We start from the raw sequence: 1,153,433 nt of genomic DNA, 5'->3' as shown, positions 1-1,153,433 counted from the left end.
CAGTTTTTCTTTATTCTTATACTCCACATATGAATGAAATCATTTGATACTTGTCTTTCTCCGCCTGGCTTATTTCACTGAGCATAACACCCTCTAGCTCCATCCATGTTGTTGCAAATGGTAGGATTTGCTTTCTTCTTATGACTGAGTAATATTCCATTGTGTATATGTACCACATCTTCTTTATTCATTTATCTACTGATGGACATTTAGGTTGCTTCCATTTCTTGGCTATTGTAAATAGTGCTGCGATAAACATAGGGGTGCATATGTTTCTTTCAAACAGGGCTGCTGCATTCTTAGGATAAATTCCTAGAGGTGGAATTCTTGGGTCAAATGGTATGTCTATTTTGAGCATTTTGAGGAACCTCCATACTGCTTTCCACAATGGTTGAACTACTTTACATTCCCACCAGCAGTGTAGGAGGGCTCCCCTTTCTTCACAACCTTGCCAACATGTGTTGTTGTTTGTCTTTTGGATGGTGGCGATCCTTACTGGTGTGAGGTAATGTCTCATTGTGGTTTTAATTTGCATTTCTCTGATGACTAGTGATGTGGAGCATCTTTTCATGTGTCTGTTGGCCATCTGAATTTATTCTTTGGAGAACTTTTCAGCTCCTCTGCCCATTTTTTAATTGGATTATTTGCTTTTCGTTTGTTGAGGTGCATGAGCTCTTTATATATTTTGGATGTCAACCCTTTATCAGATCTGTCATTATGAGTATATTCTTCCATACTGTAGGGTACCTTTTTGTTCTATTGGTGGTGTCCTTTGCTCTACAGAAGCTCTTCAGCTTGATATAGTCCCACTTGTTCATTTTTGCTTTTGTTTCCCTTGCCCGGGGAGATATGTTCATGAAGAAGTCGCTCATGTTTATGTCCAAGAGATTTTTGCCTGTGTTTTTTTCTAGGAGTTTTATGGTTTCATGACTTACATTCAGATCTTTGATCCATTTTGAATTTACTTTTGTGTATGGAGTTAGACAGTGATCAAGTGTCATTCTCTTACATGTAGCTGTCCAGTTTTGCCAACACCAGCTGTTGAAGAGCCTGTCATTTCCCCATTGTATGTCCATGGCTCCTTTATTGTATATTAATTGACCATATATGTTTGGGTTAATGTTTGGAGTCTCTATTCTGTTCCACTGGTCTGTGGGTCTGTTCTTGTGCCAGTATCAAATTGTCTTGATTACTGTGGCTTTGTAGTAGAGCTTGAAGTTGGGGAGCGAGATCCCCCCCCCCACTTTATTCTTCCTTCTCAGGATTGCTTTGGCTATTTGGGGTCTTTGGCAGTTCCATATGAATTTTTGAACTATTTGTTCCAGTTCATTGAAGAATGCTGTTGGTAATTTTGATAGGGATTGCACCGAATCTGTATATTGTTTTGGGCAGGATGGCCATTTTGACAATATTAATTCTTCCTATCCAGGAGCATAGGATGAGTTTCCATTTGTTAGTGTCCTCTTTAATTTCCCTTAAGAGTGTCTTATAGTTTTCAGGGAATAGGTCTTTCACTTCCTTGGTTTGGTTTATTCCTAGGTATTTTATTCTTTTTGATGCAATTGTGAATGGAATATTTTTCCTGATTTCTCCTTCTATTAGTTCATTGTTAGTGTATAGGAAAGCCACAGATTTCTGTGTGTTAATTTTGTATCCTGCAACTTTGCTGTATTCCGATATAATTTCTAGTAGTTTGGGAATAGAGTCTTTAGGGTTTTTTATGTACAGTATCATGTCATCTGCAAATAGTGACAGTTTAACTTCTTCTTTACAAATTTGGATTGGTTGTTTTGTCTAATTTCTGTGTCTAGGATCCCTGGTACTATGTTGAATAACAGTGGGGAGAGTGGGCATCACTGTTTTGTTCCCGATCTCAGAGGAAAAGCTTTCAGCTTCTTGCTGTTCAGTATAATGCTGGCTGTGGGCTTATCATAATCTGGCCTTTATTATGTTGAGGTACTTGCCCTTTATACCCATTTTGCTGAGACTTTTTATCATGAATGGATGTTGAATTTTGTCGAATGCTTTTTCAGCATCTATGGAGATGATCATGTGGTTTTTGTCTTTCTTTTTGTTTATGTGGTAGATGATGTTGATGGATTTTCGAATGTTGTACCATCCTTGCATCCCTGGGATGAATCCCACTTGATCATGGTGTATGATCCTCTTGATGTATTTTTGAATTTGGTTTGCTAATATTTTGTTGAGTATTTTTGCATCTATGTTCATCAGGGATATTGGTCTGTAATTTTATTTTTGGTGGAGTCTTTGCCTGGTTTTGGAATTAGGGCAATGTTGGCTTCATAGAATGAGTTTATGAGTATTTCCTCCTCTTCTATTTTTTGGAGAACTTTAAGGAGACTGGGTATTTTGTCTTCTCTGTATGTCTGATAAAATTCTGAGGTAAATCCATTTGGCCCGGGGTTTTGTTCCTGGGTAGATTTTTGATTAGTGCTTCAATTTCTTTGCTGCTACGTGGTTTGTTTAGATTTTATTTCTTTCTTGGTCACTCCTGGAAGGTTGTATTTTTCTAAGAAGTTGTCCATTTCTTCTAGGTTTTCCAGCTTGTTAGCATATAGGTTTTCATAGTATTCTCTAATAATTCTTTGTATTTCTGTGGGGTCCGTTGTGATTTTTTCTTTCTTGTTTCTGATTCTGTTGATGTGTGTTGATTCTCTTTTTCTCTTAATAAGTCTGGCTAGAGGCTTATCTATTTTGTTTATTTTCTCAAAGCACCAGCTCTTGGTTTCATTGATTTTTCTGTTGTGTTATTCTTCTCAATTTTATTTATTTATTTCCTGATCTTTATTATGTCACTCCTTCTGCTGACTTTAGGCCTCATTTATTCTTCTTTTTCCAATTTTGATAATTGTGATGTTAGACTATTCATTTGGGATTTTTCTTCCTTCTTTAAATATGCATGTATTGCTATATACTTTCCTCTTAAGACTGCTTTCACTGTGTCCCACAGAAGTTGGGGCTTTGTGTTGTTGTTGTCATTTATTTCCATATATTGCTGGATCTCCATTTTAATTTGGTCGTTGATCCATTGATTATTTAGGAGCATGTTGTTAAGCCTCCATGTGTTTCTGAGCCTTTTTGCTTTCTTTGTACAATTTTTCTAGTTTTATACCTTTGCGGTCTGAAAAGTTGTTTGGTAGGATTTCAGTCTTTTGGAATTTACTGAGGCTCTTTTTGTGGCCTAGTATGTGGTCTATTCTGGAGAATGTTCCATGTGCACTTGAGAAGAATGTGTATCCTGTTGCTTTTGGGTGTAGAGTTCTATAGATGTCCATTAGGTCCATCTGTTCTAGTGTGTTGTTCAGTGCCTCTCTGTCCTTACTTATTTTCTGTCTGGTGGATCTGTCCTTTGGAGTGAGTGGTGTGTTGAAGTCTCCTAAAGTGAATGCATTGCATTCTGTTTGGTTGTTTAGTTCTGTTAGTATTTGTTTCACATATGCTGGTGCTCCTGTGTTGGGTGCATATATATTTATAATGGTTATAACTTCTTGTTGGACTGAGCCCTTTATCATTATATAATGTCCTTCTTTATCTCTTGTTACTTTCTTTGTTTGGAAGTCTGTTTTGTCTGATACTAGTACTGCAACACCTGCTTTTTTCTCCCTGTTGTTTGCATGGAATATCTTTTTCCATCCCTTGGCTTTTAGTCTGTGCATGTCTTTGGGTTTGAGGTGGGTCTCTTGTAAGCAGCATATAGATGGGTCTTGCTTTTTTATCCATTCTATTACTCTGTGTCTTTTGATTGGTACATTCAGTCCATTTACATTTCGGGTGATTATTGAAAGATATGTACTTATTGCCATTTCATGCTTTAGATTAGTGGTTACCAAAGGTTCAAGGTTACCTGCTTTAGTATCTTACTGCCTAACTTAACTCACTTATTGAGCTATTATAGACACTGTCTGGTGATTCTTTATTTCTCTCCCTTCTTATTCCTCCTCCTCCATTCTTTATATGTTGGGTGTTTTATTCTATGCTCTTATGTGTTTCCTCTAACTGCTTTTGTGGGTAGTTGATTTTATTTTTTGCCTTTAGTTAGTATTTGGTTGGTCTGCTTTCTTTGCTGTGATTTTATTTTCTCTGGTGACATCTGTTTAGCCTTAGGAGTGCTCCCATCTAGAGCAGTCCCTCTAAAATACCCTGTAGAGGTGGTTTGTGGGAGGCAAATTCCCTCAACTTTTGCTTGTCTGGGAATTGTTTAATCCCTTCTTCATATTTAAATGATAATCGTGCTGGATACAGTATGAAGGCTTGGTTCAAGGCCCTTCTGTTTCACTGCATTAAGTATATCATGCCATTCTCTTCTGGCCTGTAAGGTTTCTGTTGAGACTTCTGATGATAGCCTAATGGGTTTTCCTTTGTAGGTGACCTTTTTCCTCTCTCTAGCTGCCTTTAAAACTCTGTCCTTGTCCTTGATCTTTGCCATTTTAATTATTATATGTCTCGGTGTTGTCCTCCTTGGGTCCCTTCTGTTGAGAGTTCTGTGTACCTCTGTGGTCTGAACAATTATTCCCTCCCCCAGTTTGGGGAAGTTTTCAGCAATTATTTCTTCAAAGACACTTTCTATCCCTTTTCCTCTCTCTTCTTTTTCTGGTACCACTATAATGCGAATATTGTTCCATTTGTATTGGTCACACAGTTCTCTTAATATTGATTCATTCCTGGATATCCTTTTATCTCTGTCTACATCAGCTTCTATGCATTCCTGTTCTCTGATTTCTATTCCAGCAGTGAGTGGCCTCTTGCATCTTATCCATTCTGCTTACAAATTCTTCCAAAGATTGTTTCATTTCTGTAATCTCCTTCCGGACGTCATCCCTTAGCTCTTGCATATTTCTCTGCAGGTCCATCAGCATGGTTATGACCTTTATTTTGAATTCTTTTTCAGGGAGTTTGGTTAGGTCTGTCTCCCCAGATTCCTTCTCAGGGGATGATGTCTGGGTTTGTCTGGTCTGTATCGAATTCTTCTGCCTTTTCATGGTGATAGAGGTAGTTGTGGAGAGCTGTCGCACATGTTGGCTGGAAGAATGTCCCTTCTTGCTACTTGTGGCCTTCTTCTCCTGGGAGAACAGTGACCCCTAGTGGCTTGTGCTGGGTAGCTGCGTGCAGACGGGGTCTCAGATTCTTGCCCGGCCACTGTGAAAGAAGCTCTGCCCTGCTGCCTCAGGCTGCTGCTCCACTATGGCGGAGCAGCGTCAAAGAGGAAATGGGCGGGAGGCTGTTTGTCTCGGTCAGGGGCTTCTGAGCTGCGCTGCTGCCTAAGGGTTAGGGCACCCAGAGTTCCCAGGGATTTCCAGCTGCTGGGCTAAGTGTTCTGGGATGTTTCCGTCCAGGTGTGGGGTCCCTTTCCCTTTAAGTCTTTCAAAAAGCACTCACTTTTCTTTGTCCCAGGTGCGCCGACTTGCGGGGACCCACTCACAGGTTTTACTGTCCCGTTTCCCTAGAATCCAGCACCCCACACACTGTGTGTCTGTGCTCTGTGTGCGGATAGCTAGGGCTGGGTGTTCAGCAGCCCTGGGCTCCCTCTCCCTCCCCGCTCTGACTCCTCTCCTCCCACCGGGAGCTGGGGTGAGGGGCGCTCGGGTCCCTCCAGGCTGCAGCTTGTATCTTACCCCCTTCGTGAGGCACTGGGTTCTCACAGATGTGGATGTAGCCTGGCTGTTGTCCTGTTTCTTCTGGTGTCTCTTTTAGGGATAGTTGTTTTTGTTGGGTTTTCAAAAATATATGTTGTTTTGGGAGGAGATTTCTGCTGCTCTACTCATGTTGCCATCTTGGCTCCGCCTCCTGGTATTTTTATAAATTATTTTTTTGAGCCACGAATACTCAGCCATCTTTTTACTTCGTCCAGGACATAGTGTTGTAACTTGAGAATCATAAAGATCATTTTTGTTATTTTTTATCACACCAATAATTTGAGTGAGCTGTTTGTAGGCAACTGAAAATGGTATATTCCTGGAACTCTTATGTGTGCCCCAGTCACTTGCAAAGAGAATACTACTTTTAAATATCTTGGGTTGTATCTGTCTATATTGAGGGGACATTAAGTCTTTTTTTTAACATGTTGTTAATATACAGTCCTGTGTTGGTTTCAAATGTCTATCAGTGGTTCAGCCATGCCTGTGATGGCGAATTATTGTGCCCCTTTGTCTGCCTCCCTTGCCACCCCTACACCCATCTGAATCCCTCCCTCTTGGTAACCACTAGTCACTTTTCAGTATCTGAGTCTGCCGCTGTTTTGTTCCTTCTGTTTTGCTTTGTTTTTATATTCCACAAGTAAGTGAAATCATATGGTATTTGTGTTTCTCCACATGGCTTATTTCACTGAGCATAATACCCTCTAGATCTATCCATGTTGTGGAAAATGGCAGTATTTGTTTCTTTTTGTGGCCGAACAGTATCCATTGTGTATATGTACTTGTCTTGCCAATGGATTTCAGCCCTGGGAAAGTTCACTATGGATTTAGTGAGACCGAGGAGTGACAATGGAATGTTCTTGTGGTGAAAGGGTTTATTATCTGGCTTGTTCTCCCAGTGATACATTGAGCACTAGAATTACATCTGCATCTAACAGTCTGCAGGTCCGTAATCCTTCTTGGTCTCCACCTCCACGCAGAGCCCTGGGCAGACCTCCTTATATAGTGACTCAGTCAATAAAAGCTCATTGCCTGCGGGTGTGGGAGCAGTAGCTTAGCAGCAGGCCACTTACATCATCAAGCAGTTTAGGTTCAGGTGAGGATCCTGCCCATGGGAACCTTCACTTTATCCACAGTACCACGTCTTCCTTATACATTCATCTGTTGATGAACACTTAAGTTGCTTCTATATCTTGGCTATTGCGAATACTGTGGTGATAAACATAGGGGTGCATATATATTTTTGAATCAGGGATTTTGTGGGTTTTTTGGCTAAATTCCTAGAAGTTGGATTACTGTGTCAAATGGTATTTCAATCTTTAGTTTTTTGCGGAACCTCCATACTGCTTTCCACAACACCTCTTTACATTCCCACCAGTAGTGTAGGAGGGTTCCCATTTCTCCACATTCTCACCAGCATTTGTTGTTTTTTTATCTTTTCAATAGTGGCCATTCTAACCAGTGTAAAGTGATACCCCATTGTGGTTTTGTTTTGTTTTGTTTTTGCTATCATTAATGTACAATTACATGAACAACATTATGGTTATTAGACTCCCCCTATTATCAAGATCCCCCCATACACCCCATTACAATCACTGTCCATCAGTGTAGTAAGATGCTATAGAATCACTACTTGTCTTCTCTGTGCTATACTGCCTTCCTGTGTCCCGCCCCCCTACATTATACGTGATAATGGTAATGTCCCTTTTTCCCCCTTGACCCTCCCCTCCCACCCGTCCTCCCCAGTCCCTTTCCCTTTGGTAAGTGTTAGTCCATTCTTGGGTTCTGTGAGTCTGCTGCTGTTTTGTTTCTTCAGTTTTGTCATTGTTCTTATACTCCACAGATGAGTGAAATCATTTGATACTGCTCTTTCTCCACCTGGCTTATTTCACTGAGCATAATACCCTCCAGCTCCATCCATGTTGTTGCAAATGGTAGGATTTGTTTTCTTCTTATGGCTGAGTAATATTCCATTGTGTATATGTACCACATCTTCTTTATCCATTCATCTACTGATGGACTCTTAGGTTGCTTCCATTTCTTGGCTATTGTAAATAGTGTTGTGATAAACATAGGGGTGTATATATCTTTTTCAAACTGGGCTGCTGCATTCTTAGGGTAAATTCCTAGGAATGGAATTCCTGGGTCAAATGGTATTTCTATTTTGAGTTTTTTAAGGAACCTCCATACTGCTTTCCACAATGGTTGAACTAATTTACATTTCCACCAGCAGTGTAGGAGGGTTCCCCTTTCTTCACATCCTCACCAACATTTGTTGTTTGTCTTTTGGATGTTGACCATCCTAACTGGTGTGAGGTGATGTCTCATTGTGGTTTTAACTTGCGCTTCTCTGTTGATTAGCGATGTGGGGCATTTTTCATGTGCCTGTTGGTCATCTGAATTTCTTCGGAGAAGTAACTGTTCAGCTCCTCTGCCCATTTTTTTATTGGCTTATTTGCTTTTTTGTTTGTTGAGGTGTGTGAGCATTCCATACTGTAGGATGTCTTTTTGTTCTACTGATGGTGTCCTTTGCTGTACAGGAGCTTTTCAGCTTGATATAGTCCCACTTGCTCATTTTTGCTGTTGTTTCCCTTGCCCCAGGGAGATATGTTCATGAAGAAGTTGTTCATGTTTATGTCCAAGAGATTTTTGCCTATGTTTTTTCTAAGAGTTTTATGGTTTCATGACTTACATTCAGGTCTTTGATCCATTTTGAGTTTACTTTTGTGTATGGGGTTAGACAGTGATCGAGTTTCATTCTCCTACATGTAGCTGTCTAGTTTTGCCAACACCAGCTGTTGAAGAGGCTGTGTTGTGACCTGCTAAGGTGTACTGGGAATTTACAAAAAGCACAGACAACACAGACAGACAGACAATGGCTGCAGCAGCCCTGATGTGGCACAGCTCCTTTATTTTTATACTGCCTTTCTCGGACCTCAGCCAAATGCTGTGCAGATCTTTCCCTTCTCAGGAGGAACAGGCCAGAACATTCTGTTGATTTGCTTAGAATCTGCCCAGTAAGCAGGGACGGTGTATTCACACATCCCCAAGGTCTCCCTGTTTTCAGTGTGAGGCGTCTTGGCTTGTTTTTGAGGACAAGATATGCTTTTATGGGCAGATAACTTCCAAGGACTGCACCGGTTGTTCTTGCTAATCCCCAGTCATCGCTAATCAACAGAAAAATGCAAATTCAAACCACAATGAGATATCACCTCACACCAGGGAAGCTGGTGCTTCCCTATTCTTTGTTCAGACATGGGGGAAGACAAAGGCCGTCCCCTACATCTCCTCCTTTCTTTAAATATTACATGGCTGAGATCAAACATGTCGAAAGATAGATATAACTTGAGCATGTATAGGTTTTAACGAACTACTAGTTAAATTGCGTACACACCTTAACAGAACAAGAATACAGATACATAAGAAAGGCAGACATAATTACTAGCCATATCCAATGCAATTAAGAAAACCAGTGGATAACCCAGGTATTCGTGAAAACTTATTGACAGTATGATGGATATCATCTAATTGATTTTGAATAGTTTGAGAAAAATCAAACAAATTGAAATAACACATTCTTGGAAACTGTTCATCTCTTACGTGTTCTTTTAACAGCAGATAATCCACAGTTGCACAATTTTGAAGTACTGCATCTCGTACTTCTTCCAGTTCTTGGTTGAGTTCAGACAATATAGAAGCAGTCAAATGTGTTGTTTTGCTATATGCGCAGGCCAGCTTGGATATCTCTTTCTGCATTCCAGCGACAAGTCCAGGAACCAGCAGGAGGAATGCAGCTGCAACTGCAACCACGGCAGGATCTAAAAGTTTCAAGTTGTGATCACAATCATATGGCAGAGCTCGGAGAAGTCTCTTTCGCTTATATCCAGGATGATCTATTTGGGCAGGAAGAATGCGTCCCACACCACAAACACCTTGATAGTGTGAAGAAAGGGCTTGATATGTTTTGTTATTACACAAAAATACTCAACCGTTTGGAAGTCTATATCCAGAAGACCATTTTACATTGATTGTAGAATTACAGTAAGAGAGTACATGAATACAATTAATACATACACGGTCAGTAATTTTAGTAGTACTGACAGGTAAATTTAATTTGGCATCAGGAGTAAGTGTCTTAGGGGGAAGAGTGATATTTCTGTAACATAAAACATCCAGTAATAAAGTTTAGCATTATTTCTTTTGACAGTGCTGTCCAGGTAAATATATATCAGGTAAATAAGCCAAATTATCCAAATATTTTTCTTGATGGGGAGAAGAAATTCCTCTGACATGTTCCAGGGGCCCTCTGGAAAATATCAGAGTTAACTAGAGGTAAAAGTACTTTTTAAAATTTGGTTTTGGGAAGCTGTCAGAAGTTTTTAAGGCACTTGCCTAAATAGAATTATAGTTATTTAATAACACTTATTATTTAACCAGAATGATAATAAGAAGGTTTAAAAGCAAATGCAGAAGGTTACATAGTTGTTAACAACACCTAGCTTACAGTCTTTTTAATATTAAGATCTCATTTTCTTAAATACTCAGACAATTCATTGAGGCTTTAAGCATAAGAAACTGTTTTAATAAACAATTAGAAAACTTTTTACAATTTTTCAACATTAAAGGTAGACTAATAAACTTTTGTTCTTTTAACAAAAATTCTAGTCTTGCTGTGTACTTGATATCAAGATTTATTTACTTTAATTTCACATAGCATGACTATGTCAATTTTTTATAAACTTTTTACAACTTTCCTTTTACATTCAGTGTTTACTGTCTTTAAACAAACAGCTGTACTTTTGAATAGTTATCTTCTTTTACTTTCAATACAATGCATTTCTATTCCTTATACCTTCTCTTATTAAAACGTACATTCTTTAGCATACAGAAATGTTTTTCTTATTATATTAAGTAGTTTTAATTAGAACTTAAAACCATTTGGTACTTTAACCTTCAGTGAACATTAAAAAATAGGCCATTGTAAACTGTTAACACCAGCATTCTTAAGATTGATACATTTATGAATGTATTTTGTCATTTTTGGAAATGTGTCTTACAGCACAATTTCTCATTAAGCACAAAATATGTCTACATAACTTTGCAAAACTTTAAGAATTTTGGTTACCACAAAATTCTCTGGCTGTTTGCAGACATACACATTATTATACATTAATACAGTATTATTATTAAGATATTCATTTGCTACACTTGTGTACCTATTTTTAGCAACCATGTCAGATTACTTATAAAACTTTTACCAAACATTAGACAAAGTCAAGCTTTTCTTTAAGCATCTTCTTGAAATATTTAACAGGTAATATCAACTTAAATGACTTCAGGTAAACTTTGGCAGCTGATAGCTATAAGGACATGTCTGTTTTAGTTAAACTTAAATTAGCATTAATGCTTAATATTTTTTATTAGATTTTCTGGAAGTTTTGGGATGCTCAATGTTCACAAGCACTTGTTTTTAAATCAATTTTTATTAATACCATCCAGAGGTAAAAAATATTTTTTATTTACACACTTAGACACAAAAACATACAGATTGAGACGTAATGACCACAGTTAGCAACACTTTTCATAAAAGAACATGTACACAGACAAACTGATACAAAGATTTGAGTTACTAATATTCAGTTGCCTTCTTTCTTGTTAGCTTATTTGATTAACAGTACTTCACTTCTCAAGAATACACTCTAAGGGCGAGCAGTTTACATAACTGGTTAAGGTTTAGATGGCCCCAGACTAAAAGGGCTGATGAAGGCTCTGAAACTGATAGGGACTCTGTGTGTCCAGGGGGCTGGAAACGAAATGCAAGTACAATTCTAGCACCACTCACTTAAAGCCAGGCTGTATTGTAGAAGATAAATTTCTTCTGTCTCAGGGAGTCTAGTTTAAGACTTCCCAATTTTCAAAGATAATGATGAACCCATTAAGTAGAATAGATTTTCACTAAAAGAATTTAGAAAACTAGTTCCATATTGTAGTAGTTCACAGAACTTTTGACCATTTTCTTTCCCTGTGGCTAAATATATTTAGCTGCATCACATTATATTTTACACTTCTTTCAGGGGCCAAGCTTCTCTAATCAGAATATTTGTATTGAGGCCAGGTTTGTGGGCAGAACACTGTAAGATAAATTCCAATTAATTCCAACCAAAGTAAGCAGGCAAAGAGAGGCCACAAAGGGCCAGGCAGTTTGTTTGAATGCAATCCCCGGGTGATGTTCCACGGTCTGAAACACAGGCCAGGGAAGTCACACCCAGCAGGGAAGGCAGCAAGTTTTTAAAGAAGGCAGGGTGAGGGAGAGCAAAGGTGTGCAGTGGCGCGAGGATTGGCTCATCTAGGGTATGTGGGGGTCTCTCATTGGCGTTTAGCCAGGAAATGGAAAGTCACCACTAATCCTTTAGTTTGGGGGAAGGGCTCTAGTTGGGAGGGTTATCTGATCAGGCTCTGGAATGTTGTCAGACCGGAACCTGTTGGTCTCTTCACCTCATTTGGTGAGGCCTGAGCTTGTCCACCAGGCTCACCCCTTCCCCTGATGCCTCCAGCCTTACATCCCAGCCTTTTGGTCATAATGGGTGACGACTCTATCTGGCTACTTCCGGCTGACAAGGGGCATCATGTCTAATATTAGGCTGGTTGATGGCCGGAGGAGGCTCAGTCGGGAGGGGCGAGTACTTGTGCAGCAACAGTTGATTAACTTTTATGTGTGAAATTTCTGCCATGTGTTGAAGGAACTTGAAAACACATGGGGCAATTAAGAGTAAACCACAAACTGTTATTAAGGGGCCTCGCAGAGGCATTGGCCATGCCATTATGGGAAACTGAACCCACCCATAAGGGCCGCCTTCAGGTACTCATGTTTTGTGGAGGTCTTTTTGTAGTTCTTACAGTTTTTTTATGCTTTGTTCTATGACCCCAGACTCATTGATATAGTAGCAGCATTCTTCCTGCAGGAAAATACAGGTTCTGCCCTTTTCTGCAGTAAGCAGATCTAAGGCTTGCCGATTTTGAAGGGTGACCTGGGCAAGGGAAGTAAGTTGTCACTGGAGGGAAATAGGGAGGTCAAGGTTTCTCCCAAGGTTAGGCTCACTCTTTCGTCTAATGCTGCCAATTAACTTGCTAGACCCTGAGAGCTGACTAAGCTATGGCCTAACACTCATGCCCCTGTGGCGGCTGTGGACACTGCAGTAACTAGGCTCACTCCCACTAGCACCGGTAGAAAAACCGCCCGCTTCTGTCTAGTGTTTTGATATATAGACCATTCGTCTAGTGCCTGTCTTACCTGAGGTTTGCTGTACAATGTTAGTTGGGGCACCAGCATCACTGAAAAGCAGGGTCTTACCATGGTGCTGTTGATGCATTGGGTAAGTGTATTATTGCACCGGAAGAACCCGCCCCCCTCGCAGGGAGATTGGAGTGTCTACGGTTACCCGTCATCAGCATTGGCTTCCCATTGACAATTCTGAGATGGTGGAATGCTGGGTCAGGTAGCAGGTCAGTGGGGATGATGGTTCTTCGCGCCGTTTTCTGGTGGCCCCGGACCTATGTTGAGCTTTGGGTTCAAGGCTCGTTTTCCACATTGGTACCTCACTTAAAAGGGGAGGCCGCAGTCTTTTTCAGAGTTTACTGGTTGAGCCTAGAAAAAAACTAATGGGAACTTCCGCCACTGGAGGGTGTTGGAGGGAGGTGCAGAGGAAACAATCAGACACATTGCTGAGCATATGTGAAGCATTAAGAAACCGCACTGTTTCTCTAATGACTCCGGCCCAGGAAAGTGATGCTCCTGCTGGTCATAGAGAGTGGGGGTAGGGGTCTGACTGAATGTTCTGTTTTAGTTCCTGTTCTGTTTTTAGAATATTAGTTGATATCTGTGCTTGGGTGTTTAGAACTTCCGTGAGGGTGGGATTCACAGTGGTCCATTCTCTCTGATGTATACTGTGCCCCGTGGGGAGGCTTGGTAACTATCGTATAGCTTGCCCTGTAATCCTTTTTCCAGCGTGGATCTCATGGGTCACTAATGGTAATGTGTAGCCTATCTTGTATTCTGAAGAACATGTTGTCAGAGATTCCTCTTGCTGTTTTTTCTACTGCATGAACTCTACATGTGTCTAATTCAGGATGACATCCCCCATACATGTCAGACTGGAAAATACATGTATGAGAGATTTGGTCATATGGAAAGCACAGCGTAGGGTTTGAGAAGGTGTTTAAGATGTCTGTGTGTACCGGTATTTGAATTAGTGCCTGACAACCTACACGTGGGTAACTTTGGGTGCCTACTTCTTGGTTGATTCCATAAAGAGTTAGTTGGAGCTTAAACTTCCATGCAGAATAACTCTGCCTGGAGACCACTGGGCTATTCATCTGGCTGGTTGTACTTGACACGACTAACCCGCAGCTTAAGAGGACCCACCTCACAAGACACCCACTCATCATGTCTGGGTGCCTGTTTGAGCCTAGAAAGGTGATACCAGGAGGAGTGCCTGTGTGGTTTGACTGCTGAGGGTGTAGTGAGGATTACTATAGAAGGCCCTGTCCAGGGGGTTGGAGAGATTTTGGCTGGAGTTCTCTTAGGAGTACCTCGTCTCCTGGCTGAAGGATCGCTACGTCTCCTGGCTTGCGGGATGACGTAGGTTGGGGTAGGAGCTGGTCTACGTGTTCCCTGAGAAGATGCCTCAACAGTGTAAAGTAAGGAAGGTAGGAGGCCAGAGGAGGAGAGGTAACAGGCAGGCCTGTGTTTAGTAAGAAGGGCCTGCTGTACATCAGCTCAAATGTGCTTAGTCCAGCCGGCCCTGGGGGGCAGCGCGCAGCCGAGCGAGAGCGATGGGGAGATTGGACCACGAGAGCTTTACCTCCAGAGACAGCTCAGTTAGTTGGTCTTTTAAGAGACTGTTAGCCCTTTCGACCTTACCCGACGATTGGGGGTGGTAGCGTATATGGAGGTTCCAGGTGATGTTGAGAGCCTCAGCTGTTAGCTGAGTGACCCAAGAGATGAAAGCAGGCCCGTTGTCCGACTGTAGCAAGGCAGGCAGGCCAAAGCCAGGGATGATATGCGCCACCAATGTCTGTGCCACTACGGAAGCTGTCTCTTGGCCGGTGGGGAAAGCTTCAATCCACCCTGAAAAGGTATCAACCAGAGCTAGTAACTACCTGAGCTTTTTATGCTTAGGCATGTGGGTGCACTCGACCTGCCAGTCCTGTCTGGGGATGGTTCCTCTCATCTGGTGGAGGGCCATCCAGATAGATCTTCAGAGCACCTTGAGGAGATGCAATGACAAGTAGTGCAGGCTTGGTGCACCTGATCTATGGCCTTGCGGAGACCATAAGGGTCAAATATGGGGGAGAGAAACCGGTGCGTGGCTTCCGACCCAATGTGTAGAAACTGATGAATTTTGGATATGACATCTCTGCCTTGGGCTCAGGGGAGGGCAATTCATTTCCCGAGGTATATCCATCCCTGATCTCCCAACGTCCCCTCTTGATGTAGAAGCATTCGCCATTCGTTATTGGGGTATTGGGGTAATAGAGAGGGGGAAAGAAACGGCACAGAGGGTTGCCCCAACCCGGATGTTAATTTTCGGGCCGTGGTATCTGCCAATGCATTACCTCTGGTTACTGGATCATTTCTAGTCTGATGTCCCTTACAATGCATGATGGCCACTTCTTTGGAGTCTTGTAGGGCCTGTAGCAGGTGGCTGATAGCCCTGCCATTGATGATTGGGGTTCCCTTAGTGGTAAGGAAGCCCCTTTCTTTCCAAATTGCAGCATTAGTGTGTGTAATCAGGAAGGCATATTTAGAGTCAGTATAAATTGTGGCCCTCTTCCCGGCTGCCAGCTGTAATGCCCGGGTAAGAGCCACTAATGCAGCTTTCTGGGAGGTGGTCCCAGATGGGAGTAGGTTTGCTTCTATCACCTGCAACAGAGTCACCACTGCATAGGCTGCCCTTTGCACTCCATCACTCCCCTTCACTGAGCTTCTGTCCACAAAAAAAGTCAAATCAGGATCTTTGAGAGGCATGTCTCGTAGGCCCTCTCTAGGTTTTCTAAGAACCTCTACAACTTCTACACAGGAATGAGTGGGCTGATCCACCTGATTGCTGACAGGAAGCAAGGAGGCTAGGTTAAGGGGTGGAGAGACTTGTAGGGTTACCTGTGGATGTTCAATGAACAGAAGATGGAATTCCTGTACCCTTGAAGGACTCAAGGAGGCCAGGGATTTATGACTCAGAAGATCCTGTAACCGGTGTGGGGAATACACAGTAATGGGCTGTTGGAGGGTTAATTTCAAGGCTTCTCGGGCCAGACTTCCCGCAGCTGCCAGGGCTTGGAGGCAAGGCTGCCACCCCCTGGCAGTGGTATCTAACTGTTTGGAGAGAAAGGCAAGGGGACGGCACCCCAGCCCCACTGGCTGTACCAGCATTCCGGTGGCCACTCCTGCCCTCTCTGCTGTGTATATAGGGTAAACAGCTTAGTTAAGTCAGGGAGCATCAATGGTGGGGGGGGGGGCGATGAAAGCAACGCATCCTGCAACTGATTGAAAGCAGAAGCCACTTCAGTGGATGAAGTCAGTGGCCCAGTAGGAGTCTCCGTGGCAGCCGTGTAAAGTGGTCTGGCCAGAAGGGCAAAGTTAGGCACCCAGTGTCTGAAAAACCCTACTAATCCTAGAAAGGATAGTGTCTCGGCTCCTGAAGTAGGTGGCAAGAGAGCTTTAATCGCAGCCACTCAGTCCACCATCAGGGCTTTAGTGGTGGGAGTTAGAGTCAACCCAAGGTATGTAACCTGGGGTAGAGACAGCTGTGCTTTGGCAGGGGATACGCTGTATCCCATGTCTGCCAGGAAATTAAGAAGGGATGTGGTGTCTAGAACCGAGGCCTCCTTTGAGGGGCTGCAAAGTAAAAGATCATCCACGTATTGGAGGAGAGTACCTTCGCCCGTTGAATGTCGTGAGAGGTCCTCTGTCAGGGCCTGTCCAAAAAGGTGGGGGCTATCTCTAAAACCTTGAGGTTGAGCTGTCCAGGTCAATTGTCTAGATTGACAGGTGTCAGGATCTTCCCACATAAAGGCAAATAGCGGCTGCAAGTCTGAGTGGAGAGGTATAGTGAAAATGGCATCTTTAAGGTCCAATACAGTAAAATGAGAGGTACCGGAAAGGACCTGAGACAGAAGAGTATATGGGTTAGGCACTACTGGGTGTAAGGGAATAACAGCCTCGTTAATTATTCAGGGGTCTTGAACGAGGCAATACACGCCAGAAGGCTTTTTTACTGGCAAGATGGGAGTATTGCATGGAGAGTTAGTCGATACTAAAGGCCCCTGCGAGAGTAGATAACAATATGCTGTAGTCCCCTTTGATGAGCCTGCGAAATAGGAAATTGAGGCTGAGAAGGGAAGCGGGATGGGTCTTTAAGGCGTATTAAAACCAGAGTGGTGGGTTGCCACCACAGGGGTGGAGATGTCCCACACGACCAGATTGACAGCAGTCCAGGAAATCGGGAGACTCAGGTTACTGTCGTCTAACTCTCCTTCGCTACCCAAAGCAATGAGGGACTTTCTGGAGTCCTATAAGCATTTAAAAGGTGGGAGGGAAATAGAGGCCCCTAACTTATAGAGCAAATCCCGTCCTAACAGAGGGGTAGGACAGGAAGGCATGACTAGAAAGGAATGGGTAAACGGGATGCAGGCCACCAGGCCCGTCTCTAAAGGCTTGGAGAGGGTTCCCATGACCCCAACTAGGAAGACTTTGGCAGGGTTCAAAGGCCCTTTAAAGGAGGGGAGAACAGAGTAGATAGCCCCCATATCCACCAAGAAGGAGATGGGTTTACCCGCTACCCACAGCTTGGCCGTGGGCTCGGAGAGGGTGATTGTGGTGTCCGAGTCCAGGCATCTTCAGTCTTCAAGGATGCCCATCAGGTCTGAAGGGTAGTCCTTCGAAGGCGTTCGTACCCCGTGGGGTTCTGCCCCCAGAGGAGGACCACCCCCGAGTGGACAGTCTACTTTCCAATGACCTCACTGCAGCTGGGGCATGGTCTGGTCGGTCTGTGTGGTTGGTTGGGGCACTTCCGTACCCAGTGTCCTTCTTTGCTGCACCAAAACGAAGGGCCCGGAGGTTCAAGTCGATCTTCAGGGACACCTCGACGATCTTCACGAGCTGGCCACAGAGCAGCTGTTATGGCGCGAGTCTTCTGCCATTCGGGCAGCTGACCTCCTCTCGCTTTTGTCCTCTCGGGCATGAAGAACCTTAAATGCCATACCTACCAGGTCTCCTAGAGCGGTCTGGGGACCTTCCTCAGCCTTTTTAAGCTTGCGCCTGATGTCGGGAGCTGACTGAGTTATAAAATGCATGGCTAGGAGAGAGGAACCTAATGCTGAGGCTGGGTCAATTTTAGTAAAAGCTCCTAGAGTTTCTTTTAGGCATTTGAGGAATTCTGATGGGTTTTCATCAGGCTTCTGGGTAATCTCTCTAAGCTTATCATAATTGATAGCCTTTTGGGTGGTTGAGTTCATACTTGCCAATAAGTAGCGAACCATGCGATCCCAGCATGCCTCACCCTCTGGAGTATTATAATCCCACATGGGTTCCTGTAGAGGAACAGCTTGCCTGCCCATAGGTTCCCATTCATCTGTGGCATGGGCTTCATTGGCACAGTGCTGTGCTGCTGCCGTGACACGGTCATATTCTTCTGGGGTTAGAGTGGATTGGATGACTACATGTACATCATGCCAGGTGAGATTGTAAGCTCCAGTGAGATATTTAAACTGCTTAGTGAACATTATGGGGTTGGAGGAAAAGGACCCCAATCTCTCTTCTAGTTGGGATAAGTCTGCCAGAGAAAAAGGAACATGAACCTGCACTACCCCTTCAGCCCCTGCCACCTCCCTCAGAGGAGCCATCATGTGAGCTTGAGACCACTGTGACTTAGAGCAGGTTACAGGAGGGCTAGACCATTTGGGCACCAGCCATGGCGAGTAAGATGGCAGCAGGTTCAAAGGAGGGGACGGAGGGGGCGACCTTGGCAGTGGGGGATACAACTTGGGAATCAATGCAGAGCTTGAAGGCAGGGAACTGGGGTATGGGGGAGTTTTATCTGTTTTATCCAAAGTGGAGTCGGCACCTGTGGAGCAAGATGGTGGCGCAACTGGAAGGGAAGGGGGACAAGATGGTGGAGAAACCAGAAGAGAAAGGGAACAAGATGGTGGAGAAACCGGAAGAGAGGGAGAACAAGATGGCAGAGAAACTGGAAAAGAAGGGGAACAAAATGGTGGAGAAACTGGAAGAGAAGGAGAACAAGGTGGTGGAGAACCTGGAAGAGAAGGAGAATGAGATGGAGGAGAGGTACATTGAGGAAGGGAGCTGCCGCCCATGGTGGGCCTGGAGAAGCGGGAAGGTGGGTAGCCGAGATCCTCCACCAAGTCCGTCAGAGAAGAGCTTCCCAGTAATAGAAGAGGTAGAGATTGGCAGTTTTTGGCAGAGGCCTGGGCTAACAAAACTTGGGAAGGAGTATACTTAATACACAGATCTGGGTGGGTGCACAGAGTCCAAAAAGCCTGCACATATGGGATTTCACTCCACTTTCCACTCTGGTGGCAATAATTAGTTAAGTCGGTGAGGAGGCCAAAATCGACAGTTCCCTCAGGGGGCCAGTGAGATTGGTTGTCCAAGGGATACTGAGGCCAGGCCTGAGAGCAAAGGAAGACCAGCTTCCATTTGCGAACTTCCCGGGACAGATAGAGAGTAGCCAAATTAGAAATGAGACACTGCAGTGGGGTCTGAGCCTCTGCTTTTGAGGACTGGTTCCCCATGTCTGCGTCACCCCCAACTAATCCTGCTGAGAGGAGTGCCCAGTGTCCCAAGCGCACCAAGTCAGGGGAGTCGTCCTGGGAGCCTGGGTGAGGGACGTCTCCCACACTGCAGGGCCAGGGGTGGGCCGAATGCCTGCAGAGGGTGGGCTGAATGCCCAGGGGCTGGATGCCCCCCTGGATGTACATATGATTTCTAATGGACCAGGTGAAACGGAGTTAGGAAAGGAAACAGACCGGGGGAAACTGAGGGACTCACCGGAAGATGGTCCACACAGTGGAGAGTAGGCTGAGGTTCTGGGTCGGGGAAGTAGGGGGCAGAGCCACCGGTGGCCCCATGCTCACGCTCCTTCCTGGGATTTTTGCACCAAATGTAAGATAAATTCCAATAAATTCCAACCAAAGTAAGCAGGCAAAGAGAGGCCACAAAGGGCCAGGCAGTTTGTTTGAATGCCATCCCCGGGTGATGTTCCACAGTCTGAAACACAGGCCAGGGAAGTCACACCCAGCAGGGAAGGCAGCAAGTTTTTAAAGAAGGCAGAGTGAGGGAGAGCAAAGGTGTGCAGTGGTGCGAGGATTGGCTCATCTAGGGTATGTGGGGGTCTCTCATTGGCGTTTAGCCAGGTAATGTAAAGTTACCACTAATCCTTTAGTTTGGGGGAAGGGCTCTAGTTGGGAGGGTTATCCAATCAGGCTCTGGAATGTTGTCAGACTGGAACCTGTTGGTCTCTTCACCTCATTTGGTGAGGCCTGAGCTTGTCCATCAGGCTCACCCCTTCCTCTGATGCCTCCAGCCTTACAAACACAAGACACTTCTTTTTTAGAGTTTAGGGATTGAATTGCTCCCAGTTAGTTTTCCTAGTTTTTTTCTGCCCGAGTTTAAATCATTCCTTGAGAGGCACCTGCCTGTCTGATAAGTGCAGGGACTGTGTGACTTTTCACTGCTAGAGTCTTGATTTGAGTCACAAGCTTGTTTCACTTCTCTGGGGCTGCAGACAAGGAAATGCCTATCCCCAGGACACTGACGCTAAAGAAAGGAGTCAGTAAAATAGAGCCATTTACATGTTGGTCTGAGGGTTCAGCTTAATTATTTTACAGACTGCATTTACATTACACAGGAGTAAGTGGTGTAGGTCTAAAAGGGCTGCTTTGAATGGGGAGCAGGGGAACTTTTCCCAAGGCCAGAGACAAAATTCAGAGGCTGCCATAGACATTTATGGTGTGGTTTATGCTCTTAAACACCAGATTCTCCCACTACCTGGGAATTATCCTGCTAGTCACTCACTGCAGGAACTCTGATCTGTGAGGTAAGAGGTCGGGGATAATCTGCATCTTTCACATAGGCAGCAGCCTATTTGGAGGTTCACTCAGCACTATTGGATTGATCAGCCAGAGCCGACATCCAGGGACCACTGTCTACTAATCATTCTGCATTCGGAGTCTGCAGATTAGAATAGGAAAGTAGGAAATAGGCTCAGCCACTTCCCAACATTCCCATCCATCCAGAGGCATGGGATCAAGGAGCAGCAGACACTGGGAAACCTTTCACCCGAGACTTAAGACTGGTAGCCAACGCTAATCGTCTTTTAAGTGGCTAACGGGTGCCCAGGCATATTTTATGAGATAAAGAATGCAGTATTAAGTCAGGAATAAGAGTGAAGCGTTAGATCTCCTACCTTGTGGTGGTGAGCATCAGGTTCCGTGAAACTGATGAAGTTAGAAGAGAGGGACGCCCCCTGCCTCACTCAGAGGCCAGGGTGGGCTGAAGAAGCAGGCTGGAAGTCAGAGACAAAGAGAGACAGAGAGGCGCTCCTCAGGGATACCCAGTTAGGCTGTTGGGGTCCGATTCCAGGCACACGGGCCTTTGAGAAGCCGCTGAAGTGTAGCCTCAGCCTAGACTCTCGCAGTTGCCCACGGCCTTCCTCAGTCCCTCGCATCCAGGGAGATTCCTCTGAAGGGGAATCCTGGCCTCCACTCAGCTGACTTTCCCAGCTCCCATGGGAGAGAAATGGGGGATCCACTGAGGGAGATGCAGGGGAACCTGTTGCTTGCATCTTTGAGATCGGCAGCTGGGCTTATCCCATTTAAGTGGTTGACGAGCACCCAATGTTGTGTGCCATAGATGGCTTCCTTCTATAAGGACAGTGATGGAAAAGGCAGACTTAGATGCTGATACTCACCTCTGAGGTTATCCCAGGTGAGCCCCTAAAAAGGGGGAGTTTGTAAAGGTTGCAAAGCAAGAGTGATCAAATTACGTAAAGACCAGACAGGTACAGGAATACCATTGCCCTGTCTATGAGCTTTCCTAAAATCTTTCATAATATTAGCCCAATCAGTAACCCTGTGGTGGCAGCCAATAACAGTATTTTTGCATTGTTGTTATCATTAATCTGCAATTGCATGAAAAGCATTATGTTTACTAGACTACCCCCTTCACCAATTCCCCCCCACAATTCCCATTACAGTCACTGTCCATCAGCATAGTAAGATGCTGTAGAATCACTACTTGTCTTCTCTGTGTTGTACAGCCCTCCCCCCCACACACACATTATACATGCTAATTGTAATGCCCCCTTTCTTTTTTCCCACCTTTATCCCCTCCTTCCCACCCATCCTTCCCAGTCCCTTTCCCTTTGGTAACTGTTAGTCCATTCTTGGGTTCTGTGATTCTGCTGCTGTTTTGTTCCTTCAGGTTTTTTTTATTCTTATACTCCACATATGAGTGAAGTCATTTGGTACTTGTCTTTCTCCACCTGGCTTATTTCTGAAAGGGTATCTCGCCGTGACCCTCCTTACCCAGAATGACACAGGAGACACGGGCCCACGCAAAAGATTTCATTATCTGAAAGAGAAAGTGTCTGACCCAGAGAGGTGTGGGGGAGAGAGAGAGAGACAGCAGGGGGACAGAGAGACAGAGACAAAGAGAGAGAGAGCAGCAGCACGGTGCCTTTTGTTGTTGTGGATCCACTCGGCCTGTTGCTTTGGGGGAGGGTCAGGATGTTTAGAGATAAGGTGGGGTAAGCCCAGGCAAGCCCGGCATAATTCTCACTGGCTTATATGCTTGGGACCATGGGGGAGGATAAATTACTATATTCTTACAATTTCACTGAGCATAATACCCTCTAGCTCCATCCATGTTGTTGCAAATGGTAGGATTTGTTTTCTTCTTATGACTGAATAATATTCCATTGTGTCTATGTACCACATCTTCTTTATCCATTCATCTACTGATGGACACTTGGGTTGCTTCCATTTTTTGGCTATTGTAAATAGAGCTGTGATAAACATAGGGATGCATCTTGTCTTTTTCAAACTGGGATGCTGCATTCTTAGGGTAAATTCCTAGAAGTGGAATTCCTGGGTCAAATGTTATTTCTATTTTGAGCTTTTTGAGGATCCTCCATACTGCTTTCTACAATGGTTGAACTAATTTACATTACCACTGGCAATTTAGGAGGGTTCCCTTTTCTCTGCAACCTTGCCAACATTTGTTGTTGTCTGTCTTTTGGATGGCGGTGTGAGGTGATATCTCATTGTGGTTTTAATTTGCATTTCTCTGATGACTAGTGATGTGGAGCATCTTTTCATGTGTCTGTTGGCCAATAACAGTATTTTTTGATGTATTTATGCAATTGGTCAAAATCCTTCTTAGAAGTTTTCACTCCTGATGTTTTTAGGAGGGCACAGAGTAATTTTAAATAATCCTCCAGTTTAGCTGCTTTAGTTTCAGTTTGACCCATTATAGTGTCAGCCCCCTCCTTGCCTCTGTCCAGCAGATAATGGAGGGGAAGAGTCATCGAAAATCTGAAAGGGCCAGCCAGGGGGCTCAAGGCATACCAGCTTAAGAGTCTTTTGAAATCTTTTAATACATTACTCCCATCAGCTTGTTTTTGGCAGTTACACCAGTGGAATGTAAAAGTCCCTGTATAAGCTGTGGATATTCTCTTTCTAAAGATGGGGAATTCTCCATGATTGCCAGAAGCTCAACTATCACAGTTTTAGCTTACCCAAAGTTGTTTCCTCTTCTGGTTCCTAGCCACCGGTCATGCCCCATGTTGGGCACCAAATGTCGCAACCTGCTGAGGTGTACTGGGAATTTACAAAAAGCACAGACAACAAAGACAGACAGACAGTGGCTGCAGCAGCCCCGATGTGGCTCAGCTCCTTTATTTTTATACTGCCTTTCTCGGACCTCAGCCAAATACTATATGTATCTTTCTCTACTCAGGGGGAATAGGCCAGAACATTCTGTTGATTTTCTTAGAATCTGCCCAGTAATCAGGGGCGGTGTATTCACACATCCCCAAGGTCTCCCTGTTTTCAGTGTGAGGCATCTTGGCTCGTTTTTGAGGACAAGATATGCTTTTGTGGGCAGATAATTTCCAAGGACTGCACCGGTTGTTTTCAAGCTGGTGCTTCCCTATTCTGCATTCAAACATGGGGGAAGACAAAGTCCATCCCCTACAGGCTGTCATTTCCCCCATTGTATACCCATGGCTCCTTTATTGTATATTAATTGACCGTATATGTTTGGGCTTATATATGGGCTCTCTAGTCTGTTCCATTGGTTTGTGGGTCTGTTCTTGTGCCAGTACCAAATTGTCATGATTACTGTGGCTTTGTAGTAGAGCGTGAAGTCAGGGAGCATAATTTCCCCTGCCTTATTCTTCCTTCTTAGGATTGCTTTGGCTATTTGGGGTCTTTTGTAGTTCCCTATGAATTTTAGAACTATTTGCTCTAGTTCATTGAAAAATGCTATTAGTATGTTGATAGGGATTGCATAGATTCTGTCAATTGCTTTAGGCAGGATGTCTGTTTTGACAATATCAATTCTTCCTATCCATGAGCATGGGATGTGTTTCCATTTATTGGTATCTTTTCTCTCATGAGTGTCTTGTAGTTTTCAGAGTATAGGTCTTTCACTTCCTTGGTTAGGTTTATTCCTAGATATTTTATTCTTTTTGATGCAATTGTGACTGGAATAGTTTTCCTAATTTCTCTTTCTGCCAGTTCATCGTTAGTGTATAGGAATGGAACAGATTTCTGTGTATTAATTTTGTATCCTGCAACATTGCTGAATTCAGATATTAGATCTATTGTTTTAGAGTGGAATCTTTAGGGTTTTTTCTGTACAATATCATGTCATCTGCAAACAGGGACAGTTTGAATTCTTCTTTACTAATCTGGATGCCATTTATTTCTTTGTGTTGTCTGATTGTTGTGACTAGGACCTCCAGAACAATGTTGAATAAAAGTGGGGGCAGTGGGCATCCCTGTCTTGTTCCTGATCTCAGAGGAAAAGCTTTCAGCTTCTTGCTCTTAAGTATGATGTTGGCTGTGGGTTTGTCATATATGGCCTTTATTATGTTGAGGTACATGCCCTCTATGCGCATTTTGTTGAGAGTTTTTATCATGAATGGATGTTGAATTTTGTCAAATGCTTTTTCAGCATCTATGGGGATGATCATGTGTTTTTTTCCTTCTTTTTGTTGATGTGGTGGATGATGTTGATGCATTTTTTTTTGAGAGGGCATCTCATATTTATTGATCAAATGGTTAACAATAAAATTCTGTATGGGGGGGTCAATGCTCAATGAACAATCATTAATCCATCTCAAGCCTAATTCTCGTCAGTCTCCAATCTTCTGAAGCATAATGAACAAGTTCTTACATGGTGAACGAATTCTTACATAGTGAGTAAGTTCTTACATGGTGAACAGTACAAGGGCATTCATCACAGAAACTTTTGGTTTTGATCACGCATTATGAACTATAAACAATCAGGTCAAATATGAATATTCATTTGATTTTTATACTTGATTTATATGTGGATCCCACATTTCTCCCTTTATTTAATAAAATGCTGAAGTGGTAGGTAGATGCAAGATAAAGGTAGAAAACATAGTTTAGTGTTGTAAGAGAGCAATTGTAGATGATCAGGTGTGTGCCTGTAGACTATGTGCTAATCCGAGCTAGACAAGGGCAATAAAACATCCACGGGTGCAGAAGCTTTCTCTCAAAACAGAGGTGGGGGTTGAGGTTCTAAGCTTCACCACTGTTGTTCCCCGATTTCTCACCTGATGGCCCCCCTGTGACTGTGCCTGTCTTAGGTTGTTCCTCCCTTGAGGAATCTTACCCGTCTCTGGCTAACCAGTCATCTTCCGGGGCCATACAGGGAAATGTAAAGTTGGTAAGTGAGAGAGAAGCCATATTGTCTGAAAAGGTTAGCTTTTTACTTCTTTGCAGATTTATGCCCTGTGGCTTCTATGCCCAGCACTTGTCTCGAGGTATCTTTACCACCTGGAGGAATTATGATGCTCGGTAAATTCGATATAAGGCATGAATTCTATTTAAGGGTTGTAATTAGGAAGGAAGAAGAAAAGCTATAGAGGTAGCATATGGAAGAAAACATGGGAGGATTGATTATTTCTTTGACACATCTTCTTGTAGAGTACCTTAAGCATGTATAGGTTTTAAACTACTAACTAACTTGTGCACACATATTAACATAATAGGAATACGGTGACATAAACAAAGCAAATCTATAATTACCAGCCATCTCCAGTGAAGCCAAGAAAACCAGTTAGGCACCCTAGGCATTTGTGAAAATTTGTCTATGATATGATGGATATTGTCCAACTGTACTTGAACAGTCTGAGAGAAATCAGACAAATTAAAGCAACCCATTTCTGGGATCTGTTCACATCCCATATGTTCTTTTAACAGTAGATAGTCTATAGTCGTAAGATTTTGGAGCACTACAACTTGCACCCCTCCCAACTCCTGGTTGAGTTCCAACAGTACAGATCCAGTCAAATTCGTTGTCTCACTGTATGCACATGTCAGCCAAGACATCTCCCTCATTCCAATGGCAAGTCCAGGAAACGGTGGGATGGACGCAGCCACAACCGCAGCATCGCCTGGATCCCTGTGGAGACTTTTTGATGATCATCCCCCGGCACGAATCCTCCAGAGAGTGCTGATGGCGGAAGCTCCTCCTCATATCATATCTTAGTTCATTTTCTGGGTAGCCAAGCTAGGCCTTGATCTTCTGCGTAAAAACAAACTGACCCTTTGCTCACACTTTGACATGCCCTTTATACCACTGTGTAGAACACATTGGAGGTTAGCACACAGGAACTGCTTTTTTTTTATTTTTTATTTTTTATTTTTATTAAGAGAAAGGAATATTATCAGAAGAGTACCCCCATACCCGATCATCTGACAACCTTTAAGTGATCAAAAATTAAGGATATTTAAAGCATGTGTTAATCTTTGATTTACCAATAGTTTTATCCTATCAAAGAGTAATCCCCCTTTTCTTTCTTTCTTTTTTTATTTTTATTTTTATTAATCTTTAATCTACACTTACATGAAGAATACTATGTTTACTATGCTCTCCCCTATACCAAGTCCCCCCCTAAAAACCACATTACAGTCACTGTCCATCAGCATAGCAAAATATTGTAGAATCACTACTTGTCCTCTCTGTGTTGTACAGACATCCCTCCCCTTTCTCCCTCCCCCCCATGCATGCTAATATTAATACCCCCTTTCTTCTTCCCCCCCATCCCTCCCTGCCCACCCATCCTCCCCAGTTCCTTTCCCTTTGGTACCTGTTAGTCCATTTTTGGATTCTGTAATTCCACTGCTGTTTTGTTCCTTCACTTTTTCCTTTGTTCTTATACTCCTCAGATGAGTGAAATCATTTGGTATTTCTCTTTCTCTGCTTGGCTTATTTCACTGAGCATAATACTCTCCAGCTCCATCCATGTTCCTGTAAATGGTAGGATTTTTCCACTTCTTATGGCTGAGTAGTATTCCATTGTGTATATGTACCACATCTTCTTTATCCATTCATCTGCCGATGGACATTTAGGTTGTTTCCAATTCTTGGCTATTGTAAATAGTGCTGCGATAAACATAGGGGTGCATCTGTCTTTCTCAAACTTGATTGCTGTGTTCTTAGGGTAAATTCCTAGGAGTGGAATTCCTGGGTCAAATGGTAGGTCTGTTTTGAGCATTTTGATGAACCTCCATACTGCTTTCCACAATGGTTGGACTAATTTACATTCCCACCAGCAGTGTAGGAGGGTTCCCCTTTCTCCACAGCCTTGCCAATATTTGTTGTTGTTTGTCTTTTGGATGGTGGCCATCCTTACTGGTGTGAGGTGATACCTCATTGTAGTTTTAATTTGCATTTCTCTGATAATTAGCGATGTGGGGCATTTTTCATGTGTCTGTTGGCCATCTTTATTTCTTTTTTAGAGAACTGTCTGTTCAGTTCCTTGGCCCATTTTTTAATTGGGTTATTTGTTCTTTGTTTGTTGAGGCGTGTGAGCTCTTTATATATTCTGGACGTCAAGCCTTTATCAGATCTGTCATTTTCAAATATATTCTCCCATACTGTAGGGTTCCTTTTTGTTCTATTGATGGTGTTTTCACTGTACAGAAGCTTTTCAGCTCAATATACTCCCACTTGCTCATTTTTGCTGTTGTTTTCCTTGTCCAGGGAGATATGTTCAAGAAGAGGTCACTCATGTTTATGTCTAAGAGGTTTTTGCCTATGTTTTTTTCCAAGAGTTTAATGGTTTCATGACTTACATTCAGGTCTTTGATCCATTTTGAGTTTACCTTTGTATATGGGGTTAGACAATGGTCCAGTTTCATTCTCCTACATGTAGCTGTCCAGTTTTGCCAGCACCATCTGTTGAAGAGACTGTCATTTTGCCATTGTATGTCCATGGCTCCTTTATCAAATATTAATTGACCATATATGTTTGGGTTAATTTCTGGAGTCTCTAATCTGTTCCACTGGTCTGTGGCTCTGTTCTTGAGCCTGTACCACATTGTCTTGATTACTGTGGCTTTGTAGTAGAGCTTGAAGTTGGGGAGCGAGATCCCCCACTCTTTATTCTTCCTTCTCAGGATTGCTTTGGCTATTTGGGGTCTTTGGTGTTTCCATATGAATTTTTGAACTATTTGTTCCAGTTCGTTGAAGAATGCTGTTGGTAATTTGATAGGGATTGCATCGAATCTGTATATTGCTTTGGGCAGGATGGCCATTTTGACGATATTAATTCTTCCTAGCCATGAACATGGGATGAGTTTCCATTTGTTAGTGTCCCCTTTAATTTCTCTTAAGAGTGACTTGTAGTTTTCAGGGTATAGGTCTTTCACTTCTTTAGTTAGGTTTATTCCTAGGTATTTTATTCTTTTTGATGCAATTGTGAATGGAATTGTTTTCCTGATTTCTCTTTCTATTGGTTCATTGTTAGTGTATAGGAAAGCTACAGATTTCTGTGTGTTAATTTTGTATCCTGCAACTTTGCTGTATTCCGATATCAGTTCTAGTAGTTTTGGAGTGGAGTCTTTAGGGTTTTTTATGTACAATACCATGTCATCTGCAAATAGTGACAGTTTAACTTCTTCTTTACCAATCTGGATTCCTTGTATTTCTTTGTTTTGTCTGATTGCCGTGGCTAGGACCTCCAGTACTATGTTAAATAACAGTGGGGAGAGTGGGCATCCCTGTCTGGTTCCCGATCTCAGAGGAAATGCTTTCAGCTTCTCGCTGTTCAGTATAATGTTTGCTGTGGGTTTATCATATATGGCCTTTATTATGTTGAGGTACTTGCCCTCTATTCCCATTTTGCTAAGAGTTTTTATCATGAATGGATGTTGAATTTTGTCAAATGCTTTTTCAGCATCTATGGAGATGGTCATGTGGTTTTTGTTTTTCTTTTTGTTGATGTGGTGGATGATGTTCATGGATTTTCAAATGTTGTACCATCCTTGCATCCCTGGGATGAATCCCACTTGGTCATGGTGTGTGATACTTTTGATATACTGTTGAATTCTGTTTGCTAATATTTTATTGAGTATTTTTGCATCTACATTCATCAGGGATATTGGTCTGTAATTTTCTTTTTTGGTGGGGTCTTTGCCTGGTTTTGGTATTAGGGTGATGTTGGCTTCATAGAATGAGTTTGGGAGTATTCCCTCCTCTTCTATTTTTTGGAACACTTTAAGGAGAATGGGTATTATGTCTTCTCTTATATGTCTGACAAAATTCAGTGGTGAATGCATCTTGCCCGGGGTTTTGTTCTTGGGTAGTTTTTTGATTACCGTTTGAATTTCTTTGCTCATAATTAGTTTGTTTAACTCTTGTGTTTCTTCCTTGGTCAGTCTTGGGAGGTTGTATTTTTCTAGGAAGTTGTCCATTTCTTCTAGGTTTTCCAGCTTGTTGGCATATAGGTTTTCATAGTAGTCTTTAATAATTCTTTGTATTTCTGTGGAGTCTGTTGTGATTTTTCCATTCTCATTTCTCATTATGTTGATTTGTGTTGATTCTGTTTTTCTCTTAATAAGTTTGGCTAGAGGCTTATCTATTTTGTTTATTTTCTCAAAGAACCAGCTCTTGGTTTCACTGATTTTTGCTATTGTTTTATTCTTCTCAATTTTGTTTATTTCTTCTCTGATCTTTATTATGTCCCTCCTTCTGCTGACTTTAGGCCTCATTTGTTCTTCTTTTTCCAGTTTCGATAATTGTGATGTTAGACTATTCATTTGGGATTGTTCTTCCTTCTTCAAGTGTGCCTGGATCGCTATATACTTTCCTCTTAAGACTGCTTTCGCTGCATCCCACAGAAGTTGGGGCTTTGTGTTGTTGTTGTCGTTTGTTTCTATATATTCCTTGATCTCTATTTTGATTTGTTCATTGATCCATTGATTATTTAGAAGCATGTTGTTAAGCCTCCATGTGTTTGTGAGCCTTTTTGTTTTCTTTGTAGAACTTATTTCTAGTTTTATACCTTTGTGGTCTGAAAAATTGGTTCTTAGACTTTCAATATTTTGGAATTTACTGAGGCTCTTTTTGTGAGCTAGTATGTGGTCTATTCTGGAGACTGTTCCATGTGCACTTGAGAAGAATGTATATCCTGTTGCTTTTGGATGTAAAGTTCTATAGATGTCTATTAGGTCCATCTGTTCTAGTGTGTTGTTCAGTGCCTGTGTGTCCTTACTTATTTTCTGCCCGGTGGATCTATCCTTTGGGGTGAGTGGTGTGTTGAAGTCTCCTAAAATGAATGCATTTCAGTCTATTTCCCTCTTTAGTTCTGTTAGTGTCTGTTTCACAAATGCTGGTTCTCCTGTGTTGGGTGCATATATATTTAGAATGGTTATATCCTCTTGTTGGACTGAGCCCTTTATCATTATGTAGTGTCCTTCTTTATCTCTTGTTACTTTCTTTGTTTTGAAGTCTATTTTGTCTGATATTAGTACTGCAACCCCTGCTTTCTTCTCACTGTTGTTTGCCTGAAATATGTTTTTCCATCCCTTGACATTTAGTCTGTACATGTCTTTGGGTTTGAGGTGAGTTTCTTGTAAGCAGCATATAGATGGGTCTTGCTTTTTTATCCATTCTATTACTCTGTGTCTTTTGATTGGTGCATTAAGTCCATTTACATTTAGGGTGACTATTGAGAGGTATGTACTTATTGCCATTGCAGGCTTTAGATTCGTGGTTACCAAAGGTTCAAGTTTAGCTTATTTAGTATGTTACTGCCTAACTTAGCTCACTTATTGAGCAGTTATCTACACTGTCTAGAGATTCTTTTCTTCTCTCCCTTCTTATTCCTCCTCCTCCATTCTTCATATGTTGGGTGTTTTGTTCTGTGCTCTTTTTAGGAGTGCTCCCATCTAGAGCAGTCCCTGTAAGATGCCCTGTAGAGGTGGTTTGTGGGAAGCAAATTCCCTCAGCTTTTGCCTGTCTGGAAATTGTTTAATCCCACCATCATATTTAAATGATAGTCGTGCTAGATACAGTATCCTTCATTCACGGCCCTTCTGTTTCATTGCATTAAATATATCATGCCATTCTCTTCTGGCCTGTAGGGTTTCTGTCGAGAAGTCTGATGTTAGCCTGATGGGTTTTCCTTTATAGGAGACCTTTTTCTCTCTAGCTGCCTTTAAAACTCTTTCCTTGTCCTTGATCCTTGCCATTTTAATTATTATGTGTCTTGGTGTTGTCCTTCTTGTATCCTTTCTTTTGGGGGTTCTGTGTATTTCCGTGGTCTGTTCGATTATTGCCTCCCCCAGTTTGGGGAAGTTTTCAGCAATTATTTCTTCAAAGAGACTTTCTATCCCTTTTCCTCTTTCTTCTTCTTCTGGTACCCCTATAATATGAATATTATTCCTTTTGGATTGGTCACATAGTTCTCTTAGTGTTGTTTCATTCCTGGAGATCCTTTTATGTCTATGTCAGCTTCTATACGTTCCTGTTCTCTGGTTTCTATTCCTTCAATGGCCTCATGCATCTTATCCATTCTGCTTATAAATCCTTCCAGGGTTTGTTTCACTTCTGTGATCTCCTTCCTGACATCTGTGATCTCCCTCTGGACTTCATCCCATTATTCGTGCATTTTTCTCTGTATCTCTGTCAGTATGTTCATGATTTTTATTTTGAATTCTTTTTCAGGAGGACTGGTTAGGTCTGTCTCCTTCTCAGGTGTTGTCTCTGTGATCTTTGTCTGCCTGTAGTTTTGCCTTTTTGTGGTGATACAGATAGTTTGCAGAGTTGGTACGAGTGACAGCTGGGAGAGCTTTCCTTCTTGTTGGTTTGTGGCCTTCCTCTCCTGGTTGAATAGGGACCTCTAGTGGCTTATGCTTGGCAGCTTTGCGCAGACAGGGCTTCTGCTCCCTGCCCAGTTGCCATGGAGTTTATCTCCGCTGTTGCTGTGGGCATGGCCTGGCTGGGGCTGCCCCTCCAAAATGTTGGAGCCCCATTGGAGGGGGAGCTGCCGGGAGTCTATTTATCTCCATAAGGGGCCTCTGTGCTCCCTGTTTCCCAGGGGGTTAGAGTGCCCAGTGATCCCCAGATTCCCTGCCTCTGGGCTAAGTGTCCTGTTGTGCCCCTTTAAGACTTCCAAAAAGCACTCTCTAAACCAAAACAACAACAGCAACAACGAAAGGAAAAAAAAAAATTAAATAAATAATTTTTTTAAAAAAAAGAAAAAAAGGGAAAAACGCACAATTTTCTTTGTCCTCAGGCGCCGGTCTCAGGCACCCGCTCACCGGTCTTGCTGCCCTGTTTCCCTAGTATTGGAGTCCCTGTCCCTCTAAGGCTTCCAAAAAGCACTCGCCAAAAAAAAACCGCTCCTGTTTCTTTGTTCTCCGACATCGACCTCAGGCACCTGCTCACCGGTCCTGCCGCCCTGTTTCCTTAGTATTCTGGACCCCGCGCATGCACTGTGTCTGCGCTCTGGTCTGGATAGCTGGGGCTGGGTGTACAGCAGTCCTGGGCTCCCTATCCTTCCCTGCTCTGACTCCTCTCCACCCGCCAGGAGCCGGGGTGAGGGGCGCTTGGGTCCCGCCGGGCCGAGGCTTGTATCTTACCCACTTCACAAGGCGCTGGGTTCTCGCAGGTGTGGATGTGGTCTGGATGTTGTCCTGTGTCCTCTGGTCTCTATTTTAGGAAGAGTTGTCTTTGTTATATTTTCATAGATATATGTGGTTTTGGGAGGAGATTTCCGCTGCTCTATTCACGCCGCCATCCTGGCTCCGCCCCCCACCATTATGATTTTTTAAATTGATTTTTTAATGTTGTACCATCCATGCATTGTTGAGATGAATCCCACTTGATCATTTTTGATCTTTTTGATGTATTTTTGAATTCAGTTTGCCACTATTTTGTTGAGTATTTTTGCATCTGTGTTTATCAGGGATATTTGTAATTTTCTTTTTTTGTGGTGTCTTTGCCTGGTTGGTATTAGAGTGATGTTGGCCTCGTCGAATGAGTTTGGGAGTATTCCCTCTTCTACTTTTTGGAAAAACTTAAGGAGGATGGGTATTATGTCTTCTCTATATGTCTGATAAAATTCATCAGTGAAACCATCTGTTACAACAGGTTTTGTTCTTGGGTAGTTTTTTGACTACCAATTCAATTTCCTTGCTGGTATTTGGTCTATTCAGATTATTTGTTTCTTCGTAGGTCAGCCTTGGAAGGCTTTATTTTTCTAGATAGTTGTCCATTTCTCCTAGGTTATTCAGTTTGTTAGCATATAATTTTTCATAGTATTCTCTCAGAATTCTTTGTATTTCTGTGGTTACTGTAGTGATTTTTCCTTTCTCATTTCTGATTCTGTTTATGTGTGTAGACTCTCTTTTTTTCTTGATAAGTCTGGCTCAGGGTTTATCTATGTTGTTTATTTTCTCAAAGAACCAGCTCTTGCTTTCATGGTTTCTGTCTATTGTTTTATTCTTCTTAATTTTATTTATTTTTGCTCTAATCTTTATTATGTCCCTCCTTATCCTGACTTTGGACTTCATTTGTTCTTCCTTTTCTAGTTTTGTTAATTGTGAGTTTAGACTGTTCATATGGGATTGTTCTTCTTTCCTGAGGCAGGCCTGTATTGCAATGTCCTTTCCTCTTAGCACGGTCTCCGCTGCGTCTCACAGATTTTGCGGCGTTGAGTTATTGTTGTCATTTGTCTCCATGTATTGCTTGATCTCTGTTTCTATTAGATCATTGATCCATTGGTTATTAAGCCTCCATGTCTTTGTGGGATTTTTCATTTTCTTTTTGTAATTTATATCTAGTTTCATACCTTTGTGGTCTGAGAAGCTGGTTGGTACAAGTTCAATCTTTTTCAATTTACTGAGGCTCTTTTTGTGGCCTAGTATATTATCCTTTCTTGAAAATATTCCATGTGCACTTGAGAAGAATGTGTTTCCTGTTGCTTTTGGGTGAAGTATTCTGTAGATATCCGTTAGGTCCATCTGTTTTAATATGTTGTTCAGTGCCTCTGTCTTTTTACTTATTTTCTATCTGGTTGATCTGTCCTTTGGAGTGAGTAGTGTGTTGAAGTCTCCTAAAATGAATGCATTGCATTCTATTTCTTCCTTTAATTCTGTTAGTATTTGTTTCACATGTGTTGGTGATCCCATGTTGGGTGCATAGATATTTATAATAGTTATATCCTCTTGTTGTACTGACCCCTTTATCATTATGTAGTTTCCTTCTTTGTCTCTTGTTACTTTCTTTGTTTTGAAGTCAAATTTTTCTGATAACTAGTACTGCAACTCCTGCTTTTTTCTCCCTATTAGTTGCATGAAATATCTTTCTCCATTCCTTTACTTTCAGTCTGTGTATGTCTTTGGGTTTGAAGTGAGTCTCTTGTAGGCAGTGTATAGATGGGTCTTGTTTTTTTATCCATTCATTGACTCTGTGTCTTTTGATTGGTGCATTCAGACCATTTACATTTAGGGTGATTATGAATAGGTATGTACTTATTGCCATTGCATGCATTTGATTCGTGGTTACCAAATGTTCAAGGGAATTCCCTTAGTATCTAGCAGTCTAATTTAACTCACTTCATATGCTATTACAAAGACAAGCTAAAGGTCTTTTTTTTCCTCTTTTTTCTTTCGCCTCCATGTTAGGTAACATATTCTGCACTCTTTGTCTATCCCTTTATTGACTTTGGTGGTAGCTGATTTTAATTTTACATCTGCTTAGTAATTAATTGTTCTACTTTGCTGTGGTTTTATTTCCCCTGGTGTCATCTATTTAGCCATAGGAATACTTCCATCTATAGCAGTCTCTCCAAAATGCACTGTAGAGGTGGTTTGTGGGAGGTAAATTCTCTCAGCTTTTGTTTATCTGAAAATTGTTTAATCCCTCCCTCAAATTTAAATGATAACCATGCCAGGTAGAGTATTCTTGGTTCGAGGCCCTTCTGCTTCATTTCATTAAATATATCTTGCCACTCCCTCTGGTCTATGTGGTTTCTGTTGAGAAATCTGGTGATAGCCTGATGGGTTTTTCTTTGTATGTGATGTTTTTTCTTTCTCTAGCTGCTTTTAAAAGTCTGTCTTTATCCTTGATCTTTGCCATTTTAATTATTATGTGTCTTGATGTTGTCTTCCTTGGGTCCCTTGTGTTGGGAGATCTGTGCACCTCCATGGTTTTAGAGACTTACCTCCTTCCCAAAGTTGGGAACCACATCAAAGATACTTTCTATCTATCCCTTTCCCTCTCTCTCTTCTTCTTGTACCCCTATAATGTGGATATTGTTCCCTTTGGATTAATCACACAGTTCTCTTAATATTCTTTCATTCTTAGAGATATTTTCTCTCTCTGCCTCAGCTTCTTTGTATTTCTCTTCTCTAATTTCTGTTCATTTACTGCCTCTTCTACTACCTCTATTCTGCTTTTAAATCCCTCCATTGCATGTTTCATTTCAGATATGAAATTTCTTAATGATTGAATATCCATCCTAAATTTGTCCCTGAGTTCTTGAATATTTTTCTCTACCTCCATGAGCATGTTTATCATTTTTATTTTAAAACTCTCTTTCAGGAAGATTGGTGAGTTCAGTTTCATTTGGCCCTTTTTCTGGGGTTTGTGAGATTTTTGTGTGAACCAGGTTCCTTTGATGTTTCATAATTCTATGTGGTGTCCTCTAGTGCCCAGAAGCTCTAGTCTCTGGAGCTTCTCAGCCCCTAGAGTGAGGTTAGGGATTGTAGGGCAGCAGTGCTGGTGCCTGTGGGGAGTAAAGAGCTGTTTCCTAATTCCCGGCTGCAGTGCCTGTCTCCAGTATCAGAGCCAGTGGGCTGAGCACACAGGTGTAAGCCTCTGTGCTTTGCATCTCTAAGTGTTCTAGGCAGGGCCTCCCTGTGGCTGTTCTGAATTCAGCGCAGTGACCGCTGGTTTGCGAGCAAGTGCTGGCAGGTCAGGAGGAAGGCTCAGCAGGCTGCGTGTCACAGTGGGGCACCTTGGAGCTGAGTAGACAACCAGGGCAATGGAGTGCCTGAAGCTTCTCAAAGTTCCCCACCTGCTGGGCAGAGTGCACCCAACCTTGTCCACCTATCCCTTCTCCTGTGTACCAAGCTCTATGTAAACCCCACCCCTTCAGCAACCCTCTTGCTGCTAGGAAGCCTTTCAGACTGTCCACCTTTCCTTTTTCCCAGAGCAGCCAGATGTGGTTCCCTTTCTGCACAAATGGCCAGAATCTCAGTCTCTCAAGCACTCTGCTTGTCCCAGCTCTCCAACCCCACCAAACTCCAGAGCACCACACAACGTAGGTTTCTGCTCCAAAGCGTACCTCCAGGGCTTGATCTTCAGCAGTCTTAGGCTTCCACCCCCTCCCTCTCTTCTCCGTTTCTCTTCCTCCTGTCTGTGACCTGAGGTGGGGGAAGGGCTTGGGTCCCGACAGGTCAAGGCTTTGGTACATTACTGTGTTTTGTTAGGTTTGCTCTGTTCGTGAGGTCTGTATGCAGTCTGGTGTAGCCTTCTTCCTGTTGCTGTTTCAGGGCTAGTTGTATTAACTATATTTTGAAACTATATGTGGTTTTGGGAGGAATTCTCTGTCTCACCTCTCATGCCACCATCTTGAATCCTCATTGTAGTTTTAATTTACATTTCCCTGATGATTAGTGTAAGATAAATTCCAGCCAAAATAAGCAGGCGAAGAGAGGCAACAAAGGGACAGGCAGTTTATTTTAATGCGATCCCCGGCGAAGTTCACCAGCATGTAAAGACACAGGCTAGGGAAGTTGCGCTCAGCAGGGCAGGCAGTGAGTTTTTAAAGAAGGTAGGGGAAAGCAGAGCTTAGATTTACAGGGGCGCGAGGATTGGCTAGCCTAAGGCACATTTTTCAGGTTGGGAGGGGGCAGCATCATCAGTGTGACGTGCTCACCCCTCCCCCTAGTGCCTTCAACCTTCCAATTAGTGATGTGGAGCATCTTTTCTTATGCCTTTTGGCCATTTGTTATCTCCTTTGGAGAAGTGTCTGTTCAGGTCCTGAGGGGACATTAGTCTGAAGAGTCTGGTTTTAAGTGCCAGCATTATCTTTTATCCCTCTCTTATGGATCTGTCCATAGCATCTATGGCCCATTTCCTTACCTCAAAAAAGGAAAGGATCATGAGTGTTTTACGTGGGCTGATCAGCTTTCCTTTTTCTCTCTATGATCCTTGTCAAGAATTTGATTAGTGTATAAAAATTTTATACTTTTCATCTTTCTGTTTTTGAATTTAAGAATCATATTAACACCGTATTATTTGCTGCCCCTTCATCACTGCAATTAAGTGACTATCCTAGTTAGCTAGCAGACATTTTTGCAAGAACCTGTGAGAAAAACAAAAATTATAAATTTAATTCCTTGAAGAGGCTGAGCTTAGGATAGTGTTTTGGTACAACTTAGACAACTGTAGTTAAATCGAAACTTACTCTGCTCACAGATGGCATATTGTTCTTAGATGACCTTGGGTGTAAATGCTACTGATAATGTAAGTTAAGGTAAAGTTTACTTATCTTTTTGTGTAAGTACTAGAACTACTTCTGTCTGTGTTTAGTCATGCAAGTGAACATTTGTGTAGTTAATATCTATTCATAGAAAATGTACTTTCTTTTGGCCTTTAAGTACTAAAATTTCTTACTTCCCATCTGACAAGACTGTCCACCCCCAAATTGAAGAGTAGGGTGCTAAAAAGAAAGGGGGTGATTGGATAATCAGTAACTCAGTCTTGTCTACATACCTCCTTCTCCTAAAATAAGTTCCTATCTCCCTTTAGCATTTCTGAAGTATAAGTATCAGAGATGGTGTTAATTCATTAACAGATAACAAGGCTTTGAGCAGTTTTAGAGAAACCAAAATACAAATGAAAACCTGATCTTCTAATTTTGTTACATCACCAAGTGCTTATTTAAAGTTCGCTATATACAAGATACTCTGAGCTCAGTGGGGGATTCAAAGACTTGGATATAGATTTTTCTGTGGTCCAGGAACACAGAAACTAAGAAGTTTAAGATCCCATGCTTTACCATATGAGTTGTTTTTGGAATTTTTTTCTTTCCTTCCCACTAAACTTTAGCTTTGAAAATTCCCAGAGAGGGGCTCAGTAGCAGATGTTCATCTTTATAGATAGGGTAAAATTGTCAGAGGAAAAACTCTGGCTGTATAAGTAGAGAAATTTCAGATGAATAAAACATCCCCATTCTCTAGAATATTCAGGGCTGTGTTCTTAGTTTCTGTTATTGTAAAATCTTTTAAAGTACTCTGTTACCAAGAACCATATTTTAAAAAAATTAGACCTATGACATTGGAATTTTTAATCACCCATAATACTAAACCCTAACAACTATTTTCATTTTTATGTTATCTTCTAATCTTTACTTTACTTTAAAAATTGAGTAAGAAGGAATGCTGAGACTTAGAGAATTTTATATAATTTCTCTTTTCTTTTTGAGGTACGTGTTGGGTGGTGGAGCATTATGTATGGAACTTCTCACGAAACAGGTGACTGTTTTCTTATGTTATTTGTTTTTCAACCTCGAGAGTTATTTTGATTTTGTAAATTAGATTCTGAGTGGAAAAACACTGATGTTATCAATTAAAACATTTGTTTTACAATTTTTAAATAGCACCTACATTTAATAAAGAAAAATCAATTTAAAAGTAAACCAGGAAAATGACAGTGTACCTGTGATTAATCTGTGATAGGCCTTAAGAGTGATGTTTATTTAAGGTTATAAATTTGCTCACATTTGATGCTTAGATTACATTTTTTTTTGTTTTGTTTTGGTGAAAGTTTAGAAATGGTCCAACTTTACTTTTTTCCCTCTTCTCTAGAAACTTCTTAACAGTGATTTGCTATTGTTGTGTTGTTATGTATCATTTGTTAAGCTTTCCTAAGTGGGAATCAGAAGTACCATTGTGTTTTAGAGAAGTATCTTCTTCTTCCTGTAGGGCTGGAGTAGTGCCTATTCAATAGAATCTGTCATCATGCAAATCAATGCCACCTTAGTCAAAGGCAAAGCCAGAGTGCAGTTTGGAGCAAATAAGGTACTTTTATTAAGAATGTCACATAAATAATAAGATATATATGTTACCTTATGAGGCTTCTTCCTGGTTTTGTTGTCTTTGTTTTATTTACTGTAAGCATTTCTGTAACTTTATTGGTAATATATATTAATAAGCAAAAAATTATATGTACTTTGAAGTTTCTCAAAATTGAGATCATGTTATAATAATTAACAGTGAGCAATTAAATGCTAGGCTCTATTCTAAACATTTTACTTTATTAACCCTTTCAATCCTTTTAGTAATCCATCACAGGAATACTACTCCCCTCATTTTCTAGCTGAGGAAACTCAAGCATACAGAGGTCAGGTAACTCATCTGAGGTCACAAGTGGCAGAGTGAGGATTGGAACCAGACTGGTGTAGCCTCTGCTCTTAATAAGCACTTTATTCACTGACCAATAAGAAATATCATTCCATGTCTAATTGTAATTATCTGTCAATAGTTAAATCGAGCAAGGAGGTACTCTGAAGTTAGTGTGGTGGAAATCATCCTGATCTAACATTTTTTAAAATTTGGGTATTCATAAAGGTCTGTGTGAATTTTGTGATAAGTGCCTATTCAAATAGTATCAAATCTAAATATGTATTTATAAGCATATTGCACGTCAGTCATGAGTCCACTAGAATCTTAACTCAGAGGCAGTAATAATTGAAATGTCCTTTTAAAAAATTATTTATTTGGGATAATACTATAAATAAATCATTTTTACTTTTAGCTCTTTGAATGACTATTTCTTTACACTGCAATAAAATACCATTTTTTATAAAATGTAGAAGTTAATTATTGAATACTAGTGAATTGCTAAGTATGCTTAACTAGCATTTATTAACAGTATATATATATTTCAGGTGTTTTAAGTGTGCTTCGATGATTATGTACTTGAATACCAAAAGTTTATTTTTATTGTGAGAAAATTTATGCTTACTATAGTTTCTAAAGTAGAAAAAAATACCAAAAAATTTAAGTCACATGACTAGCTAGAAGTACTATTAACACTTTGGTATACTTTTGTTCTTTTAAGTTTTCTTCCTAGCATTTATTTATATGTAGAACTTGATGTTAAATTTCATCATGGTTATTCTTTTTTTCTGTTGTTAGTATCATTAATCTACAATTACATGAGGAACATTATGTTTACTGGAGTTCCCCCTACATACTCCATTACAGTCACTGTCCATCAGCATAGTAAGATGCTGTAGAATCACTACTACTTGTCTTCTCTGTGTTGCACAGCACCCCCATGCCCCCCACACATATTATACATGCTAATCGTAATGACCCCCCTTTCTCCCCCCCTTATCCCTCCCTTCCCTCCCATTCTCTACAGTCCCTTTTCCTTTGCTAACTGTTAGTCCATTCTTGGGTTCTGTGAGTATGCTGCTGTTTTATTCCTTCAATTTTTTTTTTGGTATCATTAATCTACAAGTACATGAGGAACATTATGTTTACTAGAATTCCCCCTTCACCAAATCCACCCCCCACAAACCCCATTGTAGTCACTGTCCATCAGCATAGTAAGATGCTATAGAGTCACTACTTGTCTTCTGTGTTCAGTCCTCCCCTTGCCTCCCCCCACATTATACACACTAATCTTAATGCCCCCTTTCTTTTTCCCCTCCCTTATCCCTCCCTTCCCACTCATCCTACCCATTCCCTTTCCCTTTGGTAACTGTTAGTCCATTCTTGGGTTCTGTGAGTCTGCTGCTGTTTTGTTCCTTCAGTTTTTTTTCTTTGTTCTTATACTCCACAGATGAGTAAAATCATTTGGTACTTGTCTTTCTCCGCCTGGCTTATTTCACTGAGCATAATACCCTCTAGTTCCATCCATGTTGTTGCAAATGGTAGGATTTGTTTTCTTCTTATGGCTGAATAATATTCCATTGTGTATGTGTACCACATACTCCTTATCCATTCCTCTACTAACTGACACTTAGGTTGTTTGCATTTCTTGGCTATTGTAAATAGTGCAGTGATAAACATGGGGGTGCATATGTCTTTTTCAAACTGGGCTGCTGCATTCTTAGGGTAAATTCCTAGGAGTGGAATTCCTGGGTCAAATGGTATTTCTATTTTGAGTTTTTTGAGGAACCTCCATACTGCTTTCCACAATGGTTGAACTAATTTACATTCCCACCAGCAGTGTAGAAGGGTTCCCCTTTCTCCACAACCTCGCCAACATTTGTTGTTGTTTGTCTTTTGGATGGTGGTGATCCTTACTGGTGTGAAGTGATATCTCATTGTGGTTTTAATTTGCATTTCTCTCATGATTAGCAATGTGGAGCATCTTTTCATGTTCCTGTTGGCCATCTGAATTTCTTCTTTGGAGAAGTGTCTGTTCAGCTCCTCTGACCATTTTTTAATTGGATTACTTGTTCTTTGTTTCTTGAGGTGCGTGAGCTGTTTATATATTTTGGATGTCAACCCTTTATCAGATCTGTCATTTATGAATATATTCTCCCATACTGTAGGATGCCTTTTTGTTCTGTTGATGGTGTCCTTTGACGTACAGAAGCTTTTCAGCTTTATAAAGTCCCACTTGTTCATTTTAGCTTTTGTTTCCTTTGCCCGGGGAGATATGTTCATGAAGAAGTTGTTCATGTTTATGTCCAAGAGATTTTTGCCTATGTTTTTTCTAAGAGTTTTATGGTTTCATGACTTACATTCAGGTCTTTGATCCATTTTGAGTTTACTTTTGTGTATGGGATTAGACAATGATCCAGCTTCATTCTCTTACATGTAGCTGTCCAGTTTTGCCAACACCAGCTGTTGAAGAGGCTGTCATTTTCCCATTGTATGTCCATAATGCCTTTATTGCCTATTAATTGACCATATATATATTTGGGTTAATATCTGGACTCTCTGTTTTGTTCCACTGGTCTCTGGGTCTGTTCTTGTGCCAGTACCAAATTGTCTTGATTGCTGTGGCTTTGTAGTAGAGCTTGAAGTTGGAAAGCGAGATCCTTCCTGCTGTATTCTTGCTTCTCAGGATGGCTTTGGCTATTCGGGGTCTTCTGTGGTTCCATATGAATTTTAGAACTATTTGTTCCAGTTCGTTGAAGAATTTGATAGGCATTGCATTGAATCTGTAGATTGCTTTGGGCAGGATGGCCATTTTGACAATATTAATTCTTCCTAGCCAAGAACATGGGATGAGTTTCCATTTGTTAGTGTCCTCTTTAATTTCTCTTAAGAGTGTCTTGTAGTTTTCAGACTACAGGTCTTTCACTTCCTTGGTTAGGTTTATTCCTAGGTATTTTATTCTTTTTGATGCAATTGTGAATTGAATTTTTTTCCTGATTTCTCTTTCTGCTAGTTCTTTGTTGGTGTATAGGAAAGCAACAGATTTCTGTGTGTTAATTTTGTATCCTGCAACTTTGCTGAATTCAGATATTAGTTCTAATAGTTTTGGAGTGGATTCTTTAGGGTTTTTATGTACAATATCATGTCATCTGCACACAGTGACAGTTTGACTTCTTCCTTACCAATCTGGATGCCTTGTATTTCTTTGTTTTGTCTGATTGCCGTGGCTAGGACCTCCAGTAGTATGTTGAATAACAGTGGGGAGAGTGGGCATCCCTGTCTTGTTCCTGATTTTAGGTGAAAAGCTTTCAGATTCTTGCTGTTAAGTATATTGTTGGCTGTGGATTTGTCATATATAGCCTATATTATGTTGAGGTACTTGCCCTGTATACCCATTTTGTTGAGAGTTTTTATCATGAATGGATGTTGAATTTTGTCAAATGCTTTTTCAGCATCTCTGGGGAATATCATGTAGTTTTTTTCCTTCTTTTTGTTGATGTTCAGATCTTTGATCCATTTTGAGTTTACTTTTGTGTATGGGATTAGACAATGGTCCCATTTTGTTGAGAGTTTTTATCATGAATGGATGTTGAATTTTGTCAAATGCCTTTTCAGCATCTATGGAGATTATCATGTGGTTTTTTTCCTTCTTTTTGTTGATGTGGTGGATGATGTTGATGGATTTTTGAATGTTGTACCACCCATGCATCCCTGTGATGAATCCCACTTGGTCATGGTATATGATCCTCTTAATGTATTTTTTAATTCTGTTTGCTAATATTTTGCTGAGTATTTTTGCATCTATGTTCATCAGGGATATTGGTCTGTAATTTTCTTTTTTGGTGGTGTCTGAGCCTGTTTTTGGTATTAGAGTGATGCTGGCTTCATAGAATGAGTTTGGAAATATTCCCTCCACTTCTATTTCTTGAAAAACTTTAAGGAGAATGGGTATTATATCTTCTCTGTATGTCTGATAAAATTCAGCGGTGAATCCATCTGGTCTGGGGGTTTTGTTCTTGGGTAGTTTTTTGATTACCAATTCAATTTCATTGCTGGTAATTGGTCTGTTTAGATTTTCTGTTTCTTCTTTGGTCAGTTTTGGAAGGTTGTATTTTTCTAGAAAGTTGTCCATTTCTTGTAGGTTTTCCAGCTTGTTAGTATATAAATTTTCAAAGTATTCTCTAATAATTCTTTGTATTTCTGTGGGGTCTGTCTTGATTTTTCCTTTCTCATTTCTGATTTTGTTGATGTGTGTAGATTCTCTTTTTCTCTTAATAAGTCTGGCTAGGGGTTTATCTATTTTGTTTATTTTCTCAAAGAACCAGCTCTTGGTTTCATTAATTTTTTCTATTGTTTTATTCTTCTCAATTTTATTTATTTCTTTGATCTTTATTGTGTCCCTCCTTTTACTGACTTTGGGCCTCATTTGTTCTTTTTCCAGTGTCAATAATTGTGACTTTAGACTATTCATTTGGGATTGTTCTTCCTTTTTTAAATAGGCCTGGGTTGCTATATACTTCCTCTTAGAACAGCCTTCCCTGCATCCCAGAGAATTTGGGTTTTGTGCTGTTGTTGTCATTTGTCTCCATATATTGCTTCATCTCTGTTTTAATTTGGTCATTGACCCATAGATTATTTAGGAGCATGTTGTTAAGCCTCCATGTGTTTGTGAGCCTTTTTGTTTTCTTTGTACAATTTATTTCTAGTTTTATACCTTTGTGGTATGAGAAGTTGGTTGGTAGAAATTCAATCTTTTTGAATTTACTGAGGCTTGTTTTGTGTCTGAGTATGTGGTCTATTCTGGAAAATGTTCCATGTGTACTTAAGAAGAATGTGTGTTCTGCTGCTCTTGTGTGTAGAGTTCTGTAGATGTCTGTTAGGTCCATCTGTTGTAGTGTATTGTTCAGTGCCTCTGTGTCCTCACTTATTTTCTGTCTGGTGGATCTGTCCTTTGGAATGGGTGGTGTGTTGAAGTCTCCTAGAATTAATGCACTGCATTCTGTTTCCTCTTTTAATTCTGTTAGGTTATTCTTTTAAGGAAAGAAAATAGGAAAGGCTTAGAACATTGATCTCTTTGAGTAATTGAAAGAGTATTTTACTGATAACTCTATGTGTAAACTTACCTCTCTGGGCCTGTGTGTCTTTACCTGAAATACAGTTGGTCTGGATATTCTAAGTCTGTTCTAGTTTTGAAATTCTGTAATACCAACACTTTATCTTTGTTCAATGCTATAGTCCTCTTGGAATCACTCACTGGCAATGTAATTGCTTTAAACCTTTTACATTTCCATGATTTGTTGTTTTCTTAGCAAGTAAATATAACCATTTTGCACAGAATGTTAAGTCAGACCCCTTAAGTACATTTGCATACAGGTCTTAGAAGATGGAATGTTTTATAAGATACTGTCAGCTGTTGGTTCAAAATAAATGAGTTTGCCTCTTGGAAATATTACTAAAATGATGCAAATATACGTAAGTTCTGGAAAACAAAAGTTGTCCGTTAGTACATGTGACGTTTGGAGATAGGGTCAAACCGAGAAGCTGAGGATCTGCAACTCTGTGGCAGGCAAGAGTCATTGTATAGTCTCTCCGTTAGCTCCCATAGGCTCAGCAAGCAGGAGCTAAGAGGATGCCATGGGCAGAAGAATGGAGTACATTAATTCTAGGCCTTACTAGTGAGAAAGCCTTCTAAAGTAGAAGTCTGCTATTAATGACTTTTATCAGGAATTTGGGGTTTAGATTGGCAAGATAACATCCTAACAAGCTGCCATTCACTACATGCAGGGCATGACAGTTGAGTTAAATAGTAAAATCCTGGAGTAGTCAGCCCTTGTGGCAGGTCCTAATCTATCTCTACAACCAGGAAAGGCTCCTGTCGTTTCCTTGCTGCCCACAGACCTCTAGTTATTTACTCACAGAATTCTCTAGTGAGAGCTCACATTCAGTGAGAGATCTGTTCAGTCTTCTGCGGGTGGGGCTACGGGTGGGAATTTCTACCTGTATTTACCAATCCAGTCTTCTATTTATAAACGAGCAAGGTTGAGTAAGTAAATCTGAGAACCTTGCAAGATCCTGAGATTCTCCAAGGGGGCTAAACTGGTCTTATGTTAGTTGTATCCACAGTTCTCATCAGAAGCAGATACAGATACTCTTTAGATGAATGCTTTTCTGATTTAAGCCTACAGGAGTCCCAGAGATAAAGAGCAAGCAAATGTGAATTATCAGGGAAAAGATCACAAGCACACAGGTAGGCTACCCAACATAAATGAGAATTGGCAGGATGAATGAATGACAGATATTACTAAAGACGTTGGGTTTTGGAATTACCATAAATAGAATGAAGACTTATGATATTTAGAATTGAGAAATAGTTATGTGTAAGATGTAATGTAAAGAAAAAGACTCATAAAATTCAGCAAACAATAAGACCATCAGGAATTATGAGACAGATCTGAAAACGAATGAAGTAGAATTTATAGAAATGAAAAATACAATCATTAAAATGAGAAACCCAATAGATTAGACATCAGAAAAGAGAATTGATTAGAAGAAATAACTCAAGAGTGTTGCACTGAGAGACATGAGCATAGACAGTATGGCAGAAGTTAAGAGGTAGCAATCATTACAGGTCTAAAATATCTTACTGGAATCCCAGTAGGAGATAATAAAGTTATACTAAAAAGCAAGAGAAATGGAAATCAGAAAGTAAGGTAGTAGAAGCAAGTTGAAGTAAATTAGTCACAAGTGTAAGTGGACTTAATGTTACCAGTGACACTGAATTGGTAAAATCCAGAGATTTTTAAGAAGTATATTTAAAATGTGAGCATACAAAAAGATTGAAAGTTTTTTTTTAATGAAAGGTGATAAAAATATGGCAGTATACACTAATAAAAAAAGGTGATATAGCTGTTGTATCAAAGTATGATTTTAGAACACAAAGTATTAGTAATGACTATATAATAAAAAGCTCTATAACCAGGAGGATATGATTTTTCACTTTACATACCAATTAAAATAGCTTCAAAATGCACATAAAAAGCCTGTTAGACCCACAGGAGAAATTGACAAATAGTGGGATATTTTAACCTGTCTTGCTCATGATGTTAAACAGATATGTAAAACATGTAGATTTGAAGAACCATTTAGCAAGCTTGGTCTAATGGACAGATACAGAGCTCAGTACCCCATAATCAGAAACTTCATATCCTTTCTAAGCATGTATGGAATATGAAAAATTCATAAATTAATCCATAAAGCAAGTCAGAATATTTAAAAGCCATATAATTGAAATATTGATGCAGTTAACATTAGAAGGCAATTATGAAAAGATTAATAAAAATATACATGAATTTGGACATTTTAATACTTACAAATCATGGTTAAAGATCATATGAAAATTTTAAAATACTTAGAACTGAAACATAATGAAAATACTAAAATTCTGTCTCCTCTACCACTCTTCTATCTGTTTACATATCTGGAACATTCATGAAATTCTTCTCAATGAAGAAAACTTCAAATTCTGAAAGTAAAAAAAGGACAGAGGTCATTCTCTGATCCTAATTAAATAAAACTGTAAATTAAGAGCAAAACCGGAAAACAAATGTTCCTTTTGTGGCATTTTTAAAAACTTAAAGTTATTTGAAATTGAAATTGCGAAATATCTAGAGAGTAGCAATAATGAAATCACTACAAATCAGAAACTAATGGAGAGCTCAGAGGAATACTCATTGCCTTAAAATCCTCATGTCATTAAAAAAAGAAAAATGAGTCAAGCTTCTAAGTCAGGGTTTGAAAGGACTATCAAATAAACTGGAGGAAACTAGAAGGAAGGGATTAATAAAGACATAAGCAGACATCAGTGAGCTAGAAAATAGGACTAACTTCCCATACAGTAAAGCCTCTGTGGTAACATTCCCTTTGAACTAGAATTTGAATATCATGCTGTTGACTACCGAGAATGGGGAAGGCTAATGTTCTTATTTTCTCTTTGCACCTTTAGTAGGTGGGCAGTAGGGTTAAGAAGTAAGTGCTTCATGATCATTTCAGAGTTTCAGTCTATGTGTATTTTATTATGTACAGTTTCTCTTTTATTTTTGTCCTTTTTTAAAAAAATACAGACTAAATAAATAACACTTTTTTTCATTCAACTTGGAGATAACACTGTGGCACAATCTATGTTTTAGATTTTTAGATGCATTATGTATGGGAGGGCTTCACTATTTTTAGAGAGTCTTCGAAATTGAAAAAGAACTGTAGAAAAAGAAAAAATATTGAAAGTCTGTTTAGAGAAACAAATAGCTTATGAACATATGGAGACATGTTCAGCCTCACTAAATAAAAGAAATTAAATCAAAACTATACCAAGAGTCCATCTTTCACCTATAATATTGTCAAAAATTAACAAAGGTTTAAAGAAGTACTTTGGTGAGGCTGTATAGAGGCACTTGCATACACGGCTGGTGGGCAAACACATTTATACAATCCTGTAGAGGGCAATTTAGCAACACTTCAAAATTACGAAGATGTATATGTGTCTTTTGACCCTTTTGACAAGGTTATGAAAATATGTACAAGGTTGCTCACTACAACACTGTAATAGCAAAATATTGGAAACCTAAATGTTCACCAATTGGGGACGGACTGATTAGATATTTGACTCTGCATACAGTGAAATATTGCACTGTTTTAAAATAAAGGTAGTCTTTTGTGTACTGATACAGGACAAGGTCCAAGATATATTAAGTGAGAAAAGGGGCAGAATACTATCTGTATCATGTTACCTACCATTTGTTTTGGAGGTAGAAAGCAGGAGACGGTGGCTAATTGTGGGCTGTACATGAATTTCCTTGTATAATAAGGAGACAGAAGAAGCTAATAACAGAAGAAGCTAATAACCTGGGTGCAGGAAGGAAGATAGATGAAGGGAGGGACTGGGCAGTTGAGGACAGGTAGGAAGAAGAGTTTTTCACTTAGAATGATTTTATACATTTTTATTCTTGTGCTATATGAATTTCATTATTAAATTCTCTGACAATAATATGTGCAAACCGCTGTGGAAGGTGCTCATGATACATTGATTGGAAGTGAAGACATCGGTCAGGTGTGCTGATGGGGATAAAACTAATCCTAAATTTGCCCCCAAAAGTAGTTCTGAAAGAGATTACCATAAGGGAGAACTCCTTAGTCATGGCTTAGTGCCAGTGATGGGCATCTGTAGATTTTTAACTGAAAATGTCGTTCATATGTGTAGTCCTTAAAGCTTAATGTTATCTGAAGGTAATATTTTGTAGTTTGTTTTTCTGGATACAAGTTATGAAGGACAGTTAGAGTTCTACACATGTCCAAATACTATCCTTTAACTTGACTCATTAGTTTGGAAAATGGTAGAGAAAAGTGAAATTAAGAAATGTGGGGTTATTGTTAAAATTATGTTTGAAATGGAAATATAATTCAGTTTTCTATATTCTAAGTACAGCAGTGATGTATCTGTAGATTTATTTGTAATAAACTTTATCACTTACAGTCTTGATTTAAAATATATAATTCTCTTTCAGAATCAATATAATCTAGCAAGAGCCCAGCAATCCTATAATTCCATTGTACAGATACATGAGAAAAATGGTATGTTTAATTCAATAAGTATTGCCATTTATGAAGTTTTACATAGTGTACTGTTGATACATATCCTGTTTTTCTGTTTTTGCTTTAATTTCTTATGTTACCACATAGAAAAAAATTATCTTGAGGATATACACACTGTGCTTCATTCAAAATCTTTGTATCCTAAATACTTGGCCTTAGAACTTCTGAGTCAATCAAGATTTTTGCTAGATTAAAGGATGAATCACTTTGCTCACTTGAAATGTATGACACTAGGATAAGAACTGAGCTAAAGGAGTCTATGAGGAGTTCTTGTTCTTTGAGAGTGAATTCAGTCAGGAACATAAACCAGCTGTTTCTGAATCATCTTTAGACTACTACAATCTTACACATTTATCCAAGTAGAAATAGTTCTGCTTTCAGTATATGTGTAAGAGTATTTGGGTTGTAAATTTTTTAATAATTCTTAAAATGTCTTTCATAAACATTGCTGACTTTACTTAAAATTTGCCTTGGGTTTTTGTCTCTTACAGTGAGGTAGTAAAACACATAGACTTGGAATCAGAAGATCTCTTTTTAATGTGCCATCTGGGTCACTCACTAGCTCTGGCCCTGAACAGGCCAGATTACCTCTCGGCCCCTTTTCTCATCTCTAAAATGGTGTAATGCCTGTCTTGCCAAACTTGTGAGGGGGAAAAAAAAAGAGTAGTGTGATGCACAGCACTTTGCAACTGAGTGCTGATAATAAGGTACTCGTTGCAGTCACAGTAGTGAAACCGATGCTGTTTTTGTGCAGAGTAAATAAATTAATAGGAAGTAGTTTTCTTTAAGGAGAGTACTTAAAGTGTTCTTTGCTAGAAATGTGGTAGTTTGTGACTTAAGATTTGTATTTTGTGTTTTTAGTTTTAATGAAAGAGCAAACATCACTTTTTCAGGGACTATTTCAGCTGAAACAGTTTTCAAGCTCTGAAGAGGGAAATAAAACTGAGAGCAAGGCTTGATTTTTCATTATAGTAGTTTCCAGTATGCTAATTTAGTAGATCCAAGGATGCTTGTATACTATCATAACCATGTGGCTGTTTCACAAATACTGGTGTAGTCAACACTGTTCCAGTGGCTATTTCATACCAAATAGCACTTTAGTCACATTTCCCTTTCTATAGAAAAGGAGTCTGGAAAACAGTCACATTTTTTCTTCTTATTTTTTGTTAAAGCAACCATTGTAATCAGCTTTTTAAAATGTTTATAGAAAGTTTGTTTGAAAGTGTGGATATGTATAAGGTTGGCCATGGTGAAAGAGCAATAGATTCAGAATCAGGAGATGGATTCTAGTTTGGCATCTGCTCTAACTCTGATGACAGGCATAGTCACTGAGACATGCCACCTGGCTTCCTTACTGGTGCAGTGACATCACTGCACTGATGACATTCCAAGTTCCTCTTATTTTAAAATGCCGGCATTTTGTTTGGGAAATAGTTATTTTTAGTGAGGTTTACTTTCAAACACAGAATTGAAATGGAATATAAAACCTGACTAATATTTCACACTGTCATCTTCAGCTAGAAATGCCATTAATATAAAGATCTTATGTTAAAAACTCAAGTACAGTTTATTCATAGAAAATAACTTTGTATTGAGAATATATGAAAATGCTGTGTTACCAACCCAAGTGTAAGTTTAATTTTTACAGTTATGTTTAAACATGAAAAATAAGAGTAGAGAAAGTAGCTGACTTTAATAAAATGCCATTTCTCCTAGTTAGTTTAGGAATTAAAATATTAACTTTTTTTTCCATTCTGTTTTAGGCTGGTACACCCCTCCAAAGGAAGATGGCTAAATGTGTTGACTGTTGTATGTTTGGACCAATGTTGCTTTAAAGAACATCTTTCCAACATGCAGACACAAGCTTTGAGTGCCCCTATAACAGCAGTACCGAAGACATTAGTCAATAGATATTTTAGTGGATAATCTGTCAACTGACATACAGTATAAGTCACAGGCTTTTCATTTTGCTCATTTTAGGTATCTTGACTAAGCAGTGGGGCCTTTTCTGTATTTTTCCTAATAAATACACATATTGGCCACTCCTTATCAATCAACTCTTTTTCTTAAAAGGTGAAATCTTTTAAGCAAGCAAGTCAGCATCATGTAATAGAAGTTGCAGTATTAGGGTAATGTTCCCACCTTGAGCTTGTCTGTTATGAGTACTTGCAATATATTGTTCCATTTAGAGCCAATCAAAGTTTAATTGATGTTTAATAATTGGTTTAGAAAACTTGAGGTCTTCTAAATCACAGTAGCTTTTCCAGTTTAAAACCATTTTATGGTATTGCCAAAATAATGACAGGAAACCTACTCATTAAATTGTTAAAAATTTTTTATGGCTGTGTGAGGATATGAGCTGTTCTTTATGATATGCTCTTAACCAAAATATATTGTACTTTTTAGGCAAAGTGAAGCAAGGCTGTGCCAGATTAAGGCTTGTAAGTAGTAATTTCCACCGGGGCACCAGAGTCTTGCTGGGCTGAATCTGCTGCTTGTTGGTTCAATATTTCTTATGAAGAAGAGCTGCAGAATAGAGCTTTTAGTTATTTAAAATACTATGTCATTTTATGTTTCCATTTTATTAACGGGGCTGTTGCAATCATTTGTAAACTAATAAAACTTATAAGGTGATTGGCAAAAGACTTCTTGAGCAGAAGCTGCAAAAGATAAATACAAAAAGATATAATTTGGAGATTTAAAATTTTATGCTATAGTCATAACAGTGAATTTTACATTGAAAGACTAATAGGAACTCTACATACGTTATTTGTTTTATAAAACCTGACTCAAATCAGTGTACTCTCCATTTTTATTGCCTTACCGGAATCAGTCTTGTTTAGTTGGTAATAGATTTTTATATACCCAAGTTTGATTTAAAAGTAAATTCTAGTAAATAAGCACTTTTAAAATGAAATCCAGAAGCACATTTTTGTGCACAAACCAGTTACAAAGTTCAAAAATGTTTTTTATACATTTGCTTTAAGATTCATTTTTAACTTTGTAAGCCACATCAGCGAGATATGGCACTTCTGCATTATTTTGTGTGTTTAATTCCTTTTTATTGTATTTTGGCTAAAAGAACAGTAGAAAAAGATTTTCTGGCATCCTTGTTCACTTGGTTACATTTGTATAAAGTTCTAATTGCCATTTGCTCAGATAACAAGTGACATGGCAGAATTCTTTAAAGCATTAAAGTTCCTTAAACTTAAGGCTAAATCTTGGATACATTATTGAATTCTTCAATATCCTTATGGCTAGCAAACTGATAGCTGCACATTTGCCATGCTTTGTTTTTTTTTGGATTTTATTTTTCATTGCAGATTTATTTGGCAATGTACAGTATATTTTGTAAACTTGCATCAAGTTTATGAATAAAGAACCATTTAAAAATATCTTTGTCACTTTTTCCCTCAAAGATGCTCTATTGAATTTCTGACCGAGGATTATGATTCTGTTTGGTGGGATGGGTCAAGGAAGAGGCTTGAGAGGCAGAGAGGCAGATTGATTTAACAAGATAAAGCTAAAGAATCTATAAATGGTGTGTACACACTTGGCATACTCAGGTTTCCCTCAACCTTTTTCCTCTCCCACACTGATTTTTTAATGTCGATTCAAGTGCTGTTTGCTTCACAGCTGCCCCTAGTTTCCCTAGTTAGAATAATCCATGCCTCCTTCAGTATACTGATAGCCTCCTTAAACACAGTTGTCAGGTTATCTCACATAAAAATCCAGAGGTAGGATAACTCCAGGTATGAGACATTTGGGTTCTGCTCTGATGCTTTGAGATTTTTCTGTGTTGGTTTCATCTTTAGATTGAATGTTATATCTGGACATGCAGCCATGTTACTTGGTCCAGAGGTAGGTAGTTGTCCTGTCTTTAGTGCCTTCTTAGGCGGTGCAGATATCTTTAGAAACACCCCCCCACCTCAAGCATACTGCCCCTCACTTTTCCTTGGCTAGAACTGGTGCCTGTGTCCATCTCTAAACTAATGGCTGGTGAAAAGAATGAAACCATCCTGGTTAGTTTGGACTCAACATATGATTTGGGGAACCCTGGAGATCCCGAAGACCCTTATAGGTGTTTTTAAGATCAAAACTGCTTTCCTAATACTAAAACAGAATTTGCCATTTTCACTCTCATTCTCTCGTAATTGTGGAGTTTTCCAGAGGCTACATATTGTAGCAGATTAACTCAGAAGCAGATCTAGCCAGCTATTAAGCCAGAAATCAGAGGTTTGCAGAATGTGCAGTGATGCCACAATTCACAAATCGAGGGGGGAAAGGGGAGGCATTGTTTCATAAAAATGTCATTTCCGTTAATGTGTAATGAATCTAAGTGAATATTTTAATGTTTTCATTTTTAATGTGGTAAATATTAATAGACATAACCCACATAAACTCTTTGAGATTGTCAATATTTAAGGGTGTGAAGGAGTCCTGAGGCCAAATGTTTGAAACTCAATAATTTATGCCAAGTTTACTCTCAGCTGAGGATCAAGTCAGGGCTTCATTAGCAAAAATGTGGCAGCAGGATTGGAGTTCTGTTGGGCACAGCAGTGTCTGCTGTGCTTAAGATTCCTTCTGCCTGTTATTCTTAACCTGAGCTTGCATCAGAATCACAGGAAAGTTAAAACTGTAGACCACTGGGTTCAACATGAGTGAGTTACAGGCCCGAGGTGAGGACCACAAGCATGTGCCCCGGGTGAACCTGATCTTAATGGCAAGGAACTAGCGCAGTTTGGGCCATGCTTTCACAGCAGTGGTAGGTGCTATTTATGGGTTTTACATTTACATTACATTTGTGTGAAGGCTATAAATGAGTTAACTCGGTATCGAGTAAAGGTGATTTTGTTTTTTCAAAGTAAAGTTTGTTCAAAAACTGGGCTCATGCTATTAACAGGCATCTAGGAGTATAGTGTAAATATGACCTAGTCTCCGCCTTCAAGGACTCATGAATCACATAAAGACGAGTGTCGTTAAAGAAAAAAGAGCGCAGGGGAAGGATATATTTTGCCTAGAGGTTTCCGGGAGGGTTACAGGGCGCTGGGCCCACCGCGTCCGAGGGGAAGGCGAGCGCTCGCGGACCAGCTCCGGAAGCCTGGCGGCCCGGAGTCACGTGGGCGCCCCTGCAGCCCCGCCTCCCCGACCGGCCGGAAGTGGCGCGCGCGCCTGCTCAGTGCGTGCTGGCCCGGCGGTACGGTGCCGGCTTCCACGGCGACTTCCGAACCTCTGTACGCCTTGTCCGGGCCGGTTGTGGGGGGCATGGAGCCGGTGGGCGGCGGCGGCGGTCGCCACCTGCCCTCCGCAGACCCACGAAGCACCTTCGTGTTAAGTAACCTAGCAGAGGTGGTGGAGCGTGTCCTCACCTTCCTGCCAGCCAAGGCGTTACTGCGGGTGGCCGGGTAGGAGACGGGAAGCGGGCAGCGGACCTCGGGACGTCGCGGGCCTGCCCGGGATGGCGGGGTGGGCAGTCCATCGGGACCTAGCGCCGCCCACGGCTCCCTGCCCCTGCCCTGAGGGGACGTCCCCGCCCGCGAGGTACCCCCGCTGCCGTGCTCCTTTGTGCGTTTGGCCGCGGCGCGAGATCGCCTGGAGGTTTTCTCCACCCCTGGCCGTCCCTGCAAACCGGTGCCCGACACCGCCCCCTCCCGGCAGCCGTAGACCCCGCAGGAATCCCCGGCTACTGCGCGAAAGGGCCTGTGGGAGGCGTGGGGGGCGGCCGAGCCGCGCATGAGGGAAATGCCCGCAACCCCTGTGCGTCCGCGTCCGCAGCGTGTGCCGCTTGTGGAGGGAGTGTGCGCGCAGGGTGCTGCGGACCCATCGGAGTATGACCTGGATCTCCGCGGGCTCGGCGGGTGCCGGCCACCTGGAGGAGCACTGCCTGGTCCGCGTCGTAGCCGAGGAGCTCGAGGCGAGTAAGAAGGGGTGACGTGTATCGCACAGTCCGCTGCAGGGTTGGTGGGTCAGCCTTTAAGAACTGAAACTTGTTTTTTTTATCCCAATTTTGTCTGTGGCCGTAATTTGGGGAACATTTTCTCCTGACCAGGGAAGATTTTGTACCCGTCAGTTTTAATGACGGTATATTGTAAGAATGTGCCATGATTTATTTGACCGTTCTTCAAATGTTGGGCATTTTGTATATCCAGATTCTTACTGTTATGATAATGCTGTGCACAACTCTTCCTTTAGCTGCTTCCCTTGAAGCAAGTATTGTCACTGTTTTGTAGGGAGGGCAGTTGGGACTTTTGCTAAGTGTCGCATAAAAAAAAGCCAAGAACCAATACTTACCCTCAGATATTTACACGCGCACACACACACACTTCTGCTAAGTGGCAGATAAAAAAAGCCAAGACCCAATACTTACACCCAGACACACACACCTCTCCCACCCCCTCCCGCATACTCTTGTATTTTATCTCTGGACCCCAGTTTCAAAAGATGGGCAATGCGTGGGGAGGTGAAGGAGCTGTGAAGTCAGTTCTCTTGAGCAGGGGTGAGGCTGTGGTAGTTCACTTGGGAGTGGGAAGGAGCCTTTGAAAGTGCCTCGCCCACCTCATGGCCTGTCACTCCCGTATTCCTCAGGACGCGTTACACACAAACAGGAACATTCTGCATAACCACCATACGACCATCAAAGTCAGGAAATTATCATTGATATGTTTCTATCATCTAATCCTCAGATTCCATTCAGGTTTTGCCAGTTGTTCCAGTAATGTCCTTATAAAAGAATTCAGTTTAGACTCTCTTGATTTTGTCATATTTCTTTAATCTCTGATCTCGGTCATAGAAGTGATGCTGTGCCCTTCTCTTTGCAGCCTGTCGGGGCATATGATTCCCATTTTTTGCCCCATTACTAGTGATATTACCTTTGATTTGATTAAGTTGGTGTCTGGCAGATGTTGCTACTGTAAAATTACTCTTTTCCACTGTAATTAATAAGTAATTTGTGGGGAGATACTTTGAAACTATGTAAATATCCTGTTTCAATTTATCCATTTGTTATATCTATTTAGACTCTTAGTTTCTTATTCTGTGGGATATAATTTCTTGCTATCAGTATTTGTTTTGGTGCCCAAACTGTCCCCGTTTGGCTAGTAAGAGTCCCTTCAGCTGGCTTCAGTATCGTTTAGAGGGCACTCCGTTATCTTTGAGCACTTCCTGCTATCTGGCACAAGATGTTTAAGCTCCTCCTGTGTTTTGCCTGCTTCAGTCCTTGAATCAGCCATTTCTTCAAAGAGCTCTGGATCCTTTTAGTGGAGAGGGGTATTTAGAAGCCAAGGTCTGGACAGTTGCTGTTGAAGTGGACCAAACTAAGGAATCTATGTATGTAAATGCATTTGTGTGTATGTGCATGTTATGTACATATACACACATTTGCAACTTTTTTTATGGAAATTTATGAGTTCACACAGGTATATCCAAATTCCTGTCTAACACAGGATTCTTCCCAGTTTTCTTTAAGCTCATATTTTTGCCTCTCTTTTGGACAATGAGAAACCTGGCTTTCATTATTCTTTATATGTTTAGATAGTAGGTGAATGCCCCATAAGTGAGCAATCTTCTGTTTCCCCTTCCTCATGTGGATTTTCTTACCTGATTTGGGCTCAGACTCAGATCCAAAGTGGCTAGTATCCAAAGGCAGGCTGCAGAAAACCTCCTTGGTGCTTTGGCCCAAATCCTGTCTGGTGTATTTCCAAAAGTTTGTCAATCTTGAAAAATTAAAAAATTCAGGCAAAGACTTTTCCATAAAGATCTTCTATGGAGAATATAAAATAAGAGAAAGCAGATTATGAAATTATATGTTTAGTATGATCTAAATTACTAAAAAAAAAGACTAGAAAGTCAAAATTTTAGCAGAAATTTTCTTTTGGAGTGTAATTGTGTGATTTTTTTTTAATGAATGTTTTTAAAAGCTGGTATTGTTATATAGCTTTAAATACATTGTAATGGTTGTTACAGCCAGACAGGCTTAGATATGAACCCAGCTTTGTTGCATACTAGCTTTGAGTCTTTGAAAACGTTAACCAAACCTCTCTCAGCCTCAGGTTCTGTTTCCATAAAATGGAAAGACGATAACAATTCTCCTTATAAAGTTGTAAAGATTAAATAATGCAAAGGTAGTGCATATATAACACAGTATGTATAATACCAGGAATGTAATATTTTTAGTAATCTCAATTATTAATGTTGTTATTAAAATTCATATAGCAATACCCTTAAGCAAGTTTATAAATTGTAGTAAACGCTAGTGTGGTGAGACAAAAACATGGAAACTTTGTCCAAGTCATGCTGTTTTCTTTGTGTTTACCAAATTATATAGTGGACATGATATTTTTATAGCCATAAAATTGATATTTAACTTTTTTATTAGAAATATTTTAATTAAAAAATATATTATGAAACATCTTGCCATTTGGAACATCTTTAAATAACGGGATGAAGCTTTAGTTGTCTCATATTGTGCTTTGAGGACATTTCATGTTGAGGATTGTTACTGTCACTGTTTCTAGTGAGACTTAGGATGGAATAGTCAGCAATAGCTTTTCAGTAGATATCTGAGAAGAGAGAATCATAAAACCTCAGGACTCGACTTTCCATCTCTCTACTCACTATACCCAGGAATCACAACTGCTGACTCCGAGGTTAGGAATGCGACTCCGGTGGCCCAGTGTCACATCCTAAGGCTGGGCCGCGGCAAAGCCAAGAGTGCTTGCCTCCGTTTAGCCCCCGTCAGTAAGAGTGCAGTCTCAGTTGCCAGAATGCCTAGCTTTTCAACAAGAGTTTTGCAAAAGAATCTGGAAATCCACATTTCATATAAATATTTTATGGAATTTTAAATGTTGTCAACCAAATTACATTCTTTGAAAATGTGGTGTGGACCGAGAAAACTGTCTACAGCGTCTTATCGGCCCTGAGGCCACCAGAGAATCATCATTGTGTTTCAGTGTTGAGGCTTTGCTATTGCTAAAACTACTTCATTTGCTTCTGCTGGGAAAAATGAATGAAAATAACCAGCTTAGAAAGAAAAATATGCTCACCCTTGTCATTTAATTCATCCACCTTGCCACCTGTCTGTAATGTGAAATATAGTGAAAAACATAAGTGAATAAGCCCAGTGTCTAAGTGGAGATGAGGCACAAATAAGAATGACTGGGATTTAAGGGGTGTTGGATATAAGGTCCCAGGTACTGGGGGAGTCTAGGAAAAGGTTTCGTGGAGAAGGTGGCATTTAAGTTATCACCTCAGGGACGCAAATCAAGTGAGGAAGGAAGAGAGCCGTAGGAGAATATATATGGAAGTGCCTGTCTGGCTAACAGTAAGTGGAAGGTGCCTTTAAGGAAACTAATTGGTAAGGTGGAAGTGAGGGCCTGGAATATTCAGTTTACAGCAAGTGGAAACAGGAGTGATGCCGTTTGCATGCCTTCCCTGTGCTGCTGAGATGTTCCTATTACTGCGTCACCTGTTCAAATAAAGCAAGAGGCATCTTTTGCTGGTACATAATATTTTTGTTTAAAGCTTAAATTATTATGAAAATTAACTTCTTGACTCAGTCTGGAATGAGTTTGACTTGAAGAAATAGTAGATGTTCAACAGATGAATGAGCTGAAAATGAAAGAGCGTGAGTGAGAAGTGAATGGACTCAGAATGCCCACACTGACACCTGCAGCGGGTAGGGCTTCGGCACTTGGAACCAAGAGTGAAACATTAAGGGATCACGAAATATCACAGATTCGTGTGATCCAATTCTGATTTTATTTTCTTTGCAGAATGTTCACATCTTACCACGGACAGTTCTTTACATGGCCGATTCAGAAACTTTCATTAGTCTGGAAGAGTGTCGTGGCCACAAGAGAGGTAAATATCAAAAGAAAAAGTTTAGGGTTCTTTTGTTTCCCTATGTACCTGTGTTTGAAGTTAAATATGTCCTAGTCCTGAGAGGTACTGACTTTCTGAGGCTCTGGGCCACGCCCTGTAGAATGCATGAATATATTGTCTTTGAACTTTGAGCTCTTTTTGCTTTAAAGATTGATTTCTAAACGTTTTGTATGATTGAAACAAATTCTTTAGAAAGGTGTTTTCTCATTTTGAAGTACTGTCATCCTTCAGGTACTTCTTTTTATTATTAAAACAGGATGCATATTTGGCTATTCAAGCCTTTTAGTGTGTTGGATGATAGGAACCCATTTACCAGAGTTACCGTGTTGTTCATTCCTCCTGGCTTGCTGAGAGAAGAAGCAGACGAAGTGTGCCGGAATGGGCGCACTGAGGCCCAGAGTCAGAATTAGGCGATGGGTTTTCATGTCTCATTTGAATCCAGGTGACTGTTGATGCAGTCAGAAAGTCATGCTTTAATACCAACTGACCAGAAAGGTACCAGTAGCAAGCCTAAAATTTAGCTGCTGCTAGACTTAACATTGGGGCAAAGGCAGTATATGAAGGAAGCAGAAAGGAAAACTGCTGATGCTAAAGGTCAGATTTAAAATATAAAACAAGGGCCCAGAATGGGAAAACATTTGTTTTCATCAAAGTTTTTAGACTTCCGTATAAAGCATTCTGGTGTAAGATGACTTGAATTTGACTCAGAATTTGCTTTTTCTCCCACATCATTGGGTTTAACTTAAATATGTGACATTTAATAATTTTGCTGCCGTATTATTACAGCAAGGAAAAGGACCACAATGGAAACAGCATTTGCCCTTGAGAAACTATTCCCGAAACAATGCCAAATCCTTGGAATTGTGACCCCAGGAATTGTAGGTGAGAGAAAATATCAGCTTGATTTCTTGCCTTGTATTTATGTGGGGTCCTACAGATTGGTGAATTATTTGTAGCTTAAAAAGACATTTATGTTTTTGGCTACCCAAAATACAGTTAAGGTATTCATATTTACTATGGTATTCTGTTTGACTTACATTAATGTTCCTTAAGTTATTGTGGTTAATATTTCCAGTCTCAGGGTTGTCTATGTAAACCAAATATAAAGCATTTCTTTCTACGGGCCACTCTTAAGAGGAAAAAGATGGCATTCTGCCTCTTTCCAAACTAGAAAGCATTAAGCGAGCATCTCGCTTTTGTCAGTTCAGCTAGTACTATTTCTGGTGGGTAGGTGTGAGGTGGGGCTGGGATTAGGCGTGACTTCTATTTGTCTGCTTAGCTACCATTGTTGGAAGTTTATAGCATGGCGTTCTTCCCTTTTCCAAGTTTGCTTGTGAATTTCAGCTGGTTTTTATTATTTTTGAGTGTTTTCTCTAGCTGATGGGGAAGAGATTCTATTGGGATAGTGGTTCTGATGTTTGGATTGGAATCCCAACTTCTTGAATTTTCCTTAAATGAGTGGTCTAGTTTTTGCCATTACTAGTCATTGACAAATGTTTGTATAGAAGCATAGCTTTAATTTCTTTCCTTTTTTTTTTTATGGTGAGGGTGATCGTGTGTGCTCGGTTATGAGTTACGTCTTAAATTAGTGTTTGATAAGGGTTATATTTAATGTCATAGCTTTAATTTCTTAACATCATTTTCTTAGAGCTCCCTACCCCATGCACTGGAGAAATTTTCAAATTCCACCTTTTTAAAATTTCTGCTAGGTGCTGGGGGTGGGCGAGGGAGGGTGAAGCTGGGTGACCCCATTGTGAGGGGTGAGAGGTCTACCAGAGGCCTGCCTTTTGTACTTGCTTTGCTCTGAAGCAGTTTTCACTTCACACGTCTGTTCTGCCAAACTCTCTTACTATCTTAGTGTTGGGAATAGGTGCCATTCCAGCCTCCTTTAGTCAGGACTTGCCCTCTTGTGTTTTCTTGGCCATACTTGTCATCTTTCTTCCTGTTTTGGTTCCCCTACAACTAGGTGTTTTCTATGAGCCCATTCCATGCGTGTCCCAACAAAACTTTCACCAAGAGAGCTCACTGAGTTCCTTTCTCGTAGGCTGGTTTATTGATTGCTTCTAAAACAACCATTGGGCTACTAGCTCTTCTTCTTTTTTTTTTTTGTTGTGGAATTTATTTATTTATTTTTATTAAGGTATCATTGATAAACACTCTTACGAAGGTTTCACAAGAAAAAACACTGGTTACTACATTCACCCATATTATCAAGTCCCCCCCCATGCCCCATTGCAGTCACTGTCCATCAGTGTAGTAAGATGCTGCACAGTCAATGCTTGTCTTCTCTGTTACTAGCCCGTCTTCTTTAGGTTGGAAAATTTCAAGTTTGAGAAAATTTGTTCTTTTTGATATCTCAGAAGTTGTTTTCCTTCTCTTGAGGTAAACTTAAGTTATAGTGAAATGAACAGTCTTAATTGTACAATTTAATGAGTATTGACAAATTATGCCTTTGTGTATCCAACATGCCAGTCAACATATAGAATACTTGCATCCCCCCAGGAAGTTCCTGTGTGCCCTTTTCCTGTGACAAATCAAAAACTCCAGAGACTGATGAGTCTCTAAAACGAAAGGGCTCACTGACCCTTTGCAGACGTAGCCGGAATGAGGACTGAGCCCCAGCGCAGGAAGTCTCTGCTTCACCAGCAGCAAGGCCTGTTCCCAAAAACAGCATGTCCACCACTCAGGACACAGGGAACATTTGTAAGGATCTCAAGGAAAGAAAGTTCTCTAAGTTCACAGTGGTTGTAGATAAAGAAGGTGGGCTAAATGCAAAGGGGGGAATGTCTGGGGATAGGTGGTTAGTCCACTGAGAAGACTTGTGGATTGGCAGTTGATGGTGGAAAGACACTAGTCACACACGAGGATGTCAGTGGTCCTGGGGACATTCTAGATGCATGGGAAAATAACATCCAGGCACATGGAGTTTCTGCTCAGCTATGACTTGCGGCTGTTGACCAATGACCTTTCCCTGTCTCTCTCCCTCATTCTCTGCCCGTATGTCACTTAATTTAGGACATTTCAGAATTTCTTCTTATCACTTGTCAATGCCTGCCTGCAATTGGAAACCCCAATTCTGATTTCTGTGACCAGAGATTTGTTTTGCCTGTTGTTGGGTATCATAAAATGTAATCATGTGGTATATACTCTTTTTATGTCTTGACTCCTTCACTCAATATATATTATTTTTTAACAACAGAATGTTTTTGAGATTTACTTATGTCATTGTATCAGTTATTCATTTATAAAAAATACATTTTCTTGAGTAGTCTGTTGTATAAATAGACAATGACTTGTTTTTCTATTCTTTTTTTTATTAAGGTATCATTGATACACACTCTTATGAAGGTTTCACATGAAAAACACTGTGGTTACTACATTCACCCATATTATCAAGGTACCCCAATACCCCATTGTAGTCACTGTCCATCAGTGTAGTAAGATGCCACAGTCACTTCCCTGTGATGCCCCCCACACCATGTGTACTAATCATTAATACCCTCAATCCTCTTCTCCCTCCCTCCCCACCCACCCTCTGCCACCCCTCCCCTTTGGTAACTGCTAGTCCTTTCTTGGAGACTGTAAGTCAGCTGCTGTTTTGTTCCTTCAGTTTTACTTCCTTGTTACACTCCACAAAAGAGGGAAATCATTTGATTCTTGTCTTTCTCCGCCTGGCTTATTTTACTGAGCATAATACCCTCCAGCTCCACCCATGTTGTTGCAAGTAGGATTTGTTTCCTTCTTATGGCTGAATAGTATCCCATTGTGTATATGTACCACATCTTTATCCATTAATCTACTCATGGACACTTAGGTTGCTTCCATATCTTGGCTTTTGTACATAGTGCTGCAGTAAACGTAGAGGTGCATATGTCTTTTTGAATCTGAGATCTCGTTTCCTTTCGGTAAATTCCTAGGAGTGGAATTCCTGGGTCAAATACTATTCCTATTTTTAGTTTCTTGAGGAACTTCCATACTGCTTTCCACAATGGTTGAACTAATTTACATTCCCACCAGCAGTGGAGGAGGGCTCCCCTTTCTCCACATCACCAGCATTTATTGTTCCTACTCTTTTCTATGTTGGCCATTCTCACTGGTATGAGGTGATATCTCATTGTGGTTTTAATTTGCATTTCCCTGATAGTTAGCAATGTGGAGCATCTTTTTGTGTGCCTCTTGGCCATCTGAATTTCTTCCTTGGAGAAGTGTCTGTTCATATCCTCGGCCCAATTTTAATTTTTTTATTTTTTTTATTTTGGTATCTTTAATCTACAATTACCTGAGGAACATTATGCTTACTACACTCCCCCCATCACCAAGTCCCCCCCACATACGCCATTACACTCACTGTCCATCAGCATAGTAAGATGTTGTAGAATCATTGCTTGTCTTCTCTGTTGTACAGCCCTCCCTGTGCCCCCACCCCACATTATATATGCTAATCATAAGGCCCCCTTTCATTTTTCCACCCCCTTATCCCTCCCTTCCCACCCATCCTCCCCAGTCCCTTTCCCTTTGGTAACTGTTAGTCGATTCTTGGGTTCTGTGAGTCCTCTGCTGTTTTGCGCCTTTGGTTTTTTCTTTGTTCTTATACTCCACAGATGAGTGAAATCATTTGATACTTGCCTTTCTCCGCCTCTAGCTTCATCCATGTTGTTGCAAATGGTAGGATTTGTTTACTTTTTATGACTGAATAATATTCCATTGTGTATCTGTACCACATCTTCTTTATCCATTCATCTACTGATGGACACTTAGGTTGCTTCCATTTCTTAGCTATTGCAAATAGTGCTGCAATAAACATAGGGGTGAACCTGTCTTTTTCAAACTAGAGTGCTGCATTCTTAGGGTAAATTCCTAGGAGTGGAATTCCCGGATAAAATGGTATTTCTATTTTGAGCTTTTTGAGGAACCTCCATACTGCTTTCCACAATGGTTGAACTAATTTACATTCCCACCAGCAGTGTAGGAGGGTTCCCCTTTCTCCACAACCTCACCAACATTTGTTGTTGTTTGTCTTTTCTATGGTGGCCATCCTTACTGGTGTGGGGTGATATCTCATTGTGGTTTTAATTTGAATTTCTCTGATGACTAGTGGAGCATCTTTTCATGTGTCTGTTGGCCATCTGAATTTCTTCTTTGGAGAACTGTCTGTTCAGCTCCTTTGAGCATTTTTTGATTGGATTATTTGCTTTTTGTTTGTTGAGGTGTGTGAGCTCTTTATATATTTTGGGTGTCAACCCTTTATTGGATCTGTCATTTATGAATATTTTCTCCCATACTGTAGGATGCCTTTTTGTTCTCTTGGTGGTGTCCTTTGCTGTACAGAAGCTTTTCAGTTTGATGTAGTCCCACTTGTTCATTTTTGCTTTTGTTTCCCTTGCCCAGGGAGATATGTTCATGAAGAAGTCGCTCATGTTTATATCCAAGAGATTTTTGCCTATGTTTTTTTCTAAGAGTTTTATGGTTTCATGACTTACATTCAGATCTTTGATCCATTTCGAATTTACTTTTGTGTATGGGGTTAGACAGTGATCCAGTTTCATTCTCTTACATGTAGCTGTCCGGTTTTGCCAACACCAGCTGTTGAAGAGGCTGTCATTTCCCTATTGTATATCTTTGGATCTTTTTCATATATTAATTGACCATATATGTTTGGGTTAATATCTGGACTCTAGTCTGTTCCACTGATCTGTGGGTCTGTTCTTGTGCCAGTACCAAATTGTCTTGATTACTGTGGCTTTGTAGTAGAGCTTGAAGCTGGGTAGCAAGATCCTTCCTGCTTTATTCTTCCTTCTCAGGATTGCTTTGGCTATTCAGGGTCTTTGGTGTTTCCATATGAATTTTAAAACTATTTGTTCCAGTTCGTTGAAGAATTCTGTTGGTATTTTGATAGGCATTGCATTGAATCTTTAGATTGCTTTAGGCAGGATGGCCATTTTGACTATATTAATTCTTCCTAGCCATGAGCATGGGATGAGTTTCCATTTGTTAGTGTGTCCTCTTTAATTTCTCTTAAGAGTGTCTTGTAGTTTTCAGAGTATAGGTCTTTCAGTTCCTTGCTTAGGTTTGTTCCTACATATTTTATTCTTTTTGATGCTATTTTGAATGGAATTGTTTTCCTGATTTCTCTTTCTGCTTGTTGATCCTTAGTGTATAGGAAATCAACAAACTTCTGTGTATTAATTTTGTATCCTGCAACTTTGCTGTATTCCAATATCAGTTCTAGTAGTTTTGGAGTGGAGTCTTTAGGGTTTTTTATGTACAATACCATGTCATCTGCAAATAGTGACAGTTTAACTTCTTCTTTACCAATCTGGATTCCTTGTGTTTCTCTGTTTTGTCTAATTGCCATGGCCAGCACCTGCAGTACTATGTTGAATAACAGTGGGGAGAGTGGGCATCCCTGTCTTGTTCCCAATCTCAGAGGAAAAGCTTTCAGCCTCTTGCTATTCAGTATGATGTTAGCTGTGGGCTTATCATATATGGCCTTTATTATGTTGAGGTACTTGCCCTCTATGCCCATTTTGTTGAGAGTTTTTATCATGAATGGATGTTGAATTTTGTCAAATGCTTTTTCAGCATCTGTGGAGATGATAATGTGGTTTTTGTCTTTCTTTTGTTGATGTGGTGGATGATGTTGATGGATTTTCGAATGTTGTACCATCCTTACAAGAGAGATGAATCACACTTGATCATGGTGTATGATCTTCTTGATGTATTTTTGAATTCGCTTTGCTAATATTTTCTTGAGTATTTTTGCATTTATGTTCTTTAGGGTTATTGGTCTGTAATTTTTTTTTGTTGTTGGGTCTTTGCCTGGTTTTGGTATTAGAGTGATGCTGGCTTCATAGAAAGAGTTTGGAAGTTTTCCCTCCTCTTCTTTATTTGGAAAAGTTTAAGGAGAATGAGTATTATGTCTTCTCTTATATGTCTGACAAAATTCAGTGGTGAATGCATCTTGCCTGGGGATTTTGTTCTTGGGTAGTTTTTTGATTACCGATTCAATTTTGTTGCTGGTAATTGGTCTGCTTAGATTTTCTGTTTCTTTCTTGGTCAACCTTGGAGGGTTGTATTTTTCTAGGAAATTGTCCATTTCTTCTAGGTTTTCCAGCTTGTTAGCATATACATTTTTATACATTCTCTTATAATTTTGTATTTCTGTGGTGTCCATTGTGATTTTTCCTCATTTCTGATTCTGTTGATGTGTGTAGATTCTCTTTTTTTCTTAATAAGTCTGGCTAGGGGCTTACCTGTTTTGTTTATTTTCTCAAAGACCCAGCTCTTGGTTTCATTGATTTTTTTCTATTGTTTTATTCTTCTCAATTTTATTTATTTCTTTGATCTTTATTGTGTCCCTCCTTTGACTGACTTTGGGCCTCATTTGTTCTTTTTCCAGTGTCAATAATTGTGACTTTAGACTATTCATTTGGGATTGTTCTTCCTTTTTTAAATAGGCCTGGGTTGCTATATACTTCCTCTTAGAACAGCCTTCCCTGCATCCCAGAGAATTTGGGTTTTGTGCTGTTGTTGTCATTTGTCTCCATATATTGCTTCATCTCTGTTTTAATTTGGTCATTGACCCATAGATTATTTAGGTGCATGTTGTTAAGCCTCCATGTGTTTGTGAGCCTTTTTGTTTTCTTTGTACAATGTATTTCTGGTTTTATACCTTTGTGGTCTGAGAAGTTGGTTGGTAGAATTTCAATCTTTTTTAATTTACTGAGGCTCTTTTTGTGTCCTAGTATGTGGTCTATTGTGGAAAATGTTCCATGTCCACTTGAGAAGAATGTGTATCCTGTTGCTTTCAGATGTTGAGTTCTGTAGATGTCTGTTAAGTCCATCTGTTCTAGTGTGTTCTTCATTGCCTCTGTGTCCTCACTTATTTTCTGTCTGGTGGATCTGTCCTTTGGAGTGAGTGGTGTCTTGAAGTCTCCTAGAACGAATCCATTGCATTCTATTTCCTCCTTTAATTCTGTTAGTATTTGTTTCACATATGTTGGTGCTCCTGTATTGGGTGCATATATATTTATAATGGTTATATCCTCTTGTTGGACTGACCCCTTTATCATTATGTGATGTCCTTCTTTATCTCGTTACTTTCTTTGTTTTGAAGCCTATTTTGTCTGATACAAGTACTGCAACACCTGCTTTTTTCTCCCTATTGTTTGCATGAAATATCTTTTTCCATCCCTTAACTTTTAGTCTGTGTATGTCTTTGGGTTTGAGGTGTGTCTCTTGTGAGGAGTGTATAGATGGGTCTTGCTTTTTTATCCATTCTATTTCTCTGTGTCTTTTGATTGGTACATTCAGTCCATTTACATTTAGGGTGATTGTTGAAAGATATGTACTTATTTCCATTGCAGTCTTTAGATTCTTGGTTTCTAAAGGTTCAAGGGTAGCTTCTTTACTATCTAACTGTCGAACTTAGCTCTCTTATTAAGGTATTATAAACACAGTGTGATGATTTTTTATTTTTTGATATCATTAATCTACAATTACATGAGGAACATTATGTTTACTAGTTTCCCCCCTTCACCAAGTCACCCCCCACTACCCCCATTACAGTCACTGGCCATCAGCATAGTGAGATGCTGTAGAATCACTGCTTTTCTTCTCTGTGTTGCATAGCCCTCCCCGTGCCTTCCCCCACATTATACATGCTAATCGTAATGCCCCCATTCTTCCCCTGCCCCCTTATCCCTCCCTTCCCACCCATCCTTCCCAGTCCCTTTTCCTTTGGTAACTGTTAGTCCATTCTTGGGTTCTGTGAGTCTGCTGCTGTTTTGTTCCTTCAGTTTCTTCTTTGTTCTTATACTCCACAGATGAGTGAAATCATTTGGTACTTGTCTTTCTCCACCTGGCTTATTTCACTGAGCATAATACCCTCTAGCTCCATCCATGTTGTTGCAAATGGTAGGATTTATTTTCTTCTTATGGCTGAATAATATTCCAGTGTGTATATGTACCCCATCTTCTTGTGTGATGATTCTTTATTTCTCTCCCTTCTTATTCCTCCTCCTCCAGTCTTTATATGTTAGGTGTTTTATTGTGTACTCTTTTGTTTCCTTTGATTGCTTTTGTGAATAGTTGATTTTATTTTTTGCCTTAGTTAGTATTTGTTTGGTCTGCTTTCCCTGTTCTGATTTTATTTTCTCTGTTGACATCTATTTAGCCTTAGTAGTGCTTCCATCTAGAGCAGTCCATTTAAAATATCCTGCAAAGGTGGTTTGTGGGAGGCAAATTCCCTCAACTTTTACTTGTCTGGGAATTGTTTAATCCCTCCTTCATATTTGAATCATAATCGTGCTGGATACAGTATTCTTAGTTCAAAGCCCTTCTGTTTCATTGCATTAACTATATCATGCCATTCTCTTCTGGCCTATAAGGTTTCTGTTGAGAAGTCTGATGATAGCCTGATGGGTTTTCCTTTGTAGGTGACCCTTTTTCTCTCTCTCTGACTGCCTCTAATACTCTGTCCTTGTCTTTGATCTTTGCCATTTTAATTATTATATGTCTTGATGTTGTCCTCCTTGGGTCCCTTGTGTTGGAAGATCTGTGGGCTTCCATAGTCTGAGAAAGTATTTCCTCTCCCAGTTTGGGAAGTTTTCAGCAATTATTTCTGCAGAGACACTTTCTATCCCTTTTTGTCTCTCTTCTTCTTCTGGTACCCCTATAATGTGAATATTGTTCTGTTTGGATTGGCCACACAGTTCTCTTAATATTCTTTCATTCTGGAGATCCTTTTACCTCTCTCTGCCTCAGCTTCTCTGTGTTCCTGTTCTCTGGTTTCTATTCCATGAACAGCCTCTTGCACCTCATCCAGTCTGCTCTTAAGTCCTTCCAGAGATTGTTTTATTTCTGTATTCTCCCTCCCAACTTTATCCTTTAACTCTTGCATATTTTTCTGCAGGTCTGTCAGCATGGTTATGACGTTTATTTTGAATTCTTTTTCAGGAAGATTGGTTAAATCTATCTCCCAGGCCCTCTCTTGGGGGTTGTCTGGGTAATTCTGGACTGAACCAAATTCTTCTGCCTTTTCATGGCGATAGAGGTAGCTGTAGGCAGGCAGCGCGTGTGTCAGCTGGGAGAACAATGTCCTTTCCTGCTTTTTGGTCACCTTGTACTTCACCGCTGCCTGTGTCACACACACCTGTTACCCACACACCTGGAACATCCTCCAGATTAAATTCCTGAACTGCCATGGGCAGGATCCCCATCAGGGTAACCCAAATCCCTGCGGGGAGCGGCAGGCACGCCGGGAGTGCTCTTCTGCCAGAACGGTCCCCTTTGTGCCTTGCCCCCATTTCCTCTGCCTGCTCTGGGCAGCTGCACGCTGGAAGGAGATTCTGGGCGGTTGCTGTGGGCACGGCCGCTCTCTGGCTGCTCTGCCACCGCGGGCACGTGCGGCCTCTCTCAGGGTGCCCCGCTGCCGCTCGTGCACACAGCCACTCTCCACCTGCTTGGCTGCTGTGTCTGGGCTGCGGCGGCCATGGGAACGACTGGTAGGCTGCCTATCACCATGAGGGGCTTCAGGGGTGCATTGCCACCCAGGGGTCTGGGGCACCCGAAGTTCCTCAGAATTCCCAGCCTGCTGGGTTGAGTGTGCCGGGGTGCTTCCGTCCAGCCGTGGGGTCCCTGTCCCTTTAAGACTTTCAAAAAGCACTCACTTTTCTTTTGTCCCAGGGGAACCGGCTGCGGGGACCTGCTCACAGGTCTTACTTTTCCGTATCTCTAATGTCCAGCACACCATGTAGTGTGTTTCTGCACTCCCAGTGTGGATTGCCAGAGCTGGTTATTCAGCTGTCCTGGGCTCCCTCCCCCTCCCTGCTCCCTGTCCTTTCCTCCCACTGGGGAGCTGGGGTGGGCGGAAGCCCACGGGTCCCGCCGGGCCGCGGCTTGTATCTTACTCCCTTCATGAGATGCTGGTTTCTTGCAGATGTAGATGTAGCCTGGCTGTTGTACTGTATCCACTGGTCTCTCTTTTAGGAATAGTTGTATTTGTTGTATTTTCAAAAATATATATGGTTTTGGGAGGAGATTTCCGCTGCCCTACTCATGCTGCCATCTTGGCTCCTCCCTTCTTTTTGGTTTTTCCTCTATTTTTTAATAGGGTTATTTGCTTTTTGGGTGTTTAGGTGTGTGAGTCCTTTATATATTTTGGATGTTAACCCTTTGTCGGATATGTCATTTACAAATATATTCTCCCATACTCTACGATGCCTTTTTGTTTTGCTGATGCTGTCCTTTACTGTACAGAAGCTTTTTAGGTATGTACTTATTGCCATTGCAGGCTTTAGATTCGTGGTTACCAAAGGTTCAAGGGTAACTTCCTTACTATCTAACAGTCTAACTTAACTCACTTAGTATGCTATTACCAACACAATCTAAAGGTTCTTTTTTTTTCTTTTTCTTCCTCCTCCATTCTTTATATATTAGGCATCATATTCTGTACTCTTTGTCTATCCCTTGACTGACATTGGAGGTTGTTGATTTGATTTTGCATCTGCTTAGTAATTAAGTGTTCTACTTTCTTTACTGTGGTTTTATTTCCTCTGGTGACAGCTATTTAGCCTTAGGAACACTTCGATCTATAGGAGTCCCTCCAAAATACACTGTGGAGACAGTCTGTGGGAGGTAAATTCTCTTAGCTTTTGCCTATCTGAAAATTGTTTAACCCCTCCTTAAAATATAAATGATAATCTTGATGGATAGAGTATTTTTGGTTAGAGGCCCTTCTGTTTCATTGCATTAAATGTATTGTGCCCACTCCCTTCTGTCCAGTAAGGTTTCTGTTGAGAAATCTGATGATAGCCTGGTGGGTTATCCTTTGTATGTAATCTTATTTCTCTGTCTGGCTGCTTTTAATAGTCTGTCCTCATCCTTGATCTTCCCCATTTTAATTACTATATGTCTTGGGGTTGTCTTCCTTGGGTCTCTTATGTTGGGAGATCTGTGTACCTTCATGGCCTGAGAGACTAACTCCTTCCCCAGATTGGGGAAGTTTTCAGCAATTACCTCCTCAAAGATACTTTCTATCCCTTTTTCTCTCCTTCTGGCACCCGTATAATGCAAATATTGTTCTGTTTGGATTGGTCACACAATTCTCTCAATATTTTTTCATTCCTAGAGATCCTTTTTTCTCTCTCTGTGCCTCAACTTTGTATTCCTATTCTCTAGTTTCTGTTTCATGTACCATCTCCTCTACTTCATCTAATCTGCTTTTAAATCCTTCCAGTGTATGTTTAATTTCAGATACTGTATTCTTCAGTGTCTTTATCTCATTCTCGAATTCCTCACTGAGTTCTTGAATATTTTTCTGTACCTCCATAAGCATGTTTATGATTTTTGTTTTGAAATCTCTTCAAAAGAGGAAGTTTGATGAGTTCATTTTCACTTGGCTCTCTTTCTGGTGGTGTGGGATTTTGTTTTGAACCTGGCTCCTTTGACAGTTTATATTGTAGGTGTTGCCCTCTAGTGCCCAGCCCCCGGAGCGATGGTGGGGTTCTTGGGCAAGCGGCACTGGTGTCTGCCGGGAGGAAAGAGCTCTTTCCTGCTTCCTGGCTTCAATGCCTGTCTCCAGTGTCAGGGCCAATGGGCTGAGTGCACAGGGAGAAGCCTCTATGCTTTGCACTTGTAGCTGTCATAGGTGGGCCGCCCTCTAGCTGGCCAGGCGCAATGGCGGGGACAACCTGTTTGGGAGCTGGTGCCAAGCTGGGAGGAAGGCACAGCAGGCTGTGTATTGTGGTGGGGATCCTCATAGCTGAGTAGTCAGCCGTGGGGTTGGAGGGCCTGAAGTTCCTCAAAGTTCCCTACCTGCTGGGCATCATGCGCCAGGACAGTTTTGTCCACCTGTCCTTTCTCCTGAGCAGCAAGTTCTGTGCATTCCTTGCCCCTTTAGCAGCCTTCTCGCTGTGGGGAAGTCTCTCAGACTGCCCACCTTTGTTTTGCCCCTGAGCAGCCGGTTGTGGATACATGTTTTCCACAAGCTGCTAGAATCTCAGTCTCTCCAAGTATTCTGCCTGTCTTAGCTTTCCAACCCCACTGATCTCCAGAGCTCCATGTAATGTAGATTCGTGCTCCCAGAGCAGACCTCCAGGCTGGGTGTTCAGCAGTTCCAGGCTTCCACCACTTCCCTGCACCATTACTCTTCCTCCCTCTGGTGAGCTGGGGTGGGGAAGGGCTTTGGTACTTTACCCCTTTCCTTGAGGTCTTCTGGTTTCCCCAGGTGTAGACAGTCTGCCACAGCTGCCTTTCTTGTTGCTCTTTCAGGATTTAATGTATTTGTGAAATTTTCATATGTGTGTTTTGGGAGGAGGTTTCTGTCTCACCTCTCACACCGCCATGTTTAAGCCTTTCTGTCTTCTGTTGTTTCTTTGATGGGGATCTGGGGGATTGTTTTAAGTCCCAAGGTTTTTATGAACATTCTTGTCTTCTTGAGCAATTACCAAGAAGTGGAATTACTCGGTCTTAGGGTTGGTGTTTGTTTAATTTTATAAGAAACTGCTAAACAGTTTTCCCAACTTGGTTCTATTTTCTATTCACCAGCCATGGATGAGGGTTCCAGTTGCTCCTTGCTCCATATCCTCGCTAACACTTGGTGTCTTATCAGATGCGTCTTTCATTTTAGCCATTGTACTAGGTATGAAGAGGCTTCTGTAGTGGTTTAAATTTGAATTACTCTAGTGACTATGTTGAGCACTTTTCCATGTGTTTGTTGGCTATTTGTGTATCTGATTTTATGAGATATCAAAGTCTATTGATTTTTTTAAGTTGGATTTTCTTTTTATTATTGAGTTGTAGCAGTTGTTTATATATTTGATACAAGACCTTTATAAGGATATGTGTAAATATTGTCTCCCAATCTGTTGCTCTCTTTTATTTTCTTAATAGTGTCTTTTGATGAGCAATAAACTTTTATTTTGGTGAAATCTATTTTATCTATGTTTTTTTTCATGGTTAATGTTTTTCAGCTTCTCTCCCAGAAATCTTTGACTACCCATGGTCACAAAGATACACTCTTAACGTCTTCTTGTATAAGTTGTATGTATAGTTTTAGCTCTTACATTTAGCTGTGTTACCTAACTTGAAATAATTTTTGTGTATGGTATAAAATAGGGGTTCAAGATTAGGGTTTTTTTGCCCCCCATGTTTATCCAGTTATTCTATCACCATTTGTTGAATACTTTACTTTCCTCATTATCTTGGCACCTTTTTCAAAAATAATTGATTGTATGTTTGTTGATCTCTTCCTGGATTTAATTCCATTGATTTGTCTGTCCTTAAACCAATGCCATATTACTGTAAGTCTTGATGTTCTTTTTAAAGACTGACTTGGCTATCTAGGTCTTTTGCATTTACACATATATTTTAGAATCTGCTTGTTAATTTCTATTAAAAGCCTGTTGGTGTTTAATTCAGATTATCTTGAGATCTGCTACAGACATATTAAAAATTGCTTTTATGTTTTGATATTTTTTTGTGAGAGGAAGGGGCCTTATAATAAACTCTCAAATTTTATGTTCATATGTTTAATTCCGAATATATTATTTGGAGGTTTAACTTGATTCTGAAATTTTCTCTTGGAATATTTTTTTCATTTTGCCCTGGCTTTGGTTTCCAAAAGGCTTAACACATTTAAAAAATATTTGTTTCTTCTTTATACTAGTGATAGTCATTTATTGTCAAGAAAAAAAATCAGAAGATACTGTTGATGAAAAATTCAATAAAGTAACCTTGAAAATAAAGATGGAGTTTTATTTGAGCCAAAATTTTGGACCCAGTACCATGAAGATATAACTCCTATGGGTGGTATACAGATATGTTCCAGAGAATTCAAGTCATAGGAAGGTTTATATCCTACAGGAGACAGCCAAGAGAGACAGAACTTCAAAGGGGAGTTATATTTCATTTACATAGACATATTATGCAAAGAAAAGATCTGGGGAGCAGTACACATCTTGGTGGCACTTGGCCCCAGAGGAAATAAAGGGATAAAGATAAACATCTTGCTTATCTTTGAACAGGAATGAGGATGCCAATCATTTAGTCATTAAGTTAAAAGATGGTTTTTTGTTTGTTTTTCTTGGGGATCCTTTTTAAGACCAATATTTAGCCTTAGAAATCTTTTTGGTGGTCCCTGTATAGTGGTCAGCTTTTCTTTATTTCACAATACAGATAAGCAAAAAAGAAAAGATTAAACACCTTTAAGCACCCATAGAGTGAAGCACTCTATTGATGTTAATGATGCATAACCTTCCAGGCATTCAGTATGTAGCATTATACAAGGATGTATGTGTGTATATAAATCAACAATATAATTTTCTATAGACTTGTAATCTACTGTATCTGTACTAGTTTACCAGCACTGCCATAACAAAATACCATAGACTGGGTGGCTTAAACAACAAAAATTAATTTTCTTCCATTTATGGAAGCAGGAAGTTCAAGACAAGGCCTTTGCTTTGCAGATAGGTGCTGTGCCTTTTCCCTGTGTCCTCACATGGCCTTTTCTCTGTATGCATTCATCTCTGGTGTCTCTGCCTTTTCTTATAAGGATACCAGTCTTATTGGATTAGGGCCTCACCATTATGACCTTATTTAACCTTATTTACTGTTTTTAAGGCCTTATCTCCAAATATACTCACATTGGGGATTAAGACTTCAACATATAAATGGGGGGGTATAATTCTGTAACATCTACCTTTGAAATACACAGTATATTACAGGCATTTCCATATCAATGTCTGTCATTCTTAATGGCTATGTTTGATTGTATAATATAACTTTTGATCATTATTGTTTTTCCTTTTATTTCCTATTAAAAATTCTGTGATGAAAGTACTTTGTGTATATGTGTATATATTTATACATGCTTTATATAATTGTTAAGTATTTCTAGGCTAAAATTTTTAAAGGAATTACTGTGAAGATACATTTACCACCTACCAACTTTATATTTAGAAAAACTTGAAACCTATAGAAAAGTTGAAAGAACAATAATACAATAAACACCCATATACCCTTCATCTAGATTGACAAATTTCAAAAATCTTGCAACATTTGCTTTTTTCTGCCCTTGTTTATAAAAACATTTCTTTCTGAGCTATTTGCAAGTAAATTATAGATATCATGGCACTGTACCCTTAAAAATTTCAAAGCTGAAAATGTTATGCTCAGATAGTGGCCTATTGACTTACTATCTTAGTGATCTAAACTACAGTTATCTGTGTGAGGCCCGGTAATTTATACCATTACCAAATGAAACTTCATGATTTTAAAATCTGTTCATGAAACTATTTTAATTTTTTTCCTAGTGACTCCAATGGGATCAGGTAGCAATCGACCTCAGGAGATAGAAATTGGAGAGTCTGGCTTTGCTTTATTATTCCCTCAAATTGAAGGTATTAAAATACAACCCTTTCATTTTATTAAGGATCCAAAGAATTTGACACTAGAAAGACACCAACTCACGGAAGTAGGTAAGTTACTGTTACTCACCATTTAATTGTCCATTTTGTTGATTGATTTTGTTTGTTCCTCTGAGAATCTGATTTAAGTACACATGTTACTGGAGATGTGGATAATGCAGACCTGTGGTTAAACAGAGGCTGGTTGTAACTCTAGGAGGAGGTGCTTTCCAACTCCAGGCAAGTTCACTATGAATTCGGTGAGATGGAATAAGGACAACAAATGGTTGGGGGGGGAAAAAGGACTCATACCAAGTCTTATTCTCACAGCAGTCACCCGGCTGTCTACAGGCAACAAGCCCGTCTCCATCTGGCCTGGCTCCAGCCTCTGCTCCTTGGGCACTGCTGCTGCTCATGGCTCTGTTTCCACCCCTCCTGCCCTCCTCTTCTTTAGACTCCTTTCTCTCTTCCTGTCACTGGGCTCTGCTGCTTCCTGCTCTCCTTGTCCCCTGGCTCCCTGCTTCTGCTTCAGGCCACATGTTAGCCCTGGGCAGATCTCTTCTTAAAGTATTGGCGGGCAATAGCTTACTACTGCCAATGGGCATGCAGGCAGGAGCCTGTGCAACAGGCTGTTTTACCTCATCACACCTATCCAGTGGGCGAGATAAAGAAGAGTCAGGTGAAAATCCTGGAATTTCCATTTTCTGTACATTGGTGTAGTACATTTTGGTAAAATTAATTTACTTTTTAAATGATGTTCCTCACATTAAAGCCTGAGAGAACCAGAGATGAAAATGTTTCCATAAATGCTCTGTTGATTTTGAAGGGCTTCTTCCTCTTTGAATATTTTATCATTTTGCCCTATTTTTGGTTTTTGAAGACGATAAAGCTTTTATTAAGCTTTTATTTATTTTTATTTTTATTTTTTTTTTTTTTAACCTTTTTTTCTTTTAATCACAAATCTTAAAATTCTAGAGAGTGATAGTTTAAAGCAATTCATAAAATCATGCTAGGAGAGAGTAATTAATAGACTCAATTTACAGATTAAAACTATTGACAACCAGAACAATCACATACTAGAGTAGTAATTAAAATACACATACGTATAATCCATAACCTTTCCCAACTATGCGTGTACGATGTTCACCCCTCTATAAATAACCAAAGCTCAGTGGTGATGTATAGGTGTGAGCTGTCAAAAGGAGTCAACTTTGACTTCAGACTATGATGTTATCCTTACTGGCTTGAAGCAATCATCCTTGACGTTCTTTAACAAATATATATTTAATATGGTGGAAAGCAGTAAAAAGGATTTTGCAGAATGAGCACATCAACTGGAAGTCAAGGTGTTTTTTTTTTTTTTTTTTTTATTTTTTCAATTTTTTATTTCAAGATAATTTTAGATGTACAGAAGTGTTGCAAAAATAAAAACAAGGTACAGTTCACAAATTTGTGTATCTTTGTTCAGGGGTCATACTATTCATTGTAACATTCCAATTTTATGGTGTAGCACAAAAGTTACATTTTTGAATACTGCTTTTATGTCTGGCTATTTTACTAAAGTCTTATATTTAAAATTTGCAGGGTTTTTTTGGGTCTTTTATGTGGACAGTAATATCACCTGCAGGTTGTTTTTTATCCCTGTTCTTATTTTAAAAATTATTTTTTCCTACTTTTTAAAATTAAGGTATTATTGATACACACTCTTACGAAGGTTTCACATGAAAAAACAATGTGGTTACTACATTTACCCATATAATTGGCCTATTCTTTTAATTTTTTTTTTTTTTTTTTTTTTTTTTTTGAGAGGGCATCTCTCATATTTATTGATCAAATGGTTGTTAACAACAATAAAATTCAGTATAGGGGGGTCAATGCTCAATGTACAATCATTAATCCATCTCAAGCCTAATTCTCGTCAGTCTCCAATCTTCTGAAGCATAACGAACAAGTTCTTACATGGTGAACGAATTCTTACAGAGTGAATAAATTCTTACATGGTGAACAGTACAAGGGCAGTCATCACAGAAACTTTCGGTTTTGATCATGCAATATGACCTATAAACCATCAGGTCAAATATGAATATTCATTTGATTTTTGTACTTGATTTATATGTTGATCCCACATTTCTCCTATAATTATTATTATTTTTATTTTTAATAAAATGCTGAAGTGGTAGGTAGATGCAAGATAAAGGTAGAAAACATAGTTTAGTGCTGTAAGAAGGCAAATGTAGATGATCAGATGATCAGGTGTGTGCCTATGGACTAAGTATTAATCCAGGCTAGACAAGGGCAGCAAGACATCCACGGATGCAGAAGATTTCTCTCAAAGCAGGGGGGGTGAGGTTCTGAGCCTCACCTCTGTTGATCCCCAAATTCTCACCTGATGGCCCCCCTGCGACTGTGCCTGTCTTAGGTTGTTCCTCCCTTGAGGAATCTTACCCGTCTCTGGCTAACCAGTCATCTTCCGGGGCCATACAGGGAAATGTAAAGTTGGTAAGTGAGAGAGAAGCCATATTGTTTGCAAAGGTTAGCTTTTTACTTCTTTGCAGATTTATGCCCTGTGGCTTCTATGCCCAGCACTTGTCTCGAGGTATCTTTACCACCTGGAGGAATTATGATACTCGGTAAATTCGATATGAGGCACGAATTCTATTTAAAGTTTGTAATTAGGAAGGAAGAAGAAAAGCTATAGATGTAGCATATGAAGGAAACTTGGGAGGATTGATTATTTCTTTGACATATCTTCTTGTATAGTACCTTAAGTATGTATAGGTTTTAAACTACTAACTAATTTGCACACACATATTAACATAATAGGAATACGGTGACATAAACAAAGCAAATCTATAATTACCAGCCATCTCCAGTGAAGCCAAGAAAACCATTTAGGCACCCTAGGCATTTGTGAAAATTTATCTATGATATGATGGATATTTTCCAACTGTACTTGAACCAACAGACCCTTTGCCCACACTTTGACATGCCCTCTATACCACTGTGCAGAACTCATTGGAGGTCAGCACACAGTAACTGCTTTTTTTTTTTTTTTTTAATTAAGAGAAAGGAATATTATCAGAAAAGAGTACCTCCATAGCTGATCATCTGACACCCTTTAAGTGATCAACATTAAGGATATTTAAAGCATGCGTTGATCTTTGATTTACCAATAGTTTTATCCTGTTAAGGAGTAATCCCCCTTTTCTTTCTTTCTTTCTTTTTTTTTTTTTAAATTTTTAATCTACACTTACCTGAAGAATACTATGTTTACTATGCTCTCCCCTATATCAGGTCCCCCCTAACAACCACATTACGGTTACTGTCCATCATAAGCTTTTATTTATTTTTAACATTAGTAAAAAGCATGTACTATAAAAAAAAAGGTTTAGAACTTGATAAGTTTTAAAAAAGGTATAAGTTTAGGTAGAGTTTGTCAAGCAAGGGTTTACTAGGACATAGTGGACAGAGAAAGTTTGTAGTGGACAAGTCACAAGAGGTGATTTTGAAGAGGTAAAAGATTTGGCTTAGTTTCTAAGCTCTGATGAGAAGCTTAATATAGTAGGCAACTAACTACTCAAGCAAAGGCATTTTATCTACATCTACAGAGAACCGGTTGGGGTTAACGCATCAAAAAAAATCACCATTGGCCCAGAGACTCTTCAGTGTTGAGCCCTTGTTTACGCAGAGATCAGCCAGCCTGCAGAGATCAGCTTCCATTGTTTGGAATGGCATTGAACCCAGTGGAAATAAAAAATTGCATACCAGCAAAGGGAAAATTCACGATTGTTTTACTGATCAGGAAAGTAAAAGGAGTATATGCAGTGAGACTGGCTCGTGCAGTGTTCTCTGCAGTGCAAAGAAATGACTGCAGGTGGTTGATGGGAATGGAAGGGGAAGCACGGGGGGGTCACTGGCAGGAAAGACTGGTGGCTGTGAGCAGCGGGCGCCCTGATCATGCGGAAGAGGGTGGCCCAGTCTAAGGAGGGCACAGAAAACTTCACCATCGTTCTGTGGTGTGAAACAGGGTGGTGTGGATAGTAAGCATGCGGGCTTGTGGCTGTCCTAGTTCTGTTATTTTCTAGCTTCCTAGTTTAGGACACATGTTATCATGTTTCTAAGCCTCTGTTTCCTCACCTTTGAAGTGGAAATGACTAAGGTGCAGAGTTGAAGCATCATGTAGAATGACTTATGAAAAGCGCTTAGCAAAATGGTGTGCTCAGTACATGGCAGGCAGATGGCTAATGCTGGCTTCTGTGTCTTAGGCTTCACACTGGGTCATGTGTGATCCACCTGCAGTGTGGCCTTGTGCTATGTGGAGGGATAGACTAGAAAGGGTCGATACGTAGCTCAGGAAAGGGACATTCAGTGAAACGACTGTGAAGGTCTTGGATGTCCCTGCCACCCCTGTCCGAGGCAGCAGGCCAAAGGAGCGCGCACGTGCACACACGCGGCTGGCAGAGTTAACGATGGTTTCTGTTCCTGCAGGCTGGGCACTGTGCTGTGTGCCACTTTAATCTTCACCACAACTTTGCCTGGTAGAATTTATTATGGTATATTGTCAGTGAGGAAACTGAAATGGTGAGAGTAGAGAGCTAAGGCTGTTGGAGTATATAGTACATAACAGAGGACTGGAGTTAGCGATATTGTTACAGCTGCCCTAAATCAAGGACACCAAGGAGTCTTTAAGGAAAACTTCAGATAATGCCTTTGAAACTGACCCAATGTGAAGTGCAAAGGCAAAAAAAAATTTGAGAGCAAATGTGGCTGTGGAGCCAAGCCAGGGGGACTTTGTCACATAATGAGATTTGGTGTTGGAAGGCTAGCTCAAGCTAACAAATTTCACCAAATGGGTCCCTTAGAATTGGTCTTAATTCTTTTAGAATTTAGAATTGGTCAGGTGGTTAGAAAATAGTACATCTGAAACTCAAGGAGGAGCTGACCAGAGACATTGGTCTGAGAACCATTTGCACATCACCTGGCAGGCAGTCTGTGAAAGCGTCCACTACCATTGAAGACTTCGGAGTATGCTAATGAAGGGAAATTTTAGGGTAGATTCTGGAAAGGATTCTAGAAGCATATTTAGCATAGGGGAGGTTGAAGAAGAGATAAATTAGAGGCTGACGAGGATGCTGTGTTCGGTGGGTTCATGATTTAAAAATTATACGTTAATTTCATCAGCCTATTGAAAGGTCCCAGAGGGTAAGAAAAATTAACTGGATACAGATTCTTTCTCAGTGACCTTCCCCTTCCCAGAAGGGTGTGACAAATATGTATGTAATTATAACTCAAGTCAGAAAGTGAGGCGTGCCCTAAGAGAGGTCTGCACAGATTGCCGTGGGGGTTCTGCCCGTGGAAGGGGAGTCGGAGCTTTGTGGAGCAAGCAGCATTTAAATATTTGGAGGATGGGAAGCATATGAGAGAGAGGTGAGTAACAGGACAAGCTGAAGGATTAGGGCCATGAGAGGAAGTCCCGAGCAGCCCTCATGCACTTGCTCTTGGGAGCAGAGGAGCAGAATGTCTGTCTTATGGTCCAGGCAGCACCAGTTGCTTCCAGGAGTATAATTACTTATGTCTGGTCTGAGTTAGGTCTTGTAATAGGGGATACAATTTGTATGTTTTAATGTGAATTTTGAAGGCATTGAATCCTCGTAGACTTTCTAGGAGCCCTAATGGGCTGTTGTGGGCATCAAGTCCATTAATTTCTGTGAAGTGCTTAGAACAGTGCCTGGTACAAGTGTTGTGTTTCTAGTTACATTGGTGATCTCATGATCTAGTTTGTGGGTTGTTCACGTCCCTTCTGCTTACTGCTTTTTGGTTCTCTTGAACTCTGCCAGCAACTGAGAGGGGTGAGAACTAAATTTTAATTATTTGTTAAGTCAGATTCCAAAAAAAAATTTGAGGAAGGACTAAGTTTTAAAGTATCTGGAGAGTTCATAGAGAATCTTGTGGGACCCATAGGCAGTGATCAAAAGCAAAGCAGAGGAAAGTGGTGCTAAAACCTAAGCGATGGAACTTGCTCTGCATTCGAAGCTGCCTCGCCCTTTGAAAGTCTAAGTGACAGGAAGGTGGTGCCAACTTTCAGTTCTGCCATTCTGCTGCTTGTGGTGGACTTGACTTAGCTATAGAAGCGGAGTACTAGAAAACTCAAACTATAAAAGGCCTTGTAGGGCTTGCTCCCCCGTCACAGTGGTGACAGAATACATCCCTGTCACCCCCAGCTCCATGCTTGTGGAGCTAACTGATGTGTGTATATTTTTCTTTTTTAGTCCCCTACCATGTACATAGAGTGACAAGCTTCTCATTTTACATCATCAGAGGTATTTTGGTTAAGGTGCATCTCAAGAAGCGTGACATCTACATGTAAGCCAGGGCAGCTCAGGTAACAACACCCACCCAGTGTTGAGGATAGGATGCAAGATGTCTTCTCCCCCTCTAAATTTGATGTTTCTGTAGATTATTGATTCTAGGGGAACTGTTAGCTTCATTATTTCATTATTTTAAACAAATGTAAATTGTGGTCAGAACTCTTAGTTTAGTTAGAATGTATTTCGTTAGCTGTCCTCTATTGAGGCCTTCCTTGCTGGGTACCAGGCACCAGGGTTAGATGCTTCTTTATGACATTATTTTATTTAATCATCGCAACCACCCTTGAGACTTGCTGCTGTCCCTGTTTTAGAGGAGGAATCTGAACTTGGAGAAGTCGGGTAACTTGCTCAAAGTCATACTGCAAGTGGTTGAGCCCGAGATCCGGACCCTGGTCTGACTCCAGAGTCCATGACCTGAACTGTGCTGACTTCATGCCTACCCTCTTGTAGTGTAAAAAAAATAGGTATGAAGATACCAGGAAGTGAGTGGGCTCAAACCTAAGGATTGTGGGGAAGGGAGAACTCAGCTTTTGACCATGGGATTAGCCTTTAAGTGTCGATATTTCCTTCAAAATAGGTTTAAGAATAAAAATTTGAACATGCAGACCTAAAGTGCTTTCAAGCAGTCCTGGTCATTCTTTGCAGTAGTTCTTTATAGCTCTCCTGAATCTAACGCTCCAGCTTGAGCACAGCTGTAATGGATTTATATTCTGCCTTATTTGCAAATGAATTTAAGGCAGCTTACAAAAATATATACAATATCAGTGGAGGCGTTGTGAATTGAGGGACGTGGTAGGAGGAATATAGTGAAGCCAGAGCTGAGGGCATGAAATGCATACCATTTATTTTTAGAAAAGTGGTCCTCAGGTTTGTCTAAGCCAGGGCAGAAGAAGCACAACTCTTACAAGTTCTCTGAGAATGGAGATAAAGTATTCTGGTGGATCCACAATGCCTTTAATAGCAAGTAGTGTGTACTGGAATTTGCAGCTTTTAATAGTCGGGCTGGTTATCTATAGACATCTGCCTAACAAGCATCTGAGCTGGGAATATGGCTAGTGTGCTTTCTCAAAGTTGAAAGACCTAAGATAGTTGTCCTGATTACTTCCTAAACTGAGGCAAGACAACACAGTGCCAGGAGGTACCTGAAAAAGAGCAGGATGGTTGTCTTACAGCGTGTATATCTTCAGCCTCTCAATTCTGAGTGGCAATGAACTTGAGTTGCACTTTCCTTCTATTACATGTCTCCAGATAGCCTTTTGGTTAAATACAGATCCATCTGCTCTTCCAGGCAGCCGCCCTGGGCTGAGGTCAGTTTGTTCTCTTAAGTTGGGATAGGGGAAAATACTAGTTCCTTGGTTTTATGTGTGTGTAGGAAGATGCTGTAAACACTGTGTGTTTGTTAAATGAGTGCAAGTGGTGCCTTCAGAATATTCAGATGAAAATGTTTAATAGACAGTTGTAAAAGAGGATCTAGAGCCTAGGTAATAGTAGGAGAGGTTTATAAGTCTTTAGGTTTCTAAAACAAAAGCTCTTGAGAGTCAGGAGATGTGGGTTTTAATCTAGGATCTGCCATGATACTGTCATGGGCTAGTCACTCCCGGGATTAGCAGTCTTTATTTGTAAAATAAGACTAGACTTGATTCAGCAGGCCTCTTCCAACTCTGAAAATCCATTCTAAAAAAGAAAAAACATTCTCTCAAAATTTGCTGTGCTGGTCTGTGTGTAAAAAAAAAAAGACCCTTTAGTAATGGTTTGGAGTATATGATGTCATGAAAGTACTGCTGGATCCTGTATACTAGTATCCTTTTTTACTCTCCAAATCAGTGATTTACTGTATGGAGGATTAGAAAAGGACCAAATGCAGTTTCCCTGGATAAATCGTGGAATTCACCCTCCACCCCAGTGTCCTTAAAGGAGCCCTGTTTTTGGCAGATGTCACTTTAGGTCTGTCAAGATGGAAGTTATGTGACAGACTCAGTGGACTTGAGCTTGGGTCCGTGTTGGGTTTTTTTTCTTTGTCCTAAAGCCACCTGTTTGGTAATGCTGGCAAACTTCAAACTGACAGTCAGTGAACAAGGTGTCAGAGGCTCTGTTGAGAGCCAGGGAGCTTGTAGGGGCGAGTACAGCCTGCCTCCTTGGGTTATGCTGCCCCATAGTGGTAGCTGCGTTTTGTTCATATGTTGCATTTGAATATTATCCTGCTTTGTAATGAGTTTTAAATAATGGTTAATCCACCTTCATCCCCACCCCTTTTCCTGGAAAAGGTAGATAAGGCCTGTATTTGTTTCCTGAGGTTGCTGTAACAAATTACCATGAACTTGGTGGCTTAAAACAACATTTATCCTTTCATAGTTTGGACGTCAGAGCCTGAAATGAAGATATCAGGAAGGCTGTACTCCTGGGGGCTCTGGGGTTAATATCTGCATCTCTTCCACATTCTGGTGGCTACTCACATTCCTTAGGGGCGCAGCACTCCAGTTTCTGCCTCTGTGTTGACATTGCCTCTCTTACCTCTCTGAGTCACTTATCAGGACACTTATCATGGTATTTAGGGCCTACCTATATCCAGATGATCTCAAGATCCTTAATTAGATCTGCAAAGACCGTTTTTCTTAATTAGGTCATTTTCATCCATTCCAGGGATTTGATGTGGATATATTTTGTGAAGAACTACCATTCAACTTACTACAGATAGTTAATGCCTTTTCTCCATTCTCTCTGAATCTTTAAATCCCCACTGCTGGTAACCCTGTTCTATGTGAACCAGAGTTCCTTCCTTCTAGGTGGTGGCTTGTGTGGAGGTAGCTTGCACCAAGGTCTGCAAAGAGTGCTGCTCAGTTACAGGGTAGCTTCCTTGGTTGTGTCCAGTGTTGACCATATTATTTTCAAATAGCCATTTAGTTATATTAATTGTAGCAAAGATTTTGAATAATGTTAATGTTGGTAAAAAATGTAAAACTTGACAGCTTAAATACTAAATTGCACTAGCCCAGGAATTCAAGTTCTTAGCTGTAACATTTCATTTGCAAAATGTGGAAAATAAAATTTTAGTGAAATAAATTCCTGTTTTAAGGCTATTTTTTAATTGCTGCTCTTCATTTCTCTGCAGGTCTTTTAGATAACCCTGAGCTTCGTGTGGTCCTTGTTTTTGGCTATAACTGCTGTAAGGTGGGAGCCAGTAATTATCTACAGCGAGTAGTCAGCACTTTTAGTGATATGAACGTCATCTTGGCTGGAGGCCAGGTGGATAACCTGGCATCACTGACCTCGGAAAAGTATGTCTCACGTGCTTCTGATTTCTTTGGTGCATGTTGGGAAATGATGTTCTGTTTTTGTTATCTTGAGTTTTTTACAAACATACTTAAAGAATTGCTAAGCTACAGTTCATTCTGTTTTGTGTTTGACTGACAGGCATTGAGAGGCTTACTCAACAATTCTACTTACAAAGTTGAAGAATAAAATTTTTATATATTGTCCTTTAAGAACTTATTCTTAGTTGGACTCATACTCTTGAAAATTTTCCACATTGTCTGATAGCTCCCTTGACAGCTCTGTATTCTGCATAACCACAACCTGTCACTTCTTTCTAGTTTTATTTCCTCCTCTAAAGGATGTCATGGTTAAACAGCAAAGCTGTGTGGTGCAACTTCTGAGCCTCTAATAAGCTCAGTCTCTAAGAGGTGGAATTATATTAGCTGGAGCAGTTCTATTTGGCCATAAAACCATGTTTTTGTGGAGTATTTTACAAGCCTACTGGTAATACGTAGCACACATCTTTGGAAATTCTGTACTATAGATCTTTTAAAAGACTTTTTCTGCTTCAAAAATTGTGTCTTTGATTCTGTTACTAAAGCTTTTGTCTTCAAAGACAAAAAGTACTTGCTCTTCTATCTTGGGAGTCGTTACTCCCTTTCTACTTTGAATGAAAGTATGCAGTATTTTGAGTTTGAACTACCAAAGTGGACCTAAATATCAACTGTTACCAAAAGCAGGAAAGGAGAACCCTCCTATCCCCCAAAAGTCTCTTGCAAACACAAGTACTTGTTTCTCGCAAATCTGTATTATTCGGATCCTTGCGTGCCGACCTGGAGACAGATGGTCAGAGATCAGCATCCTTAAGGGCAGTGTGAATCATCCCAGCTGTAATCGCCCTCCTGCTGGTCTCCATTGATGGATGAGGGAAAGCAAATAGCTAAGTCCCCGGACTGCCAGGGAAGAAGGAGGAAAGCCAAGCGCACTGAATTCCAAGCAGTGGGATGCCAGACATTGGAGCTCATGCGTCAGTGCTCCTGATTCTCCACAGCCATCTGTGAATTATTTCCTCTCTTGCCTAATTTTTCCAGCATCTTTGCTTTTACCTTTAACATACAGATAGGACAAAGGTGATTTAACATACAATTTGCTTTGAAATGCCAATATCTTGCTCAGACATACACCTGAGGTATTAGCCTATTATCATCTACTGTTCATCATCTACTTTCTATTCCCAATGTGGGAAATAAACCCTCAAAAATTATTATCCCTTAACATGACACATTAATTTTTTTAAATTAAGGTATCATTGATACACAATCTTATGAAGGTTTCACGTGAGTAACACTGTGGTTACTATATTCACGCATATTATCAAATCCCCCCCATACCCCATTGCAGTCACCTTCCATCAGCATAGTAAGATGCTGCAGTCATTACTTGTCTTCTCTGTGCCATACTGCCTTCCCCGTGACCCCCTACATTATGTGTGCTGATCGTCATGCCCCTTAATCCCCTTCTCCCTCCCTCCCCACCCACTCTCCCCACCTCTTCCCTTTGGTAACCACTAGTCCCTTCTTGGAGTCTGTGAGTCTGCGGCTGTTTTGTTCCTTCACTTTTGCTTCATTTGTATACTCCACAAATGAGGGAAATCATTTGGTACTTGTCTTTCTCTGCCTGGCTTATTTCACTGAGCATGATACTCTCCAGCTCCATCCATGTATGACACATTAATTTAAATGTGGCCTTCATATTGTGGTGTTGGGTAAGAACAGCTGAGTAAATCAATGCTCCATTTTAATGATGTCCAGATATGTCCCCCTCCCCCCAAATATAGGTAAGTAATTGTTTGAGGCAAGGGATTGACAACACATGTTGCAACTGTATAGGAAGAGATAATGTAGCAGTGCTACAGGAGCAGCAGCCCTTCTTCAGAAGAAGAATCCTGCCGCTCAGAAACTGGTTTTGGCACTCGCTATAGCTGCTAGCCTTAGCATTCTAGGCACTTAACCTTTTTGAGTCTTATTTCTCATTAGCCCCGATAGACTCAGATGTTGGTAAATATGATAGAAATGCAAGGTACTTGTTGTTTCCCCAGTGTTCACTATATTATGCTTTATAACTTAGTTGACACTTTATTTGTATTTTCTATAGTAAATATTTCATTTTAAAAAAATGCAGGCAAATACAAAAAGAAATGTGTTTTTACCTTCAGATGGATCTGAAGTCTAGACTCAAAGCATTAAACAAGACACACAAATGTGTAGGCACACCTCAGAGGTACTGCCAGTTTGGTTCCAGACCACCACAATAAAGCAAACGGCACAATAAAGGAGTTCAGTGACTATTTTTGTTTTCCAGTGCCTATAAAAGTTATATTTATATCTGTAGTCTACTAAGTGGTGTATAATAGCATTATGTCTTAAAAAATGCATATGCCTTAAAAATATTTTATTGCTAAAAAATGCTCATCATCATCTGAGCTTTCAGTGAGTTGTAGTCACTGGTCACCATAACAAATATAATAATAGTGAAAAATGCTTGACATATTTCAGGGATTAAAATGATCAAATGTTGGAAAAATGATGGCAATAAACTTGCTCAGTGCAGGGTTGCCACAGACTTCAATTTGAAACAAAACAACACAAAAAACACAGTATCTGTGAAGCTTAATAAAATGAGGTATGCCTGCAATTGTATTTCTTTGTGGACCAAACAATATAAAGCTAAAACTCCTGGAGTTACAGGTTCTTAATAAAATTATCCTCCATGACTGAACATTTAATACACCTCTTTTAGAATCTGACATTTGATATAGGGTGAAAATAGACAAAAGCTTCATTTAACAGGTATCACTGTGCATATGAATAAAATTGTAAGGTTCCTTTTAAAGAAGAAAGGTAAGGGTACTCTTCTCAATGCCTTTCTAAAAACCCAGGATGGGTTTTGGAAATCTTTGTGGAGGTGCATTTGCCCCTTTGTATTTCAGTTGCCTGCTCTCCAGAGATCTGCCTTCTGCATTCCTTTAATATATTAGTTTCATAGTTTAATTTTTATTCCTTATTATATTCCTCATATCCAGGAAGGTGAGTCTCAGACTAACTGGGCTGCTGCAGGCAGTAGCTCCCAACCAGTGAGTCAAGAGGACTTTTCTTTCCTTTTACACTTTAAAACGTTTTATTTCATGATGTATTACCACTCTTCTAATTTCCCAGGAACCCTCTGGATGTTGATGCCACTGGAGTGGTTGGGCTGTCATTCAGTGGACCCCGAATCCAGAGTGCCACGGTGCTTCTCAGTGAGGACGTCAGCGATGAGAAGGCAGCGGAGGCCGCGGTGCAGCGCCTCAAAGCCGCAGGCATTCCTGAACGGGACACTGTCGGTTTCATGTTCGCGTGTGTGGGTAGGGGCTTCCAGTACTACAGAGCTAAGGGGAATGTTGAGGCTGATGCGTTTAGGAAGTTTTTTCCTAGTGTTCCTTTGTTTGGCTTCTTTGGAAATGGAGAAATTGGATGTGATCGTATAGTCACTGGGAACTTTATTCTGAGGAAATGTAATGAGGTGAAGGATGCTGATCTGTTTCACAGCTATACAACAATTATGGCGCTGATCCACCTGGGCTCAGCTAGATAAAGCCCCCTATAAAGGGGCTTTCACATTATGTGACTTTTGGGCTCTGCCTTTTCCAGAAAGTGGAAACCTGGGAAATGTATATTTCAAACAAAAATAACTTTATAGGTACCTGTTTTTAGCTTTGATGCTCTAAAGATTACACTGGGGGTAGTTTTTAAGTATTCGATGGACAACTTTGTACATAACAGTGCAGACCAAGAGTTGAGAGCTTTTGTATCAGGCACAAGTAAACTGATTATGGCTATATTGCACCAGATTATGTAGCTGCTGTGAAATGTGACTTTAAATGGTCCTCTGCTGAGGGAGACTGAAAGAGGGCTCAGCAGGGTGAAGACGGAAGGCGCCCCATGACTACCTCTGCATTGTTAGATCTTTTAGCAGAATCGTGATGACATTTTTCTCTCCTAAAGAAGGAGAAAAATACACAGATGGCTTGAGAAATCTTTCTGCTTTACAATTTTACCAGTTTTTCCAGAAGCTGTAACAAAATACTTTTTACTTATTTGATAAAAATTAAAGAACTATTTTTCTTTTAGTATTCTAAAGTTGTTTAGTCTAATAAATTCCCCAGATTAACAGTATTTTATTACTTCTTAAGGAAAAAAATCTGCCTTTTCCCTTAATTAAGAAATTGTAAGAGAAAATCCTTTTTCGTTCACCTACTGGTATGTAGCTGATTAGCAGGCCAGACAATTATATCACCTTATTTCAGTTTTATACCAAGAAAATGTACCCTGGAAACTCATTCAGGTAGTATTTGTATTTCATTGCTTTTGGTAAGTGACTAAAGGAAGTAAACTAATCATGTGTCAAAGAAAACCCAGAATAGGGGGTATTTGTCAGCCAGTAAATAAGGTTTGAACTCCTCATTATGCAAATATCTAAATGAGATGTGCAGAGAACACCGATTTTCCCCCAATATCTATTCTTTCCATTTCACATAGTGATAGAAGTTTTGGATTTTAGCTCAATGCATACCTTCCCGGTCTCCCTTGCATGAATGAATGTTCTGGCCAAGAAATGTGAAGTGTCCTTGATAATAGTGTGCCTGTTTTTTTGCCTGTTCTTAGTCCTTTTGCTTGGAAGTGGATCTGGTAGTTTGTCATCTTAGACTCTACAGAAGGGACAATACTCAGTTGTGGAAGAGACCACACAAAATGATCCTGGGTCATTGTACAATTTTGTTGAAGTGCTACCATAACTGTTGTGGACTGCCTACCTCCACACTGGTTTACAGACAGAAATTTAACATCATTCTTCCCTTAGTCACTTTTTTTTCCAGGTCTTCGTTAAAGGATGTCTTTATATTACCATATTCTGCCTAATACAGTATAACTAATGGATGACACTTGTGTAATGGCCACTTAACAGGCAGTAGAATACTTGCAAGTAATCAAATATATTGTCATTCCTACTTTTTTAAATCACTTTTCTCCCAATTTTTACCTCAAAAGATTTTTCTCTTAATGTTTTATAAATGATAAAAATACTTTAAATTTTCCTTTATATTATGATTATTCTAAATATTTGTTCCTGAAGAAAGTCCAGAGAAGAGTTTGTCATAGAACTTTTAAAATGTGAATATTAATATTTAGCCATTAAGGTATTATTTGACACTGGTACTCATTATCAAGTAGACAACACCTCAAAATTTAAGTTCTTAGATATGCTTACATAGCACACAGGAACATACTTTGTAAATTTTCTTTGTCCCTGATATTAAGCAGACTTGGCTGAAGAGAAGAAAAAACTATTTTAAAAACTGAAAAGAACAAATGAGTCTAAGGATTGAATGCATTTAATTTTTCAAATTAATACTCATATAAAATGTTATTTCCCAAAGGAGTCTACTGCAGGTCATCTCAATACAATATTTGATGTTAATGTAGGATTCCTTTTTATAGCTGAGCCTTTGGGGCTTGTTACGAACAATATATTCGTTTTGCCACAAGGTTGTAACCTTGGTGCAGAACAGAAAGGGGGAAAAGTTGACCCACTAAAAAATAAGGCTAGTACTGATGAAGACAAAAGTCATCCACCCTTCCTTTCAGAGGCCTTGAAGTTTAATAGTAATGTAACCAAAGTTAGAATGGAATAATTTATTACAATTTTGAACAGCTTAACTTAAAAGCAAGCATTAAAGGAATAATGACTGTTTTAGCTTAAAACATACCAAATTCTTAGAAATGGCAACCACTGTAGTTATTTGTGAAATTGGAAAATGATTACACATGGAGAAATTGATGTGAGCAGAAAGGAGATGTGCCTTTAATGTCTTCACACTCAACTGCCTTCTCTCAAGTGATGATCAGATTGATAGGATGGTTTATTTAATCCAGACATTTAAAAATACTAATTTCCTTAACATGCTTTCCAAGCAAAATCTGGCTGCAGCTGCAGTTTGCTTTGTAAAAAGGCTGCTTCAAGGAATATATTTCCATTTCCTTTCATCCAAGTGGAACTGAACTTCTTACAAACCAAGCAGCAATCTAAGGAAGAGGAGGGAAGGTGGGTCTTGGGTTGAGACTTAGAAACACACGTCCTGCTGCTGACAGAATCAATGGTCTGTGACCTGAACTAGTGAGGGGGGTCTGGTAGGCCACTCCACTATTTCAATTCTCTCAGCTTTGCTTAAACCTGGATTTTTGGCAAACATACCACCTTTTTCACCTACTGAGACCAGATAGCAAAAAATTTGCCACTGGTTTATATTGCAAATTTAACACAATGAACATGCAAAGAATTTTAAAAACTTTTAAAAATCAGAATTTTCTCTGCATTCTGCAGAAATTTGAGAATAAATAAGTCACTGCTGTCTTGTGTGTCTACACAGTATAACCGAGGTTAGCACTACCATAAGTTCAATTTTAATGGAAAGAGAAGACTGTAAATCATCGTGATTGGAAATTGTGAGATCTTTAGGTGACTGACTTGATTTTCATTTGTAGAACTGAGCATGTGTCTGCTTAGTGAAAATCCTAAAATAGCAAAAACAGCATTAGTAATAAAGTCCTTGTTAAATTAACAAAATACATAGCCTATGTAAAGAATGTGTTACCAAAAAGTAATTTAATACTGGCCTTGTATAGAGAAGTCACATATTTGCAAGACATGTTATTTTTGTTTTATGTATTTCATTTCTGCCCTATACCACAACTTAGGTAACTATATGTGCCTATAAAGTAGAAAACATTCACAGAAGCCAACAAACTTCATTTCATGTTTTGGTACTAAGAGTATGTGGGGGATTTTCAGTTTATAAGCAGTTTGTGTAAAAATTATTGTTCCTTAGTGACTGTCATCACAGCCAGTAAAGGCAAGATTGAGAATTAGAAGAAATGAGAATATATATTCATTAGCTTGAATCTTAAATACAAATGAGCAGAACAAGGAGAATTTTGAGACCATTTTCTTAATAGCTGCACAATATTTCGAAGTCTGACCAAAACTCAGTCACCGTACGTGTATCTGAAACCCACTCTTTCAAGATCTTGTTGTAATACTAGAATTACAGACAGGAATAAAACACAGCTGACCTGTGTGACCCCAGCAGTATGGTGGGCTAGGACACTCTAAGCTCATGTCCCCCCAAAACATGGAAGGGAGGAGAAGCAACGGTATGAACCAGCGTTACTGAAGCGCTGGAAAACAGTCAAAGATTTCCAGCAACCAAGAGCGTGCCCAGAATAGAAAAACCATCTTCAAAGTGGTATGAAAGTTTTGTGATGTTTTTACTTGCCCTTGCCCAGCGCTGGCAGCGGCAGGCTTATTCTTAAAAGTGGCAGAAGCTTACCCCCCTATACAGAATTTTATTGTTGTTAACAACCATTTGATCAATAAATATGAGAGATGCCCTCTCAAAAAAAAAAAAAAATAGGACAAAAAATTTGTGATGCGGAGGACAAACTTGAGCAGATCTCCCAAAATGCAAAAGAAAGATGATTCTTATAAGGGGAAATAAATGGCAGTTATAAAGAAGAAAATATATAGACAATATGTGGATATCTAATATTACTTTTAAGAGTATTTCAGATTTTAACCTCAGTACTGTGAAAGTTTATTTTATTAAAACTAATTTGGTGTAAAAAAAAAAGTGGCAGAAGCTTGTTCCCAGTTCCCTTCCTCAAACCAAGACAGGAGAGACTTTATTTGCAAATTAATTGTGTATGTCTTTTCTAATTTGGAGATAGCCGAAGGACTGACTCAGGATGCTCATCACTGTTTTGCATACTTTGGGAATTAGAAAAAGTGGCAGGCACTGCTTATAAAACTAGGCGACTACAGGCTCAGACACCTGGGGCAGGTGGAGAAGAAATAATGAAAAGCCAAGAAGAGAAGCTACGGTGAGATATTAAGGAAATTGGACCTTCAAAAGCAGTTGTATACAGGGGGTAATTTGGAATGCCACATGCATGCCCAGGCAAAACGTGCTCAGAAAAGATCAAAAGAACTAAAGCTTTCACCTTGGTGTGATCCCTAGGCTCGCAGCAAACCTCCCTGTGTGATGCAGAAGTGCCCCACTACCGTGCTAATCTGTAAAGCCAAGGAAAACTGGGATTAAAGGAAATCTGCCAAAACAGCTTGAACATGAGTTAAAAGGAAGAGACTTAAATGAGCACCCTTTACAAGAAATAGTATTTGTAAAGGTAAAACAGTTGAAAAAGTCTCAAAACCTGAACTAATCTGTGAAACTCCCAGGGATGGGGAGACTCATATCCAGAATGACCATTTATAATGAAATGCCCAATTGTCAAAAAATTGCAAGGCATACAAAGAAACAGAGAAATTGCCTATTTAAAGGAACAAATGGCCCTGAGGAAGCTCAAACACTGAACTTCAGACAAAAGACTTAAATATATGCAACTAAAGGAAATCAGGAAAATGATTAAGATGAGAAAATCAATTTTAAAGGAACAGTTCTGGAGCAGAAAGGCACAGTAACATTTGCACTGGAGAGGTTCAGGAGCAGATTTGAGGAGGCAGAAGAGATCGAACTTGAAAACAAAACAATTGAAGTTGTTTTGTCTAAGAAGTAGAAACGAAAGTAACCAACCTAAGGGGGACTTGTAAGATCCCATTAAGTGGCAAAAGGAATGCATTGGGAATCCTTGAAGGAAAAAAAGAAAGCTGCATGGAGATTATTTGAAAAAAATAAGGGTAAAACTTGCCAATTTGATGCAAGGTATAAAGGTACAGTATCAAGAAGCTCGATGGATTCCAAACAGGGTGAAGTCAAAAGAGATGCACCAAGACACTGTGATCAAACTGACCGAAGCTAAAGCCAAGGAATCTTGAAAGCAGTAAGGATGAAGAGACTCATCACATAAAAGGGATCTTCAGTAGATTATCAGATTCCTTAGCAGAAATCTTGGGGGCCAAATGCCCATAACTGTTAAAAGAAAAAAAAAAAAAACAAGGCAACCAAGAATCTGGCAAAACTTCTTCAAAAATGGAGAAATTAAAATATTACCAGATAAAAATCCTGAAAAAGACTGGTACAATTAGACCTGCCCTGTAAGAAATGCTAAATTATGGAGATCCTCAGGTTGAAGTGAAAAGACAATGGACAGGAGCTAGAAGCCATATGAAGAAATAAAGTACACATAAGCAGTTACAAAAGCCAGTGATGTATAACATTTTTTTTTCTTCAATTTGAGACTAATGTGTAAAAAAAAATTACTGGTCTATTTTTCAGGCACAAAATGCATAAAGACATAATTGTGACAAAAATGGGGTGTGGATGGAGTTTTCTAAGAGCAAAATTTTTCTATGATATTGAAGTTATGGTATAAATTCAAATTAGATGTTATTACATGAGGATGTTGAATGGAATCCCCATGGTAACCAAAGAAGTAGCTTTAGAATATACACAAAAGGGAATTGAAATGTTTGACTACAAAAATATCAACTAAACACAAAAGACCTGTAGAAAATGAGTGACAAGATATGACTATAAGGCATATAGAATAGAAATAGCAGAATGACAGAAGTCCCTCCTGTCAATTATTACTTTAAATATAAATCAAATTCCAGTCAAAAGAGACTGGAAAAATGATGTTAAAAACATCATTGGACTGTATGCTGTCTACAGAAGACTGACTTCAGATCCAAAGAAGCAAGTAAGTTAAAAAGTAAAAGGATAAAGATGTACCATTACCAGACAAAATAGACTTTAAGAAGGTTATAAGAGACAAAAGACATTTAATACAAGGTCAAATACAAGATGTAACAGTTAAACATTTATGCATCTAATAACAGACTATATTAAAACAACATAGCAAAACTTAAGGGATGCAATGAAAGCATTGCTAAGAGGGTAACTGATAGCTGTTTTACCTTAAAAAAAAAATCAGAAATCAGCCTTCTAACTTTATAACTTAAAGAACTAGAAAAGGAAGAATAAAATAAACCCAAAGCCAAAAGAAGGAAGTTCAGAGCTGAGATAAGCAAAACAATAGACGTGAAAATTGCAAACCAAACACTAGTCCTTTGAAAAGATTTTTAGTACAGTAGAAAAATCTTTGGCTAGACCAAGAAAAAAAGACAACTTACTAGAAGCAAAAGTAAGAGGATATTACTAATGAATCTACAGAAATAAATATTAAAAGCACCATGAGCAGTACCATGCCAAGAAACTGGATAACCTGGGTGAAACAGATATTCCTAGAAACAAAACCTCACCAAGAATGAATCATGAGGAAGTAAAAAAAATTACAGATCTATAACTAGGAAGGAAATTGGATCAGCAATAAAAAAAAACCTCCCAGCAAAGGAAAACCCTGCAACCAATGGCTTTACTGGTGACTCCTAACAGTTAAGGAAGAAATAATCCCAGTACTTCTCAAACATTTCTTTTCTATTTATTTTTATTTTGGTATCATTAATATACAATTAAGTGAGCAACATGATTAATAGACTCCCCCATTATCAAGTCACCACCAACACCCCGTTAGTTACTGTCCATCAGCGTAGTAAAATGCGTCTTTATGTTGTACTGCCTTCCCTGAGCTCCTCCCCCCTCATGATACTGCACATGCATACATACACAGTGTCTGTTACGTGATTCTGATATTCTTGAAAAGATACTCTTTTTAAGTAAAAGAAAATCTGACTTACCTCAAAAGGCAGTTTAGTAAGGGATACCATACCAATTACAGCCACGTTAGAAGCATGTATATATCTGGCAAGAAAGTGACACACAAGGCTTAAACTCAGAGTTAATTTCTTCCATTCCCACATTATAGCTCATTGTCCTATTGCTGTGGGGTAACTTCACCCACAAAATTCCTTCTCCTTAGTCACCTACAGTCAACAGAAGCAGCACCTGTTCTATTTATAGCTCTAGTATTCTCCAACCTCTATTCATAAGAATCACCTTGGGCAGGCAGTTAAAAATAAAAATCACAAGCCACTCTCCTGTAAATTAGATTTTAATGAGTTTGAGGTGAGGCTCCAAAATTTGATTTTAAACAAGTGTCCCCAAGTGATTCTTACAGGCAAGTTTAAGAACAAGCTGGAGAGGCCTGCCAGAGATCTTTACAGTTCCTCTAAATTGATCAGCCTCAAAGGCTAATCATTCTCTGGGTGTTGTGCCTTAAGGCATTTGAAAACGAGAGCAGGACAAGTTTGGAGAAGGCAGAATGGCATCTTGTCTACACTTTTGATTCAGGTTTTTAATCCCCAAAATTACCAAGAAGGGGAGATTTTAGCTCGTACCGTGAAGTACGACACCACCAGGGGGGCAGCATAGAGCCCCCAAATTATACGTTTTGAGATTTTTGACTTCACGTTACCACATAAAATGGTTGCATTAACATTTTCCATGAAATCAGATTTTATTTTAAACGCAGAGAACTTAAAAGACACAGGTAAGAGATGTTAGTGTGTAATTTCCACAGTTTTCTCTCTCTAGAGGATCTTGTAGAGGAAAAATTCCCTTGAAGCAGCATTGCACCCAAATCCAAAAACTACTGATGCCGGGATTCTTGTTTGCAGAATCGAAGAATGAACTTAGCGAACAGTCAAGGTAGGAGAGCCAGCCAGGGAGACTTTTACTGAGAGAGACAGTGGGGACAGACAGAGCTCCCGGCTTATGCCAGGAGGGGACAAGAGGGTCTGTAGTGGTGCGTTGTCTAGGGGATTTTTAGGCGGTTGAGAGACAAAGAGCTAGGGATGCCGACCCACCAAATGGTCTCCAAGTGTTTATCTTTGAAGAGACACTAAGTTTCGTATCAGTTTTCTGGACTATTTTGCAGAGTTAACCTAAGAAATTTACAGCTTTGATCCTTTCTCAGTAACATTTTTTTTGGTTTGGGAGCCTATCAGTCAGGGCTGCTTGTCTTGCTTTCACGGTGAGCTGAGTTATGACTTGATTAGGGCTGGAAGAGGAAAAGCAGCATCTGGGCAAAGTTAAAGATAAACTGGGCCTTTCAGCAGCAGGCTAAAGTAAATTTCACAATAGCTTTATTTAATTGATACAAACAGGACATGGGCTATGTTGAGGTACTTTCTTATCTGGGGGATGTTCAAACATTCCAGGCCAGGTTATTCCTGGTTTTTTAGTTTTAACTAATCTTCATTGAAGAATGCTTATATTCCTAGTTTGATATTTTACTTTAGAGAATTAATGTGACTGTCTTTGTTTAATTGTTTAATACGGAGTTTTGGTAAGGGTCTTTTTCCAGAGGCCCTCACCCTACTCTGACTGCACCCACGGTCCATGTCTCACGAAGGTTCTAGACACACACCCATAGTGGTGTTCCAATTTCTCCTTCTTCAAGTTTCAAAATACTTGCCCTACTCTTTTAACTAGTATTGTAACTGGATGCTTTTCAATGGTTTTACTCAAATCTTCACAGAGCTCAAAGTTGGGGGGAAATGGGGTGGATAACAATATGGGCAAGCTATGCCAAGGCCTTTTTTTTTTTTTACACTTTTTCAAGTGTAGGTCAAGTGTTGCACCAACTATCAGAAAACTATACACACACACCCTTCCTATCCATCCTCCCAAGTTTTCTTGACACATCTCCACTTTCTCCTTTCCAGTCCACATTTCTTCCTTCCAGAAACAGAAGGAAAATCCTCTGGTAACCCTGGTAGCTTTTACAAATATCATCTCCAAAGATTTTTTCCTCTGTTGAAATTCCACCATTAGAGCTGCAGAAGAAACATTGAAAGACGAAGGAGAGCCTGATGAAGAAATTTTACTTCTTTCCAAACTGGCCAAAATTAGATACTCTTCCTATCTAGGTGTCCCTTTGTCTATTTTGAAAAAGAGCAATCCAAGACACTGGGGCAATTCTGCCACCTGGCTTTTGAAGTCTTTCAACTCCACAATTCCCATCTTTTCGCTAGAAAAGCTGAGGTAGAGGAGGAGCCAAATGGGCCTAACAAAACGAACAAACACCCACTTTAGAAAAGGTATGAGAATCATCAGAAATTAAGGTTGCCCATGGAGCCAAAGGCCACCCTGGAACTTAAGTGTTCCTCTCATAACGAGGATTCCCAATCTTTTCAAGTATTTTAACAAAATGTCAGGACCCCATATGAAAGTAGCTTGTATTTTTAGCACGAACTGATGGAGATTACAAATAAAAGCTACCACGAATACAGAAGCTGCTTAAAGTGACTGTATTCCATGGCTCGTAACAGCACCCGCAGACATTAGAGTTGTTCATATACATGCATGGATTTTACTAACCCAGAGAATATTTGTGGGTGCATCCGGAGTCCCCACCTACTCCACTGCCCCACCCGCCAGCCAAGAACTATGACCCTAGAACAAGCATTCTCAGTTGCGTCGAAATGATCTCCAGAGGGCGAAATCTTACTCTTCCCATACATAAAGCGCAGATACACACACGGCTCAAAGCACCTATACAGGATGTAAAGCGGTATCAGAATTTCACGGGGCGGGAGGGTGAGGGGCGAAGGGCTTCTTAGCAGAGCGATGAAAGGGCAGAAAGGTGGAGAAACACTGTCCTGGGGGGTTCTGAGCCTAGGAAAGTTCGGTCCCCCCTTCCTCCCAGGCAGCACGCCGAGGCTCAGGGGTACCCGGTGCCAGGACTTGGGCCAGAACGAGGTGTTTTCCCCCCGCGGCCTCACATCGCAGAAGGCAACGGGGCGCCGCGTGCGGACGTAAAGAACCACCGCAAAGGGCCCTGGAAACCGCACGGCGCTGCCCCGAGGCCAGGGGAGGTTGCCAAGCTCGACTGTGTGAGACCCCCGGGGGGGGCCCCCACCCGCCTCGGGCTCCGCGCGTGCTGCTTCCACGGCTCGCCCGCCTCCCCTCGGACCCTCCCTGCGCGTCCCCCTCCCGTCCCCACTCGCGCACGAGCGCGCCCCCCACCCCGGCCCCGCGCCCCCTCACCCACGCCACGAGGCCGGCGCGCTCCGGGTGGGCGCCGGCAACAGCCGAGTTCCCAGCGCCCACGCCCGGCACGGCTACAGCCTACAGCCGCCGGGGCGCGCGCGGAGGGCGGGAGGCGAGGGCGCAGGCGCCGCCCGGGCGAGGGGGGCGGGGAGGGGAGGAGGGAGCGGCGGGCAGCGAGGGCGCGAGGGCGCGGGGGGGGGGTCGCCCGGGAGCGAGAGCCGCGGCCCGCGCCGCCGCAGAGCCGAGCGAATCTCGAGCCGGGGCAGCAGGTACGTGTCCTCGAGGCCGGCCGCGCCCGGGGCTTTCTCTGCCTCACTGCCCCGTGTCGTGTCCGGGGCGGGAGTGGGGGCCCGGTCAGGGTTTGCAGAGTGCGTGCTCGGGAGGACTGGGATCCTTCCGCTGACCTTCATCCCCGCCGGCCGGGAGAGCAGGGCGAGGGTGCGTGGGGTAGCCCAAGGGTTCAGCTCCAGCCTGGGAGGGGGGTCTCCCTCTTGTCACGTGCTTCTCATTTATTTCTGCAAACTGCCCCGGTTCGGGTCCAACTGCAGATGCCTTACCTCCCATTCTTTGCCTCCATGTGCCATCTTGCATTTATTAATAAAACATGTAACCTGGGCTGGGGAGTGGGGGCGTGGGGCATTGCTGCTGGGGAAATCCCATGGCAGTATAACAAGCGGGCGCCTATTTTTGGTTTTCAGGCGTGGTATTGGTGTGGAAATCCCACACCCTGGGGATTTGTGACTTGGTTGGTCGTGACCACTTGCTAGTGGGTTTCCCCCTTTGTCTGGAGATGCCTCAGCAGCAGAATGGGCTTTCAGGGAAGAATGGTGGGTTTTCACCGTCAGGCTGGAATCCTGTACAGGGGACAGGTGTGAACTATGCAAGATAGTTGCCAGCATGCTAACTTGCCAGGGAGGCTTAAACCCAGACAATTATCTGTCTTGATTACTGAGAGGAGACCTTGAACAGAATCCCGGAGACATGTGTGCTCAAACTCATTAAAGTTTTGCATCTGAAGATCCCTGAGTCTTGCTACCTGCTGGAAGCCAGGCCCTATGAAATCCCCGGTTAATGTAGCCCACCAATCCCTGTTTCAGTCACCAATACTGAGATAGCCCTAGGCCCATATTGGTTCCTTCCATCTTCTTTAATACTGCTTCACTTTTGTTTCTTTTAAAATAAAACCTACCATATGTTATAGATACAAATTGCATTATTTGTTTATATTCCAGACACTAACAACATTATATCTTAAAGACTGGATTTCTCTTCTGTGTATATGAACCTCTTTTCCTTAGCTTTTCACCTTGCTTCAAGCAACAGTCTCAAAAGTGGGATGCTTGTAACAAATTACCTTTCATTCTCTTTTTCCTCCCAAAATACTGTGTTGAAAAGAACAGTAAAAGGTAGAAGCACAGAATGAAAATGGTTATCACAAGATGTTGGGATATGGTAGCAAGACTGTAACTGCTTCTAAAATATAGTCAGAGTGCCACATCTAATCATGAGAAGGACACTTTCTTAAGTGGTCATATGTGTCAGGTAGTGCGCGTAAAGCTCTTAGTGCATGATCTCATTTAATCCGCACAAAACCCTGTTATCTCCGTGAAGGTGAAGAAGCTGAGACTTAGAAAGGTTAACTAACTTGTCCAAGGTCACACGGTCAGGGACAGGATAAGGATGCAAATTCCAGTGCATCTGAGTGCAGAAGGCAGGAGCCTTGGGAGCCTTGAACCCAGCTGCTGCTGCTCCATCTACGATTTCATTAAGATTAAGCTTATGCAGAAGCACACAGGCTTGGATCTGGTTTGTCCATTAAAAGAAACTCTTGTTTCAGAATGGGTCTGTGCGGAGTTTTTTTGAGCATATAAAAAAAATGGGGTCCAACACATGCTTCTGTTTAACTTTCCCAAACAAGCACTTAAGTTAAAAGAGCTGCTTCCCTTCAAATTTAAATCTATAAAATATATACTCCTCAGGTAGAATGAAATCACTCATATTTTTCATTATTGCATTCCACTCCAGTATTCTTACCATCCTGCACATTATCTTATGGTTTCAATATCAGTCATAAAAACAACACTGTCTGTCGCACTTGTGTGTCAGTGCCTTGATGAGGTAAAGGGATCCATTCCAGCCATGCACTATGATTCAGTGTCTCTGTGTTTATAGCAAATACTCATTTGAAAGTCTTAGATTTATGCATTCAACTATGGATGTCTATTTAACCTTTTTTTTTTTGCAAGTGCATTATTATAATGCAGATATTGAATTTTGCTACACATTCCTAACAGTTCTCATAGACTTAGAAATTGTTGTACTTGCATCAGTGGAAAATTCACCCAGTGGGGCTGCAAACTTTTATACTCAAGTCATACATTAGAGATGGTGGTAAGAAAGGTATATATAAGTGTAAGGGATTATTTGAAAATTACATCCCATGGAACTTACAGCTTTTAATCATAAATTGAAGAATATTAGGTAGGAAATATATAAGACTCTCTTACAAGTTCTATAGACCCTGTTTTCTTGCTTGGGCAATATGATTGGTTTTAGAATACCATGATCTTACTTTTTCACTGTATCATGTTCTATTGACAGTAAAGCAATTCCAATAGCCATTTTACCCCACAGAAAGCACTGTTTTGGAAGAGTGCATTCCCCAGTGCTGTGGAATGCTGAGATGGAGTCTTTCTGCCCTGGGGATTTCCAATCCATGATCAGATAAACTTGAGGTGAGTCCTGATGTTACTGGGGAAGCTGCAGAAAGCAGAGAGAGGTGTTGCTTGATTTCTGGGGAGGAAATGGGTTCTCCTATTGGAAGCATCTCTGTTTTCTTCAGTCGGAAATCTCATAATTCAAAAGCATTCATGAAGTAGACTAGCCAACTCTGTTCCATTCAAGCAGGTTTTTATTTAATGCGGAGCTAAGCACCCTTGTTGGTGCAGTGGTCAATTTATTCTACATATTTTGTTCTTGAAACATATATTTAGACTGGGGAACGCCATGTGGTCAACTATGGATGCTTATGCATTATTTTTTATTTCCTTCACCAAGCATCTTTTTTTGAGGGAGCAAGAGCAACTACAATTTTTCCCAGCTATATAACTAGCATGCATTGCACTGATTGTAATGCACATTTTAATGCATTGTTGAATAAGACGCTGAGAACTGGCATTTTTGTCTTTCCTTGACTGACCTTGTAAGCTACTTAGTTGTGAAATGTGGTTTTTAAAAAAATAGTATTTGTTAACTTATTATTCTTTAAAAACTCGATTTTTTTTTCAGTGTCAATAGTCTTGAATCATAAAAGAAGTTCACAGTGTTGACTTTGAAATACTTTATTTACAACCATCTCTTTTTCTCTCCTTGGTGGCAGCCATAGCAAGGGCTTCAGTTTTATTCAGGAAGTGGTTCATAATCCACAAATTATCCCATCCCTTTTCTAAACTAACCAGTTGGAGTTCACAGATACTGACTGTCCAGACACCCACCATAGGACCTTCATTTGTGGTTCAGGTCTCATCTAGGAACCCTGTAGCTCCTTTTGGCCCTATTTGTGCCCAGTTTCCCCATATAGAAGATGTAGGGGCTCCCAAAATTAGATCATACCTGGCAGACATTGGCAGTGAGGTGAAAAGAAGGCTACTTAGTACTGATATAGGAGAGGGTCTGGAAATCACTTCTCCTGCATCAGCACGCTCCTATATTGCAAATACAATACTCAGGTAAAATGTTCAAACATTACATAAATATGGAAGGAAGAAGGTTCAGTGATTAGAATCTTTGGTAAACTTACCTCACAGTAATAATCAACATTACTAGTTTTGTGTGGATTCATCCAGATTTTTCAGTGTGCATATTAAAATGTTACTGCGTGCGAACAATACTATACATAGGTGCATACTGCTTGCATTTCTTTTCTTGCATTTGTAAATATATCTTGGACCTCTTGGGGACCCTTGAATGCCATGCTTCTAGACAATTTTTATTCAGCCACAGTAAGAGCTAGATGAGAGGAGCCCTGTAACCAGGGGAAGAGGAAGGGAACTAATGTGTGCTAGGTAGGAACCCAGCACGACCTATGTCCTGTGACAGGTAGTTCCACATTCTGTATCTTATTTAACCCTTTCCACTTCCACTTTGTCGTCAGCTGTTCACGGACCAGAGGGGACCGCATAGTGCATGAGGTAAGGAGCAGAGCTCATGTAAGGAGCAGAGCTGGGACTCGAGCCCAGATCGGTAAATCCGCGCGAGCTCCTTCTGACCGCAGGGGAAGCGCGCCCCACCGCGCACTTCTCCGGCTCCCCGCCCCGCTCTGCCTTTGCTCATCGGCGCTGGCCCCTTGCAAGCGCTCTTGCTCGCGGCCTGAGCGCTGATGGTCCCCCTCCTGCAATGCATTTCCGGCACAGAATCTGCATGATTTCTCCCTTACTTCCTTTTGGTTTCGCTCAGAGTCTGACTACCCCATTAAAACTACATGCTGTCCCACGGGCATTCCCACCCCTCCTCTCTCCTATGCTTTTATTTGTAGCCCTTTCTGGCATACGGTATAAATCAGTCATGATGCGATTTTCCTTCCCTCCCGGGGAGTGAATACTGAAGAGCAGAGGGATTTTTGTCTATTTGGTTACTCCCCTGATGTTGCTGCTGTGGAAAAGAACTGACAAGTCACAGTGGTATCCTTGAATCTTTCCAGTCTACCACACTTGTTTTTGTTTTTCTTTCAGCGATTTTATTTATTTTTTAATTTCATTGTTTTTGTATCATTAATACACACTTACATGAACAACATTGTGGTTACTAGAGTCCCCCCATTATCAAGTCCCCACCACATACGCCATTACAGTCACTGTCATCAGCGTAGTAAGATGCTATAGAATCACTACTTGTCTTCTTGTGCTATACTGCCTTCCCCGTGTCCCACCCCCACCTTATGTGTACTAATCATAATGCCCCTTTTTCCCCTTATCCCTCCCCTCCCACCCATCCTCCCCAGTCACTCTCCCTTGGTAACTATTAGTCCATTCTTGGGTTCTATGAATCTGCTGCTGTTCTGTTCCTTCAGGTTTTGCTTTGTTCTTATGCTCCACAGATGAGTGAAATCATTTTATACTGGTCTTCCCCACATGGCTTATTTCACTGAGCATAAGACCCTCCAGCTCCATCAATGTTGCAAATGGTAGGATTTGTTTTCTTTTTATGGCCGAATAATACTCCATTGTGTATATGTACCACATCTTCTTTATCCGTTCATCTACTGATGGACACTTAGGTTGCTTCCATTTCTTGGCTATTGTAAATAGTTCTTGCAATAAACATAGGGGTGCATATGCCTTTCTCAGACTGAGATCCTGCATTCTTAGGGTAAAGTCCTAGGAGTTGAATTCCTGGGTCAAATGATATTTCTATTCTGAGTTTTTGAGGAACCTCCATACTGCTTTCCACAATGGTTGAACTAATTTACATTCCTACCAGCAGTGTAGGAGGGTTCCCATTTCTCCACATCCTCACCAACATTTGTTGTTTGTCTTTCGGATATTGGCTGTGCTAACTGGTGTGAAGTGATCTCTCATTGTGGTTTTAATTTGCATTTCTCTGATAATTAGCGATGTGGAGCATCTTTTCATGTACCTGTTGGCCATCTGAATTTCCTCTTTGGAGAACTGTTCAGCTCCTCTGACCATTTTTTAATTGGGTTCTTTGCTTTTTGTTTGTTGAGTTGCATGAGCACTTTGTGTATTTTGGATGTCAACCCCTTATTGGATATGTCATTTACAAATATATTCTCCCATACTGTAGGATGTCTTTTTGTTCTACAGATGGTGTCCTTTGCTGTACAGAAGCTTTTTAGTTTGATGTAGTCCCACTTGTTCGTTTTTCCTTTATTTCCCTTGTCCGGGGAGATATGTTCCTGAAGAAGCTGCTCATGTTTATATTCAAGAGAGTTTTGCATTTATTTTCTTCTATGAGTTTTATGATTTCCTGACTTACATTCAGGTCTTTGATCCATTTTGAGTTTACTTTTGTGTATGGGGTTAGACAGTAATCCAGTTTCATTCTCGTACATGTAGCTGTCCAGTTTTGCCAACACCTGTTGTTGAAGAGATTGTCATTTCCCCATTGTATGTCCATGGCTCCTTTATCATATATTAATTGACCATATATGTTTGGGTTAATATCTGGACACTCTATTCAGTTCCACTGGTCTGTGGGTCTGTTCTTGTGCCAGTACCAAATTGTCTCGATTACTGTGTCTTCGTAGTAGAGCTTGAAGTTGGGAAGCAAGATCGCCCCTGCATTATTCTTCCTTCACCGGATTGCTTTGGCTATTTGGGGTCTTCTGTGGTTCCATATGAATTTTAGAACAATTTGTTCCAGTTTGTTGAAGAATGCTGTTGGTATTTTGATAGGGATTGCATTAAATATGTAGATTGCTTTAGGCAGGATGGCCATTTTAACAATATTAATTCTTCCTACCTAAGAGCATGGGATGAATTTCCATTTATTTGTATCATCTTTAATTTCTCTTAGGAATGTCTTGTAGTTTTCTGGGTATAGGTCTTTCACTTCCTTGGTTAAGTTTATTCCTAGGTATTTTATTATTTTTGATGCAGTTGTGAATGGAATTGTTTTCCTGATTTCTCTTTCTGCTAGTTCATCATTAGTGTATAGGAATGCAACCGATTTCTGCATATTAATTTTGTATCCCACAACTTTGCTGGATTCAGATATTAGACCTAGTAGTTTTGGAGTGGATTCTTCAGAGTTTTTTATGTACAATGTCATGTCATATGCAAACAGGGACAGTTTGACTTCTTCCTTACCAATCTAGATGCCTTTTATTTCTTTGTGTTGTCTGATTGTCATGGCTAGGACCTCCAGTACTATGCTGAATAAAAGTGGGGAGAGTGGGCATCCTAATCTTGTTCTCAGTCTTAAAGGAAAAGCTTTCAGCTTCTCATGGTTAAGTATGATGTTGGCTGTGGGTTTATCATATATGGCCTTTATTATGTTGAGGTACTTGCCCTGTATGCCCATTTTGTTGAGAGTTTTTATCATGAATGGATGTTGAATTTTGTCGAATGCTTTTTCAGCATCTATGGAGATGATCATGTGGTTTTTGTCCTTCTTTTTTGTTGATGTGGTGGATGATGTTGATGGATTTTCGAATGTTGTACCATCCTTGCATCCCTGGGATGAATCCCACTTGATCATCGTGAATGATTTTCTTGATGTATTTTTGAATTTGGTTTGCTAATATTCTGTTGAGTATTTTTGCATCTACCTTCATCAGGGATATTAGTCTGTAGTTTTCTTTTTTGGTGTTGTCTTTGCCTGGTTTTGTTATTAGAGTGAAGCTTGTTTCATAGAATGAATTTGGAAGTATTCCCTCCTCTTCTATTTTTTGGAAAACTTTTAGGAGAATGGGTATTATGTCTTCTCTAAATGTCTGATAAAATTCAGCGGTTAACCATCTCATCCAGGAGTTTTGTTCTTTGATTTTAGTTTTTGAGTTTAGTTTTTTGATTACCAATTCAATTTTGTTGCTCGTAATTGGTCTGTTTAGATTTTCTGTTTCTTCCTGGGTCAGCCTTGGAAGGTTGTATTTTTCTAGGAAGTTGTCCATTTCTTCTAGATTATCCTGTTTGTTAGCATATAGATTTTCATAGTATTCTCTAATAATTCTTTGTATTTCTGTAGTGTCTGTTGTGATTTTTCCTTTCTCATTTCTGATTCTGTTTATGTGTGTAGATTCTCTTTTTTTCTTAAGAAGTCTGGCTATGGGTTTATCTGTTTTGTTTATTTTCTCAAAGAATCAGCTCTTGGTTTCATTAATTTTTTCTATTGTTTTATTCTCAATTTTATTGTTTGTTCTCTGATCTTTATTGTGTCCCTCCTTCTGCTGACTTTGGGCCTCATTTGTTCTTCTTTTTCCAGTTTCAATAATTGTGAATTTAGACTATTCCTTTGGGATTGTTCTTCCTTTTTTAAATAGGCCTGGATTGCTATATACTTTCCTCTTAGAACTGCCTTCACTGCATCCCACAGAAGTCGGGGTATTGTGCTGTTGTTTTCATTTGTCTCCATATATTGCTGGATCTCCATTTTAATTTGGTCATTGATCCATTGATTATTTAGGAGCATGTTGTTAAGCCTCCTTGTGTTTGTGAGCCTTTTTGTTTACTTTGTACAGTTTATTTCTAGTTTTACACCCTTGTGATCTGAGAAGTTGGTTGGTAGAACTTCAACCTTTTTTAATTTACTGAGGCTCTTTTTGTGGCCTAGTACGTGGTCTATTCTGGAAAATGTTCCATGTGCACTTGAGAAGAATGTGTATCCTGCTTCTTTTGGGAGAAGAGTTCTGTAAATGTCTGTTAGGTCCACTGGTCTAATGTGTTGTTCAAAGCCTCTGTGCCCTTACTTATTTTCTGTCTGGTTGATCTGTCCTTTGGAGTGAGTGGAGTGCTGATGCCTCCTAGAATGAATGCATTGCTTTCTATTTCCCCTTTTAATTCTGTTAGTATTTGTTTCACATATATAGGTGCTCCTGTGTTGGGTGCATAGATATTTATAACAGTTATATCCTCTTGTTGGACTGAGCCCTTTATCATTATGTAATGTCCTTCTTTGTCTCTTGTGACTTTCTTTGTTTTGAAGGCTATTTTGTCTAATACAAGTACTGCAACACCTGCTTTTTTCTCCCTATTAGTTGCATGAAATATCTTTTTCCATCCCTTCACCTTTAGTCTGTGTATGTCTTTGGGTTTGAGGTGAGTTTCTTGTAGGCAGCATATAGTTGGGTCTTGTTTTTTTATTCATTCAGTGACTCTTTGTCTTTTGATTGGTGCATTCAAACTGTTTACATTTAGGGTGATTAACGAAAGGTGTGTACTTATTGCCATTGCAGGTTTTAGATTCATGGTTACCAAATGTTCAAGGACAACTTCCTTACTATCTAAGAGTGTAAGTTAAGTCACTTAGTATGCTACTACAAACACAATCTAAAGGTTCTTTTTCTTTCCCCTCCTTTTCTTCCTCCTCCATTCTTTATATATTAGGTATCATATTCTGTACTCTTTGTCTATCCCTTTTTATTACCTCTTGTCACAGCTATTTAACCTTAGGAGCACTTCCATCTATAACAGTCCCTCCGAAATGCACTGTAGAGGTGGTTTGTGGGAGCTAAATTCTCTCAGCTTTTGCTTATCTGAAAATTGTTTAATCCCTTCTTCAAATTTAAATGATAATCTTGTCAGACAAAGTATTCTTGGTTCCAGGCCCTTCTGTCTCATTGCATTAAATACATCATGCCACTCCCTTCTGGCCTGTAAGGTTTCTGCTGCGAAGTCTGATGATAGCCTACTGTGTTTTCCTTTGTATGTGATCTTATTTCTCTCTCTGGCTGCTTTTAATAGTCTGTCTTTATCCTTGATCTTTGTCATTTAAATTATTATATGTCTTGATGTTGTCTTCCTTGGATCCCTTGTGTTGGGAGATCTGTGTACCTCCATGGCCTGAGATACTATCTCCTTCCCCAGATTGGGGACATTTTTAGCAATTACTTCCTCAAAGACACTTTCTATCCCTTTTTCTCTCTCTTCTTCTTCTGTTACCCCTATTATATGAATATTGTTCCGTTTGGATTGGTCACACAGTTCTTTCAGTATTCTTTCATTCTTAGAGATCCTTTTATCTCTCTGTGCCTCAGCTTCTTTTCATTCCTCTTCCCTAATTTCTATTTCATTTATCGCCTCCTCCACTATCTAATCTGCTTTTAATACCCTCCATTGTATTCTTTCTTCAATGATTGGATCTCCATCCTAAATTCATTCCTGCATTCTTTAATATATTTCTGTACCTCCATGAACATGTTAATGATTTTTATTTTGAAATCTCTTTCAGGCAGATTCATGAGGTCAATTTCATTTGAATCTCTCTCAGGTGTATTCATAATTCTGCTTTTAACCAGGTTCCTTTGATGTTTCATAATTTGTCTGTGGTGCCCTCTAGTGTCCAGAAGCTCTACTCTCTGGAGCTGCTCAGCCCCCAGAGCAATGTCTGGGGTCGCATGGAAGCAGTGTTAGTGCTTTGGGGAAGGAAAGAGCTTTTTTCTGCTTCCCAGCTGCTATGCCTGTCTCCACTGTCAGAACCAGTGGGCTGAATACACAGGTGTAAGCCTCTATGCTTTGTGTTTGTAGCTGCCGTAGGTCGGGCTTCCCTCTGGCTCGCCTGACTCCAGGGCGGAGGTTGCTGGTTTGCAAGCCTGAGCCAGGTGCAGGCTATCCAGGAGGAAGACACATCAGGCTGCATGTCAGGTGGGGGCCCTTGGAGCTGTGTAGCCAGCCAGGGGGATGGAGCGCCTGAAGATCATTTAAGCTCCCAACCTGCCGGGCAGAGTGCCCCTGGACAATTTTGTCTACCTGTCCTTTCTCCTGAGCAGTGTGCTCTGTGCAATCCTTGCCCCTTTAACAGCCCTCTCACTTGTAGGAAGTCTCTCAGACTTCCCACCCAGATCAGCCGGATATGAATCCCTGTTTTCCACAAGCAGCTGGAATCTCCATCTCTCCAGGTGTTCCACCTGTCTTAGCTTTCCAACCCCACTAAATCACCCGAGCACCATGCAATGTAGGTTCATGCTCCCAGAGCAGATCTGCAGGGCTGGGTGTTCAGCCGTCCCAGGCCTCCACTCCCTCCCTGCTCTGTTTCTCTTCCTCCTGCTGGTGAGCTGAGGTGGAGGAAGGGCTTGGGACCCCCCCGGGTCACAGCTTTGGTATGTTACCCTCTTCCGTGAGGTCTGCTCTTTTCTCCAGGTGTATGCAGTCTGGTGCAGCCTTCTTTCTTGTTGCTCTTTCAGGATTAATTGTATTAATTATATTTTTGTATTATATGTGGTTTTAGGAGGAGGTCTCTGTCTCACCTGTCACGCCGCCATCTTTGATCCAATCCCACCCTTGTTTTTGTTACCCCTTGTAGTTCCTCAAAGTGAAAAGTGAAACCTCTAAAATGCAAAGGCTCTGTGTATGTCTTTGGGGAACAGCATAGAAACTGGAGACAAATCTGGGAAAATATTGTCTGTCTTTTGAGTTAGGGAGAGAGGAACCTCCCAGGAGGAGTTGGCTCCTGTAAAGATGGAAAGAAAGGTGCCTGAGGACTGGAGTGTGTAACGAGGCAGCCAAAGGGACTTGGGGAGACGGCCTGGGATGCAGAGGAGACCTGTGTGGTTTCCTCTATTTGGAGTAAGTAATATTTTTTTAAGATTTCCAAAGAAGGAGATGCCTGATTCCACCTACTTTCCTAGTGGCCCTGAGTCACTGGGAAGAAGGAATCAATGGACAGTCACACAGGCAGGTTAATCACCGCACCACCAGCAGATAGTGCATTTTTTAAAGATTAAATATTTATTGGTATCATCCCTGTTGAAGCTGGGGTGTGAGGGTTCATTGCCAGAGCACCTACCCCATGTGTCCAAGTTCTGGTGGGAAGCGTGTACGAACAGTTCACAGATGGAGATCCTCTTGGCCCAGAGGCCCCAGACGCCAGGACCTTTCATCCATCTGTTGTCTGTAGCAGTTCTTGGGCCACAGTGCAGTGACAGGCCTTTGGGGGACTAATTCAACATCAGAAAACATAGATTCGGGTACACTGGGATGATGGAGAGAGTTGATGGTTATGAGGTGAAGTCTCGGCAAAACTGCCCCTTAGCCACAGAGGCCACTGCGGCAGCCTCGTCTTCCTCCTCCCCCTCCCTCTCCCCTCCCCCTCCTCTTCCCCCTCCCCTCCCCCTCCTCTTCTTCCTCCCCCTCCCTCTCCCCTCCCCCTCCCCCTTCTGCCCTCCCTTCGCTCCACCCCCTCCTCTTCCCCATCCCCTCCCCCTCCTCTTCCCCCTCCCTCCCCTCCCTCCCCTCCCCCTCCCCTCCCCTCCCCCCTCCTCTTCCTCCTCCCCCCTCCCCCTCCCCCCTTCTGCCCTCCCTTCGCTCCACCCCCTCCTCTTCCTCCTCCACTTCATCCTCTTTCTTCTCATATTGCCTTAATTGCTGCCCCAGGAGATCTGAATTACCTGCCAGGAAAGAATTCTCCTTCAAAAAAATGCAACCTCTGTAAAACTGTTTTTGATTCATAACAGAAACTTGGAGCTAGGACAGGGACTGCTAACTCGGGTCACCACAGCTCATTAAAACCAAGAACTTTAGTAAGTACTCCTGCCCTTTGCAGCCCCATTTTCTGGGAGCCCCATTTTCTGGGAGCCCCAGCTGCGATGAGGCGGCGGTTCTCTGGCTTCGGGCTGGACTGTCCCCGCCGCAGGGCCCTTGGCCGCGCGCCCGCTCTGAACAAGCCCCAAGCGGATGGCGTCGCCTGTGATTCCCTCCGAGTTGCCCGCGTAGCTGCGGTGCTGCCCTCAGATCCAGTCAGCGCTGTGTATAAGGTCAGCTAACCTCTCTCATGATGGTTTTCCTTCACAAGTTCGATCTTTGTATTTTACCTGAATTTGAGGAAGTGTTTTGTTTTTTTCAATTTCTGTGACACTAATCCTCCTTTAACCATGACTACTCAAATTTGTTAGTTTTGCCCTCCAAACCAAAAGAACAGGATGAAACATTGTAATTCCTCAAATAAAAGTGATATTCCATTGTTTGGGGACATGGTCTCAAAAGGAAAGCTTGGAAATATCTCTCCCATCTCTCCCTGTCCTTCATTGTGAATTTCTGCTCCCCGCTGAGTGTCCTACAAGGAGTCGCTGTCCCCACCCTCTGCTGAGACAGAACTCTTAAAGTCACCCACGGCTGCTTACCACAAACCCAATGGCTGTTTCTCGGATTTCGTTGGCCAGCAACTCTGAGCGTGTTGACTTGTCTTGCTCCTTGAGTCGCTGTCTGGTGGCAGCCTCTTCTTATAGGGTGTCCGCTCCCTGCTTCATCCTTCCTGTTCTCCTGATAGGCGGTCTGGTGAAGGGCCTAAGAATGTGGGCTCTGCCTAGGCTCTGAATCTTGGCTCTAGTACTTGTTAACTGTGCCTCTGAACCTCCGAGCCTCAGTTTCTTCACCATGAAATGGGAAGAGTAGCTATGTCACAGGGCCTCAGCAGGAGGATTAAATGGGTGTGCCTAGCAAAAAGTAAGGACTTACTAACAGTCACCTTTATCATTATCACTTCCTGTGTGGATACCATTGGAGCCTCACTTGTATCTACAGATAAAAACCGAACGTTAGCCCCTTAGTACTTATCGCCCCGACCCTTCCCGGTGTGTGCTTGCTCAGAGCCTTGGCCCGCATAGTCCTCAACCACAGAGCATCTCGCCCCTTCCTGCCCTGCGCCTCCTCCCCTGGCCAGAGGAAGGAATGTGCTGAGGGCTGCCCCTGCCTGGAGGCGCCGAGCAGATTGCCTTTTAACGGGAAACATTCTCCCTTGGGCACCGAGCCTCTCTTTCTCAGGCAGAGTATAAATTCCTTAAGGATACCAGCCATAAATTACACTTAAAAAAATACCTCCTCAGCATTTAGTGCTATACTTTACACATAGTAGGAATTTAACTCGTATCTTTTAACTGCCAAAACATAGTTTTTCTTGGTCCTTCCAATATCCTTTTTCCTCCTAATCCAAAATATGTATCGATCAGTCCTAAGGTCCATGTACGCATTATGTGGGAAAACTGAGTCGACACCACAGGGAGAGTTTACCATCTCATAATTTTTTTGGAATGAGGCTGGATATATAGAAATCATTAAAATAAGTGGGAGCTCAGTCAGTAATTTAATGTTTTTTTAAAGGAATTTAATGTTTTTAAAGGGAGTTTGAAATCCTACCAACCTATGAAGCTGTTAGGATTTTTAAAAAGTGTTCAGAACTTTTTTCTGTCCTCACGCCATCCCTCCCAAGTAGAGAGAGCATGGGAGATCTAAACGGCAAGTCTTTAAAGTCTTTAGACCTTGCCACAGACCTGTTCCTAAGCCACTCTGTTGTGGTCCTGTTTTCTTTCCATTTACTCTCCGGGTGAAGAGGACATTGAACTTAAATGATCAAAGGACGGCCTGCCTACTTTTTACAAAAATCAGTGCCATTGCTAGTGTTGTCTGTTGGCATGGCAAACAACCCACATTTCCATCAGTTTCTGCCATGTCTCTGCAGTCATGAAAAGTCGTAGAGTGGTGCTTCCAACAGGATGACTCCCCCTCTCTGACCCTGGATGCCCTTAGGACCATGTTCTTTGCATCTTGAGATTCTATAGCAGGATTTCTCAGCCTGACCACTATTACATTTTGGGCCTGGTATTTCTTTGTTGTGGAGGTTGTCCCAGGAATTATAGGACGTTTAGCAGCATCCCTGTCCTCTACTCAGGAGATGCCAGTTGCATTTCCACACCTCTCTTCATTGTGATAACCAAAAATGTCTCCATACATTGACAAATGCCCCCTAGGGTGCAAAATCATTAGCAATTGAGAACTACTGCTCTATAGGATCAATCCAGATAACTCAGCATCTTCCCAGTCGATAGAATACCAGAAGTTGGACAGTTCATATCAAGTGAAGATGAAGTTATAATCAACATGAAAGGTAAATTAGGGTTTGAAATTACCAACATAGAAAATGTAGCATCTACTGATCTTCCTCAACTTACAATGGGGTTATGTCCCAATAAATACATCGTAAGTTGAAAATATCATAAATCAAAAGTACATTTAATGCACTTCCCTAATGAACAGCATAGCTTAGCCTAGCCTACCTCAAACATGCTCAGAACACTTATATTAGCCTACAGTTGGGCAAAATCATCCAACACAAAGCCTATTTTATAATAAAATGTTGAATATCTCCTGTTAATTATTGAATACTGGGAGTGAAAAACAGAAAAGTTTGTAAGTATATTGACTATTTGATCTTGTGGTTTCATGGCTAACTACAAGCTGTGGCTTGCTGCACCAGCCAGCATCATGAGAAAGTGTCTTACTATATTATCACTACCTGGGGAAAAGATCATTCAAAATTTGAAGTATGGTTTCTACTGAATACACATCATTGTGCATCACTAAGAGTTGAAAAATCATTAAGTCAAGCTATTGTAGGTTGGGCACCATCTTTATAAGTGGTTATAGATTATATAACAAGGAAGGAGGTGTAAACAAATTAACTAGTTACAGAAATTCAGGCCATCATACTCCTAAAGGTCTTGGGACTGGTTACAACATGTTCTAGGGCTATTATAATCATTTTTGTATTTTTGTTATAATTGTATTTAAGTGCCCAAAATACTTTGCTTTTGACAATACATGTATTAAACAAAAATAATGAATATTTCTGGAGAAATCTTCATTAATGGATTACCACAGGGGAAATTATATTTGACGTAAGATAGGCTGACTCCCTCCACCAGACTGCTTCTGAGCAGAAAGCAGCTCTAAGACAATACTTTCAGTTGCTTTCAGTGGTGAAGTAGGAATGACAAGATTGTCTGTGCTTTGGTGAAGGGCCACGGCTGCTCCGTGATCTTCATGGCCATTAGAAATTTAGCTTTAGGCTTGTGATTCAAAACCCACCTCTAATTGACAATCACCACTATGTTTTTTGCAGTAGCATAAATTGGCAGACTAAATGTAGCGGTTAATTACACTGCTTTCTAAAAACATTAAGACTCCAACCTTGGGAGAGACTAACTTTCAAGGAGACAAGGTAGGATTACAGGACAATTGTGAACGGCTTCAATGTTCCAGACTTGTGCTAACAGGTAGGAGGAACTCCGGTGATCAGGTCCAGTGCTATGGACTGAGTTCTGTCCCCCAAAATGCATATGTTAAAGCCCTAACCCCTAAATTGTATCTGGAGATAGGGTCTTTAGGAGGTAACTAAGGTTAAATGAGGTCATAAAGATGGGACCCTAATCCCATAGGACTGTGGCCTTATAAGAAGAAGACGCTGATCTTTGATTTCCAGGCTGAAGTACTGTGAGAAAGTAAATTTCTGTCATTTAAGCCATTCAGTCTGTGGTACTTTATTATGTCAGCCCGAGCTAACCGATACTTCAGCACCCTCATTGTACAGAGAAGGAAACTGGACCCAGAGAGGTAAACTAGTTGCCCCAGGTCAAGCTACTAATTAGTGGCAGAGCTGGAACATAGAACCTAGGTGTCCTGATTGCTGGGCTGATGTATATTCCCCTTTCCGCACTGTCTTGGGTCATAGAGCGCTCTACCCTTTACCTCTAGAGCCTGTCCCTCGTCAGTGTTGTAAGCGTCGGCATCCTAATACTTGTTCTGTTTATCTCAGGATCGTTGCAAGGATCAGTGAGACAGTACCCAAAAAAGGACAGTTTGAGTCTCTAAACTACAAAATATTTTACAAATGTAACTATTATATTCAACTCAGATTTTACCTGATTAGAAGGAATCAATCTGCTTCTGAAAATTATAAGTTGACCGTCTAGTCAAGTTGGTACCTCTGTGGAGTAGTGTGAAGGGTGAATGGTCACAGGTAGAAGGGTTGGCCTTTGGCTTTAGTAATGAATCAGAGGACAGAGAAGGCAGAAGGTGGTAGGAGACCTGATTCAGTGCAATATCATCTCAAGGTGCAACTGAGAGCAAGAGGGCCTCTCTCTTTTGTTGAGTTGTAAAAGCTTGGGTAAGGTGAGTGGGCCTAGTAATAGGAATGTTCCTCTTCTCAGGACAGAATGTCAGAGGTGGAAGAGATCTAGCACCAGTCAGAGTTCCTGGTGGTAAACAACAGAACAGTTGTTCTAGAAAACATTTTACGAATGTAAATATCATTCACAACTCAACTTTTATTGAGCTTATTGAAAACATATCATGAAGGAATATGTTTATCTAAAAGTAACAAAAGGTCTGAAAAACAGTGGCTTAAATAGGCGGATAACTTATTTTTGTAATGTAGTGAGTCTAGCAGCAGCAGCCAGGTTGTCTTGCTGCTTAAGGATGCCGTCAGAGGCTGAGGATTCTGTTCAGCATTTTGTTCCTCATGGTCACACATGGCTGCTTTACCTCCAGACATTTCATCTGGAAGTAAACCATATGTGTCACTAGGTATGGGCCCCAACTTCCCACTGAGTGTCTTCCATTTCAGTGGTTTAGTTCCAGACAGGAAGAAGGAGGAAGAACAAAGGTGAAGTGTGAAAATCTTTTCCTCTCTAGGTTTTGCCTTCATATTGGGAAAGAGACTTATTCCTCTATTTAATTAATCAGAACCATATCACATGATCACTTCTTAATGTAAAGGAGTCCGGGAACTCATGTATTTTGCTTTCTGGCGTCTGGAGTAGAAGGAGACAGGGGGGAAAGGGATTGAAATATTTAGCCAAGCTGAAATACCTGTGACAGAAGAACATGTAATTTATGCAGAATCATGGAGGCTGGAGAGCCAGGCTCAGAATATCAGCAGAGCGGCCGGGCACAGCTAGAGAATTCTGCTCCCTGGCACTCCTGTTCTTCTCTGGGCTGACTGCTGCCAGTCAACATTCACTGCCATACCCCTGGATTCTCATTCCCCTGCAGCCAAACTTTCACATTCTTATTAAGGATTCAAAGTCTGGCTGAGCCCAGGTCACATTTCCATGCTGTAGCTAGTTACCTGGGAGGGGTAAGGAGAGGGAATATATGTCCCCCTCAGGCTTCTGTGATGGGGAGGGGGAGCTTGCTCACCACCCATTTGGGGATTCCTCCAAAGCGAGTGGATACTCTAATACTAGGCGGCCAAAGTGACAAATAGCCACCATCCCCCTATTTGATAGATGGGGAGCCTGGAGTCCAGAAAGAGGAAAGGTCCGAGTCAATGCCACAGAGCAGATAAAGGGCAGAGCCAGGATTTTGTCTTATCAGGACACACCCAGTCTGGTTGGTCCCAGGGAGGCAGCTCAGTCTTTCCCTCAGCATCCTTGACATTCCATAGGGTGAGAGGGACTTTGTCTTTGGAGGCAGCCCCCCCTTTCCCCAGCAGTCCATGAGCAATCAGATCCCCTTCGTCCCACAGCGTCTCCCAACAGCTGCTTGTCTTTGTGTCCTTTCAAGGATTTCCAAAAGTAAGAAGCACCTCCCCTTTGCAAACAACATTTGGGGCTCCTGTAACAGGATGTTGAATAGGATATTTTGTGAAGATGCCAGGTGGTAAGTATCCCCATCTTCTAAGGCACAGCTAGGCACAGCCCCTCAAGATTTATGCAGAAGTGTTTGGACTTGCATTGGGGGCCGTGATTACCCACCTATGGCCAATGTGTAGCAAAGACTAGACATTCAAAGAGAATTGATTCACCAGGGAGAGTGTGGTAATTTGTCCCTGTTTCTTCTGACGGGGGCAGAGAGAGGGTTGTTTCCTCCCAGCCAAGGGAAAGGGCTCCCAGAGCACCCCTCAATTTGATGCCCCTGATTCAGACCTTATAGGGCGATTCCCATAAGGCCTCTTGAGAAGCCATAGCTGCATTCCATGGAACATTCAACATTTGGACACCAACCCAGAGAATGCTGTCAGCCAAAGGCAATCTGCAACCCAGTATGAAAGCTTTAGCCCCATTGCTGCAGTCCGTGTACACACACCCTCACCCCAGACCACCACTGACCCTGGGAGGGCAGAAGCAGAGGGTGGGAGGAGAGATTTCATCTCTTACCCCACTGCAAGCCCCTGAGCTGGGCTGGGGTAGGAAGGGGTCAGTTCAGGAAGAGGGGTGGACCTTTGAGCTGGTCATAAGCTTGGAGACTTGATTTAGACCAGATGGGGTTTTTTTTTTAAACACCTTGAAAATTAGTCTAAATTACTGAAAGTTCTTTAAAATGTGAATAACTGGTAAAGCTCTGGAGTCTGCAGACAAAAGTTAGAAATAAAGCTATTTCTAGTTGTAACCACATTCACACTGTTACTTAGTACTCTCCTTTTCCAAAGATTGCATTCCAAGTTTTTAAAAGAAGCCGTAGACTACAGCACCAGGATTTCTGGAGTCCAGCCCTAGCTGTTCCACATACTAGGGGTGTAACTCTGAACAAGCCGCTTCATTCTTCTGGGTCCTGGCATCCTTTCTTACATAATGATGGGATTGGGCTTTGTGATTGAGGGATCACCAAATAATTTCTTTACTCTGAACCATGCAGTGCCTCAGAACAGCAGGACAAAGTAATTCACACAGTGAACATGCCTTTACAAATTGTACTTCAGTATGTTTGTTCAAGAGTCGAGCACAGATGAATGGCACTGGCTGGAGAAAACCTTAGTACATCCGAAACCCTTAATTATACACTGTAGGAAGCTCTGTAGCTTGGTCTGGGTCAAAAGACTCCAGTTGTCAAATGACACATTGTAGAGATACTTAGATTTTGCAACAGCTTGTTCATCTGTAATATGATTGGCCTGTGTCAGACGGTAGCATCCACATTTTCACCTGAATCTGAGAATTTGAGTGCACCTATCTTTAAAGGCCTCCTGTCCAGTTCCTGTGGAGATAAGTCCCTTGAAACCGATAACACTCAATGGGAGGTTTGGGGTCCATACCTAGTGACATATATGGTTTGTTTCCAGATTTTGTATGTAATTAAATACTATCACTATATTAGGTGTAAGTTTTATATATAGCTTTTTATGTGTTTTATTATGTAAGTAATACATAAAGTAACACATAAGTAATACATACATTGGAAATACTTTTGTATCATAGAAAAATCATTTATAATCCTACCACCTGTATAGCAAGTTATTATCTACCTTTTGTGCCTATCTGTTGAGACTTGTTGTATGCATATATATGAATGATTTTTTTCTTTTCAAATTATTTTTATTGTAAAATACACATAACATAAAATTTACCATTTTAACCATTTTTCAGTGCACAGTTCAGTGGCATTAAGTGCATTCACGTTGTTGTGCAGCCGTCACCACCTTCCATGTCCAGAACTCTTTTCATCTTGCAAAACTGAAATTCTGTCCCCGTCAGACACAAAGTCTCCTCCTTCCCAGCTGCACACACACACTTCATGTCACTGGTGTCACAAATTCCCTCGTCATATCGTATAGTATAGTTTGAAGTGTTAGCTGTTCTGTTTAATGACCTGCTAGAGGCGGCAAGGAGGCTTGCGTAAGGACAGTGTGTGGTAGGGGAGGAAATAAAGCTGGGAAGGGAGCTTGTAGGGCCCGCACATCATGGGAAGTATTTGGATTCCATTTAAAATTCACTGGGACGCCTTTGGATGGTTGAGGGCAGAGGAGTGACAGGACTTTGTTCTAGAAGCTTCGCCCGGCTGCTGTATGGGGCCAGATGGCAGGGTTTGGAGAGGAGACAGGAGGGCCGCGAGGAGGCTATTTCGGTGACCCAGGTGAGAGGTGATGGCCGCCTGGACCAGGGCACTCTCAGTGAAGTGGGGGAAAGAGCCTGGGTTTGGATATATTTTGAAGGTAGAGCTGATGGGATTTGCTGGTTGATTGGATGTGAGGTGGGAAAGGAAGAGAGGAGTCAAGGCTCACTTTAAGTTTTTTGGCAACTAAAAGGATGAAATTGCCATTACCTGAGGTGGGGGTGGAAGAGGAGATTTTAGGTGGGGGGAAACGAAGAGTTCTGTTTCAAGCATGTCAGTTTCTACAGTCCTTTAGATGTCAAGTGGGCAGTTGATATGCAAGTCTGGGGTTCAGGGGAAAGGATAGGGCCAGAGACAGAAATTTTAGAGACATCATGGGTAGGTGACATTCTGAGCCATGAGATTGAATGAGTTCACCTATGCTCTGGCAGAGAGGACACGCAGATCAGATCTGAGGTCTGCGTGATGAGCCCAGAGGCATGGAGGCAGTTAGGAGGCCAAGAGGAGCAGAGGCAGGGAAGGAGACTGAGAAGGAGCATCCAGGGAGGGGGGAGGAAGACCGGGTGGTGTGTGGCCTCCTGCCAGCCACGGGAACAGCGTCTCAAGAAGGATGAACGAGTGAGCAGGTAGATCTGGCGACATGACGATCATGACTCACACAGTAGTCATGCCTTGCCCACAGGGAATACATTCCAAGACCCTCGGTGGATGTATGAAACTGCAGATAGTGGTTCAGTTTATAAATTAAGCACAGGAAGAGATGAACAACAATAGCTAATCATAAAATAGAACAATGATACTGTAATCGCAGTTATGGAATGTGGTCTCTCAAAATACCTTACTGTGCTGTACTCACCCTTCCTCTTGATGTGTCATGATTTGCGATGAGATAATGCTTGGTGATGAGATGAGGTGAGGTGAGTGATGTGGGCGCTGTGACGTAGCCTCAGGCTGCTGCGGGCCTTCTGACCACACATCAGAAGGAAGATCTTCTGCTTCCAGACCGCAGTTGGCTGTGGGTGACCGAGACCGCAGACAAGGTGAGGACTACTGTTTAAGGTGCAGCTGCAGTCACCAGGTCTGTGTCTAACTAATGATGTCAAGGACACCTTGAACCAGGCAATTTTCCTTCATTTCATTGCTTCATTAATTCAGCTAACATTTATCACTACGTGCCTCACACTCTTCTAGGAACAGAGTGTGACCAGTGTGACATGAATCACACCACAGCCCTTGCACTCCAAACAGGTTAGGAGCCTGAGACTTGAGGTATATAGGAATGTCAAATCTGAGTCTTCTGATTGTTAGGGTTCTTTTCTCAGATATTTCATGTACATTCTGAATATGGGGCTACATTTTGCCGATACACTTTCTTCACCAAACCTGTCAGTGAGGAGAAGAAGGCTCTTTGGCCCTTTACATTTCCTTCCTAAGGAATCTACACCTTATTCCTTGACAGAAAAATCACCTCTCTCATTTCATACCAGTTACCAGTTATATAAGATAACCTTCCCTTCTAGTTAAGGATTGAACAGCCCATCCGCCAGGAGATAGTTAGTTGTCTAATTTTCTGCGTCAGTTGACTCCAAGTGAATAGTCTCTCTTCACCTAGACCCTCCAAAGAAATAGTTGTCTTTTCCTGCCTCAGAATAGAAAGCAGTCTTGTTTTGGTGAGGACTCTGATCATTCATTCATCAGCCAATAATTATTTAACAAAATTCCAGCGATATCCTATATTGCATTAAGTCTTATTTGAAAAAGAAAATCCAACTCAGGAAGAGATTACAATGCCAGGGGCAGGGCAGGAGATCTCACAGGGAGGCGAGGACAGTGAAGGTGCGGCTGGCCAGAAAGTGTCACAGAGGGCTCCTAGGAAGGTGGGGCACTAACTGAGCCTCCAAAGATAGAAAGGATTTGAACAGGTAGGGTGAAAGATAATCATGCAAGACATTTAATATCATAGTCAAAGAGTCTACTTATAATTTACACCAACATGTTGGCCTGAAGAGATGGATCACACTGAATCATATACACATGAAATCCATTCATGTTGGCCTGTGCTTGAGAAGCCTACAATATGAAGGTCCTGGATTACCTTTTAGAGCAATGGGTAGTGAGGTGCCTTAGAATTTGGAAATAAGATTTCCTTAGTTTATCCAGTCCATTCATGTGCAGGACACTGAAGATGATATATCAAGACAGGTCCCAGCCTACATAACCCACAAATGGTAATGAGGTAGGTGCCAAAATGCCCTTCCCCCACCCCAAAGATATCCGCATCAAATTTCTGGAGCCTGTGAATGTTATCTTATTTGTAAAAAGAGTAAAAAGTCTTTGTAGGCATTGACGGGAAGATGGTGGCATGAGTAGTTCAGAGGAAATCTCCTCCCAAAAACATACATATTTATGAAAATACAATAAATACAACCATTCCTAAAAGAGACACCAGTGGATGCAGTACAACAGCCAGGACACATCTACATCTGCAAGAACTCAGCATCTCACGAAGGGGGTAAGATACAAGCCGCGGCCTGGCGGGACCCACACACTCCCCCACCCCAAAACCCTGCAGGAAGAAAGGAGTCATAATGGGGAGGGAGTGAAAGCCCAGGACTGCTAAACAACCAGCTCTAGAAATCCGCACCCAGAACGCAGACACAAGGTGCACGGGGTGCTGGATATTAGAGAAATGGAAAAGCAAAACCTGGGGGCAGGTCCCTGCAACCGGCGCCCCTGAGACAAAAGAAAAGCGAGTGCTTTCTGCAAGTCTTAAAGAGACAGGGACCCCATAGCTGGACGAAGTTGTCCCGGCAGCTGCGTACACCAGGGAAACTTAGGTGCCCTAAACGGAGGCAGTGCAGCTCTGAAGCCCCTCACAGGACTAGGTAGCCTGCCAGTCTTTCCTCCAACTGGCGCGGACCCTGACACACGGGCCCAGTAGCAGGAGAGTGGGAGCGTGTGCCAGGGGCGGAAGCGCTAGAAGGAACCGAGAGCAGATCCGTGCGCCGCAGGGCTAGCCCGCAGCGGCGCGACCGAACAGCCCAGGCATGGCTCGCGCACACCGGCGGCAGTGAAGCCAGAGCCCAGTAGAAGCCTGCACAGAAAAGCCCTGCGCACCGGCAGCGGAGCCAGAGGGAGTAGGCGCGCTCCCAGGAGCCAACCGGCATCCCAGCCCAATGCACAGCCACCCAGGCCAGACCCAAAGGCCGCTGCTGCCACACAGCTGCCCAGCAGGGTCGCTGCTAGCATGGAAGAGTGCACCTGGTGTGCCTGCCACTCCCTACAGGGCTCTGCACTGCTCTGATGGACACCCCGCCCACAGCACTTTAGGAGATTAACCCGGTGGCTGCTCCAGGAGTGCGGGTAACCGTCACAGGCAGTGGAGAAGGGCAAGACATCCAGCAAGCAGGAAAGGACTTTCATCTCCCAGCTGACACACCCGCAACCTGCCTACAGCCAATGCAATCACCATGAAAAGGCAAAAAAATCTGGTCCAGACCAGATAGTTACACCTGAGAAAGGATGTGTAGAGGCAGACCTAACCAGTCTCCCTGAAAAAAATTCAAAATAAAAATCATAAACATGCTGACAGAGCTGCAGAAAAATATGCAAGTGCTAAGGGATGAAGTCTGGAGGGAGATTACAGAAGTGAAACAAACTCTGGAAGGATTTATAAGCAGAATGGATAAGATGCAAGAGGCCATTGATGGAATAAAAACCAGAGAACAGGAACGCATAGAAGCTGATGCAGAGAGAGATAAAAGGATCTCCAGGAATGAAACAATATTAAGAGAACTGTGTGACCAATCCAAAAGGAACAATATCCGCATTATAGGGGTACCAGAGGAAGAAGAGTGAGAAAAAGGGATAGAAAGTGTCTTTGAAGAAATAATTGCTGAGAACTTCCCCAAACTGGGGGAGGAAATAGTTGCTCAGACTATGGAGGCACACAGAACTCCTGAGAGACAGGATCCAAAGAGGACAACACCAAGACACATAATAATTAAAATGGCAAAAATCAAGGACAGGGACAGAATATTAAAGGCATCCAGAGAGAGTAAAAAGATCACCTACAAAGGAAAACCCATCAGGCTATCATCAAACTTCTCAACAGAAACCTTACAGGCCAGAAAGAATGGCATGATATATTTAATGCAATGAAATAGAAGGGCCTTAAACCAAGGATACTGTATCCAGCACAATTATCATTTAAATATGAAGGAGGGATTAAACAATTCCCAGACAAGCAAAAGTTGAGGGAATTTGCCTCCCACAAACCACCTCTACAGGGTATCTTAGAGGGACTATTCTAGACGGGAGCACTCCTAAAAAGAGCACAGAACAAAACACCCAACATATGAAGAATGGATGAGGAGGAAACAGAAGGGAAAGAAATAATCATCAGACTGTGTTTATAACAGTTCAATAAGTGAGTGAGGTCAGACAGTAAGGTAGTAAACAAGCTAAACTTGAACCTTTGGTAACCACAAATCTAATGCCTGCAATGGCAATAAGTACATATCTTTCAATAATCACCCTGAATGTAAATGGACTGAATGCACCAATCAAAAGACACAGAGTAATAGAATGGGTAAAAAAGCAAGACCCATCTATATGCTGCTTACAAGAGACTCACCTCAAACCCAAAGACATGCACAGATTAAAAGTCAAGGGTTGGAGAAAGATATTTCATGCAAACAACAGGGAGAAAAAAGCAGGTGTTGCAATACTAGTACCAGACAAAATAGACCTCAAAATAAAGAAAGTAACAAGAGATAAAGGACATTACATAATGATAAAGGGCTCAGTCCAACAAGAGGATAAAACCATTATACACATATATGCACCCAATACAGGAGCACCAATATATGTGAAACAAATACTAACAGAATTAAAGGAGGAAATAGAATGCAATGCATTCATTTTGGGAGACTTTAAGACACCACTCACCCCAAAGGACAGATCCACCAGACAGAAAATAAGTAAGGACACAGAGGCACTGAACAACATGCTAAAACACATGGACCTAATAGACATCTGTAAAACTCTACATCCAAAAGCAACAGGATACACATTCTTCTCAAGTGCACATGGAACATTCTCCAGAATAGACCACATACTAGGCCACAAAAAGAACCTCAGTAAATTCAAAAAGATTGAAATCCTACCAGCCAACTATTCAGATCACAAAGGTATAAAACTAGAAATAAATTGTACAAAGAAAGCAAAAAGGCTCACAAACACATGGAGGCTTAACAACATGCTCCTAAATAATCAATGGATCAATGACCAAATTAAAATGGAGATCCAGCAATATATGGAAACAAATGACAACAATAACACAAAGCCCCAACTTCTGTGGGATGCAGCAAAAGCGGTCTTAAGAGGAAAGTATATAGCAATCCAGGCATATTTAAGGAAGGAAGAACAATCCCAAATGAATAGTCTAATGTCACAATTATTGAAATTGGAAAAAGAAGAACAAATGAGGCCTAAGGTCAGCAGACGGAGGGACATAATAAAGATCAGAGAAGAAATAAATAAAATTGAGAAGAATAAAACAATAGAAAAAATCAATGAAACCAAGAGCTGGTTCTTTGAGAAAATAAACAAAATAGATAAGCCTCTAACCAGACTTATTAAGAGAAAAAGAGAGTCAACACACATCAACAGAATCAGAAACGAGAAAGGAAAAATCATGATGGACCCCACAGGAATACAAAGAATAATTAGAGAGTACTATGAAAACCTGTATGCTAACAAGCTGGGAAACCTAGGAGAAATGGACAACTTCCTAGAAAAATATAACCTTCCAAGACTGAACCAGAAAGAAACAGAAAATCTAAACAGACCAATTACCAGCAACAAAATTGAAGTGGTAATCAAAAAACTACCCAAGAACAAAACCTCCAGGCCAGATGGATTTACCTCAGAATTTTATCAAACATACAGAGAAGACATAACACCCATTCTCCTTAAAGTTTTCCAAAAAATAGAAGAGGAGGGAATACTCCCAAACTCATTCTATGCAGCCAACATCACCCTAATACCAAAACCAGGCAAAGACCCCACCAAAAAAGAAAACTACAGACCAATAGCCCTGATGAACATAGATGCAAAAATACTAAACAAAATATTAGCAAACCGAATTCAAAAATACATCAAGAGGATCATACACCATGACCAAGTGGGATTCATCCCAGGGATGCAAGGATGGTGCAACATTAGAAAATCCATCATCATCCACCACATCAACAAAAAGAAGGAAAAAACCACATGATCATCTCCATAGATGCTGAAAAAGCATTTGACAAAATTCAACATCCATTCATGATAAAAACTCTCAACAAAATGGGTATAGAGGGCAAGTACCTCAACATAATAAAGGCCATATATGATAAACCTACAGCCAACATCATACTGAACAGCAAGAGGCTGAAAGCTTTTCCTCTGAGATCGGGAACAAGACTGGGATGCCCACTCTCCCCACTGTTATTCAATGTGGTACTGGAGGTCCTAGCCATGGCAATTAGACAAAACAAAGAAATACAAGGAATCCAGATTGATAAAGAAGAAGTCAAACTGTCACTATTTGCAGATGACATGATATTGTACATAAAAAAAACCCTAAAGACTCCACTGAAAAACTACTAGAACTAATACCAGAATTCAGCAAAGTTGCAGGATACAAAATTAACACACAGAAATCTGTAGCTTTCCTATACACTAACAATGAACTAATAGAAAGAGAAATCAGGAAAACAATTCCATTCACAATTGCATCCAAAAGAATAAAATACCTAGGAATAAACCTAACCAAGGAAGTGAAAGACCTATACCCTGAAAACTACAAGACACTCTTAAGAGAAATTAAAGAGGTTGCTAACATATGGAAACTCATCCCATGCTCCTGGCTAGGAAGAATTAATATCATCAAAATGACCATCCTGCCCAAAGCAATATACAGATTCGATGCAATCCCTATCAAATTACCAACAGCATTCTTCAATGAACTGGAACAAATAGTTCAAAAATTCATATGGAACCATCAAAGACCCCGAATAGCCAAAGCAATCCTGAGAAGGAAGAATAAAGTGGGGGGGATCTCGCTCCCCAACTTCAAGCTCTACTACAAAGCCACAGTAATCAAGACAATTTGGTTCTGGCACAAGAACAGAGCCACAGACCAGTGGAACAGAATAGAGACTCCACACATTAACCCAAACATATATGGTCAATTAATATTTGATAAAGGAGCCATGGACATACAATGGGGAAATGACAGTCTCTTCAACAGATGATGCTGGCAAAACTGGACAGCTACATGTAAGAGAATGAAACTGGATCACTGTCTAACCCCATACACAAAAGTAAACTCCAAATGGATCAAAGACCTGAATTTAAGTCATGAAACCATAAAACTCTTAGAAAAAAGCATAGGCAAAAATCTCATGAACATAAACATTAGCAACTTCTTCATAAACATATCTCCCCAGGCAAGGGAAACAAAGGCAAAAATGAATATGTGGGACTATATCAAGCTAAAAAGCTTCTGTACAGCAAAGGACACCATCAATAGAACAAAAAGGTATCCTAGAGTACGGGAGAACATATTCATAATTGAGAGATCTGATAAAGGATTGACATCCAAAATATATAAAGAGCTCACATGCCTCAACAAACAAAAAGCAAATTATCCAATTAAAAAATGGGCAGAGGAGCTGAATAGACAGTTCTCTAAAGAAGAAATCCAGATGGCCAACAGGCACATGAAAAGATGCTCCACATTGCTAGTCATCAGAGAAATGCAAATTAAAACCACAATGATATATCGCCTCACACCAGTAAAGATCGCCATCATTGAAAAGACAAACAACAACAAATGTTGGCAAGGTTGTGGAGAAAGAGGAACCCTCCTACACTGCTGGTGGGAATGTAAACTAGTTCAACCATTGTGAAAAGCAGTATGGGGGTTCCTCAGAATGCTCAAAATAGAAATACCATTTGACCCAGGAATTCCACTTCTAGGAATTTACCCTAAGAATGCAGTACTCCAGTTTGAAAAAGACCAATGCACCCCTGTGTTTATTGTTGCACTGTTTACAATAGCCAAGATATGGAAGCAACCTCAGTGTCCATCAATAGATGAATGGATAAAGAAGATGTGGTACATATACACAATGGAATATTACGCAGCCATAAGAAGAAAACAAATCCTACTATTTGCGACAACATGGATGGAGCTAGAGGGTATTATGCTCAGTGAAATAAGCCAGGCGGAGAAAGAAAAGTACCAAATGATTTCACTCATATGTGGAGTATAAGAACAAAGGAAAACTGAAGGAACAAAACGGCAGCAGAATCACAGAACCCAAGAATGGACTAATAGTTACCAAAGGGAAAGGGACTGGGGAGGATGGGTGGGAAGGGAGGGATAAGGGCGGGGAAAAAGAAAGAGGGCATTACGATTAGCATGTATTGTGCGTGGGGGACATGGGGAGGGCTGTGCAACACAGAGAAGACAAGTAGTGATTTTACAGCATCTAACTACACAGATGGACAGTGACTGTGAAGGGGTATGTGGGGGGGACTTGGTGAAGGGGGGGAACCTAATAAACATAATGTTCTTTCTGTAATTGTAGATTAATGATACCAAAATAAAAATAAATAAATAAATAAAGAGTCTTTGTAGATGTATCTAAGTTAAAGGTCTTGAGGTGAGATGATTCTGGATTATTAGTGTTTGGAAAATACCTTCCCAAGTGTTCTCATAAGAGAGAGGCAGAGGAAAATTTGACACAGAAGAAGAGGAAGCAGCAACGTGGCCACCGAGGCAGAGAGTGGAGTGATGAGCCAGCAACCTGAGGAACAATCAAAGTGACTGGAAGCTGGAAGAGGAGAGGAGCAGATTACTCCCAGGCTCTTCAGACGGGGTCCAGCCCTACCCACATGTTGATCTTGGACCTGTTCCCTCCAGAACTGTAAGAGATACATTTCTGTTCTTTTAAGCAACCAAGTTTGTGGTAATTTATGATAGAGCCACAGGAATCTAATATAGGTAGTATTAGTTATAGGAATAAGTTGAAAATGTGGATTCAGAAGAACCCAGAGCTTTAGTTGAGGTGACCTAGTTTGTGATCTTAGGAAGGTAGGTCCAAAGCAAAAGTGTGATTTAGCAAGTTTAAACTTAATCAATTACTTAACACCTTGTTTAGAGGAAAGCTCTGTGGGTGGAAGTGGGGCAGTTGGCTCCAGAACACAGAAAAGAGAAGCCGGAGAACTGGAGGCTTGCAGGGGGAGCTGCAGGCTGTCAGTCCTGAACTTGGTGGTGCTGGGGACAAATACATTCACGGGCACAGAGAAGGTCACTGGCTTTCCCTGTGGACAGAGCCCCCCTCTTTGCTTGCCCTGCTTCTTGTTTTGATTCTATACGAGTCACAGTCCTGATCGGCATCCAGGCTCACTGACTCTAGGCCCCTAGTAGTGAACATGAGCATTTTGGAAACTGGAAGATTGCTTTCTTTCTCACACATACAGATGAATATATTTGCAGCTTACTTTTTATTTCTTGTGAGTTTATTAGCATGATTAAGCTAATCATGCTAAGGCTGACACAGCCTTGAGACTGACAAAATTAGAGGCCACGTCCTGACACTTGTTAAATTTGCCAAGCTACAGCCACATGAAAAGATCTGATATACACCTCTTGGGTCTTTCAGATACTATCTAATGTTACCTCCACGCTACCTCAAGGGATATTGCTCTTCTCCCTTGATTCAAAATTTGGGAAATGTACTTATTTACCAGAAATTTTTTCTTGGCTATTGCATGTAGGGGTGAACTAGGGGCTCCCAACATACCCCTTTAGGGAGAATGACCTCAGCATCTATATTGGTTCCCAGGGCTGCTATAACAAAGTACCACAGAGTGGGGGCCTTAAAAGAACAACAATTTATTCTGTCACAGTTGTGAAGGGCAGAAATCTAAGGTCAAGGTGTAGGCAAGGCCACATTCCCACTGAAGACTCTAGGATAGAATCCTTCCTCACCTCTTCTGGAGGCCCCAGGCCTTCCTTGGCTTGTGGTCACATCACTCTGCCTTTGTTTTCACCTGGTCTTCTCTGTGTCTTCCTCTCCACTATCTCTTATAAGGACACTTGTCATTGGATTTAGTACCCACCCAACTCCAGTATGAACCCATCTTAACTCATTACAAAGACCAATTTCTAAATAAAGTCATGTTCTAAGGTTCTGGGTGGGTATGAATTTGGGGGAACTCTTTAGCTCACTGTAGTTCCTAAAGTTGGAAGAGATGCCAAGGCTTGAGTGAGTCCTGTGTTTTACTAAATAAATGTGAGTCAATTACAACACAGACTAAGTAGGCCCCAATTTGTAAGTGCAAGGGCTACAAGTAGTATAAAAACTCTTGGTAATGATCGGGAGGCCACCCAAGCTGGTGGCAGCAGTGATAAACAGTGATGTCTCCTGTTAGGATGCCTATGGCACCATTCCAAACTGAGAACAACTACCTGCCCACTGGGCTCTCCTGCCCTCCTCTAATTGTGACCACTCCAGCAATGCTCTGCTCTACAGAAAGAGCACGCCCCATAGCACTTGCCATTCTCTGCTGTGGCCACTTGTTTCCTGGCCAGTGCCGTCAGGTGTTACAGCTCTCCATGACGCTGTGCTGGTTGTTGCAAAGAGTCTGCTTCTCCTGTTGTCCTAGGGTTCTCCTTTAATGACTGCCCATCCATAATCACTCAGGTTACCACCCAGGTCGGCATGAGTGTCCTGAACTCAGGAGGTCACAGGAAGGCACTCCTCCAAGTATTCTTCTGCCATGGCATTGACTATGGGCAGGTAATGGACCTCATGTTTAGTTAGGCTTACCTGTTTGTTTCTTTCTGATCCTTCCCATCTCGATAAGGGGATAATCTGTTCTCTGTCAGAGTATTACATTCCAGGCTTCTAAACTTCCTTCTTATCCCTCATTCACTCAGGAGACCCTGGGGGCCACACTATGCAAATTAAATTAAATTGGGCCTAAAACTATATACTTTGAAGAGTTATTGTGAAAATTTTGTGAGTTGGGGAATATATGTGAGAACTTCCAACACCATGCCTGTTGCATGGTCACCACCCCACTGCGAGCATGGGCAGAGTCCATGGAACAGGTGAGAAAATGTGGCTGTCTGACTGCACCATGTGGATTCAAGAAAACGCCCCTGAACTACATGACTGTAATAACACCCCTCCCAACAGGTAATGTTTTTCCTTTAGAGTTTTCCCCATTTTCCTTTCCTTTTCTCTTAACCTCCAAGGAAGAATATTCTTCCTTTTCAAAATTAATAATCTTTGCATTCTTGATATGTCCCTTCCCACCTATCTCAGACCTCTGTTTACATATTTCATCCCTTGATCTCTGTTGGCTATATTCCCTCAACAAATTCAAGTTGTGCCTTTGCTTAAAAATGCTCTTCTGGGGGATTAAAAATGGCAGCATGAGAGATGAGACAGAGGCTTCCTCCTAAAACCACATACTATATGAAAATATAATTAATACAACTAATCCTGAAAGAGCAACAGGAAAGAGGACTGCACCAGACTGCATACACCTGGAGAAAAGAGCAGACCTCCTCATGGAACAGGGTAACACACCAAAGCTGTGGCCCGGCAGGACCCAAGCCCTTCCCCCACCCCAGCTCACCAGCAGGAGGAAGAGAAATGGAGCAGGGAGGGAGTGGAGGCCTGGTACTGCTAAATACCTAACTCAACAGATCTTCTCTGGGAGCACAAACCTACATTTCATGGTGCTTTCATGATACTCTCATGATTAGGGGATTGGAAAGCTAAGACAGGCAGAATTCCTGGAAAGACTGATATTCCAGTCACTTGTGGAAAGCAGGGATCCATATCCAGCTGCTCTGGGACAAAAGAAAGGCAGGTAGTCTGAGAGACTTCCTAACAAGGAGGCCCTTAGCAAGAGGGCTGCTAAAGGGGCAGGGAGTGCACAGAGCTTACTGCTCAGGAGAAAGGACAGGTAGACAAAATTGTTCAGGTGCACTCTGCCCAGCACGTTGGGAGCTTTCACAATCTTCAGGTGCTCCAGCTCCCTGGCTGGATACACAGCTCCAAGGACCCCCTCTGTGATATGCAACCTACTGTGCCTTTCTGCCAGCCAGCCCCACCTGGCTCGCAAACCAGCAAATCCTACTCTGGCATTAGGCAAGCCAGAGGGAAAATCTGTCTACAGCAATTACAAATGCAAAGCATAGAGGCTTTTACCTGTGTGCTCAGCCCACTGGTTCAGGCAGTGGAGAGAGGCATAGCAGCCGGAAAGCAGGAAACAGTTCTTTCTTCCCTCCAGGAACCAATACCACTCCCCTGCGACCCCAGACAGTGCTTCAGGGGCTGAGCAGTTCCAGAGAGTAGAGCTTCTGGGCACTAGAGGACACCATATACAACTCTGAAATGCCAAAGGAAACCTCGTTCAGAGTAAAATTAATACAACTCCTGAGAAAGATGACATCAACCCCAAGAATCTTTCTGAAAGGGAGTTCAAAATAAAAATCATTAACATGCTCCTGGAGGTACAGAAAGATATTCAAGAACTCAGGAATGAATTCCGGTCATAGATCCAATCGTTGAAGAGCACAATGGAGGGTGTTAAAAGCAGATTAGAGATGGTGGAAGAGACAATAAATGAAATAGAAACTAGGGAAGAGGAATACAAAGAAGCTGAGGCACAGAGAGAAAAAAGGATCTCTAAGAATGAAAGAATATTGAGAGAACTGTGTGACCAATCCAAACAGAACAACATTCACATTATAGGGGTAACAGAAGAAGGAGAGAGAGAGAAAGGGATAAAAAGTGTCTTTGAGGAAGTAATTGCTGAAAACTTCCCCAATCTGAGAAAGGAGATAGTCTCTCGGGCCATGGAGATGCACAGATCCCCCAACACAAGGAACCCAAGGAAGACAACATGAAGATATATAGTAATTAAAGTGGCAAAGATTAAGAATGAGGACAGACTAATAAAAGCAGTCAGACAGAGAAATAAGGTCACATACAAAGGAAAGCCCATCAGGCTATCATCAGACTTCTCAGCAGAAACCCTACAGGCCAGAAGGGAGTGGCATAATGTATTTAATGCAGTGAAACAGAAGGGCCTTGAACCAAGATTACTTTACCCAGAAAGAATATCATTTAAATTTGAAGGAGGGATTAAACAATTTCCAAATAAGCAAAAGCTGAGAGAATTTAGCTCACACAAACCAACTCCACAGTATATTTTGGATGGACAGCTATAGATGGAAGTGTTCCTAAGGTTTAATAGCTGTCACCAGAGGTAATAAAACCACAGTAAAGAAAGTAGAACAGTTAATTACTATGCAAATGAAAAAATAGATTAACTATCTCCAAAGTCAATCAAGGGATAGACAAAGAGTACAGAATATGATGCCTAATATATAAAGAATGGAGAAGTAATACACTGCTGGTGGCAATGTAAACTAGTTCAACCATTGTGGAAAGCTGTATGGAGGTTTCTCAAAAAACTCAAAATGTAAATACCATTTGACCCAGGAATTCCACTCTTAGGAATTTACCCTAAGAATGCAGCAGCCCAGTTTGAAAAAGACACGCACCCCTCTGTTTATCACAGCACTATTTACAATAGCCAAGAAATGGAAGCAACCTACATGTCCATCAGTAGATGAATGGATAAAGAAGATGTGGTACATATACACAATGCAATATTATTCAGTCATAAGGAGAAAACAGATCCTACCATTTACAACAACATGGATGGAGCTAGAGGGTATTATGCTCAGTGAAATAAGCCAGGTGGAGAAAGACAAGTACCAAATGATTTCCCTCATTTGTGGAGTATAACAACGAAGCAAAACTGAAGGAACAAAATAGCAGCAGACTCACAGACTCCAAGAAGGAAGTAGTGCTTCCCAAAGGGGAAGGAGGGGGGAGGGAGGGTGGGGAGGGAGGGAGAAGGAGATTGAGGGGTATTATATTTAGTACACATGGTGTGGGGGATCCCGGGGAGAACAGTGTAGCACAGAGAAGACAAATAATGGATCTGTCGCATCTTGCTGCCCTGATGGACTGACTGCATTGGGGTGTGGGGGAAGACTTTGTAATATGGGTAAATGTAGTAACCACATTGTTTTTTCATGTGAAACCTTTATAAGAGTGTATAGCAATAAAACCTTTATAAAAATTTTAAAAAAGAAAAAAAGAAAAAGGAAACTGCCACGTGGTTTTCCAAAGCAGCCACAGCTCTAACCCCAATTTCCCCATCTTTGTTCTCTTTGTTGCCCACCCACTGGCTTCCCAAATCAAGAAGGCAGACCCAAGTGGGTGGATTTTTGGGTACAGGAAGACCAGCAAGATTATTGACCATCTAGGAAGTGCCAAGAGGAGACAGAAAGGCACAATGTAAGGAGGCCAAAGATTTCACCTCCTCCATGGGACGGTGCCGGTGCCAACCAGGACTCGGCTGCCCCACTGGACACCCACACTTGATTTGCCCTGGATGGTAACGCTGCCTTCTGAGAGCCTGGGGCCTCCCCTCCCCAGGATGGGTCACAGTCCATGGACAAATTAGCCAATTTCAATGACTTAAGTCTTTCAAACCACAGAAGATTCTCCCATATCTTCTTGGAAACCTACCTCTTGGGTGTCAGTTTTCACATGGCTGTTCCACACATTGATTTAGTGTCAAATTCTATTTATCTTTTTTCCCCTTGGCTGCAGCCATGAATATCATGTTTGGATCATAGAAATGAATACACAAGGAACTTCCAGAAAACTTCATGTGACCATTTATTTGTCTTCCATGTGCATGGCTTCAGGTCTTAACTGCAAATTCCACTACAATGGAGAATTTTTCCTCTTCAGGATAGACCTCGAAGGGCTGGAGAATTGACCAGATCTTTATAAAATGTTTTTCTTTCTTTATAATCCTTGAATAAAGATTTAAAAATTGATCTAATGAAAAAAAATGCTCTTCCTACAACCCTGCAGCCCACTTGGGATACATGTAGTCTCTCTTTCCTTTAGCTGTCAAAATTCTTGAACGCTTCTAAAATATATTCACAAACGTCTAGTTTGCACAACCACATGCTGGGTGCAGTGATGAACAATGGGCAGCCGTCAGGGATGTCAGCAGAGGGTGATGCTGCCAGTTCTCCTGCTCCTTGGTCTCAAGCAAGACAGTGGCTAAATCCTTGGCAACTTCTGGCCCTTGCCCTGGTCTCTTCCCTTGCATGGGGCCATTAGGCTCTGTTCTGCAGCCTCACCAGCTTAATTTCAGTTTTTTACACAGTCCCAAGTTTTCTCCCATTATAAGGAGGGAAGACTCTTCACCTAATTGATTCCTATGTCTCTGTCAGATCCCAGTTCAAGCACTATTTCCTTGGGGAAGCCTTATTTCCATGCCTCCTCTTCCACCCCATTTAGGACAGATTCATCTTTTCATATACTTTAGACTCACCACTCCCTTTACTCAGAACGCTGAGTAATTCCAAATTTATGAGTGTAATTACTTGACTGTCTTTTCCACTCTACCCTAAGTGCTATGGAAGCCTGGGCCATGGCTGCTTTTACTCAGTTTACTAATTTTGCATTGTTCTATGCATGGCTCCAAGCATGGTGCATGTCTGGTGGCAGGTCGTCCTAAAGTACTGGTGGAAGAAACGGAGAGTGTCTTCCAGTAGCTGGTCAGGCAGAGAGAAGAAAATAATGTATTCTAATGCTTGGAAAAGAATATTTTAATGTAGCTGTACCCTGTATGTTAAGGGAGTGCAAAATAGCAACTAACTTGAGGGGGGCGGGTGCAGGTGTGAAGCAATCAGCAAACACCTCCGGAAAGATAAGTAGGCATTAGCTATGCAGATGAGGAAGGAAATGGCATGCTGGCAGAGGGGAGAGCTAATGCGAAGATGTGGGAGAAGTTCGTGGGTTGAGGGAACCGAGGTCGGTATGCCCGAGTAAAGGGAATGGTGGAGAAGTAGCAGGAGATGAGGCTAGATGATTGGTACACAGATGGGGGTCTTACCTATTTCCTATGGAATTTGAACATATATGGAAAAGCCAGAGATGAGTTTTAACTATGAAAACAGTGTGACACACTTGCATTTTAAAAAGACTTCTTTTGACAACCAGAACTCTCATACATGACTGGTAGAATTATAAAATGGTATAAACCACTTTGGAAAGCTACTTGGCAGTTTCTTATAAAGTTCAACATACACCTATTCTACAAACTGGCAGTTCTACTCCTAGATATTTACCTAAAATTGAAAGTATATGTCCAAAGAAAGCATATAAAAATTTTCAGTTTTTTTCATAATATTCACAACCTTTTCATAAGAGCCAAAACTGAAAATGACTGCATTTGCCATCGATAGGCAAATGAAAAACTAAATTGTGGTATATCCATACAATTGGATACTACTTAGAATTGTGAAAGAGCAAGCTTCTGATAAATACAATAGAATCCAGACATAAAATAATCCATAACATGTGCTCCCATTTATGTACACAGTTCAAGAACAGGAAATACTAATATGTGGCACTAGAAACAGGCCAGCAGTTGCCCGTGGGAGACGGGTTCAAGTGCAAGGAGCAGGGAACTTTCGGGGACGATGGACATGTCTATATCTTGATTAAGGTGGTGGTTCTTTTCAAACTCATCAAACTGTACACTTACAATGTGCATGTTTTATTGTGTGTAAACTGTGCGTCATTTTTTCTAAGTATTAGAGAAAAAAGACCTCTTTGGAAGCAGTGTGGAGATGCTGGGTGAGAGGATTGAGACTTATTTAATTTGGGGAGATTGTAAAAATGCAGTTGAGAAATTTTAGGGTCAGGATTAAGCAGTGGTAATGGAGTTAGAAAAGGAGGGGATAAATTTCTGGGTTTTTGAGATAGGGTTAGACAAGACTTAAAGAGTGATAGGAGGAAAGGGTTAAGAAAAATTTAGGTTATACCCTTGAGTCGTATAGTGTGATTGGTGAAAATTGAGAAGCTGGTTTATGGGGGGAGATTTTTGGTGAAGGGAGAGTTTTGGAAATGTGAGGTTGTTGTACCTTGAGGCATCCACATGCCCAATAGGGAAAACTAACTATGAGTCTGCGTCTGGGGAGAGTCCAGGGCTGGAGATAAGGATGTGGGGTCGTCAAGAGATAGGCATCACTGAAACCATCATGAATAGAGAGTTTATGGAATAAGCAGAGACAAGAGCTAAAAACAGAACCCTGGAGACCTTGACATTTACAGGGAGGTAGAGAACAAGTTGCCCTTGAAGGAATCTTAGATGTTAAAATGTTACATCATAGAAGCCAGAGAAGGGAAAAGTGATTCAGTAAGTGTGGAGGGTCGATATCAGATGCTGTAATATGTCAGAAAAGAAATGTTTCCTCATCTCTCCCTCTCTCCTAAACCCTCCAAATGTCACTGACTTCTTCTTCATGCTACTGAAGTGTTTTTCCTGAAGGTGGCCAGAGAACTCCACATCTCCAGATGCAGTGAGTTATTCTCACTCTTATCTTCAACCCCCGTGCAGCATTTGATATTGCTGACCATCTTCTCCTTGGAATCCGCTCCCCTCAACCGCTGTGACTCCACAGGTCCTTACCGCCCCACACGGTCCTCATCACAGCTCCTCTTCCTGCTCCTGAACATGATCATCCCCCAACATTCTGTCTTGTTTTCTTCCCTCAGTATTAAGTTGAAGCATTTTCTAGTGGTTAGACCTCTTCTAGGTGCTGATGACAGCAGTAACTAAAACATAGACCTGGCTTCCCACAGACATATGAAGACATGTGACATAGGACAACATAGCCACAGAGGAAGATGAAAATAGATAACAATATTGTATACTGATAAGTTATTAGTAGGGTACTCTGGAAATGCAGAGAGCACAACCAGGCCTGAAGAAGTCAGGAACAAAACAGTAAATAAGAAAGCACACAGTGGAGGCGAGAATGTATATGGGGGGGATGGGACCCTCAGAGATCTCTGTGACTGATATGTAGGAATGTGGGATGGAATGGTGAGAGAGGGGTGGGAAGTGTAAATGTGGAGAGGTAAATTGCCAATTGTGTATAATCCGAAGTTTAAGCATTCTTCTGTAAGCAGTAGGGAGCCAGCTGGGATCTTACATAGGAGAGAGACATGATCACAAAACAAACATTTTTTGGAAGATAGCTAGCTAAATGGATAGAGACTGGGAGGGGCACAGGGACCAGTCAGGAGTCTGTTCCAGTGATCCTTTGAGAAATGAGGATTTGAATTAAGGCAGCAGTAAGAATAGAGATGACAATGAAATTCCAATAACACTTCTGATATAGAATGAAGGCAACTGGTTGGAAGTTATGAAAGAGGAAAGCTTGAGGATAACTCCACAGTTCCTAAATAGGAATTTTTGGGTGGATGGTGACTGCATGAACCAAAATTTTAAACCACAGGAGCAGAAACAGACTTTGGGTGAGATAATGAATTAGGATTTGGACAAACTAATTTTGAAATTCTTTTGCAATATTTGGTTAGAGTTCTATTTCAACACAGAGGAGCTGGCTAGTGCTAGATGAACTATTTCAGAAAACCCATGTAGAGAAAGGCCATCAGTGGCCAGAGATGGGACATCAAAGAATATCAGTTTTGAAGGGTTATGAAGAGAAGGAAAAACCTCAAAGGAAATAAAAAGAGAAAGAGAAGAAAAGAACAAAGAATGCACAGTGTCCTCGAAACCAAGACAACAGAGTCAGAGGGTCGTCAGCAATGTCAAATTCTACAGGAAGGTGTAGGATTAAAAGTGTCCACTGGATTTGGTAATTAGGAGACCACGGGCTAACTGTCAAAATCATTTTTATTGGAGCGCTGGGGTGGAAGCCATAGTGTTGAAATAGGAATATTAAAGAACACATGATGTAAAATAATATCACATTCAGACATGCAACAACTCAGAATTTTCCTTTCCACATACTTTTACTGAGGAAAATTGCTTGAGGGTGAACTCCAGCAAAGATAAAAGGAGTCCAACAAAGAAGAAGAAATGGGATCTGAGAGAAGAAACAGCCAAGCCAGGATTGTGCAGCAGGGCCCTAGAGTAATGTGTCTGAAATGGACCATTATCAGGAAAGTTAAGGATCTTGATGATCTTATCATAAGATAAAGAAACCAAATATTTCTACTTTTTATTTTAAAAAGCAATGAGAAACCTCAGAGTGATACAGAAAAATTTGTGGAAGGAGTGTGGACATAACATGAAGCAAACTAAAACAGCATGATTTTGAGAAATTTGATGGAGTATAAGAAAAAAATAAACCTATATACTTGAACTTTTCCGTCCAGCAACATGGGTTTAGTGAAATAGTAACATAGCTCTTTCTGTCATGATTTAATCACATGACCTGATTCTGCATGGACATAACCATAAATATAAATCCTACTTATTGATCTTCAAGTTTTAGATTCAATTTGTGAGCAATTTACAAAACACGCAGGACGTCATACAGCTTCAGAACAGAACTGAAACAATTTAAACCTTGACATGCAAAAAATATTGGTACAGCTAACCAAAGCTGGAATAGTGAGAAGGATATTAATAATATAATAACTAACATTTATTGACTCTCTACTATGTCCTAGTCTCTATTCTAAGCCTTTATAGGTTATTGAATTGAATTTATAACATTGCTGAGTTAGGGGCTATTTTTTAAATCAGTTTTCAAGATAAAGAAACTGAAATAGAGGTAGCCTGCCCAGGGTCATGCAGCTGGCAAATGGAAGCATTGAGAATGGCACCCGCATTGTCTGGCTCTGGAGCCTACATCTACACTTCACTGTCCTGTCTCCTCACGAGGGGCAGACAAAGTGCCCGGGTGCCAGGTACCTCAGCACACACCCTGAAGGGGTAGGAGATACTAACCCATGTTGATGTTTATGTATTTTTAAAAGTAGCTTGAGGTGGCTGCTTCTGTAGGTTAGGACTAAGGGTGAGGGGCTGAAAGAAAAACTTTCTGTCATTTTATGTATTTTGAACCATTTGAGTTGTTATTACTGTGCACATGTATTATTTTCATCATTCAAAAATCCTACCTACCCTTCCTTCAAGGCCATATTAAAATGAAGTGTTTCTTTCAAAAGCTTCCCAAATTCCTTCAGTAAAATATGGCCTCTCCATCCTCTGAGCTCCCACCGGGCTTTGGCTCTGCCCTCTTTAGAACCCACCGTTTCTGACTTTATTGCAGTTGCCTTTGAAATTGTGTTTGTCAGATTTGTCTGGCTTATCTCCATGGCCTTGTCATCATGCCCTGCCTATGATATGTGTTCAGTAAATGTTAAATGACCTGGATGAGTGGCTTCTGTTAATGCCAGACTCTTCATTCGCTTCAAGTCAGGGAACTTGGAAAATGTAGCTTAACTATCAGTCCTTGTGCTGCCACTTGCAGAGAAGTGGATGCAGAGAGAAAGACAGTGTGGACGCTCTGCCCCATTCCCTCCACAAAGACAGAATCCCACAAGAACATGGTGAGATGCATCCTAGATCATTAAGTTCAACCCCATGATTTTACAGATGAGGAAACAGGCCAGGGAGCAGAAAGGACCTGAAAGCCCATCAACTGAGTTGTAATATCTGTATCATCTTAGGTCCTTAAGGTTTTTCCTAATTAACAAAGCAGTGCATGTTCAAAGCTTAGCTTGGTCTCTCTTCCCCCATAGTCTCTCTATATTTCTACCTGAACGTGGTTTTGAGCTTTCATTTTTCTTTTAGTGGGCATACTTTTTTTCATGTAACATTATAAGCTGGCACAAATTGTTTTTGGAGGTCAATGAATGATGGATGGGTGGGTAGATGGATGAATTAGTGACTTTCCCAGGGTAACACAGCTGATCATTGCTGGGACTGAACAAACCATCTCACCGAGGGGCGCCAAGCAGCTGAGGTACCTGGTGCAAAGGCGCTTCATAGTTGCCATGACAACTACAGAAGCCCTTCAATTTCCCTCATCTGTTTAAGGGTCAGGGTCAGACCCGAACATACGGGCACAGAGTTAGGGCTGAAAGGAGGCAGCTGCTTACCCAGGCTCTGACAACACAGCCTATCCTGGACTCAGGAACTGGCATTTTGTTGAAACCTTCAGGTTTCCTTGACTCCTGGTCTGAATCAGGGGTCAGGGAAAATTTACTCAAAGGCACTGTTAATCCCGGCAGCACCGCGCTGGAGGCGGCGCCAGATTCCAGGCCTCGCTCAGGCACCGACTCACCGAGTGACTCTGAGCAGGGCACTGCTCCTCTCTGGACTCAGTTTCTTTACCTTTGAAGTGAGGTGGTTGGACCAGTCCCTGGATGGTGCCCAGGGGTTCTTCTAATGTGAAAATGTCCTAACACCACAACTGCAAAATGTCCCATCAGCATCCAGTAAAGGCAGATCCTGTTACTTCTGGGACTCCAGCCTCAGGCTCACATAGAGAGGGTATGTCACCCGGAGACTCCACTCCCCGCCAACAGGCGGTCAGAGCAGAGGGAGGGCGCCCTGAAGGCAGGTAACCACCCTGTCCCTGGCCAGCTGCCCACCCCACTTAGAGGTAGGAGTGGGGGCAGAAGCCAATCCTGTACTTGAGAGACGTCTTCCTTGGGTAAGGCACACAGGAACCACTCCGTCGGCTCACTCAGTAAACAAAGAGCCAGGTTCCTCGGCTGGAAGCAGGGGTGCCGTCCTCCTATTGCGTAAAGAGGGAGGCGTTGGGAGGCCAGCAGTACTGGGAGGACAAAGAAGCCACCTGTGTACAGGGGCAAGGTGACTGCGTGCCTCGCACTGACTCTCCATCCATTTCCCAGCCCGGAGTCTTCACAAGTCATCCACCTCTGCAGCCTTTCCACCTTCCTGTGCTCTTCTCCATTCATACTTCGTTCAGTCAACAAATGTTTCTTGAGCACCTGTTGCCTTGGAGGAAACAGTGGTAAATGGCAGAGAGAGAAAACCTCTGCTCTCAAGGGGCTTACATTCTAATGGGGGAGATAATAAATAACCATGTATTTTTCAGATGGTGAGACATGCTGTGAAGAGAAATAAAACAGATAAAGGAGATAGGAAATGTGGGCAGAGCATGCTATTTGAATTAGGGTAGTCTGGGAAGACCTGGCTAATCAGGTGACATTTGAACAAAGACCTGAAGGAGGCGAGGGTCCAAGCCGTGGGACATCTGAGGGAAAGGCATTCCAGGCAGAGAAAAGGTCCAGGTGCAGGAGGGTGCTTGGCATGCATGAAGATGAAGTCTGTGGCTAGAGAGGTGGAAATGGGAGAGGCAGCTGGAGACAGTACAGAACCTTGACAGCCATCAAACGCTGGCCAGGCTGGGAAGCCACTGGGGGGTGGTGAACAAGGGAGGGACATGTCTGACTTAGGTTTTAAAAGGGTTTCTGCTGAATGGAGGGCAGGCGAATGTGGAAGCAGGGAGACAGATGTCTGCTGTAGTGATCCAGCTGAAAGGTAGTGGGGCTCGGACCAGGGTGGGGGAGGTAGTAAGAAGATTGGGGGTGCATTTTGAAGGCAGAACTGGCAAATTTGCTGACAGACTGGATGCGGCACATGAGAGGGAGGGGCAAAGATGATTCCAGGGCTTTGCAGCCAGAGCGACTGCAAGGGTGGAGTTGTCTTGAGCAGAGGCGGGAAGGGCCGTAATGGAGCAAATGATACATCTAGGTAGGAATGTCTGATAGGGGGTTGGATCCGTGGATCTGGAATTAAGGGTGACACTTTAGGATAAAGATGTATGTGGGAGTCATCAGCAAATACAGCTGCACTATCCAACAGAGTAGCCACTAGCTGCAAATGGCTTTTTAAACTCAACATGGATTAAAATTAAATAGCACTTAAAATTTAGTTTCTCAGTCACGCTGGCTGCATTTCAAATGCCCGATAACCTTGTGTAGCCAGGGGCTGCCCTGTTGGACAGCATTTCCATTGTCACAGGAAGTTCTATTGGGCAGTGTTTATGTCTCAAGACTGGGTGAGATTCCCAGGGGTGTGGATGGAAAAAAGTAAGCATTTATCTTTGGGGAGATGGAGAAGAGAGACCTGTGAAGGAGGAGGAAAATCCAAGAGACGGCAGATTTCTGCAGACCAATAAAGAAAGTGTTTTGAAGAGGAGGGGACTGATTCACCATGGCTAATGCTGCTTGTAGGCCAGTAGATCGGGGATCGAGAATTGACCAGAAGATTTAACAACTAGGACCTTGATGGCCTCAATGAGAACAGTTCTGAGGAAATGGTGGCAACAGCTTTTGTGTAGTAGATTCAAGAGAGAATGAAAAAAGGAGGATCGGAGACAGCACACATACACACCTTTTCAAATGGATGTGCCATGAAGGAATGGAGAAACAGGGTGATGCTGAAGGGACTGGCGATGTTAAGGGATGTTTTCAGGATGAGAGGAGCACCAAAGCACATTCACTGCACCGGGGATCGATCCAACGGAGAGGGAGAAATCGACAGTGCTAGAGTGACGGGGGACAGTTGAGGGAGAGAATTATGTCCTTGGGCAGAGAAGGTCAGGTGGGATCGAATCCCCGAGTGAGAGGGCAGTCCTTGGCTAGGATGTGGACAATTCCTCTGCGGGGCTGGGGGAAGGCAGAGGCAGTGGCCAGGCTGTAGATAAAAGGGAGGCTGTGGTGGTGACAGCATGTGGAGGCTCTCCTGTAGTTGCCTCCATATCTCCAGGGCAATAAGAAGGAGGTGTCAGCTGAGTGTGAACAGAGGCTTGGGGGTTTGACAGGAGAGGAGAAGGTGTCATGCAGTCAGCCAGGAAAGAGGTTACAGTGGCAGTGCTAGGTGACAGAAGTAGGGTTGCCAGGCCGTTCTGTGTGAAGTCTGTGTTCCTGCCAGGGCCACCTTCCAGAATTTACCATTTTGCCTCTGTGTGTTCACATACAGTTTTTTCTTATTGGTGGGTCTTTTCTACTTCCCTACCCTCTTTTAATTTATTTTATTTAACCAACATATCCAGAATATTGTCATTGCAACATGTAATCGATGTAAAAATTATTTTATTTGTAGAAGGTCTTCAATGTCCGTGTGTATTTTACCAGCCATGTGTGGCTTAGTGGCTCCCACACTAGTGTATGTAGCTCGTGCAGGGCGCATCTCCTAAGTGGCTCCTTATGAAGCACTTCGCACCTACTATCTATTCCTCACAGCAACCCTATGAAAGAGGGATTCTTAACTCATTTACTAGATGAGAAAACTGAGATTTAAGAGGTTGCTTACACCCAGCTAAGATGTTACAAAGCTCAAATTGAATGCAGGTCTGAGTCCAAAGCCTCTCCTTAAAACAGAATATTTGAGCTGGAATGTTTGTTGGGAAATTCCCCAAACTGTCAATTCCATGAATTCCACTTGTATTCCTAGCACTTAACCCAGTATCTGGCTGGTCCTAGGAGCTCAAATATTTGAGTGAATCTGATCTCACTTTGCAGATATGGAAATTAGGTCCAAAAAGGAGAGGTTTGTCCAAATCACTCAAAAGAAGGAAATTAGGGGCTAGAACTCACGTTTCTGGTCCCCAGTGCACTACTCTTACTCTGTGCCCTTCTGTTGTACTGATCAGCCCCAAGAAACCATGGGGTTTGACGTTTGATGCTTTGTGTTTGTGGGGAGAGATTTTAGCAGGCAGTCGTTTTCCTGTGTTCACAGCCTCAGAACTTGCCGTACATCTTCCTTGCAAACTCCCCTTTTCCCCTCTCTAACTACCTGACAGCCCAAAGGGTGGGCAGAGCAGCTGAGCCTGCTCTCTTCTGAGGAGTCCAGTCTCCAAGTGAAGCGGAAATAAACAGGCAGAGCTCACTGCACGTGAGCGCCACCCACAGCTTCTGCCTCAGGCCGGGCTCCGTCGTGACAGCTAGAGCTGTTTCTCTGGCAGCAGGGCAGCATGAATGTGCAGGAGGGCCACACTGACACGTAGCCAGTGGTGCCTGCTGTGCCTGAATGCCTGGCCCTGGAGCCTGGTTGCTGAGCCACCCTAGGGCTCCCTTTGGGGCCCGCCAGTCAGCATCCCCCTGGGGAATTCCCAGCAGCCTTCCTTTTGACAGTCATAAGAAATGTTACAGATTATACAAATTTACAGACCATACATGCCAGTGCTTTTCAAACTGATGTCCTACAAGCACCCTGGGAATCTTGTTAAGATACAGATTTCTGATTCACTACATCCGGGATAAGATGAGAATCTGTACTTCCAACAAGCTACTACTAGCCCAGGGACCATATTCTGAAAAGCAAGAATCTAATCCATCCCTGTCAGCCTTTCTCTATAGGTGAGAAGACTAAGGAAGAGAGATTAATTAAAGTCACAGTATAGGGCTCCTAAGTATTAGCTATACTTACCAACTGTATTTACTATCAGCAGAATTCTTGGGCACTTATTACAGACTACTTTATGTTAATATCCTTTTGTTCCAACATTACTGTTGGAAGCAAGGATATATCTTCCTTGAGTCCCACCTGAAAGACCACACGAACTGTTGGACGGCACATTTCCCTAGGGCCGGGTCAACTGGGAGGGTCTTTATACCAGGTGCTCCTGGGATCAGAGGCACAGTAGGGTGGACCTCAGGTTGGAATTTGAAAGACCTCAGAAAGACCTGAGGATAAAGTGAGGATGGAAGTGGGAAATGTGTAGTATGGGAGTCAGCAAAGACTCCAGGGGATCCCATTGAGTCATTCAGAACACAGGCCATGGACTGAAAGAGATGGCTGCAGCTCACTTCATTACGGGGTGCCCAGGGTGTGCAGCAGGGGTGGGGTGCCCAGGGTGTGCAGCAGGGGCGTGCAACGGCTGCTCTGCAAGCAAGGATGCTGGCCCAGCACTGAGTTCTTCCAAAGGCCCTTACAGATGTTGAATAAAGACAAATGAAGGTCATAAAAGGCAAAGTGATGATACTTAAACATGTTAAAAGGTCCATATGCTTAGCAATGATTACACACTTTCTGGCACATTTCAAAAGTGGTAATACCAGGTTTTCTGATCTGACTTAAAAACCAATTTTTCTTTTAATACCAGTCAATCAGATCTGTTCAGGACCCACACAGAGCCAGAGCATAAGCCAGTAGACCTGGACTGCTGGAGCTGCCCAGTAAATGCTGTATGGTCGAAGGTGGCCCCAGTCTGTCTGTCTACTGTGGTGCTTATGTTCCCAAAAGTTAAAAAACAAAATGTAATGAAAAGACAAACCACAAACTGGGAGACAGTATTTGCAAAATGCATATCTGAGAAAGGACTTGTGTCCAAAGAACTCTTACAACTCAGCAATAAGTAAAGAAACAGTCCAATTAAAAAATGGGCAAAAACTGTTTACAATAGCCAAGATATGGAAACAACCTAAATGTCCATCAGTAGAAGAATGGATAAAGAAGATGTGGTACATATACACAATGGAATACTACGCAGCCATAAGAAAAAAATAGATCCTACCATTCGCAACAACATGGATGGAGCTAGAGGGTATTATGCTCAGTGAAATAAGCCAGGTGGAGAAAGACAAATACCAAATGATTTCACTCATCTGTGGAGTATAAGAACAAAGCAAAAACTGAGGGAACAAAACAGCAGCAGAATCACAGAACCCAATAATGGACTAATAGTTACCAAAGGGAAAGGGACTGGGGATGATGGGTGGGAAGGGAGGGATAAGGGTGGGGAAAAAGAAAGAGGGCATTACGATTAGCATGTATAGTGTGTGGGGGGCAGGGGGAGGGCTGCACAACACAGAGAAGACAAGTAGTGATTTTACAGCATCTTACTATGCAGATGGACAGTGACTGTGAAGGGGTATGTGGGGGGGGACTTGGTGAAGGGGGGAACCTAGTAAACATAATGTTCTCTCTGTAATTGTAGATTAATGAATCTAAAATAAAAAATAAAAATAAAAATAAAAATAAGAATTTTTTTAAATGGGCAAAAGACAGTTTGAAAAAGACATATGTACCCCTATGTTTATCACACACTATTTACAATAGCCAAGAAATGGAAGCAACCTAAGTGTCCATCAGTATATGAGTGGACAAAGAAGATGTGGTACATATACACAATGGAATATTATTCAGCCATAAGAAGAAAACAAATCCTACCATTTGCAACAACATGAATGGGGCTAGAGGGTATTATGCTCGCTGAAATAAGCCAGGCGGAAAAAGACAAGTGCCAGATGATCTCACTCATCTGTGGAGTATAAGAACAAAGAAAAAAACTGAAGGAACAAAACAGCAGCAGAGTCACAGAACCCAAGAATGGACTAACAGTTACCAAAGGGAAAGGGACTGGGGAGGATGGGTGGGAAGGGAGGGAGAAGGGGGAAAATGGGGCATTATGATTAGCACACATAATGTGTTGGGGGGCACGGGGAGGGCTGTACAACACAGAGAAGCCAAGTAGTGATTCTATAGCATCTTACTATGCTGATGGACAGTGACTATAATGGGATATGTGGGGGGGACTTGATGATGGGGTGTGTCTAGTAAACATAATACTGCTCATGTAATTGTAGATTAATGATACCAAAATAAAAAAAAATTTTTTTAATGGGCAAAAGATCTGAGCAGATACCTTACCAAAGAAGATATATAGGTGTTAACTAAGAATTTGAAAAAGTGTTCAGATGTCATGAGTTGCAAATTAGAACAAGAAGATACCACTGTGTACCTACAAGCATGGTTCAAATCCCACTGAAAACATCACATTCTGGCAAGGATGTGGAACAGCGGGAGCTCTCAATCATTCCTGGTAGGAATGCAATATGGTAGAGCCACTTTGGAAGACAGTTTGGCAGTTTCTTATGTATGTTTACAAAACTAAACATACTCTTACCATACTCTCCAGCATTCACACTCCTAGGTAATCACCCAAAAGGACTCTGTCCACACAAACACATGCACATGAATCTTACTACACTGATGAACAGTGACTTCAATAGGCTATGGGGGTGGGACTTGATAATATGGGTGAATGTAGTAACCACAATGTTTTTGATGTGAAACCTTTGTAAGAGTGTGTTTCAATGATACCTTAATAAAAAAAATACCTGCACATGAATGTTTATAGCAGTTTTATTCATAGTTGCCAAACACTGGAGAAAAACAAGATATTCTTCAATAAGTGAATGGAGAAACAAACTGTTACAGCCAGACAATGGAATTTAATCAGCAATAAAAAGATATGAGCTGTAAACCATGAAAAACATGGAGGAGCCTTAAATACACATTAGTAAGTGAAAGAGGCCAATATGAAAAGGCCACAAACTCTGTGATTCCCCCTATATGACATTCTGGAAAAGGCAAACCAGAGACACAGTAAGAAGATCACTGGTTATCAGATTTTGTGGGGAAGGAAGGATGAATAGGAAGGTGGAGCAGAGGGGATTCTTAGGTCAGCGAAACTATTCTGTATGATGCTGCCATGGTGGACGCTGACCTTATGAGTCTGTCAAAACCCATAGAACGTACAACACAGTAAACCATAATGTAAACTATACACATTAGTTAATAGTAATAATGTATCATATTGGTTCATCAATTGTAACAAATGTACCACCCTAATGTAACATGTTAATAATAGGAGCTGTGGGGGTGGGTTACATGGGAACATTTTGTACTTTATGCTGAATTTTTTTGTAAACCTAAAACTAGGTTTATCTGGTAATTGATCCAGAGATCAGTTACCGGATAATTGCTCAGTGGCATTTCAACTTAGGCACAAAGATGGCCTTGCATATTCACTGCTGACAGCACCTTCACAGACTGCCCTCGGCAGAGCATTGACTTGCTGAGAACTGTCCTAGAGTTGGAAGGATTCTTGAGGAATATTTTTTTAATGCAGGAAGCACACTTATGGGACCATCCAAAAGCGTTGCATTATTTTTCTGCCTATAGAAAAGTCACTAAACTAAATCTGGCACATAGAAATGTGCCTGAGAGATTAATTTTTAATTTGCTAATTATGAATCCTGACCTTAAGGAGCTCATAGTCTAAATGAGCATTAACCACTGTAACATGCTGTAGAAAAGTATGATTGAGGTGGGCAAGAAAGATGTCTCCCTGCCATTGTCTTCAAGTGGAAGCAATGACACTGGGTTAGAGAGGGTTGGATGGGAGAGCCTTGGTAACTGAGGCTTGTGGAATAGGGGAATCCATGTTCTAAGCAGGATTCCATGGGCAGAAGTGAGAGGTGTATATGTGTCCACGCACGGGGGAAAGTGGTGTTTGGATATCTGGAGGACAGTCCATGCAGAAGGCAGGCTGAGAATGGCTTAAAAGGTTGAGGTCAGATGGTGGGAGGCCAAGGATTGAGACCGTGTTCAGGAGGCAATGGGGAACCACTGAGGGTGTTTAAGTGGGCAGTGAGCAAATCACAGCTGCATTTCATAAAAGTCATCTGCTGGCATCATATAAGCTGTTTCTGGAAGAAGCCTGGAGGTAAGGACACCTGTTGGGAGATTAAGGAAGTGACAAGAAGCCAGGCAGTTAAAGCCATCTCTTCCACCTCTGAATTTTGCAGCCCTTATCTGTACCTCTCGTACATACTTAACCAATTTTTATGTTGTGTACATTTTTACTTAAACAGTAGATTTAGTTCATTATAAAGGAAATGTAAGCCATATAGAAAGATATAAACCATTACCAGTACTCTAACCACCCAGAAGTAACTACTGTTAATGTTATTGGGCCTGTCTTTTCAGATTGCTTTATATGTAATTCACACTATATTGGGTTTTTTATATTGGGCAAAACCTACTTTTTCTAATGACTTTATAGTGAACATATTTGCTTGTCAATCAGTGTATCTAGATCTTTGTTGGTGGTAGTTTTTAAAATTGTGGTGAAATACATAACATGAAATTTAGCATTATTTTTTAAAATTTTTTATTAAGGTATTATTGATATACACTCTTATGAAGGTTTCACATGAAAGAATAATGTGGTTACTACATTTACCCATATTATCTGGTCCCCGCCCACACCCCAATGCAGTCACTGTCCATCAGGGCAGCAGGATGCCACAGATCCACTATGTGCCTTCTCTGGGCTACACTGTTCTCCCCGTGAGCCCCCACACCATGGGTACTAAACATAACACCCCTCAATCCCCTTCTCCCTCCCTCACCATCTGCACCCCCACACCCCTCCCCTTTGGGAAGCACTAATTCCTTCTTGGAGTCTCTGAGTCTGCTGCTATTTTGTTCCTTCAGTTTTGCTTCGTTGTTATACTCCACAAATGAGGGAAATCATTTGGCACTTGTCTTTCTCTGCCTGGCTTATTTCACTGAGCATAATGTCCTCCAGCTCCATCCATGTTGTTGCAAATGGTAGGATTTGTTTTGTCTTATGGCTGAATAGTATTCCATTGTGTATATGTACCACATCTTCTTTATCCATTCATCTACTGATGGACACTTAGGTTGCTTCCATATCTTGGTTATTGTGAATAGTGCTGCGATAAACATAGGGGTGCACATGTCTTTTTGAATCTGAGAAGTTGTATTCTTTGGGTAAATTCCAAGGAGTGGGATTTCCGAGTCAAGTGGCATTTCTATTTTTAGTTTTTTGAGGAACCTCCATATTGCTTTCCACAATAGTTGAACTAGCTTACATTCCCACCAGCAGTGTAGGAGGGTCCCCCTTTCTCTGCATCCTCACCAGCATTTGTTGTTCTTAGTCTTTTCGATGCTGGCCATCCTTACCGGTGTGAGGTGATATCTCATTGTGGTTGTAATTTGCATTTCCCCGATGATAAGTGATGTGGAGCATCTTTTCATGTGTCTGTTGGCCATCTGAATTTCTTCTGTGGAGAAGTGTCTCTTCATTTCCTCTGCTCATTTTTTAATCGGGTTATTTGCTTTTTGGGTGTTGAGGCGTGTAAGTTATTTATATATTTTGGATGTTAACCCCTTATCGGATATGCCATTTACAAATATATTCTCCCATACTGTAGGATGCCTTTTTGTTCTGTTGATGGTGTCCTTTGCTGTACAGAAACTTTTTAGTTTGATGTAGTCCCATGAGTTCATTTTTGCTTTTGTTTCCATTGCTCGAGGACATGCATTCGAAATTTAGCATTATTGGCATTTAATACATTTTCAGTGTTTAGCTCCAGAACATTTTTGCAACCGCAAAAGGAAACCTTATACTCTTGAAGCACTCAATCCCCATTCCTCTCTCCCCCAAGCCCTTGGCAACCACTAATCTGCTGTCTCTCTCTAGAGATTTATCTGTTCTGGATATTTTATATAAATGAATCATATAATACGTGACCTTTTAATCTGGCTTCTTTCATTTAGCAGTGTTTTCAAGGTCCATCATATCTAGATTTTTTTTTAATGGATGTGTGCTTTTTATTCAGTGAAAGAGATTCATGAACAAATACTGAGAAATGAGAGCTCTCCTCAAGAATACCACTTCCCTGTCTGCCTGTGTAGAGCTGCTGTTAGTAATGTGGGATCCAGCCATCAGGACCTGACAGATGACTGGAAGTTGATAGGGCACAATCAAATTATATCTTCCAACATGCTCTGTTGTCTCTCTCTTCCCATCACCTGATGTGAATGTGGGAAGAAGACTTAGCTTTTTTAGTCACTTTCAGGATTTAGTACAGGCTCATTTTCAGGAGTTAAAGTAGCTCATCTGAATCAAAACTTCAGCCTCTCATTCAGGTGACCTGCATGCAGACCAAATTTTCTGCTCCCCACCACACCCCCCCGCTCTCTCTGCCTCCTCCAGGGGTGTTGGGGGCGGGCATTGCTTGCGACATTTCACTGGAATCTGCCTGACTTCTCAGAGCTAGCCTTAGTTCGTTTTGGCACTATGCCCCTGGGACCCCCTGGCCTCGGAGACAGCCCTCTTGGCTGGAGTCGTGTCAAGATACCCATAGGGAATCCGTAACTATAGAGGGCACTTTCCATATTTGTGACCATCCTGCATCCTTTTCACGGCCTTTTTAGACTTGGGGAAATTCCCACATTGAGTCTACCCCCCAATCCAAGTCCAAGGTAGGGGCCTTGCATGCAGCCAGGACGCAGCTGTGTGACCTATCTCTGTCAACCAAGTGGAGCTGTGGGGCCTGGGATTTCTAAGGAAGAAGGAGGGAACTTTGGTGCAGCGAGTGGCATCAGTGATGCTTTTCCCGGAGCAGCGCCTTGGTCTGGTCTATGTTCCTAACCATATGGTTTCTAATCCTGGCTCTCTAGCCCACCCAGGATTCAGTCTCTTTAAAAATTCATCCTCTGCTTAAACTATTGAATTTAATTTTCACTAAGAACCTTGACTGGTGCCACATCCTTGCTTAGTCTGGTGGTTGAGGGCAGGCTGCTGTCGCCATTGCTGTCTGTCCTCACCTGGCCATTTCCCACTGCTCCAGCCAGCCTGCAAGCCTGTCATGGGGTTCTCTAGCCTTCTTCCCTGTGGACCAGCCTGACTATCTGTTAGCATGTTCTAAATAGGTGGTCTGGCATCTCCCTTTAGAAAATGGGAACATGTACCATCTTTGTCCTTGACTGTAGGTCATCTGCAAAACTTCAGGACAACAGGAAAGCCCCATTCCACACCCTGTCACATACACATTTTCTGTATATATTACATAAGTGGGATCATCATATATATGTCTTTTTGTAACCCTACTTTTTAATTTAATGTTACATTGCAGACAGTTTTCCATGTTAATGAGAACAATATACCTTCATTCCATTTTTTTAAACTCAGCCATATTGCTGAAAATATAATTTACAAACAAAAAAGCCACACCCATTTTAAAGACACACTTGGAACCATCACCACAATCAAGATTTAGAATACTTCCATTATTCTAAAAAGTTCTCTCATATGCCTTTGCAGTCAATCCCTCTTAGCCCTCAACTGTAGGTGGCCATTCAACATCATCCTTTTTAATAGCTGTATAACATTCACATAATATAGAAGTTTCTTAGATTATTTAACCAATCTCCTATTGACAGACATTTATATTGCTTTCAACTTATTATTTTATAGGTTCCCATGTCAACAAATATTTGTGGAGCACCTACTATGTGTAGGTATGGTGCTTTTATAATAATGATCAAACTTCTATGTAAGTATCTAGGCACGTATGTCCATTATTAGCTAATTCCCTTAAAATATATCCCCTAAAAGTGGAATTGCTGGGTGAAAGAGAATGCATGTTAAAACAATTTTGATAAATGTCAGATAAATACCCTTCAGAAAATTTGCAATAATTTACACTCCTATAAACAATGTATGTGACTGCCATTTTCCCACACTGTCATTGGTACCAGGTCTTATAAATCTTTCCCAGTCCGTTGGGAGAATAATGGTTTGAATTTATTTGTCTTTGCGAACTGATGAGGTGGACCATCTTCGTGTCTGTGACTTTTATTTGGTGTGTGGAAATCACCACCTCGGGAGCCATTCTCCCTTGTCCTCAGCCCTCAGGGGAGACCGTGGCCAGGCTGTCTCCTGGGGTCTCTGCCCACCGAGCTGGAAGCACAAGCTGTCCTGTTGAAGGTCGGTCAGAAAAAGTCACACTTTGGTTCCTGACAAGTCCCTACTTTCCCTTGAAAAGCCGTTTTGGAGAAAGCCCCTGAAGGATGGGCTGCTCCTAGTCTCTCCCATGAGTGGACCTGCCCTGCAGGTGTACCTGAGCAGGTCCACACCTCTTAGAAATTCAGCCAGAGGAAAAGATTTCACAGCAACGAAGGCCATGATCAGTGCTTCTTTCCTGGCCCTCCTTTGAAGCCTCAGGATACTGCTGATTATGGAGATTAAAGTGTCCCCCAGGGTGGCGGCTGCATCTCTCCCTTAGCCCTTGCAGGAGACTCCCCTCACCCCCCAGGTTCAGGCCTCTCAATAGGAGGCTCTCTGTAGCCCCTCAGGTTGCTTCTCTCTCAGTGGATGTTGTAGTCTTGATCCCCTTTGTTTTCACATCTGAGCTCCCTATAAATTTAACATTATCTTTATTTCTTTCTGGTCATTCTGGCCAGTTACCAGAAGGGGGAGTTTGTGGCTCTAGGCTCCCTTCCCCCTCAGGTATGCTGATATTCAGTCTATATTCATTTTTATCTTATGTTACAAATGTTGAGTACTAACGATAATTTACCATGATGTAACAGAATCTAAGTGTTTTCACGGACAAGCTATTATCAAATTGACTGGGTGCCTTAACACTGACGGCTTCTTTCAGACTAGGAAATGTGGTGCTAACAGTAAGGATTCCTCATATGCCATGTTACTTTGTCACATACCAGGATCAAATGAAATGCTGTGACAGAGTCTGAGGTGAATCAGTCAGATGTCATCTCAGTGCAAAACTGGGTTCTAAGGGATCAGCCCAGTTTCTGTACCCATGTCCCATGCAACCTGTGTTGCATTAAGAGCCCAGTTGAGTGTTTTGATCAGTTTGGGTCTTAGAGTGTTGTTACTGTGTTTCTGAGTCTGAATGTAAACCTTGGTAAGAATATCTGCAGTTTGTCCTGGCTTGAGGGCAGATAAGAAAGTACTGTTGAAGACAAAGGAATGCACTGAGGGCTTCTGGAGCTGATGAAAGATTTTCTGAGAGCAGACAAGCTGGTAATGGTGGTGGGTCCACAAGAGGGTTGGCACAAGGAGACAGGACTAGAATGAACTCAGGCCCAGAAGTATTTATGCAATTAAAGAGACTCTGATTGTGGTTCTCGAAGGAGGCCGTAGAAGTACAGCAGATAAGGGGTGGGCAGCCTTTCAGGCCAGTGGTTCTCAGGGTTAGCCCAGCAATCAGCATTTCGGATGTGCTCTAGAGGTGGTCCCCGGGCCTGCTGCAGCCTGTCCTCTTCACCCTGCCACTAGACTGACAAGTGGTCTGGGTAAGGCCAGGTCGCTGCACCATGTGAAGGACCACTGCTTCTGAGCTGTGCAGACTACATGTCCTCCTGCCTTACTGTGTTTGCACCCGCGCTCCTCTCTGTAACGCTCAGCTGGCATTCAGCACACACTCTTCAACCATTATTCACATCTTGCTCCTTTAGAACCTTCATTCTGATGGATTGAAAACTTGACAGCAAGGATTTACCTTTGACCATTTGGCCTCCTAGTGTCCAGCACCCGGCTTTGCACTTCCTGAGGTCTTGTAGATGCCTATTACCTGAGGAGTCCTGACCAACAGATAGGCCATCAGTGATCCAGAGACCTTGGCTGGCAATTTCCTACAGTCTCTACCATTAGAAGAAGCGGTGTTGTTTTGAAGGAAGTGAGAACTTCCCAGCATCCCAAGAGCTTTACGTGGAGCGCTGTCACACAGGAGCGTCATGTAGGACCGCTCCAAGTCAGGGAGCTTCCATAAAGACATTCCATAAATCCCTCTTCAAAGAGAGGAATTGGTGAGTGGCACTTTTTCCCAACTCCTAACTAAAACCAAAATCCCCAGCTTGGTGCCAAGGGACTCCATGCCATTCGTGGTCAAATGAGACACTAGCCAACACTTAGGCACTTGTCATGATGCAAGGACTGGTGTCTGTGACAGGGAATCTGACTTCCCTGGGGATGAAGGGGACAGCGGAGCACAGCAGCGGCGGGGAGACTACAGGGAATTCTGGCGCCACCTTCTAGCAGTTTCTGGTAATGTGCTGGGCACTGACCTGCATATCGATATACTTAGTTGTTAAAAAAGAGTGAGTGACTCTTCCTAAAATTCTTTGATGATGATTTTCATACAGCTGGTCAGGAACTGCATCTCATTTAAGCCTGCCGTATTTCCACCCACACTGACAGTTTTTAAGTTCTGGGAAGGGGTGTGGCATGAGGGGCACTGGAGAGAACACAGAAACTGGTTATGTGATTGGTTTAGCTTAGGGGTTTAGGGTTTATACAACAAAGAAGACAACAGGATTCTCAGGGGATTGGCTGTCGCTGAAACAACTCATAGGAATACTGTGATGATATTTCCTAAGTTAACTTAAATGTTTTCTTGTGATGTAAGGATATATATCACTATTTTTGGTTTCACCTTTGTCCTCCATTTTTCCTCCAGTTACTTCTGCATGGGGAAGAGGGTATGATAAAGCCAATATTTGGGCATATCTGGTGTATAGCCACCCTCAACAGCTTGCAAATGACTAGGACTCTCCCCTCAAAGGGGAAGTTTCTTACTTTGTTATGGAATGTGAACTTTACAGCCCTTTGGAAAGCAATCTTGTTTCAGCCATTAGAATTGAAACTATGTACTCCTCAGCCCAGTAGTCTCACTCCTGAGAACCCATTTCATACAATTAAAGATAACAGTACATAATGGAATGTAAATAGGAATGTTTAATGTAGCATTTTTCATAGTGCCCCCCACCCAAAATCTAAAACTGCCCATCAATAGGGAAATTGTTAACTAAACTATGAAGCATCCCCACCATGGAATATCATGCGCTCCAATTAAAGAACAAACTCAAGTTTTACTACTTGACTTAGAAGAGGGGGATTTCTGCAAGATACTGTTTAGTGGGGGAAAGCAAAAAGTAGATAAGTATGAATAATACATATTTTAAAATAAAACAAACAATAAAATGTTTATTTGTGTATAATTATATAAGCACAAAGGAAAGGAGAGGCATACCACGTCTGATGGTGTGCGGTGCGTGCGTGTGCGTATCTGTATGTCGGGGAGACGGTGAAGCAGGTGATGTGGGGAAGAAGGCAAGAAGAAGCGGCACCACTGAAACCTTGAATTTCATGGCAGACAACTTATATATAGTTACCGTATGCATGTGTGCGTGTAAGAAATTAGAAAAAATGTAAATTGTTATCTACTGACCAGAAAGATGTCCATTATAAATTGCTAAATGTTAAAAGCAAATTGCAAAATTGGTTTTATTTTGTTAAACACAAACCCACAAAAATTAGCCTATATATGTGAGTACACGCTTACATAATTCTGAGCAAGGATTTATAGGTGGAAGGTTAAGATAGAGGATGGTGTGAGGGTTAGAGTTTTAAAAATATACATCTTTGTTACTGTTTTATGTGTTGCAATGGATATTTGTCTATAATGTATCAGTGATCTGTCGCCATAGTAATACCGATTAGTAAACCACCCCAAAACACTTGGTGGGCTTAAAAAAAGCCTTTTTTTAACAGACGGCTGAAGAAAGAGGGAGATCATGTCTGCCAGTGTGGAGTCATCAGTTACTTAATATTTATAAGGAAGTTTACAGCTTTCAAAGCCCTCTTTTGTAATATCTCATTATTCTCACGTTTGAATTTTAATTTATATCCATGCATCTGTCTCCATCACTGATCCATGAGTTTCCTGAGCGCTGTGACCTTGTCTCATTTATCCTAATAATATCAATGGTTAGTATTGTTCCTACAACAAAGGTGTTATAAAAGACTGAAGAATAAATTTCAAGAAAAACTGTATTCAGCTCATGAGTCTGTGGGCTGGCAGATCAGGCTGGGCGTAGCTGGTGATCCTGACCTTGACCAGGTTCATCCATATGCCAAAGGGGACAGCGGGCTGTTGTCTAGCCGTGGCTGAAGTGCCGGGCGTCCTCCAACAGGCCAGCCTGGGCGTACAGGTCATCGTGACGATGTGCAAAAGGGCGGACAAGCCCAGTCACCTGAGCGCTTCTCGTGCTTGCCGATGTATTAGGGTTCTACAAAGAAACAGAACCAATAGGACATATAAGCATGTATTAATAAAGACATTTATTATCAGGTACTGGCTCACATTAGTACGGAAACCAGACCGAAGAGAGGCAATGGTGTGAGTTCAAGGATGAGTCTGGAGCAGATGGTCGATGTCCCAGCTCAAAGAAAGTGAGGAAGAGCATGAAAATTCTTTCTCACTCAACCTTTTATTCTGTTCAGGCTTTCAACGAATTGAATGAGGCTCACTCGCTCAGGAAGGGCACCCTACTTTACTCAGCCTACCAATTCGAATGTTAATCTCATCCCAAAACCCCCTCACAGACACACCCAGAAATAATGTTTTATTACATATCTTTTAGTGTGCTAAGATGAATGTAAAGTTAGGTGACTGTTTTGGCCCATTTTGACTGCTGTGACAAACCACCATAGACCAGTGTGGCTTCAAAAGCAAACATTTTTTTCTCACGATTACGGAGGATGCGATGTCCAAGGTGATGGCAGATCTGGTGTCTGATGCGAGCTTCTTCCTGGTTTGCAGACAGCCATATCCTTGTTTTGTCCTCATGTGGCCAAGAGAGAAACCATTTCTCATGTTTTCTCTTATAAGGGCCCTAATCCCATGCGTGAGGCTCTCCCCACAACATGATTACTTCCAAAGGCCCCGCCTCCTACACTGTCACTCTGGGGGGTGGGATTGCAACATAGGAATTTCGAGAGCGGTGACAACATTCAGTCTGTAACAGTGGCAAAGGGGACATTGATACAGGCAAGGTAAAGGGGTCAATTTTATATCTTACCATATGAAATATGAAAGCGTTAAAGAAAAAGGACTTTTTCCTTCCATTTACCAAAGAATAGGCACTTGCCTGGTGCTGTGTTGAATTCAATGGCAGTTAATGATACCTGGATTCTTAACATATTTTAGTTAACATGTTAAAGCAAAATATTGTTTTGGAGATTTGCAAAGTGTGGCATTTACATGTAAGATTTGCTTGATCTAGGGGGTGGGCAAGGTTCGGCATAGTATCACACAGCCCTGGCTTACTGTTCGTGCTTCCCCAAATCGTAGACATTTAAGTTCCCCAGATCTGCGGAATTCCAGAGGGAAAATGACATCAGGCTGGGTGGAGGAATGCCTGATGGGGGGTGTCCTTTCTGCCCAGGCCGGCCAGCGGCAAGGAGCCAATGGACACGGTATGTTCAATTTAGGGAAGTGTTTGTTAGGAAAAAGGTATCTAGGAGAATGGAAATATATGATAATGATCCTCTCAATTCTCTTCTCTGAATACCTGAGTAATTTGCAATGATCGGGTCTTGCTTCGTTGTTTCCCATACCTCATGAGACTGGTAATAATTGACAGGCAGCGTTACTGAAAAGTGAAGAGAAGCAGACAAGAGCAGTTAGAGGGGTCCCCAGGACCCTGTGCTGCACCTGGAAGAGAGAGCCACTGTGGGCCCACTGCTGCTCACTTAGCAGCTGAGAACTTTGCAATGGCCTGGAGATTAGAGTGGGAGAACAATCGGGTACATGATTGATTTTCTTCATCTTAGCTCCTTGTTAATGGAGCAAGGTATTAATGGGTCAAGGTAATAACAAGGATGTCCTTGAGTTGTAATACAGAAATCTTTCTCATCTAGCAGAAGAAACACAGCTGTCTCCTCCTGGGAGTGTGGAACATCATGTCTGTGAAAGGTGCCAGCGCTCAGTGGCTTCTCCCTAGGAGCAGATCCTATAGCAAGCTTTATGGTGTCAAAACTGAACCTTACACACATGCAATGCTCTCTAAATGAAAGAGCCCCAAAGTTTTGTGAGAGCACATTCTTTATATTTCCTTGCTGGCCACTTACCAACACTTATTCAGTCTCATTTGGAAACCCAGGGAACTTACTCAGCTGAGTCTCAGAACCATGTCAAAAGTGTCCACATCTAGTCTGGCAGATAACCAGTTACACACACAACAGCTGCTTCTCACTTCTTGCTAAGAGAACAGAGATTTGTTTGTGAGAACAGTACGCCCAGCCCCCCGGGTCATCATGACTGCTCTGTGCTTTCATATCACTCCTTACTTCCTTGACCAGCTGCCTATTGTCTCAGACAACTTTGCAGCCATGTTACCCAACTCTGCTCAAGGAGACATCAGCAGCAAATGTTGGCTAGAGAGCTTGGAAAGATAGTGCCTGCTGAATATGATTAGAGCTTTGTGAGATTTTTCTTAATCTTTATTTCTTCTTGCTTGGAGCTGGTGTGAGGATGTACAAGCTGGAACTGCAGCAGCCATTCTGCAACCATATGACAATATACGTATAAGTAGTGCATCACACAGGAGATGGGGAGATGGAAGGATGAAAAGAGCTTGGGTCCTTGGTGATATCTTTGAGCCAAGGCCTCCAGGACTCTTATTATTAGACTAATTCTTCACCATTAGTCAGATTTTCTGTTATGCACTAATGAAAGTATTTCTGTTAAACCTGTTAGCCTGGCCAGGGTAGTAAGTTCTGCTGACAATTCCACCACAGTAGCTTTGCAACCAGTTAACTTCAACTGCAAAATACGGATTAAAAATAACATCCTCCCTCAGGCAAACTTTCTGATTCAGAAGGTCAGAATGTGGTTTGTGGCTCAGCAAATCAGTATTCCCCTGGGAATTTGTTGAAAATATAAATTCTCAGGCTCCCACTCCAGACACCCTAAATAAGGATTCTCGTGGGTGGTGCCAACAATCTGTTTTCATAAACCTTCCAGGTGATTCTGGTGCAATGGAAAGTTTGAGAACCACTGATACAGAGGGTCAAGTGGAGTAGCTGCATGTCAAAAACACCTGGGGAATGTAAAAATCTCATTCTTCACCTGCAGAATTATGATTCAGCATTTCTGCAATGCAGCCTATGAATTTATATTTTCCCAAAGCCCACCTGAGTAAAACCAAACTTGGGAACCAATGGAATGTATACAAAAGCAGGTGAAGTTTGCCAAGGGGCTGTTGTACCAGTGAGGAGGAATGGGCCAGGGTACCGTTGGGGACAGGTGAGCTGTATTATAGGCTTTTTTACCTGGTAGGTAAGGGAACTACTTGATCTTACAAACCTTTTTCACCTCTGACACTCTTAGGATGTCAGCCTGAACTTTGCAGATTTGGCTGGGACAAGCAAACATGATATTGGTAATTACAAAGATTCATGAGCAACAAGTGGAAGAGACTGAAATTTTACCAAAGTCAAACAGCTTTACTACCCAGCACAGTCAGACCAGTAAATCCAAATCCATGTTTTCTCTTCTGCTTTTACCAGGTTTATGAGAAGCAGGTTTGCACTTCAGATGTTCATTTATAGAGTGCTAGACTACACCTGCTTCATGCTAGGCTTGGGCTTGGGGGTTATTTTATTTGGGAAGTATTTTTAAACGACATCGTCTTGAGGGATCTTGCCTTCTAAAATGTGCTGCTTGTAAAGGATCAAAACCTCTGACTGGAGCAGCCCCCCCCAGCGTTTCTCCAAATGATTCTGTCCTCTCCCGCCTATCTTCACCTTGTCCTGAGGATGCCAGTCATTTCTTTCCCCCTCCCACGTCTTCTCTCCAGGAAACTACCAGCCCCCTCCCCAGACAATCTTCTCCTCCACTCAACCCGTACTGAACGAGCATTAAAATGTATAATCCTGCGGGGGAAAAAAAAAACCTCATCGATCAACTCTGGAAGATATCAAGATACCAATTCATTGTTTTGAAAACCAATAAATAAAGGAGGAAAAGCTAAGTGTTTGTCCTTCCTTTCCTATATGACTGTACCTTAGGATAATTAAAAAGTTGATCAGCAAGAATTTGCCTTCATAGAAGCTGAAGAAGAGATGATAAAATCATAAAATAACCCTTTTGCAAGCCCTTGTGAATTAATGGGTCTAGGAAGTGAGCATCAGTGGCTGTTTGTGTCACAAAAAGAGGAAAAAGAGGAATAAGAGATATTATGTGTCTCCTAATGCAGGTCACAGCACTGCCTATAGTCTTGCCAAAAAAACTGAACCTGAATCTGATTAAAGTCAATTGACTAAGTAAAATTCACAGGAAATATAGAAGATAGAGGAACTTGTTAAATGACACTGAAGGGATATAATCACCATAATCCAGAATCACCATAATCCAGGAAACTCCTGGGACAAATGACTCAGTTTTTCTAAAACACTGCATGGAAAAAAGAGGGGAAGACTGTCTTGCCAGTGGGTTTCAGCTCAGGGAAAGTTCACTATGGATTCAATGAGACCAAAAAATGCCAGTGGAACATTCTTGGGGTGAAAGGGTTATACCCAACTCTATTCCCACAGTGGCAGGTCACTCACTAGAATCCCGTCCACTCAGAGCGAGTCTGCATGCAGCAAGCTGGTCCCTGCCTCTGGGCCCCTCTACCCCCACAGCTGTCTCAGTCTCTGCCCTTGGAGCTGCCACCACTCCAGCCTCTGCTCTGCTCTCCTGCAGCCTTGCAGCTGTGCCACCATGTCGCCCAGAGCACAGGGCGGAGCTCTTTATATAGAGTCAAAGCAACATTGCCCAACTGTGTGTAGTGAGCTAGCGGACCAGGGCCAGGTGAGAATCCTGGCCACAGGAACCTTCATTTTATCCACAGAGACCTACAGATTAAATGAGACTTAAAAGTTACATTAACCAGTCATCATGTGTGGGTCTGATTCAACAAACCTTAAAAAATCACAGGACAAATGGGGAAATGGATATTTGATAATATAAAGAAAGTGTTGTTGACTTAGGGGTAATGATAGTTTTGTGGTTATGTCTTTTAAAGGGAATCCTTTTCTTTAGGCTACATATTGAAACATTTACAGATAATGAAATGACACCTGGGATTTGTTTCAAAATAATTTGAGGGGTGGGAATGGGACAGGGATATAGAGGAAAACAAGATTGTCCAAGTTGATAACTGTTGAAGTTGGGTGACAGGTAACTAGAAATTCATTATCTAATTCTCTACAATTCTGCTTACTTGAAATTTTCCTTCCTAAAAGGTCAAAGAAATTTTTGAAAATCATTTTCATTTCTGTTTTTTGTATACGTTTTGTATTAGCCATGTTATATTACTGTAGCAGTTCCTGCTTATTACTTATAAGGAGAATTGTCAAGTTTTACTTGTTCTTCACACAAAAATTTTGGAGTTTTGTATGTTTCAAACTTGCCTGTCCACCCAGACTGGAAGGTCCATGAAAGCAAAGATCTTCCTGTTGCATCTGACACAGGGCCAGTACCTTGCGTAGTACAGAAAGTGCTGGGAATATCACTTGTTAAAATACCATTCCCCAAGGGGGCATTGCTCTCCTGTTGTCCCCTTTGCGGTTACCTGATTTCATTGCCAGTTGAAATTAGGCGCACAATATAACCAATTTTACTACTGAGAACAGTTTATTAATTTGAGGCTTCAGATTGAGACTGACTAAATTCATATTATAGGATGGGGAATTTTATAAAACTTACTGTACAATCAATACACAATCCCAAATACTATAATAGTATTTTATAGTACCTTTTAATATGGTTTTAACATTTAGGCCCTTCTTACTAAGATATACTAAGGTAAGATGAAGCTTTTAGCAAGGTGTGGTCACAAAAAGTCCAAATTCTCCCTGCTGTTGCCCCTTGCTTTTTTTTTTGTCCCACAAACGTCTGGTGTGGAAATGCTGGCTCCTTACATTAAAACCCTTCTAATTTTAGAAAGCTCTCCATCTCTGTTCTTTCCAATTGCTCTAAGTTCAGACTTTACCAAGATTTTCTCAAGTACCTTTAACTTGAGTTCTCATTTTTTAAATTTCACAGAACTCAGAGAAGCTTCCTCATTGTACAGATTTCTCATCCACCCCTTGACATCTTCCCCCCTGGGAGTGCCCTTTCCTTTTGCACAATGTCACATCTTTCATCTCTCCAGTTCAACTGCTTCTGGTTGCCGAGCTTCAGGACTGGGAGGGGAGTTTCCCCTGTGTTGATGTCTTTGAGGCAAAATAGTTTGCAGTAGAATGCGACTTGAACAAGTATTGTCTCTGAGAAACCTCCCTAGGAACTTGTTCAAAATCACCCAGAACCTGGGTCTATCTCTTTGTGGACTTTCTGCTGGAATGTTACATACCATCTCCTAGTCGATACCATAGCACTGGTTTACAGAAAAGTATAGTCTATTTACCTAGTCCAGCTTTTCAGAGAAAATTTTACACTTAGTCATCCAAAGTGCTTTGGAATATGCTCAGATTTAAGATAGTGCAATTTAAATTTATGAAATAATTATGATAATAAAAGTCGATATTACATGGCAGACACTATTCTAAGTGTTTTACATATATTAAATCATTTAGTTCTATTATTATTCCCATTTTACAGGTGGAGAAACTGGGGACAAGGGGTTAACTAACTTACTCAAGATGACAAGGCTAGTAAGTGGGAGTGAGGCTCTGCCCCAGGCAATCTGGCCCCAGGGTATGATGCCTCTTTCACTGTGGGAGAACATTTGAGATTTTTTGAGATTCCTAAAGATGGAGTATCAAATTACACTGGTTTTCTTAGTTATGGCCATTTAGTGGAAAGAGTTGTAGATAAGAAATCTGGTGTCCAAATAAGGCTCTTCCACCATCTATGGGACATAGAAAAGTAATTTTGTCACTCTGGACCATTTATTCATCTTTGAAAGTGAAAAACTATGTCTATTGTCATCCCCCATAGGATAAACATACACTTTGTTCAAACATAACCTTGATGAAAAGTGCTACATGGAAGAAAGTTCTAAGAACTTGTTTTTTTAAGATGAGCTTTAGGGGGACTTTGGCTTGACACCTGAGTTTAACAGATTCATTCTATTCAATTATTTGCCTTCAGGGTACATATTTGTATGTCTTGTAGAATTCACACTTAGAAATGCTGACATCAGGCATCAAGAGAGCTGGGCCCCACTAGACACCAAGAAAACCCGTGGCTCTGGTTGCATCTTTCAACATGACCAACCCACAGTAAGTAACACTGGGATCTCCTGTCTTTGGACGCAGAGTTGGTGCCTCAGAATCACAGGTACAGCTCCTTCCTCAGCCCTGTGAGGATGGAGGAGATTAAGGTGGTTTTGTCCTTGAGCCTGACACTAAAAATCTGCTTTTTCACTAATGTCATCTAGTCTTTTAGTTCAGAAAGAGCAGAGGAATTCTGCATCCAAAACTCTCTTTCCTATAAGACAAGGATCTTCTGATTCAGACAACCACTACACACATTGCGTCTCACAGGAAGCCACAGAAAATGAGCAATCCTTTCAGAAAGCAAACCTCAAGGAGAGATTCGGAGGTGCTTCAGGTGAATTACAAAAGGGGAAATGCAAGATTTAGAAATCATGAGAGGGCTTCTGAAAGCAGGCTTTATGAAACCAGGGACAGAACTCTTAACGGAGAATTACTTTCAGTTCTCAAAAACTAAGCCATGTAGACCAACCAGTCATCTAACCAGGCACAGGCAAAGCAGCCACTTGTTTTGTGTCCTGCGACTCACTGGCAAAAACCCCAAGGTGAGCGCAGCACTCCAGTCACACCACGCTGCCTGGCCTGCCGGGCCGCTGTCATCTGGGGCATGAGCTTGCCGCCTCTTGCCACGGTAATGCCACATGACAACCAACCCCAGGACCTTAGCAGAACACAGCAGCAAATGCTTATTCCTCCCATGTCTGGGGTAGCCGGCCAGATGGCTCTGCCAGGCTTGGCTGCATCACTCTTAGATGTGGGGCTTAGCTTGCTGTCAGCTGATCTAGGTGAGACTGGACGCTGCTCAATGTGTCTGTCACCCTCCCCTAGGGTAGGCTGGTCACCTTCTAACGGCAACCTCAGAGGGGCGAGAGCACAAGCAGAAATTCTTTTCACACCTCTGCCTGTGTCATATCCACTAACATTCCATTGGCCAAAAAAAAAAAAATCATATACACACAGAATCAAGGATTATGGAAATTTGTTTTGATGTGAGGAGCTGCAGTCACATGGTAAAGGGGGTGTGTGGAATGGAGCCATTAATACACATTGTCCACCATACTATGTTCTTCATATCCAAGGAGGTAGTCTCAGTACTCAGACTATGAACTGAAAGTCCTTCACTCCTGCCAAGAGAGGCCTTGTTTGCTCCTGCTGTGGCCAGAGACATGGTCATGTGTAGGGCTGCTATGACCACTGGCAGGAGGGCGAACGGAAGGGAAGTCAGGAAGGCAGAAGAGCTTGCTCTGTGCTTCTCAAAGCCACAGCCTCTTAGTCTCAGCAGCGCAACCCAGCCTCCCACGAACACCCCATTGATCAGAAAGCCCTATTTGTTCAGTTTAGCAACTCAGTTTCTTTGAGTAGTCCAGAAGAAAAAATAACAAATTCAACTCAGCATCTACATTTTTAGAAACACCTGGAGTCAGTATTTTCCCAATAAACAGCCATACTTTTATTTCAGTTGTTGAGAAACAGAAGCCTCACATCCTGTGTCTATTCTACCTGAAGAGAGCCTTAAGTCATTTTGTAAATGTCACACAATGATGAGCACTATTAACTGTGCTTAACAGGTAGCAAAAAGCAGAGGTTTAAATGGGGTCTACCAAAGAATTGAAGCATTGGAAATGACTTGGTGAATTCAGGTTAGGCAGCCAACTTGTGATGTTCAAATAAAAATCCCACTTTTTCCTCAATTACTGGGACAATTCAAACAAAAGAGGTGAGAGATTCAGCTCTAAACTTGTATTATTAGTTAACTACTACTGTGTATTATTGGTTAGATTTCAATGGTGGTTGGAAAAGGATAGTTCAGAATTGATTTGTCACCCCAGAGTCCCTCCTGCCTGCCCCAAGTTTCTCTCACCCATTTCAGATCATAAAGAAAAAAAGAATGACTCTAGGGAGCCTCTATTTCACCTCCTCATGTTTCCATCAGAGAAATGGAGACCCTGGAGAACTGGGCACTAGAGTCAGCAGGCTGCCTGTCACCTCAGAATTAGAGCTGGCTTCTCAGTGTTCCCTCAAATGTGTGATTTTTACTCCTCTCCAGTCATACCATTTTGCTTTCTGACTCTCATTGTTTGGTCAGAGTCACAAGGCCCAGCCCTTCAGATTCTCCAGGATGAAACAGGGTCAAGGATGTGGGGGGACCAAAGGTGACACCCCAGGAAGTTAAAGGAAAGGATGTAGCCCGGTGTCTCTTCACAGGGCTGCTAGTGGTGTTTAGGCAGCACACCTCCTGAAGTTGCTGGGCAAGTTGCAGGATGTGTAATTGTTATGTCAGTAGTGACCTCCCATGGTCACCGTGGTCGAAATTGCCTCCACAAATCGCCAGATGTCATCTGGGGGTTGGGAGGTGGTGCTGCCCACAGCAGGAATGCCCCGTAACACCTGTTGCGGTTGTTGGTTACTTGCAGTGCCCTGGGCAAGCCTGACAGTGACATAGGAGGAGACCGACCTGTAACTCCTCAGACATTTGATCAAGTGGCCCCCATTTCTTGCTCTCAGCCTTAAAGATGGAGATGTAGTAGGACCAGGCCAAGTAGGGAGGGAGAAGTTCCCAGGGGCAGCTGCCTTCTGTCCCCACCACCACTGGCAGTACACCTGGTTGGGAACGAAAACCTCTTTTCTCTGTTGTGATATAGATGGTAGAGCATTTCAAAGGACCTTCACAAAAACCCAGAAGACAAATTAAAAGAATATATTACCCCAATGTAAGGTCCAGTGACCAAGAATCCTAAAAGTCTAAGCCTTGATTTTGCAGGTTGACAGTTTCCATCTGGGTCTTTATGTCCCTTGATGAAGGACCCTGCCCTCAAAGCTCATATTTTAATGTCTGAGAAATTCCTCTCCCTATACTTGTACTTTTTCTCAACTAGTGAAGGAGCTAAGGCTGTTAGGGTGTCAGTCCAGTCCCTGGGGTGGCCAGTGCAAAAGAATGGTGACCTCATACTTCCGCTGCCCTCCACCAGCACAGCATAGATTCTGGTATGTACTTCCTCCTTTCCTTTGGGAACGGAAACATTATTTTGTTCTTGAGGGATGACTCGCCCTGCCGCCTCCTCTCCACTACAGGCCTGCCATAGAAGCACGAATTTCTGAAGTTGAGATCATCTCCCAACAAGTAGACGAGGAAACAAAGAGCATTGCCCCTGTGCAGTTGGTGAACTTTGCCTACCGGGACTTGCCCCTGGCTGCAGTTGACCTTTCCATGGCGGGCTCACAGCTCCTGTCAAATCTGGATGAAGATTACCAAAGAGAAGGGTAGGTGTTGGGATTGTTGAGTGAAGAACTCCCTTGCATAACTCCCTGGGTTTACATGGGTACCTCCAGTGAGTCAACACAGAGATTAGAGATGCCAAATAGTCAGAGGCCAGGAGGTCACATCAGGCCACCCGGGCTCTTTTTCTGTTCAGTTTCCTCAGAAAAACTCTTTGGGCACAGAAAATATCTGTCACTGCTAAACAACTTCTTATGTGACATTTGCTTGGAACCCAGAGATTCATAAAAGTTGTCTTAGGTCTGAATCACTCCTTAATGGCCCATCCAAACTCCTGTCTATATACTTGGAAGTCAGAACACCCACAGATTTAGGGACTCACCCAAGGTCACAGAGCCCATAAGGAGCAGATGTGGACTGCACAGCCCTTCATCCACCAACTCCCACCAGGGCAGAGGCCAGGAAGATAGCATTCTGTGTGCAGTAACATGTTAAGTATGTAAGGGAATTTGGCAGCATTCAGCTGGGAGCTTTGCAGATGTTAGCTGCTCCTTTTCCAGCAAGGACCTGTAGGATATGTTAGTTCCTGGTTCAAAGGAGTGGCCTCCACCCTCTCCTACTTAGCTTGTCAATCAGACTGGGGGAGGGAGAGAAACGGAGCAGGGAGGGAGTGGAGGCCTGGGACTGCTGAATACCTAGTGCCGGAGATCTGCGCTGGGAGCCCAAACCTACATTTCATGGTGCTTTCATCATACTCTTCTGATTACGGGGTTGGAAAGCTGGGACAGGCTGGGTTCCTGGGGAGGCTGGGAATGCAGCTGCTTGTGGAAAGCAGGGATCCATATCCGGCTGCCCTGGGACAAAAACGTATACCTGTGTGCCCGGCCCACTGGCTCAGGCAGTGGAGGCAGGCACAGCAGCCGGGAGGCGGGGAACAGCTCTTTCCTCCCCCCAGGCACCAGTACTGCTCCCCTGCTTCAGGGGCTCAGCAGCTCCAGAACAGAGCTTCTGAACACTAGAGGGCGCCATATACAAACATGAAATGTCAAAGGAACCTGGTCCAGAGTAAAATTGTTAATACAACTCCCGAGAAAGATTTAAATGATATGGACCTCGTGACTCCTGAAAGAGAGTTCAGAATAAAAATCATCAACATACTATCCATTCATGATAAAAACTCTCAACAAAGTGGGTATAGAGGGCAGGTACCTCAACATAATAAAGACCATATATGATAAACCCACAGCCAACATCATACTGAACAGTGAGAAGCTGAAAGAAAGCTTTTCCTCTGAGATTGGTAACAAGACAGGGATGCCCACTCTCCCCACTGTTATTCAACATAGTCCTGGAGGTCCTGGCCACGGCAATCAGACAAAACAAAGAACTACAAGGAATCCAGATTGGTAAAGAAGAAGTTAAACTGTCACTATTTGCAGATGACATGATATTGTACATAAAAAACCCTAAAGACTCCACTCCAAAACTACTAGAACTGATATCAGAATACAGCAAAAATGCAGGATACAAAATTAACACACAGAAATCTGTGGCTTTCCTATACACTAGCAATGAACTAATAGAAAGAGAAATCAGGAAAACAATTCCATTCACAATAGCATCAAAAAGAATAAAATACCTAGGAATAAACCTAACCAAGGAAGTGAAAGACCTATACCCTGAAAACCACAAGACACTCTTAAGAGAAATTAAAGAGGACACTAATAAATGGAAACTCATCCCATGCTCTTGGCTAGGAAGAATTAATATCGTCAAAATGGCCATCCTGCCCAAAGCAATATACACATTTGATGCAATCCCTATCAAATTACCAACAACATTCTTCAACAAACTAGAACAAATAGTTCAAAAATTCATGTGGAAACACCAAAGACCCCGAATAGCCAAAGCAATCCTGAGAAGGAAGAATAAAGTTGGGGGGATCTTGCTCCCCAACTTCAAGCTCTACTACAAAGTCACAGTAATCAAGACAGTTTGGTACTGGCACAAGAACAGACCCACAGACCAGAGGAACAGAATAGAGACCCCAGATATTAACCCAAATTATATGGTCAATTAATATATGATAAAGGAGCCATGGACATACAATGGGGAAATGACAGCCTCTTCAACAGCTGGTGCTGGCAAAACTGGACAGCTACATGTAAGAGAATGAAACTGAATCATTGTCCAACTTCATACACAAAAGTAAACTTGAAATGGATCAAAGACCTGAATGTAAGTCATGAAACCATAAAACTCTTATAAAAAAAAACATGGGCAAAAATCTCTTGGACATAAACATGAGCAACTTCTTCATGAACATATCTCCCCGGGCAAGGGAAACAAAAGCAAAAATTAACAAGTGGGATTATATCAAGCTGAAAAGCTTCTGTACAGCAAAGTACACCATCAATAGAACAAAGTTACCCTACAGTATGGGAGAATATATTCATAAATGACAGATCTGATAAAGGGTTGACATCCAAAATATATAAAGACCCCACGCACCTCAACAAACAAAAAGCAAATAATCCAATTAAATAATGGGCACAGGATCTGAACAGACACTTCTCTGAAGGAGAAATTCAGATGGCCAACAGACACATGAAAAGATGCTCCACATCGCTAATTGTCAGAGAAATGCAAATTAAAACCACAATGAGATATCACCTCACACCAGTAAGGATCACTGCCATCCAAAAGACAAACAACAACAAATGTTGGTGAGGTTATGGAGAAAGGAGAACCCTCCTGCACTGCTGGTGGGAATGTAAATTAGTTCAACCATTCTGGAAAGCCATATGGAAGTTCCTCAAAAAGCTCAAAATAGACATACCATTTGATCCAGGAATTCCACACCTAGGAATTTACCCTAAGAATGCAGCAGCCCAGTTTGAAAAACACAGGTGCACCCCTGTTTATCACAGCTCTATTTACAATAGCCAAGAAATGGAAGCAACCTAAGTGTCCATCAGTAGATGAATGGATAAAGAAGGTGTGGTACATATACACAATGGAATATTATTCAGCCATAAGAAGAAAACAAATCCTACCATTTACAATAACATGGATGGAGCTGGAGGGTATTATGCTCAGTGAAATAAGCCAGTTGGAGAAAGACAAGTACCAAATGATTTCACTCATATGTGAAGTATAAGAACAAAGAAAAACTGAAGGAACAAAACAGCAGCAGAATCACAGAATCCAAGAATGGACTAACAGTTACCAAAGGGAAAGGGACTGGGGAGGGTGGGTAGGAAGGGAGGGATAAGGGCGGGGAAAACAAAAGGGGGCATTACAATTAGCATGTATAATGTGGGGAAAGTGCATGGGGAGGGCTGTGCAACACAGAGAAGACAAGTAGTGATTCTACAGCATCTTACTACGCTGATGGACAGAGACTGTAATGGGGTGTGTGGGGGGTACTTGGTGAAGGTGGTAGCCTAGTAAACATAATGTTCTTCATGTAATTGTAGATTAATGATAACAAAATAAAAAAAATACCTCTTCTTACTGCTAAAAGCAAAATTCAACAGAGTAAATTTGAAGATCAAATTGGCTTGTCTTGCCAGTGGGTTTCAGCCCTGGGTAAGTTCACTCTTGATTCAGTGAAACCAAAAAATGACAATGGACATTATTGAGGTGAAAGGGTTTATACCCAGCTTTATTCTCATGGTGGCAAGTCAATGCCATGCACCTCAAGAGCAGGTCTGCACACAGCAAGCCAGTCTCTGCCTCCAAGGCCTCTCCATCCCCACGGCCATCTCAGTCTCTGTCCTAGGCACTGCCACCACTCCAGCCTCTGCTCTCCTGCAGCCCAGACATGGTGAGCTCTTTATATCGAGTTAGTAATAACATATTGCCCACATGGATGCAGTGAGCAAGTAGACCAAGGTCAGGTGGGAATCCTGGCCATAGGAACTTTAATTTTCTCTGCACTCCACCCCATTCCAGGATTCTTGCCTCACAATTTATGCACTCTCTATCTTCTGTGATGGTCCCTGTGCAAGAAAGCTGGAGCTCTATAACCAGATTCCACAACAGCAACAAAGGATGACAACAACATACAAATAACAAAAATTATGATACAACAAAATTTTGATACAGGTAACAAAAATTATAACCATCAAGTCCGAGGAGATCCATTGCCACCAAGTGGTCATCACAGCTGTACTTAAACCAGCTGTACTCAGATGAGTTCATGACTCACACTTTCTGTGCACACCCAGCAAGCAATATTTTTTGCTAGGGTGTGTGCCCAATACACACTGACATTAAGGGAGATTAACCTTCAGGGCAACAAGACACGTTTTAGTGAACTAAAAGGACCATGGTGGGCCTTACAATACCTACGTTCTCCACTCCCTGGAGGGCTTCTTCATCCTCTCCACCAGAAAGTGCAGACACACAGGCCAGGCTTGTGACTTTGTCTGTAGCTTCCATCTCTTGGTCCTCATTTTAGTGGACTGCCGAAACGGCTGCTCTGGCTTTAATTGCTAATACGGCTCCAGTAAGATTTTGACTTTCCATCTAATTTCTCTCTGTCCCTGCCTTTATCAAATCAACCCATATCTGGGTCTTCATGACCTTCATGGGACCCTTTAAACTCTTCCTCTGAGTAGCAGACTGTATTTCCTTCTGTGCTGTCCTTGTTTCAGCCTCTCCCAAGTCTGCTACCAAATGGATAACCTCACTTACGGGCTGTCCTAAATGAGGGGCAGGCATGGCCACTAGGGGCCCAGAGAGGGCAGAGGGGCCGTTTGAAGCACATTTCTCATTCCCACAGTAAAGGGTTCCTCATGTAGGCCATAATTCTCAGGAATATAAATGGCATTTTTCATGCCTACCGCCCACAACACCTGTCGGAGCTTGGCGTATGTCTGCCATCTAGTGGGGGAAGACGATAAATCACCCTGATCAAGCCATACATCGTGAGGCGCGGCGATGATGCGAATGAGGAGGGAGTGATTTTTCTGGGGTTTTTGTAATCACTCCTCAAGGCAAGATGAAAGGTCAGGGAAGCCAGCTTCCCCATCTCTGATCCAGACAGAAAAATTCCATCCCCGACTGCATCCCAAAGACTCCGAAGCCAAGCTGATACTGACTCTGGGGGCTTCTGCCAAAACCAGGAGCCCAAATCCACCAGCTCAGCCTGAGTACAGGGGCGGAGCATTGAGGGGCTGCACCTCTCCCAGAGGAACCCGTGGTTGCTGCATCTTTATTTTCTTCACTACAACTGTGCAGGCTTTCAATAGAGGAGGGGTCAGTGCCCCCGGCTGCAGCCCTTCATCCTTCCCCAGCTCCTCCACGCTGATGGCGCCTTTCTGTCCCCTCCCCCGAGCGCCTCCGCTGCCACCCCCTTTACCGTTTCCACAGTGCCTCACAGCAATGCCGGCTCAGTCTTCAGCAGCTGTCTTACCTTCACCTCAATGCTGCACAGCCGGCATTCTTGTACCGCCTCTTCTGTGCTTCTCTCGGAAGTCCCTCCTCCTCCTTCATGACATTTGCCTTCTTCAGAGCACCTGGCAGCACTGCTGTCTCATTCCGCAAAGAATCTTTTACCTACTACACTGCACCCTGCAGCTCACATTCTCATGCTGCCCCCTCTCATATCAATGCCATTTCGTTCTTCAGAACTCTGCGGCACTGCACAGGTCGTGTTCTCGTGCTGCCGTTTCTTGTGTCTCTTGCAGTTCTCACCTGTAGACTTTCTAAATACTGCGAGGAACAGCCAACGCACAGTTCCCGCTGCCTCACGGGCACCCTGCTCCTTAGAGGACCTCCTTATTATGACAAGGGCCACCCCTGCTGCCTCAGTGGTCATATCCTCCTGCCTCCAGTCCTGGGGTGGGGCCCAGCCCTCTAGGAGGCAAGCCACCTCAGACCACATGCCCACTGGGGACACTCAAATGTCTCCCCATTCATAGGGGCAGCCCGCTGAAGCACCCCTCCCATGAGGGCAGCCTGTTCTGTTTTTGGTCTACAGTGAATCCTGCTGAGTATGCCAGTTGTCTTGCCTGAGGGTTTCAGCTGTGGATAAAATGAGAGTTCCTGTGGCCAGGATTCTCACCTGGCCCTGGACTACCTCACTGCACACCTGTGGGCCATACATGGCTGTTGACTCTATAAAAAGAGCTCTGTCCAGTGCGCTGGACACCACACGGTGGCAGGGCTGCAAGGCTGCAGGAGAGCAGAGCAGAGGCTGGAGTGGTGGCAGCGCCGAGGACAGAGGCCCAGAGGACGGCTGTGCAGGACAACTGTGCAGAGAGGCCCAGAGGATGGCTGTGCAGACAGAGGGGCCCAGAGGCAGAGACCGGCTTGCAGAGACCGGCTTGCTGCATGCAGACTCGCTCTGAGTGAACGGGATGCTAGTGACTGACCTGCCACCTGGAAATAAAGTTGGGTGTAACCCTTTCACCCCAAGAACGTTTTGCTGTCATTTTCTTTGGTCACACTGAATCCATAGCGAACCTGCCCGGGGCTGAAACCCATTGGCAAGAACACAGCCCTGGGCAAGTTCACTATGGATTCAGTGAAAATGAGAAATGACAATGGAACTGTTCTTGGGGTTAAAAGGGTTTATACCAGGCTTTATTCTCCTGGTGATAAGTTGAGCACTAGAATCACACCTCCATCCAACAGTCTTCAGCTGTAATCCTCCTTCCTCTCTGCCTCCACCCAGTCACGGGGCAGAGCTCTTTATATAGTGACTCAGTCAATAAGAGCTTATTGCCTCAGGTGTGGAAGCAGTAGCCTAGCAGTAGGCCAGTTACATCACCAAGTAGTTTAGGGTCATGTGAGGGTCCTCCCATAGGAACTTGTATTTTCCCTGAATGGCTTTATTCAGCGATTCATAAATCAGACAACATGCTATCTAGCAGACAGAATGGAGCTCTGAGGAGCTATACAAAATGGAAGACTTTTATAGGCAGAGGAGGTGAGTAAAGGAAGTTATTCCAGCAAAGAGTGGATTGTTTGGGGCAAGATCACCTTCCCTTGGAGGAAGGTGGGGATCTCATTGGGCAGATCATCTGACTGGGTATTTCCAGATTGACTGGTTAAAGGTTACATTCCTGGGAGAGGCCAAAACTGCAGTTAGGAGACCTATTAAGTCTTGGTTTGCGTATGTGGGGTTCAGCATGTGACTCCAGTTTTGAACTGTTGCCCCTTTTGATCACGACTCTCAGACTGAGAGCTGTGATCAAAAGTTAAGGTATTGGCACCACTCCCAGCTACTGCTCTGAAGTTCTTGCAGGTTTTGCTGATCCTCTGTGTGGTGGTCACATGTCATGACTTTAGGTTCATGTTTTTTAAGTAGGTCATTCTCTTCATTCCTTTTTTGACATTCCAGTCTTCAGGAGATCATTTGCTTGGTGGTTAACAGCTGTAAATGTGCATTTAAAGCATTTGAGAGAATACAGCATGCTGCAAAGACTACTATGATTTTTATAAACAACATATTCCCAATGTCTGGAGTGAATTTTAGAGCCATCATTCCTAAGGCCAAAAACAATCCAAATCAAATATTTAAGTCAAAGGAAAACCCTGTTGAAGGAGCCTCTTCTTAAGCCTGGCTTGCTCAGTGATCTTACATAACTGAGTTTCAACTTTCCCAGAAGTGTTAATCCAGGTGCAGGAGGTGGTGGTAGCCACAAAAGACGCCTCATTAGTCAGCTAAAAGATGATCAAGTGCTGTCCTGTCAGCAAGGACATCTGTTGGTATAGCAGCGAATTCCACAAGTAAGGCTCCTGATTGTAACCCCATTTACATTTGCTCCTGACCATGCAAATAAGGATCTACCAAAGGAAGCTGATGCTGAATTATGAATGCTTCCTGGTACTTCTGATTTGAATCTGTAGCTCAAGACTAGAATGGTGACAGCCATGGAGGCCAGTGAAACTTAAGGGTCTACAGACCACACAGGTGGTTTTATTCTGGTTCCCTTACCTCATGTCCCTTTCTTTGTGCAGGGCCTGGGTGCAAAGTTCTCTGGATTTGGGGTTGTAAACCAGAGACAGGGAAATGGACCCCCCAGGGTTAGGGAGCCCGGAAAAATTTGAGAGGAGTCTGCATTTATTCCAGAGAAACTGAGGCATTGGATATCAGGGAGAAGTGTGTTATGAACAGAATTACAGAATCACGAGCATTGTGGCAAATCAAGCAGTTTTTTGAAAATGGGATTAACCCACTTTGTAATGGCCTTAGATATCTTCCCAAGACAGAACAAGGCAAAAGGTGGACCAGAGAATCATAAAGATGGCATAAGAATCAGGAAAAGGATGGTCAGAGAGGGAAGGAGAAATGGAAAGAAGTATTCTTCATCCAGTGTCCTGGGAAGACGCGGTCCACCTTAATGTTGGCCACTTCTCTTCATAGGTAGTTTGATTCTAAGGTCTCCAGCTGGGGTGCAGGTCCTAGAGTCTGAAGGAGACCCTTTTAAAGTAGGATATGTGTCCCTAAGCTTCCCATCTCTGAAATTTGGCTGCCATCTGGAACACTACATTCAAGGAAATTCAAAGGCAGTCTTTGTTCTCAGTGATTCCAAATCAGAAGGTGGGAGAAAATGGAAAAAGTTGATTTGGAAAGCCATAGCCAAATATTTGAGGAAACTAGAAGAATTCAGGATCTAGTCCAATTTACTGGTATATAACAAAACCTCAAAGACAATTAACAGAACAAGAAACTAATATATTTTTCTCTCTACAATCATCCCCATTTTTTCCCAAAGATAGTCAAAGTAAAATTTCCTTGTTTGCATTAAACTTGGCCTGATTCTTTACCTAAGTGCAGCAAGAATAATGAGCTCTGAGTCTATGCACATCTCTCCCAAACGTGACATTCCAGTCAAAGCCATGGCAATTCAGCCAGCATTTCCAATTGTGTCCTGTTACATGGAGAACAGGTTCTTATGAACGTATGCAGATAACTAACTATATTTCCATGAAGAGAATTCTCAAGAGTTTCTGAATCCTGGAGCAATCAGGTAGGGAGAAAAAGAAAATGTTTCCACATTTTTTACAAAAGCATACTTCACCAAATTTAAGTCATAGATAGTTAAGAGAAAAGGTTACCTTAAATCTGGAAAAATAAAACATTAAAGAGTCAGCTGTGTTTCAAACAAAATGTAAAAATTAAAATCCTCCTCAGTTTATTCAGTCTCATATAGTTAATATTTGTTCTCCTTGAATGGAATTTTTCCACTAGTTCTGGAAATTCTTACCCAGTTCAGTTTTATGACCTTAAAGTTATCAGAAACCTGTACTTGTTAAACTCCTTTCCATGAATGCCCTTAAAGACAAAGCACTTCTGTAGGAACTCTTTTGCAAAAGCATTAGAATTACAATACCTATCTGTAAATGATAAAAGACTTTAAAATGCCCATGGTTAAAGGTCTGATGATATTCATTATAATGGAACTGACAAGGAAATTTGCTTGTTTCTAACATACACATTTTAAGAAAATTGAAATTATGGTTGATAACATACCAAGACATTTCAGATTTCTAGGAATTTCAGATAATTTCTATAACTTTTATAAATTATACCTATACAAACACAACATAAAAAGGCTTATTTGACAGTACATTACTTATTTGTTACTCATTTGACAATGCTTCCTATGTAATTTAACATATCAAGCCTGATTACTTTAATATTTCTCTTTTTGTGAGGAGAGAGAATAAATCTTTTGAGATGTTTAAGGGACCCTCTGGAAAAATCCCAAAGTTAAGTTCAAGGTTAAAAAAACTGCATTTAGAATTTGATTTTAGGGATATTTGTCAAACATATCAAAAAAACACTTGGTCATATAGCGAATGATTTCACTTATTTGTGGAGTTATAAAAACAAAGCAAAACAGAAGGAACAAAATAGCAGTAGACTTGTAGACACTGAGAAGGGATTAGTGGTTACCAAAGGGAAGGGTGGGGAGAGAGGGAGAAGGGGATTAAGGGGCACTCTGATTTGCAATCACAGTATAGGTTAGTCACAAGGACCGTAGTACACCACAGAGAGTACAGTTAATGACTCTATAACATCTTACTATGTTGACAGACAAGTGACTGCACCGTAGGTGGTGAGGACTTGATAATATGGGTGAATGTTGAACCACGGTGCTGTGTATTTGAAATCATCATAAGATTGTGTTATCAATGATAATGTAATAAAAAAAACTTAGTCATATGAAGGGAAGATGGTGGACTGAGAGGTGAGACAGAGAATTCCTCCCACAACCACATACAGTGTGAAAATATGATTAATACAACTAGCCCTAAAAAGGCAACAGGAAAGAAGGCTGCACCAGACTGCATACAGACCTCACGAACAGAGCTGACCTCACGGAACAGGGTAATGTACAAAAGCCTAGATCTGGCGGGACCCGAGCCCTTCCCCCTCCCCAGCTCACTGGTGGGAGGAAGAGAAATGGAGTGGGGAGGTGGTGGAAGCCTAGAACTGCCGAACACCCAGCCCTGGAGGTCTACTTTGGACCACAGACTTACACTGTGTGGTGCTCTGGAGGTTGCTGGGGTTGGGGAACTGGGACAGGCGGAGTGCTTGAGAGCCTGAGATCCCAGCTGTTTGTGGAGGGCAGGGATCCACATGCGGCCGCCCTGGGACAAAGTAAGGGCAGGCGATCTGAGAGGCTTCCTAGCAGCGAGAGGCCTGCTGATGGGGCGGGGTTTGCACAGAGCTTGCTACGCGGGAGAAGAGATAGGTGGACAAGGTTGTCTAGGCGCACTCTTCCCAGCGGGTCAGGAACTTTAAAGAGCTTCAGGCGCCCCATTCCCCTGGCTGCCTACTCAGCTCCAAGGCCCTCCCACCCCATGACATGCAGCCTGCTGGCCTTCCACCTGGCCTGCCGGCACCTGCTCGCAAACCAGCAGTCATTCCGCTGGCGGCAGGCCAGCCGGAGGGAGGCCCCGCCTAGAACAGCTAGAGATGCAAAGCACAGAGGCTTACACCTGTGTGCTCAGCCCACTGGCTCTGACACTGGAGACAGGCGCTGCAGCCAGGAAGCAGGAAACAGCTCTTTCCTCCCACCAGGCACCAGCACTGCTCCCCTAAAGACCCCCAACCTCACTCTAGGGGCTGAGAAACTCCAGAGACTGGGGCTTCTGAGCACTAGAGGGCACCACATAGAATTATGAAACATCACAGGAACCTGGTTCAGACAAAAATCTCCCAAACCCTAGAAAAAGGGCTCAATGAGACTGAACTCACCAATCTTCCTGAAAGGGAGTTTAAAATAAAAATCTTAAACATGCTCATAGAGGTACAGAAAAATATTCAAGAAATCAGGAACGAATTTAAGTCAGATATTCAATCATTAAGAAATTCCATATCTGAAATGAAACATACAATGAAGGGATTTAAAAGCAGATTGGATGTCGTAGAAGAGACGGTAAATGGAATAGAAATTAGAGAAGAGGAATACAAAGAAGTTGAGGCACAGAGAGAAAAAAGGATCTCTAAGAATTAAACAATATTGAGAGAACTGTGTGACCAATCCAAACAGAACAATATCCACACTATAGGGGTACCAGAAGAAGAAGAGAGAGAAAAAGGGATAGAAAGTGTTATTGAGGAACTATTGCTGAAAACTTCCCCAATCTGGGGAAGGAGATAGTCTCTCAAGCCATGGAGGTGCACAGATCTCCCAACACAAGCGACCCAAGGAAGACAACATCAACACATATAATGATTAAAATCACAAAGATAAAGGATAAAGACAGACTTTTAAAAGCAGCTAGAGAGAGAAAAAAGATCACATACAAAGGAAAACCCATCAGGCTGTCATCAGATTTCTCAACAGAAACCTTACAGGCCAGAAGGATGATATATTTAATGCAATGAAGCAGAAGGGCCTCTAACCAAGATTACTTTATCCGGCAAGATTATCATTTAAATTTGAAGAATGGATTAAACAATTTTCAGATAAGCAAAAGCTGAAAGAATTTACCTCCCACAAACCACCTCTACACTGAATTTTGGAGGGACTGCTATAGATGGAAGTATTCCTAAGGCTAAATGGATGTCACCAGGGGAAATAAAACCACACCAAAGTAGAACAATTAATTAGTAAGCAGATGAAAAATCAAATCAACTACCCCCAAAGTCAATCAAGGGATAGACAAAGAGTACAGAATATGATACCTAATATATAAAGAATGGAAGAGGAAGAAAAAGGAGGAAAAGGAAAGAACCTTAAGGTTGTGTTTGTAATAGCATACTAAGTGAGTTGAATTAGACTGATAGATAGTAAAGAAGTTACCCTTGAACCCTCATAACCACAAATCTAAAGACTGCAATGGCAATAGGTACATACCTATTGATAATCATGCTAAATGTAAACAGTCTGAATGCACCAATCAAAAGACATAGAGTCACTGAACGGATAAAAAAACAAGACCCGTCTATATGCTGCCTACAAGAGACTCACTTCAAACCCAAAGACATACACAGACTGAAAGTAAAGGAATGGAAAAATATATTTCATGCAACTAAAAGGGAGAAAAAAGCAGGAGTTGCAGTACTTGTATCAGACAAATTAGACTTCAAAAGAAAGAAAGTCACAGGAGATAAAGAAGGACATTACATAATGATAGAGGGTTCAGTCCAACAAGAGGATATAACTATTATAAATATCTATGCACCCAACACAGGATCACCTACATATGCGAAACAAATACTAACAGAATTAAAGAGGGAAATAGAATGCAATGCATTCATTTTAGGAGATTTCAACACACCACTCACTCTGAAGGACAGATCAACCAGACAGAAAATAAGTAAAGAGAGGCACTGAACAACGTTTTAGAACAGATGGACCTAACGGACATCTACAGAACACTTCATCCAAGAGCAACAGTATACACATTCTTCTCAAGTTCACATGAAACATTTTCAAGAAAAGATCACATACTAGGCCACAAAAAGAGCCTCAAAATTCAAAAAGATTGAAATTGTACCAACCAGATTCTCAGATCAGGAAGGTATGAAACTATAAATAAATTACACAAAGAAAGCAAAAAAGCCCACAAACACATGGAGGCTTAATAACATGCTCTTAAATAATCAATGGATCAATGACCAAATAAAAACAAAGATCAAGCAACATATGGAGAAAAATGACAACAATAATTCAATACCACAAAATCTGTGAGATGCAGCTAAGGCCATGCTAAGAGGGAAGTATATTGCAATACAGGCCTACCTCAGGAAAGAAGAACAATCCCAAATGAACATTCTAATCACACAATTAATGAAACTAGGAAAGGAAAAACAAATGAGGCCCAAAGTCAGTAGAAGGAGGGACATATTGAAGAATAGAACAGAAATAAATAAAATTGAGAAGAATAAAACAATAGAAAGAATCAATGAAAGCAAGAGTTGGTTCTTTGAGAAAATAAACAAAATAGATAAACCCCTAATCAGACTTATCAAGAAAAAAGAGAGTCTACACATGAACAGAATCAGAAATGAGAAAGGAAAAATCACTACGGAAACCACAGAAATACAAACATTATGAGAGAATATCATGAAAAATTATATGGTAACAAACTGGATAACCTAGAACAAATGGACAAATTTCCAGAAAAGTACAACCTTCCAAGGCTGACCTAGGAAGAAACAGAAAATCTGAATAGACCAACTACCAGCAAGGAAATTGAATTGGTAATCAAAAAACTACCTAGGAACAAAACTCCTGCACAAGATAGTTTCACTGTGAATTTTATCAAACATTTAGTGAAGACCTAATACCCACCCTCCTTAAAGTTTTCCAAAAAGTAGAAGATGAGGGAATACGCCCAAACTCATTCTATGAGGCCAGCATCACTCTAATACCAACACCAGGCAAAGACACCACAAAAAAAGAATATTACAGACCAATATCCCTGATGAACACAGATGCAAAAATACTCAACAAAGTATTAGCAAACCAAATTCAAAAATACATCAAAAAGATCATCCATCATGACCAAGTGGGATTCCTCCCAGGGATGCAAGGATGGTACAACATTCAAAAATCCATCAACATCATCCACCACATCAACAAAAAGCAAGACAAAAACCACATGATCATCTCCATAGATGCTGAAAAAGCATTCGACAAAATTCAGCATTCATTCATGATAAAAACTCTCAACAAAACGGGTATAGAGAGCAAGTACCTCAACATAACAAACCCCCAGCCAACATTATACTTAACGGTGAGAAGCTGAAAGCTTTTCCTTTAAGATCAGGAAGAAGACAAGGATGCCCACTCTCCACGCTTTTATTCAACATAGTTCTGCAGGTCCTGGCCATGGCAATCAGACAACACAAAGAAATAAAAGGCATCAAGATTGGTAAGGAAGAAGTCAAACGGTCCCTGTTTGCAGATGACATGGTATCATACATAAAAAACCCTAAAAAATCCACTCCAAAACTACTAGATCTAATATCTGAATTCAGCAAAGTTGCAGGATACAAAATTATTACATAGAAATTGGTTGCATTCCTATACACTAATGATTAACTAGCAGAAAGAGAAATCAGGAAAACAATTCCATTCACAATTGCATCAAAAAGAATAAAATACCTAGGAATAAACCTAACCAAGGAAGTGAAAGACCTATACCCTGAAAACTACAAGACACTTATGAGAGAAATTAAAGAGGACACTAACAAATGGAAACTCATCACATGCTCTTGGCTAGGAAGAATTAATATTGTCAAATGGCCATCCTGCCCAAAGCAATCTACAGATTCAATGCAATCCCTATCAAAATACCAACAGCATTCTTCAATAAACTAGAGCAAATAGTTCTAAAATTCATATGGAACCACAAAAGACCCTGAATAGCCAAAGCAATCCTGAGAAGGAAGAATAAAGCAGGGGGATTACGCTCCCTGACTTCAAGCTCTACTACAAAGCCGCAGTAATCAAGACAATTTGGTACTGGCACAAGAACAGAGCCATAGGCCAGTGAAACAGACCAGAGAGCCCAGAGACAAATGCAAGCATATATGGTCAATTAATATATGATAAAGGAGCCATGGACATACAATGGGGAAATGACAGCCTCTTCAACAGCCGGTGTTGGCAAAACTGGACAGCTACATGCAAGAGAATGAAACTGGATTATTGTCTAACCCCATACACAGATGTAAATTCAAAATGGATCAAAGAACTGAATGTAAGTCATGAAACCATAAACTTCTTAGAAAAAAACAGAGGAAAAATCTCTTTGACATAAACATGAGCAACTTCTTCATGAACATATCTCCCCGGGCAAGAGAAACAAAAGCAAAAATGAACAAGGGGACTATATCAAGCTGAAAAGCTTCTGTACAGCAAAGGACACCATCAGTAGAACAAAAAGACATCCTACAGTATGGGAGAATATATTCATAAATGACATCAAATAAGGGGTTGACATCCACATTATATAAAGAGCTCACGCACCTCAACAAACAAAAAGCAAATAAGCCAATAAAAAAACTGGCAGAGAATCTGAACAGTTACTTCTCCAAAGAAATTCAGATGGCCAAGAGGCACATGAAAAGATGCTCCACATCGCTAATCATCAGAGAAATGCATATTAATACCACAATGACGTATCACCTCACACCAGTAAGGATGGCCAGCATCCAAAAGACAAACAACAACAAATGTTGGTGAGGATGTGGAGAAAGGGGAACCCTCCTGCACTGCTGGTGGGAATGTAAATTAGTTCAACCATTCTGGAAAGCAGTATGGAGGTTCCTCAAAAAACTCAAAATAGACATACCATTTGACCCAGGAATTCCACTTCTAGGAATTTACCCTAAGAATGCAGCAACCTAGTTTGAAAAAGACAGATGTACCCCTATGTTTATCGCAGCACTATTTACAATAGCCAAGAAATGGAAGCAACCTAAGTGTCCATTAGTAGATGAATGGATAAAGAAGATGTGGAACATATACACAATGGAATATTATTCAGCCATAAGAAGAAAACAAATCCTACCATTTGCAACAACATGGATGGAGCTAGAGGGTATTATGCTCAGTGAAATAAGCCAGGCAGAGAAAGACAAGTACCAAATGATTTCATTCATCTGTGGAGTATAAGAACAAAGCAAAAACTGAAGGAGCAAAACAGCAGCAGAATCACAGAACCCAAGGATGGACTAACAGTTACCAAAGGGCAAGGGACTGGGGAGGATGGGTTGGAAGGGAGGGATAAGAGGGGAAAAGGGGCATTACAATTAGCATGTATAATGTAGCAGGGATGGGGGACACAGGGAAGGCAGTATAGCACAGAGAAGACAAGTAGTGACTCTATAGCATCTTACTATGCTGATGGACAGTGACTGTAATGGGGTATGTGGTGGGGACTTGATAACAGGGGAAGTCTAGTAACCATAATGTTGTTCATGTAACTGTATGCTAATGATAGAAAAAAAAACTTAGTTATATAGAATCACAGGTCACTGTGAAACAAATCTTAGTTATCCGTTTAGCCAAAGTAACAAGGAAAGACCTCACAGTCATATACAGAAAGTTAAGTAGTTGTAAAACAAAACAAAAACCCTCAGCACTTTTAATTTGATTTCATAGGTAATCAAAGGTCTGATTACAACAGCATGAAGCACAAGAAGTTATTTTTATAAAACACAGTATCAGCTTTTTAGGCATATTACTTTAAAAGATAAAGAAAAACCTTTCACAGTCTCTTATCAGGAGTAGACCAATAATCTAAGAAAACTGTCTTTTTGACAAAGAGAAAACAAATTCTAATATTGCACCAACTTAATTTTGATATTAATACTTATTTTTTTTATTCAAATAAATTTTTTTTATCTCAGCCATTTTAATCTTGACCACTCATAAAACTCTTTTTCCCAAGATTCCTTCTTTACAAACCTTCTACAACTTTCTTTACATTCAGATTTTGGCCTATGTTTTTTCTCTTTTGCATTCTGAAATATCCAGCCTCTATTTTATGACAAAATTACTTTCTTTTCCCTTAACAAAAATGCATTTCTATACCTTCTCATCCTGAAAACACACACATCCTACTTTGCTGGTATAGAGAGGTGTTTCCCATATTAGTTCTAGTAACATCGATCATATATATTAGAATTCTTAATTTTAAATACTTTTTATAATTTCTAGAAATGCTCTCTCAGTAAGTTTTTCAGTGTGGTACAAAACATGTTTACTAGTAGACCCAAATATCTTTAGTTTCTCTGAGAAAGGAAACCAAAATGGATAAACCTATGTATGTTCAATAATGTCTCACTATTTTATCTTATTTGGAAATGATCTAGATACTTAAAGACTAGTCATCATTTAGTTTAGCAAAACACTAAGGTTTTAAGTTACTAAAAAGATTTTAGAAACTACTTTAAGTAGATGTGTTTTAAAAAACCTCATCATTGTTGAAAAGTTCATTTATAAACTTTTGTTCCACTTTCAATTATTTAATTCACTTACTCCCAATAATTATGTTTAGATTACCCACAAAAACTTCATGAGACATTAGTCAGCCATAGTCCCAAGCTATTTTTCCTGCTGACAAGTTTTGTAGCAGAAATAACATGAACTTATTTAACTAATAAACTTAAGTAGAATAAAGTTGTATGTTTATATTATATTCAATGTTGATAGTTCCAGAGACATACCTGCTTTAAGTAAGCCAAAAAACTTAAACTAGCTTTTGTATTTACCAAAGATTATCTCAGATCACATAAATTGAAAAGCATTGGGGTTATTATATTTCTAAGAATCCTCAATTCATCTAAGTGCTTCATTTTATTCAAGCCAATTAAGTAGGGCTCTCTTATAAATTAATTTTAGCAACACCATCCACAGGTAGAAAAAAAATCAAATGTAGCTCTGGGGGGAAGCAATGTTCCCCACCTGGGGTGAATAAACTGATGTGACCAAAATGAGTCTAAGGAAAGGCTAGACTGAGACACCTTTTCATTGCTCACGGTGAGGCCGGGCTCCACTCGCGTGCTCTCTCCTTTCTCCCCATCCCCGCTAGGGAAAGCCGGCTTGGTGCCCTCCATCCCCTGCAGTCACCGCGCACGCTCGCTTCCCCACCTACCCCTTACATATATATATATATATATATATAGAGAGAGAGAGAGAGAGAGAGAGAGAGAGAGAGAGAGAGAGAGAGAGAGAGAGAGAGACAGACAGACAGACAGACAGACAGACAGACAGACATAAAGCCAGATGTAAACAGAGGCGTTATAGCTCTCATTTTCACTTTTTACAATAGCCACGAGATCGGTCTGATAATGCCAAAGTCACTAGTTTATTTTTTTTTCAACTTGGATACAAATCATGTTTCTGGCAAATGAAATAAGGTCATCTGCTCAGACAGCTGAAGCTTTTCGTTAATATTTGTGAAAAAGACATTTAAGATTTCAGGTGCTGAAGTTCCAAATAACCTTTCTTCCTTATGTTTTTCTTCTGATAAGAATTACCTCCCCAAAGTTTTCATTTCAAAGAGATAACCTAGATAAGCAGGTTCCTGGAGAAGACCAGGTAGAACATTTACATCTCAAAAACACAGGGAAGGAATGCAAGTTTCTCCAAGAAGGGCTTTAATTTCCTAAGGCAAATAACTTTTACAATACTTACAAGCCCTTTGAGACAAATAGAAGAGACTTTGGAATTGGCAAAAAGAATAGGTGAACTTTGAATTGTTTCTGAAGCTACACTCTGGCAAAGATTTGTAAGAAAAGGGCATTTGTTTTTAATTTCTCAAGGAATTTAAGTGACATCATAGATTGATCCATCCATTCAACCATATTATCTTTTCTAAATTTGCCTTTTTATATGAGGAAGATTTATGACTTCAATGGAAATCAAAAGATTTTTATGTTCTGGAATTAGAGCTATTTATCTTTGGGATGTTTAGTAAATCCTTCCACAAAGGCTTCAGTAGGCTTTTCTTTCCCTCTGGGTACATATTTTCATTTTAGCTTAGGGGAGAAGGCCTAAAAAAAAAATTTCTATCAGTCTTTGAATATCAGCTTTCAATTTGGCCAACTTATGACTGCAGAGTTACTTTAAAAAAATTATTTTTGTCTTGTCAGTTTTCAGCTCAGGCAAAGAGTAAATTTGTCAGTATTTGCCATATTTGTCAATCCTGTGGACCCAGGAGACATCACCAAAGAGGGTGTAAAAGATGTATTTTCCTCTGTCTAGTGAATACTAGAGAGAGAGATCTGGGTGAGCTGACTGGTAAGAATTCTCACCTTGATCTGGCTTCTGCCAGTTTTCCCAGGATCTTATCGGGCAGGCTCTGAGTGGGTTTTAAGGTAGAGAATGTAGCTCTGGTATCTACCAGAATTTGGCAAGGTTTGCTGTTAATCTTAGTTTCCCTTGGCTGTTTAAGGGAAGTAGCAGTTTACCAGAAGGTCCCTTCGAGACCTGTTGTGAGAAACACACTCACGGGTCAAACTCAACAAATGGACACAGAGACAAGCAGAACAGCGGAGCACGGATTTAATGACGGTCTTGCAAGATCAGGTGTCTGGTGAGCAGGCACACCTGGGGAGATTGGCGCCAGTAATTTATTCCCTAGTACGCCAGTCCCTCCCCTGGCTCCTCATTGGCTGAGTACTACAGGGTTCACATTCTTTCCCAAACGTTACCTAAGCCAGTTATAACCATATTAGGCCTTACCTTACATTTGTCTTAATTTTATTGGTAGGTTTAAAACACTCAAATCGAACAGGTATAGCCAGGTCCTTACCAATTCCCCCACTCCCACTCTCAGCCTGAGCAGCTTCCTGGCTGGCATATTTTCCACCATGTGGCCCTTTGTTAATACCTTACTGTTAAAATGTTTTTTAAGTCTTGGGAGAGGAAATCCTGGGGCAAAATACCTCTAAAAAACAAAATCAGTCAAAGGGAGAAATAAAGTTTAAAATTGGTTTATTGCTCACCAACTGCAGTCCAGGCCCTTCTCTCCTTCCTGTTTCAGCAGGAGCAAAAACGGCTCCACTCCCCTCCCCTCTCAGATACAGACAAGCCCTCGGTTGCCCAGGTAACTACCCATTGATATGGAGATGAACTTCTCTCCACCTCCGAGGAATGATGAAAATGTACTAAAGCCATACTTCTCTCCACCTCTGAACGCCTATTTGGGACTGATACGCAGATGTACGCAGAAGCCAAGCGAGATATTCTGGAAATGTTACAATTTTGCCCACCCATTTAAATCTCCTGGTGGGAAAATCACATTTAGGTTTTATGCTCTTTCTAACACCCGTCAACAATGAGGCCCACATGGGACCTCACGTAAGGGAGTGTCTGTAAGGCCACTAAGCAGAACTTGTTTACAGTCTTGTTGCAAAGTCGTTTCAAAATGCTCAGCCATGGTCACAAGCTCAAACTTGGGGGAGAGGCGTCTTGTATTTTCCTTGGTTCTTGTCCCCGGTGCAACAAAGAATTGAAGGGCAGAGACATAGTAGTGAAGCAGAGTAAAAGTTTTATTTAAAGTTACATAGAAAGTGCGGGCAACCTCAGAGAGAGAGAGAGGAGCGCACTGAAAGGTTGGGGGTTCCCCCTTTTAAGGACTTTTCAGGAATGTGACAAAGGGCTAGGGGCGTGGACCTGTTAAGTGGTCTCAAGCATCCCTGATGAGACAATAAGTTTCCTATCAGTCCTCTAGGTAATTCTGCAAAATTAGCTTAACACAAGAAATTTACTGCTTTGGTTCCCTCCCAGGACAGCAGCTTCCTGGTTGGGGAGCGTATCCGTCAAGACTGTCTGCCCTTCCTGAAGAGGATCACCTGTAGCCTTGGTGGTCTTAATTTAGAAGGTAACTATTTAATAGTCCCTTCAGAGTGGAAAGGCAATTCAGACAAAGGATTATAACTATGAGTACTCAAATAAAGAGGATAGAGGGGAGCAATAGATGTTGTTTTTGTTTAGATAGTCTTTTAGGTACATTTTATATCTTTAATTTTTCATTAGCCTTTTGCAATGAATCTTTGAATGAAGGTATTTTGGAATTTTGAAATCTTTGAAACCTTCTGCATACCAAAATCCCATCCTGTTTGTTTGACTTGGAAACCCTTGCTTTTAAGTGCACTTCTTAAATGATCTTATCTAACTGTTATGTTCCTTGTAATTCTAGTTTGTAATTCCCGAGGGCCTGAAGTAGTTTGGTAGGACCCTAACTGAAAATGGAATTTAACCCATATTTTCTGTCCAGCTACTCCTAGCCACAGAAGGGGTGAAACCCACATTCCTGTCTGGCCATGTTTTGGAACCCCCAACCTGACAGTTAGCAAGCCAAGTTTTCAGGATACAAAACATGGTTTATATAGTAAGATTTTGTCCTTTTTGTAGATACCTACTGTTTCCAGGGCTGTAGTTCTTAGACATAAAATAAACAAGTGTGCTGGAAGGTAGTGCACTCAACTCTTTGGAATTTAAGGATCCCTTTCTTTTTTACCTGAGCCTCTGGGTCTCACAGAGCCAAACAAATACCTACAAGGCATGTGCTGTTGGGCTGGATATTGTGTGGTGTTTTAGAGTGTATTTCATTGCATGAAAATTTCATGAGGTTGGTTGGTGACCTAGTGTCATTCTAACCTGTTATATGACCAACTTACCCTAACACAGGAATGTAGTTGTCTTGCCAATGGGTTTCAGCCCCACACAAGTTCTCTATGGATTCAGTGTAACCAAAGAATATGACAGCAAAATGTTCTTGGGGTTCTCCAGGTGGCAGGTCAGTCACCAAAATACCATTCACTCAGAGCGAGTCTGCATGCAGCAAGCCGGTCTCTGCCTCTGGGCCCCTCTGTCTGCACAGCCATCCTCTGGGCCTCTCTGCACAGTCATCCCACACAACCATCCTCCAGGCCTCTGTCCTCAGCACTGCCACCACTCCAGCCTCTGCTCTTCTCTCCCGCAGCCTTGCAGCCCTGCCACCGTGTCCTGCCCAGAGCACTGGGCGGAGGTCTTTTTATAGAGTCAACAGCCATGTATTGCCCACAGGTGTGCAGTGAGCTAGTCAACCAGGGCCAGGTGAGAATCCTGGCCACAGGAACTCTCATTTTATCCACAGTAGTGTTTGGTGGTGATCACTCCAAAAGCTTTTGAATTTTTGTGGCCTTTGACTTCTATGACTTCTGTTAGCAGTAGCCTTTACTTTGTGTACACATTAACAGAAACCGACAGTAACTGAGGAAATGGGACTGTGGACAACAGCAGTAGCCAGAGATGTTACTGTGGATTGGCTGAGAGATGGTCCTCTGTGCACCACCATCAATTCCCACCATGGAAAGGGGGATTGGGGAAAGGATTAAACTAGCAGATCCTGAAGAATGGGGACTGAGGACTGACTCCGAACAAGTGGAGAACTGCAAACTGCCACCAGCAGTTCCTAATATGGAATCTGGGGAAGGAATCAAGGACTGGGCTTCCAGTTAAATGAGGAATTGTGGATTTAACCAAGGACCAGGAGTTTGGGTTCCAGGTGGAACTATGGAACTGCTAGCTCAAGTTGACCTTCCTTGGACTGGAAAGCCATTTATATTGGAAGCTTGACACAAAGAGTCTGAGCTCAGAACTGAGAGCTCAGAACATGGCCTTCAGAAATGTCAAGAAATGCAGAGAACTCAAAAGGCTTATAGGTTCCATGCCTGTGTTCCTCGTTGTCACTGAAGTCTCCTTCAGTTCCATTGCTGCCACCAAATCTGTTAAAAAAACAAAATTCAACAAAGTAAATATGAAGATGTAATTGGCTTTATCCAGTGATTCATGAATCCAACAGCATCCTTTCTAGAAGGTAGAAAGGGGATCTGAGGAGCCATAAGAAGGGGAAGACTTTAGTGGACAGAGGAGGTGGGGCAAGGAAGTCATTTAGCAAAGAGTGGATTGTTTCAGGCGAGGTCACCTGCCTTTGGGGGAAGGTGGAGATATCATTGGGCAGATTACCTCTCTAGTGATAACCAGGTAATTCCAGATCAACTGATTAAAGGTTACATTCCTGGAAGTGGCTGAAACTACAGTTAGGTTAGGTATTAAGTCTTGGTTTGCTGACAGTGGGGTTTAGCACAAGTGACTCCATTTGAGGCTTATTGTCTCTCTTTTTTTTTTTTAACTACTAAGGGAAGTATTATATATAGTCATAAATGTTTCTGTAGGAAATGAAGAGACCTCAGGGACCTCAGCAAGAATGTGCCCAGTGACCCAGCTGCCCTACCATTCACTTATTTTGCTCTCAATGGCATTTCAGTGCTTTTACATTTCCCAGAATATGAGAATGTTAGAGCTGGAAAAGACCTTAGAAAGCATTTATTCTAAATATTCTAATAGAACACCAGAATCCAGAGAGTGGAAGGAACTTGTCAAGGTCATGCAGTGACAGAGTCCAAAACAGAGCTTTGTTTTCTGGCTTCCTCTTTGCTTCTGCAGCCAATCAGCTGAGGACGAGGGAGGAAAATCAGACAACTGTGCAAATCGACACCTGTCTTAGTCATCTTGGGCTGCATAATGAAAAACCAGAGACTGGGTGGCTTAAGCAACAGAAATTTATTGTCTCAGAATTCTGAAGATGGGGAGACCAAGATCAAGGTGCCACCAGGGCTGGTGACTGGTGAGGACTTTCTCCTTGGGCTGTAGATGGCTGCCTTCTTGCTCTGTCCTCATGTGGCCTTTCTCATTATGTGTGGGTAGAAAGAGTCAGCTCCATTCTCTCCCTTTTCTTGTAAGATTCTATTACCATCATGGGAGCCCCACCCTAACTTCATCTGAACCAAATTATCTCCAAGAGGTCCTTCTTCCAAATACCATCACACTGAGGGGCTAGTACTTCAACATATAATTTGGGGTAGTGGGCACACACACAATCAGTTCATAATAGCACTTCCCCAGACTCAAGTTCTCTAGTCTCAACTTGTTTCTTAGTTTTACTTAACAGTTCTCCTCCGTGGTCCTGGCTAGTTTTTACTTCTGGTCCCCAGGTGGTTATTTCAGATCACTTGCATTTTCCTCAAGCCGCCTCTTTCTTTTAAGCACATGACCTCCTGTAACTCCAGGGTGGTGGTGGGGGAATATATTGCCAGCCTAGGGCAAAATACCTTTGAACCAAAATCAGTCAAAGAGAGAAATAAAGTGGGAGAAACCCATTTATTGCTCACAAGCACTCATCTACTTCTGCTCGCCTGTGTCTCTCACAACCCAGATGCAGAAAAGGGGCCCCACCCAACCTCTAAGATATGCTCTCACTCGTCCTTGTAATTACCTATGAATATGGAGATGGACTACTTTTCTCCATCCCTTGGAAACACCTATTAATATGGAAATGCACTAAGGCCAGGCAAGAGATTCTAGAAACATTGCAATTTTACCCACAGTCCACCCCTCCAAAAATCTCAACTCACAATCTACTCATTCCCCATATTCTGCAGTGACACCTGTCAAGAAAACTGGAGCATTATACCCAGACTAATAACATACAATAGCAACAGCAATAAAATCATGATAATCCTCAAGCCAGAGGATTCAGCTAGATTCACAGTCCTATGCAGATCAAGTCCATAGCTCACCCACTCCACAGGTGGTCAGTAGCTGAACAGGTAGGGAGTTCAGAGCAATCACCACACAGCAGCTATAGCCAGGGGGAAGTTCCAGGCCATAGGGACTAAAGAAGAAAACATTAATGGCAATAAGATATGTTTTAATGACACCAGCATAGGCAAGTCTTGTCCATCAGGTAGGATGCATGCAAGACAGTGGTCCTGTGATAGGACAGTGGCAGGACTGGGATCTCGTCCTGGTCTAGTGTACCAGACTGTCACCTCCCTCCCTGTGGGAGTTACAGATGGTCAGTAGGTAGGGCTACGGGAGGTACATGCACTGGCCGTAAAGATAAAACAAAACTTCCCTGTAAGATACTCTTACCTCCTGGACATTTTGGGTACACTACCATGATCTTTGGGAGCCATTCTGCTGTTACTCCAGGAATACACAGGAGGCCAGCTTCTAGGCCTTTTCCCCAGGGTGCCAAAAGGACCAGCCATTGCTGGTCCATGTGTCGAAATGTCCAGGGCCATGTCCACTCAACAGTGTCTCCAGGGTTTAGTGCAGTAGGGCCTGGCAACAGGATGTTGCTCTGCTGGCCGTATCCTGGCTTCAACAACTCCTCTTTGGTTTGCACGTACAGTTGTACAGGAGAGGCAGCAATGTGAGTTAGCATGTCCACAGGGTGGAAGGCTCTTTTTTGGGGCTTCTAATTCAAACACCGTAGCACTACCCATAAACGAACTGACCAACCCCGTAGACTATTGGTGTCCGACTTCAGGCCAGATTTCAACAAACCATTGTACCTCTCTGTCATGCCTATCCCGGGAGGATTATGTGGTACATGAAATTTCCACTTTATTCCTAATTGCTGCACCCATCCTTGTAATGCATGTCCAGTGAAGTGGGTGCCTTGATTGCTCTCCATCACCTGCAGCCGGCCATAGGCTTCAAAGAGACACTCCAGGCTCCTTTTGGTCATCCGCTGATCTGCATGAAGTGCAGGAAAAGCAACCAACAGGCCAGTAGCTGTGTTCACACAAGTCATGGTATATTGATATCCTTCTGATATGGGCAGAGGCCCAATGTAGTCTATCTGCCACCTGACAAGGGGTATCAGCCTCTTTACTCTTGTCCCATGTTGCTGTGGAACTCAGTGTAAGTCCCTTTTAGAGTATATGGCACAGTCCTACTGGGCTCTGCTGACTTTTTCAAAGGTCAGTGTCAAGCCCCACCAACAGGCTGCAGCCCACGTTGCCTTTTGCCTCACACGCAACAAAAACTGATCTAACCATTGGGCCACACCAGAGGCAGGCCTTCCTTCTAGCCAGTGCACCTGAGCCAATGTGTCTGCTTCATCATTCCCTGGGGATGCCAAAGGCACATGGCCAGTCACATGATACACGGTAACAGTCTTAGTCTGACCAGAGGCCCATAGGTCTTACCATAGCTCTTGCCCTCAAAGGGGCCAGTGACCAACCATCCAGTTGGCAGGATACCATGTCAGTAGCCACAGGGTCAAGCCCCAATAGACGGCCCAGCTGTCAGTGCAGACAGCTATAGGGGAGGGCTCCTGGGTGATCAAGAGCCATACTTACTTCCCTAGTTCATGACTGAGGGTGTCCATAAGGGCTGCTATAAATGGGACAGCAGCATGCAAAGGGGGTGTGACTTTATACAATTCCCTGCAGTCCATGGTCATGTGCCAGGAGCCATCTGGCTTTTTCACTGGCCACACTGGGAAACTGAAAGAACCATGAGTGGGCTTTATGATACCCACCTTCTCCAACTCCTGTAGAGTTTCTCCAATGTCCCTGTGCCCCACAGACAATTTATACTGCTTAGTATTTGTCACCCGCTGAGGTACAGGAAGAGCTACAGGTGGGTGCTTAGCCTGTCCCCTCAGAACTGCCTTTACCACATGTACCCTCAGTCTGAGCTCACCTGTAGTGCTCTGTAACCACAGGCCCTGGAGGATATCTACCCCCAAAATATATTCAGGGATGGGAGAAATGTACACTGTACACTCCTTTGGGGGTAAATGCCCTATCCCCAATGAGATTTGGGCATTCTTCCCTCTAACTGCCTCACCCCCATAGCCATCTATCACTGCTGGGTTCCGGGAAAACACTCAGGGTTGCCATCAATCAGAGAACACTCAGCTGCTGTGTCCACTAGCACCAGGACATGTACATTCATAAGAGACCATTGAGTTGCTAATTCTATGTGTGGCCTCTGGTCCCCACCATGTCCCCCAAGGTGGGGGCCTTGAACTTCCCCTCAGTCAAACCATGACACCCAGTCATCCTCCTGTGGGTGCAAGGGCCCAGGTGGAGCTTGAGGACTGTCTCCCAGGAAGTCTTGCAGGGACACAGGCCAGACATGGGGCTTTGCCTTTGGTTTCTGTGTCCGGGACCTCAGCGTCTGGAACTGCTGTTCTGGCTTTAATTGGCGCCACAATTCTAACAAGATCTTATTGGGCTGCCCATCAAGTTTTTCCTTCACTACCCCAGCCTTTATCAAATCGACCCACATCTGGGTCTTCGAGACCTTCATGGAGCCTTTTGCATCTCTCCTTTCAGTCGTGGCCTGTACGTCCCTCCGAGCCCTTATTGTTTCAACGTCCCCCAGATTTGCTAAAGTACGAGTAGCCTCACTTACGGGGTGCCCTAGGTGGGGGGCAAGAATATTCACTAGGGACCCAGAGAGAGATGGGGAAGCTGTATGGAGCACCATGTTTCTTATTCCCACAGTGAACTACTCCTCAATGGGGCCCTGGGGGTCCATATAGATATTTTTCATGCCCAGCTCCTGTAACACCTGCTGGAGCTCTGCATATGTTTTCCAGCTAGTGGGTAAGTATGGAAAATCACCCTGCTTAGGCCAAACTGCCTTGATGGCTGTTGTCAACCAGTCCAGAAGCACCTGATTCCCTGAGCTGTGACAGGCACTTTGCAACTGCTGATGGAGGGAAGGGTGTGTTGTCAGGGAAGCCAGTCGACCCACTGCAGAACCCGACATGACAATGTCTTCCTCCCCCATATCCCAGAGACTCAAAATCCATGTAGGCAGTGTTCTGATGGCTTCTGCTGATACTAGATGCTCCTGTCCACCAGCTCATCCTGGGTATAGGGGCGGAGCATGGAGAGCTCCCCAACCTGGGGAGGGGGCGGCTCCTTCCTGAAGAGCCTGTAGTTGTTGCATCTTTTTCTTAATTACAACGAGGTAGGCCTTTAATACAGGAAAGGCTGATGCCCAGGCAGTGGCCCTGACAACAGATCAGCCCTTGGCCCCCTCCTCCTCTCCTGATGGAGCCTCTACCATCTCTGGGGCTGAAGGCACTGCTCTTTCCTTCCCCTTCCCCGTGGCCTCCTGCAGCGTGGATTCCCTGCTGCCTCCTCCCTTGCTGCTGATGTATCTTCCAGGAGTCTGACCCCTCTTCTCAGTAACTGTCTCTCTTCCTTAAGGCATCCCATAGGTCATCGCCTGGCTCCTCCAAGTGATGCTGAACTGTGTCTCTCTCCCCGATAACACTTTCCACTATCTCAAGAAAAAGACACCCCACAATCCTGGCTGCTACGTAGCCACTCAGGGCCTCTAAGCAGGAGGGCTAATTCCATAGCTTCTGGTGTCTCCACCCTTTCTCAAGGCTCCACCCCTCTAAGAGGTGCTTTACCCTAGACCAATTCCCCACTAGGGGCTCCCCAGTTGGAAGCCCCGCAGACAGGGGATTCCCAGCAGAAGCTGAACCCTCCACTGCTGCAGCCACTGGTGCCTCCCCACCATCCATAGGGGGGTTCCAGGTATCTCCCCACCATCTCTACTGGCAGCCTGCCCAAGGGCTGCACCCTTGAAGACAGAGTTTGGGTCCAAAGGTCCTGCCGACTACTTCCAAATGTAACTGCAGGGGGAATATATTTTCCCAGCACGAGGAAAAATACCTTTGACCTGAAATCAGTCAATGAGAAAAATAAAGTAGGAGAACCCTGTTTATTGCTTACAAGCAGTCATCCACTTCTACCTATTGATATGGAAATGGTACTTTTCCCCACCCCTTGGAAACACCTATTGATATGGAGATGTACTAAGGCCAGGCGAGTGATTCTGGGAATATTGCAGTTTCACCCACACCTCCGCTCCTCCTTCCTCAGCAAGTAGAAACAGTCATGGATGGGCTGTACCCCACTGCCTGTCTCTTCTCCTCCCTTCCGAGGCCTGACTCACCCCTGAATTCTGACTCCCCTCCCTCTCAGCTCATGAACTTTGCTCAGTCAGTTATATCCGCACCTGATTCATGTGCTCAGGTCTCTCACATCCTCCCAGATTCCATATCCCCATTAGCCATCAGCATCTCTTTATGCGGCCAGACTTCTGGAAAGCCTCGTCTGCACCTGCTGTGTGCACCCCCCCCCGAGGCATTCCTGACTTTCCTGCAGTCTGGCTTCAGCTTCCTACACGGTGGAAACTGCTCTCCTCAAGGTCATCAGTGGCCTCTGTGTTGCTAGGATCATTATTTTGTCCTCTGTCCATCATTTAGAACTGTCAGCTACTCCCTCCCTCTTAAAACATGGTCTCCCTGTGCACGCTGCCATACCACACTCCGCTGATTTTCCTTCTACCCCTCTGGCTGCTTATTCTAAGCCTTAAAAAAAAATCGTTCTTTCTCTGTTTGGTCCTTAAATGTTGGGACTCTTCATTTTCTGTCTTATTTTCATTGTGCTAATTCTACACTCTGGGTAATTTCATCCAGTCTCATAACTTAATATTCTTCAACTTGTAACTTTCAAAGCCATGTCTCCAGCACAGGTCTCATTCTTGAAATCCTGACTCATATCAAACTTACTGGACATTTTCACAGGGATCGCAAACACACCTCAGAAGCCTAATAAATATCTGGAATTACCTATTCTTCTTCTGAGCTGGCTGCACATTTGAGAGTAGAAATGTTTTTTGCCCCCACCCAAGTCACTGCTAAAAATAGCCTCTCTGTGACAGCACGTGAATCCCGCCCGAGGAGCCATGACCTGCCATTCAGCACTTCCGGTCTTAAAACCAACAGGCCCTAAACCGAACTGACTTCCCAAAATGTATTTTCCGTGGTCCCAACCAGTGGACCTAGACCCAGCTGCTGGCCTCGCTAGCCCATTACTACCAAAATGAGTCATGTGTGCATTTTCTACAAAATGCTTATTTACAGTGACCCTCAGCCTCCTTGCCGCCTCACCAGGAGTCAGGAATTTCCAAGGCCCCAAAGCCCCAAAGCAGACTGAAGCTAGCCAGTCAGGCCGAGTCCGCACGGGGGTCTGTGTCCTTCCTCTTCCTCCGCCCTGGCCGCCTCTCACCCATGTCCACTGACCACAAAGGTACTGCCACTGACAGTGTCCATCGTGGGAGTGCTAGTGCCCAGTTTAAGGGCCTCAGAAACCACAAGGCCACAGGGTGCCTGTGTAGTGTGCGCTCCATGCAAGGCAGGGGAGAAAAGCCTCCCCCATCCCAGACTCTGTGGCTTGGGGCCGCCGCTGCGGGCCTACTTGCTTCTGGCCTTCCCTTCTCTACCCCTGGGTCTCCAGTTCAACCTGAGGAGCTGCACTTCCATCGTGTCACCTGTGTCATCCTCCTTTCCCTCCTGCTTCTTTCCCTCAACTAGGTCATTCTTCCTTCCGTAGTGATAAAGCATGAACCTCCTTACATGTCGGCAGGTGTGAATACCCAGGAGGGGAAAGAGGGGAATAGATGAGGCGTCTGAGCATGTCTGAGCCCTGGCTGAGTCGGCCTCGGTGCCTCAGTACATCAGCAACCTGAGACCAGCTCGGTCCCTCCTCCCTCATGTTCCGTCATCTACAATTTCTATTGCCTTAGTATCTCTTCATTATGCTACCTTCTCACGAAGGATTAGTGGCTCTAACCTCCCGGTGCTTTGGACTGCCCACGACAGAAAGCCCATCTCAGCCTCAAATAATGAGGACTTTCATTGGTCCACATATCACGGAGCCCAGAGCATCCAGGTCGGTTCAAAGTCTCAACAGTATCAAAGACGAGATTCCTTCCGTCTCTACATTCTGCTGTCCACAGTGTAGGTTTCATTCTCACACTGTAAGGTTCCCAATAGTTTGTGAGAGGGCAGCCTGTGGTAATCAGCCACATCGTTCCCCATTCATGTCCGAAGAGAGAATGGCTGCCCATCGTTCTCTTTTAAAGAGCAACAAAGAACTTTCCCAGAATCCTTTAACTGTTCTTTCCTCTTGTCTCATGAGCTAGTATTGGGTCACATGGTAAGTGATAAGGGAGAACCCACTGACCAATCAGGCCCCCCACTTGAACTGTAGCATTTCCCAAAACACATGGCCGCTATGCAGTGGAGGAGAGGTGAAATGGATATTGGAGAATCACCCAAAATGTACCACAGCCTTTAAGAGAACCGAGTCTCATTCGTACTTTGGCCCAGAATTAGGCCTTTCCTTCAGCCTTGCTTGTCACTGTTTGGTCTGGGGGAGGTCTGGGAGCATGTCCGCCTCCTCAGACTGCTGCTTTAATCACTTGGCCACCTTGATTCTTTCACCCTGATACAGTCTGACTTGTGTCCATCATCCTGGTGGGCAATGCTTTGTGTCTCCATGTAACCAAAGCCCCTTCTGTCTGGTCCTTCTTTGGCATTGGACCTCACCCCATCCAACTATGGAAAAGTGAAGCGCAGCACTGCCGATCAGTGAATCAACCGTCTGCCTTTGGAAGGGGGACACTGTTTGCAGGAGGCTAACTCATGCCATGGATGGGGAAGCTCTTCCTTCTCTTAACCAGCTAAACTACACTGAATACCCACTTAGTTTGCAGGGTCTGGGCTAGACAAGAGGCCCAAGAAGAGAACATTCAGAGAAGCCTCGAGGCTCCACCCTAGGATGCTCACGGCCAGTAGGAAAGGCGATGGAAGTGATTTGAGGAGCGCAGTAGAGGGCCAAGGGTTGTCACCTGCCTGTCACACAGAGATTCAGTGATCCCAGAGAGACACAGTGCTCCCAATCTTTTTGGTGTAAAGAAATTGCAGAGAGGATCATAAGAGAGTAGGTGGGATAGTCTTTGTGAAAAATATAAAGCTAAAGTAAGAAATGAAAGATATTCAGACTTTTGTAATTATTTATACTTTAGGGCTCTAAAAAGGTCTAACCTGAGAGGTCAGGGCGGCAGAAGCTTGGAAGAAAGCTGTGTAGACAGACAGAGATGTTATTACTGGCAGAAAATGATGCCAGTGGCACATTCCTGCCAGAACTTCACAGTCAGAGGAAGAAAACATAATGGGGGCACAGCAGTGATTTTTTTTTAGATGTCAGGTTGGTAAAAAAGGACAGGTGCAATACAACAACATCTTTAAATAAAGACTAAAATAATTTTAGATATACCAGCAAACAAAGGCCGGAAGCAAAGACAAGGAGAGGAGGAGCCTACTAAGCCATGGCCCCAAACACCCTTCTTTCTTCTCACACTGTCTAGCTCAAGGACCACCTCCTCCAGGAGGTCTGCTCTACCCTAGCCAACCCAAGCTAGGGCCTCTCCTCTGTGTACACACAGCCCTTTTCCTGCCTCAGTCTCAGCACCTGTGACACTGGACTGTACTCATCACTTCATCAGTCTGTCCCCAGTACTGGGCTAGGTGCTTCCTCAAGGCAGGGGTCAGATCCTCTGGGCCTGGAGCCAAAGGGGGCATTGACAGAATGAAGGACTGACTGGAATGAATGAGTGAGTGAGTGAGTGAGTGAGTGAGTGAGTGAGTGAGTGAGTGAGTGAATGGGCAGAACTGTGTTAAGGATGAAGAGAAAGGAAGCCCAGTTCCATTTGGGGAGAATTTGGGGCTGTCTCCCACACCTCTGTGGGGTTGAAAAAGAGCCACAGGGAGGGACCAGGCTTCTCAAGCCTTGGAATGGAAGGCCATGGCCTGCAACTGGCCAACCTCGCCATTCCTGTGGATTCCATACCCTTCCCACAAAATCACCCTAGAAAAAATGAATCAGGTTTGCTTCAGAACATGCCAACTTCACTTAGAACAATGTCAGTGTCCTTTTAGAAGAAGAAAAAAAAAGCTTTTTGGATGTTCAGGGTTAAAAGGTAGGTTCATCCTTGCTGTGACCTTGCAAGTGCAAAGTCTCAAAGTTCTGCATAACATGGGTCATGAAATCTTTTATGTTATTTTTCCCTCTGGGAGAAAAATTATATAAAAAGAGCTTCACTAATACATTTTGTTGATGGCAGTGCAATTTTTCTATAATAAAATACCACTCCTTCCTTTGGGGTACCAGCTGTCCCTGGACCCCAAGCAGGCCCTGTGACCCACAACTCTCTATATTGTTAGTGGGCTCAAGCTTCTAGGAGGGTTCTCGATGCCCTAACCAGACAATAAAGCTTTAATTCAAATTTTAAAATTCTGTTAAGCACAGGTTAGCCTCTTTCCTATAGTCCAAGGGCCCCAAAGATTTTTCATTTTTCATTGTTTAAGAAGGTAGTAAATTCAGGTATGTTATTTCTCAGCAAAATAAACTACCGGTCCCCACCACGTCACGGGCCCGGAGTGTACAAGCTGCATGCAGCCACTAGGTGGTGGCAGAGCGCCTCTAACGTTCCCCCTGTGCATGAGCGAGCGGTGCCTGCAACTAGCAGAGGAAAATTTAAACCTCAGATCAGATTCCCCCAAGGAAAGTGAGCTGAATTTATGATGTTTGGGGATCCACAGTCATCTGCGGAGCCCTCTGGGATCTGGACTTTGGCCAAATAGAAGAAAGGGGAGTGTGACGACCCACAGTTTGCCAGACCAGAGAGGTCTGGACAGAGAAGTGGGTTTTGCTTGAAAACTGGTCCCTGCCTGCTTAGAAAGCTGACCTCATCCAGGCAGCCCTGCCTGCAAGCACAACACAAATGATATTCGCAGACTTGTGCCCAATGCCCAGAATTGAGGACTCTCAAGGTGGGAGGAGGCCTTAGGGCCACTTGCTCCAACAGCACCCATTCCCTAAGTCTGGCTTGAACTCCATGGCAACTCTTCAAGTATGTGTGGACAACACCCTGGGCCTCCCCAAATAGGGGCAGCCAGTCCATAGTGTGTGCCAGCCATTGTCCCCCCAGAGGGGGTGTAGTGACTTTCCAAGTGACAGCCCCTACTTGTGGGCCCTGAGCTCTTGCCCACCACACCCTGCTTTCCCAGAGTTGGCATGCAAGAAATCTGAGGTTCTGGAACAAACAAACATCAGACCCCCACGACCCCAGCTGCACACAGCCCTCCTTCCACCCCGAGGCAGTGGTGCTAACCTTTAGCTCTCATCACAGGACCAAAGCTGCCTGTGCAGAAGCTTCAGTTTCTTCAGTCCTCCCAAAGGCCTGGGAGGGACGCCTCTCGCCTCCAACCTGAGAGTTCCCATTACGTGAAGTGTGTTTGTGTGCTCGTATTTCTGGGTTTGCGTGCACTGTGGTCTGCCTCTTGGAAAGGGTCTGGGAACAGAGGGGAGGCTTAACAGTGCCTTTCCTGTTGATCCGGTTCTCCCTAGGAGAGTGAAAAAGGAGCCCCGCTAACCATCTCAGATATCTAGCAAGAGGGTGTCCCTCTGGGAGTGGGGTGGAAGGTTCTTGTGGCTGGATATTTGTCTCTTTGGAGAAGTCCTACAGTTGTGAGCTCATTTCCCCCTCTTGCTTTTTTCCTCCCTTTATTTGATTTGCCTTTCAGAGTGATCTAGGACTAGGAGCTCATCACTTAGTCAGAACCCATAAAGACTCAGGCTGCATGAGGATGAAGACCCTGTTCCCCTCCTGCGCTCACCTCCTAATACAGAGCCTGGCAGTCAGTGGGCATGTAATGACTATGTGCAGAATGGAATGAATGGTGAAACTTCCCATATTTTGATATTTAATCTCTTTTCTAATACCCTTGTACCTAAATTATCATCATAGTAGATACATATAGCAGCTGTTTAGTAAGTAGTGTGTCATGGGCTTTATTTTACACGTTACTTTTAATGATTTAGAGCAAAGGCCCTACAAAGATAGACAATACTTATTCCCATTTTGGAAATTAGGAAACTAAGGTTCAAAGATTGTTCCTGGAATTCAGTCAGTGGTGGGACTGTGATTTGGAGGCTCCATTTGCCACCAAACCCCAGACAGATGCAAGCGTCTGGCTTCCCTCACTCTCTGTCAACAGGAAAAATGCAAGGAATTATATTTTAAAACATCTACATGAGCTAACACTTGGGAAGTGTGCAGAACAGCTCCTGGTTCAGAGTAAGTGCCTCATAACTGTTAAATCTATAAAACTAAAGCTCAGGTGAATGCCAGAAGTTGGATTTAAGTCAGCCTCATGGTTTTGTCTGACAATATTTTAATCATCTCGAAAAAATAGTAAAGAAAAGTAAAGTGGGGTCATGGGATGTTCTATTGCCAGTCTACCGGGTCTGCAACAACCAGGCCACCTGTGTTTAGCATCACCAAATTAGAGCAACGTGGGGCCAGGGGACAACTCAGACTGCCCAGTCCCGGGGCTTGAGCCCAGAGGCCAGGTATCCTTGATGACCCGTCAGTGAAACCCAAGGGGTCCATGCACCCCTTGTAATGGTTTATGCATTGTTCAGGCACAGGACCACAGTCTTCATCCACTCTTGGAGAGCTCTTCAACCCTGAAGGGTTCTGAGGTCTAGAAGTGCTTCCCAAGGTCAGCATTAGGGGAAGGGGGTGCCCAGTACTCCAGGCTTCATTCTGTCTCCTGCCTGACAGCCTTCCGACTCACTCCAGCTACTACCTAAACATGTTTTTTTGAGGACTTGATGGGTGCAAATCTCAATGCAGGACTGACAGGGCCATTTGGTCTGGTGGCTACAGGGAAATGGGCTTTTCTGTGGTCTGCTACTTCCTGTGACACCTTTTTGGACAACTTAGGGTCTCCCCAGGTTTGGAAATGCTGCCTGATGCCTCCTCCTTCCAGTCACTCCTGTGGCCTTACGTCACAGGAAGGATCCACTGGAAATTTTCCAAAGTTCATTTCAATATTCTAGAAGTTACTCTCTCAAACTTTTATCAACATCTGAAAATATAAAACAGAAATAGTAAAGGTAGCCAGCCTCCCTTCCCGCCCCGGGATTTCTCTGAGGCCTCAGGAATGACTGGAGGAATCTTACGATAGAATGGCCGCCACCCACCAGGAGATGCCATCTGGTTGTTGGTATTTACAGGCCTTGGCAGCCCAAGCCTGCCTCCTGGGGGTGTCCCTTCTGTGTTGCTGCACGAAGATGTGAAGTTGGGAGACACCTGCCCCCTGGTGGCGATTCCGGGCATAACCCTGAGAACCAGCCCCGGGGCTTCGAGAGCTGGATGAGGCCGAGGTGAGAGGATGGTGCTTTCTTGGAGGTGAACTGAGGGTGTCCTCGTTGCAGAGCCGGTGCTAGGCTCGGAGGCTGCTCTGAAGTATGATAGTAACAGCTCGTTTTCATGCAGCACTTACTGCCTAGCCTGGCTCCCCACTAACCTTTGTGATGATCTCCAGTCTTTATAAGCCCATGAGATGTGGGTTTTGCATCTGTTTAAAACGGATGAGATTCAGTCACAGAGAGGTGCTGTGAGCTGCCCAGGTCAGCCTACGAGCCTAGCTCATCTCTGGGAGATGTTTTGCACTCTGCAGTTCTGCGCACTGGCCTCCTGCGTGAGGTTGTGTTTCATCAGGAATGAGAGCAAGTCTGTGATTGGAACCTCACCCGTCTCAGTGCCTCCCCTCCGACTTTGTTTCCACAGGTCTGCCTGGCTGAAGCCGTGCTGCGGGAAGAGAGCAGCTGTGTGGCAGGTATTTTTGCTCAGTGCAAGTCTCAACAGTTTCCTGGTAGCCTGTGTAATATTGGTGGTGATTCTCCTGACTCTGGAACTTCTAATAGATATAAAGCTTCTCCAGTGTGAGTAGCAAGAGAGATACTTATACAAATATATATGATGTCAATATTCAGTGTGCGCCCATCAGGGGTCCCCAACCAGCAGGATATTCACCTCCAGCCCCAAGCTGTTGCCACACCCCTGGTCCCGTGGCTCCTGGGATTACTGCCAGGGAGAATATCCAGCAGCTTCTCTCTCTGTCACCCCCAGCCTCAGTCTGGTCTGCTCCACCCAGTGTGGCCTCTTCGGTCCCCTCCCCAGCATTCATGTTCAGAAACTGATGAGATAAAAAATGTTGGGGACCCCTGTATGCACTTTTTAAAAAATTGTTTCCATTTGGAATTTTCCAGGTTGGAATTTTCCGTAGCTTATAGAGTTCCCATGTGTGGAGGTGTATCACCTTGTAATAACTAGTAATGACGGCAGCCACAATGATATGATTCCTTGTATTTTTATCCAGCTTTAAGTTGGCTGTGTGTATATATAACATAATAGTTTTGAAAACAGGTTTCCATACATTTGACCCTAGCAGCAACCCCGTGAGATGGGCAAGACTGACGTTCTCTCATCTTACAGACAAGGGAATTAAGATTCGGAGAAGTTAGAGGCTTTTGAGCTCTGTACCTCAGGCAGGAGCTATTGAGCTGGAACTTCAGCCCACAGGCATTTAATGGCATGGCCAGTTCTCTTTCCAACAAAGGTCCTCCTGGCGTTCATCCTAGTGTCGTGTGTGGGAGCCTGGTGCTCATGGCAACAGATGGCTCATCTGCTACCTCTCCTGCCCTTTTGGATTAGTGGAGGTGTGGCCCCACCTCCTGCCTGCCCGGCCACCGTGTCCCCACCAGGCCCCTGTTTGGTGCACCAGCAGAGAAGGCCAAGGGTTGGCTTAACTTAATTTTTGGTCCGGTTGAATGAGCAGTTCCTTGCAGAGCTCCTGGACCACATTTCCCCAATTCAGAAGGTGGATCATTCAGGTACAAATAAAAAGGAGATGAAATTGTTGGTCCCCTAGAGATTTCCTTCCCTGCCATCAGCAGAATCCAGGACTATAGATCCAGCCACCCCCAAACCCATTCGGTCATCTTGGACTTGCTTTCTCCAGTTCCTTTACTGGACCTTCTGTGTCTAAGGCCCATCAAAGCTCCTTCCAAGTCCTATCAGCCTTCCCTTTCCTCGAAGAGAATGGCAAGGAGCACAGGTTTGTGCAGCTGGTGGCCCCTTGGTTCCAATCAAAGTATCTCCCAGCATGAAGTGGCCACGATGGTTTTACACTCAACCTGTCTTCAATTAAACCATATTGTATACTTTCCCTCCCACTCATCCATACGTCTGCTTTTTATGAGGTCGAACCATTACAGAATCTTTCTTTCCCTGGCGTGGGTTATACGCCGGGCCCTCGGCTATTCAGGCTGTGACAAGGTATTGGGTAGAACTGAGGACCAGGCCGACAATGGAATTTTGCTAAAAATTAAGTATCCAGGAGATTGATTTTGGTGGGAGATCCAATAGCAGCTCATAAAAGGCATCTTAAATTCCATAAAATGCACAATCAGAGATTTATTGCTCTTCTACAGCAAACCATAAAAAAAGGCACAGGAATTCATTTGAAAAATAATGGGGAGAGATTTTATGTTTTCAGAATCATCTGGAGGGCTTTTCAGAGTGACACAGGCCTCAGCCTCTCGGTTCCCACCAGCATTCATGTGGGGCAGAGAGAATCCCCACCTCCACGCCTTGTCTTTGAAGGCTCAGATTGGCCCAGTGCCAGGAGGCCCAAAGACTCCAACCTGCAGCAGGTCTTGCAGGCTTGTTCCCTCGGATGTGCCTGAGAACCTGGTATCTGCCCACCCCCAGGGTTTGGGATCTCAGAGCTTTGGGGAGGCTGTGGGTTCCTCTCTTTTCAGCGAGCCCTCCCCATGATGGTCCTGGGCGATTTCCCTTGGCCTTCAAGGAATTCCCAGATGCCTGCTAAGCTGGCCCAGCCAGGGCCCAGGACAAAAGCGGCAGCGGCTGTTCAGCAGCATTCCGGCTCCTGTGGGGCCCTGCCTCCCGCCCTCTGGGGAGCACCCTCTCCCCACTACATCCATCAAGGCTCCCCTGATCCCAGCCTGGGCTCCAGCACCCTGCTTGGAGACTCAAGGCCTGACAAACTGTGCTGTGCTGTGGCTGAGAGGCTGGTCTTGGGTCCTGTATTTTGAAAGGGCTTTCCAGGGATAGTACCTTGACTCCAGGATTGCCCGGTGGGAGGTGGCACGGGGGCTTTGAAGGGCTGATGGCGTCTGGAGGGCGTGGAGCCGCTGGCTGTGCCGCTTTCAGCAGGCTGATGTCTCTCACTCTGCCCCCACCTCCTTCGTCCAGTCCCCGCTCCAGCCTTCTCCCCAAAAGCATCCTGGCCAACAGGGCCACCCCTGCCACTCAGAGGCTTCCAAATGAAAAGGCAGAGTAAGCTTGCCTCGAGGCCCACCGACAGTGCCCTGTGCTTTGGGAGTGACCTGTGGCGGGGATTTCTGAAAGTCCGCCTAGGCCTGACCGAAGCTGCCCGCCCAGGTCTGAAACAGCATGTGCGTAAGCCTCCTGTGGGGGCTCCTCTCCAGGTGGACGGCTGCAGCACAGAGCCTCCAGGGCTGACGGGGCCCCCTGGACAGAGGAAGGAACGGCATCGCCAGCCTCCCGGCCTCCCACCTCTTCCACTGCAGACCCCACTGCCCTGGGTGTTCTCTGCCCGACTCCGTCCAATTCTAAACTCCACTCGAGTGGGCTCCAGGCTCCCAGAGACCTGCCCCTGTGCTGTGAAGTGCCTCTACCAGTGCACCTAACTCCTTGCTCCTAAAATCAGCTCCTGTTATTGTGTGTGTTGCAGTTCCCAGTGCATTCCAGTTTGCTGGTGTAATTCACTGGATCAGCCTGGTCATTCTCTCTGTGTTCTTCTCAGAGGTAGGTCAAGACTGGGACCCTGCAAGCTTAGGGCAACTCCTGTCCCGGGGAGGCCGAGCTTTACTCTGGAAACATTTACTAGAGGCAGGCCCTCTGCTAGCTCTTGAGGCTACAAAAAGGGAGATGCAATACAGGGAGCTAAGTGCTATGCTAAGAAATGGCACAGCTGCCAACCCTACTGGGGAGACAGGACCACAGTGGGTGGCTCCCGAGTGGAATCCCAGAGGACGGGCAGGTGCTGTCTAGGTGAAGGGAGGGTGACGGCCTTTGTGAAGGTGAGACTGAGAAGGGTGTAGCTGAGGGGGAACAAGTGGTTCACGTGGCCAGTAAGGAGCAGGCGGGAGGCTGGGCCGATACCTCGGGGCCTGGGGGCGGGGAGAATAGCTAGGATGCTCTGGCCATGGTCTTGGGTCCACGGGTGGTCCAGCCCCCGAGGCTGAGGCATGCAGAGGGTAGAGAAGGCAGAGCCAGAGGGCTGGGCAGTGAGCTTGCCCAGGGACTGTGGGGAGCAAGGAGGTCAGTCTGGGCTGACAGCTGGGCCCCCTCAGTGTGACCAAAGAGGCACATGTCTGGGGCGCTGGAATCAAGGAGCAAGGACGCCCTTCACCTTTTACAGAGTCAGTCGATGAAGCCCAGGTTGGTATCTGTGTGTGTGAGGTGAGAGGGGAAAACCTCCCGAGGCTCCTGGACACTAGCTTTGGTGTGAGCTGGCATCCCAGGCTGGGACTGGAACGTGTGGGAAACTGGATCCCAGCACGTCCGCTCTGCCTCTGACACGTCAGCCAGGGCAGTAGCGCATCTTCATCCTGTGCGTAGTCACGGCTCATTGAAGGACTGGAGAGTTTCAGGTGGAAATCACTTCTTCCCAGCAGAGCAGAGGACTGGCCCAAGTTAGCTGGTCACCGATATGCCCCCTTCTCCACTGCCCCAGGCCCACAGTAGCCCATGCGTAGCCCGAGGGGCCCTTCAGCATGGCCAGCAAGCGTGGGAGAAGGCAGAAATCAAAAAGACAAAGAGCCAGTTGTGCAAATGCATGTGCTCTCACGCACACACACACACTTGGCTCACACCAACAGGGATGCTGCTACCTCGGAGCACAGCAACCCTTGAAGGAAGGAAGGCCTGCTATGGGAGAGGGACCCATGGGTGGGGGTGTGGAGCTCAGAGCGCTGTGGTCCTCCTGGGGGCCAGCTCGGGCCCTGTCTGCTGGTGCTCAACGCCCACCCCCTCTCGAGTCAGAGGAGGGCTGGGCCTCCCGCCTTCAGTCTCGAGTCTGGAGTCCTGGTGTGGGACATGGTGGGGCCGGGCAGCAGGCGTTCCCCGCACAGAACATTCGTTTCCAAGGCCTCGGCTCCCGCAGCCCACGGAGTTCGCAGGCAAGCCTGGGCCTGAGACTCAGATATGGCGGCAGAGCCCAACACTGCCCCTCCCGGCAGGTGTCCCGACCAACTCACTGAGACCGTTGCCCTGGAAATGGCTCAACCCCCCAAACAATGCCTGCTCCCCAGGGCACTGCCCCTTTGGGGGCCCACCTAGCCCCTTTTCTCTGTTCGCCACGATTCCCTCCCATAAACACATGGGCCACGGCCAGATGCCTCCTTGATGCAAACCTTGGAAAATGTGCCATGTGTCTGTGACTGCCACAAAAATGTTTGATCAGTGGCTGTAGTTCTTCCATCTATCCCTCTGCATTGGTTTTATTGGCTTTGCAGAATTTATTACCCGGCGTTAACTTGGCATTCCCTTCCTGTCACTGCCGGAGACAAGCCACCTGAAGCCGACAGGCCCCTCTCTGGGGGACTCTCAGCCTCAGGCCCCCAGCCCCTCCAGTACACACGCCCAGCCGGGGAGAGGGCCGGCGCTCCCCACGGGCTCAGCGGGGGAGAGCTGGTGGGCCAGGGGAGAGCGCCTGCACCCCTGACTTTGGACCTTGTTGAAGACAGGGTGGGGTGGAGCCATAACAGGAGTATCAGAGGAGCAACAGGGAAGTAACAGAGGGGTAACAGGGGGGACCTGTCTCCCCAGCACACGGCCCAGTGTGAGCAGAGGGGCTGGGACACGGTGATCTTGTGACAAGGCAGCCCAGCTTACAAACCTGGTTTTCCATGTTTCACGGATCCCCCAGGTGAACTGAGCATCACAAGGGTGGAATGGTCTCGTGCAAGTCCCCCCACCGCTGCTCCCCAGATGGTCAGCAGCTGTGTGAGGCTATCTGTGCACCTCACAATGACTGCGGCACCTTGAATGATAAGGGCTGGGGAAGCCAAAGGCCCTTCAGCAGAGCTCAGGCCTGCACATTTGCCTACTGAAATGCCAGCAGCTCACACAGACGAGGAGAGCAGCTGAGGGGCTGCAGCTCATTCCCAAAAACTAAACCCAGGGTCCGGTCTGTCACCAGTGTATCCCTCTGTGGCCCTGGTGCCAGCAGGTTGGCAGGGGAAGAATCTTGGGGAAAGACCAGGGCCAGGGCCAGCAGCTGAGAAAACAAAAGCCCAACTCTACCATGCCTGTGACCCCAGACCCAACATGCCTTGCATACCCCCCTCATCTAGGGGGAGATGGATGTCCCCCCTCAGGGCCAGCCCCTTCTTCCTCCAGGAATACCTGCTGAGGGTGGGTTCACTCCAGACCTGCTTGGACCTAATGAGTGGGTGTTATTTCACAGGAAAATTCTGAGTTCTCACCCAAAGGACCTCTGAGTCTGTGAAACCTTTTGACATGTCCTGAGCAATACTCCACTCCTTGTTTTAACTAAGCTTTGGACAGCCCGGGAATGTGGGTGGGACATTTTATAGGCTGTGAAGCTGAGGCTTAGAGAGGCCTGCAGGAATCAGAGATGAGACACAGGCCTCAGGTGGGTATATAATGCTCTACCCAGTCCTTTACCCATCTCAGAGCTCTGAGGGTGTTTTGGGGCTAGACGGTGTGGGCCTCAGAGAACAGACCTAGGCCTAAAGAAGAGAAATGTTAGGCTGGTTTGGGCTCAGTTTGAGGATGTCTGTTCAAACAGGCCAGTCTATTCGACAGTGAGAGAGATGCTTCTCAAAGTGGTGAGAGTGGGCACCCTTCAGTCAAGCAGGCTGTGTGGGCTCCTTGCAGGGACCCAAGTCAAAAGCAGGTGCCTGTGAGGTTTCCTGGGCCCTGGTGTTTTAGGTCAGGCAGGGTCACAGCTCTTCCACGTGGCCGTGCAGCACCAAAAATGGGCAGAGTTTAGAATCTAGATGGAGAATTGTGCAAACAGTGTTTCCAAAGTGTACGCAGCCCCACCCTTGGCTGAGACCAGGGCGCTGGCAGCCATGGAGCCCGGCTGCTTCTCTTCCTGAGGTTGCACAAGGACCTGGGGCCTGGCCATCTGGGTCCCCCTGAAGCGGGGCCCTAGTGCAGGCCAGCGGGTGCTGGGCCCAGCCCCTGACAGGGGGAAGGGATGCGGAGAAGCCGAGCTGTTTTCTGGAAGAGGAGAAAGCTGACCCGCCTCCTCGCAGGAGCCTCACAGCTGTAACAGCAGCAGCTCCTTCTCCCTCCTCCTCCTATTATTATTATTATTATTTTTAATTGAGGTGAAATTCATATAAAATATAATATAACCTTTTAAAGTATACTATTCAGTGACACTTAGTACACTCACACTGTGCATTCACTTAGTACAACCACTACCTCTTTCCACTTCCAAGACCTCTTCATCGCCCCCCAGGCAGACCCAGAGCCCCCTGACAGTCTCTCCTCGCTCGCCCTCATCCCGGCCCCTGCCGACCACTGATCCGCATTCTGTTTCTAATGTCTGTTCTGGGTATTTCGCATGAATGGACTCAGATGATACATGGTCTTTCACACATAATGTTTTCAACTTCCTCCAGGTTATAGCTTGGGTTAGTGCTTCATTCCTTTTCTTTCTCTTTTTCTTTTTTTTATTAAAGTGTAGTTGATAAATAATATCATATAGGCTTCACGTATACAACAAAGTGATTCAACAGTCATGTACATTATTAAATCCTCAGCCCAGCTAGTGGAGTTACTGTCAACATAGAAAGGTGTTGCAGAACTATTGACTATGTTCTTTATGCTGTACTTTCATCCCCGTGACTGATATTGTGATTGAGATTTGGCGCCTCTCTCGCCCCTTCACCTATCTCACTGCTCGCCCACCCCTGCCCCCCACCCCATGGTAAGCACCAGTCACTGTTCAGTGTCTGTGAGTCTAGGGCTTCATTCCTTTTTATGTCTGAATGCTAGTGCATTGTATGGATAGTTTTTCTATCCTCCAGTTTATTAAGGCTTCTTTCAACACCAGCTGTTAAGGCCCCCTGCTCCTCCCCAGCACGGCCGCTCAGTGTTGGCCCGGGATGTGCTGGATCTCAGGGGAGCCGGGCCTGCTGGGCTATGGGTACTAGTGCCAAATAAAGGCTACTGTCAAGCCAAGCCTCGTATTTCCAGATCAGCAGCCACCCAAAGATTCCGGGTCTGTGAGGAGCCCTTTCCTCTCCTGTCTGCTGCTTCCCCCCGGGAGGGGATCTCAGTCATCAGACAGCAGGCCGGAGTGTGGCGCTGTGCTTTATGCTCTGGGAGATGAGTCTGTGCACATCCCCTCAGTGTCTGACAAGAACATGACAAAATGGAGCTAGTTTGGCCTTGGAGTTGCTGTGTGGCCTTGGGCAAGTTGCTGCCCTTCTCTGTGCTGTGGCTCCCCCATCCTTAACATGAGGGAATTGGGCCTGTCCTAGGGGATACCTTCCTGACCCCACCTGAGGTAGACCCACTGCCCAAATTTATAAGGGAGAGATTTTATTCCCTGTCTCCCTCTCCAAGTTTCAGAGACGTGGGTGAAAATCTGGGTTCCATACCTGCCTCTTCCTGAAGTGTGAGAGCCCTGGACACCATGTCACCCTGACCGCACCTGCCCCACCCCCAACAGTAACACACTGTGGCTGCCCCACCTCACAGGACAAACCTGATGGGATTACACAGGTGCCGAGACAAGGCGGAAGAAGAAGAAGTGGGTGCCATTCCAGAGCAGCAGACCCGTCAAGGCTCAGATTTGGTTGAGAAGGCTCGGCCCTGCCACCCCAACCCCACCCCACGCCGCTGCCCTGTGCCTATTGGATTGGCACTGGGGCAAGCCTGCAGTGACGCTTTGCTGCTTTTTCACCACTTCCCTTCAATCTGGAATGCCACAGCCAGGCCTCCTTGGCGATGTGTAGAGAGGAAACGCCTGTGCAGCTGTGTGTGATCTTGTAGATGACAAAGAAAGTTCAGCTCGCACTGTACGTTTGTTTTATTTATTATGACAGGTTCCTGCGAGATAACAGTCAAATATCTAAGTTTTAAAGTGAAATATATAAACAGTTTTCTGGTAGTTAGAAGTGCCCTAGGGTAGGGGCACCTTTTCCTAATTTGCATGAAGGTGCCACGTGAGCTGGCAGAGTTGTAGTCAAACTGTACATATTTTTATTTGGAAATGCCTGAGCCTGTGTTTTCCGCTTGAAAGGCTGTCCCACCCGCCTCTGCCTCTCTGAGTCCCTCCCTTCCTTCAAGGCTCAGAGCAGGTCCTCCTTCACCTTTTTCCGGCAGCCTGTCCTGACCAGGCTGCACAGAGCTCTCCTGCTCTGAACTCCTGTTATCTCACTTCCTTGGGCACAGAGTTTGTTTCTAATTCTGCTGTGAGCCGAGGGATAGAAGGCTTTTTATATTCTTGTCTCCCTTGATCACCTGGCCTAGGGCTGGGCATCTAACACCCACCACTGAAGGAGTAAATTGAAAAATCTGAGAAATTATTCTTCAAAACCTCTTTTCTACTTTCTCATTTGCCATGACCTTGACAATGAACTTAGGGAGCAAGAAATTTGAATGGAGAGATGAATTTTCTAAACAAGTTGGGATGTACTGTTTGAGACATCATCAAACTCACCATCAAGTGTGCAAGCTGAGGCAGGGTGACTGGCTCATCGGGCTACGAGCCAAGGGATGAAAACATTGGAAGGGGGTGGGTCATGCAGCACAACACTGAAGGGCCTTCCTCCAGCTTTAAGATTCTAGAAATAATCCAAGCCCAGAGCATTCCACTTACCACTACGTTCTACGCAACGACTGACCTGGGCAAGTGGGGAGAGCTGGACTAACACCCTAACTCCTGGAGGAGGAGCCTGGCAGAGAAGGAGCAAGTCCTCAGCGACTCCTGGCCTCACAAGCACACGGAGACCTCCCGCCAGTCACCAGACTGACATTCAGAAGTTGCTGGGAGGCCACTGGGCAGACGAACCACAGGTCGGACCCCTGGTGCCTTGTCGTGCCTTGTCTAGAGCGAATGATGAGGCTCCATCTCATCATCCTGATGAATAACAAAATAATCTTCATGTTTACAAGGATAATTCTGCCCCTTATAGAAAATTGAGAAAATACAGACAAGCCAAAATAAGAAAACAAAAATCACCCACATTTTTATCATTCACAGATAAGTACTATTAATTTAGTTTATGACCGGTGAGGCTTTTTCAGTGCTTATGTATGCATGTATACACTTTTTCCTTAAGAAATATGGGGTCATAGTGGACCTGATACTCTGGAACCTGCTTTTCTTCTTGTCCATTAATGTTTTGCAAATGTCTTTCCATGTCATACATTCTTTTACACCAACATATTTAAGAAAATTCTTGCTAGTTATTTTCTTTTACTAGAAATAGTGGAAGCACACCCAAAATATAGTGAATCATGTAATGTACAACCATGTTCCCATCACCCACCTTTGTCATATCCTAACATTTTGTCCTTCTCCTTCCCCCATTTGTATGGATCTCCCCAGTTTAACCCTCACTTTGGAACTTCAGGCTGTTTCCAGTTTTCTGCCATTATGAACAATACCAGCCCTGAAGATTCACTCCTCTGCGTCCCCCAGCACGGGCTTAAAAGCAGCTTCCTAGAAGCAGGAAGGAACATGTATTCTTGGCCAAACTTCCAGGTGTTGCTGTTGCTCGTGGCCCATAGCATCCTTTCACCCCAACACATCCTTGGTTAAGCTGGCAGTAACTTGAGCCTGTATGACCCACCCCTGCCTACTCCTTACATGCCCAAAGTTCTCACCTCTGCCCTCACCAGACACTACTTCCCAGTGTCTCCAGTTGTCATGACTTATCCTCTCCCGTCCAGGCAGTAGTTTGTTCATACAGGCCAGTGGCACAGACAGGCCCAGCCTGCAGAGCCAGCCCTAGGTCAGCCTCTCGCCAACTGTGCAGTCCTGGGGAGGTCGCTTCGCTTCTCTGAGCATCAACCTTCCTCATCTGTAAGAGAAGATTAAAAATAGCCATCTTAGAGGGATTTTGTGAAAAATGAGATGATGTATATAAAACTCCTCTATTAGTCTGAGTTTTCCAAAGAAATAGGACAACAGATATAGTAGGATAGATGGATGGATGGATGGATGGGTGGATGGATGGGTAGATGGATGGATAGATACATTGATTGGTTCATTGTAAGGAACTAGCTTACGCTGTTGTGGAGGCTGAGAAGTCCCAAGATCTGCAGGTGGGAAGCTGAGGCCCCGGAGAGCCAGTGGTGTAGCTCTAGTCCAAGTCTAAAGGCCCGAGAGTTGGGAGAGCCGACCGTGCAAGTACGAATCTGAATGCAGGGCAAGGCCAGTGACCTGATTCAACCACAGGCAGAGCAAGCCGCCTCTCCTTACCCACCTCGGGTCCCTTCAGGCTCTCATGAATTTCACGAGGCCCCTTGGAGAGGGGCCATCTGCTTCACTCAGTCTGTGGATTCAAGTGATTTTTTTGTTTGTTTTTGTTTTATGTAGGGCAGGCCCCCTGGCTTTCAATTTGGCTGCCTCGCAGGTTCCCCTTCCAGAAGTTTCCAGAACTCCTGGGTCTGATTTCTGCTGGGGAGAGGTCCAGGGGAACTCAGCTCTGTGTGCCCTGCACAGCCATGTTGCACAGCCCAGCTCAATATGTTGTGGTTGAGCCCCAGGTTACTTCAAACATTAATCGCATCTGGAAATACACTCACAGACACACACCACATAATGTCTAACCAAACACCTGGGCATCCCGCAAACCAGTCAAGTTGAGTGGAAAAATCAACCCTCATAGTTCCTAATACAGGGCCTGGCTCAGAGGAGGTGCTTCATCAGTGGAAGCTCATGTATTTCTTCATTCAGCCAACATCTTTGACTGACTGTGCCAGGCTCTGTAGGTGGTGCTGCGGTCTGAGGAGGCTGCGCTACATTCGACTGGGAAGCAGCCAGGCAAAAAATGTGTCTAATGAGAGAGTGCGGAGCTTAAGTCTCCCTCTGCAGTCGCAGATGGCCTCAGAGGGGAAGCAAACTTGCCTGCGATGTGTGACCTTTCAGGTGGGTAGTGGGGATGATGGAAGGACCTTTAGCAACAGTCACCGACTGCTCAAGGGGCAGAGGTGTGAGCCATACCACATGTCTGGTTGTTGGCTAAGGCCAGGAAGATCGTGAGAGACGTCCTGGGGACCCCAGCAAGCTCAGGTCCTGAAACCCCCTCAGTGTCTCTCTCAGTAGTTGGGGTCTCGTTCTGAAGGCAGAGGGAGTCCCAGAAGGGCTCTAAGCAGGAGAGGGACATGATGAAGGCAGCCCTTTAGAGAAGGCCGCTCTGACAGCCCGTGCGAAGCAGGGATTGGATGTGGGGGAAGACTGGAACCCGGAGACCCTTCAGGAGGTGTGGTTCAGCTGGGAGAGGGCAAAGGTTTGAACCTGAAGAGGGTACGTGGGGATCAAGAAAGAGAGCTGGAGAGAGATTACGGAACTAGACTTTGTAGGACTTGGGACAGATGATTACAAAGGCCGAGGGCAGAGCATTTGAGGGAGACAGGGAAGGGGGCCCGAGGGGACGGTGCTGCTGTGCACCAAGCCGGTGCCGCTGCAGGAGGCAGTCTAGGCCCAAGACACAGGCGTAGGGGCTTTGGGCATCAGGTGGGAGTTGGAGCCACGGGTGTAGTCGTCCAGGGTGGGGGCAAGTGAGAAGGGAAGAGACGGGGGCCCTGGGAAGCTGTTCTGGTGTGGATGGAAGACAGGACACCTGCAAAGGTGACTGAGGAGCCCAGGAGGTGGGAGGAGAGCGTGGAGAGCGCGGGATTCTTGGAACAGCAGGGAGCCCTTGAAGGGCAGGCCAGGGACCCACGACGTGCTGCATGGACTGCAGGACGTCATCGTCAGGTCTGGCAAGGAGGGGTCCTGGGTAACCAGGGTGTGTGCGGTTGTACTGGAGAAGTGGGGCGCACATCAGACTGCAATGAGCACGTGGGGTCGTTGCCTGAGAGGAGAGGGAGGGGGCAGTGGCTCAAGGGAGACACTGGGTAAGTGAAGGGGTCTTACAGCAGGAAGTCAAGGAGCTTCTTTAGGTGGAGAGGAGTCTGGAACTCAGCCTTCCCTGTCTTTTGTACTTCCTTCTCACTCCCCCGAGGCCTGGCACGGCGCTCCCAGCAGAGACATCACGCAGTCCACGTCGGTCATTTAATTAACTGACATCTGGTCATTTTGTCTGCCACCTCATGCCCATGGGCCTCCAACCCATTTTAAGGCAGCTGGAACCTCCTGCCGAATGAACCCAGCACAGGGAGACGGTGCAGCCTGTGAGCACTGGAGGTACGGGCTACTGCGTCTGGTCAAGGAAGAGGCGGCCTGAGAAGGAGGCAGTCTCTCGGGGTCACCGTGCCGCATCCCCACAGAGGGAGAGGGTGCAAGGGGGGAGGGGGGAAGGGGAGGCCGGGCGTCCTGCTCTTGTTTTACCGAAGGCTAACACGAGGGGGCGCCCTCGCGCTGCCCTGCAATCACGCCTCACCAGGCACTGGTCACCCAGTAAACCTTTCTTGTGCATAGCAGTTCAGGATTGCTTTCAGCCCCTGCAAAGGTTCCTTGCATCTCTTTCTTTTCCATGTGGCTGGATACTGGGCTCCAAGTCTTCCTCTTCTGCTCTAGTTTAACCCCTGACGGGGGGCATTTTGAGGAGGGAGCCAGCAGCCAACTTGGCAGGGAAAACTTGCATGAGAGTAGATCTGCTTCTTGAGGAAGTGCCAGGGGTCAGGCCCCAGCTGCCTGGTACCCACTGTGGGAATTCCTTAGGCCAGCCTGGTCCCCTGAGCCATGTGCCACCCCACACTCCACTCCCAGCTGCAGCGACGCTCGGGCACAGGCTTAGGGCAGACGTGTGATGCCCCCTTCTTCCCAGCTAGTGGGCCAGGTTTGGGGAATGGCTCCGCAGGAAGCCAGGCTGTCCGCACCCACTCTGCACGCCAAGTGGCAAGCCAGGAGGTCTGCCTCTGCCTGGAGAAGGTGTGCCTCTTAGATATTTGCATAAAGGCATCTTATAGACTAGCAGGTGCTTCTGCCTGCGCATCCCAAGGTTCCCAAACCCCAGGAGCCTCCCCAGGCCTCATCCCAGGGAGAGAAGCGGAGTCTCCTAAGGGGAGGGGCTCAGGGCCCAGGCATAGGGAAGGGCAGGAGGCCTTTGTGTCAGCTGACTGAGGCCAGGGCCAGGAGCAGACGCAAGGGTTCCACTTCCCCTCCTGCTGCCTGAAGCCTGGAGCCTGGACCCCTTCTCTGGGAGAGATAAGGAGAGTCCCTTCTCAAGAGCAGGGGTTGCCAAGGGAAAATATGGGAGCTTTGGGGTGGAAGGGAAGAGGGGCCTGAGGACCAGAAGGTTTGGCTGCTTCTCCATGAGCCTCAGTTTCTGCATCTATAAAGTGGCACAAAACCTAAGCTTATAGTAAATACTCAGGTGCTGTCGTCCTTGAGGTTTGCCAAGACTGGCCTGTCTCATGTGCCAGAGCATCTTCATCTCCCAAAGGCAAGACTGAGATGACGGAGACTGAAAACTCTTTATCCCAGGTGCAAAAGAGGCCTCTCGGGAGCTGAGGACTCCAGTTCTCTCAGACCCTCCTTCACAGTGCTTCGCGGCCCTTGTGGGCAGGACTGTAAGGCTGGGAGCCCTGGAGGGGGGAGCCGGTGTTTGAATGATCTCTTCTCACTGCCCTGCACAGTGGTGGTGAAGCTCTCCCCCGTGCGGCTTTGTAGCGGCTTGGGCAGGCATACAGCAGGGAGTGCTCGTCTCACGTTTGTCCAGGGGGATGTAGCCAGTGTCACATGGTTAGTGAGGGAACCGGACTTTTCACTCCTAATCTAACACTCTTTCTCCTTGTTGCATCCGGGCATTGCGGCCTCCCTGCTTCCACCCAGGACATTATCACTTTGTACCCCCCTGTGGTTCTGTTGGGTGCCCCCTCTGGATGCTTGCTAAAAAGGCATCTTCCTAGACCCTGCACCTAGAGATTTTGATATCTGGACCTCCATGAGAGCCCAGAAATTTGCATTTTAAGCAAACCCCCAGATGTTGCTAAGCAGTGGGTGCTTGTCTGTACATTGAGAAACACAAGCTATCAACGGATCAGTCCACCCAGGTCTTCGGAGGTGTAAGACCTGTGCTGGGTGCCGTGAGGTGGCAGGCCAGTGTGGTCAGGTCCCTGGCTCTGTGGACAGGGGATCTGAGCACAGGCTACTGTAGAGGAAACATCGCTGGATGGGGTATTTCAGAGCTGGGTTCTTACTCTGGCTTTGACCCTGACTTGGAGCAGCCACTGCCTGTGGCAGGGGGCTAACAAGGAGGTACTTCCCCAGCCCTCTCGACAGCTGTCTTTGGCTGTTCTGTCTTCAGGGGCTGAGTTAGGAAGGAAAGGTGCCCCCAGAGGAGGAGGGACTGAGCTGGGCCCCAGAGACTGGGTTCCAGCCGGAGGGAAGGCTGGTGGTAAGGGCCCCGGCTGCTCTGCTTGCTTACCTGGAACCGCTCTGGCCCAGAAAGTCCTTAAACTTCCATCCCTTCCTAGAGCGGCTCGGTGCTGTCTGCTTCCGGCTCCTCTGCTCCCAGGGGTCACTGGCTGAGTCGAGCCTGGCCAACCCCCTGCTCATCCCCCAGCCCCGCATCCCCTGGGCTGCTGCCTTTTCAGCTAAGGGCCGCCTTGCTTATATGGTTCCTTTTTTGTGAGGTTCCTAGAGTGTTGTGCTCAGAGACGGACAGTAGAGTGGGGGTTGACAGGGACTGTGGGGAGGAGGACTGGTGAGTTAGTGTTTAATGGGTACCCAGTTTCAGTGTGGGACAATGGAAACTTGAGATAGATAGTAGTGATGGCTGCATGACAATGTAAATGTACTTTATCCACAATACACTGTTAAAATGATTAAAATCGTAAAAATTTATGTTATGTGAATTTAACACAATTTTTAAAAAAGATGGGAAGCAGCAGCAGGAGAAATCCCATTTGCACCAGGCCCTGTTGCCCTGTCTGGGCTGGGCAGGAGCCCCACAACTGGGAGTTCGGGGTGATGTGGCAGGTGCAACATTGCAGAGGAGACAGACACCAAGGTCTCGAGGTCAGCACATCCAGATGGAGTGAACAGCAACAGGAGAAACCAGAGCCGTAGGCGGTGTTCTTGAACAGCTTCAGTGCACTGCGTAAAGTCAAAGACCCCTGAATCCAAACGCTGACTCGCCACCCAATTGGTGAGTGAACTTGGGTAGCTTCCTTAACCTCTGAGCTTCAGCTTCCCTCTCCGTAAGACGGCGGTCACGTGTGAGGAGGGCTGGGGCAGGGTCTGGCGCTTACTGGCATACAGGAGATGCAAGTGTTCGCCTGATAAAGAACTGGAAGATTGCCATCATCTAACAGATCCCTCTGGCAGAAGGGAAAACTGAGACGCAGAGAAAGGATCAGACTTGCCCGAGGCCACACAACCAGCCCATTACCAAGCTGTGACCTCGAGGCATCTTGGGTCCCAACCCAGATCTCTCCCTGCCCACCCCACATAGAGCTGCCTTGCAGCTGAGCATGGGTCCCCTGGCCCAGAGATCAGAGACCAGGAGTGGCTGTCAGGCATGACCTTCTCTTTCTCAAAGATGGTGACATAGCTTGCTGCATCCAGTTCTCATCTTTCTCATCCCTTCATGAATCAGGATATTCTTTTATAAGGCAGAAGTGAATTTTGCCGGCCAAGCCTTTCTGTGGTATCACAAGTGTGGGTGGCGCCCCTTGGGCTTTCTGCAGTTTTGTTGAGTTCATAGGCTGGCCATGCACTACAGGCATATGGGAGAAGGGACACCATTTGGAGTGAATTACTGAAAATTAGTCATCTTGGTTCAAGGAAGGGCCTGTACACAAATGGACCAGGACCAGCTTTTAAGTATCTTCTTTGGAGAAAAATACTTCCTTTGGGGAGTAAACTGCGCCTGAAGGTGGTGGTATTGGTTATTGAGGGTTTTAGGGAATTGGCCATTCATGAATGCATTGGTTCATGCATTCAAAATGCATAAATCGCTCAGGGTCTACTCTATGCCAGGGATTAGGGGTGACTGAGAGAAATCAGAAGGGTCTCCGGAGCCTTAACTAGGGGATCAGGCAGGCAATCACCACAGGGTGCCATAAAGGGCTGTAGGAGGGGCACTGGTGTTGCACTAAATAGTTGCATACCAGAGAAACAGGCCCTGAGCTGGGGAGGTGGGGAAGAACTTCAGAGATGCCATTCGAGCAGAGACCAGGGCAGGAAGGCTCTTGCTAGGTGGAGAAAGGGGAAGGGGCCCTGCTGGTCAGCACACAGGACAGGCAGCTTGTAGCTCTGGGGGACGCGTACTCCCAGCCCCGGGCAAATAAACCGGCGTAACGGAAACAAGTCTATAGGGACCTAGACCGGGAGAAACCCGTCCGCTACAGACTTCTGCGACCTTTCCCTCCCGCCGCCGCCCTCGCTCCCCAGTCCCGCCCATCCGGCCCGGCGCTCGCCTCTCCACCCGCCCCTTCCGGCGGCGGGGCCCCGGTGACTGGCAGGCTCCAGGCCAATGACAACAGGGGGGAGGAGCGAAGAGCCCCAGGGGCTGCGGGAAGAAACGCCTATTGGTGTCGTAACGGCTATGGCCCCGCGAGAGTCTGGGAATTGCAAATTCCCCCCGCACAGCTGTAATAAGAACACGAAAAACAGAGGGTTCTAAACAAGGCAGGCTTCATCTCTCTCCCACGGGATCACAGGCTGTAGGGGCGGTGAAGGCGCACTGGCGGCATGAGGCTGGGGGGGACTCGGCCCACTTCCCTCTCGTCGCCCAGCCTTAATTGAGGACGGTCACCACCACGCTTAGGCGCCACGTGGAGTCTTTGCGAAGAGGGAAAGAGGAGGAAGTGCTGATCTCTTAAAGGGCTGGGTAATGCAGTTTGGCGGGATGGCCATGCTTATTGCCTGATAACGGATAAGAAAGAAGAGAGATTGCAGGGAGGGGAGCCGCGGGCAACCTGCCACACGCAAAGACAAGGCAGAAGGGAGAAGAGCTTGCTGTTGGTAGACGTGTGGCAAGACAGGAGTGCAAGAGGTGACCCTGGAGCAGGAGACACGGTCCTGAGTATCACTCCAAAGGAGCCGTGGTGTAGTCCATGTGTCCTAGGAGCTCCAAGGGCCATCGAGCAAGGCGCTGGCACTGACCGTGCTGCAGACTTGATCTAGGGCACTCACAGTGGGGTGGGGAGGACACTTGGGCTGAAAAACACTTCGGGGGTGGTGAAGACGTTTTCCCATTACTGAACAAGGAAGCAGAGCCCTGGATTCTGAGCTCTGGAATCTTCTTTGCTGGGGGAAGGGGGTCTGGAGAGCAATAACGCAACCTCCTCTTATTTCCTCTCCTCAGACTGTTCTACGGATTGTGGTGCTTGGGATCTGGGATTACATCGAAAACAAAATAGAGGTAAAGACCAATATCCATCCCCATCCACCAAGCCAGACATCCTGGAAGCTAGAAAATGTCACGGTCCCATTTATCCCAAGATGGGAACCATGAAAACAAGGCGGGCTTCTTCCCACACTGGACTCAGGGGTCTCTCCAACTCTGCATGATGGGGGTACTGAGGAGAGGCGAATGAAGAAAGTTGCCAGGAAATCTCTTTGAAGTTCTGCAAAATTTAAAAAAGTTATTCTTGAATCATTTTGAAAACCTTTTGAAATGTTTTTGAAAACAAATAAATCCACTCTAAAATGGCCTAATGGTCAGAGGGCTGAGCAGGAAACCACAGAAGCATTTCTCAGCCTGGGTTTCCGCAGAGCATACCAGCCTCTCTGCATCACGGCAAAGGGAATGGGGTGTGGCGGGTGGAGACGAAGGGTGGGGAGACCAGCTGTTGCTGGCAGTTCTGTGCACAGGATAAAGCAGGGTGGTCAGCATCTGCCCCTCACTCCTTCCTCATCCCCACACCCAGCTACTTTTTGCCTTTTTGGGCCTAATGCTAGGAGCAGACATAGAAGCCTGGCACATAGACATCTTAGACCAAGGCCAGGCTGGAACAGGCAGATGGAAGGTGAAGGCCCAGGGCTGAATCACTCCGGCTGGGCCCCCTCATTTCCTAGCCCTGCCTCCCTGTGGGTGTCACAAGAATGCTGGGACACGGAATGTAGGCCCCATCCCAAGAAGAGACAAGATGCTGGAAACACATGCTGGAGAAAGACACTTCGGGGAGCCCAAGGCTGTCTGAACAAAAGCTGGAGATGGGCTGAGGTGGCTTGGAAGAAAGATAGTGCTCAGAAACACGTCTAGGAGTGGGGAGGTCCTTGAAGACTGGGGGTCAGGAGAGGCAGCCAGAGATAGTGACCTTCTGACAAGGGGACACCATCCTGGAGAAGGTGGCCAGCACCAGCTGCTTTGACCTGCTTCCAGGACATTCAGGAAGGTGGCCCAGGGCACTGAAATCCACCTCCTTACAGGTTTTTGACGGGGCTGTGATCATCCTGTCCTTGGCCCCAATGGTGGCGTCCACTGTGGCCAATGGGCCCAGGAGCCCCTGGGATGCCATCAGCCTCATCATCATGCTCCGGATCTGGCGAGTGAAGAGGGTCATTGACGGTAAGTGGTCCAAAACGGTCAGCAGGGTTGGTGGGGTGGCAGGCGGCTGCCCCAGAAACTGGAGCTGTCAATAGAGAGAAGAGAGACACCGAGTGTTGTGGGCTGGGAGTGAGGATCGCCCAGTTAGCCCCAGAGACTGGAGGGTGGAGACTGCTGGCACAGAGAAAACCAAGCTGCCACTGCTCATTCAATGTCACCTATTTAGGAACCACTCACGTGCTGTCCAGATGTCACATGCAAACACTTGAGTTTAGAGACCAGACTTTCATTCTGATGTAGCTATTTATTGGATGCCTCGATAGCCAGCCCTTCACATGAGAGTTACAGCAGGGCCTGCTGCTCTGGAAAGACCAGCTGTGTGTATCCCAAATGTGCTGGTGCACAGCTGCTGTAGCTCCCTGTTGCCTGAAGACTCACCACTGGCTTTTTCCAGGTTGCTGGTCAAGATGCTACTTCCTGCAGGGTCCAGCCCACTTCTGTATCCACCAAGGATAAGATGGGGGCCCTGCAAGCCCATTAACCTGCAAACAACTAGAGAATGTTTCTACGGGAGCTGCAGGCTTGGGGTGGATTTCATCTCATGCTTCAGTCAGCTTTGTTCACACGTGCTTCCATCTGGGTCTCCCTCTCCAGAAAGCGTCTGACCTGCTCTCTCTCATTGCCATCCTGAGAGGCAGAGGCCACTCCCTACTTTGCCCTGACCTGGTAGCTCATGTGCTTCCAGAAGGTGATGGCAGCTCAGAGCGTGTCCCTCAGAGGAGGGAGGCCTGGGTTGGGAGGGGACCCAAAACCTCGTCCCTGAAGAAGAGGACAGGATGCTGGGATGGGGTGGCCAAAGGTCAAGGACATGGAGAGGAAGACTGACATCATCTCAGGGAAGAGGGAGGAACCAATTCCTGGTGCTCCACAGGTGGTCCTTGGACCCTTGGGGACCTGACAAGGAGGCCCACCTTCCTGCACCTGGACCAGGCAGTGCCACTGGCAGGTGGGCTGGCTACCTCTCCAGGGGGCGGGTTTCTGCTGGAGCATGGGCAGTCCGGGCCGAGGTGGCCACATGGAAGATAGCAAGGCATGACGAGGTTGTATAGATGAGGACACCCAAGATTTTTTTCCTTTAGGCAGCAAAGCTCTTCTGCAAAATCTGGTGCAGACCCCCAGCGTGGAAAATAGGCTGGGAGTGGAGCTACCTTGGTTGATGTGCTCGCCGCCTCCCTTTTCCCTGTAAGACTACAGACTGTGTAGTATATAGGTCACTGCAGCCCTGGATTTTGGTGGCCAATGACAGAAATTGTGGCCATGAGAATACCCCAACAGCATTTGCCCAGTACGTGTGAGGCAGGAAGGGTGGCTTCCGGGGTCCCTCATCTCCAGACTGAGCACCCTCCCCCTGGCTCCCATCCCCATGTACCACCTGCAAACACTGTCTCATCAGAGAGCCCCCAACCCAGAATCTTCACTGATGTGATTGGGTCCAGTCATGGCAGCCCCAAGCTGGGACAGGTTCAGGAGATCATCTGTCCATTCCTCTCATCTGATAGATGGGGTGACAGAGTCCAAGAGGGGTGAGGGTCACACAGCAGAGCTCTGAGCCAGACACAGAGCCCAGGGCCGCTGGCACCCCCCAGTGCTCTTTTAGCTGTCCACCCCTCCCCCATACGCTCAGGGTCTTGTTCTTGGCTCTGCCCCTGAGAACAGCAGCTCCTTCGGCTCCTCCCTGCCGGCTGTGGACAGCTGCGCACCCTCACACCCATGGGCCTTGACAGCCTGCAGTGTGAGCGCTCTTCCCAGCTGCTCCCCTTTCCCTGACATGCCAGGCATCCCTTCGCCCCTGGGCACGTCACCATAGGGATGTGGTGCACGTGCTTTTGGATGCCGATTTGCTGCTCTCGCCCTGGCTGTGAACTCGCTTCAGAAGAGCTCTAAGGAGGAGGCGGCAGCTGCCTAGGGTGGCCCCTGGGCCCTGGAGACGGGTCTCAGATATATGCGGGCTGCCTTCAAGTTCGAAGCAAACACAAAATTTCTCCTTTTTTTCCTCTGCACGATCCCTGCATCAGCCAGGGAACATCTGGAGGTTGAGAGGTTGTGGGCGGAAAGGGGATTTGAAGAGTGAGATTTGGAGAGTTGCAGAACGCAGTGGCAGCAGAAGCATGTGGTCGAGGTTTCCGGGGAGTCAGGAAGGGTTCCAAGAAGGATGAGGAGTGTGAAGGGCAGGGCCCGGGGCCAGGCCAGGACTCGATACTGAGACTCCACAGAGCCCACAGAACTGCCCGGGAAGTGGTGCCCGGGAATTGCCAGCTCTGCGGGGCTGCTACCGGCTGTGAGGCCCCGGGCCCTCCAGTCCAGAGCCCAGGCTCTGCTCTCTGAGCCACAGTGTATCAGTTATCAATGCGACCATCTGTGAGTAAAAGAGACCAGAATAACTGACTTGAGCAAGTCGGAAGCTCACTGCTCTCACCGGGTAGCCTGCAGGCAGGCAGTCCAGGGCTAGTATGGGGCTGTCTGAAGTCAAGATCCCAGGCTCCTGCTACTTTGTCACTCTGCTGCACATAACCTACCTTCCAAAGCCATCCCCATGGCCCAGATGGCCAGCCACCACCTCTTCACTTCAGCCGCTAGGAAGAAGGAAGAGAAAGGAGGAGAAAAGAAGATAAAGAGGCAAAAGGAAAGCCCCAGTTGCTTTTTCTTCAACATCTTAATTGAGGCACACCTCACACACCATGAAACCCGCAGTTAAAGTGCCCAATTCATTGGTATTTAGTATGTTCATAGAGTTGGAAAAATGTAGGGGAGGTTGGGGCTCCTGTGGCCAGAATCCTCACTGAACTCAAACCACCTGATGATGTCACTGGCCTGTTGCTGGGCTGCCGCTTCCACACCTGTAGGCAATAAGCTGTTATTGCCCTACATAGAGAGCTCGGCCCAGTGCTCGGGGCGGAGGCAGAGACGCTAGTGCTCCACCTCCCGCCGGGAGAACAAGCCGGGTAACAAACCCTTTTACCCCAAAGAATGTTTTGCTGTGAATTTCTTTGGTCACACTGAATCCATAGTGAACTTGTCCGGGGCTGAAACCCACTGGCAAGACAATTGACCAAAGTTGGCAGGGTTCATTGTTGACCAAGGAAAAAGACAGGCTGCCCTTATGGGAGGGGTGCTTCAGCGGGCTGCCCCTGTGAATGGGGAGACAGTGGACTGTGCCCAGTGGGTATGTGGTCTGAGGTGACTGCCTCCTAGAGGGCTGGGCCCCACCCCAGGACTGGAGTCAAGGGGAGGTGACCCCTGAGGCAGCAGGGGTGGCCCTTGGTATAGTCAGCGGATCCTTTGAGAAGCGGAGTGCCCGGGAGGCAGCGGGGACTGTGGGCTGGCTGCTTCTCACAGTCTTAAAAAGGTCTACAGAGACCCAAGGAATGGCAGCACGAGAACATGAGCTGCAGACTTCTGTGGATGCCCTGAGGAGGGAGATGGCCTGGATGCGGGAGGAAGCGGCACGAGAGTGCTGGCAACAAGGTGCCATTGGAGAGGAGACAGCAGCGCTGCCAGGTGTCCTGAAGGAGGAAGAGGCCATCAAGGAAAAAATGAACTCCTGAGGGAAGCACAGGCGGTCGTGGCAAGAGAACATCAGCTGTGAAGCATTGAGCTGAAGGTAAGAGACCTTCTGGAGACTGACCCGGCATTGCTGCGAGGCACAGGAGAGAAGGTGAAGGGTGTAACAGAGGAGGCGCTCGGGGGAGGGGAGAGAAAGGTGCCATCAGCCCAGGAAGTGGAGGAGCTGGGGAAGGATGAAGGGGTGCGGCCGGAGGCACTGGCCCCTCCTGTATTGAAAGCACACCCAGGGGTTGTGAAGAAAATAAAGACCCAGCAGCTGAGAGTTCCCCCAGGAGAGGAGCAGCCCCTCCCCAGGTCGTGGAGCACTCTGTGGTGCACCCCTATACTCAGGCTGAGCTGGTGGCTGTGGGACTTAGGGGTGGATGGGATTGTTCTGTCGGGGTCAGAGATGGGAGAGCTGTCTTCCCTGGCAGTGCAGCCCACCTTGAGGCAGTTATTACAAAGTGCACATCAGACCCCAGGGAGTCACCCTCTCCTCGATTGGCTTATGGCTGCACTTCGTGCTGTGTGGCCCAATCCGGGTGATCTGCCATCCTCTCCTGCTAGATGGCAGACAAATGCTGAGCTCCAACAGGTGCTATGAGAGCCAGGCATAAGAAATGCCATCTATGGTCCAGGCAATTATGGCCCAGATGAAGAGATTTTCACTACTGGGATGAGAAATACTGTACTTCAAACGGCTCCTACATCCCTCTTTGGGTCTCTAGTGGCCATTCTTTCCCCTCATTTAGGGCAGCCCGTAAGTGAGGTGCCCTATGGGCTTACTTAGGAGAGGCTGAAGCAACGAGAATCCAGAAAGAAATAAGACCTGTTACAAGAAGAATTTACAGGGCCCCCTGAAGGTTATGAGGACCCAGATGTGGGTTGATTTAATACAAGTATGAGCAGATGAAAGGAAATTAGATGGAAAGTCAAATAGGATCTTCCTGGAGCTATGGCAGCAGCTGAAACCAGAGCAGCAGATCCAGCCATTAAGACTAAAGAGGCAGAGACCTGAGACAGAGCCACGCGTCCAGCCTGTGTGTTTGCAAGACTTCCTGCTGGGGAGCGAGCCAACCTCACTCAAGTCCACACAGGAAGGTGATTGGGGAACACGGTTTGACTGAGGGGAAGGTCAAGGTATCTGCCCTGAGGGACGGGGTGGGGACGGGAGGCCACATGTTGAAATAGCTATCCATTGGTCCCCAGTGAACCTACAACGTGTCCTGGCTCTGGTGGACACACGGGCTGAATGTTCACCGATTCATGGTAACTCTGAGCAGTTCCCTGGGACCCCCTCTGTCACAGATGGATACGGGGGTAAGGCTATCAGAGTGAAAAAATCCCAAATCCCTTTGGGAATAGGGTGTCTAACCCCAAAAGTGTATACTGTGTATATATTTCCCATCACTGAGCATATTTTGGGGGTTGATACCCTGCGGGGTCTATGCTTACAGACCACTGCAGGTGAGTTCAGACTGAGAGTACATGTGGTGAAGGCAGCTCTGAGGGGACATGCTGAGCACCCGCCCATAGCTTTGCCTGTGCCCCAGCGGGCGACTAATACCAAACAATACAAACTGCCTGGGGCACAAAGAGATTGGAGAGACTCTCCAGGAGCTGGAAAAGGGGGGTATTATGGAGCCCACCCATAGTCCTTTCAATTCCCCAGTGTGGCCAGTAAAAAAGCCAGATGGCTCCTGGCGTATGACTGTGGATTACAGGGAACTGAATAGAGTCACACCCCCTATGCCTGCTGCTGTCCCCTCCGTTGCAGGCCTGATGGATGCCCTCAGCCATGAACTAGGAACACACCATTATGTGGCAGATGTTGCTAATGCCTGCTTTCCCATTGACATTGAGCAGGAAAGTCAGGAACAGTTTGCCTTCACGTGGGAAGAAGGGCAATGGACTTTCACCGTCCATCCACGGGGATACCTCCACGGCCCCACCATATGTCGTGGGTTTTTAGCCCAGGACTTGGCTACATGGGAGAAACCGCCAATGGGGCGGCTGTACCATTATATTGATGATGTCATGCTCACGTCCGATTCTCTTTCGGATCTAGAAGGTGCAGCACCTAGACTGCTGCAACATCTACAGGAGAAAGGATGGGCTGCGAACAGCACCAAGGTTCAGGGACCTGGTTTGTCTGTTACATTCTTGGGGGTCGTCTGGTCGGGTAAGACCAAGGTTATACCAGAAGCAATTATAGATAAAGTCCAGGCCTTTCCTACCCCCATAACTGTAACATTGCTACAGGAATTTCTGGGTCTTCTAGGCTACTGGAGAGTGTTTATCCTGCACTTGGCAAAAATTCTAAAGCCCTTATACCGGTTGTTATGAAAGGGCGACAGGTAGGACTGGGATGAGACATGTCCACCTGCCTTTACTACAGCAAAACGGGCAGTCAGGGCCGTGCAGGCCTTCAGTGTGATAGACCCATCAAGGCCCTGTGAGCTGGACGTTCATGTCACTGAAAATGGTTATGGCTGGGGTCTCTGGCAGCGGCTTGAATGAACTCGCCAACCTGTTGGATTCTGTTCACAACTCTGGAAAGGGGCAGAGCTACAATCCACTTTGATAGAAAAACAACTGGCTGCCATGTCTCACCCCTTGCTGGCTACAGAACCCATCACTGGAGTGGCCCCGATAAAGGTAATAACCACCTATCCCATCTTGGGGTGGGTACGAGGCTGGACTCAAAAGCCAAGGAGTGGTGCGGCACAAATGCCCACACTGGCCAAGTGGGGTGCTTACCTACAGCAGCAGAGTGCCCTCTCTAGTAGCCCCTTGAGTGAAGGACTCCGGCGCTTGTTGGGGCTGGTGACATGTACTAGTGAAAAGCAAGAAGAACTTGCTTTTGAACCATTAGTAGCAGAGAGTCCCTATCGGGAGGGAAGAGCCCCTGTACCCAAAGATGCATGGTACACAGACGGCTCCACCTGTGGGCAGCCCCCAAAATGGAGGGCCATAGCTTTCCATCCTAAGACTGAGACAATATGGATGGAAGATGGTGAGGGGAAGAGCAGCCAATGGGCAGGGCTGTGGGCTGTGTGGCTTGTGATCAGCCAGGAGCCCTCCCCGATAGTTGTCTGCACTGACAGCTGGGCTATCTATCGGGGCTTGACCCTGTGGCTACCAACCTGGTATCATGCCAACTGGCTGGTTGGTCACCGACCCCTGTGGGGGCAAGAATTGTGGTAAGACTTATGGGCCTGTGGTCAGACTAATATAATTACAGTATACCAGGTGACAGGTCTTTTGCCACTGGCATCCCCAGGAAATGATGAGGCAGATAAATTGGCCTGGATATGTTGGTTAGAAGGAAAGCCTGCCTCTAATGTTGCCCAACGGTTATATCAGCGTTTGTTGCATGTGGGGCAAAAGACAATGTGGGCTGTAGCCCATCGGTGGGGCTTGCCTTTGACCTTCGAAGAAGTTAGTAGAGCCTGGCAGGAGTGTGTCATGTGTTCCAAAGGGGACTTACACCGAGTTCCATGGCAACATGGGACAATAGCTAAGGGGTCGATACCCCTCGTCAGGTGGCAGATAGACTACATTGGGTCTCTACCTGTGTCAGAAGGATATCGGTATATGATGACTTGTGTGGACACAGCTACTGGACTTCTGGTTGCTTTTCCTACCCGTTATGCAGATCAGCAGATGACAAACAGAGGCCTGGAGCGTCTCTTTGCTGCCTATGGCCGACCAAAGGTAATTGAGAGTGATCAGGGCACCCATTTTACTGGACATGCACTGCAAGAATGGGTGCGACAGCTGGGAATCAAATAGAAGTTTGTGCCATACAATCCTACTGCAGCAGGCAAGACAGAGAGGCCCATGGCTTGTTAAAATCCCGACTAAAGTCAGATACCAATAATCTGTGTTGATGGTCAGTCTGCTTATGGACCGTGCTATGGCATTTGAATGAGAGACCCTGAAAGGGAGCCCTGAGCCCCGCAGACATGTTAACACATGTGGCTGCCTCCCCTACACAACTGCAAGTACAAACCAAGGGAGAATCAGTGAAGCCAAGGTTTGGTCACCAGACTAACATCCTGCTGCCAGCACCAGCTGCACTGAACCCCGGAGACTCCACTGAGTGGACGTGGCCTTGGGCCTTACGACACATGGACCAACGATGGCTGGCTCTCCCGGCACCTTGGGGACAAGGCCTGGAAACTGGCCTCCTGTGTATTTCTGGTATAACAGCAGCGTGGCCCCCAAAGGTCACAGTAGTATATCCTGAACGGCCAGAGGTAGGAGCATCTTACCAGGGGAGTTTTGTTTTATTATTATGAGCAGTGCATGCACCTACAGGAGCACTAAATATGGACCCTTCAGTAACCCCCATGGGGAAAGGAGTAAAAGTAGGGTACACTAGACCTGGGAGGGACCCCCTTCCTGCTACAGTCCTATCACAGGACCACACTCTTGCATGCATCCTACCTGATGGACAAGATTGGCCTATGTTGATGTCATTAAAACATGTGTCTAATCACCTGTAAGGTCTTTGTGGATTGGGAACTTCCTCTGGCTTGAGGATTATTATTATTGTTGTTATTATCTCTAAGATGTTGTTATTCTCTGTTGCTTTTGTGGAATCCGGTTACAGTGCTCCAACTTTCTCACACAGGAACCATTGCGGAAGTATGTAGATTGTAAGGTGAGAATCCTGGCGGGGTGGAGTGTGGGGAAGTTGGGGTTCCTATGGCCAGGATCCTCACTGAACTTAAACCATCTGATGATGTAACTGGCCTGTTGCTAGGCTACCACTTCCACACCTTTAGGCAGTAAGCCATTATTGTGCTATAGAGAGCTCGGCCCAGGGCTCTGAGCAGGGGCAGAGACGCTAGTGCTCGACCTACTGCCAGAGAACAAGACAGGTAATAAACCCTTTCACCCCAAAGAACATTCTGCTATCAATTTCTTTGGTCACATTGAATCCATAGTGAACTTGCCCGGGGCTGAAACCCATTGGCAAGACAAAAAATATCACCTAAATCTAAGTTTAGAGCATTTTCATCACTGCAAAAGGAAAGCCTGTACCCCTTAGCAGGCACCCCACCCTCCCTCAGCCTAGGCAACCACTAGTCTACTATGGCTTTGCCTCTTCTGAACATTTCACATAAATGGAATCATATGATATGTGATCTGTTGTGCCTGGCATCTTCCCTTAGCATAAGTTTTCAAGGTTCATCCATATCAGCATTTATCAACATTTTATTCCTGTTTATTGTCAAATAGTATTCCTTTGTATGGATATACCACCTTTTATTTATTCATTTTTCTTTAGTATCTAGGAATGGAATTGCTGGGCCCTGTGGTCACTCTTTGTTTAACTATTTAAAGAACTGCCAAACTGTTTTCCAAAGCAGCTGCCCCATTTTATGTCCCCACCAACATTTTATGAGCATTCCAATATTCCCACTTGCTCACCAACTCCAGCTGCTAAGGCAGGTTCCTGGAAGCTGCTGCATGTCACCTGCCTGCATCCCATCGCCCAGAATCTGGTCTCTTGGCCACCCATGACTGCAAAGGAGACTGTATATTTTAGACAGCCATTGCCTATTCCAAATAGCCATGCACATGGCCAAAACTAAGGTATCTGTCACTATGGGAAAGGAGGAAAACAGGTATCTCAGGCACCATGGGTTAGAGTTCTCGCCTTCGTATACTTTCTGGATGCCGCTGGGTACCTGGACATCGAAGCAGCCCCTCCCAGCCCGAGCCCTGTTGCTGCCATGTTCCTCACCTGGCTATCTCTGTCTTCCAGCTTATGTCCTGCCTGTGAAGATGGAAATGGAGATGGTCATCCAGCAGTATGAGAAGGCCAAGGTCATCCAGGATGAGCAGCTAGAGAGACTGACGCAGATCTGCCAGGAGCAAGGGGTAACACATTGTCACTTCCAGTTCTGTCCAGGGTTGAGGGCACTGGTGGGGCCTAAAGCCACAGGATGCTAGAACTGTAGGGGCTCCTCCAGTCCCCTGATGGACACATGGGGAACCTGAGGCCCAGAGGTGGGGAGATGTACCACTAAGGTCACTTGTGCCCAGTTCAGGCAGCCTGGCTCAGCCCTGATTCCAGGCCAGGGTGCTTTTCATCATACCACAGTGACCAGTCCTCAGCTTGGTTCATTGGAGTCTTCTTGGCACAGTGGCCTCTGAGACAGGGATGAATATTGCCTGCAGAGGTTACTGGGACCAGTTGTCACCCAGGAACCCCTGATACCCAGAGAAGTTTTAGTAGTGCTCTCTGCCCTCCAGAGATCATGGTAGGCTCAGAGACAGGTGATGGGCCCTGGGAGGCTGTGCTCACCAGAGCCAAGGAGGGTGGGCAGCTGGGCTAGGGAGGGGGTCTGTCTACCTGGGCTCTGCAGCAAGACTAGAAAGCTCTGCAGAAACAGTCTGGATTGAGGGAATGTTCTGGTACCAGGCGTGCAGGTAGGCATGCCAAAAAGGAGACTAGCCAGCAAGGTGGCAGGAATGTTTGTGGAGGATGGACCAAGTGATATGTATGGTAACTCTGTTCTGCCCCTTGGATTCTGGGAAGAGGACAGGGCCACTGCTCCTTGCTTCACGAGCCATATAAGCTACACTCTAGGGGGTATAGGGGCCTCACTGTGCAGAGCCAGTCTGGGCGTGGAATTCCCCCAGCTGCATATCCCAAGTGGGGGCTAAGCCTTCTGGCTCGCAGTGAAGTGAGGATGGATGTGCCTTGGTCCCCTCCCCCTGCCCCATTGCCAGGTACCCAGGCTCTCTCAGGGGGACTGAGGATTGCCGTGCATCTGCCTTTCTTGACCTCACCTCATTTGTCTTGAGTCAAAGGGAGTCAACTGTCATTCTGACAAGCCCCATTGCTTAGTTTTGTTTTGTTCATGCTGTGCCCCTCACCTGAGTCCTTGCTCCTTGCAAACTCTGCTTAGCTGATTTGTGTGTGTGCGCAAGTCCTGGCTTCTCCCTCCCATGGTGCCCGCTGCTCCCCGACCCCACTGCCGGCCTCCACAGGGCGCCGGGCGCTCTGCCGTGGGCCATGCCGATCTGCACCTGGGGCTGCCACCCCCACTGAGCTGGACACGCTCCGGGGGCAGGCCTTGACCCGTTCATGTTTGCTCCCAGCTCAGTGCCCCATATGGTGTGGGGCTCCCAGCTCTTCAACCCCAACCCCTCATAGCTGAAGGAGGAAGTGGAAGCACAGAGTGTCTGTGGAGTGTCACCACAAACCGATCCCTGGAAATGTTCCCAAAGGGACACACATGCATGCATCTTCAAAACCATCCCCTGGAAATGTCTGTCAGGGAACCAAATCTTTTTATCTGCTCTAAGTACACCAGGGCCCTTCATTTCAGTGCAGTGCTTTTGAGTGACAAGAGGGGACATTAGGGGACACAGCCTTAGGAGCGCATTCTCCGGGGGGGCCTGGGGGTGGGACAGTGTGTTCAGTTCCTGGACTGAGCAGACAAATGTCCCAGTCCCTTAGCAGTTGCTGTCGGCTTCATCCTTACCCTTGCATCTGTTCAACAGGCACCATCGAGTGCCCGCTCTGTGCCTGGCCTGTGCTGGGCCCTGGGGACAGAATTCGGCTCCTGCCCTCATGCAGCTCTGGGTCACTCAGGGAGTTCGTGGGCTCATCAATAGGCAGTGGCAGTCTGGTGCAGAGCATGCTGCTGTGGGGACCTGCCAGGGCGTGGGGATGAGGATGAGGTGAATGGCTTTCCAGAGGAGCTCACATGAGCAGGGCCACTTGGAGAAGGATGTCAGGCAGAGGGGGTGGGGGGCATGAGAGTGCGGGTGGTGCTGGGGCAGCTCAGGGCCGCTCAGGATATGAGCAGAGGCAGGAAGTGAGGTGGGGTTGCAGGCAGGCTTTGGAAGGGGCTGCAGAGCTGACCAGGGAGCTTGGGACTCATCCTCTGGGAAAAGAGGAAGCCTGGAATGTTAAAAGCAGGGGTGGCAGGATCTGCTCAGACTGGAATGTTTGTTGTTGTTGTTCTTATCATTAACCTACAATTACATGAAGAACATTCTGTTTACTAGGGTCCCCCCTTCACCAAGTCCCCCAAACAAACCCCATTACAGTCACTGTCCATCAGTAGTAAGATGCTGTAGAATCACTACTTGTCTTCTCTGTGTTGCACATCCTGCCCTATGCGCCCCCCCACATTATACATGCTAATCGTAAGGCCCCCTTTCTTTTACCCCTCCCTTATCCCTCCCTTCCTACCCACCCTCCCCAGTCCCTTTCCCTTTGGTAACTGTTAGTCCATTCTTGGGTTCTGTGATTCTGCTGCTGTTTTGTTCCTTCAGTTTTCCTTTGTTCTTATGCTCCACATATGAGTGAAATCATTTGGTATTTGTCTTTCTCCGCCTGGCTTATTTCACTGAGCATAATACCCTCTAGCTCCATCCATGTTGTTGTGAATGGTAGGATCTGTTTTTTTCTTATGGCTGAATAATATTCCATTGTGTATGTACCACATCTTCTTTATCCATTTATCTACTGATGGACACTTAGGTTGCTTCCATTTCTTGGCAATTATAAATAGTGCTACGATAAACATAGGGGTGCATCTGTCTTTTTCAAACTGGGCTGTTGCATTCTTAGGGTAAATTCCTAGGAGTGGAATTCCTGGGTCAAATGGTATGTCTATTTTGAGCATTTTGAGGAACCTCCATACTGCTTTCCACAATGGCTGAACTAGTTTACATTCCCACCAGCAGTGTAGGAGGGTTCCCCTTTCTCCATAACCTCGCCAACATTTGTTGTTGTTTGTCTTTTGGATGGTGGCCATCCTTACTGGTGGGAGGTGATATCTCATTGTGGTTTTAATTTGCATTTCTCTGATGACAAGCGATGTGGAGCATCTTTTCATGTGCCTGTTGGCCATCTGAATTTCTTCTTTGGAGACCAGTCTGTTCTCTGCCCATTTTTTAATTGGATTATATGCTTTTTGTTTGTTGAGGTGCGTGAACTCTTTATATATTTTGGATGTCAACCCTTTATCGGCTATGTCACTTATGAATATGTTCTCCCATACTGTAGGATGCCTTTTTGTTCTATTGATGGTGTCCTTTGCTGTACAGAAGCTTTTCAGCTTGATGTAGTCTCAGTTGTTCATTTTTGCTTTTGTTTTCCTTGCCCGGGGAGATATGTTTATGAAGAAGTTGCTCATGTTTATGTCCAAGAGATTTTTGCCTATTTTTTTCTAAGAGTTTTATGGTTTCATGACTCACAGTCAGGTCTTTGATCCATTTCGAATTTACTTTTGTGTATGGGTTAGACAATGGTCCAGTTTCATTCTCTTACATGTAGCTGTCCAGTTTTGCCAGCACCATCTGTTGAAGAGACTGTCATTTCCCCATTGTATATCCATGACTCCTTTATCAAATATTAATTGGCCATATATGTTTGGGTTAATGTCTGGAGTCTCTAATCTGTTCCACTGGTCTGTGGCTCTGTTCTTGTGCCAGTACCAAATTGCCTTGATTACTGTGACTTTGTAGTAGAGCTTGAAGTTGGGGAGTGAGATCCCTGCCACTTTATTCTTCCTTCTCAGGATTGCTTTGGCTATTCGGGGTCTTCGGTGTTTCCATATGAATTTTTGAATTATTTGTTCCAGTTCATTGAAGAATATTGTTGATAATTTGATAAGGATTGCATCAAATCTGTATATTGCTTTGGGCAGGATGGCCATTTTGACAATATTAATTCTTCCTAGCCAGGAGCATGGGATGAGTTTCCATTTGTTAGTGTCCTCTTTAATTTCTCTTAAGAGTATCTTATAGTTTTCAGGGTATAGGTCTTTCACTTCTTTGGTTAGGTTTATACCTAGGTATTTTATTCTTTTTGATGCAATTGTGAATGGAATTCTTTTCATGATTTCTCTTTCTATTGGTTCATTGTTAGTGTATAGGAAAGCTACAGATTTCTGTGTGTTAATTTTGTATCCTGCAACTTTGCTGTATTCCAGTATCAGTTCTAGTAGTTTTGGAGTGGAGTCTTTAGGGTTTTTTATGTACAATATCATGTCATCTGCAAATAGTGACAGTTAACTTCTTCCTTGACAATCTGGATGCCGTTTATTTCTTTGTTTTGTCTGATTGCCGTGGCTAGGACCTCCAGAGCTATGTTGAATAACAGTGGGGAGAGTGGGCATCCTTGTCTTGTTCCCGATCTCAGAGGAAAAGCTTTCAGCTTCTCGCTGTTCAGTATGATATTGGCTGTTGGTTTATCACATATGGCCTTTATTATGTTGAGGTACTTGTCCTCTGTATACCCATTTTGCTGAGAGTTTTTATCATGAATGGATGTTGAATTTTGTCGAATGCTTTTTTGGCATCTATGGAGATGATCATGTGGTTTTTGTTCTTTTGTTGACGTGGTGGATGATGTTGGTGGATTTTCTAATGTTGTACCATCCTTGCATCCCTGGGATGAATCCCACTTGGTCATGGTGTATGATCCTTTTGATATATTTTTGAATTTGTTTTGCTTATATTTTGTTGAGTATTTTTGCATCTATGTTCATCAGGGATATTGGTCTGTAATTTTCTTTTTTGGTGAGGTCTTTGCCTGATTTTGGTATTAGGGTGATGTTGGCTTCATAGAATGAGTTTGGGAGTATTCCCTCTTCTTTTTTTTGGAAAACTTTAAGGAGAATGAGTATTATGTCTTCTCTGTATGTCTGATAAAATTCTGAGGTAAATCCATCTGCCCCGGGGGTTTTGTTCAAAAGAAATTTGCGCTTCAATTTCTTTGCTGGTAATTGTTTTGTTTAGATTTTCTGTTTCTTCCTTGGTCATTCTTGGAAGGTTGTATTTTTCTAGGAAGGTGTCCATTTCTTCTAGGTTTCCCAGCTTGTTAGCATATAGGTTTTCATAGTAGTCTCTAATAATTCTTTGTATTTCTGTGGAGTCTGTCATGATTTTTCCTTTCTCGTTTTTGATTCTGTTGATGTGTGTTGATTCTCTTTTTCTCTTAATAAGTCTGGGTAGAGGCTTAGATATTTTGTTTATTTTCTTGAAGAACCAGCTCTTGGTTTCATTGATTTTTTCTATTGTTTCATTCTTCTCAATTTTATTTATTTCTTCTCTGATCTTTATTATGTCCCTCCTTCTGCTGACCTTAGGCCTTATTTGTTCTTTTTTTCCAATTTTGATAATTGTGACATTAGACTATTCATTTGGGATTGTTCTTCCTTCTTTAACTATGCCTGGATTGCTATATACTTTCCTCTTAAGACTGCTTTCGCTGCATCCCACAGAATTTGGGGCTTTGTGTTGTTGTCATTTGTTTCCATATATTGCTGGATCTCCATTTTAATTTGGTCATTGATCCATTGATTATTTAGGAGCATGTTGTTAAGCCTCCATGTGTTTGTGAGCCTTTTTGCTTTCTTTTTACAATTTATTTCTAGTTTTATACCTTTGTGGTCTGAAAAGTTGGTTGGTAGGATTTCAATCTTTTTGAATTTACTGAACCTCTTTTTGTGGCCTAGTATGTGGTCTATTCTGGAGAATGTTCCATGTGCACTTGAGAAGAATGTGCATCCTGTTACTTTTGGATGTTGAGTTCTGTAGATGTCTATTAGGTCCATCTGTTCTACTGTGTTGTTCAGTGCCTCCATGTTCTTACTTATTTTCTGTCTGGTGGATCTGTCCTTTGGGGTGAGTGGTGTGTTGAAGTCTCCTAAAATGAATACATTGCATTCTATTTCCTCCTTTAGTTCTGTTAGTATTTGTTTCACATATGCTGGTGCTCCTGTGTTGGGTGCATATATATTTGTAACGGTTATATCCTCTTGTTGGGCCGACCCCTTTATCATTATGTAGTGTCCTAATTTATCTCTTGTTACTTTCCTTTTTTTTGAAGTCTATTTTGTCTGATACTAGTACTGCAACACCTGCTTTTTTCTCCCTGTTGTTTGCCTGAAATATCTTTTTCCATCCCTTGACTTTTAGTCTGTTCATGTCTTTGGGTTTGAGGTGAGTCTCTTGTAAGCAGCATATAGATGGGTCTTGCTTTTTTATCCATTCTGTTACTCTGTGTCTTTTGATTGGTGCATCCAGTCCATTTAGATTTAGGGTGATTATTGAAAGATATGTACTTATTGCCACTGCAGGCTTTAGATTCGTGGTTACCAAAGTTTCAAGGTTATCTTCTTTAGTATCTTACTGTCTAACTTAACTCGCTTACTGAGCTGTTATAAACACTGTCTGGTGATTCTTTATTTCTCTCCCTTCTTATTCCTCCTCCTCCATTCTTTATATGTTGGTTGTTTTATCCTGTGCTCTTTTGTGTTTCCTTTAACTGCTTTTGTGGGTAGTTGATTTTATTTTTTGTCTTTAGTTAGTATTTGGTTGTTCTGCTTTCTTTGCTGTGAGTTTATTTTCTCTGGTGACATCTGTTTAGCCTTAGGAGTGCTCCCATCTAGAGCAGTCCCTCTAAAATACCCTGTAGAGGTGGTTTGTGGGAGGCAAATTCCCTCAACTTTTGCTTGTCTGGGAATTGTTTAATCCCTCCTTCATATTTAAATGATAATCGTGCTGGATACAGTATCCTTGGTTCAAGGCCCTTCTGTTTCATTGCATTAAGTATATCACACCATTCTCTTCTGGCCTGTAAGATTTCTGTAGAGAAGTCTGATGATAGCCTGATGGGTTTTCCTTTGTGGGTGACCTTTTTCCTCTCTCTAGCTGCCTTTAAAACTCTGTCCTTGTCCTTGATCTTTGTCATTTTAATTATTATGTGTCTTGGTGTTGTCCTCCTTGGGTCCCTTCTTTTGGGAGTTCTGTGTACTTCCGTGGTCTGATCAATTATTTCCTCCCCCACTTTGGGGAAGTTCTCAGCCATTATTTCTTCAAAGACACTTTCTATCCCTTTTTGTCTCTCTTCTTCTTCTGGTACCCCTATAATGTGGATATTGTTCCTTTTGGATTGGTCACACAGTTCTCTTAATATTGTTTCATTCCTGGAGATCCTTTTATCTCTCTCTGCATCAGCTTCTATGCATTCCTATTCTCTGGTTTCTATTCCATCAATGGCCTCTTGCATCTCATCCATTCTGCTTATAAATCCTTCCAGAGATTGTTTCATTTCTGTAATCTCCCTCCGGACATCATCCGTTAGCTCTTTCATATTTCTCCGCAGCTCCATCAGCATGGTTATGAGCTTTATTTTGAATTCTTTTTCAGGAAGTTTGGTTAGGTCTATCTCCTTCTCAGGGGTTGACTGTGATTTTGGTCTGTATCAAATTGTTTTGCCTTTTCATGGTGATAGAGGTAGTTGTGGGGAGCTGGCGCTGTGTGTTGGCTGGGAGAACATCCCTTCTTGCTGGTTTGTGGCCTTTCTCTCCTGGGAGAACAGTGACCTCTAGCGGCTTGTGCTGCGCAGCTGAGTGCAGATGGGGTCTCTGATTCTTGCCTGGCCACTGTGGAGTTAAGCTCCATGGTTGCTGTGGGCATGGCTGGCCTCATTCTGCTGCTCCGATATGGCAGAGCTACGTCAGAGGGGAGGCAGGCGGGAGGCTGTTTATCGCCGTGAGGGGCCTCCAAGCTGCGCTGCTGCCCATGGGGTTAGGGCACCTGGTGTTCCCTGGGATTCCGAGCTGCTGGGCTAAGTGTCCCTGGACACTTCCATCCACCTGTGGGGTCCCTGTCCCTTTAAGACTTTCAAAAAGCACTCGCTTTTCTTTGTCCCAGGGGCACCAGCTGCAGGGACCTGCTCACAGGTCTTACTGTCCAGCTTCCCTAGTTTCCAGCACCTCACACACTGTGTGTCTGCGCTCCAGTGTGGATGGTTGGGGCTGGGTGCTCAGCAGTCCTGGGCTCCCTCTCCCTCCCTGCTCCGACTCCTCTCCTCCCGCCGGGAGCTGGGGTGAGGGGCGCTCGGTTCCGGCCGGGCTGGGGCTTGTATCTCACCCCCTTTGCGAGGTGCTGGATTCTCGCAGGTGTGGATGTGGTCTGGCTGCTGTCCTGTGTCTTCTGATCTCTCTTTGAGGAAGAGTTGTATTTGTTGTATTTTCAAAAATATATATGGTTTTGGGAGGAGATTTCCGCTGCTCTACTCACGCTGCCATCTTGGCTCCGCCTCATACTGGAAATTTTGATGGATCTTTCCAGCTGCTGTTGGAGGATGGATGGGAGAGGGCAGGAATCTTGAGTAGAGAGGCTATGCCAACCACCCAGGGGAGAGAGCCTAGGTTTGGGGCAGAGGTACAGGGGAAGAGGAAAAATGTTGTGGGTGTCATCCAGGACCTCGCTGGAGCCTGGACAGGCGGCTCTCAATCTACTGTCTAATAGGAAAATGAACTGCACTGCAGTGGCCACATGAAAGACACAGGACGCCGTGCCACATCCACCTTCAGTAAATTCACAGCTTCTCAGTCCGAGAGAGAACAAGCTCACCATAAGGTGAGCAAGCCTCACAATAACAGTACATGTGCCACATGGTGGGGGAAAATCCTGATGGCAACCCCACCTCCCACAGTTTCCTCCATGACCCCTGTTCTGAGCCCCTAAGGTCCCCACGTACCTACCATCCTGATTTGAGTCACCCCCACATGTGGCCTCCTTCCTGGGGGTCTTCACCAGAGGAAGGCTCCCTTGGATTCCGCACAGGAAACAGCCGATAAATAAAGGCAGAGTCTCTCTAGGTAGTAACATCTGGAAAAGAGATAAACAGAAACAAACTGTTTTAATTAAAAAACCACCTGAAGCCTGTCATCTTGGTTAAGACAGGCGAGAATCCCAGGGGGCTGCAGGAAGGTGGGAGGGGCCTGGTCGGAGCAGCTCTCAGGCTAATACAGGGAAACCAGGAATGTTCTCCAAAGCTCAGTGGTGACCCATCCATAGGGTAGAGCAAATAGATGCCTCATTTTCAGGTGCATTTTAAGACCAGCTTTGAGATTTGACCAGGTAACTAATACCTTAAAGAAATGAGAGTGCTGTTCATGGAATGTCAGGGATGGCTGGACCCCTTACGACAACAGTGCCTGGAATGGTACAGAACAGTCTTTAAGGGCAGACCTGAGTGCAAAGCCAGCTCTGCCACTTACTGGTGTTGTGGCCTTAAGGCGCTGATGTGACCTCTGTGGGCAATGGTTTTCCTAATCTGAAAAATGGGGATAGTGATTAAATCCTTGAAGGATGGTTGTGAGATTGCTTAATCTAAAGCCTGGCACACATAAATGGTGATTATATGAGAGCTAACCATAGCTAGTCTACCCTTAGTCCCCCACATCCACCCATTTTACAGATAAGGAAATTGAGGGGTGGTAACTTGCCCAAGAACACACAGCTAACTGAGGACTTCTGGAGCCAGGAATAGAGCCAGGTGTCTTGTGAGCACTGCTCTTTCCCAGCCCACCTTGCTGAGGGCCATTCATGCTTGGCATCACTTTTCTGCCCATCGCTTCTCAGTGCTCAGTGGGTACATTGATGAGACTATGGGCCAGGGCATCTTTAAACCACAGCCGGAGTGCAACTCTCTCTGGGTGGCACAGACCTGGCTCCACTCAACTATCTCAACAGCATTTCCCAAGATGCTTTTGCTGCCCACACCTACCCTCCCAACCCCATTCCAGACCACTTAGTCGTCTTTGTCACAAACTCTTGCTCTCTCTGTCCCTGCTGGCAGGCTCAGAGTTGAAGGAAGCAACCTCTAAACTGAATTCATATGTACTACCAGCCCCACCAAAAAATGGAAATTTACCAAAGTTCCAATGTCTCAGTTTAAATTAAATACCCACTTTGCATTCACCTTGTTCTCTCCCTGGGACGTATTTGTATAGATATGTGCCGAGAGTTTACCCATCTTAGCTTTTTTTACAATAAACTTTATTTTTGGAACAGTTTTAGATTTATAGAAAAATTGTGAAAATAGTAGAGTTCTCATATACCCAAAATCTAGTTTTTTTCTAGTTATTAACATCTCACATTAGTATCATGCATTTGCTACAATTAACCAATATTGATATGTTATTACTAAAGTTTTTATATTTTTCAGATTTCCTTAGTTTTTATCCAATGTCTTTTCCAGGATCCCACCCAGGACACCACGTTGCAGTCAGTCATCATTCTCCTCAGGCTCCTCTTGTATATAAAAATTCCTCAAACTTGCCTTGTTTTTGATGACTCTGACAGTTTTGAGGGGTGCTGGTCAAGTATTTTATAGAATGTCCCTCTAGTGGGACTTGCCTGGTGTTTTCTCAGGATTAGGTTGTAGTTGAGGGTTTTGGGGAGGAAGACCACAGAGGTAAAGCACCATTCTCATGACATCATATCAAGTGCACAGATGATCGGCACGACTGCTCACTGCTGCCGTGACCTTGATCACGTGGCTGAGGCAGTGCTTAGCAGATCTCTCCACTGTAATGTTCCTTTTTAATTTATCTTAGCTTTTATTTAGAAGCTTAAATTGCTGCTTACTGTGACCCCGGGGAGGTTCTCAGGTGACATGGTTTGCCAGCTTCTTGCATGAATATCTTGTACGTTTCATCTTCTGTGCCGTGTGGCAGCTTATTTCTTACCACAGGCCACCCTCAAGATATCCCAGAACCACCTTATGTTACAGAATAAAGGCTCCTTAGAGGGCATCTGGCCCAATCCTGGATTTGGCTGACAGTGGAATCTGAAACTCAGAGAAGCGGAGAGGTGTGCCCAGTATTACACACCAGTAAAGGAGAATAGAACGGAAACAGGGTCTCCTATGGTTCATTCCAATGCTTTCTCCCCAGACCACGCTGGCCTCTGGTCTTCACAGGGAGACAGTGCTCATTCCCTCATTCCCAACATTTCTTCTGACCACTGGGTTCACTTTATCTTTAACAGGCTCCTACCTGATAGAGTGGGTATAAAGGGGACAGTTGGGGAGGGGGACTGTTGTCTGGATCCTGGCCGGAATTTTCTCAAGAGTTCATCTCTCTGGTACACAGATGGATTCCAGAGGCAGGATGCTAATTACTGCCCTTCAGAGAGACGGTGTGAACTTTTTGTCTCTCTCTGTATTTTCTGCTGCTTTAGAAATCAAAGATATTTTAGAGGCAGCAGTGAAATCAGTGCAATGACACATCCTACCAACTCATCTTATGAAACGACTTTTTAGGTTTTAGGTACACCTGTGCCCAGGATCTTCCTCTGATGTCAAGGCATATCCTGAAGTGCCCATTGTACCTGCTCTTTGCCCTTTAAGCCTTGCAGCAGGCTTTGGTCCAAAATAATATGATCCAACCTGGCTTTCTGTCAAAGTTCCTTTCTTTTCCCTGCTGGGTCTTATGAGAAGGATAAAGGGAAGTTAGGTTCTCTTTCCTTAGCACCATTCACCCTGAGACCATTGGCAAACGACCTAGGGAAGTGGGGCTCACTCTGGGTTGACTTGAGACGCAGCCTTCCAAGAGGCCAGTGGAACTCTGTGAGCCTCTTAGACCAGCCTTAGGCCTTGGGCAAGCATCAGTCCCTGAACAGGAGTCCTGCGTTGGGGCAGCTTGGAGGGGTAGAGAGAGTCCACCCTCGCTTCCACGGGGAGCCCACAAGCGGGAGCCTCGCTTCACCTCCTCAACGACTGGTCTTCCCCTTTATCCCTGGGCTTCAGGCTCCTCATGGAAAAATGGAGGAAACAAGGCTCATACCTCAAGGATAAGATTAATTCAAGTTAAATATATATGTAAAGTCTGGCCCACTGGTGTCTCTCAGTAAATGTTAAAAAAGTTAAGAATAAAAACAATACTAACTCATTTGTATAATGACGACAATATTTAAATGCACTACTGTGCATTTTAGTTCAGTGTGGCTTTGATGGTCAGAGTGAGTAGGCGAGGTGTTATTAATCCCTTTATAGATGAGAAGACTGAGGCCGAGGCTGCGCTTGCCCAGGGTCCCCTAGTTCACTGTGGAAGCGCTGGGAGTGGGACCCGGGGCGTCAGTGTCCATTCGCCTACTACAAAACGTGGCGTCCATACAAGACGCTGGTAGGATAAGTGACACGAGCCGCTCCATCAAACAAATCCAGGTGTCTCAGTGGCCTGGCAAAGAAGAGCCCGTCACTCACATTGCAGCCCAGTGCAGGCTCGCGGGCTAGGGTGAAGGAGGCTCCCGTCCTCACGGTCCTTCTGGCCCTAGGCTGCTCCCATTCTGTGGCTCTTCTTCTGAGTACTTGTAGTCTCCTTCCTTTAGCCAGGGGGTAAGAAAGGGGGAGTGGAGAGTTCTGCCCAGAGGATTATTAGCCAGGCCTGCAAGCGATAACATGGCTTCTACCCCCATTTCCTAGGTGGGACTCTGTTGCACAGTCACAACTAAGGCACCAGATGCTGGCAAACACGGTCTGTGTGCCCAAAAAGAGAACAGTCACCTAATCCAGAAAAGAAGGCCAATGGGCTCACAACATACCTTCCCCCTTTCCCCTTCCTTCACAGCAAGAGGCATGATCGCGTTTATCGCTCCTCCTTGCAGGATGCACGTCTCTCTGATCTGTTGCCTGAAGAAACAAGATGATACTTTTTTTTTTTTTTTTGAGAGGGCATCTCTCATATTTATTGATCAAATGGTTGTTAACAACAATAAAATTCTGTATAGGGGACTCAAAGCACAATCATTAATCCACCCCAAGCCTAACTCTCGTCAGTCTCCAATCTTCTGAAGCATAACGAACAAGTTCTTACATGGTGAACAAATTCTTACACAGTGAATAAGTTCTTACATGGTGAACAGTGCAAGGGCAGTCATCACAGAAACTTTCGGTTTTGATCATGCATCATGAACTATAAACAATCAGGTCAAATATGAATATTCGTTTGATTTTTTTTTTTTTTTTTTTTTGAGAGGGCATCTCTCATATTTATTGATCAAATGGTTGTTAACAACAGTAAAATTCAGTATAGGGGGGTCAACGTTCAATGTACAATCATTAATCCATCTCAAGCCTAATTCTCGTCAGTCTCCAATCTTCTGAAGCATAACGAACAAGTTCTTACATGGTGAACGAATTCTTACATAGTGAATAAATTCTTACATGGTGAACAGTACAAGGGCAGTCATCACAGAAACTTTCGGTTTTGATCATGCAATATGACCTATAAACAATCAGGTCAAATATGAATATTCGTTTGATTTTTGTACTTGATTTACATGTGAATCCCACATTTCTCCCTTATTATTATTATTATTTTTTTTTTTAAATAAAATGCTGAAGTGGTAGGTAGATGCCAGATAAAGTTAGAAAACATAGTTTAGTGCTGTAAGAGAGCAAATGTAGATGATGAGGTGTGTGCCTGTAGACTATGTGCTAATCCAAGCTAGACAAGGGCAACAAAACATCCACGGATGCAGAAGATTTCTCTCAAAACAGGGGGGTTGAGGTTCTAAGCCTCACCTCTGTTGATCCCCAATTTCTCACCTGATGGCCCCCCTGCGACTGTGCCTGTCTTAGGTTGTTCCTCCCTTGAGGAATCTTACCCGTCTCTGGCTAACCAGTCATCTTCCGGGGCCATACAGGGAAATGTAAAGTTGGTAAGTGAGAGAGAAGGAATATTGTTTGAAAAGGTTAGCTTTTTACTTCTTTGCAGATTTATGCCCTGTGGCTTCTATGCCCAGCATTTGTCTTGAGGTATCTTTACCACTTGGAAGAATTATGATACTTGGTGAATTCGGTATGAGGCACGAATTCTATTTAAGGGTTGTAATTACGAAGGAAGAAGAAAAGCTATAGATGTAGCAGACGGAAGATAACATGGGAAGATTGATTATTTCTTTGACATATCTTCTTGTAGAGTACCTTAAGCATGTATAAGTTTTAAACTACTAATTAAATTGCACACACACATTAACATAATAGGAATATAGTTACATAACCAAAGCAGACCTGTAATTACCAGCGATCTCCAGTGAAACCAAGAAAACCAGTTAGGCACCTTAGGCATTTGTGAAAATTGATCTATGATATGATGGATATTGTCCAACTGAACTTGAACAGTCTGAGAGAAATCAGACAAAACAACCCATTCCTGGGAACTGTTCACATCCCGTATGTTCTTTTAACAGTAGATAGTCTGTAGTTGTAAGATTTTGGAGCGCTGCAACTTGCACTTCTCCTAATTCTTGGTTGAGTTCCAACAGTGTAGATCCAGTCAAATTTGTTGTTTTACTGAAAGCACAGGCCAGCTTAGGTATCTCCTTCTTCATTCCCATGGCAAGTCCAGAAAACAGTGGGATGAATGCAGCTACAACTGCAGCATCGCCTGGATCTTTGTTGAGGTTTTTTAATGATCATCTTCTGGTATGTCTCTTCCAGAAAGTGCTGATGTTGGAAGTTCTTCTTCATATCGTATCTTAGTTCATTTTCTGGGTAGCCAAATAAGGTTTTGATCCTCTGTATAAACACAAACAGACCCTTTGCCCACACTTTGATATGCCCTTTATACCATTGTGTAGAACTCATTGGAGGTCACCACACAGGAACTGCTTTTTTTTTTTTAATTTTATTTTAAGAGAAAGGAATATTATCAGAAAAATGTATCTCCACAGCTGATCATCTGACACCCATTAAGTGATTAAAATTAAGGATATTTAAAGCATGCATTAATCATTGATTTACAGTTAGTTTTATCCTATTAGGGAGTAATCCCCTTTTCTTGCTTTCTTTTTTTTGTTATCATTAATCTACACTTACATGAAGGACACTATGTCTACTAGGCTCTCCCCTATACCAGGTCCCCCCCTCAAAACCCCTACAGTCACTGTCCATCAGCTTAGCAAAATGCCACAGAATCACCACTTGTCTTCTCTGTGTTGTACAGCCCTCCCCTTTCTCCCTCCCCCACCATGAATGCTAATCTTAATACCCCTCTTCTTCTTCCCCCCCTTATCCCTCCCTTCCCACCCATCCTCCCCAGTCTCTTTCCCTGTGGTACCTGTTAGTCCATTCTTGGGTTCTGTGATTCCGCTGCTATTTTGTTCCTTCAGTTTTTCCTTTGTTCTTATACTCCACAGATGAGTGAAATCATTTGGTATTTCTCTTTCTCTGCTTGGCTTATTTCACTGAGCATAATGCCCTCCAGCTCCATCCGTGTTGTTCCAAATGGTAGGATTTATTTTCTTTCTTATGGCTGAATAATATTCCATTGTGTATATGTACCACATCTTCCTTATCCATTCATCTACCGATGGACATTTAGGTTGCTTCCAATTCTTGGCTATTGTAAATAGTGCTGTGATAAACATAGGGGTGCAATCAAACTTGATTGCTGCATTCTTAGGGTAAATTCCTAGAAGTGGGATTCCTGGGTCAAATGGTAAGTCTGTTTTGAGCATTTTGAGGAACCTCCATGCTGCTTTCCACAATGGTTGAACTAATTTACATTCCCACCAGCAGTGTAGGAGGGTTCCCCTTTCTCCACAGCCCCGCCAACATTTGTTGTTGTTTATCTTTTGGATGGTGGCGATCCTTACTGGTGTGAGGTGGTATCTCACTGTGGTTTTAATTTGCATTTCTCTGATGGCTAGTGATGTGTGTGGAGCATCTTTTCATGTGTCTGTTGGCCATCTGAATTTCTTTTTTGGAGAACTGTCCAGTTCCTCTGCCCATTTTGTAATTAGATTATTTGTTTTTTGTTTGTTGAGGCATGTGAGCTCTTTATATAATTTGGACGTCAAGCCTTTAACAATATGATACTTTTGACCCCAAGCGATAGGCATGTCTGGTGGAGGCAGGCCCTTGGGGGAGGAGTGGTGTCCTGCCCTGCCCCCTCCAAGCATACCACTACCTTTCCTGTGGAAGGGGTCATAGAAAGCCTGCTCGGCTGTGGGGGGCCAATCTGTGGGCCTTGCTTTGGACCCCATGTCTGCCTGGCGCTTGCTCCCCTGAGAGAGCGCCCATGGCTGTGCACGGATCACACACCTTCAAGGCTGGGTCAGCAGCTCAGAGAAGGACCTCCTGGCCCTAAGGGCCAACAGCCCTGTCAGTAGGTCAGGAACAGCAGGAAAGGGGTTCTACCCCGGCTGTGAGGGGGGCACGTGATGCTGGCTCATTCCAGAGAGCCCCCCTCTTTCCCTGCAGAGTCCTCAGCTCAGCACAACAGCCTTTGTTACCTGGATTGTTCAAGATCTCCACTGTGGGAAGTGAAGTTTTTCTTTCTTTTTTTTTTTAACATGGGAAATGATTTGTAAAACAGCCGATAGCCTTAATGACAAGCCTATTTAGCTGATAAAATTAGCCATCAGAGGAATAACTTATGTTATCCTTTTGCCATAATTTAAATTTATGGCCAACTAGCAGTCATCTCCACAGTAGATGGAAAGGGGCCAAGGTCAAATTCAGCTCCATTCTGCTCCTAAATCATTAGTTTGCCACTGTCTCCTGATTTTTATTGTTACCAACAATGGTGAAACTAATGGAAATAAACATTGGATGCCATCCCAATAGTAGATGGGTCTGAGACAGGCAGGACCGTCTGTATAGATAGCACTAATAGGACGGAAGAAAATTATTGCTATTGCATTAGATACCATCAAGCTTCTGGCCAAAGTGTGCATTGATCAGGCCAAGGCCGTGTCAGTTGTGCTCCACAAACCAGACCATTAAAGGCAGAGATGGGCTGGGTGTGCCTGCCCGGCTGCCCCGAGGGGCCTGGCCCCACCTGGGCGGGCATTAAAAGCCCAGCCCAAAGGAAGGGGCCTGACTCACTCCAGTAATGCGCGCTAAGGGCTTCCCTGTGGATCCCCACTGATCTGGTCAGGTTATCTGATTAGAAATACTTAGCTGATGATGTGCATTAAGTAGGGCTGTGACTGTACTTTCATTCTTCCAAGGTCTCCAGATGGTCTTTTTTTTCCCCACTGGGACAGTTTGCCGGTGGAAAAAATTTGCTTCATCATCAAAGCTAGCATGTACCTGCTTTCTATTCCAGAGGCCCAGAACCTGTGAGCCCGGGAGAGCTTGGGTGCTCTGGGTGTCTCTTCTTACCTGTTCTCAGCAGTTTGACTATGGAGTGTCTAGGTATGGGGCTCTTGTATTTATCCTTAGGTTTCTCTGAGTTTGTTGAATTTGTGCGTTGATGTTTTCTCATTCAATCTGGAAAGCCCTTGGCCATGACTTCTTTATTCATTGCTCCTGTCCCACCCTTTCATTCTCCCTCTGGGGGTCTGATTTCACATTAGAGCTTTTGATCATGTCTCATATGGCTCCCATACCCTGCACTGCTCCCCTATTCTCCCTTTTTTTTTTTTCCTGGTCGTAAGTTTTGATATTTTTCTATTGACCTCAAGTTCAGCAATCTTATCTTCTAGGAGGTCCAGTCTGCTGTTAAACCCATCCAACTGAGTACTCCATTTCAGATATTGCATATTAAAGTTCTAATCGTTTCCTTTATTCCTTTTATAGGGTCTGTTTCTCCACCGAAATGCGATATCCATTTTGTCCATCTTTCCCCCTACTTTAATACATTCATTGCAATATTTTGAAGTCCTTGTCTGTTAACTCAAATAATTACATTTGCAAATTCAAAAATTCTAAGCATCTTCTTAACTGCTTTACATCTTGACAATCCATCACTGTTTCCTGCTTATTTGCATGAATAGTAATTCTTAGTGTGTGCTACACATTGTTGATGATGCATTTGGGAGGTCCTGATTGTGTCATCTTTCCCTAAAGAGTTGGCCATCTAGGAATGTGTTGCTTGAGCAGGGAGCAGGGGATGACCCTCAAGACACCATCAAGAGTTCATTGGCACCTGCGTGTCGTTCCCTCCCAGACAGGTTCCAGAGCCAGTGGGACTTTGCCGTAGCTGAGAATTCAGTGAGTCCACTTGCCTTACTGAGCACACAGTGACATCAAGGTCCCAAGGTCAGAGTGAGAGGACAGTGATGGACCGAGAGCCCAGGCTCCTGCCTCCAGCCTTGCTTTTCCCCCGTGAGGGGGTCTCCTGCTCCTTCCGGCCCCTGCTGCTGTGAAGCTCTCCTGTACTCTGTTTGAGCTGGGTCACTTCCATCTTATCCATATGGGTTCTGGGCCCAGTTTGGCTTCTGATTCACCACGTGGTCCTGGCCATGTTCACAGAAGGGGAATCAAGAGCTAAGCTCTGAGGGTCCCAGCTAGAACATCCTGACAGCCCCCCGGGTGGTCACAGCCCATGACCAGAGCTCACAGCCATTTAGCCTGCCTGCAGTTCCCTTGTAAGGAGACAGTCACCCCTCTTCAGAGGCAGGGATGAGAGCATCCAGCTACCCTGCACCCCCAGGTATGGAGCTTGTAAAAATATACCCAGAGCAGGTTGTCGCCCCTCTCACCCCCATTCCAGTCCATGCCCGGGCCAACACTTTCACCTCCTCCATAGTTTCCTTATCTCCAACTCCACTGTTTCCACCCTAGTCCAAATTCTGGCCATCTCTGGGCTGGACAGTGCAGTAGCCTCCCATGTGGCACGCCCACACCCACCCTGGCCCAGCCCTGTCCAATCCATCCTCCACTTTGCTGTCAGCATGACCCCTCTGGAATGCTCATCTGAATCACCAGGCCACCACCCACCCCACCACTCTACCCTTCCTTCAATGGTTTCTTCTTGTTCTTTAAATAAAGACTGAAGTCCTTAAAGCATCTTACTGTGGCTACAAGGCTCTGCCTGGCGTGGCCTCTGCCAACCTCCCCAATCGCTCTGAGCTGCCAGTCCTCTGTCTCTCAGACACACCGTGCCTTCTTTGACCCAAGTGCCACCCAGAGCCAGCCCTTGGGACTCTCACAGGAGATTTATTCCCTGAAGTGCAGCAGATAGCCCCTCTCCCTGGGGCCACCCAGGACTCACTTCCAAGCTGGGAGAGGTATTTTCATTCTAAACACATAGCAATTTCAACATAGGCCTCACCATGTGTTACCTGACTTCTTAGTGAATGAATGAATGAATGAATGAATGAATGAATGAATGAATGAATGAATGGGAGAACTAACTTGTGGTTCATCTCTGTACCCTAAAATGTGTTTCAGTGTACATATCTATGACTGCATATGTGGGCTTGGGGTGAGACAAACCCTAGCCTCTGGCTGTCCAGCCTGAATTCCAGTGGGACACTCATGGGCAGCTGTGTATCAATTACAAGTTATCAATAATGCATCTATTCAGAATGGCCTAGGAGGCCATTAGCTGGGCCTGCCAGCCCTGATGAGCAGCCTTGGAGAAAGTGGGCTGGTTATGCCCATGGGAAGTTCAGGTCAGCCTGGCCAGGAGGGACTCCCAGTCCCAGCAGAGCTCAGGAGAGTTGTCTCATTGCCCGTAAGTGACAACTGACACCTTGCTGGCAGGGCAGTGGCTCCAACCCTCTCCATCTGCACAGAAGGCCACCTTATAATAAGCCATCGTTATTTTCTAATCCTCTGAGACCAGTGGCCCTGTTTCACTACTGGATTGTTGAGGTCTAGACACTGAGCCCGTCTGAGACCAGAGGTAAGGCTGTGTCCATGACTAGGACAGGACCTCAGTGTGTGAGCAGGGTCAGGGTTCAGCATCGGGACTCAGCTTTGGGTTTGGGTCGGGGCTGTTTCTGGGTAGAGTTAGGGCTCAGCCTAAAACCACAGAATTGAGCAAAGCAACAGCAGTTACTGAGTGCCTGCTATGTACTGGGCAATAAAACAGACAAAATCCCTGCTTTTACAGAGATTATATTCTCTTGGAGGGTGAGGAGAGGAAGTGGTGTGCTGGAGTTCTCACTGGCTCGTGAAAGCCAGTTGTGCACATTTCTTTCTCATTCTGCGTGACATCGTGTTGGTATTTGCAATCAGCCATGGTGGGAGTATTTACACCACAGAGATTAGCCTACACTGCAAATTAGGCTTCTTGTGCTTGTTCATTCATGACCACTGTAGGAGAGAGGAAAACCGGTAAGCAGTCCTTAAAAGAAAAGGACAGAGTGACCACATGTATTTTATTCTTACCCGAACTCCACTAAAATGATAGTAAAGACAATAATCATAAGCACATATAAGAATTAAGAAACTGTTTCTTTAAGTCCTGTCCATCAGGACAAAGAGGATAGAGATGTCAGTAGATCTGGGGAAAACAGAGAGTGGATGAGAAAGCGGTAACTGATTAGAGAGTGGAGAATTATAACTAAGTGCCTACAAGGGACAGGGAGGAAAATGGGCTAATTCTCCCCTCAGAACCTTAGAGAGTTTGGGAGGAAGGGGGTGAATCTGAAGCTGACCACAGGGGAGGGGTGTGGCTAAAAGTCTGTACACATATTTGTGTACAGATCATGCACAGCCTAGAGACCGGACTCCCCCACCCAGATACCCCCTACAAGAGTCAAGAGATTTGTCCTCGGGAGAAATAGAACCATAGGGCTCTTGTCTTGCCAATGGGTTTCAGCCCCGGGCAAGTTCGCTATGGATTCAATGTGACCAAAGAAATTGACAGCAAACGTTCTTGGGGTGAAAGGGTTATACCCAACTTTATTTCCAGGTGGCAGGTCAGTCACTAGCATCCCGTTCACTCAGAGAGAGTCTGCATGCAGCAAGCCGGTCTCTGCCCCTGGGCCCCTCTGTCTGCACAGCCGTGCTCTGGGCCTCTGTCCTCGGCACTGCCACCACTCCAGCCTCTGCTCTGCTCTCCTGCAGCCCTGCAGCCCTGCCACCGTGTTGCGCCCAGAGCACTGGGCGGAGCTCTTCATATAGAGTCAACAGCCATGTATTGTCCACAGGTGTGCAGTGAGCTAGTCAACCAGGGCCAGGTGAGAATCCTGCCACAGGAACTCTCATTTTATCCACAGCTCTGCATGTGGGAACTGGGCCAGGAAGGAGCCTGTGGGGAGGTGTAGGGCTGAAAAGGAGGACAGAGTGAAAGTCCTTCCATCAAATGATGGGACCTTCTGCCGCAGCCCCCACCCTGCTTCTGGCACAGAGGCAGCTTAGGCAGTATGCTTATGAGCCCGGCAACACTAAGTGGTCCCAGGGACAACACCTGTGGACAACATTGGGAAGTTGTCCAAGCCCTGGTTTGCTGCCTGGCCATTCTAGTGTTGGTGAGGGCTTTGTGTATTTCATTCTCATCAAAAGAAAAATAAAACATTAAGACAAACAAAAATATGAGAAGGTGCTAAGTGGAATGTAGAGAATTCAAACAGGTGATGTGACAGAGTTCCTGGGTGGCTGGCTTCGGTGGGGTGGGAGAAGTCCTCTCTTCGGGGGAGCTGGCCGTGTGAGCTAGGAACAGAGAACACAGCTGGGTAAGTGGCCGTGAGCCCAAAACACACTTGGTGTATTTAAGGAAGGAACTACAAAAAGGCCTGGGCCTCAGGGACAGGGCAGGGAGAGTGAAGGAGTTGGAGTGGCCAGGTTCAGCAGGGCCAGAACAGGCACCTGCTTTGTAAACTAAGTGGAAGGAGTTTGGGCTTTTTCCCAGCTGAGCTTTATAGACAAGGGGGTGACATGATCTGATCTGGGTTTATGAGGATCCCTCTGACTCCTGTTGGAGAAGCGGCAGTGGTGGGCGGTAGAGGCCGCAGCCATTCAGGCGCTGGAGGTGGAGGGCGGTGGGCAGGCTTGGGGGAGCACTTGGGAGCAGACTGGATGGCGGGGTGAGGGAAGGTGAGGAAGGAAGCAAGGGCGATGGTCACATTTATGGCAACAGCCAAAGTGAGAGGAAGCCGCCTGAGGAGCAGGCTGGGGGCACAGTGAAGTGCCCTGATTGGGCCTGGTCGTTCGGGATTCCCGGGACCTAGTTCTGTGTTGCTGTCGGGTGGGGAGTTGGACACAGGCCCAGCATGGCAGGGGGGGCTCAGGGCCAGAGACTGGGCATGATGGGCGAGTAGGTCAGCTCCCAGGTAGGGAGCCCAGGCCCGGGGCCTCCCTGGGACACTGTCCCGCCCCTCACCCCCCACCCGCAGCCAGGCCTTTGGGGATTTGACCGGAGGCTGTGCAGAAGCCACGCAGCCTGAACTTGGAACACTAGGCAGCAGTGCAGGCGCCCCTTGCTGCTGAGCCCACGGCCGCCTTGGCGTCAGGCCCAAACTTGACCTTTGCCCACAAGGCCCAGGAAGGCCCGAGTGTGAGCAGCCATCTCTACACACACCCGAGAGGCATACGGAGCCTCTTTAGGAAGCTCTCCCCAACAAAAGGGACTAAATCAAAGTGCTTCAGGGTCCTATGAAGCATCCAAGTTGTGGAAGAGCTCTGTGCAGTGAAAACCCCATTTTTACCAATGAGGAACTTGGCCAGTAGGCCGTGGGGTGCGACCAGATCCCCGCCCAGCAGCCCTGGGGCACTTCCCAGACGAGGGCCGTGGTGTTCACGGAAGACAAGGGGCCCGCCGGCGGCCAGGGAGCACGTGCTGCCAGATGGGCCCCCAGGCCTGGTCACGCTGGCCGTGCCCATCCTGGGCTTTCCTGTCTTCCATTCATCACCTGGGTCAGAAATCTGAATTAAGGGGTTCACTTTGATGAGCAGCACCTGGGCCGGACTTTTTGGCAGTAACTACAGCCGTCTTCACGCCCGGTTTTCCCAACTCCTCCTCCAGCGCTCCTCCCACAAGCCACGGTGGCCTTGTAGCCGCGGGGGGGCCCGACCCCACGGCATCAGGGGCGGGACACGGGAACACACTGTCCCTCGGAGGTGGCTCCATGAACGTTGAAGGTCTCTGCAATCAGAGCTTTTGGGAGATGTGCAAGGAACGCCCCGTCCAGCCTGCGGGTGCTCGGCCCACTCCTCCCCACCCCCCAAAGAGCTAAGCACCCCGACTTCATGGCTGGGCCTGTGCTGCCCACCACCCACCGCCCCTCTCCGTCTTGCAGTTTGAGGTCCGGCAGCTGCGGGCGCACCTGGCGCAGCAGGACCTGGACCTGGCTGCGGAGCGCGAGGCGGCCCTGCAGGCCCCGCACGTGCTCAGCCAGCCGCGAGGCCGCTACCAGGGGGTGGAGGCCGGCACGTGGGCAGTGGAGGTGGCCGCCGAGAGCATCGCGGAGGACCTGCAGCCCTCGCAAGGTGAGCGCGCCCCTGGCCTCCCTCGGTCCCGCCATGGGGGCCCCTTGCCCCCCACCCCCCTGATCTTGGAGCTCTGGGGAAGTGTCCTGGACCTGGGACATGTCTCCCTGCGGCGCTGCGCCCCCTCTTCGGCCCATGGTTGGGGGCCCCTCAGATCAGTGCCCTTGGGACTGCCTTTCTGAGCCCAGGAGAAAGTGTTTTAGTCAAGCTACCTTGACTCGAAGTCCTCTTAGTGGCCTGTGCCTGCTTCATATGAGCCACTGGCAAGCTTTGCACACAGTATCCCCCTTTCCTCATGGCTACCGCTGGAGGAAGTATGACTTTCCTGTTCTATGAAGAACTGAGACCCGGCAAAGTCGCCCAAGGCACATCACAGCTAAATGGTAGAGGAGGCCTCAAGCTAGAGGCCTGGCACTTTTCCTACTGGACTTCCTGGCCCACCAGAGCCCAGATAATAAGCACAAAACTGGGGCCAGAAAACCCAGCATCTTACAGATGGTAGCAAACTGATGTGCAGGTGATATTACTGGAGGAGGGATCACGGGCCGTGACCCAGGGCAGAGTACTGCACAGAAGGCCAGCTCTCTGCCTTGTATGAGGGCCTTCACCTTCCTGGGCCTGGGTGCTGCTAGCTGTCAACCGGCAAGAATGCTGGGCTTTCCTCGCAGAGTCCCGAGGCTCCGGCAAGGGGGTGCGGGTGGCCCCCAGAGCTGCAGAACGTGTCAGGTAGAGGGCTTCTGTGACGGGCTGAAAACACCCTTGCCTGCTGGCCCAGCCACGTAGGTTTGGGGAGGCTGTGTTCTGATAGCCTGAGGCTAGGGATCAGCCTCAGCACGGGGGTTATGGGGGGGACAGGGATTGGAATCTGTGGCCAGTACAGAGCTCAGAGGGGTCTTGGGAGCATCAAACATTGGTCCTTCTCCCTTTCCTGCTCATGTCTGAGTCCTCCTTGCTCAAATCACGCCTGAAAATATACCGCTAAAATGATGGTTAAGGGAATTCATCACTTGACCAAGACATTCTTTGAAATACGGCCTTCCCCCAATAATCCAGAATGCACCCCTAGGTTCACACTTTTTACCAAAAGGTAAGGGAACTAAGATTCATGCAACCCTTCCAAGGGAAACTTTTAATTAATTAATTAACTTTGGTTTAATTAATCTACAATTACATGAGCAACATTATGGTTACTAGACTCCCCCCATCACCAAGTCCCCCCCACATACCCCATTACAGTCACTGTCCATCAGTGTAGTAAGATGCTATAGAATCACTACTTGTCTTCTCTGTGTTGTAGAGCCCACCCCGTACTCCCCCCCCACATTATACATGCTAATTGTAATGCCCCCTTTCTTTTACCCGCCCTTATCCCTCCCTTCCCACCCATCCTCCCCAGTCCCTTTCCCTTTGGTAACCGTTAGTCCATTCTTGGGTTCTGTGATTCTGCTGCTGTTTGGTTCCTTCAGTTTTTGCTTTGCTCTTAAACTCCACAAATGAGTGAAATCATTTGGTACTTGTCTTTCTCCACCTGACTTATTTCACTGAGCATAATACCCTCTAGCTCCATCCATGTGGTTGCAAATGGTAGGATTTGTTTTCTTCTTATGGCTGAATAATATTCCATTGTGTATATGTACCACATCTTTATCCATTCATCTACTGATGGACACTTAGGTTGCTTCCGTTTCTTGGCTATTGTAAATAGAGCTGCGATAAACATAGGGGTGCATCTGTATTTTACAAACTGGGCTGCTGCATTCTTGGGGTAAATTCCTAGGAGTGAAATTCCTGGCTCAAATGGTATTTCTATTTTGAGTTTTTTGAGGAACCTCCATTCTGCTTTCCACAATGGTTAAACTAATTTATATTCCCACCAGCAGTGTAGGATGGATCCCCTTTCTCCACAACTTCACCAACATTTGTTGTTTGTCTTCTGGATGGTGGCGATCCTTACTGGTGTGAAGTGATATCCATTGTGGTTTTAATTTGCATTTCTCTGATGATTAGTGATGTGGAGCATCTTTTCATGTGTCTGTTGGCCGTCTGAATTTCTTTGGAGAACTGTCTGTTCAGCTCCTCTGCCCATTTTTTAATTGGATTATTTGCTTTTCGTTCGTTGAGGTGCGTGAGCTCTTTATATATTTTGGATGTCAACCCTTTATCGGATCTGTCATTTATGAATATATTCTCCCATACTGTAGGGTACCTTTTTGTTCTCTTGATGGTGTCCTTTGCTGTACAGAAGCTTTTCAGCTTGATGTAGTCCCACTTGTTCATTTTTGCTTTTGTTTCCTTTACCCAGGGAGATATGTTCATGATGAAGTCACTCATGTTTATGTCCAAGAGATTTTTGCCTATGTTTTTTTCTAAGAGTTTTATGGTTCCATGACTCACATTCAGGTCTTTGATCCATTTCGAATTTACTTTTGTATGTGGGGTTAGACAGTGATCCAGTTTCATTCTCTTACATGTAGCTGTCCAGTTTTGCCAACACCAGCTGTTGAAGAGGCTGACATTCCCCACTGTATGTCTTTGGATCTTTTTCATATATTAATTGACCATATATGTTTGGGTTAATATCTGGACTCTATTCTGTTCTACTGGTCTCTGTTCTTGTGCCAGTACCAAATTGTCTTGATTACTGTGGCTTTGTAGTACAGCTTGAAGTTGGGGAGTGAGATCCCCCCCCCACCACGTTATTCTTCCTTCTCAGGATTGCTTTCGTTATTCGGGGTCTTTGGAGGTTCCATATGAATTTTTAGAACTATTTGTTCCAGTTCGTTGAAGAATGCTGTTGGTATTTTGACAGGGATTGCATTGAATCTGTAGATTGCTTTGGGCAGGATGGCCATTTTGACAATATTAATTCTTCCTATCCAAGAGCATGGGATGAGTTTCCATTTGTTAGTGTCCTCTTTAATTTCTCTCATGAGTGTCTTGTAGTTTTCAGGGTATAGGTCTTGCACTTCCTTGGTTAGGTTTATTCCTAAGTATTTTATTCTTTTTGATGCAATTGTGAATGGAGCTGTTTTCCTGATTTCTCTTTCTATTAGTTCATTGTTAGTGTATAGGAAAGCCACAAAGTTCTGTGTGTTAATTTTGTATCCTGCAACTTTGCTGAATTCCGATATTAGTTCTAGTAATTTGGAGTGGATTCTTTAGGGTTTTTTATGTACAATATCATGTCATCCTCTTTACCCATCTGGATTCCTTATATTTCTTTGTTTTGTCTGATTGCCGTGGCTAGGACCTCCAGTACTACGTTGAATAACAGTGGTGAGAGTGGGTATCCCTGTCTTGTTCCCGATCTTAGAGGAAAAGCTTTCAGCCTCTGGCTGTTGAGTATCATGTTCGTTGTTGGTTTATCATATATGGCCTTTATTATGTTGAGGTACTTGCCCTCTATGTCCATTTTGTTGAGAGTTTTCATCATGAATGGATGTTGAATTTTGTCGAATGCTTTTTCAGCATCTATGGAGATGATTGTGTGGTTTTTGTCCTTCTTTTTATTTATGTGGTAGATGCTGTTGATGGATTTTCGAATGTTGTACCATCCTTGCTTCCCTGAGATGAATCCCTCTTTGTCATGGTGTATCATCCTTTCGATGTATTTTTGAATTTGGTTTGCTAATATTTTGTTGAGTATTTTTGCATCTACATTCATTAGGGATACTGGTCTATAATTTTCTTTTTTTGGTGGGGTCTTTGCCTGGTTTTGGTATTAGGGTGATGTTGGCTTCATAGAATGAGTTTGGGAGTATTCCCGCCACTTCTATTTTTTTGAAAATTCAGGAGAATGGGTATTATTTCTTCTCTGTATGTCTGATAAAATTCTGAGGTAAATCCATCTATCCTGGGGATTTTGTTCTTGCATAGTTTTTTGATTACTGCTTCAATTTCTTTGCTGGTATTTGGTTTAATTAGATTTTCTGTTTCTTCCTTAAGTCAGTCTTGGAAGGTTGTATTTTTCTAGGAAGTTTTCCATTTCTTCTAGGTTTTCCAGCTTGTTAGCATATAGATTTTCATAGTATTATCTAATAATTCTTTGTATTTCTGTGGGGTCTGTCATGATTTTTCCTTTCTCATTTCTGATTCTGTTGATGTGTGTTGATTCTCTTTTCCTCTTAATAAGTCTGGCTAGAGGCTTATCTGTTTTGTTTATTTTCTCAAAGAACCAGCTCTTGGTTTCATTGATTTTTTTCTGTTGTTTTATTCTTCTCAATTTTATTGATTTATTCTCAGATCTTTATTATGTCCCTCCTTCTGCTGACTTTAGGCCTCATTTGTTTTTCTTTTTCCAATTTCGATAATTGTGTTGTTAGACTATTCATTTGGGATTGTTCTTCCTTCTTTAAATATGCCTGCATTGCTATATACTTTCCTCTTAAGACTGTTTTCGCTGCATCCCACAGAAGTTGGGGCTTTGTGTTGTTGTTGTCATTTGTTTCCATATATTACTTGATTTCTATTTTAATTTGGTCATTGATCCATTGATAATTTAGGAGCATGTTGTTAAGCTTCCATGTGTTAGTGAGCCTTTTTGCTTTCTTTGTACAATTTATTTCTAGTTTTATACCTTTATGGTCTGAAAAGTTGGTTGATAGAATTTCAATCTTTTTGAATTCACTGGGGCTCTTTTTGTGGCCTAGTATGTGGTCTATTCTGGAGAATGTTCCATGTGCACTTGAGAAGAATGTGTATCCTGTTGCTTTTGGATGTAGAGTTCTGTAGATGTCTATTTGGTCCATCTGTTCTAGTGTGTTGTTCAGTGCCTCTGTGTCCTTACTTATTTTCTGTCCGGTGGATCTGTCCTTTGGAGTGAGTGGTGTATTGAAGTCTCCCAAAATGAATGCATTGTGTTCTGTTTCCTCCTTTAATTCTGTTAGTATTTGTTTCACATATGCTGGTGCTCCTGTGTTGGGTGCATATATATTTATAATGGTTATATCCTCTTGTTGGACTGACGCCTTTATCCATTATGTATTGTTCCTCTTTATCTCGTTCATTTCTTTGTTTTGAAGTCTGTTTTGTCTGCTGCAAGTACTGCAACACCTGATTTTTTCTATTGTTTGCATGAAGTATCTTTTTCCATCCCTTCACTTTTAGTCTGTGTATGTCACTGGGTTTGAGGTGAGTCTCTTGTAAGCAGCATATAGATGGGTCTTGCTTTTTATCCATTCTGTTACTCTGTGTCTTTTGATTGGTGCATTCTGTCCATGTACAATAAGGGTGATTATCGATAGATATGTAGTTATTGCCATTGAGGCTTTGGTTTTGTGGTTACCAAAGGTTCAAGGGTAGCTTCTTTGCTATCTAACCATCTAATTTAACTCTCTTATTACCTCATTAGAAACAGTCTGATGATTCTTTATGTCCCTCCCTTCTTATTCCTCCTCCTCCATTGTTCATATGTTAGGTGTTTTATTCTGTACTCTTTTGTTTGCTTTGTTTGACTGCTTTTGTGGATAGTTGTTTTTATTTTTTGCCTTTAGTTAGTATTTGGTTGGTCTGCTTTCTTTGATGTGATTTTATTTTCTCTGGAGACATCTATTTAGCCTTAGGAGTGCTCCCATCTAGAGCAGTCTCTCTAAAATACCCTGTAGAGGTGGTTTGTGGGAGGCAAATTTCCTTAACTTTTCCTTGTCTGGGAATTGTTGAATCCCTCCTTCAAATTTAAATGATAGTCGTGCTGGATACAGTATCCTTGGTTCAAGGCCCTTCTTTTTCATTGCATTAAGTATATCATGCCATTCTCTTCTGGCCTGTAAGGTTTCTGATGAGAAGTCTGATGTTAGCCTGATGGGTTTTCCTTTGCAGGTGAACTTTTTTCTCTCTCTGACTGCCTTTAATACTCTGTACTTGTCTTTGATCTTTGCCATTTTAATTATTATGTGTCTTGGTGTTGTCCTCCTTGGGTCCATTGTTTTGGGAGATCTGTGGGCTTCCATTGCCTGAGAGCCTATTTCCTTCCCCAGCTTGGGGAAGTTTTCAGCAATTATTTCTTCAAAGACACTTTCGATCCTTTTTTCTCTCTTCTTCTTCTTCTTCTGGTGCCCCTATAATGCAAATATTGTTTGGATTGGTCACACAGCTCTCTTAATATTCTTTCATTCCTAGAGATCCTTTCATGTCTCTCTGCGTCAGCTTCTCTGTGTTCCTGTTCTCTCATTTCTGTTCCATCAACAGTCTCTTGCACCTCATCCCGTCTGCTCTTAAGTCCTATTGATTGTTTCATTTCTGTGATCTCCCTCTGGATTCATCCCTTAGCTCTTGCATATTTCTCTGCAGATCCGTCCACATGAGTATGATTTTTATTTTGAATTCTTTTTCAGGAAGATTGGTTATATCTATCCTGCCAGGCCCTCTCTCTGGCATCGTCTGAGTGATTTTTGACTGGAGTCGGTTCTCCTGCCTTTTCATGGCAGGTGGCGCATGTGTCATATGGGAGAACAAAGTGCCTTCTTGCCTGCTGGTCGCCTGGCCCTTCCCCGCTGCCTGTGCCTGTTACCTGCACAGGGAACAGTCTCGGATACTCTCCTGAGTTGCCATGGGCGGGGCGCACCTCGGGAGAGACTAGAGCGCTGCAGGGGCTCGCAGACGCACCTGGTGTTTTCTTCTGTGAGAACAGTGCCCGTTCATGCCTTCCGGATCTTGCTGCAGCTTCCTCTGCCTGTGCCGATCAACCGGGTGCAGCGGGTATCCTCTGGGTCAATCACCTGAGCTGCCGTGGGCGGGGTGAACAGCAGGACAGCCTAGGGCACTGTGGGGAGTTGCAGACATGCCGGGTGTGTTCTCCTGTGAGAACGGTTCCCCGTTGCGCCTTCTGGTCCTTGCTCCGGCTTCCTCTGTCTGTGCCGACAGCTGCACACCGGTGGCACCTCTGGGTCTGTCCCAGTCAGCTGCGCCCTGGGAGGAGACTGTGTGGTTGCTGTGGGTGGGGCTGCTCCCTGGCTGCTCTGCAGCTGCGGCAGGTCAGTCGGTTTGCTTCCAGCACCAGTGGGGGTGGGGCTGAATGGCAGGCTGCTTATCGCCGTGAGGGGTTTCAGAGCTGTGTTACCACCCAGGGGGTTAGGGCGCCTGAAGTTCCTTAAGATTCCCAGCCTGGTGGGCTGGGTGTGCCAGGACGATTTTGTCCAGCTGTTAAGCCCTTGTCCCATTAAGACTTAAAAAAGCACCCGCCTTTCTTTGGCCCCAGGGGAGCCGGCTGTGGGGACCCAGTCGCAGTCTCCGTCTCGGATTTTACTTTTCCTTTCCTCTAATATCCATTACACCATGCGATGTGTGTCTGTGCTCCCGGTGCAGATTACTAGGGCTGGTTATTTAGCAGTCCTGTGCTTCCACTCCCTCCCACCCTGATTACTTTCCTCCCGCTGGTGAGCTGGGGTGGGGGGAGTGCTCAGGTCCTGCTTGGTCACAGCTTTGTATCTTACCCTTTTTGTGAAATGCTGAGTTCTCGCAGATGTAGATGTAGCTTGGCTGTTGTACTGTATCCTCTGGTGTCTCCTTTAGGAATAGTTGTATTTGTTGTATTTTCAAAAATATGTATGGTTTTGGAAGGAGATTTCTGCCGCCCTACTCATGCCACCATCTTGAGCCGTTTCCTCCACTCACTTTTCCAAGGGAAGCTTTTTACAGTGTGATCTTGTTTCATCCTCATATGTCCTTTCTCTTATATGAAGGAGGAAACAGACCCAAAAATAAGGAGAATTTCACAGGGTCACACACAGGAAATGATGGTGCTGGGTTTTGATCCCAGGCTGTGGGAACCTGCAGCCCTTGATCGAGGACCCACTTCACCTTGGCATGCTGTGTTCCCCTTGCCAGGGCACCGAGTACAGCAGGCAGGGTGGGGAGGCAAGAGGCCAGCGCCCCAGACTGCCGCCCGGCGGCTCCATGACTGGGGGCTCCAGTTCTCCCTTCTGTAATGCAGACTCCTAACTCCAGCTCTGTCTGCCTCACAGAAACATGAGGAGCTGCAGGGCTGAGAAAGCTCTGTAGGCTGTAAGGCACGGTGAACAGATTTTGGGAAATGGGGCAATTGCTGTTATGACATTTGAGAGACCTTCAGCTCGTAGAATTATAGAATTCGGGGGTTAGGAGGGACCTCTGAATTCAGCCCTTTCAGCCGATGCACTGACCCCATCTGTAACCCCTGCCAAGAAGCTTCATGTCCTTAGCTTGCCTTCCTTTAAGAACAGGCACTGCAGACCAACAAGGGAAGCACTGCTAACTCAAATCGAAATGGCTCTGCCTGTTAGAAAGTTCTTCCTGAGCTGAGCTGCCCCTGGTGTCCGCCTCTCCACTGGCCACAGCTTGATGTGTCTGTCTGTGGGTGACCTCCCAGCTGAGGCCTCCTTTTTGAGACTGGCCCCAGTGGTTTCTCCTCCAGGGACCGTCCCCTGCATCCCCACAGCCAGTCCTCAGGGACAAGGTCTCCCAGCTTCTGCTGTGCTGCCCCTTCCTGAGCACACCAATGTTGTGGCCACTCTCACAGTGATATCCAGACTCAACTCAGTTCTTGGGGGGCTGCAAGGCCAGGGCCAAGTGCTGAGGGGCCACCACTGCTCTTCTGTTCTGTACCCCGTGACACCAGTGATGTAGCCTTTCGGTAGCTGCCTGGCCTAGGCTCACCCAGCCCCACATTTCTCCACATGGCTCCCTGTAGCACATTCTTGGGCAGTTAGCTTTGCAGACCTTTACGTTCATCTGTGTTCAGCTGTGGATTGTTTGGTTCTTGCCTTTGCCCCAGTTGCCAGAGCTCTGCAGACCCTGACTCACAGCCCACCAGCGACCCTGCTGGCCTTGCTGCCTGCACATGTCGTGAAACATGCCCTGTCATCATCCCTTTTGCTCAGCCTTCCTTATTTCTGGACCTCACCCGGCCCTTTGACCTCAGCTTTGCCCCCATAGGTGCCCTCTATAATCCTGCATCCCCTATAGTCCTACACAACACACAGTGATCTTTCTAAAATTTTCATGTCATCCCTGACCTTGGTTGGTGTTTGCTAGGGCCGCTGAAACACACTGAAGTGGCTTCAACAGCAGGAGTTCACTGCCTCACAGTTCTGGAGGCTGAAGTCTGAGGCCAAGGTCTTGGCAGGGCTGGTTCCTTTTGAGGGCCGGAGGGAGGCTCTGTTCCTGCCTCTCCCCTTGGCTCTATGGTTTGCTGAGGATCCTTGGCCTTCCTTAGCTTATAGAAGCACCACCCCGATCTCTGCCTTCATGTTCACAAGGTGTTTTCCTTGTCTGTCTGTATCCAAATTTCCCTTTTTATAAGGACCCCTGTCACGCTGGGCTAGGAGCTTACCCTCCAGTGTGACCTCGCCTTAGCTACTTACATCTGCAACAGCCCCCTTCCCAAATAAGATCACATTCTGAGGTACTGAGGGTTAGGACTTCAACATATATATTTCAAGGAGACACAGTGATTCAGCAGGTGGCATATAAGGTCGCTGGTGATCTTGTCCCTGGCAGCCTCCCCAGCCTCATCTCCTTCCACTCCATTTTTATTTTTGCCCAAGTGAAGCGAAGCATCTTTTGGTTCAGTAAGTGCTGTGTGCGTTGTGTTCCTGGCCAGTCCCAGGGTGGTCCTCCTTGATGGAGCGGAGTGACCTGGAGGAGCCCCTTGCTCTGCCCGCAGCAGTGGGGACCTGCTTGTCGCTTGCAGCCCATTTCAAGGCTGCAGCTCACCTGGGGCCTGGGCCCGCCCCATGCTGTTCTCTCTTCAGGTGTGCCCACCTGTAAGCAGCTAAACTCAGGTAAACATGTCCAGTCCAGCCACACATTCCGTGGCACGTCTCTGTCTCATTAGGACCCTTAGCTCCTGAAATAACAGCATGGCCATTATTGTCCTGCAGCTGAAGACCTCCAGGCCCTGGTCACCCGGTGTCACATTTGGGTCCACAGGCCTTTAAGATCTGGGCTTGGAGAGTCGGCAAACAAACCAAGCCTTTAAAATAATCCCACGCGCCCTAGGAGTGCTGTGAAGCTCTGATTCCCTGCCTCTCCATTCTGCTCTTCTCTCTGCAGTCCCTGTAGTGGGCAACGTCCAGGAGGAAGAGGAGGAAGGCAGAGTAAGAACGGAGAAAGCTGGGTCAGACTTGAGGCCCGTTGAGGGTCAGTTTGACCAGCCAGGGGGTGTCCCGCGGTCTGTGCTGACCTTCCTGGAGATGCGGGGAGGGACAGTGTCTCAGGCCTCCCTAGAGTGCCGAACATGCATCCTGGGGACCCCTCCCCTCTAATCCTGGGATCCTACCCCTGCCCTCCTTTATCTCCCCTACGACATCCCCCACCTGCCTGCTCTCTGGAGGCATCCCTGCCCCAGCCTATACGGCCACCACTGTGCATTCCACCATCTGCCACTTCACCACCAGCCCTCCGAGTCATCAATAGCAAAGCCAGTGTCTCTGAGGCAGAGGGCAGAAGCTTGGGGAGATAGCAAGTGGCATGCATGATTTACAGCCTCGAATGGGCCAGGGAGACAGGGCATCCTTAGCTGATCTCTCTGTGACCAGCAGCTGTGTCCAGGGAGGGATTTCCATGACATTAGAAATTATGACCAAACAAGCTAGGGGCGCCCTGGGCTGCTCTGGAGCTGGAAAAAGGTCAGCATTTGCTGCTAACAATGACCTTCGGGCCAGTGACGGCTCTAAGGCCCACCCGTGTCACAGTAATACACAGAAAGTCTGAGGATTAACCTGCAAACATGAGCACTAAGTCTCAGAAGCCCCTGGAGAGTGCCTTGCTTGCTGGGGGCAGGCAGCCCTGCCAAGCAGCTCCTGCCCTCTCACAGTTGCCAGCAGGTCACAGACTAACTAGGATCAGCTTCTGTTTAGACTTGCTCCAGCACAAATCATTTTTAAAACCCAGGCTGCAAAGTTCCAGGCTTTGGGGCCTGCCAAGTTCACTGTGCCCCTGTGTAGTCATTAATACTTCCCTCCCAAATTTATTAGTTTTGAGGTTCACCTATAACACACGAATTACAGCCCCCAGTGGGAATGCCACAGTTTCACGGTATATCACAGTGAACCTTGTGTCCCCCCGCCCCATGCTGCGCCAGCGCTCAGATCCCCCCAGAGGTGCACCAGGCCAGCTGGTCTGGGCCTTCCCTCCGCCAAGCAGAGCTGGCACAGTGTTCACCCCTGGGAGAGGAGTGGCCTGTGTGCTAATGGAGGCAGGTTGAGGTTTCTGCTATCGCTGGCCTCCTAATGTGTTTACGTCATGGGGGGCCCTGCAGATATGGGGGAGCCCTGGAGTTGTCAGTCTGGACCCGGGAGGGCCTCACACCAAGTTGCAAAGAAGCTGCAAAAGGGTGAGTGGTATGAGGAAAGAACATGGGTTTAAGACTCACACTCGTTCCGGCTGTTCTGTGGCCCTTGCTGCGGGGACGAGGCCATTCTCCGCAGGATGGCATTTGGGTCTCCTGTCGTCTGCTTCTCTTAATGTTCTCAGGCCACCTCTCCTCTCTCTCCATCCTTCCCACTCCTGTCAGGTTGATGAACCAGTATTTGAGACCCTGTTCTCATGTCATCTCCCCTGACTTGGACAGCTTTACCCCCTCTCACTGGTTATGCAGTGACTGTTCATTAAGTACCCATGTGCCAGGAATCGTGTGTGTGGTGAGGCAGGCCCAGCCCCCCTGGGCCCATCCCTGTGTGTCCTGGACCGAGCTGAGGGGCCTTCACTGAGGGTCAGCCTCTGTGGCTGGCTGAGGGGCTCTAGATGGTGCTTGGAGACGTTACACTGAGAATAGCATTTCTGGTGGCCCTGAGAATCTCGGGTGGTTTCAGAGACTCCGGCCATCCAACCAGTGAAAGCCCTGAGGTACTATCTCCACAGCCCTGACCTCAGAGGTGAGGACCCTGCCCACGTCCCACATCAAGCTGGTCGCTTCATCAGAACCTGGATCCCTGATACCCAGTCCAGCCCAGCCCTGGAGCAAATGAGACGTGCGGTTGGGTCTCGAGGAACATGAGGAGGTGGCAGAGAGCTTCTGGAAGACAAGTGCTTCCTCCCTGGTGACGGGTGCAGGGGTGGGAAAACCGGGAGAGGAAACAAGCTGGCTGCAGCCTCCGCTTCTGGGGTCTCTGGTGAGCCGTCCCGCTCACCCTTCTCTGTCCCTGCCCCCCCCAGAAGCTGCAGTGAGAGGTGACAGGAACAGCTGTGTCGGTCAGCACTACAACGGGCCCGGCAGCGGTGAGTCTTCCCTGGGGGCGGTTCTGCACACACCAGGACCTCTGTGGGGCCCCTGCCAGATGTGGCCCTGCAACCGCTAGCACTGAGGGTCGGTAGGGACTACTCAGCCCGGCATGCCCGTCTCCTGGCACCTGCGAACCCCAGCTGTAGGACTGTGGGTGCCAGTTCAGGAGTGTCTGCTCAGCAGTGAGGGCTGCATGTGTGACCCTGAAATAAAAGAGGATTGGAATCTAAGTGACCTTGGTGCCTCCCAAGCTAAAGACCTTTCGGGATGAGCAAGATGGGGGTGAGATGACAGCATAACTGGGCCCGACAGGCAGCAGGTGGAGGGCACGCCTTTGCTTTATGCCTTATTCTTGCACTAGAGAAAGTCCCAGGGAGCCACTGTTGACTCTCACTTACGCAAAAGGTCGAGTTTTACATTACCGCCTAGTCCTTCAGCGTCTTGTTTCTGCTTAGCCAATGTCTTGAATCTGGTAGTTCAGATGTCACAGCCCCTAAATCCTTGTATGCTCCACTGTAAGGCTAGAGTGTTATCTTGTGTGACGTGTAAGGCACCTGGATTTTTTCTTTTCCACGATTTAGCCCCTTAAAGGCCTCTTCCCTCTTATTTCTCTCCACTTTCAAAGCCTCATGCAATCTGTTGATTTCAAAGACCACAATCTCCAGCCCGGGCCTCTCCCGACCCACTCTTCCCACAACAGTGGGAGAAGCCTTGCCCACACTCCGCACCCTGTAATCCGGCCCTGGGATGCTTCTCATTTGCGGGCCCTTTAAGGTGTCCCCCGGCGTCCCCCCTGCAGGGCATCCTTCAGAGATGAATCAGTCTTCTGAAGGCACAGCTCTGATCGTGTTGGTCCCACACCAGCCCCATTTAAAACTTTGAATGACTCCAACTGTGAAGCCCAAATTCCTGGCCCCTGCACTTAACACTTTCCGAGCCAGTCAGGGGGGCCGGCTCATGCTGTGGTGGCAGAGAACCCCACTTCTCAGTGGTCGGAATAAATCAGGAAGGGCCTATGGCCCACTGGCTAGGGGCTCTGTTTCCAGGTTATTTTTACTCCGGTGGGCAGAGCAGCTACCATCTATTCTAGAACATTGTTGACTGCCAGGGCAAGCACAGCTGGTTTATACATCTTCATGTGGCAGTGCCGCAGGCCGGTTCTCACAGCTGCCTGGCCAGGGCTCGTCCCAGGTCTGCCCTTGAGTTCAACAAGATGGGGGGGGCACACCCTCCCTCAGGGTCATGAATGTAGCAGAACTGGACCATCTTCCAAGGTTTCCCCAGCAAAGCCCATTCACAGGCACTGCCCTCCACCCACCACTGCTCCCCGACCTGGCTCAGCTTGGACCCGCCCTTACCAGGGTCCGCGGGGGAGGGGCAGGGGGCAGCGTGACCAGCATCCCCTCCTTTCCTGCAGACAGCGCTGTGCCAGAGCCAGCTTTGTGCGTGGCCGCCATAGACATCCACCAGTCCAACGTCTCATCCGACCTCTTCTCAGTCAACGTGCCCCCAGACAGCGGCAGCCATGGCGCCTGTGGCAGTGCCACCTCCGAGACCACTTCCCGCTTGGCGCGCAGCTCCATCCCGCGGACCCGGAGCGACAGCAGCCAGGCTCTGGGCTCCTCCACAGACTGCGGCTCGGCCCCCCACAGGCCCAGCCCCACTCCCGTGCCACTGCCAGCATCAGCCCAGCAGCAGGTGGCAGGGGACGCTGTCCAGGACTTGTGGTGCCCCCTGCCAGGGGACCCCGTCCCGGAGGGCGTCGGACGCAGCCCCCCTCCCCTGGCCCAGCCCGGCAGGCTCAGCCCCAGCCAGCCCCAGGCAAGGGCACAGAGCAAGTCTGCGGACCCGGAAGAATCAGGAGGGCATCGCTGCCCTTCAGATCAGGCCTGCCACCCACGCCCGGCTTGCTGCTCTCCTGCTGGGGGAGTCGAGACCCTTGGAATCCGAAGAGCAGGAGCTGAACCGGGTCCCTGACGCCTAGAGCCTCCGGGTGGGGGGGCTGGGAGGGGGGCGGCCTCAGGGTGCCCCTGCCTCCAGGGAGGCATAGCCAGGCCTGCAGGCGGGTGCCTCGGACCTCAAGGCCCAGAGCTGGTGCCCCCACTGGCCCTGCTAGGGAGGCTGGTGCTTGTGCCTCGGGTGTTTTAAACCCTTTTTACAGAACCAGTGTATGGCCCGGCTCCCCCAGGGCAGGGCGAGGGGCCCCTCAGCCTCCTCTGCTGCCTGGTTCTTGACCCCGCCCCGCGCCCTGGGGACACACTGTGAGGGCGGCCCTCGGGCCCCACCCCAGGCTGTCTTTGTGGGGACTCCTGGGTGGAACAGACATGGTCACACAAAGACCACCATCTCAGCCTATTTTGTTCTCATTCTCTAATTTGGCATGAGTGTTTCTGGGTCTTTTCAAGACAAATCTAGTTTTCACCTTCATAGGACAAAAAGGGGTGGATTTGGAGGTGGGTGGGAGGCTCATGGCGGGTAGTGGGGACAGCCGTTCTCCAATCTTGGCTCTAATAATAAAACCAGCACTTCCAGATGGCAGAGGTTTTCCTCTGGCTGCTAACCCAGGTGAGGAATTCAGAGCGGCTCCTTCGGGTTTGGGGCAGCCCCGCGGCCCTTACAGAGCGGGAGGAGCCCCGGGCCCCAGGCGTGAGGCTGCCCCACTGTGTGACTCTGGACCAACCCCTTCCCTTCCCTCATCTCCCCGCCAAAGTGGAGCTCAGAATTCTGCCTGCCTTGCTGACAGCTCCCCGACCCAGGGCCCCATCTCTTGGGGGCCTCAGATTCCGCAGGTTCGAAGTGAAGTGTGGTACCCCGCTTGAAGTCTGCTCTTCCTCCTGGGTCCCCAGATCGAGCCTCTGGTTATGCCCTTTCTCGGGGGGTCCTTCCGGGCTGCTGAGCCTGTCTGATTAGCGTCTCCCTTGCTGAAAAGCCTCCAAGAGAGTTTGTGTTTGTGACCACTGTTTTGTTTTCTGTCTAAAAAAAGGAGGGAAGACGACTTAATTGTTTTAATTTCAAGGGCTCCCGTTGCCTCACCCGGGTTTCTCGGTGTCGTCACAGCCCCTTCGTGAGCGGGCTTGCTGCCCCCATGCCCCCTCCTGACATGCCCCCTTCCCACCCGACTCGGTCCAGGCTGTTCTGGCTCGTCCCGCCAGCTCCTCCCCGGCAGGCGGGGGCGCTCTCTGCGCTCCTGTGGCCCATGGACTCGCCTGGGCAGAGCTGTGGCTCGTCAGCACCTGCCTCCCTGCCTGCCTCCCCTGCTCTGAGCACGGGGACCAGGCCTGAGTCCTGTTAGTGCCCCAGAACCCTGCATGAAGCCACAGGCTTTGGCCCAGAGCCACTCAGGAAAGATGGCTGAACTGGAAGAAAGGGAGGGAAATCACCACACGCAGGCAGGCAGCACCCTCCTGATTCATGGGGAGATAGGTTAGCGTTTGTCAAAACGGGCGTTAGAGGCAGCAGCACCCAACCAAGCCGTTTCTGGGGCGTGTCTGAGGCACTGGGGGCCACCAACCGTGTAACTGCAGCTTCCATTACCAGGTGCTCTGCAAAGGCTTCCATACACTTGGGCTCCTTGTATCTTTCGACGACCCTGTGAGGTGGGTATCGTAGCCCCATTTCACAGATGAAGAACCTGAGGCCTAGAAAGTTTGGAGAATCTTTCGTGAGGTCAGACACTAAGAAGACAAGCACTAACACTGGAGCCCAGACCCCCCTGGCAGCGTGGTGAGTGCTGGGGCTCCCAGGTCAGAGCTTTTGGGAGCAGAGTAGTCATGCTCGGCTGCTGGCACGTGATGGGCTGGAGGGCATCACGTGATTTACAATCGGTAAGGCAGGAACCAGCGGGGTCCTAACTGGGGTCTACATCTGCTGGACGACAAGCAACTACCATCCTTGGCCAGGCCCAGCTTGCTGACCTCCGACACCCCCCTTGCTGAGCTCCCATCACCCCAGCTCTTGGGCTAGTGCTGGCCACCCCAACAGGGAGATGGGCCCGCCTGCCTGGTACCAAGGGTGAGCCCCAGCTGCCGGCCAGTACTTACCTCTGCTGTGGACTTCTACCCCAGAGCAAAGCACAGGGCAGACAGGAGCGTGATGGGATAAGCTGCCAGGCAAGTCACTGCTGTTCGCTTCCTCGGTTTTCCCATCCAGAAAGACCACAGAAGAACACCACTTTTAAGACTGGTCATCGCAGGGTATTTACAAAAACACTGTGAGGTCAGAGTCTGCCTGAGCGATCCTTGCGGCCTTCAAGCATCAACAGGCCACCAGTGTCAGAAATGCTGCATAAGCAGATTAGACTGGGAATGTTACCAGGTCCCTGCCTCTCCAAGCAGAGTGCACAGTCACAGCATCAGAGGGTGCACAGAGACAGTGGGAGCCACTTACCTGCCTGAGGATGGGCGTGGGGTGGGGCCTCCAGGTCTGGAGTGCAGGAGGTGGAGTGTAAAAGCTTTGGTTTTCACGGCTCCCCCGGGTGCCATAGCCCAGAGTCACGGCTGGTGGGCAGCTGCGGATCTGCGGAGATGGAGCCCGCGCGCTCCCTGGGAGGTCTGCAGCTCTGGGAAAGGGCTTCCCCTTGCTCGCCCACCCTTTGAGAGAGCTCACTGTGGGTCTGGGTAACAGCCGCTGTTCCCTGAAAACCAGAGGGTGAGAACAGTAATGGTTCTCAGTCACTCATTTCCTGCTGTGACAGGGGCACTTTGCAGTCTGTCTGTATCACAGCCCTGAGAAGTGGGTGCTGCTTCTCTGCTTTACAAAGGAGAGGAAACGGGTACACAATGATTAAATGACTTCCCAAGGGCACACAGCCAACTAGTAAGCTAGTGGCAGGATTCAAACCCAGGTCTGCCTAGGTTGGATATGGTGATGTAGGTCAGGCTGAATATGGTGAAATGGGCTGCCTGGAACTGAGCCAGAGACAGAAATCAGGACTCCAGCCTTGGGCAGTTCCCTCCATTAGCCCCTGTGGCCCTTTCAGGTAGAGGGATCACCCACCCTCTTTCAGGGCCCCTCCTGCAGAGCCAGCCTCCTCGCCCAGCATCACCACCGGAGCTGGAGAGCAGACAATTCCTTGGCCAAGGTGCCATGACATGCCAAACCCCACAGCGCGGGCGCCGCTTGGAGCCGGCAGTGCTGGTGGCCAGCCCACAGGGAAGCCAGGCCAGGGCCCTGCAGGCTCGACCCGAAGTCCACCCAGAACTGGGGAGCTGTAAGGCCACCCCTGAACTGGCCCCTCCCCAGCCAGCACCAGGCAAGGCCTCTCACCCAGACCTTGGCTTTTCAGATCAAGTCACACAGACTGGGGGGCTTTTCGCAGACCCTGCACGATCAGAGGCAGGTGGCCTGGAATGCTCTTCAGGGTGACGTGTCCATTCCACCCATGACCCTCAGCTCAGGAGCTCCTGTCTTGCTTCAAGAGAGCTGCTGATCGAGGCTTCCGTTCTGCCCCCCGTGCTCCTCTCGGGTGCCGGCTCCTCATCTCTGAAGGGGAAGATTGAGAGTAGGGGCCCTGCTTTCTGGGAGCTGTGGAGAGCCTCAGATGGGATAAGGCTCCAGGAACCCTTCTTAAAAGGAAAGTACCTTACAAACAAGTCAACAGGACACCTGTGTAGAGTTTCTTAACAAAGACAACCAACAACTTTGGGGTCTGACACACAGTTAACCCCAAGTTTTGAATGGACATCTCAGGACAGTAGAGAAGTGCGGATCATCCCACTCGGGCTATTGTGCACAAAGCCCAGGCATCTGGATTCTCAGCCAGCCCCGCTTCTGGTCTTCTATATAGTTCCAAGTGAATCCTTGGACCCACTTCTTCCCCCTGTGCAACAGGAATACTAGCTCCTGGGCCCCCTTCCCCTTGAGGGTGGCTGGGAGAGCTAATGATGTAATGGAAGGGGAAGCCCTTTGAGAATGTTTCAAGGGAGACCCAAACAGAAACTGTCCTTATTGATAATAGATGCCTGGGGTGTTTCACTGCCTACTCACGTTCAGCACTTCTGTGGAAGGCTGCCCAGGAAATGCTGTTACCCCAGACGCCGATAGTTTGGTATGGGTGCAGAGAAGTGGACATGTGCCCTGTCTCCAGCCCCCAAAGCCAGCCCAGGCAGTCAGCCCCTCCTGGGTTCATCCCCACGGGTGTATCTCCATTTGTTGCCTATAAATCATGTCCTGGCATCAGCCTGAGTGAGGGAAGACAGCACTGTTGTGCCCGAGACAGGAAGCACCTTAGCTGCCTTTCTGTTCCAGTACAAGCCCAAATCTATGTTTCCCTGACATTTATAACTACTCTGGACTTTCTTTTTCTCTAGCGCTAAAAAGTTTGGTATCATCTCCTGGTGCCAAATTTAATTATCAAATGAAATGATGGAATATCGGCTGCGATACTTACAGCAAGCTGCCAGAGGCGCAGCACTGGCATAATTTCATGCAGGGCCCTAGCCTACAGCACAGGGGAGCAGCCTGCTTATTCATCCTGAAACAAGCAAAAATGAAATTGATTACCCTGGAGATCAATCAGGACATTAAACACTATGATGAATGTGGCACAAGTCTTCTGTGTCTCAGATTTACAGGGCACCTTTCACCAAGCGCTCTAGGAACCTCCCCAACATCAATTAGGTCTCATAACGAGTCAGGTTCACCTCCACCTCAGCTGCATAAAGAAACAGCAGGAGGTTCTGGGACCCAGGTTTGCTAAATGCCACAGAAGACAGCCAGTGTACAGACCAGATCGGATTCTAGTACAAAGCAGCCTGCTTCCCCAAACTCAAGAGTGGTTCTGAATGAAGGAATGTCAGGCAGGAGGGGGGCCGCGGACCAGAGCTGGTCATGTTCTTGGTGCTTCTGTGTCTCGTCCAGGCTGGGCCTTCTGCCTTGGATACACGTCTCCCTTGGCTATTTGGACGGCTCTCTCTGAACTCAGCTCAGAATCTCATCTTGCTCCCTCTGCGTCAGCCTGCCCCAGACGGGATGAGGTTCATCTCTGTGCTGCCAGAGGGGCTCAGGACATGGCATGTGGTTGCGAGGGGACTTTGGCTTAAGGCTGCCACTTCCCAGCTGAGTCCTTAAGCAAGTGTTTTAAGCTCTGCAGCCTTCAGTTTTCTCTTCTGGAGTGGTTCAGAGAGTGGGGAATACTACTGCACCTTGGGTTATGGCGCTTAACTGGAATACTGTATGATGAGAGCTCAGCACATCACCCTGGGTCTAACAGCTCTCAAAAAGGGTTGTTTTCTCCATCTACCTAAGCTGTTTCAGATCTTCCAACACATGCACAGAGGTTCAAGGTTCAAGCCTGAAGATAGCTTGAGAGATCACTGAGTTCACTTTGCCATTTTATAGGTGATGAAAATGAAGCCTCAAAGGAGGTGTGTGGCCAGGGTGCTTCTGAGGCAGTGACAGAACCAGGACAAGAACCCGAGTGTCCTGGTGACTTGGCCCCCCACAGGTCCCAGGCCCTGGACCCGTGTTCCCCATGCAGCCCCACAGTGGGAAGAGTCCTTCAAACTGGAGTTGAGTGCACAGAAAGGCAGCAGTGGCCTGCCTTTCACCACACGACCAGTAGGAGGAGGCAGAGAGGCTGTCACACAAGGGAAGCCTCACCTCGTCCTGACCACTCGCCAGTTAAGGCACCACAGGAAGCAAACACCAGCTTTCTTCTCAATAAACTAATTCTATCATTGCTCCATGCTTCTAATGACAAGCTTGCTGTTTTGAGGCAATGCAAACCGGAGAGTAAGTCTTGGAGAAGCTGGAAGATGCTGGGAGGCAGCCTGGTGCAGCAGAAAGGCCAAGCTCTGCGGACCCCGAATCCAGTTCAGGCTCCATGTCTCTCCAGGCAGTTGCCTCTGAGCCCATTCCTTCATCCAAAAAGGAGGGAAAATTGATACCCACTTGGGGATTGTTGTGTTAGCGAAGGGCACATAATGCAACCGTAGGAGGTTCCTAATAAGTATTCCTAATAAGTAATATTCACCAAAAATTCTGGTTTGTGTTGCAGTTCTGTCATTTGCTTTGTAATTTGGGGCAAATTCCATTCTCTCCTAAGAGCCTGCTTTCTTCACTGTTTCCTACCCTATCCACCTTTGATGGGGTAACTTACATGAAAATGCTTTATAAACCAAGAACTATCAGCAACTTTTCTTCATTTGGGCTCTCCACAAAGTATTTTCCAAAACCTAGGGCTATACAAAATTGCATCAGTGTGTCACCCAAGGGCTGTTTACAGGTTTATCAGTCAGGCCTCCTTTAGCTCAGCAATGGCTAACAAAATCCCTCTGTTAAGAGGTTTCCCAGCCCCTTAAGCCAACTTTGATGTCAACCAAATCAAACAAAAATGCCTTGTGAGACGCAGTGTGAAATGCACCCAGGCTGGCGCCCCATCAGAAAGAGCCAAGGCAGCACTTAGGGCTGGGGCTTCAAGCCCTCCGGGGCGGCACAGCTCCCCGCGCCGCCCCAGGAGGAGCCCCGCTCTCTGCCAGCCTCACCCGCAGCGCTGGACCCACTTCCACAATCTCCAGGGATCCGTTCAGTAACCAAAGAGCTTTCAACTGCACCCATCAAGGGCATAATGCCAGTGAATTCCTGCAAGTCTCCTAATCGTTTCCATTGCCCTTCCCCCCATTCACCCTGAATGTACCACCAGGCTGTTATTCCTCTAAGTTAGGTTATGAGCCCTCCTGGAAAAATGTCAATAACCATTCCCTGCTGCCAGGAGGATGCTTCCTGTGACTCGTTCAGGTGGCAAGGCCTTGGGAAGTCACACAACACTTTGTGGAGCAGTCTTCCCATATTTAATTCTAACAAGGAACAATTACTAACTAGCAATGTTTTTAAGTACTCAACAGATGTCCAGTCAACAAAAGCTGTGAATAATCTGTGTCTGCTGACCTCCTTACTTAACATCTATTTGCTACTTGTTCGTTCACTTTGGAATCTGCTTAAAATTCCTTAGATGACAAGGGGTCCCATACTTTTTTCTAAAGTATGGAAGGAAGAAAGACTCAAGATCGGGAAAATTCTATTGATTAATTTTTCCTGCAAATCAGGAAAAGACCTCTATGCCTCACCTCTCACAGTACCATTCCTGGCCCAGCTCCTGGAAGGGCTATACATTCCTCTGGGCAAAGCCTGAGAACCACTAACCTATGAAGAAAAGGGCCGAACACCTCAGCCTGTCAGTCAATGCCCTCCACAATCTAGCCTCAACTACCTGACACCCTCGACCCCTTCCTGACCTGTGTTCCTGCCTCTGACTGCCTCAAACATCCGTGATCTGTTTCCACTTCTGCCCCACATGCTTATGTCAAAGCCTGCACCCCTGAGGAGTAACTGGCTGGCACGCTGAGGCAGCCCTCCTTGTACCTGCTGATTACGCTTCCTACATGCTGTCTGCTTTTCTAATCATCTCATCTTTCCTGGTAGTTGCAAAATCTTGAAGGCAGGGGTATGTGCCTCCTGCAGCCTGTCTTCTCAGGGCCCGGAGGATGCTGTTCTGTTAGGACCACAGTCACTGCAGGGCAGTGGCTGGGCCAGACTCTTCTAGGTGTTCGCTCCAGGGTTCCACACAACACAGCTGGCATGCCAGGAACCCAGCAGGAAACAGTCCCCACAGTACTGCTGAAAAAACAGAGTAGGGGAAAAGCTGGATTCCGTGCTTTCTCAACTACTGAAAAGCAAGACCAGGGCCCCCACTGGGCTTCAGTCCACAGAGTGAGGTTGTTTGCTCGAGCTAAAGGGCTGTAAGGACCTTTGAGCTGCCCTCTCGGAACTGCCTTTGCCTACAGAGACCTCTGCTGTCTCAGAGACTCCAGACCACAAAGTCCCAGGGGGCTGTATAAGGCTAATCAAAGACCTCAAAAAACCTAGGGAGACAGGCAGGAACCATACACACACACACACACAGTAAAGCAAGCCACAGTGAACACCTTTCCTTCGCACTGTTTCAAGGGCTACTGCACCGAAAGCAGACACAAGGGCAGTCACTGGGAACTGACAGGCTGGTTTCCAATAAAACAGGGACAGAAAGCGCATATCAAATTCCCCCCTCCGGCATATAATATAGTTTTGCCCCCATGTAACACAACTGCCTTTAAAAGGGAAACTCTAAGAAGGTCCTTACAAAGGCTTTTAAGTTAAATAAAATCCTGCTGGAGAGACAAACCCAGAACACCATCTCTCCATCTCAGCGAGGATCCTGAGTTCGTGCCCTGCCTAACCAGCACCAGGCACTTGGTGCCCTTGGCCTGAGGTCGCTGTGTGGCAGGCCTCCCTGCTCCGAGACCAGATGACGCAGAAGCACCTCCTGGTGAAGCCAGCGCGCTGGAGCCGGGAAGCCACTCTGAAAGTCTGGCTCTTATTTATTAGCTGTCTGAGTTTGGGCAAGTTATATAACCTCTTTGTACCTCAGATTCTTCATCTGTAAAACAGGGATGATAATAAAAGCATCTAACTTGCAGGGTGTTGGGAGGGCTGAAGGGGTTTAATATGTGTCAAGTGTTAGAATGGTCCTGGCACACACTAAGCGCCACACTTACTGCCATTACAACGATGATGAGCTGTACACAGTAAACAGTTAAGAGAACGACTGCTTGGAGCTGGGGCAGGGCAGTCCCACTGCCAGTGAGCCCTGTTCCAGGGGTACCTCTTCAGCCAGCACCCTGGCATTTCCCCTGTCCCTCAGTCATGGTGTCCAATAGGGGCAGGGGGTGAAGGGAGAAGGCCCTGAGCAAGGTCAGTGCCCCCGGAAGGAGCCACAAAGACAGCAACAAGATACAGGAATCACTTTCACCAGGGCAACTCGGACCGTGTGGCCGTGGACGAGCCACTTCACGTTCTTCACTCCTCTGCCTCAGTGTCCCTATCTGCACATGAGGGCTGAACCAGATCACTGCTGAGGACTCTATGGTCCATTTTACTGCTTTCCTCTCACCTCATTAAAAGAAGGCTGAAATGTCAGAGGCATTTAACTTTTAGAAGTGTTTCACAGCAAGTGATTATGACAAAAATCAAACAAGGTTCAACTAGTCCAGCGCCAGGCTGGCCCCTCTGCCCCCTTCCCTCATGTATCACTGGTCCCTTCTCATCTTGTCCCCGCTGTTTCCCTTGTCCTGGTAATTTAATTAACTAACCCTAACTTCTCAAGCTGACCTGCTTCAGGGTGGCAGTTCTTTTCATTCTCCTCGCCTGCTGACTCCTGGTCTTTCTGACCCCAGATGCCTGACACACCTTCCTACAGGCCTGGCCCACCAGCCTCTGTCTCGGGCCTGCACTCGTACCAGCTTCTAGCGCCTTGTGGTACCTTGACCTCAGCTCTGCCCTAAGGCAGCCCGGTGAGTGGGGAAGGACTGCACATGTGGCTGACTCACAGGCCTGGCTACCTTCTAAGAGAGTCCAAAGGAAGCCATCAGAGGGCAAGAGAAAAGTCAGAGCCTTCTCTGACCAGGATTTCAAACATGTATAACGATTACTAACCTGTCTGTTAGCATTCGAGGCCAGTGTGTCTCAAAGCAGCCCCTCTTCCACTCCCATCTCTTTCACTGACATAAAGTCTTAGAAGCTGACAAAATGGAATAGAAATAAAATTTAACTTAAACCAACTAAATACATTCAGCAGGTTCAGGCTTAAGACAGGTTTGCTTTTGTCTTATTAGTGATGGTTTTCTGAAGACCTCAGTATGTTTGAGATGATACTCACACTTCGTGGCCATGCCTGACTGACTCTGAATCTGCCAGTTCACGCCCCTCCTCTCAGGCCGGCGGGACCCTCACTCACATCCCCCCACGGATAAGACAGACAGAGAAAAAATAAGATGATGCTTTTTTACTCCCTTTTTTCAATTTTCTCTCTTTCTTTATGAAGCTAGTCATTTTTCTGGTTGTAGGCTTAAAGCTGTAGAAAGGTTTTAATATACATTTTATTCCACAATTAGAAAATTTCAAAAAATAATTGTTTGGAACCACAAATAATTAAAAAGAAAGCACAATAATAGTCCCATAGAAAAGCATTCTGGCATCTGTTAGAATTTTTCCTCAAATTATGAAATGTAGCTCTCCATGCTTTCCAAGGATTGTTACAATAATTTTTTTTTAAAGCTGTGAATTTCCATGATTTCAGCTTGAGAACTTCGACATATTTTCCCTCTTAAGATCATGACTCATTTTTTCTTCAACAGTTCAGTCATTTCAGGAACTACCTGCAAAAAAAAAAATTCGCGTGAGCCTTCACTGTGCTGGGACTGCAGCTCCCAGGGCCTCCCAGGAGGCCGAGGGCAACAGGCGCGTCCCTGCTGAGGCCGCGGGGCTCCTCTCCGCCCCCGGGACCTCGCTGCTCTCCTCCGGTCTCTCTTCCCGCCTCGGGGGGGCCCCGGACACACGGCGGGCAGGACCACGGGCCACTCATTGCCTGGAAGCCCTTCTGACGCCACCACAGACCTCGGAAAGTCACCCCAGGGACCAAGGCCAAGTCTCCTTGTCTGTGCTGAGAGGAACATGTGTTTTCTACCTTCCTGTGTCCCAGCATTCTTCCTCCTGCCTTCCCTTCAAAGTCCACACTGAAGTCTCTTGCTTGGTCAGGACTCCTGTCACCGCCTACGGTACCTGCTCTATTCACATCCACTTCACAAACACTGTAGTTGCTCCTTCAGCACGTTCCTATCTTCTGGTGCAGGACACTCAGTATCACCAAGGCCTCGTGTTAATGCAGTGGCCAGTCAGCAGACACAGCCGGAAACCACCTCAAGTTGGCCCCATTTTAAAAAGGATTACTTACTAATCCTCACGTCTTGGCAGTTTAGTGGCTGCAACTATAGCCTTCAGTGTGGGGCTGCCCTGTGATGGCCTGGACAACAGCGAATAACAGTCATGGGGGTTCGAAGGGACTCGCACACAGAAGCCCACCTGGAAACCCGCTGAGCCACTTGGGTAAAATATCAATTACCCGGTCTTCCAAGAGGCTGTGGACTGCCCTAGCTCACCAAGATCCCAGCTGAACTCGCCACTGATGAACACAGCCTCTCAATTATTTAAGAGAGCTACATTTCCATTAGGTAGAAATAATGTGTTCGTACAAAATTTATTAAGGAAATTGTCAACATGTTGTTTTTTCTGAATGTCACTTTGTCTCTAGCCTATTAAAAGGCTCATGTTCACCATGGAGCCAGCAGGCATTAGCTCAGGGGCAGCATGAAGTGCTGGCACCACTCTCTCCAGTTTCCCTTTGTGTAGAGACCGTGAGCTTATGCCAGTCACACATGTGCTAAATGAGCTTCATGTGGGACCTACGTGTTTCATGAAAAACAGGCTAGAAAAAAAAAAAAGGCTAGAGTCCAACTTAAGTGAAACATTAATTTGGTTTAGAACATACAGCTTTTTAGAACCTTACAGCATGTCCCCCTGCCACACTCTCCCCAAAAGGGTTGAGACCTTTCTCCCTCCATATCCTTGCCATTAGATCAGCCTCAGATTTTCCAAGCATAGCACACGATGCCTTAGTCTAGGAAGAGAAACTGTCAGGTCAGGTTCACTGTCTGATGTATACCGAAAGATCTGGATTCTGATTTTATCTGTTTTAGATACTATAGAGGCTGCTCCCTACTCAGTAAGACCAAATGAGGATGAATTTACATTTAAAGTAAGATAATACACTGATATAAATGATAAAACAACTGTGTTTCACTTATTTACATAGTACTTCCTCAGGGTAAACACTATGGGAGATAGACAAGTTCAGGACTGATTCCTGCCCACAAGGAGTTCCATCCCTAGTTGGGAAGATCAGACAGAGGCCTGTGAACCACCCACTCAGAAATATGCTCATTACCCTATAATGTAAGAGGATGAGAAGAATGGCAAGATTGCTCCAAATTCAGGAGTTTTGAGGAAGGAGAGATTAGGAGAAATTGGAACACTCACATGAAGAAAAAGTTTCTGGGCAAAAAAATGAGGCGGCAGACAGAGATAAACACTGCAGATTCCAGAGACAGTAAAGGGGTTAGAATCACTCTAGTGAATAGCTGTGCTGGGCACAGACGGAAAGGTTCAAAAAGACAGGTGGTACGCCAAGTCCAATCAACTGGAACAGAGCAGTCTCTCAGACAGAGATAGTGCTGGCACAACTGGATATTCACATGTTGAAGAATGAAGCTGGACTCTCACAATTAACTCAAAATGGATCAATGGCCTAACTATAAGATCAAAACCCATGGAACTCTTAGAAGAAAACACAGAGGTGAATCTTCATGATCTTGGATTTGGCAATGGATTCTTAGATCTGATACCAAAACCTAAACTGCAAAAGAAAAAACAGATGAATTGGACTTCATCAAAATTAAAAACTTTTGTTCATCAAAGGATATTATCAAGAAAGTAAAAAAACACAAAATGGGAGAAAATACTTGGAAATCGTATATCTATCTAATAAGGGTTTAGTATCCAAAATATATAAAGAACTCCTATAACTCAACAACAAAAAGACAAACACTCAATTAAAAAATGGGCAAAGGACATGGATAAATATTTTTCCAAAACAAATGGCCAATTAGCACATGAGAAGATGCTTAACATCATTAGTCATTAAGGAAATGCAACTCAAAACCATAGTGAGATATCATTTCATACCTACTAGGGCAGCTATGATTTTAAAAATGGAAAATAAGTGCTGGTGAAGATGTGCAGTAACTGGAACCCTTGTGCACTGCTGGTAGAATGGCAAAATGGTGCGGCTACTAAGGAAAGCAGTTTGGAGGTTCTACAAAAAGTTAAACATAGAATTACCACATTGCCCAGAAATTCCCCATCTAGATATATACCCAAAGGAATGGAAAGCAGGTACTTAAACTGCACTGGATTAAGCCAATATTCACTGTACTGGCTTTAGGTGTCACATATATGACACTTCTAGGATGTCTATAATAAAAAAGACAGACAATAACAAGGTTAGCAAGTATATGGAGAGACTGGGAGTCCTCATACATTATTGGTGGGAGTGTAAAATGGGGCAGCCACTTTGGACAAGTTTGGCAGTTCTTCAACTTGTTAAACATAACATTACCAAGTGACCCAGCAATTTCATTCCTAGATATATGAATTAAGATAAAAACATATGTCCACACAAAAATTAATACATGAATGCTCAGAGAAGCATTATTTATAATAGCCAAAAAGTGGAAACAACTCAAATGTCCATCAAAATGTCCATTATCAAACATATAAATAAAATGTGGCATATCCATACAATGGATATTATTTGGCAATAAAAGGGGATCAAGTGCTGATACATGCTACAATATGCATGAACCTTAAAAACATAATTCTAAGAAGCCAGCCACAAAAGACCATGTATTACAGGATTCTGTTATATAAAATGTAGGATTGGCAAATGTACAGAGACACAAAGTGTATTAGTTGTTGCTGGGGGCTGGGAGAGTACAGAATAGGGAGTGACTGCTAATGGGTATGGGATTTCTTCTTAGTGTGATGGAATGTTCTGGAATTAGATAGTGGTGATGGCTGCATAACTGTGAATACACTAAAAACCACTGAATTGTATATTTTAAAACGGTGAATTTTATGGCATGTGATTTAATTACATTTCAGTAAAGCTATTCCCTGTCACTATGACTCCAATATTTACCATTTATCGAGCACCTAACAATGTACTTATATGGAAGGAAATACAACAGGTGGGCTAATATATAACACAGACTATACTAGATACAATATAATATCATTACAACTTTGTAAGGTAGGTGGTGTAATATTTATATTACTTATGAGGAAGTCTACATTCAGAGAGATTAAATAACTTGGCCAAGATAATTTAACTAGTATGTGGCAAAGACAGAATTTGAATTAAAGTTAATTACTATACCATATTATTTCTGTTATATGAAGAAAAGAAAAAAAACAAACTTGTCCTTATATGAGGAAAAGAAAAAAACAAACTTGTCTTCTCTATCTCATATGATTGTCAAAGGGTAAAGTAAAACAATAAATGTAAGAGAATAAAATGTTACACATACATTTTTGCTCCAGACATTATAAAATTTGGTGGGCACAATATTCCTTAGAGAATTCTTAGTCTAATAGATATATATATATACTTTATGTGATACAGTTCAAAATCTAAAAATTTTACACAAATTTTAATCTAAGAAAGTCCTTTTTATGCAGCTGTTATTTGATTCACAATATTTTCTTTAAGATCTTAATCCAGAATAGGTGATGATAATTTTCATTCGTAATTTGTATAATTGTATTTTTAAATGTGGTTATACCTTTAAATGATTGATTTTGATTTTTAAAAGAGGGTAGGTCTAGTGAGAAGTATATTCATTCACTAAGCCACCTTGTCCACTCCTGTCATAATTACTATAATATTCATCTATGTTACACTCATTCTAATTTCCACTGAGAAAATAGTTTGATGGGTACTGTCTGGGTTCCTGAGCTGTCAAAGGTGTGGTCCACTTCACTGCAACTTATCTAAGAGGTATGAGCAGCGGTGAACACCCGCTGTGGCACCTGACGAGACAGTCAGAGTGATGAGACAACGAGCAGAATCAGAAGTCTGGTCAGGTTGGGCCAATAACCTGCTGAGTAATTTCCCCAAATCATCTCTCTATGGAATACAGACAAACTTGAAAAAAAAAAGCATACCTCACTCATGGTATTCATATAGTAACAAATGGGGGACTGCAACTTAAACAGCAATTTTAGTATTTTCACAATATTTAACTAGTTTTATCCCAGACAGCATTTTATACTTATCTTAGCCAAAAGGCCGAAAAGTGATCCCCAGACATTTCAAACAAGATTAACTTCTCCTTTTATATATATATATATATATATATATATATATATATAAAACTGTGCTTCAGAACTTTGAGCAGCATAAGATAATCACTAGCTTAATATAATTCAAGCTAAAAGCAAATTAACATTCATGTCTTAGTTCAAACAGTCTCTCTATAGTGAAATGTAGGCTTCTCAAAACACCAAAAATAACTTGAGAATCTCAGGTTGGAAATCAGCTGACTAGATGATTTTTGAAGACCCTTCTCCCTTCAACTCTTCTAGGACTCTCCCCAAAACACCTCCTTGAGCAGGCATGCACATGCACACATACACATGTGTGGGCACATGCACACACCCTCCCTCAGGTCAGACCTGAGGTGCTCTTAATACAAGAGGCACGGTGTGTGTGACCCCACTCCATCCATAAAGGCTGTAAAGATGCTCCTACAAACATCACAAATATCCAGCTATTTAACACTTCATTTATCAAGTAAGCCCTGCATGTAAGTTGCAATACACAGTACACAATCAGACAGAAAAACATACCTTAAAATAAGTAAAATTATTTCTAATCGAAATATTATCTTGAAAAATAAAGGGCAACCACCATAGATAGATTTGCAAACATGTCAACATGATACATGATGAGGGCTCAGAAAGTGTTTAATTTCATTTTTAAATCTATCTGTATCTCACTGGAACTAAATAAATGCTACTTGAACAGTTAACCTTGTACAGAGATACAAAGTTTTTTTCTTTTTCATACTAACTTTTCCTCCTACTGGGATATCTTAGTGGTCAAATGACAGCCTTTATCATATGTTCTTACACATCTGGACCAGGTAACAGAAGCAGCTGGCCCACTTAAACCCTACATTTCAGATACAGAACCCCAGGGTCACAGAACAGAACCCTTCTGTGGATTCTTCCCAAGGGAGATGTAGGTTCATTTTGGAGGAGGGGGATCCAGGGGGGGAGGATGGAAGCCCTGTGCTGACCAGAGCAACAGCCTGTTTTGTTTGCGCATGAAGTCTAGGCCATTATTGAAGAATTACTGAGCAGTTGAGGATTCATCCTTCACCAAGCATGAGCATATCCTTCAAAGTACAGATGTGCTCTCCAGGTACACTCATTGGTTCATTCGAATCACATGAAATAGCGCTGGCAAAACCAAGGTAATGGGCCAGTCCTCTTCCTGGAGGGGCCCCTGGTCTGTTCTCAGGCTGCAGCCTCTCAATTAAGACTCAAAGCAGTTTGTTGTTTTATGTGAGAGGTTCCTCATTCCAGCAGAGCCATTTCTGCCAGGGTTGGATGCTACTTTCAGAGACTCAATTCCTGCCTAAGTGATTTCTTCATAAGGCTAAACTAGAAGGTTGGAGGTAGGCCCTGAGGCATGAAAAGAGGCCAGGCCATGTACGAGCTTCGACCTTTAAACGGGGGCAGTGACTATCAGGTGCTCAACAGTACCGTTCCCTCTCATGGAGGGGCAAATAAGAGGGTGGTAGCAGGGTAGAAAGAACACTCAAACAAGTAAAGAGTGTGAGAAGTGGGAAAATAAGTTTTCTCTGAACTTGTGATGTTAGGAAGACCTTTAACTTGCAGACACAGCAAACAGAACGAACTCGTTGAGTCGGATAAACTGGACTTGAGTGCCCGCGCTTCCCTTGAGAAGCTCCACGTCACTGACGAATCTCTGAATAAGGGCATTTGATGTGAGTTTCTTTGAGAGACTTGCCAAGATGATCCTACGTTATGATTACTTGAGTCACTTCATATTGTATATGAACTTATTAGCACATGAAATGCCAAAAGCCATGTGGTTATTTTAAAGATGATATGGACTCCTACTTAAAGCATATGTTATAATGCTTTATATAAACATCATGTCATTATTAGGACAACTTCAGTTCAAAACTGTCTACATATATTTAATATATACATATACAGAAACACAGTTACATAAACACACAATGTTTTCCTACAATATCTTCTTCCCTAACCAACTCTAAGAGGTTCTTGGATGACAGTCTAGACAATGGCCATCACTCTCAAGGCCAGCTTACCTTAAATAAATCTGCAACTATTCCATAGTCTGCCACTTGAAAAATTGGAGCTTCTGGGTCTTTGTTAATTGCCACAATTGTCTGTGAAATAAAAAGTTTGGCCTTTAAAAGTCAAGAAAGCATACTGCATAGATTGATAGTTCTATTTCAACATCCCTAACAACATATTTATATTGTTGAAAACATCTACAAATAGGATTAATTTGATTCATTTGTGCCAATTTTGTAAATTTAGAAATTTGAGTTGGAACACAACAAAATGATCTCCCATCTCCACCACCAGCTTATCACTGTATAAAAAAGATTTTAAATTGTATTTTTAAGTTCTTTTTTGACTTATGAAAAAAATGTTTAATTTTAGATAAGTAACAAACCAGAAGAGAGGACTCTGGGAAGAGAGCAGAGGCGGAGGCATCAAGAATCTGTCTCCCCACCTATACAGCAATGACAGAATTTGTCTAATGTAACCATTTTGGAACTCTGGAGTCTGTCTACACTTGCGGCTTCCAGGGGAAGGCTTGCATGGTGAACTGCAGCTCTCACCACAGTAGCAACTACCCATCCTCCACCCTCAGCCCCAGGGGCAGGCAGCTGTGAACGTGTTTCTGGAGCAACTTGCATATAGCTTGCAGGAGCCAAAGTGGGCAAAAGGGACCTTGCCCTACAAATACTGGGGATCTGTGTTCACTGAATACTGCTTCTGATCACAGAGGTGCAGAAAAAGAGAAGGGCAGCCATTGCTGTTGTACATCATTGTTGCTCCCTCCACCCACCGTCCAGCTAAAGTTACTTCCAGGGGAGTTAAAGGGTCAGTGCACTTTTTTTTCTGGCTCTCCTTTCATTTTTTTTCCCCTTTTGGGAGCCAGACATTAAAGACTAGGATATTCAAAAGCAACTGCATATACATGGAAAATTACACTGATGACACATGCTCAGGGAAAGGCGCAAGCTCAGAAAAGACCCCAAAAGATCTCAAGTTGATACTGGCACAGAAATAGCCTCCAATAATTAAAAAAAAAAAAAAAACAATAACAAAAAGCGGCAAACTCTGGGGAAAGAGGAGAATCTTAATCTCAGAGTTACCACATTACAAAATTCAAATGGCCAGTTTTCAACTAAAAAAATCAAAAGGCATACAAAGGAACAAGAAAGTAGGGTCCATTCAAAGGAATGAGAAAAATCAACAGATACTGTCCCCAAACAAGACCTGGTGGCAAATCTACTAGAAAAAGACTTCAAAACAAACACCTTAAAGATGTTCAAGAACCAAAGGAAGATGTGGGGAAAGTCAAGAAAACAGTATGTGAACAAAATGGAAATATCAATAGATAGAAAACCTTAAGAGAAACAAAAATATTCTGGAGTCAAAATGTGTAATAACTGTAATGAAAAATTCACTAGAGGGATTTGAAGGCAGATTTGAAGCAGGCAGAAGAAAGAATCAGTAAACTTAAAGTTAGGACAATGGAAATTAACAAGTCTAAAAAACAAAAAAAAAGTGAACAGAGACTCAGAGATCTGTGGGCTACCATCAAGTGGACCAAAACCAGTACTGTGGGAGCCACAGAAGGAGGAGAAATAGAGAAAGGGACAGAGAATATTTGAAGACATAATGGCTGAAAACTTCCCCAATATGATAAAAGACATACTTACTTGGCAGGATAAATACCACGATCATGAAAGACATGAACATAAACATTCAAGAAGCTCAATAAAGTACAAGTAAGATGAACTCAAAGAGATCGAAACCAAGACATATTACAAACTTTCAGAGGCCAAGGAGCAAGAGAATCTTGAAAACAGGAAGAGAGACATGACTCGTTGCAGACAGGATTCTCAGTAAGATCACCAGATTCTCATCGGAAACTCTGGAAGCCCAGAGGCAGTGGGCTGATACACTCAAAGTGCTAAAAGAAAAAAACTATAGACCAAGAATCCTATATCAAAACTGTCCTTCCAATGACATTTTTTGCAGAAATTGAAAAACCCATTCTAAAATTCATATGGGATCTCAAGGGACCCTGAATAAACAATATAGAAAAAGAAGAACAAAGCTAGAGGACTCACATTCCTGATTTCAAAACTTACTAAAAAAGCTATAGTATTGAAACAAGTGTGGTACTGACATAAAGACAGACATACAGACCAATGGAACAAAGCAGCCCAGAAATAAACCCTCACAGCTGTGGCCAAATGATTCCGACAAGGGTGTCAAGACCATTCAACGACAAAAAGACAACTTTTTCAACAAACGGTGTTGGGTAAATTGGATATCCACATACAAAAGAATGACACTGGATCCTAACCTAACACCATATATAAAAATAACCTCAAATGGATCAATGATTTAAATGAAAGACCGAAAACTATAAAACTTAGTAGAAAACAGAGGGCAAAAGCTGCCTGACATTGGTTTTGGCAATAATTTCTTGGATATGACATCAAAGTACAGGTAATAAAAGCTAATTGAGTTTCATGGAAATTAAATTTTATGGATCAAAAGACACTATCAACAAAGTCAAAGAACTACCCAGAGGATAGGAAGAAAAATATTTGCAAATCTTTTTTAGTTTTGGAAGTTAGATATTCAACTTCAAAAAAATATCTGATAAGAGATTAATATATAGAATATATTTTAAAAATTCCTAAACTCAACAGAAAAACAAAAAACTTGATTCAAAAACTGCACAAATGCTTGATGATGGGGGGAGTCTAGTAAACATAATGTTCCTCATGTAATTGTAGATTAATGATACCAAAATAAAAAAAAAATTGCACAAATGAGTTGAATAGCCACTTCTCCAAAGAAAATATACAAATGGACAACGGCACATGAAAAGATGCTCAACATCACTGATCATCAGATAAATCCAAGTCAAAATCCCAATGGCGCCACCTCCCACCCACGAGGATGGCAACTATCAGAAAAACAGGTAAGTGCTGACGAGGATGTGGAGAATTTGGAACCCTTGTGCATTATTGGTGGGAATGTAAAATGGTGCAGCTGCTGTGGAAAACATGATGGCGGTTCCTCAACAAATTAAAAATAGCACGCCATATGATCCGGCAATTCCATTTCTAGGTATATATCCCAGAGAGTTGAAAACAGAGTCTCAAGTACGTATTTTGTACTCCCATATTCACTGCAGCATTATGCACAAGAGCTAAAACATGGAAGCAACCCAGGTTTCCATCAGTGAAAAATGGATAGGCAAAATGTGGTATATACATATAATGGAGTATTATTCAGCCTCAAAAGAAAAGAAGTTCTGACAATTTCTGAAATTCTGTCCAACTAAAACATGGATACCTTGGTCACATGCTAAGTGAAATAAGCCAGTCACAAGAAGACAAATACTGTATGAAGATTCCACTTACATGAGACACTTGTATAGTGTCAAAATCATAAGAAGAACCGTGGCTGCCAGGGGAGGGAGACTGGGAGGTTACTGTTTAATGATGTAGTCTCAGTTTTACAGGATGAAAAAGTGTTCTGGAGATGGATGGTGGTGATGGTTGTACAGAATTATAAATATACTTGACTTCATACCATTGACAGTGTCTACACAATTCTTAATCATACACTTGAAAGTGGTTAAGATGGCAAATTTTGTTTTTTTTGGGGGGTGGAGTATACAAAAAGTCTTGAATTTTACTGTATGTAAATTATATCTCAATAATCTGATTTAAACAAACAAAATGTAACTGGAAAGTTTTGTAGGTCAATGAAGAAATTTAGATTCACTAAATAAAACACACAGATGAAAAATTAAGTAACTTATTTTAGATGTGATGTGCTTTATTCAGTAAGATACTTTGAAGTCTACTTTATCAAATCATATATATTATGATTAGCATAAATTCTCAGCTTATTTCACTTATAAAATAGTTAATATTTTCTATTAGCAATATATAAATTTAAACTTATAATTATAAATGTTAGATTTCAACTTCAAAAAAAAAGTAACATATCTATACCCTAATTCATGGTCTTTGTAGCTCAAACTATTTATCCTTCATATACTGCATTCCATTTAGTATTTAAAAATTATTATCCTGGGTCTACTGTGAGAATATAAAAATTATCTATCTAGTCGGCCTGTCAGTAAAGGAGAATTTTAAAACAAAGACGTTTAAGTCTTTATGTATACAGCAAATAAATATAATAAAACAAGTAAATTACTACATCTCCTAGAAAAACTTCTAAAAGTTCCTCTTATCTCCTATAAAATTTTTAAATGTGAAAAGTTATAGTGACGGATTAGTAACAGACTAAGGAGAAATACTCAAAAAGTTGCTGTGTTTACCAATTACTCTTTAATTAAGATTTATTTATTTATTACAAATAGTTAGCCATTCCCCATTGATGTGTCTAACACCACTGCAACTAAAATTAGTTTTTACTCTAACATGGTATTATTTTGATAGATTATAATAATTCAAATCTGTCGAGGTAAAATTAAATTTCTATCTGCCTATTGCTCTATCTCATAAGAACAGCTGGAACACATTTAAAAAGTATTTTGATATAGTCTGACTTAAAATATAAACTACACAACACATGTGTAATTCCCTTAGAGGGCCTCCGAGGAGCCCCCTAAAAAGATGGGCAAAATATTCCAGAATACTGAGATTGAAGTATAGTCTGGGTACCTGGATCTCAGGTAACAACCAATCCAGTGAAACACGCCATATAAAGATATGTGGCCAGAGACAATAAATGACGGTTTCAATACGAACCTCAAATCCAAAGCACAAGGACAAACATTTTGAATCACAGGCATTGATGTGCATGGAGGTGTTTCTGTTCTGGGAATATGTAGCCTGCTTCACAGCTACTAGCAGAAATTTATTTAATTAACAATGGTTCATGATTTTCCTGGAGGCCACCTAGTTGAACATCTGACAGTTTAATCATCTGAAAGCTTTTTCATTCTACTATATAAAAGTTATAGTTAAAGAAATAGCATATAACTGTGGGCAAAGAATCACTAAAGTATTTAAGAAAAAAGATTTGTGCTGGTTACAGTTTTTCAGATCACTAAAAGAATATTCCTTAATTATCAACTGTAAATGGCTATGATAAAACCTTGCTTATACCTTAGAGCTCTCTAAATATGTCCTTATAAATCCTTGCTCTTTTTCCTTACAGAGCTTTCAAAGCATAAATTATATTTAACCATATTAATATGTATATAGTTCACAAAGTACTTCCATTACATAGACTCATTTGAAATAACAATCGAATCTCTTATTCTTCCAACTATATACCATAGCACTAATTAAAACTGCAGCTTATATGCAATGTAACTATCAGGTTTAAACCAATCACTCTAATACTCCATTTTAGAGCTTAAACAAAATTAAAACCAGATTGTTGTGTCTCTCACATAAGACAGTGAGGACAGGGGCTACGTCTTCTTCATTCAAGCATCACCAGCATGTAGTTCAAGGTTCATGCTTAATAAATATTTGTTGACTGGATGAAGAGGGAAAGCCTTGGCTCAAATTTATTCTTATGAAATGTTCCCTAACACTGGTCTCCCTCCTTCAGCTGTTCCCTTTTTGCTTTCACATACACTGTCTAGGCCATCTCTCCCGCAATCCAGCCCTGTTGGCATGGAATGAGAATTTTCACCAAGATCTTCCTGGCAGGCAGAATCTTTCATCTCTGAAAGCAGAATTCTAGATATGTCTAAATTGGCCAGTCTAAAATCATTTTTTAAGGTTGCTGGTGTTGGAGAGTTTTTTTTTTCTTTAATGCAGCAACAACATTTTCTCCACTGGCACTGCATTTTTCATAGATCAGTAAAGAAATATGTCATCCAACTGTGAAATCTGCCTGGGTTTGGGCCAATCTATTTAGAGGTTACAAGGAGGTAGTGCGTACATTTTTTTCAAGTTAGAAGTTAAACCTGTTAAAAGTTTTATTACCTCTTATATCAAACTTCCATCTGAATGGATAAAAGCAGGAGTGTCAGAGGCATCTCTTGACTTCATGAAAGACTAAGTTCATAATTCAAACTGTATATTGTTACGCATGAATTAATGTGTCATATTCTGAAATATATGTTCAGAGTCATTACCCAGGACTTCCAGATACAGTTAGTCCAAGCAGCATGTTAAAATTGAGTGTGTCCTCTACATACTGTAGTTCTAACTATCACTGAGGTATTAAGATGCTCCAACCTAAAATGTGTCAGTCACATGTTAGCAACAACCTGAGAAGGGGCACCTTGGACTGTTAGGAGACCAGGGTGAAGCAGACAGAGAATCAGGGATCAGAACCTCATAAACTAGTAGGTGGTCAGAAACTCATCAAGTCGTTTTCACCCCACATTTTCTATCCATAGATTGTCAGAGCTGAAAGGAAACTTAGAGATCATTACCCAACACCTGTGTTTACCAAAGAACTGAGGTGCGGAGAGAAAACATCACGCAGTGAACCAGCAGTGGGGCTGGGAGGCTCAGGATTCTTCCCATGACCATGGCATTGCCTCTCCTAAAAATGGTGCCTTCAGACTGTGAACAGCTTATATTTCTTTCTGTTCCTACATCTGTGTTAATATGAATGGTTCATCTACACACATTGCAGCAATGTGGAAACATACAGCGAAACTCAAATTTTAAAACATGAAAACTTTCCTCTTAACATCATTATTGCTGTGTAGTTACCTTGCTGTCTTTCATCCCAGCTAAATGTTGGATGGCTCCGGATATTCCTACAGCAATATAAAGTTCCTGAAACAAAAGAGACCATATCATTAATATGCATTTGTTATGTTAAAATACCTTCCGAAGTATTTGCTATTAGTAAATAAAACAATGCAATATGTATCACTTAAATTATGTGCTCCTCCTTCCCTGATCCCCCTAACCAACAGTCCTCTTCGTCCTCTGCATTCCTGTAATAGTGGCGGTATACTAATAAATATGTGGATGAGGATTACTGGGCATTAACTAGGTGCCAATCACTTTGTTGATTAACATATTACATCAAATGTTTTACTAAACCTCACAATTTCCTGTGAGGGAGTACCTTTTGTCTGTACATTGGGGTGTCATACTTCAACTCATCATTCTGTATGTATCTATTCACCAGGTACACATATTGTATATTAATATATAAACACATATACTCACATATATTAAAATACATTTTGGCAGTAGTTTGCATTCTCTTAGAAGGACATTTGTTAAAATGGTAACTAGGATACATGTATTAAACTTCATGTTTAGAAAAACCAAAATACAAATCAGTTTCAAGAGATTCTAAACATACACACACATGGATGCATGCATGCACCCGATCTCCCTGAGTAAAAAATAACAAACTTCTCAAAGGCATAGGCTGAACCTTTGTATTTCCAGCACCTAATAGAAGGTCCCCACACTGCAGTTTGTAAGTAAATGTTGATAATGATATCATGATGATGTCATTCCCTTTGTAATTACTTCAGTTTATTCTGACTAGAATTTCTTTCATAAAAGTAAGACAGGGACCATGGGCTTAGGCAGGCAGGGTGAGGGCCTCATGAGAAAAAGCAGAGCAAGATGATTATAGTCAGAACAATGTAACAATGTGCAAAGAAGTCCCTGTTGAGACTCTGTGGTAAGCATCACACAAAGTCAGTCACACTAATTTTCTGTACCTATGTGCTGTGTTTCCTTCTCTAATCTTAATCAAGTAATCTTCAACCTAGGAAAAAGATTAATTTAGTAAGCAAGCCCAACTATAAACAGCCCAAGAAGTTAAGAAGTAAGATTCTTAACACACTTTAGCAAACAGGCAACAACGCAGCCCACCTTGGGGGCAGGGAAGGTGGTCTTAACTGACATGCTCCCAGAGGGAAACTGCCATCCTGAGAAAGAATCAGAGCAGCAAATTTCTTCTGTTACTCATCAAAAATGAGCATTCTGGGACCACTCAACAAGTCTGCACACCTAGCACTTTACCCCCATTCCTGAATCCTCAACTGTGCATAAAACCCCTAGACAACGAGCTAACCATGGGCTCTCTTGTCCCCTCCTGACGTGAGCCGGGAGCTCTGTCCTCTCACTTTATCTCTAAATAAAAGCCTCTAACCTTGCTCTCATACTTTGGGAGTTTGCAAAGTTCATCCTTTTACTCTGTGAGCAAGAGCCCCAGCATCAAAAGGATATTAATTAAATTGTTAATCAAAATATACTTATTAAATCTCACATTCAGGAAAACCAGGCCAACAAGTTCTAATGTAAAGATTTTCAAAGCAAGTTATTTAGACGGACAGATTGAAACGGTTTCATTAACCCCTCTCCTAAGTATACTTACTAAGCAAGCACCGGAAAGGATCAACAGTTCTGAAAACCAGTCCTCCAGACATACATGTGTACATTAAAATTCAACAAGTCTGAAAAGGCTTTCCATTTACATCATAAAAAGATAATGAAAATGTTGATTCACTCTGGCAGAAAACATGTACATAAACCTCATATAAACAGAATCCACTCCCTCCACACACAGAATTGAGTATCTTCATCTTTGACCATAAATGTCACTAAGGAAATAACAGATTCTGGGCCAAAGCAAACCAGAGACAGATGATTCCAAGGGCACTTCTGCCTTTCTGAGGGGCATAAACAGTCCATATTAAGCCCACATGACCAACAGTACCTTATTTTACTGTCTTGCAAAAATGGTTCTCTGAATAAATTAAAAACATTAAAAAGTCCATTTAAAACATGTACAGGCAATTAGACTAATATCATAGGATACTGCCTTATGGTTCAGAAAGCATCTTTGTATTTCAATAATAATAATTAGTATGTACAAAACTCTCCACAGATGCTAATTTAGGGAGCACTTTAAGACATTGCTTCACAACACAATAAGGCAATCCCTGCCCTGAGGCACTTTCCTTCTAAACCAGAGAGTAAAATAATTTGGGGAGAAAATGAGAGGCAATGTAGGGGAGAACAGCAATTAAGCATTCAAAAAGAGGTAGATTAAAGAATGGAACAAAGAAGAAAGGAGGGGTAATTCTAGTATCCGTAGCAGAGGTAAAATTCTAGTATCCGTAGCAGAATCTATAAAAGTGAGACTAGCTCACCCTACATGGCTGGTAGCAGTTTGGGTTGGTCATTCTGCAATTCAGTAACGGGGACTAGTGGGAAGACATAAAGCCACAGGATAGTAAGAGAAGACCAGAGATTATTCTGAAATACAAAGGACAGCACTTCAATCAAACAAGAAACAGCAAAAGACAGCACGAATCCCTTTTCCTCTGCTAAACCTAAGAAAAGACTACAGCTAGAACCAACCCAAGAACCCAGGGGCTGGGGTCTAAACTACTTTATGGTGGGCTGAGATGGAAACAGGAATGGGGTTAAGAATGCAGGGTCTGAGTCTCACTGCATAGGTTTAAATCCCAGCTCAGCCACCTGATAGACAAAGGACCTTGAGCGAGTTATTCAAGCTCTCGAGGCCTCAGTTTGCTCAACTGAAAAACCGGGATTATAAGAATCCCCACTTGATAAGGTATGGTTAGACTTCAGTCTCTGGTTCCCCAAGACAATGGTGCGCCACCTCTGACTCGAGGCTTGTTGAAATATTGAGTTTCTTAGCGCACTACGTGGCGAGGTAGACTCCCGGGGTGGTCTCTGTGCTACCATTTACAGCCCAGCAGGTTGTACACTTAACAACTCTGGAGGGCTTTCTTACCAGAGTCAATATTGATCTGTATTTTTGTTTACTCTTATACACACACACACACACACACACACACACACACACACACACACACACACTTATTTATTTATTTATTTATTTATTTATTTACTAGTGCTAATTATTTCTTTTTTGGGTATCATTAATATACACTTACATGAACAACATTGTGGTTACGAGATTCCCCCCATTATCAAGGCCCCATCACAAACCCCATTACAGTCACTGTCCATCAGTATAGTAAGATGCTGCAGAATCACTACTTGTCTTCTCTGTGTTGTACTGCCTTCTCCATGCAATCCCCACTACATTATGTGTACTAATCATAATGCCCCTTTTTCCCCTTATCCCTCCCTTCCCACCCATCCTCCCCAGTCCCTTTCCCTTTGGTAACTGTTAGTCCATTCTTGGGTTCTGTGATTCTGCTGTTTTGTTCCTTCAGTTTTTTCTTTGTCCTTATACTCCACAGATCAGTGAAATCATCTGATACTTGTCTTTCTCTACCTGGCTTATTTCACTGAGCATAATACCCTCTAGCTCCATCCATGTTGTTGCAAATGGTAGGATTTGGTTTCTTCTTATGGCTGAATAATATTCCATTGTGTATATGTACCACATCTTCTTTATTCATTCATTTACTGATGGACACTTAGGTTGCTTCCATTTCTTGGCTATTGTAAATAGTGCTGCGATAAACATAGGGGTGTATTTGTCTTTTTCAAATTGGGCTGCTGCATTCTTAGGGTAAATTCCTAGAAGTGGGATTCCTGGGTCAAATGGTATTTCTATTTTGAGCTTTTTGAGGAACCTCTATACTGCTTTCCACAATGGTTGAACTAATTTACATTCCCACCAGCAGTGTAGGAGGGTTCCCCTTTCTCCACAACCTCGCCAACATTTGTTGTTGTTGTTTGTCATTTCAATGGTGGTGATCCTTACTGGTGTGAGGTGATATCCCATTGTGGTTTTAATTTGCATTTCTCTGATGATTGGCGATGTGGAGCATCTTTTCATGTGCCTGTTGGCCACCTGAATTTCTTTTTTGGAGAAGTGTCTGTTCAGATTCTCTGCCCATTTGTTAATTGGGTTATCTGTTTTTTGTTCGTTGAGGTGCATTAGCTCTTTGTATATTTTGGATGTCAACCCCTTACAGGGATTGCACTGAATATATTCTCCCATACTGTAGGATGCCTTTTAGTTCTAGTGATGGTGTTCTTTGCTGTACAGAAGCTTTTTAGTTTGATATAGTCCCACTTGTTCATTTTTGCTTTTGTTTCCCTGCCTGGGGAGATATGTTCATGAAGAAGCTGCTCATGTTTATATTCAAGAGAGTTTTACCTATATTTTCTTCTAAGAGTTTTATGGTTTCATGACTTACATTCAGGTCTTTGATCCATTTTCAGTTTACTTTTGTCTATGACATTACACAGTAACCCAGTTTCATGCAGCTGTCCAGTTTTGTCAACACCAGCTGTTGAAGAGGCTGTCATTTCCCCATTGTATGTCCGTGGCTCCTTTATCGTATATTAATTGACCATATATGTTTGGGTTAATATCCCAACTGGACTCTCTATTCTGTTCCACTAGTCTGTGGGTCTGTTCTTGTGCCAGCACCAAATTGTCTTAATTACTGTGGCTTTGTAGTATAGCTTGAAGTTGGGAAGCAAGATCCCCCCTGCTTTATTCTTCCTTCTCAGGACTGCTTTGGCTATTTGGGGTCTTTTGTGGTTCCATACGAATTTTAGAATTATTTGTTCCAGTTCATTGAAGAATGCTGTCAGTATTTTGATAGGGATTGCACTGCATCTATAGATTGCTTTGGGCAGGATGGCCATTTTAATAATATTAATTCTACCTATCCAAGAGCATGGGATGAGTTTCCATTTATTAGTGTCCTCTTTAATTTCTCTTAGGAGTGTCTTGTAGTTTTCAGGGTATGATCTGCATTTTTACTACAATTATTTTCCAACAGATGGCAGTAAACAAACTGGAAAAAGGGATACTTTTTTCCTATTTCATACAAAGGTTACAGGGACTAGTAGAAGTACAGGACAGCCAGAATCCCCTGTGATATAAACAGTTATTTTCTAAGTATGTCATAAGAGGAAAATGTTGAGAGGCACTAGCTAACTATGATTTTACATTTGTTGAACTGGAATGTTAGTATATAAGACAACTAATTCTTTGTCCTGTAACAACAACACACATTAAGGTAAAAATCATAAAAATCTGTAATCCAATATAGGAAAAATTCAAAATCAAAGAAAAAATTCACAGGGTTCTGATTTCTTATGCGAGCCCACACTTTCTATACCGAGAAGTGGAAAGGCCTTGAGAACAGGAAGCGGTGAGGGACCAGTGCCCTGTGTGGTCACCTGTACCTTCCACCACACAGGGGCCTGCTCTCTTGCAGCCTATTCCACCTGCTCCTGCTTGCTTGGTCCCTGAGACAGAACAAGGTTTTAAAAGCAGGTTTTATTGGTCCTAGCTTGATAAATCTGCACACCTGAAAAACAGAAAGACAACGGAATGAAATCTTAATACTCTTACAAGCACCTAACCAATCTGTGGACTCAACGTGGTAAGAGTGTTCTATGGTGGATGGCTTTGGTTTTGGTTGCTTTCTTCAGAAAGAATGAATTAACGTCATTCCTTCTTTATCCCAACTTTGTGCAGAAAAGCTGTCATTCCAAGAGGTATTATCTGAGTCTTGCTCTCCAGAGGATTTTAGTGCAGAAGCCAAGGAGAATGTTGTCTCTTACTTGCATATTGTGATTTCTGCCTAACATTGTAAATTCAAAAGTTACATACAACATAAACATGTGAACCACAAATTTAATTTCAAACTTCCTATTAGCTACATTACATAAGAAGAAACAGGTGAAACTAATTTTAATAATATAAATCTCAATTTAGACTAGCCAAATTTCAAATGCTCCATAGCCACATGTAGGGTTACTGTGTTGGACAGCACAGATCCAAGATAATTTTAGAACACGCTGAAAAGAGCCTTCTTGTAAGCTACATGAGGATACGGTAGTGCATGGTTTGACAGTAGATCTAGAGATAGATGACATTAGTCTCATGTGTCTGCTTGGCTTGTACTGGCTTAGAACAAGATCATTCACAGGTTGTTTTAAATTCAGAGAGAACAAGAAAGGAAAGTCAGCAGTGTGACAAAGCTAAGATGAGAGTAGACAATAAAATGTCAAAACTAGATAACAAAACCCATCAAATTTCAGGTAGTAAGACCATTAGAGGAAAGCCAAAAGCAGATGAACTACAGGTTTAATACAATAAATTGACACTCTGGAAAGAAATTCTCTATCAAACTTTGTTCTCTAGCTAGTTACATTTTTTTCTTAAAACTCTAAAAGGACTTGAAAAATCTGTCCTTAAAAACACTCTTTTCAAAGATGAGTAGATAATGAGTCCAAAAAAAAAAAAAAAAAGGAAATTTAAAAACATCTGGAACAAAACACCAAAAGAGGAGTATATAAGAACCTATGGATGCAGCTAAAGTGCTACTTAGAAACATATTTTAACCTTAATATTTCTACTAGAAACAAGGATGATAGAAAATTAATAAGATCTCAACTCAAAAAAGTTGAAAATAAGCAAGTATAAGAAATCACTACATTTATTCACTCGCCATTATAACTAAGTAAGTAAGATCAGAGAGACATGGGCTCGGACTGACTCTTCCACTTACCATCTGTGTTCCGGGGCAAGTTACACGACCTCTGAAAGGCTCAATTTCCTCATGTGTAAAATGGAGATGAATACCTGCCTCTGGTAGTATTGTTATGATTACTAAATAACACAATGCATTTGAGCTGCTCAAAATACAACAGATAGTACTATTAACACTATTACTATCCCATTATTACTAAGTAATCACTAAATCTTTAAACTAGAAAGTGCCAACTAGCACATATAAATTTTACTTTAAAATGGCAACTATTACTATTTTAAGGAAAGCTTGACATAATTCTTCTGGGGATAATGTATTGAGAAAGTTTCTTTTCACTGATACCTGTTAGTTTTGTTTTTGCATTTAGTACTAGCTATAAAGTCAGAATTTTTACCCAACTTCTAACTCAAGTGCTGGCTAGCCTAGGAAGTTGGGGTAAATTTCTTACAAAATTCCAATACCATGTGCATACAGGGACACTGTTGGGTAAATAGAAGTTTTCAACTAGAATTTCTCCCCTGGCCTTGACAGTGATACGCGCATAAGGGCTGTTTGCATATCAATGTGATGCTTACAGAGGAGGCTCACAGGTCCCTCAGGGACTGCCAGTCTGGGGTTAAGGGACGGAGAGTAAGGCCACTGTCTCCTCCCCTCTGCTCCTGGTACATAATTGGTCCCTGCCAGTCACCAGGGACCAGACCATTGAGTTCCTCCCGGAGAAGGAGGGGTGAGAGGGGAAAGCAGGGCATGTGCCCCGACCAGAGGGACCCAGCTTGGGGAGCTAAGCCCAGCAAGAGGGGGGTGGGGAGCGCTGGCTAGAGAGAGAGGAATGCGCGGGGAAAGGGGCAGGGACTTAGCCGTGAGAAATAAAAAATCTTTCCCCGACCTCTCACCCTTGTTATCCTTTGGTCTTATTGAATTCATAATTTGCCCTGGTTGGGGAACCCACTTCCCCCCAGACTGGCAGGTACATATCTAGATGCAGGTACCAAGACAGTTCAAATTGGTCATATAAAATATACATACATGTTACATATTTAGTTGAAATTAAATGAGTTTGATGTAAACTCATACATTCAATTTTTTCTGGATTGTAACAGTATTCTGCCTTTAGCCACTCAGATCTGTTTTACTTTAAACAAAGTAGAAAGATTTAAACATTTACTTTTCTGCTTAAATGAGATATGAATATGAGCAGACTGCCTCAGTCTGGAGCTTTCAACGTTAAAAAAAAGCCAATATTACTTCATCTCTTTAAAAATTAGGTTTGAAATTTTTACTAAGAGTCTCCCTTTGTAGAATTGGTTGGTAGAACATAAAAAACTACATTTCTTCAAAGATAAAAATTTTTAAAGGCACCATATAAATAGTTCTACCTAGAGTTCAGAGATCCAATGTCATGTGCGCTAGAACAGCGCCCCAGTGACTGCCTTGAACAGGGTGGGTTTTACAAAATGGCAAATGCTCTCTCAACCTTTTTTACTCAAAACACTATAGAGGCATATCCTAAAACAGCAACTGTAAACACAAAACTCAAACACAGAACAAATGCCAGGTTAGGAGTTAAATGGAATTTATCAAACCAAATAATCGATGTGTCTTTGAGAGTAGATTAGCTGAAATACATTTTGTAATCACTGCAAGTCTCCTGTGGATTAATACTGCTATATTTCACATTGCTGCTCATTGAAAAGGCCAATCTATGTCCTCTGTTTGCCAAATTGTGTTTAAGTCTCTTCTCTTTTTGGAAGAGGCCCTAAAATACAAAGTACAACTATCTATGGCTCTTTTCTCAAACAGTTCTCTGCCCATATTATGAAATTCTCAGGCAAGATTATAGCTAAACTGAGTTGTATAAGAAAGGAGGACTTTACCCACACTCTTGGTTTGAAGCTGGAAGTATGTCCCATCTGTCAGACAATGTCTCCTGTATTAGGACTACCTCAGGATTTATAAGGAATTCAAGATGTGGCATTACAGTTACATGAATTATCTGTAATTACACTGTGCTTTACAAACATTCTCTCACTTAACTATGACAATAACTCTATGGGGTGAATATTATTTCCATTTTATAAAAGAGAAAGCACACGTTTGGGCAGGCTTGGCAAGTAGTCCAAGGTTAAACACTCTTAGTAAAAGGCAGGCTTCTTATCCAAGTCCTTTGATTTTTCTCTTTTTTCATTGAATTTTAATTGACATACATTATTATAGTAGCTTCAGGTGTACAAGATAGTGATTAGACATTTTTATACATTATGCAATGGGCACCACAATAAATCTAGCTACTGTATGTCACCATACAAAGTTATTACAATGTTATTGACTATATTCCCTATGCTGTATATTACATCCCAGTGACTTAGTTTATAACTGTTTATTTTGTACCTCTTAATCCCCTTATTTCACTGGTCCCCAAACTCCCCTCCCCAGTGACAACCACCAGTTTGTTCTCTGTGTCATGAGTCTGTTTATTTTTTAGATTCCACATATAAGTAAAATAAACAGTATTTATCCTTGCTGCCTGACTTACTTCACTTAGCATAATATCTTCTAGGTCCATCCATGTTGTCACAAATGGCAGGATTTCATTCTTCCTTATGGATGAATAATATTCCTTTGTGTGTGCATACATATATATGCCACATCCTCTTCATCCAGTCATTCACTGGTGGGTGGACATTTGCCTATCTAGGCTACTGTAAACAAGGCTGCAATGAGCACAGGATTACATGTATCTTTTCAAATTAGTTTTCATATTCTTTGTATAAATAACCAGAAGTGGAATTGCTGGGTATTATGTTAGTCCTATTTTGATTTTTGGAGGACCCTCCACACTGTTTTCTACTGTGACTGCACCAATTAACATTCCCACCAACAGTGCACGAAGGTTCCCTTTTCTCCACATCTTTGCCAACAATTGTTATTTTGTGTGTTTTTGATAGTAGCCATTCTGACAGGTGTGAGGTGGTATCTTACTGTGGTTTTGATTTGCATTTCCCTGATGATTAGTGATGTTGACTATCTTTTCATGTGCCTGTTCACCATCTCTATGTGTCTTCATTGAGAAAATGTCTATTCAGGTTCTTTGTCCACTTTTTAATCAGGCTGTTTGTTTTCTTGTTATTGAGTTGTATGAATTCTTTATATATCTTGGTTATCAACCCCTCATCAAATATACAGTTTGAAAGTATCTCCTCCCATTCAGTAGGTTGGTTGCCTTTTTGTCTTGATACTTTCTTTAACTGTGTAAAAAGCTTTTTAGTTTGATGTAGTAGCATATGTTTATTTCTGTCTTTGTTGCCCTTGCCTGCAGAGACATATCCGAGAAATACTGCTAATACCAATGTCAAAGAGCTTACTGCCCATTTCTTCTAAGAGTTTTATGGTTTCAGGCCTTATATTTAAGTCTTCAATCAATCTTTACTTTACTTTTGTACATAGTATAAGAAAGTACCCACTCCCATTCTTCTGTATATAGCTGTCCAGTTGTTCCAACACAATTTATTAGAGACTATCTATTCCCCATTGTATTTTCTTGCCTCTTTTGTCCTATATTAATTGACTGTGTAAGTGTAGGTTTTCTCCTGAGTCCTCTATTCTGTTCCATTGATCTATGTATCTGTTTTGTGCCAGTATCACATTGTTTTGATTACTATAGCTTTGTAGTATAGTTTGAAATCCAGGTTTGTTCCTCTTTCTCAACATTGCTTTAGCCATTCAGGATCCTTTGTGGTTCCGTACAAAGCTTAGGATTGTTTCAAGTTCTATGAAAAATGCCACTGGTATTTTGATTAGGATTGCACTGAATCAGTAGATTGCTTTGGTTAGTATGGATATTTTAACAATATTAATTCTTCCAATCCATGAGCACAGTGTATTTTTCCATCTATTTGTATCATCTTTAATTTCATTCATCTGTGTCTTACAGTTTTAAAGCACAGGTCTTTCACCTCCAAGGTTAAATTTATTACTATGTATTTTATTCTTTTTGATGAATTGTAAATGGGATTACTTAAAATTTCTCTTTCTGATAGTTCATTATAGAATATGTACAGAAATGCAACAGATGGACTTCACTTTTTGCCTTCTCTGTGCTACACTGTTTTCCCCATGATCCCCCACACCATGTGTACTAAACATAATACCCCTCAATCCCCTTCTCCCTACCTCCCCACCTGCCCTCCCAGGCCCCTCCCCTTTGGTAGCCCCTAGTCCCTTCTTGGGTTCTGTGAGTCTGCTGCTGTTTTGTTCCATCAGTTTTGCTTAGTTGTTATACTCCACAAATGAGGGAAATCATTTGGCACTTGTCTTTCTCTGCCTGGCTTATTTCACTGAGCATAATATCCTCCAGTTCCATCCATGGTGTTGCACATAGTAGGGTTTGTTTCTTTCTTATGGCTGAATAGTATTCCATTGTGTATATGTACCACCTCATCTTTATCCATTCATCTACTGATGGACACTTAGGGTGCTTCCATATCTTGGCTATTGTAAATAGTGCTGCGATAAACATACGGGTGCATCTGTCTTTTTGAATCTGAGAACTTGTATTCTATGGGTAAATCACAACGAGTGGAATTCCTGGGTCAAACGGTATATCCCTTTTTAGTTTATAGCTTTCCACAATGGTGAACTAGCTTACATTCTCACCAGCAGTATAGGAGGGTTCCCCGTTCTCTGCATCCTCGCCAGCATTTGTTGTTCTTAGTCATTTTGATGCTGGCCATTCTAACTGGTGTGAGGTGATAGCTCATTGTGGTTTTAATTTGCATTTCCCTGATGATTAGTGATGTGGAGCATCTTTTCATGTGTCTGTTGGCCATGCAAATTTCTTCTTTGGAGAACTGTCTCTTCATAGCCACTGCCCATATTTTAATTGGGCTATTTGCTTTTTTGGTGTTGAGGCATGTGAGTTCTTTACATATTTGGAATATTAACCCCTTGTTGCGTATGTCATTGACAAATATATTCTCCCCCACTGTAGGATGCCCTTTTGTACTACTGATGGTGTCCTTTGCCATACAGAAGCATTTTAGTTTGTAGTCCCATGTGTTCATTTTTGCTTTTGCTTCCCTTGCTCAAGGAGATGCCCTCAGGAAGAAGTTGCTCATGTTTATATTCAGGAGATTTTTGCCTATGTTGTCTTCTAAGAATTTTATGGTTTCATGACTTACATTCAGCTCTTTGATCCATTTTGAGTTTACTTTTGTGTATGGGGATAAACAATAATCCACTTTCATTCTCTTACATGTAGCTCTCCAGTTTTGCCAACCTGTTGAAGAGGCTGTCATTTCTACACTGTATGTCCATAGCTCTTTTATCGCACATTAATTGACCATATATGCTTGGGTTTATATCTGGGCTCTCTAGTCTGTTCCACTGGTCTAGTGTTCTGTCCTTGGGCCAGTACTCAATTGTCTTGATTACTGTGGCTTTGTAGTAGAGCTTGAAGTTGGGGAACATAACCCCTACCCTCAGCTTTATTCTTCCTTCTAGGTATTGCTTTGGTTATTCAGGGTCTTTTTTGGTTCCATATGAATTTTAGAACAATTTGCTCTAGTTCGCTGAAGAAAGCTGTTGGAATTTTGATAGAGATTGCATTGAATCTGTAGATTGCTTTAGGCAGGTTGGCCATTATGAAAATATTCATTCTTCCTATCCAGGAGCATGGGATGTATTTCCATTTATTGATACCTTCTTTAATTTCTCTCATAAGTGTCTTGTAGTTTTCAAAGTATAGGTCTTTCACTTCCTTGGTTAGGTTTATTCCTAGGTATTTTATTCTTTTTGATGCAATTCTGAATGAAATTGTTTTCCTGATTTCTCTTTCTGCTAGTTCATCATTAGTGTATAGGAATGCAGCAGATTTCTCTGTATTAATTTTGTATCCTACAACTTTGCTGAATTCAGATATTAGATCTAGTAGTTTGGGAGTGGATTCTATAGGCTTTTTAATGTACAATATCATGTCATTTGCAAACAGGGACAGTTTGAGTTCTTCCTTGCCAATCTGGAAGTCTTTTATCTCTTTGTGTTGTCTGATTGCCGTGGCTAGGGCCTCCAGAACTATGTTGAATAAAAGTGGGGAGAGTGGGCATCCTTGTCTTGTTTCCAATCTTAAAGGAAAAGCTTTCAGCTTCTTACTGTTAAGTATGATGTTGGCTGTGGGGTGTCCTATATGGCCTTTATTATGTTGAGGTACTTGCCCTCTATGACCATTTTGTTGAGAGTTTTTATCATGAGTGGATGTTAAATTCTGTCAAATGCTTTTTCAGCATCTATGGAGACAATCATGTGGTTTTTGTCCTTCTTTTTGTTGATGTGGTGGATGATGTTGATGGATTTTTGAATGCTGTAACATCCTTGTATCCCTGGGATGAATCCCACTTGATCATGATGGATGATCTTTGTGATGTATTTTTGAAATCAGTTTGCTAATATTTTGTTGAGTATTTTTTGCATCTATGTTCATCAGGGATATTGGTCTGTAATTTTCTTTTTTTGTGGTGTCTTTGCCTGGTTTTGGTATTAAGAGTCATTTTGGCCTCATAGAATGAGTTTGGGAGTATTCTCTCCTTTCCTATTTTTTGGAAAACTTTATGGAGGATGGGTATTAGGTCTTCACTAAATGTTTGATAAAATTCAGCAGTGAAACCATCTGGTTCAGTGGTTTTGTTCTTAGGTAGGTTTTTGATTTCTTTGCTGGTAATTGATCTATTTAGATTTTCTGTTTCTTCCTGGGGCAGCCTTGTAAGGCTGTATTTTTCTAGAAAGTTGTCCATTTCTTCTAGGCTATCCAGTTTGTTACCATATAATTTTTCATAGCATTCTCTCATAATTCTTTGTATTTCTGTGGTGTCCATAGTGATTTTTCCTTTCTCATTTCTGATTCTGTTTGTGTGTAGACTCTCATTTTTTCTTGATAATTCTGGCTACAGGTTTATCTATTTTGTTTATTTTCTCGAAGAACCAGCTCCTGCTTTCATTGATTCTTTCTATTGTTTTATTCTTCTCAATTTTTTAATTTCTGCTTTAATCTTTATTATGTCCCTCCTTCTACTGACTTTGGGCCTCACTTGTTCTTCCTTTTCTAGTTCATTAATTGTGAGTTTAGACTGTTCTTTTGGGATTGTTCTTCTTTCCTGTACCGCAATATATTTCCCTCTTAGCACAGCTTTTGCTGCGTCCCACAGATTTTGGGGTGTTGAATTATTGTTGTCATTTGTCTCCATATATTGCTTGATCTCTGTTTCTATTTGGTCATTGATACACTGATTATTTAGAAGCATGTTATTAAGCCTCCATGTGTTTGTGGGCTTTTTCCTTTCTTTGTGTAATTTATTTCCAGTTTCATACCTTTGTGATCTGAGAAGCTGGTTGGTACAACTTCAACATTTTTAAATTTACTGGGGTTCTTTTTGTGGCCTAGTATATGACCTATTCTTGAAAATGTTCTGTGTGCACTTGAGAAGAAGGTGTATCCTGTTGCTATGGGATGGAGTGTTCTGTAGATGTCCATTAGGTCCATATGTTCTAATTTATTGTCCGGTGCCTCTGTCTCCTTATTTATTTTCTGTCTGGTTGATCTGTCCTTTGGAGTGAGTGGTGTGTTGCAGTCTCCTAAAATGAATGCATTGCATTCTATTAATCCCTTTAATTCTGTTAGTATTTGTTTCACATATGTAGGTGATCCTGACTTGCGTGCACAGATATTTATAATAGTTATATCCTCTTGTTGGACTCACTCTTTTATCATTACACAATGTCCTTCTTTGTCTCTTGTTATTTTCTTTCTTTTGAAGTCTATTTTGTCTGATACAAGTCCTGTTTTTTTCTATTAGTTGCATGAAATATTTTTTTCCATCCCTTTACTTTCAGTCTGTGTATGTCTTTGGGTTTGAAGTGAGTCTCTTGTAGGCAGCATATAGACAGGTCTTGTTTTTTTATCCATTCAGTAACTCTATTCTTTTGATTCATGCATTCAGACCATTTATATTTAGGGTGATTATTGATAGGTATGTACTTATTGCCATTGTGGGCTTTAGATTCGTGGTTACCAAAGGTTCAAGGGTAATTCCCTTACTAGCTCACATGCTATTTTAACTCACTTAGTGTGCTATTACAATCACAACCAAAAGGTTCTTTTTGTTTTTTCTCCTTTTTCTTCCTCCTCCATTCTTTGTATGTTATGAATTATATTCTGTAGTTTGTCTATCCTTTAGGTGATATCAAATTATCCTTAGGAATACTTCTATCTCTAGGAGTCCCTCCAAAATGCACTGTAGATGTGGTTTGTGGGAGGTAAATTCTCTCAGCTTTTGCTTATCTGAAAATTGTTTAATTCCTCCTTCAAATTTAAACAATAACCTTCCCAGGCAGAGTATTGTTGGGTGAGGCCCTTCTGCTTCATTGCATTAAATATATCATACCACTCCCTTCTGACCTGTAAGGTTTTTGTTGAGAAATCTGATGATAGTCTGTTGGGTTTTCATTTGTATGTGATCTTTTTTCTCTCTCTAGCTGCTTTTAAAAGTCTGTCTTTATCCTTGATCTTTGCCATTTGAATTATTATATGTCTTGGTCTTGTCTTCCTTGGGTCACTTGTGTTGGGAGATCTGTGCATCTCTATGGCTTGAGAGACTGTCTCCTTCCTCAGATTGGGGAAGTTTTCAGCAACTACCTCCTCAATGACACTTTCTATTCCTCTCTCTCTCTCTCTTCTTCTTCTGGTGCCCCTATAATGCAAATATTGTTCTGTTTGGGTTGGTCACACAGTTCTCTCAATATTCTTTCATTCTTAAAGATTCTTTTTTCTCTCTGTGCCTCAGCTTCTTTGTATTCCTCTTCTCTAGTTTCTATTCCATTTACCGTCTCTTCTACGACATCCAATCTGCTTTTAAATCCCTCCATTGTATGTTTCACTTCAGATATGGAATTTCTTAATGATTGAATTTCCGACTTAAATTCATTCCTGGGTTCTTGAGTATTTTTCTGTACCTCCATAAGCATGTTTATCATTTTTATTTTGAACTCTCTTTCAGGCAGATTGGTGAGTTCAGTGTCATTTGGCCCTTTTTCTGGGGTTTGTGAGATCTTGGTCTGAACCATGTTCTTTTGATGTTTCATATTTCTGTGTGGTGCCCACTAGTGCCCAGAAGCCCCAGTTTCTGGAGCTGCTCAGCCCCTATAGTAAGTTTGTGGGTCGAAGGGGAGCAGAGCTGTTGCCTGGGGGGAGGAAAGGTCTATTTCCTAATTCCCGTCTGCGGTGCCGTCTCCGGTGTCAGAGCCGGTGGGCCGAGCACCCAGGTGTGAGCCTCTGTGCTGTGCGTCCCTGGCTGTGGTGGGCGGGGCCTCCCTCTGGCCGGCCTGATGCCAGCACAGTGACTGCCGGCTTGCGAACCGGGGCGGGTAGGAGGGAGGGAGGCGCCGCAGGCTGCGTGTCACAGAGGGGGGCCTGGGAGCTGAGCGGGCAGCCAGGGGGATGGGGCGCCTGAAGCTCCTCAAAGGCCCCAACCAGCTGAGCAGAGCCGCCCGGACAACCCTGTCCAGGTCTCCCCTCCCCCTTGCAGCAAGCTCCGTGCAAGCCCCGCCCCTCCGGCAGCCCGCCCGCTGCTGGAGAGACTCTCAGACCGCCTGCCTTTCCTCTGACACAGCGGCCGACTGCGGATCCCCTGCTCCACAAGCGGCAGAGGCTCAGTCTCTCACGCGCTGGGTCTGCCGGAGCTCCCCAACGCCTAGAGCAGCACACAGGGCAGGTTTCTGCTCGGACAGCGGACCTCCATGGCCAGGCGTCCAGCAGTCCCAGGCTTGCATCCCAAGCTGGGCAGCGGGGAGGGCTTGGGTCCCGCCAGGTTAAGGCTTTTGGACGTTACCCTGTTTTGTGAGGTCTGCTCTGTTCGTGAGGTCTGCATGCAGTCTGGTTCAGCCTTCTTTCTTGTTGCTGTTTTGGTGTTAGTTGTATTAATTAACCATATTTTTGTACTATTTGTGGCTTGGGAAGGTGTTCTCCATCTAACCTCTCACGCCGCCATCTTGAATCTCCTAGATTTATACTTTCGATGATAGTTTTGCATTTTTTACATATCCCCTAATTAATATTGTATTTTTACTGAATTTTACTACTTTTCTCTGTTACCCTTCATATTCACTTTCTAAGTGGTTGATCCGCCACCTTTATTACTTATTTACCTTTTCCAGTGAGATTTTTACTTTCATATATTTTTTCCTTATTAATTGGTGCATTTTCCTTTTAGTTTGGAGAATTTCCTTTAACATTTCTTTTAAGGCTGGCTTAGTGGGGATAAATTCCTTTAATTAGCTTTTGCTTATGTGGAAAAGTCTTAATCTCTCCTCCAATTCTGAATAATAACCTTGCTGAGTATCCTGGTTGGCAGTTTATTTCCTTTCACCACTTTGAATATGTAATGCCACTCCTTTCTGACCCTGCTGAGATATCTGATGTTCTTATGGGGTTTCCTTTGTATGCATTACATATGTTTCTCTTGCTGCTTTTAAGATTCATTCTTTATCCTTAACTTTTACCATTTTAGTTTTAATGTGCCTTGGTGTGTTTCTTTTTATTTTCATTTTGTTTGGAACTCTGTGGGTTTCCTGGACCTGTTCTAGATTAGGGAAGTTTTAAGTCATTATGTATTTAAGTAATTTTTATGGACCTTTCTCTGTCCTCTTTCTCCCGAGATCAGTAAGCATATTTAAGGTCTTTTTCTGGGGATTTGCCTTGTTCTTCTGTTTGGAACATATTCACCTGTCCCCTCACTTTGCCCGTCTCTCTGTTTGTCTATATGTGTCAGGCAAAATGGCTGCTTCCCTCAGTCTTGTGAGGCAGCCTCCTACTTGGAAGTCACATTCTAGTGCTAGCTCTGTTTCCTGGGGACCTGATATTTTCATTGATAAATTAAAATTTAAAAAAAGAGATTACAAAAAAACAAAAGTAAACCAGAAAAAGTCAAATTTTAGCTCTTGACTTTTTAATACTGTTTTCTTGTTTTTTAAATGCCAGGTGTTGAATACATAGGATGCAGAGGACCCAAATTAAGTTTATTCTTAAGAGGATATTCTTAGAATAAAAAATTTTTAATATTGAACCATTTTGCAATTAAATGCATGGTATTTAGCTAATTAGTTTTTATACTAATTCTCACTGTTGGAAAATATTCCTCAAGTATACCTTAAATGATAAAAAGCCACGTATAGCATTATATACTTTGCTACAATTATTCATATGATTAATTTACACTGAAATAGCTAGGTATATGACATCAAAATACCTAAACATAATCAGTCTCTTACAAAGCTTTGCATTTAACAGATCAAATAAAGTCTATCAAATTTTACAGTCAGTAAGGTTTCGTAATGAATTCAAGTTAAAGCCTACCGATCTATACCTACCTATGTAGATTTTGTTGTAGTAAGCAAACTCCAAGAGACTATGCAGTCTCTTTATCAGTGAAAATATCAGGTCCCTAGGAAACAGAGCTAGTACTAGAATGTGACTTCCAAATAGCATTTTTTTCACTCACCAAGCTGCCTCTTTCTCAAAATTACTAAGAAAAGTTAGGTCATTGCTTATCCATAGCCTTTCTTTATGTTTAATCTAAGATTATTAAAATAACTTCCGTACCAAGGAGCTCATGAGAGAGCGACAAAATAACCAGAGGAAAACAGTTTGGAGATTCCTCAAAAAGCTAAAAAGAATTATTGGACAACCTTAAAATCCCAATCTTCTGTACAACATACCCAAAGTACTGAAAACAGGGACTTATTTTGAATGTTCACAGAAGCCTTATTCGCAATAACCAAAACGTGAAAACAAAACAGCCTGAGTATTTGCCAACAGATAAATGGGTAAACAAAACATTGATAGAATATTATTGAAATATTTTTCAACCATAAAATTGAATGAATTTCTGATACATGCTACAACATGGATGAAATTTGAAAACATACTTGATGAAATAAGACAGTCAATAAAGGACAAATATTGCATGATTTCACATTTATGAAATAGCCAGCATTGGCAAAATCACAGAGACATGAAATAGATTAGGGATTACCAGTCGCTACGGTGGAGGTAATGGGCGCTGCCGTTTAATGGGTATGGAGTTTCTTTGGGGTGATAAAAAGTTTTGGATATAGATAGTAGTAGTGGTTAAACAACACTGAATGTAATTAATGCCAATGAACTATACACTTAAAAATGGTTAAAATGGCAAATTGTTAAGATTTTACTGCAGTAAAAAAAAGTCATGAGAAATAAGTCATTACCTTGATAGAAACCTTTGCACAATTCTCCATCTTCTAAAAACAATTCTAGAATCTGTGATTTTGACAATTATCAAAAGTAGTTCATGTAACATAAAAAAATAACAATAATAGGAGAAACCAGGTATTGGGCTTATGGAATTCTCTGTACTATATTTGCAGTTTTCCAGTAAATCTAAAACTGTTAAAAAAATAGTTTATTAAAAACAAAAATACAACCAGAGTTATGAAATTCAACATAAATTACACAAAGATTTCTTGAAGCATTTTCTAAAATTATAAGAATCTGAGTACAGCTAATGTGGAAGAAGGAAGTACCAATAAGAAAAAAAATAAATTTACTATTCATCCATCCTAACTAGACACCTTCTAAGTAATCTCACTTAAGAAAATGGAATACATTCCCCTGCCCTAAATACCATTTCCCAAATTCCTTTTTTAAGCTTGGTTAATATTAATAAATAATTATATTAAACTAAGTTATTAAAATGTTCTTTTGTACAAAATATCAGTACTCATATCTTTGGCCTTAAACTGAACACAAGGATTTAATTACTTTGGTAAATGATCAATTATCCATTGAATATACATTTCCTTCTAGTATAGTATCTTATGTTCACTGGCATCCATGTGAATGTTTATCATATCTAAAGCTACACATGAGGAAGTAAATTTGCTTTCATATGAAAGAACCAAAAATACAGTCAGAATAACAGAAATTTAAAGTACTTTATTTCAAGTTACCACACCAAGATAAACACAACAAAGATTTACTGTCTACTCTTAATTGATTTTCATGCCAGTTGTTAAAGTAGATTGACTACCCTGAAGACATCTCAATTTATTGTATCAGTGGCATGCTTTTAAACAGTTATATATATATATTAAAAGAATTCAATAGACTCCAAAACTTAAAAATTTTAACTATGTATATAAAATGGTAATGGATTAAAAAAACTTCACTGATATTGGTTCTCTGGAGCAAATGTATATAGAGAAATCAGTTTCATAAAATGTAATTGAGAAAATAAATCAAAGATATAATTAGAAGTAATTTTTAGCAAATAAGTTTTTACTATGGTACAACCAAACAATTTGTATATCTAAACCACAGTTTATAAATTCTACAACTTCTCCTTTTTCATTTTAACCTTCACTGTAAGGGCTTTATCACCCAGGCCATGTAATTACCTTTAAGAAGCATGCTTAGGGTGTTTTGTGGACTGCAGGTCCATACAGCATTTCTCGTTGCCTCTTGGGAATAGAACATCAATTGCTTTCTACTAAATGCACTCACATATGAATATTTCAGTACAACTTAATGCTTCTATACCAACCCCAAAGGAATAGACCATCAATTTGTGAACACAGTTCTCCTGGAGTTAAAAGCCAAGCTGGATAATGCAGTATGAAAGAGGTTGTCAATCTTTAGCTTTTTAGCAAGTCAGAAAAGCAGTCCATAATTTCAGTCCCAGCTGTATATAAATGTTTGTTCCTAAACAGACTTTTTAACATTAGTGAATTTTCAAAACAGAACTCCAGTAACAAAATCTCTTGTCTTGATAAATTCCCCCAAACTGCTTTTTCATCTAGTAACTATTCACCTAGTCTCAGAATTATAAATAGGCTGTTGATCTATTAGTAAAACACCAGAAGATAGCCAAATTAATCTACTTCTACTAAGAAGTTGTACTAAGTATAAAAACACATTTCCCTGGCAATAGGTAACAGATTCTTTAATGACTGCAATATGCTTATATATTTGGTTGGTTGGAAAGGTAACGTCATCAAAAGAGCTTCTAAGAGGGAATCTAGAAAAAAATGAAATGGGAACTATCACTAAATATGCCAAGGCCTACAAAGCTTAATTAAATTCAAGTCATAGCATAAATCTGACACTCTATTAAACTTACAAATATTAATGTGCTAACAAAATCCAATGAGACTGTCAGGCATCAACTAAAGAAATAAGGCCTATTCATGGTTTCAAAATGAAAGAAAACAAAAATCTCTTAGCAAACAAGGATTTGTGATAGTAACTACAAATAGCTAACACACAGGAATTATATTATAATGCCAGGGATGCTTTTAAGTGTTTTACATACATTAACTCATTTAATCTTTCAAAATACCTACGATATGAAAGTAGACATTACCACCATTATACAGCTGAGAAAACTGTGGTAAAGAAGTCAAGTGATTTGTCCAAAGTCACTCAGCAAGCAAGTGGTAATACTAAGCTGAATTCAGGCAACTGGCTAGAAAGTCTGGATTCTCAACCATTTTTAATTATTAAAAGACACCATTATAGGGAATTTCCTAAATTTGATAAAGGATAGCTACCAAAAATGGACACCAAACATCATACCTACTAGTGTAACACTAGAATTTCCTTGGAAATAGGAGACAAGGTAATGTTTATCATCTATTTAACAATGCCCAGGGAGCCACAGCTGACACAGGATGAAAAGAAAATTAAACCAAAGGACAAAACAAAATTTCAATATTCCCAGAAGACATGACAGTATATGTTAATAAGAGCAATATGTAAATACCAATTGCATTCCTATTTATCTATATACTTTTATAAACTATAAAACTTTCTAAATAAATGTAGAAATAAAATCATGGTTATGGACAGAAGAGTAATATGGCACAAATGTCAATTCTTTCCAAAGTAATCTCTACACCCATTCTTTATTTGAAGGATTTTTGATATCTGAAAAAATTTTTGAACTTGTACTTGTTTTTTTAATCTAGGAGTCACTATTCAAATTTTAAAAAATGAATTTACATGAGTGCACACTTGAGGTACTTATGAACCTGAGAGAGAATGCCCTGTCATGATCATATCTTATGTTCACACTGTATATAACCACAAGTAATGGGAACACCAACAGAAACCCACTGACATTTTTTTCATCTCATTGCTTAATCTAAGGTTTCAGACAATGACTCACAGCATCTATTTCTGGAGTCTTAGGAGCCAAGAAGAGAAAACTGTCCATTACCTCTTAGGGTCGGAACATGAGCCCCTTCACCAGTTCCCTCCCACACACGCTGACTGCCCACCACTGAGCAGCCACGCTTCTCCCAGCCTCCACCTACAAATTCATTCAGGCAAGACCTCAATCAGTAAATTATCATTTTTAAATGGCCTTGATTATTAGCTAAGAATAATCTGCACTTATCATGTATCATTAGCATATTTTCCCATTATTTATTTGTATTACAGTACCTGTTTGGAGCAGTGTAGAAGAAATATCTGCCCTGTGTCACTGCATTCTGTTCAGAAACATATAAGTTTAAAGTGTGAAATAAATAACTAATTAACTTGAGGTTTAAATGTTTTATATTAACCAGAAAATTTTGATAGATTTTTATGTAGGGTTTATATATGAAGACTTTATTGGGGGGAATTATTTAAGGTTTTTGGATGGATTGGGAACTAATTATTAATTTTCTCTTTTAAAATAATATAGACTTGAATTCTCTGAAGCTTCAGCATCTACAATTTTAGGAACAGACAAAATTTGGATAAGATACACCTACATTTCCAATCAAATCTCCATGTGTGGAAGTTAAAAACCTAATCTAAAACTGCAGAGAAGGGTAGAGAGCCAAGAATAGCCATGAAAATTCTGGGGAAGAATGGGGGAGAGCAGTATTGCCCAACTATGTAACTTTATTATAAAGCTTTACGTGTAGTACCGACACAGTGATAAACAACACAGAGCCCAGAAAGAGATGTGGGCATATAACTTTGATATGTACGAGGACACTGTAGATCAGTGGGGGAGAAAGCATGTAATACATGATTAGCCATATGCTGAAAAATGAGTATCTACTCTACACCAAACATAAAAATCAAATCAATGTTTATAAACCAAAATGAGAAAAGCAAAACTTTGAGACTTTTAGAAAAAAATACAGTTAAATATCAGTATGTCCTGAAGAAAGATTCCTTAAACAAAACACAAAAAGTATGTACCAAAAAGGAAAAAAATAAGTTCAACCATATTAAAATTAAAAGCTTGTTTAATGATAGATATGATTAAAAAAATGAGAAAGCCAGAAAATGTATGTAACACACATAACCAACAAAAGATTAGTTTCTAGAATATATAAAGAACTTCCAAAAATTGGTAAGAAAAAGATAAACAATTTAATAGAAAAAGGGGTAAAAAGATGAACAGGAAATAGGGAGGGGAATAAAAAACATGGACATTTAGCATATGAAAAGATACCTCACTGGTAATCAGGGAAAAGCAAATAAAAAAGACAATGAGATTTCATGCCCATCAGACTAGCAAAAAATTTTTTTAATTGAAGTAAAATACATGTCATAAAATTTCCCATTCAAATCCTTAATATAGTACTGTAGCATTAAGTATATTTGCCTTGTGCAACCATCACCACCACTTATTTCCAGAACTGCAAAACTTTAGCAAACCAAAATTACTAAAGTTCAGATAAGATGGGAGTAAAGGTAAATTTTCTAAACTGTTGATAAATGTAAACACTTTGGTAAACAATTTGTCAGTATCTGGTAAAGCTAAACAGTTCCTAAAATTTAGCAGTTAGACTCTCAGGCATACTTCTCCAGGAAAACACTAAGACATATAAGAATCCTCATTATAACCTTGTATGCAAGAGGAAGAAATTACAGACTACCTAAATAAACATCATTAACAGGAAAATGGGTAAAGTATGATACATTTATATAACAGAATGCCAAAAATCAATGAAACACAAATGAGAAAAATGCTACCTGCATCAAAATGGATGAATCTCACATATGTAAGACTAAAAATGCTACTATTGATATAAAATTTTGAAAATGTATACAAAACAGTATTATTATCAGTGCTTCCCAACTTTTTTACATCATGGCACACAGAAAATGGTACTATTTGCATGATACACAGGGCTAAATGAACATGGCTAGTCATAATGTTTACTGTTCAAAAAGCTAAGAGGATCATATCTTGGCACAACTGTAAATCATTCATGGTCCTCAAAAAGTTAAGCTTTATATACTGCTTAAGGATCTGTAGGTATACAGTAAAAGTGAAATGCACTAAAATAATGATCATCAAATTTAAGTACAGTTACTTTTGAGGGGAAGAAAGGGTATGCATTAAAGGAAAAGTACAGGGGCTTTCAACTGTATTGTAATATTACTCCTTAAATTTGGTGGTAAAAACACAAGTATTTACTGTATTTTTCTTATTTTGGTATCATTAATCTACAATTACATGAGCAACATTATAGTTACTAGACTCCCCCCATCATCAAGTCCCCACCACATTTCCCATTACAGTCTCTGTCCATCAACAAAGTAAGATGCTATAGAATCACTACTTGTCTTCTCTGTGTTGTACAGCCCTCCCCGTGCCCCCACGCAACATTATGTCTGCTAATTGTAATGCCCCTTTTTCCCCCTTGTCCCTCCCTTCCCACCCGTCCTCCCCAGTCCCTTTCCCACTGGTAACTGTTAGTCCATTCTTGGGTTCTGTGATTCTGCTGCTGTTTTGTTCCTTCAGTTTTTGCTTTGTTCTTATACTCCACATATGACTGAAATCATTTGATACTTCTCTTTTTTCACCTGGCTTATTTCACTGAGCATAATACCCTCTAATTCCATCCATGTTGTTGCAAATGGTAGGATTTATTTTCTTATAGCTGAATAATATTCCATTGTGTATATTTACCAATTCTTCTTTATCCATTCATCTACTGATGGACACTTAGGTTGCTTCCATTTCTTGGCTATTGTAAATAGTGCTGCAATAAACATAGGGGTGCATATGTCTTTTTCAAACTGGGCTGCTGCATTCTTAGGGTAAATTCCTAGAAGTGGAATTTCCAAATCAAATGGTATTTCTACTTTTAGTTTTTTGAGGAACCTCTATACTGCTTTCCACAATGATTGAATTAAATTACATTTCCACCAGCAGTGTAGGAGGGTTCCCCTTTCTCCACATCCTCACCAACATTTGTTGTTGTTTGTCTTTTGGATGGTGGTGATCCTTACTGGTGTGCAGTGATATCTCACTGTGGTTTTAATTTGCATTTCTCTGATTTGATGTGGAGCATCTTTGCATGTGCCTGTTGGCCATCTGAATTTCTTCTTTGAATAACTGTCTGTTCAGATCCTCTGTCCATTTTCTAATTGGATTATTGTTTCTTGAGGAGTGTAAGCTCTTTATATATTTTGGATGTCAACCCTTTATCAGATCTGTCATTTATGAATATATTCTCCCATACTGTAGGATGTCATTATGTTCTATTGTTGGTGTCTTTGCTGTACAGCAGCTTTTCAGTTTGATACAGTCCCACTTGTTCATTTTTGTTTTTGCTTCTCTTGCCCGGGGAGATATGTTCATGAAGAAATTGCTCATGTTTGTGTCAATAGATTTTTGCCTACGTTTTTTTCTAAGAGTTTTATGGTTTCATGACTTACATTCAGGTCTTTGATCCATTTGGAGTTTACTTTTGTGTATGGGGTTAGACAGTGATCCAGTTTCATTCTCTTACATGTAGCCACCCAGTTTTGCCAACACCAACTGTTGAAAAGGGTGTCATTTCCCCACTGAATATCCATGGCTCCTTTATCATATATTAATTGACCATATATGTTTGGGTTAATATTTGGATTCTCTATTCTGCTCCACTGGTCTGTGGGTCTGTTCTTGTGCCAGTACCAAATTGTCTTGATTAGTGTGGCTTTGTAGTAGAGCTTGAAGTTTGGAAGCGAGATCTCCCCTGCTTTATTCTTCCTTTTTAGGATTGCTTTGGCTATTCGGGGTCTTTTGTGGTTCCATATGAATTTTAGAACTATTTATTCCAGTTCATTGAGGAATGCTGTTGGTATTTTGATAGGGATTGCATTGAATCTGTAGATTGCTTTAGGCAGGATGGACATTTTGACAATATTAATTCTGCCTAGCCAAGAGCATGTGATGAGTTTCCATTTGTTAGTGTCCTCTTTAATTTCTCTTAAGAGTGTCTTGTAGTTTTCAGGGTATAGGTCTTTCACTTCCTTGGTTAGGTTTATTCCTAGGTATTTTATTCTTTTTGATGCAGTTGTGAATGGAACTGTTTTCCTGATTTCTCTTTTTGTTAGCTCATTATTAGTGTATAGGAAAGCAACAGATTTCTGTGTATTAATTTTGAATCCTACAACTTTGCTGAATTCAGATATTAGTTCTAGTAGTTTTGGAATGGAGTCTTTAGGGTTTTTTATGTACAACATCATGTCACCTGCGAATAGTGAGTTTGACTTCCTCTTTACCAATCTGGATGCCTTGTATTTCTTTGTCTTGCCTGATTGCCATGGCCAGGACCTCCAGTAGTATACTGAATAACAGTGAGGAGAGTGGTCATCCCTGTCTTGTTCCTGATCTTAGAGGAAATGTTTTCAGCTTCTCGCTGGTAAGTATGATGTTGGCTGTGGGTTTGTCGTATATGGCCTTTATTATGTTGAGCTACTTGCCCTGTATACCCATTTTGTTGAGAGTTTTTATCATGAATGGATGTTGAATTTTGTTGAATGCTTTTTCAGTGACTATGGAAATTATCATGTGGCTTCTGTCCTTTTTGTTAATATGATGGATGATGTTGATGGATTTTCGAATACTGTACCATCCTTGCATCCCTGAGATGAATCCCACTTGATCATGGTGTATAATCCTCTTGATGTATTTTTGAATTTGGTTTGCTAATATTTTGTTGAGTATTTTTGCATCTATGTTCATCAGGGATGTTGGTCTGTAATTTTCTTTTTTGGTGGTGTCTTTGGTTTTGGTATTAGAGTGATGCTGGCTTCACAGAGTGAGTTTCAAAGTATTCCCTCCTCTTCTATTTTTTGGAAACTTTAAGGAGAATGGGTATTATGTCTTCTCTATATGTCTGATAAAATTCAGCGGTGAATCCATCTGGACCACGGGTTTTGTTCTTGGGTAGATTTTTGATTACCAATTCAATTTTGTTCCTGGTAATTGGTCTGTTTAGATTTTCTGTTTCTTCCTTGGTCAGTCTTGGAAAGTTGTATTTTTCTAGGAAGTTGTCCATTTCTTCTAGGTTTTCCAGCATGTTAGCATATAGATTTTCATAGTGTTCTCTAATAATTTTTTGTATTTCTGTTGGGTCTGTCATGATTTTTCCTTTCTGGGGATGTGTGTAGATTCTCTTTTTCTCTTAATAAGTCTGTCCAGGGGTTTATCTCTTTCACTTATTTCCTCAAAGCACCAGCTCTTGGTTTCATTGATTTTTTCTATTGTTTTACTCTTCTCAATATTATTTTTTCTTCTCTGATCTTTATTACATCTCTCCTTCTGCTGTGTTTGGGCATCATTTTTCTTTATCCAGGTTCACTAATTGTGACTTTAGACTATTCGTTTGGGATTGTTCTTCCTTCTTTAAATGGGACTGGATTGCTATATACTTTCCTCTTAGAACTGCCTTCGCTGTGTCTCACAGAACTTGGGGCATTGTGCTGTTATTATCATTTGCCTCCATATATTGCTTGACCTCTATTTTAATTTGGTCACGGATCCATTGATTATTTAGGAGCATGTTGTTAAGCCCCCATATGTTTGTGAGCCTTTTTGTTTTCTTTCTACCAGTTATTTTTAGTTTTATACCTTTGTGGCCTGAGAAGTTGGTTGGTAGGATTTCAATCTTTTTTAATTTACTGAGGCTCTTTTTGTGGCCTAGTATGTGGTCTATGCTGGAAAATGTTGCATGTGCACTTGAGAAGAATGTGTATCCTGCTGCTTTTGGGTGTAGGGTTCTGTAGATGTCTATTAGGTCCATCTGTTCTAGTGTGTTGTTCAGTGCCTCTGTGTCCTTACTTATTTTCTGTCTGGTGGATCTGTCCTTTGGAGTGAGTGGTGTGTTGAAGTCTCCTAAAATGAATGCATTGCATTCTATTTCCTCCTTTAGTTCTGTTAGTATTTGTTTCACATATGTCAGTGCTCCTCAGTTGGGTGCATATATATTTATTATGCTCATATCCTCTTGTGGACTGACCCCTTTAGCATTATGTATTGTCCTTCTTTATCTCTTGTTACTCTCTTTGTTTTGAAGTCTATTTGTCATATACAAGTACTGCAACACCTGCTTTTTTCTCCCTAGTGTTTGCCTGAAATATCATTTTCCATCCCTTCACTTTTAGTCTGTGCATGTCTTTGGCTTTGAGGTGAGTCTCTTGTAAGCAGCATATAGATGCGTCTTGCGTTTTTATCCATTCTGTTACTCTGTGTCTTTTGATTGGTGCATTCAGTCCATTTACATTTAGGGTGATTATTGAAAGATATGTACTTATTGCCATTGCAAGCTTTAGCTTTGTCATTACCAAAGGTTCAAAGAGAGCTTCTTTACTATCTAACATTCTAACTTAACTCTCTTATTAAGCTATTATAAACACAGTCTGATGATTCTTTATTTCTCTCTCTTCTTATTCCTCCTCCTCCAGTCTTTATATGTTAGGTGTTTCATTCTGTACTTTTGTGTTTCGTTTGACTGCTTTTGTGAATAGTTGATTTTATTTTTTCCTTTAGTTAGTATTTGGTTGGTCTTCTTTCTTTGCTGTGATTTTATTTTCTCTGGTGACATCTATTTAGTCTTAGGAGTGCTTCCATCTACAGCAGTCCCTTTAAAATATCCTGTACAGGTGGTCTGCAGAAGGCAAATTCCATCAACTTTTGCTCATCTGCGAACTGTTTAATCCCTCCTTCGTGCTTAAATGATAATCATGCTGGATATAGTATTTGTAGTTCAGGGCCCTTCTGTTTCATTGCATTAACTATATCATGCCATGCTCTTCTGGCCTGTAAGGTTTCTGATGAGAAGTCTGATGATAGCCTGATGGGTTTTCCTTTGTAGGCGATCTTTTTCCTCTGTCTGGCAGCCTTTAATACTCTGTCCTTGTCTTTGATCTTTGCCATTTTAATTATTATATCTCTTGGTGTTGTCCTCATTGGGTCCCTTGTGTTGGGAGATCTGTGGGCTTCCATGGTCTGAGAGACTATTTCCTCACCCAGTGTGGGTAAGTTTTCAGCAATTATTTCTTCAAAGACACTTTCTATGCCTTTTCTCTCTTTTCTTCTGGTCCTCCTGTAGTGCGAGTATTGTTCCGTTTGGATTGGTCACACAGTTCTCTTAATATTCTTTTATTCCTGGAGATCCTTTTGTCTCTCTCTGCGTCAGCTTCTCTGTGTTCCTGTTCTCTGATTTCTATTCCATTAACAGCCTCTTGCACCTCGTCCAGTCTGCTTTTAAGTTCTTCCAGAGATTGTTTTATTTCTGTATTCTCCCTCTCAACTTTATCCATTAGCTCTCACATTTTTCTTTGCAGCTCCATCAGCATGGTTATAACCTTTACTTTGAATTCTTTTTCAGGAAGATTGGTTAAATGTATCTCCCCAGGTTCCCTCTCAGGGTTATTCTTGTCTGTATTAAATTCTTCTGCCTTTTCATGGTGATAGAGGTAGTTGTAGGCAGGTGGCGCTTGTGTCAGCTGGGAGAACAAAGTCCCTTCCTGCTTGCTGGTCGCCTTGCCCTTCTCCTCTGCCTGTGTCGGTTACCCGCACACCAGCAGCAGCCACCGGGTTAATCCCCTGAGCTGCCGTGGGTGGGACAGCCCTCGGGGTAGCCTGTCGCCATACGGGGAGTGGCAGGTGCACCAGGTGTGCTCATCTGCAAGAACGGCACCCCTTCATGCCTTGCCCCGGTTCCCTCTGTTTATGCCGGGCAGCTGTATGCCAGCGGCAGCCTCTGGGTCTGGCCCAGGGAGCTGCATGCTGGGAGGAGACTGGGCAGTTGCTGTGGGTCTTCTGCTCTCCAGCTGCTCAGCCACTGTGGCGGGGCAGCACCGGCTTGGGGGTAAGAATGGCAGGATGCTTATCACCGTGAGGGGCTTCAGAGCTGCATCGCCACCCAGGGGGTTAGGGTGCCTGACGTTCCTTAGGATTCCCAGCCTGCCAGGCTGAGTGTGCTGGTACGATTCTGTTTAGCTGTGAAGTCCTTGCCCCTTTCAGACTTTCAAAAAGCACTCACTTTTCTTTTGTCCTGGGGGAGTTGGCTGTGGGGACCCTCTCGCAGATTGTACTTTTCCATTTCTCTAATATCCAGCACACCATGCAACGTGTGTCTGTGCTCCCGGTGCAGGTCACTAGGGCTGGTTATTCAGCAGTCCTGTGCTCCCACTCCCTCCCACTCTGACTCCTTTCCTCCTGCTGGTGAGCTGGGGTGGGGGGAGTGCTCGGGTCCCACTGGTCGCGGCTTGTATCTTACCCTTTTTGTGAGATGCTGGGTTCTCATAGGTGTAGATGTAGCTCAGCTGTTATACTGTATCTACTAGTCTCTCTGTTAGGCATAGTTATATTTTCAAAAATATACATGGTTTTGGGAGGAGATTTCTACTGCCCTACTCATGTCGCCATCTTGGCTCCTCCTCTATATTATTTTTATATATAAATTTTTTTAATCAAAAGAAAAGAATGGGAAGCAAAGTGAATTTAGTGAATTATAAGCTACTTTTTCAAGTTTAACCAAGCAAGAGAGATGAAAGGGGTGGTAACTAATGAAGAAAAGAGGCTGCTGGGTAGATGAAGAATTTTTTTTTAAGGTTATAGAAAATAAGCCAACAGAGAGGGAAAAGCTGTGACTCCACAGTAAGAAGATAACTAAGGAAACATTGGAGGTAGAAAGTGATGGGATCCAAGGATAGGTAGGTATATCAGCATTAAATTTAAAAAGGGCCAGCTCCTTCTTTGATGCATACAGGTAAGTTGGGTTTTGTTTTGCTTTTGTAGGACAGTAAGTTGACTTGTGAAATAGAAGGTCAGTACCTGAGACAAAAAGAAATGATACTAAATAAAAGGGTTTTAAAAATTGGTTCAATCTTAAGTAATGCAGTTGATATATACTAATAGAGGGAAAAAATCAAAATTCAGTTCAGTTAGATAGATTTATGGAGAACTGTGTGAGGCTATTCAATCTACTAATTTTTTATGAACAAGTGGTTTTCAAAATGTCCCCAGGGCTCCAGTCATTCTGCAGAGATGCGGTTGAGACTCAGAAAAATGAGAAACAGGGAGAGCCAAGGTAGCAGCACTGCAGGTACGCCACCCCACTTCAGCTCCACTGTTTCCTGTGGTACATGTGGGGCTTCCTGATAAGACTTTCTTTGAAGAAAGGCTGTACAACTAAATCACTATTTTGAAGTTTTACCCTCAAATAAGCCAGACGAGCAGGCCCCAAACCAACTAATTTTGGCTCCTTATGGAAATGCACTTTAATATTGGACAACTGGCTGGCATTGCAGGACATAATTAAAAAACAGCCAGATGTAACCATTGTCTGCCTTATAGTAAAGATATTGTTGAAGCTGTTAATCAATAGTGTCCTCTTGTAAGGGCTCAAGGGATACATATATCTCTCTGATCACGATACCAAGCCAAATTATGTTTTCCATGTGCAATTATTTTATTTTTACCTTAGGGACACTGTAAATCAGGACACTCATCTTGTTTCCCAATATGAACTGGCTTCGAGAAAACTGAGTGCCAAATTTACAGCCCAGATCTAGCAAATGGCTAGGACCATATGGAATTTATTTTCTTTAAAATCACTCCCCTAGTTTCAACATTTATCTCCAACATGCCACCTAGCACCCCCAAGAGATACAAGGCAGAGTTTGGCTGCTACAGGTAGAGGGGAGGGGAGTAAGAGTAGGAATGCTAAGAAAGCCCCAGTCCTGAGGCACAGGTGCAGAGAGTCTGCCTAAGACTGAGGCTAAAGAGGAATTGGGAAACACCCCTTAACACAACCACGAGACTAAAGGTTAAAGAGACTTAACAACTAAATGTAATACTTGCCCCTAAACTGGATTCTGTACTGAGAGAGGAAAGTACTATAATGAGCATTACTAAGCGAACTCATAAAACTGGAATATCCCATTTGAATGTGGAAAATTGGAATCTGAATATAAATTGACAAAATCCAAATATATACTACAATTGTACTTTGGTTATATAAGAGAATATTTCTACTGTTAGAAATACATACTAAAGTATTTGGGGGTCATGATGTTAATAGTCAAATAGTTCAGGAAAATTTTTTGATTTTTGACATTCTGTAAGCTTGAAATTATTTCCAGATAAAAAGTTAATTAAATAATAAAGAGGACTAGAAATCTTTGTTGAACAGTAAGCTATACACTAGTAGTTCCCCATCACTAGGCTGAATTCTTAAATGGAGCATGAATCCATAAACATACCAGGAACTGTTCTGCATGTATGTTCCATAATCTTTCATACATACATGTAAACTGCTGTGAGTGATAAAGTAAAAATGTATTTAAAAGTATAATTATATTCATTGCATCTTTTGGATATTACACATGTCCTCAAATATTGGATAAGAAAAATAAATTTATTTTGTAAGGATAACAGAATTTGCCTTTGTATGTCCCTTTCCTTGAAGAAGTAGAGAACTTACTATTTATCATCAAAGAGAATGGTGGTAATGGTTTCCATAGCTATTATAAAATGGCAATAAAATAGAACATAGGATCTTCAAATAATACAAGGATGAAAGGAATGTGAATGGAAAAAAAATCAACCTTTTAAAGATTCAGGAAGGCTTCAACAGTAGATAACACAGACCCAAAATTAACAAAGAGAATTTAAAGTATTGTGTGCGCCTTTATACACAAAGAAACACTGAATTATTACTAAACAAAGGAGACATGGTTTAATAGAAGGAAATTAAATGTGGGGAAGAAGACAGATTTTGAATGTCCACAAGTATAATACATGCCAACAGTGGGATACGGCTGCCAAAAACCTAATGCAATATTAAGTAGCATTAATTAAAATATTATTTACAAAGATAATAATCCAACTATGTACTAGTCAGAGCATATGTGAAGTAATGGATTCAATTCTGGGCCTAGGGACTCCTGCTTAGGGCCCTGAGGGAACAGCTTATATAGACTATTCCCTCCTATGGAGAACAACTATGAAACCTTGTTAAAATAAAACTAGCAGCTGTTTAAATTCATTGGAGATTAACCAGGACAGGGAGCATTTGAAAAGCCAGAATTGTGCAGAGGAGAGATGCACAATGACATGAGCCCACCATATACCTCTACTTTTTCCCTTGGGCATTTGGAGGTTTCCCACAGGGAATAAAATCCAATCAGAAAGCAGCCACTTTGGATAGAAACTTGCAGTCTTAGTTGAGGAAACATACAAAAAGATAGTATTTGTGGCTGCCACATGAACTTGGAAGGAAAAAATTCCAGGGAGAGAACCATAAACAGAGGGAAAACCATAAACTCTACATGTAAAACTTACCTAACCTAGAGAAGGAAACAGACATCCAGGTCTAAGAAGCAGAGACCCCCAAATAAGATGAACCAAAGGAGGTTCACACCAAGACACATAATAATTAAAAAGTCAAGTATCAAAGACTAAGAGAGACTCTTAAAAGTAGACAAAAATTCAATGAGTTACTTATGTACAAGGGAAACCCCATGAGGGTACCAGCTAATTTTTCAGCAGAAACTCTACAGGTCAGAAGGAGTGACTAAAAGAGAAAGTCCTACAAAGTGCTGAAGGAGAAAGACCTACAACCAAGAGTACCCAGCAAAGTTATCATTCAGAACCAAAGGAGTTAAAGAGCTTCTCAGGCAAACAAGAGTTAAAGGAGTTCACCATCACTAAACCAGAAGATAAAATGGCTTCTTGAGGAGAATAAAAGGCTGTAACTAGAAGATTATGAAAAGAAAATATTTCACTGATAAAAATAGACATCAATCGTAGACCAATCACCAAAAACCTAGTAAGAAGGTTAAAAGACAAAAGTAGTAAAACCAATTACTTCTAAAAATTAGTTAAGAGAATCAGTAGGTGTTAAAGAAGACATCATGTACATAAAACATGGAGGAGGGAGAGTTAAAAATGTAGTGCTATGAGAATGCATTTGAACTTAAGCAACTATCAACACAGACTGCTATATATGCAAGATGTAATATATAAACTACACAGTAACCACAAATCAAAAACCTATGATACACAAAAAAATAAAGAGAAAGAAATCCAACCATAACACTAAAAGTCATCATGCACAAGGGAAGAGAACAAGAAAAGAAACAGAGAATAACAAAACAACCAGAAAATGTTGAACAAATGGGCAATAAGTACATACCTATCAATGATCACTTTAAATATAAATGGCCTATATGGTCTAATCAAAAGACAAAGGGTGACCAAATGGATAAAAATCAAGACCCATCTATATGCTGCCTCTTTACAAGAGACTCACTTTAGACCTAAAGACACATGCAGACTGAAAGTGAAAGTATGGAAAGGTATTCCATGCAAATAGATACGAAAAAAAAAAGCCAGAGCAGCAATACTTATATCAGAGAAAACAGACTTTAAAACAAAGACTGTAAAAGGAAACAAAGGATTTTACATAATGATTAATGGCTCAATCTAGCAAGAAGATATAACAATTGTAAATATCTATGCACCCAACAGAGAAGCACCTAAATATACATAGAAAATATTAACAGACATAAGGGAAGAAATCAACAATAATACAGTAATAGCAGGGGACCTTAACACCCCACTTACATCAATGGCTAGATAATCCAGACAGATAATCAATAAGAGAACAGTGGCTTTGAACCACACATTAGACCAAACAGACCTAATAGATACATACAGAACATTACACCCAAATATAGGAGAATACTGATTCTTTTCAAAGGCATGTGGAACATTCTCCAGGATAGATCCCCTGTTAGGCTAAAAAACAAATCTCAATACATTTCAGAAGATTAAAATCATACCAAGCATCTTTTCCAACCACACTAGTATGAAACTGAAAACCAATTATGAAGGGTCCCCACCAGTAAGATGGCAAACTTCTGGCTTCTTTTCGGGGTCCTCGGTTCCCGCCGGCGCCACCTGAAGCCCAATCACCTCTCACCCCCCTCCCAATCCCAGCACCTAGCCAACAGCCACCAGCCCCATAGAAGTGACACCTCAATCAATTCATGCCCCTTCCTATATAACCCAGCGCCTTTCCTTAATAAAGCGGAACTCTCCGGTGAATTGCTGCTGTGTGTCGCTCCTTTCCTTTCAATGGTGCCGAAACCCGGGAGACGGGACACCCCAACTGGGCCCCGTCTTCCCCCCAACACCAGCAGCAGCTTGCCCTCGTCCTCTTTTTCCGACGCTGGCTCATCACACTCACCACTCCTCTCTGGCCTTTAGGTAAGTTTTCCCCCCGGGGTGGGCCACTCTTCCCTGAGCTATCGCAGTGCCATTGACCGTGATCGTCTGGCAAGGCCCTGACGCTCGGGGACGAGGAGGGAACGCTCACTGCCTCAGGCCTTCACGGCTGTGGCGGACCCTCAGGCCCCTCCTCCAAAAGCCATAAACCCCCGCCTCAGGCCTGAAACTTTTTAAGCAAAATTTCCCCGGGGTGGGCCACTCTTCCCTGAGCTATCGCAGTGCCATTGACCGTGATCATCCGGCAAGGCCCTGACGCTCGGGGACGAGGAGGGAACGCTCCCCGCCTCAGGCCTTCACGGCTGCGGCGGACCCTCAGGCCCCTCCTCCAACAGCCATAAACGAGGTGACTCCTTTGTAGATGACAACGCTCCCTTTTCCCCCCCTCCTCCTTCTGCTCCGTCCGCCAAAAACGCCTAGCACTAGGTACCTCGTGACTCTGGCAAACTGCCTTCTTAGGGAAGTCTGGGTGACGACCCACACTTCCTAAGAAATTCCGACTCGTATACGAGTTTCCGCAGACCACCAAGGATCATCGGGGACGCCCTTTGTCTCCTTGTGGTCTGCTTCCAGTCCGAGGATCTCTGTTCGTCTTCCCCTGTTTGTCTCCTTCTCTGTCCTTTAGCCATGGGAGCCTCCTCATCCCTCCCTGAAAGTTCACCTCTTGAATGCCTGCTTAAGCATCTGGCTACCCTCTCCCTGACGCCTGATATAAAACCAAAACTTCTCCATAAATATTGCTCCCAAGATTGGCCGACATACCCCCTAGACAATAACAACCAATGGCTCGCAGGGGGAACTCTTGATCCTAACATCACTCGCGATCTTTTTAACTACTGCCAGCGCCTGAAAAAATTGAAGGAGATTCCCTATATCGAAGCTTTCCACCTCCTCCTCCCCCAGCCCCCTCCCAAGTTCTCCTAGCCTGCAAGCTGCAGCCCCCGCAAAAGCCTCCCGTTCACTCCCTTCCCCTTCTTCTCCTACAACAGCCCTTCTCCCTTCCTCCCCAACCATCTCCTCCCCCATCTCACCTCCTCCACCTTCATTCCCTGCAGATTAAGCCTGAGCCTTTCAGCCCCCCTTTAACTAGGTCCCAGGGGCCTCCTCCGTCTTTGCCCTCATCACCCGTTTCTCCCCTGTTAGGGACCGCCTTTGTCTTCTCACATGTTTGTAGAGAGAATGGGAAAGCACCTCCCCCCATGTCTGAACGCAGCATGGGAAAGCACAAGCTAGAGAACAACCGGTGCAGTCCTTAGAAGTTATCTGTCCACAAAAACATATCTTGCCAAGACTCCTCACTCTGAAAATAGGGAGACCTTGAAGATGTGTAGAAACACCGCCCCTGCTTCTAGCTAAGCCCTTCCCCCACTTGCCGATGTGGCAAGAATAGAGAACAAAGACATTCCATAAGCAATTAACTGGATCCCTGCTGTAGCTCAGTTAGTAGAGCATGGGACTCTTAACCTCAGAGTCATGAGTTCAAGCCCAAGTAAAGCAGCAGAGGCAAGCAGTTGGGCTGCAGGCTGGCAACACGTGGGTCTGATTCTATCTTTCTTTATTTTCTTTGCCCCCCTTCTGCACTTCAGGACCTGCTCGACTAGGCACAGCTAGACCGCGTCACTCCCCCACAGACTGAGCCAGAACCCTCAGTCCCCCTCAGACTCAGTCCCGAGGGCCTCCCAAAATTATCGCCCCACTCCGAGAAGTAGCAGGATCCGAAGGCATCGTGCGCGTTCACGTCCCTTTGTCCTTAGGAGATTTAGCCCAACTAGAGAAACGCCTAGGTTCCTTTTCCACTGATCCCACGACCTACATCAGGGAGTTTCAATGGACCCTCCAGTCTTACAGCCTCACGCATCATGACATTTTCATGCTCCTGGCCAATACTCTCCTCCCTGAGGAGCGTAGACAAGCTTGGGACTTTGCCCAAACACACGCTACCGAAACCCACAGGACTGACCCCACCTGTCCCCCTGGTCCCACTGCTGTCCCTTAACAAGACCCACACTGGGATTATAACACCGCCGTGGGTCTCCACTCTCAAAATATTTTTGCCTCCTGCTTAATAGCAGGTCTGAAAAAGGCAGCTCGTAAAGTAGTCAATTTTCAAAAGCTCTAAGACATAATTCAAAAGAGAGATGAAACCCCTCCGAGTTCTTAGACAGACTCACTCAAGCCCTATTACAGTATACCAGCCTGGACCCAGAAACACCTGAAGGAAGACATGTCCTTATGACATACTTCCTAGCTCAAGGCTACCCCGACATTAAAGCTAAACTCAAAAAGTTAGAACAGGGCCCCACTACCCCACAGACTGAGATCCTAACAGTGGCCTTTAAAGTCTTCCATAACCGGGAGGAGGAGAAAGAACGCCGTAAACAAAAGGCTGATCAGGCCAATTTCCAGATGTTAGCCCACAACATGGGCGCCCCTCTACAAACAAGCCCCCCCAGGAGCTTGTTTCAAGTGCGGAAAAGAGGGACATTAGTCAAGGGCGTGCCCCTCCCCCAGATCTCCTACAACCCCATGCCCCAGATGCCACAAAAAGGGCCACTAGGGGTCTGATTGCCCAACCACCCGAAGGGGAGGCTGGACGAACAACCCCCATCCTAAGCCCGCCGTAGTGGGGCTGGCAGAAGAAGATTAACAGGGCCCGGGGGCTTCTCGCCCGACCATTTCCATCACCAAACAGGAGCCCAGGGTTACTTTAACAGTAGACGGTCGCCCCATCTCCTTCCCCCTAGATACAGGAGCCACCTTCTCAGTTTTGCGAGAATACCGGGGCCCTACCACGCCAGCCATTACTCCTATAGTCGGGGTAGGAGGTAAACAGATTTTCCCATTAAAAACCCCCCCTTTTATGCACAATCCAAGACAATCCCATACCTTTCTCCCACTCCTTCCTGGTTATGCCCCAGTGTCCCATCCCTTTACTAGGACGAGACATCCTTTCCCTCCTCCACGTTTCCATAACTATATCCACTCCCACAGCCCCCAGTACTCCCTTTCTAATGGCCCTCATAGCCGACGACCCCCCTCTACCCAATGAAAGCTCCGGTTCTGCCCTCATACACCCTGTAAATCCCAAAGTTTGGGACATTACAAGCCCCTCCGTGGCCCTATGTTCCCCTGCCTCTATCAAATTACGTGACCCCTCTCAGTATATCTGTCAGGCCCAATACCCCCTAACCACTTCAGCCCTCATAGGCCTCCAACCCATCATTCAAGCAGACCCACTCACTCCCCATTTAATACCCCCATATTAGCTGTTAAAAAAACCAACGGATCTTTCCACATTGTCCAAGTCCTTCGCCTCATCAACATAGCTGTTGTCCCTATCCATCCCTTAGTTCCAAATCCATACAGCCTTTTATCACAGATCCCTGCCTCACCATCCCACTTCTCAGTCCCAGATCTCAAAGACCCATTTTTCTATCCCTCTAGGCCCCTGCTCCCATGATTTTTTCATCTTCGCCTGGACAGACCCATACACAAGACATTCTAAACAACTCACTTGGACAGTTTTGCCACAAAGCTTCCGAGATAGTCCCCATATTTTTAGACAGGTCCTAGCTCAGGACCTCAAACAGTTTCATCATGATCACTCCAAGTCCACCTTATAATACATAGACAATCTTCTGCTCTGCAGTCCCTCGTGGGAACAGTCTCAACTTGACACTGCGTCACTACTTAACCTTCTAGCTTCCAGAGGTTACTGAGTATCCCCCGTCAAAGCTCAAATCTCTTCCCCTTCTGTCACTTACCTTGGATTCCTTCTGTCTCAACAAAGAAAGTCCATTACCTTAGACAGAAAATGACTCCTCTCTGACCTGCCCGTTCCCAAAACCAAGACAGAAATCCTCTCCTTTCTAGGCCTGGCTGGGTATTTTAGAGCGTGGATCCCTAACTTCTCCCTGTTGGCAAGACCCCTATACGACCTCAGCAAGGGCCCCCCTGAAGAACCATTATCATCCTCACCCTTCATTAAGCTCCGTCAAGCCCTTGTGGAAGCCCCAGCTCTCCATCTCCCTGATTTGTCAAAACCCTTCTCATTATACATTCATGAGAGTTCCAGTCAAGCTCTAGGAGTCCTAGGCCAATATTATGGCCCATCCTTTGCCCCAGTAGCTTATCTCTCCAAGCAATTAGACCCCACAGTTCGGGGATGGGCCCCCTGCCTACGGGCATTAACCGCTGGACAGCTCTTGCAGAAAGAAGCTCATAAACTAACATTCGGGGCGCCCCTTACCATTCTGTCCCCACATCACCTAAAAGATCTCTTAACCTACAAAAGTTTACAGACTCTCCCTCCCTCCAGACTCCTGACCTTACTGTCCTCTTTCCTCCAAAATCCAAACATTTTTTTCCTCCCCTGCCCGCCCCTGAATCCGGCCACTCTTCTTCCTCTACCCCACTGTCCTCACACTCCCTCGCATGACTGCCTGGAAGCCCTTCACAACTTCCTTCCGTGCCACTCCACGATCTCCGAAGGAGCCCTCTCACACTCCGACCTCATCTGGTTTACTGATGGGTCCTCCTTTAAACATGAGGGCACCCACTACTCAGGATATGCAGTAGTCTCCCTCGAAGATGTCATTGAGGCACGAGCCCTACCCCCTGGTACCACCAATCAGCAGGCTGAACTCATTGCAGCCACCACAGCTTGCACTCTGGCCCGGGAGACGTCTCTCACACTGTACACTGACTCCAAGTACGTATTCCATGTTCTCTTGTCCCACGCGGCAGTATGGAAAGAATGAGGCCTCCTCACCACAAAAGGGAATTCCATAACTAATTCAGCCTTAAGTACTAAACTTCTAGAGGCTTCACAACTCCCACACCGACTGGGCATAGTCCACTGCAAGTCACATCAAAAGGATGACTCCCCCATTGCAAGAGGTAACAACAAAGCTGACAGAGTAGCCCGGGCAGTTGCCCTATCAGAAGACACACCAGACAACAATCCGTCTGCCCTTGCAGTTTTAGCCTCATCACAAGACACCCTCTGCTCTCAGGACAAAGAGTCTCTCTTCTGCCTCTTACATGACCTGTTCCATCCCAGCCCCCAATCCTGATCCATTTTTTACAATCTTTTTTTCCTCTCTCTCCTGAAGACAAAACCCTACTTAACCAAATCACGTGCAAGTGCACCATCTGCCAACGCACTAACCCTAATACCCCCCTCAAAGCCCGACCCTTCCCGGCTCATCAAGCAAGGGGTAATGTCCCCGCTGCAGATTGGCAAATAGACTTCACTAACATGCCCCCCGTATGGCGTACCAGATACCTACTTGTGTTAGTAGATACATTTTCAGGATGGATCGAAGCTTTCCCCACCACTAACAAACGAGCGTCCACGGTTGCCTCTATCCTCCTCACCCAGATCTTTCCTAGGTCCGGGGTGCCCACTTCCCTCCAATCAGATAACGGCCCTGAGTTCACTGCCCAAATTATCCAGAACCTCTCCAAGTCGCTCTCGCTCCCCTGGCATTTACATTGTCCTTATCGACCACAAGCTTCGGGAAAAGTTGAAAGAGCCAATAGGACTCTAAAGGACATCCTGACCAAACTATCTCTAGAACTACACCTTGACTGGGTTCACTTACTTCCCTCCCAAAGAAACCTTCCTTCTTGTCGCCCTTTGAGATCATGTACAGCCGCCCGATTCTACCCCCGGGGCTCCCTTCCCACAAAGGACCAATTCCTCCCAATATAGCCCTTCCACTACTCTCTCTCCTCCGCACTGAATTGTGGAGATATCAGGATTGGCTCCTTCCTGATCCATCCGCCTCCCAAAATCCTCCTGTCTTACAGCCCGGCCAACTAGTGTTTTATAAGCCACCAGAGGATCAGCCCTCTCTCACCCCAAAATGGGAAGGTCCACACCCAGTTATTCTCTGCACCCCCTCGGCCGCCAAGCTCTCACTGTCTGATAACTCTGTCACCCCTTGGATTCATATCTCCAGGTTGAAACCAAATACCCAAGACCCACCTTCTCTGGACACCCAAGACCCATCAGTCACAATCCAGAGTCCTTCGGATACAGCCCAAGACGCTGTCTACTCTACCACGCCTCATCCCTCCGATCCCTTGAAGCTCCGCATCTCCCGTGCACTCCCTTTGCCATCCATACCCGAATCATGACTTTTTCCTCCTTTACTGCTCTCTTGCTTTTTTTCCTCATTCCTATTGTCTTCCCTGCCGCCCCAGTCTCCTTTGTATGGCGATTCGAAGTCAGACAGACTTACACACAGCATCAAACAAAAGTTACTGCCCTCATTGCCACATCAGACTGCCCTCTGAAAGGCTGCTCCGAGCCTTTGTACCTCCACTTTCCTCCCTCCACCGAAGTATTCATTTACAGCTACCCTTTATTCTCCCTACCTCTGCTTCCTCTATGACCAAAGACAAGCCTATTGCAGGCGATGGCAAGACACCTACGGGGGATGTCCCTACTGGTCTTGCACCATTCACTACATGAGTAACTTCCAGTACCCACAGTATTACTCCTCCAACCGTTTCATAAAATATCCCAACGGCTCATTCTCCTTATCAATCCCAGATCCCTGGGACTCTCGATGGGCTGCTGGAGTAACAGCCTCAGTTTACTACAAGGGGTCCTCGACCCCCCACGGTACCCTTCATATCTCTCGAGAGTATGTTCCCTCTCACTCCCAGATCTCTCAAGTTGCATCAGATATCAGACATTCCGAGAAAGTCATTATCCAAACTCTTGACGGCGCCTCTTCATCTTCTTATCCCCACCCCTCTTCCCATTTCTCCTACTCTTCATTACAGCTCATTCAAGACACCACCATCTTTCTCAACCACACCCTCAACACCGCCAATTGTTTCTTGTGTGCATCACTACAGCGCCCACTGCTGGCCGCCGTGCCCCTCAATATTTCCAACTACTCTTTCCATGCAGACGGACAACCCCTCCGTCCCCTGGCAGACATACCCCTATGGGAACCAGAATACGCAGATAATCTCACCATCCACCACTGTGTAAGCCCAACTCCACCCCCCTCCAGCGCACTTCACTGCCTCTCTATCTACACCCCTACCTCCGGCTCTAAGACTTTTACACAACCGGGACACTTCTTTTGGTGTAATGGCAGTCTTTTCAACTCACTACCTCTCAACTCCGATACACCCTGCATTCTTGTCACCCTAATCCCACAGCTTACACTTTACAGCATGGCAGAATTCCTTGAGCTCCAATCTCCCTTGCACTCGTGCACAAAAAGGGCTGCTTTCCTTCCCATCATGGTCGGTATCTCTTTAATCACCTCAGCCATTGGGGTGGGGTTTTCAGGAGGAGCCTTGGGTCACTCTCTATGGGCAGTTAGAGATCTCGACACCAAACTTGAGGGAGCCCTGACATCCACTGCCGATTCCCTGGCCTCTCTCCAAAGACAGGTCACTTCGCTAGCTAAAGTCACCCTTCAAAACCGGTGGGCCCTAGATCTGCTTACAGCCGAGAAGGGCGGCACCTGCGTCTTCCTCTGGGAAGAGTGCTGCTATTACATCAACAAATCCGGCATTGTAGAAACTGACATCACCAAACTCACCGACCTTGCCTCCAGCCTCCACTCTGCTTCCAATTCCAACCCATTCTCTTCAATACTAACAAACCCCCTCCTCACCTGGCTCTGGCCCATTGCAGGCCCCATAATAATCATTCTAATCACCTGTCTCTTCTTACCCTGTATAATAAAGTTCATCAAATCCCAAGTCGGAAGAATCTCTAATCAAGCTTTCAACCAGCTTTTACTCAGGAACTACCAGCTTCTGGCCACAAAAGATCCCTCACCCTCACGTGACCTCCTCACCACACACTGAGATGGACCCCTCTCTCCGCTGGAAACTGTTCCTGGAAACAATGGCCGCAGATGCCTGGCTCCTGACACCCATATCCTCTTAGCACCATTGGAATCAACAGGTCCTCAACCTATGGTTACAGGGAGCCTTCATTGATTTCCAACCTGAAGAAGTCCACATCTACTCATCCTTACTGTGGGGAGTCCTATCAACCCTTTCCTCCCAATCCTCAAACCCTCACTCCCTTCTCCGCCCCTGTTCAGCAAGAAGCAGTCAGAGAGAAAGCAACGTCCACAAACCCATAGAGGAGAAAGGGGGGAATGAAGGGTCCCCACCAGTAAGATGGCAAACTTCCGGCTTCTTTTCGGGGTCCTCGGTTCCTGCTGGCGCCACCTGAAGCCCAATCACCTCTCGCCCCCCTCCCAACCTCAGCACCTAGCCAACAGCCACCAGCCCCGTAGAAGTGACACCTCAATCAATTCATGCCCCTTCCTATATAACCCAGCACCTTTCCCTAATAAAGCGGAACTCTCCGGTGAATTGCTGCTGTGTGTCGCTCCTTTCCTTTCAAATTACATGAAAAAAATACAAAAAAACAGGTTAAACAACATGCTACAAAGAAAGAGGAAGTAAAAAAATACCTGAATAATAATGAAAACATAACCATAATAATGTAAAGTCTTTGAAATGTAGCAAAACGGTTCTAAGAGGGAAGTTTATAGCATTAAAGGCCTACCTCAAGAAACAAGAAAAATCTCAAATGACCAATCTAACCTTAGAGCTACAGGAACTAGAAAAAGAACAAAAAAAGCCCAAAGTTAGAAGGAAGGAAATAATAAAGATCAGAGCAGAAATAAATGAAATAGAGACTAAAAGAAAATACAAAGGATCAATAAAACTAAGAGCTGGTTCTTTGAAAAGATAAACAAAATTGATAAAACATTAGCTAGACTCATCAAGGAAAAAGAGGATTCAAATAAATAAGATCAGAAATGAAAGAAGTTACAACACTCACCAGAGAAACACAAACAAGTACATGAGAGTACTATGAACAATTATATGCCAACAAATTGGACAACCTAGAAGAAATGGATAAATTCCTAGAAAGACAGTCTCCCAAAACTGAACAAGGAAGAAAGAGAAAATGTTAGCAGGGTAATAATGAGTTACAAAATTCAAGTGGTAATCCAAAAAATGCAAAAAAAACCAACAATTCTAGGACCAGATGGCATCACAGGAGAATTCTACTAAATATTTAAAGAGTTATTACATACCCTTTTGAAACTATTTCAAAAAATTGAAGAGGAAGGGAAGCTTCCAAGTTCACTGAATGAGGCCAGCATTACCTTGATATCAACACCAATGACACTACAAGAACACTAGAGACCAATATCCCTGGTGAACAAAGACACAAATATCCTCAATAAAAATATTAACAAACTGAATTAAAAAATACATTAAAAGGATTTTACAACCAAGTGGGATTTATTCCAGGGAAGCAAGGATGGTTCACTATCTGCAAGTCAATCAATGTGATACACGACATTAACAAAAGGAAGGAAGAAAACCACATGGTCATTTCAACTCACCAGTTTGACGAAGAGCAATGGAGCACGGAGTGGGTGGAAGTTTAAGACTGCTGAACACCCAGCCCTGGAGATGTGCTTTGGGGCACAAACCTACACTGTGTGGTGCTCTAGAGATGCTGAAAAAGCACTTGACAAATTTTGCCATCCATTCATGATAAAAACTCCCAAAAAAGTGGGTATACAGGGAACATACCTCAACATAATAAAGGCCATATATGGCAAACCCACAGCTAAGATCATACTCAATGGTGAAAAGCTGAAAGTTTTTCCTCTGTGATCAGGAACAAGGCAAGGATGCCCACTCTCACCACTTTTATTCAGCAGTTCTAGTGATAGCAATCAGACAAGAAAAAGATATAAAAACCATCCAGATTGGTAAGGAAGAAGTAAAACTGTCACTGTTTTTAGATGACATGATACTATATGTGGAGAATTCTAGACTCCATCAAAAAATTTAGAATAAATTCAGTAAGTAGAATACAAAATCAAAACACAGAAACCTGCTGCATTTCCATATACAAATAATGAATAGAGAGAAATTAAAATCAATTTTAATTGAAATCAATTAAGAGAATTAAATCAATCCCATTTACAATTGTACCAAAAAGAATAAAATACCTAGGAAGAAATTTAACCTTGGAGGTGAAAGTCCTATACTCTGAAAACTGTAAGACAATTATGAAAGAAACTGAAGATAACACAAATTGGAAAGTTATTCCATGCTAATGGATAGGAAGAATTAATATTGTTAAAATAGCCACACTGCCCAAAACAATTTATTGATACAATGCAGTCCCTATTAAAATGCCACAGCACTTTTCACTGAACTAGAGTACATAATCCAAAAATTTATGTGGAACCACAAGAAACCCCAAATAGCCCATGCAATCTTAAAAAAGAACAAAGTTGAGGGTATCATGCTCCCTAATTTCAAACTATAGTACAAAGCTAAAGTAATCAAAACAGTACAGCAGTGGCACAAGAACAGAGACACAGACCATTGAAACAGAATACACAGTCCAGAAATAAACCCATGCCTCTATAGGCAATTAATATATAAGGAGGCAAGACTATACTATGGGGAAGAGATAGTCTCTTCAATAAATGGTACTAGGGAGGATTCAAGATGGCGGCATGAGAGGTGAGACAAGAGAACTACTTCCAAAACTACATATAGTACAAAAATATAGTTAATACAACTAACCCTGGAACATCAACAGGAGGGAAGGCTGCACGAGAATGCATATAGACCTCACGAACAGAGCCGACCTCACGAAGCAGGGTAACGTACCAAAGCCTTGATCCAGCAGGACCCAGGCCCTCGCTCCCCCTCCCCCCAGCTCACCAGTGGGATGAAGAGCCATGGAGCAGGGAGCAGGTGGAGGTTTAAGACTGCTGAACACCCAGCCCTGGAGATCTGCTTTGGGGCACAAACCTACACTGTGTGGTGCTCTGGAGGTTGGTGGGGTTGGGGAGCTGAGACAGGGGGAGTGCTTGAGAGATTCCAGCTGTTTGTGAAGGGAGGGGATCCACATCCGGCCTGTCTGGGACTAAGGAGAGGCAGGCGATCTAAGAGGCTTCCTAGCAGCGAGAGGAGTGCTGAACGGGCGAGGTTTGCATGGAGCTTGCTGCATAGGAGAAGGGATAGGTGAAGAAGGTTGACTGGGCGCATTCTGCCCAGCAGGATGGGAACTTTGAGGAGCTTCAGGTGCACCATCCTCCTGGCTGACTACTCAGTTCTGAGGCCCGCCACTGTGACATGGAGCCTGCTGCGCCTTCCTCCTGGCCTGGAGGCACTGGCTTAAAAACCAGCAGTCACTGAGCTTGGGTACATAATCCTATGGATTTGTGGCGTACTAATGCCAGCCAGAGGGAGGCCCCACCTACAACAGCTAGAGATGCAAAGTACAGAGACTTAAACCTGTGTGCTCGGCCCACTGGCTCTGATATGGGAGGCAGGCACTGCAGCCGGGTATCAGGAAACAGCTGTTTCCTACCCACAGGCACCAGCACCGCTCCCCTATGACTCGCGACCTCACTCTAGGGTCTAAGCAGCTCCAGAGACTAGAGCTTCTAGGCATTAGAGGGCACCAGATAGAAATATGAAATGTCAAATGAATCTGCTTCAGACTAAAATATCACAAACTCAAGAAAAAGGGCCAAATGAAACTGAACTCACCAATCTTCCTGAGAGTTCAAAATGAAAATCATAAACATGCTCATGGAGGTACAGAAAAATATTCAAGAACTCAGAAAAGAATTTAAGATGCAGATTCAATCATTAAGAAATTCTATATCTGAAATGAAACATACAATGGAGGGATTTAAAAGCAGATTGGATGTAGTAGAAGAGAAGGTAAATGGAATAGAAATTAGAGAAGAGGAATACAAAGAAGCTGAAGCACACAGAGAAAAAAGAATCTCTAAGAATGAAAGAATACTGAGAGAACTGTGTGACCAATCCAAACAGAACAATATTTGTATTATAGGGGTACAAGAAGAAGAAGAGAGAGAGAAAGGGATAGAAAGTGTCATTGAGGAGGTGATTGTTGAAAACTTCCCCAATCTGGGGAAGGAGATAGACTCTCAGGTCATAGAGACGCACAGATCTCCCAACACAAGGGACCCAAGGAAGACAAGACCAAGACATATAATAATTACAATGGCTAACATCAAGGATAAACACAGACTTTTAAAAGCAGCTAGAGAGACAAAAAAGATCACATACAAAGGAAAACCCATAAGGGTATCATCAGATTTCTCAACAGAAATCTTACAGGCCAGAAGGGAGTGGCATGATATATTTAATGCAATGAGGCAGAAGGGCCTCAAACCAAGAATACTCTATCCGGCAAGATTATTATTTAAATTGGAAAGAGGGATTAAAAAATTTTTAGATAAGCAAAAGCTGAGAGAATTTGCCTCACAAAAACCACCTCTACAGTGTATTTCGGAGGGATTGCTATGGATGGAAGTATTCCTAAGGCTAAATAGATGTCTCCAGGGGAAATAAAACCACAGCAAATTATTAAGCAGATGCAAAATCAAATCAACTACCCCCAAAGTCAATCAAGGGATAGACAAAGAGTACAGAATATGATACCTAACATATAAAGAATGGAGGTGGAAGAAAAAGGAAGAAAGAACCTTTAGGTTGTGTTTCTAACAGAATACAAAGTGAGTTAAATTAGACTGTTAGATAGTAAGGGAATTACCCTTGAACCTTTGGTAAACATGAATCTAAAGCCCGCAATGGCAATAAGTACATACTTATCGATAACCACCATAAATGTAAATGGTTTGAATGCACCAATCAAAAGACACAGAGTCACTGAATGGAAAAAAAAAATAAGACCTGTCTATATGCTGCCTACAAGAGACTCACTTCAAACCCAAAGACATACACAGAGTGAAAGTAAAGGGATGGAGAAAGATATTTCATGTAGCTAATAAGTAGAAAAAAGCAGGAGTTACAGTACTTGTATCAGACAAAATACACTTCAAAATGAAGAAACTCAGAGGAGACAAAGGACATTACATAATGATAAAGGGGTGAGTCCAACAAGAGTATATAACTATTATAAATAACTATCCACCCAACACAGGATCAACATATGTGAAACAAATAATAACAGAATTAAAGGGGGAAATAGAATGCAATGCATTTATTTTAGGAGACTGCAACACACCACTCAGTCCAAAGGACAGATCAACCAGGCAGAAAGCAAGCAAAGAGACAGAGGCACTGAACAATGTATTAGAGCAGATGGACCTAAGGGACATCTACAGAACCCTCCATCCAAAAGCAACAGGATACACATTCTTCTCAAGTGTACATGGAACATTTTCAAGAATAGATCATATACTAGGCCACAAAAAAAGCCTCAGTGTACTCAAAAAGACTGAAAGTGTACCAACCAGCTTCTCAGATCACAAAGGTATGAAACTAGACAAATACACAGAGAAAACAAAAAAGCCCACAAATACATGGAGGCTTAATAACATGTCCCTTAATAATCAATGGATCAATGACCAAATAAAAAAAGAGACCAAGCAATATATGGAGACAAGTGACAATAATAATTGAACAACACAAAACCTGTGGGACGCAGCGAAGGCAATGCTAAGAGGGAAGTATATTGCTGTACAGGCCTACCTCAGGAAAGAAGTATTCCAAATGAACAGTCTAAACTCACAATTAATGAAACTAGAAAAGGAAGAACAAATGAGGCCCAATGTCAGTAGAAGGAGGGACATAATAAAGATTAGAGCAGAAATAAATAAAATTGAGAAGAATAAAACAATAGGAAGAATCAATTAAAGGATGAGCTGGTGCTTTGAGAAAGTAAACAAAATAGATAAATCCCTAGCCAGACTTATCAAGAAAAAATGAAAGTCCACACACATAAACAGAATCAGAAATAAGAAAGGAAAAATCACTATGGACACCACAGAAATACAAAGAATTATGAGAGAATACTATGAAAAATTATATGGTAACAAATTGGATAACCTAGAAGAAATGGACAACTTTCTAGAAAAATACAACCTATCAAGACTGACCAAGGAAGAAACAGAAAATCTGAATAGATCAATTACCAGCAAAGAAATTGAACTGGTAATCAAAAAACTACCTAAGAACAATACCCTTGGTCCAGATGGATTCACTGCTGAATTTTATCAAACATTTAGTGAAGACCTAATACCTATCCTCCTTTAAAGTTTTCCAAAAAGTAGAAGAGGAGGGAATACTTTCAAACTCATTTTATGAAGCCAACATCGCTCTAATACCAAAACCAGGCAAAGACACCACAGAAAAGAAATTTATAGACCAATATCCCTGATGAACACAGATGCAAAAATACTCAGCAAAATATTAGCAAATCAAATTCAAAAATACATCACAAAGATCATCCATCATGATCAAGTGGGATTCATCTCAGGGATGCAAGGATGGTACAACATTCAAAAATCCATCAACATCATCCACCACATAAATAAAAAGGACAAAAACCACATGATCATCTCCATAGATGCTGAAAAAGCATTTGACAAAATTCAACATCCATTCATGATAAAAACTCTCAACAAAATGGTCATAGAGGGCAAGTACCTCAACATAATAAAGGCCATATATGACAAACCCACAGCCAACATTATCCTTAACAGCAAGAAGCTGAGAGCTTTTCCTTTAAGATCGGAAACAAGAGAAGGATGCCCACTTTCCCCGCTTTTACACAGCATAGCACTGGAGGTCCAAGCAATGGCAATCAGACGACACAAAGAAATAAAAGGCACTGACTGGCAAGGAAGAAGTTAAACTGTCCCTGTTTGCAGATGACATGATGTTGTACATAAAAATCCCTAAAGTATCCACTCCAAAACTACTAGATCCAATATCTGAATTCAGCAATGTTGCAGGATACAAAATTAATACACAGAAGAAACCTGTTGCATTCCCATACACTAACGATGAAATAGCAGAAAGAGAAATCAGGAAAACAATTCCACTCACAATTGCATCAAAACAAATAAAATACCTGGGAATAAACCTAACCAAAGAAGTGAAAGACCTATACTCTGAAAACTACAAGACACTCTCGAAATAAATTAAAGAATATACCGATAAATGGGAACACATCCCGTGCTACTAGATAGGATGAATTAATATTGTCAAAATGGCCATCCTGCCTAAAGCAATGTACAGATACAATGCAATCCCTATCAAAATATCAACAGCATTCTACAATGAACTAGAGCAAATAGTTCTAAAATTCATATGGAACCACAAAAGACCCCAAATAGCCAAAGCAATCCTGAGAAGGAAGAATAAAGCAGGGGAATTATGCTCCCTGACTTCGAACTCTACTACAAAGCCCCAGTAATCAAGACAATTTGGTACTGGCACAAGAACAGACCCATAGACCAGTGGAACAGACTAGAGAGCCCAAATATAAACCCAAGCATATATGGTCAATTAATATATGATAAAGGAGCCATGGATATACAATGGTGAAATGACAGTCTCAACAGCTGGTGTTGGCAGAACTGTACAGCTACATGTAAGAGAATGAAACTGGATAATTGTCTAACCACATACACAAAAGTAAACTCAAACTGGATCAAAGACCTGAATTTAAGTCGTGAAACCATAAAACTCTTAGAGAAAAACATAGGCAAAAATCTCTTGGACATAAACATGAGCAACTTTGTGAACATATCTCCCCAGGCAAGAGAAAAAAAGCAAAAATGAACAAATGGGACTATATCAAACTACAAAGCTTCTGTACAGCAAAGGACACCATCAATAGAACAAAAAGACATCCTACAGTATGGGAGAATATATTCATAAATGACATGTCCGATAAGGGGTTGACATCCAAATTATATAAAGAGCTCACGCACCTCAACAAACAAAAAGCAAATAAGCCAATTAAAAAATGGTCAGAGGAGCTGTACAGACACTTCTCCAAAGAAGAAATTCAGATGGCCAACAAACACATGAAAAGATGCTCCACATCACTAATCATCAGAAAAAAGCAAATTAAAACCACAATGAGCTATCACCTCACACCAGTTAGGATAGCCAACTTCCAAAAGACAACAGCAAATGTTGGTGAGGATGTGAACAAAGGCCTCCTACACTGCTGGTGGGAATGTAAATTAGTTCAACCATTGTGGAAAGCAGTATGGAGGTTCCTCAAAAAATTCAAAATAGAAATACTATTTGACTCAGGAATTCTACTCATAGGAATTTACCCTAAGAATGCAGGAGCACAGTTTGAAAAAGACAGATGCACCCCTGTATTTATCACAGCACTATTTACAATAGCCAGGAAATGGAAGCAACCTAAGAGTCCATCAGTAGATGAATGGATAAAGATGTGGAACATATTCACAATGGAATATTATTCAGCCATGAGAAGAAAACAAATCCTACCATTTGCAACAACATGGATGGAATTAGAGTGTATTATGCTCAGTGAAATAAGCCAGGCAGATAAAGACAAGTACCAAATGATTTCACTCATCTAGGGAGGGGGGACACAGGGAAGGCAGTATAACAGAGAGAAGACAAGTAGTGATTTTATACCATCTTACTATGCTGATGGACAGTGACTATAATGGGGTACGTGGCGGGGACTTTATAATAGGGGGAGTGTAGTAGCCATTATGTTCCTCATGTAATTGTACATTAATGATACCAAAATAAATAAATAAATAAATAAATGGGACTAGGAAAACTGTACAGTTACATGCAAAGAATAAAACTGGATCACTGGCTTACACCACACACAAAAATAAACTGAAAATGGATTAAAACCTAAATACAAGACCTGAAACCATAAAAATTCTAGAAGAAAACCAGCAGCAAACTCTTGAACATTAGCATTATTAACTTTTTTCTGCATGTCTCCCTAGGCAAGGGAAATGAAGCAGAAATAAACAAATGGTACTACATGAAACTACAATGCTTTTGCACAACTAAGGAAACCATCAAATAAACAAAAAGGCAACTTACTGAACAGTAGAATATACTTCCAAACTGTATAATTGGTTATGGGATGATACCCAAAATACATAAAAAATTCATACAACACAGTAACAAAAAAATCAACAGCCTGATTAAAAAGTGGGCAGAGGACCTGAATAGACATTTTCCTAGAGAAGACACATAGAGATAGTGAACAGGCATATGAAAAGATGTTCAATAGCACTAATCATTATGGAAATACAAATTGAAACCACATTAAGAAATCACCTCACACCAAACAGAATACCTAATACCAACAAGAAAACAAATATCAAGTGTTGGCAGGGATGTAGAGAAAATGGAAAAGAAAGCATTATGAAGGCTTCTTAAAAAACTAATAGAAATACCATATGACCCAAAAAGTTTACTTCTGGGAATTTGCCCAAAGAAAACAAAATCACCAATTCAAAAAGATATATGTACTGCTATGTGTATTGCAGCATTATTTACAATAGCCAAAATACGGAAGCAATCATCTGTAGATGAATATGTAAAAAATGTGGTTCATTTGTATAATGGAATACTACCCAGCCATACAAAAGAATGAAACCTTGCCATTTGCAACAACATGAACAGACCTAGGGGACATTATGCTAAGTAAGATCAGTCAGACGCAGAAAGACAAATACTGTATTGTTTCATTTATATGTAGAGTGTAAAACAAAACAAACAAACAAACCAAAGTAAAACAGACTCACAAGAGAACAGACTGGTGGTTCCTATGGGGCAGGAGAGTAGGGACATGGGTGAAATAGATGAAGGGAAAAAAAACTAGTAAGAATGTATGATATCTTGATTTGGGTGATGGTTACATGAGTCTATACACACATCAAAATTTGTCAAGCTGTACACTAAACGTGCATTTTATTATATGTACCTCAACATAAAGTTCTATGAACCTCAATAAAAAATTTATTTTAATTATTAAGAAAAGCAAGCAATTCAATAAAGGCTAAAAATTTGAATGCACTATTTCATAAGGAAGACATCTGAATGGTCAACAACACAACACTGTTCATCATTAGTTATCAGAGAAATGCAAATTGAAACCACAATAATTTAGTACCACTACCTGTGCAGACAACTGAACAGCTAAAACATCAAACATTGGTGAAAATAAGGAGCCAAAAGAACCCATATTAACAGTAGATAGGATTGTAAAATTGTACAATTACTTTGGCAAGAAATGAACCAAAGAGGGATGTCACAGCCCAAGCAAGTGGGGAGGGCATCTATATAGGAAGGCTGCTTAGTGCAGGGTGTCAGAGCCTGAGAGGGTAAGGTATTGGCAGGGCCCAGGGTTTTCACTGTGGGGATGAGCATTACATACAGGGAAAGGGAGAGAGCTAGAATTAATCCCGTGGTATTGAACTGGAATTGGTAGTAGAGCTGTGAACTCATGATCTTCAATATAAATAGATGGATACAGAAATACAGATGTAAATGTGTTTGTATGTGTATATAAGTATATAGGTGTGTGTATATATCTACACATACATACCTACACACATTCCCTAGCTTTTGTCACTGAGAGTTTCTGTGAAGAGCAACATCCCAACAGCAATGAACACAACTAACATTCAGATGTTGGCTTCTAAATAGTATTCTTCACTAAAAGGAACCAGGACTCCTTGGAGAAAAGACTGGGTAAAGAAAAGTACAAAATGAGCCTGTACAAAAGGGTTCAAAGAATGATAGGGACATATCAAAAAGACGTGGAAGCTACCGTGAAGAGGTTCTCGGTAGCCAAATGTGGGACAATTTGCATGTCGATAACAAATTTTCACTCAGAGAATAAAATAGGAACCACAGTCCATACTGGTATAAATGAGTAAATACAAAGTCTGAGAACTGGAATACTCACATCATTTCAAAGTACCTCTTTAGGACATTGTATTCTAAAGAGTAGCTGTCCCATAATCTTTAAAAGCGTTAAGATCATGAAAGCCAAAGACAGGAACTGTTTACAATGGAAGGACATATGACAAATAAATGCAAAATGACATTGAACTAGATCCTTTTGCTATAAAGGCCATTGCTAGGACAACAAGCAAAAACAAGCAAAACTCAAATGGGGTCTGACAATTAGGTAGTATTCATATATCACTGTTAATGACCTGATTTTAAAGGTTGTATTGTGGTTCTATAGGAGAAAGTATTACATTAGCACATTTGGAGATAATGGGGCATCATCTGAGAAACGTAATCTCAAAGGCCCACAAAAATAAAGGCTTTTGCTCTGTATTTGCAAGCTTTCTGTAAGCTTGAGATCATTTCAAAGAAAGTTTTAAAGGCTTAAAGAAAAATACACACACACACACACACACACACACACACACACACACACACACACACACACACACACACACACAATATGTGTATGATCAGGCCTAACTCAGAGTTAATGAATCAGAATCTCCAGGGATTATATGATTTATGTCAAAGAAAGTCTTCAAAGCATTTAATATATTTAAGTTGCTTATGAAAAATTTTAAAAATAATTCTCTATTTATACCAATGATGTTGAAGAAAGGTAATTGTATGACATTCATTTCCAGTACAGGTAAGGGTGCCACTGGCCATTCCCTATCATCCTGCTGTTCTACTTAAAAGGAAGCGCCCCCTTTCGGTCAGCATGAATAGAAGCTTGCCTGCCACCTTGGGGCATCTCTCAGAATTACTTGTAGAAGTACTATTGATTAGGAAAGTTGTAGTTCTCATCTTTTGTAAAGTTAAGCTTGAAGATGTCTACTCATGTAAACCTGCACAAACAAGATTTGCACCAGAAATACATGTGTGTCACACCTAATTAAATACCAGGGAAGGATAGAGCTCATCTGCTTAAAAAATATTCTCTGACAGCAAGGTTAAGGTAATGTCACAAGCAAACAGGTCACATAGTTTTGTGATTTTATTTATAAATAGTTTTAGTACCTATTTTAGATTTTGGATCTCCTTATCTGACTTCAAATAAGTTGAATAACACAAGAAGTATCAAACATAAGAGGAAAGATCGATACATTAGATTTGATCATATAAAAATTAAAAATTTCTGTTCAACCAAAGATAATAAGCCTCAGCATGGGAAAAAATATTCACAGTACAGGTAACTAACAAAGAACTTACACAGAGATTACATAAAGAACTTCTACAAGGAGAAAATAAAAAGCCAAAGAACCAGGGACTCACTGTCTATGATATTTTGATTTGCTTTTAGCAAAATATATTTTATGAATCATCTTATATGATAAAATTATCTTACTGGATTTTTACAAAAAAAAAAAAAAAAGCCAAAGAACCCCAATTTTTAAATGGTCAAAAGACTGAACAGACACTTCAAAACAAACTTCAAAGATTTTAAAAATCTATTTTGAAATTTTCAGTGAATATCTGATAGAACAGGGGACTGAGATACGATTTTTTTAAATGGATGTGACTTAATATCTTATTTTGAATCACACAAAAACACATTTTATTTTGAAATACTTAAGAATCTCATTTCCTCCATATAATAAAGACTTAAACTGGCTGAGAATCTTAATCACTGAAAACATACCACATGGGAACAATCACTAGATATTTTTAGTAATTCAACTTTGAAACTAATTATTTTCCTTTTGTAAGTTTTGGATGGGTTTAACTGAAGAATATTCTAGTATCACTTATCCAAAGGGATCAGAATTTTTCTGAATTTCATGTAAGTAGAAAAAATACAGAAATTTATGATGTGTTCAGGAAGATGCAAGACTACAGCTGTCATTCACTGCTTCCAATTTTAAGATTCTGCATTCATTAACATAGGTAGTTTTATGATTTTAATAAACAGGTTTTATGGTAAATAAATGCTAATGTGAACTTATAAAATCCATTAATAATAAAATTCTGCTTTTATCAATTTTATATTTGGTTTTGTGATATGAATTTGACAGTGTTTCACTGCTTGAAAAAAATATGAAAAATAATGCTGGATTTGAGAACTACTGACATTTTACTGAGACCAAGAAATCCACAGATCTTGTGAGGACAATTCACTGTGGCAGTGGCTAACTGCTTAAGTACACTATGAATAGGACATAAGTCATTGAGATGACTGCTCAACAAATACATACAGTTCTTATCTCCCAGGGACTGTGCACGGCAGGTTTTACTTACTGGTGCTACTATTTTTCCTGTTTGTCCAACTTGCATGTCATTGGGAACAAAGCCAGCATCAACAGCAGCACGAGAAGCACCAACTAAGGGGAGAAAATACTTGTCATTTTTTTGGAAATTCATTTTCTAAAAAAATCCCCTTGTCACTGATCAAGATTTCTGTAACTAAGACTTAGTGATTTTATACAAAGACTTTCAAGAAATTCCTTCTATTTATACTCAAAGATGTAATATTTTAAATTTGGTTTAAGTCCTCTGCTTCCTTTATCAAAAAGGCTTTCAGATATTAATAAAACATACATTATACTCTGGGATGTCATTATACAATACTCCTTTAGGCAACAACTTCACAACTTTTGAAGAAAGATACTATAATATCATTACCTCGGTGACCACATAAAGAGAAGAGTTACATATAACAGAAGGTAAAGGTTTAGCCAGTATTTGCTCTCTTAAAAAAAAATTAGATTTAACTAGACTTCTCTCCAGGAGTCAACAAGGAGCCCAGTACTAGAAGTAAAGCCACCCCTCTCCCAGCAGATGTCAAGAATGAGCCTCAGGTCCTCTTCATCTAGAGAGGACCAGAAAGAGCCAAAGGCAACACTCCTCACCACCGCCTAAAACTCAGTCTCACCACCATTACCTCTCTCATGTCAGTCAGGACTGATCACACTCTGCCCTTTTCCTACATCAGTCACTACAGGCCCATAGTCAGAAGTCATCCTTCATTACCCGTTCAGTGGTCCCCATAATGCCCTGCATGCACCCTAACCTGCACCCAGCTCCTAGTCCTCTCATTTAGGAACCCTTACACTATGACTTTTGGAACTCACAGCAATCACAGTCCCCTCTGTCTTTGATCTGTCTGTCCAGATGTTCTTTGAGGACAGCAATTCCCCTACAGCCCTCCTCAGCAGATGCTGCCTTGTCTGTCACCATCTTCACACCACTGGGCCTGGACAAGGGTCTGCTCTTGCAACTCTCAGGAAGCTCCCCCTCTTTCTTCCTTAAAAGCCTTCAGCTTTGAATCTCGTGTCATCAGATTATGTCACCCATTTATTTCTGTATCATCTATCAACCACTAGATCAATCCGCTTCATTTCTCAACGATTTTTAGCTTCTGGGTCATTGTCACTTTTTCCAATACTAGTCTTTTCTTAATTCTTGGAGATTTCTACACCCGGGCTTCTCAGTTTCTTAAAGAACTCTCCCCCAGCCATCTTGTCTTCTATCCTATCCTCACCCACACCCATCCTGACCTTTCCATCACCAATATTCCTTGATAACCTCAATTCTCAGTGAACCCCTCCATCCAGCTGACTCCCTGTGCTGCCCAATTCCAACAACCCTCAAACCCCGCTAGGATCCACGCAATTCTATGGACTGTCCCTCTCTCCCCTCGCGTTCTCTCTTCTTCCTTTACCCAGCTCAAATTCTACAATCTATACACTAATCACTCCCTCAAATATGCCATCAGTTTCCTTGTTCTCCTCTTCCATCATCACGCTAAACTGGAAAAACCTCCTCTGTTTAACTAAGCAGTCTCTCCACCGTTTTCATAACTGTCCTCACAATTCAGCATGACTGCAGATGAACACAAACACTTTAAATAAACAGGCCTTAACTCTCATTCTCTCCTAAACTACGACTTCATCTTTTCTTCTCTCTTCAACTTCCAGTACTCTTCAGCAGTACTCTAACTCATTCTCAGCAAGTGATCTTATTTCCTATTTCACTGAAAAATATTGAAACAATCAGAAGAGAACTTCCACATGCTCCAACTAACACACTCATCTATCAACCTGCAGCTGCGTCCATCACTCTCTCCCGCCTACTCACGGACACTGACCCAGCAACTCCTCCCTCTCTCTCCTGGATGATTAATGTTTCCCCTCTCGACTGCAGCGTTCCCATGAGAAAATAAGCATACTATCATCTGTCCCATTTTTAAAAGTCCCTCTGTTGGTCCCACTCCCCTGTAGTTATTATCCATTTTTATGCTTTCCTATACAGCAAAATCACTCAAGTGAATTGTCTGTATTCACTGTCTTCAACTCCAGGTCTCCCACTCTATTTCTAAAAACCTGAGTGGGGAGGAGACAAGATGGCAGCGTGAGTAGTTCAGCAGAAATCTCCTCCCAAAAACATATATATTTTTGAAAATACAACAAATACAGCTATTTCTAACAGAGAGACGAGTGGATACAGTACAATAGCCAGGCTACATCTACATTAGTGAGAACTCAGCATCTCACGAAGGGGGTAAGATACAAGCCGCAGCCCGGCGGGACCCAAGCGCCGCACCCCCACCCCAGCTCCTGGCAGGAAGAAAGGAGTCGGAGCGGGGAGGGAGAGGGAGCCCAGGACTGCTAAACACCCAGCCCCAGCCATCCGCACTGGGAGCACAGCCACATGGTGCACAGTGTGCTGGATATCAGACAAACGGAAAAACAAAACCTGTGAGCGGGTCCCCACAACCGGCTCCACTGGGACAAAAGAAAAGCGAGTGCTTTTTGAAAGTCTTAAAGGGACAGGGACCCCAGAGCCGGACAAAATCATCCTGGCACACTCAGCCCAGCAGCTGGGAATCCCAGGGAACTCTAGCCGACCTGACCCCCTGGGCAGCAGCACAGCTCTGAAGCCCCTCACAGCGATAAAAAGCCTGCCAGTCATTCCCCCAGCTGGTGCAGACCCCAACACACCGGCCCAGTAGAGGGAGAGTGGGTGTGCACACCCGTGGCGGCAGCCCCAGAGGGGCCCAGGAGAGGCCTGCGAGCGCGGGGGGTGGGGGGCAACGCCAGAGAGGCGCGGGAGCAGCCCGCATGAGCCTGCAGCGGCGGTGGCCAAACGGCCTGGGAGCGGCCTGCAAGAGCCCACGGCGGTGGCAGCGGAGGGGCCCGGGAGCAGCCGCGAACCCAGCAGCCACCCAGAATATCCTCCCGGCACATAGCTGCCCAAGCCAGACCCAAAGGCCACCGCCAGTGTGCAGCTGCCCAGTGGGGGCGCCGCTCTCAAAGGAGAGCACACCCGGCACACCTGCCACTCCCCGCAGGGCTCTGGGCTACCCTGACGGAGACCCCGCACACAGCAGCTCAGGGCATTCACCCGGAGGCGGCTCCAGGAGGGTGGGAAACCGACAGAGGCAGCAGAGAAGGGCAAGGTGTCCAGCAAGCAGGAAAGGACTTTGTTCTCCCAGCTGACACACGCGCCACCTGCCTACAGCTACTGCTAACACCATGAAAAGGCAGAAGAATCTGGTCCAGTCCAGAATTACCCAGACAACCCCAGAGAGACGGCCTGGGGAGATAGATATAACAAATCTCCCCGAAAAATAATTCAAAATAAAGGTCATAACCATGCTGATGGATCTGCAGAGAAATATGCAAGAGTTAAAGGATAAAGTTGAGAAGGAGAATACAGAAATAAACCAATCTCTGGAAGGATTCAAGAGAAGACTGGATAAGGTGCAAGAAGTCATTAATGGAATAGAAATCAGAGAAAAGGAACACAGAGAAGCGGAGGCAGAGAGACATAAAGGATCTCCAGAATGAAAGAATATTAAGAGAGCTGTGTGACCAATCCAAATGGAACAATATTCACATTATAGGGGTACCAGAAGAAGAAAAGAGAGAAAAAAGGATAGAAAGTGTCTTTGAGGAAATAATTGCTGAAAACTTCCCCAAAGAGGGGGAAAAAATAGTCTCTCAGACCATGGACACCCACAGAACTCCTAACACAAGGGACCCAAGGAGGACAACACCAAGACATATAATAATTAAAATGGCAAAGATCAAAGACAAGAACAGAGTATTAAATGCAGCCAGAGAGAGAAAAAAGGTCACCTAGAAAGGAAAACCCATTAAACTATCATCAGGCTTCTGAACAGAAACCTTACAGGCCAAAAGAGAATGGCATGATATATGTAATGCAATGAAACAGAAGGGCCTTGAACCAAGGATACTGTATCCAGCACTATTGTCCTTTAAATATGAAGGAGGGATTAAACAATTCCCAGACAAGCAAAAGTTGAGGGAATTTATATCCCACAAACAACCTCTACAGGGTATTTTAGAGGGACTGATCTAGATGGGAGCACCGCTAAGGCTAAACAGATGTCACCAGAGAAAATAAAATCACAGCAAAGAAAGCAGAACAACCAAATACTCACTAAAGGAAAAAATAAAACCACTATTCACAAAAGCAGTCAAATGAAACACAAAACAGTACAGAATAAAACACCTAACATATAAAGAATGGAGGAGGAGGAATAAGAAGGGAGAGTATTAAAGATTCAACAGACTGTGCTTATAATAGCTTAATAAGCGACTTTAGTTAGACAGTTAGATAGTAAAGAAGCTAACCTTGAACCATTGGTAACCACAAATCTAAAGCCTGCAATGGCAATAGGTATATATCTTTCAGTAGTCACCCTAAATGTAAATGAACTGAATACACCAATCAAAAGACATACAGTAACATAATGGATAAAAAAGCAAGACCCATCTATATGCTGCTTACAAGAGATTCACCCCAAACCCAAAGACATACACAGACTAAAAGTGAAGGGATGGAAAAAGATATTTCATGCAAACAATAGGGAGAAAAAAGCAGGTGTAGCAGTAATGGTATCAGACGAAATAGACTTCAAAACAAAGAAAGTAACAAGAGATAAAGAAGGACATTAAATAATGATAAAAGGGTCAGTCCAACAAGAGGATATAACCATTATAAATATATATGCACCCAACACAGGAGCACCAGCATATGTGAAACAAATTCTAACAGAATTAAAAGAGGAAATAGAATGCAATACATTCGTTTTAGGAGACTTCAACACACCACTCACTCCAAAAGACAGATCCACCAGACAGAAAATAAGTAAGGACACAGAGGCACTGAACAACACACTAGAACAGATGGACCAAACAGACATCTACAGAACTGTACACCCAAAAGCAACAGTATACACATTCTTCTCAAGTGCGCATGGAACATTTTCCAGTATAGACCACATACTAGGCCACAAAAAGAGCCTCAGTAAATTCAAAAAGATTGAAATTCTACCAACCAACTTCGCAGACCACAAAGACATAAAATTAGAAATAAATTGTACAAAGAAAACAAAAAGGCTCACAAACATATGGAGGCTTAACAACATGCTCCTAAATAATCAATGGATCAATGACCAAATTAAAACAGAGATCAAGCAATATATGGAGATAAATGACATCGACAGCATAAAGCCCCAACTTCTGGGGGATGCAGTGAAAGCAGTTCTAAGAGGAAAGTATATAGCAATACAGGCCTTTCTAAAAAAGAAGAATATTCCCAAATGAACAGTCTAATGTCACAATTACTGAAACTGGAAAAAGAAGAACAAATGAGGCCCAAAGTCAGCAGAAGGAGAGACATAATAAAGATCAGAGAAGAAATAAATAAAATTGAGTACAATAACAGAAAAAAATCAAAGAAACAAAGAGCTGGTTCTTTGAGAAAATAAACAAAAAAGATAAACCCCTAGCCAGACTTATTAAGAGAAAAAGAGAATCTACACAAATAACAGAATCAGAAATGAGAAAGGAAAATCATGATGGACCCTACAGAAATACAAAAAATTCTTAGAGAATACTACGAAAATCTACATGCTAACAAGCTTCAAAACCTAGAAGAAATGGACAACTTCCTAGAAAAATACAACTTTCCAAGACTGACCAAGGAAGAAACAGAAAATCTAAACAGACCAATTACCAGGAACAAAATTGAATTGGTAATCAAAAAACTACCCAAGAACAAAACCCCTGGACCAGATGGCTTCACCACTGAATTTTATCAGACATAGAAAAGACATAATACCCATTCTCTTTAAAGTTTTCCAAAAAATAGAAGGGGAGGGAATACTTCCAAACTCATTCCATGGAGCCAGCATCACTCTAATACCAAAACCAGGCAAAGACCCCAACAAAAAAGAAAATTACAGACCAATACTCCTTATGAACATAGATGCAAAAATACTCAAAAAAATATTAGCAACCCACATTCAAAAATACATCAAGAGGATCATATACCATGATCAAGTGGGATTCATCTCAGGGATGCAAGGATGGTACAATATTTGAAAAATCCATCAACATCATCCACCACATCAACAAAAAGGACAGAAACCATATGATCATCTCCATAGATGCTGAAAAAGCACTTGACAAAATTCAACATCCATTCATGATAAAAACTCTCAACAAAATGGGTATACAGGGCAAGTACCTCAACATAATATAGGCCATATACGACGAACCCACAGCCAACATCATATTTAACAGCAAGAACCTGAAAGCTTTTCGCCTAAGATTGGGAACAAGACAGGGATGCCCACTCTCCCCACTGTTATTCAACATGGTACTGGAGGTCCTAGCCATGACAATTAGACAAAAGAAAGAAATACAAGGCATCCAAATTGGTAAAGTGACATCCAAACTGTCACTATTTGCAGATGACATGATATTGTACATAAAAAACCCTAAAGACTCCACTCCAAAACTACTAGAACTAATATTGGAATTCAGCAAAGTTGCAGGATACAAAATTAATACACAGAAATCTGTTGCTTTCCTATACACTAATGATGAGCTAACAGAAAGAGAAATCTGGAAAACAATTCCATTCACAATTGTATTAAAAAGAATAAAATACCTAGGAATAAACCTAACCAAGGAAGTGAAAGACCTATACCCTGAAAACTACAAGACACTCTTAAGAGAAATTAAAGAGGACACTAACAAATGGAAACTCATTACATGCTCTTGGCTAGGAAGAATTAATATTGTCAAAATGGCTATCCTGCCTAAAGCAATCTACAGATTCAATGCAATCCCTATTAAAATACCAACAGTATTCTTCAACGAAGTGGAAGAAATAATTTTAAAATTCATATGGAACCACAAAAGACCCCGAATAGCCAAAGCAATCCTGACAAGGAAGAATAAAGCAGGGGGCATCTGGCTTCCCAACTTCAAGCTGTACTACAAAGCCACACTAATCAAGACAATTTGGTACTGGCACAAGAACACAGCCACAGACCAGTGGAAAATAATAGAGAGTCCAGATATTAACCCAAACATATAAAGTCAATTAATATATGATAAAGGAGCCATGGACATACAATGGGGAAATGACAGCCTCTTCAACAGCTGGTGCTGGCAAAACTGGACAACTACATGTAAGAGAATGAAACTGGATCACTTTCTAATACCATACACAAAAGTGAATTTGAAATGGATCAAAGACCTGAATGTAAGTCATGACAACATAAAACTCTAAGAAAAAACATAGGCAAAAATCTCTTGGACATAAACATAAGCAACTTCTTCATCAACATATCTCCCCAGGCAAGAGAAACAAAAGCAAAAATGAACAAGTGGGACTGTATCAAGCTCAAAACCTTCTGTACAGCAAAGGACACCACCAAGAGAACAAAAAAGTACCCTACAGTTTGGGAGAATATATTCATAAATGACAGATCCGATAAAGGGTTGACATCCAAAATATATAAAGAGCTCATGCACCTCAACAAAAAGCAAAAAATCCAATTAAAAAATGGGCAGAGGAGCTGAACAGTTCTTTAAAGAAGAAATTCAGATGGCCAGTAGACACATGAAAAGATGCTCCACATTGCTTGTCATCAGAGAAATGCAAATTAAAGCCACAATGAGATATCACCTCACACGAGTAAGGATCACCACCATCCAAAAGACAAACAACAACAAATGTTGGCGAGGTTGTGGAGAAAGGGGAACCCTCCTACACTGCTGGTGGGAATGTAAACTAGTTCAACCATTGTGGAAAGCAGTATGGAGGTTCCTCAAAAAGCTCAAAATAGAGATACTATTTGACCCAGGAATTCCACTTCTAGGAATTTACCCTAAGAATGCAGCAGCCCAGTTTGAAAAAGACAGATGCATCCCTATGTTTATCACAGCACCATTTACAATAGCCAAGAAATGGAAGCAACCTAAGTGTCCATCTGTAGATGAATGGATAAAGAAGATATGGTACATATACACAATGGAATATTATTCAGCCATAAGAAGAAAACAAATTATACCATTTGCAACAAAATGGATGGAGCTAGAGGGTATTATGCTCAGTGAAATAAGCCAGGTGGAGAAAGACAAGTACCAAATAATTTCACTCATATGTGGAGTATAAGAACAAAGAAAAAACTGAAGGAACAAAACAACAGCAGAATCACAGAACCCAAGAATGGACTAACAGTTACCAAAGGGAAAGGGACTGGGGAGGATGGGTGGGAAGGGAGGGATAAGCAGGGGGAAAAAGAAATGGAGCTTTATGAATAGCATGTATAATGTGGGGAGGGGGGGAGGCACGGGGAGAGCTGTGCAACCCAGAGATGACAAGTAGTGATTCTACAGCATCTTACTATGCTGATGGACAGTGACTGTAATGGGCTTTGTGGGGGGGACTTGGTGATGGGAGGAGTCTAGTAAACATAATGTTCTTCATGTAATTGTAGATTAATTACACCAAAAAAAACCCTATTAAAATGTCACACACTAGAGGAAAGCACACAAATCACAAATGATTTTCATCAGCTTATCATAACTGAATACAGCCGTGTAACCATTTCCTAGGGCCATTCTTTTAAATGCACTCCCATCAAGTTTTTGCCCCACTACTACATTTAAACTGCTCAAAGTCAACCAAGATCTGTAAGTGGCTAAATCCATCAGTCACTTTTCAGTCTTCATCTCCCTTTACCTATTAGCAGCAGTAGGCATAGTTGATCACTGCACTTGGATTCTGAAATACCACACTCTCTGTCCTGGTTTTCCCGCCTTACTTACCATTCCTTTTTTTGGACTTTGTTCTCCCCTACCTCTTAATCTTTCAGTGTCTTTGGCTTAGTCCTGTAACCTCTTTTATCTACACTCACTCCCTTGGTGAGTTTACATAGTCTCATAGCTTCAAATACCATCCATATGCAACTGATGCCCAAATTTATATCTCTGGCCTAAACTTCTCCAATCAACTCCACATTCCTATACCAACTGCTTAACTGACATCTCTGTTTGGACGTCTTTTAATAGACATCTCAAAACTTAACATGCCCAAAACTGAACTCCTGATCTCCGCCTGGGAACTATACTATTTGGGGGTCTTCCCCATCTCAGCTAATGGCAACTCCACCCTACCAGTTACAGATAAAAACTCTCGCATAATCCATATCCAATTCACCAGGAAACCCCAATGTTTCTACCTTCAAATATATATCCCCAAATGGACTACTTCTCCCAATAGCTACTCGTCCAAACCAAAAGTGTGTCTCATCTCACCTGAACGACTGAAATACCTCGTAACTGATCTCCCTGTTCTATCCCCCTACAGTCTACTTTGAAAATTACAGAGAGTGATCCTTGTAATATGTGTCAGGTCATGTGATTCTTCTGCTCAAACCTTGCACCGGTTCCCATTTCATTCAGAGAAAGGCAATTTCCTTAGAAAGGCCGATATGGCCCTGTGTGTTCAGGTCTAAGACTCCCAGTCTTATCACTTACTAGCCTCCCTTTTTGTACTTTTCATTCCAGCCCCACCAGCCCACTTCCTGTTCATCACACAGGCTAGATATGCTCCTGACCTGGTGAGGCCCTCTGCATGTTACTGGGCCCTTTACCTGAAACTCTCAGATCTCCCCACGGCTTGCTTCCTCACCTCCTTCAAACCTTTATCCAGATGTCTCCTTCTCATTAAGGCCTCCCCTGACCATCTTATCTAAAACTGCGATCCACCCTCTCCAACACTCATCTTCCTCCTCTTCCTGTTGTATTATTTTCCATGGCATTTTACTATCTTCCACCTTTTTATCTATTAATTTATTGCATTAAGGGCCTATTGGAGGCAGACAAATGGCCCCTCCAAAGATATATTCACCTTCTAATCCCCAGAATCTGTGAATATTATCTATATGGCAGCAGGTATGACATAAAGTTAAGGATTTGGGGAGAAGGTGCTTATCCTCGACTATCTAGGTGGGCTGTAAATGTCATCACACGTGTCCTTATAAGAGGGTCACAGAGGGAGATTTGATTCACATACACAGAGGAGAAGGTGCTATGGAGACAGAGGCAGAGATTGGAGTGATGCAGCCACAAGCCCCAACGTTGAGGCAGCCTCTAGAAACTGGAAGAAGAAAACAGATTTTGCCCCAGAGGGAGTGCAGCCCTGCCAACACCTTGCTTTCAACACACTTCTGGCCTCTAAAACTGTAAGATAATAATTTTCTGTTTTAAGCCTCAGAGTTTATGGTAATATATTACAGTAGCCCCAGGAAACTAATACAAAGACTAGTCTCACCCAAAAAGATGTAATTTCCACAAAGGTAGAGACGTTTGCTCATTTTTTTCACTATTTCCCTAGCTCCTAAAATAGTGCCTATCATATAGCAGACACTCAATAAATATTTGTTCAATTAAAGAAAGAATGAACGAATAAACACCTCAAATTATAAACAGTCAATATCATGCCATTACTCAGCCAAAACAATTACTTATTTCCATGGCTACATACATTAAGTAATATGATGAAAGCAAAAGAAAAGCCTAGGTAGTTATTCACAAAACTCTCAAAAGGGGATGATAGAATTGAAACTTTTTTGTAAAAGGAAGAATATATTCATGTAGTAATGTAAAAAGAAAAACTAAAATATTTTTAATTTTCTGGTTTTTCAAAAAACATCTTTCCATTTTCATCAATACACTTTCAATAACAAGTTCCACCTTTCCTATAAATAGCTAACTAAAATTTTTAAGTAATGCTAAATGTTAATTTCCATTTGTATGAAAGATTTATATTAGACCACCAATAAAGAGGAAAAATACGGATATTCCTGAATCTGAAACTGAAGCTGATGTTTAAATTTTTTTAATGGAAAAAAACGATCAAGATTTGGCAATTGTAAAGAGTGTTGCATAAATAATAAGAATGAAGACACCTTCTCATTGAATGTTATGCCATTTACTTGGAGACCAAGAAAAACTATTTCAGAGGGAGAATTTGAAACTCAGAAAAAGCAAAATTATTCCCAGCCTTAAGTGACTGATATATAATATATAATGAAATAAATGAAGAAAAAATATTTCCAATGAAAAGGGAACATTTCCTACAAAGGACAATAACTTTACCTGCAGCATGTAGTTGATCTGCCAAGTCATATAACAACTTAAAGTTCTCGCCACTCTTCAAGCCTCGACCTATTTTAAAAAGATGAAAAAAACAAATTAACAAATATAAACTCCTTTCTATAATAATTTTCAACTTTGCAATACTTGAGTGAATCTTCACATTATACAACTGCCATATTAAGCACACCAACTCCTCTATAAAGCCTTTCCTGACTTCTCCCCAATGATACTCCTTAACTGGTTAATTAATTGTATTACTGGGCTTTAAAATCAGTCTTCCCCACTAAAACAAAAACTCTTTATTTATCCATATCCATCTTGGTCACCACTATATCCACAGTATTTAGCAAAACTTCACTGAATGACTGAATGAAGTTATTATTTGAATGGAAATCCTTATATTAGACTTTATTAAAACCAAGAACACTCTGCCTTTACCTATTTATTTCCCCAGCACTTTGCAATGGGCCATAGAACACACACCCAATAAAAATTTTTGAATAAGTAAGTGATTAAACAAGTCACACATATGTCCTATCAATGCCACTTACAATACAAGGCTGTCTATAAGGTTAATTATTTCATTTGATGTTTAGTTTGGTAAGATTAAAAATCATACCAGTCCTTAGTTTTTCAAAAGCAAGATAGCAGGCTATAAAAAGGTTTTCTTTTTTTTTTAAATAAGGAGCATGATACATAAAAAGCAGGTTTTATGCTATCAATAGCTTTGATATTAAATGTGAAGAAACTTTCAGAGTTAATCATAAAGTCTGGAAGTATTTCATACTAGAACAGAATCATACAACGTGGCCCTGAGGTTCTAATCAGTTCTTTCTACAGTTCAGAACCAACCATACGCGAGAATAACATGGAAGTCAATCAATGAAACAAAGATACCAAGATACAAAGCTATGGAGATGAGATTTGTACCATGCTCCCCCTGGTACCAATGTTGCAGATTTGCAACAGAAAGCCCAAAGTCTGTGAGGCTCATCATTTCATTTTCCTAGTTGATAAAATGGGAATAATACTTACAACATAACCTACTTCTTACATTTTAAAAAAATTTATTTTGGTATCATTAATCTACAACTACATGAGGAACATTATGTTCTTGTTTTTAATTTATTTGGGTGTCATTAATCTACAATTACATGAGAAACATTGTTTTTCTTGTTTTTAATTTATTTTGGTATACTTCTTACATTTAGGGGGGAAAAAATCCATGTTCCTCTAAAATAAATACTAATAAAAGCAAAGCATTTTAAGTTTATATCACATTTTTTTTTTTTTTTACTACTCCACTTACCGCCAGATACCACCACTCTGGCACCAGTTAGCTCTGGTCGATCACTTTTTGTTAATTTCTGATCAAGCCATTCTGATATCCCCACTGTGGAAGTACTTGAAGCTGCATTTGATAAACAAAACAATGACTATGAGTTCAAGTGCTATATTATTAATAACAATGATTATTATTTTTTTTAAACAGAAACAAAGAATTAATTTCAAGGAACCTAAGTTTTAGTTACTATGAATTTTTTGTGTCCTGAATTTCATTCTCCCTGATTTTGGGGAAAACTTAAAGGGACTAGATTCCAGCATTCACCTCATTAGCTCAATAACTTTTGACAAAGCATTTAATTCTGAATCTACCTGTAAAACTAGAATCATTCTCTCCAGAGAGTTCAAATAAAATATTGTATGTTACTACTATTACATTATTCCACTGTAATGAATCTCCCAAGTATTGTAATAGTAAACAGTGAGAACAGAGTAAAAATATCTTCACGTCACTATGACAGGTTAATCTCAATGGACTCTCTCTCTTCCACCTGATCTACCAAAGCAACTAACCTAGTACCAAAATGATATGAAAAAGATACATTATAAAAATGTCCTAGTTTTGTATAAGCTTGGGAACACTGTTTAGATTCAGCTCTCAAATACTCTGCATTAGAAATTTTACCACTGGCTATTTCTTATTCTAATATAATCTGTGAACTGAACAACAAGAAACAACAAATGAAAACTCACCCTTTTCAGAACTGGCACTACCTCCACTTGTTCCTGCAGCTTCAAAAGATGTTCCTCGGACAGAAAACACCTTCACTTTCTCATCACACTTCACTGTACATAAAGCATTTCCTGAAATACACAGTATTTTTAAAAAAAAACCATGAAAGGTAACAAAACCAGTATTCCCTTGAGATTCAGCATTTACTCCACAAAGACAAGGACTAAATAACTGTGGACTAGTTGTTCTCTATATCTACTAAGTATAGAGAAAAGGACAAGACACTGAAGAAATGTATCAGGGGCTATTTGCAGGGACAACGTTGGATGTCTTTAAAAATAGGGGAAGTGCCTAGATAATCCCCCCTTAGCCAGACTTATCAAGAAAAAAAGAGTCTACACACATAAACAGAATCAGAAATGAGAAAGGAAAAATCACTATGGACACCACTGAAACACAAAGAATTATTAGAGTGTTAATGAAAAATTAAATGCTAAGAAATAACGATAATCAAGAAGAAATGGACAACTTTCTAGAAAAATACAACCTTCCAAGACTGACCCAGAAAGAAACAGAAAATCTGAACAAATGACCAGCACTGAAATTGAACTGGTAATCAAAAAAATACTTTAAAACAAAAACCTGGGTCCAGATGGTCTCACTGCTGAATTTTATCAAACATTTAGTGAAGACCTAATACCTATCCTCCTTAAAGTTTTCCAAAAAGTGGAAGAGGAGAGAATACGTCCATACTCGTTGTATGAGGCCAGCATCACTCTAATACCAAAACCAGGCATAGACACCCCCAAAAAAACAAAGTTACAGACCAATATTCCTGATGAACATAGATGCAAAAATACTCAACAAAATATTAGCAAACCAAATTCAAAAAGATTATCATGAGCAAGGGGGATTTATTCCAGGGATGCAAGGATGGTACAATATTTGAAAATCCATCAACATCATCCACCACATCAATAAAAAGAACGACAAAAACCACATGATCATCTCCATAGATGTTGAAAAAGCATTTGACAAAATTCAACATCCATTCATAATAGAAACTCAACAAAATGGGTATAGAGGGCAAGTACCTCAACATAATAAAGGCCACATATGACAAACCCACAGCCAACACCACACTTAACAGCAAGAACCAGAAAGCCTTTCCTTTAAAATCGTGAACAATACGAGGATGCCCACTCTCCCCACTTTTACTCAACACAGTACTGGAGATCCTAGCTATGGCAGTTAGACAACACAAGAAATAAAAGGCAACCAGACTGGCAAGGAAGTAGTTAAACTGTCCCTGTTTGTATATGACATGATACTGCACATAAAAAACCCTGAAGAATCTACCCCAAAACTACTAGAATAACTGAATTCAGCAAAGTTACAGGATACAAAAATTAATACACAGAAATCTGTTGCATTCCTATACACTAATGATGAGCTAGCTGAAAGAGAAATCAGGAAAACAATTCCATTTACATTGCATCAGAAAGAATACAATACTAAGAAATAAATATAACCAAGGAGGTAAAAGACCTCTACCCTAAAAACTATAATACACTCATGAGAGAAATTAAAGAAGACAACAAAAAATGCAAATTCATCCCATCCTTATGGATAGGAAGAATTAATATTGTCAAAAAGGCCATCCTGCCTAAAGCAACCTACAGATTCAATGCAATCCCTATTAAAACACCAACAGCATTCTTCAATGAACTAGAACAAATCATTCTAAAATTCATATGGAACCACAGAAGACCCCAAATAGCCAAAGCAACCCTTAGAAGGATGAATAAAGCAGGGGGGATTATGCTTCCCAACTTTGAGCTCTACTACAAAGCCATAGTAATCAAGACAACTTGGTACTGGCACAAGAACAGACCCATAGATCAAAGGAACAAAACAGAGAGCCCATATATAAACCCAAGCATATACAGTCAATTAATATATGATAAAGGAGCTGTGGACATACAATGGGGAAATGGCAGCCTCTTCAACAACTGGTGTTGGCAAAACTGGACAACTACATGCAAGAGAATGACACTGAATCACTGTCTAACCCCATACACAAAAGTAAACTCGAAATGGATCAAAGACCTGAATGTAAATCATGAAATCATAAAACTCTAAGAAGAAAACACAGGCAAAAAAATCTCTTGACTATAAACATGAGCAACTTTTTTCTGAACACATCTCCTTGGGCAAGGGAAACAAAAGGAGAAATGAACAAACGGGACTACATCAAACTAAAAAGCTTCTGTAAGGCAAAGGACAGCATCAGTAGAACAAAAAGCACCCTACGGTATGGGAGAATATATTCATAAATGACATATCTGAAAAGGGGTTAACATCCAAAATACATAAAAAACTCACATGCCTCAACACCCAAAAAGCAAATAACCCAATCAAAAAGTGGGTGGAGCATTCAAAAGACAAGCAACAACAAATGCTGGTGAGGATGTGGAGATAGGGGAACCCTACTACACTGTTGGTGGGAATGTAAACTAGTTCAGCCATTGTGGAAAGCAGTATGGAGGTTCCTCAAATAACTCAAAATAGAAATACCATTTGACCCAGGAATTCCACTCCTAAGAATTTACCCTAAGAATGCAACAGCCCAGTTTGAAAAAGACATATGCACCCCTATGTTTATCACAGCACTATTACAATAGCCAAGAAATGGAAGCAACCTAAGTGTCCTTCAGTAGACGAATAGATAAGGAAGATGTGGTACATATACACAATGGAATATTACTCAGTCATAAGAAGAAAATAAATCCTACCATTTGCAACAACATGGATGGAGCTAGAGGGTATTATGCTCAGTGAAAAAGGCAGGTGGAGAAAGACAGGTACCAAATGATTTCACTCATCTATGGAGTGTAACAACAAAACAAAACTGAAAGAGGAAAACAGCAGCAGACTCACAGAACCCAATAATGGACTAACAGTTACCAAAGGGAAAAGGGACTGGGGAGGATGGGTGGGAAGGGAGGGAGAAGGGGATTATGATTAAGGAGTATTATGATTAGCACACATAATATGGGGGGACACGGAGAAGGCAGTATATCACAAAGAAGACAAGTAGTGACTCTAGCATCTTACTATGCTGATGGATAGTGAACACAATGGGGTGTGGGGGGGGGGACTTGATAATATGGGTGAATGTAGTAACCACAATGTTGCTCATGTGAAACCTGAGCATAAGATTGCATATCAATGATATCTTAATAATAAAAAAAAGGTGGGCAGAGGATATGAACAGACACTTCTCCAAAGAAATTTAGATGGCCAACATGCATATGAAAGGATGCTCCATATTGCTAATTACCAGGGAAATGCAAACTAAAACCACAATGAGATACCACCTCACACCAATTAGGATAGCCAAAATCCAAAAGACAAAGAACAACAAATGCTGGTGAGGATGTGGAGAAAGGGATACCCTTCTACACTGTTGGTGGGAATGTAAATTAGTTTAACTGTTGTGGAAAGCAATACTGAGGTTCCTCAAAAACTAAAACCCAGGAATTCCACTCCTAGGAATTTACCCAAACAAAACAAGATCCCAGATTCAAAAAGACATATGCACCTCTATATTTATTGCAGCACTATTTACAATAGCCAAAATATGGAAGCAACCTAAGTGTCCATCAGTAGATGAATGGACAAAGAAGATGTGGTACATATACACAGTGGAATATTATTCAGCCATAAGAAGAAAACAAATCCTACCATTTGCAACAACATGGATGGAGCTAGAGGGTATTATGCTCAGTGAAATCAGCCAGGTGGAGAAAGACAAGTACCAAATGATTTCAGTCATCTGTGGAGTGTAACAACAAAGCAAAACAGCACAAAACAGCAGCAGACTCACAGACTTCAAGAAGGGACTAGCAGTTACCAAAGGGGGGAGGTGGGGGAGGGTGGATAGGTAGGGAGGGAGGGAGAAGGGGATTGAGGGGCATTATGATTGGAACATGTGGTGTGTGGTGGTCATGGGAAAGGCAGTGTAGCACAGAGAAGACAAGTAGTAACTCTGTGGTATCTTACTATACTGATGGACAGTGACTGCTGTAGGGTGTTGGAGGGGACTTGATAATATGAGTGAATGTAGTAACCACAATGTTGCTCATGTGAAACCTTCATAAGATTGCATATCAATGATACCTTAATAAATTTTAAAAGAAAAGCAGACAGGAACCAGGAAAAAAAATAGGGTAAGTGCTGACCTGCCTGGATGTAAGAAACGGAAACAGCAGCCACACTAAGGTACTCACTTCCTAAAAGGAACATAAACAAAAGCTTCCTTCTCTAAAAACAACACATAATCAGTAATTCAACAATGTGAGTAGCAACAATTTTGTAAGAACTGAGCCACCATGCATTCTGAAGGAGGGAAAATAAGTGAAAACATGACAGGGCATTAACAACAAGTATACTGCACCAAGACTTTAAAAGGATTGGAGACATTTCTTATGGATTAGCAATCACATTAAGAGTGACCTAAACTTGACCAAATATTTCCCCTTAACACTATCAAAGATGAAAGATCTGATTTGAGATTTGGCCATTTATATTGAAACATACAACTTCAATCAGAAAGAACAAAGAGTTCATTTTCTCCAGCCCCCTAGAGACCAGCAGATCAATCAATGAAAGCGATAGTAAAATGGATTTCCTAATGCAGAGGAAAACTGAGTACAAGCAGCAAAGACTGAGAATAATATTTTTTTTTTAAATAGAAAAGTTTTTTTCTTTTCCAGATGCCACATACAAAATATATTGAATGTTAATCTAATTTTAATTGATCACTGGAAAAATCTCCTCCATAAACCTGATGACCAGGCAAGAAAGAAGTGTGCTGTGCATCTATCAGAATGTCAGGTCACGTCATGGGCTAGCAGCAAGTCTAACACTGAGATTTTTCTCAGAAACCTCTAAGATGGTCCATTTAAAATGTATATGACTTGAATATCTGATCTTTAATTTCTGCTTCTAAAGTTACAAAAATTTAGCATGTTGATTAGTTATTTTCCTTGGGTACTCACCTGCATAAATAGTTCTCACAAATGTGTCCGGTGACTTGATTGCAATGATATCAGAGATTGGGGCAACATCAAGTTTGGCTGCAATTCTGGGCAAAAGGTTCTAAAGGTAAAATAAGCAGTGAGTTACACACATACAGGCTGATAAATGACTATAAAGGATCAGCAACAATATTCTTTAAAGGCATATTCTGTAAAATTTTAATACAAATATTTTATATTTCACATGCATTTTTAGACATACTGTAACTGGAAACACAGCTTTTTGGATACTCTTTGGGATCAAGTAGGAGTCTATGTTACCCTAACTAAATTAAGAGTTTTATGAGCTTTAATGAGGTGGTAATAAACCACCTTAATTCAATATGTTAAATTACAAGATACTAGCTCAAATGAACATGACTTACAAAATGTGGCCATTATGAATTGCTGAATTTAGATAAGATAGAAAAATATTTAGAATAGTAAAGTTCTCAAATACTAAAAAATATTACATGTTTTTATATTTATATATATAAAAAAATTCAAAGCAGACATTTTTACCTTTTAAAAACTGATAATGCATTAAAAAAGATCAAACTGAGGGAGAAAAAAGATGGCAGCATGAGAAGTGTGGCAGAAATCTCCTCCCAAAACCACATAGATTTTGAAAATACAGCAAGTACAACTATTCCTAAAAGAGTGACCAGAAGATAGAGTACACCAGCCTGTCTATATCTGGGAGAAGTCAACATCTCACAGAAAAGAGGAACGTGAAAAACCATGACCGGGTGGGAACCGAGCACTCCCCCGCGGGAGGAAGAGAATCCGAGCAGAGAGGGGGTGGAAGAACAGGACTGCTAAACACCAGCCCTAGAAATCGACCCCGGGAGCACAGACCCACATTGCATGGTAGGTTTCAGAGGGGCTGAAAACCAAAGTCAGAGACTAAGACTGCAGACAGGTTTCTACAATGTGCTGCCCTGAAACAAAAGAAAAGCAGGCTCTTTGAAAGACTTCCCAAGAGTCAGAAGGCTGCCTAAAGGGGCAAAGGTTTAGGAGAAGGAACAGGTGGACAAAATTGGCCCAGCACACTCAGCTCAGCAGATCGGGAACTTTCAGGAGCTTCAGGCGCTCCATCCCCCTGGTTGGCAACACACCACCCAGGTCCCCCACTGCGATAAGCAGCTTACCGCTCCTTCCTCCCCACCGGTATCTGTGCACAAACCTGCTGTCCACGCCATTGCTGCAGACGAGCCGGTAGGCAGCCCCGCCTACAACTACTACATAGCTTAACACAGAGGCTTCTCCCCGAGGGCAGCTAACTAGCCCAGACCTAAGTGACAGATTCAATAAAGGGTTGACATCCAAAATATATAAAGAGCTCACACACCTCAACAAACAAAAAGCAAATAATCCAATTAAAAAATGGGCAAAGGAGCTAAATAGACAGTTCTCTAAAGAAGAAATTCAGATGGCCAACAGGCAAATGAAAAGATGCTCCACATCGCTAATCATCAGAGAAATGCAAATTAAAACCACAATGAGATATCACCTCACACCAGTAAGGATCGCCACCATCCAAAAGACAAACAGCAACAAATGTTGGTGAGGTTGTGGAGAAAGGGGAACCCTCCTACACTGCTGGTGGGAATGTAAATTAGTTCAACCATTGTGGAAAGCAGAATGGAGGTTCCTCAAAAAGCTCAAAATAGAAATACCAATTGACCCAGGAATTCCACTTTCAGGAATTTACCCTAAGAATGCAGCACTCCAGTTTGAAAAAGACAGATGTATCCCTATGTTTATCGCTGCACTATTTACAATAGCCAAGATATGGAAACAACCTAAGTGTCCATCAGTAGATGAATGGATAAAGAAGATGTGGCACATATACACAATGGAATATTACTCAGCCACAAGAAGAAAACAGATCCTACCATTCGCAACAACATGGATGGAGCTAGAGGGTATTATGCTCAGTGAAATAAACCAGGCGGAGAATGACAAGTACCAAATGATTTCACTCATATGTGGAGTATAAGAACAAAGGAAAACTGAAGGAACAAAACAGCAGCAGAATCACAGAACCCAAGAATGGACTAACAGTTACCAAAGGGAAAGGGACTGGGGAGGATGGGAGGGAAGGGAGGGATAAGGGCAGGGGAAAAAGAAAGGGGGCATTACGATTAGCATGTATAGTGTGGGGGGGCACAGGGAGGGCTGTGCAACACAGAGAAGACAAGTAGTGATTTTATAGCATCTTACTACGCGGATGGACAGTGACTGTGAAGGGGTATGTGGGGGGGACTTGGTGAAGGGGGAGCCTAGTAAACATAATGTTCTTCATGTAATTGTAGATTAATGATACCAAAATAAAAATAACAAAAAAAATTAAAAAGTTAAGGCACAGGCAAAAAAAGTAGCCTAGTTTTCTCCATGACAAAATTTGAAAATCTGTAATTGGCAATCTAAAAATTTTTTATAAAATCTTGAAAGAATAGCATTATCTCTAAGACAAAATTTGAAAACCTGGAAATGGTGTTTGAACAGAAATTAAAATCTTGAAAGATAAATTTTAGCAGAACTACCACATTAATTCAGTAAGTCAGGATTACCCATCTAAACAAAGCATGTTGTAGATTTTCAGCATGGCACAATCAACCCTAACCCTTCGAAGTACGGACATCAGGTTACACATTCTTAGTCTTCTCACCTTTCCAAAGGCAGATGCTCCGGCACAGATATGTGTGTAACTGAACTGCTTTTGAGTTGCCAAAATCAATGGTGTCAGTTCCTCTGAGAATTAAAGACATTTGATAAACATACTTCATAGTATTTCATATTTATATATTCAAACATAATTTAGACATTGGATTTTTCCCACTGGAAGTCCTCACCTGCAAGGAGGCCTTTGTACGCATCATGCTGAGCCACCAGAACTTTTGCTACACCTGCTACTTTGCAGATATCTTGTGCCACCTATGGTTTAAAAGAGTTTTTAATTATCTAACACAAAGATACAAACAGAGCCACTACTACAAATATCAACAAGGCATAAAACCGTGATGGTCAGCCGTAAAAACTGCTCTTATTAGTAAAAAGGGCTATTTAAGGATGAAAAATATTCATTAATGAAGAAGATCTTCCACCAATTGATCTTATTACCAACTGACCTTAAACAAAAATTCCTGCCTGAAAAAGTGCTAATTGATAAACTAAAATCCACACAGCTCCCTATTCAAATTTAGGTGTAAACTGCTCTTTACCTTTAGCTCAATGCAAGTGTAAGTTCATCAGTTTAGAAATGGTGAAAATGAGGCAATAATGTGCAAATGCTTAGGTGTGTTCTGTCTCACATTAACATAGCCAATAAATACACTTCAGACTTAGGATTCCCTAGAGGTTAAGAACAAGAACCAACCACACTGGTTTATGGGTACTGCATTTTTTATCTGGCAATAATAATTTCTGCTGTTATATAATTAGTGAATCTGAGCAATAGAGAAAATCTGAGTATCAATCCATTGTCAACCACTAAATTCCTGCCCATCTATGTATATGTATCTATGATGAAGCAAAATACTTTCTATTTAATTCCTAATTTTTCCTGTTTGGAATCAGGATAAGGTTCTGGGAAAGCTTTTGACCACTCAGATTTCCTGTACACAGAAGGTAATTAGAATTCTCCTCTTTAAATCTCTTCAATTACAGCATGGCTGATTTCTGCTTTAGCAGATACATGGCATCATATCAGGATCTTCTGTCTTCTTGTTTACATCCCTGCTGATTCACTGATGAGGAGGCATAAAAGGCTGTGCCTCTGGCCCCCTCAACTGGGATGGCAACATTGCAACAATATTCACTGAAGAAAGGATACAGTGCAAAAGTGCCTCTGCTGAACCAAGTATTAACTGGCAGACTATCTTATACTATCAAAACCATCTTTTTAATTTTGTGCAATAACTTCTGGCACTACAGAGAAAAATCACTTGCTGCTTACGATAAACAGCTACAGAAAACAGTATAAAATTGTAATTGCCTACACTATTAATGAGCCTCTTTCTACAGATACGGGTTGTTTTTCTTGAAGATTGGCAAGTGACATAATAGGATTATAACTGAAAGAAGATTTCTGCTTTGATTTTTCTCAAAATAGTGTAAATAAAATAGCATTTCAATATTTTTAAAGTAATACTAGAATAATTATTTAAAATCACAGCAAAAACACAATCATACCCTGAGCTTATAAAAATCAGGATGACCAAAAGAGATAGCTTAGCTATATTATCATATGTTATAGTTAATATCAACTATGTAAGATTCAGTAGTTGCTAGTAGGATTAAGTAAAGAAGTCCACATAAATTAACCCCAAATCTGCTAGAATTCCTTTAAGAAACCAATTTTACGTAAGAAATTAGACAGAAGTGACACTAGCATCGAGAAACTACACTATGTCACATGTTCTCCATCAATGCCATTTAATGAAAAACAAAATTCTCTAAAAGAAACATGTTCTCTCCAGATTTCTTCCTCTAAGGTCCAAGTCCTCAGCAACATACTCAGCTACTTTATGATGTGAGAGGGAATTGGTGACTCCAGCTAGAAAGGCTTATTTGAAGCATAATTTCAACTACCCTGCAGCCCAGTGGTACAGACCCTCCAGACCAAACTACAGTAGTTTTCCAGGAGGGTTAGTTTACAAAGCGCTCATCATTTTATTTCAACAACAAAAACAAAGAATACCTTTTAATACCAGCTATAGTTTGAAAAGCATAGTACTTATATTTGAATTCCTATAGTAATTAAAAATTAACACCTATGATATTTTATCCAGATTTGCCACTTTCAGGAATTAAAAGCAATTAGCAAGTGTATTCATCAACACAGAAGAGATCAGTTATTAACCTCTAAGAGGACTCAAATATTATCATTCTACTTGGTACCTGATGGCACATGATGGTGCCAGTGAAACTAAATCAAGTTTCAAAAGATAAAATGCTTTTAGTGAGCAAACCTTTTAGGTCTTTTTTCACACACAGTAATAGTTGTGACACTGGCCATTTAATGAGGATTAGAAACCAGTTTGGGTTACAGTTCTCAGCATAATTTTCTGTCGCCATCTTTCCCTGTCTCTTGATGGAGATTATATTTGCTATGTTGACCTTAAAAATTTCTCACCTTGTCACATCTGGTTCCAGCTACTAAGCAGGATACTTCACCTCCAACACGTTTGGCTGCAGTGATGGCATTTAAAGTAATGGGGGCTAGGGTATCATTTGCATGTTCAGCTATTACCAGAGTACTCTGAAATCGTAGCAATGAGGCCTAACAAGAGGAAAAAAATGGAAAAGAATGTTGTAATACAAATAGACTTTTTTACTCTATTGTTAAGCATGTATGTTTTAAAGAAAACTGTACACAATATTCAGTTCTTTAAATATATTTATAAAATACATTGACCCTTGAAAAATATAAGTTTGAATTGTGTGGGTCCATGTACAGGCAGACTTTTTTCAATAGATATATTGAAAATTTGTGACAATTTGAAAAAATATTTTCTTTTCACTATCTAGACTATTTTATTATAAGAATATAGTAAATAATAAATATGTAAAATATGTGTTGATTGGCTCTTTATGTTATCAGTAAGGGTTCCAGTCTACAGCAGACTATTAGTAGCTAAGTTATTTGGGAATCAAAAGTTTTACTGGATTTTTGACTGTGTGTGGGGTTTGGTGCCCCTAAACCCAGCACTGTTCAAAGGTCAACTGTACTGGCTCAATGGCAAAAATTGGGCTTTTGTGTCTACCACTCTATTATGAATATCCTTGCATAATGAACACAGAAAATGCAAATTAATGTCCTACTGTTAGAAAAAATTTTCAATTATTTCAAAACAACTTTCCCACAAATCCATGTTCAATGAGAAACCACTAAATATATCTAAATTTAAAATCCTTAGAACACATTTAACTACTTTGTAATTAGGACCCAATGGCATAGCTTATGATTTAAATCACATTTCACAAGAATCGACAGTAACAAACTATTTATTACCAATAAGAATATATCAGCGACTATACTTTTATGTTTCACACATCATTTACCATAAAAATTGTGAGATTTTCATCACCATTTGAAGAAGAAATCCAAGATTTGGTGGTAGAAGGCCTATATATGCTGTAAATTACAGTTCTATCATAAGATAAATTAGGTAGTTCTCCTAAGGAATTGTCAAGCTTTTTAGAACTTCCAGGAGGATACTGTATACTCTTTTTGAAAGACTGTTCAAAATTAGATAAGACTAAACAGCAATGGAAGAATTTATGCAAGAACCTGCTCATTCCATTTAACCTGATCCATCTTTACTAAGCACTATATACATCATAAAAGCATACTATATTACTTAATCAATTGACTCCTTTATAGTTCTTAATACTAATCTTTCTTCTAACTCAATGTTCTATCTTCTATTTCTCAGATACCACTTAAAGAGAAGTTGCAGCATCTAAACATGGTTGTGTGGCTTAATTCAACAATAATAGCTGTGCATAGCATAGTGCAGAAGAAATTGTGACTTTTAAAATGTTATTTCTCAGTCTAAAGCCCAGTTTCTTCATCTGCAAATGAGGGACACAAATTAAATCAGGTTTCAAACTACACACTCCACAGAAGGCTAAGGGTTCCAGGGAAGCACCTCAGGACCACCACAAATGATAAAGTGGGAACCAGGCAGACAGAGCTGACAAAATGGCCCCTAGCTTTGCTTTAACCAAATTAAACAAACTAACAGTTACAGAGCCCTAATACTAAGCATGCGCGCGCACGCGTGTGTGTGTGTGTGTGTGTGTATACACTATTAGTACCGTGACTTTACAGATGAGGGCACTGGAGCTTGGCAGCTGCACAGGCAGGAAGCAGAGCCAGGTAAAAGTTCAGGTAGTAGGACTTCAGAACTTGGGTTTTGAATTCCCCAGCTCACATCAATGCACCATCATTTTTAGCTGTTTTATATATATGGGTCACGTTCCTGTAAGACTTCACTTAGCAAATATTCACTTTTTTTTTTAAATTGCACAGGTCTAAAAGAAAGAAAAAAGATGACATCAAAGGATTTTTTTCTAGCTCTAAAAATTCTATGATCCTAAAATCCCATTTTAAGCAGAAGGGTGGTATAGAATACCATTAAAGATTCAAAAAGTATAGGTCCATTACTGAAAAGGTTTTTAAACAAATGTTTTATTATCTTATGACCCATTGCATACTTCAGGGAGCTCTTTTTTACAGGGTAAAAAGAAGCCAAATTCTTAAACATTTAAAGAGAATTACTGAAATATGTAATATGGTAACTGCCCAGAAAGTAATCTCAATCTCTTCAAAGCACTGCTTAAATTAAAATTAATCAATGCAGACTAATTTCTTAGTTAGCATAATTAAGCATAAATTATTGGCCATTAACTTTATATGGGTCTCAAAACTGCCTGGCATTGTTACTGTGATATCCTTATTGAAACTCTCACTCTCCAGAGCAACTACCTAAACATCCCCTTCTGGTGCTTCTCAAACTGCCAACAATCTGCTCCCTACTCACAGAAGACAGCTTCACTTCCTATTCACAATGAAAACTGAGCCGTCGGAGGGGACCCATACCCCTTCCATGTCCGCACAGATATTCCTGCCCCCACCCCCTCACGATGCACCAAGAGATCTGCTGCAGGTCCTTCCTCCCGGATCTGATCCCTTCATCTGGGCTCTAGATTCTATCCTCTCAAATCCAAAGACTTCTTTCTGAAATCTCTTCTCGGTAATATCTCTAGCCTCCCCCTTTTCCAGGGCTCCTTCTCATCAACATTTGAACATGTCCGAGGCTCTCAATTAAAAAAAAAAAATTCCCACTACCCCACCTCACTCCAGCTCTCTGAATCCTAACCTCCCATTCACACCTCAGCTACTTGCATTCTGGCTTCTGCCCTCAGCAATGACCAAGATACCTCTCAAGCTCTACCTTACTTCTTCTCTCAGCAGTGTCTGAAACTATTCCGTCTCACTTCCGTGGCTTAATTTATAATTTACACCTATTAAAAAATGAGGAGGCGGAGCCAGGATAGCGGCGTGAGTAGAGCAGTGGAAATCTCCCAAAAACACATAGAGCTATGAAAATATAACAAAGAAAAATCTTCCTAAAATAGAGACCACAGGACACAGGACAACATCCAGACCACATCCACACCTGCAAGAACCCAGCGCCTTGCGAAGGGGGTAAGATACAAGCCCCGGCCCGGCGGGACCCGAGCGCCCCTCCCCCCGGCTCCCGGCGGGTGGAAAGAAACCGGAGCGGTTTTTTTTTGGCGAGTGCTTTTTGGAAGCCTTAAAGGGACGGGCCCCCGGTGCTAGGGAAGCAGGGCGGCGGGACTGGTGAGCGGGCGCCTGGGACCGGCGCCTGAGGACAAAGAATATCGCGCGTTTTTCCTGTGGGACCGGTGGGCAGGTGCCTGAGACCGGCACCTGAGGACGGAGGAAATCGCGCGATTTTCCCCTTTTTTTCTCTCTTTTTGGCAAGTGCTTTTTGGAAGCCTTAAAGGGACAGGGACCCCGGTGCTAGGGAGGCAGGGCGGCGGGACTGGTGAGCGGGTGCCTGGGACCAGCGCCTGAGGACAAAGAATATCAAGCGTTCCTTCCCTGCGGGACCGGTGGCTGGGTGCTTTTTGGAAGCCTTGAAAGGACAGGGACCCTGGTGCTAGGGAGACAGGGCAGCAGGACCAGTGAGCGGGTGCCTGGGACCGGCACCTGAGGACAAAAAAAAAAAAAAAAAAATCGCGTGTTTTTTCCTTTTTTTTTCTTTTTGTTCCCTCTCTCATTGTTGCTGTTGTTGTTTTGGTTTGGAGAGTGCTTTTTGGAAGTCTTAAAGGGGCAGGACAGGTCACTTAGACCAGAGGAAGGGAATCTGGGGATCTCTGGGCACTCTAACCCCCGGGGCAGCAGGGAGCACAGAGGCCCCTTATGGAGATAAATAGCCCCCCGGCCACTCCCCCTCCAATGGGGCTCCACCATTTTGGAGGAACAGCCCCAGCCAGGCCAAGCCCACAGCAACAGCGGAGATAAACCCCAAAGCAACCGGGCAGGAAGCAGAAGCCCTGTCTGCGCACAGCTGCCCAGCACAAGCCACTAGAGGTCGCTATTCTCCCAGGAGAAGGCCACAAACCAACAAGAAGAGAAGCTCTTCCAGCAGTCACTTGTACCAGCTCTGCAAATTATCTCTATCACCATGAAAAGGCAAAACTACAGGCAGACAAAGATCACAGAGACAACACCTGAGAGGGAGACAGACCTAACTCGTCCTCCTGAAAAAGAATTCAAAATAAAAATCATGAACATGCTGACAGAGATGCAGAGAAAAATGCAAGAGCAATGGGATGAGATGCAGAGAAAAATGCAAGAGCAGTGGGATGAGATGCAGAGAAAAATGCAAGAGCAGTGGGATGAGATACAGAGAAAAATGCAAGAGCAGTGGGATGAAGTCCGGAAGGAGATCACAGAGATCAGGAAGGAGATCACAGAAGTGAAACAATCCCTGGAAGGATTTATAAGCAGAATGGATAAGATGCAAGAGGTCATTGAAGGAATAGAAGCCAGAGAACAGGAACATATAGAAGCTGACATAGAGAGAGATAAAAGGATCTCCAGGAATGAAACAACACTAAGAGAAATATGTGACCAAACCAAAAGGAATAATATTCGTATTATAGGGATACCAGAAGAAGAAGAAAGAGGAAAAGGGATAGAAAGTCTCTTTGAAGAAATAATTGCTGAAAACTTCCCCAAACTGGGGGAGAAAAGAATCGAACAGACCATGGAATTACACAGAACTCCCAACAGAAAGGATCCAAGGAGGACAACACCAAGACACATAGTAATTAAAATGGCAAGGATCAAGGACAAGGAAAGAGTTTTAAAGGCAGCTAGAGAGAAAAAGGTCACCTATAAAGGAAAACCCATCAGGCTAACATCAGACTTCTCGACAGAAACCCTACAGGCCAGAAGAGAATGGCATGATATACTTAATGCAATGAAACAGAAGGGCCTTGAACCAAGGATACTATATCCAGCACGACTATCATTTAAATATGATGGCGGGATTAAACAATTCCCAGACAAGCAAAAGCTGAGGGAATTTGCTTCCCACAAACCACCTCTACAGGGCATCCTACAGGGACTGCTCTAGATGGGAGCACTCCTAGAAAGAGCACAGAACAAAACACACAACATATGAAGAATGGAGGAGGAGGAATAAGAAGGGAGAGAAGAAAAGAATCTCCAGACAGTGTATATAACAGCTCAATAAGCGAGCTAAGTTAGGCAGTAAGATACTAAAGAAGCTAACCTTGAACCTTTGGTAACCACGAATCTAAAGCCTGCAATGGCAATAAGTACATATCTCTCAATAGTCACCCTAAATGTAAATGGACTTAATGCACCAATCAAAAGACACAGAGTAATAGAATGGATAAAAAAGCAAGACCCATCTATATGCTGCTTACAAGAAACTCACCTTAAACCCAAAGATAAGCATAGACTAAAAGTCAAGGGATGGAAAAACATATTTCAGGCAAACAACAGTGAGAAGAAAGCAGGGGTTGCAGTACTAATATCAGACAAAATAGACTTCAAAACAAAGAAAGTAACAAGAGATAAAGAAGGCCACTACATAATGATAAAGGGCTCAGTCCAACAAGAGGATATAACCATTCTAAATATATATGCACCCAATACAGGAGCACCAGCATATGTGAAGCAAATACTAACAGAACTAAAGAGGGAAATAGACTGCAATGCATTCATTGTAGGAGACTTCAACACACCACTCACCCCAAAGGATAGATCCACCGGGCAGAAAATAAGTAAAGACACACAGGCACTGAACAACACACTAGAACAGATGGACCTAATAGACATCTATAGAACTCTACATCCAAAAGCAACAGGATATACATTCTTCTCAAGTGCACATGGAACATTCTCCAGAATAGACCACATACTAGCTCACAAAAAGAGCCTCAGTAAATTCCAAAATATTGAAATTCTACCAACCAATTTTTCAGACCACAAAGGTATGAAAGTAGAAATAAATTCTACAAAGAAAACAAAAAGGCTCACAAACACATGGAGGCTTAACAACATGCTTCTAAATAATCAATGGATCAATGAACAAATTAAAATAGAGATCAATTCCGGATTTACCTCGGAATTTAATCAGAAACACAGAGAAGACATAATACTCATTCTCCTTAAAGTGTTCCACAAAATAGAAGAATAGGGAATACTCCCAAACTCATTCTATGAGGCCAACATCACTCTAACACCAAAACCAGGCAAAGACCCCACCAAAAAAGAAAATTACAGACCAATATCCCTGATTTATGTAGATGCAAAAATACTCAATAAAATATTAGCAAACAGAATTCAAAAGTATATCAAAAGGATCATACACCATGACCAAGTGGGGTTCATCCCAGGGATGCAAGGATGGTACAACATTCGAAAATCCATCAACATCATCCACCACATCAACAAAAAGAAAGACAAAAACCACATGATCATCTCCATAGATGCTGAAAAAGCATTTGACAAAATTCAACATCCATTCATGATAAAAACTCTCAGCAAAATGGGAATAGAGGGCAAGTACCTCAACATAATAAAGGCCATATATGATAAACCCACAGCCAGCATTATACTGAACAGCGAGAAGCTGAAAGCATTTCCTCTGAGATCGGGAACCAGACAGGGATGTCCACTCTCCCCACTGTTATTTAACATAGTACTGGAGGTCCTAGCCACGGCAATCAGACAAAACAAAGAAATACAAGGAATCCAGATTGGTAAAGAAGAAGTTAAACTGTCACTATTTGCAGATGATATGATACTGTACATAAAAAACCCTAAAGACTCCACTCCAAAACTACTAGAACTGATATCGGAATACAGCAAAGTTGCAGGATACAAAATTAACACACAGAAATCTGTAGCTTTCCTATACACTAACAACGAATCAATAGAAAGAGAAATCAGGAAAACAATTCCATTCACCATTGCATCAAAAAGAATAAAATACCTAGGAATAAACCTAACCAAAGAAGTGAAAGACTTATACTCTGAAAACTACAAGTCACTCTTAAGAGAAATTAAAGGGGACACTAATAAATGGAAACTCATCCCATGCTCATGGCTAGGAAGAATTAATATCGTCAAAATGGCCATCCTGCCCAAAGCAATATACAGATTTGATGCAATCCCTCTCAAATTACCAGCAACATTCTTCAATGAATTGGAACAAATAATTCAAAAATTCATATGGAAACACCAAAGACCCCGAATAGCCAAAGCAATCCTGAAAAAGAATAAAGTAGGGGGGATATCACTCCCCAACTTCAAGCTCTACTACAAAGTCACAGTAATCAAGACAATTTGGTACTGGCACAAGAACAGAGCCACAGACCAGTGGAACAGATTAGAGACCCCAGAAATTAACCCAAACATATATGGTCAATTAATATTTGATAAAGGAGCCATGGACATACAATGGGGAAATGACAGTCTCTTCAACAGATGGTGCTGGCAAAACTGGACAGCTACATGTAAGAGAATGAAACTGGATCACTGTCTAACCCTATACACAAAAGTAAACTCAAAATGGATCAAAGACCTGAATGTAAGTCATGAAACCATTAAACTCTTGGAAAAAAACATAGGCAAAAACCTCTTAGACATAAACATGAGTGACCTCTTCTTGAACATATCTCCCTGGGCAAGGAAAACAACAGCAAAAATGAGCAAGTGGGACTACATTAAGCTGAAAAGCTTCTGTACAGCGAAAGACACCATCAATAGAACAAAAAGGAACCCTACAGTATGGGAGAATATATTTGAAAATGACAGATCTGATAAAGGCTTGACGTCCAGAATATATAAAGAGCTCACACGCCTCAACAAACAAAAAACAAATAACCCAATTAAAAAATGGGCAGAGGAACTGAACAGACAGTTCTCCAAAAAAGAAATACAGATGGCCAAGAGATACATGAAAAGATGCTCCACATCGCTAATTATCAGAGAAATGCAAATTAAAACTACAATGAGGTATCACCTCACACCAGTAAGGATAGCTGCCATCCAAAAGACAAACAACAACAAATGTTGGCGAGGCTGTGGAGAAAGGGGAACCCTCCTACACTGCTGGTGGGAATGTAAATTAGTTCAACCATTGTGGAAAGCAGTATGGAGGTGCATCAAAATGCTCAAAACAGACCTACCATTTGACCCAGGAATTCCACTCCTAGGAATTTACCCTAAGAACGCAGCAATCAAGTTTGAGAAAGACAGATGCACTCCTATGTTTATCGCAGCACTATTTACAATAGCCAAGAATTGGAAGCAACCTAAATGTCCATCTGTAGATGAATGGATAAAGAAGATGTGGTACATATACACAATGGAATACTACTCAGCCATAAGAAGTGGAAAAATCCAACCATTTGCAGCAACATGGATGGAGCTGGAGAGTATTATGCTCAGTGAAATAAGCCAAGCGGAGAAAGAGAAATACCAAATGATTTCACTCATCTGAGGAGTATAGGAACAAAGGAAAAACTGAAGGAACAAAACAGCAGCAGAATTACAGAACCCAAAAATGGACTAACAGGTACCAAAGGGAAAGGAACTGGGGAGGATGGGTGGGCAGGGAGGGATAAGGGAGGGGAAGGAGAAGGGGGTATTAAGATTAGCATGCATGAGGGGGAGAGAGAAAGGGGAGGGTGGGCTGCACAACACAGAGAGGACAAGTAGTGACTCTACCACATTTTGCTAAGCTGATGGACAGTAACCGTAATGTGGTTGATAGGGGGGACCTGATATAGGGGAGAGCATAGTAAACATAGTATTCTTCAGGTAAGTGTAGATTAAAAATTTAAAAAAAAAAAGAAAGAAAGAAAGAAAAGGGGGATTACTCCTTAACAGGATAAAACTATTGGTAAATCAAAGATCAACGCATGCTTTAAATATCCTTAATGTTGATCACTTAAAGGGTGTCAGATGATCAGCTATGGAGGTACTCTTTTCTGATAATATTCCTTTCTCTTAATTAAAAAAAAAAAAAAAAAAGCAGTTACTGTGTGCTGACCTCCAATGAGTTCTGCACAGTGGTATAGAGGGCATGTCAAAGTGTGGGCAAAGGGTCTGTTTGTTTCTACGCAGAAGATCAAGGCCTAGCTTGGATACCCAGAAAATGAACTAAGATACGATAAGAGGAGGAGCTTCCGGCATCAGCACTCTCTGGAGGACTCGTGCCGGGGGATGATCATCAAAAAGCCTCCACAGGGATCCGGACGATGCTGCAGTTGTGGCTGCATCCAGCCCACCGTCTCCTGAACTTGCCATAAGAAGGAGGAGGGAGATGTCTAGGCTGGCATGTGCATACAGTGAGACAACGAATTTGACTGGATCTGTACTGTTGGAACTCAACCAGGAGTTGGGAGGGGTGCAAGTTGTAGCACCCCAAAATCTCATGACTATAGACTATCTATGGTTAAAGAACATATGGGATGTGAACAGATCCCAGAAATGGGCTGCTTTAATTTGTCTGATGGTTCAAGTACAGTTGGACAATATCCATCATATCACAGATAAATTTTCACAAATGCCTAGGGTGCCTAAATGGTTTTCTTGGCTTCACTGGAGATGGATGGTAATTATAGATTTGCTTTGTTTATGTCACCGTATTCCTATTATGTTAATATGTGTGTGCAAATTAGTTAGTAGTTTAAAACCTATACATACTTAAGGTACTCTACAAGAAGATATGTCAAAGAAATAATCAATCCTCCCATGTTTCCTTCATATGCTACATCTATAGCTTTTCTTCTTCCTTCCTAATTACAACCCTTTAGTAGAATTCGTGCCTCATATCGAATTTTCCGAGTATCATAATTCCTCCAGGTGGTAAAGATACCTCGAGACAAGTGCTGGGCATAGAAGCCACAGGGCATAAATCTGCAAAGAAGTAAAAAGCTAACCTTTTCAGATAATATGGCTTCTCTCTCACTTACCAACTTTACATTTCCCTGTATGGCCCCGGAAGATGACTGGTTAGCCAGAGACGGGTAAGATTCCTCAAGGGAGGAACAACCTAAGACAGGCACAGTCGCAGGGGGGCCATCAGGTGAGAATTTGGGGATCAACAGAGGTGAGGCTCAGAACCTCACCCCCCCTGCTTTGAGAGAAATCTTCTGCATCCGTGGATGTCTTGCTGCCCTTGTCTAGCCTGGATTAATACTTAGTCCATAGGCACATACCTGATCATCTACATTTGCCTTCTTACAGCACTAAACTATGTTTTCTACCTTTATCTCGCATCTACCTACCACTTCAGCATTTTATTAAAAATAAAAATAATAATAATAATAGGAGAAATGTGGGATCAACATATAAATCAAGTACAAAAATCAAACGAATATTCATATTGCATGATCAAATGCATGATCATATGCATGATCAAAACCGAAAGTTTCTGTGATGAATGCCCTTGTACTGTTCACCATGTAAGAATTTATTCACTATGTAAGAATTCGTTCACCATGTAAGAACTTGTTCGTTATGCTTCAGAAGATTGGAGACTGACGAGAATTAGGCTTGAGATGGATTAATGATTGTACATTGAGCGTTGACCCCCCTATACTGAATTTTATTGTTGTTAACAACCATTTGATCAATAAATATGAGATGCCCTCTCAAAAAAAAAAAAACAAAAAACAAACAGAAAAACACACATCAACGTTCTTCAGAAAATATAACAGAATACAGAGTCTATATCATTTACAATGTTCAAAATATAATTCAAAATTATTCAACAGATGAAGAAACAGCAAGATCTAACCCATTCTCAAGAAAAAAAGACAATGGAGATAATCCAGATGTTTTATTCAAGATTTTAAAACAATTATTACAACTATGTTTAAGAACACAAAGGAAAATGTTAATAATGTGCTAATGTGTTAACAATGAATTAAAAAAACAGCAAATATTAGCTGAGAAAATGAAACAAAAAATAGCCAATAGAGATTGTGGAACTGAAAATTACCATATCAAAACATACTTTTGTCAATTAAAAAAAAAATGACACACACACACAGACATACATACATTATCAGTACACAGGGAGAGAGACGGAAGGACAGAGAGAATGGAAAGAGAGGGAGGGAGGAGGGGGGAGAGGGGATAAATCTCTCCTAATTGCTAGACCTATAATTAGGTTACATCTGCATATTGAACTGCTTAACTTGCCTGTCTCACCAAATACTCCCCAGCTCAGCAAATCCAAATCTGAATTCACTTTTCTTGATCTTCCAACCCCTTCCCACACTGCTTCTCTGGAGTTCTTCAGGGGATACACCACTTCCAAACAGACTTCCCAAATCACGATCTGAAAGTCCTACCTAGGTTTATTCCCAATTCTACATCCAATCAACCACTAAAGTTACAACAATTCTTCCTTCTGAATACAGTAGCTCCTAACTCCATTCACTTCTGTCATCAGTGCCACTACTAGTGCAGGCCATTATCTCTCACCTATATTATTCCAGCTGTCTGGAATTTTTCTTCCTTAGAATCCATTTCTCTCAGTGATCTTTCCGTGACATAAACCTAGCATGTTATCCCCTGTTTAAAACAGGTCAATTGCTTCCTGCCCCTTTAAGATATAGTTAACTGAACTCTTTAGGTTGGTTTACAAGGCATTTATTTTGTCCTGATCCACCTCCCTAGCCTCACTCCATTTATACCTTATTTTCACACACTTGAACTTGCTCTGTTCTCTCTGATCTCCAGCCTTGCCATACATTGTTCCCTCTTCCTAATAGACATGTTCACCTGTTACCTGACTAGCTTCCAGTTAATCACCCTTATGCTTTCTGCTTAAATGCCAGCCCCCAGTCCCTCCAAAGAACCCTTAGTACAGTGCAGTGGTAAAGTGTACACGCTCTGGAGCCACCCTGCCTGGGTTTGAATCCCACCTCAACTTAGTCCCCTGATCACAAAATGGGAATGATGATAACAATAATAACAATTTCACAGAGATGTAAGGATTAAATAAGTAAATATAAAGCTCTTGGAATAGGGCCTGGAACATAATTAATGCTCAAAAAGTGTTAGCCACACAGAAGGGCCTTCTTTGCATCTCCTTAGACTAGTTAAGTTTGTTAAGGCCAACACAGTATTCTGAATTGCCTTCATTACAGCATTAATCACACTTGACTGTACTCACCTGATTATCTTGACTTTCCCACCTATTTTCAGTACATAAGCCATGTTTGGTTTTCACAGCACTATAACCCCAGCCTCTACTTCAGTGTCTAGTGCAGAGCAGATGTCCAATAAAGGAATTAAAGTTCTTTTTAAAAAGCTCTTCATCAGAAGAATGTGATGACAAGCCACAGACGGGGAGAAATTATTTGCAAAAGTCTGATAAAGGACTGTTATCTAAAATGCACAAAGAACTCTTAAAACTCAACATAAGAAATGAACAAACTCATTTTTAAAAGGGCAAAAGATCTGAACAGACATCTCACCAAAGAAGGTAAGTTTTACAGATGGTAAATGAACACATGTAAAGATGCTTTAACATCATATTTTATTAGGGACATGCAAATTAAAAAAAGAATGATATGCCACTACACCTATCAGAGTGGTGAAAATCCAAAACACTGACAACAGCGAATGGTCGTGAGTTTGTGGAATAACAGGAACTCTGGTGGAGATTCAAAGCGGTAGAGCCATGTGGAAGACAGTTTGGCAGTTTCTCACGAAAGTAAATACACTCTTGCCATAGGATCCAGCAGTTATGTTCCTGGTATTTCCTTGAATGAGCTGAAGACTTATGTCCACAAAAAAAGCTGTACATAAATGTCTGTAGCAGCTGTATTCATAACTGCCAACACTTGGTAGCACTGAAATGTCCTTCAGTAGGTGAATGGATAACCTGTGGTTTGTCCAGAAAATGGAACATTATTCAGTACTAAAAAAAATAAGAGAGAGAGAGAAGGCGAGCAAGAGGCCATGAAAAGGCATGGAGGAGCCTTAAATGCATATCACTAAGTGAAAGATGACGACCTGGAACGGCTCCACACTGTTTCGCCTACACGACATGCTGGAAAAGCAAAGCTATGGAGACAGTGAAAGGATGAGTGGTGCTACTGGTTAGCAGGGAGAGAGGCAAGAACAGGCAGAGCACAGAAGATTTTAGGGCAGCGCAACTATTTTACATGATACTATAATGGTGGGTACATGGTGGTGTACATTTGTCAGAACCCATATACTCTTTTCACCAAGAGTGAGCCTCAATGTAAACTACGAGCTTTGGGAGATAATGATGTGTTCATCAGTTGTAACAAATGCACCACTCTGGGGCAGAATGCTGACAGTGAGGGGGCCGGGGGTGGGAAAGCAGAGAGGATATGGCAATTCTCTTTACTTTCTGCTCAGTTTTTCTGTGAACCTAAAACTACTACAAAAAGTAAAGTTTATATATTTTTTCAATCTTCCATTGCTTTACACCATCCTCTTAATATTTCTTCTCTGTACACTCTATAATAAGCGATTTTAAAAGCCTAGATAAGCCACCTCCAACATTGCTCATCTGTGGCACAGAATCTGAATGGCTCTTTTGTTAATGCTCCTAAGAATGAACATAGCTAGGACCACTCTAGACACATAGCTTATTAGTTAATTCATCACAGACAATGGATGCTTTAAGATTATAAATGTTTATTGCCTTACACTTAAATCTCCTTTTGTGTATAGAGATGTGCAAGAAGTTTACGGGGAAGTACTTTTGGGAACAAGATCTATAAGGCATCAAGGAAACAGGACTGGGCTGTGAAAGAAGCTGAACTGCAGTACTGCAATGCAGTCAAAACGAAGCTCTCGGCTGATCCCACAAAGAGCCCTGGAGCTAGGAGGGCCCTTCAGAGTTGTCCGGAATTGGAGCAAGGGGGCTGTACATCTTCCTTTACACATGTGTCGTTATACCAAGACTATTTTTTCTTAATTTCCTGGGGCCCTTTAGTTTGTTCCACCTTGCCTTAGACAGAATTCACATGATCTTTTTTTTAGTTTGTTTGTTTTGGGAATATTCAAACAAATGGGACTAATGCTTTATTTCTGTTTCTAGTTTACCCCTAGAAATAACACCATATTAAAAAAGCAATATACATATCTAGTAAGAACACACACAACAAGAACAGAATTAAAACAATGATAAAAGGTGATTCAGGATAGAGAAAAACTCAAAAATGAAGTGATGCTTTTACCTAAAGAAAACCTTCACCCTTACTGTCACTTCATCACCCAATAATAGTTGTAAAGCACCTAAGTTTACAAAGTAATTTCACAAGACATCCTTTCAATTTCTCTAGCCTCCTAATTAGATGAATCCTTTGCCCCATTACATTTCCTCAAATACCTTCCTTTCTGTTACAATGATCACACTGAAAATGTGTTCAATGCCTGTCTTCCCCAGTCGATTTGCACCATATGGTCAGGAACTCGGTCTGCCTTGCTATACACTGTGAACTCTGTACGTACCTTTGTGCCAGGCACATAGCTGGCACTCAATGAATGGTTAAGCGCTACATGAAAAGTTTCCCCAAAATGATCAAAAACTAGAAAGTAACTGTTCAGAGATTAAAGATGGCGGCATGAGAGGTGAGACAGAGAAATCTCCCCAAAACACATTAAAAATGGTGGTGTAAGAGGTGAGACAGAGGCTTCCTCCTAAAACTGGATGTAATATGAAAATATAATTAATACGATTAATCCTGAAAGCAACAGGAAAGAGGGCTGTGCCAAACTGCATACACCTGGAGAAAAGAATAAACCTCATGGAACAGGGTAAGGTACCAAAGCCATGGCCTGGCGGGACTCAAGCCCTTCCCCCACCCCAGCTCACCTGTCTTTCTCTGCTGGCTTATTTCACTGAGCATAATGTCCTCCAGCTCCATCCATGTGGTTGCAAATGGTAGGGTTTGTAACTTTCTTATGGATTAATAGTATTGCATTGTGTATACGTACCACATCTTCTTTATCCATTCACCTATTGATGGACACTTAGGTTGCTTCCATTTCTTGCTATTGTAAATAGTGCTGCGATAAACATAGGGGTGCATATGTCTTTTTGAGTCTGAGAAGTTGTATTCTTTGGGTAAATTCCAAGGAGTGGGATTCCAGGGTCAAATGATATTTCTACTTTTAGTTTTTTGAGGAACCTCCATATTGTTTTCCACAATGGTTGAACTAGCTTACATTCCTACCAGTAGTGTAGAAGGGATCCCCTTTCTCCGCATCCTTGCCGGCACTTGTTGTTCTTAGTCTTTTCAATGCTGGCCATCCTTACTGGTGTGAGGTGATATCTCATTGTGGTTTTAATTTGCATTTCCCTGATGACTAGTGATGTGGAGCATCTTTTCATGTGTCTGTTGGCCATCTGAATTTCTTCCTTGGAGAACTGTTTCTTCATATCCTCTGCCCATTTGTTCATCGGGTTATTTGCTTTTTGTGTGTTGAAGCGTGTGCATTCTTTATATATTTTGGATGTTAACCCCTTTTCAGATATGTCGTTTACAAATATATTCTCCCATGCTATAGGATGCCTTTTTGTTCTGTTGATGGTGTCCTTTGCCATACTGTAACTTTTTAGTTTGATGTAGTCCCATGAGTTCATTTTTGCTTTTATTTCCCTTGCTCGAGGAGATGCGTTCAGGAAGATGTTGCTCATGCTTATATTTCAGGAGATTTTTGCCTATGTTGTCTTCTAAGAATTTAATGCCTTCATGACTTATATTCAAGTCTTTAATCCATTTTGAGTTTACTTTTGTGTATGGAGTTAAACAATAATCCAGTTTCATTCTCTTACATGTAGCTGTCCAGTTTTGCCAACACCAGCTGTTGAACAGGCTGTCATTTCCCCATTTGTATGTCCATGGCTCCTTATTTTATATTAATTGACCATATATGGTTGTGTTTATATCAGGGTTCTCTAATCTGTTCCATTGGTCTATGGGTCTGTTCTTGTGCCAGTACCAAATTGTCTTGATTACTGTGGCTTTGTAGTAGAGCTTGAAGTTGGGGAGCAAAATACCCCCAGCTTTATTCTTCCTTCTCAGAATTGCTTTGGGTATTCAAGGGCTTTTGTGGTTCCATATGAATTTTAGAACAATTTTCTCTAGTTTATTGAAGAATGCTGTTGGTATTTTGATAGGAATCGCATTGAGTCGATGGATTGCTTTAGGCAGGATGGACATTTTGACAATAGAAATTCTTCCTATCCATGAGCATGGGATGTGTTTCCATTTATTGGTATCTTCTTTAATTTCTCTCATGAGTGACTTGTAGTTTGCAGAGTATAGGTCTTTCACTTCCTTGGTTAGGTTTATTCCTAGGCATTTTATTCTTTTTGATGCAATTGTGAATGGAATTCTTTTCCTGATTTCTCATTCTGCTAATTCATTCTTAGTGTATAGGAATGGCACAGATTTCTGTGTATTAATTTTGTATCCTCAAACATTGGTGGATTCAGATATTAAATCTTGTGGTTTTGGAGTGGAGTCTTTAGGGTTTTTTATGTACAATATCATGCCATCTGCAAACAGGGGCAGTTTAACTTCTTCCTTGACAATCTGGATGCCTTTTATTTTTTTGTGTTGTCTGATTGCCATGGCTAGGAACTCCAGTACTATGTTGAATGGAAGTGGGGAAAGTGAGCATCCTTGTCTTGTTCCCGACCTTAAAGGAAAAGTTTCAGCTTCTCACTGTTAAGTATAATGTTGGCTGTGGGTTTGTCATATATGGCCTTTATTATATTGAGGTACTTGCCCTCTACACCCATTCTGTTAAGTTTTTATCATGAATGGATGTTGAATTTTGTCAAATGGTTTTTCAGCATCTCTGGAGATGATCATGTGGTTTTTGTCCTTTTTGTTGATGTGGTGGATGATGTTGATGGATTTTCGAATGTTGTACCATCCTTGGATCCCTGGAATAAATGCTACTTGATCATGATGGATGATCTTTTTGATGTATTTTTGAATTCTGTTTGCTAATATTTTGTTAAGTATTTTAGCATCTATGTTCATCAAGGAATATTGGTCTGTACTTTTCTTTTTTTGTGGTGTCTTTGCCTGGTTTTGGTATTCGAGTGATGTTGGCCTCATAGAATTAGTTTGGAAGTATTCCCTTTTCTTCTACTCTTTGGAAAACTTTAAGGATGGGAATTAGGTCTTCACTAAATGTTTGATTAAATTCAGTGATGAAGCCATCTGGTCCAGGGGTATTGTTCTTAGGTAGTTTTTTGATTACCAGTTCAATTTCATTGCTGGTAATTGGTCTATTCAGATTTTTTTATTTTTCCTGGTCAGCCTTGGAAGGTTGTATTTTTCTACAAAGTTATCTATTTCTTCTAGGTTATACAGTTTGTTGTCATATAATTTTTCACAGTATTCTCTAATAATTCTTTGTATTTCTGTGGTGTCCGTAGTGATTTTTCCTTTCTCATTTCTGATTGTTTATGTGACTAGACTCTCTCTTTCTTGATAAGTCTGGCTTGGGGTATATGTATTTTGTTTATTTTCTCGAAGAACCAGCTCTTGCTTTCATTGATTCTTTCTATTGTTTTATTCTTCTCGATTTTATTTATTTCTTCTCTAATCTTTATTATGTTCCTCCTTCTACTGACTTTGGGCCTCATTTGTTTTTCTTTTTCCAGTTTCATTAATTGTGAGTTTAGACTGCTTATATGGGATTGTTCTTCTTTCCTGAGGTAGGCCTGTACTGCAATATACTTTCCTCTACGCACGGCCTTGGCTGCATCCCACAGATTTTGTGGTGTTGAATTACTGTTGTCATTTGTCTCCATATATTGCTTGATCTCTTTTTTTAAGTCATTGTGCCATTGGTTATTTAGGAGCATGTTGTGAAGCCTCCATGTGTTTGTGGGATTTTTCATTTTCTTTGCATAATTTATTTCTAGTTTCATACCTTTGTGGTCTGAGAAACTGGTTGGTACAATTTCAATCTTTTTAAATTTACTGGGGCTCTTTTTGTGGCTTAGTATATGATCTATTCTTGAAAATGTTCCATGTGCACTTGAGAAGAATGTGTATTGTGCTGCTTTTGGGTGTAGAGTTCTGTAGAAGTCTGTTAGGTCTATCTGTTCCAGTGTGTTGTTCAGTGCCTCTGTGTCCTTACTTATTTTCTGTCTGGTTGATCTGTCCTTCAGAGTGATTGTAGTCTTGATGTCTCCTAGAATGAATGCATTGCATTCTATTTCCCCTTTTAATTCATTTAGTATTTGTTTCACAGATGAAAGTGCTCTCATCGATAATTTATCTAAGCACTTAAATTTGTTCCTATCAAAGACAGTAGCGAAAAGTGTTAAAGCACTGAGAGATACCCCATCATGCTTTTAGAGAACTTATCCAGACTACTGACCAAACTTAGTTCCAAATAGTAAAATGTGAAAAGTTTTCTTTGGCATAATCTATACATTTATAAAGCTGATTGGTCTTTGTGAAATAGTGTTTTCTTGTGGGCAGAGTTTAAAGGGGTTATCATCCTCTTCCCACCCTTTCAGGGCCAAACTTCTTAAAAATATTACTGTATGCACCAACTCTACTGCCTCACCTCTTTCTCCTTTATTCATAAACAAAATGGCTTTCACTCTGCTACAACTCTGAATCTGATCTCTTTAAAGTCCCCAGCAGCCTGTTATAGCTAAGTCCATGGAACACATTTTGGTCCTTCTCTTATTCAGCCTTAACTGTTCTGACACTGCCATTTACCTCTACCCGCCTTCCTCCCCACCCCACCCCCCACTCCGGCAGCCCCCACACCACCAAGTCTTTTACAAGCAATTAAGGAGATATACTGCTCAGGAGTTTCTGCTGTGACTCTTACCTGCATGTTCATGTAGTGAACTTCCACACGTTAGAAGAGAACAAAAAATGCTGGAATCTAACTCCCCACTTTACCCTTACAACTTACAAACCCACTCAAAACCGAAAGTAGTTTAGAATAATTTTAACCTACTTCTCCCAACCATCCTTGAAAACAAAGTGGTATAAAGAGTAAGGAGGGCTGGGGAGTGTGAGGGTCTTTTTGCTTAACTCAAAAATAAAAAAGCAGCAATAAGTTAGGAAATCCTTCCAAGTGTTACTGAAAAGGATAAATAACATATAATTAAAGTCACCTATCCCTATTTTAATATACATTTTATAATAAAATGTATACTACATTTCCATACTTAAACGAAGTAACTTACTTTTATCTTTTTAATAATAAAACATGGTACCTTTTAATCATGACTAGAAATCTCATATGACATTGATTACATTAAAAATAGTCAATTTATTTCACTTTAAAAATAGACAAAACTCTAGTAGACACATCGGCAGGCAGCATAATTTTACAGAATTCACCTTATGCAATAAATCTTTTAGAATCACATCACAAGGACTTTCTTCTTTCAAAAGAAATTAAAATTTGCCCTTCTGAATTGCAGCATTTAATCTCATTCACCAGTGACAGACCATGGACTCTGAAAAATATCAGGGTCCTTCATAACCAATTCCTTCATGCCAGTTTCATAGCTTCTGAATCATAATACTTATGCCTTCCTGTCTGGCAATGAACACAGTAACATGAACATTCAAACAACCCTGAAAAGTGTTGCTTAACTCTCCTCATGAAATATTTCTTTGGTATCATCTTCTTAGTGAACAAATTAATTTCAAATACAAATGAATAAAATAATACTAATAACTCACATTAATATCCCCAAAAGAATGTTAACTGATTGAAAATGCTTACCTATTTTCCTCTTAGTGTGGTTCTCTAGCTCCTTATTATGTAAAATACCACCTTCATTAACATTGAGGAGCCCCCCAAAGATGAGGGACTTTACTCAAGGGCACAAATCAGTCAAAACTGGAAATAGAATTTAGATACAAAATGCAAGTCATTTAACTTACATTTTAACAGTTTAAGGTATCTTTTTTTCCTAATTAATTGCACTAAAAAATAATAAAATCTACCATCTTACCCATTAAGTGCAAAGTTTAGCAGTTTAGCTATATTCCCATTGTTGTGCAGTTTAAGATACTCTTTAAAATTTTAACAGATTAATATATTATTAAAATATGTTTCCATGTAAATATATCTTCCTAAATTTACTCTTGGTTAGCTACAGGCCAATTTTTTTTTAATTTCAAGGGTGGGGATTTCAGATAAGCTATTATGACTTTATGATATCATAAATAGAAATAAACAGGAGACAGACTGGAGGGACTCCCACCTTAGAAATATGGGACAACTTGAGCATCAGAATGTGTTAAGAGTAGTAAAGGGTTATAAACCTATTAAAAAAAGTAAGGATCTATGAGCCCATAAATAAATACATAAGCAAGAAGGGAATGTTCTTCCTTAGAATGCTAGTAAATGTAGAAGGAATGATGGGAGAAGAACAGTCACTGCTTTACATCTTTAGTAATTATTTATCAGGCAAGAATCATTAACAGATGTTAACACAAGTGGGTGAAAATCTGATGAGAAACAGGAAAGTCACAAAGTCTCAGTCTCTCTCCCCATAAATTAAAAATCACAAAAGGAGCAATAGTAACTTGATAGTGGAGAAACCTGTTAAACAATTTAGTCAAGTAATTAAAGTTAATATGATCAGTAATGGGATAAATCAACACTATGAGCCTCCTAATAGGAAGCCCTGAAAAAACAGTATCACTTCTGTGACACTCCTGCCAAAAATACATAACCTGAATCTAATCATGAGGAAACACCAGACAAACCTAAATTGGGGTAGTCAGCAAAATAGAAGGATTGTAGCCTTCAAAACTGTCAATGCCATCAAAGCCAAAGAAAGGCTGAGGAACTTTTCTAACAAAGTCTAAAGAGACATGAAAACTAAATACAAGGAATGATCCTGGAATATCCTAGACCAAAACAAGAAAAATCGCTATAAATGATGTTAATCAGACAATTGGCAACATTTGAATGTTGTAGATTATAGTATTTTAATTATTCAACTTTCTGATTTTGCCAATGGCACTGTGGTTGTGAAAGGTGAACCCCCTTGTTCTTAGAAAATACACAGTGAATTTAGGAGTAAAGGACATGTCTACAAGATGTACTCAAATGGTTCAAAAAGTATTATGTATATATGGAGAGAGAGAAATGTGTCAAACAACAGCTGTGAAACTCACCAAACGGTTTTGAGGATTCTTTGTACTATTTTTGCAGCTTTTCTATCAGTTTGTAATTATTTCAAAGTGTAAGTTAAATATCTATATATGTAGCCACGTTAGAAGTGTTCCCACAATTTTGTTAACACTTGAAATTCAAATCTCTCAAATGTTCCTAATGACTTAAAGCAGCTGCTCTACTTGGCTGACTTCAAATTTTAAAAGCAAGTCAAGGTCAAAGTCTTTGGCAAACCACAATTAAGATTTGGAAATACTGTCGATGTTTATTGGCAGACCATATGGATAATAAGAATTACTTAAGCTAAGTATTCCATTTTTTTTCTATTAGCTCTACAAAATAACTGAATCCTAAATTCCCCCACCACAATTATTTCACTTCTGCTAGGCTTCCAACCTGTCCACAAAGCTACCTTCCAGTTGCTGTACAGATAAGTATTTTTCTGTGACTCCAGCTCTGATACCTGTAATTTCCCCAAATCTATGACTTAATAAGTTGTTTATATTTTTCCTCTGAGAAAAATAAAATTCAGGGACGGGAGAGCGGAGAACAAATGAACACTGACCTGAAAGATGTGGGTTTGAAGAACAAAGGGTGTTAATGGAACAAGGAACACACAAGAAAAGGATTTACAGATGTCTAGAAAGATTGCCAGCTATGTCTCAGAGAGAAAATTCCATTTGGGAAAATAAGCACATACAATAATATTGTAGGAAAAGTACACAACACAGGGAAGTTTCTGACCCAAGTATAACAATCTTCTCAATCTAATTGTAAATTAGAAAATTTACAGAATCCACAATATAAATTGTTACATGACTTGTAATTGGTCAGTCTTCAAATACTGTTGTCCCATGGCATTAAGACAAAAATATATTTTCTACCCGTCTTCTCACAATAGAATTGATTTGTCACCAGTGAAAAAAATAATAAACTTACCACTACCTGTAGTTCCCTGGCTATTAAACCAAGAATCTGCTGATTTAAAATCAGGTCAGCCTGCAATACAAAAAGACTCCTGCCTTTCAAAACTGGCTAGTCATAAAATTGGTCATAGATTTTACATATACAGTCACCGAACTCAGCACTGCCCCGTCGGCCAGCGCAGAGCAAGCAAGCATCCATTACCACGCAGCCCCCGCGCCTGCACCTAAAGTGGCTTCGGCAGTCACAGTGCTCCCAATAAAAAAGTTTAATTCTTCCAGAACTGTCGGGTTCCTGGCTGAATTCGGGTTCTAAACTCCTTCCGAGGGCATCCCGGCGGCGACATTCCCCCCTCCTCGGGTACAGATTCCCCCAGGGCGGGGCTCCCTGCCCGGGTCACTGGACCTGCAGGCTTGGTGGCGCAGAGGAAACCCGGAGGGTGGGAGGGGGCGGGGCGCAGGGGCAGCACAAACGCCGAGTTCCTTACTGCGGGTCACCCTGGCCGCCGACCTGACCTCGGCCAGCCGCTGGCGGGCGGCAGGAGTCACGGGCAGGCCCGGGATTTGGGGCCCGAGCCCCAGGCCGGGCTGGGCCCGCCTACGCGGGGCCGGTCGCGTCTGTGGGGGCCAGGGATCTCCTCCAAGACCTTCACAAGGGCAGCGGGCTTAAGGCGGACGGTCACCGGGCTCGGCCCTGCCCGCCCGGACTCACCGCCCGTCGCAGTGGCCCAGGAACCGCCGCTCGAAACATGGTATCTCGGCTCGCAAGCCCCCTCGCAGCACCCTTGGACTCAGAACCAGCACCCAGAGCGGCGCGGCCTCCCCGAGTCACCGTAACGCTCGCGAGACGCGCGAACGGGGGCCCAGCGCTCCGCGGGGAGAGCCCGCTCTCAGTTCCTGCTTGCCCATTGGGCGGTTGTGCAACCAATGGGAACAGTGGAAAGTTAGGGGCTGGACTGAGGCTGTTCCGACCCTTTGCTGAAGCCCCGCCACAGAGCCGCCCGCAAAGCCGGCCAACGGCGGGTGTCGCGGGCCCACGCGGACTCTCAGCCCCAAGTGCGCAAGGCTGTTAGAGTGGACTTCCCCCCTGAGCTGATGATGTCCCCCTCCTGGCGTCCCAGTCCCCTGGGTGAAGTCCCCGCCTCTCACTCCACAGTTATTCTTTTGCTTGCCCGTTTACTCACAGATGTCAACGATACATCTGTTATGTGCCAAACACATGTTCCAGCTCAGGGGAATATAATAAAAGTATGCATAAGACGTTGAACTCACCAACTGGAGGAGGAAACATACAAATAAACATATCATTCCAATTATGGGAGACGGGATTCACCTAACTGGTGATACTTGAACTGGGTACTAAATGCGTGGGCACAAACAGGGAAGGAACTTGACGGGAAGGTCCAAGGACAAGGGGCAAGAATTCCAGGAGCTGCCTGCCTGCGAAAGAGGCCGAATGGCGGGAGATGCGGCTGGAAGAGCAGGCAGGGCAAGACCTTGAAAGGAGGTGAGCTTGGGGCCCCCTCTTCTCCCCGCACTCAACCTCTCCTGGCCAGTCCCACCCACCCCATGGCTTCAGTGCTGTTGACTGCCAAATCTCTCCTGACCTTTGGATCCATTTATCCACCTGCCTACTTGGACGTCTCCTGAGATGCCCCCCAACACCTTGAGCCCCCTTGTGCGTGTCTGACTCAGCATTCCCTTACAGATTCAATTTTCCTCCTGCATTCCCTTTTTCAGGGAATGCTTTGCACTTCCACCCAGCTGCTCAAGCCCAAAGCCTGGGGATCACACTGGACTTCTTTCTGTCATTCATTCCCTATCCTGTCAGTCACTGAGTTCTAGCGATTCCACTCCCAGAACAACCCTCAAATCCATTTAGGGCTCCCTTCTACCTCGCTCTGTGTTTGGATTGCTGTGGTTGCCTCCTTACTGTTCTCCCAGTTTCCAGTCTTCTCCACCCTCCAGTCCATCTCCCACTGCAACCAAAGGGCTCTTTCAAAAGGTTAAAGAGGTGATGTTACTCCCCCTGCTGAATACGCTTCAATGTTTCTCCATTGCTTTTAGGATTAGAAATGCAAACCCCTTAACATGACTTATAAGCCTGGCATGAACTGATCGTTTCCTTCCTCTTGAGCCTTGTCTTTCACCCCCTTCAGCCCCTGTGGCCATACAGAACTTCCTTCGTATCATCCGATGCTCCACACCCTCTGCCTCCTCCCTCTCTTCCTGTTCCCTCTGCCCTTACTCTTTCCACTGTTTAATACCTATTCATCCTGACATTCAGCTCGGGCCTTCCTCCTCCCACTAACTCTGAATTCGATACTTCTCCCTGTGGCCCTAGTTCCACCTGTACTTCCTCTAGAGTGGCAATTGTCACGTGGGTTTTAATGACCTGATTACTTGTCTATCTGACCCATTTGACTCTAAGGCCTGTAAAGGCAGAGAATATGTCCTACTTTTCTGCTATTGGGTCATCAACACCTTGCACAGTGCCTGGCTCACAGTAGGCATTCAATCAGTATTCATGAATCAACAAATCAATGAATGACTTGCTAAAGAATCTTGAGTGCTACCATGAAATTTTAAGCAGGAGAGTGATATGTTCAGAAATGGTCTCAATTTCCCAATTTAGCAACAACTTGCCATTCCAAATTTGTTGAGTCAACCAACAGATTCCATGGCTCTACCTTCAAAAGATGTCTAAAATCCAACAATTCCCACCAACACCTCTGCATCCCTCTGCCACTACCACCATCCCGAGGTCTTCATCATGTTGCACCTGGATCACTGCAGGCGCCTCCTAACTGGTCTTGTTTATAGCTTTGCCTCCTGAAGTCTTTTCTGCAAACAGCACGCTGATAGTATCCTCTGCTCAAAGCCCTCTTCTACCACTGTCTCCCTCTATCACTGTACCCCAACAAAGGCCTCCTTGCTGTTCTGTAAACTCACCAGACAGCTCCTGTCTGAGGGGTTGGCACCCCTGGTGTTCCCTGGAGATCATGTAGCTCTTTTAATCACTTCATTCAAGTTTCTGCTCAAGAGCCACATTTTCAGAATGGTCGACCTTGGCTACCCTACATGAAATAGTCACCCTCCCTCTCCACTTTCTATCATCTTATTTATTTTTTCTTCTTGGTTTTTATTAACACCTAACAGGAGAAACATTTTGTTCATCTCCCTGCATGGAATTGTAAGTTCCCTGAAGCAAGGACTTTGAGACAACGAACATTTTAAGGGCCCTGTGCTCAGCTTTCACTCTTCCCTCTGTCCGGAATTCCCTTCCCTGCCTGACTGACCTCTACTCCACTCAGTTCAAGGAACATTTCCTCTGTAAGGTCTCCCCTGATCCCCCTGAATGAATGAATGAACTCTTCCCTCTTCTTCACTGTGGATAAAATGAGAGTTCCTGTGGCCGGGATTCTCACCTGGCCCTGGTTGACTAGCTCACTGCACATCTGTGGGCAATACATGGCTGCTGACTCTATAAAAAGAGCTCTGCCCAATGCTCTGGATGACACGGTGGCAGGGCTGCAAGGCTGCAGGAGAGCAGAGCAGAGGCTGGAGTGGTGGCAGCACCGAGGACAGAGGCCCAGAGGACAGCTGGGTAGGATGACTGTGCAGAGAGGCCTGGAGGATGGCTGTGCAGGACGGCTGTGCAGACAGAGGGGCCCAGAGGCAGAGACCAGCTTGAGGCATGCAGACTCGCTCTGAGTGAGTGGGATTTTAGTGACTGACCTGCCACCTGGAAATAAAGTTGGGTATAACCCTTTCACCCCAAGAACGTTTTGCTGTCAATTTCTTTGGTCACACCGAATCCATAGCAAACTTGTCTGGGGCTGAAACCCATTGGCAAGACATTCACTACCCTGGTTGTGTGAACAGAACCCAGCTTCCATCCCTTGCGATCATGTCTGCATTCATGGGTAGACTGGGGCTGTGGACCCCACCGAGTGAAATCCTATGTGGGAGGGACAATTTAGTATTCTATTTATCACTGCATTTGCCTCCCAACCCAGTCCCCCCATTTGGCTCATATGTGCATACTGTGTAAGTGGAGTGTTGGAGCAGGCAGACAGCTGCACACGAGCGGAGAGCGGGTGGGGGAGGACTACCGGAAAGAACACCCAGGGCCTCTAGCTAAAGGTCACCTGGGCCCCTCAGCAAAGAGCATCCTGCCATCCCCCCAACTATCCCCCTCTACCCAAGCCCGCCACCTGCCCCTGTATTGCCTCCACTGTGCAGCCAGGCATGTGCAGATAATATGAAAATGGCAGAATTTGACCACTATATGACCTTGCAGTGGTGGTGGGGGTGCTTGACCCGCAGGGGCAAATTAACCAAAATGGGCATGTGCATAACATCAAAACTCAAACAGCCTTGCCACATCCACCCAAACACTGGCACGAAACAAGGCGAGCACTGGCTAACAACAGCTCCACCTTAAGGACGGACAGGGGAGGGGATAGACAAGGAATCAGGGGGACCAAAATGGCATAAATACCCTCAGCCTGTAGCTAAATGAGGCGCTCGAATTTTCCTGAGTTGCTCCCTTGGACCCTTCCAAGTGTGCTTTCACTTTAACCTAATAAAGTCCTTGCTGCCTCTACTTGCTGTCTGTTCTCTTGGCCGAATTCTTTCCTTCAAGAAGACAAGGACCAAGAAAACTCAGCCCATTCAACCGGTACCAGAAGGAAGACAGAAGGGCACTTTAAGTAAAAATCGAAAGGGATACTTTACGAAACACCATATTAAAAACTTGGTACACAAACTGACCCCTTTCCCTGCTGCCCCAACCACGACAAAGCAAAACACAAAAGGGGAGAGAAGCTTCCTCTCCCGACCTCCACCCCACGGGGCAGCTTCGGCGTCTCCCAGGCTCCAGTGAATCAGCGGCAGCCGTGCCAGCCAAGGCGCACTGCCTGTGGGACAGGGAGGCTCCCGGCAGAGCAGCGCAGGAGCAGAGGAAGAGGCAGGAAATGGGCAAAGTCTGTTGCAGGTGACAGGTGACAGGCCTGCTCAGGAGCACACGTGAGACGCCCCCCAGAGGCTCTGTGGGGAAGTGCAGGGGAGTTGTATCTATAAGGGTCAAGTACGGAGGAAATGTTTATACTAAAACATTCATATTATAGGATTTCCTGTAGAGTTATTTGGGTATCTGTCTTTCCCATTCAGTTAGGGCTGCTTTGGTGGCAAGACCCATGGCTCATCTGGTTCATGTTTGTGGGCGTTTTCTGAGTGTGTGTAGAAAGAGTGAGGGTACAGGGATGGAGGGAGGAGTCGCCACAGTCAACCCTTGAAAACACTCTCTAGTCTATTTGGAAAAACACCTCACTGTCCTCTTTCCTCTCCACAGGCCAGTTTCAGGATCAGCTCCTCCGGGATTCCTGGCAGAAACCCAGAAGAACAGAGTTAATGGGACGAACTACAGCCCCAGCTACTGCAACTTCGCAGGAATCACAGCTGGTGTTCGTTGGCTCCTTCCTCATTATCCATTGCAAATTCTCCTCACCCTCAGCTCGCATCTCCTTTGGTGCCAGTGGCTTACCTGAGTATCTGAGCCCCTGGCCACCACACCCTTCTCTGGCCAGGTTTGCTGCATTTGTCAATTTATTGCCACAGTTGGGGAAGAAAGTATGGAGGAGCCCCCAAGTGGGGCACTTGGGGCCAAGCTGATGACCCTTCTTGCCTGCTGCTCCCTGCACACACGGTGCCCGAGCACCCAGGAAGCAGCTATAGTTTACCATTCAACAGGACTCTTGCTGTGTCCTCTGGTGGGAGAGTCCCCATTTGGGGACAAAGACCTTTAACCCTGCAGACCCCAGAGTTGTGATGTCTGGAAGCCCCAATTCCCCAAGTGCTCACTGAGAGTGATGGCAAAATAGGTCCCTCTTGCTTCCACCCGGGTTTCTAGAACCATACATTCTTCCTACTGAGGACACAACACACAGAAAGGTCTTTGAGTCAAGGTGTACACAGCACCCGGGAAGATGAGCCCACTCCTCATAAACGATTGCCTTCAAGTTGACACTTCAAGTGGGCCATCAGAAGGCCATTCCGACACCCTGTCGGGCCAGCAGCTTCTCGTGGCACCGCATATGACGGAATCAGTGAACCTGTGACTGTGGGCTCGTCCCTGCACCGCCACTGCAGTAAGTTGGGTCCCTGGGTCTGACGTGGTGTGCTGGTGAATCATACACGCCGCAAGCCCTCAGATGATGGTGCTGGCTAAGAGCCTGTGGACGGGAGACGTAAACAGTACCAAGAAGACGTGTTAATTCCTGTCAGGGTGAATCACAGCTCCTCCAGCGTGGAAGGGGTTCAATGGAGTCAACTTCTAGCACATGGCCCGTTGTTCTCCTGGAGGGACTGTGCTGTACTGGGGGCACACTCCGCAGCAGCAGTAGCAAGATCGGCCTCTGCGAGTGGGAGCCCAGCTACTAGACTCCTACTAGCCTCCGTCTCTGCTACTGTGGCTGCTCCGCTCATGCGCCCGCAGCGTCAGGACTGGGTGGCTGGGGACAGACTGGCTAAAGGCAAACCACAGGGTTTTTGTCTTTCTTGGTTATGTAGTGCCTCTTCTGTGGTGGATGTTTTCTGGTGGGTGTTAACATGTGATAAAAAGCCTTCATGCTTTGTTCCAACTCCCACCCACCCATCCATCCTTGCCTCTCTATCTCAGACCTCCTTGTTTCTGGTCTTCCCATCTCTCTTCTTGCAGGCCCCAATTAGCCATATAGGTCTTTCATCACTGCTTCTGAGTCCACAGACATTCTAAACTTGGGACACTTCTCCACCCACACAAAATGGATGATCAGGTGTGCGTCCTGAAGCTCTGCCCACTAAGAAGATCTTCCTTCAGCACTGTTTTTCAAGGCTGTAACACAACTGTGATCCACTTTCAGTTTGAACTGACACACTGAGCCAGTGCCCCATGAGCCAAGTATGGGATTTGAACCCTCCTCTTCTCAGCTGGTTGTCAGGTATCCTAAATAGAGACACAGTGTGCACGGAGGACGGGCGCTGGTGTGATGCTGGTGTGATGGCTGCCATCAGGGCTGCCTGCTCAAGCAAGACTCACTTGTACCTTCTGGTCCTCCTTGTGCTCAATCTCAGGACCAACCAGTTCCATTCTAGGAGAGATTGTTGCTGCCTGCCTGACATCATAACTGGTGGGTTTGATAGAACCCCGCTCATGATGGAAGCTCCCTACATGGGGTCACTGGTGACCTATGCTGTCATAGTAGCGCACCAGCAAATTTTTTTCAAAAGGCACATAAATATCTGCTGCAGATGACATGACCATGCTCCAACACCCCAGGGGGCCTATTTTGTGATTCCCAGTGGAACTTGCCATAAACTGCACACAGCGTCTAAAAAAGATGAAAATACAAATACCATATATGGCCAAGTAGCAGGACCACTTGCACTACAGCCTGGACCTGCTTTATAACCTTTTTCTGTTCTGTACTCCAATTAAAGTTGGTAGCCTTTTGTATCACCTGGCATATGGTCCAGAATAGTATTCCCAGTGAAATATACTGTGTCCAGAACTCAGAGAGGCCAACCAGACATATGCTTCCTTCATCATGGTGGGAAGCACAATAATTTATCTTTTTCTTTGGATGGGATATGAGGCATGTTCCTGACACTGGACCCTGAAACATCTTATTGATGTGACAGATGCCTGAATCTCTATGGAATTTATCTCCCATCCTCTGGCATACATGTGTCAGACCAAGGCCTCTACTGTGCTGTCCCCTTTTTGTCCATCTGGCTGAATAGTATGATGTCATCTGTGTAATAGATTAGGGTGATGTTCTGTAGGAGGTCCAAATAGAGCTGATCTCTTCAGGTTGTACTACCACAGAAGTGGAAAGTTAATAGCTCCAGAGCAAAACCATAAAGGTATATTGTTGTCTATTCCATGTGAATGCTCACTGTTTCTGACCCACTTTTCTCACAGGGATAAAAATAACCCATTCAACAAATCAGTATCCACATAAAATGTACCTGAGGCTGTGGCAATTTGCTCTAGCAAAAATACTAAAACTGGCGTGGGGGCTGCAATAGGGCTACTCCATAGGTGAGTCTGTGGTAATCTACTATCACCTCTAGTTTTTGTCTGATTTCTTCACAGACAATACTGATTAATTAAATGGAAAAATGATGTGAATCCTTCAGATCCTTGAAGGTTGCCTCACTGTATACCTCTAGCTTTTATATATGGTTTTCAATTGCCTGTTAAGCACTCCTAGTCTTTCACATTTTTTTCCTAAGGTGTCAGTGGAGCTTAGCAATTGCTGCCCAATGACATTGTCTTGTTACAATTTCCCCCATGTTTCTCAAATGCCTAGTACCTTCTTTTTTACAAATATACCATCCCAATTCACCACCGATGAAAGTTTCAACAATTGGGCCACAACATTATGTTAAGGGCAATCTGTGTGCCAGCTACTGGCAGTGAAGGGGTCCTCAGTGCCAGTCTAGCAAAGAGTAACCCAGCTCCACAGTCTCACCTTCCAGCCTGCTTTCTCAGACCGCACCTACACTCCGACTTCTCTTGGCTGCAGGCGTTGAGACAAGTTTAAAGTACACGATGACTGTTAGGGGTGTCCTTCAGATCCACACCTGTGAAAGGAAAGACAGAAGCAAAATCAGGCAGAAGGACAACCTAATAATTCAATGGAATGTGAATTATTCTGTTATTGAATTAGATGGCAAAGCATTGTGTTTGTATACAGTAACACTAAAGCTGTGCTATTATGCAGTATATATTGACACTAACAAACCAAACGCACAACACAATATTCTCAATGCATAGGAAAACAACCATCAAAAAAGAGAAAATATAAAATGGAATAGATCACCTATGGGAGATCTTAAAAACAGAATATCTCATTACAGTAGAATATTTTCACAGATGTAAAGAGTGGAAATGAAGCTGCAACTGAAATGCATTTCTGAGTGGCTCACCTGTGAGCAAACAAGGGCAGCCATTCACTGCTGGTGAATTAATTAAGTTGGACTTGATTGCAGGAGTCAACAGAATGCGTCCAGAGCAAATTAACTTCTTTACTACTAAGGTATATTGGGTGAAAAGAAACATGAGAAGCAACCTCAATAATCAATTAAAATGAAGGCAAATTCTTTCAGGTAACTTTTCTTGGCTTTTGATGACCTACTGATATTGCTTAATTAAGTACTAAGCAATATCGGTAAGTTTACTCAAGTAGTCAATGCAAAGTTTGAAAGGACTGTACAACTGCCTTTTCTGAATAGTCTAGATTAACAGAATATTTCCAAAGAAGTTGAGAAAACATTAATTCAGTACCACCCAAAGTGGAATCTGCTAAAATGTGTTGTATCTGATACTGGTGAAGATATGGGTGAAACAGGAAAAGGCTTAGTTAGACAAACTTAAAAGCTGTGGCAATGTTAAAGCCTATCATTATTCATTATATTATTCAGCATATATTTTGTTGAAAATATTTTCATCTATTGTGTCATTGTCTCACAATGTCAATGATGCACTTCATTCAGTTTGTCAGTTCCACGATTCTTTCGTCAGATGCAGAAGCCTGAATGTTCTGACTTGTCCTAACAGCAGTTTCATGACTTTGCAGTAATAAGGTTTCATTGCAATCTTTTAGCTCAGGGTGTAGATTGAAATTGTACTCAAATATTCATAACAGCTTAATTTATCAGAGTCCCAAACTGAAAATAATCCAAGTACCTATTAACTGGTGAATGAATTAACAGATTGTACTCTATTGTGTTCCATTGTGCTGTGGACTGATTTATGTCCCCCACAATTCATATGCTGAAGCCCTACCCACAAATTTGATATCTGAACATGTGGCCTTTGGGACATAACTAGGTATAGAGGAGGTTGTGAGGGTGGGAGCCTCATGACCGATCAGTCCGTCCCTGTGAGGACACAGAGAGAAGGTGGCCATCTGTTAGCCAAGGAAGTGGTCCTCACCAGAGCCTCACCATGCCCACTCCCTGACTTTGCACTTCCAGAACCATGAGAAATACATCTCTGTTATTTAAGTATCCCAACTCCTGGCATTTTGTTATGGCAGCCCAAGCTGACTAAGTATGGTCTCTTGTATTCGCTCTAAAATAATAAAAAAGGTACACAATACTGATTACACAACAACACAGATGAATCTCAAAAACACTGTGCTAAGTGAAAAAAGCCAGATGATAAGACATATGATTCCATTTATATGACACTCTGTAAAAAGCAAAACTACAGGGACAGAGAGCAGGTCAGTGATTCCCAGGAGCCGGGCAGGGAGGGAGGGCACCAATGGCAAGTGGGCATGAGGCAACTTTTTAGGGAGATGAAGTTATTCTGTAACATGATTGTGGTCTACACAATGACTGTATACATTTACAATTCAACAGACCGTACATTTGAAACTGGTGAATTTTATTATATGATAATTTTACCTCAGTAAAGCTGACTAAAACACAGCCACACGCAAATACACAAAGCAGGGCACCAGCTTGAAACCCCTGCTCACACAACTTATGATTGGGATGTTGACAGAAACATAAGCTGAAACATTTCATTTTGAAATCTGACCTACATCCTACGCTCAGCCCATCAGCAGGTCCTGTTGGCTCTAGCTTTCTGCTTCCACTTTCGTCCAAGCTGCCATTATCTCTTACTGGGATTATTGTAGCTGCCTTTGAGCCTCTGCTCTTGACTTCAAAGTCTATACCACTCAGAACAAATAGTGATCCTCTTAAAACATAAATCACATTACACCATGTCTGTTCAAAACCCTCCCGTCCCACCAGGGAAAAACCCGAAGCTATCACCACGGCTTCAAGTCCCTCCTTGGTCTGGCCCTTGCCGGCGCTCCCAATTTATCTCCTCTTTCTCCTTTCAATTCCTCCTTGTCTTGAGAACTTTTTACTTGCTGTTCCCTCTGTCTGGTAAGTTTTCCCTCCAGAACTTCTCTTCCAGAATACTCACTCTTCATTCTGGTTTTAGCTTAAATACTACTTTCTGGGAGAGGCTTTCTCTGATCACTAATATGTAGTCCTTTCCCCATTTTCTCCATTTCCTGTGTTTTCTCATTCAGAGCAATGACTTTGTTCTATTCGCTCTTGTATCCCTTGTGCCTAGAATAATGTCTGTTGCATGTAACTACTCAATGCATACTTCATGAATAAACAAACAAATGAACAAACCAACAAATGAGTTTATTTGCTATGAAGCCTTCTCAGGTCACCTGAGCTACACTCCCTCTCTGTCCTCCTCATCCCTCTGGCATTTGCTGTTTTTGTTCATTTTTAACAACAGCTTTATTGAGATATAACTCCTATACCATACAACTCACCCTTTTAATGAATACACATATATTACTGTTAGTATATTCAGAGTTGTGCAACCATCACAACAGTCAATTTTAGGATGGTTTCATCACCTAAAAAAGAACATCATACTCTTCAGCTATCACACCCCTTATCACCACCACCCCTGTCCCCAGCCCTAAGCAATCACTAATCTAATTGCTGTCTGTGGATTGCCTACTATGAACATGTCATATAAATGGAATAATATAATTTGAGGTCTTATGTAACTAACTTCTTTCACTTAGCATACTCTTCTCAAAGCTCACCCATGTTGTGGCACATATCAGTATTTCATTCCTTCTAGTGACTGAATAATATTCTCCTGTATGGATTTACCATATTTTATTTATTCATTCATCAGTTGATGGACATATTCAGTTATTCCACTTTTGGGCTCTTGTGAATAATCATGCTATAAACATTTGTGTACAAGTTTTCATCTGGATATATGGTTTCATTTCTCTTGGGCATAAACATGGTAACTATGTTTAACCATTGAAGGAACTTACAAACTGTTTTCCAAAGTGGCTTCACCAATTTACATTCTCATCAGAAATGTGTGAGTGTTCTGATGTCCACATCTCTCAACTGTATTCAGTCAATCTATACGTGGCCTTTGTGGTTCTGCCACAATACAAACATTTCACTGTGTTCCTAGGACCAGTTTGAGCCTTAGGTTCTTATTGACCTTATGTCATAGGGTAACATCTAATATATGTGGCACTAACTACCCCAACTGAATCGTAAAGCCCCTTAGGGCAGAATCCATGTCTTGTACAAATTTGTAGCCCCTTCACCACATGGCAAAGTAACAGGAACGCAGCAGGTGCTCAATAAATATTTACTGATTGTCTGAAGGAATAGCAACAGAAATTGGCAACAATCATGAAAGGAGAAAGAGGGAAAGAAAGAGAGGGAGGGAGAGAGAGACGAAAGAAATAAAGGAAGGAAGTTAGAAGGGAAGGGGGAGGGAAGAGGAAGGAAGGAGAGAAAAGAAAATAAATAAATTTGGTACCACAGGGAAAACTAGAGCCTAATCATTTGAGCTTTAAATGTTATAATGAAAGGTCAGGCATCAAAAAGCAATTTTTTTTATTCTCCTTGAAAATGTAACTTTTTCACTGTGAGGTTTTCCACATGCAAAAGAATGAAGTTGCACTCCTTCCTCGTACCACGCCCAAGAATTAACTCAAAATGGACCATAGACCTAAATGTAAAAGCTGAAACTATAAAACTCTTTAAAGACAATATAAGATTGAATCTTCATGACCTTGGGTTAGGCAAAAGCGTGAGCAACAAAATAAAACATTGACAAACTGGACTCCATTGATACTTAAAATTTTTGTGCTTCAAAGGACACATCAAGTAAATGAAAGAACATTTTACAGAATGGAAGAAAATATTTTCAAATATCTGATAAGAGATTGTATCCAGAATACATCAAGAACTCTTCCAACTCAATAATAAAAAGACAACACAATTTTCTAAATGGACAAATGATCTGAATTGACTTTTTCCCAAAGAATATATACAAATGTCTTCTTGTGTCAAAAAAGCACATGAAAAGATACTCAACATTGTTAGTCATAAGGGAAATGCAAATCAAAACCACTTCACACACACTAAAATGACTATAATCAAAAAGACAAATAGTTGTAAGTGCTGGTGAGGAAATGGAGAAATTGGAGCCCTTATACATCACTGGAGGGAACTCTCATAAATTATACAGCTGATTTGGCCAACAATCAGGTAGTTCCTTAAAATGTTAAATATGGAGTTACCTTATGACCCAGCAATTCCATTCCTAGGTATATACCCAAGAGAAATGAAAACATATGTTCACACAAAACTTATACACAAGTCTTCATAATAGCCAGAAAGTGAAAACAACCCAAGTGCCTATCAACTAATGAATGGATAAATAAAATGTAGTATAACCATACTATAGACTATTGTTCAATAATAAGAAGGAATGAAGCACTGACACATGTACAACATGGGTGGACCTTGAAAAGATTATGGTAAGTAAAAGAAGCCATCACAAAAGACCATATATTGCACGGTTCTATTTATATGAAATGTCCAGAACAGACAAATCTTTAGAGACAGCCAGAATGGGGACTGACTACTGAGTATGGGCTCTTTTGCAAGTTTAATGAAAATGTCTAAAATTGTGATGATGGTCACACAACTCTGTGAATATATTAAAAACCTTCAAACAGTACACTTTACATTTGTAAGCTGCACTGTATGTAGCTAGACACACACACATGGATACACACCACACACACAGATATAACACACATCCTGTGAAGGTGAGAGATAAACCCTGTTATTTATTTTCTCTTTTTAAAAAATCATTTGAAAAGGCCAGTAACTTAACTGTAATAATTGCAAACTTCTTGTAACACATGTCACACACACCAACCTTTGCCCACAAGTATTTCAGGACTCCATGAATGAGAGCCCCTGCATTATATTAATTTAACATGCTTAGTGCCCTTCAATGCTCTCTGCTACCCATCTGTATAGCTCGAATTCTCTACTTACCAGAGCTGCTCCAGAATTTCTGTACAAAACTATTTTAGGGGCAGCAATCTGGTTAAAAGGTGAGACCCAGGGATTTGTCTTAAAGCTGTGTTTGCACAACAGACCCACTCTTTCACTGAAAATTCGGAGGCTGATGGGGTTTGAACCCACGCGTGCTGCTTCTGAGTAGTCCCCTTCTCAGCTTGGATGGGGGCCCCACAGAAATGGGCCTATAGTTGTAGAACCTGCTTCATATTTCCAAGGCTCATCAGTGTTCTTAAGAAGCAATTATTTTGCAATGGCATTTTGCCTTTCTAAATACAGCACCTGAAAATGGACCTACCCTTCTAACAGTGTCTGCCAACAGGATTTCTTTCTTTGTGCTAAAAATACCTACAAATGATTTTGATTGTGTCACTTTCAGATTCTTTCAGCTTATCTGTTCCTTCCCATGTGTTGTCATATCTCCATTTGAAAATCATGACCGTGAAACCTCGATCACTTATGGGTTATGCAAATATCTTCCCTTGGTACATTTTTAATAATCTCTGCTCTTATTATGACCAGATATTGAAATCCCAAATAATAACAGAGTGACAAACTTTAAGGGTAAGATTATTTGGGCAAGAGAATGTGAAGTTTTTGTTCCCTGAGAGGTAACGGGCGCCGGCTTGGAGTTGCATCGTATTTCTCCCACTTTCAGCTGTGATGGTTTAGACAAGTTCCTTAATTCCACTGATCCTCTATGTCTTCACGGGTCAGAAAGTGATTTAATGCCTTCCTCAAGGGGTTTTGGTGAGAAAGGTATGGGGTTTTATGTTGTATTATTTATCTTTTGCTGAGTTACAAATTATTCCCCAAATTTACCTTCTTGAAACATTTATTATCTCATATAGTTTCTGAAGGTCAGGAATCATGGAGTGCTTAGCTGAACGGTTTGGCTTAGAATCTCTAACAAGGTTATGGTCAAACTATTGGTCAGGGCTTCAGTCTCTGAAAACTTAAATGGGATCAGAGGATTTGCTTCCAAGCCCGCCCACGTGCAGTTGGCAGGAGGCTTCCGTTCCTCAGCACAGGGACCTATTCACATGGCTTCTCCCCAAAGTGGCCGTTGAGAGAGAGAGAGAGGGAGAAGAAGACATAAGCTGCAGTCTTTATTACCTAAACCTAGCAGTGTCGTACCATCACGGCCGCCTGTTCTACTGGCCACACTGACCAGCCCTGGTTTAGAATGGAGAGAACTACAAAAGGGAGAAAATAATAGGAGGCGGGGCCCGTGGGAGGCCTCCTTGGGGGCCACCTCTGGAAGGAGCTCCCAGCAGGAACACCTGGACACCCCTCATTCAGCATCCATTTATTGAGCACTCATTATATGCAGGCTCTCTGCTAGGCCCAGGAATATAAAATAGACATGGTCCTTGCCCTCAAGGCCTTCCATTGTAGAAACTCATAGTAAGTGCTTAAGAAATATGTTTTCTTCCCATGAAAAAGAAACAAAAAAAACTTCATAAAAGGAAATCTTGCTAAGCAGAGGTACAGTCATGATCCAAATAATTCTCACTTGGGAAAATAGAGAAACTATCCCCAAACATGACAATTACAACGTGGAGAACTCTAAAATTTTTGATTTACAGGCCAAGAATTTACATTAAGGATCCTAGCTGAAGTAAAGATAGCCATTATAGTCATCTGTGAGAAAAATGCATACAAAACAAGTTGATGGTATCCACAGTCATGTAAAGGTGATTATTTTCCAAAACTGTTCTTTCAGACATTGGTTGCATCTATAGGCACCCTAATAAATAGGATTCTAAATTCTTGGGCTCCTAATTGTTACATGAAAGCAACTAAGGTAAGACCTCTATTTGTCAGTGACTCATCCACTGTTAATTTTGCTTGTGTTTACTATAATATAAACATACATACATCTATGTACACTATGATATATATATGCTATATGCTATAGTATAATATAGGTACTATAATATATATATACACACATAATATGCATTCATGTATGTACTATATAATAAGGTGACCTTAGTTTAACATCTAGAATGCACTCTGACCTTCTTTTGGTTAGTCCCAACTAGAGAGATTTTTCTCTCCTGACACTTTACTTGTGCTAAAATATTCATATTTCAGGCTCTTAGAGGAGACATATATGATTCATGGGATTAATGGCAAAGAAATTTGCCTACATTATTAAATTAGCCTCCATTTTGCTAGGCTTCATAATGCTAAAGTGAAGCTTGAGACTTATACATAAATACTGAAGCCTTATTCCAAGCTTAATAAAACATGCATATCTTTCCAATATACCCCTGGATAGAAATGGATACTAGAAATTTCACTGATGCAGAAGAGATACCAACTGAGGTCCCACTGGATGCCTCTCCCCTCTAATGTCCCTGACTGGCCTTTTCAGGGCACCCAAGGAACTTTGTGGTTCGGTGTCTCTTCGCTGAGCCTGCTGTCGTCTACCAGTCCTTGGTCAGGTACAGGAGGAGGGTTTGGTGCCATCTCTGATCTCATGGATTTAATGAAAGATATTTGTCCCAGAGTCCTCTCCTCTATGAGAAAGGGCAAGAATTACATCTGTCGTATACAGAGCTGTATTTTCAGTGCTTAGAAAAGGGATTTCAAGCAGTCACCATTACAGTCTTTGAGAATGAAATAACCACTTGGCTCCCAGGAACTCCCACACTTACCACACACACTGCGAAGCCGTGACAGAGCCTTGGGGCCAAGCCGAGGGGTGGGACCTTCCACAGCCTTCACATTTCAGGCTCCTTCCTGTCTCCCTGCTTGGCCTCCAGGTGCCTGCTGCTTGGTGCGCCCTCCTCATTTCCAAGGTGCTAGCCCAGTGGGTCCCAGTCTTCAACCCAAGATGAAGATTTTAGCATTTTGCATCTGAATGAGAAAAATAAGAATGATGTAATGAGTCTTTCACAAAGCTCAATGGAAAGGACTATTCTGAGGCTAGGTTTTTGTGTTTGGTATTAATATGTTTCCTCTAATATGAGATGATGATAATAGATAATAGTTATTGTTTCTAATGCCTCACTTGGCATCATGAAATAATGGCAGTCCCATGAGATGTCCCCACTGTTTTTTCTTGATTCTTGAATTCCAAACGTCTGAGAATCACTGTCATGTAAGACCTGTTCAGTTCCTGCCTTGTTCTTGAGGACTTCCTTTTCATTCAGGGCTCATTTTACCTTTCTTTAAAAATATATCACTTTCGGAATTTCCCCTCTGAGTTGTAAGTACACAGTGTAGGAGAACTGACAAGTTAAAGAGCTTGCAAAGAGGTATAAGAGCCAAGATGGCAGCGTGGGTAGGGCAGCAGAAATCTCCTCCCAAAACCATATATATTTTTGAAAATACCACAAATACAACTATTCCTAAAAGACAGACCAGAAGATACAGCACAACAGCCAGGCTACATCTACACCTTCAAGAACCCAGCGCCTCACAAAGGGGGTAAGATACAAGCTGTGGCCTGGCGGAACCCGAGCGCTCTGCTCTCCCCACCCCGGCTCCTCGGCGGAAGGAGAGGAGTCAGAGTGGGAAAGGAGAGGGAGCCCAGGACTGCTGAATAACCAGCTCTGGTAATCCACACCAGGAAGGCAGACACACACTGCACAGCGTGCTGGATATTAGGGAAACAGAAAAGTAAAATCTGCGAGTGGGTCCCCACAACTGGCTCCCTGGGACAAAAGAAAAGTGAGTGTGTTTTGAAAGTCTTAAAGGGACAGGGGCCTAACATCTAGACGGGCTCCTTCCTGTCTCCCTGCTTGGCCTCCTGGTGCCTGTTGTTTGGTGCACCCTCCACATTTCCAAGGTGCTAGCCCAGTGGGTCCCAGTCTTCAACCCTTCCTGAAAAAGAATTCAAAATAAAGGTTATAACCATGCTGATGGACCTGCAGAGAAATATGCAAGAGGTAAAGGAGCAAGTAGGGAGGGAGATGACAGAAATAAAACAATCTCTGGAAGGACTTAAGAGCGGACTGGATGAGGTGCAAGAGGCCATTAATGGAATGGAAGTCAGAGAACAGGAACACAGAGAAGCTGAGGCAGAGAGAGATGAAAGGATCTCCAGGAATGAAAGAATATTAAGAGAACTGTGTGACCAATCCAAACGGAAAAATATTAGCATTATAGGAGTACCAGAAGAAGAAGAAGAGAGAAAAAGGGATATAAAGTGTCTTTGAAGAAATGATTGCTGAAAACTTCCCCAAACTGGGGAGGAAATAGTCTCTCAGACCATGGGGGCCCACAGAACTCTGAACACAAGGGACCCAAGGAAGACACCACCAAGACATATAATAATTAAAACAACAAAGATCAAAGACAAGGACAGAGTATTAAAGGCAGCCAGAGGGAGAAAAAAGGCTACTTACAAAGGAAAACCCATCAGGCTATCACCAGACTTCTCAACAGAAACCTTACAGGCCAGAAGAGAATGGCATGATATACTTAATGCAGTAAAACAGAAGGGCCTTGAACCAAGGATACTGAATCCAGCACGATTATCATTTAAATATGAAGGAGGGATTAAACAATTCCCAGACAAGCAAAAGTTGAGGGAATTTGCCTCCCAGGAACCACCTCTACAGGGTATTTTAGAGGGACTGCTCTAGATGGGAGCACTCCTAAGGCTAAACAGATGTCACCAGAGAAAATAAAATCACAGCAAAGAAAGCAGACCAACCAAACACTAACTAAAGGCAAAAAATAAAATCAACTACTCACAAAAGCAGTCAAAGAAAACACAAAAGAGTACAGAATAAAACACCTCACATATAAAGAATGGAGGAGGAGGAATAAGAAGGGAGAGAAATAAGAATCATCACACTGTGTTTATAATAGCTCAATAAGACAGTTAAGTTAGACAGTTAGATAGTAAAGAAGCTACCCTTGAACCTTTGGTAACCATGAATATAAAGCCTGCAATGGCAATAAGTACATATCTTTCAATAATCACCCTAAATGTAAATGGACTGAATGCACCAATCAAAAGACTCAGAGTAACAGAATGAATAAAAAAGCAAGACCCGTCTATATGCTGGTTACAGGAGACCCACCTCAAACCCAAAGACATGCACAGACTAAAAGTCAAGGGATGGAAAAAGATATTTCATGCAAACACTCGGGAGATAAAAGCAGGTGTTGCAGTACTTTTATCAGACAAAATAGACTTCAAATCAAAGAAAGTAAGAAGAGATAAAGGACATTACATAATGATAAAGGGCTCAGTCCAACAAGAAGATGTAACCATTATAAATATATATGAGCCCAACACAGGAGCACTGACACATGTGAAACAAATACTAACAGAACTAAAGGAGGAAATAGGCTGCAATGCATTCATTCTCGGAGACGTGAACACACCACTCACTCCAAAGGACAGATCCACCAGACAGAAAATAAGTAAGGGCACAGAGGCACTGAACAACACACTAGAGCAGATGGACCTAACAGACATAGACAGAACTCTACACCCAAAAGCAGCAGTGTACACATTCTTCTCAAGTGCACATAGAGCATTTTCAATAGATCATATACTAGGCCACATAAACAGCCTCAGTAATTTCAAAAATATTGAATTTCTACCATCCAACTTCTGAGACCACAAAAGTATAAAACTACAAATAAAATGTACAAAGGAAAAAAAAAGGTCCACAAACACATGGAGGCTTAACAACATGCTCCTAAATAATCAATGGACCAAAGACCAAATTAAAACACAGATCAAGCAATATATGGAGACAAATGACACCAATAGCATAAAGCCCCAACCTCTGTGGGATGCAGCGAAGGCAGTTCAATGAGGAAAGTATATAGCAATCCAGGCCTATTTAAAGAAGGAAGAACAATCCCAAATAAATGGTCTAAAGTCACAATTATTGAAACTGGATAAAGAAGAACAAATGAGGCCCAAAGTCAGCAGAAGGAGGGACATAATAAACATCAGAGAAGAAATAAATAAAATTGAGGAGAATAATACAATAGAAAAAAATCAATGAAACCAAGAGCTGGTTCTTTGAGAAAATGAACAAAATAGATAAACTCCTAGGCAAACTTAATAAGGGAAGAAGAGAACTACACACATCAACAGAATCAGAAATGAGAAAGGAAAAATCGCGATGGACAATACAGAAATACAAATAATTATTAGAGAATACTATGAAAATCTATATGCTAACAAACTGGAAAACTTAGATGAAATGACAACTTCCTAGAAAAATACAACCTTCCAAGACTGACCAAGGAAGAAACAGAAAATCTAAACAGACCTATTACCACCAATGAAATTGAATTGGTGGTAATCAAAAAAATACCCAAGAACAAAACCCCCAGGCCAGATGGATTCATGGCTGAATTTTATCAGACGTATAGAGAAGAGATAAATGCCATTCTCCTTAAAGTTTTCCAAAAAATAGAAGAGGAGGGAATACTTCCAAACTCATTCTATGAAGTCAGCATCACTCTAATATCAAAACCAGGCAAAGACACCACAAACAAAGAAAGTTACAGACCAATATCCCTGATGAACATAGATGCATAAATACTCAACAAAATATTAGGAAATCACATTCAAAAACACACCAAGAGCATCATATCCCATGATCAAGTGATATTCATCTCAGGGATACAAGGATGGTACAACATTAGAAAATCCATCAACATCGTCCACAACAGCAACAAAAAGGACAAAAACCACACGATCATCTCCAGACACTGAAAAAACATTTGACAAAATTCAACATCCATTCATGATAAAAACTTTCAACAAAATGGGCATAGAGGGCAAGTACCTCAACATAATAAAGGCCATATGTGACAAACCCACAGCCAACATCACACTTAACAGCGAGAAACTGAAAGCTTTTCACCTAAGATCGGGAACAAGACAGGGATGCCCAGTCTCCCCACTGTTCTTCAACACAGTACTGGAGGTCCTAGCCACGACAATCAGACAAAAGAAAGAAAGACAAGGTATCCAGATTGGTAAAGAAGAAGTCAAACTGTCACTATTTGCAGATGACATGATATTGTACATAAAAAACCCTAAAGACTCCACTCTAAAACTACTAGAACTAATATGGGAATTCAGCAAAGTTGCAGGATACAAAATTAATACACAGAAATCTGAGGCTTTCCTACACACGAACAATGAACTAATATAAAGAGAAATCAGGAAAACAATTCCATTCACAACTGGATCAAAAAGAATAAAATACCTAGGAATAAACCTAACCAAGGAAGTGAAAGAGCTATACCCTGAAAATTACAAGATACTCTTAAGAGAAATTAAAGAGGACACTAAAAAATGAAAACTCATCCCATGCTGTTGGCTAGGAAGAATTAATATTGTCAAAATGGCCATCCTGCCTAATGCAATCTACAGATTTGATGCAATCCCCATCAAAATATCAACATTCTTCAACGAACTGGAACAAATAGTTCTAAAATTCATATGGAACCACCAAAGATCCCAAACAGCCAAAGCAATCCAGAGAAGGAAGAATAAAGTGGGGGGGATCTTGCTCCCCAACTTCAAGCTCTACTACAAAGCCACAGTAATCAAGACAATTTGGTACTGGCACAAGAACAGACCCACAGACCAGAGGAACAGAATAGAGACTCCAGACATAAACCCAAATATATATAGTCAATTAATATATGATAAAGGAGCCATGGACATATAATGGGGAAATGACCACCTCTTCCACAGCTGGTGCTGGCAAAACTGGACAGCTACATGTAAGAGAATGTAACTGGATCATTGTCTAGCCCCATACACAAAAGTGAACTCAAAATGGATCAAAGACCTGAATGTAAGTCATGAAACCATAAATCTCTTAGAAAAAAACATAGGCAAAAATCTCTAGGACATAAACATAAGTGACTTCAGGGGAGCTAAACAGTTCTCCAAAGAAGAAATTCAGATGGCCAACAGACACATGAAAAGATGCTCCACGTCGCTAGTCATCAGAGAAATGCAAATTAAAACCACAATGAGATATCACCTCACACCAGTAAGGATGGCCACCATCCAAAGGACAAACAACAAATGTTAGCGAGGTTGTGGAGAAAGGGGAACCCTCCTACACTGCTGGTGGGAATGTAAAATATTTCAACCATTGTGGAAAGCAGTATGGAGGTTCCTCAAAATGCTCAAAATAGAAATACCATTTGACCCAGGAATTCCACTCCTACAAATTTACCCTAAGAATGCAGCAGCCCAGTTTGAAAAAGACAGATGCACCCCTATGTTTATCACAGCACTATTTACAATAGCCAAGAAATGGAAGCAACCTATGTGTCCATCAGTAGATGAATGGATAAAGAAGAGGTGGTACATATACACAATGGAATATAATTCAGCCATAAGAAGAAAACAAATCCTACCATTTGCAACAACATGGGTGGAGCTAGAGGGTATTATGCTCAGTGACATAAGCCTGGCAGAGAAAGACAAATACCAAATGATTTCACTCATCTGTGGAGTATAAGAACAATGAAAAACCTGAAGGAACAAAACAGCAGCAGAATCACAGAACCCAAGAATGGAGTAACAGTTGCCAAAGGGAAAGGGACTGGGCAGGATGGGTGGGAAGGGAGGGAGAAGGGAGGGGGGGAAGAAAGGGGGCCTTATGATTAGCAAGTATACTGTGGGGGGGTACGGGGAGGGCTGTGCAGCACAGAGAAGACAAGTAGAGATTCTGCAGCATCTTACTGCCCTGATGGACAGTGACTATAATGGTTTTGTGGGGGGCACTTGGTAATGGGGGAGTCCAGTAAACATAATGTTCCTCATGTAATTGCAGATTAATTACACCAAAGAAAAAAACAAAAAACAAAAAGCAAAAAAAGCCCCTAAAGTCTCCACTCCAAGACTACTAGAACTAATATCGGAATTCAGCAAAGTTGCAGGATGCAAAGTACATACACAGAAATCTGTTGCTTTCCTATACACTAATGATGAAGTAGCAAATAGAGAAATCAGGAACCCAATTCCATTCAGAATTGCATCAAAAAGACTAAATTCCTAGGAATAAACCTAAACAAGTAAGTGAAAGACCTATACCCTGAAAACTACAAGTCACTCTTAAGAGAAATTAAAGAGGACACTAAGAAATGGAAACTCATCCCATGCTCCTGGATAGGAAGAATTAATATTGTCAAAATGGCCATCCTGCCTAAAGCAATCTACAGAGTCAATGCAATCCCTATCAAAATACCAACAGCATTCTTCAATGAACTGGAACAAATAGTTTTATAATTCATATGGACAAATTAAAGATGGCGGCATGAGAGGTGAGACAGAATCTTCCTCGTAAAACTGCATATAATATGAAAATATGATTAATACAGCTAATCCTGAAAGAGCACCAGGAAGGAGGACTGCACCAGACTGCACACACCTGGAGAAAAGAGCAGACCTCACAGAACAGGGTAACATACAAACCTGTGGCCCAGAGGGACCTGAGCCCCTCCCCCACCCCAGCTCACCAGCTGGAGGAAGAGTAACTGAGCAGGGAGAGAGTGGAAACCTGGGACTGCTGAATACCTAACTCCAGAGATCTTCTCTAGGAGCACAAATCTACATTTTGTGGTGTTTTCATGAGACTCTCATGATTGGGGGATTGGAAAGCTAGGACAGGCAGAATTCCTGGAGAGACTGATATTCTGGCCACTTGTGGAAAGCAGGGATCCATATCCGGCTGCTCTGGGACAAAGGAAGGGCAGGTGGTCTGAGAGACTTCCTAACAAGGAGGCCCTTAGCAAGACGGCTGCTAAAGGGGCAAGGATTGCACAGAGCTCACTGCTCAGGAGAAAGGACAGGTGGACAAAATTGTCCAGGTGCACTCTGCCCAGAAGGCTGGGAGCTTTCACGATTTCTCGCTGCTCCAGCTCCCTGGCTGGCTACACAGCTCCAGTGACCCCCTTTCTGATAGTCTACTGCGCCTTTCTCCCGGCCAGCCCCACCTGAGTCACAAACCTGCAACGCCTACCCTGGCATTAGGCCAGCCAGAGGGAAGACCTGTCTACAGCAACTGCAAACACAAGGCATAGAGGCTTATGCCTGTGTGCTTGGCCCACTGGCTCAGGCAGTGGAGAGAGGCGTAGCAGCCAGGAAGCGGGAAATACCTCTTTCCTCCCCCTAGGCACGAATGCCACTCTCCTGGGACACCAGACATTGCTTCAGGGGCTGAGCAGGTCCAGAGAGTAGAGCCTTTGGGCACTAGAGGGAGCCATATGCAAATACAAAATGCCAAAGGAACCTTTTTCAGAGTAAAATTAATATGACTCCTGAGAAAGATGGCATGGAACTCATGACTCTTCCTGAAAGGGAGTTCAAAGTAAAAATGCTAATGGAGGTACGGAAAGATATTCAAGAACTCAGGAATGAATTCAGGTCAGAAATCCAATCATTGAAGAGCACAATGGAGGGTATTAAAAGCAGATTGGGTATAGTGGAGGAGACAAGAAATGAAATAGAAACTAGAGGAGTCCAAAGAAGAGAGAAAAAAGGATCTCTAAGAATGAAAGACTGTTGAGAGAACTGTGTGACCAATCCAAGCGGAACAATATTCACATTATAGGGACAGCAGAAGAAGACGAGAGGGAAAAAGGGATAGAAAGTGTCTTTGAGGAGGTAGTTGCTGAAAACTTCCCCAGTGTGGGGAAGCTGATAGTCTCTTAGGCCATGGAGATCCACAGATCCCCCAACACAAGGGACCCAAGGAGGACAACAACAAGACACATGGTAATTAAAATGGCAAAGATCAAGGATGAGGACAGACTGTTAAAAGCAGCCAGAGACAGAAATAAGATCACATACAAAGGAAAGCCCATCAGGCTAACGTCAGACTTCTCAGCAGAAACCTTACAGGCCAGAAGGGAGTGACATGATGTATTTAATGCAATGAAACAGAAGGGCCTGGAACCAAGATTACTTTATCCAGCAAGATTATCATTTAAATTTGAGGGAGGGTTTAAACAATTTCCAGATAAGCAAAAGCTGAGAGAATTTACCTCCCTCAAACCACCTCTAAAGTCTATTTTAGAGGGACTCCTATAGATGGAAGTCTTCCTAAGGTTGTCACCAGATGTAATAAAACCACAGTAAAGAAAGTAGGACAGCTAAATACTAAGCAAATGCAAAATTAAATTAACTATCCCCAAAGTCAATCAAGGGATAGACAAAGAGTACAGAATATGATACCTAATATATAAAGAATGGAGGAGGAAAAAAAGGAGGAGAAACAGAAGAGAACCTTTAGATTGTGTTTGTAATAACATATTAAGTGAGTTAAGTAAGACTATTAGATAGTAAGGAAGTTAACCTTGAACCTTTGGTAAGCACGGATCTAAAGGCTGCAATGGCAATAAGTACATACCTGTCGATAATCACCCTAAGTGTAAATGGACTGAATGAACCAATCAAAAGACACAGAGTCACTGGATAGATAAAAAAAGAAAACCCATCTATATGCTGCATACAAGAGACTAATTTTAAATCCAAAGACATACACAGACTAAAAGTGAAAGGATTGAAAAAGGTATTTCATGCAACTAATAGAGAGAAAAAAGCAGGAGTTGCAGTAATTGTACCAGACAAAATAGCCTTCAAAACAAAGAAAGTTACAAGAGACAGAGAAGGACATTACATAATGACAAAGGGGTCAATCCAACAAGAGGATATAACCATTATAAATATCTATGCTCCCAACATAGGAGCACCTACATATGTGAAACAAATACTAACAGAATTAACAGGGGAAATAGAAGGCACTGCATTCATTCTGGGAGACTTCAACACTCCACTCACTCCAAAGGATAGATCCACCAGGCAGAAGATAAGGAAGGACACAGAGGCACTGAACAACACACTAGAACAGATGGGCCTAACAGACATCTACAGAACTCTACACCCAAAAGCAGCACAATACACATTCTTCCCAAGTGCACATGGATTATTTTCAAGAATAGATCATATACTAGGCCACAAAAAGAGCCTCAATAAATTCAAAAAGATTGAGATTGTACCAACCAGTTTCTCAGACCACAAAGGTATGAATCTAGAAATAAATCATGCAAAGAAAATGAAAAATCCCAAACACATGGAGGCTTCACAAAATGCTCCTAAATAACCCATGGATGAATGACCAAATAAAAGCATAGATAAAGCAATATATGGAGACAAATGACAACAATAATTCAACACTGCAAAAATCTGTGGGATGCAGTCAAGGCTGTGCTAAGAGGAAAGTATGTCGCAATACAGGCCTACGTCAGGAAGAAGAACAATCCCATATGAGCAGTCTAAACTCACAATTAATGAAACTGGAAAAAGAAGAACAAATGAGGCCAAAAGTCAGTAAAAGGAGGGACATAATAACGACTAGAGCAGAAATAAAATTGAGAAGAATAAAACAATAGAAAGAATCAATGAAAGCAAGAGTTAGTTCTTCGTGAAAATAAACAAAATAGATAAACCCCTAGCCAAACATATCAAGAAAAAAGAAAAGAGTCTAAATACATTGCCACGGCAATCAGACAACACGAAGAAATAAAAGGCATCCAGATTGTCAAGGAAGAAGTTAAACTGTCCCTGTTTGCAGATCACGTGATACTGTACATAAAACCCCTAAAGAATCCATTCCAAAACCCCTAGATATAATAATTGAATTCAGAAAAGTTGCAGGACACAAAATTAATACACAGAAATCTATGTCATTCCTATACACTAACAATGAACTAGCAGAGAGAGAAATTTGGAAAACAATTCCAGTTACAGTTGCATTAAAGAGAATAAAATACCTAGGAATAAACCTAACCAAGGAAGTGAAAGACCTATACTCTATAAAGTACAAGACACTCATGAGAGAAATTAAAAAAGATAAAAATAAATGGAAACATATCCCATGCTCATGGATAGGAAGAATTAATATTGTCAAAATGGCCATCCTGCCTAAAGCAATCTATAGGTTCAATACAATTCCTATCAAAATACCAACAGCATTCTTCAACGAACTAGAGAAAATCATCCTAAAATTCATATGGAACCAAAAAAGACCCCGAATAGCCAAAGCAATTCTGAGAAAGAAGAATAAAGCAAAGGAAATTACACTCCCCAACTTCAAGCTCTAGTACAAAGCCACAGTAATCAAGACAATTTGGTACTGGCACAAGAACAGACCCACAGACCAGTGGAACTGAATAGAGAGTCCAGATATTAACCCAAACATATATGGTCAATTAATATAAGATAAAGGAGCCATGGACATACAATGGGGAAATGACAGTCTTTTCAACAGCTGGTGTTGGCAAAACTGGACAGCTACATGCAAGAGAATGAAACTGGATCACTATCTAACCCCATACACAAAAGTAAATTTGAAATAGATCAAACACCTGAATGTAAGTCATGAAATCATAAAACTCTTAGAGAAAAACAGGCAAAAATCTCTTGAACATAAACATGAGCAACTTCTTCATGAACATATCTCCCCAGACAAGAGAAACAAAAGCAAAAATGAACAAGTGGGACTATATCAAGCTGAAAATCTTCTGTACAGCAAAGGACACCATGAATAGAACAGAAAGGTACCCTACAGTATGGGAGAAAATATTCATAAATGACAGATCTGATAAAGGGTTGACATCGAAAATATATAAAGAGTTCACACACCTCAACAAACAAAAAGCAAAAACTCCAATTAAAAAATGGGCAGAGGATCTGGACACTTCTCCAAAGAAGAAATTCAGATGGCCAACAGACACATGAAAAGATGCTCCACATCGCTAGTCATCAGAGAAATGCAAATTAAAACCACAGTGAGATATCACCCCACACCAGTAAGGATCGTCACCATCCAAAAGACAAACAACAACAAATGTTGGTGAGGTTGTGGAGAAGGGGGAACCCTCCTACACCGCTGGTGGGAATGTAAATTAGTTCAACCATTGTGGAAAGCAGTATGGAGGTTCCTCAAAAAACTAAAAATAGAAATACCAGTTGACCCAGGAATTCCACTCCTAGGAATTTACCCTAACAATGCAGTAGCCCAGTTTGAAAAAGACAGTTGCACCCTATGTTTATCTCAGCACTTTAAAATAGCCAAGAAATAGAAGCAACCTAAGTGTCCATCAGTAGATGAATGGATAAAGAAGATGTGGTACATATACACAATGGAATATTATTCAGCCATAAGAAGAAAATAAATCCTACCATTTGCAACAACATGGGTGGAGCTAGAGGGTATTATGCTCAGTGAAATAAGCCAGGCGGAGAAAGACAAGTACCAAATGATTTCACTCATCTGTGGAGCATAAGAACAAAATAAAAAAACTGAAGGAACAAAACAGCAGCAGACTCACAGAACCCAAGAATGGACTAACAGTTACCAAAGGGAAAGGGACTGGGGAGGATGTGTTGGAAGGGAGGGATAAGGGTGGGGGGAAGAAAGGGGGCCTTATGATTAGCATGTATAATGTGGTGGGTGCACAGGGAGGGCTGCACAACACAGAGAGGACAAGTGGTGACTCTATAGCATCTTACTATGCTGATGGACAGTGAGTGTAATGGAGTATGTGGGGGGGACTTCGTGACTGGGGAGTCTAGTAAACATAATGTTCCTCATGTCATTGCAGATTAATGATACCAAAATAAAAATAAATAAATAATTAGTGGCAGTAAATAATAAGTTATATTAGTCTAAAAAATGCTAATTCTAGTATATTTTTATAATTGTTTATTGTTAGATGATAGGAAAGATAGTTTTACAATCACAAATTAGCAAGAGTTTGGCAAAAATCAATGAAAGTATTCTGTAAGAATTGGCTGTGTGGAATTTATAATACAGAGTATTGCATATTTTATTATTTTTTGTAAACTGTTTGTTATAATGGAGAAGACAATTAATGACTCTGTAACATCTTACTATGCTGATAGACTGACCACAACAGAGGTGGTGAGGACTTGACAGTATGGGTGGATGTTGAAACCACTGTGTTGTTATTGTGAAACCATGATAAGATTGTGTATCAATGATGGTTTAATAACAAAATTGTTTGCTATACTTCCTTTATATCAGTAAAATTCATAATAAGCATATATGTATATATGCAGTTTCTTTCCCAGGAAACGAGTTCTTAACCATTTATCAGAATCCCGCTGGTGAGGTGTGTCTGTGTTGATTAGTCTGAGTCAAAGGGAACCCTGAATTCCTTGTCAGTAACTGATTCAGGAATGGATAGATCTAAGCCAACTGGGCCAATGGAACAGAAGAGGTTTTCTGGGGAATTCTAAAAAGAAATTTCCTTGCTGTTTGGTGAGAACCCCAGGAAGCCAGCTCCTCCCACTTGTTGCCGACAAGGAGGCGTATGGCCCTGAGTACAGTGGCAGCCACAGTGTGACCATAAGAGCCATCCTTGGAATGAAGCTGAGTCTGTGGGCAGCAGAGCAGAGAAATGGAAAGAACCTGCTGATGACATCTTTTAATTACTGGGTCACCCAACGGCAGATCTACCCTGCTTCTGGGCTTGTTGATCAAGCCAACTCATTTCCTATTCATGCCACTTTTACCTGGCTTCCTATTAGCTCAAAGCACTCTGGTGATACACAAGGATGGAGCAAGAAATATGAAGTGCCAGCCAGTTACCAGCACACAGAGGCTCCCCTCCCCTCCACTCAACCCCGGTGCACACATGGAAACTAGCCTCTGGCCCCAGCCCTCGCCCTCCACACTCACAGGCCACATTTGAAACTTTTTCTCTCTTAAAAACCCAACCCCCCTCTTTGTGAGTCCTGTCTAGCTCGTGGGGAATTCTCCATGCCTGGTTTATCTGAGCCCCACCACGTACTGCTTTCTGTGCTTTCCTGAGTCTACGTCCATCTCCCCAGCTGGAGCGAAACCCGTCAGGGCATGACTATTCTGCGTGCATCCGCCAGGTTTCTCTGCTCGTTTGGCTCAAAGCTGCTCCCTTCGTAATGTTCAGGCAGTACTTGATGACAGACCTACTGGACTTTACTCTTTTCTCCCTTGCTTTTTGCAAGTAGCAGGCACTAGGAATTCAGCCGAATGAGATTCCTTCAACAGCAAATGCAGTGTTATTATTTTGTTCTGAAGGTCTTTACAAGTGTAAGGCATGTCTAAAGTGCCTATAAATAATTTATATCATCCATAACTCAAGCTGATCAAAATAGACCTCATCATGGTGACGCAGCAAAATCTTGTTCAGGCTGCTTTGCTACTGCCTCCAAACCAATTACACATTCAGAGCAGATGAAATCTGCTGGGTTCCCTTCTGAATCGGATTAATGCCCCATCCGCAATCACATGAATCACAATCTGTCCATCAGATAATCCAAGTGGACAAGAGGTGACAACCCAGATTCTATTATCTCATTTATTATCTATTTTTGGAGTTCGCTGGTAACTCTAGCCTCGAAGATGTTTTCCAGTGAAAGAGGATACCCTCTATATGTTCTTTGGCAAAATTGCTGTTGATGAGTTTTGACTAGAGCCAAGCATTTGGTGTGATTTATAATTTCTACTTTGTTTCAGGGTGATGAATAGACAAAATAGGACAGGAGTCTATGCTTCTTGTTATGAGAAAAAAAACATTCATAGTTTCTTATGAATGTGTGCTAGAAAGAATAAAAGACAGCCTTCAAAGCCTTTAAAAGATTATGACATACTTTATGAAGAGCCACCCTCACCTTTGAGGATAAATGATAAATTGTTTTCCATTTGCTTCAGAATCATAAAGGAAAGCCTCTGTGATTGGTAAAAGGGACACAAAGTCCCCAAGGTTGCAAAAGCTTGAACTCACACACAATTGTGCTGGATGCAGGAGATTAGAATATATTTCAGTTTTCCTGGTGGGGAAATAAATGAAAAAATAGGCATTATTAACGTTCAGTTCAAACTGACCTCTGACAGCTGACAGTTCCTCTAATTTGAATCTAGAAATACTACTAAAGGAAAATGCTAGGACCACAGGAGTCAGGGCAGGTCTAATTCCATGCCCACATTCACCCACTGCTGGGCACAGGAGCTCTGTAGACCAGCAGAGAAAACCTGAACTCTGCCTCCCCAGGATGACACAGTTCACACAGCAGGATTGTTCTTGGCAATAGTGGTGACTGCATCTCACTGCAGATGTGTTTTTCAGTATATTTAACAAGTAAGTCACAGATGAGTGGTATTCTTTTCTCTTGGATTACAAATCGAAATCTTACCTTCCTCCATGTAAATGGTTGAGATGAACTGATCACTACCCACCCGTTCTCCCAACCCAGCCTTCCTCCCGACCTGCCCGTCTCTAGGGAGGGTGAGGAGCCCACCACAAGATCCACATGCACACCTTCTTCCTTTGACCCTCCCCCCACCTCGCCCCCATCTCCTCCTGATTCGTGTCCTTGTTGCCTTTTGCCTCACTTTACTCACCCACACGTTAATCTTTCCGTACACAGAACAACTATGTTTGTGCCACTTTCCCTCTGAATCTCTTGAGCATCGCAACAGGACCGCACAGTTCCCCTTTGCCAAGAGAATGCCCTCAGAACTCCTTGGCCTGGCCCATGGGGAGTTCTCCCCGTCTGACCCAGATTCGCTTGTGCTGTTTCCTCCACGTCTATCCAGCCATGTGAACCTGCCTTGGGTGGCTGTGGGGTCTCCTTGTGCTTATGGCTTTGCTTGTGCCGCTCTCCATATTAATTCCTGCTCCAGCTTCTCCCAACTGCTCATATTTCCCCCAAAATGAGCTTGACTCACACATAGTTTCCCTCTGTCTGCAAAACTGTTCCCTCTCCCTGTTCCTTCTGCCTGGAAGACTCATACTCCTCCTACAGGCCCTAGATGAGATGCCAGGACCTCCAGGAAGCCTTTCTAACCATCCTCTTCTGTGTCCCCTTCATTGTGTCACCGTCTAGGCCATGGCTCTACTGTAGCCTTCTTCATAGTCAAAGGTAAACAAAGGCAAGGACAGACTTTAACCAGTGACATCCATCTGCAACAGCGAAAGGAGTCCACAGGAGCTGAACGCAACTTCGATGTGCACATGGGTGATTGGGCACTTCGAACGGAGAATAAGAGAAAAGGGAGACGAGAGGAGTAGGGGCTCAGTTGAGGCAGGGAAGTGAAAGATTACAAGAAGCAGAAAGCAGGGGTCGGTCCATTAGACACCCATCTGGTGCTTGTCCGGACTCGGGCTCCTCCCTCCCACAGAGCCTGGGACACGGGCCCGTCCTCAGGGTCGGCTGGGGACCAACAGTGAATTCCTCTGGCAGCCTTGAGTTTTCTCAGTCTTAGAGAGGCAGTCTTGAGCTGTTAGAAAATGTTAGTGTCGCCCAAGTCCTTAGAGGCTGAGGCTGCGGCCAAGCCGGGACAGGGCTCCGAGGAGCCCTGCTAGAGTTTGGTCAAGGAGGGAACCCTTGTTACCTACTGCCATCTTCCTTGCTCCTCTAACTGCGCTGCCTGCTGCAGTGAAGGGCACCCTGCCCGTCCAGGGCCCACCTGAAGCCTGGCCCATTTGGTACGAGTCTGGCCTTGCTGCAAAACAACCATCCCATCCTGGTTTGATGAATCTGAATCTATTCCATTTGGAGCTCAGTCTCTCCCTCTTTCCCTCCCTTTTTTTCTCCTTTTGCCCAATACCTGGATGCCAGCAAGGGCAGGAGTGGTTCTAAGAGAAACCCGAACACTACGAGGTAGGCCCGGGGAGGCTGCAGACTCGGCAGAAGCCGGCCTGGAACACCAGGGCCTTGGGCCAGTCTGTGCAGAGCCACTCCCAGGCCACGCAGAGTTGGCTAGGGTTCCCCCTTCTGGAAAGATCGGAAAAATACAAGTATTCCCAAAGCCAGGAGGCACAGCTCCTCCCGTGCCCTCCCAACCCCCTTAGGATCTAGGCCTTGCCATTATCCCTGCAGCCACCTTCAGGGTGTGTTCTGGGAAGAAGCAAAGGCTCCCATATGTTTAAAAGACGGGCTCCTTGTCCTCTTCCTTCTGTAGTGACCCCACTGATTGGCCCATGTCCACTGCAAACAAAGTCACGAAGGAACAAGCGATACCATGCCCGTCTCAACAGACTCAGACAGCACAGGCTCCTAACTAGTCTCGTGGACGAGAGAGCACATGGGTTGCAGTCTCAGTCTCACCTCTTACTAGTTGCATTAACTTGTGAAGGTTATTGACTTACTCGGTTCTGAGCTGCTGGAAGATGGAAATAAGATCCGCCTCGATGCCCTAGATGCAGCCTGTGCTTTCAGAGGAGCCTGTGACTGCTCATCCCAAGGCCCACTGCCCAGCCTGCAGCAGGTGCTCCGTGAGCATCAGGTGCGGAGGCTGAGGAAGGGGGAGAGGAACCCAGCAGCGCCTCGGGGGCCTGTCTGCTCAAAGGCAGTTGGGGGAGGGAGGCGAAAGAGCCTGGGAGAGAGCAGGCCTGGGTGCCGGGGGGCCTGGGCTCTGGCCCTCACTTGCCGACTTTCTTCCCCTTCCCAGACCTTAGTTGCTTTCTTCAGAACATGGTGCCCAGCTCCCGTGTCAAAACTGGGCTCTCAGAAGCTGTGGTGGGTGACGGGGTCATGCTGAGGCCCTCTCTGGCCTGTCCTGCAACGCCTCCAACTGCCTTGGGAGGAAAGTGGAGGCCTGTGGGCATGCAGGGGGAGGCGGACGGAGTCAGGGGCCAGAGGAGAGGCCTGGTCCTCCGGAGGGCATGGCAGGACCCCATCCTCAGGGACTCTGGGAGGAAGGGCCCTGGCCTGTATCCGGGGACCCGACCTCCAGCTCCATTTCTGTCACCTACGTACTGGGGCTCAGTTTCCTTCCTGATATTGACGGTGAGGATTAGTTCTCCTGCCACGAGCAACAGCTTCCTTATCGGGTGTGGGGTGGGCACGGTGCTGTGGCATCCCCTGGTGAGCAATCAGGGCAAAGTGCCCTGGGGGCAGAGAGCCCACTTTAAACCCTTGCCCACCAGCTATGAAGCCTGGAAAACTTACTTAGCTTCTTCAAGGCTCACTTTCCTCATAAGTGAAACGGGAACAACTTTTAACAACAGTAACTCCTTAAGGTTGCTGTGGGGATGAGGGCGGTGATATGCGAAGGTGGCACTGAGGTAGGGCCTGGCATGCCAGCCACTGTGATGATGAGACTGAAGGGGTCAGGCCCAGCTTTCCTCCCAATATATGTGATTCCCTGAGAACTCATCTCTGTGCAGGTGAAGGTCGCCCGAGGGGGTGAGAGCAGGATGGCAGTCACTGGGGGAAGAAGCGCACGTGAGCACGTGTGTGTGCGTGTGCACGTGCGGGCCGGCAGGAGCTGCCTGGGCCCCAGCCGGGAGCGAGGCTTGCATGGGCAGCCAGCGGAAGGGTGGCCAGCTGCCCACGGCCAGCTTCTCTGTCAGACAAAGGCCTGGGAGAGAAAGTCTCCAAAGGCTCTCCCAGCTTCCTGGTGCTGGAGTTCTAGAAGGAAAGATGGAAAAATGAAGGCTGGGAAGACCGACTAAACTTAACTGTAAAGTAATAAAGGCTGCTTTGTTCGGGGCACCTGCCGCCGAGGTGGCCCCTCCGAGCCCCGGGGCTCCGGGACTGGGCCGCCTGCTCCTTCTCTCCGGTCTTATTCTCCGGGTAAGAGCTGCCGTCATCCAGTGGAAGGACTCCATGTCCTTCTGTTCTTCCTCAAGGATCTTTACTCACGAGCCTACCTTTTAGGGGAACTGTGAGCAGAGCTTAAGGCAGCAGTAATGGGGCGGGAGAGATGTGGACACAAGGAACCCAGGGAGTCTTCTCTGCGCTTCTGAAGTCTTCCCAGAAGGAGGGTCACGGCTGGTGCAAGTTTTAGAGGATGACGCAGAGCTATGGAGCTCAACTCCCAGGAAGGCCGAGTGTGCTCTAAAGCCCCAGAAAGGACGGGTCCAGCCTGGACTGTGAGCAGCAGTGGGGCTCCTGCCTCCTCCAGAAGGGGCCCCTTGGAGTGGCCAGGAAATGGAGAACCAGGGCAAAGCCGGCCCAGGGGCGCCCTGAGGCTGTGCCAGGGGAAGAGGTTTCCTCTTCTCCCAAGCCAGCACTGGTTTCCCAGGGGCGGCTGTGACCCAGGAGACTCACATGGAGGGAGCTTGAAATAGGACCCTGGTTTTACAGCTCCAGAGAAGTGAAGGGGGAGAGTGGTGGAGCCACAGCCCCGTGGGTCTCCAGTGACAACGAAAGGGGCAGGGAGATGGTGCCAAGCAGGCCTGGCTTTGAATGCCGGCTCTGACTTTCCCTTGGACTAGAGGCAATTATGTTGACGCTCTAAGCGTCAGTTTCCTCTGGAACTGAATGAGTCTAATACTGCACCTTATCACATTGCTATAAAGATCAGATAGGCTAGTAACAGAGGTTTGGCACATGGTAGGGGCTGAACAAATACTGATTCTTGATATGGCTTCTCAGAGTCTCAGGAGAGGCAACCATCCCTCCCACTCGTATCTCCCTAAAATGGTCTCAAAGGTTTTTTTTTTTGGTATCATTAATCTACAATTACATAAGAAACATTATGTTTACTAGGCCCCGCCCTTCACCAAGTCCCTCCCACAACCCCCATTACAGTCACTGTCTTTAAGCATAATAAGATGCTGTAAAATCACTACTTGTCTTCTCTGTGTTGCACAGCCCTCCCTGTGCCCCCCAGCACATTATACATGCTAATCGTGATGCCCCCTTTCTTTTTTCCCTGCTCTTATCCCTCCCCTCCCACCTGTCCTCTTTCCCTTTGGTAACTGTTAGTTCATCCTGGGGTTCTGTGATTCTGCTGCTATTTTGCTCTTTCAGTTTTTTCTTTGTTCTTATACTCCACATATGAGTGAAATCATTTGGTGTTTGTCTTTCTCCGCCTGGCTTATTTCACTGAGCATAATACCCTCTAGCTCCATCCATGTTGTTGCAAATGGTAGGATCTGTTTTCTTCTTATGGCTGAATAATATTCCATTGTGTATATGTACCACATCTTCTTTATCTGTTCATCTACTGATGGACACTTAGGTTGCTTCCATTTCTTGGCTGTTGTAAATAGTGCTGCGATAAACATAGGGATACATCTGTCTTTTTCAAACTGGGCTGCTGCATTCTTAGGGTAAATTCCTAGAATTGGAATTCCTGGGTCAAATGGTTTTTCTATTTTGAGCTTTTTTGAGGAACCTCCATACTGCTTTCCACAATGGTTGAACTAATTTACATTCCCACCAGCAGTGCAGGAGGGTTCCCCTTTCTCCACAGCCTCGCCAACATTTCTTGTTGTTTGTCTTTTGGATGGTGGCCATCCTAACTGGTGTGAGGTGATATCTCATTGTGGTTTTAATTTGCATTTCTCTGATGACAAGCAATGTGGAGCATCTTTTCATGTGTCTGTTGGCCATCTGAATTTCTTCTTTGGAGAAGTGTCCAGATCCTCTGCCTATTTTTTAATTGAAGTTTTTGCTTTTTTTTGTTGAGGTGTGGGAACTCTTTGTATATTTTGGGTGTCAACCCTTGATCGGACCTGTCATTTATGAATATTTTCTCCCATACTGTAGGTTGCCTTTTTGTTCTATTGATGGTGTCCTTTACTGTACAGAAGCTTTTCAGCTTGATATAATCCCACTTGTTCATTTTTGCTTTTGTTTCCCTTGCCCAGGGAGATATGTTCATGAAGAAGTTGCTCATGTTTATGTCCAAGAGATTTTTGCCTATGTCTTTTTCTAAGAGTTTTATGGTTTCATGACTTACATTCAGGTCTTCGATCCATTTCGAATTTACTCTTGTGTATGGGGTTAGACAATGGTCCAGTTTCATTCTCCTACATGTAGCTGTCCAGTTTTGCCAACACCAACTGTTGAAGAGGCTCAAAGGTTGTTTTTTCTGGGAAGTTGGGAAGAATTTCTCCTCTTGCAGGAAAGCTTGAAAATCTGGGCCTGGGTCTGGCCTGGAGCTGCCCCTCCTGACCACCTGTACCCCTGAGTCATGGATTCATTTGCTCCTGGTTGGGTGCTGGAGGCCAGGCCAGCCAAGGGGTCCAGGCACACACCCTCACTCAGTACTCCAGCTGACTCACCACATGCCCTGCCCCCCACATTCTGAGACTGCACCCAGATACGCAGGCACCACCTGTACACAGGCTGTACACTCTGACCCCACTTTTCCATACCCCATCTCCACAGCAGACACACACAGAGTAAGCACACATGGAAACATGCAAAGAAATGATCAGATGGCCCACACACAGACATCCTCAGGTGGGGTCCCCTGCACATCTGGGCACACACAGGACCCCACACAGGAAAGGCACAGGAACACAGAGGCTTCTGACACGAAGTTAAAGCCGTAATGATGATCATAGTTAACACGCATTTGCGCGGGCTTGCTACGTGTCAGGCATGGTTCTACGCCTTGAACAGCTTAATTCTTACAATAGTAAAGGTAGCTACTATTTTTCCCTTCCATTTTTATAGATGAGGAAACTGAGGGACAGGGAAGTAAATAAGATTCCGGAGGTCACAGAGCGGCCTGGTGCAGACCCTCGCGCAGATGCCTTCCCCTCGCCTCTCAATTTCATTTACTTACATAGACACATTCATTCGAACGCAGCATTCTCCCGATCTGCTCCATGCACACTCAGGGTCAGCGCTGCTTGGGAGCTGGTGGCCAAAGACACCGTAAGTGGTGTGTTGGCACAGCGTCTGGTAAGCTGCGTCGAAGAACCTGACCGGTGAGAAGACCGGACATTCTGAACGTGGTAGTGGCCGTCGAAAGCCGGGCGAGACCGGCGGAACCGGGGGCCTGCGGATGCGCGCTCCCCAGCTCTGCGGCGGCCCATCCTCGAGTGGGGACTTCGGTCGGCGCCGAGGGCCTGGCCCCCGCCCTCCGCTAAGCCTCTCCCCGCGTCCTTGGCTGCACCCGTTTCCCGGCGACACCTCAGGGCTTGAGGCGAACCGGCCTTAGGTCTTTAGCAGAAGGGCCGCGCCCTCGGCCGGGGTCCGGGATTCTCGGAGAGGCATCTTGTGCCCAGGCGGGAGGGAGCGCACCTGGTTCTCGGTACACCTTCTAATGGGAAAACAACAACAGCCACCGTCGGCGGGTGGATGTTATTTATAATTCGTGGGCCAGTCTTTGAACCCTTTCAAACAAAACCCACAGCGATTTCTTTGAAAGAGAAATGCCTGGACTCCGCTCAGAAGTCGCGGGTTTTCTAAGGACCAGCAAGCCGCTGCATAGGTAGTAAAACACCCGGCGCGCCACATTTGTTTCTGGTCATTTGCTTTGCAATTGGTTTATGAAATGAAACAGCAGAGTTTATAGAAACCGTTGGTTCTGAAAGTGGGCAGGATTGTTTAGCCTTTCGACCCCAGTATTGTTCCTGGAGAATCGTGCTATTTGGGTGGGGAACGGTTGGGTGAGTCTCTGTCAAATTAACCCTCCCCCGCCGGCCCCCAGCTGCAAGTCGGGGCTCGGATCGGGACCCCGCGCGCGTCTTCGGATTCTACACTCCGTCACTACCCACCTAAAGCTCCAGCTTGGAGTTTCCACAGGCGGGAGGGTGGGGCCGTCCAAAGGAGTTCACCCAAACCCCGGTGGTGGCTCCCGAACCTCTCTCTCTAGCTGGGACCCCGGGAACAAAGGCGCATGAGGAAAGGTGCCCGGCTGGACGGTCAAGGTAATGTCCATGCAGACCACCTTTTCCTGCCAACTCTTGTCCCCAAAGAGTGTACTTTTTATTTATGAAAGATGGGAGCATTTAAAGCAGAGGTTCCCCTCCACTCCCCAGGGGTCCATCACCACGCTCGGCCGCGCCTGGGGACACAGCCACGCAAGTCCCCGAGGAAGCCCAGAGCTACGACAGCAGCGGAGCCAGTTCGGCGGCGACGCAAGGTCCAGCCGGGATTACCCGACCCCCTGGCGGAAAGAGGATCCTTGTAGATTTTGGGGGAGGGGGCTGTGCTCTATTGTTCACTCCGAACCAATCCGGATCTGCCCATTTCCTTGCAGCCAATCCCGCGTCACCCAACACACCCCGCCCTTCAGGCACCAAGTCCCCATTACCTCCCCCCGCGTCCCCCGCGGTTCTGGGGAAGCTTCGTGACGCGCCGGTCCCGCCCCCAGCTCCGGCCCCGGGCGAGTGCGTGCTGACGTCATGCTGCGTGCGGGCCGGTGCGGAATTGCTCCTTCAACTCCACGGGGCAGGAGGAGTTAGTTAGCAAAGAGCTGGGGCTGGGCGCGCGACCCTCGTCCTTCTGCCCCTGACCGCACACTTTGCACACATCTCTTTTCTGCATGGTGGATATTATTTTTCATTATCCTTTTCTGGGTGCTATGGGGGATCATTCCAAGAGTAAGTCTTTCTGTGTGTGGGTGTGTACGTGTGTGTGTGCTTAATATGCAATATTTCTAATGCAGAAGAATGTTTAGCGGATTCTACAAGTGGTTTCTATTTGACAAAACATCGGGAGAAAAAACAAGAATGCATTTCTCCTGCAGAATTGTTTAGTCTTTGGAGTTCTGTTGTGTTACTTGATTAAACGCTTCTCAAGCCTGCCTGGCTGACCTCAGGCTGTGAAATCTGCTTCGGCTTTGCGCTAAGGCAATCAGGTTTTATTTAGGGATGTGGGGTTGTGCGCTTGCTTGCTGGTCTTTCAAACAAGGAAGATTTCTCTGGCTTGATCTGGGGTATTTAAACTAATTGTCGGAGAGGATGAGAGCAGAGTCCGCTGAGAGCTGACGTCTGCGGGGATTGGCGGAGTCTCCGCAGGGGGAGTGTGAGGACGGAAATGCCAGAACATCACCGTTCGGTAGTGATGCGGTGGCGTCCGCAGTGCCTAAATGCCTGTTTGCTCTTTCCTTGCACTTACACACTAGCTTTTCGTTATAAGGTATATCGATAAAACGACTGTGTCCGAATGAATTTAACAGCGAAAAAAGATTTGGCGGGGGTGGGGAAGAGACAAAAAAACCTTCACAAATTCAGAAGCATTTTCTTTTCCAATTGTTTGAACCTTTCGAAAGCCCACTTCTTTTCCTTGTGGTCGCAGTTCTTGAAAGAGAGCGCGAGGGTGAGCAGGTTGGGCTGGGGCCGGAGGGGCCGAGGATGGCGGGGGCCGGACAGCCAGGCCTCACGCGAGCTCGGCGCCCTTCCTTGGCAGAGAAGCCCGGGACGGCCATGTGCGTGGGCTGCGGCAGTCAGATCCACGACCAGTTCATCCTCCGGGTGTCCCCCGACCTCGAGTGGCACGCCGCCTGCCTCAAGTGCGCCGAGTGCAGCCAGTACCTGGACGAGACGTGCACGTGCTTCGTGAGAGACGGGAAGACCTACTGCAAGCGGGACTATGTCAGGTGAGGCTCCCGGGAGCCGGGGCGCTGCTGCTGTCTTCTGGGACCGGGGCTCAGGGATGGTGGCCGGACCGAGCGCCTGGGGAGAGGGCCTCCCCCGCCCCGCTCGCGTACAGCCGCGCGCCTCCGGACGGGGGAACTCCCCGCGGGCCGGTCTCTGCAGCCTCCCTACGCGCACAAAACGTCTGGGGCACTCGTGTCCCAAGCGGGTAGCAGCAGCCCCGGAGTCCAGGCCGGCCGCAGGCCCCACGCTCACACTGCCTGCGCCTTGGGCCTCGCAGGCTGTTCGGCATCAAGTGCGCCAAGTGCCAGGTGGGCTTCAGCAGCAGCGATCTGGTGATGCGGGCGCGGGACACCGTGTACCACATCGAGTGCTTCCGCTGCTCCGTGTGCAGCCGCCAGCTGCTGCCCGGGGATGAGTTCTCGCTGCGGGAGCACGAGCTGCTCTGCCGCGCAGACCATGGCCTCCTGCTCGAGCGCGCCGCCGCCGGCAGCCCGCGCAGCCCCGGTCCGCTTCCGGGCGCCCGCGGCCTGCATCTGCCAGGTAAGCCGTGCGTTCCAGGCCCTGGGCCTCCTAACCCGATGTGAGTGCAGGAGAGTGCTTGAACTCAGAAGAAAAGTTGTCACTGCGTGGTTCTGTTTGCCAGATTGTGTCTGCTGTATTGTGTTTCTGTATAATGCAGAACTGCGTGCTAGACACACGGCTTCAGTGTGTTTGTGTGCCCCCCCGGGAAAAACTGTGGGTCAGCTGTGAGCAGGGATTGTGTGAGTGTGTGAGCATGCGGGAACTGTGGAGAATTCTTTTCTCCGTGATCGGGAATATTTGCGGTACGGTGGAAGGAGCAGGGGGGCGAATGACAGCAGGGAATCTGCAGTGGAGCCTGTCTGGGGAGCTCGTCTTGGGAATTCCAAGCAGTGTGTTTCACTGTCAGAGAACAGATAGGTGTGCCCCTGGGCTCTGTGTGTAATCCATCTCCCCTCCCGGGCTTGGTCCTGGGCTCTGCTCGGAGCCTGCTGGCAAAGATGGCTCTCAAGGCCAGTCACCCAACGAAGAGCGGGTGTCCGTGTTTGTGTTTTGAGTACCAGCTTGATGAACAGCTTAGCCAAGTGCTTCTCCGTGGGCAGGGAGAGGAGGCCCGGCGGATCCGAGACCATAGAAAACACTTCTGGGTCCTAATCAGGAGCTTCCCAGAGACGGGGCACGGGCGTGTGGTTGGAGGCCTTCGGGCAGTGCCCCAGGCTAGGGTCTCCCGAGAGGCGGCCACGAACCCCAGGCGCCCGTCTCCAGGCCGTGCTGAGCTGGGTGCCGTGTGGTGCACCTTCCTTCTCTGGTCCTCCCCTCCCTCCCCTACAGAAGGAGGAAATGGGCTGGATGGATTTTTTTGTAAATATTTATCCTGACCTAGAAATGCCTGGAGGGGTATATACACCGAAACAGCGCAGTATATATCCTCGGGTGTGTCGCCCTGGCCTGGCTGGGGGTGTGAAGCCGGACGAAGCCGGGGTTCAGGTGCGCCCTGGTCTGGCATCTGGGGGAAAGTGGGTCTCCTTTGTTTGCTGCCGGCTGTGGGCGGTGGAACCGGGAGAACCCCAGGCCAACCCGGGATAGCGTTAGCGGCCGCGCGGGCTGGGGCCGGGAAACCGGGAGCCCCGAAGGAGGAGGGGAGCCGGCGGCCTTGACCGGCAGCCTGGAAGCCGGAGGCCCGCTCGCGCCGCAGGCCGGTGCTTTGCGGCCTTGCCCGGCCTCCGGACGAGCAGAAAGGGCTTTCTCCGGCCTCGGGAGCAGAAGACAAGCCCCCCAAAATCGAATCAGCCCGGTGCCCCGGGCCCGCGGCGGCCTCCTTCCCCTTCCTCCGAAACCCCGACTCCCTCCGGATGGCCTCCCCGGTCCCGCAGGGCGCTTGCGAGGGGCCCCGGCGTCGGGTAAGTGGCGGAGGCCCGGCCGGGAGCGGCCCCTCGCGTCCCGCGGCGGCTCGGCGTGGCCCCCCCGCTCCCCTGCGCTCCGGGGAGACCGCTGCGAGGCAGCCTTTTCGGGAACTGGGGGAAGGGGTGAAAACGCACACCCTCCGGGCAGAGCGAACAGATGCAAAGGGAGACGAACGATACAGCGAGATACATGGAATAAAAAAATAAAAGAAATCGGTCCGCCGCGGGGCGTGGCCCTGGGCGGGAGGGTGTCGCCCCTCGCTCACGTTTTGCCCGCGTCCTCGCAGATCCCGGGCCGGGCCGGCAGCCCTCGCTGCGCCCCCACGTGCACAAGCAGACGGAGAAGACGACCCGCGTGCGGACCGTGCTCAACGAGAAGCAGCTGCACACGCTGCGGACGTGCTACGCGGCCAACCCGAGGCCGGACGCGCTCATGAAGGAGCAGCTGGTGGAGATGACGGGCCTGAGCCCGCGGGTCATCCGAGTCTGGTTCCAGAACAAGCGATGCAAGGACAAGAAGAAGTCCATTCTCATGAAGCAGCTTCAGCAGCAGCACAGCGACAAGGCGGTGGGGACGCCGCGCCGCGGCCGGTCGGGGGTGGGGGCCGGGGTGCGCGCGGCCGCATGTGCCTGCCCTTTTCTGGGCGAGCTCACCGGAGATCCAGGGGGAGCTGGGTGCTCCAAGTGCCGTGTTTGTGGGTTCACGGCAAACCTCGCCTTGGGTTTAAAGCTCGTAATTATTGGCCCTGAGGTTGGGTCACCGTGTCCCAGCGGCCGACCTGAATGGGCATCCGGGCCACCGGGCCCACTGCGGCCTGGATGTGCAGAGGCCTCGGGGCGGGCTGTGCCCCTCTCTCTGCAAGGCTCGGTTTGAACACTTTTTCTCCGAACACCTGGCGAGGAATGGCACGCAGGCCTCCTGTTCCCTTGCCCTGCTGGCCCCCAGCCCTGAGGCTGGGCTGCGGTGGCGGGTTGCGGCCCAGGCTATTCTCACCGGGGAAGGAGGGTCCACGCGGGTGCGGTGGAGTGTGCACCACCCTGGAAACCAATTCAGGCCCCCGGTCTCGCACCAGTGCTTGGGGCCCCAACATTAAAGGCGGCGGGAAACTCGAGCCCTAACTCGGGCGGCCCCCAGCCCCACTTCTGCTTGTTCCGCAGAGCCTCCAGGGACTGACCGGCACGCCCCTGGTGGCGGGCAGCCCCATCCGTCACGAGAGCGCCGTGCAGGGCAGCGCAGTCGAGGTGCAGACCTACCAGCCGCCGTGGAAAGCGCTCAGCGAGTTCGCTCTCCAGAGTGACCTGGACCAACCCGCCTTCCAGCAGCTGGTGAGGTCCTGCCCTACCGGCCCTGGCAAGGCGGGAAGGGGGACTCCCAGGGGGTGAAGGGCTGGGGACCGCCCGAGGCGATGGCGGGTGGGTTTGAGCAAAGATGGCTGCAACCGCACCTCTGCCCTGTGCACTCTGAGCCCGGCCTCCCTGGATTAAGCGCTCGCAAGAGGTCGAGGGACTTGCCGGCCCGCGCCCCCGCCCTGGGACCCTGCCTGTGCGGCGGAATTCCGCAGAAGGGCGTGCTCGCGGCCGGAAGCTCGTTCCCCGGGGCAGCGCCGACCCGGAGCGCAGGGCCCGGGCGCACCAGCGGGCGCGTCCTCACTCCCTCCCTGCTGGTGTCTCCGCCGCCCCAGGTGTCCTTCTCCGAGTCTGGCTCCCTAGGCAACTCCTCGGGCAGCGACGCGACCTCCCTGTCCTCGCAGCTCCCGGACACCCCCAGCAGCATGGTGCCGAGTCCCGTGGAGACGTGAGGGGGACCCCCCGCCCCCAGCCCGCGGACCTCGCATGCTCCCTGCATGAGACTCACCCAGGCCCGAGCCATTCAGCGCCGGAAACTCTTCTCGTCTTTTTAATTGTTATTTAACGAGGAAGGACCGAGAGAAGCGGCCAGCACAGCCCAAAGCGCCGGGACGCGACCTGCCTCCACCAGACCGGAGGGCCGTGCTCCGAGGACTGTTATTTTTTCAAAACCAGAATCTGGGATCTACTAGCGTTAGGTGTGCGCTCCCATCCCCCTCGCTCGCTGGGGCCGCTGCCCCTCCGCCCGCGCCTGCCCGGCCCCGCGCTCCCAGGCCGCTCTGCCAGGGCGCCGGCGGGGGAGAGCGCGGGGCAACCCGAAGGAACAGACACTCACCCCCCAAAGCGCATGATTGCCGAAAAAAAATTGAGATGAGACTTTTCTTGAAAATGTTGTAAGTTATCGGTCGACGGAGGACAGAGGGTGTGAACCTTTGCCGAACAAAACGTAAGTTATTGTTATTTATTGTGAGAACAGCCAGTTGATAGTGGGACTAATATTTTGATCTTAATAAAAAAGAAAAAAATAACCCGACGAGAAGTTGCTTGTGTGCTGTTGGCGCAGCGGGAGGCTGGGGCCCGGGGAGTCCGGGGACGGCTCTCGGCAGGGCGGGGCCTCGTGCCCGCGCCTCCCGCTCCGCGAGCTCCCGCGCGGCCCCTGCGGATTGGGCGCCGCGCGGGGGGCGGGGCCGCGCGGGCCGGAGGAGCGCGTGAGCGCCGAGGCCCTGCCGACGGCCGGCGCGCGCTCCCGCTGCCCCGGCGCTTCGCCGCCGCCGCCCACGCGGCAGGAGGGCCGACTTGTTTGGGCGGGAAACCGTCTGAGCTCCCGTGGCCGGGCTCCCGGGGGCGCCGGGCTCCGTGGTGGCCTTGCTTCAGCTCCAGGAACCGCCTGGGCCACCGTTCGTTCCGTTTGGGTCCAAGGCACGCGCTCGGCCGTCCCGCTGCTGCTGCTCCTGTCGGCCCGGCGGCCCGGACGCCAACACCGGTGCCGCACCCGCCCGCTCTGCCCGCCCTGCCCCCGAGCAGCGAGGCCAGCCTAGCGAGCCCTGGGCAAACAAGGGGAGCCCGACGGCTCGTCCTCGGCCCTGTCCCCAGAGTGGACGCGCGACGTGATCAATCTCGTTGCATTTATTAATTCCCCCGTCTAGACAGAGGAGAAGGCCGTGCGGCGGCTTCTTATCTGCATTTGGCATCACCTGCAAGCGATACACTGAAGGAGCCGCAACAAGCCCCCGCTAGGATCGCTGCTGCCGGGAAAAATAAGTCCACCCAGAACCAGTCTGGCGTGTCCTCGGTTTATTTTCTTTCCAGACCCGAAATGCAGGGGGCAGGGGATGGCCTGGGTGGGAGGGGGCTGGGAATGGCCCCTGGATATGCCGTGCCCAGGTCAGTTGGTGTGACATTTCAAACCCCTGCGACTTGTTTTCTTGAAAACTGGCTTTAGTGATCGCAGGAAATAACCGAGAGATACTGAATCTCCAGCAGGCCCCCGGGCAAGCACAAAAAACGGGCAGCTCAGGTTTTACCCTTCGCAAACATTTAACCCTTTGGCGGCCTGGGACAGTTCTTTCCCCAGCCCCTCACTTGGCAGACTCAGGAAACTGCCAGCCTACCAGCCAATCCACGACTCTTGAAGAATCTCTGGCATTGGGATTCTGTTTCCTTGTCCTTTGAGTTAAATGACCCACAAGTATATACGTTTTTGTCCAGAATTCGATTTGAAAGAGGGCACTACTCTGAGTAGGGGATATTTGTTATCTTAGATCAGGTAGAGTTGGGGAGGAAAAATGTGTCTTAGGGGCAGCTGTGGGCCCTGGATAGAGCAGGCACCTTCTGTTAGAAAGCCATGGCTTCTTGGATGGCCAGAGGCCACCGTAGGTTTTTCAGCAGAACTGATGGGATTCCATCACCCTCCACCCGCATTAGAGACGGGAGGCTGGAAGATGAGTTTGCAATTTTTGAAAGAAAATGGGAGGAGGTGGGACAGTTGAGCCACATTTATATTTTATTTCCTGAAAGTCAAGGTGATGCTAGCACAAAAATTAAAAATAACATTCTCCTCCTTCTGGATTTAGGAATCGGTGCTGTAAATTTAGAGATAAGGGAAGAGATATGCAGGGTTAATGAAGACCAGCTTCACCTCTCAAGTGCCCAGAAATGGTTTTAATAATCAGGGTCAAGTTCTCCGAGGCTTCATTCCCCTAACTTAGACCGTTCCCTTCCAGACAGAAACGCAAGTCCCTTTACCTTGTAGCTGGCCATTGTACAGGAGGTTCAGCTTCCCACAAATCTTACCTGTGAAAACTTTAGACTTTTCCAGAATACTGGGTTTTGTTATTTTTTAAAAAAGAAAGTAACAGGTTCTTGATTAAAGAATTTCGTTAATGGTTGTTAATTAGCTCAGAATTTTTGATTTTGACTGCGTTATTTTAAAGCTCTGAATGGAAACATTTGCCTAATGACAGTTATCTCCTTATCATCCATAGATCAAAAACCTAATTCCTATTTGATATTTATATGAGTGCATCTGATTTTGAATATTGGGGATTACCCAGATAAAAGTGGTTACTGTGTATTAGGATGCCTGCATCTACTGTGTAAAACATCACGAGCCCTGCAGTTTGTGGAAAGCCACCCAACAGGACGCATCGTTTTCCACGTGGGTTTTCAGGGTATGGAGTTGACTTTGAAGCCTTATTATAAAGGTCCTCAGTGAGATGTCAAATCTGTGATTGATTAGTTACATTAATAAATATCAGTTTTACTAGTTCTCAGGTCATCTTTTAAACATCTGTAGTACCATAGGGATTTCTTTGTAAAGTAATTACCATAACAATTACAAGTGTTTTATTTTATGCTTACTGAATTTTTAAAGTGAGATACCCAACTGTGTAGTAAAAAATTCAATAAAAGAGGCCATGGGTGGAAAACAGTAGTCATTTAACTAGATGCACTTTAGGGTAATATTTTTAAAGAAGATTTATCTAAAAAATTGGACAGGTCTGTGTAATTGAGGCAGGAAAGGAATTCCCAGAGATGGGAAAGTTTTATGGCTATTTTAACACAAAATTTAATACAGTTTGAAATGCTGCATAATTCTGGAAAATTCAGTCTTTGTGGCAGTATTCTCAATGAACTTTAATATTTAATGGGTTGTGGAACAGAAATCAGCCTCAGTTTTGACCATGGAATAGCTTAAAGCTCAGTTTCGTCAGAGCAGCAAATACTGGGTTTAAATGAGACAATATCTAAGACTGTTCTCTAGAAAATGTGAGATTATGCCACTGCCGCTCGGCGGGGGCATAAATTGTCACATATTTAGTTAGCTGCGTTTTCCCCTATAAGGATGGGTTCACCAAAGAGAGCCTGAGAATTAGCTGCATAACAGCGCGCTGGAGAGAGGAAACAATGAATGAATATAAACTATTTGCAGAGAAGTTCCCAGTGGAGTTGTGAAAAGAGCAGGAAATTCAGAGTTTATTAAGCTGATGAAGGGAAGATTAGAGGCTTTTAAATATGGGTCTGATTGATGTAAAGGTAAACTTTCGTCAAGATACTAGGATTCAGTGCAGTAATGAGGATTGTGCGACCAATGACAGACCAGCACCTTGTTGATAGATCCTGTGCATGGAAGATGCAGATAAATGGAATCCGAGTAGTAATGGGAGAGAAAAAGGGCACAAGGAAATACTCCATTGGGATCCAGATGTGCGTTTGGGTGAGGAGTGCCTCAATGTATAAGCGATCTTACCAGAAAGGCGGAAGTGCCAGGTGAGTCCCGCCGTGGGATCAGGGCCCCTCTTGGTCCAGGTCAGCAGCTGGCAGGGGAGTGTGTCAGGGAGGCAGTGGAGGGGCACGACTTTAGGGAGGCTGAGAGCTTCAGGGGGTGGTTTGAATGGAGAGGAAGGTGGATCCGCGCCGGGGCCGTGGGGGCAGGGAGAGGAGACGGGGAGAATAGGCGGTGCGGGGCATTAGCACCCCAGATCACTGGGGCCCAAGCATTTAGAAGGCTGGCGAGGAGCTCCGGAAGGAACGAGCCCGGTGGTTCTTCCCAGCTGCGCTGAGTCGGCAGGGTGAGGTTCGGGTCGGGCCCCGCAGGGGCGAGTCTAGGGTTCGAGGTCACAGCGTCCCCGGCCGCCAGGAGGGAGGGCGAGGCTCCGGAACTGGGCGGGAAGCGGCGGGTGCGGCATCCCGCTGGGCGCCCCGGGGGCCGAGCGCCGCAGGGCCCTCGGGAGGGCGCGCGCCCTCCTGCAGCGGGAGACTCGGTCGGGCCCCGGCGTCGGGGGTTCCAGCGTCGCCGCTCCCGGGCCTCGGGAGACCCTCTACTACTTGCTCGGCATCCCAGGCTCGGAAGCCCGGGCGAACGTGCTGCTTTGGCCCCGGCTGTGTCCTGTCGCGTCGTCGGCTTCACGGGCTGGACCAGCAGAGGCTGCGGCCGCGGCCCGCAGCGGTCCACCCGCGGCCACCAAGCCGCGGGGAGGAGCCAGTGGGGGGCACCCGTCCCGCGAATGGGACCCAGGCGTGCCGCCCTCACCTGCGCGCCGCGCTCCCCCATCCCGCGAGGCCTTGGAAGTCGTAAAACGCAGGCGAGCCGGAACCTCGCTCACCCGGGCCCCGCGGAGCGCGCAGCAGAGGAGGGAACCCGGGGCGCGCGGAGGCCGTGGGGTCGCGGGCCGCCTGGCCGTGGGCGGCCGGGGTTCGTCTCGGTCAAAGCCCCTCCCTCCAGACGAGGGGCAAACGAGACCATCGACCGAATGTTTAATTGCGAATTCCGCTATGGCTTCTGGGAGGTTAATCACAGCTGTCTCGATTATTTATGGCTTTCTGGCAAATTTCCTACCAGAGACGAATATATTCTACTGTGAAAGGTCTTGCAGGAAATATTATAAATATTTGATTATTTCTTTCAGCTGCGAGAATTCGGCGTCCGCACCCCAGGACGCGCGGGCGCCCCGCGCACACCCGCCCTCCCCCCGCCTCGGCCCCGGGGTGTCTGCGCGCCGCGCTGGGTGCGGGCCCCGCCGTGGCGGGAGGGGCGCCCCGAGCGTCGGTCCCACGGGCTTTGGGGGTCGGGCGAGGTCCCTGCGGCCGCGGCCCCAGCAGCACCGGCCGCGCAGCCCGAGCGCGCGGAGGGGGCCGGGGTCCCGCGGCCGCAGGGCGCACAGGAACGCGACCGCTTTTTTTTTTTTTTTTTTAAACATTGGATGTCTTGCTTTTCTCTAGATTTGTAAAGCGGTAAAAACAGCACATACATGATTCGGAAGCTTTGTGAGGCTCCATAAATAAGTGTTCTGAATATTAGGTAGGAAAATTTACTTTTAAAAAGCCCATGAAACTTTTATTCTCCAGTCCCATCCCCCAAAATGGTTTTGAATCTGATACATATTCAGACCAATTTTTTCCGACCAGATCTTTTTTCTTGGTGATGTTCTGAACCTTATCTGACAGAAATTATTGCCGATGTCACTCAGTGATCGGCTTAACACTGACCATCGGCTTAAGGTGTAGAAACGATAACAAGATGCGGAAGGTCAGCCAGACACTTCTCACGTTCAGCTGTGAGCAGGCAACAGTAATTTCACTTTATTCAGAGCCTGAGCTGCTTTACTTCTGCTTCAGTGTCGCTTCATTTCACAATTAGATGACAAAATACTTTTGGGTGGTTCACTAGAATTCTTTCTGGATCACTAATTTTCATTCTGGAGAATTTCAGTTCAGCAATGCTACCAGAGACTTTCAGTATTGTTTGCTAGTAAAGTTTGGATTGACCAACAAATACGATGCCCTAAATTAATTTCAAATAGCCCCGAAAACATATTATTAGATGTAAATTAATTACAATGTAAAAGTGTTATAAACATACTTACTCCAAACCTAATTTAGGAAAATTTAGGGCAAGAAACTTAGGAAATTTTTAATTAAGGTACTTGAGGGTTGGACTTAATTTTTTCAAATTTGTATTGCCTTATAAGAAAAGTCACCATTGCAAACAGGATAAGTTATTTTATTAAGGTACAAAACAGATTTGCTGATTTTGTCTAATTTCACTCATATTACAAATGCAGAGTATATATTATTATAGGATGGACGTTACCAAACGCCAAAATATTGTGCATAAATGCAATAAACTCAACTCGTAGAATTAGAACAGTAAAGTATCTACTGCCATTATAAATAGTGCAACATACATACTGTATCTACAGTGCAGGGGAGAGTATAAACATGTACAAATGAGTTTCTTAAGGAACAGTCACATTCTTTGAACAATTACAAATATTAACGAGGGTACTCAAATACAGAACCAATCAAAACATTTATTTTTTCTCTTTTTTCAAAAAAAACAGCCGAGCTTCTTCCCAGGCTTGCTGAGGAAATCTGTTAGCCAGCTCCAGATAGTCTTGGAAACCAAGGCATTTTCCTGAGAGAAAAAAAGAAAAGAGTTAAACTAAAGAAATTTACATTTTTTTAAGTTTAAGAAATTAAAATTACTTTGATATCTGAGTTCAAAATGGAGACATTTCATATAAACCATGATACAAGTTTATGTAAATAAGGCAACTGATCTACTTATAGTATAAAATATATAACATATATTTTAATTACATTCTATTTTGTGCTTCTAACATTCAGACATTGACACCTATGTAATAAAGCATTATAAAAATTGTTTTTGGACTTCAGAGTAAGAAAATAGGGGAAAATGACTATAGTAAAAAAAATGACAGTTCTATATTACATACTAAATCAGCCTTGAAAGGGTAAATCTGTATGTAAACTTGCCATCTGTTTTCTAAAACAGTCTATTCAAAATATTTCAGTTAAAACATAACTTCAAAAGTGCTCAAACCTGGCATGCAGTCACCTTATAAAGAAGAAGGAACGATTAGGAGCTGGTCATTGGTGCAGGCAAAGCAAAGCGCCAGAGCTGGGCAGTCGCTGCGCAGGAGCTATTTGAAAATCAGACCCTCCCTTGGCAGTAAGAATGTGGTGCTGCCAGAAGCTGCTTTACACTCAGAACCAAGCGGTTCACCTGGGCAATGAACTTAAAACGTCTTGAAACATTTTGGGGGGAATTAATCAGGGCAAAAGGGGAACAGATGTCCAAGGTGCAAACCGGCCACTTAGTGAGGCCTTATCATTTGTTTAAATCAAGTAAACGTATTATGACCAATCACCGATACAGTGATCACTCTTTCTGAGCAGGGCGGAGAACAGTTCCCCATTCGCTGTTTTGCAGAGTAAGCCACCTATAAAGCATGAAAGTCTAAGAAGATGGTCCCTTGAAAAAAAAAAGTTTGAAGCTCTCACAGGCCTGAGCAGACAGAGAGGCACCCCTGGGAATCGGCTTGCCAAATATGAGCAAATGCTGACTCATCCCTACTGTTAGAAAAGGAAGAAAAAATGTCTACATTTCTTACTGGCAAAAAAATTGCCACAAAAATAAAAAACACATTAGAAAATTTTTTTCTAGAAATTTTCATATATTCAAAATTTTAAACATTGTTCTGTAAGAAATAGCAACAAATTATGCTGATTTCTCCCAAGTAGCTTTCAATAGCTTTTAAAAAAAGAGGCTATAACTGAGTTAGGGCAGAACTGAACTTGCACACTAATTCTGGCTTAGACAAATGGTGCTGAATATGATGTTGATTTGAATTTCTAAAAAAGGGGCATAGCTTTCTGTTTACTTCTCTGAGTGGCCTGAGCCAATAAATGACATTTTTCATGATATTGTTACAGATTTAGTTATATTCTTTTCTATATACTTTTTAATACCTGCCCACTATAGACTGTGTGTGTGTGTGTGTGTGTGTGTGTGTGTGTGTGTGTGTGTGTGTGTGTGTGTGTGTGAGAGAGAGAGAGAGAGAGAGAGAGAGAGAGAGAGAGAGAGAGAGAGAGAGAGAGAGAGAGAGAGAGAGAGAGAGTGAGAGTGACAGAGGTCACCTCTCTTCCCAAGTCAGGGCTGCCTGGTGGGTGCCCCCAGAGGATTTTGCTGGGAGTGGGCCTCTGGCCACTTTAAAAACTATCAAACTAATGGAGGAATTGGGGAAAATCTGGATTAGGGTCTCATTAATCAGAGATGCTGTCATGACATCAGACAAAGAGCAACCTGTACTTCTCAATTACAGTGTGGGTAGCAGAATATTTTAAAAAGTAAGAAAAAAAGAGAAGCACTTTAAAATTCTACACCTGCAGCCTCTCATCACAGGAACACCTCAGCAGAAACACTATAGGAAGAAGACAAAAAGCTTATACATCTTTTGGCCCCTGAACTCTGCTAATCTGATGACTTTTTCTACATGTAAAACAATTTTATACTTTTTATTTTCAATAAAAAAATTCAGGTACTTGAATTTAGGGATGAAATATGGGCTACTATCACTGGTAATTTTATTCTCAACATGGATAGGGAATCAAACCTGTGTGATTTCAGCATTTATGTGAGTAGCACAGGCCTATACTGAATGTCTATCTGAATGTCTCCTGACAAAGTGGCTCTTTAGTAATTATTCACCATTTATTATATCTTGCATGAGGCGAGAATAATTACATAAAGAGGTTTTGTACTTTTTACTTGCACAGATTTCTCTGTATATTCTGATGCACTCATGCTTGGTGAAAAAATCAGTTTCTTTACTCAGTGAAATATACTTGAAATCTCAATCTGAAATATTTTAGATGATGTAATAAACTGATTGCTCTAATAGTTCCAGAGGGTAGGGTGAGAAATATGCCCATTCAGCCAACAAACACATGGCATTTAATTTCAATAGAGACATACCTTTCAGCTGATAAGACTGGTTATCTGCCTGACTTGAAGTCTGTGCAAAATCCTGTGTGAGACAAGAAAAGTGTTTTAATACCAATGTTATGAACAGAGAATTTTGCTGTGGGCAGCTTTAAAAATGCTTCTGAATTCTGAAAAGGTATTTTTGCATGAATACTTTGGAGCCCAAATATAAAAGCTGAAGAAACTGATGTTATATAGTTCAGGTTCTCAAACAGTGATGACTCAAGTTTTGTTCAATATTGCTGGCTACTACGGAAACTATAACGTTATTTTATATCTAACAAACTAAAACATTTTAGCCAAATTTACTGTCTTAAAATACTGGTACATTTTAAACATTTTTTAGAATGTTATCTATTCTACAGCTAAATTTTAAAGTCTAATGATTTCACTTTTAGATGCAAAGTGAAAAATGTATATACTTTGTAAATTTTCAGACCTTGACAAACTACCAGCTTCTATTTTTAGTATCATTTTCTAGTGACTATTAATAATAAAACACAAAGGGACCTTGAAGAACCATTTTATAAACTAAAATATAATGTATATCCATTCCCTCAAGCACAATTATTTATAGAAAAAAAACTTGATTTAACTCCACGAATCTAACATGTTATGCCAAGTAAGCAGTATAAAAAATTTCTGTAGCATTAACAAAATTCATGTTAATTTGTTAAAATGTGTTAAGTGTGCAATATTTACCTTAAGTTACATTTATATGTGTGTTAAATGTATTAGAGGAGTTAGAAGCACGTTGAGATCCATAGCAGATGAAAACAAGTAATACATATAATCTTTTACTTTAGATTCTGATAGCATTTGCAGTTTTATAAACTGTTTTCCAAGCAGTTGAAAATGTGAGGGATTAAGTTAGTACAGACGTAAATTGTCTTTGCTCAACTGTCAGTGTCTTGGCTGAAAATTTCTGATCACGCCATAAAAACCGCTCCCTGCTCCCTGGGGGTCCCTGCCCCCTTTTCTTGCCTTACTTTCCCCTACAGCACTGAACACCGTCTGACATGCTACTTGTTTCACTTATTTTTTTGACTTCCCCACTTTAATGAAATACCCATACAGGAAGGAATTTTTATTTGTTCTATTCATTGCTGTATTCCTAGAGCCCATAGCAGTGCCCAGCATATACTACAGACACTCCAAAATTAGCGGTTGAATGAAATAATGAATTTTAAGATAAGTTAAAAAATTTTCTACGATGCATTATTTCCTATTTAATCCTAAGGATCTAGGAATATATGAATAATCCTAAATGTTGATATATGGTTATGTAAGGTTTTAATTTTACCGTAAGACATTTTTTGAAATCCATACCCTATCTGTAGATCTGAGCATCTCTGAAATTTTTTCAGGAAATGGAACCCACACTCAAACAGGACAATTAAGCTGAAAACAAAACATTTCTAAACATAATTGATCTAGTTGTGTTTATTAAATGACCATCTAATAGAAGATAGTTTAAAGAAGCGTAAACCACTAATCGCTGTCCGAAGCGAGGAAGGCTCAGGGGCCTCTTCAGTCACCCGGCTGGCTGGGCGTCATCGCACCCGCTCAGCGATGGCATCTGTAACATTGGCCAGAATAAGGACCGGCACTAATACAAAGCTTTGCTTTCTGTTTCATTATTATGAATGGAAAACATTCTCTATTAAATAATTACATGTGCGTCATGGAACAAAAAACACACTGGCTTTATGGTGGAACATTTGAAAGAAAATGCAATATTTTCAGCAAATAATTATCGACAATGACAGGAAAAAAATCACAAGATTAGTTATTAGTAAATGTTAAAGAATAGTCAACTTTTCTATTGTCAGTTGACTGAGTTAATTTAGATGTGAAAATACTGCTTTGCTTGCTATAGCACTAATTCTGATTCAAGTTGTACAGAATTTAACTGGATCAAAAGAATATAAGGCCGCACTTAAAAGTTTTAGATGAAAAGTAAAAGCAATCTTAACAGATTTTTTTAGACACATACATGCAGATGTGTGTGTACATATATGAATCATATTTATTAAAAAATTTACAACTTAACTGAAGTTTTAATTGACCTTTCTTCATCAGTCACTACCTATTCCCTATAGCTAGACTAAATGCAGGATGAATTTAACAATTAAAGCCTTAAAGAAGTCTGACAGTATTTTAAAAACATTTCCTTAGTGCGGACTTATCATTTCATTAACTGGAAAAACCTCCTTTTCTTGAAATTCTCTAAGTAGAAATTACACAACACTGGTATTTTAGATATTAATACTATCCTGATATTTTAGAAATTAATTTTCATGCAGAAATATATGAGAAATTTAAAAGGTGCACAGATAGCAGGAATAAACAGCTGGTTCACTTTGACTTTTCAATCACACTAGCTTACATACATAAGGCCAGGAGGGTAGGCATGACACAGAGAGCACCTGAATGAACGTGGCCAGTAAAACACAGCTCATCTCGTGCTCCAGAATGGTCTTGTTCTGGCGGCTGTTGAAACAAGCAGCGATCAGTGAAGGGAACAGCACTTTGATCAGCTGCGGGTCGCTGAAATACTGGAAGGGCAGCTGGCACAGCTTCTGCAGCACTGTGGGGTGGCGGCCGGACTGTACGATCACCTGAACAGAGAAGGGACCCCAGGTCAGCCGCCAGCAAGCCCTGGCCTCCCCACTGCCAACAGGGTCAGTAAGAACAGCAGAAGACACACGGAAAGAATATAAGGAAAGAAAAAAAGACTTCTAATGCCTTAGCAAAGCTTCACTTAAGTGGTATCTGAATGCAGAAAAAACATCTCATTTCTTAACTTAAGGAAAAGACTCCAAGTTCTGCAGCCATTTGAAAATTGTTATAATCCATGATGCAGGCAGAGTACAGCTGCCGTGGAGGGAGGATGCACACGGCTTGAACAAAGTGCCCGTCCCCACGACTCCCCCTTCGAGCAGAGGACCCATATTCCATGAAACCGGTAAAGAGCTCACTCAGAAAAAAGATGCTTCTCCTATGGCCCAGCCCACGGCAGCCTCCCCCGACCCAGCTCACAGAACGCTGTACACTGAATGTAGTGGATGTGTCTCATATGCAGACATGCCCTTGGAACGAAAAGGGGTTGAACGGGGAATGGGAATGGGAACCAGCAAGCACAGGCTCCACAAGCGCCTTCCTCTGACCCAAACTCCTTATCTGTGTTTCCATCAGTGCCACTGAGTCTAAAAGGAGGATTGTTTAGATAAGTGAGACTGTTGTCTTGAAGCAGTCTAGGTTTACAAATGTGTACGTCTTAAGAAATGGGGCAGTGCAATTAATGGGTTTGCAGGGAAGCCCCCCTAATTTACTCACTAGGCATACATGATAAACTAAGAAATGTCAAAATCAGATCTGTTTCAAGTAACCTTGATTAAACAGCTCTACTATGAAAGAGCTGGGTGACTCGAAGGCCACTTCTTGGTACAGGAGGAAGCTCACAGAAGGTTAGGAACACTGTAAAAGTCTAAGGTCAGGACTGTAAATTGTACTTGGAGAAACACAATTTTACAGGTACACACCCAGACAGGGCTGCATTCAAATTAAAACCAGAAGGACAGAATGAAACAGCCGAGGCAGGAGAAACATAAATTACGGGGATTTACAAGTTTTCAAAGTACTTTTAACAATACTTTAAGAACACACTCTCAGATGATAATGCAGTTTGGTTTAAGAACAAAATCAACAAAGTAATAGTTCACATATTTTAGTTCAATGGCTCAAATGACATCAAAAACTTTTGGAGAATGTTGATAGGGACTTGTTAATACCTTCAAATCCAGCAGGAATTTTAAAGACACACAGCGTGACAATTCAGTATATGGCTGTGCGCTGACATTTCTGACATTGGTTGAGAAAAACATGCCCTATCATCTACCTTATTGATAGAGCATTTACTTAAATCTTTATTTTAATTATTACCTACAAATTTTGTAGCACAGCCAAATGATGACCACTTTAGAATTATAATGATACCATTATTAGAAGTCTCTTATCCCCCTTAGGACAAAAATTAAGAACAACTTTTTTCTTTGGAACTTCATTATTAACATGCTATCACTGGAAGATTCACTAATTGAAAAGATATTAAACTAGCCAGTCTGGCTGGCACAGGCATCAGGTTAACTCAAAGCCCACAAGTTCTGGTTCGTAAGTACAGAACACGAGAGCTGAAGTGGCTCTTACCCCATCTGGGCCCCTGACCCTCCCTGGGGTCACTGGGGTGAGGCGGAGCCCCCAGGAGCGGAGCTGGCTGTCAGCTGCCTGTTGAAGAAGTGAATGTACTGAGGTCACCAGCCCTGCAGTGAGATGACCTGCCAGAAGCTGTTATTTTTAAGTCCCTGTACTGCAGAAGACACGAATGGATGTCGGCATTATGGTCACCCTGGGTAAGCTCCATGACAGGACTCCACCAAGTTACAGGCAAGGGGTCCTTAAGGGGTAGTGAGAACCACAGCCCCGGCTAGACTGTGAGTTAGAGTGAGACATCTAGTCAGCACCGCCCTTCGTTCCACATTTCAGACGTTGTGGGAGGCGCAATCAGGAGGGGCAGGATGAGGCCGCCCAGCAGCACTGCGGTTCAGGGCATGAGCCCGCTCCTGGGTAACTCGCACGGGCTTCTGGCACAGAGGGCGGGCAGGCTGAGGTCCCGAGCTCAGCTGAACAGTCGGCTAAATGAGGCTGAGCCTTTCTGGGAGGGGCAGGGAAGCAAGACTGCAATGCCAACAGCCTTACCCTGATGCCCAGGGCCTTGGAGAGACTTGCCTGAGAAGCTCCCGACGGACTGCGGCCGAGAGAGGGCCCCGTGTCACCTGGCTCACCAGTCACTCCGAGTGAGTGCTAGGCTGTCACCTTGGGCTACTCGAGATTCACAGAGGCAAGAGGGAGTCAACGGACAGTCAACATGGGACTTGAAAATCTTGCTGAATGAAAGGACTCACATAATTACCTGACAAGCCTGAGGCACGCACCACCCTGAGCCTGGGCAGGACCCCTACCCCTCCTGTCAGGGCACATGGGCCAACACAAACATAAAGGGGGTGCCCACTGTGTTTTTTCATGTACAGTAGTAGTATACACAGGAGTATAACACCTCTTGGGTTCCCAGACCCAATGCCAATGTGTGTATGTGTGGGGAGGGGTCTCCCCACCCGTAACACCAAGCAATTCTCAACACCAGCAGGGTGCCTGCGAACTCCAACTCAGTTCTGACACCATCAGCCCTGAGACAGCATCAGATTCAGCATCAGATTCCCCAGGTCAAGGCCTCCCTCCTACAAGACTGCCTCCACCCCCAACTCCAGACGCCAATCAGGAGCGCTTCTGACCAACAGGCTACAAATCTGAGGCTCCCTTGACTTCTCCCTTCAGTCTGATTAATTTGCTAGAGCGGCTCAAAGAACTCAGGAAAACGCTTACCTTTACCAGTTTAATAAAGGATACAGGTTAACAGCCAGGTGAAGAGAGACACAGGGCAGGGTCCCAGATAAAGGAGCTTCTGTCCCCGATGGAGCGTTTGGTCCCCGAGCACAGAAGCTCCCTGACAGAGGCTCGGGATCCAAGAGCGATGCGCTCCTCTCGGGTCCTCCGGCGAGGGCTTCACTGTGACTAAATCACTGGCCGCTGGCTGATTCAAGCTCCAGCCCCTGCCCTCAGGTGGGGTTCTAAAAGTTTCTCATTAACATTACAAGTCACCCCTTTCACCTTTAAGACTCTGCAGTCTTTTCAGGAACTGGATGAAGACCAGCCGCGCTGAGGACATACACACGCGGTCATCTGAATGACCAAACAGGTATTTCTTACGACTCATCGCACTGCACCCACAGAGCCCCTTTCTGGACCACTGCACCAACGGGAGGGGGTGGCCCGGCTGTAGGTCTCCTTGGTGGCTACGGTCATCAGCTAGCGACAGCAGTAGGGATCTGGCAGAGACCCAATAATGAGGACAAGCCCCCTTTTCTAATATGATGCCTACTTGCTCTTTGGTGCAATTCTAAGACTGGCACAAAACTAAAAAGCTAAGGGATCTGGGTTCCTGCCATTACTCTAGTCACCGACTATTTGGGTGACTGGATAAATTGCTCAGTTGCTCTGGGTTTTAAAGTTGAGAATTTTTTAAAAAGCAATCTTCTCATTGAAGTATAAATACACACATGGATCTCAAAAGCAAACAGGTCAATTTTCACAAAGTGAACATACATGTACCATTAGTACTCAAATAAAATAAAAAGGTCAAGTTTACTGGATCTTTAGATATGTTCTTTCTCACTGAAAATCAGATTTCTATGTTTTGAATTAAAGGCAAATCATACAGAAACTATCTGGCTACATCAGAACACGAGAGAGACCCCTTCAAGGCTTTCCTGGGTCCATTCCTGACCATCCTCCGGAGAGAGAACCGGGGGCAGAACAGGCCCCTCCTCCTCCAAGCAGAGGCCAGTGGGCACCACTCCACAGTCACTGGCGAAGGCCAAATGCCCTGTCACCACTTTTTTCTTTGGTATCACTGGCAAGGGAAAAGGGGGGGAAGAGACCCCCTCAGTCCCTCTTCTTTTTGGAACTATCAACAGTTCCAGGACAGAGATCTAGAGAAAGGAGAGTTGCCTGCTACCAATGTGTGCTACAGCCTGGTATAGAGGGCCAAGATTATCTAGATGCTGGCATTACAAATAAATCCAGTAAAAAAGAAAAAGGGAGTTTGCAACAGACAAGCGGACATGGTGACTTTCACCAGCTGATCCCTGGGCTACCCACTAGGCCTTGGGGCTCCAATCTGTGTACACGGGACACACTGAGAGGGCCAGAAAAGAGCTCTGCATTCAGCGGACATTCACTGAGTGCCTCCTGTGCCAAGTGCTATGGGGGCACAGAGAGGAACCATGCCTCAGCGCTCGGGGGATGAGGTAGCACACATGACAGTGATACAGGGAACCTGAGTCATCAGAGAGGGAGGAGTGCGGCGCTAGGGGCCCCCACGGGGAGCGCTCACTCCTTACGAAGACGAATGTGGAAGACTGCGCTGAGGAGGCAGGTTGGCCCTTCAGGGCTGGATCAGAGCTGGGCACCTGGAAACTGCAGGTAGAGAAGCGGCTCCTAAATCCAACACTAGCATGTCTCAGTCTGCGTGAGCTGCCGTAACAAAATGACACAGACTGGGTGGCTTAAACAACAACAATTACTTTCTCCCAGTTCTAGAGCTTGGAAGTCTGAGCCCAGGGTGCCAGCGTGGCTGGGTTCTGGTGGGGCGCTTCCTGGTGTGCAGAGTGACACCTCACTTTGTCCTCAGGTGGCCATTCTTCCCTGGATGAGTGCAGAATGAGAGACCTCTCTTCCTTCTAAGGCCGCCAATGCTACTGAATTAGGACACCCCCTTATGACCTCATTCAACCTTACTTATCTCCTAAAAAGCCTTATCTCCAGTACAGTCACACTGGAGGTCAGGGTTCGACATAAGAATCTCTGGGGGACACATTCCAGTTCAGAGCACAGCTCCATTTCTTCACTGCCCACAGCCACAATGACATTTCACTAGAAAGGCTACAATCGCTGTAAGAGGCGTATTTCTCAGTTTGGCTGGGTCGGTTGCCTCTCAGCGCCCATGAGCCATGAACCTGCGGACTCAAGGTCGCTGGTACCGCGCAGCCCTGGGGGTCTCGGCATGGCTCTGGCCAGTTGACCGGTTTGAGCCTCAGAGTCCCTTCTACAGAAGAGGGTCAAGTGAGACTGTGTCTATGACCACGGTGTAAAATCAGTATTAGTTCAGAATGCTTGCTCAGCTCATGAGCCTTGCTGTCTCAGTCTTTCCTCGCCAGATCTGGCTTCCACATTCCTGCAGGACCGGACCCCCTCCCAGTGGGAGGCCTAATGAATCCTTCCATCACCCCACCCCAATTTCTCCATAAGGGCAGCTCATTAGAACAGGGAGTCTGGCAGCAGTGGGACCCATCCTCTGGCTGGGACTCATTAGCAAGCTCATGCCACCTGTGAAGCCATTACTGCACTCCCCCTGGCCCTGTGCACAGGAGAGAGCTATGCCAACAGGGCTGGGGATGCCAGCAGGATCTGCGGTGGCGGGTAGCAGTGCATTCTGACAGCTCTGAAAAGAAAATCCCAGCATAAGCACGACCCAAGAAACACGGTAGTGTAAAACAGAGAAAGAGGCTTACTTACTCTGTGTGTGTGCGTGCACGCACGCATGTGTGCGCATGCTCTGAGGCTGCTGTGCTGGACCTGTCTCTCTGAAAATAGAGCAGGAAGGGCCAAAGCTAATAGGCTGGTGCTGTGGGCTCCCGACTCAGGTCCAATGAGCGTCTCTCGAAGCATTTAAGAAATCCTCAAGCTCAGGAAGACTCCCAGGCATCGCAGGCAGAGACAGCCTCTGCTTTTCAACCCAAAGACATGGCAGCAGCTATCATAGGTACCTAAGTGTGTGTAGCTTAATTCCCAGTTCCAGAAAGGCAGGAACTGTGCCCTTTCCTGTCGTATCCTCCACTGGTCTGCTAGAGGGCTGGGCCCATCAAACTTACTGGAATGAATGAATCAGAGTGACAGAGGGCCCCTAGTTAAATTCGTGTCTTGCCTTGGAGGAGAATCAGACCACATCTCTTCCCGTGAGGCAGAGATACCATTTTCTGACTCACGGTCCACACTGTGCTGCCTTAGGTCTGCATGTCTAGTCCCTTCTTTGGCAAATGTCCCTCCTCAATTCACATGCTGAGATCACAACCCCCAAGGTGGGGTGTTTGAGAGGTGCTCAGATCTGAGGGTGGAGCCCTCGTGCCCGCTCTCTGTGCCTCTGCCAGGCGAGGACACAGCGAGAAGACAGTAGTCTGCTACCTGGAAGAGGGCTTCCCAAAGACCCTGATGTGCTGGCACCAAGATCTTGGACTTCCAGCCTCCGGAACTGTTAGAAACAAATTCCTGTTGTTTATAAGCCACCCCGGTATATGGTACATTGATTGTTGTTATTGCAGCCCAAACTAAGACAACCCAAAAAGATGGATTTTGTGACTAGCTGTCTCCTTCCCTGGAGGGAAGTTGGGCTTGGCATCCTTGGTCTTGGATGCCAACTCAAGGCTCCCTGGGCTGAATATGGAGACGTCTGGAAAAGATCCTCCTCCTTTGTGGGTGGAGGGTGACACTGGTGTCTCGCTTGATGCCAAGATCTAGTCTTCCAGCACTGCATTTCGAGAACCTCAGCAACACCCAACTTAGCAGAAAGCCCGTCATGGCATAGACAGTACTTCATAGTCTATAAAGCCCCTCCCCCTATATAATCTGAGTCTCCAAACACTGAGGTGGGCAGACAGGGATGTTTCTTTCTTCTAGGAGAGGAAATCTTAGCTCAGGCCCCCTACTCGGTCCTGGTGGAGCTGAGCCTGGACAACTCGAGACCCTGAGTTCTGGCTTCTCTCACCTCTCAGGCCCATCTGGGCTGTCAGACTCTTGGGGTAGCCGCTTCCTGGGCAGAGGGGCTCTCTGCTGCTGAGCCTGAACTCATTTCTTGCACGACTCTGCCAGCCCAGATGACGATGGGGATGACGTGCTGCCATTCTAAACAGACTAAACCACCCGACATACACAGATTAAGCCGACACAAAAGGCCTTTCTTCAAAAACCTATACTCTGCTTGGCTAGGTATCAGACAACCAGTTCTTGGCCACGTGCTGGGCTGTGCCAAGGGTATGTCTCAAGTTATCAGTTGTAAGAACTTGAAAAGGAGGAATGGTCGGTGAATTGCTGGAACAGCCGACTTTGAAATGAGCACTGACTGTCTTGCAATCGGCCACCTTCCGGTTTTGAATGCCTACAAATCTGGTCTTACATTTTTTTTTTTTTTTTTTTTTTTTTTTTTTTTTTTTGTGAATATAACTGTTTTTTTGAGAGGGCATCTCTCATATTTATTGATCAAATGGTTTTTAACAACAATAAACTTCTGTATAGGGGACTCAATGCACAATCATTTATCAACCCCAAGCCTAATTCTCAACAGTGTCCAATCTTCTGAAGCATAACGAACAAGTTCTTACATAGTGAATAAGTTCTTACATGGTGAGCAGTGCAAGGGCAGCCATGTCACAGAAACTTTCAGTTTTGATCATGCATCATGAACTATAAACAATCAAGTCAGATATGATTATTCATTTGATTTTTATACTTGATTTATATGTGAATCCCACATTTCTCCCTTATTATTATTATTATTATTATTATTATTATTATTATTATAAATAAAATGCTGAAGTTGTAGGTAGATGCAAGATAAAGGTAGAAAACATAATTTAGTGCTGTAAGAGGGCAAATGTAGATGATCAGGTCTGTGCCTATAGACTAAGTATTAATCCAACCTGGACAAGGGCAACAAAATATCCATGGATGTGGAAGATTTTTCTCAAAATAGGGGTGGAGGTTCTAAGCCTCACCTCTGTTGATCCCCAATTTGTCACCTGATCGCCCCCTTTTTTTTTTTTTTTTTTTTTTGAGAGGGCATCTCTCATATTTATTGATCAAATGGTTGTTAACAACAATAAAATTCAGTATAGGGGGGTCAATGCTCAATGTACAATCATTAATCCATCTCAAGCCTAATTCTCGTCAGTCTCCAATCTTCTGAAGCATAACGAACAAGTTCTTACATGGTGAACGAATTCTTACAGAGTGAATAAATTCTTACATGGTGAACAGTACAAGGGCATTCATCACAGAAACTTTCGGTTTTGATCATGCAATATGACCTATAAACCATCAGGTCAAATATGAATATTCATTTGATTTTTGTACTTGATTTATATGTTGATCCCACATTTCTCCTATTATTATTATTATTTTTATTTTTGATAAAATGCTGAAGTGGTAGGTAGATGCAAGATAAAGGTAGAAAACATAGTTTAGTGCTGTAAGAAGGCAAATGTAGATGATCAGATGATCAGGTGTGTGCCTATGGACTAAGTATTAATCCAGGCTAGACAAGGGCAGCAAGACATCCACGGATGCAGAAGATTTCTCTCAAAGCAGGGGGGGTGAGGTTCTGAGCCTCACCTCTGTTGATCCCCAAATTCTCACCTGATGGCCCCCCTGCGACTGTGCCTGTCTTAGGTTGTTCCTCCCTTGAGGAATCTTACCCGTCTCTGGCTAACCAGTCCTCTTCCGGGGCCATACAGGGAAATGTAAAGTTGGTAAGTGAGAGAGAAGCCATATTGTTTGCAAAGGTTAGCTTTTTACTTCTTTGCAGATTTATGCCCTGTGGCTTCTATGCCCAGCACTTGTCTCGAGGTATCTTTACCACCTGGAGGAATTATGATACTCGGTAAATTCGATATGAGGCACGAATTCTATTTAAAGTTTGTAATTAGGAAGGAAGAAGAAGAGCTATAGATGTAGCATATGAAGGAAACTTGGGAGGATTGATTATTTCTTTGACATATCTTCTTGTATAGTACCTTAAGTATGTATAGGTTTTAAACTACTAACTAATTTGCACACACATATTGACATAATAGGAATACGGTGACATAAACAAAGCAAATCTATAATTACCAGCCATCTCCAGTGAAGCCAAGAAAACCATTTAGGCACCCTAGGCATTTGTGAAAATTTATCTATGATATGATGGATATTTTCCAACTGTACTTGAACCATCAGACAAATTAAAGCAGCCCATTTCTGGGATCTGTTCACATCCCATATGTTCTTTTAACCATAGATAGTCTATAGTCATGAGATTTTGGGGTGCTACAACTTGCACCCCTCCCAACTCCTGGTTGAGTTCCAACAGTACAGATCCAGTCAAATTCGTTGTCTCACTGTATGCACATGCCAGCCTAGACATCTCCCTCCTCCTTCTCATGGCAAGTCCAGGAGATGGTGGGCTGGATGCAGCCACAACCGCAGCATCGTCCGGATCCCTGTGGAGGCTTTTTGATGATCATCCCCCGGCACGAGTCCTCCAGAGAGTGCTGATGCCGGAAGCTCCTCCTCATATCGTATCTTAGTTCATTTTCTGGGTATCCAAGCTAGGCCTTGATCTTCTGCGTAGAAACAAACAGACCCTTTGCCCACACTTTGACATGCCCTCTATACTACTGTGTAGAACTCATTGGAGGTCAGCACACAGTAACTGCTTTTTTTTTTTTTTTTAATTAAGAGAAAGGAATATTATCAGAAAAGAGTACCTCCATAGCTGATCATCTGACACCCTTTAAGTGATCAACATTAAGGATATTTAAAGCATGCGTTGATCTTTGATTTACCAATAGTTTTATCCTGTTAAGGAGTAATCCCCCTTTTCTTTCTTTCTTTCTTTTTTTTTTTTTTTTTTTTAAATTTTTAATCTACACTTACCTGAAGAATACTATGTTTACTATGCTCTCCCCTATATCAGGTCCCCCCTAACAACCACATTACGGTTACTGTCCATCAGCTTAGCAAAATGTGGTAGAGTCACTACTTGTCCTCTCTGTGTTGTGCAGCCCACCCTCCCCTTTCTCCCTCCCCCCCAAGCATGCTAATCTTAATACCCCCCTTCTTCTTCCCCCCCCTTATCCCTCCCTGCCCACCCATCCTCCCCAGTTCCTTTCCCTTTGGTACCTGTTAGTCCATTTTTGGGTTCTGTAATTCTGCTGCTGTTTTGTTCCTTCAGTTTTTCCTTTGTTCCTATACTCCTCAGATGAGTGAAATCATTTGGTATTTCTCTTTCTCCGCTTGGCTTATTTCACTGAGCATAATACTCTCCAGCTCCATCCATGTTGCTACAAATGGTTGGATTTTTCCACTTCTTATGGCTGAGTAGTATTCCATTGTGTATATGTACCACATCTTCTTTATCCATTCATCTACAGATGGACATTTAGGTTGCTTCCAATTCTTGGCTATTGTAAATAGTGCTGCGATAAACATAGGGGTGCATCTGTCTTTCTCAAACTTGATTGCTGCGTTCTTAGGGTAAATTCCTAGGAGTGGAATTCCTGGGTCAAATGGTAGGTCTGTTTTGAGCATTTTGATGCACCTCCATACTGCTTTCCACAATGGTTGAACTAATTTACATTCCCACCAGCAGTGTAGGAGGGTTCCCCTTTCTCCACAGCCTCGCCAACATTTGTTGTTGTTTGTCTTTTGGATGGCAGCTATCCTTACTGGTGTGAGGTGATACCTCATTGTAGTTTTAATTTGCATTTCTCTGATAATTAGCGATGTGGAGCATCTTTTCATGTGTCTCTTGGCCATCTGTATTTCTTTTTTGGAGAACTGTCTGTTCAGTTCCTCTGCCCATTTTTTAATTGGGTTATTTGTTTTTTGTTTGTTGAGGCGTGTGAGCTCTTTATATATTCTGGACGTCAAGCCTTTATCAGATCTGTCATTTTCAAATATATTCTCCCATACTGTAGGGTTCCTTTTTGTTCTATTGATGGTGTCTTTCGCTGTACAGAAGCTTTTCAGCTTAATGTAGTCCCACTTGCTCATTTTTGCTGTTGTTTTCCTTGCCCGGGGAGATATGTTCAAGAAGAGATCACTCATGTTTATGTCTAAGAGGTTTTTGCCTATGTTTTTTTCCAAGAGTTTAATGGTTTCGTGACTTACATTCAGGTCTTTGATCCATTTTGAGTTTACCTTTGTATATGGGGTTAGACAATGGTCCAGTTTCATTCTCCTACATGTAGCTGTCCAGTTTTGCCAGCACCATCTGTTGAAGAGACTGTCATTTTGCCATTGTATGTCCATGGCTCCTTTATCAAATATTAATTGACCATATATGTTTGGGTTAATTTCTGGGGTCTCTAATCTGTTCCACTGGTCTGTGGCTCTGTTCTTGTGCCAGTACCAAATTGTCTTGATTACTATGGCTTTGTAGTAGAGCTTGAAGTTGGGGAGTGAGATCCCCCCTACTTTATTCTTCTTTTTCAGGATTGCTTTGGCTATTCGGGGTCTTTGGTGTTTCCATATGAATTTTTGAATTATTTGTTCCAATTCATTGAAGAATGTTGCTGGTAATTTGAGAGGGATTGCATCAAATTTGTATATTGCTTTCGGCAGGATGGCCATTTTGACGATATTAATTCTTCCTAGCCATGAGCATGGGATGAGTTTCCATTTATTAGTGTCCCCTTTAATTTCTCTTAAGAGTGACTTGTAGTTTTCAGAGTATAAGTCTTTCACTTCCTTGGTTAGGTTTATTCCTAGGTATTTTATTCTTTTTGATGCAATGGTGAATGGAATTGTTTTCCTGATTTCTCTTTCTATTGATTCGTTGTTAGTGTATAGGAAAGCTACAGATTTCTGTGTGTTGATTTTGTATCCTGCAACTTTGCTGTATTCCGATATCAGTTCTAGTAGTTTTGGAGTGGAGTCTTTAGGGTTTTTTATGTACAGTATCATATCATCTGCAAATAGTGACAGTTTAACTTCTTCTTTACCAATCTGGATTCCTTGTATTTCTTTGTTTTGTCTGATTGCCGTGGCTAGGACCTCCAGTACTATGTTAAATAACAGTGGGGAGAGTGGGCATCCCTGTCTGGTTCCCGATCTCAGTGGAAATGCTTTCAGCTTCTCGCTGTTCAGTATAATGCTGGCTGTGGGTTTATCATATATGGCCTTTATTATGTTGAGGTACTTGCCCTCTATTCCCATTTTGCTGAGAGTTTTTATCATGAATGGATGTTGAATTTTGTCAAATGCTTTTTCAGCATCTATGGAGATGATCATGTGGTTTTTGTCTTTCTTTTTGTTGATGTGGTGGATGATGTTGATGGATTTTCGAATGTTGTACCATCCTTGCATCCCTGGGATGAACCCCACTTGGTCATGGTGTATGATCCTTTTGATATACTGTTGAATTCTGTTTGCTAATATTTTATTGAGTATTTTTGCATCTACGTTCATCAGGGATATTGGTCTGTAATTTTCTTTTTTGGTGGGGTCTTTGCCTGGTTTTGGTATTAGGGTGATGTTGGCTTCATAGAATGAGTTTGGGAGTATTCCCTCTTCTTCTATTTTGTGGAACACTTTAAGGAGAATGGGTATTATGTCTTCTCTGTGTGTCTGATAAAATTCCGAGGTAAATCCGTCCGGCCCCGGGGTTTTGTTCTTGGGTAGTTTTTTGATTACTGTTTCAATTTCTTTGCTTGTAATTGGTTTGTTTAACTTTTGTGTTTCTTCCTTGGTCAGTCTTGGGAGGTTGTATTTTTCTAGGAAGTTGTCCATTTCTTCTAGGTTTTCCAGCTTGTTGGCATATAGGTTTTCATAGTAGTCTTTAATAATTCTTTGTATTTCTGTGGAGTCTGTCGTGATTTTTCCATTCTCATTTCTGATTATGTTGATTTGTGTTGACTCTCTTTTTCTCTTAATAAGTTGGGCTAGAGGCTTATCTATTTTGTTTATTTTCTCAAAGAACCAGCTCTTGGTTTCGTTGATTTTTGCTATTGTTTTATTCTTCTCAATTTTGTTTATTTCTTCTCTGATCTTTATTATGTCCCTCCTTCTGCTGACTTTAGGCCTCATTTGTTCTTCTTTTTCCAGTTTTAATAATTGTGATGTTAGACTATTCATTTGGGATTGTTCTTCCTTCTTCAAGTGTGCCTGGATTGCTATATACTTTCCTCTTAAGACTGCTTTCGCTGCATCCCACAGAAGTTGGGGCTTAGTGTTGTTGTTGTCATTTGTTTCTATATATTCCTTGATCTCTATTTTGATTTGTTCATTGATCCATTGATTATTTAGTAGCATGTTGTTAAGCCTCCATGTGTTTGTGAGCCTTTTTGTTTTCTTTGTAGAATTTATTTCTACTTTCATACCTTTGTGGTCTGAAAAATTGGTTGGTAGAATTTCAATATTGTGGAATTTACTGAGGCTCTTTTTGTGAGCTAGTATGTGGTCTATTCTAGAGAATGTTCCATGTGCACTTGAGAAGAATGTATATCCTGTTGCTTTTGGATGTAAAGTTCTATAGATGTCTATTAGGTCCATCTGTTCTAGTGTGTTGTTCAGTGCCTGTGTGTCTTTACTTATTTTCTGCCCGGTGGATCTATCCTTTGGGGTGAGTGGTGTGTTGAAGTCTCCTACAATGAATGCATTGCAGTCTATTTCCCTCTTTAGTTCTGTTAGTATTTGCTTCACATATGCTGGTGCTCCTGTATTGGGTGCATATATATTTAGAATGGTTATATCCTCTTGTTGGACTAAGCCCTTTATCATTATGTAGTGGCCTTCTTTATCTCTTGTTACTTTCTTTGTTTTGAAGTCTATTTTGTCTGATATTAGTACTGCAACCCCTGCTTTCTTCTCACTGTTGTTTGCCTGAAATATGTTTTTCCATCCCTTGACTTTTAGTCTATGCTTATCTTTGGGTTTAAGGTGAGTTTCTTGTAAGCAGCATATAGATGGGTCTTGCTTTTTTATCCATTCTATTACTCTATGTCTTTTGATTGGTGCATTAAGTCCATTTACATTTAGGGTGACTATTGAAAGATATGTACTTATTGCCATTGCAGGCTTTAGATTCGTGGTTACCAAAGGTTCAAGGTTAGCTTCTTTAGTATCTTACTGCCTAACTTAGCTCGCTTATTGAGCTGTTATATACACTGTCCGGAGAGTCTTTTCTTCTCTCCCTTCTTATTCCTCCTCCTCCCTTCTTCATATGTTGTGTGTTTTGTTCTGTGCTCTTTTTAGGGGTGCTCCCATCTAGAGCAGTCCCTGTAGGATGCCCTGTAGAGGTGGTTTGTGGGAAGCAAATTCCCTCAGCTTTTGCTTGTCTGGGAATTGTTTGATCCCACCATCATATTTAAATGATAGTCGTGCTGGATACAGTATCCTTGGTTCAAGGCCCTTCTGTTTCATTGCATTAAGTATATCATGCCATTCTCTTCTGGCCTGTAGGGTTTCTGTTGAGAAGTCTGATGTTAGCCTGATTGGTTTTCCTTTATAGGTGACCTTTTTCTCTCTAGCTGCCTTTAAAACTCTTTCCTTGTCCTTGATCCTTGCCATTTTAATTATTATGTGTCTTGGTGTTGTCCTCCTTGGATCCTTTCTGTTGGGGGTTCTGTATAATTCCATGGTCTGTTCGATTATTTCCTCCCCCAGTTTGGGGAAGTTTTCAGCAATTATTTCTTCAAAGACACTTTCTATCCCTTTTCCTCTTTCTTCCTCTTCTGGTATCCCTATAATACGAATGTTTTTCCTTTTGTATTGGTCACATATTTCTCTTAGTGTTGTTTCATTCCTGGAGATCCTTTTATCTCTCTCTATGTCAGCTTCTATACGTTCCTGTTCTCTGGCTTCTATTCCTTCAATGGCCTCTTGCATCTTATCCATTCTGCTTATAAATCCTTCCAGGGATTGTTTCACTTCTGTGATCTCTTTCCTGACATCTGTGATCTCCTTCCGGACTTCATCCCACTGCTCTTGCATTTTTCTCTGCATCTCATCCCACTGCTCTTGCATTTTTCTCTGCATCTCATCCCATTGCTCTTGCATTTTTTTCTGCATCTCTGTCAGCATGTTCATGATTTTTATTTTGAATTCTTTTTCAGGAGGACTAGTTAGGTCTGTCTCCTTCTCAGGTGTTGTCTCTGTGATCTTTGTCTGCCTGTAGTTTTGCCTTTTCATGGTGATAGAGATAGTCTGCAGAGCTGGTACAAGTGACCGCTGGAAGAGCTTCCCTTCTTGTTGGTTTGTAGCCTTTTCCTGGGAGAATAGCGACCTCTAGTGGCTTGTGCTGGGCAGCTGTGCGCAGACAGGGCTTCTGCTTCCTGCCCAGTTGCTTTGGGGTTTATCTCCACTGTTGCTGTGGGCTTGGCCTGGCTGGGGCTGTTCCTCCAAAATGGTGGAGCCCCGTTAGAGGGAGAGCAGCCAGGAGACTATTTATCTCCGTAAGGGGCCTCTGTGCTCCCTGCTGCCCATGGGGTTAGAGTGCCCAGAGATCCCCAGATTCCCTGCTTCTGGTCTAAGTGACCTGTCCTGCCCCTTTAAGATTTCCAAAAAGCACTCTCCAAACCAAAACAACAACAGCAACAATGAGAGAGGGAACAGAAAGGAAAAAAAAAAGAAAAAACACGCGATTTTTTTTTTTTTTTTTCCTCAGGTGCCGGTCCCAGGCACCCGTGCACTGGTCCTGCTGCCCTGTCTCCCTAGCACCAGGGTCCCTGTCCTTTCAAGGCTTCCAAAAAGCACCCACCCACCGGTCCCGCAGGGAAGGAACGCTCAATATTCTTTGTCCTCAGGCACTGGTCCCACGCACCCGCTCACCAGTCCTGCCGCCCTGCCTCCCTAGCACCGGGGTCCCTGTCCCTTCAAGGCTTCCAAAAAGCACTTGGCAAAAAGAGAGAAAAAAAAGGGGAAAAACGCGCGATTTCTTCTGTCCTCAGGTGCTGGTCTCAGGCACCCACCCACCGGTCCCACAGGGAAAAATGCGGGATATTCTTTGTCCTCAGGTGCCGGTCCCAGGCACCCGCTCACCAGTCCCGCCGCCCTGCCTCCCTAGCACCGGGGTCCCTGTCCCTTTTAGGCTTCCAAAAAGCACTCGCAGAAAAGAGAAAGAAAAAAAAAAAAGGGGAAAAACGCGCGATTTCCTCTGTCCTCAAGTGCCGGTCTCAGGCACCCGCCCACCGGTCCCGCAGGGAAAAACGGGGGATATTCTTTGTCCTCAGGCGCCGGTCCCAGCCACCCGCTCACCAGTCCCGCCACCGTGCCTCCCTAGCACTGGGGTCCCCGTCCCTTCAAGGCTTCCAAAAAGCGCTTGCCAAAAAGAGAAAAAAAAAAAAAAGGGGAAAAACGCGCGACCTCCTCCGTCCTCAGGCACCGGTCTCAGGCACCCGCCCCCAGGTCTCGCAGGGAGAAACGCGGGATATTCTTTGTCCTCCGGCGCTGTTCCCAGGCACCTCCTCACCGGTCCCGCCACCCTGCCTCCCCAGCAACGGGGGCCCGTCCCTCTAAGGCTTCCAAAAAGCGCTCGCCAAAAAAAAAACCTGCTCCGGTTTCTCTCCACCCGCCGGGAGCCGGGGGGAGGGGCGCTCGGGTCCCGCCGGGCTGGGGCTTGTATCTTACCCCCTTCACAAGGCACTGGGTTCTTGCAGGTGTGGATGTGGTCTGGATGTTGTCCTGTGTCCTGTGGTCTCTATTTTAGGAAGATTTTTCTTTGTTATATTTTCATAGCTCTATGTGTTTTTGGGAGGAGATTTCCACTGCTCTACTCACGCCGCCATCTTGAGTGAATATCTGGTCTTACATTTTTTTAAACAAATGCGATCACATTTGTTTTTATTATATTTATAATGTTAATCCTTGGTATGACTTGAACAGTTTTTCCCAACAGTTAGATTTAAAGAAGAAAAGAAGGAAAGTCGAGTTAGGATGCTGGATAGTCCTATGGAACAGGCCTGGGGAAAGTTTGGAGACTTCATGTCTGTAATGACAACTGCTGCCCTCACTTCAGAGAATCCCCAGGAGTGGTCAGGAAGGCCCATGAAGTGTCTATCATGTCATATAAATGGAAAATGGGGTCTCTCCTCACCCACAGGGCTCTTTTCCTCCAACTGTGACCACCTGAATGCAGCCGAGAACCAGGAAGTGAGGGAGCAGGCCTCGAGGCAGACAAACCAGTCTGTTCATCAAATGTTCACTGAACATCTACTCTGGTCAAGTGCAGTGTGATGCGCCTGAAATGGGGCAGTGACACATTAGAGACAGCTCTGTCCTTGCAGAGTACCCTATCTTTCCATAAAAATCCATGTCAACAACTCACAGGAAGTTCTGCAAGCTCCAACTCAGCCCACTAATTCCCGTTTCAGAAGCAAATCTAATGAAGTGGTTTTCCCAGACTACAGTAGACCGGAATCAGCTTATTAAAAGGCGACTCCTGGAGACAGGCAAACTGACCACGGGAAGAAGCGTCAGCTGACACTGATAAGTGAAGGGGCGGGGATTGAAATTATTCTGAGCAGAAATGAAAATTCACAAGTTGCCTGGAACCATTTGGTTGAAGAGTAATTACCCTCACCTTTTCAGTTGTTCTTGAAAGAACTACAGTGCTAGGGTAAAATATCTTATTAATTATAATCCATCACCTTTATTTAGAACTCAACACTTTAAAAATTTGCTTCTGTTACATGATGACCCTGATGACCCTGATGTGCCTGGCATTACAGTACATACTCATTTCTTAAGGCTTCAAAAAGTACATATGCATTATGTATGATTAAGTCTAAGAAGGTAGGCAACTAATATAACAAATGATCACAATTAATTTTAGATAAACAATATTAAATGAAACAATGTTTTAAAGGTAAACATGGTCATCTGCAAAGTTCACTTATATGGGAGCACCTCATTCCCTGACTATAGCAAAACCATGCCATTAAATAATACAAATAAATGAGAAAAAGTTCAGTAGCAGTTTCTGCTTATCTATCTATCTATCTATCTATCTATCTATCTATCTATCTATCTATCTATCTATCTATCTACCTACCTACCTACTTCTCATCCATCTCAGACAGAACCAGTGCCCTATAGTAAAATCTCCAGTTCTCTAGGAATCGCCTACATTGAATGAAACAAAGCAGAAAATGGTCAAGTTCTGTTTAAGCAATTCTTACTACGTGAACCCTACTTAATTTTGCTAACATCTAAGAGTGACTCTGAATTCGCCCCTTATTTAGAAGGAACTCCTTCAGTTTTAGAAATTTCTGCATTTTGTTTATTTTCATGTGTTTTTTTCTCAGAATGCCCTCTGGCAAGCTTCTAAATACCTGTGCCACTGGAACCGAAGTCCTGGGTCTGCCACAGACCAGAAGACAGAACCACACACATGGGTCTGCCTGGCTCCGGATATGCGACCAGCTGCTGAGGCAGACACAGACACGGATCCCCGGTTTTCAGGAGTCTCAGGCTATGAACTCTGCAGGGACACGGCTATGTCTCTTTCATTCCCTGCTTACTCCCGGCATCTGGCATAGTGCCTAGCACGGTGATGACAAATAGTAATTCCCCAAGAACTATCTAGAGAATGAATGAATGAGGGCTGAGCTTTGGTTGCAAAGCCTGATTCCAGAGGCCTATACCTATCACATCAGGGCCCTGGGCCTGCCTCACCCAGGGCCCACCAGCTCTTCGGATTTGCGAGAACGGCTGACTGGGCACTAGGGCCGGCACCCTATTGAAACCAGCAGCCTCTTGGCCCAGTGGTACAGGAAACAGGGGCAGTGCCTTTCGGGAAGCCTTGGGAGCTGGTCTGTCCAACCCAAGGTCAAGCCAGTTCTGCTGGTCAGTGTGGCAGGGTGAGCGGAGTACACGGTCAGACAGAAATGTATACAAGTAGTTAAGCCTCACCCTGGCAAATTCTTCATGCCTAAGAATTCTTTTTTTGTTTTTTTTCCCTTTTCTTGTCAGAGACAAGATGTCCTCAACAGAGAAGCAAAAATAGGTGTCTAGACATCTAAATTCATTAAAAGAGACAGCCCAGAGAGCCTGTAAATCATTCAAACAAAGAATATTTTTTCTAGCAGAGCAGAAACAAAGTAATTGTTGCATTCCTCGCCTCAAAACCCGTCCTGCTACACTACTAGGGTGAAGCAGCCGCGGCTGTGGTGGCCAGGCCAGCGCACGGCATGAGCCTGCCTGTCCACAGTGTTCTGGACGAGGCCCACCCCCCATGAGGCCCAGGCCCAGGCCGGGGAACAGCACAACAGGAGGGCCCTGAGGCTGGTGACCTCACTGCCGTCATACAAACAAGATGTCACATCCCAAACACACGCACCTTGTTTCTCTAATCTGATACCTTGGGGGTTGAGTAGGGACAGTGTACGAATGGCTTTATTTAAGTGTCACAGGAGAAAAATTTGAAGAGTCTGTCCACCTACATCAGGAAACCAAATTCAGAGCAGAGAAACAGAAAGATTCCCTTGGCTAGCATGGCAAACAAATTCCCCTCCTCCCAAGCTTATTTCAGCTCTAAGATAGATTTCTAGGCCGAGATAAAACGCAGAGACCGTGGCACACCACGTGGGAGGCAGGCCCTTTACACAACAGCCTTCCTCCTGGTGCTCCCAGGGCTTCGCTGCGGTCTAGAGGGACAGAGAGGGAAGAAGGGGAGGCGGGAAGAAGGCAGCAGGATCTGGAGGGCAGGTACAGCCGGCAGCTGGGAAGCCTGGCCTCTCCCGGGCTTTGGAACCCAGCTGATCTGGGCAGCTTTCCTCAGACACTAGGAAGTGCGCTGCCGACCTGCTGTATCCCTCCGGGCAGGAACCGGGGGAGGCGGCCCCTGACTTGTGCTCTCTACTTCCTGAGAGAAACGGGCTGTGCTACCGGAGGAATGCAAAAGACAGACGGCTCTGAGCAGGCCTCTCCTCGGACGTTTGGTTCTGCAAGGGAGAGCAATGCTTCCGAACCGGGGCACCTGCTCCCACCGCAGGCCCCCGTGCAGAGGTCCTGACGCCTGCCTTCCCGGTCTCCAGGCACTGGAACGGGCTTTGGGACAGAGCCGGAGCGTACCCTCCCCCTGCCAGTCATGCTTAGCGCCCCTCCTCATCTCCTGGAGGATGAATTCCCTCGTTCTTGGCCAGGCACACAGGTCCCTTTATGAGCCGGGCCCAGCCTGCTCTTTCACTCTTAGCTCTTGTTCTGTCCCTCCCTCCTGAGCTCTGGTGAGAAGGAAGAGCTTGCTGTTCCCTGGACCTGCCAGGTCACTTTGCATCTCAGCACCTTTGCTCGTGGTCTTTCTTATGCCTTGAATGTCCTTCCTACCTTGCTACCCAGTAAGTATCTATTCCACTTTCAGATATTAGCCCAAGCATTCGTCCGCTGTGAAATACTTCCAAGAGGAACCTCTAGCACAGACGCAGGTTTGTTTACTGTCTGTCCCTCCCGTACCCACCTCAATGTCAGCCCTCAAGGGCAGGCACTTTGTCTACTTTGCTTCGCGGTGTATTCTGGGTGTCTAGAACAATGCCTAGACACTTGAACATTTGTTGAAGGAGGGAATGCGTCTCAGCACTAACATCGTTGTTTCCAGGCAGAAGGACAAAATCTGGGTTGTATTCATTTCTGCATCTCCAAACACATGATCTGACACAGGGTGGGCATTTAGTAAAAGTTGGTAAGTGACCGAAGAAATGAGTGATGAGTGCTTATATGGACACAAAGCTCACGATACTGGCATCTTCCCAAGAATAAGCTTGAATAGCCCCAGCCTTCTGTTCTGCACTGCAACTTCTTTATCCTTCTTTCATGTTGTCTGTTCTGTGAGAAGAGTTACCTTTCAAATGAACCAAGTTCTAAATTCCCTTCGAACACCTCTTGCAGCACAAGGTAGGGTCAGCTGATCTTGGACGCCTGGCCAGCCTTGAGAGCCATGGGTTCTAGGGTCTGCCAGCGGTTATACCTAGACGCGTTGCTTCCATTTTAATTTACATTTGAGGAAAATCTTGTCTAAAGAGCACAGACCTTGGAAATGATACAGGCGCACCGCATCATCGCAAATTTGAGGGTCAACTTATTTTGCATTTTCTGTTTTTTTGCACTCTCTGTGTCCCATCTGTCATAGGATAGGGAACAAAGAGGAGGGACAAACAAGGCTGGCCACAGAAAGCCCTTAGGAGGGCTGGTTAGGTGAGTGGCGTAGGTCCTCTCTGGAAATCAGGGTAGTTGGACTAGATGATCTCCGAAGGACTGTGAATTTGCAGAAATAATATAATCCTGTGCTAAGAGCATTCACATATAAGCACTTTCTGCAGCCTATATCTGTGCAGATATAACATTTAAATATGATTAAAAAAGAGCCTATAACATTTTTTCTTAAGAATGAATTAAAAAGTCATCACATAAAATATGCTGCTTCCAAATTCTCAACTAGCAGTTATTCCAGTTTTCTAATCCAGCTTAAGAGAATTTACACTTACAATCACATATACACGCACACACACACACACACACACACACACAGAGTACTGCAAAGATTATGCCCATTACAGACTAACAGGAAAAGGGGGGTTGGTAGGGAGGTGGGCAGTTAGATGGGCAGCACTTAATAATGCCTTACAACACAAATACTCCAAGTGTGCTTTGGACCTTTCCTGAGAGGACAACAAGGGTCAAACTTTCTCACCATGGAGACTGGGTGGTGTGAGAACAGTAGAATTAATAAACATAGAGCACAGAATGACAGATTTTCTGGTCACATGCAAACAGCAGCCTGAGAGCATAGATGCATTCCATGGGACATTATGGGCTTAACAGCACTAGTCTATGACAATTTTATTTAATCATGAAAATATAATAGTAGTCAAATCTTTTTGTAGTTTCAGTTTACTGCTTTCTCAAGTGAAATGAATGGTCTCTCAGATTTCTTCTGCTTTCATCTCTCTGCTCTAAGTACAGTAGGATAAGGTTCCAATTAAGGCCCATTAAAGGCTCACATTGATTCATGTGAGCCATTTTCCAGTTTCTTCTCCTAACACAATCTCAGTGCACCCGAGTCATCTCTGCAGTGCGTTTTCAGTTTAGCAGTCGCCCATTAGAAGAGGACCATCCGGGTGCGAGGTCTCCCTCCTCCTCCTGCAGCCCCACGTGGTGAGTGGGGATTCTGCCTCACTGCCTCTGAACGAGCGTGTCCAGCTGAAGCAGGCATGCCCCTCGGGAAGGGAGGCTGTCAGCCAGAGCAGCAGGTCGAGGGGCAGCCCGGAGACCCCTACGGGGGGGCCCCTGGTGCTTCTACATCTTTTGGGTTCACAGAGGAGCCCTGCAGGCAGGGAACACACAGAGCTTTCTCCAGTTTCTCAGCAGATGGGGAAACACACTCTGACAGCAGAGATGGCATATCTATGATATCAAGTGTCAGAGCTTCCTGAGTGGAAACTCCAGGGCTTTTCCCGTGAAAAGCAGGGAATCTGGAGGCAGACAGTAATAATTTCAATGACATCACGTTAACATTTGTTCTGGCCCTGGGAATGTGCTAATCACTATGTACATGATCTAATCTGATTTGCACAACAACCCCATGAGGTGTTACCAATGTTTATTTACTTTTTATTTTTATTTTTTTTGGTATCATTAATATACACTTACATGAACAACACTGTGGTTACTAGATTTCCCCCCATCATCAAGTCCCCAGCAGAGGTGTTACCAGTGTCATCCCTATTTCATAGATGAGGAAAACAGCAGTGATCTGCCCAGGATCACAGGGCTAGTAAGTGGCACAGCTGGGACCAGGTCACCGGGCTCCAGAGCCCGCGGTCCTCTCATCAAGCTATAAAAACTGAACGACCAGCGCTTTCAAACAGAGAGCAGCCCACCGACTGCTCCTGCGACGGGACCCCCCACACACCACATTCTCTGACGAGGAGGGCAGCACCTGACGGCACACTAAAGGTGCCAGTTCCCAAAGGAACTACATGTGAAGAGACTTGCAAAAAATATTTTAGAATGCCTCCAGGAAACATGCTATTAATATGAATGATATGGTGATTTGGGGGTCTTTAGGCATAGATGTTCCCACAATGTGCTTTCTCAGAGTGGGCTAGAAAGCTTTTTTTTCCTTTTCGTTTTAAATTATAGTATCATTGATATACAGTCTTATGCTGGTTTCAAATACATAACACAGTGCTTCAGCATTCACCCATATTATCAAGTCCTCACCCCCCCCAGTGCGGTCACTGTCCATCAGCGTAGTAAGATGTTAAAGAATCATTAACTGTACTCTCTGTGCTGTACTACTGTCCCGGTGGCCAACCTATATTGTGACTGTGAATTACTGTGCCTCTTAATCCCCTTTTCCCTCCCCCTACACCCTCCCCAACCCCTTCCCTTTGGTAACCACTAGTCCCTTCCCACAGTCTGTGAGTTTACTGCTGTTTTGTTCCTTCTGTTTTGCTTTGTTTTTATATTCCACAAATGAGGGAAATTATTTGGTACTTGTCTTTCTCCACCTAGCTTATTTCACTGAGCATCTTACCCTCCAACTCCATCCATGTTGTTGGAAATGGGAGAATTTTTCCTTTTTATGGCTGAATAATATTCCATTGTGTATATGTACCACATCTTCTTTATCCATTCATCTACTGATGGACACTTAGGTTAGAAAGCTTTTTTTTCTCAACCAAATCAAAGTCAGAGTGGACTTGCTGTGACAATGCCACCAACCTGGTGAGCAACGACCCCAAGGCCTCCATTTTTATAATCGAATAAATTTGGGACCTGGGTAAGAAGGATGACAGGTAATCCTCACAACCACCCTGTGACTGAGGCCCTCCTGTCTCCGTGCGATAGCCGGGGAAAGTGGTGCTCAGGGTGTCCTGTCCAAGTGGGCTGCCAGGCGGAGGAGCTGGGGCACCGACTGAAGCCAGCTCCGCAGCCTTTTCTCACCTACCTCTGTTTGCCCAAATACAGGATCTGCCAAACCTTAAACGCAGTGGTTTCCTTTGCATCTCAGAACTATTGGCCCCAGTAGAAACAAAACCAAAACTTTCTTTTAGAATAGATTCAAAGATAAATAACTTACAGTGCCAAAGAAATGGCTCTTAAATTTTTAGCAAAAAGTTGGTTCAGGAGGTTTGGTCAGCAAAATAGGAGTGCTTTATCTTTCAAAATCTGGGGCAATTTTAACCTTTTCTGCAGTATTATGACTAAGGAGAGATGTATCGTGTCAACATCCAATCATTCATTCAGTAGATATTTACTAGGTAATCACTATGCAGCAGGCACTCCTGCAGGCACTGGAGGCAAAGACCCTGCTGTCTGGGTACTTACATCCTAGCAGGGTGCAGTGGGGGGCAGGGAGACAAAATAAATAAGTGTTAGAGGCAGATAAGAAGATGAAAAATAAAGCAAGGCAAAGGGGAAACAGTAATCATGGGGCTAATACAGTATTTTAGATGTGGTGGCCAGGGAAGGCAACTCTGATAACATGACTCACAATAAAGAACCTCTGGAAACCCCTCCAAACCATGGTGGTTTCTGAAGGAAAAGTATCACAGGTGGGAAGCAGCAGGACCAAGGCTCAGGGTGGGAGGGGCTCGGGGTGTGACTGGAGGGCAGTATCCGTGACTCACTCTACTTAGAGACGAGTATGATTGCATTTACCTACTCATGTTGGTCTGGCCATGACTTGCCACTTCATCTTAGAATTATATATTTCCCCTGATGAGAGTTGGAAGGGCCCTTCAGAGCACCCAGCCTCTCTTTTCACAGACAGAAACAAAGCCCAGAGAAGGGCAGTGACTTGCCCAGGGTCACACCGCTATGCAATGCCGAAGGGCCCAGTATCCTGACTGCGGCACCAGCATTTGTTTCATGGTGATGGGCTTTCTGTGACTAATGAGGGCCTTATATCAGATTTTCTATCTCAGGAGAGATGTTTTCTTTCTGATTACAGATTAAGTCTTTATAGTCTATCTCATGATTGAAGATGAAGGCAGGTCTAGAAAAAATTAGACTTACCACTGGTCATGAATTAAACTCTGACAAAATATTCCTTCTGGCCTCATTTTCTTGGGTGTTTGTGATACCCCAGGAGAAGACTTTCAAGTGAGCAAAGGATGACCGGTGTTCGTGCACACCCTGGCCTGACAGCAGTGTTCCCCTCTGACCCCTGTTCTCAGGCTCTGGGCACGGGCGCCTTGGGCAAGAGCGCTGCAGGTTCATCACCTGGCTCCCCGTGAGACTTCCACTTCTCTGTCCAGCCTTGGGATGGAGCTCAGAAGGGGACGGTCAACTTCATGTCACCTGCGGCTAAACCGGGCCATCACAGTGACGCTGACTCAAACTTCGGTCTTACAGCTACTGCAGAAGCAGCTTAGTGAGTCCCTAACTTCTCATAGTCCAGGTGAGAAAAAGCGATGGCTAGCTTTCAATTTCACAGCTTCAATGTTAGATTTCAGGAGTTATTTTACTTGTGCGTTCCAAATCTGAGTTCCCCAAAATGTGAAACTGAAAAGATATTTAATTTACACAATCTGTTTTTTTTCAGATCACTATGCCAGAACTATGAAGTCGGACTACTGCTGAATCAACTGCTGCCATAAAGATGATGAAGGGCGAGCAGGGCAGCAACGGCGGCACTTCCGGAGCGTCCACCAGAGTCAGGCCCCGTGCGATCCACACGACAGCCTGGGAAGCGGCGGTGTCACGGCCTCCATTTCACAGACGAGCAAACGGAGGCTCCGTGTCAGAGACCCGGCCAAGGGCTGAGACTCGAGGCCAGCTGGCTGCAGAGACTCTGCTCTCGTTCTCTGTGCCACCTGGCTTCCAGGGCCATTACAGCTCAAGTTCAAAACTTCAAGTGCAGACTGGAAGAATCCACTCAGTTGTCAGGAAGATTCGTGGGAATCACAGTGAGTCCCGAATCAGGAAGCAACCCCATACAAAAGGGGGAAGCACGGTCCTTTCTCAGTCAGGGACAAGTGCAAGGCCAGTGTCAGTCTGGAGTGGAAGGTTTCCACCTGAGGGTCCAGTCCAGGTACCCTGGGGAGGCTGCTGCTACTCTAGCTGATGCTGGCAATGCAGTCACTGGGTCAAGCAAGGAGTTCCTTATAACCTTTCACATGGCTTGTGGAGTGGAAAAGGTACCTGGTGTGAGCATGTGGTACTTCAAATTACCCTTGTGTTGGAAATTCACTGACAAGATAAGGGAAAAAAAGGCGTCTCTTATTTGGATTCTGTGAAATTGGTGACTTTTAATATTATCGCCTAAAATTGCTAACTGGCAAATTTCTCCATTCTAATACCAGCAAGGCCATTTACGAGAAATCTTAAAATACATGTTTAGACAGAGTTACTTTTAATTAGAAAACTTACTTTTCTACCTTTGGGGGAAAACCGCACATTTTTCTTTGGTACTATAATATTGGACTGAGAGTAACTCCGAAGTAGTTATATGGTTGAAATTCTTAGGGGTCTTCCTTAGACATGATACATTTTTATTTTATGAAAAGAACTGGATGGTCACACAAAGAAAATGCAGAAAACTTACTGCTTGTATGACAGCTGAGGAACAAGCTGCCCACACTGGGAGAACAGAAAGGCCTTGAACGCTGGGTTTTCACTGAGCCTCCCGCCTGCTCACGGACTTGGATGGGGCTGGGGGAGTTTACCAAATGGGTGTGACGTAGGACCATCTGTCTATGAGAAAATCAAAGAGTAACGTAAGAATGTTTGGCCAGGAGTCAGGCAACCTCTGAAAGTTCTGAAAGCTAGAATGGGCCTCTGGAAAACTGACGCTCTTAAAACACAGCCTAGCTTTCCTCACCTACCAGAATGGTACACAACTAGGGAATTGTCCTGTTTTTGCTTGCCAGGAAACATCTGAGGTGAGAACCATAGATAAATTTTAGGAAGGTCAGTCAATTAACATTTGGGTTTTCTTACTAAGGCATAAATTTACAAAAGGACTAAAAAATGCATGTCACACAGGTCAGGTAGAAACTAGTTCCAACAGCCTCACCATCAGGCTTACTCACCCATTCTGATCTCCCAGAAGCACTCAGGACCCCCCGGGACAGCTCAGAGCAGATGATTCCAAGTTCTGCATGAACCTATCTACAGAGAAGCTGGACCAAAGGCGTCCTTTGCAACTATCACAAGAGACTCCGGCTCAGGTACCTGGAATCTATGGGATCTTTCCAAATGACAAGGTCAGTCACTAACTAAAATGAATATGCAAAGACGCTATTCCCAACACAGTAATATGCAGGCAGTCAAATCATCTGTCATTCGAGTTAATTTAATTATCAGGCCACATTTAATTATCCAATATAAAATGTAAATTAAGTGAAAGGCTGACAGCACATACTAATTATGTTCATTATCATAATTAAATGGGAAGGAATTTAGAAAGCATCATGAAATTACCATAAAATACAAGGAGGCTTTTGACTTAAAAAAAAAACATTTTAATTAGAAACTGCAGCCCTATAGGAAACAGATGATTGGTTCCATCAAGGATGGGGTATTACTTTTATTATTCAGGTTTATTTTCTGAAGTCATTCTGCTATCATGGGCTTAGTCTCTCCAGTTAATAGACTAAATGGTGGCAAATAAAAAGTGCCGATCCTTTATGCAAATCAGTTACCTAATAAAACAGCCTTAGGCTGCAGCAGGAGTTCAAGATCTCCAAAGACACAAGCTGTTTCCTCAGGAGGAAATAAGGGAGCCCCTGCAGACAAACAGGCCCTGCAAATTAACATGACTTCTGACTAATGACACAGAAACATTAAGTGAATTGAGTATCATAATTTCTCCTCTGAAATTCCTGATTTAGAGAATGTGGTATCAAGTTAGATACATTCACTTTTCTAAGAACAGAAGAGTGAGGTGGAAAGGATACTAACTGGACTGCCAACTGTGAGGTTGGGTCCTGCTAGTTCTTGGCTGGCAATTCCTTTTCCTTCTGTAAGCCTCAGTTTCTCCATCTAAATTATGAGGGATCTGGACTAGATTTCTCAGAGCCCTTCCTCGATGAAGGCTCCATGAATCTGTGACGGAAGCTGGATAAGAGCTTAAAACTGCACTTAGCACATCCCCTCAGCAAATGATCACTTGGCAAATTACTGGGTTTTGGGGGGAGTAGAAAACACATTTTCAGATTGAAAATAAAATAAAAATACAACTTTTTAGTTAGAGAAAACTCCCCAGTTCTACTTATCACCTCAGCAAGCTTGAGGTTATTCCCCCTACCCTGCCGTTGCCATGCAAGGCATGGGGCCCGTCATGAGCTGGTGGTGGGCACAGCCCCTCAGTGCAGGCGAAGCAACTATGACTAGAGATGGCATTGCTGAGCAAGATGCCTGACATCTCACCTGTAGCCTCTGCTCGTGTCTGTCAATGGAGCCCTTCTATTAATGTAAGGGAGCCACGACACATTCAGCTTTTAAGGGTGAAATGCCATGGAGTGGACAGGCAGCTCATGATGCCATCTGGTGCTGACATAATCTGCAGTGGGGCGGAGAGAATCTGAACAACCTCAAAATGGCTTGCGGTCCCCATAAGATCAGAATGCTGGTCTACCTGTGGTTCCAATCTCAGCTTTCAAAATATCACAGAGTCACAGACCTCATAGGAGAGATCATCTACTCCTTTTTTTAAGCTTATTTTAATCATTTTTAAGCCTCCAATTCAGTGACCTTAACTACATTCACAATATTGTACAACCACCACCACTATCCATTTCTTGAACCAATCTACCTCTTTGTATAGTATAAAGTGTTCAAGCCTCAAGAAGGACAATGACTACCTAAGATCACATAGCTAGTGACAGAGCTGGGGATAGAATCCAGGCAGTCTATCTGCTAGACTGTGGTCCAGTTTGTTCACCCAAAACACACTCATACGCCCCTTCCCAGAATCTTAACGAGTCTCCTAAAGCACAAAGATATGTTCCAGAAGTTTCCCAGACAGCTTTCAGAGTTGCAGAATGGTGTCTTCTCAATGAACGCTTTTGGTAAATGGGCATCATCTATATTCCCCACCCCTGCCCAAGACACACATCAGGGAACACCAACAGATGGGGCCTGAGACACATCTGATTTTCTTAAGCAACACGAATGAAATGAAAAGTATACTAAGCTGGGCTTTGCAAAACCTAGGTTCTAGTCTGGTCTTTCAATAATTTTTTTATATCACTTCAGGGCGCTTATTTCACCTCTCTGAATCCTGATTTCTCATCTGGCTGTGAGGTAGGAATAATTTCTACACTTATAGCTTCACTTGAAGTCTAAGAGGCCACAGATGGGAAGAAGAGTATAAAGAATTCTACAAATATGCTTACAAAGAGCATCCTCATAAGGTGCGATGTCCTAGTGTTTGACAACTACTATCATTTTAATTAACTTCTTATTTCATCTCTACTTTTTATCATATTCTTTCTTCTCATAGATTGTCACATTTCAGCAATTGCCTCAGGGATGAACGGACTTCTCTGATTTTCCCCCAAGTCAGAAGTAGATGTCCAGTTCAGTACTCAGTCCTCCTCGGAGCCAAGGTGTTGGAATAGAAGATCTGGCTTTTTTCACTTTTCTGGTTTCTTCCTCGTAGTGAGCTTACCTCTCAATAATCATCTCCAAACCCTGCTGCACCTTCCTCTTCCCCAGTCACAGCCACAGGGTCTCTGTCTCCCCCTTTTACTGCTTAATGCTCTCTCTGCCCATTTATCCTGCTTTCTCCTTGTTCCAACGTGCCCAGTCAGTACTTTGCCGTCAGGTCCAGCTCAGTTCTAAAGTGCCATCTCCAAACACCAGTTCCTCTGACCCCACTTGCTAGTCACTCTGATAAGCCCGGAGATACTTACAGCATGTGTTTTATTTACAGGGGAGGATTCGTTTGTGATCTGGCATCAGGAGAAAAACTCTCTGAAATCCCAAACAATTCTGAGTTCAATAAATTCACCACAATGGAGTTGGTTTAAGCAAAGTTTCAAACCATCCCTAAACACAGACGTGCTGAAGGAGCTGAATTTTTTCTACAGAACTGTATGCAGCAAAATATTATCACACACACAAATTATTCACCTCTTTACAAGTGCAGTAGAACAGTGTCATGATATGGTAAACTACTTAAGACAAAACAGGAAGCGATTAGGCAAACCACGGGCAGCCTCCACAAGATAAAGCCATGCAGCCTTCAATACAATATTCATAAAGAATGATTCTGACGTACAGACAGTCCCTGATTTATGATGGTTAGACATGATTTTTCGATTTTACAGTGCTGTGGAGGCTACAGAGGTTCAAGAGAAACCACACTTTGAATTTTGAATTTTGATCTTTCCCTGGGCTGGCAGCAAGTGGTCTGATGCTGTCTTGTGCTGCCGGACAGTGAGCCCCAGCCCCCAGTCGGCTACAGGACCACGAAGGTGAACAACCAACACAATTACAACCATTCTGGACCCATGCAACCACTCTATTTTTCACTTTCAGTACAGTACTCAGTAAGATACATGAGGTATTCAATGCTTTATTATAAAACAGACTTTGTGTTAAGTGATTTTGCCCAAATTTGTGTTGAATGATTAGCCAAAAAGGCTAATGCAAGTATTCTGAGCATGTTTAAGGTGGGCTAGGCTAAGCTATGATGTTAAGTAGATTAAGTGTATTAAATGCATTTTCTACTTATATTTTCAACTTACATTGGGTTTATCTTGATGTAATTCTATTGTAAGTTGAGGAAGATCTGTAATGTTAAGTGTAGAAAGCAGAACATGAGTATCTGTACAGTATGATCTTAGCTACGTAAAAATATTCCTAGAGGGGAGGAGGGGGGGTGAAATGGATGAAGGTGGGCAAAAGGTATAAACTTGCAGTTAAAAGATAACTGAGTTTTGAGGATGTAATGTACAGCATGATAACTAAACTGAATACTGTACTGCATATCTCAAAGTTACAAAGAGAGTAGATCTTGGAAGTTCTCATCATATGGAAAAAAACTGTAACGTGAGGAGATGGATGAAAACTTATTGTGGTAATCACCCTGCTGATTAGAACAGTGTCACGATGTGGTGATTGTTTTGCTGATTACCACAATAAGTTATCATCCATCTCATGTACACATAAAACTAACACATATTATATATCAGTTATACCTCAGTAAGACTGGAAAAAATATTCACAGAAAAGAGACTGCAAGGGAACACACAGACATGGTGAGCGGCTGTCTCAGACCGTGAGAACAGGAAAAACTGTGACTCTTTCTTTACACTGGCCTGTCTTTTTAATGATGAGTAAGGAACACTTTCATAATCAGAAAAGTAAAAAAACAAACTTTTAAAAGAAAATAAAATACAATTTAGCATGTTGAGTGGATACACATGAAGAAAAGAAAACCCTACAGGAGATTTCTCTCAACTTCCCTTCACTGAGCAGTTTTTTAAGAGACTTGTGGACCTGCTGGGCCTGGTTCATGGGGACAAAGCCCCAAAACCTGGGTGTGCTGGCAGGGGAGAGCGCCCCTGGGCACGCCAGGGGTGGGAGGTGAGAGCGGTCTGCCCACCTGGCAACAGGGTCGACAAAAGGGGACCCTTCCTAGTGACGCTTGTTCCGGTAACAGTCTACATTTTCTGTATTTCAATCATGGGAAACTTTATAGAATAGACTGCATGTTCCCCGGACTTCTTGAACATACAGTTTGCCTTCATGCTCGCTCAGGGTCGACCCTGGGGGCACCAGCAGTTATCTGGGGAATCAAACACAGGGCTTAGTGTCCCTTTCGGCCCGAGGGCCGCAGTGACTGACTTCTTGGGCCTGCTTATTTCTTCTAGTCTCCCCCTTGGGGAGGCAGGTCCAGCTCTCGGTGCGAAGCTCACCGCGCACTCACCTCTGGCTCCCCGAGTCTCCTGCTCTTCTCCTGCCCTGGGTCTAGTCTGCTGCAGGCTAGTAAACTGAGTCAGCACACTTTTAGAGATTTGCCTAAATTAAAAACGAGTAAGCTTAGAGTGTGGGTTAAAGGTTGTTCAAACACCGTTATCTTGGCTATATTCCATCCAGGTAAGGTTGCTGAGTAAGAGGTTCTGATAAAATAAGAATTTTAAAAATAAAGAGAAATAAGCTGCTGCTGTTTCTTCTTCTTCTTCTTCTTCTTCTTTTTTTTTTTACAAAATCTGTAACACAGATTTGCCATCTTCCTAAAGCAGCAGAGTCCTATTTAAAAATGAAATCTTGCTCAGAAACCAAATAATCAAAATAGTTGAAAGCAAAGCTATTCTGGATGAGTCAAAGGGGAGAGGTCCAAGGCCCGCCTCCCAGCCTCCTTTCCAGCCCCGCCGGGCAGCCTCCGGGCACCCAGGCAGAAGCCAAGGGCGAAGAGCACATTCATAAAGCGCCCGACCCCAATACTGTTCACCGTGTGACTGAGGTTGAAAGATGCGATCTACTCCAGGAACACACAAAATACATGGATAGCATCAGAATCTATGTGGTAAGGAGTAGGTGGTTTTGTGTGGCTTCAGAAGAATATTCTATTAAAAAATTTTTATTTTTATAGCCCTAAAAGGAGACCTTAGTGCTCATCTACTGCTGACCAAGTCCCCTTGGAGAGAAGAAGGCAGAGACGTATCCCTGGAGCCTGGTGAGAGGGTCACACAGGACAGGCGGGTTCCAGCAGGCTGGCCTGCCTTTTCTCACCCCAGTGCCTCACTCTCCGCGCTGGGGGAGCAGTCCAAGGGAATTCCTGGGGTCTCTCACCTGGTTATCTGGGTGGCTGACAGTGAAGTAGCCCACACAGACGACGACCTCATGAAGGAGGCTTTCGCAGGGGACTTGGCTGCAGTAGCCCAGCAGGGAGCTGGCAATGTGCCGGAATGCCAGGGACAAGCCCTCCGCCCCTACAACAGACTGACACAGACAAGAGGCAGTGAGAACTCTGAGCCCGGGGAAAGCCGGGGCTGCAAACCACAGTAAGACCGGGCCCTGTGCACTTCCCGCCACGGTGTCTGAAAAGCATGACATTGCTAGGGCACCACCAAACAGTTCAGTTGGGTATTGTAATAAATGACCACAATAAATGCAACATTTAACCTGAAAAGGGAGAGGACACAGCATAGCAGACCAAATGCCATTATCCAACTGAAGCATGGTTGTTCGTTCTATTTTAAATGGTATTTTTTTCTCATTGTATACATAGTCTTACTGTAGAAAATTTGGAAAAATATTAAAATACTGAAATTCACCCGTAAATCTATCATTTAGCTAACTTCCAATACTCTTTTTTTCTGAAGGAGAAAATATTTTCTTTTCACACAGGGATAAAAACATAATTTTAATTATTTACTTAAGTTCAAATAGAAAATAAATGTCAACAACAACTAGTTATTATTCACATAAACAACTGTATAAACCCAAGGCTCCCAAAAGAATGTAAAAGAATCCCAAGAAACCCAACTACTAATGCCAACCTCCACCCCCCACCTCCCCGGCACCCTAGGAAAACAAACCATGAAGCCCCCTCGGCTATGAGGCTTCTGGGATCCTTTCCCCAGGCAGGCAAAGGGCTGCTGGCGGTGGGCAGTGCGCAAGGAGAGCCTCCGTCGGCCTGTGCAGCCTGGCGCTTCTATTTAATAAACATGTCAAACAGACAGAGCGACAGGAGGGCAAAGGGGAGAGGCGAAGCCCACAGAACACATTCGCAGCCCACAATGGAATGAAGCACCGCTGCTGGTCTGTGGGAAAAGGCAGCATTTTAAACTCATCTCTTGATTTGAGGTCTTGGCGGGCTTGAGCTAGGTCAGGTATGTTGCAGCTTGGAAGTTTCAGTGAATTCACTTTGCCTAACAGCGATGCAACAGTCTTCAGTGAGCATTGCTGAAACGAAATTACTGTTAAATTTTAAGAGTACCTTCTGTTTCAGTTTCATTTCCCTGAGATAAAATGTTTTTCAGGCCCCAGAGAGACTTCAGGAGGGCTCTGCTCCTTTAAATCAAGTGGTGACACCTTCTCAGCTCAGCCCTTATTTAATTAGTCTCGTCCAGCATGCTGTGACCCAGTGCCCTCTGTTTAACCTTCACTGATAAGGGCAGGTCAGGGGGCATGTAAGTTTGAATATAAAAATGAAACCAATTTTTCAAGGAAACTATATTTCCTTTTTAGCAAGAATTAATTGCCAAGTCAGTACATTGATTTGTTTCTTGAGACCACCTTCAATTGTAAAAACTGTCAAAGTGTACGCAATATACAGTATCTGGGATCTCAAGGCCATCCGTGCCAGTATGAATTCCGAGTGAAATCAGATCCTTTTGCTAAAGGGAGAAAAATATTTTGACAGCCTTATTAGTACACAATGAAATGGAACCATCTACGAAAACTTTCTAATGGGTAACCTTTGTTACTACTACACGAAGCATTCTCACACAAAACGAGAGTACACAGGTTTATGGCTTTGAAGAAACCGGGTCACCAGAAGGAAGGAGCTCCGGGAATGTCGCGGTCAAAACTGGACTGACTCAACACCTGCGAGAACGTCTTCAGAAGCTGAGTCAGTCTACATTTCTTGACACCCTACAGCGCTTTTATAGAATCTCATTTCATCCTCAGACTGGTGAGGTAGATGTCCTTCATGTTTATTTTACAGATGATAAACGGAGTCTTATGGGTCAAATGATTTGCTTAAGGTCACACAACTTGGTAGTAAGCTAGGTCAGTCTGGCTCCAGATGCAGAGGTCTGATGGGATGCCTGCCTGTTAACAGCTCTGCATTCTTGTGATGCATTGGGACTCAAACCATCAACATGTCTCGTCAGACCATTTCTCTCATTTCAGTTTTCTTATTAAGTTCCTGTGATCCTCCTAGCCAATTCATAAACTGTGTCTCAGGTTTTTCTGAGGGTAAGACCTATGCTGTACCTAAAATATCTTTCCCTATCCTTTATAAACATAGTCCCTAAAATCTCACTTTTGACATGTAATTGCTTTGATGAACTAGAACATGAATTTCTCAGATTATATCTAACATAAAAAGAGTCCTTTTCTCCCAAACTCACCATTGCTTTGCATCCCAATACTGCATATTTGTGTTGTATTTACTTGAGCATTACATGCTTGATCAGATACCCACCCACATCAATGATGTTTGTGGACACAGGTTTTGCTTTACTTGCTGAACAAGAGTTTGGTGGTTCAGAAAAAATGGCTACAAGTCTTTCACAGTTTTTCCATCAAGAGGTGAGCCTATGTCTTCTCCCCTTAAACCTGGAAGGCTTATGACTGATTCAACCAATGCGTTATGGGTATTTAACCAATAAGCATGGGTTATATATAAGACTTCTGAGGTTGGGTCATAAAAAGCAGTGCAGCTTCTCTCTGGTTCTCTTGGAACATTTATTTTCTGGAAGCTTCCTCTCAGGACACTCCCACTCCAAACCCAGGCACCATGACCCAGAAGCCCTATGTAGAGTCTTTGGCCAGTAGTCCTCACTGAACCTTGTCTTTGCATCATCCCAGGCATCAAACATAAAAGTGAAGGAGTCTCCAGATAATTTCAGCTCCCGGCTATTTGATATTAGAATCTAAGAGACAGTTTTTAGACACTTGCTTTTCATAATACGTCGTAACAAAGGAAATCACTCCAGCTGGACCTAGCTGATGGTGGTCTCCATATTGTGAGGATGTCTCCTGATAAAGTCAGCATCTCCTGATTTCCAAGCTGTTTCCACAGAGAACACAATGGGCTCGGGTATTCATAAAACACAGGTGTTATGTTCAACCCAGGGGGCAAGAACCACCGGCAAGTTTGGTGACAGAGAGCTCCTGTTTTCAGTGTGGCTGTAATTCTCAGAACTTTGCATACTGTGCAGTCACTGCCTAAGGCTGTTCAATTGCTTTGGAAACTGAAAAGCATTGGCCCTAAGGAACAGACTTATGTTCCTGTTATGGACAAACTGACTCTACAAGGCGAAAGATACTGACTCCAGGGATGCGACTTACTAATTTCCTGTTGTGAGCAGAATGACAGGAAGAAAAGAATTGCACATTTGTCACCAGCTACAAAACAGAAGCGCCTCTTCCATCTCGGAAAGGCCAAAGGCCACCATTTTCATGCATTTGTGGCTCTATAACCTTTTTTCCTCTGAGTAAAGCAACTCATCTAAATTATGAGTCCATCATCTGCCAAGTTTTTTCCTTTCTCAATGAAATCACTTGACAGCTAATAACTGAAGGAGAAAGTCTACTCCTTGGGGCTTGCTCTGTTCTAAAGGTTCAGTGTTTATGAAAATTAAATTTCGTACATGAAAAAAAAACTTTTTATAAGCTGACAGACTGATGTTATAGCATAATGCAATTTTTTCTTCTTTGGCTATAAAAACTCAACTTATAGGGGTTTGTACATTTAACAATACATGCACTTTCCACTGGACACAGATCAGTTAAATCATCCTTAGAAAGCCATATCAATCAAATAATCTATTTGATTTTAGTTCTGTTTATAGAAAAAACTGTTATTTTTCTTAATATTTAAAAGTTGATGGGATGATATGTCTTTTTCTAAAGAAATCAGGACAGAATATTTATGAATAGCACAGTAGCATAGGCTTTGGGGTCAGAAAATTATGGGTACCAGTCCTGGCTCAGCCATGTGAAACCTTGGGCAAAACTTAACCGCCAGCTTTTCTATCTCTAAAATAGGTATAATAATATTTTGCATGGTAGTCATGAGAATAAATGAGAAAGCATATGTAGAACATCTAATATAGTTTCAATAAATAGTAGCTTAATAAATGACATGTATTATAATTCCCTCTATTGGTTGATTCCTCATGCTCCAATCCAGGAGAGGAACCTCACATATCCACACTAAAATTAACTCTCGGTTGGTTAACACCAACACCAATGCTTGGTACCTGAAAAGTAGGCAGATCAAGAGCTGCAAAGCTGTTGAAGAAACGTAAACTCTGAATGGCCACTTGGACCGTGTTCTGCGTGTAACTCTCCTCGGGCCCGGCAGTGCTGGGGTCGGAGATGGCGCCGTGGAGGAGAACACAGTACAGCATGTGCAGGACTCCGGCCAGGTCTGTGGCCTGAAGGGCAGCCGTCAGCCCTGTGGGATCCTGGCGGTTACCGTCGAATATGCTGCATGACCTGATAAAGAATGTCAACATTTTTATCGGTCAAAAGGAACACGACAAGCAGACCGTTAAAAGCAAACCATCTGAGTTGTATAATAAGGTAACAAGAAACCTCAAGGAATAAACGCAGCCCTCCCCGCCCAGGTGCGCTGTGGCGTGTCGTCTTCTCCCCCGGGGGTTCCAGGCTGCTGCCGCAGTGGCAGACGGGCACTTCACAGCCGGTGCTGAGGCCCCCACTGCCCTCCCCGCCCTTTGCTGCCTAGGTAGCCCCACCCTGTTTAGATTCTAAGTCTGGGCAAACTGGACAGGGTCCGCTAGAGCTGTTGGGACTTAGAAATTAGAAACATAGCTTCCTTCTGGATACACAAAGGACACTGTCTCAAGGGAGGCAGCGACCAGGAAAGCATGAGGCCTCAAAAGCCCAGTAGTGTGTTGGCATATTGTAGGATGGAAACATCTTAACTGCTTTTGAAGACACAGTTTCATCACCCAGGAGTATTAGCAGGACAGGATGGGGCAGCCAGACTTTTAAGAATAAGCGGGCGCTGGACTAGCTTCACTCAAATCACCATGGAGTCAGTCTAGCAACCGTGGCACGTGGTGCTATGGAAGAGCAAGGAGACAATGGCGATCGCAGAGGAATTCCTAAAATCACTAGCACAGCCAGCAGGTGTTCACTGAACCCATCTCGCTCCTGAACTCGGTGTACACAAAGCACCTAGTGACCAAGCGTCTGCAGGTTAGTAAATGGGCTGCCAAGCATTCATTCACCCTTTTTTTCCTAGAAACTGCACCCAGATTTCCCTTGGAGGAACCCCCTCTTCCTCCCTTCCTCTTAGCCAATGTGCTTTAGGGGGGCTCCCTGCCTAGTCATTGGCTCAGGGGTGTACAGGCCATAGATAAACTGCATATTTTATCTCTCTGGCTGTTCAGTGTGGCTCAGGAACTGGCACATGTCACAGTCAGAATTAACGAAATGGAGGAAGATAGACTCTTGCTGAAATGCTTGGAAAGAAGCCCTCACTTTCTCTGAACTGGGTTTGAATCTGAGATGTAAGTCATGCAGCTGCTACAGCCCACTCGTTCTAACCACCGCACAGACCCCCAGGTCTCCTGGTGTTGTTCCAACCGGGCCAGTTGCCACCCTGCCCGGGACACAGCTTTTCTCAGGTACCAAGTCCTTGCTCGGGGCCTTCCTTTAATCTGCTAGGATCTGTGTGAGACCGAGCGGAAGTGTTTTTATTTCTGGCACTGATGACATTCTTCCCTATTTTAAACACTGATGCCGTCCCCCGCCCCTGCTTTATGGTTGTTCCTTTCAGCTGGAATCAGTACTGGGGAAGAGGCAGGAGAGATCTGCGCTCATCGCATCGACTCGCCCGAAGCACTCAAGGCGCGCCACTAATCAAATCGGAATTCAGAAGCGCTGGCTGGCAAATTTCTAGTGGCTTGTCTAGTTTTCTAATTCATAACTTATCTCTTCCAAAGGGATTATTCTACTCATTTTAATTTACTAGTTGCATCAAAGTAGAGTTTTGTTAATAACTATGGTAAGCATTTATTTCCAGAATGAGCACTATTTTTGATATTACTAAAAATATGAGATGAGATTTTAAACTATGTTATCTTCTCAGGAAACCAGCTCTTATGAAATACTGTCAGCTGGTTTGTACGGCGGGATCGCTAAGTACACTCACATCCTTCACCGCAGCCCAATCTTAGCTTTTCATAGCTGGTAGAAGAAGTATTGGTCTCCTCATTCGCACATGACGCAAATGAGGCCTAACAGATTCGGTGGAATGTCTTAGGTCATACAAATTTACCAGTGGGGAAGGCAGGAAGACCACGAAGGTCTTCTGACTCTCTGTCCAAGGACCGAGACATCCAGGCTAAAGAGGAGGTGACCTCTTCACTTCTCTCTAAGCCTTAAGACAAATCTTGAGATTTACTGAACACTGTCAAACAAAGTACACAGAGACTGTCATGTAATCTTGTATCATCATGGAGAGACACTTTTTGTCTTATGGGACTCAATAAAAACAAGGTTAAGAAACGATATTTATTTGCTTACAGGCATATCTGAACATTTACACAAATTCTGTTAGCTAATGTCAGTTGGCCTTTCCTTCCATTACACCACAGAGTGAGGGTCAGACCACCAGAGACATGAGCAGGGATTAATGTGTCTGAGTTTATTCTACAGGTTCTAAAAAGGAGTCTGTTTGCTCAACACCAACCGACTGATTTTCAGAACCAATGACAAGTCAGGACACATTTCTTTCTGAAGACGGTTTCTGATGGCTTTCAGAGCCTTGGGGTGAGGGGCGCCCTGCCAGGGACAGCGCCCCTCCTGCTCCACGACTTGGGGGTGCTGGCTTCCCCTTTACTGCTTGTGCTTTTAAAGCTGATTTTCAGCATACTCAAAAGCAGATATTCAGGAATATAACTTCATCATTTAAAACTCCTTGTAATGATCTTTGCAAACATTTATGAAGTGACATGGATTCACTGCTATTACTTCTTCTAAAGAATATTAAAAAAAAACTGTAGGTCATCAGAATAGTTTCTCCTCTCTCCACCCACTCCATTATTTAGGAAACTATTAATCATAGATTATAAAACAACACATCTCAGGATCTTTTGCAATATTCTCCTGATGAAATAAAAATGTTGATTCAGAAAAATCAGTTAAATAATCAAAGAACTCAGATGTGTAATGGGTCAAAATGTGTGTAATACTGCTTTATGGAAAAGACTTCATTTTAAAGTCAGCCCACAGGACATACAGAGGGGAGGGGAGGGGAGAGGGCTGGCCTGTGCGTTCGGCTTCCACAGGACTAATGCAGACCTGAAGGGACTTTAGAGAATGTTTACTTTTGATTTAGTCTGAAATAGATAATTTGTCCACGAACAGGGCACTGGCTCCTGTTGGTCTTAACTGTCAGTTATAATCACTTTAAGTCTAAATGTTTATAATAAAAAACTAAAAGGTCTTATTCATATCAGGCATGGGTTATAAAGTTTTCTTTTAAAAACACATAGAAGATATGAAAAATCAGATGTGAAATTTTGTATATTATACTCAGAAATCTTTGTAAGTTTAATGGATTTTAAAGTATTTACATTTGGTCTCTAGGACTCAAGATCTTAGTGGTATATTCATTTCTGTTCATTAAAAGCTAGATTCAATTAGGAAAAACTATAACTGGGACATCAATATTCCTGCACAGTACCTGAAAACCCAACTTTGCCTTAAAAGGGAGTATATTTGGGCAGAAAAAGCAGTGATTTGTGTGGGCATAAATCAAGTGCCATCCAATCCATCTTCAGTATTTTAAACCACTTATGGACCAGGCCTTACTTGGGCCAAAAAGCAGCTGTAACAGTTCCCGACACTACAGCCCCTTCTCCCCTGTTCGTTTTGGCCTGTTTGCTCCTATCTCCCTGGTCCCCACATTTCTGGCCTGGTAATGTCCTGATCTCCCTCAGTGCTGGTGATTTTCTAGAATGCTCTAGCTTGTTGGATTTTGGCTTTATTCACTCTTTTAGTTCTGGAATCCCTAAGCTCTCTTGTGAGAACCTCCAATTCTAGCACCTGAACGCAGATAACTCCACTCAAAGCTCTGCACAGTGTCGGGAGTGAGGGGGATTAAGTCATGGTCTCTCCCAGTGGTGGGCGTGGACTGTTCAAGGAGAATTATTCCTTAGAGGCATTCCAGCTTTGGGCTCTTAAGTACGGGGATATTCTGGGAAAACTGACCTGTACCCAGCGATATCATCATTCATCAGGCTTGTGGTGAGCACAAGGGGCATGATCATCTGTCAGACACTCTCTATTCAAAAGCAAAAGCACCTGAGCTGCAGGAACAGTGACTGTCTGTGATATGCGAAGTCAGGGCAGACCAGGTCCTTGCCTAGAGGAGGTTACAGTCTAATAGCGGCAGGTGGAGGTATGTTTGCTATTGAGGCTGGAACACATTATCACAAGCTCGTGACTCAACACACTACCTATTTATTCTCTTAGTTTTGGGGGCCAGAAATCCAAAACAGGAATCACTGGAGGCTCTAGGGGAGATTTATTTCCCTGCCTTTTACAAACTTCTGGAGAACGACTGGTTCCTAAGCTCACGGCCCCTTCTGCCACCTCAAAGCCAGCAGCACAGCTACTCTGAATCTTTCTCCTATGCTGACTTTCCTGCTTGCCTCTTTCACCACAGGCACCTTTGTGATTACCACCTGGGTAATCCAGGGTAATATCCCTATCTCAAGATCCTTAAGTCATTTCTGAAAAATCCCTTCTGCCAGGTTTTGAGGATTAGGACACAGGTATCTTTGGTAGAGGCATTATTTTTCCCCCCAATTTCTTTTACTGCAGTAAGATACACATAATATAAAATTTACTATCTTGACTATTTTTAAGTGTACATTTCAGTGGTATTAAATATACTCATCATTTTATACAATCATCATCACTGACCATCTCCTTCATAGCTGTAACTCGTCCACCACGTGAAACTGAAACTCTATACCCATTAAACATAATTCCCTCCTTCCCTGACAACCACTATTCTACTTTTCTTCTATCTTTATGACTTTGACTACTCTAAGTACCTCATACAAGTGAAACCATCATACAATATCTCTGGCTATTTCACTTAGCATAATGTCTTTAAGGTTCATCCATGTTGTAGAATATGCCAGAATTTCTTTCCTTTGTAAGGCTGAGTGGCATTCCATTGCATGTATATACCACATTTGGCTTTTCAATTCATACAGCGATGGACACTTGGGTTGTTTCCACATTTTAGCTACTGTGAATAATGCTATGAACACTGGCGTACAAATAGGATTTCTAAACCCTGTTTTGAATTTTTTTGGATATACACACAGAAGTAGAGTTGCTGGATTATACGGTAATTGTATTTTTAATTTTTTGAGATACTGTCATAATGTTTTCCATAGCAGGCATACCATTTCACATTCCTACCGATGAGGCACAAGGGCTCCAGTTTCTCCACATCCTTACCAACACCTATTACTTTGTTTTCCTTGACAGCAGCCATCTTAATGGGGGTAAAGTGCTATTCACTATAGTTCTGATTTACATTTCCCTGTGATCAATGATGATGGGCATCTTATCATGCACTTATTGGCCATTTGTGTTATCTTCCTTGGAAAAATGTATATTCAAGTTCTTTGCCCATTTTTTAATAGAGGTTTTTGTTGTGTTTTAGGAATTTTGCACAGTTTCTGAATATTAATTTCTTATCAGATATAGAATTTGCAAATATTTTCACCCAGTCTCTGGGTTGCTTCTTTATCCTGTTGATATTGTCCTTTGATGCACAAGTTAAAAAATACTTCATAATGTCTAACTGGTATTTTTCTTTTATTGTCTGTGCCTCTGGTGTCATAGCCAAGCAGTTACTGCCAAATCCAATACTGTGAAGCTTTTGCCTTCTATCTTCTTCAGAGTTTAGTAGTTTTAGGTCTTATATTTGGGTGTTTGATCTATTTTGAGTTGCGGTGTTAGGTAAGTGCCCAGCTTCACTCTTTTGTACGTGGATATCCAGTTTCCCCAGAACCATTTGCTGATGAGACTGTCCTTTCCCATTAAATGCTTTGGCATCCTTGTTAAAAATCACACATGATCATGTATGTGAGGGCTTATTCCTGGGTTCTCTGTTCTATTCTATTTTTATATATGTCTGTCTTTATGCCTGTACCACATTGTTTTGATTACTGTAGCTTTGCAGTGAGTTTTGAAATCAGAGAGTGTGAATCCTCTAGCTTTGTTCTTCTTTTACTTCTTTTTTTGGTTTGTTTGTTTGTTTATATTTTGGTATCATTAATATAAAATCACATGTGCAACATTGTGGATACTAGATTCCCCCCATTATCAAGCCCCCGCCACAGACCCCATTACAGTCACTGTCATCAGCGTAGTAGGATGCTATAGAGTCTCTACTTGTCTTCTCTGTGCTGTCCTGCCTTCCCCATGCCCCCCCACCATGTTATGTGTCCTAATCGTAATGCCCCTTATTCTCCTTATCCCTCCCTTCCCACCAACCCTCCCCAGTCCCTTTCCCTTTGGTAACTGTTAGTCCATTCTTGGGTTCTGTGATTCTGCTGCTGTTTTGTTCCTTCAGTTCTTCTTTGTTCTTATACTCCACATATGAGTGAAATCATTTGGTACTTGTCTTTCTCCGCCTGGCTTATTTCACTGAGCATAATACCCTCTAGCTCCATCCATGTGGTTGCAAACGGTAGGATTTGTTTCTTTCTTATGGCTGAATAGTATTCCATTGTGTATATGTACCACCTCTTCTTTACCCATTCATCTACTGATGGACACTTAGGTTGCTTCCATTTCTTGGCTATTGTAAATAGTGCTGCGATAAACATAGGGCTGCATATGTCTTTTGGAAATTGGGATCCTACATTTTTAGGGTCAAATGGTATTTCTATTTTTAGTGTTTTGAGGAACCTCCATATTGCTTTCCATAATGTTTGAACTACTTTACATTCCCACCAGCAGTGTAGGAGGGTTCCCCTTTCTCCACATCCTCGCCAACATTTGTTGTTCCTAGTCTTTTCTATATTGGCCATCCTAACTGGTGTGAGGTGATATTGCTTGGTTTTAATTTGCATTTCCCTGATAATTAGCGATATGGAGCATCTTTTCATGTGCCTGTTGGCCATCTGAATTTTTTCTTTGGAGAAGTGTCTGTTCAGATCTTCTGCCCATTTTTTAATCGGGTTATTTACTTTTTGGGTGTTGAGGCGTGTGAGTTCTTTATATATTTTGGATGTTAACCCCTTGTCGGATATGTCATTTACAAATATGTTCTCCCATACTGTAGGATGCCTTTTTGTTCTGCTGATGGTGTCCTTTGCTGTACAGAAGCTTTTTAGCTTGATATAGTCCCATTTGCTCATTTTTTATTTTGTTTCCCTTGCCCAATGAGATGCGTTCAGGAAAAAGTTGCTCATGTTTATATTCAAGAGGTTTGCCTATGTTTTCTTTTAAGAGTTTTATGGTTTCATGACTTACATTCAGGTCTTTGATCCATTTCAAGTTTACTTTTGTGTATGGGGTTAGACAGTGATCCAGTTTGTTCTTCTTTTTCAAGACTGTTCTGGCTATTTTGGATCCCTTGAGATTCCATATGCATTTCAGGATGGGTTTTTCTATTTCTTCAAAAAACCATGGATGGAATGTATAGATTATTTTGGGTAGTAGTGACAGCTTAACAATATTAAATCTTCCAATCCATGGACATGGAGCATGTTTCCACTTATTTATGTCTTTTCTCATTCCTTATAGCAATATTTTATAGTTTTCATTTTTAAGTCTTTAATCTCTTGGTTAATTCCTATGTTTTTTACTCTTTTTGATGCTGTTGTAAATTGAATTGTTAATTTCATTTTCAGTTTGTTTATTGTTAGTGTATAGAAATGCAATTTATTTTTGTGAGCTGACTTTGTATTGTTACTTTGCCAAATTCATTTATTAGTTTTAATCTTTTTATAGAATCATATCATCTGCAATCAGAGAGAATTTTACTTTTTCTCTTCTTATTTGGATGCCTTTTATTTATTTTTCTCACCTAATTGCTAAGGTTAGAACTTCCACTACTATGTTGAAGGGAAATGGTGGAAGTGGGCATCCTTGCCATGTTCCTCATCTTTTCTATATTCATTCTTTGAGTATGATGTTTTGTATGGTATTTTCATATATGGTTTTTATTATGTTGAGGTAATTTCCTACTATACCTTATTTGTTGAGTGTTATTATGTTGAGGTAATTTCCTTCTATACCGTATTTGTTGAGTGTTTTTATCATGAAGGGGTTTGAATTTTGACAAATGCTTTTATTGTATCACTTGAGATGATCATGTGGTTCCCCCCTTCATTCTATTAAAATGACCTATCACACTAATAGATGTTCATATGCTGAACCCTTCTTGCATTCCAGGAATAAATCCCCCTTTGTCATGGTATATAATCCTTTTAATATGCTGCTGAATTTGGTTCGGTAGTTTGTTGTTCAGGATTTTTACATCAATATTCATAAGAGATACTGGTCTGTAATTTTCTCTTCAAGTAGTACCTTTGCCTGACTGTGGTATTAGGGTAATGCTGGCCTCATGGAATGAGTTAGGATGTGGTCTCTTTTCTTCAATTTTTGGGAAAGTTTGAGAAGGACTAGTGTTAATTCTTCTTTAAAAATTTGTAGAATTCACCAGGAAAGCCATCAGGACCTGGGATTTCCTTTGCTTGGAGAATTTCAATTATGGACTCCATTTCCTTACTAGTTAATAGGTCTATTTAGATTTTCTATTTCTTTGTGATTTAGTGTTGGTAGGTATTTTGTTTCTAGGAATTTGTCCATTTCATCTAGGTTATACAATTTGTTGGCACACAATGTTAATAGGACTCTCTATAATCCTTTTTGTTTCTATGGAATTGGTATTACTGTCCCCATTTTCTTTTCTCCTCTAGCTTTACTGAGGTACAACTTGACAAAACAGTAACATATTTAATGTGTACATGATGCTTTCATATATGTATACATTGTGAAATGGTTCCTACAATCAAGTTAACATACCTATTACCTCACATAACGGTTTTTTTGGTGGAATGCTTAAAATCTACTCTCAATAAATTTCAAGTATACAATACTGCACTGTAACTTGAATAAAATGGAACACTTCAGAGATCTGAGTGACACTTTGTGCAGGTCCACGCCTATCCTCTCTGTATCACTCCGGCTTTAACACAGGCGCTGCCAAAGTGAGAACCCGATTTTCATAGTTTGTTTTCTCTCTCTTTTTCCCCCTTAGTTCATTTAGTTGGTTTGTCAATTTCATTGATCTTTTCAAAGAACCAATTTTTAGTTTCACTGATTTTCTATATTGTTGCTTTATTCTCTATTTCATTTATCTCTGCTGTAATCTTTATTGTTTCCTTTTGGGTTTAGTTTGTTCTTCTTCTAGTTCCTTAAGCTGTACAGTAGGTTGTAGATTACAGATATTTTTTGCTTTTAATCTTTAAATGTTTATATCTGTACACTTCTCCCTTACCAGTGCTTTTACTGTGTCCTCAAAGTACTGATATGTGGTATTTTCATTAATCTCTAAGTATTTCCTAATTTTCCCTGTGATTTCTTCCTTGATGCATTTGTTCTTTAAGACCATGTTGTTTAGTGTCCACAAATTTGTGAATTTTTAGTTTTATTTGTTACTGATTTCTAACTTAATTTTGTGATGGTCAGAGAATGTACTTTGTATATCTATCTTTTAAAATCTACTGAGACTAATTTGTGTCCTAACATCTGGGCTATCCTGGAAAATGTCCCATGTGTACCTGAGAAGAAAGTGTGCTTTATTTTTGTTAGGTAGACCATTCAGGATGGGGCATTATTCTGCCTACCACAAACGGCCTATTCATTCATGATTCATTCATTCAACAAATATTGACTGAGGATCTATTTTGTGGCAAGCACTACTCTAGGCACTGGGATTCAGCAGTAAAATCTATGCCCTTTCCTCATAAATTTTAGAGTTTGATGTGAGAAGGTAAAATAAATAAAGTAAACATGTAGTATATCACATGTGTAAGTGCTATAGAGGAGCAAGGTATATGGTTAGGGAATGATGAAGTAGGTGTTTATTTTATATAGGCGCTACTTCATGTAGGGCTGTTGGGGAAACCTTTACTAAGGTGTTACTTAAGCAAAATTCTACAGAAAATGAAGAAGGAAACCATGTGGTTATCTGGGACAAGGGTGTTTTAGGCAGACAAGCAGGTCCCAATGCTTGGAGCCAGAAGCATGCATGACATGTTCAAGAAACAGTAGGAAGGCCCAGGTGGCTACAGCAGGTTGACTGAATGGGAGAATGATAGGAGATGAGGCCAGAGAGGAAAAAGGAAGAAGATTGGGTAGAGTTTCGTTCATCACTGGAAGGACATTATAAGGATTTTACTGAATGAGACAGAAAGCCATTGCAAGGGTTTGAGTAGAGGAATGACATAATTTGACTTAGGTTTAAAAATAATCACTATAGGGACTACATCAAACTAAAAAAACTTCTGTACAACAAAGGACACTATCAAGAACAAAAAGGCAACCTACAGTATGGGAGAGCATATTTGTAAATGATTTATCTGATAAAGGGTTAACATCTAAGATACATAAAGACTCAACACTAAAAAAACCAATAACCTGATTAAAAAATGGACAGAAGACCTGAACAAACATTTTCCCAAAGAAGACACAGATGGCCAACAGGTACATGCAAAGGTGCCCCACATCGCTAATCATCAGGGAAATGCAAATCAAACCACAAGACATATCACTGCACACCAGTCAGAATGGCCAGTATCCAAAAGACAAGAAATAACAAGCGTTGGCAGGGATGTGGAGAAATGGGACCTCCAGTGTTGGTGGGAATGTAAATTGGTGCAGCCACTGTGGAAAGCAGTATGGAGGTTCCTCAAAAAACTAAAAATAGAAATACCATATGACCCAGTAATTCCACTTCTAGGAATTTACCTGAAGAAAACAAAATCCCCTATTTGAAAAGAACTTTGCACCCTATGTTTATTGCCACATTATTTACAGTAGCCAAGATATGGAAGCAACTAAAATGTCCATCAGTAGATGAATGGATAAAGAAGATGTGGTACATATATACAATGGAATATTATTCAGTGACAAAAAAGAAAAAAACCTGCCATTTGTGACAACACGGGTAGACCAAGAAGGTATTATACTCAGTGAAATAAGTGAGGCAGAGAAAGAAACACCATGTGATTTCACTCCTTTGTGGAATCTAAAAACAAAGCAAAACAAAATGAACAAAATGGCAGTAGACTGAGAGGTGACTGGTGGTCACCATGGGGAAGGAGAAGGGGTGAATAAGAGGGGAGGATGACAATATCCCAAGTTGGAGAGATGAGAAGAAATCGGAAAAGGAAACAAGAATAGAAACCAGTAGGGTAGGAAGAAATCCAGGGCAGTGTGGTGTCTTAGGAACATAGTGAAGATAGTTTCAAGGAAGAGGGAACAATTAATTAAAAAGTTTAAAAATAAATGACTAAAAAAAAGGTTGAGATTACAGAAATGACTGTTAAATCCTATTGTTAGCAACCAAGGGTGAAAGTTAGAAATGGGAGGAGGGACAGTAACGCGGGATTAGAATATAGCTTTCAGCAATAAGGAAGGCTTCATGAATTAGCTGTCTACTGCTGCGAATGAGGGAACGGTGTAGCGTGATTACCAATGAATATAATTCAATCTTGACTGAGTTAACAGGAGTACAGTGCACACAACTAGAAAAGGCCAGTCCTGCTCCACTGTACTGGGTAATACTCTGGAAGCACTGGGTCGAGCCCTTGGCGCCACACGACATTCAGGGCACTGATGTACCAGAAAGTTCTCAAGGAAAGTGATTTGTGTAGTAAAAGTATCTGCAAACAATGTCACCTGAGGAACAGTTCAAGGAATTGGGAAATTTATCTCAGAACTGGAGGACATAAAGGTTATCTTCAAACTGAACAGGTATTACACTGTTGCTTATGACCCCTTAGGAGAAAAGTTATCTGAAAGCAGATAGTGATATACTTACGGAAGTTTTTCTAACAATTAGAACACGTATAAGTTTAACGGGCTGTTGGTGAGGTAGGACATTCTTCCGTTTCCTAGAATAAGTGGAGGATCACGTCTACTGAAGTGGCAGAGGGCACTTGAGACTCAGCTGGGCACGGGACAGGATAATGTCTAAGAACCTATTAAATCCTGGAATGTTATAACAGATGTGAGTCCACTTTGAAAGTTATTGTCTCCTATACACACACACTGACACCCCACCCCCCAACCCTATGCTTTATGTACACAGCAGATGTTGAAAATAGCTTATTTTATGCAGACCTCATTTGGAGCCCTGTTGAAGGGATGACCTAGTGGAGATGTGAGAGTGAAAGAACACTCGAGGTAGAAAAGATGTATGCGTAAGCACTGTACGACAGTCTGGATATTTGATTAGAAGGGAGAAAAAAGCATAGGGACCATTAAGGAGCCAGACTGTTAGGCAGGATGAGGCTGCTGGTACTTGGGAAGATTTCTGAAGTACCTTATTGTGTATATCAGTTGAGCTCAAAGAACTTCTGGGAAGGAAACCTTTCTGGGGAGAGAAGTGATAGATGATGAGAACAGATGGACGTTCTTGCTGCTTGGGATCAACAACCCGGAAGGGGGCTGGAGAAAGAGGAAGACAAAGAGGACACCAATGGGAAAGGAGGCGAGGGTGAGGCCACCGAGAGGAGGCTCTAGATTCTAGCCGCGGTCTGATGGGGACCCAGAGAGTGGACGATGAGGCGATGGGCTCAGGACAGTCCGGGGACAACTGAGGGCAAAAGGAAGGAGGGCAAGGAGGGGCCCATGAGGGGGCTCAGGCAGCTCTGGGGGCTGACAGCACAGCGTGGCCCCAGATCTTGGACCTGCAGGCCAGGGCTGCTGTCTAGGATTGCCTCTCAGACGGGGTATTTCTGACCTCTCAAGTCTGTGTTTTCTCATAGTCACTGTAAGCAGCAAAAGGTCCTGTGCTGATTTGGGCTGTCCAGCTGGTATTTTGGGCTTCTCTAATCTTCAGGACTCCGACCGTTAGGCTAAAGGAGCTCTGCCAGAGAGGCTCTGCTGTGTCGCCGAGCGAAGGCATCACTTCTGCTGGGCGAGTAACTGGGAAGAAAGAAGCTGCCACAGCAGGGCTGTCTGACGGCCGCGGTGCCTCCTAGCTGGCTTTTCCCGCTTCCGTTCTCGGCCCTCTAGTCCATTCCACATGGAGCACACATACGCTCTTTTCACTTTTTGAGTAAGCAGAGCATGCCTAAAATACTCCACTGGCCTCCCATCACACTCAGAATGAAACCCGCACCTCTCCTCTCTCCGTCCTCAGCTCCTGGCCTTTACTTCTCTGACTTCACCCCTTATTTTGTTTATTGGTTTATTGCGTTTTTCTCCTATTAGACTCTAAGTTTGCTAAGAGGGGATGTTTTGTTCACCACTGGATCCCCAATAGCTTGACAGTGCCTGGCACATAGCAAGTGATCAACAACTAATAATGAATAAAGATTTGCTAAAGCAATAAGAAGGAAGCGAGGGAGAACTGACCTCAGCAGGGCATACCAAAGGAATGAGGGCCTTGGTATCTCCTGCTTACCTTAGAGGAGAAGCTGAGATGTGGGCTGCCCTTCTTCCTATGCTAAGAGTGGGCCCAGGAGAAATGCAAATAAAAACCACAATGAGGTGTCACCTCACACCAGTTAGGATGGCCACTTTCCAAAAGACAAGACACAACAAATGCTGGCGAGGATGCAGAGAAAAGGGAACCCTCCTACACTGCCAGTGGGAATACAAATTGGTTCAGCCACTGTCGAAAGCAATATGGAGGTTCCTCAAAAAAGTAAAAATAGAAATACCATTTGACCCAGGAATTCCACTCCTAGGAATTTATCCTAAGAATGCAGCAGCCCAGTTTGAAAAAGACAGATGCACCCCTATGTTTATCACAGCACTGTTTACAATAGCCAAGAAATGGAAGCAACCTAAGTGTCCATCAGTAGATGGATGGATAAAGATGTGGTACATATACACAACGGAATATTATTCAGCCATAGGAATAAAACAGATCCTACCATTCGCAACAACATGGATGGAGCTACAGGGTATTATGCTCAGTGAAATAAGCCAGGCGGGAAAGACAAGTATCACATGATTTCACTCATCTGTGGAGTATAAGAACAAAGCAAAACAGACGCAACAAAAAAAACAGTAGGACTCATGAACACCGAGAAGGGACCAGTGGTCACCGAAGGGGAGGCGCTGGGGAGGGAGAGGGGGCTAAGGGGCACCGCACATCACGGTCACAACGCAGGAAGGTCACCGGTAAAGCAGCGCAGCACGGAGGACGCAGTTAATGACTGACATCTTACTATGTCGATGCAGTGACCGCGCTGGACGGGGTGAGGGCTTGATGATGTGGGTGAATGTTGAACCACTGCGTTATGTTTGTGAAACCATCATGAGACTGTGTATCAAGGATACTTTATTAAAAAAAAAAAGAGTGGACACAGGAAATGGAGCCCTGGCCTATAGGTCAAAGATATACACTGGTGCTTGCTAACTCTGCCAATCAATTGTTATTTCCTGATTTCTTATTTTGTCTCTAGCATGGTGCTAGGTGCCTCAAGTGGAGCTGCCAGGACGGTCTCTTTCCCTAGGGAAAGAAATCTTTTTATTGATGATATAACATATCCACAGGACAAGGGAGCCAATGAATGAGAAGTAGACAAACACCGAGTAGGAAGTGCAAACAGCAGAGATGCCATCTCATCACACCTGAGGCAAGCATCCCTTTGAATTGGATAAGACTGGACTGGATTCTAGGGGACAGAAATTAAAGATAACTAAGGTTTTATGTCTTAAAATCTGATCAGATGACTAGAATCATGAGCAGAATAATGCAGTTAGGACGAACATCCAACTCTGGGTGAAAGCCCAGGAAATTAGAACCTGACATACTAACTATGAGTTCCTGGTAGAAACTGCCAGCAGGAATTCCAAGAGGAAATGTCTATCAGGGCCTTGTTATTAATACGGTTTGTATCTTAACTTGCTACTGGGTTGATTCACTTTTTCCTATTTTCTTTTATTGTAATTTTTCATCTTTTTAAAATAAAAAACATACATAACCTGTAAGCTGTTCCTATCTTTTTGGAGCAAGGTGGGATTTAATAAATATACATAAAAACGGCAGCACAGGCAAGGCGTCAGGTTGACAGATGCGTTAGTCCCCATTTGCTCCTGCCATGTCTAAGAATTAACAAAGTCAGTTTTCTAACGTGAGGAAACAGACTTTGAGAAGCTAAAGAATTTGCCACTGGTCACAGAGCTAGGAGAGCAGGAATTGCACCCACATTTTTCTGACTCCCAAACCTATGCTCTTCAACAAAACATGACACAAAGGGTTTTCCTCTTGAGATCCTGCCCCCCGAAGTCCTCAAGTCAACCGCGAGTGTGTGCTGGGTGTGTTGTGCTGTCTTGAGCCTGGTGATCTGCATGCGTACTGGTGGTCCCCTCACGATGTCCGGTGCCCTCGGGGAGGGTGAGTCGGCGCAGGTGTCCCGGGACCGGTGGTGTGGGCCTGAGCCCAGGGAGCTCCCATTCTCTGGCATAGTGCCCAGCACATAACGAACACACAGTCTGAATTATAGCGATGAAATTGTCCTCTTTCTGTCCCTATAAGTCAACTAAGGATTTATCACCAGCAGGGACGGGTCTTTCAGAAACCTCTGCACTAGCGTTTGCCCAGTTGTGAACACAGAGGTAGCCTAGATCCTGCTCCTATATTCTTCTCACTTTCTATTATCTAAAGGATATAGACACTTCCATCAGTCTAGAGGCTGTTATGCTTGCTTGGAAGTGTGAGCAGGATTGCTGGCAGATGAGTCATGAGGAGAACTTAGCCCAGGGCACATAAAAGGTGCTCAACAAATGTTACTTCCTTTAGTTCCACCTGCTTAGTCCTTTTATATTTACTTCACTCCCCATCTTCCAATATCAGCAAATCTTTTGTCTAAGTACAGTGGCTAATTAAAACAAGGTTTAGGTTTAGGAGACAGTACCAAATATGAGACTGTAGAGAGAACAGAAGGCAAATGAGAAGAGGATAATGGGAATGCGTATCTATAGAGTAGGTTGGAATGTGGCAGATTGTATTTTTCAAAGATAACCACAGCAATATTTCTGGTGCGATATGCTCTTCTAGAACCTTTATATTCTCCACGAAGAGGTAAGGTTTATTTCCGTTCCCTTTTAAGTTGGGTGGGGCTTTGTAACTGCCTTGATGAATAGAATGTAGTGGAAGTGACGCTACATGACTTCCGAGGCGAGGTCATGAAAGGTGACATGGTTCCCATCCGCTCTCTTGCTTGTCGGGATGTTATGTCCTGGGACCTGCAAGCCTGCTGTGAGGATGCCCCAGTCAGCCTGAGAGAGACCGTGCAGAGAGACCCCATGGAAAGGCCCCCAGCTAACAGCCACCATGAACTACAACACGTGCGCACAAGCACTCGGATGATTCCACCCTGTAGCCTTCAAGTCTTCCAACTGAATTCCAGACACCCTGGAACAAAAGCCTTTTTCTTTATATCTTGACAGAATTCTTGACACACAGAATCTGTGTAATTAATAGATTGTTTTATGCTACTAAGTTTTGGGGTAATTTGTTACACAGTCACAGAAACTGTAACGAGGAAAAGAGAAGCACAGGAGAGTATGTGGCAGGGCGAGACCAGAGAAGTTCAGAGAGCACAGCAGGGTCAGAAGAGTCTGTGTTCTGCCAAGGGGCAAGTAGGGCGAGTGCTAACGGGCAGCAGCAGGGTGACAGTTTGGTATAAGGGGGGACTTTTTAATCACCGAAACTGGTCAGCGACAGAATAGGCTCCCATAGTAAGTAATGAGTTCCCTGTCAACAGAGATACTCAAATATAGACCGGATGAGGTTACTGAAGGGTTCAAACAAGAATGGAAGACTGGATGCGATTAAGGTGACCTTAAGGTTCCTTCCAGTCAACAGAACATGACAGCAGATTAGACGTGGGGTACAGGAAAGAGAGATGAGTCAGAGATGAGGACGGTCGGAGCCCAAAGCCTAGGACCCCGGTGGAACCATCCACACACAGAGAGACTATGAGAGGGTCTTTAAAAGGCGCTTTTCTACTCCTTCTGCCCCTTTGCCCAGATGGCTGTTGATGGTCCCTCTCGCCCTCTACCTCCTTCCTGATGCATTCTTCACATGATACTTGATTAATGCTCCCAAAATACGGTTCTTAGCATGTCATTTCCTTTATCAAAGGCTTTTAATGACACCCACTGCCATCACCACATCTCAACAAATCATTTTATATAGTTCCTTCAGTATTTTTACATTATCTCATTTGAATCTCCTGCCATTCTGGGAGGCACTAAAATCACCACTACATACATCTCAAAATCCAGGTAAAGTAAGTACTCTATTCATTTTTCATATTTTTCTGCTTTGTTGTCTTTGCTTATGATATTTTTTTGTCTACCTTTTTCCCAACTCTGAAGGTTCCATCCCTTTTTATCCTTCAAGGTCCAGATTAAGTTTTAGTTGCTCTAGAACCCTGCTAATTCCTATAACTAAGAGTGATCCCTCCCTCTTCTGAACTCCATCAGTGTTGATGTGATCAGAGCAGCTAATACTCACTAAGCATCTGCTACGTGCCAAGCAGCATGCCAGATGCTTTTTGTGTGTTATCTTCTAGCCTTGTATCACTGTCTGCTTTGTATGTTTGGATATTTGTATATGCATCTTCTTTCCCTAAGCTCACACGGTTCTTGGGAACACAATAGATGTTTGGGTCATTTCTGCTTTCTCCTAAGACTAGCACAGGGCCTGGCACAGAGCAAGTGCTACATAAATATTTGTTTAATGAATGAATGAGTAATTCAGGCAGGAAGAGTTAAAGTTTACCTTTGCTTGAACGAGTGGTTTTCAAGCACCCTTAAAGCACTTGAGAAACACTCATTTATATCCACATAATTAATGGGCTAAAATTACAAATCAGTCTTTCTGATTTCTGTGGCCGTTGGCTAGAACCAATTTTGTTAATGTAGTTTACGGATATAAAAATGAAAACCACAAATTCACATACAACAAACTTTTTGTGTGTGTAAAAATATTCTAGAATTCAGAATAGTCTTTTTCAACCAGTCAGAACTAGCTAGGTCTTACAAGTTCCTCTCTCTTCTGCGGAGTCCTAAGGATTGTGAGCTCTCTGTGGTTCTGCTGCTTCGTGGCCCTCTTGCTGCAGTGCCGAGTCTAGTGAGGAATCCAGCGAATGATTCTGATGGAGTGAAAGGACTGCGCTGCTGTGCTTCATGGTCACCCCTCACTACTGTCCTGATCCTCTTGGCTCAGCTAAGGAGCCAGCACCTTAAGGGGGCCTCAGTGAGTCTCAGCCGATTAGGCAACTGAGTTGCTGCCCAGAGATTTGAAAACCATCCTTTTCTCTTTATTTCCAATAGGGCCAAGAATGAAAAAGTAACAGTAAAGGCCAAAGAAACAGGCACTTCTTAAAGTCCTGTTACTGATTATTGGATTTTGTTTAAGTGATTAAGAATTATAGTTTGTGAACAATTCCCATGTTAAAATTCTGGAGTCATCCTAACATAAAATCAATACTTTCAGCAGAAGGTCACAATTTCAATTTTTACTTAAAGAAATCCAAGTTCATTGTTCAAAACCAGGTCTGGTACAAAAACAATCTGTTAGTGCTTTTCTTCCCCATGTTGACGCAAAGATTAACCAGCATAAATTCTGACGCCCAAATTGTCTTTCAGAAAACCCAGGTAAAAATTAGAAGATTAAGGCACAATAGGCGACAGGGCAGAGGCAGGCCCGCTGGAATCACCATCACAAAGGCCGGGCCACCGGCAGCTACAGCGTTCACCCAAAGCCCTGTGCGAATCAGTTAGTGCACTTAATTATCTCAGGGTCCGCCGGCTCACAAGAAGCAATTTTTGAAGGCATCTCTGGCTCCTCTTTGTCTTTTATTCCTGCTAGTCACAAAAGGGCTCTGAGGACAGGCCTTCCTCCGCTGTGGTTCTGCCGGCCGCTTTCTCCTGGGAGCCACAACAGGCGTTATGTGAAATGGCTCTAATACAACCACCACCACACTACCTTGCCAGACGTGGCTGCCAGGTGCACAGAGACTATAATTAATACATGCAAAAAAGTGCTTTTAACAGGTCACTGTAATTTTGGTTTAGAAATATAACTGCCTTGAAGAAACGGGATGTAGTATGAAATGGTCTGTAAATATTAGAGGTAAACGAATCTGAAAAGGTAGAAAAAACTCCCTGTATTCTTGTGGTTCGGTGGTGTTCAGGAAATGCTGGGAGACGGAAGGATGAGAGGAAGAGCTGCCACCAGGGGTCATTCTTATCTCTTTCAGAGAAGCAGCTGATACCGATACTGCTAAGACATTCCTGGGTAAATTAAGCCAGGAAACCACCTGGACCCCTTTTTTTAGAATAGTCTGCTTTTCTAGCAAGGCCTGCTAATAGAAATTTGCTGAGTATTTGAAGTTGGAGAAGGAAATTACATTGGGAAAAATGGATTAAGAATTCTTAAAAACCAGCAAAAGTTAATCATTGATGCATTTAAATTCCAGTTACATGTGTACATAGAAACAATTACACACACACACACATATATAAACCTTGGTTATATATTTAAATATATATATATATATATATAGACTTTGGTCTACTTGGATAATCAATCCTTGGGCATGTCTAGGACTAAACTTCTCTTCCTCTATGGAAAACTGCTTATATAAGCTAATTGGGAGACTACACCATCTACTACTCAAAAATTTCAAGTCAGAAATATAAGATTCATTCTAGGTTCTTCCTTTTACCTTCCATGTCTTTAAGCTCTATGCCATTTTTCTTAGTTTATTCTGTTTCCTCCTTTTTTTTTAATTGAAGTATCATTGATATACAATCTTATATTGGTCAAATGTACAACACAGTGGTTCAACAGTTACCCACATTCTTAAATCCTCACCCTCTAGTGTGGTTACTATCTATTAACGTAGAAAGATGTTACAGAATCATTGACTATATTCTCCATGCTGTCCTACCGTCCCTGTGACCAACTTTTTTGTGATTGCAAATTATTGTGCCCTTTTATCCCCCCACTCCCCACAGCCTGACCCAACTCCTCTGCCTTGGTCACCACCGGCCACTTCTCAGTGTCTATGATTCTGCTGCTGTTTGGTTCCATCTGTTTTGCTTTGTTCTTATACTCTACAAATAAGCGAAATCATATGGTATTTGTCTTTCTCCACCTGACTTATCTTACTAAGCATTAATACCCTCTAGATCCATCCCTGTTGTTACAAATGGCAGGGTTTCTTTTCTTTTTATGGCTGAATAATACTCCACTGTGTATATGTACCACATCTTCCTTATCCATTCATCTACTGATGGACACTTAGGTCGCTTCCATGTCTTGGCTATTGTAAATAGAGCTGCGATAAACATAGGGGTGCGTCTGTCTTTTTGAATCTGGGATCTTGTTTTCTTCGGGTAAATTCCTAGGAGTGGGATTCCTGGATCAAATGGCATTTTCACTTTTAGTTTTCTGAGGAACCTCCATACTGCTTTCCACAGCAACTGCACCAATTCACATGCCCGCAAGCAGTGCACAAGGGTCCTTGCTCTGCATGTCCTCCACAACATTTGTTATTTCTTCTCTTTTGGATAGTGGCCATTATAACTGGTGTGATATCTCACTGCGGTTTTACTGTCTCCTCTTAGTATATTTGTTCCTCTCTAGTTTCTTTGTTGCCTCAGGTCTTCGACATCACTCACTTGGATCATGCTACCGCCTCTTTGCTACTGTTTCTGCCTCTAGGCTTGTGCCATTACATTTCTATGCTTTTCAGAATGATCATTCTATAACAGAAATTAGACGCTGTTACCCCCTCTCAAACAACTTCAGTGGCTCTCCATAGTTCTAGTGTAGCACACCAAGCTCTTGTCTCCCTTCTGCCTCCCAAAAACTAACATTTATGGAGCCCATTTTACACCTCATCTTCTGCCACTCTTCATAGTCTCTCTGATGTACAGCTACAACAAATTGTACATGAGACAACGTATTGCATATGCATCTCTCTTGGTTTGGTTTGCCCCCAAAGTAGACCCTGAAATAAGGATATGGGTGCAAATAGATTATCTGTGAGAAAGTAGAAAAGGGAAAGAGTAAACAGAAAAAGACAATCGAGATGTGTTAATGAACAGATTACCACTGAGAATGTACATAATACAACTCAGGATTGTCCCACTGAGGTTTGGTGGAACTGGAATATTATCTACCAATTTATTGTTGTGGGATTGGCTCCTGGGGGTGTTAACTTCCCTGTACTTCTAGCAAACAGCTACTTGTACAGAGAATATCCTCAGGCAGAGAAATATAGAAAGCCACCGGCAGGGGACGTCAGGTGGGACAAAGTCACCAAAAACATCTTCTATACCATACATTGCACATATACGCCCTTTTTCTCAACTGAATTCTTCCCTCCACTTGTTTTCTTTCTTTTTTTTTAAATGAATTTAAAATTTATTTTGGTATCATTAATATACACTTACATGAGCAATACTGTGGTTACTAGATTCCCGCCATTATCAAGTCCCCCCACATGCCCCATCACAGTCACCGTCCATCAGCGACGTAAGGTGCTGTGGAGTCTCCACTTGTTTTCCTAGATCCTTTAAGATTCAGCCCACTGAAGCCTTTCCTTCCTTCCCTGGGACTGCTTTTCTTCTTCTCTGTGCATATTCTCTTCTGCTGTAGCTACTATGTTGTAGTTATTAGTTTACAAATCTGACCTGACACCGGACTCTGCGCTCCCTGAAGGCACTATCTTTAGTACTTAGCTTAATGTCTGGCACAGGGTGATACTCATCAAGTCTATTGGACAAGGACATAACTGTGTGTGTTACAGAGAAGAGTATCCTGTTTCCTATATAGGTAATTGAGAAAATTTTCAAAGAAATCAAATACCTGCTTCCACATTTTGAATAATAAAAAGTCAAGAGTGTTGGACGGAGTATCAAGGTAGGAATCTTGAGCCCTTATTCAAGTTAGTTTGGCTCAATTGCTTTCCTTACAAAAATGAGTGGTTGTGAATAACAGTTAAGCTCTTTTAAGTTTCACAGATTTCAAGTGACTAAATCTGTTGTAAGTGAAAGCTGAAGCCCACAAACTGTACAACAGCCACATATGGTAATGATTATATGTGTGATACTCATCTGGATTCAACAAAAGAGTACAGGAGACAAAGATCTGAGATGCTGGCAGGTTTATACTGCTGTGTACACAAGACCCAGGGTCAGAAGGGGTCTTCTGGGTGAGTGGGTACCTGCCAGGGAGTGGCTGGCCTACTGCACAGCAGCTAGTGAGGCAGCATGGCAGCCTCCAGACTGGCAGGTGCCAGTGTCCTGGATGGAGCCCTGCTACTGCTACCAGTCTTTATGTAGCATGGTACCACCCAATCTTACTTAGGTCACAGATACACGAATAGCCGCTTCCTGAGTTCTCATCAAACACCTGGAAGGTAGGCTCTGTCTGCATTTCTAGGAGGGAACAGACTAACTGAAACACTGAATACAGGCCGTGCCTGATTTCTCTGACACTCAGTCTTAATTTTAGAAATGTAAGGACTGGTAAGAGTAAGGAAGAATAGGTGGGTTTAAGGGTCTTATACACGCAGACTAAAAAATGTTGAGGAGGTTCATTTTAGAAAACAAATTCTCTTTTAAAATATTCTGTACATAGTCACTGGCATTCTGTGTGCACTGAACATGCACGGATAATATTTAAGCAGATGGACTTTAGAAGTTTTAAATAATCAGTTTTCTTTTTCACAAATCATAATTTGTATGTAGTGCTGTTTAGAATTTAATTGTAAGAAAAAAATTGTAAGGATGTAACCAAACATCCTTAATATGCTTTATATGCCATATTCCTAACAGAAACAGTCAGTATTGCAAATGATTCTTACTTGGTTGGAGAGGAGAGAAAAGAACATGTGTGTGTGTGGGGGGGCACGGTTATTCTGCCCCTCCCAGAGAAGTACTGATTTTGAGAACAGCCTGTAGGATGGAGGATCTACAGAGCCAGCCACCAGGCCAGCAGTAGTCCTTGGCACACTGGCTATAATCATGCCCAGCGTTCATGTGTGACTTCAGGGAGCTGCTGTTTTTGAGTGGCTCCCTTTTCTTATTCGTGGAGATACATTGGAAGAAGGGACAAAAGGGAAAATAAGCAAACCTAGGAGTCTGTAACTGAAAGCATGTGTATATGGTCATGGGCACTGTGAGGCTCTGCTGTTTGCTGAGGGCTTAGCTTTGACCTGGTCTAGGCTTTGTCACGGACTCGCTGATTCAAGAGAATCACTTGATTTCTCTGGATCTCAGTGAGAGATACGGTAAGGTATCTTTCAGTAATGATAATTAAGTTTATGACACCAAGAAGAAAAATAGACTCTGACAGGGGCATGTAGCCAGAACAAATGAGAACTACAAGACTAGTCCCCATACGGAAAGCCAAGAAGAACAGAGGTAGTTCAAAGAGGAAAGAGGCCGAGATGACCACCTCCACCCTATGAAATGACTCCAAGATAGGCAAAACTCAGGGATGCTTTAAAATCTGAGCACGCATTGACTCAACTGGAGGCCTTACCTTCCCGTGACAGCAAAGCACAGGGCACACATCCCATGTAACAGTCCTGCGGCGTGCTGCAGAAAGGTGGGCATCTTGGGATTGTCGTCCACTGGGCCCTGCACCGAGAGGAAGCAGCCACAGAGCTTGTCGATCAGACCTATGTTCACCATGTAGCTAAATGTGGAGAGAAACGTATGTCATCAATCTGCACAGACTGGCAACACCTTCACCTTCGAAGACAAGTCTTACCAAACAAAGGCTCAAATTCCTTAAGCAAGTAAACATGACACAGGTTTGAGGAAAGCATTTCAAGATTTAGTCCTGAATAATCAGCTATATCTGAAGTGATTCTCTTCTCTCAGTTATTCTGATGCTATTTTTCAAGAAAGATGAATGTGCATGATTACCTGATCATTATTACTGGTCTAAAGAGTCTGACAATAGTTAAAATGATTTACAACAACCTCAGCACTCTTGAAAAGCAGTATTTCTTAAAGAACCAGGGAGCCTAATTAACCAGAATATAGGGATTCAGAAGATAAGGCGATGTTACCCAGGCACTACTGTTATGACTTAAACTTCCAATGCCAACTGTAGGTTCTCTATTTTTCAAAACCCACTAAGTGTCTAACAAACAGTGAGAATCTAATTGATTTCTATTATGAAAAATACCATTCCTGAGAGTTGACAACATTTAAGAAGCTGCTTTCATCTTTTTGGTTCATTAAAGATTTCCAGAGCTATTTATTAAGCTCGGCCAATAGTAGCTCTTTTACTAGCCCACAAAGCAGCAATCACGGAAAATAATAAATTAAGACACTGTAGATAATGTCCTCAAGTCTATTCATGTCGTCACAAAAGGCAGTATTTCCTTCTGTTGTATGGCTGTGTGTGTGTGTGTTTGTGTATAAACTATATTTTTTTCTTCTGCTGTTAGACACTTAACATTATTTCCATGTCTTGGCGACTGTGAATAAAGCTGAAATGAAGGATGTGCAGATTATCTCTTTGAGGTGGTGATTTCATTTCCTTTGGACATATATAAAGAAGTGCAGTTGATGGAGTGGAACTAAAAATAGTTCTATTTTTTAACTTTTTGAGGCACTTCCATACTGTGATCCACAGTGGCTGTATGAATGTACATTCCCACCAATACTCAAAGGTTCACTTTTTCACATCCTTGACAATATTGTTATCCTTTGCCTTTTTGATAATAGCCATTCTAACAGGTATGAGGTGATACTTCATTGTGGGTTTGACTGGAATTTCCCTGATGATTAGTGACATTGAACATCTTTTCTTTTGCTATTTCATGTCCTTTGAAGAAGAGTCTATTCATGTCCTTTGTGCATTTTAAAATTGGGTTATTATTTGCTTTTGGTTGTAGGAGTACCTTGCATATTTGGAAAATTAATCTCCTATCAGATATATGGTTTGCACACATTTTTTCCCATTCCATACGGTGCCTTTTCATCTTGTTGTTTTATTTTTGCTGGGCAGAAACTTTTCAGTCTGATGTAGTGTCACTTGTTTAGTTTCGCCTCTGTTGCTTGCCTGTGTTTGTGATGTTCTGACCAAAAAATATTGCCAAGAGCAACATAAAGGACCTTGTCCCATTTTCTTCTTCTAGGAGTTTTATGGTTTCAAGTCTTACACTGCAGTCTTTAATTTTTGTGCGTGGTGTAAAAGCAGGAGCCAATTTCTTTCTTTTGCATGTGAATATCCAGTCTTCGCAATTCTATTTATTGAAGAGACTATCTTGTCCCTATTGAGTATCATTGGCTTCTTTATCAAACATTTGTGGACCATATATATATATATGCATGGGTTTATTTCTGGGCTGTTAATGCTGTTTCATTGGTCTATATGTCTGTTTTATGCCAGTACCGTACTGTCTTAATTATTACAGCTTTGTCATATGATTTGAGATCAGGAGATGTGATGCATCCTGCTTTGTATCAGAATTGCTTTAGCTGTTTGTTGTCTTTTGTAGTTCCATGCAAATTTTAGAATTGTTTTTTCTATTTCTGTTTAAAAAAATGCCACTGGAATTTTGATAGGGATTGCCCTGAATCTATCAAGATGGCTTGGGTAATATGCTCAATCCATGAACATGGGATACCTTTCCACTTACTTGTGTCTTAATTTCTTTCATCAATGTCTGAATTTTCAGTGTACAGATCTTTCACACTTTTGGTTTTATTTATCCCTAAATATTTTATTCTATTTGATGGAATTATAAATGGGAATTTTTTATTTCCTTTTCAGATAGTTCATTGTTAGCAACTGATTTTTGTATGTTGATTTGTATCCCACAACTTGATTAAATTCATTTATTAAAAAATCTTAACTTTTCCTTTATTTTTACTTAAAATTTTTTTATAGAGTTACATACACTAAAATGTACAAATCTTAGTGTACAGCTTGAATTTTAACATGTGTATACAGTCATGTAACCACTGCCCAATCAAGATATCAAACATTCTCACTATTTCCCCCATAGTGTAGTTCCCTAGTTTATTACTTCTAAGGTTTTTTCTGGTGGAACCTTTATGATTTTTGATATATAAGATGTCACCTGCCAAAAGAATTTACTTCTTCCTCTCTGATTTGGATGCCTAATTTTTCTTGTCTAACTGCTTTGGCAGAAATAGGACTTCCTTTACTAATTTAGACAAAAGTGAAGAGAGTGGGTGCCCTGTCTCATTCCTCATCTTAGAGGAAAAGCCTCCAACTTTCACCACTGAGTATGATGTTCGTTGTGGGCTTGTTATACATGGTCTTTATTATGTTGAGGTATGTTCGTTCCATACCAAAATTGCTAAGAGTTTTTACCAGGAATGGATGTTGAATGAGTCTAGAGATGATTATATGATTTTTACTTTTCATTCTATGAATGTGATGTGTCACATTTCTCAATTTTGCACATGTCAAACAATCAACACGCCAGGGATAAATCCCACTTGATGGTGGTGTCGGAGCATTTTAATGTGCTGTGAATTTGGTTTGCTAGTATTCTGTTGAAAACTCTAAAATTATATTCATCAGGAATAGTGTTTTCTTGTTGTGGCCTTTTTTGATTTTGTTATCAGGGTAATGCTGGCCTTATAAAATGGGTCTAGCAGTGTTTCCTCTTCAATATTTTTGGAAAAGTTTGTAATTCTTTAAATGTTTGGTAGAACTAACCAGCAAAGCCATTTGGTCTTGAGCTTTTCTTCACTGTGAGGTTTTTGATTACTGATTCAATGTCCTTACTCACTTTTGGTCTGTTCAGATTTCCTATTTCTTCACGATATATGGTCAGTAGTTACATGTTTCTAGGAATTTATCCACATCTTCCAGGTCGTCAAATCTGTCGGCATGTAAGTGTTCAGAACGATTTCTTCTGACCCTTTGTATTTCTGTGCTGTCATATACAATGTCTCCTCTTTTATTTGTAAGTTTATTCATTTGGGCCTCTCTTTTTTCTTGCTTAGTCTAGCTAAAGGTTTTGTTAATCTTTTCTATTGTTTTCCTTTCTCTGTTTCACTTATTTCTGCTCTAATCTTTACTATTTCCTTCCTTCTACTAACTCTGCACTTCTTTTTCTAGTTCCTTGATGTGTAAAGTTAGGTTGTTCATTTGAGATCATTGTTGTTCCCTGATGTATGCATTTATCACTGTAAAACCCTGTCTTAGAACTACTCTTACTGCATCTGATTAGGTTTGGTATTTTGCGTTTCCACATCCATTTATTTCAAAAATTTATTTAAAATTTCTTCATTTATCCATAGTTCAGGACTGTGTTGTTTAATTTCCATGTATCTGTGGATTGCTAAGCTTTCCTCCTGTTACTGTTTTCTAGTTACATACCATGGTAGTCAGAAAAGCTAGCTGATATAATTTGTATGTTCTTGAGTTTGAAATTTGTTTTGTGGCCTACTCTATTATCCACCGTAGAAAATGTTCCATATGTACTTGAGAAAAATATGTCCTGTTACTGTTCAATAGAATGTTCTATATATATCTGTTAAGTCCTTTTGGCCTTTGTGTGTTTGGTCTTTTGAGTTAAATCTGCTGTTTCCTTTCTGATCTATCTATTGTTGTGAATAGAGTATTAAAGTACCTAATTATTACTGTACTGTTAATTTTTCTTTTTAGTTCTGTTAGTATTTGTCCTAAATACTTATTTAGGTGCTCCAAGTGTTGGTGCTCAAAGTATAACTATTTACCACTATTCATTTTCTTGGTAGATGACCTTTCTATCATTATATAATGACCTTCTTTACCTCCTTTGAGCATTTTCAGTTTAAAAATCTATTTTGTCTAATATTACTATAGCTACCCCTTTCTTTAGGTTACAATTTCCTTGAAATATCTATCTCCATCCCTTCATTCTGTCTATGTGTATCCTTAGAGCTAAAATGAGTCTCTTGTAGGCAGTATATCATTGGATTTTGTTTTTTATCCATTCAGTCACTTTTGATTAGAGAATTTAATCCACTTACACTTAGAGTAATTATTTATAGACAAGGACTTAGTGTCACAATTTTGTTCATCGTTTTCAAGCTGTTCTGCAGATGCCTTGCTCCTTGCTTCCTGTCTCGCTGTCATCCTTTGCGATGTGATGACATCTTCTGGCGGGAGGCTTTGACTCCTTTACACTCACCTTTTGTGCACCTACTACAGGTTTTCCTTTGTGGTTACTGTAAGGCTTAAATAATGTATTTATTAACCCTCTTTTAAGCTGATAATAAGTTTGATATCATACAAAAACTTTATACTTTTACTTCTTCCCTCTCATCTTTTTTATAGAGTGTATCCAATAACAAATTATTGTAGTTATGATTATTTTTCAAACATTTGCTTTTTTAACTTTTAAACTAGAGTTGTAAGTTAATTATGTACCATAATATTTGAGAATCTGATTTTGATTATATACTCACCATTACCAGTTTTACACATCCATATGCTTTTTAAATTAAGGTATCATTGATATAAGGTTTCACATGAGCAGCATTGTGGTACTACATTCACCCTTATTACAAGACCCCCCACATGCCCCACTACAGTCACTGTCCATCAGCGTAGTAAGATGCTGTGGAATCACTAGTTGTCTTCTCTTTGCTGTACTGCCTTCCCTGTGCCCTCCTCCCATTATGTGTACTAATCATAATACCCCTTAATCCCCTTCTCCCTCCCTTCCTTCCCGCCCTCCCACCTCCTTTCCCTTAGGTAACCGCTAGTCCCTTCTTGGGTTCTGTGATTCTGCTGCTGTTTTGTTCCTTCAGTTTTTGCTTTGTTCTTATACTCCACAAATGAGTGAATAATTTTTGCTACTTGTCTTTCTCTGCCTGGCTTATTTCACTGAGCATAATACCCTCTAGCTCCATCCATGTTGTTGCAAATGGTAGGATTTGCTTTCTTCTTATGACTGAATAATATTCCATTGTATATATGTACCATACATTCTTTATCCATTCGTCTACTGATGGACACTCAGGTTGCTTCCATTTCTTGGCTATTGTAAATAGTGCTGTGATAAACATAGGGGTGCATCTGTCTTTTTGAATCTGGGATCCTGTTTTCTTTGGGAAAATTCCTAGGAGTGGAATTCCTGGGTCAAATGGTATTTCTATTTTGAGTTTTTTGAGGAACCTCCATAGTGCTTTCCACAATGGTTGAACTAATTTACATTCCCAACAGCAGTGTAGGAGGGTTCCCCTTTCTCCACAACCTCACCAACATTTGTTGTTCTTAGTCTTTTTGATGCTGGCCATCCCAGCTGGTGTGAGGTGATACCTCACTGTGGTACTAATTTGCATTTCTCTGATGTTAGTGGTGTGGAGCATCTTTTCATGTGCCTGTTGGCCATCTGAATTTCTTCCTTGGAGAACTGTCTGTTCAGATCCTCTACCCATATTTAGTCAGGTTATTAGCTTTTTGGGTATTGAGGCATGTGAGCTCTTTATATATTTTGGATGTGAACTCCTTATCAATATGTTGTTCACAAATATGTTCTCCCATACTGCAGGAGGCCTTTTTGTTTTGCTGATGGTGTCCTTTGCTGTACAGCTTTTTAGCATGGTGTAGTCCCATATGTTCATTTTTGCTTTTGTTTTCCTTGTCTGAGGAGATGTGTTTGGGAAAAAATTGCTCATGTTTATATTCAAGAGATTTTTGCCTATGTTTTTTTCTAAGAGTTTTATGGTTTCATGACTTATATTCAGGTCTGATCCATTTCGAGTTTACTTTTGTGTATGGAGTTAGCCAGTAATTCTATTTCATTCTCTTATATGTAGCTGTCCAGTTTTGCCAACAGCAGTTGTTAAAGAGGCTGTCATATCCCCATTGTTATATCCATGGCTCCTTTATCATATATTAATTGGCCATGTATGTATGGTTTTATATTCTGGACTCTCTTTTTCATTCTATTGATCTATGGGTCTGTTCTTGTGCCAGTACCAAATTGTCTTGATTACTGTGGCTTTGTAGTAGAGTTGGAGTTGGGGAGCATAATCCCTCCAGTTTTATTCATCCTTTTCAGGATTGCTTTGTCTATTTGGGGTCTCCTGTGGTTCTTTATGAATTTTAGAACTATTTTCTCTCATTCATTGAAGAATGCTGTTGGTATTTTGATAGGGACTGCACTGAATCTCTAGATCGCTTTAGGCAGGCACATCTATATGTTTTGATGTTATTAGTCATCATCCCTTTTTTTCAGCTTGAAGAAGGCCCATTAGCATTTCTTTTAAGGCAGGTCTAGTGGTGATGAACTTCTTCAGGTTTTGTTTGTTTGGAAAAATTTTTATTTCTCCTTTATTTCTGAAGCACTGTCCGGTATAGTATTCTGGGTTGGCAGTTTTTTCTTCAATATTTTGAAAGGCTGTGCCCTCCTGTTGGGCAAGGTTGCTGGTTGGGCAATATGGTTGGGCGGGGTCTCCCACTGTATCCTGTGGTTGGTTGGGGCTAGGGATTATGCTCTTTGATTGGGAAGGGTCCCTGGGCTACTTTGTGGGAAGGGGCCACAGGCTATGTTCTGTGGCTTGGTGGGGCTGTAAGGCTGCCCAGGGTCACTGTTTAGGTTTCTTGTTATGTGGGGCCAGAGGCTATGCTCAGAAGTTGGGTAGGGCTACTGTCTTGGCTTCTTGCCTATGCAAGGATGTATGGGTTCATGAATGCCTGGTTTCTCTGGCTATGCTTCCTAGATGGTCAGAACTGGAGGCAATGCTGAGCAGTTGGGCAGGAGTGCAAATCTGCTTTCCTGGTGGGGAAGTAGAACAAGATCTATGGCCTGTCCAGCCTGGTGACTGAGGACCGAAATCAGGCAGAACTTCCAACTGAGCAACCTGGTCAGATAGTGCTACCGGATCAGCTCCACAACTGGACAGAGCTGCTGCCTAGGGGCTCCGCTTAGGCAGAGCTGCAAGCAGGAACACGTCTGCCGATACTACCGTGCTGATCGCTATCAGCACCCACTCCACCCCACTTTCTGTGTGATTCCCAGTGGCCAAGCCCTGGTGATCCCCATGAGGCGGGACCCAACTGAGCCTCCCAGGAAGTTCTGTAACACTGGAGAGCTGGACGTTCACCCTGGGCTTTCTTTTCCAGTTAGAGAGACCACAGTCTGACGGCGGTCCCCTCAGTACAGTGCTGTGCTGGCCTGGGTGTGGGTGTGACGTGGTCAAAGCACAGCTGCCCCTCTTACCCTTCTAACTGCATTTCTCTTTGGTGTCTGGGGTCCAAGGTGGGTGCTTCTGCCCCATCCCCCAACACACACGGTGGGAATTTTTACAATAGTATCTTATCTATGGAAAGTTCTAGCTGCCCTGTTGCAAGGGGGAATTAAGTTGGGAGTTACCAATGCTGCCATCTGTTCAATGATACAATCAGTTCCACGGTAACAAAGTAACATCTTGAAAACATGAAATTATCACAGGGAACCAATATTGCTCTCTACAAGCAGGAGAATCATCTGCAGCATTTGGTTTCCACTCCAAAGTGTAGGGTCGTTGCTAGTGTTTACACATTCCGTTCACATCTCAGCAAAATTCTGGAGGCTAAGTCCAAGATCAAAGTGGTACCGGGTTGGATTCCTCGAGGCCTTCGTCTTTGGCTCCCAGATGGTTGTCCTGTTGCTGCTTCAACACGATTGTCCCTCTGTGCATGGGCCCAACGGTCTTAATATATAAAAGAACTTTCACACTTAAAAAAGTGAACACTTCCAATAGAAAATGAGCAAAGTACATGAACAGGCAACTAACAAGGTAATAAAAATGTCTAGTAAACATTTAAAGATGTTCAATATCACTACAAATATAAAATGAATATTATTTTCAGCTCTCAATTTGGATAAGATTCAGAAGAATGATAATATACAATGTTGCCTAGGCTGAGGGTACAAGGGCATACTCATAGGTAATCTTTGTGTAGCTGAATTTGGCAACAGGGATCAAAATCCTTAATGCATATTCTTTGACCCAGAAATTCTACTGTAACATTTATAAAAAGAAGATAGTCAGTTGTAGGGGAAGAAGAGTGTGTTCTTCACAGTGTTATCTATAATACTAAAAAAGCTAGAATAAACCTACATGAGTTATAATAGGTAACTTGAAGCCAATCATTGCTACATAGTGAAATACGTGGGAAGCTAGTAAAAATTAATTTGCAAGTTTCTACTGATTTGGAAAAATTAAAATTATTCCATATTTTAAATAATTATGTTTAAAATTATGTATAAGCATTACAATTTTTTTATTTTGTTAGTATACAATCACTTGAACATTTTGATTACTAGACTTCCCCTATTATCAAGCATTACAATATTTTTATATAGAATAACTACATGTATGTATACCAAAACCAAAAACAATCCAATGCAGTGATATCTTTGGGTGGTGGCATTAAAGATAATTTTTGTGATCTCAATCATAATACAAATTAGCTATGGGGATGAAAGTAGAGCATACAGAATATAGTCAATAGTTCTGTACATCTCTCTATGTTGACAGTAACTATAATAGTTTTAGTGAGGATTTAATAATGTATATAACTGTTACATCACTATGTTGTATATTTGAAACCAATATAATATTGTGTATCAACTGTACTTACAAAAAAAAGATAATTTTTGTGTTTTAAAAGTATCTATTGTGCTCTTCTGTGTTTTCCAAATTCTTTTTCTCACTGAGCACATATTACTTTTATTATTAGGAAAAATAAGTTATTTTAAAAAGGCGGAGGGGGAAAGGAACAGAGACACAGGCATCTGCTACTCCAAGAGAGCCCAGACACTTAAAGACAGCAATGGAGTGAAAGTGATAAATCTGATCGACATTTACAAAGTAGAATAAAGACGTATTTATGATTCAATTGGATATTGGTTTGGTAAAGAACTGTAAGAAGTCCTTGACAATGCTCAGACTGCTGGCACCAATGGGATATTGGTGCCACTGGGAAGGGCAGAGGACACAGGAAAAGGAGCTCCTTTGGGTGGAAAGATTATGTGTTCAGTATTGAACTTGTGGAGCCTGGTATGTCTATGGTACATCCTGGTAGCTATATATGTGGCTGGGGTTTGCTGGTCAGGAAAGTGCTAAGCTAAAGTACACCAGTTTCATAACTTCTTGAACAGATGCCTTACATTTGCTAACTTTTGATTCCAAAAGACTGTAATATGTCAGTTGGACTTGTCTGTCTCTTGGTTGTACAGTTTGATTTCCCTGTTTTGAAAGAGGGATGTAAATTTCTAACTGGATATAATGGAAAGAATTGTGCTATCAAAACACTGTGAATCGCCTAAGCAATCTTGTGAAAGAAGAACAAGCTGGAGGCATCAGACTTTCTAATTTCAAACTATATTACAAAGTTATAGTAATCAAAATGGTATGGTACTGGCATAAAAACAGACACATGGACACACAGACCAATGGAACAGAATTGGGAGCTCAGAAATAAACCTATGTTATGTGATCCACAAATACTGATAAGGGAGTCAAGAATACTCAATGGGGAAAAGATAGTTTGTTCAATAAATGGTATTGGGAAAAGGGGTACAGGCCAGAGAATAGCATCAAACATGCAGAAAAATAAAATTGGACCCCTATTTTATACCAATCATAAAATGAGCTCAGTATAGACTAAAGACCTGAATTAAGTAAGGCCTGAAACCATAAAATTCAAGAAGAAAACAGGAAAAAAGCTCCTTGTCATTGGTTTTGACATTTTTGGGATATGACACCAGAAGCACAAGCAACAGAAACAAAAATAAACTACTGGGACTATATTAAACTTAAAAACTGGGCAGCAGAAGAAAGAATACATAAAATGAAAAGACAACTTACTGAATGGGAGAAAATATTTGTAAACCGTATACTGGATACAGGATAGATATCCAAAAAAATATAAGGAACTCCTACAACTTAATAGTAAAAACACAAATAATCTGATTAAAAAGTGAGCAAAGGACCTGAATAGATATTTTTCCATAGAACATATACAAAGGGCCAGTAGGTAGAGGAAAAGACACGTAACATCAGTAACTACCAGGAAAAAGCAAATCAAAACCACAATGAGATAGTGACCCTTGATAGAATGTCCATTATGAAAGGCCAGAGATAACGTTAGCAAGATTATGAAGAAAAGTGAACCCTGTGCACTGCTGGTGGGAATGCACATTCATACAGATACTATGTGAAACAGTAAGGAGGCTCCTCAAAAGATCAAAAACAGACTGCTGGATGGCCCATCAATCCCAATTCTGGGTGCATAGCTGAAGGAAGTTAATCACTCTCTCAGAGAGACACCTGCACTTCCATATTCACTGCAGCATTATTCATGACAGCCAAGGTATAGAAACCACCTGAATATCCACTGAGATGAATGGATTAAGAAAATATGGCATATCTGGAGTATTATCCAGCCATAAAAAGAAGGAAATCCTGCCATTTGTGACAATATGAACAGACCTTGAAGAAAGTATGCTAAGTGAAATAAGTCACACATAAACAAATATTGTGTGATCTCATTTACATATGCAACCTAGAAAAGCTTAATTCATAGAAACAGAGAGTAGAATGATGGTTAACGAGGGCCTGGGGGAAAGGGGTGGTGGAGGAACTGAGGAGATGTTGTCAAAGGGTACAAACTTTCATTTACAAGATGAGTAAGTGCTGGGGATGTAACGTGCTGCATGGTGATTACAGTTAACAATACTGTATTACACACTTGAAAGTTAAGAGAGTAGCTCTCAAAGATTTCACCACACACACACATACACAAACACACACATGAAGGTAATTATGTGAGCTGTTGGAGGTGTTAACTTACCTTATTGTTATAATCATTTTACAATTTGTACACGTATCAGATCATCATACTGTACATCTTAAGATTATACAATGTTACATGTTAACTATGTTTCAATAAAATTGGGAAAAAATAGACTTGTGGAGTTTTAGGGTGGTCTCTATCTTGAGCAAATTTCAGTATTTTTTCACATTCAATTTGCTGCTATCCTATAAACAACTGCTTTCCTAGAACTGTGCTAAACACTGTTTTAAAAATTGCTAATATTTGCATTTTATAGGAAAAAATTCTGTTTTGATAACCAAATGTTATTATTTGGATATTCTGTTAAAAGTCTTTTGTTTTTGTATCCCAGGACCTGTGCAGTGTCTGGCACAAAGTGAATATAGGTGACCATAGTTTGAATTGATAAGTATTTCTGAGAACCCCTTAGATCTAGAAACTTGACTGAATCACGTAAAGTAATGAGAATAAATACTGTTACTGTCTCGTCCCTGTTAGATTTCCCCTTGTCTTTCTCTATGCCTATGAGAAGGAAAGGACTTATGCCAAGAGTAGTGTGCCTTGCTTCAACTCTGTCTCGGAGCACAGGCCAGAGAACAGCCCCAAAGACTGTGCTGGGACTCTCTGCAATACTAGGGATAAAAACTACAAAAAGGTTTGCAGCAGGGACTGGAGTAAGATCTGTTATCAGTTCATATCTGAGGAGGAGAAAGGAAAGCGTGGAAATGAACATGTTCTGTTTGCTTAATTAGGCTGATCTGATACATGGTTTGTGGTTCTACAGGCATCACCAGGCCAGCTAACAATGGGTCACCTATAAAAAACATTCACCAAAAGTGCTTCAAGGCAGAGAAGAGTGGCATGGTTTGTTCTGAAGTATTATAGTTGTCAATCATCCTTTTTAAGTTACGTAAGTAATTTGGTTTGGCAGATTACCACTGTTATTTTTTTCCCCAATACTTTTCCCCTTTATGAAAGATCTAGTAACAGTAATAATATTATATGTGAAAGCAGATGTACTTCCTCCTGGAAGGCCCCCTGGGTTGCACTGATGCAGTTAACTGGGCCTTCGCCTCATCACAGCTGAGGCATGTGGCTAAGCTGTCTGGGTGAGAATGCTGGGTCGCTGCACCACACGGCAGCCCAGGTGAGGCGCTGAGCCAGAACGGCATTCCTCGGCAGAGAGGGCTGGGTTCCACAATGGCCAAAAAAACATGGAGAAATTGAATGGGATCAAGCAACTGAAAGAAATGTCAGGGAGGGTGAATGTCAAGCGCTGTAAGATAAATGGTCGGGGACCCGAAGGGCCTCGTCCTCTCCAGCAATGAACATCCTGGGGGAAAGAGGGCGGGGAGACAGAGGGGTGAGTGGGCAGAGCGACCGGGACTGAGCAAGACGCGGGGTGAATGAACTGTTTTCAAGAAAGCACCACAAGAAACCAGAGGGATCCACGGACTGTGAAAGAAGGAAGTGCAGGGGAGGGCATTCTTTTTCTTCTATTAACCTACCATAAGCTTCAAAAAGCAGCAAATCGCATAGATTTTGGAAGCCAGAGATCAGTGCACATCGCAGGGGAGTTGCTAACAGATGAGACAGGTAATTGATTAATACTCGATGGAACCTTGTTGGGAAATTAAATTTCCTAGATTATTCAAGATTTATGAGGGAAAAGAAGAGTTTAGATGTGAAAGTAGGGGTCAATTTCCTGGAAGAAAAGGTGACCTTGGAAAGAAGCAGGGTTGACCCTGAACAAGTGCTGGAAATTGTCACATTTGTGTAGCTGAAAGCATACAGGTGTTGGGAGTCCAGCTAGGCCTGAATTCCAGTCTCAACTCTCCTACCTATTTTTAAACTTATTTATTATATATCCTTGGGTAAAATATTTACCCTGTGTGAGCAATTTCCTCACCTACAAAGTCTGATTTAGAAATTCCATACTTACAGGACTGCAAAGCCTCCAACAATACCTCACACATCCCGGGAGCTCCATACATGGCAGCTATTATTAATGTTTTGTCTGAACCACATTTATAACCAGAAATAGGGGAATTCACATAAACTCTTTGAGTTTGACAGAGTTGGAAGCAAGAAAGTTATAAAAAATTGGACACTACATATTCTCATATCAAATACCTAAATATCAAGAATGAAAATGGGCTCCAATTATTTTGCTTTTCACTACTAGGGTTTTCCTTCTCTACAAAATGTGGTATGTTTTCTACCAGGAATTAATGGATGGTGTTGTGAGAACCAGTGCTATCCCATGGGCCCTGAGATTTAAATAACTTTAATATAGTTTTTTTTGATAAAGAAAAAATTTTTAAGAAATTGAGCAATTTTACCTGATGAGGTCCTGAACTTGACTGTTAAAAGCGTCACTTTGTGAGGGTTTGGTTTTCATTCCCTGTGTCGGTATTTTTGGTGTAGCTGGCCGGCTGTTTTCACGTGGTCGATTGGCAATCAGGCAGCCTAAAACCACAGTGCTGACTTTGAGAAGCCCAGTTGTCAAGCCTTCAAAAACTTGCTTATTTGTATTTCTTCCTAAAATAGCATTATTTTCATCTGGAACATAAGCCTATATGGAAAAAAATATACAGTAATAGTGTTTCAATAAAACCACCAAAAATGGACAGAGAGGATTTGGAAAATTTCTGGAATCATAAGAAATTTTGAAACTCTAGAGGTGGTTATCTGAATGTTCAAGTATTGGTTCTGAAGTCAGACTGCTGGGGTCAAATCTCACCTGAGTGGCCTTGGGCAGGTGACTACTTCTAAGCTTCAGTTTTCTCATTTATAAAAGAGGGATAATAACAGTACCTACATCATAGAGTTCTTGTGAAGATTAAATGAGCTAATACATATAAAACATTTAACTCATGCCTAGGTATATAGTAAGTACACAACAAATATTATTTATTCAACTGAATAAATTATATTAAAAATTTGTCAGCGCTCAGAAAACAAATGTGGGTAAAATCACAATTATTTCCAGAATCTCCTGCCTGGCCTTAGTGTATCTGCATATCAATAGGTGTTCCCAAGGGGTGGAGAGTCGTACTCCATCTCCATACCAATAGGTGATTACAAGGGCCAGCGGGGGCTCATCTGGACTGGAGAGGTTGTGTAGGGCCTCTTCTTGGCAGCCAGGTCCCGAGAGACACGGGAGGGCAGAAGTGGACTGCTTGTAAGAAATAAACGGATTTCTCCCACTTTATCTCTCCCTTTGACTGACTTCAAAGGTTATTTTGCCCTGGGATTTTCCCCGAGGAGTTACAATGAACCAATTGGTAAACTAGCGTTGTTTCTTGTTAGAGTGAATTTTAAAAGCATCTAAATTCCTCTATTAGAATGAAATTTTCATTTCTTATAACAAAATGGCAAAATAGTTTTTTCCTAATGCATGGGGTCAGTTTCATCTTTCTTTGTGTACAGTTTACAGGAAGTAACATGGCCAATGAAAGTTGGGACTGGGAGTGAGAACCTGGGCTTGGGCTCTGGCTCTGCAGCTATAGGACCTTAGACCAGGTTCTCTAATCTTTCTGTGCCTGTTTCCTCAACTGTGAAATAAGGATAATCACAGTACCTAATGAATCAACATTGGTAATTCCTTAGAACAATGTCGGGCACACAGGTGTTATCTGCTACTATACTTGCTTCTCTTACCTTGACTCCAACTGTTACCAGGAGTAAATATGACAGTATGTGAACATCAGCCCTCACAGAGAAGGACGATTACAAGTAAAACGGCCAGCTAGGTCATCACTAGGATGAGAGTTCTGTGCCTTGGCCTGTGACGCTAGCTGCAGAAGGGCTCACTCTTCAGAGGAAGGGCTGTCTCCTGAGGGCCTTACTACCAAGCGAGGGACAGAGACAATGAACTAAGGGCAGGAAGGAAGGAAGGAGATCTGGACTTGGAATGAGATGGTTTTGTATTAAAGTTCCAGTTCCTCCTCTAGCAGATTACATGACTTTAAGCAATAATTTCACATTTTTAAGCCTTGATTTCTGTAGCTGCCTACTTGCTAGGACTACTGCAAAGTTCAAATAAGATGATGAATAGGAAATACTTGGTAAACTATTATACGTCAGGAATGCACTTATTTAGTAACGACCAGCCTTTGCGTCATTCTCACTCTTGACTTGCAGCAGCTCTATGAAAAGACAGAAGAATAAACGAGCACTTTGACTCAAAAGGAGGATTTGTATAAACACAAGCAAATATTGCCTCTATCCTTTGTTGTCAATTCAGACATTTCATTAAAGTCATTTTTCTGAAAATAGCCTTATTTATGACTGTTGACCACAAGTTATTTCTGACAACTGGGCCATTCCAAAGCCAAATTAACTGTGTTAGAATATTTCCACAGTATCTTCTCTAATTATTTGATGAAAGTTTCCTGTGAAACCCTATAGTAGTTCTAAAAGAGTCATGTAAGTTTCTTCAGATCATGACTAGCAGAACCTAGCCTATCTCAATATAGAATTTGGTTCCAGGAGTAGAGTTAGAACCCAGGATTTCTACATTTCAGGTTAGAACGAGCCAGGTTATGCTGTAGTGAACTAGCCCTCAAAAACTTCAGTGGCTTTATAATAAAGCTTTATTTTTCACTCAAACGACATGCCCATCTCAGACTGGCTGGGCTCTGCTTTGCTTCCTGTCCTCACTCGGGAGCCCTGGGGGCAAGGCAACTACCATGTAGGGCAACACTGCCCATCAGAAGTTTCCGAGGTGTTCAAAATGTTTCGATTTACATTGTTGTGTATCTGTACTAGTCATGTGGCTACTGAGTGCTTGAAATGTAGTTAATGTGACTCAGGGTCTGAATTTTTACTTTAAATTTAAATAGTAGTTAGTGTATTGGATAGTACAGAGAACTGCCGGCCACAACGGCACAGAGGAAAAAAGATCTCTTCTGTCAACACTAAATGTGTTACCTGGAAGTGACATGCATCACTCTGCTCACACTTATTGGCCAGAACTAATCATAGAGTCCAGCCCAACCACAAGAAAGCCAAGAAATGCCATCCTACTGTGTGCTCGGAAAGAGAGGGGGAACCAGAACATACGGTCCACAGGCCTTAACTTCTTCTATTATGACTATACAGGTATTCACACTAAGCTATTCAGTAAGTGATGATTATATTTACTTCCTTGTACCAAGTTTTGTTTCCACTCAGTAACTTTTTTCACATTTCAGAGGCTGAATTTCTTTTTTAGGTGTTAGTAATTCACAGTCAACCTTTCTGGTTAGATGGAATTTCCTCTCAGGTTCAAACACCTCAGGGATTGTCGATTCTTCTCCCTCTCAATGGAGACATTCTTCCTGAAATCTGCCACCTTCCTGCTCCATTCTGGACCCCTCATTTTGAAACTGCCCTTTATCTTCATCCTAAGAATTCCTTACACCCGTCCCCAAGTTAGATTCTGTTATTTCTTGGATTTCATATATTCCTTATCTTCCCAAGTAATTCTTTTTGTTGTAGGACATATTCCAAAGACTTCCCAAGGAAGGACGCATGGGAATAAAAATTTTGAGACCCTATGTGTCTGAAAATATCTTTATTCCATCCTTATACTTGACTGGGAGTTTGACTAGATAGAGAATTCATGGTTGAGACTCATTTTCCTTCAGAGTTTTGAAGGCCTGCCCCACTGTTTTCTACTTCAAGCACTGTTGACAAGTCCAATCCAATTCCTAATGTTTTTGTACATGACCTGTTTTATCCTCTCTGGGAACTTTTAGAAACTTCTGAAATCCTTGATTTTCTGTCTTGGTTCTTCATTTTTTGTGCAAAAAACTAAGTGGTTTGTGCAATCTGGAAACCATACATTTCACTTTTGGGGAAATTTCTTATATTATTTCTTTGCTGATGTCTTCCATTTTCTCTGTTGGATTTTGGTCCTCAACTGAGCCTATAATTTCCCTGTTTTTCCTCAGCTTTTCATTCCTTTGTATTTTGTCTTATCTCTCAGGGGATTTGCAATCTTAACTTTATTTTTCCAGTCTAAACTTTGATTTTTTTATTTCATTAATTATATTAAAAATTTTCAGGAGCTGTTTTTTGCTCCCTGTATGTTTTGCTTTTATAGTTTTGGTTTGGTTTCATTTATACAAAATATTCTCACCTCTGTAAAATTATACTGTTTAAAAAGTTTTGTTCCCTGAATGAAATGTATTTCCTTAAAGTTCTCCCTATTTCAGGTTGGACACTTTCCTTAAATATCTGGCAATCTGGGCTTTCTGTTCATACTTAAGACTGATGCACAGATATGCCTGTCAGTGTGCCATGATCGTGACCCAGTCATAAGCTGGATACATACTCTGTGTGAGGAGCTTCAGGGTGTATAACTAGGCAGGCACCCAGTCTTCTCCACTGAGGAATACCAACTATCAGTGTTTACAGGCCTGTTTTCCTGGGGAAGTTAAGTTGCACAGGAATGGAATCCTGTATCCTCCAGTCCTGGAGTGTATAACATGGCCTGCTCATTTTCTCAGAGTTTCACAGAAGGGGGCTGAATGTCTCATTGTTAAAGGAAGAGCTTTTCACTTAATCATTTTGTTTTTGTATGATTTTTGTAAGGCTGTACCTGGTGTCCCATGTCCTGAGCAACTTTGGTTCAACCTCCTACCATCTGCCAGGGATAGCAGGGCAATCATGTACATGTAGCAGATGGGATCTGGGGCATCTAAACTGCCTCTTATATGAGCTTTCAACCAATCCAACTCTTTCTAGCCCCACTTGTATTTCCAGTTCCTTAGATACCTGGTAACTCTAATTCTTTAGCTTTCTAGGGTTCTTTGGCAAAAATTTTCTTCTGTCATTTTTCTTTCAGCTACTTTAGGTTTTAGCATTTAGGGAGCTGTCTTTCAACCACCTGTGATTAAAAAAAATACATTAGCTTTCTTTTCCTTCTCATTTACTTTGTCTTTGAGGGTTCAGGGCTTTGTCTGTTTACTGTGATATTAGTAGGGCCTCCAGACAGAGAATGTAACTACATGGGTTCAACTGACCACATTTTAAAATTAACTCAATAAATCCCCTAAAGACACAACTTTATTATTCTTTTACACACTACAAAAAGCATATGAGAAATACATTTCTGGGTAATGTCAGGGTTCTTCACTAATAACAAATTTTCATATTCTTTTCTTTTCAAAAACATTGTACTGATTTATATCATTAAATATTTCAAATAAAACACTATGCCTAACCAAGGAAGTGAAAGACCTATACTCTGAAACTACAAGACACTCATGAGATAAATTAAAGAAGATACTAACAAATAGAAACACATCCCATGCTCACGTATAGGAAGAATTAATATTTTCAAATGGCCATCCTGCCCAAAGCAATCTACAGATTCAATGCAATCCCTATCAAAATACCAGCAGAATTCTTCAACGAACTAGAGCAAAGAGTTCTAAAATTCATATGGAACCACAAAAGTCCCTGAATAGCCAAAGCAATTCTGAGAAGGAAGAACAAAGTGGGGGGCAATGACGCTCCCCAACTTCAAGCTCTACTACAAAGCCACAGTAATCAAGACAATTTGGTACTGGCACAAGAACAGACCCATAGACCAATGGGACAGACTAGAGAGCCCAGATATAAACCCAAGCATATATGGTCAATTAATATATGATAAAGGAGCCACAGATATACAATGGGGAAATGACAGCCTCTTCAACAACTGATGTTAGCAAAACTGGACAGCTACATGTAAGAGAATGAAACTGGATTATTGTCTAACCCCATACACAAAAGTAAACTCAAATGGATCAAAGACCTGAATGTAAGTCATGAAACCATAAAACTCTTAGAAGAAAACATAGGCAAAAATCTCTTGAATATAAACATGAGCAACTTTTTCCTGAATGCATCGCCTCAGGTAAGGGAAACAAAATAAAAAATGAACAAAGGGGACTACATCATACTCAAAAGCTTCTGTGCAGCAAAGGACGTTATCAGTAAAACAAAAAGGCATCCTACAGTATGGGAGAATACATTTGTAAATGACATATCCAACAAGGGGTTAACATGCCTCAATATCCAAAAAGCAAATAACCCTGTTAAAAAATGGGCAGAGGATATGAACAGACAGTTCTCCAAAGAAGAAATTCAGATGGCCAACAGGCACATGAAAAGATGCTCCACATAACTAGTCATCAGGGAAATGCAAATTTAAAACCACAATGAGATATCACCTCACACTAGTTATGATGGCCAATATAGAGAAGACTACGAACAACAAATGCTGGTGTGGATATGGAGAAAGGGGAGCCCTCCTACACTGCTGGTGGGAATGTAAACTAGTTCAACCATTGTGGAAAGCAGTATGGAGATTCCTCAAAAAGTTCAAAATATAAATACCATTTGACCCAGGAATTTCACCTCTAGGAATTTATCTGAGAATGTAGGATCCGAGTTTCAAAAAGACACATGCACTCCTATGTTTATAGCAGCACTATTTACAATAGCCAAGAAATGGAAGCCACCTAAGTGTCCATCAGTAGATGAATGGATAAAGAAGATATAGTACATTTACACAATGGAATATTATTCAGCCATAAGAAGAAAACAAATCCAATCACTTGCAACAACATGGATGGAGCTAGAAGGTATTATGCTCAGTGAAATAAGCCAGGTGGAGAAAGACAAGTACCAAATGATTTCACTCATCTGTGGAGCATAAGAACAAAGCAAAAACTGAAGGAACAAAACAGCAGCAGACACAGAACCCAAGAATGGACTAACAGTTGCCAAGGGAAAGGGACTGGGGAGGGTAGGTGGGAAGGGAGGGATAAGGGGACTACGGGGCATTACGATTAGCACACATAACATGGGGAGGGCACGGGGAAGGCAGGATAGCACAGAGAAGACAAATAGTGACTCTATAGCACCTTACTACGCTGATGGACAGTGACTGTAATGGGGTATGTGGTGGGGCTTGATAATGGGGGCGATCTAGTAACTACAATGTTGCTCATGTGATTTATATTAATGATACCAAAATAAAAAATAATAACAACATAGGTAAAAAAAACCACACAACTCTATGCATGTGTATTTAGCAATCTTTCACTTACCTACAAATATTATATCCAGTAACTGCATCTTTTAAGAACATAATTGAGAATCAAGAAGTCAAAAAGACTTCTGAGATACCAAATTAAAGTATCACTTGCTCATTTAACATTTGAGTATCTATCACATTCATGGTGAAGGGATCTGTGTGATGCTCCGCTTTTACCCAAAGGGTCTCTCAGACCCTGTGAACTCTGGGTTTTACAAATAACTGTAACAAGCTCATATTGGCTTATAGAAGAACAGAAAGAAAAATATGAAAGAGAAAAGCAATGTTCTTTTAGAGGCAGAAAGTAGCAAAATGTGACACTATCTCTGGAAGCACAAGAAAAGACAAATATAAGAATACAGAAGGCACTGCAATGTGAAACTAACATTACCTTTATTAGACTCAGTCATTTTTATTTCCTCTGAAACTAGTATTTACTACAAATCTGTGTAACTGCTTATGCTCAAACTGACAACCTTGAGATATTAAGAACAGGCTAAATTATGAGCCACACTTACGCAGGGGGTGGATGATGAAAAATAATGTTTATTAGATTTTTCCACTTTGCCTGGTGCTAAAGTATTTTCCTTATATCATCACAATTAGTTTTTAAAGATTAATAAATCAAAGTTCAGAGACATCAAGCAACATGCCAAAGTTTCACAGTTAGGTAATGGAAGATCTGGGACTTGAACCTGAGTTTATTAGACTTTAAAAAAAAATTTTTTTTTAACTCCTGGCTGACTTTCTCCCATTGGGCATCTCTTTTATTGAAGATTATGAAAATCCTGGTGGAAGGAGGTAAAAATTGCTCACAGGCCAAATAATGCCCTTCTGATGTCTCTTCCAAAAAGAGAAAGGATTCCGTAAGAGCTTTATTCTTGGCCAATGAACAAGAAAACATATTTAAGGCTTGCTGGGATAATTCTGGGTGGAATATACTAATCTTATTCAGAAACTGTAAATACACTGTGAAGACCAACTATCACTTCTTCACTGGCTCCAAGAAAATGAGCTCAATGTAAAGTGAATCAGAAGTTTTTTTTACACTATTCTTATATGATCTCTGTCCACAGCTGACAACTTTTGATTTTCTATTTCATTGGGGCTTCCTGGTTAATTTCAGAAACATCATTTTGGCAGTTTCTCATAAAGTAAACACAAACTAAAAACCATTTTTAGTAATCTGGCAGTTATATGAAAAACGCTTGTGGCCTGCAGGAGCCAAGCTCCTCTGGTCAGGCTTGATGTGCAGAATCCTGGGACCTCAGACCTGGATCTACAGGACCTAAAGGCCTTCACTGCACTGAACAGTCTTTTACTTTCTCACTATGATTTCCTATTTTCCAATAGTCTAAATTAGCCTTATGTTAATTCAATCATCCCACCATAGTTTTCCACAGAATCTTCTTTTTTTTCTAGTTTACTCATTTAGTTTTGATTCTTTCACTGCTGAAAACAGAGAAATATACTTGCTTGTAATTTCTGGTGAAGTCTTTTCTTATCTTATCAGGACATCATTTTATTCAAAAGGTCACAGAAATTCTCCTCATCCTTCCATATAGATTTTTATTTGCCCTGGCTTTATTTTATAACAATGCTTTAGTAAGAAACCAATGTTTCAGCTAGGAAAGAATTTCAGAATTACTTAACCTGAGGTAAGGAGGGGGTCTCTTTTTAGGGAGACAAAAAGGCTTCTTTTTAGTCTTCAAAAATGGGATTTGATAAACAAAACTTGAAGGAGATATTTTATAAAACATCTATGCTCACATCTATACTGTGAAGTTATTCTGTTCAGAGTAATACTCTGTAGTGTTGTCTTTTGTCTGATTGGATATCATGGTTACTTGCCAGAGGTAAAATGATGCGTTAGCAGCCTGCTCTTGTGGGATACTCGGTAGATGGAATGCACACCTAGGCTTCTGACACGCGCTCACGGACCAGTACTTGGATTTGACCTCCCTTCCAGCACAGTTGCTGAGCCAAGGGCACGCTGCAAGTTGAGGGCCCTGCCTTCAGAAAAGGTGTGCAAGCAACATCCCCCCCTCCCCTCTTCTCACTGCCCTGATGGATTGCACACCTGGCTTACCTGCCTCTGGGACACATTCCGTCCTGGGGTGGGTAGTCTGTGGAGGGCGGGGAAGGTTACCCTCCTAGCATGCAGCAGCGTTTATAGCTACCACCTGCTGGTATGCACCAGGCCTGGCCTGGAAAAAACAGAGCTATGTGACTTTTGGCTCTTCTGAATTGGTCACTTCTGAGGCAGAAATCTAAAACCACAAGTTTCCATGGATGAAAGGTATTATTTCCTTTATTGTATTTCTTTCAAATATACTGGTGTGGTCATTATATTATTCTTATGTTAGCAGCAAATTACAAGTTGGTTTCACGAATATATCTTTTTTCAAAAGTCTCTTTCCTCTCAAAAGATATTTGACCTTCAAATTTGCACATATTTCATAGTTTCAGACTTAGAAAGAACTATGCAATCAAATTTTTTCATTTTATATTTGAGGAGACCACGGTCCAGAGGAGCAAGAGCCTCCCTGAGGAGGAAGGTGCCACCGGAATGGCGCGAGCGCCATGCTGCCTCTCTAAGCCGACTCCAGGGAGAGACCCGGTGTTTACAGGGCCAAGCCCCGGACGCAAAGAGACAAACTGATCCCGCACCCCCACCCCGCCCCCGCACGACCTCCTACCACCAAAGAGTTTCAAAAACTTTCCACATTCTTTTTTGCAATACAGAAAGATGCTTTTATTAGTATAAATCCTTCCTTCTGTAACATGATTCCATGAGAGAGAAAATTAACTTGGTAATCAGTGGTAATTGTATCCAACTAGCTTTTAGTATTGGGAAGTTTTGTTTATGTATTTGTAAGTGGTGCACAATGGTCAGAATATGAATTCAGTTCACTGAGAACCAACAGGAAGTTGCTTAGAAAGCTCCTGTCAAAACAGTGTAAGAGTATTGATTTAGAAAAAAAGGCAAAAAATGTGGAAGGGCTCCAGAAGCAGACACGGGTTTCTATATTGCTGGTACCATATTATTTTCTTTATTTTACTGTAGGCTGTGGGTTTATCATATATGGCCTTTATTATGTTGAGGTACATGCCCTGTTCCCATTTTGTTGAGAGTTTTATCATGAATGGATGCTGAATTTTGTCGAATACTTTTTCAGCATCTATGGAGATGATCATGTGATTTTTGTCCATATTTTTGTTGATGTGGTGGATGATGTTGATGGATTTTCGAATGTTGTACCATCCTTGCATCCCAGGAATAAATCCTACTTGATCATGATGGGTGATCTTTTTAATATATCTTTGAATTCGGTTTGCTAATATTTTGTTGAGTATTTTTGTATCTATGTTCATCTGGGATATTGGTCTGTAATTTTCTTTTTTTGTCGTGTTTTTGCCTGGTTTTGGTATTAGAGTGATGTTGGCCTTGTAGAATCAGTTTGGGAGTGTTCCCTCCTCTTCTACCTTTTGGAAAACTTTAAGGAGGATGGGTATTAGGTCTTCATGAAATGTTTGGTAAAATTCAGCGGTGAGGCCATCTGGTCCAGGGCTTTTGTTCTTAGGTAGTTTTTTGATTACCAATTCAATGTCCTTGCTGGTAACTGGTCTATTCAGATTTTCTGTTTTTTCCTAGGTGAGGCTTGGAAGGTTGTATTTTTCTAGGAAGTTGTTCATTTCTTCTAGATTATTTAGTTTGTTAGCATATAATTTTTCACAGTATTCTCTCATTGTATTTCTGTGGTGTCAGTAGTGATTTTTCCTTTCTCATTTCTGAATTTCTGATTCTGTTTATGTGTGTAGACTCTTTTTTTCTTGATAAGTCTGGCTAGGGGTTTATCTATTTTGTTTAATTTCTGGAAGAACCAGCTCCTGTTTTTATTGATTGTTTCTATTGTGTTATTCTTCTTGATTTTACTTATTTCTGCTCTAATCTTTATCATGTCCCTCCTTCTACTGACTTTGGGCCTAATTTGTTCTTCTTTTTCTACTTTCATCATCCCACTGAATTTTAAATTTTTTATTACTATAGTTTTCAGTTCTAATATTTCAGTTTGGTTCATCTTTGTAACTTCTATTTATTTGCTAAGACTTTCTAGTTTTTCATCTGTTCAAGCATATTTGTAATTGCATACTGAAGCATTTTTATGATGCCTGCTTTAAATTCCTGTGGGAGTATTGCAACATCTGTTGGCTTCCTTTTTCATTCAGGTGTAAGTTTCCCTGGTTCTTCCATGATAAGTGCATTTTTATTATATCTTTGACATTTTGGGTATTGTAAGACTCTAGATCTTATTGAAATCTTGATTTTAGAAAGGCACTTCTGACACTGCTTAGAGGAGGGAGGGAGGTGCCATCTTGTTCCTATCAGGTAGGGATGGAAGTCCAGGTCCCACTTGGCTTCACTGATACCCTTGGCAGGAAAAGGTGCCCTATTATTGTTGAGTAAGAGTAGGAATTCATGTTTCTCACTTATTTTTCCACTAATACCATGCTGGTTTGGAATGGGAAGGGAAAGGTAGCATGTTACTGTTCCCCAAGTGGCCTCCACAGGAGGGCAGTAGAAACTGTTACTATAGGAAATGGTAAGTCCGGGCATCCTGCTTGGCCCTGTGTAGCACCACTCTGTTGAAAGGCACTCATGACACTATGAGGACTGGCGCAAGCAACTTCCTGGAGTAGCTAATTCCTGAACTGAGTCTAACAGGAAGAAAAGAACTGAGCTTAGTGGGTGGTGGTGGTGTGAGTTAGTACTGAGTACACAAGAGGAAAGAAACAGCATAAAAGAAGGCATGACAGAGTGTGGACATTCAGGGAGCTACAGGTTGCTGGGTGTATCCAGAGCAGCAGGAAATGAGACTCTCAGATCACACAGGCCTGGAATGCCTCATTAAGGAGTCTGGCCCTTAATCTTGAAGGTGATGGGTAAACCAATAAAGGATTTATTTTAGAAAGAGGACTCTTATCACAGTGTGCAGGCTGTAATGGAAGGGGTTAAAACTACAGGCAGAGAAGGAAGCTACCATATTTTGACAAATAAGAGATGATGGGGAATGGAGAATAATCAGGTTAATTGCATATTTGGAGAATGGGGAGAAAGGAGTGACTGGAGGGATGACTTAAAAATATTTCCTAGGTTTCTGGCTTAAGTGGAATGAATGCTATTTATCATGATGGGGAATACAGGAGAAGTAGGGAGGAAAAGCCTCGTTCTGGGCATGCTAAGTGTCAGGTGTAAGATACACATGCTGATTTGGGATCATCGGTGTCTGGACAATAGCTGAAGCCGTAAACATAAACTGTCCACAAAGACTATACAGCTTGAGAGGAGGAGAAGTAAAATTCAAAAAGGAATCCTGGGAAACATCAATATTTGCAAGATGGCCTAAATTCCAGAGGGAGATTTTATACAAACCAAGGGAGGGAAGATTTTCAACTTGGAAGTCACTGGTATTTCCGTAAAAGTACTTTTGAGTAGACTAGTGGGAGAAAAAGCCCAACTACGGTGGGTAGAAAGTGAACGCATCGTGCGTGTGGAAGTGAGGAGTGGGTGCAGACAGCTCTTTTTAAGATGCTTGAGACAGAAAGGGGTGGTAAGTATTATTAGAAGCCAGTGACTGTTATTTCTCCTTTTTTGGAAGTAGAATGATGACAGTAATGCAATAAAGCTTGATGATGCTGGTGCTTTACAAATGAAAGCTTAATTTTTGGCAATTTGGACAAACACGTGGAAGAATGAAACTTAGAAAAATATGAAAGTGCTATTATCAGGGTGGGTTATTTTATCCAACACAGAATCCAAATTTTCCCAAGTTAATAACAGGCAACAATAAGTACTTCTAAAAATTATGTCAGTTCCCCACAGAAATACAAAGAATTATTAGAGAATACTACAAAAAACTATACGCTAACAAGCTGGAAAACCTAGAAGAAATGGACAACTTCCTAGAAAAATCCAACCTTTCAAGACCAACCAAGGAAGAAACAGAAAATCTAAACAAACCAATTACCAGCAAAGAAATTGAATCGGTAATCAAAAAACTACCCAAGAGCAAAACCCCTGGACCAGATGGATTTACCGCAGAGTTCTATCAGACATACAGAGAAGACATAATACCCATTCTCCTTAAAGTTTTCCAAAAAACAGAAGAGGAGGGAATACTTTCAGACTCATTCTATGAAGCCAGCATCACCCTAATATCAAAACCAGGCGAAGACCCCACCAAAAAAGAAAACTACAGACCAATATCCCTGATGAACATAGATGCAAAAATACTCAACAAAATATTAGCAAACCAAATTCAAAAGTACATCAAGAGGATCATACACCATGACCAAGTGGGATTCAACCCAGGGATGCAAGGATGGTACAACATTCGAAAATCCATCAACATCATCCACCACATAAACAAAAAGGACAGAAATCACATGATCATCTCCATAGACACTGAAAAAGCATTTGACAAAATTCAACATCCATTCATGATAAAAACTCTCAGCAAAATGGGTATACAGGGCAAGTACCTCAACATAATAAAGTCCATATATGAAAAACCCACAGCCAACATCATACTGAACAGCGAGAAGCAGAAAGCATTTCCTCTAAGACTGGGAACAAGACAGGGATGCCCACTCTCCCCACTGTTATTCAACATAGTACCAGAGGTCCTAGCCACGGCAATTATACAAAACAAAGAAATACAAGGAATCCAGATCAGTAAAGAAGAAGTCAAATTGTCACTATTTGCAGGTGACATGATATTGTACATAAAATACCCTAAAGACTCCACTCCAAAACTACTACAACTGATACTGGAGTACAGCAAAGTTGCAGGATACAAAATTAATACACAGAAATATGAGGTTTTCCTATACACTAACAATGAACTAATAGAAAGAAAAATCAGGAAAACAATTCCATTCACAATTGCATGAAAAAAAAAATTCCTAGGAATAAACCTAACCAAGGAAGTGAAAGACCTATACCCCAAAAACTACAAGATATTCTTATGAGAAATTAAAGAGGACACTAACAAATAGAAACTCATATCATGCTCTTGGCTAGGAAGAATTAATATTGTCAAAATGGCCATCCTGCCTAAAGCAATCTAGATTTAATGCAATCCCTATCAAATTAACAACAGCATTCATTCTTCAACGAACTGGAACAAATAGTTCTAAAATTTATACAGAACCACCAAAGACCCTGAATAGCCAAAGCAATCCTGAGAAGGAAGAATAAAGTGGGGGGATCTCACTCCCCAGCTTCAAGCTCTACTACAAAGCCACAGTAATCAAGACAGTTTGGTACTGGCACAAGAACAGAGCCACAGACCAGTGGAACAGAATAGAGTCTCTAGATATTAACCCAAACATATATGGTCAATTAATACATGACAAAGGAGCCATGGATAGACAATGGGGAAATGACAGCCTCTTCAACAGCTGGTGTTGGCAAAACTGGGCAGCTACATGTAAGAGAATGAAACTGGATCACTATCTAACCCCATACACAAAAGTAAACTCAAAATGGATCAAAGACCTGAATGTAAGTCATGAAACCATAAAACTCTTACAAAACATAGCAAAAATCTCTGGGACATAAACATGAGTGACTTCTTCATGAAAATATCTTCCCGGGCAAGGGAAACAAAAGCAAAAATGAACAAGTGGGACTATATCAAGCTGAAAAACCTCTGTACAGCAAAGGACACCATCAATAGAACAAAAAGGTATCCTACAGTATGGGAGAATATATTCATAAATGACAGATCTGATAAAGGGTTGACATCCAAAACATATAAAGAGCTCACGCACCTCAACAAACAAAAAGTGAACAATCCAATTAAAAAATGGGCAGAAGAGCTGAACAGATACTTCTCCAAAGAAGAAATTCAGGTGGCCAACAGACATATGAAAAGATGCTACACATCGCTAATCATCAGAGAAATGCAAATTAAAACCACAATGAGATATCACCTCACACCAGTAAGGATGGCCACCATCCAAAACATAAACAACAACAAATGTTGGGGAGGTTGTGGAGAAAGGGGAACCCTCCTACACTGCTGGTGGGAATGTAAATTAGTTCAACCACTGTGGAAAGCAGAATGGAGGTTCCTCAAAAAGCCAAAATAGAAATAGCATTTGACCCAGGAATCCCACTTCTAGGAATTTACCCTAAGAATGCAGAAGTCCAATTTGAAAAAGACAGATGCCTCCCTATGTTTATCACAGCACTATTTACAATAGCCAAGAAATGGAAGCAACCTAAGTGTCCATCAGTAGATGAACAGATAAAGAAGATGTGGTACATATACACAATGGAATATTATTCAGTCATAAGAAGAAAACAAATCCTACCATTTGCAACAACATGGATGGAGCTAGAGGGTATTATGCTCAGTGAAATAAGCCAGGCGGAGAAAGACAAGTACCAAGTGATTTCACTCATGTGTGGAGTATAAGAACAAAGAAAAACTGAAGGAACAAAACAGCAGCAGAATCACAGAACCCAAGAATGGACTAACAGTTACCAAAGAGAAAGGGACTGGGGAGGACGGGTGGGAAGGGAGGGATAAGGGGGGGAGCAGAAAGGGGGCATTACGATTAGCATGTATAGTGGGGGGGGGCACGGGGAGGGCTGTGCAACCCAGAGAAGACAAGTAGTGATTCTGCAGCATCTCACTGCGCTGATGGACAGTGACTGTAATGGGGTTTGTGGGGGGGACTTGGTGAAGGGGGGAGCCTAGTAAACATAATGTTCTTCATGTAATTGTAGATTAATGATACAAAAAGAATTATGTCAGTTATTTGTTTTTCTAAAAATATATAACAGATAACTATTAAATTGTATGTTAAATGTACAATTTTTAAAAAAGGTGTCAGTCTTCCTCTTTCCTAGTGTTCATTCGAGGAACATATCCCCCTAAGTAACGCTTCTCACTGCACAGGCCGAATCTCAAAGAAAGGGAGAATATGTGTGATTTGAAAAAGGTCTAGAGAACTTGATCTGTATTCCCACACTTTAGATGAGACTTCTCGCCCTACAAAGCCACTCCAGGAAGGCCTCTCAATTCGTAAATGTTGGTTTAAGTACCTCAACATGCCCAAAACAAGGTGTGGGGGCAAAAGCATTGGGTTTTAGTGGGTCCCCCACTGACTTTGTATGTGGACCTGCACGAGTTATCTGAGTCTGTTCCCTCACCTGAGACTTGAAAGCATTGTTTGAGAGAATCCTTAGTGTTCTTGTTGGCTCTTGATATTTTAATTCATTGACAAGTAGGTCCAAGGTCGCTGAATCAGCCTTTCTTTTCTCTCCATTGGCAGTTATCAAGAGCCCGTGGGAAGTTTCCCTTGCCTGTCTCGTCTCCCGATCTAGCCACTTCCCACTTTGCTCCCATCTACCTGATTCCCACACAGGCATGGTTTCCAACACCACTTCCGCAGTTAGGCCTCTCCAACCTTCCGAGTAGGAAGCATCTCTCCCTCCTCTCTCCCCTCAGAACAACTGGTCTTTACTTTGCTTATGGCACTTTCTGCTTTGGCGCCCATGTGTCATTTTACTAGACCAGAAGATGGCAAACTTTTCTACAAAGGGCCAGAAAGTATTTCATGCTTTGCAGGTCATACAGTCTCTGAACCTTGACTACTCAACTCTACCAGTGTGGGGACAAAGCAGGCAGCTGAAACAAACGGATGTGGCTGCCTTCCAACAACACTTGACTTCCAAGCAGTGAGTGGTTTGACCTGGGGATCCTGGTTCGCTGACCGTCACTCTAGGCTACAGGGTTCTTGAGGGCAAGCTCCACATCGCATTGTCTCCTTGTGATGCTTAGTATAGAGTATTCTTGCCTGAAGGCACACAGCTGAATAAATTATTTCATAACTGAATAAATTCTATTCACTTAAAATATAAGAAAAGAATCAATAGCTATTCCCTCAATATTATTTATATCAAGAAAAAAAATGCGAGAATGGATACGAAAGCATATGGAGATGGCTGGTAGCCCTCAGCTCCATGACCTGCTTCTCCACTCAATCCAATCAGTGCCCTTACGTTGCTGCTTTTTGGATATAGTGCTTTTTACCTTCTAAATCTAGGGCAAAAATAAAATTTCACTCCGCTTACAACGCCAAACAAACCAAAGAAGCCTTCTTCATGTAAGCAAAAGCACATTTCCCCCAATTTTTTGTTTTGAAAAATGTCAAGCTGTCAGAAAAGCCAAATAGTACACAATGAACTATGTTCTTTGTTCACTAATTGATATCGTGCCGCCACATTTGACAAATCACATTTAAAAAATAAATTTTATTGTAAACTGCACCTATTCTAAGTGTATGGTTCAAGAAGCTCGACAATGCGTGTGCCTGTGCGAGAACTGCCATCATCAAGGCGCAGAACATTCTCAGCGGTCACAAAGCCCCTTGTCTTTCTTTGAGGTCAGTGTTCCACTCTACCCCAGGGCCATGCGTCACTTGAAATTAGAGCGATGCAGGGGGGTTTGGGGTGCTGACCTCCCACATCGTAGAAAATCCATGTGTGACTTCTGATTCCCCAAAAACTTAACTACTAATAGCCCACTGCTGGCGTGAAGCCTTACTGATCACATAGTCAGTTAACATATATTTTGTATGTTTCACATATTATATACTGTATTTTTACAATAAAGTACTCTTTCTACAGAAGAATGTTTTTTTCAAAGTGTTGCAAATCTCCAAAAAAATTTTTCCCAATATATTTATTGAAAAATATCTGTGTATCAGTACACCTGCACAGTTCAAACCCATGTTGTTCAAGGGTCAACTGCATTTTGCATTTTCTAGAATTTTAAATAACTGGAATCCCACAGTAGGTAGATATCTGAATCTGCCTTTTTTCACTGTGAATACAATGCTTCCCTGAATTCTGAATGATTTATCCATGTTGTTGAGTGTGTCAATAGTTCATTACTTCTTATTGCTAAGTATTACTCTACTGTATAGATATACCTTTGCTTATCAGTTCACCTGTTGACAGACACATATGTTGTTTAGAGATTTTATCTATTTATGAACAAGACTGCTAAAATCATTTTTATAAGAACATTTTTTTGTGAAGAAATGTTTTCATTCTTCTTGGTTATATAGCTAGGAGTGAGATTGCTGGGATGTTGGGTAAGTGTACGTTTATAAGAAGCTGCCAAACTTAAAGCACACACTTTTTAAAACACAAGGATCTATTAAACTATATTTTCAAGATTCATGAGAAAGCAAGTTGTCTTTCAAGGACTGCAACTACATCCTGAAGTGTGGTCTACATTCAGAGCCTCATGTGCTGCAGTTGGAGGTGTTAATGGGACCCAGTATCGTGCCTTTTCCTCTCTGAACAGACCACTTTCACGGGTGAGAATGCACTGAGCAAGAGCAGAGGCCAGCAGTAAAGAACGCTTTCAGCTCATTTCCCACATCTCATAAAACCCCAAGAGGAGTGGGAAAGGGCATAGAAACAGGAACTTGGTTGTGTGTATGACCATTTTAATGTCTGGTGTTCCTGTTTTCTTTCATTTACTGGAAAAGCCAGAAGGCCTTCTGCCTGATGCCCTGCTATGTCCAAGTACAAATCTGGGGACACTGGGATTTAAGGCACAGGAGGACAGGGAGAGAGACGGCATCACACAGGGCGCCGGGGAAGGGCTGCAGGGTCTCTCTGTGCTCATCCTCTTTGCGTATGCTTGACGCCCCTGTCACATATCAGAATGCATGCATTTACTTCTGGACTACATTCGGTTTCCTTGGTTTATGTGTGTGTTTTTATGCCGATTTGCTCTAATCTTAATTTCCTTTCCTATGACTACTCTGGCCTTGGTCTGTTTTTGTCTGTTTTTGAGCTGTAAAGTTAGGTGGTTTGAGATTTTTCTTCCTTCCTTGTTGATGGGCGCATTTGTTATAAAATTCCCTCTTTTCACTGCTTTTGCAGCATCTCTTAAGTTTTGGTATGTTGTATTTTCATTTGTGTCAAGATAATTATTTAATTTCTTTTTTGCCACCTTCTTTGACTCACTGGTTTTTCATAAGGATGCTGTTTAATTTCCACATATTTGTGAATTTTCCAGCTTTCCTTCTGTTACTTATTTCTATTTTCATTCCATTGTGGTTGGAAAATACATTTGGTATGGTATCAATCTTCTTAAATTTGTTGGTTTGTTTTGTGACCTAACATGTGATCTATCCTAGGGAATGTTTTATGTGTGCTTGAGAAAGATGTGTGTCCTGTTGATATTTGGTGGAATATCTTGTATATGTGGGTTAGGTCCACTTGGCTTATAGTGTTACTCAAATCCTCCATTTCCTTATTAATTTTCTTTCTTTCTAGATGTTTGTCTATTATTGGAAGTGGGAGGTATTAGAAATGTTGTGGTCTTCTTCATTCTTCCTAAGATTCTTTGGGTTCTCTAATGGTTGCATATATATTTACAATTGTTATATTTTCCCAGAAATTGACATTTTATTTTTATATGATGTCTTTTCTATATCTCTTCTAAGAACTTTTGATTTCAGTCCTGTTTTGTCCAATATAAGTATGACCACCACTGCTTTCTTTTGGTTATCATTTGCATGGAGAATCTTTCTCAATTCTTTCATTTTTAGTTTATGTGTCTCCTTAAATCTAGGCTGAGTCTCATGTAGACAGTAGATAATTGGACCTTGTTTTTTGATCCTTTTAGCTATTGTATGTCTTTTTATTGGGGAGTTTAATCCCATTACACTTTACATTTAAAGTACTTACAGACAGAGAAGGACTTACTATTGTCACTTCATTCAGTGTTTTCTGTCTTGTAGTTACTTTGTTCCTAATTCATCTTATGCTGTTACTTTTTTCTTTGTAATAACATAATTTGATTCCCTTCTCATTTTCTTTTGTATATCTTTTATCGGTATTTTTTTTCATGGTTTTCATTAGGCAAATATAAAACATCTTCAAATAACATGTTTTATGATGGTAACTTCAATTGCCCACAAAATATACTACAATTTTACTTTTCCCTCCAACATTTTATTTTATTGATGTAACAAAATAATTTTAACATTAAGTACCCATGAACATATTTTAATACTTACATTTACTTCTATAATTTTCTCTCTTAAGTTCTTTTTATTTTTTATAATCTACAATTACATGAACAATATTATGGTTACTAGACTCCCCCCATTTTCAAGTACCCTGCACATACCACATTAAAATCACTGTGAATCAGCATTGTAAGATGCTATAGAATCATTACTTGTCTTCTTTGTGTAGTACCCCATTCCCCATGCATCTCACCCCTCACCACATTATGTCTGCTAATTGTAATGCCCCTTTTTCCCCCTTATCCTGCCCTTCCCACCCACCCTCCCCAGCCCCTTTCCCTTTGAGAACTGTTAGTCCATTCTTGGGTTCTGTGATTCTGCTGCTGTTTTGTTCCTTCAGTTTTTGCTTTGTTCTTATACTCCACAGATGGGTGAAATCATTTGATACTTGTCTTTTTGTGCCTGGCTTATTTCACTGAGTATAATGTTGCTGCAAATGGTAGGATTTGTTTTCTTCTTATGGATGCATAATATTCCATTGTGTATATGTACCACACCTTCTGTATCCATTCATCTACTGATGGACACTTAGGTTGCTTCCATTTCTTGGCTATTGTAAATAATGCAGCAATAAACATAGGGGTGCATCTGTCTTTTTCAAACTGGGCTGCTGCATTCTTAGGGTAAATTCCTAGGAGTGGAATTCCGGGGTCAAATGGTATTTCTATTTTGAGCTTTGTGAGGAACCTCCATACTGCTTTCCACAATGGTTGAACTAGTTTACATTCCCACCAGCAGTGTAGGAGGGTTCCCCTTTCTCCACAACCTTGCCAACATTTGTTGTTGTTTGTCTATTGGATGGTGGCCATCCTTACTGGTGTGAGGTGATATTTCATTGTTGTTTTAATTTGCATTTCTCTGATGATTAGCAATGTGGAGCATCTTATCATGTGCCTGTTGGCCATTTGAATTTCTTTGTTGGAGAAGTGTCTGTTCAAATCCTCTACCCATTTTTTAATTGGCTTGTTGTTTCTTGAGGTGCTTGAGCTCTTTATAAATTTTGGATGACAACCCTTATCGGATATGTCATTTATGAATATTATCTCATACTATAGGATACCTTTTTGTTCTATTGATGGTGTCCTTTGCTGTACAGAAGCTTTACAGCTTGACACAGTCCCACTTGTTCATTTTTGCTTTTGTTTCCCTTGCCTGGGGAGATATGTTCATAAAGAAGTTGCTCATGTTAACATCCAAGAGATTTTTGCCCATGTTTTTTTCTAAGAGTTGTATGGTTTCATGACTTACATACAGGTCTTTGATCCATTTCAAATTTACTTTTGTGTATGGGGTTAGACAATGATCCAGTTTCATTCTCTTACATGTAGCTGTCCAGTTATGTCAACAGCAGCTGTTGAACAGGCTGTCATTTCTCTATTGTACATTCACAGCTCCTTTATTGTATATTAATTGACCATATATGTTTGGGTTAATATCTGGACTCTCTATTCTGTTCCACTGGTCTATGGATCTGTTCTTGTGCCAGTACCAAATTGTCTTGATTACTGTGGCTTTGTAGTAGATCTTGAAGTTCAGAAGGGAGATCCGCCCCACTTTATTCTTCCATCTCAGGATTGCTTTGGCTATTCAGGGTCTTTTGTGGTTCCATATGAATTTTAGAACTATTTGTTCCAGTTTGTTGAAGAATGCTGTTGGTATTTTGATAGGGACTACATTGAATCTGTAGATTGCTTTAGGCAGGATGGCCATTTTGACAATATTAATTCTTCCTACCCTAGAGCATGGGATATGTTTCCGTTTGTTAGTGTCCTCTTTAATTTCTTTTAAGAGTGTCTTGTAGTTTACAGGGTATAGGTCTTTCACTTCCTTGGTTATGTATATTCCTAGGTATTTTATTCTTTCTGATGCAATTGTGAGTGGAATTGTTTTCCTGATTTCTCTTTCTGCTAATTCATTGATAGTGTACAGGAAAGCAAAGATTTCTGTGTATTAATTTTGTTTCCTTCAACTTTGCTGAATTCACATATTAGTTCTAGAAGTTTTGGAGTGGAGTCTTAAGGATTTTTATGTACAATATGATGTCATCTGCAAATACTGACAGTTTGGCTTCTTCTTTACTAATACAGATGCCTTGTATTTTTTGTTTCGTCTGACTGCCATGGCTAGGACCTCCAGTACTATGTTGAGTAGATGTGGGGAGAGTGGGCATCCTTGTCTTGTTCCAGATTTTAAAGGAAAAGCTTTCTGCTTCTCGCTGTTCAGTATGATGTTGGCTGTGGGTTTATCATATATGGCCTTTATTATGTTGAGGTACTTGCCCTCTATACCCATTTTGTTGAGAGTTTTTTATAATGAATGGTTGTTGAATATTTTCAAATGCTTTTTCAGCATCTGTGGAGATGATTGTGTGGTTTTTGTCCTTCTTTTTGTTGATGTGGTGCATGACGTTGATGGATTTTCGAATGTTGTACCATCCTTGCATCCCTGGGATGAATCCCACTTGGTCATGGTGTATGATCCTCTTGATGTATTTCTGAATTCTGTTTGGTAATATTTTGTTGACTATTTTTGCATCTATGTTCATTAGGGATATTCATCTGTAATTTGTGGTGTCTTTGCCTGGTTTTGGTAGTAGAGTGATGCTGGCTTCATTGAATGAGTTTGGAAGTAGTCCTTCCTCTTCTATTTTATGGAAAACTTTACGGAGAATGGCTTTTATGTCTTCTCCATATATCTGATAAAATTCAGCAGTGAATCCATCTGGCCCAGGGGTTTTGTTCTTTGGTAGTTTTTTGATTACCAATTCAATTTCATTCTTGTTAATTGGTCTGTTTAGATTTTGTTTCTTCCTTGGTCAGTCTTGGAAGGTTGTATATTTCTATAAAGTTGTCCATTTCTTCTAGGTTATCCAGCTTGTAAGCATATAGGTTTTCATAGTATTCTCTAAAAATTCTTTGTATTTCTGTGGTGTCCATCGTGATTTTTCCTTTCTCATTTCTGATTTTGTTGATGTGTGTTCTCTTTTTCTCCTAATACGGCTGGCTAGGGGTTTATCTGTTTTCTCAAAGAATCAGCTCTTGGTTTCATTAATTTTTTCTATTATTTTAATCTCAATTTTATTGATTTCTTCTCTGATCTTTATTATGTCCCTCCTTCTGCTGACTTTGGGCTTTATTTGTTCTTTTTCCAGGTTTAATAATTGTGACTTTAGACTATTCATTTGGGATTGTTCTTCCTTCTTTAAATAGGCCTGGATTGCTATACACTTTCCTCATAGAACTGCCTCCGCTGCATCGCACAGAAGTTGTGGCTTTGTGCTGTTGTTGTCATTTGTTTCCATATATTTCTTGATCTGTTTTAATTTGGTCATTGATTCCTTGATTATTCAGGAGCATGTTGTTAAGCCTCCATGCATTTGTGAGCCTTTTTGATCTCATTGTACAATTTATTTCTAGTTTTGTACCTTTGTGATCTGAGAAGTTGGTTGGTAGAATTTCAATCTTTTGGACTTTACTGAGGCTCTTTTTGTGGCCTAGTATGTGGTCTATTCTGGAAAATGTTTCATGTGCACTTGAGAACAATATGTATCCTGCTGCTTTTGGGTGTAGAGTTCTGTAGATGTCTATTAAGTCCATCTGTTCTAGTGTGTTGTTCAGTGCCTCTGTGTCCTCGTATTGTCTGGTTGATATTTACTTTGGAGTAAGTGGTGTGTTGAAGTCTCCAAAATGAATGCATTGCATTCTATTTCCTCCTTTAAATCTGTTAGTATTTGTTTCACATATGTCGGTGCTCCTGTGTTGGGTGCATAGATATTTATAATGGTTTTATCCTCTTGTTGGACAGAGCCCTTTACCATAATGTAATGTCCTTCTTTATTTTGAAGTCTAGTTTGTCAGATACAAGTACTGCAACTCCCTCTTTTCTCTCCCTATTGTTTGCATGAAATATCTTTTTCCATCCCTTTGCTTTTAGTCTGTGCATGTTTTTGGGTTTGAGGTGAGTCTCTTGTAAACAGCATATTGATAGGTCTTGCTTTTTTATTCATTCTTTTACTCTGTGTCTTTTAATTGGTGCACTCAGAACATTTACATTTAGGGTGATTATCAATAGATATGTACTTGTTGCCATTGCAGGATTTGGTTTCATGGTTTCCAAAGGTTCAAGGGTAGCTTCTTTACTATCTAACCATCTCAGTTTAACTCACTTATTGTGGTATTATAAACACAGTCTGATGATTCGTTATTTCTCTCCCTTTTTATACTTCCTCCTTCATTCTTTATAAATTAGGTGTTTTATTCTATACTCTTTTGTGCTTCCTTTGACTGCTTTTGTGGACAGTTGATTTTTTGTCTTTCGTTAGTATTTGGTTGGTGTCATTTCTCTGCTATGGTTTTATTTTCTCTGGTGTTATCTATTTAGCCTTAGGAATGCTTCCATCTAGAGCAGTCCCTTTAAATTACCCTGTAGATGTCATTTGTAGGAGGCAAATTCCCTCAACTTTTGATTATCTGGAACTTGTTTAATGCCTCCTTCAAATTTAAATGATAATATTGCTGGATAAAGTATTCTTGGTTCAGGGCCCTTCTGTTTCATTGCATTAAATATATCGTGCCATTCTCTTCTGGCCTGTAAGTTTTCTGTTGAGAAGTCTGATGATAGCCTGATGGGTTTTCCTTTGTAGGTGATCTTTTTTCTCTCTGGCTGCCTTTAATACTGTGTCCTTGTCTTTGATCTTTGTCATTTTAATTATTATATGTCTTGGTGTTGTCCTCTTTTGGTCCCTTGTGTTGGGAGATCTGTGGGCTTCTGTGGTCTGAGAGACTATTTCCTTCCCCAGCTTGGGGACGTTTTCAGCAATTATTTCTTCAAAAACACTTTCTATCCCTTTCTCTTGTTTTCTTTTGCTATTCCTATAATGCGCATATTGCTCCATTTGGACTGGTCACACAGTTCTCTTAATATTCTTTCATTCATAGAGGTCCTTTTCTCTCTCTCTGCCTCAGCTTCTCTGTGTTCCTGTTCTCCGATTTCTATTTCGTTAACAGCCTCTTGCAGCTCGTCCACTCTGTTCTTTAGTCTGCTCTAAAGAGCAATTTTGTGAAGATCGTTTCATTTCTGTTATCTCCTGCCACACTTCCTCCCTTAGCTCTTGCCTATTTCTCTGCAAGCCCATCAGCATGGTTATGACTTTTATTTTGAATTCTTTTTCAGGAAGATTGGTCATAGTTATGTCACCAGGCCTTCTCTCTGGGGTCGAGTTATTCTTGACTGGATTAAGTTCTTCCGCCTTTTGATGGGGATAGAAGCGATCGCCAGCAGGTGGCGCGTGTCACCTGGGAGAACAAAGTCCCTTCTCCGCTGCCTGTGCCGGTTACCTGCACACAGGGAGCAGTGTCCTGGCTAATCTCCTGAGCTGCTGTGGGTGGGGAGGCCCTTAGGATAGGGAGTCACAGATACTCCGGGTGTGCTCTCCTGCGAGAACGGCTCCCCTTCATGCCTTCCGGACCTTGCCGCGGCTTCCTCTGCCTGTGCTGGGCAGCTGCATGCGGGGGAACCCTCTGGCTCTGGCCCGGTCACCTGCACACTGGGAGGAGACTGTGTGGTTGCTGTGGGCAGGGCTGCTCCCCGGCTGCTCTGCAGCTGTGGCAGGTCAGTCGGTTTGCTTGCAGCACCAGCAGGGGGCAATGAATGGCTGGCTGCTTATCACCTGCATAGCCACCCAAGGGGTTAGGGCACCTGAAGTTCCTTAAATTCCCAGCCTGCTGGGCTGAGGGTGCCTGGAAAATTTTGTCCATCTGTTAAACCCTTGTCCATTTAAGACTTTTAAAGCACTGGCCTTTGTTTGGTCCCAGGGGAGCCGGCTGTGGGGACCCACTCGCAGTCTCTGTCTCAGATTTTACTTTTCTGTTTCTCTAATGTTCAGCACACCATGCGACGTGTGTCTGTGCTCCCGGTGCAGGTCACTAGGGCTGGTTACTCAGCAGTCCTGGGCTCCCTCCCCCTCCCGCTCTGACTCCTTTCCTCCCGCTGGTGAGCTGAGGTGGGGGAGTGCTCGGGTCCCACTGGGTCACGGCTTTGTATCTTACCCTTTTCATGAGATGCTGAGTTCTCGCAGATGTAGACGTTGCCTGGCTGTTGTACTGTATCTTCTGGTCTCTATTTTAGGAATAGTTGCATTTACTGTATTTTCAGAAATACATATGGTTTTGGGAGGAGATTTCCGCCACCCTACTCATGCTGTCATCTTGAGCCACTGCCCCTCTCTCTTAACTTCTATATCAGAATTAACAGTGATTTATAGGACCTCAGTTGCTGTATTAAAGCATTCTGTATTTGTCTGTATGTTAACCTTTTACCTTCATTCTTGTTTCTGTATTGCTGTTCAGCATCTTTTTGTTTCTATCTGAAGGACTTTATTTAGAATTTCTTGTAAGGCAGGTCTAGTGAATTTTCCAGTGAATTCTAGACGAATACCCTCCATTTTTGTTTATCTGATAAAAGTTTTTATTTCTCCCTCATTTTTAAAGGAGAGTTCTGCTGGTTAAGGTTTATCTTTAGAGGTTTGAATATATCATTCTATCCCTTCTGGCCTACAGAGTTTCTGGTGTGAAATCCACCAATTTTATGGAGGTTTCCTTGTACATGACAAGTCACTTTCTTCTTGCTTCTTTCAAAATTTTTTTTTGACTTTTTACAAGTTGATTTTGTGTCTATGAATATGTGGATTTGTTTGGGTTCATCCTAGTTGGACTCCCTAAGACTTCTTGAATCAGGATGTCTGTTTCCTTCTCTAGACTGGGAAGTTTTATTCCCTTATTTTAAAAAATAAGCTTTCTGCTTCATTCTCTCTCCTCCTTTTGGGACCACTATAAAGTGTATATTGGTCTGCTTGACAGTACTGCATAAGTTCTCTGTTTTATTCACTCTTTTTAAATTCTTTCTGTTCCTGTGACTATATAATTTGAAATGACCTGTCTTTGAGTTTACTTTTTTTTCCTGTTCAAGTATGCTCTTGAGCTGATTTATCTAATGTTTCAATTCAATTATTGTATTCTTCAGCTCCAAAACTTCTGTTTGGTTCTCTTTATGTTTTCTACCTGTTTGTTTACGTTGTCATTTTCTTGTGCTCACAGAGCATTTTTATGATTATTTGGAATTCTTTGTTTCTTTAGGATTGGTCTCTGGAGTCCTTTGTATGGGCCATGTTTCCCTGTTTCTTCATGTGAGTTGTAACTTTGTGTTGGTATCTGAACATGTGAAGAAAAAAGGCACGTCTTCTAATCTTTACATACTGGATTTGTAGAGGCAGACACCACTCACTTTGGTTAGGTAATCTGGGGGCTTCCAAAACCTTTTTGTGGTGGATACAACTTCCCTGGGCTTGTGTGTACAATTAGAGAGGCTTGCCAATTTCCCTTTTTAGGACTCGTGATATCTTGCTCCCTCTGCTGTCAGTCTGCAGCACTGCAAGTTTGTGGCTCCGTAACAGCAAGCTGCCTTCTCCTGCTCTCAGGAGCTGCTGGGCATCAAGAATGCCAGCTCCTCACAAGCGGCCTGAATCGGTAAGACAGATTCAAAAGCCAAAATGCCAGAATCACACGCTACTCTTTTCTCTCTCATCAAGGAGAACCAAGGAGCCGGGGTATTAGATGCCAGTGCTAAGCTGTGTCAGCCTGGGAGAGTTGCAAACATGAACAAAGTCGAATGGTTCTTCTTACCCATTTCAACGTGGCTGTTCTGGCTTTAAGAATGCCTTGGTGTACTTCAACTTCCTAACTGTTTTCTGGAGTTCCTATAATGGTATTGTGTTCTGTACATTTTTGTTAAGTCAGTGTCTCTGTAGGGGAATGAGGGCTGGGCTTCCTATTCTGTCACCTTGCTCCTTTCACAGCTCTTTATATTGTTTTCTGTTGTATATGGAAGTTTCCTTAAGGAGACATTTTGAAGTCAGGGACACACTCTTCTGTGCACTGGAATGGTTTAGGCACAGAGAAGATGCTGAGCAATTATGTGCTGAATGAAGAAAGGAACTGGCCTGAACATATTTTAATTATCTTAATTTAACATATTTAACATCTGCTTTTTGGGAGATGATACATCTGTGTTAATTTTCATCACAGATCACACCTGTTTACATGTGCTATTTTTGTAAGGTTCCACATAAACTCCCCAAGAACATGTCCAAAAAATCCTACTTTGAATCTATATGGCAAGAAAAAGCACATACTTTCACATTGCCACACGTGCTAATTTATCTATTGTAAAAATAAAAAACCAGAATTGTAAAATTTCCATCCATCCTCAAGCCACAGTCAAATCCAATTTTTCACAAAGCCTCTCCAATGCTCAAAGTTAGAATTCATTCACTCATGAAATATTTAACAAGTACATTTATCTGCCACATACTCTTCTAGGTTGCTTGGACCTCTCTATAGTTCTATGTTAACAGAACTTCTCATTGCTTTTCTTTAATATTATGCATGCAAGTTCTTCCTTCTTTAACTATGGACTTCTAGAGTGAAGGAACTGTGTCCAAATCACCTCTGTAAACGAGCATCTGTACAGTGTTTTGTACATAACTGAAATGAAATCAAGAGGGCTAAAATAAACTCTGTGCAGGTACATTGGGGGGAAAAAGTCTTCTGAAGTATCTCAGTGTTGTAAAGAACCAGAAGGTCTGAACTCCATAATAATTAGGTGTCTTAAAAATTCCACCAGATTTCAATTAATTACTTTTTTATGCTTCTTTCTAGTCCTTCTGGAAAATGTGCTGATGACTATTTTCTATCCATTACTTAACGGATACTAACAAGTTAGTGCTCCACATTTCAGTTACGTGTATGTGAAATCAGTCGCAAGAAAAACGGTAAAGTGTTCAAGTGATTTCCAGAAATGTAAGAACTACCATCACTAGTGACCACTACCCTCTGCCTCCCCAAATTAGGGAATACACCCTCCCTTTTCCAACGGTCACAAACTCAGTCATGGCAGTATTAGAACTGACAGAGAATAAAGGGACTAAAAGAAACTGCAAAAACCAGGAAGTGCCACAAATAAGGAAAGGAGGGATATAATGTATTCAGCAAACAAGTAGATCCCAGGGTCGCAGATCTAAACTGAATAAAACAGACACAGAATGTGATGAAATCCATTCATTGGGAGATTGAAAGCTTTCCTGAGGATCAAAAAACCTTGAGGTCACAAGCAAGAGAGATTATTCAAAGGAAACTAGGGCTTTGAAAGAAGAGGGAAAAGATCAAGCCCCTGACACCTGGCAGGCACTTAGTAAGGAACAGCTATTATCATTTAGGAGTTACATTCTGGCTCAAATGTCTGTCCTTTGTGATGTCTCAGGGAAAGCTCCGAACTCCTTCCTCTGGGCTCCCACTATAAATTGTACAGGCTTCTGTCATACCACTTATCTTTATTTTTATTTTTTATTCATTTATTTTTTATTTCTTGTCATTAATGTACAATTACATGAACAACATTATGGTTACTTGACTCCCCCTATTATCAAGTGCCCATCACATGCTCCATTAGTCACTGTCCATCAGCATAGTAAGATGCTATAGAATCACTACTTGTCTTCTCTGTACTATACTGCCTTCCCCGTGTCCCCCCCCCCCCTCACTATATGTGCTAATCACAATACCCCTTTTCCCCACTTATCCCTCCCTTCCCACCCTTCCTGCCCAGTCCCTTTCCCTTTGGTAACTGTTAGTCCATTCTTGGGTTCTGTGATTCTGCTGCTGTTTTGCTCCTTCAGTTTTTGCTTTGTTCTCATACGCCACAGATGAGTGAAATCATTTGGGACGTGTCTTTCTCCACCTGGCTTATTTCACTGAGAATAATACCCTCTAGCTCCATCCAAGTTGTTGCAAATGGTAGGATGTTTTCTTCTTATGGCTGAATAATATTCCATTGTGTGTATGTACCACATCTTCTTTATCCATTCATCTACTGATGGACACTTAGGTTGTTTCTATTTCTTGGCTATTGTAAATAGTGGTGCGATAAACATAGGGGTGCATGTGTCTTTTCCAAACTGGGCTCCTGCATTCTTATGATAAATTCCTACAAGAGGAATTCTTGGGTCAAATGGTATTTCTATTTTTACTTTTTTGAGGAACCTCCATACTGCTTTCCACAATGGTTGAATTAACTTGCATTCCCACCAGCAGTGTAGGAGGGTTCCCCTTTCTCCACATCCTCACCAACTTTTGTTGTTGTTTGTCTTTTTGATGTTAGCCATCCTAACTGCTGTGAGGTGATATCTCATTGCAGTTTTAATTTGAATTTGTCTGATGATTAGTAATGTGGAGCATCTTTTCAGGTGCCTGTTGACCATCTGAATTTCTTCATTGGAGAAGTGTCTGTTCAGCTCTTCTGCCCATTTTTTTATTGGCTTATTTGCTTTTCGTTTAAGGTGTGTGAGCTCTTTATATAATTTGGATGTCAACCCCTTATTGCATATGTCATTTATTAATATATTCACCCATACTGTAGGATGCCCTTTTATTCTACTGATGGTGTCCTTAGCTGTACAAAAGCTTTTTAGTTTGAAATAGTCCCACATGTTCATTTTTTATTTTATTTCCCTTGCCCAGAGAGATATGTTCATGAAGAACTTGCTCATTTTGATGTCCAAGAGATTTCTGCCTATGTTATTTTCTAAGAGTTTTATGGTTTCATGACGTACATTCGGGTCTTTGATCCATTTTGACTTTACATTTGTGCATGGGGTTAAACAATGATCCAGTTTCATTCTCTTACATGTAGCTGTCCAGTTTTGCCAACACCAGCTGTTGAAGACTGTCACTTACCTATTGTATATCCATGGCTCATTTAGTGTATATTAATTGCCCATATATGCTTGGGTTTATATCAGGGCTCTCTAGTCTGTTCCATTGGTCTATGGGTCTGTTCTTGTGCCAGTACCAAATTGTCTTGATTACTGGGGCTTTGTAGTAGAGCTCGAAGTCAGGGAGCATAATTCCCCTGCTTTATTCTTCCTTCTCAGGATTGCTTTGGCTATTTGGGGTCTTTTGTGGTTCCATATGAATTTTAGAACTATTTGCTCTAGTTCATTGTAGAATGCTGTTGATATTTTGGTAGGGATTGCATTGAATCTGTAGATTGCTTTAGGCCGGATGGCCATTTTGACAATATTAATTCTTCCTATCCATGAGCACAGGATGTGTTTCCAAATATTGGTATCTTCTTTAATTTCTCTCATAAGTGTCTTGTAGTTTTCAGAGTATAGGTCTTTTATTCCCTTGGTTAGGTTTATTCCTAGGTATTTCATTCTTTTTGATGCAATTGTGAATGGAATTGTATTCCTGATTTCTCTTTCTGCTAGTTCATTGTTGGTGTAAAGGAATGTATGTAACAGACTTCTGCTTATTAATTTCATATCCTGCAACTTTGCTGAATTCAGATATTAGATCTAGTGTTTTTGGAGTGGATTCTTTAGGGTTTTTATACACAACATGATGTCGTCTGCAAACAGGGACAGTTTGACTTCTTCCTTGCCAATCTGGATGCCTTTTATCTCTTTGTACTGTCTGATTGCCGTGGCTAGGACCTGCAGAACTATGTTGAATAACAGTGGGGAGAGTGGGCATCCCTGTCTTGCTCATGATCTTAATGGAAAAGCTTTCAGCTGCTTGCTGTTAAGCATAATGTTGGCTGTGGTTTTTCATATACGGTCTTTATTATGTTGAGGTACTTGCCCTCTACACACATTTTGTTGAGAGTTTTTATCATGAATGGATGTTGAATTTTGTCGGATGCTTTTCAGCATCCTAGAGATGATCATATAGTTTTTGTCCTTTTTGTTGATGTGGTGGATGATGCTGGTGGGTTTTCGAATGTTGGACAATCCTTATCCCTGTGATGAACCTCACTTGGTCATGATGGATGATCTTTTTGATATATTTTTGAATTCAGTTTGCTAATATTTTGTTGAGTATTTTTGCATGTACATTCATCAGGTATATTGGTCTGTAATTTTCTTTTTTTGTGGTGTCTTTGCCAGGTTTTGGTATTAGAGCGATGTTGGCCTTGTAGAACAAGTTTAGAAGTATCTCCCCCCTTCTATTTTTTGAAAAAATTTAAGGATGATGGGTATTAAGTCTTCACTAAATGGTTCATAAAATTCAGTGGTGAAACCATCTGTTGCAGGGGTTTTGTTCTTAGGTAGTTTTTTGATTATCAGTTCAATTTCATTGCTTGTAATTGGTCTATTCAGATTTTCTGTTTCTTCCTGGGTCAGCCTTGGAAGGTTGTATTTTTCTAGAAAGTTGTTCATTTCTTCTAGGCTATCCAGCTTGTTATCATATAATTTTTCATAGCATTCTCTCATAACTCTTTGTATTTCTGTGGTGTCAGTAGTGCTTTTTCTTTCTCATTTCTGATTCTGTTTATGTGTGTAGACTCTTTTTTTCTTGATTACTCTGGCTAGATGTTTATCTATTTTCTCAAAAAACCAGCTCCTGCTTTCATTGATTCTATTGTTTTATTCTTCTCAATTTTATTTATTTCTGCTCTAACCTTACTATGTCCTTCTACTGATTTGGTCCTCATTTGTTCTTCCTTTTCTAGTTTTGTTAATTGTGAGTTTAGACTGCTCATATGGGATTGTTGTTCTTTCCTGAGGTAGGCCTGTATTGCAATATACTTCCCTGTTAGGACAGCCTTTGCTGCATCCCAAAGATTTTGGGGTGTTGAATTACTGTTGCCATTTATCTCCATATATTGCTTGATCTCTATTTTTATTTAGTCATTGATCCACTGATTATTTAGGAGCATGTTATTAAGCCTCCATGTGTTTGTGGGCTTTTTCATTTTCTTTGTGTAATTTATTTCTAGTTTCATACCTTTGTGATCTGAGAAGCTGGTTGATACAATTTCAGTCTTTTTGAACTTACTGAGGCTGTTTTTGTGGCCTAGTACATGATCTGTATTTGAAAATGTTCCATGTGCACTTGAGAAGAATGTGTATCCTGCTGCTTTTGGGTGAAGAGTTCTATAGATATCTGTTACGTCTATCTCTTCTAATATGTTATTCAGTGTCTCTGTCTCTACTTATCTTCTGTCTGGTTTATCTGTCCTTTGGAGTGAGTGGTGTGTTAAAGTCTCCTAAACAGTATGCATTGCATTCTATTTCCCCCTTTAATCCTGTTAGCATTTGTTTCACACATGTAGGTGATCCTGTGTTGGGTGCATAAATATTTATAATAGTTATATCCTTTTGTTGGACTGACTCCTTCATCATTATGCAATGTCCTTTGTCTCTTGTGATTTTCTTCATTTTGAAGTCTAATTTTTGTGATACAAGTACTGCGATTCCTGCTTTTTTCTCCCTATTGGTTGCATGAAATATCTTTTTCCATCCCTATCCCTTTACTTTCACTGTGTGTTTTTGGGTTTGAAGTGAGTCTCTTGTAGGCAGCATATAGATGGGTTTTGTTTCTTTATCCATTCAGTGACTCCATGTCTTTTGATTGGCGCATTCAGATCATTTACATTTAGGGTGATTATCGATAGGTATATACTTATTGCCATTGCAGGCTTTAGATTCGTGGTTACCAAAGATTCAAGGGTAATTCCCTTACTATCTAACAGTCAAATTTAACTCACCTCATATGCTATTACAAACACAACCTAAAGGTTCTTTTTTTTTCCTCCTCCATTCTTTGTATGTTACTAATCATATTCTGTACTCTTTATCTATCCCTTGATTGACTTCGGCGGTAGTTGATTTGATTTTGCGTCTGCTTAGTAAATTGTTCTACTTTGCTGTGGTTTTACTTTCCCTGGTGACATCTATTTAGCCTTAGGAATTCAACCATCTATAGCAGTCCCTCCAAAATGCACTATTGAGGTGGATTGTGGGAGGTAAATTCTCTCAGCTTTTGCTTATCTGTAAACTGTTTAATCCCACCTTCAAATTTAAAAGATAACCTTACCAGGTAGAATATTCTTGGTTTGAGGCCTTTCTGCTTCACTGCATTAAATACATCCTGCCACTCCCTTCTGGCCTGTAAGTTTTTGTTGAGAAGTCTGATGATAGGTTGACAGGTTTTCTTTTGTACGTGATCCTTTTTCTCTCTCTAGCTGCTTTTTAAAGTCTGTCTTTATCCTTTATCTTTGCCATTTTACTTATTATATGTCTTGATGTTTTCTTCCTTGGGCCCCTTGGGTTGGGAGATGTGTGCACTTCCACGGCCTGAGACACTGTTTCCTTCCTCAGATTGGGGAATTTTTCAGCAATTACCTCATCAAAGACACTTTCTATTCCTTTCTCTCTCTCTTCTTCTGGTACCCCTATAATGCAGTTATTGTTCTGTTTGGATTGGTCACACAGTTCTCAATATTCTTTCATTCTTAGAGATCTTTTTTCTCTTTGTGCCTCAGCTTCTTTGTATTCTTCTTCTCTAATTTCTATTCCATTGACCCTCTCTTATACTATATCTAATCTACTTTTAAACCCCTCCATTGTATGTTTCATTTCAGACAGAATTTCTTAATGATTAAATCTCCATCCTAAATTTGTCCCTGAGTTCTTGAATATTTTTCTGTACCTCCATGAGCATGTTTATGATTTTTATTTTAAACCCTCTTTCAGGAAGATTGGTGAGTTCTGTTTCATCTGGCCCTTTTTGTGGCGTTTGTGAAATTTTGGTCTGAACCAGGTTCCTTTGACGTTTCATAATTTTGTGTGGTGCCCTCTATTGCCCAGAAGCTTGAGTGTCTGAATGTGTTCAGCCTCTAGAGTGAGGTTGGTGGTCGTATGGCAGCTGTGCTGGTGCCTGGGGAGAGAAAAGAGCTCTTTCCTGATTCCCAGCTGCAGTGCCTGTCTCCAGTGGCAGAGGCAGTGGGCTGAGCACCCAGGTGTGAGCCTCTGTGCTCGGCGTCTCTAGGTGTTGTAGGCGGGGCCCCCCTCTGGCTGACCTGATGCCAGTGCAGTGACTACTCGTTTGCAAGTAGATGCCATCAGGCCAGTGTCACAGTGGGGGGGCCTTGGAGCTGAGTAGCCAGCCAGGGGGATGGAGTGCCTGAAGCTCCTCAAAGTTCCCACCCTGCTGGGCAGACTGTGGCCAGACAACCTTGTCTACCTATCCTTTCTCCCGTGTAGCAAGCTCCAAGCAAACCCCGCCTCTTCAGCAGCCCTCTCGCTTCTAGGAAGCCTCCAGACTCCCTGCCTTCCCTTTGTCCCAAAGTGGCTGGATGTGGATCCTTATCCTCCACAAATAGCCGGAACCTCAGTCTCCCAAGCACTCCGCCTGTCCCAGCTCCCCAACCCCAGCAACCTCCAGAGCACCGCACAGTGTAGGTTTGTGCCCCAAAGCAGATCTCCAGGGCTGGTGTTCAGCAGTTCTAAGCTTCCACCCCCTCCCCGCTCCGTTTCTCTTCCTCCTGCACATGAGCTGAGGTGGGGGAAGGGCTCGGGTCTCGCCAGATCGAGGCTTTCATATGTTACCCTGGTTCGTGAGGTTTGCTCTGTTAGTGAGATCTGTATGCAGTCTGGTGCAGCCTTCTTTCCTGTTGCTGTTTTAGAGCTACTTGTATTAATTATATTTTCATACTATATGTGGTTTTGGGAGGAATTCTGTGTCTCACCTGTCAAGCCACCTTGAATCTTATCATCCAATTTATTATATGCAATCTATATATATCTGTCTCCACTCCTAAGCAGGATTTAATGCATGGCTGGGATCAGATCTTATGCATTTCTGGAAGTGGGAATAGCAGGCACTTAATTATTGAGAGAAGAAATAAACTACTCATATGATACCTCTCAGTAAGAATAAATTTGGACAAGAAATGAATGAAGAACTAGGATGTATGGTCCTGTCCGCAAGTCCTCTCATTCCTTCGCATCTCGAATGCTACCTCTTTCATTACTCGTTTTGTTGAAAGCACGTTCTCTCTTCTTCCATTATCAACACAGAGTAAGTTCCATAGAATAAATTCTTCCAGATAATGCAGCATGGAACAATGGGAGAAAGTGGGTTTTTTTGAAGTTATTTTGAAATAATTTTAAACAGCTATGTTGCAAAAAAAGTAAATGTCCTTTCAGCCAGTATCCCCTACTATTACTAACATCTTACAAACTATAGTATAATCACAATCACTGAAAGTAGGAAATTAACATTCAGTCAATAAAATTAACCATTCTATAGACCTTATCTGGATTCCCAATTTACTCACTCTTGTCCTTTTTCTGGTTTAGGATCTCACAATACACTGAATTGTCAGATTTCCCTAATCTCCTCCAATCTGTGACAGTTCCCCAATCTTTGTCTTTTATGACATTGACATTTTTGAAAAATGTCAGTTATCATGTGTAATGTTCCTTAATTAGGTTTGCCTCCTGGCTGTGTGACTTACTATTTGTATTGCCCGGGGCAAGCCAACCTCTCTGGAATTCAAGTTTCCTTATCTGTAAAATGGGGCAATAATACTGACTTTATGCTTTAAAGATTAAATCAGGCAATATGTATTAAAATACCTGGAATATAATAGAAAGTGGGAGTACCTATAACACGTGCTATCTTTTCTCCTTGTCCCTACCTTTCAACTTTTCTGATAGAATTTCTTGCAAAACTTTCTTACTGTTATTCTAATGCCTTCTTTTATAGATAAAGGCATATTTAGCCCTCAAATGATGACTCGGTGTCATTACTACAAATAGCCACTGTTGTACTGTGTAACAATTCTAGGTCTGTGTTTTTTCTCCCTCACTGTTGTCCTCTCTTGTTATCAGAATGCCTGCCTGTAAAGTTCTCATTATTCCCTTTCTGGTTTTCGCCTTGAGATGAGTGCAGATTCATTTATTCACTTATATATTCATCGACACTGAATCTACTAAGTGTCAGGCCTTGTGTTAGGGTTTTGAAAAAAGTGATTAAGTTACCTCCTGTTCTAGCTGACTTTATGACTAAGAGAGGAAATCAACAGATAGTTACAGTTCAATGTGATCAATTCCATAAAAGATGTAATACCTAGGAGCATATGTGAAGAATACCTAACCTGGACTTGGGGAAAGAGTCAGGTTGGGAAAGGTTTCGTGAGGAAGGTGCCATTTTTTTTCAGTTAAGGTCTGCAGAATGTGTAGATATTAACCAGATGGAGGAGGAGAGAGCAAAAGGTGTGCAGTTTAGGAAGAGCTATTAGAACTATGTGCTGAGTAAAAGTAAATTGGTTCTGAAAAATAAATCTACTGTGTTGTAAACTTGCAACCTGAGAGCAATGTTGTGCCAATACCTCAGGGGCTTAGAAACTTCATAAGGCAGCTTTTGGCCCCAGGCCTGTGTTCTGGAGATTGCAGTTGACAGACCTAAACCTTCTGATATTATTACACTGAGCTTACCTATCTCAACATCTGTGAAGTGAAGTAAAATTTAAGGCTACAGTTGGCTGCTTGTTCCCATTTCAAAAGTACAACAGATTTGCCCCTTCTCTGATAGAGGTGTCTGTTGCTTTAAAACAAACAAAAAATCAATGGCTATCGAAAAGTCCTTTTCAAACTGATCCTAAACTGAAGTTTTGAGGTTTTACCAGGCTTTTCTCCCTTCTAAAGCATTCCTGTGGCCTCAGAGGTGTGGCTTTGAGTCCAACTGATTCCAAAGCTCCGTTTAACCATGTAAATATGTGATCCTGGCAAGTGTTGCAAGTATATTATCCATTAAATTTTGAACTTAGGAGCATCGAACATGAAAATCTTAATTAGGTTTTTCTGGTAGTCCCTATTTTACTTTCCCAATCATCGTCACTTTTTAAAATCTGGAGAGTAAATAGTTGAATTCTTATAGCTTTCTCCAAGGAATATTTCCCATAACTTAACTGCTTCTAATTCAGAGCAATAATATTACATACCGTCAACTCGTGTACCAGGAGGTCCATTAAGAAGGTAATCTTGTTACTGAACAGAACATCGGTGCAATTTTCTGAACAGTTATTGCAGGTGAGGCTGTAAACACTGACTGCACTGCAGAGAGACCTAGTAGAAGGAAAAAAACACCATTTATAAAACTTGAGCAGCTCTTTCCTATACAATTTAAAATACATTAAAATTAATGGTACAAGAGCAACAGGCATGGGATGGAAGTCACTCTGAAAAACTAAGCAAATATAGGTGAAAGGCCCATCAGCTAGATATAAAAGCTTGTAATTTTTACCCAAAGCTCATTGTTCATTAGAATCTAACACTTGTCTCTTATTAATTTTTTGGTTGCAGCGGCAATGGAAACATACTATCCGGTATGTTTTAATAATGTAAGATTAGGTATTATCCAGGAACTTGGGGATCTAGAATTCTTTGACTAATACCCAGGAAAAAGGGTCTGTCAAAGCTCCTGTTGCCAAACTCCTTGTCTAAGATAAGGGCTGATAATGCAAGGTGGGAACATGTAGGAGGAGAAACCAGAAGTCTTCTCTGAGACAAGGACAGCAGTCCCAGGCTGGGACCAGCACATCCGCTTGGAGGCTGTACGGACAGGGACTCAGAGCGTCTCAGCAGACGACGACCTAGAAAGCTGAACAGTCTACAGACCAACTGACTGAGGAAATGTTTTTCTCTTAGGGATTAAAAAAACTATACGCCATTGTTCAAAAAGCTTTTGGAACAACAAATTTATAATCTCTTCTATTTCTATGGTGTTGGGTGTAACTGCTTTTTCATTTTCTTGATGAGTCTGGTTGAAAGTTTACCAATTTTCTTGATCTTTTCAAAGAAGCAGCTCTTAGTTTCACTCATCTTTTCTACTGTTTCTTTTTTAAGGCTCTATTTCATTTACCTGTGCTCTGATCCTTATTATTTCTTTCCTTCTACTAAATTTGGGCTTTTTTGTTTTCTTTTTCTAATTCCTTTAGGTATAAGGACAGCTGGTTTGAGATTTTTCTTGCTTCTTGAAGTAGGCCTGTATTGCTATAAACTTCCTTCTTAGAATTGCTGTTGCTGAGTCTCAAAGATTTTGAGCTGTTGTGTTTCTATATTCATTCGCCTCCTGTGCTGGGCAGACAAGACAGACAAGCTGTCCTCACGGAGCTGAGGCTCTAGTGGGAAAGAGATGGTGAGATGAACCACTGTTGTGTATGTAATCCTCTGTTTATCTGATACAGTTACAACTTGCTTCACATAACTGATAGGTTCCCGAAAACTGGGCACAATATAGGGCACAATAGGATATACTGGTTATGAGTAGACACACTGGAATAAGATATACCTAGGTTAGAATCCCAGTTCTGCCATTTTAGAAGTTAGCAAATTAGTAATTTAACATTTCATCATCCATTTTCTCACCTGTAAAACTGGGATAGAAATATCTAAGCTTCACCTGGTTATCATAAGAATTAAATGAGATAACAGATGTAGAGTACGTAGCACAGTGCCCGGCCCATAGCATAGTTTAATACTTAATAAATGATAGCCTTTATAAGGGTTATTAATCTTATTATTCTGGTAATGAACAAGGCACAAATAGAAAACTGAATCCAATTAAGGCATGCAGTAGGAGCTATTATTTCCAGGACACTAAGCACACTGCTTCCCGAATTTTTTCAAGGAATACTGGCAGGAATGATGAAGGGACTCTGTACCACAGGGAGGCCAGAGGAGGCCCCGCCCTGGGTGGCTGCTCAGTCCCTGACAACTGTACAGGAAAACCGCGGCCCACATGTGTCCCACTTACAACATATGTGGGTCAGAAGCTCTACCTAGAAAATCTGCACAATTCATTTATTACATAACATATCTAGATTTTGCAAAATTTTCCTTATAATTTAAAAAATAACATGCATTTATGATAACAGATAATTTAAAAGAAAAGTGTAATAAGTTTTCGAAAGAGAAGGACAAATAATAAAAAACTATCAAGAGATAATTTGGTATTTGAACTTGTAGTTCAAAGTCTTTTTCTTTTTTCATTCTTTTTATTTTTTATAAAGGTATTATTGATATACACTCTTATGAAGATTTCACATGAAAAAACAATGTGGTTACTGCATTCAGCCCCATTATCGTGACTCCCCACACCCCACTGCAGTCAAGGCCCATCAGTGTAGCAAGATGCCAGAGTCACTATTTGCCTTCTCTGTGCTACACTGTCTTCTTCCTGATACCACCCCCCGCACCATGTGTGCCAATCATAATACCCTGAGTCCCCTTCTCCCTCCCTCCCCACCCACCCTCCCCCACCCCTCCCCTTTGGTAACTGCTAGTCCCTTCTGAGAGTCTGTGAGTTTGTTGTTGTTTTGTTCCTTCAGTTTTGATTCGTTGTTATGCTCCACAGATGAGGGAAATCATTTGTTACTTGTCGTTCTCCGCCTGCCTTATGTCACTGAGCATAATACCCTCCAGCTCCATTCATCTTGTTGCAAATTGAAGAATTTGTTTCTTTCTAATGGCTGAGTAGTATTCCATTGTGTATATGTACATCTTCTTTATCCATTCATATAGTGGTGAACACTTAGGTTGCTTCCATATCTTAGCTATTGTAAATAGTGCTGCAATAAACATTGGGGCACATATGTCTTTTTGAAACTGAGAAATTATAGTTTTTGGGTAAATTCCTATGAGTGCAATACCCAGGTCAAATGGTATTTCTATTTTTAGTATTTTGAAGAACTTTCATATTGCTTTCCACAATGGTTGAACTAGCTTACATTCTCACCAGCAGTGTAGGAGGGTTTCCCTTTCTCCACATCCTCGCCAGCATTTGTTGTTCTTAGTCTTTTCGATATGGGCCATCCTAACTGATGTGAGGTGATAGCTCATTGCAGTTTTTATTTGCATTTCCCTGATAATTAGTGATGTGGAGCATCTTTTCATGTGCCTGTTGGCCATCTGAATTTCTTCTTTGGAGAACTGTCTGTTCAGATCCTCCACCCATTTTTTAATCAGGTTATTTGCTTCTTGGGTGTTAGGCTTATGAGTTCTTTATAAACTTTGGATGTTAACCCCTTGTCAGATATGTCATTCACAAATATATTCTCAAATACTGTAGGACGCCTTTTTGTTCTGTTGATGGGGTCTTTGGCAGTATAGAAGCTTATGAGTTTGATGTAGTCCCATGTATTTATCTTTGCTTTTGTTTCCCTTGCTTGAAGAGATGCATTCAGAAAAAAGTTGCTCATGTTTATATTCAGGAGATTTTTGCCTCTATTATCTTCTAACAGTTTTATGGTTTCCTGACTTACATTTAAGTCTTTGATGCATTTCAAATTTACTTTTGTGTATGGGGTTAAACAATAATCCAGTTTTATTCTTTTGCATGTAGCTGTCCAGTTTTGCCAACACCAGCTGTTGAAGAGGCCGTCATTTCCCCCATTGTATGTCCGTGGCTCCTTTATCGTCTATTAATTGACCATATATATTTGGGTTTATATCTGGGCTCTCTAATCTGTTCCACTGGTCTGTGGGTCTGTTCTTGTGCCAGTACCAAATTGTCTTGATTACTATGGCTTTGTAGTAGAGCTTGAAGTTGGGGAGCGAGATCCCCCCTGCTGTATTCTTCCTTCTCAGGATTGCTTTGGCTGTTCAGGGTGTTCTGTGGTTCCATATGAATTTTAGAATTATTTTCTCTAGTTCATTGAAGAATGTGTTGGTATTTTGATAGGGAATACACTGAATCTGTAGATTGCTTTATGCAGGATGGCCATTTTGACAATATTAATTCTTCCTATCCATGAGCATGGGATGTGTTTCTATTTGGTATCTTCTTTAAGTTCTCTCACAGCATCCTGTAGTTTTCAGTGTATAGGTCTCTCACTTCCTTGGTTGGATTTATTCCCAGGTATTTTATTCTTTCTGATGCAATTGTGAATGGAATTGTTTTTGGGATTTCTCTTTCTGTTACTTCATCATTAGTGTATAGGAGTGCAACAGATTTCTGTGCATTAATTTTGTATCCTGCACGTTGCTGAACTGAGATACTAGATATAGTGGTTTTGGAGTGGATTCTTCAGAGCATTTTATGTACAAAATCATGTCATCTGCAAATAGGGACAGTTTAACTTCTTTACCAATCTGGATCCTGTTTTATTTCTTTGTGTTGTCTGATTGCCATGGCCAGGACCTCCAGGACTATCTTAAATGAAAGTGGAGAGAGTAGGCATATTCGTCTTGTTCCCAATCTTGAATGAAAAGCTTTCAGCTTTTCACTGTGAAGTGTAATGTTGGCTGTGGGTTTATCATATATGGCCTTTATTATGTTGAGGTACTTGCCCTCTATACCCATTTTGTTGAGCTTTTATCATGAATGGATGTTGAATTTTGTTGAATGTTTTTTCAGCATCTATGGAGATGATTATGTGGTTTTTGTCCTTCTTTTTGTTGATGTGGTGGATGATGTTGATGTATTTTCTAATATTGTACCATCCTTGCATCCCTGGAATAAATCCTACTTGATCATGATGGATGATCTTTTTGATGTACTTTTGAATTTGCTAATATTTTGTTGAGTATTTTTGCATCTATGTTCATCAGGGATATTGGTCTGTAATTTTCTATTTTTTTGTGGTGTCTTTGCCTCATTTTAGTATAAGGGTTATACTCTATGCATAGAACGAGTTTGGAAGTATTCCTTCCTCTACTTTTTGGAAAACTTTAAGGAAGATGGGTATTAGATCTTCATAAATGTTTGATAAAATTCAGCAGTGAAGCCATCTGGTCCAGGAATTTTATTCTTAGGTAGGTTTTTTATTACCAGTTTAATTTCATTGCAGGTATAGGTCTGTTCAGATTTTCTGCTTCTTTCTGGGTCAGCCTTGAAAGGTTGTATTTTTCTAGAAAGTTGTCCATTTCTTCTAGGTTTTCCAGTTTGTTGGCATATAATTTTTCATAGTATTCTCTAATAATTTTTTGCATTTCTGTGGTATCCATCGTGATTTTTCCTTCTGATTTCTGATTCTGTTTATGTGTGAAGACACTTTTTTCTTGGTAAGTCTGGCTAGGGGTTTATTTTATTTTCTTGAAGCACCATCTTCTGCTTTCATTGACTCTTTCTATTGTTTTATTCATCTTGATTTTAGATTATTTCTGCTCTAATCTTTATTATGTCCCTCCTTCTACTGACTTCGGGCCTCATTTGTTCTTCTTTTTCTAGTTTCATTAATTGTGATTTTAGACTGCTCATATGGGACTGTTCTTTTTTCCTGAGGCAGGCCTGTTTTGCAATACACTTCTATCTTAGCACCTCCTTTGCTGTGTTTCACCAATTTTGCATTATTGAACCATTATTGTCATTTGTGTCTATGTATTGCTTGATCTCTGTTTTTATTTGGTCATTGATCCATTGGTTATTTAGGAGCATGTTATTAAGCCTCCATGTGTTTGTAGGCTTTATCTTTTTCTTTGCATAATTTATTTCTAGTTTCATACCTTTGTGGTCTGAGAAGTTGTTTGGTACAACTTCAATCTTTTTGAATATACTGAGGCTCTTTTTGTGATCTAGTATATGATCTATTCTTCAAAATGTTCCATGTGCATTTGAGAAGAATGTGTATCCTGCTGCTTTTGGTTGGAGAGTTCTGTAGATGTCTTTTAGGTCCATCTTTTCTAATGTGTTGTTCAGTGCCTGTGTCTCCTTTCTTATTTTCTGTGTGGTTGATCTGTCCTTTGGAGTGAGTTGTGTGTTGAAGTCTCCCAGAATGAATGCATTGCATTCTATTTCCCCTTTTAATTCTGTTAGTATTTGTTTCACATATGTGGGTGCTCCTGTATTGCATGCATAGATATTTATAATGGTTTATCCTCTTGTTGGACTGACCCCTTTATCATTATGTAATGTCTATCTTTGTCTCTTGTGACTTTCTTTGTTTTAAAGTGTATTTTATCTGATGCAAGTACTGGAACACCTGCTCTTTCTTCCCTATTAGTTGCATAAAATATCTTTTCCCATCCATTCGCTATTAGTCTGTGTGTGTCTTTGCATTTGAAGTGAGTCTCTTGTAGGCACCATATAGTTGGGTCTTGTTTTTTTATCCATCAGCAACTCTATGTCTTTTGATTGGTGCATTCAGTCCATTTATATTTAGGGTGATTATCAATAGGTATGTACTTATTGCCATTGCAGGCTTTAGATTCGTGGTTACCAAAGGTTCAAGGTTAACTTCCTTACTATCTAAGAGTCTAAATTAACTCACTCAGTACGCTATTACAAATACAAACTAAAGGTTCTTTTTTTCCCCTCCTTTTTCTTCCTCCTCCTTTCTTTATATACTAGATATCATATTCTGTACTCTTTGTCTATCCCTTTTGATTACCTCTGGTGACATGTATTTAACCTTAGGACCATTTCCATCTATAGCAGTCCCTCTAGAATACACTATGCAGATGATATGTGGGAGCTAAATTCTCTCAGCTTTTGCTTATCTAGAAATTGTTTAATCCCTCCTTCAAATTTAAATGATAATCTTGCTGGATAAAGTATTCTTAGTTCGAGGCCCTTCTGCTTCACGGCATTAAATACATCATGCCACAACCTTCTGGCCTGTAAGGTTTCTGCTGAGAAGTCTGATGATAGCCTGATGGGTTTTCCTTTGTATGTGACCTTATTTCTCTCTCTGGCTGCTTTTAATAGTCTGTCTTTACCCTTGATCTTGCCATTTTAATTATTATATGTGTTGGTGTTGTCCTCCTTGGATCTATTGCGTTGGGAGATCTGTTCACCTACACGGCCTGAGACACTCTCTCCTTCCCCAGATTGGGAAGGTTTCAGCAATTACTTCCTCAAAGACACTTTCTATCTTCTTCTTCTGGTATTCCTATAATACAAATATTGTTCCGTTTGGATTGGTCACACAGTTCTCTCAGTATTCTTTCATTCAGAGATCCTTTTTTTCTCTCTGTGCCTCAGCTTCTTTGTACCTCTTCTGTAATTTCTATTTCATTTACTATCTACTCTTCCCCATCTAATCTGCTTTTAGTGTTCTTCAGTGACTGTGTCTCCATCCTAAATTCGCTTCTGAGTGCTTGAATATTTTTCTGTACCTCCATGAGCATGTTAATGATTTTTATTTTGAAATCTCCTTCTGGAAGATTTATTAATTCAGTCTCATCTCAGTCCTTTCTCTGGTGTTGAGATTTTGCTTTGAGCCAGGTTCCTTTGACGGTTCCTATTTGTATGTGGCGCCCTCTAGTGCCTAGAAGCTGTACTCTCTGGAGCTGCTCAGCCCCTGGAGCGATACTAGGGGTTGCAGAGGAGGGGCGCTGGTGCCTGGTGGGGGAAAGAGCTGTTTCCTGCTTCCCGGCTGCTGTGCCTGCCTCCACTGCCAGGACCAGTGGGCAGAACACACAGGTGTGAGCCTCTGTGCTTTGTGCTTGTAGCTGCCATAGGCAGGGCTTCCCTGTGGCTGTCCTGACGCCAGGGCAGGGACTGCGGTTTGAGAGGCAGGTGCGGGCTGGCCGGGAGGAAGACACAGCAGGGTTCATACCACGGTGGGGTTCTTGGAGCTGCGTAGCCAGCCAGGGGGATGGAGCGCCTGAAGATCGTTTAAGCTCCCAACCTGCTGGGCAGAGTGCACCTGGACAATTTTGTGTACCTGTCCTTCCTCCTGAGCAGTGAGCTCTGTGCAATTCATGGCTTTTTAGGAGCCCTCTTGCTGTTAGGAAGTCTCTCAGACTGCCTGCCCAGCTCAGCTGTATATGAATCCCTGTTTTCCACAAGCAGCTGGAATCTCCGTCTCTTCAGGTATTCCGCCTGTCTTAGCTTCCCAACCCCAGTAATCACCAGAGCACCATGCAATGTAGGTTTGTGCTCCCAGAGCAGATCTCCAGGGCTATGTGTTCAGCAGTCCCAGGCTTCCACTCACTTGCTGCTGTTTCTCTTCCTCCCTCCTGTGATCTGGGGTGGGGGAAGGGCTTGGGTCCTGCTAGTTTACAGCTTTGGTACATTACCCTGTTCCGTGAGGTCTGCTGTTTTCTCCAGGTGTGTGCAGTCTGGTGCAGCCTTCCTTCCTGTTGCTCTTTCAGGATTAGTTATATTAATTATATTTTCATATTATATGTGGTTTTAGGAGGAGGTCTCTCTCACCTCTCACAGTGCCATGTTTCTGAACTTCTAGTCTTGTTTCCCTACTCTTATAAATATATATTTGTTTAACAAATATAATGAATATTTCTCCATGATATTTAATATTCTTATGTAGCACTGGACCTCACTTCTTAAAAAGGAGTACTTTCTTACCCAGAAGCTTAAAAGCTTTCAAAATCTTACTCACACCAGTAAGGATCACCACCATCCAAAAGACAAACAACAACAAATGTTGGTGAGGTTGGGGAGAAAGGGGAACCCTCCTACACTGCTGGTGGGAATGTAAATTAGTTCAACCATTGTGGAAAGCAGTATGGTGGTTCCTCAAAAAGCTCAAAATAGAAATACCATTTGACCCAGGAATTCCACTCCTAGGAATTTATCCTAAGAATACAGGAGCCCAGTTTGAAAAAGACAGATGCACCCCTATGTTTATCGCAGCACTATTTACAATAGCCAAGACATGGAAGCAACCTAAGTGTCCATCAGTAGATGAATGGATAAAGAAGATATGGTACATATACACAATGGAATTACTATTCAGCCATAAGAAGAAACCAAATCCTACCATTTGCAACAACATGGATGGAGCTAGAGGGTATTATGCTCAGTGAAATAAGCCAGGTGGAGAAAGACAAGTACCAAATGATTTCACTCTTATGTGGAGTATAAGAACAAAGGAAAAACTGAAGGAACAAAACAGCAGCAGAATCACAGAGCCCAAAAATGGACTAACAGTTACCAAAAGGAAAGGGACTGGGGAGGATGGGTGGGAAGGGAGAGATAAGAGGGGGGAAAAAAGAAAGCAGGCCTTATGATCAGCATGTATAATGTAGGGGGGGGCACGGGGAGGGCTGTGCAACACAGAGAAGATAAGTAGTGACTCTACAGCATCTTACTATGCTGATGGACAGTGACTGTACTGGGGTATGTGGGGTGGGGGCTTGGTAAAGCGGGGAGCCTAGTAAACATAATGTTCCTCATGTAATTGTAGATTAATGATAACAAAAAGAAAAAAATCTTACTCAGATACTCAAACCACAGAACAGATGAAACCAGAACTCCTTGGACTGAAGCAGATGTGGGGAACCCAGGGCCCTACTATAGTCCTCCTCTCAGAGAGCCCTGGCTATGTGTTCTCCAACAGTGTAAGGTAAAAAGTACTGAGCCTTGATACAATTAAAATTTAACCTGATAACTTTCTCAATAGGAATGGCAACCATAGTACTGCATGCAGAAAAAAGTGTGTGTACATATATTTGTGTATGTATGCATGTATGTATAGGTTTATACATACATGTATGTACATATATGCATGGAAATCACCTTGGTTACTAATTTACATATCCTTCCAGAGACAGTCTATGCATATGCAAGAATATTTTTTTCCCCTACACAAATGATATCTTACAAGACTTGGAGGTTGAAGTGAGTCAAGGCCACTTTCCTGTGGCTCTCAGCTGTTGCTATTAAGCAATACTTAGAAATGTTAGGCTTTCCTGCAGCACCATTTTCCAGTTTCTGAGTGCCAAGCACCAGTGGGATAACTTTGGTTCCTTGATTTCCTAATCTCTGATGTGCAGCTTCAGGTACCCATTCTGTGGTTTCCTGGGAGTGAGAGACAGTTGTGTGTGGCATGAACTCATTTCCTTCCTAACTGGTGCTGGTCTCAGAAAGCAGCACCCAAAGGGGACATGCTTGCACTGTTTTGGAATCAATCCAAATGCCTACAACTTCTTCCAACAATTCTGTAAGCATCTAATGGCTTACTCTAAATTCCTTTTCTGATTAAAATCCTTAAACTGAGAAATAGTGAATGATTTAAAAAAGCTGAACAATGTCAATCTAGGGATACAAAATTTTACTTGAATCAACGTCTTACTATTGTTGTGTCAATTTTCAATGTTATAAATAATACTGTTTTAACAGTCAGAGTTCTTTGTTACAAGCCACTGGAAGAAGGCTCTGGTTGATTTAAACAAAGGAAATTAGTTGACAGGCTACTGGGTGTATCACAGAACTGAGAAATCATAGGTGTAGATGTTACTCTGCCAGAACTAAAACCCAAATCACATACCACCAAACTGATTTGTTATAAAACCACAGGAACGCCATATAGCAGAGTTTGAACTCACACTGTGACTCTGGGTAGTAGATGCAGCTGCCTCCAACTGTCAGAAGACTGGAGTTTGGGATGTCTTTTTCTTACTGATTTATAAGGCTCTTTACTGATAATAAGGATGTTCACTTTTGATCAAGTGTGGCAAATTAATTTTTCAGTTTGCAAAATTTACATGAATTTTTTTGTCTTAAAGAATGTTCCCATTTTTATGTGATAAAACCTATCAAACTTTCCTTTAGTAAAGGAAACTTTGTGTCAAACTTAGAATGACCTTCCCACTTTAAGATAAGAAAAATAATCTTTTATATTTACCTCTGGCACTTCCATAGATTTTACATATAAATCCACACTATAAAATTGATTGTGGGATAAGGTACAATGTAGGGATTTACTTTTTTTTCCAAAATAAAGTTGCCATTTACACTTATCTTTCTGTTAATTATTGTGCTCCTCTATTTAAAAATTTTTATTGTTTTTTTATCTTTCCCTTAATTATTTCAAAAGATTTTCTCATTAAAAATACAGCAAAGGATTAATATATGTTAATATTTTTTTTCAGTATATCTACTGCCTTTCATTTTACTTCTTATTTTTAAGGTATTTTTTTTATGTATCAAAACTAAACAGGTTTATGCAGTCTAATAATTTTTATTTGTTGTTTTACTTTTTATTCCCTTCCTTTTATCCTTTAAAAAGTTCTTCTTCATAATAAGGTTACTATACATTTTTATTTGTTTGTATTTATTTTTTCTTAAATTATCACTATGTGGTAATTTTATGGTTTTATGATTTACTATTAATTCATTTAGAATTTATTTTGGTGTGTGGTGTGGAGCAAAGCTTAAATTTATCCTGCACTCCTCTCCCCACCCACCCCAGACCACCGCCAGTGGGGTTATTGAATAACCCATCTTCTCTCTGCTGGTTTGAAATGCCACTGTTATCATAACTATATATAGGGTATATTCCCTGGTTTCCTAGTCTAATCGATAATTTTGTCAAGAATTGTGTCAATATCACATTGTTTTGTGTATTATAGCTTTATCGTAGGATTAATATATATAATTATAGATCCCTTAAGGCTTAAAACAATGAAGCTATTACATTCAGAATGAGTATAATATAATGAATATAAGGTTCCTCGCAGAACCTTATAGCTCTATCTACTGTATCTTATTTTCCCTTTGGTTTGATCTACAATTTTTATGGCCTTGATTTTTACATTCTATTTTTGTGTTTTATTCAATAAAATTCCTACAACTAGTCTAAAATCTTTTGTGGGATATCATAAGACATAAACATACATGTAAAAAAAGCGAACAACACATGGTATGGGATTTTTGTCCTAATACCCTTGGTGCTTTCCATTAAAGAAGATGCATTTACTGATAAAGTATGGGATGTACATTTATATAATCTTACACTCCGAAACTCTCCCAAGAACTTTCCACAAAGAAACTTTCTGATGAGAACAAAAGGTGGGAGGAGGGGAAGGGATGACCAAACACTCTCAGGAAAAACTTGTCCACTCAGTAAAACTTGTTTGAATGACCACCTCTATTTGAAGAGCACCTGTCTTAGAAAGATCATTTCTTTGAACCCAGCCTGGGTGGTCTGCCCAAGCAGCTTTCCCTGTAATTTAAAACTCAAATGACTGGAAGCACTTTTTAACATCAAACAGAAAGCCCCAGATTTTAAAAGTATCTTCTGAGAAGACATTAAAATCTAAGTGTCTATTCTGTCAAAAGTACACAGTGGTTGGGTTGAGATAAAGGATTTCTGCTCCAAATAATCATGACAATATGAGTGAACCTTGTGTCAGTAAGTCTTCTCACTGAAAATGTTTCTTATGAAAAACAGAGGACAGAAAGGACATCATAAAACTGGGTATGATGGCAATCAGTGTAGGAACGTACTTATATACAAAAGGACAGTAACTGAATATGAGTATAGTACACTTCAGTCATTAGAGTAGTACCTAAGACATTATTTGATAGTTAAGCAGAAAAGCCCCAGGAGTTACAGCCTAAGAGGATTTCAAAATACGACTTAGGTAGTACATAGTTTATATCCTTATGCAGTTTGCAGTGTATGTTTCAGAAAACAATGTTCACCCAAATCCACTGTATTATACCTGTGTCCAGATGGTAGATACTGTAAAACAATTGCCATGGGCATTTTAAAACCACATCGCCAATATGTTTTATAATTTACCAAATATTTTTGGTTTGCATTAAGCATTTAATAAATGATAAACAGTATATGGAAGAGTGAATGGCTGTAAGTTTCAGCAAAGCAAAATTCTGTGCCAAGTAGACAGCAAATACGAGACACATCAATACAGCTTTAAAGAAAAAATTGGAATTTTCATCAATTACTGTTTCAGCCCTCATAAAAAAGGGATTGACTTGAGGTGGGTAAGTATAGAAAAGGGACAGATCCTCACAAAACACAGAGGATGGTTAGCAAATGATAAGGAAGTAGTTTGAGGCAAGATTATCTAGGTTGAACCAGTACATACAGACCTGGAATGATACCAGTTCTTTTGGGAAGGGAAAATGAATGTTAAAACTAGAGCCCAATATATATTATAATTTACCAAATACTTTTGGTTTGCATTAAGCATTTAATAAATGGTACATAGTTTATACAAGTTGTCATTCTCAAATTGTTTTATTTTTATAAAGCTCTAACTGAAAATAACTTCTTTAGGTATTATTTAAAAAGATGCCTCTGAAACTAGGGAAATCTAACTGCAGTTAGAATTCTAATACCCTAACTGGACCCAAATGAATGGCCTCCCCGGCAGAGTGGGTCTTGTGATGTAGGCTTGGCTCTGCAGGGGTGCCCACCTAAAAACTGATTGTGCCAATGTGTGAGACTGAAAACTGAGTGACTCATGCCAAATCACTGGGAACTCTATTCTATAACACAGCTACCCTAAGTTACTTCCGGGCAAGGTCCTTTCCTGACTGAGCATTTTTTGGAGAGTCCTCATAGAATATAGCATGGAGTTGGCTGAGCACAGAGATGTCTAATGAAGGGACAGTTGCCTTGCTTGTTTAAAGTAGGATATAAAAGAATGTACAACTGTGGAATATATCAACATATTAATTAACCACATTTTCCACTGTTGTACTTTTTAAGCACTGACTGGAATGAATAGAGGTAGAAACCCCACAACCTACTTAAAGATAATACTTCTTGCAAATTTAGTACTGATATTTCAGATTCAAATTCAGGACTAAGGGTTTTTTTTCTTTAAACTCTTCTGTATCACCACTCGCTGTCCCTTCTCTGACACTGAGAATCCTGGTCCTCAAGGTCACCAAGGTTGACAGAATATCCGTAATTACTCATTTGCTTTATATCACATTACAACACACAAAAGCTTCAGAATAACAAAATAAACAGTACCACCACTTATGGTTAGTAAAAACAGTTAAAAATACTTTGACATATGCCATACCCATTCCTCACCTCCAGTGAGGTCCTATTTACAGTGTCAGAATTTAGTTATTTCATACCATACTGTCCCTCTTAGTCTTCTTTAGTTTTAGTGCTATAATTATATATTTAATGCTCACTACCAGACTGTATGTCAATTTATCTGTAGTCATTTGCTTTTCTGAAGTTTGTTCCTTCTGTTAGATTCCTTAGGAAGGTCTTGTGTGGGAAAAGTATTTCTTGAGTTAGTGCATGTTAATTAACAGTGTGTCTTGTGCCTTTATAAAGGAAGGTCAATTTTGCTGGATATAAAGTCCTTGGCATATATCTTTTCTAGAGTACATTAAAAATGGTAGTCCATTTTCTTCTGAAATAAAGTATTGCTTTTGAAAGTCTGAAGATAAATTTTCTTTCCCTTATAAATCATGTGCACATTTAAAAAATTGAAGTACAAGGTCTACAAAGTTAACAGTCGCACTCTTCGGTGTACAGAGATCCGATGAATGCATTGAAGCAGTGAGACCACCGCCACAATAAAGGCGTAGAGCCCGAACCCCCCCACATGTCCTTTGGAAGCCCCTTTTTAGTCAACTTGCCTCCCAACCCCTGACAATCACATATCACTTTTCTATTTTTAAAGTCTTGCCTTTTTCAGAATGTCATGTGAACGGAATCATCCCTTATGCAGCCCTTTGAGTTTGGCTTCTTTCACTTAGCCTGATGCACTTGAGATCCATCCATGTTGTTAAATGTATTAATTTGTTACTTTTTTATTTCTGAGCAGTAATCCATTGCATATATAGTTTCTATGCTTACGGATTGCTTATTCATTCACCAGTGGAAGAATATTTGGGCTGTTTCCAGTTTGGGGCAATTATGAATCAAGATACTACAAACATTCATTTACAAGTTTTGGTGAGAACATATTTTAAAAATTTCGTTGGGGTAACTATCTAGGAGTGGGGTGTCTGGGGCAAATAGTAGGAATATGTTTAACTTTATGAGAAACTTACTGTTTTCCAAAGTGGCTGCATCATTTTTCATTCCCACCAGGAGAAAATTCTAATTACTCTGACAGCTCACCTGTACTTGATAGTATCAGTTTTGTTTTATTGAGTAATTTTAATAGATATAATGAAGCAACTTATTATGGTTTTGTTTCCTAATGATGATAAGCATCTTTTCATATGCATATTTGTCATCTGTATATCTTCTTTGGTGAAATATCAATTCACATCTTCTACACATTTATTAACTTTTATTCTATGATGTACCCAAAGAACTTGAAATACTTGCTGGTCCACAGCAAGAACTCAAAAATATACACCAACTGATAGAATGAATGAATACAATACTCTCTTTCTCACCCAACTTAGAAAACACGTGGAAACTTAATAATCTTTAAAACATAAAACAGGTAAAATCAGTTCATATTTGCAAACACAAATGATATCAGATCTATCTCTTAGTTCATCCCTAAAGAAAGTAGACTGTACTATACATTATTAAACCAATGAATTTCAAATTATAAAACCATAAGTGCCTGTAGACTGTTAACAGAAAGACTATTTCTTATTACGTGTACAAACTTATTCATTGTGGCAAGGGATAGAATTTCCTAATGCAGTCTCATTTTAGTACTGTTCATTGGATCTATTGTTCCAAATAGATTTTGTATGTATAGTACTGATCAGAATAATGTGTTGAATAAAACTACAGAGAAACAGTATTTGGCATAGAAAAAGTATTTGTAAAAAGTCCTGTAGTCTGGCATATACAGAAACCATTGTGACTGTTTTTTTATTGATAAAATTAGAAAATCTTAAATGAGTACAATTTCATAAGCAAGTCCTGGTTAATAAGAAAATGGCTTCTTAGCAAGAAATTTGGGGATAGAAGAATGATGTGGAATATTTAACAAGAGATTATGCATTTCGACATTTTCACAGTGGACATGGGGACATTTGGGTCAGTGGGAGCTGTGAACAAAGAGGAAAGCTTCTCCCACGGGCTCTGTGGTGACCAGTCGCAAGTGCACTGCCTTCCCTGCCTCCAGATCCCTCCTGTGACGGCAGAACACCTGGGGTGGGTGGGGCAGGAGAGCCAGATCCAGGACTAGCGGATCTTAGCCCGAGACAAGCATCTTCAGGAGATGCTAGCAATGCTGCCTGGTCACCCGATCCTCACTGTGGGGATAACAGGCATCTTACATTCCAGTTTGTACCAAAACAATGTAACAATCGTCTGCCATGCGAGGACACATTGAGAAGGCGGCTGTCTCAAGCCAGGGAAAAGAGCTCTTCTCAGAACTCAACCATACTGGCTACCTCAACTTGGGCATCCAGAACTGAAGAAGTCCACTGCTTATAGGCCTGCCCTATAAGAAATGCTAAAGGAAATCCTTCAGGCTCACACGAAAGGACACTAGATGGTAACTCAAAGCTGTACAAAGAACTAAAGATCTCTAATAAAGGAAAATACACACACCTGGCTCTGGAGACATGGACATGTATGTCTCACATCAAGTCCCTGGGTGGATTGGATGCTTCTCGACTGTGGCTGGAAAGGCTGGAGCCAAGCATAAGACCATTTCATGACCTCTTGAGGTGTAGATAATCATGTAATAATTAAATGTGGGAGAATGGCTTAAAGATGGCATGAGAGGTAAGACAGACAGGGTTCCTCCTAAAACTGCATATAATACGAAATACAATTAATACAACTAATCCTGAAAGAGTAACAGGAAAGAGGACTGTGCCATCTGATACACCTGGAGAAAAGAATAAACCTCACCAAACAGGGTAACGTACCAGAGCTGTGGACCAGCAGGACCCAAACCCTTCCCCCACCCCATCTCACGGGCGGAAGAGAAACAGAGTGGGGAGGGAGTGGAGGCCTGGGACTGCTGAACACCTAACTTGAGAGATCTGCTCTGGGAGCACAAACCTACATTTCATGGTGCTTGCATGGTACTCTCGTGATTTAGGGGATTGGAAGGCTAAGACAGGCAGAATTCCTGGAGAGACTGAGATCCAGCCACTTGTGGAAAGCAGGGATCCATATCCGGCTGCTCTGGGACAAAAGAAAGGCGGGCAGTGTGAGAGACTTCCTAAGAGGAAGAGGGCTGCTAATGGGGCAGGGAGTGCACAGAGCTTACTGCTCAGGAGAAAGGACAGGTGAACAAAATTGTACTGTGCACTTTGCCCAGCAGGTTGAGAGAGTTCACGATCTTCAGGTGCTCCAGCTCCCTGGCTGGCTACACACCTCCAAGGACCCCCTCCGGGATACGCAGCCTACTGCACCTTTCTCCCAGCCACCTGCACCCAGCTTGCAAATGGGGAAACCTTACCCTGTCATTAGGCCAGCCAGAGGGAAGATCTGTCTACAGCAACTACAAACACAAAGCATAGAGGCTTATAGCTCTGTGCTCGGCCCACTGGTTCTAGCAGTGGAGACAGGCATAGCAGCCATGAAGCAGGAAACAGCTCTGTCCTACCTGCAGGCACCAATACCGCTCCCCTGTGACACCCGACATTGCTTCAGGGGCTGAGCAGCTCCAGAGAGTAGAGCTTCTGGGCACTAGAGGGCGCCATATACAAATATGAAATGCCAAAGGAACCTGGTTCAAGTAAAATTAAAAATACAACTCCTGAGAAAGATTCAAATGACACCGACCACACGAATCTTCCTGAAAGGGAGTTCAAAATAAAATCATTAACATGCACATGGAGGTACAGAAAAATATTCAAGAACTCAGGAATGAATTCCGGTCAGAGATCCAATCACTGAAGAGCAAAATGGAGGGCATTAAAAAGCAGATTAGACATGGTGGAGGAGACAATAAATGAAATAGAGACTAGGGAAGAGGAATACAAAGAAGCTGAGGCACAGAGAGAAAACAGGATCTCTAAAAATGAAAGAATATGGAGAGAACTGTGTGACCAATCCAAACAGAACAATATTCGCACTACAGGGGTACCAGAAGAAGAAGAGAGAGAAACAGGGATACAAAGTGTCTTTGAGGAGGTAATTGCTGAAAACTTCCCCAATCTGGGGAAGGAGTTAGTCTCTCAGGCCATGAAGGTGCACAGATCTCCCAACCCAAGGGACCCAAGGAGGACAACGCCAAGACATATAGGAATTAAAATGGCAAAGATCAAGGATAAGGACAGACTGTCAAAAGCAGCCAGAGAGAGAAATAAGATCACATACAAAGGAAAGCCCATCAGGCTATCATCAGACTTCTCAGCAGAAACCTTACAGGCCAGAAGGGAGGGACATAATGTATTTAAAGCAATGAAGCAGAAGGGCCTCAAATCAAGAATACTTTATCTGGCAAGGTTATCATTTAAATTTGAAGAAGGGATTAAACAATTACCAAATAAGCTAAAGCTGAGAGAATTTACCTCCTACAAACCATCCCTACACTGTATATTGGAGGCACTGCTATAGATGGAAGTGTCCCTATGGTTTAAAGCTGTCATCAGAGGTGAAACCACAGTAAAGAAAGCAGAACAGCTAATTACTAAGAAAATGTAAAATTAAGTTAACCCCAAAGTCAATCAAGGGATAGATAAAGAGTACAAAATATGATACCTAACATATAAAGAATGAAGGAGGAAGAAAAAGGAGGAAAAAAGAACCCTTAGATTATATTTGTAATTCCATACTAAGTGAGTTAAGTTAGACTCTTAGATAGTAAGGAAGTTGCCCTTGAACCTTTGGTAAGCACGGATCTAAAGCCTGCAATGGCAATAAGTACATACTTATTGATAATCACCCTAATTGTAAACAGACTGAATGCACCAATCAAAAGACAGAGAGTCACTGAATGGATAAATAAACAAGACCCATCTATATGCTGCCTACAACAGACTCACTTTAAACCCAAAGACATACTCAGACTAAGAGTGAAGGGATGGAAAATGATATTTCATGCAACTAATAGGGAGAAAAAGCAGTAGTTACAGTACTTGTATCAGACAAAATAGTCTTCAAAACAAAAAAGTCACAAGAGACAAAGAAGGGCATTACATAATGATAAAGGGGTCAATCCAAAAAGAAGATAAAACCATTATAAATATCTATGCAAAAAACACAGGATCACCTACATACGTGAAACAAATACCAACAGAATTAAAAGGGGAAATAGAATGCAATGCATTCATTCTAGGAGACATCAAGACTCCACTCACTCCAAAGGACAGATCAACCAGGCAGAAAATGAGTAAGAAGACAGAGGCACTGAACAACACATTAGAACAGATGGACCTAATAGGCATCCACAGAACTCTCCACCCAAAAGCAGAATACACATTCTTCTCAAGTGCACATGGAACATTTTCAAGAATAGATCATATTCTAGGCCACAAAAAGAACATTGGCAAATTAAAAAGATTGAAATTGTACCAACCAGTTTCTCAGATCACAAATGTATGAGACTAGAAATAAATAATGCAAACAAAATGAAAAATCCCACAAACAAATGGAGGCTTCACAACATGCTCCTAAATAACCAATGGATCAATGACCAAATAAAAACAGATCAAGCAATATGTGGAGGCAAATGACAACAATTATTCAACACCGCAAAGTCTGTGGGACACAGTGAAGCCCGTGCTAAGATGAAAGTATATTCCAATACACGCCTACCTCAGGAAAGAAGAACAATGCCATATGAGCAGTCTAAACTCACAATTAATGAAACTAGAAAAAGAAGAACAAATGAGGCACAAAGTCAGTAGAAGGAGTGACATAATAAAGATTAAAGCAGAAATAAATGAAATTGAGAGGAATAAAACAATAGAAAGAATCAATAAAAGCAAGAGCTGGTTCTTCGAGAAAATAAAATAGATAATTCCCTAGCCAGCCTTATCAAGAAAAAAAGAGAGTCTACTCACATAAACAGAGTCATAAATGAGAAAGGAAAAATCACTATGGACACCACAGAAATACAAAGAATTATTAGAGAATACTATGCAAAATGATATGCCAACAAACTGGATAACCTAGAAGAAGTGGACAACTTTCTAGAAAAAAACAACCTACCAAAGCTAACCCAGAAAGAAACAGAAAATCTGAAGAGACCTATTACCAGCAATGAAATTGAACCTGTAATCAAAATACTACCTAAGAACAAAACCCCTGCACCAGATGGCTTCACTGCTGAATTTTATCAAACATTTAGTGAAGACCTAATACCCATCCTCCTTAAAGTTTTCCAAAGAGTAGAAGAAGAGGGAATACTTCCAAACTCATTCTATGAGGCCAGCATCACTGTAATACCAAAACAAGGGAAAGACCCACAAAAAAAGAAAATTACAGACCAATATCCCTGATGACCATAGATGCAAAAATACTCAACGAAATATTAGCAAAAAGAATTCAAAAATATATCAAAAAGATCATCCATCATGATTAAGTAGGACTTATTCCAGGGATGCAAGGATGGTACAACATTCGAAAATCCATCAACATCATCTACCACATCAACAAAAAGGACAAAAATCACATGATCATCTCCAGAGGTGCTGAAAAAGTATTTGACAAAATTCAACATCCATTCATGATATAAACTCTCAACAAAATGGGTATAGAGGGCAAGTACCTCAACATAATAAAGGCCATATAAGAGAAACCCACAGTCAATATTATACTTAACAGCAAGAAGCTGAAAGCTTTTTCCTTTGAGATTGGGAACAAGATAAGGATGCCCACTTTCCCCACTTCTATTCAACATAGTTCTGGAGTTCCTAGTCATGGCAATCAGACAACACAAAGAAATAAAAGGCATCCAGATTGTCAAGGAAGAAGTTAAACTGTCCCTGTTTGCAGATGACATGATATTGTACATAAAAAACCCTAAAGACTCCACTCCAAAACTATTAGATCTAATACCTGAATTCAGCAAAATTAAAACACAGAAATCTCTGGCATTCCTAGACACTAACAATGAACTGGCAGAGAGAGAAATCAGGAAAACAATTCCATTCTCAGCTGCATCAAAGAGAATAAAAAACCTAGGAATAAACCTAACCAAGGAAGTGAAAGACCTATACTCTGAATACTCTGAAAACTACAAGACACTCATGAGAGAAATTGAAGAAGATACCAATACATGGAAACACATCCCATGCTCATGGATAGGAAGAATTAATATTGTCAAAATGGCCATGCTGCCTAAAGCAATCTATGGATTCAATGCAATTCCTATCAGAATACCAACAGCATTTTTCAACGAACTAGAGAAAATAATTCTAAAATTCATATGGAACCACAAAAGACCCTAAATAGCCAAAGCAATCCTGAGAAGGAAGAGTAAAGCTGGGGGATTACACTCCCCAACTTCAAGCTCTACTACAAAGCCACAGTAATCAAGGCAATTTGGTACTGGCACAAGAACAGACCCATAGACCAAAGGAACAGACTAGAGAGCCCTGATATGAAACCAAGCATATATGTTCAATTAATATATGACAAAGGAGCCATGGACATACAATGGGGAAATGGCAGCCTCTTCAACAGCTGGTGCTGGCAAAACTGGACAGCTACATGTAAGAGAATGAAACTGGATCATTGTCCAAGTCCATACACAAAAGTAAACTTGAAATGGATCAAAGACCTGAATGTAAGTCATGAAACCATAAAACTCTTAGAAGGAAACATAGGCAAACATCTCATGAAAATAAGCATGAGGAACTTCTTCCTGAATGCATCTGCTCGAGCAAGGGAAACAAAAGCAAAAATGAACTCATGAGTCTACATCAAACTAAAAAAGTTTCTGTGCAGCAAAGGACACCATCAACAGAACAAAAAGACATCTTACAGTATGGAAGAATATATTTGTAAATGACATATCTGACAAGGGGTTAACATCCAAAATATATAAAGAACTCACATGCCTCAACACCCAAATAGCAAATAACTTGATTAAAAAATGTGCAGAGGATATGAAGAGACAGTTCTCTAAAGAAGAAATTCAGATGGCCAAGACACATGAAAAGACGCTCCACATCACTAGTTATCAGAGAAATGCAAATTAAAACCACAATGAAATATCACCTCACACCAGTAAGGATGGCCAGCATTGAAAAGACTAAGAACAACAAATGCTGGTGAGGATGCAGAGAAAGGGGAACCCTCCTACACTGCTGGTGAGAATGTAAGCTAGTTCAACCATTGTGGAAAGCAATATGGAGTGTCCTAAAAAAACTAAGAATAGAAATACCATTTGACCTGGTAATCCTACTCCTTGGAATTTTCTGAAAGAATACAACTTCTCAGATTCAAAAAGACATATGCACCCCTATGTTTATCGCAGCTCTATTTACAGTAGCCAAGATATGGAAGCAACCTAAGTGTCCATCAGTAGATGAATGGATAAAGAAGATGTGGTACATATACACAACGGAATACTATTCAGCCATAAGAAGAAAACAAATCCTACCATTTGCAACAACATGGATGGAGCTGGAGGATATTATGCTCAGTGAAAGAAGCCAGGTGGGAAAGACAAGTGTCAAATGATTTCCCTCATTTGTGAAGTATAAGAACAAAGCAAAACTGAAAGAACAAAATAGCAGCAGACTCACAGACTCCAAGAAGGGACTAGTGGTTACCAAAGGGGAAGGTAGGGGAGGGCGGGTAGGGAGGGAGGGAGAAGGGGACTGAGGGGTATTATGTTCAGTACACATGGTGTGGGGGATTACGGGGAGACAGTGTAGCACAGAGAAGGCAAACAGTGAGTCTGTGGCATCTTCCTATACTAATGGACAGTGACTGCATTGGGGTATGGGTGGGGACTTGATAATACTGTAAATGTAGTAACCACATTGTTTTTTTTTTCATGTGAAACCTTCATAACAGTGTATATCAATAATACCTTAATAAAAAAAATGTAATAATTACAAAGTTATTACACTGCATATCATATTCTACAATAACATTTTAAAGTAAAAAATAATTTTTAAATTAAACAATTTTCTGAATTTAATGATGTCTCAGAGGAAGAAGAAATCTTCAACTACATGTATTATCTAAAGAGTTTTTGTTTAATTGGTGAATCAGGTACAATTAGAATAGGCTATTTAATTATTCCTTAGAGACATATTCTAATTTTAGATGGGAAGCCACATATATTTTTAGGCACCAAACTAATTAGTCTCTCTGCATATCCTAAAATTAACCTCCCACTGAGAAAGTGTCATGTTTCAAAGATTATAATAATGCATTTAAAAATACAGGTTGAGTATTAAATTAAAACATTAATTTTAAATTCTAGTGATAAACTCTGTCTTGTCTAACAATAAGATAATTATAATTAGCAATTCTTTAGCTATGTTCTGACATAGTATCTGGTTATGTAATTTTAAATTCACGATTAAATGTGCTGGCTGTGGAGAAGACCCCAGGTGGTTTCCAGTGTTAAACAGCAGATTAAAGTTGACACAACTAATTCCTTTACTTCAATCTTATTAGTGGTACAACAGCTGTCAACTGTAACCATCTCTGTGCAACCTTTTGAGACATAAACAAAATGCCTCAATATATCAAATGGAAAAGAGTATTTTTCAATCATTATGGCAAACTGCCTTGCAAAACAATTTTTCCCTTAATGCCTTGGAGAAGGTTATTGACTTTTAACCTTGAGCTAAAAATAGATATTTAGAATTATATTAAAATAATCCTGCCTAGAGATAAGGAATTGTTTATTTACAGTGGATTGTATTCTAAATTTCATCCACACTGGCAAATATCATTTCACTAATTGTACTGAACACCTGAGGCAGCACCTGGTTTCCAACCCTATAGCATCTGCATCTGTTATCGATGGGAAGTGAATTTCATGATAAACTTATTCCATACTTGCCTCCCAATTTAAGTTCTGAAAATGGTGTTTAAGGTAACATGGTAACGTTGTACTTCTAATTTAGACTTTACTGATAGGCATTCCCAGAACATGTTGTCTCATCCATGCAAATAGTTCCGAGCGGCTTTGGTTCCCCTCCCGTTTCTGTTAGACCGGTTCCTCTTGTCCCCGCCCCGGCCCCCAGCCTGTTAGGTGGGTGAGATGATTCTACAACCAGTGCCAAAAGAAAAGCCTAACCTAAGCCCCCAAATCAATCATCAAAACAGTACCTCTCTCACCAAGAGTAACAAACGAAAGAAAGAAAGAAACTTACAAAATAACAACAATAACAATAAAAAACTCCAGCAGCTAGCAGGAATGATGACAGTAATTTTTATCAGATACCAATAAAATGATATTTTAATTAAATAATTCAAGTTAAATGTTCATATATTTTAAAAATATAGCCATCATCACCCTATAAATTATACCAGTTTTGTAAGAGATCCACCAAAGACCCTCACAGTCTCAAACTTTGAAATAAATAAAATAGCACTTTCTTTACACCTTCTGCTTTACACCTTCAATGGATTTAATTTTTTACTGTGCAATGTAGAATATCTTCTTGATTAGTCTTACCTCTCCAATCATAATTTAAGCTTTTTGAAGACAAAATCATAACTATCTCAGCACAGAAGAAATTTTACAAATTCTTGCATATTGATAATACCTCTGTCATGATCCACGTAGGTAATTAACTACAGAAGGAAGAATACCACAATAGGATGCTCAGTCCTGGCTGCCAATCTGATGACTGACAACAAATCATTCAGTCTTCCTTTTTCTTTTTTATGATTTTTATTGATGTATGAAAGTATTTTAATGAGAGAAGAATACAAATTAGAATTTCTAAGTAGCGTTTCCAGGCTATTTTTTAGAGTACTTCATGGAATGACAGACATCACTGGTGGGGGTGTCTGGTTCATGTGCGTATTGTGGAGAAAGTAACTGAACTGAGAAGAAATCTTCTAAAACTTGTTACTCGGAATGTGTTCCATGGACCAGCAGTATTGGCACGGCTTGGGAGTTCATTAGAAATGCAGTTTCAGTTCATGTGTAGGTTTACTGAATAAAAACCTTCATTTTAACAGAACCCCAGGTGATTCACATACGTGTTAAAATTCAAGCAGCACTGGTGTCACATAATCAGTGACAGGCCTTTGCCAGCTTTCCTGTTTGCTCTGCTCCTTGCTGCTACTTCCCAGAGCATCCTGTGCTCATGGCAGTTCTAGTCGTGGCCTAAAACTTTCTCTCAAGCGCTCTCAGTCTGATAAAATACCCTGTCTCGTCTTTTTCCCAGCAATATACTCAGTTCATCAATTTCTCCTGATCTCCAGCTGTATCATCTTACCTGCTTCCACTCCCCGGCCCGGACACTCACGGTCAAGCCCGACAGCAGTGGTAACAACACAGGATTCTGAAGTTCCATGACTGTTCTTCTGCCACTTCCCAGTTGCCAGCACTATGCCACCTATACTTTATTAACTGTCCTGCTGGGCATACTGCGGCCTTGTGCCAGGGCTGTTTGCCAGATTATCCCTGCCCCTCCCATAAGCTAATTTACTAGCAATCAATGCGATGTGCTTCCCACAGTGACTGTCTCAGACCTTCCCTGCTCTCCAGCATATTCCATCCTTACTCCTTTCATCTTCCCATATTCTTACCTCTTCTCTTCCTTTAGGGAGATGGAGACCATTACATGTGAACTCCACAAGTTTTCTTCTTTCTGCCTTAGATTTATGTGTTTTTCCCTCACCTTAATTGTTATCTGTTAAGGAAAGTGACATTTCTACCCTTCATGTGTATTCTTGTTTATCCAGTTCTCTCTCTCCTTACTTGCATCTGATTTTTTTCCTGTTTATTATTTACTGTTCTCCACACAGACATGCTTATGGGTTCCCTGAACTAAAAATGACTCAACCTATCCCAGACTGGCCTCTCCCATTTTGTTATCTTTCCTCTTGTCCTGACTTTGTATTCTTTACTTCCTCCATATTCATTCAGTCTTTTTAAGAATTAGTTTCTTCATTTATATAAGGTGATAAATCGGTGGAGACATGGCAAAGAACGTTAAATAAATGTAATATATTTTTAAACAGTTTTCATACTCCTGCATTTCTGATGATCCAAGTGTTTTGCAGGGGTTCAGAACAACTCCTCTGCAAAGGTTCTCTCTCTCTCATTAATCTTTTACTCACAATACTAAACAAAGTGCTAAATGCATGGCAATAAAAGTGTGTTAAATGACTTAATTCCTCTTTGTGTTTGGTTAAAATAGCATAAGCAATAGTCTTCAATTAAGATAGTGGCAGCAATCATAAAAAGATGAGTAAATCGAACTGATAGAAACTTTTTTCTCTAAAAAGTGAAATAAATGAGGAATAAATACCTTTTACTTTTCCCTGAAGTAGTCACTTTGCCCAGTTCATTCAGACGTAAATATGTTTTATGTTGTTCTATTGATATTGGAACATTTGTGTTCTAATAAATGCCAAAATGTTCACAGCCCCCCAAGCATATGCGAGTAAGCGCGTCAGGCCTCCATGACCGTGCGCGTGCTGTGCTCTCTGCCGACGAGGATCTGTTAATCTGGAGACTCTGCATCTATTATTTAAAACCGGCTCGGACGCTGTCATGTTCTCCAGGAAGGACTCCGTGTCTCCTTCTGGCAGGTAATCACTCAAGCGCTATTTCGGTGCTAGGTGCCCACTTCTACTGTCACACTTAGGCCGTTGTACTCGATTCCTTCTTGCCCTGTTTAGCTCACCTCCTAATGAGTGAGCCCCCTGCGGGCACGAACAATGTTTTATTTATTTCCAAAACTCTACTGCCCAGCACACAGTTCTCACTGGGGGCTGCAGCAATCTGGTATGTGATATGTGGAAATGTGTGATAACGTATTTGGTCATGACAATGACTGGGGACATATGTATTTAACGAGCCAAGAGGCGCTGCACACCTTGGAGTGTGCAGGACAAGTGTGCGCTCTGCCCCAAATGCCTCTGGTGTCCTACGCTAGAGGATGACAATGCACAAAGCCCCTTTACACATATTAGCATTTCGTCTTCACAACAACCTTGTGAGATAAGAATTTTTTCCCCATTTCCCAGATGAAATAATACCATAGCTCAATAATATCTTAAGAGATAGGTCTTATGTCAAATACTGGCAAAGCTGGAACTTGAACTCTGATACCCTCACTCTAAATCCTAGCTGAGTTTAATCCATCAGTGCATTATATTCCCTTTTCTCTGATTCTAAACACAGATATTTCTGGCTTGAGTTGTAGAACTAAGAGGAAAAGTAAATACATTTACAGAAGTAAATTTTAGCCTAATATACATTATGTTAGACTGTGGTATGTATTTATAAAATATTATATAATCTTCATCCTTTGTAGGTGTTTCTCAAGAATCCAAGTCTGAGAAGGTGACAAGAGAAGAGAGGTTACAAAATCAGGGAAGTGCTAAATAATTCATAATTCTGAAAGTGCTGCAGAGTGTTTTCAATGTGACTGCTGTGTTACACTATCTAGAACACCAAAGGACCTAGCCACAAGGTCTACATTAATTGTTTAATGCATTGACACTTTCCCCATAGAAATACATTGCTGACTTTATAAAAGAAATTAGTAAGAAAATTAGATTCACTTAATAGAAATTAGCTTTACAACTATCTTTGCTGAAGTGCATCAATTTGAAAAAGTGAAGTTTACATTATGTATACAAAAGGTGTATTTAAACTAACCCAAAGGTCAATGCAGAGAACTATTTATATGGATCTTGATTTTCAATAAGGCAGTAACCTGATTTCTGAATCACTAGCTAGGGTTAATGAGAATAATTCCCTGGAGAAGGTGTTAGTATAAAGGAAAGGGCAACCAAGTTAGAGCCTCAGTCACGTGAGCTGTGAGTGATGTCCCAGGAATGATCAGCAATGATAGTCCAAGGTAAAGATTTTCTTAAGGAGATACAGTGAATGTCCGACCAACAGAATATCACTTGAGAGCTTCCACATGGAGAGCAAATGTCTTAAGGTAGTCTAGGCTAAGAAAAAAGTTTTGAAACTGCTAATTTTATCAGAAAACATGAACCCACCATCTGCCAGTGCAATTTTGGTAAAACAAGTTTATTTACAATGAAGTTTTGTATTTCCCATCGGGTGAGAGAAAGCGGAATAAGAGGTGACACAGTGCCCTGAAACTTGAGTATGTCATGCTTTGGGATAAATGTTTAATAATATGGAGATACTGCTTGATTTCCCTGAGGGGGACAGAACTGCAATTCCAAAAAAGCTTGCCCTGAAATGATATAAGCCAATGCTTTCCTTCCTTCTCTTAAGTACTATAAAATGACTCGACTAACAAGGATCATTTGTCTTTATAAATGCTGCATCTTTCCCCTGGCAGCTGAGACTATACTGTTAAGTCTAATAATAAAGGCACATTATTCAGTTATTAAAAATACAATAAAACTTTATCTTGCAGTGCAGGATTAATGTTCTGAGCCGCACCATTGCTGCCAGGAGTTGAGGGGAGAGGGATAACTGCTCATGCAATCTCCTCACCTTCTAAACATCTCAGTCTCATCTTCAAAATAGGCAACTGGTTTCTAATTTCAGAAAATAACCAGTGAAATTATTAAATTCCTCATGAACAAACTTATTTTTTTATTAAAAAGTTGGACTAGGGCCCATTATGATCAAGTCTGAAGTGAAGAGCAGAGTCTAAGGAAATAGTCTTTGAGTTGTTTGTAAATAGACTGATGCCTTAGAGAACTTGTAGAGTGCGCTGTGCTCTATTTCTGCCTTAAACTGTGGCCATTCGTTCATCCTTTCTTGATATGAAGAGTTTAGAAAAATATCTATGAGGTCACAGGGAAGGCTCTATAACACAGTCAAATATTTTCAACCCATCTAGAATTTAAAAAGTCTTTAATATTTGTATTTCTAAGTAGCAGGTTCTTTTGGTTGCAAGGGACAGAAATTCACTCAGAATATTACAAGTAAAGTAAGGGATTTTTTGTAAGGCTATTTGGAACTTCCATGGAGAAAATGACTACTTCACCTCAGGAGGACAGCAACAGTGCCAGCTCTGTGGGCCGGACCCACTCTCATTTCCAGCCCTTTTACTCTCATTAAGCAGTTCTGGTCTTTTCTATTTTTCCCAAATGGCTTTCATTAGTCTGCTAAACTGGGAGTGAACATAGTCCTCTAGTGGCCATCCCAGAGGTAACTCTTCATGAGTTTTCAAATTGAAATACACAAGAAAAAAATGATTTGGACTTTTACAATTTTCTAACTGTAAGTTCTTGAGAGAGAAACTTCACTAGCCCAGTTTAACTTTATGGGCTGGGTTTTAGGTGCAATATTGCTGGCTGGTCCACAGATCGGTTCCTCTTGAGTCAAATTTCCAGGCTTGGTTTAATCAGCTACAACCACTGAGGCATCGCACGGCATAAAACACAGCTGCTTAGAAGAGGCATGGGTGCCATGCCCAGAACACGCAGCACTCGTAACATTGGGAAGAAAGGAGGACACAAACAAAGGGATGGAGCCTCTGTGAACATGACGATCCACGAGGAGAGATGGGAAGGTAGCGTGGAAGGTCGCTCATGGTGAAAACTGGCTTCGTGGGCTTTGGATTATGTTGCGATTTGAAGAGAAAGGCAAAGATTTAACAGTAGATGAGCCCCGAAGAGAAGAGACAAGTGAGTGAGGAGACCCGAACAAGAAGCAAGCAAGCTACAGGGCACACAGGTCAGGCATTGCAGGAGACTAAATCTGCAGTCACTGTGTACGTAGCAAAACACTCCTTTTATGAGGAGTCTGTGTATACTACCAGTGGCTATTCCACAGATGTAATAACGTGGCAGGCTGCTACTAATGACAGTAAGCGTTTAATCCATCTCATTTTCTATGACTGCAAGTTCTTTAAGAACAGGGTCTATATCAAATGGTTCCCAGATGTCTACATTGTGCTTACAGATGATCACAGGAAGGGAATCCCTGGAAAACAGTGTCCCTGGATATGATGATTGGAAGCCCTTAACTGCGTAATCGTCTACCCTATGAGTATCACAAAACCAAGAGAGGGAAACAGAAGCTTTTTGAGACAAAACCTTAATAGTCATAGGAGAGCAATTCTGAAATTCTCTGCCATTTGCAAAGAATAAATACTCCTTCAAAAGGGATATGCTGGCTCTCTCAGGCTGCAGTCATGCCCTAAATGTGACTGCTGCCAGCCCTCATTCTGGTAGTGGGCCATACACAAAGCTGCTGGTAACTGTTAGGCACAGACAAGGTAACTTGTGCAAAGTATTTGGCATAGTAATCGGTACCTAGGACCCAATAAATACTAAAGTCTGTCTCCTCATCAAAGAATCAAGTTAAAACAGTACTGCCAAGTGAATAAATTGCATGAAGGCACAGGTTTTATTTTCTTTTACTTTGGAGAATAAATGTGCGATACCTGATAAATTATCTCCCCAATATGCAAAGCTCCACATCACATTGCTTTAAATTTATTTTGATATGAAGTAACTGCTGTTCTACCTGAGTAAGACTGATTACAGGCAGATAGATGAGTTATATACTATAGAAAAAGTGAAGACAGCTATACTTTATAAAGGCCACAGACATGGGAGGATCTATTTTTCACCACAGTTTAAAAGGGGGTCAGTGTCATGCATACCAGTGTGTCCTGGTTATAAAGCCGTGAGAAGGACAACGGCCAAGAAAGCAGCTTTAGCATTGCCTTAGGCCTTCCAAGTAAGTCGTAGTCACAAATACATGACATACATGCAAATTTACAGAAATTTAAAAACAGAATAAAAAAATTTCTAAAGTCTAGTTAAAACAATGTTCAAAATCAGAAGGGCCCTATTTGGCTAACATATGATCAGATTTTAAGTCCACAGAGTCAAGTATTTGATGCAGTATGCTCTTTAACTGCTTCACTTCTATTTCTCAGGAAAGGAATTCATTCATGTATTCAAACCATAGTTACTAAGGTGCCATATGATTTACAAACAATGCATTTACTATGGTCTCTGATCCCATGGAGTTACAGTCTATTTGGGGAGATGACAGTACAACAAATGGAATACTTGGCAACACAGTACATTAATAAGTGTACTCTGCTAAGTGAACTATTCAGTGATTTAGATAAAGACACATATGTTCTACACATCAACTTTAGGGCTGGCACAAAGTTAGAGAAAAAGAATCTAAATTAGCGTCAAATCAAGATCCAAAAAAGATCTTGACAGACTAAGCTAAAATTTACCAGGATGAACTTTGAACTCAAGGTGAAAAGTCAAATGCCCAAGTAAAATTAATAGATCACAGCGTCTTACAAGCAAACATGGCACAGACTTAGAGACTTAAATAAAGCTCAGTAATTAAGTAGGGTAATGTAGAGTCAAAACAGTAACTACAACAAAAGCTACTGATACTGAGTGTTTTCTTTGTGCAGGACACTTAATAAACACATGCCATTTTAATTCTCACAATAGTCAACAAGCCCTACCCTACATGGTAGTGTTGCCATTTAACTGAAGCTCTGTTCCAGAAAGTAATTTGGCCCAAGGTCATATAGCTAACAAGTGAAAAGCAGAGATGGAAGCTCAGACTGACTCCTGAGCCCACATACTTTCCACTATGCCAAGCTGTCTGCCCTGTTCATGTTGATGAGACTACTTCTGTATGAAAAATCACGTCCAAAGGGACAATGAAGGAAGAGAAGCAAGGTAGAGAGAAGAAACAGAGGCCTGGTCAGCTCTCCGAAAGAACGACCTGCAGTAGCGTGAAGAGCTGACCATTTGGCCTCTGTTGTCCACGAGTGTCTGTCAACAACTAGGAACACCAACTAAGTAAAAGGTATTTTGGGGAAGACTCAAGCTGGCCATCACTTTTGACGACTCAGAAGTTTTGCAGGCTTCTTTGTGAAATACGAACATCTGCTGCTGCCTGAAAAGGGCTTGGAGATGTGGAACGCCAGCAAAGTGCCGCTCTCACTTTCAGTGTCACTGCCACTATGTAAATATGCTGCGAGACAGGACACAAAGTTTTGGCCACAGTTTGTAGTCATAGCAGATCCATCTTCTTACTTATATAACATAGGGAGTTCTTTATGCCCAAAGGAAAATGACAAACCACCACTTATTTTCAAATATTAAAAGCTATCTTAACTGTTATTAGTTTAAACCAAAGAAAAGGCTAGAATACGTCATTTATACTTTCACACTTGTTTTCTGCAATTCAAGTTAGGAGGCAGAATGACACGGGTCATCCCAAAAGTAGATAAAACACGAGATGAAAACTTCCTTGTTTCAGGGTGAGCTTTCTTAGCACTGAAAACAATCACTATGGCACAGCTGCTAAGAAGGTTGATTTTGGAATACCACATCCTGCCTAAGACCTTTCGATGTTAATTTGAAAAGGATTCAAGCAGTTTAATGAACTTCCCTACTTCTATCAAAAGCAAAACAACCCACTGAAGATTCTGAAAGGTTTCAAAAGTTTAAATTTTCAGAAACAGGTGTAATTTTCAATTTCATGTTTAAAAATACCTGCTGGAAGAAAATACTCAGTCACAGGAAGTGACCTAGCAATAAACACAGGGCAACTGCTGAAGTACTATCCGGAGTGAACAGGGAGCTGGGCAGGGTGCTGAGGAAAGAGGAGCAGGGAGCTGGTTTATCCACTCGCAGAGCTCAGGGGTGCAGGGGCCGTGAACACCAGGTCAGCAATAACAGGTGACCCCCATGGTAACTGCTGAGATGATCCACATGGTAAATGGTACTAATGGTGGCTAAAACTTCTCAAATCCTCGGCTAGTTATCACTGAGAAAAAATAACTAATCGGGATAGTAAAAAACGAGCCTCTCTAGTTAAGAGCCATGAAATGCCGTAATAGGAAGAAAACATAATGAGCTAAGGTGGCAGAAAGTTCATGGAGTTGAGGGGTGCGAGCTCATCATGGATGCAAGGAAGGATCTGGGCAAGTTAAGAGCAAAGGTAGTGCCCAGGGGCTATGGAAGTATGCCAGGGACTAGAGAAGGCCGGCACCAGGGCACGGGCTTGTGCAGAATAGGAGTTAGAGAGAATATGAGAAAGAATACTTTGTGAATTAAGCAACTGACTCATGCCCACCAGTGAGTCTACATCTAAATCTGACACAGTCATGGAATTTCTCTTGCCCTCTTGGAGTAAGCAGCGTAACATTCTCACAGCCTCAATACTTTAGCTCTTAGAAATGAGGCTAGTTCAGAAAGTAGTCATGATCTTAAGCTGTGCTCCAGACAGGAGTATCCTTGAGTCAGTGCTAGATGCCCACAGCCCTGAGTGCTGGCCTCATTCAGTGTGAAGTCCCTAAGGTGAGATGAAGACACAGCTCTCAGTCCTGGCACTGAGGTCAGCTGGTGGTCATCGGAGGAGAAACCGTCTGGACTCTCAGGACCCACGGTGCCTTTCCAAAGCAGGTATGCTAATCGTTGTTTAGGTTTTTTCAAGGAACTCTGGAAACCTCTTCAGTTCCCTAAATGAGAGGCACTGATATGATAAGTGCCAGAATGACAAAACGACAGAAGTAGCTTTTGGGAAACAGGTGTTTAATTTAGATCTCCAGCCAGACAGGTCAGGGTCATGCATGTTGAAGGCTACCAGAAAACAAATGACCCACCAAAATAGAGACCAAAGAACTACAGGCACATGTAGGGTGGACAATACAGACCATCAACAGATGGCAAAGCACAGCCCAAGAACGAGATGCTATTTGTCGCCTCAATGTTCACCTTTTCCTTCCTTTCTCCCCACCTCTGCCAGCTAACACACACTGAGGACACCTTGCTGAGCAGCACATGGTCAATGACAAGTCTGTTGTGACAGTGACACCAGCTCTCCTGGGCTAGGAGGCTTCTGTATGTGCTACAACTGCCTGACAGAGCAGTTCTGACTTAGAGGGTACCTGTGCCTTCTTTCATTAATCTCCATTTTGTCAGTAGAGCAAAGGAACCCAAACTAACTTCAGTATCAGAGCTTATATTTAGAAATGTCTCATGTCAGACAACATGTTATACCAGGCAAGACTACTACTTTAAATAAGCTGCCACCGAACATTTGTATGACACTTTAAAGTTTACAAAGAACTCCCATATACACTATTGCAACTAATTCCCACAGTAGCTCTGGTGAGTACGATTGCCCTTTAAAGCCAAATGAGGAAAGAGATGTCACAAGATTAAGGTGTTTGCCCAAATTCTTCCAGCTCGTAGTTGGCAAAGGTAACATCCAGGTTTGTCTGACTCCACAGCAGCTGTTATTTTCATTTTACCAAAATGTTTCTCAGGAAAAATGAACATACTCTTGGAATTTTTTTTCTGTTGTTTCCAGTGGACAGATAAAGCATTCACTTTTATCGCACTAAGTAGATAATTTAAAAGTTTTCGCAGTGACATAAACAAACTTTTATTAAAACCTCTCATTTAAACTCTATAAATAAGAATCTCCACTAAATATACAGTATTGTGCATACTCTAGCTCAGGAACACAATACTTCTGAAATAATGCTGTCTGCTACTACAGCCCAGGTGGCTAGGGACCAAAGGGTGACGTAAGAGAACAGGAAAGCAGATCTTAGGTATAAAGGCTGTGCAGAATCCTATGACAGAGCAACACGCACTTACAGGCCAAGCTGCAATTCAGTTCCCAGCTGCCGGGCTGGGGCTCTAGACTGGCAGTCTTGGCCTCAAACTGCTCTTCCTGTACGTTAGGAACGGCTTCGAATTTCACAGTTCAGGCTTTTGTTGATGCACTTACCTTTTTTTTGTATGCAACACAAGTTAGCATTCTGGTACTACTGTTCATTCCTGTTCGGTCTCTGCAAGCAGTCAGAACTGCCCATGAGTTCATCGATTCTTGATTTAGGATTAGAGAAGGTCATAGACCAAAGAGGTTTCCTTCATAAGGCTTTTTAGGCTCAATCTGAGTTTTGTAAGTGAAGTTGAGCACCTCTGTTTTTCCCCCTAATGGGGAGTATAAACTTTTGCTATTCAAGCCTGAACACATACACAGTTTTCTTGTGGTTCCCCATATGGAAGCATAGGGAAGAAATGACTCACAAATGAAACATGGAAGACAGATTAAAAAACTTTACTTACTTAGGAGGAATTCGTGAAACTGTGTTCACATTTGCGCCTGGGGCCGCTACTTGAAGAATGTGTTCAAGGGCTGTTAATCCACCAGCAACTTGAAATGCAATCTGATCTGCCACATTCTAGACAGAAATACAAATAGAAATGAGCCCAATTTCCCAGGCATAACACTGTAACCAAATGACATATTTAGTTGTAGTGTGAAACATCCTGGTGGTTCAGTCATTTTACAGGTATTCATGGAGTACCTATTTAGTGCCAGCAACTGTGGGTCAAAAGTGGTGACAACAGACACAGCTGCTGTCCGCCATGAAGCTTAGAATTCAGTGGATGAGACCAACACCGATGATGAACAATATGATTTCAATTCTATAAGAGGCCTGAAGAAAAAGGAAAGGTGCTCTATGAAAATAATGGAGGAACCAGTTACATACTGGGGAAAAGGTCAGCATAGGCTTCTCTTTTAAGGCAAGAAAAAGAAAAAGGAAAGGGATGAAGCACTTGAAGCAGAGGAAAAAACCATTTTATACAGACATTTTTAGCAAGACTTTTGAAATCCAGATCTTGCAATGTTAATTATCACCTAAACTATCACCTAATAAGACAAAGTGACTTTCACAAAGATTTCCTCTCCTAGAACTTTTTTCTTCAGTAATACAAGATAATCTAATATCTAACCATTTAGCTTATATGTTTCTTTTAGCTACCTCAGCTAACTTAGGGAGAATATTAAATAACTATTTTAGAACTCAGCCTATGATTATTTTTATACAATTTATGAACTGATTTTACAATTCTTGTGGAAAGGAACCTCTCCAAGTTCTTAGCACTCCTCTAACATGCAGAGGAGGAGAGCGATTCTCTGGTGCACTGCATTAGTTTTTAAGCATACACAGAATCACTACACCTATATATATAAAAAAATAGGATAGCAACCTGTTATGGGATAAATTGTGCCCCTCTAAGTTCTCATGTTGAAGTCCCAACCACTTAGTACCCCAGGATGTAACTGTATTTGAGGATACAAAGTCCTTAAAGATGTGATTAAGTTAAAATTCTTGAAGTTTTAGAGATTGTTAGGCTGGGGCCCTTGTAAGAGGAGAAGACAGGTATTCATTTGCATAGGGAAAAGGCCGTGTGAGGATGTAACAAGAGGGCTGCCATTTATAACCCTTCCTGAGAGGCCTCAGGAATGACTAAACCTGCTAACACTTTGATCTTGATCTTCCAGCCTCCAGAATTGTGAGAAAATAAATTTCTGTTGGTTCAGCCATCCAGTCTGTAGTACTTAGTTACCACAGCCCTAGCAAACTAATAAAAAAACCCTTTTTTACACCACTACCTTACATTTTTTCTAATAACATTTTACAGTTCCTCAAGCCTTGCAAGTTCTTTGAAACACTGAGGGTATTCTTTTTGTGGGGGAGAGCAATGGGGGAGAAACATGAGTTACACACAGGCCTGATTCTTCTGACATTCTAAACACAGGGCTCTGCCTGCTTGATGTGGACCACCGACTATTGGGTTCAGTACATGCCTGGACTTCAGTAGTGTATTATCTTAATCATTCAATTACTCTGTGCACAATATATATTTGAGGTGATAATAAGTTGATTGTGAATCCTAGACAAGAACTCACACTTTTAAGATTAAAAATTAGTTATTTTATTCATGAAAAAAATATTTCTTTGCAATAAAACAATCAGGATATTGAAAAACCCAAATGTTTTAATAATTTATTTAAAACCGTAATGCTGTTACTATTCTGTCTTCATACATTAGGATTCTGTATAATTAGAAAATAATAGCTTTTTGTATTAATACATAACATACACAGAGAAAACTGGTACTAATCATGACTGTATATCTGGATGACTTATGGCAAATTGAACATACTCTGTAACAAATCCAGAATTAAGAAATAAAGCTTTTTATCATGCTATATATCCCAGGTACCAATCCCACTCACTCTTACCCTCTTTCCCAATGAAAAGGCTACCCTGACTTCTAAAATCATAGGTTCCTTTGTCTTCTTTTCAATTCTATAAAAATAAGATCAAACTTTGTATATTCTACAGTATCTAGCTTTCCTTGCTCATTCCCCCACCCCCCAAATTCATCTATATTACTGCCTGTAACAGTGTTTTAGTCATTTACCTTCCTGTGTATTATTCTTTGCCTAATTATATATTCAACTTATTCAAATGTTTCACTGATGATTGACATTTGGGTTGTTTCCCCTTTGAAACTCTGGACAACACAGCTTTAAACATTTTTGTACATGTATTTGGGCACATCTCCTACGTAGCTGTGCTGGGTACATGCTTAAGAGTAGAGCTGCTGAGTCACACCATATGCTCGCTCCGGTTTTATTAGCTAGAGCCAAACAGCTCTGTAAAATATTCAGAACAATTCACGCGCACAGTGCAGGGCAGCGATAATTTAAGTTATTCCACATTCACACCAAACTTGGTTTTGTCCGTTTTTTGAACTTTAGTCATTCTAATGGGCATGCACTGCCATTTTATTGGTTTCTATTTGTCTTTTCCTGCTAAGCAATGAGATTGAATACCTTATGCTTATTGGTCATTTAAAAAAACTTTTACTTTACTACTGGATGAAAGACTCAAACTTTAAGTATACCATTCAACATTTTAAGATTGAAGTAGAGTTGATGTACAATATTATATTGGTTTCAGGTGTACAACACAGTGATTCAACAATTACATATATTATAAAATGTTCACCGTAAGTGTAGTTAACTGTCATCATACAAAGATACCACAATATCACTGACTATATTCCCTAGACTGTACTTTCATCCCTATGATTAATTTACTTCATAATTAGATGTTTCTACCACTTTATCCCCTTTACCTATTTTGCCTGTTGCACCACCCCCACACCTATGGCAACCACCACTCTGTTTTCTATGTTTACGAGTCTATTTCTGTTTTGTTGGATTTGTTTTTTAGACTCCACATATAAATGAAATCATATGGACTTTCTCTGTTTGACTTGTTTCACTTGCATAATAGCCTCTAGGTCCATGTTGTCACAAATGACAAGACTTAATTCTTCTTTATGCCTGAATAATATTTCATTGTATATATGTATTACACCTTCTTTATCCATTCCTTCATTGATGGACACTCAGATATATCCAATAAGGGGCTAATATCTAAAATATATAAAGAATTCAGATATCTCAACATCAAAAGACAAATAAGCCGATTAAAAAAAATGGACAGAGGACCTGAATAGACATTTTTCCAAAGAAGATACACGGATGGCCAACAAACACATGGGAAGATGCTCCACATCACTAATCAGGAAAATGCGAATCAATACACAATGAGATACCACCTCACATCAGTCAGAATGGCTTTTATTAAAAGGATAAGAAATAAGTGCTGGTACGGAGATCATGGAGAAAAGAGGATCTGCGCACACTGTCGGTGGGAACGTTGACTGGTGCAGTCACTATGGAAAGCAGGACACCATTTGATTAAATTTGATGAAAGCTTATCAAGACTTGAACATTTCCATCACTCTAGAAAGTTCTCTCATGCTCTTTCACAGTCAATACCTCCTCCCTGAAGCAACCACTGATTTGATTTATATCACAACAGGTTACACACCAAAAGCAAAAGCAACGAAATCAAGAATAAGCTTCTGTGCAGCAAAGGAAACAATCAGCAAAATGAAAAGGCGATGTACTGAGTAAGAGAAAATGATTGCAAATCATGTATCTGGTAAGGGGCTAATGACCAGACATATAAAGAACTCATACAACTCAGTAACAAAACCCAACCACTCCAATCGAAAAATGGGCAGAGGATCTGAGCAGACACTTTTCCAAAGAAGACCAACAGATGGTCAAAGTCACATGAAAAGATGCTCCCCACCACTCATCACCTGGGAAGTGCAAATCAAAACCAGCCTCACACCAGTCAAAATGGCTACGATCAAAGGATGTGGAGGACAGGGAACTCTTATGTGCTGTTGGTGGTAAATTGGTATCATCACTATGTACATCTTCTTTTTCTCATTTGTTCATTATTTCAATAATGAATATCGCACAATAAATTGGTACAGTCACTATGGAAAATAGTAAGAGTCCCTCAGAAAGTAAAAAATAGAAATACCATACAATCCAGCAATTCTACTTCTTGGTATCTATTCAAAGAAAAGGAAAACATGAATTCAAAAAGATATGTACACCCCATGTTCACTGCAGCATTATTTACAGTAGCCAAGGTATGGAAACTGAGTGTCCATCAATGGATACAGACGATGTGGTATGTACGTACACAGACACACACACTGACACATACACACACTGGAATATTACTCAGCCATAACAAAAGAATAAAATCTTGACATTTGTGACAACATACACCAAGGGCATTATGCTAAGTGAAATAAATAAGGCAGAGAAAGATAAACACCCTATAATTTCACTTACATATGGAATCTTTAAAACAAAACGGATAAAGAAACAAAAGAGAAACAGACTAATAAATATAGAGAACAGACATCAGGGGCAGGGATGAGGGGTGGGATAAATGGGTGAAAGGGGTCAAAAGGTAAAAAGAAATAAACAAAACATAAGTTAGTTTTATCTAATGTAGAATTTCATATATATGAGATCACATAATATGTTTGAATATTTTCTAGATTTAATTTGGTAAGGGCTGGTTACCCCATTAGCAGTTTTACCAGAGCCAGGCTTAGGGTACCACGGAAACATCTGAAGCCTAGGGAAAATGGCAAAGGGACTCTGAGTCAAGATAGGGAATAAACACACGCATACATCTCTTATTTGCTTATACTCAAAGGAAGTAGGAATTACAGATAAAATTTTAAAGATATTAAAAATGTATAACCACATTAAAAAGTAAATGAAACCATCTCTGTGAAATAGGGATGGAAAAGCTCATGGTAATGCACAGGGCAAAGGCCCAACTTCTGGCAGATCCTTCAAGAATGTCTGTCTTCTAGATTCTTCTCTCTTCCTTAGCTTTCACACTGACCAGGCTCCGAGTTCTGACTGATCCAGTTCCGTCACAGCACTGAACGCCTGCCTCTTCTACCCACGCCTCCTCTTACGATGTCGGTTCAGGCTCTTAAGGTCTCTTGCTTGACTGAAGTACTGTAACAACCTCCTCATCGGCAGCTCTGGATCCAGGCTCAACTCACACCAGCCCATTCTCCCCAGCACTGCTTCCCTAAGATAAAAGTCAGGATCTTTTTCCCTTTTCTTTAGATTTTTCACTCCATTGTAGACCAATACTTTTGTGAAATACAATACAAATGATATAATGAACAAATGAGAAAAAGAAGATGTACTAAGTGGGAGCTCACGTTTAAAAATATCAGACACAACAGACATATATTACTATCAGTTTGCTACAGTTTACTCTTGTGATTTTATCACATCACGTTCTAGTGACAGTGGCTTGCAGACTTAATTTTCATTAGTCCTGCCCGGGCTGCCTGTATAGCAACAGGGATCATACTCTCAAGAGTGAATGTGGTCGTCACGATTTCCTTTTAAAACACTTGAATGACGTCTTCTTCACTATTCGACAGAATAAGGCTCACGTTCCTATGCACGATTCTGCAGAATCGGAGCTCTCACAACCCCCTTCCCTGCCAGGCTCCTGCGTGTCTCAGCCCCGTCCTGCATATGGCCTATTTTCTTCCATGCCTCTGTGTTCTTGCATATACTGCTCCTTCCCAGAAGGGATGATCCTCTAGCTTTTCATTTTTGTATCTCCACTTAACTCTGAACTTCCTGAGATAAGGAACTGTGTCTCCATCCATGTACCCATCAGTTAGCAGAGGGGACGGCACTCAGCAAGTGCCCTATCAATGGTTGTTGAATGACAGTTTTTACAAAGAAGGCTGACAAAGGGACTTTTACACTATTTTAACTATGAAAACACACTCCATTATTTCCCTGGTATAATCCCAGGATGAAACCCTCCATTCCTGTTACTGTGTGTGCCTTGTAGAAGAGTTTTTCACCAGAACTGAGCTTCATGACCAACGAATTTAATTTTTCAAGACTGAAGGCTATGTTCACCTTGAGTCTCCTTAATAATCATCAAGGAAAGAACTCTCCATTCATATTCTACCTCAATGTAAAGCCTTTACATATTCATATTTCTCAGCTTGAAAACACAGTATTATCACTCTGCAAGCCAAGCAGATGCACCCATCTGCAGGGAAACAAAGCCGTATCACTGCTGCTCTCAGAGGTCTTTTCACAGTGGGAGACTCGGGCAGCACCGCGAAGGGGGGAGCAGAACTGAGCAAAAGCAGACCATGTCATTGTATACATTAAAACAAAACAAAACCTAAAGCCTTTTATGCAGTGCCAACGACATGGATGTGACCTCTTGAAAAACTTAAGACATAGGCTCTTACCAGACATTAAGCAGGAAAAAATAAGCCAATTTTAGGAAGATATAGGGCATCCAAAACCAAATTTTTACTAATGTACTTTTGAACACTGAAGTTTTAATTTATAATTTTCAGCTTTTCAAGGAAATGAAGAAAAAGCAAAACTAAATGTGAAATAAAAAGTCTCACAAATCTCCCCCAGAGTCAAGGAGGGTCCTGGTTATGTGCACTTCTGGGTTAGAGAGTAACAAGCTACTTCTGGGTTCTCTTCCTAGAGCGTGGCCGGATGGAAACATGGCTTAGTATCCTCCTAACTTCTCCTTCAGGTCCCACATCAGCTCCTGTTCATCCCACCACATCTGCCCTACGCAGAGCCCCTCTCTGTGTCTGTAAGCTGCTCAAGAACGGCAGCTGAGTCATCTCTGAAGCCCCAGTCCTGGCACAGAACAGGAATGGTAAATATCAATGGACGAGTGACTGGACAGAAGAATAAAGAAATGAAAATCTTTCCTTAGGAAGAAGTCTTGTGAGATGTGGCAGAGTGGCCGACACAGTACAGAAGCCCGCGCTGCAAGAAGGGGCCTCCGGGCAGACCGGACCCCCTAGCAGCACAGTCCTATGATATCTTACAACTTTTTCACCTCAGGATGAAAGAAAAGGAAAAACTGGCCCAAAGATGAGCTGTCCAAATGTTAAAATTAAGGGGGAAAAAACCCACCTTCCTAAGGATGTATCATTAAACACTCCATATGCAAATGAAAAATGGAAATCACTTTTACGCAACGATCCAGGTAGACATAAAGGATGTAGGGAGCCTTCCATATGCTTTTCCTTTTTATTCCCACCAAACTAACTTCTTGTGTCAATCTTCTGGTACTTGCTTATGCTGCTCTCTGCATACTCCTGAATGCCTTAATGCCACAGAGAGAATGAATGCTCCTCAAATGTGTCTTCTTATACTTGTTCCGATCCTTCTCAGTCCTTAGAAAAAAGCAAGTACGCAAACAATGCTTAACCATAACTATTCACTCATTCACACTGCCCCCTTCTCAACTCGTAAGGTTCAAAAGCTATCTTTCAATCCTTTAAAAACCAATTGAAATGTTGCTTTTTTCGTGAAGCCTTTCCTGATCCCCTCAACTTAGGCCAAAGGTGTTTTTATTTAACTGTATTTCTCTTGTGGCCCTTATCATCTTCTACATTATCCCAGAGTTATTTATGTCCGTGCACCAAACTGTAAAGCCTAACCTCTCCGATCTCTGCGTTCTCCACCGGGCACAGCACCGGATGCACACACAGTGGGCGCCAGCAAAATCTGCTCGACAAATGAAAACATCTCAGCTAGAAAAGATGAACTAGATAACCTTTCCTTTTTCCTTTTACCCCTCTTTTAAATACTTTGCATTCAGACGTGTGAAATTGGAACTTTCATGAAGAGCTCTAACATTCTGATTTGAGTGAGAAAAAAATACCTCTAAAGATGAAATGTGTAGCTTTTACTTATGGACCTGGTACAACACCTTAATAGCTCTGCCTTCCTCTGCTCTCTCCCACTGTGGGACTGACAACTGACTAATAGGATTAGCAGCTCCATTGTAATGACCCAGTTTAGCTAAAGGCCAGCAAGAAAAGACAGCTTCAATCTGAATTACATGGCCTGGGAATCCATTCAATTATTAACTTGAGTAACTGTTATTGCCTTTCCCAATCAAAGGAGAGGCAGCTGTTAATCTTTGGTGGCCTCTGAAGGCTGGTGGCCTTTGTACTTGACTTCTCTAAGGACAGTGATTTTGTTCTTTGTGATCAAGGACGAAGGCCTTCCGAGCCTTTTAGACAGAGGTGGCAGATGGGGAAAACTGTTTGCATGTTCATTAGCAGGACAGACTAGATTTGTTCTGAGCATCTGGTGGCACCTTAAGACCTGTTTGGAGATAATACAAGTAAGTTTTGGCAAGTCTGAAATTTAGAACTCCATAGCCCAGTTTATAAGAGATGAGAAGATCTGGAATGAATTCTTTTATGGTTGTTTTTCCCATACAGAAAACTTTCCTAACACTTAAAGGACATCATCTCTACTCCTGTACTGTTTCCACCTGTTAATGTTGGCTTAAAAGAAGCGAGTGTAATGAGCTGGTGATCCCTGTTCTGTCATACGACTTTCCCCTTCTAAGCCCTCTAATGCTGGTGTCTTCCTATTCCCATCATCTACATAAATATCTAGGCTCAGCTTTTCAGCTGCAGACACTCAGACTTGAAAGGACTCAGGTACTGGGGTCAAGAATATCATAAGAAAATTATAAATGTGTGGGAATGTGGTGTCAATGAGAGTAAAATCAAAACATACAGTTTGAAGGCTAATAATAAGGTCAGTGAGGCTGAGAGGCAGGAAAAGCTTTCTCTAGATGAAAGGAACGATCCCTTTGTGATGCTAATCAGAACTTGGACCCTTTGGAAGGCTCTCCCTAAAGGAGCTGAATTATACCATCTTTGCCCTGTTTGGATTAAGTGAGATGAGGGCAGGGTGAGTGTGAGGGGGAGGCGCAGGGACTAAAGGGTGAAAGCAGGATGGGAGACCTGTGCACTTTTACTCCTTCTCTTTGAGCTTGTGAGATAGATGACCAAAGATTAGTATAGAGAGGTGATTACTGCAATCCAACAAAACTCAAAATGAAGTTATTCTGATCTCTCCAAAGCTGCCAAGTGGCAGGCACTGATTCAGGCCCGGCACTCACAGTCACAGCGATAGACTTAAAGTAGATAAATGCAATACAGTGAGGTAGGTGCTACAATGAAGGGACGTTCAAAGAGCTATATACACACAGAAGAAAAAATGGTTCTTCTGATTAGTTATCATGCCATCAAATTAAGAAAAAGGACCTAAAGTCAAGGATCTACATATGAGGTTCCATGTACAATTCCTTTATTCTCCCTTCCCCAGCTTCCAGGTTACCCACTGGTTTACAGCAGAACTTGAGGAGACTTACCACAGCAGTTCCTCTTACCCCTTAATTCCTGCATCTTAAATATCCTAAGCGATTTTAGGTTTAGAGATGAAGGAACTCAGGACCATGAGACCTAGGAGAATTTGTCTTGGCCAAGGAAGTGATACGGACAAAATCCAGTAACATGGACAAACTCCTTTAGGTCCAGCAGCAACTGGGGAGCAGACGTTGGAGCTCAGAGATTCTTCTCCACTGAGATGGCAAGGAAAGAGGAATGTTCCTCTCTCTCCATTGTAACATGTGTAGTTCTTCGCTCATTTTTCTATTATTTAATTGTAAATTAGACCATGCTAGTTATTCAATTTAATCACAAAGTAGACTGTGAGCTGACAGCTGGGATTATGTTTAAAAGTAGGCATTAGGTAAACGGCAGCTGAATCAAAGAACAAATGTATCATTTCTGCAACTCTTAACGTCAGAAATTGTCTTAAGAGGAGAGAAAAACCCATTAATCCACAATGAGAAAGAAAAGGTTTTAGAAATACCAATGTGCCTAGGAAAGTCAAGGCAAGCATACAAGTAGGCTACAAACTGGAAAAGGCTACTGGTTTTTACTTGTGCTGACAAGGCAAAGCAAGACAGTCGCAGGTCCTCAGCCTGCCTAGGGACAAGCCTGGAGAGAAGAGGCCAGCGACATGAACGCCAACTGCATCTTTGCTTATGTCCTGCCTGACTCATCTTGCCATCATTTTTTAAGTATATATGTATATATATATTTTTATTGAAGTGTAGTTGATCTATAATATGAAATTGATTTCAAGTATACAGCAGAATTATTCAAATTATATAAATTACTAAATACTCACCACAACTGGTATAGCTACCGTCAACACAGAAAGATGTTACAGAACTATTGGCTATGTTCTCTATGCTGTACTTTCATTCCCGTGACTAATTTATACTATAATTGAGATTTTGTGTCTCTTAATCCCCTTCCCCTGTTTCACCTACCCACCCCAACCCCTCCCCCATGGTAAGCCCCAGTCGCTTCTCAGTGTCTATGAGTCTACTGCTGTTCTGTTCATTTTATTTTGTTTTAGGATCCCACATGTAAGTGAAATCGTATATTTGTCTTTCTCTGCCTGGTTAACTTCACTTAGCATAATACCCTCTAAGTCCATCTATGTTGTTGCAAATGGCAGATTTCCTTCTGAATAATATTCCCTTGTGTATATATACCACATATTCCTTATCCATTCATCTATCGATGGACATTTTAGCTGCTTGTTTCTTAGCTACTGTAAATAATGTGGCAATAAACATAGGGTGCGTGTATCTTTTCAAGTAGGGGATTTTGTTTTCTTAAGGTAAATTCCCACTGGTTCATATGGTATTTCTGTTTTTAGTTTTTTGAGGAACCCTCCATACTACTTCCCACATCACATGGACCAATCTACATTCTCACCAACACTATAGGAGGGTTCTCATTTCTCCACATCCTTGCCAACACTTGTTATTTCCTGTCTTTTGGATACTGGCCATTCTAACTGGTGTGAGGTGATATCTCTTGTGGTTTTGCTTTGCATTTTCCTGATTATTAGCAATGTGGAGCATCTTTTCATGTGCCTGTTGGCCATTTGTACGTCTTCTTGGGGAAAAATGTCTAATCAAGTCTTATGCTCATTTTTAATTGGGTTTTGGTTTTGATTTGCATGAGTGTTTTATATATTTTGGATACTAACCCCTTATTGGATATATCACTTATGAATATATTTTCCCATATAGCAGGTTGCCTTTTTGTTTTGTTGATAGTGTCCTTTGCTGTGCAGAAGCTTTTTAGTTTCATGTCATCTCACTTGCTTATTTTTGCTTTTGTTTCCCTTGTTTGGGGAGATGTGTCCAGAAAAAATTACTCATGATTATGTTCGAAAGACTTCTGCTTATGTTTTCTTTTAAGAGTTTTATGTTTTCATGTCTTACATCCATTCTGAGTTGACTCTTGTGTCCAGTACTGGTACTCCCATTTCATTCTCTTGCATGTAGCTGTCCAGTTTTCCTAACACCATTTATTAAAGAGACTATCTTTCTCCATTGTTATTCGTGGCTCTTTTACAATATGTTAATTGACCATATATGTATGGGTTTATTTCTGAGCTCTCTATTCTATTCCATTAAGCTGTGGGGTCTATTCTTGTGCCAGTACCTTACTATTTTGATTAATGTAGCTTTGAGGTGTAGTTTGAAGTCAGGAAATGAAGGCAGGGAACGTAATAACCCAGCTTTGTTCTTTTTATCTTCAAGACTGCTTTGGCTATTCAGGATCTTTTGTGGTTCCATATGAATTTAGGATTATTTGCTCTAGTTTATTGAAAAATGCCATTGGTATTTTGATAGGGATTGCACTGAATCTGCAAATTGCTTTTGGCAGGACAGCCATTTTGACAATATTCATTCTTCCTATCCTTAAGCATGGGACAGATTACCGTTCATTTATATCTTCTTCAATTTCTTTCTACAGTATCTTACAGTTTTCAGAGTACAGGTCTTTCACCTCCTTGGTTAGGTTTATTCCTAGGTATCTTATTCCTTTTGATGCTATTGTACATGGAATTGTTTTCTTGATTTCTCTTTTTGCTAGCTTATTGTTAGTATATAGGAATACAATAGATTTCTGTATATTGATTTTGTATCCTGAAACTTTGCTAAAGCTTGTTATTCGAAGAATTTTTTGGTGAAGTCTTTAGAGTTTTCTATATATAGTATCATATCATCTGCAAATAGTGACAGTTTTACTTCTTTACCAATTTCAATGCCTTTTATCTCTTTATCTTGTCTGATTGCTGTGACTAGGACTTCCAGCACTAAGTTCAATAAAAGTGGTGAGAGTGGGCATCTTTGTCTTGTTCCTGATTTAGAGGAAAAGCTTTCAGCTTTTTACCATGGACTATGATGTTGGCTGCGGGTTTGTTATATATGGCCTTTATTATGTTGAGGAATGTCCCTCTATACCCATTTTGCTGGGAGTTTTTATCATGAAAGGATGTTGAATTTTGTCAAATGCTTTATCACCAGGTATTGAGATGATCATGTGGTTTTTATCCTTCTTTTTGTTACTGTGATGTATTATATTGATTAACTTACAAATATTGTACCATCCTTGCATCCCTGGAATGAATTCCACTTGGTTGTGATGGGTGATCCTTTTGATGTATTTTTGAACTCATTTTGCCAATATTTTGTTGATGAATTTTGTATCTATGTTCATCAGGAATATTGGCCTGTAATTTTATTTTTTTTGTATTGTCTTTGGCTTTTGTATTATAATTATGTTAGCTTCATAGAATGAGTTTGGAAGTAGTCCCTCCTATTTTTTGGAATTCTTTAAGAAGGATGGGTATTAGTTGTTCTTTAAATGCTTGGTAGAATTCAGCTGTGAAGATATCTGGTCCTGGTATTTTGTTTGTTGGGAGCTTTTTGAATACCAGTTCAATTTCATTACTGGTAATTGGTCAGTTCGGATTCTGTTTCTTCTTCAGTCAATCTCAGAAAGTTGTACTTTTCTAGGAATTCATCCATTTTTTCTAGGTTGAACAATGTATTGGCATACAAGTTTTCATAGAATTTTAAAAAAATTCTCTATATTTCTGTGGTGTCTGTTGTAAACTTCTCCTTTTTTGTTCCTGATTTTATTTATTCTTTTTTTCTTGATAAGTCTGGCTGGGAAGTTTTTTTTTTTTAATCTTCTCAAATAACCAAGTCTTGGTTTCACTGATTTTTTTCTATTGTTTTCTTATTCTCTATTTTATTTATTTCTGCTCTGCTCTTTATTATGTCTCTCCTTCTACTAATTTTGGGCTTCCTTTGTTTTGTCCTTTGTTATTTTCTTTAGTTGTGAGTTAAGATTGTTTATTTGGGATTCTTCTTGTTTCTTGAGGTGGGCTGGCATGACTGTGTACTTCTCTTATTAGAACTACCTTGCTGCATCCCACATATTTTGAACTCTTGTGTCTCTGTTTTCATTTGTTTCCATTGTATTGTTTGATTTACTCTTTGATTTTTTTCATTGAGCCATTGATTATTTAGAAGTGTTTTGTTCAGCCTCCATGTGGTTGTGGGGGTTTTTCTGTTCAGCTTCCCTCTACTTCCACCAATCTGTTTCTTAGTGTAATTGACTATTAGTTTCATACCACTGTGATCTGAAAAGATACTTGATACAATTTCAATCTTTTTAAATTGATGAAGGCTCTTCTTGTGATCTAATACGAGATCCATTCTGGAGAACATTCTGTCTGCACTTGAGAAAAATGTGTATCCTGCTGCTTTGGGGTGGAATGTTCTGAATATACATTAAGTCCATCTGATCTTATGTGTCATTCGGTGCCTGTTTCCTTATTTATTTTCTGTCTGGGTGATCCGTCTGTTGATGCAAGTAGGGTGTTAAAGTCTGCTAGTACGACCGTGTCGCTGTTTGTCCTGGGCATCGATGTTTATAATGGTTGTTCCCTCTTGCTGGACTGACCCCTTTATCATTATGTAAAGTCCTTCTTTGTCTCTTGTTACCTTCTCTGTTTTGAAGTTGGTTTTGTCTGATATAAGCACTGCTACTCCTGCTTTTTTTCTTCCTTTTATTTGCATGAAATGTCTTTCCCAATGCTTCACTTTCAGTCTGTATTTGTCTTTAGGTCTGAAATGAGTCTCTTGTAGGCAGCATATAGATGGGTCTTGTTTCTTCATTCATCTCTGCCACCATATGTCTGTTGATTGGTGCCTTCAGTCCACTTACGTTTAAGGTACTTACTGATAGGTATGTACACACTGCCATTTTATTAACTGTTTTCTGGTTGTTTTTCGTAATTCCTCTCTGTTTCTTTCTTCCTCTTTTATACTCTTCACTTGTGATTTGATGGTTTTCTTTAGTGTTATGCTTGAATTCCTTTTCTGTATATCTATTATAGCCTTAAGACTTGTGGTTACAATATGGTTCCATAGTTCCCTAAATATGTGACAATCTATATTTAACTTGATGGCCACTCAATTTCAAAAACATTCTAAAAGTACTACTTTTCTCTTCTTCTCCCTCCTCTCCACTTTATGTATAAGAAGTCATAATCTACATCTTTTGTGTATGCCTTGACTAATTTTGTGTATAGTTGATTTTACTACTTTTGTTTTTTAACTTCATACTTGCTTTGTAAGTAATTGGTCTACTACCTTTATTGTAGGTTTATTTTCACTCATGAAAAATATTTAGACTTAAGAACATTCCCATCTACAGAAGTACCCTTAAGATATCCTGTAAGCCTGGTTTAGTGGTTGTTAATTATTTTAACCTTTGTTTATCTGGGATATTTTTAATGTCTCCTTCAATTTTGCATAATAACCTTGCTAGGTAGAGAATTCCTGGTTGTAGGTTTTTCTCTTTCAATACTTTGACTATTGCAAGCCACTCCCTTCTGGCCTGTAAAATTTCTGCAGAGAAATCTGCTGATAGCCTTATGGAGTTTCTTTTATAGGTAACTGTCTGCCTGTCTCTTGCTCCTTTTAAGATTGTCTCTTTATCTTTAATCTTTGCCATTTTAATTACTATATGTCTTAGTGTTGTGTTCCTGGGGTTCACCTTGTAGGAACTCTCTGCACTTCCAGGACCTGTATGTCTATTTACTGTCCCAGACTGGGGAAGTTTTATGCTATTATTTCTTCAAATAGACTTGCTACTCTTTTTTTTTTCTCTTCTCCTTCTGGGACCCCTATTAAATGAATAGTCTTTCATTTGGAGTTGTCACCCAGCTCTGTTACATCTTCTCATTTTTAGAAATTCCTTCCCGCTGTTCCCCAGCTTGGTCACTTTCCTATTTTCTGTCTTCCATCACACTGACCGTTCCCTCTACTTCCCCCAGTCCGTTCAGTCTGTTAGTCACTCCCTGTAGTGAATTTTTCATTTCAGTTATTGCATTCTTCAGCTCTTGGCGGTTTTTTCATACTTTATATCTCTTTATTGAAGTTCTTGCTGCTCTAAGCATTGATTCTTTTCTCCAGTTTAGTAAGCATCTTTATGACTGGTACTTTGAATTTTTTATCAGGAAGATTGGAAATCTCCATTTCATTTAGCCCTTTTTATAGTGTTTTATCCTGTTCTTTTGTTTGGAATGTATTCCTCTGCTTTCTCATTTTGTCTGGGTTTCTGTGTTTCTTCCTTTGTATTAGATCAACTATAACTCAAGCTAAAGTCTTGAAAATAACGGCTTTATGGCCATACTATGGTGCCCAGAAGCTTAAGACTCTTTGCTTACCAGTGCCTTGTTCTCTTTTGCAGCTGAGCCACAGTTTGCTATTGGTGGGCTGTGGACAGGACCTGTCTTTCTGCTTGTCTGCTGGCAACGGCTGACCCCCACAGGTAGCCTCTATATGCCCACTGTTTACAGTGAGGCACTTCTGTTGGAATTCATTGTGAGTGGGGTTGTCCTCTGCCTACCACTCAGCAATAGCAGGCTGCTGCTGGGCAGTGTGTGCCGGGTGAGTACATTGTGGGGTGCTGGGGTTGAGTCAATGGGGTTTAGAGTTTAGAGTTAGCTCCCAAAAGTGTCTGGCCCATTGGGCTGGGGGAGGTTGGGAAAGCTAGGAAAGTGTCATCCACTCTCTGCATGCCAGTCAGCAAAATCAGACCACTGCTGGGCAGAGCAGGATAGGCGGGGTGGGCGCACAAGGAAGCACTTCCGTGCGGCTGAGCTGTCAGCAAGGAGTGTTTGGGAACCGGCTCCTGCCAGATCGACCAACGGGGCCGAGAGAAGGCTTGGAAAGTGTGGCTCATCCGCCCTTTCTCCTCTGGGGGGCGCTCCCTCTGACCCTTGCCCCTGCTGGTGAGTTTTGCATACTGCACCCTTGTGTTGGGGGTCAGTGGGACTGACACAGCACTTGCTTTTTTTTTTTCCCTACTCTCAAGGAAAGTAGTGACCCAGACCCTTTTATGTCCTTCAGGAGAGATAGGAGGGCAATTTTAAGGAGTGAAAACAAACTTGCGGGAACAGGAACCCAAAGTGTCCTCTTCTTAAAATGTCACCCTGGAGGCTTAAGTGGCATTACAAGAGCTTACCATAGGGCAGTCCCTGGACTTTTACCTTATATAAGTTCTCACAACAACCCTGTATAAAAAAAACAATTTTAGTTTTTATAGCTAGAAAGTGCAGAGCTGGGGACGGAGTCTGTGTCTGTATGATTTCCGAGTACATGATGGGTCTACACAGAGGATGGTGTGGGAAAATCTAGCATGTGGCTACAGGAATGTGCCTGACTTCTAGCACAGTGAACACTAAATACCCTAATTCTGTAAAGTCTTGTACTTGATACTATTTAAAAATTTTAAGGAAAATTTATTTTGAAATAATTTTAGATTTATTGAAGAATTTCAAAGAGAGTAGAGACCTGCTGTATACCTTAATCCAGCTTTCTCTCATGTTAACATGTTATATAACAATGAGACATTTATCAAAACTAAGAAATTACATTAAAACTATCCTATTAACTAAACTACAGACATGATCTGCTAGTCTGTCCACTGATGCCAGTTTTCAGTTGCAGGACAAAATCTAGAGACCATCCTGCATTTAGCTCAATACTATTTGGAGGACAAGGTGAAGTTACTTTTAGCGTTAGGGGGGTATCCTGAGCTCTTTTGTATCTTATCCTGAGCATTCACTAGCAACCTAAAAAAAGATCCTTGAAATAATCCAGACTCAGAGAATGTAAAGGAATGCCAAGCTTGACCATCACAAATAAATTAAAAAGGAAATGAGAGCTAATAAGATTCTAAGGGACTGAAATATGAGAAGTTCTTTTAACTGGTGGTACATTTCTTGAGACTGTCAGGAAATGGGAAGAAATGTGCACACAGCAGCAGGAAAGCACGTGCTGGGTGAAGAAGGAGGGAATGTGGACCCAGGGTTAAAAGAGACTCCGGGTGGATCAAGATGCAGCTCCAGTCCCAACCGGCCTCTAATACTTTCTCTGCTAGGGTAGTCTTTGAAAACACCCTTTTCTTTTCAAATGTCAGTGAAAGCTTTGTAGGTTTTGATTCCAGCACAGACACTGGTTCAAAGTCTTTAGGCTTATAGACTATTTAATATAAAATATGGCAAGGAAGAAGGCAAAAATGAGCAGCCCTTCAAATTTTGGACTTAAAGATATCATATTAACTTATACTTCGGCTATGGATGAACACTGCTCAACAATGCCGAGCTTCCTTCTCCATTAAAATGTTGCAAATAGTACCTTCTTATGTGGAGAACGGCATGAAAGGTTTTTCCAAAACACTGGTCTTTATTCTGGATTTTGCTAAAGCAAACATGATCACATGTTTACTGAAGAGTTAACGCTGCCCTACTGAATTCTAACATTAGAGTTGCTCTGTGCTGCTGCTTTTAGCTAGTGAGAAAAGATAAAACCTGCACTAAAAGTGAACTAAGATGTTTCAAAATCTGCTTACTCACGGCAAATAAAACTCAGAGGAGTCATTAAATCTGGAGAACACCAGAGCATTACAGAATCTATTTCTTTATGAAAAGGCAAATATAAGTATCTTTCTTTCTGAGTATTAAGGAATACTCAAGTTCATTTGAAGAGAAATTTGATGATCAATTTATATTTACATAAAGCCTTTAGTCTACAGTCTGAAATAAATCTTAGTTTTAAGTCAGCACGCAAAGCCACATCCTCTCAATATGGGGAAAAGTATCACATGGAAAAGAAATGTAAAGATCCTAAAGAGAATCTGTTCCTCTGAAGACATTCATGTGTGAGCATTAAAGGGCGCATAACATCAGGCGGCCTTTTTAGGGGGAGAGGGAGAGGCAGGGATCCGAGAAAGACAGGCAGAAATAACGTGGTGCTCGGGGGTGACCAGGTAAAGGACCATTTAGGGTTGCTAACTTTATGATATAAGGGACTGTAAATAATTATTTTCCTAGCAGCTGTAGCCCAGAACAATTATTGTCCTTTATAGACTGTGAGTTCCTTGCGGGCACAAAATGTCTTATTTACTGTTTAGAAACTATTAGCATGCTTATGGAATAGTTCTGCCTTGGTTTGAATCCCGGTACTTCCACTTATTAGGCATGTAACACCAGTCAGGTTACTTATCCTTTTGATGCTCAGAGATATTAATAAATTACGGCACATAATTCCCACCTCAAGTGGCTGTTGAAAGGATTAAATAAATTGATGTACATAAATGTTAGTGATCAGCATCGTCGTCCTCTGTACATCACCCCCACCCCTTTTCTAGCTAAGTACCTGGCATATTGTTGTCAAATAAATATTAGTTGCTGCCCCCTGAGGGGGTAGACTTGCTTTCCCTAGACTTCACATTTCACCACCAGTTCATTCAATGCTAAGTAATACCCCAAACAACAGAACCTTAATGTTGTAAATGGAACATATCTTTAGAGCTTTGTGACATCTCAAAACCGCATTGAAGTATGATCTCTCTCTTAAATAGCAGTTTCTTAGATAAGAGTCTTCCTTCTTACCCTACCAGTCTCAGCTTCAATGCTATTCCTCAAAGGGGCTTCTCTGACCTCCACGTTGTATTCACTATTCCTACTATATTCATGAACAACTCTATTTCCTCAACCATTTTCACACTCCTTGCTTCTTAATTACTTATTTAATTGTCTAGAAGGGCAGGGTCTCTATCTGTCTTAATTACTCTTATTTCCCATGTGGCTGGCATGATAAATCAACAGTTGTTGAGTGTGCACCTAACATATACAAGCACCGTCTGTCTCACATAGCAAAATAACAGCATGAGGTTGCTGCAATTACTATTCCCATTTACATGGGGAAACTAAGCCCAGAGAAGATAAATAATTTAAGATTATGTAACTGGTAACGATGTTATGTGGCCTGATGGAGGAATCAAATCCAGGTATTTCTGACTCTAGATAATCTGAGCTTTAACCATCGCATTACATTGCCCCTGCACAGGACACACTGTTTCACTGAACTAAAATGTCTGTAAGGTGAGTGGAAGTATGGTGTGGATAAGTTTCTCTAGACAGGATGATTGTACTATAGATATAATAAACTATAAACTTCTAGATTAGAGATGGCTCTATATTGTTGTTGAGAGAAAGACTACTGATGCTTTAAAAAAGAGTCATTATTCAAGTAGCTAAGAATAAATGGGGTAAGAGAAAGAAAAGAATTGCATAACCTAAGAATTTTAGATTAAGAAGGAATTTGAAAATGATCTAATTCTCTCATGAGAGTTAAACACATTAGATGAGGCAAAGATATGCCATAGGATATATTAAGTTGGCTATTTTAGGTAGTTTGAGCAAATGTTATGTGCTCTGTAATTTTACTAGATATTTATGATATATTCTAAAACTATTGGCTTGGATTCATATATTAACAAGTTTGTTTTATCAATTCAGCAATCTATTGAGTACCTAGAATATATAAGGAACTGTAATGGGTGCTTTGAAGAACAAATCTAGGATAACAATACATAAATGATCTCACTGAATTTGTCATCAGTTAGCCATCACTGCTCAGTAACGTTGACCCCATGGAACAGACAAAGGAGTAAAATATGAAGGAGGAGGGAGAGGAAGAAACAGAAGATACGGCGCTTTTTCTAGGCAAGGCAATTTCTCTCCCAGTGGATGTCACATATTGGTTGCCAGGCGCTCCAAACGAAGAAGCCTGCTCTTCTTTTCCCTTAATTTGAACATTAAAGATTCCTGAGGCCTCACCACAGGTGTCATTGTTCTCGAAAGGTTTGTGGATACTGGTTTCGTCATTCTTCTCTGAGCACAGCAGCAGGGGCTGTTCCACAGGCTACGATATTCTGCAGCAAAACACGGAGTGTGGAACAGTGTGAATGTGGAACGGTTCAAGAGGAGGCTAAACTCTACGAATGACTTTTGTTTGCTCTTGTGCTCATGTTTTCCGACTCCCAGCCGACACCCACAAGCTCCGGCGCAGTGCATATGTAAGCTCTGCAAGCTGTTAGCTACCCAGGGGTACGAGTGCATCTCATTAAGTGAACCTATTTCTGACAAGTCACCTTTTCTCTTCTCTGCCAAGGAATAGTTATCATATATCAGATGGCCTGTGTCACTGCCTAATGGTCAGCGGACTGTAGTAGATAAGCAGTTAGGTCACTTTTTTTTTCTTATCAAGTGATTTTTTTAACTTTTTTTTTTTTAAAGAGAATGATATAACTTTATAGAAACAACTGGAACTATACCTTTATGGGGTTTACAGGCTAGCATTCTAGTCTGGTATAATTAGTTTCTATTCACAAATATGTAAAGATTATAGACTCAGTGAAAATAAGATCATGAAGTACTACTCAATTCTTATTGGTAAATGCTTTAATCAGAAAGGACCTCTAAAATAATCCATTTGTATCTCTGATGTTATAATTAGGTATCATAACAATACATAAATGATACAATCTATGCAAAATGTATACCAAGGGTATATAAATGGTATACAAAGCATATACAAAGATCTCAGAGAAGCTGCATAGACTAATAACAGATTTATCTAAATCTTCATTTGAATTAGATTTGAAATTTATTAAATTTGTTTCCATGGTACTTGATAGAAAGATACTAGGAAAAAAGTCCTCTATCAAATGGACTCAGCAGTCTAATGTGTCTCCAGACACTAGGCTACCAACTTGTTTATCACTGATCTTGACTACACAGTTGTTAATGTGTCATTCATAAATACATTATGCATTTTACTGCTTGTCTACAGAGATTTTAATTCAGAAAGTGTGCCAGCAAGAATTTAGTAATGACCCAGATAAAACAATTTCATGTGTTTCTGACAGGTGATTTACATAACATTTCTTTTTGTCAAAATAAAGAGTATTAGGTGTATAACATAACATCATTCCCATGGGATTTTCTATTCTAAAAAGTCCAAAATGCTTTGTGACCAACTTTAATTTTCTTCTAATTGCCCAAATTTACGAAACAGGACAAGTTAGGTCAAAAAGTATGAATTGAATAACATGATCCAAACTGTGAGAGACCAATTCACAGAATGACTTCTTCCAACTGAATTGGTGGAGAGAGACAACCTCTGATTCATTGGTAGTGAGTCAGTTAGAAGATTGCTGACTTTAATTCTGTAGAAAAAGCCATGGTTGCTCTTCAAACTACATACTAATTTTTAAGCTTTATACTTGGAAATAAAAGAGTAAAATGATAATAGGAAATTACTAAATTTGGAGCTCATTTAAATGTATAAATTATAGTGAGACAGGGACCATGGGTTTAGACAGAGTAGGGCGTGGGCTTCCCGAAGAAGCTAAACAGGATAATTATGGTTGGAGCAACGTAACAATGAGCAGAGAAACTCTACCGAAACTCTGTGTTAAACACTAAGCAAAGTCAGAGTCATACAAATTCTTTTGGACAGAAACACCAAATTAGGAATATAAGCAATTTTCAGTGGGATTGGTTAAAACAAAAAGGCGGCACTCAGGCTGGGACCAATAATAACTAAACACCTCAGTTAAACCTAAAGATATAAACCCCTAGACAACACCCAACCACAGACCCTCTTGTCCCCTCCTGGCGTGCACCAGGAGCTTTGTCCTATCGTTTTATCTCTAAATAAAAGCCTCTCCCTTGCTTTCCTACTTTGAGTGTTTGTGAAGTTTATTCTTCAACTCTGTGAACAAGAACTCTGGCATCAGTAGTAAGATCTGTCATTAATTACCCAACACTGCTAATATTAATTCTATGGAAAAGACAAAGGAGTAAAATATGGAGGAGGGGTCAGAAGAAACAGAGGATACAGTGCTCTTTCTAGGAGACGCAGTAACCTGGACTGTACAGAGAAACAGCTGAAAAACATACACAAACACACACAAAATGTGAGCATCTGATTTTTATACTAAGGGTAGGAAATAAGTATTCCAATCGAAAGTACAAATGTTAACAAACTGCTAGGGGAGGGAAATGGGGGATTAAGGAATAATGACTAAAGGGTATGGAATTTCTTTTTGGGGGGATGAAAAAGTTCCAAAATTGATTATGGTGATGGCTGCACGATTTGTGACTACACTAAAAAACTGAATTGTACACTTTTAATGGGAGAATTATGTGTTATGTGAATGGTATCTCAATAAAACGGTTAAAAATGCTAACAAAAGGGTCTAATAAAAAAATACACAACTTACTGAAATAATGGTTTCCTAACAGTTACTGCAATTCCAAAATAGAATGATTAGCTTAATTCTCGTGAATATTAACTTTTTAAATAAATGAAAGTGGCACACTGCTTTATGTAAACATGATACATAAAATTCAAATTAGAACACTTTTATAAAAATATTTTCTACTTTATAAAATATTCAAACTCAAAGAACTGAATAATAAAGTCTGAAATAGTAGACCAGAAATATGTATTTGTACAAAATGAGGAAAACTTGGAATCAGACAACAGTCTCTGGCTCTAGGTTCTGATATTGACTGACAAATTTCTCTTTCTCTCTCACAGAAACCAGTACATTTCCAAGACTGAGGCCACAAAGTACTGAGTTACTGGTTTTCTGGACAGTCACTGATTACCCTTTATAGGAACCTGAAATAAACAACTAACAAACAACAAAGAGAGTCAGAATTTGTGTGTTTCAGAAAATGTGATAATACAAACAAGTTTAAGGAGTCAAATTCCAAAGGCAAACTACCTTCAGGCACTCAGTCATTCAATAAACATTTTTGGACATCCATCCAAAATGCCAGTACTGAGGTGGGACTCACTATAATTTCACAGTAGAAGGAATTATGTAACAGTATGATCAGAGACCTCTCTGAGAACACAGAAGAGGAGAAATTGTTTACTGTTTTTTATTTTAAAGAAAATACATGCTTTATATATGAAAAATTACCACAGCATATTGTCATCTATGTTGGAGAGGATGATATACTTTCCATTTCAGTGTCAGTAAAAACACAAAAAAGGTGCATAAATCAACTATCAAAAATCCCAACTGTTGTGTGTGATCAGAGTGATTCACTTAACCTCTCCCACCTTAGTTACCTCACATATGCCATCAATTCTGACTCTCATAAGACTGAAGTGACTGTCAGGACTTAAATAAGACTCTCTTATGTTAAACATCATTTTAAGTTCCTTCAAAACATCAACACAATCAACCAGACAAAAATCTCTCTTATCTTAATGGCCCAATTATTCAAATAGAAACTTTACTTACATTACCAGAAAATGTGTAAAATTTTCATCTCTCTCCAAGATTAACATATAGTGACATACTATAAAATGCTTTGCTGTTATAGTAAAAAAAATAAGAAACACAACTCAGATACATGAAATGGCCTCTGTGCAACAACTGTGAGCTGTGTGTACAGACTGAGCTGGTTTACGCTGCGGAGAGTAGAGACCTTGAGAAAACAGTGTCCATAGGAGGAGATAAAAGTCAGAACAAGTAGCTATAAACTAAGACAAAAATACGTACTTGTCTTCAGACAAGTACAGACAAAGTGTTTTAGAGTTCAAAGAAGAGAGAGATCATTACTCCTGGGGAGATATTTACATTTGGATTACTAGGCTTTTAAGGATGATTCCATTAGTAACAAGGCCAACATATATCTAAGTGAATATCTGAAATATATTCACTTATTATTTACACCTTATTGCATATTTTTGCCTCTAAATTATTTTTATGATACTCAGAAATAAGAAATGAGCAGTCCCATTTCCACTTAGAAATGTTCATTATATACTTCTTGGGGATATTCAAGACAGCTGTTAACAGTTTCTGGAGTATTTTATCATTCATGTAGAGACTTACCAAGACATGAGAGTGTATCTATAGTATGAAATGAGAATTGTGACCTAATTTTGAAAGATCTCAGGAATAAATACGAATGCCTCTGCTAACTACAGGTTTACTTGAAGGGAAAATCTTCTGAGAAACCTGGACTATTCAAGTAATCCATTATAAGCCTCTTAAATATAAAAAGTTAAACATAATTACGGGTTACATTTTTACTGACTAAACTAATGCAGGACTGTAAGGTGGTATTAATTTTTTGTAAAACTGCACTTTCTATGTGTACTTAAAAAAAAATAGATATCCCTTACCTAGGTGCCTATTTTAATTAACCACTGTTAGAATTTTACCCTGTAAATGATTTTCAAGGCCAGATCAAGTAATTTTATCTTTGCTTCATGGTATCATGGGCCTCATCTATGATTTATCTGATTTTGAATCCTTGGTCTAGAATATAAGCTTACTTATTATGACAGTATTCCTGCGAAGCAATCTTGACTCATAGGAACAGCCGCCTGTTGGAAATCTTCACTCCCCTCGCCTCTTACCCCACCATTTCCATCACAAGGCCCTTAGCGTACTTTCACCCCCAATCACACCTCTATACGGTTCATGCGCTTTTCCTTTTCCTTTTTTTATAAATAAAAGGTAGCTTAGCATTGTCAGTGGTTAATGAAATAAATGGATGCATTTTTGTAGTTTCTGTTTACTATTCCTACGTATCCCAGCGCTGCTCTGAGCTCATTTTCTTCCTGCTGAAGTGCACCTCGTAAGCCTCCCCTTCTGGGGCCTCTGACAGCTGTTCGCCTGTTTCTGAACGTCTGGAGGGTCTTCGCTTGGCGGTCACTCTTGAATCAGGCCTCGCCGGGCGCAGATTCCTTGCTTGGTATCACGTATTCTGGACGCTGATTTGTTGTCTTTGGGCACCTTTATTGCTGACAAGGAGTCTGCTATTGTTCTAACTCCTTTTCAGATGGTCTGTCTCTATTCTTTTTTCTTCTTTTCTTTGATCTTCTGCAGTCTATGGTGTGAATTCATGCCTTTCTTCAATTCTTGAAAATTTTCATCTGTTAAGTGTCAAATAATAACTCCCCCACTTTTTTTTCCTCTATTCTCCCCTTCTGGAACTCCAAATAAATGCTATGGAAGCTGCTCCAGCCCACATTCTGTGACTCTTAATCATTCTTTTACTCTTTTTATCTGTTTTTCTGCTGTCTTTGGGTATATTCCTTAATACTATCTCCCAAGTTACTAATTCTGTCACTTGAGTTAAATTTTACCTTGAGTTTGTTTTTAATATCCAAATCTGTATTTGTTTCCCAGAGTTCTTTTAGATCTTTTTCATATTACCTATTATTTCAATTTTGCCTATATTTTCACTTTCCTGTTGATTTTTAGTGGATGCTTTCATCTCCTTGAACATGCTAAATATATTTCTTTGAAAATCTATTCAGATAGTTCTGTAAAATTAATTTTAACCATTACAAATTTTTATTCCATTTAAAAACTTGTTTCATGGCCATTTTCCCTAACATTTGCTTCATTCATGCCTGTAATTCTGGTTTGCAGGCACAATGAGTGAGAGGCGCTCGGTTCACTCTATCTCCTTATGCCCCCTTGTCTAGCAGCCTCACAGTCGCTTCTCCCCGGCACCCGGGCTCCACGTCACCTAAACGACGATTCACAGGCGGGATGTGCAGCCACGATTCTGGAGACGCTGAAGATTCAGCCACTGAGCAGACAAGTGGCTTCTTGCAGTTTTTGGTTGTGAGGCTCTGTATTCTTAAGTTTGAATCTTCATATAAGCTGTTGCACTAAGCAGTGGTCAGCCCCAGTTTTTATTCGGTTTCCTTTCTTGAACGGAATAGTCCCTACCCCAAGCTCTGAGGTCAAGCCGTGAACACAGCTTTGTGTGGCCAGCCAGCCCTCTTTCAGGCTGGAGGAGCTCAATCCTCATCACCACAGTGCCTCTGGACTGGGAGTGCCACACAATTGTGGCTTCTGCCTTATTACTATTTATTATTATTATTATTATTTGTGTTTCTATGCATTTATTTCTGGTTCACAGAAATCCCAATTTTGTTTTTGACATGGCTATGCCCTCTGTTTCCTTTGAAGATATTTTTTTCTTATTGTTATGTATTTCAAGTAGAAGAGATGTGTTAGTACAAAAAGTTACTATGCCAACATAGCCCAAAGTTTCCTTAACTATCTGAAAGTCCTGTATACAACACTGGCATACAGGAACTTCATTCTTCTGATTTTCACTCTAAAATTTACCTTTGTCTTGGAAGATTTGTCTAAATCAGAGGTTGGTAAACATGTTTATGAAGGACCAGGCAGTAAATATTTTAAGTTTTGCAGGCCAAGAGGCAATATCAAGGCTATAATGTAAAATGTAATCATTAATAAACATAGAAACTATTCTTAGTTTGTGGGCCATTAAAAAACTGACAGTGGGCCAGCTTTGGCCCATGGGACATAGTTTGCCACCTATGCAATAAATGAAATTATCCCCCAGGTTCCTCCCCCGTGTTCTCTCCTCCCTTTACTCTACAGCTTCTCATCCAGTCTGTTGTTTCCTTCACTATATCTCAGTTAATGATCCCAAATCTGTATCTCTCACTAAGGTGTCTCTTCTAAGCCCCAAATTTTTACAACTAACTTTCTACTAGATCATCATGCCACTATCAGGATGTCCCACAAGCACATCAGCATGTCCAAAATAGAATTTATTAATTTTCTTTTGTAAACCTAATCCTGAAAGACACCGTCATCCATTCCATTTTTATGCATTTTATTTTTTTAATTTTTATTTGTATTTGCTTATTGATACAATTTATTGAACACTCCTTTTTTGATTTTTATTGAAGTATAGCTAATACACAGTAAGATTTCAAGTATACAACATAGTGATTCAATAGGCATAAGCATTATTAAATTCTCAAATGCAACTAGTATAGTTACTATCTGTGAAGTCATGAAGAGCTACATAACAATTGAATATATTCTCTATGCTGTACTTTCACCCTGTGACTAATTTATATTATGATTGAGATTTTGTGTCTTTAGTCCCTTCACCTATTTCACCCACCCACCTCAACCCCTCCCCCATGGTAACTACCAGTCACTTCTCAGTGTCTATGAGTCTATTACTATTTTGTTCATTCTGTTTTGTTTTGTTTTCAGATTCCACATGTTAGCGAAATCATATGGTATTTGTCTTTCTCCACCGGGTTTATTTCACTTAGCTAAATACCCTCTAGGTCTACCCATGTTGTTTCCAGTGGCAGGATTTCTTTCTTTTTTACACCCATTCCCTTTCGAGCTTCTTCCTTTCCCTTACTCTTCATGGCCGACATCGATTCTTTCTCTTAAGTACTTCTCAAATGCACTTGTTTATCATCCCTGCCACTGTCAGCTTACTGCAGTCTGCCATCATCTCCCTTAAACATCCCAGACTCCTAAAAGGCTTTCCTGCTATGACCTTGGTTCCGTCCATCTGCTCGCCCTGCCGAAGCCTGAAGGACCTTTCCAAAAGAGACAGCGAAGCTCATCACTTCAGCCCTGGTTTGAAAGCTGTCAGCGGCTCCCACTGCCTTTGTCTGACCTGTCATTGTCTGGTCCCCGGTTCTGCGTCCAGCCTCACTGCTCACCACCCCCCTGCACGCACAGCTCCGCTTAGGAAGAATGACTAGACTACCGACTGCTCTTCAGCGCCTCTCTGGGTCTCGCAAGTGCTGCTTTCTCTGCCTGAAACATCTGATAGAAACTTCCTACTTAACTGTTAGATCTTAGGTCCACTGTCTTCCCTGACACACACACTGCTGGACTGTGTACTCTCATAGCACCTTGTATTTAATTTTTATTCATTGACTGATTCAACAAATATTTATTAAGCACAGACAAAATTCCCTGCTTTCTTGAAGGTTATGTTTTAGTTGGGGTAGAAAGTTACTAACATAGATTACTTACTTAATGTTAGATGGTGATAAAGACTACAGAGAAAATTAAGTAGAGAAGAGGGCCTGGGGGCTGTGGAGAAAGAGGGGGCTGCAATTTTAAACAGGGTGGTAAGAGAAATCCCGATGAGAAGATGGTTGAGTAACGACCCGAAGGAGGGGAGAGGTACGTCACACAGCTGTCTGGAGGGAAGCTTTTCAGGCAGAAGAGTAGTGACGTAGGTGAGTAATAAAAAGGCCATGCGGTTGAAGCAGACTGAGTGAGGGGGAAATGCCTGAAGAGATGGAGTCCGCGACACACAGAGCGGGCCAAATGTACAGCTTTCTAGGCTGCTGGAAGCACTTGACAAAAACCCTGGGAAGCTGCGAGAGGACACTGGGTGGACAGGTGATGTGATCTGACTTATGGATCATTCCGGATGCTGAGCAGAGAGGATAGAGGCAAGGAGACCTGTTACTGCACAGCTTATTATACTGTATTTTTACTGCCTATTTACTCTTCTGCAGTCAGCTCTCAGCTCTCAGACTGAAGCACTCTGCGGCCAGGGTCTGACACAGCGTTTACACACTGAGAGAATGACCCACTTCCTGATGTTTTTAACAGTTTTCAGAAATACATGAACTTCCTCTCATAAGACCTTTGCATAATAAGCACTGTATGTCTTTTAGTGGAGGCATAAATATTTCATATTTAATGAAATATCCTTCCAAAGTAAAAGGCAGGATTATCACAATAAAGTCTGTATGCATTAACTAAATTATCTACTTATAACTTATCTTTCTGTTTCAGTGACCATGTGACTTCTTGGTTTTCAAGGACCAAGTGAATTCTGTCAGGTATCCTATTTATTTTTTTGTTTTTTGTACTCTTTTGACAGAGAAGTGGGCACTGCCACCTTTTAACCCACGTTTGAACCTTTCAAACCCAAATTATCTAAATGTGGTCTAAGAATGAGAAAAATTTTAAGGCATCATATCATGTACTGGGTTCCACTGTCCAGAAAGATCTGTTCCAAAAACACTGTGGCAAATTTATTAACCGTTTCATAGTTATATTTACTTATGAAGATAATGCACTTCCTATGTTTTTCCAAATAACTGAATGTGGTGAGTATGTGTATTGCACATGGTTTCTGAGTTTGCAGCAGGGGAACTAGGGAACAATTATGTATAATGGTTCGTAGAACAACTTACAATGCTGAGAAGGAAAAAGAGAAAAGGAAGGAAGGGAGAGAAAGAGGGAGGGAGGTATGTAACAATAGAAGAAAATACCTAGAAGACATATTTCTTGTAATTGAACTTTAAAGTTATGTGTGTATATATATATATAGATAAAAGCAATTATGCGATTGAATATAACAAAAATTTAGGATACAAGTTTATAAATCTCAGAATAAAAATGTTGATTATAAATACATTCAGCCTTCAAAATACTGGTACTTATCATGAATGTATTAGCAAAAAGTTGACAGCATATAGATTCTGAAGTAAAACCTGCTAGAAGAATCTGCTAAAGTTGGTAGAGGAAATCCGAATATCAAATCACTTGAGATGAGATGCCTGTTTTCCTTATTGGGCTGGAGAAACACTCCCAACCAAAATGCTAACTGAGACCGAAGTGTGACTCTTCAAGACACGGCTTATGAGAATGCATGAATGCAGTCCCATGCAGATGCAAGCTCAGGTACGCAAGAATCACTGAGATAAGTACCAACTTGCTCTAGTCAGTACGCTGTAGTGATCGATAGCATGGACTTTGGCTGTGGGCTGTTTTAACTCCTGGCTCACCATTTATTTGCTGTGGGACCGTGGACAAGTGTCTTGTTTCCTCATTTGTAAAATGGAGAAAGTAAAAGCAACAGGGTTGCTGTGAGGATTAAATGTCTTAATATGTGTTAACAACTTAGAATGGGACCTAGCACAATAAATATCTATTATGATTATTAGTCTGTCCCCCTATTTAATTATATTGCTTAGAGATGTTTTCTATTTCCCAGAATCTTCTGGCTCTGAGTAAAGGCAGCTTTTAGTATCTCACACAGGGCTAGTGGCCTATCTACTGATTTTTAGTAAAGTCAATGAAATGGATGACTGGTGGTGTCCATGCTCTTTTGCTCAGTAGATTCCTTGTCCCTCCGGCATTAGGGCAGGGTGGAGAAAGCACAGCTCATAAAATCATCCCTCAGCAACGATCCACTTCATCTCTGTGATGGATTAGATAGAACATAGGCTCTCTCGCACTGCTACTCTCCACCAGGTACCCTTGGCTTCCCTGTCCTCATTCCAATTCTTATTAGTTCTTCAGCAATTGTCTAACTTCTGTTAAGAGGATCTGCTCTTATAAGGAATGGAGTGAATAAGATTCTTCGGCAACCATGACACAGTCCACAAAATACAAACATTATTATTACTAATACTATGGGGTTTGAGAAATAGTGCATCTCTTCTGAGAGTCTACGCACTTCTGAAGCTGCTTGCTGGAAACCAATTCATATTCTATTTTCCTATAATTATGCTTTGAGGCAGAATTTGAGGGTTTTTTAAAATCCATTTAAGTTTTCTTTAAATGATGCAACCATTGCCCTAAATCCTACAATGCCTGTCCTCATTAGTCAAATAATACCTTAAAACTCTTACCCTGCCACGACTATACAACTCTCCCAGCAGGGACAGAGCCTCCACAGTATGGTTCCAGAGACACTACTTAAGTCTAAACAGCCTTCCAGTACTTCCAACCAGGCAAGAGTCTTACCACTCTCATTTATCTGTTAAGAGTCCAAGATTGGAGAGCTGGAAGAAACCTCAGAACTACTGTTTGATAGACAAGGGAACAGAAGCCAGGAAGTTTTTGCCATTCCCGAAGGCACACACCCAGGTAATGGCACATCTGGGGCAAGAAGCTGAGGCTTACTATTTCACTGGCACTGCTCTATTACTCTATAGCCTCATACATTTCTTCATACGCGTCCTGAAGGCCTCTGCCGCTCACTGCACTCCTTAAGGCAAGGATTGAGTTACTCACAGGTTCTCTAAAGGAAATGCATCTTGAATATGGTCTTAAAGAAAATAGTAGACATAAATAAGCAGAGGAAATGGGGGCCTGCAAGAAGCAGTATTACAAGGAAATGCAGGAAGGAAGGAAGGTGCAGGCACAATATAGGGGATGCTGTTCTAATCAATGAATAACGATGCTATTGGGAAGATGGGGAATGAGGAACAAGCGGGGAAGGCCATGAATGCTAGGATTCTAGGACATACGATGCCCTAAATAATCCAACATTTATTTAGCACCTAATATATGCCAAACACTCTGCTTTATACTAGTTGACACATGGTTAAATAAAACAGTCTCTACCTCCTAGGAGCTTAACAATCTTAGCAGGAGAAATAAACAAGAGAATCAGTAATTATATTATGTGTAGAAATTAAAAATTATATTATGCAGTTATAACAAAGCTGAGCAAGGATATTAAAGCCAAACAATGGACAGGGGGAAGGTGAAGGTGGAGATGACTCAGATTAGTTTTGAAGGATGAGTAGGGGTTGGCTTCAGGACGTGGATGTTTCAGATGAAGAAATGGCATGTAAGCAGGCAGGCAGGAAGTGTACTGTTAAAAACTAAGTATGTCAATATTTATATACATATATATGATCTACGGACATACCTTAAGCAATATTAAATTTATTTATACATTCCCCCTCACCCCTGCTCAATAAATGATGTAGTGAAATGCTTGAAATTGAGAAATAGGCTTTAAGTGGCTGTAACAGTTGCCATAAGCGCAGTACAAGTGAAGGGCCACTCTTCCTAAGAACTGTCCACCTGTCAGCACATTTTTCTGACATAACTTAGAGATGATAGGAAAGAATATCACTACAGGAAACACATTCTACATATGAGTTTTCACATTTCTGGAAGAGGGTCATTAACAAAAATAGTAGTATCACTTCCAATGCTGAAATGGCTTTTTCTCATTCTTCAGACATCAACACTTTAAAATACATTTTTTTAAAAGATGAGTTCAGAGCAATATAGGGCAATTAGTATAAAAATTCTGTGCTATTCATCTTCTCGTGCTTCAATCGGTCACCACAGTGAGCAGGCCTGACAGTTTGTAGATTAAAATGTAAACACTGAGATTGACTCAGTTATGTTGAGGCCAACCATTTCTGACAGTCTCTACAACATGATAAACAGCGTCTGTCTACAGTTCCCCTGTATTTGAAAGTTACGACAAACATTTTGCTGAAATGTAAACAACTGACATCATGACTGGTGAAGCAGTGGGCTGCAAATTTATCTAAAATCAAGAAAACAAAGATCTTGTTTGACACTGGATAAACCATTAGTGGTCACCAGGGGAGCAGCTTTGCGAGGTCACAAGTGTTGTCATCAGTCTTCAAAAAATATGCACCAAAGATACTGTCACAACTTAGTTGAGGCGAGAATAAGTAATATGAGAGACATAAGCATTAGAAACCAACAGGAAAAAGGGTAAAACTTTCTCTTTACTTTTAAGGACAGTTTTTAATTGGAGGAGAATTTAAAAAATATGTTAAGCTTAATTTCTGATTTTTAAATTTTAGGTGGAAAAGTATGGAGTCAAATTTATCATTCCAATTTTCTATAAAATGTAATGAATCCCATTTTTTCATTTCCTCAATTCTATGGGAGATAATTGTTGTTACTTTTTTTTTGTATAAGCCGTCTTGAAAAGTCATGCAAGTCTAATCCAGTTGCTTTGAAAACTTCAAGTTATCTTTTAAGACAGCACAGCAAACCAAAGCCTATTATTTCATAGTTACAATGTTAAGTTAAATCATATTTATGAGTTACAGATATCCCCCACTTTTTGAAAGTTTATGTTAGGCCACTTACTTTAATGAAAGACCTATACTACATTAGGAAAGGTTTCCTCAGCTATCTGAAAGTGTTATGAGCTTCTCTAAGCTGAAATGACATAAAGCAAAGAACAATGATCATTTCATAAAAGTGAAAGTCCTCTTCAGATTTCTTCCAGTCGGCAAAAACAGGTACTAATGGTAGGTCTTTTGTAAAGCAAACTGGTGTGATGTGCACTCTCAGAGAGCGGGGACTCTCTTCGCATCACGCCATTCTGGCTGATGCATGTTCTGCTTCTGGACAGTGGGGGGCTGCACAAGGTTAGAACATTGCTGACTGGATTTTTAAGCCAGCCTATAAATGTTTATAATTCCTGTATCTGCATTCCTGGGCTACATATACTTAGCATTTAATGATGATTTTTAACATGCAGGACAGATACATTAAAATTTCTTAATTTCTAATTATGTAAAAAAGTGCTTAATAAAAGGAATGGAGAATTTCAAGAACTTCAGAAATCTATTGTCAGGATCAAAATCAAGGACTTGGCTTTTTACAGTCTAAAATATAAATTAAATTATTTTATTCATTTTATGTAAGGCATTTTATCTTATACTAGACAGCAAACTAAAATCTTAATTTTTTCAAGTGGATTTATTATGATTAATCTTTGGTTGTTCTGCCAATATTTGAAATATGTAAAACACATCACCTCTTCTTAAAAAAACAGACTGGACAAGGGAAGTAGTCTTATTATGCCAATGAAAACAAAGGAATCTATATATTTTAGCTTTATTATTCATTTAGCTAAAATAAAAACTTAGTTTTATTCACGCTGCATCATTATATATTAGAACAACTGAATTCATTTTGTCAAACATGCAATTATGAAATCAAAGACAGGAAAGCACGCTTTTGTTTACCTGGGCCAGTTCTTCCCACTGGTTGTCTTGTTTTTCATAAAACATCAGTTATGTGTTAAGCTTTCCACAGTCTCTTTTAAACTACCATGCCTGTCTGTGAACACAGTCAATACCAGGAAAGGGGGCAGCCCAACAAGGCTCTCCAGCCACGGGCTAGTTCGTTCTTCCTGACCCAACCTGCACGTGCGTTTCTATCTGCTTCGGTTCCTCCCAGGAACAGCCTTAGCGGCTTTTTCTTTGCCTTCTACACCAGTCAAGATGCTCAGCCCTATTTTAACACCCAAGACCCAGACTACACTAGAATAGCCTCAGGTAAATACTTTATAGTTGGTTTGGTTCACCCTGGGACTGTTTTATTCTAACTTTTTCCGCTAAGTTTATCCTGGCCCCAAAGTCTAGGATCTTACATCATGGAAGGCTTTGGCTTCTATCCCCAGTGTACAAGACAAAATCTCTAACTACTAGCTTAGGAAAGGAAGTCCACACCCTTCCTAAATTATCTACTTATTGATATAATTTAGTGATCATTACAGGAAAGAAAGTCTTCCTAATACATAGTCTATGATGAGATGTATTTTGGCCTATTTATCATTCTATCTCAAAGAAAATGGAAATAGTTTATCTTTTCATAAAAGCCTTATGTATATACAAACTCCACTAGCTTATTACTCTTTACCCTTTTTCTAGTTAACTGAATAATCTCATCCATTGATTAATTTTGTGGTTTCTTCTACGTATTGAGTACCTGGCAATACATCAAATGCTGGACTGGGTTCGAGGGACACAGACAAAAGGATCGTCAAGGACTCTACACTCTACAGGCAGACAAGCAAGTGAATTCTTCTGGTGAAGCAATGACTCTGAGCATGGGCTGGATCTCAAAACTACTGCTGGAGGTTTGTATTTAGCAAGTCTGTGGTGGACCCAAAGCATCTTTTTCTTTTTAATTTTTTATGATAAAAAACTTCAAACTATATAAAGGAAGAGATAATAACCCAGTTATCTGTATTTATCTATTTATCTATTTATTTATTTTTGATTTTTTTGTATCATTAATACACAACTCATGAGCAACATTGTGGTTACTAGATTCCCACCATTATCAAGTCCCCCCCACATACCCCATTACAGTCACTGTCCATCAGCGTAGTAAGATGCTATAGAGTCACTACTTGTCTTCTCTGTGCTGTACTGCCTTCCCCGTGGAACCCCTACATTATGTGTGCTAATAGTAATGCCCCTTATTCCCCTTCTCCCTCCCTTCCTCCCCCACCTCCACCTGATTCCCTTTCCCTTTGACAACTGTCAGTCCATTCTTGGGTTCTCTGAGTCTGCTATTTTGTTCCTTCAGTTTTTGCTTTGTTCTTATACTCCACAGATGAGTGAAATCATTTGGTACTTGTCTTTCTCCACCTGGCTTATTTCACTGAGTATAATAGCCTCTAGCTCCATTCATGTTGTTGCAAACAGTAGGATTTGTTTTCTTCTTATGGCTGAATGATATTCCATTGTGTATATGTACCACATCTTCTTTATCCATTCATCTACTGATGGACACTTAGGTTGGTTCCATTTCTTGGCAATTGTAAATAGTGCTGCAATAAACATAGGGGTGCATATGTCTTTTTGAAACTGGGATCCTGCATTCTTAGGGTTAATTCCTAGGAATGGAATTCCTGGGTCAAATGGTATTTCTATTTTTAGTTTTTTGAGGAACCTCCATATTGCTTTCCACAATGGTTGAACTAGTTTACATTCCCACCAGCAGTGTAGGAGGGTTCCCCTTTCTCCACATCCTCGCCAGCATTTGTTGTTCCTAGTCTTTTCTATGTTGGCCATCCTAACTGGTGTGAGGTGATACCTCATTGTGGTTTTAATTTGCATTTCCCTGCTAATTAGTGATGTGGAGCTATCTGTACTTATTTTCGAAAATTTCTAAGTTATTGAGGCACAGAGTTGAGATCCACTACAAAACACCGATAAATACTGTGAGAGGTATGGGATTGTGAAAGATGGGAAGTTCATCTGGAGTGATGACCGGCAGGGTGTGAGTATATGGCTGTAGGAAGGGACAGCCTATCAGGGAAGGCTTCCAGAGGATACGATACACAGCTGGCCTTTTAATAATGGAATATCCAATCTCTTATTTTGTCAAAGAGATTTCCAATCAGAAAAATGGGGACCTACCATGGGCACTTTAAGCTCACTGCTACGACCACTACAGTCCCTTTCCTGGTGCCCTCCCTCCCTTGGCTTGGCTAGGATAACCAGTGAGGAAGGGACTACAGCGCTCCTCTGCTCAGCTGAATAGCACTTTACTTGATTTAGGACTTTACCCTCATCTGGGGATCTCAGAATATAAAGAAAGAAGAGACTTTCTTAAAAGCTAGATGCAACATATATTTTGTAATTCTATTTTTACAAATGTTTCCTGTAGAAATACTTATACAAGTACTCAGTAAGATATGTAGATCATAATTTTATTCAACTAACTCTGCATTTATGAATTATTTTTCCCTCTTGGAAAAATTTTAAGAGCACAGAATAATATCAAGAATAGCTTTTCTTCTCTTAGAATTTCAGTGCCAAAAACATCATCCTGGAGATAAAATATGTAAGAATTCGATGTAACCCAAAATTAAGAGGGTTACCAAAAAAAACGTTTTTCAGAAACAGTGGCCTTAGAAAGTTGGTGTGTTTTTCTGTTTCCCTCATTTACATTTGTATACTCCCTATAATAAAAGTAAAACTCAGTGTAAAGAGAAATATAGGTCTTGTGCTGTGAAAATGCGCTGGAGCAGACACAGTCAGTAGGTCTATAGAAATGAATTTAACATTTATCCTTATAGACTATTGTTTTATCATGCCCACACCATGACCATGTTATCTTTTTCTGCTAAGAGTATAGGAAATTCCAATTTTAATCTACACTGGTAAGGCCTTTACCAACTTGAACCAAGAGCACATACGCCATAAACAAGAGAATGAGAAAGTTGGCTAAATAACTGTTGAGATTACTTAACTTCTAACATTCAATAGTTCTCTTTCAGTAATTTGTAAAAACAGGAAAATACATTACAGATTAAATATAGATATTGAATAAATTTTATAAACTGTTCTGAAAATATATGTCTTGAAAGGAAAACATATTTCATAGACTCTGAAGACTTTGACATTTTGCCAGAATGTTGTAACATCTTGTGTGAATATACTGACATTGAAATACTGAATATATCATTTATGCAGCAAAATAATATCTCATTATTATGCCCAATAAAAACATCTTAAAAGTAATTTTGAATCTCAGCTCTGCCAGTTTAGTGTGTGACCTTGGTCAAGTTGGTTAATTTCTCTGTGCCTCAATGTCTTTGGGGATAACATTATAGACTTACCATAATGAAATAACAAGAAAACATTAGAAAATGTTGTAAGAGGAGATGCTCAATAAATGCTAGGGTTTTGTTGTTGTTCATTGACAAACATTTTCCAACTTTAAAATGCCTTGTGGATTAATGAACACCTAGTTTTGGCAAGGATGAGTGGAAACGGACTCTTGCAAACCATGGATAAGCATTATAATTTCAAACACTTTTAGATGATCTCCATTTAGCCAAAATAATGGATTTATGGGACCCTTTCCATTTCCTCTTTAAAACAAGCAGACTGATGCCTATAGCCCAGTGAACATTCTTGTCTCTGACTATTATAAATAGGTTCTATTTGTTCCTGAACAAGTTGATGTTGCTTCACTTTTAACCATATTATGTAACTTAACTAAATGTCAGGTAAACTAATGACATTTTAGGGAAAAAAAGTTTCTATGAAGACTAAGCTGAATGCTCTGGAAAGATTCAGTAGTAATTAGTCATTACAGCTGCTATACAAAACTGCCAGGCAAATCAGATGTGAACGAGACAAGTGAAAGGACTGGGGAAACATATTTAAGAATCTAGAGGACTGATCACAAACTCAGATCATTTCACACTAAAAAAAACCTGAATGTGGAATTTGTAGATACTGATTATAGGTATTACTTGTGTCAGATTACTGAATGGAATTTCAAAGAAAACTATTAAAAAAGAAAAGCCTTGCTCCTACATCAGAAGATTGTGAATTAAAATAAATGTTAAGTGTTTTACATTTAAAGTATTTAGGAATCATTTATGATGACTTCCTTGGTTTGACTTTTCTGGGGCTTAAGTGACCAAACTACTGATCCCAATTATATTGACTAAGAAGATTACTACTTTTTAGCATGTCTGAAGGGTAATCCGGCTTTTTTAAAAAACAAAAATTTCAACTCCTCAGCTAATAAATCTATCCTGGAAAATAAGCCTAAGCCTGTGGCGGTATAGGTACGGTGATGTCCAATAAAGCATTGTTTGAAAAAGAAAACCCTGCAAAATAATCCAAACAAATGCCCATCAATCAGGAAATGGTCATTGGTACAACTATTTGATGAAATACTATGCAATCCTTAAAAAGAATTCCAAGATAAAGTAAAAGAGGAATTTACTTTTCATTGTATTACCTTTAGATGGTTTAACTTTTTTCGCCTTTTTTTAAATTGAAAAATACTCAGCAAATTAAAAAAAAAAAAGGAGAGAATTAGGTTGATCTTCACAGCATTCAAGATCTGACATGGAATGGTAGTCATAATATGCTACTGACTGAAAAGAAAGGACTAACAATATCTGTACCTTGATATTTTTTAATGTAGAAAAGAATGTGTATGTATTAGCAAAAGAAAATGCACTGGCAAAAAATATTTAAGTATATTTTCCAAAGTATTAATAGCTGTAATGTCTGTAAAGAGAGGAACAAGGAAGGAAAAATGAGGGGACTTTCACTAATTCTACTTACTTATATTTTTGTACTGCTTAATTTTGTCTTTAACACTTAATAGGTATAGAATAATAGATACTACTATTCTTTAAAAATGGCTTTGTGAACCTAAACATCCTCCAAACACAGCATCAGCCAGACAAATTACGGTATTTTCATATGATAGAGTATTGTGTGGTCCTTAAAATCATGTTCATAAGAAATAATGGGAATATGTTTAAGCATTACATATTCTACAAAACACATTAATAGAATGAAACTAAAATGTTTTATTTTAAAATTATATTTAAACACATATATTTTATTTGAAACACTGGTAGTTGCAATTCTGAAAGTCTTAAGTGGAAAGGAGCTGCTGTAATCAACTTTGTATTTTCTGAGGATAATTCTGTATCCATCCAAGTCCATTAGCAGATGAAAATCAATGCAACCAATTCATACATATTGGAGACTTGTATGAATTTGCTCCTTCCTACCTTCCCCCAACAAGATGGTATATTTTTGTTCTCTTTAGGGAAATTCAATTAACAATATTGGTCTTTTCCTCTGTCATTGATGGACACCACTGGGATTCTCCTTACCACCTAAAGACATGTAAGATGAGCTTACTGATTCCCTGACTTGCTAGTTACAGGAGAATTACTGCCTTCTCCTAGAAATGACTCTATATGCTTCTTGTCATAAACACAGTGACAGCTCCTGAAATCAATCTTTCATGACCTTATTGATTGGGACACTCAGAAATAATGAGACTTCACTGGTGGCAGAGTAATGCTTGGAGAAAGAAAAAAATACTCCAATGAGGGCTTGCCTATTAACACTGCCAAATTTATCTTCCCATTGCCCTTTTCCTTAGCAGACATTCACCTAGAAACATGTATGATAAAAAGTTAATAATTAATTTTGTAGTTCATGTGCTTTTACTTAATACTTTCTGGAAACATTTTCAATTAACAAAATATATATAAAAACAATTTTTGATCACTGTCTTCTGACCCTGTAAGATCAGTGTATGATTTCTAAATAAGGGGAACTCCTGGGTTTTTCTGAGACATTACAGAATAAACACTGTTTAAGAAATATCTGAACATTCTATAACGGAGAAGTTTTAAAAACTGTTTCATTCATCTGGATATTTTCTGCCTATATGATGTGCATATATGCTGCTTGAACATCAAATAATTTTAAAGCTAGACAGAACCCTAGAGATCTAATTCAATCTACTTCTCACATTATAAATAAACTGTGGCCTAGGGAAGGGAAGTGACTTGCTTAGGGTTACACAGGAGCAGAACTAAAATTAGAATCCAGAACTCATCTGATGAGAGCTTCTGTAATTCTCCATAAAGTGAGAGAGTAGGTGGAGCTTATGTGGTTAAACAGAAAAAATTTTGCTTCTTTTACTCTCTATCTAATGTTTAGTGTATCTAGGACAAAGTTAGGAAATATAACTATGTTGTATTTAAAATACGGGCTTGTTGACAACAATCACCCCTTCCTATGGTACAGGTGCTCAATAAAAACAGTCATGCCTCTAAAGAATGTTTCTGTGGAAAACATTTTCCTGGTAGAGTCCTTCTTGGTTTTTAACAGCCAAACATGACAGAATATACACATCTCTGAAACACAAAGTTTTTCAGATGATATGTATACAGAAAAATTTATATTTTTTCTGTACCCAAACCCAGTACATTTTAAATACAATGCAATACAGGTGGAATTACATTCCAAAAATAACTTGCAGAAGTCAGGATTACATGACATTTAGAAAACTGGACTGTCAACAGAGGATATGTAATAAGTTACTGCATACAAAGCAAAATATGAACAACTGTATTTAATTGTTATGATGTTTGAATACTTTACATCCTCACCGTGAGTGCTTTATATTTATGTATGCATTTAAATGTTTTAGTACTGTTTAGGAAATTAGTTGGGGTTTAAGCTTCTCATTTAAAATAATGAGCTAATAATTTTAAAATGAAACCCATTTAGCAATTTCAATGGATTCAGTTCACAAATGGATTATTGATGGTCACAATGAGATTTTCAGTGTAGAAACTGTGCTTGTGGACTGAAGGAACTGTATGCTACCCTTAACTCCTGTCAGTGTTGAAACCTGGTAAACTGAATGCACCTGGTGTTCCCCTTACTGGGATGGATTCTTTGTAGTGCCTTTCTTCTTTATCTCCCAAGACTCTGATCCAAAATCTGCAGGGGTGCTTCTAATGCAAATAACTTAGATCATATGCCCGTGTCAAGCTGCAAAGGAAGCTGGGAAAATGGTTTTTAGGTTTCTGTTTTGTGAAGGCTTGCACTCATAAGGTAGGAAATTTCCTAATGCCATGAAAACTAAGACCTCAATCTCATGATCATGGATTGAAACAATAAAACCACAAGAAACCAAAGAAAAAAAACAGATTAACTGAACTTCACCCAATGGAAAATTTTAATGCTTTAAAGGACACCATCAACAAAATGATAAACAACCCAAAGAATGGGAGAAAATATTTGCAAATCATATTGCTGATAAGGGACTTGTATCCAGCATATAAAAAAGACACTAACAAATGAACAAAAACAAAGTTTAAAAATGAGCAAAGGATTTGAATAGATATTTCTTCAAAGAAGATATACAACTAGCAAATATACACAAGCAGATGCACAATATCATTCGCTATCCAGGAAATGCAAATCAAAATCACAAGATACCACTTTACACTCAATAGAATATTTATATTTAAATGACAGAAATTAATAAGGATGTGGTAAAGCTGGAATATCCATATGATGTAGTGGGAATGTAAAATGGTTCAGCCATTTTGGGAAATTTTACCTTTTTCTCAAAAATTAAAATATGAAAGATTGCAGCCATCTGTGGAGGGCGGGGGTCCACATCCAGCCACTCTGGAGGCCAGAGGAAAAGCGGGTGGTCTGAGGGGCTCCCAGCAGCAAGAGGGCTGCTGAAGGGGCGGGGTCTGCACGGAGCTTGCTGCGCGGGAAAAGGGAGAGGTGGACAGGGATGTCTGGGCGGCTCCGCCAAGCATGCTGGGAACTTTGAGGAGCTTCAGGCGCTCCATCCCCCCAGCTGGATCCTCAGCTCTGAGGTCCCCAACATCGATACGAAGCCTGCTGCGCCTTCCTCCTGGCCTGCCGGCACCAGCTCGCAAACCAGCAGTCCCTGCACCGGCCTCAGCCGGCCAGAGGGAGGCCCCGCCCACAGAAGGTACAGACCCAAAGCGCAGAGACTCACAGCTTTGTCCTTGGGCCACAGGCTCTCACAGTGGTGAAAGGCACTGCAACCGGGAAGCAGGAAACAGCTCTTTCCTCCCTGGAGGCACCAGGGCTGCTCCCCTGCGGTCCCTAACCTCACTCCACGGGCTGAGCAGCTCCAAAGACTAGAGCTTCTGGGCACTAGAGGGCGCTACACAGAAATACAAAATGTCAAAGGAACCTGGTTGAGACCAAAATCTCACAAACCCTAGAAAAAGGGTCAAATGAACCTGAACTCACCAATCTTCCTGAAAGAGTGTTTAAAATAAAAATCATAAACATGCTTATGGAGGTAGAGAAAAATATTCAAGAATTCAGAGACAAAATTAAGATGGAGATTCAATCATTAAGAAATTCTATATCTGAAAGAAGCATACAATGGATGGATTTAAAAGATTAGATGTAGTAGACGAGAAAGTAAATGGAAAAGAAATTATATAAGAGGAATACAAAGCTGCTGAGGCACAGAGAGAAAAAAGGATTTCTAGGAATGAAAGAACACTGAGAGAACTGTGTGACCTTGAAAAGGAACAATATTTGCATTATATGGGTAATCAGAAAAAGAAAAGAGAGGAAAAGGGATAGAAAGTGTCTTTGAGGAGGTAATTGCTGAAAACTTCCCCAATCTGGGGAAGGAGATAGTCTCTCAGGCCATGGAGGTACACAGATCTCCCAGATCAAGGGACCCAAGGAAGACAACACCAAGACATATAATAATTAAAATGGCAAAGATCAGGATAAGACAGACTTTTAAAAGCAGCTAGAGAGAGAAAAAGGATCAAATACAAAAGAAAACCCATCAGGATATCACCAGACTTCTCAAGAGAAACCTTACAGGCCAGAAGGGTATGGCATGATGTATTTAATGCAATGAGGCACAGGGCCTCTAAACAAGAACACTCTACCTGTCAAGATTATCATTTAAATTTGATGGGCAGATTAAAGAATTTTCAGATGAGCAAAAGCTGACAGAATTTACCTCCCATAAACCACATCTACACTGTACATTGCAGGGATTGATACAGATGGAAGTACTCCTAAGGCTAAATAGCTTTCATCATGGGGAATAAAACCACAGCAAAAAAGTAGAACAATTAATCATTAAGCAGATGCAAAATCAAATCAACTACCCCTAAAGTAAATCAAGGGATAGACAAAGAGTACAGAATATAATACCTAATATATAAAGAATGGAGGAAGAAAAAGGAGGGAAAAAAAGGACTTTTAAGTTGTGTTGATAATAGCAGACAAAGTGAGTTAAAATAGACTGTTAGACAGTAAAGGAATACCCTTGAACCTTGGTAAGCACGAATCTAAAGCCTGCGATGCAAATAAGTACACACCTATCAATAATCACCCGAAATGTAAATGGTCAGAATGCACCAATCAAAACATATAGGGGGAGCCAAGCTGGTGGCGTGAGTAGTACAGCAGAAGTCTCCTCCCAAAAACATGTATTTTTAAAAATACAACAAATACAACTATTCCTAAAAGAGAGACCAGAAGATATAGGACAACAGCCAGGCTACATCTACATCTGTGAGAACTCAGCGCCTCGTGAAGGGGGTAAGATACAAGCCCCGGACAGTTGAGACCTGAGTGACACCCCTACCCCAGCTCCCCAGCGGGAGGAGAGGAGTCGGAGTGGGGAGGGAGAGGGAGCGCAGGACTGCTACACACCCAGCCGTAGCCATCCGCACCAGAGCGCAGACATACGGTATGTGCTGTGCTGGACACTAGGGAAACGGAACAGTAAAACCTGCAAGCAGGTTCCCACAGCCGGGGCTCCCGGGATAAAAGAAATGTGAGTGCTTTTTGAAAGTCTTAAAGGGACAGGGACCCCACAGCTGGATGGAAGCGTCCTGGCACACTCAGCGCAGCAGGTGGGAACGCTGGGGAACTCCGGGCGCAGAAAACCCCTGGGCGGCAGGGCAGCTCTGAGGCCATTAACGGCGATAATTAGCCTCCCGCCTGTTCCCCCTCGGTGAGGGCCCCACCAGGGCAGAGCAGCAGACTGAAAGCGGCAATACCCACAACAACCACGCGGAGCTTACTCCACCAAGGCCGGGCAAGAATCAGAGACCCTGTCTGCACACAACGGCCCAGCACAAGATGCTAGGGGTCACCGTTCTCCCAGGAAACGAAGGGCAGGAGCAAGTGAAAAGGGACTTGGTTCTCCAAGTTGACACATGTGCCAACTGCCTACAACTACCTCTATCACCAAGAAAACACAGACGCATTCGATCCAGACCAGAATAACCCAGACAACATCCCCTGAGAGGGAATCTGGAAAGACAGTCTTAACCAATCTTCCTGAAAAAGAATTCAAAATAAAGGTCAGAACCATGATGATGGACTTGCAGAGAAACATGCAAGAGATAAGGAGGGAGAATACAGAAATAAAACAATCTCTGGAAAGACGTAAAAGCAGAATGGACAAGATGCAAGGGGCCATTAATGGAATAGAAGTCAGAGAACAGGAACGCATAGAAGCTGATGCAGAGACAGATAGAAGGATCCCCAGGAATAAAAAAATATTAAGAGAACTGTGTGACCAATCCAAAAGGAACAATATCCACATTATAGGGGTACCAGAAGAAGAAGAGAGAGAAAAAGGGATAGAAAGTGTCTTTGAAGAAATAATGGCTGAAAACTTCCCCAAACTGGGAGAGGAAATAGCCTCTCAGACCACGGAGGAAAAGATAATTCCCAAAAGAAGGGACCCAAAGAGGACAAAACCAAAACACATAATAATTAAAATGGCAAAGATCAAAGAAAAGGACAGAGTATTAAAGGCAGCCAGAGAGACAAAAAAGGTCACCTACAAAGGAAAACCCATGAGGTTAATAGCAGACTTCTTAACAGAAACCTTACAGGCCAGAAGAGAATGGCATGACATATTTAATGCAATGAAACAGAAGGGCCTTGAACCAAGGATACTGTATCCAGCACGATTATAATTTAAATACGAAGGAGGGATTAACAATTCCCAGACAAGCAAAAATTGAGGGAATTTGCCTCACACAAGCCACCTCTACAGGGAATTTTGGAGGGATTGCTCTACATGGAAGCACTTCTAAGGCAAAACAGATGTCACCAGACAAAATAAAAGCATAGCAAAGAAAGCAGACCAACCAAATACTACCTAAAAGCAAAAAATAAAATCAACTACCCACAAAAGCAGTCAAAGGAAACACAAAAGAGCACAGAATAAAAGACATAACATATAAAGAATGCAGGAGGAGGAATAAGAAGGGAGAGAAATAAAGAACCATCAGACTGTGTTTATAACAACTCAATAAGTGAGTTAAAGTAGACAGTTAGGTAGTAAAGAAGCTGAAATTGAACCTTTGGTAACCACAAACCTAAAGCCTGCAATGGCAGTAAGTACATATCTTTCAATAATCACCCTAAATGTAAATGGACTGAATGCACCAATCAAAAGACACAGAGTAATAGAATGGATAAATAAGCAAGACCCATTTTTATGCTGCTTACAAGAGACTCACCTCAAATCTAAAGACATGCACAGGCTAAAAGTCAAGGGATGGAAAAAGATATTTCATGCAAACAACAAGGAGAAAAAAGCAGGTGTTGCAGTACCAGTAGCAAACAAAATAGACTTCAAAACAAAGAAAGTCACAAGAGATAAAGAAGGACATTATATAATGATAAAAGGGTCAATCAAACAAGAGGATATAACGATTATAAATATATATGCACCCAATACAGGAACAAAAACATATCTGAAACAAATACTAACAAAATTAAAGGAGGAAATAGAATGCAGTGAATTCATTTTGGGAAACGTCAACACATCACTCACTCCAAAGGACAGATTTACCAGACAGAAAATAAGTAAGGACACAGGCACTGAACAACACGCTAGAACAGATGGACCTAATAGACATCTGCAGAACTCTACACCCAAAAGCAACAGGATACACATTCTTCTCAAGTGCACATGGAACATTCTCCAGAACAGTCCACATACTAGGCCACAAAAAGAGCCTCAGTAAATTCCAAACAATTGAAATTCTACCAACGACCTTTTCAGACCACAAGGGTATAAAACTAGAAATATATTGTACAAAGAAAACAAAAAGGCTCACAAACACATGGAGGCTTAACAACATGCTCCTAAATAATCAATGGATCAACAAACAAATGAAAATGGAGATCAAGCAACATATGTAAACAAATGACAACAAAACACAAAGCCCCAACTTCTGTGGGATGCAGTGAAAGCAGTTTTAAGAGGAAAGTATATAGCAATCCAGGCATATTTAAAGGAGGAAGAATAATCCCAAATGAATAGTCTAAAGACACAATTATTGAAATTGGAAAAAGAATAAATGAGGCCTAAAGTCAGCAGAAGGAGGGACATAATACAGATCAGAGAAGAAATAAATAAAATTGAGAAGAATAAAACAATAGAAAAAAATCAATGAAACCAAGAATTGGTTCTTTGAGAAAATATAATAAAAAGATAAGTCCCCAGCCACACTTATAAAAAGAAAAAGAGAATCTAAACACATAAACAGAATCCAAAATGAGAATGGAAAATCACGACAGACACCACAGAAATACAAAGAAGTAACAGAGAATACTACAAAAAACTATATGCTAACAAGGTGGAAAACCTAGAAGAAATCAAAAACTTCCTAGAAAAATACAACCTTCCAAGACTCACCAAGGAAGAAACACAAAATCTAAACAGACCAATTACCAGCAAAGGAATTGAATCGGTAATCAAAATACTACCCAAGAGCAAAACTCCCGGGCCAGAAGGATATACTGCAGAGTTTTATCAGACATAAAGATAAGACATAAAACTCATTCTTCTTAAAGTTTTCCAAAAAATAGAAGAGGAGGGAATACTTCCAGACTCATTCTATGAAGCCAGCATCACCCTAATACTAAAACCAGGCAAAGACCCCATCAAAAAAGAAAATTATAGACCAAATATTCCTGCTGAACTTAGATGCAAAAATACTCAACAAAATATGAGCAAAACAAATTTAAAAGTGCATCAAGAGGATCATACCATGATCAAGTGGGATCCATCTCAGGGATGCAAGGATGGTACAACATTCAAAAATCCATAAACAGAGAGGTGAAGCCAAGATGGCGGTGTGAGCAGAGCAGTGGAAATATCCTCCCAAAACCACATATATCTATGAAAATATAACAAAGACAACTCTTCCTAGAATAAAGACCAGAGGACACAGGACAACATCCAGACCATATCCACACCTGCGAGAACCCAGTGCCTCGTAAAGGGGCAGCCCGAGCCAGGCCATGTCCACAGCAAAAGCGGAGATAAACTCCATGGCAGCCGGGCAGGAAGCAGAAGCCCCGTCTGGGCCCAGCTGCCCAGCACAAGCCACTAGAGGTCACTGTTCTCCCAGGAGAGGAAGGCCACAAACCAACAAGAAGGGAAGCTCTTCCAGCGATCACTCGTCCCAGCTCTGCAAACTATTCCAATCACCATGAAAAGACAAATTACAGGCAAACAAAGATCACAGAGTCACCAGAGAAGGAGACAGACCTAACCAGTCTTCCTGACAAAGAATTCAAAATAAAAATCATGAACATGCTGGCAGAGATGCAGAGAAATATGCAAGAGAAATGGGATGAAGTCCAGAGGGAGATCACAGATGCCAGTAAGTAGATCACAGAAATGAAACAAACTCTGGAAGGATTTATAAGCAGAATGGATAAGATGCAAGAGGCCATTGATGGAATTGAAACCAGAGAACAGGGACGCATAGAAGCTGACATAGAGAGAGATAAACGGATCTCCAGGAATGAAACAATATTAAGAGAACTGTGTGACCAATCCAAAAGGAACAATATCCGTATTATAGGGGTACCAGAAGAAGAAGAGAGAGGAAAAGGGATGGAAAGTATCTTAGAAGAAATAATTGCTGAAAACTTCCCCAAACTGGGGGAGGAAATAATCGAACAGACCACGGAAATACACAGAACTCCCAACAGAAAGGATCCAAGGAGGATAACACCAAGACACATAATAATTAAAATGGCAAAGATCAAGGACTAGGAAAGAGTTTTAAAGGCAGCTAGAGAGAAAAAGGTCACCTATAAAGGAAAACCCATCAGGCTAACATCAGACTTCTCGACAGAAACCCTACAGGCCAGAAGAGAATGGCATGATATACTTAATGCAATGAAACAGAAGGGCCTTGAACCAAGGATACTGTATCCAGCACGACTATCATTTAAATATGAAGGAGGGATTAAACAATTCCCAGACAAGCAAAAGCTGAGGGAATTTCCTTCCCACAAACCACCTCTACAGGGCATCTTACAGGGACTACTCTAGATGGGAGCACCCCTAAAAAGAGTAGAACAAAACACACAACATATGAAGAATGGAGGAGGAGGAATAAGAAGGGAGAGAAAAAAAGAATCTCCAGACAGTGTATATAACAGCTCAATAAGCGAGCTAAGTTAGGCAGTAAGATACTAAAGAGGCTAACCTTGAACCTTTGGTAACCACGAATTTAAAGCCTGCAATGGCAATAAGTACATATCTTTCAATAGTCACCCTAAATGTAAATGGACTGAATGCACCAATCAAAAGACACAGAGTAATAGAATGGAGAAAAAAGCAAGATCCATCTATATGCGGCTTACAAGAAACTCACCTCAAACCCAAAGACATGCACAGACTAAAAGTCAAGGGATAGAAAAAGATATTTCAGGCAAACAGTGAGAAAAAAGCAGGGGTTGCAGTACTAATATCAGACAAAATAGACTTCAAAACAAATAAGGTAACAAGAGATAAAGAAGGACACTACATAATGATAAAGGGCTCAGTCCAACAAGAGGATATAACCATTCTAAATATATATGCACCCAACACAGGAGCACCGGCATATGTGAAACAAATACTAACAGAACTAAAGGGGGAAATAGACTGCAATTCATTCATTTTAGGAGACTTCAACACACCACTCACCCCAAAGGATAGATCCACCGGGCAGAAAATAAGTAAGGACAGAGAGGCACTGAACAACACACTAGAACAGATGGACCTAATGGACATCTATAGAACTCTACATCCAAAAGCAGCAGGATACACATTCTTCTCAAGTGCACATGGAACATTCTCCAGAATAGACCACATACTAGGCCACAAACAGAGCCTCAGCAAAATCCAAAATATTGAAATTCTATGAACCAATTTTTCAGACCACAAAGGTACAAAACTAGAAATACATTCTACAAAGAAAACAAAAAGGCTCACAAACACATGGAGGCTTAACAACATGCTCCTAAATAATCAATTGATCAACGAACAAATTAAAATAGAGATCAAGGAATATATAGAAACAAATGACAACAATAACACAAAGCCCCAACTTCTGTGGGACGCAGCGAAAGCAGTCCTAAGAGGAAAGTATATAGCGATCCAGGCACACTTGAAGAAGCAAGAACAATCCCAAATGAATAGTCTAACATCACAATTATCAAGACTGGAAAAAGAAGAACAACTGAGGCCTAAAGTCAGCAGAAGGAGGGACATAATAAAGATCAGAGAAGAAATAAACAAAATTGAGAAGAATAAAACAATAGCAAAAATCAGTGAAACCAAGAGCTGGTTATTTGAGAAAATAAACAAAATAGATAAGCCTCTAGCCAAACTTAATAAGAGAAAAAGAGAATCAACACAAATCAACAGCATCAGAAATGAGAACGGAAAAATCACGACAGACTCCACAGAAATATGAAGAATTATTAAAGACTACTATGAAAACCTATATGCCAACAAGCTGGAAATCCTAGAAGAAATGGACAACTTCCTAGAAAAATACAACCTCCCAAGACTGACCAAGGAAGAAACACAAAAGTTAAACAAACCAATTACGAGCAAAGAAATTGAAACGGTAATCAAAAATCTACCCAAGAACAAAACACCCGGGCCGGACAGATTTACCTCGGAATTTTATCAGACACACAGAGAAGACATAATACCCATTCTCCTTAAAGTTTTCCAAAAAAGAGAAGAGGAGGGAATACTCCCAAACTCATTCTATGAAGCCAACATCACCCTAATACCAAAACCAGGCAAAGACCCCACCAAAAAAGAAAATTACAGACCAATATCCCTGATGAACGTAGATGCAAAAATACTTAATAAAATATTAGCAAACCGAACTCAAAAGTATATCAAAAGGATCATACACCATGACCAAGTGGGATTCATCCCAGGGATGCAAGGATGCTACAACATTCGAAAATCCATCAACATCATCCACCACATCAACAAGAAGAAAGAAAAAAACCACATGATCATCTCCAGAGATGCTGAAAAAGCATTTGACAAAATTCAATATCCATTCATGATAAAAACTCTCAGCAAAATGGGAATAGAGGGCAAGTACATCAACACAATAAAGGCCATATATCATAAACTCACAGCCAACATTATACTGAACAGCGAGAAGCTGAAAGCTTTTCCTCTGAGGTCGGTAACAAGACAGGGATGCCCACTCTCCCCACTGTTATTCAACATAGTACTGGAGGTCCTAGCCATGGCAATCAGACAATACAAAGAAATACAAGGAATCCAGATTGGTAAAGAAGAAGTTAAACTGTCACTATTTGCAGATGACATGATATTATACATAAAAAACCCTAAAGACTGCACCCAAAAACTACTAGAACTGATATCGGAATACAGCAAAGTTGCAGGATACAAAATTAACACACAGAAATCTGTAGCTTGCCTATACACTGACAATGAACCAATAGAAAGAAATCAGGAAAACAATTCCATTCACAATTGTATCAAAAAGAATAAAATACCTAGGAATAAATCTAACCAAAGAAGTGAAGGACCTATACCCTGAAAACTACAAGACACTCTTAAGAGAAATTAAAGGGGACACTTACAAATGGAAACTCATCCCATGCTCTTGGCTAGGAAGAATTAATATTGTCAAAATGGTCATCCTGCCCAAAGCTATTTACAGATTTAATGCAATCCATATCAAATTACCAACAGCATTGCTCAACAAACTGGAACAAATAGTTCTAAAATTCATATGGTACCACAAAAGACACCGAATAGCCAAAGCAATTCTGAGAATGAAGAATAAAGTGGGGGGGATCTTGCTCCCCAACTTCAAGCTCTACTACAAAGCCACAGTAATCAAGACAATTTGGTACTGGCACAAGAACAGACCCACGGCTCCGTGGAAAAGAATAGTAGAGTCTGCAGACATTAACCCAAACATATATGGTCAATTAATATGTGATAAAGTAGCCATGGACATACAATGGGGAAATGACAGCCTCTTCAGCAGCTGGTATTGGCCAAACTGGACAGATACATGTAAAAGAATGAAACTGGATCACTGTCTAACCCCAAACACAAAAGTAAATTCAAAATGGATCAAAGACCTGAATGTAAGTCATAAAACCATAGAAGTCTTGGAAAAATACGTAGGCAAAAATCTCATGGACATAAACATGAGTGACTTCTTCATGAACATATCTCCCCAGGCAAGGAAAACAAAAGCAAAAATGAACAAGTGGGACTATATCAAGCTGAAAAGTTTCTGTACAGCAAAGGACACCATCAATAGAACAAAAAGGCATCCTACAGTATGGGAGAATATATTCATAAATGACAGATCCAATAAAGGGTTGACATCGAAAATACATAAAGAGCTCACACCTTAACAAACAAAAAATGAACAATCCAATTAAAAAATGGGCAGAGCAGCTGAACAGACAGTTCTCTGAAGAAGAAATTCAGATGGCCAACAGGCACATGAAAAGATGCACCACATCGCTCGTCATCAGGGAAATGCAAATTAAAACCACAATGAGCTATCACCTCACACCAGTAAGGATGGCCACCATCCAAAAGACAAACAACAAATGTTGGCGAGGTTGTGGAGAAAGGGGAACCCTCCTACACTGCTGGCGGGAATGTAAACTAGTTTAGCCATTGTGCAAAGCAGTATGGAGGTTCCTCAAAAAACTAAAAAAAGAAATACCACTTGACCCAGGAATTCCACTTCTAAGAATTTACCCTAAGAATACAGCAGCCCAGTTTGAAAAAGACAGATGCACCGCTATGTTTATCGCAGCACTATTTACAATAGCCAAGAAATGGAAGCAACCTAAGTGTCCATCAGTAGATGAATGGATAAAGAAGATGTGGTACATATACACAATGGAATATTACTCAGCCATAAGAAGAAAACGAATCCTACCATTTGCAACAACATGGATGGAGCTGGAGGGTATTATGCTCAGTGAAATAAGCCAGGTGGAGAAAGACAAGTACCAAATGATTTCACTCATCTGTGGAGCATAAGAACAAAGAGAAACTGAAGGAACAAAACAGCAGCAGAATCACAGAACCCAAGAATGGACTCACAGTTACCAAAGGGAAAGGGACTGGGGAGGATGGGTGGGAAGGGAGGAAGAAGCAGGGGGGAGAAGAAAGGGGGCGTAACAATTAGCATGTATAATGTGGGGGGGGGCATGGGGAGGGCTGTGCAACACAGAAAAGACAAGTAATGATTTTACACCATCTTACTTCACTGATGGGCAGTGACTAATAGAGTATGTTGGGGGGACTGCGTAAAGGGGGGAGTCTAGTAAACATAATGTTCCTCATGTACTTATAGATTAATGATACCAAAAATAAAAATAAAAATAAAATAAAATTCCCTTTGAGAAAAAAAAAAGATGTAGTGTCACAGAATGGATAAAAAGACAAGAGCAGTCTATATGCTGCCTACAAAACACTCACTTAAAACCCAAACACATACACAGACTGAAAGAAAAGGGATGGAGAAAGACATTTCATGCAACTAATAGGGTGAAAAAAGCAGGAGTTGCAGTACTTGTACGAGACAGAACAGACCTCAAAATGAAGTCACAAGAGATAAAGAAGGACATTACATAATGATAAAGGCGTCAGTCCAACAACAGGTTGTACATATTATAAGTATATATGCAACCAACACAGGATCACCTACATATGTGAAACAAATATGCACAAAATACTATATTTTAAGGGGAAAATAGAATGCAAAGTATTCATTTTAGGAGACTTCAACACATCACTCACTCCACAGGACAGACCAACCAGACAGAAAATAAGTAAGGACATAGAGGCACTGAAAAACATATTAGAACAGATGGACCTAATAGACATCTACAGAACTCTACATCCAAAAGCAACAGGATACACATCCTTCTGAAGGGCACAAGGAACATTTTCAAGAATAGATAATATATGAGGCTACAAAAAGTAAATTTAAAAAGATTGAAATTGTACCAGCTTCTCAGAGCACAAATGTATGAAACTAGAAATAAATTGCACAAAGAAAATGAAAAAGCCACAAACACATGGAGGCTTAATAACATGTTCCTAAATAATCAATGGATCAATGACCAAATAAAAACAGAGATCAAGCACAAATGAAAAGAATAACTCAACATCTGTGGGTCACAGCAAAGGCCATGATAAGGTGGAAGTATACTGCAATACAGGCCTACCACAGGAAAGAATAACAATCCTGTATAAACAGTCTCAACTCAAAACTAACAAAGTTAGCAAAGGAAGAACAAATGAGGCCTAAATTCAGTAGAAGGAGGGACACAATAAAGATTAGAGCAGAAATAAATAAAATCGAGAAGAATAAAACAGTAGAAAGAATCAATGAAAGCAGGAGCTGGGTCTTAGAGAAAATAAACAAAATAGATAAACCCGTAACCAGACATACCAAGAAAAAAAGAGAGTCTACACACATAAACAGAATCAGAAATGAGAAAGGAAAAAATCACTACTGACACCACAGAATAACAAAGAATTTTTAGAGCATACTATGAAGAATTATATTCTAACAAATTGGATAACCTAGAAGAAATTGATGGACAACTTCCTAGAAAAATGCAACTTGCCAAGGCTGACCCAGGAATAAACAGAATATCTGAATAGACCAATTAAAACCAAGGAAATTGAATTGGTAATCAAAAAACTATCTAAGAACAAAATCCCTGGACAGAATGGTTTCACTGCTGAATTTTGTCAAACAATTAGTGAAGACCTAATACCCATCCTCCTAAAAGTTTTCCAAAGTGTAAAGAGGAGGGAATACTCCCAAAGTCATTCTATGAGGACAGCATCGGACTAGTACAAAAACCAGGCAAAGATACCACAAAAAAAGTAAATTACAGACCAATATCCCTGATGAACATAGATGCAAAACTACTGAACAAAGTATTAGCAAACCAAATTCAAAAATACATCAAAAAGATCATCCATTATGATCAAATGGGATTCATCCCAGGGATACAGGATGGTACAACATTATAAAATCTATCGACATCATCCACCACATCAACAAAAAGAAAGACAAAAACCACATGATCATCTCCATAGATGCTGAAAAAGCATATGACAAAATTAAACATCCATTCATGATATAAACTCTCAGCAAAATGGGCATAGAGGTCAAGTACCTCAACATAATAAAGGCCATATATGATAAACCCACAGCCAACATCATACTTAACAGCAAGTTGTTGAAAGCCATTACTTTAAGATTGGGAACAAGACAAGGATGCCCACTCTCCCCACTTTTATTCAACATAGTCCTGGAGGTCCTAGCCACGGCAATCAGACAACACAAAGAAATAAAATGGGATCCAGATTGGTAAAGAAGTTAAACTGTCACTATTTGCAGATGACATGATATTGTACATAAAAGCCCTAAAGAATCCACTCCAAAACTACTGTCTTATATCTGAGTTCAGCAACGTTGCAGGATACAAAATTAATACACAGAAATCTGTTGCATTCCTATACACTAATGATGAACTGGCAGAAAGAGAAATCAAGAAAACAATTCCATTCACAATTGCCTCAAAAAAAATAAAATATCTAGGAAGAAACCTAACCAAGGAAGTGAAAGATCAATACTCTGGAAACTACAAGACACTCATGGGAGAAATTAAAAAAGTTACCAATAAATGGAAGCACATCCCATGCTCATGCAAGAGAATGAAATTGGATTATTGTTTATCCCCATACACAAAAGCAAACTCGAAATGGATCAAAGACCTGAATGTAAGTCATGAAACCATAAAACTCTTAGAGGACAACATAGGCAAACATCTCCTGAAGGTCAGCATGAACAACTTCTTCCTAAATGCATCTCCTCTAGCAAGGGAAACAGAAGCAAAATGAACACATGGGACCACATGAAACTAAAAAGTTTCTGTACAGCAAAGGACACCATCAACAGAAAAAGGCATCCTACAGTATGGGAGAATATATTTTTAAATGACATATCTGGCATGGGGTTAACATCCAAAATATAAAAAGAACTCACACGCCTCAACACCCAAAAAGCAAATAACCCCATTAAAAAATGGGCATAGGATATGAAAAGACAATTCTCCAAAGAAGAAATTCAAATGGCTAACAGGCATATGAAAAGATGCCCCACTTTGCTAATCATCATGGAAATGTAAATTAAAACCACAATGTGATATCACCTCACACCAGAAGACAAGGAACAAGTGCTGGCGAGGATGTGGGGAAAGGGGAACCCTTCTACACTGCTGGTGGGAATGTAAATTAGTTCAACCATGGTGGAAAGCAGTATGGAGGTTCTGGCAAAAAAACTAAAAATAGAAATACCACTTGACCCAGTCTTTCCACTCCTAGGAATTTACCCAAAGAATACAAGATCCCTGATTCGAAAAGACATATGCACCCCTATGTTTATTGCAGCACTATTTAGAATAGCCAAGACATGAAAGCAACCTAAGTGTCCATCAGTAGATGAATGGATACAGATGATGTGGAACATATACACAATGGAATATTATTCAGCTACAAGAAGAAAACAAATCCTACCATCTGCCACATGGATGGAGCTGGAGGGTATTATGTTCAGTGAAATTAGCCAGGTCGAGAAAGACAAGTACCAAATGATTTCCCTCATTTGTGGAGCATAAGAACAAAGCAAAAACTGAAGGAACAAAACAGCAGCAGACTCACAGACTCCAAGGAGGGACTAGTGGTTACCTAAGGGAAAGGAGCTGGGGAGGGTGGGTGCGGAGGGAGAAGGGGTAAAGGGGTATCATGATCAGCACACATAATGTGGGGGGGTGGCACGGGGAAGGCAGTATAGCACAGAGAAGACAAGTTGTGACTCTATAGCATCTTAGTACATTGATGGAAAGTGACTGCAATGGGGTGTGCGGGGGGAACTTGATAATACGGGTGAATGTTGTAACCACATCTTGTTCTTGTTGAACCTTCATAAGATTGTATATCAATGATGCCTTAATAAAAAAAATCAAACTATCATGCTATATGCCTTAAACCTAAAAAAGGATACATTCTAGTATGTGGAATAGCCTTGACAATGTTATGCTAAGTCGATGAACGCAGTCACAGAATCCACATATTATGATACCATTTATTTGAAATTTCCAGAATAGGCAAATCTTTATAGACAGAGAAGTACATTGGTGGTTGCCTAGGAGGGGAAGTTCCTGGGAAATGGGGATGCCTGCTAATGGGAACAGGGCTTCTTTTTAGAAAGATGGACGTTTTAAAAGTGATTGTGCTGATGGCTGTACAACTCTCTAAATATACCAAAAACACTGAAATGTATGTTTTAATCAGGTGAATTATATGGTCCACAACTTATGTCTCTTTAAATTTGATTCATGTGTGTGTGACTGAAATAAACGATACACCTAATGGTTTTAGAATCCACTGTGACTGTTACCTTGATTCATTTTATTAGATTTACAAAGTAGCGATCTTTATGATAGAAATTCTATCTTTTCTACCTTCATGATATCATCTTTATGAATTTATTAACATAAATTACTTGGTTACCCAGAGACACTCCCTATATAAGAAAGGCAGGATAAACACTTCATTTTTTTCCCTTAATTTGCCAATTTTCAGAAGAATGAAATATAAAATATTCCAAATATACACAAAAGTATAGAGTAACAACTGGAATCTATGTGCAGAGTACCCACATTTAATAATATTTTTTCAAAATCGCTTCATTTTTTTAAAAAAGAAACAAAAGAGAAAAATAAGGTTAACATCCCCTCTAAATTTTCTCAAAGGTAATGACTATCCTGAATTTGTATGTATTCTTGTTATTGTTGCTTTTATACTTTCATCTAACTCCTTTCTTTCCCTTTCTTTCTCACTCTCTGGAAATAAAACTTTTCTGGAAGTAACCAAAGTGTCCATCAATAGATGAATAAAGAAGATATACACAGACACTATAGAGTATTATTCAGTGAAAAAAAAAAAAAGAAAGAAATCCTGAGACTTGCAACAACATGGATGGATGTACAGAGTATTACCCTAAGTGAAGTAAGACTGATGGTGAAAGACAAATACCGTAAGTTTCTCTTCTATGTGGAATCTAGAAACAAAACAAAACAGAATGAACAAAACAGCAGTAGACTCAGACACTCAGAAGTGACTAGTGGTTACAACGGGAGAGGGGTTGAGATGAGTAGGAGAAATAGGTGAAGGGGATAAAGAGGCACAAAATCTCAATCATACTTTAGTCACAGGGATGAAAGCACAGCACAGAGAATATAGGCAATGACTCTGTAGCATCTTTCCATATTGACAGATAATACCTACATTAGTTGGAGTGAGGAATAAGTAATGTATGTAACTGCTGAATCACTGTTTTATACTAGAAACCAAAATAATATTGTTTATCAACTATACTTCAATAAAAATTATATTTAAAAAAAGAAATATAACATTTCTTTGGGTATTTTAAGATGTCACATAAATGGTAGCATACTGCATGTAGATTTTTGAAATTTGCCTTTTTTTGATCAACATTGAATTTACTAGTGTTTAAAAGTAAATGTTTTATTTAAGCATATATACAGAATAGTGCATAAATTATAAGTATATACCTTGATGACCTTTCCAAAAATGAATGTACTCTTTGCCTCCATTCATTTTAATTGCCAAAACTTTCATTTAATGACTTTTTTACCATCATATCCTCAGTACCTTAAGTGTTTAGCACACAGTGGGAAGTTCAATACTGTTCCATAAATGAATCAATAAACTCCTTCATAGTATATTCTATGAGAATGCTGCAACTTATTCTTTCTCCAAGTGCCATCTCTCCACTGATGGACATTCATGTTGTTTTCACGCTTTGGCTAAAATGATGCTACAAACGTTGTATAGATTTCGCTGCACTAAAGTACAGAAGTATGTCCAATATATGAACCTGAAAAAAAATTTGGGGGGCCAACTAGGGCACGCACAGTTTCAACTTTACCAGACCTTGCTTAACTGCTCTACAAAATAGTGCCTCAATTTACACTCCCACCAGTAGTGTGTGAGGGATTCCTGTTACCGTATGCTTTCCAACACTTAGTATTTTGTATTTTCAACTGCTGCCCAAATAATGGGAATGAACATCTTGTTCAATGCAGAGAAATCTGTTTATTAATGAAGTTGAACATCTATCCAAATACTTAATGGCCATTTGGATTTTTCTATGACTACACTCAAGTTTCCAATAGGTTGACTTTTTCTTACTGATTTGAAGGATTATTTCAATGTATTCTTCCAGTCCAATTGCCAGTTCTACATGTTATAAATATCTTTTCATTTATGGCATATAACTTTGTTTATAATGTATTATTTCTTAAAGAATTTTATTTTTTACTTTAATGTGATCATTTATTACCTTAATTATAAATGCTTTTGGGATCTTAAATTATTTTCTAACTGAAGTCATAAGGATATACTATATTTCTTGTAAAGTTCTTCTTTTTCACATACAAGTCCTTAAATTATCCCAGAATTAATTTTTGTGCATGATGTGAAACAGGCAACTCATTCATCCCATCACTCACTCATTTACTTACTCACATATCCATTCACTGATTGATTCATATGGAAAAGTAACTTCCCAGTCCCATTACTGAAGGATCCTTTTTCCAGTATTGAATACGCAGCTTCTATCGTATACCAAGATATGCTCTCTATGTATATGTTTATGTGTACATGTGTGTTTTATACATATACATACATTCATATACATATAAAACAAACATATATTTAAATAAATGTGTGTGTACATATATGTATGTATGTATGTATGTGTGTGTGTGTGTGTGTGTGTGTATAAAACAGTTTCTGGGCTAATATTTTCCACAGATATATTTGTCTCTTTGTACCAACATCACATGTTTAATTACTACAGCTTTTAAAAAGTCTCACTTCTTTTTGTTTTTTTTTTAAGTTACTATATTTCTTTTCCAGCTTTATTGAGACATAGTGACAGACAACATTGAACTTTCATGTGCACAATGTCATGATTTGATAGATTTATATTATGAAGTGATTACCACAATAAGGTTAGTTAACAAGTCCAGCACCTCATATAACTACTGTTTTGTTTGCGTGTGTTGTGAGGTTCTTTATGATCAATCTCTTAGAAATTTTTAAGTATGTACTACAATGTAACTAAATTAACTATTTCACCATACTATACATTAGAACTTACTCATTTTATAAATGGAAGTTTATACCCTTTGAGCAACATCTCCCCATTTACTCTACCTACCACCTGGCCCTGGCAGCCACCATTTTTGTCTCTGGTTCTATGAGCTTTACTTTTTTTAGATTCCACATATTAGTGAGATTATACAGTATTTGTCTTTCTCTGACTTGTTTCACATAGTATAATGCCCTCAAGATCCATCCATGCTGTGATAAATTTCAGGATTTCCTTCTTATGGCTGAATAACATTCCACGGTATGTATACATATGTCTGTCTCTACATACATATGTGCATGTATCTGTTGTATGTGTATATGTACACACACACATTTTCTTTATCCATTCATCTGTTGATGGATATTTAGATTGTTCCCAGGTCTTAGCTATTGTGAAAATGCTGTAATGAATATGAGTGCAGATATCACTGAATGATATTGTTTCCTTTTACCATAAACCCAAAAGTGGGATTGCTAGCTCATATGGTAGCTCTATTTTTAAATTTTAAGAAAACTCCACAATCTTCTGTAAAAGTTAACAACAATTTACACTCCCACCAACAATGCACAACAGTTCCCTATTCCCCACATCCTTGGCAACACTTGTTAACTGCTGTCTTTTGATAACAACCATTCTAAGGGATGAGAGATGGTATGTCACTGGCTGTGATCTGCACTTTCCTGACGGTTAGTGATGTCAAGCACCTCCTTGTAAATCTGCTGGCCATCCTGATGCATCCTTTGGGAAAAGTCTGTTCAGGTCCTTTAGTCATTTTTAAAATCAGATTGTTTTCTTGCTATTGAGCTGTAAAGGTTCCTTATGTATTTTGGACACTAACCTCTTATCAGATACGGAGTCTGCAATTATCTTCTCCCAACCCGCACTCTGCCTCTTCATTCTGTTTTTTGCTGATTGAGCTTTTTGTGTCATATCCAAAAAACCATTGCTAATGCCAATGTCAAAGAATATTTTCTCTATGATTTCTTCTAGGAGTTTCATGATTCCAGGCTTCACCTTTAACCCATTTTGAGTTAATTTTTGTTTTGAAATGTAATGAACATACAGCACTATGTACGGTGTACAACTTAATGATTTGACTTAGATTTCTGTGAGTGTGTAAGAGAGAGTCCAATTTCATTCTTTGGCACATGATCGTCCAGTTTCCCCAACACCATTTACTGAAGAGATTATTCGCTTCCTGCTGACTATTCTTGGCTCCGTTCTCAAGCATTAGTCGACTGTACATGTATGGGTTTATTTTCGGGCTTGCAGTTCTGTTCCATTAGTCTAATGTCCGTTTTTACGCCAGCACCAAACTGTTTTGGTTACTACACCTTTATAATATACAGGCATACTTTCTTTCATTGTGCTTTGCAGGTACTGCTATTTTTTACAAATTGAAGGTTTATGGCAACCTGTACTGAGCAAGTCTATTGGGGCCACTTTTCCAACAGCCATTTGCTCACTTCATGATTGTCACATTTTGGTAATTCTCTCAGTATTTCCAACTTTTTCATTATTGTATTTCTTTTGGTGATCTGTGATCAGTGATTACGACTTACTGAAAGCTGAGTTGATGGTTAACAATTTTTAGCAATGAAGCATTCTTTAAAGTATGCACATTGTTTCCTTAGACATGCTATTGCACATGTAACAGACTGCAGTATATATAATGTAAACATAACTTTCATATGCAACAGGGAAACAAAAAATTCATTTGGCTCACATTACTGTGATATTCATTTTATTGCAGTGGTCTGGAACTGAGCCTACAATAACTCCAAGGTATGACTGTAAGTTTGAAACGAGGAAGTGTTATGCCTCCAGCTTTGTTCCTTTCTCAAGATTGCTTGGCTATACGAGGTCTTTTGTGGTTCCATATATATTCTAAGATTGTTTTTTCTATTTTGATGGAATATGGTATTGGGTCATATTGGATCTACAGATGGCTTTGAGTAGTAGGGACATTTTAACAATATTAGTTTCTCTAATCCATGAACACAGGATTTTTCCATTTGTGTCTTATTCAATTTCTTTCATCAATGTCTTAATTTTCAGTGTACAGATCTTTCACTTCCTTGCTTAAATTTATTCCTAAGTATTGTAATGCTTTTGATGCTATTGTAAATGGGACTACTTTGTTTCTTTATCGGATACTTCCTTGTCAGTGTATAGCGAGACTAATGGTTTTTTCTATGTTGATTTTGTTTCCTGCAACTCTAGTGATTTTGCTTATTGGTTTTAAGTTTTCTTGGTGGAGTATTTAGCATTTTCCATATATAAGACCATTATCATCTGCCCATAGACAATTTTACATCTTCTTTTCTGATATGGATGCCTTTTATTTTTCTTTCATAATTGCTCTGGCCAGGACTTCCAGGCGTGGCTCTAGGGACACTCTTGTCCGACCCCCGATCTCACGGGAGTGTTCTCCACCTTCCATTCTTGCGGACGATGGTGGCTGTGGGCTTGTCATGTATGGCTTTTATGATGTGGAGTTATGCTTCTTCTACAGCCGATTCGTTCAGCTTTTACATGGAAGTATGTTTAGCTTGGTGAATCACATTTACTGATTTGTGTATGTGGAACTATCCTTGCACCCCAGTAATAAATCCTTCTTGATCATGATGTATGATCCTTTCAATGTGCTTTTGAATTTGGTTTGCTATTACTTTGTTGAGGATTTTGTATCTGTGTCCATCAGATATACTGGCCTATAGTATTCTTGTAGTCTCATCTGGCTTTGATATCAAAGTAATGCTGGCATTATAACATTTATCTGTCCACCCTTTAATTTTCTGGAATAGTTTCAGAAGTATTGGCATTAACTCCTCTTTAAATATTTAATAGAAGTTACTAGTGAAACCATCTGGTCCAGGTGTTCTCTTTGTTGGGAAGTTTCTGAGTACTGATTCAATCTCCTTATTGAATTTTCTGTTATTTTTCTGCTCAGATTTTCTATTTTTTCATTATTTGGTCTTGGCAGGGTGTGTGTTTCTAGGAATTTATCTATTTCTTCTAGGTTGTCCAGTCTGTTTGCATATAATCGAGAAAAATTCTGTTTATTTTTTAAGAAAGATTATTCCTAGACATATAATGGCTTTGTTGTTATTAAAAATTTCATTGAAGTTATTTTATTTTTTACATTTCAAATTTGGTCACTGCTGCTTATAAATACAATTTCTTTTGCTAAATTAATCCCATAACGAGGAATCTTTTGTTGTCTTTTTGGTTATAAAGAATTTGTGGATTTTCTGACATTGTCAATGTAGACAAGTACATTAGCAGCAAATATAAGCAACTTTCTTTCTTTACCTTGTCTTTTATTCAGGCATGACATTTAGTTACGTTATCAGCAACATGCCTCAAAGGTTAACCGGTTAACATGGAGCACTGTCTCTGAACAGTCCATATGGCTGCATGGCACATATCAGCCAGTTATCAGCACTGGGTTTGATTTTTATATTGAGCAGACCAGGCCTTCCAGGGCAGTGCATCAGTGTTTCATTAATAAATATATTTGTTTCAGGTTTTGGTAACCTCCCTTATCTAGTCGCTTCTTAAAATTTCTAAAACTTGTATAAAAATTAGGAGTTGCTGAATTTTAATTTATTAATTTCTTGATTCTATTCATATTTTCTCCTTTTTAAAAAAAGGATTTATATTTACTTTTAGATGTTATATGACAAATATTATATTTATATTTAGATGTTATATTTATTTTAGAGTTTTCATTCTTGTAATAAATACTACTTGATTATACTGCAACTAAATTTTAATTCTAACTGAAAGAGCTAGATTTGCAATCCTAGCAATATTTTTCAAAGTAGAAACTGAAGTTTCCTACAAATGTTAATGATCTGGCTAAGCTCACAGAACTACATGACTGACCAGAATTTGAATTCAGGTGCATAATTACAGAGCCTGTGGTCTTAATGGCTGCATTATATAGTATCAACATCCCCTGTGTAATGTTCCACCGTTTGAGTCAATGTATTGGATAATTTTCTGACTTATCAACTGATTGCAGGAGTTTAACAAAAATTATTTCATTTAACAAGACACACAATCCTTGAGATGTGTCACCATCATACATTTTACTGGTAAGGAAACTGAAGCCCAGAGAGATTAATTAATTTGCCAAGGATCACACAATAAAGAGATAGAAAATTCTAGGCCCATGTTTTTAACATTGTTCTCACCTGCATCTTTAAATGCCTTCCCACTGATGGCCCAGTTTTGACCCTCATAACGCGCCACCTCAAACAATACTCTGCTTCTCGATGGTTTCTGGAAATGGCATAGAGGACAACCTAGAGGGTTTAATTTATATTCTGAGGCAGAGTTTCTCCACATGTCCGTATAAGAATATTTAATGTGAAAAAAAGTACATTTCCAGGGATGTTGGGGTATGCACCTCACAACATCAAAACACAATTTAAGTTTCATCAGTACTTTATTTCAAAAATAAAACGCTTTTGCACTTTTGTCTAGGATATCTTTCATGTTTCTTTTTTTAATATGAATTTCTTAAAGGTATCATTAATATACAATTATATGACCAACATTGTGGATACTAGATTCCCCCCATTATCAAGTAACCATCACATACTCCATTAGTCACTGTCCATCGGCATAGTAACATACTAGAGTAACTTCTTATCTTCTCTGTGCTATACAGCCTTCCCCATGTCTCCCATACATTATGTATGCTACTCATAAAACCCCCTATTCTCTTCCCTCCCTTCCAACACCCCCCCGAGTCCCTTACTCTTTGGCAACTGTTAGTCCATTCTTGGGTGCTGTGAGTCAGCTGCTGTTCTGTTGATTCAACTTTTGCTTTGTTCTTATGCTCCACAGATGAGTGAAATCATTTGGTACTTGTCTTTCTCTACATTCCTTATTTGGCTGAGCATAATACCTTCTAGCTCCATCCATGTTATTGCAAATGGTAGGATTTGTTTTCTTCTTATGGCTGAATAATATTCCACTGTGTATATGTACCACATCTTCTTTATTCATTCATCTGCTGAACAACCCTTAGGTTGCTTCCATTTCTTGGCTATTGTAAATAGTGCTGCGATAAACAGGGAGGTGCTTATGACTTTTTCAAACTGGGATGCTGCATTTTTTAGGGTAAATTCCTAGGAGTGGAATTCCTGGTTGAAACAGAATTTCTATTTTTAGTTTTTTGAAGAACGCCCATATTGCTTTCCACAATAGCAGAACTAGTTTATATTCCCACCAACAGTGTAGGAGGGTTCCTCATTCTCTGCATATTCGCAAGCATTTGTTGTTCCTATTCTTTTCTACATTGGCCATCGTAACTGATGTGAGGTGATATCTCATTGTGGTTTTAATCTTCATTTCACTGATAATTAGTGATGTGGAGCATCTTTTCATGTGCCTGTTGCCCATTTGAATTTCTTCTTTGGAGAAGTATCTGTTCATATCCTCCGCCCATTTTTTTAAAAGGGTTATTTGCTTTTTTGGGTGTTGAAGTGTGTGAGTTCTTTATATATTATGGATGTTAACCCCTTGCCGGACATGTCATTCACAAATATATTCTCGCATCCTGTAGGATGCCTTTTTTTCTTCTAATGAGGGCCTTTGCTGTACAGAAGGTTTTTAGCATGATGTAGTCCCATTTGTTCATCTTTGATTTTATTTCCCTTGCTTGAGGAGATGCATTCAGGAAAAACTTATCCATGTTTATATTCAAGAGATTTTTGCTTATGTTTCTTCTAAGAGTTTTACTGTTTCATGACTGACATTCAGATTTTTCATGCATTTTCAGTTTACTTTTGTGTATGGGGTTAAAGAATAACCCAGTTTCATACTCTTGCATGCAGCCATCCAGTTTTGCCAATACTATCTGTTTAAGAGGCTGTCATTTCCCCACTGTATATCCATGGCTCCTTTACCTTATGTCAACTGACTGTATATGCTTGGGTTTATATCTGGGCTCTCTAGTCTGTTCCACTGGTCTATGGGTCTGTTCTCGTGCCAGTACCAAATTGTCTTGATTACTGTGGCTTTGTAGTAGAGCTTGAAGTCGAGGAGAGGATTCCTCCCAGCTTGATTCTTCCTTCTCAGGATTGCTCTGGCTATTTGGGGTCTTTTGTGGTCCCATATGAATTTTAGAACCATTTGTTCTAGTTTGTTGAAGAATGTTGTTGGTATTTTGATAGGAATTGCATTAAATCTGTAGACTGCTTTAGGCAGGATGGCAATTTTGACAATATTAATTCCTCCTATCCATGAGCACAGATGTGTTTCCATTTACTGGTATCTTCTTTAATTTCTCTCATGAGTGTCTTGTAGATTTCAGAGTATAGGTCTTTCACATACTTGGTTAGGTTTATTTCTAGGTATTCTATTCTTTTTGAGGCAATTGTGAATGGAATTGTTTTCCTGATTTCTCTTTCTGCTAGTTCATCGTTAGTGTATAGGAATGCAACAGATTTCTGGATACTAATTTTGTATCGCACAACTTTGCTGAATTCAGATATTAGATATACTGGTTTGCGAGTGGATTCTTTAGGGTTTTTTATATACAATATGATGTCATCTGCAAACAGGGACAGTTTAACTTCTTCCTTGCCCATCTGGATGCCTTTTATTCCTTGGTGTTGTCTGATTGCCGTGGCTGGGACCTCCAGTACTATGTTCAATGAAAGTGGGGAGAGTGGGCATCCCTGTCTTATTTCCAATCTTGAAGGAAAAGCTTTCAGCTTCTTCCTGTTAAGTCTAATGCTGGCTGTGGGTCTGTCATATATGGCCTTTATTATGTTGAGGTACTTGCCCTCTATACCCATTTTGTTGAGAGTTTTTATCATGAATGGATGTTGAATTTTGTCAAATGCTTTTTCAGCATCTATGCAGATGATTATGTGGTTTTTGTCCTTCTTTCTGTTGATGTGGTGGATGATGTTGATAGATTTTTGAATGTTGTATTATCTTTGCATCCCTGAATAAATCCTACTTGATAATGATGGATGATATTTTTGGTGTGTTTTTGAATTCAGTTTGCTAATATTTTTGTTGAGTATTTTTGCATCTATGTTCATCAGGGGTATTAGTCTGTAATTTTCTTTTTCTGTGGTGACTTTGCCTGGTGTTGGTATTAGAGTGATGCTGGAGTCATAGAATGAGTTTGGGAGTATTCCCTCCTCTTCTATTATTTGGAAAACTCTAAGGAGGATGGGTATTAGGTCTTCACTGATTGATAGAATTCGGCAGTGAAACCATCTGGTACAGGAAATATATATTCTTAGGTAGTTTTTTGATTAACAATTCAGTTTCCTTGCTGATAACTGCTCTGTTCAGATTTTCTGTTTCTTTCTGGGTCACCCTTGGAAGGTTGTATTTTCTAGAAAGTTGTCCATTTCTTCTAGGTTGTCCAATTTGTTAGCATATAATTTTTTATAGTATTCTCTAATAATTCTTTGTATTTCTGTGGTGTCCATTGTGATTTTTCCTTTCTCTTTTCAGTTTCTGTTTATGTGTATAGACTCTTTGTTTCTTGATAAGTCTGGCTAGGGGATTATCTATTTTGTTTATTTTTTCTAAGAACCAGCTCCTGCTTTCATTGATTCTTTCTATTGTTTCATTCTATTCAATTTTATTTATTCCTGCTCTCATCTTTATTATGTCCTTCCTTCAACTGACTTTGGGCCAGATTTGTTCTTCTTTTCTAGTTTAATTAGATGTGAGTTTCGACTGTTCATACGGGATTCTTCTTCTTTCCTGAGGTACATCTGTGTTGCAATATATTTCCCTATTAGCACGACCTTCGCTGTATCCCACAGATTTTGTGTTGTTGAATTATTGTTGTCATTTGTCTCCATATTTTGCTTGATCTCTGTTTTTATTTGGTCATTGATCCATTGATTATTTAGGAGCATGTTAATAAGCCTCCATGTGTTTGTGGGCTTTTTCATTTTCTTTGTGTAATTTATTTCTAGTTTCATACCTTTGAGATCTGAGATGCTGGTTAGGACAATTTCAATATTCTCAAATTTACTGAGGCTGTTTTTGTGGCTAGTATATGAAATATTCTTGAAAATGTCCCATGTGCACTTAGGAAGAATGTATACTCTGTTGCTTTTGGGTGTAGAGTTCTGTAGATGTGTGTTAGGTCCATCTGTTCTAGTGTGTTGTTCAGTGCCTCTGTGTCCTTACTTATTTTCTGTCTGGTTGATCTGTCCTTTGGAGTGAGTTGTGTGTTGAAGTCTCCTGAAATGATTGCATTACATTCTATTTCCCCCTTTAATTCTGTTGGTATTTGTTTCACATATGTAGTTGGTCCTGTGTTGGGTGCATAGATATTTATAATAGTTATATCCTCTTGTTGGACTGAGCCCTTCATCATTATGTAATGTCCTTCTTTGTCTCTTGTGACTTTCTTTGTTTTGAAGTCTAATTTTTGTGATACAAGTACTGCAACTCCTGCTTTATTCTCCATATTAGTTGCATGAAATATCTTTTTCCATCCCTTCACTCTTAGTCTGTGTATGTCTTTGGGTTTAAAGTGAGTCTCTTGTAGGCAGCATATACATGGGTCTCATTTATTTATCCACTCAGTGAGTCTATGTCTTTTGATTGGTGCATTCAGTCCATTTACATTTATGGTGATTATCAATAGGTATGCACTTATTGCCATTGCAGGCTTTAGATGTGTGGTTACCAAAGGTTCAGGAGTCACTCACTTCCTTACTATCTAACAGTCTAATTTAACTCACTTAGCTATTACAAACACAATTTAAAGGTCCTTTTTTCCTCCTTTTTATTCCTGCTCCATTTTTTATATATTAGATATCATTTTCTGTACTCTGTCTATCCCTTTGATGACCTCTGGTGACGGCTATTTAACCTTAGGAACACTACCATCTATAGTAGTGCCTTCAAAATACACTGTAGAGATTGTTTGTGGGAGCTAAATTCTCTCAGCTTTTGCTTATCTGGAAATTGTTTAATCCTCCTTCAAATTTAAATGATAATCTTGCCAGATATTTAGTTCAAGGCCCTTCTACTTCCTTGCATTAAATATATCATGCCACTCCCTTCTGGCCTGTAAGGTTTCTGCTGAGATGACTTATGATAGTGTGATAGGTTTTCCTTTATATGTGATCTTATTTCTCTCTCTGCCTGCTTTTAGTAGTCTGTCCTTATCATTGATCTTTGCCATTTTAATTATTATATGTGTTGGTATTCTCTTTCTTGGATCCTTCATGTTGGGAGATCTGTGTACCTCCTTGGTCTGAGAGACTATCTCCTTCCCCAGATTGGGGAAGTTTTCAGCAATTACTTCCTCAAAGACACTTTCTATCTCTTTTTCTCTCTCCTCTTCTTGTACCCCTATAAGACAAATATTGTTTCATTTGGATTGGTCACTCAGTTCTCTTAGTATTCTTTCATTCCTAGAGATGTTTTCTCTCTGTGCCTCAGCTTCTTTGTATTCTTCTTCCCTAATTTCTTTCTCACTTATCATCTTCTCCACTATATCTAGTCTGCTTTTAATACCCTCTATTGTGTTCTTCAACAATTGGATCTCCCTCCTAAGTTCATTCCTGAGATCTTGAATATTTTTCTGTACCTCCATGAGCATATTAATTATTTTATTTTGAAATCTCTTTCCAGAAGATTCATTAGTTCAATTTCATTTGAATATTTCTCAGGTGTATTCATAATTTTGCTTTGAACCAGGTTCCTCTGACCTTTCCTAATTTTTCTGTGGTTCTCTCTATTACCCAGAAGCTCTACTCTCTGGAGCTGCTCAGCTCCTGAAGCAATGTTGGCGGTCACAGGGGAGCGGTGTTGGTACTTGGTTGGAGGAAAAAGCTGTGTCCTGCTTCCCAGCTCCCATGCCTGTCTCCACTGCCAGTACCTGTGGGCTGAACACTCAGGTGTAAGCCTCTATGCTTTATGTTTGGACCTGCTGTAGGTGGGGCTTCCCTCTGGCTGCCTTGATGCCAGGGCATGGGATGATGGTTTGTGAGCCTGAGCCAGGTGCAGGCTAGCCGGGAGGAAGACACAGCAGGTTGCGTATCATGGTGGGGGCCCTTGGAGCTGTATAGCCAGCCAGGGGGATGGAGCGCCTGAAGATCATTTAAGTTCCCAACCTGCTGGGCAGAGTGCACCCAGACAATTTTGTGTACCTGTCCTTTCTCCTGAGTAGTCAGCTCTGTGTAATCCTTGCCCCTTAGCAGTCCTCTCACTTTTAGGAAGTCTCTCAGACTGCCCACCTAGAGCAGCCAGATATTGATCCCTGTTTTCCACAAGCAGCTGGAATCTCTGTCTCTCCGGGTATTCCACCTGTCTTAGCTTTCCAACCCCACTAAATCACAAGAGCACCATGTAATGTAGGTTCGTGCTCCCAGAGGAGATCTCCAGAGCTAGGCGTTCAGCAGTCCCAAGCCTCCACTCCCTCCTCACTGTTTCTCTTCCTCCTGTCGGTGAGCTGGGTGGGGGAAGGTCTTTGGCCCCATAGGGTCACCGCTTTCATACGTTACCCTGTTCCATGAGGTCTGCTCTTTTCTCCTGGTGTATGAAGTCTGGTGCAGCCTTCTTTCCTGTTGCTCTTTCAGGATTAGTTGTATTAAGTATTTTTTGTATTATGTGTGGTTTTAGGAGGAGTTCTCGGTCTCTCCTCTCACGCTGCCATCTTTAATCCCTAAAAGGGTCTCTTATACAGTGTTATTTAGTTCCTTATTTAGTTTTCATTCTAACAGTGAAGTACTGAGCAAAGAGCTGTATTAGTAAAGAAAGAATTCTAACTTGTTCTCCATATTATTAGTAGCATTGTCATTTTTTGCAACATAACTTGATTAATATGAAGATTAAATAATGCATGGTTCAACTTCAACCTTTGAAAAATCATTGTCATGAAAGTTCTTGAATGATGTAATAACTGACATGGTTTGTTGAAAATTTCTTTAAAAATTATTTTACCACAAAGTACTTCATAAATTACCTTTCTCCAAGAGAAAACAGCAAAGCATGGCAGGTATTGCTATAGGTGTCATCCCCCATTTCCCAGAATTCTGTATTTAGGAAGTATTTCAATGTCCTTCTATCCTGTTATATATTTTATTCTGAAAAAAAAGATTTAAAGTGAAACTAGAAGGACTGTTTCACTCAAAAATGGCAAATTAGGAAATGAACATAAGCCCTCCTGCTGAAAACAATAAAACAAAAGAAAACATTTTTAATTACTCTTAAAAGAACTGAAGTTACCAGAGAACTAGAACTAGAGCAAATAGTGTTAGACCTCATGTGGAACTCCAAGTGCCCCAACAGTCAAAGCAATCTTAGGAAAGAACAAAACTGGGGGCATCACGCTCCTTGATTTCAAGTCACAGCACGAAGCTGTATCGATCAAAACAGGTGTATGGTACCTGCACAAGAACAGGCCAGGAACAGATCAAGGAATAGAATAGAGACTCCAGAAATAGATCACCACATATGGGGTCTATTAGTATGACAAAGGAAATAAGAATAGACAACGGGAAAAGACAGTCTGTTCAATAACTGGTGCTGGGAGAAGCAGACAACCACAGCAAGAGAATGAAACTGGATTGGAGTCTATCAGCATACAGAAGAGAAATGGATTAAAGACCTAAATATAAGACAAGAAACCATAAAACTCTTAGCAGAAAACCGGCAAAAATCTCTTGAACATAAGCATGAGTGATTTTTTTCTGGACAGATCTCCCCAGGCAGAGGAAACAAAAGTAAAAATAAACAAATGAGTCGACATCAAACTAAATTGCTTCTACAGAGCGAAGGCTGTTATCAATAAAACAAAAAGGCAACATGGTGAATACAAGAACATATTCATAAGTGATATATTCAATAAGGTGTTAACATCCAAAACATATAAATAACTCATACAACTCAATACCAAAAAATCTTCCAAATAACCAATTAAAAAATGGGCAGAGGATCTGAACAGACAGTTCTCTAAAGAAGAAATTCAGACATGAGGAGGTGCTCCACACCACCAATCATCAGGGACATGTGAATCGAAACCACAGTGAGACATCACCTCGCACCAGTCGGAATGGCCATTGTCCAAAAGACAAGAAATAACAAGTACGAGTGAGGATGGGGAGAAAAGGGAACTGTTCTACACTACTGGCAGGAATGTAAATTGGTGTAGCCACTATGGAAAGCAGTACCAAGTGTCCTTGAAAACTAAAAAGAGAAATACCATATGACCCAGTCACTCCAAGTTTACCTGAAGAAAACAATAACAGCTTCAAAAAGATGTATGTAGCCCTATGTTTATTTCCTAATTACTTAAAATAGCCAAGATATGGAAGCAGCCAAAGTGTCCACCAATACATGAATGGATAAAGAAGACATGGTTCACACAATGGAATATTATTCAGCCATAAAAAAGAAAGCAATCTTGCCACTTGTGACAACATGGATGGACATAATGAGTATTATGCTAAGTGAAATAAGCCAGGTGGTGAAAGACAAATACCATACGATCTCACTTATATGTGAAATACAAAAACAAAAAAAACCGCACAAAATGAACACAACAGCAGTAGGCTCATAGACACTGAGAAGGAACTGGTGGTTACTATGGGGGAGGGATTGGAGTACATGGGTGAAATAGGTGAAAGGGACAAGGAGGCACAAAATCTTAATCATAATATAAATTAGTCATGGGGATGAAAGTACAGCATAGAGAATATAGTCAGTAGTTCTGTAACATCTTTCTATGTTGACAGATAGTTACTACACTAGTTGAGTGAGGATTTAAATAATGTATAGAATTGTTTAATAACTATGTCATATACTGGAAGCCAATACGAAAATGCATGTCAACTATACTTCAATAAAAAATATGAAAAATATATGAAAGAAGACACCAAATTACAGAGAGTAGTATTCCATTTAGATAAAGTTCAAAACCAGACATGTTTAAAGTAATGCATATTATTTGGGGATGTACCCTTAGGGGATAAAACTACAAAGCAAAGTTAAGTAGTAGTTTACAAAAAGTCAAAGTAAAAGTTTATCTAAATATTAATAGAAAAGTATGATTGACAAAATAAGTTCGGTGGTTCAGATGGCTCTGGGATGTTGGCAATGTTCTTTGTCAACTAGTAGTTACTGGGGATTTTGCCATTATAATTATTCATTCTCTGCAAGTGTGTTTTATCTAAATTTCTGCATATTATATAAAGCAAAAGTTTTTTTAAATGTCTAGAGTTAATTGGCATAACAGAAAATATCCAAATAGTGTGAAAAATGTCCCCACAAACTAGCACTATCAATATTCATCACTGAGATTTAAAATACATTTCATTCCTTTTAAAAGAGCACTTTTCACAAAGAAGACACAGTAAATTATTTCACATGACATGACTAAAACAGCATATTTTTATAAAGGCAATCCTCACCATCTGAAAAATTATATAAACTATTTTGGAACTATGAATATCCAATTTTTTCCTTTTTTTTACTGAGATATATACTAAGAAGCGCAGATTTAGCTGTTCTAGTTAATGAATTTGGACAACTGCACACAACTATGTTTATTTGGAAATAAACATAAGGCTACATTCATTAATCACCACCTAAAATGAAATACATGCTTTTTCTTTTCCTTTTTTCTTTTTTAAAAGTACAAATCATATAAAAATTAAATTTGCCAGATTCTTGAAATAACTATTCCATTTTTCTTACACTAGTCTTCCAATGCAAACTAGTTAAAGAAGGTATGAAAAACATTTCATTTTACTGTGGGCCATATGATACATATGTCACCTTTTAATGAAATATGAGTGTCATACAGGCTATGACAGTTACTTATCAGCTGGTATGAGAAAACAACTATGTAAACTGAGAAGACAGTAAGTGAGGGGATCAAAAGAAGAAGTCCCTATGATGGAATGTTTTCCAGTTCATCTCAACTGAAAAATTTCAGCTGAAAATAAGAGATAAAAACAAATAGAACCATCAAATTTGGAGGATAGGCAATGTCTAGGAGAATCTGAACATAATTTTCTGAACACAATTCTGCTGAAAAATCTCTCGGGGATTACTGGTTTAGTAGCCACAAACCTCAGTTGGCAAACAGCAGAAACAAGAGGGTAGGGTGGAGAAGAGGGTCTGCCTTTCTACCCTCCACAGTTATTTGCTGTGGAATTTTCCAAAATGAATTTTGAAAACACCAAAGCATGGCAGATTTTGCTATAGGTATCAAAAAGTCAACTGTGATTTGACATTTCTCAATTCAGTTCAAGTTATGAATGCTACCAGCTATGTAGTTTACTTATTTAGGTTCAAGAGATTCACAGCTGAATCTATTTAAATTTGGCAGGATTCTATAAAGTCAGGAAAGGCAACTGGACAAACTCCATGTCCAATCCATCTGCTTAAACTGTTTACTTATAGTAACAACATACAAATGTCTCATGTTACTGATAAATCACAGAAAGCTTCTGGGATCCTTTTACTACCCACACTTGAATCCACGTTCATCGTCACAGAGCAATGAGAAAGTCAATGCAAATACAAACCATGTTCATTTGGACCCTATTTAATACAATGGCAAGAATGAGGAAAATACTTTTGCACATACAAGAGTATTTTAGAAACTTATTTGAAACAAACATTTCTGCAACAAAAGGGTCCTTGGAGCAATTTATTTTAACTTGAATTTTTAAATGTAATTTTATTGAGAAATATAACATACAGGAAACTGAGAAAAATTAGAAAACAAAAGTATAATTTAAAGAACAATTATAATTTGAACATTGTGTAATTGCCATCTGATCAAGAAAAAGACCGGAAATATCCAAGACACCACCTGGGTAAACCTTCCGGATCACACCCACTACCCTCCCCTCTGAATGGCTACTATCATGACTTTTATGAGAAATATTTTCTGTATTTTCTTTATAGTTTTACCACCTATGTATCCATTCCACAACCACATAGGTAATTTTGTCTATTCTTGAACTTTATGCAATTGGAACTGTAATAGTATATATACAAAGTTTTTTTGGTGACTTGTTTCTCTCACTAAACATTGTGAGATACAGTCATAGCTGTAGTTCACTAATTTTTATTGTGGAATAACACTCCATTATAAGAACATCTGATGATTTATATATTAGGATGGATGTTGATGGTTATTTGGGCTATTTTCCATATTCTGTGATTATAAAAAATGCTGCCATTGAACACTTGTGTACATGTCTCCTGGTGCACATAAGCAGTGGCTTCTTCAGAGTATAGACCTAGAAGCAAAATAAAGGCCTGTAGCTTTAGTTCATAGCCAATTGGTTTCTATAGTGGTAGTACCGACTTCCATTATCACAAACAGCATATGAGCATTCCCACTGTTCAACACCCTTGCCAATACTTGGTATTTTCTGTCTTTAATTTTTGCCATTCTGACAGGTGAATCATAGAATTACACTAAATTTTCAATTTGTATATTCCTGATTATTAAAGATTTTACAATCCATGAACATGACAGATTTATTCCTAGATACTGAATGTTTTGATGATTAATACTATCTTTGCATTTGTTTATTGGCTATTTAGATTTCTTCTTTTAGAATGCCTATTCTCTTGCCCATTTTTCTACAGGGTAGCCTTTTTCTCATTAACTTGTAGGAATTCCTTTTAAACTATGGATACCACTCCTTTGTTGGATATACATATAAAGATCTCACATTCTTTTGTTAGTCTTTTTACTTATTTTCTTGTGTCTTTCAATGAACAAAAGTTCCTGTGTTAACTGCAAATTTATCAACAGCTCCCTTTATGGTTATGTCTTTTGTGTCCTTTTCTCTTCCAGGCAAAGTTCCAAAGTCAAGACAATATTCTTTTATGTTGTCTCTTAAAAGTTTATTTTTTTTTTACATTTAAATCCATCTAGAATTAATTTGTTTAGGATGTGAAGTAGGGTCAAGTTTCACTTTTTAAAAATAAGGATATTAAATCATTACAGCATCACTCACAAAATAGACCATATTTCCTCAATATTTTGCAATGCCTTTTTCCACATTTAAGTTCCTCACATATCAGGCAACCAGCATATACCTTAAATGGGACTGTGAATGAATTCAATTATGTTCTATTCTTCTTTTTCTCTATCTTTGCCCCAACAGCACACTATCTGAATTACTGCAGCTTTAGAGTAAGTGTTGATACCTGGTAAAGTAAATCCTCCCATATTATACTTTAACAGTGTTTTGGACATTATTGGATCTTTGAAATTCCGTATTTTTAGAACTGCATTTCAGCTTCAACAAAATAAAGTTTTAATTTCATAATGTAAACAATTCTAATAGGACTGCACTGAATCTACAAGTCACTTTGGAGACAAAAGAGATATTTGTCTTTACTACAGTGATTTTACAATCCATGAACATAACAGATTTATTCCTAGATACTGAATGTTTTGATGATGAATACAATTTGTTTTCATATACTGTCTTGGCACCTAGTAGCCCTGTGAAACTTTATCAGCTTATGGAATTAGTTATACTTTGTTTTTGGTATATACAATTTGTCAGATTTAAGGCAATTCCATTCTATTACTAGATTATAATCATTAATTGATTTGTAGCTGAACTTAGCAACTGCTTTTGCTTCATCTTTTGAAATTACGTTTTTCTCTTCTCTTCTGTTAAGATGATAAGTTATGACTTATTTTCCAATGTTAAAATAACTTGATTATCTTGAATAATTTCAACTGTCTTGTGATATATTATTATTTCTATACACTGCATGATTCTGCCAAAATTTTCTTTAGGGATTTTTTTTTATATTGTTAATGTACAATTACTTGAACAGCATTATGGTTACTAGACTCCCCCTATTGTCAAGTCCCCCCCACATACCCCATTACAGTCACTGTCCATCAACGTAGTAAGATGCTGTAAAATCACTACTTGTCTTCTCTGTGTTGCACAGCCCTCCCCGTGCCACCTCCCACATTATACATGCTAATCGTAATGCCCCCTTTCTTTTTCCCCTGTCCTTCTCCCTCCCTTCCTACCCGTCCTCCACAGTCCCTTTCCCTTTGGTAACTGTTAGTCCATTCTTGGGTTCTGTGATTCTGCTGCTGTTTTGTTCCTTCAGTTTTTGCTTTGTTCTTATGCTCCACATATGAGTGAAATCATTTGGTACTTGTCTTTCTCCACTTGGCTTATTTCACTGAGCATAACACCCTCTAGCTCCATCCATGTTGTTGCAAATGGTAGGATTTGTTTTCTTCTTATGGCTGAATAATATTCCATTGTGTATATGTACCACATCTTCTTTATCCATTCATCTACTGATGGACACTTAGGTTGATTCCATTTCTTGGCTATTGTAAATAGTGCTGTGATAAACATAGGGGTGCATACGTCTTTTTCAAACTGGGGTGCTGCATTCTTAGGGTAAATTCCTAAGAATGGAATTCCTGGGTAAAATGGTATTTCTATTTTGAGCTTTTTGAGAACCTCCATACTGCTTTCCACAATGGTTGAACGAGTTTACATTCCCACCAGCAGTGCAGGAGGGTCCCCTTTCTCCACATCCTCACCAACATTTGTTATTGTTTGTCTTTTGGATGTTGAACATCCTAACTGTTGTGAGGTGATATCTCATTGTGGTTTTAATTTGATTTCCCTGATGATTAGTGAGGTGGAGCATCTTTGCATCTGTCTATTGGCCATCTGAATTTCTCCTTTGGAAAAACTATCTGTTCACATCCTGTGCCCATTTTTTTATTGGATTATTTGGTTTTTGTTTGTGGAGGTGTGTGATCTCTTTATATACTTTGGATGTCAACCCTTTATCGGATCTGTCATTTATGAATATATTCTCTCATACTGTAGGGTACCTTTTTGTTCTACTGACAGTATCCTTTGCAGCACAGTTTTTCAGTTTGATATAGTACGACTTGTTCATTTCTGCCTTTGTTTCCCTTGCCCAGGGACATATGTTCATGGAGAAGTTGCTCATGTTTACATCTAAGAGATTTTTGCCTATGTTTTTTTCTAAGAGTTTTATGGTTTCATGACTTACATTCAGGTCTTTGATCCATTTTGAGTTTACCTTTGTATATGGGGTTAGACAAAGGTCCAGTTTCATTCTCTTCCATGTAGCTGTCCAGTTTTGCCAACACCAGCTGTTGAAGATGCTGTCATTTCCCCATTGTATTTCCATGGCTCCTTTATCATATATTAATTGACCATATATGCTTGGGTTTATATCTGGACTCTCTGTTCTGTTCCACTGGTCTATGCATCTATTCTTGTGCCAGTACCAAACTGTCTTGATTACTGTGGCTTTGTAGTAGAGCTTGAAGTTGGGTAGTGAGATCCCCCCCTACTTTATTCTTCCTTCTCTCAATTGCTTTGGCTATTCAGGGTCTTTTGGGGTTCCATTTGAATATTAGAACTATTTGCTCTAGTTCACTGAAGAATGCTGTAGGTATTTTGATAGGGATTGAATTAAATCTGTAGACTGCTTTAAACGGGATGGCCATTTTGAGAATATTAATTCTTCCTAGCCCAGAACATGGGATGGATTTCCATTTATTAGTGTCCTCTTTAATATCTTATAAGAGTGTCCCATAGTTTTCAGGGTATAGTTCTTTCACTTCCTTGGTTAGGTTTATTCCTAGGTATTTTATTCTCTTTGATGCAATTGTGAATGGAATTGTTTTCCTGATTTCTCTTTCTTCTAGTTCATTGTTAGTGTATAGGAATGCAACAGTTTTCTGTGTATTAATTTTGTATCCCGCAACTTTGCTGAATTCAGATATTAGATCTAGTAGTTTTGCAGTGGATTCTTTCTCTTTTTTTATGTACAATACCATGTCATCAGCAAACAGGGACAGTTTGACTTCTTCCTTGCCAATCTGGATGCCTTTTATTTCTTTGTGTTGTCTGATTGCCGTGGCTGGGACCTCCAGAACTATGTTGAATAACAGTGGGGAGAGTGGGCATCCTTGTCTTGTGCCCGATCTTAGAGGAAAAGCTTTCAGCTTCTTGCTGCTAAGTATAATGTCTGTGGGTTTGTCATATACCTTTATTATGTTCAGATATTTGCCCTTTATACCCATTTTGGTGAGAGTTTTTATCACGAATGGATGGTGAATTTTCTCAAATGCTTTTCAGGATCTATGGAGATGATCATGTGGTTTTTGTCCTTCTTTTTGTTGATGTGGTGGATGATGTTGATGGATTTCCGAATGTTGTACCATCCTTGCATCCCTGGGATGAATCCCACTTGGTCATGATGGATGATCTTTTTGATGTATTTTTGAATTTGGTTTACTAATATTTTGTTGAGTATTTTTGTATCTATGTTCATTAGGGATATTGGTCTGTAATTTTCTTTTTTTGTGGTGTCTTTGCCTGGTTTTGGTATTAGGGTGATGCTGGCTTCACAGAATGAGTTTGGGAGTATTCCCTCCCTCTTCTAATTTTTTTTTTGGAAAGCTTTAAGGAGGATGGGTATTAGGTCTTCACTAATTGTCTGATAAAATTCAGCATTGAAACCATACAGTCTATGAGTTTTGTTCTTAGGTAGGTTTTTTCTTACCAATTCAATTTCATTGCTGGTAATTGGTCTATTCAGATTTTCTGTTTCTTCCTGGGTCCCCTTTGGGAGGTTGTATTTTTCTAGAAAGTTGTCCATTTCTTCTAGGTTATCCAGTTTGTTGTCAAATAATTTTTCATAGTATTCTCTCATAATTCTTTGTATTTCTGTGGTGTCCATGGTGATTTTTCCTTTCTCATTTCTGATTCTGTTTATGTGTGTAGAGTCTCTATTTTTCTTGATTAGTCTGGCTTGGTGTTTATTTATTTTGTTTATTTTCTCTAAGAAACAGCTCCTGCTTTCATTGATTCTTTCTATTGTTTTATTCTTCTCAACTTTATTTCTGCTTTAATCTTTATTATGTCCCTCCTTCTACTGACTTTGGGCCTCATTTGTTCTTCCTTTTCTAGTTTCATTAATTGTGAGTTTAGAGTGTTCATCTGGGATTGTTTGTCTTTCCTGAGGCAGGCCTGTATTGCAGTATATTTCCCTCTTAGCACAGCCTTTGCTGGGTCCCACAGGTTTTGTGGTGTTGAATTATTGTTGTCATTTGTATCCATATATTTCTTGATCTCTGTTTTTATTTGGTCATTGGTTCATTGATTATTTAGGAGCATGTTATTAAGCCTCCATGCGTTTGTGGGCTTTTTCGTTTTCTTTGTGTAATTTATTTCTAGTTTCATACCTTTGTGATCTGAGAAGGTGGTTGGTACAATTTCAATGTTTTTTAATTTACTGAGGCTGTTTTTGTGGCCTAGAATATCATCTGTTCTTGAAAATGTTCCATGTGCACTTGAGAACAATGTGTATCTGTTGCTCTTGGATGGAGTGTCCTGTACATGTCCGTTAGGTCCATCTGTTCTAATACATTGTTCAGTGCCTCTATCTCTTTACTTATTTTCTGTCTGGTTGAACTGTCCTTTGGTGTGAATGGTGTGTTGAAGTCTCCTAGTATGAATGCATTGTATTCTATTTCCCCCTTTATTCTGTTGGTATTTGTTTCACATATGTAGGTGCTCCTGTGTTACGAGCATAGATATTTATAATAGTTATATCCTCTTGTTGGGCTGACCCTTTTATCATTATGTAATGTCCTTCTTTATCTCTTCTGACTTTCTTTGTTTTGAAGTGTATTTTGTCTGATCCAAGAACTGCAACTCCTGCTTTTTCCTCCCTCTTAGTTGCATGAAATATCTTTTTCCATCCCTTCACTTTCAGTGTGTGTATGTCTTTCGGTTTGAGGTGAGTCTCTTGTAAGCAGCATACAGATGGGTCTTGTTTTTTAATCCATTTAGTGACTCTATCTCTTTTGATTGGTGCATTCAGACCCTTTACCTTTAGGGTGGTTATTCACAGGTATTTACTTATTGCCATTGCAGGCTTTTAGATTCATGGTTATGAAAGGTTCAAGGGTAATACCCTTACTATTTAACTCACTCTGTGTGCTATTATGAACACAACCTAAAGGTTCTCTTTTTTTTCCTCCTTTTTCTTCCTCATCCATTCTTTGTATATTATGAATCATATTGTGTGCTCTTTGTCCCTTGGGTGACATCTATTTAGCCTTTGGAATACTTCCTTCTGTATGAGTCCCTCCAAAATGCACATTAGAGGTAAATTCTCTCAACTGTTTCTTATCTGAAAATTGTTTAATCCCTCCTTCAAATTTAAATGATAACCTTGCTGGGTATAGTATTCTTGGTTCAAGGCCCTTCTGTGTCATTGCATTAAATATATCATCCCACTCCCTTTTGGCTTTTAAGGTTTCTGTTGAGAAGTCTGCTGATAGCCTAATGGGTTTTCCTTTGTATGTGATCTTTTTTCTCTCTCTAGCTGCTTTTAAACGTCTGTCTTTATTCTTGATCTTTGCCATTTTAATCATTGTATGTCTTGACATTGTCTTCCTTGGGTCCCTTGTGTTAGGAGATCTGTGCACCTCCATGGCTTGAGAGACTATCTCCTTCCCCAGATTGTGGAAGTTTTCAGCAATTACCTCGTCAAAGACACTTTCTATCCTTTTTTCTCTCTCTTCTTCCCTTACCCCTATACTGCGAATATTGTTCCATTTGGATTGGTCACATAGTTCTCTCAATATTCTTTCATTCTTAGAGATCCTTTTTTCTCCCTGTGCCTCAGCTTCTTTGTATTCCTCTTCTCTAATACCTATTCCACTTACCGTCTCTTCTACTACATCTAATCTGCTTTTAAATCCCTCCATTGTATGTTTCATTTCAGATATGGAATTTCTTAGTGATTGTGTTTAGGGATTTTGAACCCAAGTTTGTGAATGAGATTGCCTTGTGATTTCATTTCTTCCAGATTCATTAAGATGTCTACACTTATGGATTTCCTTTATGGCCCTGCTTGGAATTCATTGGGCTTCTTGAATCTGTGGTTTGATGTATAAGTTTTCAAAAGTTGTAAATGATAATCACTTCAAGTGCTGTTTCTGCTTTAACTCTTCTCTCCTCCTGAAAAATTATAAATTTATTAGACAATTTTCACTATATATTATATGCCTCTCACACTCTTTTATCTATTTCCCATATCTTGGTGTTCCAGCCTGGATTCCTATAACCTATCTTAAAAGTACACTAATTCTCTCTTCATATGCTTTATTCTGCTGTTACCTTACCTACAGTTGTTTTAGCTTTGACTACTATAATACTCAGTTCTTAAATTTGTTTTCTTTCAAATTTTATACCTTTTAAAAAACTATGAAATATTTATATCCTTGAATATAGAATGCATAGTTCTGGAGTCCCTGTTGGACTGTTTCTATTGATTTTTATCCATCTTGTCTTTTCCCTTTATATGCTTAATTACCATTCTCTGTCAGAAAGATACTGCATTTGAAAACTATTCTGTCAAAATAATTTGTGATTTAGGTTGATGGAATCTTCATCCAGAGTAGAGTTTCCATTTGCTTCTATTAGGCACCTGTGGTTATTATGAATCTCAGATTATTTTACTGGTTTTTCAGTGATTGGGATTTTCCCAGCCACCCAGATGATTTGAAGTTGAACTGCAGTTGTTCAAGGACTGGCCTACTTCCTTCTCTCTAGTGCAGTCCTTTAAGATTCCAAACCCTGATGGGGGTTTTGCCACAGTCCCTGCCACTGACAGTCTTAGACTCCAACATTTTTGCTCTATTAGTTCTGCAACAATATGAAAAGTACTACTCAGCCTCTCATCTGCCTCTTTTGGATCATAAATTATACTCAGCCCCAAAATGCCATGTTCCCAGATCATGACCCAGTAATTCTTCCCCACTTTGTTAGCAATTCAGTTCCAGTTTGTATTTTGCCTAGCTTTAATTAACTGTCTTCAATGGAAGAACTGTTCTGAATTGCTACTGTCCCTATTTTTGGGTCCGTAACTGTAAATATATTCAAGCTTGCCTTTATTTTCCTTTAAAGATGAAAACATTGTTTTATAGGCCATGACTGGTATTTACAAAGCCTTGCAGTACTAGTTTCTGTTTAATTTTACTCACAATGATTTACTTTTGTACTTGTTTCTTTTGTTGTTGTGGCTACTTGTACTTGTAAATAATTTGGCAGAAATTACCCAATGTCTAGGATAAAGGTGTCTTCTTCCAATGAGGACTTGCATTTCCTTCTGCCAGGTTACTAGGGATACCACTCATCAATCTAGGACTACTTTATAAACTCAAATCACCATCTGAAATGATACAGGTGATGTAAATTTGGGCTCCAAATATACACCAGGACTGGATTATGCTTTTAACTTCTGTACTTTGCCAAGGCATTTCCCTTGCAGTCTTTAAGTATGGGGCAAAAAGAGTTGTTGATTAGGTCACAGAATAGGCTATGGTGGTCTTATCTTCATGAAGGGAAACTCCTACTAGACTTCATACCTTAGGCAGCCATTTGACTTTTATTTTTGTCTCCACACCCCATGAGACTTGCAAAATCATGACTCATATATACCAACCTGGTAAATGCTCCTGGGACATCCAGTTATAAGCACAACTTTCTAAATTCTTGCTTTTTCTTTGGCCATAATTCTTATGTTTCTTCTTGACTCACTGATGCTTTTAAGAAAAGTACTTTTTATTTTTCCAGCATTTTAAAATATTTTTATTGGTAGAATGAATCAAGCATCCTAGATCACCATATTTCTTACAGAAGTTTGTTAAAAAGAATAACATGTAAGAAAGCTTGCAAACTTTTTTTATTAAGGTATTATTGATACACAATCTTATGAAGGTTTCACATGAGCAACATTTTGGTCACTATATTCACCCATATTATCAAGTCCCCACCCCCACACCCCATTGCAGTCACTGTAAATCAGCGTAGTAAGATGCTGTAGAGCCACTACTTGTCTTCTCTGTGCTGTGCTGCCTTCCCCGTGCCCCTGCTACAGTATGTGTGCTGATCATTATGCCCCTTATTCCCCTTCTCCCTCCTTCCCCCCCAGCCCCTTTCCCTTTGGTAACCACTCGTCCCTTCCTGGAGTCTGTGAGTCTGCTGCTGTTTTGTTCCTTCAGCAAACATTTTATTTCTGAACAGAATCACAGAACCCAAATGCCAGAAGAGACCTGAGATACACAGGAAGTACTATAAAACCCAGGTCTCCTCAGTTTCCTGACATATCTTCCAAGAGTGTTTTTGTACATCACAAGTTTAACCCATTAGCTCTAAAGTAGTTCTGGAATGTCAGAAAAATTATCTAAAGAACATTGTGTCAAAGCAAAAGTAACATAAAATATCAGTGTGTTGATGTCTAAATTAAGAGGATAAAAAACTCAAGTTCATCTCTCACCGATCCTCAGTGAGTGCTGCAAGCCCCACCAGTCCCACCCTTGTCACTTCTAGGCTGACTTCAAATCCTTCACTGGGTACTTGGCTTTGGCTAAAATGATTTTGTGAATTCAGGCAGTTTTCCAAACAAAAAAGAATGATTATTTGCAATTCCTAGATTGAAATCATAAATATCATCAGCTGAATTATATTGAGATGTCAGAAGAACTCTATGAACAGAATTCCACATAAAGTGAGCCTGTCTTGGCTAGGTAAAAAAGATTTTAGTTATAAAAGTAGCAAAAGGCTCTTATTGTAGGTAAGTTTAGACTCTTTGGTGGTCCTGCAGTGTATACTCTGAGGACAACTGTACAGCAAGGATCCTGACACAGAACATTTAGACAGGGAGCCAGACTACATTTTTCTGCCGCCCCTAAATTATAAGTAATCAGTGGTATTATAGTAAATTGCCCCTTTGTGAATGAAGTAACTTTATTTTTTCATACTGAAAACTTTCGTACACAGATCACTTTACTTTTTCCTCAAAAATTCTGTAATTACTTTAATCTAAAATAATAGAGATACGGCACGCATAATGATATCTTAAAGCAAGTGACTTTTAGTTCAAAGTATAAGAACCTTTTATAAAAATGTATGAATATGACCTAACTTTAAAACAGAGATTCAAACACTCTATATAGCACATGTCTGATAATTACCAGTTTTTGAATTTGCTGACACCCTGAGAGGGATGTGTTATAAAGAAGAACTGACTCCACATGGCTTTGCCATAATGCCGCTGTGATTATGGCACTTGCAGTCCTGGAGAGGACTGACTTGTCCGATGCAAAAAAGCAGCTGCGTGCTACCTTGTCAAGCTGCCATTCACACATCTGAGGGCCCCTTAATCCCACTCCTGAGGCAGACGCCCTAGACAAGAACAATGATCCTTAAAAGCATGGTCTTTGGAACAGCAGCATGAGTGTCCCAAAGTGTGACAGTGGGAACTTGTCAGATATACAAGTTCTGGGGCCACTGCAGGCCTACTGAATCAGAAACCCAAGGAGGGGCCCAGAAATCTGTGTTTTAACAGGTCACCCAGGCAATTCTGATGCAGACTGGCTGAGAACCCTCCCTTCAGAAAAATTTTTGTTCATTTGCTCGGATACAAGAACATTTGATCAGATTGTTCTAATATCTCTTCTCTTTCTCTCTCTCCCTCCCTCTTATACTCTTTCTCACTCCCTCGTATGCACACACACATACACACATCTAATTCTGAAAACAAATGTTCACTGTCAGGAGAATGGACAAAAAACTGCTGGCACTGACACAATGAGGTACTTACTATGTAACAGAGAAAATAAACGAAAAGCAGCTACATTTAATAAGCTTAAATAAAACTCAGAGCTGTAATTTTGATTGAAAAAATCAGAAGTCTACAGTATGATATTGTATAAAGGTCAAATATAAGCAAAAGTAAATATTAATTAACAATACATTTATGTGATAAAGCGACAAAGCTATTTTAAAAAACAAAGAAATGCTACCTTTGTAACTCTGCACAGTGATTCCCTCAGAGGGAGCAGAGGCAGGGGGACGGGCCGAAGGAGGGTCCCACTGGTGATTATAAAGGCGCTGACAACAGTCTAGTTCTTAAGTCGGGTGATGAGTTCACAGGTGTTTACTATATTTATGTTATTTCAATAACTACATGCTTTTGTAGATATCAAATAGTATATAATAAATATTAAACCAAGAAAACAAAAACAAAATACAGATAATAAGCAAAGATGACCAAAAATAAGAAACCAGCTATAAGTGGTATAAACTGTGTGAACTGTGATATGTTCATTTGGTTACAAAGAATTTTTCAAGGCATGGGGAAATGCCTACAATAAGATTAGCCAGATAAAATGATGTAAAAAAATGTACAGTAAAACGATTAGTAAAAAATAAAATGAAATGTCAACAGTGGGTATTACAGGGAGTTTTACTTCTTCTTTGTACCTTAAAAATTTTCTATAGTAAATAATACTTTTAAAATTAAGAATTTTCAATTGTGATTAATGACTGTAAGTTATTAAAGAAAACTGCCAAATCTACTGTTGGAAACAGGAAAAAGAATGGTGCTTTGGAAATCTGGTTGTGATTTATCAGTACTGTAATTCAGTTTTATATTTTCTGCCATAAAACAATACATATTTATTACTATGATTCCATTTAAAACAATTTCATTTTGTGTGGCAAAAAATATGACTGAGAAAGCCACAACCTAAGGAATATATTTTTACTATTGAGGATTTCAGTTATAGCAACTGAAAGCAACTTCTATTTCATTAAGAAAAAATGAAAGGAATAAAATATCCCTCAAAGACGTACGGTTTTTATAAACACATAATAAATACAGATACTGAGATGAGAGTCTGCCTGACAGGCCTACCTAGTGAGAAAGAATCACAAAGATCAATGCCACAGTCCAGAGATAAGTTACATACCTCTTTTTCCAATATTCTAGCGATCTCACCTAGGGTCCGATCTAATGCAGAAACTTTATTGTTTCCCCATGAGCCACTGTCTTGTACTTGTAGTTGTTTTAGAAGATCTTTGGCTAATCGCTGAAGCCTTCAATACAAAATGAAGTGGAAGTATGACATTAATGAATTAGACTATAGTATTTTATTTACTAAACATTTTGAAACAAAAGTCACTTTTGTATTAGAACTTGCTTTACGGAGCACTTGAGGGGAGGAAAAAGCAAACCACTTAAGTCTGATATTACTTTGTATTCATGAACACCAATCTGTTCTTCATGGCACAAAACAGAACTAAAGGACAGTACTGTCCATCCACAGGGTCACCTGGAACAGCTACTACCGTCAGTCTCCGTGTGACACTTAAACTACAATAGAACTGGAGACGGGGAGAAGGTGAGATTATGATGGCAGAGAAAATGAGTATAGTAATCTGAGCAGGTTCTCTTATTTTGATTTAAATGTTCCAGGTAGGCTTGGACATGTTATAAGCATTAAAAACTCTCAAAATGCTAAACTCTTCATGTTCCAATTTACAGGCACTGGTGACTGCCTGCCACTGCTTATGTCACTAACTTAAGACAGCAGAGCCATTATTTGCTTTGAGTCAAGAAATGCCACATATTACCTAGATCATAGAATTCTTTAGCGAGGGGACTGTGTGTAATATTCCTTTCTGGCCCACCTTCTGTTACATACACTTCACTCTGAACAATCCTTTCTTTTTCACTTACTAGCTTAAGCATTCCACTAACATACTCACAAGATACTCTCACAGATCTCCCCTTTTTTCCCCTATACATCATCTCCTTGTTGTCATTCTTCCATTTTTATTTATGATAGATTCTGTAAGCCATCACACCACGATGACTTTTTATAAACATGACAAATTCCCTCTCTGTTGTTCTGTTGGTTACTCCTACTAACGAATTTGTAGCACTGCTAATAATTATGAAAGTTTATTCAGCTCTTACTATGGGCCAGGCAGCATCCTTGGGGTTTTGCATGCATTCATTTATCTACCTGGATTAATACATCTACCAGGCTTTTCCATTTTCGATCATGAGAATAAGTCAAACTATGCAAAAGACTGGTATGACTATAGATTCAGGGTCTTGCTATATCTATCTGGTCTTCTCACTCTCCACAAAGACTTGCTTTGTACATGCCACAATCTCTTCAAAACCTCACCCTTTCTTATGGTTGAGTAATATTCCATTATATATATGTACCACTCACATTTTTTGTTATCATTAATATACAATTACATAAGCAACATTGTGGTTACTAGATTCCCCCCATTATCAAATCCCCACCATATACCCCATTACAGTCACTGTCCATCAGCATAGTAAGATGCTACAGAATCACTACTTGTCTTCTCTGTGCTGTACTGCCCTCCCCATGCTCCTCTGCTACATTATGTGTGCTAATAGTAATGCCCCTTATTCCCCTTCTCTCTTCCTTCCCACCCAACTCCCCACCTGAGTCCCTTTCCCTTTGCTAACTGTTAGTCTATTCTTGGGTTCTGTGATTCTGCTGCTGTTTTGTTCCTTCAGTTTTTCCTTTGTTCTTATGCTCCACAGATGAGTGAAATCATTTGGTACTTGTCTTTCTCCACCTGGCTTACTTCACTGAGCATAATACCCTCTAGCTCCATCCATGTTGTTGCAAATGGTAGGATTTGTTTTCTTCTTATGGCTGAATAATATTCCATTGTGTATATGTACCACATCTTCTTTATGCAATCATCTACTGATGGACACTTAGGTTGCTTCCGTTTCTTGGCTACTGAAAATAGTGCTGCAATAAACAGAGGGGTGCATCTGTCTCTTTGAGACTGGGAAACTACATTGTTAGGGTAAATTCCTAGGAGTGGAATTCCTGGGTCAAATGGTATTTCTATTTTTAGTTTTTTGAGGAACCTCCACACTGCTTTCCACAATGGCTGAACTAGTTCACATTCACACCAGCAGTGTAGGAGGGCTCCCCTTTCTCTGCATACTCACCAGCATTTGTTTTCCTAGTCTTTTCTATGTTGACCATCCTAACTGGCATGAGTTGATATATCTCATTGTGGTTTTAATTTGCATTTCCCTGATAATTAGCAATGTGGAGTATCTTTTCATGTGCCTGTTGGCCACCTGAATTTCTTCTTTGGAGCAGTCTGTTCATATACTCCTTCCATTTTTTAATAGGGTTATTTGCTTTTTGGGTATTGAGGGATACAAGCTCTTCATATATTTTGGATGTTAACCCCTTGTCAGATATGTCATTCACAAATATATTCTCCCATACTGTAGGAGGCCTTTTTGTTCTGCTGATGGTGTCCTTTGCTGTACAGAAGCTTTAGCATCATGTAGTCCCATCTGTTCAATTTTTATTTTGTTTCCATTGCCCAAGGAGATGCACTCAGGAAAAAGTTGCTCATGTTTATATTCAAGAGATTTTTGCCTATGTTTTCTTCTAAGAGTTTTATGGTTTCATGACTTACATTCAGGTCTTTGATCCATTTTCAGTTTACTTTTTTTGTATAGGGTTAGACAATAATCCAGTTTCATTGTCTTGCATATAGCTGCCTAGTTTTGTACCACATATTCTTTACCCATTCTTCTTTTGACAGACACTTAGATTGCTTCCATAGCTTAGCTACTATAAAGAATGCTGCAGTAAACATAGAGGTGCACTTATCTTTTCAAATCAGTGATTTTTTGCTTTGAATAAATTTCCAGAAGTGGAATTACTGGGTTGTATTTTTAATCTCTCAGGGAACCTCCATACTGTTTTCCATAGTGGCGGCACTAACTTGCATTCCCGCCAACAGTGCACAGGCGCATCTGTCTCTCCACATCCTCCCAAGACTTGTCATCTCTTGTCTTTTTGATACCAGCTGTTCTGACCGGCGTGAGACGATGTCTCACTGTGGTTTGATCTGCATTTCCTTGATGGTCAGTGATGTGGAGCAGCTTTTCATTTCTGGCAGCATAGTATCTAGAGTGTATCATGTACAGTGAGGAGTGAGTTAGAGAGAATGCCGTATGATCTCACTTGCATGTGGAGCCTGAAAACTAAAACGAATGAACAAACAAAACAGAAATAGACTCATAAACATAGAGAACAACCTGATGGTTTCCATACGGGAGGGAGAGATTGGGGCATGGTTAGAATTGGTGAAGGGGAAAAAGAGGGACAAACTTCCAATTGTAAAATAAAAAGTCACAAGGATGAAAAGTACAACATAAGGAGTATAGCCAATAATATTGTAATATCTTTGTATGGTGACGGGTGGTAAGCATTTCATAATCTACACAACCATTGAATAACTATGTTATAAACCTGAAACAAATATAATATTGTATATCAACTATACTTCAATACAATTTTAAAAAACCGACCCTTTCTTTTCACTCTCGTTTTCATAAGAGGATTTTATATTTCATAGGGAAAATGATTAACTATTGGAACAAGAAAATCCCTACTTTCTGCCACAAAATCTACAACCGCTTCTGCATTTCATTCATGCTCCCCTTCTCTCTCCTATTACAGTCAAGGAAGGCTGATTTCCCCAGTACCTTGCCACACAGGTGCTGTATGTCTGCGGTATTTCTGGCTCTAAACCTCGTCATCTGGCTTTAGTGTCTTTGCAAATGCACTTCATTTATTCCTTCTGAAACACTTTTGCTACCTGCACATTACCTAGAAAATTTCTTAGTTTTCAGCTGAAATATTACTTTCTCTGATTTGACTATACATCAAATCACTGATCAAAAGTCTCTCCCATACAGAACTTTACAACAGAACTTTCTACAATGATGGGAATGTTCCATATCTGTACTATCCAACAGGGGGGCTGCTAGCCAAGTGTGGCTGTTGTGCACTTGAAATATAGTTAGTGTTACTGGAGAAATAAATTTAAAAGTTTTATTTGTTTATGTTTTTTTTAAACAGAATAAGTATCCCTATTAAAATAAAGCCTCAAAAAATTTGGTTTATGACTCAGTGTTATTCCTCTCCACAGAAATCTCTAAAGGTGAAAGACTTATATGATCTGAAGAGAAACTAGGCTATTTAAGTTTAAATTAAGTATTTAATTTAAATAGACATGTGGCTATAAGTTATCCGACTGGACAATGCAGAAGCATACTGTTAATTTCATGATAGGGATCCTATTACCAGTTTAACCTGTTTACTGTCTTATACATAGTACCTCATACGCTACCTCTATATAAGTGCCCTCAACATATTTCACAATGAATGATTCAAGAAGATATTTCTTCTTTGTATTAATATTAATAACATCCATAACCTCACAGGTTACAAAATACTTTCATGTACATGAACTTATTTAATCCTCTGAAAAACAGTGTTCATTGGTATTACCACTGTTTGAAAAATGAAAATACTATGAATCAGGCAAATCAGGTGACTTTTCCAAGGTCTCCTTGCTTATAAAAGTTATTACTGGGATTAGAAACTTAGGCCCTTCATCTTCAAATCTCATGCTTTTGTCTCCAGATCATATTAGTCAATTCAAATAAGGAAATTTTATTCACAAATGAATAATATCACAGAAAACAACATTATCTAAATATACATTTATGTAAAATTGAAATTTTCTCAAAGAATACAACAGAAAATGTATCTCAGAAAGGACTGGTGAACTCCAGTTTAAACCTAAGCTATCCAAAGGAATTTTACTTTAAGTCAAAGAAAGAATACAAACTCTAAAATCAGAAATACCTATGCTTGAATTCTGGCTCCAGCACATATCACATACGTAAGCCCTGGGGAGGTTATTTAACTAATCTGAATCTGAGGTTCTTCATCTAAAAAATAATTTTCATTTCAGAGCCTTTGAAGAACAGAGACAATATATGTAATATATTAAACACCATTCACTAAAGTAGACATTCAATAAATGACCAACTATACTACTGAGAAGGTCTTGATCTAACAGAAGGAAAAAGAGAATATAAGAAAAAAATAAAATTAGAGCAACATGCTTCTTTCCCCTTCTAACTGAATGTGGGCTGGGGTCCCATCCAGTTAGTCAATGACTTTATCATGGAGAAGAATATTGGCAGCAAACGTTACCATGTGATAGGTCAATAGCCACTTCAGCTTTTGGCTGAATAAGGCCTGAATGCCATGTAACTAAATATCCACTCACAGTAACAGATGCATATGAGTCTAGCAGTATCGTTACCAAGAATGCTCACATTTGACTGAAAACCAGGGTACTTAGGGAGGCACAGGACAATTTTAACGCACAGAATACAAGAGGCTTGTATTTCACCTTGAAGTAAATCTAATCTTGGATTCATATGAACCTGCCCTTCAAGAAAGATGCCAGATCAGGGGATGCTTTGGTGATGGCCTCAGCCTGTCCACTACGACCTCCACAGAAGCACTGAAAGTGACATAGCCCCTCTCAAGAAAGAAGCATCAGATTTTTACTCATTTTATAAATAATTATAGAATGTCACAGGACGTAAGCCCTGAAAGCTGTATCTTCCACACAAGACAAGAACAGAAGCTATTTAAAGGGTATAGTTTTTAACACTGAAATTATTATTTGAGTTACTTCTGAAAGTCCTTTTTCTAGCATGAAAAGAAAAAGTGGAGGTTTTGTAATTCTTAGCCTAAAACATGAGAATTATATGTCAGATAACAAAAGGTTTTGTGTTGACATCCAAATTATGTAAAGAGCTTATCCACCTGAACAAACAAAAAGCAAATAAGCCAATTAAAAAATGGGCAGAGGAGCTGATAAAACACTTCTCCAAAGAGGAAATTCAGATGGCCAACAGGCACATGAAAAGATGCTCCATATCTCTAGTCATCAGAGAAATGCAAATTAAAACCACAATGAGATATCACCTCACACCAGTTAGGATGGCCACCATCCAAAAGACAAACAACAAATGTTGGCGAGGATGCGGAGAAAGGGGAACCCTCCTACACTGCTGGTGGGAATGTAAATTAGTTCGACCATTGTGGGAAGCAGTATGGAGGTTCCTCAAAAAACTAAAAATAGAAATACCATTTGACCCCAGAATTCCACTTCTAGGAATTTACCCTAAGAATGCAGAAGCCCAGTTTCAAAAAGACATATGCACCCCTATGTTTATCACAGCACTATTTACAGTAGCCAAGAAATGGGAGCAACCTAAGTGTCCACCTGTAGACGAATGGATAAAGAAGATGTGGTACATATACACAATGGAATATTATTCAGCCATAAGAAGAAAACAAATCCTACCATTTGCAACAACAAGGATGGAGGTAGAGGATAATATACTCAGTGAAATAAGCCAGGTAGAAAAATACAAGTATGAAATGATTTCACTCATCTGTGGAGTATAAGAACAAAGAAAACACTGAAGGAACAAAACAGCAGCAGACTCACAGAACCCAAGAATGGACTAACAGTTACCAAAGGGAAAGAGACTGGGCAGGATGGGTGGGAAGGGACGGACAAGGGGGAAAAGGGGCATTACAATTAGCACACAGAATGTAGCAAGGGGGGACATGGGTAAGGCCATATATACAGAGAAGACGAGAAGTAATGATTCTATAGCATCTAATTACACTGATGGACAGTGACTGTAATGGATTATGTGGGGGGGACTTGATAATAGGGAGAGTCTAGTAACCATGTTGTTCAAGTAACTGTACATTAATGATATCAAATAAAAATAAATAAATAAAATTGAAATAATCATCTTTGTATATAAATATTTAAGCACATTTTGCACTATTTCACTGCGAAGCTTAAAGTAGATGTTGTATGCTCCCGATTCTCACTGCCTTTCAATAAGACTACACCAATGTGCACTCCTATCAGCAGCGTATGTGGGGTGCCTTTCTCACTGCACCTCTACTGGCCATATATTTTAAAGGAGCAAAATGATGTTTCTGTTTACTTATTGTGTGGTTACATTCAGTGGCGGAGTCTAAATCCTCGTCTGTCAAGAGGCCCTAGCAACAATCCTGAACGAGATCTCAGAGCAAGATGCAGCACAGCCTTGCCAGAACCTGTTCTGTTAGAACGGGGTTTCTCTATCTTGACTCTATTGATGTTTTGGATGAGATAATTCTTTGCTGTGGGGGCTCGTCTGTGCACTGAAAAATGTTTGACAGCATCCTTGGCCTCTATGCACTTAATGACAGTAGCCCAGCTCCCCAAGCTGTGGTAACAGCAATGTATCACATATCCCCAGACACAGCAAAATATCCCCTGGCAAATCTGTCCCCAGTTGGATACCACTGTGTTAGGAGAATGAACTTCTAGGCATCAGACGCAAACCTGTGATCACATGCCTACAAGGACAATTTAGATAAACTTTTGTTATAGGCAGAGACTGAAGAGACAGAAGACTAAAATGTAAGATAAAATACTCACTTTGCTTTGTAAGGTGACTCAGAGCCAGAATTTTTTGTTTCCATCAAACTCTCATATTCCTTGGCCCTGAAGAGAAGAAAGTTTTATCACTTAGTTATTTTGTTGCTGATTTTTATAATAAACTAAAACCTTGGCTGTTTTCCCTCTCCCAGTATTAGGAATATTACTACATTATAACACTTTCTGAACTTTGTGTCTTTAAAATATTATAAGTGCTATCAAAAAGACTAAAAAATACATTATTTCCTCATAGCTAGAGAGTGGATTCATAAAAACACTGCTGAGTATACAGACCTGGTATAGAATGGTGCTTATTTTTCAGAAAGGTTAACATCATGGCAATTACATTTGAAACTCACTAAGTTTCCCCAAGACAGCTGAGGTGGCTAAATACCTAATGCACCCCAAGAGGTACATCAGTGACAAAGCAAATACAGGTAAAGAAGAGGCATTTGACTTTAGGACTACTTTAAAAGGCTGTGGATATGACTTGACCAGACACTGAAAGATTTGTTTTGTTTTGCTTTTGTTATTTACACTGACAAAATGCGAAGGTCTGGAAAATTCTGAACTAACGCTTCTTTGCACTAACTAAGCTCCAGCACGCCTGAGCCGGTAAATGACAGCTGTCAACAGGTCGTTAATCTAAGGCAAGTTTCACTACAGCAATCCATTAATACTGACTTAATTTGTCAGTTTCCACTTTGGGAAGAAAAAGAGAAAAAACTAGTTTAAATTTTAACTGCTAACCCAAAGTGTCCTAGTCTTACCATATTAGAGTAACCTATGAGAGAATTAGTCACAATATATACCAATCCAGATAGCAATGATGGGTGAAAAAATAAACACTGCTTCATAAAAAACATCAAACACATGAATTACAACGTGTAGCAAGGAAAAAGCGAAGCACCAAAAGTTATGCTTGGGAACAAAAGAAAAACTAAATGAAAATTAAACATCAAATTATGTGCTGTTCCAACCTACACATGCTCATTACTATCAGCCAAAATATTAAGACATGTCAAAATGGGGAAGTAAGCACTTTATAGTTGCAAGTAATTGTGCCCTCATATGAAAGGTGGAAAAAGTAACAATTATGCTATTCTTAGCCTTTTAGTTTACCAATATTCTCAATGAATTGGATCTTACCAACTTTATTCTCAAAGAATTGGATCTTATCAGCCTTAATCTGTTTTTATCATTATAAAGATACAGTACATTGTTAGTGCCATATGTGTATTTGTTAAAAAATAAATACATCTCTCCTATTTCCCACATGGATGCTGTTAATATTGTTCTAGCACTTTGAGTTGTTTAGGCACATCCTCTTCAGTTTAAAACACCTGCTAATTTTGACTTTGCCATAAGACAGTGTCCCTCATCCAACTGTCTGGAGAAAGACCAAGAATTTCTGGTTTTAAGTCATTTTGAGTCAGGTCCCTACAGCCTTATCTTCACTACCTGTACCATGAAGCCTAGAAAGACCATAATGCCTCAAGCCTGAACTCCAATTTATGACAGTGATATCATAGTCCTTTCCCCACCTTTTTAAAAGGCCAAAGAAATCCCAGTGATATGAATCACTAAACTCACAATTCAATTTCATCTAATTCTTTCACAAATGTTTGTTGAAAATGAACTAGATGCCAGGAGTAGAGACAAAAATCCTCAAGAAATACGTATACTAGTGGGAGAAAAAAATGTAAACAAACAATTAAAATATGTAGTATTTTAGATAATGGTAAGTGCTACAGCAAAAATAATATTGGGGAAATGGAATGTTCATTTTAGATAAGGTCTTGACAATTTTTGCTTCCAGTCATGATAGACCAACTAGTAAGGAACAATAAGCTGAACAATTACCAGAGTTTACATAAAGGTGAGAGATGATTGAGCTTCAAATGCTGTATTATAAAATACTTATTGAACACTCTAGTCATTCAGGAGAGACTCCATAAAGGCAAAAACTCAGAGGAACAGGGCTGATCTATTTCCAGAATTTAAGGTTACTCTAGATTCACCTAAAAAACTTTAAAGCAAAGACAAGTGAGGTAACTTGTAAGACAGAATAAATTCCACATTCTGACAAGGAAAACAAGATCCAGACATACAAAAATGTAGCATTCATATGATCCAAAAACTGGACAAAAACAAGAACAGTAGTAATAAAATTACTAGGCATAAGTATCAGGAAACATGATCAGGAGAAAAATCAGTCAAAAAACCAGACAGAGAAATGATAAATATGGCAGACTTCAAATACACTATGAATATGTTAAAGAAAATAAAAGAAAAAGTAAAGAACAGAAGAACAAACAGGAATTATAAATCTATAAATGAAAACATTATGAACAGGACTGGATTTTGTCAAATGGTTTTTCTGCATTTACTGATATGATCACATGATTTTCTTCTTTAGCCCATGAATGAGGTGCATTACATTAGTTGATTTTGAAATGTTGGGCCAGCCTTCAATACGTGTGATATATATCCCACTAGGTTGTAGAGTATAATTCTTTTTATACATCGTTGGATTTGATTTGCTAATATTATGTTGAGGAATTTTGCATTTCTGTTCATAAGAAAGATTAGTCTGTAGTTTTGTCTTCTAATATATTTGTCTGGTTTTCATATTAGAGTAATGCTGTCATCATAGAATGAGTTAGGAAGTACTCCTTCAGCTTCTAAATTCTGACAGACATTGTAGAGAATTGGTGTAACTTTATTATCCTTTTAATGTTTATAATATCTGTAGTTATAGTCCCTATTTCATTTCTGATATTAATTTGTACCCTTACTTTTTATCTTAGCCTGAATAGAGGCTTATTGATTTTATTTATCTTTCAAAGAATCAGCTTATGGTGTTGTTGATTTTCTCTATCAATTCACTGAAATTGAAAATTTCTGCTGTAATTTTTACTTCTTCTGCTTACTTCAGACTTAATTTGCTTTGCTTTTCTTAGTTTCCTAAGATGGAATCTTACATGATTAATTTTCAATCTTCTTTTCTAATATATGTGTTCAGTACTATAAATTTCATTGTAAATAGTGCTTTTACTGCATTCCAAATCGTGGTAAGTCGTTTTCACTTAGGTGTGTTTTGTAGCTCAGAATGTGGTCTATCTGGTGAATGCTGCATGTGAGCTTGCAGGCATGCTCTCTAAGGAGAAGCTGGGTATGATTCTTACCTCTGTTACCTGTAGGTGCAGTATTTTTGCCCTCTATCTTTCAGAATTTTTTCTGTGTTTTGGCAATATGAAAAAAGACAATGTGTTTTGGGGGGCTTTCTGGACATTTACCACGATTGGTGTTCTTTATATTTCCTGCTGTAACTCCAACACTGGGGGCAATGGTATGCCCTGTTACTTCACCTCTCAGGGATTTAAGAAGAGTTGATTTCTCAGTATGTTCATCTTTTAACTTGTTAAGATGGATTGAGTGTTAATTTCCAAGTTTCTTATGTACAGTATGAGAAAGCAGAAGGATAAAAGGATAATGTGTATAACGTTATGTTAATAAATTCAACATCTTATATGAAACAGAGAACTACTTTAAAGACACAAAGTACCAATACTGGAAAAAAACATGACTTCACTGGTGAATATATCCATCATTTAAACAAGAAATAATCCCTATCCTATTGAAATTCTTTCAGAAAATAGAAAAGGGTAGAGTTCTTATTTAATGAGGCCAACATTCTCTTGATACCAAAAACCAAACACAGTGTAACTACAGATCAGTACACATCATAAGAATAAAGGCAACAATCCTTTATAAAAACTTCATGAAGTAAATCAAAAAATATATGGAAAAGATAATACTTAATGTGGAAATGAGGTTTATTCCAGGAATACGAAGTTAACTTAACATTTAAAATCAATAGAGATCCTCAACTAAATATTAGCAAACTGAATTACAAACAATATATTGAAAAGATCATACACCATAATCAAATGGGATTTATTCCAAGGATGCAAGGATGGTTCAATACCCATATATCAACACTGTGATACACCACAATAACAAAAGGGAGGATAACTCTTGTGATAATCTATCTCCATAGATAAAGAAAGAACATCTGATGAGATTTAACATTCACGTAAGAACTCTTGACACTTTAACACAGTGTTGGAAATCCTAGTCACAGCAATTAGGTGAGAAAAACAAATAAAAGACACCTAAATAGGTTAGGAAGCTATAAACTGTCACTATTTGCAGATGACATGATATTGTACATAGAAAACTCAAAAGACTCCACCAAAAAACTAGTAGAATTAATAAATGAATCCAGTAAAGTTGCACGATACAAAATCAATATACAGAAATGTTGTTTCTATACAATAATAACAAAGTATCACAAAAAGAAATCAAGAAGACAATCACATTTATAACTGTATCAAAAAGAATAAAATACTTAGGAATCAATGAGGTGAAAGACTTGTCTGAACATATGAAAACTGTAAGACATAGATGAAAAAATTTAAGACATAAATAAATGGAAAGATATTCCATGCTAATGTATAAGAAGAATTAATAAAATGGGCCTTACTACCCAAAGCAATCTACAGATTCAATGCTATCTCTATCAAAACGCCAAAAACAGTCTTTTCAATAAATGGTGTTGGGAAAGCTGGGCAGCTACATATAAAAGAATGAAAACAGAACACCCTGATTGACCATACACAAAAATAAACTTAAAATGGATTAAAGAGCTAAATGTGAGCCTGAAACCATAAAACTCCTAAAAGAAAACAGCCAATAAACTCTTGGACATTGATCTTAGTGAAATTTTTTGGGATATGTCTCCCCAGGCAAGGGAAACAAAACCAGAACAAACACTTGGGACTATATCAAACCAGAAAGCTTCTGCAGAGCAAACATCAACAAAATGAAAAGGCAACCCACTTTATGGGAAAATATACCTAAGAAGGAGTTAATATCCAAAAGAAAAACTCATACAATTCAAAGCAAAAAAAAAAAAAATCTGATTAAAAAAAAAACAGGGAGGCTCTGAAAACACTATTCCAGAAAACACATACAAATGGCCAGAGACACATTTAAAGGTGCTCAACACTAGGCATCAAGGAAATACCAGTCAAACCCACAATGATATCACCTTACACCTGTCAGAATGGCTATTATCAAAAAGTCCAGAAATAATAAGTTTAGGTGAGGATGTGGAGAGGAGGAACCCTTGTGCACTGTTGGTGGGAATATAAACTGGTGAAGCCACTATGAAAAACACTATTGAAACTCCACAAAAAATTAAAAATTGAAGTACCATAAAATCAAGAAATTCCACTTTTGGCAACTTACCAGGAGAAAACAAAAATGCTAATTCAAAAAAACGCATGAGGTCTGGAGAAAAATTGGCAATGTGAGAAGAGAAGCTGAAATTTCCTAACAAAATCACATATATGGATATACACCAAATACAAGTATTCCTACAAGACTGACCAGAAATAAGATTGCACCAGCCAGTCTAGATCTGGGAAAACAGACTGGAAAATCTACATGAGGGAAGAGGATAAAGTAACAAGGCTGTAACCAGGTAGAAACAGAACACTTCCCCCGCCCCAGCACACCTGCAGGAGGAAGGGAAACAGGGCGGGGACGGAGTAGAAGCCCAGCAATCCTAAATACCCAGCCCTGGAAATCTACTCTGAGAGCACGAACACACATTGCATGGTGCTCTGGAGATCAGAGGTGTTGAAAAGCACTCAGAGACAGATTCCAGCCATTTGGGGAGAAAAGGTTCCCACAACCAGCTACTCTGGGACAAAAGAAAAGCAGGTACTTTGAAAGACTTCCTAACAGTGAGAGGGCTGCTAACGGGCAAAGATTACACAGAGTTTGCTGCTCAGGAGAAGGAACAGGTAGACAAAATCATCCCAGCACACTCACCCCAGCAGGCTGGGAACTTTCAGGAGCTGCAGGCACTCAATTCCCCTGGCTGGCAATGCAGGTCCAAGACACCCCAAACCTATAATCAGCCTGCCATGACTTCCTCCCGGTCAGCAACTGTGCACAAACCTGCAGCTCAAGCCATCACACCAGGCCAGGCGGAGGGCAGCCCTACCTACAGAACTAGAGTGGCTTAATGCAGAGGCTGCTGCCTGCGTGAACGGTTAACTGGCACTAACAGCGGAAGCAGGCACTGCAGCTGGGAAGCAGGAAAAGGCTCTGCCCTCCTGGAAGGCACAAGAGTCACTCCCCTGTGACCCCTGCCATCACTCCAGGCCAGACACACAGCAGCCCCACCTATGGTAGCATAGGGACTTAACATAGAGGCTGCTCCCTGCATGCAGCAAAAGATGGCTCTGTGACCGGAAAGCAGGAAAGACCTCGGTCTTTAGGGTAAGCAAAGGGCACTAGAGGGGGCTGCCTACAAAAACCTAATATTTCTTTTTAGTCAATGGTATTATGAAAAGACAGAAGAACCTTGTTCACTCCAAAATCCCTCAAACACGAGAAAGAGGGCTCGGTGAAACTGAAAACACCAATATTCCTGAAATAGAACTCAAAATAAAAGTCATAAGCATGATAATGGAGCTACAGAAAAATATTCAAGGGCTAAGGTAGAAATTCAGGAGGGAGGTAGTCACCTTGAAAAATACAGTAGCTGAAATGAAACATATAATGGAGAGATTTAAAAGCAGTTCAGATAATGGGGAGGAGACAGGAAACGGAATAGAAATTGGAGAACAGGAAAACAAACAAGCTGAGGAACAAAGAGAAAAGGATTTCTAAGATGAAAGAATATTAAGAGAATTGTGTAACCAATACAAACTGAAAAATACTCGCATTATACAGGGACCAGAAGAAGAGGAAAGAGAAAAAGGGGTAGAAAGTGTCTGAGTAAATAATTGCTGAAAACTTTTGCAATCTGGGGAAGGAAGTAGACACTCAGACCATGGAAGTGCACAGATCTCCCAACACAAGAGACACAAGGAAGACAACACCAAGAAATATAATAATTAAAATTGTAAAGATCAAGGAAAAGCACAAAGTAGTACAAGCAGCCAGAGAGAGAAAAAAGAACACCTACAAAGGAAATCCATCAGGCTATCACCAGACTTCTCAGAATAAATTTTACAGGCCAAAAGTGAGTGGCATGATATATTCATAGCAATTAAACAGAAGGGCCTTAAACCAAGAATACTACACCCAGCAAGATTATCCTTTAAATTTAAAGAAGGAATTAAACAATTTCCAGAGGAGCAAAAGTTGAAGAAATTTACCTCCCAAAAACCATCTCTACAAAGTATATTAAAGAGACTGCTCTGGATGAAGTCCTAAGGCAAAATCGCTATCACCAGAGAAAATAAAACCACAGCAAAGGAAGTAGATGAACTAAATACTAAGCAAATGCAAAATAAAATAAGCTACGCAAAAACTCAGTAAAAGGATACACAAAGAGTACAGAACACAACACCTAATATGTAAAGAGTGGAGGAGGAAGAAAAAGAAGGGAAAAAGAAAAAGATTCTTCAGACCATGTTTATAATAGCATAATAAGTGAGTTAAGTTAGACTGTTAGGTAGTAAGTAAAGAAAATGCACTTGAATCTATGGTAACCATAAATAAAGCCTGCAATTGCAATAAGTACATATCTATTGACAATCACCCTAAATGTAAATGGTCTAAATGCACCAATCAAAAGACAGAGAATTATTGAATGGACAAAAAGGAAAACCCATTAATATGCTGCCTACAAGAGACTCACTTCAAACCCAAAGACATACACAGACTAAAAGTGAAGTGACGGAGAAAGATATTTCATGCAAACAATAGGGAGAAAAAAGCAGGAGTTGCAATAATTGTATGACATGAAATAGACTTCAAAACAAAGAAAGTAACAAGAAACAAAGATGGACATAATATAACAATAATGTGGTCACTCCAAAAAGAGGATATAACCATTAGAAATATCTATACACCCAATACAGGAGCACCTAAATATGTGCAACAACTTCGAACAGAATTAATGGGGGAAATAGAATGCAATGCATTCTTTTCAGGAGACTTCAACACACCACTCACTCCAAAAGACAGATCAACTGGGACAGAAAACAAGTAAGGAGACAGAGGCACTGAACAACACATTAGGACAGATGGACTGTACAGACATCTACAGAACATTCCACTGAAAAGCAACAGAATACACATTCTTCTCAAGTGCACATGGAACATTTTCTACAATAGATCACATACTAGGCCACAAAAAAAGCCTAAGTAAATTGAGAAGGATTGAATTCGTGCTAACCAACTTATCAGAGCACAAAGGTATGAAACTGGAAATAAACTGTGTGAAGAAAACAAAAGAGCCCACAAAATCATGCAAGCTTAACAATATGCCCCTAAACAATCAATGGATCAATGACTGAATAAAAATAGACCAAGCAATACATGGAGACAAATGACAACAACAGCTCAATGCCCTAATTCTGTGGGGTACAGTGAAGGCAGTTCTAAAAGGAAAGTATATAGTGATCCAGGCCTATTTAAAGAAGGAAGAACAATCCCAAATAAGCAGTTTAAATTCACAATTAATGAAAATGGAAAAAGAAGGAAGCCCAGTGTCAGTTGAAGGAGGGACATAATAAAGACAAGAGCAGATATAAATAACACTGAGAAAAATAAAACAATAGAAAGAATTAATGAAGAAAAGATCTGGGTCTTTGAGAAAATAAGCAAAACAGATACACGCCTAGCCAGACATATCAAGAAAAAAAGAGACTGTAAACACATAAACAGAAATGAGAAATGTAAAATTGGTATGGACACCACAGAAGCACAAACAATTATTAGAGAATACTATGAAAAATTACATGCTAACAAATTGGACAACCTAGAAAAATGGACAACTTTCTAGAAAAATACAACCTTCCAAGACAGCACCAGGAAGAAACAAAAAATCTGAAAAGACAAACTATAAGCAATAAAATTCAATTGCTAATCAAAAAATTACCCAACAACAAAACCCCTGGACCCGATGGCTTAAGCACTGAATATTTTTTTGGATGTAATTAATCTACAATTACATGACAAACATTATGTTTACTAGGCACCCCACTCACCAGGTCCCCCCAACAAAACCCCATTTCAGTCACCATCCATCAGCATAGTAAGATGTAGAATCACTACTTCCCTTCTCTGTGCTGCACAGCCCTCACCATGCCTCTCCACACATTATACATGCTAATCATAACCCCCCTTTCTTTTCCCCCCTCTTATCCCTCCCTTCCCACCCGTCCTCCCCAGTCCCTTTCCCTTTGGTAACTGTTACTCCATTCTCGGGTGCTGTGACTCTGCTGCTGTTTTGTTCCTTCAGTTTTTGCTTTGTTCTTATACTCCACATATGAGTGAAATCATCTGATACTTGTCCTTCCCCACCTGGCTTATTTCACTGAGCATAATACCCTCTAGCTCCATCCATGTTGTTGCAAATGGTAAGATTTGTTTTCTTCTTATGGTAAACTAATATTCCACTGTGTATATGTACCACATCTTCTTTATCTATTCATCTACTGATGGACACTTAGGTTGCTTCCATTTCTTGGCTATTGTAAATACTGCTGCGATGAACATAGGGGTGCATCTGTCTTTTTCAAACTGGGCTGCTGAATTCTTAGGGTAAATTCCTAGAAGTGGAATTCCGGGGTGAAATGGTATTTCTATTTTGAGCTTTTTGAGGAAGCTACATACTGCTTTCCACAGTGGTTGAACTAATTTACATTCCCACCAGCAGTGTAGGAGGGTTCCCCTATCCCAACAACCTCGCCAACATTTGTTGTTGTTTGTCTTTTGGATGGTGGCCATCCTTACTGGTGTGAGGTGATATCTCATTGTGGTTTTACTTTGCATTTCTCTGATGACTAGCGATATGGAGCATCTTTTCATGTGTCTGTTGGCCATCTGAATTTCTTCTTGGGAGAAGTGTCTGTTCAGCTCCTCTGCCCATTTTTTAATTGGATTGCTCGCTTTTTGTTTGTTGAGGTGCATGAGCTCTTTATATATTTTGGATGTCAACCCTTTATCGGATCTGTCATTTATGAATATATTCTCCCAACCTGTAGGGTACCTTTTGGTTCTACTGATGGTGTCCTTTGCTGTACAGAAGCTTTACAGCTTGACACAGTCCCACTTGTTCATTTTTGCTTTTGTTTCCCTTGCCCAGGGAGATATGTTCATGAAGAAGTTGCTCATGTTTACATCCAAGAGATTTTTGCCCATGTTTTTTTCTAAGAGTTGTATGGTTTCATGACTTACATACAGGTCTTTGACCAATTTCGAATTTACTTTTGTGTATCGGGTTAGACAATGATCCATTTAATTCTCTTAGATGTAGCTGTCCAGTTTTGCTAACAACTGTTGAAGAGGCTGTCATTTCCCCACTGTATGTCCATGGCTCCATTATCGTATATTAATTGAACATATATGTTTGGGTTAATGTCTGAGTCTCTATTCTGTTCCACTGGTCTGTGGCTCTGTTTTTGTGCCAGTACCAAACGGTCTTGATTACTGTGGCTTTGTAGTAGAGCTTGAAGTTGGGAAGCGAGATCCTCCCCACCAATTTATTCTTCCTTCTCAGGATTGCTTTGGGTATTCGCGGTCTTTGGCTTTTCCATATAAATTTTTGAACTATTTGTTACAGTTTGTTGAAGAATGCTGTTGGTAATTTGATAAGGATTGCATTGAATCTGTACATTGCTTTGGGCAGGATGGCCATTTTTATAATATTAATTTTTCCTAGCCCAGAGCATGAGATGAGTTTCCATTTGTTAGTGTCCTTTTAATTTCTCTAAAGAGTGTCTTTGGCTTTTTTTAGGGTCTTTTTTAGGGTATAGGTTTTTCACCTCCTTAGTTAGGTCTATTCCTAGGTATTTCATTCTTTTTTATGCTATTGTGAATGGAATTATTTTCCTGATTTCTCTTTCGATTAGTTCATTGTTAGTGTATAAGAAGCCACAGATTTCTGTGTACTAATTTTGCATCCTGCAACTTTGCTGAATTCACATACTAGTTGTAGTAGTTTTGGAATGGAGTCTTTAGGGTTTTTTATGAATAATATCATGTCATCTGTAAATAGTGGCAGTTTGGCTTCTTCTTAACCAATCTGGATTCCCTTATTTCTTTGTTTTGTCTGACTGCTGTGGCTAGGACCTCCAGTAGAGAGTGGGCATCCCTGTCTTGTTCCCGATATTACAGGAAATGGTTTCAGCTTCTTGCTGTTCAGTATGATGTTGGCTGTGGGTTTATCATATATGGCCTTTATTATGTTGAGGTACTTGCCCTCTATGCCCATTTTGTTGAGTTTTTATCATGAATGGATGTTGAATTTTGTCGAGTGCTTTTTCAGAATCTATGGAGATGATCATGTGATTTTTGTCCTTTTTGTTTATGTGGTGGATGATGTTGATGGATTTTCAAATGTTGTACCATCCTTGCATCCCTGAGATGAATCCCATTTGGTCATGGTGTATGATCCTCTTGATGTATTTTTTAATTCACTTTGCTAATATTTTGTTAAGTATTTTTGCATTTATGTTCATCAGGGATATTGGTCTGCAATTTTCTTTTCTGGTGGGGTCTTTGCCTGGTTTTGGTATTAGGGTGATGATGGCTTCATAGAATGAGTTTGGGAATATTCCCTCCTCTTCTATTTTTTGGAAAACTTTAAGAAGAATGGGTATTATGTCTTCTCTGCATGTCTGATAAAATTCTGAGGTAAATCCATCTGGCTCGGGGGGTTGGTACTGGGTAGTTTTTTGATTACACCACTTCAATTTCGTTGCTGGTAATTGCTCTGTTTAGATTTTCTGTTTCGTCCTTGGTCAGTGTTGGAAGGTTGGATTTTTCTAGGAAGTTGACCATTTCTTCTAGGTTTTCCAGTTTGTTAGCATATAGGTTTTCATAGTATTCCCTAACAATTCTTTGTATTTCTGTGGGGTTCGTCCTGATTTTTCCTTTCTTGTTTCTGATTCTGTTGATGTGTGTTGATCCTCTTTTTCTCTTAATAAGTCTGTCTAGGGGCTTATCTATTTTGTTTATTTTCTCAAAGAACCAGCCCTTGGTTTCATTGATTTTTTTCTATTGTTTGATTCTTCTCAATTTTATTTATTTCTTCTCTGATCTTTATTATGTCCCTCCTTCTGCTGACTTTAGGCCTCATTTGTTCTTCTTTTTCCAATTTAGATAATTGTGACTTTATGCTATTCATTTGGGATTGTTCTTCCTTCTTTATATATGCCTGGATTACTATATACTTTCCTCTGAAGACTGCTTTTGCTGCGTCCCACAGAAGTTGGGGCTTTGCGCTGTTGTTGTCATTTGTTTCCATATGTTGCCTGATCTCTATTTTGATTTGGTTGTTGATCCATTGATTATTGAGGAGCATGTTGTTAAGCCTCCATGTGTTTGTGAGCCTTTTTGCTTTCTTTGTACAATTTATTTCTAGTTTTATACCTTCGTGGTCTGAGACATTGGCTGGTAGAATTTCAATCTTTTTGAATTTAGTGAGGCTCTTTTTGTGGCCTAGTATGTGGTCTATTCTGGGGAATGTCCCACGTGCAGTTGAGAAGAATATGTATCCTGTTGCTTTTGGATGTAGAGTTCTATAGATGTCTATTAGGTCCATCTGTTCTAGTGTGTTGTTCAGTGCCTCTGTGTCCTTACTTATATTCTGTCTGGTGCATCTGTCCTTTGGAGTGAGTGGTGTATTGAAGACTCCTAAAATAAATGCATTGCATTCGAATTCCTCTTTTACTTGTGTTAGTATTTGTTTCACATATTTTGATGCTCCTGTATTGGGTGCATATATATTTATAATGGTTATATCCTCTTGTTGGACTGACCCCTTTATCATTATGTAATGTCCTTTATCTCTTGTTACCTTATTTGTTTTGAAGTCTATTTTGTCTGATATTAGTACTGCAACACCTCTTTTTTATTACTGTTGTTTGCCTGAAATATCTTTTTCCACCCCTTGAATTTTAATCTGTGTATGTCTTGGGGTTTGAAGTGAGTGTCTTCTCAGCAGCATAGATGGGTCTTGCTTTTTTTATCCATTCTACTACTCTGTGTCTTTTGATTGGTGCATTCAGTCCATTTATGTTTAGGGTGATTATTGAAAGATATGTCCTTATTGCCATTGCAGGCTTTAGATTCATGGTTACCAAAGGTTCAAGGTTAGCTTCTTTACTATCTTACTGTCTAACTTAACTCACTTGTTGAGCTATTATAAACACAGTCTGATGATTCTTTATTTCTCTCCCTTCTTATTTCACCTCCTGCATTCTTTATATATTAGGTGTTTTATTCTGTGCTCTTTTCCGTTTACTTTGACTGCTTTTGTGGGTAGTTGATTTTATTTTTTGCCTTTAGTTAGTATTTGGTTGGTCTGCTTTCTTTGCTGTGATTTTATTTTCTCTGGTGACATCTATTTAGCCTTAGGAGTGCTCCCATCTAGAGCAGTCCCTCTAAAATACCCTGTAGAGGTGGTTTGTGGGAGGCAAATTCCCTCAACTTTTCCTTGTATGGGAATTGTTTAATCCCTCCTTCATATTTAAATGATAATCGTGCTGGATACAGTATCCTTGGTTCAAGGCCCTTCTGTTTCATGGCATTATATATATCATGCCATTCTCTTCTGGTCTGTAAGGTTTCTGCTGAGAAGTCTGATGATAGCCTAATGGGTTTCCCTTTGTATGTTAATGTTTTTCTCTCTCTGGCTGACTTTAATATTCTGTCCTTGTCCTTGATCTTTTTCCATTTTAATTATTATGTGCCTTGGTGTTGTCCTCCTTGGGTCCCCTCTGTTGGGGAAGTTTTCAGCAATTATTTCTTCATATACACTTTCTATCCCTTTTTCTCTCTTCTTCTTCTTCTGGTACCCCTATAATGTGGATATTGTTCCGTTTGGATTGGTCACACAGTTCTCTTAATATTCTTTCATTCCTGGAGATCCTTTTATCTCTCTCTGTGTCTGTTTCTCTGCATTCTTATTCTCTGATTTGTATTCCATTAATGGCCTCTTGCATCTCGCCCATTCTGCTTTTAAGTTCTTCCAGAGACTGTTTTCTGTATTCTCCCTCCCAACTTTATTCATGAGCTCTTCATTTTTCTCTGCGGCTCCATCAGCATGGTTATGACCTTTATTTTGAATTCTTTTTCAGGAAGATTGGTTAAATCTATCTCCCCAGGTTCCGTCTCAGGGCAGGATGACTCTGAGATTTTGGTCTGGATCATATTCTTTTGCCTTTTCATGGTGATAGAGGTAGTTGTGGGCATTTGGTGCATTTGTCAGCTAGTGGAACAAAGTCCGCTCCTGCTTGCAGTTTGCCTTCTTCTCCTGTGAGAACGGTGACCCGTAGGAGCTTGTGCTGGGCAGATGTGTGCCGACAGGGCCTGTAAGTCTGGGCGGGTGGCTGCAGAGGCAGCTCTACGTGGCTGCTGTGGGCATCGCTGTCCTCAGGCTTCTGCTCCGCTATGGCGGGGTGGCGCCGGAGGGGGAACGGGCAGAAGGTTGTTTATTGCCATGAGGGGCCACAGAGCTGCGCTGCCACCCAAGGGGTTAGGGCACCCATAGTTTCCTGGAATAGCCAGCTGCTGGGCTGAGTGTGCCAGGATGCTTCCATCCAGCAGTGAGGTTCCTGTCCCTTTAAGACTTTCAAAAAGCACTCACTTCTCTTTTGCCCAGGGGGCGCCAGCTGTGGGGACCCGGTTGCAGATTTTACTTTTCCATTTCCATGGTCTCCAGCACACCACGCAGTGTGTGTCTGTACTCCCGGTGCGGATGACTAGGGCTGGGTATTCAGCAGTCCTGGGCTCCCTCTCCCTCCCTGCTCTGACTCCTCTCCTTCCACCAGGGGCTGGGGTGAGGCGCGCTCGGGTCCCACCAGGCTGCAGCTTGTATCTCACCCCCTTCCTGGGGCACTGGGTTCTCACAGGTGTATATGTAGCCTGGCTGTTGTACTGTATTGTCTGCTCTCTCTTTTAGGTATAGTTGTATTTCTTGTATTTTCATAAATATATATGGTTTTGGGAGGAGATTTCTGCTGCCCTACTCACCCTGCCATCTCGTTGAGCCCCCTTCAGCACTGAATTTTATCAGACATTTAACATAAAGACCTAATACCCATCCTACTTAAAGTTTTCCAAAAAGTAGAAGAGGAAGGAATACTTCCAAACTCATTCTATGAAGCCAACATCACTCTAATACCAAAACCAGGGAAAGACCTCACAAAAAAAGAAAATTACAGATCAATATTCCTGATAAACATAGATGCAAAAATATTCAACAAAATATAAGCAAACAAAACTCAAAAACACATCAAAAACATCATATGTCATTATCATGTGGGATTTATTCCAGGGATGCAAGAATGGTACAATATTAAAAAAATCCATCAACATCATCCACTACATCAACAAAAAGGACAAAAAACACATGATTATCTCCGCAGATGCTTTAAAAACATCTGACAAAATTCAATATCCATTCATGATAAAAACTCTCAACAAAATGCGCATAGAGTGCAAGTACCTCAACATAATAAAGGCCATATATGACAAACCCACAGCCAACATCACGCTTTACACTGAAAAGCTGAAAGCTTTTTCTCTAAGAATGGGAACAAGACAAGGATGCCCACTCTCCCCACTTTATTCAACATAGTACTGGAGGTCCCAGCCATGGCAGTCAGATAACACAAACAAATAAAAGGCATCCAGATCAACAAGGAACAAGTTAAACTGTCACTGTTTGGAGATGACATGATATTGTACATAAAACACCCTAAAGAATCCACTCCAAAACTACTAGAACTAATATCTGAATTCAGCAAAGTTGTGCGATACAAAATTAACACGCAGAAATCTGTTGCATTCCTATATACTAATGATTAACTAGCAGAAAGAGAAACCAGGAAAACAATTCATTTCACAAGTGCATCAAAAAGAATAAAATACCTCGGAAAAAACCTAACCAAGGAAGACTATACCCTGTCAACTACAAAACACTCATGAGAGAAATCAAAGACAACAAAAAATGGAAATGCATCCCATGCTCATGGATAGGAGGAATTAATAATGTCAAAATGGTCAATGTGCCTAAAGCAATCTACAGATTCAATGTAATCCCTATCAAAATACCAACAAAATACTACTTTAATGAAGTAGAAGAAAGAGTTCTAAAATTCATATGGAACCACGAAAGACCCCAAATAGCCAAAACAACCCTGAAAAGGAAGAATAAAGCTAGAGGGATTAGGTTCCCCAACTTCAAGCTCTACTGCAAAGCTACAGTAATCAAGACAATTAGGTACCGCCCCAAAAACACAGGCATAGATGAATGGACTAGAATAGAGAGCCCAGATATAAATCCACACATACATGGCTATCTAATATATGATAAAGGAGCCATGGATATACCACGGGGAAATGACAGCTTCTTCACCAACTGGTGCTGGCAATACTGGACAGCTACATGTAAGACAATGAAACTGGATTACTGTCTAATACCATACACAAAATTTAACTTGAAATGGATCAAAGTCCTGAATGTAAGTCATGACAACATAAAATTCTTAGAAGAAAACATACGCAAAACTCTCTTGAATATAAACATGAGCAACTTTTTATGAACATATCTTCCCAGGCAAGGGAAACAGAAGCAAATATGAACAAGTGGGACTATATCAAACTAAAGAGCTTCGGTACAGCAAAGGACCCCATAAGTAGAACAAGGCATCTTATAATAAGGTAGAATATGTTCATAAATGACATATCCAGTAAGGGGTTAACATCTAAAATATATAAAAAGCTCATATGCCTCAACACCCAAAAAGCAAATAACCTGATTGAAAAATGGGCAGAGGATATGAACAGACACTTCTCCAAAGAAGAAGTTCAGATGGCCAACAGCCACCTGAAAAGATGCTCCACATCACTAGTCATCAGAGAAATGCAAATTAAAACCACAATGAGATATCACCTCATACCAGCTGGGATGGCCAACATTCAAAAGACAAAAAACAACAAGTGCTGGTGAGGATGTGGAGAAAGGGGAACCCTCCTACACTGCTGGTGGGAATGTAAACTAGTTCAACCATTGTGGAAAGCAGTGTGGAGGTTCCTCAAAAAACTCAAAATAGAAATACCATTTGATCCAGGAATTCCACTCCTACGAATTTACCCTAACAATGCAGTTTCCCAGTCTCAAAAAGACATATGCACCCCTCTGTTTATTGCAGCACTATTTTCAGTAGCCAAGAAACGGAAGCAAACTAAGTGGATAAAGAAGATGTGGCACAGATACACAATGGAATATTATTCATTCATAAGAAGAAAACAAATCCTACCATTTGCAACAACATGGATGGAGCTAAAGGGTATTATGCTCAGTGAAATAAGCCAGGCAGAGAAAGACAAGTACTGAATGATTTCACTCATTTGTGGATCATAGGAGCAAAGCAAAAACTGAAGGAACAAAGCAGCAGCAGAATCACAGAACCCAAGAATGGACTAGCAGTTGCCACAGGGAAAGGGATTGTGGGGCTGGGTGGGAAGGAAGGGAGAAGGGCAATAAGGGGCATTATGATGAGCACACATAATGTAGCGGGGGGTGCATGGGGAAGGCAGTTTAGCCCAGAGAAGACAAGTAGTGACTCTATAGCATCTTACTACACTGATGGACAGTGACTGTAATGGGGTATGTGGTGGGGACTTGATAATGGGGGGAATCTAGTAACCACAATGTTGCTTATGTAATTATATATTAATGATACCAAAAATATATATATATATATGTTTGCAAGATTTTCTGTTAAGTGAATTTGTTGATGAAAACAATGTAAGTGTACTATCAATAAAAACTCTCGTATCTGCGCTATAAAAGTATTTCTTGAAAGAAATTTCTAACCTATTAAAAAACTCTTCCAAATGAAGATTTTCAATGGTCTTGACCTCTTTTTATTTAAAGTTTACAAATGATATATCTGATCAGCTTCCAAGAACTGACTGACATCTTGAAAGACAGAAATGTATCAGCCAAATTTCAAAGGCAATTTTTCCCAATTGTTGAGGTTGAAAAATGGTATTATGATTTAATAAGCATAGCCAATAATACACTTCTCACACTTTTATTGTTATCAGGTATCTTGTTATAACAGCTAGTTATGACAACCAAGAAAACAGCACTGAAATAAACTGGACTTAGGATAACTTTTGACTCACTTTATCACAAATCTAACAAGACTTTCAAAAATACTTAAGCATAGTTAATTAATTTGTTCTCAGTAACACTGCTATTAATAATTTTTGTTATCATTAACAAGTAAAAATAATTTTATGTTTCATCTTTATTTTTAAATTGTATGTATTTTTATTCAATAAAAAAAGAAAAAAAATATACAGGGAAACTCTAAAATGGGAGAGAAAAATTACATATATCTGGGGAAAAAATTGCAGACAAAATATGTAAACCCAAAAATAAAGTGAAAATAACTAAATTTTTCAAATGGGTTAAACTTTTGACAGGTACTTTGTAAAGGCAGATACTGAATGGCTTCAAAGCACATGAAAAAGATGGTTGATATACATCATTAGTCACTAGAGTACTGCAAATTAGAACCACAACGAGATACCACTATGCTCCTACTAGAAGGAGGCAGAAACTGCAAAAACTAACAATACCAAGTACTAGCAAGATTGTGAAGCAACAGGAACTCCCACAGATGGCTGACAGGAGTATAAAATAGTACAACCACTGTCGAAAACAGTGTGGCATTCCACTTCTAGGTATTTACTCTAGAGAAATTAAAATGTATACAACACCCAAAGATTTGATAAAAGCTTAATTTGTAAATGCCAAAAAACTGGAAACCCAAATGTCTATCAAGAAACAGATTAAGAAACTATGGGATATGCACACAGGAATGATTAGCAATAAAAAGGAACAAACTGCATACACATAACACAGATAAATCTCAAAAACAATATACTTAGTAAAAGAAGCCAGCCACAAAGGTACTTCATTTGTATGCATTTCCAGTACAGGGAAAACTAATCTATAATAACAGAATGCAGATCAGTGGTCACCAAAGGCCTGGGTGGTGAGAGACTGACTGGGAAGAGGCACAAAGAAATTTTGTAATGGAAATGTTCTAAATTTTCATAGGGTGTAGATTACATAAGAATCTCGATTTGTGAAAACTCAACAAGCTGTAGAAGTCTCTACATTTCACTCATATATATCATATCACATGAAAAAGATTCATAGATATAAGTATATACGTAAGATATATATGCCAAAATATTAGTAGTAGAATTATAGATATGTTTTCTTATAATTTTAAGATTTTGTTTAATAAACTAGATTCAGGTACATAAACAAATTGGGCCCTCAAGGACAGCCTCACTGAAAAGGTGCCATTTGAATAGGCCTGAAGGAGGTTAGGGAGTTAGCTATACGGAAATCTGTGGGAAAAGCCATCCAGGAGGAGGAAACCTGAACTGTAAAAGCCCTGAGGTCTGGGGAAGAGAAGTCGTATGATGTGACTTACATTTTGACAGGCTTGCTCTGGCTATCGTTACCGAGAACAAACTGCAGAGAGGCAAGGGAAGAACAAGGGGGGCAAGTCAGAGGGCAACTAACATAACGCAGGTAAGAGATGTTAGAGGCTTGGCCCAGGGGGGAAACAGGGAAGTTAAAGAGAGGTAGTCAGTTTTGAATATATTTTAAGGCAAATGTAACATGATTTGCAGTTGGACTGAATGTTAGGTGTGGGAGTAAGAGAAAGCTCAAGGATGCCTTCAAGGGTTTTGGCATATGGAACCAGAACAGGGTGTCCGTTTACTAAGGCAGAGATTACAGGACAAAAAGGGGTTTTCTTCTTTGAGGGAGGGGCTGCAAAGGAGGGAGCGGGAGCTTGTTTCGGACATACCAAGGTTGAGTAAAAAAAGATATAAAATTGGTAGTCAGCAACAAGTAGAGGATATTTAAAGCCACAGGACTTGGCGAGCTCACTAAGGGAATGTGTACACAGAAGAAAAAAGGTCCAAGGAACAGGCTCTACAGCATTTCCGTGTGAGGTGATCAGCAAGTTCTTAGCATGCACTGGAAGTGAAAATCACCGATACTCTGAAGTATACCATGGAACTATTTTTAGAAAATTAGAGGGACCTCAACAAATACAATTAAAGAACCTTATGTATTTTTTGCTTGAATGATTCTCTGAAGTTTTCACTTATTCTGTCAGATACAATGGACACCTTGTTTTATCACAGTCTGAAACTGGCAACTATAAAGAGACAGTCTTCATCCACCATTATTCTAGGCCTGTATTTCTATAATCCCATGGGTCAAGCTTTCCCATCTTTCAAGATATTTGGGGAAAAAATGTGCAACAACATATTCAGACTATCTTCCCTCAAATAACAAAGAATTACCTACTAAGAACTACGTTTTTTCCCTCAAATGAAGCCCATCAGTTAGCAGATGGTGATCAAAGCATGTGAGGTGATGATGAACCACACAGCTCTCTATTCCGCAGTTATCGCTTTGGAGGCTGGTGATAAACTACAGGTCTGACAAGTCACTTTCCATTTCAGGGTATGTCTTCAACTTTTTCTGGTTGCGACAGGCACCCAGATTGATTAAACCTAGGCACAGGATTTGACACTACAGCCAGCAGACTTCTATTTGTTGATTGCTATTGATTTTCTTTGATATTTCATTTAAAAATCAATAGCTGGAAAGAAAAATAGGCTCCGTTCACACACCCTTAGACAGACTACTGCATGCTGGAGGGGACATGAGTTTGGCAAGGCTCTGGCACCCAATTATAAGAAGAGCTCCTAACAGGTGAAAGCAAGGGCTTTAAATCAATATGCAGTTTTCTTTCTCAATCAAACAAAGTGGCTATAAATTAGGCTCATCAGTGTTATTTTCAAGGCTTTATTGAAGCAAACAACTTTAAACTTTTTGAGGGATGAAGGGATTTCTTTGGATTTACACTGAAAAGGATACATCACTAAGCTTTTCTTTTGTTCTATTTTGCTTGTAAGGATATTTTTGGTACCTGGAATTCATCCGAGCTTTTATCTTTTTGGCTTTTTTTTTACTTCTTTGCCGCTCTTCTCCATCATTCAAAGACTCTGGTGGAGCTACACTTTCAACCACAATGTCAGTAATGTACTTCTTTAAGGACAGATGCTCCTGGCAAGATAAAATAATAATGATGATGATGATTAAAAAGTAACATAGCACTGTTAATATAACTACAGTGACTATAAAAGAGTATGTAGTTGAAAGTTAAACTAATTTCTATGAAATACTGGTTTCCACAATTACTTTGAAAAACACTGAAGATGCTGTTTTACTTGAGATATTCAGACTTGTCAAACTTTTGCTGTACATCACCTGTACTAAATGCTAAGGATACAAAGACATAATATCCCTGTCCCTTGCAACCACACAGTGTAACAGAAGTAAAATAAACACACAAATCTATAATACTAAGCAATAGTTCCAATTGAAAAGTTAGAGTGCTCCGGGAGCTCAAAAGGAGAAACAAAATTCCTGTTCACTGGGGGTGAGGAGGAAAGATTTCAAGAAGGGAGCACTACGTCTGCTATCACTTGAAGGATGGACTGAAATTTAGCATATGGGTATGTGTGTGTTTGTTTGGGCTGCAAGTTAGGAAAGGTAGGAGAAAGAAAGGGGGCATTTCAGAAAATACAGGCAGATACGAGGAAGTAGAAGGTGGTTCCTGGCAGCAAGGGTCCCATTTCTTTCCTTATCTGTCGTAGGTTTCGTGGCCCGTCACTGTAATCACTCCCTTGCATGTGTACAACTCTCCTGCCCCTCTCTTCTTCTTTCATACTTGCATGGCCAATTCCCAACTCTAACATCACACTTTCTCCCTATTCTGCACCCATACCTGAGCACCTTAATATGGCCATAATTAATTACAAACCATGCTGACTGCTCTCACTTTAAATTTATGACATGTACCTCAAATGGTCTCTAGTATACCAGGCAATCAAGTAATCTTGGACTACTTTAACCACATTCTCCTTCCTAAAAATTATTTTCGACCTTCCCTAAAATTTCTAACACCCTTAGCCTTGTCAATCACTTCCTCTGCCCTGACACTCTTTCTTCACTGTGCTTCTGGACATCACACTGCCCTCCTGGCTCACCAGCTATACCTTCTGAAGTCTTCTTTGCTGGATCCTTTTCCTCTTCTTGACCAGTAAATGTTAGTATCCCAGAGCTATCTTCACATCTTCCCTATTCTCCATTAAAACTTACTCATCAAGTGGAGTGACTTGAAATATATTTATATATCGGAAATTCCCAAATTATTATCTCTAGTCCTGACCTCTCTCTTAGAACTCAACTCCTACTATATCAAACTATGTCCTGAAAATCTCCACTTAGGTGGAATATTTCTACCATCAGCATTTCTAACAGATCACAAGAAAATTCTTATTACCTCTATATACATAAAGTTGCTCTTCTCAACAGTGTATCACAGAGGAGGGACATAGTGGATCTCTGGCAACTCACTGCACTGATGGACAGTGAGTGGATTGGAGTGTGGGAGGGGACTTGATAATATGGGTAAATGGAGTAACAACATTTTTTTTTCATGTGAAACCTTCATAAGAGTGTATATCAATCATACCTTAATAAAATAAAAAGTTGCTCTTCTCAGAGCTTTCCCTACTTTAGTAAATGTACCATCATTTCCACAATTGTTCATAACTAATCCATCAGTAAATATTATCAGCTACTTTCAAATATGTCCCAAAATTTATCCCAAATCCAATCACCTCTCCCCACCACTATCACCTAAGGCATCATCAGCTCTCACCTGTTGTACTGTGCTAGCCTCTTAATTGTCATCCCAGCTTCTAATTTGATCCTCAATTCTTTCTTTTTTAAAATTAGTTTATTTATTTTTTGGTATCATTAATATACAATTACATGAGCAACATTGTGGTTACTAGATTCCCCCCATTATCAAGTCCCCACCACATACCCCATTACAGTCACTGTCCATCAGCATAGTAAGATGCTACAGAGTCACTACTTGTCTTCTCTATGTAATACTGCCTTCCCTGTGACACCCCTACATTATGTGTGCTAATCATAATGCCCCTTATTCCCCTTCTCCCTCCCTTCCCATTCATCGTCCCCAGTCCCTTTCCCTTTGGTAACTGTTAGTCCATTCTTGGGTTCTGTGAGTCTGCTGCTGTTTTGTTCCTTCAGTTTTTGCTTCGTTCTTATACTCCACAGCTGACTGAAATCATTTGGTGCGTGTCTTTCTCCGCCTGGCTTATTTCACTGAGCATAATACCCTCTAGCTCCATCCATGTTGTTGCAAATGGTAGAATGGATTTGTTTTCTTCTTCTGCCTGAATAATATTCCATTCTGTGTATGTACCACATCTTCTTTATCCATTCATCTACTGATGGACACTTAGGTTGCTTCCATTTCTTGGCTTTTATAAATAATGCTGCGATAAACACAGGGGTGCATATGTCTTTTTGAAACTGGGCTGCTACATTCTTAGGGTAAATTCCTAGGAGTGGAATTCCTGGGCCAAATGGTATTTCTATTTTGAGTTTTTTGAGGAACCTCCACACTGCTTTCCAGAATGGCTGAACTAGTTCATATTCCCACCAGCAGTGTAGGAGGGTTCCCCTTTCTCTGCATCCTCACCAGCATTAGTTGTTCCTAGTCTTTTCTATGTTGGCCATCCTAACTGGTGTGAGGTGATATCTGATATTGCACTTCCCTGATAATTAGCGATGTGGAGCATCTTTTCATGTGCCTGATGCCATCTGAACTTCTTCTTTGGAGAAGTGTCTGTTCATATCCTCTGCCCATTTTTCAATCAGGTTATTTGCTTTTTGGGTGTTGAGGCATATGAGCTTTTTATATATTTTAGATGTTAACCCCTTATCAGATATGTCATTTACAAATATATTCTCCCATAATGTAGGAGGGCTTTTTGTTCTGCTGATGGTGTCCTTTGCTGTACAGAAGCTTTTTAGAATGATACAGTCCCATTTGTTCATTTTTTATTTTGTTTCTCTTGCCTGAGGAGATGTGTTCAGGAAAAAGTTGCTCATGTTTATATTCAAGAGGTTTTTGCCTGTTTTCTCCTAAGAGTTGTATGGTTTCATGACTTACATTCAGGTCTTTGATCCATTTCAAATTTACTTTTGTGTATGGGGTTAGACAGTGATCCAGTCTCATTCTCTTGCATGTAGCTGTCCAGTTTTGCCAACACCAGCTGTTGAAGAGTCTGTCATTTCCCCATGGTATATCCATGGCTCCTTTATTGTATATTAATTGACTATATATGCTTGGGCTCTCTGTTCCATTGGTCTATGGGTCTGTTCTTGTGTCAGTACCAAATTGTGTTGATTACTGTGGCTTTGTAGTAGAGCTTGAAGTTGGGGAGCAAAATACCCCCAGATTTGTTCTTCCTTCTCAGGATTGCTTTGGTTATATGGCATCTTTTGTGGTTCCATATGAATTTTAAAACTATTTGCCCTTGTTCAGTGAAGAATACTGTTGGTATTTTGATACAGATTGCATTGAATCTGTAGATTGCTTTAGGCAGGGTGGCCATTTGACAATAATAATTCTTCCTATCCATGAGCATGGGATTTGTTTCCATTTACTGGTATGTTCTTTAGTTCTCTCATGAGTGTCTTGTAGTTTTCAGAATATAGGTCTTTCACTTCCTTGGTTACATTTCTTCCTAGGTATTTTATTGATCCTCAATTCTTTATAAAAGGAGCCAGTCACTTTTTAAAACATAAATTACATCACATCATTCTTCTTATCAAAATCTTGCCTTCCAGTCACACTCATGGTAAAATGAAAAGTCCTTACCATGTCCTTACATCATTGACTTCTCTGACCTCATTTTAAACTACTTTCTCCTTTGTTCACTCTACTCCAACCACAGTGGAGTGGATACTGTTCCTCACATTCATCAGGAATGTTACTCCCTCAGGACTCAATATATGTTGTGCCTTTAGCCAAGAATAATCTTCTCCCAGATATTTGCATAGTATCAGCTAAACTGAACAACCAACCTTAAAATATCCTTTATTATCTTCCATCTCCTTATTCTGTTTATTTTTCTTCATAGGACTTGCCTGACATCGAATGTCATTTACATTCTTATGCACTAGAAAATAAGTTTCTTGAGGGCTATGACTTTGTGTTTTGTTCACTGATGTTTCTATATCTGGTACTGTGCCTGGCATGTGGCAGGCACTCAATAGATACGTGTTGAATGAATGAATGAATGAATGAGGAAAGAGAAATGCAATGACAGGTAATAACAGTATATATGGTCAAAAGGTACAAGCTTCCATTTATAAGATAAATAAATTCTAAGAACTATGTACAGCATGATGACTGTGTTTAAATACTGCACTGGGTATTTGAAAGCTGCTAAGAGAGTAGATTTTAAAAGTTTTCATCACAAGAAAAAATAATTATAACTGTGTGCTAATGGATGTTAAGAAAACTTATTCTGGTGATCATTTTGCAATATATATACATAACAAACATGTACGCCTAATACAAATGTTATGTGTCGATTACATCTCAATTTTAAATAGACAAAAAATAGCATTTATGAAGGGTTATTATGCAACATACATTGAGCTAAATACTTCCATCTAATCACTCATTTAGTGATTTATAATTATTTGAATTATACTTTATATTTAAGAAGATCTTTTTTATTATTATTCCCATTTTGACTATGAGAGGACAGACACACAGTCAAATAACTTGCCCAAAGTTAGAAGGTCAAAATCATGACTGACAACTTTGCAAGACAGCAAAGTGATAGAGCCGAAATTTAAAACCAGACACCACACAGAAATGATTAAGGAATCTGTACCTTATATTACGATCTTAGAGATATGGCTGGAAAAGGAGTTTGGGCTACAGAAACGTGTTCATTCATTAGGAAACTTTTCAAACCATTAAATTACAAAAAAAAAAAAAAAAAGCAAAAATGCCCACAGCGAACAAGAGAAAATATTCTCTCAAAAGTCGAAGCAATATTGCAATACTGGAGGACACCTATATTCCAAATGCAACTTGAAAAAATAATCCAGGTCTCAAATCAAATGAAAGCAATAATATAAATAAATAAAGATAATATCTTTTACTATATCTCATAAGGATAAATGGTACAAAGCAAGTCATATCCACATTACCATTTATTGAATACTTAATATGTTATCAACAAAGGGCTAGATAAATAATATACATTATTTCCTATAATCTTCACAACCCCATAGAACAGATGGCAGTATGTTTACACTTTACATATGCTTAACAATGGCTAAAAGAGATTTGGTACTATGGCCATGTTCATAATGTATGGTCAACTTTGTAAGACTAGTGTTTTTCACTGCTCCACATTTCCTCCTTTAACATTGCTCATGTAGGTAGGCTAAGTCTCAGATATGTAATTTCTATCTGCACTAAGGAAAAAGCATATCCTAAATGACACCTTCAATTTTATGAAGGTCCAGTTATTCTATTTTCAGTTGGATATAAATGTCATTTATATTCCATTAGAACCCACTAAGGACCTTATACACAAATACAGACACTATATAGAAAAATATGGACTCTATATCCAGAACTATCAAAAAAATCACATATTTTTAAAAGATAATACATTTACATATATTCACACAAACACACACACATTTATCCTGTACTCATTTTTAAAAATTTCAATCTCAAATTTTTTATTTAAAAAATCCCAAATTAAAAACAAATGAGAACATATATTTTTGTTTGACATCATAACTTTTTTCTTGGTACAAAATCAACATGTTAAATATAGAACATATAAATAAAATTATGATATAAAAATCTATAATTCTAACACCTAAATATAATTGGGCATATCCTTCCATTTTTTTGCATATATATTTTTATAAAAATGGGATATATAAATTTATAATATTTTATAATCTGATTTATTCACATAATATTGCAAATATTCATACCATTAAATTATATTCTATAACATATGTAGGGCTGTAAAATCATGAGTATTCTGAATATTATTAAATGATTTATTGTTAGGAATTTGGATACATTTTTTACTTTCAATAAATAAACACCAGTGCAAAAAGTATTCCCTACAGTTAAAATTTCAAACACATAGCCTATTACTCCCTTATGATCAAATTGTGGAACTGAAATTTCTGAGTCACAGATTATACATATTTTTAAGGCTTTCCATAAGTATTTACAAACTGAACAACCAAAATGGAATTAATTTATGTTCCCACAGGCAATCTGCCTGTACCAAGTGTTTGTTTTGTTTATAAATCTATCAATTTGCTGGCTGAAAAGCTGGTATTAGTATGTTTGACCATTTTTTTGGTTGTCTATGACTTAAAATGTGTCTCTTGCCCCGCTTTCTCTAAACACATTTCAGGTTATGTTTTACTTTGTGTAAGAAGATCACCTTTTGGTGCTAAAAGAAACACATTGTTGACTGTGACACAGAATATTGGTTACTTTTTCATTAAAACTGTGAAGACTTTCTAAAGAAAAAGGATTTGAGATGATTTCTGAAGATGGAAGGCATGTACAAAGAAGGTTTTCACACACTGAACAGTGGTTGAGAAAATAATAGTGTATTTCTATAAGGAAGCATTCGCCATTATAAAACACTTACAGCAAAGGATTCTGAGGTTTTAGATTCTCCCTAGGTCACCATATAAAACCGCAAGAGCGATTAGTCAAAGCAAAACCCACAGAAAATATTTACAACAAAACAAGGTGACTTCTATAACCTCCAGATAGAGGAGAGTGAGGACAAACTACTGAAAACAGACCAGCAGGGTTTCAGGGCCTTTGAAGGAGAAACCAAAGGGAAACAACAGCGTGAACAATGGACTTGAGAACATGACTCTAAGAAAGGAACTGGTTTTCACTGGAGAGCTCGATCAGGCCAATTTGGGAATAGTGTCTGCAGGCGAGAAGGGCTTGCCCACTCCACAGTCAGGTGAGTGGAAGGTGCCCGCATGAAGGTCGTTGGGACAGTCTAGTCCAGGCTGGTCCCGGTGAACTCTCAAAACTGAGCCACAGGAGAAACTGTTAAAAAAAGGAATTTAACTGAGCAAACTAGGGATAAGAAAGATAAAGGAAAAATTGCTGAATAAAAGAACAGGAAAACAAAATCCAGAAATTTCATGAACCGAGTAATTTTTCACAGAAATAATAGAAGAGGGAGCTCCTTGATGTTAGAATACTAACCTTAATCACAACTCATTCTTAAAGTCTTATAAAACTAATTCCACATAAAAATAAACAACAGAGAAGTGTCAACGTCAAAAGATAAAATTATTAAAAGAAAAAGAAAATAAGTAAAATAGCAACTTTAGAAACAATAAAAACACACCAAAAAAACCATGGACAAAATAGACCAAAATGTCACCTTCTATTTCAAACTAAGCTAAAATAAATACAGAAAATGGCATAAGGCATGAGAAAACAAACATTACTATGTTAACTCAAATTTTAGGTCATAAAACTCAAGGAATATTAAAAATGAAAAAAATTAAGAAATGAAGATAAATAGAAGACACAGAAGAGTGAGTAAATACAAAAAAATGCCTCAGACAAAAGATGAAAAGGACAAAAACTTTTATATCAAAAGAATTAAAAATGATTTGAGAGTACATGGAAATATGAATATAGGCAAAGATATACCATACAGATAACAGGAGCCCCTAAAAATGGAAACTAAGGCAAGGGAACAGGTCAAATGTTAAAAACTATAATTCAAGAAAACTTTCCTGAAAAGAGTACAACTAAATATTGAAAGAATACACCTGAAAACACTGACCCAGAGTGGCTAATATCAAGGCATATTCTACTAGAATTTCTAAGCTTTAAAGAAAAAGGAAAAATTCTTTGGACATTTATGAAAAAAGCAAGTGAGTTACAAGAGAAAATATTAGGTTATCGTCAGCCTTTTGAAAACAACATTTTACACCACAAGAAAATGAAGTAATGTATTTAGAATGTTTAGAAAAAGAAATGTAAGCTAATTAAGATGAGCTTCCAAGTATATAATCCAGTTATCAACTTTATAAATCAGAGATTATATTCTCATAAACTCTTCCTGCGGACTCGACTAAAGAACAAGCCTCAGGATTTGGGGGAAAAGGTGGTGGTGTAGGAAGGCAAGGCAAAAACCTCCTACCAAAATCACATAGAACAAGAAAATACAGCAAATACAACTAGGCCTGAAAACAGCCTGAAGACAGCAAAACTGACCATCTACATCTGAGGAAGAAGAGAAAACCTCACAGAAAAGGGTAAAGTGGCAAAGCCCTGATCAGCCGGGACCCAGGCCCTCCCTTCACGCCGGCCCACAGGTGGGCTGAAGCGGAACAGAGTGGGGAGGTAGTAGAAGCCCAGGACCACTGAACTCCTGGCCCTGGAGATCTGCTCCAGAACACAAGCCCACATTGCACAGTGCCTTGGTGACTGGTGGGGCTGGACAACAGAGACTGGAGGAACACTCGGGAGGCTGAGATGGCAGTCGCCTGCGGAGAACAGGCACACTTTACCGCCGCCCCTGAGAAAAAAAGCAGAGCGGGCAGTTTGAAAGACTTCCCAACGGCGAGAGACGCACCAGAGGGGCAAGGATTGCATAGTGCTCTCCGCTTAGAAGAAAAGCAGGGTGGACAATTCCTCCACAGACTGCCCTCAAGCCAGGAGGTTGGGAGCTCTCAGGAGTTTCAGACGCTGGATCCCCCTGGCTTCCAACACAGCCTGGAGGTTCCACCCAGCAGCACGTGGCCTACTGGCCACTAGACTTTGCTCCCTGGTAGGTAGGGGGAGACTCCCAGCCTGCTCAGCCCTATTTTGGGCCAGCTGGGGAGCTGTGTGCATGAGCCAGGCTAGGCCTTCCACCAGGAACAGGTCCTGTGGGAGGCCCCTGCCATCTCAGCAGGCCAGCTGAGGCCACGACAGAGCAAGGGCACAGCACCAATGCTCTTCCCTGTGCCCGCGCATGCGCAGCCGAGCCCTGGGAGCTCTCCTTCCAGCAGGCCTGGTCCAGATAGCCAACAGTCCACACCATAGGGGGGTGGAGGGCAGCTCCTCCCACGGCAGCTCCAGCAGTGTAGCACCCACCTCCACTCCATGCACATGTGCCGCTCACCCCTGGGAGCTAGCTCCTCCTCATGACAGGAGCCAGTCCCACTGGCCTACGGCTGCCATTGCCTCAGGCTGGGATGGGGCACCTCTGCCCACAGCAACTTCAGTGGCACAACTCCAAGTATTCTTCCTTCTCCCATGATCACCTGAAAGCCCAGAAAGCCCACCTGAAATAAGACCACTACAAGCCAGAGGGAAAGGTGCCCCGCTCACAACATGCCAACAGCTGGGGATCCAGAGAAGGAAATTGAGCTTCCAGGCACTAGACAGCACCTCCTTCATAAAGCTATTACTCCATAGGAAACACTGAAAAACTGAAGAGGCAGAGGAATTTAGTACAAACAAGACTATAAAACAAAACATCAGAAAAAGGGCTAAAAGAAACTGAAATCAACAATCTTCTTTATAAAGACTTGGAAGTAAAAGTCATAAATATATGCACAGACCTACAGAAAAATATTAAAGATCTCAGGGAGGATTTCAACAAAAAGATAAAAGACCTCTAAAAAGTGACTCAGAACTGAAAGATACAGTATCTGAAATGAAAAACTCAATGGAAAAAATTAATACCAGGCTTAGACACAGGTTGAAGAAGCTGCAGGTGACTTGGAAATCAAGGAGCAAGAAAACAATGAGGCTGAAAAACAGAGAAAAAACAATCTCTAGGAATGAAAGAATAATAAGAGAGCTGTTTGACCAATTCACACAGAATATTGCCATTATAGTGGTACCAGAAGATGAAAAGAGAGACAAAAGGATAGAAAATCTCTTTGAGGAAGTAACTGTTGAAAATTTCCCCAATCTGGGAAAGGAAATAGACATTCAGGTCATGGAAGCACAAAGATCCCCCAACAAAAGGAACCTTAGGAAGACAATAACAAGGAACATAATAATTAAAATGGCAAAGATCAAGGACAAGGACAGAGTATTGAAAGCAGCTAGTGAGAGAAAAAAAGATCACTTATAAAGGAAACCCCATCAAGCCATCAGCAGACTTCTCAGCAGAACCTTTACAACCCAGAAGTGACTGACATGATATATTAAACGCAATGAAAGAGAAGGGCTTCCAACAAAGAATACTCCATGCGGCAAGATTATCATTTAAATTTGAAGCAGGGATTAAATAATTTCCAGACAAAATTAAAGAAATTCACCACCACTAAGCCAGGTATGTTAAAGAGCCAACTGTAGATGACAATGTTTCCAAGGCCAAATAGCTGTCACTAGTGAAAATAAACACAAAGTAAAGGGAGTAGATGAATTAATTACCAAGAAAGTATGAAATTAAATCAACTACTCACAAAATCAGTAAAGGGATTCACAAAGAGTGCAGAATATGACATCTAGTATATAAAGTGTGGAGGAGGAGGAAGAAGAAAGGCAGGGGGTAAGTACCTCTAGGTTGTGTTTGAAATAAAGCAATCAGCAATTTTAGACAGACTGTTAGATAGTAAGGAAGCTATCCTTGAACCTTTGGTAAACACAAGTCTAAAGCCTACAATGGCAGTAAGTATATATCTATCAATAATAATCATAAATGTAAATGGACTGAATGCACCAATCAAAAGACATAAAGTGGTAGAGGGGCTACAAAAACAAGATTCATCTATACACTGCCTTGTTACAAGAGACTCATCTCAAACCCAAGTACAAACATAGACTAAAAGTGAAGGGATGGAAAAAGATAGTTCGTGCAAATAATAGGAAGAAAAGGGCAGAAGTAGCAGTACTTATATCATACAAAATAAATTTTAAAACAAAGAAAATAACAGGAGACAAAGAAGGACATTATGTAATGATAAAGGGGTCATTATAAATATCTGTGCACCCAATACGAAACACCTAACACGTAAAATAATTACTAACAGAAGTAGACAGGAAAATAAACTGCAACACATTCATTTTAGGAGACTTCAACACACCACTCACACCAACAGACAGATCAACCAGACAGAAAATAAGTAGGGAAACAGGCACTGAAAAACACATTGAAACAGATGGACCTAACAGATATCTACAGAACATCCCACCCAAAAGCACCAAGATACACATTCTTCTCAAGTGTACATGGAACATTTTCCAGAACAGATCACATACTAGGCCACAAAAAGAGCCTCAATAAATTCAGAAAGATTGAAATTGTATCAAGCAGCTGCTCAGATCACAATGGTACAAAACTAGAAATAAATTACACAAAATGAAAAAAAAAAGTGTTTAACTCTCTCAGTTTAAATTTTACATATATGTATTTTTTTTCACTAATTGGACACTTTTGTAAAGCAATAGGGAACCAATTCATTATCTAGAAAACCTGTAAATAATTAAAATTTTCTCCTCTCACCCATTAAGCAAATAGTAGATGAAGGAAAGCATCTCTTTATAAATATATTTCAAATGATAAATGAAAATGAAATGTAAAATTGGAATATCCTCATATCCATCAATTTATAAATCTATAGGTATCTGTTAATCATTATGTAATAGTATCAATAGCTAATACCTCAATACTTCAATAAGAAAGACAATCAGACATATTTTCATCATGATAAAAGCACTCAACACCAGTTAGTTCTTCCAAATGAGTTGAACCCTAGTCTGATCCACCTGTCTATGGGCAGGAGAGAAGAGAGGACAGCAAAACACTCTGCACTGCAGCAAACTGCACAGTAATAGGGCTTTAGCAACGAACATCATTCCCTTGCCAGGGACTGAGTTTCCTAATCCCACTTATAGTTGGAGGTAGCCATGTAACCAAATTCCCACTGATGGAATATGAATGCATGCATTCAGTGTTTGAACACCCATTCAACTTTTTTCCTCTTCTGAAAAATGAAACACAAAAGAGCTTGTAATACAGCTCTGATCCTGAAGCAGAGTTAGGCCTTAGGGGAAGATAGAGACTAAAGACGGGTCACTGAAAAAACACACACATGAGGCCATCCTATAAACTAGGGCTGTTTTCTATAGGAATGCATAGGAAATAAACTTCCATGTTCTTAAAATCCATCTATTTTTCCTGCCCTTACTGTAGCAAATTATTCTTTTCCCTAATAAAATTAAGCAAATATTCATATATATTTACAAGATTATATAACTTCACATATTTCTGCATATCATTGTGCATAAGACTCTAACAAAAATAAGGCAGAATACTAAAATTTTCACTAGATGATTGATAAGATTTTTAATATTCTCTTTTGTAATAACCATGTATAATAAACATAAAGAAAGCCTTTTTTAAAATAGCTATCATGAACTGGCATCTGGAATTGACTTCCAATACTATTCGGGGAGAGCGGAAAGAATATCACTAAGACAGGATTCACCACGAGTTGAACATTGTTAGGGCTAAGAGGTAAGTACACAGAACTTCACCATACTAATCTACTATTTTTATTATTAAGGGATTATTGGTCTACAATCTTATGAAGGTTGCACATGAGCAACACTGTAGTCACTACATTCCCCCCTACTATCAAGACCCCCCACGCATAGCCCATTGCAGTCACTGTCCATCAGCATAGTAAGATGCTAGAGTCACTACCTGTCTTCTCTGTGTTATACTGCCTTTCCTGTGTCACCCCTACATTATATCTGCTGATCATAATACCCATTTACGCCCTTCTCCCTCTCTCCCCACCCGCCCTCCCCACCCTCTTTCTCTTTGCTAACTGCTAGCCCCTTCCTGAAGTCTTTAATCTGCTGCTGTTTTGTTCCTTCACTTTTGCTTTGTTGTGATACTCCACAAGTGAGGGAAATCTTTTAGTACTTGTCTTTCTCTGCCTGGCTTATTTCACTATGCATAATACCCTCTAGTTCCACCCTTCTGCTGAAAATGGTAGGATTTGTTTTCTTCTTATGGCTGAATAATATTCCATTGTGCATATGTACAATACATTCTTTATCCATTTATCTACTGAGGGACACTTAGGTTGCTTCCATGTCTCAGCTATTGCAAATAGTGCTGCAATAAACATAAGGGGTGCATATGCCTTTTCGAATCAGGGATCTTGTATTCTTTCGGTAAATTCCTAGGAGTGGAAAACCTGCATAAAATGGTATTTATATTTTTAGTTTTCTGAAGAACCTCCATATTGTTTTCCACAATGGTTGAACTACTTTACATTCCAACCAGCAGTGTAGGAAGGTTCCCCTTTCTCTGCATACTCACCAACATTTGTTGGTCCTTGTCTTATGGATGTTGGCCATCCTAAATGGTGTGAGGTGATATCTCATTGTGGTTTTAATTTGCATTTCTATGATTATTAGTGATGTGGAGCATCATTTCAAGTGCCTGTCGGCCATTTAAATTTCTTCCTTGGAGAAGTGTCTGTTCAGATCCTTTGACCATTTTTTAACAGGTTATTTGCTTTTTCAGTGATGAGACATATGAGTTCCTTAATATATTTTGGATGGTAAACCCTTGTCTGATACACCATTCAGGAATATATTCTCCCATATTGTATGATGCCTTTTTTCTGCTACTGATGGTGTCCTTTGCTGTACAGAAGCTTTTTGGTTTGATGTAGTCCCACTTGTACAGTTTTGCTTTTGTTTCCTTTCCCCAAGGAGATGTTTTCAGGAAAAAGTTGCTCATGTTTATATTCAAGAGATTTTTCCCTATGTTTTCTTCTGTGAGTTTTATGGTTTCATGACTTTCAGGTCTTTGATCAACTTTGAGTTTTCCTTTGTGTATGGGGTTAGACAGCAGTCATTTCATTCCTCTATATATGGCTCTCCAGTTTTGCCAACACCAGTTGTTGAAGAAGCTATCATTTTCCAATTGTATATCTATGGCTTCTTTATCATACATTAAATGGCCATGTATGCGTGGGTTTACATTTTGGCTCCTAATTCTGTTCGACTGATCAATGGGTCTGTTCTTGTGCCAGTACCAAATTGTCTTGATTACTGTGGCTTTGTACTAGAGCTTGAAGTTGGGGAGCATATCCCCCCAGCTTTATTCTACCTTCTCAGAAATGCTTTGGTTATTCGGGGTCCTTTGTGATTCCATGTGAATTTTAGAACTATTTGTTCTAGTTTGTTGAAGAATGCTGTTGGTAATTTGATAGGGATTGCATTGAATCTGTTGATTGCTTTAGACAGGATGGCCATTTTGACAATATTAATTCTTCCTATCCATGAGCACAGGATGTAGTTCCATTTATTGGTATCTTCTTTAATTCCTCTCAAGAGTCTTATGGTATTCAGGGTGTAGGTCTTTGTTAGATTTATTCCTAGGTATTTTATTTTTTTTGATGCAATTGTGAATAGCACTGTTTTCCTGATTTCTCTTTCTTCTAGTTCATCATTAGTATACAGGAATGCAGCAGATTTCTTCGTATTAATTTTGTATCCTGCAACTTTGCTGAATTCAGTTATTAGTTCTCCTAGTTTTGGAGTGGATTATTTAGGGTTTTTTATCTAAAACATCATGTCATCTGCAGACAATGACAGTTAAAATTCCTCCTTGCCAATCCGGATGCATTTTATTTCTTTCAGTTGTCTGATTGCTGTGGCTAGGACTTCCAGTATTACATTGAATTAAAGTGTGGGAGAGTGCCACTTTTATTCATCATAGTACTGGAGGTCCTAGCCATGGCAATCAGACAACACAAATAAATAAAAAGCATTCAGATTGGCAAGGAAGAAGTTGAACTGTCCCTTTTTGCAGACGACATGATATTGTACATAAAAAAACAGAATTCATTCCAAAACTACTAGATCTAGTATCTGAATTCAGCAAAGTTGCAGGATACAAAATTAAAACACAGAAATCTGTGGCATTCCTATACACTAACAATGAAGTAACAGAGAGAGAAATAAGGAAAACAACTGCATTCACAGTTGCATCAAAAAGAATAAAATACCTAGGAAGAAACCTAACCAAGGAAGTGAAAGACCTATACTCGGAAAACTAGAAGACATTCATAAGAGAAATTAAAAAAGATACCAATAAATGGAAACACATCCCATTCTCATGGGTAGGAGGAATTAATATTGTCAAAATGGCCATACTGCCTAAAGCAATCTACAGATTCAATGCAATTCCTATCAAAATACCAATAGCATTCTTCAATAAACTAGATAAAATTGTTCTAAAATTGATCTGGAACCAAAAAAGACCCCGAATAGCCAAAGCAATCCTGAGAAGGAAGAATAAAGCTGGGGGGATTATGCTCCCCAACTTGAAGCTCTACTACAAAGCCACAGTAATCAAGACAATTTGGTACTGGCACAAGAACAGACCCATAGACCAATGGAATGGACTAGAGAGCTCTAATATAAACCCAACCATATTTGGTCAATTAATATATGACAAAGGAGCCATGGACACACAATGGGGAAATAGCAGCCTCTTCAACAGCTGGTGTTGGCAAAACTGGACAGTTACATGCAAGAGAATGAAACTGGATTATTGTTTAACCCCATAAAGAAAAGTAAACTTGAAATCAATCAAAGACCTGAATCAAAGTCATGAAACCATAAAACTCTTAGAAGACAACATAGGCAAAATCTCCTGAATATAAGCATGAGCAACCTCTTCCTGAACGCATCTACTTGAGCAAGGGAAACAAAAGCAAAAATGAACTCATGGCACTACATCAAACTAAAGAGGTTATGTATGGCAAAGGACACCATCAACAGAACAAAAATGCATCCAACAGTATTGGAGAATATATTTGTAAATGACATATCCAACAAGGGGTTAACTTCTAAAATATATAAAGAACTTAGATGTCTCAACACCCAAAAAAGCAAATGACCTGATTAACAAATGGGCAGAGGATATGAAGAGACAGTTCTCCAAGGAAGAAATTCAGATGGCCACCAGACACATGAAAAGATGCTCCACACCACTAATCATCAAAGAAATGCAAATTAAAACCACAATGAGATATCACCTCACACCAGTAAGGATGGCCTGCATTGAAAAGACTAAGAACAACAAATGCTGGCAAGGATGTGGAGAAAGGGGAACCCTCCTACACTGCTGGTGGGAATGTAAACTAGTTCAACCATTGTGGAAAGCAATAAGGAAGGTCCTCAGAAAACTAAAAATAGAAATAACCCAGGTATCCCACTCCTTGGAATTAACCCAAAGAATACAAGTTCTCAGATTCAAAAAGACATATGCACACCTATGTTTATCACAGCACTATTTACAATAGCCAAGATATGGAAGCAACCTAAGTGTCCATCAGTAGATGAATGGATAAAGAAGGTGTGGTACATATACACAATGGAATACTATTCAGCCATGAGAAAGGCACAAATTCTACTATTTGCAACAACATGGATTGAGGTGGAGGACATTATCCTCAGTGAAATAAGCCAGGCAGAGAAAGACAAGTGCCAAATGATTTCCCCCATTTGTGGAGTATAACAACGAAGCAAAACTGAAGGAACAAAATAGCAGCAGATTCAGAGACTCCAAGAAGGAACTAGTTGTTACCCAAGGGGAGGGATGTGGGAGGGCAGGTGGGGAGGGAGGGAGAAGGGGATTGAGGGGCATTATGTTTAGTACACATGGTGTGGGGGCTCACGGGTAGAACAGTGTAGCAAGGAGAAGGCAAATAATGAATCTGTGGCATCTTGCTGCACTGATGGACAGTGACTGCATTGGGGTGTGGGTGGGGACTTGATAATATGGGTAAATGTAGTGACCACATTGTTCTTTCATGTGAAACCTTCATAAGAGTGTATATCAATAATACCTTAATAAAAAATAAAAAAAATAGAAGTGGGTGAGAATGGGAATCCTTGTCTCGTGCCCGATCATAGAGGAAAAGCTTGCAGCTTTTTGCTGTTGAGTATGATGTTGGGTTTGCCGCATATGACCATCATGTCGATGTATTGGCCCTCTGTACCCATTTTGTTGAGCTTTTATCATGAATGGATGCTGAATTTTATCAAATGCTTTTTCGGCATCTATGGAGATGATATGTGGCTTTTGTCCTTCTTTTTGTTCATGTGGTAGATGATGTTGATGGGTTTTTTAATATCTTACCATCTTTGCATCCCTGGAACAAATCCTACTTGATCATGATGGATGATCTTGTTGATGTATTTTTTAATTCAGTTTGCTAATATTCTGTTGAGGATTCCTCATCAGGGATGTTGGTCTGTAATTTTTTCTGTGGTGTCTTTATCTGGTTTTGAGGCCTCACAGAATGAGTCTCCCTCCTTTTCTAGTTTATGGAAAACTTTAAGGAGGATTAGTATTTGGTCTTCTCTCAATGTCTTCTTACATTCAGCGGTGAAGCCATTTGGTCCGGGAGTTTTGAACTTAGGTAGTTTTTTGGTTACCAATTCAATTTCATCACTGATTGTCTCTTCAGATTTTCTGATTCTTCCTGGGTCATTCTTGGAAGATTGTATTAGAGAAAATTGTCCTTTTCTTCTAGATTGTCCAGTTTGTCAGCATATAATTTTTCATATTATTCTCTAACAATTCTTTGTATTTCTGTGGTGTCCACAGTGATTTTTCCTTCCTCATTTCTGTTTATGAGTATACACTCTCTTTTTTTCCTGATAGTTTGGTTAGGGGTTTATCTATTTCATTTTCTAAAAAAACCAGCTCCTAGTTTCATTAATTCTTTCTATTGTTTTACTCTTCTCAATGTTCTGTATTTTTTCTCTGATATTCCTTTTATGTCCCTCCTTCTACTGACTTTGAGTCTCATTTGTACTTCTTTTTCTAATTCTGTTAATTGTGAGCTTATATTGTTCATTTGGGATTGTTGTTCTTTCTTGAAATAAGTCTGTATTGCTATATACTTTCCTCTTACAACTGCCTTTGCTGCAACCCACAGAAGTTAGGGTGTTGAGTTGTTCTTTTCATTTGTCTCCATATATTGCTTGATCTCTGTTTTATTTGGTCATTGATCCATTGATTATTTAGGAGCATGTTGTGAAGCTTCTGTGTATTTGTAGCCTTTTTTGTTTTCTTCACACTATTTCTAGTTTCATCCCTTTGTGGTCTGAGAAGTTGGTTGGCACAATTTCAATCCTTCTGAGTTTACTCAGGCTCATTTTGTGGTCCAGTATGTGATCTATTCTGGAAAATATTCCATGTACACTTGAGAAAAATGTGTATCCTGCTGCTTTAGGGTGGAGTGTTCTGTAGATAGCTGTTAGGTCCATCTGTTCTAGTGTGTTGTTCAGTGCCTCTGTGTCCTTGCTTATTTTCTGTCTGGTGGATCTGTCCTATGGAGTGAGTGTTGTGTTGACATCTCCTAAAATGAATGCACTGCATTCTATTTCCCCCTTTAATTCTGTTAGTATTTGTTTCACATATGTAGGTGCTCCTATGTTAGATGCATCAATATATATAATGGTTATGTCCTCTTGTTGGACTGAGCACTTTATCATTACATAATGTCCTTCCTTGTCTCTTGTGACTTTCTTTGTTTTGAAGTCTATTTTCTCTGATACAAGTACTGCAACTCCTGCTTTTTTCTTCCTGTTGTTTGCATGCAATATCTTTTTTCAACCCTTCACTTTAAGTATGTGTATGTCTTTGGGTTTTAAGTGAGTTTCTTGTAAGCAGCATATAGATGGGTCTTGCTTTTTTATGCACTCTGTAACTCTTTATCTTTTGATTGGTGCATTCAGTCCATTTACATTTAGGGTGATTATCGATTGGTATGTACTTACTGCTATTGCAGGCTTTGGATTTCATGGTTACCAAAGATTCAGGGGCAGCTTCTTTAGCATCTGACAGTCTATCTTACTTCTCTTGTTATGCCATTACAAACACAATCTAAACATTCTCTTTTTCCCTTCCCTTCTTTTTCTTCTTTTTCCACTCTTTACCTACAAGGTGTCATATTCTGTACTCTTTGTATATCCCTTGAATGACTTTTTGGGTAGCTGATTTCATTTTGTATTTGCTTAGTTATTAATTGGTCTACATCTTTTACTGTGTTTTTATTTTCTCTGGTGACAGTGATTTACCCTTAGGAGCCCTTCTGTCTGGAGCAGTCCCTTTAAGGTATACTCTAGAGATGGTTGGTAGGAAGTAAATTCCCTCAACTTTTGCTTATCTGGAAATTGTTTAACGCATCCTTCAAATTTAAATGATAATCTTGCCGGATAGAACATTCTTGGTTGGAGGCCCTTCTGTTTAACTGCATTAGATACATCATGCCACTCCCATTTGGCCTGTAAGGTTTCTGCTGAGAAGTCTGATGATAGCCTGATGGGTTTTCCTTTCTCTCTCTGGCTGCTTTTAGTACTCTGTCTTTGTCCTTGATCTTTTCCATTTCAATTATTATGTCTTGGTGTTGTCTTCCTTGCATCCCTCATTTTAGGAGATCTGTGCACCTCCATGGCCTGAGAGACTATCTCCTTCCCCAGATTGGAGAAGTTTTCAGCAGTTATTTCCTCAAAGACACTTTCTATCCCTTTTTCTCTCTTCTTCTTCTGGTACCCCTATAATAGGAATAATCTTCTATTTGGATTGGTTGCAGTTGTCTCATTATTCTTTCATTTCTAGAGATCCTTTTATCTCTCTATGCCTCAGCTTCTTTGTATTCCTGTTCTCTAATTTCTATGCAATTTACCATCTCCTCTACTTCTCCCAATTTGCTTTTAAATCCCTCCATTGTTTGTTTCATTTTAGATACTGTATTTTCAAAGTTTCTCTTTCTTGAAGTCATCCTTGAGATCTTGAATACTTTTCACTAGCTTTGTGAGCATTGTTATTTTTTAACCTTTATCAGGAAGATTGGTGATTCAGTTTCACTGAGCTCTCTGGTGTTTGAGGGATTTGGGGTTGAACAAGGTTCTTTTGTTGCTTCATATTCCCATGGAATAACATGGAATAACAACTTTGTGTAGGTGGCACCTTCTACCTCCCAGGAGCTCTACTCTCTGGAGCTGCCCAGCCCCTGGAGCAACGGTACGGGTCACAGGCAGCGGCCCTGGTGCATGTGGGAGGAGGGAGCACCATCCTGCTTCCTGGCTGCAATGCCTGCCTCTACTGCCAGGGCCAGTGGGCTGAGCTTGCAGCCTCTGTGTTGTGCCCTTGTAGTTGCCGTGACGGGGCTGCTCTCCAGCTGGCCTGGAGCAATGGCAGGGGCAGCAGATTTGCAAGCCAGTGCCGGCTATAAGGAAGCAGCAGCAGGATGCGTATAGCAGTGGGGGGCTCCAGCACTGCGCTGCTAGCCAGGGGCATGGAGGGCCTGAAGCTCCTGAAAGTTTCCAGCCTGCTGGGCTGAGTGTGCTGGGACAATTTTGTCCACCTGTCCTTTCTCCAGTGCAGCAAGTTCTATGTAATCCTTGCCTGTGTGCATCCCTCTTGTTGTTGGGAAGTCTTTCAAAGCACCTGCCTTTCTTTTGTTCCCAAGCGGCCGGCTATGGGTATCTGTTCTCCACAAACAGCTGGAATCTCAGTCTGAGTAATGAGTTCCCCTGTCCTTGCTTTCCAACCCCTCTAATCTCTAGAGCTACGTATGATATGGTTTCATGCTCTGGGAGTACCTCTTCAGGGTTGGGTATTTAGCATTTCTCTTCCTCCCACTGGTGAGCTGAGGTGGGCCGGGGGAGGGCTTGGGTTCCGCAGGACGGTGGCTTTGCTACTTTACACTTTTCCATGAGGTCGTCTCTTTCCCCCAGATGTAAGCCATCTGTTGCAGTCTTCTTTCTGATCACTCTTTCAGGATTAGTTGTATTTGCTGTATTTTCATGTTATATGTGATTTGGGGAGGAGAGTTCTGCCTCACTTCTCATGTTGCCATTTTTATCCCCTGTGTATTCTGTCTCCTATTATATATTTTCAACTCTCCATAATAACCAGTTTTATTCCCTATATACTGTCTACTATTATGTTTTCAACTCTCCATAATAACCAGTTCTGAAAATAGTTACTTGTAAAGAAAAGTTATCTGTACACATGAGTCTTAATATTGCATAGCTTGCCAAAATAAGTAAATGAAATTACAATAGTCCTATCTCTCAAGTACCTAAGTGCTGAACTCAAAATGAAATTAACATTTCACTTAGCATAATACCTTTTAGTCCATCCATGTTGTTGCAAATGGCAAACTTTTATTATTTAAGGATTAAGAATATTCCATTGTATATATATTCCACCTCTTCTTTATTCATTCATTAACAATGAACACCTTTGGTTGCTTCCATACACACCAACAGTGCAAACAGTTTCTTTTCTACACATCTATGCCAGCACTTGTTATTTATTGTCCTTTTTATAACAGAAATTTTGACAGGTGTAGGTGGTATCTCTTGTGGTTTTGATTTGCATTTCCCTGAATGAGTAGAGGTGTTGAGCATCTTTTCCTGTATCTGTTAGCCATCTGTATGACTTCTTTGAAAAAATATCTATTCCATCTTCTGCCCATTTTTAAATTGCATTGTTTGGGGTTTTTTGGTGTTGAGTTATATAAGTTCATTATATATTTTGGATATTAGCCCTTATGTTGTACATCTGAAACCAATATAATATTGTATATCTACTATATTTCAGTTAAAACAGGGAAAAGGGAATTATTGTTTGCATACTATTCAAGTACTTAAAGTGTGTACTGCAAATTAGAAATCTACTGTAAGGACAGCAGGAGACAATGTCCTGCAGAAAAGTAGAAATAATGAAGAGGTGCAGGAGACAATGTCCTGCAGAAAAGTAGAAATAATGAAGAGGTGCTTTACTGAAAGTGGTAGCGGTATATTTTAATTCATCTAATCATCTTTGTTACCTGGTCCTCTTACATCTGAGGCTCTGAGACAAGGCAAAAGTTAATCAGCAATTACTGGATGATGAACAATCTGAGCCTCCTAAGAAACAGTGCTGACCAAAAAGAGCCAGGCTCTGTTTTATGAAGCCAGTTAGAGATAAGGTTCTAATGCTCTTTAACTACTTCTATAGTCCAATCTGTCATGACAGGAAGTACACTAGCAGGATCTATCCATTAGCTGGTAGATTCTAAACTTAGTCTTGCTGCTCGAAGTTCAGCATCCAGTATACTTGTGCAATTCTGGGGCTCCTGTGTACACGGGTACGCTGCACTTCCCCTTACTCTAATCTATCTTCGATAGTCCATTCCTCAAAATTTGGTTCCTTAACTACTTTTTCTCCTTACTCATTTTTCTAGATTCCTGATATGATTTGAGCCCTGTCCTGAATGTCAGAACCTAATATTTGGCTCCAAGCCTTGATTACATCCTTTCTTAAAACCTTATGGAACTGGTTACCAGATCATAAAAATACAGTAATGTCATTTTCTTTTACAGGAAATGTTGCTTGCTTCAGGTTATCTATACTTCTGGCCATCTAGAAATGGAAACTTTTTAGATATTGGTATCCCTGCCTGTCTTCCATATGAACAACCAACTGGTTTCACTGCCTAGTATAATTAATATTTAATACAATTTTCAGTATAAAAAAATAAAGATACCTTAAATAAATTTACTTCTGTAAAATTGCACTAAGGCAATAGAGAGGTACAAAAATATTTCTCTATAAATATATTCACTGCAGTGAAATTTACAGCAAAATATTAGCAACATGGATTATTTAAATTATGGCACATTGCATTAACATACTACTATACAGATTTGATTAAACAATAGTAATGTTAAAAATATTCATCATATAATGGTAAATAAAAATTGAAGATTCACATCTGTGAAATGCAATTTATATATAAATAGGTGTGCAAGATTTACATATTCATATACAAAGAGCAGAAAAAAATTAGATCAAAATGTTAGTAGGCATTACGTTATTTTTCTTGTTTATATTAATATTTTAATTATTATGAAATTAGGGCCAATAAGGAAAAGCAAACTTTAAAAATAAGAGGGTTGACTTTTATCAGGTTACAATTGCTGCAGGCTTATTTGTGCTATAGAAGAATGGGTGTGTGGTTATATGTGTAAAAATATACTCATCTTTTTGTATCTACTCACAATTCTAATTATTATGCCACAGGCACAAGGATAAGCCAAATATACTCCTTGAGACACAGTATCTGTGATTTCCTTAGACATTTTCAAAATTTGAACCAATCAGGACCAAATATTCCCAAAGGCCCCTGATTCTCCTTTCTTCATAATATAATTGAAAAAACAACACAACTTCTAGCTTCATGAAATCCTGTTCAGTGGAAGTACTATACTTCTAACAGGTCAGGAACCAGACTTAGTTGGCCATTCTAACTATCTGATACTGTTGATTCTAAATAAACATGAATAGAAGGCACTGTTTTTCCTTTAGGCATAGAAAAACAGATTGATGCAGTAGAAATAGCACTAAACTGTGAGTCAAGACATCGAGACCAGGATAAATCCTACCACTCATCACTGAGTGACTTCTCTGGGTTTCAGTTTCCTCACTAATAAAACAAAAGTGATTAGACAATAAATTCTAACATTTCCTCCTTTCTAACATTCTAAAAATCAATGTAATAGCTGAAAAGAATTAATGATAGGGAGTTACATACACATACACACAAAGTTTCAGTTGTTATTAAGTCACAATTGTGACTTCTTATTTAAACAACATTGCTACAATATGAAATACTGAAAAATGTATATATGGAAACTAATACCTATATAGATATGATCTCATGAAAGTTTATACCCTTCTTATTCTTTTAATTACCTTTTATGGCATACTAGACCAAAGCTCTGGCCTTCCTAACATAATTTACTTTATTAAATGACATAATTCATACTGAGGTTTGTGACCTTGATATTCTATCAAACTCCTCCTAAAGGTTCTTTTAGTTCTGTATTCTTTAAAAGAGACATGAAAAATTGAGCTATAGATAGGTTCTTGGTCTTTGGATAAGAATGTAAAAGTTCTAAAAATAGGTTAAGCAGAAAATACAAATAACCCAATATAGGACTTTATTGAACTTCCATTTTTAGAGCTGTCAAGTTTTACCTCAGAATAAACACATTTCATAAAATGTGGTAAATTGAGGGAAATAATCTACTTCCCAATCTAATTCCCTATCAGGGAATTATGCTTCTCTGAGCATTTTTAAAGATGTTATTTTTCTTGTATCAAAATGGTTTAAAAATGTCTCCTTTGAGAAAAGGTCAAACCTTCATTACAATATTACAAATGTACTTTTATTTGAAAAAATCCAAAGTGATTTTTATGGAAATCAAATACCATGCTCAAGAGGCCTATTTATTTCTCTGGGGCCAGAAGTTTACTTTCAAGAACAGGGTAGATGCCAAGTTACTAGTCTAAACAGATGAGAAATTAATGCAAGGGTTTTCACATATTGCTTGTAAGAACATTTTTCTCTGAACATCATCCTGGAATTTCTCAATTTTGGAATCTAAAATCCAGTAAGATATCAGTCTATTTCAGAATCAAATGATGTTTTTTCTTAAATTCTTAAAAATACCATGAAGTATTCCAGTCTCATAAGCCTGCCTGGCACAATGACAAGTAAGATAAATAGGAGGCATTTTATAACTTTTCTCACTACCTTCTACAAAAACTGGGGAAGGGCAGAGGCCTAGAGGGTTAGAACACATTTTTTCTGTTTCTCTGGATGATGATGAGGGGAGAAAAGTGAGGGTGAGGAAGAAGCAGAGGAGGAGGTAAGAAGGTGCCCAGGAAGGGAAGAAGAAAGCTGAGAAGATACGGAGGGAGAAGCAGACAAAAGGGAAGAAATACAGGATTATTGAACTAAAAACAAAACTGCATTTTTAGACAGCATTTTGCTGTATATTATGAATACCACTCTCACATACTAATGGAAAATAAGTTAAAGCTTAGCTCATTAACATTTAAATTAACATTATTTCAATACTGTGTGTCAAGGGATTATGCTAATTACTTAAAGAGGTACAATTCTCTGGGTGTCAAGGGTTTTTACTCAGAATAAGATCAAAAGAATCTGTAATAAATTATTATTCTGATTGATATCACTCTTCCATAAGACTGTTCTAGCAGATTATTCTTCAGAAGGAGATCAAAGTTGATTTATAATTACTGATTTGTTGGATGGCAACAGCCATATCAAATAAAGCATATACAGATATTATCCAAACATTATTCAAAAATGAAAGCACCATATGCAAAACTTACTCCATTGTTTAACTGAGTTTGGTCAGAGGTTGCTAAAACTGTGAAATTCATCACAGAGATACAAAAAAATGAACATGTATGCTCATGTGACATTATTTATGTTTCTCTGGCTCCTGGACTAATGCAGAGTCCACAAATAGATGCTGAAGAATTGCTTAAAAACATGAGTTTCAAAGTTCTATTATAGGTCAATAAAATTTTTAATTTTTTCCAACTGTAAATTTGAGACACTCTGAAATGTAATGCCTTTTACAAAACAACGCCATTTGCACAGCATCATTTTGAAAAATTAAAGACACATGACAATGACAACTTTATAACTTGATAGACAATTTTAATAATACAAAAGATGCAACTCTGCAAAGGTCCCTTTCTACAGGTGTAGGATACTAATGCTTTTATTGATTACAATCTATGGATTATATTATTTGAAGTGACAGATGGGAAAAAGGAAGCTAATGAAATGCTGTGAAAAAGACACCCCATAAGAGAAAAAGCCATCTTCTGATAGGATGATAGTCCACCATCTGTCCCTCTGCCACTCAGTGACAATTACAAATACTCCATTTCTGATAGGTGGGGATGATAAATGAAGTAAAAATTTGTTTTGCAGATTCTGATGTTCTTTTCTGATCCAGTCTAATATATGGTTTAACATATAACTAAACACAAGAGCAGAGTTCAACAACAATCTTATTAATTTATCATGCTGAAAAGAGAGAGAAAGGTCTGAGCTGAATACTTCAGCAGGGAGTGGTTCAGTTGTGTTGAAATCAGGCATTGCCATGAAAGGTGTTGTCTCAGAATTCTCATATTTCAAATACAGCAAGTTAGATTATTATTAAGCTTCATCCTTGGAAATCATTCAGTAATACCCCAGCAACGGTATTACTACAGACCACAAAAAATATTACCCTTTCAATATAACGTCCAAGGGACAATAATGCTTAGAGACAGAGTCAGTACTTCTCAGCTGCGACTTCCAGAGCCCTCAGTGACAAGGGCTTGAAGGAGTCAACAGTTTCAGACCATATTCAGTAGCACCAGAACAAATGCTCCCTTTAACTCTATTAACTTATAAATGTTTAAGGAAAGGATACATACAAAAACAGAAATACACATATTAAAAGGACAGAAATATACTACTCTTAACACTAGGCAAAAGCTGGAGTGGTTATATTAATTTTGGACAACATAGTAAACACTACTACTAGGAATAAAGAAGGTGATTTCATAATAATAATAATAATAATAATAATAATAATAATAATAATGGAGTCAATTAATGAAGAGGACATAATAATCATTAGCATTTAGGCACCTAATAACTGAGCTTTAAACTACATTAAGCAAAACTGTCTGAATTGCCAAGAGAAATAGAAAATTCACAATTGACAGATTTTAATATCCTTCTCTCAAAAATTGACAGAACAACAGTAGGCAGCAAATTAAAAACTGTATATCAATACTTTAGAAAAAGATAATCAAAAGAATGTAGGCAGAAAAAAAGCAAGGATACAGTAGATGAGGAAAGTTTGTGAGATGATGAATATATTTACTATCTTGATCATGGTGGTGGTTTTATGGGTGTACGAACATGCCAAAGCTTATCAGATTGTAAGCTTAGAAATTAGTACAATTTAAAGAATGAGTTATACCTTAAAGCTTGTTTAAAAAGAGCAACAAATTTCCAATTAGTATGACCTGGACATTATAATATCAAGTGGTAAAGAGTTAAGTCCAAAAACATTATAAATAGGATTGTACTACTTTACAGAAAAAAACAACTAAAATAAAAGTATACATTTTAGCAACAGACCTACATACAAAAATAAAATTGTAATGGGGACAGGAGTGAAAGGAGGAAGAAGGGAGGGGAGGGAAAGAATATAAAAGGACGTTTCAGGCAACACTAACTAAAACTAGGTTTGCAATGTAAATACCACATAAAAATAATATTCAAGGAGAAAGTCATTAAATAAGGAAGGTGTTTCTTGTTCTGAAAAGGTAAAATTCAGCAGTAAGATTTAAAAATACGTAAATAATTATGACCATGATGATAAAACTTTGTGATAAAATTTAGGAAATTGATTTTAACAATGTAAGAAGACATGAATAAATAATAGCAACAAATTGGCAGTGTTTCCAGTTTTGAGAGGATATTAATGAGCAAAAAAATATTAAGAAAAAAATGTTAAGAAAAGAATATTTGTAACAGTGAATAAATTTCAATTAATGTACATTAAACATATCCAAAGAGAGAAGAAAACAATTTCTTAAAGTTTTACAATATATGAAGCTATAAAGAGAATCAAACTCCCTAAAGTAGAACTGTGGAGAAAGCGAAGGTTCCGATGGCCAGGAGTCTCAACTGGCCCTAGTCGGCTTGCTCACTACATGCGTGGGCAATACGTTGTTATTGACTCTATATAAAGAGCTTTGCCCAGTGCTCTGGGTTGCTGCATGGCTGCAGGGCTGCAGGAAAGCAGAGGCTGGAGTGGTGGCAGCACGGAGGACAGACACTGAGACAGCTGTAGGGGACGGAGAGGCCCAGAGTCAGAGACCAGCTTGCTGCATGCAAACTTGCTCTGAGTGGGTGGGATTCTAGTGATTGACGTGCCACCGTGGGAATAAACTTGGGTATAAAATAAACCCTTCCACCCCATGCACATTCCACTGTCATTTTTTCGGTCTCATTGAATCCATAGTGAACTTGTCCAGGACTGAACTCACTGGCAAGACAAGAACTGATACAAGCCATAATTTCCAGTCGTAATGTAATAAAAGTTGAAATCAACAAAGAATAGTGCTCATTTTGGCAGCACACTTTAAAAATTAAGCAATATTTTTAAATACATTAGCCTGGCCCTTATACAAGATGGTAGTCAAATCCATGAGTCACTTCACACTTTTAACACACACATACACTAATAAAACAAAAGGTATTGCCACCCCTCCAATCTATATAGCCTTGGAAATATCTCTTATTTAAGAGGAAATGAATACTGAACTTCAAAACACTTTTAAAAATCATCAATTATTTAGAAACAAAATAAACTTAGTAAAAAAAAATGTTCAGGACTTCAATTAGGCTGTACACTTTATTAAGTGACACACACACAAACACAATACATGCATAGACCAATGTTGCCGGACAAGAAAAAAATAATATTTAAAAGATGTCTACTTTGGCCAATTCAATATATAATTTCACTGCAATCAATTAAAATTCAAACAGGATTTTATTACTTAGCTTAACAAGTCAATTGCAAAGATTAGGTATAAACTGAAAAGCAGAGGAACAACAAGGCATTTTTTAAAAAGAATAAAGATTAATTATACCCTTTTAGGAATGGAAGCTAGAAGACAACAAATACCTATTCAATTTTTGGAGAAAATAACTGTCATGCTACAAATACATACCCACAAACACAAGCACATACATGCAGACAAAAACAAAATTTTCTACCAGGTGATTCTCACTAACCTGAGTGGTAGACATACAGATAGTTGTTTTATTATTATTCTACAAATAATATCACATATGTTTCATGCATTCCTATGTATATTTAATGAATTTTTCAACAAAACATTTAAAAGTACAAAAAGATAAACCATGCAAATATTAAACTAATGATACTTAGTATATATACATTATCAAACAAAACAGATTTTAGGTCTGAAAATTTTTCACACTTAGGAAAAAAATCCTAATTTGTTTTGTAAACTTCACATTAAAAACAGAAAATTATAGTAAAAACCCCACAATTACTATAGCATTTTTAATGCTAAAAAGAGTAATTTCACATAGTAAGAGGCTAAATTTATTGGGAAGATATGCAATTCTAAACCTGAAGACTTTTACCAATATAGCTTCAAATTAAATGCAGAAAAACTGACAGAAAAAATAAATCTATCATTATGGTAGGAGATTATAAATCCCTGAAATAGTAATTGAAATAAGTAGACAAAAATCAATGTGGATGTAGAATACTGAAATATCTAATATGTAATGATTAATATGGTTGACAGATAACTGGACAACATACATTCTCTTCAAGCATGTAGAACATTCAGAAAAACTGGCCACGTACTATGCTGTGTGAGTGTCTTGCCTGAGAGTTTCCGCCCTGGGCAAGTTCACTACGGATTCAGTGAGACCTAGGAATGACAATAGAACGTTCTTGGAGTAAAACGGTTTATTACCTGGGAGAACCCCAGCGACAGGTGGAGCACTAGAATCACGTCTGCATCCCACAGTCTGCAGGTCTGTAATCCTCCTTCATCTCTGCCTCCACCCAGAGCAGTGGGCAAAGCTCTTTACGTAGGGCCTCAGTCAATAATAGCTTATTGCCTACAGGTGTGGAAGCAGTAGCCTAGCAGTAGGCCAGTTACATCACCAAGTAGTTTAGGTCAGGTGAGGATCCTAGCTAGCCACAGGAACTGCCATTTTCCCCACAATGAGTCTTCAAAGGATTTCAAAAATTACATTCACTGATCTTACTACAATTGTATTAGAATCAATATACAAAACTACTACGTTTGGAAATTTCAAATCAACCTTCGAAAGAATTGATGGGTGAAAAAATTTGTGAAAGAAATGAGAATTTATAAGTGAATAGTAATGAAAATACTTTGATTAAATAGAAATTAATATCTTTAAATAAATTAATGTGTTTAAAGTACTTACATTTCTTAAAAGGCTAAAAATTAATGAGCCAAGCATTTTCTATAAGGCGTTATTAAAAGAACAGCAAATTCATGATCAAAACCAAAAGCCTCTGTGATGACTGCCCTTGTACTGTTCACCATGTAAGAATTTATTCACTATGTAAGAATTCGTTCACCATGTAAGAAATTGTTCGTTATGCTTCAGAAGATTGGAGACTGACGAAAATTAGGCTTGGGGTGGATTAATGATTGTGCATTGAGCATTGACCCCCCTATACAGAATTTTATTGTGGTTAACAACCATTTGATCAATAAATATGAGAGATGCCCTCACAAAAAAAAAAAAAAGTACACACTTCCAATTGTAAAATAAATAAGTAACCAGGATGTAATGTATAGCAAAAGGAATATAGTCAAAATATTGTAACAACTTGGTATGGTGATAGCTGGTACCTAGAATTATCATGTATATAAATGTTAAATCACTGTGTTGTACACCTGAAACTAATGTAATACTGTGTGTCAACTACCCTTCAATAAAAAATAAAAATAAAAAAGAACAGCAAATTAAACTCCAGGGAAGAAGTAAAAAGGATAAAACCAAGAAATGACATTATTAAAGAGAATACACAGAAACAATAGATAAAATCAGCAAAACCAAACGTTTGGAAATATTAATAGACAAATTCCTGGCAAAAAAAATCAAGAGGAAAAAATAAAAGTACAAACAAAAAATGTTAGAAATAAACAGGAAGCAACCATTCAAGATTTCTTTAAAAACCAGAAGGAATACTATAAAAAAAGTTCTTGCCAAAACCTTTGAAATCTTAGGTAGAAACTGAAAAATTACTGAAACAGAGGTAGTAAGTATGGGGAAAATGGAAGCTCCTCTGGCCAGGATCCTCACCTGAACCTAAACTGCTTGATGATGTAAGTGGCCTGCTGCTGGGTTATTGCTTCCACACCCACAGGCAATAAGGTATTATTGACTGAGTCACTATATAAGGAGCTCTGCCCAGGGCTCTGGGTGGAGGCAGAGACAAAGAAGGATTACGGGCCTGCAGACTGCAGGATGCAGACATGATTCTAGTGCTTGACCTATGGCCAGGAGAACAAGCCAGGTAATAAATAAACCCTTTCACCCCAAGAACGTTCCATTGTCATTCCTCGGTCTCACTGAATCCACAGTGAACTTGCCCATGGCTGAAACCCATTGGCAAGCAGTAAGTCACAGAAATTAAAAATGTACTCAAAGAATAATAACTAATTTAAAATCTGAACAACATATTAGGAGGATTATTAATGTTGAAACCCCATAAAATAACAATGCTGGTGAAAATCTGGAGAAATATGTACCCTTGTGCACAACTGGCTGAAATGTAAAATGGTGCAGCTGATGTGGAAAACACTGTGGTGCTCCACAAACATTTTAAAATAAAATGGCTATATAATATGGAAATTCACTTCCAGGTATATATCCAAATAATTGAAAGCAAGTACTCAAATAGGCATTTGTATACTCAGGTCCACAGAAGCATAATTTCAACCAAAAGGTGAAAGCAATCAAGTGTCCATCAACAAATGAAAGGATAAACAGTATATGGTATATACACACAATGGAGTATTATCAGACCTCAAAAAAAAGGAAATTCTGACATATGCTACAACTTGATTGAACCTTAAGGACATTACACTGAGTGAAATAAACCAATCACAAAAGAACAAATGCTGTATGATATCACTTATGTGAGGTATGTGGGGCAGTCAATTCCTGAGACAAAAGGTAGGATGGTTGAGCTAGAAAGAAGTGAGGCTGTCTTGCCAATGGGTTTCAGCCCCAGACAAGTTCACTATGGATTCAATGTGACCAAAGAAATGACAGGAGAACGTTTTTAGGGTGAAAGGGTTACACCCAACTTTATTTCCAGGTGGCAGGTCAGTCACTAGAATCCCGTTCACTCAGAGCGACTCTGCATGCAGCAAGCTGGTCTCTGCCTCTGTACCTCTCCGCCCCCACAACCGTCTCAGCCTCGGTCCTCAGCACTGCCACCACTCCAGTCTCGTCTCTGCTCTGTTTCAGCCTTGCAGCCATGCCACCGTGTCACCCAGAGCACTGGGCAGAGCTCTTTATATAGAGTCAATATTGCCCACATGTGTGTAGTGAGCTCGCCAAGCAGGGTCAGGTGGGAATCCTGGCCACAGGAATGTCACTTTATCCACAGAAGAATAGGGAGTTATTGTTTCAAGGGTATGGAGTTTCAGTTTTACAAGATGAAAAAAGACTTCTGTGGATGGATGTTGGTGCAGAATGTACTTAATGCCACTGTACCATACACTTAAAAATGTTTAAGACAGTAAATTTTAAGTTACATGTATTTTGCCATAAATAAAAGGCAAAACAGAAAAAGCAATCCCACAAAACACATACTAGGCCCATAAAATTTTATGGGTATTAAACAAAATCTTCAAGGGAAAATATTGGTTCTACTGTCCCAGGAATAAAAACAATAGGAAAAACTAGCCAACTTATATTATGAAGCTAATATAATATTGAGAAAGGAAAATTGGGAAAATTCTACATATTTGCAAAACCAATTAAAATGTGCATTTTCAAATAATTACCAAATATGTTTAATTTCAGAAGAACCATTGATATATATAACATTGAAAACTTTAAGAAGGGTGTAAGTAGGAAGATCCTGAGCTCACTTCTTCCCCTAGACATACCACGGCTGCAACAACACATTGAGTAACTTTCTCTAAGAAAAACCTAAAGACAAGCAAAACAGCTCTTCCACAGCTAAAGATAAGCAAAAAAAGCCACATCAAGAAGGGTGCAAGGGGCTGAGCCATGGTAGGGATCAAAACCCCAGCACAACAAACCATAAGCAGGAGGGATATCTGAGGTGTTGAGGTCCTCCCTGAGGAGGGCGAGGTTCAAGCCCTACAATGGGCACCTCCTGCCCTGGGGATCTGCACCAGAAAGATGAGCCCTCATAATGTCTGGCTTTGAAAACCATCCGGGCTTAACTCTGGGGGAGCCAGAGGGCTACAGGAAACCAAGACTTCATTCTTAAGTGGCCCACACAGAATCTCCCTCACTCTGAGACCCAGCACAGAGACAAGAGTTTGAAAAGTACCTGGACCACATCTGAAGGGGATTTATTTATAATCTTCGGTCATATGCCAAAAGAGCATGGAACTGTAGGAACATTCTCTTGGAATGAAAGCATTGGAAGGCACTGTTTTTCTTATTTACCTTTACCCTAGCTGGCCCCACACTAGCAGGCACCAGTTCTGACATAATCCATCTTGCTAGCACTTCTCACCCTGCTGCAATGTTTCCTTATGGGTCCACTAGCAAGCACCCCTCCAAAGTACCTCACACCCCATCACAACTGGTGTCATAAATGACGTCCCTACAGAGCAACTGCTGCCCTGCCACATCCAACACTGGCCAGGACCAGTGCTTCTCCAAAGGAACTTCTACCCCAGGTTAGGGGTGGCCAGCCCCACCTGCTGGCACACCCACAGAAGTCACAGCCAGGCCTGGCAGCAGCCACACCAGGGCCTACCCCCACCCATCAAGCGCACCTGCAGCAGCCGCAGCCAGGCCTCCCAGCCAGCCTTCCTGGAGGCCAATCCTGCTAACCACCGCAGTCGTTGTAGCTGGGCACTAAAGCTAGCAGGGCCAGATGCCAACCCTGTCCACCAGTGTGCCTGCAGCAGTCACAGCACAGCCACAAAAGAAGGACACATACAGCCCGCACAGGGGACACTCAAGGAGCGGACGGTTTTGGTGACTGGCAGGACTGTGTTCTTCAGCAGCACAGGATGCCTTCCACCTAAGTCCATGACTTGTTGACAAGGAGAAGCAACTAACACACCTCATACAGAGAAGCAAACACAGTCACACAAAATGAGAAGACAGAGGAATGTGTTCCCAATGAAAGAATAAGCCAAACCTCTGAAAAATAATGAAACAAAGATAAGCAATAGACCCAATAAAGACTTCACAGTAATGGTCATACAGTTGCTTATCAAAGGTGGAAAAAGAGTGGTCAAACTCTGAAAACCTTAACAAAGAGACAGTATAAAAAGGAACCAATCAGAGCTGAAGAACATACAGTTGAAATAAAAAAATACACTACAGGGAACCAATAGCAGATTAGAGAATGCAGAAGGATGGATCAGTGATCTGGAAGATACGGTAATGGACATTAACCAAACTGAACAACAAAAAGAAAACAGAATGTTAAAAATGAGGATAGGTTAAGGGACCCCTGGAACAACATCAAACATACTAATATTCCCATTATAGAGGTCCCAGAAGGAGAACAGATAGAGAAAGGGGAAGAAATATGATTCTAAGAATAATAACTGAAAACTTCCTAACCTAGGGAAAGAAACAGACATCCAGGTCCAGAAAACACACGGAGACCTCAAACAAGATGAACCCAAAATACTCCACACCAAGAAACATAATTAAAATGTCCAAAAGATAAAGAGATAAAGACACAACCTTAAAAGAAACAATAGAAAAGCAACTAGTTACATACAAGGGAACCCCCATAAGACTATAAAAATCAGGTGATATTTCCACAGAAATTCTATATAGGCCAGAAGGCAGTGGCATGATATATTCAAAATGCTGAAAGGAAAAATCAACAAAGAATACCTTACCTGCAAGGTTATCTTTCTAATTTGAAAGGGAAATGAAGAATTTCAACATCAGCAAAAACTAAATCATTACCACTCAACAAGCTCCACAAGCAATAGTAAAGAGACTCTCTAAGTGAAAAAAGAAAAGGCCATAACTAGGTGTAAGAAAATTGCTAAAGAAAATATCTCTGGTAAAACAAAACATACAGTAAAGATAGTATATCAAATCACTTATGAAACTAGTATGAAGGTTAAAAGATAAAAACAGTAAAATCAATGATACCTACAATAATCAGTTAGGTAATATAAATATAATGAGATATAAAATATGATGTGATGACAAATATATAAAACATGGGAGGGAGCAGTAAAAATGTAGTGCTTTTTCAATGTGTTTGAACTCAAGCTACCATCAACTTAAAATTGACTGTATATACATAGAGTGTTACATATGAACTTCAGGGTAAGCACAAACCAAAAACCTATAATGATAAACACAAAAAAGAGAAAGGAATTCAAGCGTAACACTAAAGAGAGTCATCAAATCACAGAGGAAGACAGAAGTAAAACAACTACAAAAGCAACCAAAAACAATTAACAAAATGTCCATAAGTACATACCTATCAACAATTATTTTACATATAAATGGACTAAATGTTCCAATCAAAAGATACAGAGTGACTGAATGGATTAAAAGAGTAAGATCCATCTACAAGTTGCTACAAGAGAGTCAATTCATAGGCATGGGGTTGATTAATGATTGTGCATTGAGTCCCCTATACAGAATTTTATTGTTGTTAACAACCATATGATCAATAAATATGAGAGATGCCCTCTCAAAAAAAAAAGAAAAGAAAAAAGAAAGTCAATTCAGTTCTAAAGACACACAGAGACTGAGAGTGAAAAGAAGGAAAAAGATATTCCATGCAAATAAAAACAATCAAAACTGGGATGGCAATATTTATTCAGACAAAACAGACTGTGAAATAAAGACTAACAAGAAATAAAGGGCATTACAAAATGATAAAGGCATCAGCTCAAAATGATTATATAAAAATTTTTAATATCTGGGCACCCAAAATAGGGGTACCTAAACATGTAAAACAAATATTAACAGACAGAAAGAAATTGACAGTGCTATAATAACAGTAGGGAACTTTAACATCCCACTTACATCAATGGCTGTATCACCCAGACAAATATTAATCACGAAATGGTGGCTTTGAATGACATATTAGACAGGATGAACTTAACATATATATACATAACATTCCATCCAAAACAGCAGAACATACATTCTTTTCAAGTGCCCCCAGAACATCCTCCAAGAAAGATCACATTAGGCCACAAAATGAGTCACAATAAATTTTTTAAAAAGACTGAAATCATATCATATTCTCCAACCATAACAGCATGAAAGTAGAAATCAATTACAAGGCAAAAAATTGAAAAACAGAAACATGTGGAAGCTAAACCACATGTTACTAAACAACAAATAAGTGGACAAGAAATCAAAGAAAAAAAAAACCCTGGAGACAAATGAAAATAGACACACAATGTTCTAAAATTTGGGGTTGCAGCAAAACCAGTTCTAAGAGGAAAGTTTACAGCAATAGAGGCATACCTCAAGAAACACTAAAAATCACAATCTAACATTACACCTAAAGGAACTAAAAAAGAACAACAACAAAAAAAAAACCCCAAGTTAAAGAAGGAAGAAAATAATAAGGATCACAGCTAAAATAAATTAAAGACTGAAAAAAATTAAAATAGATAAATGAAGAACTGTTTGAAAAGATAATACAGATACACCAAGAAAAAAAAAGCTGACTCAAAAGAAAAATAGAAGTTACAACTGACACCACAGAAATAAAAATGATTATATGAGATCATGAAAAATTATACAAGTTAGACAATGTAGAATAGATAAATTCCTAGAAAATGTATAATTTTCCAAGACCAAATCAAGAAGAAATAGAAAATTTGAATGGACCAATTACTAGTAACAAAACTGAATTAGTAACAAAACTGAATTGGTAACCAAAAAACTCCCAACAAACACAATCCAGAACCAGAGGGCTTCACAGGTGAATTCTACCAAACATTTAAAGAACAGATGATACCTCTCCTATTTAAACTATTCTAAAAAATTGAAGAGGAAGGACAGCTTCCAAATTCATTGTACAAAGCCAGCATTACACTGATAACAAAACCTTAAAAAGACACTAGAAAAAAAAAGAAAACTATAAGCAAATATCCCTGATGAACAGAATTGCAAAAATCCTGAGTGAAATATTAGCAAACTGAATTAAACAATACAATAAAAGGATTCTTTACCATGACCAAGTGGAATGTATTCCAGGGATGCAAGGATGGCTCAATATTCACAAATCAATCACATGACATGCCACATGAAGAAAATAAAGGAAAAAGGTCATATGATCATCTCAATAGATGTGGGAAAATCATTTGACAACATTCAACATCCAGTCATGATAAAAACTCTCTGCAAAAATGGGCATAGAGGTAACAAACCTCAACCATAATAAGAACCATATATGACAAATCCACAATAACATCATACTCACTGGTGAAAAGCTGGAAGTTTTTCCTCTAAGATCAGGAAAAAGATAAGAATGCCCACTCTGACCACTTTTATTCAACATAGTACTGGAAATCCTAGCCACAGCAATCAGAAAATAAAAAGAAATAAAAAGTATTCAATGGTAAGGAAGAAGGAAAATTGTCACTATTTGCAGAAGACATAAAAGTGTATATGGAAAACCATAAAGGCTCCACCAAGAAACTGTTAGTACTAATAAATGAAGTACATAGTTACAGGATTCAAAATTAATATACAGTAATCAGTTTCATTTATGTACTAATAAGGAACAAGCAGAAAGAGAAATTAAGAACAAAATCACAAATTAAAACACAGAATACCTAGGAATAAATTTAACCATGGAGGTGAACAACCTCTACTTCGAAAACTATGAGACATTAATGAAAGAAACTAAAGGTAACACAAATAATTTGAAAGATATACCACGCTTAGGGACTGCTCAAGTTAATACTGTTAAAATGCATATTCTACCCAAAGCAACCTGTGAATTCAAGGGGATCCCTATCAAAGTATCAATACTATTTACACAGAGCCAGAATAATCCTAAAGTTCGTGTGGAACCACAAAAGACCCTGAATAGCCTATGCAATCTTAAGAAAGAAGGACAAAGCTAGAGGTATCTTGCTCCCAGATTTCAAACTATACACAAAGCTTTAGTGATCAAAACAGTATGGTACTGGCACAAAAATAGACACAAGGATCAATGGAACAGAGTCCAGAAATAAACTCACTCTTACATGGTCAATTAATTTATGACAAGTGAGGCAAGAATACAATTGGTAAAAGACAATCTCTTTAATAAATGGTGTTGAGATAACTGGATGGCAAAAGAATGAAACTGGACCACTCTCTTACAATATATACAAAGTAAACTGAAAATAGATTAAAGATCTAAAAGACCTAAAACCATAAAACTCCTAAAAGAAAATATAGCCAGTAAACTCTTGAACATGGGTCTTAGCCATACTATTTTTATCTGTATCCTTCAAGAAAGGCCAACAAAAGGAAAAATAACTCCAACCATATCAAATTAAAAACCTGTTGCACAGGGAAGGAAACCATCAACAAAACAAAAGGCAAACTGGCTGAACAGGTAAAGATATATTCAAGTGACATATTCAATAAGCGGTTATTGTCCAAAATATACAAATAACTCATACCTACACCAAAACAAAAAAAAATCTGACTTAAAAATGGGCTGAGGACCTGAATAGACATCTTTCCAAAGACATACAGATGACCAACAGACAAATGAGAAGATGCTCAACATCTCTAGTAACCAGGGAAATGCAAATCAAAACCAAAATGGGGTATCACCTAACACCTGTCAAGAATGGCTCGTATAAAAAGGATAAGAAATAACAAGAATGGTGAGGATGTGGAAAAAGGGAACCCTTGTGCACTGCTGGTAGTAATGTAAATTGGTGCAGCCACTATGGAAAACAATATGGAGGTTCCTCAAAAAATATGAAACTACCATACAATCCAATAATTCCACTTCTGAGTATTTACCCAAAAAAAAACAAAATTGTTAATTCACTAAAATATATGCACCTCTATATATGTTCTGATCAGAGATAAGCATTCCCTGTTCCTCTATAAATATCTACTTTGGAACTAAGACACTAAATTTCAGATAAAGATCCTAATAAAGTCTGAGTTAAAATAAAAGCACTTTTAATCAATTACTGTTTAAGGAAAAGTAGGAGAATTATCTAAATTAGGCAGGTAAAATCCTAAACTTGTCACCATCTATCCTTGTCATCACAAGAGAGTTCCTACTCACAAACTCCAATAAATAAATGTTTCATTGCCTTTATTTTCCCCATTTGAAATAATAATATGGATTTCTAGATTATGCATGCATAAAACTCCAATGCAAAGAAGCACATTATCACAAAAATTTGAGAGCATATGAAAGTAGAAACTACTTGAGTTTTATAAATTTGCCTCACTGCAACCCTGTTTCTGATGTTCCACCATACAAATTAAAGACAGAGGCTGAGAAATCATCATTACATTTGCTCCAGTGTTTTAATACTGCCTATGGCCACAATTCTGCAACTATTTGCAACTGATGCAAAAACCCAGGTGAGAAAGTATCAGCCTGTACTTTATGGATGTATAAAAATAACCAAAGTTCTAGTCACCCTAAGCCACCATTATCTGGAATGAGAGTTTAAGGAGTTTAAAAGTTTATGTCTTGTTAAAGCAATAGTATTAAGATATTTAATTAACTTCTTAAAGGCAATGGGTATCTGCAAAAAACTGTCAAGAACATATAACTTTTAACACTTAAAAGATCAGCTAGAAACATTCCATTCTCATTCCCACATAAACAGATACCAAAAGGAAAAAAAAGACTTAATTACCATAAGTAAACTGAAAAATTAGACAATCACTCTAATGCAAAATAGAAGAAGCATGTATTACACTATATACATTCCAAGGACTCATTCAAAGAAATATGGCTGAAATGGCTTTTCACATTTTTTAGTTTAATTATTATTATGAGTGCTATTTAGGAGTCACAGAATCAAGTTTTATCAGAAACTACATAGCTTAAGTTTCTGAATTGAAGTTATTTGTTATCTATTTAAAATTGCATTTTAAAATAAAGCAATAAGAGTTTGTTGACAACTGACAAAAAGATGGCGGCATGAGTAGGGTGGCAGAAATCTCCGCCCGAAACCATATATATTTTGAAAATACAGCAAATACAACTATTCCTAAAAGAAGGAATATTCCTAAAAGAAGGAACAACAGCCAGGCTACATCTGCGAGAACCCAAAATCTCATGGAAAAGGGTAAGGTGAGAGGAGCCATGACCCGGCGAGACCCGAGCACTTTCCCCACCCCAGCTCACCTGCGGGAGGGAAAGAATCAGAGTGGGGAGGGCCTAGAAACACAGACCTGCTAAATAACCAGCCCTAGTAAACGGCCCTGGGAGCACAGACACACACTACATGGCGAACTAGATATCAGAGGACAGAAAAGCAAAATCCAAGACAAAGACTGCAAACAGGATCACAGCGCCGGCGGCTCTGGGACTAAAGACTTAAAAGTCTTAAAGGGAGGGCGGAGCCAAGATGGCGGCGTGAGTAGAGCAGTGGAAATCTCCTCCCAAAAACACATAGAGCTATGAAAATATAACAAAGAAAAATCTTCCTAAAATAGAGACCACAGGACACAGGACAACATCCAGACCACATCCACACCTGCAAGAACCCAGCGCCTTGTGAAGGGGGTAAGATACAAGCCCCGGCCCGGCGGGACCCGAGCGCCCCTCCCCCCGGCTCCCGGCGGGTGGAGAGAAACCGGAGCAGTTTTTTTTTTTTTGGCGAGCGCTTTTTGGAAGCCTTAGAGGGACGGGCCCCCGTTGCTGGGGAGGCAGGGTGGCGGGACCGGTGAGGAGGTGCCTGGGAACGGCGCCGGAGGACAAAGAATATCCCGCGTTTCTCCCTGCGAAACCTGGGGGCGGGTGCCTGAGACCGGTGCCTGAGGACGGAGGAGGTCGCGCGTTTTTCCCTTTTTTTTTTTTTCTCTTTTTGGCGAGCGCTTTTTGGAAGCCTTGAAGGGACGGGGACCCCAGTGCTAGGGAGGCACGGTGGCGGGACTGGTGAGCGGGTGGCTGGGACCGGCGCTGAGGACAAAGAATATCCCCCGTTTTTCCCTGCGGGACCGGTGGGCGGGTGCCTGAGACCGGCACTTGAGGACAGAGGAAATCGCGCGTTTTTCCCCTTTTTTTTTCTCTTTTCTGCGAGTGCTTTTTGGAAGCCTAAAAGGGACAGGGACCCCGGTGCTAGGGAGGCAGGGCGGCGGGACTGGTGAGCGGGTGCCTGGGACCGGCACCTGAGGACAAAGAATATCCCGCGTTTTTCCCTGTGGGACTGGTGGGTGGGTGCCTGAGACCGGCACCTGAGGACGGAAGAAATCGCGCGTTTTTCCCCTTTTTTTCTCTCTTTTTGGAGAGTGCTTTTTGGAAGCCTTGAAGGGACAGGGACCCCGGTGCTAGGGAGGCAGGGCGGCGGGACTGGTGAGCGGGTGTCTGGGACCAGTGCCTGAGGACAAAGAATATCGAGCGTTCCTTCCCTGCGGGACCGGTGGGTGGGTGCTTTTTGGAAGCCTTGAAAGGACAGGGACCCTGGTGCTAGGGAGACAGGGCAGCAGGACCAGAGAGCGAGTGCCTGGGACCGGCACCTGAGGACAAAAAAAAAAAAAAAATCGCTTGCTTTTTCCTTTTTTTTTTTTTTTCCCATTCTCTCTGTTCCCTCTCTCATTGTTGCTTGTTGTTTTGGTTTGGAGAGTGCTTTTTGGAAGTCTTAAAGGGGCAGGACAGGTCACTTAGACCAGAGGCAGGGAATCTGGGGATCTCTGGGCACTCTAACCCCCTGGGCAGCAGGGAGCACAGAGGCCCCTTACGGAGATAAATAGCCTCCTGGCCGCTCCCCCTCCAACGGGGCTCCACCATTTTGGAGGAACAGCCCCAGCCAGGCCAAGCCCACAGCAACAGCGGAGATAAACCCCAAAGCAACTGGGCAGGAAGCAGAAGCCCTGTCTGCGCACAGCTGCCCCGCACAAGCCACTAGAGGTCGCTATTCTCCCAGGAAAAGGCCACAAACCAACACGAAGGGAAGCTCTTCCAGCGGTCACTTGTACCAGCTCTGCAAACTATCCCTATCACCATGAAAAGGCAAAACTACAGGCAGACAAAGATCACAGAGACAACACCTGAGAAGGAGACAGACCTAACTAGTCCTCCTGAAAAAGAATTCAAAATAAAAATCATGAACATGCTGACAGAGATGCAGAAAAAAATGCAAGAGCAATGGGATGAGATGCAGAGAAAAATGCAAGAGCAGTGGGATGAGATGCAGAGAAAAATGCAAGAGCAGTGGGATGAAGTCCGGAAGGAGATCACAGATGTCAGGAAAGAGATCACAGAAGTGAAACAATCCCTGGAAGGATTTATAAGCAGAATGGATAAGATGCAAGAGGCCATTGAAGGAATAGAAGCCAGAGAACAGGAACGTATAGAAGCTGACATAGAGAGAGATAAAAGGATCTCCAGGAATGAAACAACACTAAGAGAAATATGTGACCAATACAAAAGGAAAAACATTCGTATTATAGGGATACCAGAAGAGGAAGAAAGAGGAAAAGGGATAGAAAGTGTCTTTGAAGAAATAATTGCTGAAAACTTCCCCAAACTGGGGGAGGAAATAATCGAACAGACCATGGAATTATACAGAACCCCCAACAGAAAGGATCCAAGGAGGACAACACCAAGACACATAATAATTAAAATGGCAAGGATCAAGGACAAGGAAAGAGTTTTAAAGGCAGCTAGAGAGAAAAAGGTCACCTATAAAGGAAAACCAATCAGGCTAACATCAGACTTCTCAACAGAAACCCTACAGGCCAGAAGAGAATGGCATGATATACTTAATGCAATGAAACAGAAGGGCCTTGAACCAAGGATACTGTATCCAGCACGACTATCATTTAAATATGATGGTGGGATCAAACAATTCCCAGACAAGCAAAAGCTGAGGGAATTTGCTTCCCACAAACCACCTCTACAGGGCATCCTACAGGGACTGCTCTAGATGGGAGCACCCCTAAAAAGAGCACAGAACAAAACACACAACATATGAAGAATGGAGGAGGAGGAATAAGAAGGGAGAGAAGAAAAGACTCTCCAGACAGTGTATATAACAGCTCAATAAGCGAGCTAAGTTAGGCAGTAAGATACTAAAGAAGCTAACCTGGAACCTTTGGTAACCACGAATCTAAAGCCTGCAATGGCAATAAGTACTTATCTCTCAATAGTCACCCTAAATGTAAATGGACTTAATGCACCAATCAAAAGACATAGAGTAATAGAATGGATAAAAAAGCAAGACCCATCTATATGCTGCTTACAAGAAACTCACCTTAAACCCAAAGATAAGCATAGACTAAAAGTCAAGGGATGGAAAAACATATTTCAGGCAAACAACAGTGAGAAGAAAGCAGGGGTTGCAGTACTAATATCAGACAAAATAGACTTCAAAACAAAGAAAGTAACAAGAGATAAAGAAGGCCACTACATAATGATAAAGGGCTCAGTCCAACAAGAGGATATAACCATTCTAAATATATATGCACCCAATACAGGAGCACCAGCATATGTGAAGCAAATACTAACAGAACTAAAGAGGGAAATAGACTGCAATGCATTCATTGTAGGAGACTTCAACACACCACTCACCCCAAAGGATAGATCCACCGGGCAGAAAATAAGTAAAGACACACAGGCACTGAACAACACACTAGAACAGATGGACCTAATAGACATCTATAGAACTTTACATCCAAAAGCAACAGGATATACATTCTTCTCAAGTGCACATGGAACATTCTCCAGAATAGACCACATACTAGCTCACAAAAAGAGCCTCAGTAAATTCCACAATACTGAAATTCTACCAACCAATTTTTCAGACCACAAAGGTATGAAAGTAGAAATAAATTCTACAAAGAAAACAAAAAGGCTCACAAACACATGGAGGCTTAACAACATGCTACTAAATAATCAATGGATCAATGAACAAATCAAAATAGAGATCAAGGAATATATAGAAACAAATGACAACAACAACACTAAGCCCCAACTTCTGTGGGATGCAGCGAAAGCAGTCTTAAGAGGAAAGTATATAGCAATCCAGGCACACTTGAAGAAGGAAGAACAATCCCAAATGAATAGTCTAACATCACAACTATTAAAACTGGAAAAAGAAGAACAAATGAGGCCTAAAGTCAGCAGAAGGAGGGACATAATAAAGATCAGAGAAGAAATAAACAAAATTGAGAAGAATAAAACAATAGCAAAAATCAACGAAACCAAGAGCTGGTTCTTTGAGAAAATAAACAAAATAGATAAGCCTCTAGCCCAACTTATTAAGAGAAAAAGAGAGTCAACACAAATCAACATAATCAGAAATGAGAATGGAAAAATCACGACAGACTCCACAGAAATACAAAGAATTATTAAAGACTACTATGAAAACCTATATGCCAACAAGCTGGAAAACCTAGAAGAAATGGACAACTTCCTAGAAAAATACAACCTCCCAAGACTGACCAAGGAAGAAACACAAAAGTTAAACAAACCAATTACAAGCAAAGAAATTGAAACAGTAATCAAAAAACTACCCAAGAACAAAACCCCGGGGCCGGACGGATTTACCTCGGAATTTTATCAGACACACAGAGAAGACATAATACCCATTCTCCTTAAAGTGTTCCACAAAATAGAAGAAGAGGGAATACTCCCAAACTCATTCTATGAAGCCAACATCACCCTAATACCAAAACCAGGAAAAGACCCCACCAAAAAAGAAAATTACAGACCAATATCCCTGATGAATGTAGATGCAAAAATACTCAATAAAATATTAGCAAACAGAATTCAACAGTATATCAAAAGGATCATACACCATGACCAAGTGGGGTTCATCCCAGGGATGCAAGGATGGTACAACATTCGAAAATCCATCAACATCATCCACCACATCAACAAAAAGAAAGACAAAAACCACATGATCATCTCCATAGATGCTGAAAAAGCATTTGACAAAATTCAACATCCATTCATGATAAAAACTCTCAGCAAAATGGGAATAGAGGGCAAGTACCTCAACATAATAAAGGCCATATATGATAAACCCACAGCCAGCATTATACTGAACAGCGAGAAGCTGAAAGCATTTCCACTGAGATCGGGAACCAGACAGGGATGCCCACTCTCCCCACTGTTATTTAACATAGTACTGGAGGTCCTAGCCATGGCAATCAGACAAAACAAAGAAATACAAGGAATCCAGATTGGTAAAGAAGAAGTTAAACTGTCACTATTTGCAGATGATATGATACTGTACATAAAAAACCCTAAAGACTCCACTCCAAAACTACTAGAACTGATATCGGAATACAGCAAAGTTGCAGGATACAAAATCAACACACAGAAATCTGTAGCTTTCCTATACACTAACAACGAATCAATAGAAAGAGAAATCAGGAAAACAATTCCATTCACCATTGCATCAAAAAGAATAAAATACCTAGGAATAAACCTAACCAAGGAAGTGAAAGACTTATACTCTGAAAACTACAAGTCACTCTTAAGAGAAATTAAAGGGGACACTAATCAATGGAAACTCATCCCATGCTCATGGCTAGGAAGAATTAATATCGTCAAAATGGCCATCCTGCCGAAAGCAATATACAAATTTGATGCAATCCCTCTCAAATTACCAGCAACATTCTTCAATGAATTGGAACAAATAATTCAAAAATTCATATGGAAACACCAAAGACCCCGAATAGCCAAAGCAATCCTGAAAAAGAAGAATAAAGTAGGGGGGATCTCACTCCCCAACTTCAAGCTCTACTACAAAGCCATAGTAATCAAGACAATTTGGTACTGGCACAAGAACAGAGCCACAGACCAGTGGAACAGATTAGAGACCCCAGAAATTAACCCAAACATATATGGTCAATTAATATTTGATAAAGGAGCCATGGACATACAATGGCAAAATGACAGTCTCTTCAACAGATGGTGCTGGCAAAACTGGACAGCTACATGTAGGAGAATGAAACTGGACCATTGTCTAACCCCATATACAAAGGTAAACTCAAAATGGATCAAAGACCTGAATGTAAGTCACGAAACCATTAAACTCTTGGAAAAAAACATAGGCAAAAACCTCTTAGACATAAACATGAGTGATCTCTTCTTGAACATATCTCCCCGGGCAAGGAAAACAACAGCAAAAATGAGCAAGTGGGACTACATTAAGCTGAAAAGCTTCTGTACAGCGAAAGACACCATCAATAGAACAAAAAGGAACCCTACAGTATGGGAGAATATATTTGAAAATGACAGATCTGATAAAGGCTTGACGTCCAGAATATATAAAGAGCTCACACGCCTCAACAAACAAAAAACAAATAACCCAATTAAAAAATGGGCAGAGGAACTGAACAGACAGTTCTCCAAAAAAGAAATACAGATGGCCAAGAGACACATGAAAAGATGCTCCACATCGCTAATTATCAGAGAAATGCAAATTAAAACTACAATGAGGTATCACCTCACACCAGTAAGGATAGCTGCCATCCAAAAGACAAACAACAACAAATGTTGGCGAGGCTGTGGAGAAAGGGGAACCCTCCTACACTGCTGGTGGGAATGTAAATTAGTTCAACCATTGTGGAAAGCAGTATGGAGGTGCATCAAAATGCTCAAAACAGACCTACCATTTGACCCAGGAATTCCACTCCTAGGAATTTATCCTAAGAACGCAGCAATCAAGTTTGAGAAAGACAGATGCACTCCTATGTTTATCGCAGCACTATTTACAATAGCCAAGAATTGGAAGCAACCTAAATGTCCATCTGCAGATGAATGGATAAAGAAGATGTGGTACATATACACAATGGAATACTACTCAGCCATAAGAAGTGGAAAAATCCAACCATTTGCAGCAACATGGATGGAGCTGGAGAGTATTATGCTCAGTGAAATAAGCCAAGCAGAGAAAGAGAAATACCAAATGATTTCACTCATCTGAGGAGTATAGGAACAAAGGAAAAACTGAAGGAACAAAACAGCAGCAGAATTACAGAACCCAAAAATGGACTAACAGGTACCAAAGGGAAAGGAACTGGGGAGGATGGGTGGGCAGGGAGGGATAAGGGGGGGGAAGAAGAAGGGGAGTATTAAGATTAGCATGCATGGGGGGGAGGGAGAAAGGGGAGGGTGGGCTGCACAACACAGAGAGGACAAGTAGTGACTCTACCACATTTTGCTAAGCTGATGGACAGTAACCGTAATGTGGTTGTTAGGGGGGACCTGATATAGGGGAGAGCATAGTAAACATAGTATTCTTCAGGTAAGTGTAGATTAAAAATTTTAAAAAAAAAAAAGAAAGAAAGAAAGAAAAGGGGGATTACTCCTTAACAGGATAAAACTATTGGTAAATCAAAGATCAACGCATGCTTTAAATATCCTTAATGTTGATCACTTAAAGGGTGTCAGATGATCAGCTATGGAGGTACTCTTTTCTGATAATATTCCTTTCTCTTTATTAAAAAAAAAAAAAAAAAAGCAGTTACTGTGTGCTGACCTCCAATGAGTTCTGCACAGTGGTATAGAGGGCATGTCAAAGTGTGGGCAAAGGGTCTGTTTGTTTCTACGCAGAAGATCAAGGCCTAGCTTGGAAACCCAGAAAATGAACTAAGATACGATATGAGGAGGAGCTTCCGGCATCAGCACTCTCTGGAGGACTCGTGCCGGGGGATGATCATCAAAAAGCCTCCACAGGGATCCGGACGATGCTGCTGTTGTGGCTGCATCCAGCCCACCGTCTCCTGGACTTGCCATAAGAAGGAGGAGGGAGATGTCTAGGCTGGCATGTGCATACAGTGAGACAACGAATTTGACCGGATCTGTACTGTTGGAACTCAACCAGGAGTTGGGAGGGGTGCAAGTTGTAGCACCCCAAAATCTCATGACTATAGACTATCTATGGTTAAAAGAACATATGGGATGTGAACAGATCCCAGAAATGGGCTGCTTTAATTTGTCTGATGGTTCAAGTACAGTTGGAAAATATCCATCATATCATAGATAAATTTTCACAAATGCCTAGGGTGCCTAAATGGTTTTCTTGGCTTCACTGGAGATGGCTGGTAATTATAGATTTGCTTTGTTTATATCACCGTATTCCTATTATGTTAATATGTGTGTGCAAATTAGTTAGTAGTTTAAAACCTATACATACTTAAGGTACTATACAAGAAGATATGTCAAAGAAATAATCAATCCTCCCAAGTTTCCTTCATATGCTACATCTATAGCTTTTCTTCTTCCTTCCTAATTACAAATCTTAAATAGAATTCGTGCCTCATATCGAATTTACCGAGTATCATAATTCCTCCAGGTGGTAAAGATACCTCGAGACAAGTGCTGGGCATAGAAGCCACAGGGCATAAATCTGCAAAGAAGTAAAAAGCTAACCTTTGCAAACAATATGGCTTCTCTCTCACTTACCAACTTTACATTTCCCTGTATGGCCCCGGAAGATGACTGGTTAGCCAGAGACGGGTAAGATTCCTCAAGGGAGGAACAACCTAAGACAGGCACAGTCGCAGGGGGGCCATCAGGTGAGAATTTGGGGATCAACAGAGGTGAGGCTCAGAACCTCACCCCCCCTGCTTTGAGAGAAATCTTCTGCATCCATGGATGTCTTGCTGCCCTTGTCTAGCCTGGATTAATACTTAGTCCATAGGCACACACCTGATCATCTGATCATCTACATTTGCCTTCTTACAGCACTAAACTATGTTTTCTACCTTTATCTTGCATCTACCTACCACTTCAGCATTTTATTAAAAATAAAAATAATAATAATAATAGGAGAAATGTGGGATCAACATATAAATCAAGTACAAAAATCAAATGAATATTCATATTTGACCTGATGGTTTATAGGTCATATTGCATGATCAAAACCGAAAGTTTCTGTGATGAATGCCCTTGTACTGTTCACCATGTAAGAATTTATTCACTCTGTAAGAATTCGTTCACCATGTAAGAACTTGTTCGTTATGCTTCAGAAGATTGGAGACTGACGAGAATTAGGCTTGAGATGGATTAATGATTGTACATTGAGCATTGACCCCCCTATACTGAATTTTATTGTTGTTAACAACCATTTGATCAATAAATATGAGAGATGCCCTCTCAAAAAAAAAAAAAAAAAAAAAAAAAAAAAAAGTAAAGAAACACATAAAAAAAAAAAAAAAAAAGTCTTAAAGGGACAAGGGTTTAACAGGTGGACAAAATCGTTCTGGCACACTCAGCCCAGCAGGCTGGGAACTTCAAGGAACCTCAGGCACCCTATCTCCCTGGGTGGCAACACAGCTCCGAGGCCCTCAGGGCGATAGGCAGCCTGCTGTACCTTCTTCCCCACCGGCACCTGCAAGCAAGCAGGCGGTCCCCACCATTGCGGCAAACCAGCCGGAGAACAGCCCTGCCTACAGTAAACCATACAGCTTAACAAGGAGGCTTCTCCCTGTGCATGGCTAAATGGCCCAGACCCAGAGGCTGTTCCCTGCACGCAGTTGACCGGAACAAACGGGACACAGGTGCAGAGTATGGGAAGCACAACGGGGCTTTGGTCTCGTGGCAGAAAACGCGCCATGCGCTTGAAACCCCTGCCAACACCCTAGGGCATTCAAAGGCCCGCCCCGCACATGGCAGCTCAGGGGATTAACCTAAAGGCTGCTCCCTGCATTTGACTGACTGGCACAGACAGAAGAGATGGGCTCGGAGACCGGGAGGCACAAAGGGGTCTTGTCCTTGCGGCACAACATGCACTGCTGGCATGTGACCCCCGCAACTGCCCAAGGCCATCCTGAGGGCTGCCCTGCCCACGGCAGCTTAGGGAATTAAACCAGAGGCTGTTCCCTGTGCGTGGTTGACCAACACAGAGGAGATGGGCGCGGGGACTGGGAATCACGAAGGGGCCTTCTTGTGGCAGACACATGCGCTGCCGGCCTGTGATGCCCACCAGTGCCCTAGGCCATCCCGAGGGCCACAACACCCATGGCAGACTAGGGGATTAATCCAGAGGCTCCTTGCTGTGAGCGCTTAACCAGCACACACAGTGGAAACAGGCAAGGCGACCGGCAAGCAGGAAGAGACATTGTTCTCTTAGCTGACACACGCACCACTCGCTGGCAACCACTCCATCAACATGAAAAGGCAAAAGAACCTTGTTGAAACCAAAATCTCTCAAACACAACAAAGAGGGCTTGGTGAGACTGAAATCACCAATGTTCCAGAGAAAGAATTCAAAATAAAAGTCATAAGCACGCTGATGGAGCTACAGAGAATTATGCAAGAGATAAGGAATGAATTCATGAGGGAGATAAAAGAAATGAAACAAACAATGGAAGGACTTAAGAGCAGACTGGATGAGGTGCAAGAGACTGTTAATGGAATAGAAATCAGAGAACAGGAATACAGAGAGGCTGAGGCAGAGAGAGATAAAAGGATCTCTAGCAACGAAAGAACATTAAGAGAATTGTATAACCAATCCCAATGTAACAATATTCATATTATAGGGCTACTAGAAGAAGAGAGAGGAAAAGGGATAGAAAGTGTCTTTGAAGAAATACTTCCTGAAAACTTTCCCAATCTGGAGAAGGAAATAGTATCTCAGGCCGTGGAAGTCCACAGTTCTCCAAAAACAAGGTACCCAAGTAGGAGAACAACAAGACATATAACAATTAAAATGGCAAAGATGAAAGACAAGGACAGAGTATGAACAGCAGCCAGAGGGGGGGAAATGATCACTTACAAAGAAAAGTCTATCAGGCTATCATCAGACTTCTTAGCAGAAACCTTACAGGCCAGAAGGGAATGGCATGATGTATTAAACGCAATGAAAGAAAAGGGCCTTGAACCAAGAATACTCAATCCAGCAAGACTATCATTAAAATTTGAAGAAAGGATTAAACAATCCCAGATAAGCAAAAGTTGAGGAAATTTATCTCCAACAAACCATCTCTACAGGTATTTTACAGGGACTGCTCTAGATGGAAGTATGCTTTAGCATAAACTGCTGGCACCAGAGAAAATAAAACCAGAGCAAAAGAAGACGACCAAATAAATAGTAACTAATTGCAAAATAAAACCAGCTATCCACTAAGTAAATCAAGGGAAACATCAAAAGTACAGAATAAAACACCTAACATATAAAGAGAGGAGGAGGAAGAAAAAGAAGGGAGAGAAATAATCATCAGACTGTGTTTATAATAGCGCAATAAGTCAGTTAAGTTCGATGGTTACATAGTAAAGAAGCTACCCTTGAACCTTTGGTGACCACAAATCCAAACCCTGCAATGGCAATAAGTACATATCTATCGATAATCACCCTAAAAGTAAAAGGACAGAATGCACCAATCAAAAGACACAGAGTAACAGAATGGATAAAAAAGCAAGGCCCATCTATATGCTGCCTACAAGAGACTCACTTCAAACCCAAAGACATACACAGACTAAAAGTGAAGGCATGGAAAAAGATATTTCATACAAAAAATAGGGAGAAAAAAGCAGGTGTTGCAGTACTTGTATCAGACAAAATAGACTTCAAAACAAAGAAAGTCACAAGAGACAAAAAAGGACATTACATAATGATAAAGGGGTCAGTCTAACAAGAGGACATAACCATTATAAATATCTAGGCACCCAACACAGGAGCAACTACACATGTGAAAGAAATACTAACAGATTAAAGGAGGAAACAGTATGTAAAAAATAGGAAATAAATTGTACAAAGAAAAAAAAAGGCCCACAAACGCTTGGAAGCTTAACAACATGCTCCTAAATAATCAATGGATCAAAGACCAAATTAAAACAGAGATCAAGCAATATATAGAAACAAATGAAAACAACAGCATTACACCTCAACTTCTGTGGAAAGCAGTGAAGGCAGTTGTAAGAGGAAAGTATATAGCAATCCAGGCCTACTTAAAGAAGGAAGAACAATCCCAAATGAATAGTCCAAATTCACAATTACTGAAACTGGAAAGAAAAGAACAAATGAGGCCCAATATTAGAAGAAAAGACATAATAAAGATCAGAGACAAAATAAATAAAATTGAGAAGAATAAAACAGAAGACAATGGTAATGAAACCAAGAGCTGGTTCTTTGAGAAAATAAACAAAATAGATAAACCTCTACCCAGACACATTTAGAAAATAAGAGACTCAACACACATAAACAGAATCAGAAATGAGAAAGGAAAAATCACAACGGACCCCACAGAAATAAATACAAAGAACTATTAGAGAATACTTGAAAAGCTATCTGCTAACAAACTAGATAACCTAGAAGAAATAGACAACTTTCTAGAAAAATAAAACCTTCCAAGACTGACCGAGGAAGAAACAGAAAATCTAAACAGACTAATTAGCAGCAATTAAATTGAATTGGTACTCAAAAAACTACCCAAGAACAAAACACTCAGACCAGATGGATTGACAGCTCAATTTTATCAGACATATAGAAGTTTTCCAAAAAATAGAAGAGGAGGGAATACTTCCAAATTTATTCTATGAAACCAACATCACTCTAATTCCAAAACCAGGCAAAGACACCACAAGAAAAGATAACTACAGACCAATATCCCTGATGAACATAAATGCAAAAATACTCAACAAAATATTAGCAAACTGAATTCAATAATACAAGAGCATCATACATCATAATCAAGTCAGATTCATTGCAGGAATGCAAGGATGGTACAACATTTGGAAATCCATCAACATCATCCACATCAACAAAAAGAAGAACAGAAACCACATGATCATCACCATAGATGCTGAAAAAGCATTTGACAAAATTCAACATCCATTCATGATAAAAACTCTCAACAAAATGGGTATAGAGGACAAGTACCTCAACATAATAAAGGCCATATATGACAAACCCACAGCAAACATCATACTTAACATACTGAAAGCTTTTCCTCTAAGATCTGGAACAAGACAAGGATGCCCACTCTCCCCATTTCTATTCAACATACTATTGGAGGTTCTAGCCATGACAATCAGACAACACAAAGAAATAAAAGGCATCCATATTGGTAAGGAAGAAGTCAAACTGTCACTGTCTGCAGATGACATGATACCGTACATTAAAAAAACCTAAAGAATTCACTGAAAAACTACTAGACATAATATCTGAATTCAGCAAAGTTGTGGGATACAAAATTAATACACAGAAATCTGTTACATTCCTATCCATTAACAATAAACTAGCAGAAAGAGAAATCAGGAAAACAATTCCATTCTCAATTGCATCAAAAAGATTGAATTACCTAGGAATAAACCTAACAAAGGATGTTAAAGACCTATACTCTGAAAACTACAAGACACTCATGAGGAAATTAAAGAAGATACCAATAAATGGAAACAAATCCCATGCTTGTGGATAGGAAGAATTAATATTGTCAAAATGGCCAACCTGCCTAAAGCAATCTACAGATGCAATGCAATGCCTATCAAAATACCAACAGCATTCTTCAACGAACTAGAGCAAATAGTTCAAAATTCATATAGAACCACAAAAGACCCTGAGCAGCCAAAGCAATCCTGAGAAGGAAGAATAAAGCAGGGAAGATTATATCCCCCAACTTCAAGCTCTACTACAAAGCCACAGTAAACAAGAAAATTTGGTACTGGCACTAGAACAGACCCACAGACCAGTGGAACAGAATAGAGAGTCCAGATATTAACCAAAGCATATACGGTCAATTAATATATGATAAAGGAGCCATAGATATATAATGGGGAAATGAGAGCCTCTTCAACAGCTGGTATTGGCAAAACTGGACAGCTACATGTAAGTGAATGAAACTTGATTACTGTCTAACTCCATAAACAAAAGTAAACTCAAAATGGATCAAAGACCTGAATGTAAGTCATGAAACCATAAAACTCTTAGAAAAAAACACAGGCAAAAATCTCTTAGACATAAACATGAGCAACTTCTTCATGAACATATCTTCCTGGGCAAGGGAAACAAAAGCAACAATGAACAAGTGGGGCTACATCAAACTAAGAAGCTTCTGTACAGCAAAGGACACCATCAGTCAAACAAAAAGGCATCATACCATATGGGAGAATATATTCATAAATGACATACCCAATAAGGGTTGACATCCAAAATATATAAAGAGCTCAAGTGCCTCAACAAACAAAAAGCAAATAATCCAATTAGAATATGGGCAGAGGATCCGAACAGACACTTCTCCAAAGAAGAAATTCAGATGGCCAACAGGCACATGGAAAGATGCTCCACATTGGTAATCATCAGAGAAATGCAAATTAAAACCACAATGATATCACCTCACACCAGTTGGCCAACATCCAAAAGACAAACAACAACAAATATTGGTGAAGATGTGGAGAAAGGATAACCCTCCTACACCGCTGGTGGGAATGTAAATTAGTTCAACCATTATGGAAAGCAGTATGGAGGTTCCTCAAGAAACCAGAAATAGAAATATCATTTGACCCAGGAATTTCACTTCTAGGAATTTACCCTAAGAATGCAGCAGTCCAGTTTGAAAAAGACAGATGAACCCCTATGTTTATCACAGCACTATTTACAATAGCCAAGAAATGGAAGCAACCTAAGTGTCCATCAGTAGCTGAATAGATAAAGAAGATGTGGTACATATACACAATGGGATATTATTCAGCCATAAGAAGAAAACAAATCTTACCATTTGCAACAGCATGGATGGAGCTAGAGGGTATTATGCTCAGTGAAATAAGACAGGTGGAGAAAGACAAGTACCAAATGATTTCACTCATGTGGAGTATAAGAACAAAGCAAAAACTGAAGGAACAAAACAGCAGCAGACTCACAGAACCCAAGAATGGACTAACAGTTACCAAAGGGAAAGGGACTTGGTAGGAATAGTGGGAAGGGAGGGGTAAGGGGAATAAGGGGCATTACAATTAGGACAGGTAATTTCGGGCAGGGCGGGTGGGGCACAGGGAAGGCAGTATAGCACAGAGAAGACAAGTAGTGCATCCTACTATGCTGATGGACAGTGACTGTAATGCGGCTTGTGGTGGGGACTTGATAATGGGGGGACTCTAGGAACCATAATGTTGCTCATGTAATTATATATTAATGATACCAATATAAAATAAAATAAATAGAAATAAAAAATAAAATAAAGCAATAGTTTAAAAGATTCCTGGAAGAGAACTTTATGAGTTGCAATTTGGCAACCCAATGACACAGACTCTGCAAAAATTTTAAGAAAGTTACAATTCTCTTAGGATTCTGGTCTTGAATCATTGATTAATGACCACTATCTCCAAAATAAAAGAAAGTGAATAGAGAAAAGAGACTGTGATCCTTCTCAGTGAAAGTGCAACGGCCAAGTCACATCAGAAGAAGCATGGAAAACAGTCACCAGAATAACAGCCCGAGACCATGTCACCATCTTCTCAGCACATGGGTTTCACCCAACTCAACCTAGCTAGAGAGGTGATTAGAGCTTGTTCTAAAATAAGTACAGGAGAAAAGCCCTCTAGAATAATCAACTTTAGATATGCAAAACAGACAAATGAAGCATGAAAAAAGGTTTATAACCAAGGTAATATTCTGGGATTTAATAAATTTACTTATCTTGCCCTTTAGCATGGCAATCCTTCTATACTGAAGGATTCAAATTATAACATTTACTTCAAAGTATGGAGAAAGTTTCGTCTACCAATCTTAAGGCTTAGTTACTTGTTTAGAATGAGAAAGAAGTAGAGGTTGAATTGTATCTTGTTCTAGCCAAAAGAAATTCAGAGATGGAAGGAGGAAAACAATTTTTTAATGTGTTATCCTGAGGGAAATCAATGTGATAACTACGTAATACCTACGCGTTATTCTGATTCCGAGGAGGAACCCCCCCCCCCCCGCCCCCGCCCTAGCACCGATAGTGTGCGGCCCGTCAACACGGTCGGGCTGTGTGATCAGGAGGAGGCTCTGTAGTTCACCTTTGCAAAATGCCCTTAGTTCTTACGTGGCATGAACCCTGTGGTCGATGCCAGTAGGCCTGCCAGAGGTCAGAATGGAGGTCGTGGCAAAGACTCATGAATGCATAAGCAGAGAAGACTAAGAGGGTGGTCTGATCAGGAAGAGGAGATGAATGGCTGATGCTCCGCTAGAACGTCGTCCAAGTGGGAAGACCAGATCAAGTCATCGACACTCGCCAGGACTGGTGTCCCAGAGAACACTGAACAGGTGAATAAGGGGCTCACACTGGAAATCAGAAAAGATTATTATGTAGTAAGATTGCAACATTCCTTGTACTGTGGTATCATGTAAGCCATATTCTTCCTCTGATACATACAGATGTCATCTTAAAGAGATAAGCAAGTGGATGGGAACCAAGGATTGTCATTCAAAAGAGGCTAGGTATGAACTAGAGAAAATGCTTAAGTTATTGGATCAGGTTTAAAATAAACTGTTTCCTAGCTAGAATTTTTTTCTTGAAACAATGAAGGGGATTAAATTAGCTATGGTTATACAGATACATGTTCTCTGCACATCCTAGTTACAATGTGAGTGAATTTACCAACTCTAAGAATTACAAGTTAGAAAAAGTAATATATAAATTAACAATCAATTATATTTGTATGTGAATTATATTCTGAATACATGTACATGTTCTCAACCTCTATCATGCACACCCCTATCAAAATGTTTCCTTCCTATTAAAGAGAAAATGAAGGTGATGGAAGCTAGATCCTATAAGAAGGGGTATGACATTTCTATTTTAGGTTATTTCTCAAACTAATTTAAAGTGTACCAAACTGAAGTACTGGGATTAAGAACAGAGACTTATTCTAAATGAGTCTAGTTTGTTTATTTGACTTGATTTTTCTGTTGAAAGGCAAACAAGATGTTCTCCTAACATGATTATAAAAAGAGAGTAAATACTCCTGCTTCTATAAATAAGGTAAAAGCAAAGGTAAGAAAACAAGTTAATCTATTAGGATTATCTATTACTTCCCCGACACTCATCAATTCTGGGAGACATCTACTTCTTCCCTTTCAGTGCAAAGCACACTCTAGCCAAAGAAATTAGCTTTTATTTCATTAAATACAGTGATGTCTTTATGTTGTTGCTAATTTAAAGTTTCATTTTTTTTTCAATAACCTAACAAGCATAATTTTTGCAAGTTGATACTATTTTAGGATTTGTAAAATAACAATTAGTTGTAAACATCCAATAAATCATAATGTACGATCCTCATAAAAGTCTTTTCCATACTTTCCCTGAATTAAATAAAAATAAACTATTACTTTCTCTGTTTTTATGTACATAGGGTAACAAACACAGTTTGTATAATTTACATGCTTTTAAAGCCAAGGACTCTCAAAAACACAGAAATACACGAATTCAAATTAAAAAAACAAAAACAAAACTTTTTAACTTCATTCCTATATAGGATTAAATGTACTTCATGCAACTTCCACAAAAATCACTATCAGCTTATTTAGACAATGTGAAATCAGAAACACAAAAAAGTCAGAGTTCTAATTATAACTAATACTTTATTATTCCCTAGCAATGCATGAAAAAAATTAAATTTCAGAATGTATTTAAACTAGCATGCATTTATTTTGACTTTTAAAAATCATATACTTCTGTCATTTGGATTCTACAATGATGAAAGAGAAAAAAACATCAAAAACGTAAGAGCTCTTTTTGTGAAGTCTCAAGAAACACAAGAAAGATTTCCTGGTCAAATTATAACAAAAACACAAAAAAATTAAATCTTTCTTGCTGGGCAGCCACCTATTATGTTTAATGGCTTAAAAGAAAATGTGTCAAAGATCAAGAGTAAGTTATCTGATATGTCAAGTGCATAAGGTCAAAGGCACAATTTTATTAGGTCAGAAGTGGTATAAATAAAATCTTGTATGTCAAAGAAGAAGGGTCACAGACAAGGTGTATATAATATAAAGACATCACAGATGACAAGTAATAACTTTAAGTAGAACAAGAATGTTTAATATAGATACCTTCACTGATTAAAAGTGAAACTTCCATGTGAGTAAAATTGCCTCATATGCTACACTGCACAATTGTTTTCAGGAAGAAGAGGTTTTAACCAAGAAAAACAACATGAATTAAGTGAGAACTTAAAGAAAATTTAATTCTTTTAAACTGAAACTGTACACAGAATGAACACATCAATTAAAAATAAAACCACTCAGCTAACCATCAGACTATGCTATGAAAGCTGCAAAACTTAGATAATATTGTACATTTGCTTCTAAAGTGCATGAGTTAAATACTCTTTCCTTCTTTTCTCATGGACAACAACATAAAATTTAGATAATACATGTTAACAGCAGTGCTCCAGAAATTTTTAAAATAAATATTTAGTTTTATTAAGAGAACTTAATTACAAATAATTTTTATAAATGGAAGGGTTTCCTTTATAGCAAGAATAATTACCTTCTAATTAATGAAGCAAGTTAGGATTTTTTCAAAGTGGAGTATGCATACATGTGACTCTAGCTCTAGACAGCAAACTTAAGAGGGTGGATATAATTACATGAATGATTCTACTGAAAAAAATTCCATGCTACTCTTTCTTAAAATACCCACCTAATTTTGAGTGAAAGGAAAAAATTATTTGAGGCAAACTAAATAGATGAGTAGTTGCATTTTTTAATTTCACTTTTTATTAATGGTACCTAAAGCCATTCTTTACAACCTTTCAGCTCAACTCAACTCAGTAAGTTTTTATTAAATACCTCACTATATGCCCAGCATTATGCCAAATAACAGATATCGGAGAATAAAATATTCAGAGATTTCCAATTACAGACCCAGTGAAGTGGCTTACACTAATCTTCCACTCCACAAGTTGCACAAAATATACAAAGCATCTATTTGAAGGCATTAAGGAACAGCCAACACTTGAGAGATCAAGATCCTTAAAAGGGAAACATTTGAGGTGAGCTCCACATTTACTAGGACTTTTCCTTAAGGACTTATGCCAATTTTTGTCATGGAAGAAGATTGTACACTGAAAACAGCAGTCTTACTTAGCAGAGGAGACAGAATTTCGATTTAGAGCTGTCAAAGTGGTTGAAACCTGAAGGGCCCTCAAAAGGAAGAGAAGTGAGTCCAGACAACTGTGTGCAATTTTCTCTCAAGCACTGGTCATATCCAGAAACCCATGAGAAAACAAGAGCTTCAGTCTTCCTACCTAGTAGAACCAACTACAGAATCGGCTCCATTTGCTGACGGCATCCAATCCAGAGCAAAGCCCCACATCCTTGAACTGGTCTCCACATCACCCAGCACAAGTCCCAATCCCATCCATCCTTTCTAAAACCTCACCGGAAAGCTCCGTAACTCCCCATGATGCGTGCTTTCCCTTCTTTCAACAAATCAATAGACTGAATTTTACTCAACTATAGATGTATTTCTGATGATCTTTTCCTAGAGGGCTTTGACAGTAAACTAAGAAAAGAAATGGACTGTAGTTTCATACCAGCATTAGGGATCAGCCTCACAGACCTCAGGACACGTGAGAGAAGCCAGACACAAATGGCTTCCATTCAAATGGAATTCCAGAACAATCAAGACTAACTGATAGGGCTAGTAGTAAGAGACTAGTTATCTAGAGTTTTTTGTGGGGCATAACTGGGACAAAGCCTTCTGGAGTTGTTAAGGAGACTTCAGGGGTCAAAGAAATGAACTATATTTTAATATGAGGAACCTATGAAAAAATTTATTGAGCTATGTAATTGAGATTGGTATTTTTTACTACTACATGTTATACTAAAAAAACAAAAAGCTAAATACATGTGCATCTACACACAGGTACTGCCCTCAAAGAACCACCATAACCTCTCCTGGGCATTGTAAGAGATGTTTGACAATAGGAATTCCTCATGTTTGGGTAGCTGAGAAATTTACCATTATAAATAGAATCAACAAATCCATAGATTAACAATGTCATCCACATCTCAATAATACTTGAATGAAAAATGTTTATAAAATACACAAATTTAAATTCTGCATGAATAATAATTACAGGTAGATAAATAATGCATTTCAAAAATTTACAGGGTTATCCAAGAAATATAGAGTATTACTAAATAATTGTTTTTTTCTATTACTCAAATATCAAAATGCCATAATCTTTTTTGCACTAAAACTTTATAAATATTACATTCTTATTCCATAATCCTTATTAAAATGACATTTGTATACCATATTATAGCAGCCTGTAAATGTTAAATTTTAAATAATTATAGAAATATATGTGAAAATGGAATTCTTCATAATAAACGGGAACATACTAAGTATTCAATAAATATGTGTAAATAAACAAAAGTAAAGCTTACCACTTCTTCATCTGAAAGTTCACGCCCCTGGATGCTGCTGTTTTCTCTCACAGTTTGCTGGTGTTTTTTTCCTTTAATGTGGCTAAAAAGATACACCTCTGAAGAGATCTAAAAGCATAAAATCAAAGCAATTTAATCAATATATAATTACATTTAATTTTAATATTACTATTCAATCCAGTATGCTATATGCAAGTTGAGATCACTCTAGCATTTTCATATTAGGCTTAAAAATATTCTCTTTAAAACACAATTCTGAAAATTCTCTAGAAGACACATGGTCAAGGAAGGCATATGCCATCACAGCCAACCTTGAAAGGATATAATTTCCTTTAAGTACCAAGGTTCAAGCTTCAACACTGAAAATGTTGCTTTTCTTTTTTGATCCCAATACCCAATAATACTGACTTGGGCTATCATTAAGCAGGTATACATCCATTTTAACAGTAACTGCATGCTTTGGCACTTGGCACTTGGCACTCCTTAAATGCTGATATTATTTTTGTATCACTTGTTTCACATAAAATCATGAAAGAAATCCATGGTACTCAGCAAATGCCTTTGTATGTGTTTTCAAAGACCAGGTGAATATATTTCCATAGTTGAATAAGCTTTAGTAATAAATTATAATAAATCATCACAATATTGATAATGCCAACCTACCAGGACATTGCAGAGAGAACACTGCTTCTTTCTTTCATAAGGGGTCAGTTTGGGAGCATAATCAGTATTTGCATGTCGCCCACTGCTTAACTCAGCAGCTTTTTCTTTTCTTTGTTCAATCTGTTCCATGTGCCTTCGAATGCTTTCATCATGCTGTAGATAAAGTCAAGTGTGAAAATACCAAAACTTATTCAAATTATACTGAGAACTTGAAAAAATAATATTCCCATTAAACCTTCTTAAATAACAGAAGAATGTCATAATTCAGTGTTAACTTGAACAATGAGAACAATTTACATAAACCCCTTAAAAAACTCCCACATGCAAAGTAGTGTTACCTAAAGTGTGCTCCATGGAGCTACAAAATGGGATATTAATAAGTGTTTTATGGAAGAGGTCTGATGGTCAAATCAATATGGAAAATAGTAAGTTAAAGCCAAATAAGTTTTCAAAGGGAACCCTTGTGTGCTGTTGGGGTGAATGTAATTTTGGTACAGCCACTATGAAAAGCAGTATGGAGATTTCTCAAGTACTATAAATAGAAATACCATACAACCTAGTAATTCCACTTCTAGGAATTTACCTGAAGAAAATAAGGTCACTAATTTGAGAAGATATATGCACTCCTACGATTACTGCAGCATCATTTATAATAGCATGATATGGAAGCAACTAAGTGTCCATTGATAGAGGCATAGATAAAGAAGATGGGGTATACTTGTACCACAAAGGAATATTAGTCATATTAAAGATTGAAATCTCACCATTGTGGCAACATGGATATATCTAGAGGGCTATATGCTAAGTGAAATAAGTCAGACAGAGAAAGACAAATCCCATATGATTTCACTTACATGTGAAATCTAAAAAACAAAAATGAACAAAGAAACAAAACAGAAACAGACTCATAAACACACAGAACAGACTGGTAGTTGCCAAAGGAGAGGGGGTGGGGTGATGGGTAAAAAGGTGAGGGTATAAAGAAGTACAAACTTTCAATCATAAAATAAATCAGTCATGCTGCAATGGGATGTGGGGGAGGACTTGATGATATGGGTGAATGTAGTAACCATGATGTTGCCCATGTGAAATATTCATAAGATTGTATATCAATGATAAGTTAATAGAAAAGTTAAAATAAAAATAACTCAGTCACAGGAATGAAAGTACAACACAGGGAATATAGTTAATTCAAAAAAAAAAGCTGAACAGATTTTTAGCACAAAACTTCACACAGCCTCTAGTATGTCACTGCATACTATGACTCAATAAAGCTAGCTTATATTAAACAACATTTTACACTTATTTGACCACAACACACTTTTCAGAAGCTTTTTTGGAACACACTATACCCACAGGTAAAGACCAAGCTTATCCTCACAGCAGCAAAGGCACATAATGACATAGAACTCTACCCATACTAATTCCATTTCTAGTTGTTCTACCCTTCCAGTAACTTCCCAGAAAACACAAACAAGCCAAAAAAAACATTATTTCAATAATGAACTCATAATATTTCATCTGGTTGGAATGCCATCCCATCTATGTACCCATTCTCCTGCCCATTTAACTCATCTCTTTCAATATTCAGCTCAGGAATTATTCTGTAAAATCATTTCCCTGACTTCTGAAAGAAACACTTCCTGCTGCACTAAGCACTCTCTTCTATACTTCTACAGCACTGTGTATACCTCCATACAAATGGAAATTATCTGCTCAGCATCTGAAGCTCACATTAGATTATGAGTTTGTTTTTTTAATTGAAATATACTTGGCATACAATACCGGTTTCAGGTGTACAACACAGTGATTTAGCAACTATATACATTACTAAAGGTTCACCAAAGAAAGTGTAGATTATGAGTTTCTTGAAACTTACAAGTATGGCTTACTCATCTCTGTATCACATTCCTACCAGAGGCTAAATAATATTTGCTGCATTAAATTCAAATGAATGATTAAGTTCTAGAGCTATACAAAGAATAAAATATGGTCCTCAACCTTATGGAATCTACTACTTCTATGAGGATCCAACCTGTAAAAACTTGTGATAAATTAAAATATTCACACTGCTAGAAACTGCAGTAATAACGATAAAGATTTTCTAGAATATATCTGTTTACTGTAATGTCCCAAACTAAAATTGGGCAATTCATAAGCACTGAAATCAGTGAAATACATTATAATAATCTTTTAGCCCATTTCTAGATAATAAGACTATAAATATCAGAAGCCTAATAGTAATGCCTTCAAGTCATTAACAAATTACTTAGTACAAATACAAAACATTAAAATTCCTTTAATTTTTCAATTGTTTTATTTTATTAAATTTAATTTTCAGATAATTGAGTTAGAAATGATCATAGGCAAATCATATGGGTCTACTATCCAGAGATTAGGAAAACAAATTTATGTTTTTATACAATTAATTCCATAGATAAATTTTTAATCCATGTTCCAATGAGAGCTCTAAAATTTCTAATTAATTAATTATATAACATTCTAATTAATATATATATAACATTCCTACCTTCAGCTGTATTTTTTTCTGTAGCTCTTCCATTGCTTCTTGTTGAGCAGCTGTGAGTGCTGCCAATCGTTCTTCTCTATCTCTAAGAAAATAGTAAAAATTATAAATTCAACTCCTTGGGTAAAACAAATCTCATAAGGTGGTTATATGAGTTATATACATGTCCAAATTCATTTTGATGTACACTGAGATTTGTGTATGCTATTGTATTTACCTCAATTTTTTAAAATAATTAAATTAGATAATACATATAAAACACCTGGCACTGGATAGGTGCTCAATGAACCTAGCTATTTTGTCACACACACAAAAAAAACTACAACAAGGATACACAGTTTTATATATTCTAAATGGCTCTATTTTTAAATTACTTTTTCTGAGTGCCTATTACATCCCAAATATATTTCTCATATGTTTATGTAGTAACAGAGATTATTAATTATGAAAATAGGTATCTTGAATTAAGGCATTGGTCTAAATACAAGCTATAGGACAGTCATTTAAACATGGCATGCTGAAAAATTACATTCATCTCTGTTCCCTTCACCAAACACACTAAAACCACAAGACAGGGAGAGAAAAGGAATAAACTCACAAAGACAGAACAGAAGAGGGAAGGAAACAATCAAACAAATGAAGAGCATACAAAGAAGACAGTCAATAGAAACTGCCCATTAATGAGGCTATACGTTGGATTTAGTAGACAAAGACTATAAAACAGCTATTACAAATATCCTCAAAGAATTAAAAGAAATTACCCAAAATAAAGAAAAATATTGTAACAATGATTCAAAAAATAGGGAATCTCAACAATGAAACCGAAATACTTTAAAAACTTTCCACTAAAAGGAATGAGTTATTTAAACAAATAGCTGATTCTAGTCTGGGGAGAAACCATATTTAGTTTTACCCTGAAGTAGACTGTAGTAAGTCAAGGCTAATATTGTAATAATGACAGCAACTGCTAAGCAAATAACTAAAATAACAGTCTTAAAAATCAAGGGAAAATTTTAAATAATGCACTAATAAGCATTGGTTTAACAAAAAGAAACAGAGAGAAAAGAAAAAACTTGAGACATATAGAAAACAAATATCAAGATTGCAGATATAAATCAAATCATATCAATAATTAAATCAAATAACAATACACTTCACTCAAAAGGAAGAAATCAGTAGACCAGATAGACAAGGAAATCTCAACTACATATAGTCTATTAAAGACACACTTTAGATACAAAGACACAAAATGATGATAAAAACACATGAAATAGAAACAATAACCACGGCTATTTTTGAAACATGAAAAAAACTAACTGTAGACAAGAAATACTTTTTAAAGGCCAAAGAAAAACATTTTATAGCGATAAAAGGGTCAATACTATAGCAAACTATAACAACTATAAACTATATGCCCATAACGTTGAGGTACAAAAAAAAATGAACCAAAATTGTCAAAACTGAGAAGAAAAATAGACAATTCAACAATTATATTTGGAGATTTCAAAAATACTCTCAAGAATTAATTCAACTAAACAGAAAATGAGTAAACAGAGACTAGACAACATTATCAACTAACTTAACTGATATTTAGAGAACACTCCATCTGAAAACAGCAGAATATACATATTTTCCAAGAGCATACACAACATTCTCTAGGATAGTCTACACCTAAGGCCATATGTCTCAATAAATTTAAAAACACTGAAATTGCACTAAGTATATCCCTTACATACAAAAGATTTCATTAGAAAACAACAAAAAATAGGGACACACCCCCAAGTTTATAAACTAAATAACATGCTTCTAAATAACTCATGGATCAAAAAAATTATGCAAAATACTATAAAATACATTGAACAAAAATAAAAACACTACATATTGAAATCAAAATTGATAGGATGAAGTTAAAGAAAACTAACAATAAAATCTGTATCTTTAAATGCTTGTATTAAAAAAATAGAAATATTAAAATTGGACAGCTACATGTAAGAGAATGAAACTGGAAGGAATCAGTAGACCAGACAGGCCAGATAGAGTTATTCTCTAATCCCACACACAAAAGTAAACTCAAAATGGATCAAAGACCTCCATGTAAGTCATGAAACCATGAAACTCTTAGAAGAAAACATAGGGAAAAATATCTTGAATATAAAATGAGCAACTTTTTCCTAAACACATCAACTCGGGCAAAGGAAACAAAAGCAAAAATGAACAAACTGACTACATCAAACAAAAGCTTCCATACAGCAAAGGACACCATCAGTAGAACAAAAAGGCATCCTACAGTATGGGAGAGAGAATATATTAGTAAACAACATATCCAATAAGGGGTTAACATCCAAAATATATAAAGGGAGGGGAAAAATTAATTTGGCGTAAGAACTGAGGCAGAAATCTCCTCCCAAAAACTACCTATAGTATGAAAACAGAGCAAATACAACTAATCCTGAAAGAGTGACCAGAAAAAACTTTGCACTAGCCATCTGGGAAAAGAGAACATCTCAAGGAAAAGGGTAAAGTAACAAAGCCGCCATCCGAGGGGACCTGAGCCCTCCAACCCTAGCTCACTGGCAGGAGGAAGAGAAACAGAGGAGGGGGGAGCAGAAGCCCAGGACTGCTAAATAACCAGCTCTGGAGATTTACCGCAAGAGAAGAAACCCACATTGCATGTGCTCTGGAGATTGAGGGGTTGGAGAGCAAAATCAAGCAGAAGACTGGGGAAGACTGAGATTCCAGCCACTTGAGGAGAACAGGTTCCCACAACCGTCTGCTCTGGGACAAAAGAAAGGTGGGTGATTTGAAAGACTTCAAAACAATGAGAGGCTGCTAAAGGGGCAAGGATTACACAGAGTTGTTACTCAGGAGAAGGAACAGGTGGACAAAATCCTCCGAGCATACTCAGCCCAGCAGGTTGGGAATATTCAGGAGCTTCAGGCAATCCATCGCCCTGGCTAGCAATGCAGCCCCGAATGCGACCACCGGGATAAGCACTCTGTTGCTCCCTCCTCCCAGCATGCACCTGCACACAAACATGCTGCCACCGCCATTGTCCATGGCAGCCAGAAAGAAGCCCCGTTTACAGCCACTATCTATAGTGGCTTAACACAGAGGCTGCTTCTTGCACACACAGCTCACTGGCCCTGACAATAAAGGCAAGCAAGCACTGCTGTGGGGCAGGAAAGAACTCTGATCTTCAAGCAAGCACAAGCGCAGCATGCCTGTGACCCCCACCATCACTCCAAGCAAGCAGGAAGGCAGCCCTGTCTACAGCAGCTTAGGGACTTACTGCAAAGGCTGCTGCTCCCTGCAAGCACAGGTTACTGGCCCTGACTGCGCGGCAGGCACTGCGGTTGGGAGGGCAGAAAGAGCTCTGCCCTCACAGGAGACACTGGCGCGGTTAGCCTGCGAACCATTTCATCACTCCAGGCCAGCAGAAGGGCAGCCCTGCCAAAAGCAGATTAGAGAATTAACTCAGAGGCTGCTCCCTGCAAGAGGCTCACTGGTCCTGACAGTGCATGATGGCACTGCGGTTGGAAAGCAGGAAAGAGCTCTCTCCTTAGGGTAAGCAATGGCACCGTTCACCTGCAACCACTGCAACAGCTCCAGGTGCTGTGCATGTACAAAGAGAAGACTCCCAGCACTAGAGGGCACTGCCTACACAAACCTAATATTTCTCATTATCCAAATGGATTATGAAAAGGCAGAAGAACCTTCTTCAATACAAAATTCCTCAAACACCAAAAGGAGGGTGGATGAAACTGAAATCACAAATCTTCTCGAAAAATAATTCAAAATAAAAGTCATTAGCATGATAATAGAGAAACAAAAATTTTCAAGAGCTAAGCTATGAATTCAGGAGGGAGACAGACACCATAAAAAATAAAGAAGGTGACATGAAAAGTACAATGGAGAGATTTAAAAGCAGATTACATGATGTAGAGGAAATGGTAAATGGAATAGATACTACAGAGCAGGAAAAAGAGGAGGTAAGAAACAAAGAGAAAAAAGGATCACTAGGGATGAAATAACATTAAGACAATAGTGTGACCAATCGGAACAGAACAATATTGATATTAAAGGAGTAAGAGAAGAAGACAGAGAAAAAGGAACAGAAAGTATCTTTGAAGAAATAATTGCTGAAAACATTGAAAACTTCCCCAATATGGGGAAGCAAATAGACTCTCATGCCATGAAGTGCACAAATCTCCCAAGATAAGGGCGCCAAGGAAGACAACACCAAGACATATGAAAATTAAAATGGCAAAGATCAAAGACAGAGTAGTAAAAGTAGCCAGAGAGAGAAAAAAAGATCACATACAAAGGAAAACCCATCAGGCTATCATCAGACTTCTCAGCAGAAATCTTACAGACCAGAAGGGAGTGGCATGATGTATTCAATGCAATGAGACAGAAGGGCCTCAAACCAAGAACACTCTACCCAGCAAGATTGTCATTTTAATTTGAAGGAGGGATTAAATGATTTCCAGCAAAGCATAAGTTGAGGGAATTTACCTCCCACAAACCATCTCCACAGGGTATTTTAAAGGGACGGCTCCAGATGGAAGAGCACCTAAGGCTAAATAGCTGACACAAGAGAAAATAAAATAACAGCAAAGGAAGTAGACCAATTAATCATTAACCAACTGCAACATTAAATCACCTACCCACAAAGTCAGTCAAGGGATACACAGAGTTACAGGATATGACACTGAACATAAAAAGAGTAGAGGAGGAAGAAAAAGGCAGAAAGAAAAAAAAGAACCTTCAGTTTGTGTTTGTAATATCATAACAAGCGAGTTAAATTAGACTGTTAGATAGTAAAGAAGCTGCCCTTGAACCTTTGATAAACACGAATCCAAACCCTAAAATGGCAATAAGTACTTACCTATCGATAAACACCCTAAATGTTAATGAACTGAATGCACCAATCAAAAGACACAGAGTTACAGAATGGATAAAAAAGCAAGACCCATCTATATGCTGCCTACAAGAGACTCACATCAAGCCCATACACAGACTAGAAGTGAAGGGATGGAAAAAAATACTTCATGCAAACAATAGGGAGAAAAAAGCAGGAGTTGCAGGACATGGATGAGACAAAATAAACTTCAAAATAAATAAACAAACAATAAATAAAGACATTATGAAATGATACAGGGTCGGATAATATTTATTTATAAATATCTATGCACCCAACATAGGAGCAACGAAATATGTGCAACAAATACTAATAGAATTAAGGGGGAAATAGAATGCAATACATTAATTTTAAGAGATTTCAACACACCACTCACTGCAAAGGACAGATCAAACTGGACAGAAAATAAGTAGGGAGACAGAGGCACTAAACAACACACTAAAACAGAGGGACCTAAAAGACATCTATGGAATACTCCACCAAAAAGCAACAGGATATACGTTCTTCTCAAGTGCACACAGAACATTTTCAAGAATAGATCACATAGTAGGCCACAAAAAGAACATCAGAAAACTGAAAAAGACTGAACTTCTACAAACCAACTTCTCAGACCACAAAAGTATGAAAATAGAAATAAATTGTGAAAAGAAAACAAAAAGGCTCACAAAAACATGGAGGCTTAACAACATGCTCCTAAATAAACAATAAATCAAGGACCAAATAAAAACAAATATCAAGCAATATATGGACACAAATGAAAACAACAGCTCAACATCCCAACTTCTGTAGGATGCAGTGAAGGCAGTTCTACAAAGAAACTGTGAAGTAATTCAGGGCAATTTAAAGAAGGAAGAACAATCACAAATAAACAGTCTAAATACACAAATGAACTGGAAAAAGGAGAACAAATGAGAACCAAACTCAGTAAAACAAGGGACATAATAAGGATCAGAGAAGAAATAAATAAAACTGAGAAGAATAAAAGAATAAAAAGAATTAATGAAGCCAAGAGCTTAGTGTTTGAAAAAATAAACCAAATACATACACCCTTAATCAGACTTATCAAGAAAAAAAGAGTATGCACACAAAAACAGAATCAGAAATGAGAAAGAAAAAATGACTATGGACACCACAGAAATACAAAGAATTATTAGGGAATATTATGAAAAATTATATGCTAACAAACTGGACAACCTAGAAGAAATAGACAACTTTCTAGAAAAATACAACCTTTCAAGACTGACCCATGAAGAAACAGGAAATCTAAACAGACTGATAACCAGCAGTGAAATCAATTCAGTAATCAAAAAACCACCCAAGAACAAAATCCCCGGAACAGATGGCTTCACCACTAAATTTCATCAAATATTTAAAGAGGCCCTAATACCCACCTTCCTTAGTTTCCCAAAGAGTAGAAGAGGAAGGAATACTTCCAAACTCATTCTATGAAGTGAGCATCACTCTAATACCAAAACCAGGTAAAGACATCACAAAAAAAGAAAATTACAAACTAATATCCCTGATGAAAATAGTGCAAAAATACTCAACAAAATAATAACAAACTGAATACAAAAATACACCAAAAAGACCATGTATCATAATCACCTGGGATTTATTCCACAGATGCAAGGATAGTACAAAATTTAAAAATCCGTCAACAGTGAAAACCTGAAAGCTTTCCTCTAAGATCAGGAACAAGATAAGGATGCCCACTCACCCCACTTTTATTCAACATAGTACTGGAGGTCCCCGCCACGGCAATCAGACGACACAAAGAAAAGGCATCCAGATCAGCAAGGAACAAGTTAAACTGTCACTGGTTGCAGATGACATGATACAGTACATTTAAAAAACTAAAGAATCCACTCGAAAACTACTAGAACTAATATCTGAGTTCAGCAAAGTTGAAGGTACAAAATTAGTACACAGAAATCTGCTGCTTTTCTATATACTAATGATTAACTACCAGAAAGAGAAATCAAGAAAACAATCCAATTCACCATGGCATCAAAACAAATAAAATACCTAGAAATAAACATAATGAAGGAAGTGAAAGACTTATACTGTGAAAACCATAAGAAACTCTTAAGAGAAATCAAAGACGACACCTATAAATTGAAACACATTCCATGCTCATGAATAGGAAGAATGAATATTGTCAAAATGGCCATCTTCTCTAAAGCAATCTACAGATGGAATGCAATTTCTATCAAAATACCAACAGCATTCTTCCACGAACTAGAGCAAATAGTTCTAAAAACCATATGGAACCAAGAGACCCTCAATAGCCAAAGCAATTCTGAGAAGAAACACAAACTGAGGGGAACTGTGCTTTCCAATGTCAAGCTCTGCTACAAAGCCACAATAAACAAGAGAATCTGGGGATAAGATTAAAGATGGCGGCATGCTAGCTGAGACAGCAACTCCCTTGTAAAACCACACATAATACAAAAATATAATTAATACAACTAACCCTGAAACAGCAACAGGAAAGAGGGCTGTGCCAGACTTCATGCACCTAGAGAAAAGAATAAACCTCACGGAAAGGGTAACATACCAAGACTGTGGCCCAGAAGGACCAAAGCCCTTCCCCCACCCAGGTCACCGGCGGGAGGAACAGAAACAGAGTGGGGAGGGGTGGAGGCCTGGGACTGCTGAACACTTGGCTCTGCAGATCTGCTTTGGGAGCACAAACCTACATTTCATGGTGCTCTTGTGATTTTGGGGGATTGGAAACCTAAAACAGGCAGAATACCTGGGGAGACTGAGATTCCAGCTAGTTGTGGAAAGGAGGGATCCATATCTGGCTGCTCTGGGACAAAAGAAAGCAGTCAATCTGAGAGCCTTCCTAACAGCGAGAGGGCTGCTAAAAGGGCAAGAGTGGCACAGAGCTTACTGCTCAGGAGAAAGGACAGGTAGGCAAAATTGTCCAGGTGCACTCTGCCCAGCAGGTTTGGCATTTTCACAATGTTCAGGCACTCCAGCCCCCAGGCTAACTACACAGCTCCAAGAACCCCCTTCATGATATGCAGCATACTGCGCCTTTCTCCTGGCCATCTGCACCTGCATCACAAACCAGCAAACCCTAACCTGTCATTAGGCCAGCCAGACCAAAGCCCTGCTTACAGCAGCTACAAATATAAAGCATACAGTCTTATTCCTGTGTACTCGGCCCACTGGTTCAGGCAGTGGAGACAGGCATAGTAGCCAGGAAGCAGGAAACGGCTCTTTCCTCTCCCCAGGCACCAATACCGATCCCCTGTGACCCTCAACATTGCTTCAGGGGCTAAGAAGCTCCAGAGAATAAAGCTTCTGGGCACTAGAGGGCGACACATACAAACATGAAACATCAAAGGAACCCAGTTCAAAGCAAAATTATGAATACAGGAGGGGCATGCAAGATGACGGCATGAGTATGGGAGCGGAAATCTCCCAAAACCATATATATTTTGAAAATACAGGAAATACAACTATTCCTAAAAGAGAGAACAGAAGATACAGTACAACAGCCAGGATACAACTACATCTGCGAGAACTCAGCATCTCACGAGAAGGGTGAGATACAAAGCCGGGACCCAGAGGGACCTGAGCACTCTCCCCATTCCAGCTGACCAGGGGGAGGAAAAGAATCAGAATAGAGAGGGAGTGGAAGCACAGGACTGCTAAATAACCAGCCCCAGTAATCTGCAACGGGAGCACAGACACACATCGCATGGTGAACTGGATATTAGATAAAAGGAAACATAAAATCTGAGGAGACTGCAGGTGGGAACCCATAGCCAGCTCCCCTGGGACAAAAGAAAAGCATGCACTTTAAAAGTGTTAAAGGGACAAGGGGTTAACAGGTGAACAAAAACATGACAGTGCACTCAGTCCAGCAGGCCGGGAATCTTCAGGAAATTCAGGAGCCTGAACCCAGTGGGTGGCAATGCAGCTCTGAAGCCCGACACAGCAATAAACAGAATGCCTTTCATTCCCCCCCAACAGTACTGCAAGTAAACCAGCTGACACGCGATTGCTCCAGACCAGCCAGGGAGCAGCCCCACCGCAGCACCACACAGAGTATTCTCCCAGTGCACAACTAACCTGGCCAGACACAGAGGCGGCCCCCTGAATGCAGCCACCTGGCACAGGCAGAGGAGGCCAGAGCAAAGACCAGAAGGAAGGAAGGGCATCATTCTCGCAGGAGAACACACAAACCATGCCTGTGAACATTGGCAGTGCCATAAGGCCATCCCAAGGGATGTGCTGCTCATGGAAGCTCAGGGGATTAACCTAGAGACTGCTCCCTGTGTGCAGGTAACTGGAACAGGAAGCAGAGAAGGGCAACGCGACCAGCAAGCAGGAAGGAAGTTTGTTCTCCCAGCTGATACACTCGCCAGTAATCACTTGTATTGCCATGAAAGGGCAGAAGAACTGGGCCAGTCCAAAATTACTCAAATACCAGAGAGAGAGCATGGCAATATAGATATAATCAATCCTCTGGAAAAGAATTCAAAATAAAAGTCATAACCATGCGGATGGAGCTGCACAGAAATATGCAAGACCTAAGAGATGAAGTCCAGAGGGAGATAACAAAAATGAAACAATCAATGGAAGGACTTAAAAGCAGACTGGATGAGGTACAAGAGACTGTTGATGGAACAGAAATCACAGAAGAGGAATACAGAGAAGCTGAGGCAGAGGGACATAAAACGATTTCTAGGAATGAAAGAATATTAAGAGAACTGTGTGACCAATCTAAATGGAACAATACTCACATTATAGGGGTACCAGAAGAAGAAGAGAGAGAAAAAGGGATGGAGAGTGTCTTTGAAGAAATAATTGCTGAAAACTTCCCCAAGCTGTGGAAGGAAATAGTCTCCCAGAAAATGGAAGCCCACAGATCTGCCAATATAGGGTACCCAAGGAGGACAACACCAAGACATATAATACTTAAAATGGCAAAGATCAAAGATAAGCACAGGGTATAAAAGGCAGGCAGAGAGAGAAAAAAGATCACCTACAAAGAAAAACCCATCAGGCTATCATCAGACTTCTCAGCAGAAACCTTACAAGCCAGAAGAGAATGGCATGATATATTTAATGCCATGAAACAAAAGGGCCTTGAACCAAGAATACTGTATCCAGCATGATTATCATTTAAATATGAAGGAGGGATTAAACAATTCCCAGACAAGCAAAACTTGAGGGAATTTGCCTCACACAAACCACCTTCACAGGGTATGTTAAAGGGACTGCTCTAGATGGAAGTACTCCTAAGGCTAAATAGATGTCACCAGAGAAAATAATATCATACCAAAGAAAGCAGACCAACCAAATACTACTTAAAGGCAAAAACTAAAATCAGCTATCCACAAAAGCAGTCAAGGGAAACACAAAAGAGTAAAAAATAAAACACCTAATATACAAAGAGTGGAGGAGGAAGAATAAGAGGGGAGAGAAATAATCATCAGACTGTTTGTAACAGCACAATAGGTGAGTTAAAGTTAGACAGGTAGATAGTAAAGAACCTATCCTTGAATCTTTCTAAAAACGAATCCAAACCCTGCAATGGCAATAAGTACATATCTATCAATAACCACCCAAAATGTAAATGCACTGAATGCACAAATGAAAAGACACAGAGTAATAGAATGGATAAAAAAGAGAGATCCATCTACATGCTGCTTACAAGAGACTCACCTCAAACCCAAAGACCTACACAGACTAAAAGCCAAAGGATGGAAAAAAATATTTCATGCAAACAATAGGGAGAAAAAAGCAGAGGTTGCAGCACTTATATCTGACAAGATAGAGTTCAAAACAAAGACAGTAACAAGAGATAAAGGACATTACATAATGATAACGGGGTCAGTCCAACAAGAGGATATGAGCATTACAAGTACCTGCACCCAACTGAGGAGCACTGACATATGCGAAACAAATACTAACTGAATTAAAGGAGGAAATAGAATGTAATGTATTCATTTTAGGAGACTTGAACACACCACTCACTCCAAAGGACAGATCCACCAGACAGAAAACAAGGACACAGAGGCACTGAACAACACACTAGAAGAGATGGACCTAATAGACATCTACAGAACTCTACACCCAATAGCAGCAGGATACACAGTAGTCTCAAGAGCACATGGAACATTTTCCAGAATAGACCACTCTAGGCCATCAAAAGAGCCTTAGTATAGTCAAAAAGACTGAAATTCTACCAACAAATGTCTCAGATCACAAAGGTATATAACTAGAAATAAATTGTACAAAGAAAACAAAATGGCTAACACACACATGGAGGCTTAACAACATGCTCCTAAATAATCAATGGATCAATGACCAAATTAAAACAGATCAACAATATATGGAGGCAAATGACAGCAACAGCACAATGCCCCATCTTCTGTGGGACGCAGCGAAGGCAGTTCTAAGAGGAAAGTATAGAGCAATCCAGGCCTATTTAAAGAAGGAAGAACAATCCCAAATGAATAGTCTAAGGTCACAATTACTCAAACTGGAAAAAGAAGAACAAATGAGGCTCAAAGTCAGCAGAAGGAGGGGCATAAAAAAGACCAGTGAAGAGATAAATAAAATTGAGAAGAATAAAATAGAAGAAAAAACAATGAAACCAAGAGATGGTTCTTGTAGAAAATAAACAAAACAGATAAACCCCTAGCCAGACTTATTAAGAGAAAAAGAGAATCTACACACATAAACAGAATCAGAAATGTGAAAGGAAAAATCACATTGGACAGAAATACAAGGAATTATTAAAGAATACTATGAAAACATATATACCAACACAATGGATAACCTAGAAGAAACGGACAACTTTCTAGAAAAATACAACCTTCCAAGGCTGACCCAGAAAGAAACAGAAAATCTGAACAGACCAATTACCAGCAACAAAATTGAATTGGTAATCAAAAAACTATAAGAACAAAACTCCTGGTCCAGATGGCTTCAATGCTGAATTTTATCAAACACTTAGTGAAGACCTAATACCCATCCTCCTTAAAGTTTTCCAAAAAGTAGAAGAGGAGGGAATACTTCCAAACCCATTCTATGAAGCCAGCATCACTCTAATACCAAAACCAGGCAAAGACACCACAAAAAAAAAAAGAAAATTACAGCCCAATATCTTAATGAACATAGATGCAAAAATACTCAACAAAATATTAGCAAACTGAATTCAGAAATATATCAAGAGGATCATACACCATGATCAAGTGGGATTCATCCCAGTGATGCAAGGATGCTACAACATTCAAAAATCCATCAGTATCATCCACCACATCAACAAAAAGGACAAAAACCACATGATCTTCTCCAGAGATGCTGAAAAAGGATTTGACAAAATTCAACACCAATTCATGATAAAAACTCTCAACAAAATTGGTATAGAGCCCAAGTACCTCAACATAATAAAGGCCATATATAACAAACCCACAGTCAACATTATACTTAAAAATGAGAAACTGAAAGCTTTTCCTTTAAGATTGGAAACAAGACAAGGATGCCCACTCTCCCCACTTTATTTAACATAGCACTGGAGATTATAGCCACAGCAATCAGACAACACAAAGAAATAAAAGGCATCCAGATTGGTAAGGGTGAAGTTAAACTGTCCTGTTTGCAAATGACATGATATTGTACACAAAGAACCCTAATGAATCCACCTCAAAACTACTACATCCAATATCTGAATTCAGCAAAGCTACAGGATACAAAATTAATACACAGAAATCTGTTGTATTCCTATATACTAACAATGAACTAGCAGAAAGAGAAATCAGGAAAACAATTCCATTCACAGTTGCATCAAAAAGAATAGAATACCTAGGAATAAACCTAACCATGGAAGTGAAAGATTTATACTCTGAAAACTACAAGACATTCATGAGAGAAATTAAAGAAGATACCAATAACTGGAAGCAAATCCTGGGCTCATGGATAAAAAAATATTAATATTGTCAAAATGGCAATCAGCCTAAAGCAATATACAGATTCAATGCAATCCCTATTAAAATATCAACAGCATTCTTCAATGAACTAGAGCAAAAGTCCTAAAATTCACACAGAACGACAAAATACCCCAATACCCCGAATAGCCAAAGCAATCCTGAGATGGAAGAATAAAGGTGGGGGATTATGTTCCCCAACTCCTAGCTCTACTACAAAGCCACAGTAATCAACACAATTTGTTACTGGCACAAGAACAGAACCATAGGCCAATGGAACAGACCATAGAACCTGGATATTAACCCAAGCATATATGGTCAATTAATATACAATAAAGGAGCCATGGACATACAACAGGGAAATGACAGCCTCTTCAACAGCTGGTGTTGGCAAAACTGTACGGCTACATGTAAGAGAATGAAACTGGATTATTGTTGAACTCCATACACAAAAGTAAACTTGAAATGTGTCAAAGACCTGAACTTAAGTCATGAAAACACAAAACTCTTAAGATGAAAACATAGGCAAAAATCTCCTGAATATAAGCATGAGCAACTTCTTCCTGAACACATCTCCTTGTGCAAGGGCAACAAAAGCAAAAATGAACTCATGGGACTACATCAAACTAAAAAGTTTCTGTGCACCAAAGGACACCATCAGCAGAACAAAAAGGCATCCTACATTATGGGAGAATATATTTGTAAATGACATATCTGACAAGGGGTTAACATCCAAAATATATAAAGAACTCACATGCCTCAACACCCAAAAAGCAAATAACCCTATTAAAAAATGGATGGAGGATATGAAGAGACTATTCTCCAAAGAAGAAATTCAGATGGCCAACAGACACATGAAAAGATGCTCCACATCACTAATCATCAGAGAAATGCAAATTAAAACCACAATAAGATATTACCTCACACAAGTAAGGATGGCCGGCATCAAAATGACTAAGAACAACAAATGCTGATGAGGATGTGGAGAAAGGGGAACCCTCCTACACTGCTAGTAGGAATGTCTGCTAGTTTAACCATTGTGGAAAGCAATGTGGAGGTTCCTCAAAAAACTAAAAATAGAAATACCATTTGACCTATTCAAAAAGACATATGCACCCCTCTTTTAATCACAGCACTCTTTACAATAGCCAGGACATGGAAGCAAGCTAAGTGTCCATCAGTAGATGAATGGATAAAGAAGAGGTGGTACATATACACAATGGAATATTATTCAGCCATAAGAAGAAACCAAATCCTACCATTTGCAACAACAAGGATGGAGCTAGAGGGTATTATGTTCAGTGTAATTAAGCCAGGCAGAGAAAGACAAGTACCAAATGATTTCACTCATTTGTGGAGTATAAGAACAAAGCAAAACTGAAGGAACAAAACAGCAGCAGACTCACAGACTCAAAGAAAGGGACCAGTGGTTAAAAAGGGAAAGTGTTTGTGGAGGATGTGACAGGAGGGAGGGAGAAGGGGATTAAGGGGCATTAGGATCAGCACACAAAATTAGGGGGTGCACAGGGAAGGCAGTATGGCATGGAGAAGACTCTACAGCATCTTATTATGCTGATGGACAGTGACTGCAATGGGTGTGGGGAGGGGCTTGATAATATGGGTTAATGTACTATTCACATTGTTACTCATGCAAAACCTTTATAAGATTTTGTATCAATGATATCTTAACAGAATAAAAAAAAACTTAGAAATATCTAAAATCAATTGTTTCAACCTCATAAAATTATAATGAAAAGTAGAGCTAATCATACCCAAAGCAAGCCAAAAGAATGAAATGTTAAATATTGAAGTGAAAATCAATGAAACAGAATACAGAAAACAACAGACAAATTCAATGAAGCCAAAGGTGCTTTGGAAAGATTAGTGAAATGTGTGAGACTTTAGCCCAGACTAACTTAGAAAAGAGAGAGAGAAGACAGTGATAATCAAAATTAGGAATGAAAGAAAGACATTACTATAGATTATAGTGAAATTATAATACTTAGAAGGAACTATGAACAACTCTATAAAATAGACCACTTAGATGAAAAGGACAAATTCCTGGAACGAAACAAATTACCAAAATGATTCCAGTAACGAACAGTAAAATCTCAACTGACCAACAACATGTTAAAAAATAAAACTGAATTGGTAATTTAAAATCTTCCAAAAAAAATAACCCAAATCCAGATGACTTCACTGGGTAAACCCAGACATTCAGCAAAAAATAATATCAAACCTACATAAAGAGTTTCTGTAAATAATGCAGGAAAAAACACTTCTTTCACATTCTATGAAACTAGTATTGCCATGACATGAAAGCCAAAGACATCACAAAAAAAATTACACACAAATATACCTCATGAACATACCCTTAACAGGAATTCAACAACATTTAAAATTATATATACCATTATCAAATGGGAGTTAACCCAGGAATATAATAAGATTGGTTTAATACCCCCAAATCAACTTATGTAATACACAACATTAATAAAGAATAAAAAACACATTCATCTCAATGGATGAATAAAAAGAAGCATTTATTTAACAAAAATTCAAAGTCCATTCATGTTAAAATTTTTCACCAAACTAGAAATGGAAGAGAACTTCTTTAACTTGGTAATGATCATGGGGATTTATTAAAAACCTACAACTAATGCCATAAGTAACAGAGAAAGACTGAATGCTTTCCCCCTAAGATGGACAGCAAAATAAGGATACACAACATAACAACTTTTATTAACATTATACTATAGGATCTAACCAATGAGATAGGGCAAGATCAAGAAATTAAAAGCATGCATATTAGAAAGCAAGAAGTAAAAAATCCTAATTTGCTGACGACGTGAACCTTTACGGAAAATATCCTAAGGAATGACAACAAAAAAGGAAAACACTACCTAAACTATTAAGAAAGTTAATTAAGCAAGGACATAATAAATGAGGTTACAGAATGAAATATATAAAACCTGATGGGATTTGTATACTAGCAACAAATACTACCAAAAATGAAATAAAATTATTCCATTCACTTCGAAAGCCATTCCATGGCTTCTGAAACAGTAGTTAGGAATAAATTTAAGAAAAGACATTTAAGTTTATATGCTGTAAACTACAGAACATTGTTGAGAGAAATTAGGCATTAAAAAAAGAGACACACACCATGTTCATGGATAATACACAATTTTGTAAAGATGACAAGATCTAAAGATTCTCCCTACAATGACCTATATATTATAGATTCAATGCAAATCCTATCAATATCCCTGCAAGCTCTTCTTTTTAGAAACTAGCAAGCATACTTCAAAAATTTCATGGAAATGCACTTTTGAAAGAGTACAACAAAGTCAGAGAACTTATATTATTTGATGTCAAAACTTACTATAAAGCTACAATAATTTTAAAAATCTGGTACTGGTATAAGAACATACGTATATCAATAGGACAGATAGAGTCCAGAAATAAACCCCTCTATCTATGATTAATTGATCTTGAACAAGTGACAAGGCAGCTCAATGCCGAAAGGACAGTCTTTTCAACAAGTAATACTATGATAAATGCATATATATGTGCAAACAAACATATTTAGGTCTTTGTCTCATACCATATATAAAAGTAAACAATAAGAATTATAGACCTAAATGTAAGTGACAAAATGAAACACTTCTTGAAAAAACACAGGAAAAATCTTTGTGATTTTGGGTGAGATTTCTTAGATAGACACTAAAAGCACTATACATAAAATTAAATTTTGATATACTGTAGTTCTCAAAATTAAAACCTTTTGTTCTGCAAATGACACTATTAAGAAAATGAAAAGATAAGCCACAGACTGCAACTCATATACCTGAAAAGGATGGGCATCCAGAATATAAAAGAACCTTTTCCAACTTAATAACAACAATATGACTCACTTGAAAAATGAGCAGAAGATGTGAGTAGGTATTTCACCAAACAAAATATACAAATGGCTAATAAGCACATGAAAATATGCTCAACAACATTAGTCACCAGAGAAATGCAAATTAATATCACAAGGACATAGCACTACACACCCACTAGAAAAACATGTATTTAAAAAACTAATCCAGCAAATACTGTCAAGAGATTGAAGAAACTGACTCGTTCAGTACTGGTGGGTTTGTAAAACGGTATTAACTACTTTTGGAAAACATTCTGTAGTTTCTTAAAAAGCTGAACATACATCTACTCTATGACCCAGCTACTGGATTGACCCAAGAGAAAGGGAGCCTTATGTCCACACAATGACACACATGCAGATACTCATAGCAGCTTTACCAGTGGTAGCCCGAAAACTAGAAGTGACCTCAGTATCTTATCAATAAGGGAAAAGGGTAGTAATTTGTGGTGTATATATACAAATACTACTCATCAGTAGAAAAAAAAAGCTATAGGTACATACAACAATTCTCAAAATAATAATGCTGAGCAAGCAAAAGATAAAACAGAAAGTAAATCAGTGGACGCCTGGGGATGAGGGTGAAGGAAAGGAAAGATGCATCATCAAGCAGCATGAGAGAATCTGGCAAATGTTGGATATGTTCATTACCTTGACCATGATGGTGGTCTCACAGGGATTACAAATGTGAAAACTCATGAAATATTCAGTTTAATACATGCAATATTTTAGTATGTCGATTATATTGCAGTGAAGTAGTGAAAAAAAATTCTTAAAGACAGTCAATTCCAATTTCAGGCAAGAGTGTCTAGAATACTTGAAATGCTAGGAGGAATGAAAATTGGTACAACTATTTTGCTAAACACTTTGGCGGTGTCTACTAAAGCTGAACATGTGCACATCCTATGGACCAGAAATTCCATTCCTAGGCATAAACCGAATAACCAGGCTATGGTGTTAGAAATATGAGTTGTGATTACTGCTGAGGTGGAAGAAAGCATAGTGACCTGGAAGGCACATGGGTGGCCTTGGCGTTCTAGCAATGTTCCATAACTTGACCAGGTTGGTGGTTATATGGGTATGGGTGATTATTCACCAAGCTGTAGATCTATTCATTTGGGTATTATTTCTCTACAGTGTGTATATTTATTGATTGTAAAAGTGTATGGTTATGTCACGCTCCAGGTTTAAACCTTTAATAATTAGTTAGCCAACTCTGGTGATGATTTACATAAGTAAATTCCAAAAATACATAAACACAAAGTTGGGTTTTTCCCAGGAACATAAGCTTGCCTGAACTTTAAAAAGTAATTAATTATACATTACTAGAATAAAGGAAAAATTTTATATGATTATTTCCACATAAGAACAGAAGTTGATAAAACTGAATTCTGATTCATGATATAAAACAATTCATAATCTAAGAAAAAAAGGCAGTTTCATTAAACTAACAAAGGATATCTTCAACAGAACTTATCAAAATTCCTAGAACTAAATCAATGGCATTTCTAAACACCAGCAATATACAGGTTCAAAAAAAATTTAAGAGATTCTATTTATAATAGCATAACAAATATAAAATAATAACTAAAAAATAAATTTAATAAAATGTGTCAAAAGCAAAATAATTAGAAATATTTAACTAGGGAGACAAAAGACCTATAAATTTAAAACTACAAAGCTGTTCTGAAAGGAACGGAAAAAGATATAAAAAAATGAAAAGACGGAGTTATGGCCAAGATGGCGGCGTGAGTAGAGCAGTGGAAATCTCCTCCCAAAAACACATAGAGCTATGAAAATATAACAAAGAAAAATCTTCCTAAAATAGAGACCACAGGACACAGGACAACATCCAGTCCACATCCACACCTGCAAGAACCCAGCGCCTTGTGAAGGGGGTAAGATACAAGCCCCAGCCCGGCGGGACCCGAGCGCCCCTCCCCCCGGCTCCCGGCGGGTGGAGAGAAACCGGAGAGGTTTTTTTTTTTTTTTTTTGGCGAGCGCTTTTTGGAAGCCTTAGAGGGACGGGCCCCCGTTGCTGGGGAGGCAGAGTGGCGGGACCGGTGAGGAGGTGCCTGGGAACGGCGCCGGAGGACAAAGAATATACCGCGTTTCTCCCTGCGAAACCTGGGGGCGGGTGCCTGAGACCGGTGCCTGAGGACGGAGGAGGTCGCGCGTTTTTCCCCTTTTTTTTTTTTTTTTTTCTCTTTTTGGCGAGCGCTTTTTGGAAGCCTTGAAGGGACGGGGACCCCAGTGCTAGGGAGGCACGGTGGCGGGACTGGTGAGCGGGTGGCTGGGACCGGCGCTGAGGACAAAGAATATCCCCCGTTTTTCCCTGCGGGACCGGTGGGCGGGTGCCTGAGACCGGCACTTGAGGACAGAGGAAATCGCGCGTTTTTCCCCTTTTTTTTTCTCTTTTCTGCGAGTGCTTTTTGGAAGCCTAAAAGGGACAGGGACCCCGGTGCTAGGGAGGCAGGGCGGCGGGACTGGTGAGCGGGTGCCTGGGACCGGCACCTGAGGACAAAGAATATCCCGCGTTTTTCCCTGTGGGACCGGTGGGTGGGTGCCTGAGACCGGCACCTGACGACGGAAGAAATCGCGCGTTTTTCCCCTTTTTTTCTCTCTTTTTGGCGAGTGCTTTTTGGAAGCCTTGAAGGGACAGGGACCCCGGTGCTAGGGAGGCAGGGCGGCGGGACTGGTGAGCGGGTGTCTGGGACCAGTGCCTGAGGACAAAGAATATCGAGCGTTCCTTCCCTGCGGGACCGGTGGGTGGGTGCTTTTTGGAAGCCTTGAAAGGACAGAGACCCTGGTGCTAGGGAGACAGGGCAGCAGGACCAGTGAGCGGGTGCCTGGGACCGGCACATGAGGACAAAAAAAAAAAAAAAAAAAAAAAAAAATCGCTTGCTTTTTCCTTTTTTTTTTTTTTTTTTTCCCATTCTCTCTGTTCCCTCTCTCATTGTTGCTTGTTGTTTTGGTTTGGAGAGTGCTTTTTGGAAGTCTTAAAGGGGCAGGACAGGTCACTTAGACCAGAGGCAGGGAATCTGGGGATCTCTGGGCACTCTAACCCCCTGGGCAGCAGGGAGCACAGAGGACCCTTATGGAGATAAATAGCCTCCTGGCCGCTCCCCCTCCAACGGGGCTCCACCATTTTGGAGGAACAGCCCCAGCCAGGCCAAGCCCACAGCAACAGCGGAGATAAACCCCAAAGCAACTTGGCAGGAAGCAGAGGCCCTGTCTGCGCACAGCTGCCCCGCACAAGCCACTAGAGGTCGCTATTCTCCCAGGAAAAGGCCACAAACCAACAAGAAGGGAAGCTCTTCCAGCGGTCACTTGTACCAGCTCTGCAAACTATCCCTATCACCATGAAAAGGCAAAACTACAGGCAGACAAAGATCACAGAGACAACACCTGAGAAGGAGACAGACCTAACTAGTCCTCCTGAAAAAGAATTCAAAATAAAAATCATGAACATGCTGACAGAGATGCAGACAAAAATGCAAAAGCAATGGGATGAGATGCAGAGAAAAATGCAAGAGCAGTGGGATGAGATGCAGAGAAAAATGCAAGAGCAGTGGGATGAAGTCCGGAAGGAGATCACAGATGTCAGGAAAGAGATCACAGAAGTGAAACAATCCCTGGAAGGATTTATAAGCAGAATGGATAAGATGCAAGAGGCCATTGAAGGAATAGAAGCCAGAGAACAGGAACGTATAGAAGCTGACATAGAGAGAGATAAAAGGATCTCCAGGAATGAAACAACACTAAGAGAAATATGTGACCAATACAAAAGGAAAAACATTCGTATTATAGGGATACCAGAAGAGGAAGAAAGAGGAAAAGGGATAGAAAGTGTCTTTGAAGAAATAATTGCTGAAAACTTCCCCAAACTGGGGAAGGAAATAATCGAACAGACCATGGAATTATACAGAACCCCCAACAGAAAGGATCCAAGGAGGACAACACCAAGACACATAATAATTAAAATAGCAAGGATCAAGGACAAGGAAAGAGTTTTAAAGGCAGCTAGAGAGAAAAAGGTCACCTATAAAGGAAAACCAATCAGGCTAACATCAGACTTCTCAACAGAAACCCTACAGGCCAGAAGAGAATGGCATGATATACTTAATGCAATGAAACAGAAGGGCCTTGAACCAAGGATACTGTATCCAGCACGACTATCATTTAAATATGATGGTGGGATCAAACAATTCCCAGACAAGCAAAAGCTGAGGGAATTTGCTTCCCACAAACCACCTCTACAGGGCATCCTACAGGGACTGCTCTAGATGGGAGCACCCCTAAAAAGAGCACAGAACAAAACACACAACATATGAAGAATGGAGGAGGAGGAATAAGAAGGGAGAGAAGAAAAGACTCTCCAGACAGTGTATATAACAGCTCAATAAGCGAGCTAAGTTAGGCAGTAAGATACTAAAGAAGCTAACCTGGAACCTTTGGTAACCACGAATCTAAAGCCTGCAATGGCAATAAGTACTTATCTCTCAATAGTCACCCTAAATGTAAATGGACTTAATGCACCAATCAAAAGACATAGAGTAATAGAATGGATAAAAAAGCAAGACCCATCTATATGCTGCTTACAAGAAACTCACCTTAAACCCAAAGATAAGCATAGACTAAAAGTCAAGGGATGGAAAAACATATTTCAGGCAAACAACAGTGAGAAGAAAGAAGGGGTTGCAGTACTAATATCAGACAAAATAGACTTCAAAACAAAGAAAGTAACAAGAGATAAAGAAGGCCACTACATAATGATAAAGGGCTCAGTCCAACAAGAGGATATAACCATTCTAAATATATATGCACCCAACACAGGAGAACCAGCATATGTGAAGCAAATACTAACAGAACTAAAGAGGGAAATAGACTGCAATGCATTCATTGTAGGAGACTTCAACACACCACTCACCCCAAAGGATAGATCCACCGGGCAGAAAATAAGTAAAGACACACAGGCACTGAACAACACACTAGAACAGATGGACCTAATAGACATCTATAGAACTTTACATCCAAAAGCAACAGGATATACATTCTTCTCAAGTGCACATGGAACATTCTCCAGAATAGACCACATACTAGCTCACAAAAAGAGCCTCAGTAAATTCCACAATATTGAAATTCTACCAACCAATTTTTCAGACCACAAAGGTATGAATGTAGAAATAAATTCTACAAAGAAAACAAAAAGGCTCACAAACACATGGAGGCTTAACAACATGCTACTAAATAATCAATGGATCAATGAACAAATCAAAATAGAGATCAAGGAATATATAGAAACAAATGACAACAACAACACTAAGCCCCAACTTCTGTGGGATGCAGCGAAAGCAGTCTTAAGAGGAAAGTATATAGCAATCCAGGCACACTTGAAGAAGGAAGAACAATCCCAAATGAATAGTCTAACATCACAATTATTAAAACTGGAAAAAGAAGAACAAATGAGGCCTAAAGTCAGCAGAAGGAGGGACATAATAAAGATCAGAGAAGAAATAAACAAAATTGAGAAGAATAAAACAATAGCAAAAATCAACGAAACCAAGAGCTGGTTCTTTGAGAAAATAAACAAAATAGATAAGCCTCTAGCCCAACTTATTAAGAGAAAAAGAGAGTCAACACAAATCAACATAATCAGAAATGAGAATGGAAAAATCACGACAGACTCCACAGAAATACAAAGAATTATTAAAGACTACTATGAAAACCTATATGCCAACAAGCTGGAAAACCTAGAAGAAATGGACAACTTCCTAGAAAAATACAACCTCCCAAGACTGACCAAGGAAGAAACACAAAAGTTAAACAAACCAATTACAAGCAAAGAAATTGAAACAGTAATCAAAAAACTACCCAAGAACAAAACCCCGGGGCCGGACGGATTTACCTCGGAATTTTATCAGACACACAGAGAAGACATAATACCCATTCTCCTTAAAGTGTTCCACAAAATAGAAGAAGAGGGAATACTCCCAAACTCATTCTATGAAGCCAACATCACCCTAATACCAAAACCAGGAAAAGACCCCACCAAAAAAGAAAATTACAGACCAATATCCCTGATGAATGTAGATGCAAAAATACTCAATAAAATATTAGCAAACAGAATTCAACAGTATATCAGAAGGATCATACACCATGACCAAGTGGGGTTCATCCCAGGGATGCAAGGATGGTACAACATTCGAAAATCCATCAACATCATCCACCACATCAACAAAAAGAAAGACAAAAACCACATGATCATCTCCATAGATGCTGAAAAAGCATTTGACAAAATTCAACATCCATTCATGATAAAAACTCTCAGCAAAATGGGAATAGAGGGCAAGTACCTCAACATAATAAAGGCCATATATGATAAACCCACAGCCAGCATTATACTGAACAGCGAGAAGCTGAAAGCATTTCCACTGAGATCGGGAACCAGACAGGGATGCCCACTCTCCCCACTGTTATTTAACATAGTACTGGAGGTCCTAGCCACGGCAATCAGACAAAACAAAGAAATACAAGGAATCCAGATTGGTAAAGAAGAAGTTAAACTGTCACTATTTGCAGATGATATGATACTGTACATAAAAAACCCTAAAGACTCCACTCCAAAACTACTAGAACTGATATCGGAATACAGCAAAGTTGCAGGATACAAAATCAACACACAGAAATCTGTACCTTTCCTATACACTAACAACGAATCAATAGAAAGAGAAATCAGGAAAACAATTCCATTCACCATTGCATCAAAAAGAATAAAATACCTAGGAATAAACCTAACCAAGGAAGTGAAAGACTTATACTCTGAAAACTACAAGTCACTCTTAAGAGAAATTAAAGGGGACACTAATCAATGGAAACTCATCCCATGCTCATGGCTAGGAAGAATTAATATCGTCAAAATGGCCATCCTGCCGAAAGCAATATACAAATTTGATGCAATCCCTCTCAAATTACCAGCAACATTCTTCAATGAATTGGAACAAATAATTCAAAAATTCATATGGAAACACCAAAGACCCCGAATAGCCAAAGCAATCCTGAAAAAGAAGAATAAAGTAGGGGGGATCTCACTCCCCAACTTCAAGCTCTACTACAAAGCCATAGTAATCAAGACAATTTGGTACTGGCACAAGAACAGAGCCACAGACCAGTGGAACAGATTAGAGACCCCAGAAATTAACCCAAACATATATGGTCAATTAATATTTGATAAAGGAGCCATGGACATACAATGGCAAAATGACAGTCTCTTCAACAGATGGTGCTGGCAAAACTGGACAGCTACATGTAGGAGAATGAAACTGGACCATTGTCTAACCCCATATACAAAGGTAAACTCAAAATGGATCAAAGACCTGAATGTAAGTCACGAAACCATTAAACTCTTGGAAAAAAACATAGGCAAAAACCTCTTAGACATAAACATGAGTGATCTCTTCTTGAACATATCTCCCCGGGCAAGGAAAACAACAGCAAAAATGAGCAAGTGGGACTACATTAAGCTGAAAGCTTCTGTACAGCGAAAGACACCATCAATAGAACAAAAAGGAACCCTACAGTATGGGAGAATATATTTGAAAATGACAGATCTGATAAAGGCTTGACGTCCAGTATATATAAAGAGCTCACACGCCTCAACAAACAAAAAACAAATAAACCAATTAAAAAATGGGCAGAGGAACTGAACAGACAGTTCTCCAAAAAAGAAATACAGATGGCCAAGAGACACATGAAAAGATGCTCCACATCCCTAATTATCAGAGAAATGCAAATTAAAACTACAATGAGGTATCACCTCACACCAGTAAGGATAGCTGCCATCCAAAAGACAAACAACAACAAATGTTGGCGAGGCTGTGGAGAAAGGGGAACCCTCCTACACTGCTGGTGGGAATGTAAATTAGTTCAACCATTGTGGAAAGCAGTATGGAGGTGCATCAAAATGCTCAAAACAGACCTACCATTTGACCCAGGAATTCCACTCCTAGGAATTTACCCTAAGAACGCAGCAATCAAGTTTGAGAAAGACAGATGCACTCCTATGTTTATCGCAGCACTATTTACAATAGCCAAGAATTGGAAGCAACCTAAATGTCCATCGGTAGATGAATGGATAAAGAAGATGTGGTACATATACACAATGGAATACTACTCAGCCATAAGAAGTGGAAAAATCCAACCATTTGCAGCAACATGGATGGAGCTGGAGAGTATTATGCTCAGTGAAATAAGCCAAGCGGAGAAAGAGAAATACCAAATGATTTCACTCATCTGAGGAGTATAGGAACAAAGGAAAAACTGAAGGAACAAAACAGCAGCAGAATTACAGAACCCAAAAATGGACTAACAGGTACCAAAGGGAAAGGAACTGGGGAGGATGGGTGGGCAGGGAGGGATAAGGGGGGGGAAGAAGAAGGGGGGTATTAAGATTAGCATGCATGGGGGGGAGGGAGAAAGGGGAGGGTGGGCTGCACAACACAGAGAGGACAAGTAGTGACTCTACCACATTTTGCTAAGCTGATGGACAGTAACCGTAATGTGGTTGTTAGGGGGGACCTGATATAGGGGAGAGCATAGTAAACATAGTATTCTTCAGGTAAGTGTAGATTAAAAATTTAAAAAAAAAAAAGAAAGAAAGAAAGAAAAGGGGGATTACTCCTTAACAGGATAAAACTATTGGTAAATCAAAGATCAACGCATGCTTTAAATATCCTTAATGTTGATCACTTAAAGGGTGTCAGATGATCAGCTATGGAGGTACTCTTTTCTGATAATATTCCTTTCTCTTAATTAAAAAAAAAAAAAAAAAAAAGCAGTTACTGTGTGCTGACCTCCAATGAGTTCTGCACAGTGGTATAGAGGGCATGTCAAAGTGTGGGCAAAGGGTCTGTTTGTTTCTACGCAGAAGATCAAGGCCTAGCTTGGATACCCAGAAAATGAACTAAGATACGATATGAGGAGGAGCTTCCGGCATCAGCACTCTCTGGAGGACTCGTGCCGGGGGATGATCATCAAAAAGCCTCCACAGGGATCCGGACGATGCTGCGGTTGTGGCTGCATCCAGCCCACCGTCTCCTGGACTTGCCATAAGAAGGAGGAGGGAGATGTCTAGGCTGGCATGTGCATACAGTGAGACAACGAATTTGACTGGATCTGTACTGTTGGAACTCAACCAGGAGTTGGGAGGGGTGCACGTTGTAGCACCCCAAAATCTCATGACCATAGACTATCTATGGTTAAAAGAACATATGGGATGTGAACAGATCCCAGAAATGGGCTGCTTTAATTTGTCTGATGGTTCAAGTACAGTTGGAAAATATCCATCATATCATAGATAAATTTTCACAAATGCCTAGGGTGCCTAAATGGTTTTCTTGGCTTCACTGGAGATGGCTGGTAATTATAGATTTGCTTTGTTTATGTCACCGTATTCCTATTATGTTAATATGTGTGTGCAAATTAGTTAGTAGTTTAAAACCTATACATACTTAAGGTACTATACAAGAAGATATGTCAAAGAAATAATCAATCCTCCCAAGTTTCCTTCATATGCTACATCTATAGCTTTTCTTCTTCCTTCCTAATTACAAACCTTAAATAGAATTCGTGCCTCATATCGAATTTACCGAGTATCATAATTCCTCCAGGTGGTAAAGATACCTTGAGACAAGTGCTGGGCATAGAAGCCACAGGGCATAAATCTGCAAAGAAGTAAAAAGCTAACCTTTGCAAACAATATGGCTTCTCTCTCACTTACCAACTTTACATTTCCCTGTATGGCCCCGGAAGATGACTGGTTAGCCAGAGACGGGTAAGATTCCTCAAGGGAGGAACAACCTAAGACAGGCACAGTCGCAGGGGGGCCATCAGGTGAGAATTTGGGGATCAACAGAGGTGAGGCTCAGAACCTCACCCCCCCTGCTTTGAGAGAAATCTTCTGCATCCGTGGATGTCTTGCTGCCCTTGTCTAGCCTGGATTAATACTTAGTCCATAGGCACACACCTGATCATCTGATCATCTACATTTGCCTTCTTACAGCACTAAACTATGTTTTCTACCTTTATCTTGCATCTACCTACCACTTCAGCATTTTATTAAAAATAAAAATAATAATAATAATAGGAGAAATGTGGGATCAACATATAAATCAAGTACAAAAATCAAATGAATATTCATATTTGACCTGATGGTTTATAGGTCATATTGCATGATCAAAACCGAAAGTTTCTGTGATGAATGCCCTTGTACTGTTCACCATGTAAGAATTTATTCACTCTGTAAGAATTCGTTCACCATGTAAGAACTTGTTCATTATGCTTCAGAAGATTGGAGACTGACGAGAATTAGGCTTGAGATGGATTAATGATTGTACATTGAGCATTGACCCCCCTATACTGAATTTTATTGTTGTTAACAACCATTTGATCAATAAATATGAGAGATGCCCTCTCAAAAATAAATAAATAAATAAATAAATAAATAAATAAATAAATAAATAAATAAATAAATAGAAAGAAAAAAAAGATGCAGACCAGAAAAAAAAAAAAAAAACAATTTATCTTACGGAAACCTGGCTAATTGTAACCACTATTGGAGTGACTACTTTGATTAGAATTTTTAAAAGATTCTAGAGAAAAGGTATATAGATGGCTCTACATGTGAAATCCATTTTTTGCATCGATTTTAGGGAAGCTATTACAGAAAATAAATTGGAGGAGAAATGCAGGTTGTAGAATATATCATCAAGATGATTTTTTTTCCCTTTTTGTAAGTGAATGCAAACAGGGTATGAGCAATAAGGAATGGTGGGGACTGTGGAGAAGTGAAGCAAGTAAAGCTGTTCAATGGGAGTGGCCATGACTCGGTGCTAACTAATTGGTTCCATGTGGGAACACAGGCAAGCATTGCTGAAGATTCAAATTTTTAAGGAGAATCTCCCTGATTTTTAAAGCCCATGTAACAGAAATAAGATGTTTTTTGAAGAGCAATCGCTCTCCTCTGTGTTTTGTTGTAAGATGGACATAAGCCAGTGGTAGACTTCCTCAGAAAGGTTAGACAATGTAACTAATTTTATAAAAATGAGACCTTTAAAATAGGGAACTTTGGTAAGCCTTTGTCATCATAGGGGGAGTGACCATACAGTCTTTTGAACTAAACAAAAGTCAGCCAGCTGTCTTTTGGTAAAACACTGAAGAGTGACAGACTTAAAAGTCTCTTTTATTTTTTTGACGTTTTCTGGACTAAGTGGTTCTTAGAAATATACCAGTTAACATATATTTTTAAATTTACAATAGATACACACACACAACTTTGTTTTTTCAATGCAAAGATAATTTTCTTAAAAATAAGTGAAAAACAATGTAGGAGGGTCATGGGAAGGCAGTATAGCCCAGAGAAGTAGTGACTCTATAGCATCTTGGTACGCTGATGGACAGTGACTGGAATGGGGTATGTGCGGGGGACTTGATAATATGGGTGAATGTTGTAACCACAATGTTGCTTATGTGAAACCTTCATAAGATTGTGTATCAATGATATGTTAATAAAAAATAAATAAATGAAAAAGTAAGTGTGGAAGAAAAAAAAAAAGAAAAAAAAAAAAGAAAAGACGTCCATTTTCATGAATTGGAAGACAGTATTGTTAATATGTCAATACCACCAAACGTGAGCCACAGATTCATGGCATTTCTATCAAAACCTCAAAAGATTTCTTCTGCAAAAATGGAAAAAAACTAACCTAACATTTACACAGAATCTCAAGGAACCCTGAATAGCAAAAACAATTGTGAAAAAGAATAACAAAGCTAGAAGATTCCTGATTTCAAAACTTACTACAAAGCTACAGTAATCATGTGTGGTACTGGCTTAAAGAGAAATATACAGATCAACAGAATGGAACAGAAAGCCAAGAAACAAACCCTCACATATATGGCCAAAATGGATTTTGACAAGGGTACCATGATCACTGAATGGAGAAAGAACTGTCTTGTCAACAAATACACTGGGAAATCGGATATTCACATGCAAAAGAGAGAAGTTGGATCCTTATCCATTCATAAAAATTATCTCAAAAAGGGACCAAGATGTAAAAATAAGAACTAAAACTAAAACTCTCAGAAAAAACATGAGAAAGCTTCACTGTATTGGGTCTGGCAATGATTTCTTACATATGATACCATAAGTAAAGGCAACAAACAAGAAAATAGATAAATTTGAACTACACCAAAATCTAAAAATTGTTTGCACTAGCAGCAGAGTGAAAAGGCAATTCACAGGAGAAAATACCTGCAAATCACGTATGTGATAAATGTCAATATCCAAACCATATAAAGAAACTTCTACAACTCAATTTAAAAAAGCCCAATTAAAAAATAGACAAAGGATTTAAATAGGTATTTCTCCAATGGTGATATACCAAATGGCCAATATGTACAAGAAAAGATGCTCAGCACCACTAATCATCAGGGAAATGCAGATTAAAACAATTCAGTAAGATGCCACTTTTTACCCACTAGAATGGCTATTATAAAAAGAAAGAAAAAACTAGCAAAAAACATGGAGCAAACATGGAGAAACTAGGACTCTTGTGCACTGCTGGTAGGGATGCAAAATAGAGCAGCAACCCTGTGAAAAGAAGTATGGTGTTCCTCAAAAAATTACAAACAAATTTATCATATTATCTATTTATATATCTAAAAGATTTAAAAACAGGGACTTGAGCAGATATTGGTACACCCATGTTTAAAGAAGCATTATTCACAATAGCCAAAAGATGGAAGCTATCCAAGTATCCACTGACAGATGAATGGATACAGAAAAAGTAGCAAATACATACAACAGAATATTATTCAGCCCTAAAAAGGAAGGAAATTCTGACACATGTTACATGGACGAAGCTTAAATACACATTGTGGTAATTAAAATAAGCCAGTCACAAAAAACAAATAGAGCATGATCCCACTTATATGAGGTATCAAAAGTAGTCAAATTCATAGTACAATAGAACGGTAGTTGCCAGGGGCTGGGAGGGAAGGGGAAATGTGATGTCATTGCTTAATGGCTACAGAGTTCAGTTTCTCAAGAGAAAAAATTCTGGATATGAATGATGTGATCACAGCACAACAATGTGAATGTACTTAATGCCAATATTAAAAATGGTTAAAAATGGCAAACTTTACATGTATCTTACTGTTAGGCAGGAAAATAGATATGAGTGGGGTGGAAAGAGAGTAAGGTCAGTAAAGCTACTAGAAATGACTCAATTAACCAGTTAAAACTAGAAAGCCAGAAAAGACTCAGAGTTAATGAGTTAATCAGTTAAAGCTCAAAAGGTCAGGAGCAACTTGGCCTTGAATGTTTGAATATTCCCCATATAGAGAAGTGTCTCAGCATAACCCATGTCTTCACTGTGTCAATTAGATCAGGCCATTGTAAAATTTACTTTATCCTGCTAAAGGCCCAGCTATAAACAGCATAATAAAGACAGCAAGATTCCAACTTAAAGTCAAAATTGCATTTTTAAAACACTCAGGAAGTTAAGAAGATTCTTAACATACTGTTTAGCCAACAAGCAATAACTTGGTCTACCCTGGGAGCAGGGCAAGTGGTCTTAATTGATAAGCCCCCAGACAAAGAAGCTGCTCTTCTGGGAAGAAATCAGCAATAAATTTCTTATGTTAATTTTGCAGAATTACCTGGAGAACTAATAAGAAAAAAGACTGAATGACTCATCAAGGATGAACATTCTGGGACCACTTAAGTCCACACACCTAGCCATTTGAAAATCCTAAAACTGGCCTACAAAACCCCAGACCCTAAAACCTTAGGAACGCCTCTTCTCTGAGGTAGCCCACACTTCCCTTTTTTTGCTTTAAATAAACCTCTCACTGCTCAATTTATAACATTTTGTCTCTGCACTTTTCCAGTGGTGTCTTTGTTACTTTGCTTTTTCAGTCTAATCCTCTGGATTTCGGATCAGACCTTCACTCTGTCCTATTTCAGGTAAGTAGGGAGGGGCTGCTAAGAGCTCAGATCTGGGCTTGCAAATTACTGTTGCCTGGGTGACCTGGACTGAATCGCAGCTCACAGTCCTGCTCTTCAGTGGCCTGCCTGAAAGTCTCCTTTCTTTGCCTCTAGGAAGTTCCCAGAACATAATCTCACTCCATCCAGTGCTCTGCGGCTCCCCCACATCCCGGGGTCGGAGGGACTCAGTTCCCATGCTGTGCAGATCCAAGTGGACACTGGACGCCTGGTGATACTGGCTTAAGGAGTTAGCGGGGGATGTGCCCCATGCTAAGGAGCAGTTCAATGAACTTCCTTCATTATTCTGTCCTGGCATTCCCTGGCACTCTTACTTTTAATAAATTCTTAACTCACCTTGTACTTTAACTTCCCTGTCTCTGAACTGACTTCCCCCCGCAACATCACCACATTAAAAGAAAGTATGTCCAAAGCTGTTTATAGAAAAAAGATATTGTGGGTAAAATTGTAATATTTCCAGAATATCTTGCCTGGCTTCAGTGCATCTTCATGTCAACAGGTGTTCCTCAGGGGGGGAGAGAGTTCATCCACATATCAATGGATAATTACCTGGGCAATTGAGGGCTGATCTGAAACTGAGGGGAGGGGGAGGGCTGGTTTTGCTTCTGCTGCAGCAGGAAAGAGAGATGGCCCGGACTGCAGTTTGTGAGCAATAAACAGATTTTAAACTTTATTTCTCCCTTGGATTTCTTTTAGAGGTATTTTGTCCTAGGATTTCCTTTCCCTAGAGTTACATATATAAAACTATGCAAAGACATTTTTCAAGGCCTAAATAAGTAGGAAAAACAATTAGTAGCATGTTCACAAACTGGAAGACTGTAATTCAAAAATATTAATCTCCCTGACATATAGTAAGAAATACATATTTGATCATTCAGATGACCAAATATGTATTTCCCAGGTATATTTGGTTTTCATCCACAGCTCCTAAAAACACTTCAGAGCCTTAAAGGTGAAATGGGTGTCTTATCATGTTAATGAGATACTTTTGGACACCATCCAAGGGCAGGGCTGGAGGCTGAATCAGTCAGTTGCCAATAATTTAGTCAATCATGACTATGCAATGAAGCCTTCAAAAAAAAAAAACCATGAAAACAGTCTATCTCTCTTGCTCCTGCTTCTCTGATGGAGAGAGCTTCCACACTTGGGGAACAAAATGCATCCATGCGCAATGGATCCAGGCACCAAGCTGCACAAGTGTGGGTAAAACTGCAGTATTTCCGGAATCTCTTGCCTGGCCTAATTGCATCTCCATATCAAAAGGTGTTTCCAAGGGGTGGAGAGAAGTGGTCCACCTCTATATCAACAGGTAATTACAAGGGCAAGTGAGGGCATATCTGGACTGGCAAGGTTGGGTGGGGTCCTCTCTTCTGCAGCTGGGTGGGGAGAGACATTGGAGAGCAGAAGTGGACAACTGCTTGTAAGAAATAAATGGGTTTCTCTAACTTTATTTCTCCCTTTGACTGATTTTGGTTTCAAAGGTATTTTGCCCCAGGATTCCCCCTAATTCCCCCCCACACACACCAGAGTCACAACAAGTATAGAAGGTCTTTAGTTTGGGACCTTGTCCTACATCTCTCTTCATCTGGCTGTTAACTTGTGTCCTTTCTGGTATCCTTTATTAAACAGGTAAACACGTTTTCCTGAGTTCTGTGAACCTCTAGCAAATTAATCGAACCTAAGGGGGAGGTCGTCGGAACCTCCACTCGGCAGCTGCTTGGTGAGAAGCACAGAAAACTGCCTGGGGCTTGCGTCTGCAGGGGAGGGTGGAAGGCAATCTTGTAGAATGGAACCCTTAGCCTGGGGAATCTGGTGCTGTCTCCAGGCAGACAGCAGCACAGCAGAATTGAGTAGAATTGCAGACACCGGGCTGGTGTTCGAGAATTCCTTGGTATTATGTGTGGGAAGACCCCCTCCCCCAAACACACATGCATTGGAAACAATCCAAGAACCTGAAAGGAGTTGTAGTGCTGTGAATAAAAAAACATTCCCCATTAATTCACATATATAATGCCATGCCAATCGAAATTTCCAAAGTTTCTTTTTTAATATAGAATTAAGCAAGTTGATTAAGAAATGTGAAAAGGCCAAGAGAGTCCTAATGAAAAATAAAGTGAGGAACAGTAACAGACACCAAGATTCATTATAAACCTTTGATAATTAAGGCAAAGTGACACTGGACAAGAAGATAGAACCCACATACAGACGATGAATATATGGAAACTTGATTTATGTTAGAAACCTTTGTAAGGAAAAAATTGCTTTTCCAATAAAGTATATTGGAATAATATGGTATCCACATGAAAAAAAACATGAAACTGAATTCCTAACTCTACAATATGGTAAAATCGAATATAAGTATATAAAGACTATATTATTATAGAAAAACTACATTTTGAAGAACTGCTTATGATTCAGAACAGAAAAGGATTTCATAAACAAGACCAAAAAGCACAAATCAAATAATTTGTTCAAGTTTTACCACACTACAATCAAGAATGTTAATCAAAGACATCACGAACACAGTAAAAAGGCAAGCCACAATCTACAAAAAATATTTGCAATACATGTATGTGACAAAGAATTAGTATCCAGTAAAGATAATTCCTAAACATCAAAAAAAATGATCCCAATAGGAAAATGGACAAAAAATTTGAATAGGCACTTTACATGAAAAAAACCTGAGTAACTAATAAGAATGAGATAAGTTGCTCAGCCTTGTTACTAATCAGAGATAAGTAGAAAAGCAAATTAAAACAAAGAGCTATCTTTTCACATCCACCAAATCTGCCACAACTAAGAGGTCAGAAAATATCACACGTCAGTAAGGGACTTACCAAAAGGATTTTAGGCTTGGCTTTTTTTAAAAATGTTTCTTCCTAAGTTTCTGAATCTAAAACAAGTGATTTTTAAAAGGTACAGATGGCTGAAAGTCACTTATCATACAGTAGCAACATGCTGACCAGACTGTTTCCATCAAAATACCAGTGCTGTGGCTCTTAGTGAAGGGCCCCCACCCGTAAGATGGTGAACTTCCGGCTTCTCTTCGGAGGTCCTCAATTCCCGCCGGCGCCACCTGAAGCCCAATCACCTCTCGCCCCCCTCCCAATCCCAGCACCTAGTCAACAGCCACCAACCCCGTAGAAGTGACACCTCAATCAATTCATGCCCCTTCCTATATAACCCAGCACCTTTCCATAATAAAGCGGAACTCTCCGGTGAATTGCTGCTGTGTATCGCTCCTTTCCTTTCATTGGTGCCGAAACCCGGGAGACGGGACACCCCAAACTGGGCCCCGTCTTCCCCCCGACACCAGAGCAGCTTGCCCTCGTCCTCTTTTTCCGGTGCTGGCTCCTCACACTCACCACTCCTCTCTGGCCTTTGGGTGAGTTTTCCCCCAAAGCGGGCCGCTCTTCCCCGAGCTGTCGCAGTGCCATTGACCATGATCGTCCGGCAAGGCCCTGACACTCGGGGACGAGGAGGGAACTCTCCCCGCCTCAGGCCTTCACGGCTGCGGCGGACCCTCAGGCCCCTCCTCCAAAAGCCATAAACCCCCGCCTCAGGCCTTCATGGCTGCGGCGGATGCTCAGGCCCCTCCTCCAACAGCCATAAACGAGGGGACAACTTTGTGGATGAGAACGCTCCCTTTTCCCCCCTCCTCCTTACGTTCCACCGAAAATTCCTAGTACTAGGTTCCTCGTGACTCTGGCACTCTGCCTTCTTAGAGAAGTCTGGGTAACGACCCACACTTCCTAAGAAATTCCGACTCATGTACGAGTTTCCGCAGACCACCAAGGATCATCGGGGACGCCCTTTGTCTCCTTGCGGTCTGCTTCCAGTCCGAGGATTTCCGTTCGTCTTCCCCTGTTTGTCTCCTTCTCTGTCCTTTAGCCATGGAGCCTCCTCATCCCTCCCTGAAAGTTCACCTCTTGAATGCCTGCTTAAGCATCTGGCTACCCTCTCCCTGATGCCTGATATAAAACCAAAACTTCTCCGTAAATACTGCTCCCAAGATTGGCCGACATACCCCATAGACAATAACAACCAATGTCCCACAGGGGGAACTCTTGATCCTAACATCACTCGCAATCTTTTTAACTACTACCAGCACCTGAAAAAGTGGAAGGAGATTCCCTATATCCAAGCTTTTCGCCTCCTAGCTCAAAATCCCAGCCTCTGCACCACCTACTCCCGGCCCCAAGTTCTCCTAGCCTGCAAGCCGTCTCCCTCCCCACCCCACACTCCCAGTCCCTCTTCAATTACCTTTGACCCAGCTGACAAGCCTCCGCCATACAGGCTTCCCCCTTTGGCCCCTCCCCCTCCTACAAACCCTCCACCCTCCACCGCCACCACTGCCTCCACCCCCGCAGAAGCCTCCCAGCCCCCACAGAAGCCTCCCGTCCTCTCCCTTCCCCCTCCTCTCCTTCCTCCACCACCATCTCCTCCCCCACCTTACCCCCTCCGACTCCATCCCCCTCACCTTCCCCCCTCCCACAGATCGAGCCTGAGCCTTTCAGCCCCCACTCTAACTAAATCCCAGGAGCCTCCTCCGTCTTTGCCCCCTCAGACTAGGTCCCAAGGGCCTCCCAAAATTATTGACCCCCTCCGGGAGGTGGCGAAATCCGAAGGCATCGTGTGCGTTCATGTCCCTTTCTCCTTAGGAGATTTAGGCCAACTTGAGAAACGCCTACATTCCTTTTCCACTGATCCCACAACATACATCAGGGAGTTTCAATGGACCCTCCAGTCTTACAGCCTCACGCATCATGACATTTTCATGCTCCTGGCCAATACCCTCCTCCCTGAAGAGCATAGATGAGTTTGGGACTTCGCCCAAATGCACGCTACCGAAACCCACAGGACTGACCCCACCTATACCCCTGGCCCCACCACTATCCCCGAACAAGACCCACACTGGGATTATAACACTGCCGTGGGTCTCCACTCTTAAGATATTTTCGCCTCCTGCGTAATAGCAGGTCTGAAAAGGCAGCTCGTAGTCAATTTTCGAAAGCTCCAAGAGATAATTCAAAGGAGGGAGGAAACTCCCTCCGAGTTCTTAGACAGACTCACTCAAGCCCTATTACAGTATACCAGCCGGACCCAGAAACGCCTGATGGAAGACATGTCCTTATGACATACTTCCTAGCTCAAAGCTACCCCAACATTAAAGCTAAACTCAAAAAGTTAGAACAGGGCCTCGCTACCCCACAGACTGAGATCCTAACAGTGGCCTTTAAAGTCTTCCATAACTGGGAGGAGGAGAAAGAACGCTGTAAACAAAAGGCTGATCAGGCCAATTTCCAAATGCTGGCCCAGCTGATAAAAACCACAAGCTGGGCGCCCCTCTACAAACAAGCCCCACCCACCCCCAGGAGCTTGTTTCAAGAGCGGAAAAGAAGGACATTGGTCAAGGGTGTGCCCCTCCCCCAGATCTCCTACCACCCCATGCCCCAGATGCCACAAAAAGGACTACTGGGGGTCTGATTGCCCAGCCACCCAAAGGGGAGGCTGGACAAACAACCCCCATCCTAAGCCCGCCGTAGTGGGGCTGGCAGAAGAAGATTAACAGGGCCCGGGGGCTTCTCGCCCAACCATTTCCATCACCAAACAGGAGCACAGGGTTACTTTAACAGTAGACGGTTGCCCCATCTCCTTCCTCCTAGATACAGGAGCCACCTTCTCAGTCTTGCAAGAATACCGGGGCCCTACCATGCCTGCCATTACTCCTATAGTCGGGGTAGGAGGTAAACAGATTTTCCCATTAAACCCCCCCCTCTTTATGCACAATCCAAGACAATCCCATACCATTCTCCCACTCCTTCCTGGTTATGCCCCAGTGTCCCAACCCTTTACTAGGACGGGACATCCTTTCTCTCCTCCATGTTTCCATAACTATATCCACTCCCACAGCCCCCAGTACTCCCTTTCTGATGGCCCTCATAGCCGACGACCCCCCTCTACCCAATGAAAGCTCCGGTTCCGCCCTCATACACCCTGTAAATCCCAAAGTTTGGGACATTACAAGCCCCTCCGTGGCTCTATGTCCTCCTGCCTCTATCAACATGACCCCTCTCAGTATATCTGTCAGGCCCAATACCCCCTAACCACTTCAGCCCTCATAGGCCTCCAACCCATCATTCAAGATCTCTTAAACAAAAATTACCTCAGACCCACTCACTCCCCGTTTAATACCACCATATTAGCTGTTAAAAAAACCAACGGATCTTTCCGCCTTGTCCAAGACCTTCGCCTCATCAACATGGCCATTGTCCCTATTCATCCCATAGTTCCAAATCCATACACCCTTTTATCACAGATCCCTGCCTCAGCATCTCACTTCTCAGTCCTAGATCTCAAGGACGCATTTTTTCTATCCCTCTGGACCCCTCCTCCCAAGATTTTTTCGCTTTCACCTGGACGGACCCATGCACCAGACATTCTGAACAAATCACTTGGACAGTTTTGCCACAAGGCTTCCTAGATAGTCCAAATATTTTTGGACAGGTCCTAGCTCAGGACCTCAAACAGTTTCATCATGATCACTCCGAGTCCACCTTATTACAATACATGGATGATTTTCTACTCTGCAGTCCCACGTGGGAACAGTCTCAACTTGACACTGACTCCCTACTTAACCTTCTAGTTTCCATAGGTTACCAGGTATCCCTCATCAAAGCTCAAATCTCTTCCCCTTCTGGCACTTACCTCAAATTCCTTCTGTCTAAACAAAGAAAGTCCATTACCTTAGACAGAAAATGACTCCTCTCTGACCTGACTGTTCCCAAAACCAAGACAGAAATCCTTTCCTTTCTAGGCCTGGCTACGTATTTTAGAGCGTGGATCCCTAACTTCTCCCTGTTAGCAAGACCCCTATACGACCTCAGCAAGGGCCCCGCTGAAGAACCATTATCATCCTCACCCCGACACTCCTTCATTAAGCTCCGTCGAGCCCTTGTGGAAGACCCAGCTCTCCATCTCCCTGATTTGTCAAAGCCCTTCTTATTATGCATTCATGAGAGGTCCAGTCAAGATCTAGGAGTCCTAGGCCAATATTATGGCCCATCCTTTGCCCCAGTAGCTTATCTCTCCAAGCAATTAGACCCCACAGTTCGGGGATGGGCCCCCTGCCTATGGGCATTAGCCACTGGGCAGCTCTTGCAGAAGGAAGCTCATAAACTAACATTCGGGGCGCCCCTTACCATTCTGTCCCCACATCACCTAAAAGACCTCTTAACCTACAAAAGTTTACAGACTCTCCCTCCCTCCAGACTCCTGACCTTACTGTCCTCTTTCCTCCAAAATCCAAACATTTCTTTCCTCCCCTGCCAGCCCCTGAATCCGGCCGCTCTTCTTCCTCTACCCCACTCTCCTCACACTCCCTCGCATGATTGCCTGGAAGCCCTTCACAACTTCCTTCAGTGCCACTCCACGATCTCCAAAGGAGCCCTCTCACACTCCGACCTCACCTGGTTTACTGATGGGTCCCCCTTTAAACATGAGGCACCCACTGCGCAAGATACGCAGTAGTGTCCCTCGAAGACGTCACTGAGGCACGAGCCCTACCCCCCGGTACAACCAATCAACAGGCTGAACTCATTGCAGCCACCACAGCTTGCACTCTGGCCCGGGACACGTCTCTCACACTGTACACTGACTCCAAGTACATATTCCACATTCTCTTGTCTCACGCGGCAGTATGGAAAGAACGAGGCCTCCTCACCACAAAAGGAAATTCCATCACTAATTCAGCCTTAAGTACTAAACTTCTAGAGGCCTAACAACTCCCACACTGACTAGGCACAGTCCACTGCAAATCACATGAAAAGGATGACTCCCCCATTGCAAGAGGTAACAACAAAGTCGACAGAGTAGCCCGGGCAGTTGCCCTATCAGAAGACACACCAGACAACAATCCATCCGCCCTTGCGGTTTTAGCCTTATCACAAGACACCCTCTGTTCCCAGGACAAAGAGTCTCTCTTCCACTTCTTACATGATCTGTTCCATCCCAGCCCCCAATCCTTGATCCATTTTTACAATCCTTTTTTTCTCAGTCTCCTGAAGACAAAACCCTACTTAACCAAATAACCTGCAAGTGCACCATCTGCCACCGCACTAACCCTAATACCCCCCTCAAAGCCCGACCCTTTCCAGCTCATCAAGCAAGGAGCAATGTCCCCGCTGCAGATTGGCAAATAGACTTCACTAACATGCCCCCCGTATGGCGTACCAGATACCTACTCATGTTAGTAGATACATTTTCAGGATGGGTCGAAGCTTTCCCCACCACTAACAAACGAGCTTCCGCGGTTGCCTCTGTCCTCCTCACCCAGATCTTTCCTAGGTTCGGGGTGCCCACTTCCCTCCAATCAGATAACGGCCCTGAGTTCACTGCCCAAATTATCCAGAACCTCTCCAAGTCGCTCTCACTCCTCTGGCATTTACATTGTGCTTATCAACCACAGGCTTCGGGAAAAGTAGAAAGAGCCAATAGGACTCTAAAGGACATCCTGACCAAACTATCTCTAGAACTACACCTTGACTGGGTTCGCTTACTTCCCTTAGCTCTACTCTGCATTCGGGCCCTCCCAAAGAAACCTTCCTTCTTGTCGCCCTTTGAGATCATGTACAGCCACCCGATTCTACCCCGGGGGCTCCCTTCCCACAAAGGACCAATTCCTCCCAATATGGCCCTTCTGCTGTGCTCTCTCCACCGCACTGAATTGTGGAAATATCATGATTGGCTCCTTCCTGATCCATCTGCCTCCCAAAATCCTCCTGTCTTACAGTCCAGCCAACTAGTGTTTTATAAGCCGCCAGAAGATCGGCCCTCTCTCACCCCAAAATGGGAAGGTCCACACCCAGTTATTCTCTGCACCCCCTCGGCCGCCAAGCTCTCACTGCCTGATAACTCTGTCACCCCTTGGATTCAGATCTCCAGGTTGAAACCGAACACCCAGGACCCACTTTCTCTGGACACCCAAGACCCATGAGCCACAATCCAGATTCCTTCGGATACAGCCCAAGACGCTGTCTACTCTACCACGCCTCATCCCTCTGATCCCTTGAAGCTCCGCATCTCCCGTTCACCCCCTTTGCCATCTATACCCGAATCATGACTTTTTCCTCCTTTACTGCTCTCTCGCTTTTTTCCCTCATTCCTATTGTCTTCCCCACCACCCCAGCCTCCTTTGTATGGCGATTCAAAGTCAGACCGACTTACACACAGCACCAAACAAAAGTTACTGCCCTCATTGCCACACCAGACTGCCCTCTGAAAGGCTGCTCTGAGCCTTTATACCTCCACTTTCCTCCCTCCACCGAAGTGTTCACTAGCAGCTCCCCTTATTCTCCCTACCTCTGCTTCCTCTATGACCAAAGACAAGCCTATTGCAGGCGATGGCCAGACACCTACGGGGGATGTCCCTACTGGTCTTGCGCCATTCACTACATGGGTAACTCCCGGTACCCACAGTATTACTCCTCCAACTGTTTCATGAAATATCCCAACGGCTCATTCTCCTTATCAATCCCAGATCCCTGGGACTCTCGATGGGCTGCTGGAGTCACAGCCTCAGTTTACTATGGGGGATCCTCAACCCCCCATGGTACCCTTCATATCTCTCGAGAGTATGTTCCCTCTCACTCCCAGATCTCTCAAGTTGCATCAGATATCAGACATTCCGAAAAAGTCATTATCCAAACTCTTGACGGCGCCTCTTCATCTTCTTATTCCTCCTACTCTTGGTTACAGCTCATTCAAGACACCACCATCTTTCTCACCCACACCCTCAACACTGCCAATTGTTTCTTGTGTGCATCACTACAGCGCCCACTGCTGGCCGCCGTGCCCCTTAATATTTCCAACTACTCCTTCCATGCAGAAGGACAACCCCTCTGCCCCCTGGCAGACATACCCCTATGGGAACCAGAATACACAGATAATCCCACCATCCACCACTGTGTAGGCCCGACTCCACCCCCCTCCAGCGCACTTCACTGCCTCTCTATCTACACCCCTACCTCCGGCTCTAAGACTTTTACGCAACCGGGACACTTCTTTTAGTGTAATGGCAGTCTTTTCAACTCACTGCCTCCCAACTCCAGCACACCCTGCATTCTCGTCACCCTAATCCCACAGTTAACACTTTACAGCATGGCAGAATTCCTTGAGCTCCAACCTCCCTTGCCCTCATGCACAAAAAGGGCTGCTTTCTTTCCCATCATGGTCAGTATCTCTTTGACCACCTCAGCCATTGGGGCAGGGTTTTCGGGAGAAGCCTTGGGTCACTCCCTTTGGGCAGTTAGAGATCTCAACGCCAAACTTGAGGGAGCCCTGGCATCCACTGCCGATTCCCTAGCCTCTCCCCAAAGACAGGTCACTTCGCTAGCTAAGGTCACCCTTCAAAACCGGCGGGCCCTAGATCTGCTTACAGCAGAGAAGGGCGGCACCTGCGTCTTCCTCCGGGAAGAGTGCTGCTATTACATCAACGAATCCGGCATTGTAGAAACTGACATCACCAAATTCACCAACCTTGCCTCCAGCCTCCACTCTGCTTCCAATTTCAACCCATTCTCTTCAATACTAACAAACCCCCTCCTCAACTGGCTCTGGCCCATTGCAGGCCCCATAATAATCATTCTTCTCGCCTGTCTCTTCTTACCCCGTATAATAAAGTTCATCAAATCCCAAGTCGGAAAAATCTCTAATCAAGCTTTCAACCAGCTTTTACTCAGGAACTACCAGCTTCTGGCCACAGAAGATCCCTCACCCTCACGTAACCTCCTCACCACACGCTGAGATGGACCCCTCTCTCCACTGGAAACTGTTCCTGGAAACAATGGCCGCAGACGCCTGGCTCCTGGCACCCGTATCCTCTTGGCACCACCATTGGAATCAACAAGTCCTCGACCTATGGTTACAGGGAACCTTCATTGATTTCCAAACGTGAAGAAGTCCACATCTACCCGTCCTTACTGCGGGGAGTCCTATCAACCCTTTCCTCCCAATCCTCAAGCCCTCACTCCCTTCTCCGCCCCCGTTCAGCAGGAAGCAGTCAGAGAGAAAGCAACATCCACAACCCCATAGAGGAGAAAGGGGGGAATGAAGGGCCCCCCCACCAGTAAGATGGTGAACTTCCGGCTTCTCTTCCGGGTCCTCGGTTCCTGACGACGCCACCTGAAGCCCAATCACCTCTCCCCTGCCTCCCAATCCCAGCACCTAGCCAATAGCCACCAGCCCCGTAGAAGTGACACCTCAATCACCCCATGCCCCTTCCTATATAACCCAGCACCTTTCCCTAATGAAGCGTAATTCTCCGGTGAATTGCTGCTGTGTGTCACTCCTTCCTTTCACTTAGGACCTAGCCTTTGAGGCTTGACCATTTCCAGACATGGTCCTATAACCTCCTATCACTTATGCTACCAGTATTTTTCTAAAAATTTCTTTGCTTAAGCTAGTCAGAATCAAATGCTACTTTTCCCATTCAACAAAAATTTTCAGATTTCCATTTTGCATAAAATGCCATAAATCCTGGAAATTGAAATCTAATACATTTTTGTATTTGTAACTATTTCTTAAAAATCTACGTGACAGCAAACGGCTTTATTTTAAGGCTTGATTTGAGTATTCATTCACTGCAAAATATTCATCAGGATCAAAATCAATGGAGCCAGTGAGGTACCTGGCTCTTTCCCGGGCCGCATCCTCACGGGCCTTCTCCTTTTCTTGCCTCTGTTGTTCAATTCGGGCCTCTTGCTCTTTCCGCTTCATTAGTAATTCTTCTACACGGGCCTGTCTTTCTGCCTCTAGAGCTCTCTTGCGTTCCTAACATCAGAAATATTTTAAAAGATGTTACAATTACATGTAAAATAAAACTTACTAAAGGTGACATAGCTTTGACCATAAGTTTATTTATCTAAGCCAAGTAGATCCCTGGCTTGCCACTATGTATACTTCTCAGAAATTAAACAAAAATTAAGTATCAATGATATCTGGTTTTCATATGTCATTTATTAGTGTTACACATAATTTTCTAAATAAATGCTATTTTAAGCAGATACTATGTTATTCATATTCTGTGAGAACCTAATAAGCATTTTCTAATTAACCACTTCCAAAGCTATGAGTTTAAAAAAGGTTTTAGAAATACCAGAACATGATGAAGAAAGCATAGTTAACTGATTTTGTTTCTAATCTAATTATTCATAAGGGAATTAAGTGAAGAAAAGCTTGTGGCAAAGAGAAAGAAGCATTATAGTAGAACATAATGGGTGAGAGTGGGCACTGGGTAAGTTCCCTGACCCCATTATTTACTAGCTGGGTGATTCTGGTCTACTCATTATATCTGTGCCTTAGTTTTCCAGAAAACAAGTAACAACAGTACTTATGTCTTAGGATATTGTGAAGAACAGATGAAATTATACATGCAAAATAATTACCACATGGCCTGGCATGAAGTAAATTCTCAGTAACTATTTATCACCATCATCATTAAGGCAGAAGATACTTCCTCAAAGTACTCTGAAATACTGTGCCCCATGTGTCTTTTAGCTAGTAGGAGTATCTTGCTGATTTTCACCATATTACTAGGTGTTTTAATGTATTTCTCCCAATTCATCTGCATTCCCCAGGTAGCTCACACAACCTCTCCCCAGCTCCTTCGCTCTATGATTAATGGAACACACTGATCTAGGCTCTAGGACCACTTACACAGCTTAGAGCAAGTCATTTCACCTTGAAGAGCCCCAGTTTGTTGTGAGATCTAAATTACTAATACAGGTAAGTACTACTGCAAAGCGTTAAGTGTAAGTATAAAGTGTTTAGCACATAGTAAATGCTCACTAAATGACGGCAGAAAAAAATACAGAAGCAGTTTCTGTTTAGAGAACACTGAGGATGCAAATATTTCTAAAAGTTAACTAAGCTCACAATTATAATTTCTTATCTACCACAAGCCCTATCTAACCCAGGGGAAGATAATCTTTTAAAGCAGTAAACTGAAAGGGTCCCTATTTTTTATTTTGTTTCGTTTTTTGTTTTTGAGGAATGCACTGATTTCAGGAGACCATAGCTGACAGACTACAGATTGCTGGCAGAATGCAATCAGATTTCAAATATATTCTTTGCTGTCTGGCATTCTATTCATGATCTGGTTAAAACTATTTCTCATTACTAAGTAGAATATGTGGAAAATAGGATAGCTGTATAAGATCGCAAAAACTCTTAAGATTAAAAACAATCAAATCTGGTACCGAAAACTTTCTATGAAAAAATATATCTAAAAAAAGAGTTTTCTCTGAAACTCAAATATATTGAAGTTCTAAAATAATCTGTATTATGTCAGAAAACACAAATTTCACAAAATACAAAAGGCTTAGGCATTAAATATAAAGAATTAAACCAGAACTTTTCATTTCATATTTTAGAAAACCAAAAGTTCTAGGAAGATATTTTTTTAATTATAAATTGTTCTTATAAATAAAATACATTATTTAATTACATTATGGGTATGTGCTATATAGCCAAGTTTTATGCATAAATATAACTCAACCTGCTGAATGTTTTCATGGATGTAAGCAATACTGCAACATTGCACTAGTAGAATTAAAATAACTGGATTTCAAGAAATATCCAATCATTTAGTTTCTCTTTTTTAAAAGTGGAAAATATAACTGATAGCTGTACAGATAATGAGCCAAATTAGTAAATTCAGATAGTCTTTGCCTTTCTAACATTTAAGCTTCCTAAAGGTAGAAAACTTTGAATCCCACAAAAGCATCTTGCACAGGTCAGGCATTGCATAAACACCTGTTATTAAATAAATGAAGCATAACTTTACAGAGTAATAAATATCATAAATCTATATACCTACAAATAGAGATTATAAACCTACAACAAAAGAATTAGATATCTAACTCTTAAACCTTCTGAAACTTCTTGGACCAACACATACTTTGCTTCTCAGTAAGGGATGTGTTTATGGTATGTTAAAAGAATTCTGAAATCACCTTCTTTATTCCCACAATTCAAATGATAAGGAGAGAAGACAAGGCAGAATAACTAAGGAAGTTGAGATTACAACTAACCAATAACTTACATAACAAAAATGGCAAATTGAAAATATATGACAGCAACATTAACAAAGTATTTCACTTATAAGAAACAGGGATCTCAACTGCCCCTTAACAGTTTAAAGGAATGTTTCAAGAGTAAAAGGAAAGCATATAAAGGGCCTTTGAACTCTTTATTAAGTAAATCCTTACTACTATTCCATTTACAGAATGCTTAGCATTAGGGCCTTGAATATCTGGTAGTGACTGTACTTAAAAAAAAAAGTAATTATGTATGTTACATATCACCAGTGGGTTTTTCCAACAATACCAGTACATCTCAATCTTATACAGATAGGTTTTATATTTTTCATTGAAAATTAAATCCATAGGAAATTTCCAAATTTTTTAAAAGTTTTATTCAGTGGTCAAAATAATTTTAAAGAGTTGGTGAGTATAGAAAATTCCTTACTACTTTCAGAAAAGAACTGCTTTCCTTTAAGCTTCAATATTATTCCAATTTATAAAACAAGAATCATCATTTTAAGCTTGTATTTCAAATCTTTAAATGTACAAAATGAAGAAAAAGGAACCAATGATGTCTATTCAAAAATATACAATATTACTCATATATTTCCCCCAAAACCGAGCTAAGTTACCTCTTCCAGATAAATTTCCCTGACATTCCCTACCCACCAACAGTTATTCCCTCCTCTGTGACACCTCTGTGGTTTATACATCTCTATTACACTTTCACATTGTCTTATTATTTGCTGTAAGTACTAGTTCAATAAATGATCACTAAATGAACAAATAAGCATTATTCATAATAGACAAAGTGTGTCTGCATTTATATTTGAACACTGCAAAATTTGTTCTCTATATAAAAAATGCTAGGTCCTAAAAGAGTCTTATACTTAAGGCTTTCTACCAAGGAAGATCTAAAATAGTTAATAAAAACCCATACGGTTTATGTGTTCTTCCAATCCTGAAAATGGTAGCTAACTCAGGGTTTGCTACAGAGGTTAAAAGCTAAGCAACTGAAGTATCTGATGACACTGCCCAATAAATGAAGGGTGCTTCTTTCATAAGCATAAAGATTGTTCAGTTTTTTAAGGTTATGTATACTGGTTCAAACACAATCCAGTTTTTTTGTGGAAGGAAAGGAGCATATTCTTGCTCAGCCCAATTAAAAAAGAATGGATAATATGTTGAGAACAATACAGTCCTTCATCTGGTTGAGACAAGAGATTCAAACTCTAAAGTGCATTCTACTGAAGAAGGCACTGATTCTCCGAAGGAGAACCCAATGTCTTTTGGCAATCAGACTTCATGTTTCCAACAGAGCTATACTAAACCACATGCCCGTGAGGACAGAGACTACATCTTACTCCTTCCTGAACCCTCAGCACCCAGCTCTGAGTCTAGAACATGGAAGGTGGTCAATAAATCCTTCCAAATAAATTTGCCAAATAAAATCCTACCTGAACAGCTTCATCGCGTGCTTGCTTCTCTTCCTGTCTTCGCTGACGCTCTTCTTGCAACTCATTAAGCCTCTGCTCATATTCCTTCAGTTTTGACAAAACATCATGCCGTTTATTCTGGGCTTCAAGGGTATTTATGAAAGCAATTTCATTTACCTACAATAAAAAGAAAGTGAATTTCAAATCAAAGTAATTCCAAGGCACATAATAAATTAAGAAACTTAACAGTTTTGATAAAATAACATAAAACAGTGGTAACACATACAATAAAAACTGAATGACTTACAGGCCTTTTATTTCAACATTTACCAGAAAAAATGGATAGTAATCTAGTGTATATACAAAACGACCAGGCATTAAGAATTTGCAGTAATTAAAAATCTGATATTGAAATATTTTAAAATTAATAAAAAAAGATTTTTATAGAAACCAAGTTATAAAGTTCTGCATATCACTATAATTTGCTATTACAATTACGTTTAAAATTTAAAAAGATACGTGTATGTTTTTCTATTGACTTTGAGAGGGCAAAAATGAAACCACAAATCTTTCTTTTTTTCAACATATACCAAATTTGTAACAATTCAGTACAAAGTACTGAACTATACACTGAATTATATACTCAACTTCACATATGTTGATTATTAACAGCCAGATTTTGCTAGACAGCAGTTTTTGTGGGGAAAGTGTAAATAATGATAAAGCTGGGAGAAGTCAGTTGGGGTTGAATTTCTCATTCTTGAAAGCCAGATGGAGGGCATCTTAAAGAAAAAACAGTAAAGTAAAACAGGGAAGTAAACAAACACAAGGAGCTGCCTCTCTCTGACAGAAGTACAGATACTATGAAACCATGCTGACTGGAATAAAACCTATCAACAGATTCATAATAAATCTCAGACAAGAAAGTTTGAATATACTCCTAACAAAGATTTACAAGTCTCCATGCAATGTGGTCACTTTTCTAAGTAGATTAATAATATAACCACATTTCAAACTGCACTGAAAGTATAAGAAAAATAATTATGTTCAAGAAAATCTAATTGTGCTAAATCAGGGCTTGTATGTTAGGCATAATCAAAATGAAAGAAAAAGAGTGGGACCTAACACTTTAGACGAAATAAATAAAATAAAATTCAGAGGGAGAGTGCAAAAGTTGGATAAAAAATCCATCTGTGAGCTTAAAGATGGTGGCATGAGAGGTGACACAGAAACCTCCACCCAAAACAACAAATAATATGAAAATATAGCAATTACAACTAACCCTTTAGGACAGAAAGGAAGGAAGAGTGCAAAAGATAAGAGCAAAACTCAAAGAAAAGGGTGAAGCATGAAAGCAGCGATTGAGCGGGACCCATGCCCTTCCCCCACCACAGTTCAACGATGGGAGGAAAAGAAAACAGAGCTGGAAGGGGGCGGAGGCCTAGGACTGCAGAATACCCAGCCCTGGAGATCTGCTCTGGGAGCACAAACCTATGTTGCATGGTGCTCTGTAGATTAGTGGGGTTGGAAAGCTAAGACAGGAAGAATAATTGGAGAGACTGAGATTTCAGATGCTTGTGGAGAACAGGTAAAAAAAACTGGCCACTCTGGGACAAAAGAAAGGCAGGCAGTCTGAGAGACTTTCCAGCAGTAAGAGAGCTGCTAAGGGGGTGAGGACTGCACAGAACTTGCCACTCAGAAGAAAGGACGGGTGGACAAAATCATCCTGGGGCCCTCAGCCCAGTAGGATGAGAACTTTCAGGAGCTTGAGGTGCTCCATAAACCTAACAGGCAGTGCAACTCTGAGGGTCCCCACTGCGATATGCATATGACGCTCCCTCCTTCTAGCACATGCAAGCTCATAAAACTGCTACACCTGGCACCAGCCAGCCAGAGGGCAGCCCTGACTGTGGCAGCTACAAGGGTGCAGCATAGAGGCTCCTCCCTGTGCACCTGGCCCAATGGCCCTGGCAATGGAGGCAACCACTGCAGCCAGGAAGGAGGAAAGAGCTCTTTCCTCCCAGTAAGCACAGGCACCACTCATCTGGAACCCCTGCCATTACTCCAGGGGCTAGGCAGTTCCAGAGAGGAGAGCTTCTGGGAAACACAGAGTGCTGCTAACACCAAGTTATGATTACAAATATGAAACATCAAAAACGTTGTACAAACTAAAATCCCACAAACACCAGAAAGAGGGCCAAGTGAATCTGAACTTACTGATCTTCCTGACAACGATTTCAAAATAAAAATCATAAACATGCTAATGGAGGTACAGAAAAATATTAAAGAACTCAGGGAGGATTTCAGGGAAGAGAGAAAAACTTTGAAAAACACAGTATCCTAAATGAAACATACAATGGAGGGATTAAAAGGCAGATTAGATGAGGAAGAGAAGATGGTAAATGAAATAGAAATTAGACAACAGGAATAAAAAGAAGACGAGGCACAGAGAGAAAAAGGACTTCTAAGAATGAAAGAATTTAAAGAGAAATGCCTGAAAAATACAAACATAACAATATTCACATTACAGGGGCATCACAAGAAGAAGAGGGGAGAAAAGAAACAGAAATTGTCTTTGAAGAGGAAATTGCTGAAAACTTCCCCAATCTGGGGAAGGAAACAGTCTGTCAGGCCATGGAGGTGCACAGATCTCCCAACACAAGGGACCTAAGGAAGACAACACCAAGATGTATAATAATTAAAATGACAAAGAACTCAGATAAAGACAGAGTATTAAAAGCAGCCAGAGAGAGAAAAAAGATGACATGCAAAGGAAAACCCATCAGGCTATCATCAGACTAGTCAACAGAAACCTTACAGGACAGAAGGGAGTGGCATGACATATTTACTGCAATGAAACAAAAGGGTGTCAAACCAAGAATACTCTACTTAGAAAGATTACCATTTAAATTTGAAGGAGAGATTAAACAATTTCCAGATAAGCAAAAGCTGAGGGAATTTAACTCCCACAAATCATCTCTACAGTGTATTTTAAAGGTACTGTTACAGATGGAAATGCTCTTAAGGATAAATAGCTGTCAGTAGAAAAAATAAAACCACAGTAAAAGATGGAGACCAATTAATTACTAAGCAAATGCAAAATTAAAACATCTACCCAAAGAGTCAGTCAAGGGATAGACAAAGAGTACAGAATGACACCTAATATGTAAAAAGTTGAGGAGGAAGGAAAAAAATAGAGAACCTTCAGATTGTATTTGTAATACTGTAATAACTGAGTTTAATTAGTCGGTTAGATAGTAAAGAAGCTACCCTTCAACCTTTGGTAACCATGAATCTAAAGCCTGCAATGGCAAGAAGTACATTTCTATCGATAATCACCCTAAATGTAAATGGTCTGAATCACACACCAATCAAAAGATGCAGAGTCAATGAATGGGTAAAAAAACAAGACCCATCTATATACTGCCTACAAGAGACTCACTTCAAACCCAAAGACATACAGACTAAAAGCAAAGGATGGAAAAGATATTTCATGCAAATAATAGGAAGAAAAAAGCAGGAGTTCCAGTACTTGGAGCAGACAAAATAGACTTCAATACAAAGAAAGTAACAAGGGAAAAAGAAGGACATAAGATAATGATAAAGGAGTCAGGCCAACAAGAGGATATAAGCATTAGAAATATCTATGCACCCAACACAGGAGCACCGACATATGCGAAACAAATGCTAACATACTTAAAGGGGTAAACAGAAGGAAATGCAGTCATTTTAGCAGACTTCAACACTTCACTCACTCCAAAAGACAATCAACCAAACAGAAAATAAGTAAGGACACAGAAGCACTGAACAACACATCAGAACACATGGACATAACAGACATCTACAGAACACTCTACCCAAAAGCAGCAGGATACACATTCTTCTTAAATGCACATGGAACATTTTCAAGAATAGATTATATACTAGGAAACAAAAAGAGCCTCAGCAAATTCAGGATTGAAATTGTACAAATGAGCTTCACAGACCATAAAGATATGAAACTAGAAATAAATTATGCAAAGAAAACAAAAAGACAACAAAAACATGAAGGCTTACAACATGATCCTGCATAATCAATGGATCAATGACCAAATAAAAACAGAGATCAAGCAATATATGGAGACAAATAAAAGCAATAACTCAACACCGCAAAATCTGTGGAACGAAGTGAAGGCTATGTTAAGAGGGAAGTATACTGTAATATAGGCTTACATCAGAAAAAAAGAACAATTCCATAAGAACAACATAAATTCACAATTAATGAAACTGGAAAAAGAACAAAGGAGGCCCAAAATCAGTAGAAGTGATGTAAGATCAGAACAGAAATAAATAAAATTGAGAAGAATAAAACAATAGAAATAATCAATGAAGGCAAGAGTGGTTTCTTCAAGAAAATTAACAAAATAGATAAACCCTACCAGACTTCTCAAGAAAAAAAGAGAGTCTAAACACATAAACAGAATCAGAGATGAGAAAGAAAAATGACTATGGAGACCACGGAAATACAGAGAATTATTAGAGTATACCAGGAAAAATTATATGCTAACAAACTGGATAACTTACAAAACATGGACAACTTTCTAGAAAAACACAATATTCCAAGGCTGACCCACAAAGAAACACAAAATCTGAACAGACGATTTACCAGCAACAAAATTGAATTGGTAATCAGAAAACTACCTAAAAACAAAACCCGTAGGCCAGATGGCTCCACAACTAAATGTATCAAACACTTAGTGAAGACCTAATACCCATCCTCCTAGAAGTGTTCCAAAAAGTAGAAGAGGAGGTAAACTCATTCTGTGAGGCCAGCATCACCCTAAGTACCAAAACCATGGAAAGTCACCACAAAAAAAGTAACTTACAAACCAATATACCTGGTGAAAATAGATGGAAAAATACTCAACAAAATATTAGCAAACTGAATTCAAAAATATATCAAAAGGATCACACACCATGACCAAGTGGGGTTCATCCCAGGGATGCAAGGATGGTACAACATCCGAAAACCCATCAACATCATCGACCACATCAACAAAGGGAAGGAGAAAAAGCACATGATCATCTCCACAGATGCTGAAAAAGCATTCGACAAAATTCAACATCCATTCATGATAAAAACTCTCAACAAAATGGGCAAAGAGGGCAAGTACCTCAACGTAATAAAGGCCATATATGATAAACCCACAGCCAACATCATACTGAACAGCGAGAGACTGAAAGCTTTTCCTCTGAGATTAGGAACAAGACAGGGATGCCCACTCTCCCCACTGTTATTCAACATAGTACTGGAGGTCCTAGCCATGGCAATTAGACAAAACAGAGAAATACAAGGAATTCAAATTGGTAAAGAAGAAGTTAAACTGTCACTATTTGCAGATGATATGATATTGTACATAAAAAACCTTAAAGACTCCACTCCAAAACTACTAGAACTAGTATCGGAATAGAGCAAAGTTACAGGATACAAAATTAACGCACAGAAATCTGTGGCTTTCCTATACACTAACAATGAACTAGTAGAAAGAGAAATCAGAAAAACAATTCCATTCACAATTGCATCAAAAAGAATAAAATACCTAGGAATAAACCTTACCAAGGAAGTGAAAGACCTATAACCTGAAAACTACAAGACACTCTTAAGAGAAATTAAAGAGGACACTAACAAATGGAAACTCATCCCATGCTCTTGGCTAGGAAGAATTAATATCATCAAAATGGCCATCCTGCCCAAAGCAATATACAGATTTGATGCAATCCCTATCAAATTACCAACAGCATTCTTCAACGAACTGGAACAAATCAGAAATTCATATGGAAACACCAAAGACCCCGAATAGCCAAAGCAATCCTGATAAGGAAGAATATAGTGAGGGGGGAATCACGCTCCCCAACTTCAAGCTCTACTACAAAGCCACAGTAATCAAGACAGTTTGGTACTGGCACAAGAACAGACCCACAGACCAGTGGAACACAATAGAGACTCCAGACATTAACCCAAACATATATGGTCAATTAATATATGATAAAGGAGCCATGGACATACAATGGGGAAATGACAGTCTCTTCAACAGATGGTGCTGGTAAAACCGGACAGCTACATGTAGGAGAATGAAACTGGACCATTGTCTAACCCCATACACAAACGTAAATTCGAAATGGATCAAAGACCTGAATGTAAGTCATGAAACCATAAAACCCGTAGAAAAAAACATAGGCAAAAATCTCTTGGACGTAAACATGAGTAACTTCTTCATGAACATATCTCCCTGGGCAAGGGAAACAAAAGCAAAAATGAACAAGTGGGACTATATCAAGCTGAAAAACTTCTGTACAGCAAAGGACACCATCAATAGAACAAAAAGGTACCCTGCAGTATGGCAGAATATATTCATAAATGACAGACCCAATAAAGGGTTGACATCCAAAATATATAAAGACCTCACGCACCTCAACAAACAGCAAATAATTAAATTAAAAATTGGGCAGAGGAGATGAACAGACAGTTCTCCAAGGAAGAAATTCAGATGGCCAACAGGCACATGAAAAGATGCTCCACATCACTAGTCATCAGAGAAATGCAAATTAAAACCACAATGAGATATCACCTCACCCCAGTAAGGATGGCCACCATTCAAATGACAAACAACAACAAATGTTGGCGAGGTTGTGGAGAAAGGGGAACCCTCCTACACTGCTGGTGGGAATGTAAACTAGTTCAACCATTGTGGAAGGCAGTATGGAGGTTCCTCAAAAAACTAAAAAAAGAAATACCACTTGACTCAGGAATTCCACTTCTAGGAATTTACCCTAAGAATGCAGCAGCCCAGTTTGAAAAAGACAGATGCACCCCTGTGTTTATCGCAGCACTATTTACAATAGCCAAGAAATGGAAGCAACCTAAGTGTCCATAAGTAGATGAATGGATAAAGATGTGGTACATATACACAATGGAATATTATTCAGCCATAAGAAGAAAACAAATCCTACCATTTCCAACAACATGGATGGAGCTAGAGGGTATTATGCTCAGTGAAATAAGCCAGGCAGAGAAAGACAAGTACCAAATGATTTTACTCATATGTGGAGTGTAAGAACAAAGGAAAACTGAAGGAACAAAACAGCAGCAGAATCACAGAACCCAAGAATGGACTAACAGTTACCAAAGGGAAAGGGACTGGGGAGGATGGGAGGGAAGGGAGGCATAAGGGAGGGGTAAAAGAAAGGGGGCCTTACGATTAGCGTGTACAATGTGGGGGCGGCATAGGGCAGGATGTGCAACACAGAAAAGACAAGTAGTGATTCTACAGCATCTTACTATGCCGATGGACAGTGACTGTAATAGCGTTTGAGTGGGGGACTTGGTGAAGGGGGGTGTTTAGTAACCATAATGTTCTTCATGTAATTATAGATGATAATAAAATGAATTTAAAGAAAAACGAAAGACGAATGAAACTAAAAGCTTGTTATTAAAAAAGATATATAAAACTGAGAAACCTTTAGCCAGACTTAACAAAGAACAAGAGGGCCCAAATAAATAAAATCAGAAATGAAAGAGAAGTTACAAATAATACCACAAAAATATAAAGAATTATAAGACTATGAACAACTATACACCAACAAATTGTACAACCTAGAAGAAATGGTAAGTTCCTAGAAACAGTCAGTCCTCCAAGATGAATCAGGAAGAAACTGAACATCTGAACAAACTGATTACTAGTAATGATATCGAATCAGTAATCAAAAAACTCCCAACGAACACAAGTCCAGAACCAGATAGCTTCACAAGTGAATGGCACTAAACATTTAAAGAACATTTAATACCTATCCCTCTCCAACTAATTCCAAAAAATTGTGAAGAGGAAGGAAATCCGCCAAACTCATTCTATAAGGTTGCACTGGTACCAAAATCAGACAAAGAGTCTACAAAAGAAGAAAATTACAGGCCAATATCCATGATGAATATAGATGCAAAAATCCTGAATAAATACTAGGAAGCTAAATTCAATACACTAAAAGGGTCATACACCATAATCCAGTGGAATTTTATTCCAGGGATGTAAGGACTGCTAATATCCACATACAATCAACATAACTCACCACATTAACAAGAGGAAGTATAAAAATCGTATTATCTCAATAGATGCAGAAAAAGCATTTGACAGAATTCAACATGCATTGCTGATTTAAAAAAACTTTCAACAAAGTGGGTAGGAAGGAGATGTATCTCAACCATAATAAAGGCCATATATGGCAAGCTCAGAGCTAACATACTCAATGCTTAAAAGCTGGTAGCTTTTTCTCTCAGATCAGGAACAAGACAAGAATGTCATTCTCACTGTTGTTATTGAATTTGGTATAGAAAGTCCTAGTCACAACAATCAGACAAGGAAAACATAGAAAAGGCATTCAAATGGTAAGGAGAAAGTAAAACTGTCATTACTTACAGATGATATGATACTATATATACAAAACCCTAAAGTCTCCACCAAAAAACTATTCAAATTAATAAATGAATTCAATAAAGTTACAAGATACAAAATTAAGTTACAGAAATCTGCTGGGTTTCTATACAATAATAACAAGCTAGCAGAAAGAGAAATTAAGAAAATAATCCCATTCATAATTACATCAAAAAAGAATAAATAACTAGGAATAAATTTAACCAAGGAGGTAAAGACCTATACTCTGAAAACAATAGAACAATGATGAAAAAAACTGAAGAACACACAAATAAATGGAAAGAAAGAACATACTCATGGACTGGAAGATTAAAATGGTTAAAATGACTATACAAAGTAATCTACAGATTCAGTATAATCCCTATTTTGATGAGGATGTTTTCCTAGAACTAGAGCAAGTAAGTGTGTATAGAACCACAAAAGATTACAAACAGCCAAAGCAAACTTGAGAAAGAAGAATACAGCTTGGAGGTGTAACATTCTCAGATTGGAAATTCTACTACAAAACTATACTATTCAAAACAATATGATACTGACACACAAAAGAAGACACAATTAATGGAGAACAGAGAGCCCAGAAATACACCCAGGCTGATAGTGGCAATTAACCTACAACAAAGGAAACAAAATTTTATATTGGGGAAAAGATATTCCCTCCAATAAATGGTGCCAATAAAACTGAGCAGCTACATGCAAAAGAATAAAATTGGACCACTCTGTTACACCATAAAAAAAAATAAGCTCAAAATGGATTAAAGACTTAAATGTGACTGGTAACCATAAAACTCCGAAACGAAAATATATGCAGCAAACTTCTGGACATCGATCTTTGCAATATTTTTTTGGATCTGACTCTTCAGGGAACAGCAACAAAAGCAATAATAAAGAAGTGGGACTACATAAAATTAAAAAGATTTTGTACAGCAAAGGAAACCATGAACAAAAAGGGCAACATTGTGAATAGGACAATATATTTGCAAATTAAATACTCAATAAGGGGTTAATATCTGAATTATGGATACTAACACACAACAACAAAATCTAATTAAAAATGGGTCAGGGACCTAAAAATACATTTTTCCAAAGAAGACATACAGATGAAAAGATGCTCAACATAACTAATCATCGGGGAAAGGAAATCAAAACCACAAATAAGGCATCACTTCACACCCATCAGAATGGCTAGTGTGAAAAAGACAAAAAATAACAAGTGTTGGTGAAGATGTGGAGAAAAAAGAACCCTCATGCACCATTGGTGGGAATGTAAACTAGTACAGCCATTATGAAAAACATTATGGAGGCCCCTCAAAATATTAGAAATAGAAATATGATACGACCTAGCAATTTCATTTCTGGGAATCTGCCCAAACAAAAAAAAATAATTAATTCAAAAAGGTACATGCACCCCTGTTTGCTGCAACAATCTGTACAACAGTCAAGATATGGAAGTAAATCAAGTGTCCATCAGTTGATGAATGGATATACGAGATGTGGTACATATATACAATGGAATATTATTCAGCCATACACACAAAAGAAAAACATTCTGCACTTGCAACAAAATAGACAGAACTAGGAGATATTATGTTAAGTGAAGTCAGTCAGTCACAGGAAGATGAATACCATATAGTTTCACCTATATGTGCAATCTGACAAACAAAAAACAAACCAGAAAAAGACTAATAAACACAGCACAGAGGACAGACTGGTAGTTGCCATGGGGGATATGCGACAAGTGAAGTAAGTGAAGGAAATAAAGAGGTACAGACTTCAAATTTTAAAATAATTTAGTAACAAGGATAGAAGTATAGCATAGGGAATACAGTTGAAAATATTGTAATATCTTTGTATTATGACAGATGGTAATTATGTTCATCATGCATTTAATAATGTATACAACTGATAAATTAATAAATTGTTAATCTGAAACCAATATAACATTGTATATAAATTATATATGAATTTCACAATATACGTGGAAAGACAAAGACCAATATAAATGGAATATATGCCAAGCTCAGAATTTTTGATATCATTAAGACATCAGTTCTCCCCCAAATTAATTTATAAATACAATACAAACCAACTCCAAATCCAGCCAGGCCTTTTTTTGGCATAAACTCACAAATCCTATAATTTCTATAGAAATTCAAAGAATATAAAATATCCAAAACAGTTTTAAAAAAGAACAAGGCTTCAGGATTTATACTTCCTGATTTCAGGACTTATGATAAAGGTACAGTAATCAAGACAAAGTGACACTGGTGTAAAGATACATGAAACAGAACAGACAGTCAGAAACATACCTACATACATGGCCAAGTGCTTTTCAGAAAAGGTGCTAGTCATTTTAATATAAAAGGATAGGAGGATTAAAAAAGATGGTGGCATGAGAAGTGAGGTAGAAACCTCCTACAAAACCATATATAACACAAAAATAGAGCAAATACAACTAATGGTGAAAGAGCAACTGAAAAGAAAACTGCAAGAGATGGCCTAAATATGGGGAAAAGAGAAGACCTCATGGAAAAAGGTAAAGTACCAAAGCCATTAACCAGCGGAACACAAACAGTACCCCCCAACCCAGCTCACTGGCAGGAGGAAACGAAATGGAGTGGGGAGTGAGTGGAAGCCAAAGAGTGAAAAATACCCAACACTGGAGATGCACTCCAGGAGGACAAACCCACATTAAATGGTGCTACGGAGATTAGTGGGGTTGGAAAGCAAAGACAGGTGGAATACTCAGAGAGACTGAGATTTCAGCTACTTCTGGAAAACAGATACCAACAAACAGCCACTCCAGGTCAAAAGAAAGGCAGGTGCTTGAAAGACTTTCCAACAGCAAGAGGGCTGCTAAAGGGACAAGGATTACACAGACCCTTCTGCTCAGGAGAAGGGACAGGTGGACAAAATCATCCTGGCACACTCAGTAGAGCAGTTTGGAAACTTTCAGGAGCTTCACATGCCCCATACCCCTGCCAGGCAATGCAGCGCCAAGGCTCCCCACTGCAATATGCAGCCTTCAACTCCTTCAACCCGGCCATCACTGGTTCACAAAAATGATGCATGTGCCATCCCACCAGGTCAAGTGGGGAGCGGCCTGCCTACTGCAGATATAAGGGCATAGCATAGAGGCTCCTGCCTGTGTGCTCAGCCCACTGGCCCTGTCCGGGGAGGCAGGCACTGCATCCAGGAAGCAAGAAAGAGCTCTTTCCTCCTGGCAGTCACTGGCATTACACATCTGTGACTCCTGTAATTGACCCAGGGGCAGGGCAGCATCACAGAGAAGAGCTTCTGGGCACTAGAGGACACCACCTACACAAAGTTACCATTCCATAGGAATCATAAGAACTATAAAATGGCAAAAGAACTGGTACAAACCAAATCCCTCAAACACCACAAAGACTGCTAAGTGAAACTGAAATCACCAATGTTCCTTACAAAGACAAAATGAAAACTATAAACATGATCACGAAGCTACGGAAAAATATCCAAGAGGCCAGAGAACTTCAAGACAGAGACAGAAACTTTGAAAAATACAGTATCTGAAAGGAAATACACAATAGAGGGACTTAAAAGCAGATTAGATGAGGTAGAGGAGATGGCAAATAGAATAGAAATTACAGAACAGGATTAAAAAGAAGTAGAGGCAGAGAAAAAAGGATCTCTAGGAATGAAACAATACTAAGACAACTGTGCTACCAATCCAAATGGAAAAATATTTGCATTATAAGGGCACCTGAAGAAGAAAAGAGAGAAAAAATGGATCAAAAGTCTCTTTGGGGAAATAATTGCTGAAAACGTCCCAAATCTGGGGAAAGAAATAGTCTCTCAGGCCATGGAAGAGCAAGATGTCCCAATATAAGGGAGCCAAGGAAGATAACACCAAGACATAATAATTGAAATCGCAAACCTCAAAGACAAGGACACAGTATTAAAAGCTGCCCAAGAGGCAAAAAAAGATCACATACAAAGGGAAACCCAACAGTTTATCATCAACATTCTCAGAAGAAATCTTACAGGTGAGAAAGGAGTAGCATGATATATTTACTACAATTAAGCAGAAGGGCCTTGAACCAAGAATACTCTGCCCAGCAAAAATATCATTTAAATCTGAAGGAGGGATTAAATAATTTCCAGATAAGCAAAAGTTTGGAGAATTTACCTCCCACAAATTGACTCTACAGTGTATTTTAAAGGGACTGCTCTCCAAGGAAAGCATCCTAGGAATAAATAGCTAACAAATCCACATTAAAGGAAGTAGACCAATTAATTACTAACCGAATGTAAAATTAAATCAACTACCAAAAAAGTCAGTCAAGGAATACACAAAGAGTACATAATATGACATCTAACATATAAAGAGTGAAGGAGGAAGAAAAAGAGGGAGGGAAAAAAAGAACTTTTAGATTGTGTTGTAAGAGCGTAATAAGCAAGTTAAGGTAAACTGCTAGAGAGTAAAGAAGCTGCCCTTGAACCTTTGGTAAACATGAATCTAAAGCCTGCGATGGCAATAAGTACACATATAAAGATAATCACCCTAAATGTAAATGGACTGAATACACCAATCGAAAGACATAGAATTGCAGAATGGATATAAAAACAAGACCTAACTATATGCTGCCTACAAGAGGCTCACTTCAAATCCATAGACAGACAAGAAGTGAAGGGATGGAAAAAGGTATTTCCTCCAACTAATAGGGAGAAAAAAGCCAGAGTTGCAATACCTGGATCAGACAGAATAGACTTCAAAACGAAGAAAGTAACAAGAGACAAAGAAGGACATTACATAATGATAAAGGGGACAGTCCAACAAGAAGATTAAACCATTATAAATATGTATGGACCCAATATAGGAGCACCTGAATATATGAAACAAATAATAACAGAATTAAAGGGGGAAATACACTGCAATCCACTCATTTAAGGAGACATCAACACTACACTGACTCCAAAGGACACATCAACCAGACAGAAGATAAGTAAGGAGACAGAGGCACTGAACAACACATTAGAACAGATGGACCTAATGGACATCTACAGAAATCTCCACCCAAAGTAGCAGAATACACTATCTTCTCAAGTGCACATGGAACATTTTCCATAAGAGATCATAAACTAGGCCACAAAAGGAGCCTCAGTAAATTCAGAAGGATTGAAATTGTGCTTACCAGCTTCACAGATCACAAATGTACGAACTAGAATTATGCAAAGAAAACAAAAAATCCCACAAACATATGGAGGCTTAAACACCATACTCCTAGATAATCAATGGAACAGTGACCAAATACAAGAGATCAAACAATATATGCAGACAAATGAAAAGAACAACTCAACACAACAAAATCCTTGGGACACAGTGAAGGCAGTTATAAGAGAAAAGTTTAGAGCAATACTGGCTTACCTCAAGAAAAATGTACAATCTCCAATGAACAGTCTAAAATCACAATTAATGAAACTAGAAAAAGAAGAAAAATGAGGTCCAAACCAGAAAAAGGATGGACAAAATAAAGGTAAGAGCAGAAATAAATAAAATTGAGAAAAATAAAATAGAATCAATCAAAGCAGAAGCTGGTTCTTTGAGATTATTATTAACAAAATAGATAAACTCCTAGACAGACTTCTCAAGAAAAAAAGAGTCTATACATATAAACAGAAGCAGAAATAAGAAAGGAAAAATCACTACAGACATCACAGAAATACAAAGAATTATTGGAGAATACTGTGAAAAATTATATGCTAACAAATTGGATAAACCTAGAAGAAATGCACAACATTCTAGAAAAATACAGTCTTGCAAGACTGACCCAGGAAGAAAAAGAAAATCTGAACAAATTACCAGCAACAAAATTGAATCAGTAATAAAAAAACTAATAACAAACACCTAGATCAAATGGCTTCATTGCTGAGTTTTACCAAGTATTTAGAGAAGATCCATCCTCACTGAAGTTTTCCAAAAAGTAGAAGAGGAGGGAATACTCCCAAACTCATTCTATGAAGCCAGCATCACTCTAATACCAAAACCAGGCAAAGACAACACAAAAAGAGAAAATTAAAGACCATATCCCTTATGAACATAGATGCAAAAATACTCAACAAAATATAAGCAAACCGAATTCCAAAATATATCAACATGATCATCCATCCTGATCAAGTAGGAATTATTCCAGGGATGCAAGGATGGTATAGTATTCAAAAAGCCATCAACATCATATACTACATCAACAAAAAGAATGACAAAAATCACATGATCATCTCCATAGATGCTGAAAAAGCATTTGACAAAATTCAACATCCATTCATGATAAAAACTCTCAGCAAAATGGGTATAGAGGGCAAGTACCTCTACATAATAAAGGCCATATATGACAAACCCACAGCCAACATCACACCTAACAGTGAAAAGCTGAAAGCTTTTCCCCTAAGATCAGGAACCAGACAGGGATGCCCACTCTCCCCACTGTTATTCAACATAGTACTGGAGGCCCTAGCCACGGCAATCAGACAACACAAAGAAATAAAAAGCATCCAGATTGGCAAGGAAGAAGTCAAACTGTCACTGTTTGCAGATGACATGATATTGTACATAAAAAAACCCTAAAGATTCCACTCCAAAACTATTGGAACTAATAACTGAATTCAGCAAAGTTGCAAGGTACAAAATTAACACACAGAAACCTGTTGCATTTCTATATGATAATGGTGAACTAGGAGAGAAATCAGTAGAACAATGCCATTTACAATAGTATAAAAAAGAATAAAATACCTAGTCATAAACCTAACCAAGAGGTGAAAGACCTACCCTGAAAACTTCAAGACACTCACGAGGGAAATTAAAGAAGATACCAATAAATGGAAGTATAACCCATGTTCATGAATAGGAAGAATTAATATTGTCAAAATGGCCATCCTGTCTAAAAAAATCTACAGATTCAGTGTAATCCCTATAAAAATACCAACAGTATTCTTCAATGAACTAGAACAAATACTTCTAAAATTCACATGGAACCACGAAAGACCCCAAATAGCCAGAGAATTCTTGAGAAGGAAGAATAAAGCAGGGGAGATTATACTCTTCAACTTTGAGCTCTACTACAAAGCCATAGTAATCAAGACAATTTGGTACTGGCACAAGAACAGACCCATAGACCAATGGAACAGACTAGAGAGCCCTGATATAAACCCAACCATATATGATCAATTAATATATGATAAAGGAGCCATGGACATACAATGGGGAAATGACACCCTCTTCAATAGCTCGTGTTGGCAAAGCTGGACAGCTGAATGCAAGAGAATGAAACTGGATCACTGTCTAACCCCACACACAAAAGTAAATTCAAAGTGGATCAAAGGCTTGAATGTAAGTCATGAAATCATAAAACTCTTAGAAGAAAACACAGGCAAAAATCTCTTGAATATAAACATGAGCAACTTTTTCCTGAACACATCTCCTCAGACAAGGGGGACAAAAACAAAAAAGAACAAATGAAACTACATAAAACTAAAAAGCTTCTGTACAGCAAAGGACACCACCAGTAAAACAATAAGGCATCCTTACAGTGTAGGAGAATACATTTGTAAACAACATATCCAGTAAGGAGTTAACATCCAAAATATATAAAGAACTCAGATGCCTCAACACCCAAAAAGCAAATAACATGATTAAAAAATGGGCAGAGGATCTGAACAGACACTACTCCAAAGAAGAAATTCAGATGGCCAACAGGAACATGAAAAGATGCTCCACATCGCTAATTGTCAGGGAAATGCAAATTAAAACCACAATGAGATATTACCTCACGCCAGTAAGGATGGCCAGCATCGAAAAGACTAGGAACAACAAATGCTGGTGTGGAGAAAGGGGAACCCTCCTGCACTGCTGGTGGGAATGTAAATTAGTTCAACCATTGTGGAAAGCAGTATGGAGGTTCCTCAAAAAGCTCAAAATAGAAATACCATTAGACCCGGGAATTCCACTTCTAGGAATTTACCCCAACAATGCAGCAGCCCAGTTTGAAAAAGGCAGATGCACCCCTGTGTTTATCACAGTGCTGTTTACAATAGCCAAGATATAGAAACAACCTGAGAGTCCATAGAAGATGAATAGATAAAGAAGATGTTATATTATTCAGCCATAAGAAGAAAACAAACCCTACCATTTGCTACAACATGGGTGGAGCTGGAGGGTATTATGCTCAGTGAAATAAGCCAGGCGGAGAAAGACTAGTAGCAATGATTTCCCTCCTTTGTGGAGCATAAGAACAAAGCAAAACTGAAGGAACAAAACAGCAGCAGAATCACAGACTCCAAGAAGGGACTAGTGGTTACCAAAGGGTGGGGAGGGAGGGAGAAGGGGATTCCGGGCATAATAATTAGTGCACATTAGGTAGGGAGTCAAGGGGAAGGAAGTATAGCACAGAGAAGGTAGTAAGTAGTGACTCCATAGCATCTTACTATGCTGACAGACAGTGACTGCAATGGCGTCGGGTGGGGAGCTCTTGATAATATGGGTGAATGTAGTAACCACTATGTTGCTCATGTGAAAACTTTATAAGATTGTATATCATACCTTAATAATAAAAGGATAGTCTTTTCAACAACTGGTATTTGAACATTAGATATCCATATGAAAAAAAGTGAACCTCAACCCTACCTCATAACATGTACATAAATTAACTCAAAAGGGAACATACATCTCAATGTAAAGTAAAAACTTCTAAAAATAACTTAGAAAAGTTTAGGTAAAGATCTTTTTAAATAGGATTCAAAAAAACACAAAGTATAGATGAAAAATGTCAATATATTGGAGTTGATGAATTTTTAAATTTCAATACTTTAAAGAAAATCAGAAGGTAATCCAAAGACTGAGAAAAAATATTTGCAAAACATAGATCTTATTATCTAAAATATATAAAGCTCTCTAAGAAATCCTGTCACTTGTGATAATATAGTTAAACCTAGAGGGGAGTAAGCTAAATGAAAGAAGGCAGATAAAGAAAGACAAATACTGCATGTATCCCTTATATTTGGAATCTAAAAAATAAAGCTGAACTCATAGAAACATAAGGTAGAAAAGTTGTTGCCAGGGGTTGTGGGGTGGGAGAACTAGAGAAAGGCTGGTAAAAGGGTGCAAACTTTCAGTTATAAGATCTGAGGACCTAACATATAACATGATGATTATAATTGATAACATGGTATTGTACAACTGAAACATGCTGAGAGAGGGAACATAAATATTCTCACAGACACACAACATAAATATGCGGCATGATAGATGTGTTAACTCGCTGGGGAGAATCCTTTCACAATATATATGAATATCAAATCATCATGCTGTACACCTTAAATCTTACTATTTTATTTGTCAATTATGCCTCAGTAAAGCTGAAAGATAATAGAAACCAGTAATAATAAAGGAATCTAAATTTTAAAAATAAGCAAGATGCTTGAACCAATTGCTTTTCAAAAATTTTTCACCAAATATTTCAATTATTCAAAATTTTTCAAAATATTTGAGTATTTCAAATATTTTTCAAAAATATTTCACCAAATAAGAGATGCAGATAAGGAAATAAGCACATAAAAACATCTCCAAAAATATATATAAAAAGTACATGAAACATTACACAGACATACTGAAATGGAATGGTTAAAATTACGAGGTGTAACCATGTCAAGTGTTTGTAAAAACGTGGCTAACTAGCAGTCACTGCTGCTGTTAAGATCATGCAAAAGTTTTCTGAAAGTTCACATTACACCAATTTGCTTTATAAACGACCTACGTTAGTACCTGTTTTCACTAACCAAAAGAAATCTGAAGAGGATATTTGCCTTTACCAAAAATAAAGTGAAAAACGAAAGTGGCCTTCAACGTTTGTTTTGCAGATGCGCCTGCAGAACCAAGAGCGCCGCACCGGCTCCTCCTCCGCGGGAGCCGCACGAAGCATCTCGGCATCAAGCGCCATAGCTTCGAACTGCGTCTATGAGCATCTGTGCTTTGCCTTGATTTATTCTGTGCATCCATTAGCAAGATGTATCCTAAGGTTTCAGAAAATCCTAAAACATTATGTTCTGGGTCTGGGAACTCTCAAAAAGCTTTCCATATAAATTAATGGTAATTGCTTCTTCACTTTACACTATTTCAACTTACAGAAGTTTTCATAGGAACTCTGCTTTCCGGTAGCAGGGGAACCCTGTATAACCACTTTGGGAAACTGTTCCTTTAAAAGTTAAACATGATCCTATCATTAGACTATGCCAATCCATTTAAGGAATTTACCCAAAAAAAAGTAAACACACATCTGCACAAAGACTTGTACATGAAGTGTTCTCAGCAGTTATTTCTGTAATTGTCAAAAACTGAAAGAAAACAAATGTCTATCAATGGGTGAGTGGATTAACAAATTATGGTATTTCTATACAACAGAGTATTTCTCAGCAATGAAAAGGAACTGATAAAACACAACAAGGATGAAATTCAAAACAATGGCGCTGAGTGAAAGACACCAGTCAAAAGAGTACATACTGTATGACTCCATTCATACAAAATGTTAGCATAGCAACTGCATGGGAACAGCTGGAAGAAGGAATGAATTACAAAGAAGCGTAAGAAACTCTGCAGGTGGGGAATGCAGATGCTTCCAAGTATATGACCTGTCAGGGCCCATTAAATTGATGCTTTTCAAATGCTCTATTTATTGTCTGTCGATTATACCTCAATAAAGCTGTAATATAAGATTGCTGTTAAGGATAAGATATTGTACCTAATAAAAATTCTCTGTTCTGACACAGAATTAATACTTGACAAAAATTAGCTTCTTATGTAACAACTGAAAAGAGGACCCGGGCACCTCATTCGGTGCTCGAAGCACCTAAGACGTACCTTAGCCTCCTCCTCTTGAGCCTTTTTGACGATCGCTTGTAACTGCACCTCCCGCTTGAACTCGGCATGCAGCAGCTTCTCTTCCATCATCCGGCGTCGCTGATCCAGTAGTTCTTCCTTCCACTTCCGGACATCTTTCTCCTGCATAGAGCGAACCATTCTTCATTGATTTCAGCACACCAGTCATTCAACAGAAGAACAAACAGATCAACAGCTTAGGATTACACCGTCTAGAACCTGGAAGGCCCTCAAAAGAGTACGACTAGAGATTCAGGATACAGACTGTGAATCCAGCTGCTCGGGGTCATGACGACCTTGATCGCTTGCTAGCTATACAGACTGGGCGACTTTTTCTAGCCTGTAGCTTAGTTTCCTTATCTATGAAAAGAGAATCATAGTAGGATCTAACTCTTGGGCTTGTTTCCAAGATTAAGTCAATGTATGTAAAACAGTGCATTAGACATGCCTCAACAGACATGCTATTATTATACTACACTATGAATACACTTGAAATGAAAATAGTGTATATTTCCTATCCTTATAAATATTAATGTCTCTATAACCCAAATTTAAGGCAAACAAGTAATTTTATACTAGAGATTGAAAATTTGTGAGAAGTCTGAAAACACACTGGCATAAGAAACATTCTCTGCAGGGACAGAGAGAGCTTTGCCTGAAACAAAGACAGATATGATAGCTGCCTTTAATTCCTTAAAACAGTATCAATCATGAGAAGTAAAACACCTGTTCTGTGCTCAGGGCATCAGGTCCAGAACCAATGAGAATAAATTATAGAAAATCAAATGTTGGCTCAACATGAGTAGAGGGAAAAAACATTTCAGTTGAATTTTAGCTACATGATTATGTGTTTAACTGCCTAAGAAGTATAAGACAGAAATTGCACTGGATTAGGAGCTAGAGGACAGGTCTAACTTAATGCCCTGGCTCTGAAAATTATTGGTCATGTCACACTGGAAACAGAACCTAGCCTCAGATTCAGTTTTACATGTGTAAAAGGGGTTCAGTATGTGTTCGACTCTGTGCACCCCACGCAGCTCTCGCAGCGATCAGATGGGCCACACACGTAGAACAGGGATGAAACGAAAACCCATTAGACAAACAGAACGTGGGATTGATCATTAAAATTAACTGAAGAGAAACCTACATTGACAGGAAAATTAAACCAGAGAACCTCTAACATCTTTTACAATTTCAAGAATTGATTATTTTATTTGCATCATTGGAGATTATATTACACAGTGAGAAAATAAACTATATAATTTTATTTGTATTAAAAATACAATAAAAGGGGAAACTGGTTTTATTACAGCATTGCTCTAATGCTGAAAATATTAACTCTTACTCCCCACATGGGGGGTATTAACCCTCTAAACCCACCACATGGAGACTGTTTTTCAAACTTGATGTGATCATTCTAAATGATTAAAATAAAAATAATGACAAATTCTTGACATTCAGGTAAAGAGAAAAATCATGGAATTTCTTTCCTTCCCAGTCAACTTTCCTACTGTACTAAACAGAATTTTATGCTACTTCATTTTTATAAGTGTTCAACTATTTGTTCCAATTATCTCTACCAAATTTAACATACACATTTTAAGTAATCCAAGTAATATTTTTAACCTGTGTATTTTGTAGTCCTTTCCAGCATCAGAAAGCTAACAAAGGAGTTCACCTACACTATAATGTCACACGTCTTTTGTCAGGCTGTTAGGTACTGGCATTACACACACTCCAAAATGGCTACCAATGATCCCAGCCACCTGGTATTCAGACCCTTGGGTGATTTCCTCTCGCACTGTACTAGGATTGTAACCAACAGAATATAGCAAAAATGATGGTTCATCCTTCCAAGGTCAGGCTATAAAAATTCTGGCAGCTCACTTGTTTTTTTTCTCTCCACCCTTCCCCTTCTTAACACCTCTCCAAATGTTAGATCACTTTCTGTGGAGAAGCCGGTGGCCACATCATGAGGACACCAGGGCTGTGGAAAGGCAAACATGGCAAGGAGCTGAGATCTACAGGCTGAAGAGGACCTGAAGTCTGCCAAAGACCACACGAGTGAGTCGAGAAATGGATCTGTCAGCTGCAAACAACTGCTGCCCTTAGCTGACAGCTTGAAAAAGACTGAACAAAAATCACTAGGCAAGCCACACCCTGCCCACAGAAACTGTGAGCTAATTAATAAAAGTGTGTTGCTGTAAGATGCTGTTTTGAGATTGTTACGCACCACACATTAACTGATATAGTTTTCACCTACATCTGCCATATGTAAATATCAGTAAGAATGACGATACAGAGCAATAGTCTTCTTAGCACCATGCTACTTAATGTTTAACATACTTTCTGCATTTAATCCTTGCAACTGGCTAATTATTATAATTGTCATTTTACAGATAAAGAACCTGAAATGCAATATTGTTAAGTACTTGCCCAAGACATCATATCTTGTGGTAAAACCAGGATTTGATCTGGTTGGCTATCTCCAGAGCCCATGTTCTTTCAACTACACCACACTGATCACAATCTCTTCTATAAATTAAATTATTGCCCATTTATTCAAACCTGATCACTTGAGGCTCAAGTGTCCTACCAAACCATTCTACACTTTGCACAAGACTCTCCAAAGAAACCTGCCAATGAAAATGGTAAGACAGCACCTGAAGCTTCAATAACCCATGCCAACCTTACAAAACATAAATTTATGAGTTAGCTTAGGAAAAACAAATTCTTTTTTCTTTTTTTACACATAAATTCTGTAATTTGACTGAAATGCTTTTGTTTCATAGAAAATTTATTTTTATAGTTCTTTTAGCTTCTCTCAGACTAAAAGAAAGACTACAATTGAATTTAAGACTATCATCAATTTAAGGCCATCATAATTACCTAAGAATTAAAAACTCACCCTTTCTAACAATTTCTGAAGCTTTAATGTCTTCTCTTCACGTAACTTTTCTCTTAGCTGCTGTGCTTTCATTTGTTTTTCTTCATGCTTCTTCTTAGATTCTGCAATTGTTCTATTAATACAAACATATGGACACCAGACAAAAATGTTTAAATGATAGAGCCAAAATAAATATAAAAAGCATACTAACATTTGGGGCTAACATTTCAGGAAAACATTATCACTATTCAGTGGATCTGGAGCTGTCCTGAATTATATGGCTTACAATGTTGTGCAGCTCTATTTAACACTCAAAAGTGGCTAGCTTCCCTCCTGTAAAATGTCTCAAAATTTAAAATTTTCCAAGGCCAGACCTTTTACGAGACGGTGAGGAAAGTTTTTCATGCATGTGAATTCCATGGCCTGGAGGTCTAGCAGGTTCCTCTTCTACAATATCACCCCAGGATGTATTTTGGCGCCAAGATTCACGAGCTGTTCAGAAAAAAGAAAAACACTTTGTGTTTGTTTAACTACATAGTTGTATAAAATCAACATTTGAGAACTTTTAAAAAGCATCAGCATTCCCACTCCAAATTGTTTATTTTACAAACTCCATGTAATAAGCTCATCTATTTTATATCCCTCTACCTATACACACTATGCACACACTATGTGCATGCATGCGCACACACACAGACACACACACACACACTCAAATACCTTCATAATCTGCAAGGACATCGTTCCAGTCCATAGACATACCACAGAAAGATACACTCCCACTGCCCATGCTGGCCTAAAATATAATAAGGAAAATGGAAAAACAAATATTTGAACATAATTTTAACCTTAAAAAATGAGCTATATGTGATGTTTTCCTGCCTGCTGCTATTACATTTCATTTAAAACAGTTCAAAACCAGAAAAAACCACCTAGTCACAGTAATCACCAAACAAAAAATACCACAGCCTATACATTTTAAGAGGAAGACAAAACTACTTGTCATTAACAGCAGAGGCAAATCAAATAAATTTAAAAGAAATATACTGGCCTTATGCAACTATTGTGTAAACTCTGAAATATTCACAGCATGTATCATAAGAGTTCAAGATAATTTACTAGACATTAAAATTTAATAGAAAAATACTTGAAACATGTAGTTACTTTCATTGTTTAAGAAATCCCTCTCATCAACATACGTATCTTGACCACTTAGTGACAGCATGTCAATATCTCACTTGCTTTTTATTAGTAGAACAAAAAAGTAAAGTATCTCAGATACTTCTTTAATCCCTATTATAATCTAGTTAATGTTGAGATCTTACTTTCTGACTCAATTTCATGATCTGTAAAATCAGAATAACAACTTCCAACTTGCATTAAGTATCAAACACTTAGTAACAGTAAAGTACTCAAAAGAAATTTGCTAGTTTATTATATAAATCTCAATCACTAAGTGTAACAACAAACATTATTATTAAAGATATTTTAGAAAGTTTTACATGAACTCTAAGTCCTTCTGGCCCTAAGAATTTTATTTTTTAATCTAATTTTTGAATAATTATTTTAAAAATTCTAAAATCTCACAGAAAAATCACTGTCGTTGTCAGTTTCGATGTTAATATCATTGTTTTCTTCAGCTTCAATTTCTCTAGTTAATTGTTCCTCTTCAGCAATAGCACTAGCAATAGCCTCCTCGTTGGCCTTTTCTAGACGATCTGCTAGCTCTTCTTTTTTAGCGAGAACTTCTGCCATGGACTACACAGTTAAAAACAAAAAAAGAATCACAACTTGACTGGAAAGTAATCATTGCTTTATGTTCTAATCACACACTCAACAGTATATATAAAATACCATTGATCTAGTTACAAAACCTGGGGTTCACTAAAGGTGCAACCACTTGCTGACTGCTTGATTTGGAAGCTTCTTAAAACCAAGAACCTATTTTTTATTCTATAAAATGATAAAGTAATTCATGACTTACCTTCTTTCTCAGAATGCTGTGTATGAGAAACTGTGAAGTTATATACATAACAGTCTTGTTATTAATAACAAAGTATGAATTTCACTTGAGTGACAAAATTAAAAAGTTACTATGGATCAAATGTTAAAAAAAAAATACCCCACAGTACAAAAGGAATATAGAAAAAAATTATCCTATAATGGTGATATTTTTTGAGTATATGTCAAATTAAAAATATGCAATAGAAGTAATACAATAGTATCAAACAGAATCATTAATAAATTCTTATGAGAAAAAGATGGTGCTGTAGGAGGTGAGACAGGAACCTCCTCCCAATACAACATAAAATATGGAAATATAGTAAATACAACAAATCCTGAAAGAGCAACAGGAAAGAAGGCTGTGGCAGACTGTCTAGACCTGGGGAAAACAGCAGACCTCAAGGACAAGGGTAAAGTACCAAAGCTGTGACACAGAAGGACCCAAGCCCCTCCCTCACCCCAGCTCACCGTAGGGAGGAAGTGAAACAGAGAAGGGAGGGGATGGAGGCCTGACTGCTGAACACCCAGCCCTGGAGATCTGCTCTGGGAACACAAACCTACAGTGCACAGTGCTCTGGAGATTAGTGGGGTTGAAAAGCTAAGACAGGAAGAATACGTGGAGAGACTGAGGTTCCAGCTGCTTCTGGAAAACACGTATCCACAACTGGCTTCTCTGAGACAAAAAATGGCAGGCAGTCTGAGAGACTTCCTAACAGTGGGAGGGCTGCTAAAGGGGAAGGATTACACAGAGATTGCTGCTCAGGAGAAAGGACAGGTGGGAAAAACTATCTGGGTGCACTCTTGCCAGGAGATAGGGAACTTTCAGTGGGGTCAGGCGCTCCATCCCACTAGCTGGCAATGCACCTACAAGAAACCCACATGTGTACACAACCCACAGCTACTTCCTCCCAGTCAGCACCAGTTCACAAACCAGCTGCCTGCAGCACTGCTCCAGGCCGGACAGGGGAAGGCCCTGCCTGTGGCAGCTGCATGTGTAAAGTATAGAGACATCTCCATGAACACTGGGCCCACTGGCCCCAGCACTGGAGGCAGGAACTTCAGTCAGGAATCAGGAAAGAAGTCTCTCCTACCAACAAACACCAGCGCCTGCTCGCTAGGAGCTCGACAGAGTACAGCTTCTGGGCACTACAGGGCGCCACCCACAAATATGAAACATCAATGGAACCTGGTAAAAACCAAATTCCACAAACACCAGAAAGAGGGCCAAGCGAAACTGAACTCATCAATATTCCTGGAAGAGATTTCAAAATGAAAATCATAAACAGGTGCATTGAGCTACAGGAAAATTTTCAAGAACTCAAATAGGAATTCAAGAATTGGATATAAACTTTAAAAATACATTATCTGAAATGAAACATAGAATGGAGGGATTTAAAAGCAGATAGATAACATAGGAAATGGTCAATGAAATAGAAATTAGAGAACAAGAATTCAAAGAAGCTGAGGCACAGAGAGAAAAAGGGAAGACTAGGGATGAAAGAATATTGAGAGAACTGTGTGACCAATGCAAAAGGAACAATATTTCCATTGTAGGGGCACGAAAAGAAGAAGAAAGAGAAAAAGGGATACAAAGTGTCTTTGAAGAGGTAATTGCTGAAAACATCTCCAATCTGGAGGAGACAGTCTCTCAGGCAATGAAGGTGCACAAATCTCCCAACACAAGGGACCCAAGGAAGATGACACAAAGACATGAAATAATAAAAATGGCAAACATCAATGATAAGGACAGAGTATTAAAAGCAGACAGACAGAGAAAAAGTTCACCTACAAAGGAAAATCCACCAGACAATCCTCAGACTTCTCAACAGAAAAACTACAGGCTAGAAGGGAGTGGCATGATATATTTAATGCAATGAACAGAAGGGCCTTGAAACAAGAATACTCTACCTTACAAGATTACCATTTAAATTTGAAGGAGGGATTAAACAATTTCCAGATAAGCAAAAGTTAAGAGAATTTACCTCCTAACAAACTGTCTCTAGAGTGTATTTTGGAGGAAGTGTTCCTAAGGCTAAACAGCTGTCACCAGAGGAAATAAAACCAGAGAAAAGAAAGCAGAACAATTAATTACAATGCAAATGCAAAATTAAATCAACTACCACCAAAGTCTGAAGGGATCGACAAACAGTACAGAATATGACACCTAATATATTACGAATGGAGGAGGGAGAGGGGCTCAAGATGGCAGCATAAGTAGGGCGGAGGAAATCTACTCTCAAAACAATATAGATTTTTAAAAATACAACAAATACAACAACTCCTAAAAGAGAGACCACAAGATACAGTACAACAGTCAGGCTACATCTACATCTGCGAGACTTCACCATCTCACAAACAGGGTAAGATAAAAAGCTGAAACCCAGTGGGACACGACCACTCACCCCACCCCAGCTCACCGGCAGAGGGAAAAGAATCAGAGTGGGGAGGGAGTGGAAGCACAGGACTGCTAAATAACCAGCCCTAGTGACCTGCACAAGGAGCACAGACACACACTGAATGCTGTGCCAGATATTAGAGAAACGGAAAAGTGAACTCCGAGACAGAGACTATGGGCAGGTCACCACAGCTGGCACCGCTGGGACAAAAGAAAAGTGGATGCTTTTTAAAAGTCTTCAGGGGACAAGGGCTTAACAGCTGGACAAAACTCCTGGCACACTCAACCTAGCAGGCTACAAATCCTAAGGAACTTCAGGTATCCCAACACCCTGCAGGGTAACACAGCTCCGAAGGCTGACATGGCAATAATCAAAAGGCCATTCGTTATCCCTGGCTGGTGCTGCAAGCAAACCGGCAGACCCACCAGAGCTACGGAGCAGCCGGAGAGCAGCCTCACCCACAGGAACCACCCAGAGTCTCCTCAAGGTGAGCAGCTAACCGGCACAGACACAGAGGCTGCTGCTGGTGTGTACCTGCCCAGCACAGGTGGAAGAAGCCAGAGCAAGGTCCAGGGGGCACGAGGGAGCGTCGTTCTCGCAGGAGAACACACCATATGCATCTGACAGTCGTGGGAGGGCTCTAGGATAGCCCAAGGGCTGCCCACCCATGGCAGGTCGGAAGATCGTCCCAGAGACTGCTCCTGTGTGCGGGTGTGCAGCACAGGCAGTGGAAGCCAGAGCAAAGTCCATAAGGTACAAAGGGGCACCATTCTTGGAGAACACACCCAATGTGCCGGCGACCCCCTGCAGTGCTATAGGCCAGCGCAAGGGCAGCCCCGCCCACAGCAGCTCAGAGGATTATCCCAGCGACTGCGCCCAGTGTGTGGGTAACCAGCATAGGCAGCGGAGAAGGGAAAGGTGAACAGCAAGCAGGAAGGGACTTTGTTCTCCCAGCTGGCACACGCTCTACCTGCCTGGGAACACTTCTATTGACATGAAAAGGCAAAAGAATCTGGTCCACTCAAAAATCACTCAGACAACCCACGGGACAGGGGGTGGGGAGATAGATATAACCAATCTTCCTGAAAAAGAACTCAAAATGAAAGTCATAACCATTCTGATGGACCTACAGAGAAATATGCAAGAGCAAAGGGATGAAGTCTGGAGGGAGATAACAGAAATGAAACGACCTATAGGACTTAAGAGCAGACTGGATGAGGTGCAAGAGACCGTTAATAGAATAGATACCAGAGAACGGGAATACAGAGAAGCAGGGGCAGAGAGAGATGAAAGGATCTCCAGGTATGAAAGAATATTAATAGAATTGTGTGACCAATCCAAACAGAACAATATTTGCATGATAGGGGTACCAGAAGAAGAAGAGAGAGAAAAAGGAAAGGGGTAGAAAGTGTCTTTGAAGAAATGATTGCTGAAGACTTCCCCAAGCTGGGGAAGGAAATAGTCTCTCAGACCACGGAAGCCCACAGATCTCCCAACACAAGGGACCCAAGGAGGAAAATACCAAGACATGAAATAATGAAAATGGCAGAGTTCAAAGACAAGGACAGAGTATTGAAGGCAGCCAGAGAGAGAAACAACATCACCTACAAAGGAAAACCCATGAGCCTATCATCGGACTTCTCAAAGGAAACCTTACAGGCCAGAAGAGAATCGCGTGATATATTTAATGCAATGAAACAGAAAGGCCTTAAACCAAGGATACTGTATATCCAGCAGGATGATCATTTAAATTTGAAGGAGGGATTAAACAATTCCCAGACAAGCAAAAGTTAAGGGAATTTGCCTCCAACAACCACCTCTACAGATATGTTAAAGGGAATACTCTAGACAGAAGCACTCCTAAGGCTAAATAGATAACATCAGAGAAAAAAACACATCACAGCAAAAAAAGCAGACCAACGAAATACTAACTAAAGACAAAAAATAAAATCAAATACCACAAAAGCAGTCAAAGGAAACACAAAAGAGAACAGAATAAAACACCTAACAGAAAAAATGGAGGAGGAAGAATAAGAAGGGAGAGAAATAAAGAGTCACCAGACTGTCTTTATACTAGCTTAATAAGTGGGTTAAAGTTAAACAGTCAGATACTAAAGAAGCTACCCATGAAACTTTGGTAAACACCAATCCAAAGCCTGCAATGACAATTAGAATGTATCTTTTGATAACCATGTAAATGAAAATGGACTGCATGCACCAAACAAAAAACACAGCATAAAAGAATGGATGAAAAAGCAAGACCAATCAATATGCTGCTTAGAAAAGACAAACCTCAAACCCAAAGACAAGCACAGAATAAAAGTGAAGGGATGGAAAACGAAATTTCATGCATACAATAGGGGGAAAAAAGCAGGGGTTGCAGTACCTTTATCAGACAAAACAGACTTCAAAACAAAGTAACAAGACATAAAGAAGGATATTACATAATGATAAAGAGGGCAGTCCAACAAGAGGATACAACCATTATAAATATACATACACCCAACACAGGAGTACTGACAAAAATGAAACAAATACTAACAGAATTAAAGGAGGAAATGGAATGCAATGCATTCATTGTAGGAGACTGCAGCACACCACTCACTCCAAAGGACAGATCAACCACACAGAAAATAAATAAGGACACAGAGGCACTGAACAACACATTAGAATAGAAGGACCTAACAGACATCTACAGAAGTCTACACACAAAAGCACCAGGATACACATTCTTCTCAAGTGCACATGGAACATTTTCCAGAATAGACCACACACTACACCACAAAAAGAGCCTCACTAAATTCAAAAAGGTGAAATTCTACCAACCAACTTCTCAGTTCACAGAGGTATAAAACTAGAAATAAATTGTATAAGGAAAACAAAAAGACTCACAAACACATGGAGGCTTAACAGCATGCTCCTAAATAATTAATGGATCAATGACCAAATTGAAACAAAGATCAAACAATATATGGAGACAAATGGCAACACCACCACAAAGCCCCAGCTTCTGTGGGATGCAGGGAAGGCAGCTCAAAAAGAAAAGTATATAGTAATCAAGGCCTATTTAATGAAGAAAGAACAAACCCAAATGAACAGTCTAAAATCACAACTACTGAAACAGGAAAAAGAAAAACAAAAGAGATCCAAACGTCAGCAGAAGGAGGGACATAATGAAGATCAGAGAAGAACTAAATAAAATAGAGAATAAAACAATAGAAAAAAATCAATGAAAACAAGACCTGGTTCTTTGAGAAAATAAAATAGATAAATGCCTACCTAAATCAGGAATGAGAGAGGAAAAATGATGACGGACACTACAGAAATACAAAGAATTATTACAGAATACTATGAAAATCTATATGCTAAAAACTGGATATCCAAGAAGAAAAGGACAATTTCCTAGAAAAATACAATCATCCAAGACTGACACAGCAAGAAATAGAAAATCTAAAAAAAAATAATTACCAGCAACAAAATTGAATCAGTAATGAAAAAACTACCCAAGAACAAAACGCCAGTGCCAGATGGATTCACTGCCGAATTTTATCACACAAACAGAGAAGATATAATACCCATTCTCTTTAAAGTTTTACAAAAAATAGAAGTGGAGGGAATACTTCCAAATTCATTCTACGAAGCCAGCATCACTCTAATACTGAAAGCAGGGAAAGACAACACAAAAAAAGAAAATTACACACCAATATCCATGATGAACATACATGCAAAGATAACAAAATATTAGGAAACGGTATTCAAAAATACATCACGAGGATCTTAAACCATGATCAACTGGGCTTCATCCCAGTGATGCATGGATGCTACAATATAGGAAAATCCATCATCATCCACCAATCAACAAAAATAAGGACAAAAACTATATGATCATCTCCATAGATGCTGAAAACACATTTGACAAAATTCAACATCCATTCATGATAAAAACACTCAACAATGGCCTCAACAGAATAAAGGCCATATATGACAAACACAAGGATAACGTCATACTTAACAGTGAGAAGCATAAAGCTTTTCCTTTAAGATCGGGAGCAAAACAAGAATGCCCCCTTCCTGCACTTTTATTCAACATAGTTCAGGAGGTCCAGCCACGGCAATCATAAAACCCAAAGAAATAAAAGGAATCCAGATTGGTAAGGAAGAATTCAAACAGTCCCTGTTTGCAGATGACATGATATTATACATAAAAACCCTAAAGACTCCACCTCAAAACAACTAGATCTAATACCTGAATTCAGCAAAGTTGCAGGATACAAAATTAATACACAGAAATGAATGAAAAGTAAGAGAAATCATGAAAACAATTCCATTCACAATTTCATCAAAAGAATAAAATACCTAGGAATAAACCTAACCAAGGAAGTGAAAGACCTATACCCTGAAAACTACAAGACACTGTTAAGAGAAATTAAAGAGGACACTAACACATGGAAACTCATCCCATGCTCTTGGCTAGGAAGAATTAATATTGTCAAAATGGCCATTCTGACTAAAGCAATCTACAGATTCAGTGCAACCCTTATTAAAATACCAACAGCATCCTTCATCGAACTGGAACAAATACTTCTAAAATTCATATAGAACCACAAAGCCCCAGAATACCCAAAGCAATACTGAGAAGGAAGAATAAAGCAGAGGGAATTATGCTCCCTGACTTCAAGCTCTACTACAAAGCAACAGTAATCAAGATAATTTGGTACTGGCACAAAAACAGACCCAAGGACCAGTGGAACAGAATAGAGAGTCCAGATATTAACCGAAACATATGTGATCAATTAATATATGATAAAGGAGCCATGGATATACAATGGGGAAATGACAGTCTCTTCCGCAGCTGGTATTGGCAAAATTGAACAGCTACATGTAAGAGAATGAAATGGGATCATTGTCTAACCCCATACACAAAAGTAAATTCAAAATGGTTCAAAGACCTGAATGTAAGTCCTGAAACCATGAAACTCTTAGAAAAAAACATAGGCAAAAATCTCATAGACATAAACATGAGTGACCTCTTCATGAACATATCTCCCCAAGGAAGGGAAACAAAAGCAAAAATGAACAAGTGGGACTATATCAAGCTGAAAAGCTTCTGTACAGCAAAGGATACCATGAGTAGAACAAAAAGGCATCCTACAGTATGGGAGAATATACTCATAAATTACATATCCAATAAAGGGTTGGCTTCCAAAATATATAAAGAGCTCATGCAACAAAAAGCAAACTATCCTATTAAAAAATGGGCATAGGGCCTGAACAGACACTTCTCCAAACAAGATATTCAGAATGCCAACAGGCACATGAAAAGATGCTCCACATCACTAATCAGAGAAATGCAAATTAGGACCACAATGAGAAACCACCTCACACCAGTGAGGATGGCCAACATCCAAAAGACAAACAACAAATGTTGGCAAGGATGTGGAGAAAGTGGGACCCTCCTACACTGCTGCTGAAATGTAAATTAGCTCAACGATTATGGAAATCAGTATGGAACTTCCTCAAAATACTAAAAATAGAAATACCATTTGACCCAGGAATTTCACTACTAGGAATTTACCCTAAAAATGCAGGAGCCCAGTTTGAAAAACACAGATGCACCCCTGTTTATCACAGCTCTATTTACAATAGCCAAGAAATGGAAGCAACCTAAGTGTCCATCAGTAGATGAATGGATAAAGAAGATGTGGTCCATATACACAATGGAATATTATTCAGCCATAAGAAGAAAACAAATCCTACCATTCGCAACAGCATGGATGGAGCTGGAGGGTATTATGCTCAGTGAAATAAGCCAGGCAGAAAAAGGCAAGTATCAAATGATTTCACTTATTTGTAGAGTATAAGAACAAAGAAAAAAACTAAAGAAACAAAAGAGCAGCAGACTCACAGAACCCAAGAATGGACTAACAGTTACAAAGAAGAAAGGAACTGGGGAAGGATAAGGGGGAAAATGTGACATTATGATTAGCACACACAATGTAGGTGGGGGGAAACAGGAATGGCAATATATACAGAGAAGACAAGTAATGATTCTATAGCATCTTACTACACTGATGGACAGTGACCGAAATGGGGTATGTGGGAGGGACTTGATAATGGGGGGATACTAGTAAACATAATGTTGTTCAAGTAATTGTACATTAATGATATCAAAATAAAAAGTAAAATAAATAAATAAAATTAAAAAATAAAAAAAAGAATTCACTTTCAGAAAAAAAAATGAGCATGGCCACGTGTCTGGATTAGAACTCAGCAGTTTGCGTTCAAGCTCTCCTCATGGGGGAAAAAGAATTAAGAAATCAGCAGATATTTACCTATATGTGTATTGCATGTGTGAGTCTGGCATTTTGCCAGTAAATAAATTTTATTTTGTGTTCAGTATCACAAAAGAAAAAAAAAGAATGGAGGAAGATGAAAAAGGACAAAAAAAAAAGAACCTTTAGATTATGTTTGTAATAGCATACTAAATGAGTTAAATTAGACTGTTAGATAGTAAAGAAGTTACCCGTGAACCTTTCATAACCACAAATCTAAAGACTGCAATTGCAATAAGTACATACCTATTGATAATCACCCTAAATGTAAATGGTCTAAATGTACCAATCAAAAGACACAGACTCACTGAATGGAAAAACAAGACCCGTCTATATACTGTCTACAGGAGACTCACTTCAAACCGAAAGTCATACACAGATTAGAAGTGAAGGGATAGAAAAATATATTTCATGCAAGTAACAGGGACAAAAAAGCAGGAGTTGCAGTACTTGTATCAGACAAAATAGACTTCAAAACAAAGAAAGTCACAAGAGACAAAGAAGGGCATTACATAATGATAAAGGGGTCAGTCCAACAAGAGGATATAACCATTGTAAATATCTATATATCCAACAAGGGATCACCTACATTCGTGAAACAAATACTAACAGAATTAAAGGGGGAAATAGAATGCAATGCATTCATTGTAGGTGACTTCAATACACCACTAACTCCAAAGGACAGGTCAATCAGACAGAAAATAAGTAAGGACACAGAGGCACTGAACACTGCATTAGAACAGATGGACCTAACAGACATCTACAGAATACTCAAAAGCAACAGGATACACATTCTTCTGAAGTGCACATGGAACATTATCAAGAATAGATCATATACTAGGCCACAAAAATAGTCTCAGTAAATTCAAAAGTTTTGAAATTGTACCAACTAGTTCCTCAGACCATAAAGGTATGAAACTAGAAATAAATTATGCAAAGAAAACAAAAAAGCCCACAAACACATTGATGATTAACAACATGCTCCTAAATAATCAATGGATTAATGACCAAATAAAAACAGAGATCAAGCAATATACTGTGACAAATGACAACACTAACTCCACACCGCAAAATCAGTGGGATGGAGCATAGGACGTGCTAAGAGGGAAGTACACTGCAATACAGGCTTACCTCACAAAAGAAGAACAATTGCATATTAACAGTCTAAACTCACAATTAACGAAACTAGAAAAAGAAGAACAAATGAAGCCCAAAGTCCGTAGGAGGAGGAACGTAATAAAGATTAGAGTAGAAATAAATGAAATGGAGAATAAAACAAAAGAAAAAATCAATGAAAGCAGAAGCTGGTTCTTTGAGAAAACAAACAAAATAGATAAACCCCTAGACAGATTTATCAACAAAAAAAGAAAGTCTATACAAACAAACAGAATCAGCAATAAGAAAGGAAAAATCACTACAGACACCACAGAAATACAAGGAATTATGAGAGAATACTATGAAAAATTATATGCTAACAAACTGGATAATCTAGAAGAAATGGCCAACTTCCTAAAAAATACAACCTTCCAAGACTGACTATGGAAGAAACAAAATCTGAACAGACCAATTACCAGCAATGAAATTGAACTGCTAACCAAAAAACTACCTAAGAACAAAATCCCTGGGCCACATGGCTTCATGACTGAATTTTATCAAACATTTAGTGAAGACCTAATACCCATCCTCTTGAAAGTATTCAAAAAAGTAGGAGGGAATACTTCCAAACTCATTCCATGCAGCCAGCATCACTCTAGTACCAAAACCAGACAAAGATCACAAAAAAAGAAAATTACAGATCAATATCTCTCATAAACATACATGTAAAAATACTCAATAAAATATTAGCAAATCAAATTCAAAGATATATCAAAAAGTTCATCCATCATGATCAAGTAGGATTTATTCCAGGGATGCAAGGATAGTACAACATTCGAAAATCCATCAAAATCATCCACTACATCAACAAGACGAAGGACAAAAACCACATGATCATCTTTATAGATGCTGAAAAGCACTTGGTAAAATTCAACATCCATTCATGATTAAAACTCACAACAAAATGGGTAGAGAGGGCAAGTACCTCAAAATAACATAGGCCATATATGACAAACCAAAAGCCAACATATTAACAGTGAGAAGCTGAAAGCTTTCCTTTAAGATCGGGAACAAGACAAGGATGCCCACTCTCACCACTTTTATTTAACAAAGTACTGGAGGTCCTAGCCACAGCAATTAGATAAAACAAAGAAATAAAAGGCATCCAGACTGGTAAGGAAGAAGTCAAACTGTCACTGTTTGCAGATATCATGATATAGCACATAAAAAACCCTAAAGAATCCACACTAAAACTACTAGAACTAATATCTGAATTCAGAAAAGTTTCAGGATACAAAATTAATATGCAGAAATATGTTGATTTCCTATACATTAACTATGAACTAGCAGAAATTAGGAAAAGAATTCCATTCACAATTGCATCAAAAAGAATAAAATATCTAGGATAAAACCTAACAAAACAGGTAAAAGACCTATACCATTAAAACTATAAGACACTCATCAGAGAAATTAGAGAAGACACCACTAAATGGAAATACATCCCATGCTCATGATTAGGAAGAATTAATATTGTCAAAATGGCCATCCTGCCTAAAGCAATCTACAGATTCAATGCAATCCCTATCAAAATTACAATGGCATTTTTCAATGAACTAGAGCAAATAGTTCTAAAATTCACATGGTACCACAAAAGACCCGATAAAGCCAAAGCAATCCTCAGAAAGAAGAAGAAAGCTCTAGTGATTACACTCCCCGACTTCAAGCTCTACTACAAAGCCACAGTAATCAAGACAATTTGGTAATGGCACAAGAACAGACCCACTGACCAATGGAACAGAATTGAGAGCCCGGATATTAACCCAAGCATATATGGTTAATTAATATATGATAAAGGAGCCATGGATATACAATGGGGAAATGACAGCCTCTTCAACAACTGGTGTTGGCAAAAGTGGACAGCTACATGTAAGAGAATGAAACTGGATTACTGTCTAACTCCATACAGAAAAGTAAACTCAAAATGGATGAAAGACCTGAATGTAAGTCATGAAACCATAAAACTCTTAGAAAAAAATATAGGCAAAAATCTCTTGAATATAAACAGGAACAACTTTTTCCTGAAACGCGTCTCCTCGGGCAAGGGAAACTAAAGGAAAAATGAACAAATGGGACTACATCAAACTAAAAAGCTTCTGTACAGCAAAGGACACCATCAGTACAACAAAAAGGCCTCCTACAGTATGGAAGAATTTATTCATAAATGATATATTTGACATGGATTAACTTCCAAAATTACAAAAGAACTCACATGCCTCAACACCCAAAAAGCAAATAACCCAATTAAAAAATGGGTGGAGGATATGAACAGACACTTCTCCAACAAAAAAATTCAGATGGCTAACAGGCACATGAAAAGATGCTCCACATGGCTAATTATCAGGGAAATGCAAATTAAAACCACAGTGAGGTATCACCTCACACCAGTTAGGTTGGCCAACATTAAAAAGACTAGGAACAACAAATGCTGGCAAGGATATGGAGAAAGGGGAACCCTCCTACACTGCTGGTGGGAATGTAAGTTGGTGCAACCAATGTGGAAAGAAATATGGAGGTTCCTCAAAAAACTAAAAATAGAAATACCATTTGACCCAGGAATTCCACTCCTAGGAATTTACCCAAAGAAAACAAGATCCCTGATTCAAAAAGACATAAGTACACATATGTTTATCGCAGCACTATTTACAATAGCCAAGATATGGAAGCAACCTAAGTGTCCATCAGTAGATGAACGGATAAAGAAGAGGTGGTACATATACACACTGGAATACTATTCAGCCATAAGAAGAAAACAAATCCTACCATTTGCAACAACATGGATGGAGCTAGAGGGTATTATGCTCAGTGAAATAAGACAGGCAGAGAAAGACAAGTACCAAATGACTTCCCTAATTTTTGGAGTTTAACAACGAAGCAAAACTGAAGGAACAAAACAGCAGCAGACTCACAGACTCCAAGAAGGGACTAGTGGTTATCAAAGGTGAGGGAGAGAGGAGGTTGGTGTGGGGAGGGGATCACATGGAAGACAGTGTAGCACAAAGAGAAGTAGTGACTCTGTGGCACGTTACTACACTGAGGCACAGTGAGTTCAATGGGGTGTGGAGGGACTTAATAATATGGGTGAGTGTAGTAACCACAATGTTTTTGTGTGAAACCTTCATAAGAGTGTATATCAGTGATACCTTAATAAAAATAAAAATAATAGATAAAATAATAAAACAAATTTTGAGTAATTATTCTTAAGATGTTTTTATATATGCCTGCTTCTTTTGAAAACTACTTTCTTAAAGCTAGCACGATGTATTTTGGATTACCCACAGATCTAGTAATACTACAGTGGAAAATAGACACGAGCAGAAGTAAGGAGTCATCGAAAGTCATAAACCTATAAATAATTCCAAGTCAATACATTTTTAAAGACTCTGCAATAAGCAATGGTAAATAAATTCATCTAAAGACCAACTCCAAGCAAATGATAGTGGTTGTCTAAAGTACTCTGCTAAGGGAATTTTTAAAATCAAGTTCAGTAGGCACCACTGCTCATCAGTATACTAGATGTAGCATGGAATGCTTCATTGTTATCGATTTAGTTTTTTAATGCTAGACTAGAGAACATTGGATCGATCACATACCAACTGAATGACTAAGCAAGTTATTTAATGTTCACAGTCTCATTTGCTGTTTCTAAAAGAAGTATCTTAACTATATCACAAGGTTGCTGTAAGTACAAAAATGCTAAAATAATATATATAAAATGCCTTATAAATCATAAAATAATACACAATGCAATTTATTATTATTGTATTGGGGTTCATCCCTCTTTAATATATTTATTTAAATTCTGATAAATAGTTCTTACCAAGTTAGCAGCACTCACATTTGAAATATCTGAAGGGTCCATTTCATTTTCTATCCTTGCTTTCTCTGCTAAAAACATGTCTTCATTTGTTTGCGAAGGAGGTGTGTTAACTTGCTGAGTAATCGAAACACACTCTGTATCAATGTGAACAGCAGGTATTTCAGAAGTTTGCTCAGAATTGTCTTTGAAGAAACTACTCCCAGAGTTCTTGACACCATCCAGCGTACTCACTGTGAGCTGACAAAACATTTCACAAAATAAATCAGAGATAAAGTAAAAAACACTCACCAACAACTCCACTCTAGAAAAACTGATTATGCTTAACCTATCAACTTCGTAGCAGTGATTAACTGGCTGGCAGACAACTCACTCATCATTTTTTTTCTATGTCTCAGGAGTAAGCCAAAAGAGAGACCATTAAGCAACCACAGATTTTATTTGCACACCTACTATATATAGGACACTGTCTGAAATGCTACAAGAAATTAAGCAATATAAATATAGTTACATTTTATTTTAGTAATTAGGCTGATTCTTGATAAGTACTTTTCAAGCCTCACAAGAGATGTAGTCATGAATACAATACTTTGTCTTATATTCAAATAACTAAAAGCATTTACATGTTTTTTGCACAGACTGTCTAATATCAAATGAAAGCACTTTTCACCAAAATATATACTTTGAAGCCATTTTACTCAAAAATATGAAACTTTCTCTCTTTAGATAATACTAACACAACCTCGAAGTATCTATCACAAAGACCACAGGTACATAACACCACTTCTCAGATTTAGAAGAGAAATACACCGTTAAAAAGCACAGTATATCTGAAGATACAGCTCATTATGCAATTCCTATTTTTTAGACTTCAATATTCTCCCCATTCCTCTTTAGGAATATTTAACACATATTCCAAAAGAAATATAAGAAAAAACCTAGAACAAATACAACACTAGTAAAATACATATTTGTTTTTTAAAAATTTTCTAGTTCAGTTTATAGAAACAAGCCTCATTATCCTTCCCATCAGACTACAGAAAGAATGGAGCTGTGGTTTCCAGTTATACTCAGAATATGAGCTCCAAGAGAAGAACTAAAATTTTAAATTGTAAATTTAAAACTCACTCACATCACTACTTAAATAAACATTAGATAAACATTGCAGTGGCCATAAAACCTCCAGTTTGATTAATTATTTATAGAAATAATAAACTTGGCCAAGTCTTATAAACTACGTTAACAATTCTACCATTGGTCAGAACTTAAAAGTGTCCTAAAGTGTTGATTTTAGCTTAAGAATTATTTAAATTGTATCACACTGTTTATACTGTTATCAACAATATATATATATCAGTCACCATGGTTTATAATCTTGGCAATATTTATATTAGCATTACTGATGTTTACAATATAGTCAGCCATGTATATTAAAAGATCAATATCATTTATGTAATAAAATCAAAGCTACACTACAAATTAATGTTGAAAAAATATGTACATGTGTTAATTCCATTTTTTGAAAGACAAAGTGTGCATTGGTGGTATAGTGGTGAGCAGAGCTGCCTTCCATTTTTTGAAAGACAGTGGAGAAAACAAAAATGGTACTAGCTTAGCCACCATCATCAATGAACTTTTATACTGATCTGCTTTAGCAATAGTTTGATTAATCAAAAGTTCTATGTGTGGATTATTCCTGAAATCCCAAAATCATGTAAGTTTATTCATTATACAAAAACATAATTTTTTATACTGCCAAATTTTATACCTAAAATACACATTAACACAAATGCTAAATGTTAAGTGATACAAAAAGTGTATTTCTTCAAGTTTACCTACATTAAAAAGTTATTCAAAGTGTATCCAACAAATATACATTGATTACTTTCCATGTGTTCAAGGATTCTGCTCCATATTATAAGAAATTAAAAGGCAGCATGAGATAATACCTATAAGGAGTTACTATGTCATGTGGACATAAAAGATACATACACTGAAAAGTCACAGAGCATCAGAAACAGTGTAGGGTTAAGAGCCATTATCATCATTAAGAAGGAAAACATGAAAAGTTGAGTACAGTTACCAATAAAAATAAATATCCTGCAGGTTAAAGGAGAGAATTTTGAAAATCAGATACTAGACTGAAAAATATTAGTTATTTTACAGTTTTTACTTAGCCCCTGTATCACATCAAATAATCTCATATTTCATCAATTATTTCTAATAAAATTATATAACTAAATATGAATCTTTATGTAAACACATACATTTAAAATGCATTCTTTCATCAAATAAGTAAACTTCAAGTGGATTAACAGAATTGGGAATATTAAAGAATTATATTAAATATTAGCAAGCTACTGTATACTAAGAGCAAGAAGTGAATGTAGAACAAGTTTAAAACGATCCTTACTTTCATCACCATTGAAAATTTTTTTATGGAAATAAAGTTGATACACAATATTATATTGGTTTCAGATGTAGAACATAGTGACTCAATAATTATATACATTACTAGATGCTTGACATATAAGTGTAGTTCCCCATTACCTAACCGAGATACTACAATAACATTGGTGATAATCTTTATGTTGTACTTCTATTCCTATAACTAACCTATTTTACAATTTGCAGTTTGTACCTTTTTATTCCCTTTACCTATTTCACCCATCTCTCATCCAACTCCCTATGGTAACCAACAGCCTGTTATCCATATGTATGGGTATATTTCTTTATTTGGTTGATGACTGGTTTTTTTAGATTCCAAATATAAGTGAAATCATATGGTATTGGTCTTTCTCTGCTTGGCTTATTTTAGCATAATACTCCTTAGGTACCTCCATGTTGTTGCAAATGGCAAGATTTCATTCTTTTTTGTGGCTAATATTCTACTGTGTATATGTACCACATCTTCTTTATCCACTCGTCTATCAAAGAGCATTTGGGTTGCTGCTGTATCTTTGCTTTTATAAATAATGCTGCAATGAACATAGGCATGCATGTATCTTTTTGAATCAAGAGATTTTGTTTTCTTCAGGTAAATTCCCAGAAGTGGAATTGCTGGCTTATATGGTATTTTTAGTTTTAGTTTTTTGAGGAACTTCGTATTATTTTCCACAGTGTCTGGGCCAGTTTACACTCCTACCAACAGTATAGGAGGGTTCCTTTTCTTCACATCCTCAACAACACTTATTATTTACTGTCTTTTGAATAGTAGCCATTCTGACTGGTGTGAAGTGATACCTCATTGTGCTTTTGATGTGCATTTTTCTGGTGATCAGCAATTTGGAGCATCTTTTCATGTGTCTGCTGGCCTGGTGTATGTTTTCTCTGGAAAAATGTCTATTCAGATACCCTGCCCAATTTTTACCAGATTATTTGTTTTTTTGGTGTTGAGTTATACGAGTTCTTTATATATTTTGGATATTAGACCCTTATTGGATATGTCATTTACAAATATATTCTCCCGCACTGTAGATTGTCTTTTTGTTTTGTTGATGGTCTCCTTTGCTGTACAGAGGCTTTTGAGTCTGATGCAGTCCCACTTGTTCATTTTTGCTTTTGCTTCCCTTGCCCGGGGAGACATATCCACAAAGAAGTTTCTCATGTTGACATTTATGAGTCATCACCATTTTTAATAACCTTCCAAATGAAGCAAGAGGACAACACTTTAAAGCAAGTAAAGTTACCCACAAACTGGGGCAAATGGATATCATATTCCTCCAGATGTGACACAGAGGACACTTTATTTCTGTCAAAAATGCATAAGCTAAACTGAATACTGACCAAACAAACAGAAGGACATTCTATCAAAAAAAAAACAAAAAACCTACTATGTAGCCTTCAAAAATATTAATGTCAGAAAACACAAATACAGACTAGGTAACTGTCCCTGGTGAAATATTAAAGAAACAAAGTCAAATGCAATGTGTGAATCTAGATTGGTTCCTGAGTCAAGGGAAAAATTCTGTGAAGACATATTTGGGGTGACTGGAAAACTGTGAATATGGACTAGAAATTAGATAATAATATTATATAAATGTCAAATTCCTTGATTTTATCATTATAATGTGGTTATGTGAAAGGTTTCTCTATTCTTTGGAGATGCATAGCTATAGTATAAAGATGAATGGTTATGTTTGAACAGCACTCTCAAATGTTCAGCATACAGTATGTGTGTATGACATGTAAATAGAGAAAAGATGTGGCAGAACATTAAACTGCGAACCTAGGTAAAGGGTGTAAGAGAGCTCACAGTTCTGTCCTTGCAACTTTTCTGTAGATATGAAGTGTTTCACAACAAAACTGTTAAACTTAGTAGAAAATAAGATATTCCAGCATATACATATCCCTGATAAAAAGGCAGTACAAGGATTTTCAGAGTGGGCTACCTGAGCTCTTTCAGCAAGAGGGCGGTCACAGGAGTGTGGTGAGCCTTTGGGTAGAGATCGTACAGTATTAGAAGGTCCGCCTCCAACGAATTCACCTTTCCGTATGCTTTCGTCAGGTAAAAGATGTACATTTTCTTTATTGCTATCATCCTTCGACCTTACTGTTTCTGTTGCTACTGAAACTTTTGGCAACACTGCTGTTGACCGTGAACGAACAGGTCTTCCTCTCTGAACAGTCTCCCATCCTTCAGCATCTTTCCAGTCTATGCAATTGAGAGAAGAACATAAATCAAGATTTCTTTAGATGATAAAAATTTTCAAAAACCTATAAAAAACATTTCCAATCTAATTCCCATTAAATATACCTAATACACAAACATGAAACTAATTTTATGGTGCGAGGTGTACTGTGTGTATGTGTGTGTAGAATATCTATCTTGAAACTACACCGTGTGATAGGTACACAGTCAGAAAGTAAAAATAAACATTTCTATAGCATATACTATGTGCCAGCACCGTTCTAGGAGCTTTATATGTAACTCCTGCAATCTTCACAACGACCCTGTAAGATCAGTATCATCATCCCCATTTTATCAATGAGAAAACTGAGACAGAGAGAGGTAAAGTAATCTGCCCAAAGCCGCATAGCTAGTGAGGGCAAAGCCAGGATGCAAAGCCAGGCAAATTGGTTCAGGTGCCCCAAACATGATGTAAAAACTGGTGCCTCCCCATCTTTCAGAATCCAAACATAGATTTAGCTCAGAAGTCCAAGTTCTTTCCTCTATTCCAGGACTAATAACACACTGACCTTTTAAAATCTATTTCAATAATGACAAGTTTATAGAATGTTCACTGAAGGAACTGTAGAAGATCTTGTCCAATATTTCCCCACACATACAAGGAAACTGAGGGCATGTGACTAAAGTCATACAGCAAAATAGTCTAAAATAGTAAGAATCTTCCACTGTTTCAAAATGTCTTTCAAAATTAATATGAAGACTTCCAGTTCTGACCAAGATAAAGTGGCCCCATCCTCATTTCCAGGTCTTCCTTCTTACAACTAGAAACTCTGGACAAAACACACAAAATAATCACACAACTATTTTTAAGAGAGGGAAAGAAGTATGCAAACTGCCTAGGGACCCTGGGATTGGAAAAGTACAGCAGTTCTCTGGGTTTTCTTATTGCTTCCTATATATTCCTGAAAGGACACTGTAATTAACAGCCTCCAACACAGAAGGACCAACAAGCATAAGCAAAACAGGCATCAGCAAAACCTGTTTCCTGAGCCAAAGGACGGGGCAAAGGGTGGCCTAACAAAGCAGAAAATCCTTTTGGCAAAATTCATTCAATTCTGCATCAGTGGAAACCTCACTCCCCATGGTGTCAACAGGGGTAAGCAAAAGCTGAACTTCCATTCCCCACCTAGCAGAAGCAGATGGTGATCCCAGTCCCGCACCAAAGTAGTGTCAGCAAAGTCAAATGGGGAGCCGAGCCAGCTCCAGCTGATATAAACAAGACCAAACAAGGCAGTAGGAACTGGGGTTACTGAAGCACTCCACTTTCTCCTACCCCTGGTGTCAGTGTGGCCCAGTGGGAAGCTGAACCTCCGTACGCCCTGAGCATCCATCAGATTGAATGAAGCAGTGTGGGTCAGAAGTGACAGACACTGGTTCTCCCTCGGGCCCAGTGCCAGCAGGGCCCAATGGTGAGCACAGCCTCCACCTCCATTCAGCATCAAGGACACATAGGATAAATTTTCTGTTCCCCCACTCCCCTAGTGTCAGTAGATCCCTATAGAGAGCTGTGCTTCCAAAACACCAGCATCAATGGCAGAACAAAGTGGGGGAAGGCAGATTTATTGGCTTGGTTCCCCCTCTCCTTGTCATGTCAGCATGGGCCAACAGGGAGCTCAGCTTTCACCCCACCCTGTAACAAGAAGCTGGTGCAAATCAGTCCTCCCTTCATTTTGCCCGTCCCTGGTGTCAATCATGCCTAGAGGAGAGAGAATCCCGTGCCACCAGTAGAGACCAAGTAGGTAGTGAAAGGTGGTGCCCCAGTTTTGCTAGGAAGTTGTCACAGCGACCAAGAACATAGTCTCAGGGACCTGAAGGACAGTAACAAAAGAAGTAACATTTGTGTCATGATAGTCCCAGAGGAAGAACAGAGTGCAGGACTGACTGAAGAAAGATTGGCTGAAAACTTCCCAAACCTAGTAAAAGACAGTTTAAAACAACAGATTCAAGAAACTTAGAAATTCAAAAAATCCATGCTATGACACATCACAATTAAACCTCTAAAAAACAAAGTAAAGCTCCTGACAGTAGTCATAGAGAAAAAGGTGAATTATTCATAGCGTATCAATTCTAATGACAGCAGATTTTTCATCTGAAGAATTAGAGGACAGGAGGAAGCAGTATATTTTTCAAGGACTGAAATAACTATTAATCTTAATTCTATATACAGTGAAAATGTCTACCAGGAATGAATGGTAAATAATAGCATCCTCAGACAAAGGAAAAAATTAAGAGAATAATAAACTTGCACTTACAGAATGACTAAAGGAAGTTCTCCTAAAGAGAAATGAAATAGTAACAGAAGGTGGTTTAAAAAATCAAAATGGAAAGAACACTGAAATGGGTAAAAATAGAGGTAAACATAAACTATCCTTCTCATGAATTCCTTGCATTGTATTTGACAGTGAAATAAAAAATTATAACACCATTTGATGTAGGGCTCAATATAATTAAGACAATTAAATTTAAAAAGTAGAAAGAATAAAGGGAACCAACTAGAAGGTTTCAATTATTTCATTCACAATGATAATCACCAAAATCAGTAGACTACCACAACTTCGATATGTAAAATGCAATACCTAGGGCAACAACTAAGAAAACTATACAAATCAATATTCTCCAAAACACTATCAATGAATCAGAATAGAATCATAAAACATGTTTGTTACCCACAAGAAAGCAAGAAGAGAGAAACAATGGAATGAGAACCAAAGGCAACAGAAAAATAATACATTGACAAACTTATGCCCTAACATATAAATAATTACCTTAAAACATAAATTATCTAAATGTAACAAATGATAGAGACTAGCACTGAATATTTAAAATATAATTAAACTGTATATTATCTATAAGAAACCCATTTAAATACAAGGACATAGGTAGGTTCAAAGTAAAAGAATAGAAAACATTATTTCATGCAAACGCTAATAAGAAAAGCAGGAATGGATTTATTAATATCAGATAGAACAGACTTGAAAACAACAGAAACTCAAGATACACAGAGGAAAAACTGATAAGGCAGAAAAAAAAAGGAAAGAATCCACAATTACAGCTGGGGACTTCTAAATCCCTCTCAGGAACTGACAGAACTATTTAGACAGAAAATCAGCACATATATAGAAGACCTGAACAACACAATCAACCAACAGGATGTAACAGCATATATAGAAAAGTCGATTCAACAACAGTAAATTTTTTTTCAAATGCCTACAAAACATTCAACATGACAGACCATAGTCCAAGCTACAAAATAAACTTGAATGCACCAATTCTGCAAAAGCCACAAAGTACCAAAACCCAACCAATATGGAATGGACTAACTGAATAGTCATGATTATTAAAGAAATTGAATTTGTACTTGAAAAGCTTCCAAAAAAGGAATATCCAGGCCCAGATAGCTTCTCTGACAAATTCTATTAACATTTTTTTAAAGGCTTAACACCAATTTTACACAAACTATTCCAGAAAATGGAGGGAAAAGGTAAATTTCCCAAGTTATAAGGCTAGTATTACACTGATACAAAAACACACAGAGAGTACATAAAAATAAAGTTAAATGCCAGTATTTCTCATGAACTTAGATGTAAAAATCTTCAAATAGCATATAAAATCCAGCAATGCATAAAATGAATTATAACCCGTAACCCAGTGGAATTAATTTCAGGTATGCAAATCTAGTTCAAGATTCAAAAAGGAAACAATGTGATCTACCACTGTCAACAGGCTAAACAAGAAAAATCATGTGACTGTATCAAGGCAGAAAGCATTTCACAAAATCCAACATATACTCCTAACAAAAACTCTCATTAAACTAAATAGAGGGGAACTTAATCAACTTCATTTAAATAAAAAAGTTTACAAAAAACTACAGCTAACATATACTTAATGGTGCAAGACTGAATCATTTCCCCAAGATCTGCAACAAGTAATGGATGTCTTCTCTCACCACACTTCTTCAACACACATACACACACACAAAAGATAATACAGATTAGGAAAGGAAGAAATAAAACTGTCTGTTTTCAGATGACATGGTTATCTACACAGAAAATCCCAAGGAATATACTTTAAAAACTCCAAGAATTATTACAGGAAATCAGTGAAGTTGCAGAATACAAGTCAAGGCAAAAAAACCATTGCATTTCTATATACTAACAATGAACTGAAAGTAAGAACTGCTTATAATTGCAGTAAGGAAATGAAATGTTTAGTAACAGGACTAACAAAAAAGGTATAGAATGTTTCCTAAAAATTACAAAAGGCTGATGAAAGAAATAAAATACATGGAGAGACCATGTGCAGAGATTGGAAAATTCAGCATAGTTAAAATGTCAATTTCTACCAAAATCCTAGCAACATTTTTTTCAACAGAGAGAAGCTTATTCTAAATTTATATAGAAACATACAAGACCTAAAATAGCTAAATACAATTTTTAATGAGAAAAATAAAGTGGAAGCGATCACTCTACCCATTGTTAAGGCTTACCACATAGCAAGAGTGATAAAGACAGTGTAGCTTATGTGAAGAACAGATACATAGATCAATGAATAAAATACAAAACCCAAGAATAGATACACAAAAATAGCCCAACTGATTTTTGACAAAATTTCAAAAGAGAATTTTCAACAAATTGTGGTGGCAAAAAAGTGACCCTCCATCCAAAACTCACACTTACCTCAAATGGATCAGAGAATTAAATGTAAGACATAACACTATAAAACCTTCAGAAAACACAAGAGAAAATCTTTTGAACCTACGGCTAGACAATGAGTTCTTAGACTTGACATCAAAAGCATGATCCATAAAAAGAAGACTTCCATGGACCTCATCAAAACTGAAAGTTTCTCCTCTGCAACATGCTCATGTGAAGAGAATGAAAAGATAAACACACTGGAAGGAAATACCCAACAAAGGACTATTATCTAGAATATAAGAACTCTCAAAACTCAACAGGCACATAAAAGATGTTCAATATCAGTAGCCATTAGAGAAGTGCAAATGAAAACCACGAGGTTATCACTACATACCTACATATCAGAATGGCTTAAATAAAATATAGTAATAATACTACATGCCAACAAGAGGTGGACAGAAATGTGTGTCTACAAGGATGTTAAATAAAGGGTACGAAATTTGTTATTTTTTTCCATTCCAGTTTTATTAAAATATAGTTGACATATAACCCTGTATTAGTTTAAGGTGAACAACATAATGTTTTATATGTGTATATGTGTGTCTATATGCACACATAATATATGTATGCACACCAAATGTTACCAAAATAAGTTACCATCCAGCATCTTCTCAGTTAAATTATTTTCTTATGATGAAAACTTTTAAGATTTACTCTTAGAAAATTTCAAATATGCAATACACATTACTGTTAACTATAGTCACTATGCTGTATATTATATGTGCAGAAATTATCTTACAACTGAAAGTTTATACCTTTTAATCACCTTTACCCATTTTCAGGCCTCATCTCCTCAACCTGTGGCAACCACAAATCTGTTCTCCATTTCTGAGTTAGTTTTTCTAGATTCCATATATAAGTGAAATCATATGGTATTTGTCTTCCTCTGACTTATTTAACTTAGCATAATGCCCTCAAGGTCCATCCATATTGTCACAAGTGGCAAGATTTCCTTTTTTATGGCTGCATAATTTTCCTTGTGCATGTCTTCTTTATCCATTCATCCATCAATGGGCACAGGTTGTTTCCATGTCTTGGCTATTACAAGTAATGCTGTAGTGAACATGGCAGTGCAGCTATCTCTTTGAGAGTGATTTAGTTTCCTTTGTATATATACCCATAGATGGGACTGCTAGATTATATGGGAGTTCTAGTGAAGAGCCTCCATACTGTTTTCCATAGTGGCTGCACCAATTTATATTCCCACTAACAGTGCATGAGGGTGCCCTTTTCTCCACATTCTTGCCAACACTTGTTATTTCTTGTCTTTTTGATACTAGCCATTCTGCTCTGTGTGAGGTAGTATTTCACTGTGGTTTTGACTTGCATTCAGTGATGATTAGCAATGTGGAACACCTTTTCATGTACCTGTAGCCATTTGGGTATTTTCTTTGGGAAAACATCTACTCAATTCCTCTGCCCATTTTATAACTGAAATGATTGTTTTTTGCTATTGAGTTATATGAGTTCTTTATGTATTTTGTCTATTAACCACTAATCAGATATATGATTTGCAAATATTTTCTCCTATTTTGTAGGCCACCTTTTCATTTTGTTGATGGTTTCCTTTGCTGTGCAGAAGTTTTTTACTCTGATGTAGTCCCACTTGCTTTTTGCCTTTTCTGCCTTTGCTTTTGGTGTCAGATCCAAAAATACCTTTGCCAAGAGATTTCTTTTTGAGGTGATGAAAATGTCCTAGAACTGATAGTTCTTATGGTTGTACATATCTGTGAATATACTAAAAATAGATGAAATGTATACTTCAAATGAGTGAGCTATATGGAATATGGACTGTACCTCAACAAAGATGTTACAAAAATTAATAGGAAAAAGTAAGCTACTTTCTGAAGCTTATTTCTGAAAAACTGAAAATCTAATGTTACTCTGAAAATATATTTCTTAAGATTATCTCAGATCATACCATCCATGTGACTCACTAAAGATAAGGAATATTATTTCAAGTAAAAAAAAAATACTTACAAAATGCTCTTTCTTACAACACGGCATATTAATGCATTTTCCTATTTCTAAAGATACAGTGACTACATTAATATATTGTATGTTGTATTTTAAAGATTACACAGACCTGTAATCTTTTATTTTCAAATGTCTGGACTTTGAAATTTCTAAAGGGAAATCATGTTTAAATATGTCCTGTGTCGGGTTTTGTTTCGTTTTTTACTTTTTATGAGCATTTTCAAGTGCACAATACAGAGAAAATTGTATTATGAACCCTATATTCCAATCACCCAACTTCAATAATTATCAACATTTTCCCACTGTTATTTCATCTATACTATTCCCCTGCCCAATTGTATTTTCAGAAATATTTTAAAGGAAATCCTAGACATAATATCATTTCTCCTGTAAATATTCAGTATGTGTTACATATAGGAATTTTTTTTAATATAACACTATCATTATGGTACCCAACAAAATTAATAAAAATATACCTTAAATCATATACTATACAGTCCATGTTCAATCAAGTTATCCCTGATTAACTTTTTAAAAACTTAGTATACAATGTTATATATTTCTGCTTTATCATTTAAATACATATATAAAAATTATAAAATCAACCTTATAAAAACCACATACCAAAAGAAAACCAACTAAATTATGTATGAAATTAGGTTTAATGAAAGATTTGTTTCCAATTAACTTAATTGGCTCTCTTAGGAGCACTATGATTACTTTACTTTTTAAAGGAAAGAAAAATGTCCTTCTTTGAAAGCTTTCTTGTAGAAAGAAATACTGCTTAAAACTTGAACCTAATCTATTAACCAACAAGATAGCCAACACAAACACAATCATGTAATAAAAAAAATGAAATAACTGAAACAAGTCAAAAGAGGAGTATGTCAAATAGAATCTATAACATAGTCTCTCAGAAACTAAGAAATTAGTAATGGACAAACTACATATTTAATGAACCTTTAGTAAAAAAAAACAACATTGAAAGTTGTTCCTATAATGAATATTTGTTGAGAACAGCAAATCATGCAATTAGAAAGCTTCTAAATACCTAGAATAATCTTAGATGTGCAAAAAACTCAAAGTTATACTTCATATTATAGTTTTTACACTCCAGAAATTGTACAATTTTTTAAATTTTACAAATGTTATTAATAAAGTCACACTAAATTCAAGTCCATACAAACAATAACTGAAAAGTACTTGAATAATCCCAGCCTGTCAGTGATTTGGTATCATTTTTATCTATCACTGTATTTAATTCACTAATACTTTGTTTAGGATCTTTACAACAATATTCAAGAAAAAACATTGTTTTGTTATAATACGCCTGTTAGGTTTTGATACTAAGGCTATGCTGGCATCATAAAACAAGCTCTTGTTTACTCTCAGGAAGAATTTCCACAAGACTGATGCTATTTTTACTTTAAATGTTTGGAAGAATTCACAGGCAAAGCCATCCTGATCAGGATTTTCTTTGTGAAAGAATTTAATATAGACCCACATTATTTTTAATACTTAAAAATTTCTCAAGCTTTAATTCTTGCTATGCAAGTTTTATTATACTGTGTTTTTTGAAGGGACTGATCAATTTCTTCTAAGTTCATAAATTTAGTATATGATATTGTTCATAATAACCTATTATCTTTTTAGTATGTGTGAGAGCTCTGCCAATGCTTATTTCATTCCAAGTATTACAACTTGTCTCTTCATTTTCTTGATCAGTATTACTAGAGGTCTGTTAATTTTATTAGTCTATTTGAATTACCTTTAGGCTTTATTAATTTTCTCTATTCTTACCTATGTCTTCTCCTTCATTTCCCTTGGGTTTAATGTGTTCTTTTCTAATTTTTTGAGATGGACAAAGAGTGAAGACTTTAGGTTTTCTTCTTTTCTAGTATGTACAGTTGAGGATATAAGTTTTCCTCAAAGCATAGCTCTACCTTAATCTCACAAGACTTTAAATGTTCACTTTCAGTCAGTTCACATTTTGTAATTTTTGTTGATTTCTTCTCTGATTCATGGATTATTCAGAAATGAATTTCAAAACTCAAATATTTGAGAATTGTATGGCTCTCTCTTTGTAATTGGTTTCTAACCTAATTCTACTATGTTCAGAGAGACAGAATTAGTTTAATTACATGAAATTTGCTGAAACATGTTTAATAGCTCAGCATGTGTCAATTTTGATAAATATTCCGTGTGTCCTTGAGTACGTATCTAGACTTACAGTCACAATAATGACAAAGTAGCCTGTTAAAAAATTAGCCCTCTTCATGTCAAACCTTACTATAAAAGCTAGACAAAACATATAAATGGACTTTTTAAAGGAATTGGAAAGCAACCAATATAGGCAAGATTTGAGGAAATACAACTCCTGAGAACAGAAAGGACAACAACATGAAATCCACATACACTCTAGAATTTTCCCTGAAGACATTTCAAATTCACAGGGGAAAGGAAGCGAGTCCTAGCAGAAACCAGAAGCCCTGTTCTGGCGAAAACAGATATTGGAGTTGAACGAGTCTAAAGCAACTGGGATTTCTGGGGCAAAAACTATGGTAAGTGGGGAATGGCACGTAAGTGAGCCAAAAAATCTATATTTAATGTTCCCTCAAGAAATATGACAACTGCTAAGCTTTGCATATACAGGGCAAGACTCCAAGACACCCAGCAGAAAGCAGCAGCTGGGATGCTAATGAGCTATGTAGATACTGTAGAAACTGTATACTGCTGAGGAAACAAAAGTTGGAATTCAGGAATGTAGCAGCCTTGGCAAACACCCCCAGTTTTCAGTTGAGACCACAAAAGAAATAAAAACAAAACTAAAACACAACTTTGATAAACCTCAAATCAAATCCTGACTGAATTAAGGTGATCTGCTTATGCTCCATCTTCTTGCCAGAAGACAAAAAATATTTCTTAGAAAGCAACTGTGAAATTTTTAATACAACATATTAACATTCAATTAAATATTATGAGGTATACTAAAAAAAGTCAAATAACTGAAAACCCCCAAAAATCTTTTAAAAGTAACAAACCCACAGGTGGTTCAGAAATTTTACTTTTCAGATAGACTTGTTAAAATAGCTATTACTAAAATACTCAAGAATTTATGGATGAGACATACAAAACAGAAGATCAATAGACTAGAAGAAGTATCAGTAAAAAGATCCCAGACTGAAACATCAAAAGAAAAAAGAATGGAAAACAGTAAGCATTATTTGATAGACATGTCAATTATGTCAACTTCACTAATCAGGATTTTTGTCCACTTACACTATCACTTGTTGAAGAGAGTTATGTTAAAATATCCCACTATTGTTTTTTAGTTCTACTTGTATAGATTTTCTTTTGTTCACTTTTAGTATTTTTATTATACTGCATATAGATGATTTGTTTTGCATTTTTCTTCCCCAGAGTTTATAGTACTTCTTAAATCTGAGACTTGATGTCTTTGCACAGTTTAGGGAAATTCTCAGTGATTGTTCCTTCAAATGCTCCTTTGCACCATTCTCTCCATCCACTCACAGACTCCAGGTGTGCCTCTTAGGTTCTTCTCTGCATTTCCTTATCTCTTTTCTCTCTGTAATTTAGGCTCGGTATTTTCTATTGCACTTAGAATTAATTCAACCCCTATTCTTCTAAACTTTAAATATATGTGGAAACACACCAGATGTTTCAAAAAGTCATTTATCTTCCTGGGTTCCTCTCCTCCAGAGCACTGTAGCAATCAAAAATCTGGACTGCTTGCTCTCCAGGCCTGCTACACGGCTATCATCCTAGGACCAGCACCACAGAATTATTGGCATTGCCGCCCTTCTGTGCTTGTTCCCTCCAGAAGTGATGGTGTCCATGGAGGTAAAAAAAATTTTGAGACCATGCATGTTTGAAAATATCTTTAATTTACTCTCACATGTAATGGATAATTTGGCTGGACATACAATTTTTACAATTGTAAATTTTTAGAAATTATTTACCTTCAGAATTTTGAAGACATTACTCAGTTTTTTGTGGCTTCTAGTGATAGTTTGGCAAAAGCAGACAGCATTCTGATTCCTGACCATTTGAATACAAACTGATTATCTTCTTATCTTTTAGAGCCTCTCAACATCTGTAGTATTCATAAATTCCCAACAGGTTTTGGTGCCATTCTATTTTTCAACTGTTGTGGTGAGCACTTAATGGGAGCTTTAGGTCTAGAAACTTCAATTTTTCTGTTAAAGGAAATTTCCTTTAATTATCTCTTCCATGATTTCCTCCTTTCTTTTTCTTTCTTTCTATATAAACCCATGTTATTCAAATATTAGATATGACTATCTGTTTTTATATAACAAAGCTGAACACTCAGCCACTTAGGGGATTGGATTAAAGATAGCAGCATGAGAGGTGAGACAGACCACCTCCTAAAACCACATATAATAAGAAAACATAATTCAATACAACTAATACTGAAAGAGCAACAGGAAAGAAGGCTGCAGGAGACTGCATACACCTAGAAAAAAGGACAGACTTCACGGAACAGGTAACTTAGCAAAGCTGTGACCCGGGGGGCCAAAGCCCTTCAACTACCACAGATAACGGGCAGGAGGAAGAGAAACAGAGCGGGAAGGGAGTGGAGGCCTGGGACTGCAGAACACCCAGCCCTGAAGATCTGATCTGGGAGCATGAACATATACTGCATGGTGCTCTGGTGATTAGTGGGGTTGGAGAGCTAAGACCGGCAGAATACATGAAGACATGGAGATTCCAGCTGCTTGTGGAAAACAGGCATTCATATCAGGCTAATCTGGGCGGGCAGTCTGAGAGACTTCCTAAAAGCAAGAGGACCGCTAATGGGGCAAGGATTGCATAGAGCTTGTTACTCAGGAGAAAGGACAGGCAGACAAAATTGTCTGGGTGCACTCTGCCCAGCAGGTTGGGAGCTTAAACGATCTTCAGCCATTCCATCCCCCTGGCTGGCTACACAGCTCCAAGGACCCCCACCTGATACACAGCCTGCTGTGTCTTCCTCCCGGATAGCCTGCACCTGGCTCACACTCACAAACCAGCAACACCTGCCATGGCAGAAGGACAGCCAGAGGGAAGCCCCGCCTACAGCAGCTACAAACACAAAGCACAGAGGCTTGCACCTGTGTTTGGCCCAATGGTTCTGGCAGTGGAAACCAGCACAGCAGCCGGGAAGCAGGAAGCACCGCCTTCCTCCCCCCAAGTACCAACACCGCTGCCCTGCGATCCCCGACATTGCTCCAGAGACTGAGCACCTCCACAGAGCAGAGCTTCTGGGCACTAGAGGGCATCACAGACAAATTATGAAACAACAAAGGAACCTGGTTCAAAGCAAAAATATGAATACACCTGAGAAAGGTTCAAATGAAAATGACCTCATGAATCTACCTGAAAGAGATTTCAAAATAAAAGTCATCAACATGCTCAGGGACATACAGAAAAATATTAAAGAACTCAGGAACAAATTTTAAGTCAGAGATCCAACCATTGAAGAACACAATGGAGAGTATTAACAGGAGATTAAATACAGTGGAGGAGATGATGAATGAAATAGAAATTAGGGAAGAGGAACACAAAGAAGCTGAGGGACAACGAGAAAAAAGTATCTCTAAGAATGAAAGACTACTGAGAGAACTGTGTGACCAATCCTAATGGAACAATATTCACATTAAAAGGATGTCAGAAGAAAAGAGAGGAAAAGAGACAGAAAGTGTGTTTGAGGAAGTAATTGCTGAAAACTTCACCAATCTGGGGAAGGAGATAGTCTCTTAGGTAAAGGAGGTGCACAGATCTCCCAAGACCAGGGATCCAGGGGGGAAAACACCAAGATATATACTAACTAAAATGGCAAAGACTGATGTTAAGGACACACTATTAAAAGCAACCAGAGAAATAAGATCACACACAAAGAAAAACCCATAAGGCTACCATGAGACTTCTCAGCAGAAACTTTACAGGACAGAAGGGAGTGGTATGGTGTATTTAATGCAATGAAGCAGAAGGGCCTGGAACCAAGATTACTTTATCCAGCAAGATTCTCATTTAAATTTGAAGGAGGGATTAAACAATTGCCAGATAAGCAAAAGCTGAGAGAATTTACCTCCCACAAACCATCTCTACAGTGTATGTTGGAGGGACTGCTACAGATGGAAGAGTCCCCTTAGGAAACAGCTGTCACCAGAGGAAATAAAAAGGGGTAGACAAAGAGTACAGAATATGACACCTAACATACAAAGAATGGAGGAGAAAGAAAAAGAAGGGGAAAAAAAAGAACCTTAAGATTGTGTTTCAAACTGCATAATGAGTGAGTTAAGTTAGACTCTTAGATAGTAAGGAACTTACCCTTGAATCTTCGATAACCACAAATATACAGACCGCAACGGAAATAAGTACACACCTATCGACAATAACCCTAAATGTAAATGGTCTGAATGCACCAATCAAAAGACATAGAGTCACTGAATGGATAAAAAAACAAGACCAAACTAAATGGTGCCTACAAGAGACTCACCTCTAACCCAAAGACATACACAGACTGAAAGTAAAGAGATGGAAAAAGATATTTCAAGCAACTAATAGGGAAAAAAAGCAGGTGTTGCAGTACTTGTATCAGACAAAATAGACTTTAAAACAAAGAAAGTAACAAAAGACAAAGAAGGACATTACATAATGATAAAGGGGTCAATCCAACAAAAGGATATAACCATTATAAATACATAAGCACACAACAAAGGAGCACCTACATATGTGAAACAAATACTAACAGAATTAAAAGGGGAAAAAGAATGTAAGGCATTTATTATAGGAGACTTCAACACTTCACTCACTCCAAAGAACAGATCAACTAGACAGAAAATAACTAAGGAGACAGAGGTACAGAACAATACATTAGAATAGATGGACCTAACAGATATCTACAGAACTCTTCACTCAAAAGGTGAAGGATGCACATTCCTTTCAAATGCACGTGGAAGATTTTCCAGAATAGACGACATACTAGGACACAAAAAGGGCCTCAGTAAATTCAAAAAGACTGAAATTGTAACAACCAACTTCCCAGACCACAAGGGTGTAAAACCAGAAATGAATTGTGCAGAAAAAACAAAAAGGCTCAAAAACACATGGAGGTTTAACAACATGTTCCTAAATAATCAATGGATCAATGACCAAATAAAAACAGAGATCAAGCAATACATAGAGACAAATGACAACAGCACAAAGCCCCAATTTCTATAGGAAACACCGAAGGCAGTTCTAAGAGGAGAGTATATACCAAACCAGGAATATTTAAAGAAGGAATAACAATCCCAAATGAATAGTCTAAATTCACAATTATTGAAATTGGAAAAAGAAAAACGAATGAAGTCCAAAGTCAGCAGAAGGATGGACATAATAAAGATCAGAGCAGAAATAAATAAAATAAAGAATAAAACAATAGAAAAAAAATCAATGAAATGAAGAGCTGTTGGAGAAAATACACAAAATAGTTAAACCCCTAGCCAGAAACATTAAGAAAAAAAAAAGAATCTACACACATAAACAGAATCAGAAATGAGAAAGGAAAAATCATGAAGGACCCCACAGAAAAACAAAGAATTATTAAAGAATACTATGAAAATCTATATGCTAACACACTGGATAAACTAGAAAAAGTGGACAACTTTCTAGAAAAATACAAACTTCCAAGACTGACCCAGGAAGAAACAGAAAATCTAAACAGACCAATTACCAGAGCAACGAAATTGAATCAATAAACAAAAAACTACCCAAGAACAAAGTATCTGAACCAGATGGATTCACTGCAAAATTTTATCAGACATATAGAGAAGACGTAATACCCATTCTCCTTAAAGTATTCCAAAAAAATAGAAAAGCAGGAAATACTCCCAAACACATTGTATGAAGCTAGCATCACTTTAATACCAAAACAAGGCAGACAGCACCAAAAAAGAAAACTACAGACCAATATCCCTGATGAACATAGATGTAAAAATACTCAGCAAAATATTAGCAAACCAAATTCAAAAACACATCAAGAGGATCATACACCATGATAAAGTGGGATTCGTCCCAGGGATGCAAGGATGGTACGACATTTAAAATTCCATCAAATCCATCCTTTATCCATCATACACCAAAATAAAAGGAAAAAAACCCACATGATAATCTCCATAGATGCTGAAAAAGCATTTGACAAAATTCAACATCCATTCATGATAAAAACTTTCAACAAAATGGGTATAGAGGGCAAGTACCTCAACATAATAAAGGCCATATATGACAAACCCACAGCCAACATCATACTGAACAGTGAGAAGCAGTAAGATTTTCCTCTAAGATTGGGAACAAGTATGCTCACTCTTCCTGCTTTTATACAGCACAGTTCTGGAGGTCCTAGGCACAGCAAACAGACAACACAAAGAAATAAAATGCACCCAGATTGGTAAGGAAGAAGTCAAACTGTCACTCTTTGCAGATGACATGATATTGAACATAAAAAACCCTAAAGAATCCACTCCAAAACCACTAGAATCTCTGAATTCAGCAAAGTTGCAGGATACAAAATAAATACACAGAAATCTGTTGCATTCCTAAACACTAACAATGAACTAGCATAAACAGAAATCAGGAAAACAATTCTATTCACAATTACATCAAAAAGAATAAAATACCTAGGAATAAACCTAGCCAAGGAAGTGAAAGACCTATATCCTGAAAACTACAAGATGCTCCTAAGAGAAATTAAAGACAATTCTAATAAATGGAAATTTATCCCATGCTCTTGGGTAGGAAGAATTAATATTGTCAAAATGGCCATCCTGCCCAAAGCAATCTACAGATTCAATGCAATTCCTATCAAAATACTGACAGCATTCTTCAAAGAACTGCAACAAATAGTTCTAAAATTCATATGGAACCACAAAAGACCCCAAATAGACAAAGCAATCCTGAGAAAGAAGAATAACGTGGGGGGGGAATCTCACTTCCCAACTTCAAGCTCTACTACAAAGCCACAGTAATCAAGACAATTTCGTACTGGCACAAGAACAGAGCCACAGACAAGTGGAAGAGAACAGAGTGTCCAGATATTAACCCAAACATATATGGTCAATTAATATACAATAAAGGAGCCATGGATATACAATGGGGAAATGACAGCCTCTTCAACAGCTGGGGTTCGCAAAACTAGACACCTACATGCAAGAGAATGAAACTGGATCACTGTCTAACCCCATACACAAAAGTAAACTCGAAATGGATCAAAGACCTGAATGAAAGTCATGTAATCATAAAACTCTTAGAAGAAAATATAGGCAAAACTCTCTTGAATTTAAACTGAGCAACTTCTTCATGAACACATCTCCATGGGAAAGGGAAACAAAAGCAAAAATGAACAAGTGGGACCATATCAAACTATGCAGCAAACGACACCATCAGTAGAACAAAAAGGCATCCTGCAGTATAGGACAAAATATTCATAAATGACATATCCGACAAAAGGTTGACATCCAAAATATACAAAGAGCCCATGTACCTCAACAAACAAAAAGCAAATAACCCAATTAAAAAATGGGCAGAGGAGCTGAACAGACACTTCTCCAAAGAAGAATTTCAGATGTCCAACAGACACATGAAAAGATGCTCCACATCGCTAGTCATCAGAGAAATGCCAATTAAAACCACAATGAGATATCACCTCACACGAGTAAGGATGGCCAGCATGCAAAAGACAAAAAACAACAAATGTTGGTGAGGTTGTGGAGAAAGGGAAACCCTCCTACACTGCTGGTAGGAATGTAAATTAGTTCAACCATTGTGAAAGCAGTATGGAGGTTCCTCAAAAAAACTCAAAATAGAAATACCATTTGACCCAGGAATTCCACTCCTAGGAATTTACCCTAACAATACAGCAGCCCAGTTTGAAAAAGACATATGCACACCTACGTTTATCACAGCACTATTTACACTAGCCAAGAAATGGGATCGACCTAAGTGTCCATCAGTAGATGAATGGATAAGGAAGATGTGGTACATACACACAATGGAATATTATTCAGCCATAAGAAGAAAACATATCCTACCATTTGCAAAAGCATGGATGGGGATAGAGGGTATTATGTTCAATGAAATAAGACAGGCGGAAAAAGACAAGTATCAATGATTTCACTCATCTGTGGAGTATAAGAACAAAGAAAAAAACTGAAAGAACAAAACAGCAGCAGAATCACAGAACGTAAAAATGGACTAACAGTTACCAAAGGGAATGGGCCTGGGGGGAATGGGTGGGAAGGGAGGGATAAGGGGAAAAAGGAACATTATGATTAGCACACATAACAGTGGGGGGGCATGCGGAAGGTAGTATAGCAGCCACAATGTTGTTCATGTAAGTGTATTACTGATACAAAAACAAATAAAAATAAATAAAAAGTAAAGGACTTATCCTCTTCAAACATTAACCATGTTATTTCCATGGGACTGTTTGAGTCAGAGCATATAATTACAAACTTCAGTACTATAGCTACTGTTACTACAAATTACACCAAAATTTACCCCATAATTTACTATGTATAATCACAACCACTGAAGTGGAGACCAAAATGATCAAAAACAAAATTTCTTGATATATTAACAAGGGTTTTTCTTTCTAGGTTCCCACTGAATTTATTTAGTGAAAATTTCTGATAAAAACAATGGTATTTTTAAGCCTACTTCTAATCAAGGTTTATCACTCCATCTCAGATGGGTCATACTCATAATGTCTGAGAGTACTGCTTAAAAAAAAAACCATGGTAAGTTCAGAAGCATGATTCATTTACGGTTTTTTGCAATTTTGATTTTTGCAAATTTGACACATTTAAGACTATTTTAAGATACAGAAACTAAACTTTATGATTCCACATTTTTCTACATTTTTGTCAGAGAAAGAACTCATGCCTACTCTCAATTTTCTACTACTTAATCTATACAGAGAAACCAATGGTAATACACTGTGTAAAAGTAAGGAATATTATTTGACATAAGTCAACATAATTTACTGAGAAAAAAGTGGAAAAACTACACGTATCCATAATATAAAGGTGGGAATGACTTAGTTATGTGCAAGAAAACATTTCTTTCTGAACCAATAAACTCCAAATGATCTTTCATTGAAAAAAACAGCAGTACTCTCAAGTTGCTCATTACTGACAATACAAATCTCTTATTACTTGCTATCATTCTAAAATCCAATCCTCTATAAATATATAAAAAATCGATTCTGGATTCCTATACAAAAACATTTCAGGAAGGAAATACTTTAAGGGATAAATTCCACGTGAGTCCTCAGAATAATAGCCCATTCTATTTATTTCTGCTTGTTAATTATTCTGACGGTATAGAAAACAGATGTATGAACAAAGATAAACAGAATATTTTAGTGCCAAAATAATATTTAAATATTACTGAAATGAAGTAGTGACATGCTACTTAAAAAGTGTATTGCCTAGAGGATGGAGCAGTTTATTTTTCCCTTACTTCAAGTCAAAAGAGTTATAAGGGATCTTATAAGTGAACTGACAAAAGAAATAATTCTCCTTTAAGTTTATACAAGGCAACACGAGATGAGAATTATTTCCATAAACTTTCACAGAATTTTTAAGATTATTTTATCATTTTCACTAAAGCAAGCTAATATCAAACAAATGCAACAAAAAGGTAACTATACAATGCTATTATCACCAATTTGAAATAAAATAAATAGCCCATATACATCCACCTGTTTACTACATAAAAAGGTTGATTCAAAAGTCACTTGCCATTTTTGCAGGAAGTCTTCTGCACTGCCACCGGTGGGCAAGACTGGGTGGGAGCTACATTCGAAGAGGCAGTAGAACCTGTATGACGAGCCTTTACCTTGTCAGCCCAACTGACACCGGTGGGAGGCAAACGGGGAGCAGCCACTGTGCCTGGTGAGGCCCTACAGAGACAAATGACTGCATTAATACATGAAATATTTCAGTTAAAAATGTTAATATATATTCAGTAATTAAAATTTTTAAGTACGCCTATCTGTATATCAATATACCTATCTGTATACCAATCTGTATATCAATATATATAGAGTAACATACTAAAAGCAATTTCAGGTAAATACATTTATAAATTTACTCTAGCCTAATATTTAACTAGTTTAATATGATATGACATACTGTTTGGGAACAAGAATAACACAGAAGCTCTCATTATTCAGTTTAATGGAAAATTTCAATTAAAGAGCAACACTAAAAAGTATGTTCATAAAACTTAAACTCTGTATTTTCATTTAAAAGTCATCTTTTTACAGAGGATCAAAGCCTAATTTGGCTACCCTGAAAAAGAACTAAGATACGATATGAAAAAGAACTTCCAACATCAGCACTCTCTGGAAGACTCATGCCAGAAGATGATCATCAAAAAACTCCAACAAAGATCCACATGCTGCTACAGGTGTAGCTGCATTCATCCCCCCGGTTCCTGGACTTGCCATGGGAATGAAGAAGGAGATATCTAAGCTGGCCTGTGCATACAGTAAAACAACAAATTTGACTGGATCTACACTGCTGGAACTCAACCAAGAATTAGGAGAAGTGCAAATTGTAGCACTCCAAAATCTCACGATGACAGACTATTTACTGTTACAAGAACATATGGGATGTGAACAGTCCCCAAAAATGGGTTGTTTTAATTTCTCTGATTTCTCTCAGACTGTTCAAGTTCAGTTGGACAATATCCACCATATCATAGATAAGTTTTCACAAATGCCTAGGGTGCCTAACTGGTTTTCTTGGATTCACTGGAGATGGCTGGTAATTATAGGTATGCTTTGGTTATGTAACTGTATTCCTATTATGTTAATGTGTGTGCGCAATTTAATTAGTAGTTTAAAACCTATACATGCTTAAGTTACTCTACAAGAAGATATGTCAAAGAAATAATCAATCCTTCCATGTTTTATTTCATCTGCTATTTCTATAGCTTTTCTTCTTCCTTCCTAATTACAACCCCTAAATAGAATTCGTGCCTCATATCGAATTTACCTTGTATCACAATTGTTCCAAGTGATACAGATATCTCAAGACAAATGTTGGGCATAGAAGCCACAGGGCATAAATCTGCAAAGAAGTAAAAAAACTAACCTTTTCAAACAATAAGGCTTCTCTCTCACTTACCAACTTTACATTTCCCTGTATGGCCCGGAAGATGACTGGTTAGCCAGAGACAGGTAAGATTCCTCAAGGGAGGAACAACCTAAGACAGGCACAGTCGCAGGGGGGCCATCAGGTGAGAAATTGGGGATCAACAGAGGTGAGGCTTAGAACCTCACACACCCCGTTCTAAGAGAAATCTTCTGCATCCGTGGATGTTTTATTGCCCTTGTCTAGCTTGGATTAACACATAGTCTACAGGCACACACCTGATCATCTACATTTGCTCTCCTGCAACACTAAACAATGTTTTCTATCTTTATCTTGCATCTACCTACCACTTTAGCATTTTATTAAAAATAAAAATAATAATAATAATAATAAAGGGAGAAATGTGGTATCCACATATAAATCAAGTATAAAAATCAAATGAATATTCATATTTGACCTGTTTATAGTTCATAATGCGTGATCAAAACCTAAAGTTTCTGTGATGACTGCCCTTGTTCTGTTCACCATGTAAGAACTTATTCACTATGTAAGAATTGTGGGGGCCCGGCCTACGGCCAAGGCTGAGCCCCACTCTAGCTGGACAACGCCCTAAAGATGGCGCCTGCTTCCTAGACACCACCCTTCCTGGCCCTACAGCTCAGCGCATAAGGAAGTCTCCATGATTGGCTTGTCCCCATTTCCGTGCTCGTGCTCATAGCATGCTTTTCAGCTGATTGGTTGGGATATGCTATATAAGCTGCTGCCCTGGAGGAAGTGGTGGTGGTTGTTTTTGCTTTTGCCTTTCGCTAGATGGATGCTCGGACGCCCATAATAAAGATTCCTAACGAACCAGGCCTTCGGTGATCGTTCTCCTGCCGTCGCCCTAGGTGGCGGGACGTGATAGCTGGTGCCAAAACCCAGGACGAAAACCTGGCATCCACAGACGGAGTGGAACTTCTCACCCTGTGGTGATCCGAGTGGACACCCTGTGGAAGAGTTACACGAGTGACTGACATTTTGGAGAGTGGTGAGTATGGTCAGGGACAAAGTGAAAGCAACATCAGGTCGTGCGAATGCAAGCAATTGTGGTGTGTGTGTTTAGCCTTTGTGTTCCTTGTCTTGTTCTGTCTTACTCTGTATATGTTTCTGCGTTTCCTCACGAAAGAATACGACTGCTGTGGAAAGTTCGCAGGTAAAGCGACATAGACTAAAGTTCGCGGGAAGCGACGAAAACCAGTTAGCGAGGACTCTCAGGCTGTAAGGAGACTCAATTCAGGGGTACGAGCGCGGGTGCACGTAACCTCAAGTTAGAATAGAGTCACCCTCCTTTCCTCCGCACTAGGGTTCAGAGGTGTCTAGGATGTGGGCGGAGGAACCACTCCAGGCACTCCTAAGGGCTAATGGAACTCCATTAAAGGCTAAAACCGCGAGGGCTTTCTTACATACTGTTGAGAAGCATGCGCAGTGGTTTTTGGATGAGGGAAGGATCACTGCCCTCTTGTGGGAAAGACTAGGGAACGATCTGCGCAAAGCAGATCAAGTGGAACCGCTCCCAGTAGGGACAATTCCTATATGGAGTCTAGTCAGGGGGTGCCTTAAGGAGGATAAGCCAAGCTGCAGAGAGGCTATAAGAGAGGGGGAGGAAGTCCTGGAAGATGTCCGGGAGGAAAGATCCTCCGCTAGGACCTCAGAGAGGGGGTCCGAGCGAGGAGGATCTACAGATGTGGAAGGGGAGCTATCGGGGGAGGAATTAGAAAAGCATATAAGGAGACTTAGAATCGCCCGGAGGAAGGAACGCCCTATCCCCCGCAGTTATCCCTCCCTAATGCAGCTGAGGCAACAGAAAGAGGAAGAGGAGTCGGAGGACACCCCCCTCTCAACAACCCTGAAACCGTCCTTGAAAATGGTGCCGTCAGCCCCCCCTCTTCCTCCGGCTTCATTTGAAGAACCGCCCCCATATCACGTACAGCCCTGTCGTCGTACATGCGATTGCAATCAAGGACTAGAAAGAGGGGGGTGGAGGGAGTGGCTGAGAGAACAAGGAAGTGCCGCTTTCCCTGTATTTGAAGACCCTAATACACAACAGTGGTATCATCAAGCCCTAGATTTCAAGGTCATTAAAAGTCTGAAGGAAGCATCCACAACGTATGGCCCCCAGGCAGCTTTCACTGTTTCTCTAGTGGAGTCAGTAGCTTCTCTCAATCTGACGCCGGATGATTGGGCCAATGTAGCAAGAGCAGCCCTCTCTGGAGGTCAGTACCTGACATTTAAGACAGCCTGGCAAGAATTTTCACAGGACACGGCTCGGCGTAATGCCGCAGCAGGTAATCATCAATGGAACTTAGACATGTTGATGGGCACGGGTCCATATTTGGGTTGGGTCAACAGAATCAGGTAGGATTCCCCCCAGCGGTATATATGCAAATAGCCGCGGCAGCAGTGAGGGCCTGGAAGACGCTGCAAGGCACAGGTGACCTACAGGGTCAGCTGTCAAAGGTGTTGCAAGGATCTAATGAGAACTCTAGACATCAAACATACTACCGGCATTCCCTACAACCCTCAGGGTCAGGGTATGGTGGAACGCACCCACCTCACCCTCAAGAATGCCTTATATAAACAAAAAGGGGGAATAGGAGAAGACTTTTGATCCCCTAGAGACAAATTAAATATATTATTCATTTTAAACTTTTTAACACTGGACAAAAATGGCCACAGTGCAGCAGAGCAGCATGGCCAACAATCCAATCCAAAACACATCCCTAAAGTTTTGTGGAAGGATATGTTGGAAGGAACATGCAAAGGCCCGGACCCAGTGATAATCTGGACCCGAGGCTCGGTTTGTGTTTTTCCACAGGACCAGCAGAACCCCGTTTGGGTGCCTGAACGTCTGATACGCAAGTGGAAAACCCTGGAGCGGAGGTACAAGATGATCGCACTGCTTCTGCTCCTGCCGTGGATCCTACAGCAGGCGACGGCGGAGCCGAGAATGCTGTGGGGAGTGGTGAAGGCATGGCCTCTGCCACTCCCGGTACAAGAGAGACTTCGGCATCTCTGCAGCCATTGCCTTGGCCGTTGCCACCTCGGTGGCCGCTGCAGCTGCAGCCACCACGGCGCTGACTATCACCATTCCTACGGCAGAGACACTGAATGGTCTGTCCCAGGCCACTGCCTCGGCAATGACAACACAGAACGTCACCAACAGCCATTTTAAGAGTGGGATGGCCTTGGTCAACCAACGCATGAACCTTCTTCAAGAACAATTGGACCTCTTGGGGGAGGTTTTGTCTGTGGGCTGCATCCATTCTTATACGGGGGTGTATTACTGGTATTCCTTTTCATAATTATTCTAAAGCTGCCAACTTGTCCAGACAGTTAGGCAAGATGTTAACCACAAATTGGTTCAGTGAGCCTGATGAGCTCACCACTCAGCTACGGTTAGAAATTTTGAATGTTAGCTCCAAGAAGGTGGAGATGCTCTCCATAGCTCAAGTAGCTGAAGCTGTGTTAAATGCCACCAAAGCCTGGTCAGGTGTAGGTGTCATAGGAATATTGCTAATTGTGGGCCTCCTCCTGCTTGGGAGGAAAGTCTGTTCCATACAAAAACAGCAACGGGGAGAACGGAAGGTCCTGTTGCAGGCCATGGCAGCGCTAGAGGAAGGCATCTCCCCTAGAGTATGGCTTAATATGCTGGATCAGTAGTCAAGGACGGGTAAGATCAGGAGCTGCGCATATCAACCTAAGACAGGGCGCAGACCTAAGTTGTCTGTTGCCTGAGGACGGGTAAGAATGCCGCAGACTCCGGACGACCTAAGACAGGCATGATCCCAACAGCCCTTTGGTTATAAAACAATAAAGGGGGAGATGTGGGGACCCAGCCTACGGCCGAGGCTGAGCCCCACTCTAGCTGGACAACGCCCTAAAGATGGCGCCTGCTTCCTAGACACCACCCTTCCTGGCCCTACAGCTCAGCGCATAAGGAAGTCTTCATGATTGGCTTGTCCCCATTTCCGTGCTCATGCTCATAGCATGCTTTTCAGCTGATTGGTTGGGATATGCTATATAAGCTGCTGCCCTGGAGGAAGCGGTGGTGGTTGTTTTTTGCTTTTGCCTTTCACTAGATGGATGCTTGGATGCCCATAATAAAGATTCCTAACGAACCAGGCCTTCGGTGATCGTTCTCCTGCCGTCGCCCTAGGTGGCGGGACGCGATAAGAATTCATTCACCATGTAAGAACTTGTTCGTTATGCTTCAGAAGATTGGAGACTGATGAGAATTAGGCTTGAGATGGATTAATGATTGTGCATTGAGCATTGACTCCCCTATACAGAATTTTATTGTTGTTAACAACCATTTGATCAATAAATATGAGAGATGCCCTCTCAAAAAAAAATAATAATAATAATAATAATAAAGAGAGAAATGTGGTATCCACATATAAATCAAGTATAAAAATCAAACAAATATTCATATTTGAACTGACTGTTTATAGTTTATAATGCATGATCAAAACCAAAAGTTTCTGTGATGACTGCCCTTGTACTATTCACCATGTAACTTATCACTATGTAAGAATTTGTTCTCCATGTAAGAATTTGTTCGTTATGCTTCAGAAGATTGGAGACTGACGAAAGTTAGGCTTGGGGTGGATTAATGTTTATACATTGAGCATTGACAAAAATAAAATAAAATAAAATAAAATAAAATAAAATAAAAGTCAATTTTAATAATATAAACGTGAATTAATTTGCCAATCTATTGATACAGGCACAATTAAAACATTCTTTTGTGTACATTTCTTACATTAACCATAAGCCTGATGCCTCACTGACAATATTCATTTTTGGTTCTTCAAAATGGAGTGAGCATTTAGTGACAGCTATCAAACAATCTAACTGCACAATCCTCTGGAACTTTAATAATATTTCCCCAATCTTCCACAGTTGTCCTATCCACTCCTCATTTGACAGCAAAACTTTACTAGTTCACCTTTATCGAAGCTTTCCAAAAACTTGCCTTAGTTTTCAGAGAAACAATGATTCTTTTTGCACTATTTCACTGGTTTCTTTAATATTTAAGTTATGAGTTAAAATAATGAAGACAACTTCAATAAACAAACTTGGTAACTAACTACATATTCTGAGTAAGCATTTAACTCAACCAGTAAGAGCAAAGGTAAGTAGATATGAAGTAAGGCTACCTTTGAGACATAATTTTCAGCATGATGGAAACAAAAATTCGACTATGTTTTACAATTATAATAAAGAGTGTCAATCCTATGATACAATTAGATGGAGCTCTGTCAAGAACTTTTATCATGCATACACTAAAGGCTTCCAGTGTTGAAATGATGCACGTCTCTGAACCAAAGACCAATGGAATGTACTAGAGGGTACTCTCCTTATAATGCTACTTGACTGTAAACATTTGGTTCTGTTTACTCACACATCTTTCCCTAAGTCCAATTATTAAAAGGTTCCAAAGTCCAACAACTTTCAACTAAGGCAATACTATCTACCTTACTTGAAAGCAAAAATTTGTTTCTACTGAATAACATGTAATGAGTGCTCTTACTAAATGACAACTACACTGAAAGTGCTTGAGATACAGAAGAAATGACAAAGATCTTGCCTTGAAGAAGCTAATAATTTAAGTACAAATAATAAACATTAAGTTATAATGCATTGCAAATGTAATAATGCAAGTATATGCAAGGTTCAGAAGTAATAACAGATGAAAATGACTGTCACATGGCAAGGGGATGAGCAGCAGTCACAAAAGTTAGGTTTTAACAAAGGAAAGAAAATAGGTCAAGAAAACTATTTACCAACCCTCCCGTACACATCAAATGTTAAGACCGCTCTAAAGGATCCATACAGTCTGAACAACTTTTTATCTTACAAATAAATTTCCCCAGGAACATTTGAGGAAAATAGTGATGATTGTTTAACATCATATTCCCAAGGTGGCACTAACATCTAGGGCAAACAAGGGGCTGACCAAAGACTTAAAAGGAAATGTTAGAGAATGAGATATCCATAAAGGACATTAGAAAGCTCCACTATATTCCTGGAAATCAAGAAGGCCACACACACACACATGCAGGGCTCTGTCCATGCTCAGGAAAGATCTGAGAGGTACCTAATCTATCACCTCTGGCTGGCCTTGAGGCCCTAATGAAGCAGAAAGTGACAGCAAAGGCACAATTGTAAACTGCCTAAGCATTAAAGGTATGCCCAACACATACAAAGAACTAAATGAGAGTTAGGAGATTCACTGGTTCAAGGCATTTAAAGAAGCCTCTGTCAAGCCATTAGTTGACAACTAAGATAACTGGGAAGAGACATTAGTGCCTACACACGATACAGAACACAGACTTCAGAAAACTAGTTCAAGAAAGTCACTAAATTCTGACACAACAAACTACCACCAAAGGGCCACAGCAAAAAAACCTGGAAAAGGTAGCAATCTGATCTCCAGAACTGCCTTATTATATTACATTATCAAAAATACACAGTTTTCAATGAAAAAAACACAAGCAAACACAAGCATACACAAACAGGGAAATGGCCGATCCACATGCACAAAATTAAGAACAGTAATTGAAACTGCCTTCAAGGAAGCCCAGATGAATAAAGAGCACTAGTAAACATAACTACATAGGTAAATACAGAAGACAATATAAATGCATTTTTCCTTATACCTTTTTTCTTCTCCTATCTGATTTAAAAGACATCTGCATAAAACAACTATGAAACTGTGTTGATGAGATTATAATATATAAAGTTATAATTTGTATAAAAATAACACGTTTATTATATATATTTAGGTCATCTGTTCTGAAATTGACATTTGTGGTTATGAAACATTTAGCATGAAATATGTTTATGTATTTTAAATTTAGGATATAAGTTTTCAAATGTTAACTATGTTTGACTATATTACATATCTTCAATATTACTCTTCTCAAATTATTTTAACCATTCAGTTTCAAACATATACATATATGCATGGATATTTTTAAAGTGGGATATTAATTTTATAATATTATAAGTATATTATCCACAGAAAATAATTTACTATAAGGCAAGCTTTAGAAGGCTGAGTTTATCTCACCCAAAATTTAAGCTTCTTCGAGCATTTGATGTTACATTTATTCTATCTGTTGATGGACTTGGAATCACATGACGTCCTGGAGACATCTTCTTTACTTCCCATGCCAGTGAAGTTGGTCTGTGAATTGAAGACGTACACAGATTAAATTAACAAAGAAAAGGTTGGGGGTAGGGGCAAAACCTAGTCTGTTTTCTTGGTTAGAGGATAAAAATATCATCAGTCACAATTTTTTCCTAGAACACTGTTCAGCAGAAAGTTACTAGTAAGCATTACAAATTACGTGGTCCAGGATTTTACATCCTCTGCAGCGTTACCCTGCTAATCTAAACGGGGCTATTTTCTTTGAATATGCTTTCCGCTGCTTCACAAGGGCAATACAGCCATCAATGACAAATCAGCATGATGCTCTCTTTTCTTTCTTTTAATTCGTTATTAAGGTATTACTGATATACACTCTTATGAAGGTTTCACATGAAAAAACATAGTGGTTACTACATTTACCCATATTATTAAGTTGACACCCATACCCCCAAAGTAGGCACTGTCCATCAGTGTATAGGATGCCACAGATTCACTACTTGCCTTCTCTGTGCTACACTGTCTGCCCCATGATACCACACACCATGTGTACTAAACATAATACCCCTCAATCCCTTTCTGCCACCCTTCCCAACCAAGCTTCCACACCCCTCCCCTTTTGTAACCACTAGTTCCTTCTTGGAGTCTCTGAGAATGCTATTTTGTTCTTTCAGTTTTACTTTGTTATTATACTCCACAAATGAGGGAAATCATTTCGCACTTGTCTTTCTCCGCCTGGCTTATTTCACTTAGCATAATGTCCTCCAACAGCATCCATGTTCTTGCAAATGGTAGGATTTGTTTCTTTCTTATGGCTGAATAATATTCCATTGTGTATGTACCACATCTTCTTTATCCATTCATCTACTGATAGACACTTAGGTTGCTTCCATATCCGTACTACTGTAAAAAGTGCTGCAATAAAAACAGGGGTGCATAAGTCTTTTTGAATCTGAGAAGCTGTATTCTTTGGGTAAATTCCAAAGAGTGGGATTACCAGATCAAATGGTATTTCTATTTTTAGTTTTTTGAGGAATCTCCATATTGCTTTCCACAATGGTTGAACTAGCTTACATTCCCTCCAGCAGTGTAGGAGGGTTACCCTTTCAACACATCCTCACCAGCATTTGTTGTTCTTACTCTTTTCAATGCTGGCCATCCTTACTGGTGTGAGGTGATATCTCATTGTGGCTTTAATTTGCATTTCCCTGATGATAAGTGATGTGGAGCATTTTTTCAGGTGGCTGTTGGCCATCTGAATTTCTTCTTTGGAGAAATTGTCTCTTCATATCCTCTGCCCATTTGTTAATCAGGTTATATGCTTTATGGGTGTTGAGGCGTGTAAGTTCTTCATATATTTTGGATGTTAACCCTTGTCTGATCTGTCATTTACAGATACATTCTCCCATACTATAGGACGCCTTTTTGTTCTGTTGATGGTGTCCTTTGCGATACAGAAACTTTTTAGTATGATGTAGTGTCATGAGTTTATTTTTGCTTTTGTTTACCTTGCTCAAGGAGATGTGTTCAGGAAAAAGTTGCTCATGCTTATATTTAGACATTTTTACCTATGCTGTCTTCTAAGAGTTCTATGGTATCATGACTTACATTCAGGTCTTTGATCCATTTTGAGTTTACATTTGTGTATGGGGTTAAACAATAATCCAGTTTCAATTTCTTGCATGTAGCTGCCCAGTTTTGCCAACATCACCAGTTGAATAGGCTGTCATTTCACTACTGTATGTCCATGGCTCCTTTATCACATATTAATTGACCATATATGGTTGAGTTTATATCTGGGCTCTCTAGTCTGTTCCATTGGTCTATGGGTCTCTTCTCGCACCAGTACCAGATTGTCTTGATTAGTGTGGCTTTATAGTAGGGCTTGAAGTTAGGAAGCATAATCCCCCCAGCTTTATTCTACCTTCTCAGGATTGCTTTGGCCATTTAGCGTCTTATGTGGTTCCATATGAATTTTACAAAGATTTTCTCTAGTTTGTTGAAGAATACTGTTGATATTTTGATAGGAATTACATTGAATCTGTAGATTGCTTTAGGCAGGATGGCGATTTTGACAATATTAATTCTTATCCATGAGAACGGGAATGGGTTTCCATTTATTGCTATCTTCTTTAATTTCTCTCATGAGTGTTTATAGTTTGTCAGAGTACAGGTCTTCCACTTCCTTGGTTAGGTATATTCCTAGGCATTTTATTCTTTTTGATGCACTTGTGAATGGAATTGTTTTCCTGATTTTCTGCTAGTTCAGTGTTAGTGTACAGGAATGTCACAGATTTCTGCATATTAATTTTGTATCCTACAACTTTGCTGAATTCAGATATTAGATCTAGTCGTTTTGGAGTGGATTCTTTCCGGTTTTCTATGTACAGTATCATGTCATGTACAAACAGGGACACTTTGACTTCTTCTTGCCAATCTGGATGCCTTTTATCTCTTTGTGTCATCTGATTGCCATGGCTACAACCTCCAGAACTATGTTGAATAGAAGTGGGGAGAGTGGGCATCCTTGTCTTGTTCTCAATCTTAAAGGAAAAGCTTTCAGCTTCTCACTGTTGAGTATACTGTTGGCTCAGGGTATGTCATATATCGCCTTTATTATGTTGGGGTACTTGCCCTCTATAACCATTTTATTGAGACTTTTTATCATGAATGGATGTTGAATTTTTTCAAATGCTTTTTCAACATCTATGGAGATGATCATGTGGTTTTTATCCTTTCTGTTGATGTGGTGCACAATTTTCATGGATATTCCATGTTGTACCATCCTTGCATCCCTGGAATAAATCCTACTTGATCATGATGGTTGATCTTTTTGATGTATTTTGAATTTGGTTTGCTAATATTTTGTTGAGTATTTTTGCATCTATGTTCATAAAAGTATTAGTCTGTAATAGTTTTCTTTTTTGGTGTTGTCTTTCCCTCTTTTTGGTATTAGAGTGATGCTGGCCTCTTAGAATGAGTTTGAAAGTACTCCCTCTTCTTCAACTCTTTGGAATACTTTAAGGAGGACAGATATTAGATCTTCACTAAATGTCTGATAAAATTCAGCAGGGAAGCTATCTGGTCCAGTGTTATTGTTTTGAGGTAGGTTTTTTATTACCAGTTCAATTTCATTGCTGGTAATTGGTCTTTTCAGATTTTCTGTTTCTTTCAGGGTCAGCCTTGGAAGGTTGTATTTTTCCAGAAAGTTGTCCATTTCTTCTAGGTATCCAGTTTGTTAACATATAGTTTTTCATAGTATTCTCTAATAGTTCTTTGTATTTCTGTGGTATCCATAGTAATTTTTCCTTTCTCATTTCTGATTCTGTTTATGTGAATAGACTCTCTTATTCTCTTGATAAGTCTGGCTAGGGGTTTATCTATTTTGTTTATTTTCTCGAAGAACCAGGTCTTGCTTTCATTGATTCGTTCTATTGTTCTATTCTTCTCAGTTTTATTTCTGCTCTAATCTTTATTATGTCTCCTTCTACTGACTTTGGGCCTCACTTGTTCTTCTTTTTCTAGTTTCATTAATTGTGAGTTCAGATTGTTCATATGGGATTGTTCTTCTTTCCTGAGGTAGGCGTGTATTGGAATATACTTTCCTCTTAGCATGGCTTTCGCTGCATCCCACAAGTTTTGCAGTGTTGAATTACTGTTGTCATTGGTCTCCATATATTGCTTGATCTCTGTTTTTATTAGGTCATTGATCCATGGATTATTTAGCCATGGATCATGTTGGGGAGCCTCCATGTGTTTTGGGCTTTTTCATTTTCTTTGCTTAATTTTTTTCTAGTTTCATACTATTGTGGTCTGAGAAACTGGTTGGTACAATTTCAAACTTTTTGAATTTACCAAGGCTCTTTTTCTGGTTTAGTATATGATCTATTCTTGAAAATTTTCCATGTGCACTTGAGAATAATGTGAATTCTGCTGCTTTTGGGTGTAGAGTTCTGTAGGTGTCTGTTAGGTCCATCTGTTCTAATGCATTGTTCAGTGCCTCTGTGTCCTTACTTATTTTCTGTCTGGTAGATCTGTCCTTCAGAGTGAGTGGAGTGTTGAAGTGTCCTAGAATGAATGCACTGCATTCTATTTCCCCTTTTAATTCTGTTAGTATTTGTTTCACATATGTAGGTGCTCCTGTGTTGTGCGTATAGATATTTATAACGGTTATGTCTTCTTCTTGGATTGACCCCTTCATCATTATGTAATGTCCTTCTTTGTCTCTTGTGACTTTCTTTGTTTTCAAGTATATTTTTTCCAAAACAAGTACTACAACTCCTGCTTTTTTCTTCCTATTAGTTGCATGAAATATCTTTTTCCATCCCTTCACTTTTAGTGTGTGTATGTCTTTGGGTTTAAAAGTGAGTCTCTTGTAGGCAGCATATAGTTGGGCCCTGTTTTTTAATCCACTCAGTGACTCTATGTCTTTTGATTGGTGCATTCAGTCCATTTACATTTAGGGTGATTATCGATAGGCATGTACTTATTGCCATGGCAGGCTTTACATTCATGGTTACCAAAGGTTCAAGGTTAACTTCCTTACTATCTGAGAGTCTAACTTAACTCACTTAATATGCTATTACAAACTCAATCTAAATCTTTTTTTTCCTCCTCCTCTTTCTTCCTCCTGCATTCTTAATATATTAGGTATCATATTCTGTACTCTTTGTCTATCCCTTGATTGACTTTGGGGATAGGTAATTTAATTTTACATTTGCGTAGTAGTTAACTCTTCTGCTTTTTTTTTACCGTGGATTTATTACGTCAGGTGACAGCTATTAAACCTTAGGAACACTTCCATCTACAGCAGTCCCTCCGAAATACAACGTAGAGATGGTTTGTGGGAGGCATCTGGAAATTGTTTAGTCCCTCCTTTAAATTTAAACAATAATCTTGCCAGATAAAGTAATCTTGGTTCAAGCCCTTCTGCTTCATTGCATTAAACATACCATACCACTCCCTTCTGGCCTGTAAGGTTTCTGCTGAGAAGTCTGATAATAGCCTGATGGGTTTTCCTTTGTATGTGATCTTATTTCTGTCTCTGGCTGCTTTTAACAGTCTGTCCTTATCCTTGATCTTTCCCATTTAAATTACTTTGTGTCTTGATGTTGTTCTCCTTGGGTCCCTTGTGTTGGGGGATCTGTGGATCTCCATGGCCTGAGAGACTATCTCCTACCCCAGATTGGGGAAGTTTTCAGCAACTACCTCCTCAAAGACACTTTCTATCCCTTTCTCTCTTCTTCTTCTTCTTCTGGTACCCCTATATTGAGAATATTGTTCCACTTGGATTGGCCACATTGTTCTCTCAATATTCTTTGATTCTTAGAGATCCTTTTTTCTCTCTGTGCCTCAGCTTCTTTGTATTCCTCTTCTCTACTTTCTATTTCATTTGTCGTCTCCTCCACCGTATCTATTCTGCTTTTAATACCCTCCATTGTGCTCTTCAATGATTGGATCTCCAACCGGAATTCATTCCTGTGTTCTTGAATATCCTCCTGTACCTCCATGAGAATGTCAATGATTTATATTTTGAAATCCCTTTCAGGAAGATTCATAAGGTTGATGTCATTTAAATCTTTCTCGGGATTTGATTTAATAATTTTACTTTGAACCAGGTTCCTTTGGCGTTTCATATTTGTATATGACGCCCTCTACTGTCCACAAGCTCTACTCTCGAGCTGCTCAGCCCGTGAAGCAATGTCGGGGGTCACAGTGGAGTGGTATTGGTGCCTGGGAGGAGTAAAGAGCTGTTTCCCGCTTCCCAGCCGCTATGCTTGTCTCCACTGCCTGAACCAGTGGGCCGAGCACACAGGTATAAGCCTCTCTGCTTTGCGTTTGTAGTTGCTGTAGACAGATCTTCCCTGTGGCTGGCCTAATGCAAGGGTAGGGTTTGCTGGTTTGCGCGTCAGGTGGGGCTGGTGGAGGAAAAGCGCACTAGGCTGCCTATCACGGAGGGGCGCCTTGGAGTTGTGTACCCAGCCAGGGAGCTGGAGCACCTGAAGATCGTGAATGCTCCCAACCTGCTAGGCAGAGTGCACCCGGACAGTTTTGTCTACCTGTCCTTTCTCCTGAGCAGTAATCTCCATGCAATCCTTGCCCCTTTAGCAGCCCTCTTGCTAAGGGCTTGCTTGTTGGAAGTTTCTCAGACTGCCCACCTTTCTTTTTTCCCAGAGCAGCCAGATATGGATCCTTGCTTTCCACCAGTGGCTAGAATCTCAGTCTCTCCAAGAAATTCTGCCTGTCTTAGCTTCCCAAAGCCCTAATCACAAGAGTACCATGTAAGCACCATGAAATGTAGGTTTGTGCTCCTAGTGCACATCACCAGAGTTAAGTATTCAGCAGTCCCAGGCCTCCACTCCCTCCCAACTCCGTTTCCCTTCCTCCCACTGATGAGCTGGGTGGGGGAAGGGCTTGGGTCCTGCTGGGCCACAGCTTTGGTACGTTACCCTGTTCCATGAGGTCTGCTCTTTTCTCCAGGTGTGTGCAGTCTGGTGCAGTCATCTTTCCTGTTGCTCTTTCAAGATTAGCTGTATTAACTATATTTTCATATTATATGCGGTTTTAGGAGGAAGCCTCTGTCTCACCTCCCACGCCACCATCTTTAATCCTCTCTGCATGATGCTCTCTTAGCCTGTTTCAACCCAATGAAGGGATGCACCTCCCAGATCTAACTACATATTATCAGGGGTAAAGATGAAACTGCTTGATACAAACAAGGACAAAACAACTAGTCCTGACCCACCCATGGATTGTGGATAATGTCAGCACCAAAAAGATACTCAAAACTTTCATGAGAAATAAAAATGTTAAAAAGATCGATGTATTATGGTTTCCCTAGATTTGGTTCCCAGAGGATCAGGTCTTCCTGGATTTGCCTCTGAGGAAATTTTCACTCTCTTAGTTCTCCCATGGCACTGATGCATGGGACAAAGAATTCATCCTCTAGTGGATGGTTCCCCTTACTGAGACCGATCCAAGGGTTAAATCCAAGGGAACAGGCAGCCTAGGCCTGTTTTCTCTGGGTAAAAAAGGCATCACTGTAGCTTCATGTGACTTGGCACAGCTCACAAGGGCTCAGATTTCACTTATAAATCTAAACTAAATAATAAGTTGTTCTTTTGCCTTTGTACATTACTGAAATAATACTAAGCCCAGTTGATTATCTATGATTGTCTATCTCTGAATATCTCTCAACTCACTTAAATATAACTACCTCACAGAAACCTTTCTGGACTCAGCAAACTGGTTGATGGAACTTTGTTTTATGCTCCTAGAGTATACTTCTTTCTTTTTGATGACACTTTACACACTGATAAGTATTTAACATCAGTCTTTCCTATGAATGCACTGTATACACTTTATGAGGGCACAGAGACTCTTTTCTTCAGCACAAATAGTGTCTGAGCCTGGCAGACAGTACTCAAATAGTGGTATCCTGATGCCAAATGAAGGTTTCTAAAGTAGCTTTGATCTCTTCTCATTCCTTAATCAAAAACCATGAATTTTCCTCACTGCTCACTATATTAATAAGAAATGCTATACCTTTCCCTTTATTACTTTCACTTCACACATTCTCTGCTCTTCCAGAGTTGTGATAATTTACTCCCCTCATCTGAAAGGCCAACCACTTGTTAAAATCCATCACATCTTTTAAACACTACTGCATTCTCCATGAAATCTTTCCTGTCTCCCACAAGAGATATGACCCAGTAGTTCTCTGAACACTTATAACAGTTTTTTATAGTAATAAATTGTATTTTAGCCCACCCTTAGACTATAAATTCATGACAGCAGTAAATGTATCACATTCAGCAATACAATTTCTGTACTGGATAACAGTGCCTTGTGTTAGTAGGCACCCAATAAATATCTGTTACTGAATTGAATGAGAAACACAGCTCCCAAATTTAAGGTTTTTACAAGCTTCAGATTAAACTGAGGTCAAGTTCATTGTCAATTTTAGTGAATGCTTTTGAAACTGGCAGCTGCTATAAATACATTACCTGCTTTGAGCATCTGTCTTCTCCAGCTTTTCCTGAAGTTGAATCCAGTCAATCAGTGCTTTGAAATCTCTTACATAGTTATCCAGCATCATTAACACCTCCTAATTCAAAACAGCAAACATTAAGTTCATTCTGGAAATTTCAAGACAAGAATTTGGAGTGAAGGACTTAGTAATTTACAATTCTTACATTACACTTCTTGTAGGAAGCAGCAAAATCTACTGATTTAGTTTTTTTTGGGGTGGTTTTCATTGTTTGTTAAGAAATTAGTAAAGCTGAGAACGTAAAGACTAAGAGGATGGTATAGCTATTCCTTCTCAAGACCTCCCAAATGACCATTCTTTTAACCTTTTTTAAAATTTAATAACAGAAAAACGTAATGAAAGATCAAGTATTTCAAAGCAACACCCATGCAACCACCATCCAAGACAAAAAAACATACATATAACAATGCTGGTCTCTAAAATTCTCAGGTGTTCCCTTCCAATCACTGTGCCATCTCTGCTCCAGGGTAACCACTGTTTTCTTTGACGTTGGAGTTTATTTTGTCTGATTTTGAAATCCGTAAAAATGAATTCACAGACTATGTATTATTTTGTGGCTTCTTTGTACATTTGTTTACTAGTTCATCCATATTGCACAATGTACCTGCAATTCATTTATTGTCATTGTCTAATGTCACTACTGAACAGCATTCTATTACTGCATATATATTTATCCAATCTAATGTTGATGAACATTTGGTTGATGTCCAAATTTTGGATATTACAAATTATATGCTGTTATTCATGGGGACACATCCTCAGCACATATGTATGCCTTTCTGTTCAGTATAAGCCCAAGAGTGGAAATGCTGAGTCATAGGGTAAGCACACGCTCCAATTTAGCACATAACGATATTATCAAATTGTTTTCCAACATGGTTGCCACTCCCACGAACGGTATACATGCATTCTCCTTGCTCCATAGCCTAACTTACCCTTGGCTATTGTACATTTTGGGTTTTCTTTTTAACCTGAGGACATTCTTGTTGACAGTTATAGAATGGTTTCATTTTTATTTCAATATGTATTTCTGATTACTGATGATTTTCAGCCCCGTTCAAATGCTTCTGGCTATTGTCCTTTTGAGAATGCCTACTGAAGACTCGGCATTTTTTCTAGAGGGTTATCTGTCTCTTTTTGATGTGTAGGAGTTTTTCATGTTTTGGATATCAGCCTTTTCTTGGTCACACATGTAACTTGCCTTTTCACTCTCCTGATGGGATGGAATCTATTTCATGTTCTGTTAGTGTTGATTTTTGTATTGACAGACAGAACTCCCTAATTCTACAATAGTCTAACCTATACTTCTTTTACCTAAACACTGATATTGTTTGTGTCATTTTTAAGCAATCTTTCCTTACTATAAGGACAGAAAGATATTCTACAACTTTATGTTCTTTAGACCAACGGTCTATTTCTGGAGTTTCTTCTCTAATATATTGGTTTCTTTACCTATTCTTGTACCAATTCCAAACTATCTTACATTGCTGTAGCTCTAAAACAAAACTCAAAACACAGAGTAAATCCTTCAACTGCATCTTTAACCACAAAGATATATAGGCTAATTACAGTCTTTTGCCTTTCCATACAAATTTTAGAATCAGCTTGTTAATTTCACAGGGAAAAAACTGGAATTTTAATTGCAATTTCAGTTCTTTGGATCAACTGGAAGAAAACTAACATTTTCATAATATTGACTTTTCTAGTCTATGAACAGATAAACATCTTCATTCATTTATATCTTATTCATTGTCTCTCAATAATGTATTATAGTTTTCTGTGTAGAGGTCTTGCACATGTTTTATTAAATTTAACCCTAAAAATAAATGGCAGTTGTTTTAAAAGTTTTCTTTTTAATGATCTGTTACTGCTTAATTTGTATTCTGAACTTGTATCCAGCAACTTTAATTCATTTAATAATTCCAATAATTTCTCCATAGATTCTTCCAGATTTCCTAAATATATATACTTGTCATCTGTGAATAATGGCATATTTATTTCTTCTTCTCCAAGCCTTATAAATTTTATGTCCTATTTTTGTCATTCTGTGATGGCTAGGATCTCAAGTACAATGTTGAATAGAAATAATGATAGCAGTCTTTCTTATCTCACGCCCAATTTCATAAGGAAAGCTCTCCACATTCACCATTAAATATGATGTTTACTACAGTATTTTTGGCAGATTCCTTATATCTGTAAGAATGCTCTCTTTCATTCCCAGTTCACTAGTTTTATCAAGAATGGGTGGTGAACTTCAAATATTTTTCCTTTATTGAGTGAGACAATTACATGATTTTTCATCTTTATTCATCTTAGTTGATAAATAACATTGATTTCATATTCACATGTTAAACCAACGTTACAGTACTGAAACAAACCTAACTTGGTTGTGAAGTATTGCCAGATGTTTGGATCACGAGATTCAATATGCATAACAATATTTGGTTTAGGACTTCTCGGCACTCCTTAGTGATCTATATTTTCCTTTCTGATAAAAAGCTTTGGTTATCAAAGTTATGCTAGAAAGAGTATTTTTCTGTTAGAAGAGTTTGTCTAATACTGGCATTTTTTCTTCTTTGCTCAATTTTCTTATTGAGACATAATTCACACATCATAAAATTCACCATTTAAAATTATGCAATTCAATCATTTTTAGTACATACACAGTTGTGCAATTATCTAATTCCAGAATATCTGCATCACCCCAAAAAGAAATCCTGTACTCATTAGCAGTCACTCCCCATCTCCCCTCTCTCCAGCACTAGGAAACTACTAATCTACTTTCTGTCTCTATGGATTGGCCAGTTTGACACACTTCATATAAACAGAATCATATTACATGTGGTCTTTTGTGGCTGGCTTATTTTATTTCACATTAGGTTTTCAAAGTTCATCCACATGGTAGCATGAATCCATACTTCATTCCTTTTTATGACTGACTAATTGCATGAATAAACACATTTTGTTTACTGATTTATCATCTGATGGATATTTGGGCTGTTCCCACTTTTTGGCTATTATGTATAATGCTGCTATAAACATTCAGATACAAATTTTTCTGTGAACATATAGTATCTAATCCTCTTGGGTATAAAACTACTAGTAAATTTGCTGGGTCATATGGCAACTCTAAATTTCACATTAACATACAAAATTTGTTACACAGCACCATTTTCATTCCATCAGCAACACATGAGGATGCACATCATCACCGACAACTTGCACTTTTTCTGACTTCTCGATTCTACTCATCTTGATGAGTATACACTGGTATTATTGTGACTCTGCTTTGCATCACCCTGATGACTAAAAATGTTGGGAATATTTTTATATACATACTGGACCTATGTATATCTTTGGGGAAATGTCTATTCAAATCTATTGTCTACATTTCTTAGTAAAGTATCACTGATAAACAATCTTATGAAAGTTTCACATGAACAACATAGTGGTTTCAACATTCATACATATTATCAAGTTCTCACCCCCACCACAGCAGTCACTGTCTATTCCCATAGTAAGATGCTATAGACTCATTACTTGTCTTCTCCATGCTATACTGCCTTCCCCACAAGCCACCTACATGATGCGTGCTAATCATATGCCCTTTAATCCCCTTCTCCCGCCCTCTCCACCTACCCTCTGAAATCCATACCCTACTAGAGTCTGTGAGTCTGCTGCTGTTTTGTTTGTTCAATTTTGCTTTGTTGTTATACTCCACAAATGAGAGAAATAATTTGGCACTTGCCTTTCTCCGCCTGGCTTATTTCACTGAGCATATTATCCTTAGTTCCATCCATGTTGTTGCAAATAGTAATATTTGTTTTCTTCTAATAGCTGAAAAATATCCCATTGGATATATGTAGCACATCTTCTTTATCCATTCATCTACTGATGGAAACTCAGGTTGCTTCCATGTCTTGGCTATTGTGAATAGTGATGCAATAAACATAGGGGTGCATATGTCTTTTTGAATCAGGTATCTTGTTTTCTTGAGGTAAATTCCTAGGAGTGGAAACACTGGGTCAAATGGCATTTCTATTTTTACTTTTTTTTGAGGAACCTCCATACTGCTTTCCACAATGGTTGAAACAATTTACATTCCCATTAACAGTGTAGGAGGGTTCCCCTTTCTCTGCATCGACACCAGCATTTATTGTCCCTCATCTTTTCGATGCTGACCGTCCTTACTGGTGTGAGGTTGTATCTCACTGTGATTCTAATCTGCGTTTCCCTGATGATTAGTGATGTGGAGCATCTTCTCATGGGCCTGGTGGCCGTCTGGATTCCTACTTAGGAGAAGTGTCTGTTTAGACCCTCTGCCCATTTTTTAATCGGATTATTAGCTTTTGGGTGTGGAGGCATGTGAGTTCCTTATATATTTTGGATGTTAACCCCTTATCAGATAAGTTATTTACAAATACATTTTCCCGTGCTGTAGGATGCCTTGTTCTTCTGCTGGTGTCCTTTGCTGTACAGAAGCTCTTTAGTTTGATGTAGTCCCATTTGTTAGTTTATTTTCTATCCCTTCCCTGAGATGTGTTCAGGAAAAAGTTACTCATGTTTATATTCAAGAGATTTTTCCCTGTTTCGTTCTGTGAGTTTTATGGTTTCATGACTTACATTCGGTCTTCGATCAATTTCAAGTTTACTTTTCTCTATGGAGAAACCAATAATCTAGTTTCATTCTCTTACTTGCAGCTGTCCAGTTTTGCCAATAAAAGTTATTGAAGAGGCCATCTTTTCCCCATTGTATACCCATGGCTCCTTTATTATATATTAATTGACCATATATGTGTGGGTTTATATCTGGGCTCTCTACTCTGTTCCACTGATGTATGGGTCTGTTCTTATGCCAGTACAAAACTGTTTTGATCACTGCAGCTTTGAAGTAGAGCTTTGTAGTAGTTAGGGGGGAAAATCCCCCAGCTTTCTTCCTTCTCAGTATAGCTTTGGCTCCTCAGGGTCTTTTATGATTCCATATGAATTTTAGAACTATTTGTTCTAGCTCTTTGGTATTTTTATAGAGATTATATTGAATCTGTAGATTTTTTTAGGCAGGATGGCCATTTTGACAATTCTTCCTACCCAAGAGCATGGGATATATTTCCAATCATTGGTATCTTCTTTAATTTCTCTTAGGTGTATCTTGTGTTTTTCAGGGTATAGGTCTTTCATCTTCTTGGTTAGGTTTATTCCTATGTATTTTCTTCTTTTTGATGTAATTGTAAGTGGAGTTGTTTTCCTGAATTTGCTTTCTCCTAATTCATTGTTACCAAATAGGAATGTAACAGATTTCTGTGTATTAATTTTGTATCCTGCAAATTTGCTGAATTCAATTAGTAGTCCTAATTGTTTTCTGGTGGAGTCTTTAAGGTTTTCTATGTATGTTGTCTGCAGAAAGTTTAACTTGTTACTTACCAGTTTGGATGCCTTTTATTTCTTCGTGTTGTCTGACTCCAATGGTGAGGACGTCCAGTACTACTTCAAGTAAAAGTGGAGACAGTGGGAATCCCTGTTTTTTCTCAATATTAGAGAAAAACCTTTCAGCTTTTTGCTGTTAAGTATGATGTTGGCCATGGGTCTGTCATATCTGGCCTTTATCATGTTGAGGTTATGTACCCTCTATGCCCATTTTGTTAGGTTTTTATAATAAATGCTGAATTTTGTCAAATGTTTCTTCAGCACCTATTGAGATGATCATGTGGTTTTTGTTCTTTTTGTTAATGTGCTGTGTGATATTGATTGATTTTTTAATATTGTACCATCCTTGCACACTTGGAATAAATCCAACTCGGTCATGATGATTTTTTTATGTATTTTTGAATTCAGTTTTCTAATGCTTTGTTGAGTATTCTTGCATCTATGTTAATCAGGGATATGGGTCTGTAGTTTTCTGTTTTGTGGTCTTTACCCAGTTTTGGTATTAGAGTGATGCTGGCCTCATAGAATGAGTTTGGAAATATTCCCTCCTCTCCTACTTTTTTGAATACTTTAAGGAGGATGGATATTAGGTCTTCTTTAAATGTTTGATAAAATTCAACCATGAAGGCATCTAGTCCAGGGGTTTTGTTTTTAGGTAGTTTTTGATTACCAGTTCAACTTCATTGCTATTAATTGGTCTCTTCAGATTTTCTGCTTCTTCCTGGGTCACCATTGAAAGTTTTATTTTTCTAGAAAGTTGTCCGTTTCTTCTAGGTTGTCCCAATTTGTTGGCATATAATTTTTCATAGTATTATCTAATAACTCTTTTGTATTTGTGTGGTATCCATTCTGATTTTTCCTTTTTCAGGTCTCATTCTGTTATGTTTGTACACTCTCTTTTTCTCTTGGTAAGTCAGGCTAGGGGTTATCTATTTTATTTTCTCAAAGAACCAGCTCCTGGTTTGATTCTTTCTATTGTTTCATTCTTCTCAATTTTATTTACTTCTACTGTGATCTTTATTATGTACTTCCTTCTATCAACTTTGGACCTCATTTGCTCTTTTTCCACTTTCATTATTTTGAGTTTAGACTGTTCATTTGGGATTTTTCTTGTTTCTTGAAGGCTGTATTGCTTTATTCATTCTCAGGACTGCATTTGCTGCATCCCACAGGTTCTGCACTGTTCAGTTATTGTCTTCATTTGCTCCATATATTATTGGATCTCCATTTTTTATTTGGCTATTGATCCATTGATTATTAGGAGCATGTTGTTAAGCCTCCATGTGTTTGTGAGCTTTTTTGTTTTCTTTTCATAATTTATATCTGGTTTCATCCTTTTGTGGTCTAAGATGATAGTTGGCACAATTTCAATCTTTTTTAATTTACTGAGGCTCTTTTTATGACCTAATGTGATCTATTCTGGAAAGTGTTACAGGTGCTCTTGAGAAGAATGTATATCCTTCTGCTATTGGGTGGAGTGTTCTGTAGATGTCTGTTAGGTCCATCTGTTCTAATGTGTTGTTCAGTGCCTCTCTCTCCTTACTTACTTTCTGTCTCATTGTTCTGTCTTTTTGAGTGAGTGGTGTTTTGAAATCTACTAAAATGAATGTGTTGCAGTCTACTTCCCCCTTTAATTCTGTTAGAATTTGTTTCATATATTTAGGTGCTCTAAATATATATTGGAAGCATAGATATTTATAATGATTATATCCTTTTGTTGGACTGACCCTTTTATCATTATGTAATGTTCTTCTGTCTTATGTTGTTTTCTTTGTTTTGAAATTTTTCTTGTCTGATACAGGTACTGCTACTCCTGCATATTAATTCCTTTATTTACATGAAGTATCTTTTTCCATCCCTACACTTTTCATCTGTGTATGTCTTTGGATTTTAAATGAGTCTCTTATAGGCAGCATATAGATAGGTCTTGTTTCTTAATCCATTCTATAATTCTACGTCTTTTCATTGGTTTTTCATTAGTGAATTCAGTCCATTTACATTAGGGTGATTATTGATAGATATATACTTACTGCCATTGTAGGCTTTAGATCTGTGGTTACCAAAGGTTCTAGGGCACCTTCCTTATTATCTAACACTCTATCTTAAACTACTTATTACTCCATTTCAAACACAATCTAAAGGGTTTTTTTCCTCCCCTTCTTCTCTTTCCTCCTCTACTCTTTCTTTATTAGGTGTCATATTATGTACTCTTTGTGTATCCCATGACTAACTTTGCGAGTAGCTTATTTAATTTTGTATTTGCTTGGTAATTAATTGGTCTACTACCTGAGTGCTCCCCACCTGTAGGGATGAGGGTGGATGGGAACCTGAACCTTCTAAACAGAGAGCATTGTGTGATTTTTGCCCCTCTGGTGCCCCTCTCATTGCTGGAAAATTTCAAACTGCCCTCTCTACTTTCTCACTGGGGCAGGTAGAGTGAGCCTGTTATTCACAGGCAGCTGGGATCTCAGCTCCCACGTTTTCCACCTGTCTCTGTTGTGCAACCCTGCCCAATCACTGGAGCACTGCGCAATGTGAGCTCTTGTTCCCAGAGCAGATGTCCAGAGCTGGGTGCTCAGCAGTCCAGGGCATCTATTCCCTCCCTGCTCCATTCCTCTTCCTCCCACCTGTGAGTCAGGGAATGGGGAGGGCTTAGGTCCCAGCAAGTTGTGGCTTTGTTACTTTACCCTTTTCTGTGAGGTCTTCTCTTCCTCCCTGAATGTAGGTGGTCAGTTCTGCTATCTTCAGGTTGATTTCAGGCCTTGTTGTATTTGCTGTATTTTCATGTTCTATGTGATTTGGGGACGAGGTTGTTTTGCCTTGCCTTCCTACACCACCTTTTCTCAAAATTCTCTTTTGTCTGTTTTTAAACAAGGTAGTTTGTCCTTTAGATTGTTGAACTATAAGAGATCTTTTGTATTCTGGATACTAGACTTTTATCAGATGCGTGGTTTGAAAATACTTTCATTTTGTTGGAAGTCTTTCACTTGGTAGTATTCTATGAAACACACAGTTTTGAATTTTGAAGAACTACAACATCACTTTCCTTTGGTTATTTTGGGCTTTGGGTATCATCTTAAAACGGTTGCCTAGGACAAGGTCACAAGGAGTTCTCATCAAGAATTTTAGGCTTTCAGCTCTTTCATTTCCAGATGATTTTCGCACATTTTCAGGTAATTTTCTATGGGGTAAGGGGTAGGAATCCAAATTCAATCTTTCTGTAACAATATCTAGCTGTCCAAGAATCATTTCTTTAAAAGACTAATCTTTCCCAATTAAATGATCTCGCACTCTTGCAAAAGTCAATAGCCACAGATGTGTACAATTATTTTCATGCTTTCAATTCTATTCCACTGGTCTACTTGTCTACCCTTGTCCTGACACCACAGTACCTTTATTATTGTATATTTGCAGTAAGTTTTGAATTTAGGAAATGTGGGACCACCAACTTTGTTTTTTTCAAGATTGTTCTGGCTGGTCTATGTACGTTGCATTTCTATATAAATTTTAGGGTCAGTTAGACTGATTCAGCACAAGGAAACAAGAATTTTGATAGAGTTTGCACTAAATCAGTTTATCTCTTCGGGGGTATTGTCATTGTAATATTAAGTCTTCCAATCGATAACTTCAGATGTTTTCCCCTTTATTTAGGTGTTCAATTTAGTTTAATAATGTTGTAGATTTTAGTGTAAAATTTGTGCACTTATTTGGTTAAATGTATTCCTAAAAGTTTTTCTCTTTGATGGTATTATAATGGAACTGCTTTCATAATTTCATTTTTTTTATTTTGATATCAAAAATATACAATTACAAGAGGAACATCATGTTTACTAAATCTCCCCCATCACCAACTACCCCCCACATAAACCATTGGAGTCACTTTCAATCAGCATAGTAAGATGCTCTACAATCACTACTTCTCTACTCTGTGTTGTACACCCTCCAGTGCCCCAGCCCACATTATGCAAGCTAATCATAATGCCCTCTTTCTTTTTACCCCACCCATATCCACCCTTCCCAAATATCCTCCAGAGTCCCTTTCCCTTTGGTAACTGTTAGTCCATTCTTGAGTTCTGTGAGTCTGCTGCTATTTTGCTCCTTCAGTTTTTTCTTTGTTCTTATACACCACAGATGAGTGAAATAATTTAATACTTACCTTTCTCCGCATGGCTTATTTCACTGACCGTAATACCCTCTAGCTCCATTCATGTTGTTGCAAATGGGACGATTTGTTTTCTTATTATGGCTGAATAATATTCCATTGTGTATATGTGACACATCTTCTTTATCCATTCATCTACTAATGGACACTTACTTTGCTTCCATTTCTTGGCTATTGAAAATAGTGCTGTGATAAACATAGACATGCATATGTCTTTTGTAAACTGGGCTGCTGCATTCTTAGGGTAAATTCCTAGGAGTGGAATTCCTGGGTCAAATAGTATTTCTACTTTTAGTTTTTGAGGAACCTCCATACTGCTTTCCACAATGGTTGAACTAATTTACATTCCCACCAACAGTGCATGAGGGTTCCCCTTTCTCCACATCCTTGCCAACATTTGTTGTTGTTTGTCTTTTGGATGGTGGCAATCCTTACTGGTGTGACATGGTATCTCACTGTGGTTTTTATTTGCATTTCTCTGATGACTTGTTATGTGGAGCATCTTTTTATCTGTCTGTTGGCCATCTGAATTTCTTCTTTGGAAAACTGCCTGCTCAGTTGCTCTGACCATCTTTAGATTGCATTATTTCCTTTTTGTTTGTTGAGGTGCATGAGCTCTTTATATATTCTGGATGTCAACCCTTTATCAGATCTGTCATTTATGAATATATTCTCCCATACTGTAGCATGCCCTTTTGTTCTATTGGTGGTGTCCTTTGCTGTATAGAAGCTTTTCATGTACTCTGACTTGATAATTTTTGCTTTTGTTTTCCCTGTCCGAGGAGACATGTTCATGAAGAAGTTGCTCAGGTTTATGTCCAAGAGATCACTGCCTGGTTTTTTTTAAGAGTTTTTGGCTTCATGGCTTACATTCAAGTTTTTAATCCATTTAAATTAACTTTTGTGTATGGGGTTAGACAATGATCCAGTTTCATTCTTCTACATGTAGCTGTCCAGTTTTGCCAACACCAGCTGTTTAAGAGGCTCTCATTTCCCCATTGTATATCCATGGCTCCTTTATCATATATTAATTGAGCATATATGTTTGGGTTAATATCTGGAGTCTCTATTCTGTTCCACTGGTCTGTGGGTCTCTTCTTGTGCCAATACCAAATTGTCTTGATTACTGTGGCTTTGTAGTAGAGCTTGAAGTTGGAAAGCGAGATAACTCCTGCTTTATTCTTCCTTCTCAGGATTGCTTTGGCTATTCGGGGTCTTTGGTGGTTCCATATGAAGATTAAAACTATTTGTTCCAGTCCACTGAAGAATGCTATTGGTATTTTTACAGGCATTTCATTGAATCTGTAGATTGCTTTGGGCAGGATGGCCATTTTGATGATATTAATTCTTCCTAGCCAGGAGCATGGGATGAGTTTCTATTTGTTAGTGTCCTCTTTAATTTCTTGTAAGAGTGTCTTGTAGTTTTCAGGGTATAGGTCTTTCACTTCCTTAGTTAGGTTTATTCCTAGGTATTTTATTCTTTTTGATGCAATTGTGAGTGGAATTGTTTTCCTTATTTCTCTTTCTGTTAGTTCATTGTTAGTGTAAAGGAAAGCAACAGATTTCTGTGTATTAATATTGTATCCTACAACTTTGCAGAATTCAGATATTAGTTCTAGCAGTTTGGAAAGGAGTCTTTAGGGTTTTATGTACAATATCATGTCATCTGCAAGTAGTGACAGTTTCACTTCTTTTTTACCAATCTAGATTCCTTGTATTTCTTTCTTTTGCCTGAATGTCGTGGCTAGGACCTCCAGTAATATGTTGAATAACAGTGGGGAGAAAGCGCATCCCTGTCTTGTTCCCAATCTTAAAGGAAAAGCTTTCAACTTCTCGTTGTTCAGTATAATGTTGGCTGTGGGTTCGTCGCATATGGCCTTTATCATGTAGAAGTACTTCCCCTCTATACCCATTTTGTTGAGAGTTTTTATCATAAATAGGTGTTGAATTTTGTTGAATGCTTTTTCAGCGTCTATGGAGATGATCATGTGGTTTTCGTCCTTCTTTTTGTTGATGTGGTGGATGATGTTAATGGATTTTCGAATGTTGTACCATCCTTGCATCCCTGGGATGAATCACACTTGGTCATGGTGTATGATCCTCTTCATGCATTTTTTAATTTGGTTTGCTAATATTTTGTTGAGAATTTTTGCATCTATGTTCATCAAGGATTTTGGTCTGTAATTTTCTTTTTTGGTGAGGTCTCTGCCTGGTTTTGGTATTAGAGTGATAATGGCTTCATGGAATGAGTTTGGAAGTATTCCCTCCTCTTCTATTTTTTGGAAAACTTTAAGGAGAATGGGTATTATATCTTCTCTATGTCTGATAAAATTCAGCAGTGAATCCGTCTGGCCTGGGGGTTTTGTTGTTGGGAAGTTTTTTTGATTATCGATTCAATTTCTTTGCTGGTAATTGGTCTACTTAGATTTTCTGTTTCTTCCTTGGTCAGTCTTGGAAGGTTGTTTTTTTCTAGGAAGCTTTCCACTTCTTCTAGCTTTTCCAGCTTGTTAGCATATAGACTTTCACAGTATTCTCTAATAATTTTTTGTATTTCTGTGGGGTCCGTCATGATTTTTCCATTCTCATTTCTGATTCTGCTGATGTGTGTAGATTTCCTTTTTCTCTTACTAAGTCTGGCTGTGGGCTATCTATTTCGTTTATTTTCTCAAAGAACCAGATCTTGGTTTCATTAATTTTTTCAATTCTTTTATTCTTCTCAATACTACTTTCTTCTTCTCTGATCTTTATTATATCCCTTCTTCTGCTGACTTTGGACCTCATTTATTCTTCTTTTTCCAGTTTCAGTAATTCTGACTTGAGACTATTCATTTGGGATTCTTCTTCCTTCTTTAAATAGCCATGGATTGCTATATAATTTACTCTTAGAACTGCCTTTGCTGTGTCCCACAGAAGTTGGGGCTTTGTGCTGTTGTTGTTTTTTTTTTTATCTGTTTTAATACGGTCATTGATTCACTGATTATTTAGGAGCATGTTATTAAACCTCCATGTGTTTGTAAGCCTTTTTGTTTTGTTTGTACATGTTTTTCCATGTCCTTGTGAGCCTTTTTGTTTTGTTTGTACAATTTATTTCTAGTTTTATGCCTTTGTGGTCTGAGAAGTTGGTTGGTAGAATTTCCATCTTTTTAATTTACTGAGGTCTTTTTGCAGCCTAGTATGTGGTCTATTCCGAAAAATGTTCCATGTGCACTTGAGAAGAATGTGTATCCTTACTGCTTTTGGGTGTAGAGTTCTGTAGATGTCTGTTAAGTTCATCTGTTCGAGTGTGTTGTTCAGTGTCTGTGTGTCCTTACTTATTTTCTGTCTGGTGGATCTATCCTTTGGAGTGAGTGGTGTGTTGCAGCCTCCTAGATCAAATGCATTGCATTCTCTTTCCCCCTTTAATTATGTTAGTATTTGTTTCACATATGTTGGTGTTCCTGTATTAGGTGCATATATATTTATAATGGTTATATCCTCTTGCTGGACTGACCCTTTTATCATTATGTAATGTCCTTCTTTATCTCCTGTTACTTTCATTGTTTTTGAAGTCTATTTTGTCTGATACAAGTACTGCAACACCTGCTTTTTTCTCCCTAGTGTTTGCATGAAATATTTTTCCATCCCTTGACTTTTAGTCTGCATACATCTTTAGGTTTGAGGTGAATATCTTGTAAGCAGCATATAGATGGGTCTTGCTTTTTTATCTGTTCTGTTACTCTTTGTCTTTTAATTGGAGAATTCAGTCAATTTACATTTAGGGTGACTATTCAAAGATATGTACTTATTGCCATTGCAGGCTGTAGATTCGTGGTTACCAAAGGTAAAATGGTAGCTTCTTTACTATCTAACCACCTAACTTAAGTCGCTTATTAAGCTATTATAAACACCGTCTGATGATTCTTTATTTCTCTCCCTTCTTATTCCTCCTCCTCCATGCTTTATATGTTAGGTGTTTTATTCTGTATTCTTTTGCACATCTTTTGACTGCTTTCGTGAGTAGCTGATTTTAATTTTTGCCTTTAGTTAGTATTTGGTTGGTGTGCTTTCTTTGGTGTGATTTTATTTTCTCTGGTGACATTTATTTAGCCTTAGGAGTTCTTCCATCTAGAGCAGTCCCTTTAAAATACCGTGTAGAGGTGGGTTGTGGGAGGCAAATTCCCTCAACTTTTGCTTGTCTGGGAATTGTTTAATTCCTCCTTTATATTTAAATGATAATTGTGCTGCATACAGTATTCTTGGTTCAAGGCCCTTGTTTCATTGCATTAAATATATCATGCCATTCTCTTCTGGCCTGTAAGGTTTCTGTTGAGAAGTCTGATGGTAGCCTGAAGGGTTTTCCTTTTTAGGTGATCTTTTTTCTCTCTCTGGCTGCCTTTAATTCTCTGTCCTTGTCTTTGATCTTTGCCATTTTAATTATTATATGTCTTGGTAACGTCCTCTTTGGGTCCCTTGTGTTGGGAGTTCTGTGGGCTTCCATGGTCTGAGAGACTAATTCCTCCCCTAGTTTGGGGACGTTTCCAGTAATTATTTCTTCAAAGACACTTTCTATCCCTTTTTCTCTCTCTTCATCTTCTTCTGGTACCCCTATAATGTGAATATTTTTCCATTTAGATTGGTCACAGAGTTCTCTTAATATTCTTTCTTTCCTGGAGATCCTTTTATCTCTCTCTGCCTCAGCTTATCTGTATTCTTGTTCTCTCATTTCCATTCCATTAATGGCCTCTTGCACCTCATCAGGTCTGCTCTTAAGTCCTTCCAGAGATTGTTTTATTTCTGTAGTCTCCCTCCCTACTTGCTCCTTTACCTCTTGCATATTTCTCTGCAGGTCCATCAGCATGGTTATGACCTTTATGTTAAATTCTTTTTCAGGAAGATGAGTTAAATCTCCCCAGGCCGTCTCTCTGGAGCGGTCTAACTAATTCTGGACTGGACCAAATTCGTCTGCCTTTTCATGGTGATAGAGGTAGCTGTAGGCAGGTAGCACAAGTGTCACCTGGGAGAACAAAATCCCTCCCTGCTTGCTGGTCGCCTTGCCCTTCTGTGCTGCCTGTGTTGGTTACCCGCACTCCTGGAGCAGCCTCCAGGTTAATTCCCTAAGCTGCTGTAGGCGGGGTCACCGTCAGGGTATCCCAGAGCCCTGCGGGGAGTGGCAGGCATGCCAGGTGTGCTCTCCTGCGAGTTCAGTGCCCCCTTTGCACCTTGCCCTGGTTTCCTCTGCCTACGCCAGGAAGCTGTGCAGTGGCAGCAGCCTTTCGGTCTGGCCTGGGCAACTGCATGCCAGGAGGAGATTTTGGGAACCTGCTGGGAGCACGGCCCCTCCCTGGCTGCTCCACTGCCACAGCAGGCTCACACGGCCACTCTCTGGCTACTGGGCCACTGTGTAAGAGGTCGCGCCGGCCAGGGGAACAACTGACAGGCTGCTTATCACCGTGAGGGGCTTTAGGGCTGTATTGCCACCCAGGGGGCTGGGGCACCTGAATTTCCTAAGGATTCCCAGCCTGATGGGCTGAGTGTGCCGGGCAGCTTCCATCCTGCTGTGCAGCCTTGTCCCTTTAAGACTTTCAAAAAGCACTCACTTTTCTTTTTTCCCAGAGGAGCCGGCTGCGGGGATCCAGTCGCAGATTTTGCTTTTCCGTTTCTCTAATATCCAGCACACCGTGCACTGTATGTCTGCGCTCCCAGTGTGAATTATTAGAGCTGGTTTATTAGCAGTCCTGGGCTCCCACTCCCTCCCCGCTCCGACTCCTTTTCTCCTGCCAGGGAGCTGGGGTTGGGAGAGCACTTGGGTCCCGCCAGGCCGCGGCTTGTATCTAAACCCCTTTGTGCTATGCTGAGTTCTCACAGAAGTAGATGTAGCCTGGCTGTTGTACTGTATCCACTGGTCTCTCTTTCTGGAATAGTTGCATTTGTTGTATTTTCAAAAATATATATGGTTTTGGGAGGAGATTTCCGCTGCCCTACTCATGCCACCATCTTGGCTCCTCCCTCAATTTCATTTTTGATTGTTCATTACTAATGTACAAAAATATAATTTATGGACTTTTATGCATTGATCTTGTATCGTGCAACTTTGTTGAATGTGTTTATAGCTCTTAATAGTTTTGTGTTTGCGCACGGATTCTTTAGGGTTTTCATATATAGAACCATGTCGTCTGTCAATATAGTTCTACTTTTCTGTTCCATCTTGATGATTTCTATTTTTTTTCCTTCTCTAATTCCTCTGACTAGAACTACAATACTGAAGTGGTGAAAGCAGACATCAATGTTTTGTTCCTGATATTAGAGGGGAAAGTTAACTTTTAATTTTCATCTGTAGATAATCTACAATTAGATTACTATGACACTACATTCTACACCTCTCGCAGAGTTTTTTCTTGGCATTGATTCGTTTCGCAAAAAATAAAAGAATGTAAAAGCACAGGCCACTGAGACTCACTGCACTGCTTAGAAGAGGGAATTTATCTCCAGTGTAACTGTGTGTAGATATTGGTTAATTGCCAAAGTGGTCCTAAAATGCATAGGTCAAAGAACTTTAAAGTGCATTCACTTTACCAGTCACCTATCATTCTCACTTTTCTAAGACATACACTCTCATATTACTATAAAAATCAACTTTCCAATACCCCCCCTAAGATGACCATCAGAGAATGCCAACCTCTAAAAAAAGGTCATTTGTTTTAAAATACACTATCATAACTATGTCCTAGACAGACTAATATCAGTGGCATTCAGAGACCTCAAATACATTTTACACTTATAATACTTAAAAAGATATATAGATATAGATACAGATATAGACAGATAGATATACTTTGGAAATCAGACCCAGACCTAATAAATGCATGCCAAATTATTCACAAACAAAATATAGTACCAACCTCACTTCAGATATAAAAGTTCTATTCTACTTTAAAAGACTATTCTGAACAAAAACATATTATTTCCTCTCAAAGGTAATCCTTAGTACCAAATCACTGGTAATGAAAATCTATGCTCAGGAAAAGGAAAAGGGAAAAATTAAACCATTTAGTTGGCTTTTCTAAATTCTACTAATATAACTCAAATTCTTTAATTAAATTCCATAACTTAACCCACGTTAGGACACAGAAAGATTTAATTCAGAAAAATCTAACTCAGAAGTTTTCTACTGTTCTCCCTTGTTGCTAAAAAAATAATGAGATGAAGAAGAAGAAAAAAACCCTGTAAAGGGCAAGAATATAAGTAGCAATACTTCTGATGCTAGTTGATACACAGAAAGTACACCCGGTGGCTTAAACAACCTATTTTAAGGAATGTTTAGCTCAACATTATCAGAAATGTTCAGAGTGGTACTATGCAGCTGTAATCTGAGTCATGTTTTACAAAAAAGGGAATACAAATGAGACAAGCAGCTGCAACAGCCTCATAGTCACTGATGCACATCTTTCTCCCTACAGCTATGAAGTCCATTTTTTCAAGCAGGATGAAACAGAACAAAACTGGCTCCAAAAGTAATGTTACAGGCATTCAGATAACTACATATAGATGTACAGCTAAAATTACCAATTAGTTAACCAATTGCCTGCAATGGATTCAATTGGTTTGTAATTAATTATAGTTACTGGCGCACAGAGCAGGACGGCTGGTGCCATCCCTTTGCCCTCCTGATACACAATACTAGTGCCCAGAACCTTTGGCCCAGGACTTCAATACAGCCATCAAATTCAGCTACAGGAGTAAGAACAGTGTTGTACCCTGTGCTGGTGAAGGGATGGAAACATGCACCATATGAGAAGTCAATGATAAAGGAAACCTTACAAGAGAAAGAGCTTTACCAACAGTGCAGGAAGTTTTAAAAAGCATTATGTTTTAAGAACAGCTTATATAGTTTTTGAAAAGCTATGAATGGAATAAATAGTCCAAAAGAGAAAACATCTGTGAGCAAAATGGCAAGTAAACCAGTTATAAAACTGTCTAATAATGTCATCAATGGTCACTACCAATTCTCCATCATTCCTTTCAAATATCTCCCCTTAATTTTCAATACAAGAAACCTAGTGACTGTGAAGGGGTATGTGGGGGGACTTGGTGAAGGGGGGCACCTAGTAAACATAATGTTCTTCATGTAATTGTAGATTAATCATACCAAAATTAAAAAATACAAAATACAAAAAAAAAGAATACATAATACAGTCAACAAGTGGAAACCTGTAAGTGAAAATCTATTAATGGAAACCATTCTCCTTAATTTATTCTTTATGAGGATCTTAGCAGATAAATAAAATATACAGTTGCCTGTGTCATGATACAAATATTTTACTGTAATGGCTAACTGATTTTTATCTTGACTCATTTGCAAGGTGCTTTTTCTTATGGCATTTCCACTATGAAATCTCAGAGATCTATTGCACCTAAGAATAGACAAAGATGCTAAGTTGTTATATTATAAATAATAAATAAATTATTGTTACACTAGAAATCAAAATACTCAAGTTCACATTCCACACTGATACCAGTATGGTTACCTCTAAACAACTATTTAAGGCATTAATTTTGCCTGGAATATTCTCCCACTACCAAAATAAATGCTTATATTCAGGCTTAAGATCCTTAGCCCCCATCTAGACCAAACTCTTCATTAATGAATACAAAAGTATAATAAGGTTTAGTGATTTTTGTCCAAAGTTACACAACTAGCTCAGAGAAAACACTGAAATAACTCCTAGTCCATGAGATCTACCACTCTAATTTTATATATCATATGCAAAAACTCCTTCACAATCCTACAGCCCAAAGTCACCTAATGCTAACACATATACACAACTCTTAAGTGGTTTTCCTCAACATGAATTAGAGAGAACACTTTTTTCTCTCTTGTCATATATATTTGTAATAATGCACCTCACATCCTAAGAGAGAAATAACATGACGTTTTACCAAAATTTTAACCTCCATTGAGTCAGCATGCATGGAAGAAGAAAGACATAAACTGACTCTCCTTTCTACTCAACAATCAAATATCATTTTTTAGTAATCTAGAGGAATAATATACCAGAATTATAACCTTTGCTACTATAACTTGTGATCAGGACACCAAAAATATCTGTGTTCTATGTTATAGTCGTTTCTATCATTTCAAATTGACACTAAAAATAATTGACAAATGAACTTCCTCAATGAGGGGATTCAAGATGGCTGCATGACAGGTGAGACAGAGAACTCCTCCCAAAATCACATATAGTACAAAAATATAGTTAATACAACTAACGCTAAAACAGCAACAGGAAGGAGGGCTAAACCACACTCATACAGACCTCACGAACACAGCAGACCTCACAGAACAGGGTAACGTACCAAAGCCTTGAGCTGGCAGGACCCGAGCCCTTCCCCCACTCCAGCTCACCAGTGGGAGGAAGAGAAAAGGAGCAGGGAGGGAGCGGAGGCCTGGGAGTGCTGAACACCCAGCCCTGGAAGATCTGCTTTGGAATACAAACAGACATTCTGTGGTGCACTGGAGGTTGGGGAGCTGGGACAGGCAGAGTGCTGGAGAGACTGAGATTCCAACCGTTTGTGGAGGAGGGGGATCCACCTCCAGCTGCTCTGGGACAAAGTAAAGGCAGGTGGTCGGAGATGCTTCCCAGCAGCGAGAGGGCTGCCGAAGGGGTGGAGTTTGCACGGAGCTTGCTGCACAGAAGAAGGGATAGATGGACAAGGTTGTATGGCACGCTCTGCACAGCAAGTTGGGAATGTTGAGGAGCTTCGGGCACTCCATAGCCCTGGTTGTCTACTCAGCTCTGAGGCCCCCCACTGTGACACGCAGCCTGCCGAGCCTCCCTCCAGACCTGCGAGCACCAGTTTGCAAACCAGCAGTCATGGGGCTGTTGTCAGGCCAGTCAAAGGGAGGCCCCGCCTAAACCAGCTAGAGACACAAAGCACAGAACCTTACACCTGTGTGCTGGGCCGACTGCCCCTACACTGGAGAAAGGCACTGCAGTCAGGAATCAGGAAACAGTTCTTTCCTCCTCCCAGGGACCAGCACAGCTCCCAGAAGATCCCCAACCTCACTCTAGGGGCTGAGCAGCTCGATGGACTAGAGCTTCTAGACACTAGAAGGTGCCACATAGAAACAGGAAATGTCAATAGAACCTGATTCAGACCAAAATCTCACAAACCCAGAAAAAGGGCCAAATGAAACTGACCTCACCAATCTTCCTGAAAGACAGTTCAAAATAAAAATCATAAAGATGCCCATGGAGGTACAGAAAAATACTCAAGAATTCGGGAACGAATTTAAAATGGAGATTCAGTCATTAAGAAATTCGGTATCTGAAATGAAACATACAATGGAGGGATTTAAAATCATACTAGATGTAGCAGAAGAGACAGTAAATGGAATACAAATTAGAGAAGAGAACACAAAGAAACTGAGGCACAGAAAGAAAAAAGGATCTCTAAGAATGAAAGAATATTGATAGAACAGTGTGACCAATCCAAACAGAACAATATTCACATTTTGGAGTACCAGAAATAGAAGAGAGAAAAAAGGGGTAAAAAGTGTCACTGAGGAGGTAACTGCTAAAAACTTCCCGAATCTGGGGAAGGAGATAAGTCTCTCAGCCCATGAAGGTGCACAGGTCTCCCAACATGAGGGAACCAAGACATATCATAATTAAAATTACAAAGATCAAGTATAAAGACAGACTTTCAAAGCAGCTAGAGAAAGAAAAAACATCACACACAAAGGAAAACCCGTCAGGCTACCAACAGATTTTGCAACAGAAATCTTACATGTGAGAAAGGAGTAGCTAATATATTTAATACAATGAACCAGATGGACCTCGAACCAAGAATACTCTGCCAAGCAAGGTTGTCATTTAAATTTGAAAGGGGGATTAAACAATTTTCATATAAGCAAAAGCTGAGAGATTTTACCTCCCACAAGCTGTCTCTACAGTGCATGTTGGAGGGACTGCTATAGATGGAAGTATTCCTAAGGCTAAACATGTCACCAGGGGAAATAAAATCAAAGCAAAGTAGAACAATTAATTACTAAGCAGATGCAAAACCAAATCAACTACCCCCAAAGTCAATCAAGGGATAGACAAAGAGAACAGAATGATACCTAACATATAAAGAACGGAGGAGGAAGAAAAAGTGGGCAAAAAAGAACCTTTAGATTGTGTTTGTAACAGCAAATGAAGTGAGTTAAGTTACACTGTTAGATAGTAAGGGAATTACCCTTGAACCTTTGGTCACCATGAATCTAAAGCCTGGAATGGCAATAAGTACATTCCTTTCGATAATCACCCTAAATGTAGATGGTCTGAATGCACCAATCAAAAGACACAGAGTCAGTGAATGGATAAAAAACCAAGACCTGTCAAAATGCTGCCTACAAGAGACTCACTACAAACCCAAAGATATACACAGACTGAAAGTAAAGGGATGGAAAAAGATATTTCATGTAACTAATAGGGTGAAAAAAAGAGGACTTCCAGTACTTCTATCAGACAAAATAGACTTCAAAATTAAGAGAGGAATAAGAGACAAAGAAGAACATTAATGATAAAGGGGTCAGTCCAACAAGAGGATTTAACTATTATAAATATCTATGCACCCAACACAGGACCAACTACATATGCGAAACAAAAACTAACAGAATTAAAGGGGGAAATAGAATGCAATGCATTCATTTTAGGAGACTTCAATACACCACTCACTCCAAAGGACAGATCAACTAGACAGAAAATAAGCAAAGAGAAACACTGAACAACTATTAGAACAGATGGACCTAACGGACATCTACAGAACACTCCATCCAAGAGCAAAAGGATACACATTCTTCTCAAGTGCACCTGAAACTTTTTCAAGAACAGATCATATACAAGGCCACAAAAAGAGCCTCAGTAAATTCAAAAAGACTGAAATTGTACTAACCAGCTTCTCAGATCACAAAGGTATAAAATGAGAAATAAATTACACAAAGAAAACGAAAAAGCCCCCAAACACATGGAGGCTACATAACATACTCCTCAATAATCAATGGATGAAAGATGAAGTAAAAACAGAGATCAAGCAATACATGGAGACAAATGAGAACAGTAATTCAACACCACAAAATATGTGGGACACAGCAAAGGCCGTGCTAAGAGGGAAGTATATTGCAATACAGGCCTACCTCAAGAAAGAACAATCCAAAATGAACAGTATAAACTCATAATCAATGAAACTAGAAAAGGAAGAACAAATGAGACCCAAAGTCAGTAGGAGGGACATAATAAAGATCAGAGAAGAAATATATAAAACCAAAAAAAAAAAGGCAATAGAAAGAATCAATGAACACAGGAGCTAGTTCTTCAAGAAAATAAACAAAATAAACAACTAGTCAGACTTATCAAGACAAAAAGAGAGTCGACAGACATAAACAGAATTAGAAATTAAAATGGAAAAATCACTATGAACACCACAGTAATACAAAGTATTCTTACAGAATACTATGAAAAAGTATATGGTGACAAAATGGATAACCTAGAAAAAATGGACAACTTTCTACAAAAATACAACCTTCAAAGGCTGACCGATGAAGAAACAGAAAATCTGAACAGACCAATTACCAGCAAGGAAATTGAATTGGTAATCAAAAATGTACTTAAGAATAAAACTCCCAGTTCAGATGGTTTCGCTGCTGAATTTTATAAAAAATTTAGTGAGGACCTAATACTGATCCTCCTCAAAGTTTTCCAAAAATTAGAAGAGGAGGGAATACTACCAATCTCATTCTACGAGGCCAACATCACTCTAATACAAAAAGCAGGCAAAGACACCACAAAAAATAAAAATCACAGACCAATATCCCTGAGGAACATAGATATAAAAATACTCAACAAAATATTAGCAAACCAAATTCAAAAATACATGAAAAAGATCATCCATCATGATCAAGTGGGATTCATCCCAGGGTTGCAAGGATGGTACAACAATGGAAAATCCATCAACATCATGCACCACATCAACAAAAAAGACAAAAGCCACATGATCATTTCCATAGATGCCGAAAAAGCATTCAACAAAATTCAACAACCATTCATGATAAAAACTCTCAACAAAATGGGTATAGAGGGCAAGTGCCTCACCATAATAAAGGCCATATATGATAAACCCACAGTCAACATGATACCCAGCAGCAAGAAATGGAAAGCTTTTCCTTTCAGATCTGGAACCAGACAGGGATGCCCACTCTCCCCACTTTTATTCAACATAGCTCTGGAGGCCCTAGCCATGGCAATCAGACAACACAAAGAAATAAAAGGCATCCACATTGGCAAGGAAGAAGTCAAACTGTCCCTGTTTGCAGATGACATGATACTGTAAATAAAGAATCCACTCCAAAACTATTAAAATATCTCAACTCAGCATAAAGTTGCAGGAAACAAAATTAATACACAGAAATCTGTTGCATTCCTACACACTAATGATGACCTAGCAGAAAGAAAAATCAGGAAAACAATTCCACTCACAATTGCATCAAAAAGAATAAAATACATATGAATATACCTAACCAAGGAAGTAAAAGACCTATACTCTGAAAACTACAAGACACTTATGAGAGAAATTAAAGAAGATACCAATATTCAGAAACACATCCTGTGCTCATGGATAGGAAGAATTAGTATTGTCAAAATGGCCATCCTGCCTAAAGCAATCTACAGATTCAATTCAATCCCTATCAAAATACCAACAGCATTCTTCAACGAATTAGAGCAAATAGTTCTAAAATTCATATGGAACCACAAAAGACCCCAAATAGCCAAAGCAATTCTGAGAAGGAAGAAAAAAGAGGGGGGAATTACACTCTCTGACTTCAAGCTCTACTACAAAGCTATAGTACTCAAGACATTTTGGTACTGGTACAAGAAAAGACTCATAGACCAATGGAACAGAATAGAGAGCCCAGATATAAACCAAAGCACATATGGTCAATTAATAGACCATAAAGGAGCCATGGACATGCAATGGGGAAATGACAGCCTCTTCAACAGTTGATGTTGGCAAAACATGTAAGATAATGACACTGGATTATTGTCTAACCCCAAACACAAAAGTAAACTCAAAATGGATCAAAGACATGAAGGTAATTCATGAAACCATAAAACTCCTAGAAAAAAACATAGGCAAAAATCTCTTGGACATAAACATGAGCAACTTCTTCATGAACATATCTCCTCCCCAGGCAAGAGAAACAAAAGCAAAAATGAACAAGTGGGACTATATCAAACTACAAAGCTTCTGTACAGCAAAGGACACCATGAATAGAACAAAAGACATCCAACAGTATGGGAGAATATATTCATAAATGATATATCCGATAAGGGTTTGGCATTCCAAATTACATAAAGAGCTCACACCTCAACAAACAAAAAACAAATAAAATAAGCCAATTAAAAAATATGCATAGGAGCTAAACAGACACTTCTCCAAAGAAGAAATTCAGAGGGCCAACACGAACATAAAGAGATGGTCCACATCGCTAATAATCAGAGAAATGCAAATTAAAACCACAATGAGATATCACCTCATACTAGTTAGGAAGGGCAACATCCAAAAGACAAACAACAAATGTTGGCGAGGTTGTGGAGAAAGAAGATCACTCCTACACTGCTGGTGGGAATGTGAATTAGTTCAACCATTGTGGAAAGCAATATGGAGGTTCCTCACAAAACTCAAAATAGAAATACCATTTGAGCCAGGAATTTCACTCCTAGGAATTTACCCTAAGAATGCAGAAGCCCAATTTGAAAAAGACATATGCACACCTATGTTTACTGAAGCACTATTTACAATAGCCAAGAAATGGAAGCAACGTAAGTGTCAATTAGTAGATGAATGAATAAGAAGATGTGGTACATATACACAATGGAATATTATTCAGCCATAAGAAGAAAACAAATCCTGCCTTTGGCAACAACATGGATGGAGCTAGAGGGTATTATGCTCAGTGAAATAAGCCAGGTGGGGAAAGACAAGTATCAAATGATTTCACTCATCTGTGGAGTATAAGAACAAAGAAAAAACTGAAGGAACAAAACAGCAGCAGAGTCACAGAACCCAAGAATGGACTAACAGTCACCAAAGGGAAAGGGACTGGGGAAGATGGGTGGGAAGGGAGGGATAAGGGGGGGAAAGGGACATTACGATTAGCATACATATTGTAGGGGGATGACATGGGGAAGGCAGTGTTGCTCAGAGATGACAAGTAGTGACTCTATAGCATCTTACTATACTGATGGACAGTGACTGTAATGGGGTATGTGGTGGGCACTTGATAATAGGGGGAGTCTAGTAACCATAATGTTACTCATTGTGCAGTAATGATAACAAAGTAAAAAATTAAAATTAAAAAAAAACTCACTCAATAAAAAGTATAAATAACCCAAGATAATATCCACAGCAGGAGCAGCATGGATGTTCCTTCCTAAAATAAAGTCTTTACATAAATTTTTTTAAAAAAAGAGAACTTTGATGTTTAAATCAGTTATGATATGTTTGACCTAAAACATTTTTGTCATAGTTTTTTCAGGCTCACAAATAACAACATCCAAAAAAGTATCACATATGTTATAATAAATTTACTCAGTAAATAGTTGTCGAATGCAAAATAAGTCCACTTGAGCTCTAGTCTTTAGTTCTGTTGCCAATTCATTACATGTCAGGCATGTTACTATGTTTTACAGCTTCCTTTTGGTAAAATAAGAGGGCTAGATTATATGATTTCTAAGATTATATTTAGGTATCATAATTTATGATCCTATTTCACATTCAGTTCCATTTTTGTTTATAATACCAATCATATGCACATTTTCATTATTTTTTCAGACAAAGCTAAATCTTATGCCTGTATATACTTCTCTGTTTTCTTTAATGAGAACTTTTACATGAAAAGAAATACTCTCTAATTATAAATAGGAAGCAAGCACTGTACACTTTATGGAAACCTCTCCATCCCCCAGAATCCTTACAGAATCATCCTTTTGATACTTAAAGAACTCTTTAAAATTTTTTATATTAAATATTACAGAGTTTTGTGAATATTAATTACAGTTCAGTAATATTGTGGCTACTGTGAAAATTTTAAACGGAAACCTCACTGACATGGCACCAGGAGGCCAGCAGGGCGAGCACCATTGCTCAACACTGAATCATGAATTACTGACCCCACCAGAAGGGGTAGACACCTTACAAATACTATTTGGCCTATTTTACCACTCAGTAGGAGGAGGGAAGTTTCTCTCCCTCACTCATCAATAACTAAGGCAAATGAGAGCCTGTTACAACTCATCCAACCAGCAGCCATGACACATGGAACTCCCAGTTTCCACCAATGGACTTTTTCCTTAGAACAATCCTCCCAACTTTAAGAACTTTCCTCTCTTCTGTTCCCCAGACATGCCTAGGGTTTCCCTTAGTTTGCTTTTCCTGAATTGCAATTCTCTACTACTGCTCCCAAATAAACCCTTTTTTGCTGGTGAAATAAATGACAAGTTTTACTTTTATGGTTAACGCTATTAAATCAAACTAAGGTTTTCAGAAGTGCATTTATTTATCCTGTAACTGTCAAAAGCTCCTGTGACAAATGCTTTTAAAACAAAAATGCCTTTTAAAAAAAATCACTGCAGCTTAAGCTAAATAATGATAAAATGATACATTAAAAAGAAACTAATTATCAAGGAATAATTCTAGAAATACTATTATATTAGAGGGGCAGTCTCAAACTTTTACTGGAGTATCAGAGACTGGACTTAAGACCAATTTATTATGTTTTTTCTCTACAGTGTGATGGAATAAAAATAGCATATGCCACAGTGTTCACTAAGTACAGATTCAATTATATTAAAAACAAACCACCAAACACTTCCACATAAGAGATCATGATCAAATTTCAATGAAAATGCTTACTAAGGAAGCAAACCCAGAAGATACCTTAATGACTAAAAATATTACTAGAAAATCTGTCTTACACCTACTTAGGAACAATTACATCTGTAAACTTTTATTTTTTTATTTCACTTATGTACTACTTCATTTCATGGTGTATTTAAAAGTAAATTATGCTATTTAGTTCATATTTTCACTATTAACTAATGAAGTAAATAACAGACCAGCACAAAGATATCAATCCCATAAGTCATTCAGCATTGCAACTAAAATGAAAGAATAGCTTAAGAGAATGTTCACCTGAGACAGTAGTGTATATATCAAATAAAAGGATGGCACAGATGAGCAGTAGGACAGCTAATTATTGTATCTGGTGTTATTATCATTATCACCAATGCACTTTATAATGCCAGCTAAGTGGCAGCTCATCTTCATGGATTACCTTTTCAAAAGCATCATTTACACAACTGTGCCTCTCTTGCATACTGAACAGTGAGCTAAAGAAGGATGGTTGTAGTGCCACTGCATGATATGGCAGCTACATCACCTAAATGTTTGTCTCATACTATTTTCAAAACAGAAAATACAAAGTCTCGTTTAAGAACACCAGCCATGTTTTCCTATGATACGACCCTTTTTGAAAATCCATTTCCTAAAGATTTCTCTCTCTGATCCCAAAGAATATAAGCTCAATAGCCTTGATTTGTCAGTAGGGCACCAGTAAATTACTGTTATATAGTCTTCACCCAACTAATAGAACTTAAACGTCACTCATTGTCATTATGCATTTGATGCTTACCTTTTTTAATCTTTCTGCCTTATTATCGTGGCTAGTATGTCCAGTACTATGTTGAATAAAAGTGGTGAGAGTGCGCATCCTTGCCTTCTGCCCGATATTAGAGGAAACGCTTTCAGCCTTTCACCTCTGAGGATGATGTCAGCTGTGGGTTTGTCGTATGTGACCTTTATTATTGAAGTATGTTGCCTCTTTATTCAGTCTGTTGACACGTTTTATCATGAATGAATGTTGAATTCTCTCAAATGCTTTTTCAGCATCTATTGAGATGATCATATGGTTTTTACCCTTCCTTTTGTTAATGTGGTGTGTCACACTGATTTCTGAATATTGTACCATACTTGCATTTTTGGAATAAATCCCACTTGGTTGTGATAGATGATCCATTGATGTATTTTTCAATTTGGTTTGCTGATTATGTTCATCAAGAATATTGGTCTGTGATTTTCTTGTTTTGTAGTGTCTTTGTCTGGTGTTGGTATTAGCATAACACTGGCTTACAGAATGAGTTTGGAAGATTCTCTCCTGTTCTATTTCTTGGAATACGTTAGGGATAGGTATTGAGCTTTCTTTAAACTGTTGATAGAATTGATCCGAAAAACTGTATGACCCAGGACTTTTGTTTCTTGGGAGTTTCATTACCAATTCGACCAACTACTAGTTTTTAATTCAATTACCAGTAATCAGTCTGTTCAACATTCTGTTTCTTCCTTGGTCAATCTTGGAAGATTTTATATTTCTTGGAATTTACCAATTTCTTCTAGGTTGTCCAATGTGTTGGAATATAATTTTTCACAGAATTCTCTCACAGTTCTTTGATTTTCTCTGGTGTTGGTTGGAACCAACCAACTTTTCATTTTGAATTTTGTGTACTTTTGCACTCTTTTTTTCTTGATAAGTCTGGCTAGTGGTTGGTCTGTTCTGTGTAACTTCTTGAAGAACCAGCTCTTGGAAGTCACTGATTTTTTTCTATTGTTTTCTCAGTCTCTATTTTATTTTTTTTATGCTCTCATCTTTATTATGCCCCTCGTCCTCCTAACTTTCGGTTTCATTTATCTTCAAATTCCTTTAGTTATAGCGATAGATTTTTTTGTTGGAGATCATTCCTGTTTCTTGAGATAGGCCTGTATTGCTAAAAATTTCCCTCTTATAACCACTTTTGCAGCATGCCACGTATTTTGAGCCACTGTGTTTATTCTCATTTGTCCCCACATATTTTGATTTCCTCTTTGAACTGTTCTGTTCATTGATCCATGAATTATTTAGAAGCACCATTTGTTTGCTTTTCTAGTTTTCACGTAGTTGATTTCTAGTTTTATACCATGCTGGTCCAAAAACATGCTTGCTACAATTTCAATTCTTCTTAAATTTATTCAGACTTGTTTGCTTTTGAGAATGTTCCACGAGCACATAAGAAGAATGTATATATTGTGCCGCTTTGGGGTGGAATGTTCTTTGTTTCTGTTTTTGCTTCATTTTGGTATCATTAATCTACAAATATATGAGCAACATTATGCTTACTACACTACAATCCACACATTATAAAGTTCCCACCACACAATCCATTACAGTCACTCCCCATCAGCACAGTAAGATGCTATAGAATCATGACATGTCTTCTCTGTGTTGTACCTCCTTCCCAGTGCACCCCCAACCCACATCATGTCTGCTAATCGTAATGGCCCTTTTCTCCCCTTATCTTTCCATTCCCACCCATCCTCCCCAGGCCCTTTCCCTTTGGTAACCGTTAGTCCATTCTTGGGTTCTCTGAGTCTGCTGCTGTTTTGTTCCTTCAGTTTTGGCTTTGTACTTATATTACACAGATGAGTGAAATCGTTTGATACTTGTCTTTTTCCACCTGGCTTATTTCATTGAGCATAATACCCTCCAGCTCCATCCATGTTGTTGCAAATGGTAGGATTTGTTTCCTTCTTATGGCTGAATAATATTCCATTGTGTATATGTACCACATCTTCTTTATCCATTCATCTACTGACGGACACTTAGGTTGATTCCATTTCTTGGCTATTGTAAATAATGCTGAGATAAATATAGGGGTGCATATGTCTTTTTCAAACTGGGATACTTAGGGTAAATTCCTAGGAGTGGAGTTCCTGGGTCAAATGATATTTGAATTTTGACTTTTTGGAGGAACCTCTATACTGCTTTCCACAATGGTTGAACTAATTTACATTCCCACCAGCAGTGTAGGAGGGTTCCCCTTTCTCCACATCTACACCAACATTTGTTGTTTGTCTTTTGGATGGTAGCCATCCTTACTGGTGTGAGATGATGTCTCATTGTGGTTTCAATTTAAATTTCTCTGATGATTAGCAATGTGAAGCATCTTTTTATGTGCCTGTTGGCCATCTGAATTTCTTCGTTGGAGAAGTGTCTGTTGAGATCCTCTGCCCATTTTTTAATTGGCTTATTTGCTTTGTGTTTATTGAGGTGCATGAGCTCTTTATATATGTTGGACATCAACCCTTTATCAGATGTCTTATGAATATATTCTCCCATACTGTAGGATGCCTGTTTGTACTGTTGATGGTATCCTTTGCTGTACAGAAGATTTTCAGATTGATATAGTCCCATTGTTCATTTTTGTTTTCTTTCCCATGCCCAGGGAGATATGTGCATGAAGAAGTTGCTCGTATTCATGTCCAAGAGATTTTTGCCTATTTTTTTTTTAACAGTTTCATGGTTTCATGACTTACATTCAGGTCTTTGATGAATTTGCAGTTTATTTTTGTGTATAGGGTTAGACAATGATCCAGTTTCCTTCTCTTACATGCAGCTGTCCAGTCTTGCCAAAACCAGTGGTTGAACAGGCTGTCATTTCCCATTGTATATCCATGGCTCCTTTATCAAATATTAATTGACTATATGTTTGGGTTAATATCTGGACTCTCTATTCTGTTCCACTGGTCTGTGAGTCTGTTTTGGTGCCAGTAACAAATCGTCTTGATTACTGTGGCTTTGTAGTAGAGCTTGAAGTTGGCTACTGAGATGCCCCCTGCTTTATTATTCCTTCTCAGGATTGCTTTGGCTATTTGGGGTCTTCAGAATTTCCATATAAATTTTAGAACTATTTGTTCCAGTTTGTTGAAGAATGCTGTTGGTATTTTGATAGTGATTGCACTGAATCTGTAGATTCCTTTAGGCAGGATGGCCATTTTAACAATATTAGTTCTTCCTATCCACGAGCATGAGATGTGTTTCCATTTATCGATACTTTCTTTAATTTCTCTTAAGAGTGTCTTGTCCCTTTCAAAGTATAGGTCTTTCATTTTCTTGGTTAGGTTTATTCTTAGATATTTTATTCTTTTGATGCATTTGTGAATGGAATTCTTTCCCTGATCTCTCTTTCTGCTATTTCATCATTAGTGTATAGGAAAGGAACAGATTCCTGCATATTATGTTGTAACCTGCAACTTTACTAAATTCAGACATTAGTTCTAGTAGTTTTGGAGTGAATGCTTTAGGGGTTTTTATGGAGAATATCATGTCATCTGCATATAGTGACACTTTGACTTCTTCTCTACCAATCTAGATGCCTTGTATTTCTTTCTTTTGTCTGATTGCCGTGGCTAGGACCTCCAGTACTATGTTGAATAACAGTGGGGAGAGTGGGCATCCCTGTCTTGTTCCCAATCTTAGGTGAAAAGCTTTGAGATTCTCACTATTAAGTATGATGTTGCCTGTGGGTTTGTTATATATGGCCTTTATTATGTTGAGGTACTTGCCCTCTATACCCATTTTGTTGAGAGTGTTTATCATGAATGGTTGTTGAATTTTATCGAATGCTTTTTCAGCATCTATGGAGATGATCATGTGGTTTTTGTCCTCCTTTTTGTTGATGTGGTGGATGATGTTGATGGATTTTCGAATGTTGTACCATCCTTGAATCCCTGAGATGAATCCCACTTGATCATGGTGTATGATCCTCTTGATGTATTTTTGAATTCGGTTTGCTAATATTTTGAGTATTTTTGCATTTATGTTCATCAGGGATATTAGTCTATAATTTTCTTTTTTTGTGGAATCTTTGCCTGTTTCTGGTATTAGGGTGATGTTGGCTTCATAGAATGAGTTTGGGAGTATTCCCTCCTCTTCCATTTTTTGGAAAATGTGTGGGTATTATGTCTTCTCTATATGTCTGATTAAATTCAGTGGTGAATCCACATGGCCCAGGGGTTTTGTTCTTTGGTAGTTTTTAGATTACCAATTCAATTTCATTGCTGGTAATTGGTCTGTTTAGATTTTCTGTGTCTACCTGGGTCAGTCTTGGAAGGTTGTATTTTTCTAGAAAGTTGTCCATTTCTTCTAGGTTATCCAGCTTGTCAGCATATACATTTCATACTATTCTTTAATAATTCTTTTCATTTATGTGGTGTCCATCATGGTTTTTCCTTTCTCATTTCTGATTCTGTTTATGTCTGTAGATTCTGTTTTTCTCTTAATAAGTCTGGCTAGGGGTTCATCTGCTTTGTTTATTTTCTCAAAGAACCAGCTCTTGGTTTCACTCATTTTTTTCCATTGTTTTATTATTCTCATTTTTATTTATTTATTCTCTGATCTTTATTATGTGCCTCCTTCTTCTGACTTTGGGCCTCATTTCTTCTTCTTTATCCAGTTTCAATAACTGTGACTTTAGACTATTCATTTGAGATTGTTCTTCTTTCTTTAAATAGGCCTGGATTGCTATACACTTCCCTCTTAGAACTGCCCTCACTGCATCCCACAGAAGTTGGGGCTTTGTGCTGTTGTTTTCATTTGTCTCCATATATTCCTTGATCTCTGTTTTAATTTGGTCATTGACTAATTATTTAGGAGTATGTTTTTAAGCCTCCATGTGTTTGTGAGCCTTTTTGTTTTCTTTGTACAATTTATTTCTAGTTTTACACCTTTGTGGTCTGAGAAATTGGTTGCTAGAATTTCAATCTTTTTGAATTTACTGAGGCTCTTTTTGTGGCCTAGTATGTGGTCTACTCTGGAAAATGTTCCATGTGCACTTGAAAAGAATGTGTATCCTGCTGCTTTTGGGTGTAGAGTTCTGTCTATGTCTGTTAGGCCATCTGTTCTAGTGTGTTGTTCAGTGCCTCTGTGTCCTTACTTATTTTCTGAATGGTTGATCTGTCCTTTGAAGTGATTGGTGTGTTGAAGTCTCCTAAAATGAATGTACTTCATTCTATTTCCTTCTTTAATTCTGTTAGTATTTGTTTCACATATGTTGGTGCTCCTGTGTTGGGCTGATAGATATTTATAATGGTTACATCCTCTTGTTGGACTGACCCCTTTATCATTATGTAATGTCCTTCTTTGTCTATTGTTACTTCCTTTGTTTTGAACTCTATTTTGTTTGATACAAGTACTGCAATGCCTGTTTTTTTCTCCCTATTATTTGCATGAAATATCTGTTTCCATCCCTTCACTTTCAGTCTGTGCATTCTTTTGGTTTGGGGTGAGTCTCTTGTAAGTAGCATATAGTCTTGCTTTTTTGTCCATTCTATTACTCTATGTCTTTTGATTGGTTCATTCTGTCCATTTACATTTAGTGTGACTATTGATAGATATGTACTTGTTGCCATTGCAGGGTTTGGTTTCGTGGTTACCAAAGATTCAAGGGTAGCTTCTTTACTATCTAACTGTCTACCTTTAACACACTTACTGTGGTAGTATAAACACTGTCTGATGATTCTTTATTTCTCTCCCTTCTTATTCTTCCTCCTCCACTCTTTATATGTTACGTGTTTTATTCTGTACTCCTTTGTGTTTCCTATGACTGCTTTTGTGAGTAGCTGATTTTATTTTTTGCCTTTAGTTAGTATTTGGTTGGTCTGCTTTCTTTGCTGTGATTTTATTTTCTCTGGTGACATCTATTTAGCCTTCGGAGTTCTTCCATCTAGAGAAGTCTCTTCAAAATACCTTGTAGAGATGGTTTGTGGGAGGCAAATTCCCTCAACCTTTGCTTATCTGGAAATTATTTAATCCTTCCTTCAAATTTAAATGATAATATTGCTGGATACAGTATTGTTGGTTCAAGGCCCTTCTGTTACATTATATTAAATATATCATGCCATTCTCTTCTGGCCTGTAAGGTTTCTGTTGAGAATCTGATGATAGCCTGATGGGTTTTCCTTTGTAGGTGATCTTTTTTCTCTCTCTGGCTGCCTTTAATACCCTGTCCTTGTCTTTGATCTTTGACATTTTAATTATTATATGTCTTGGTGTTGTCCTCCTTGGGTCCCTTGTGTTGGGATATCTGTGGGTTTCCATGGTGTGAGAGACTATTTTCTCCCCCAGCTTGGTGAAGTTTTCAGCAATTATTTCTTCAAAAACTCTTTCTATCCCTTTTTCTCTCTCTTATTCTTCTGGTACCCCTATTATGTGAATATTATTCCGTTTGAATTGATCACACAGTTCTCTTAATATTCTTTCATTCCTAGAGATCCTTTTATCTCTCTCTGCCTCAGCTTCTCTGTATTCCTGTTCTCTACTTTCTATTCCATTAAAAGTCTCTTGCACCTCATCCAGTCTGCTCTTAGGTCCTTCTATTGATTGTTTCATTTCTTTTATCTCCCTTGGGACTTCCTCCCTTAGCTCTTGCATATTTCTCTGCAGGTCCATCAACATGGTTATGACCTTTATTTTGAATTCTTTTTCAGGAAGATTGGTTATATCTATCTTTCCAGGCCCTCTCTCTGGGGTAGTTTGAGTGACTCCTGACTGGACCAAGTTCTTCTGTCTTTTCATGGTGATAGAAGTGATCGCCAGTGCACTGTGTCAGCTGGGAGAACAAAGTCCCTTCCTGCCTGCTGGTCACCTTGCCCTTCTCCACTGCCTGTGCTGGTTACCCACACACAGGGAACAGTCTCTGGGTTAATCTCCCGAGCTGCCGTGGGCAGGGTACCCCTCAGGATAGCCTAGGGCACTGCACGGGGTCTGACACTCTGGGTGTGTTCTCCTGCAAGAACGGTGCCCCTTCATGCCTTCTAGACCTTTCCTCATCTTCATCTGCCTGTGCCCGGCAGCTACACACAGGGGCAGCCTCTGGGTCTACCCTGGTTACCTGTGCTCTGGGAGGAGCCTCTGTGTGGTTGCTGTGGGCAGGGCTGCTCCCCTGCTGCTCCGCAGTGGTGGCAAGTCAGCCGGTTTTGTTGCAGCACCAGCAGGGGGGAATGAACGGCAGGTGCCGGCAGGGGCAAATGAACAGCAGGCTGCTTCTTGCCATGAGTGGCTTCTGCATTGCCACTCATGGGGTTTGAGCACCTGAAGTTTCTTAGATTCCCAGCCTGCTGGGCTGAGTATGTCAGGACGATTTTGTCCACCTGTTAAATCCTTGTCCCATAAAGACTTTTAAAGTGCCCGCCTTTCTTTTGTCCTAGGGGAGCTGGCTGTGGGGACCCACTTGCAGTCTCAGTGTCAGGTTTTGCTTTAGTTTCTCTAATATCCAGTACACCATGCATTGTGTGTCTGTGCTCCTGGTTCATATTACTAAGGCTGGTTATTTAGCAGTCCTGTGCTTCCACTCCCTCCCCACTAAGATTCTTTTCCTCCCGCTGGCGAGCTGGGGTGGGGGGAGTGCTCGGGTCCCACCAGGTCACGGCTTTGTATCTTACCGTTTGCGGGAGATGCTGAGTTCTTGCAGATGTAGAATCAGCCTGGCTGCTGTACTGTATCTTCTGGTCTCTTTTTTAGGAATAGTTGTATTTGCTATATTTTCAAAAATATATATGGTTTTGGGAGGAGATTTCTACCACCTTACTAACGCCGCCATCTTGAGTGATCTCTACGGGTGGAATGTTTTTTACGTATCAAGTTTATCTAGTCTAATGTGTAGTTTATTGTCACTGTCTCCTTATTTTTTTTTCTGTCTGGATAATCTCTCCATTGATGTAAGTGAGGTGTTTGAAGTTTCCCACCATTATTATGTTACCATCAGTTTCTCCCTTTAAGTCTGTTAGTATTTGCTTTATATACTTAGTGTACCTATGTTCAGTGTACAAAAGTTTAAAATTGTTATATCCTCTTGAACTGATCCCTTTATCATTAAGGAATGTCCTTTGTCTTTTGATATTTTGTTTTGAAACTATTTTGTTTGATAAATGTATTGCTACTCCTGCTTTTCTCTTTCTTCTATTTGAATGGAATATTTTTTCCATTCCTTCACTTTCAGTGTACACAACCCACGTCTGAGGCCTGAAATGAGTCTCTTGTAGGCAGCATATAGATGGTCTTGTTTCTTTATCCATTTGCCACCCTGTCTTTCGCTTGGTGCATTTAGTCCATTTGCATATAAAGTAATTATTCATAGATAAGTGGTTATTGTCATTGTGTTATTTTTCAGTTCCTCTCTCTTTTTTCCTCTCTTACCCTCTTCCTTTGTGATTTAATGATTTTCTTAGTGTTATGCTTGGATTCCTTTCTTCTTACTTTTTGTGTATCTATTATAGACTTCAGGTTTGTGGTTACCATAAGATTTAAAGATAGCTTCCTATATGTACGTATAACAGTCTGCATTAGGTGGACATTCACTCAATTTTGAACACATTCTAAAAGTACTACCCTTTTATTCTTATTCCTGCACTACATTTTATGTATTTGATGTCACAATCTATATCTTTTTGTGTGTCCCTTGACTCATTTCATGTATAGTTGATTTTACCTTTTTTTTTTTACTTTTGTTTTTTGACCTTTATACTCAGTTTGTCACTGACTGGCCTACTATCTTTACTGTAGGATTATTTTCACTGGTGAAAAACACTTAAACTTAAAGTATCTCCATCTAAGTAAATTTCTTAAACATATCCTATAAAGCTGTTTTAGTGGTAATAAGTTCTTTTAATCTTCATTTATCTGGAAAATTTTTCATTTCTCCTTCAATATTGAATGACAACCTTGCTGGGTAGAATGTTCTTGTAGATTTTTCCCTTTCAGCAGTTTGAATAATTCATGCCAATCCCTTCTGGCCTATATAAAGTTCCTGATGAGGTATCTGCTGACAGACTTAGAGAGTTTCTCTTGCAGGTAACTGCCCGCCTTCCTCTTGGTACTTTAAAGATTCTCTCACATATCTTTAATCTTTACCATGTCTATACTATGTGTCTATGTGTGGACCTCTCTCTAAGCTTTCAGGACCTAGATGCCTTTCCTTCCTCACACTAGTGAAGTTTTCAGCTATCATTTCTTCAAATGGGCTTTCTATCCCTTTGTCTTGATCTTTTCCTGCTGGGACCTGTTACACAAATAATGTTTATAATGTCTTGTTCAGAGTGCTCACAGCAGAGGCGTTTCTAACGGGTCTCCTCATCTTTACAGGAGACTAGTTCACTAAACCCTATCTAGGATGGCTATCTAAGACAGACTAAATTTTCAGGGAGGAAGTTAAATTTCCAAGGCTGTACCATCATCCTTCTTAGAAACAAACCCCAGACAATAGTTGTTTCCATAATATCATAAATTCAAATCAAGTTTCCCAGAAACTGAAAATGACAGATCCAGTTATTTTATCCCAATATTAAGATATCCCAATGTTCAAAACAATGAAATCCAAATTATTTATAGCTCTCTGGACTCCATCAAAAACTAATGTCTAAAAATCAAACAGGTAGAAAGGCATATCCAGAGAAGCCCGAGAATAAAATTATGCAGCAAATGAATTCAACAAAAGATGTGAGATAGTATTTTTGCAGCACACTTCAGTGAACATCCCCTTTTCCAACAGTCTACCCACTTTCCTCTCTTTATCTAGAGATCTCTTGTTTTTCATCTCATTTTCTCCTCTACTTGCGGCAGTCTATCATTCATTCCCTCCATTGTGTATTTAATTTCAGTTACTGTCTATTCAGCTGAGTGGCTCTTTTTCAGCTCTTCTGTCTCTTTGCTGAAGCCCTCCCTGAGATCGTCAATAATTTTCCACAGATCAGTGAGCATATTTATGACCATTACTTTGAAATCTTTATCAAGAACATTGCTCTCTGTTTCATTTAGCCCTCTTTCTCGTGTCTTATCCTATACTTTCATTGGAATATATTTCTCTGCCTCCTCAATTTGTCAGAGTTTTTGTGTTTCTTCCTTTGTATGAGATAGATCAGCTATCTTTCCTGTTCTAGAGAGTAATGGCTTTATGAAGAACGTGTCCCGTGGTGTCCTGAAGCTCAAGACTCTTTTCTCTCCAGCACTGGTTCTCCTTTGCAGTGAAGCCCCAGTTGCTCCTCGTGGGCTACGGGCAGGGCCACCTTTCTTTCTGTCTGTCTGCTGCAGGTGGCAGCTTACCTCAGCCAACCCTTTGTGAGCAGAGCAGTGGTGCTTCTGCTGGGATCATTGTGGGTGAGGCCACCCTCTGCTTGGCCTGAGTGATATTGGTGCTGCTGGGCTAACACGGTGGGTGCACAGCTATGGGGTGTGCGGGCAAGGAGGAAGGAGTGCTTGGAGCCAGCTCCCGCAGGCGCCTCTCCACGTTGGGCTGAGATAGGGATGAAAAGGCTGTGAAAGCCTCCCTCTGCCTGCCAGGTAGCAAAGTCTGATGCTGCTGGGCTCGGCAGGGCAGGCAGGCAGGTGGGTGCACAGGGAAGCACCTCACACCTCAGGGCCAAGCCAACAGCAAGGGGAATGGAGCATGTGGGGCTCCTAAGAGCACCCGAACAGATGGGCTGAGGGAGGGCTGGGGAAGTGTTGTCCACTTGCCTTTCTCCTGTGGAGAAAGCTCCATCTAACCCTCACCTCTCTGGCACCCTTCCCACTGCTGGTAAGTCTGTCAAACTGCCTCTGTTTTGGTCTCAGCAGGACCAGCAAAGCGTGCCTGTCCTCTATAGGCAGCAGGAGTCTCAGCCTGCCGGACGGCTCCAACTCTCCCAGGTGTCCCTCCCTGTTAATCACCAAAGCATTGTGGACTGGTGTTCCCAGAGCAGATCTTCAGGGCCAGTTGTGCTGAGTTTCTGAGCACTTATCCCCTCCCGAGCCCATTCCTCTTCCTTCTGCCTGTGGGCTGGGATGGGGCAGGGCTGGGGTCCTGAACAATCATGGTTCTGCCACTTCACCTTCTCTGCATTGTCTTCTCCTCTTCACCAGGTGTAGGTGGTCTGTTTTACAGTTTTCTCGTTTTCAGGGTTAGTTGTATTTGCTGTACTTGCTTCCTTGGTGTGGGGAGGGGAGAGGTGGGGGAGGAGGGTTCCCTTCCTGCTCCTGCCTTTTGGGATGAGTCCCTCCTCTCTTTATAGAAAAGCTACAGATGGCTGCTAGTGAGATTAAGGACAATGAAGTGTCAGGAAGAGATTATTTCATCCTATTGCATTATCTCAGTTCCTAAGTAAAAGACACTAAATCCTTCTTTAATAAACAGTCCCCAGTTGGAATCCCAAGACCTCTCAAATTCTAAGGCAATGCTAGAATTTGGGTTTGAATCCTGAGGATTCAACTTTCCTAAACACCACTGTAATTCTGAATCCTTAGAGTATACAGGTAGCTTAGTACTGACTGTAACAAACTTGGAAAAGTCAACTAAGACCATTATTAATAGGAGGTTTTAAAAGCCAAAACGACAAGTCTATTCTAGTTTCAGAAGGCTATGGAGATAGAAGCAATAAAAATATACAGCAGGAGAGTAATATGATCAGAACTGCACTTTAGAAAGATTAATGTCAATAAAATATAAGGACTGTAAAGGGAAAACAAAACTAGAGGAGGACATACCTGAAGGACAAGGAAACAGTTCACCAGAGAATGAAGGATCTTAAAGGCATGTACTGACTCTAGGAAAGAGCAGGGGGATTTGTGAATGGAAAAAAATGCTGAAGATGAGCAGATAGGAACTTTGCAGTTGACAAAGACGAGAGTATGAGTGACTGGGGAAAATGGTGGTTTCATTAACAGAAATGAACTCTGGAAGAAATAGTTTATAAGTGAAGGTCTGGTATAAAATGGCTATGATGCCTACTCCTAAAAACTAGGCTACCATAACTAGGAACTTAGCCCAGATAAGTCAGGCTTGACTAACCCCAGAAATAGTTACAACATGGTAATTGTGGGCAAAAGTTATTAAGTTATTTCAAAGGCCCAAAAGAAAAATAATCAAACAAACTGTGGAAGAAAAGAGATTATAATATTAATATCACACAAATTAGAGCTCACAAAGAAAAACATTATGGACATAAGGGTTTTTTTTATACTGAAAAAGTGTTGAACTCACAGTGAAAAAATAACTCATATGATCCTTTATACAACTGATAATAAGAGAGCAAAATGTATATGGCAAAAAATCTTAGAAATTCAAAGAGATATTAAAGAAAGTGCAACAGTAGTGGGAAACTTTAAAATATCTCAATATCTGACAGATCAGGGAGATAAAAGACAAGTAATACTTAGAGTATCTAAATAATAACTTTAAAACATAAACATGAACCTATCACTTCCATCTACAGACAATCCACCTTACCTACTCCTACCAGGTATAAGGAGTACATGCAGTTAGTTTCTCTTTCTTCATATCTATTAGGCTTCTCCAATAATCCTTTCCTTCCCCATCTAGCTTAAGTTCCATGGTCCACTGTTTCAACTACTCTCTTACTCTCGTTAACTCCATTACTCCAGTGAAATTCCACTGCACCTACCTAAATAATACACACAATTAATCCATCTACCCACCATTTTTGTGCATTTTTAAAATTTTTAATAAATTTATACCCCCTTCATCAACCCATGACTGATCCATCAACCCAACACCTTGTGCACTTTTAGCATGTGACTGGCTGCTATGTATCACTGGGGGTAGAGGGGATCAAATAACTGTAAAGACTGGTGTCACCACAAAGGTGTGTGTCTCATTGCTCCACACAGCCATTTAACATCTGTCTACTGAGCATTTCATCAGTAAATTTGTTGCAGTGCCACTACCAAGAACTAATGATGGAATGGTAAACAAGACAATGTGGTTTCTGTCCTCATGGCACTTGGTGCTTAGTAAGGGAGACAGATATAAAACAAGTAAATATACAATCACTTAATTTCATTTGTGGTAAGTGTTTCTAAGGCTAAGTACATTCTATGAGAGTATATTATAAGGAAACTTACCTAGTCTGAAATATCACGATAGGTTCCCCTGAGGAAGTGACACTTAAGCTGAAACCTAAATCATGAATAAGAGTTTAGGTAAAAGGCGTTGGGAAGATGAGGAAGTACAAAGCAACAAGGAGAGATGAATGTTCTGGGCAGACAAATCAAAACATGGAAAGATCTGGAGACATACAAGCACATGGTATGTTTGAGTAACTGAAAGACTGGTTTAAATGAGGTAGAAAAGAAGAGAGAAAAGTGGTATGAAATGAGGTATGCATGGATAAGTCAGTCAAGATTTGAAGGCCATGCTGAAAAGCAAAGAGAAACTTTTGAGGAGCTATAATCAAATAAATGAGAGATCGTATTTGTGGTTTTTAATTATCATTCTGCCAGTCAAGAGGGGAATGGAGTAGCAGGAGGTAGGAAGTCCTGTGTAAAGGTTTCAGGTGTGATCCAGGCATTTTATACTGGTGGCCTAGACTAGAATGTTGCACTGGCCAATGAGAAGCAGACAGACTGGAAAGATTAAGGAGGTAATTCTGAAAAGGGCCAATTCACTGGGCAGTGGCTGGCATGAGATGAAGGGAGTGGGGGGGTGAAAGGAGTATCTGCCCACTCAGGAAAGAGAAATACATGTCCAAGTTAGGGGTCGAGAACATGAACTTAGTTTTATATATGTCAGTTTTTATATGCTTGTGAGATATCCAAATGGAGATACCAACTAAGTAAGCTGGATATTAAAGTCTGAAAATCAGGAAAAAAGTATAGACTAGAGATATAAATTTAAGAATCATCAGCAAATGAATGGTAAATTAAGCCATGACCTGGAGAAAACTGCCAAAAAGTATGTAACAGTGAGAAAAGGAGATGGTCTAAAAGGAGCCTTGACGATCTCTCAACAGTTAAAGGTCAGGTGAAAAAGAAGAAGCCGCTAAAGCGAAGGCAGAAGTAGCGCCCACAGAGGGAACCCAGTGGAGATCCGCTTCATGAGAGTCAAGGAGAGAGCACCGCAAGAGCGGAGCCGCCAACAGTGCGACATTCTGCTCGGCGATCACAGAAGGGACTGAAAAAGATCCACTTGGCAATAGAGGAGGGAGCAACGACTTTGATAAGAGCTTAATAGGAGCTCTGATAGGAGGTGATAGGCTGCGACAGACTGATGAGTACCTGAAAGTACCCGAGTACCTGAAAGAGAAGCAACGAATGTAGAAAGTTCTTCCAAGAAACTTGGCTATGCAGGGGAGGAGAAAAACAGGGGATGGGAGAGTAGATGAAGGATAAGGAAAAAAAGGATTTAAGGGTTTCTTGTTAAGGATCAAAGAGAAACAAGCATGTTCAATGCTGATGGGAGAGGAACGAATAAAGAAAACTGAAGATACAGGAAAGAAAAGAACTTCCAATCTCTCCTGTGACCTTCAAGGCTGTTGGGCAGTCCTGTGGTATCTCTAAGTCAGCCCTTCCATTCTCCATCAGCTATTCCATACCTTCTCCCCTTTCTCTATATACCTCCAACCCCACACCTCCTACTTCTAAGAAATTAAAAGGGTAAAGAAGCCATCAGACATTATTTCAAATTCTTACCTTAACTTCCACCTTGATCCCATCTGTTCTTGTTCCTTTTGAATGCCACATGGAAAAAGCTTTCTCGCAACACCAGTTGCTCCTGCCCTCTGCAATACTTCACTTCTTCCATGGCTTTGGGAACATTACTGTTCTCCTAGACCTCTTCCTACTTCTATGATTATTCTTTCTCTGTCCCTGGACCCATATTCCTCTTTCTCCATCTGTGACTCTCCTTTTATGTAATTACAAAGCTTATTTTCTTTTTATTACATGTCACACACCTTTCAAAGCATTTCAGACATTTCATTTTGATCCTTACTTGATAAACTGAGAAGTCTCAACCCAATGAGATGAAAACATAGAATTCTTTTATATTTTTCCCCATAACCACTCAGTTGAATCCTATAAACCTGCCAAATATGCTCAGTGAAATTCCACAATTCTTCTGTCACACTCCATTATCGAAGCATAGTTCTGACACAACCTACCTATTAGCACAAGTAAGAAGCACATGGCCTTCAACTGATGCCTGTGGCAGGGAAAGGCACGGCTTGTTCTACTGGGTCTCTCGTCCCCTCCTCCTCTACACCCCCCTTCTACTCTCCAACATATCACAAACATATGTCTTTTGCCAGCTCTTCTCCAGGGACTAAGGTAATGACGACTGGCAAGAGTCAAGTGCTACCAGGCAAAAACGCATCCCAAATCTCTCTGTGTAACTCTAGGGGGGAAATATCAGGGCAAAGTACCTTTGAAATCAAAATCAGTTCAAAGGGGGAAATACAGTGGGAGAAACCCATTTATTTCTTACAAGCAGTCCACTTCTGCTCCCCATGTCTCTCACAACTGGGCTGCAGAAGAGACCCCACCCAACCTCTCTGGCCCAAATAAGCCCTCACTCGCTCTTGTAATTGCCTATTGATACGGAGATGGACTACTTCTCTCCACCCCTTGGAAACACCTATTGATATAAAGATGTACTAAGGCCAGGCAAGAGCTTCTGGAAATACTGCAATCTACCCACACTCTGACACATTCTGAGATCTCTAGTGATCTCTGTAATAGATGGTGACTTCTGCGCCAGTGGCATATGCGGTTCTCTAGGGAGTGTTCAGGTTTGCCCTGACTCCCTCTGCCCAAGCACTCTCTGCCCCAACTCCATCAGAGTTTTGCATATTCTCACCTAACCAAGTGTCCCCAAAAGGAAGCCCCTATGACTTCAACATCTTACGTAAGGTCCACACTCCTCCCCTCACATAGTCATGAGACTTACTGGGGGACCTCTTTATCCCTGAGAACTCCCAATTTATCCCCTCCCAGACTTACACTATAGTCCCTTCGGCCCAGCTGGCAGGGGCTGCTCCCAAAAGTATACTGTACCATGAAATCTCTAAGGCAGATTTAGGTACCAGTCTCTAGATCCAAGGGTATCCCCAATATTTCAGAGCCACATATCTAGTTCCTCCCAAGTCGAATGGGAAAAGAGGCAGCACAGCAGAGATCCGTCCAGAGAGCCATCTCCCAGTCTCCCTTTCCCGTAGCCACACACGAAAACTTTTTAGCCCCACCTCAAACTTTTGTGAGAACAAATTGAGAGAATGGCTACCACTTTGCTAACTGGGCACTCTCCCGAAGGCAAACTCCCCCTGCCCCGCCGCTAGCCCAGTGTTTTCTAGTACAACATGTTGATTCATTAAGCTCCAAGGATATATGAGTTTGCTGAAAGATTTTTTTTCTTGAAATATTGTTTTACATGCTGATAGTAACAATATTGTGACAATAAAACCATAAATTTGGATTTCAATTACTGTTCATTCTGAAACCTGCTGCTGATGAATCAAATCCCATTTCACTGGTCTACAACCTATTCTGGCTATTTACAATTTTAGAGGAAATACAGCTGCTGTCTCGACATGTAACTTTTCTTTGACTCTTCATATATTTCAAAGGCTAAATAATGAATTCCAGGGTTTTCAACCCTGTTCACTGTAGAAACAGAAGTAATTTTCTATGAAGATGTAGCACTAGTTTTCTCAAAATAATTTCAATCAGTACAAAGTAATATAGTATAGAGTTACTATTTATTAAAAGGCCAGGCTTTGTAATGAACTTTTAGAGACAGATTATGCTATGTGTCTACTATCCTATTACAAACACAAGGTTTTTTAAAATTAGAAAACATACCCTACAATGACATCCCAAGGATCGTTTATGATTAGTTATCAATCTCACTTTTCCTGACCAGAGTGATTTAGGACAGTGATAAGTATCTCAACGGAAAGGGAGCGACATCCAATTAAAGACATTAAATGTGAAACCAAAGAATTGAAAATCTCACACTAGTGCCACCTACAATACCAATGGAGAATGCATATATGAGAGATTTTTCAAAAATAAGTATGTGTATCCATCTCTTTGATTTCTTGCCTAGAACTACATATCAAGACAGCTTTCTACCACATCTTGCACAGATTATAAAAGTACATAATTAGGCAAAGCAAAAACAACAAGAGTACTCAAAAAATCAAAACCAATAAAAACCTGAAGCACTCAGAGTAGCAGTGACTGCAAAGGGTGGGGAAAAATAGGGAGATGTTGATCAAAAGGTATGAACTTTCACTTTTTTTTTTTTTTTTTTTTGAGAGGGCATCGCTCATATTTATTGATCAAATGGTTATTAACAACAATAAAATTCTGTATAGGGGGGTCAATGCTCAATGCACAATCATTAATCCATCTCAAGCCTAATTCTCATCAGTCTCCAATCTTCTGAAGCATAACAAACAAGTTCTTACAATGGTGAACGAATTCTTACATATGAACTTTCAGTTTTAAGATGAATAAGTTCTGGGATCTAATTCACAGCATGGTGACTACAGTATTGTATAAGGTAAATGACCAAGTCAGGTGTAGCAAAAATTAGAGAATCTGACTTCAAATGGATTACAAATCCTCAAAGCAAACCTTACCTTACATTCCACCACACTCTGATCTGATTCACAAGTTACATAGATTTCGTCTACTGCCCGGCGAAGATTGTCAAAAAGAAATGCCCAGTATCGAGCTCTTAGATCAATTTTCCGAGGCTGTCTTGTTTTAGTGGGACTTTTATCAAAGTGTTTATCTCCAGGTGTAGATGATGTTATTTTACAGTCTAGTGCAGTGTTCTGGTGAAATAAAACAAACCATAACAATGTAAATGAAATAAAATAAAAACATTTTTTAAAGTTCCCAGGGATTCATTTTTTTCATAAAGCACATTTTTCAAAATAAGTACTTAAAAATATGACATTCTTCTTTTCAGCTTATGTATCATACTGAATTCAACAAACAAAACTATCTTAAACACAAGCAGTAGGTTCATAAGGTCAATTTTTAATTCAGACATGTCTTACTGAAGATTAGGATGACTTCAATGATAAATAGACCCTTAGTCAAAAAGGAACACTGAAGTGGTTTACATGTATGGCAAATTGATATACATTAATAATAATAAACAGCAATTTCAGCATTTCAAATAGCTCGCATATATTTTTCTCATTTAAAAATGTAGAAATGATATGTACTATTGTTATATTCAGTTAATCTTAGGTCATTTTTCCACTGAAAGTAAAAATTAATATATAAATATGAAACAATTTAAAAGGACAATTGACAAATAAAACCGAATGCTAGCTACAGAGCGAACTCACCAAATAAAGTTACATTAGTTTTCTTACCCATTCTTCCCTCAGTTGCCCAGACAGACTTTGAAAATAACAAGATGATATTCTACAGACTACATCACAGAACCATTCCACCAAAAAGCATGCAATTTACATAAAGACCTAAATTCAAATTGCAAACCTGAAACTTCCCACTATAAGTATAAAGAAGTTTCTTATCTCTCTGTGGCTACTTAACCTGATAAATAAATACTAACCTTCTCCTATAGTTGGAGCAACAAACTATCTCAGGTTTCTTTGTGTTGTTTTGTATGTGTGTCATGCCTGTTGGCCTGTTTGTCTTTTCTTTTTCAAAGAAAAGCCCCAGAGTAGGGAATATCCAAAATACAGGATATACCCTCCTGTTTTGTTTTAGCCTTCCATATAACAGTTTTGGCCTTCAATATAACAGTGATTCCTATACTTCATAAATCTTTTATAGCCAATCTTTAGTTTATATAATCTTTACCACCAAAAAAAAAAAAAAAAAGGGAACACACACACATGCTTATAAGGTTGAGATGGAACTGCTTGTCCTCCCTTCCACAGTCTCCCCCATTCAGACTAGGGTTGCCAGATCTCACAAGTAACAATCAGCAAATATTTTATCTAACAGCCCTAGTCCAGGCCCAAATTTTCAACATTTAAGCAACAAAATTTAAAATAATCAATAACCCACAAAACCTTTGCCTCCATTGCTCTCCAAGTTCTTTCCAGCCACACTTAATGATTTAATTTTTATGGCAAACACTCCCTCTTTGGATTAAACCAAACTCAAAATCCCATTCAACTAGCATCTATGGCAAAGAAAAGGTTTATACTGTCCTGATAATTATTTTTGTCATAGTTATCAGGAAAGTTACTTAACAACTTTTACAAGATTACAAATAATAAATCACATAATCTTCTAACCTCCTTCACACAATTTTTAAAGTTTATATTATATAAAGAACCCATATGTCTCAATACTAAAAAAAAAAAAAAAATCCAATTAAAACATGGGGAGAGGGCTTGAATAGACATTTTTCCAAAGAAGACATACAGATGGCCAACTGGCACATGAAAAGATGCTTCACTTGCTAATCACCAGGGAAATGCAAATCAAAACCACAATGAGTTGCCACCTCACACCAGTCAGAATGGCCACTACCCAAAAGATAAGAAATAACAAGTGTTGACGAGGATGTGGAGAAAAGGAAACCCTCCTACACTGTTGGTGGGAAGGTAAATTGGTACAGCCACTACGGAAAGCAGTATGGAGGTTCCTTAAAAACTAAAAATAGAAATACCATACAACCCAGTAATTCTATTTCTAGGAATTTACCCAAGAAAGCAAAATTTCTGATTCAAAAAGGTATATGCATCCCTGTATTTACTGCCACATTATTTACAACAGCCAAGATACAGAAGCACCCAAGGTGTCATCAATACATGAATGGATAAAGAAGACATGGTACATACATACAATGGAATTTCATTCAGCCACAGAAAACTGAGAAATCTTGGTATTTACAACAAAATAGATGGACCTAGGGGTTATTCTACTAAATGAAACAAGCTAGGCAGAGAAAGACAAATACAATGATTTCACTTATATGTGGAATCTGAAAACAAAACAAAACAAATGAACAAAACAGCAGTAGACTGGTAGACACTGAGAAGTGACTGATGGTTACGATAGGAAAGGGGTCAGAGTGGATAGGTGAAATAGGTGAAGGGGATAAAGAGGCACAAAACTTCAACCATAATATAAATTAGTCATGAGGATGGAAGTGCAGCATGGAGAATACTGTCAATGATTTCTAAGTTGACAGTACTACACTAGTTTGGGTGAGGATTTAATAATGTATATAACTATTGAATCACTATGATGTATACTTGAAACAAATATTGTATATCAAATATACTTCAATTTAAAAAATCAACAAAAAAATAAAGTGTATATATTAACTCCACACTTTAGAGCATAGAAAATTAAGGTTCAGGAGCTAACTGATTTATCTGAGATCATACAACCACAGGAGAGCATCTTCCAATTAGAGCTCTACAATTACACTGCTGGCTTCCCATTACATTGATGACCAACACTCCTGCTGACAGCTCTTTACCAGATATTCCAGACTACCTCAGTTCTCTTACTATACACCACCCCAAGTTAAAATAAAGTTGGTAAGTTTCCCAAATTATACCTCCTTCACAAAGTTTTTCTACATTTATCAGCAAAGGGCTAGTAGGTTCCTGGGATTCAGACTCTAAATTTTAGAGAATTCTCAAAAATATTTTCACTCAAATTCACTCACTTATGTTTTCACCCTGTTCTGCATCCATGTGTATATGATTCACATACTTTACCATCCTTTCTTACATTGCATAATAGGCACTACTGCTTTCAGGTGGAACTGTTTCTTTTCTTTGTGACTGCTCTATGTGAGGCTTTTACTAAGAAGGAGTCCAGAAAGACGCAAACTAGTTAGGTAATTTCATATGAAAGGCAAAATGCTATGCAAATTTGACATTTAGCATTGGAAAAAGTAGTAATAACTTACATTTGCATACTTATTTGTATTTATGAAGGACTTTTGAAACATGTCATTTAATCATCACACCAAGCTATAAAGACAGAACAAACTGTCATTCCTATTTTATACGTGACAACACTGAGGCTCAGAAAGACTGAATTTCTTGACCAAGTCAAAAGGCTGAAGTGACAGAACTAGGACCAGAACCCAGTCTTCCAACTTCTACTCCAATCATTCACAATGCATTTTGCATAGCATCTAGCAAACAGTACACAGTAAGTACCCAAATAATGTTAGGTATGATTATTGAGAAAGATAAAGGGGAGAAGAAATATGCTCACAGAAAAATATAAACAAACTAATGGCAAAATTGCCAAATTTGTGAAGAAAAGTAGAAAAGGTACATCAAATTGTAGAGGCTGAAAAGTCAGTACAGAGTTTCAAAGTTCAGAGCTCTTACCTACCACTGAGAAAAGTAACAGCTGAGATTATAATCGCAGCAGCATCTAACACTTAATGGCATACTTGCTATGTGCCAGGCACTGCGCTAAGGACTTTCCATATACTCATACTTCAATCTTAGAGTAATTTTATATAATAGGTACTATTATTATCTCCATTTCACGAAGGAGGAAACTAGGGTTTAGCTAATTTAAATGGTAAACCCAAAGTCTAACACAAAGTGACAAAGTCAGGATTCGAAATCAAGTAACTATCCCACTGTTATGGATTACTGTGCCTAACTGCTTCCAAGACACTCAAGAAAAAAAAAAGAAATCTAAACTTTTGAGAAAAGTTACACACAACTGAATTCCATGACATCATATTAGTTCAATCAATGACTTTTGAGAGGAAAAAGAAAGGAAAGGAGAAGAAAAGACAAAGGAAGAAACTCTGATTTCTGACTCAACTCTCAGAAGGGATCATCGACTCCCCTGAGAATCTGCTGACACTTATGGACCTATTCCCAGAAAAATGCATAGGAATATAAAATTGAACATTTTTCTTCTTGATGTTTATGTTTATTTATGCTGTGTTTATTTTCTTTTATTACACATCATAATCACCCAAAGTCCATAAATGACCCTATAGTTCACTCTTGGTAATGTACATTTTATGGGTTCAGACAAATGTATAATGACATTTGGACCCATCATTATAGTATCATACAGAGAATTGTCACTGCCAAAAAAAATCCTCTCTATTCTTCCCTCCCCAGCATTGCCTTTTCCAGAATGTCAAATGGTTGAAATCATACAGTATGGAGTCTTTACAGATTGGCTTTTTTCTTTTTTTAAATATGCATTTAACGCGCCTCTGTGTCTTTTCATGGCTTGGCATCTCATTTATTTTCAGCACTGAATAATTTTCCATTCTCTGAATGTACCACAGTATCTGTATCCATTCACTCTCTGAAGGTCATCTTCATTGCATCCAAGTTTTGGCAATTATGAAAAAAAAAGCTGCTATAAACACCCATGCTTAGGTTTTTATGTGGACAGAAATTTTAACTCTGCATAAATAACAAGGAACATGACTGATGGATCATATGGTAAGACATGTTCAGTTTTGTAAGAAACTGCCAAACTTGTCTGCCAAAATGGCTATATCATTTTGCATTCCCACAAGCAATAAGTGAAATTTCTGGGGCTTGACATCCTCATGACTATTTGGTGTTGTTAGTGCTCCAGATTTTGGCCATTATAATAGCTGTGTAGTGGTCCTCCATTATTATTTTAAGTAGCATTTCCCTGATAACATATGATGTGGAGCATCTTTTCATATGCTTATTTGAAATCTGGATATCCTCTTTAGTAAGGTGTGTATTAAGGTTTTGGCCTATTTTTTTTTAATTGGGTTTGTTTTTTACTGTTGAGTTTAAGAGTCTTTTGTATTTTTCAGATAATAGTCCTTTATCAGATGTATCTTTGCAAATATTTTCTCCAAGTCTGTCGCTTGTCTTTTCATTCTCTTAACAATATTTTAGCAAAACAGGTTTTCAGATTTAATGAAATCCAACTTGTCAATGATTTCTTTCATGCATTGTGCCTTTGTTATTATATTTAAAAAGTCATAGCTATACCCAAAGTCATCTGGGTTTTCTCCTGTCATTATCTAGAAGTTTTATAGTTTTGCAGTTAAGTCTATGATACACTTTGAATTCATTTTTGTCAAGGGTGTAAGGTCTGTGTCTAGATTCATTTTTCTGCATATGGATGTCTAGTTGTTCTGGCGCCACCTGTGGAAAAGAATCTATCTGCTCTGCTGCACTGTCTTTGCTCCTTTGTCAAGCTTCAGTTGACTGTTTATGTGGGTCTGTTTCTGGGCTCTCTATTCTCTTCCACTCATTTGTCCATCACTTCGTCAATACCATGCTGCCTTGATGACCACCGCATTATATTAAGTCTTAAAATCAAATAATGTCAGTCCTCCACCTGTGTTCCCCTACATTATTTTATTGGCTATTCTGGGTCTTTTGCCTCTCTGTATAAACTTTATAATCAGTTTGTCAATATCTACAAAATAACTTGCTGGGATTGTATTGAATCATAAATCAAGCTAGAAAGAAATGACATCTTGACAATATTGAGTTTTTCTATTCATGAACATAGAATGTCTCTCCATTTATTTAGCTCTTTGAGTTCATTTATCAGTTTTGTGGCTCACCTCATGTAAATCTTATAGTTGTTAGATTTATACTTAGATTTAATTCTGGGGAGCACTAATAGACATGTACTTTTTGAATGTATTTTTTTATTGAAGCATAGTTGATATACATTATTATATTGGTTTAAAGTGATTCAACAGATACACACATTACTAAATCCTCACCCTAAATAGCAGTTACCATCTGTCAACATAGAAAGATGTTACAGAAACACTGACTATATTCTCCATGCTATACTTCCATCCCCATGAACAACTTATGATTGTTTTCTTAATTTCTACTTCTGCTAGTTCATGATTAGTATATAGGAAATGCAACACATTTCTGTATATTGATTTTGTATCATGAATCTTGCTGAATTCAGTTACTAGTTCAAATAGGGCTTTCTATTTATAATATCATGTTATCTGCAAATAGTGACAGGTTCACCTTACCACTTTGGATGCCTTTATATCTTTATCTTCTCTGATTGCTGTGGCTAGGACTACCAGTAGTATGTTGAACAAAAGTGATGAGAGTGGGCGGGCATCCTTGTCTTGTTCCTGATTTTAGAGGAAAAGCTTTTAGCTTTTCACCAGTGAGTATGACATCATCTTTGGGTTTGTTGTATATGGCCTTTATTATGTTGAGGTGTGGTCCCTTTATACCCATTTTGTTGACAGTTTTTATCATGAATGAATGATGAATTTTGTCAAATGTTTTTTTAGCATCTATGGAGATGACCATGTGGTTTTTTATCCTCACCATTAATGTGGTTTATCATGTTGACTGATTTACATATATTGTATCATCCTTGCATCTCTGGAATAAATTCCACTTGGTCATGATAGATGATCCTTTCTGATGTTTTTGAATTAGGTTTGCTAATATATTGTTGAGGATTTTTGCATCTATGTTCATCAGGCATAGTACTCTAAATTTCTCTTGTTTTTTGTAGTGTCTTTGTCTGCTTTTGGTTTTAGAGGGACGCTGGCCTCATAGAATGAGTTTGAAAATATTCCCTCCTCCTCTACTTTCTGGAATACTTTAAGAAGAATGAGTATTCGCTCTTCTTTAAGGTTTGGTAGAATTCATGTGTGAAGTCATCTGGTTATGGACTTTTTTTGTTGGGAGCTTTTTGATTACCGATTCAATTTCATTACTGGTGATTGGTCTGTTCAGATTTTGTTTCTTCCTGGGTCAGTCTTGGAAGGTTGTAGTTTTCTAAGAATTTGTCCATTCTAGGTTGTCCAATTTATTGGCATAAAATTTTTCACAGAATTCCCTTATAATTCTTTGTATTTTTGTGGTATCTGTTGTACTACTTTTTCATTTCTGATTTTATACTGTGCTCCTGTTTTCTCTTGATAAGGCTAGCTAGGGGTTTGTCTGTTTCGTTTTGTTTTGTTTTGTTTAATCTTCTCAGACAACCAGCTCTTGGCTTCATTGATTTTTTTCCATTGTTTTATTTTTCTCTATTTTATTTGTTTTTGCTCTGATCTTTAATATGTTCCTCCTTCTACTACCTTTGGGTTCCAACTGTTCTTTTTCTAATTCTGTTAGTTGTGAGTTTAGCCTGCTTATTTGGGATTGTTCTTGTTTCCTGAGGTAGACCTGTATTGCTACATATCTCCCTCTTATGACCACCTTTGCTGCATCCCATTTACTTGAACTACTGCATTTTCGTTTTCATTTGTCTCCCTGTATTGCTTGGTTTCTCCTTTGATTTGTTCATTGATCCATTGATCATTTAAAAGCATGTTGTTTAGCCTACAAGTAGTTGGGGGAGGGGGTTCTTTTCTTCATTTAACTGATTTTTAATTTCATACCATTGTGATCTGAAAAAGTGCTTGATACAATTTCAATCTTTTTGAATTGACTGAGGCTCTTTTTTGTGGCCTAACATGTGATCTATTCTAGAGAATGTTTCATGTGCACTTGAGAAAAATGTGTATCCTGCTGCTTTTGGGTGGAATGTTGCATAGATACCTATTAAGTCCATCTAATGTGTCATTCAGTACCTCTGTTTCCTTATTTACTTTCTGTCTGAATGATCTGTCCAATGATGTAAGTAGGGTGATAGTCTCTTAATATGATTGTGTTGCTATGTATTTCTCCCTATAGTTCTGTTACTATTTGTTTTACAAATTTAGATTCTCCTATATTGGGTGCATAGGTATTTAAAACTGTTATATCATCTTATTGGACTGATCCCTTTATCATTAAGTAATGTCTTTCTTTGCCTCTTACTACTTTCTTTGCTTTGAAGTCTATTTTGTCTGATGTAAGCACTGCTACTCCTGCTTTTTTCTTCTTCATTTGCATCAAGTATCTTTTTCCATCCCTCCACTTTCAGTATATATGTGTCTGAGGTCTGAAATGAGTCTCTTGTAGGCAGCATATAGATGGGTCTTGTTTCTTTATCATTCTGCCACCCCATGTCTTTTGATTGGTGCACTCAGCCCATTTATATTTAAGGTAATTATTGATAGGTATGTACTTATTGCCATTTTATTAATTGTTTTCTGGTTGTTTTTATGTTACTCTTGGAACCTTTCTTACACTCTTCTCCTGTTATTTGATTGTTTTCCTTAGTGTTGCATTTGGATTTCTTTTTCAATTTTTTGTGTATCTATTACAGGCATTAGGTTTGTGATTACCATAGGCTCATAGTGTCCTAAATATTAACAGTCTATGTTAAGTTGATGGTCACTCTGTTTTGAACACAATCTAAAAACACTACTTTTTATTCTTCTTCCTCCTCCACACTTCATGCATGTTATAATCTACATGCTTGTATACCCCTTCACTTATTTTGTGTATAGCTGATTTTACTATTTTTGTTTTTTTGACATCATACTTGCTTAGGAAGTAACTGATCGACTACCTCTACTATAGGTTTATTTTCACTGAGGAAACCTAATATTTAGAAGTCCCCTCAGAACATACTGTAAGTCAGGGTTAGGGGTGGGGAATTCTCTTAACTTTTGTTTATCTGGGAAATGTTAAATCTCTCTTTCAATTCTGCATGATAAGCTTGCAGGTAGAGGATTCTTCCTTACAGGTTCTTCTCTTTCGATGTACTAAATATTTCATGACATTCCCTTCTGTCCTGTAGTTTCTTCTGAGAAATCTGCCGATAGTCTTATAGGTTTACCTGTAGGTTTCCCTTATAGGCAACTGTCTGTCTCACTCTTGCAGCTTCCAAGATTCTCTTTTTATCTTCTATCTTTGTCATTTTAATTACTATATTTCTCTGTGTTGTCTTCCTGGGGTTTCTTTTGTTAAGGGCTCTCTGAATTTACATGGTCTGGGTGTCTATTTCCTTCCCAAGATTGTGCAAGTTTTCAGTTATTATTTCATCAAAGAGACTTCCTAATCTTTTGTCTCTCTCTTCACCTTATGCGACCCATATTGTGCAAATTGTTTCTTCTGAAGTGGTCTCACAGCTCTTAGCATTCTCTCATCTTTAGAAATTCGTTTTCCTCTCTGTTCCCGAGCTTGATTGTTTTCCTGCTCTGTAATATCCATCTCATTGGTTCTCTCCTCTACTTCCAGAAGGTTACTATTCATTCTCTCCATAGTATTTTTCACTTCAGCTTTGTATTGTTCAGTTCTCAGTGGCTATTTTTCAAATCTTCTCTTTGTTGCCATTCTGAGATCATCAATACTTTTCAGCAGGTCAGTGAATATCTTTACAACTGCTTCTTTGAAATCTTTATCAAGAAGATTGGTAATCTCTGTTTCATTTAGCCCTTTTTCGGATCTTATTTTGTTCTTTTGTTTGGAACATATTCCTCTACCCGCTCATTTTGTGTGGGTTTCTGTATGCCTTTCTTTATATTAGATAGATCAGCTATGCCTCCTAGTCTAAAAGTACAGCCTTTAAGATGAAGGTGTCCTATGGTGGCCAGAAGCTCAAGACTCTTTACTCTCCAGTGCCTGGTTCTCCTCTGTGGTGGAGTCACAGTTGCTGTTGGTGGACTGTGGGCAGGGCTTCCTGACTGCCTGTCTACATCAGTGACTGATCTCTGCCAGCAGAGGCTGACAGTTCACCTCTGCATGCCCTTTGTGTGCTGTGCAGCACATCTGCTGGGATCATTGTGGATGGGGTTGACCCCTGCCTGCGGGGAAGCAATGGCAGCTGCTGCTGAGCCCACAGGGAGGGTGCAGTGGTTCAGAAGGGAGCACCACTGTCGGGTGAGCCACAAATGAGGAAGATGGAGCATTTGGAGATGGCACCTGCAGGCACCTCACCAGTTAGGCTGAGAGGGGGCCAGGGAAGCTGGGAAGGACTCCTTCCACCTGCCAGGCAGCAAAGTCCATGTGGGCTGGGAGGATGGGCAGGTGTGCAGAGAAATGTGTCATGGGGCTGAGCCACCAGCAAGAGAAATGGAGCATTTGGAGCTGGCTCCAGCAAGCACCCAACCAGCTCAGTTGAGGGAGGGCCGGGGAAGTATTATCCACCTGCTTTTCTCCTCCAGATAGAGCTCCCTCCAGCTCCTGTCCCTCTGGAGCAAGTCCCACCACTGGTAAATCCTTCCAACTACTGCCTCAGTGCTGGGTCTCAGCAGGACCAAGGCAGGACGCCTGTCCTCCGCAAGCTCCTGGAGTTTCAGACTGCCAGAGTGCTCTAACTCTCCCTGGAGTCCAGCCCTGTTCATCTCCAAAGCCCAATGCAATGTGGACGTGCGAGCCCAGAAATCTCCACGGCCACGTAAGCAGGATTCCTGCGTGCCTCTCCCCTCCCTGCTCTGTTAGCTCTTCCTCCTGCTGGTCGGCTGGGAGTGGCAAAGGGCTTGGGTGCTGATCGAAGCTCTGCCCTTTACCCTTTTCCATGGGGTCTTCTTTTCTTCACCAGGTATACACAGTCTGCTCTACACTCTTCAGGTCATTTCTAGGGTTAGTTGCATTTGACACAGTTGCTTCCTTGATGTGTATGTGGAAGGAGGTTTCTGCCTTGCCCTCCTACTCTGCCATCTCTAACTAGCAACTCCTTTTGATTTTAATTTTAAATTCCTCTTGTTCTTCACAGATATACAGGAAAGCTTTCTTTTTCCTTTTCTTGTCTTACTGCATTAGCTAGAACTTCCATTATAATGTGGAAAAGCAGTGATGAAAGAGGATATTCTTGCCTCATTACTAATCTTAGTGGGAAAGCATCTAGTATTCGCCAAGAATCATGTTAGCTATAGCATTTGTGCAGGTGTTTTTTTACCAAGTTGAGGAAGTCCCACTGTATTCCTAGTTTCCTGAGAGTTTTACCATGAATAGTTTTTGATTTTGTCAAATGACTTTTCTGCATCTATTGATATGCTAATGTGAGTTCCTTTTTCACCTGCTGATGTAATGGATTGCATTAATTCACTTTTGAATGTTGAACCAGTCTTGCACACATCAGATAAATCTCACTTGGTCCTGGGTGTATCATTCTTTTTAAATATTGTGGGACATGACTTACTAGTATTTTGTTCAGGGTTTTTGCATTTACATTCATAAGAGTTATTGGTCTGAAGTTTTCTTTTCTTGTAATGTCTGTCTGGTTTTGGTATTAGGGTAATACTGAACTCTTTTATAAAAATGCATTTAGGAAGTAAGAAGTATTCCCTCTGTATCAACCCTTTGAAAGAGAGTATAGAGAACTGGTGTAATTTCTTCCTGAAATGCTTGGTAGATTCAATAGTGAGTCATCTTCTTGGGCCTGGTACGTTCTGTTTGGGAAGGTTATTAAGTATTGACTCAATTTGTTTAATAGTATAGGTCTGTTCAGCTTATCTATTTCTTCTTGAGTGAGTTTTGACAGTGTCTTTCAAGGCTTGGTCCATTTCATCTAGGTTATCAAACTGGTGATATCAAGTTGTTCATAGACTTTTTAAATTGTGTTTTTATGGTCCATGGGATCTGAATTCGGGAGAGTAACTAGAGACATGCAATAGGACTTTCAGACAGTACTTCCCACATACAGTTAGTGGTCATGAATGGGGCTAGTCAACATAACTGATACTTTTCTCTAGCATGTTCAAATGCATGGGGTGCAAAGCAGAGTAGACCAAAAGGTGGACTGAATCAAGACAGCACTGTCAATCATGTACAGGTAGCATGCAAGGAAGTAATTATGACAAAGTGTAGAATTTCAGATGTATTTCCAAGTAAGTGTAATATATGAAGAATAACAGATAGTGAAAGAGTAGTAGGATCAGTAAATTATTGATTCCATGGGGTTGAAGAATTATTAGATCAGAGAAAGTAAGTTGGACAGAGGTGACAGGTAAAAGAGGGATGACTAAGGAGGAGGAACCAAGATGGCGACGTGAGTAGAGCAGCGCAAATCTCCTCCCAAAAACATATATTTTTGAAGATACAAGAAATACAACTATTCCAAAAAGAGAGACCAGAAGATACAGGACAACAGCCAGGCTACATCTACACCTGCGAGAACCCAGCGCCTCACAAAGGGGATAAGATACAAGCCACAGCCTGGCGGGACCCGAGCGCCCCTCCCCCCCAGCTCCCAGCAGGAGGACAGGAGTCAGAGCGGGGAGGGAGAGGGAGCCCAGGACTTCTAAATAGCCAGCCCCAGCCATCGGCACCGGAGCACAGACACACAGTGTGTGGGGGGCTGGACACTAGGGAAATGGAACAGTAAAATCTGAGAGCAGGTCCCCGTAGCCGGCGCCCCTGGGACAAAGAAAAGCAAGTGCTTTTTGAAAGTCTTAAAAGGACAGGGACCCCACAGCTGGACGGAGGCGTCCCGGGACACTCAGCTCAGCAGCTGGGAATCCCAGGTAACTCCAGGAGCCCTAACCCCCTGGGCGGCAGGGCAGTGCAGCTCCGAGGCCCCTCACGGGGATAAACAGCCTCCCACCCATTCCCACTCCAGTGTGGCCCCACCATAGCAGAGCAGCGGCCTGAGAGCAGCCACACCCACAGCAACCACACGCAGAGTATCCTTCACATTGGCCAGACAAGAATCACAAACCCCATCTGCTCGCAGCTGCCCACCACAAGCCGCTAGAGGTCGCCATTCTCCCAGGAGAGGAAGGCCACAAACTAGGAAGAAGAGACGTTCTCCCAGCTGATACATGCCAACTACCCACGATTATCTCTATCGCCATGAAAAGGCAGAAGAATTTGATACAGACCACATTAACCCAGACTGTCTCCCCTGAAAAGGAACCTGGGGAGACAGACCTAACCAATTTTCCTGAAAAAGAATTTAAAATTAAGGTCATAACCATGCTGATGGACTTGCAGAGAAATATGCAAGAGCTAAGGAGGGAGAATACAGAAATAAAACAAGCTCTGGAAGGATTTAAAAGCACAATGGATGAGATGCAAGAAGTCACTCACTGATGGATTAGAAACCAGAGAACAGGAACGCATAGAAGCTGATGCAGAGAGAGACAAAAGGATCTCCAGGAATGAAACAATATTAAGAGAACTGTGTGACCAATCCAAAAGGAACAATATCCACATAATAGGGGTACCAGAAGAAGAGAGAGAAAAAGGGATAGAAAGTGTATTTGAAGAAATAATTGCTGAAAACTTTCCCAAATTGGGGGAGGAAATAGTCGCTCAGACCACAGAGGTACACAGAACTCCCAACAGAAGGGACCAAAGGAGGACAACACCAAGACAAATAATATTTAAAATGGCAAAGATCAAGGACAAGGACAGAATTTTAAAGGCAGCTAGAGAGAGGAAAAAGGTCACCTGCAAAGGAAAACCCATCAGGCTATCATCAGACTTCTCAACAGAAAAACTTACAGGCCAGAAGAGAATGGCATGATATATTTAATGCAATGAAACAGAAGGGCCTTGAACCAAGAACACTATATCCAGCACAATTGTCTTTTAAATATGAAGGAGGGATTAAACAATTCCCAGACAAGCACAAGTTGAGGGAAATTGCCTCCCACAAACCACCTCTACAGGGTATTTTAGAGAGACTGCTCTAGATGGGAGCACTCCTAAGGCTAACAGATGTCACCAGAGAAAATAAAATCACAGCAAAGAAAGCAGACCAACCAAATACTAACTAAAGGCAAAAAATAAAAACAATTACCCACAAAAGCAGTCAAAGGAAGCACAAAAGACCACAGGATAAAACACCCAACATATAAAGAAGTGAGGAGGAGGAATAAGAAGGGAGAGAAATAAAGAATCATCACACAGTGCTTACAATAGCTCAATAAGAGAGTTAAGTTAGACAGAAAGATACTAACCAAGCTAAACTTGAATGTTCGGTAAACAAGAATCTAAAGCCTGCAATGGCAAAATGTACATATCTTTAAATAATCACCCTAATCTAAATGGACTGAATGCACCAATCAAAAGACACAGAGTAATAGAATGGATAAAAAAGCAAGACCCATCTACATGTTGCTTAAAAGAGACTCACCTCAAATCCAAAGACATGCACAGACTAAAAGTCAAAGGATGGAAAAACATATTTCATGCATACAACAAGGAGAAAAAAGCAGGTGTTGCAGCACTATTTACAACAGCCAAGATATGGAAGCAACCTAAATATCCATCAGTAGATGAATGAATAAAGATGTGGTACATATACACAATGGAATATTACTCAGCCATAAGAAAAAAAACAGATCCTACCATTCGCAACAGCATGGATGGAGCTAGAGGGTATTATGCTCAGTGAAATAAGCCAGGCGGAGAAAGACAAGTACCAAATGATTTCACTCATATGTGGAGTATAAGAATAAAGAAAAACTGAAGGAACAAAACAGCAGCGGACTCACAGAACCCAAGAATGGACCGCAGTTACCAAAGAGAAAGGGACTGGGGAGGATGGGTGGGAAGGGAGGGATAAGGGGGGGAGCAGAAAGGGGGCATTACGATTAGCATGTATAGTGTGTGTGGGGGGCACGGGGAAGGCTGTACAACACAGAGAAGACAAGTAGTGATTTTACAGCGTCTTACTATGCTGATGGACAGTGACTGTGAAGGGGTATGTGGGGGGGGGGCTTGGTGAAGGGGGGAGCCTAGTAAACATAATGTTCATGTAATTGTAGATTAATGATACCAAAATTAAAAATTAACAAAATTAACAAAAAGCTACCTATATACTAAAGACATTTTTTTAATAAAGTAGCCTGTGTAATCCAAAATTTTAGTACAGCAATTTGAATTTTTTTATTCAATATATCAATACTATCCTGCAACCTAAAGTCATCATTATACCAAGGAAAAACATAAAAGAATTCACAAATATGTAATATGAAGCAGATGAGTTAAGAACAAAAATTTTGGAAATTGATGGCGTAGGTTCAAATCCTAGCTGTCACTTACTAGCAAGTTTTGTAATCTCTCTCTACCTCAGGTTTCTCATTTGTAAATAAAGATAATTATAATGCCTATACTGAAAGGTTGTTATGAAGAGCAACTGATATTTGTAAAGTACTGCAAGATAGGGACATAGTACTATATATACATATTTGTTAAATACAGCATGTTATTGTGAAGTTTTACATAAATATAACATACAATATTCAAATACAAAAATTAAATATAGTATTCAAAAATTATATGTAATTGAAATTAAAAGTTAATACATAAAAAATTGTATGTGCTGTACCTGTTTAGAATTTTTATGAGTGCCTTGAGTTGTCCTCTTTGATTTTCCACCCGTCTGATATTTAGATTTTCCTTCAAGGCAAGAACAGATAAATATATAGATCAACAAATAGGTAATATAAAATTGAATTATGCAAATCATTCAGGCATACTAACACATGTAATCTCCCTCCAGAGACTACAGAACAGTACAAGGTATACATAATCAATATGAACTACAGATACAATAATAAACAAATGTCTATGATCCCAGAGACTGCTTTTATTGAATGGTTTTCTCAGGACAAGAATAAATCAATTTCTTAAAGATGTAAGATATTGTGACACTTTAAAAACAATGTGAAGTTAATTAAACTCCTAGCTGATATATAATTCTGGAAAATGCTTCTTTGAATTCAAATTTTATTTCAACAATAAAATAAAGAATACATTTTTTATCATACAAAAACTCGGTATTTTCTATTTTGGTCCATGTATCTGATTTATACAACACAGTTTCATTTTAAAAATGGAACTTTTCAGTTCTTCATATTTTTGCAGTCAGATACATCTAACTCACTTATTCTTTCTTATAAGAAAGACACTAACTATTGTTTTATAATCACTCTATTCTTGAGAGTAATTCAAAACTGGAGCAAAATTCCATAATGTACAACGGAATAATTTTCCTCTCTGCAAAAAAATTTGGGGCCAGGAACCCAAAGCAGTACAAATGAAGTGAGCTATAACACTTACTAACAATTTATTTGTACATAAATGGGCTCCCTCACTGTTCTAAAAGGGATGAGGCAGAGAACTCTACACTCACCTACCTACACAGCCCTTTATTCATCCATTCATTATAGAGAACAATGTATCAGCAGGCTTTTTAGAACATCCAGTAGAATAACCAGCTTAGAACAAGTACCAGAGGAAAAAAATAAAACAAATAAAACTTCTTAAAATTGAATCATTATCCACAGAAAAATGTGAGTATATATTATAGCCATAAAACAAGTTGCTACTTTTTTTAAAGAAAGATTTTCCTGTAAGTTGCTAGGTTTTAACATAAAACAATCCTTATGAAAAAGTATGTAGTTAACATTCTTTTGTCATCACTATCATAAACATACAGAAAGTTTTCATTCTCCAGGCTCACAGTTCTATTATTTTGGAATGAGCATATGTGAGGCTTTAAATTGTACTGGCCAATTTTCTGTGTAATTAAATACAATATCAGATTACACACAGATATGTGATTCATTACTGTATTTTCTTTCATGATTTTTGAATAGAAGCAACTTTAATAAAAACACCATCAGATTAATTTATGTTCTGAACAACCTGTGGAAAATGGCAAAATAAAATTTCATAAAATAATTTTTATACCAAGCCAGACCCAGGAAGAAACATAAAATCTGAACAGACCAATTACCAGCAACAAAATTGAATTGGTAATCAAAAAACTACCTAAGAACAAAACCCCTGGACCTGAAGGTTTCACTGATGAATTTTAACAAACATTTAGTGAAGACCTAATACCCATTCTCCTGAAAGTTTTCCAAAAAGTAGAAGTGAAGAGAACACTCCCAAACACATTCTATGAGGCCAACATCACTCTAATACCAAAACCAGAAAAGACATCACAGACCAATATCCCTGATGAACATAGATGCAAAAATACTCAACAAAATATTAGCAAGCCAAATACAAAAATACATCAAAAAGATCATCCATCATGACCAAGTGGGATTCCTCCCAGGGATGCAAGGATGGTACAACATTCAAAAATCCATCAACATCATCCACCACATCAACAAAAAGGACAAAAACCACATGATCATCTCCATAGATGCTGAAAAAGCATTCGAGAAAATTCAACATACATTCATGATAAAAACTCTCGACAAAATGGGCATAGAGGGCAAGTACCTCAACATAATAAAGGCCATATATGATAAACCCACAGCCAACATTATATTTAACAACAAGAAGCTGAAAGCTTTTCCTCTAAGATCGGGAACAAGACAAGGATGCCCACTCTCCCCACTTTAATTCAACATAGTTCTGGAGGTCCTAGCCACAGCAATCAGACAATACAAAGAAATAAAAGGCATCCAGATTGGCAAGGAAGAAGTTAAACTGTCACTGTTTGCAGATGACATGACATTGTACATAAAAAACCCGAGAGAACCCACTCCAAAACTACTAGATCTAATATCTGAATTCAGCAAAGTTGCAGGATACAAAATTAATACACAAACATCTGTTGCATTCCTATACACTAACAATGAACTAGCAGAAAGAGAAATCAGGAAAACATTTCCATTCACAATTGCATCAAAAAGAATAAATACCTAGGAATAAACTAACCAAGGAAGTGAAAGACCTATACTCTGAAAACAACACTCATGAGAGAAATTAAAGATGATACCAATAAACGGAAACACATCCCATCCTCATGGATAGGAAGAATTAATATTGTCAAAATGGCCATCCTGTCTAAAGCAATCCACAGATTCAATGCAATTCCTATCAAAATACCAACAGCATTCTTCAAAAAAATGGAACAAATCATTCTAAAATTCAGAGGGAACCACAAAAGACCCTGAATAGCCAAAGCAATCCTGAGAAGGAAGAATAAATCAGGGGGAATCATGCTCCCTGACTTCAAGCCCTACTACAAAGCCACAGTACTGGCACAAGAACAGACCCATAGACCAGCGGAACAGACTAGAGAGCCCAGATATAAACCTAAGCAAATATGGTAAATTAATATACAATAAAGGAGTTGTGGATATACAATGGCAAAATGACAGCCTCTTCAACAGCTGGTATTGGCAAAACTGGACAGCTACATTCAAGAGAATGAAACTGGATTGTTGTCTAACACCATACACAAAGTAAATTCAAAATGGATCAAAGACCTGAATGTAAGTCATGAAACCATAAAACTCTTAGAAGAAAACAGGCAAAAATCTCTTAAAAATAAACATGAGCAAGTTTTTCCTGAACACATCTCCTCGGGCAAGGGAAACAAAAGCAAAAATGAACACATGGGACTACATCATGCTAAAAGCTTCTGTACAGCAAAGGACACCACCAGCAGAACAACAAGGCATCCTACAGTATGGGAGAATATATTTCTAAATGATATATCTGACCAGGGGTTAACATCCAAAGAACTCACACACCTTAACACCCAAAAAGCAAATAACCTGATTAAAAAATGGGCAGAGGACATGAACAATTCTCCAAAGAAGAAATTCAGATGGCCAACAGGCACATGAAAAGATGTTCCACATCACTAATTATCAGGGAAATGCAAATTAAAACCACAATGAGATATCACCTCACACCAGCTGGGATAGCCAACATCCAAAAGATAAGCAACAACAAATGCTGGTGAGGATGCAGAGAAAGGGGAATCCTCCTACACTGCTGGTGGGAATGTAAGCTAGTTCAACCATTGTGGGAAGCAGTATGGAGGTTCCTTAAAAAACTAGAAATAGAAATACCATTTGACCCAGGAATTCAATTCCTAGGAATTTACCCTAACAATGCAGTTTCCCAGTCTCAAAAAGACAGATGCACCCCTATGTTTATCGCAGCACTATTTACAATAGCTAGGACATGGAAGCAACCTAAGTGTCCATCAGTAGATGAATGGATAAAGAAGAGGTGGTACATATACACAATGGAATACTACTCAGCCATAAGAAGAAAACAAATCCTACCATCTGCAACAACATGGATGAACTAGAGGATATTATGCTCAGTGAAATAAGCCAGGTGGAGAAAGACAAGTACCAAATGATGTCACTCATCTGTGAAGTGTAAGAACAAAGCACAAACTGAAGGAACAAAACAGTAGCAGAGTCAGAGAACCCAAGAATGGACTAACAGTTACCAAAGGGAAAGGAACTAGGGGGTGGGGAGAAGGGAGGGAGAAGTGGAATAGGGGCATTACAATAAGCATACATCATGTAGAGGGGCAGCACCGGGAAGGCAGTATAGCACAAGAAGACAAGTAGTGATTCTATAGCATCTTACTATGCTGATGGAAGTGACTGTAATGGTGTATGTGGTGGGGACTTGATAATGGGGGAATCTAGAAACCACAATGCTGCTCATGTAATTGTATATTAATGATACCAAAATAAACAATAATAATAATTTTTATACTACAAAGCAACAATAAGACATTTTTTGGTGTTTTCTTTTAGCATATAATGTAAGACAAGGTGGTAACTTTTTTTACATTATATTGTTTTCAGATGCACAAGATAGTAATTCAACAATCATATACATTACTAAATGTACACCTTGATAAGTGTAGTTGACATCTGTTAACATAAAGTTTTACATTTTATTGACTATATTTCCTATGCTGTACTTTCATCTGTATGACTAATTTATTTTGTAATTGGATGTTTGCACTTCTTTATCCCCTTCACCTATTTCACCCACCCCTACCTCTGTGTTTATGAGTCTGTTTTCATTTCGCTTATATGTTCATTTGCTTTTTAGATTCCACAAATTAGTGGATATTTGTCTTTCTTTTAATAGGGTATGTGTCTTTCTCTGAATTATTTCACTTCGCCTAACACCCTCTAAGTTCATCTACATTGTTGCAAAGGCAAGATTTCATTTTTTTATGACTAATATTCCATTTTGTATATGTACCACATCTTTATCCATTCATCTACTACTGATGGACACTTAGGTGGTTCCATACTGTGATAAACATAGGCATGCATATATCTTTTCATATTAATAATTTTGTTTTCTTTGAGTAAATTCCCGGAAGTGTAATTACTGGGTCATACGGTATTTCTACTTTCAGTTTTTTTGAGAAACCGCCATACTGCTTTCCACATTTTTAGGTTTTATGTTACTTTTATAGTAAATAATGCCAGTATATATTTTCTATCAAAGAAATGAATAGAAAGATCGTTATGAAAACTGTAGCTAGGAAGAAGCTAAATTTAAAAAGATAAATTTAATTTCCCCCCTCTACTTGATAGTTTTTGTGATTCAATATAACTGCTTTCTAAAAATATCTAGGAAGACTGACAAGGAAAAGCTACTGAGGGAGGACTGGTCCAAGCCAGTATTTTTATATACTATAGGGTTTCTGTAATCAAAACAATGTGGCATGCACACACAAATTAGATAAACAGACTAGTGGAATATAATATAACTACATATGAAAATTCAAATCACTGAAGCAGACAGACTTTATAGTAAGAGATCTGGGGCAACTTGTTACCCATATGGAAAAAAGAAAATTTGACCCGTATCTCACACAATACATAAGAATAAAGTACAAACAAGTCACAGATATAAATGTAAAAAGACTAAAAGTAAAATTGTATATAAAAATATAATGAAATGTAAAAAAGTAAAATGTAAACATAAATAAGAAATAATAAAACTTGGGTGAACTCTTTTATAGCTTGAAACATCTTACTGTGTAGGTATACTCCCAGAGAATAAAAATATGTCAAAAGGAAACAGGAGGCCCAGTATTCCACTTTTAGGAATTTACCCGAAGAAAACAGCATACATGACTGGAAAGGATATATGTACCCTATGTATACTGCCATATTATTTACAACAGCCAAGATATGGAAGCAGCCAAAATGTCCATCAATAGATGAATGAGAAAGAAAATGTGGTACATAAACACAAAGGAATATTATTACACCCTAAAAAAGAAAGAAACTCTGACATTTACAACATAAACCTAGAGGGTATTATGCAAAGTGAAATAAGCCAGGCAGAGAAAGACAAATACCATGGGATTTCAAGTATTTATGGAATGTAAAAAATAAAACAAAATGAACAAAATAAGCAGTAGACTCAGACACTGAGAAGTGACTGGTGGTTACCGTGGGTAAGGGATTAGACTGGGAGATAAAAGGGCACAAAAATTCTCAGTCATAATGTAAGTTGGTCACAGGAATGGTAATACAGCATGGATAATATAGCCAATGATTCTGTAACATTTTTCTATGTTGACAGATAGTAACTGCAGTAGCTGGGGTAAGGATTTAATAATGTGTGTAACTGTTGAAACACTGTGTTATATACTTGAAACCAATGTAAGGTTGTTTATCAGATATACTTCAACTAAAAAAAAAAGGGAAACAGGAGCCAGCTAAATAGGTCTCCCTAGACAAATCTATAACAATTTAGGCATCAAAATAGAGTGACTATCACTCATTAAATAAGAAATGATGAGTGGAGTATAAGAACAAAGGAAAAACTGAAGGAACAAAACAGCAGCAGAATCACTGAACCCAAGAATGGACGAACAGTTACCAAAGGGAAAGGGACTGGGGAGGATGGGTGGGAAGGGAGGGATAAGGGCGGGGAAAAGAAAGAGGGTATTATGATTAGCATGTATAATGTGGGGTGTGGGGGAAAGGGGAGGGCTGTGCAACACAGAGAAGACGAGTAGTGATTCCACAACATCTTACTACGCTGATGGACAGTGACTGTAATGGGGTTTGTGGGGGGACTTGGGGTAGGGGAGAGCCTAGTAAACATAATGTTCTTCATGTAATTGTAGATCAATGATAACAAAAGAAAAAAGAAAAAAGAAAAAAAAGAAATGATGAGTCCGTGCAAATTTTAAAAAATACATATGAACATATACAAAAAAGAAAGGGAAAGGTGTTTCTTACATTACAATGTCAACTAATAAATGTAAAAGGAAAATTCAGTTATTAACAAATCACCATTTGAAACTACCTGAAAAATAATTTAGTCAGCTAACAATTATCAATGGAAGCTGAAATAGTGGGTTGCCTGTTTCTAGAGAAAGAGGTATTTACATAGTCTCAAACTATCACACCACAAATTACTTACTAATTACAAAGGAAAAAATTACAGTAGAGAAACTCTGGAGATACCACTGTAACCACATGATAAAAGCTGACGTCTCTAACAATAAGATGAACCAGCATCACTTGCCTCTTATGATGCACTGAAAAGGACACAACATTAATTTCTACAGAACCCCTCCAAAAAAATGTAACTGAATCTAAGCATAAGACACCATTCAAACCAAATGTGAGGACTACTCTACAAGTTCTCAGAAAATTTCTAAAGTGAGGTCTCCCTGGGCACACTCCAACATCCTGTTTTCTGTACCCCTATCCAATCTTCTAGATCCCAGAATCCAGGCAGTGTTCACACCGCTCCTGGCCATTGAAGTGAAGGGACCAAAGAGAAAAGATATTTTTTCTAGTTCAAATAATAATATGAGAACTAAAGAAATATACTATCTTTTAATCTCTAAATCATTACATTCAATTATACCTAATCACGGTAAATAGTCAATTTTTTTAAAAACCTAGTTTTATTTTTACAAAAATTTAATTTGAAAAAATAAATCTCCTCTAACTTGAAAAAAAATTAATCTGCCAGTCATACTAATATAACAAACCCAATTTCATTCTTATATAAAAAAGTAAAACACCTCTTATGAGACCACAGGTATATTAGATAAGATTTAAAAAGCAATTAAAAATTACTTATTTTACATATATAAATTTGCCAAAGAATTCTGAGTTTTCAGTCTTTCTACTGTTTAGGATTGAATATAACCTAATTTACAACAAAAATGAATTTTTTTAATACACACCATCTTCATCTCTGCTTTCCAGTGGAACACTCCACGCTATCAGGTTCCTTGCTGTGCGACCCTCTTCTGCAACTATTCTCCTTACTTTGTCATGACTGCTGGAGCGCTGGGATGAAGCCTATGTATATAAGGAAAAGAGAATGTCTGCGATACTACTACATTAGGCAACATATAAAACATATTTGGCAGCAAATTCATTATTTCTTACATTTTTCTCAAAAAGGAAACATTTAAAACCAACTTGAGATTGGAAAGACGATTAAACAGAAAAGAAAGTAAATTACAGACCTTTTTTACTTCTAAGACTGAATTTAACAACTGTAAAAATAAGTTATTTCAAGAATAAATACAACCGAAGGTTTGAAGTAGCTTCCCTAAAGAGCACAAACACCACTGTACGCCCACTTCAGTATTGCCTTTTACATATCAAGATCGCCGTGTGGAAAAGAGCAGTTTTTACAAACATGTGTACATAATCCCACTTGAAAGCTGTCACTTAAAATGTTTTAGTGAACCCTATTTTTCTCCCTAGAGATAATACGAAAGTAAATTTCTACTCAGTTGCAAATTTCTACTGTATAATTTTATTTCCATATTATTGGAATCTAAATAATTCCTGTAACTGACATATTTAAATTGCATTTTTTAAAACTCAAACTACTACACACAATGTGTGTATATTTATATATATATATATATATATATATGCATGTGTATGTGCATGTATATAAATAAAATTTCTTGCTTGCTCTAGTCCCATCCAACTGAAATCAGCTCTCCCCTACAGGTTCAACCCCACCAAGACCCTGGGCCAGAGGGAGCCAGGTCCAGTAACATAAAAGAAATGACCTCCCAACTGATGATGACTATATGAAAATAGCCTGTTTTTATAAACCAAGTAGCTGTGAAAGGAAAGGGGCTCAAAAGCATCCCTAAGAGCACAAGGATGCAGCCTCTCTGCCTAACCCTGAACTCTGTGTGAGAAATCTACCTCTTAATGAAGAAAGATCACTACTATGCTCAGTTCAAAATCCCAGGCCAATTAATGGGTGCCTTCATCCTCTCCTCTAGTCATTGCCAGCCTGGGCTTTTAGCATTCTTGGAATCCTTAGGCAACAATGTATTTACTGAGCAATTACTATATGTGAAGCACTGTAAAAGACACTGAGGAAAATACAAAGAAATCTAAGGCATTATACTTGTTCCCAAACAGTTAATAATACAAGTAAATGAACTAAACATGTAAGAGCAAAAAACAGTATGTGAATTAATCAATATGATAGCTCATCTACAATTTGCCCCCCTTTCCCTCAATAAACCATACCTGCTAGAGTTCATGCCCTTGTGTAATCTCCTCCCCTTGAATAAAATGAGGAGGAAATGACACGGCATTAACTTCTGAAACTCCGTCATAAGAAGCTTTGCAGACACTACTGGGTTTCCTGAAAATGCTCTCTCTTGGGATACTCACTCTTGAAACCCACTTGCCATGCCAGGAGAAGCCCGAGGCAGCACGTTCTGGTTGACAGGCCCAGCTGAGCATCTGACAGACAAGCCCCACTTAGCCATCTTGGATGCTCCAGACCAGTTAAGCCTCCATGTCACTGCTGCAATCCCAGCACCCCAGGCACAGCCAGAGAACAACCAGTAAACCCACAGAATCATGGGAGATAACAGGAGCTATGTATGTATGCACACCAAGCCATAATACAGACATCCATATTTCCATCTGTCTTAAAAGAGATAGTAAAAACCATGAATTTATAAAGATGCCTGCAATTTAAACCCTACACCACAAGGTTCATTGTAAGTTTACCCTTTCTGTATTTGTAAATTTCTTTCTCTACCTAAGAAGCCAAGCTCTGGTTATGTAAAATATATTTACTTATTGTTCAATTCTAATATATACATAGTTGCAGAATTGCTAACCCCTGTCTCTGTACGAAACACATTAACAAGAAATAACATTTCTATGCAGGTCCAATCATTAGCTTTACAATATCCAGTTAAAGTACTGGATTTTGTTTTCCAAAATTGTTACAATTAGTTCTTCTCATCCTGGCCCCCTTCAGCTTGGTTACATTATTGATTTGCAGTATGTTACTCTTTCCATTCCATTTCCAACCCATTTTGGGTTACCCTCACTACTGGTAGCTTTTAATTACTTATTTGGGGAGTATGTGAAAAAAAAAAAGCAACACATTAATCCTAAATAAAAGAACTGAATGAGTAGTGTAACTCCAGGGGGAAAGCATGTTCCCAGTACAGGGCAAATAAACCTATGAAACCAAAATCAGTAGAGGGAAAACTAGATGGGGAGAAAGCTTTTATTGCTGTGGGTAAAACTGTAATATTTCCAGAATATCTCACCTGGCTTTAGTGTATACACATATCAACAGGCGTTACTCAGGGATGGAGATATTTCATCCCCATATCAGTGGCTAATTACTTGGGCAACCAAGAGCTTATCTGAACCTGAGAGGTTAAGGAGAGGCCCTTACATGCTTCTGCCAGAGTAGGAGAGAGATGTCCCTGGACTGCAGTTTGTATGGAATAAACGGGCTTTAAACATTATTTCTCCCTTTGACTGATTTCAGTTTAGAGATATTTTGCCCTGGGATTTCCCCTCCCTGGACTTATATCTGGTGGTGGTTGACAGGACTTCTGAACCCATAATCTGTCAAAATGGGTGTGACCTATGGGAGGGCTGTCCCCAGAGATGGTGGGGAGATGCCTGGAACCCCCCTGTGGATGGTGAGGAGGACCCAGTGGATGAAGGAGCAGAGGGTGCAGCTTCACTTGTTATTATGCCCCCAGCTGTGGGGCTGCCAATTTGGGAGCTCCTAATGAGGAACTGGTCTAGGGTAAAGTACCTCCAGTTTGGGGGAAGGGTGGAAACACCAGAAGCTGCCAAATTTATCCTCCATTAGTTGGAAGACAGCTTGGAGACCCTAGCATGGGTGTAGCAGCTAGTACTGCAGGGTCTCTTTTCATTGAGACAGTGGAAAATGTTATACAGGAAAAAGAGAGGATTATCGAGGAAAGGGAGGGACTTAGGCAGGAGAGAGACACTTCAGCATCACTTGGAGGAGCTGGGCAATAACCTATGGGATGCTGTTAAAGAAGAGAGACAGTTACTGAAAAGGCAGGTCATGCTCCTAGAAGACTCCTTAGCACCATCAAGGCGGGAGGCGGCAGGAAAAGCCACGTTGCAGGAGGCCATGGCAGAGGGGGAGGAAAGAGTGGTGCTTTCAGCCCCAGTGATGGAGGAGGAGCCTGGGGGAATAGAGGAGGAGGCGGAGCCATGGGCAGATCTGCTATCAGGGCAACTGCCAGAGGTACCATCCTCTCCTATTTTAAAGACCAGCCAGGCTGTAATTAAGAAAATAAAAATGAAACAACCAGGGGCTACGCAGGGGAAGGAGCCAGCCCTCCCCAGGTTGTGGGCATGTCCACATGTCCATGCTCCGCCCCTATACCCAGGATGAGCTGGTGGACATGAGTGTCCGGTATAGGCAGAAGCCATCGGAATCTCTGCCTACATGGCTTTTACATCTCTGGGATATGGGGGTGGAAAACACTGTTACGTCGGGTACTGAGATGAGCAGAATGGCTTTCCTGACAACTCACCCTTCCCTCTGGCAATGGTTGCAAAATGCCCATCATGCCTGAGGGAATCATACACTCCTGGAATGGCTGGCGGCTGCCATCAGGATACTTTGGCCTCATCAGGGTGATTTACCCTATTTACCCAGTAGTTAGAAAATGTATGTAGAGCTCCAACAGGTACTGAAGAATTTGGGTATAAAAAATATCATCTATAATATGGACCCCCCGAGCCCCAGTGAAGATGTGTTCACTGTAGGAATGAGAAATCTGGTGCTGCATACAGCTCTAACATCTCTCTTTTGGTCCCTAGTGACTACACTTGGCCCCCACCTAGGGCAACCCATAAGTGAGGCTGCTCATACTTTAGGAGACCTGGGGGAGGTTGAAACAATAGGAGATGGAAGGAAGTACAGGCTACGACTGAAAGGAGAGGTGCAAAAGGCCCCGTGAAGGTCTCGAGGACCCAGATGTGGGTTGATCTGATAAAGGCCGGGATAGTGAAAGAAAGACTAGATAGGCAGCCCAATAGAATCTTGTTAGAACTGTGGCACCAATTAAATCCAGAGCAGAAGTTCCAGCCGCTGAGGTCCAGGACACAGAAACCAGAGTCAAGGCCTCATGCCTGGCCTGTGTCCCTACAAAACTTCCTGGGAGACAGTACTCAGGATATGCCTGAGTCCTCACTCCCAGAAGAGGATAATGGGACATCATGGTTGGACTGGAGGGGGCAGTCAAGGTCCCCAAGCTGGGGGACATGGTGGGGACCAGAGGCTACATGTAGAATGAGCAATTCATTGGTCTGCTGTGAATGTACAACGTGTCCTGGCATGGGTGGACACAAACGCTGAGTGTTCTCTGATTCATGGCAGACCTGAGTGTTTTCCCGGAACCCAGCAGTGATAGATGGCTACGGGGGTAAGGCAGTTAGAGGGAATAATGCCCAAATCTCACTGAGATAGGTAGTTTACCCCCAAAGAAGTATACCATGTACATTTCTCCCATCCCTCAATGTATTCTGGGGGTAGATATCCTGCAGGACCTGGCAGTTCTGAGGTTACATGTGGCAAAGGCAGTTCTAAGGAGGCATGCTAAGCACCCACCTGTAGCAGGTGACAAATACTAAGCAGAATAAATTACCTGCGGGGCACAAGGAAATTGGAAAAACTCTGCAAGAGCTGGAGAGGGTGAGCATCATAAAGCCCACTCAGAGTCCTTTTAATTCCCCAGTGTGGCCAGTGAGAAAGCCAGACGGCTCCTGGCATATGACCGTGGACTATAGGGAACTGAATAAAGTCACACCCCCTTTGCATGCTGTTGTCCGCTCTGTAGCAGACATTCTGGACACCCTCAGCCATGAACTGGGAACGTATCATTATGTAGTAGACCTTGCTATTGCTTTCTTCTCTACTGACATAGCACAGGAAAGCCAAGAACAGTTTGCCTTCACGTGGGAAGGCCGGCAGTGGACATTCACTGTCCTTCCACAGGGATGTCTCCACAGCCCCACCATCTGTCACAGACTTGTAGCCCAGTATAAGGCCACATGGAAGAAACCGCAAATGGTGTGCTTTTATCACTACATTGACGATATCATGCTCACATCTGATTCTCCTTCAGATTTAGAAGGGGCAGTTCCTAGACTGTTGCAACATCTACAGGAAAAAGGATGGGCTGTGAACAGCACCAACTTTCAGGTACCTGGTTTGTCTGTGAAATTCTTGAGGGTTGTCTGGTCAGATAAAACTAAAGCTGTTCCTGAAGCAGTCATACACAAGGTCCAGGCTTTCCCCACCCCTACCACTATGGCAGTATTACAAGAGTTTTTAGGTCTTTTGGGCTACTGGGGAGTGTTTATCCTGCACTTGGCACAAATTCTGAAGCCCTTATATGGTTGATACGACGGGGCATCAGGTAGGACTGGAATGAGACATGTGCAGCTGCTTTTAGTGCTGCCAAGCAGGCAGTATAGGCCATACAGGCATTGAATGAAATGGACTCATCAAGACCCTGTGAGCTAGATGCTCATGTAACCAAAGATGGTTATGGATGGAGTCTTTGGCAGCGGCTTCAACAGACATACTAACCTGCTGGGTTCTGGTCACAACTATGGACAGGAGCAGAGGTCTGTTACACCTTGACAGAGAAGCAACTGGCTGCTGTGTACCACACCTTCCTGGCTATGGAGCCCATCACCAGAACAGCTCTGACCAAGGTAATAACCACCTCTCCCATCATGGAGTAGGTGCAAGACTGGACCCAAAGGCCACAGAGTGGTATGGCACAGACACCTACACTGTCCAAATGGGGCACATACTTACAGCAGCACAGCACCCTCTCTACTAGGCCCTTAAGTGGAGAACTCCAACACGTATTGCAGCCAGTGACCTATACCAGTGGAAAGCAGGAAGAACTTGCTTTTGAGCCATTCATAGGCGAGAGTCCTTATCAAGAGGGAAAAGCCCCTATTCCTGAAGATGTTTGGTATACAGACGGTTGCAGTCTTTAAGATGTAAAAGAAATGAGTCTGGCAAGTGTGGAGCGGGTAGGGATGAGATAGGAAAAGAGAACATGTGTAGATATACTCCTTACACCCAGAAAATGGGACTGGCTCCTATCCTGGGCCGTACACTTTCAAAGATTCTATCAAATACCAAAATAATAAAATATCAAAAATATCAAAACCTAAAAATAATCAGTAACTAACTGAACAAACAGGAATTAAGAAAGAGGTATTCACAAACTGATCTATGACCCCCAAGATCAAACAATGAAGGGAGGAGACAAATGACAGCCTCTGTGCTGGAAACCAGAATAAAAGCATCTAACTTTGTTTAAGAATGGCTACCCCAAATATTCTAAAGGAGGTGTGTGAGCAGGCTGGGTTCCCCCATAAACTGCTGTATCTCATCCTCCTGGGTTTGAGTGGGATAGTTTAAGAAGATACTTAGAACTACCTGAAAATCTTGAGTTAGAAAAGTAAGGTATATGGGAAGGGAAACTGTCTACCCAGGCTCTCTGGGGGAGTTTCACCATATCAGTCCCCAGATTCAGAGACTGTCTGGGCCCCGCTTCCACCCTAATCACTTCCTGTAAGAGCTGACTGGGCCCCAGGTACGAAAGCAGGTCAGGCTGGCTGGCATGGATTAATTTATCACTTTTTAAGATTAAGGCATAAAAGAAGCTGGCTTCCATTTGTATTCTTGCTCTAGGTCCCACAAATGTTAAGAGTGAGTCTGGGGCTTTCAGGCTTAATAGTACATTCACAGTTGTTCACTTTATTACTATGCTTTACATCAAATATATTTCATAAAGTATCTTGTATGTAACAATTATTACATCAAAAAAGATAACAGAAAAATATATGAAAGGGAGGAAAGAGGAAGGCCAAAGCAACTAAGGTTAGTATTTATGGTACCTTGATCACTTACCATCATTCTTTAATTCTCTTCTATGCCAAGAATCTTATTTACCATATAAATGGGGTATGCATGACTCCTACAATAAAAAAATGTATATATTATTAACCATAATATTGTCAGAAAATTATATTTATTCATAAAAAGATACAAGTCTCATAGCTCCAAGTTTGTCATTAAAAAAATTAAATCATTTACTTATATTGCCTGTTTAAATATAATACAGCATGTTTAAAATACTCCATGATGAACAATACCTCAATGCTCCCCCCAAAAAAATTCTTTTTAATTAAATGGAAAAGAAAGTGTTAAATACATGAATGGTCCACAATATCCCAACTCAGGGGTTTCAAACTGTTCACTATCATCTATACACATGCACACATACACCATACTTTATATACCAACTCAGGTCATACACATTTAACTGAAACAAAAGTTTTATGAAGTTAACATTTATCCCTACTGTGTGAGATGGGCTCTGATATTTCCTTCACTATTTCATTTTTTAAAGGCTGCTTTCACTGAACTGAGTTATGACCCACTAATAAATCCCAACTTAGTACACAACACACTCCTTAGAAACTTTCAAAAACTGAGATTTTTATTAGAATACCTTAATTACTAATTATGTAAGGGACTTCACAGAACAGACCCTACCTTCCCGGAGACCTACTTAATGGGGTCAAACCTTTACTCAAAGAAATCCAAAGCAGAGAAACTAGAGAGAACACAAGGGACAGGGAAATTGCTAGAAAGAATGGCCTAACCCTGCAGAAGAGCTAATGAACACAAAGAGAAAGCAGCAACCAGAACCAAACCTTCTTCTGGGATGACAGCCTAGGTAATTTATCCTTTGTCAAGTGACTTTGCTCCTTTTAAACTGCTGCATGAAAACATATGTGCACACAAAAATTTATACACAAGTACTCACAGTAGCATTATTCATAACAGCCAAAAAATGGAAACAATCCAAATTAACCAACTGATGGAAAAATAAAATGTGGTATGTACAATGGAATATTATTCAGCCATAAAAAGGAATAAAGTGCTTATTTATACATGCTACAACATGGATGAGCCTTGAAAACATCATTCTAAGTTAAAGAAGCTACTCACAGAAGACCACATACTGCATATTTCATTTATATGTAATGCCCAGAACAGGCAAATGTATAGAGTCAGAAAATCATTATTGGTTGCCTAGGGCTAGGTAGTTACAGGAAAATGCAAGTGACTGCTAATGAGAATGGAGTTTCTTAGTGGGGTAATAAAAATGCTCTAAAATTCATTATGGTGATGGTTGCACAACTCTGTCAACATACTAAAAACCATTTTTTAAATGGGTGAATTGTATAGTGTATGAATTATATCTCAGTAAAACTGTTGTGTTTTCCATGTAGTGTCTCTATTCCCAACTCCCCCAGCCTCTCCACCTCACTCAGAGTAAAAGCCGAAGCCCCCACAGCGGCGCGCCATACCCGTACCTCTCCGACCACACCTCCTGCTCCTCTCCTTCCTGGTGTGCGTTCTATCCCTTCCACACTGGTCTCTATGTTCCCCCACATGCCGGACACACTTCTGCCTCAGGCTGTACACGTGTTCGACTCCCCATCTGGAACGCTCAAGATTTACTTCATCTTTGCTCACATGTCACTTTCTCAGAGAAGCCTTCTCAAGGGCTTCAGACTGCGACCCATTTATATTCCCACCACTGACATACCCAGTCCCACTTCTCTAGAACACTTACCACCTTACATTATTTACTTAATTCTTGCCCATTTCTCCCCACAAGAATGTCAGCTCCATGTTGTTTGCTGATTTTATTACTGCTCTGGTCTCAGAACACAGCATAGTACCTAACACTGAGTAGGTGTTAATACTTATTTACCATCAAATGAAATCCATACTAAAGAATCTCTGCTCGGCAGGAGGCCGCCTACCAGACCCGTGGCGCTGGAACCATGTTTCTCAACCAGTATGACAATGATGTCACTGTTTGGAGCCCTCAGGACAGAATTCATCAAATTGAATATGCAATGGAAGCTGTCAAACAAGGTTCAGCCACAGTTGGTCTTAAATCCAAAACCCATGCAGTGTTGGTTGCACTGAAGAGAGCACAATCAGAGCTTGCAGCTCATCAGAAAAAAATTCTCCATGTTGACAACCATATTGGCATCTCAGTTGCAGGACTTAACTGCTGATGCTAGACTGTTATGTAATTTTATGTGCCAGGAGTGTTTGGATTCCAGATTTGTATTTGACAGACCTCTTCCTGTGTCTCGTCCTGTGTCTCTAATTGGAAGCAAGACCCAGATACCAACACAACGATATGGCCGGAGACCATATGGTGTTGGTCTGCTTATTGCTGGTTATGACAACATGGGACCTCACATTTTCCAAACCTGTCCATCTGCTAACTATTTTGACTGTAGAGCCATGTCCATTGGAGCTCGTTCTCAATCAGCTCGTACTTACTTGGAAAGACATATGTCTGAGTTTATGGAGTGCAATTTGAATGAACTGGTTAAGCATGGTTTGCATGCCTTACGAGAGACACGTCCTGCAGAACAGGACCTAACTACAAAGAATATTTCCACTGGAATTGTCGGCAAAGACTTGGAGTTCACGATTTATGATGATAATGGTGTGTCTCCATTCCTGGAAGGTCTTGAAGAAAGACCTCAGAGAAAGACGCAGCCTGCTCAACATGCCGATGAACCTGCAGAAAAGGCTGATGAGGCAATGAAACATTAAGTGATAAACCAGTGTGTATGTATACTGTCAAGTATGTAAGAATGCAGGGACGCATACTGATGATAATAATCTGTACTTTCAACCAAAAGATGAAAATTGGTGCAATGGTATGTTTTAGAATCAGTCCAGATGTGAGTTTTTTTCCGAGCAACTTCACTGAAACCATATAATGGTGTGCATTTTTCTTTCAGCGGGTCTATATAATTGTTTTCTAGAAAGAACAGTTATCTGTTCTAATGTTTTTGTATGAAGAACATAGTGTCCTTGTGGTTTTAAAGAAAACCGTGAAATAAAATTGTTTCATCTGCTAGGAAAAAAAAAAAAAGAATCTCTGCTCACTGTGTTCCTTTTTCTCACCTTCTACATATTCAAAGCCTTTCAATTCTTCAAGACCAGCTCAAGTCATCTTTGTGAAGCCTACTCTGACATCCCCAGCTGACAGAGATCCTACCTGAATTCCTAGACCACTTTGTCTATATTCTTTACCTCTAAAAAAGTAAGCATGATAGAGAGGAAAGAGAATATAGAAACACTGGAGTCAACCAAATCACTGGCAATGTGACCTTGCGAAGTCATTTAATCTCTCTGAGTACCAGTATTCTCATCTATAAAATGAAGGTGAGGTATTTACCTAAGAGAAATAAAAACATATTTTCCAAAGACATATATACAAATGTTCAAAGCAGCTTTATTTATAGTATTTCTAAACTGGAAACAACCAAAATATCCATCAGCAGGAAAAGAGATCATCAAATTGTGGTATGTCCATATAATAGAATAGAAAGCAACAGAAAGGAATGAACCATTGATAGACACAAAAGGGATAAACATCATAGAAATTATGCTCAGAAAAAGAAACTCTACACAAAAGAATGCACACTAAATTATTCCATTTATATTAAGTTTTAGAATAAGCAAAACCAATCCTGGGTGAGAAATATTGAAAATATTGAAAGAAGACTGCCTTGGTTGTAGGGGAAGGACTAAGAAGGGTACAAGGGAACTTTCTGCAGAGATGGAGATGTTCTACATCTGGATTGTGTGGTAGTGGTTCACAACTATAAATTTGTCAAAACGTATTGAACAATCTGTTTATAAAGTAGGTGCACTTTTTTATGTTAATTATACCTCAAAATTGATTTAAAGAAAAGGACACACAGCTTAGGGGAAAAAAATCAGGGCCAACAAGGTCGTTAGGAGAATTAGATGAGACACATATCTACTGAAACTAGCATGGCACAGTGGTAAAAAGTGCACACTGATGTGGGACTGAATCCTAGTTAATTAGTATGTTACTAGTTATATAACTTTGGACAAGTCATTAAATCCTTCAGAACTTGTTTTCTCTTTTGTAAAGATAATAATATCTACAGAGTTAAATGGAAGCATACTAGAGTTCCCTCCAATTAACACAGTATCTGACATACACCCAAATAATTTTTTAAATAATGTATAAACCCAACACACAGCAACTGCTCAGTAAGTGTTATCTTCTTTTCACCATTTCCCTTGTATGGGAGTTTTCTTATCTGCTACACTTTAAGATCCTGAAGGACAGGATCAATATCTAAACAATCTTTTCTTTCGCTACTTAAGATGCTTAGAAATGGCAGGTTTTTCCTCTATATCATGCTTACAAAGATTCTGAAGGGGAGGAAGTTGGATGGCTTGTGATCAAGCAGAATTACCTGTTTTTACATGTTTTTCTTTCAGCCATTCCAGAATCAATCATTCTGGAACCAAACCTTCCAATAAAAACAGTTGTAAGCTAGACACCAAGAATATCTTTAAGGCAAGCACAAAGGTTTATGTACCATATGATCCTTTTGCGCTGGAAAAACAGGTCGGAAACACACACAAAGCAATATGGAGTAAGAGCATAAACCCTGAAGTCAGATCTGAATTTCTATCCTGATACTGCTGCTTACAATCTATGCATCCTTTAGGCAAGTTATGTAACATTTGTAAACCTCAAGGTTTGCAGCTTTTAATATTTTCAAAATCAAAGATATTATGTTTGAAGCACCAAACGGCACAGAATCAGCACTCAATAATCGGTAAGTGTACACCATTCAAATTGTGGGTAATTTTTTTCTTTGCTATTTTCCAGATTTTCTATAATTGCACTGCAATTACAACTTTAAAAGATTATAATGCTTTAAATTTAAGTGTACTTCCAAATTACAGATTAAACTCAGCTTTGACTCTAAAATTTTCAAACCAGAGATCACAAATGCTAATTATCAGGCCTTTTTCTCCCCAGAGGGATAAAAGAAAGGCTCAAGAATGAATTGCTACCTCTTAAAATCTACCAGATACTGATTTTCTCCAACTTAAATCACTACATGTCTTCTGCATTACTATTCAATTTGGCACCTTACAGAGTGTCTCTGCCTCTGAGTTGAAAACAAGTGATACTTAAAATGCATAAGTTTTTTTAAGTTAAATTCAAGACAGTTCCTAGTGCACTTGGGCAAACAGGTACTAAAATGTGTAGATATTAACCTAAACATAAGGAATGTATGTGTCAGGAGGGGCATACCACAAAGGACTTATGGGGAGCAATCCACATAATGATATGAATAAAAAGCCAACAGAGAGACGGCAAGCACACTCAAGAGCAAGAGCAAGAGGGCGTGTCAGGTTAAATACCACAAGATCGAGTTGGAAAGTTATGTCCTCATGTCTCCAAAAAAGATATACAAATGGCTAATAAGAACCTGGAAAGATGTGAACATTATTAGTCATTAAGGAAATACAAATCACAACCACAGTGAGATACCACTTCATACTCACACTAGGATGACTATAATCCAAAAGACAGACAATAACAAGTGGTGGTATTAGAGGGATGTGTAAAAATTGGAACCATCACACACTGCTAGTTGAGAATGTAATATGGCGCAGCTGGTTTTGTAACAGTCTGGCAGTTCCTCACAAAGTCAACATAAGGATTACCATATAATGTAGCAATTCAACTCCTAGGTATATACCCAAGAGAAATGAAAACATGTCCACACAAAAACCTGTACACAAATGTTTACAGCAGCATTATTCATTAACATTCAAAAAGTTAAACAATCTAAATGCCCATTAACTGATGAGTGGATAAATAAAATGTAGTACATCTACATAACAGAATATTATTCAGTCATAAAAAGAAATGAAATTTCTGGAAAAACCAAAACTACAGAGACAGGAAAAAGATAAGTTGCCAGGAGTTGGGGAGAAGAGAGAATAACTAGGCAGAATACAGAGAATTTTTAGGGCAGTAAAAGTATTTTGTATTATACAATAATGGTGGATACATGTCTTTATACATTTGTCAAAACCCACAAAATATACACCAAGAGCAAAAACTAATGCAAACTACAGGCTTTGGATGCTAATGATGTATCAGTGCAGGTTTCAACATTGTAACAATTATAACATTATAAGCAATTATAACATATGTACCACCTTGTGGGAGATGTTGAGAGAAAGAACATATGGGAAGTCTCTGTACTTCTATCAATTTGGCTGCAATACTAAATCTACTCTAAAAAAATTAAGTCTATTTTTTAATAAAGGAACGAAATGCTGATGTTACAACATAGATGAACCTTGAAAACATTACACTATATAGAAGAAGAATTCAGACACAAAAGACTACATACTACATGATTTTATTGATGTGAAATGCCAGAATAGGCAAATCCATGGAGAAAGAAAGTAGAACTAGTGGTTTCCTGGGGATGGGATAGGGAGTAGGATGGAGAAGAGGGAAGTAGAGTCAAAAATTGGGAGTGAATGCTAATGCTTATGAAGTAAATATTCTAAATATTCTGAAAATATTCTAAAATTGACTGTGGTTGCACAATTCCATGAATACACCAACAGCCACTGAAGTGTACACTTCAATGGCTGAATTTTATGGTATGTGAAATATACCTCGATAAAGCTGTTTGAAAAAAAAAAAAGCTAATCCTTAATGCAGAACTTCCAAAGTTTCAATCATTGAGTTTTTTTCACTATATTTGCCATAAGTTTATATAACATTTATATAAACATTGTTTATATAACATTTTTACTTAAATTTTAAAGGAAAATTTGTAACACTAGTGTAAATGAAAAGTCAGTTAACATAAAAAAAATGGATATGGCAAAATATTGGCAACGTTACTCAAGTAAATGAAATTTAAGAAACTAGCCTAAAGCAAAAGAATGGTCAAGCAGAAAATGGGGCACGCACACACAAAAAAGGTCAGTAAACAGAGAATAAACACTAGGTCTTACTGGGCCCAAGGTTTCTGAACAAGCTGATGCCTACGATGAACTGAAGACTCACTGTCTTAGACTGCCCTGCAGTTCCAGAATGCCTGTGGAGCCACCTGTGGGTCCTAGAGATGGAAATGTGAAGATTGGCCCAAGCGCCAGGAAGGGCCTGCCTCTCTTTTTCTTACCTGAGTTTGGGTACACAGGTTCTGGAAAGGCAGGAAGTTTATAGCAACCCAAAAAAAAGCCTGCTACTGTAAAATATACAGGCCCATCAAACAGTAGCCAGGACAGTACATTTATGAATCGTTGTCATGTTTGCCAAAAAACTCTACAGATACTGGGGTTTGCAGTCACAGTTCCTCTCCAATGTTCCCAAAATCTATCACTCATATTTTTGCTCTTTCTGAAATTTAAGAAATTCTTAGTATTTGCCTTTCTAAGTCTGGTACTTAATATTGTAAGCATACTCAAAAACTTAATTTTTCATATCTTTGCTAAGTGGAGAATAAGAGTATTACAGCAAAATAGGTATTTTGAAGAGCAAAATAGACAATTTATAACTGCAAGCTGTTTAATGAGGTTTTCAATTCTGATCACACTTACACACACTACCATGAATATACATCAACCGAGAGGCATTTATTTTCTCCCATAAAATGGCATTCCTCTTTGAAAATACCAAAACTACCTCTCTTTTCCAATACTGTAGTAAAAGCAGGCCTACCACATACTGCAATTTTTATAAATCAAATATGAAGTCTGAGATTTGCTACGAAATAATGTTTGTACAATTTTGTTATACAAGCCAGCTGCAGTTTTCACTTTCAGAACTTCAGAAATGCCCACTTCACAATAGATATCAGATTGCACCATTAGAAAGAATTGTCTAACTTCCCACTAAATACCCACTACGGACTAAGTGTAAAGAATATTCACATGTGATTCCCAAAGAATTTTTGATCCTTTAAAAATAGATTGGGTTGTGGTTAGGTATGAAGATGAAGGTAAAAAACAGAATCTCAAGCCCCTTCATCTTATCTTCAAAACATTCCTGTAAAATAGTTAAATGAAGGTATTAATAAAGTCAGTATCAAATCAAACTTTTAGTGATTCTTAAGTACCTGTGAAGCCCTAAGGACATTTTTCAAGTTTATGTTTAAAACACTGTATCCTTTGGTTTCCAGTTACCAAAACTATTTATTAATCCATCTGTACAGTAACAATGATTATGCTTCCACACATCATCCACCAGGTGGAATGACCTAAACCACCAGGTAGTTAACTACAGAGAATAAAAAAACTGCAGCTGAAAGAAGTGGGGAAAAAGGAAAGGGGCAGGAGTTTGTCGAAGGCTTACTGAGGCAGAAGCAGTTCTAAATGTTTTCCAGACACCTCATTTACTTGCTATCACCAAATTTATGAGACGGAAAGTATAATCTCTATTTCACCGATAAGGAAACTAAGCCTCAGAAAAATTAAATGATCTGCCAAAGGACCTGTAGCAGAGCTAGGACTCGAACTCAGATCAGTCTGCCCTCAAAGCCATCATATCAAACTTCCTCCCACAAAGGCAACTTTCCAAATCATATTTAAAAATGGACTCTTTGATGTATTAAAATATTAATCCCTTTGTGGATATTATTCGGATCATCTCAGTATGTGACAAAAAAACAATCTGTGCACAACACTGAAGAAAAGTCACAGTTAACAGAAAAAAATACAAGGATCAGAGCACTCATATAAACCGGAGTGCGATCATGGCCAGACTGCCAATCCTAGACCTGAACGCTTAGTCCCGGATCACTCACTCACCAGCCGGCGACCTGGGGCAAGTAATAACCTCTCCGAGCCTCAGTTTACCCAGTCATAAAACGGGCGTAATGCCCATTCCATCTTTCTACCTCAGATTATTTAGGAGGACGAAATTAGTTAATATTGGTAAAATCAACCTGCAGACAAGAACAAACTGTGATACATATAAGGAGGTACTACCTATTCGCTGAGATGGCTACACTGAAGGGCTGTTTTCCTAGGAAGTAACAGCACAAATAAAATAAGGGATACAGTCCACGAGCGACAGGAGGCTACCCGCAGGCGGACGGCCCCAGCTCGGCAAGAGCCGCCTGGCAGCAGCAGATGCCGTCCGAGGACCAGCGTTCTGCCTGCTTTCCGACAGCCGCGTCTTCACGGGAGAGAGAAGGCGCGAGCCGCCGGCGGGGAACGAGCTGCAGCGGCGGCAGCGCACCGGGTCCCACCCCCGGGGGCGGCTTGGTCAAGACTCCGCATCCTCCCAGGCCTCGTTTCCGCGTCCTTAAGGCGGAGAGGCGGCCCCCGCCCTGCTCCCCAGGGAGAGCTAAAACGAAGTCGCCGCGCAGAGACGGCGCGGGGAGCCCCGACCCTGGGGCACGGGCCGGCAGTCACCTGTCACATGGAAAGCCGGGAGGGTGGCCCCTCCGAAAGCCCCTCGCAGTCTGGACGTTCCCGACGCCTGAGGAAGCGGGGCAGCCCCCCCCCCCCCGCCCAAGCCTCCGCGGCGGGATGCGCGGGGCCCGCAGCCCTCACGCCCCAGCTCGACCCGCACGGCAGGCCCGGGGCTTGCCCACCCTTGCCCCCTGGCCCCCCGGGCCTCCCGAGCCGCTGCGGCTCCCCGCCCCCAGCAGGGAAGCCTGCCCCTCTGCACCCGAACTCCCAGGTGAGGGGCGAGGTGAAAGGGCGTACCCCGCCGCCATTTTGTCCCCGTGGTCCTGCAACGCATTCAGCCTGCCCGCGGCCCAGCGCAGGCCGGCCCGGGGCTGCACGACGCGCGCCCCTTCGCGGACACTCACCCTCAGCCGCCCTGCGCAGGTCGGACGGCTCCGAGAGTCTCGCCGGGAAAGGGGCGGGGCGGGGCGGGGCGACTGGCCCGCGCGCCACGTGACTCCCAGTCGCGGCCGCGCTCCAGCCGCCCGCGCGCAGGCGCAGCCAGCTCGCTCAGGTGGGCGGCCGGGCCGATCGGCCAGCCCCGGGCTTGGCATCAGCTGCGTGGGCGCGGCTGCTCTTTGGGAGCTGCCCGGTGACCTAGGCTCTGCTCTCTCCTCTGCCGTTGGCCACACAGGCTCAGCTCTCGGATTCAGTCTCTTCCTTCCGCTCGTCTTATCAGCGCAGCTACTCCCACAGATTCACGACTTGAGAGTCCGCCTCGCCAAAATCTGTACGTGTGCAAGCGCTCCAGAAAAGCGCGCAGCGCCCGCCGGGCCCCAATACCCTCCACAATACGGCTCTGTTCAGCGCCTCCTGGGTGCCTCGCTTGGAAGGATCCAGGTACTAAGACCTAACCAATGTTTTCTCTACGTAAAAGACGAAAAAAACATGCATATTAAATAGGGACGTTTAAGTCTGTTTCTGAACAAAATGCATGCGACCCAATAATAATGAATATTCCCTGTCACTTTTCATCGAGCTGGGAAACTCAGACCCTTTACCCTCCCCTCCCTTATTACCAACAATAAGCAGGAAGTCATGGAGTGGAATAGAGTCTACCTCACACTTAAGACAAAAAACTCTGCAAAGGCACGAACTGTGTTGTTGGTTATGTTCAGGCTCCTTCTCCCTCTTACCTTTATAGACAATTTGCTATTTCATTCATTTATTTAACAAATGTTTGAGCACCCAACGTAAGTCAGATGCTCTTCTAGATGTGTGGAGTTAATAAATAAACAAAATAGATAAAAAATTCCTGCCCTGTTGGAGCCGGGTGAAGACATAACAAATAGTTCATGTAAGGCTGGAGGCACCGGAGCGAGGGGTGAGCAGGTCAGACGAGCTCAGCCCTAACCAAATAAAGGGGGGCAGCAAAGCCCCCAGCCCCGGCCTAGTAAGGGAAAGAGGGCAACAGATTCTGGCCTGATGACGTGCCAAAGTCCCCAGCTGCTGCCCCCTCCCAACCTGGAAAAGGTGCCCTAGGCTAGCCAATCCTGGGGCCGCTGCACACCCTCCCTCCCCCTAACTTCACTATAAACTCGCCGCCTGCCCTGCTGGCTGCGCCTTCTCCAGCCTGTGATGAACCAGACCTGTGAACATTGCCTGGCATTGCGCCCTATTAAACTTTTGGCTCCTTTGTAGCCTCCTCGCCTGGTTATTTCGGCCCCATTTTACCTTACAGTTAAGATAGTGACTTAGGTGATTGTAAGGAGGCCGTGAGCACGGATCACCCCAACTGCTCAAATACTATTCACGTCAAATAACTCACGTTACTGGACTCCGATTTCTGTCCTACTGAGACAGGGACAGAGGGGGTAAGTCAGAGTAGGGTGAGGGCCTCCGGGAAAAGCAGGGCGGAATATTTACAGTCAGAGCAATGTAACAGTGGGCAAAGAAGTCCCTATTGAAAGACTGTGTTAAGCATTACGCAAAGTCAAGGTCACACTAATTCTCTAGGGAAAAGATACCAGACTAAGAATATAGACATCTTCAGTGAGATCAGTTAAAAGTCAAAAGGCCAGGAGCAACTTGGCCTGGAATGTTTGAGTGTTCTGCAGATAAAGAAAAGTGTCTCAGCATAACCCGTGACTTCACTGTGAACAGCCTTAGCAAACAGACAATAGCCCAGCCCACCTTGAGGGCAGGGCAGGTGGTACAAGTCCACACCCCTAAGTCTTTTTCATGTTCCCAAAAATCCTCAATTGCCTATAAAACCCCTAGACAAAGCACCATCACAGACTCTCTTGTCCCCTCCTGGCGTGAGCCCGGAGCTCTGTCCTCTCACTTTATCTCTAAATGAAAGCCTGTCCTTTGCTCTCCTACCTTGAGTGTTTGTGAAGCTCATTCTTCGGCATCGTGAACAAGAACCCCGGCATCACTACCACCCTATGGAAACCGTCTTTCTAGTCACTAGAGATCTCTACTGCAGACCCCATGCGCATTATCATCATGACCTAACTTAGTTTCTCTACATCAGTTGTCACTCTTTCCTTCTAGAAATACGCTTTCCTCACCTTCCATTTTTACTCTCTTGGTCTCACTTCCCCATCTCTAACCACTCCCTGTCCAAATCTTTTGAAGTCTCCTCTTATTTCTACTATACCATAAAAGTTGGTATCTGTGGGTGCGGGTAAAATTGTAACATTCCCAGAATATCTCGCCTGCCTTTAGTGCCTTTGCATATCCTCAGGGGTGGAGAGAAGTTCATCTCCGTGTCAATGTGTAATTACCTGGGCAACCAAGGGCATGTCTGAACCTGAGAGTTTAAGGGGAGGGGCTGGCTTGCTTCCTTCAGGAGCAGGGGAGAGAAACGGCCCTAGACTGCAGTTGGTAAACAATAATGGGGTTTTAAACTTTATTTCTCCCTTAGACTGATTTCGGTTTTAAGAGGTATTTTGCCCCGGAATTTCCTCTCTCCAGACTTACATCTGGCATCAGTTGGCAGGGTGCCTCTGAACCCAAAATCTGTCATAATGGGTGTGACCTTTGGGAGGGCTACTCCTGTGGATGGTAGGGAGGCCCCTGTGGATGCAGCGGTAGAGGGTACTGTTTCACCTGTTATTATCCCCCCAGTTGTGGGGCTTCCAATTTGGGAACCCTTAGTGGGGAATTGGTCTAGAGTAAATACCTCTTAGAGGGGTGGGGCATTTCCTAGAACTGGGGAAGGGTGGAAACACCGGAAACTGCAGAATTAGCCCTCCATGAGTTGGAAGACTGCATGGAGACCTTAGGGGGCTGTGTGGCAGCTGGTATTGTACAGTCTCTTTTCATCCAGATAGTGGAAAATGTTATACAGGAGAAAGAGAGGATTATCGAGAGGGTTAGAGAGGAGAGAAAGGGACTTAGGCGGGAGAGAGACACACTTCAGCATCTCTTGGGGGAGCCCGCCCAGCTATAATTAAGAAAATAAAAACCAAACAACCTCAGGAGGAGGAGCAGCCCCCTCCCCAGGTTGTGGAGCCCTCTTATACCCAGGATGAGCTGGTGGACATGACCGTCCGGTATAAGCAGAGGCCATCAGAATCTCTGCCTACATGGCTTTTACATATCTCTGGGATATGGGGGTGGAAAATATTGTTGTGTCTGGTACTGAGATGAGTAGAATGGCTTCCTGACCACACACCCTTCCCTCCGGCAGCACTTGCAAAATGCCCGTCACGCCTCAGGGAATCAGACACTCCTGGAATGGCTGACAGCTGCCATCAGGATAGTTTGGCCTAATCAGGGTGATTTACCATATTTTCCCAGTAGTTGGAAAACATATCCAGAGCTCAACAGGTACTGCGGGAATTGGGTATGAAAAATATCATCTATAATATAGTCCCCCAGGGCCCTGATGTGGAGGTGTTCACTATAGGAATGAAAAATCTGGTGCTGCATACAGCTCCCACATCTCTCTTTGGGCCCCTAGTGAAGACTCTTGCCCCCCACCTAGGGTACCCCATAAGGGAGGCCACTCGTACTTTAGCAGATCTGGGGGAGGTTGAAACAATAAGAGCTCGGAGGGAAGTACAGGCCACGACTGAGAGGAGAGATGCAAAAGGCTCCATGAAGGTCTCAAGGAGCCGGATGGGGGCTGATTTGATAAAGGCCGGGATAGTGAAAGAAAAACTCAATGGGCAGCCCAATAGAATCTTGTTAGAATGGTGGAACCAATTAAAGCCAGGGCAGCAGTTCCAGCTGCTGAGGTCCCGGACACAGAAACCAGAGTCAAGGCCTCATGCCCAACCTGTGTCCCTGCAAAACTTCATGGGAGACAGTACTCAGGGTTCACCTTGGCCCTACCCACCAGGAGGATGATTGGGCCTCACAGTTCAACTGAGGGGGGGATCAAAGTCCCCACTTTGGGGGACATGGTGGGGACCAGGGGACACATGTAGAATTAACAATTCATTGGTCCCCTGTGAATGTACAACATGTCCTGGTGTTGGTGGACACAAAAGCTGAGTGTTCTCTGATTCATGGCAACCCTGAGCATTTTCCCAGGGCCCCTGCTGTGATAGATGGCTAAGGGGGTAAGGAAATTAGAGTGAAGAAAGCCTAAATCTCACTGGCGATAGGACATTTACCCCCAAAGGAGTATGCAGTACATTTCTCCCATCCCTGAATATATTTTGAGAGTAGATATCTTGCAAGGCCTTTGGTTGCAGATCACTTGAGGTGAGTTCAGACTGAGGGTGCATATTGTAAAGGCACTTCTGAGGGGACATGTTAAGAACCCATCTGTAGCTCTGCCTGTACCTTAGTGGGTGACATGTACTAAGCAGTATAAATTGCCTGGGGGGCACAAGGAAATTGGAGAAACTCTACAGGAGTTGGAGAGGGTGGGCATCATAAAGCCCACTCATAGTCCTTTTAATTCCCCAGTGTGGCCAGTGAGAAAGCCAGGCAGCTCCTGGCATATGACCATGGACTACAGGGAATTGAATAAAGTCACACCCCCTTTGCATGCTGTTGTCCCCTCTATAGCAGACATTCTGGACACCCTCAGCCATGAACTGGGAACGTATCATTATGTAGTAGACCTTTCTAATGCTTTCTTCTCTATTGACATAGCACAGGAAAGCCAGGAACAGTTTGCCTTCACGTGGGAAGGCTGGCCGTGGACATTCAGTCTTTCCACAGGGCTATCTCCAGAGTCCCACCATCTGTCATGGACTTGTAGCCCAGGACTTGGCTGCACGGAATAAACTGCAAACAGTGCAGTTGTATCACTATATTGACAATATCATGCTCACGTCTGATTCTCTTTCAGATTTAGAAGAGGCAGTTCCTAGATTGTTGCAACATCTACAGGAAAAAGGATGGGCTGTGAACAGCACCAAGATTTGGGGATCTGGTTTGTCTGTAAAATTCTTGGGGGTTGTCTGGTTGGTAAAACTAAAGTTGTTCCTGAAGCAGTCATAGACTGCTTTCCCCACCCCTACCACTACGGCAGTATTACAGGAGTTTTTAGGTCTTTTTGGCTACTGGGGAGTGTTTATCCTGCACTTGGCACAAATTCTGAAGCCCTTACAGCAGTTGGTATAACAGGGCGTCAGGTGGGACTGGAGTGAGACAGGTGCAGCTGCTTTTACTGCTGCCAAACAAACAGTCAAGGCCGGACAGGCCGTGAATGTAATGGATTCAACAAGGCCCTGTGAACTAGATGTTCATGTAACCAAAGATAGTTATGGATGGGGTATTTGGCAGTGGCTTGAATGGACATGCTAACCTATAGGATTCTGGTCACAACTATTGAAAGGAACAGAGGTCTGGTACACTCAATAGAGAAGCAACTGGCTACTGTGTACCACACCTTGCTGGCTATGGAGCCCGTCACCAGAACAACTCTCACCAAGGTAATAACCACCTATCCCATCATGGGGTAGGTACAAGACTGGACCCAAAGGCCACAGATTGGTGTGGCACAGACACCTACACTGGCCAAATGGGGTGCATATTTACAGCAGTGCATATCCCTCTCTAATAGCCCCTAAAGTGTCTCCACTCCAACACTTATTGGAGCCAGTAACTTATACCAGTGGGAAACAGGAAGAACTTGCCATTGGTAGCCGAGAGTCCTTATCAGAAGGGAAAAGCCCCTATACCTGAAGATTCTTGGTATACAGATGGCTCTAGTCGTGGGCAGCCCCCGAAGTGGGGGGCTGTAGCTTCCCATCGTAAGACTGAGATAACATGGATGGAGGGTGGAGAGGGGAAGAGCAGTCAATGGGTTGAGTTGCAGACAGTATGACTCATGATCACCCAGGAGCCCTCCTCCATAGTTGGCTTGACCCTGCGGCTGCTGACATGGTACCGTGCCAACTGGCTGGTTGATCACCAGCCCCTTTGGGGGCAAAGCTGTGGCAAGAACTATGGGCCTCTGATCAGACTAAGACTGTTACCGGGTATCATGTGACTGGCCATTTGCCTTTGGCATCCCCAGGGAATGATGAAGCAGAAATATTCGCCCAGGTGCACTAGCTAGAAAAAAATCCTGCCTCTGATGTGGCCCAATGGCTACACCAGTGTTTGTGGCACACGGGGAAAAAGATAATGTGGGCTGTAGCCCATCGGTGGGGCTTGCCATTGACCTTTGAAGAAGTCAACAGAGCCTGGAAGGAGTGCCTTGTGTGCTCTAAGAGGGACTTACACCAAGTCCTACAGCAATATGGGATAATAATAAGGGGGCCAACACTCCTTGTCAGGTGGCAACTAGACTATATTGCGCCTCTGCCCATATCAGAGGGATTTCAGTATGCTATGACTTGTATGGACACAGCTAATGAACTATTGGTTGCTTTTCCTGCACGTCATGCAAATCAGCAAACCACCAAGAGGGGCCTGGAGTGTCTCTTTGGAGCCTTTGGCTGCCTGCAGGTGATTGAGAGCAATCAAGGCACCCACTTCACTGGACATGCATTACAAGAATGGGTGCAGCAAATAGGAATAAAGTGGAAATTTCATGTACCATATAATACTAACGGGGCAGGCATGATAGAGAAGTACAATGGTTTGTTGAAATCTGGCCTGAAGTTGGACACCAATAGTCTACGGGGTTGTTCAGTTTGCCTATGAAAAGTGGTGCAGCATTTGATTGAGAAGCCATGTAAAGGAGCTCTGAGCCCTGTGGACATGCTCACACACCTTGCTGCCTCTCCTATACAATTGTGCGTCCAAACCAAAGAGGAGTTATTGAAGCCAGGATATGGCCGGCAGAGCAACATCCTGCTGCCAGCCCTACTGCATTAAGCCCTGGAGACATGGACATTTCAACACATGGACCAGTGATGGCTGGCCCTTCTGGTACCTTGGGGGAAAAAGCCTGGAAACTGGCCTCCTGTGTATTCCTGGAATAACAGCTGAATGGCCCCCAAAGTTCACAGTAGTATACCCAAAACGTTGCGGAGGTAAGAGCATCTTGCGGGAAAGTTTTATTTTATGTTTAAGGCCAGTGCATGTACCTCCCGTAGCCCTATGTACTGACCCATCTGTAACTCCCACAGGGAGGGGGGTGAAAGTCTGGTGTACTAGACCAGGACGAGGTCCCATTCCTGCCACTATTTCATCACAAGACCACTGTCTTGCATGTGTCCTACATGACAGACAAGATTTGCCTATGTTGGTATCTTTAAAACTCGTACCTTACCGCCCTTAAGGTTATTTTCCCCTACAGTCGTGACCTGAATGCCCCCCTGGCTGCAGCTGCCATGTGTTGATTGCTCTGAACCCTGAGGTACTCGCTGCCTGTGGAATAGATGGGCCATGGACTTAATCTGCATGGTACTTTGAACCTAGCTGAATCCTGTGGTTTGAGAATTATCATGATTGTGTTGCTGTTGTCAAGAAAAAAATGCTTAAAAAGAGGCTTGACGTTGTCTAATGTTTGGTAACATGGTTGTTAGGAATGAGTAAACAAGTGTAGAAACGTACTTTGTGCTGCATAGATTGAATCCTCTGGCTTGAGGATTGTCATGATTTTACTGCTATCGCTATTGTATGTCATTAGTCTGGTCACAATGCTCCAGTTTTCTCGCCGGGGACCATTGTGGAACAGGGGGAACGAGAAGATTGTAAGGCAAGATTTCTGGAGAGGTGGCCTGTGGGTAAAATTGCAACATTTCCAGAGTATCTCACCTGGCTTTAGTGCATTAGCATATCCTCAGGGGTGGAGAAAACTTCATCTCCATGTCAACGGGTAATTACCTGGGCAATTGAGGGCGTGTCTGCACCTGAGAGTTTAAAGGGAGGGGCCAGCTTGCTGGCTTGCTTCTTGCTTGCTTCTTCAGGAGCAGAGGAGAGAGATGGCCCTGGACTGCAGTTTGTAAGCAATAAATGGGTTTTAAACTTTATATCTCCCTTTTATTGATATCGGTTTTGAGAAGTATTTTGCCCTGGAATTTCCTGTCCCAGGACTTACAGTATCCCTCAGGGATAGTTACAAACCCTCTCCTGTCCCACTGGGCACACGCTCTGGGTGATTGCTTCTTTGTACACAACTTCAATTAGCACCTTTTGTGCCCTAGATTTCCTAATATATATCTCCAGCCCTGATTTCTGTTCCAGAGCTCCTGATCCACATGATTACCTGGTCATCTCCACTTGAACTTCTCAAAAATCAACAGGGTAAAAAAGAAAAACCACTCCTTAACTTTCTTACATACATGTAAGACAGCTTTATTGAGATAATTTACATAAGACACAATTCAGCCATTTAAAGTGTTTAATTCAATGGTTTTTAGTACATTCACAAATACTGCAACCATCACTACAATTTTAGAACATTTTCATCACCCCAAAATGAAAGCTCATACTTACTAAGTCACTTGCCCATGTTCCCCCATCCCCTCAGCCATAAGAACCACTAATCTGCTTTCTCTATATACAGATTTGCCTGTTCTGGACATATCATATCAAGGGAATCATGTAATATGTGGTATTTTGAGACTGGCTTCTTTCACTTACCGTAAGTGTTTTCAAGGAACAACCACATTGTAGCATGTAGCAGTACTTTGATCCTTCTTATGGCTGAGTAATATTCCATTGTATGGATATACCACCTTTATACATTCTTTGAGAAATTTAAGTTTTCTTAACCTTTTGGCTATTATGAATAGTACTGCTATAAACATTCATGTACAAGTTTTTATGTGGACATATGTTTTTGTTTACCTTGAATGTATATAGTCAGATGGTTTTATGATTCTAGTAGAGACTGGGTCTTGATGGCATCGAGATTGAAGTGATCTGGGTTGCCAATCTTGAACTCTGATAAGATCGGGCACATATAACAAACTATAATCAATTAAAAATGGCACAGAAAAGATCACACCTGAGCAGATCAGGAGGACACAAATCACGTTGTTTGGGCAGGTGACTTCGGCTCTACAGCCTCATGAGGAGTTCCTATGACCAACTGTTGGTAAGAAAAAAAAATTGGGGCCTAGTTTAAGGATGGGTCTGCACAATATGTGGACATTAGCTGGAGGTGGATTGCTTCAATATCACCCTTTCATTCAGGAGTAGTCCTGAAGGAAAATGGTGAAAGGCAACCCTCCCAGTGGGGGGGAAGTTTGGGCATTGCATCTGGATGTCCACTTTGCCTGGAAGGAGACCTGACTTGAAGTTCAAACCTACTCTGTCTCAGTAGTTAATTATTTTGCTTGTTGCTCAGAAACTCAGTAATACTGGAATATTGCTAACAAAAAAATCTATATAAGAAGTGTACGGATGGACCTCTCAAAATTGACCAATAGTATGAGGATTCTTGCTTCTCATGTGAATGCTTATCAAAAGGTATCCGATCAGGAAAAAGTTCTCAATAGTCTGTGGATGGCCCACTCTGTATATTAGTCAGCTGTCTTATTCAGCTATCCCAGTCCTTGTTCAGTGGGCCTATGCACTAGAAGCCATGGCAGCAGGAAAAAGGGTATCCATGGGCTTAACAACATGAACTGCCCTCCCCAAGGCAGAAAGTTCAGCCTGCCAACAACAGAGTCCAATACTGAGCCCCCATTATGGCACCATTCCTCAGGGCACCAGGGACATATTAAGTTGGGACTCTTACGTCATAGAGGGGCAGAGATTTTTCCTAACTGAAGTAGACCTTTTGTTTTCTTTTCCTATCCAAAATTATTCTGCCCACAACTCCAACTGCAGATTTATGGAATATCCTGATCCCATGATTCATTACCATGATGTCCTAAACACGGTTGCTTCTCACCAAGGATCACATTTGAAAGCAAGGGAAATGGCTTCATTCTCTTGGACTTCACTAATCTTACTATCTTTCTAGTATGTAATGTATGCTTTGTTTGATCCAGTTACCAACAGATGATGCTCTTTCTCTTACAGCCCAAATACCCAGGTTTTGGAAACTATTACACCTAATGACCCAATAACAAAATTCAGTTTCCCTTCTCCACAACTTAGACTCTTCTGGTTTAGAAGTCTTGATTCCTGTCTTGGTTTGGGTTTCTGTCCTAAGACAAGATCTGGGGTGCAGGTATTTTATCTGGGAGGAGATTCCAGTAAGCACAAATGGGGAAGAAAGGAAAGTGAGTCAGAGAGAAAGGCTAATAATGTGTGTGATGATGACCAGGTGACTCCTGTAAGGAACTAAAGCACAACCTCATCAAGAACCCTCTGAAAATGGTTTGGAACAAGCCTCTGAATTGTCCTTTCAGAGGATGGGAAAGCAAGGTGTGGATAAAGTGAAGTTCCTGTGGCCAGGATCCTCAGCTGAACCTAACCTACTTGATACAATGTAACTAGCCTGCTGCTAGGCTACTGCTTCCACACAGTAGGCAATTAGTTATTATTGACTAAGTCAATATATAAAGGGCTCGGCACAGTAATTCTAGTGCTCGATCTATCACTGGGACAACAAACAGGGTAATAAACCCTTTCACCCCAAGAACATTATACTTTCATTTCTTTGGTCACATTGAATCCATAGTGAACTTGCCGGGAGCTGAAACCCATTGGCAAGACAATTGGCGACGTCGGCAGGGTTCATTGTTGACCAAGGAAAAAAACAGGCTGCCCTTATGGGAGGGATGCTTCAGTGGGCTGCCCCTATGAATGGCGAGACAGTAGACTGTCCCCAGTGGTTGTGTGGTCTGAGGGGGCTTGACTCCTAGAGGACTGGGTACTACCCCAGGACTGGAGGCAAATGGGGATGATACCTGAGGCAGTAGGGGTGGCCCTTGGCAAAGTAGGTATTTTGAGAAACAGAGTGCCTGTGAGGCAGCATGGACTGTGGATTGACTGCTTCTCACAGTATTAAAAAAGTCTACAGATGAGAAGAACATGCTTCTGAAAAAAACACAAGAAATGGCAGCACTAGAATGCAAGCTGCAAACTGCTATGGATTCACTGAAGAATTAAATGGCATCGATTCAAGAGAAGGCAGAATAAGAATGCCAGCTGTGAGTTGCTGTTGAAGAGGTAACAGATTCCTTACAGAATGAGATGGCAGCGCTGCCAGGCATTCTGAAGGAGGAAACTGCCATAGAGGGAAAGGATATACTCCTGAGAGAAGCATAGGAAGAGGTGGACCGAGTATGCCAGCTGCGAGGCATTGAGGTGAAGGTAAGAGAGCTGCTGAAGACTGAGCTGGCATTGCTGTGAGGCACAGTAGAAAAGGTAAAGGGTGTAGCAGAGGAGGCACTCGGGGGAGGGGAGAGAAAGGTGCCATTAGTCCCGGAAATGGAGGAGCTGGGGAAGTACAGAGGGGTGGTGCTGGGGGCACTGACCCCTCCTCTATTTAATGCACTTCCAGTGGTTGTAAAGAAAATAAAGACACAGCAACTCAGGATTCCCGCAGGAGAGGAGCAGCCCCCTCCCCACGTCGGGGAGCTCTCTATGGTGCACCCCTACACTCAGGCTGAGCCGGTGGAATCAGGCTCCCTGTTTAGGCAGAAGCCCTCGGAGTCAATATCAGCTTGGCTCCTGCATCTGTGAGACTCAGGGTGGATGGAATTGTTCTGTCGGGATCAGAGATGGGAGAGCTGTCTTCCCTGGCAGTGCAGCCCGCCTTGAGGCAGCAATTACAAAATGCACATCAGACCCCAGGGAGTCACCCCCTCCTCGATTGGCTTATGGCTGCACTTCGTACTGTGTGGCCCAATGTGGGTGATCTACAATCCTCCCATCGTAGATGGTATTTAAATCAACCCACATCTGGATCCTACAGATGGCAGACATATGCTGAGGTCCAACAGGTGTTACAGGAGCTAGGCATAAGAAATGCCATCTATAGGCCAGAGAATTATGGCCCAGATGAGGAGTCTTTAACTGAAGGGATGAGAAATATTGTACTTCAAATGGCTCCCACATCCCTCTTTGGGTCTCTAGTGGCCATTCTTGCCCCTTATATGGGGAAGCCCATAAGCGAGGTTACACATATATTAGGAGAGGCTGATGCAATGAGAGCATGGAAAGAAATAAGGTTTGCTACTCACAAGAAGAATTTAAAAGGCCCTGTGAAGGTTACGAGGATGCAGACGTGCATAGATTTAATACGGGCAGGAGCAGACAGAAGGAAATTCTATAGTAAATCAAATAGAATCTTACTGGAGCTATAGCAACAACTGAAACCAGAGCAGCAGTTCCAGCCATTAAGACCAACAAGGCAGAGGTCAGAGAGAGAGCCACGCGTCCCGCCTGTCTGTTTGCAAGACTTCCTGCTGGGAAGTGAGCCAACCTCACTCAAGCCCACACAGGAAGATGATTGCAGAAGAGTTAGACTAAGGGAAACATCGAGGTACCTGCCCTGAGGGACTAGGAGGAGACTGGATGCCACATGTTGAAACAGCTATCCATTGGTTCCAGTGAACATACAATGTGTCTTTGCTCTTGTTAACACAGGGGCTGAATGTTCACTGATTTATGGTAACCCTGAGCAGTTTCCCGGGACCCTCCCTATCACAGATGGATATAGGGATAAGGCTGTCAGACTGAAACAAGCCCAAATCCCTTTGGGAATAGTGTGTCTACTGCCAAAGGAATATACTGTGTATATCTCTCCTCTCCTTGAGCATATTTTGGGGACTGATATCCTGCAGGGTGTATGGTGCAGACCACTGCAGGTGGGTTCAGACTGAGAATACGTGTGGTGAAGGCAGTTCTGAGGGGACATGCTAGGCACCCACCCTTAGTTTTCCCTGTGCCTCAGTGGGTGACTAACACGAAACAATACAAACTGTATGGAGGGCATAAAGAAATTGGAGAAACCCTCCAGGAACTGGAAAAGGTGGGTATTATAAAGCCCACCCATAGTCCTTTGAATTCCACAGTGCGGCCAGTAAAAAAGCTGAATGGCTCCTGGCATATGACCAAGGATTACAGAGAATGGAATAAAGTCACACCCCCTATGCCTGCTGCTGTCCCCTCTATAGAAGACCTGACTGGTACCCTCAGCCACAAACTAGGAACATACCATTATGTGGCAGATCTTGCTAATGCCTTCTTTCCCATTGACACTGAGCAGGAAAGTCAGGAACAGTTTGCCTTCACGTGGGAATGACGGCAATGGACTTTTACCGTCCATCCACAGGGATCCCTCCACAGCCCCACCATCTGTCGCGGACTCATTGCCCAGGACTTGGCTACAAGGGAGAAACTGCCAACGGTGCGGCTGTACCATTATATTGACGATGTCATGCTAATGCCTGATTCCCATTGGAAAGGACTGACTGACCACAAGATAACCAGAGGGTGTGCAGAGCGAGAACGATCACGCCGAGCCATGAGCTGCTGCTGTTTGTGGAGACGAGATTCAGAGGTGGAGGCCTTCCTGTTAAAAAGAGTGATCTCCAAAAGGATTAAAGAAGGTGGTGTGAGAGGAGAGACCGGGAACTCCTCCTAAAACCACACATAATACGAAAATATAATTAATACAACTGATCCTGAAAGAGCAGCAGGAAAGAGGACTGGGCCAGACTGCACACACCTGGAGAAAGAAGCAGACCTCACGGAACAGGGTAACTTACCAAAGCCATGGCCCAGGGTGATCCAAGCCTATCCCCAACCCCAAATCCCTTGCAGGAGGAAGAGAACCGGAGTGGGGAGGGAGTGGAGGCCTGGGACGGCTGAACACCCAGCCCTGGAGATCTGCTCTGGGAGCACAAACCTGCGTCTCATGCTGCTCTGGAGATCATTGCACTGGAAGGCTAAGACAGGTGGAGTATGTGGAGAGACTGATATTCCAGGCAATTGTGGAAAACAGGGGTCCACATGTGACTGCTCTGGGACAAAAGAAAAGCAAGCAGTCCAAGAGACATTGTAACAGCGAGAGGGCTGCTAAGGAGAAAAGATTGCAAGGAGCTTACTGCTCAGAAGAAAGGACAGGTGGACAAAATTGTCCGGGTACATGATGCCCAGCAGTTTGGAAACATTCAGGAGGTTCTGGCACTCCATCCCCCTGGCTGGCTAAACAGCTCCAAGGGCCCCCTCTGTGACATGCAGCCTGTTGAGCCTTCCTCCCAGCTGACCCACACTGGCTCACAAAACGGTAATCCCTGCTCTGGAGTCAGGTGAGCCAGAGGGACGCCCTGCCTATGGCAGCAACAAATGCAATGTATAGAGGCTTACACCTGTGCACTAGGCCCGCTGTTTCTCGCAGTGGAGATGTGCACAGCAGCCGGGAAGCAGGAAACAGTGCTTTCCTCCCCCCCCAGGCACCAGCACCACTCCCCTGCAAACCCTGACATTGTTCCAGGGGCTGAGCAGCTCCCAAGAGTACAGCTTCTGGGTACTAGAGGGTGCCACCTACAAATCTGAAATGTCAAAGGAACCTGGTTCAAACCAGGATCCCACAATCACCAGAAAAACTGTCAAGTGAAACTGAACTCATTAATCTTCCTGAAAGAGATTTCAAAATAAAAATCATAAACATGCTTATGGAGGTACAGAAAAATATTCAAAAACTCAGGGAAAAATCCAGACAGACATTCAATCATTACAGAATACGATATCAGAAAGGAAAAAATACAATGGAGGGATTTAAATGCAGATTAGATACATTGGAGGAGATGGTAAATGGAATGGAAATTGGAGAAGAGGAATATAAAGAAGCTGAAACACAGAGAGAAAAAAGGATCTCTAGGAATGAAAGAATATTGAGAGAACTGTGCAACCAATCCAAATGGAACAATATTCTCATTATAGGAGTATCACAAGAAGAAGAGAGAGAAAAGGGGATTGAAATAGTCTTTAAGGAGGTAATTGCTGAAAACTTCCCCAATCTGAGGAAGGAGAGAGTCTCTCAGGTCATGCACATGCAGAGATCTACCAACACAAGGTACCCAAGGAAGACACCACTATGACATATAACAAAATGACAAAGATCAAGGATAAGGACAAACTACTAAAAGCAGCCAGAGAGAGAAATAAGATCACATACAAAGGAAAACCAATCATCAGACTTCTCAACAGAAACCTTAGGTGCCAGAAGGGAGTGGCATGATATATTTAATGCAATGAAGCAGAAGGGCCTCTAGCCAATAATACTCTATCCAGTAAGATTATCATTTAAATTTGAAGGAGGGACTAAACAATTCCAAATAAGCAAAAGCTGAGAGAATTTACCTCCCAGAAACTCTCTCTACAGTGTATTTTGCAAGGACTGCTATAAATAGAAGTGTTCCTAAAGCTAAATAGTTGTCACCACAGAAAATAAAAACACAGTAAAGAAACTAGAACAATTAATTACTAAGGAGATGCAAAAGTAATTCAACTACCCCCAATGTCACTCATGGACAGACCAAGAGTAACAGAATATGATACCTAATATACAAACAATGGAGGAGGAAGCAAAAGGAGGGGAAAAAAGAACCTTTAGATTGTGTGTGTAATACCATACTAAGCGAGTTAAACTAGACTCTTAAATAGTAAGGGAGTTACCCTTGAATCGTTGGTAACCACAAATCTGAAGCCTGCAATGGCAATAAGTACATACCTATCAATAATCACCCTAAATGTGAATGGACTGAATTCACCAATCAAAAGACATACAGCCACTGAATGGATAAAAAACAATACCATCTACATGCTGCCTACAAGAGACTCACTTCAAACCCAAAGACATACACAGACTAAAAGTGAAGGGATGGAAAAAGATATTTCATGCAAACAATAGGGAGACAAAAGTAGGAGTTGCAGTACTTGTATCAGACAAAATAGACTTCAAAACAAAGAAAGTCACAAGAGATGAAAAAGGACATTACGTAATGATAAAGGGGTCAGTCCAACAAGAGGATATAACCATTATAAATATCTATGCACCCAAGACAGGAGCATCTATGTATGTGATACAAATACTAACAGAATTAAAGGGGGAAACAGAATGCAATGCATTTATTTTAGGGGACCAACACACCACTCACTCCAAAGGACATATCAACCAGACAGAAAATACATAAGGTGACAGAGGCAATGAACCACACATTAGAACAGATGGACCTAATAGTCATCTACAGAACACTCTACCCAAAAGCAGCAGGATGCATGTTCTTCTCAAGTGCACATGGAACATTTTACAGAATAGATCATATACTTGGCCACAAAAAGAGCCTCAGTAAATTCAAAAAGAGTGAAATTGTACCAACCAGCTTAGTTGACACAAAGGAATGAAACTATAAATAAATTACATAAAGAAAATGAAAAATCCCACAAACACATTGAGGCTTCACAACATGCTCCTAAATAACCAATGGATCAATGACTAAATAAAAACAGAGATCAAGCAATATATGGAGACAAATGACAATAATTCAACACCCCAAAATCTGTGGGACACAGCAAAGGCCATGCTAAGAGGGAAGTATATTGTAATACAGGCCTACCTCAGGAAAGAAGAACAATCCCATATGAGCAGTCTAAACTCACAATTAACAAAACTAGAAAAAGAAGAACCAATGAGGCCCAAAGTCAGTAGAAGAAGGGACATAAGGATTAGAGAAGAAATAAATAAAATCGAGAAGAATAAAACAATAGAAAAAATTAATGAAAGCAAGAGCTGGTTCTTTGAGAAAATAAATAAAATAGATAAACTTTTAGCTAGACTTATCAAGAAAAAAGAGAGTCTACACAGATAAACAGTATAAGAATTGAGAAAGGAAATATCACTACAAACACCACAGAAATACAAAGAATTATTGGAGAATACTATGAAAAATTATATGTTAACAAACTGGACAACCTAGAAGAAACAGACAACTTTCTACAAAAATACAACCTTCCAAGGCTAACGCAGGAAGAAACAGAAAATCTGAACAGACCAATTACCAGCAATGAAATTGAATTGGTAATCAAAAAACTACCTAAGAACAAAACCTCTGGACCAGATGGCTTCACCACTGAATTTTGTCAAACATTTAGTGAAGACCTAATACCCATCCTCCTTAAAGTATTCCAAAAATTAGAAGAGGAGGGAATACTTCCAAACTAATTCTGTGAGTCCAGCATCACTAATACTGTAACCAAGGAAAGACACCACAGAAAAAGAAAATTACAGACCAATATCCCTGATGAACATATATGCAAAAATACTCTACAAAATAAATATTAGCAAATCAAAATTTAAAATACCTCAAAAATATCATCCATCATGATTCAGTATTATTTATCCCAGTGATGCAAGTATGGTACAATATTAGAAAATCCATCAACATCATCCACCACATCAACAAAAAGAAGGACAAAAACCACATGATCATCTCCATAGATGCTGAAAAAGCATCCAACAAAATTCAATGTCCATTTGTGATAAAAACTGTTGACAAAATGGGTATAGAGGGCAAGTACCTCAGTGTAATAAAGGCCATATATGACAAACCCACAACCAACATCATATTTAACAGTGAGAAGCTAAAAGCTTTTCCTTTAAGATCAGGAACAAGACAAGGATGCCCACTCTCCCCGTTTTTATACAACACTGTAGTGGAGATCCTAGCCATGACAATCAGATAACACAAAGAAAGAAAAGGCACCCAAATTGGAAAGGAAGAAGTCAAACTGTCACTGTTTGCAGATGACGTGATATTGTACATATAAAAACCTAAAGAATCCACTCAAACTACTAGAACTAATATCTGAATTCTGCAAAGTTGCAGGATACAAAATTAATACACAGAAATCTGTTGCATTCCTATACACAAACTATGAACTAGCAGAAAAAGAAATCAGGAAAACAATTCCATTTGCAATTACAACAGAAAGTATAAAATACCTATGAATAAACCTATCAAAAGATGTGAAAAACCTATACCCTTGAAACTACATGACAGTCATGAGAGAAATTAGAGAATATACTAATAAATGGAAATACATCCCATGTTCATGGATAGGAAGAATTAATATTGTCAAAATGGCCATACTGCCTAGAGCAATCCACAGATGCAAAGCAATCCCTGTCAAAATACCAACAGCATTCTTCAACAAACTAGAGCAAATAGTTCTAAAAATCATCTTGTACCAAAAAAGACCCCAAATAGCCAAAGGAATCCTGAGAAGGAAGAATAAAGTGGAGGAAGAAGGGCTATGCTCTGCAACTTGAAGCTCTACTACAAAGCCACAGTAATCAAGACAATTTGATAGTGGCACAAGAACAGAACCATAGACCAATGGAACAGACTAGAGAGCCCAGATATAAACCCACCATATATGGTCAATTAATATCTGATAAAGGAGCCATGGATATACAATGGAAATGACAGCCTTTTCAACAGCTGGTGTTGGCAAAACTGGACAGCTACATGTAAGAGAATGAAACTGGATTATTGTCAAACCCCATACACAAAAGTTAACTCAAAATGGATCAAAGACCTGAATGTAAGTCATGAAACCATAAAACTCTTAGAAGACAACATAGGCAACACATCACCTTGGGCAAAGAGACAAAAGCAAAAATGAACAAATGGGACTACATCAAGCTAAAAAAGCTTCTGTGCAGTAAAGGACACCATCAGTAGAACAAAATGGCATCCTACAGTATGGGAGAATATATTTGTAAATGACATATCTGACAACAGGTTAACATCCAAAATACATAAACTCATATGCCTGAACAACCAAAAAGTAAATAAGCTGAATTTAAAAAATGGTGGAGGGTATGAAAAGACAATTCTCCAAAGAAGAACTTCGAATGGTGAACAGACATATGAAAAAAAGATGCTCCACATCACTAATCATAAGGAAATACAAATTGAAACCATAATGAGATATCACCTCACACCAGTAAGGATGGCTAGCATAAAAAAGACTAAAAACAACAAATGCTGGCAAAGATGCAGAGAAAGGTGAATCCTCGTACAGTACTGGTGGGAATGTAAACTAGTTCAACCATTGTGGAAAGCAATATGGAGGCTCCTCAAAAATCTAAAAATAGAAAGACCATTTGACCCGGGAATCCCACTCCCAAAGAATTTACCCAAAGAATTCAAGTTCTCAGATTTAAAAAGACATATGCACCCCTATGTTTATTGCAGCACTTTTTACAGTTGCCAAAATATGGAAGCAATGTAAGTGTCCATCAGTAGATGTATGTATAAAGAAGATGTGGTACATATACACAATGGAATATTATTCAGCCATAAGAAGAAAACAAATCCTACTATTTGCAACAACATGGATGGGGCTAGAGGGTATTATGCTCAATGAAATAAGCCAGGTGGAGAAAGACAAGTACCAAATGATTTCGCTCATTTGGGGAGTATAAGAACAAAGCAAAACTAAAGGAAGAAAACAGCAGCAGACTCACAGACTCGAAGGGATAAACCATAACTGAAGGGGAGGGGTTGGGGAGGGTGGGTAGGGAGGGAGGGAGATGGGTATTAAAGAATAATATGATTAGTACACATGGTGTATGTGTGGGGGATCATGGGGAAAAACAGTGCAGCACAGAGAAGACTAGTAGTGACTCTGTCATCTTACTACAGTGATGGACAGTGACTGCAATGGGGCATGGGGGGGACTTGATAATATGGGTGAATGCAGTAACCACATTGCTTTTCATGTGAGCCCTTCATAAGAGTGTATATCAATAATACCTTAATAAAAAATTGTAAAAAAAAATGTTAGGCCCCTTCTATGAATCAGACATCTTTATGCACAGTATTTAATATCCTACTCATAGAAAACTTATCAGGTTTTTATTATTCAATTTTTTACAGAGTTAAAGAAAACAGATTAAGTCATTTGTTGAAAGGTACATAGCAAGGTGAGCTATGGAGACTGAAGATTCAAATTCTGTACAACTGATTCCAAAATTTTCTGTTCTTCCCATGACACCCATGATACTGCTTTGCAGCAGAAGAGCAGAGGTTGAAAGGGTATCTCGCCGCGACCCTCCTTACCCAGAATGACTCAGGAGACACGAGCCCACGCAAGAGATTTTATTATCTGAAAGAGAAAGTGGCTGCCCCAGAGGGAGGTGGGGGAGAGAGAGAGAGAGCACTTGGGGGAGGGTCGGGATGTTTAGAGATAAGGTGGGGGAAGCCCAGGCATAATTCTCACCGGCTTCTGTGCTTAGGGCCATGGGGTAAATGGAGGATAAATTACTGTATTCTTGTAGAGGTAGTTTTAAATGCTGTGTGATGCCATTTGTATATGGTTCAAGAACAGGCAAAACTTATCTATGATGAGAGAGGTCAGAATGGTTACTATGTTTGGCAGAGATGTCTTGGGAGCAGGAAGGAGACTTGGGGTGCTAGGCAGGTTTCACAGGTGTACAATATCCAAAGATTTATTGAGCTGTACACATAAGATTTGTGCACTTCATGGTATGTAAATCATTCCTCAAAATTAAAATAAAAACAAATTTGCTGTGTACTCTGGCTTTCATAGTTCAAGAAAGTTGATATCTGGATTCTCACAATTCCTTTGTTATTGACAGGCTGCTTATTTTAGATACATTTTTCTCCTAAATAAATGGATTAATTATAAGGAATGACAACGGATCAGTCTTGCCTATTTTAAGATTATGTCTTTAATGTAACCTCTGTGGGTAAAATTGTAACATTTCCATAATATCTCCCCTGGCTTTAGTACATTTGCATATCAATAGGCGTTCAGAGGTGGAAAGAAGCATGGCTTTAGTGCATTTGCATCATTCCTGAGGTGGAGAGAAGTTCTCTCCGTATCAGTGGGTAGTTACCTGGGCAATGGAGGGCTTATCTGTGCCTGAGAGGGGAGGGGGCGGGCAGGTTTGGCTGCGCTTGAGCAGAAGAGATGTGCCAGACTGCAGTTTTGTAAGCAATGAACGGATTTTAAACTTTATTTCTCCCTTTGCCTGATTTCAGTTTTTAGAGGTATTTTGCCCTGAGATTTCCTCTCCCCGGACTTACAATATGCTTTCTAACAGTCCTGATTGCCACAATTATAAAACTGTGGATTTTAAGAGATGAAGAGTTGTTAAGAGACTTCTACAGTGGCTTCCACATGGATCTTTTCGAGACTTTGATGAATTAACAAAACTATAGACCTCCTCCCCAGAAATGTACATACACACTGTAAGGTAAACGAAACCAGACCAGGCAAGTGGCAACAAAGGAGCCAAAAAAAAATTTAGCGCAATCCCGGGCGAGGTTCACCAGTCCGCGTATCCATGGGCCAGGGAAGTCGCCCCCAGCAGGGGGGACAACAGGCTTATCAAGGGTGCTGGGAGAGCTCTGAGGGTACCGTGGACAGAACTCATTGGCTGGTGTGGCTGCCGTGATCACCAATGACTGGTCATGCCCAGTTGCTGGGGAGAGAGTACTGCGACGCATGTTCTAGGCGGGACCTGCGGCTGGGGACCTCCCGTTGAATCATTTGAGTGACAATCACCGTTCTCTTCCTTATTTGGCTTGAGTCAGGTTCCTCCAGTGAGGCCCGTCCCTTCCTCCGGTACCTCCGGTCTTGCACGCACTGATTTTTGTATGTGATGTTGAGAATATCACACCATCTAGGATCCACCTAGCAGTACAAAGATATCAAATTAAGGTCCTTTTCCTACAAATGAAAAAACAGGCCCAGGTTGAGAAAGCATCTTGTTTGGGAGCTGAGGGAAGACAGAACCCAGGCCTTCTGATGCTCAGATATTTATACTGCTCGTGCCATTGCTTCTTTAGATATCATTCGATTCCTTTTGCCCCAAAACTTCCATCTGTGTAGCCCTTGAGTTCAGAAGAACTTCCATAATACCTTGTTTCATAATGGGAATCACATGAGAAGCTGGTCAAACCTTCTATTTGGAGAATAAGAGATGCAAAGCTGAATTGGAGACATTTATCTTTTTCTACAGAGTGCCTCAAAACTCAGAATTGAACTTAAAATTACAATGACCCAGTAATAAGGTTTTTTTTTGTTTTAGAGACATCAACTCTGAAGTTTTGTGTATATACACACACACACACACACACACACACACTCACACACACTCTGAAAATTAAAACCTTATTCTGCATTGATCTTTATAATGTTGAAAAGATCCCATAGAATTTACTCTTTGCTCTGTAAACCTTCCAGTGGTCTGACCAAAAACAGTAAAATTCTAACCTGACCCAAGAAATTTGTCTGTTTTATGCCCACTCAATTTTTCAGTTTAGAGCAGAATTCTTGCTCCCAATTCAAGTGGAGACTGTGAGAAGTGAAAGAGGACCCATAAAGCCTTTTCTTCTGTGTGAGAAGGCCCGATCCTAAGTGGAGAAATCAGTGAAAGAAAAGGGCTCAAGCTGCAGCCTACAACTTTCTTTGGGTTTAATGTCCTCCAGATGAGGTGCATAAATTACATGTACCTGTAGATAGAGGTGGGCTGGAAGCCATGTATACATATTCTATCCGTAAAGGTTTTCCTAGGTACTTGGAAAGGTGTTCCTTCTGTGCAATCTTTTGCTTTTCTACCTGCGTGGGTAAAGCTTACATGTATTGGACACTACCACGTATGCTAGCTACTGATGTAAAGCATTTAGAGTTGTATTATTTAAGTTAATGCTCACAACAACCCCTTGAGGTAGTCTTATTACTAGGCCCATTTTATAAATGAGCAAACAGGGTTTCCAGGGCCAAGTAACTTTGGCCAAGGTGCCAGAACTTGTAAGTCGCAAATTGAGCATCAGACACAAATCATCCGGCTCCAGTACTTGGGTTTGTTCGTCCTGCTCTGGTAAAATACGTCAAGTACAGATACGTTGAAGACTGGGAAATGGATACTGTTGGCTTGTTCCTCAAGGCAAAATATTTTTCCAGGTACTGTATTATTTTCACCCAAATCTCTAGCCTTTCTCCGTGTCGGCGGCCGGACAGTCCGCGTGGACGGGGCGTTTCGGGCGGGAACCAGCTGCCGGGAAGGGCCGGGGCGTGGCCAGCTGGGGGCGTGTCTTCCGGCGGGTGCGGCGGCGCAGCGAAGGGCCGGCCCCAGAGCGACTGCGCCGGCAGCGCCCCGCCCCTCCGCCGTGCGGTCGGCCGCAGCGCTCGCTCGGGCCTCGGCCGGTAGCCGCTCACTCCGCGCGCCGCGTTCCCTCTGCGCTCGCGCCGCTCCGCCTGCGCGGCCGCCGGCCCCCGTCCTTCCTCCGTGCGGGCGGCGCGATGCGGCCGGGCGCCGGGCCCGCCGTGCTGGGGCTGCTGCTGCTGTGCGCCGCGGGGGCGGGCGCCGGGGACGCCGAGGAGCAGCACTACCCGCAGGGCGAGCACCGCGGCGACTTCGACCGCGAGGCGCTGCTGGGCGGCCAGGTGAGGCGGCCGGGCCCCGGACGGCGGGCGCCGCGGGCTTTGTCCCGTGCGGGGCCTGGCCGGGGCGGCCTGGCAGTGGGGACCAGGCGAGGCTCCTCCTACTCTCGGGGGGACCCCGAAGCCCCTGAGCCGGGAAAAGAGAACGTGGCCCCGGAGCCGGACCCTCTGCCTTACCCGCCTGGGTGATCCCTGGGTGTTTGGGGGCCCGGGGACCTGGAGAGCAGCTTCTCCCCGAAACTCCTCGGCAGGGGAGGCTTCTGGCAGCCCTGTTTTTCTCCATCCGTTGATAGCGATGCTTGATATCCCTGTGTATCGCTTCTCCCCCAAAGGAAGAAGTCGATGAATATGTTAAACTCACCCCCGAAGAGCAACACAAAAGACTGAAGTCAATCATAAAGAAAATTGACTTGGACTCGGACGGCTTTCTCACCGAAAGTAAGGACGTCCTGCATAACAGTGGAGCCTTGTAGGAGATGCAAAAACAAACATGGAAGCAGAGGTGTCCGTTGAGTGTAGATGGCTAAGTGTTCCAACAAGTTAGGGGTACCGTTGGGGGGGGGGCATGAAACCTTTGGACGTAGGGTACCAAGTAAAACTCGGAGATTTCTCCAGGAATAAACATCATGGACCCTACATGGTATGTGAAGTCATACTTGAGCAAACACCCTATTCCTCACATGAATTTTATCAATGTCAACAGTATGATTCATTTTAGAGAAACGTGTCAAAAACGATCTTACGGCATTAAATGATTTATTGCTCTTTTGATACATGCTTCCCATGAGCATTTTAAGTATTTGCTTTTTTATAAGCAAAAAGAAAAAGACTTGTTGCTGTGAATTATGTTTATCACAAATAATTGCATCTGGTAGGGGCATTAGAATCATCTTTACAGCTCTTTTTGTAAAAATGAAAGGTACCAGAGGGGTAAGTGCCTTTCTCCAATGAATTGCAAAGCCAGGACTAGAATCCAAATCTCCAGCTCTTAATTCAATTTTTAGTATCCTTCACTTAAAAAAAAAGAATCTGCTCTTAAGTAGGTTCTCTAGTCAGAAATGAAATGCACAGATTATCAAAAGAATATTCCAAATAAATTGCTGTGCAACTGTCTCTTCTCATTGCTTTACTCAAGCAGAGAACACTATCAACATTCCACGTTGATCCTCCAAAAACCTTTAGGAGCTAGTTTGCTGTAACTCTTAAATGCTGCTCAGCATCTAAGAAATAAAATTGTTGGAGAGAGAATTGTAGACCAGTTGATAGATTTAAGATGTTTTGTCAGTAAAGTATTTACATCGGTACCCTCAGGAATATTAAGGTTCTGGTTCCTTCTTAAAACAAACAGTAAAACCTTCACAGACTCTAGTTATCCAATAAGAATAGGTCTGTCTTAGGTTATACTACAAAGCAAACGAAACAAGTGATTTTGGAAGAACTTGATGGTACCTGTCTGTAAGGGCCTAGATAAAGTTCAGATATTTAATAGTAAACTTTTTAAAAGTTGAAAGCTATCTTAATTTTGACAGATGAGAAAACAAAACCTGGAGAGGGTAGACTTCCCCATTATGGTGGAACGTAAGTGGGAATCCAAGTTTCTGGTCCCCGTTCGATTCTGTATTCTGTCAAACCATGATGGTCTCTAAGTGAACTGGAAGAAACCCTCGTTCTCATTGAGAGATCCTTCAGGGATTTCTGCTAATTTGCACTATTAGGGCCAGGACTAGATTCAGGTTCTTGAGAGATGACAAAATTCAGTGAAAGGAGTTTGGCTTTGAAGCCAAACATAGGTTTGAATCTGGACTCTGTTAGTTATTGTGAGTCCTCAGTTCTAAATCACAACTTCCTGAACTGTAAAATAGTAATTATAATTGCTTTGTTTTCAAGATTAGAGACAACATGTCTAGAGGACCTGATATATAGTAATTGTGCAATACATAGTTGCCATAATAATTAATATTCGCCCCTGATTTAGTTTCAGAAGGGAAAATGTCATTACTTTTCTGTTCACCTGACCTCCTTAACAACCAAGAGGGGAGTACCACACTTTAAAGCAAATGGTGTATTACCTTTAAACCAAATGGTATACTCCTGCTGTCTTTGCAAGTATTCATGTTCTCTATTCCCCTTTTTCCTATAATTCTGCATATTAAATACCTCTATAAATAGATTTTTTAGAAGTGTTCATCTAAAAGTGGACCATTTGAGACTTAGAAACTTTCCCCCATATCTTCAGGTACCAAGTTAAGACAGCTGCTGCAACAAGGGGGCATAAATCATAATTGCTACCCATAACTTTGTTAAAATGTCATCCAGATGTTTTACGGCATGTGAGAGGGAATATACCAACCATAATGGTTCTCAAACTTCAGTCATTTGAATACTTTTCACAATTTAGGCCATATCTACTTGCCATCTCTTATTTCATTAATACAGTTTTAATTTAACTCAATATAAAATTTATTTTAAAGGAAAACTGTTAACTTTCATAAATGAAAAACACTACTTTTTCCAATATATTTTAAAATAAATAAGTAGTTATTCAAATATTTGTGCTTCATGAGAGATCTCTAATGGTTATCTGCAATTTTTTAGATAGAATTTTATTTAAGTCAAGTGCTATTTCAGCCAATAGGTAATTCATTTAACATGTACTTATTGAATCAGGTACTTCATAGGTATTTGGAGTACCTCTCTGAACAAAACATACCTAAAATCTTTGCACTCAATTTACATTCTATCTAGATCACATATTATGATATTCTTAAGACTCCAAACAGCTCTCCTCACCTCCTATTTCTGTGATTACAACTAGACCAGTTCTCAACTCCGTATTTGCAAACACACAAGGGTTTTTGGGTTGTTGTTTTTTTTCTATTTGAGAAGGTTTAGAAATCCTCACTCCTGTAAGTATCAGAATCATTGTCATTTCATTTACTCTGGGAATTTCTCATAGGTGAACTCAGTACATGGATTCAAATGTCTTTTAAACATTATGCTATGCAAGAAGCGAAACAGCAGTTCGTTGAATATGATAAAAACAGCGATGGTAGCGTGTCATGGGATGAATACAACATCCAGATGTATGACCGTGTCATCGACTTTGATGAGAGCACTGCTCTGGATGACGCAGAAGAGGAGTCTTTTAGGCAGGTGGGCACATGTTTAGGAGCCGTTCCTTCCAGGTATATCAGTCCGCCTCACCTTGCACGAGTGAGCGCAAGGGGTTGAGGCCATTGACCGGATCGCCCTGTTCTCTAGGCAACACCTGTTCCACGTCAGTGGTCATCTTCATGGTTTCCTTTCAGGCATGATTTAGGACTCCTATTCTTAGCTCCCTACATTATCCTTGCATCTTTCTTTCTTAGCTACATCATTTGCCTTAATTTCCAGAGCTGCTTTTTTAGTGTATTTTGACTATGTGTCCCAATATTTTAATTTTTTGTGTTCTTGAACAGTTTTATATTATGAAGAAGACTGCAAAGGCCTATTCCCATTTTTAAACACATAGCTTTATATAAAATAACTTTAAAAAAAATTTCAACTCTGATAAAATATACATAAGGTAAAATTTGCCAGTTTAATCCTTTTTAAGTGTGCAGGTCAGTAGTGTTAAGTAATTCATGTTGTTATACAACCAATCTCCAGAACTCTTCATCCTGGAAAAACTAAACCTCTAAACCCATTAAACAATAACTCCCCATTATCCGAACTCCCAGCTGCTGGCTGCCACCATTTCTACTTTCTGTCCCTGAATTTGACTAGGTACCTCATATAAGTGAAATCATACAGTATTTATCCTTTTGTGACTAGCTTATTTCACTTAATGTCCTCAAGGTTCACCCATGTTTCAGTGTCAGAATTCCTTTTTAAGACTGAGTAGTAGTCACTGTGTGTATGCACTGTAATTGTTTATCCACTCATCTGTTGATGGATGGTTGGTTTGCTCAACTTTTGGCCATTATGAATAATGCTGCTTTGAACATAGGTGTACAAATAGTCTTTGAGACTGCTTCAGTCTTTTTGTTTGTATATCCCCAAAATGGAATTGTTGGATCATACAGTAATTTTATTTTTAATTTTTTGAGGAACTGCCCTATTATCTTCCATAGCAACTGCACCATTTAAAATAACTCATTTTTAAAGATTCACTATCACTATGAGTTCTGTTGTGTCTCATGATTTAATTTGTTGAAATATGTGCTCCTTGGTCAAGCAGAGCTGAGGAAGATCGTTTTTATTTAGGAATTAATGGGAATGTATTAAGTCTTTTAACTTAATAATTAGGAGGAACTCAAGACAACTACAAGCTTGAGAAATTGCTATTTCAAACACTTTTGTATTTTAAAGGTAATGTGAAAGACTTTTTTAAAAAATCATTTTATATGTGAAAAAAATACCAAACACCTTGTTGCAAATTGTTATTTTCCCAATTAATAGTCAAAGGTACTTGGAAACATTTGAGCCTCCATCCCTCCCTTAACTTATCCCATTACTAATGTCTACCTGTTAGTTTTTATTGTGGCCATAATTTATCATTGTACATGCTATTTATTTTAGAATCTTGCTGGCCACTTGAACTCTATGAGCCACCACTGATAACTCAAAGTTGGTTGTTTCTCTGCTAAATTATGCAATGCCTTGCATATGTCATCTGTGTGGAGGTTAAGGGTTCCGGCCTTGGAGCCAGTCTGCCTGGCTTTACATCCAGCTGTACCACTTAACAGTTGTGTAGCTTTGGGTAAGTTACTAAACCTCCTTATGCCTCAGTTTTCTTCTAAAAGGGGATAAAAATAGTACAGAGAAACAGTAATAAATAGTAGCAGCTAGATTGGTAAGCAGGTCTCTGTTGATTAAAAGAATATTGTTGAAGAAAGCATGTATAATTTACATGTTAATACTTATGTATAATTAGCTTTTAAAAATTGTTGGAGCATTTGTTAACTATATCAGCTTTCGATTAGTTAAGATCTCATTTTCAGGGGAAAGATGTATCCTCTGTTGCCCTTTTTTTCCTCCTGATTTGGGTCTTCATCTTACAGCGGATTAAGAGTGTAAATCTATCTTTTTACTGCTCGGTGTTAAAAAGTAAAGAAATGATGCTAGTGAGATTGGAGTTTTGCCTGTTTACTAGGTACTCTCCTTGTACTGTTGAAATTAATTCATCTTAAAACTATCATTTGAAATCTGAGACTTTCTCTGCCAGCAAACAACAGAGAAGTTAAACACAGTATTTTTAAATCTTACTAAAATTAGACTGTAATTGTGTTCTTTTTTTAGTCCATCAAAAAATAAAAAATGTGTGTGTAGTCATTTTTCTTTTTTTTTCTTTCTTTTTTTTTATTATGGTACCAGTAATATACAATCACATGAGCAACATTGTGATTACTAGATTCTCCCGATTATCAGGTCCCCACCACAAACTTCATTACAGTCACTGTCCATCAGCAAAGTAAGATGCTATAGAGCCACTACTTGTCTTCTCTGTGCTGTACTGCCTTCCCCATGCCACCCTGCTACATTGTGTGTGCTCATCATATTGCACCTCAATCCCCTTATCCCTCCCTACCACCCCACCCTCCCCAGTCCCTTTCCCTTTGGTACCTGTTAGTCCATTCTTGGGTTCTGTGAGTCTGCAGCTGTTTTGTTCCTTCAGTTTTTTCTTTGTTCTTACACTCCACAGATGAGTGAAATTATTTGGTACTTGTCTTTCTCCACTTGGCTCATGTCACTGAGCATAATTCCCTCCAGCTCCATCCATGTTGTTGCAAATGGCAGGATTTGTTTCTTTCTTATGGCTGAATAATATTCCATTGTGTATATGTACCACATCTTTATCCATTCATCTACTGATGGACACTTAGGTTGCTTCCATTTCCTGACTATTTTAACAGTGGTGGGATAAACACAGGGGTGCATGTGTCTTTTTGAATCTGGGATCCTGCATTCTTAGGGTAAATTCCTAAGAGTGGAATTCCCGGGTCAAATGGTATTTCTGTTTTCAGTTTTTTGAGGAACCTCCCTACTGCTTTCCACAATGGTTGAACTAATTTACATTCCCACCAGCAGTGTAGGAGGGTTCCCCTTTCTCCACATTCTTGCCAGCATTTCTTATTGTTTTTTGAATGTTGGCCATCCTAACTGGTGTGAGGTGATATCTCATTGTGGTTTTACTTTGCATTTCTCTGATGATTAGCGATGTGGAGCATCTTTTCATGTGTCTGTTGGCCATCTGAATTTCTTCTTTGGAGAACTGTCTGTTCAGATCCTCTGCCCATTTTTTAATTGGCTTGTTTGCTTTCTGTTTGTTGAAGTGCGTGAGCTCTTTATATAATTTGGATGTCAACCCTTTAATGGATATGTCACTTATGAATATATTCTCCCATACTGTAGGATGTCTTTTTGTTCTACTGATGGTGTCCTTTGCTGTACAGAAGCTTTAGTCCCACTTGTTCATTTTTGCTTTTGTTTCCGTTGCCTGGGGAGATATGTTCATGAAGAAGTTGCTCATGTTTATGTCTAAGAGATTTTTGCCTATGTTTTTTATTTTATTTTATTTTGGTATCATTAATGTACAATTGCTTAAACCACATTATGGTTACTAGAGCCTATGTTTTTTTTCTAAGAGTTTTATGGTTTCATGACTTACATTCAGGCCTTTGATCCATTTTGAGTTTACTTTTGTATATGGGGTTAGGCAATAATCCAGTTTCATTCTCTTACATGTAGCTGTCCAGTTTTGCCAACACCAGCTGTTGAAGAGGCTGTCATTTCCCCATTGTATATCTAAGGCTCCTTTATTGGATATTAATTGACCATATATGCTTGGGTTAATATCTGGACTCTCTGTTCTGTTCCACTGGTCTGTGGCTCTGTTCTTGTGCCAGTACCAAATTGTCTTGATTACTGTGGCTTTGTAGTAGAGCTTGAAGTCAGGGAGTGTAATTTCCCCTGCTTTTTTCTTTCTTTTCAGGATTGCTCTGGCTATTCAGGATCTTTGGTTGTTCCATATGAATTTTAGAACTATTTGTTCCAGTTCGTTGAAGAATGCTATTGGTATTTTCATAGGGATTGCATTCAATCTGTAGATTGCTTTAGGCAGGATGACCGTTTTGACAATATTAATTCTTCCTACCCAAGAGCATGGGATGAATTTCCATTTATTAGTGTACTCTTTAATTTCTCTTAGGAGCATCTTGTAGTTTTCAGGATATAGGTCTTTAACTTCCTTGGTTAGGTTTATTCCTAGGTATTTTATTCTTTTTGATGCAATTGTGAATGGAATTGTTTTCCTGATTTCTCTTTCTGCTAATCCATCGTTAGTGTATAGGAGTGCAACAGATTTCTTCTGTGTATTAAGTTTGTATCCTGCAAGTTTGCTGAACTCAGATATTAGGTCTAGTAGTTTTGGAGTGGATTCTTTAGGGTTTTTAATGTTCGGTATCATGTCATCTGCAAACAGTGACAGTTTAACTTCTTCCTTACCAATCTGGATTCCTTGTATTTCTTTGTGTTGTCTAATTGCCATGGCTGGGACCTCCCCAGTACTATGTTGAATAAAAGCGGAGAGAGTGGGCATCCTTGTCTTATTCCCAATCTTGAAGGAAATGCTTTCAGCTTCTCACTGTTAAGTATGATGTTGGCTGTGTGTTTGTCATGTTTTCTCTTTATTATGTTGAGGTACTTGCCCTCTATACCCATTTTGTTGAGAGTTTTTATCATGAATAGGTGTTGAATTTTGTCGAATGCTTTTTCAGCATCTATGGAGATGATCATGTGATTTTTGTCCTTTTTGTTGATGTGGTGGATGATGTTGACGGATTTTCGAATGTTGTACCATCCTTGCATCTCTGGGATGAATCCCACTTGATCATGATGTATGATCCTCTTGGTGTATTTTTGAATTCAGTTTGCTAATATTTTGTTGAGTATTTTTGCATGTATGTTCATCAGGATATTGGTCTCTAGTTTTCTTTTTTTGTAGTGTCTTTGCCTGGTTTTAGTATTAGAGTGATGCTGGCTCCATAGAATGAGTTTGGAAGTATTCTCTCTTCTATTTTTTAGAAAACTTTAAGGAGAATGGGTATTATGTCTTCTCTAAATGTCTGATAAAATTCAGTGGTGACTCCGTCTGGTCTGGGGGTTTTGTTCTTGGTTAGTTTTTTGATTACCAATTCAGTTTCGTTGCTGGTAATTGGTCTGTAATTGGTTGTATTTTTCTAGAAAGTTGTCCATTTCTTCTAGGTTATCCAGTTTGTTAGCATATAGATTTTCATAATATTATCTAATAATTCTTTGTATTTCTGTGGTGTCCGTAGTGATTTTTCCTTTCTCATTTCTAATTCTGTTTATGTGTGTAGTGTGTGTGGTCTTTTAAATCCATGTTCTTGGTGGGTTGGATGATGTAATAGACAATGGTGTTGAGAAGAAAATCTACACTTTAAAGAGACACTTGACTCATCCATATAAACTGCTTATGATCAGTTTTTCTTTAAAAGATACCTGGTTCTAATGCTGTGTTCTCAGCTGTGGTACTCTGTAAATGTAGATTGTAAGACTCTACTTTTTAAGAATGAATTAAATAGATCTTAGTAGCCTAAAGGATTAATGGATCCCTAAAATGAATAGTTCTCAATAGGAGTTTTATTGCTTATTCTTTGACAACGCAGAAATATCTCTGTACATGAAGCTCTAATCATAGTACTTCATGAGAATTTGATATAAACAGCCCCATGAAACTGGATATGGGGTATAAAGATGAACCCAGAAACAGTTGCATTTTTCTTCAAAATAAAAAATCAAGGGTAAAGAATGAATCAGTCTTGAAGTTACAGAATAAACGTAGTAGAAATAATCACAAAACATAATTGGATAGCTAAATAAATTTATAATTTTCTATGTGCAAGCCTATTAGAAACAAAAATTAATTTAAAGCCTGAATTTTATCTTATTTTTTGGAGGTTTCCATATAGAGAATAGAGATAACCTGGAATGATGACCTTCTCAGGCTGTGAAATGCCTGAAAGAGCATTTCTTTATGATATGATGAACAATTATAGTCGTACTTTTAAGCAGGATGATTAAAGTTTGGGACTTAATTGGCAAAAGTGCAGTTGCTCTGACTTCTAAAGCCAGCAGCGCTGAATGTGTGTGCATAAGCAATATTCATTTATGTAAGATATAATCAGAATTAAAGATCTACACTTCTGGTATCACAGATTATATATATTTCCTCATGTAAAATCGTTAGTCTACCAAAAGATGGCAGTTTTGTTCTTCCCAAATTTCTATTACACTATAAAAATGATTATGGTAGTTTCTTTTTACTACTGTATGTAGCACTTTCTCCCATCCACCAGCATACAAGGGTTTTTATCCAGAAGAAAAAGAATGTTGAGGTTTTATGAAACTGACAGTCTTTTTTGTTACTATATTTCACAGATTTGCCACTTGGAAAAAGCAGGCTATGTATTGGCTTAATATGAGTAGCTCTTACTAAATTGTGTTCTTACAATGACCATGAATAAAACATTTTAAAAATCTCATCGTTTTATTTTTTAAAAATCAAAGGTAAGAAATGTGATCCAAAACGACTTACTTTTCTTTTTCACCTTTTTTTTTTTTTTAAAAGAAATCTCAGCTTGTTGAAAGAGACCCTTTCTTTCCATAGGCAGATTTGGCCAAATTCAACTCTTTCTGCTGAAACACAAACCTTTTTGCTCCAAAATGAAGAGTTCTTTCATAAGGAAATCTAAGCACTTAGTATTTTGAGTAGTGGTTTTTCAAAAAGAATTTGATCAACTCAAGAAAGTACCTCAAGTTCTTGTTTGTCTACTTTCCCCCATATTAAACCTGAACATAAAATGTAAATTATTTCATCTAGTTACTTAAAATTATGAAACATTAAGTTAAAAGGACATACCTGTAAATAATTCTTGTTTTTCTTTTCTGTCATGATTGGGTGAGTCTACCTGGGTGGTGGAATCTGGATGGTTTAAAAGATGGATTCTTCTGGGGAAGAAGTGAGCTCCTCTGTAAATCAGTCATTGTAAAAGAACTTTTTGGCAATGACTCTACCTAATTTTTATTCTAGAAAACTGAAAAGAGCATTTCTTTTCAACAGTGAAACACATAAACTAAAACATTTGAAATTGTGCTTTTTAAAAAATGCAGTTTAATACACATCAGTTATAGAAAGTAAAGTTATTCCCAGAAATACTCAGAATTTATGTAGAATAGCATTATTGCACTATTTACTTCCAAGGCTCTTGATTATACAGAATTACCTTTGAGAAATTCATTAAAAACATCCTTGGTCCAGTAGCTGCTACTTGATTTATTACTTGAGCTCACTTAAAAAAAAAAAGATGGGCATGAGAAAGCAGATAAGGGTGTGTTTACCCTCAAAACAGGCCTGTTTTCAATACATTTATATGTGAGCATACAGAATTAGCACTGTAAAGAGCCTACTAAGAATAGACTTTAAATATTATGAACATATACCAAAAGTATTCTCCTAAGATGATTTTCTGAAATCTGTTAACATTTTTGATAAGTCAGTTCAAGACCAGAAATAATTTGAAAATGGCAAACCAAGAATTAATATGTAGTATAAATATATTGCTTTTAGGACATTCAAAAATACATTGAGTTTGTTAAATAAGATAGTGTGTGGTACTGCAGAAAGTACAGAGCGTCCAAGTTCAACATATTTTAGCTGTACTTCTGATATCCCTTTTAGTCAATCATTTAATCTCAGTTTTACTGTCAACAGTAATATGTAACATTTTAAAAATACTTAAGGTTTACTAATTGTTTGATAGGGATTCTTATTCCGGTTGCTTACTGGAGATTTTTTATCCCAGTTTTATAGTTGCAGAAACTGTAGAGGTAAGCAGTTTGCCCTAAGCAACACATAACACAGCCAGCAAGTGGCATTGCTGAAATTCAGATCTGATTCTCTCTGACTCTAGACCCATGTCTCTTATGCTGTTTCTAATAAATGTTACTTGCCCAACCTTCCTTCAAAAGGGTGAGGTGGAGATAGGCTTATGTTTGAAAATGTATTTCATAGTTCACAGTGTGTGTGTATTTTTCAAAGTATATTTGATAATGTTATGGATGAGACCTTTAAACATGTTCAATATTTAATTTTCAAAGCTTCATTTAAAGGACAAAAAACGATTTGAGAAAGCTAACCAGGATTCAGGTCCTGGTCTGAATCTTGAAGAATTTATTGCTTTTGAGCACCCTGAAGAAGTTGATTACATGACGGTAAGGAAAAAAAATGTTAAGAGAATTATTGAGTGGCCAAAACTTTAAAACTTGTTTTTACTTAATCATTAAAATGAATTATATAGTAACCAGAATTTTAAGAGACAGAAGATCCAAAGTTCTCCCCAATTTAAGATTAGGAGTGGGAAAGAGGGTTTGGGAGGGTAGAGGAGGGCTTATTGGGAGGGAAAAGGTAAAGGACTGAGTTTTTTAATCTCTAACATATATGAGCAGCTATTTTCTCTCTTATAAACACATTGCCTTCAGCTTTCCTGTCCTTATGTAGCTTTCAGACTTTTCTGGGGTTTTTTTCAATGTTAGTAACATAAGAACTTCCTATTTAGTTTACAGCACCACTTGTGAAAACTTTTGACCTGGGAAAATGTATCACGTTTAGTAGATCCTTTTTCATAGGGCCTTTGTGCAAGGTGCAGCTGCTAATGATAATATTGCTTTTGCAACTTTAGGCATAACGAATCCTCTCATCCCTTTAATACTTTAAAAAGTACCAGCTTTTTGAAATTCTTGTTGAATTCTAGGTTTAAATCAATAAACACTGATTGAACTGTACAACTTGGCAAGCTTCTTGAGAGCAGAAACTGTCATTGGTTGATAAAGATTAATATGATAAATAACCTTAAAAATAGATGAAGCATTTACATTTATATTGAGGTCCATTGCCTGCCGATAGCCTTCAGTTGTGTGGCTTGATTCTCTGGGTGTTTCAGGGAAGGAAGGTATAGCTTTATGTTTAATGGGTCATGGTCAGAAACTGCTGTCTTGAATAACAAGACTGCAAATATAATTTTCTCCATTGCTCAGTGACAAGATGCCACCATTAGTACCACTTCTCTTGCCGCAGAGGCTTCTGATTTCTCACTTGGCACAAAATACCTGACCTAGTTTTAGAACAGTGCTGGGTACAATTTGTGGTAAGTGCCAGAATTAAGTTGAGACAAGCTAATTGAGACCTTGCATGGTAGGCAGGGATTTGGGGTCTTGATTATCTGAGTAATAAGGACCCATTGAAGACCAAGGAGGGGAATGACCAGTGAAAGCAATGGAATAGTTCAGGCATTATGTGATGTGGCCCTGGAGTACGATGTGGTAAAGTAATAAAACAGACTTGAGCAGCACTTTCAAGAAAGCCTAAACAGGAATGTTACCAACAAGTATGGGAAGAGACAGAGATGACTGAGGTTTTGAGCTTGTGTAATGATGAAAAACAGTGCCATCGATAGAATGGGGTGTGCACGATGGGGAAGGATGCTGTCTATGCTGAGTTGGAGCCGATGGCAGCACATATGATGTGTGACCATAAAGAGGTGTCTCATTTAGAGCAGCTTCATTCATTCCTGTTTACCTTAATTGTTTTTGTGTGTCCCTTTTTCCCTTTAAGGGTATATTTGATACAGGGAAAGGCAAGGATACAAGAGCAATTAAGTGATTCAACTTTGTATTAAAAATCAGAATTTAAAGATACTTCATTCATGTAGTTCTAAAAAAGTTCTTTTAACCATGGCAATGTTACTGAAGCAAATCTGTTGTTTCGCAAGGGGATTACTTGAATGGAGAAATAATCATTATGAGCAGTGATTCCTAACCTCTGTTGGATCACAGGCTCCTTTAAAAATAGGGTGCAAGCTGTCGACTGTCCCAGAAAAATCACATATGCTCACACACACACAATACTGGATTATAACTTCAGGAGATTTTCATATCTTCTCTCTAAAACCAACTTTGGCTCTCCACATTAAGAGCCCCTGATTTCTATATATAAATCTGTAATGCTTGACTTTTTAAAAAACTAACAGCTTGCATTTTTTATTTCATACAGATGTAGGTGAGCCCCCTGGGTTTGGCTAGCATTAGAGATTTTGGAGAATTACAGTTGTGATGCTAGAATCCAAATGGAAAGGTGTTTACAAGGCAGCAGGTAGTGAGGACATGATAGCAGTAGCTGTAACGTATCGGAAGCTAGGCAAGGCTGAAAGGCAACCAGGATGTAGGGAGTTCAGGAAAGTCCTGGGGACTTGAATGTGTCTAAAGGCGTAGGAGGAGTCGATGGAGAAGAGACTTGAGACTTTGGAGAGTCCAGAGTTAAGAGTTGAAGAAAATACTCAGTATTTGGGGAGGTATGGGATCCAGGAAGACAGTTGAGGGCTTCACCCCAGGGAAGAGGGAGAGCAAGCCTTAACTCCTGAGACTCAAGAGAGGGGTGAGAGGAATAGGCGTAAAAGTAGAGTTAATTAAAGGTGAGGATGCAATGCTCGTAAGCAAGCTTTTCAGAAGATCTACCCCATGTTTGGAAAAATAGGAGCATGTTTGCCAAGAGTGTTGGAGAGAGGTACGGTGAAGAACAAAGAAAGAATTTTCAAGAAAAAGCAGCAGTAGAATGTGGGTTAGGGGACAGAGACAGACTTGCAGGCTGCAGTAAGAGCCCACTGAAACGGCAGAAAATAATTTGTAAGGACTAGATTTATATTTTTGTATCTCTCTTTTAGACTTTATGATTCTGGAATAGGAAATGTGGGTCTGATGTACAGGTGGGGACTGGCATAAGAAGAGGGTGCGAGAGGAGGTGACGTGGGAAGTACTGAAGCAGCCGGCCGTTGAACAGACCGTCTTGGGTCAAGTATACGTAGAAAGGGTGTAACCATCGGGTTAGAGAGGAGGATCTTACCGGTTTGTTAAGACCAAGGAACAGATTTGGGGGCAGTTTGGGGGTGAATGGGGTAGACATGGTAGAAGAGGAAGCAAAGGGCAGGACCTGTAGGTGCACAGGGATCTAAGATAATGGTTCTCTTTTAGTTGTTGGAGGGAAAGGTGTTAAAGAAGGGTAGTAAGAAGTGTCATTCTTGAGAAGAAAGGGAATCTGCAGAAAGTAGGATGAGTTGCAGCGGTGGGTGAGGAGGGCAAAGTGGGATTCTTCTCAATAGCAGAAGCTTAGGGTTGTCGAATTTAAAGCTGGTTCTATTTGGGGTTTTATTCCTGCTCCTGCATTCCAGTGTTTAGGAAGACTGACTTGGAAGTTACAGACATCCAAAGTGACAATTCCTAAATAAATTCTGTAGTAGAATCGATTCAGATGGTGGTAGGATTGAAAGTTTTGTGACTCATTTCTTTTTATGAACATGCAATAGGAATTTGTCATTCAAGAGGCTTTAGAAGAACATGACAAAAATGGTGACGGCTTTGTTAGTTTGGAAGAATTTCTTGGTGACTACAGGCGGGATCCAAGTAAGTAGCTTAGGGGTAAGTGAGAGGAGGGGGGAAAAGTGGAATCAAAGGAAAAAGAAATTAAAACAGTCCTGCTCTTTGAGGGCTCTTGTTTGACAGAAGAAAATGGAGCAAGAACTGTGCTTGATTTCTGTTTGTACTGCCTAGTTAAATATACAAGTGAACTAAAGGGACTCAGTACCTGAGGATGCTGTCTTGATCACTTTTAGTTTCACGTCTGGATTCAAACATTTTTCTCCCTTTTCAGACAAATGTAATTATCAGTTCAAATGGGTGAGAAAGGTTGGTATTTAAAACAAAACCCTACACCTTTGCATGTAGCTCCTAGAAAGTACTATTATAAATAGTGGTGTAGACAGTGGAAAGAGGCTTACCGAGTGTTTGAAATTTGAGTTTGTGTATGCAGCCTTTTCTATAAGCAGCTGCCTTTTTCAAAATTGTTGTTTAAAATCATCATTTACTGTGGATGCCACTTTAAAATCACACTGCACTATTTTGTGAGTACATATGAAGCTTTATATAGTCACATGATGTGCATAAAAGCATTACCCAGGCCAAGTATAGGAAAATGAGATGTTAGAATAAGCAGTTAACAGAATTAGTGTGTGATGATATGCAATGATCTTAAAACTGAGTCGTTAGGAATTATGGGTCACTTTTGGAAATTACTATATGGTTTGTACTTCAGGACTTTTCAGCTAAGTAGTTCTATTTCAGTTGGCTTCCTTTATGTGGTTTTAAATTCATTTTCTTTATTCTAGCGATATACTAAAGTTCTCATTGGATGCATGTAATAATCTTGTGTGTATTCATTGTGGGTTTTACAAACATTTGTATGTATATGTATTTAGCAGCCAGTGAAGACCCAGAGTGGATACTTGTTGAGAAAGACAGATTCGTGAACGATTACGACAGAGATGCGGATGGCAGGCTTGACCCCCAAGAGGTGTTATCTTGGGTGGTACCCAATAATCAGGGCATCGCACAGGAGGAGGTGAGTATCACAGAGTGACCGCCTACCTGCTCTTGCCTGGAACAAGTTCAGTGCTATTGATAGGAAAGGAAGTTCAAAATCTTAAGCCAAAGGAAGAAGGAGTGGAGTTATTTTAGGATTACTGCATCGCTATTTCTTAATTTAAATCTATGAACAGTTTTAGATTGCCAAGGAGACAAAAGTTGAGATTGTATCGTATTAATTTGATAATACAGTAAATGTGAAAGTTTTTACGTATCTACAGGGGCTCCAAGTGCACTGTATTAGCGTTGCCTGAGTTGGAGGCTCCTGAATTGGATCCGAGTGGTGAAAAGGCAGAAGCCACAAGAAATCAAGAAGGAGGAAACGAAAAGCCATAGACACAGAAACAGTTACAGTGTGTAGTATTTTTGGATACTTAGACAGTCATAAGTACCTCGCATACCTGAATGGTTTTGACACATCAGAGCACATTAAAACTGAGTATCTTGCTGAAAATTCTTATTACACTTGACACCTGTTTTTCATTTTTATTTTTCTCATTTTGCTTTAAAGGCTCTTCATCTAATTGATGAAATGGATCTGAATAACGACAGGAAGCTCTCTGTAGCGGAGATTCTGGAGAACCGCGACTTGTTCCTGAGCAGCGAGGCCACCGACTACGGCAGGCAGCTCCACGATGAGCGCCTCTACCGCGACGAGCTTTAGGCCCCGCGGCCCGAGCGGGCGCGGGCTTCTGTGGTCTGTCACCAGCTTTACTTTTGTGACGAAATATCCATGTTATATTTTACACTTTTAAGTCTTACCACAGTCAAAATGATCTTAATGTAGGTTACAATTTTGGTCTTTTAGAAGAAAAACTAAATAAAAACCTGGTATTTATTGCAAAACATTGAAGAAATAATACGATATTGTGCCATATTACAACTAAGTATCTCCTAATTATTCCATCTGTTTAGTACTTACTGTGTTGTGGAATATTCTAGTTCTATTTCCATACTTGAAAAAATGAAGGATTTTAGAGATACCTGAACAATATTATTTAAGTAGTATGTGACTGAGCTATCAATTTTTGTTTTGTTTTAAGTAGATTTAATTTGGAAACTGACAGGACATTTTTAGATTTAGCATTTTGTTTTAAAACCTTTAAGGGAACCTTTAGAAACACTTATAACTCACATATTAATGTTGAGAAGTTCTACTTAATTTTAAAATGGTTTCTATAAAGGGTTTTATTGTATGAAATAGAACTTTATATTTTTGCATATGTATAGACAATAATTATATTTAATGTGTTAACTATGGTATTATGGTGTGTGGAATCTGATATTGTCCAGGACTCTTCATTTTTGCCTGACTAAAAGTGAAATGTCCTATCTTTTTCATATGTTTGTTTGTTTTTCTTTACTCTTCCAAATAAACCTTGAATTTAGCATAGGTTTTGTTGTGTTATACATTATCCCTCATCTGATCCTATATTTGGATAATGAGCGTTCTCAAAACTTAAATCATTCTCACTGCATACTTTTTTTAAAATAAAAGAATCTTGTTTGAATGTAAACCTGACATACTACAGTTGCTGTTGTAGCAAATGTGGTTTTGCTGTATGTATGGGGCTAGAAATAATCATAAGAATTACACAGGGTGAAATCCTCAGAGCTATGTTATCACCAGGAGAGATAGTATCAGCTGCATTGAAATTCATACTCGATAAGCATCTGTCCACACCTAAATGGTCAGTTTTAACCTTATACAGTAGGCCAACTTATTTACCTTTGAGGGTAGTGAGAAAGTAAGGAATAAGTTTTTTTCTTAGCTCTGATCCACAGATAGTTTTTCATTCTCTTTTCTTACATTACTTTTATTTGTGGGTGCAAAGGTCAGCGACGTGTACTATTAATCTTTTTCCAGACTAAAGCTGGCTCTTACATAGCACACATAGTATTTGGGGGCTCGACAACTCCTTATGAGTGTTTGAAAAGAGCTGAAAATCTTTTTTACTTTATCTGCTTACCTCTCTACTGGCCCCATCTTTGCTGGTGTGAGGTGTGAATTCAGATTGTACACTTACACGCTTTAATGATGACGTGCTTACTCTGGCATCAAAAGTACATGGTTTTCATTTTAACCTACAACACCTATCATGTTATAGCAGTTTAAAAATTAAAGATAAACCATTATCACTCATCTGTTACTTGTCAGCCTTACTGAAGTTGGGGTATTTCTATAACCTGTTTGATTAGCATACTAACCATTTGTTTTCCTTACTAGATTCTTCAAAAACTACCAGAATTGTTAGGTCATCAGATACTGATTTTATTTTAATGAGTTAAGAGTTAGCATTCTACATGCAGCCTTGATATCATGCTGATAAAACAATTTGGGTGACATTAGTAGTGTTCACCAGTATCCTTTTTCCTTTCGCTCCTGGCATAAAGAAAACTGTACTTCCCGGCCCCCTTGCAGGTAGACAGTTGGACAATGGCTAGTTCCAGCCAGTTAAACCGGAGTGAAAATAGCACACGTCACTTCCAGACCAGGCCAATGACAAGCCCCATTTCCTTTGCCATGGCACTGAAGAGGCCTCAGTTGGAATGGTGGAACCACCAGATCAAAGTGACCTTGATTTCTGAGTGACCACATGAAGGTCAGTTGGACCCTCAGTGCTTCGCATGATCAAACTCTTATTATGTTAAGCCACTGAGATTTGGGGTATGTGGTGTGTGTGGGTGTGTGTTTGACCACAGGAGAGCCCAGTGTATCCTGGGTAAAGATTTAGTATTAAACATTTACTTTAGAAGCATATAGAGAAAAAGAATCATCTTCTTGAACATAGATTCTGTATCTCTTACTAAGCTAAATAAAAAAATCTATTCCTAAGTTTTTTATTTGGATATTTTAAATAAGCCTCTTTAAAAATAAGTTTTATTTTTATAATAGAGTTAGAATCTAATTTGAATGTGTCATTAAAGCATGAGAGTAAAAATAGAATGATGCTTTCTGAATTATTGGCTGATTCTGGCTAACTTAGAAGAAAACGCAAAACTCTTGAATATAAACAAGCAGCTTCTTCATGAGCACATCTCCCCAGGCAAGGGAAACAAAAGCAACAATGAACAAGTGGGAGTATGTCAAACTACAAAGCTTCTGTACAGCAAAGGATAACACCATCAGTTGAACAAAAAGGCATCCCACAGTATGGGAGAATGTATTCCTAAAGGACATCCAATAAGGGGTTGATAACCAAAATATACAAAGAGGTCACGCACTTCAGCAAACAAAAAGCAAATAATCCAATTAGAAAATGGGCAGAGGAGCCGAACAGACAGTTCCCCAAAGAAGGAATTCAGATGGCCAACAGGCACATGAAAAGATGCTCCACATCACTAGTCATCAGGGAAATGCAAATTAAAACCAGAATGAGATATCACCTCACACCAGTAAGGATGGCCACCATCCAAAAGACAAACAACCAATGTTGGTGAGGATGTGGAGAAAGGGGAACCCTCCTATGCTGCTGGTGGGAAAGTAAACTAGTTCAACCATTGTGGTAAACAGTGTGGAGTTTCCTCAAAAAACCAAAAATAGAAATACCGTTTGACCCAGAAATTCCACTCTTAAGTATTTACCGTAAGAATGCAGGAGCCCAATTTGAAAAGACAAATGCACCCCTATGTTGATTGCAACACAATTTACAATAGCCAAGAAATGGAAGCAACCTAAGTGTCCATCAGTAGATGAATGGATAAAGATGTGGTACATATACACAATGGGATATTATTCAGCCATAATAAGAAAAAAAATCCTACCATTTGCAACTACATGGATGGAGGTAGAGGGTATTATGCTCAGTGAAATAAGCCAGGCGGAGAAAGACTAGTACCAAATGATTTCATTCGTCTGTGGAGTATAAGAACAAAGCAAAAACTGAAGGAACAAAACAGCAGCAGACCCAGAACCCAAGAATGGACTAACAGTTACCAAAGGGAAAGGGACTGGGGAGGATGGGTGGGAAGGAAGGGATAGGGGAAAAAGGGGCATTACGATTAGCACACATAATGTGGGGGCGGGCACGGGGACAGCAGTATAGCACAGAGAAGGCAAGTAGTGACTCTATAGCATCTTACTTCGCTGATGACAGTGACTGTAATGGGGTATGTGGGTGAAAGTTTGATGAGAAATATTTAATTGACAGTTTCAAAGTATCTCCGTGCAAATTAACTTTTCATTACAAAGACAACAATGATAACTTTATAGCTAAGAAACGTGGTGAACGTCACCTTAATGAAGCCATCAAAGTTAACATCACCAACACTGGAATAAACTGCTTTGGAAAATAGTCTGGCAGTGCCTTAGAAGGTTAAACGGAGAATTACCATGTGACCCACCATTCCATTCTTAGGTATATACCCAGAGGAAATGAGAACATATATCCACACAAAAAGTTGTGCAATAATGTTCATAGCAGCATTATTTCAGAATAGCCAAAACCATGGAATCAATACAGATGTTCATCAACTGATGAATGGTTAAATTAAATGCTGTATATCATACGTAATGGAATATTTAGTCAGCCATAGAAAGGAATGAAGTGCTGGTAGTTGCTATAACATAGATAAACCTTGTAAACATTATGCTAAGTGAAAGAAGCCAGTCACAAAACACCACATGTTATATGATTCTACTTAAATGAAGCCGACAGAGGTGGCAAGTAGATGAGTGGTTTCTTCGGGCTGGGGAGGGCCATGAGCAGGGCCTGCTAGGTACCTGAGTTCTCTGGGGATGCTGAGAGTGTTCTGCAAGGAGATTGTGGTGGTAGTTTGCAGAACCCCAAAATACTAAAAACTACTACTGAATTGTACACATAATGGGTTAATTTTATGGTATGTGAATTATATCTTAATAAACCCAATTTAAAAAAAAAAAAGAGCTCATGTGAGTTCCCAGCCAGAGAAGCACTCCACAGCACGCCTCACTAGCCAGTCAGAGTGAGCCCCAGAAGAATGACACACCTGGGAGAGGAGAGGGTCCTCCCTGAAGACGGCCATCTCTGCACCCCTGCCTTCCTGTCTCTCCTGCTGAACCAACGCCAGAAAGGAGCAGAGGGCAGAGGGAGGGGGAGCCGCCGCCAGGCACTGGGCTGGCACTGGGCTGGTGTCGGAGGGTGGACCTGGGCTTCAGCCTCTCAACAGCATCGCGATCCTGGCAGCTCCTTCCTGGAGTCAGTTCCTCGTCAGAAGGCTAAGGAGCAGGTCCAACTGTGGACCTTTACATTTCCTTCCAGCTTCCACACTTCTGCCTGCTTTATGCGGCAAGTTGGAATTGGAGTGTTTTATTTTAGATGTATTTATTGAAAAGAATTTTATATTTCCCATTTAATTAAGAAAAAGTTAATGAAATTGCTTTGTGGTTATGACTTTATTGATTTCCCCACTCCACTTCAGTAAGTTTCCTGTACCAGCCTCTCAGGGGACACACTAAAAAATAAGACACGACATTGTTTTAATTCCTTAGTTACATAACCAGTTTCAATGTGGAATATGATTTAAACAGGCAGGAAGAAACACCACCTCTTTATAAAAGAAATTTGTAAGTTGAGATGATGGATTTAACAATTTCACTTTCAAAGACAAAAAATGTCCGAATGTTTAAATGTACATGTTATTTTTAAAAACTATTACAAGCACTAGATGAGCTACTAACAGTTTTGGGTGTGCGATTTCAAATGCATCTGTGCTGATAACAAAGACTCCCTGCCTCCCTTTGCCTTCCTTCCCTCCTTTCCTTCCAACAACCATCTGTTAGGCCCCGACTGTGAGACCCAGAAGAGGGCAGCTGCCCCGCAGCACAGGTCACAGTGTGAACGGAGAGCCCTGGCATTGTGCAAACCATGTCCCTGCTAGGGGCTGGGATGCAAAAACGGTAGGACTGGTGCCTTGCCCTTTAAGAGCCCCGACAAAATTCCAGGAACGGTCCTGCATAAAACTCCCTGTGAAGGAGGCAGAGCGGTCAGAGGGAGGTGGGGCGAGGGGCTGAGCACTCAGGCCTCCCGATCAGGCTCTGTGAGGTCTTCCCCACTCCCCCAAGCCAACAGCCTCGAGTCCTTGATTCCTCTCTCACTCCACTACCAAGCCAGTCCCTCCACTGCTACTGCCTGCATCATCACCGGCCTAGATTAATGCAATCACCTCTTATTTCCTGTTTCCATTTTTGTATCCCCTTCCGCCACCCTCCACCCACTTCTGCATAATCTCATCTCTACAGGGCCCAGGAGAAGAGGACTGCACCTACCACTTGGCCATTTCACTCAGAGTAAACACCAAAGTCCTTATGATGGATATTGTCCTACAGAAAATGGCTTCCTTCAGCCCCCACCTCTCCTTTTCTCCCTGCCTTCATCTGCTATTTTCCCTTATTCCCTCCTCCCCACACTGGACACCACTGTAGTTCCTCAAACACACCAGGTACTTGGCATATGCCTGCCTCAGGACTTTTGCACTAACTGTTCCTTCTTGCAAGGATGCTTTCCCCCAGATAGTCATAACTCCTTTACTCCTTCAGGCCACCTTCCTTGAGGCCACCTGCTTCATGCAGCCACCCTGACCACACTCTTCAGTACTGCGACCTGCCACCCACATGCTGACTCCCTTTCCCTAGGCCCTTCTCTTGTTCCCATAGGACTGAACCTCAAACATACTATTTATTTTACTTATAATGCCTGCTCTCTTTTGCCCATTTCCCTGCACTAGAATGTAAGCTCCATGAAGACATAGCTCCTTGTTTTATTCTCTTGTGTTTTCCAAGTACCTAGAACAATCTCTGGAACATAACAAATGCACCAAAATCATTTGGATGAATGACGGAAATCCCCCTCTGGTCTGCCCTTCTGGTCTCACACCTCCACCGCAGCATTTAATCACTGATCCTCCGGCTCTTCCCAAACTGAAGCCTGACCTCCAGCAAGCTGCATAGCTTCCCTGAGCCTTTGTCTCATTACTATTAACTGACATTGATAACTTACTATATTTACTTAATAGGATCATCGTGAGGATCAAATGAATTCTTACCTAAAAAGCACAGCACAGTGCCTGGCACACAGCAAGTCTTCAGTATATGTCAGCTGTTGTTATTGTCAAAACTGTTGCCCAAATAGGAGCAGAGTGTGTGCCGAGTGAGTGAAGGGTCTCCTCTCTGCAGGACTAATGAGCGATGGCCCCAAGGCAGGAGCAGAGCCGGGGGCGCTGCGCTGTCAGGCGGGGTGAACTGAGGCTGGGCGAGGAGAAGCTGCGAAAGTTGCTCAGGGTGGAGGACTGTATTTGGAACAGGTGGTGGGGACATTTTGGAGACAAAATCAACCCCTTCAAAGTCAGTCCTGGAAGGCCACCTGCTTTTGTGCTCTAATCAGGTAGCAAAAACATGGTTAACATGAATTATATTGACTCTTATCTACCATTAATTTCTAAATGGACTAAACTTTTTATTAACAGGCTCTTTGGTCTATTATTCAATAGAAAAGCAGACTGTTTTTCTCATGGGGAATGTTTAGACTAGAAAAAAAAAATTATTTCCTTACTAGGTAATAATAAAGATGAAGTGAGCATGGCCAAAACACAATGTGAAAGAGCTCTGGAGGCTGCTGTCACAAGGCCGCTTCCACAGACCCCAGGGGCATTGCAGCAATTTCTGTTAAAGGTTAAACAGGAGAAATGAACATTCTGATTAAAGCTCATCTAAGTTCTGATAGCTGCTGACAGCGGTTTGAAAACTTTGACATTTCAAGATCTCAATAAAGTGACTTTCTAAGCAACAAAAGGGCAAGCTTTGGTTACGACTGCAGGGTGGGATGAGCTCCACAGCCAGAGGTAAGATGCCAGAGATGAAGGCTCCTTTTCTTTATATATTGGCCACCAATTCACAGCTCCTGTCCCTAAACTTAATTGCAGCTCTCTCTAAAAGCAGGAAGTTGCCCCATCTGTTGTCAGTCTTTGATGCTCAGGTGGTGGTAAATATTTTTAAAACTAACAAACCCCCCCTACAATTCTAACACCTCTTTCCCCTGATGGCCACTGCCCAGCCTCCCACTTTGTTTCCTGGCTTGGCTTCTTTTCCTTACCAGCATCCCCTAGGATTGCAAAGTCAGATCATCGTTATTGTTATTGTAAAGTATTTCTTATCTCTGAGCAGCCACATCTCCTGGGAACCATATTTCTCAGAATTTTGAAATGTACCTGGTTGAGGTCCCTAGGACATGTCTGCAGGGCCTCTGACACACAAGGTGTTGTTAACTCGGATTATTGCTGCCTCCAAGACAAAAAGCCTGTTTTGTTGCCAATTATTTTTTAATGGCCAAAATTGGGTCCAGAAGAGCAGTATCCTTTGGTCTCTGAGACGAAATGGTCATCAAGGCAAGGCAGGTGTCAGATGCTGTGCTTCCAGTCCCCTGAGCCTCTGTTGGGGGGCTGATGCCTTGGCGCCGAGGCAGGGCCCCAGGAGGAAGTGCAGCTGGGTCAGGCGCCTGTGTTGTATGTGTGTCCAGAAGACACTTCCTGCTGAGCGCCGAGAATCACTTTCATTCTTTGAAACTTTGCGTACTTTGTGGGTGTTTCTCCAGTGGCTCTCAAAGTGTAGTTCTGAGATCAGTAGCATAAGCACCCCCTGAGAACCGGTGAGGGATGCAAATTCCCAGGCCCCGCCCCATTCCTCCTGCATCAGAAGCTCGGTGGACGGCCCAGAAATCTGTGTTTTAACAAACCTTCCAGGTGATCCTAGTGCCCAGTGAAGTGTGAGAACCATCGTTCTGAACGTCTGCCTCTAATGATGTGGGTCATCAAATGCTTTACTTAGAGTTTATAAAATCTGTGTTCTAACTCTGCACATCTGAAGTCACCTTATTGTAAAGCTGCTGTTACCCAGACATCAGCAACCTCCAAGATGGGAGGGGAAGAAGAAATGAGAGTGGCACCAAGGCCTAGGGAGGAACCGGCAGACCTGGTGAGGTCCGCTTTGAAGTACGGAAGGAGCAGACTACGGGCCTGAGGACATTTCTATGGAGAAGAGGTGAGGGAGGGGGGGATGGATGTGAGTTCTGCCTTCCACTGGCCACAGCCCGGGAGTGGGGAGAGGACCAGGAACAGATGTGGGGGGCTACAGAGAGGTGTCCGGGGGATCCTTTTGATCATGAGAGCTGCCCAGCAACGGGATGGCATCTTAGGGGCTATGAGAGCCTCTGGCTCCGGGAACATGTAAATCTGGATGGCTGTGTGGCAGAGATGCAATAGCAAAGATAATTCTTGTATCTGTGGGAAGCTGTACGAGGGTCAATATTCTGCATACTAAAAAAAAAAAATCCCAACTCTTTTTTCAAGCTGGAGAGTGTATCATGGTATCTATTTTTATATAAAGATCAAAGAAGGGCCTCTTTGGTGGTCCCAGGACACCTTTGGAACATACTATGTTAGTACCAGGGCCCTTCCAACACGTGCTCCTCTAATTCTGTGGTTCTTTGACAACTTTTCAGACCAGAACTGCCCTCTCTCCTCTCCTCTCCGGGCATCTCCTGAGCTTCCTTGGATGAGGGTCACCAACAGGGGGACGGGAAAACCTACGAACATGCTCTGTGGCAGCCAGTTGCCACGCATGCCCCTCTCCAGGATGACGCACAGTGAGGGCTTTCCTTGCTGAGGCTGAGGCTCAGAGTGGCAGGGGAGCATGGAGGCTGCAGCCTGAGCTCACCCACGTAGGACAGCTTTGTAGCCACCTTCAGTGCAGACAGGACTAAAGGCAGGCAGACCCCAAAGCCTGAGCCAACAGGCAGGCATGAGTGGAAATGGTTTTGCCATGCTGAGGTGAGCCCATCTTGAACCCTAGAGGGCTGTCTGGGCCTGCCCTGGTGTGGGTCCCAGAAGCAACCAGCGAGGACTCCCTTGGCTCTGAAGGGGCCAAGTGTGAGAGGGCTGTGGGCCTGCTGTGGAGGGCTGGCAGCCGGGGCCCTCCCTTCTCTGCCTAGCACCTGCTGGCTCTGAGTCTGTTTTTTTCCAACAGAATTGGAGTTTTTGTCATAAAATTCTTGGACTATTTGAGTTTCTGAATTCTAATGTCTTTTTTCCCCACAGTTATGGTAGCTCTAGTCTCTCTAATAAACATGTAACAGGCAAAAAGTGTTTTCACTTCGGAAGGGTAACAAAAAGTATCACCAGGTAATTTCATTCTAGTGTAGCTGCTTCTCCAGTTGGTAAGAGGCATGGCTATGACCTGGATCTGATTTTGTTAACATAAAAAAGAAAAACAATTATTTGTTCATTCAACAAACATTTATTGATCACTGCTAGGCTTTTGCTGGGCTCTGAAGGAGCTGTGAGCTACGGGGCCGGACATAGAAAAATCATGGTCCAGGCATCTGTGCACTGATGGCGATTGGTTACGTAAGCTGCTGAGTTAGCCGGATGAGGACAAGAAAGAGGACAAGCCTTCGAGCAGAGGGCAGAACGTGTATGAGCAGCACAGTGCCCTGCTGGGTGGAAAGGGGCGTGAGAGGTGCCGGGGAGAGGGAGGTAGCAGGGGGCTTGGTGAGCTGGGCAGAGCAAGATCTGGGAGGGCACCGTCTGCTGAGCCGTGGAGTTGGGACTTTATCCTGTGAATGAGGTGGAGCCATTGATGGGTTTCGAGCAGCAGAGAGTCATAACCACATCTAAACTCCTCTGTGAAATGATACGATGTCTAGGATTTGCATCCAAGTAAACTCAGATCAGACTACAAAAAGCAATTGATTTCAGGAGTATTAGTGATGGGAAGCAGTCCACATTCTATCGGTAGGGTCGGGTTGTCGAGTGAACTACAGTGTGTCTATGCAAAGAACTACTAGGTGGCTGTAAAAGGAATCAGGAACATCTCCACACATGGTATATCACAGAGCAAAAAAGGAATGCGTGTATCATATCTAAGAAAGGCAGGGGTACGCATGTGTAAACATATCAACTTAAATAACAAAATTCATCTGAGTAAATGTAAAGATCTAATTGACTTTATTAATTGATTCAGGAATTGGGCAGTGTCCCATCTGGCAAGTAGAGGGGAGCTCTGTTGAGCTGCAGAAAAGGAAAGAGTGGAAAAAAAGAAATTACTAGCAGAGAATCCATTGTTTTAGGCAAAGTCACCTTCCTAAGCGGAATGGAAGGGGTCTCAGTAAATTTCCTAGTGCTGACCAGGAAATTCCGTTCCTAGAGGGGTTGAAACTCTATACACAGGTTAAGTCTTGGTTTGTTGAGGTAAGGCTGTTAACATGAGTGACTCCACCTTTGGCCTGTGCTTTTCTTTTTAACAAAATGTATCTACAGGACCCATGCCCTACAGGATAAATGATCTTGTTTCTTAAATAAATAAATTGCAAAAACAAAAAGAGACGAAAGGAAAACTGTTATTTAAAAGAAACTTGAAGAGATTTACCACAACATGTGGAATTTATTTTGAACATTGACTGGATATTTGACGTTATTAAAATTATTGTTAACCTTTTTTAGGTGTAATATGGTTATGATTTTTTTCAAGGATCTTTATCTTTTAGAAATAAATATAGAAATATTTACATTTGGAGTGATAATATCTGAGATTTGCTTCAAAATAATGTTAGAGGGGAGGATGTGAGTGGGGGTAGAGATGAAACACGTTTGGGTATTGTGGGTTAAATTGCAATATTTCCAGAATCTCTGGCCTGGCCTTAGTGCATCTCCATATCAGTAGGTGTTTCCAAGGGGTGGAGAGAAGTGGTCCACCTCCATATCCATAAGTATTACAAAGCCCCAGCAAGGGCTTTCCCGGACTGGAGAGGGTGGGAGGGGGGCCCTTTTTTCTGCAGTCGAGTGATGAGAGACATGGGTGAACAGAAGTGGACAAGTGCTTATAAGCAATAAATGGACTTCTCCCACTTTATTTCTCCCTTTGACTGATTTTGTTTCAAAGGTATTTTGCTCCTGGATTTCCCCCCCAGCTATAAATTCATAATTGCTGAAGGTGGCTGACGGGGACACGGGAGTTCATTCTTCTACCTTCTGTTCTACTTTTGGGTATTTTTGATATTTTCCACAATAAAATGTTTAAAAATATAAACATAAAGCAATTAAGAAGAACAGAGAGATCCCTGTAGCAGCCATGTGGAAGGGATATTTAGAGGCATTTGACTTCCTTTACTCTTTATTCAAGTCTCCTTCCCTATCCCCTCAAGGGACAAGAGAACGAATGTTTGTGCATCAGTCTTATAAGAGAAGCTAGGGCCCAGTCTGCCCCCATTTTTGCAGGGCCCAAGATCTGAGCACAGATGAAGGCCGCATGCCATGGGACATCTAAATAATAAAAGTATAAATCAAGCTGACAAACTGCTAGTAAAATATATTCTGTCCTCTTACCTGAACAAATATATTTTCATACAGACCTGGAAATGAAGTTTGAATGTACAATTCTTGGACACTGTGCCAGAACATGGACTCTTGTAAAGGGGTCCCTTTTTTCCCACCCCCAGCTTTGTCCCCTATTGCAAGGAACCTTGTGCACATGCATGTGGATATCCCAGCTCACCTGTCCAAGCTCTATCCACACCCCTGCCAAAGTGCCCCTTGGCGATCCTCTGGGCCAAGGGCCATACATGCCAACAGTTCAGTTTACCCTCAGGAGGACAGGGTTCTGAGGAGGAGGCCCTTGCAGGCTTGAAGGCAGGATGGGCTGCCTATTCCAGCACCTCAGGAACCTGAAATTTGTTCTAGAAAGGGGCACAACTCTGCCTGCATACGTGTCCTTAGTCCTACTGACACCTTCTCTGTGGAGAGGGGTATGGTCGGGGCAGGGCCATTGCGGGGCTTAGGGTCTATGGCCCCAGGGCAATGACAGTGATGGCTGGTGGGAGGACAGGAATTTTAATTCAGATGAAGCAAAAACTCTAGGAGGCCCCTAGAGTTTTCAAAATCCCACAGTTAAATACATAACTTTCATCTAAAAGATGATGGAAAAAGAATAATTTTCTTGGGCCCTAACTCTAACCTCACAGCAAGATGAACAAGCCACAGAGAAATAAAAGCACATAGCTGATTCATACTTTGAGAATTTAAAATTTAACTGTTTGGAATAACATTATAAAAAAACAATTATTTTTGATTGATTCAAGGGTAAAATAAATGTAGGATCAATTATACACATTGTACCTTCTAATAAGTCCCTGAATATATTGAAATTGAATAAATATTCTGCCTCCAAGATGAAACTAGCATATTTCCCATGACCAAACAGCAGGGGATAATGTTCCCCAGGAGTTATTGGTATGGTTGACCAGGTGGTGGTCTCTTGGTCTAATATGAACAGTCTTTGCTTCTCAGCTGCCTAGAGCCCCACTATCAGTACTTCATCCCTTGGCACTAGCTACAATACACACCAGAACCTTATAACAACATGCAACTTGTCCTAGGAAGGAAAACCTTTCAGATTCTCACACCTTAGTGAGAAGAAGTTGATCAGCTTTTCACAAAGGAAGGTCAGGGCAACTAGGTAGCCCCTGCCCTGAATCGAAGGGCCTAAGAATGAGCACTGGACTTCAGATAGATGTGGGTGAAATTGTAGTATTTCCAGAATCTCTCGCCTGGCTTTAGCGCATCTGCATATCAATAGGTGCTTCCAAAGGAGTGGAGAGAATTAGTGCATCTACATCTCAGTAAGTAATTACAAGGGTGTGGGAGGGTTTATCTGGACCAAAAAAGGCTGGGTGGAGCTCTCTTCTGCTGAAGCCCGGTCAAGAGAGAGATGGGGGTGACTGCTTGTAAGAAATAAAAGGGTTTCTTTTTTTTTTTCCCCTTTGGTATCATTAATCTACAATTACATGAGGAACATTATGTTTACTAGGTTCCCCCTTTCACCAAGTCACCCCCACAACCCCCATTACAGTCACTGTCTATCAGAGTAGTAAGATGCTGTAGAATCACTACTTGCCTTCTCTGTGCTGCCCAGCACCCACCCCCTGCCTCCCACCATATTATACATGCTAATCGTAATACCCCCTTTCTTCTTCCCTGCCCTTATCCCTCCCTTCCCACCCACCCTCCCCAGTCCCTTTCCCTTTGATAACTGTTAGTCCATTCTTGGGTTCTGTGATTCTGCTGCTGTTTTCTTCCTTCAGTTTTTCCCTTGTTGTTATACTCCACAGATGAGGGAAATCATTTGGTACTTGTCTTTCTCTGCCTGGCTTATTTCACTGAGCATAATACCCTCCAGCTCCATCCATGTTCTTGCAAATGGTAGGATCTGTTTTCTTCTTATGGTTGAATAATATTCCATTGTGTATATGTACCACATTTTCTTTATCCATTCATCTACTGATGGACACTTAGGTTGCTTCCATTTCTTGGCTATTGTAAATAGTGCTGCGATAAACATAGCGGTGCATCTGTCTTTTTCAAACTGGGCTGCTGCATTCTTAGGGTAAATTCCTAGAATTGGAATTCCTGGGTCAAATGGTATTTCTATTTTGAGCTTTTTGAGGAACCTCCATACTGCTTTCCACAATGGTTGAACTAATTTACATTCCCACCAGCAGTGTAGGAGGGTTCCCCTTTCTCCACAGCCTCGCCAACATTTGTTGTTGTTTGTCTTTTGGATGGTGGCGATCCTTACTGGTGTGAGGTGATACCTCATTGTGGTTTTAATTTGCATTTCTCTGATGACAAGCGATGTGGAGCATCTTTTCATGTGTCTGTTGGCCATCTGAATTTCTTCTTTGGAGAACTGTCTGTTCAGCTCCTCTGCCCATTTTTTAATTGGCTTATTTGCTTTCTGTTTGTTGAGGTGTATGAGCTCTTTCTATATTTTGGATGTCAACCCTTTATCAGATCTGTCATTTATGAATATATTCTCCCATACTGTAGGATGCCTTTTTGTTCTATTGATGGTGTCCTTTGCTGTACAGAAGCTTTTCAGCTTGATACAGTCTCACTTGTTCATTTTTGCTTTTGTTTCCCTTGCCCAGGGAGATATGTTCATGAAGAAGTCACTCATGTTTACGGCCAAGAGATTTTTGCCTATGTTTTTTTCTAACAGTTTTATGGTTTCATGACTTACATTCATGTCTTTGATCCATTTCAAATTTACTTTTGTGTATGGGGTTAGACAGTAATCCAGTTTCATTCTCTTACATGTAGCTGTCCAGTTTTGCCAACACCAGCTGTTGAAGAGGCTGTCATTTCCCTATTGTATGTCCATGGCTCCTTTATCATATATTAATTGACCATATATGTTTGGGTTAATGTCTGGAGTCTCTATTCTGTTCCACTGGTCTGTGGCTGTTTTCTTGTTCCAGTAGCAAATTGTCTTGATTACTGTGGCTTTGTAGTAGAACTTGAAGTTGGGGAGCAAGACCTCCCCCACTTTATTCTCCCTTCTCAGGAATGCGTTGGCTATTTGGGGTCTTTGGTGGTTCCATATGAATTTTTGAACTATTTGTTCCAGTTTGTTGAAGATGTTGTTAGTAATTTGATAGGGATTGCATTGAATCTGTAGATTGCTTTGGGCAGGATGGCCATTTTGACAATATTAATTCTTCCTAGCCAAGAGCATGGGATGAGTTTCCATGTGTTAGTGTCTTCTTTAATTTCTCTTAAGAGTGTCTTGTGGTTTTCAGGGTATAGGTCTTTCACTTCCTTGGTTAGGTTTATTCCTAGGTATTTTATTCTTTTTGATGCTATTGTGAATGGAATTGTTTTCCTGATTTCTCTTTCTATTAGTTCATTGTTAGTGTATAGGAAAGCCACAGATTTCTGTGTATTAATTTTGTTTCCTGCAACTTTGCTGAATTCCAATATTAGTTCTAGTAGTTTTGTAGTGGAGTCTTTAAGGTTTTTTATGTACAATATCATGTCATCTTCAAATAGTGACAGTTTGACTACTTCTTTACCAACCCGGATTCCTTGTATTTCTTTGTTTTGTCTAATTGCCATGGGTAGGACCTCCAGCACTATGTTGAATAACAGTGGGGAGAGTGGGCATCCCTGTCTTGTTCCTGATAAAAGGGTTTCTTAACTTTATCTCTCCCTTTGACTGATTTCGGTTTTAGAGGTATTTGCCCCAGGATTTCCACCCCCTGGAGTTACAGTAGGAGACAGACTTCCACCCAAGTCTGCCTTCTTCATAATTTTGATGAGGGCTTGTATACCATGACCACAGGAGGAGACAATACAGAATGAATCACAGATATAAATGGCCAGCAGTTTTTCAGGGCTCGGTAAGCAAGGCCGCACTCTGTGTCATCTGAGACTTGGTTCTCCGTGGAATCCTGGCTGATTTTACTTCTTTTAGAAGCTGGATGTAGAGGACCAAAGGCACAGCAGGCTTCAGGCTGACCAGCGCTCTGCCAGGAACATGTCCAGCCAGGTCCTGGCCTCATAACCATGGCAGCCTGAACACTGCTCATAGCCAGAGCTGTTGGGCAGTCACGGGCTTTGACTTGGGCCAGAATAGACGTCCCAGTTTCATTCTCTTGAAGTGTTGGTGCAACTCAAGTAGACCAGACACAGACTCTACTGACCGCTGGTCACCTTTCTGGCCTCTAGGGGGCGCTTCTCTCAGTCTTAACAGTCCTCTGGGTGAAATTTCTTGAGCCTTAACCAAATGCCCCCACGAGCTTCTTGGAATTTTATGGAGTGCAGGGTCTCTGGTGGGTGATAACCCATAGGCCACTCTGCTTTTGGTTCAAACTCTTGGAAGACCTTGGAACCCAGAGCTGGAGCAGATGGCCTTGTCCTTGGCCTGGAGACAGGAGCTTTGCAGCAATTTTTGTTAATTTGTTTTGCCCTCAGGTACCAGCAGGCAGGTTGAGTTACTCAGCCTTAGTAGCACATTGTCATCCTTGAGTGAGTCCCCCTTCCTTGATTTTGAATTAATGAATTCCCTTTTATCCCACCGTGTCCTTCCATCCCCCTCGCCACTGTAGATGAGCATTCTGATGGACTTAATGCTTGTCTTTTTTTTGCATGTGTCCATGCAGGTGTTTTGAGTGAGTATACTCTTTTAACTGGGAAAATTATATATTTTTCCTAAATATAAGGGGGAAATTATAAGCAGAAATACAGTACCAAATATTTATCCAAGTTTAAGCATGTTATACCAAACTCAGGGCCCAGGCAATGTGAAAATGAAAAATGATTTGGGGAGCATAAATATATTGTAATTAACACATGTATTTACATTTACACTTATGTATTTGTAAGTTTTTTTACAAATTTACAAATAGTGTAAATTTACACTAAGTCAATTTGTACAATATTCAAGTACATTAAAAATAGTACCGATTTATTGAGATTAACCACTGAGATGCCTTTCAACTATATGAAATATGCCAAAGTTGCAGATTTAAAAATAATTAAATGTAGGAGAGATGTGATACAATCATGCTGGTCTATGAAGTTATTGTCCAAATTCTGGATGAAATATATTCCCCTGTATCCTGAAAATAAAGTTTTTGGAATCTTTTATGTATTGGTGCTTATTTTATTAACATCAGAGGCAATAGCACAATGTCAAAAATAACGCACACTTATGCCTGTATGATTAATGTATGGAAATGGTATTGTGCTATAAAATCTCACTTTGATTTTAAGATGCACCCATTTTGCTGAGCCTGCCTGCCTGTCCTGGCCGTGTTGGGTCATCCGCTCCCGGCAGACACACTCGCAGGCTGCCCCTCCTCCTCCCACCATGGGCAGGGGAACGGGATTTCCGGGTCAGAGAACTGAGATGGATGCTTTAGTATGGAATTCTGCCGGCTCACCAAATGCCAAAACCTCTTCTAAAATCGGAAGAGCCATAGCGCCTCCCGTCTGCCCTATACACCAGGTTTAACTCGCAAAACTACAGGATTTGCGGTAGGAAAGTTGGAGTTAGGAGCAGCCAGTCTCCTGTCCTCTGCTCCAGGAGAAGTCATCAGGGTTCCAGTTGAGAGGGCTCCAATGTTTCTGAAGAATTTGCTCACAGATGGCTTGCAAGTCCTCAAAACTAAGCTTGCCCTCACTCATAGCTCAGGGTAGGGGGACAGCCACCTCTCACCAGAAGATTGAAGAGACCTGGGGGCAGAATGAGGCAGGCAGAAGACTTGAGCAGTGACACCCCGGTATCAGGTGGCGCCTACGCACTGCCCTGCGCCCTGGGCTGGCCTGTGGAAAGCAGCTTCACTAACTGTGGACTGAAACCACCACAGGAAGCTCAGGCTTTTTGCACTAAACAAAATTCAGAAATGCCTAGGTTGGCACTGGCACGAAGCTCTTCAAGCCCTGAGTTGGGGTCCAGGGACTCCTTGTTGATTTCCATTGCTCCACCCCTCCGGCCTTCAAGGGGGCGCTGTTCCTCCAACATCTCAGCGTCTGCGCCAGAACCAAGGGCAGCTCCCAAGCAAAAGCGTGCGGGCGGGGAGGGGGCGAGGCGGGGAGGGGGTGGGGGGCTATGGTAAAGACCACTCAGGTAAAGGCTTGGGGAGGACGACGGATACTGGCCTCTGGCAGAATCCAAGACTGGGCAACTCCTCTGGGGTGCGGCTTGGTTCTCCCCCGCCTTGCTGCAGTGACACCGTCTTTCTCCCTTGCTCAGGAGCGTCTCCTACTCATCCAGATCCTTCCAAATGCAGAGCGGGAGGGGCTGACACTCCCCCACCCCCGCTGCCTAGTCCTGCAGTTCCGTCCTGCCTCCTCTCTTTCCTGGCAGGAGAGCAGGGGTCTTCCCTGGTAGGCGCCCAGGGTAGCCTTAACTCAGGAAGACACACCTTCAGCTTCTGTGTACGAGAGACGCCACTGCACAGTAAGTGGTGGACGGGTGGCCCAGGGGAGAGGACTTTTCTTTGTCTTCCGAACCCCTGTCCCATGGGCATGACTGCCAGGTAAAGACAGCCTGAGGCAAGGCAAGTGAAACTGGAGGGAGGGGGCGGTGCGGCTGGGGAGGTGAGTAGGAGTCCATGGGGTGTGAGTGCCCCCTGGGGCAGCCTGCGGGGGATGGGGTGGCAGACCCTGCAAGCTGGCTGCAGCCTGGGGAAAGGGCACCCACCCTGTTTACTCATTCATTCCACAGCTATTCTTTAAGCCTCCTTTAAATGTCAGGCACTGCGCTAGTTGCAAGATGCAATTGTGAACGAGATGCGCGACTCCTACTGTCATGAGCTCACATTGGAGAGGAGAGGAGACAAATAGTAAAACGTATTCTGTTTTTATATAATTTTATATATAATTTTTATTTTATTTATATTATCTATTAATTTATCATTATTCGTTTTTGTCTCTAATTTTATATTATTTTACATATAACTGTATAATATAATTATATTAAGATATAATTCTTGCAAAAAGAGCAGAGAGCAATGAGGGAAATTGGGAGGGTGCCATCAAGATTTAGCCTAACGGGGCGGAGGGGCTGCTTTGGATCTGGGATCAGCAAAGGAGGCGCGGAGAGAGTATTTCCCCCGGGCTGAAGCAGTGAATCATGGGAGGTTTCCCCCTGCCCAGCGCCCCTCTCCCTCCTCTGAACAGCATTGGCAGTTCCGTCTTCCACTCTGGATCCATGGTTGGGGGGGTCGGGGGTGGGGTGGGGTTTCCTAGGGAGGGCACGTGACACAGATCTGACCAATCAGGGCACCCCACCCCACCCTGGCCACAGTGATTGGTTCAGGGATGGGTACTTGATCCAAATGAGGCAAAGGAGAGTCAGGCGGGAAACGTCTGCTGGGCCGCTGAGCCAGAACCATACCCCTTGTCGTCCGAGGGTATAAGCCTTGGAACCAGGGCGGCCACACGGGAAGGTCCTGCCGTCCTGCCGTGAGAGTAGAACCAGCCCCAGGGGAAGCAGAGCTGAGAAACAGCAGATGAGAATGGGAGAAAGGGACTAGTGACCAGGCCCTAATGCCGCCGATTCTCTGGATCTCCAGGAAGAGAGAACAAAAGCATCAGCGTTCCCAGAAACTCTCTTTGAAATCCTCCTCCTCCTCACCTCTCTGCCTCCAACTCTGTGTGCAGCCGGAGGTGGGTGATGGGCTGTCCGTGCAGGGCCTATTTAGAGACCCTCTTTGGCTGCCCTGCAAGCACAGGGAGTCTCCTAACATTTTTTTTTCCATCTTCATCTTTGGGCATCAGCCGAAACTCTGAGAAGCCCCAGTGAGCATCCTGTTATAGGAGTATTGTTGGCCCCTTTCTACAAATGAGGCTCAGAGAGGTTAGGTAACTTGATAGGGACACACAGCTGGTCAGAGACAGAGCCAACTTTACACGCAGGTTTATCTGGCTTCAAGTTTCCCTCCCGCTTTCCACTGTTCCAGCCTTGGGGGCCGTGTGGTCCAGAAGGCAGGGCCAAGAGAGTAGGGGCTAGCCCAGGTGCATGCGAAACCAGGTGGCTCCAACTTTCAGGGCTGTGAGTAGTTTGGCTTGGGCCTCATGGCCCTAACTCCATTGTCATCAGTCTGGGGCAGGGTGCCACCACCAGAGGAAGTGGCATTTATGGGGTCTGGAAGTTACAGCTCAGGGTCTAGGGTTACCACTGTAGGATGAGTGCCCGCTGTGTGCCAGGCATCAGCCAGGCTCTTCAGGATGTTACTGTGTTTTATCCAGATGGGAAACTGACTACCAGCCAGAGCTGATGAGACGTGTTGCCGGAGGCCTTCTTACCCTCCTCTCTTGGGGCAGGACTGACCCCCAGCCCGGGGCAAAGCCGAGGCTGGCTAGCAGGGAGCCCCAGCAGATGGGAGCAGAGGAGAGCAGCATCGGGAGCCAGGCCGTCCACCCTGCTCTCAGATCCGTCCTTCGCCCCCTCTCCCTCCACCACTTCCGGGCCCTGGCCCAGCCGCCCTGTGCCCCTCCAGAACCCCCACCTGCGTCCTTGCCTCCGACCTGACCCTCACTCCTGTCCACCAGGGCTGCCATTATTTTCCTGCTGCCAAATTAATCTTCTAAAAGCGTGCTCTGTAGCAGCAACCCTTACCTGCAGGGGATTTTGAGGCTTCTTGGTCTGGCGATTACAATGGGCCCTGCTGGTTTTTTTCAGCTTTATTTCCCCCCCTTTCAGATGTGTACTGTGCTGTGTGTGCTCATTCCTCCGCCACACCTTGGCTCAGGCTGTTTCTCTGCCCCTCCTGCCTTCCCCTTTCCACTTGGTTAATAAAACAATGCACGCATTCAAGCAGTCACCCTTTCATTCAACAGGCATTTCAGGTGTCCCACTCCATGCTGGCCATTCCTGGGCAGCTTTGCTGAGCCGCTGCTCCAACACCTCATTCCTTGGACTGTGATCTCTTTACCCCACTTACGAACCTCCTGCACAAGATCTCCGTCTTCCTCTGCCCCACTCAACTGAACCCTTCAAGGGCAGAGAATATGTCTTGCCCATTTTGCAGCTCCATGGTGTCCTGCCTGTGGCAGGGATTAATAAACAGTGTGTGTCATGTGAATGGGACAAACACAGATTCCAGTAGGAAAGCACTGAACACTGGTGTGAGCAGCTAGAACTACAGCTTGGTCCCAGCTCTGCCACCTACCAGCTGGGTGGCTTATGGAGCGCTCCTGCTTTTCTCCAGACCTCAGGATCCCCACCTGTAAAACGGGACTGCCATCCTTGTCCTGGGCTACGGTTGGTTGGGGATTCTGTGCAGAAGTGGGCTGTTACTATGATGGTTTCCCCTGCAAGCAGGATGTGCTTTGGCGGTTAGGGAGAAATGACTGTGTGCCTTGGAGCCCCTTGGCCACAAGAGCTCAGCTGAGCAAGGCCAGTGTGAGGCCCCTCCCAGAATGCTCAGGTGCCAGCCTAGGGGCATTAAGGCAGGGGCAAGAGGCCAGCACCTGGTGCTCCTGGCCTTTGTGCCAGTGTCCGAGGAGGAGCAGGAGCTCTTCTCCAGCCCGAGGCTGTCCTGCCAGCTGTTGGTAGACATGGCCTCCCTCCCTGGGCTTGCAGCACTACGGTTCCCAGCTGTGGGCGCCAGGCTGCCGCCAGGGGCTCAGGCGCTGAGGGTATGAGTCAGGCTGTCTCATCGTCACGGCTCTGTGGTGGTGCAAAGGGAAAGCTGAGCCCTCTGAGTCAGCAGCCTTTCTGGCCAGAGGGGCTGCCAGGGCTCACATGCGAGAAGGAACTTGCCCCAGGCTACCGTGACAATTCTGATTTTGGAGAAAGACAAATTTGGATCCCTGCCCTGCCCTTCCTAGCTGTTAGAGCTGGAGTAAGTGCCGACCCGAGTCTTAGTGCCCGTGAATGTTAACGGGAGCTTACGGTTCTAACATTTTAGGGCTGTGAGGAATGGAGGAAGTGACGTACAGAAGGTGCCCACTGATGAGTGGCAGGTCTGGTGCCCCTGGTGCAGGGGAACAGGATGCCCATTGCTTGGCATCCTGGACTGCTCAGGGGAAATGCCATTGTGTTTCTCAGGTGACAAAGCTGCTAAAGGCTTTAGGAGAGAATCAAGTCCACTTTGGGCCCAGGACAGGAGGTGGCAGAGCTAAGATCCTGCCAATCAGGAGACTGATTGCAAGGAAGTGGGCGACCAGAGGCCTGGGCCAACCTTCCCAACCATCCATCCTTTCCCTTCATTTACTCATTCATTCCGCAGGCGGGGGGGGTGGAGTGTGTGCTCAGGAACTGATTCTGGCCTGCCTACTGCGCAATCACACAGGACTGAGACCTAGTGGCTCCCCACCTGAAAGGCCCACGGTCTGGTGGGGACAGGCAGGCAAGGAGACACCGTCAGAGCGGAAACTGCTGCTGGAGCCACGTGCAGGGAGCCCGGGAGCCCTGCAGATGTGGGGCTGCAAAGACCCACACCTCCCTTTTCTCTTGTGCAGAGCACAATTTTCACGGCTGAGCTTGAGCGGTATGTATAATTTTATAAGTTGCTCTTTTTATTTGGCATTATGTCATAAACATTTCCCCATATTATTGTTAAACTCTTTGTAAATATTTTCCATGGCTATGTGCATTTTTAGTAAAACAGTGACACAATTTAATTAGATTTGGACATTTAAGTTGTTTGTAGGTATTTTTTTTCTATGATAAATAATACCATTACAAACATCTTTGTACATGAATTGTCTCCCATGTTTCTTGTTATTTCCTTGGAATAGATTTCTAGTCATGGAATTCCTGGTCAGAGTGTATCGACTTTTTAAAATCTTTCAGTGATCCTTTGATACTTATTGCCAGGTCACTTTTTGAAATGGCTTTCTTGGTGTATAACCCAGCAGGTGTGGTGTGGTGAGCCCTCCGGTCTGTTTGGAGGTATGGAGTTGCAGTAGAGAGGTGGGGTGGGGGTAGGGGGTTTGGACCAGACAGACTTGGGATTCCAGCCCCAGCCCCTTCCTTATCACTTAGCCCTGGCCGTGTCAGCTCTCCCTCCCAAGGAGAGCAGGACAGGGTGATAATACTATCCTCTGGCGGTTTTGAGAGGACCAGAGACCGTGAATATGAAGCGCATCACTCAGTGTCTGGCACACAGTAGGAGCACAATAATTGGTTACTGCGACAGTGTGACACTTCCCAGTCAGGGACTTGGGAAGCTGATGCACAGGGTGAGGCCTCAGCTCCAGCCACCACCAACCCAGGTATGTGTGCCCCTACACTGGCCAAGGCAGGGCCCCCACCAGCTCTTCAGACCACGGGGAGAGGCAAAGGCCAGAGGCCAGAGAAAGTGAACAAAGGGCTCTGGGGGCAGAAAGAGAGAGGAAATGATCTGAGAAGGTGAGCGGGGAAGAGGGGCGGGTAGCAGGAGAGGGTTGGGGCCCATAGGAAGAGTCACGACCGAGGGGACAAGATCCGAAGGAAAGAGCTGTTTCAATACCAGGATGAGGGTACGTCCAGGTCCCAGGTCACCAGAGGCTGGCCCAAGGGCAGGAGTGAGCAATGGGGGGTTCTGACCAATCACCCAGCACCTGGTTCTGTGTCCAGCTCACTGTGTGGCCTTGGACAAGAACCTCTTCCTTGCCAGGCACTGCTTCATCCATCTACAGAAGTCTCTGGGTGTCCTGTCTCAGACATCCTCTGGCCTGGCACCGCCCTGAAGAGACCAACGACTCCCCATTGTCCCTCTGAATAAGTTTAAATACCTTCCAGTTTCTCTGCTGTAGACAGGAGACAAGAACTACCCTGGGTCTCTTGGAATAATGGGAAGAGTTTTCTGGAAGATTGGAAAGGGGAAGGGCAGAAGTCAGAGGAAAGGGGCTTGCCTGGAGGGACTGACCCCAACCTGAGCAGAGTGGGCGGGGGAGCCCCAAACAGCTGCGAGGAGACTTAGGAAATGGTGCCTGCTTCAGCCGATGAGGTTCCACGTTCACACTGCTCGGCTGGAGGAAGAGGCTCTGCTTTCAGCCCTCACTCATCCCCGCGGCTGGATGCCCTTTGTTGGTCGGCAAGAGTAGGCACTGGGACAAGTTTGGAGTGCATGATGTTTACTAGAGACCCACACCAGTGAAGGGAAGAGGGAGAGAGCAGGACTGGGCAGCGGGAAGTCGACTTACGCAGCAGGCAAACAAGTTGTCAGCGAACCCAGCACCGCAGTGAGTGATGCTCAGGGGAACTGTCCGGCGTCACATCTAGAGGGAGCGGCCTCTATATTTCTGCCTTTATCAGTCACACGTTTAGCTTGTCCCAGGAAGGATGCAACCTCAGGTGACATGGCCTTCCGCATCTGTGGCAGCCTGTAAAGGAACTGACAGCTGGAGACTGTGCTGACCACAGTCCCTGAAGCTTCCCTGAAGGGCCTGGGCAGCACATCCTCATGTCTATTGCACCTCGGGCAGTGAACTACCTGCTCAGCTGTACAGGGCAGCCCTGTGGGAGAGAAATTTTAGAGGATGCAAACCTGTGTCTTGCCCAGGTGCTTTGAAAATGTGGATGGGGGGAAGAAAATTAAACAGATAATTGTGTGTGTGCCAAGGGAGTCCCTGTCAGGAGAGTCGGATCTTCTGAGCACACTGGTTCCTGATTTTCTTGCCTGGCAATTTTGAAATGTCCGGCGTGTCAAATGTCACCACTTCCCTCCCCTCCCTCTGCTGTAGCTCCTGGACCCAGCAATGTGCTTTCTGCTGGGAGGGGGTGTCAGATAATTCTTCAGTTGTGTTCAAGGTAAAGAACATTATTTGTCTCCTCTGCTCATTTCTGTGGGATTTGGCTATAAGGCCTTGATGCCAGGGAGTGAGGAGGCCTAGAAAGAGACATGGCCTGTGTCTTCCAGGAAAGAAGGGAGATGGGACCCCCTAGCTCCAAGGTCTTCAGGGCCCCTTAGTGCCCTTAGATTGAAGTCCGAATCCTCAGCCTGGCATATCGTGCCTGCATGAGTCGGCCCTGCCTCTTCCCAGCCTGGCAGAGTGTGGGGACTTCATGAGTGCCACTGAATGAGCGGAGATATTTGTTATCACTCATAATGAGAATGACAACAAAGGAACCCATGTTTCTCTAGGCTCCATCAAACCGCTCTCAGGGGCCCCCATCAGCGGGGACCTAAAACCTCTTGGCTCAGCTGCTCATACAAAACTTTGACTCTCTTCTCAAAATCCACTCCAACCATTTCTGGGGCACAAGAAGTAAAGAGCAATGAATTAAGAGCAAAAGGTTTGGACTCATTACTGAAAGGAACCAGGGATCCCTGGAGAAAGGTTGATTGCAGAGCTGGGGACAAGTAACGGACAAGAGGGGCCTGAAGTGTCTTTCGTCGGAAAGCCGTCCTAAACGGGCTCACACTGGCCAAGTCTGGGACCATTTGAGCATCAAAATAAATAACAGTACTAACAGATTATAACCCGATGAATGAAACAGAAATTCACAAGTCCTCATTAATATAAGTAAATGAATAAATAAATGAGGAAAGGGGAACACTCTTCGTTTTGCTAGGATGTCAACTAATGAACACAGACACACGATGCAGTCAGAAAATCGTCAAGGGATGCCAAAATCCATGGTGAAGTTATGATGAGGGATGGGATTTACATGTTTATGTAGTCTCAGAATTTTCCTATAAAATACTTATTAATCACAAAAGGGAAAATAGTAACTTTATGGTGATGAAAACTGGTGGACGCCAACTCAATCGAGTAATCAATTTATTGTCACCAAAAATGGAACAAGCTGATGTCAGATGCCCCCTGATGATGCAAAGGACGCATGATCATTTACGTGGTGCTCCTGTCAAAAATGCATGATCTGAATGTAATCATGAGAGAAGACCTGACCCCAACCTCAGCGGAAAGACATTCTACAAAATAACTGACCTACAGTTTTCCAGTGTTAGTATCATGAAAGCCAAGGAAGGACAGAGGAACTGCCACAAATTGAAGGAGACCGGGAGAAGAAAATACTTAAAAGACCTTACAATTGATGAAATTAAATTAAATGAGGAGTTCAGGCTAGACAATAGCATTGTATCAATGTTCAATCTCCTAATTTTGAAAATTATACTGTGGTTATGTAAGAGAATGTCCTTGTTCTTAGGAAATACACACTGAAGAATTTAAAAGGATACCATATCTCCATCTTACTCAAATAATATAAGAAATTAATATGCATATATAAAAATAAGAAGCAATAATAAAGCAATTGGAGTAAAATGTAAATAATCAGGTGAATCTGGGTAAAAGGGACAAGAGTTCTTTGTACTCTTCTCTCTAAATTTAAAATTATATCAAAACAAAAATGTACAAGTTAAAAGTGCCTCTTACAAATGACCCAGGGAGGGACTGGGGGCTGGGCTGGGGAGAGGACTAGAGAGATGGGTGCCTACAGCCTGGGAAGGTGGGGCCCCGGGTTGATGGGAGCCTGTTGCCAGGTTCCCCAAGCTGCCCAGGCTCCCGGTCACTCCTTAGCTTCGTTCTGCTGTTTGGAGGCCTGGAGGGGCGCTTTCCCAGCTGAGCCTGAGAACACGGGACTGTGGGCTGCAGCGATGCCGGTTCTCAGGGTACACTGTGACCCTGGCTTGGCAGCCTGCTGCCCCCAGGATCGGGACTGGGTGCTTTCTCATGTTCTGCAATGCAGAGCTAGGCATGTTAGAAGCACCTTCTTTAAGCTTAGAGCAACCTGAGAAAAGCATAGGCTCATCGTCCCTGTTTTCCAGGCAAGGAAACCGAGTCTCCAGGGCAGGATGGAGCTGGGATTCAGATTCAGACCTGCTGTGCGGTCTCCAAGTCTGGTGCTCACCACCTTGGCCATGGCCAGAGCCCTCTGCCTCCATGCCCTGGCACATGCCGTCCCTTCAGCCTGCGTTCCCGGGCCCCTCCTCATGCCTCGACTTAGGGATTTTCTGGCTCAGCCAAGACTAAAGTTTAATGTCTCTGGTCTCTGAATCTCAGGTTCGCAGTGATAATTAAACACCAACTGGGCCAAAATCAAGCTTTGCCTTGCTGTGAACGAGTCATTTTCTGACTAAATTGAAACCAATTCAATTGGAGAAAGGATGCCCTAAAACAGTTCTGAAGCTCTTTTGTGAGAGAGCTGCCATAATAGAAAACACAAAACAAACAGGCTAGAAAGGGCGGGGTTGGGGCCGGGTGGGAGGTGATGGCACCCTGCATTCCCTAGTAGAGCCGGGCCGGCTGTTCTGTTCCGCTGGGTCTGTTTCCCCATCTATACAATGAAGCAGTAAAACAACAGCAGTTCCGATCCAAGTGTGTATGTCTGACCCACTTATGGAACCTAAAAACTGCAGATTCCCTGTTGATTCCCTGGCCCCATCGAGTCAACAAGTTGAAGTTGGGGTCTGGCCTTATGTTTTTTTATGAAGTCCCACCGGGCTTCTGTTAGGCACTCTTCCTGACATTTGAGAACCCACAGACGCTCTCTGGGGGCCCCTCCATCGTTCAGGAGGCACGTGAGCTGGTGGCGGTGGTTCCTGGCCCTCATGAAGGAGCCCCTCTCCCATACCCACTGCACCTCCCGAGGTTGCTCTGCAGGCCGCTCACTGGCCACTTTGCAGCTCTCTGGTGTCTTTCAAGGATCCTGAGTGGCACCCCAGCTTCTGAAGACAGTACTTAGAAACTCACAGTCACACTCTTGTGGCTGCACATTAGTAAATCTGAAAGCATGTGAGCGGGAAGAAGCCTTATTTTTTGCAACTGCTTTCCTGGGGCAAACTGAAAAACAGTGTATATCACATCCTGAGCACGGAGGGCCACACCCTTAGCACATTCGGAGGATCTGGGGCGAGGATGTCTCCTGGCGCCTGACATACCGTCTGGGAGCCCCACCCCCACCCTGCACTTCCTCCCCAGCAGAGGACTTCCCTTCCTTCCCCTCCCTACTCACCATACTTCACCCCATTCCCTGGCCTGGCCCTTACCTCCAGTCCTAGGAAGGAAAGGCCCTACTTAGGATGCGATTCCAGTAATTAACTGAACTCTCGGAGCCTTAGTTCCTTATCTGCTGGAGTAAGCGAGCCCTAAGGCATGTGGGGTGCTTGGGCAGGGCCCGGCGCAACGAGAGTGGGCAGCGGGAGCTCTGCCTGCCTGGGCCCCAGGGAGCTCCCTGCTAGTCAGGCCCCAGCACCCCTCCTGCGGGAGGAGCTGCTCTCTCTGCACACGGCCGTCCTGCCGTGTAGCACATCTCGCTTCCTGGGCTGCCTTCCCACGGGACTGGCAGGAGCCATGTCTCGCTCATTTCCATGTCCCCAGAAATGCTAGCGGCTGCACTGCAGTGGGGGACGGTGAAGTTGAGAATGGGAGCCCCAGCCTGGTGGGTGTGTGGCTCCGGCCACCTGGAAGAACCCTGCAGGCATTTCCCCCAAGAACAGTGGACCACAGTGGTCAGAGACTGGAACATTCTAGTTTAGGTGGGCTGGCACCTGGCGGCATTGGGCAGAATCATGGCGGCGCACACTGCCACTCCAGGAAGGAAGGAGGCACATGGGTCGCTTGGCCTGCCCCCGGTGCCGCAGGTGTTGAGACAGCACGTTAGCAATGGAAGGACAAAGCAAATGCCCCTTGGTGCAGGGGCAACGCCACTTCCAGGTGAAATTCACTGTGAAGTCCTTCTGCCTTCTGGATGCCACCAAAGAGTTTTGAGTCTCCTTTTCTACAACCCTTTACCCTCTCCAGAAAGCTCCAAGCTTCCGCTTCAGATTCTTCCAATATGAGACGCGGGTGACAAGCGGCCGGGGCCAGATCATGGAGGGGCTATAAGTCATGTAAGGACATGCCCATTGTCTTGAGGACAATGGGAGGTCATAGCCAGGTGGCAACAGGAAGGTACATGACAGAATTTGGGTGTGAAAGTGTCACTCTGCTGTGTGGAGAACAGATAGTAGTGAACAGGGTTGGCGTCAGGGGTGTGCAAGCGGCGCCACTGCGCAAGGCAGTGTTGCTCAGAAGAGCCCTGCACATGGGGCTCAGCGCTCTGCAGCTGCTGGCTTGAAACTCTTAGTGATATTATCTCTGACTCTGTGTTCTGTCAGTGAAGCCGGATGGAGCACGAAGCCTGGGCCTAGAGCCTCAGTTCCTGTATGGCCTCGACTCCTACCACCTCCCCCGATGGGCTCCCGGCCTCCCCATCCCCACTCTAACCTAGCAACCACTGCCACCCTTTGCCCCCAGCAGGGACCTGAGGACAGCTATTGGGAGGCTCAAGGGTGCCTGGTGGCACTTTGAGTGGGCATGGCTGTGGCTGTCCCTGCCCTAGGCTGACAGCACCACGGCACATTCAGCAGGTGACTAAGGGGTCACCTGCCCACTCCTGATGTCGGTGACCAGTGCACCCTGGCGTGAGTTTGCGATGCCCTTGGGGATTGTCAGCCAGCGTGAGAGAGGGCAGCGCCTCATCTGACTTCCTCAGCGAGGGAACACAGTCTGGTGGCTGAGAGGAGAGGAAACCCAGTAGCTGGTGGGTCTCATGCAGAACGGCACTTGCCCCGCAAGTGTTTCCATCCCCAAGGGAGTGTAACATTAAACAGCAAATAAAGCACCAAGACAGGCTGAGAGAATATGGGAAAGGAAAAAGCTTTAAATTATAGTAACTTTAATGGCAACTGTCTTGTCTGAGAGGTTCAGCCCTGGGCAAGTTCACTATGGATTCAGTGAAACTGAGAAATGACAACGGAACGTTCTTGGGGTAAAGGGTTTATACCCGGCCTCATTCTCATGACGGCAGGTCGAGCACTAGAATCACATCTGCGCCCAACGGTCTGCAGGTCCATAGTCGGTCTCCATCTCTGCCTCCGGCCGGAGCACTGGGCAAAGCTCTTTATACAGTGACTCAGTCAGTAACAGCTCATTGCCTACGGGTGTGGGAGCGGGAGCCTGGCAGCAGGCCAGTTACGTCACCAAGTAGTTTAGGGTCAGGGAGGATTCTGACCATAGGAGCTTCCATTTTCCCCACAGCAACCTTTTCCTTGTCCTCCTTTTCATTTTACATTGACCCCACAAATGACTTAGCTCATCTTGGTAGGTAGCAATCAACGAGATCAATCAGGCCCTCCAGGTAGTGATAGCCCCTTCATGGTGGCCACTATTACTGTTTCTGTTTATTTGGCTCAAAACAATGGGTGAAGTGTCTTCAGTTGTTGAGCGCTGCTGGGTGGCTGGTTGCGGCAATTAATGTTGTGACAGTTGATTTTGCATTTTATTCTTAGTCCTTGGACCTACTACATGTGTTCAGATACCATGTATGTGTTCGTGCAAGTACCGTGCTTGTGGAGGGGACCCCCTTAAATGGGGAGCCGTGAGCCATGGCCTGGCCTGGGACACGGCTGCCCTGACCTCAAGGCAAACTGTGTTTTGCAGGTGCTGAACAGTCACTGAAGAGCTGTGATTATCGGGACCAGATTCTCTTCCTTGGGGTGCTGGTGATGACCAGAGGCCCCCAAACAGCACCCTTTCCTGAGGAGACTCCTACTGCTCTACCTCCCTGGTCCCCGTCAACCCACCCCCCAGCCCCAGGGGCCCCACGCAGGCCTCATCCATCTCTCAGGGACGCCACCACCCTCTCTCTGGTCCCACCCCGCCCCCAGCCACCTCCCATCTAGAGAGCGTTCTGGAGCCTGTCCGTGGGACCCTTAGGGCGGCAACCAGGTTGCTTCCTTTCTGGGCCCCAGTCCCAGAAGGGCCTGGCAGGAGTGGGGGCCCAGCACTGTCTGTGGACCTGGTTGAGAGAAGGCTGTGGTGGTCACAGCATCCACAGATTCCCTTCCTGAGGCCAGTGATGCATGAGGGGAGGTCTCCTGGGGGGCTGTGGCTGTGGGAGTGCTTTGGAGAAAATGAGACACAGGGAGAGGTGTCCCTTCTCTTCCTTAGATGTACCTGGGTCTGGAGTCACATCCAGGAGTTGCTGCAGCCCAAGGAAGAAGATGGTAACTGAGGGGGAACCACAGGAAACTCCGCAGGAGCCCCAGCGTACCCCACCTGAAGGCCACGCTGCCTCCAGACCCCTCACGTGGGCAATAGCACACTGCGTCCATGTCAGACCCTCTGGTTTTATTTTCCTTGCAGCCAAGGTGTTCTCAATGGGGTGCAAGTGACACAGTGAACTTGGAAGACCATGAGCCAGGGCTGGACTCCCTCCCACACAGCCCCACAGCTTCCCTGGACTCAGCTGTGGATCGGGGTGAGAGGTTCTGGAGACAGAGCTGGAGAGAGGAAGGGTGAAGCCCATTGTTAAAGCATCCCTGTGGGGGTCAGGAGCACGGGCTTGGGCGTCAGACCCACTTGGGTGGGAAGCTGGGTGCTCCACTCACTGGCTCTGAGGCCCAGATGAGTGACGTAAGCTCCTTAACTACTAGTTTGCTCCACTGAGAAGTGGGGATGACGACAGTGTGCACCCCACAGGGTCGGGCGAGGGCTGAGTAAGGTGGTCCATGTCAAGAGCTGTTGATGCCCCGACGCTCACCAAGTGCCCCACAGCTGAGCCAGCTGTTCTGGGGGCCTGCAAGGGACGCAGAAGGGAAGAGGGAGGCCCCTCGGCAGCAGAGACCCTCAGAGGCTCTCCAGACGCCTCCCACTCCTTCCTTCCCCGGTTGCTCCAGCCCACAGCCGGCACCGCCAGCACCTGGGGCTGTCCTGGCTGGACCAGGGCGGCTGGGGAAGGAAGGCCTCATGCCTGGGGGCCCTGAGGTGGGCCTTGAAGGTTTGCCCCAGAAAGGGAGGTCAAGGAAGGCATGCCAGGAGGAGGGCTGGGGAGCAGAAGGGCAGAGGTCTGTAGGCAGGAAAGGGAAGAGCGCCTTTGGGGAGAGGAAAAAGGCCTGTTTGGAGCAGAATTTGTCGGGGAAGATGAGAGGAACCCTTGGAGAGGCAGGGGAGGGAGGCTGGCTGTGAGATACTCTGCCAGGAAGAGTTCTGGAGTTTCTATTCAACATTTCCACCATTCAACAGTTGGAAAAACAGGCCAGGGAGGCTAAGTCGGAGGTGGTGATGACATCAGGACAAGGGGCAGCCTCAGCTTTCGGCCTCCTCGGTTCAAGGTGGTATTTACACCATTAGCTGCCTTCAAGTGCCAACAACAGAAAGCCTGACTGGGGGGCCTTCACTGCAGAAGAGGCTGATTAGCTCAGACCCAAGGATTCTGGAGACGGGGTCCCACTAGGGGCAGCCCTGGGGCGCCACTGTTCTCCCCGATGCGTGTCTCTCAGGCAGCTATCCCAGAAGTGCGGGTGTGCCCCGTCACTCAGCCTGGGCACTCATAACTGGCACTGGGAGCTTGGCCCTCCTCTGGGACAGCTCTCGTCTGTGTCACCAGCCCCAGGCAATGGCGAGGGAGGCACTAGCGAGGCTGGCGATGTGTGGACAAGCCTCACCTGACCCATCCCTTCGTGCCAGCCCCCCCAGGCTCAGGCCCCCCGCCAGCATCCTCTGCTGAGGAGGCCAAAGCTGGCTTCCCAGGGCTGCATCTGGGGCTGAGCCCGGGGCTCTTCCCAAGGCAGAACCAGACAGCGCCCCCAGCACCTGTCCAGACAGACCAGAGTTTCCGGTGATGCTCTTGGCACTGTGTCCTTTCCGGAAGCCTTGGGGTGGCAGACAGGGAAACCGAGGCTCAGAGAGCCGGAGGGCTGATTAAGGTCTCTCAGCCCCTGGAGGCTGCTGCCCAGACAAAACAAAAACCAGGGCCTCAACCTGGGTCTTTAAACCTCCCATCTGGGCCTTTACAATCCTCTCTCCTGGTTCAGCCACATTCTTCCAACCTGAAGAGTCCATCTAATCTGGAGACTTGTGGGGTCAGTGCCCATGAGGCCTCAGGCTGGGCTGCTCTCCCCAGGCTCGTCACCTGCCCACCCCTCCCCTGTGGCCTCCCATCCCCCAGCGCACAGCCCCCCCCAAGCTCCGTGAGGGCAGGGCATGGACTGGGAATCTGATGGACGTAGTCCTGTCCTGAGCCTGGGGAGCCCCTCCTGAAGGTCTGCGGCTGAGGGGCAAAGCCCCCTCTGGGCCGGGTCTGCAGTGGGGCTGGAGTGCTGGCGACAGCCCTGGGGTTCCCGTCCTGCTTCCTGCCCACACCGTCAGTGGGCCCGGGCTCCCTAAGTCTGTGGCCTCTGAGAATGGCCCATCTAGGGCATCGGAAGGGGGACAAGTGGAGGCAAGCAGCAGGGCGGCAGGTGGCAGGCCGGGGAGCCCAGCGGCTCCACTTCCTGTGGGCAAGGACCCTGGTGCCTGCCTGGGGGTGGTTGCACAAGCCTTCCTGTGCAGGCCCCAGGCTGCCTGCCCGCCTGGTTGGGGCACCAGCCTACTTCTCCTGGTGGCTACGGCCTCCCACCGGCGCTGGCACCCCTGCTCTCAGGCCTGCAGGGCCCTGGGGCTGGCGAAGGGCTGGGCGGACACCGGGCCCCGCCTCCCCAGCGCTAGGCCCCGCTGCTCCTTCCTCATTTCGCAGCTTGTTCGAGCCCCAAACAGAACAGGTTGCGCCCTTTTCCTCCTCTGGCCGGAGGCTGCCCTCGGAGGCGCTGCAGGCCCTGGCAGGGAGGGGTGGCTCAGCAGCTCTGTGGGCCCCCCGTTCAGCCCTGTCTGTGGTAGGAGAGCGAGGCTTGCGGGGGCAGTTGCCTGAGGATGATGCCCCAGCTTCAGTTCAAGGATGCCTTTTGGGTGAGTGAAGACATCTGGGGCGTTGAACGAGTGGAATGGGTCCCGGGAGGCCAGCTCAGCTGAAATTCCCTTTGGCAGCTGATGGGGATGCAGCCCCAAGAGGGAGGGGGTTTCTTATAAAAACAGTGGTCCATTTTTGGTCTTGATTATTGTGGAGGTGGCCTGGGCCACCGTCTCTTCCGAGTTGGAAGATGAAGGGGGTCCTCATCCCAAGGAACGGATTTCTCTGCGAACTTCTCCGCTGTGGACGAAGGGCATCCTCGGTGCCCCGGGGCTGACGTCTCTGCGCAGCAGGGTCTACTTAGGAGGGTCTGATACAGAGTGAGAGCTCTGGGAGGCGCTCTGAGGCCAAGGAGGCGAGGTCTATGGGTTTGGGGACCAGGCGGGCAGACTTCAATTCAGGTATTACCTCTGCACCTTAGAGGCTGGGCCAGCCATTTCACTTCTCTGAGCCTCATTTTCCCCGCCTATACGGTGGAAATAAGTGCTGATAAACTTACCAACTGAACAGGAGGGTCAAACAGCATGAGCTAATGTGACAATGTCCCCAGCCCCTTGCTGGCACGCCGAGTGGTTCATTCTCTTCTCCTCACCCAACCCCAGTCACCCAGAGGATCCTTAGGGGTCCTCTGAGGAGGCAGCAGGGCTGGGCAATTTCTGGCTTTCTTAAATTCTGCAAAGGTGCACGTAAGTCCTTTGCCCACAAAAGAGCAGCACCTGGGGCTCCTGAAAGTGAACAGGCCACGCACCCTGCAAGCCCAGTTTTGAACCCAGATCCCCTAAGCTTTTTTCCAACTGACCCTTTATCCCATCTGATTCTCAAGTGCTGCGTATCTCCAGGGGCTCGGGGGTAATAGCAGGGAGCTCTCTGGTGGGGGCTGGAGAATGTGGCGTCCCCCCAGCTCCACAGGGGAGCTCTGTGGCCCTTTATTCAGCCTGCTCAGCTTCCGCAGGCCACTTGGCTCTCCCTGGGGCCTGCGGCCAGCATGTGAATGGCCTACTTACGCCCTGCGCTGACCTCAGTGAGTAGAGGGCTGCCTGGGGAGGGCGCCCTGTGTCTCTCTGGGCCTCTGTTTCCCCATCTCGTCAAGGAGGGGGTGGAATCAGCCCAGAGAAGCTTATGGAGGCAGACTTGGTGCAGCTCATCAGATGCAGCACCAGGCCGGCGGCAGCTGGGGCCTCATGAAGGAAGGGGTGCTGCCCTGGGGGAAGGGGGAAGTCACAAATGAGTCACCACATCTCTGCTCTGGCTTGGAATGCAAAGTTGGCAGAGGGGTAGGACCTAGAAACCTGGGGTGCTCTGCAGCTAGGGTGGACGTGAAGACCCTGAATGTTTTACCTCCAGGACATCTGCCCCAGCCCGGAGCCCTTGGCCACCTTCCGTAGGGCAGAGCTGGGGCCAGGAGCAGACCCAGGCAGGGCCTGGGCAGCAGGCGGTGCACAGGAGGGAACACGGAGAGGCAGCACTAGCAGCAAAAAGCAGCCCCTGTGGCGCCTTTCTGATGATCACCTGAGCCACCCACACACTGCCCTTCCTGCGCCTGAGCCACCGGGGCCGATGGGCATCCCACCCACGTGGTGTGCTTGTCTGCACCTGAGCCACTGTGGCTATCGTGACCTCTAGGTGCCTCCACTGCCCTGCTGCGGGCTCCCTGGGCCTCTAGGGAAGGCCAGAGCAGAGTGGGAGAGGAGCGGCCAGCGGGAGCCTCTCACACCGAGCCAGGCAGATGCCCCAGAAGGTCAGCTCAGGGTCACTGTCACTAGGACTCTGACTGTAACACCTTTCCCGATGCTCAGCCCAGCCCAGGCCAGCCTGTGAAGGAAACTAGCACTGGGCACTCGAGACGTGCCAGGCACTGTTCTCAGGACTGTGCATCTAATACCTCACTTAAAATGGTGAAACAAATGCAGCCGTTCTCCCAGTTAGTCAGAGGAGGCAGTTTCAGCAGAGAGCTTGAACAGTTTGCCCAAGGTCACACAGCTGGGGTCAAGCCCTGGCAGGCTGGCTCCACGGCTGGGCCCTCACCCGGGGCGTCTCATCATCTGTCGACATGCCTGATCACTGGATCTTTGGGCCACACTGGCACAATGGAAGGAAAAATTCTGTCCTTCCTACCTGTCAGAGAAGCGAGAAGATCAAACAAGGCTGACAGAAGTATTTTGAAGCTCAGTTTACAGACAGATCTATAAAACAAAACAGTAATCTAACTGCAGTGGGAGTGTTAGAGGCAGAGCCCAGTGTGCCCCTCTGTCCTCCCCCGTACCCCAGACCGAGGCACTGTATTAAACCCTGCAGCCTGGCAGCACTGCTTGAAAATGAGTGGTCTGTAGTAGCGGAAGGAAGCCCTTGAATTAGGAGGATCATGTCCAACACCACAGCCCTGCAGCTCTCCGGCAGCCGCAGCTGGCCCGACACGGATGAGGCAGCTCTGATTCTGGCACTAGCTCATAGTAAGGAGAACAAAAGTGGCTTCTGAGGAGCTAAGGGCTTACATTAAACCTCATGCCCCATAATAGTCAGGGCCTGTGGGCTCTGACCTTATCCATGAGCCTAACAAGCTTTGTGGACTTTTAAACTCGTCTTAGCAGGGGTCTACATGGAACCTGATACACATTTTGTGACTAATGAACATTGGTGGATCTGAACTGTCAGAGACAGTTTCACAGGTAGCTGGTAGCCTGAGAGCGGGGGAGGAGACAGAAAGATTATAAAAAGCAAACATAGAGGCTCAGAAGCGGTGGGAACGTTCAGCGTGTGAACAGACCAGTCCTGTCCCTCAGTAGGCCTGTTGTTGCAGTTTTGTCAGTGTGGCCGCACGGTGTTTATTTATAGCCTGCTTTTATATGTGGCAGGACATTCAGATGCAGGCAGGGGACGGAGGCAGGGACAGGCCAGTCATGGGGAGGGAAGGGATAATTTGATTTCTGTCGTGACACGCACAGTGTTAAAGGGTATCATGGCTTGGCAGGAAGTTTGTGGCTGAGCCTCAGAGCAGGGCCTGAGGGAGACAAGGTTGAGGCTGAGAATACCCAGGCTGAGAGGGTCTCAGATCGCATGTGTCTCGCCTCAGCACCAATTCAGGGATCAATGAAGCCCAGAGAAGGCAGGGTCCTGCCCACCCCACCCCCCAACACACACACACACACACACACACACACACACACACACACACACACCATCGCCTTGCACACACACACACACACACCCCATCACTTTGCACACACACACACACACACACACACACACACACACACACACACACACACACACACCATCGCTTTGCCAGGGTCTCTACTTCAGCACAGCACCAGCCAGGCAGGGTATGTGTTCAGTCAGCATTTGTAGAATAAATGAATGAACAACGAATTCCCCCATGACCCCACTGCCTTGCTGAACCTATTTTCTTCTTCATCTCGCTTTAGTTATATTCTACAAAATTTGTTGATCAGGGTTCTCTACTAGGAGATCTTGAGATCCCTGAGCCTCATGTCCATATCCAATCAGATGAATGAGATGGTCGTGTCCTCACGGAAGTCAGTGTCCAGCGCTGAGGTTCCCTAACGACTGGGCCAGGTGTGGGGCGCCCCAAGGGAGCAGAGCTCTGAGCTGCACTAAACCTCCCTCCCTGCTAGGCCCATACATCCAACGGCCTTTGCAAAGACATCACGGGATATTGTTTTAAGAGGGACAATCTAGTTTTGGACCAGGTTTTACTGAGACCTGCATCCTATCCCTTTGGGGGTCATCAAAAGGGAAAGGGCCTTTGGAGGCTGAACCACATATACTCAATGACTTCTCAGCCCTGTTTTGGTGGGAATCACGGAAGGGGACGGGGGGACGGAGAGAACAGGCCTGAACTTTCCCCTCTGATCAGTGGTCACATCCTTCCCCTCTGAAGCTAGGTTCCAGCTTCATCTGGGAACCCCTGGACAGAGCTGGGAGAAGCTGAGATCCCCAAAAGACAGAGAACAGAGGAAGGTACCGCTTCCCAAGCCCTGGTAATAACTCACCAGGGACGCACAGGGGCTGAGGCTGGGCCCGCCCCTCCCCCACGTGCCTCTTCCCCTTCCCGGTTATGAGCCTTTCAAGTTCTCCATTTAGGAGGCTACAGAGAAGGGGACTGGTAGCCCCACTTCGGCCTCTTCCCCACCCAGGACCTGCCAACGATGTCCCCAGGGCCTCACAGAAGATCAGGAGAGGCTGGTGTTCACTGGACCTATTCTATTCTGGGTGCTTAAAACTATGTATGTATCATCTAAAGAAACAAAATAATTGATTATAATATATTAAAACGGAAGTGGGAAACTAGAATAAAAAGGAAAAAGGCACCCTTAGCCTCACCACAGAGACAGCCATGTCTCCCTAATGTGGTTTCACACAGATCCAGCAGACTGTGTACATCGTTCTGCACTCTCCCCCACCTATTCTTCCGGCATTTTTAAAAATTTATTTGTAACTGTGGTAAAAAATGCCTAACATCAAATTTACCATCGTAACCATTTAATTACAGTTCAGTAGTGTTAAGTACTTTCCTGCTGTTTGGTGACACCCTGCCCCTTTGCCATGTAGTTCCGTTGGCACACGTGTGGGTGTGATTTCCTCATCTTCCGAATGCCGTTGTAATGACTGCATTATTCACCTTGTGGATTTGGTGGACAGCCTATGATTTATTTATCCAATCCCCTATTTTTGGATATTTAGGTTACTGCCAGTTATTTACTATTCTGGACAGTGATACAATGGGTAGATCTTTGTGTATTAAGGTTTCCACTTGAGAATTATGTCTTTGGGTAGACTCTCAGAAAAGGAGACATTCCCGGATGGGTAGGGCCCGGTCTCTAGTAGGTGACACTAGCAGCCACTTTGGAACCCCTCAAATCCTGGCTGGACAGAAGCCTCCTTGTACAGGGTGGTCAGAAGGGCCTGGGAGGGCTGGGCCTGGAGGGACTCTGCCGGGAACGGAGGCCTGCTCAGGCTTTGTAGGGGGACTTGCAGCAGGGCAGGCCCCTGTGGCCTTAAAGGCCAAGTATGCCGGGTGCTGAGAAGTGGGTCCTCCTGAGCAACAGGGTCTTGTGGGTGGCACAGGGGTGGGAGAGGGAGGACGTGGCTGTCCTGAGCTTGCAGCCACCACCTGCCTTCCAAGCACATCCCTGGCCATGGCCGTCAGAAGGAATGGGGACGGACTCTCTCTCTGTACTAGTGGGAAAATTCTCCAAGACATGGTGTCAGGTGTACAAAGCACACATGGTGTGTGTGGTATGTGACCTGCCATGAAAAGTGGGGGAAGTGAGCACGTGTATTGGCATTGGCTTGTAGTCACCATGAGAATCCCTGGTGGCACAGAGAACCAATCAAAGTGGGGACATTTTGGGGAGGTGAGAGAGAAGAGCCTGAGGGGGTCAGGGGTCAGGACTGTATATTTTCACTATGTACTTTTTTATACTGTTTGGTTTTTGAGCCATGTAAATGTACTTTTTGAAAAAATTAAATTATATAATTAAAAATGAAAAAGAGGATGTTTAAGTTCTGTGAAGATTTTTCTCTGAACCCAGCTACTTATATCGTCCCCAGAGGAGCAGCGACAGTGCCCGTCTCCCGAGTGCCTATGGGGAGCTGGGCACTGGGACAGTCACTCCGCCCGTGTCCCTAGGCCCGCCCCCCGGGGAGGGGATTACCAGTGTGCTCCCGTCTGCAGCGCAGGGGCCCGGGCTCTCCCCAGGAACTCCCCCCAGGTCTGCCAGACACCCTCGCACTCCGCCCTTGAATCTGAGGACCCTGGTTGGTGTGTTCTTGGCTCGGTCATGGCTCCTGGGGGACGCAAGAGCGGTCGGTGTGTGTTACTAGTGGTCTCTATGGTCTTTGGAAGTAGGGTGACTGTTCTCTCTTCCCGCTTCGTTTTCTGTAAGTGAACACAGACCACCTATGTCATTAAAAGGAAAATATTTTAAAACAAAACTAAACAATTTCTGTTTTCAAAGCTGGATGGCATTTCTAGGTGAAATCTGTGGTTCAGTATCATTGCCTCTTCCGCATGCTCTGCGCACTTTGTGGTATGTGGGCCCCCAGGACCCGAGGACTTCGTGGGCAAATGGCACTCCAGGTGGAAGAAATGGCACAGGCAAAGCTGTGCCCATTCCACAGGGCGTGGCCAGCTGTCTGGTGTTAGGAGGTGGCAGAGGCTTGTGGTTATGCTTGCTCTGCTTTTTCAATACCTGCAGATTTACTGTAACACCTGTAAATTTTACAGAAATACCTGTAGGATTTACTGGCTGCAGTGTCTGGGGTCAAGGCTATAACCCACACGTTCAATTTTATTCTTGGTGGACAACAGCGTTTGCTTCTCCAAGACCCGTTTGCACTCCAATTCCCAGGCACGTGCACGCTTTTCCCCGTGGCTCCTGGCACCTGTAACAGCTGGGGAAACCCTGGTGTGGAGCAGGAAGGCCTTGCTTGGGCTGTGAAGCGTGGATGAGGATCTGGGGGATCGCAGGGGGGCAAATGGTGCTCCAGGCAGAAGAAACGGCACGGGCAAAGGTGTGGAGGGAGAGTGGGCACCCTGAGTTTGGAAGGCGGCCTGCTGGCTCAGGACTGTGGAGGGTGACTGGCAGGAAGGGAAGGCCCCAGTCGGACTGTGAGAGGTCCCGACTGCCGGTAAGTGGCAGCGGAGATCCTTCCTTCTGCCTCTTGTCACCTTCTCCAGGGCCGTATGGTTCTCCTCAGGCAAAGGGGCCTGGAGGGTGCAGGCTGTGGGCGGGATGCCCTCCTTCCCCACCCGGAGCCTGGCTGATGCCACAAACCACACGATGGAGGGAAGTTGGTGTAGGAATGGAAACTGCCTGGCCTCCAAAGAGAGAGAGAGAGTAGCGCCCTGCACGCTGGGGCTGCCCAGCCAGGCCTCCCCTGGGCCAGCTCCAGGCGGCCCCTCCCGCACAGGCTCCGCCACCCCCCAGACTCAGAGGGCTACAGGCTTCCTCGAGGCCTCACTGGCCCCCCACCCTCACTTGCTGGTGCACACATATATGGGGAGTTGGGTATGCACTGCAAGGGTGAGCCTCATATGTAGATCTTCCTGTTCCCAGAATGCCTACCCAGCTCTGTTCACCACTACACATTCCACCATTGGAGAGTCATTTCTATGGCTTCAAGTGACAAGGTGTGTTTAATTCCAACAATAGCCCTGAGCAATTGATATTCTTATTCCCACTTTACAGAGAGAAAACTAAGGCTTAGAGAGGGGATGTGGGCCCAGGGATGCCACCCAGATGGACTTTGGGGAGTGCTGCGCTAGGCCTGGCTGCTACCTTCCAGGCCGAGACTAGAGAGTCCTTTGGGGTCAGTGGTGGAGTGCAGAGGTGTGCTGAGACCTGGCACTCTGAGCAGTGGGGATGGGGCAGGCAGGCAAGTGACAGCCCTTTCCACCAATGTTGACAGGCCACCCACTACTGGGCAACAGGAAGTGTCGCTGGAGCTCCAGGAATGAGCAGCCAGGGTGGAGACGGGGTGGCCAGATGGGACTCAGGGCTTCCCAGAGGCAGAAATGAAAAGCGAGAAGCTGAGCCATACTTGGCAGGAAGCCAGGGAGTGCTGGGCTGAGTCAGGAGAGTGCCGGACACGTTCAAAGAACGACGCAAGGAGGCTTGTGTGGCCGGGGAAGAGAGGCTGAAGTGGGGAGCAGTTGGAGGTGAGATCAGAAATGTGACAGGAAACGAGGTCTCGCAGGGTTATTTCTAAAAATCCCGATTCCCAGGCCATGCCCCAGGCTGAGCACACTGTAATTTTTGGTCAGGGGCTGGGCATCAGTATTTTCCAAAATGCAGCCAGGGTTGAAAACCATGGGTATAGATGACTGTAGTGATTCTGGGTGCATTGCTGTTGCTGATAATGAGAATACATCTGGATTTTACCATTTTTTGAACTAGTTTGATTCACTTGTGAATGAGTAGAGGGTAGAGGTTTTGTTTAACTTTATGACCTGATACAATTACTTCTTTTATTGTGGTAAATATATATAACTAACATTTACCATTTTAAACACTTTAAGCATGTATTTCAGTGGTATTAAGTACATCCATAATCACCACTATTTCCAAAACTTTCTCATCTTACCAAACAAGCTCTGTACCCATTAAAGATGAACTCTCTGCTTCCCTCCCCTCAACTCCTACTGCCAATCTCTTTTCTGTCTCTGAATTTGTGCTGGAACCTCATATAAATGGAATCATACAATTTTTGTCCTTCTGTATCTGCCCTATTTCACTTAGCAGAGTGTCTCTGAGGTTCGTCCATGTTTTAGCACGGGTCACAATTTATCCCTCTCATAGCTGAATAATATTCCATTCCACACATGAACCTCATTTTGTTTATCCACTCATCCGTTGGTGGGAACTTGAGTCGCTTCCTCCTGTTGTATATTATGACTAAAGCTGCTATAAACATGGGTGTGCAAATGTCTGTTTGATATTTGGGTGTATAAATTTTGGGTTCATTATTTTGGGTATATACCCAGGAGTGGTATAGCTGGGTCATACGGTAATCCTATGCTTAACAACTTGAGTGGCTGCTAAACTGTTTTCTGTAGTGTCTGCTCCATTTTACATTACTCTCAACAATGCATGAGGGTCCCAATTTCTCCACAGCTTCACCAACACTTGCTATTATTTATTTTTTAAACCACAGCCAGTCAGGTATGAAGTGGTATCTCATTACGGTTTTGATCTTTGTTTCCCTAATGACTAATGATGATGAACATTCTTTCATCTGCTTATTGGCCATTTGTTCATCTTCTTTAGAGAACATCTATTCAAGTCCTTTGCCTACTTTTGAATCGGGTTGTTTGTCTTTTTGTTGAGTTGTAGATTTCTTTATACACTTTGGACATTAATCTCTTATCATATACATGATTTGCATATATTTTCTCCCAATCTGTTGATTATCTTTTCACTCTCTTGATACTGTTTTTCAGTACAAGATACTCTCTTGACAAATTTTTCATTTGATGAAGTCCAATTTATCTGTTTTTTCTTTTGTTGACTGTTTTTGGTGTCATGTTCAAGAAATCATTGCCAAATCCATTGTCTTGAATGTTTTCCCCTGTTTTCTTTTCAGAGTTTCACAGCTTTAGCTCTTACATTGAGGTCATGATGGTCACGATCCATTTTGAGTTAATTTTTCCTTACGGTGTTAGGTAGGGCCCAACTTCATTCTTTTTTTTTTTTTTTGGTTTTACAAGCTTTATTTCCATTTTAGATCCATCTCTCGTTCTGACCACATACACACACTTATTTTGAGTAGACTTTTTTTTTTTTTTTGAGAGGGCATCTCTCATATTTATTGATCAAATGGTTGTTAACAACAATAAAATTCTGTATAGGGGACTCAATGCACAATCATTAATCCACCCCAAGCCCAGCTCTCGTCAGTCTCCAATCTTCTGAAGCACAACGAACAAGTTCTTACATGGTGAACACAACTTCACTTTTGCATGTGGATACCCAATTTCCCCAAACCCTTTGCTGAAAAGAATGGCCTTTCCCCATTGAACGGCATGGACATCCGTTCATCGTTGAAAACCGCTCGACACATGTGAGCGTTTACTTCTGGGCTCTCTGTTCTACTCCTTCGGTCTGTGTGTCTGTCCTTACGATGGTACCACACTATTCTAATTACTGTAGCTTTGTGATAGGCTTTTAAATCAGGAAGTGTGTGTCTTCCACCTTTGTTCTTCTTTTTCAAGATCGTTGGCACTTCAGGGTCCTGAGTGGAGGTGTTTTGTGTCGTTCCCATTTTATGGGTGGGGAGACTGAGGTGTGGGTCTTCCTGATGTCGCCCGACCTGGACTGGCCACCGGTTTAGAAGCCCCCCTTTCCCCCGTGACTCTCCTGACCTGGCACTCACACACCTTCTGTGAAAGGCCACCCCCTGGTTCTGCTGGGCTCCTCCCGATGGTCGCCCCATCTTCTGGTCCCTTGGAAGGGCTTCCTCAGTGAATCGCAGAGGCCCTGTAAGAAATCAATGTCCTCTTCAGCCTGTCCTACCTGGACCTGAAAGGCCTGTGAAAATCAGGACTTCAGACCCCTGACACCCACTCTGGCAGCCACTGAGCAGAGAGGGCCCCTTCTTGGTCTCCTTCTGAACATTTTCCCTTCATCCGGACCAGCTCTGAGCCAATTCTCCCAGACATGGGGACCACAGGTAGGCCCAGGAGGCCAGCTGGGGATGGTCCACGCAGCGGGCCGGGGCCATGGACAAGGGCATCAGCTCAGCAGGCTAGATGAATGTCCTCAGAGCCGTCGTGAACGGTAAACACAGTGCGGGCTGAGTGTGGAGGCCTGCATAGCACAGGCAGCACACCAGTAGGTACTGTGTTGTTTGCGATGATTCTCACTTTGACATAGACTAGGATAGAAACCCCATGCAATCCAGCAACAGGTGTGGCTTGATGCCAGGGCCACGGAAGACCAGCGGCCGAGGCTAGGCATTGGCTCTGAGTGGGAGCTGCCATGAGGCTGCTGGAACTTCACCTGCTTCTCAGATAACCCCCAGGTTAATCGCAGCTTCAATGAGGGGTGGAGCTTCACCCCAGAGTCCAGCGGCCTTGGTTTGAGCCCCTGTTGATGTGTGGGTGTGAGAGGCTGAGAGGGAAAAGTAAACAGCAAATGTCCCAGAGAGCACAGGGTTCCCTCAGGGAGTCCCAGCTCTCCAGGACGCAGGGGCAGCACCTTGCTTTGTTGAGAGAGACATTTCCCCACAGCGTGGCTCCAGCTGGACGCACCCCAGCTGTGCTGGGTGGGGGAGGGCGGTTTCTCAGTCTCCCACACAGAGCCTTTACTCGCAGGGTCCTGTCTCTGTCTCTCCTGTTGCCTTTACAACCCAGCGCCCTGTTTTGATTCTCCCACATTCGCCGTGTGGCCCTGGGGAGCCCCTCCCACCTCTGAGCCTCTGGTTCTTTATCTGTATTAAGTTGATTTCCGTAGTTAGAAGATAGAGATGTGGCAACATGCATGTTAATGGCCTAGTAAGGGGTTTCTGCTCACTCCTGCAGAAACTCACAGCCACAAAACATGACCCCCCATCTCAGTCCCCTAAGGACACAGGGTCCGAACACTCTTCCCACTTTGCAGATGAAAAAAATGGAGAGATTGGAAACAGCCAGTTCACATAAATGTCACAGTTAGGATTCAAACCCAGCCTTCCTTTTGTATTTTATTGGTTTACTTTTACTTAATTGGTAGTCATCACCACGGCCACCATTTTCCAGGAACTCACTGAGTGTCAGGGCACCGTTTGCTGGGCTCCTACAAAGGTCATTCCATGTAGTTGTCAGAGCCCCTGGGAGGCGGGTAATATATTCCCACTCATTTTACAGGAGAGAATCTGTGCTCAGGGTTCAAGCGACTTGCCTGAGGTCACATTGTCTGTGTGTGTGGAAATGGGCAGGACCAGAACCCAGTCTCAGAGCTTTTCCCACAGGCCGCTGCCCGAACTCCCTCAGGGGGCAGTGCTCCATGGGGCGGCCCGGCAGTTGTAGGGAGGGAGAGGTGGGAGTTGGGGAGCGGGATGTTGAGGGACAGCACTTGGAGCACCAGTGCCAGCCTCCAGTCCCTGGCTGGTCACACTCCAGCAAGGAGCCCTGAGAAGCTGGCCACGGGCAGGGGATGGACAGCGCCTGTCCTTGCTGAAGGGGTCAGGGTCTGGGGCTTCACTTCTCTCCTCCCCTCCATCAGCCACCCCTGGGCCCTCCGCCCTCCCTTCCCCCCTACCCTCGTGCTCAGGCACTGGCATCTGTCTCCTGCTAGATCCTAGCCGGCCCCCACTGCCAAGGCAGCTTGGCAAGGCAGCACAGAGGCGCTGTGTGACTCACGAAGTCATCCATCTTGCTGAGCCTCAACTGCTTATGTGTAACATGGGTCAATAATAGCACAGCCTTGGCATTACTGGGTTCTCTGAGGATCAGGAGTGATAAGGCACGGAGGGTGTTGGCCTCTACCTGTCTGCCTCCCACTCAGCTCCCCGCCCCTGGACCTGGGACTTGGGCCTGTTCCCCGTGCCTCCTGGGAGCGCCCCACACCTTGCTCTGCCTGACCCCCGACTCTCCTCTTCAGACCCCTGCTCCAGCCCCCCTTGGTCTCCCGCTGCTTCCTTGCGGCCTGCACCTCAGAGCCCCAACATCTCAGAACTGAGGGGCTTACTCCTACCTCCAGGCCTCTGCCCACACTTGTGTTCACTCCCCATCCTGCCCCTTGTTCAAACTTTTCTGTTTTGCTTTCAAGGTGGAAGGAGGGGTGTTGTGGGGGGCCTCTAAGGCTTGAAGAGCAGAGGGAAGCAGGCGGCCCTTCACAGGCTGCAGGCCAGGCAGTGCGGTAGGGGAGGCCTTTCCTCTGACAATCCCAAGGAGGCCAGTCAAAAGAACAAAGCTTTCAAGCCCCGGAAGACCTTGGCCAAAAGCCTGCACACCACACGACTGCTCTTCGAGCCTGGACAGGTCATGTGACGTATTCATCCCTGCTTTCCTCCAGCGGCGCCCTGTGGTCTCTGTCGCTGACTTAAGGGGCCCAGGCACAGGCAGTAGGTCCTTTTCTGGTGCTCAGTGCTGCCGCCTCACCAACTACCCAGTTCTGGGAGATGCCTCAGAGCCCCTGTAAGTTCACAGGGCTCTGACAGGGCCCCCAGAAGGCTCCAGGGTGACCATCAACCACAGGCCTGCAGGATCCCCACCACTTTGGGGCCCAGCCAGGACCCAGGTCAAGGGGCCCAGAGATCTCAGGGGCCCAGCCCGTGGGCTGCTCGGCTGTTCCGGTGAGGGGCCCCGTAAGGGAGGCCGTCAGACTGCGGCTCAGTGCAGAGCCTCAGCCCCCTGCAAACTCATTTCTGATCTCAAGCTCCTGTCTGCGCAGCTGGACCCAGAGTAGCTCGTCTAATCGCGTTCAATGTGCTTTTGTTCTTTAAAAATAGGTCCTTTTTTTTTTTTTGGCCTTCTTTGCTCTTCCTCTGACATTTATACTGGGCCACCTTAGAAAAGCTGTCAATCCTCTTACACCTATCTGCTTCTGCATGCACCGTCCAATCCTTAGGGACACCGAGACACACAACAACTAGTTCAGCTGGTCATCTGAGCTGGAGTCCTCCCCACAGAATGCCTAACCTGCTTACAAACCACTAGTGATGGGGCAGGGCCCTCTCCGCCTATTGAAGCAGCTCTCCCGGGGCTCCATGTCTGGGGTCACTTGGCTTTGGGAAGCCTTCATTGTACTGATCTGGGGTTGGCCTTCCTGTCTCTGCCCCTGTGAGTCCTGGTTTGGGCCCGTGGGGATACCAACCATGTACCCTCTGCTCTGATGACCCCACAAAGGCCTACACGTGACAGTATTCCTCAAAGGTTCCTCAAGGGCCTCGGCTTGGGGCCTTCTGTTTACCCAGCCCTCTCCCTGAGATACTCCAGGTAAGCCGCTGAAGTCTCTGGTGCCCATCGGTCTACCGCGGCTTTACCTGGGTGTTGAGGCCTTTGGCTTCCTCAATTTGCCAACCTAATGGTGGAGATGATCCCCACTGTGGGGTAACAGCTGTGGGGCAGTGGAAAGAACCTACTCACTGACCCTCTTTGAGCCTCAGTTTCCTTATCTGTACAATGAGGATCATAAAACTGTTGTGAGAAGTGGAGGGGATGAGTTGGCCTGGCTTATTTAAAGGTGCCGAGTGATGAATCACTGAGTCGCAAGCCAGTGGTCTGGTCCCCTCCATGAGGCACCTCAGAGGCCAGCAGACATGAAGCTGTGTCCTCTCAAGGGCCTCCCTGAGGTGCTCGTTCAGCCTTTGTCCGATGTATTGGCCAAGCATGGCTGTGCAGGCGCTGGGCACGGGGACCCAGCAGGGAAACAGACCCTCCTCCTGCCTTCATGGGCGGCCTTCTCAAAGTCAGTGCTGGCCACCTCAGGTCTCCTGATGGTCCTAATGGTTTGCTTTTCGGTCCACAGAGGACAGTCAACAGTGAATAAGTAGGTGGTGCACCGGCTGCAGAAGCCCCTTCTGCAAACTGGCGTGGGAGGGGAGGGCAGAGCAGCCTGCACCCTACCGCCCAGTAAGGGTTGTTCAAAGTCGCCGTCCTGGGCTTCTGGGGTGACAGGGAGTGAATCTAGTCTCTGTTCTTTCTCCACTCTCACCAATGAAGGGGATTTTTAAATAAAAGATTTAAAAACAAATGAGCCTATCAACCCAGAAGCATTTTTAGACACTAGAAAGTTTTTCGACTCAGATGGTTAGCATTTTACAAAATGGTGTTTGAGTTGGGTAGGGTGCAAGCAGGAAACTTCATTTTTCTTTCTTCCACCTTCCAAAGCCACTATTAGCTCCTCCTTCCCCCATCCTGGGCATGTGCTAAGCTTTTCTATGTAACTCAGTCCAGTTCAGCCTGAGAATACAATTTCATTCCTGTGCAGTTGAGGGTTTCCCAGTCTCCCAGCTTTGCGTTGGAAGCCTGCGATGAGGAGAGAACAGGGCTTGTTTCTTCACCTGCCGTGTATTACCCACGCCCCCTGCCAGCTGCCTCTGGTCGTCTCCGCAGATGGAGCTGGGCGTGAGGTCAGTTACTCCAATGTCTTCCAAGCTGGAGCTGCTGTGGCTGAGGACAGTGCACAGGTGACAGATGTCCACAGGTCAGCCCTCCGTCCCCCGGGTACCTCGTTAGGTCCTGCGGTGGCCTTGTGCCCCCTGGAGCACCCCACTGCTCTGTTCCTTGTTGCTGTCCGCTCTGACCCACCCTCCTGAGCCGCACCCAGCAGTCTGCCCCACACAGCCTCTTTGGGTGCTTCTCCCTCCCTGTCTGGCGGTGTTCGTGAGCAGTCACAACGTAGTTCTTTCCCACTACCTTCCATGGCCTCTGCTTGGTGCCCAGGAAAAATACCAGTGCCAGTTCTCAGAGAGGCCAACCCCTTTGGCCTCCCAGGCAGCTCTCGCCCACCTCCTGACTTCAGAACTGTCTAAGGAAGATGAGCCACCGGGTGCCATGGCCTCCAAAAGCCTGAGCACATACACGTCAACCCCTGCTGCTGGAAGGACCGTCTGAGGTCACTTCATCACTCTATACCCATTCACACTCAGAAAGGCCCAGAGTGGGTGAGGGGCTTTACCAAGACTATCCAACCTATTCCTGGCAGATAGGAACTGGGCCCAAGCCCAGGTCTCTCCCCCTGAGGTTGGAGGTTTAGCTGTCGTCGGATGTGCTTTATATTCTGGAATTCTGTGTAAGGGGGCCTTGAAAAAGGTTCTGCAATCTTTTAAATGGATTCCCCTGATGGGGGAGGGCAGGTGTGGGGGTCGTGGTGGGGTAACTTGCTTTTTCTAGCCCGGCCACAGCTGTGGTCTGTCTGGTGGGAGTTGTGGCAGGAGGGCAGGGAGAGGGCAGGACACGGGGAGCTACCACTTGCTGAACCCAGCCTCTTGGGGCTTTGCTGAGAGGCGAGGGGATGGAAGGTAAAGAGCCAAGATTCGCTGTGGAGAGCTGGGTTCAAACTTGGCTGTGCCCTGCCGACACCTCGGCAGGTCGGGTTCCTCATCCGTAAAACAGGGACGGTGCTCCTGAGCCCAGCAGCCCAGTTAGGGCACAGTCTGGCCTCGCGGTCATCATCTCATCTGTGGCCACTGTTTCACTGGCTTCTTAGGTCACTCCGCCAGGGCTGCGCTCTGGACGCTCTCAGGGCCGGAAAAGGGATCGGCCTCTGCCCCCACTTCCTCGATGAGGAAACCGTGTCCTAAGAGGGGAAGTGCTTGTTCATGTCCTTGGTCTCTGTGGCCCAGACCCTGCAGCCACCGAGAGTGATCTGGGCAGGAAAAGGAGGAAGTGGAGGTGGGCATAGAGACTGCTTCTCTACCCACCCAGCGGGGCATGGCGGGGCCTGGGCCAGCTTACAGGCCTGCACAAAGGCTCCCACCAAGACCCACCCAGAGAGGGAAGCAGGTGGGCTGTCCCTGGGCAGAACAGGGCACCCAGGCCTTCCCCACAGCGCCTTAAGATCGAGGCAAGACCACGCTTCCCCCTGCTCACGGTTCCCCGAGGACCAGCCTCAGGAGCTTCCACAGACACCCTGCAACCCCTGTCCGGCCCCTCCACGGGGAAAGGGGAGCCCAGAGTAGCCACACAGTGTGGGGGGCAAGACCTCGGAGTCCCACATCTAGCTTGCGTGGGCCTCTCTTAGGGGTGACTGCACCTGCTTGTCACCTGGCCCCCTCCTGCAGGGTGCATTGTCTTAGGGACATGAGGTGAGGCAAGGCCGCTGCCTGCTGGCCAGTTCTCATGACCATCTGCGGAGCCAGCGTGGCCCTTCTCCAGAGACGAGGCCCTCTGACCCAGCCTGGGCACAGACTTGGCCCCTGTGAGTCCGTGTTAACTGAATGATAACCTGAAATACAGCTTTGGTTTACGATGGAGAAAATCTGAATAACCATTTTCAAAAGTTATTTTTTAAATCATTTTTTGGTGTTTCAAAATGAAAATCATTGGTGGCTGCCTGTTGAATGACTGATCAAGGTCTGTGGGCTTGGGGCAGGCTGACCTGGGCGTGGGCTGGGCTCTGCCCTTCACCAGGGGACTCTCCGTGGGCAGTCCCTTCCCCTCTCTGGGCTGTCCATCACCTTTAACTTCCCTGGTGCGCGGTGTTTTCAGTAGGGAAACAGCTGTGATGTCCTTGGTGCAGCACATGGCAAGTGGACTTGATAAATGGCAACCGCACAAAGGGCAAGGCCACAGACAGGCTTCTGTGACACAGGGCATGGGTGGCAGGAGGGGGTGAGAGACCCTGCCTTCTGGTAGCTTCTGTACTGTGGAACTGTCAGCCCAAGCCCAGAAATAAGGGGGACCAGCAGGGGGCCCTTGGTAGTAGAGGGTGGACTTCGGGGGGTGAGGCGGGGAAGACCAGGGTAGGGCCCCTGGAGGGGGTGATGCTGGTGCTGGGCCTGGACCTGCAGAATTGACTGGTTAACTAGCTGAATGATTGGCCCATTCATTTCCTCAACAGCCCATGGAGCCTGACTGCCCAGCTCTGAGCTGGTGGTGGGAGTGGAGCGGGGTGAAGGACTGGGGATGGTCCGCTGGCACCACTGGGGCCGAGAGCAGGGGCTGGGTAAGGCGCCCGAGCCTGCAGGCCTCTGAGGGCTTGAGCTTCTGGGGACTTGGTGTGCAGGGCCCCGTGCTGCCTTCCGCCTCCGCCAGGATGGCCAGCAAAGGTTTGGTTTTGTTTCTCTTTCCACTCTGGGGTGTCCCCTAGAACAGAGGGGTTCCCCTGGAGATTCAGAGCTGAGCGCAGGGCTCGGAGGGAAGGCCTGGGTGTCTTGCTCCGGGGCTGGGCTCCAGCTGGTGTTGCCCTGCCCAGCTCGCCACCATCGGCCTCAGAGGCGTCCTGGAGGGATGCCAGGGGCCCCGCAAGTTCAGATTCTTGCCCTGCCTCTGCTGTGTGACCTCAGGCCGGTCCTCTCTTTCTCTGGGCCTCAGTCTCCCTGACAATGAGGGGCACTGGACGAGACGCTCCTCAGTTCTGGTGGCCTGTGGAACTCGGCCCTGAGCGCTGGTGTCCAGCTCAGAGACACCCCTCATGGGGGAGGCAGAAGGCTGAGGTTCCAGATTTGTTTTCTGCCCTGGGGGTCACAGTCTTCTGCCCTGCAGTCTAGAGGGAGGACAGAGCAGGCGCAGGAAGCGTGGTGGCTCCCAAGAGCCACAGAAATGGGAGCCTGCCCCAGTCATATTGGCCTGGACATGGGGGCTGACACCTGGCCCAGGACAGGCCCGTATGGGTCGGGACACGACTTCCTCCTTCCTGGGCACTGAGTAGCCAGCCAGGCCCAGAAATACTGCTTGTCACTCTGTGGGCAGCTGAGCTTGGGCCTCAGGAGATTCTAGTGGTGCTTATGGAAGAGGGTGGGAGCTGCAGTCCCGCGTGTCCTGCTGGCCTGGAGTTTGCTGCAGGTGGGCTGTACCTAGAATGGGGCCGGCTGGAGCAACTTGTGATATCTCTGCCCTTCCTTAAATGTCTGGTTCTCCTTAGACCTTGAACCTGTCTCAAATGCCTCTTCCTGCAGGAAGTTCTCCTTGATTTAGAGTCATCCCCTGCCACTCCCCCACATCCACAGCACAGCATTTGAGGGGAAGTATGAGGCAGGGAAAGGAGTGCTACCAGTTTTTTACTCTGAGCCAGGTTAGACCTGCCTCCGTCACATGTGTGTGGCCTTGGAAAGCCCCCCGGTTTGCTGAGCTCTGAGATGTGGCTATGATGTGTGCAGTCAGGGTGCAGGGACTCTTCCCCAGCTTCTGAGGTTTTCTGGTGTCTGTGAGGACAGAAAAGACAGACGAGGTGCTAAGTGTCAGGGCTTGCTCCGATTTGCAGCTGCCTAACCAAGCACCGCGAGTGTGTCGGGGGCAGTCCTCCCTCAGGGATGCTTGGGGAGCCGGGTCAGGTAGGGCGCCCAAGCCTGTGCTGCCCACCTGGTGCTCCTCCACCTTTTTTCAAGGAAGCTCTCCCGCCCTTGGCAGTCAGCCATGCGCGCAGTGCCCTGGGAGAGCTGGGAGGAGGCAGCCTGGGCGGGCATCCACTCCCTAGACCCAGCGATGTCCTAGGAGACCCTCTGTCCCCATATAGTCTTCAGGGACTCCCTCCCTCCTGCAGCCTCCCGCACCAGCAGCTCAGAACCCACTCGGGGGCTGAGAAGGAAAAATCAGGTCAGTCAGGAGCACCAGGATGGGCTGAGCACACGCCTAACGGCAGAGAGGCAGCTCTGTCCTGGAGAATTCTCCAAGATGCCACTCTCCCCACCTTCCTGGGTAACAGGTGCACCTAGGATGTGCCAGGTGTGCTAGGCGAGGCATAGATCTGTGTATGCACCTTCAGTGCCCACCTCGGAGAGCCCAGTGTAGTGTCGGGTGCACAGTTGTTGATCAAGAAACAATTGCTGATCACTGCACTATTTACAGTAGCCAAGAAATGGAAGCAACCTAAGTGGCCATCAGTAGATGAATGGATAAAGAAGATGTGGTACATATACACAATGGAATACTATTCAGCCATAAGAAGAAAAGACATCCTACCATTTGCAACAACATGGATGGAGCTAGAGGGTATGATGCTCAGTGAAATAAGCCAGGCGGAGAAAGACAAGTACCAAATGATTTCACTCATATGTGGAGTATAAGAACAAAGAAAAACAGAAGGAACAAAACAGCAGCAGAATCACAGAACCCAAGGATGGACTAACAGTTACCAAAGGGAAAGGGACTGGGGAAGGTGGGTGGGTAGGGAGGGGAGGGAGAAGGGGATTGAGGGGCATTATGATTCGTACTCGCAGTGTCACGGGGAAGGCAGTACAGCACAGAGAAGACAAGTAGTGACTCTATAGCATCCTACTATGCTGATGGACAGTGACTGTAATGGGGTATGCGGTGGGGACTTAATAATAGGGGGGAATGTAGTAACCACAATGTTGCTCATGTGAAACCTGAGCATAAGATTGCATATCAATGATACCTCCATAATAAAAAAAAGAAACAATTGCTGCCATGGTTGCCGAGGCTGGGTGGTATAAGATGAAGAGCAGGGACCCAAGCCCAACTGCCTGGGTTCAAGGCCAGGGCTGCACTTTCAAACTGTGTCACCCTGGACACATTGCACTCATCTGTGTCTCAGTCTTCTCCCTTGGACACCTGAGACAATAGGTTATTTAAAAAGCGATGGGAGTGAGCAACGCCGGGCACCCCAAGGCGATCTGGGGGCCTTGGCGGTGGCCCTTCCCGTGGCCCTTCTGTGTGGGAGCTGATGAGCCCTGTGTTGTGAGCTCTGATGCCATGTGGTGCTCACTCACACACCTTACAAATGGGGGGCCTGTGTGAAGCCAGGTCCTGGGAGATGGAAGCAGATGGGGAGGCCAGGCCCCGGGGGCTGGAGAGATTCTTTGCCTGGTGGAGGTCAGGGGGGCCTTGCTAAGCTGTACTCTGTGCCCCCAGCACACACAGCCCCCTCATGGCCCTCCTGTGGACCTCTGTCCTCTGTTACAGTGCAGAGACTTCACAGCCCACACAGGCTACGAGGTGCTGCTTCAGAGACTGCTGGACGGCAGGAAGATGTGCAAGGACGTGGAGGAGCTGCTGAGGCAGAGGTGAGCACCGGCGGGGCAGGCAAGGGCCCGAGCCCGAGGCCCCCGGCCCTGCCAAGCTGCTGTCAGAAGTCAGGAGTATGACTCTCCTGGTTCCCCCAAACTGGGCGCCTGCCAAGTGGGCAATAATCTGATGTCCCTTCAAGTGTGTCTGTGTCTGGCCGACATTCATTTAGAGAAAGGGCGGGGGCTGAACGTGAAGGGGGAGCAGAGGCTGGGCGGGTCCCTCCAGCTCTGCCGCAGGCGGCGGTCGGAGGGACCCGCAGCCGGAGCAAGCGGAGAAGTGGCGACCATGCATTGTCCTTGCAGGGCCCAGGCAGAGGAACGGTACGGGAAGGAGCTGGTGCAGATCGCCAGGAAGGCGGGCGGCCACACCGAGATCAAGTGAGAAGTCGGGGCCGGAGCTCTGTCTGCCTCTGCCAGGCGCACTGTGGGCCTTCAGACGGGGTTGGGGCTTCCTGGGGAGGGCCGGGGAGGGTCTGGTCTGGTGGCTCCCGGGAGAGGGGGGTCTGGAGGACAAGTCTCCTGGCCGTTGGGCAGTCGAGGTGAGGTCAGGTTCTGTGTGTGGGAGCGAATCCCATGGGCTGAGTGGCAGGAAGACCCCGGCAGGGGGTGGAGGCCGGCTGTCTTCAGGGGCTTGCGGCACAGCCCATGCCAGCTGGACCGCCTCCACCCAAGGCCTGGGAACCTGAGAGACAGGCGGCAGGCCCTCCACTGGCTTCCCAAGGCCCCTGAAGCGTTGACTTGGCCCGGGCTTCAAGGAGGGAGGTGTGGCCAGAGACAGGGCCCAGGAGGGGGTCCACCCGTTCCAGCGCCGACTCCTCGCCAGTCGGCTGCGTGACCCTGGGCTGGTCACCGACACTCTCTGTGTCTCCGTGTCCTCATCAGTGATACAACTTCTTCAGAGGCCTGAGCAGGGGCTCGGCTCCGGCCTGGCTCAGAGGAGAGGCGATAGGAGCAGCTGCCGGAGTGAAGCGACTGGGCCTGCGCAGCCCTGAGGCCCGGGCCCCTGCGCACAGACTGCGGGGCGGGGGGTGGGCGGGGGGAAGCGTAAGGGCAGCCGGAGGACTTCTAACAGTGGAATGGGGGTGCTGCCTGGGAAGGTGGAGGCGCTCCCCCCATGGGTGAGGGCAGAGCCAGGCTGAGGTGCAGGCAGGGCACTGGACCCCGAGTCCCAAGAGGGCCCTGATGAGTACTTCTCCTCTACCAGGGAGCCCCAAGACCCGACCCAGCCTGCAGCTGCTATAGCAACCCCTGACCCTTGCCCTCCTCCCCTAGAGGTCAAGCCTGTGAGCACCTGGCTCTGTCCAGAGAAAACGGCCCTAAAGCCTATCAGCTCCAGAGCCTGGAACCAGGCCCCCTCATTTGAGTGCCCTGAATATACAATGCTCTCCAGGTCTTCTGATGGCACAGGGGACCCTGCTTGTTCCTGCTTCCAACCTACAGCCAGAGAAAACCTGGGGAGGGCTAGAGGAAGCCTTGAAAGTGATGTAAGCCAGGGAGGTTAATGCTCAAGGCCCTGGGGTACGTGTGTTAGATCAGAAAGCATGAACCAGCCCCAGGAATAAGAATGCATGAGCTCTAGTTCCCACTCAGACTTTGTGAGCTGTGTGACTGTGGACAAGTTGCTTAACCTCTCTGAGCTCGGTTCTCATCTTCCCACTCTGCCGGGCTGCTGTGCAGATAAACAGGTCAGAGCCAAGGCTGGAGGCAGGCTGGGCGCTGAGGAGGGCTCAGGACATGGCAAGGGATGAATGAAGTCTGTGGCCTTTCCCGGGCAGTGCTGGAAGGGGCTTAGGAGAGCATGACCTGGGGAAACCCCTGCGCACCTCCTAGCCTCCCAGGCCAGCTGGAAGAGGAGAACGTTCCCAGAAAGAGAAGGGGGAGGCGTTAGAGAGGGTGCTCCAGGCAGGGCCATGATGGGAGCCCAGGCTGGCGGGCCGGGCGAGGCACACGCAGGGGGCTGTGAGTCACGGAGGCGAGAACAGGGAAGGGGGGGCGCCAACGAAGAGAGGAAACCAGAAGGGGGCCAGGTGGGCCACGGAAGCACGGGAGGCACACAACATCTGACCCCGGTTTAGAACTATGAGGTGGCCAGGGTGAGGCTCTGGGTGGCCCCGATTCCCTGTGTGGTCAGAGGAGCGAAGTGGGGCACGGGGGCCCTGCCCTCGTGACCCTGGGATGCTCGTTCCCCTTCTCCTGAGCCTCGGCTGGGCCAGGAAGGGGACAGTCATCCCCAGGAGTCGCTTTGGAGTCACTGTGTCAGCAGACAGTGCCAAACCACAGCAGCGCTCCTTTACAGTCTCCCCGGCCCCTCCGTAAGTCAGAAAAACTGGGGTCACCCTGCTTATTTCAGGGCTGAGAAGCCTGAGTGGGCAGCCTAGACCATTTACTTTGAGGCCCGGCCCTTCTCGGGCCCAGAAGGCTGGAGGCCGGAGGGCGGCCGTCACTGAAGGTGGGAGACGGGGAAGCCCCATGCCCGCAGGGAGGGAGGCAGAGCCCATCTCGCTGCCTCCTGGGCAGGAGCTGGACCCGGGGCCGGGGGTGCTAGTCCCTGCAGCTCAGCCTGAGCAGCAGCAGGAGAGGCGAAGACAAAACCAACGGAGGCTCTGCAGCCTAGCGCGCACGTTCCCGGAGCAGGCGGGGAGTGATGTGGGAGGACCCGCCTGCCTCAAGCCTGCCGTCAGGCGGGGGTGGCTGGGGGAGCAGGTCAGAGCGGGGTGGACTGGAGAGGACACTTCCAAGACACGCAGAGAAGAAGGGGGTCCCCTTCCTGCCCGGGGACTTGGGTGGACAGTCTGGAGGGGGGAACGGGCAAGGGCTGTTGAATGACAAGGGCAGGAGGGGACCCAGCCCCGCCCACCTGCTGCTTCCCTCGGGGCCGTGACCCCGCCCCCCGTGCCCTCCCAGCTCAGCTGACTGCGCACGGTAGGTGTTCAGTCAGTGTTGCTGTTGGTGGCATGTACTAGGATTAGTTACACCATGCAGTCATTCCTTTCTTTAACTGACGGCCACGCACCCATCAGCCATCCATTGCATGTATGGAGCATGTAGTGTGTGCTGTGCCCTAGGCTGAGTCAGGGCTATTCAAAAATTTAAAAATAAAATAAATAGCCCCATTGTCCTGAAGCTAGACTAGCACACTGAGGGTGACTTCATTCTCCTCCACAGTCCTTTGTATCAGAACCTGCCTTCAAGGTCTTCTCATGCCCTGCCCCCTTCAGGAAGCCCTCCCAGACACTCCAGCCTTGCCTTACTCTCTGGGTCTTGACTTAGACCAGGTTACCCCATCCCTACTCCAGCCTGGAGGGCTCTTTGTAGGAAGAGTCCTTCTCCTCTACCATCATTCGATGGCCAGGACAACATGGGCACTTCCCCACTGTGGTGGAGACTTGTGGCAGGTGTGTTTGGGGTTGGCAACAGGGAAAGAAGGCCTAGCCGTTTAGCATGGGTGTGCTGGCTTATCCTGCAGGGCCTGTCCCCTGGTCGGGGGAAGGCCCCGGTTTCCCCTTGGCCAAGCATCCCCTAGGCTCCCTTGGATGCCTATTCTCAGCCTCTTGGAAGGCAGGCAGAGGGCTGAGGGCACACACACCATGCAGGGGCAAATGGGGAGGACAAAAGCTGGGGGGAAATAGTCCAGCGAACGCTGAGAAGGCAGAGGGGACCTGCCGCCCAGCCTCTGCTGCCTGAAGTTGCAGCATTTGTGCACCACCTCCTGACCTCACACTGGCCAGAAGGTGCTCTGGCCTGGAGGCTCAGCCACAGACATTGAAGGGAGGTCACTCCCAGCTTCAAATGGATTTTAACATTCACTTCCTTCACACATCACTCAGCAAACATCTGCTGGGCAGTGGCAACGGAAATAAGCCCCAGTCCCCAGGCTTGAGGGATCCCCACAAGCCCTTTCCAGCATTAGGTGGGCACAGGGGGCTTCCTGACACAGCTTACAGTGCACGTCCAGCTCTACAGAAAGTCCACCTTGACTCTCAGACTGTCACTTCTAAACTCTGGGCCTTTGCTCTGGCTGTTGTCCTGGTTTCTCCCCTGCCCAGTCCTACCCATCCTTTGAAGTCTGGCTGAAATAGCCCCACCCCCACAGAGCTGTCACCTCTTCCCTCTTTTGTTCATCCTGCCCTTTGTAGGGTGTTGGGGTGCCACAGACTCCTGGAAGCTGCACAGGGCAGGTTTGGGGAAACAAAGGGGAGCGGAGGAGGGCAGAGCTGGGGTCAGCTTCCTGTGGGCCCTTCTGTGGTCACCACTAACCGAGGACAGTTCCCCAAGGCACATGCGTTTGAATATTCACACCCTCATGCTGTGGCTTTCCTGCCAGAAGAGATTTTTTTCATGCTCTCTTCCTCTGAGCTCAGAGAATGAAGACATCACTGAGGATTTTAGAGGGAGAGAGCCAGGTCCTGCTCCCATCCAGGGCCTGCTGACACCAGCATCCTGTGTCCCACACAGGGAGGTGAGAGGAGCTGCTTCTGCCCCTGGGAGGCAGGAGCCTCCTGACCAGCAGATGGGCTGGGGTATGAATGCCAAAGCAGTGACGTGAGGTGGTGCATGCTACCAGGCAGGGAGAGTACAGGAGACACTTACATGGAAATTTAGACTATGTATGAACACAGAATTTCAGGCTGAGCATCCTGGGAGCCAAGTCAAAGAGGGCAATGGGATGTGTTACACGCGAGGACACTGGTGACTGATAACCTAGGGTAGAGACCTGCATAGGGTCCCTGTTCTTGATATGTGATGGAGACACATTAAAGGGGAGCACAGGAAAGGAGAGATCTTGATGACAGCTTCCTGGAGCAGCAAGAGGGAAAAACCAAGAGTAGTAGAAAAACTAAGAGAAACCATCTTTTCTGGGTCTCATGGGGGCAGAGAAAGACTTCAGATGGTCCCCAAATCTTCCACAAGGTCAGACTTTTGGGCCATTCACCTGGGGAGAGTCTTTGCCGATCCACAGTAGGCTGCCTCTGGTACCGGGAAAGACTGGCTGGCTCTTTGAAAGGCTGGGGCCCCAAGCGAGAACGGTGGTGTGCTGAGCCTGGCCGAGCGAGCAGGACTGTGATGGCCTGAGGCGGCCGTCAGGAATGCACAGGGCTGCGGCAGGAGGCCTGTGGCCCAGGGGTGAGCAGACAGGGCCCCTGCAATGGCCAGGGCCTGCAGTTCCGCCCAGCTGGCCCAGGCAGAGCAAGCACCCTCATCTACGCAGCCCCCAGAGCCCAGCAAACTTGAGGGGGCAGATGGAAGCCTGAGGTGAGCTGGACTTGGTTGCCATCAGGACTATCCCAGGGTGGGAACAGAGGCCGATAGCCGCTTGGCAGTGCTGTGGACTCAGGCGCTCTCAGCGTCCCAGGGGGTGGGGGTGGGGAGAAGAACCAGCCGCCCCAGGAAGCTGTGATTCTGTACAGCCACCCTGGGCCTGGGAGGGAAGGCCGGAAGCCATGGGCCGAGGGGAGGGGGAGTAGGCAGGTTTGGGGTTGACAGAGGCTTTGGTATTTACTAAGTGTTGGGTTTGTCACCTGGACTATGAGCCTGGGGACAGTGGGGGGAGAATCAGGCATTGTCTCTGCTCAGGGGGCTCATAGCTCCGTGTAACAGACACTCAGTGCATCAAGCCCAAGTGACAAAGACAAATACACAGAAGGGACAGAGGAGGAAGCCAGGCAAAGATGCTCCACACAGAGAAGCGGATCACAAAGGCTCTGGGGCAAGAAGGGGCACGGCATCTAGAAGGAGCTGGTGCAGGGCCGGGTGACCAGGGGCCAGGGAGCAGGGCTGGGAGGCAGGGCACGGCCCTGGAGGGATGGCGGCCATGGTGCAGGGGACCAGGGTGGTAGCAGTTAGGAGGTGGACACAGAAGAAGGGAGTGCAGGGGGACAGGGGCGTGGAGCCGAGGAAGGCTCCGGGGGTCCTGGTATGGAGGGCTAGTAGGTGTGGGGCCTTTGCTGAGAGGGGGAGGTTTTCAGGGCACCGAATCCAGTTCTGGGGGCACTCGGAGTCTGGGGTATCTGTGAGGTGTGAGACCCAAAGGGAGGTGAGATCCAGGCAGTGGGTGTGCAGGCCCTGAGCTCTGGGAGGGTCTGGGCAGGATGTGGTCATGAAGGAGCTGTGGCCCTGCCTGCGGGGTGGGTGATGGCTGATGGGAGAAAGGAGCCGCCGCGCGACTAGGGAGGCTGGGCAGGAGGGGAGTGGCGGGCAAGGAGAGAGATGTGGGTGGCGCCGGCAGGGCATCGCTACCTCAGGGAAGCAGCGGGCTTGCGGCTGGGCGGCTGTGGCCCCGGCACAGCCTCCTCAGCCCTCTGACCCGTTCTCATCTGTAATGCGGCCCCATGGCACCCGCCCTGGCAGGGTGGGCCCATAGTTTAGGCCGGCAGCTCTCCCATTCAGCAGCCCTGGAGGCTTGGTAAAACGGCTTCCGCTTCGGGGGGACTGGGGTGCAGCCGGTGAACCTGTTTCTCCCAGGCCCCCAGGCCGCGGCGATGCTGCCCACCTGAGCACTACGCTTACGCTTCAGACCCACTTCATTCGGGGCGAGGAGGCTGGCACTGACTAGCCCCCCACAGTTCTCCTCTAGGCCTGGATTCCTGTGGGTCCTGCCAAGTTGCTGCTCCTCCTTGGCCTCATTTTCCCTAACTGTCCAATGGGAGCGGCGAGCCCCCTGCGAAGCCTGCCTGGCAAGGATTGTGGGGGGTGCGCGGGCAGGAGCCCAGGGCGGTCCCGGCTGGGCGTCATGCCGCCACGTGGCCACCAGGGGGCGAGCACACTGCTCGGCGGAGAGGCCTTGAAAGGAGCCGAGTCCGCGGGCAGGCAGGATGCAGCCAAGGACAGGACGCCCCCGGGCTGTGACCCCAGCGAGCCTGGCCACGCTCTGGCCTCGGTTTCCCTGTCTGCCTCGATTGACTGCGACTCCTCGTTCTGGTGAGGAAGGAGCCACGGTGTACTTTGCATCCTTGGTTAAGGGGCTACAAACACAGGCAGAGAATTGTACCCCTGGGAGTGCGCAGGTCTCACCTTAGGGCCAGACTGCAACCCCCACACGCATCTCCTTGCGGGCTCGGGAACTTGGCATCCGTAGCCACCCTGGGACACCGCAGGCCCGGGCATTCCTCACGCACACCTGCTCACGAACACCAGTGCGCTCCTCATGCCCACACGGCCCACAAGGGAGCCTGACCTTCGGGGTGGCCTGAAGAGGACCCCTGTCTGAAGGTGAATCCAAGGTGGGGTTTCTCAGAAGAGGGGGCACCCCGTAAACTCTGAGGTGGGACTTCTTTTTGGTGGTACAGCACAGGCCAGGTTTAGGAGCCTGGGGGGCCCCTGGGACTGGTTGGGGTGTACAGATGTGGGCTCAGGGGAGGAGCGTGCAACAGGGTCCTGACAGAAGTGCTTTATACACAAAAACGCATCAAAGCCTCGCAACCATCCCCCATTTCACAGAAGGGGACGCAGACACAGGGAGGGCAGGTGACTTGCCTGAGGTCACACAGGCAGTGAGGTGCAGTGCCGGGACTGACCGTCTGGCTCCAGGGTCTGCTGCCCACCCTGCGGGAGTGCAGAGCAGGAAGCCCCTGCCCGGGTCCTGCCTCCAGGCCCCCTGCCCCGCCACGAGGGGCCCACGCCTCTAGGGGGCCGCTTCCCTGAGATCCCCTGGCCGGGGAGGGGCGCTCTCCCCCGTCAGGCCTGCTTCTGACCCGCGGGGGCCTCCGCCTCGGGTGCCCCCCACCCTCAGCGGACAGGGCCGGGTCCTGGGCGGCCGCCGCAGCGCTGCTCGGGTCTCAGCTGTGGGACGGGGAGAAACCCCTCGGCAGGGCTTCCGGGTCAAAAAAACGGGGTCCGGTTGAATTTAAGTTTCAGATGAACACAAACACTTCCCAAGTGTGCCTTACGTAATATTTGGAACATACTTATATTTAAAAAGTACTTGCTGTTCATCTGAGATTCAAATTCAGCCGAGCGCCCCGCATTTCTACCTGCTCCACCTGGCGACCCTGCCCTCGGCCGTCACCCCCATGCCCGGCGCGGGCCTCTCTTCCTCCTCTGCGCCCCCTGGTGCCCACCTGGAGCCGGGGGTGCCTCGTCTCTGTCCTAGGCGGGCCTCCCGCAGGGTTCCCAGGCACCAGCCTCCTTCCTGGGCCCCCCTACGGACGCGTCCCCACTGTCCACCCGGCCCCCCAGCCGAGGACCAGGGAATGAGTGAGGCCCATTGCGTGTCTCCCTCCCTGTACCCCCGCCCTCCCATCCAGCTTCCTCCAAAATACCCTCCAGGCCCCTGGCCTAGAGCCGGGCCAAAAGCCCCTTGCTGCTGCGGCTGGTCCTGCCGAGGGACGAGTACTGGGGGGAGGGAGGGGACCCCGAAGGCACGGAGAGGCCCGGAGCGCTTTGCCACAGCAGGGGCTCTGGTCGCTCTACGGTTTCCAAAGAGAGAGCTGCGCCCCCAGGGGTGCCAACGTGGGCCCTGGGTGGGCGGCCGCCGTCCGGCCGGAGGGCTCCCGGGGTCTCGGTCGCGCCCATGGGGGACCCGGGCTCCGCTGAGCCCCCGCCTTTCCGTCCTGCAGCTCCCTGAGGGCCTCCTTCGAGTCTCTGAAGCAGCGTAAGTCCCGCGGCCGGCGGTGCCCCACTGCGGGCGGCAGGGTGTCGGGGCCCCAGGAATGCCCGCGACGCCGGGCCGCGCAGGGGGCACCGCCCGTCGGGCCTGACCTCCCCGCTCCGGCCCCAGAGCTGGAGAGCGCGGGCGGCGCCCACATGCAGCTGGCCCAGGCCCTGCGCGAGGAGCTGCGGCGCCTGGAGGGCTTCCGGGAGAGGCAGAAGGAGCAGAGGCGGAAGGTGGGCGGGGCCGAGGAAGGTGGGCGGGTCCTGGGCGGGGCCCGGGGGCGGGGCGGGGCGGGGCGGGGCCCGGGGGATGGGGGGCTTCGGGCTTTATTTCCCTCCTCGGAGGCTGACCAGGGGCAGTGACGGTTCGAGGGGACCCAACGGGGCGGCCCGAGCTGGAAGCCTCCGGAAACCGGCCCGAACCCGGGGGGCAGGGCTGCTCATCGGGGAGAAGGGCGGCCACCCCGCAGGGCTGCACGGGGAGAGGCGGAGCCTGCGGGGCGCAGGGGGGCGCCCGGCTCTCCTTGGCCACCCAAGGTGCCTCCTGCCCACGTCCCTGGGGGGAGGGACGCATGGGAAGGAAGTGCGGCCCCCTCGGGAGCGCTGGACGAGCAGAGGCCGGAGGCGACCGGCCAGGGGGGCTGCAGGGCTGGGCGGGGGGTGGGCTGGTGCTCCACACCGACGCTGTGCGTCCCGGGGCGCCCCCCCAAGCCCGAGTCCCCCCGGGAGGTCAGTTGGGGGGCGCGTGTTCAGCCTCTCGGCGCCTTAGTGATGAGGGTGGTGCCCAGACCGGGGGTAGAGGCCGGCGCACAGAAACACTTGCTGCTCAGAGAGGAAGGGCCGCTGTGAATGCCCACGGAACTGAAAATGGAGATGTTCACAGAATGGACCGCGGCTGGGGCCGGGCTGGGCCGGGGTGTCCTGCCCAAGCTCCTTTCCCGCTCTGTGCCTCAGTCTCACCTTTGCAGGATGGGACACTTATGTCCACTTCCCAATCTTTGGGGACCTAGCCCAGAACCAGGCTCCCGTTAGTCTTCGAGGTACGGCTCCTATTAGTGGATCTGACCACAGAAATTAGGTGTAGCTACACTCCCTGCGTGCCCACCCCGCCAGCCAGGGTCACAGGCTCTCAGGATTCAGAATTTGGGTCAGTTGTCTCCAGGGACAGTCCCAAAGCTGGCACAGCCTTGAGGTGCTGGATTAGGGTCCCTGTCAGAGCTGGGACCTGACACAGAGCACCTGCTAGAACAGCGAAAGCCAGGCTGGCCGTCCCAAGCCCTCCTCCTGTGGCCAGAGGGGCTGTGACATCTGCCAAAGCTGTTCGGGTCGGAGCAACGCCCTCCCCAGAGCAGCCAGTGCCCCGCAGCGGAGAGCTGTGGAGTGGCGTCCGGGAGCCCGCCTGGGCGTGTGGGTGGGCAGTGCCATGCGGGGGGGGCAGCTTGTCACTGCCCCTTCAGAGCTGCAGGATGCCATGCCTCCACCCAGGGACGCCCATCCTCTCGGCCTAGGGGAGGACCCTGAGGCTGTGGCCCCTTGCTTAGAGCCTCATGTCCCCTGCAGTATGAGGCCGTCATGGACCGTGTCCAGAAGAGCAAGCTATCGCTCTACAAGAAAACCATGGAGGTGAGTGCGAGGGTCCATGGCCTGGCGGGGCCGAGGGCTCAGGGTGTGCCGGGCACCCAGAACAGGGCCACCCCAGAGCCCGGTTCAATGACACACACCGCGGCCTGTCCAGTGCCCGGGGCTGTGCTCGGAGCTAAAGCCCCACACAGACCAGCCCAGGCCCTGCCCTTCCTGGGCTCCTGAGTGATGGGCAGGTGGTCATCCCAGACATACTGTCAGATGGGCACCCTGGAATGAGAAGAGAGGAGACCCCTAGGACACTGGACAGTAAGGGTCCCACAAGAAGGGCCAGAACGTGTGGAGGCCAGCATCATGAGCATGCAGGACATGTTAAGAGACCTGCTGGTGGCTTGGGGTGACCACATCCCAAGAAGGTTGGGGCCATGGGCAGGGCTACACTGTCCCAAGTGGGAAGGGGCCTGGGAACAAGGCTCTCTTCTTCATCTCCGTTCTGGACTCCCCCAGGCCCCCCTCCCTTGGGAGGAGGCCCCCCCTCCACCCACAGGCCCCCAACCAGGAGCGGAGGCTAGACTCAGGGAACCTCACTCTGAGACCCTCCCCCTCAAGTCACACCCCTCCATGCCTCCAGTCCAAGAAGACATATGAGCAGAAGTGCCGGGATTCAGACGACGCTGAGCAGGCCTTCGAGCGCATTAGCACCAATGGCCACCAGAAGCAGGTGGAGAAGGTACGTGGGGCCACTGAGGCCTTGTGGTATCACCCAGGGCTGGGACATGGCAGGAAGGCAGGGAAGGGGTGCTGCAGAAACCCCTGCGCATGGTCTGCATTTGGGACATGCGGGCTACTGTCCCTCTCTGAGCCTCTGTCTCCCCATCTGTGAAATGGGTTTCCTGGACTCTCAGGGCTTGGACAGCTCGATCCCCTCTGCCACCTCCAGGCTGCGCCCAAGGACCCAGTCCTCAGAGCAGGCCCACTGCGGCCCAGGCCCAGAGTTCAGAGGGCAGTGAGCGCAGACGCTAACCCTCACACAACCCTTGGAGAGGGGCTTAGTAGGCCCATGTCACAGAGGGGAAACTGAGGCCGAGACGGTAAGTGACTTGTCCAAGGTCTCAGAGCCAGGAATAGCAGGGTGAAAACCCAGGTTGTCCAGAGCCCGAATCCCGACCAGAGGCCGTGGGGAGCCTCAGGAACCGGCCCCCCCCCGCATCTGCCCCACTGACGTCTTGCTTCCTCATGAGGTGCAGGTTCCTGTTTCTTTTTTTATGGTGACCTTTCTGTTGTGGCCTTTGTGGGCCAAGGGTGGGACCTGCCCACAGGGACCTGCCCTCCCTGGGGGCCAGAGAAGGTGACAGAGGCATTCGGAGACAGCCAGAGGGGCTAGAGCCTGAGGGCTTGCGGCTTCCACACTGCCCCCCCCCCACCCCCCGTCTCCGCAGAGTCAGAACAAGGCCAAGCAGAGCAAGGATTCGGCCACGGAGGCAGGTACGCAGCCCCGCCCGCGGCCTGACCCTGCCGCCGGGCCTCACACCCTGGGGACGCACACTCGCAGCTGACCACTCAGCCACATGCTCGGCACCCTCACTCCCATACCTAGGCAAGTAAAATAAAAATATTCGTCTTCTCTCATCTGCCAGGATTGTTCTTGGCACTTTGTGTAGTTTAATGAATGCACATAACAATCCTGTGAGGTGACTGCTGTTACTGTCCCCCTTTCAACAGCAGAGGAAACAGGCAGAGAGATTAAGTGACTTGCTCGAGGTCACACAGCCAATAAATGGTGGTGACTGCCTTCTAACCCAGACCCCAGGACTTTCACAGCCACCGTGGGGGACAGACCCACTCACCCCCCCCACCTCTCTCTCTCACACACACACACACACACACACACACACACACACACACACACACACACACACACACACACACACACACACACACACACGCTGACAGCCTTCTCTGGGCCTCTGTCTCCCCTGTCCTTCAAACCCCTCGCTGCTGCTGGCTGCCCCCTAGGACAGAGCTTACCCTGCCCCTTCCCTGGGCATGCTCGCCCCTCTGCTCTGCCTTTCCTGGCACCCAGCTGCCTGGCTGGGCGAGAGGCAACCCCCAGAGATCCGGGGGCAGAGGTCACGGCCAAGACTGCTGGGCTCGCAGCTCAACAGCTTCCCCTGCCTCCACCGCCACCTTTCAGCGCTGCCCCCTCCAGTCCTCTCACTGCTCAGCTGGAGTGAGACGGTGGGACTGGGGACAGCGAGAGCCTTGGACTCTGACCTTGGGCTTATGGGTTCCACTCCAGCCCTGGGCTGCTCTGAGCGCAACTGCGAGATAAGTGTCACCCCGAAAGAGCAGTGGCAGAGTGGGTGGCCTGACAGGCGCTGAGCTGAGGCTCCAGCAGCCCGGACAGGTGTCTGAGGGGCCCTGGCCAGAGCCAAGGGGTAGGGGATGGGGGGCATCCTGGCCGGCGGCCGCCCTGAGGGCCACCTGTGCCTCCAGACCGGGTGTACAGACAGAACATCGAGCAGCTGGAGAAGGTGCGGAGGGAGTGGGAGCTGGAGCACCGGGCTGCCTGCGAGGTGAGCCTCCCCGGGGGTGCGCCTGCCTCCCGGCTGCAGCGTGGGGGGACCTCTACCCGCTAGAGGCTCACGGGGCACAGGGAGGCAGCAGTCAGGGGAGGCCTCCCGCCTTCACTCACCCATCCACTCCCTGTCAGGCCCTGCGCTGGGTCCCCGCTCCAGGGGGCTCCCTGTCTTTCACCCCTTTGTGCTGAAGCCAGAATGGAGGCTCAGACAAAACAATGGCTTCACCTCCTGGTGAACAGGGCCTGGGAGACAGGCCTCAGGACTCGGGGTCCAGTGTTCCTCCCCCAACACCTACAGGGTCTTTTCCAGTGTGTGGTGGGGCCTGGAGGTGGGGTGGGGACAGAACCCCACAGGCAGCTCAGCCTTCCTCCCGGGAGCCTCAGGCGCCGGCACAGAGGCAGGGGTGGGAGCCCTCAGGAAGGGTTTCTCCTTCAGAGCTGGCTTTCAGAAGAAGGGGTCTGGCTGGTCAGGCCCAGCTGGCCTGGCACTGCAGCCCCTCCCCACCTCCCTCCCACCACCCCAGGCCTTCCAGCTACAAGAGTTTGACCGGGTGACCATCCTCCGAAACGCCCTATGGGTGCACTGCAACCAGCTCTCCATGCAGTGCGTCAAGGATGACGAGGTGGGGCTGAGGTTGGCGGGGGCAGGGGGTAAGCTGGGGAGGTGGGGGCGTGAGGACTGGCGAGCGTGCCAGGGTCCATTTGGGTCCATCAACAAGCACCTTAGGGCTCAGCCTCTGCCGGACCCGGGAGCGGTGCAGGGCTGAGGCCCTCTGCCCGGAGGCTGTTCTTCCCTGTGATCTTTGCTCACCCCTGCTTCAAGGCCCTGCCTCTGCTCTGAGCCACACGGAGCACGCTTCTGCTGCCAGGGTTGGGAGCACAGGAGGCCATGGCTCCTCAGAGGCTTCCAAGGGGGCTGCAGGGCCCTGGACTGCTCTGCCCCAGGCCCAGCTCTTGGAGGAGCTGCGGTCCAGGCGTTCCTCTGCCTTCCAGACATCTCCGAGGTGTGCTGGTTCCCCTTAGTGAGCTGTACGTGCCAGGTGGGCAGAGAAAGGCCACCGCCTCCCTGGGGGCCTGGCCTCTTAACGCAGCCCCGGAGCCGCGAGCCGCCTCTTGAGTGGCCCTGACTCCCTGATGCCCACTGCTGCCCCTTGCCTGGCCCTTTCAGCCACAGCCTATGGAGTCTGGGGTTTTTCCACAAATGACTTGAGCCCCCTTGGCAGCCTCCTTGTGGCAGAGGAAGCAGTGAGGTCTCTGGATCCCCTCATAATGGATTCAAGGCCTGGCTGCATTGAGTTCTTGCTCTGTGACCCCGGGGAAGTCACTTTCTTTCTCTGAGTTTCCTCATCTATAAATGGGGAAAATAGTGTCCACCTCAGAGGACAGGAGTGAGGGAAGTCCCTTGCATAAGACCTTGTGCACAGTAGGTGTTCAGGAACTTGGAGAAGTTGTCTGCCAGGGCCTGACTCCTCAGGCCGACCTGGGGTGGTCACACACCAAGGCCCCCAGATGTAGGCCCTGAGCTGTGCACACAAGGACTGTGAGGGGGCCAGTGGGTAGGGGCCCTTGGGCCCAGTTCAGGTCCGCAGAGGGGCAGGGCTTCGGAGGGTGGGCACTGAGGCGAGGCCTGACCCCTTAGCCTCTGCTTTTTCTCACCCCAGCTCTACGAGGAGGTGCGGGTGACCCTGGAAGGCTGCAGTGTGGACGCTGACATTGACAGCTTCATTCAGGCCAAGAGCACAGGCACCGAGCCCCCAGGTGAGGACCAGCCTGTGGGCAGCGCGGCCTCTGGGGCCAGGCCCTCTGTCCCTAGGGGGCTTGGCCCCAGTTCTCAGCCTCAACTGACAGGACAGGGCTGGGGTGGCTCTCAACTCCTTTCTGGGTGGGGGACCTGTGGTGAGACCTGTGTGAGGCGCTGGGGATTGTAGATTCTCTGGCAGGGTTCCTGGCCTGCTACCCACTCAGAGGCGGAAGATGAGCCGGACGTAAGAACACTGCATACTCAGAAGGGGTGAAAAGGTGGACAGCATCCTCAGGAATACCCACCCCAGTCTGCTTGGTCCCCACTGGATCATGAGTCCAGAATATCTGGTCTTGGTGGTGCCCACAGTGGGGCCTCTCATGAAAGCAAGAGACGCCCCTTCCCCCAGGCCCTGGGCTGGCTAGGGCCAGGATGGGGAAGTGGAGCTCCAGTCTGGGTCTTTGAATGGGGACAGGCTGGGGTGTCATAGAGCGCAGGTCCTGCCTGCCCTCTGCTCGGCCACCCGAGGCCTCACGGGCTTGCTGCCTGCAGCTCCAGTGCCCTACCAGAACTACTATGACCGGGAGGTCACCTCGTCATCCTGCAGTGCCGGTACGCAACCATCCTGCGGCGTGATCAAGAGGTGAGAGAGCCAGGCTGCAGCGGCCGGGGCCGGGGCCAGGGCCAGGGGCGGCAGCCGGGAAATCTGCTGGGTGCCTGTTGGGTGCCTGGTGCTGCGTTTAGGTGCTGGGCACTCTCCGCGGACAAGGCAGGCTCAGTCTCGCCTCATGACCCCTCAGCCCAAAGGGACCCAGGCATTAGACAAATAAGGACACCAGTGGCTGTGCCTCGGGCCGGCTGCCTTGTCCTCTGGCTCCTGCTGCTAGTGGCCTGACTTGGTGCCCTGGACAGTCAGGCTGCAGCAGAGGCATCTTCCCATGGGATCAGGGCACAGGAGCAGGCCCTGCAGCCAGTACTCCCAGAGAATTCCCAGGCTTTTCAGGACCCCTTTCCTGGCCTGGCTGCAGTGAGGTCCTAGTGCCATGTGTGCCTCAGTGCGGCACCTGCACAGGTCACTCGCCTTCAGACCCAGGGCCCATGAGAGCCGAGGTCAGACTGAAAACCGAAGGCCCTCTGATTCAAGCCTTGGGTGACGATGGTGACAATCCTTTGGGAATACCCTAGCCCGGCAGCCAGGAAAGTGAGTGCAGGAACTGGTAGACAACTCTGGGGAAAGGGGGCGGTGAGGCAGGGCACACAGCAGCTTCAGCAAAGCCCTGCTGGCTCCAGCCCCACACTGTCCACCCCAGGGGTAGGGCTTCCATCCTGCGCATGCGTATCCACACCTGGCCTCAGCTCCCCAAACCCTGCGTATGTGTGTCAGGGGGCAGAGGCAGAGTGGGGGTGGAGAGCTGGATTCTTCCACCCATGGGGAAGGCTCCTTGGGTCCCACTGGCGTTCCAGGGTGGCCCTCGCCAGGCCTGAATCACAGCCCAGCCCCGTGGCAGGCCGGGCGCTCAGGGCCCCTCAGGCTTGCCCAGTCCCTATTCCAGTCTTGTTTCCCGGGGACCACTCCACTCTGCAAGCTCCTGCACCTGTGCCCGTCCTCTGCACATGGGCACCCACTGCACCTATTCAGACTCAAGTCTTAGCACTACCCCGCTAGGAAGCCTTTCCTGATGCCAGCAAATAGCATCAGCCTCTACTTAGTTAGCCCTCAGCACTGCCTGCTTTGTGCCCATCTGCCTTCCCCACCATCAGGTGTCCCCAGTGTCTGCCACTTGCTCCGTTCTATTATTCAACACACCTTCATGATTCTGGCCCAGTCCAGGCGTGACCCGTGGGAAGGGCTGCTTTAAATGCAGCATTGCCTCCCGGAACTCAGCCATACAGTGGGGACCCTGTTTTGCACGGTCAGGCAGTGGCTAGGCTGGCTGGGTCACGGTAGGGCCACAAGGAGGGGGGCTGTGGGCCCAGACAAGCGAAGGTCCCAGTGGGGTGTAAGAGAGCCAAGCTCTCAGGGGCAGCTCATTTGCCCACGGGGGAGGCCGTAAGCAGGATGGGGCAGGGCCTGGGGGATACAGGGCCCTGGGCAGGCAGCACAAAGGTCTTAGAGCCCCAAGGGGGCCCTGCAGGGAGCAGGTGCTGACAGGAGGCCTGGGCAGACACTGCTGGGGAAGGAAGGGCCACTGGGACTGCCCTCTGGGGAGCCCTCACACCTAGGGGTACCCCATGACTCATACCCATTCCTGCAGGCCAGGGGCAGTCCCGGCCCTGGAGCTCTGAGGGCTCCCTGCACCACCCACCCCTCTAGAACCTACCTGCTTCCCTCCCTGTCCCCAGGTTCTCTGGGATGCTGCATGGAAGTCCTAAGACTGCAGCACTGGCAGCCTCTGCAGGTAACTGGGGATGACGTGGGGGACCCCCAACTGACCCTAGGGGAAGGAGAGGACTACTTACATGGCCCTCCAACAGCCGGGCTGGGGAAGCTGAGCCAGTCTGGGGAAGTTCATGCCAGAGGTGCCTCCAGAGACCACTGGCCTCTGAAAGCAGTGGACTCCAGCCTCACTCTGCTCTCCGCCTCTGCAGAGATCCTGACCCCCAGCCCTGAGCGGAATGAAGGTGTTTATGCTGCTGTTGCAGTGCAGGAGGTGCCGGGACCCCCCACCCTGCCAGCCCAGGGCTACAGGGTGCTCTACGACTATACAGCCCAGGTGAGGCCCTTACCCTCCCCTCAGGAGGGCACAGGTATGCCCAAGGCTGTGTTCACATGTAGGTACATGCACAGTGAGTGTGCTGGGGGGTGCCCTCGGAACCCAGTGCTTACAAAGGTACCCATGTGGATCTGCTGAGGGATGTTGATGTATAGGTATGAGGGCCCATGTCTGCCTGAATGTATGCACACACACACGCACGCACACACGCACACGCATGTGCAGGCATGCACAGAGTCCAGGCAGACGTGGGCATTGCGTGTGCCCATGCATGTGTGTGCACACATGCACGCTGGTACGAGGGCCTGGGGATACCTGCAGGAAACAGTCTGAGGGTCAAGATCCTTGCCTTTGGGTTGGGGCCATGGGTGCCAAGAACAATTCACAATCTGAACAAGCCCCTCAGCTGTACTAGGCTGATTTTCTGAGGTCCATGAGGGTCCCCATGGATCAAGGAGCCATGGGGTGGCTGCACCATGATCCCCATAGTCCATCTGATCCCTGCTTTGGGGTGCAGAGTCAGATCCACCCTAGGGGGGGTCAGGCATCCCCTCAGGGCTAGGTAGGCCGCACTGACTCCCAAAGTCTGGTCCCTGGTCGGGGACACGAGCTGGGAGAAGGATGGGGTACTTGTAGGACAGTGGCTAGCTGCGGCTGGGGGAGCGCAGGGGAGCCCGCTGTGCCGTGAGCCGGAGAGGCTTTGGGGATGGTGTGCACACCGGCCCAACTCGCTGAGTGCTGTGCTTGGAGAGTGGGAGAAAGGCGTGCAAGGAGGTGAAGCAGGGGAGGAAGCCCTGCGTTGTGAGGCTTACACACTGGGGAGGGGGACAAAGCAGGCCGAATCCCACAGGTGCCCCACACCCTCGATGTCTCCAGGGGCTGTCCTACAGCCCCAGGACCAGGCAAGCCTCAGAGGACGCAGCCCAGCTGGGAGACAAGCTGGCACTTACCACTGGGGGCAGGGGGACAGCAACCAGGGCTCCTCCCAGCAGGCCCACCTCCAGCCCGACACCCTTCATTGTCCCCCAGAATGCTGACGAGCTGGACATCTCTGCGGGGGACGTCGTAGAGGTCATCCTGGAAGGGGAGGATGGCTGGTGGACAGTGGAGCAGAACGGACAACGTGGCTTTGTCCCTGGTTCCTACCTGGAGAAGCTCTGAGGAAGGGGCAGCAGCTCCCACCTGGACCTGCTCTGCCCCCAGGCCAGGGGTGTCCCCGATACTGCCCTGGCCTCACTGGGGCCCTGAGACTGAGCCTGCCCCTCAGAACGGGTGCTGGTCCGTCCCGGGCAGGCTCCTTACGGAAATAAAGGAGTGGATTTTTTCTCCTTGGTCTACTGAGTCCCTTTCCCTCGCCCCTGTGTCTAAGTCGGAGGAGACAAGGGTATGAGGGGCACGTCTAGGAGAACAGAGCCCCCCTGCCAGCATCATCCGGGGTCCCGCCCTGCTCTGCTCCACGGTCTGCTGGGGAGAGCCTGGCCCCTAGGAGCTCCCAGACTGCCTGGGAGAGACACTCACCCGGGCAATGGGAGAAGGCAGGGAGGGGACAGGGAGAAGGGGGCTCGGACCTGGGATGGGGGCCCAGGCTTCCTAAGGGCAGCGGGAAGACAGGAGGAAGAGAAGTGTGTGTGCACAGTGGGGGGGGCCTGGAACACGCTGGGGGTGAGACAAGCTCACTGGGGCAGGAACGAGGGGAAGGGTCTGCTGAGGTGGAGGGGCTGTGGGACGGACTCTGGGAAGACAGACTTACAGGCTTCAGGGTGCAAGTAATTCTCCCAGGCTCCCAGGCCCGGCGGGCTCCCCCCTCCGCGGCCACCTCACCCAGGCCTGCCAGGGTTGTGCTCCAGCCACAGCAGGGTCTGACCACACCAGAACCTTTGGGAGTGTGTATGGGGGAGACAGCCAGGAGCGGGCAGCCCCTCAGTCCTAGGCCTCCCCCATCCTACCTGGGGGAGCTCCATGTCTCCAGCACAAGAGGCCAGCGGCCCAGCCCAACTCAGGGCCAGACAGAGTGGAGACTGGGTAGGGGGACACACGGTTCCCCACCGGGCGCACCTTGAGAAACTGCTTAAGGGTGGTGTTCCTGTCACCTGTAGACCATCTTCCTCTGGGACTGTTAATTACATCACTTGCCCATTTGTAAACCTTTGTGGCCAGTCCCCCTATTAAAGAAAAATGGGTAAAGCCTTAGTCCCTTCCTTTACTCAGGAGGTCTCACCCCAACCTGGTTGAGGGGCCCAAATAGCCTAGAAAGTTAACATAGGAAGTACAGGAAAAATGCCCCAACACAGAGAGCAGCCACAAGGCTTTGGGAAACAAGTAACTCCAGACCGGCCAAGGAGCCAGGGAACCTGTTCTAGGAGAGGAAGTGGCAGTTCCTTTCTGCTCCTGCCTGTCTCTGGTAGCCCCACATGGGCAAGGAGGGGTCAAGTGTGCAGCAGAGAAGGGAGTGCGGGTCATCACTGCGATTCCCAGTCTTCAGCGATAGAAGAGGCCGAAAGAATCTAGTCTGACCTCCCGCACGAGGCCTCCCTGCCATTCCTGAGGACAGGGCGCCAGGTCCCCCGCTTGGCTGCATCTCTGGTAACTGGGAGCTCACGATACCCACATTAGCCCACAGTGGACTGGATTCCCACTGGTCCTGGCCTTGCCCGGCCAGCCTTCCACCCGGCAGCCACAGGGAGGACCATCCACAGGCCAGGCAAATGTCTCACGCCACAGCGGCAATGATGAGGCTCTGACCAAGCTCTGCTGTAGGAAAGGGCAAGGAGAGGACCGGTATCCATCCTCATGCTCTCGTCTTTATCACTTGAGCAAAGAAGTGGGATTAAAGAAACACGCTGCTTTGGGAAGGAGGGGAGGGGGTCACCTTTGGATGGCAGCCTCTCACCCACCTCAGACGTGCAGGCACCTTGCGAGTCTACGAAGTAGTGAAAAGGTTTACTTGCCGCCCAAGCACGACGCATGTGTGCTGGAGCCAGGCGGACGTGAGTGCTAAGGGGTGGCTCTCCTGGGTGCAGGGTAAGAGGACCCTGGAAGCAGGGCTCTGGCCAGCCCCCTGCTGGATCCACCAGTGCGGAAGACAGGGTGCGGAAGGCGTGACCTCTGAGAAAAATCAGATTTAGGCTTTAATCCTTCCTGAAATGTTATTTTCTCTTATAAAGCACAGCTTTCAAGAGAACTGACCAAATGTCCACACTTGTACCTGACACATAGAGGTTTATAAATAGGGATGTTGGGAGAGAAAAATGTAATCTGGTGCTTGGTTTTATACTTCCCTGAAGGAGTGAAGGGGGTGGAGAGAGAGAGGGGGAAGAGTGGGGAGAGAGAAATTCAGTGATTAAAGACCTGACTATGAAAATGCTTCCTTTGGCCAGAAACGTGGCTCAGGACACGTGGACAGCCTTTCCAGCAGGGGAGGTGATGCCCAATGAAAGAGGGAGTTGGTATGTGTGTAAGTGAGGCAGGTATGAGACCTACGGACAGCCCCAAAAGTACTTCAATCGAGATAGTTTGTGTGACAGGCACTCAGTTGGATAACGAGGGTGCGGTGCTCTCACAGGAGCTATAACCCCTGACACAAGGCGGGCAGTGAATCGGCAAGAGTGGGATCCGCAGGCCAGGTTCAGCTGTCCAACAGAGACGACGGCGTGTGTCTGGGGGCTGGCACCTGGGCAGAGAGCAATTCTGGCAGAATAAGGAAAGCAGACAACAGGACTCGGTAGCTTACAGAATGTGAGACAGGACCGGGAGGGGCGGGAAGGAATGAGGTAAGGAGCGACTTGCCAACAGAGCCTTGGGGACAGGCAGGTCCTCCCCGGGCGCAGTGGGAAGCAGGGAAGCTAGCACTGGGGGAAAGCACGAGCGAAGGCCCAGGAGAGGGAGGGCAGCCAAGCAGACCGCGAGGGGCAGGGCACGGATGAGCAGCCACAGGGAAAGAAAAGAAAGTTAGGTATCAGTTTTTTATTTATCACTTGAAAATACCTTGTCATCTTGATTGAGCATTCCATTTGACTGCAAAGATTTTTTTTAAAAAAACCTTTGGCCTAGATATTTATCATCATCTCTGACAGGTGTGCCATAGTGTCTATGGGCCCCTGAGTGTGATGGGTAACCAGTGTTAGATAACAGGACTTGTGCTCCCGTCATTCAGGCAGCCAGAGAATGAACTGAAAGCAAGTCTGGGGTCACGATTTATACCAGGAAAAAACCCCCACACAAATGAATCTAAGATTCATTGCCTCCACAGAAGGCTGCATTTTCCTTGTACAGGGCAGGTCACAGCCTCGGCAGCTGGGGACCAACTGTGTGGGTGGACAGCCTTCCCAGCAGGGGAGGTGATGCCCGATGAAAGAGAGAGTTGGTATGTGTGTAACTGAGGGTATAAATAACTCTAGCCCTTCTCCTGACAGACGGCTGCTCCAAGACAGGATGGAGCAGCCAGGAAAGCACAGCCTCTTGAGTCAGAACATCAGGATCTGAAGCCAGGCTCATGCTTCCCAGGCAAATTACAATTTCTCTGGGCCTCAGTTTCATCATCGGTAAGATGGGTGCAATAAGCTCCTGTATAAGCCATTATCCCTATAAAATTTAAATTAGATAGAAGTGCTAACTAAAAGCAAGAGATTAAGATCTCAATCCAGCATGAAGATATGACAGTTGTAAATATCTGTGCACCCAACAGAGGAGGTTTTATACCTAAAGGTATAAAAAAGCAAATATTATCAGACATAAAGGGAAAAATTGACAGTAATATAATAGTAGTAGGGGGCTTTTAACATCCTACTTTCATCAATGGATAGATCATCCAGACAGAAAAATCAATAAGGAAATAATGGCTTTGAACAACACATTAAACCAAATGGACCTAACAGATATATACAGAACATTATACCCCAAAACAGCAGAATATACATTCTTTTCAAGTGCACATGGGACATTCTCTAGGACAGATCACATGTTAAGCCCCAAAACAAGTCTTAATAAATTTAAAAAGAATGAAATCATACCAAGCATCTTTTGTGACTATAATGGTAGAAACTGGAAATCAATTACAGGAAAAAAACTGGGAAAAAAACCACAAACATATGGAGGTTAAACAGAATGCTTCTAAACAACTAATAGGCCAATGAAGAAATAAAAACAGAAACAGAAAAACACTTGGAAAATAATTAAAATAGAAATACAATAGTTCAAAATCTTTGGGACACAGCAAAAGCAGTTCTAAGAGTGAAGTTTATAGCAGTACAGGACTAATTCAAAAATAAGAGAAACCTCTAATAGTCTAACTCTACACCTGAAGGAACTAGAAAAATAAGAACAAACAAAGCCCAAAGCCCAAGGAAGGAAATAATGAAGATCAGAGTGGAAATAAATAAAATAGAAACCAAGAAAAAAATATAAAAGATCAATGAAAGTAAAGAGCTGGTTCTTTGAAAAGACAAACAAAACTGAAAAGCCTTTAGCTAGACTTATCAAGAAAAAAAGGACTCAAATAAAATCAGAAATGAAAGAGAAGTTAAAACTGACACCACAGAAATACAAATGATTATAAGAGATTATGACGAAAATTTATATGCAAACAAACTGAACCACCTAGAAAAAATGGTAAATTCCTAGAAACACACAATCTTCCAAGACTACCAGGAAGAAACAGAAAATCTTAAGAGACTGACCATTAGTACTGAAATTGAAATGGCAATTAAAAAACCACCAACAAACAAATGTCCAGTGCCAAATGGCTTCACAGGAAAATTCTACCAAACATTCAAAGAATAGCTAATACCTATCCTTCTTGAACTATTCCAAAATACTGAAGAGGAAGGAAAGCTTCCAAATTCACTGTATGAAGCCTGATACCCAAACCAAAGACCCTATAAAAACAAATTACAGATGAATATCCCTAAAGAACATAGATGCAAAAATCCTCAACAAATATTAACAAACTGAATTTAAAATACAATAAAAAGATTATTCACCATGACAAAATTTATGACAAAAATATAAAGCCAGATTTATACCAGGGATGCAAATATGGTTCAATATCCACAAATCAATCAATGTGATAGACCACATTAACAAAAGGAAGGATAAACGCAATATGATCATCTCAATAGATGCTGAAAAACCACTTGACAAAATCCAACATCCAATCATGATAAAACCACTTAAAAAAACTGGGTATAGAGGAAACATATCTCAACATAATGGCCATATACAACAAACCCACAGAAAATATATTCAATAGTGAAAAGCTGAAAGCTTTCATCTAAGATCAGAAACAAGACAAGGATGCCGACTCTCCCCACTTTTATTCAACATAGTCCTGGAATTAGTAGGCATAGCAATCAGACAAGAGAAAAAAAGGTAGAGGCATCCAAATTAGTAAAGAAAGAGTAAAGCTGTCACTATATGCAGATGTCATGATACATAGAAAACGCTAAGGATTCAATCAAAAGACTGTTAGAATTAATATATGAATTCAGTAAAGTTGCAAGATACAAAATCAATACACAGTAATCTGTTGCATTTCTCTTTACAAATAATGAGCTAGCAGAAAGAGAAATTGAAGAAAACAATTTCATTTACAATCACATCAAAAAGAGTAACCTACCTAGGAATAAATCTAATTAAGGAGATAAAAGACTTGTACTCCAAAAACTGTAAGACACTGGGAAAAGAAACTGAAGATGACACAAATAAATGGAAAGATATTCCATGCTCACAGGTAGGAAAGATTATTATTATTAAAAGGGCCATACTACCCAAAGCAATCTACAGATTCAATGCAATCCCTATCAAAATACCAATGGCCATTTTCAATAAACTAAATAATCCTAAAATTCATATGGAACCACACAAGACCACGAAGAGCAAAAGCGATCTTGAGAAAGAAGAGTAAAACTGTAGGTATCATACGCTCTGATTTCAAATTGTACTTCAAAGCTACAGTAATCAAAACAGTATGGAACTGGCACAAAGACAGACCCATAGGTCGATGAAACAGAATAGAGAGCCCAGAAATAGACTCATCCTTATATAGTCAATTAATGTGACAAAGGAAACAAGAATACACAATGGGGAAGAGAGTCTCTTCAATAAACGGTGCTTAGAAAACTGGGCAGCTACATGCAGAAGAATGAAACTGGACCACTCTCTTATGCCATACACAAAATTAACTCAAAATGGATTAAAGACCTAAATATAAAACCTGAAAGCAAAAAATTCTGAAAGAAAACACAGATAGTAAACTCTCAAATATTGCCATTAGTAGTTTTTCCTGCATATGTCTCCCCAGGTATGGGAATCAAAAGCAGTAAATGAACAAGTGGGACTACATCAAACTTAGAAGCTTCTACACAGCACAGGAAACCATCAATAAAGTGAACAGGCAGCCCACTGAACGGGAGGATATGTTCACAAGCGGTGTACCCCATAAGGAGCAAGAATCCATACGACTCGACACCAAGACCAGACAGTCTGCTTAAAAACGGGCAGAGGATCGGAGCAGACATTTTCCCAAACAAGACATGCAGACGCCCGACAGGCACACGAGAATATGCTCAACATCACTAATTATCAGGGAAATGCAAATCAGAACCACAATGAGCTATCTATCACCTTAAACCTGTCAGAATGGCTATTATCAAAAAGACGAGAAATAACAAGTGTGGGAGAGGATGTGGAGTAAAAGGAACTCTCACGCACTGTCGGTAGGAATGTAAATTGGTGCGGCTACTACAGAAATTAATATGGAGGCTTCTCAAAAATCAAAGAATGGAAATACCTTATGACCCTGTAATTCTACTTCTAGAATTCACCCAAAGAAAAAAAAATATTGATTCAAAAAGATCAATGCAGAGGATGGAGGCCGACGCTGCGGGTGTGCCGCGGCTTTCCCCGGACCCTGCCACCGAGGCCGCGACGTCCAGGCCCGCGCGTCCGCCGCTGTGGGCCGCAGCCTGCCTGGCCGCGCTGTGCCTGCTGACCGCGTCCCAGAACGTGACGGAGCCCATGCTGCCAACGCCCGCTGCTAAGACAACCCGGACGCCGGCGACGGGCAGCTCACTGCCATTCCATTGCCAACCAATTCCACAGCTAAAACCACGACTCTGCCTCCCTCTTCTACAGCCTCCACCACAACTACATCTGCAACATCCTACCCCAACCTCACAACCTGTGCAGAGGTCGACCTTTGATGCCGCCAGTTTCATCAGGGGATTTGTCCTTGCCCTGGGTGTGCAGGCTGTGATTTTCTTTCTCTATAAGTTCTGCAAGTCAAAAGAACGAAACCACCACACTCTGTAAACAGACCCATTAAGTTAACAAGGACTGGCATGTAACTCACTGAAACCGAAACAGTATCTTTTAAGATGCCCCACGTGGGAGACGCTATTCCAGGATCTTTAAATTTTCAGAAGATGCATGTAGGGTATTTGAGAGCATCGTCCTTTAAGAAAAATCAGTTAAATCATTTTGCTCAACAGGAATATTAAAAAATATGCTACATGAATCCCTGTAGCTACCTTTTCTTTTAAATGGCTGCTGCTGTGGGATTAGATTCTTCTTGCCAAGCCGGATGTGACCCTGAGTGGTGGGCAATGCTGTCCTGCGCAGACAACCTCATGACTCTCCTGGTAGTTTAAATTCAGTCATTTTAAAGCCTGGCAGCTGCATTATATTCATCCTGACTCAGGATGTAAGTTAGAGACTGGAGTGAGGAGAGCGTCCGATGGGCGCCAGTCAGGTGGGTTTGGCTATCATTTCAAAAGCGGAAAAAATTTATAAATTTAGTATCTTAAGAGGACACTATATCCTTAGAGTAAAATTTTGTGCTTGATAACAGTTATTTTTTCTACATTAGAAATGAGATGCCACACAGGGAATTACATTCCAGGTTTAAAGAAATGAAAGGATACAGACCATTAAAGTGTAGCAGGTTGTTGTTCATATTTGCAAAGCACCTTGTACCACTGAGAAAATACAGAATTGTGCCTTAAAAGACAGACAGGAAGGTAGACTGACTTAAAATGTTTGCGATTTGTTTTTTCTCATTGAGGAGGGTCACGGTTGGTCTGAGGACGGAGCTATTGATGAGCCAGAAGTAATTCTCCTTTTTAGGTACCAGACTGCTGGTGTTTGATTGGAACCTTACCTACTTCAGACCTGAGTGACTGAAGCTAACAGAAGTAACACAGAATTGAAAAGCTTCATATACTGAACCTCCCAACATTTTTCTTATAGCTGTTTACAACGTATAGAGATAAAATTGACTTAATTATATTTTCCTTTGGACTTCAAAAAAGTATCCTAACACTGTATGTACCTCGAAAGGAATTTCCACCAAGCTTTTTCATGAGGCAAGAAGGAAATAAGTTGTTTTAGAATCTTTTACTAACTCTTCAAATGAGACAATCATTTTAAGTTTTGAGATAGATGTGACCAGTATACATTCAGAAAAAGCTAAGGGTTTGGGGTCGACTGACTGCCGTAGGTTTTAGTGGTGACGGCCCTGGACGGACAGACTGCGGACATGCGCGCTCTCTCTTCTTTAGTCCCCTTTCTTCTCAGTTTCAGTTCCCATAGCAGTTTCTTAGGAAACCCCAGGTTTTTTGTTTTGAGAGTGACATTTCTCCCCTGTCTTTGACTTTTTGGCATAGTCAGAGGCTTAAACCAGTTTAAAATGAGCTTTTACTTTTTTCTAGGTTACTAAGGCTTTTTTGTTTTATTTCCTTTAACCTACAGCGGCTGAGTTTAGCACTTGGTTTTCAGTATTTATGGTAGGCAATGACAAGTTGCTTTGGTCCATTTCATAAGCCAAAAATTCCCTGCATTTAGGTAATTATATTAAAGGTTCTTAAAGTAAAGATTTAGTGTTTCTTTTACTTGCTGATTTATAGCTGAAGTTTTTTTACTTGCACATTTGTACATACACCTAATACTTTCAAGTGCCTTAACTGTTTAAAATCTCTGGCTTCAAAGGTTGTTTGGAATAGAAATTTTCTGTGTTTTCAAATGAATCTAGTATCTTATGGCACTGACTAAAAACTAACAGCCATGGCACCATAATGCAATTTTTTGGTGAGGCTTCTAGGATTACTAATGAAAACACAAAAATATGAGGTAAACCTATCCTTTCCCAAGTGACAGAAACAGCTGCAGCGGTATAATTGCCATTTACCTAGAGAAGAATACATGCTGCTCATCAGGGTCAGCACACAGAGCATTTTTGTGAAAATGTAGCTGATGAAGCCTCTCAGCAACTTTGAATGACAACAAAATTATACTAGGAAAATTGGATTTTGCAAGAAGAGCTCTTACAGAAGAACTCACTGTCTTTTCTCCCCTTCTTTTAGCAATTTTATATCTTCAGCCATTAATAATTTTGGTTTTTTAAAATTGAGACAGTATATACAAACCTATTCAGATTTTTCCTGATTTGTTTACGCAGATGCAGTTCCATGAAAACACTTTATTTTGCCTTACAAAGACTTGTTGCACAGGCAGACACTGCTGTATTTAGAAACTTATATTTCAGTTCATGATAAAAACCAATCCGTATTGTGTACCAAACTGATTTAAAATAAATCTACGTTTATTGAAAAAAAAAAGATATATGCACTCCTATGTTTATCACAGCATTACTAATAATAGCCAAGATGTTGAAACAAGGGTCTAATGAATGACATGGATAAAGGTAGATGAATGGATAAAGATGTGGTACATACACACAATGGAATATTACTCAGTCATAAAAAAGAATGAAATCTTACCATTTGCAACAACATGGATGGACCTAGAGGGTACTATGCTACGTGAAATAATTCAAACAGAAAAACAAATACCATATGATTCCACTTACATGTGAAATCTAAAAAAAAAATGAACAAAAACAGAAACAGACTCATAAAAACACAGAGGACAGAGGGTGCAAGATGGCGGCATGAGTAGTTCAGTGGAAATCTCCTCCCAAAAACACACATATTTATGAAAATACAATAAATACAACTATTCCTAAAAGAGACACCAGTGGATGCAGTACAACAGCCAGGATACAAATACATCTGCGAGAACTCAGCATCACACGAAGGGGGTAAGATACAAGCTGCAGCCAGGTGGGACCCGAGCGCCCCTCCCCCCACCCCAGAACCTGGCGGGAAGAAAGGAGCAGGAATGGGGAGGGAGAGGGAGCCCAGGACTGCTAAACACCCAGCCCTAGAAATCCACACCCAGGGCGCAGACACAAGGTGCATGGGGTGCTGGATACTAGAGAAACAGAAAAGCAAAATCCGTGGGCAGGTCCCCACAACCGGTGCCCCTGAGTCAAAAGAAAAGCGAGTGCTTTTTGCAGGTCATAAAGAGACAGGGACCCCACAGCTGGATGAAGTCATCCCGGCACACAGCCAGCAGCTGAGAATCCCGGAGAATGTTAGGCGTCTTAACCCCCTGGGCGGCAGCACAGCTCTGAAGCCCCTCACGGCACTAAGCAGCCTGCCAGTCGTTCCCCCAACTGGCGCAGACCCCGACACAACAGCCCGGTAGTGGGAGAGTGGCAGCGTGCGCCAGGGGGGGCAGCATCAGAGGGGACTGGGAGCAGCCTGCGTGCATGGGCGGCACCAGAGGGGACGGGGAGCGGTTCGTGCGAGCCCACAGCAGCGGCGACCTAGCGGCCTGGGAGCAGCCTGCATGCGCGGGTGGCCGCAGCGCCAGAGGGGCCTGGGAGAGGTCTGCGCAAGCCTGCGGCGGCGGTGACCGAGTGGCCCAGGAGCGGCCCGTGCGTGCCAGTGGTGGTGGCGCCAGAGGGGCCCAGGCGAGGTCTGGGCGCACCTGCAGCAGTGCCAGAGGGAGCAGGCGCGTTCCCAGCAGCCAACTGGATTCCCAGCCAGATGCACAGCTGCCTGGGCCAGACTCAAAGGCCGCTGCTGGTACACAGCTGCCCGGCAGGGGCGCCGCTAGCACAGAGGAGTGCACCTGGTGTGCCTGCCACTCCCTGCAGGGCTCCACGCTGCTCTGACGGGCACGCCGCCCACAGCAGCTTAGGGGACTAACCTGGTGGCTGCTCCAGGAGTGAGGGTAACCGACACAGGCAGCGGAGAAGGGCAAGGCATCCAGTAAGCAGGAGAGGACGTTCTTCTCCCAGCTGACACACCCACAACCTGCCTACAGCCACTGCTATTACCATGAAAAGGCAGAAAAATTTAGTCCAGTCCAAAATAGTCCAGACAACCCCTGAGAGAGGATCTGCAGAGACAGACCTACCCAGTCTCCCTGAAAAATAATTCAAAATAAAAATCATAACCATGCTGACGGAGCTGCAGAGAAATATACAAGAGCTAAGGGACAACATCCGGAGGGAGATTACAGAAGTGAAACAATCTCTGGAAGGATTTATAAGCAGAATGGATGAGATGCAAGAGGCCATTGATGGAACAGAAACCAGAGAACAGGAATGCATAGAAGCTGATGCAGAGAGAGATAAAAGGATCTCCAGGAATGAAACAATATTAAGAAACTGTGTGACCAATCCAAAAGGAACAATATCCACATTATAGGGGTACCAGAAGAAGTGAGAGAAAAAGGGATAGAAAGTGTGTTTGAAGAAAGAATTGCTGAGAACTTCCCCAAACTGGGGGAGGAAATAGTTGCTTAGACCACAGAAGCACATAGAACTCCCGAGAGACGGGACCCAAAGAGGACAACACCAAGATGCATAATAATTAAAATGGCAAAGATCAAGGACAAGGACAGGGTATAAAAGGCAGCCAGAGAGAGGAAAAAGATCACCTACAAAGGAAATCCCAATAGGCTATCATCAGACTTCTCGACAGAAACCCTACAGGCCAGAAGAGAATGGCATGATATACTTAATGCAATGAAACAGAAGGGCCTTGAACCAAGGATACTGTATCCAGCACGACTATCATTTAAATATTAAGGAGGAATTAAACAATTCCCAGACAAGCAAAAGTTGAGGGAATTTGCCTCCCACAAACCACCTCTACAGGGCATCCTACAGGGACTGCTCTAGATGGGAGCACCCCTAAAAAGAGCACAGAACAAAACACACAACATATGAAGAATGGAGGAGGAGGAATAAGAAGGGAGAGAAATAAAGAATCATCAGACTGTGTTTATAATAGCTCAATAAGTGAGTTAAGTTAGACAGTAAGGTACTAAAGAAGCTAACCTTAAACCTTTGTTAACCACGAATCTAAAGCCTGCAGTGGCAATAAGTACATATCTTTCAATAATCACCCTAAATGTAAATGGACTGAATGCACCAATCAAAAGACACAGAGTAACAGAATGGATAAAAGAGCAAGACCCATCTATATGCTGCTTACAAGAGACTCACCTCAGACCCAAAGACATGCACAGATTAAAAGCCAAGGGATGGAAAAAGATATTTCATGCAAACAACAGGGAGAAAAAAGCAGGTGTTGCAATACTAGTAGCAGACAAAATAGACTTCAAAACAAAGAAAGTAACAAGAGATACATTACATAATGAGAAAGGGCTCAGTCCAACAAGAGGATATAACTGTTATAAACATATATGCACCCAACACAGGAGCACCAGCATATGGGAAACAAATACTAACAGAATTGGAATCAACCTGAATGTCCATCCATTGAACACTGGTTAATCACGGTATTAAATAGTCATCAGCTAGCAGGAAGGAATGGCAAGTTCTACAGTCTGATACAAAAAGAATATCTATATACATATGTACTACGCTGTATAGAAAGAGAGCCTTATAGAAGAGAACTCACCTAACAGTAAAAAGCCAAACCAAAGCCCATCATCAAGTCTGTTCTGTGTCTGCAGAGAAAATCGCAGGACACAAAGCACTGGGAAACTCGCTTGCCTGTGTACTTTTTTTCTTTACAGATGTCTGTCTGGTTTGCATTTTTTAAAGTACTATTACTTTTGTTTAAAAAAATCAAACAATCTTGAAAAGGCAGTAAGCTCAGCTCCAGTGGGACAAGCAGATACCCCAGAAGCAGCCAGCACAGCTAGTGCCAGGGACGAGGGCCCCTCAGGACAGATCCAGGGTGGGGCTTATTACGGGTACAAGACGAGCCTGGGGCATCTCGCTGCATCGGAAGTAATGGAAGTGCTTCATAAAAAAGGTCGGGGCACAGTGGGCAACATGGCGGGGCTCCCCCTGGATCTCAAATCTGGAACTACTTGAGAACCTAAAACAAACAACAGAAAGATAATAATAAATTATAGACCATTGGGAAGAAAATGGGACTCCTTCATTCCACAATGAATATAGATATATAAAAACAAATAACTGGATGGGAGAGGGGGACTAGTAAATAAGGAAAGAGTGCAGGATTGGAAAGCGTTTTACAATCATCACAGCAAAGTGGAATCTAAGACAATAATTGTGGCCTGACTGAATCAAGCCAGAATCAGCAATATTTGCTAAACCTAGGGAGAAGCTTGGTAAGGAGCGGGAAATCACATGGTCTTACAGTATGTCCCCAGAGACTGCTTGAGTAGGAAGGGAAAAAATAGGGAGAAAGTGGAAAACAGGGTCCCAGATATTAATTTATGGCCTCTTAGCTCCAAACTCACCTTTCCCTTGTCTTCCTCGCAATGCTGAGCTGGAACTCCGCAGACTGTACCCTTGTCAGCTGGCAAGGCTGGAGGAGAGCGTTGCTGTGCAGTCCCGGCCTGAGTCCTACTCCGCACAGCAGCAGTTCTCTGCTCCTGGGGCGGCACCTCCGGTGAATCGATTCTGCAGCCCAGGGCAGGCAGCACGTTCCCGCCCCAGGCCTGACTCTCAGACCTGCAGAGCCCTCCTCGGAGTTCCTAGGTTCTGTCCTGGTCATCTCTGCCCTTGATCCTCGGGGTGGTGGCTGTTTTCTAGGGTGCCTTATGGCTCTTCTTTATAACTTACATAACAGCAATGAGCAAAACCAAAACTTTTTAGTAGTTAAATTTTCATTTACATTTTCCCCTCACAGGACCCTGAATGATGCACCAGGTGATCATAATTAACATCACCACGAGGGGTAAATGACATTGGATGTTCCCAAGGTGATGTTCCAAGAGGATACATGACATGAGTAGTGCTCCAGTCACCTGGAACTGGAATGCAAAAACCTAACCTAATCAAGAGGAAATAGTAGATAAACCCAAACTGAGCACCACTTAAAAGAAGGGACTACTTTCTTCCAAAATGTCAATGTCACAAGTGACAAAACTATGGAAACACTCTGGGTTAAAGGAAACCAAAGAGACATGACAACTCACCAGAATACCTGATCAAAGACTAGATCCAGAATTGGAGGGAAAAAATGGTAGGAAGGACATTATAGGTCAACTGGAAGATGAACAGGAGACTACTACTGTATCAGTGTTAATTAAATGTACTAAATTTGAGAACCGTATTATGGTTGTCAAGAGACTACCTTCATGCTTAGGAGACATCCACTGAAGTGTCAGAGACAAAGGGCCATCAGATAGAAACAGCACATCAAGAACAAAGAACAAATCAAATGAGGCAAAATGTTAATAGGGGGATTTAATAAAAGACATTTAGGCCTTGTATGTACAATTCTTATTCTTGCAACTTTCTGTAACTTTGAAATTATTTCCAAATAAATTTAGGGCAACAGGACATAGCAGTGGCTGTCAGCCGTCACTGCACAAGTACCCCAGGCTACTTCAGAGGTGTTGGGACCCAGGCATCTGTGCTTCTCAGTTCTCCAGGTGATTCCAATGTGCAGACAAGGTGGGAAAACGGCACCGTGAGAGCTCATTCATCAATCCAGATATAAAAAGTGGCTCTTTTGCCCTCAGCAGAGTAAGCACCAGATAACAAGGACTCAGGGTAACGCGACCCATTTAGAGGGAAGGAAGCTGCTTTCACCAGCCGAGCAGAAAGGAACGAGAGAAGGAAAGGTGTGTGGAAGGAAGCCTCTTGAGCAAGTTCAAGGAGTGGTCTAAAAACTGGCACATTTTTCCAAAGCAGTTTCCTACTCTATAAGCTCAGTTCTGTAATGCAGAAGTCGCTGAGGACAACCAACATCACAGTCCGGACACTGCTCACCGCTGCCCCAGCCTGTGACAGGGTAGATGGCACGTATGGTACATGTGGGAAACTGGAAAGGGAGAGGGGAGACAGGGCTGGGAGGAGGAGGTGGTAGTGACAGGTCACAAGGACAAGAAAACATTGTCGCCCACAGTGCGACAGGGACAAGAGGTGTGATGGGTCCGGGAACTTATCGAATCTGTAGTTCTCTGAAATCATGAATGTTTTAGTTAACTTCCACTTTGTGAAAAGGAGTTGGTTTTTACTCCTCTTTTTTCTCACAACTTCTCCATTTTCATGCCGACAGACTTGAATGATATTTAGGCATCTCAAAATTGAGAGATCCAAAATTCAATGTGAACTCATGCTCCGAGATGTGGGTCTTACTTGCTTCCGGTCTTGTGACTAATCCTGTTAAAACAGTTGACTGAGCCCGAAGCCCGGGATTCATCCTAGACTCCTTCCTCCTGTCCTTTATGTAGTGGGTGATCAAATTCTGCCACTCCCCCACCCCACACTTCCAGTCCCCCACCCCTCCCCACCTCCAGTGCCCCACACTGCGCTCTCCAGCCGTTGGTAAGATATACTGGACAGAAAAAAACCTGTGGCTTTTTGAATATCAAGGCCTTTAGAACTCGGCAAGTTATAATTAAAACGCACACAGGCTCTCTGCTCCTGCCAGTCTGATGGCCTCATCTTCTTGCACAGCACCAGCTAGCATCCTGAGACGCGGTGGTAAAGGTCGGAGGTAAATGCATTTGGCTGTATCGGGCACCTGGACACCGGGACTGCTTTTAAGTCTGGCAAACTGGATATCGTCACCATCAATGACCCCTTCACTGACCTCACCTACATGGTCTGCATGTTTCAGTACGATTCCACCCATGGCAAGTTCAATAGCACAGTCAAGACTGAGAATGGGAAGTTTGGCATCAAAGGAAAGCCCACCTCGATCTTCCAGGAGTGAGACCCCAACATTAAATGGAGTGACGCTGGTGCCGAGTATGTGGTGGAGTCCACTGGTATCTTCACTACCATGGAGAATGCTGGGCGCACTTGAAGGGAGGAGCCAAGAGGGTCATCATCTCTGCCCCTTCCGTTAATGTCCCTATGTTAGTGATGGGTAAGAACCTTAAAAGTACAACTCCCTCAAGATGTTAGCAATGCCTCCTGAACCACCTGCTTGGCTCCCCCGGCCAAGGTCATCAATGACAGCTTTGGCATCATGGAGGGACTCGTGGAAACAGTTCATGCCATCACTGCCACCCAGAAGATTACAGATGGCCCATCTGGGAAGTTGTGGTGTGATGGCCAAGGGGCTGCCCAGACCATCATCCCTACCTCCACTGGTACTGCCAAGGCCATGGTAAGTTCATTCTAGAGCGGAATGGGAAGCTCACTGGCATAGCCTTTTGTGTCCCTACTACCGCCTGGAAAAAGATGCCAAACACGATGACATCAAGGAGGTGAAGCAGGCATCGGAAGGCTCTCTCAAAGGCTTCCTGGGGTACACTGAGGACCACATCATCCCCTCTGACTTTAACAGTGACACCACCTCTCCCACCTTCAATGCTGAAGCTGGCATTTCCCTCAACAACCATTCTGTCAAGCTCATTTCCTGGTACGACGATGACTTTGGCTACAGCAATAGGGTGGTGGACCTCATGGTCCACATGGCCTCCAAGGAGTCAAAGCCCCCTGGACCACCAGACCCAGCAAAAATGCCAGAAGGGAGAGGCTCTCAGCTTCTGAGAAGTCCCTGCCCCAACTCATCCCCCCACACACTGAGAAATCTCCTGACTTCCACAGTGCCCACTGCAGACCCCTTGAAGATGGAGAGTTACTTAGGAAGCCTATGTTTGTCAGGTACCATCGATAAAAGTACACTGTACCCAGCAAAAAAAGCCACATGTAAATCACGATAAACTGTAGACAGTACCAACATTAAAATATTACACTGCTGCTCTGGAATTGAAGTGTCCCAAAATAATTAAAAACTACATGTTGAGGAGTGATACAGAGTTTATTGTATTAGATTTTTTCTATTTACAACTGAGATCACATCTACATACTATTTTGCTAGGTTACATGGATACATTAATCCTAATGAGTTTAGACTTAAACGATGAATGGGCTTCATCATACACCACACACACACTCACACTGTTTTCAAACAGCAGTGCATACATTACACTCCTCCTATAAAGCCAGCTTTGATTAGAAACTGCTATTCAAAGCTCAGTCTGATTTTGAAGATGAGCCAAGACACACACTGTATGATTCTAAATCTATTTTAGCCATTCTGTACAGTTGCTATCTTATTGGACTACAGTATATATTTTTTAAAAGGACACTCAAAAGGGGCACCATCTGGTGTTAACCTTTAAGCAGACAGCTGTCCCCTCCACCCAAACACCTTTGGCCAAGAGTTTGCCATTGTGAAGACTGAAAGGACCCGGCCACTCAGCAGCAGTCCTGTTACTGCTTGGAGGGAACAGAAGCAGGCCCCTGTCCTCCTTTAATTCTACCACACTTTGCAACTATGGTTCCAAAATTAGAACATTTACAGCCATACTTGAAAACTCAGGGACGTGGAGAGTCAGCTAGAACAGGGGGGAAAAAGTCAGAGGTGGGCATGTAAGAGCCACGCTGCTCTGCCCCGCACCTGTGTGCGCGTGTGTGCTTTAGCTAGACGGCCTCTGCGGGCCAACTGCAGCAGACCTGCTCACTTCACCTTCCAAGTCAGAACAAGACCATAAAAAAGCTCAGGCTTGAATGTGCTGCTACGCGTAGGTGCCGCCAGTGACGAGGAGCTCATACGCCGGATCTCTGCTCCTCCTGCACAGCACGACGCACGCGCACAGCATGCCCAGCAGCTGGAGGAAGGAAACAATGGAAAAACGCTGAGAACTCTCTTACAGCATTGTTGGCAATGGAGCTGTTTCAAAGTCCAGTGACCTCAAGTTAAAAAAGCAGTAATGACAGTAACAAAAGCAATTTCTAATGAATACAGTTATCTTTTTCAGAACTGTAATACCCAGTTTTAGCTTCCCTGCCGCACACCTAAGAATACCCGGTGAAGCCAAGAGAGAACGAAACTCTCCCACTGCCCCTCCCACTCTGTCTAGAGCAGCTGCTCTCCAGAACTTTCTGGAGTGATGGAAACAGTTTTTATCTGAGCTGTCAATAGTCACATGTGCCTAATGAGCACTTGAAATGTGTAACTAGTGCAACTAAGGACTTGTATTTTTAATTTTATTTAATTAAATTATTTAATTGAATTTAATTAATTGAACTTTAATTATGTAATTAAAGTTCGATTAATTTAAACTTAAGACATAGTGGCTAGTGGCTACCATACTGGACAACAAAGGTCGAAATGACCAAGACTGCGTGTACTGGAGAAATTTAATGGCGGTCCTTTCAGGCGTCTGGATTTGGAAGGGAGAGGCTGTTTAATAGTCCACGGAATTCAGTACATGAATAGCACCAAGGTGGTGGAAGCCAATCCTGCTGCCAAAAAATGTAGTTTGAAGGTTTTTGTTTTTTTCACAAGGTTTGCTATTTTTGAAATCAGGTTTGGCTTTGTGGTAATACATACACATTACTTTTAAAAGGTCATTCTTCCTTCATCATTTTATTATCATAAGCCCTAATTCTTCTTTGTTAGCAAATTGGAATTGTAATAAAGTCATGCTTACTTTGGATAAGAAAGAGGATTAAGATGGATTAAGAGAAAAAAATTCTAGAATTTTGTGACCTGGTTTCTTATAAAATATAAATAGTAACCAAAGACCTAAATAAGAGTAAGTTAAGTTGCTGTTCTACATTTTTATTGATGGTAAAAAGGTCTCAGGCATTTGACTTTAAAAGGCAGGGAGAGCCCTCTGCATATATGGGGTCAATCTAAATTTCAACAATATGTACTTGATCCAGAAACAGATCTCAGTTTAAAGTGGAAGATTACTAATGAGACACCGTGCAGAGAAAAAGGATGTCAATCTGCATTCTCAGTTGTGTAAAAGCCACACACTCCATTTCTGCCCCCAATTAGCCTATATTCAGCCCATTCAGGACATATACTTGATGCTTGAAACCTTTAGTTCCATTATATCAGTATTTGCTGAGTGCTTACTAGGGTAAAGCACCTTGAAGACGTTTTAAAAGTAAATACTGTTGAAAGTTTACTAAATGTATTAAGCCAATTCTAGATGTGTTTAGTGTCTAACTGCTGAAGAACTACATTTCTGTTCACTATACAGCAGAACATTCTTAGAACAGCCATAAAATCGAATACAAATTGTGTTTCCAGGTAATGTTAAACTGAACAATAAAAATGTCAAGCTTGGAAATTACTGATTTGCTGGGGGAGTAAAAAAAATCTCTCCTCTCCTCCCAAAGCCCTCACATTCCTTTCAGTCGGTTAACTTCTTCTGAAGAAGTTAGCATTCTCAAAGTGGGGCCTGAAGTAAGTATCATTTCTTTCCTGACCTTTATTTCAATTAAGTCAACTTGCACTGATTTAAAAGCAATGAAATAAACTTGATAACATCCTATTCATACTTGGGAATGAGTCCGTTTAAAAGATCATTAAGCTCTACACAATAACTTATGTCCAGACCTTATCACTAAGTATTACAAGACCGTTTTCAAAGCTTTGCTATACCGAAATTCCACTGACTGTTGAAATTTTCCAACAATAAACTTGGAAACATTACACAAATATTTTAGCTCCAGTGTTATTTCTTGCAGTATTTTCCCACAATATTCAAATCATGAGAACTAATCAGCACTTAGCTCAACTATAATACCCAGGAAAAAATGATTATTTAATACATAGGCAAGTGGTGATTAAAAAACTGACTGCCAAGGATTAAAATGTTTTATAATATACTATGTAGGTGGCATTACAGGAAACAGGTATTGGTACACAAGATTACTGGAAATGCACACCAGAAATACCCTTTTCTAAGAAAAATTCAGAAATATCAAAGAGTCATTCACATATTCTGACTCCTCAATTTAATGGCTACAAATTTTTGCTATAGATTGCACATACACAGAGAGGATATTCACTACTTGCATTTCTGTATTAGCAAGACTTATGTTAAGTGCTCATTAATGCAGGTTCGATCAATTAAAAAGCATGCCCTCAAAATGGAATACAAGGTAGCCACAGTAAGATTGTTTTTAAGAAGCAAGGTACTAAAGGTTACACACTGTGATTCCATTTATATAATTCTTTGAAATGACAAAATTTTAGAAATGGGAGTACAGATTAGTGGTTGCCAGGGGATGGGGGGAGGAGGCACAGGAGGGAAACGGGTACAGTTAGTCATAAAGGGGTACCAGGTGGCATCCTTGTGGTGTTGGACCTGTTCAGTTCTTGGTTGTGCTGGTAGATACAGGAACCTATCAAGCTGTAAAACTGTATTTATGTGCATGGGGAAAGAGACTTTTCTCATATTTCATTATTTTTACCTAAATGAATGTGTTTGTACAGACAATCAAAATATGACATACATCCCTGCTGACCAACAGATTACTGCTATACTGAGCCACAGAGTAAATGCTTAGAAGGGCAGAGACCACACAAATAAAGAGCTAGGCTTTTAATGAGTAATTTCAGGACCATGAATACAAGCAAAGCAAACAGTCACTCTTCTGCCATTTTAGAAGGCACTTTCCATTAAAAATACACTAGCTTCTATTCAAATATATAGAGCAGACAATCCAAGCAACTTATATTTAAACTAGCAATTATATTGGTTTTATCTAACAATTGAGATACCTACAACTTAAAATAGATTTTCAAGGCCTGTAGTACATTTCAAGAACAATTAAGAGAACAGTCTGGGAACTAGATCTGAGATCTGATGCAAAGGACTTTCAATCATTTTCAAACGGTTAGTTATTCTCAGTTGTAAGTCTCCTGTAATACATGACTCACAGAATCCCTAAGATATACTGTGTATTTCTGAGAAACAAGGAATATAGGTAATTTGTACTGGGTAGAAACTAGGAACATAGGTAGTTTGTACTAGACAGAAAAATTACTTTATTTGTTTTCAGGTAGGGATAAGGGATAGAAATGTATGTGTGTGGTATGGAGGGTGCTGGGACAAGAGATAACCAATTAGCAGCTATTTTGCACAGGCTGTTATTGACAGGGGAGGGGGAGACTGTTTTCACTGATAGGAGTTGGGAAAACAAGTTCCCTCAGCTACCAACAATGGCATGGTATTCTTCCAGATGTGCCAAGTGATGTCATGTACCCCTTGATGGCTGTCAGTCCAAAAAACTAAGTCCACAAACACAAAAGAGGTTAGAACCTCAGCTTTTACTTGAAGGTTTTCTCTGTAAAGCAATGAAAATGCTCCTGTTAGTATAAAAGACTAGAGCAGTACCAATTCTTGATTCATGTATATGAACATATAAAACACTTGATGGGAAAAAAAACAACAACTGGAAAGATAAACAGTACCAAAGGAGACTGAAATGAAATTTTCTATTTCCAAACAGAAATCAAGCAGTACAATTTTTTAAACTTCTGTGAAGTTCTACTAAAATACCTCTCAAGAATACACTATGACAACAGCTTGCATTTGAACAGGTCAGTCACTAATCAAGTCAAGAAAATAAGGCAGAGAGTTGCCTCACATGTGACGTGTCCCCCTCCTCCAGGTCTCTGGTTTCTTGGGACCGTTCTGGGTTTAGGTCTAGAGACCAGAAATGGATGTTGGAAACTGGTGGCTGGTACTTCAATCACCTCCAAGTTCTCTATATACACAAAGATTAACCTCACTTGTGATTCAAACTACTTAGGGCTGACATCTGAGAATCAGCAAACTGGCAACAATTCCTTGGCTAGCTGGGCCCACCTGAATAGCCGCAAATGCCAGTGCTGCCCAGATGACATGCATCATGATTTCTTGGAGCTTCTTCACAACGAGAGCCTCACACCCCTGAAACATACAAGGTAACACTCATTAGAAGTCTTTTTTTTAAAAGTGAAATGCGCAAGGTCACATATTGCTTCTCATTGGCAGAAATGGAAATAACAGAAACCAAGAGGGAAAAAGACAACAATATATTTAAACATTTACATTAATAAAGTAAACATTAATTTACAGTAAAATAAAATAGCATTGAAGATAAGCAAAAGAAGGTAGAAAAGAAGTTCTAGGTAGAGATAATTCACAGAGAAAAACAGGTTACCAGGCTTGACTGAAGTTGTGGCCAAGAAACCGAGCTCACCTCAGCATAGAGGTCGGAGGGCTGGGCCAGGCTGCCGTTACAGCTGCGGGCAGTCTCCCTGCAGCAGCTCAGAGGGACGCTATGGTTTTTGGTTTCTTTGAACCAGTCGGTATTTTCCCAGTCTGAATAGTTGTGAATTCCACAACAGTGCAGCTAGTGGAGAAGAGAATATAGATATTACTCTGCACAAAACACATACACCTTTGTTGAATTTTTAGGGTTCTACGTACTACAGAACTTATAGTATTCTAGACTGGTGATATCCAATAGAACTTTCTGCAATGGTAGAAATGCTCTATGTCTGCATGTCCAATATGGTAGCCACAGCCACATGAGGTTTCTGAGCACGTACAATGTGGCTAGTGTGACTAAGGAATTGAATTTTTAATTTTAATTTAATTAGCCACGTAAAGACTAGTGGCTCTAGAATGTCCATAGGGAAGCACATTGCCCACAAGGGATAGTTTATTGCTATGAAAAATCTTCATATTTTACATAATAAATATCCGGTTCTGAGTTAATACTTCCAATGACAAAGTATTCAAAGTAGTTTGTCTGAAATGTCTAGGATTTGCTATAAGATAATCTAGCAAGATATGTAGGGGTAATAGATGAAAATCGATTGAAAAAAGTTGACAACTTTTGAGGTGGCTTTATGGGTACCAAGATTTTACTATACTCTTCTTTCATGTATGTTTCATATTGTCCACAGTAACTTTTTTTATTTACTAGTTTGTCTGTTAGGTTTTCTGGTCTTATTTTCTAAAGGTATATGAAAACCTCTCACCTCCTCGAATGCCCATCTGGACCCCCACCTTTCCAATGACACATGCCTCTCCTCCATTATCACCTCTCTAGTTAATTATTTTTTTGGGGAAAAAGTTAGCTGCTTCTTATCTGGCTTTGACTAGGTAATGGTAGAAAAGACTTTTCAAGGGTGAAGGTAAAAATATTGGACACATCATGAAATTAACCATTGCTATGAAAGTATGTGGCTAACTTACACAGTCATAATAAAGTTTGACATTGACCCAACAGTGATTGACACTCAAATGCAAATTCCTCTCCAGAGAGCTCACCTGTCTCTGTACATAATCAATAGCCCTGCTAGCAGCATCAGGGTTGGTTCCATTGTAGGTCTTATACACTTTCTGAATCCTGCGATCGACCTCATTTTCCACCTGAATCAAAAAAAGAATGCAGTCCCTCAAAAACACTGGTAAAATTAACATTAGCCAAGGATTCAGCTAAAATACCTAACTGGCACTTATGCAAAGTTGCCAGATAGCTCTGCGAATTTCTTGTAAGAAAAGAAGTTTTCTCCCTTCCTGCCTCCATATAAAATTCAGACACTGTATTGCACTAATTAAAAGCATTCAAAAGAGAGGATTGTGTGCAAAATGGCAGGTTCAAGAGAAAGAAAGGAGTTGAGCCTTGAAACAGACATCCTCAACAGACTGCCTTGCTTTTCAAATAACTTTTCAGTGGGTTTAATCTATTTATTTTCCTTTCCTCAAAGGTAAAAATAAAACAACATAAAGACCCAAGATATTTTTGGGGCAAATACCAACATAAGTTTTGTTTTATTTATTCAATGTTCAGACTTGGCCAAATACACAAAAGTAATCAGCAAGTAAAAAAAGAAAAAATCAGTCCTCAGCAGTGGCATTATATGGAAAAACTGCAGTTCCATGTGCGTAAATGAAGAGGCAGGAAATACACTCCTCATAACCTGCTGCTGCCCATCACTAAAATGCAGGAAAGCCCCCTGTAATAATGTCTGTTTGTGCCAGGTTCTATCCGCCCTTCTAATACGATTAGACCAGTGTAGTGATTCTATCAATGATGTGATGAGACTATGAACTGATTACCAGATCATAGGTGCAATCCTTTGCATTCTTTTTCTGGCACAGCTGCCTGGTACCTTATGATTCAATGATTTGAATATTAAGTTGGAGTATCATGCCTTTGACTTAAAACTCTACATTACAACGAGAATAATTCCAATTATAATGGCTCTAAAGTTATACCCAAACGAATTAACTCAAAGCAGCCTGTTTAGCATTAATGGCACTACAGGTAGGAAGCAAAAGCACGCAAAACAGAAAGGAAATAAAGGTGAAAAGAAGAAGAAATGACCAGGGAAGGGAGTGGCTGGCAACAGGTGCCTTGGTGTCTGAGTTGGTAGGGCCCCTTATTCCTCAGAATGGGCATGGAAGATAAGATCACAACCTACAATCAACTTTTTCTATGTCCAGGACCAATGCATTTTTTAGAAAGGCAATGGAAAATGAAATCCTGAATTTAGTTCTTCTAAAGCAGAAATAAAAAAGCTTGTATTTATCCCTCCCATAAGGAATCTTTGGGCTGAGGAAATCTGAACAAACATTTCAGCTGACCAACTATTAACTTGCAACTCATTCTAAAGTAATTTGAAGAATATTAAATATGTACAAAGTAGAAAAGTAGTAGAACACTTAGCCATATTAAATGAGACCATAAGTCCTGATATGCAATTTCTTTTTTTCATTCAATCAATCCACCAATTCATAACAATTATTTTTCCAGACACCTTTATACTGCTAGACATTCAAAGATGACTGCTTTCACCTCAAGGAATTCAAGGCTGGTGGAATAGACCTTTAGAAGATTCACTATAATAGAGTGCACCAAGGGGAATAAGGAATTTGCCAAATTCCTGTGAGAACTTTATCTTGTCCAGAAAGTACACTTGCTTGCTTGCTAAATTTAATAGTTCTATTATCCTGCCTCAAATGAGGAAAGAGAATTATGGTATGATGTTACAACACCCTCTAATTTAAGCTTCAGAAGGGATTTTACAAGGGCTATAACATCTCCACATTTGGTACAGTCACTAGGGTGTGCCTATAATGTTAAGGGCTTGTCGGCAATTCTGAATGAACGAACCAACCACATGAAACAGTCTGGGGTTGGATTAAGGCCTGGATGAATCCAATTTTAAAACAAATTCTTTGTTCAACAAAGAGCTGAAATGCAATGTAAGTGACAGCTGAACATTCATTACCCAGGCATGTCTTAGGAAAGGAACATATGGGACGCTAGAAAAAACACTGGCTGCTCTCTATCCTTTGGGGTCCAGAAACTTATGCCCTATATAACTCATTAATTTATATGCAGTTGAACCTTGAACAACATGAGTTTGAATTCGCAGGTCCACTTAAATGGGGATTTTTTTCAATGAATATATTGGAAAAAGTTTTGGAGATCTGTGACAATATGGAAGAACATTTTTTTTTGTCACTTACTTTAAGAATACAGTTTGTACTAGATGTAACATAAAAAAAATGTGTTAATAACCTGTCATACTGTAAGACTTCCAGTGAACTGTAAGTAGTTAAGTTTTGAGGGAGTCAAAAGTTATAGAGGGATTTTCAACTGTGCAGGGCAGAGGCAGGGGAGTGGGGAGACAGTGCCCCTAACCCCTGCATTGTTCAAGGGTCAAGTGTATCTCTATCTATAGCTTTGTCAGATAGAGATGTGAAATCAAAGTAGACAATCTATGATTTTGACAAGGTTCTAAAATCATTCCTAGCAAATACGTATGGACCTAACTTTAACCTAAATTGACATTCACGTACTCTCATCCCAGGAACATCCTGTTGTTGTTGTTTTTTCATTATTATCCTGTATGTTAAAATTAGTGGTAAATGCAGTGTACTGTATTTGACAAGTGGAGAAGCCTCCCATGGTCAGGAGAGGTTGGTTGGTTAATTGAGAAAGTCCATAAATTCACAGACTTAAAAAAAAAACAAACATTTTCATTTAGCTTAAAAGCACAGAAATGTATATTCACACCAATCTTAAAATGTAAGCCTATCATCGTTTCTTTGCTAGGATCCACTGGTTAGAGTACTTTATCATTTGCTTTGTGCAAATCACATCCTTGATGCATCAACAATGACTTCCAATTTTGGTTTCTTTGAGTTGCAACACACTACAAGTATAGATTTCTACTAGATATTAATAAAATTTCCCTAAGCTTTTACAGTGGTCTTACCCGTATCTGATCAAAAATATGTTTCAGTGACTATGTGTTTTTACCAAGGCTTTTCAAATTACTCAATTTTATTTCCTTTTTTCATGTACTCATCTGTTACAGATTTAGTTAATACTTAATTAGCTACATGACTACACCACCGAGTACTTGGGATTACATCTGCATCATGGCCTGACAGCTCACAGCCAGTCCCATTTTCTCTCATAGGCCTTTCCTCTAAAATAATCCATGTACATTGAATTACATCTTTGCATCCGCTTTTCAGAAGACCTCAACTGACACAGCACGATACATAAAAAAATTTACTGTGGTAGGAAAAAAATCAATTAAGCTTTCAGGGGCACTCCTGAGATAAGAATCCACACTAAACACCACCTTTGATGCCTACATAAGCATCTTCAGTGGTGAGAACTGCTCAGAAAGGAGCCAAAAACACTGCAGATTCTTAAACATAACAGCTCAGCTCTCTAGTGTGTACTATTAAGCCAGGAAACTGGACTTGTGTGTTTGCTAAATGCATTTCTTTTAACTGAGGTATAACTGACATGTAACATTATATTAGTTTCAGGTGTATAATATAATGATTCGGTATCTATATCTAATACAAAATGATCACCGATAAGTCTAGTTAACTTCCATCACCATACATAGTTACAGCATTTTTTCTGGAGATGAGAACTTTAAAGTTCTACTCCCTTAGCAACTCTCAAAAGTACACTACAGTATGCCATGCTGTACCTTACACCTACCCCCCATGACTTATTTTATAGCTGAAAGTTTGTACCTTATAACCCCTTTAACCCATTTTGCTGACCCCCACCCAACCCCCACTCCCATCTCTGGCAAACACCAACCTGTTCTCTGCATAATTTCTAATTAACTTTAGATTTTTAAACCGAAGTAAGGCAAAAGAAAATGTTTACTCTGATAAAACACATTTGTTTTACTCCACTTGAAAAACTTAAACCACCTTCTAAAACATAGGAGTTACAGTAGACAACATACCTTTGCTCTGTATATGTATCCCAAAACCACTACAACAACTTCTGTGACAAAAACCAAGAGTAGGATGATGACAAACTGTAAGGAAACATTGTCAAAAATTAAACACAAATGAAATAACTCAAAATACTCGAAATACTCCCTTGCCAAAAAAAAGCAATTATGAGATAACTGCCACAAGTTTAAGGCAAATGCTAATTCTGTTTCAATTACAACAACCAGCCTATGGAGTTTCATGTTCAATTCAAGCAGGTCACACAAATGAAATAGTCCCACATATTAAGACCACACACGGTCAGAGGTGCACTAACCAACTTACCGTGGCAAGTCCACAGCGGCTTTCCCGGATCGTGGCACAGCAGCCGATGAGCCCAATAATGAAAAGCAGGGCTCCAACAGCTATGATCACTACAGCAGGGATGAGAGTGTACACATCTCCAAAGAAGTGGTCACAGTCATCGTAAGTGATGAAGACATAGGCCCCCACATAGCACAAGATGCCAGCTGCCCCCTGCAGAAAACAAGATCAGCGCACTGGTAAGTAAGGCTCTAAGTCCAACTAGAAAAATGCTGCGACTACTTCTTAGTAGGCTGTAATTTAATGAAATTTCCCACACTTTTGAATCTATTTGTAGACTTTTTTTCCAGTGAAGCTGAAAAGTCTCCTATCATTCATTAGTGAGAACATTTCATTACTGTGATACTCAGTTCCAAAAAACTAACTGTCCTAGTCAAAATTGTGAAATGGCAGAGAGCGAGAGGGCTCAGTTACTGAAGAATTCTGCAGACCCTCAGATCTAGTTATTCTTCAGAACGATGCTTCTCAAGCTCTAATGTGAACAGTAATCACCAAAGGACCTTATTAAACTGCAGACTGGTTCAGTAGGTCTGGGGTTAGGGCCTGAGGCTCCACATTTCCCACCAATTTCCAGGTGATGTTGATGCGGCTGGTTCTTGAACTACACTCTGAATCACATGGTTTTATTTACAGCACCTAAGCGGAAAGTGAGCAGAGAAAGTCATAGAACAGATATGACTTATTTCAGCTGCTGCTCAAGACACTATTCTGCAGCTACAGGGTTTTACATACACCCTCCTCTATCACTGTCAATGTTGTTATCATTGTGCACACCAGCTCAATGCTGACAGCCCAATACCACTTGCTTATGTGTGAATGATCAAACACAGTGTGAGGCTAAGTATTAAAATATTTGGTGTAATGAGTTATCATTTGTAGAGCACCTTGAGACTTAGAGGAAAAGAATTATTCCACTGTCCTTTAAAATTTAACATACATAAATCATAAATCTTCAAACTGAAGTCTCCATAATGGTATCAGAATATCATTAACTACTCTCAACCTGAAAACTCAGTTTATTTCTTAAGTCTATGGGACAATAAAGCTTCAGCATCTTCAGTATATTTTCTTACACTAGGCCAATAAAATCGTTGCTCGGGCCTACATGTCCGATACAGATCAGCGGGCAGTGGGAGTACGCCTTTGCTCGTTGTAGATACCCTCAGTAAGGCAGGGCTTATACCAGCCGGGGCTTCACTGGTCACGGCAGCTTATTACCTAAGCTATCGTCTCAGAACTACACATCCTCACCTGAAGTTCCACAGTCACCACACCCTCAACCTACCTCAATCCCTCTCCCCACCCCATCTAACCTTCCTATCACAGCAAAAGGCACCAGACATCTAATTTTGGTTATAACTAAGAGTTACTCTATACTTACCTTGCCCTACTTCTATATTCCACCAATCACCAAACTCCTTCAAGTTTATTTCCAGGACATTATTTCTGGAAGATTAATTCATCCCAGACTGAAACATTCATCTGAAATTGAGACTGAGGTGGCAGAAAAACCAACAGCAATAAGAACCGGACACGTAATGAATGCAATGGAAGGGTCACAGGAGATGCCATTTGTAAAGCTGCCTATTCTTTTCTAAAAGACCTGAGAGCGGTTTTTTCGCCCAGGCTGCAAATCAGTCAACATCCAAACCACACAGCAGAGCTGAGAATGTACTGTGATGACTGACATACAGTGGGAAGCAACTTACCGGTTGCACACACCACAGCGGAAGCTGCACTGATTGCTGAGAGGGGACCATGTGTGTCAAATTACTTGTAAACAGAGTCTGCGCTTCCTAAATTGAAGACAGCTTCAAAATTTTCTTCCCTTAGTGGCATCTGTATATAGTGCTTTTATTTTAAGTTGCATAATTGACAACTTATGAAATGACATTAGTTTCTTTGAAAATATAGATTAGGTGTCCTAACAGTAACTGAAGACCTAAAAACAACAATAAGCAAATGCTTTAATGACATCCAACCATTGGTATGAGAACCATAGGTGGAGCTGAATGGTAAAGGGATAGGTAAGAATTCCCAACTAGTATGCATAGGGACTTTGCAGTCACAGTGATTTTTAATATAGGAGTTGTGGCTATTAAAAAGACTCTAAGGTGAGTTGCATTAAATCCGTCTTTTGAAGGGCCCTGATGGGACTGGAATCTATCAAAGGATCTGGACTTTGCCAACAAAGCAGCTGCGGGGGTGGGGAGGCGGGGCTTGCAATAGGAGGTGATGAAATGTGGAACTTGGAAGCAGCTGAACTGTTTTAGCCACCACTGAAAAAATCTGAGCCTGTAAGTAGGATTTGTGCCAGGGCAGTATACTAAAAATATTCATCCTTTTTTTTTTTTTTTTTTTTTTTACAAAGAAGTGAAGAGAAATTTAAAGGAAAGGCTGGGAGCTGAAACTAAGAAAGAATAATTTTTTAAAAACCATTCTTTACCTTTTAGTAAACTCATGCTCTAAACTGTCACAGAAATTTTAAAACTTTAGAACCAGTGGTTTCCCACAACACCAAGCTATTCCTCTAAAAAACAAAAGCTATCCTGCTATAAAATTCTGTTAGTGTGCGTTCCAGAAGCACACTTAGCTTTATACTTTTAGCCCTTCCACTACATACACCCAAATGTGAAGGCTCTTAAAATTCCATCTTACATTAAGATCGCTTTTTCTACAGTTAAGAAACCAGTTGGGTTTTTTTTATACTTTTCAAATCCTTTGTGAAAGAAACAGCTGATAAAATGCTGAAGTCCACAAAACTACTAAATTCTTTAATTTTCTAAGGAAGAAGGACTAGGAATGAAAAGGGGCACTTCAACTGTAGTGAAATTTGCCACTGGAATGTGGCAATATTAAAAACAAAACAGACTTGTTACAACCAAGGACATAAAATAGCTCTGTTCTGAAAAGTGTTATCTCTCTGGAAATTTAGAAACATGAATGTGGAAGCATCCCACAGAACATCTGGGTGAAGATAAAGCAAAGAAGAGAAGAAGTGATTTTCTCGCAGTGGTATACAGTTGTCGGGGATTCATGTCAAGAACTGGCAAGAATCAGAACAGTAAAAATGAGGGACCATCCTATGTCGTTGGGCTTGAAAGCACAGCATCCGGACGAGTTCCTGCTTGCTTCTGTGCCCTTCGTAGTAATTTTTGCCTCAAAGAATCACTTGGTAAAGGAGAAGCGATTAGAATGTTGAGAGAAAAAATAGTCAAGAAAAACTGGGCAAAAATCTACCATGTACTCTACTTTTTGCATAAGCAAATTTCAAAATGGAAGCAGAGAAGGTAAAAGTGCCAGCAGAAATCTCATCTTACATGCAAATCTTTTAACATTTCATTCAGTTTCCTGGAGAGTCTTATTAGTTTTTTATGTAACTCACTTCTCTCCTACAAGGAATCCACTGGTAATTCTGTACAGTGCATTTCTGAAAGCTTTGCAAAACTCCACCCTTGTGCTATTACAAGTGTCTTAAAATTACCTTAAATCTTTTAGAGTTCCATTTACCATACTATTCTGTAGTCCAAACATGCTTTGTTTCGACTCTTACTCTGACAAAATACTTCATATCATTAAACATAATTACTCTTTTACCAAGTCCAATACCTGCATATTTCATTTACTTTCTTATCAACTTTCAAGAAAAAAAAAACCCCACTATGTCAAAGACTTTAAATCTTCTTTCAGAAATTAAAGTCATATTTACTAAGCATTTTCTAGCTACCAAACCGGTCAATAACAAGGCCAAAGAGTATCCAAAGGCGTGTGAGGGGCAGAGATACAGAATAAGCTTTCTGGAAGGCGATCTGGCAACACGCACCGGCCTCAGCTTTTATGCTTTTGTACCAACTAATTCCACTTCTAGGAATCTACCCTTGAGAAAATATGTCAGATGGAAACAAAACCTTGTATAGAAGGTATGTTCATTAACATGTTGTGATATTATTTGTTAAAAATTGTAATGGCAAAAACAAAAGAAAAAACCCTGGCATCCAGAGGTATACTTGCATTATAGCCCTTAAATATTTTGTTAAAGCATAATTTAATAATTTTAATGGTGTGTTAGATAAAAAACACACATATAATACTAGGGGGAGTCTAGTAACCATATGTTGTTCAAGTAATTGTACATTAATGATACCAAAACAAACAAAACACAAAAAAACAGAAACAAAAAAAGAATAATTTTTTTTAGTCTATGTGCGAAATATTGCATGGAAAATACTTAGACTAAAAAATTATACATTGTCTATCTGAAATTCAGGTTTAAGGGGGCATCCTGTATTTTATCTGGCAAAATAATTTCTCTTTTAAAAGGGAGACCTAGGTATAGTAAAGTAAACCTAAAGAGAATAAAGCTGTGGTTAAACACACACGCACACATGCACACACACACACACACACATCACATACAGACATTTAAAAAACACACCAAAATGTTAATATTGTTTGTCTCAGGGTGCTGGAATTATGGTAATGTGGCTTTTTAAAATACTTTTTCAGTGCCTACTTTAAAAGGCAAGTATATTGTTTGCATAATCAGGAAAGTAAATATTTAAAATTATATCTAAAATTAAGACTTCGTTGTTCTCTCACAAATTAATTCCTATATCTATCCTTACCCATCAACATAAAATAGGCACTTCTTCAATCCCAACAATTTTAGGGACCTCTGCTAATCTCTCCATTAATCACTTTTCTGGGGTCTATCTGGTTTCAACTCACTTTTGTTTCAATTAACACAATTCTGATTTTTGCAGTACACATTATCCTTTTTTTCATAAATATCACCTTTCAAGGAGAAAAGGAAGTTAAAAAAAAAAGAAAAATATCTATTGTAAAGTTTTCACAAGCCACTTCTGCATTACCAACATCACTGTCATCATTATTGCCATTATTCTTAAAGAAATATTTTAATCTTTTTACACCCCTTAATATTCTCATGATATTCCAAAGATCATGTTCCTCAATTCTGCCCCATTTTCACTTCTATTTGTTTTTTTATAGTCATTGTTTATCCAGCTTGACGAAGTTGTTCTATTTAAACCAATTTTTACCTACCAGTTGACTCAAACATTCAGGTGACAATGAAACCGGAGATCAACCAATTGCTACAGCCAAATTATCATAACAGCATGGAAATTTTCGGATTGCAGTGTTCAAGGGGTCATCTGAGAAGCATTAATTCACACACACATTTTTGAGACCCTCTGCCCCATACCCTTCTTTAACTGTAAAAAGAGCCATTATTACTATAGGAGCCTGGGGTGCTTAAACCTTACAGTATTAGTTTGTCCATGCTGGGTTACATGTTTAATCAGTAGCAGAACAATGCAAAATACAATATGTTGACCCCCTTCAGTAAAATCAAAAACAAATACATAAATACAAATAATTTTTCTCATCTATTGACTCTACCCAACTAGTAAGGTGGGGGAGTTGGAGGGAAAAGAGGAGATGACAGTATTTTTAAAAGAAGACTTGACACTGTCTATGGTATGATTTAGAGGGGTGAAGGTACACCTAGAAATTAAATTCAATCAACTATTAGAAGATTTTGCCTGTCTGTCCCCTCTGCCCATAAGCTGCCATAAACTGTTAGCCAGGAGGGACTATGTCTTTTTGCTCTCTGTATTTCTCAGAAACAGGTAAAGCCTAGATATTCAACAAACATTTATTAAGTGAAGACTCTTAGGGTATCCTTGTTTGGTGCAAGTACAAATTTTATGGAATAAACTTTCTGCAAAAATCCTAACCTGAATTGTATCGTATGGAATAAAATTCATTAGAATATTTCAATGCATGATAAATATCCTAAAAAGCTAATAAACAATCTATTCCTTAAATTGCAACTAAACAGAGCTTTTCCTGTATATGGTGACCTGGCTGATTTCAAGTTCCCAATGCCAAGTTCTTTCAGTTAATGATTACTCAGAGCCACAAGGTCCTTGGTCAGTAGACAGATGACTGCGAATGTAGGAACACTGGAAACACTCACTTCCTTAACTGTCAAAGACAAGTAAACAACTAGGTCTATTATGTACCATCACCCTCTTACTAACAAAGTCAAGCTTTTCATTTAGTGAACTGAACAACTATGAAAAAAAGTCTGTTAGCTGAAGGTGTGTTCCTATGACACAGTCTTTGTCTGAGCAGTCATCATAATGACAGAAATACAAGAGGTAGAGAAACAAATTCCAGGATGTCAGATGAAGGTTCCGGTTTAAAAATATCATATCCCCAAACCCAATGTGTAGGATGTACTGGAAAATACAAAATATGTATAAGGAGATTTGTGACAAGATGTTTTCCTTGAAATATTTCATGATACATTTTTTTTTAAACAAAAGCACGAAACTTCTTTTAGTAATTTGAACATGCTCTGTCTTGAATGCTCCTCATCTCCCTATCACACCCCAAAATCAGCTCCTCATATTCCAAATTAAATTTCACCTCTTTGGAGAAGCCTTCTTTGCCAACCTAAGGCAGCCACCCAATCAATCCATCACATCACTCTGTTTTAATTCTCTGCATAACACATCACTGTCTGATATTTTTCTCGCTAATTTTTAACTGTCTTGCTCCACCAGAAAGACAGTTCTGTAATAACAAGATCATCAACTGTCTTTTTCACCATTTTCAGTAATATAAGCACAAACTAGGTGCTCAAATATTTGTTAAATTTGTTAAACAAATTTTCCTTCATTATACATATTCAAGAGGAAAATGTGATGTGAAAGGTTTCATGAGTGAATAATGCTTCGTGAAGGTGCCACATTCTCAAATCGTTTCTAAAGGCATTTAAAAAGTGACCTTCTTTTGGTACGTCCTACCCACTGCACAGGTGTTTCAGTGTTACTATCGCCTCTCACACAGGCGAACACAACAGCCTGAACGGATGCGCCAGATTATAAATTCTACAGGCGTGGCCAAAGCTTTCTCTTGTAGTTCCTGTAACACATGAGTAAAATAAAGACTTGCAAACGGTTTTTCTCATAGGGTAGAAAAAGTAAAAGGAGATCTGTATAGCATGGAACTTGATTAAGTACTCAATGAACTTTACAGACTAAAATCTGTAAAGTACTGATTTAAACTTGTTTTAGATGAGGCCTCCTGGGTCAGATGAAATGACCCACTGAAATAATTATCTTTTCTTGGTGCAAAGGTGCAGTTTATAGAAGAGGCTAAGGACTGTCCCAAATAGCCTTCAAAATTTACTCAGGTACTTCAATCACTGCTGTCTTCCATACAACATCATGGGTCTGGCACTGAACACTTACATTTAAAGCTATGCCATTTCACAAAGACAGAGATCCAAGTTGTACATCCTTCCAGTTGTCCAAAATCACCTTTCAAACAAGCTACAAACCTTAATATTCTGGAATCTGGAGAGGAACTATTTCCATTAAGACAACCCTCAGGGTTTTAGAAACAACTGTTTCCCCTTATAGTTTGTGCCTTTGTAACTTTCTTACACTACACTATCCAAAATAATCTAGACTAGGTAAACATTAACAATTTTGGCTGTCAGATCATTTAGTGCCAAGCCTAAGTATACCAGGTACATGTCTATTTCCACACCACAGCTCACTGAACAAACTGCCAAAGTAACCAGAATATCAAGATATTAAAAGGTATAGTTTAAAGATCTTGAAAAAGAAAAAATTCTTGCCAAGGCAATTAAACTTTAACACTTATCCACAATCACCCATTCCCCTCTGATAGTGAAAAGCCAGTACAAAATGGGAGTTAAAAAGTCTTTACAAAGTTGCCTAAGGGAACCTAGAAACACTTTTGATGTGTTCCATGCAAGGAATGTTTGTTCTTCTACTTACACATTAAAGCATTAAAAAAGCAAGTGGAGTGGGGGGAACAACTAAAAAAAAATACACTTACTAGAACTGAAGGATACATTACAAATTCCCAAGGACAACTGGTTAGTATCTGTTTTATGTACTTCCTCATAATGACCTAATTTTTTAAACTGACAAGTTAAATAGTATAAATTCTTGTAGAAGTTCTAAAATCAGTATGTTTTAGAGACTCTTCCGAAAGATAAGTTCCTTCCTCTCTACAAATCATTTAAAAATCACACTTCGCTCTAACACCACAGGCTCTAAAGTAGAGAACAGCCTGAATTTGAACACAGGTTCTGCCACACCTTGGTTGTGCTACTTTAACTTCAGTAAACCTTAAAGTCCTCATCTATACAATAAGCATAATAATATGCCCTGCCAGGTGGCGCTTATGAAGACACTGGAAGTGCTTCATACAAGCCTGGGTGTATTAAGCACTCAAATAAATAATAGTTATTAACGCCATCACCAGATTCCAATAGTTTGGTGGGAGTCACTCTAATACTGTTTCCTCATTAGTACTTCACTAAGCAACAGTTCTTTCCCCCTGTATGTCTGCTTAATTTCCTTATCACAGCTCACAAAAACTTTACTATCCTACTAACCTAGATAAAGTATGTTTTTACTATACAAGATGACATTAGTCTTGACAATAACTCACTAAGCACAGCACAGCTGAAGTTTAACATAACTTTCTTCACAAAAGTACCCATAATGCATCTACTTACGCAATTTCCAAAGGTCATGAGCAATCACTTAGAATTATATTTTAGAGTAAAAGACAATTATTTAAAGAAAATAGCTCCTGTGTTTCCAGTATTTTCTTATATCAACAATTCCACTCCCTGAGCTAGAACAGCCTGGAATTCATGCTATTCTTCTTCAAAATCAAATAGAATCAAATAGCTGTGTCCATAAAAACCACAAGAAACTGTAAAAGACACAAAGCCAGGTCTCTGCCTAAGTTACCATATCATCTAATAGAGTATTTCTCATGTGGGGATTCCTGAAAATTCTTTTACCTTTTTAAAAGGCTTGTAACTCAAACTGAAGTATAAGAAACACTGCTCTAATTATAAAAGAAATCATGGAAACCCCAATGCCCTGTGAGTGATTTTAAAACAGGTACTATCAGTCGGGACTCTTCATCACACTGTAAATATCCTCTAAGACTCTGCGGCAATACACGTGTGCAATAAGTACCTTATTATTTATAATTACCCTTTTATGCTACAGCGATCAGGATATGAAAAGTTTCATCGTTTGTTTGGGAGTGGGCATGTAAAAAAGAAAGGATTCTTTCTAAGTTAGAGGTATGTGTGGGAGGAAGTTGAATGTGGACACAAAAAAGTATGAGACGTAGGCATGTCCTGGGAACTGTGGACAGAGAAGTCTGTGTCCAGGGCAGCAAGTGTTTAGGAACACGGCCAGTGATGAGGAAGGAAAGGGGACTGAAGACTTCAACTGCAATACCAGAGGAGGTGGAACCTTATTCTACTACTGCGGATTTAGGGGTGGGGAGGGTGGGTCTGCTTTAAAAAAAAAAAAAAAGAAACAAAGTGATGTGAGGGAAGAAATGCTTAATAAGATTTATCCGGGTGCAAGGTCCAGGCGGCCCGGAGGGTGGAGAGACCGACAGGAACACAGGCGTTTACAAAAGTCCCTGGTGACGTCAGGACCTGAAGATGGAGCGGCTACAAACACTCCTTTGCGGACGTGCCCCCAAAACACTCACAAGGCACCTTCTATCGAAAGTGACTTCACCGCTTTCGAAAGCTTCCGACACGGCATCATCTTTAACGAAGGTTTATAGCCTCAGGCTACCCAAGCCCGTCACCAGAACAAACGCACCGGTTTTCTTGGTCGAAGGGCTGTTTGTCTTGTCAAGTCGAAACCTTCCCGTGCTCTGGGCCGGTCACCCTCCAACGGGCTCTCGGCTCACCAGGGGCTCTGAGCGGAAGTCCCTCTCCCAGGGCCTGGGGCGGCGCGCCGGCCCCCTGCACCGCCCGCCGGCCGCGGGCGCCCGGGCCCTGCCCTCTGCGGAGCGTCCCATTTCGAGCCGCGTCCCGACGGAACGCGTAACGAGAGCGTCCGGCCGGCAGGCCGCTCCGGGGCGGGGGCCGCGGAGACCCGCCCGGCCTCTCCGCGCCGGGCCCCTGGCGCCGGGCCAGCCGGTCGGGGCGCCAGGCCGAGCGCGGAGACCCCCCGGCCGCCCCGAGGCCGCCCCCGCAGCGCCCCTGCAAGCCCGCGGCCTTCCCCCTGGCCCGCGAGGGGCCGCCCCGCGCCGCCGCCGCCGCCCCCCCCGAAGCGCCGGGCCCCACAAGCGCCTCGGCCCAGGCCTCTCCCGGGCGCCCCGCCGGCCCCGCTCACCCAGAAGATGAGGTTGAGAAACACCAGCACCGTCTTGGAGGAGGTGATGCCGCACTGGCCCATGATGCCGCGGCGCGCGGGACGCGCTCACCCAGCGAGGCGGCAGCGGCGTCGGCGCCGACGGGCGGAGAGCTGCACGGCCTGCACGGCCCTCACCGCCGCCCCCACCGCGGACGCGCAGCCCCGGCCCCAGCAGGCACTTCGCCCCTCCGCGCGGCCGCCGCAGATCCCGCCCCCCCAGGCCCCCGCGCTGTTCCCAAGCAACGGAGTCCTGCCTCCGGATAGCAGCCTCAGCCAATCACGCCCCGGGGCGGTGCACAGCAGGCCACGCCTCTTAAAGGAGCCGAAGGCCCAGCGCCTCCCCTGGGCCTCTGGCCGCCCTTGGACGCCCGAGAGATTCTCAGAGAAGATCCCGAGGACCGAACCCACGCCCTTCCTATTGAGCTACGTTTACTATGCCACCTTACAGACGATTCAGAGCCCACAAAACTCTGTCTTCCTACCTAGCCCATTCTCCCCCAAGGAGGCTGCAGACACGAATTGCTTTCCACTCCACACACCGATTTTCCTGACCAGCAAACAACTTAGCACCATATGGGAGAAGTCAGTGAACATCAGTAAATATTTATGGAGAAATACTGTGCTGGGCGCTAGGCTAGCTCTCAGAAGAATCATCAGAAAAAAGAAAAGCCAGTGATGGGTTTGGCAAGGTGGAAACGTGTTAGTGTGGGTGCGTGGTTGGGGGCAAGGTAACACATCACATCCGCTCCAGCGTAGGACATTTTGGACCAAAACTTGGGATGATTACAGAAAAACCTGTTTGCATGGCAACATTTCACACTCTCCGCACAATCTTGGATGGATCAAAGTAACTAACATGGAGAGCTTGTCTCATGCCCGGCTCTCCATGGCTATCAGCTCATTGAACCCCACCATCTTAGATGGAAGGGGCTTTGGTTATCAGCCTCATTTTACTGATATGGTAATTGCGGCTTAGAAAGATGCACCAACTTGCGCAGCACCATACAGGGAGAAGGTGGCCTAGGGCAGAAACCACATTCTCACGTACACAAGACACTGCATCTGTTTACTGTCCCTTCTACCGTCACAACCCTGCACTCCTCCTCAGTTGGGCCTTTAAAGATGCCATTTACTTGTCCTTAACCATCCCATTTGCCCTCAGTCTCCCTGGCTCATCACTTTCCCCACGCATCTCAGCAGTGCCTGTTCATCGGAGCATCCTATTCATTTGCGCCAAACAGCAGCCAGCCGTTTATTTACTCATCAAAACTTTTTGCGAGCGCCACCTCTGGGCCTCTCTGTTCAGGCGGTGGGTATTCCACAGTAAGCGAAACAAATCCTTGCTCCCATGGTGACCTTAAATAAATAGGCAAGTAAGTTTATGACATGATATTGGGTAGAGAAAGAAAACAATTCAGAAGAACGGGACAGAGAGTGATGAGGGATGTCCCCTCCACAGAGAGGACATTGGAGGAGACCCCAGAGAATTGAGAGAGCAGGCATGTGAATATTTGGAGGAAAAGTACATATAGATGGGAACAGCAAGTACAAAGGCCCTGAGGCGGGAACATGAAGCGCTGAGCCTGGTGTGCAGGAGGTCAATGGAAAGCAGAGAATGAAGTCAGCAAGAGCTCAGTGAGCCACGTGCGATGGGACGAGACTGCAAGGCTTTGAGCAAACCAGTAACATCATCTAACTTAAGTTTTTAAAATACCATTCTTGATAGACAGAGACGGCACTGGAGGGGCTGAGGACTTGATAACAGAGGTGAATGCTGAGCCATTGTGCTGTGTATGTGAGACCACCATAGGACTGTATATCAATGACACTTTAATTTTAAAAAAAGGTCCCTGTTAAAAGAAAAAACCATTCCTGCCACACCACACGTCCTAGTTAAAATTTAAGAAATCAATCAATCAACCAATCAACCATGGCTCTCAGGTATGATCCCCTTCGAGGGCCTTTCTCCCTGTTGGTCCCCACCCTCTCTAAATTTATCTCTTCCTGTTTTACTGTTACTGCTTTTCCTCCTTCCCCAAAACATCTCCTCTTCATTTCTTCAACCTCCCATCCCTTGTCATTTCCCTGAGGAAGCTCTTATTCATTCATCATTCCCTGGCAGCTGCACCTCCAACCCATCCTTCCTTAATTGTGCCTTTCCCTTGCGTAGATTTCCACCCTCCTGCCCCACATTAGAATCACGGGGGCCACACAGATTTTCTGCGACTGGGACTCAGGGATCAGCCATTTGTTTAACATCACCCCAGGTGCTTCTCATGTGCTGCTGGGGTTGCCAATGAATGTTCTAAGTTTATTAACATGCTCATGTCTCTCCATCCTAAAAAGAAAAACTTCTCACTTAACACTACGTTCTTCTTTCTCTCTCTTCTCTGCCAAAGTTCTCAAAGTTTATCCAGTCCTACACTTCTCCACTGTGCATATGAATCACCTGAAGAGCTTTGTCTTGCCAATGGGTTTCAGCTCCAGGCAAGTTCACTATGGATTCAATGTGACCAAAGAAATTGACAGCAAAACATTCTGGGGGTGAAAGGGCTATACCCAACTTTATTCTCACAGTGGCAGGTCAGTCACTAGAATCCCATTCACTCAGAGCAAGTCTGTGTACAGCAAGCTGGTCTCTGCCTCTGGGCCCCTCTGTCTGTACAGCCGTCCTCTGGGCCTCTCTGCCTGCACAACCGTCCCACACAGCCGTTCTCTGGGCCTCTCTGCTCAGCTGTCCTGCACAACCATCCTCTGTCCTCTGTGCTGCCACCACTCTAGCCTGTGCTCTGCTCCTCTGCAGCCTTGCAGTCCTGCCACCTTTTCACGCCCAGAGCACTGGGCGGAGCTCTTTGTAGAGAGTCAACAGCCATGAATTGCCCACAGGTGTGCAGTGAGCTAGTCAACCAGGGCCAGGTGAGAATCCTGGCCATAGGAACTCTCATTTTATGCACAGCTTGTTGAAACACAGAGTCTGATTCAGAAATTTGGGATAGGGCCTGAAGTTCTGCATGTCTCATGGGTTCCCAGATCAATGTCCATCAATGAGTTAATAACTTCCCATGAAATGAGTTAATACACTGAGAGTTAAATGCTCGGGGAGGTGGAAGTCACGCTTGAGGCAGTAGAGGAGGCCCTCTGCAAAACAGGGAATTCCTTAAAGAAACAGAGTGCCCGCGAAGCAGTGGGAACCATGGGTTGGACATTCCTCACAGTGATAAGAAGGGCGATAGGGAGAAGGACATACTCCTGCAAGAAGCATGAGAAAAGGCAGCATAAGAATGCAGGCTGTGAGGCGCTGTGGAGGAGGTGACGGATCTGTTGGTGACTGAGATGGCATTGCCGCGAGGTGCTGCGGGGATGGTGGAGATGTAATGGTAGCACAAGGAGAGACAGTAAGAACTCAGGCTACGAGAAGCTGTGGAAGAAGTGAAAGATGTGTTGAAGAGTGAGAAGGTATCACTGCAAGGCACTGCGGAAGAGGTAAAGGCCATGAAGGAGGACGTACTCCTGCACGAAGCATGACAGGAGGCCGTGCAAGAATGTGAGCTGGGAGGTGCCGTGGAGAAAGTCAAAGATTCTTTGCAGAATGAGACAGCAGTGCAGCAAGGCACTGTGAAGAGGCACAAGCCGGGGAGGAGGCTGTACTTCTGCAAGAAGTATGAGAAAAGGCAGCACAAGAATTTCCGCGGTGAGGGATCGAGGTGAAGGTAAGAGCTGTCGAAGACTGAGCTGGCAGATGTAGCAGAGGGGGCACTGTGCAGAATGAGAGAGCTGACATCAGCCCTGGAAGACGTGGAGCAGGGGGACAATAAGGAGGTAGAGATCATTCCCAGCTTTAATCAAGAAAATAATAAAGACGCAGCAACCGCAGGTTCCTCCAAGAGAGGTGCAGCCGCCTCCCCAGGTCATGAAGCACTCTATTCTCCACCCTTACACACAGGCGGAGCTGATGGATTTGGGCTCCTAGTTTTGGCAGAAAGCCTCAGAGTCCCTGTCAGGCTGGCTCCTGTGTCTTTGGAGTGTAGGGGTAGGCGGGATCATTCTGTCTGGATCAGAGATGGGAACTCATCCTGCCCTGTGGCGGCAATTACAAAATGCATCCTATCTGATAGGCAAGATTTGCCTGTATTGGTGTCATTAAAATGTGACTTATTGTCCTTTAGGTTAATCTCCTCTAATGTCTGTGTGGATTGGGCACACACCCTGGCAAAAATGGTTGCTTGCTGGGTATGCATGAAAGTGGGAGTCATGAACTCATCTGAGTAGTACTGGTTTGAATACAGCTGGAATGACCACTGGTGACAATCAGTCTCCTCAGGCTTGAGGAGTAACATAATTTCTGTTGTTATCTGTATCATAATTTTTGTTGCTATTTGTATGTTTTTACAGCCCCTGTTTGCGGTTATGGAATCTGGTTACAATGTTCCAGCTTTCTTGCACAGGGACAACGGTGGAAGATTAAGGGTGTGTAGATTGTGAGTTGAGAATCTTGGAGGAGTGGATTGTAGGGAAAATGGAAGTTACCATGGCAAGGATCGTCACCTGACCATAATTTACTTGTCCACTGTGCATGTGCAAGTCTCCCAGGCATGTGCTTGCACACCTGTTGGCAATGAGCCATAATTGTCTGTGTTGCTATATGAAGAGCTCCACCTAGTGCTCAGGGCAGAGCCAGAGAAGAGAACAAGACAGAGGCAGAGCCTGGAGTTGGGGTGTGGAGAAAGTGAAGGTTCCCACGGCCAGGATTCTCACCTGGCCCTGGTCAGCTTGCTCACTACACATGTGTGGGCAATACGTTGTTACTGACTCTATATAAAGAGCTCCACCCACTGCTCTGGGTTGCTGCATGGCTGCAGGAGAGCAGAGACTGGAGTAGTGGAAGTGCCGAGGTCAGAGACGGAGACGACTGTGGGCACAGAGAGGCCCAGAAGCAGAGACCCGCTTGCTGCATGCAGACTCGCTCTGAGTGAATGGGATTCTAGTGATTGGCCTGCCACCGTGGGAATAAAGTTGGGTATAAACCCTTTCATCCCAAGAATGTTGCATTGTCATTTTTTTGGTCTCACAGAATCCAGAGAGAACTTGCCTGGGGGGTGATCTATCTCAGGTGAGACACTCAGTATCCTCATTTTGGGGAGGAGATGATGATGATAACATCTACCTTACATGGTTGTCACGAGAAATAAATGAGTTAATACACTTAGAATTGTCAGAACAGTGCCAGGCGCACAGAGCTTTGTAACCTGTAGTGTTTTTCATCAAAGGCCTCTCAGAAGCATTTACCTCTGGTAACGTGTCCATGCTTAGAACTCTCTCCTCCCTTAGCTTCCAGAACACTACCGTCTCTCAGTTCTCTGCTTAGCTCTTGTGCCGCTCTTCCTCGCTCCCGCTGGACGATGGTTTCCCTGGGTTCTCATTTAGGCTGTTTCATTTCTCAACCCACCTGAGCCCAGTGGATAACCCCTCTTACCCAGTGCCTTGGATTCAGTTGCTAGCCGTGTAGACCACTTCTGAATGCAGAGTTCCGTTCCAGGTCTTTCTCTCAGGGTCCTAGCTATGCATTCAGCTGCCTACTGCACAGCTCTGGGCAGGTGCATTAATCCATTCGACACATACTTACTGGCTTCTTACTCTGTGCGTGACTCCATGCCAGGTGCTGGGGATGTAGCAGAGAAGTGGTTAAACCTGGGGCCAAGGCATCATGGAGCCTGCAATCCTGAACAGAAATTCCATATTAATTATGCAATCATTTCTTAATTGCATGTGGGATAAGCAATACAAATGAGAGGCGCGGGCCGCTGTGAGAGCGTATGGCGATGACTCCGACCTGTCTGGGGTGGTGCTTCATCATGTCCCAAACCGAATTGTTTCCCCCGAACCTGCCCCTCCTCAGTCTGTGTTCCTTTGCTCAATGAACAGCACACCCACCATCTCATCCAGGCCAAGACCGGGGTGTCGTGGTCCACACTGTCCCCCATCAACCCCTTCCTCCCACTAGGAGGCTCCTTTCTGGAAAATTAGCTTTCTTGGGTGTGGATAAAATGAGAGTTCCTGTGGCCCGGATTCTCACCTGGCCTTGGTTGACTAGCTCACTGCACACCTGTGTTGGCAATACATGGCTGTTGATTCTAAATAAACACTCTGCCCAGTGCTCTGGGCGCAACACGGTGGCAGGGCTGCCAGGCTGCAGGAGAGCAGAGCAGAGGCTGGAGTGGTGGCAGCGCCGAGGACAGAGGCCCAGAGGACCGCTGTGTGGACAGAGGGGCCCCGAGGCACAGACCGGCTTGCTGCCTGCAGACTCACTCTGAGTGAACGGGATGCTAGTGACTGACCTGCCACCTGGAAATAAAGTTGGGTATGACCCTTTCACCCCAAGAACGTTTGCTGTCATTTTCTTTGGTCACACTGAGTTCATAGTGAACTTGCCCACAGCTGAAACCCATTGGCAAGACATTGGGTAACTCCTGGCACTCTAAATTCCTACTTCCCAGTGCTCAAGCAGTCTGATTTTACTCCCACTGGCAAAATTGCACCTAGACAAAGAGCAAATGAGGTGAGGTCCATCCTGGCAAACACAGGCCCAGTGTGTCCGGCTGCCCCTCACCACAGCACCTGTCTGGGAACTGAGGGAGGCTGGGGCACACATGCCTTCTCTTAGTAGGAGACCCTGGGATTATAACTTTCCCAATAAACCCTGTTCTGTAATCCATACTGTGTAAAATAAAATGCACTTTGATCCACAACGTGTGACACAAAGTGTCTATGTTTTAACGAAACAGAAAAGATTAATTTTTTTCACTGTAAAAGCAATGCCTAATTATGGTGATTAGTGTCTTGATTAGACTAGCTCTGTAGTCTGATTTGGGACACTGCAGAAATAATGATAATAATAATAGTAATAATGTCTGCTTTTAGTGGATACTTGTCTTTTTTTGAGCTCTCCCACATTTGAACTCCCTGTCTGTTTGGAGGATCCCCCACTATGTGAATCTTTTGGGAAGCGCAGCCAAGAAGCAGACAGTCCTCCCTGTGCTTGGGCAGGGGGGACACGGACACAGGACTGATGCTGGTGAATCGGACGATCCGGCCCAGAAATCTGCACCTTGAGAGAGTGACACAAAGACACAGGGACAGTTAGAGTGTTTCTACAGTTCATATAATGCATGCGGCAGGAATGGCAGTAGCGATGGCTCTGAGGGCCCAGGTGTCAGTGCTAGCGGCGGCCTCCTGACCAGACCACAGATCTAGGTTCCACCTCAGCTGGGCTCTTGTCTGCTAAGCCCTCCTTAGCTTCCAGCATTCCTACGTTATGTCCAGAATTCCTAAATACTTAACGTTCTTATAATACATCTTTCCCTGTTCAAGGTAGATGGAATCAATTTCTATTATTTATAATAAAAAATCTTGACTGATACAATGGTAATTAGAGAAAAACTGGAAAATTCCAAAAAGTAGAGGGAAGAAAAAAACTAATTGCTCTACGTCTAGAAAAAAAAACTATTAACATTTTCTTCCAATCTTTTACTAAATATTTTTTACATAACTGCAATTACAGGACTATAAAAATTTATGTACTCTATGCTGACTTTAAAAGTGTTGTATGATTTAGAAGGTAACATATACTCATTGCAGAGAATTTGAGAATGTCAAAAAATATTTTTTTAAACCCACAACCTAGAGATTAATAATCTATTAATAATGGTGTACTTCCTAAAAATTTTTCTCTGCATTTTTACATAAATGAGAATACAGTGATTTTTCCAAATGTTCATGCATAGTTAACGAGGAAGCTTTAACAGTTCTTAGATAAAAGATGACATGAAAAGGAGCTAGGAGATGGATTGAATGATATCTGCTATTTGCATGGTGTCTTACTCAATACCAATAAAAAGGCCTTAATGGATTCAGGGCTTTAAAGATGCAGAAAATCATTATACAAGTTTCTTGGCAGTGAGAATGCATATTATGCTGCCCTTCATATCTCTGCTTTTACTGACAAAAATATGTAAGACTTTTTATTCAGATATTTTCCCAGTACAGTGTTCCAAGCTTTGAAAAAATTTGTCCATTATTGATTGTCAAGTGCAATTATGTAGCCTGAGAAACATTTTTCCATGAACCAGGAAAAGAGTGGAACAGAAGAGAAACAGCTGACATGCTGACTTAGTGGAGTGGCAAAGAACTTAAGTCCTGGACCAAACTGCTGAGGTTTGACTCTAGGTTCTCATGCCTTAGTTGTTGTGTGACCTTGGAGAAGTTCTTTGAAGCTCTCTAGGACTGTTTTCTTATCTGTAAAATGAGATATAATATTTACAAACATTTATTTCAGATTTTTGCAACTGTCTTCAAAAGGGGGGTGGAAAAGAATAAGATATATTTAATTGAGCACTATTTAATCAGAGAGGGTAAAATAAGTGAATAAATATGAAAGGTCCAGCCCTTATGCTGAGCTACTGGATCCACATATGACACAGAACTCACTAGATCATGGAGAGAAGCCTTGTTTGAGCAGCCTGTAAGTCCTTTATATTACAATTTTCCACCTCCTAAATTATTTTTTATTAAAATTTTTGCTGAATTAAGACATATATTCGGAAGAGCGCACAAACAGTAGGTGTACAGCATGATTGTACTAACATGAACATACCTGTGAAGCTACCACTCAAGTGAGGAATAGAGGGTGACCACATAAGGAATCTTTTCTCATATCTCTCTTGGTTTTTATCCCTCACTATAAATTAGTTTTGCCTATTTTTGAGCCTTTTACAAAGGAAATAATACAGTATGTACCCTACTGTGGTTAGCTTCTTTCACTCCACATTATGTTTATGGAATTCATCCATGTTGCACGTAGCAGTTTATTCATTTTCATCGCTGAATATTTTCACTTGCATGATTATATCATGACAAATTTATGCATTCTCTTGTTGAAGAATATTCGTGTTGTTTCCAGTTTTTAGGCTGTTTAGAGTAGTGTTGCTATGAATATTCTTAAAATCTATGAACATGGTATATCCCTCCCTCCATTTAGTTCTTTAATTTCTCTCAGTACTGTAATATTCAGTCTTGTACACATTTCATTAGATTTTTTCCTAGATGTTTGTTGCTTTTATACTGTTATTGTAAATAATCTCAGCGTTTAACTTCACTAACTGTAGCTGGTCAGTAGAAGTACAGGAGGTCCAGTCTGAGTTTAGACAGCAGCTTTTTTGAGAGTTGTCTAGGGCCAGTGGCTGCTAGCACCTGGGAGCCTGGTAGAAAACTGAACCTTGGTGCTGAGCCTCCGTAGTCATTTGCTGGTATTCCAGCTTTGTCTCTTCATGTCCGTATTTTTTCTATTCCCTGGAATAATTTAATGAGCATTGATGATTTCTGTTCTTTTAGCTTTGTAGAATCCCTCTGAAATCTTTTTTAGGGATGGGCTCTTTAATAATGTTATTTTATTAGGATTTATTGTTTAGACTTTATCTCTCATGGGGCCAGTTTTGGTAAACAATGTGTTCCTAGAAAATCATGATTTCAACTAGATTTTTTCGACTTTATTTATGTAAAGTTATGCAGAGGAAACTCAAAATTTTAAAATTCGCTAGCTTCAAAGGTTAGTCTCGCTTGTCTTTCTTGTTTTGAATATACACGATCCTCTCATTCTCTGACTGACGAATGGATGCCAGCGCTCCCGGAGACCTCGGGGATCACCTGTTTACGATGACAGAGCTTCCTTCATCCTGGGTCTCTGGAAGACCGGGCAGTAAAATCCCCACCTCACCCCCTGCCCCCCAGCTAGACTCCAGAGGAGCAAAAAATAAGCCACCAGCCTTTTTAGAATTTCCCTCTTACAGCACCTTATCTAATATACATGATTTCTTCTATTATTTTTATAACTTTACTTTTACCATTAAAATCCATCTGGTATTTGTTTTAGAATAAGTACATAGCAAACCAACTCTTTCTAGATACATGGTCAGTTGTACCAAAACCCTTTACTGAATGAAAATTTTCCCCTTCAAATTTCAAATTCTACCTTTATCTTACATTCAGTTCTTATGTTATTTCCACCTGTTCTTGAGGTCTTAATTTTGTGCCTTTAATCAGTCTGTTTATATTCCAGGATCAAATGCTGTTGGTCTTAATTGTTCTTTATCAAGTTTTCCCTGAGTGGCAATGCGCTCTTCCTGTCTGTGAATGCAAGTCTTCCCTTTGGTAATGTTTTCCTCTGACTTTTTGGGCTCTTCTCTCTCCTGCCCCTTTTTGCATTTCAGCACTCTCTTTTGGGATGCTTCTAAAGTGACCTTCGTTTTGGCAGTCATGTTTGTAATTCTCGAATTCTCTTTCTCTTTAATGTGACATCCTCTTGAATCTTTCCAAAACTGCAGTTCAGAAATTTTATGAAGTTATTCCCCGAACTCACTCCTTTCCACTGGAGTACTTTTCTTCTGCTTTCTCACCTTGATCCCTCCTTGAGCTTCTCTTTCTCCTCATACTCCAGTGACTTATTGTTGTAGCTAATGTTTTGATTACTCCTATTTGTAAATGAAGTCTAGATCTTCACTCTCCAAAAATGAATTCTATAGCACATTAGTTCCATGGGATGTTAAAAAAGGATTAAAAGGAAAAAAGTTCAGTTGTTTAATAAGTGTGGGAAATGATAGGTGAAACACAAAAAAATTTTAGTTACTATAGAAACAACACCAAATAATGGTGAGGATATGACACAACAGAAACTTTCATTTATTTCTGGGTGGGAGTGTAAACACGTACTTTGGAAAATTGTTTGGCAATTTGCATGTCCCTGCAAATTCCATTCCTAGGAATAACTACCCAGGAAAACTGTGAAAGGTGTTCACAAAAAGCCCAGTACAGAAGTGTTCGTAGCAGCTTTGTTCAAGCAAAAACTGGAAAACCCTAAATATTTACGATGACAGAGCTTCCTTCACGCTGGGTCTCTGGAAGACCGGGCAGTAAAATCCCCACCTCACCCCCTGCCCCCCAGCTAGACTCCAGAAGTGTTCATAGCAGCTTTGTTCAAGCCAAAACTGGAAAACCCTAAATATTCGCCAGATTGAAAATAAACTGTAATAAATATATTCTTACAGTAGAATAACTAATAACTAAAAGTAATGCACTACTGACACAAGCAACAACATGCATGAACACTGCAGATATCATGCTGGTTGAAGGAAGCCAGACACAAAAGAGCATGCATTGTCTAAGTATCCATTTATATGAAGCTTTTGAACGGGCAAAAGTAACCTATTGTTATAGAAGTCATAAAGTGATTGCCTCTGGGGTAGGGGTGGGAGGACGGAAAAGGGGTGTGAGGGAAAATGTTTTAAATCTTGATAAGACTGTGGGTTATACAGGTGTGATCCTTTGTCAAAATTCACTGAGCTGCAAACTTAAGATCTGCACCAACACTGAATGTAAATTATACAATGAAAGTTACTGTGAGACTTCTCAGGACCTTTAATAAGCTGATATTATAAATGTCAAGAGGGGGCTGCAGCACCCACAGTCTTCTCCCCTGATCCGAGCCCTGTCGGAGGGGGTGCGGTCAGAAAATGCCTTTCCAAGTGCATGAACTGGGGGCAAGGGCCGCGCTGGGGCAGGAGCCACAGGGGTCCTTGTGCCTCATGTCCCACATCTCATAAAGACGCAGGTGCACCAAGAGGCTGAGGCTGGGGCCAGGGAGGGGCGGATCTCTGTGCACTGCCCCAGCGGAGCCCAGGCCGTGCCACCTGCTCCCCACCCAGCCATTTCTACGGTTCCCACTGATGGGGCCTCAGGGTGTCCACAGGGTGCCTAGGCAGCGGAGAAGTTCCCGGCATGGTAGGAGCTGCTGTCGCTGGCCCAAGACCATTTCAGGCTTTTCCTCTGCAGTGGTTGTGTGGCCCTCTCCCCTCTGCCCCGCACAGGCCCCTTGGACCCCTTGCTGACTCAGCAGGCAGGACAGTGTGGGGACTGAGGCCAGGCGGGATATGACTCCTGAGGCCTTCTTCAGTCCCTTTGCCCAGTCCTGCTGTCCAGAGTCGGGCTCTATGGGCTCTGGTGGGGAAACTGGTCCCCAGGGCTGTCTGGGTGGGTCACTGGCCATGTGACACCAACAGACTTGTTTTGCTTGTTCTCATTTGCCTCTAAATTTCTAGAAATCCCTCAAAATGATCACTCCATCAATGGTACCCTTGACTGTTCTCCAACGATGCTAAAAAGGTGTTCTTATTTTTCTCTTTCTTCTCTCTATGCAAAGAGGGCAGAGCAGGCAATTTATGAATGAATCAGGGTGTGTGTGTTTGTGAATGTGTGTGCTGCCTGAGCCCAGGCATGAGGAAACGATGGGGGGGCAGGCAGCCAGGCGGCCAGGCAGGCCGCTGACAGACAGTCTGCCCGCTGAAAGGTCCTTGCTGCACACGGGAATGACATTGCTGGGCAGTGGGGCTGACAGATGCTCTGCGGGAGATTAGGAAATAAGTCTGCATCTCCCTTGGGCCCTGATAGCATCAGCAGTTAAGAGGCCTGTCTGATTGCATTACAAATCTTCCATTCCCAGGGCTCAGAGCTCAGCCTACAGACTCTCAGGTGTGGGAGCGCAGCAGGCCACCACAAGGGCATTTCGCTTTTAATTGTGGCCGTTAATCTGCCACCAACAGCTGGTCTATCCTGCAGGAGAAGTGGGGGGTGAGTGGGTGACAGGAACCCCATCAATTGGGAACGAGGTGGCCCTGCTGCTTCGCTCTCTAGCAAGTGGGGAGACAACGGAATATCTTCTTGACCTTGCGTCGCAGGGTCCACTCTCCTGGCCTCCCGGGGAAGGACCTAGGTCTGCTTTCTCCCTGGACTTTGTGGGAGTTCCCTGGAGCTGGCAGGTGACCAGATCCTAACCTGGGTTCCTCTTATTTTCCCAAGGACAGGGCCACTGTGATGTGTAGTGGCACCTTGCCAGCCCCTGCCTGAAATTCAGGGCATATCCAGTGGAAGGGGGAGAAATGATCACCAGAGGCCAGGTAAACATCATAAACTGCCTGACGAGGAGCAGGGCAGAGTGTGAAGAGGTCCCAGAGCCAGAGCTGGAAAGGCCAGAGAAGCCACAAGACGGGGAGGTGGGCAAGACAGGGTGTGGGCGTGCGTGCGTGCGTGTGTGTGTGTGTGTGTGTGCATGTGTGTGAAATGGGGGGGACAGAGAGAATGTCCTCTGGCAGTTCTGTCCCATCTCCATCCACAGTAACCCTCAGCTGGAGCTCCCACGGGAGTGGCTCTGGCCGGCCTTGGGTGTGATTCCGAGGCGTGGGCCTGCCCTGCGAGCTCGCAGTGTCCGACAAGGGTCCAGGGGCCGACGGGCAAAAGGAGGCAGAAAGCAGGTGGGGAGACACGGTTGGGGTCGCAGGGGAGGTGGCCAGGCAGAGGCCGTGGAGAGGGGTCAGAACCCTGACAGGCAGAGGCAGGGCGGGCGTGTGCACGGGAAGGGCTGCGCTGCTGCGCGTCCCAGCAGAGGAACTACCCAAGGGTCTTCTTGAGGGTCGGGGACCTACTAAAGGAGGGGCTCCCCTCCCAGCGGGCTTGATTCCCAGGTGGCAGGCCCTGATTTCTGGGGCCCGTGGCTGCCCCTGTGAGGATACTCCTCTGTGTCCTCAGACCACCTTGGCCTAGAAAGAGCCAGCGGCAGGGCAGGGCAGCCGTGATCACAGCGGCCGTCAGCTTCTGCAGGCGGGGACCCTGCGGACTCCATCACAGTCCTGGGAGGGGCCGGTGCAGATGCGTCAGTCAGTTGCTGAGGTTCATAGAGGACAGGGGCTTGCCCGGGGCCACACGGGAGTGCATCTGAGCCCAGGCCCTTCTTGCTCTACTGTCGGGCCTTCAAGGAGGAAGCCCAGCCTGGTCTCCCCTTCTCCCACCAGACAGGAGGGACTGGGCACAGATCTGGGGGGTAACAAGACGCTGAGGTCTGGGGCCCTGGTACTCCTCGGGAATGCTGTTTGGTGGCAGGAAGCTCTTTTGATTTCTCAAGAGAAAACCTAGACTCTTGTTGCCTGTAACAGTGGATAATTTTGGGTAAAAAGTCAGTTAAACCTCATCTCAATGTGGAGCGCATTTATTTGGTGAAGTTCCGAGGGGCCCAGGGGGGCTCAGCCTGGAAGAGCTGCCACTCCCGCTTCCTAAGCTTAGCGATCGTGGGCGAGTCATGGACCACCCCCACGACCAGGTTTGCTCACTGGTAACATGGGGTAAGGACTCACCTCGTAGGGTCGCCCCGCACAGAACGTGCATTGTGCGGGTGAAGCCCGTGCTCTGGTGTCCTGCTGAAGGAGCCGCTCCGGGTCAGCTGCTGCTATCGTCTTACCACCGCGTGGCACCACTCAGGGGGAGGGCAAAACTTCAGTTGCCAAGGAGCTTGTCCAAAAAGGAGGGTGTTGCCCGTTCCTCGCCACCTGCTCCCTCCCCGGGCCTCCTAGAGGGATCACACCTCGTGGGCAGCTGCCCAAGCCAGGAACTATCGGCTTCACCTCCTGAGTAGTTCTAGGATCTGGCCCTGCTCTTCATCTCCAAGGCACTGAGATGAGCTGAGGGGCTCCCGGCTCCCCTCACCTGGCTGTCCCTGCCCACAGGTGCCCCCTCTGGAACCCACTGCAGCAGCCAGAAGGAGCCCTCCTGCAGCACCGACCTGATGTCCTGCCTCTGAGAGCTGCCTATGGCTTCCATGGTTGCTGGAATGAACTCGGCTTTGCACATGCCGTTGCCTCTGTGTGGAATGCCCTTCTACACACAGTGTCCACCTGGAAAACTCCTCTTACCCTTAAAAAACCAAGGCTCCCAGACCGCCCTTCCTCCCCAGAAGACAGGCAACCTGCCTGTCTCTCAGTGCCTGCTATGTTGTGTGGGCCCCTCTGCCACAGCCCAGCTCACACAGTCCCTGTTACCACTGTGCAACCTCTTGGGGGACCTCACACCTAACCCAGGAACTGGCTCATGTCCTGGGGCTGTAGGCGTCATGTCCTGGCCGTGCAGCGTGCTGCTCTGAGTTTCTGTGGCTGCCCAGGGCCTGCCTGCTTGCTCCACATGTGGGGGTATAAAAGCGTGGAGGTCTCAGCTGCCTGGCGGACTGTCTGCCCCTCTGGTCAGCCACTCCCAGGGGAATTAGCAATGACGGCCCCCTGGAACCAGGGGACTAGTATTCTTGGGAAAGAAAGGGATCTTTGCAGAACTTAAAACTTCTTGTCCCAAGAGAAACAGAGAAACCTCAAGCCAAGACAAGAAAGAACTGGGTCACGCCCCGACAATGCCAAACAGGGGTGCCACCTGGCTCTGTGAGAGATTTAGGCTATTAGATTTCAGATATAAGAAATAATCTTCTCCCTGCATTTGCCTGATAACTTTATTAGCACAAAAGATAAATTTAAACCAGAAATTCATGGCTAAAAAGAAATAAGTCTGCACTGTCCTCCTCATTAAGCTGAGAGAAGCCAGCTGGATCCAAGGACACCCAGCCCACTCAATGAATTAACATTTATTACAATCAGAAAACAATCTAATTCAATTAAAACGTTTCCACCAAACTAGTTTAATGATTTGTCCAAAAATAAAGTACATTGGACCAGAGCATTCATCACGCCAAGGCACAGTGTCACGCAGGGAAGCCACGTGGCAGCTCTGACGTGGGCCGCGGCCCTGAGTGGGGGGCGGGCGGGTGCGGGTCTGCGGGCCCCTGTTAAGGGAGAAAGGGGGTGTGCTTCTGGACACAGCGACCCTCTAATGAGCAGGCAGGCCCAGAGCTGGGTGGGCCGCCCCTGGCCGCCGTCAGCCTCCTGCAGTGCCCCCCAGCCCCGTCAGCTCATCGCCGTGCCTGGCATTAAAGGACCACAGTTGGGTGGGGATCAGGGGGCAGGCTTGGGTTCAGGGGCCTGGGCCCGTTTCTGCCTTCTGTGGGCTGCGTCACCTTGGGCAGGCAGGAGGTTTTCAAAGAAGGGACTGTTAACAGGGCTTTCTGAAATTTTGCCAGGAGATATTTGGAAACCTGGGAAAAAGTACCATTTAAAAGCTGCAAGTAGTTTTCTGACTCTCATGAGGCAGAGATTTGAATTCACAGTGCCTTTTATCGGCAAAAATCCCTTGATGAGTCCTTAGATATAAAAACAGAAAGCAAATACTTTGAGTTTGTCCTTTTCAGCTTACAGTACTTGAGCATGTACTGTTGCTAGGCAGTGAGCTAGACACAGTGGGCTGGACCGTGTCCTTTAGTCCTCACGATGACCCTGTTAGGTAGGAATCTCCACCGAAGCCAAGGCTCAGAGTGCCTGAGGGCACACGGTCAGCTAGGGGCGGACCTGGGGCCCAAACCTGGACTGCCAGACCTGGGGCGGTGAGGGCCCTGGCAAGCTCAGAACTGAGGGGCTGTGGAGGGAGGGGGGCTTCTGATTCACCAGGCTTGCAAAAGGCCCTGGAGTCTGTCCTTCTGAAAAACTCCCTGGTGACTCTGGTGCTCCGACCGTGGAGATCTGAACTCCCCAGGTCAGCCCTGCCTATTGGGGTCACATTTTGCCTGATACCTTGGCTCAGCTGTAGCATTAGAAAAAGGATGGAATGAATTAAGCCCCTTCCCAATTCAGTTGTACCCACATTGTCTGGATTGTATACACTGTCACCAGCATTGAGGGTAAGTCTTTTAAAAGACCTTTGTTAATTTGACAGGCAGAAAATGGGATGCCAACAATATGGTCCTAATTAAAAATGGAAAAGGCAGAGGAAACACTTGCTGGATATACAGCAAACATTGGGGCGGCCATTTCTGGGTGGTGACCTCGTGGGTCAATTTTATTCTCCAGATTTTCTACCACAAACGTACATTACTTTCATAAACAGAAAAAGCTATTAAAATGGTCTTTAGATATGCCATCTTAGTTTTTCATTGCGTTTACTTCTAGAAAGTTTAAATGTTTGGATTCTTTCGCAACTTGTCCATCTATGTCTATCTATTGGTGTTTTATGTTCTTAATCATTTGTAAAAGTTCTTCATAACTAAGGATTTTAACCCTATGTCTATTATATCTGTTGAAATAGTTTTCTTGGCTGGTTATTTATTTTCAACTTTTGTTTTTAATGTTTTCAGTGGATAAAGGTTGATCATCTTTATGTTGTAAAACCTACTGACCCCCCCGTGCAGACGCCTCCCACCGCCCCTCATCCTGCAGAGCCTTTATCAAAAGGAGGTGAAACAGATACTGACTCGGTGTTCTTTCTAGTTCTTAGGATTTCTTTTCCTTTTTCTTTCCTTTGTGGCATACAGCTCTTTGACATGCTTGGATTTATTTTGGTTTACAGGGCACAGATGAATTATTTTCCAAATAGCTAACCAATTGTGCAAGCACATTTTATTGGATAAGACTTTTTTTCCATACTGTGATGTCTTCCCTATGATACATTCACATTTTTGTTTTTAGGTTACTGTTACAAAAACCTGTTTTTTCCTGTGCCTGTATCACACTGTTTTATTGATTGTAGCTTTTTCATATACTTAAGTAGTCTGTCAATTTCAACAATTTCTGACTTTCTTTCACCTATTCATTCTTCCGAGTGACTCTGAGAACTAGCTTGCTGGGGTGGGGGGAAGCCAGCCAGCACTGGGGCCTCCTGAGCGGGAAGCTCGGGTGACCAGGGCCTCCCTCTCCTTGGCGGACGCTGTTCCTGGCCAGGTGGCCCCAGGGCCGCTCACATGGAGGGGGGATGAGTGCGCACGGCCAAGCGGGGGTCCGAGGAGCAAGTCGGCAGTTCCACATGGGAATGAGGGGGCATTTCCAGTTGGAGTTACCCCCATAGCTTTGTAGCTGAATAGGGTCCCGAAGAACAGGGAGAAAAAGGGCAGGAACACTGTGGGCCTGGAAGATCTTGAAGCAGGTTTGAGGGGGCAGCAAGGAGGCCAGCCTGGCAGGTGGGGGCCGGTGTGCGGGTCTGGTCAGCCTGAGCATGACCAGGGGGCGGGCTTGGGCTCCGACTGACGGGGGCAGCAGCGGGGAGGGGAGGGAGGCCTGGAGTGCCAGGGACCTGGGAGCAGGAGCAGACGGTCTGCGGCCGACCCTGGTCCCCTCTCTAGGGATTTGGGGCAGATGGAAGGAAACTCTTTGGTTTCTTCTGGTTTTCTCATTGGTACAATGGGGATAATTCTAGAACTTACCTCACAGGACTGTTGTGAAGATAAAATTTAAGCTGATCGTGAAAAGACCCCCTGGGCTGGCTCTCTGGAGAAGGCGGACTCCTTGGTCCTGGCAGGCGCTGCCTCAGTTCTCCAGTGCACCCACCAGCACCCCTCCCCAGGGCTGCGTGCCTGCGACTGCTGAGGACCGTGCCCCGCGGGGACACAGGCGTTCTGAGGAGGGACTCAGCCTAGGATCTTACTCTGTAGGCGCGATGAACTTGCCTGAAGTTGGACGGAGGTCAAAAGAGTGGAAAAATCAGGGGTGTAGATGCTGGAGGTGGGGCCAGAAGGGTTTGCCCCTCAAACCCCATCCCTTTCCTACGGAGGCCAAACGTCTCGTACTGCGGCATCTCTGAGCAGTTCCGTCTGAACGTGCAAAGCATTCTTCTCTGTCCGCAGCGTCCTCTGCCTGCCTCAGACGTGCTCTGCTTTTTACCAAGTCAGACTAAAACCTTCGCACACATGTTACCGCACTGCTCCACCCTCCCATCTCCCCGTCTAGGAGGGGGTGGCAGATGAGGCCCCATTCTGCAGGAGAGTGGAGTTCATAGAGAATAAGGAATTTGCTTAAGGTCCTTCCAGACCAGGTTTCTGGCTTCCTGGAGGCAGAGGTGGTTCTGCCGGCCCAGGAGGTGCTGAGAGACACCGGCCTGCCTGGCTCTGCCTGGTGCTGCGGGCCCAGTATGCGCAGGGCTGCACAGCATCCCTGGGGCTCCGAGTAGCTTCCCGAGGCCCGTGCCTTTGTTTGTAGGATGTTTGTCTGGCCCAGCAGATGGGCCACTGGTTTCCAGGGAAGACATTTCATTCCAGACGCTGGACTCATTCCTCCAAACTGTTCCCCAGACACATAGCAATGGGCATGTACGCTTGCTTGCCCGTTGCTCCCCTTCCAGTTGGCACCCCACTTTACCCTCTCCCTATCAGAGGTGGGCAGAGCTCCTGCTGGCTTTGCCCACTGTTGGGGTCCCAGCACATGGTACTTAAGGAATGAAAGGACACACAGAGAAGGTCTCTCTCTTCCCTTTCAAGGCTCTACAGCTACCCCTAGGAAGCTCCTCCCTGGGTTCTTACAGTCTTCCCAGCGTCCTGGCCTCATATGGGTGGAAGAAAAAGCACCAGACTAGAAGCCACACAAATCCGGTTCAAATCCTGGCTCTGATTATTTGAGTGAAAAATGGGCAGAATGGAGCCACCTCACGTAATGGTGGTGAGGAAGACGCAAGAGGGTGGGTAGGTGCACACCAGCTGCTGCTGCTGTTAATGCTCTCACTTGGCTGCAGCCTGGGGGCTCTCTGGAGCGCTGCCCACGCCACATGCAGAGGTGCTTGGGAAAGGAAGCTGCTCTGATCTTCTGGGTCAGGAGGTCGAGAAAGAAGAGTTCACGGCAGACGCCGAGCAGCTCAGAGCCCCAAGTGCTGAGGGAGGGAGGTCTGCAGAGCCCAATACTCCAGGCACGGATGGGGTTCTGTCCCCAGCATCTGGTGATATCTGGGAAGGCTCTGGTAGTTTTAACCACGTGTGGGTCTCTGGTAGAGTGTGGTGCAGGGAGGTGAGGTGTTTGGAGGTGAGAAAGAGTGGAAGATGAGCCATAGGCTTGGAAAAAGTTTCACTCTGTCTTTGACTTCTGATCCCTAGGTTCCAGGACTCCAGCTCCAGACCGACAGGCGGTGGAGGTGAAGGACCCACAGAAAGCTGAGAGTTCGGCCCTCTTGACAGAGATGCAGAGCCCTGTCCTCCTGCGGCCCCAGGCCCACGCGCCGAACCCGCAGCCATCCACCATCCACCCAGCCCCGCCGTGATTCTCAAGCTGAGACTGGTGACCTGCACTGCTCTCTGCCTTCTGGTTGCTTCCATACACGTGCCAGAGCACATATGTAAAGTTATCTGGGGTTACCAGGAAGTCAGGGATTGTGCCCAGGCAGCTTGTTTCCACCCAGAGGTCTGCAAATCTGAGAGAACTGGATCTTGGCAGCCTGCTCCCTCCTGTCCCCCACCCAGTGTGAAATCCAGTTTTTAAGTTTCAGCTTTAATTGCTTTGAGCTGCTGTTCACGACGACTTGTGCTCAGCCGACTGCAGCTCTCGGCTCCTAAGGCACGAAGGAAGCCCTTCCTTTGCAGAGCACAGGCTCACTTCAGAGGAAGCATGATTTGCTGGGTCTCAGAGGGCAGGCGAAGAGCCCCTGGAGCAGAGGGTGACCCTCAGCAGCCCCGGGTCCCCCGGAA

General features: G+C 41.8%; 9 protein-coding genes, 6 long non-coding RNA genes, 1 other non-coding gene and 3 pseudogenes across 38 annotated transcripts in view; 9 read left to right on the top strand and 10 right to left on the bottom strand.

Moving 5' to 3' along the window:
- Positions 1 to 52,666, top strand: part of UBE2Q2 (ubiquitin conjugating enzyme E2 Q2) — a 113,436-nt gene extending 60,770 nt beyond the window's left edge. For 2 of the 8 annotated variants that reach the window (XM_073212239.1, XM_073212236.1), the window contains 4 exons: positions 38,711 to 38,759; positions 39,210 to 39,305; positions 49,184 to 49,250; positions 51,035 to 52,666. In XM_073212239.1, the coding sequence (XP_073068340.1) occupies positions 38,711 to 38,759; positions 39,210 to 39,305; positions 49,184 to 49,250; positions 51,035 to 51,066 (244 nt within the window). In that variant the 3' untranslated portion in view covers positions 51,067 to 52,666. Of the gene's footprint in view, positions 1 to 9,384; positions 10,449 to 38,710; positions 38,760 to 39,209; positions 39,306 to 45,804; positions 45,874 to 49,183; positions 49,251 to 51,034 lie in introns of those variants that run through there. The other 6 variants (XR_012120822.1, XR_012120821.1, XM_073212237.1 and 3 more) reach the window with 6 other exon arrangements.
- A 1,771-nt stretch (positions 52,667 to 54,437) lies between these two features.
- Positions 54,438 to 92,795, top strand: FBXO22 (F-box protein 22). Its single transcript, XM_073212234.1, has 7 exons — positions 54,438 to 54,676; positions 55,047 to 55,185; positions 59,042 to 59,129; positions 59,937 to 60,032; positions 75,467 to 75,631; positions 85,037 to 85,202; positions 88,395 to 92,795. The coding sequence occupies exons 1-7, from the start codon at positions 54,537 to 54,539 to the stop codon at positions 88,810 to 88,812; spliced, it is 1,212 nt and encodes a 403-aa protein (XP_073068335.1). The 5' UTR covers positions 54,438 to 54,536; the 3' UTR covers positions 88,813 to 92,795.
- Positions 76,986 to 77,081, bottom strand: LOC140843303 (U6 spliceosomal RNA; annotated as a pseudogene).
- On the bottom strand, positions 89,081 to 99,299 carry LOC140843216 (uncharacterized). The gene is made up of 3 exons (XR_012120823.1): positions 99,182 to 99,299; positions 95,929 to 95,992; positions 89,081 to 89,216 (listed from the first exon to the last, which is right to left on the bottom strand). It is a non-coding gene; the product is annotated as an uncharacterized lncRNA (long non-coding RNA).
- Positions 99,300 to 99,355: 56 nt separating this feature from the next.
- Positions 99,356 to 269,826, top strand: TMEM266 (transmembrane protein 266). Its single transcript, XM_073212231.1, is given in 13 exon segments — positions 99,356 to 99,453; positions 101,819 to 101,919; positions 164,010 to 164,116; positions 167,183 to 167,371; positions 203,618 to 203,772; positions 206,610 to 206,683; positions 221,353 to 221,409; positions 222,420 to 222,558; positions 231,920 to 232,035; positions 254,905 to 255,094; positions 267,227 to 267,289; positions 268,711 to 269,047; positions 269,049 to 269,826. Coding segments are annotated over 11 exon segments (1,563 nt in total). The 5' UTR covers positions 99,356 to 99,453; positions 101,819 to 101,919; positions 164,010 to 164,102; the 3' UTR covers positions 269,278 to 269,826.
- LOC118970874 (uncharacterized) lies at positions 156,022 to 173,084 on the bottom strand. The gene is made up of 3 exons (XR_005059058.2): positions 172,696 to 173,084; positions 158,419 to 158,499; positions 156,022 to 157,134 (listed from the first exon to the last, which is right to left on the bottom strand). It is a non-coding gene; the product is annotated as an uncharacterized lncRNA (long non-coding RNA).
- Positions 269,827 to 269,964: 138 nt separating the features above from the next.
- On the bottom strand, positions 269,965 to 278,744 carry LOC108404929 (uncharacterized). Its single transcript, XR_012120820.1, has 5 exons — positions 273,682 to 278,744; positions 272,559 to 272,774; positions 271,680 to 271,926; positions 271,334 to 271,573; positions 269,965 to 270,931 (listed from the first exon to the last, which is right to left on the bottom strand). It is a non-coding gene; the product is annotated as an uncharacterized lncRNA (long non-coding RNA).
- Positions 278,745 to 279,187: 443 nt separating this feature from the next.
- Positions 279,188 to 395,775, bottom strand: ETFA (electron transfer flavoprotein subunit alpha). 2 transcript variants are annotated; one of them, XM_073212233.1, is made up of 12 exons: positions 395,448 to 395,775; positions 372,678 to 372,824; positions 370,396 to 370,477; positions 370,212 to 370,294; positions 367,520 to 367,619; positions 362,477 to 362,587; positions 361,749 to 361,850; positions 360,440 to 360,508; positions 349,248 to 349,330; positions 292,823 to 292,888; positions 286,148 to 286,228; positions 279,188 to 279,484 (listed from the first exon to the last, which is right to left on the bottom strand). In XM_073212233.1, the coding sequence occupies exons 1-12, from the start codon at positions 395,484 to 395,486 to the stop codon at positions 279,446 to 279,448; spliced, it is 1,002 nt and encodes a 333-aa protein (XP_073068334.1). In that variant the 5' UTR covers positions 395,487 to 395,775; the 3' UTR covers positions 279,188 to 279,445. The 2 variants fall into 2 exon arrangements, with proteins under 2 accessions (XP_073068334.1, XP_073068333.1); XM_073212232.1 differs by lacking the exon at positions 372,678 to 372,824 and having other exon boundaries at positions 395,448 to 395,590.
- A 7,487-nt stretch (positions 395,776 to 403,262) lies between these two features.
- Positions 403,263 to 411,544, bottom strand: LOC118970887 (uncharacterized). The gene is made up of 3 exons (XR_005059077.2): positions 411,352 to 411,544; positions 403,712 to 403,816; positions 403,263 to 403,366 (listed from the first exon to the last, which is right to left on the bottom strand). It is a non-coding gene; the product is annotated as an uncharacterized lncRNA (long non-coding RNA).
- Positions 411,545 to 433,826: 22,282 nt separating this feature from the next.
- Positions 433,827 to 468,604, top strand: ISL2 (ISL LIM homeobox 2). 2 transcript variants are annotated; one of them, XR_005059056.2, is made up of 7 exons: positions 433,827 to 434,008; positions 434,817 to 435,006; positions 435,285 to 435,547; positions 437,217 to 437,497; positions 438,088 to 438,255; positions 438,612 to 439,222; positions 468,298 to 468,604. XR_005059056.2 is itself a non-coding variant. In XM_017680764.3 (6 exons), the coding sequence occupies exons 1-6, from the start codon at positions 433,951 to 433,953 to the stop codon at positions 438,726 to 438,728; spliced, it is 1,077 nt and encodes a 358-aa protein (XP_017536253.2). In that variant the 5' UTR covers positions 433,827 to 433,950; the 3' UTR covers positions 438,729 to 439,302. The 2 variants fall into 2 exon arrangements, 1 of the variants encoding a protein (XP_017536253.2); XM_017680764.3 differs by lacking the exon at positions 468,298 to 468,604 and having other exon boundaries at positions 438,612 to 439,302.
- Positions 444,763 to 984,018, bottom strand: SCAPER (S-phase cyclin A associated protein in the ER). Of its 6 annotated transcripts, none has more exons than XM_073212225.1 (32): positions 983,904 to 984,015; positions 974,077 to 974,143; positions 967,040 to 967,157; positions 959,408 to 959,478; positions 943,909 to 944,106; positions 898,984 to 899,084; positions 890,900 to 891,016; positions 882,427 to 882,587; positions 863,653 to 863,915; positions 859,265 to 859,501; positions 845,148 to 845,318; positions 844,281 to 844,356; positions 843,935 to 844,052; positions 843,582 to 843,693; positions 840,656 to 840,796; positions 821,330 to 821,485; positions 817,478 to 817,620; positions 774,938 to 775,019; positions 772,408 to 772,560; positions 771,745 to 771,852; positions 711,534 to 711,670; positions 690,451 to 690,516; positions 683,010 to 683,136; positions 596,572 to 596,687; positions 561,781 to 561,904; positions 524,069 to 524,301; positions 510,456 to 510,611; positions 486,889 to 487,126; positions 482,741 to 482,890; positions 449,995 to 450,186; positions 447,557 to 447,608; positions 444,763 to 445,192 (listed from the first exon to the last, which is right to left on the bottom strand). In XM_073212225.1, the coding sequence occupies exons 2-32, from the start codon at positions 974,080 to 974,082 to the stop codon at positions 445,089 to 445,091; spliced, it is 4,227 nt and encodes a 1,408-aa protein (XP_073068326.1). In that variant the 5' UTR covers positions 974,083 to 974,143; positions 983,904 to 984,015; the 3' UTR covers positions 444,763 to 445,088. The 6 variants fall into 6 exon arrangements, with proteins under 6 accessions (XP_073068326.1, XP_073068328.1, XP_073068327.1 ...); XM_073212227.1 differs by having other exon boundaries at positions 859,283 to 859,501; positions 983,904 to 984,014; XM_073212226.1 differs by having other exon boundaries at positions 983,797 to 983,917.
- Positions 687,001 to 687,112, bottom strand: LOC118970901 (U5 spliceosomal RNA). The gene has a single exon (XR_005059090.1). It is a non-coding gene; the product is annotated as a U5 spliceosomal RNA (small nuclear RNA).
- LOC108402700 (proteasome subunit alpha type-1 pseudogene) lies at positions 975,772 to 977,417 on the top strand (annotated as a pseudogene).
- Positions 984,019 to 1,006,941: 22,923 nt separating the features above from the next.
- On the top strand, positions 1,006,942 to 1,024,149 carry RCN2 (reticulocalbin 2). Of its 2 annotated transcripts, XM_073212223.1 has the most exons (7): positions 1,006,944 to 1,007,232; positions 1,007,562 to 1,007,667; positions 1,010,186 to 1,010,382; positions 1,018,390 to 1,018,503; positions 1,021,647 to 1,021,743; positions 1,022,595 to 1,022,737; positions 1,023,272 to 1,024,149. In XM_073212223.1, the coding sequence occupies exons 1-7, from the start codon at positions 1,007,089 to 1,007,091 to the stop codon at positions 1,023,422 to 1,023,424; spliced, it is 954 nt and encodes a 317-aa protein (XP_073068324.1). In that variant the 5' UTR covers positions 1,006,944 to 1,007,088; the 3' UTR covers positions 1,023,425 to 1,024,149. The 2 variants fall into 2 exon arrangements, with proteins under 2 accessions (XP_073068325.1, XP_073068324.1); XM_073212224.1 differs by lacking the exon at positions 1,018,390 to 1,018,503 and having other exon boundaries at positions 1,006,942 to 1,007,232.
- A 17,016-nt stretch (positions 1,024,150 to 1,041,165) lies between these two features.
- LOC140843214 (uncharacterized) lies at positions 1,041,166 to 1,050,052 on the top strand. 2 transcript variants are annotated; one of them, XR_012120818.1, is made up of 5 exons: positions 1,041,166 to 1,041,529; positions 1,041,797 to 1,041,921; positions 1,042,647 to 1,042,740; positions 1,043,323 to 1,045,568; positions 1,049,796 to 1,050,052. It is a non-coding gene; the product is annotated as an uncharacterized lncRNA (long non-coding RNA). The 2 variants fall into 2 exon arrangements; XR_012120817.1 differs by lacking the exon at positions 1,049,796 to 1,050,052 and having other exon boundaries at positions 1,043,323 to 1,045,707.
- A 5,939-nt stretch (positions 1,050,053 to 1,055,991) lies between these two features.
- On the top strand, positions 1,055,992 to 1,095,403 carry PSTPIP1 (proline-serine-threonine phosphatase interacting protein 1). Of its 7 annotated transcripts, XM_037010210.2 has the most exons (15): positions 1,056,544 to 1,056,735; positions 1,076,766 to 1,076,866; positions 1,077,173 to 1,077,247; positions 1,085,425 to 1,085,459; positions 1,085,586 to 1,085,692; positions 1,087,019 to 1,087,081; positions 1,087,671 to 1,087,769; positions 1,088,479 to 1,088,524; positions 1,089,536 to 1,089,615; positions 1,090,145 to 1,090,243; positions 1,091,282 to 1,091,378; positions 1,091,914 to 1,092,004; positions 1,093,705 to 1,093,760; positions 1,093,951 to 1,094,075; positions 1,095,105 to 1,095,403. In XM_037010210.2, the coding sequence occupies exons 1-15, from the start codon at positions 1,056,700 to 1,056,702 to the stop codon at positions 1,095,234 to 1,095,236; spliced, it is 1,242 nt and encodes a 413-aa protein (XP_036866105.2). In that variant the 5' UTR covers positions 1,056,544 to 1,056,699; the 3' UTR covers positions 1,095,237 to 1,095,403. The 7 variants fall into 7 exon arrangements, 6 of the variants coding, with proteins under 6 accessions (XP_073068323.1, XP_073068322.1, XP_036866105.2 ...); XM_073212221.1 differs by lacking the exons at positions 1,085,425 to 1,085,459; positions 1,085,586 to 1,085,692 and having other exon boundaries at positions 1,056,180 to 1,056,735; XM_017669412.3 differs by lacking the exons at positions 1,085,425 to 1,085,459; positions 1,085,586 to 1,085,692 and having other exon boundaries at positions 1,088,479 to 1,088,636.
- A 15,278-nt stretch (positions 1,095,404 to 1,110,681) lies between these two features.
- Positions 1,110,682 to 1,112,057, top strand: LOC108402698 (glyceraldehyde-3-phosphate dehydrogenase-like; annotated as a pseudogene).
- A 70-nt stretch (positions 1,112,058 to 1,112,127) lies between these two features.
- TSPAN3 (tetraspanin 3) lies at positions 1,112,128 to 1,133,218 on the bottom strand. The gene is made up of 7 exons (XM_037010209.2): positions 1,133,009 to 1,133,218; positions 1,122,741 to 1,122,932; positions 1,122,425 to 1,122,499; positions 1,118,460 to 1,118,561; positions 1,117,381 to 1,117,533; positions 1,117,005 to 1,117,088; positions 1,112,128 to 1,112,999 (listed from the first exon to the last, which is right to left on the bottom strand). The coding sequence occupies exons 1-7, from the start codon at positions 1,133,069 to 1,133,071 to the stop codon at positions 1,112,907 to 1,112,909; spliced, it is 762 nt and encodes a 253-aa protein (XP_036866104.1). The 5' UTR covers positions 1,133,072 to 1,133,218; the 3' UTR covers positions 1,112,128 to 1,112,906.
- LOC140843213 (uncharacterized) lies at positions 1,115,716 to 1,116,998 on the bottom strand. Its single transcript, XR_012120815.1, has 2 exons — positions 1,116,784 to 1,116,998; positions 1,115,716 to 1,116,480 (listed from the first exon to the last, which is right to left on the bottom strand). It is a non-coding gene; the product is annotated as an uncharacterized lncRNA (long non-coding RNA).
- Positions 1,133,219 to 1,153,433: the final 20,215 nt, after the last annotated feature.

This window comes from Manis javanica, chromosome 8 (assembly GCF_040802235.1).
Source record: "Manis javanica isolate MJ-LG chromosome 8, MJ_LKY, whole genome shotgun sequence".
NCBI lineage: Eukaryota > Metazoa > Chordata > Mammalia > Pholidota > Manidae > Manis > Manis javanica.
This window is presented reverse-complemented; position numbering and strand designations above follow the sequence as displayed.

Excerpts from the sequence above, each read along its gene's own strand:
- FBXO22 (XM_073212234.1), top strand. The coding sequence starts at position 54,537 with ATGGAGCCGGTGGGCGGCGGCGGCGGTCGCCACCTGCCCTCCGCAGAC. Across the intron at positions 54,677-55,046 it reads GCGTTACTGCGGGTGGCCGG|CGTGTGCCGCTTGTGGAGGG; the intron begins GTAGGAGACGGG and ends CCGCGTCCGCAG. Across the intron at positions 85,203-88,394 it reads GCATCACTGACCTCGGAAAA|GAACCCTCTGGATGTTGATG; the intron begins GTATGTCTCACG and ends CTAATTTCCCAG.
- ETFA (XM_073212233.1), bottom strand. The coding sequence starts at position 395,486 with ATGTTTCGAGCGGCGGTTCCTGGGCCACTGCGACGGGCG. Across the intron at positions 362,588-367,519 it reads TGTGAGAACTATTTATGCAG|GAAATGCTTTATGTACAGTG; the intron begins GTGAGTACCCAA and ends TGTGTATTTCAG. Across the intron at positions 349,331-360,439 it reads AGATCAACTACATGCTGCAG|TTGGTGCTTCTCGTGCTGCT; the intron begins GTAAAGTTATTG and ends TTCTCCCCTTAG.
- ISL2 (XM_017680764.3), top strand. The coding sequence starts at position 433,951 with ATGGTGGATATTATTTTTCATTATCCTTTTCTGGGTGCTATGGGGGAT. Across the intron at positions 435,007-435,284 it reads TGCAAGCGGGACTATGTCAG|GCTGTTCGGCATCAAGTGCG; the intron begins GTGAGGCTCCCG and ends TGGGCCTCGCAG. Across the intron at positions 435,548-437,216 it reads CCGCGGCCTGCATCTGCCAG|ATCCCGGGCCGGGCCGGCAG; the intron begins GTAAGCCGTGCG and ends GCGTCCTCGCAG.
- SCAPER (XM_073212225.1), bottom strand. Across the intron at positions 690,517-711,533 it reads AAAGCTCGGATGAATTCCAG|GGCCAAGGAATATGAGAGTT; the intron begins GTACCAAAAATA and ends TCTTCTCTTCAG. Across the intron at positions 561,905-596,571 it reads GTTTCACGAATTCCTCCTAA|GTCTCTCTGCAGTGCAGTCA; the intron begins GTAAGTAAAGTT and ends TCCTTCTACTAG.
- RCN2 (XM_073212223.1), top strand. The coding sequence starts at position 1,007,089 with ATGCGGCCGGGCGCCGGGCCCGCCGTGCTGGGGCTGCTGCTGCTGTGC. Across the intron at positions 1,007,233-1,007,561 it reads AGGCGCTGCTGGGCGGCCAG|GAAGAAGTCGATGAATATGT; the intron begins GTGAGGCGGCCG and ends TCTCCCCCAAAG. Across the intron at positions 1,007,668-1,010,185 it reads GGACGGCTTTCTCACCGAAA|GTGAACTCAGTACATGGATT; the intron begins GTAAGGACGTCC and ends AATTTCTCATAG.
- PSTPIP1 (XM_073212221.1), top strand. The coding sequence starts at position 1,056,195 with ATGGCCCATCTAGGGCATCGGAAGGGGGACAAGTGGAGGCAAGCAGCA. Across the intron at positions 1,056,736-1,076,765 it reads AGTTCAAGGATGCCTTTTGG|TGCAGAGACTTCACAGCCCA; the intron begins GTGAGTGAAGAC and ends CCTCTGTTACAG. Across the intron at positions 1,087,082-1,087,670 it reads TCTACAAGAAAACCATGGAG|TCCAAGAAGACATATGAGCA; the intron begins GTGAGTGCGAGG and ends CCATGCCTCCAG.
- TSPAN3 (XM_037010209.2), bottom strand. The coding sequence starts at position 1,133,071 with ATGGGCCAGTGCGGCATCACCTCCTCCAAGACGGTGCTGGTGTTTCTC. Across the intron at positions 1,122,500-1,122,740 it reads GCCGCTGTGGACTTGCCACG|TTTGTCATCATCCTACTCTT; the intron begins GTAAGTTGGTTA and ends GTTTCCTTACAG. Across the intron at positions 1,118,562-1,122,424 it reads GATACATATACAGAGCAAAG|GTGGAAAATGAGGTCGATCG; the intron begins GTATGTTGTCTA and ends TTTTTGATTCAG.